Here is a 1,153,433-nt window from a genome sequence, read left to right on the forward strand (position 1 = left end):
CCATTAGAAGTACATGGGCACAATGCAGGGAGCAGTCAGCATGCAGTGAGCTTGTACATTCCAGCAGCAAGTAAGTTCCAGAAGGAGGGAAGATCATTAGTTAACCCAGTGAGTCTGTTAAGTGGAGATAAATAAAAAATAACTCCCAGTCCATCAGAATAATTATTATATGGGAAAGAAATGTTATTTACCCAAGGGATAGAAATTTGAGATCGAGTTGGGGAAAGCACATCAACTTTGTTTAGTATATTTTTTAAATCAATATTTTTATTTTTTATTTTTTTACTTTACAATATTGTGTTGGTTTTGCCATACATCAACAATGCATATTCCACAAAAATGGAAAGAATAGACTGGAAAAAATATAACTTACTCAAAGTAGAGTATTCAAACACAATGTCCTTGACAACTCAGTGTTATTTGAGGGTTAATGCAGTTTCAGTATCATACGTTAGGTTGGGTTAACTGAGCTCTTTGAACTCCTCATACATTTCGGTTCTCTACGTAAACATACATCACTGCTAGGATTTCCCTGGGGGTCCAGTGGTTATAACTTCTGCGTTTTGATGCGGGAGATGCAGGTTCATCTCTAATCAGGGAACTAAGATCCCACATTACTAGTGTCCAAAAACTCAACACATGAGATAGTGCAATACTATAACTAATAAATTCAATGATGACTTTAAAAATGGTCCACATTAAAAAAAATTAAATACAAAAAATCAAGGTATATATCACCATTTTTATTTGTTCTCAAAACATTATTTGGCTCCACCAAACGTTTTTAGAAAATTGTTTACACATCATGCTTTTTAGGGGTAAACATTTGGGAAAATCAAGTGTTTGTGGTGGCGAGGCTAGGTTAGCATTATAAATTGTTCTACTTTTCTACCAAAGTTAAAACCTTAAAAATCATCACATATTCCTGGGGAGAAGCTTTGTATAAGCTCCAAAAGAAACTGGCTTGGGTGATTCAAAGACAGGTTGTTGGATTCTGTCCCCCTTGTGCCTGTGATGAATTCTATCTTCAAGCAGGGAATGGCTATTTATTCATGTCAAGGTAACTGCAAAAAATTTTCTTATCTCTCCTTTTTGTTAGGAACACTTCTGTAAATCTTTGTGTGAAATATATGGTGAGGATTTAGTAACTTTTAGTCTGTTACTGGTTTTGCCTGATCAGTGTTTATCCAAGTCTTGTTATTGTATGGGTCTCATAATCTGGCCCTTATATCTTTTCAGCAGTATTTTCTTCCTCTTCCTCTTCTGAATAAACTGTTGCTGTTCCCTACTTGGGCTTCCCAGGTGGCTCAGCAGTAAAGAATTTTCCTACCAATGCAAGACAGGTTTGATCCTTGGCTCGAGAAGGTCCCTTGGAGAAGGAAATGGCAAGCCATTTCAGTATCCTTGCCTGGGAAATCCCACAGACAGGGAGGAGACTGGTGGGCTACAGTTGGACTCAACTTACAGGCTGAACAAAAACGACAATAATTCCCCACCTGACCTTTGTCCACATTGCTCCCTCAGCTGGTGCTTCTTTCTCAACCTGTTTCTCTGATTCATTTTAAAGCAACATGATTGTGTTTTTGTCTCACTCTTTGCCTTTCTCTGGCCTGAGTCAGCTCCCCTTTTGATGCTAGAATTACAGACTTCTATCATGGTCCATCTCTAGAGATTATTTGTGGGCCGCCACCCTTCTACTATTTGAAGAAATATGCACAATGGCATTAGTCATTTTGAGAGAGATTTAATGCCACAGGAAGAGGAAATTCACATAGCTTGCCTTCTAATCTTATTGCAGCTCCAACATCTCAGAGAAGCTTGAATGATTCATGCACAAATAGTATTCGTGACGTGTATGAGTCTCGGAGAAATTCATTGTGTGTACCAAGATATATCCTGCTAGCTCATGAACCAATACACAGAGCTAAACAGCTTTAGCACTTTAACAGTTTGACAGAGTTAAACAGATTTAGCTTTGTCATTTTAAGCTATAGCCCAGTACATAGAAAAAGATTGTCCTAGTTTTAAAAGAATTTTCACTCAATCTCAACATTTTTATCTGTTAAAGTAAAATAATTTTTTTAAAGCAATTTCTTTGACCAGCAACTTTTCTACTATCAACTTTATTTCTTTCTACCTTTTGTATTTTAGTGTTTTTTTTTCTTTTTTTCCCCAAAGAAACTCAAAAGAAAGAACATAATTTTTTAAAATAGATGCTCTCAGGGAAGCAAATTCAGATACCAGTTTTCTCAGGGATTGCTAAGAATAAGGCACATTTGCAACAATTTAGCTCATCTGGTTAAAAATATGGTGCTTGGAAGGTAAAAGAGTAGATGTAGTTCATGAATACATCTGTCTGGGTTTTTTCTTCCATTTTAATGGTCTGCACTCTGTTATCTCTTGAATATAAGGGCAAGGCGTGGCAGACTCATTGAGCTATAGGAAAAATTCAAATGTGCAAGGCCTATTGACTAATGTCAAGAAACTCGATGATATAAAACATATAGGATGACACAATATGATTAAAGAACATCCAGGATCTTTGATAACTGCACACATAATATGTTCCACTTGAAATTTTTAATTTTTAGACAATCTTTTACAAAGACGTTACCTGGTCTGAAACCCTAGATGGTAAAATTTATACCTATTTTTCAACTCTCCTAAGTCATCAAGCCTTTCAAGAAAGTAGTGTGCATGAATTTGTTAAATATTACGGCATTTTGGTTGAAAGAGTATGTAATAAGTGCAGTAAGGTTAGAATGAAAGCCCCAAAACTCTCCAATTTTAGAAGTCCCTATATTATAGCTGTCAAATCTTACAACATAAGAACATGAATTTCTGTCATTCATTTAGAATCTCTTTCTTTCAAAAGCACCTTCTAATAACTACTAACTCACCCCAAATATCCTACCTTTCTGGCATTCAAGATGTTCAACAATGAAAATTACTATTTAGTATGATCTCCTTTGAGAACTGGAATGCACAAATACAACAATACTTGTTGGTATAATCTGCCATCTGAAAATGAAAGGGAAAAAAAAGACATTGAAAATATACAACAAGCCCCGTGGCATCCACTTAATTCATTCTTTTCTTTAGATGTTTGCCCTTAGAGGAAACACCTCAGTAAACTTGAAAGTGAAAGTCGCTCACTCATGACCAACTCTTTGCGACCCTATGGACTATAGCCTGCTAGGCTCCTCTGTCCATGGAATTCTCCAGGCAAGAATACTGGGGTGAGTAGTGATATCCTTCTCCAGTGGATCTTCCCAATCCAGGGATCAAACCCAGGTCTCCCACATTGCAGGAAGATTCTTTATCAGTTGAGCTACCAGGGAAGCCTTCAGTAAACTTAGGTTTTCCATGATGTAGATAGTTGCACATCAGTAAACTTATATGTAACTATCTACAGCATGGAAAATATAATGATTTCCTCCATGAAGAACAAGGGTAAGAATCAAATGGCTTAATCCATATAAAACCCATAGCACAGCAACGAACAATTAGTAAAGAGTCAACAATGGTTACTTATTACTATTATTATTGGGGTTTCTCAGGTGGCACTATCGGTAAAGAATCCACTTGCCAGTGCAGGAGATGCAGGAGACTTGGGTTCAGTCCCTGGATCGGAAAGATTCCCTGGAGGAGGGCACGACAACCCACTCCAGTAGTCCTGCCTGGAGAATCCCATGGACAGAGGAGCCTGGTGGGATACAGTCTAAAGAGTTGCAAAGAATCAGACACAATTGAAGTGATTTAGCATGCATATACTCTAGATTTGTCATAGCACACTTGTATTCCTATTATTACTTCATTGACACATTCATTCAGCTATGACACCTTAATGCACACCTCCTGGACTTACAGTGAGCATGCAAGTTTCAGTGAAAATGTAAAAGAGTAGTAAAATAAATAATTTGTTTTCCTAGGCTCCCAATTCAGCCTAAGGGACAGCTGTGCTTAAAACCAACTGTACTGGTGTCATGGTAGGTATATAAGCAAAGTTCCAACGGGAGCACAGAGGAAAAAGCATTTATTTCCTCTAATATGTGATCAGGAAGGCTTTTCTAAAGACACACATTTTGACTAGGTCTTTGAGAGATGAGTGCAGGAAGACAGCTTGAAAACTGACATGGAGAGGTGAGCTATTTTGAAATTATCATGTGATCCAGGAATTCTACTCCTGTGTATATATCTGGGGAAAATATGGTTTGAAAGGATATATGAACCCTAACATTCATTGCAGTGTTGTTTGCAATAACCAAGACATGGAAGAAATCTAAATGTCCATCAACAGATGAACAGTTAAAGAAGATGTAGTACATATATGCATTATGTCAGACAGAGAAAGACAAATATCATATGATATTCCTTATATGTTGAATCTAAAAAGATGATGTAAACAAGCATATTTACAAAAAGAAGCAGACTTACAAACTTAGAGAAGGAACTTATTATTACCAAGGGGGGAGAGGGAGGGGGAGGGACCAGTTGGAAGCCTGGGATTAACCTGTACACACTGCCATAGTTGAAACAGATAAACAAAAAAGACCTACTATATAGCCAGGGAACTCTGCTCAATACTCTGTAATAACCTAAAAGGGATAAGAATTTGAAAAATAATAGATACATGTATAAGTATAACTGAACCCCTTTTGCTAACTCACATAATATCATTAATCAACAATGAAACTTTGAAATTAACACAACATTGTTAATCAACTCTACTGCAATATAAAATAAAAATTAAAAAGAAATTATCAATGGACATCTGTTACTTGAACATAGGGTGCAGTAGATTTTAAATCTGGCAAAGATATGATATCATCATTCACCTTGTGTGGGATACTAAGGGATTGTACTAATTAATCAACCCCATAGAAAATGAGGAACTAGAGAACAATGGGGATTTGGTTTGAGGAAGAGAGATTTACCTATACCAATGTAAGTGGGAGAGATAGTTCTGGCATCCGTATAAAAGAAAAAGTGGAAAAATAAAAAATGGAGGAAGTGAGGCTGCTTAAATAATCCAGCTGAAATTATTTTGAACAGAAGATATTAAAAACAAGTGGCGATAAAGAGAATAGGATAGCTTTAAGGAGGCACTGTGGAGAATAATAGAGGCACTCATTTATTCAAGTGATTTCTGATATGAAGAGAAAGAGCAAAGGGATTTATTCAGTACAGATGAGGAAATTGAAGCTCAAATGGGTTAAACTGTTTTTTTCAAGGTCAAATGTTATATTATAATTATAACTTATTTCCCTTAAGCTTTCTTACCCCCATAACTACAGGGTCTTTCCCTCACGTTGTCTGTTGTTTCTCTCTTGACCATGAAGATCACGTGTGTAAGAAAATCCAGTTATGAGAGTGTTACCCTCCTTGGTTCACAGAATATATTGTTAATATTTAAAATGAACAGCTGGGGTATAATGAAGCTAGTCTCACTCTACTTCTGGTTTACAGCATGTACCACCAAAGGAACAAGAACACTGGTAAGCTCTGCTCTTCCCAACTCCACTGTGTCATGCACATTTAATTAGTAGCAAAAATAGAAATGCATATTTAGCTCCTTATTCAGCAAGAACTGGAAAGCCACCAGATTATAGGCACAGCAGAATACAAAGATTGACATTTTGACAAAGCCTCCTTTCAGAAATGAACACTCAAGAATGATGACTCAGGCAAACTACCCATTAATTGCTGACCAGTTTTAAACTGGGTCAGTCCCAAATAAGGACATAAATTGAACTGGATGGAACAAATGCTTGTTACTTGTTCTGGTTCCGATGGACTTGACAGAATTGGGGTTAGATGACAAGAAACATTTTTAGCTGGATAGCAACACAAGTTTAATGACTCAAGTTATTAAAGAAAGAAACATTTATCACATAAGGTATTATTTTAGGAAAACTAAGCATTATTCTCTGTTATTGTTTCTCCCTAGCAATTTCCATGAACTTTACTGCTTAAAACAACACAATTTTTCTCAGTTTCCATAGTCAAATTTTTGGGCACCTATTAGCTGGGTCTTCTGCTCAGAGTCTCACCAAGATGAAATGAGTATCTTGCCGGGGTTCTTCTAGATTCACTGGGTATTGGCAAGATTCAGTTCCTTTCGATTTTATGACTGAGGACCTTAGCTTAAAGAAGCCTGTTGCCATTCCCTTCCATAAGTCTTTCTCCACAATATGACCTTCTTCGCTATAACCTACAAGAGAACAAGTACCTTGTTTCAAGTCTCTCTTTATCTATCTCTGACCTCCTGATTCTCCTTTACAGGATAACATCCCCTTTGTCCTGTAGACTTTAAAACATCTTTAATTTTGCCATGTAAGGTAACTTAATCACAAGACAACATTCACCAAACTCATAGGTTCTTTCCCCACTCAACGGAGTATTCAAAGCTATAATACCAGTGAAAATTTGGGGATCCGTTTAGAATCCTGCCTACCACAATGCATTTTTTTTTTTTTTTGGTATATATCTCTTAACGGTCTAAAGGTAATGGTGAAAAGATGCAAATGTGAACTTGTCAAGAGAATGTTCTAAATACTTAAGAGTCTGTTAGTAAGATAGAAGTTGCAGTCTTCAGTACTATAATAATCACCAGTGTGATATCCCATCATCTTGCTGAACCTTGCTGGATTTTAATCCTTGCCATTATATTGAGAATCTAAGCTCCCAAGCTTTTCCTCTAAGAATGAATTTATTAACAATAGCAATATCTTAGTACCATGGGCTCTTAATGACGAATTTAAAATCAAAAATTGAGAAAATCTCTGACTACAGTAGATACTTAAAAGAGTAGGTGAATATATTACCCAACTGTAATCTCTGGCTTAAATTTCAGCCAGCAAGGCAGAAATGAGATACCTGAGGAGTATTCCTATATATACTTAAAATTATATATATATATATATATATATATATATATATATATATCCCTATATATACTTAAAATCAATTTAAGTATGATCTTAAGGATATTCCATAATAAATATGAAACTAATAATGGCTGGTATTAATTGAAGCTCCACTATACAGCACCTGAATTTCCCAGGTGGTGCTAGTGTTAAAGAACCCACTTACTAATGTAGGAGATGCAAGAGACACAGGTTCTATCCCAGGGTTGGGGCGATCCCCTGGAGTAGGGGATGGCAATCCATGCTAGGATTTTTGCCTGGAAAATTCCATGGACAGAGGGGCCTGGCAGGCTACAGTCCACAGGGCCACAAAGAGTTGGACACAACTGAGCCCATGTTTTAATTTGCATAATTGTCTGTACTATTAATTAACATCATTGCTATACTAATTTGTCAATGAAGAAACAGGAGGAGAAGGTAAATGATAGGAAAAAAGACCCAGAACTTGACCTATTTGGTTTCAAAATCCATGAACTTTCCACTCTATCAAAGTATCTCTGAATATGATTTAATCAAGATATTTTAAATGGTACAGACTTTAACAAATCTAAAGGAAAAATTCAAAGGTCCAGAAAATAGGCAAAAAGTTATCATCTTGGCAGCTTGTCAAGAGGTTTCCAAAACCTAATCTACTAGATGGGATTTTTTTTTTTCTTTTCTCATACACAGAAAGAACAGGCAAGAAGAAGGAAGACCCTATACCCTAAGCCTTATATCCAGAGCAGAACCTACCCACAGAAAATAAAGTAGACCCTGATATGTATAGGCAATGTACTAGTTATCTACTGCTGTGTAACCAATTAACACAAACAGGGGCTTAAAACAACATAGTTTCTGTGGATCAAGAAAATGGGTGTGAAAACTGAATCATCTGCTTAAGGGTTTCTCATAGGCCTAACATTTAAGGTGTTGCTCAGAATTGGGGTTTCATCTAAAAATCTGAATGGGAAAGGATCTGCCTCCAAACTTACATGATTTTAGGTAGCCTTCATTTGCTCATGGGCCATAAGATTGAAGTTCTTCATAAGCTGAAGAGCTGAAAGATGAAATTATTCATTGGCTGTTGGCTGGAGACCACACTCAGTTCCTTGCCACTCAAGCTTCTCCAACATGACAGTTTGCTTCATCCAAGCTTGCAAACTAAGGCAGTAGAGAGAGTCTGTTAGTAAGACAGAAGTTGCAGTCTTCACTAATGTAATGGACTGTAATTCAAATAAAATATCTAGGCTATATCATAGAAGCAAAAAAAATTAAAATACAAGAAATACAAAAAATATAGAAAATGTGGGACATTAGTAAAGTATGTGATATGTCTCAGAAGGACTAGCAAGACAGAATGGGGAGAAGAAGCACTTAAATAATTTACGACTGGAAATTTCTACTTTTTTATGATCTGCTATTTCATCTACACTTCCTCCCCCTATCTCTGACAACCACCAATCTAATCTCTGTCTTTGAGCTCTGTTTTAATGTTTTCTCACTTTTTATAATATTGAGGGTGTGGGTAGATTCCACATATAAATGAGATCATATGGTATTTGTCTCTTTCTGTCTGACTTATTTCACTTAGCATATAATGCCCTCAAGATCTCTCTATATTGTTGCAAATGGAAAGATTTATTTTATGGCTAAAAAATATTCCATATGTATGAAGCAAATATGATATATGCATATCCATACCATATTTATTTTATCTATTCATCCATCAATGGACATTTAGGTTGCTGCCATGTCTTGACTGTTGTAATAAAAATTATACTTGTGTGTTGACTCAGCAGCAGCAGCAGTGGTGATGAATGTTAACTAGACATAGCCTTCTGCTTCACTGACTACACTAAAGCCTTTGACTGTTGTGTATGGATCACAGCAAACTGTGGAAAATTCTTCAAGAGATGGGAATATCAGACCGCCTTATCTGCCTCCTGAGAAACCTGTAGGTAGGACAAGAACCAGCAATTAAAACCAGACATGAAAAAATGGACTGGTTCAAAATTAGAAAAGGAGTGTGTCAAGGTTGTATCTTGTCACCCTGCTTATTTAACTTATATGCAGAGTACATTATATGAAATGCCTGGTTGGATGAAGCACAAACTGAAATCAAGATTGCCAGGAAAAATATCAATGACCTCAGATATGCAAATAACACCACACTTATGGCAGAAAGCAAAGAAAAACTAAAGAGCCTCTTGAGCAAAGTGAAAAAGTTGGCTTAAAACTCAACATTCAGAAAACTAAGATCATGGCATCCAGCCTCATCACCTCATGGTAAATAGATGGGAAAGTAATGGAAACTGTGAAAGACTGTTTTCTTGGGCTCCAAAATCACTGCAGATGGTAACTGTACCCATGAAATTAAAAGACACTAGCTTCTTAGAAGAAAAGCTATGACCAACCTATACAGCATATTAATAAACAGAGACATTACTTTGCCAACAAAGGTCCACATAGTCAAAGCTATGATTTTTCCAGGGGTCATATATGGATGTGAGAGTTGAACTATAAAGAAAGCTGATAGCTGAAGAACTGATGCTTTTGAACTATGGTGTTGGAGAAGACTCTTGAGAGTCCCTCAGACTTCAAAGAAATCAAATCAGTCAATCCTAAAGGAAATCAACCCTGAATATTCATTGGAAGAACTCATGCTGAAGCTGAAACTCCAATACTTTGACCACCTGAAGCGAAGAGCTGACTCATTAAAAAAGACCCTGATCCTGGAAAAGGTTGAAGGCAGGAGGAGAAGGGGATGACAGAGGATGAGATAGTTGGATGACATCACCAACTCAATGGACATGAGTTTGAGCATGCTCTGGGAGATAGTGGAGAACAGGGAAGCCTGGCGGGCTGCATTCAATGTGGTAGCAAAAAGTCAGCGACTGAACAACAGCCTCTTGCTTACATTAAAATAAAAAAAATTGAAGACTCTTATTAAATAAAAATAGTTTAATTCAGATCACACTCCCCCACCCAGAGGAGTAAAAGACACTCAATATAAGAATATAGAAAGCTTGAAACAAATGCAGTGCACATATTTGTTATACCACAAAGTGACTTTATGAAGATTTTTTTCAGACACTTAATGTCTGAAATTAATTAATAATTTTTCAGAAACATTGAATGATTATAGATATCAGAGAATTTTAAGAAAACACTAGTAGCTTTGTTACTTTTGGCTCATGTCACCGTGGTTAGGTGAGAAAAGACTTATGCTATCTAAAAATACATCCTGACTACATTGGTAAAAGACACGGGGTCTAGAATTTACCATTTTTAAAACAAAACAAGAGAGAAAAAGAGTCAGTCAGCAAAATAATACAAAACCTTGATAATAATTGAATCTGGGTAATGAAAGTGGTGGAGTTTACTGTACTTTTATTCTCTTATTATATATGTTAACTTTTCATATTAATTTTTAAAAGGTAAGCCATAATCAAACCACAAAAGAAAAAGATGATCTTAGAACAGGTACCTAATCAACTGCCAGTTTTTTTAAAAATATATTAAACAGGAGTTCTAAATAGAATCTATGACTGTAATAAATCCGGGAAATGCTAGAACTTTGTAATTCCTCTCACATTCTCATGGAGGTAGCATTTAAAGCAAGTGCCTAAAGAAAAGGGCAACTGAATCCAAAAAGAAAAACAAAATTCAAAAAAGACGGATAGCCACATATGGTAGTAAATTCCAAAAGCTAAAAACATAAAAGTGTTAAAATGTAAAAAAATAATAAAAAGTATAAGAAAGTACACAGTAAAATAAAACAGATATCAATTAAATGGAAAAAATATAATATAGATCAATAAGGTCAAAGCTGTTTCTTTTAATAAATATTTTAACTGATAATTTAGGCACAAGTTAAATGTAAATTTATGTATTAAAAAGTACTTCTCCTTCCTATTCCTCTATACCAAGAACATACAAGTAAATACACGTATGTGTGTTTTTTTAATGCAAAGATTAGAGTTTTTTTCACTGTTCGTTCTGTGTTTTTTCTTGTTTGAGACAGGACCTTGAAAGATTTTTCTTACCTAAACTTAAAAGAAACTACCACCTTTAAGTAGTCTTTACTGCATCTCAGGTGTGTGCCTTATTTTATTTAACTGAAGCTAAAGCTCCAGTACTTTGGCCACCTGATAGGAAGAACTGACACATTGGAAAAGACCCTGATTCTGGGAAAGATTGAAGGCAGGAGGAGAAGGAGATGACGGAGGATGAGATAGTTGAATAGCATCACCAACTCAATGGACATGAATTTGAGCAAGATCTGGGAGTTGGTGATGGTCAGGGAAGCCTGGCATGCTGCAGTCCATGGGGTCACAAAGTGTTGGACATGATTGAGTGACTGAATTGACTGAATGACTTATTTGATTTTGTTCCTCCTTCTAACTGGTTGCTCTTACATACAGGTAGATATCTATAGGATGCATCCCTGGAGTACAATTCAGGCTAAAGACATTGATACTTAGGATCTTCGGTTTTTAGAGTGATTTTCTTCACAATTTATGATGCCATCAAAAATGTGTTTCTGCACCCCCCTGCCCCAGCACATTCATTTCAAATATTTTGAGACTGCCAACCTGATCACAAACTTTACATCTCATAGTTTCTCCTTATTAATGATGAAAATGAAAATGTTTTTATATGTTTAAAAAAATCATTTGTTTTCTGTTCACTGTTTATATTTGTTACCCTTTTTTTTTTTTTCCCTACTGAGTGTTGAACTAGGTCTTGTTTCCTTGTGAGCCTTCATTGAAGGCTGAGCACTGAAGAATTGATGCTTTCAAATTGTGGTGTTGGAGAAGACTCTTGAGAGTCCCTTGGACAGCAAGGAGATCAAACCAGTCAATCCTAAAGGAAATCCTGAATGTTCATTGGAAGGACTCATGCTGAAGCTGAAGCTCCACTATTTGGCCACCTGATATGAAGATGATATGAAGAGCTGACTCACCGGTAAAGACCTTGATGCTTGGAAAGTTTGAAGGTCAGGGGAGAAGGGGATGACAGAGAATGAGATTGTTGGATAGCATCACTGACTCAATGGACATGAGTTTGAAAAAACTCAGGAAGATAGTGAAGGACAGGGAAGCCTGGTGTGCTGTAGTCCTTTGGGTTTCAAAGGGTCAGACATGATTTAGGAACTGTACAACAGCAAAGAATAATCATCAGCCAATTCCCTTTATGTGTTGATATTTAGGTATCCCAGCTTCTAAGTCCCTTTCTTCTAAGTCACTTCAGTCGTGTCCGACTCTGTGCAACCCCATAGATGGCAGCCCACCAGGCTCTGCCGTCCCTGGGATTCTCCAGGCAAGAACACTGGAGTGGGTTGCCAATTCCTTCTCCAGTGCATGAAAGTGAAAAGTGAAAGTGAAAATTGAAAGTGAAAAGTAAAAGTGAAGTCGCTCAGTCATGTCTGACTCGTCGCGACCCCATGGACTGAAGCCTATCAGGCTCCTCCATCCATGGGATTTTCCAGGCAAGAGTACTGGAGTGGGTTGCCATTGCCTTCTCCTTCTTAGTCCCTTAGAAGGAAATAAATCTCAGGTACACTTATTCTCAAAGTTTCCCAGCAATATCATGCTTCAGTTGCCCACTATGATAACTGAATGAATGATGAAACCTTTATTGGTCAGCTCAGGCTGCCATCACAAACAACTGACATCTATTTTCTTAGAGTTCTGGAGGCAAGAGGTTCAGGATCAAGGTGTCAGGCGATTTGATTTCTGGTGAGAGCTCATTCCTTGTCTTACAGAGAGTTTCATTCTTTCTATGTCCTTAAATGACTTTTCCTCTGTGCTTTCACAGAGAAAGAGAGAGCGGAAGGGAAACAGAGAAAGGTCTAATGCATCTTCCTCTTCTTATCAGATTAGGGCTTCTTTTATGACTTTGTTTCACCTTAATTATATTCTTAAGGCTCTATCTTTACATACAGCTACATTGGTATTAGAGGCTTGACCTGTGAATTTGGGGTTACTTAATTCAGGCGGAAAGGAAAGTGAAAGTCGCCCAGTTGTGTCCGACTCTTTGCAACCCCATGGATTATAGAGTCCATGGAATTCTCCAGGCCAGAATACTGAAGTGAGTAGCCTTTCCCTTCTCCTGGGGATCTTCCCAATGCAGGGATCAAACCCAGGTCTCCCACACTGCAGGTGGATTCCTTACCAGCTGAGCCACAAGGGAAGAAACTCAATTTGTAACAGGTGTCTTCCTTACCCTATATTACACCCTGAGCCTCAAGCTCTTATCACAAACAAAACAGATGAAAAACTACTTTCACTAAAAACGCTGTATAAAGATGTTTATGGAAAAACTAAGCTTTTGGCCATAAATGATTAAAAAAATTACTAGGGTAAGGGTATCATCATAGGAAAAATATAAATATTGAAAGCTTAAGTATGACTTACTGGACACAGGATTTCTTACTTTAATTTGTCTTATTTTTTATCTGAAGATATATGCATCTATTTTTCTATCTATCTTCTTTCTATCTTTACAGGGTTGCTTTTGCAAACATCAAAGTGGCACAGAATTCTCCAAGATAGTTCCCTTCAAACAGATTCTTTGTAAATAAATTATAGGTAGGAGGCTGAAGTTTCCAACTGTTATTACGACTCCATTCAGAGTAAAATTTGATTTTTTTTTCTGTTTTGATGGCAGCACCTCAGCAGGGTTCTGAGGCACTGGTTTTTGCAGAGCCCAATCATTATTCAGGAGTCAGATTTATTTCGAAGGCACACCAAGAATTCTCAACTTTGAACAGTGGCATACCTCACTCCAATTAGGGGAAGTCAGAAGTAGTCATTTCCCTCATGGCTACGCAGAGATGAGATTCCTCCAGGAGTGGAGGAAGAAAGGGGATGGAAGGCCAGTGTACCCTTCCAGATCAATATCGGAGGAAACGTTCTTCATGAATCTTACATACGAAACTGAAAAGTGACGTGTCTAATTAGGACCCTGTGACTAGAAATAAAAGGTAGCGTGGAGTTCACATGAATTTTTTCAAGACACCCTGAGGTCATGAGGCTTCTAAGTGTTCACAGTGAACTTGGTTGGGAAATCTGTGTGCTGAGGCTCTGAGGACAAAAATTTAAGGCATACATCATCTAATAATTAGTTGCAGGACTATTAAATTACACCTTCTTCTTGGGCTTTAATTTCCTAATGTGTGTGTGTGTGGTCACTCAGTCATTTCTGACTCTTTGCAGCTCCATGGACTGTAGTCCACCAGACTCCTCTGTCCATGGAATTTTCCAAGCAAGACTACTGGAATGAGTTTTCTTTTCCTACACCAAAGGATCTTCCTGACTCACAGATTAAACGTGAGTCTCCTGGATTGGCAGGTGGATTCTTAACCACTAGCGCCACCTGGGAAGCCATATTTCCTAGTGTGTATGACAACCCACTCCAGTATTCTTGCCTGGAGAAACCCCATAGATAAAGGAGCCTGAGGGGCTACAGTCCAAGGGCTCATAAAAAATCAGACACGAATGAGCTACTAAGCACAGCACAGTTGCAAATAACCTCTTCAAGTAACTGAAAGAGATAGCATACCAGGTTACTAAGAAAACTATAAAGAATGATGGACCTGAACTCTTCAAATGGACACTGCAAGAAATCATGATGTTAACATGGCTAATGATGGTGCCTGTATGTATCGTGATTCAATGGTCTTGAAAACTACTCTTTTCTGAAAAGACACATCATCACAGTAGTATCATACCCAAGAATATATAATCTCAATTTACCCATGAGAAAAGTTTGGGCAAATCCATACTGAGGGGTATTCTCTAAAATAACTGACCAGTAGTTTTCAAAGCTTCTCAAGGTCAAAAAAGATAAGGAAAGACTGAGAAATTGTCCCAGATAGAGGGTGCTGGGGAGACATAACAAGTAAATGCAATTAGGGTTCTAGATTAGATGCTGAAATAGAAAAGCTAACGTTAAAGAAAAAACTGGTGAAATCAAAATAGTCTGCAGTTTAGTTTTTTTTTTTTTTTAATCAATACCTGCATAACAGTAAACTAACAGCTTTAACCATCAAAAGGGATCGAATAGGAGCAAGAAACTTGTTGCTCCTACACTATAGGAACAAGAAAATAATTTGTGCTCTGCATAGTTGTCTTGATATGCATCATCCATTAAGCAGATCCTAGATGAATAAGTAAACCAAACAGAATAATCCACTTGGATATTCTTCATTGGTTATCCTGGATCGAATTCATGTGGCCATCCTATTAGCATCATTCCTCACCCTCAACATCATCAGAACTCTAAAGTTACAAAAATTGAAGGTGTCATATGAAAATCCATTTTCCATCTATGGTCCCCAGTTTCTGCATTTGCAAAATTAATGAGTTTCATTCAAGTTGTCTGAGTGTCATTTCTAACATTATAAAATTACTTAGTGCTAAAGAGTGATTAGGACTGCCACGTATGGGCACAGAACTGTATTAATTTGAGCTACTGCTTTAAAGTATCCATAAAACATGTCGGATGGAAGAGAAAGAAGGGCAGCAAGAAATGGATCACATGGGAAATATTGATGATTCTTCTGAAAAGTCTTAATTTTAATTGGAATGTCCTGTTTCCATCTGTAATAAATTTTAAAACCTCTGAAATTCAGTGTTCCAAACATTCTCACTTAAGATGGTCCTATTCAAGACTGAATCAGGATGAAAATCTCAGATGGTTTAAGATTCTTTGGTAGGAATATAAATCAGAAAAAAAGATAGGAAAAATAAAAATGATCAAGTGAAAATAACTTCTCACGGTTTTGATATTTTTTAAAATAGTGAGCTTAAGAGAAAATTTTATTTTTAAAGTTCCTTACATTTTCCATAACCCATCATTGCCTTTCCACTGACTGTCTAACAACTGAAGATGGGAAAAGTTTGAATGGATTTGTCAAGGCCCACTTTTAAAGCAGTTATGCTTCAGTTCTATATTAGGCACACAGCTGTCTTTTTTCTCATGGAAATGAGATTTTTTCATTTTGTAAAAAAATCTGGCAACGTTAAAGGAGAAAATATAGAATGTTTTTAAGTAAATGGGGCTTTTAGAATGGAAATACTTTTATTAGAGGAAAACAAACTTTTCAGATATCTATTCTAAAAATAAACATTCTGATTTTCAAATCACAAAGATGTGTCTTAACATGGTTACCACAGTCATAGTGAGAAATAACAGTTTCCTTCTATCTACTCTGTATGTTTGAACCATGTAAACATGATCATATATCACTTACTTTGGGTTTTCACATGGGTTATGCATAATTTTGAATATTCATTTTATGCATGTATGTGTTCATTCTATGTTGCTTCAGTCCTGTACAACTCTTTGTGACTCTGTGGACTGTAGCCCACCAGGCTCCCCTGTCTATGGGAATCTTCTAGGCAGGAATCCTGGAGTGGGTTGCCATTTCCTACTCCAGGGGATCTTCCCTACCCAGGGATTGAACCCATGTTTCTATGTCTCCTGCACCAGCAGACCGATCCTTTTCCCTCTAATGCCACCTGGGAAGCCCTTATGTCTGGCATAATAATAAACTTATTTTTGCTGAGTAGGTGTTTATCAAGACAGTTCTGTTCAACTGGAGAGATTTTCCATGAAGATGAAAACTTATCATTTAAAATAACATTGAAAAAGCTAGGGGATATGCCAAAGGATAAAAGTAAACAAACCAAATACTGATCAAAGGAAAGGGAGAAAATAAAGTGAGAAAGAGAAAGTTACCCTGCAAGTTGTATTCACGCAGATCCCAAGAACACAATGAAAAGCTAATGGTTGATGCACATTTTATTATTTTTTTTAATACACTGTTACTGATTGAATTTGGTTGGGCAGAGTAGGAGAAACATACATTTAAATCAAGAAATCTTGTTTTGAATCAAATTATATTGTTAATTAGTTCAGCACTTTGAGATTAATCAGAAGATAAGTCAATCTGATGCCCTCTCATCCTCTAAGAAATCTGAAAGCCTCCGCATTTTTGTGGCTTAAGGTCTGACCCAGACAGGACAAAACAAAATTTTGTCTTCAAATTGCAGACGTGTGATGATTTACAGTGACAATGCCAAAAGAGCTATTGACTTATAAAATAGTGACATCCCTTCTTCCAAAGTATAGTAATTGATCATCTATTCTGTTGAAATCACTGTCCTAAATGGAAATATAGCAGTGTACACAACAGGCTCCGCTCTCTGAGAGTGTCCATTATGGATTGGGGGAGACAAACAATAAATACATTAATAAATGCATGTGCCATTTTATAAATATTGTGAAAAAAATTCAAACAGAACAAAGTAAAATACCAAGGTCAGAGAACGGCCCAACATGAAGACACTTCATACAGGTTTTTTCCTAATGCCAGTTATAGCAAACATTAACATCATTTGCATTTTATGGAAGATGAAAATGAGACACATACATTTTTAACTTTTCAAAGTTTCCTGGTACCAAAATGCAAAGTGGGAATTCACAGTGGTATTCTGGCCAGAGTTTTTTTCTGCATCACACAGTCTCATTGACCTCTCAGTACCAGGAATAGTTTTTCTTCATAGAAAACAAGCCTTTTATCCTTAGCCTCATTTGGTTTACAATGGCCGTAGGTATTCCAGCATATACATGCCAGGAATTAAAGAATTGTTTTGAAAAACACATTTGTAAATCAGTACTTCTCTATAAGAAAAACAGCGCATGTCCAGAATGGTAAAGCAGTGCTACATTCAACAAATATTTAGAAATCCCCTAAGGGCTGGTGGCTACAGTGGTAAAAAATCTGCCTGCAAAGCAGGAGACCTGGGTTCGATCCCTGGGTCGGAAATATCCCCTGGAGAAGGGAATGGCAATCCACTCTGGAATTCTTGCCCAGAGAATCTCATGGACAGAAGAGCCTGGTAGGCTACAGTCCATGGGGGTCACAAAAACTCAGACAAGATTGAGCGACTAACACTTTTTCATTTTCACTGCAGTACCAGGCACTGCTCTAGACAACTGACGTGCCACCATATACAAAGTAACTATTGTTACTGTTCTTAGTTCATGTGGCACCTGGAAGTGGGTCAGTCGGTTCAGTTCAGTCACTCAGTCGTGTCCAACTCTTTGCGACCCCATGAATTGCAGCACACCAGGCCTCCCTGTCCATCACCAACTCCCGGAATTCACTCAAACTCATGTGCTTCAGGTCGGTGATGCCATCCAGCCATCTCATCCTCTGTCGTCCCTTTCTCCTTCTCCTCCCAATCCCTCCTAGCATCAGAGTCTTTTCCAATGAGTCAACTCTTCGCATGAGGTGGCCAAAGTACTGGAGTTTCAGCTCTAGCATCATTCCTTCCAAAGAACACTCAGGACTGATCTCCTTTAGAATGGACTGGTTGGATCTCCTTGCAGTCCAAGGGACCCTCAAGAGTCTTCTCCAACACCACAGTTCAAAAGCATAAATTCTTCAGCACTCAGCTTTCTTCACAGTCAAACTTTCACATCCATACATGACTACTGGAAAAACCATAGCCTTGACTAGATGGAACTTTGTTGGCAAAGTAATGTCTCTGCTTTTCAATATGCTATCTAAGTTGGTCATAACTTTCCTTCCAAGGAGTAAGTGTCTTTTAATTTCATGGCTGAAATCACCATTTGCAGTGATTTTGGAGCCCAGAAAAATAAAGTTTGATACTGTTTCCACTGTTTCCCTGTCTATTTCCCATGAAGTGATGGGACCAGATGCCATGATCTTCGTTTTCTGAATGTTGAGCTTTAGGCCAACTTTTTCACTCTCCACTTTCACTTTCATCAAGAGGCTTTTGAGTTCCTCTTCACTTTCTGCCATAAGGGTGGTGTCATCTGCATATCTGAGGTTATTGATATCTTGATTCCAAGTTGTGCTTCTTCCAGTCCAGCATTTCTCATGATGTACTCTTTATAGAAGTTAAATAAGCAGGGTGACAATATACAGCCTTGATGTACTCCTTTTCCTATTTGTAACCAGTCTGTTGTTCCATGTCCAGTTCTAACTGTTGCTTCCTGACCTGCATACAGGTTTCTCAAGAGGCAGGTCAGGTGATCTGGTATTCCCATCTCTTTCAGAATTTTCCACAGTTTCTTGTGATCCACACAGTCAAAGGCTTTGGCATAGTCAATAAAGAAGAAATAGATGTTTTTCTGGAACTCTCTTGCTTTTTCCATGATCCAGCAGATGTTGACAATTTGATCTCTGGTTCCTCTGCCTTTTCTAAAACCAGCTTGAACATCTGGAAGTTCATGGTTCATGTATTGCTGAAGCCTGGCTTGGAGAATTTTGAGCATTACTTTACTAGTATGTGAGATGAGTGCAATTGTGCAGTAGTTTGAGCATTCTTTGGCATTGCCTTTCTTTGGGAAGTGAGTAACAAGCAAGAAAAAAATGGCTTGATTGAAACTCTAATAATGGGATATTATGGAGGAATATGGGAGGTGTACCTAATCTGAATTTACCAATCAAGATCATAGAGGTTAAAGTTAATTGACTCTGTTTGTGTTTAAAAATGTAAACATTTTTGTATTTCTTGTTCAACTACTATTGATTAGCTATCTGGGACAGTTATAGCTGTCTTCCAAAAGTATAAGATAATTTAAAGAACAATGAATTGAATCCAACAACTCTTAACTGGCTGTGCTCTTTAGTAAATTTTTTTTCTCTAAAGCATAGATTTTTTCATCTGTTTTGTGAGACTCTCGATATATAATCATACTTCCTTTTAGCATTGCTGGGAGGAATGTAATGGGATGTAATGGGGTAATGAATGTAAAAAGAACCTTGTAAGTCATGATGTTTATATATAATTATGTTTCACTCTAAAGACTATCATGTCCCACTTGATAAATTTATTATATCTATGCGTGAGGGCATGCTCAGTCATGTCTGACTCTTTATGACCTCATGGACTATAGCTGGCCAGGCTCCTCTGTCCATGGAATTCTCCAGACAAGAATACTGGAGTGGGTTGTCATTTCCTTCTCCAGGGGATCTTCCTGACCCAGGGATCAGACTTGTGTCTCCTGCGTCTCTTGCATTGATAGGTGGATTCTTTAGCTCTGTAACACCTGGGAAACCCTAATGTACCTATGAATATTGTGAAAACTCCTGTGTAAGTCATTACATTATTTATATCAAGTGCATGGTCTTCAGAGAGAAAGCCATGCAAGAGGTGTTATTATGGAGTAGTCACTCAGTTGATGAATTCAGTTGGTTTGGCTTCCAGGGTAGGATAAACAGATCGCTCTAGCTGAGAATGACAAGGAAAGTTTCTGAGGATGGACTAGTTTAGTCTGTGTCATGGGACCTGGGCATTTCGTTTTGTTTTTTGCATGTAATTCTCCAGGTCTTTTCTACTTTACCTCAAAGCGATTTTGACAGTTTCATTAATGACAAAGTCATAGATAGTTAAAAATGTAAGCTTTTGCCTTTTCCCATTTGATGCAGCATTTATTAAATTTCCAGACTTTCTTATGAGGAATGGATGCTGAATCATGGTAAAAAACATAGTGCAAATTATTAATATAAATATTGTAGAAGCACCAATCCTGCAACTTAACATTCACTATATTCTTATGTTGTGTCATACTCTTTTAGTCAACCCTGAGTCAGGAAGATCCTCTGAAGAACATAATGGCAGCCCACTCCAGTATTCTTGCCTGGAGAATCCCATGGAGAGAGGAGCCTGGCCCACTACAGTCCATGGGGTCGCAAGGAGTTGGACATGACTGAGCACACACACACAAGTTACTATAACAAAGGAACATAAATTAGTGACTTAAACAATAGAAATTTATTTATCGCAATTCTAGAGGCTAGAAGTCTAAGATCAAAGTATAGCAGATTATGTGTCTAATAAGTACCAGTTTCCTGATTTATAGAAAACCATCATTTTATGGATGTCTTCATATGGTGGAAAGGAATAAGAGCTCTCTGAAGTCTCTTTTAGAAAAGCATTAATACCATTTATGAGTGCTCCACCCTTGTGGTGTAACCACATACCAAAGGCCCCCCCTTCTAAAACCATCACTTTGGGGGTTAGGATTTCAACATCAAAACCTCAGGGAGACAAACATTCAGACTATAATGCACACACTCTGCTGTTTTAGCATGGGATATCCAGCTGCAGACCCTGAGACAAGCTTTTGAATGTACGCAACTTAATTGGGAGTTGATTCTAGAGAATGTACATATGGGAATGGAAAATGGGACAGGGAAAAAGAACTTGTAAGGTTTGCTGTCAGCAAATCACCACTGTGGTTCCTGGGGGAACCTGGAAGGGATACTAAACATAAACATGAGAGATATTCTACCACGGAAACAGAACTTAAATACCAGCTCCCAGCAGTCACAGTTGAGTCCTAGAGTTAAGGAGGGCAATGCACACTCTGCCCATTTTCAGGGAGAAAATGCTTGGTGGTCATTTAGAACATCAGGCAAGGAACAACAGGTACTTGTAGCTGGAAGTTAGATCATCATTCCAAGAAATGACAATGGGTGTGGATTCATCATTGACATCAAATTACACTTATATTACATATAAATTTTCATAACCCCATGCAGTCTGAGCTTCCCTCCTGGCTCAGATGGTAAAGAATCTGCCTGCATTTCAGGAGATCTGAATTTGACCCCTGGGTTGGGAAGATCCCCTGGAAGAGGAATTGGCAACCCACTCCAATATTCTTGCCTGATGGATTCCATGGACAGAGGAGCCCGGTGGGCTACAGTCCATGAGATCACAAAGAGTTGAACATGATGGAGCAAGTTACACTTTCACTTTCCATGCAGTCAGTAATTTTATCACCCTTACTTTATAAATAAACAACAAAGGTTTATTTTGCTCAGAGTTATACAATAGTAAGCAGAGATGGTAAGTTTCAAACTCTGAGTGTCGTCCTACTTCAAAGCTTTGATTCCTGAATTTTCGCATACATTGCTTACTTGCCGACTAGGGGCTTAGAAAATGTGACTCCTTCTGGAGAATGTCCATGGGCTATTTGGAAGAGCTGTAATGACAATATTTTAATAACCTTTAACAGTTTTGTTTTTTTTTAATGGCAATAGAAACAAATAGTTGCCTAAAGTGAATTAGTATTCACTTCAGTTGCTCAGTCATGTCTGACTCTTTGTGACCCCCCCGACTGTAGCAGGCCAGACTTCCTTGTCCATCATGAACTCCCAGAGCTTGCTCAAACTCATGTCCATCGAGTCGGTGATGCCATCCAAACATCTCGTCCTCTGTCATCCCCTTCTCCTCCTGCCGTCAATTTTTCCCAGCATCAGGGTCTTTTCCAGTGAGTCAGTTCTACTTTTTTTTTCTTTTCTTTTTTTTAATATTCTTAAGTATCTTTCACAGTGTTGATATTATAGTCATATTTTTGTGTCTGCAAGTGTTTGGGACATTGATACAGGGCATTTCTAGTGTATATACATTTTGAAAACTTTTGCTCTTCTAACTGAAGACATCCCAATTTCCATTTCTAAGGCTAGTGAACATTGTGAGTTCAATAAATTTTCTTTATATTTGACAAGCTGAGTTTCAAGTGGATTTCAGAGAAGTCAGGATTTTTAAGGAGAAGTGAGAATTCAAATAATGATAGAATATAGGGCTAAAAAAGGTATAGAGAAGAATAGAAGTCAGTCCAGGTAGTAAAATTTTATAGGAGGATATTTGTGGGAGCAGGACTTTGCAAAGTGCTCTCTAAGAAAATGAGCAAAACAGTTTTATAGAATGGAATTTATGAGAGACATGGGATCTAAGGTCAAAATGCTATATTAAGGCCAGATTGGTGGGCCTCTGAATGCCAGGCTTAGAAGTTTGAATTTTACCTCATCCCTTAAGACCTAGAGAAGACCTTTGCTTCCATAAATAAAAGGACAGCATTTACTTCTTGTTAGTCATTATAGCAGAATTATTGATTTTCTTATGCCAGACTTTTAGGCTTGTTTGTTTATTTTTATAAAAGTAATCCAATTCATTGAAAACAAGTTTAAAAACACATAAATAAGAAAATTAGAAAATAAAAGCCTTACATAAGTTCCAAACAGTTTGATATACCTTCCAAATAAATATACACATGTGCATATCATATACACACATGCATGCAGAGTCTTAGTAAACAAGCACAATCTTCGTCAATCTAAATTTCTTCAAAGAACATCATAAGAATATATTTATATAAAAGGATAATATAATATTTATGAGTTATAGAGATGTTGGTTAAAAAAAAAAAACGCTTAAAATCCACTAAAATTCACAATCCAACAATGGTTCAGATCAGATTAGATCAGATCAGTCGCTCAGTCCTGTCCGACTCTTTGCGACCCCATGAATTGCAGCACGCCAGGCCTCCCTGTCCATCACCAACTCCGGGAGTTCACCCAGACTCACGTCCATCAAGTCAGTGATGCCATCCAGCCATCTCATCCTCTGTCGTCCCCTTCTCCTCCTGCCCCCAACCCCTCCCAGCATTAGAGTCTTTTCCAATGAGTCAACCCTTCGCATGAGGTGGCCAAAGTACTGGAGTTTCAGCTTTAGCATCGTTCCTCCCAAAGAAATCCCAGGGCTGATCTCCTTCAGAATGGACTGGTTGGATCTCCTTGCTCAGCTTTCTTCACAGTCCAACTCTCACATCCATACATGACTACTGGAAAAACCATAGCCTTGACTAGATGAACCTTTGTTGGCAAAGTAATGTCTCTGCTTTTGAATATGCTATCTAGGTTGGTCATAACTTTCCTTCCAAGGAGTAAGCGTCTTTTAATTTCATGGCTGCAGTCATCAACTGTAGTGATTTTGGAGCCCAGAAAAATAAAGTCTGACACTGTTTCCACTGTTTCCTCATCTATTTCCCATGAAGTGGTGGGACCGGATGCCATGATCTTCGTTTTCTGAATTTTGAGCTTTAAGCCAACTTTTTCACTCTCCACTTTCACTTTCATCAAGAGGCTTTTGAGTTCCTCTTCATTTTCTGCCATAAGGGTGGTGTCATCTGCATATCTGAGATTATTGATATTTCTCCTGGCAATCTTGATTCCAGCTTGTGTTTCTTCCAGTCCAGCGTTTCTCATGATGTACTCTGCATATAAGTTAAATAAACAGGGTGACAATATACAGCCTTGTTGAACTCCTTTTCCTATTTGGAACCAGTCTGTTGTTCCATGTCCAGTTCTAACTGTTGCTTCCTGACCTGCATACAGGTTTCTCAACAGGCAGATCAGGTGGTCTGGTATTCCCATCTCTTTCAGAATTTTCCACAGTTTCTTATGATCCACACAGTCAAAGGCTTTGGCATAGTCAATAAAGCAGAAATAGATATTTTTTCTGGAACTCTCTTGCTTTTTTCCATGATCCAGCGGATGTTGGCAATTTGATCTCTTGTTTTTCTGCCTTTACTAAAACCAGCTTGAATATCAGGAAGTTCATGGTTCACATATTGCTGAAGCCTGGCTTAGAGAATTTTGAGCATTACTTTACTAGCATGTGAGATGAGTGCAATTGTGGGATAGTTTGAGCATTCTTTGGCATTGCCTTTCTTTGGGATTGGAATGAAAACTGACATTTTCCAGTCCTGTGGCCGCTGCTGAGTTTTCCAAATTTGCTGGCATATTGAGTGCAGCACTTTCACTGCATCATCTTTCAGGATTTGGAATAGCTCAACTGGAATTCCATCACCTCCACTAGCTTTGTTCGTAGTGATGCTTTCCAAGGCCCAGTTGACTTCACATTCCAGGATGTCTGGCTCTAGGTCAGTGATCACACCATCGTGATTATCTGGGTTGTGAAGATCTTTTTGTACAGTTCTTCTGTGTATTCTTGCCACTTCTTGATATCTTCTGCTTCTGTTAGGTCCATACCATTTCTGTCCTTTATAGAGCCCATCTTTGCATGAAATGGTCCTTTGGTATCTCTGATTTTCTTGAACAGATCCCTAGTCTTTTGCATTCTGTTGTTTTCCTCTGTTTCTTTGCATTGATTGCTGAAAGAAGGCTTTCTTATCTCTTCTTGATATTCTTTGGAACTCTGAATTCAGATGTTTTTATCTTTCCTTTTCTCCTTTGCTTTTCGCTTCTCTTCTTTTCACAGCTATTTGTAAGGCCTCCCCAGACAGCCATTTTGGTTTTTTGCATTTCTTTTCCATTGGGATGGTCTTGATCCCTGTCTCCTGTACAACGTCACGAACCTCATTCCATAGTTCATCAGGCACTGTATCTATCAGATCTAGGCCCTTAAATCTATTTCTCACTTCCACTGTATAATCATAAGGGATTTTATTTAGGTCATACCTGAATGGTCTAGTGGTTTTCCCTACTTTCTTCAATTTAAGTCTGAATTTGGCAATAAGGAGTTCATGATCTGAGCCACAGTCAGCTCCTGGTCTTGTTTTTGCTGACTGTATAGAGCTTCTCCATCTTTGGCTGCAAAGAATATAATCAATCTGATTTCGGTGTTGACCATCTGGTGATGTCCATGTATAGAGTCTTCTCTTGTGTTGTTGGAAGAGGGTGTTTGTTATGACCAGTGCATTTTCTTGGCAAAACTCTATTAGTCTTTGCCTTGCTTCATTCCATATTCCAAGGCCAAATTTGCCTGTTACTCCAGGTGTTTCTTGACTTCCTACTTTTGCATTCCAGTCCCCTATAATGAAAAGGACATCTTTTTTGGGTGTTAGTTCTAAAAGGTCTTGTAGGTCTTCATAGAACCTTTCAACTTCAGCTTCTTCCGTGTTACTGCTTGGGGCATAGACTTGGATTACTGTGATATTGAATGGTCTGCCTTGGAAACAAACAGAGATCATTCTGTCGTTTTTGAGATTGCATCCAAGTACTGCAATCTTTTGTTGACCATGATGGCTACTCCATTTCTTCTGAGGGATTCCTGCCCGCAGTAGTAGATATAATGGTCATCTGAGTTAAATTCACCCATTCCAGTCCATTTCAGTTGGCTGATTCCTAGAATGTCGACATTCACTCTTGCCATCTCTTGTTTGACCCTTTCCAATTTGCCTTGATTCATGGACCTGACATTCCAGGTTCCTATGCAATATTGCTCTTTACAGCATCAGACCTTGCTTCTGTCACCAGTCACAACTGCAACTGGGTATTGTTTTTGCTTTGGCTCCATCCCTTCATTCTTTCTGGAGTTATTTCTCCACTGATCTCCAGTAGCATATTGGGCACCTACTGACCTGGGGAGTTTCTCTTTCAGTATCCTATCATTTTGCCTTTTCATACTGTTCATGGGGTTCTCAAGGCAAGAATACTGAAGTGGTTTGCCATTCCCTTCTCCAGTGGACCACCTTCTGTCAGATCTCTCCACCATGACCCGCCGTTTTGGGTTGCCCCACAGGCGTGGCTTAGTTTCATTGAGTTAGACAAGGCTGTGGTCCTAGTGTGATTAGATTGACTAGTTTTCTGTGAGTATGGTTTCAGTGTGTTTGCCCTCTGATGCCCTCTTGCAAAACCTACCGTCTTACTTGGGTTTCTCTTACCTTGGGCGTGGGGTATCTCTTCTCGGCTGGTCCAGCAAAGCGCAGCCATTGCTCCTTACCTTGGACGAGGGGTATCTCCTCACTGCCGCCCTTCCTGACCTTCAACCTGGGATAGCTCCTCTAGGCCCTCCTGTGCCTGCGCAGCCATGGCTCCAGGTTTCAACAATGGTTAGAAACATAATATTTATATTTGTGGTACAAACTAATGTTTTCCTAAAATCTATCTATCCCACCATCCCAAAGTTAATCCTGATATGCACCTTGAAAAACTGATATGCATCTTTCTTTTCTTAAGAAAATATATGATATACAAAAATATTATGCAATATATATACCCATTAGAAACACATGCATAAGTGTGCATATATACATTTTTAGATGCACACACACACCTATGCATTTTAATGAAATTGTAACTATTTCATACTTCCAGGAGTGAAACTTGCATTTTTCAATGAACATAGCACAGAAAAGGGGTGACTCATTCTTCTTAATGAATGAGTAGTATAGATGCACTCAACTACTTTTCTTACTGTTGAAAATGAAAGTTTTTTCTTACTGTGGTTTTAAGTTAGGTTTATTCTATAAATGTATAGCATCTTTTGGCTATGAGTAGAATGTAATACACTTGTTAGCTCAAAGCTCTGTTCCAAAGTGTGCCTTCCATTTCACCAAATCTCCAAGCAACTTCTTTAGCTCAATAGTCATGTTGATTAACTACATTGAAAAAAAAAGAAAATCACATATCTAGTATGGGCCACAAACTGTGCATGCTGTTAAGAATTCCAACTTTTTTAAGGTTTAATCCCTGCTCTCAAGCAGTAGCAGGTTGAGAAATTAATTAACTATACTGCAAAGTTTTAAATGGATTTTAGAGACTTAGTTTTGTCCCTGATACAACCTAGTCTCATTCATCCCTATGATTCAGATATGCCACAGATTGTTGGAGGACTACTAGTGATCACACACATCATATGCTCTTTATATGGTTAGCAGAGGTGGCAGTTTTTTGTGAAAAAAGTTACCCTAAAACAGAGATCTGCAAGAAGAGTAATTTTTGATTTGTGCAAGTAAGAGATCTGATTGTAGGGTAAATGTAAAGACAGAGGAAAGGTGAAAACATTGTGTTAAGTGTCAAAACTCTGATGTTTTAAAACTCTTGCTTAAAATTCCAACCCCACTACTTTTCAGCTGTGAAACTTTGACAACGTACTTGACCTCCTTTTGCCTTAGTTTCTCCATCTATAAATCCATGATTTTAAAGTTCCATGGAATTTCTGTAAGGATTAAATGAGAAAATTCATGTATGTGCATGCTGTGTGCATGCTGAGTCCCGTCAGCCATGTCTGACTCTTTACAACTCTGTTGGACTGTAGCTGGCCAGGCTCCTCTGTCTGTGGGATTCTTCAGGCAAGAAAACTAGAATGGGTTGACATGTCTTCCTCCAGGGAATCTTCTCAACCCAGGGATTAAACCTAAGCCATTCATGTCTCCTGCATTGGCAGGTAGGTTCTTTACCACTAGTATCTTCTGGGAAGCCCAGTACTAATCATAGTGCCTCACTAAAATGAAGAATAAATGTATAAATGATCTCAATAAATTAAATCAATAAGGTCATTAAATGTTAGCTACTATTTTGTTGGTATTGATTTTATTCATATTATCTTATGGGATTTTGATCAGAAATCGTTTTTTTTTTTTTTTTAACTTGATTTTTAATTCAAACAGGCAATACATAAATACCAAATACAGTGGTCTGAATCTGAATTATGATCATCTCTAGGGGCCTGGAGGGTCAGCCAGAATCTAATGGTTTATGTGGTCAACAATTATGTCAGGAGTTCCCAAGAACATCTCCAGATGCAGTGATTTGTTAGGGAAGTCACAGGAAATCAGTATAATTATACTCATGTCTATAATTGATTATTGAAAAAAGGACAAAAAGCTAGCAAAGTTAGGATACTAAGTTAGCAGATGGGAAAAGCTTATGGGAAAATGTCCAGAGGAAGTCAGCTTCAAGCTTCTGAAAACCTTCTCATAGTGGAGTTGTATCAGACACAAGATTTCTCAAGCAATGAGTTATGATCATATATGCAAAATATTGTCTACTGGGGAAGCTCATTACAGGTTCATCATCAGGGTTTTGATTTTAGGGGCTGGTTATGTAACCACCCTCTGACTCAGGGAAAGGTAGATACGGAAAATAAATCATAATGATTTTACAAAGAGTTTAGGCATGATGAGATGCATATATTAGTTATGGGAAAGGAAAGAAACCTAAGTCCCCAGAGCCAGCTAAGAGCCAACTGTACAAGGAAGCCTTTCTGGGGACAGCAGTCTTGGGCATACTCAGTTAACTTTCTGCAGAGCAATGAAAAAGGAAATATTAACAGTGAAGATACAAGTACATATAACAACAAAGCCACAATGAAGGTAGAAATTTTTGCCACAGGATTAGTGATGTATGACATGTAATATCATATTTATAATAAACTTATCCCCCTAAACTTTTATTCCACTGCCAAGAGGTAACTTCCATATTGGGAAATTAGCTCTCAGGACAAATATTAGTACTCTCAGTCTTGAGCATTTTAAAACCCCACAGCAACAGTTTTTTCATGGATCTTGGCAGCTGCATCTTTCTTTCCTTTTTATTTTTTTTCTTTTTGCCTCTGGAACTGACAGATGACATCACCCTTACAGCAGAAAGCAAAGAAGAACAAAAGAGCCTCTTGATGAAAGTGAAAAAGGAGAGTGAAAAAGTTGGTGTAAAACTCAACATTCAGACAACTAAGATCATGGCATCCAGTTCCATCACTTCATAGCAAACAGATGGGGAAACAGTGGAAACAGTGGCTGACTTTATTTTTCTGGTCTCCAAAATCATTGCAGATGGTGACTGCTACCATGAAATTAAAAGATGATTGCTCCTTGGAAGAAAAGCTATGATAAACTTAGACAGCATCTTAAAAAGCAGAGACCTTACTTTGCCAACAAAGGTCTGTCTAGTCAAAGCTATAGTGATTCCAGTAGTCATGTATGGATGTGAGACTTGAACTATAAAGAAAGCTGAGCGCCAAAGAATTGATGCTTTTAAACTGCAGTGTTGGAGAAGACTCTTGAGTCTCTTGAACTGCAAGGAGGTCCAACCAGTCAATCCTAAAGGAAATCAACCCTGAATATTCATTGGAAGGACCGATATTGAAGCTGAAACTCCAATCCTTTGGCCACCTGACCCAAAGAACTGACTCATTAGAAATGATCCTGATGCTGGGAAAGATTGAAGGCGGGAGGAGAAGGGGATGACAGAGGATGAGATGGTTGGATGGCATTACCGACTCAATGGACATGAGTTTCAGTAAGCTCCAGGAGTTAGTGATGGACAGGGAGGCCTGGCGTGCTGCAGTCCATTGGGTCGCAGAGTCCGGCACAACTGAGCGACTGAACTGAACTGGAACTGACAGTTTCAGCCTGGGAATCATAAATAGAGGTGGCAAGTGAGTACCAATGCAGTGGTGCCTTTGATAAGTATTTCCTCAGACAAAGTCACAGCTGGAAGAACAGGGGAAAGGAATATTATGGGGACAATAGAACAGCCAAGAGTCAATGTGGGATTAACCTGAGCCAACTCACCGGCAACTCTAAAACCATGTGAGAGACCCCGAAGGAGGACTGGAGTTTCTGAGAAACTGGTGAAACTCATTTTTTCTTATTCCTTTTTCCCTGGCTTTGTGTATTATTCAACAAAATTATATTGAGCATGTGTGTCAGGGAAACGTATGTTGACAATAAAACTGAATCAGACAGTAGAACTCCCTGCCTTCACAGAGTTTACATTCTGATAAATACAGATTTTAAATATATTCTGTATTTGCTAAATAGATCTTTTATATTTATATTCACATCATATAAAATTCTCAAGAGAACAAAGCTAAGAATGGTAACAATTCTTTCCCTAGAAAACTCTTGCATACTTATGATTAAGGGGTTTTCAAATCACCTTCAAACAAGATAAAAATAGTACCCTGTTTTTATTTCACCATTTTAGCTTCATGGTAAAATATTTACTTACTCTATCCAAACAAGGCACTGGAGTTTGGCAAGACTTGCTCTTAAATGGTCCATTCAGTTCTTCATTGATTCATTAATTCCACTGAATTCAGTTACTGGATATTTATCAAGTACTTAATTAGAGGCACTGCATATTCAAATACATTTATTTAATCACCTACTCTAGACAGTGCCCCAAATCTGTAATGAATTCTGATATGAATTCTGTTCTTCTCTTTAAAAATTTGGGACAGTTTCTCACTTTTATAGCTCCTGGCACTTCTCCCTTCCTTCAGGATTTCTCAATATGCAGTGACAGCTGCTCAGGTATCACCTTGGCGGTTCCTTCAGCATCCAGAGATATGATTCCTGACTCTGCTGTATGAATGAATATATAAGTGCAGACTTCCTGTAAATGTGGCATTCAGAACCATCACACCCAATGACACTCCCTATCATTGGCTACCAATGAATTTAATCAGCAATATCTCCATAATAATTTTGACTCATTCAAGAGTGATTTTGTATCACTCATGATACATCTCTAATTCGCCATCATGGCCTTCTAGATTGTTGCAGCCAATATCTGTTGCTGAGGAGGGAGGGGGGAGGCAAAGCAAGTGCAATTCACATGTGACAAGCTGAAATAGGTTGTCAACAGATTTTTACAAGGACACTGTCAAACATAATTGGAAGCAATATGGCAGGGCTGTTGATTCTTGGGAACTGACATCTGCAAAGTGGCTAGTTGTCAATCTCAAGCCACGTGCCTCTGCTAGAGAGGAAAGTACAAAACTTCCTGTAAGGAAAGAAAGAAAGGAAAAAAAAAAAAAAAAAAAAAAACAGCTTTGGGAAGGAAGAGGACTGTTTAGCCATAGTTGTTTTGTGTTACTTACTGAAGGTACACAAAACAAAAAGGTCTCAAGGTCACATGCTTGTTATATCTATGATGTAACACACATTGTGTTACTATCATTGCCATAGATGGGCAAAATGCAAATTAAGTAACTGACCTTGAAATGGCATACAACCACACACACATACACACATTTTTGGTGTATGATTTTGGATTATAGTTGGAAAAACCCTAAAATACACTGAACATTCCTGAACAGGATAGAAGACCTGAGTGTTTTTACTGTTATTTCTACTTACAATGGGATCTTGGATAGGTAGATTCACCTCTTTACATCTCTATTTTTTCACTTGTAAAATGACAAAATTGGCTGCAATATATATTAGTATTTTCCCCAACCATTTTTTCTAGTCCTTATGTTTATTTAATTAATACTTCCAGGCTAAATATATAGATAAATATAGATTTATAGGTAGACATAGATATCTAAATTATGGGCTATCACATAAGTCTTACTTGTGTTTATAGTGCTTGTGAAATAAGACACAATCACGAACACTTGTGTGATTGGGAAAGGAAAATAAGTTAGTGTTAATCCCTTAGTCATGCCCAACTCTTTGTGACCCCATGGACTGTAGCCCACCAGGCTCCTCTGTCCATAGAATTCTCCAGGCAAAAGGAAAAGAAAGAGAGAAATAAACAAAAGAGTAGAAAGGATGTAAAGGGCAAAAACCAAAAGAAACACATGAAAGTTTGAAAATTCCTGGTGGCTCAGATGGTAAAGAATCTGCCTGCAATGCGGGAGACTCAGGTTGGATTCCTGGGTCAGGAAGATCCCCTGAAAAAAGGAATAGTTACCCCTCCAGTATTCTTGCCTGGAGAATTCCATGAACAGAGGAGCCTGGTGGGTTACAGTCTATGGAATCACAAAGAGTCAGCCACAATTGAGCAGCTAAACACTAAACACTATGAAATTACCTGACTGCCAGTAAGAACGTCATAAATAGTACATATTTGCTGATTTTAGATGATCTTGAGATTAAAAGGAGGCATTAAATGTTAGAACATAACAACAAGTTTGAAAGTTCATGAACATGGCTTGTGTTAAAAACAGACTATAACCTGCTTTTATGGTGGATTCATTACTAGTGTTGAAAGAAAGTTGAAGCTCCTAAAAGTACAATTAGCAAATAATGCCATCAAAACATATGACACTCTCTGTGGATGAATAATCATCAATGGAATGATAATGGGCAGACTAAACCCATTTCTTTACTATTCAACAAACAGCAGTCAAAACGTAAGCATGTAATGACATTTTTCAATGCTTAATAATAATAGTAGTAATACAGGCATAGCTTGCTATATTTTGCTTAGCTTTATTGCACTTCACAGATGCTACATTTTTTACTGATTGAAAGTTTGTGGCAATCCTCACTGAGCACGTTTCTAAGCACCATTTTTCCAACAACATTTGCTCACTTCATGCTTCCATGTCATATTTTAACATTTCTCCCAATATTTCAAATTCTTTCACTCTTGTTACATGTGTTAAATGTGGTATGCTATGATTGGTGATCTTGATAGCACAACTGCAATTGTTTTGGAGCATCATATACCACACCCATGTAAGACAGCAAACTTAATAAATATTATCTTTGTTCTAACTGCTCCACCAACCAGATATTTCCCCATATTTTCCCTTCTCTTCATGGCTCACTATTCCCTGAAACATGACCGAATTAAAATTAGACCAACTAATAATTTGACATGACCTCTAAGTGTTCAGCTGAAAGGAAGAGTCATATATCTCTCACATTCAGTCAGAAGATAGAAGTGGTTAAATTTAGTGAAGAAGGCATTTTGAAAGCAAAGATAGGCCAAAAGCTAGGCCTCTTGCACTAAACAATTAACCAATTTTTGAACACAAATGTAAAGTTCTTCAGTTCAGTTTAGTTCATTCACTCAGTCGTGTCCAACTCTTTGTGACCCCACAGACTGCAGCACACCAGGCCTACCTGTTCATCACAACTCCCAGAGTACCCAAACTCATGTCCATTGAGTCGGTGATGCCGTCCAACCCTCTCATCCTCTGTCATCCCCTTCTCCTCCTGCCTTTAATCTTTCCCAGTATCAGGTTCTTTTCAAATGAGTCAGATCTTCATATCAGGTGGCCAAAGTATTGGAGTTTCAGCTTCAGCATCAGTCCTTCCAATGAATACTCAAGACTGATCTCCTTTAGGATGGACTGGTTGGATCTCCTTGTAGTCCATGGGACTCTCAAGAGTCTTCTCCAACACCACAGTTCAGAAGCATCAGTTCTTTGGTGCTCAGCCTTCTTCACAGTCCAACTCTCACATCCATACATGACTACTGGAAAAACCATAGCCTTGACTAGACAGACCTTTGTTGGCAAAGTAATGTCTAAAAAAAAGTTCTTAAAGGAAATTAAAAGTGCTACTGCTGTGAACATACAAATGATAAAAAAGCAAGAGAGCACTATTGCTGATAAGGAAAAAGTTTTAACGGTCTAGATAGAAGATCAAATCAGACACAATTTTTCCTTAAGCCAAAGCTTAATACAGACAAGTCTCTAACTCTCTTTAATTTCATGAAGGCTCAGAGAAGAAAAGTTTGAAACTGGCAGAGCTTTTTTCATGAGATGTAGGCAAGAAGCCATCTCATAACATGGAAGTGCAAGGTGAAGCAGCAAGTGCCAGCACAAGAGCCACAGCAAGTCAATCAGAAGATCTAGCTAATACATGAAGGAGGCTACATTAAACAACAGATTTTAAGTGCAGCCAAAACTGTCTCATATTGGAAGAAAATGCCATCTATGACTTCATAGCTAGAGAGGAGAAGCCAATGCCTGGCTTCCATACTTCGAAGGACTGCCAGACTCTTGTTAGGGGCTAAGGCAGCCGGTGACATTAATTTGAAGCCAATTCTCATTCACTTTACTGAAATCTTAGGGCCCTTAAGAATTACATTAAGTCTCTTCACCTGTGTTCCATAAATGGGACAAGGCATTTGGACTGTCTGTCCAACATGGATATGGACTCTCTGTCCACAATATGCTTATTAAATATTTTAAGCCTCCTGTTGAGACCTACTATTCAGAGAGAAAAAAGAAAAGAAAAGCTTATTTTCCAAATACAATTGCTCATAGATATTCAAGCTGAATTTAGAAATGGCAGAGGAACCAGAGATCAAATTGCCAACATTCGTTGGATCATAGAAAAAGCAAGAGAGTTCCAGAAAAACATCTACTCCTGCTTTATTGACTACCAAAACTTTTGACCATGTGGATCACAATACACTGTGGAAAATTCTTAAAGAGATGGGAATACCAGACCACCTGACCTGCCTCCTGAGAAATCTGTATGCAGGTCAAGAAGCAAGAGTTAGAACTGGACATGGAACAACAAACTGGTTCCAAATTGGGAAAGAAGTACATCCTGCTTATTTAACTTCTATGCAGAGTACATCATGAGAAACGCTGGGCTGAATGAAGCACGAGCTGGAATCAAGATTGTCAGGAAAAATATCAATAATCTCTGATATACAGATGACACCACCCTTATGGCAGAAAGCAAAGAAAAACTAAAGAGCCTCTTGACGAAAGTGAAACAGGAAAGTGAAAATGTTGGCTTAAAACTCAACATCCAGAAAACTAAGATCATGGCATCACTTCATGACAAACTGATGGGGAAAGAGTGGAAACAGTGACAGACTTTATTTGGGTGGGGGGCGGGGAGCAAAATCACTTGCAGATGGTGACTGCAGCCATGAAATTAAAAGATGTTTGCTCCTTGGAAGAAAAGTTACGACCAACCTAGATAGCATATTAAAAAGCAGAGACCTTATTTTGCCAACAAAATTCTGTCTAGTCAAAGCTACCATTTTTCCAGTAGTCATGTATGGATGTGTGAGTTGGACTATAAAGAAAGCTGAGCACTGAAAAATTGATGCTTTTGAACTGTGATGTTGGAAAAGACTCTTGAAAGTCCCTTGGACTGCAAGGAGATCCAACCAGTCCATCCTACAGGAAATAGGTTCTGAATATTCATTGGAAGGGCTGATGTTGAAGCTGAAACTCCAATACTTTGGTCACATGATGTGAAGAACTGACTCATTGGAAAAGACCCTGATGCTGGGATATATTGAAAGCAGAAGGAGAAAGAGACTACAGAGGATGAGAGGGTTGGATGGCATCACCGACTCAATGGACATGAGTTTGAGTAAACTCCAGGAGTTGGTGATGGATAGGGAGGCCTGGTGTGCTGCAGTCTATTGGGTCACAAAGAGTCAGACACAACTGAGCGACTGAACTGAACTGATTATTTCAAAGATATATTTTGTGAGACTATCACTGCTATAGATAGTGATTCCTCTGATGGAGCTGGGCAAAACAAACTGAAAACTTTCTGGAAATAGTCACCATTCTAGATGTCATTAATTCATGATTCTTAGGAAGCCATCAAAATATCATTGTTAACAGAAGTTTGGAAGAAATTAATTCCAACCCTTATGGATGACCTTTTGGGATTCAAAATGTCTGTGTAGGATACTATTGCATTTGTGGTGGATAGAGCAACAGAACTAGAATTAGAAATGGAGACTGAAGACATGACTGAATTGCTGCAATCTAAGGATAAAGCTTTAACATATGTGAAGATGCTTCTTATGGATGAGCAAATATTTTTATTTTTTTGAGATGTAATCTATTCCTGATGAAGATGCTGTGAAAATTGCTGAGATAACAACAAACAATTTAGAATATTACATCAATTTAGTTGATAAAGCATTGGCAGGTTATGAGTAAATTGACTTCTATTTTTGAAAGAATATTCATTGTGGGTAAAATTTTATCAAAAAACATTGCATGCTATAGACAAATCATTGGTGGAAGAGTCAACTGATGCAGCAAATATCTTCACTGTCTTATTTTAAGATACTATCACAGACGCCCACACCTTCAACAACCACCACACTGATCAGTCAGCAGCCATCCACACTCTAACAGCAAAGACCCTCTAGAAGCAAGAAGATTATGACTCTCTGAAAGTTCTGGTAATTATTAGCATTTTAAATATTTTTACTGAAGTGTACAAACTTAATAAGTTACAGATTGTGCAAATTTACTTTTATATACACTAAAAAAAAAGTTGTGTGACTCACTTTAGTGTGATATTTCATTGCAGTGACCTGGAACTGAACCTGCAGTAATCCTGAGATATGCCTGTATTATTAGAAACCACTCAAGTCTGTGCAGCTTTCATCCTTAGCAGATATGGGATACTTGGACACTCTTTATGTATGTCCAAGTATCATTTCAACATGCTAATAGGTTTTCTGCTTAGTTTCAGATTTTCTGTCCCTGGTGGTTACTTTCTAGCCATACATAATCTTAAATAATAATATGGTGAAGATTCTTCCAAAGTAAGTTTGACTGCCTGATTTGTTAATGGTGCCTGGTTTAAGAATCTAAGATGGCAAAGTTTTCCATTTGCTTCAACTTATCTACACTCAACTCTCACATCCATACATGACAACTGGGAAAGAGAGTTGGATCATAAAGAAGGCTGAGCAGAAAGAATTGATGCTTTCAAATTGTGGTATTGGGTCTTGACAGTTCCTTGGACAGCAATGAGATCAAACCAGTCAGTCCTATAGGAAATCAACTCTGAATATTCATTGGAAGAACTGATGCTGTTGCTGAAGCTCCAGGACTTTGGCCACCTGATGCGAATAGCCAACTGATCAGAAAAGACCCTAATGTTGGGAAAGATTGAGGGCAGGAGGAGAAGGGGATGACAGAGGATGGGATGGTTGGATGGCATCACTGAAATGGATTATAAATTTGAACAAATGAAGGATAAAGGAGACTGGCCTCCTGCAGTCCCTGGGGTCACAAAGCGTCAGACATGACTTAACAACTGAATGAAAATAACATCTACATTCAATGCCATTAGCCCTGGTCCTACACTAACCATATCTTGATTAGATATGACAACTTAATCTCAGTCATCAGGTGACATTCTGCCCCCTCCTGAATGGGTAGGAATGAAAAAGGAAAGAGGAGGGAAGAGATGGGGAAAATAAACAAGAAGTGTAGGTTTAAAAGTGGAATGTGAGCCTGTCTCCATTTATGGATTTATGACCAAATTAGTGATGAGATTAGAGATGAGTAAGGTTTACATAAAGGAATTTTCAACTCAACACTCCATTCCTTGGTACTCATTTCAATTTAATTTTATCTGTTCATATATTTCAAAACACACACAAAACTAGTCTCTTGGTTATTGCTCTTTATTGGGTATCTGTTAATTTACACAATGTCTGTTTTTTTCTTTTCTTTTCTTTTAAATGTCTGTTAGATTTACAAATTTCCCAGTGTATAAAAGGGTACCTGATAACATTCCTTCTGATGTGTGAATGAGTAGAAAGTACTCACATACTCCACCCAGCTTTCTAATCACTTTATGAAAGGTCTATTTGACTTAAATGCCCTCTTTTAGAGGCACAGAGTTATTGATTTCTATCTTGAATACATCCTTCATGTTATCCTTTCCTTAAAGAAAGAAACATACAAGCGCTGGCATTTGAGGAAAACCACCTGAGAAAAATACATATCAATAGGCCTGAAGAGGAGAGAGAGAGTACAATCATGACCATTGTACTTTCATTTCAATAGTGAAAACTGTTTACATTGCAGAAGCATCTTAGAAATTCTTCAATTGAAAAATGGTTAAATAAATTATGACTATTCATAATATGAGACTTTATTCATTCAGAGCCAAGTTCTTCATTAGGCTCAGTAGGCATGATGCCCAGAGACCTCACACACGCTTTAATTTTAATTTCTTTGAAAATAAGAGCAAATTAATATAATAATAATTATATAATAAGTATTATATCCTAGATTATATTCATTCATATACCAATATAGTCAAAAGGATCACTTATAGCATTACTTTTTACTCTAGAAAGGGCCCATGAGGACAAATTTTGGTAGAGCCCATGAATGTCACACGTAAGCGTGGCTTTCAGCTGTTAAAAGTACTGATGTATATTTATATATGGTGCAACGCTAATATTTCCAAGGTAACTTAACAAGCTCACCAGCAATATTTTGAACAATAAGAATATTATTCGACAAAATATCTTAAAGACAGCATAATTTTATATGTAAAGTATATAAATACAAAAGCCATCTGAAAGAAAGCATACCGAGCTTAAAAATAATAGATACACAACAGGCAAGTGGCTTGAGTATGTGTATGAAGGGAGCCTTTAATTTTGTCCTTATATTCTTAAATATTTCTTCAATTATCTCACATCAGGTTGTGGTTTGGAATGCTACTAAAAGTTCTCTAAAATATACTATTCTGCTTACTTTTTTGCATAGCAAATTGAATTAAAACTTGGCACTTAAAGTGACATTTCTTCTTGTGTTCTCAAATTCTGAAGTTCAGCAACTTGGACAGAGTACAGCAGAGATGTCTTGTCTCTGCTCTGTCATGCCTGGGGCCTCAGCTTGAGCAGATTAAAGACTGAATATAGCATGATGGTTGGGGACTAGAATTATCCAACGTGTTTGGTGTTGGGCTGGAAGAACTGAGGACTAGCTCTGCTGACAGTAGTGCACGCATGTGGTCTCACTCCGTCACTTGGCTTTCTCACACAAGGCAAACTCAGGGCAGCTGCACTGTCTAAATAACAGCTGGGGCTTCAAGCCATAATGTTCCAACAGCTAAGGCAAAAGCTCCACCGCCTTTACAACCATACTTTGGAAAAAGTAATGTCACTTTTGCCATATTCAAAGCAATCATCTGCCTCCCTTCCCAAATCTGGATGCTTACACTAAAAAGAGTATGATAGTACTGTCATGGGGTCTTTTGTACATAACAACTAGCCATGATCTGCCCTCTGATCATGAAAATGTAAATTCTCCTAAAATACAAAAATATTCATGCCCTCTGCTAAGATTCCTGAGTTGTGTTCCCTTATGGCATCAGCGATAAGTCTAGGATCCCAGCATGAAAATCAGGTCCATATTCAGGTGAAACGCCTTCTGAGTGCTAGATCTAATACAGTTTCTGTTGCTCAGTCCCTCAGTCATGTCTGACTCTTTGTGACCCCATGGACTGCAGCATGCCAGTCTTCTCTGACCTTCACCATCTCACAGAGGTTGCTCAAACTCATGACCATTGAATCATTGATGCCATCCAACCATCTCATCCTCTGTCATCCCCTTCTCCTCCTGCCTTCAATCATGCCCAGCATCACAGTCTTTTCTAATGAGCTGGCTCTTTGCATCAGGTGGCCAAACTATTGGAATTTCAGCTTCAGCATCAGTCCTTCTAATGAATATATATGATAGATTTTTTTAGGATTGACTTGTTGAATCTCCTTGCAATCCAAGGGACTCTCAAGAGTCTTCTCCAATGCCACAGTTCAAAAACATCAATTTTTGGCACTCAGCTTTTTTTAATAGTCCAACTCACATCCATACATGATTACTGGAAAAACCATAACTTTGACTAAATGGACTTTTTTTTGCCAATTAATGTCTCTGATTTTAGTATGCTGTCTTGGTTTGCCATAGCTTTTCTTCCAAGGAGCAAGCATCTTTTAATTTCATGGCTACAGTCACCATCTGCAGTGATTTTGGAGCTGAAAAAAATAAAGTATATCACTTTTTCCATAGTTTCCTCATCTATTTACCATGAAGTGATGGGATCATATTCCATGATCTTAGTTTTTTTAATGTGTTTTAATCTAGCTTTTTCACTCTCCTCTTTCACTTTCATCAAGAGGCTTTTTAGTTTCTCTTCACTTTCTGCCATAAGGGTGGTGTCGTCTGTGTATCTGAAGTTATTGATATTTCTCCTGGCAAACTTGTTTCAAGCTTGTGCTTTATCCAGCCCACCATTTGGCATGATGTACTCTGATTTTAAGTTAAATAATCAGGGTGACATATACAGCTTTGACTTACCCTTTCCTAATTTGGAACCAGCCTGTTGCTCTTTGTCTGGTTCTAACTGCTGCTTCTTGAGCTACATTCAAGTTTCACAGGAGGCAGGTAAGGTGGTCTGGATTTCCCATCTCTTCAAGAATTTTCCAAAGATTATTGTGATTCACACAGTCAAAGGCTTTGGAGTAGTCAAGGAAGCAGAAGTAGATATTTTTCTGGAATTCTCTTGCTTTTTCTGTGATCCAACAGATGTTAACAATTTGATCTCTTGTTCTTCTGCCTTTTCTAAGTCTAGCTTGAACATCTGGAAGTTCTAGGTTCATGTACTGTTGAAGCCTCACTTGGAGAATTTTGAGCATTCCTTTGCTAGCATGTGAAATGAGTGCAACTGTGCAGTAGCTTGAACATCTTTGGCAATGCCTTTCTTTGTGATTGGAATGAAAACTGACCTTTTCCAGTCCTGTGGCCACTGCTGAGTTTTCCCAATTTGCTGCCACATTGAGGGCAGCACTTTCACAGCACCATCTTTTATGATTTGAGTTACCTCAACTGGAATCCCATCATATTTACTAGCTTTATTTGTAGTGATGCTTACTAAGGCGGACTTGACTTCACGCTTCAGGATGTCTGACTGTAGGTGAGAGATCACACCATCGTGGTTATTTGGGTCATGAAAATCTTTTTTGTATATTTCTTCTGTGTATTCTTGCCACCTCTTCTTAATATCTTCAGCTTCTGTTAGATTCATACCGTTTCTATCCGTTATTGTGCCCATCTTTTCATGAAATATTCTCTTGGTATCTCTAATTTTCTTGAAAAGATATCTAGTCTTTCCTATTCTGTTGTTTTCCTCTATTTTTTTGCAATGATCACTGAGAAAGGCTTTTTTTTTTTTTTTTGTCTCTCCTTGTTATTCTTTGGAACTTTGCATTCAGATGGGTATATCTTTCCTTTTCTCCTTTGCCTTTCAATTCTCTCTCTCTCTCTTTTTTATTTCCTCAGCTATTTGTAAGGCGTCCTCAGACAGTCATTTTGCCTTTTTACATTCTTTTTCTTGGTGATGGTTTCTACTACTTAAAAAAAAAAAAAAACAAAAAAACATAAGCTAAACAGAAAAGGAAAGTCAAGAAAATGAAATGGCAATCCACCTAATGGGAGTAAATACTTGCTAACCCTATATCAGGTGAGGGGTTTATCTCCAAAAGTTATAAAAACTTCTACAGTTCATTCACAAAAATGCAAATAAATAATATAAAATGGGAAAAGAACTTAAACAACATCTCTCCAAAGAAAACATGCAAATAGCCAATAAGTATATACAATGTTCCTAAATATCATTAATCATCAGGGAAAGGCAAGTCAAAACCACAATGAAATACCACTTTATCTTACCCTGTTAGCTTGTCTGTTCTCAAAAAAGAAGAAAAAAAGAGATAGCAAGTGTTGGTAAAAAGAAAGTGGAGACCATATGCACAGTTTGTGGGAATGTAACGTGTTGCCATCACTATGGATAACTATATAAAAGTTGCCTTAAAATTTAAATACAAAACTATCATTTGTTGTTCAGTTGCTCAAATGTGTCTGACTCTTTGTGACCTCATGGACTTCAGATCACCAGGTTTCTCTGTCCTTCACTATCTTCCTGAGTTTGCTCAGACTCATGTCCACTGAGTCGATGATGCCATCTGACAACACCATCTTCTGTTGCCCCTTTCTCCTCCTTCCTTCAACCTTTCCCAACACCAAGGCCTTTTCCAGTGAGTTGGCTCTTCACATTAGGTTACCAAAATATTGGAACTTCAGCTTTAGCATCAGTCCTTCCAATGAATATTCAGAACCAATTTCCTTTAGGATGGACTGGTTGGATCTCCTTGTAGTCCAAGGGACTCTCAAGAATCTTCTCAAGTACCACAGCTCAAAAGCGTCAATTCTTTGGTGCTCAGTCTTCTTTATGGTCCAACCCTCACATCCGTACATGACTACTGTAAAAAACGTAGCTTTGACTAGATATCTTTGTTGTCAAAGTGATAGCTCTGCTTTTCAACACACTGTCTAGGTTTGCCATCACTTTTCTTCCAAGGAGCAAGCGTCCTTTAATTTTACATCTACAGTCACTGTCAGCAGTGATTTTGGAGCTCAATAAATTAAAGTCTTTCACTGTTTCCATTTTTTCTCCATCTATTTGCCATGATGCAATGGGACTGGGCACCATGATCTTCATTTTTTGAATGTTGTTTCCTTAAATATTAGAGTTGAATTCAAAAGACTCCAATCATAAAATTGAAAATAAGATTATTGTACATTCCAAATCATTTTTCTTATACCACTCTTCAAATATCTACAGTTTCATGCTAAACTATGCATGTTTAAAATTGATACATAATCTCCCAAATACTTTATCTAAATTAATGTTCACTTATTTCTAAGTTCCATTTCTTTTTCAATCTCTTGAAAGATTAAATGAATGCTTTCATCTATGTCAGTGTTTTCTCAGTATTTCACTTGATTATTAGAAATTTAGAAGTCAAAGCAATCATAATATGGATTTATTCTTTATTTTCCTTCCCATTTCTAGATTTGTCCTCCTTAACTGTTAATCAGTGAAGCAAAGTGGATGTGGAGAGGAGGAAAACTATATACTTCTTTTCCTGATTCAATTTCTCTCTTTTGTTTTCAGTTGTTTCAATATAGCAGCTTTTTGATCTTTCAGAACTTACATTTTTCTCTTGTGGAAACTGGGCTAAAAAGACCTGGCATTTCAATTTTGAATGAATGATTAATGTGAATTGAATTTTGACCTCTCCCTGCCCACTCAAAAAAAAAAAAAAGCTGATTGCTTCTCCCTCAGTACTTTATTATGTGACAGCATTTAGGGATAGGGTATTAAAGAGGTGATTAAGGTTAAATTAAGCCACTCGGGTTGGTCCTAATCCAATATAAAAAGTGTAAAAAGTGAAAGTGGCTCAGTCCTGTCTGTCTCTTTATGACCCCATGTACTGTACAGTCCATGGAATTCTCCAGGCCAGAATACTGGAATGGGTAGCTGTTCCCTTCTCCAGGGGACCTTCCCAACCCAAGGATCAAGCCCAGGTATCCCAACTTGCAGGCAGATTCTTTACCATCTGAGCCATCAGGGGAGCTCAAGAATACTGGAGTGGGTAGAGGTTCCCTTTTCCAGGGGATCTTCCCAAGCCAGGTATCCCACATGGCAGGCAGTTTCTTTACCAGCTGTAACACCAGGGAAGTCCAAGATGGCTGATGGCTTTATAAGAAGTCAGGGCACAGACATATGCAGAGAAAAGACCAACACACAGGAGAGACAGCTATCAACAAGCCAACAAGAGAGGCCTCAAAGAACCAATCCTGCTCACACTTTGATATCAGGCACGAGGACTGTGTAATAGCACATTTATGTTGTTTAAGCCTTCTAGTCTGTAGTATTTTATCAGGCAGCTGTAGCAAATGAATACAGCAAGGATGCATGCCTGCTAAGTCACGTCTGACTCTTTACAACCCTATGGACTGTAGCCAGCCAGGCTCCTCTGTCCATGGGATTCCCCAAGCATGAAAGCTTGAATGGGTTGCCATTTCCTTCTCCAGGGGATCTTCCTGACCCAGGGAGTGAACCCATGTCTCTTAGGTCTCCTGCTTTGGCAGGTGGATTTTTTAACTACTGCTGCCACCTGGGAAACCAACAAAGATGACTTATCCTAAATTTAGGTTTAGATAACAGCACATCCAATAATATCAAAGGTAAGTTTTCTTCCATTTCTTCTCTTCCTGGAACCTCTTCCTTGAAATCTCATGAACTTAAAACCTGTAAGCAGTTTGTTTTCAGATTTGCAAAGCCGTAGGCTTTTTTTTTTTTTTTTTTTCAGATTTTCTGCCTCTTTTTAAAACCATGATAACTATTTTTAATTTTTTCTTATAATGTTTCTTAAATTAAAATCTATCAGTTTCAGGTCCCACTAGGATCTTTTCAGCCTAACAACATTAGTGGTTGCCTGTGTGAAATTGCCAATGAAATTGATACATGCTTCCTACTCTAATAGTTGTATTTACCTCTTGGTGAGTGTGCATTTATCTTCCAAATGTTAATGGGTCTTATGCATCTCCCTTTCCAGGGAGACTATAATCTCACACACTGTATACAGATGCTCAAGGAAGGAAAACCACCTTTCATGCTGGTCACTGCACTTAATTTTCTCATTTCCAGTGTATCTGAACAGGCATTTCCAGAAGCCAGGTGGCTTGTGCTGTCCCACAACAGAAGTGATTACTTTCCACTGTCTCACTTGAATAATGTGCTAATAGAAAACCAAGTTATGGATCTCTAGATCCAGGACAATAATAAAATCATAATGATACTGTTAGCAATCTGGCCCCAGTGCTGGTTCCTTCTCCCAGAGAAACACTGTCACAGAAACAGGAAAACTCATCAATCACAAAAATCACACAAGAGCCAAGCTAACCAGCTTAAATTCACACACAACCTTGCAGATGAGGCTGAACTTCACTGCTGGGCAGTGGTTTTTCTTAGAAAAATCCAATTAGTGCACTAATTGATATGACTGCCCCTTTCTGAGCAGATTCCAGGAAGTATGAGCTTATGTGATTTTGCAAGGTCACACAGATAAGAGGTAGGATCAACATCAGAGCAGAGTTCAATGCTGCCTCTCTGACAATTGCGTCTTATGGTTTAGGAGTTCAATGTGTGGCTCGATCTAATGTTTGTCCACCTCAGATATTGTAAACAAGCAGGAAAAACAAATAATTGCCTATAGAGAGAGCAGTAAAATAAGCCAGTTAGCCAGCTAAAGTTAATGGGTAAGCCCTTGATTCCTAAAGAGCGTCTAACCTCTTATAACTATGTAATTGATACCTATAGAAAATCATGATTCTTCAGCTTGAAGAATAAGAGAAAGGTAGAAGTCCAAGTTTCCAAGTAATAGGTACTACCTACTATACAATATAAAGAAATAGAGGAAAACAACAGAATGGGAAAGACTAGAGATCTCTTCAAGAAAATTAGAGATACCAAGGGAAAATTTCATGCAAAGATAGGCTCGATAAAGGACAGAAATGATATGGACCTAACAGAAGTAGAAGATATTAAGAAGAGGTGGCAAGAATACACATAAGAACTGTACAAAAAGATCTTCACGACCCAGATAATCATGATGGTGTGATCACTGACCTAGAGCCAGACTGGAATGTGAAGTCAAGTGGGCCTTAGAAAGCATCACTACAAACAAAGCTAGTGGAGGTGATGGAATTCCAGTTGAGCTATTCCAAATCCTGAAAGATGATGCTGTGAAAGTGCTGCACTCAATATGCCAGCAAATTTGGAAAACTCAGCAGTGGCCACAGGACTGGAAAAGGTCAGTTTTCATTCCAATCCCAAAGAAAGGCAATGCCAAAGAATGCTCAAACTACCGCACAATGGCACTCATCTCACACGCTAGTAAAGTAATGCTCAAAATTCTCCAAGCCAGGCTTCAGCAATACATGAACCATGAGCTTCCAGCTGTTCAAGCTGTTTTTAGAAAAGGCAGAGGAACCAGAGATCAAATTGCCAACATCTGCTGGATCATTGAAAAAAGCAAGAGAGTTCCAGAAAAGCATCTATTTCTGCTTTACTGACTATGCCAAAGCCTTTGACTGTGTGGATCACAATAAACTGTGGAAAATTCTGAAAGAGATGGGAATACCAGACCACCTAACCTGCCTCTTGAGAAACCTATATGCAGGTCAGGAAGCAACAGTTAGAACTGGACATGGAACAACAGACTGGTCCCAAATAGGAAAAGGAGTACATCAAGGCTGTATATTGTCACCCTGCTTATTTAACTTCTATGCAGAGTACATCATGATGAGAAATCCTGGGCTGGAAAGCACAAGCTGGAATCAGGATTGCCAGGAGAAATATCAATAACCTCAGATATGCAGATGACATCACCCTTATGGCAGAAAGTGAAGAGGAACTCAAAAGCCTCTTGATGAAAGTAAAAGAGGAGAGTGAAAAAGTTGGCTTAAAGCTCAACATTCAGAAAATGAGGATCATGGCATCTGGTCCCATTACTTCATGGGAAATAGATGGGGAAACAGTATCAGACTTTATTTTTTTGGGCTGTAAAGTCACTGCAGATGGTGATTGCAGCCATGAAATTAAAAGATGCTTACTCCTTGGAAGGAAAGTTATGACCAACCTAGACAGCATATTAAAAAGCAGAGACATTACTTTGCCAACAAAGGTCCATTTAGTCAAGGATATGGTTTTTCCAGTGGTCATGTATGGATGTGAGAGTTGGACTGTGAAGAAAGCTGAGCACAGAAGAATTGATTTTGAACTGTGATGTTGGAGAAGACTTTTGAGGGTCCCTTGGACTGCAAGGAGATCCAACCAGTCCATTCTGAAGGAGATCAGCCCTGGGAGTTCTTTGGAAGGAATGATGCTAAAGCTGAAACTCCAGTACTTTGGCCACCTCACGTGAAGAGTTGACTCATTGGAAAAGTCTCTGATGCTGGGAGGGATTGGGGGCAGGAGGAGAAGGGGACGACAGAGGATGAGATGGCTGGATGGCATCACCGACTTGACGCACACGGGTTTGGGTGAACCCCGGGAGTTGGTGATGGACAGGGAGGCCTGGCGTCTGCGATTCATGGGGTCACAAAGAGTCAGACACGACTGAGAGACTGAATTGACTGAACTGCACTGAACCATACTATTAATAACTGAGGGTTGGACACGACTGAGCAACTTCACTTTCACCTTTTACTTTCACGCATTGGAGAAGGAAATGGCAACCCACTCCAGTATTCTTACCTGGAAAATCCCAAGAGAGAGGAGCCTGGTGGGCTTCCATCTACGGGGTCGCACAGAGTGGACCCGACTAAAGCGACAATAGCAGCAACAGCATGGAGTATATAATCTTATGAAGTGCAAACTCTATCACTAACAGTGTTGTTGCTATATTTTTTTTAAATAGTTATAAATAATCCCTTGGACTAGTAGTTTAGAATTCCATAGACAGCGGGCTCACACTGAATTACTTCAAAAATGAATACGTCAGGTGGAATCTCTTTTAACATGACTACCGATAAAAACTGAGTGACCGAGAAACTAAGCACACACCAATAAAAACAAATCATTATGTCAGTGTTTGGTTTTCTCAAAATATGGCCAGTTTTAGAAAAAAGAAAAATCATTGATACATCTGTTGTTGTTGTCCAGTTGCTAAGTCATGTCCAACTCTTTGTGACCCATGGATTGTAGCACGCTAGGCTTCCCTGTCCTTGACTGTCTCCCAGAGTTTGCTCAAACTCATGTCCATTGAATTGATGATGCCATTCAACCATATCATACTCTGTAGTAATTTTTGAAAGCAATTTATAGTTCATGCATATGTACTCAGCTGCTTCAATCATGTCCAACTCTTTGTGACCGTATGGACAATAGCCTGCCAGCTTCTCTGTCCGTGGGGTTCTCCAGGCAAGAATATGGGAGTGAGTTGCTTTGTCCTCCTCCAGGGGATCTTTTCTAACCCAGTAATTGAACTTGTGTCTCCTGAGGCTCCTGCATTGCAGGCAGCTTCTTTACTGCTAAGCCACTGGTGAGTTCTCTATAGCTCATGCAGTTACCTCACATATGAGAATTTTATACAACGTATTTTTGTTGAATGCTTATTCCATGCCAGACCATGTTCTATCTGCTAAGGAAACAGCTTTGAACAGAAATCCTTTGTTCTCATGGTCTAGTAAAAAAAAAAAAAAATAGACAATACTTTCAAATATCTTTTGATATTGATTTCTAACATAATTCTACAATAATAAGAAAATAGATTCTGTATGATATCAATAATTTTAGACCATGAAATGTTTGCACCTTGCCTTATTTCCCTGGATACTTGCCAGTGTCTCCTAGTTTATAGTCTATGGGAATTTTAATAGAAGTAGTATCTTGCTGTTGCATAAAACTGTATAAATCTTAATTATCTTTAATTGGTTCATAGTGTTTTCAGGTCTACTGTATCCTTCTACTTTTCTGACTATTCATTCTATAAATTGTTGACAGCTTGGTATTGAAATTCCAACTAAAATCTTAACTTATCTACTTAAAAAATAATTGTAATATATAGTGGAACTATATATAACTTGGTTCTGTATTTTCCAAGTCTCCTGTAAGTGTGCTATCATACTTTCACAATTTAAAAAAATAAAAAAATATATAAGAAAGAAAAAAGTGTAAAATGTTGTAGCTAAAATGAGTCAGAGTAGGGGACAGCTACTGGACAGCTAATGGGACAAGCATGCTATTGGTGAAGGGACCTTATTCTTGTGACTTTAATTAGATTAGTCAGGGAAAAGCCCACCACTAAAGTGATATTCAGGCAGAGACCTTGAAAGTATGGAATCAAGCTATATTGATATCTGAGCCAAGAGTGTTCCAGGCAATGTACAGACAAAGTACTAAAGCCCTGAAGTGATGTGCTTGGTGTGCTCAAAAAATTGAAAAGAAGTCCATGTGGTCGAAGGGTAGAGGAAAGCAGAGAATAAGAGGCAATGGATTAGCTTTGAGCGGGGGATGTTATGAGATTGTTTAAGTCCTTGTAAGCTGATTGTTAGGCCTCTGAATGCCACTCTGGACAGAAAAGTAACATGATTTACTTGTTAAAAGGATTCCTCTGCTTCTGTGTTAAGAATCAACTACGTGGAACAAAATTGGCATGAAGGAGACAGTTAAAGCACCACTGTCATCCAGGCAAGGGGTGCTGATGGCTTGAACAAGGACAACAGTGATGTTGGCAAGAAGTGGTTGGATTTTGGATACATTCTGAAGACAGAACCAACAAGCTTTCCTGACAGATTGAATGTAAGGTACAAAAGGAAGAGAAGAAATAAGAACGATGTCAAATTTGTGATCAATTAGAAGAAAGAAATTTCCATTTATTGAGAGAAGAAAGATGGGGGAGGTGAATTCATTGGAGGAAGTTAGTGATAAGGAAAGGCATGTTCTCACAAAGTATTTTGAAGGAATGGGTCTAGGTTTACAAACACTTTGGGTGAAAATAAGAGAAGATGAGTTTAAGAAAAGTTGACTTGGCATATATTGAAGTTCTGAGAGAAGCTTCTTGGAATGAAATGTGCTTACACTAAGGTATACAGGATCAGTAGGATTTATGGACGGGAAGAGGAGCCCAGGGTGAGGGATCTACAGAGAAGCCTAATGGGTCTTTATCCAGAATCAGGATAAACCATGGTGCATCAAACACAGTCTGCCATAGCCTTGGCTTTGAAAAGGTGAGTTTCTTCCAATGCAATTAATGTATTAGGGAACAGTTTGAGCATGAGTGAATTTTGCATTTGCTTTAAGTTCAGTTCAGTCGCTCAGTCGTGTCTGACTCTTTATGACCCCAAGAATCGCAGCATGCCAGGCCTCCCCGTCCATCACCAACTCTAGGAGTTCACTCAAACATATGTCCATTGAGTCGGTGATGCCATCCAGATATTTCATCCTCTGTTGTCCCCTTCTCCTCCTGCCCCCAATGCCTCCCAGCATCAGAGTCTTCCAATGAGTCAACTCTTCGCATGAGGTACCCAAAATATTGGAGTTTCAGCTTTCGCATCAGTCATTCCAATGAACACCCAGGACTGATCTCATTTAGAATGGACTGGTTGGATCTCCTTGCAGTCCAAGGGACTCTCAAGAGTCTTCTCCAACACCACAGTTCAAAAGCATCAATTCTTCGGCACTCAGCTTTCTTCACAGTCCAACTCTCACATCCATACACGACCACTGGAAAAACCATAGCCTTGATTAGACAGACCTTTGTTGGCAAAGTAATGTCTCTGCTTTTGAATATGCTCTCTAGTTGGTCATAAATTTCTTTCCAAGGAGTAAGCGTCTTTTAATTTCATGGCTGCAATCACCAAATGCAGTGATTTTAGAGCCCCCCAAAATAAAGTCTGACACTGTTTCCTTATATATTTCCCATGAAGTGATGGGACCAGATGCCATGATCTTTGTTTTCTGAATGTTGAGTTTTAAGCCAACATTTTCACTCTCCTCTTTTACTTTCATCAAGAGGCTTTTTAGTTCCTCTTAGATTCCAGCTTGTGCTTCTTCCAGCCCAGCGTTTCTCATGATGTACTCTGCATAGAAGTTAAATAAGCAGGGTGACAATATACAGCCTTGACATACTCCTTTTCCTATTTGGAACCAGTCTGTTGTTCCATGTCCAGTTCTAACTGTTGCTTCCTGACCTGCATATAGGTTTCTCAAGAGGCAGGTCAGGTGGTCTTGTATTCCTCTCTCTTTCAGAGTTTTCCCCAGTTTATTGTGATCCACACAGTCAAAGGCTTTGGCATAGTCAATAAAGCATTTGCTTGGGTGTGATTTTTCTGTGAGAAATGCACAATGTAGGATGTACACCTGAATGCAAAAAAAGCACACCTCCCTGCACCAAGCTGTGTAGGAATACACAACATGCATACATACAACATCTCAAGAATCTGCCAGCCCCCCCAGTCCAACCTGAGTGCCTTGGGCCACACTCTCCCTCCCACATCTGGTGTGACATCTTTCCCTTCCATTCTAGGTGACTCTCCTTCCTCCTCTTGACAACTGTTCACAATCAGTACCCTTCTCATCCTCACATCTGCAAACACACTGCAGGTCTCTGTCAAGGTCAAGTTTCATTTTTTCGTAGCATTTATGCATCTCTTAACCATGTGGCAGATGTAAAACTGTATTCCCATTTTTACTAGATTTCTGTCTTCTAGCATTTACTAGATTCTGTCTTCAAGCATAGATTTATGCTTGTCCCAAATGAAATGTTGGTGTTTTCTGTGCGCCTAGCTGCATCTTGGTAAATAATCCACCTGCAATGCAGAAGACCCCGGTGTGATTCCTGGGTCAGGAAGACCCCTTGGAAAAGGGATAGACTACCCACTCCAGTATTCTTGGGCTTCCCTAGTGGTTTAGCTGGTAAAGGATCTACCTGCAATGTGGGAGACCCAGATTTGATCCCTGGGTTGGGAAGATCCCCTGGAGAAGCAAATGGGCCACTCCAGTTATCAAGGGTCTTGTTAGACACCATACGTTGTTTAGATTTTGCCATAAGATCAATTATAAACCATGAAGGATAGTTTGCTTATAATTGAGAAAGATCACATGCAGTATGGAGATTAGCCAAGAGGAGAGGGAGACTGTAGTCAAGAAGCTCAGTGAGAAGTTTGTTTCTTCAACACAGGCTGGAGGAGATGATGGTTAAATAGGTGGCAGTGTTGACGGACAGAAGTGGACTGAATGGAATCAAGTCTGATTGTTTTTGCGCTCACAGACTACGCGTCTGTTTTATATCCACAGATCAAGGAAAACAGTCAAATCGAAGAATATGAGCCTGAATGTTATCTACTTCCATCTACACATTTCAGTATCTCCCCTTAGTTCCACCTTTTTTTTGCACTTAATTCTGCAGAGAAGTAATGTGATTATTAAGGAAACAAGTCCCTGATAATAATAACATACACTGACTTTACAGTTTTCAAACCTAAAGATTTTGGTGCCAATTAATCCATCCACATAATACAGATGATAATAATATTCAGGTGTGTGTTCATTGTGTGTGAAACCATCTTTAAATGCTCGTGAAAGACTGCCATGTGATAAATACTGTAAGGGATATACTTATTATTTTATTGTACAAAAATGTTTTGTATTCACTTTATCATTCCATCCTCATAATAACCTTTGAAAATAATTTCAGTTCTTTGCATGAGGAAGTGGAGGATCAAGAAGTCATTCTTTTGCTCAAGGACACTACCAAGTGACAGTCTAGTTCCTCAAACTGAGTGTTCAGCCTTCAACTCCACCCACTGTTCTACTCTAAACCCCCTGAAATAGAGGGATTAACACCTGAGACTTGCTGAGCAAGTGAAGAACATCCCTTGTGTTGCTCTGACAACAGCTCTGCTTCCCTCCTTAGCTCCTTCCCAGGCTTCCATTTGCCTGAGCCACCCTACAGCAAGCATCTGATGAGCTCCACAGCTCCCAAGCCCATTATACCATTTTTAGGTTTTATAAAATTAGACTTTGTGAAGTTCTTTCAGGAAAGTTCCTTAATCCTTCAGTCAGTTTCACTCTGCCATGATAATTAGCACAGAGTAGATTCAGCCTCAATGATCTGATTTCAGCCCACACTGTATAAAACCCAAATCACATTTCCTATAATCTAACCCCACCTATTTCAGAGAATCAAAGATAATCTTTCTTTCTTTCTTTTTTTCTTTCACATTCAAGGCACAAATAAATGGGAAACATTGACAATCCCATTGCCTTTTCAGGCACTGATTCAAAAATACACCTAAATCTTAGAGAAAGTCCTCAAAGCAGAGATTCACTATTGAAAGCCTCAACCCCAAAGGTCTCATTGCAGAATAAATTACCTTTTGGGACTCTCTTAAGCCCCCTTGCTTGTTTCATATTCCAAGCAATTTCCTCTCGCTTCATCCTGGAGCAAAACAAAATATTTTGATTCTGTTGACCTGTTCCATAAGCAAGTCTGTATGTAGAAAATAGCTTCATAAGAGCCAAGAGATTGAACTCTGAAAAAGTCACTCCAAGCAGAAAAGCCACCTGGTGGCTGAAGGGAAGGTGGGTTCTCTAGAGAAAGGGCTCTGTCTGGAACATATTGCTTGTTTCTCATATGACAGCAATTCTAGGGAACACTTAGACACTAATTTCTTTTGCCACCACATTTTATTATTTGTTGATTATGCTCAGGTAAGTTAATTAGTAAGGAGATAATGAAAAACTTGAAGCTCATGGTTAAGTGAAGGGGAGAAGTTCAAGCATAATGGGGATTTTAAGGGTTTTCAATTTCCTTCCATTTTGGAAGACCGTGAAGAGCCATTTCCTTCCCCTCTGCCTAATGCCGTTAAAATCAGGAATTAAAGCAAAGGAAAATCCATCAGGCTAAAATCCACTTTTTGCCTGCATGCCAAAGGACATTTTCAATGGCTCAGGAATAAAGCTCAGCAAAGTTTTCTTTCTTTGATGTGTTTGCTTGATTTATTACTGAAGCAGCCTAAGGGGATTTAAGCAGAATTTAACATATACAAATAACAATCTTTCCAGCCAGAAAAATCCTAAAATCCTAGAAAAATAAGTTTGCTGTGCCCTGCATGACAATTGGATGACAGATGATCAGGAAAACAGGGGCTGACACTTCTAGCCATTTGAGTCTTGTTGAGGAAAGACATTCAGACTCAAGCCCGCCCACAGTGGGATCAGGAGAGGGGACATGAAGATCTGAGAGGTGTTCTGTTTTGGGAGCTTGAAAAATGAGAAGGGTAGGTGACATGGCGCTGGAGAGAGAAAAGTGGTGGTTGGGATACACAGGGTCCTGCCAACATCACTGCAGTGCAACATGGAGTTATGACAGTGTTTAAAGACGTGGGGTTGGAGGGAGTGATTACATTTATTGCTTTTATTATTATTATTATTATTTTGACCATGCAGTGTGGCTTGTGTGATCTTAGTTCCTTGACCAGAGATCGAATCTGGGCCCTGGCAGTGAAGGCACTGAATCTTAACCATTTGACCACAAGGGAATTTCCCCCACCCCCACCCCAATCCCTTTTTTTTTTTTGGCATATCTATTACTTTAGAGATCATTTTGTCTCATAAATATAAATGCTTGAAGAGGGAAATAACTCAATAAGGGGAAACCCATTTAAAAGAGTAATCTAGAAAGATAAGCTTATAATGCATGTTAATTTCCTAGGGCTGTGGTAACAAAGTACCATAAACGGCTTGATTTAGACAGAAATTTATAGCTTCGCAGTTACAGAGGCTATAAGTCTGAGATCAAGGTGTTTTAGCAGGGCCCTGCTCTCTGAAGGTACAGGGGATGGTCTGTTTAGGCTTCTTTAGTGGTTTCTGGTGGCTTTTGGAAATCTTTAGTGTTTTTAGCTTGTAGGTGATCTTTGGCTACATGCTGCATACATCTTTGTATGTGTGTGTGTTTGTATCCAAATGTCCCCCTTTTTAAACAACACCAGTCCTATTAGATAAAGGGTCCAACCTGCTCCAGTATGACCTTGTCTTAAGCAGCTACATTTGCAACAACCCTGTTTCCAAATTAGGTTTCATTCTGAAGTCCTGGGGGGTAGAACTGCAACGTATGAATTTTTGTTCAGGTATAAAAATTCAGCTGATAACAAAGTGTTCCATAAACAAAATCACAAAACTATTAGCCAGTGGTCTAGTCAAGGCTATGGTTTTTCCTGTGGTCATGTATGGATGTGAGAGTTGGACTGTGAAGAAGGCTGAGTGCATAAGAATTGATGCTTTTGAACTGTGGTGTTGGAGAAGACTCTTGAGAGTCCCTTGGACTGCAAGGAGATCCAACCAGTCCATTTTGAAGGAGATCAGCCCTGGGATTTCTTTGGAAGGAATGATGCTAAAGCTGAAACTCCAGTACTTTGGCCACCTCATGAGAAGAGTTGACTCATTGGGAAAGACTCTGATGCTGGGAGGGGTTGGGGGCAGGAGGAGAAGGGGACGACAGAGGATGAGATGGCTGGATGGCATCACTGACTCGATGGACGTGAGTGTGAGTGAACTCCGGGAGTTGTTGATGGACAGGGAGGCCTGGCGTGCTGTGAATCATGGGGTCGCAAAGAGTCGGACACGACTGAGCAACTGAACTGAACTGAACTGAAGGAAATTGTAGAGACGAAATATTCTTTCAGAGAAAGAAAACAATGAAGGAACACAGGAAGAAAAGAAGGAAGGAAGGAATGGAGAGAGAGGAAGGAAGGGAGAGATGGAGGAAAAAGGAGAGAGAGAGGAAAGTTGAAGGATACAAGACAGTTTTGTTTTCACATTTGTTTGATTTTTTGTTTGTTTGTTTAGCGTCAAACATTGTAGCAATTGAGAAACTCAGCATAAGGGTGGCTATGACTCTTCACAACCATTGTGTCATGAGTCACAATACCTATGAGGTATAAAGAAAGAAGGTAAGCTAAACTATTCAATGTGTGTTCACTTCCCACCTTTTTTTTTTTTTATATTACATCAATATCATTATTAGACATCTAAGACCAAGGATGTACAAAACTGGAGTTATGCAGATTAGTTGAAATAAAGTTCTGGGGCAGGAGGGGAAGATAAAGATACTAGGAAATGACATTAACTAAAGGACTTACTGAGAAGCAGCTACTTTACAGATGTTTTTCTCATACTTTTCTCTGTTTCATCCCCTCATGCCTACCCTCCCACTCCACATTCTTTCTTTTATTAAAGGGCTATCTCCCCTTGCCAGGCACTCTGCTGGAGGTAAGCAGTACAGAGCCATGTCCTCATGCAGATGACAAGTAGTATGTTTATTTACCCTGTGTCTCTGGAGAAAAAAATGAAGGTCAGAAAATATAAGCAATGCTTCTAAAGTCTTGCCTCTGAAAGACACTAGATGTGGAATTTCACTACACTGCTGTTCTCCCAACGATCCTCCTCAGTTCAGTTTACTTCAGTCGCCCAGTTGTGCATGATGCTTTGTGACCCCGTGGACTGTAGCACATCAGGCTTCCCTGTCCATCACCAACTCCTGGAGCTTGCTCAAACTCATGTCCATTGAGTCGGTGATGCCATCCAACCATCTCATCCTCTGTTGCCCCATTCTCCTCCTGCCCGCAATCTTCCCCAGCCATCTGTCCCTATAAATACACTGATAGATACCCCGTGGCCCCTCTCCGGGAAGACAGAGCAAAGCTTTAAAAAGGGAGGAGTTTAGCAGAGAAAGGATATGGGACATAGGTTTTGGTTAGAAGACAAGAGATCTCTTTAAATAATATCATGTATGAAACAAGTCGCCAGTCCAGGTTCGATGCACGATACTGGATGCTTGGGGCTGGTGCACTGGGACGACCCAGAGGGAGGGTATGGGGAGGGAGGAGGGAGGAGGGTTCAGGATGGGGAACACAGGTATACCTGTGGCGGATTCATTTTGATATTTGGCAAAACTAATACAATATTGTAAAGCTTAAAAATAAAATAAAATAAATAAATAATTAAATAGTCCTTTCTATTTTTCCTCTTTTCCTTTCAACTGCAGAAGAAGAATTTTGATATTAGGTATGTCAGGAGCCTGGAGGGTTTTCTGATGGGAAGAATGTGAAGCTGGATGTCTAGAGTTAGTTCCATGTATAAGAAACAGAATAAATTAGTTTTTTTTTTTTTCCTTCCTGGTAGTCAGTCCAACTCACTCTTGTATCAAAGAAGCAGGATTTCATGGTTTTAACTTTCCAAAGGGCTGAAAGGATATACTGTGCTGTCTATTGGGGAGTTTGGGAATGGGAATGGGGGATAATCCAGGAAAGTTTGTGATTTTTAGTCTAATGCTTTTATAAAATTTTATAGAGATAAAATGGTAAGTGGATATAAAATCATAAGGAATTCCTATTGAGTTGCCATCAGTTTTGTGCAATGAAGACTGTTTTGTCAACTAAAATCGTGAACAAAGATGCAATCTAAAACTGAGGACTGTAAACACACGAAGCATCATATATAATGCATGTACATATATGTATATATGCACAGATACATGCATATAGATGCATATGAAGTGAAAGTCACTCAGTCATATCTGACTCTTTGCAAACCCATGGACTATACAGTCCATGAAATTCTCCACGCCAGAATACTGGAGTGGGTAGCCTTTGCCTTCTCCAGGGGATCTTCCCAACCAAGGGATCGAACCCAGGTCTCCTGCACTGCAGGCAGATTCTTTATCAGCTGAGCCACAAGGGAAGCCCATGGATGCATGTATGTGGGTGTTTATATAAAATTCTGCTACCAATTTTCCTATGGGAACCTGGGTCCATAGCAAATTTCTATTGGAACTTCTGGATCTGTTTCTCCTTTTTTTTTTAATCTCCGCTAAATCTGGAATCATTCATTCTTTGTAAGAAAACAAGAAGTGGCAGACTTGAGTGAGCAGCTATAGAAAGTGGACCTGCCGTTGTCCACAGGGTCATTACACTTCTGAGAGTGAACACTGCTATTGAGGCAAATATTAGGGATACAATCTCAACACACGGATCTGGGAGGCTGGCCACCTGTGCTATTATGTCTCCCAGGTCTTTACTCCTTTAGAATTACTTTATGTTTTATTTTACTTTCTTTCCTACCACCCCTACCCCAACCAAAGCAAGATGTAAATGCAGAGGATGGGAACTGGCCAGAGGACTAAGTGACTAGAATGCTCTCAGGTCATCCCAAACCTCTGACTCTGCTTCATTACATTTGAACTATATTCCAGCTTCTGGTCTCTCCCTTAAGATGAGTTATTCCTGAACAAGGTTTTTCTTTTCTCATATAAATAAAACTCAATTACCTCAATGGCTCTCCAAGATGGTTCTAGACTATTGAAAACTAAATTTACCTTCAAACTGAAGAAGAAAAGAGAGAACACTGTATAATTTGGGAAAAGAGCAGGTGTTTTAAAGTCAGGCTAACATGGAACTGCATCCTGGTCCATCTGTTTTTCCATTGTGAACGTGTTTTAAAGTGGAGAAAATATCAAACAGGGTATTTGTGCAGTAAAAAATGTGATGTTATATTAGATGTCAGGAACATGGCTTCATCAATCAATAAGTTTAAATACAATGTTGTAAAATTATTATTCAGCCAAACGGATTAGCTTAATGTTCTATTCTTGAAGTTACACACGTTGACATTTGCTAGTGCTGATTTATAATTTACTTCCATCTGGTGGGGAGAGGTCAAGGAGGAGGGGTGAGTGTGATAGAAACTGCAGTAAGAATGAGATCCTAAAAAATCTAATTTCTTCTAATGAGAACAGTGAGGATGATTCTGAATTAAAACACCAATTTTCATACAAAAGATCCTATACTTATAAATTAAGTCCCAATTTTATTAAAATAAAGAAATAAATGAGTATTTAATAAGCTAAGTAACATTATCCAGGTTAAAAAAAAAAAGTCTCACTCAGTAGCCTAATCCATGTATAAGACTTAAAGTTTTTGGATAACATTTTGCATGGATGGACCCTTTAAAGCTTTGTAAAAGCCCTTTAAGACAGGTACGTCTATAATGCATATAGCTTTGCCGCATATACAACTGCAAAAGGCAATTGAGAAAGGTAAAGCTCATAAGACTTAAAGTGTTAGACCAAAGTCATTTCAGTAGTAAGTTAAGGAAACACCACATATCTTTTTGGTTCATGCTTCTGTATTTTTAGAACTACATTAGTAAAACTGATTGAACAGTTGTGACATTGAAGCATTAAATCAATTATGCTGGATAATTTAGACCTTGAAGATGTGGACTGTATCTCTTTTGTTTACTATTTTATCCCCAGGTCCAAGCACAATGCCACATATGTAAGTTCTTAGTCATATTTGTTGAACTGATGACATAATGAGATCATTACTAAGTCAGCTTATATACTTCACAATTTATCAAAATTGCCTGTAAGTGAACACTGATTTTTCAAGTAGCAACAATTTGAGAACAGGTCATTTTGAATTTGTGCAGGAAATGTGTATGTGTGTGTGAGCACACACATATGCACTGACATGTGTGTGTCCACGCAAAATGAAGGGGTAGTGGTATTGCTGAACTAGGATGAGGGACTAGGGATCACAGAAAACATCATGGGAAACAACGTTAATGTAAATTAAACATCATACTATTATCTTTAAATTATGTTGGGAATTGTGCTCCACCAGATAGCTTATGTGTATTTGGGATTAGATAATATTAGAGCTTTCTTAGTGACTCAGCAGTAAAAAACCTGCCTACAATGCAGGAGATGCAGGTTCAATCTCTGGGTTGGGGAGATCCCCCAGAGAAGAAAATGGCAACCCGCCCCAATATTCTTGCCTGGGAAATCCATGGACAGAGAAGCCTTGCAGGTTATAGTCCATGGGGTTGCAAACAGTGGCACATGACTGAGCATGCACACGATATTAGAGCAGACATCAGTTCTAATGAGATGGATGAAACTGGAACCTATTATACAGAGTGAAGTAAGCCAGAAAGGAAAACACCAATACAGTACACTAACGCATATATATGGAATTTAGAAAGATGGTAACAATAGCCCTGTGTATGAGACAGCAAAAGAGACACTGATGTATAGATCAGTCTATGGACTCTGTGGGAGAGGGAGAGGGTGGGGAGATTTGGGAGAATAGCAGTGAAACATGTATAATATCAGGTATGAAACGAGTCGCCAGTCCAGGTTCGATGCACGATACTGGATGCTTGGGGCTGGTGCACTGGGACGACCCAGAGGGAGGGTATGGGGAGGGAGGAGGGAGGAGGGTTCAGGATGGGGAACACAGGTATACCTGTGGCGGATTCATTTCGATATTTGGCAAAACTAATACAATATTGTAAAGTTTAAAAATAAAATAAAATTAAAAAAAATAAAGATCATTTAGTCAAGGGCTAAAGAATGAAGCTTGCCCATCAGCTGTTTTTGTAAATAAAGTTTTATTGGAGCACAACTGTGTCCATTCACTTAAATATTATCTATGACTATTTCCACAGCAAAATGCTGAACTGAGTAGTTTCAACAGAGAGCATATTGCCTAAAATATTTATATTAGTATGTGTTTGCTGACTCATGATTTGTTATAGTCCACACCTCTCATTTAGCAGATTGAAAGCCTGAGCCCCCCATGGATGACAGGACCTACTCAAGGTGACACAGTCTTAGAGGAAGGTGAGAATCAGAACCTGAATCTCTTCACTGCCATCCATTAGCACCTTCTTTTGCCACAATGCATCTCATCATCCTAAAGAGTTGCACATCACAGACAATTAATTCAACTTTGTTATAAGATGCAGTCAAATTCACTTATTTTATGAGAAATAGATATTATCTATCAATCTATTTAGATAGATATATATCTATTCTATATCACCTATATCTATATGTAGTGGTGTGTGTATGTGGTTTTTATTGTATATGCAAAGTCCGACATCTAACAGCTGTTTTGTAACATCTGGCACACAAGAGGACCTGGGACCAGCAAACCCCCAGGGGAAGCTGCAACATCATTAATCGAGCTTATAAAAGCCAAGCTGGAAACTGTCACAAAATCACACAAAGTTTCATAGAAAATTGATCTGAAAAAGATGAAGCTACACCAATAGCTCAAAAGCCAATTGTATTAAGATGCCAGCTAGCTCTTTTCCTTTAGGGGATTTTTCATAAACATGAAAAATAAATGTATGTTGCTCAGTGGTATATTGTAGAAAATGGGGAGGGTGTGGGTTCATAATAGAAGATATGGGAAATTTGGGTAGTAATAAGAACACCAGTGTTTTACAGGAGGTATCTGAGTCATCTTGTCCTTATGGGGTGGAGAGTGGGGATTGGCAGTCAAAAAAGTCAAATGAGGACAAAAATGACAAAACTCTCATTGAACCTCTATTGGGAAATGCACACATTATGGAGATATGCAGAATGGCAAACAAACTATGAAAGACCCCAAAAAGCCAAAGAAGAAAGTAGGTTTCCCTAAAAGTGAAAGAGAATCAAGGAAAACAATTAAATAATACAAAGAACTAGTATCCGAGAGCCAGGGTTGCAAGAGGAAGGGAAGTGAGGAGTTAGTCTTGATCATCATGGCAGTTTCAGGCACATGCCTCAGGAGTGTTTGCACTGGACAGCGGTGCCTGAAGGGCCAGAGGAAGGCCCGCCAAGAAGATGAATGTAAGGAAATACTACTTTCATCTAAGGATTTCCTGACAGTTTCTCATTAATTAACAAATCAAGGAATCACTTCATAACCAGAATATTTCTGCTACATTGTGGCAGATCTGTGTGAGTATGTGATACTTCCTGATAGCATTGTTTTCATTGGTAAATTAACCCTTTCCCAATCCATGTCAGTATGCCATGGATATTGAACTAAATCTCTACTTCTAATCAGCAGGGTGACCACTGATCCAGGTTAGCTATCATAGTTGGAGTAGTTAATTGCAAAGATCTGAACAAACTCTTTCTAAAGCAGCAAAGAATGAATTATTTTTGTTATTAAGTGCCACAACGGATCTCTAAGAGTACCATAGGGTAATTTATTCATAGGGATGAAAGGCCAGAAATGAAGCCCAAAGACATGACTGCTGCTGCTGCTGCTGCTAAGTCGCTTCAGTCGTGTCCGACTCTGTGCGACCCCATAGACAGCAGCCCACCAGGCTCCCCCATCCCTGGGATTCTCCAGGCAAGAACACTGGAGTGGGTTGCCATTTCCTTCTCCAATGCATGAGAGTGAAAAGTGAAAGTGGAGTTGCTCAGTCGTGTCCAACTCCTAGTGACCCCATGGACTGCAGCCCACCAGGCCCCTCCATCCATGGGATTTTTCAGGCAAGAGTACTGGGGTGGGGTGCCATTGCATTCTCCGAAAGACATGACTACACAAGTCTAAATCCGTGATGGCAATAGCTGTACATGTCATGGATGCATTCCAGATAACACCTGCTCCCTGCCTTTGCTCGGAAACAGTGTCAGACTTTATTTTTGGGGGCTCCAAAATCACTGCAGATGGTGACTGCAGCCATGAAATTAAAAGACGCTTACTCCTTGGAAGGAAAGTTATGACCAACCTAGATAGCATATTCAAAAGCAGAGACATTACTTTGGCAACAAAGGTTCGTCCAGTCAAGGCTATGGTTTTTCCTGTGGTCATGTATGGATGTGAGAGTTGGACTGTGAAGAAGGCTGAGCACTGAAGAATTGATGGTTTTGAACTGTGGTGTTGGAGGACTCTTGAGAGTCCCTTGGACTGCAAGGAGATCCAACCAGTCCATTCTGAAGGAGATCAACCCTGGGATTTCTTTAGAAGGAATGATGCTAAAGCTGAAACTCCAGTACTTTGGCCACCTCGTGCGAAGGATTGACTCATTGGAAAAGATTCTGTTGCTGGGGATTGGGGGCAGGAAGAGAAGGGGACGACAGAGGATGAGATGTCTGGATGGCATCACTGACTCGATGGACGTGAGTCTGAGTGAACTCCTGGAGTTGGTGATGGACAGGGAGGCCTGGCGTGCTGTGATTCATAGGGTTGCAAAGAATTGGACAGGACAGAGCGACTGAACTGAACTGAACTGAGATTAATTTAATGTGGATGAACCTGACAATTAAATATATACTCATGCCTCATCCCTGGATTCAGAGAGGCTAGAAAAGGACATTCTAGAGGCTAGAAAAGGGCACATAAAAGGAGAAGCTGTATTCACTATATAGGGAATTCTCTAGACAAAAGAAGAATCCTCAGAGAAATGGAATATCTGTAAGACATGGTGATTATTTGCTACCCTGTCTGATGAGAGGGCCCCATCTCTCCAGGACTAATATTATATGAAGGTGGAAATATAAGATAAATGAGACTTGAGTACGTAGTATCTATGTTGAAAGTTAACGGTTCACTCTTCTCAAATCAGGAATTATAAGTACCACATACAATTGGACCTGCTGACTGTGTCACGCTGACATGCTGCAGAAAGATCAAAGGATGGGGCTCATAGAGAGGAAAGTAGAGATAAGAGATGCAGTAAAAGGCAAGAAGGTGACTGTGTCACAAACACCTGGATCCACTTATGCCTGAAACCTTACAATCCATGCACTTTACAGTTTCCTGAACTGACCTCTTCATGTTCTTACTTAAATGAGCTGCTTGTAAAAAGCCTAATGCAGCTTCCATTCTCTAAATTGGTGCAATCACACGTATGCTTACTGAGTAAAATCCTAGGATAAGGGGGCACCTAGATAAGAAATGCATATTCTTTTCAGGAACTGAAAGTGTGATGTTTTTGGCAAATACTTCAAAGAGAAGATAATCAGGATACTTAAGATTCTCACTTGTGTCCTTCCTAACAGACATTACAGCATCTTCTCCTGGGCAATAATCCAGATGTTTTAAAGTAAGAGGGTCAGCACCCTTTGACTGGGACATATTTTCTGTTGAATGCGGTTGTTAAACACATATATACCACCACCCCCAGCATATTATGGTTTTCTCCCTCTGTGTAGCTAAAATACACATTGGACCCAACAAGACAAGGTCTCATGTAAGCTAAACTGCATTATTTGTCTGTCAGCTGTCTTGATCCCTCTGCACCTTTGATCTATTCTACACTCTGATAATTTCAAATCCTTCATTCCACTTTTTCATTATCAATTAAACTAATGCTACTATTTTTGCCCATGAAGAGAGAGATGAAGACAGGCCCGGGTGAGCTGGTAACCTGATACACAACACCAAGGGCAAGGGGTCATGAAAACTGACTCAGGGTTCTTGCCCAAACTGGATTTTACAAGGAAGGGCAGAGGGGCATAAGAGAAGTTTTCGGAGCCTGAATAAAGTCTGGTCTATCAGAGGACATTTGCCAATGTCTTCCTCGGAAACCAGCAGAATAGTAGCATCCATGTTGACCAAACAGGGTTTGGGGAATCCTCAGTCTTTTCACAAGAACATGTTCATAACCTCAAAAATTCAGTAATAACTCATTACTATGCTCTAAACACTGTAAGATATTATTATCTAACTCATAACTATGCTCTAGGCACCATACGATATTATTACCTAATTTAATTCGCAAAAAAAGAGAAAACTATTAGGTAGATTGTTGCTATTTCAAATCAACAACAGAGGAAGGAATGAAATCAGAAATCTTCTGACTGACTTACAGATTATATACAGGAAATATGTAAGTTAGAATCTACACCTTAGTGCCAAAGAACATTTAAGTGGAAACACCTGTGGTTTGAAATCAGCTTTGCCTAAATCAAAGTCTGCATTTGCTGCCTAAAGGCACACCTGGTGCCTCGGCTGTGACTCAGATGCAGAGTAAGTCAATTATAGCCAAAGAAGCAAAAATTAAAAGTTATCTGTTTAGTCTGGAAGCAGATAAATATATACAAAGATCAAAATGGGGAAAATAAGTACGAGGCTGTTGACTGTAAGAAAGATTAAACTGAGTCTGTGTCTCTCCAGGAGTTGGGAACAGGCTCATTCAGCTCTTCGAATGCTCTCACATTCCCCCAATCCAGGAGAAAAGTATGAGAAAATGATCACTTTCCTATTTCTGTGTCTCATTCCCTGCTTGGTGAGGGAGGGAGAAGGCTTCATCAGGCTGATGAGATGATGAGTTTGAAAAAAGAACAGAGAATGTACAGCATTATCCCTTCTAGATCTTCTGTAATACTCAGCATTCTCCAGAGGAAGAGAACCAATACGATGTGGTTACATAAAGAAGAGATTTTTTAAGGAGCTGGCTCATGTGCTTGCAGAGGCTTGGTGATGCCAAAATCTGATGGTGGAAGCTAACGGGCTGGAGACTCAGAAAAGAGTTGTAGTTCAAGTGCAAAAGCAGTCTGCTGGCTAACCGAAAAGAGCCCATGCTTCAGATGAAGTCTGAAGGCAGTCTTTTGGCAGAGTGATTCTCTCTTGCTTAAAGGAGGTCAACCTTTTTGTTCTATTAGTCTTCAACTGATTGGATGAGGTCCATCTGTTTTATTGGAGTAGGAAATGGCAACCCAATCCAGAATTCTTGGCTGGAAAATTGCATGGACGAAGAAGCCCAGTAATCTGCAGTCCATGGATTTGCAAAGAATTGGACACAACTGAGCACACACACACACACACACACACACACATCCATGTTATGAAGAGCAATCTGTTTTATTGAAAATCCAGTGATTTTGTTGTGTTTCATCCAAAAACACCCTTACAGAAACATCAGAATAATGTTTGACCAAAAACCTGGGCATAATGACTCAGCCTAGGATACAGGTAGAATTAGAGCCAAGATCACAGACTCTTTTTTAAGGCAGGCTCTCAAGCATGTAGGGTTCTGATTTTTCCAGCACACCCAGGGACTGTGGGGTGAGTTTAAGGAACATAGAGAGGGCATATTCAAAGTCTGTTGGCAGTAGACTGGGTTCCCATCAGCTTACTAGCAAAAAGATAGCTCTTTTTCTTATTCCTAACAAATGGGTCCTACTTTGAGTAGAAGAAAATAATAGGATGCTATTATAAATGGGTGCAAGGTCTCAGAATCTTAGAAATTAGGGGCATAATTATGTACATAAAATCCAGATAGATTGAGGGTTTTGGCTCAGCCAGGATGAGATGCTTTCAAACCTAAGATTTACTAAGCTCAGATCACTGAAGTATTTATGAATATGGATCACAGCTATCCCTAGTCTCTATAAGTTACAGACCTGAAGCTATTTTTAAAAAGATGAGGGCCTAGGTGATGCCTTCTGGACTATAAATAAGCACATCCCAGGGGCTTTATGATATAAGGGGCCATGGTGTTGAACATTGACCTGACTTACACAAGCAAGATTTGAGTTAGGAAGCAGGTAACAGGGGAAAGATTTGGGCCCAATTAAGATTCCTCAGTGAATGTTTTTGGTTTTAGTAGATGAGATGAGTTTTGCTTCCAGCCTGAGTTTTTGCAACAGCCTCAGGCAGTGACTTAGCATTATCATTGCAGTTAAGTTCAGCATCAACTCAAGAGCCTTTGCATTCGTAGACAGCCATGATCAGTTCAGTTCAGTTTAGTTCAGTCACTCAGTCGTGTAAGACTCTTTGTGACCTCATGAATCACAGCACGCCAGGCCTCCCTGTACATCACCAACTCCCAGAGTTTACTCAAACTCATGTCCATCAAGTCAGTGATGTACCATCTCATCCTCTGTCGTCCCCTTCTCCTCCTGCCCCCAATCCCTCCCAGCATGGTGGCCAAAGTATTGGAGTTTCAGCTTTAGTATCAGTCCTTCCAATGAAAACCCAGGACTGATGTCCTTTAGGATGGACTGGTTGGATCTCCTTGCAGTCTAAGGGACTATCAAGAGTCTTCTCCAACAACACAGTTCAAAAGCAGCAATTCTTCAGTGCTCAGCCTTCTTCACAGTCCAACTCTCACATTCATACATGACCACAGGAAAAACCATAGCCTTGACTAGACGGACCTTTGCTGGCAAAGTAATGTCTCTGCTTTTTAATATGCTGTCTAGGTTGGTCATAACTTTCCTTCCAAGGAGTAAGTGTCTTTTAATTTCATGGCTTCAATCAACATTTGCAGTGATTTTGGAGCCCAGAAAAATAAAGTCTGACACTGTTTCCACTGTTTCCCCATCTATTTCCCATGAAGTGATGGGACCAGATGCCATGATCTTTGTTTTCTGAATGTTGAGCTTTAAGCCAACTTTTTCACTCTCCACTTTCACTTTCATCAAGAGGCTTTTGAGTTCCTCTTCACTTTCTGCCATAAGGGTGGTGTCATCTGCATATCTGAGGTTACTGATATTTCTCCTGACAATCTTGATTCCTTCTTGGGCTTCTTCCAGCCCAGCATTTCTCATGATGTACTCTGCATATAAGTTAAATAAGCAGGGTGACAATATACAGCCTTGATGTACTTCTTTTCCTATTTGGAACCAGTTTGTTGTTCCATGTCCAGTTCTAACTGTTGCTTCCTGACCTGCATATAGGTTTCTCAAGAGGCAGGTCAGGTGCTCTGGTATTCCCATCTCTTTCAGAATTTTCCACAATTTATTGTGAGCCACACAGTCAAAGGCTTTGGCATAGTCAATAAAGCAGAAATAGATGTTTTTCTGGAACTCTCTTGCTTTTTCCATGATCCAGCGGATGTTGGCAATTTGATCTCTGGTTCCTCTGCCTTTTCTAAAACCCGCTTGAACATCTGGAAGTTCATGATTCACGTACTGCTGAAGCCTGGCTTGGAGAATTTTGAGCATTACTTTACTAGCATGTGAATAATGGCTTTCGATTATAAAGATGCAGCCTCATGAACAAAAGGGTAGTAGATTTTTCCAACAAATAAATGCAATGAATAAGCATTTATAGGTAAAAGTACAGAGGAACTCCATGAAACACATGACAACTCACAAATTAAATAAAATCAAAACAAAAGTTCTGTTCCAGTAAACTACTCCATCTCTAGGAATTGAACATTCTAGTAATGAACTGGTTTAAGCCTTAGCTTTCTGTCTAGCTATCACAATGGGAGCAGTGGAGAATGGCAGCCACCGTAGAGATGGTAGTGTGTTTGGGTAGGAAGAGGGGCAGGCTCATGGGGTACAGTTAGATCGCAGGGTCCAGACTGGACAAATAACAAAGAGGAAAGAGGATTCTCCTGGGTTAAATGTCCTTGAAGGGAGTTGAAGTAAGAGTCAGGCACCTTTGTTGATACTAAATCAGAGAGGATGATGTTTCCACCTCCAATCATACATAATAACAAGAATTTATTCCAGAGAGCAGAGGGCAGAGGCCCCCCAGTGGGAAACCAGATATAGGACACATCTAAGGCCTTTAAGAGTGGTGTCACAATGAAAGGGAAAACTTCCATAATAGATCAGAACAGCTGTATGAAGTGATGACAATTTGTACCAATTTAAAAAGGGATCAGGAAGGACACTGGCCACTCAGAGCCATTTAGAGTGTATTATAAGCAGCACAGCAGTTGCAGTTAGGGATGCAGTTACTCCACTGCATTGAGTGAGCAGGAAAGAAGGAACAGGGACCAAGCGCTACTCTAAGAGAACTGAACAGAACAATAATAAATCAAGAGCAGCGATTTTATCCATGTTGATCCGAAAGGAGAATGCCAGCAGGTTGAGATTATCCTATTTAGGAGGGTGGGAGAGGATGGGATTGTTTTGGATGATGCTGTTTGTCAGCCCGGTCATTGGCTCTGGACCTCTCATTAAGATGGGATTCTCTGGTGGCTCAGATGGTAAAGAATCTGCCTGCAATGCGGGACACCTGGGTTGGATCCCTGGGTTGGGAAGATTGCCTGGAGGAGGGCATGGCAATCCACTCCAGTACTCTGGCCTGGAGAATTCCCATGGACAGAGGAGTCTGGTGGGGGCTACAGTCCATGGGGTCACAAAGAGCAACTAAGCGCATCTCGTTAAGGTGACAACCTACAAAAGATGCTACAGAGACAACTCTCTGTGACTCAAAAGAAAGAAATCAAAGGAGTAATGGTGCTCAGATCCTGTAAAGTGTGTTAGCATAATAGAGAAGAAAAGGAAATCGACAGAAAAAAGGAACAAAACAAATGGTTAAACTGGACTAAACTATCAAACCTTCCATAAAAGAACGTGGAGGAAAATGAAAATTAGACAGAAATAAGACATGAGGATCTTATCTTATTCAGCTGCAAAAGGTGTAGCAGAATTGTTCTGTTCCTTGGAGCCTGAAATGCTCAAAAGCTGAAGGAAGACAGGTTCTTGAGGAGTTCACAGTAAAGGTCACGGTCGTCTCCATGGTAGGTTGAAAATTACTGAAATTAACAGGCTCATTTAGGGGCCTGTGGGCACAGGCTTCATAAGCAGCCCCTGCAGCTTTTCCTGCAGTATCCTGTATCCATAAGCAGTATCCTGCAGGGAGTGATCCTCCAACATAGACAAATATGGTGACAAGGATGAAATTGCTCCCTAGCTCAGCTTCTCATACTCCTGGGAGATTCCATGACAAAGACCGGAACGGGAGGCACTAGGGGATGAAGCAAGTATCTGCTTTTGAAATGGAGGTTAAACCTTACGAGACTCACACTCAGTGCAGAGTCAAGGCACCAAAAGTCCAGGATTCGGAGGGAAATAAACTTTGGAAGCTTGAAATGTGAAAGGACAGGAAGATAATGAGGTGGCTGGAGCTGCCAATCACCTTTCCCAAGGAAACTGGAAACATTCTTGGTGCCCCTCTGTCAGAGTAGGCATGGGCTGTAATTAACACTCCTCTCTATGGGGGATTTTCCTTAAGAGAGTTGATGTTCACAGGTTTTAGTCTCCAGATGCTTAGCCGAGACTGACTAACTGGTATCTTAGTAAGACAGAAAGCATTCATTTTTCCATCTTTGCATATTGACAGTGGGCTCCTTGAATTGTTACATGTACTATGGCTCTGCGTTGTACCAAGGATTGACAAGTGAGCCTTAATTGTACCTGGAATGGCTGCTCTTAGGCTCTAAGGACTCTTCTTTTAGAGTAGATGCAGACATGGTTTAGTTCATGTCATGCTTTCTTTATAGTCCAGGAAGGACTCTTGATTTGATGTATATACCTTTCCTCTTTATCTCCATTGTCCTTTGCTATGTCTGTCCTCGTTCAGGTATCCATGAAAATGCATTTGCTGTCTATCTTCACTTCTGTGTTGTCTTTCTTTTATATAAGGAGGTGTGAGGCCTGCCCTGCTTGTTTATTTATGTCACCCCACCTCCAAGATATTTTCTGAATTCCCCACCTTCATATCTTTTTTCTTCTTGGCACAAGTCAAAATCAAGCTCACATATATTTTGCTTATGTATCTTTTAAATATTCCTGCCTTTCCAAATTAAATGTAAGTTCCACGAGTGAAGGAATTTCCGTTTTGTTCATTACAGTGTCCTTAACATCTAGCATAGTAACGATCACAGAGTAGGCTCTTAATAACTATCTGTGAAATGCGTGAATAAATGAATACATAACAAATATTAGGGATGGACATGATTCTGTCTTTGCTTGTGTTTAGTCCACATATAAAGTGTAGGACTGGATCTAAGGAAGGCTATATTGTCCTATTAACATCTGACTCTTAAAAGTGAGCTACTTTCACTGATGTTAAATTATTTCACCCATTCTGAGATTCTAAATATGACTGGACCAGAATGAAGAGTAGATTAAGCATGACAGAAAGTGAGAGGTGCTTACGTGCAAATGGAGGTGTCTTGTGTTGAGAATATTGTATATAGCGAGTACCTTTAAACCATCCTGTGAGGTTACCATTGAATCCCTGAAGCATTATACTTTGTACAGAGTGACTGTGCCTCAAAGAATAAGGGATGAATTTGGAATAGTCTTAGGAGTCATTCAAAGTATTGTTCTGTACTATTTAGCTTTGGTGAGGGAGGGAGAAGATAAATTGTCCACCAGTGGTTCTAGAAGGAAAAAAACAAAGGAACAAAGCTTGGAAGAGTGAGAAAAGACTCATAAATGAAGATGGAAGACTGCCCAAAAATAATTATTCTAGTTTCCTGATGGGGAGAGCCACATACCTGGTCAGCCGTGGAAACATTTGATAAGACCAACAGTTAAAGGAGCAAAAGCTGGGAAATAGAGAAGTTACAGAGGAGCACTTACTTCTTTCTTTTTTTCCATATAGATGATTTCCATAATGTGTTCACTCTCTAGTAGATGCAGGAGGCTTTCTCTTCTCTCAAAGGCTTCCCTTGTTACTTTCCTTGTAAGTGATTTATCTTGTTGGTATGGTAGGAGAGAGAATATTTGTAGCTTCATCCCTTTCTGGTTCTCTCAATTTTTTTTTTTTATTAGAGTATAGTTGCTTTACAATATTGTTTTCGTTTCTGCTGTATAGCAAAGTGAATCAGCTGTACATATACATATGCCCTCTCTTTTTTGCATTTCTTTCCTGTTTAGGTCACCACAGAGCACTGAGGCCCCCATGTTATATAGGCACCCATTAGTTATCTATTTTACAGTGGCTGATCCTTAAATGACATGTGCCTCTCTACTGATCCATGGGACTAACATGCCTGAAAATCTGTAACTTTTAAGCAAGATTCTATTTAGGAGAAGGGAGCCTATTAGAGGTTTTAGTTGTGGCAATGGGTCAAGCAGCATTTTCTAATTCTACTTATCTGTCACAAAGCTGGGAGCTTTATCACCATTGTTTCTTCTAGTGCTCAGTGTTTCCAAACCCTGAAATAACGGATAATATTTATTGGCTTTCTAAAATGGTAACATATACCGGGACTTCCCTGGTAATACAGTGGTTGAGACTTCCAGTGCAGGGGGCACAGCGGTTCGATCCCTGGTTGGGAACCGAAGATTCCACATGCTGGGGCAGCATGGTCACCTATAGCATATACCAAAATAGATTTGGACCTTATATAGAGAAGTTCTTTTCTTTCAGTACTTTGTGTGTGCTCGGTCACATCAGTCATGTCCGACCCTTTATTCTTTGTCCCCATGGGCTATAGCCCACCAGGCTCCCCTGTCCATGGGGGTTTTTAGGCAAGAAGAACCTTGGAGAGAGTTGTCATTTCCTACTCCAGGGGATCTTCTTGACCTAGGGATCAAACCTGCGTTTCTGGCATCTCCTGCATGGGTAGGCATATTCTTTATAACTGTGCCACCTGGGAAGCCCCTTCACTACTTTGGGTGGTGCTTAAAAAGCAAAGAACTGCTTCATAAGGCCCTGGGATTCCATATCCCTAGAGACTAAGCCACCATCCATACAAACATTGTTGACTGTTGTTTTTCCCTAACATTGGACTTGTTATAAGATTGATAACAGTTCTCACATTGGCGTAGAACCCCCCATATAGAGTTCACAGAGGATTTTAAGACATACCCTTTCCCTTACTATGAAGTCATGTATATTTATTTTTGTATTTATGTATTCAATTCATTTGAGATGATGTATTATTCTAATTTAGATGTTTAAGTGACTCATCTTCCAAGTAGACCCTTGAGAGTTTCCTTGATTTTCTGAAGCAATAAAAACAAAAACATTTCTAAAACTGTAAATTAATAATAGACATCAGTGATTATTATCAACAGCAGTAACAGTACAAGGTTAAATAGGCTATCATTACTCAAATGTTGTAGTACCCTCATAGGGCCTTCAGCATGCTTTGAAATACTCCTTACAATGAGAAATTGTTAACTTTGGTGAACTGATACTGTTTTCATTTTAATTTCAGAAATTCACCGAAAGCAATCTCTGGCCAAATGCTACAAATCAGATGAGAGAATCAAAGAGGTAATATGATTTCTAGAACATCAATAAGTATAATTTTTATTTGCTTGGTTTTGTTATTTTAGGGACCAGTACTCATTCTTATCTGCTTTGTGAGGGGCATTGTAAAATAAATCTGAACCCTGAAAATAATTTTGTACTGCATTATAGTGATAATGTACAAGACTTCCTTTGAATTCTGGCTTCATCATTTATTATTTCTGGACTCTTGAAAATGGCTTAAGCTACCTCTAAGCCTTGGATTCCTTACTGGTAAAAATCAGTCTAATAATATCTAATGTCTAGGGTCTGCAGTAAGAAAGATATGATATCAAGTATGGAAAGTACTTGGAACAGAGTTCAGTTCAGTCAGTTCAGTCGCTCAGTCATGTCTGACTCTTTGCGACCCCATGAATCGCAGCACACCAGGCCTCCCTGTCCATCACCAACTCCCAGAGTTCACTCAGACTCACGTCCATTGAGTCAGTGATGCCATCCAGCCATCTCATCCTCTGTCGTCCCCTTCTCCTCCTGCCCCCAATCCCTCTCAGCATCAGAGTCTTTTCCAATGAGTCAACTCTTTGCATGAGGTGGCCAAAGTACTGGATATTCAGCTTTAGCATCATTCCTTCCAAAGAAATCCCAGGGCTGATCTTCTTCAGAATGGACTGGTTAGATCTCCTTGCAGTCCAAGGGACTCTCAAGAGTCTTCTCCAACACCACAGTTCAAAAGCATCAATTCTTCCGCACTCAGCTTTCTTCACAGTCCAACTCTCACATCCATACATGACCACTGGAAAAACCATAGTCTTGACTAGACGGACCTTTGTTGGCAAAGTAACGTCTCTGCTTTTCAATATGCTATCTAGGTTGATCATAACTTTACTTCCAAGGAGTAAGCATCTTCTAATTTCATAGCTACAATCACCATCTGCAGTGATTTTGGAGCCCCCCAAATTAAAGTCTGACACTGTTTCCACTGTTTCCCCATCTATTTCCCATGAAGTGATGAGACCAAATGCCATGATCTTCGTTTTCTGAATGTTGAGTTTTAAGCCAACTTTTTCACTCTCCTCTTTCACCTTCATCAAGAGGCTTTTTAGTTCCTCTTCACTTTCTGCCATTAGGGTGGTGTCATCTGCATATCTGAGTAGGTGCTCAATAAATACTATAAAATATACAGCATAATCAGGAACTCTGCCTCCTGGGGGCTCTCTTAAGACAGCACATCTTATTTTCATAAATAGATTATAGTTTCTTGATTACTGTGTCAAAAAAATCATTAAAACAGTCACATGTTCTAGATATGGAAACAAATAACTTACTGTCAGGTAACTGGCTTAGAGTACTGTGGCCTTAAAACGAAGCAGAGAACTCACTTGGGGATAAGTATCTAAATTTTCAAGAGGTTGACTCTAGCATGTTAATATAGGATCAGCTTTCCCTGAAGCTATACTTTACGTGTATTGGTTCTCTCTTGCAGCCCTTTCCTTGGGGAGTCTGCTCTCAGTTTGCCTTCCAGGTTGAATTTAATATTGGCCACACTCCAACCTGCAGCTAATAGCCCCTGGCAATCTGCCAAGGCCCTTCTCCCTGAAGAATGGTGGTTATCCCTTAGCTTGGGCTTCACCTCCATTCCTCCAGGAGTGATGGCCCAGAGATGGGAGTAGTCCAAATTTCTACACAAGGCACTAGGAGATGTCAAGAAGAATGTAGCACTTGGAGCCTGGACCTTATTGTCCTCATGTCTTTCACAGTACTCAATGTCTAACCACGTTTCACTGTTTAGAGCTGATGCCAACATTTGAGAAAACTTTTAAGAAGAAAATGCAGAAACACTGGGATGGAATGCAAGAATGGTTAGAAAAATGTTGACTATCCTGAATTAGAAGGCCCCCAGTGATACAAAGAATTTCTACATCCAAGAACCCAGGGCTAAAATGGACTATTTCAACAAGTAGAAAAGTCACAATAAACATCACGATGTGAAGAAAACTCCAAGGGATCTTCCCGACCCATGTCCCATGTCCTAACCCATCAAACCATGTCCCTTATGTCTCTTGCATTGGTAGGTGGGTTCTTTACCATTAGCACCATCTGGAAAACCCTACTACATTTTTACATAATAATAAAATAACAACAAGAACAATCACTTAAAAATTATAGCTCTCTTTAAAACTTCCTGCCAAGAGGACATGTATATTTTGTCACATCCTGGTACACATTTGTTAATGTGGAGGAGAGTCAAGGATAATGCAAATGATAAGCTCCTTACTGACTTTTTGTGAAACCAATGTATTTATGTGATTATTAATTACAAAAGAAACATTTCACTGCTAATAACTGTAATAGTGCTCCATATTCCATCCTGGGTATTCTAGCAATATCCTAGAAATAGCTTATTAGCAAATTATAAAATAATTTCAAATTTTTCAGTTTTCTATTCTAAGCTTCAAGTTATTTCAGGAAAATTACCCATAGAGAAAGTGAAGTTAACCACATTGTTTGGTTTGTCTGTCTGTAAGTTGGATAGATGAATGAATGAATGGATGGGCAGATAAAAAGCAGAAGAGTGTGGTGTGATTATCAGAAGAATACCTTTGTTTTTAGACAAATCAGGTTTAGTATCCAACTGATCAGTTTCTTAGCTTCTCTGGATTTCAGTGTTCTCTGTAAAATGTACATAATAAATTGCCTTACCTTTAGCAGTATTGGGCTTTCCTGGTGGCTCACACAGTAAAGAATCCAACTGCAATGCAAAAGAGCTGGATTCGATCCCTGGGTTGTAAAGATCCTCTGGAGGAGAAAATGGCAATTCCAGTGTCTTGCCTGGAGAATTCCATGGACAGAGAGCCTGACAGGCTATAGTTCATGGAGTCACAAAGAGTCAGACATGACTGAGCAACTAACACTTTCACTAGCAGCATTGTGAATATAAAACAAGATAATGCATATAAAACATTTATTATAGCCTGTCACACTGTAATTGTCAAAGAAGGTGATGGATCTATCTATCTGTCTCTCAGGTTGGTTTATTTCTCTTCTTCAGTTCTTATCTCATTGCAGCAAAACTTTGGAATGACAAACTAAAAGATTTAAGACAATAGTCAAGGTACAACTCAGTTCAGCTCAAGTAGACAGATCTTTTATTAGACAAACACTCCCAAGATATGGGAGCAAGCTAACCCCAAGGGAACCATTCTAACAATCTCTCTTGGCTTTCCCCTTTTTATACTTCCTGTCTCCTCCTTTTGGTTATGCCCTGTACAAAGTAGGGCTTGTTCCCACCACCAATCAAGAAAGGAGATGCAAATAGGCATACATTCAAGGCTGATTGACAATTGCAAGTTATGTAACAACAGGCTTTGTTGTGCATGTATTCCCATAATTTAGTCTGTTATAAGCAGATGCATGCATGTATAGAATATTTATTAACTCTTACTGGGCTCCTGGTTGCCTAAGGTTACTTGAGGAAGCACCCATGGTGAGTTTGTATCCACTGTGTGCCTAGGGTGCATCTGCTGCAGTTGGAAAAGTCTCCGTGGTTATTTTTGTAGCATATCTGTGAGCTCTCCTGGGTATGTCTAGGATGGGGTTTAGAGATTAGCTTGCATCCTTTGGGGCTAGGCCATCCCCCTTGCTCATGCCTAACTTCCTAGGTAACATATCTATATATGATCATTATCATCCTCTTTCAGAATTAGCAGTAATATAGTAGAAAATAATAATAATAAATAATGGATCTGAGCTGTAGTACTAATTTGCTACATGACCACAATGAAGTCAATTATTCTGGACAGAAGTATTTTTGTCTTTGTCTATTCATGCTGCTACAACAAAAATGCCATTAGCCAAGTGGCATAAACAATAAACATGTATTTCTTACTGTTCTAGACTCTAGGAAGTCCAACATCGAGGCACCTGTAAATTCATTGGTGAGGACCCACTTCATGGTTCATCTATGGCTGTGTCTTGCTGTATCCTCCCATCATAGAAAGACTGAGGGAGCTCTGTGGGGTCTCATTTAGAGGTCACTAGTCCCACTTATGATGGATCCACCCTCATGAGCTAGTCATCTTCTGAAGGCCACATCTTCACCATCCATCACATAGGAGGTTAGGTTTCAACTTGAGACTTTTGTAAGGGATACAAACATGCATTCCATTTTGTTGTTCAGTTGCTCAGTCATGTCCTACTCTTTGTAACCCCAGGGACTGCAGCACGCCAGGCTTCCCTGTCCTTCAGCACCTCCTGGAGTTTGCTCAAACTTGTGTCCATTGAATCAATGATGCCATCCTACCATCTGGAAGGACTAAAATGGAAATGTCATTCCATTTTCATCCTTGTTTGTAGTAACAGGACCGATGAAAATGGCTTACACTTTCCATATTCTTCTGAAGTCATTCTTTGACATAACTGGTAACTAAATGCAGATGACAGATATTTATTCATCTACAACTCTGATTTTCTCTTTGAGATTTAGACTGTTCTAAATGTAATTCTTTCTTTAATAGAACTATTCAAATGACCCTCTAGAAACTCAAACTTAACATATTTAAAATGGCTTATACTCTCTCTAAGTCACACTCCATCTCTATTTTTTTTTTTTTCTTTATTCCTTACTTTGGTTAATAGGATCCACGTTTACCAATGAAACTAAGATAAAACACCTCCAGATAGCATATGTCTCTCCCTTTCCTTCACAGCCCATGCCCTATCAGTCATGAAATTATGCTGATACTGCTTTTAGAACGTCTGCATTTATACTATCAGTGCCCAAGGCTCGAGTTTAGAATTTAGCCCTTTGTGGATAACATAAACAGTGTAAGATCTCTTTTTCCTAAGATTAGCTTTGGTGCTCAATGAACTGTCACCACCATCATCAGTCTTGGCAAAAGAAGTCATACAGTCTGACCATGTCGTCTGATAATGAGACTCTAATTCTAGGAAGGTTGAACTTTTGTCTGCTTACTCTCCAGTCATCTCTAATGCCAGGCTCAGTGCTTAGAAATATATACCATACCTTGATTAAGAAATGAGGAAAACTGGTGTGTGAAGCAGACACACCATTATCTGGGGAATCCAATAAGTATGAAAATTTTCAAGCCAGCAGAAGAAACCCTCAACCTGAAGAAATCTCATGACCTGAAGATCTTTGCTGTAGAATCTTTCCTGTGACACTTGAGACATGCATCTTAGTGAAGAAGAAGCCATAAAACTCATGTACTCCTTTGGATACACCAAATCATGGGTTTCTTAGGCTAAAAGACTGTCTCCTTCCTCTTTGTTTCCTGCAGGAAGCAAAGTTTTGGGCACAGGGTACATACTCAGGACATGTGTTGAACTGAACAGAAATCGTGTGTTACTTTTTAAACAGAAAGCACTCTGTGACTATAATTTATCTGAAAAGCCATGATTAAATTTCTTTAGGCATTCAACACTTTAAACTGGTAATTTATTTGTCATGCAAATCAGTGAATTTATATTGTTTCAACAATACACTTTAAAAAGTCAAATCACCAAGGTAACTTGAAGGAATATGATTATCTGCAGAGGTCTGGTACAAGATTTCTTCTAGCACCTTCAGAAAAGTCAGAGACTAGAATCTGTCATATCAGATGAGTAGATAATACATATAAAAACACACACAGGCACACATACACAAACACACACACACAGAATACATCCTTGTCTGTTTAGACAAGATAAAGGAAAATAAAATGTAAAAATATATATTTTTGAAGTTGGCATTCTCCTTTGGGGTAAAGAACTTATTTATCGTATAACAAGCTAATTCATTGTACATTTACAATATATGTATCTGGCAATAGACAAAGTTAAGGAAAAGAGAATGATTTTTTTAAATCTCTTCATTTGAATTAATTATTTTTATGAGCAGCTAAACAAGAGAAGCTGCCCCAGTGACTCAGAGGTAAAGAATCTGCCTGGCAATGCAAGAGACATGAGTTCAATCCCTGGGTTCAGAAGATCCCCAGGAGAAGGAAATGGCAACCCACTCCAGTATTCTTGCCTGGGAAATCCCATGAACAGAGGAGCCTGGTGGGCTACAGTCTATGGAGTTGCAAAAAGAATCAGATATGACTTAGTGACTAAGCAACAGCAAAAAAGGAGGCAAAGTAACTCACACAAAGCAACATCTCTGAAGAGTCTGAGACCTGACATTCTGCAACACTCTTGAGGGTGCTGGGGTCTGGATTCTCCCATGCCACTGTGCTACCCAGGAGCTAGGGCAGTATCTAGAGCCTCAGGTTAAAACTGGAGCAAGAAGGGAGAGCAGGTATACAATTTGAGAACTTTCCCTGAAACTAAATAAATGAACCAGATAAGCAAGAACTTCCTTCATGATATTATAAAATTGAACTTCCTTCATGATATTATAAAATTGAGCCCCTTATTTTTAGTCTGGAAATTCATTCATGGAGACATCAAACAAAAAGTCTAAATCTTCTTTCAACACAGCTTTTCATTTATAGGAAGGACACTGAATTAGATGAGAAACTCCCAACAGGGTTAGATATTTCTGTGAGCTCTAATAACTATAGGAATGATGCAGAACATATGTTCCTATAAAAAGAATAGGATGAACAAAAACCTAGAAATAGACTCATGACTTCTTGACATTTTCTTGACAACAATGATGAAAAATTAAAACAGACTCTACTGAACTAAGTCCGATTCCCTGCTGAACCTGACCACTGTGCAATCTCCCTGTCGTGTCCTGCCAGGTCATGGAAAGTATAAGTTAAGGAAAGATCCACCCTGAAAATTCCCTCAGATCTAAAACAACATTCATTGGACATCCAGAGAAACATAAAAGAAATCCTCCCCCAAACTATTCAGTTTATTTCCATAATAGTTCAAAATAAACCTGACCTCACTGAAGTGTAAATGGAAAATAAAATACAAACTAGAACACACTAAAAGCAATATGAAAAGTGAAATGAGATGAACAAGAAATTGATTCATCAATTGATTTGTTCAACAATCAGCAAATATTTATTAAACATCTATATGCACCGGGTACTTTGCTAGATCATAAGGATACAGTGATGGCAAAATAAAGATCTCTGTCTCCTAATGAGGTGCATGGTCTACTGGAGAGAGACCGACAAATAAATCAAATATATGACTTGCCAGTAGATGATGAGTGATGGGAAGGGAAATAAACGAGAGGAGAGGAAAGTGGAGTGTTGGCAAAGCGATTTGCCCTATACACAAATGAGCCATCTGATACTTGGCTTAAGAGAAGTGGTTTATTTTGGAGAATGACTTGATCTGGGTAAAGAACAAAAGGAGATAAGCCAAGGGAAGAGGCTTCTTTGGAGGATGTAGACTCTAAGTCCTCACAGTTATGATGTGCAAGTGAGGATAAAGCTCTTCCTTGTTTTGTTTTATTTTCCCTAGAACATGTGATGGCTTCCCAGGTGATGCTAGTGGTGAAGAACCTACCTGCCAATGCAGGAGACAAGTGACGTGCGTTTGATCTCTGGGTTGGAAGGATCCCCTGGAGAGGGAAATGGCAACCCACTCCAGTATTCTTGCCTGGAAAAATCCCATGGAAAGAGGAGCCTGGAGAGTTATAGTCTATGGCTTTGCAAAGAGTCGAACACGACTGAGCGACTAACACACACGTGGAGCATGTGGAGGGCTAAACTACTCTCTTGATCCATGGACAAGACAAATATTGCTCCTCTTTTAATGGAGTCCTTGAGAGTGGAGGAGGGGTAGTCAGAACAGAGGAACCAAACATATCTGTTCTGTTTTGTATCTGCAGCAGGTAGAGGCAGAGAGACCAATAGAGGAAGAGGTACTTTTTCCTAGTCAGTCGTGTCCGACTCTTTGCGACCCCACAGGCCACAGCCCACCAGGCTCCTCTGTCCATGGGGATTCTCCAGGCAAGAATACTAGAGTGGGTTGCCATGCCTTCCTCTAGGGGATCTTCCCAAACCAGCGATTGAACCCACACTGTCTCCCACATTGGAGGCAGAGTCTTTATCATCTGAGCCACTAGAGAAAACCAGGAATACTAGAGTGGGTAGCCTGTCCCTTCTTCAGGGGATCTTCCTGACCCAGTAATCCAGCTGGGGTCTCATGCATTGCAGGTGGATTCTTTACCAGCTGAGCTACCAGGGATGCTCCAAAGGAAGAGGTTCTGTCTTCAGCTTCTGTCTTATTTGACAGAAGCTTCAGCTTCAAATAAATTGATTTACATTTTGGAAACAAATATAGCATTGTAAAAAATAAAGCTTTGTACTCTTTAAAAAAAATCAAAGAATGGTAGGTCATATGATAGTTTTATTCCTAGCCTTTTAAGGAATCCCCATACTGTTCCCACAGTGGCTGTAACAATTTGAATTCTCACCAACAGTTATAAAAGTTTCCCTTTTCTCCATATCCTCTCCAGCGTTTATTGTTTGTAGATTTTTTTTTTTTTTTGATAATGGCCATCCCTACTGGTGTGAGCTGTTCCCTCATTATAGTTTTGATTTGAATTTCTCTGATAATCCCACTACTGGGCATATATCCTGAGAAAACCATAATTGAAAAAGACACATGTTCCCCAATGTTTGTTGCAGCACGATTTTCAATAGTTAAGATATGGAAGCAACTTAGATGTCCATCAACAGATGAATGGACAAATAAGTTGTCATACATTTATACAATGGAATATTGCTCAGCTATAAAAAAGCATACATTTGAGTCAGTTCTAATGAGATGGATGTGCTTCCCTTTTTGGCTCATCTGCAATGAAGGAGATCTGGGTTCGATCCCTGGGTTGGGAAGATCCCCTGGAGAAGGGACAGGCTACCCACTCCAATATTCTGGCCTAGAGAATTTCATGGATTCTATAGTCCATGGGGTTGCAAAGAGTCTGATACACTGAGGGACTTTCACTTTCACTTTCAATGAGGTGGATGAACTTAGAGCCCAGTATACAGAATGGTTAATAAATAGACATCCCTGATAAGAAATCCCAATTTTATATACATATAAAATTAAATTAAGCAGAAAAAATATGCCTGTATGTGTGTGGTCAGTCATATCTGACTCTTTTGCAACTTCATGGACTGTAGCCCACCAGGCTGCTCTGTCCATGGAATTTTCCAGGCAAGAATACTGGAGTGGGTTGCCTTTTCTTACTCCAGTGTATCTTCTCCACCCACGAATCTAACCCATGTTTCTGCACTGGCAGGTGGATTCTTTGCCACTGCCACCTAGGAAGCCCAGAAACACACACACACACACACACACACACACACACACACACACATATCTATATCTATATCTATAAACATATAAGTAATTCAGTGTTATGTATAATAGAAAATGGTAAGCATATTAAATATACATAATAATATATTACATATTTACATATTATATTTCATACAATACTATATATTATATATAGAAAAGCATAAGCTTATATATAATATATTCATATTATAAACTTATATATGAGGCTTAATGCATTTAAGAAAGTTACTAAATATTCCATATTTAGTGTGTTGGCCAGGATACAAACTTAGGTAGTCTGACTTCAGGATCTGCATTCTTAACATCCATGCTATAGAGTGAAGAAGGTGAAAAATACCTAAAGGACATGAAAAATTATACTCCTGAAAGCAAAGCACAAATGCTTTTCAAAGATTTGAAATTATATTTCAACTTAATAATCATCAAAGACATGAAAATTAATAAAAGCAACAGTGAGATATTGTGATTTGCCTTTTGGGTTGGAAATCACAGAATTAATGGGCAAGAGTAAAGAAGAGACTTTCACTAAGATTGCTTTTCAGAGTATAAATTTATACAACTGTTTATGGAGCTGGTTTGCTAGTATAACAATAGTCTTCCTTAATCCTCAGGAGTATATGTAAATCCTTCAGTCTCTTCCCTCTTCCTAAACACTTATCTTTACAAGGATTAAATCATATGCTGCTACAGCTGCTGACCTTCAACATCCCCTGAAAGGAATTCAGGGTGGAGAGCAGAAACAAGAAACACTGTTCTAAGGGTAAAACTGCAGGATAGGTCTTCAGATAAATATTTTCACTAGCCAATTTTATGAGCCAAATTCTCATATCCTCTCATATCTAGAAAAGCACTAAAATCCTTCATGTTGACATCTGTTCCTCGTGACTAACAAAAGCTTCATGAGACTAGCAGAAACCTTCTGGAAAAATACGTACTTGATTGCACACATTCCCCTTTCACCAAAATCATACATATACTGACCACTACCCCCTGTCTCTTTGAAGCAGTTTCTTAGAGCTACCTAAGGTACTGTCTTTCAGACTGCAGTCCTCATTTTGCCCCAAATAAAGCTTTGTTCTCAACTCTCATATTCTGATTTCTTTTCTAAGTTGACAGTGAAATAGCTTATGCTTTTATTGTTATGAATGTTATTGCAATTATTATTTAACTAAGACAAACTTTAAAAAAGCTAACTACAAAGGAAAAAGACAGTTAGCTTGAATCTTAAGAATAATCATCAAAAAGATCTCAAATAGAAAACAAAGAATTCATAGTGTGTGTGCAAAGTACAAATAGTATGCATGTTATATAAAGACCATAACCTGGTAACACTGTGATGGGGCCTTGCTTTATTTTCACACTACCCATATACTATTTGATCTTGAATACATTATTTAGTCTTACTTATTCTCTATGGTTTTATTCTATAAAATAACAGAATTAATATATATATCACTGTTTTTATAATTATTATTATGAAAAATATAATATATACAAAAAAGCAAATTTATATTCTTTTTGTTCAGTTGCTCAGTCATGTCCAACTCTTTGTGACCCCATGAATTGCAGCACACCAGGCTTCACTGTCCACCACCAACTCCCAGAGCTTGCTCAAACTTATGTCCATCAAGTCAGTGATGCCATCCAACCACCTGGTCCTCCGTCATCCCCTTCTCCTCCTGCCTTCAATCTTTCCCAGCATCAGGGTCTTTTCTAATGAGTTGGCCCTGCACAACAGGTGACCAAAATATCAGAGCTTCAACTTCAGCATCAGTCCTTCAATGAATATTCAGGGCGATTTCCTTTAGGATTGACTAGCTTGATCTCTGTACAGCCCAAGGGACTCTCATGAGTCTTCTCCAATACCATATTCACCATTATGAAAAAATAATATATAAATGAAACAAATTTATATATAATATATATAATGCATAGTTATATAAATATGCATATATTATGTAAGTATGTATATTTTACTGCTATACCTAAAACAAATCTTAGCTCAGTAAATATGTATTAGCTTTCTTTAGTTAGGATTTACTTCATCTCCATATAACAGAACGGAACACAGTATAACAGTGGCTTTTGGAAGATAACTTCTCTCTTCCATAAAACAAATCTGGGGGATGAGAAGCTTGAAGCTGGTATGTTAGCTTTCCTCATTTTCTTTTTTTTTTCCTATTCTCAGGTTTCCACAGTCAAGATTGCCTCACAGTACAAAAAGGATGTTGGAGCACCTGCAACCATGTCTGCATTTCATGTAGCTCGAGGTAGGGGGAAAGACAAAAGGGATCTCTTCTCGGGTAAATCAGCTTCCTGTTAACAGAGTTTTAACGCAGATTCCACACAATAAATTTGCATACATCTGATTGGCCAGGAATGAGTGTCCTCTGTAGCTCCTGTTTCCCCTTCCATATGTCTTCCTTCTCAGCTCTTGCCAGTGCAGAAAGTGGCTAAAGGTATGCAGTGGGCCTCCCACATGGCACCAGTGGTAAAGAACTTGCCTGCCAATGCAGAAGATGTAAGATACATGGGTTCATTCCCTGGGTCAGGAAGATTCACTGGATAAAGGCATGACACCCACTCCAGTATTCTTGCCTGGGAAATCCCATGGACGGAGGAGCCTGGTGGGCTACAGTCCATGGGGTCACAAGGAGTAGGACACTACTGAATTGACTTAGCAAACGTTCTAGAGAAAAGCATGTATCGTGTATGTTACAAAGGAAGCTATTTCTTATTCTCTTTCCTCCACCAACTCGTTCTACTTCCTCTTAAAGTAGCCTAATTGTGTTCTTATTTCACATCAGCACTGAGGGTTGTGTGTGAGTGTGCATGCACACACAAATTCTCCAGCTGTCACTGACACTAGAACTTCCTGAGAATGCTTCCCATCAAATGAATCCAACCTGTTTGCCCTGAAGGTAGCCACCACATCTTGCCTGGGACTTCACCTGTGAAATACCACCCCCGCAAACACTGACTTCCCCAAGTCATAGCAGTGCAGATGGCACCACAGCAGCGGAAATGATAGCAAATTCTTTACCAACTGCACCGCCTTGGAAGCCCCCATGCACACAAGTGCTGTCTTCCCCAAATCTAGCAGTGGAAAGAGTACAAATGCTATCTCAAATTTCACAAGCATCTCCATACTTCAGTTCACCTTTTAGAACTAATATGTTCTTTCTTATTGACCTCAAAGACTTAGTTTACATTGATCCTGTAGATTCCTTCATAACTGAAATCACTTATACTTAATCAAGTTTACATCTGCATTCCCCTCTTAGCATTGAGTATAGGGAAGCTGTCTTCAATATCTCTGCTTTTCCTGTTTATCAGAGTGTCTGGCACGTTAGTAGTTTGTTCATAGCATGTTATGTAAATCTGGGCTAACTAAAAAGCACTGACTTCCAAAATTTCCAAAATAACTTCTTCCAAAAATATGTTTATTTTTATTTCATTACAAAAATCAATTCAGAGTTATGAAATATAATTTTTAAACCAGAAATATATGGATAGTAGAAGAATACTCTGAATCTAAGTTCTGCAAAGGAAACATATTTACTTAGACTAATTTTTATGAACAATTTAAACATGATTATAATCATACTTTATGTACACTAGTTTTCCTGCTGTTTCCCTTCATAAGGAAAATGTTTATAATTAATTTATGGCATCCTTTTTATAGTCATTCAGTTAAAATCTTGTACAAAATTTCTTTCAGTATATATACACTATAATCTGTTTAAGCATTCCAATTTTGTTGGTCATTTAATTGTTTCAAATGGATTGGTATTATTAATAACTATGTTAATTTTTAAAGTAATAATAGTTTATATTTAGGATTGTTTCTTTTGGATAGGGTTTCATAAATATAGTTTCTGGGTCCAAATGCATTAAGCTTTTATTGTTCTATTAATATATATCTCCAAAAGCCTTTTCATAAAGATTGTGCCAATTTTCTCACCCCATTTATTTTAGAACACCCTTGCCAGCATCAGGGATGATGATGACAAATATGATGAGTTTTATTTTATTTTTTATTGATCTTTTACTGATTTCTGCACCAAATGTAAGTTTGTTAGTACCAAAGTATAAGACAGAATAAATATAGAAAATTTATTTCATTTTCCAATGTTTGGTCTGTTAGCAATAGTAAGGGCTTTCCCAGAGAAGACAATGGCACCCCACTCCAGTACTCCTGCCTGGAAAATCCTATGGACAGAGGAGCCCGGAAGGCTGCAGTCCATGGGGTCCCTGAGGGTCAGACACGACTGAGTGACTTCACTTTCACTTTTCACTTCCATGCATTGGAGGAGGAAATGGCAACCCACTCCAGTGTTCTTGCCTGGAGAATCCCAGGGCCGGGGGAGCCTGGTGGGCTGCCATCTATGGGGTCGCACAGAGTCGGACACGACTGAAGTGACTTAGCAGCAAGGGCTTCCCAGGTGGCACTAGTGGTAAAGAACTTGCCTTCCAATGCAGGAGACAGTAAAAGATACGGGTTTAATGGAGGAGGACATGGCAAACCACTCCACTATTCTTTCCTGGAGAATCCCATGAACAGAGGAGCCTGGTGGGCTACAATCCACGTGGTCACAAAGAGTTAGACATGACTGAAGTGACTTAACACACACACAGCATTAATAAAATAAAGTTGATTTTTGAAAGAAAAGAAGTAGGAGGAAGAGGAGATGTAAGAGATGAAAGGGAGGGGTAAACAAAAATAAGGAGCATGTCTTGTGTTATCCTTCTTCCATATTTTAGAAATTTGATTATTCGTAAGCCTTATTATAAGTTTACCTTTTAGCTATTATTTTACTGAGAAATAATTGCTATTGAACAATCGCTTTAATGTAATTTATTATGGCCATGACATTTAGAAAATTGGTGTAATATAATGCGTTACCCTCTCCAGAGAATAATAGAAATTCTTTAATGATAACTTTTGTCTTTAAGACATCATTACATAGAGCTTAAAAAAGCAATTTCATTGTTAAAAACACCTTTCATTCCAAAGTACATAAATTATTTACTGAACAATTAGTTGGATAATAGCCATTTGATTAATCTGAAGATAGATGCAATAAATGCTACAGGTTCTAAATCCTTTCGCATCCAAGTCTGACTACTACAACTCTTCTAATCTGGGGAAATAAAATATCTTGTGCCCATACTCCTTTACACCTTGGCTCACCACAAATCATCCCACAAATCATCTGGTTATATCCTTCACCATTTCCTGTGTTCTGGACAATAAAATAACTTGTCCAAATATATGCATCCTTGCCTTCTACACTTGTGTGTGCTGTATATGCTAAGTCACTTCAGCTGTGTCTAACTCTGTGCCACCCCATGGACCCGAGTCAATCAGGCTCCTCTGTCCATGAGATTCTCCAGGCAAGAATACACACATATGCTTCATTCATTTATTTTCACTTTCATGTATTGGAGAAGGTAATGGCACCTCACTCCAATACTCTTGCCTGGAAAATCCCATGGACGGAGGAGACTGGTGGGCTGCAGTCCATGGGGTCACCGAGTCGGACATGACTGAGAGACTTCACTTTCACTTTTCACTCTCATGCATTGGAGAAGGAAATGGCAACCCACTCCAGTGTTCTTGCCTGGAGAATCCCAGGGATGAGGAAGCCTGGTGGGAGGCCGTCTATGGGGTTGCATAGAGTCGGACACGACTGAAGAGACTTAACAGCAGCAGCAGCAGCCGCCTTTGAAAAATTAGTGTTGTTTTATCTTTCCTTTGATCTTACTAATTTACTCTTTCTCCTCTTTAAATGATAAATACCCTGGGAAGATTCCAACTATCCTTTGAAAAGTTCCAAGAAATGCATGGCAAAAGAGTGAAGTGAAGAAAAAAGAGAGGTGGAGTGGGAAATATTAAAATGAGTCATAGCGTGTACAATTTTGAATGCCTGGCAAGTTCAGCCTTGAGCACCACTGGCTGAAAGGGAAAATAAATACTAGGCACAGGGAAATAGATTTGAGTGGAGGCTGAACATTTGGGGAGACCATCCAATTGCTAGATCATGGGATCTGAGAGGTGGATGGCAAGCTTTTTTGCTTTGGCTGGGTATTGATTTGATTGCACAGCAGCGACCAGGTTCTCACGTGGAATAGGGCTCCATTCTGCATCTGGAGGATATGAAATTGTGATATTAGGTGAGGGAATTGGAAAGATTCATGCAAGATTAAGTCATCTCCTCAAGTTGTCAGAAGCTCAGGGTAAAATTGTACTTCAGAATGCAGCTTGTTTACTAACAAAAATGTGAGAAAGGGTTGGTCATTGGAAGTGGGCCATGTGGCTTACCAAAGTTTTACATTAGGATGGGTGGGTTTTAAAAGCTATAGCAGAGTGGATATGTGAATAACCTCCCTGTAGCCATTTGAAGTAAGCAGTAAGATTAATTCTTAACGCTAAAGACTTGCAAATAGGGTATGAAGAGATGGATCAGAGTATTACAAGAATTGTCACTTTTTGCTATGTTCCAAGGATTAAACAACCAGATCATTTGAGGGTGGTAAGGAGAAGAGTTTAAGGGACTAAGGTTTATAGATTTTTTGTTTTTGGGGGTTTTGTAATGTGCTGTCTTCTGTGAACTGAATTATGTCCCTCCCAATTCCATATGTAGAAGCCCTAACACTCAATGTGATTATATTGCATACGGATCCTTTGAGGGGTTATTAGGCTTACATACAGTCATGAGGATGGAGTTTCTATGAATGTGGGGTTGCCACGATAAGATGGCATCTGGGACTTTCCTGGTGGTTCAGCGGTTCAGATTTCACCTTCCATTTCAGAGGATGTGGGTTCAGTTCCTGGATGAGGAGCTAAGATCCTACATGCCTCATGGCCAAATCACAGAACATAAACAATAGAAGCAATATTGTAACAAATTCAATAAAGACTTTAAAAATGGTCCACATCAAAGAAATTTTTAAAAAGAAAAAAAAAGATAGCATGCCTATAAGGGAAAAAGCAGAGCCTTGCTTTCTCCTCTCTACTCCACTCCCACCCTAAACACAAAAAAAGGTCTGCACACAGTGATTTGTTCAATAGTAAGTACCATCCTGACTCCTACTTCCATTGATCACCTTTCACTGTTTCTAAAATTCATGTGATTCTCATACACATGTCTGATTGATTTTGTTCAGTATTGCATATGTTAGATTCATCTAAGTCATTTTGTTTTGTTGTAGTTTGTGTTTGTTCATTTGTTTTATTATTGTGGCTGGGTAATGCTCCAGTATGGGCTTCTTTGGTGGCTCAGTGGTAAAGAGCCACCAAAGTAAAGTAAAAGAACTTTACTCAGTGGTAAAGTGCAACGCAGGAGACCTAGGTTCGATCCCTGTGCCGGGAAGATCCCCTAGAGAAGGGAATGACAACCCACTCCAGTAGAATTTCATGGGCAGAAAGGCCAGGTAAGCTGTAGTCCATGGGGTCGCAAAGAGTCAGACATGACTCAATGACTAACATAGTGCTCTAATATATGACTATGTTGTGATTATTTACTCATTCTTTTTCTTTTTGATGTGTATTTGTTTCCAGATTTACTATTACTAATAGCACTAAACTATTGCTAACAGTGGTAAACATAAGTGGAGCTGATGATCAAAAAGCATAGTTTTCTCAGTTTCTAGGTAGTAGAAACTGCCCTACAGTTTCTCCCAAAGTGATTCTATCAATAAAAATAATATTGGCTGTAGATGTTTGTTTATTGTTTTTTAGAGATATTTTTTGTTAGACTAAAGATGGTCAGTGTTTCAAGCTGGCTGAAGAGAACGTATATATACTTATTAATGTTCTTGACCCAGAAATAGCATATCACTTTTCCTTTGTATTCTATTGGCAGATAGGATTTGGAAAGGCATAGTGCTAGGGAAAAAGTGAAATAAAAGAAAGTCAGTAAGCAGTATCAGAGACTTGTAAGGATTATAGCATAAATAAAGCTGCAGATTGTTGAGGGGAGAGGTTGGGGAAGACATATACGATGTGAAAAATGCACTATGATAACGAGGATGAGTGATGATTTTTGAATAAGGAAGTAACATGAGTTTGTTTCTTTGATTTGCCTCTAGTTACCAGATTCTTAACAAAGTAAATTATCCAGAAGCACATAGATTACATTGCTGACAGTGAGTTTACTAAGATCCTGTGACCAATGTACATAACAAATAATTAAGCATCTTTTGGCTGTAGTCATATTAGGAATGAGAATCTGTGAAATATATGACAGAGGCAAAGCAGAAAAAGTAGAGAGCAGGATTGTCAGAATAAATTAGGAAATGTTTCTCCAGGCGCCCAGACCAGTGATCTTTCCATTTTACCACGCACCACTCGGCAACTCCTGGGGTCAATTGCAACTCTACTGCTTTACAATCCTGGGGTTGCAAACAGATCTATGGCAGTTGCTGCTGCTAAGTTGCTTCAGTCGTGTCCAACTCTGTGTGACCCCGTAGATGGCAGCCCACCAGGCTCCCCCGTCCTTGGGGTTCTCCAGGCAAGAACACTGGAGTGGGTTGCCATTTCCTTCTCCAATGCATGAAAGTGAAAGTGAAATCGCTGAGTCACGTCTGACTCTTCTCGACCCCATGGACTACAGCCTACCAGGCTCCTCCATCCATGGGATTTTCCAGGCAAGAGTACTGGAGTGGGGTGCTGCTGCTAAGTCACTTCAGTCATGTCCGACTCTGTGCGACCCCATAGACGGCAGCCCGCCAGGCTCCCCGTCCCTGGGATTCTCCAGGCAAGAACACTGGAGTGGGTTGCCATTTCCTTCTCCAATGCATGGAAGTGAAAAGTGAAAGTGAAGTCACACAGTCGTGTCTGACTCTTCAACCCCATGGGCTGCAGCCCACGAGGCTCCTCCATCCATGGGATTCTCCAGGCAAGAGTACTGGAGTGGGGTGCCATTGCCTTCTCTGATGGCAGTTGAGTAGCAATTATTTTGAATTTATTTGGCCACTGAAATTTTCCTGTGGCCTGCATGATTACTTTATGCTCATACAAGGAAGAAGACAAGGAAAATAAAATCAGATTCGAAAGTAGTCTACGTAATAGTCCAGCTCTTCCATTAAAGACCAGTTTTCTTTCAAAGGGACATTTTAATTCATTTTTCCCCATAGCTATAAAACACAATTATTTTTGGCAGAATGTTCAGAAGGTCAAAATCTAATTCATGCTGTCTACTAAGAAGTGAAGTGAAGTGAAAGTCTCTCTGTAGTGTCCTACTCTTTGCAACCCCATGGATTGTACAGTCCATGGAATTCTCCAGGCCAGAATACTAAAGCCGGTAGCCTTTCCTTTCTCCAGGGGATCTTCCCAATCCAGGGACTGAATCCAGGTCTCCCGCATTTCAGGCGGATTCTTTACCAGCTGAGCCACAAGGGAAGCCCAAGAATACTGGAGTGGGTAGTTTACCCCTTCTCCAGTAGATCTTCCTGACCCAGCAATTGAACTGGGATCTCTTGCATTGCAGGTGGATTCTTTACCAACTGATCTATCAAGGAAACTCCAAGTCTACTAAGAAGGTTTATTACTAATACTTGCAACTTCAAGTAAAGTTAGAATTTAAGTATTTCATATGATCCCCAAATAATGAAGAATCAAGGGATGATGATGTCTATATAAGTAAAAATGAAAATTTCGCATCCCTCAGTACTGTTTGCATAGACATTCATAAACCCCAAAGATTTAACTTGATCATAGTGCCTCACTATTTGGATAGATTTTCTTTTTATATTTCCAATAATCTCTAAGGTTATTGGACACATATATATTTTCCCATTTTTGAGATGAGAAAAGTGAGTCTTAGAGAATGTAAAATACTTGTCTCTCACTATTGTATGCTTGATGACATAGGATATATATCTATCCCTCTATATCTCTTCTTAACAAAAGACTTTTCCATTAAATTTGGTTTCATTCTTACTAGGTATCTTGTGTTCTTAGGGAAGCTCTGTGCACTCTGAAATCCTGATGGTAGTAGGGTTTTCTGTACTTAAGAAGAATAGCGGATTTCCCAGACTAAGGCAATGAGCAGCTGTGAGTAAGGAAGAAAAAATTGTTAACTCTGGGAAGATATAAAATTTAACCCAGGCTCCACTTCCATGGGGCTTCTCAAGTAGTGCTAGTGGTAAATAATTGACCTGCCAGTGCAGGAGATTGTAAGAGATGGGTGCAATCCCTGGGTTGGGAAGATCCCCTGGAGGAGGAGTATGGCAACCCACTCCAGTATTCTTGCTGGGAAAATCCCATGGACAGAAGAGCCTGATGGGCTACAATCCATGGGGTCACAAAGAATCGGACATGACTGAAGCGACTTAGCATGTATCCATGCCACTTCCATATGACTTTATCTAAAATGCAGGAAACTATGGCTTCAGTTACCTGAATAATGGCCTCCAAAGTTGTCTGAGTTCTAATCCTGGGAACCTGTGAGTATTATTCAGCAAAAAAAATTTGCAGATATGATTAAGTAAAGAATCTTGAAAAGGATAAGTTATCATGGATCATCCAGAGGCTTTGATTCTAACAGCAATTTTCTTTACAAGAAAGAAATAGAAGATTTTGTTACCAAATTGGTCAACTGGAACAATGCAGGAAGCCACACACAGAGATGTTCTGGCCAAGAGTTCCATATTAATGGTTGCATCAACCTCTAGGCATAAGAGTGAGTGGCTCTTTATATGATTGCAGCCTCTAGCTTTTGAGTGCTCCCTAGCCTTGAATTGTCCAAGCTGATAGTTATAAGAAACAAAGATGAACTTTTCTCACCAAGCCCTTCCTAAACCACAAATGCATGAGAAGACAAATGAACAATTGTAATTATTATTATTTTCAGTCGCTAAGTCATATTCAGTTCTTTGCAACTCCATGGACTGCAGCACAACAGGCTTCTCTGTCCTTCACCATCTCCCAGAGTTTGCTCAAATTCACGTCCATTGAGTCAGTGATGTTATCTAACCATTTAATCCTCTGCTACCCCCTTCTCCTTTTGCCTTCAATCTTTCTCAGCATCAGAATCTTTTCCAATGAGTCAGCTCTTCACATCAGGTGGCCAAAATATTGGAGCTTTGGCTTCAGCATCAGTCTTTCCAATGGATATTCAGGGTTGATTTCCTTTAGGATTGACTGGTTTGATCTCCTTGCTGCCCAGGGAACTCTCAAGAGTCTTCTCCAACATTACAGTTTGAAAGCACCTATTCTTCAGCATTCAGCAGTTTTTATGATCCAGCTCTTACATTGTATGTCATTACATTTGGAATATTTCTTTATGTAGCAATGAGAATTTGGGATAAAAGATCTTGTGACCAAAGATCTCTGGCAACTTAAGAGTTTCTTGTTATGACAGTCCCTTATGGAGCTCTGGGAGACAGGACAAGCACTATTAACAATTTCATGTATTAATGTGTATAGACATGGGAAGTAACCACATCATGCTAAAAAATGGTGTTAGGGTCAAAAATGAGGAAGCATGTTTCAAAGCAAGAAAAAAAAATTAGATACTGGGCCAAGGTTTAGAGTCAGGGGGGTTAGCAAATCAAAGAGAAATAGAAGATGGAAGAAGGTTAAAACTGGCTGGTTGAGGTATCACCTGAATAAATATCAGAAACTGTTTTTTTATTTTGCCCAGAGTTTCTCTTTTGCATCTTACTAATTCCTAATGCTTCATGTTGGCAAGGCGGATCAGATTCATAAAAAATATCTACCTGAGAAAGCGTTAGCATTCAGGGTATATCATAGCATTTGTAACCCAAGAATATCCATCATGCTGGGCCCAACTTTGTGACTTTGCAGGAAACAATTGCTCTTTACAATCCAACCTACATTTCTCAATAACACAGCAAGGAACTTGACCTATAAAAGCTTGCCCTGAAGCAAAATAGATTTACAGTAAAAGGACAAGATGTTGCACTCAGCAAAACAATAGTTACAGCTCCCAGAGTTATGGGCTGTACTGAAGTGCCAGATCAGTCAACAGACTATGGTGATAAAAATGAACTCACAAGAAACATTCATTGAATGCATGCAGTATCTGCAGGCAGAGTTCAAAATGTTTTCAATGACTTGGGTTACATGTTGGTAATTCAGGTTCCTGAGACTCATCCTGGGTGGTTCCAATTTTAGATTTATGGTGTTCATGTATATTTTTGCCAAACACCCAGGGAGACATGGACAGCTAATGATGTCTGAGAACCAATCATCTCAATTTTGAATTTTTGTGCATTTACAGGTTTGAGTTCTAGGTGTTAATGCTGATATTTAGCACATATCCCAAGTTAATAGACATCCTTCTCTTTCTCTCCCTGTATTCTGTCTGTGGCAGAAGCAGAAATGTAACTCTCAAGTCCCTCTTCAACCCAGAACTTGTTGACAGGTTGTGGTGATTATGCTTTTCCAGTACTTGCCAGTTATAACTCCTTCCATTTGGACTTGAGGCCACGCTGTTCTTGATTGAGCAAAGTTGTCATAGAGGGGTCAAGACCAACACAGTACTCATTTGAAGTGCAGTCTTTCCTCTGGAGCTCTCCACTGGTGCAGCAGAGACACTGATATATATATATATATATATATATATATATATATATATATATATATATAACAATTTCATAGTTGGCCTCATCTGACTTTCCCAGGCAGATGGACTGGGAACAAGCTTGCTACTTCACAATAAATCCTTTGCACTCCTAACTTAATTTCAGCATCTGCTTTCCCAAGAACTCAACTGCTAGATTATTCTCTTCAATTTCTTAAGCAGTTTAGTCCTAAAACCATCAGGTTAATTCAAGCAAGATAGTCATCCACATTGTCAGCTTTGTGTGGGGTGTCCAAACTCAAAGAAGTTGAAGAAGATGTCTATATGAGTTGAGATGTCATGAGGAATCATCCCAATAGGATGAGAAGGCTCATCTTAGGGCTTCAGAACCCAAGCAGGGCAATGAGAGCATCAACATGGAATGTCACTGATGGGCATTGGCGTACACATAGGATAAAGAAGGTGTACATGTTGGATGAGGAGGTGTGGAGTTAAAAAAGCTGTATGGGTGGTCAGAGACCGATAGAGTGGGAAGGGCGTCCATCTCTATGGACACACCAACTCAGGAGTAAGAGCCTAAACAGAGAAGGCAAAACTCTAGCCAGGGTGGCTAGTATGAGAATTCAGAGCTTGAGGAGGATAAAGAGGGTACCCACAGGATGCAGATCAATGAGTTAAGGGGTTTATCTGCAAATGGATAGCCTGGAGAGGGGGAAGAAGCTAAGAAGGTTAAATAAAGTGTCCATGCAAGTAAGGAGTAGGGGTGACAATAAGAAATTGGTTGCTTAGAGGAAAATTGATTAAATGAATTATTGTATTAGGCAAAGGAGTAGCTTCATTGTCAAAGAATGGAGTTTTGAATATGGCAAGAGAAAACTAGAATGAACCTTGTGGTGTTGGATAGGAAACATTAGATTGGAAAGTGTCAACTCATGAATTCAAGGGTTTTAATAATAGAAACAATATATATCAATTTATTTGTAATTCTATCTGTCTCTATGTAGTTATATGTTTGTGTCTGTGTGTATGCATGAGTGTGCAGACATTGCAAAGATCTATCTGCTGCTGCTGCTGCTGCTAAGTCGCTTCAGTCGTGTCTGGCTCTGTGCGACCCCATAGACGGCAGCCCACCAGGCTCCCCTGTCCCTGGGATTCTCCAGGCAAGAATACTGGAGTGGGTTGCCATTTCCTTCTCCAATGCATGAAGGTGAAAAGTGAAAGTGAAGTAGCTCAGTCCTGTCCAACTCTGAGCGACCCCATGGACTGCAGCCTACTGGGCTCCTCCGTCCACAGGATTTTCCAGGCAAGAGTACTGGAGTGGGGTGCCATCGCCTTCTCTGAAAGCTCTATCTAGAAATATATTATATAGGTATATCATGTATATATAAACACATATACACATAACATATATGTATATATATAGGACATGTGTTCATGCTCAGATGTGTCTGATTCAATGCAGGCTCCTCTGTCCATGGAACTTTTCAGGCAAGAATGCTAGAGTTGGTTGCTATTTCCTATTCTGGGAATATTAGTATATTCCCAGAGGGATACATGTTGGAAAGGGATTCCCAACTGAGGGATCAAATCTGTGTCTCTTATGTTTCCTGCATTGGTGGGCAGATTCTTTACCACTGTACCAACTGGGAAGTACTATATATATGTGTGTGCGTGTATATATGTGTGTGTATATATATATATATTCAGTTCAGTCACTCAGTCGTGTCCAGCTCTTTGCAACCCCATGAACCACAGCACTCCAGGCCTCTCTGTCCATCACCAACTCACTGAATCCACCCAAACCCATGTCCATTGTGTCAGTGATGCCATCCAACCATCTCATCCTCTGTCGTCCCCTTCTCCTCCTGCCCTCAATCTTTCTCAGCATCAGGGTCTTTTCAAATGGGTCAGCTCTCTGCATCTGGTGGCCAAAGTATTGGAGTTTCAGCTTCAACATCAGTCCTTCCAATGAACACCCTGGACTGATCTCCTTTAGGATGGACTGGTTGGATCTCCTTGCAGTCCAAGAGACTCTCAAGAGTCTTCTCCAACACCACAGTTCAAAAGCATCAATTCTTCGGCTCTCAGCTTTCTTTATAGTCCAACTGTCACATCCACACATAACCACTGGAAAAACCATAGCCTTGACTAGACGGACCTTTGTTGACAAAGTAATGTCTCTGCTTTTTAATATGCTGTCTAGGTTGGTCATAATTTTCCTTCCAAGGAGTAAGCATCTTTTAATTTCAAGTCTTCAGTCACCATTTGCAGTGATTTTGGAGGCCAAAAAGATAAAGTCTGACACTGTTTCCACTGTTTCCCCATCTATTTGCCATGAAGTGATGGGACCAGATGCCATGATCTTAGTATTTTGAATGTTGAGCTTTAAGCCAACTTTTTCACTCTCTGCTTTCACTTTCATCAAGAGGCTCTTTAGTTCCTCTTCACTTTCTGCCATAAGGGTGGTGTCATCTGCATATCTGAGTATCTGAGGTTATTAATATTTCTCCTGACAATCTTGATTCCAGCTTGACACATGCACACATCTACCTACATATATGTATAGGGAAATTGCACTAGACATGGATACATACACACATTCCATTTATCTCTGTCCAACAAAAGGATCACAGAGAGTGTTCTAGTCCAACATTTTTTTCTAGAATGATGGGATTCTCTCCCTTCAGAAAAATGAACTCTGTTTTTCCTTCTTTTGAAATTAGGCATGGATTTATCTTTGCCACATCACATAGAATGTGTGAATTTAAAGGCTAGAATACAAATGGGAGCATAACTTCGTGTGATATTCGGTTCCTTGGGATGTTCACCCTTAGAACCCAGCTACCATGTTGTGAGGAATTTCAGTCCTCAAGAAGAGGTCATTTATAGGTGTTCTGCCTGATAGCTGAAGCTAAGGTCATCAGCCACTCTATAAGTGAGTAAATGTCAGATGACTTTATGTGCTTGCCTAGCTGATATTCAGTGGATCAGAGACAAGCTGAATCTGCCAAGCCCTGTGCAAGTGCATATTTGTGGGCCAAATAAATGATGTGATTATTTTAAGCCATTGACTTTTGGTATGGTTTATTAGGGAATACTAACTTACTGGAACACTTGTCAAGAGTCCTGTTTTGGATAGACTTTTCTTTGAGATGCCATTGAAGGGGAATAGGGGAATGACTCCTGGTAAGGTTGTAGAGATAAGATAGAATTTGGGGGGTATATAAAATGTCCATTTATTGATTCATCTGGCAATGAAATGATTTGAATGGTATTTTCAGAAAAGAAAATTAACTAAAGTGGAGAGAAAAGCAGAAATGGGTGACCTTTTTAGAAAGTTAGAGAAGAGATGACTGCAGGGACTTCCCTGGTAGTCCAATGGCAGGGAGTGGGAGTTCAATCCCTGGTTGAAGAGCTAAGACCCCACATACCTCATTGTCAAAAAAACAAAACATAAAACAGATGCAATATTGTAACAAATTCAACAAAGACTTTAAAAGTTGCCCATATTAAAAAAAAATCTTAAAAATAAGATATGACTGCAGCTTGAAATAGAGTGAGGAAAATGCATTTTAAAAGTTCTGAAAGAATCTGGGGGCTTTCTATGAAATATGATAACCAGGATAGTAATCGAACATCTTATTCATAATTCTTCTTCACATACAGATGTAGACTGCTCATCTATTGATCCACAGACAAAAATTTGCCTTTAATACATGATTATATTAGATTTAAAATTATATGATTATCAGTAAAGTGATCATAGTTACTAACTGGTACTAATCATCATTGGCCTAATAGAAAGACTAATAGAATGAATGTCCAGAAAATTTAATTATATTCTGTTTTGGCTACTCTCTGAGTCTCATCTGTAAAATAGAAGTAATAGTATTTGTGTTTCAGGTAAAGATTAAATAAACTATATAAACAGCAGAAGATGGTGCCTGTAACAGAGTAGATACTCAAAATATGTTAAGCAGATATGAATTTTAGGAGCTCTGAGTATATTTCAGAATATATGTTTCCTAGGTACAGACCTTGGTTTCATATGTTTATCTAATATAATTACCACTCTGTGCTAACCTTCCAATCAATAACGCATTAGGAACTCAGTAGGACTACAATAGGTCAATTGACCATGTGTCACCGGGAAGTTGAAGGCCATCCCAGGACGATGGAGCTAGAACTCCTGTCAACAGAAGAGAGACAGACCCTGTTCTCTTAATCCTTTCCCTGGGCAAAAAATGATTCTGTTTTAAAACTGAGGCTTGGACTGCTTATTTAGTGCATCCCTCTCACAAATCTTGGCTCATCAGACAAGCAGTGAAAGGCTAATCCACCACCATATTGGCTCCTTCCAGTCAAGATCCTCCTGAAAACCCTTGCCTGGTTGCTTTGCAGATACGTGGACACTCACAGAGATGAATTTCAGTATCTCCAAGACAAATAAATGTATATATAGAATGACTCAACAGAGGGCAAATAAGACTGCATACATCCACCTGTCCTTTTCAATCCTAAAATAGGCTATTTTGAAACTCTGGGGAAGAGGCAGTTATTTCTCTCCCTTATTATGCTAAAATGTTTATTATACATCACAACACCCGAAACATACTTCCAAATTTACCTAGAAGATAAACGATGCTAAATTGGCCTTTTCATCTGGGGCAAATGAAAGGTTGAACAATTTTATCTCAAGGAACTGAAAAGAATGCTTAAGCTGTAACTATTGTGAAGACTGGCAAAAAGCTTCTGAAGTATTGTTTGCCGGACTACTTCCAGTTTGTGTTACCAATTTATTTACTTATTTAAAACTTTTCAGGCTTTTTTTCTAGAAATGGAAGACATAAAATTCACCGTGTTTTCTGAACTGGTAAGGTGGTATTCTAGTTGGGCATAAGAGGGGGTTGTGGCTCAGTTGGTAAATAATCCACCTGCATTGCCAGCACACCAGGTTAGATCCCTGGGTTGGACTAATGGAGGAGGAGGGCATGGTAACCCACTCCAGAACTATTGCCTGGAAAATCTCATGGACAGAGGATCCCAGCGGGCTACAGGCCATAGGGTCTCAAAGAGTCAGATGTGCCTGAGCATATTTGCAGATAAATATGTCAACTAAGGATTTTTGTCCCAGGAGATAAATGGAGATAAATGTTAAAGTATTTCAAGACACTCTGAGTAGAAGGGGATGGATGGATAGATGTTGGATAGACAGATAGATAGGTACATAGATAGATAATGACATATAACATGTAGATACGTTCACAATTATGCTTTAGGATCTTGAGAAGTCATTTAACTGTGCAGTCAATCTGGCCAATTAGTATGACTGGGATAATCCCCTTCCCCCTAGGAAAAGATATGTGTGGTTTCTTTCTCACACGGAGAATGTTTTTGCAGGCTCAAGGGGCAGGAGACCCAGGTCAAAATCCTAGTTCTGCTACTATCCAGCAATAATGCCTCAGGAAGACTCCCTGCTACTTAGCCTCAGTTTCCCAAAAATAATTAGCAGGGCTCAAACTTTATGTGAGGACAAGAAAAATAAATATTTCTCTTTTTCTCTCACCTTCACAACCACTCTCAGATGGGATGTGTTTCTGTGAAGGGGCAGGGTCTTCTGTCACATCATCTTTGCAAGTTTTTCTCACTGCTCTGACCCATATTTGAACCTCTTAAAAAACAGCCATATAAAAGGTATCATTTGTATTTCTTAAAATTCTACCAGAGGACAGAACACAAGAAACATTTCACTTGTCAATACTGTTTACTACTGGGGAGAGTAAAAGTAAATCTGCTGTTTTCCCAGGCAGTTGCTGATGGCTTTTCTTGGACAATGACATATCCCTGGACTCTTTGACATTTCATTTTATACTCATGGGGCTGCCAGCTCTTTTCTGTAACTGCATGTCAAAATAACAAGATCTTGCCTGTTTATTTAGAATAACCTGCTTAATAACTGACAGCCTGAACCTGCCACAGCCTTTGAGTCATGCAAGCTGATTTTTGCAGTGAAATCGGGATATTTTGTCCCTAGAACATAAAGGACACACTGAAAATATTCTCAAAGGTGGCAATCCAGAATGACAACTCTAAAGGTGAGGGTTGTTTGTGGAATCATGACACTGGTATTCTTGGAGTCCCAGGGATATAAATAATGACCATGAAATCTTTAAGAATTAGTACCTATCACAGTGTGAATAGAATATGTACAAGAAACATTTGGTGGGCAAAATAAACTTCTGTCTAATTGAACTAAAAAAATATTGCTGAATAATAAAGGTACACAGTGTTCTGTCACATAATTTTCTCTTGGAAAGCAGCTGGAGCTAGCAATTTTGGTAAATGGGTCAAATGGATTGAATCTTTCCCCTCACATTCATTTAGCTGTGCGGTCTTGGGACAGTCTGCACTGAGCCTGGGTTTCTCTTGTGTAAAATCGAGATGACTCTTTTTCACCATGGTTTTAAAGAATAATAAGTGAGAACAACGTATATCAAATCTTAGCATAAGGTTTGTAAGCAAACCTTACAGTATCAGGTGTACACACTGATTTTGGTTCTGTTTGGTAGAGTTATCATGACCATCACCCTTGTCTTCATGATCACCTTTGTCATCATCAATATCATCATGACTGTTGTTCCCTTCCTCTCTCAAACCATTATTCAGGTCTACAAAGCCTTCTATAATCTGGCCTGTGCCTGGCTCTCAGACTTTAGATACTACCATCCTACCTCTATCATTATGAAAGTGAAAGTGAAGTCTCTCAGTCATGTCTGACTCTTTGCAACTCCATGGACTGTAGCCTACCAGGCTCCTCCATCCATGGGATTTTCCAGGCAAGAATACTGGAATGGGTTGCCACTTACTTCTCCAGGAGATCTTCCCGACCCAGGGATTAAACCCGGGTCTCCTGCATTGTAGGCAGACGCTTTACCGTCTGAGCCACCAGGGAAGTCAGGGAAGTCTTTATCATTATACTCTAGCAATATTTGCCTTGTTTTCCAGTCCAAGGACATTCTTGCCTAAAGTCTTTGTAGTAGCTGTTCCTAATGCTGAGATAGTCTTCCTCTAGGGTTTTGTAGAGCTTGTTTGTTTCATTATTCATTAGCTTACAGGTCACTTTCTCCTCTGACTACTCAGTCTCTGTTTATCATATCCCCTTAATCATTTGTCCTTCTAAGTTTTCTATCTACATAATCATTTTCTTAGAGTTTTCACCATAATTAATTTGCTTTCTTATTGTTTACTCTTCCCCACATGCTATCTCAATGAGAGCATTTTTCCTGATATTTTACCATCATTAAAATTAACCCACCATAGAAATTTAAAAAAATATTGAGTAAATATGATTTATCAATTATTTGATCTATTAATTATTAAAAAGTTATACTTCAGTGGAATAATATCACCTTTGGAGTCAGACATGTCTCAATAGAAATCTGACTACACAATAATAGGCTTTGGGCTAATGTCTTAATCACTAAAGCTTTGGTTTGCCCGTTTATAAAACAATAGGTTTTACAAACCCTCGAAGAATTGTATGAGGATTTAGAAGAAAATGTGAAGATAATGCCACTTAAGAAACATCTTGGAACATAGATAGTGACTAATATTCATTACTATGAAGACCATATGCCAGCTAACACCACGTTTATCCTAATATCAGCACTTTACCTTGGCACAAAACATCTGTTTGCATCTTTATATAGTTTGTGTACATGCATTCAGGAAATTTGGGTTTTGGAGATCAGTTATTCAGCATAGTAAGCTTCAAGTGTTTTTAAAATTCAAAAATATTTCACCCCTTTAAAGTTGTACTATTTATCCTTTTTAAGTGTACAGTTCACTGCATTTTATTATATTCACAAAGTTGTTTAACCATCACCATCACTATTATAGGAGTATGGGGCATTTTTATAACCTTAAAAGACATCCCATACCCATTATCTCCCCACACCTTATGTTGCCCACTAATGTACAATCTGCATCTATAGATTTGTCTATTCTGGACATTTCGTGTAAATGGAATCACAGTATGTGGCTTCTTTAATTTAATATCTTTAAGGTTCATCCATGTTGTATGGCAGAGCACTCCAGTATTCTTGCCTAGAGAATCCTGTGGATGGAGGAGCCTGGTGGGCTGCTGTCCATGGAGTCGCACAGTCGGAGGTGACTGAAGCAACTTAGCATGCATGCATGCATTGGAGAAGGAAATGGCAACCCATACCAGTATTCTTGCCTGGAGAATCCCAGGGACAGAGGAGCCTGGTGGGCTGCCGTCTATGGGGTCACACAGAGCTGGACATGATTGAAGGGACTTAGCAACAGCAGCAGCATGTTATACCAGGAATCAGCACTTTATTCCTTTTTTTTTTTTTTTTGCCAAATAGTATTCTATTGTGTAGATATGCTATGTGTTGCTTATCTATTCCAATGTTAATAACCCTTTCAGTTCAGTTCAGTTCAGTCACTCAGTCGTGTCCGATTCTTTGCGACCCCATGAATCTCAACACGCCAGGCCTCCCTGTCCATCACCAACTCCCGGAGTTCACTCAGACTCATATCCATGGAGTTGGTGATGCCATCCAGCCATCTCATCCTCTGTTGTCCCCTTCTCCTCCTGCCCCCAATCCCTCCCAGCATCAGAGTCTTTTCCAATGAGTCAGCTCTTCACATGAGGTGGCCAAAGTACTGGAGTTTCAGCTTTAGCATCATTCCCTCCAAAAAAATCCCAGGGCTGATCTCCTTCAGAATGGACTGGTTGGATCTCCTTGAAGTCCAAGGGACTCTCAAGAGTCTTCTCCAACACCACAGTTCAAAAGCACAAGTTCTTCGGTGCTCAGCCCTCTTCACAGTCCAACTCTCACATCCATACATGACCACAGGAAAAACCATAGCCTTGACTAGATGGACCTTTGTTGGCAAAGTAATGTCTCTGCTTTTGAATATGCTATCTAGGTTGGTCATAACTTTCCTTCCAAGGAGTAAGCATCTTTTAATTTCATGGCTTCAGTCACCATCTGCAGTGATTTTGGAGCCCAAAAAGATAAAGTCTGACACTGTTTCCACTGTTTCCCCATCTATTTCCCATGAAGTGATGGGACCGGATGCCATGATCTTCGTTTTCTGAATGTTGAGCTTTAAGCCAACTTTTTCACTCTCCACTTTCACTTTCATCAAGAGGCTTTTGAGTTCCTCTTCACTTTCTGCCATAAGGGTGGTGTCATCTGCATATCTGAGGTATAGAGCTCATCAAATAACTGGAGTTTTATATTTTATCCACGATAAATAATGCTGCTGTGAATATTAATGTGTATTTGTGTGTGGATATGCATTTCCATTCCTCTTGGTAGATACCTAGGAGTGGAAATGGTAAGTCATGTTGCAATTTTATATTTAACATTTTGAAGAACTGTGAAACTGTATTCTAAGCTACTGTGCTCTTTCCTATTCTAAACCAGTGTTCTGATTCCTCTACGTCTCCACCAAGACTTACTATTATCTGATCTTTTGAGTATAGCCATTCTAGCGGATATGAAATGGTAACTCAGGGTAACTCATGATTTTGATTTGCATTTTTAGCGACTAAAGGTGATAAGCATATCGTCTTGTAATTCTTGGCCATTTGCATATCTTTTTTGGAGAAATGTCTACCAAAATTCATCACTGAATTGAATATTTATTATTGAACTGTAAGTATATTTTAAAAATATTCTTTTGCATTCTTGGAAAGAAATTCCTCTTCAGGTATATGGTTTCCAATTATTTTCTTCCATTCTGTGGGTTTCATTTTCCCACTAAAAGCTTTCTTGTTTTTATAAAATTCAATTTGTCTCTTTCTTATCTTGTTACTTTTGTTTTTGGTTTTATAAATTTAAAAAATGCCTAGTCCAAGGTCATAAGATTTACCTCTATATTTTCTTCCAAGCGTATATTTATGGTTTTAGCTCTTACATTCTCACATTTAGATCTTTCATTTATCTGTGTTGCTTTTTGTATATGATGTAGCTAACGGTAGAATTTCATTATTTTGCATGTGAGTATCTAGCTGTTTCAGATCCATTTGCTGAAAAGACTATTCTTTCCACATTGCTCTTCATCCGCAGTCTGGACAAGAATCACTGACCAAAGAATCTTAATCTACTCCATTGATCTCTATTTTTTTTTAAATTTTATTTATTTACTTTTACTTTACAATATTGTATTGGTTTTGCCATACATCAACATGAATCCACCACGGGTGTACACATGTTCCCAATCCTGAACCCCCCTCCCACTTCCTTCCCGATACCATCCCTCTGGGTCATCCCAGTGCACCAGCCCCAAGCATCCTGTATCCTGCATCGAACCTGGACTGGCGATTCGTTTCTTATATGATATTATACATGTTTCAATGCCATTCTCCCAATTGATGTCTATTTTTATCCTTATGCCAGTACCACATGGTCATGATAATGGTACTTTTGTAGTAAGGTTGAAGTCAAGAAGTGTGAGTTCTCCAACTTTATTCTTTAAGTATGTTTTGAGTGTTCTGGTCCCTTGTGTTTCCACATGAGTTCTATGATCATAAACTTCTGCAAAAAAACTTCTACATCTGGGATTTAACAGGAATTTTGTTGATTTTGTAGATATTACCATCTTAACAGTATTGAGTCTCCCAATCCAAGAGTGTGGGGTGTCTCTCGATTTATTTGGGTCTTTCAGTTCAGTTCAGTTCAGTCGCTCAGTTGTGTCCGACTCTTTGCGACCCCATGAACTGCAGCACGCCAGGCCTCCCTGTCCATCACCAACTCCCGGAGTTCACCCAAAGCCATGTCCATTGAGTCAGTGATGCTATCCAGCCATCTCATCCTCTTTCGTCCCCTTCTCCTCATGCCCTCAATCTTTCCCAGAAATTCAGGTCTTTAATTTCTGTCAAAATTTTTTTGTGGTTTTCAGTGTCCAATCATATTAAATTTGTTCTTCCATATCTTATTATTTTTATTCTATTTTAAATAGCATCTAAATTATTTCCCATATTGTCCATTGCTAGTGTAGAGAAGTACAACTGACTTTTATGTATTTACATTAAATACTGAAAATTTGCTGAACTTATGAGCTCTAGAGAACATTTTAGTATATTCTTACGGATTTTCTACTTACAAGTTAACTCCATCTTCAAGTAGAGATAGTTTTACTGTCTTGTAGTCTGGCTAACTTTTATTTATTTTTATTGCAAAAAAAAAAAAATGTTGAAGCTAGATCTTTCAGTACAGTATTGAATAGAAGTGGTGAGAGTAGACATCCTTGTCTTGTTCCTAATCATGTAGTCATGTTTGTAATACTGTATTGGAAACACTGTTACATTGTTAAAAATAAAAAAAAAATATTTACCTGTAATATATGTTGATATGTAGTTTCTCTAAGTATGGGAGGGGGGCATACTACTCAGTAATGTAATTCTTTGGAAGTAGAATTATAAGATAGTGAGAAAACTAACACATTAGTTTCATATTAAATATCACTCAAGTTATGCCCATGAAAGGATGGACTATGCCCTTCAGTACAAGCCTTCATGCAATGTCCTACACAATATGTACACAGATAATGATGATTATGATGACAAAAAGTAAACCATACTCTTTCGCTATACATTTATTATACTTTCACTTGGAGACACATGCACAGCAGATCAGTTTATTTACTATACAGCCTGATGATTATTTTAATATTATTTTAATATTCATTAAGTGGAAGTGAGTCTTCTTCCTTGTTATCTTTACATTGAGTAGACTAAGGAGATGGAGGAAAAGGAATTGGTCTTACTATATCAGGAGTCAGTGACAAAGGAGGAAGAAATAGAGGAGGTGGAAGTGGGGGTCAGGAGAAGCAAGCACACTCAGGGTAATTTTATGAAAAGAAAGAAAGATAGCACTAAGTCATATCTGACTCTTGCAGTCCCATGAACTGTAGCCTGCCAAGCTCCTCTATCCATGGGATTCTCCAAGCAAGAATGCTGGAGTGGGTAGCCATTTCCTTCTCCAGGGGAACTTCCCAACCCAGGAATTAAATCCAGGTCTCCTGCATTGCAGGCAGATGCTTTACTGACTGAGCTATGTGGAAAGCCCAATTTTATAAAAATACAGGGCAATTTCTGTCTCACACATTTTAGACTTTAATTTATCTGAAAAGGTTTATATTTGGTACCAATTATTCTTCCACCATTTGCTTTAGTTTCAATGTCTGTGTCATAGAAGGGTCTACATAGTAAAAGTCAAATGTTGTCTTGAATAATCAGAAGCCTTCTACCAGATTGTCTAATGCTGATTTGTTTCCTGGTGCTGCTTCTTGTACATATTCTTCCTCAGTATCTGGCACTGGTTTAGAAGCATTCATATCCATCAAGTCATCTTCTATTAATTCTTCTGGTGTGGCATCGGTTAGCTCTTGAATTCTTCCAAAATTCGTATCTTGGAAATGTTCACCCCTAACTTATTTTCCATATCTATAATCTCTTTCCTGTTTTCCTTGATTGACTCTGTCATAAATCCTGTGAAGTTATACACAACATCTGGACATATATATATATATATTTTTTTTTTCCAGCAGGAATTTGTTTCCAATGTAATAGCTTTCATATTTTTTTTCTATAACAACAGTGGTATATTCAATGATGTAAAACTTTCAGAGTTTCATCATGTTTATCTATCAGGGTTCTCTTCCACAGCACTGAGAACGCTTTTCATAGAGTATTGTGTACAATAAAACTTAAAGACTCTTATGATCCTTAGATCTGGAGGCTGAATTAGACATTTGGTGGGGATGGTGTGGCAAATAGACCAAGTTGACAGCTTCAGTGTTGAACTCACGAAACCAGGGACACTGGCCAATATTAAAAGAACTTTGAAAAATAGTCCCTCACTATCATGATACTTCTGACTTCAGGGGCAAAGCATCAATGGAACTGATCAAAGACAATATTCTCATGGCCCATCTCTTTCTGCTGTGCAAACAAAAGACAGGCAGCTGGTGTTTATCTTTTTCTTCAAGCCTGGGAGTTAGCAGTTTTACAAATAAGGGAAATCCTGATCATAAGCTGAACTTCACCTGCACAAAACGGTACAGTTAGCCTATTCCTGTCTGCTTAAATCCTGGGACTCACTTCTTTTCCTTACTAAGAAATTCCTTTTGCTGCATTTTTTTCTCAGAATAGTGCAGTTTCATCTGTGTTAAAAACCTGTTTTGACAAATATCCTTTCTCCTCAATACTTTCCTTCATGGCAACTGGGAATTTGTGTGCTGCCTTTTGGTAGGCAGAAGCTTCTTCTCCTGCTATTGTGACATTTTTAAGGCAAACCTCTTTCTAAAATTATCAAACCATCCTTTTCTGGCATTTAATTCTCCAACTTTAGGTTCTACATCTTCCTTTTGCATTCAGTTCAGTTCAGTTCAGTCGCTCAGTCGTTTCCAATTCTTTGCGACCCCATGAATCGCAGCACGCCAGGCCTCCCTGTCCATCACCAACTCCCGGAGTTCACTCAGACTCACATCCATCGAGGCAGTGATGCCATCCAGCCATCTCATCCTCTGTCGTCCCCTTCTCCTCCTGCCCCCAATCCCTAAACCTTTTGCTTTAGGTTGTTATATAAAAACTGCCTTCTTTCAAATCATGTAAGAGTCTATAGGCTTGTATTTCTTACAGCAATTCTGCACCTGCATAAAAGGTGCATTTTCAATATAAGACAAAACACTATTTCTCACAAAGTGCAAGGTTTTCATGCCTATTGATGTGGCTGCAATGACAGAGTTAAAAATTTTCCTTTTTTTTCTTACAGTGGTCTCTATTTAGTATTCATTTATCTTTTTTTTTTCTTTTTTAAAGATGGTAGCTTTATTTCCTTGCACATATTTATTTTTAAATGAAATATTTATTTCATTCCAATATTCTTCATCTTTATTTCATATTTTTAGAATTGATTTCTATTGGAGTATAGTTGACTTCTAATGTTGCTAGTTGCTGTCCAGTAGAAACTAACACAACACTGTAAAGACAACAACACTGTAAAGACAACTTGCATTTTCAGTAAGATGCAAGCATCCTTTCTCTCTCCTTGTCTTCAACTTGAACGTCTCTTTTTTCTTCAGCTGTCCTTTTTCTGAAACTTTCCAGACTTGTCATGTTCCCTTTTCCCTACTTCTAAAAAAATGAAAAGAAAACAAAAAAATGGAAGTATATTTGATGTACAATTTTACGAGTCTTTGTGACCCCATGAATCGTAGCACGCCAGGCCCCCCTGTCCATCACCAACTCCCAGAGTTCACTCAGACTCAGGTCCATCTAGTCAGTGATGCCATCCAGCCATCTCATCCTATGTCGTCCCCTTTTCCTCCTGCCCCCAATCCCTCCCAGCATCAGAGTCTTTTCCAATGAGTAAACTCTTCGCAAGAGGTGGCCAAAGTATTAGAGTTTCAGCTTTAGCATCAGTCCTTCCAATGAACACCCAGGACTGATTTCCTTTAGCATGGACTGGTTGGATCTCCTTGCAGTCCAAGGGACTCTCAAGAGTCTTCTCCAACACCACAATTCAAAAGCATCAATTCTTCAGCACTCAGCTTTCTTTACAGTCCAACTCTCACATCCATACATGACCACTGGAAAAACCACAGCCTTGACTAGATGGACCTTTGTTGGCAAAGTAATGTCTCTGCTTTTTAATATGCTGTCTAGGTTGGTCATAACTTTCCTTCCAAGGACTAAGTGTCTTTTAATTTCATAGCTGCAATCACCATCTGCAGTGATTTTGGAGCCCCCCAAAATAAAGTCTGACACTGTTTCCACTGTTTCCACATCTATTTCCCATGAAGTGATGGGACCAGATGCCATGATCTTAGTTTTCTGAATGTTGAGCTATATGCAGGTCAGGAAGCAACAGTTAGAACTGGACATGGAACATCAGCCTGCTTCCAAATAGGAAAAGGAGTACGTCAGGGCTCTATATTGTCACCCTGCTTATTTAACTTATATACAGAGTATGTCATGAGAAACGCTGGGCTGGAAGAAGCACAAGCTGGAATGAAGATTGCCGGGAGAAATATCAATAATCTCAGATATGCAGATGACACCACTCTTATGGCAGAAAGTGAAGAGGAACTAAAAAGCCTCTTGATAAAAGTGAAAGAGAAGAGTGAAAAAGTTGGCTTAAAGCTCAACATTCAGAAAACTAAGATCATGGCATCTGGTCCCATCACTTCATGGGAAATAGATGGGGAAACAGTAGAAACGGTAAAGTACATTAGACCTAAACATATTTTATTTATTAAGGACTTATCTAACTTCAACTTATTTTAAAAATATTTCTAGCCTATATGGTTCATTTTTGAGTTTTTTTTTTAATTGTAAAAAATCTCCAAAAATATTTCCAATGTATTGATTGAAAAAAAATCCATATAAGTCTACTCATACTCTTCAAACTCATGCTGTTCATTGGTCAACTGTATTATCCTCTGTCTTTAGTGATAATATTTGGTTTAAAGTATATTTTATTTGGTATTAGTGTAGCCACCTAAGCTCTCTTTATTTATTTACTTGATTTATCTTTTTTTATATTTTCATGTCAACCGATTCAATTCATTGAATGGAAAGTACAGCTTTTGTAGGTAGTGTATAGTTTAATACATTTTTTCCATTCTGACAATTTATATCTTTTAACTGGATAAACGTTATCTTTCTTTTGTATTTTATCCAGTTAAATGATAAGATTGCCATAAAAATATCTTTTATGTATATTTTTCTTGATATTCTTCACTTGGTAAGACATTACTTTTATTCTCATCTGTAGTTCTTTAGACATAATTTTCCTTAGATTTTTGACTGCATTTAAAATACCTGAAAGTATTTTTCTAGTAAGTCCAATATCAGAGCTTTCCTAGATATGATTTTTGTTAACTATGTTCCCCCTGTATATGTTCCATACACTCATGTTTCTTTATATGTCTCATAGGTTTTTTTGTCACTGTTGTTGAAAACTGGGCATTTTAAATAATATATTCTGGCAATTCTAGAAATCAGATGCCCCACTATTTCTAGGACTTTTTAAGTTATTGCTGTTTGTAGTGGTTTTGTTCATGTAATGACTTTTATGAAACATTTCTATAACATATTTACTCTTTTTTGTTTGTGACCACTGAAATATCTTCCCATTTAACTTAATGACTGGCTTATGATGTGACAAAGATATCTTTAAATGCCTGAAACCAATACATTCCCCAGTCTTTCCTGAAAACGTCAGTATACATATTTGTTGTTCAGTTGCTAAGTCGTGTCTGACTGTTTGCGACCCCCCGAACTGAAGTACACCAGGATTCCTTGTCCTTCACTATCTCCTGGAGTTTGCTCAACTGGAGTTCATGTCTGTTGAGTCAGTGATGCCATCCAGCCATCTCATTTTCTGTCATCCTCTTTTCCTCCTGCCCTCAATATTTCCCAGCATCAGGGTCTTTTCCAATGAGTCAGTTCTTCACATCAGATGGTCAAAGTATTGGAACTTCAGCTTCAGCATCAATCCTTCCAATGAATATTCAGGATTGATTTCTATTAGGATTGACTGAGTTGATGGCCTTGGTTTTCAAGGGACTCTCAAGAGTCTTCTGCAGCCCCACAATTTGAAAGCATCAGTTCTTTGGTGCTTGGCCTTCTTTATGGTCCAACTCTCACATCCATAGATGACTACTGGAAAAACCATAACTTTGACTATACGGAATTTTGCCAGCTCAAAAGGCAAAAAGATACGACACCAGAAGAAGAAGATACATGTTAGGGCATGGATTTAACATTAATTAATAAATTTAATAATTCCATCTTTGATTTAACTTTATGTTGTACCTCAGTATTAGGCAAGGCTGATAACTTATGGTTTTCTTTGGTCTTTACTGAGCATACATGCAGCCTCATCCCTATGTTCTTCCACTACACAAGTGCCTTTTGGATTCTCAGGAATGTAAAAGAGCTTTTCAAAATCCTGTGTAAAGTTCTCATTTCCAAAATATTCCTCTTAAGCTTCCTGATTAGCCTTAGTTTCATTTTTTATCTATTGTGCAGGCAGCTATGATGGTCAACAATTGCCTCTGATTGATTTAGATAAATGCCCCTTTGAAAGGTTGTTTCCACTGGATGAACTCTCAATAAAGTCTAATAAAGACAGCTTTGCCAGTAGCGTTTTGCAGAGAACTACTAGATAAGTCTAACAATGTCAATTCTATGGAAACGGGGCTTTGAAGGAGTCCCCACAAAAATTTCCTTCTTCTTTGGCTTCAGACTGGTGGTTTCCTCGGTGATTGCAGTCTCTTGACCTTTAAGGTTATCCTGGAGCTAGGAAGAGAGGAAAGGAATCATGAAAATTAAAGTGTCACAAGCTTACTGTTTTCACTGAGATTCAGTTGTTTGTCTTGAATACATACTTCCCGAATTACCGCAAGCCTTTGGTTAATTTCTAGGGTTTTGAAAAGCTGATTTTTACAACTTTGTGCCAGTATTCTTTCTCATTTTATAGAGAAGGGAATGTTTAGAGGTCCTTGCAGGGTCTTTTTTTTTTTTTTTTTGAAGTTCTGCTCCACATGATTTTACACAGTACTTTTACATACATAAATGTCTAATAAACTTCTTGTATAAAAACAATGTAAATAAAATGCATACAGCATAGATACATATGACACAAAAGGACAGTCATGGCCATAATCTTATATATTTCTGTATATGATAGTCAACACATTTGGGATGCAAATTTAGAAGTGTCTATGATAGATATTTTATTTTAAAAACATCTCATTAAACTATCACCAGCTAATTTATCTCAACAGAAAGTAAAGCAAAAAATAATAATGGCGAGCACATTAGTCTTTCAACCTGCTTGTTTTTGCCAATTTATTTAACTTGTTCATTCCACAGACATTAACTATGCTGGCATTATGGACACAATTCCCCCAAAGGTGCTGACCCACATATATTTTAAAATCTTTTGAAGAAGATATGTGTATAAAATGTAACTTCAGTATTTTGCAATGAATAGACTTATGTACAAATTGCTTTGGGAATGAAGAGAGCTTGATTAAATCTGTTTTGGTAGGGAAAGATATTCCCATGCTGGTAATTTCATTTAAGGTGAAAATGTTAGGATTAAATAGGACTCTACCAGAAGAAGCTATGAGTTTTGGAGAGGTATTATTAGTCACTCAGCTGTGTCTGACTCTTTGCAATCCCATGGACTGTAGCTCACAAGAATTTTCTGTCCGTGAAATTCTCCAGGCAAGAATACTGGAGTGGGTTGCCTTTTCCTTCTCCAAGAAATATTCCAGACCCAGGGATCAAACCTGGGTCTCCCACATTGTAGGTAGATTCTTTACTATCTGAGGCAACAGGGAAGCAAGTTTTGGAGAGGACAGCATTAAATACTTTATTGTGAGTTAAGAACCATTTAAGTTATATTTTTGACAAATATTAGTTAAATCAATCAAGGTTCTGGCTTCCAGATGAAGATACGGAGAACTTTCAAAGACTATATATATTATCAATTTTTTACCTGGTACCCCCTTTTCTCTTGGCATTGTCCCTTCCAAGGATGACATGTATTTCACATTATAGAAGCAATGTGCTGCTTTACTATATATCATGTATGTGTACATCAGTGTTCTCTATTACTATACAATTTCAGTCTCTATAACCCCACAAGATGATTAGTGTGTCATGCATATGGCTCATGGACACCAAGAACTTGATTATAGGTAAACAAATGGGACAACTTAGTAAAGTCCCACAGCAGATTCTGAAGTCCATTATAAAATTACTGAGTTTGGAACGGGTTTCCCATGCAACCCTCTCAACAACCTCAATTCTAATCACAGTCAAGGATGTTTTGAAAATGATGGTCAGCAATTCCCTGATGGCTCAGTGCAAAGAATTTGCCTGTCAATGCAGGAGATACAGGTTTGATTCTTGGGTTGAGAAGATCCTCTGGAGGAGGAAATGTCTACCCATTCCAGCATTCTTGCCTGGGATATCCCATGGACAGAGGAGCCTGGTGTGCTGCAGTCCATGCAGTCACAAAGAGTCAGACACAACTTAGTGACTAAGCAATAACAAAATCATTCAGGATTGAAAGCCAAAGTGGCCTCCACCTATGAAATAAGTGTTTTACACATTTTGTTTGCCTGATCTTTCTTCAATGGCACCCCGTTCCAGTACTCTTTCCTGGAAAACCCCATAGGCGGAAGAGCCTGGTAGGCTGCAGTCCATGGGGTCGCGAAGAGTCGGATATGACTGAGCGACTTCACTTTCACTTTTCACTTTCATGCATTGGAGAAGGAACTGGTAACCCACTCCAGTGTTCTTGCCCGGAGAATCCCAGGGACGGGGAGCCTGGTGGGCTGCCGTCTATGGGGTCGCACAGAGTCGGACACGACTGAAGTGACTTAGCAGCAGCAGCATTCTTACTGAAAATTTAAGAGGAAAGTAACTTTTCTCACCTATATCCATATCTAAAGAGGGAAAATTAAAGATGAATGAAGAAAGCCTCATGTTTCCAGGTAAAATATGGAAAGAAATATTTCTCCTCTGGGGATGAAAATAATTTCTACATACTTATGTGCAAGCAAAATGTCTCTATGTCAATGTATGCAAATCAAAGTGTCACTTATAAAGCAAACATATTAAGTACTATGACTTGTTCATGCAGTAGTTGCATCAGAAACAACTTAATAACCTAAATAAAAGACTAAAATTTTAGCCAGTGTTATTTTTGAATAATAATAGATTAAGCAGTGCTGCTGTGAAATATAGGTTAATAGATGACCTGAGGTTTAAACTTATTTACTGAAAGTAAGTTTATAAAATTTTCCTCTAAGTGCAACAGAAATTAAATGTCCTAAACTGAAACAAGCATTTGGAAATATAAAAACCCATTCAGAAATGCAATTTTTCAGCATGTTGAAGAAATGAGAAAATCCACAGAGCATTAAAGTTTTTACTAAGGGAAGTGAATATATGACCTAGAGACTCACCTACATGGTGCCCACAATAAGTGTTAATACATATCTAAAATGGTGTCTTCTTAGGTGCTGCAAACTTGAAGATAGACAAGTCTGAACTGGTTTGGAGTCAGATGGTTGATGATATCTTTGTACTAACTGAGCTTCCCCTGTGGCTCCTCAGTGAGGGATCCACCTGCAGTGAAAGGGATGTGGAGATTTGGGTTTAATCCCTTGATTGGGAAGATCTGCTGGAGAACCGACAAACCATGTTTGACAATTTTGAAAAGATTCCAAATTTAAATCTATCCATTGCATCATTTACCAAAAATCACCTGTGCTGATGGATTTCATGTGGTCTGTGTCAGGCATACAAAAATGAATACTGTGAATTAGAAACATTTCCATGGTCTTAGCCATAGACAGCTAAAGGTTTGCTTGATGAATTGGATATACATTTCATCTGTCATACACCTTAGAGCTGAACAACTAAGTAATGGAAGGTGTTGGGGCAAGTTTTGATCTTTTGAAAGAAAATTGTTTGCTCATATCAAGTCTGGAAAATGTCTACCTTTAGCTTGCTGATGAAAATCACATCAACAATATTAGGCATTTTTCTGTTTGACATTAGAACCATACAAACTTTTTCAATATTTATCTTCAAGGAAATTTGGAAATAGTTAAATATGTGCAGTTCTTACTTTTTTTATAGTTCAATGAGTTCACCAGAATGAAATTCACCAGAGAAAGTTTATCATTGCACACTTTTGTGTGCTTAAATCATTTCCAAATGTCAAACTAGAAACCTGAAGGTGTACTCTAAGAACCTGAGCATTGATTTCCAAAAATGTTCTTTGAATTTCAGTTTTATGAAAATGAACTAATATTACCATTTGCTTTTGCCAGGTAATGATGATCAAAAGATGAAGAGTTCCAAAAAATTTATTTAACTGCAGTATAAGGTTGTCAGGAACAAACAAACAAACAAAAAAATTGACCGTTTGAGGTACCACAAACCTTAAATATATCTGAAAAATTTACCCTAACTAGTAAATACACTAGTTCTAGTACTAGTGTATTTGAGAACTAGTATTGTTCTAGTACTTTACATAGGCTCTATATTCAGAAACATTTATATGTGAGAAGCATTTTTCCATTACACAAATAAGTAGATATATGTCATTCTCAGATAAATAATTCAACACTGAATTTTGTATGGAACACCTCAATAAAAAATATAAGAACTAACATTCAGAAAATGAAGATCATGGCATCTGGTCCCATCACTTCATGGGAAATAGAAGGGGAAACAGTGGAAATAGTGTCAGACTTTATTTTTGGGGGCTCCAAAATCGCTGCAGATGGTGACTGCAGCCATGAAATTAAAAGATGCTTACTCCTTGGAAGAAAAGTTATGACCAACCTAGATAGCATATTCAAAAGCAGAGACATTACTTTGCCAACAAAGGTCCATCTAGTCAAGGCTATGGTTTTTCCTGTGGTCATGTATGGATGCGAGAGTTGGACTGTGAAGAAAGCTGAGCGCCGAAGAATTGATGCTTTTGAACTGTGGTGTTGGAGAAGACTCTTGAGAGTCCCTGGGACCGCAAGGAGATCTGATCAGTCCATTCTGAAGGAGATCAGCCCTGGGATTTCTTGGAAGGAATGATGCTATAGCTGAAACTCCAGTACTTTGGCCACCTCATGGGAAGAGTTGACTCATTGGAAAAGACCCTGATGCTGGGAGGGATTGGGGGCAGGAGGAGAAGGGGACGACAGAGGATGAGATGGCTGGATGGCATCACCGACTCAATGGACTTGAGTCTGAGTGAACTCCGGGAGTTGGTGCTGGACAGGGAGGCCTGGTGTGCTGCAGTTCATGGGGTCGCGAAGAGTCGGACATGACTGAGCGACTGAACTGAACTCAACTGAACATTGACATAGATGTGAAAGAAAACATGTCAGACTTTTAGTTTCAAATCAAAGGAGAAATTAACTATTTAAGAAAAATGCAAAGTAAATATTTCAATTTTCAACATGCATTTTTCCAATGTTGTATTTAAAAAATCTAAAATGTTATACTTGTTTATTAGATATCTATGTCATCATTAGGCAAAGGAAAGTTTAGTTATATTTTTGATACTTAATTTTGTTGATCCCTAATTGTTATGCATATAATCTTTTCATCACTAAATTTGAAAAGTACGTATGATTTCAAACAATTCCTAGAATAGTAAACCTAGAATCACCTATAATTAACACCATGCAAATTTATAGACAATATTTTTTGAAGATTTAAAAGATTGGGGTGCTATCCAAAACAACTTAATGACAGAAATCCTAAGAAAATACTGAAATTAGTCATTTGCTAAACTACAAGATCAATTCCCCATTTTAAAATATTTTTAGCTACTTATTAACAGAATAATGATAAAAGTATTAATTCTTTAGGTTGTAATCACATAATCTCACTGAGATTGTTTAATTAAATTTAAATTAGAGATGCGAACACAGAGAACAGACTTTTGGATACAGCAGGGGAAGGAGAGGGTGGGACAAGTTGAGAGAGTAGCATGGAAACACATACATTACCACGTGTAAAATAGGTACCTAGTGGGAAGCTGCTGTATAACACAGAGAGCTCAGTCAGCCCCATGCTCTGCAAAAACCTAGAGGGCTGGGTAGGGGGCAGCGGAGGTTCAAGAGGGAGAGGATATATGTTTACTTAAAGCTTACTGGAATCAAGATTGCTGGGAGAAATATCAATAACCTCAGATATGCAGATGACACCACCCTTATGGCAGAAAGCAAAGAAGAACTAAAGAGCCTCTTCATGAAAGTGAATGAGGAGAGTGAAAAAGTTGGCTTAAAGCTCAACATTCAGAAAACTAAGATCATGGCATTCAGTCCCATCACTTCATGGCAAATAGATGGGGAAACAATGGAAACAGTGACAGACTTTATTTTGGGAAGAAGAAGTAAAACTCTCACTATTTGCAGATGACATGATCCTCTACATAGAAAACCCTAAAGATTCCACGAGAAAATTACTAGAAATAATCAATGACTATAGTAAAGTTGCAGGATATAAAATCAACACACAGAAATCCCTTGCATTCCTATACACTAATAATGAGAAAACAGAAAGAGAAATTAAGGAAACAATTCCATTCACCATTGCAACGGAAAGAATAAAATACTTAGGAATATATCTACCTAAAGAAACTAAAGACCTATATATAGAAAACTATAAAACACTGGTGAAAGAAATCAAAGAGGACACTAATAGATGGAGAAATATACCATGTTCATGGATTGGAAGAATCAATATAGTGAAAATGAGTATACTACCCAAAGCAATTTATAGATTCAATGCAATCCCTATCAAGCTACCAACAGTATTCTTCACAGAGCTAGAACAAATAATTTCACAATTTGTATGGAAATACAAAAAACCTCGAATAGCCAAAGCGATCTTGAGAAAGAAGAATGGAACTGGAGGAATCAACCTACCTGACTTCAGGCTCTACTACAAAGCCACAGTTATCAAGACAGTATGGTCTGGCACAAAGACAGAAATATTGATCAATGGAATAAAATAGAAAGCCCAGAGATAAATCCACGCACATATGGACACCTTATCTTCGACAAAGGAGGCAAGAATATACAATGGATTAAAGACAATCTCTTTAACAAATGGTGCTGGGAAATCTGGTCAACCACTTGTAAAAGAATGAAACTGGACCACTTTCTAACACCATACACAAAAATAAACTCAAAATGGATTAAAGATCTCAACGTAAGACCAGAAACTATAAAACTCCTAGAGGAGAACATAGGCAAAACACTCTCCGACATACATCACAGCAGGATCCTCTATGACCCACCTCCCAGAATATTGGAAATAAAAGCAAAAATAAACAAATGGGACCTAATTAACCTTAAAAGCTTCTGCACATCAAAGGAAACTATTAGCAAGGTGAAAAGACAGCCTTCAGAATGGGAGAAAATAATAGCAAATGAAGCAACCGACAAACAACTAATCTCAAAAATATACAAGCAACTCCTACAGCTCAACTCCAGAAAAATAAACGACCCAATCAAAAAATGGGCCAAAGAACTAAATAGACATTTCTCCAAAGAAGACATACAGATGGCTAACAAACACATGAAAAGATGCTCAACATCACTCATTATCAGAGAAATGCAAATCAAAACCACTATGAGGTACCATCTCACACCAGTCAGAATGGCTGCCATCCAAAAGTCTACAAATAATAAATGCTGGAGAGGGTGTGGAGAAAAGGGAACCCTCTTACACTGTTGGTGGGAATGCAACCTAGTACAGCCACTATGGAGAACAGTGTGGAGATTCCTTAAAAAACTGGAAATAGAACTGCCTTATGATCCAGCAATCCCACTGCTAGGCATACACACTGAGGAAACCAGAAGGGAAAGAGACACGTGTACCCCAATGTTCATCGCAGCACTGTTTATAATAGCCAGGACATGGAAGCAACCTAGATGCCCATCAGCAGATGAATGGATAATAAAGCTGTGGTACATATACACAATGGAGTATTACTCAGCCATTAAAAAGAATACATTTGAATCAGTTCTAATGAGGTGGATGAAACTGGAGCCTATTATACAGAGTGAAGTAAGCCAGAAGGAAAAACATAAATACAGTATACTAACGCATATATATGGAATTTAGAAAGATGGTAACAATAACTCTGTATACAAGACAGCAAAAGAGACACTGATGTATAGAACAGTCTTATGGACTCTGTGGGAGAGGGAGAGGGTGGGAAGATTTGGGAGAATGGCATTGAAACATGTAAAATATCATGTAGGAAACGACTTGCCAGTCCAGGTTCGATGCATGATGCTGGATGCTTGGGGCTGGTGCACTGGACAGCCCAGAGGGATGGTATGGGGAGGAAGGAGGAAGGAGGGTTCGGGATGGGGAACACATGTATACCTGTGGCAGATTCATTTTGATATTTGGCAAAACTAATACAATTATGTAAAGTTTAAAAATAAAATAAAATTAGAAAAAAAAAAAGTAAAAAAAAAAACAAAAGCACTGCAGATGGTGACTGAAGCCATGAAATTAAAAGATGCTTGCTCCTTGGAAGAAAAGATAAGACCAACCTAGAGCATATTGAAAAGCAGAGACATTACTTTGCCAACAAAGGTCTGTCTAATCAAAGCTATGGTTTTTCCAGTGGTCATGTATGGATGTGAGAGTTGGGTTATAAAGAAAGCTGAGCACTGAACTGTGGTATTGGAGAAGACTCTTGAGAGTCCCTTGGACTGCAAGGAGATCCAACCAGTCCATCCTAAATGAAATCCGTCCTGAATATTCATTGGAAGAACTGATGCTGAAGTTGAAACTCCAGTACTTTGGCTACCTGATGTGAAGAGCTGACTCACTGAAAAAGACCCTGATGCTGGGAAAGATTGAAGGCAAGAGGAGAAGGAGACGACAGAGGATGAGATGGTTGGATGGCATCACCGACTCGATGGACATGAGTTTGAGCAAGGTCTGGGAGTTGGTGATGGACAGGGAATCCTGACAAGCTGCAGTCCATGGGATCACAAAGAGTCGGACATGACTGAGCAAATGAACCTGAACTGAAGGCTGATTCACATTGTTGTATGGCAGAAGCCAACACTACTGTAAAGCAATTATCCTCCAAATAAAAATAAATTAAAAAAATAAACCAATATAGAAAACTCTGAAATAATTAATGTCAATAAGGCATGAATGGTGAAATGTTAAGTATCAGACCAGTGAGTGAAAGTCACTCGATCATGTCTGACTCTTTGCAACCACGTGGACTCTACAGGCTATGAAATTTTCCAGGCCAGAATACTGGAGTGGGTAGCCTTTCCCTTCTCCAGGGTATCTTCCTGACCCAGAGATCAAACCCAGGTCTCTCTCATTGCAGGTGGATTCTTTACCAGCTGAGCCACAAGGAAACCCAAGAATACTGCAGTGGGTAGCTTATCCCTTCTCTAGCGAATCTTCCCCACCCAGGAATTGAACCAGGGTCTCCTGTATTGCAAGTGGATTCTTTACCAGCTGAGCTGTCAGAGCAGTGGAAGGGAGCTAATGGGAGGCTCTAGGCCACTAGAAAGAAAGGCGCACCACAGGGGTGCTGGAGAAGATTCCTGAGAGTCCCTTGGACAGCAAGGAGGTGAAAGTGAAACTGTTAGTCGCTCAGTCGTGTCTGTTTGTGACCCCATGGACTGTAGCCCACCAGGCTCCTCTGTCCAAGGGATTTCCCAGGCAAGAAGACTGGAGTGGGTTGCCATTCCCTTCTCCAGGGGATCTTCCTGACACAGGGACTTAACCCAGATCACCTGCATTGCAGGCAGATTCTTTACCATCTGAATCACTAGGGAAGCTGCAGGAGGTCTTCCAGGACAAAGAACAATAATTTTAGAAGCTATGATTGAGAGTGAGATGTACACACACCTGATAAATGATGATTACCAGTGACAACAATCCAGCTTACCAAGTGCTTCCTGTGCCTGGAATTAGCATGCTCTCTGTCTTCAGACAAAATGAAAACACCTGAATTATTATAAAACAGATGCCCTAACCTTGCCTGGCACATGTGACTGATGGTCCTTTGGCTTGTGTTTCTTTGACAAATGGTCTTGCCTTTTTTTGGCCATCCTCTGTTCTTACAACCCATAAGAATTTGGTGGTTACTTTGAAAGAAAATGTGGAATTATGGTCATAATGAGCACTTTTTTTTTGAAGTGTAGTTGGCTTACAATATTATACTAGTTACAAGTGGACAACATAGTGAATCACAGTTTTTAAAGATTAAGTTTTATTTAAGGGGATTACATAATAATGGCTATATTCCCTGTGCTATACAATAGCTCCTTGTAGCTTATTTTATACATAATAGTTTGTACCTTTTAATCCCCTATCCCTATCATATCCCTCCCCTCTGGTAATCACTAGTTTGTTCTCTGTATTTTTCAGTCTGTTTCTGTTTTGTTACATACATTTGTTCACTTGGTTGTTAGATTCCACATATAAACAACAATACAGAGTATGTGTCTTTCTCTGTCTGACTTATTTCTCTTAGTATGAGCATCTCTAGGCTCATCCATGTTGCTAAGCACTTCTTGCATGTACTTAGAACATAGTCCTAAATGTCCACATCACTCACAATCTTTCCTTTTCCATCATTACCATCTCTGCCTCTTCTCCCCAAACTCCCCCCTCACCAACATCCATCCACAAAACTGGGCTTCCACCTCCAGGGATCTTTTGCTGTTAAACTTTTTAATTTTAAAATAACTATAGATCCATGGAAAGTTTCAAACAATTACAAGATTTGCAAGAAGTTTCAAATACACTATAGAAAGATCTCACGCAAGATCCACCTGCTGCTGCTAAGTCACTTCGGTCGTGTCTGACTCTGTGCGACCCCATGGACAGCAGCCCGCCAGGCTCCCCCGTCCCTGGGCTTCTCCAGGCAAGAACGCTGGGGTGGGTTGCCATTTCCTTCTCCAATGCATGAAAGTGAAAAGTGAAAGTGAAGTCGCTCAGTCGTGTCCGATTCTTTGCAACCCCATGGACTGCAGCCTACCAGACTCCTCCATCCATGGGATTTTCCAGGCAAGAGTACTGGAGTGGGGTGCCATTCTCAAAACCAGGGAACTGACACTGAGCGAATGTGTGTGTGTAGCTCTACATCACGGTATCACATACAGATCTGTATAACCACTGGGGCTTCCCTGGTGGCTCAGAGGGTAAAGAATCTGCCTGCAGTATGGGAGACCTGGGTTCAATCCCTGGATTCGGAAGATCCCCTGGAAGAAGGCATGTCACCCCACTCCAGTATTCATGGGTTTCCCTGGTGGCTCAGACAGTAAAGAATCCACCTGCAATGTGGGAGACCCAGGTTCAATCCCTGGGTCAGGAAGCCCCCCCTGGAGGAGGGTATGGCACCCCACTCCAGTGTTCTTGCCTGGAGAATCCCACCGACGGAGCAGTCTGGCGGGCTGCAGTCCATGGGGTCGCAAAGAGTCAGACACGACTGAAGTGGCTAGGCATGCCTGCACGCACACACCAGAATCAAGATACAGAGTTCTACTACAACATAAGCATCTCCTTTGGATTACACTTAAATATCCACCCTCCAACATTCCTAATTCCAGGAAATCACTGATTTCCTTGTATTCTCCATTTCATAACAGTCATTCTGAGAAAGATACAATAAATGGAACTACACAGTTGTGTGACCATTTGAGACCAGCTGTTTTTTTCACTGGAAATAACGTCGTTGAGATTCATCCAAATTGTTGCCCGTACCAATAGTTCGTGCTTTTCTATTCTTGAGATCTCCAAGCTGTATCATAGGTTTAACTAATCACCTGTTGTAGGAAGTGTTGTTTCCAGTTGTTAGCCATTAAAAATAAACCTGCAATGAACAACAACAACAACAAAAAAAGGAATTGTACTGCTTTTATTCTCTCTTACTGATAGTAAAATGACCAGGAATAATTACATAGGCAGTTATCTGTTAACATTTCAATTACAGCATTATGAGGTTTGCTTAACTGTCTTCACTGGGGGTTCTAAACCTCAAACTTGTAAGTGGAAGCCCACCATATTTAAAGTGAATCTACCATTCACTACTTCTACGTACCAGGTTCTGAACAGGAAATTTAAAAATTAAATTAGTTTTCTAGTAAACAGTAAGAGGAGAATGGAAGAGTGAGCTCCTATATTTGAGCAATATTTTAGGTGAAACCACACAGCACAAAAGTGGGAAAAAGAAAAAGAATGTCCAGAGCCTAATATCCAGGGTGAAGGCCAGCTTTAATATCTACAAGCTGGGTGAACTCTCATCCAGCATTTAAGTTCTTTGTGAATCAGTTTTCTTCAGAAAATGAGAATAATAACATTAGCTAGCTCTTGAAGTTATCTTAAGCAATAAATATGACTCAACATATGTAAATAATTTAAATCAGTGGCTGGCCCAGTATAGACTCTTTATGTGAGTTAATTAAATAGGTTAAATTAATAATCTCAACCCCTACCAGTTTCATCGCCGGACACAGAGTGTATAGCAGTATGTGCAGACATTTGGGGCCCTTTGTTCTGTTTTTCTTTTTTGCTCATTTAATTTGGATTTTAGTTTGCTAGATTTTACTTTTGTTCATTTTGTTGTTGAATTCTTAACATATGGGGAAACTGAAACTCAAAATAAATAACATCAATCAAAACCAAATTTTTTAAATTCTTTCACAGTTTCAGATTAAGACTGTGGTGAAGAGGCAGAAGATGTCAATGACTATTGAATACCATATTGACCTTTTACTGTTCAGAACAGATCAGATCAGTCACTCAGTTGTGTCCGACTCTTTGCGACCCCATGAATCGCAGTACGCCAGACCTCCCTGTCCATCACCAACTCCCGGAGTTCACTCAGACTCACGTCCATTGAGTCAGTGATGCCATCCAGCCATCTCAGCCTCTGTGGTCCCCTTCTCCTCCTGCCCCCAATCCCTTCCAGCATCAGAGTCTTTTCCAATGAGTCAACTCTTTGCATGAGGTGGCCAAAGTACTGCAGTTTCAGCTTCAGCATCATTCCTTCCAAAGAAATCCCAGGGCTGATCTTCAGAATGGACTGGTTGGATCTCCTTGCAGTCCAAGGGACTCTCAAGAGTCCAACACCACAGTTCAAAAGCATCAATTCTTCGGCATTCAGCCTTCTTCACAGAAATATGTAATTATTTACATTTCGGATGGGAACTAAATATCTTGGCAAATGTTTGAAAATGTTTCGCAATGAACTTATGTGTGAGCGGGTTGTCTCTTCATTTGTCAGAGATTTCATTTTAAATGTTGGAAGTCTATAAAATATTTATAAATTATGACTATCATTTTTCCTTTACATTTTTCCTCATTATATATATATATATATATATATATCTTTAATTGCTTGAAATCTGTTTTTCATGTGAAAAGGAGCAGCCAAGATTGTCTCAGAGATTAACTGCTTACATCTTCAACTCTCCTAACTGCCAATGCCAGGATTCTCGAGTCTAATTTGACTATTTAAAAGTTTGGGAGATCTGAATAAGTTATTGAGATTTCAAGTGTCAAGTGCATTTGTGAAATATCCAACAGAGCTAACATTTTAATAAACATGAGCTTTCCACCAAACCTAATGTGTGTGCTTAAGGTAGAAAGAGAATTGCCCATTTCCCCCTCACCTCCACTCGATCAGATAATGGGTAAGTCACAGTGACTGATATCAGTTTGAATACTACTCAGCCCTTTCAGGAGAGTGGTAATCATAAAAACATCCATTCATTTTCTCTCTCATTTTCTTCTTCTATCCCAAACAACATTGAATGGGATCAATAAAAGCTGTCCAACATGCAGTTAGCAAGTAGAGTAGTTACAAGTTACATTAGGCATAGGATGATGAGTTAGATTTAAACTCCACAACCTACATTTAATTTTCTCCATAAGAAAAGGGAAATGAACACTGACTTAAGAGGAAAATCAATAATATAATTAACAGGATCTAATTATCTTGTTCTGTTTATTAGTCCAATGCTTCTCAATTATCCTCTGATTTGGCTTCTTATTCCCATATTTTGATATTTATAGAAAACATGATTTGATAAAGTTCATTTATATACTTTGATAAATCATATTCACCGCTTTTCCTTATCAAACTATACCCATTCCCAATAGAGGACCTCACACACATTCAGTCATTTGAGAAAGTGGTGATTTTCAGTAGTGTGATTTCCTCTCAATGACATTTTGCTTAAATAAGAAAATCTGTGTGAAGTGGCTTTGTGCCTATGGGTAATTTGTTTGAAGTTTAAGATGTCAAATATTGGCAAGAACTATGGTAATTCTGTAAGTTGGAAAAGTAAAGCAAAATAGGTGTTGACTTTTCATTTCCCAGGGAGGATCTAATATTATTTAGCAATCCCCAATCCTCTGGTGCCCATTTCTTAAATGACACATATGCCAGCTGTTGTGTAGATCACAAAGAATGCAGCTATCCCAGCATAGGCGGCCTTTTAATCATACTGGAGACTAAAAATAGGAGCCCCATCTATTTTCTCATCTAGTCTTTTATTTAAAGGAAAACCTTAAGAATAAAACACAAAATTCACTCATCCCTCTGAAACAAGGAAGCAAATACTGTTTTATTTTCGTTCACCTTCAAGTGACTGTCAAACAGCTGAATGCTATTGCAGAAATATGTTATCTAGCTGGAAATATGAATTTCAGGGCCAAGCAGTATATGTTCACATGAGGAAGACATTTTAAAAGGATTCTGTGGAACATGACAACTGTGGAATATTATAATAATTTATGTTTAGTCTGGAGACAAGAAGTCTCAAATAGAGTAAGTTAGTTGCCTTCAACTGTCTAAGAGGATGATACACTATTAAAAATAATAGTAATGACAAGTAATTTTTAATGTTTCTCCAGAGGGCCAATCTGGGGTAGATGTACAGAAATTATAATGAAGATAATTTATAAGAATTAGACTAATCTAGCAGTGAAATTGTCTTCCTTATGAAACAAGTTTTTATTCCTTGGAGACATCTGTGACAAGGCTGAAGGGCTAGCCTGGCCCTTACTCATTAACTTCTCTTCAACTAGAGCTGTTCCCTCCTCAAGCACAGGAAAGATATGATGTATGGTAACTGCCTTTTTATTCATCTTTATGGTCTCTACCTGCATGCAAAAAAAAAAAAAAAGAATTCCTAAATATCCGAAATAAAAGCAAAAGTCAAGTGCAATGCAAATGTATTAATGGTACATCTCTCCCATATTAAAGAATCATACTGAGATACAATGAGTGAAAGTGAAAGTCACTCAGTCATGTCCGACTCTTTGCCACCCCTTTGGAATTCTCCAGGCCAGATTCCTGGAGTGGGTAGCCTTTCCTTTCTCCAGGGAATCTTCCCAACCCAGGGATTGAACCCAGGTCTCCCACATTGCAGGAGGATTCTTTACCAGCTGAGCCACAAGGGAAGCCCACCGCAGAAAGGCATCCTAAACTGGATCAGAGTTTGAAGTAGATTTGTGTTCCTCAAACTTGTTCCAAGACAAGCTACATGTGAAAGATGGCCAGATATTGTAAAAAGCCAAAAAACAAAAAGCATCCAGTGGTCAATCCAGATTTTGGAAAGAGGTTAAGTGAAGATAAGCATAATTTCTTGACTGCAGACATTATGAGAGCTTCCCTGGTGACTCAGTGGTAAAGAATTCTCTTGCAATACAAGAAATTGTCTGCAATGCAGGAGATGTGTGTTTGATCCCTCGCTCAGGAAGATGTCCTGGAGTAGGAAACAAAGAACCCACTCCAATATTCTTGCCCCCAAAATTCCATAGACAGAGGAGCCTGGCAAGGTTACACTCCTTGGGGTTGCAGAGAGTCATAGAGAGTTGTCACAGAGAGTTGTGTTGCAGAGAACACACCTGAGTGACTTAGAACATTTAATATGTAAAGAAAGATGTGAATCATTAAAATGGAGCTTATAAAGACAACTTTACTAAATGATTTTTTAAGTCCCCCCCCCACCCCGCCCATTGAGGAACACTTTTAAAAAGTGATCAGATTCTAGTTCCATGCAATGAAATTTGGGAAGTAATGAATGAGTCCAAAGGGTAAAGTTTATCTGACATATGAGGATATATTCAGTCAAACAATGACTGAATTAATCTCTAACTGCACATAGGGATTGCACTTTTAATTTCAGGAGGAAACAAGAGTGAAGGGAACTCAACTATAATGTCACAAGTCATTTGTCCCTGGAAATGTGTACACAGTCAGAAATCAAGTACAGAATGCAAGATTCAAGTGCCAAGAACATGAGAAATGGTGCCCTGTATGACATCGGCCAAAGATGGAGATACAATTTTTGGAATGAAGCCATGACACCAGATCCAAAGATAAGGAACAGAGACACATTGCCAAGAATAGTTGAAAAGAACTATGTTTTGTTGCCAGTGATGCTACCTTGCAAGGCTGAAGGTATTAAAAGATTGTGGTGGAATGGGCAATGGTCAGAATCAGAGAGCCTTAATCATAGTCAATTAGCTGCAACCAAGTCTAGTATCAGATCACTTTAATGTAAGAAGCAAAGCAGGTGTCTATTCTTTAAAACCTGTCTATTTTAGGTTGAGTTGTCTAGGATACATACTATGACATAGAGATCTGTATGCAGAGAATTTACTGGGGAGTATTCTCAGGACCCAGGCCTGTGGGCGGTGGGGATGAAGGGCATAGTACTGAGATTAGAGAGAAATTATACCCAAGCCCCTCTTCCTTCTCAGAGATAAACAGAGCCCTCAGCTAATCCTAGAGCCCTCCAAGAACTCAAACATTGATATGGCCCTTCAGAATTTCCCCATCTTCAGACACAGGGTCAGTCTTTTAGATCAGTTTTTGGAGCAGGCTGCTGGCAAAAAGAGGTGTGACATTGGGTGAAGTGGCTGTTTTTGGCTGAGGCTAATTCTTAGAAGTCAGTTCAGCTATGACTGTGAACCACAACACACCCAGCAAATGGTTAAATGAGTGCCTCATTCTGGAAGGAAGTATCTGCATGGCTCAGTATACCCACTAGACTTGGTCAATGTGCACAGAATGGAAACTAAGTCTCGGGGAGGAAGACTATCCTTTTAACATTTTTGTTACATGTAGCTAACCATCAAATACAGAGAAGTCAACACACACTAAAACTACTCCTATTCTAAGAAAGAAACTCAAGTTTTCTGTGCTCACTTGTCTCCTCTTCCTTGTCCTAATTTAAAAAGTAAAATTTTCTCCCATTTAATTTATATTATATGCATATACTTTTTCAAAATAAAAAAAATTGAGCCAATGTCAGAAAATTAATTCATTTTCATAAACGTACTACCTGTAGCTATTACTATAATTACATATACCTTAGGCTATAACTATGAAATTATTACCCAAATATAGTAAAGAGATTTGAGGTTCAAGAAATTAAAAATTAAATAGGTATAAAGTAAAACTGAATTGGTAATAATCAGATAAAATTATAAATTAATTATAAACACTTAGAGTGAAGTATGGGCTTTCCTGGTGGCTGAAACAGTAAAGAATCTGCCTGCAATGCAAGAGCCACAGGAGAGAGAAGTTTGATCCCTGGGTCTGGAAGATCCCCTGGAGGTGGAAATGGCAACCCACTTCAGTACTCTTGTCTGGAGAATCCCATGGACAGAGGAGCCTGGTGGGCTACGGAACTTGGCGTCTCAAAGAGTTAGACACAACTGAAGCGACTCAGCACACATGCAGGCACAGTGAAGTATAATGGAGGAATGAATATTGAGAAAACCAGTGGGTTAAAAGCCAGAAGCTGTAGGTTCTAGGATCTTTTAATGTACCTTTTTGATGCAATAGCATCTTTTCATGCAATAACATTGACAAATCAATGTTATTTGGTAAGGTTTAGCTTTTCATCTGAAATTAGCCCAACAACACTTACACAAGGATCACTGTTGCAGGTTAACAAATATTAATATTAATAAAAATTTTATTGAAAATACCGTGTCCCAGGGTTTTTCATGTATGTTCTCATTAAATATCATTTTAACACTGAAGAAATAGAGAATATAGGTTAAATCTAGAATAATAGTTAAGAGTGTGAGGTTAAAGTCAGAGCATCAGGTTCAAACCCTGGTTCTGCTTTCTCGTTTTGTGATTGTGAGCAAGTCTCCATCTCTGCAGAATGGAAGTCATAATGCCATCTATCAAGATTGCTGTGGGTATAAAAAGAGGTCATGTGAGCAAATGCCTTGAACAGTGGCTGTTAACTATGGGATCAACAAATATTAGTAAATATAAGTTTGAACAAAATGTTACTTGGGAATTCCTTGGCGATCCGGTGGTTAGGACTCTATGCTTTCACTGCTGGGGATGTGGGTTTAATACGTGGTAAGGCTCCTTGGAAGAAATGTTATGACCAACCTAGAGAGCATATTGAAAAGCAGAGACATTACTTTGCCAACAAAGGTCCATATAGTCAAGGCTATGGTTTTTCCAGTGGTCGTGTATGGATGTGAGAGTTGGACTGTGGAGAAAGCTGAGTGCCAAAGTACTGATGCTTTTGAACTGTGGTGTTGGAGAAGACTCTTGAGAGTCCCTTGGGCTGTAAGGAGATCCAACCAGTCCATCCTAAAGGAGATTAGTCCCAGGATTTCTTTGGAAGGAATGATGCTAAAGCTGAAACTCCAGTACTTTGGCCACTTCGTGTGAACAGTTGACTCATTGGAAAAGATTCTGATGCTGGGAGGGATTGTGGGCAGGAGAAGGGGACAACAGAGAATGAGATGGCTGGATGGCATCACTGACTCGATGGACGTGAGTCTGGGTGAACTCCAGGAGTTGGTGATGGACAGGGAGGCCTGGCATGCTACGATTCATGGGGTTGCAAAGAGTCAGACGCAACTGAGCGACTGACTGAACTGAAGGAAACTAGGATCCTGTGAGTCATGCAGCACAGCCAAAACAATAAACTAAAAAATAAACAAATTATCAAATAAATAGAAAATGTGCTTATTTAATGTTACAAGATTATAAAGCTAAAAGATTAAGAAAATGGAAGCTCAATTACAGAATCCGCATACCTAAAACATCCTAAACATCACGCATTATTATTAAATACAAAGGGTTCATGAAGAAGACTAAAGCAAGAAAAGTCTATAACATTGAAGGCAGATTCCTGACCTCTCAAAATATATCACACTGTGCTGGTAATTGCCATGGGTTCTCCATTTATCCATCCTAAGACCTTAATATGTGATCTCATATTTGTGAGATTTGTGAATAATATAGCAATATAATAATAATAATATAGGTTTGTGAATTTATATTATGGAAATAATATTAAGACCTATCTCATAGATAAGAATTAGTTAAATGAGAAGCCACATGCAAAGTTCTGTCCATAGCTGTTGATAATAAAAGCAATCACTCATTATTATGAGACATTTTCTTATTTTGAGGAAGGCATTGGATCCAGGGCAACATCTAGAAGGCTTTGCGGGTTAGTTTCATTTGTGTGTGCTAAGCTGCTTGTCATGTCCAACTCTTTGTGACCCCATGCATTGTAGCCTGACAGGCTCCTCTGTCCATGAGGTTTTCCAGGCAAGAATACTGAGGTGGGTACCATGCTCTCCTCTATCATTGATTACCTAAGAGCAGAGAGAATTGATCATTGGATCTCTTTGTGAGTTTGGGGTGGGGGGGGCTTTTTTGTTTGCTTGTTTTTTTCATTAATTCTCACAGCAACACCGAGAACTAACTCTTTGCCATTTTGATTGATCAAGGGTGGTCAAATAGTCTTGTATGGTCCAAATTAATCTAAAACTCCATTGCAGTTAAGGAAATAGTCTGAATAGATTTAAATAGCCTGTGTACACTCACACTTGCAAAGAGTGGCAGAGGCATGAACTACCCAGTTTTGCCTGGTTCTGAATGCATATTTCCATTTTCTTTCTCAAAAACACTCGTAACAACTTCATTTCAGGAAGCGTAACAGTCGTGAGCTTTCTTTGTTCCAGAAATATCTGAGAGAAACATATTAAACCTCAACAAAGAAAAATTCCTGAAAAATAGTCTTTCTTCCAGTTTCAATGTAATAAACTACAATTATTTCATTCCTGTTTGTCTAGCCTCAATGCACTTGAGATTGACGCTTTATGCTCTCGAGTTAAACTATCATTTGACAGCTTATTGAACATTCAGAGAAAGGCCGAGGCAAAGTCTGAACTTTGCCTTCTCACAACACCTCTCAGAGTACTAAGAAATGGAAGCGCTGTGGTTTGTATCCTCTATATCACAAAACCACTATCCCTGAGATGAGTTGGAATTCCTCAGCCTAAATTGTGCAAGCTACTCTGCTGAGCATCATATTGTTTGTGGGAAAATCTCTCACCTTTATGATCTTCATTTCTGCCTAATCGTCTAAGACAAGAATAGCATGCTGGGCCTAAGGGGGAAATTTTCCATTGCTACTGAAAAGATAAATGCTAGGAAGCAAAATGAACCATGCTCATTACAACTTTAAAAAAAAAATTAAAAATGGCAAATTGGTCTTCAGAAATGATATAAGAGCATTGACATTTTTAATACTTTTCCCTTTCAATTGTGGCATTTTACATCAAGGTTTTTATAACATGCAATGCAAGCACTTACAGATGTTTGAAATACTGTGTGATGCTTAATATTTTTAACTATGTGTCCCCTGGAATCTGTATTCTTCAAGAAACGCAGCTATTTTTTAACCAATGCTGACTAAACGTGAACAGAATGATTGCATTTAAAGAAGCATGGCAGTCATTCATTTACTTTGTTTTCAGTCTGTATAATAATGGCTCTAATGTCACTTGATGAACTGTGAAAATGTCCCAATTTTTAAGAATCGGTAAAGGCAGGCAGCTTATGTGATGCTTCAAACATCTGATGAGCTGCTAGATGACAGAGCTGAAGGGAAGATTGATTCTTTTTTTTTTTTTTTTCAGAACCACATACAGTCTACAATAATAAGCCAATTTCTTGCTAGTGACTCATTTAGAGAAGCAATTTCTAAACATATTTTCATTAGCTGCAATGAGCATTCTCAAGGTTTCACATCTTAGGCATCAACTTGATAGGCTGCTAATTCACTAATTGAGATGGGTATTTTATGAGTAGCAAAGCACTGTAGTTACGGATCATCAAGTGTGAATCCTACACAGATAAAATCTATTATTCACAGGAGGCCTATGCACTTGACTTATGCTTTTGCAGGAGAGGCTGAACTTAAAACTGAGCAGAGAAAAAGAATCCACATTTAGACTCTAGTTTCATAAAGAATACACATAAGGCTGTTGGCTCAGAGCATGACCTAACTGTGATGCTTCTAGGCACCAAAATGAAAGTGAAAGTGAAGTCGATTAGTCGTGTCTGACTCTTTGCCACCCCATGGACTGTAGCCTACCATGCTCCTCCATCCATGGGATTTTCCAGGCAAGAGTACTGCAGTGGGTTGCCATTTCCTTACAAGCACCAAGCATGACACAAATGTTGACATTGGCCTTATCTTCTGGGAGTTGAATGATAACATGTACTCAAGACACTAGGAAATATCTTATCACTCAAAGATATCTTGAGAACTGGTTCATCAATATAAAAAATAGATAAATATATATATTAATACATATAATAATATAGAAAGTCTCACATTAAAATATTGGATAGAAGTTGAGAGTCTAAGTGATGCATAAAACTCAAAGTTAATCTTAACAGATATGGTTAACGCATCCAGGAAAATGAGTTCAAAACTGTCCTCCTCCTACCAAGAATAGGTAGGAGGTGGACTTTTCACTTTTCTTTGTTTGCAATGACAACAGAATAGATACTCTAAGAAAATGCACTCTCAAAAGTAAAGTCTTTTGGCTCATATTACAGTATGGGCCATTATCCTGGTGATTGGGACTGGATAAGAGTTGGCATCAAAGTTTCTGTAAAATTCCTGGTCCTTTATAGTTTCTGTACCCAAGAGAAGCAAAGAGATCTCTCTAGCAAGTGGTAGCAGTCCTGTTGGATTCTTTCGATACCATGGTCTGTAGCCCCACCAAGTTCTTCTGTCCATTGAATTCTCCAGGCAAGAATACTGGGGTGGGTAGCCATGTCCTTCTCCAGGGGATCTTCCTGACCTAGAGATTGAACCCAGGTCTCTTGCACTGCAGGCAGATTCTTTACCATCTGAGCCACCATGAAAGCCCCTAGTAAAAAAAGGAAGAGGAGACCAAAAGGAAATATTAGAAATCCCTTAGTAAGTTGCCCTCACTCTGTCCTTGATCTCCATATTGATGCTTCACTGATTTCTAGTGGTAAAATGTTCATTACTTCATGAGACAATCCATTCAAATTTTTGTGGTTGTGGTGTGGTGGTTTAGTCTCTAAGCCATGTCCAACTCTTGCAATCCCAATTTTTGTACTCTTGTTTTTTTTTTTTTTTTTGACTGTGCCCAACAGCACATGGGATCTTAGTTCCCTTACCAGGGATTGAACCTGCAACCTCTGCATTGGTAGCTCAGAATCTTAACCACGAGACTCTCAGGGAAGTCCCTTCCCAACTTCAAGTAGCACTTTAATTTCAAACTTTCTCTCTGGTAACCATCATCTATTGGTTATACATCTTCTCTGTAGAGACTCTATCAAAAAAAAAAAGTTAAATATTTCTTTGTTAGGATGGCTTTCCAAGTATGTACAGAGATCTTTAAGACAGCTTTCTTCTCCAAGTTAAATATCTCCAGTTCTCTCAACTGTTCCTCACACAACTTTAGGATAATTTATGTCTCTTCTGTCTGCCTTTGTGCCATGTTCTGTTCTGATATTCAGTTCTGATGTTACAGAATGGTTGTTTGCCAAATATTCCACTGTTGTTCATAAAGTCTTGCCTTTAGGATGTAAAATTCATAGCTAAGATCTACTGACCCTATGGTGCAAAGTCACTGCAGGAACACAGAGAAGATGTTTGTTATTGAAGGATTTTCTGCAACTCTGGTTTGTAGTTTGCAAAAGTAGTATATGGCAATAATAATAATAATGCCAACAATGATAAGAGTATAAACAATAATGTTTACCAAGCACTTACTTTGAGTTTGCACTAGGCATATTGGGGTTATAGCTAATTAATTTAACTAGTACCATAATTCTATATTTTCCCCATTTTATGAATGCAAAGACTAAGGTTTAGAAAGGTTGACTGTCTTGCCAAAGATTACTCTGTTGTAATCGTCAGAACTGAGAAAGCAAGTCTATCTGAACCTCAACTATTATTCAGTGTTTCTTCCACTACTCATACACTCACTATTCACACATACACACTCTCACCGCCCCCCTGAACACACACACACATATTTAACCCCAAATAAAATATATCCTTCTTGACCATTTAACTTTTGTGAAGGCAGCCTGGTTTCATGAGTACCACTTCTGTCAATGGAAAGCAAGCAGTACCTCCAGGTGAGCTGTGCTACCAGCTCAGTTTCAACATGCTGCTGCTAAGTCACTTCCGTTGTGTCTGACTCTGTGCGACCCCATGGATGGCAGCCTACCAGGCTCCCCCGTCCCTGGGATTCTCCAGGCAAGAACACTGGAGTGGGTTGCCATTTCCTTCTCCAATGCATGAAAGTGAAAAGTGAAAGTGAAGTTGTTCAGTCATGTCTGACTCTTAGTGACTCCATGGACTGCAGCCCACCAGGCTCCTCGGTCCATGGGATTTTCCAGGCAAGAGTACTGGAGTGGGGTGCCATTGCCTCCTCTGCAGTTTCAACATGGTGCGTGACAAAATGAGAACAGTGTTCAGGTCTTTGCAACTCCATGATTTTAGATACAGGATGAACTGGATTTACTGAATTGGTGGTTTTGAATCCTAACTCTGCTGTCTATTAACTGTGTTTTTAGGCAAGTTACTTAACATCCATTGAAACACAGTGGCTTTGACTGTCAACTAAGTTATCACATGTTCATTGACAGAGATTGTCATTAAATGAGGAAAAATAGGAGAGTATTTGATACAGGGTCAAAACCAGAATTGATTGTTCAATAACTGTGAACTCAGATCTATGTTCCTGGTAGACTCTGTCACTTGGCATATTTAAAAAATATGCTTATTTTCTTATTTGTCTATATAACTTATTATTGAGGAATCTGAGTCTTTTCTTTCTCCATCAATCTGTGTCTCCTTGCAGAGCCTGCCAAGGCTCTGAGGGTTGTGGATCCTGACCTCATCTTTCTCCCTGCTACACCCACTGTCCAGCTTCACTCAATATGAGCTCAACTTCTCACCAGCAAACCTTGTGGTGTATGAGCCCCTATTAAGCAGGAATATATTGGGCTAACCTCAGTATCTATCACCTCAAAATAGTCAGAGTTCATCCTGAAGTGGAAGAAAGAGTGGGATCTAGACGGGCTGAAGGAAATAAATGAGGAAATTATGGAGACAAACATTGTTGTCCTGGGAAAGTTGGGAGGAGTGCATGAGACATTCTTGGAAAGTATGAGAAAAAAAAATAGGCACCTACACTGTGCTGCTGCTAAGTTGCTTCAGGTGTGTCCGACTCTGTGCGACCCAATAGACGGCAGCCCACTAGGCTCCTCTGTCCCTGGGATTCTCCAGGCAAGAATACTGGAGTGGGTTGCCATTTCCTTCTCCAATGCATGAAAGTAAAAAGTGAAAGTGAAGTCGCTCAGTTGTGCCTGACTCTTAGCGACCCCATGGACTGCAGCCTACCAGGCTCCTCCATCCATGGGATTTTCCAGGCAAGAGTACTGGAGTGGGGTGCCATTGCCTTCTCCGTCCTACATTGTGGTTTTTTTTTAAAGCAATAGTAAGTGAAAGTGAAAAGATTAGTCACTCAGTCGTGTCTGACTCTGTGCAACCCCATTGACTGTCGCCTGACAGGCTCCTCTGTCCATGGAATTCTCCAGGCAAGAATACTGGAGTGGGTTTTCATTCCTTTCTCCAGGGGATCTTGCCGGCCCAGGGATCAAACCCGGGTCTCCCACAGTACAGGTAGATTCTTTACTGTCTGAGTGACTAGGAAAAGTTGGGAGGAATATGTTACACATTCTGGAAAGAAAGAGAAAAAAATAGAGACACCTGCTGCTTCTGCTGCTGCTGCTGCTAAGTCGCTTCAGTTGTGTCCAACTCTGTGCAACCCCATAGAGGGCAGCCCACCAGGCTCCCCCATCCCTGGGATTCTCCAGACAAGAACACTGGAGTGGCTTGCCATTTCCTTCTCCGATGCATGAAAGTGAAAAGTGAAAGTTAAGTTGCTTAGTCGTGTCCGACTCTTAGCAACCCCATGGACTGCAGCCCACCGGGCTCCTCCGTCCATGGGATTTTCCAGGCAAGAATACACTGTGGTTTTTATTAAAGCAATGGTAAGTGTTAGTCAAACAGACTAAAATGATAAAATGTAATTTTGTCTGCTCAGAACCTCAAGGTCACTAAATTTGAATGAGAGCAACTTTACAATATATCAGAAATCAAAGAGGAAACCAAATACACATTTATTTTTTTTCCCCTCATTGTTTCACCATCCTTATCAAACACAATGCACACTGGTACCTGCTCAGCCTTTTATCCAGCTTCCAGCTGGTAGCTGACCTTTTCTTAAGTTATCAAGAACTGCTTGAACATTCTTGAAAAAATCTAGGTCATTTAGATGTGTGGTCTGCTTTTTATGAGACAAAAATTCTGGAAGAGATACATTTTATAATTTTAAAGATTGCAAAATGTCTTTCCTGATACTCTCAATAAGCTTTATGAACATGTGTCTTTTGAAGTAAAACAGAAATGGAAAACTAAGGAAGATACTGCTTCATTTTGTCTCCGTCATTTATCGTGTTTATTCAGTATTTACTGAATACTGTGGTAAGCATCCTAATAAGACCTATACAGTTGCAAATATTTCAGAGAGAGGGAGAAAATTTGTTGTTGTTTAGTTACTAAATCATGTCCAACTTTTTTGTGACCCCATGGACTGTAGCCCACCTGGCTCCTCTGTCCATGGGATTTCCCAGGCAAGAACACCGGAGTGAGTTGCCATTTCCTTCTCCAAAGGATCTTCCCCACCCAGAGATCAAACCCTCCTCTCCTGCATTGTCAGAGTATTGTTTACTACTGAGCCACTTCTGTTGTGATAAAGTTTATGATTTTGGTTTTCTCAAGCTGGTTTGAAAAAAAGAAGCTCACTGAAAATGCTAAAAAGGGCAAAGAGGGAAGATTCATAGACAACTGGCTATGTGAACTAGAATAAAAAATTGAGAATGGCTTACAGCATATGGACAGTTTTGGAGCTAGCATTATTTCTTATAATTATTTCTAAAAGTGTCTATTTTCATATGAGCATATTTAAGTTGCATACTTGGTTGTTTAAAGACCTTTAAGCTTAATGGGGAAGCCTGGTGTGCTGCCGTCTATGGGGTCGCACAGGGTTGGACACGACTGAAGGAGCGACATAGCAGCAGCAGCAGCAAGCTTAACAAGGGCTTCCTTGATAACATAGTTGGCAAAGAATCTGCCTGCAATGCAAGAGACTCCAGTTTGATTCCTGGGTTGGGAAGATCCACTGGAGAAGGGATAGGATACCCACTCCAGTATTCTTGGGCTTCCCTTGTGGCTCAGCTGGTAAAGAATCCGCCTGCAATGTGGGAGACCTGGGTTCTATCCCTGGGTTGGGAAGATCCCCTGGAGAAGGGAAAGGGTACCCACTCCAGTATTCTGGCCTGGAGAATTCCATGAGCTATCCACGGCGTTGCAAAGAGTTGGACACGACTGAGCAACTTTCACTGCATTTCACTTCACTTCAAGCTTAACAATTCCCTTCTTACAAAATGTTCCTTCCAAAAGGCCACTTAAAATATAAACAGCCTGCATTTACCATGTATGTGTGTGTGCTCAGTCCCTCAGTTGTGTCTGACTCTTAGTGGTCTCATGGACTTTCGCTTGCTAGATTCCTCTGACCATGGAATATTACAGGCAAGAATACTGGTCTGGGTTGTCATTTCCTACTCCTGGAAATTGTCCCAATATAGGGATCAAATTGTGTCTCTTGTGTCTCCTGCATTGGCAGGTGGATTCTTTACCATGGTGCCACCTGGGAAGCTCCTTGCATTTATCATAGTATTTCATTTTTTAAGGCAAAAAACATCATAAGTTTGGGATGATAACAATAGACAGGGTGTATAAGAAAACCCCTATATAGTTTTTCTATTGCTTCTAACTCTACCACTTCTCAAGTATGAATGATCTCCATCTCTCTAGGAAATAATTTAAGAAATAAAGTATGATTTTAAACTTTTCCAGTGGTGCAAAAATCACATCAACACAGTGTTATTCCTGATCAACACTAAAAAAAGAATAAGTTGTCATCTCACTCTACACATCACATCTATTTATGCATCTCTCATACAAATCCGAAAGCATATTCTGTCATCATGTTAAGTTCACTATATAAGAATGTACCGAAGAGCTAAGGGGAAAGACAGCTGCTTTCAAAATGGACATTGCATGGTGCTCTGCTTTATGTTACAAGATGGATTTCAGAAGTGTGGACTTCAGTTGGAACTCCTTTTTCTTCCAGTTGAAGCCCCTGAGGGGCCATATCAGCATGTAGAAATGTTGTTGATTTCTCCTGTTTACATGTTTTCCCCCCACCATTTGGGAACTCTCACTCTATAGCTGCTAAATTATGAATTAGTTAGCTTGCAAAATAAGATGTTTGTAGTCTTGACTCTGCCCATCACACTGACTGCACCTCATCTTACTCTCTCCATCACTTTCAAAGCTTGGGACACATGGGCAGAATCCTAGGATGAGTCAAACCATCTTTCACCTGATGGTCCCTGTGCATGTTGTTTTGTATGTTTGAAATACTCTTCCTCTGGGACCTCACATAGGTAACTTTCATTTTTATTCCCTCATGGTAATTTCACCTCATCTGAAAAAATCTTGACCTTCTGAAGTAGGGCCCAGCTCTTTTCTCTGTCATGTCTCACTGGCCCGTCATAGCAGTAACATTTGTGATGACGATTCCACATGACTGTTGGGGCAACACAAATACCTTGATAACAGTCCTCTACACCCACTGTTCTATTCACCTCATTTTGAAGTTGTCATCTCTTTAAACATCCTTATTAAGAACAGAACCCACATTTTTGGTTCTAGAGTTGTAAAACAAAGCATACAAGCGCTTACTATTTTGTCCTGGATGTTTTGGTTTTGATATCTCTGTCAATATGGAATAGCAGTATCAATCTCCCTTTGTCTCTTATGACATACTTATTGGGCCATTACCCTTATCCTTTGCTTGAACTCACAAAAAGGAAAGCAAGTCATGAAAAACTCACCTTCGTGATTCACCTTCCAAGCATTTCTTATGGAGATATTTATGAAAACACCAACAAATAAATAAATGAACACTCCTTCTCCTAATATTAAATTTAAAAATATATCAGTGATATATTTATAACTTTATGGGAAAATACAATAAATAATTTAATAAAGTAAAGCTTCCGTGAAAGTCCTGAAGATGACAAAGCTTTGGACAAATAATCAGTTATTGTATTCAAACAGTTCTTTTCAAAAAACATCTGAGTATAGGTAGTTAAATAGGTCAGCTGTGCCACTGTGCGGCATGTGGGACTTTATTTCCCTGACCAGGGATTGAAGCCCAGTCCTTGGCAATGAGAGTGCAGTGTCAGAAGCACTGGACTACCAGAATATTTTCTGTAAATTGTTGTAGAGCACAGAAAGTCATTTACCAATTCATTTTTCTAAATTAGGATAGCTGTGATATCAAAGTTACTAAAGAGATCACTCATACATGACTGCAAAGTAAACAGTGAAAGTGTTAGTAAGTCAGTCATGTCTGACTCTTTTGAGACTCCATGGACTGTAGCCTACCAGACTCCTCTGTCCATGGGATTCTCCAGGCAAGAATACTGGAGTGGGTTGCCGTTCCCTCCTCCAGTAGATCTTCCTGACCCAGGGATCGAACCTGGGTCTCATGCATGGTAGGCAGATTCTTTACCATCTGGCCCACCAGGGAAGCTCCTCAAATATAAGCAGAAGTATACAACTACGAGATGTACACAACTGCAAGTCAGGCTCAAACCCAGTCATATAAAGGCACCCAAAAGCCAGCAGTAAGTTTGACAGTTATCTTCTATGGGTTTGCTTCTGCATCTGTAAATTCCAGATGGTAATATTTACCACTCAGAAGTAGCTATAAAAAATACCTGCAATAAAATTGGCACTCGATAATTGAAAAAGAATTTGACCTGCATTAACTTCTGACCTGTGCTTAGTGCTGTGTGTGTAGCGATGTTCACTCCTAGGAGAGCAGGGTTACCTTCAGCCAAGGCAGCTGACCTTTTCCATTAAATCACCCTCTGTCCAGATGGGCTGAGAGTGAGAGTTCCTTGACACAAATTTTCATTCTGTTGTTTCCTTTGCTTAAGAATAAAGGAAGGCAAATATCTTTGGTGTATGAAAGTGCATCTCTCAAGGAGGGGAGGGAGTTAGGCTTCCACCAGGGCTTATTTTTTCTAGTTATGCACCTTGAAGTTCTTTGCCCACAAAGGTCCTCTTGCTGGCAAAAGCAGCCTACAGCATGGCATGCAAAATTATGTTCTTCTTAACCTGACTTTGTAGTTCATTTCTAAATCAAGCCCAAGCTCATTGTGAAAGGAAAAACAGTCAAGGTGAGAGATTCCGAAAACAAATGTGAATGGTGTCTTTCTTTATCCTCTGGCCTTTCCTGAAGTCAAGATGGTAGTTTTAGGGCTTTTATTACACCACTCATCATCAGGAAGTTCTGGATGCTAAATTATTTTATGAAAGTCCCTGGGTTATACTCCTATGTAATATGTCACTTTAATAGCCTCTCCTAGCTTTTACAAAAGTAGTTTTTAGCATTTGCTTTTTCATTTATTTATTTTCGTGGGAGGGAAGGGAGTAGGTGTGGATTGCATAATAGATGATACATGAACATTATTAAGCACAAAGAAAAGGCAACAAGGTATTGTTGACACAGAAAATACATGCATACGTTTATGAAAAACATTGCTGCAAGAGAAATGAACGTTAGGAGTTCCCCTCAACATTCTCTATGGTCTTCTTTTGTTCACAGTGGGAGGACAGAGGGCAAAAAACAACCTTGTGGTGCATCAACCCTGTTACATGCCAACCAACTCTAGCATTTAATACATATATATATATATATATATGTGCATATATATATATTATTTATTCGTTCATTCATTCATTCATTTTGGCTGCACTGGGTTTTCACCGCTGTGTGAACTTTCCTCTGGTTTCAGTGAGCAGGATTTCTCTCTAGTTGTGGTGCACGGGCTTCTCATTGCAGTGGCTTCTCTTGCTGTGAAACACTAGCTCTAGAGCACAGGCTCTATAGTTGTGGTACACGGCCTTAGTTGCCCCAGGCGTGTGGAATATTCCTGCACCAGGAATCAAACCCCTGTCTCCTGCATCAGCAAACGGACTCTTGGACTCTTAACCATTGAGCCAATGCAGAAGCCATCACATATATATATATATTTAGTATTTATTTATTTATTCAATTTTGGTCGCACTGAGTCTTTGCTGCACACAAGGGCTTTCTCTAGTTGCTGCTCTTCCCTGTGGTGCTGTTGCAGAAGAGAAGCCAATTGTGACTATGTTGGAACTTCTTTGACTTGCTTTTAGTTGCTTTTGTTATTATAATCTTACAGAATGGTCTGCCTCAGAGAGTCCTGCCCTTTTGTCTGATTGCTAAACTGAAATGCCTTTGTTCAGAACCCTGTCCACCTAAAGATGGCAGGAAGGAAGAAATGAACACATCTCCTGCTTGAGGCATGCCATTCTAGAAGATGCTTTGCAAGATGTATGGCCTTTTTACTTTGTTTCCTCACATCCCCATCTCTGATCTATAAAAGAACCTGGCATCCAGACTCCAGTAAGATGCTTATTTTGAGGTGCTCGGCAGCCATCCTCTTGGTCAGCTGGCTCCCCAAATAAAGTCTCTTCCTTGCCTCAATCCCTAGTTTCTCAGATTCGTTGGCCTGTCATGGGGCAAGCTTGGATCGGTAACAGAGTGGGTGTTTCTCTTGTTGCAGAGCATGGGCTCTAGACTTGCAGACATCAGTAGTTGCAGAGTGCAGGCGATGCAGGTTCAATCCCTGCTCCAGGAGGATCCCACGTGCCACGGGACAACTAAGTGTGTGTGCCACAATCACTGAACCAGCATTCCAGAGTCCGTGAGCTGCACTCTAGCATTTTAAAGATGTGATTTAGATTAAGCTTTTCAAAAATGCTGTGAAGTTGTATTGTTACCTATAGTTACAGATGCTTGTATTGTGTCTATGAAAGAATAAACAATACACCTATTTGTTGGAGGAGGTCATTGAAGGGATGTGATGGCTAGTGACCCTTGAGCCAGATATGGGTAATCAGAGGCTTCCCACCCCTCCCAGCCTTGGAATGTACATTCCATTCACCATTCCCTTTGCCAGAGCCTTTTCAGGAATGCAGACCTGGAAAAGTGAACAGTAATGTATGGGTGAGATGATGTGAATTGAATATGTGACTGAAGTCAGTTAAGAAGAATTAGTCACTCAGTTGTTTCTGACCCTTTGAAACCCCTTGGACTGTAGCTCATCAATCTCCTCTATTTTCCAAGGGATTCTCCAGGCAAGAATACTGGAGTGGGTTGCCATTTCCCTCTCCAAGGGATCTTTCAAACCCCGGGATTGAACCCGGGTCTCCAACATTGCCAGCAGGCTCTTTACTGCCTGAGTCACTGGGGAAGCCCAAGGAAGTCAGTTAAGGCCTCTCTATAAAATGTAAGTTTCTCTCAGGCAGGTGTGAGACCTACTCATCTTGATGCCACCTAAGATAAGTCCTGTATGTAAGTTCCCTTGCTTGTTAAAATTGCCACCTACCAGTCTCGAGTGACCTGCCTCTTTCTTTGGTCACTCCTTGCCCTCTGTGTATGAGACCAGTCTCAAATTTTACCCAGGAAACTCTCGAGGTTGCAACCTAACACAACTTACATTCCCAAATGTGCGCAGTGCTATAATGTACTATTAATCATTTTCTTTGCCCGGGGGCATGGTTCTATCCCACTCTGAATTCCTGAAGCAATCCTGACAGTTTTAAAAAATCCATGTAGACTTTTCTTTCCAATTATCTTCCCCTATTGCTACCCAGGAAGCAAGCTTCATTACTGAAATTCCAGGGGGTCCACATACTTCTAGATGGAGACCACAGGAGAAACCAATACCAGTGTGATGAGTGTTGAAAAAAGTTTAATTGTGATTCAAAGTAAAAAAAAAAAAAAAAAATTCTTACAAGGGAATCAAAATTTACCTTCAAACCAGAGTCACAAGAAGCAGATTTTAAATCTAAGATCAGAAGTAAAAAAAAAAAAAAAAGTCAAAGAAAAGTGAGTAAAAGCAAGTAAGAGTGATTGCATAAACACCTTGGACTATTATTTAGATCTTACTTTTGCCCTTCATAAAGAAGATTTAGCTCTCTCAGTTTTTAAAACTTAAAAACTGGAAAGGGTCATTTAGCCTTGACAAATATAGTGAATATGGGGACATCAGCTTGCCGGCAGGACATCAGGTTTTTCCTCACTCCTGCGGTGATAACCCAGCCCTGAATATTAGATGGTGCCTCAGTTTTCTGACTTGTCCATAGATTCATCACAGATGCCCTTCTCTGTAGCTTTACACTCTACGTTAGGATTCTGACAAATACTATCTCAGAGTTGCACTGCAGAAGCCTATCGGCAACATTTGATTTTCAGATTCATATTAATTTGCCCAGCCAGTTCTAAAAATGGATTTAGTTCAAAAATCCACCTATCTGAAATTTATATAAATTTAAATCAACAGGCCACAAATATCTTGAAAAATGTCTGAGATATTGTAATACTTGCCCACTTCTCACAAAACAGAACTGGCTGAGGCTGAGTTCTAGCTGACCCCTTCATAAAGGGTGTGCGTGCAAACTCCGTGACATCACTGTCGTTCTCAATCCCTTTGCAACAACTTGTCTGCATCACTCATTTGCTCTAGCTGCCTGATCACTATGAGAATTTGATTTACTGATTCCTCTTTCGGGAACATACCTTGCCTCTGGCTTTCATGCATACAGACCACGTGGAATCATGCCACCACCACTCCCTGACTTTGAGTACTCTTAAAGTCTGCACATGTCTGCTGCTCCATCCCACCTAGTGGACTGGGAATCACTTTAATAAGCCACGATCTGCAACATGCCCAGTTCACTGCACCAACTAAGCTTCCTGACACCCTTCAAAATGGTCATTGTGTCTCATCCATGCCATCACCTCCTCTGAATGCTTTTCTTGTCTTTGAACCCCTTGGTTTATTTTCACCCTGACTGGCTGGTGTAAAGTCTCACTATGAGGGTCCTCCTCCAGTCTCTTCTCAACCACACATATCAGAGGATTAATTTGCTGTCTACTTTTAAGAAGAAAAAAGTGTACTGATACTCAGACAAAATTATGCAGGTGAGCCAGAAATTGCAATTACTACTTCACTGATCCCACATTTTATTAAATTCTTTGACTGGCAGACAGGAAACCTTTTCTTTTGTTCAGTTTAGTTCAGTTGCTCAGTCGTGTCTGACTCTCTGAGATGCCAGGACTCCCTGTCCATCACCAACTCCCGGAGTTCACCCAGACTCATGTCCATTGAGTCGGTGATGCCATCCAACCATCTCATCCTCTGTCATCCCCTTCTCCTCCTGCCCTCAATCTTTCCCAGCATCAGGGTCTTTTCAAATGACTCAGCTCTTCGCAACAAGTGGCCAAAGTATTGGAGTTTCAGCTTCAACATCAGTCCTTCCAATGAATACCCAGGACTGATCTCCTTTAGGATGGACTGGTTGGATCTCCTTGCAGTCCAAGGGACTCTCAAGAGTCTTCTCCAACACCACAGTTCAAAAACATCAATTCTTTGGCACTCAACTTTCTTTATAGTCCAACTCTCACATCCATTCATGACTACTGGAAAAACTGTAGCTTTGACTAGAAGGACCTTTGTAGGCAAAGGTTCTGTTCAAGTTCCCCAATTATATCCCTTTGAAATTTGTTCTTTTGTTCAAGTCCCCAATTATATCCCTTTGAAAATCTGGACAATCAAACAGAGAGGCAGATATTCAAATGTAGAGAAATCATTCACTTGCCAAAGGTATTAGGATATCTGGTCTTCCCTGTTAAAATTAAACTGCAATGTTCAACAAATATTAACTATCTAATATAAATAAATATTTACTCAAGTCAAGTTTGTGAGTGATAGCTTATCCAACCCTCAAAATCCCCACATTAATCCTTTCTGACATCTTTCCTAATGCTTATTTTAGTAAACAACATTTTTCTCAAGCTTTCCACTTAATGATGGGAAGCGTATATCTCACATAGTATGTCCTCAGTAAATTCTTGTCCAGAAAATTAATGACTATCAACAGGATTACCATGTAATCATGCTATATTCAATATCAAGGAGGCTGAATAAATAGCCACATAAGGATTCTATGTCTTTTTTTCAGATCTGACACATCCGTTCTGCAGTTCTTGGAAATACTCACCATAAATAACTCAGATGCATCTCTGGTCCGCCACTGCAAAGTTCCTGGGCAAATACAGTTGTGCACTGACCTAGTGTGTGTGTAGTTGATGTACAGGCTTCCCACACGATGCTAGTGCTAAAGAACACACCTGCCAATGCAAGAGACAGAAGAGATCGGGTTCAATTTCTGGGTTGGAAAATCCCCTAGAGTAGCAATAGAAATCCACTCCAGTATTCTTGCCTGGAAAATTCCATGGACAGAGGCGTCTGGCAGGCTACAGTCCATGGGGCCACAAAGAGTTGGAAATGGCTGAGCACTAACTTTCCTTATGTGCAGCTGAGGTGCCAGGTTGGAGATGGGTTATCATTCATGAAGATCGAACATATATCCTAAATCAATAATTATTACATACTTCTTTTATAGGATGACTACATATTCTGCTCAGTTACTAAAAGTGGAAGTAAAAATGACCTCTCTATCACTCACTATTCACCTAATCAATTAATGTACACTCCCTGTAATACCAGTTTAGTCTCTGTGGGTTTAGTGATCTCAGTGCTTATAGGGGAAATATTTTCACCTGGTAACGCTGTAGAAGACCTATTGAACTTTAAGATATGGCCATCACTTGATTATTCCAGGCTCCTCATGCCAAAAGACTAGTATACAAGGAAAGGTGCCATCATACTGCTAGGAGTAATGGGCCCCAATTATGAAGATGTTGACTTTTCCAACATCTTGACAAATGAAAGAATATATCAGTTGGCACTCCAGCAGTAGAAACATTCTCATAATCAGTTGTAATGATAAATGGCCAAAGTCTGAAATAGGCATTGATTGAATTGAAAGGCTCTCAGTTGTGTCCAACTTTTTGCGACCCCATGGACTATACAGCCCATGGAATTCTCCAGGCCAGAATACTGGAGTGGGTAGCCTTTCCCTTCTCAAGGAAAATCTTCCCAACCTAGAAATCAAACCCAGGTCTCCTGCATTATAGGCATATTCTTTACCAGCTGAACCACAAGGGAAGCCCAAGAATACTGGATTGGGTAGCCTATCCCTTCTCTAGCGGATCTTCCTGACCCACAAATTGAACCAGGGTCTCCTGCATTGCAGGCAGATTCTTTGCCAACTGAGCAATCAGGGAAGCATGATACCCAAGAACTCAAGCTCCTCAAGGTTCAGGGTCTGGGTTGCCCCACCAAACCAGTCACCTAGAAAAACAGAGGTGCACAATGAGCTGGTAGAATATGTGGCAGAGGAAATAAAGGATGGGTATCAGTTACAATCTCAAGATCAACATCAGCATCAAGACCTGTGGTTTGTCCTTCTACCTTATAATTTCCCATGATAGAACACCAATCAGAATCCTGGTGATGCTAATTTACAAATGAGGTAAATTTGCTGTAAGAAGCAAGTGAATAAGAGAGCTACAATGCCTATGTATGCCTAGTTTCTAGGGAAGCAAAACACCTTTTGGGGGGTACAGGGATTGAGGGCTGCTATCATTGCAGTAATATCTGAGTTTTATTTAACACTGTATGGAAAAATAAAGGAGCAGCATAATAATACTCTTACAAGTCTCCAGGTTTCTTGGTGTCCTGAAATTCCAAACTGAACTCTTACTTAGAAAGAACTAAATAACTCATCTTGCCTACCCTAAATAAAAGGACATGACTCACAAATTTTGGCATTTGCTAAATGAGCTCTTCCTCAATTTCTTCATCAATAAAATAATAAATTGGATTTAGAAAATCTCTAAGAATTTTACCAGTGCTATATTTTTATAATTCTAATAAAATCACCAAGAATTGGAAGTCACTTTAAGATGTGAACAAGAAAATAGATTACATATGTCTCTATATGCCTTGTCAAACTAGCTTCTACCTTAGTTGCTATTTATTAAGTTTATGACAGTGAATAATCCCAAAGAATCACTGAATCTCTCATATTTGCTTCTAAACCATCCAACAAGATTATTTTACTACTAAAACCGTTTTTCCCTCTAATTATTACAGGTAGATTATTTTCTATAGTCTTACCACCTTCCCCTAAGCCCTGTCATTTGTAAATCAATCACTGTCTAATTTTTTTCAAATGTATTTTTGAATAAATTAAAGTTGGAAACAATCAATCCTATATTACTATAAGTGAAAGATGTCAACACATTTTATTTCCTGTGGATCACTAACATCTGTGATACAAAGTGTGATGATTTTTGCCATCAAAATGACAGCTAGTTGGCAGTGAATGACATTACTGTTATGTCATTTAGACAAGATATGGTCCATTTTGTCAAACTGGAAGAAGAGAATGGTGACCCCTTGATGCCCATCACATGGGTATCATTTTTTGTTCAAACTACCATTTATTTCAGATCTTCTCTCCCAAAGTCAGGAACATGGAAAAAGTTATAGTTGAGCACGATCCCCTACATGCATGCATGCCACATCGCTTCAGTCATGTCTGACTCTTTATGACCCCATGGACTATAGCCTGCCAGGCTCCTCTGTCCATGGAATTTCCCAGGCAAGAATACTGGAGTGGGTTACCATACCCTCCTCCGGGGAATCTTACCAACCCAGGGATCAAACCTGTGTCTCCTGCAGCTCCTGCACTGCAGGCAGATTCTTGACCACTGAGCCACCAGGGAAGACCATCCCCCACATAGCAGGCATGAATTGATTTGGGGAGGGGGAAACCTGACTTTAGATAGCTCTCCTGCTCCTGTAGAATCTACCCAGGCATCTTGAAAACGTCACCCAAAAGAAAGTTGGGTGTTCCAACTCTGCCAAAACAAAGGCTCCAAATTTAGGTTTTCCCTCTTTGTAAAACCAACTGCTGTCTGCAGTTGTTTTGGCTTTGAACATTTTTGGCCTCCCGTGTTTGGCTTGATCTATACTAGCACAATGTGCTTGGTAGAAGAACTGTCATTCTTGCTTCCAGCAGTGACCCTTTTCTCAGGCATGCATTTAAGCTCCAATCACTCTGGGCCATCACCTCTCTGTAAAGAGTTCTTACTTCTTTGCTCACTCTCCACCTCCAGTTATTTCAAAGGTTGCACCAGAGGATTATATCCTGAGCTGCACTGTCTAGATGGGGTTATGTATGAAGCACACTCTTATTTCTTTTCATTTATTAAAGACCTTGGCTGCTGTCTCCATAATCTTTCTCCCCACCACTATGTGCATCACAATTTGGACTTGCTGATACATGAACAGATAACTCATGCACCACCAGGCTTCTCAATGTTTTTACCTCTTCTATTTTTTTTTTCTTTCTGTTTCTACTATCTCATATGGATCTGTCTCACTTCTAGATCTTATACCATGAATAAGGGGACTTTCTCATACCATAATTTCATAGTTCCCTCTCTACCATCCCAGTTCACCTATTTCAGAATGCCCATCAAGGCAATCGTTTACCTCCATAAATACATGAACTCCAAGAGAATGCACTGGTCATAGCAAACACCTTCTTCCAACAACTCAAGAGAAGACTCTACACATGAACATCACGAGATGGTCAACACCAAAATCAGATTGATTATATTCTTTGCAGCCAAAGATGGAGACGCTGTATACAGTCAGCAAAAACAAGACCGGGAGCTGACTGTGGCTCAGATCATGAACTCCTTATTGACAAATTCAGACTTAAATTGAAAAAAGTAGGGAAAACCACTAGACTATTCAGGTATGACCTAAATAAAATCCCTTATGATTATACAGTGGAAGTGAAAAATAGATTTAAGGGACTAGATCTGATAGATAGAGTGCCTAATGAACTATGGAATGAGGTTCGTGACATTGTACAGGAGACAGGGATCAAGAACATCCCCATGGACAAGAAATGCAAAAAAGCAAAATGGCTGTCTGGGGAGGCCTTACAAATAGCTGTGAAAAGAAGAGAAGTGAAAAGCAAAGGAGAAAAGGAAAGATATAAGCATCTGACTACAGAGTTCCAAAGAATAGCAAGGAGAGATAAGAAAGCCTTCCTCAGCGACCAATGAAAAGAAATAGAGGAAAACAACAGAATGGGAAAGACTAGAGATCTCTTCAAGAAAATTAGAGATACCAAGGGAACATCTCATGCAAAGATGGGCTCGATAAAGGACATAAATGGTATGGACCTAACAGAAGCAGAAGATATTAAGAAGAGGTGGCAAGAATACACAGAAGAACTGTACAAAAAAAGTCTTCACAACCCAGATAAACATGATGGTATGATCACTGACCTAGAGCCAGACATCCTGGAATGTGAAGTCAAGTGGGCCTTAGAAAGCGTCACTACGAAAAAAGCTAGTGGAGGTGATGGAATTCCAGTTGAGCCATTTCAAATCCTGAAAGATGATGCTGTGAAAGTGCTGCACTCAATATTCCAGCAAATTTCAAAAGCTCGGCAGTGGCCACAGGACTAGGAAAGGTCAGTTTTCATCCCAAAGAAAATCAATACCAAAGAATGCTCAAACTACTGCACAATTGCACTCATCTGACACGCTAGTAAAGTAATACTCAAAATTCTCCAAGCCAGGCTTCAGCAATATGTGAATCGTGAAATTCCAGGTATTCAAGCTGGTTTTGGAAAAGGCAGAGGAACCAGAGATCAAATTGCCAACATCCACTGGATCATGGAAAAAGCAAGGGAGTTCCAGAAAAACATCTATTTCTGCTTTATTGACTATGCCAAAGCCTTTGACTGTGTGGATCACAAGAAACTTTGGAAAATTCTGAAAGAGATGGGAATACCAGACCACCTGACCTGCCTCTTGAGAAACCTGTATGCAGGTCAGGAAGCAACAGTTAGAACTGGACATGGAACAACAGACTGGTTCCAAATAGGAAAAGGAGTTCGTCAAGGCTGTATATTGTCACCCTGCTTATTTAAATTATACACAGAGCACATCATGAGAAGCGCTGGGCTGGAAGGAGCACAAACTGGAATCAAGATTGCTGGGAGAAATATCAATAACCTCAGATATACAGATGACACCACCCTTATGGCAGAAAGTGAAGAGGAACTACAAAGCCTGTTGATTGATGAAAGTGAAAGAGGAGAGTGAAAAAGTTGGCTTAAAGCTCATCATTCAGAAAACTATGATCATGGCATCTATTCTCATCACTTCATGGTAAATAGATGGGTAAACAGTGGAAACACTGTCAGACTTTATTTTGGGGGGCTCCAAAATCACTGGAGATAGTGATTGCAGCCATGAAATTAAAAGATGCTTACTCCTTGGAAGGAAAGTTATGACCAACCTAGATAGCATATTCAAAAGCAGAGACATTACTTTGCCAATAAAGGTCCATCTAGTCAAGGCTATGATTTTTCCAGTGGTCATGTATGGATGTGAGAGTTGGACTGTGAAGAAGGCTGAGTGCCGAAGAATTGCTCCTTTTGAACTGTGGTGTTGGAGAAGACTCTTGAGAGTTCCTTGGACTGCAAGGAGATCCAACCAGTCCATCCTAAAGGAGATTAGTCCTAGGTGTTCATTGGAAGGACTGATGCTGAAGCTGAAACTCCAATACTTTGGCCACCTCATGCGAAGAGTTGACTCATTGGAAAAGACTCTGATGCTGGCAGGCACTGGGGGCAAGAGGAGAAGGGGATGACAGAGGATGATATGGCTGGATGGCATCACTGCCTCGATGGACATGAGTTTGCGTGAACTCCAGGAGTTGGTGATGGACAGGAAGGCCTGGCGTGCTGTGATTCATGGGGTTGCAAAGATTTGAACACAACTGAGTGACTGAACTAAACTGAACTGAACCCTTTCTTTGAGTAAGGCAAGGCTGTGATCCACATGATTAGTTTGATTAGTTTTCTGTGATTTTGGCTTTCATTCTTTTTTTTAAAATTTTATTTTATTTTTAAACTTTACATAATTGTATTAGTTTTGCCAAATATCAAAATGAATCCACCACCAGTATACATGTGTTCCCCATCCTGAACCCTCCTCCCTCCTCCCTCCCCATACCATCCCTCTGGGTTGTCCCAGTGCTCTAGCCCCAAGCATCCAGTATCGTGCATCGAACCCAGACTGGCATCTCATTTCATACATGATATTTTACATGTTTCAATGCCATTCTCCCAAATCTTCCCACCCTCTCCCTCTCCCATAGAGTCCATAAGACTGTTCTATACATCAGTGTCTCTTTTGCTGTCTCATACACAGGGTTATTGTTACCATCTTTCTAAATTCCATATATATGTGTTAGTATACTGTATTGGTGTTTTTCTTTCTGGCTTACTTCACTCTGTATAATAGGCTCCAGGTTCATCCACCTCGTTAGAACTGATTCAAATGTATTCTTTTTAATGGCTGAGTAATACTCCATTGTGTATATGTACCACTGCTTTCTTTATCCATTCATCTGCTGATGGGCATCTAGGTTGCTTCCGTGTCCTGGCTATTATAAACAGTGCTGCGATGAACATTGGGGTACACGTGTCTCTTTCCCTTCTGGTTTCCTCAGTGTGTATGCCTAGCAGTGGGATTGCTGGATCATAAGGCAGTTCTATTTCCAGTTTTTTAAGGAATCTCCACACTGTTCTCCATAGTGGCTGTACTAGTTTGCATTCCCACCAACAGTGTGAGAGGGTTCCCTTTTCTCCACACCCTCTCCAGCATTTATTGCTTGTAGACTTTTGGATCGCAGCCATTCTGACTGGTGTGAAATGGTACCTCATAGTGGTCTTGATTTGCATTTCTCTGATAATGAGTCATGTTGAGCATCTTTTCATGTGTTTGTTAGCCATCTGTATGTCTTCTTTGGAGAAATGTCTATTTAGTTCTTTGGCCCATTTTTTGATTGGATCATTTATTTTTCTGGAGTTGAGCTGTAGGAGTTGCTTGTATATTTTTGAGATTAGTTGTTTGTCAGTTGCTTCATTTGCTATTATTTTCTCCCATTCTGAAGGCTGCCTTTTCACCTTGCTAATAGTTTCCTTTGTTGTGCAGAAGCTTTTAAGTTTAATTAGGTCCCATTTGTTTATTTTTGCTTTTATTTCCAATATTCTGGGAGGTGGGTCATAGAGGATCCTGCTGTGATGTATGTTGGAGAGTGTTTTGCCTATGTTCTCCTCTAGGAGTTTTATAGTTTCTGGTCTTACGTTGAGATCTTTAATCCATTTTGAGTTTATTTTTGTGTATGGTGTTATAAAGTGTTCTAGTTTCATTCTTTTACAAGTGGTTGACCAGTTTCCCCAGCACCACTTGTTAAAGAGATTGTCTTTAATCCATTGTATATTCTTGCCTCCTATTCCTATGAAAATTAAAGAAACTAAATGAAAAAGAAATGGTATGGGAATAGATATATTAGTTCCCATTTTGAGTATAAAAAATGTTTATTAAATACTTCAGATTTCTATGTTTGTGTGACCATGTTTTGGGACTTTGTTTTGCTTTGGCTTTTCACTCTTTGCTTTTGCCTTGAAATTCTAAATCTTGAGTCATATTGCAGGCTTTGATGGTTAGTGATGCACGTCAACTTGACTAGGCTACAGTGCCAAGTTGTTTGGTCAAGCATCAGTCTAAATGTTGCTATGATTTTCTTTGAAGGTGCCTAACATCTAAATCAATAGACTGTGATTAAAGAGGATTTGCCTACAAAAAGTGGGTGGGTCTCTTCCAAATAGCTGAAGATCTTAAAAACAAAGACTGAGACTTCTTAAAGAAGAATTTCTGGCTCATTGAGGCTGAAACATAGAGAACATACTTGAGTTTTCAACCTGCTGGCCTGCCCTGTGAATTTAAGATTTGTCTGCCCCACAGTTACACGAGTCAGTGTTGTTTCTGTGTTTTAACTGAAGGATAATTGCCTTACAATATTGTGTTCATTGTTGATTTCTGCCATACAACATCATGACTCAGTCATAACTATATATATCTCCTCTCCCTCTTGAGCCTCCCTCCCATGTCTCCCTCATCCTTCCCCCCCTCCCCCAGGCCATCACAGAGTTCCAGATTGGACTCCCTGTGTTATGTAGCAGCCAAGTGGTGCTAGTGGTAAAGAATCTGCCTGCCAATACAGGAGACATAAGAGATGCAGCTTCAAATCCTGGGTTGGGAAGATACCTTGAAGTAAAAAATGATAACCCACTCCAGTATTCTTGCCTGGATAATTTCATGGACAGAGGAGCCTGGCAGACTACAGTCCATGGGGCCACAAAGAGTCGGACATCATTGAGTGACTGAGCACTCCCACTAGGTATCACTTTACGCATGGTAGTGTCTATATGTCAACGCTACTTACTCAACTCGACCCACTCTCTCATTCTGCCCCTGTGTCCACAAGTCTGTTCTCCATGTCTCTGTCTCCATTCCTTCCTTGCAAATAGGTTCAGTACCATTTTTCTAGATCCCATATATGTGCTTTAATGTAAGGAGTCAGTGTCTTAATATCAATTCCTTTCTTGTTTTTCTCTCTTTCTCTCTTTCTCTATATCTATATTTATCTCTATCTATGTATTTTATGTTCTCTGGAGAAACTAGACTAATTCTCAAAGGCAAAAGGTATAACAGGACCTGAGCTTGATTTCTTTCAGGACTGGAAGGCTGTGAGAGTTTGTCTTATCTGGTTACTAGTCCTAGCGCAAAAAGCATAGCATATTCCAAGGTTGTTCTAATGGGAGAGCAGAGGTTTCTGATATTCTCAGACTGGCAGTGAGACAGCATACGGTAAATGAACTGAGCTATCCAAATGTTAGAAACATAGCAATAAGGAAAAAGAAGAATGGACTAACAAAGAAGTGAGTACTAAGATGCATAATCCAGCTAAAACAGAAAAAGATTGATGATTAAAAAATATTATAGGAGATGTCTAAAATGAATGGCAAAAATATCCCTGTAAAAGTGAGACTTGATAGGACCATATTTGTATATTTCATCAGATTTTCAATCAGTTTTTAAGACAGCACCAAAATTTCCAAAAGTCTAATTAGTTTGAAAATTAATGACATTGCCATAAATTATATGTTGCAATTCATTGTAATAGCTAATTTATTGGTTTCCTATAATAGTTCATTAAAAACTGCATTACACCCCTTGATCTGCTAATATCAGGGTGAAGTTTATATGTATATTTTATCTAGGAAAAATTCCAATTCTGTTGTAGCCAAGAAAATAAAAAAGTAATTAAAGTCTCAGAAGGTTTCAAATAACTTTTAGACAGATAATATTATACTATTTTAAGTAATAAGGCAAATGATTTGGGGTTCTGAATTTGGGTATCTGCAAAGACAATTAATAGTATATGCAAAAAAAAAATGAAGGCAGTTTTCTCAGAGGAAAAACTGCTCAGTATTTAAAATGAAGAAACCCTCACAACTGTCCTTGAATTAAGATATTTTTCTACAGAGCCATGGATACACTCAAGCTTAGAAATAAGAAATGTTGCTTGTAGGAAATAGCAAAACAAAGTGTTAAAATATTAAATATGCATAAATATTGCAGAATCTCACTTCTAAATGTATTTACATGTTACTGTATTATAGCTGAACATTTATACTGAAATCTTTTCTCTCAAACTTCATTAACAAAAATTGCTGCTCTGCTTTGAGGATACAATGTGATTATAGATGTGAAGTCATTATGTAAGTTATAAAGTTTGGATGATGGCAGGGAAATAAAAGAGGGAAAAGAAAATATTGAAAGGTAAATGTATCCCAATAAACATTTTAAAGAATACATTAACAGTAAATTTACAGGATAAACGTGCCAAATAAACTTGAATACATCAAGTGTGGGAGAGAGTATATAGGGAACGTGTTACTCATATTCATTGCTGATGAGTCTGAACTCATACAAAAAATAGCAAGGCTTTTATTTTAACCCAGTAATGCTATCTCTTAGTGTCTACTTAGGGATATAGTCACAACTCTGCAGGAGTCACACACAAAGGTATTGATTTAGATTTGATGGTAAGTATGCAAAAGCTAGAAACAATAGCTAAACAGACTGGTTCTATCAAGAGTATACATGTTTGGAATAAAGTAGCACTTTAAATGATGAGGTAGGTCTACATACACAGACATGCATAAATCTCTGAAAATAATTTCTAGGAAAAACTAAAAGTGATGAAGGTGCCCAGTTATAAATACATAAAATATACATACATCAGTTCAGTTCAGTCGCTCAGTCGTGACTGACTCTTTGCGACCCCACGAATCACAGCATGCCAGGCCTCCCTGTCCATCCCCAACTCCCACAGTTTACCCAAAATCATGTGCATCGAGTCCGTGATGCCATCCAGCCTTCGCATTCTCTGTCATCCCCTTCTCCTCCTGCTGCCAATCCCTCCCAGCATCAGGGTCTTTTCCAATGAGTCAACTCTTCCCATGAGGTGGCCAAAGTATTGCAGTTTAAGCTTCAACATCAGTCCTTCCAATGAACACCTGGACCTGATCTCCTTTAGAATAGACTGGTTGGATCTCCTTGCAGTCCAAGGGACTGTCAAGAGTCTTCTCCAACACCACAGTTCAAAAGCATCAATTCTTCAGCACTCAGCTTTCTTTACAGTCCAACTCTCACATCCATACATGATCACTGGAAAAACCATAGCCTTGACTAGACGGACCTTTGCTGGCAAAATAATGTCTATGCTTTTTAATATGCTATCTAGGTTGGTCATAACTTTCTTTCCAAGGAGTAAGCGTCTTTTAATTTCATGGCTGCAATCACTATCTGCAGTGATTTTGGAGACCAGAAAAATAAAGTCTGACAGTGTTTCCACTGTTTCCCCATCTATTTCCCATGAAGTGATAGGACCAGATGCCATGAACTTCGTTTCCGAATGTTGAGCTTTAAGCCAAGTTATTCACTCTCCTCTTTCACTTTCATCAAGAGGCTTTTGAGTTCCTCTTCACTTTCTGCCATAAGGGTAGTGTCATCTGCATATCTGAGGTTATTGATATTTCTCCCGGCAATCTTGATTCCAGCTTGTGCTTCTTCCAGTCCAGCGTTTCTCATGATGTACTCTGCATATAAGTTAAATAAACAGGGTGACAATATACAGCCTTGACGAACTCCTTTTCCTATTTGGAACCAGTCTATTGTTCCATGTCCAGTTCTAACTGTTGCTTCCTGACCTGCATACAGGTTTCTCAAAAGGCAGATCAGGTGGTCTGGTATTCCCATCTCTTTCAGAGTTTTCCACAGTTTCTTGTGATCCACACAGTCAAAGGCTTTGGCATAGTCAATAAAGCAGAAATAGATGTTTTTCTGGAACTCTCTTGCTTTTTCCATGATCCAGCGGATGTTGGCAATTTGATCTCTGGTTCCTCTGCCTTTTCTAAAACCAGCTTGAACATCAGGAAGTTCACAGTTCACATATTGCTGAAGCCTGGCTTGGAGAATTTTGAGCATTACTTTACTAGCGTGTGAGATGAGTGCAATTGTGTGGTAGTTTGAGCATTCTTTGGCATTGCTTTTCTTTGGGATTGGAAGGAAAACTGACCTTTTCCAGTCCTGTGGCCACTGCTGAGTTTTCCAAATTTGCTGGCATATTGAGTGCAGCACTTTCACAGCATCATCTTTCAGGATTTGGAATAGCTCAACTGGAATTCCATCACCTCCACTAGCGTTGCTCGTAGTGATGCTTTCTAAGGCCCACTTGACTTCACATTCCAGGATGTCTGGCTCTAGGTCAGTGATCACACCAACGTGATTATCTTGGTCATGAAGATCTTTTTTGTACAGTTCTTCTGTGTATTCTTGCCACCTCTTCTTGATATCTTCTGCTTCTGTTAGGTCCATACCATTTATGTCCTTTATCGAGCCCATCTTTACATGAAATGTTCCCTTGGTGTCTCTAATTTTCTTGAAGAGATCTCTAGTCTTTCTCATTCTGTTGTTTTCCTCTATTTCTTTTCATTGGTCGCTGAGGAAGGCTTTCCTATCTCTCCTTGCTATTCTTTGGAACTCTGTAGTCAGATGCTTATATCTTTCCTTTTCTCCTTTGCTTTTCACTTCTCTTCTTTTCACAGCTATTTGTAAGGCCTCCCCAGACAACCATTTTGCTTTTTTGCATTTCTTTTCCATGGGGATGGTCTTGATCCCTGTCTCCTGTACAATGTCACGAACCTCATTCCATAGTTCATTAGGCACTCTATCTATCAGATCTAGGCCCTTAAATCTATTTTTCACTTCTACTGTATAATCATAAGGGATTTGATTTAGGTCATACCTGAATAGTCTAGTGGTTTTCCCTACTTTTTTCAATTTAAGTCTGAATTTGTCAATAAGGAGTTCATGATCTGAGCCAGAGTCAGCTCCTGGTCTTGCTTTTGCATACATATGTATATTTATAAACTATCATAGCAATACTGTCTCAGTCAGTTCTGGGTGCTATAACAAATTATCATAAACCGGATAGCTTAAATAACAAATACTTGTTTCTCAAAATTCTGGAGGCTAAAAATCCAAGATTAAGATTTGTATATGATTTTTCCTGGTTCATAGGCTTCTTATCATGTCCTCACATAGCAAAAGGAACAAGAGCGCTCTCTGGAATCTCTTTTAGACAGGCCACGAGGACCCTACTCTCATGACTTAATATCCTCCTGATGCCATCATATTGGAGAGTTAAGATGTCAACATATGAATTTTGAGGGGAGGGGATACACAAGCATTTAGTCCACAATAAATACCTGTATTTCTGGCACACACTTGCACGTGTGTGTGGGGGGCGGGGGTGTGTGTGTTTGCAATAATGAAGTACAGTGATTGTTAATAATGGTTATCTCTGAGGTTAGGGATTGTATTAAAATTTTGAACATACATCCAAGTCTGAGAAGCAAGAGAGAGTCAAGGTGATTATGGAAGGTTGGGTTCTTTGGAAGTAAACACTGAAACAGAATTTGGGCTCCAAAGTTTGTAGAAATCCTCAACCAACCCTTCAAGGTGTTCTGCAGTATGCTTGACACCTCTGAATTATCCTGTCTTGGGCTGTATTCCTGGGGCCATCCTCAGTCACTGGACATGGGTGAACTTAAAAAAGTGTGTGACCTCATCTGAGCCAGCTGTTAATAGAGAATTTAGCCTTAATGTTTGTAGTTTTTAAAGGCGAATGCTTTCATATGGTGTAAGCAGTAAACAAATACAATAGCACTTTCAAAATCAACATATGGAGAAAGATATGTATGTGTATGTGTGTGGCCTAATAAAAATTACAAACCATTGTGATAGCAATAGCTATATCTGTAGACTGGCATGATTTTAATTTTTTCCTTGTGCATTTTAGGGCTTATAAAACAGCATTCAACCAATGCAATAATATTATCAGAAAAAGTGTTTTCTGGATATTTTGTCTGCTTGTGTGAAAAACATCTAGACTAAGTGAGCAGCAATCTAAAAAGAAGTATAAGTGGTACAGTGTGGAGATCTGGACGAGCAGGAAACTTCTGACCACGTTCGACCTGGAGAGGCCTCCACAAACAGGTGGCCAATACAAAGTAGGTGTGGCGGCCACCAAGCCTCAGGATGGTACTGAGGGACAGAACTCAGTGCTGAAAGGGAAAGTGAGGGTCTAATTTGGGCCAGGGATGTCTCCATTTTATTATCATTGTGATAAAGTGAAGTAGACAGAGTTTAGTCCTAGGAGCAAGGAAGAAGTACAACCTCACTGCTCACTAAACAGTGCTCAGTAGGGCTTTTTTGCCCGCTCATCCTTCACGCTGCACCACCAAAAGGATAAATGTGTAAAGCTAAAAACCTGATAGACTTTAGCACAAGAAAATAAAGGAAAACATTTCTACATGGAAGAAAACCAGTATTTTTATATTGGGGGAGCACATTTGTATTGGCTTTATCTGTAAATGGCTCAGTCCGCTCTTCCCTTTTAACCTACAAGTTCAAACTTCTGGTAACTGAAATCTGTGCAGAATGCTACTGAGCCAAGCAAAGATTTGTTGTTGTTGTTGTTGTTGTGCAGTCTCTCAGTCAGGTCTGACTCTTTGTGACCCCATGGACTGCAGCACGCCAGACTTGCCCATCCTTCACCATCTCCTGGAGTTTGCACAGACTCATGTCCATTAATTCAATGATGCCATCCACTCATCTCATCTTTTGTCATCTCCTCTCCTCCTGCTCTCAATCTTTCTCAGCATCAGGGTCTTTTTCAATGAGTCAGTTCTTTGCATCATGTGGCCAAAATATTGGAGCTTCAGTATCAGCATTTGTCCTTCCAATGAGTATTTAGGGTTGATTTCCTTTAAGACTGACTGGTTTGCTCTCCTTGCTGTCCAAGGGACTCTCAAGAGTCTTCTCCAACACCACAGTTCGAAAAGTTCTTTGGTGCTCAGCCTTGTTTATGTTCAGGCTCTCATATCCGTACATCACTACTGGAAAAACCACAGCTTTGACTATAGGGACTTTTGTCAGCAAAGTGGTATCTCTGCTTTTTAATACACTGTCTAGGTTTGTCATAGCTTTTCTTCAAAGGAGCAAGTGTCTTTTAATATCATGGATGCAGTCACCATCCACAGCGGTTTTGGAGCTCGAGAAAAGAAAATTTGTCACTGTTTTCCATTTTTTCCCATCTTTTTTGCTATGAAGTTATGAGACTAGATGCCCTGATCTTAGGTTTTTGAATGTTGAGTTTTAAAACTATGTATATTTTCATAAATAATTTTTTATGAATTTATTTCATAAATTTATTTCATAAATTGAAATATGGTATTTTAAGATGTGTTTTTGCAAGATTGATTAACAGATTCCATGAAATCCCTATCAAAACTAAGTCAGCCTCTTTTGAAAAAATAGACAGGCTAAGTCTCAAATTTGCATGGGAATGCAAAAGGCCAAGCATAGCCAAACAATCTCAAGAAAGAAGAAAAATGTTGGTGGACTTTTACTTCCTGATTTTAATACTTACTATGAAATCCTAGTAACTCAAAACAGTGTGGTATTACCTTCAGGATAGATAATAGATCAACAGAACAGCACAGGGAATTTTGATTGACCCACACATACATAGTCCACTGATTCTGACAAGCTACCATTTCAATGGGAAAGAGGAAACTTATGGTTAAGCAAATGCTTCTGGAACAAGAGCATATCTGCATTAAAAAAGGGAAAACCTCTAATTCTATGTAACATAATTCAGAAAATAATAATTTAAAATGGATTATTACCTAACCTAAAAACCATAGTCAAAAATCTTCTATAATAAAAAAAAATAGGAAAATATATTTCTTATATTGTAGTAAGCATGGATTTGGGGACAGATCAAAAAAAAAAAAGCATTAAATGTTAAGTAAAAAAAAAGAATGTTATGTTAAGCTTCATCAAAATTAAATTTCTTTTCTTTTTTTGAAGTTTTATAAATGATAGACAAATGAGACTTGGAAAATATCCTCATTATATATCTCCCTGTAAGTTATCAATAAAAATATGAATAATTATAATAAAGAGTCTGACTCCAGTTTTGATGTTTGACTGCTGAAAGGTTTAACCCCTCCCCCACTCTCTTCCTTGGCTGCATCCCCACTATAGGACATGCTGATGAGAAAGCCCAGATACTTCTCCCTTGGTGCTTGCAAGTAGTTCATTGTGCTAGGGCATCATCAGTCCAGTTCCACCTTCTCACCACCATAAACCCCAAGCCAGTCTACTTATCTTGCCCTCTCAAGCCATTTTGGATCCTGCTCTGACCTATTTAGAGAGCCTCTACTTTTCACAAATCTTTTCAGACTCTCTGAATACATGTGTGGTATCACCAAACCAACTTTTCTGTCTAGCCCATCCTCAACTATAAAGTATGACTACTATAAATTGATGGGGGAAAAAAGGCGAAGGATTTGAAACAGACACTTCTCAAAAGAGTAACAGATGTAAAGATTTTAAATATCTTGAGTCATCAGGGAAATATCAATTTAAAGCCCTTATAAAAGAACTCCACATACTCACCTGAATGGCTGAGATTTAAAAAGATCAATAAAGGCAAATGATAATAAGGAGGTTAAAAAAACAAAAAGAAAGAAAACTAGAATACTCACGAATTACTGGTGAGAGTTAAAATTTATAACCACTTTGGGAATCCATTTTACAATTTCTTAGATCATTTTCCAAAGATCTATCCTATGACCCCAAAATATCATTGCCAGGTATTTGCACAAGAGAATGTAACACCTAAGATCAGAAAGTATATTTACACAAGAGTTGTTTTTTTTTATAGCTGCCTTATTTATAACACTCTTAGATTAAAAAAAAAGTTATAAACATGTTTGTATGTTCATACAATTAACCAATAGATAGGAAAAACTCTTCACACATGCAAAAACATAGGATAATCTCAAAGAAAAATATTACATTAGGAAACTAAGTTAGACAAAAATAAGATACATTCTGAAATTTATGGTAAGTCCCTGTAGAAGGGTCACAATGGAAATCCCTGTATTTCTTGAGCCTAACCACGCTCTATACTATAGAGAAAGGCATATATTTTGATCAACAATCCCTAGAATGCTACTGGGTCCTTGTAGAGATGGAAGACATGATTATAGCAAACCAAGTGATGATGTCTATCATTTATAAAACTTCAGAACTGCCCATCAGGAGTTTTGTCCTATCACACCCAACAAGTCAAAATGTTGTGTGGTTCAGCACCATCCTATACTATATAAGTATGTAAAAATTAGTATAAGAACAGATCCCAAGTATTACTGGAGGACACCACAAGCTTCATTAACATGCTATCCTGTTCACTTGGTACACCTACTAACCAAGATATTGACCAGAAACTTCTTTCTATACACAGCTGCACAGGATGCTGATAAAGGAGAAAAAGTGAAGACTCGCTAGTACATGGGTTAATTCATTAAGTATGTGCCTAAAATGGACAAATTCCATTACATCCATACCTAGACTTGAACTTTAAAAAGTGGAGAGAGGACACAGCAGGTATCCCAAGCAACTAGAAGCTACAACTTCCAACATATATTTTGGATTCATTGTGTCTAGGGTCTAAATGGAGAAGGCAATGGCACCCCACTCCAGTACTCTTGCCTGGAAAATCGCATGGATGGAGGAGCCTGGTAGGCTGCAGTCCTTGGGGTCGCTAAGAGTTGGATACAACTGAGCGACTTCACTTTCACTTTTCACTTTTCACTTTCATGCATTGGAGAAGGAAATGGCAACCCACTCCAGTGTTCTTGCCTGGAGAATCCCAGGGACGGGGGAGCCTGGTGGGCTGCCATCTATGGGGTCGCACAGAGTCGGACACAACTAAAGTGACTTAGCAGCAATAGCAGGGTCTAAAAGGTAAGAATAGGGGCCATGATCTGTAAATAGACATGTGCAGAAAGTCTGGGCTGAGATGAGTATTATAACCAACTACTTAGTCACCTCTAGGAATGAGAGGTGACCCTACCAAATAGCCACTGAGATTAGCAAAGAGGAGAGCTTAGGGCAAGGGGAATGTATGGTAGTGGAAAAAATTGATGAATACCAGTTGCAGCCCCAAATCAATTAAATAACATGCAAAGGTCAGTACTGGGTCCCACTAACCTTCCGAGTTTGTCTCTTTTCAGAAAGCAAGACCAACAGAACATTGAAGTAGCTTTTCCCCAAATGTTTGTGAAGTCATGGTGTATACACATAATACAAGGAATGGCCTGCAACAGACTTGGTACAGCCTGTACCTGTACAGCTTGTACTGTTTGGATCACTCTTCAAAATTACAGTCTGCTCAGGGTGGGATGGTCCAGGCAACTTGATCAAAACTCTGGAGAAATAATCTACCCTTGTCTGCCCAATCCAGGATTCTTCTAACTGGCAATTTTGTCTGGAGCTCCCTGTTGATCTGGCAGAATATCAGATCTGCATCTCAACTTGATTAGATGTAGGTCTGATAACCATTGCCTAATCTTTCTATTTTAATAGATTTTTGGGGGCTCCAAAATCACTGCAGATGGTGACTACATGAAATTAAAAGACTTGAGAGTCCTTTGGATTGCAAGGAGATCCAACCAGTCCATCCTAAAGGAAATCAGTCCTGAATATTCATTGGAAGGACCGAAGTTGAAGCTGAAACTCCAATACTTTGGCCACCTGATGCGAAGAGCTGACTCATTTGAAAATACCCCGATGTGAGGAAAGATTGAAGGTGGGAGGAGAAGGGGATGGCAGAGGATGAGATGGTTGGATGGCATCACTAACTCAATGGACATAAGTTTGAGCAAACTCTGGGGTTGGTGATGGACAGGGAGGCCTGGCGTGCTGCAGTCCATGGGGTCGCAACGAGTCAGACACGACTGAACGGCTGAACTGAACTGAATCTCCAAAACCCTTTTCGTAATGCTAACTTATTCCCTCTGTCACAGAAATTTCAAGTGATACAGATATCTTCGTAGGTATAGATTTCTTAGGATGTAAAAAATGATCTATTTATCATCTATCTACTTATCATACTTACCATAAGCATATATTTATGTGTCTATATGTATATGTATATATTTTATTTACTGTCCTACTCTTGAGACTCAATCAGATGTAAAAACTCTGCTCCTCAAAAGATTTAGTGCACGGGGATGAGGTGGTGGGGCATGAGTTGGGAGACTGAGTGACATATATATATATATGTATATGTGTACATATATGTGTATATATGTATATATACATATATGTGTATGTCTATATACACTATGTGTATACACTATATTCTATATGTATACACTATATACTCCTGTATGTGTATATATATACACACATATAAGTATATATACTAAGATGTGTAAAATAGATAGATAGTGGGACACTGCTGTATATAGCACAGGGAGCTCAGCTCGGAGCCCTGTGGTGACTTCGATGAGTGGGACAGGAGGAGAGAGGGAGGCAGGTCCAAGTAGGAGTGGACATATGTGTACGTATAGCTGAATCAGGCTTTCCTAGTGGCTCAGACAGTAAAGAATCTGCCTGCAATGCAGGAGACCAGGCTTCAATCCCTGGGTCTGGAAGGTCCCCTGGAGAATGAAATGGCAACCCACTCCAGTATTCTTGCCTGGGAAGTCCCATGGACAGAAGAGCTTGGTGGGCTACAGTCCATATGATCATAAAGAGTTGGACATGGCTGAGTGATGACTAACACTGTCATAGCTGATTCACCTCGTTGTGCAGCAGAAACTAACATAATATTGTAAAGCAATATTCCCAATTAAAAACAAAAAGCTTAAGAAATCATTAAAGAAAAAGACTTAGTGGACAAATGAAAACACATGTAAAGTGAAAGACTGATAAAAAGTATTCACAATACTTATATCTGAAAAGGAGCTCATACTCAGAACATAAAAAAGGTTTCTACAAACCAATAGAAAAAAATGCAAGCAAAACCTTTAAAAAATGGGAAAATTAAACTTCACAAAAGAAGATATATGAAAATTAACAAGCACATGAAAACAGGCTTAACACGACCAGTCTTCAGGAAATTACAATTTAAAACTGCAATAAGAAACCACTGGGTCCCCACTGGAATTAAAAACCCAAAAAATAGTAAATGTAGTGAGGATGCAGAGTAACTAGAATGTACATTGCTGATAGAAGTTAAATTGTCACAGGCATTTTGAAAAATGGTTTGCCAGTTTCTTATAACACCTGGTCTCCAATCATTCATTTTGACCCCAAACTATTCATGCCCTCACCCAAAATGGTACAAACAAATATCTGAGATAAGACTTCAACAAGCAAGCATTATGGACCAAACTGAAAACAGCACAAATATATCAACAAGACAATACATAAATAATAAATGCATGTGTGCTCAGTCATCTCCAACTCTTTGCAATCCCATGTACTATGGCCCAACAGGCTCCTCTGTCAAAGGGATTTTTTAGGTAAGAATACTAGAGTGGGTTGCCATTTCCTCCTCCAGGGATCTTCCAGACCCAGGGATCAAACTTACTTCTCCTACATCTCCTACATGGGCAGGTGGATTCTTTACCACCGAGTCACCTGGGAAGCCCTAAAATATAGTATACTCATATAATGATGTATTGTTTAGCAATTATATAATAAATTGTTGATAAAAATAACACAACTAATGAACTGAAAAACATTATATTTAATTTTAGAACCCAGGACAAAATCATATAAATATTATGGAATTTGAGAGTAAGCTAAACTTACCTGTGGAGATAGACGTCAAGGAAATAACTGCTTTGAGGCAAAGGGTTACATGAAAATGAGTATGAGGGAAAATTTGGGGGTGATAAATATGACTTTACCTTAATTGAGACTGTTGTTACCTGGACATACATATTTGTCAGGATTCATCAAGCTGTATGAATATAATCTCTGCATTTCCTTATATGCAATTTATACCTCAGATACTGCCTCCAAACTAAACTTAAAGTAGAAGCTAGTGAATTGCATTCTGCTAAAGGCAATTACATTAGTAGAGGAAAGAACATGAAGGAAAAGAAGGAATAGTAATGACTTAAGATAAAGGAGAAAAAAAATGAGAATCAGAAGTTTGATAGAAAGCCAGGGGAAATATTGAGTACGAATGTCATTATAATGAATTTGAAAAGGATATTAGAAAAGAGAAATGGAAAAACAAAGTTAAGATGGCAAAAGATAAATGAACATTTCAACACAAAAGGTTGGGGAAAATGTTGATTTTATTTACTCTCCAGAGAGGACCATGAATGCTAAGAGAAAATTAATGCCCTGTAAATGACCATTTTATCCAATCTATCGATCACAGCTTGTATATTATTCTTTGCCCCTGGGACTTTTAAAAACTTTTTCACCTTCTATTTCTTATATATTCTGACTCCTCAAGCACAAATATAAATGCTTTATTGTGTAATTTAAACCAAGGTCTGTAAAAGATTCTCAATACAGATAGAAAAATTTCCAGCCTTTAACTCTCACATAGATCTTAAATATATTAAACAGAGGCAAACAATATCTTAAGTAGACCTGCGGAATAAAAAGGTACTGGTGCTTACAGAAATTTGCTCTTTAAAAAACAGAAAAGCAAGCAAACAAAAAACAACTCCCCCAAAAAATCTATGTTAGGCAATTTACATGTGATATTTCTAGAAATATCTTGATAGGAAAACTCTCCCTACTAAACACTCGAAGATGATATTAACCTCTTCTACTGGATCATAAGAGCAGATTATAAAACACTCAGGGAATTTTAGGGCAATTTGGTAGCTTGAAATTGGCCATGACGGGAGTATATCTACCATAGGGATCAGCAGACATTACAAATTGTATTTTCAAGTTCATAGATCAATTAACCAGCACAACATTGCTTGCCCTTGTTCCTTGTGACAATACAATTTTATTTAATTATTCCATATCTTCTTCCTTAAATTATTCTCTCCATTAAAGCTGTAACCTTTGTTTTACTTTATTTTTTATTTTTCTTATTTGTGACCCCAGTGCCTAATAGTGAAATCAGAGCTAGAATAGTGAAATCTCCATTTTAGTGAGATTGAAGTGGGTTACATAATTTAAAAAAATTTATAGAGCACGTGAGTGATGGGGCCATGAGACAAGTTTATCTTACTCCACTTTACCCACTGACTGTACTGCCCCTCCAAATAGTTAACAAATAATTTAAGCAAAGTAACAAAAGAACTAAGCACTGCTACTGCTGCTGCTAAGTCACTTCGGTCATGTCCGACTCTGTGCGACCCCATAGACGGCAGCCCTCAAGGCTCCCCCGTCCCTGGGATTCTCCAGGCAAGAACACTGGAGTGGGTTGCCATTTCCTTCTCCAATGCATGAAAGTGAAAAGTGAAAAGTGAAAGTGAAGTCTCTCAGTCGTATCCGACTCTTAGCGACCCCATGGACTGCAGCCTACCAGGCTTCTCTGTCCATAGGATTTTCCAGGCAAAAGTACTGGAGTGGGGTGCCATTGCCTTCTCCGAGAATTAAGCACATCCTCTGATAAAGTCATGTGGAAACAATATAATATGTATGTGATTGCGCATCAATCCAGGTGATGATTTTAGTTTTGTCACAAGAATATGGAATGATCATTTTCCATACCAACCCATAAAGAATTCTAAATATATTGTCAAATGATACTGAGATTTTATTTCTTAAATACTATAATGTGCAAAAAGTTGGACTCGGTGCATCTCAAACTCAAATTTCATCTTTGACAGCTTCCTGGTTCACTAGCAATCTAATCTTAAAAAGATATTCAACTTCTCTAAGCTTCAGTCTTAAATCTCTGAAAACTAAATAAGAAAATTTCATGTAATACCTAATGTGGAATGAAGTAAGTAGAGTAAATAATTGGAGGAATAATAAAAATAGCAAACATTTTTAATGAATGCTTATTCACTTAAAAGTGGTATATCTCCATAATTTGAACTAAAATTAGCTTTTATGTCTTAAATTAATGATAATGTGAAGCATCTATGTAGAATTAATTAAAAAGATTGTCTGCTGAAGCAGAAATTACTTTGGAGGAAACATTGTCTTAATTAGCATGACTAACATGATAAGAGAAAGGCATTTTCTAAAAAAATGTTCTAAGAGGAACGTTTAGTGATTATGAAAGGAGAAAGCAGAGAATAGGACTGTGCATACATGTGTTTAGTACTTTAAGTGAAACTGGCCAGACACAAAACACCTCAAAATCTAAAAGGGGTGTGGTTACAGTGGCTCATCAGGATGAAATATCCCCTGAGACCGCCATTTTCCTATAATCAGTAAGTAGCCTTCTGGTGATTTATGTGGCTCCCAGGATGTAACACAGTTGAGAAGACTAGATGATAGCTATCTCTAGAAAGCCATCATTTATTATAAAGTTTCTTTTTTTTTCATGTCTGTTTATCAGTCTCTTCTGAAACGGAGTCTTTCCTGACTGAGTATACAACACCAATGTAGCAAATGTCTCGACCTGCAAAGCAGAACATATTTTTGGAATGGGACATTCACTTTAGGAAATGGTCATTTAACTAGACCTTGGCCCTGAGACCAGCCAGACTTCTTCCTAGAAATTTCTGTGTAGCTTCTTTAAATGGACAAAGACTAAAAATGTGAAAGTTTTAGGCATGTATAAATGATAGCCACGCTTACCTCTTTTGGTTTCTGCATCAAAAGTATTTGGAAAACAGGGCAATGAAGGGTTAATATTCCAAATTTACACTTGAAGCAACTGAAGCTCATAAAAATGCAACAAATTAGTCAAGGTATCACAGCCAATGGGAATCAAATTCTTGACCATAAGTCCTTTTCTCTCCTGAGTCAAATCTAAGCCCACAGCATGTTTTGCCTCTACTGATATCAATAAGGAGTGAAATAAAATAATGAATGTTTAATTCCTAATGATGTTTTCTGAAAAGAGTCTTAGAGGGATAAATGAATTAATGCCTGGTTTCCCAAAAGACTGTGATATACCCAATAGGGAAAAAAGCCAAACATTCATTTTCCTCTCTTTCTTAACATATCATTTTTGTTTCATTTTTAAATTGCATTGTATATTTGGAAAATACTTAACTATCATTAAATAGTTAATGATTATCTACTTGGTTATTTATAATTTCAAGTGTAGGCTTTGTTACATTGTATCACTTAATTAACATGATTAATTTTGCCTAAAGTGAGCCTCCCTGGACTAGAGAAACAAATTAAAACAGGAATTTTTTTAAAGCTTACACCCTAAACAGATAAAAATACAGTAGTATTTTCAGACTAAATTAGATAATGCTGGGGTTCATTTCATTATTTTTTAATCATAGATGGTTGTATTCTCTAGTACATATAAAAGTATTTAAACAGAATCATATAAGAACAATGAACTAGAACTCCCCAACTATGAATTCATCTATTTACTGCAAAATGCAGTTTTCATTGACTTCCTTTATTTCACAATAGCTTAAATAATTATAGTAACCAAAGGTATTAGAAAACAATTTAATTATTTCTGTACATCTACTAAACCTTCATATATTAGCCAAAATTATCTTGGTTAATGCTTTGAATAGGCTTTAAAAAGTGAATTTGACTCTAAGAACATCAAATAAGAAACTATATAGACACTTGGTAAATGCCACATTGGACTTGAAAATATGTGAGTTATTTTCAAATATCTTTTGATATTGATTTCTAACATAATTCCACAGTGATAAGAGAATAGACTCCATATGGTTTCAATACCTTTAGATCATGAAATTTTTGCACCTTATTTTATGTCCCTAGATATGTTCCAGTGTCTCCTAGTTTACAGCCTATGTGAACTTGAATAGGATTTGTATCCTACTGTTGTGTAAAAAATTGTATAAACCCTAATTAAGTTGAATTGGATCATAGTATTTTCCAGGTCTACTATACCCTTCTACTTTTCTGTATACTCTATTAATTTTTGAGAGATTAATATTGAAACTCCAATTAAAAAATCTTCATTTATCTATTTAAAAAATAATTGTAATATATGGTGGAACTACATGTAACTTTCTTCTGTATTTTCCAAGTCTCCTGTAAATGTGTTATACTTTCATAATTTAAAAAAATAAAAAAGAGAAAATAAAATAAAAAGAAATAAAAAAAACAACACAGTCAGTAAAATCATGACATATATACAGTAAATATTAATGCTGATCATGGCCTGATGAACTTTGACTTGACATCAGAGCAGCCAACATACCTTCACAGGTCTTCATGCAGTTGATTGCATATAAACAAAATTACCTTAAGATAATCACATAATTTTTAAAGAGATGGAGAGATGTATTTGATAATTTTGGTATAGAATTATTTTTTTGCTTAGTTTATTTTAATTAAACACAAACATGCATATAGGTGTGCATATATAGGTGCATGCATACCTATAGAACTGGATACAGAATCATTAAACTCTAGAATTTGAGCAAATTTAAACTGCAAGTGATCTTATTGGTTTCCTTGTAAAATGAAGATAGAAATGAAAACCCATCTCAGATCACTTTAGGATGATTGAAGGTAACTGCAGCAAAGTCATGCTTAGCACTGTGCCCAGCACAGTCATTCATTGTGCATAATCCACCATGCTAGAGTTTGGGGACACCAATGAGTGTGTTTGAGAAGGCAATGGCACACCACTCAAGTACTCTTGCCTGGAAAATCCCATGGACGGAGGAGCCTGGTAGGCTGCAGTCCATGGGGTCGCTAAGAGTTGGACACGACTGAGCGACTTCACTTTCGCTTTTCACTTTCATGCATTGGAGAAGGAAATGGCAGCCCACTCCAGTGTTCTTGCCCGGAGAATCCCAGGGACATAGCAATGAGTGCATCCAAGCCCTATATTCAAAGAACAGGGGATAGTGTCTATGACTTTTTCCCTGTACTATTCCTCCTTTTTTTCTCCAAAAAAATTTGTCAACTCGCATGCCTCACTATGTTAATATTTCCCAAATATACACTCCGGCTCAGACATTGCTGAGCTCCAAAGCCTATACCTTCCTCTACACACACTTCAATCCCACAAGGGCCCAGAATTATTCACTTTTAAACCTTTAAACAAACTCTTTCTTCCTGTCTTCTTCATCAGTCTTACCAGAGGTGTGGCATGGTTATGTATGAGTGGTCAAAAACTGTTCAGTTTTCAAGCGAGACACTTCAAGTTTTCTAAACATCCTGGTAGATTTATGTTAAATAGAACATCAGTTCACCTCAAAATGCTTCATATTTGTCCCTTTGATATTATTGTTTTTATTGCCATAATTATGCCTTCCAGGTTTCTTACCAGAATTATTTACGTAACCCAGCTAATGTATATTGCCAGGTTTTCCCACTGCAGTCTAGCAGACAGGATCCAAATATACTTGAGGATAAAAGGAATTCACCCATTTGTTTAACTGTGATGTCTAGGTGGGATAATGTCCCAGAATGACTAGATCCAGAATTATGCTTCAGACTTCTGTCTCTGCAGGTTTCTTTCAGACAACTTGGGATCCAACCCCAGCAATTTTATTTTCTGAGTCCCAACTAATAGCTCCAGTAAAAAGACAGCTTTTTCATGTCGGTGGAAGTGAAAGTGGTAGGTGCTCAGTCATGTCTGACTCTTTGCAATTCCATGGACTGTAGCCCACCAGACTCTTCTTCCATGGAATTCTCCAGGCCAGAATACTGAAGTGGGTAGCCATTCCCTTCTCCCAGGGATCTTCCCAACCCAGAGATCGACCCTGGGTATCCTATATTGCAGGAAGACTATTGTTTGAGTCACCAGGGACGCCCCTCCATATTGAGAGCTACTAATATACAAGAAAGGTTCATGAATTGAGGCCCATCTGGTAAAGTGAGTTGGTGCAATATAAACATCTCAATATGAATCCATCATCCATCCCTCTGGACAAAGTAAAGGTAGGTGTGATGATCAATAGGTCCATTAAACAAGTTAATTGTGGAGCAAGGCTTTTCTTAAAGTAATGATGTTGAACCAACAAAAATAACTTACTCTACGATTCAAAATTAGGTTCCTCACAGATAACTCTAACATGCTACTCCAGTTGATAAGCCTTCAGTCTCCCTATTGTGCCCACAGATTAAAGTGAAAACTCATTTGTGTGATATAAAAATAAAATGACAAATCTGATCTCATTTTTCCTTCATGCCTTTTCAAGTCATTGCCTTTCTGCTCCTATAAATACTGCAGATAATGACTCATTCTCCTGGGAAAACACACACACACACACACACACACACACACACAAATACACACACACCTTAATACACAGCACTTCTTCCCATGGTGGCTTTGCTCATTATATATCTACTGATTTCTCTGTCCAGAAGGCTTGCCAGTTGTTTGCATTTCTGTTACACTGAGGAACCCCTTATTATTTGTCAGTTCCAAGGAAAATGCTACCACTTTTGTATTATTTTAGGGAGATAAATTTATGTTAATTCCCTCTCTAGCATCTGCAAATGTCTCATACATGCCTTTATTAAAGTATTAGTACTGGGCTTTCCTGATGGCTCAGATGGTAAAGAATCTGCCTGCAATGCAGGAGACCTGGGCTGGATTCCTGGTTCAGGAAGATCCCCTGGAGAAGGGAAAGGCTACCCGCTCCAGTATTCTTGCCTGGAGAATTCCAGGGACAGAGGAGCCTGGCGGGCTACAGTCCATGGGTTGCAAAGAGTCAGACATGACTGAGACTATCACTCTCACTTTCACTGTTTGTAGAGTTATCATAAAGGATATATATATGTGTGTGTAATAAAAATATAAAAACATCACAAAGAGTTGTACATGATTGAAGTGACGGAGCATGCACAAAATGTAAATCATATCTCTACTATGTGTGACACTGAGCAAGTTATTTACCTCCTAGAGCCTCTCTTTCCTTATCTATATGCAGGAGTGTACTAATACCAACCTGACAGTGACTTTTGGGACAATTAAAAGGCACGTATTCTTCTTTTAGTTTCCATTATCTTTGCCTTGAGTTTTTCTCTGACCTCACAAGGCATTTTTTCTCCAGTCTCCTTTGCTGTCTTCTTTCTTTGATTCAATTTCTAAATGCTTCAAAGCCCTCAGAGCTTGGCTCTTAATTTTTTTTGTCTTTATTTTCTCATACTTTTTCACTATAAGAGTTTACTTGATCTCGTATATTTAAATACCACTATATAATGTTAGTCTCATTTCTGTCACTACCACGAAATTTTCACTAATCTCCAGGTTTGTGTATCTCAGAAGATTTTAAGTACAAATATCAAAGTTACCAATTCCAAAACAAATCTCTTGTTGCCTCTACTACTCAGCTCACTTTTCCACCACCAACCACAGCAACTCTTTCCATGCAGTTGGTAAAGTCAAAACATAGTATTCATTCTTGATGGCTTTCTTCCCTTTACCATTAGTGAGCTCTACAGGCTAAATATCCATATGGATCTCATATCAACATGTTTTCACTGAATATCATCAATATATCCAAGCTCTCATTGTTTTCTAGGAGGAATTCTAAAACCAAATTCTAACTCTTTTTCATGATTCTCCCTGAATTGTTCCCCATACATAGCTGTTAATTGCATTTATATAATCTAAACTGTTCCATCATTCTCTTATTTAAAACCTCCTAATGGATGTCCATTACATTTTGAACGGCATCTACTTGCTTGCCAGGAATGAGCAACTGTCACTTTTCCTACCTCTCTGTGTAGCTAAACACTCAAGCTAAATTCCTTATGTGTTTAAAGTAAGAGCAATAAAAGACAGTTTGGAAAGCAATCTGCCTAGATTTGAATCCCAGTTCTGCCATATATTCATGTCTGTAACTTAGTTAACACCTTTCTGACTCAGCACCCTCAAATGTAAAATGGCAATACATATAACAGAATCTTCTACAAATGATACTTTTTATGATTAAATGGGTGAATGTGTACTAAATATCCGGATCAGTCCCTCTGGCACATGATAAGCACCATTAAAGTGTGTATCATTATTATTTATCACTCAACTGACTCATTATCTTTCACCCAAGAATGTGAACTCCATGAAGTTGGGGATATTTTCTTGTTTGGTGCTTTTTTTCCCAATATCTAAACCCAAATCTATCATATAGAACAGTTTCAATAACTCTTTATTGGATATATAAGTAAATGGTCAATGCATGCAGTATTCATGCAATGTGGTCTATATCCATAATTTTATCAATTTTTAAAATTTTCATTTGTTCTTACCAATGTGTAAGAACATTTTGTAATGTGAGCTTATTACAGCCAAGACAGAGAAAGTGGGCTACCTTAAAGCACATGTATATTATAATCCAGAATCTGTGATAGGCATTTTATGTGGTTAGTTTATCCTACTTAATTCTCATAATAGCCAGGTGAGACAGATAAATGTCCATTTTCACAAAGAAATTTACATTGAATAAGTGTATAAGACCTTTCTAAAGTCATAGAATTAGTACAGCTAAGGCTTTAGAACTTCAAACTTATCATTCCTTTTCCTCATCATGGTAAAATGTCAGCTTTTTCCTCCTTCTGAAGCGCAGCACACACTATTGGCTACACTCATAATAAATTCTTGTGGAATCAAATGCATGTGGATGACCATGAACAAAGAGATGGTTTTGAAACAACATTCCAAAATTAACATAGTAATGGTGGTTTTCTATGTGAGATAAAATAATTCCATGAGATTGGTATCATTTTGATCTATGAAGGTGATACAACTTCTACTGGACATTCAGAGATAAATACCAGATGTATTTTCACACTATAAAGCTAACATAAGTTTATATCAAAATTATTCTAATACTTCAATGCCTTACTTCTATTTTTGTGGTCCAATTACAGAAATTATTATTGCAAATTGAAGACAATTCCATTTTAACAGATCAGGGTGTTTGTGGGCTTCCTTTATAATATCAAAATGCCTAAATCTTAGTCATTGGAATTCATTCTCCCTGGACAAATGCATTCAACTGCCCAATGTGATTAGAGCACTGTCAAATGTACTTCAATTCTGATATGCTTTTTCTCTGATTATACTTATCTTTGCAGATCTTCTATTACAACGCTTTAAGTACCAAAGATTTCTTTTTACTTACCATAAAGAATTTGAAAAAAAGAATGAGACTGACATGTATCCCATGAATTAGACCTTTTTTTTTTTTTTTAATTTGCAATTTTTGGGGGGAAAATCTTTTAGTGTTCATTCTCTGTAGTGTTTTTTAATCTAAGAAATCAAAATATCCATTTAATAGGCAATTTAACAAATAGTGGAATAACTACCACTTAAATGGGAAAATATCCTGATTGTCTTCCAGAAATTTCAAGCAATATGATGACTATTTTAATGCATGTACTGTAATTGCAACTATATATGGCATAATTGCACTGTTACGATAAAAGAATTGTTAATGTTTCCGTTGATGGGAATTTTCATGCATAGTTGAAAAAAGACAATTTATATCTGAGACTTCAAAATGAAAAGTAAAGCTTATTTAAACATCAAAATTGAGAAATGAGGAGGTAGAAGGGCATGAGTTTAGGAACAAATGGATTTCTTAATTTAGTGCTAAAACAGAAAGCCTCTCTCCCAGCTCTGATTTAGAATATCTTTCAGTTTTTTCTCAGATTGTCCCTGGGTTCTCAGTTTCTGCATGTGGAAACAATCCCTAACACAGTGGGGTGTTTGTGAGGATTTAATAAGGTCCCTTCTCCATCTTAAATGCATTCCTTGATTATTTTCCTCCCCTTTCCAATCTATTTCCCATGTTACAACTACAAATTTTTTTCCCATCTCTATAAAATGATGGTAAAGCATATATAACATAAAATTTGCCATTGTGATCATTTTTAAGTGTACCATTCTGTGTTAATTTTTTACATTCATGATATTAGACAACAATCACTACTATCTATTTTCAAAACTTCTTCAAAATATATATCAGGACATTTCATGCTGTGCTTGATGCCCTTCAATATATGTCAGGAGTAGTGATACCATTGGTTGGGGTCCCCCCAGCACAGAGCAAGACAGTGCTAGGTTTTGAGAGAGTCAATTCCTAAGCAGGTTGATAAGAAATCCGGGGTCCCTGAGGAGGAGAAAGAGGTCTGGGGCTCTCAAGGAGGGGATAGGGGTCTGGAATTCTCAAGGAGGAGGAAAGGACAAACACTTTTTTTCTACATTCCTTAGTGAGGATTATATAACAAGGATGTATCCTGCTTGAGGACATGTTTCTCCTTCTTGAAAACCTTCTGACTAATCTTAAAATGTATTTTATGGAGGAGAATCTGGTAAGATCTTTCTATTGTTAGCTCTAACCCTGTCATCGTAAAATGTAAATTGTGGGAGTGGGTCTGGTAAATGTTTTACAATCTTGAGACGTTCCTTTGGTTTATTGTAATAGCTAATTACTGAGATCATGGCATCCAGTCCCAACACTTCGTGGCAAATGGGTGGGGAAACAGTGGCAATAGTGGCTGACTTTACTTCTTGGGCTCCAAAATCACTGCAGATGGTGACTGCAGCCATGAGATTAAAAGACGCTTACTCCTTGGAAGGAAAGTTATGACCAACCTAGACAGCATATTAAAAAGCAGAGACATTACTTTGTCAACAAAGGTCTGTCTCGTCAAAACTATGCTTTTCCAGTAGTCATGTATGGATGTGAGAGTTGAACTATAAAGAAAGCTGAGCGCAGAAGAATTGATGCTTTCAAACTGTGATGTTGGAGAAGACTCTTGAGAGTCCCTTGGACTGCAAGGAGATCCAACCAGTCCATCCTAAAGGAAATCAGTCCTGGGTGTTCACTGGAAGGATTGATGCTGAAGCTGAAACTCCAATACTTTGGCCACCTCATGTGAAGAGCTGACTCATTTGAAAAGACCCTGATGCTGGGAAAGATTGAAGGCTGGAGAAGGGGACAACAGAGGATGAGATGGTTGGATGGCATCACGGATTCAATGGACATGGGTTTGGGAGGTGGTGATGTACAGGGAGGCCTGGGGTGCTGCAGTTCTTGGGGTTACAAAGAGCGACTGAACTGACTGACTGAATAACTAATTACAAAAGTATATAGCTCCCTTGTTATAGACTAGCGAGGGGGGCACTCTCCATCCCCCTTCTGATGTCTATGTCAGAAGCTTTTCCTGTCCCTTTTCATAATTTAACAAAAGTAAAGTAAGTAAGTAAAGTCGCTCAGTCGTGTCCGACTCTTTGTGATCCCGTGGACTGTAGCCCGCCAGGCTCCTCTGTCCATGGGATTCTCCAGGCAAGAACACTGGAGTGGGTTGCCATTTCCTTCTCCAATTTAACAAAACTCTGCTATAAAAAAGCTCTTGAGTAATTAAGCCTTGTCCCTGGTCCCGAGGCTAAATCATCTTTGGAGATCATGAGTCCGACATCTTTCACCGTAAGCTCTGAGTTTCATCACGCTACTCAGAAGAGCCTGCTGTATAAAACAGGAATTGTTTATTTCAGAATTTTCCAATTAATATTTTCTGACAAGAGCTGAATGTGAGTAAGTAAAACCATAGAAAGTGAACCATGGTTAAGGGAAACTGCTGTATAGACCAGTAACTCCTCAATGCTTTTCTCCACCTCAGTTCCATCACATCAATACACATATATACCACATAGCAAGTTGCTGTTGTTGGTGTTGTTCAGTCCCTCGGTTGTGTTCAACTCTTTGTGACCCCATGGACTGCAGAGTACCAGGCTTCCCTGACCTTCACCATCAGCCAGAGCTTGCTCAAAGTCATGGCCATCAAGTCGGTGATGTCATCCAACCATCACATCCTCTGTTGCCCCCTTCTCCTCCTGCCTTCAATCTTTTCCAGCATCAGGGTCTTTTCCAAGACTTAGCAAGTTAAGAATCGTAAACACTGATAACCTGCAATTTGATTCTAGGCCCCCACAGGCAAAAAGAATGTTTTATGTGTTTTGTTGTTTTCTGTGTATTGTTTAATTTGTACTGCTCTTGTTGCTTTTAGTTTGTTCTGTATTTTTTTTTAATTGAAGTGCTTTTAGGGAAGGTTCGCCCTCAGATCACCTCTGGTTTATGCCATCCCTACAATCATTAAGTGTAATTTTTTTATATATATTTGTTTGTTAGTGTAGACTAAAAAAAAAAAAAAGATGTACAACTTGAAAGTTGTGAATTAAGTTTTATTTGGGGCAAAATGAGGACTTCAGCCCAGGAGGCAGCATCTCAGATAGCTCTGATAGACTTCTCCAAAGTGGCAGTGGGGGAAGGTCAATATATAAGGTTTTGGTGAAGGGGGAGTTCAGTGCCATGAAGCACTCATTTTACAAAAGGTTTTTGTTAGTCAGGAGGATCTGATGTCACGCTGAAGGGAGTTAGTGTTTCTCTAGATATAAGGAGATGTAAGGATTGAGATCATAAAATCTGTTCCTAAAAACAACAAGGTATCTACTGACCTGTCCCACTTCCCTGGAGCACAGAGTGCCTCACTCTACCCTGAACTCCCTCAGGGATTGTTGGAGGTCAACAGCAATAGCAGCATGGAGTTCAATCTCCATCTAGGCAGATGGAGAATGCCTTTGCTGTTCAGTCGTTGGCAATGCTCTTGGTAAGTGCCAATTTGTAGTTGACATTAGCTACTTGACTTCTGAAGACATTTGAGTAAGTTCATTGTGGACAATGATTAACCAAAACTAGATAAAGACAAATACAAAAATATGACTACAGCCCTAAATTATACATTAGCATTGGTGGAAAATTTTCATCACTATTTGTACCCTAAATTCATGAGTAAAAAGCAAATTATACACTTTAGTCAGATGAGATATATCCCAGAAGTGTAGGTTGCTTTAACAGTCTAAGATCAGTTAATGTAATACACCATTTTAGTAAAGGACACAATCATCTCAGTAGTACTGAAAAAATATCTGATAATATAGCAAAGTGATTCACAATAAGAGATGGAGATTCGATCCCTTGGTCAGGAAGATCCCCTGGAGGAGGGCGTGGCAACCCAATCCAGTATTCTTGCCTGGAGAATCCTATGGACAGGGGAACCTGGTGGGTTACAGTCCATAGGGTTGCAAAGAGTTGGACATGACTGAAGCAACTTAGCATATGTGCTTAAAAAAAAAAAAAAAAAAACTCAAAATACTAGAAATAGGAAAAAAAAAAAAACTTTCTGAAACTGATAAGGGGTATCTATGAAGAATCTACAGTTAATGTAATTAATGGTGAATGATTAAATGCTTTCCTCCTAGGGTCAGGAATAAGACAAAGATTTCTCTCTTTTTAAAAAAGTCTTATTGCAGTATAGTTGACTTACAATGTTGTGCTAGCTTCAAGTGTACAATAAAGTGAATCAGTTATGTGCACATGACTGATACACACATATACATATATCCATTTTATTTTAAACTCTTTCTTCCACGTAGGCCATAACAGAGTACCAAGTGGAGTTCCCTGTGGTATACAGTAGGCTCTTATCAGTTATTTAATTTTACACAGTACTGTGTTTGATGGACTTCCCTGGTGGCTCATAAGGTAAAGCGTCTGCCTACAATGCGGGAAACCCGGGTTCGATCCCTGGGTCAGGAAGATACCCTGGAGAAGGAAATGGCGATCCACTCCAGTATTCATGCCTGGAAAATCTCACGGACCAAGGAGCCTGGTGGGCTACAATCCATGGGGTCGCAAAGAGTCGGACACGATGGAACGACTTCTGTGTGTGTGTGTATATGTAACTCTCAATCTCCCATTTTATCCCTTCCCCTCTTCTTTCCCCTCAGTAACCATAAATTTCTTTAATAGTTATGATTCTATTTCTGTCTTGTAAATAAGTTTATTTGTACCACTTTTTAGATACCACATATAAGTGATATAACATATTTGCCTTTCTGTGTCTGGCTTACTTCAGTAAGTATGACAATCTCTACATCCATCCATGTTGCTGCAAGTGACATTATTTCATTTGTTGGTTTTTTTTTTTTTCTTTTTTAATGGTGGAGTAATACTCTACCATATATATGTACCACACTGCATTTACCTAGATGTCCATAGGCAGAAGAGTAGATAAAGGATATTCTCTTTCTGATATTTGGCTATCTGAATGAGTACACACTCTCTTCTACTTTAAGACATGGGACAAGCTTAATGGTAAGACATGTCCTTTAGATATTGGGGAATGCAGGAGCAGGGCTGACAGGGTCTAGAATTGCCTGTGATTGGATGTGGAGGTCTTTTAAAATGTGGAGCTTCCTGTTTCACAGACTGATTGACATACCTAAGCCTTCTTTACCACCATCATCTGTCTCAGACACAAGGTTGCCATTTTGATCCCCATTTTACTGACTCTAACTTTGGTGGCTTAGTGAGTAAAGAGTTCATCTACAGTGCAGGAGACCTGGGTTCAGTCCCTGGGTTGGGAAAATCCCCCAGAGGAAGGTATGGCAATCTGCTCCAGTATTCTTGCCTGGAGAATCCCATGGACAGGGGAACCTGGTAAGCTACAGTCCATGTGATCACAAAGAGCTGAACATGACTGAGCAGGTAATACTTTCACTTTTCCAACTTTCTGAATAATGATTGCTAACTCAAGCAAAGTAGGAGGTCTGTTCTTTATTTCTTGAATAAGATCTAAAGGAAAGAAAGCACAGGGAAGACTTCTCTGTAGTTTCTAGATCAGGTTTTATTTTTTATTTTTTTTAATTTAATTTATTTTTAAACTTTACATAATTGTATTAGTTTTGCCAAATATCAAAATGAATCTGCCACAGGTATACATGTGTTCCCCATCCTGATTAGGTTTTAAACTAAAGAAGCTAAAGATGCTCAAGGATAACGTATGACCCAGCCCTGCTCACCAGAGGATTTAGGGCTAATATCTCAAGTAAAACATGCAGTCAGTTCAATTCAGTCATTCAGTCGTGTCCGACTCTGTGTGACCCATGGACTGCAGCATGCCAGGCCTCCCTGTCCATCACCAACTCCCAGAGCTTACTCAAACTCATGTCCATCGAGTCCGTGATGCCATCCAACCATCTCATCCTCTGTTGTCCCCTTCTTCTCCTGCCCTCAATCTTTCCCAGCCTCAGGGTCCTTTCAAATGAGTCAGTTCTTCACATCAGGTGGCCAAAGTGTTGGAGTTTCAACTTCAGCATCAGTCCTCCCAATGAATATTGAGGACTGATTTCCTTTAGGGTGGACTGGCTGGATCTCCTTGCTGTCCATAGGACCCTCAAGAGTCTTCTCCAACACCACAGTTCAAAAGCATCAGTTCTTTGGTGCTCAGCTTTCTTTTTAGTCCAGCTCTCAAATCCATACTGGAAAAACTATGGCTTTGACAAGACGGACATTTGTGGCAAAGTAATGTCTCTGCTTTTTAATATGCTGTCTAGGTTGGCCATAACTTCTTCCAAGGAGCAAGCAAGCATCTTTTAATTTCAGGGCTGCAGCCACCACCTAGAGTGATTTTGGAGCCTCAAAAAATAAAGTCTGTCACCATTTCCACTCTTTCCCCATCTATTTGCCGTGAAGTGATGGGACCAGATGCCATGATCTTAGTTTTCTGAATGTTGAGTTTTAAGCCAATCTTTTCACTCTCCTCTTTCACTTTTATCAAGAGGCTCTTTAGCTCTTCTTCTCTTTCTGCCATAAGGATGGTGTCATCTGCATCTCTGAGATTATTGATATTTCTCTCAGCAGTCTTGATTCTAGCTTGTACGTCACGCCACTATATGATTTGTATGATCCTTGGGACTGTATATTTATAGTCCCATGGACCTAGCATTTGTGTAGATGGTGCACAAATAGAGAACTTTTTCATTTGATGATTTTTGGTTCTGCTGATGTATTTTAATCATATTCCAATGAAATGTGCATATGTGTATGTCTCTGTGTGTTGCCTCATCTCATTATTTTATTACACAAATTAGGTTTGTAAAATGGTCCTAGTTTTGCAGTATTTGAAGCTATATTTTAGTGGTTTTAATTTTTAAGGAGCACCCCAATTCCCCTCATGGCCCCTCAAGGAAGAGGACTATTAAGAAGATTAATGGTCATAACTAAAATTATAAAATAAAAAGCTATTTGATTTTTATAATGGCTATGAAGTGGAAAGGTGGAGATTCTTGAAATCTGAAGCATTAACATAGCCCAGAAGTCAACTGAGACGATCTTTTCTTTTTTTTAATCATTAGAAGTTACATGACAATTTATTCTGCAATTTGGAAGGGAAAAGTTATATATTTCTGAAGTTAGTTCGAGCAGTAGAGGTGAAATAGTGGAAGTTTCCCTTTTTCTCACATATCTAAAATCTAATATCATATGTTCCCTTATGCTAATCTTTGAGGCCAATGCATTTATTTTAATTCACTTCACTAGTCGTCAGTCCAGTGTTAATTCAAATGGCACTGTATTCATGGAATATTACTGAATATGCTTAGAGATACTTTTCCTACATTGAAGTGATTCTATCTCTAATGTGTGAAAATGAACCTGGTCTCACTCATTTCCAGGCTATTCTCTGCATGGTCAGAGCAAATGAACACCCTAAAATCTGAATCTGACCATATCATTTCCCAGCCTGAAATCCATCAGAGACCTCCTGTGGCCCATGAAATGAAACCTAAACTTGGGAATGTGGCAGAGAAGAATACCCACTGTTTTTTTTTCCATGGTTCCTGAAACCTTATCCATATTTTTCATCCCTCTCAAACTTTCTGTACTTCATGAGCTTATGTCTTGGTATCTTGGAAAAAAGCTATTTTCTCATCCAGGAATGTGTTTCTCCCTTTCCCTTATATACCTGCGCACATCTGGCACTCTTCTATACTTTCTTAAAGACACAGAACAAGCATCTTTCTTGTAAAGTTTCTCTGATCACTAAAAAATTGTTAATCATTTCCACTTATCTGCCAGTTCCAAAGCTCAAACTCAAACTATAATAAAGCTTCTCCCCTCATCAGTTTTGTGAGTTTTTAGGGAAATGACATGATCTCATAAGGTACACTTTCATTACCTACAAACTAATAAGAATGATGATACTTAGTGTATTATGATGGTTTGCTGATGTGGTGCAGTCAAATTTCTTAGTACTCACGTTGCCTGGGACACAAAGAACTAAATAGACGTGGATGTTGTTATAATTATTACTCTTTTCCCAGTTGGTCTACTCCCATATCCTTCCCCACTCCCGGAATGTCCTGTGTCAGAGGAACGATCTAAATAAGTAGCTACTAGTTTCTTCTTCGCATCTCTTGAACAGATAACTGAGAGAGTACGCTTTTGCAATGATTTAGTCCCAGGCTATTTCCAGGTCACTTTGTCATCAAATGGCACAGGCAACGCTGCGAGCTTTGTTACTTAATACTGACGCGGACTTTAATCAAAGTCAGTAGGAGGTAAAACCAATCTGTGCCACACCCAGAAGTTCTGGTATATTTAGATTTACTTTTAACATTTTGTTTAAGCTCAATGTTTTTTCCATAAGGCTTCATTATTTTTGTGACAAACATTTTCTGATGCCTTCCTTCAATGTGGAGCCCTTAAGATCACTTGGTGTTCTTCTTTTAGTTAGCATTTATTTCATTTCTCTGTTTGTTTGTTTTTCCCTTAATAACATCTTTGCTAAAAAGTGATGTTCTCATACAAAGACAGCTGGGAGGTAAGTGTGCAACTTAGCCCTTACCTAAAACCTCACTTGATGTAATAATGAAATTCTCATGATATTATTGCTTCATCTCTCTTTTCTGGCCACAAGAAAGGACACTGTTTTACAACCATGGGACGTTTTCTTTCTAGTCCCATTTTGGTTTTCATTGCATAAGGTTTTATATCAATTAACTTCTGAAACAATAATATTGCATAAGAAGTCACAATGCATCAGTAGTGTAGCCAAAAATGAGTGCCTATTTGCTCAAGCATCTGGATGGTCAGACAGGTAATGCATCTGATTTTAGCTCAGCTGTTCATATGTCTGAGACTTGGCTATCTGTTGGTAAAGCATATGGCAAAGAGTATGATTATAGTTAAAAGTGAAGAAATTGAGCCACTAATAAGAGTAATCTATCTTGGGGTCCATTTGCATGTAAAATGTTCTTTTAATTTAACTCTTTAACTCATTTAATTATTAATGAGTCATGTTGATATTTTGTGTGTGTGCCATAGATTCCCTTTGTGAATACACAAACACTATAATTAATATCTACATACCCATATCATACCTATTCTGCTTGTCTAGTATCTCTGTTTGTTTCTGAAGCTCCAATACTTTGGCCCCCTGATGTGAAAGGCCGACGCTGGGAAAGATTGAAGGCAGGAAAGAAGGGAATGACAAAGGATGAGATGGTTGGATGGCACCACTGACTCAATGGATATGAGTCTGAGCAAGCTCCAGGAGATGGTCCTTCAGGACCGGGAAGCCTGGCATGCTACAGTACATGGGGTCGCAAAGAGTTAGACACAACTTAGAGACTGAACAGAAAAAACAATCTCTGTTTGAAAGGAAGTCCAAGAAATTAGAAACCTGGTGTAAGAAATTGTAAATATTACCTCTCCTGATGTCCCATGTAATGGCTCATGCCATTGAATCGGATATGGCAAGGTGTGGCCCATGGACCAAATGATTACCATTGCCTGTAATTATATGACTTATCAGCTATTTTTTTCTTAATTTTTAAGTGTCTAGAAAGGATAAAAACAAAAATAACATTTAGAAACGTGAAAATATTCACATTATTATATTCACATAATGAGAATCACATCACATTATTCACAGTCAAAGTTTAATGTCCATCAATAAAATTTTACTGGAACACACTTCACACATGTATTACCTTTGGCTATTTTCCCATTATAGGAGAACTAATTTGCACAAATTGTATTATTTATAAAGCCTAAAATATTTACTATCTGGCCCTTTACAGAAAAAAAAAAAATTAGCCAACTCCTGTTCTTAGGCAGTTTGCTTAAATTTCTCACTTTACCCTTACCCAAAATGTTCTGCTTGTTTCATATAGAAGAGGACTTCACAACTGAAAAATACCATAGTGGAGGCGGTTTCAAGTTCTCAACTAATAACCTGAGGTTTTTGTCCTGGTTCTTCTACCTTGGGCTTTACTTTCCTCTGTGAAGTTTCCATTCTCCTTGAGACAAGATGCTTGCCCAAAGCTCTAGGTTTACAGTCAGTGCTCACTGTAATCCCCTCACCAGGAGTGAATTTTACTTTCTTAACATTTCACCAAAAGCCTTACAGAGTTAAGTTCTTATCTACTCTGGTTGGATCATGTGTAACTCTTGAACCAATCACAGGAAGGGGTATTTTATGATCTTACTGAACATACTTGGGTTACATATAAACCCTGCACAAAGGGAAATTGACAATTCCATATTAAAAAACTAAGAAAATAAAAGTGTGCTTATCCAGTGTTTACTGGAAATTTATACATGAAAGAGGCAGAATGTATACTGTTTAGAAATAAAAAAAAACAGTTTTCTCTGAATCATCTTAAGGTAATTTTTTTTAAGTATGCCGTCATTTGAGATAAAAATGTAGTTAAATTAATGTAAAATAGATCTATGCTGAAGGACAAGTTTTCCTAGTTGTTAAAACATAGAATGAGTTTTGTAATAAGAATGCATTAATAAGCAGTTTTTTATATAGAAAACAGACAGGAATTTATAAAAAGCTACTTTACATCTAAATTTTGGAATCTCCATTATTGATTTTTGTCACTAAAAGTGTTTATTTTTATCTTTATTGAATTCAATATATAATTCAGTAGCCACCTGAAAACATGCTAGATATTATGTAATCTCTTAGATATTCAGAAGAGGACTACGACTTGACCTTGTTTTCAATTTGGCTACTCTCAAGGGACAAAGGCATAATATTAAAATATGTAGTAACAAATAAAAATATTCAAAGGCTGGAATTATAGGATCAAGAAGAATAAACCTCATTGTCTTTTAGGAAAGAGTACGTTTGTTATACAGGAGGTGACGTTTACCTGTCTTACATGCCTAGAGGATTTTTCCAATCAGACCCCTTTAGGCATGAAAGGAATTGATGTGTCTGGAAAATTGTTTTACACTGCTGTTCGATGTGACTTCAGTTTAGGGAATGTGCAAGGAATATTTGAGGATTGAGATTAGGAAGTAGAGTGGCAAGTGATGAGGCCATAAATGAGTCAAAATCTATAGCATCTTTAATATCAGACGAATAAATCTACATTTTATTTTCTGTGTCAGAGAACATATAAAGATTTAAGAAAGTAAATAATTCCAATGGACATTCTGGAAAAACACAACTTTAAACATTAAATTTAGTTTAACAAAGACTGAACTGTAAAGAAAGCTGAGCGCAGAAAAACTGATGCTTTTGAACTGTGGTGCTGGACAAGACTCTTGAGAGTCCCTTGGACTGCAAGGAGATCCAACCAGTCCATCCTAAAGGAGATCAGTCCTGGGTGTTCATCGGAAGGACTGATGTTGAAGCTGAAACTCCAATACTTTGGCCACCTGTGGTTCATGGGGTCCCAAAGAGTCGGACACAACTGAGTGACTGAATGGAACTGAACCCATTATAGGTAAGATATTGTCCAAGAACAATTATAAGAATTTCTTCATGAATCATTTTTATGACTTCTCAGACAACTTTACTTCTAATATTTCAACAGGATCTTTCAAGTATTAAGTAAAGCAATGTGTCTATAGCAAAAGTGTAGCTCTATTATGCTCTCATTTATGTAAAACATGAGAATAGAAAAAATATGTATGTGTCTATCCATTTGTGTGAAAATAAACCCAGGACTGATAAAAGAAACCCAGAGAACATAAGATTTCTTGTCTACAGAGATAAATGAAACAGTGAGATGGATGGGAGGATGAAACTGGGATAGAAGGGTTGGTTGTGAAAGGTGGCACTTCTCTGAATATAGTGTTTTGTATCATTCTACTGTTTAATATTTTTATAATTCAAAATGCCTAAAGTTAGCAACAATGAAGAGGAAGCCCAAAATGAAATGTCATAGGAAGCAAATGGACACAAATTGTATTACAAATAAGCAGCAAATAAATTAGAAAAAAGAGACAACTTTGGACCTTTTTTTATTATATACTCAATGACTAAAGATCAAGAAAACTGTGCATGAATATCTTATGTTAATTAGTAGGCAATGTTCATATTGATATGGGTTAGAATTCCTAAAACTATTTATTTGTATTTGATAAAGCAAATGTATTGCAAATAATAAAAGCCACCTTTCTCACTTCCTGGAAGTCATTAACAAGGAGAGGGGAAAGGGTAAAATCTTTTGGTGTTGTGTTAAAATCGGAGGTATGTATATTAAATATTCTTTTCAAAATAGAAAACCTGAGAGATAGTAGATTTAGAAATATATATGCATGAATGTTTACTTATATTTCTTAACTCTTTGTACTGAGAGAAACTAGAAGCAATGATACCCCAAAACCATTGAGCATATTTGCTTCTAAAGTTGGTTTCTAAATATCATTCTCAAATAAAAACTAGGACTCTTTGGAGAGGAGGCTGATTCCAGGGTCAGGGCAGAGAAAGTACTAGTTGAGTCTAGAATGTCATGAAGTAGCAGAAAGGAAAGGAGGTACTCAAAAGTTGGTTCACGCACTCTAAGAATGCATAAAAGGCAACTTGAAGGGGTTCTCAGTGGCTGCATATGGTACATACTGAGCAAAATAACAGTAATAATAATAATGATGATGATGATGATAAGGATGAAGAAGAAGGAGTGGGAAGGGAAGAAGAGAAAAAAGAAGAAGAAAGGAAAGGAGAAGAAGGAAGAAGAGGAGGAGGAGGAAAGGAGAAAATAGAAAGCTAGAAAAAAAATCAATTGTTTTCAGTCTGTGTTGAAATCAATGAATAATTGAATACACAAATGCATAGAAGATGAGGGAAAGCTCTTCTTTATAAAAGAATTCTAACTGACAAATGTGTTTTTTACTTGATGGAAACAGGAAAACAACATTGGCCAAACTCTAAAGTAACAGCTTTTTGTTTTTCAGGCAATAATCATTAATGAGTAGTATAATGAAGTGATAAACATATGATGAAATACAGGATACTTACATAATCTGAAAATAACTATCACAGAATGCTTAATTACAGAGAGGAAGATGGTTACATTGCAGTGAAGAAACCTGGAAGACATCATCTTAAGTGATCAAAATTAACATCCTCACAAATGAAAAAAAAAAAAAGAAAGAAAGAAATTATCTGCCTCTTGCTATGATTCACTAAGATGGCCTATCCTTTCTGTGGTATTTCTATCAAAAATTAATAATGTGAATTTTCAAAATACATTCTACAAAAGCAAGAGAAATTTTTATCAAATATCTGGTCAATAGTCTTCAAAAGTGTCAGGTCATGAAAATTAATGTATTATGTTGCTCTTCAGTTGCTAAGTCAAGTCCAACTCTTTGCAACCCCCATGGACTGCAGCACACCAGCCTCCTTTGTCCTCAATTGTGCCTGAGAATTTGCTCTAATTCATGCCCATCAAGCCAGTGATGCTATCTAAGCATCCCATCCCCTGGCATCCCCTTCTCCTTTTACCTTCAGTCTTTCCCAGCATCAAAGTCTTTTCCAATGAGTTGGTTCTTCTCATCTTTGTACTCTGGCTGTATAAGAAGTTAACATTTGAGGAATGTGGATGAATGGCAAATGGCAGGGTTTCCCAACTCAGAGCTATCAATATTTGGATCTGGAGTTATCTTTGTTACAGGGTGCTACCCTGTGCAGTGTAGGATATTAGGCAGCATCCTAGGCCTCTACCCACTAGATGTCAGTAGCAACACCCTCTTAACTGTGATAACCAAAAATTTATCCAGACATTGCCAAACATACTAAGGGAAGGAGACATAAAATCTCTGCCAGTTAAGAACCTCTGGTATATGGGAATTTTTTTTGTACTGTTTTCACAAATCTTTCATATGACTGAAATTATTTTAAAATAGAAAGTTTTTAAAAATGTGTGAAAATGTCTAACACAGTGCCAATGACATATTGAACACTAAATATGCAGTAGTTCTTTATAAAATCTAGTAAATAGACCTCTATGGAGATTCATACGTAGTTTTAAATTCTACATCTCAATGAGAAATTCAGAAAGTCTATTTAATTGATCACAGATTTAATGAGGGACTCTTTAAGTGCAAAAACTACTGCATTTCAACACCTCCATCTCTATATTTACTCACTCTGCATCCAAACAAAATCTATCTATGTGGCAGGTCAATCCTGTCTTTGCAATTTAATGCTCCTTATTCTTGCAGGCTTTTTGAGAATATAAACCTTTTCTATTTGGGTTAATTTCACACTTAGACTCTCACCAAAACCTCATTAATTTTTTTTTTTCAGGGATCAGCTCTACTGAATGCTAGGTGTGATGATAACAAGAAAATCTGTAATATTATTTCATAGAACTTTAAAATACAGTGTGATCTGCAGGGAAATGGAAACAGAATGTGGATAAAAGCAGGTTTTGTTATCCTTAGATTTGACATTTTTACTTTAGTGTTTGACTATCTGACCTTGCTACTCATATCGCTCACAGCTGGCAGGAATTCAGTGACAAAGGGGAAGAGTGGTAGTACATAATAACAGGCCCTTGCTCAGTGATACGCGGTTGGTAATACAGGGAAAAGACAAAGGGAAGAGAGTAATCAGAAGATAGCAACAGTGATTGAAAGTGCAAGCAAAGGAAGGGGCAGAGATAGGAAGTGACAGCAGTGGCAAAGTTTAAGAACAAACAGTCTGGAAGGGCAGGAACAGGAGAGTCGGCTATCTCTTTTTCAGAAATGAAAGAAGAACAAAAGGAGAAAGACAATTTGAACAATAAAAAAAGAGAGAGAGATGTGAAATGTATATTGGAAGAGAACAGAGATACTCAGATTCTGAGGTATCATTGGTGATTTAGAGTTCATCCATGGGAGTGTGCTCACCATCATGAGAAATCTGGAAATGATAAATTCCGAAAAAAATAATGTCATTAGGAAAATATTGTGCAAATGAGAAGACTAAAGCAGAATATATAGTAGTCTCCAAATATTCACAGGAATTCTACTTCAAGACAAGGAAAAGTAAAAATGGAATCAGTATGTGTTTGCTTTGATGGCTCTGGAGAATAATTGGTTGCCAGGGAGGAGGATTACAAGGCTGTGAACTTTCTAGGGTGTGAGATGTTCAGCGATGGACTAAGGCATATAATGCTTTCCTGAGCCCCCATCATGTGGCCATACTAGGGAAGAGCTTTGTTTGTTCTCCAACAGACAATAGGACTAGTGTCTCATATCATTTATTATGCAAACTCATACATCCTTGAAAGTAAAAGGGGGTTCACCTACAATTACTTTTAGACAATAATTTTAAACCACAATGCTTCTGGGAAATATGGAATATATGGCGATACTGAGGAGGACTGGCTAATTTCTGAGAATATTTCTAATGCCTTGACCCTAATCAGTTTTTCCATTCTTGATTGGTCATTTCACCAGTGCGTTTTTCAGTCATTGGGAACTGCTGAGGGGACCAAGTATCCCTATGTTTTGCTATAATAAAAATACCATAACTAGAGAACAGTGGAAATTACTTTCTGAATGTCAACTTATTGATTACAATAATTACTTAATCAAATGAATGATATTGACTATGCCTTACATACCAGTCATTGTGCGTTGTGTTAGTCCTGCTGATATAAAAAATATTTCTGGAGCAACATAAACAAATATTCCCAAAGGAAGTCAGTCCTGAATATTCACTGGAAGGACTGATGTTGAAGCTAAAACTCCAATACTTTAGCCACCTGATGCGAAAAACTGACTCATTTGAAAAGACCCTGATTCTGGGAAAGATTGAAGGTGGGAGAAGGGGATGACAGAGAATGAGATGGTTGCATGGCATCCCCGACTCAATGGACATGAGTTCGAGTAAACTCCAGGAGTTGGTGAAGGACAGGGAGGCCTGGCATGCTGCAGTCCCTGGGGTCACAAAGAGTCGGACATGACTGAGTGACTGAACTGAACTGAACTGAACTGATAAACACATATTACACTAAGTAAGCAGCAAAACTCAGATATGAACCTATGTTCTATCTACACCAATTTTTATCTACAGATATAGATAGATGAGAAAGAGAAATATTTTGGCTTAACAAGCAGAAATTTATTTTTACATGGTAATGGAAGCTGGAAGTCCAAGATCAAGATGTTGGCAGAGTTGGTTTCCTCCAGGGTCTATGAGAGAAGGATCTGTTCCAGGACTCTCTCCTTAGCTTATGGTCAACTATCTTCTCTGTACTTAGTCCTTATATGACCATCCTCTGGTGTTTCTATCTCTTCTTATTCAAAGGCATTTCTGGAATCTCTTTCTCTTCTTATAAGGACACTGATCAAATTGGATTAGAGCCTCATCCTAATGAACTTGTTTGACTTTTCCATCTTTTTAAAGGCATATCTCCAAATACAGTTATACTCCAAGGTACTAGGGTTTGGAACTTAAACATATGAATTTTGAGGGGCTACAATTCAACCCATACAACTTATTTCTTTTAGGATAAAGAAACGTTTCATAATAAATAAGATTGGCCCTTATTTTTCTCTTTGGCCAATACCCATATGACAACCCCATCATTACTTGTATTTTAGCCACCTTAACCATCTTGCTTTGCTCCTAAGGATTATGCCCCCTCCCGCCTTAGAGCTTTTGCATTTGTTAAAAATCTCTCTCCCTCTACTTTAGTATAAGAATTTTGCTGCATAAAAGCAAATCACTGTCAGGGATCCTCAACCTTCACCTCCTTACAGAGGATGTAGGTTTTGTCATTTTCCTTTATTTTTATCCAGCATGCCTTGGGATGGACATGAAATTCCCTTGCCCACTAGCATTTAACTATTTGAGAGTCCACAGTCAATTCTGCCTTCATATTGCTATTTGCCATTATGTGTTAAATGTAGCAAAATTATTTTTTCCCCACAATCCCCCATTACTCTTTTATTGAAATATATTTTACACATAACATTGTGCAAGTTTTAGGTCTACAATGGGTTAATTTGATATATTTATATACTGGAGTATAATTGTCATTGCAGCATTAACTAACACTTCTATCATGTCGGGCTTCCCTTGTGGCTCAGATGGTAAAGAATCTGCCTGCAATACAGGAGACCTGGGTTCAGTCCCTGGGTTGGGAAGATACCCTGAAGAAGGGAAAGGCTACCACTCCAGTATCCTGGCCTGGAGAATTCCATGGACTGTATAGTCCATAGGGTTGCAAAGAGTCAGACACAACTGATCAACTTTCACTATCATGCCACATAATTATCATTTCTTTCTTTGTGGTGAGAAAAATTATATTTAGTCTCTTAAGTTTGATTCTTATAATACAGTGCTAGTGTCTATAGTCATTATACTGTGTGTTACATCTCCAGGACCTATCTACTAGTTGCGCATTTTTGCCCTTACATAATCTCTCTTCTTTTCCTTCATTCAGCAGCTCCTGGTAACCACCACTTTGCTGTTTGTTTTCAGAACAGCAATGTGATCCAGCAATCCCATTTCTGGGTATACACCCAAAGGAAATGAAAACAGGACATAGAAGAGATATCTATACTCATTACATTGTTATTCACAATAGCCAAATAAAATGGAAGCAATCTAAGTATCCATCAAGGGATGAATGGATAAAAATGTGGATTCTCACTCAGCCACAAGAAAGGAGAAAATCCTACCACATGTTACATTATGGAAGGACCTGGAAGACAGGCTAAATGAGCCAAGTCAGAAAATGATGAGTACTCTATGATATCACTTATTTATGGAATCAGAACAACCTGCATCTGGAGATATATTTATAACCATTCATGACAGAGAGTTGCAATAACTTGCATGTTAGAGTTGATGGATCCCAGGGTTTGGGAAACAAAAGGAATGACAAGAAAGGACATAGTTGAAGAATATCCAAGTGGAAGAAAATCCCTTACGTTGACTAATTATAAAAGATGGAAAACATCTCCAAACCAACATCATTTAAGATAAGCTTTGGCTACCTACAAAATTCAAGTGCGGTCCTGGGTTATCTCTTTCCTACACACAACAGCTGAAAGGCAGTTGAATCATTGACATTATATTTTTCTGCTTCAAGGTCTGATTTCCTTTAAGATATTAATAAATGTTTGAAATAATTCCATAATTAATTTCATAGTTCTGCTATATGAGGTCTCCAGCAGCTCTTGGCTCATGTCTTCACAGCACTGAATCCAGTAAACAATGTTGTTTGTAGTGGCAGTAATTAATATCTAATCTCTTAATAAATAAGTTTGATGTTTATAATGCACTTCTGTTATCCATAATTACTATCCTATGCATTAGATCTCTAAGACTTATTTACATACTAGTATTAAATTTCCCTTAAACAGCATGCTTCCTCTTCCCTCTTTCCCCAGGAATACATTTTAAAAATAAGAAAAGAGAAAGGAAGCGAAAGAAGGAAAGGAAGGAAGGAAGCCTTCAGTTTGATACTTATTGCCACAAACTGGATAGCAAAACCATTCTTGTGACCCATATGATGTCACTGCCATAAGGATGTGCAAACAGAATTCATTTCCTAAAAGTACTGGTGCCCATAGAACAGTGAGAAGTCTGAACCACTGAACCCACACAGGTTACAACTCAAGGAAAGAAGGATTACCAAGGAAGATTGGAGAGACTTGTCTCAGATGAAAAGGGAAGAAAAGCTGGACCGTAAAATCTAACACATGCTTACCTCATCCTTTATCTTCCAACATCATAAGATCAAGTGTTTAGTAAGATGGGAAAACAGAAAGTATACATTTACTAGTTCGGTACTTATACTGAGATCTAGGACTGTTTGGAGCATAATTTCTTGAGATTTTTAAATACAATGTTGATTAGAAGGTAGGTGCATACTGCATAATGTAGACTGTCTATCAAATTCTCAACTCAGAACTTCTGAGCAAATTACCAGAAGCTTAGAGATTTCCATGTGTAAATTCCTTGGTGCACAGGAGAAGCTTACTAAATATGAATTTGCCCTTCTGTTCCTCCTCTTCCTTCTCTCTGCTTTCCCATCCTTTTCCTTTCCATTAATCCTGGACCCTCTGGATGTCACAAAGAATGGATTTCTCTCTGCATGACATTCAGCATTACCTCTTCTCCAAAGTAAATGTCTAAAACTCCTCCAAGTGTTATTTCCATAGCTAGTTTCTAAACCTCTTGAAAATGTAATTGCCCACTTCTGGATGCATACCGATTCATCAGTAACATAAAAGGACACAGTGTTATAGATGATACTTCATTTTAAATACCGTTCAAGTATCATTTGTATTCATTCCTGAACTTTAAAGTCTTTATAGATTATCTATTCTAACTCCTTAAAGATAGAAATTTGTCCTTTCTATTTATTTTTCTCCTTATTTTATAACGATAGTATTGAATTTTAATACTTGGATGTATGTGTACACAGTGATACCATCACCACAACCAAGATGACAGCCGTATTCAGCACCTTTCAGTGTGGCCTCCTGTCCCTTTGTTGTTGTTATTTTATTTCTGTGGTAATAGGAGGGAAGTGATGTGAAGTGAAGTCTCTCAGGTGTGTCCGACTCTTTGCGACCCCATGGACTGTAGCCTACAAGTCTCCTCTGTCCACGGAATTTTCCAGGCAAGAATACTGGAGTGGGTTGTCATTTCCTTCTCCAGGGGATCTTTCCGGCCCAGGGATCGAACCTGGGTCTCCAGCATTGCTGGCAGACACTTTGCCATCTGAGCCAAATAGGAGGGAATCTGCCCTCTTCATACTATTTGAAGTCCTTCAGCTGTAGCTCAGTTGGTGGAGGGGAGGATTTGACCTTTCTCTTTTTAAAATCTATTTAAGATTTCTCCAGTGTTCTTTATGGGCTTCCCAGGTGGCTCTGTGGTAAAGAATCCACCTGCTAATGCAAGAGATGTAGGAGCCATCGGTTTGACCCCTGAGTCAAGAAGACCCCAGGGAGGAGGAAATGGCATCCCACTCCAGTATACTTGACTGGAAAATTCCATGGACAGAGGAGCCTGGAGGGCCGCAGTCCAGGGGATGGCAAAAAGAGTTAGACAAGACTGAGTGACTGAGCACACACAGGCAGTGTTGTTTATATAACAACCTCGTGTAATATCCTTGAAAATGACTCATCATTTGTGAAGAAAGTCTATGAAATCAAGAGGGATAGCATGGTACAATGGGGAGAGAATAAAATTGAGACGAGAAACCTTGTGTTCAAATTTAGCTCCCTTATCCACAAGGGGAACTACCTTTGGTAAATCATTTAGTTGTACCCACTGTGAGAGGGTAACAGGCAGGAAGGCCAGGGGTCTCCAAGCAGAGGAAATAGGCTGCAAGTGTCTTTTAAAATTCTGTGCTGTCATGATGACACCTGATTCCACCTGAACTTACCTTTATTCAAGTCTGGAGCTAACCAATGCGTTTTTCTTATGGAAATGTTTTTCTTAAGCTATGTTAATGAAACTATGTATATATTTTAGAATTTGCCTTTCTTCAAAATGGTTCCACCTAAGACTAAAAAAAGGCAGAGCAATCAGAGATCAAATTGCCAACATCTGCTGGATCATCAAAAAAGCAAGAGAGTTCCAGAAAAACATCTATTTCTTCTTTATTGAATATGCCAAAGCCTTTGACTGTGTGGATCACAAGAAACTGTGGAAAATTCTGAAAGAGATGGGAATACCAGACCACCTGACCTGCCTCTTGAGAAACTTATATGCAGATCAGGAAACAACAGTTAGAACTGGACATGGAACAACAGACTGGTTCCAAATAGGAAAAGGAGTACATCAAGGCTGTATATTGTCACCCTGCTTATTTAACTTATATGCAGAGTACATCATGAGAAACACTGGGCTGGAAGAAGCACAAGCTGGAATCACGATTGCCGGGAGAAATATCAATAATCTCAGATATGCAGATGACACTACCCTTATGGCAGAAAGTGAAGAGGAACTCAAAAGCCTCTTGATGAAAGTGAAAGAGGAGAGTGAAAAATTTGGCTTAAAACTCAACATTCAGAAAACTAAGATCATGGCATCTGGTCTCATCACTTCATGCAAATAGATGGGGAAACAGTGTCAGACTTTTTTTGGGGGGGCTCCAAAATCACTGCAGATGGTGATTGCAGCCATGAAATTAAAAGACGCTCACTCCTTGGGAGGAAAGTTATGACCAACATAGATAGCATATTCAAAAGGAGAGACATTACTTTGCCAACAAAGGTCTGTCTAGTCAAGGCTATGGTTTTTCCAGTGGTCATGTATGGATGTGAGAGTTGGACTGTGAGGAAAGCTGAGCACCGAAGAACTGATGCTTTTGAACTGTGGTGTTGGAGAAGACTCTTGAAAGTCCCTTAGACTGCAAGGAGTTCCAACCAGTCCATCCTAAAGGAGATCAGTCCTGGGTGTTCTTTGGAAGGAATGATGCTAAAGCTGAAACTCCAATATTTTGGCCACCTCATGCGAAGAGTTGACTCATTGCAAAAGACCCTGATGCTGGGAGGGATTGGGGGCAGGAGGAGAAGGGGACAACAGAGGATGAGATGGCTGGATGGCATCACCGACTTGATGGACGTGAGTTTGAGTAGACTCCAGGAGTAGCTGATGGACAGGGAGGCCTGGTGTGCTGCGATTCATGGGGTCACAAAGAGTTGGACACGACTGAGCAACTGAACTAAACTGAAGACTAAATTTGTTTTCTTTTCTCAAATCTTGGGCTGATAATAGCTCAACAAACCGGTATTCATATCAATTGTTTTGTGGCTGGGGGATGACACACCTTATTCCACTCTATCTCAAAAATGCATATTGTGGGAGAGGGGCCTGGTGAAACTCGGTCAGCCTTGAGACGTCTTTCTTATCTGATTAATAGCTTTCTAACAGACAGAAAACATCCAGCTAAAGACTAACGGGGCATTCTCAGTCCCCCTTCCCATGTCTATGTCAGAAGATTTCTCTGTCCCTTTTCACTTTAATAAAACTCTGCTGTACAAAAGATCCTGAATGATCAAGCCTGGTCCCTGGTCTAGAAGCTAAATCTTCTTCTTCGGATGTCACGAATCCGACACCATTCACTGTTAAGCTGTCATCTCGGAGGCTCATCTGGGAACTTCAGGACACAGTAAGAACACTCAGAGCTCTAAACTCTCTGCTTTCTTAGTATACACGTTTTCTGCTTTACTTTGCTAACTCTCTGGTGTGCTTGTGTGAATGAATGACACGCCCTGAGTGAAGTAAGCGAAGAGCCCTGATCTGCAGTTTTGCGGTGCTTCATAACGACTAAAGGCAGCCCCAGAAAGGGGAGTCTTGTCAGGGATTTATACTGACCTGCCAGTACCAAGAGATACCCAACATCCCTGTAAGGGGAGTGGCCAGAGTTGGCAAAGCGTGTGGACTGAACTTTTCTTTCTGGGTCATCTTTTTCCTGGTCTCTGATCACTTCATAATTGCATAGGGAATTAGAACTACTAACCTAATCTGTCGAATTATAGACTTCCAAGGGAATTGTGATCCATGCTGTTACTATGTACTTTTACTTAGACACCAAGTATGGAAGCACCTCGCCTTGCTATGAGCCGAAATTTACAAGAGCGTGTTTGGGAGTGAGGCTGAGCTCTAGCTCCAGGAATGTCTCTCAGGCTAGAGGTCACTCTCTTGGCTGCCTACCTCAGGGGCCAGCGACCTGAAAGTGAGTCTTTGTCATGGCTGTGCTGCCTATCTATGTGGATAAAAGCACTGCTGGTGACCATGAGATTTTTGGAGACACAGATCGGGAGTTCCAGGATCTGGTCAGATTGGAAGTGCAGTGGGCTTCTTCCTTTGGTAGTGTTAGCTCTTAGTGGACCAGAGGAGGCTCTCTGGTGGGTTTTGTCTCAACTCCTTAGATATTCTTTTGTGGAATCTGTGGAAATAAGCTGGAAGGATTGGTCCTGATAGCTTGAGGACAAAAATCACTCTTTTCTCACTGGCTGACACTTTCAGTATCAGATATACTGATGTGGCAATGACTCAACACTTCTACTGTGGTCAGGACTGTACACAGGAGTGTGCATGGGCACATATAAGATGGCTGCTTCCCCTAGTAGTCCTCGCTCGGGAAACATTCTGGGCAAGCTACTCTGCTCCACCCCAGGTGGCATCAGAGGAAAAGGGCAAATCAAACAAATGCCTTGGTGTTAAGGAACTGAAAATCAATCTGTGATGCCATCAGGTCTACCCTGGTGCCCCCATGATAGAACTGGGAGGGATGAGGATAGAGCCTGCGTCAGTAAGGGACAGACCAAGTCCAACCAGGGAAAGAAAGCTTTGGTGGAAAGGCTGCCTACACCCCCATCTAAAGCAAGGAGGGATGCCTCCAGTGGAAAGAAGCCACGGCTGTAGATGCTGCTTTTTTCTCTCTTATGCTGCTGCTGTTCAGTTGCCCCAGTCGTGTCTGACTCCATGCAATCCCATAGGCAGCAGCCCACCAGGCTCCTCTGTCCCTGAGACTCTCCAGGAAAGAATACTGGAGTGGGTTGCCATTTCCTTCTCCTTATCTCTCTCTCACAGATGGGAGCTAACAGTTCCAGAACCACTTCTTTAAAATGTATTTTAAAGAACTGGGACAAGTTTGATCCCCAGAATTTAAAAAGATATGCATGATCTTCTTCTGTGATACTGAATGGCCACAGTATCCTTCGGAAGGCAGGGAATGCTGGCCAGTTGAAAGGCCTCAATTATTACTATTTTACAACTAGACCAGTTCTGTAGAAAACAAGGGGAAATGGCTAGAAGTGACATAAGTGTTGTTCTTTATCTCTCTGTGAGACATGTCAGACTTGTGTCCTAAGGGTACAGATTTGGGTGTGAAACCTTCAGCTCCCTCCTGTCCTCTTACTTTGCCCCTGTATCTGGGGTTCCCAGCTGAACAGGTTGAGAATCAGGGCACCCTTCCAGGAGGGGTGGCCTCAGTCTTGGTAGAAATTCAAACAGTACCAATTGCAGTTGAGACTATCAAGAGGATCCAAAAAGCACACAGAAGCATTTATGGGGCTAACTTTACTTTATGAGCTTACTGGGAAAGATATAGTGTGTGTCTTGGGACAGATGCTGACTCCTGACTTGGAAGCTTGAACTTTGGGCGAAACTACTGCTTTTGGAGATGAATGGCTTGAACGTGAGACAAGGGGAAAGAGTGAGCACGAAGTAGCTCCCCTCCCTACTGGGAGCCAACCAGTCCCTATAACAGAGACACTTTGTCAAGTGTATTCTTGAGGGACTCAAGTGAGTGCCACTAAGACTTTAAAATATGCTCAGCTGGCTGACATGGAACAGGGAGAGAAGGAAACTCCTGGTAAATCCCTAGATAGACTACGGGAGGCTCTCCGCAAGTTTACTGATGTTGATCCTGAAAGTTTAGAGGGAGAAATGATCTTTAAAGATAGATTTCTCACTCAGTTGACTCCAGATATTTGCTGTACATTACAAAGGAGTTTGGACCAAATCAGTCTTTGAAAAACTGTTACAGCTGGCTCAGATGGTGTATTATGGTAGAGAATACGAGGAGGGAAAAAGAACCAGGCAAAGGACTGAAGCCACAACAAAGGCCATTAAATCTTCCCTGAAACAGCCTGAGAAAAATGCCCAGAAGGACCCAGGTAAAAAAGGATATGCTTGCTATTACTGTGGAAAGGAGGGTCATCTCAAGCAGGATTGCCCTCAGGCATCTAAGGTGCCCCCAGCTCCATGTCCAGTCTGCAAATGATCATATTGAAGAAGAGACTGCCCACTGACGTGTAGGCCCCAGGGGTTGGACTCCTAAAACATTCAGGACTGAAGGTGCCCAGGGGCCCTAACCAAGCCCCTATCCTAATAACACCTGAGGAATCCCTGGTATTGATAACTGTGGAGGGCCAATCAGTCAATTTTCTTTTGGACACTGAGGCAGCTTTCTGCTCAGTAAAGCCCCTGGTCTGCTTTCCTTCCCATTTACTACTGCAATGGGGCTGTCTGGACAAGCCAAATGCTATTATTCCAGTCATACTTTAAGCTGAAACTGGGACTCTGTGCTATTTTCTCGAGTTTCTAATCGTGCCAGTCTCCCTCACCCCTTCTGGGGAGGGATATGCTGAACAAGGTCCAGCCCTCTGTTTTCATATATATGGGGAACCTGCTCTTTTAATTGAACAAAATGTAAGTTATAAAGTGTGAGCTGATGGAAAAACTGTGGGTCAAGCACAAAACGCTGTTCCTGTCATTATCAAGCTCAAAGACCCTCACCTATTTTCCCATCAAAAGCAGTATTCACTAAAGCCTGAGGTTAATGAATGGGCAAAATCTTACTGTACTGACTTCTCATAATATTAGTGGGATCTTAAACTCTAAAGTTCAGAGTGACCGTGGCTCCATCTTTAAAGTTGCTGTAACTCAAGGGGGTATTCAAAGCTCTAAGAATAGAATATCACTTACACTATTCCTGGAGACTCCAATTCAGAAAAAGTTGAAAAGGATAATGACATTAAGAAAAGTAGTGAATGGGAAGGAAAGCAGACCAGGGGCTTTAGTGAGCAGAAAGCTGCCTCAGTATCCAAAAGAAAATTGACTGATTGGCCCTCCACAGTTATCAATACCAGGGATTCCTCAGGTGTTATTAGGATAGGAGCTTAGTTAGGGCCCCCTGGGTACCTCCAGTCCCATGTAAGCTAACTAGGAAACACAAGACAGTTGGTTTAAAGTTTTACCCACAGCTTTAATGAGGGCTCAAACTGCCACTACAAAGAAAGGACTGTCTCCATGACAGACTGTTTTCATGCACAGATATTGTCATAGATCCTGAAGTCACATAGTTAAAATTAACTATGTGACTCATCTTTTAGCTTTTCAACAGACGTTATCGGGGGGTTAACTCCTGACCCAGTCTTTGAGTCAAACAAGCCGCTGTTTGAGCCAGGAACCGAGATGGGTCTGAGAATCTAGGTGGGCTTGCTTCTGTTGACTCCAAAAGTCCTGAGTCTGTTGGTTGACCCTCAAGACAGCGCCTTTCTGTCCTGCACTCATTCCTACACTGCATTCCACAATGAGTCTAATTGCTGGATCTGCGGAGCACTCCCCTCCTCATCAATTGAACACTTCCCATGACAGGTTTCTCCTTTTCAAGGAAAGGACTTTCTTCAACTCTGTGATGATGTCTAACAATCATAAGATGGACTGCTATAACATATTGTACCCTAACTATGGACATAATGTGACTTTTAATTTTGATTAAGTTTTAACTTGGTATAATAACTATTTTGCCTTACATCTGTAACTGTAAAAAGAAGTTTGTTTCTAACCGTCTGAAAGCATTTAAGTTACAAATTGTTGTCCAGGCTCCTGTGAGTGCCACAACCTCCTCCAACTATTACCTGGGGCTCCTGGATCAGAGACCCTCAATATGAGTATTAGGAGAATATGTTGGCTCAACAATTTAGGGACGATGCCCCTTTCCCTTAGAAACATAACTCTCCTAAAAGAAAAGGGTGGGGGCACTCTTTCTGGCTCCTTCTGATGTCTCTATCAGAAGCTTTTTCTATCTCTTTTATGTTTAATAAAACTTTATTACACAAAAGCTCTGAGCAATCAAACCTTGTCTCTGGCCCCAGGTTGAATTTGTCTCCTCCAGAGGCCAAGAATCTCAGCATCTTTTTATGGTTTAACAACAACCTTTTAACTGTTTCAATACCTGTAGTGATTGTGATAACAGTACTGAATTATTTACAATGTAGCTGGTTGTAGTTATCAGCACTATTAAATTGTCAATATCTAATAGAATTTATTTTGTGATTATTCTTAAAATTGTGGAGGACAGGGACACAAACATCATTATGCTGGCATATGGAAAAATTTATTAGCTTCTGTAAACCAGCCTTTTAGAATAAGACCTAAGACCTATATGGGAATCATTATGTGATGTTTTCTCAAATATTATATTCACTTGAGAATAAAAATAGAGAGAAATAATTTTGCTGTTTGGTAGGCAACTCTAGCATTCAGAAATGGAATGCATCAAGCATGTTCAAGTGAATCAATATCCCTCAGTGTGACTTGAGTATAAATCAAAATTTATGATCCAAATATGGCATACTGTGACAAAATTGAATAAATAAGAGAAAGTGATACTACAGAAATAAACATTTCTATATCAGGACGGCTGGCTATTATTTTTATCAAATGGTGGAAAAAGCAGTGCCAGAGAAACACTTGCATGAAAAGGATAATTTGCTCTTCCCTAAAAATTGAACATGGCAGCTAACTCCATCAAATCACAATAAATGTTACTTGTGGCAGATAATAGTACAAAAATCATAAGTAGATATATTCAAGAAAGTGTACTCAGAGTTATATATTATCTTAAAACAGAAAAGGTTAAAGAAAATCAGCTAATAGAATCTCCACATTATACAAATGTGAGGTGAAGTTATCTTGGCTAGGGTCAGAAAGCTGGTGAGTAACAGAATTTACATCATCAGCTACATATAAGTCATTACAAAGTTTATATTTCATATCCATGTCTCTCTCTCCTAGTTACAAACTACATCAACTATTGTTGTTGCTTAGTTGTTAAGTTGTGTCTGACCCTTTTGCAACCCCATGGACTGTAGCCAACAGGCTTCTCTGTCTATGGTATTTCCCAAGCAAGAATATTGGAGTGGGTTGTCATCCTTCTCCAGGGGATTTTTCTGACACAGGGGTTGAACCTGCATCTCCTGCACAGACAGATGGGTTCTTTATCAATGAGCCACCAGGGAAGGACCATGTCAACTATACTTGTGAGTTTACCACATTTATCAAATGAAAATCTGTATTGTGTCCAGTGAAATGAAATTTCTGATGGGGGAGAAAAAAAAAAAAACTTTTTTAGTTTAGCTTGTTCCATGAAACATTTTGTGCATACTTATATTAAAATTATTTATTGTTCATTTAAAATTCAAATTTATGTAGAAATCCTGTGCTTTATCTGACAATCTATATATTAGGAATTCCATTTGGATGAAATTTTTACATCTTTAGGTCAACATACTCAAAATCAAATTTTTGATTTTTCACCTTCAAACTCAGCCTTCCTCTATGGCACTGTTCTTAGTGAATGACCTCACTACCACCCAGTTTCCCAAGCCAGAATCCTGGCACCAATTTTGATTTTCATCTTTCTCATTACCTTCCTCACTGGTCATACTCAGTCACTTCTTAAACATCTTCTAAATATCTTCATCTCTCAGTTCTCACTGTTGTTACTTAGTTCATCAATTCTTATTTTCTTTGGTTACTTTAGTGCCTGCCTAACTGGAATTCCCTGGTGGCTCAGATGGTAAAGAGTTTGCCTTCAAAGTGGGAGATTTGGGTTTGATCCCCAGGTCCAGAAGATCCCCTAGAGAAGGAAATGAAATCCACTCCAGTATTCTCGCCTGGGAAATCCCATGGAAGGAGGCGCCTGACAGACTACAGTCCATAGAATCACAGAGAGTTAGACACGACTGAGTGAATTCACTTTTCACTTTCAACGGATTTATCTGCCCCTACTTTAACCTCTTAATCTATTCATGACTTTAGAAAAAGGAATGGGTGAAAAAAGGTCGCTCAGTCGCATCTGACTCTTTGTGTCCCCATGGACTCTATAGCCCATGGAATTCTCCAGGCCAGAATACTGGAGTGGGTAGCTTTTGCCTTCTCCAGGAGATCTTTCCAACCCAGGAATTGAACTGGGGTCTCCTGCATTGCAGGTGGATTCTTTACCACCTGAGCTATCAGGGAAGCCAGACACATGTCCTGGGGGGCTCAGACAGTAAAGCATCTGCCTACGAGGTTGTAGCTATCAATGTTCACTCATTAATGCCAAAGAAGGACTTAAAACATTCCCATTCAGAATCATTCCCAGTCTGGTCCCTGCTAGCTACAGCTAACTCAGGTTGTACAGAAACCCTTTGCCCTCAATGGTGTAGATCAGGGGTTTTCAACCACTGAATAATATTGCCCACTGATTGCTTTGTAAATAAAGCTGCATTAGGGCTTATCCATGCCTATATGTCTATGTATTTTCTTTGTCTGTCTCCTTGCTATAACTCTAGATACACAAAATTATTTATAATGTTTTTGAACTTACAATGCTCTATCTCAGTAGTAGGACAAAATGAGCAATCTCTTTGTAGAATGTTGTTTCTTCCAACATAAGCCAAGGCAATTCTCCTTAAAACCCCACTCCTCTTTTATATTTCAATAAAAAACACCTCTGTTCCAGAAAACCTCCTGGTCTACCAGAAAGTATGAGGTCTCCACCTCTGGGTTCACTGGGACGTTTCCTCTCTACCTCTTTGCTCTGGTTATTCCATTTGGTATTTACAGAACTTTATCTTTTAAGACAGTGAAGTCACTCAGTTGTTTCTGACTCTTTGTGACTCCATGGACTACCAGACTCCTCCATCCATGGGATTTTCCAGGCAAGAGTACTGGTGTGGGTTGCCATTTCCTTCTCCAGGTATCTTCCTGACCCAGGGATTGAACCAGGTCTCCCACATTGCAGACAGATGCTTTACCATCTGAGCCAACAGGGAAATGCATGCATCATTCCCTAATCTAGTGTCAGCACTTAGCAGAGATAGCTTGAAATAGGTGCTCATTCAATGAAGTACTGAAAACCTGAATCTTGTGTGCAGAACCTAGTCCCTGAGATAATCTCATTTTTTCAATGTCCTCATTTATCCTGTACTGACAGCTTTGCTTCAGGCCTATGAATGTGTATCGAAAATATGCTTATTATTGTCACTGTAATGCAAAAATCAGTTTCTGAAATTAAGAATTATGTCTAAAAGATTAGAATAAATCTGCATAGTTAAAACCACCTTTCGAAAAAAATGTATTTCAGGATACACATTAAACACATAAAAATCAACAAAAGAAGGTGCAAAGTCAACAAAAATATTGAAAGAAATATCTCTCAGTTGCCTGAGAATATTTGCTAGGTATGAAATCAATTTTCTACCTTTGGTTTGTTGTTGTTACTATTGTGTTGTTGTTGTTGTTTCCCATTAATTCACTTGGTGTTGCATAGAATGGGAAGCTGGTTTGTCAATATACACAGTTTTAAATACTGGAAGTCAAATTGTGCCATTGAAAATGTAAAATTGAACCTCTTTTCTAAGGGAAGGGTGTGTGCATGTGTGGTAAAACGCTTCAGTCCTGTCTGACTATGTGACCCTACAGACTGTAGCCCACCAGGCTCCTCTGTCCATGGGATTCTCCAGGCAAGAATATTGGAGTGGGTTGCCACTCTTTTCTCCAGGAGATCTTCTCAACCCAGGGGACAAACCCATGTTTCTTATTTCTCTTGCTTTTGCAGGTAGGTTCTTTACCACTAGCAGTACCTGGAAAGCCCAAGGCAAGAGTAAGGACACTAATATCCTCATCCCAAGAAATGTTATTTAAAATGAATTATCATATATGTACGATATACATATGAGATATATATATATATATATATATATATATATATGATCACAAAGGCACTTAAATAGAAGAAAACAATAATTTTACTGTTAACAATTGAGAGGAAGAATAATTGGGGGAATAGATGTGGGAGGATGGAACACAAATTGCTCTTTCTAAAGCAATATTTCATGCAAAGATGGGCACAATAAAGGAGACAAATAGTACAGACCTAATAGAAGTAGAATGGCACCCCACTCCAGTGTTCTTGCCTGGAGAATCCCAGGGACGGCGGAGCCTGGTGGGCTGCCGTCTACGGGGTCACACAGAGTTGGACATGACTGAAGTGACTTAGCAGCAGCAACAGAAGCAGAAAATATTAAGAAGTGCCAAGAATACACAGAACTACTATAGCAAAAAGATCTTCATGACCCAGATAACCACGATGGTGTGATCATTGACCTAGAGCCAGACATCCTGGAATGTGAACTCAAGTGGGCCTTAGGAAGCATCGTTACAAACAAAACTAGTGGAGGTGATGGAATTCGAATTGAGCTATTTCAAATCCTAAAAGATAATGCTGTGAAAGTGCTGCATTCAATATGTCAGCAAATTTGGAAAACTCAGCAATGGCCACAGAACTGGAAAAGGTCAGTTTTTATTCCAATCCCAAAGAAAGGCAATGCCAAAGAATGCTCAAACTACCACACAATCACCTCACGTGCTAGTAAAGTAATGCTCAAAATTCTCCAACCCAGGCTTCAATAGTATGTAAACCATGAACTTCCAGATGTTCAAGCTGCATTTAGAAAAGGCAGAGGAACCAAAAGTCAAATTGCCAACATCTGCTGGATCATCAAAAAAGCTAGTGATTTCCAGGAAAACATCTATTTCTGCTTTATTGACTATGCCAAAGCCCTTGACTCTGTTGATCACAACAAACTGTGGGAAATTCTTCAAGAGATGGGAACACCAGACCACCTGACCTGCCTCTTGAGAAACCTATATGCAGGTCAGGAAGCAATAGTTAGAACTGGACATGGAACAACAGACTGGTTCTAAATAGGGAAAGGAGTACTTTTAAGATTGTATATTGTCACCCTGCTTATTTAACTTATATGCAGAGTACATCATAAGAAATGCTGGACTGGATGAAGCAAAAGCTGGAATCAAGATTGCAGGGAGAAATATCAATAACTTCAGATATGAAGATTGACACCACCCTTATAGCATAAAGCCAATAAGAACTAAAGAGCCTCTTCATGAAAGTGAAAGAGGAGAGTGAAAAAGTTGGCTTAAAACTCAACATTCAGAAAAATAAGATCATGGCATCTGGTCCCATCACTTCATGGAACATAGATGGGGAAACAATGGAAACAGTGACAGACTTTATTTTCTGGGGCTCCAAAATCACTGCAGATAGTGACTCCAGCCATGAAATTAAAAGACTCTTGCTCCTTGGAAGAAAATTTATGACCAACCTAGACACCATATTGAAAAACAAAGACATTACTTTGCCAACAAAGGTACGCTTAGTCGAAGCTATGGTTTTTCCAGTAGTCATGTATGGATGTAAGAGTTGGACTATAAAGAAAGCTGAGTGCCGAAGAATTGATGCTTTTGAACTGTGGCATTGGAGAATACTCTTGAGAGTCCCTTGGACTGCAAGGAGATCCAACCAGTCCATCCTAAAGGAAATCAGTCATGAATATTCATTGCAAGGACTGATGTTGAAGCTGAAACTCCAATACTTTGACCTTTTGATGTGAAGAACTGACTCATTTGAAAAGACTCTGATGCTGGGAATGATTGAAGGCAGAAAGCGAAGGGAACGACAGAGAATGTGAGGTTGGAGGGCTCTGGGATTTGGTGATGGACAGAGAAGCCTGGCGTGCTGCAGTCCATGCGGTCACAAAGAGTCGGACATGACTGAAAGACTGAACTGAACTGAAAGCAGTATTTGTAAAGACATTGTAGAGTTATGTAATAACTACCTTAAGAGCTAGATACATAAATTGTTAACAGCAGATGAACCTGGACAGTAAGATTAGCAACGGGGAAGTGTAAAGTAGGAAACTGATATTTTTCATCAAAAAAAAGAGAAACTTTTATATGATCTGTGGGTGTTTTTTAATGTCATATACTTTTTGATATTTAAGTGATTTTTAAATATATTTTCTCCTTAGATCTTATCTCTGTAACAGTGTTTGTGAGTATTTTAATCCTTTATTCATGGATTCACATTTCAGTTATCCTTATTTAACTCTAAGTCCCAGAATATTCCCTGAACGATTGGGCTTTCTATTTCCTGTTTTATTTACATTCAGCTCGATATTTGCCACATAACAAGTGTCTAACTCTGAAACATTTTCATGCAGTCTTCCAGAGGTCTTCAGTAGGACTGAGCCCCAGTTGACCTCATAACTGTTCATTAGTATACACTGTGTTAAGAACCTTGTATTTCCTGCTTCACTTTCCCATTTCCTACTGGTTCAGCCTGTGACCCCATTGAAAATAGACTGTTTCACTCAGAGCCTTTTATCAAGATTTGTTTCAAGGGAAACACAAGCTAAGATAATTGGAGCCAAGAATAGAATTATTTTCAGTAGAAACCAAGACCCAGGGTTACATTGCTAAATGACCAAATGGCAACAAGACACCATAGAGGGTGGTAAGTCAGGTTAATAGAACTGTCAGCCATGGTGGATGGTGATGGAATATGTATAGGTGTGAGAATATGTACTGGCTTATGGAACAATGGGAAATTTAAGAATTCTGGCTGTTAACAAGTGCCCTAGAGCTCTGAAAGAGAAAATGCTCGTCTTAGTTTATGCAACTATTAAACAAGGGAACACTGGAAAAGCAAATAAGCCTTCATGGAAATGTTTTAAAAAGACTGTTAACTTCACCTGGAGGATAGACTTTGCTAAGTATCAGGCCTGAGACTTGATTATAAGGGTTTCAGAGTTAGGTTGAAGGCTGAATTCACAGACCCAGCAAGTCTTCTGTAATAAATTTAGATCCGTGATAAGAGAAGAATAGAACGCTGAAATCCAGGATGGGAATATTGGGCAGGTGTGTTTGAATCCCAAGATTTCCTTAAACCTTCTATGCTGAAAAATTGCCTTTTACTAAAAAAAGAGAATCGTCTCTCATTGCATAAAGACCATGCAAGGACTTAACTCAAGGTTAATGTTAGCCAACAGGATAATTAACCTTCTCAAGATCTGCTCCTCCTTTCATTGTTCTCAGTCAATAGTTAATGTTAACATGGTCAGAATGAAAAAGTTTAAGAGGGACACAATCAGAGGCCAGTACAGCATGCCTCAGGATAGATACGGAGGGTCCAGCACAAGGTATGTTTGATGGAAGATAGTTTATTTGTATGAGGGCACTCTTCACTGTTTTAGGATTTACTACTCCTGCAAGAATACCTAGTATACTTCTGAAACTGGTCCTTGATGCAGAGAAACAATGATGGTCTACAAAGAAATGAAGGAGAGATGACAGAATAGCTTTAGCAGATAGGAATGGAAGATTTCAGAATAGTTGAGGCTCATAGAGGTAAAGTGGATACAAATTATTAGAGGTAATAATTGCAGCCATGAAATTAAAAGATGCTTACTCCTTGGAAGGAAAGTTATGACCAACCTAGACACCATATTAGAAAGCAGAGGCATTACTTTGCCAACAAAGGTCCATTTAGTCAAGGTTATGGTTTTTCCTATGGTCATGTATGGATGTGAGAGTTGGACTGTGAGGAAAGCTGAGCATGGATGAATTGATGGTTTTGAACTGTGGTGTTGGAGAAGACTCTTGAGAGTCCCTTGGACTGCAAGGAGATCCAACCAGTCCATTCTAAAGGAGATCAGTCCTGGGATTTCTTTGGAAGGAATGATGCTAAAGCTGAAATTCCAGTACTTTGGCCACCTCATGCAAAGAGTTGACTCATTGGAAAAGACCCTGATGCTGGAAGGGATTGAGGGCAGGAGGAGAAGGGGATGACAGAAGATGAGATGGTTGGATGGGATCACCAACTCAATGGACATGCGTTTAGGTGAACTCCGGGAGTTGGTGATGGACAGCGGGGCCTGGTGTGCTGCAGTTCATGGAGTCGCAAAGAGAGAGACACGACTGAGCAACTGCACGGAACTGAATTCAACAAAAAAAGATTACAAACTTTTTTAACGTACAAGGAAAGCATATATCAGCTACTACAATGGAAAATCACTCTTCCTTACCCAGTTTCCAAACATAAACCAGTTGTTGAACACTAGAATCTACTGAGTGAAAGATCATATCTGTTCAAGACACAGTTTCACAAAACAGCAGCCTATAAAAGTAAGTTTTTAATTTATTTTTAATTAGAGGATTATAGCTTTACAATATTGTTTTGGTTTCTGCCACATATCAGCATGAATCAGCCATCAGTTCAGTTCAGTCGCTCAGTCGTGTCCAACTCTCTGCGACCCCATGAATCGCAGCACGCCAGGCCTCCCTGTCCATCACCAACTACCGGACTTCACTCAGACTCACGTCCATTGAGTCAGTGATGCCATCCAGCCATCTCATCCTCTGTTGTCCCCTTCTCCTCCTGCCCCCAATCCCTCCCAGCATCAGAGTCTTTTCCAATGAGTCAACTGTTCGAATGAGGAGGCCAAAGTACTGGAGTTTCAGCTTCAGCATCATTCCTTCCAAAGAAATCCCAGGGCTGATCTCCTTCAGAATGGACTGGTTGGATCTCCTTGCAGTCCAAGGGACTCTCAAGAGTCTTCTCCAACACCACAGTTCAAAAGCATCAATTCTTTGGTGCTCAGCCTTCTTTACAGTCCAACTCTCACATCCATACATGACCACAGGAAAAACCATAGCCTTGACTAGATTAACCTTTCTTGGCAAAGTAATGTCTCTGCTTTTGAATATATATGCATATCCCCTCACTCTTTAACCTCCCTCATACCTCCCATCCCATCCCAACCCTCTAGATTGTCACAGAACAGTGGGTTTGAGCTCCCTGCATCACAAAGCAAATTTCTCCTGCTATCTAATTTTACATATTGTAATGCATATGTTTCAATGTTGCTCTCTCAGTTGATCCCACCCTCTCCTTCTGCTACTGTGTTCACAAGTCTGTTTTCTATATCTGCATCTCATCACTGCACTGCAGATAGGTTCATCAGTTCCAACTTTCTATATTCCATATACATGAATTAATATATGATATTTGTCTTTCTCTTTCTGACTTACTTCACTCTGTGTGATAGGCTCTAGGTTCATCCACCACATTAGAGTGACTCAAATATGTTCCTTTTTATGGCTGAGTAATATTCCATTGTGTACATGTACCACAACTTTATTCATTCATTTGCCAATGGACATCTAGATTGCTTCCATGCCCCAGCTGCTGTAAATAGTTCTGTGATGAACACTGGGGTGCATGTGTCTCTTTCAGTTATGGTTGTCTCAGGGTATGTTTCTAGTAGTGGGATTGCTGGGTCGTATGGTAGTTTTATTCCTAATTTTTTAAGGAATCTCCATACACAGTGGCTGTATCAATTTGCATTCCCATCAACAGTGCAAGAGGTTTCCGTTTTCTCCACATCCTCTCCAGCTTTTATTCTTTGTAATTATTTTTGATGATGGCCACTCTGACTGGTGTTAGATGATACCTCATTGTAGTTTTGATTTGTATTTCTCTAGTAATGAGCTATGTTGAGCATCTTTTCATGAGTTTATTAGCCATCTGTATGTCTTTTTTGGAGTAATATCTGTTTCGGCAATCTGCCCACTTTTTGATTGAGTTATTTGTTTTTCAAGTATTGAGCTGAATGAGCTGTTTGTATATTTTGGAGGTTAATGCTTTGTCAATTTTTTCATTTGCTATTATTTTCTCCCATTCTGAGGGTTGTCTTTTCACTAGGAATAAGCCTACCTAAAGAGACAAAAGACCTATATGCAGAAAACTTTAAGACATTGATTAATGAAATCAAGGATGACACAAACATATTGAAAGATATTCTGTGTTCCTGGATTGGAAAAATCAATATTGTGAAAATGACTATACGATTCAAAGTAATAGATAGATTCAATGCAATCACTATCAAACTACCAATGATATTTTTCACAAAACTGGAAGAAAAAATTCATAATTTGTATGGAAGCACAAAAGACCCTGAATAGCCAAAGTAACCTTGAGAAGAAAAAAATGGAGCTGGAAGAATTAACAGATCTGAATTTAGACTGTACTACAAAGTTACAGCCATCAAGACAGTATGGTATTGGCACAAAAACAGAAATATATTGTTCTAATGGAACAAGATAGAAAGCCCAGAGATAAACCCACATACCTATCTTTGACAAAGGAGGCAAGAATATAAAACAGAGTAGATAGTCTTTTCAATAAATGGTGCTGGGAAAACTGGACAGCTCTCTGTAAAAGAATGAAATTAAAACACTTCCTAACACCATGCACAAAAATAAACTCAAAATGGATTAATGACCTAAATGTAAGACCAGAAACTATAAAACTCTTAGAGGAAAATATAGGCAGAACACTCTTTGACGTAAATCATAGCAAGATCTTCTATGACCCACCTTTCACAGTAATGGAAATAAAAGCAAAAATAAACATAAAAGTGAAAGTGAAGTCGCTCAGTGTGTCCAACTCTTTGTGGCCCCATGGACTGTAACCCACCAGGCTCTTCCATCCATGGGATTTTACAGGAATGGGTTGCCGTTTTCTTCTACAGGGGGTCTTCCTGACCCAGGGATTGAACCCAGGTCCCCCACATTGTAGGTAGAGGTTTTACCATCTGAGCCACCAGGGAAGCAAGTGGGACCTAATTAAAAGCTATTGCACAGCAAAAGAAACTAAACATATTTTTTTAATTGAGGAAAAATTATCTGGATGTTGATAAGGCCATTGGATACAGGATTTGAATTACCACTGGTAAAATAGAAATGAAGACAGCCTCGTTACTTCTTTTAGAGTGTGGATGTACAGACTTTTGACCCAAATGTGTGCCATCTCAGTTTCTGAAATGATTGGGTCATTTCCTCAGCCTCATAGCACAATCCACATGGATATATTTAGCAGCTGGCAAAACCATCATCGTGTTCCTTCATCTGTGGATGAAGAGCTATTATGCTATAAAAGTCCAAATAGAAGCTTGTAAAACTGTCTGCATCCCTCATTTACAGAAAGTCAAAAGTGCTGGTGCATCCTAGATGAAGTTGCACGGATAATGCCATCTTCAAAAACTTAAATGATGTAGCAGTGGTGGGCTTCATTATATCCTGCTTAATTCACTGATATAGGATGTATGAGTTTAAAAAAAAAAAAAAGATGGATTTTGACAGATGATGGCAAGCTTTCATAAATATAACAAAATGGTAGTGACAGTTTCTGTGTTTGGAGATATACCTTTTCTAAAAGAAATCACCATTCTATATATGACCTTAGAAACTATAGAACTAGTTACTGATTTGGGAAAACTATTTGTTTCAATACCTATCAGGAAGTCAAATCAGCTGTTGATAGCAGTCACTTGGAAAGACAGCAGTACACCTTTACAGCCTTGCCTCAGGGTTATGTTAATCTCTTGCTCTGTAGGTCAATGGGACCTTGATCCTCTATACACATTGCCTTGCATGAAACTATTCTCTATACAGAGATCAGCAAACTTTTACTGTAGAAAGTCAAATAGGAAATTTTTGAAGCTTTGCAGACCATGTTTCCCTGGTGGTTCAGACAGTATAGAATCCACCTGCAACTCATGAGACCTGGGTTTGATCCCTGGGTTGGGAAGATTCCCTGGAGGAGGGTGTGGCAACCCACTCCAGTATTCTTGTCTGGAGAATCCCATGGACAGAGGAGCCTGGCAGGGGCAGTCCATTGGGTTGCAAAGAGTTGGACATGACTGAGTGACTAAGCACACACACAGACCATGCGATCTTTGTCACAACTCCTAAAATCTTCCATTGAGCAGTCACAGACGTCATGTAAATAAATGAGAATGATGGTGTCCTGATAAAACTTTATAAATGAAAGCAGATGACAGGCTGCGTTTGGCTTGGAAGTTGTAGTTTTTTTACCTCTGTACTACACCGACTGCATCATATTAATTTGACCTGGAGATTGTGAAATGTCAAGCACTCTGGAAATACTGGAAAGATACCTATGTATCAAGGGAATGTTAACCCCTAAAAAGTTTTGGTTAACTGACATATCTGTGAAGTTTTTAGAGGTTTGAGAACTTGGGTAAAACTGAGGCATTTCTTATAAACTAAATTTCAGGGTATTTGCCCTGGACTTTCTAGCACTAAGAAACTGGGACCGTGCTTGGATGGTCATTTTGAGTTTTAAAGATATTAATACCATGCACCATTTTAGTAATATAACTCAGAATCAGTTCTGAGACATTCATTAAGATGTCAGCTTTGAGTGTGATTCGAACAATAGAGCCTTCTCTAGTAAGTTCAGGAAGTGCTTCAGTTTGGATGCAGTCAAGAAACTGAAGGTATTTATGTGTTATCCATGGTAATATTGACACAAAATATTGACACTCTGTCAAACTTCTGAAGACAGGCAGTGTTTTTTGTACCAGAGCACCATTTGGTTTTGCATGGCAAATACAACAAGTCACTGTATCTTAATAGAAAGTCTATAATAGACCAAGAGACATCTAGTGAGTATGCAGTGTGTATGCTCATATGTGAGTTCACATAAAATATCCTTTATTCTCTACAGTGAGTCCCTTATGAGCTAATTATTTTCAGGAGAGTACAGCATTAATCCATCATATTATGGAAGTGGTACTGTGTGAGCTGGGCATGAGTATGGCAGGAGAGTACAAATAATTTGTACAAATGGCTGTACTATATATTTATATCACTGACTCTCATGGCCAATCCTCTCCTCGGCTCATCATGTGACCCTATTGAGGGTTCCCAGGTACCAGCTGCCTAGAAGAATATCCTGAAACTGGTTCATTAATGGGTCTACTCCATATGTTGGTATGAACAGAAAATATACAATTTTTGAAGTACAATCCCAATTATGTGTGTATATATACATATACATATATATATGAAATACAGTGGTGATGGCCATTCCTCCCCAGTGGGCAGATCCATGGCAGTACATCTGTTCTTCAGCTTGGTGGGGAAGTGATTACAGATAAGAATACACACAGAGATACTTGACCAATGGTAAATGACTTAGCCTGAAAAAGACTGGAAATTGAGGATAACAAAATAAGAAAATTATCAGGAAGACACTAGGGGATAGACCTGTGAGCCCAAAAGGTGTAAATCTTTTATCTCAAGCGACACCCACTAGAAAGAGTGTTCATCTCAGCAGAAATGCTAACCAACCAGATAAACAGGATGAGCTCATACAGTTAGAGTGTAGCCACCTGCCCTTATTGCTCATCCCAGAGAGCAATCTACCCAGAGAGTGAGCATCCATGATGGTAGGAATGGTGGTCATTCACGGCCATGGGGTTGCAAAGACATGGACACAGCTGAGCTACTAATATACATGGCTGCAACATTACAGGCTTCCTTGACCAAGGCTATAATGATTATCCTGCTAATGTTAAATCTATCATTAGTAAAGTTAGAAATCAAGCCCTTGCTATGCTAATATATAATTATAAGACAAATTAGCCACTTAGAGACAAATTACATAAGAACTCTATCACTTGAATAGGGCTGGCAACTTGTCCTTACAAGAATTGGTGTATTTTCTGGATATGGGTTGGTCATCCCTGAGCATATTATTGAGATATTATATTCATTCCTTTTTCATCAAATGTTTCTGTGTATTACTGATTTGGTTACACCATATTAAGAAAAACTGGGTGTTTTTTTTTTTCCCCATGGACTTTATCTGGCCACTGGAATAGACTTGGTTTCAACAAGAATAGACTGAAAGTACCAATGGATTAAGTATGTAGAAGCAACATTCAACTAATTATTAACAGAAGTTGGGTGTTTAACAACATCAGTTCCCTTGTTTCTTGGGTAGGAGAATCTTGAGGTGTGTCCTTTGCAGTTTTCCAGAGGTCTCTAGCAAGACTGAGATCCTGTGACACACGATGGTATCCAGTTAATTAGCAGAATTTTACTGACTTTCTTCCCTTTCTTATCTTACTTTGCCACCCACCTCCTTCCATGATTTCTGGCGTCACATCACAAATAAACCACTTGCATTCAACTCCTTGTCTCAATATTTTTCTTCTCAAGAATTCCTAACTTAATACATTTGTATTTAGAAAATTGTCCATAAAGCCAAACTAGTTAAACGCATTTGTAGAATTTTTTTTCAAAACATCCGTATTTATTCATTGGACAAATATTTTGGGGGTGTATTTTATGCATGTCATATATCTCTGATCTTAAGAAAAGCACAGACTAATGACTTGAGAGACAAATAAAGCAAAATTAGAATGCTACATGACAAATCCTTAAATAGAGAATTACAGGAGCCACAACAACAGTGAGGCAGAGAGAGAGCTTACTTCAGAATTAGTTCAGAGATCAGGGTATCCTAGTTGATGCTGTTGTAGAGTGAAGCTTCTCAATAAATAAGGAGGTTGGGAAGGCTAATTTAGCTTTTAGGACTTAATGGGACACAAATTATGGAAGAACATTTTGGGCCAAAGGAGTAGCATATGAAAAAGTGCATAAAGGTGTCCAGAGGAGAAAAGAAACTATACTCCTGTTCTTTTCATTTACTTATTTCTTTAGAGACAAGGAGGGTCATTGAAGGATTTATTATTTTAATACCTTATTTTTGTGCCTTTGAATCATGCTCGGTCAACATTTATACAAGAAAAAGTAGAGTTTCCAAACTGACTTAGTGAATATATTTTGAGCCTGCTAGAGTTGGTTTTTTTTTTTTTTAGTAATAAATATTTTATATGGTGAATATGAGACCAGGAAGATAAATGCTCCTAATGGTAAATACATATCTGCAACTCCTATCTCTCAGTGGTATCATTTGATTCTAGGACCTAAAGAACAACATACTTTTGATCACTTCTGTTAAAACCAGCGTTATCACATGCATTGTGTAAAACAGGTGTGTGTGTGTGTGTGTGTGTATGTGTGTGTGTGTTAGTGATGGTGATGGTGTTAGTGGAGGGTGTTCCCTGACTAGACTAGAAATACAAAGTCTCCTCAATTCTTCCACCTCCCCAGGAAATGTTGGGACAGATTATTCCTCACTTCTTGCCACTCATCACTCACTACTCTCTGAAGCCTGGAAGATGGTACTGGCGTGTGTGAAAGCTACATATTTGTTGGCTATTGGTATTTGTTGATTACTGACGAAAGTTGGTAATGCATGTTATGCCCTTTGTCTTTCTTTTTTCGAATACAATCCAAATGTACATCAACTGGTGAACAAATAAACAAAATGTGTTTGTTTGTTTTTTCCACACAATGGAATACTACTCAGCAATAAAAAGAAATATTGACATATGCTACAGTGTGGATAAATCTTGAAAATATTATCATATATAGAAGAAGCCACACACAAAAGACCACATACTGTACTTGCTTTGGCAGCACATATACTAAAAATTGAAACAATACAGAGAAAACTAACATGGCCCCCACAAAAGGAAAGCATGCAAATTCATAAACCACTCCATATTTTTCATGACAATTGCAAAAATAATGTAATATGTCAATGCATCAAAATGACACATTTTACATCTTAAATTTAGTGTTACACATCAAGTGTATTTAATTTTAAAAAGACCACTTACTGTATTATTCCATTTTATGAAATGTCAAGAATAGGCAAATCTTCAGAGATAGAAAGTGATTCAGCTAGGACTGTGGGTATACGTGAAAGGTGGGTTTGAGAGGTAAAGGCTAATAAGCATTGAATCTCTTCTGAGAGTGATGAAAACATTTTAAAATTAGAGCACATTGTGCCTTTTGTCTTTCTTTAAAGGAATCTATCCATAAGCTGAACACATTTCCCAATCTCCTGTTGTGATGTATAAGGTTCCTACTGTCCTCTTGAAGGTCCATCTGTAACAGGGCTCAGTTCCTAGAAGAGGAATTGAGAATCCTTATTCTGACTTCAGAGACAATACTTTGTCAAAAAAGGTCCATCTAGTCAAGGCTATGGTTTTTCCAGTGGTCGTGTATGGATGTGAGAGTTGGACTGTGAAGAAAGCTGAGCACCGAAGAATTGATGCTTTGAACTGTGGTGTTGGAGAAGACTCTAGAGAGTCCCTTGGACTGCAAGGAGATCCAACCAGTCCATCCTAAAGATTAGTCCTAGGTGTTCTTTGGAAGAACTGATGCTGAAGCTGAAACTCCAGTACTTTGGCCACCTCATGTGAAGAGTTGACCCATTGGAAAAGACACTGATGCTAGGAGGGATTGGGGGCAGGAGGAGAAGGGGACGACAGAGGATGAGATGGCTGGATAGCATCACCAAGTCGATGGACATGAGTTTGAGTGAACTCCAGAAGTTGGTGATTGACAGGGAGGCCTGGTGTGCTGTGATTCATGGGGTCACAAGGAGTCGGACACGACTGAGCAACTGAACTGAACTGAACTGAACTGATTCTGACTTCAAGGTCAGGCTTCTAACAGTTATATATAAGAAATAAAGTGGATTATGTGTTTTAATGTTTACCCAGTTCCTATATGTTGGAGGGTCTATAATCTGGTGGGCAGGAAGGCAAAATTATTAGGTTCCTCCAAATTTCAGCAGGTTTTCTTTCTTCTGATGGTTACAAGAACACTTTGTTTTCCTTAGCACAAGGCATATTATATCTGGAGCTGAAACCAATCGGCTGGAGCTGAAAGTTATTGTGGGTAGCATGCAGTGAATGGCTCAATTCATAGGAAACTCAGGTCTAGATATTTTAAGTGATTTTCTAAGGTCATATATATACTTGGAGGAAGAACTATGGCAAGAATTGAAGTCTACTGATACTTCAGGCTATTTTTCATATACTCTGACTTCTCAAAAAATATGTACTTAATAAATAAATGTAACACTAAAAATATAGTAACATTCCCTGGTTTGTCAGATGGTAAAGAGTCTGCTTTCAATACAGGAGATCTGGGTTCAATTCCTGGGTCAGGAAGATCCCTTTGAGAAGGAAATGGCAACTCACTCCAATATTATTGCCTGGAAAATCCAATGGATAGAGGAAGCTGGCAGGCCCCTGTCCACAAGGATGCAAAGAGTCGGACATGACTGAGTGACTAAGCATATACATTAGCTTACATTACAGGATACTGTCATATGAATGCATTAGACCTTAAGAGAATAATTTTAGTACTAATTTCACTTCCAAAACACTTTCTGGAGTTCAATGTAAGCAGTATTATACTTCATAACTGTCTCTTGATAATAAAGGGAATTAAAGTGGACGCAATTGAGTATTACTCAGCCATTAAAAAGAATACATGTGAATCAGTTCTAATGAAGTGGATGAAACTGGAGCCTATTATACAGAGTGAAGTAAGCCAGAAAGAAAGACACCAATACAGTATACTAATGCATATATATGGAATTTAGAAAGACGGTAACAATAACCCTGTATGTGAGATGGCAAAAGAGACACAGATGTATGGAATAGTCTTTTGGGCTCTGTGGGAGAGGGTGAGGGGGGGATGATTTGGGAGAATGGCATGGAAACATGTATAATATCATATATGAAATGAATTGCCAGTCCAGGTTCGATGCATGATACTGGATGCTTGGGACTGGTGCACTGAGATGACCCAGAGGGATGGTACAGGGTGGGAGGAGGGAGGGGGGTTCAGGATGGGGAACATGTGTATACCTGTGGCAGATCCATGTTGATGTATGGCAAAACCAATACAATATTGTAAAGTAATTAACCTCTAATTAACATAAATAAATTTATATTTTTTAAAAAATAAATAAAGTGGACTTACAAAAAAGGAGCAAAAAAAAGTGGACTATTTCATCAAATGATTCATATTTATTTGGGAAAACCAGCCTGCAAACAAACCAGCACGTTACCAAAGATACAGCACTGGTTACAGAGGAGTTTCAGGGGTAGATCAGGCAATCAGAAGTGGATAGACAGGGGAATCTCTCTAGAGAAACTGAAAAGGCATTGCAGATACTTAAGCCTATCTGTAGAGGTGGATAGATGGCTAAAGGCATGTTAGTAGACAGGATAGATAGAAGCCAGGGAGCAGGGGTGGGAAGGTCTGTGGGAACAGGGAAAAAACAGGAAGAAAATGAGTGAGTGGGTGTCCTTGAGCTCCCCAGGTAAGGTGAGATGAAGAGATTTATTACTCAGTCAGCTGTGTACACATATGTAAAAAGGAATCACTTGGTGTACATGACTTTTTTAATTAATTTTTTATTGGTGCATAGTCGCTTCACAATTTTATGCTAGCTTCTGCTGTACAGCAAAGTGAATCAGCTGTATGTAGACACATACCCTTCTCCTTTAGACTTCCTTCCCATTTAGGTCACCGCAGAGCTCTGATTAGAGTTCCCTGTGCTACGCAGTAGATTCTCATTAGTTGCCTATTTTATACATAGTGAATATACATCAATTCTAATCTCCCAGTTCATCCCACCTCCTTCCCCTCTGCCTTGGTGACAATTTGTTCTCTACATCTTGTATCTTCTATTTCTGCTTTGCAAATAAGATTTCTTATATCATTTTTCTAGATTCCACATATATGCATTAATATGTAGTATTTGATTTTTTTCTTTCTGACATGCTTCAGTCTGTATGACAGTTTCCAGATCCATCCACATCTCCACAAATGATCCAGCTCCATTCCTTTTTAGGGCTGAGTAATATCCCATTGGATACATGTACCACACATTCTTTATCCATTCATCTGTTGATGGACGTTTAGGCTGCTTTCATGTCCTGGCTATTGTAAATAGTGCTGCAATGAATATTAGGTTGCATGTGTCTTTTTGAATTACAGTTTTCTCTGGGTGTATGCTGAGTAGTGGGGTTTCTGGTCTCATAATATTTACCCTGGGTTTAAAATGTATATTAGCTCTCCCATATCTTCTAAAGCTTGCCAGTGTTTAGGTTTACTCCATTTCCCATCAGTATACAATATTTGAATCAAAAGGCAGCTTCTCTTTATCCTATATAATTCTCCTCCTCCTTTCCATCACCTCCCTTTAACACTTTCATCATAGTTTTCTTACAAATGTTGCTTCTCTTCCCTTAATTTCCCACAAGACTCAACCAAGTTGACCTTTACTACACAGTTCAAACATAACCTCATAAATAAGCTTTATCTGTTTCTTCCTCCTATGAACTCTTCTAACATGTAGCTATAATGTATGTGTACTTGTGTGGGTATTTTTAGATTTATTATTCCCACTAAATTTTTCATTTCTCAAAGGAAAGACCCAAGTAATTTAAATCTGTATTTGTCAGAGCAGCTAATGGGCAGACTGTCCAAGACTTGTGACTTCCGTATGAAGGTTTTACTTCCTCTTGACAATAGAGTTGAGGCTTTAAGTGCACTTCATTATGGAGAGGCACCATTTTGGATTCAATGCATGGGAGAAAAACATAACGTCTTTGCTTTTTTTCTAGAAACAGATGAAAGAGGGAGGGATGACAATTTAATCGTTCCTCATGATATTAACACAGTTGTATTAGTAACAGTAATATCAACAACTAACATTAATATAGCCTCTTTCCATCTTAAGAGCTATGTGGTTGCAAACACTACCTCATATGGAGTTTCAAAATGACCTAGACACATGAGAGTTATAATTTTTAAAGATAGAAACAGGCATCTCAAATGTGCCAAATGGTTTGTTTACAAAAGAATCATTCTTCATCAAGAACCTAAATCAAATCCTCTGACTCCAGTATGGTAAAACAAACTACCTTTCCCCCCGCAAACTACCTCCCCCCCAAAAGATAAATAAAGCTATTTTACCAAAGCATTTCAGATTTTATTCCCATTTTCATGATACAAAAACATCCAGATAAACTCAAAATTGTATATTTTTCTATTTTTAAAAAGGAATCTTATTTAGAAGATTAAAAATCTTTATAACAACTTACTTTTTATGAGGATCTATTCTGTATCATTTACTAAGCATCACTCCTAGAAACTATCATTATTTTCATTTTATAGATGAAAAAGCTGAGTCACTTGTTCGTTGCTTCAAAGCTGATAGGTGCCAGATCTGAAGCTACAATCAAGTGTTCTGAATCTAAGCCTAAACTAATTTCAAAATATCTCACCAAATGAAAGTAAGATAAAGAAAGCACAGAAAGAAAATAAAAGAGAAATAAGAAAGGTGTGTAGAAGGCACAAATGTGAGTGTGTAGAGACTCACTTTTTTTTTTTAAATTTTATTTTTAAACTTTACATAATTGTATTAGTTTTGCCAAATATCAAAATGAATCCACCACAGGTATACATGTGTTCCCCATCCTGAACCCTCCTCCCTCCTCCCTCCCCATACCATCCCTCTGGGTCGTCCCAGTGCACTAGCCCCAAGCATCCAGTATCGTGCATCGAACCTGGACTGGCATCTCATTTCATACATGATATTTTACATGTTTCAATGCCATTCTCCCAAATCTTCCCACCCTCTCCCTCTCCCATAGAGTCCATAAGACTGTTCTATACATCAGCGTCTCTTTTGCTGTCTCCTACACAGGGTTATTGTTACCATCTTTCTAAATTTCATATATATGCATTATTACACTGTATTGGTGTTTTTCCTTCTGGCTTACTTCACTCTATAATAGGCTCCAGGTTCATCCACCTCATTAGAACTGATTCAAATGTATTCTTTTTAATGGCTGAGTAATACTCCATTGTGTATATGTACCACTGCTTTCTTATCCATTCATCTGCTGATGGGCATCTAGGTTGCTTCCATGTCCTGGCTATTATAAACAGTGCTGCGATGAACACTGGGGTACACGTGTCTCTTTCCCTTCTGGTTTCCTCAGTGTGTATGCTCAGCAGTGGGATTGCTGGATCATAAGGCAGTTCTATTTCCAGTTTTTTAAGGAATCTCCACACTGTTCTCCACAGTGGCTGTACTAGTTTGCATTCCCACCAACAGTGTAAGAGGGTTCCCTTTTCTCCACACCCTCTCCAGCATTTATTATTTGTAGACATTTGGATCACAGCCATTCTGACTGGTGTGAAATGGTACCTCATAGTGGTTTTGATTTGCATTTCTCTGATAATGAGTGATGTTGAGCATCTTTTCATGTGTTTGTTAGCCCTCTGTATGTCTTCTTTGGAGAAATGTCTATTTAGTTCTTTGGCCCATTTTTTGATTGGGTCTTTTATTTTTCTGGAGTTGAGCTGTAGGAGTTGCTTGTAAATTTTTGAGATTAGTTGTTTGTCAGTTGCTTCATTTGCTATTATTTTCTCCCATTCTGAAGGTTGTCTTTTCACCTTGCTCATAGTTTCCTTTGATGTGCAGAAGCTTTTAAGGTTAATTAGGTCCCATTTGTTTATTTTTGCTTTTATTTCCAATATTCTGGGAGGTGGGTCATAGAGGATCCTGCTGTGATGTATGTCGGAGAGTGTTTTGCCTATGTTCTCCTCTAGGAGTTTTATAGTTTCTGGTCTTACGTTGAGATCTTTAATCCATTTTGAGTTTATTTTTGTGTATGGTGTTAGAAAGTGTTCTAGTTTCATTCTTTTACAAGTGGTTGACCAGATTTCCCAGCACCACTTGTTAAAGAGATTGTCTTTAATCCCTTGTATATTCTTGCCTCCTTTGTCAAAGATAAGGTGTCCATATGTGCGTGGATTTATCTCTGGGCTTTCTATTTTGTTCCATTGATCTGTATTTCTGTCTTTGTGCCAGTACCATACTGTCTTGATAACTGTGGCTTTGTAGTAGAGCCTGAATGTAGAACAGCACTCAGTAGACAGAACATCTATGACTTCCCTAGTAGGAGCAAAAATGATTTTCAGGAAATGCCAACTGAAACATTGATGCCAAAGCTAAGCTTATGGAAATTCCTGCCTGAGTAGATCCTTGTATTATTTTTATTTGATTCTTCTTCTTGGGACATGTAGGGTTATTTCCAAATTCATTACCTTTCAGTAACAAACTATATTCTTATAGAAATACTCTAGTAAATGTCTTTCAGGATCATGTAATTCCTTTAGGGGTTGTATGGGGAAACCCTCTGCCTACTTGATTTACAAAACGCAGATGGTTAGTAATACTTGAGTTGTTATTGATGCCTCCTGACATCTTTCTCAGCACCCTTAAAGAGAGTGGCATAATTCTTTAAGACATAATATTACACTTAGGAATTGCTTTAAAAGATCATCAATCTTTTGTGCATGACTCTGAACACTCAGCTAGTGTTAAATAAACCATGACTAGAAATGAAATTCAAAATACTTTGAGTGATTTCTGCAAAATGCTCTCCATTTGCCAATTATGTCCTACCATATTTCATCTTATCAGTTATTCATTATTCTTGACTAAAAATACAGTTATGACAAACAGTATATCTCAGAGGAAGTTTCATGATTTTCCAAAGAAATACGATCAATATGTCCCAGCCAAGCCATCCTTTATACTTTGCACTTGGTGGAAATAACATTGTGAGTGATGATGATGGTGACTTTATTTGCAGGTGTTGATGAATTTGGCTATTAGGAATATAAATATAACTGAAAGGAATATCAAAACAAAATGGCATAGTTATCAAAAAGATGTCTGCTAAACATGGATTGGACTTTTGCCAGGAGGAATGGCAATCAGTGAAGGATTCTTTCCTTTTTATATAATTTGTAATAAAGAAAATACATTCAAAATTCAATCAGCAAGAAGAGGCACTAGACTCCCCACCCTCTACCTTCCAGAAACAGATTGAAAAGTACCCGAAGGTTTGAACTTTAAATCATCTACTTGTTTTATGAAAATAACTATGATACATGGTCAAGGAAATGAAATCGTTATGTATTCTGATCTGAGGTCTTCTAGGATGTTCTGTTCTTGTACATTACTTAACTTCTCTGACCCTCAGTTTCTTGGGTATTTAAATCAGTGCTTCAAGTATCAAATAAGGTACAAACATAAAAATATTTTTAAATATAAAGAGCTCTTCAAATATAAGGAATCACTCTTTATATTCCCTGGAGAAAAAGAATTTTCCTAGTGCTAAAATAAGGTTAAAATTAAAACCATGTATTATTCATGTATATAAGCTATAAAACTATATTAACACAAATGCACCAATATAGTTTACAAAGTAAAAAAAGTCATTTAAATTAATAGATTTATGAAATTAATTAGCAGCAATTATATATCATCATATATCACTACTATAAGCAATATGCTGTAACTAACAACTGCAGTTTGAGGTATTCAACACTTTCATAAAATTATCCTCACATCTTCCATCCTGCTGTGTCTCTGTGATGCTTCCAGCAGCTTTTCTGGCATTCAAACTTATAAGCCATTTTAAGTTGAAGATTCTCTAGCTTTCCCAGGTATGGCCAGCTCAGTCTTAAAGTGATCCCAGTACCTTTTTCTACAGAGAAGATCAAGAACACTTTGATTAGAATCTAAGCCTTCAAAGCTTACAGAAGAGCATGTGTTCTGAGGATGATGGTTGGGGAAGATGCCTGAAATAAAAATCTGATGAAAGGGAGAATACAGTCATAGGTCATAGTGTGTAAATATGTGTACCATTGTTTTGACATGAAAATATCCAGACAGCCACACTCTAGAGGTTCTCTTCTACCAACACTGCCAACAAAACCTTCAGGCCATATAGCTTTATCCTAACCATCATCATAACTTGTATCAGCCATGATAATATGGGTGGATAATGTATTTGTATGTCACTAATGTGCTAAGTCACTTCAGTCATGTCCAACTCTTTGCAACCCTATTGACTATAGCCCACCAGGTTCCTCTGTCCATGGGATTCTCCCACATTAAATCTTATTTTCTGTTTCAATTACTCAACTTTGAAGCAAAATTAAATTTGCAAGTGATTTCAAAGTATATATGAGCATTATTTTAATGCTGTCATGTGTCTCAAATATATTCTTCATTCTGAAAAAAAAAAAAAAAAGTGAAAGTTAGTCACCCAGTCATGCCCAAGTCTTTGCCATCGCATGGACTACATCCCACCAGGTTACTCTGTCCATGGAATTCTCCAGGCAAGAGTACTGGAGTGGGTTGCCATTTCCTTCTCCAGGGGATCTTCCCGACCCAGGGATCAAACCCATGTCTCTTATGTCTCCTGCATTGGCAGGAGGGTTTCTTTACCAACTGAGACACCAAGGAAGCCTTCTTTCTCATGTTTCTCATTTGGAATTTTATTTATTATTTAATTTTATAAATAGCACAGTGATAAATAAAGCTTGGGCATGGATATTTTATTAGGTATAGTAAAATTTTCTTAACATAGATTTTTCTAAATGATGATAGCAATAACTAAAGCAGCCTATTCTAAATCGGTACTGAGCACTTCATATGAATTATTTGACTGATACATGTCACAATTTTGCGAGATTATGTTAATATTTGATCATTTTAAATCAAACAATAGTTGATTTGCAATGTTATATTAATTTCAGGAGTATAGCAAAGTGATTCAGTTACACACACACACACACACACACACACATAGACATATTCTTCTTCAAGTTATTTTCCAATGTAGGCTATTTGAAAATATTGCGTATAATCCCCTGTGATATATAGTAGGTCCTTGTTGTTTCCCAAACTCCTAATTTATCCCTCCCCTGCTCCCTTTCCCTTTTAGTAATTATAAATTTATTTTCTATGTCTGTGACTCTATTTCTGCTTTGTAAATAGATTCCTTTGTATCATTTTTAAAAAAATATTTCACTATGTTATATGGTATTTGTCTTTGTCTACTTTACTTCATTTAGTATAACCTCTAATCCATCCATGTTGCTGCAAATTTAGGTTGCCTGCATGTATTGGTTATTATATAAATAGTGCTGCAATGAACACTGAGGTGCTCGTATCTTTTTGAGCTATCATCTTCTCTGTATACATGCCCAGGAATGGGATTGCAGCATCAAATAGTAGTTCTATTTTTAGTTTTTCAGGAACCTCCATACCGTGTCCATAGTGGCTATTACAATTTTACATTCTGACAAATGGAGTGAGAAGGTTCTCCTTCCTCCACACCCTCTCCAGCATTTATTATTTATAGACTTTTTGATGATAACCATTCTGACAGATGAGGAGATAACTCTCTGCACTTTGGATTTGCATTTCTCTAATAATTAGTGATGTTGAGCATCTTTTCATGTGTGTTTGGCCTTCTGCATGTCTTCTTTGGAGAAAGGTTTAGTTAGGTTTCCTGCCCGTTTTTCAATTGAATTGCTTTTGGTGGGTCTTTTTTTTTTTTTTTTTGGTATTGAGCTGAATGAGCTACTTGCATATTTTGGAGATTAGTTCCTTGTTGGTTGCAAATATTTTCTCTCATTCTGTAGGTTGTCTGCTTGTGTGGTTTATGGTTTCTTTTTCTGTGCAAAATCTTTTTAGGTTAGAAAACTAATCAGGAAGGCCAAGTGTGCTATTAGCGAGTAAATGGAAGAGCCTGAATTGGGTTCAAGTATGGCAGAGTTCAGGGTGCATCACAAAAGCACTGCCTGCAGGCATGTCAAAGGCAGGAAAATACAACCACCTTCAGAAAGATACAAACAAGGGTTTAAAGTTTATATAAAATTTACCTTGTTGTTATCATGATAGTCTCAATAAAATTCCCTCCCAGGACTCATGCTAAGTGGAAGGGAACTCCTAGATTTAATTTTTAACTGTAAGTATCTAATAATGAAGATACAAAGCTCAGTGGAAAACCACTAGGGTGAGATTCTTAAAAATGTGAAAATTTTGCCACCTCTTTAGGAGTCATTAGATGTTTAAATAAACCACTATATGGGTGTCACCAGTTGGAGGAGAGTTCTTTTTAAACCTGCAAATACTCTGAGAACAAAAATAGATTTCAAAAACTTCACAAGTTAATGGATGACAGGAAAAAAATTAACAATGTAGCTGAAACTTTTGTCCAAGTGCTGCTGACAAAGACAGTTGGCTTAATGGGAGACACATATAACATTTTTGCTTGAAAATTCACTTTATAAATGGAAGTTCATTCAAGTACTAATATTTGGTCAGTAAAGATAGCATCTAGGCTTACAGAGATAAAATTTTTTGCCATTGAGAGAAACAGAAAGGAGTCACCCCTATAAAACAATGAATGATTGAATAAAATATAGAATAATGTATGTAAAATAATAACCCATGAACTGAACCATCAATGAAACCTCATAAAAGGGGACATTTTATAGGAGCAGAAATTAGTCACTGTTTTTGCAGAATGGAAATGCAAAATAAGTGAATTAGGTTCACCTAGTCTAGCCTACAGGGCTTCCCTGGTAGCTCAGTGAAAAAGAATCTGCCTGCAATTCAAGACACCCGGGTTTGACCCCTGGGTTGGGAAGATCCCCTGGAGGAAGGCATAGCAGCCCACTCCAGTACTCTTGACTGGAAAATTCTATGACCAGAGGAGCCGGGTGGGCTACAGTTCACAGGGTCACACAGCATCAGATATGACTGAGTGACTAAGCAGCAGCAGCAGTCTAGACTACTCCCTGGACTTGCGGTATCAATAGCACTTTTGTGCTTAGACAATAGTAAACAGATAGTTGCTACGCATGTAACCTGGCAAGGCAAAACAGCCATAGATTCAAGGATTCAGGAGTAAGGATCTGGGTTACTCTACTGGGTAACCAACCCAGGTCAGTGGAAGAAGCAAAGGGAGACTGCTCTGTAAACGGACAGCGGAGGAATATGAAATTTTGTGTCTTAAGGAAATTATAGAAAATAATACAGAATGGGGGACAACAGAGGATGACATAGTTGGATGGCATCACCGACTCGATGGACATGAGTTTGAGCAAGCTCCAGGAGTTGGTGATGGACAGGGAAGCCTGGCGTGTGCAATCTTCTGAACTGAATTTAGTTCTGAACTGAATAAAGAATGGAAAAAAACATAATGGATCATTTTACCTGTGAATAGGTTGACTAAAGCAGAGTAGAATTGCTGGTGTTAGAGAGAAGAGAAAGCCTGTATATTTGAATAGGATAGAAGAATGAGAGTATAAACACAGATGCAGGCAGGTCATGGTGCTGGAGAAGACTCATGAGAGTCCCTATGACAGCAAGGAGATGAAACCAGTCAATCCTAAAGGAAATCAACCCTGAATATTCATCGGAAGGACTGGTGCTAAAGCTGAAGCTCCAAAATTTTGGCCACTTAATGTGAAGAGCTGACACATTGGAAAAGACCCAGATGCTGGGAAAGATTGAGAACAAGAGGAGAAAAGAGGGGGTGACAGAGGATGAGCTAGTTGGATGGCATCTCTGATTCAATGGACATGAGTTTGAGCAAACTTAGGGAGGTTTGCTCAACCTAATAGGTTTCCCTGTTAGGAAACCTGGCGTGGTGTAGTTCACGGGGTCACAAAGAGTTGGATATGACTTAGTGACTGAACAACAACAGAATATTATGGTGGGAAGATAAAATCATACCCATGTGATTGGATTTATGCAATAATAGTTAAGGTCATTGATTACCCTCGAGTGTGGGCACAGCAAATGCTGAAACTTTTAGGAGGGAGACAGTTATCTGAAATAGTTTTCTGAAAGAGGACAAACATACTTATGTAGAAAGTGTGGTTCTTAGGAAAATACGGTTGATACAGATTGGGGCACTTGAAATAGACAGCTTAGAGTCTGAGCAGTTGTGGATGGGACAAGATGTAGTATATGTCTTCAGACACCAGAAATGGGAGCAGACAGGGACAAGGTCATTGGAGCTGGAATGTCAAGAACATAACAGTCCAGGCTATTGGATAATATTATCACCATAGTGGTGAAGACCACCAATGATGTTAACAGAAGTTAGTGGTAGAGAAGATGACTGCAAGCCAGATGCTAAAGACATTAATGGATAAGGGTTACTGACTGGTGAGTAGTTGATGACAGCAATAAAGAAGGGAGTAGTGGGTGCTAAAATTTAATGTCACATACTTAAGAGAAGCTTTTTTATATAGCTGGTGGAATAAATAGTTTGGAAGTTGCAGTAAGGAGCAAGCAGAAAACTTATCCCACTACAAGAGCTAACTGAAGCTGGTGGCAAACAAAAGAGCATTTTTCCTCTGTCTCTCACAAATCACACACACATGGCTGTGTTTGAGCACTCACTTATTCTCATATATGTTACCTTAATACAATTAAGTAAATACATATACCCTTACGCAAGTAAATAGATTCATATAATCTCAACAATTCTTTTTAAAGTATTTCTTTATAATATGGGAGGTTCATTTACCACATTCAGTATGTAAAAGTATACTATTTCAATATTTATAATGAATAAGTAAATTGTTTATATGTGTTTAATTTATAAATGCCTCTATACACATCTATATGAATTAGATGTGTGCATTTTTTCACATATATGTTGAATTTTCTCTGCTGATTTATTGTTTTTCAAAACTATGTTTGGATGGTTCAAACACATGTGTTGTAACTATATTAAAACTTTGTTTTTAGGAATCGATTGGCAAGGATCTGGAGAAGGAGCAGAGAGATTGTCTAGGGGACCAGTGGGCATGAGAGAGTCCTGCTGGCACCACTGACTACCTTCTGCACATACCTCCTTTCCTTCCTACCTGGCCCCAGTGTTCAAGTATCAGCAAGGTTTGGCTTCAGGGGAATTTGGTCTTCTAACCACACCAAACTTATGTGAACCTTGGCTGTATTAGAACACTTCTGATATTTCTGCACCAAACCCAGTGAATTTGACAAGCAACAACACACGAGAAAGGCTACGAAGGCACTTATGATAATCATTTTCTGTCTTGAAAATAGTGACCCATTTGAGAGGAATGCAGATGGGGCCGTGCTGTCCAGATTTTCCTTCCAGCTGTAATAACTGGAACAATGATAGTCACACTGAAACCAGGGATGGATTCCACCTGGGGAAATAAGGAACAATATAAAGATGAAAGACAGTTAAAGGAGTGAGTTGTGACATCAAAATGATGTTCAAACTTGTTATAACAACAACCACAAACAAAAACCTTTAAAATACCTTATGTATCACCATTGTTTCCAGTTGATTAGACTTTCTCTTCTCTATAATGTCAGTTGTCGTTGTTGTTCGATCACCCAGTTGTGTCAACTCTTTGTGACCCCATGGACTGCAGCACTTCAGGCCTCCCTGTCCCGCACTAACTACCGGAGTTTTTCCAAGTTCATGTTCATTGCATCAGTGATGCTGTCTAGTCATCTCATCCTCTGATGCCCTCTTCTCCTTCTGCCCTAATCTTTACCAGCATCAGGGACTTTTCCAATGAGCCATCTATTCGCATCAGATGAGCAAAATACTGGAGCTTCAGCTTCAGCATCAGCCCTTCCAGTGATTATTCAGGGTTGATCTCCCTTAAGACTGACTTGTTTGATCTCCATGCTGTCCAACAGACCTTCAGGAATCTTCTCCAGCACCACAGTTCAACGGCATGGATTCTTTGGCATTCTGCCTTCCTTATGGTCCAGCTCTCACAGCTGTACATGACCACTGGGAAGACCATAGCCCTGACATAATGTCAGTTGGTGATGTCTATTTTCTATTAGTACTGGATACGATGTTTTCCAGAATTAAGGTAAAATGTTTTGTAGCAAGCAGGTTTTGTGGCTATCAGGCTGATGATAGTATTTAATTAAAATCTATCATTTTACAGGAGTTTAAATTTAGGAATAAAATTACGTTCTCAAACATTTATAGTAGTTATTATGGAAAAAAAAAAAACACAAACGAAACCAAATGACTCAGAATAATAAGGATACCTGATGTATTGATAAAATTTGCCATGCACTAAGCTCTTGTCTTTAAATCATTGCCTTTAACCTAGAAACTGGTCTTCTATTTTCTTATCTAGTGCTCTTTCTACTACTGCTTTCTGTCCTCATAAATCTCACCATATCCGGAGACAGAAAGATTGATAGACCATGCAAATATGTTTTCTTTCTGTCTGACTACAAAAACCATTTTTTTTTTCAGAAGCAAGTGGGAAGAAAGTAAGTGTAAATAATAACAATGCTTTTGTTCTGTGAAACCATGGAGGACTGTGAATCTGTCTCCAGTAGATGATGAAGGATGAAACAGTGATATAGAGTAGAGGGTCTTGGCAGAGAGTATCATCTGTTGCCTTTTAGACAGGTAACAGATCATCTCTGGATTTAGGGCAAGGGCTGATGTGCCAAGTCAGATTTACTCTGACACTGGCTGCAGAGTAGTGTAGAAAAAGAGAGGAAAGGAGAAAGAAAGAATTTTTTTTTTTTTTAATTAAAGCTTCAGTTCAGTTCAGTTCAGTCACTCAGTCATGTCCAACTCTTTGCAACCCCATGGACTGCAGCACACCAGGCCTCCCTATCCATCACCAAATCTTGGAGCTTGCTCAAACTCATGTCCAGACTCTAGTTGGTGATGCAATCCAACCATCACATCCTCTGTCATTCCCTTCTCCTCCTGCCTTCAATCTTTCTCAGGATCAGGGGCTTTTCCAATGAGTCAGTTCTTTGCATCAGGTGGCCAAAGTATCAGAACTTCAGCTTCAGCATCAGTCCTTCCAATGAATATTCAGGACTGATTTCCTTTAGGATGGACTGATTGGATCTCCTTGCAGTACAAGGGATTCTCAAGAGTCTTCTCCAACACCACAGTTCAAAAACATCAATTCTTCAGTGCTCAGCTTTCTTTATGGTCCAACTCTCACATCCATACATGACTACTGGGAAAACCATAGCTTTGACTATCCAGACCTTTGTCAGTAAAGTAATGTCTCTGAAGTAATGTCTCTGCTTTTTAATATGCTGTCTAGGTTTGGCATAGTTTTTTTCTTCCTAGGTTTGTCATAGGTTTTTCTTCCAAGGAACAAGCGCCTTTTAATTTCATGGCTGCAGTCACCATCTGCAGTGATTTTGGAGCCCAAGAAAATAAAGTCTGTCATTGTTTCCTCATCTATTTGCTATGAATTGATGGGACAGGATGCTATGATCTTATTTTCTTGAATGTTGAGTTTTAAGCCAACTTTTTCACTCTCCTCTTTCACTTTCATCAAAAGGCTTTTCAGTTCCTCTTGCTTTTCTTTCATAAGGGTGGTGTCATTTGCATATCTGAAGTGAAGTGAAGTGAAGTGGCTCAGTCCTGTCCGACTCTTTGCGACCCCGTGAACTGTAACTTACAAGGCTCCTCATATCTGAGGTTATTGATATTTCTTCCAGCAATCTTGATTCCAGTTTGTGCTTCATCCACATGCCAAGCTTACCACAGGCCAAGTAATTCATTCTTAAATATAAATAATATTATATTACTTATATGTATGAAAAGTGAAAGTGTTAGTTGCTCAGTCATGTCCTACTCTCTGCAACATCATGGACTATAGCCTGCCAGGCTCCTTGGTCCATGGAATTCCCTAGGAAAGAATACTAGAGAATTCCATGGATTGAAAGCATTGTTAACATCTTTCATATTATATCTTCTATAGATTTTTCTTATTGGTGTACAGTTGCTTTACAATATTGGGTTAGTTTCTGCTGTAGAGCAAAGTGAATCAGCCTTACGTATACATATATCCCCATTTTTGTTTTTAATTTCCTTCCCATTTGGGTCACCACAGAGCACTGGGCTAAACTTAACACCATTACTGTCTGTCCAGAAGACTAACAGAGAGGTCCAGAGAGATATTTCTTGAAATAATGAGTGAACATTAGACTTGCAAAGTTCTGTAAAGGCCATTTAAACCATCTACTTCAGAGATGAAAATTTAAGAGCTATATATTTTGTTGGCTGTCCAAATTTACAGAATTAGCAGCAGAGTTGGTGCTAGAATCACACTGAGTTTAGAACATAAGCAACAAATATAAGCCTTCATTCAGTTTGTTCATATTTACTAAGGTTCTTCTATACCCAGATGTGTCAGACATCTAACAATACTCACATGAAAACATAGTGCAAAATGTAAGAGTCAAGAGTCTGAAGAAAAAGTAAACTGACAGGTGCAATTTAAGTTATACTGTCATAAAATTTCCACGAAATGTTGACTCCTTGTGTTGGGTTCTTGGAAAGCTTCAGGTGAGCAGAGAGAATGGAGAGTCTTCTCCCAGAGCTTCTCTGAAGCTTCTTTAGAATAGGAATCAAATCATGTTGATCATTGAGTCATTAGCCACTTAAAAAAAATAATAAATTTTCTGTGATTTTGGTGGCAATTCGAGTCCAAAATCCATAGGGTAAGCCATCAAGGGATTCCAGTATGAGCTGAAACTATGGTCCATGGGTTGAAATTTTTATCTTAATAAAAAGTCGCCTTTTAACTGACTTTTTAACTGACTGAATCAGGCACATAGAATATTAAGAGTAATATTTACTTAAATTTTACTGGTATGGATTGTAATCACATCTATAAAATGCCTTCACAGCACACCTAGATTATTATTTGACTGAATAACCGAAGACTAGCCATGTTGACACATAAAATTGCCCATCTTGATCACCCAATAAGAATAATTCATTTTTTGGATTCATTACATGTGGCATTAGTGGTAAAGAAATCACTGCCAATATAGGAGACTTAAGAGACTCAACAGACTTGGGTTTGATCCCTGGGTGGGGAAGATCCCCTGGACTAGGAAAGGGCAACTCATTCCAGTATTCGTGCCTGGAGAATCCCATGGACAGAGCAAACTGGTGGGCTACAGTCCACAGGGTCACAAAGAGTCAGATATCACAGAAGCGACTTAGCACAGCATATATTGTTCAAAGAGTTTCAAGGCATTATCCCACTGAATGTAAAACAAATATTGCTGCTGCTATTTATTAAAGAGAGTATAGAGGCTAATGACACCCACACTGTTCAAATTCCACTCTTGTTAAGGGGCTCTGAGCCCATAACCCAGGTCTTAAACTCTGTTCAGTAAAAAGATGCCACTTTGCTTCATACAGAGTAGCTTACTTCTGTGGAGTATTCCATTTCTAAGTTGTTCTGACCTCTTCTTTATGTCCAGAATAGAGTCCACATGTTGAGATAGTGAAGCTATATCACAGAAAGAGTCTGGATCAGTGAGTCATCTGGAATTTCAATGAGCGAGAAGTTGTGTTGGCAAGAAATTATTTTGTTAAGCAACTGACTTTTGAAGGTTGTCGGTTAGCAGAGCATAACTTAGTCTACGTTAACTAATTAACTTCATTAACTTCTTAGGGAGTTGATTTAAGGATTTTATTGGATAAAAGATGGGAAAATGTTGGAAAAAGCCAAACATTACTGTGTTTTTAATCCTGCAGCTGTGTTTCCTTTAAGACACTGACCGTTGTAAACAAGCCAGGGCATCAGGGCTGACTTCTCTCACTGAATATTATTTATTCCTCCAAGAAGTTTTACCAGCTGAATACGTCAAATTACTTCTCAATTTTAATTAGGCAGAAATGGCAAGATCTCATAACAGAGAAACACATTGGCAATGGAATTCAGGTAATAAATTAAGCTTTTAAACTTTTTTTTTTTTTTTGTCCTCTCTACCCCGCTGTCCAGCCCAGGGTCAGACACATGATGGCCATCAATGTATTTTTGTTTCTAAGATGTCAAACTCTTCTCAGTTCATGTCCTAAATATCATAGTAAAATTAGCCATGCATACCATTGTGTCGTAAACTGCATACAGAAGGCTTGAAACACTTAAAATTCTTCTCCAGCCAAGGTGGAAAGTTATAAAAAGTAGATTTTTTAGCCAATGCTTCCCATATTCAACAAAGGAATTTGTACATGTTCAACTAGCAATGTTTACTGGGGTGATGCGGAGTGTCTTTAGGGCTTCCCAGGTCACTCAGTGGTAAAGGATCCACCTGCCAACGCAGAAGCCTCAGGAGACACAGGTTCAATCCCTGAGTCAGGAAGATTCCCTGCAGGAGGAAATGATAACCCGCTCCAGTATTCTTTCCAGGAGAATCTCATGGACTGAGAAGCATCTTGGGCTAAAAACCATGGGGTCACAAAGAACTGGACGTGACTGAGCATGCACACATGTAGTGTCTTCAAAGAGTGCTTAGCCTCTCTAAGACTCAGAAGTGAGAAGACCTTGATGCTGGGAAAAATTAAGGGCAGGAGGAGAAGCAGGCAACTGAGGATAAGATGGTTGGATGGAATCACCAACTGAATGGACATGAGTTTGAGTAAACTCTGGGAGACAGTGAGGACAAGGAAGCCTGGTGTGCTGTAGTTCTTGAGGTCCAAAAAGTCAGATACAACTTACCAACTGAACAACAACAAAGCTCAGAAGTATGGTATGATTTTCCACACCCACCACTACAGAAAAGTATTCTGTCCAGAGTACATGGATATCAAAATAATCCACATTGACTCTATATAACTTTGAAGGGAACAAAATCAATCAAAAGCTTATGTTGCAAAGTGATGATTAATGATTAATGATGTTGAGCACCTTTTCACGTGCTTTTGGCCATCTGTATAACTTCTTCAGATAAATGTCCACTGAAGTCTTCTGCTTGACATTCATGTAAGGAGCTTCTAAATGCATGATGCCCAGATCCCACCTAACAGGTTCTGATTGAATTGCTCTTGGATGGAGCCTGGGCTTCAGATCACTTTGTAAAAGTTCCTCATCTGGTTTATTACATAACCAGGACGGAGAGAGATGCTTTGGCCTGCACCAGTGCGTCTCAGAAACTTATTTTCATGTGTATCACATGAGAACCTTGTGAAAATTAACATTCTGATTCAGTGGTCCTGAGGTGGGTCCTGAAACATCTGGATTTTTGTTCCCTGGTTTGAGTTGCAGGATATAAACCGCTGAGATGCTCTGCCTTGGGGAGAGAATGACTAATAGACTATATCCTGCTCAGCTGCCCCAAGGGGATTTTCTACCTCGTAGCTGAGGCCAGTGAGATACAGACCTCCATGCATGTTTTTGTTGTTGTTGTTTTTAAAGTGGAATTTGACCTAGATGCTAGTATGTTCTTGAAATGGAGCTAGAGACAAAGCATATGACCTTGTCTTATGAGCAGAAAGATCCATAATAGGTTAAGAAAGACTTGAACTACAGAGGAGCAGTGGAATCCTGTGACTGACAGGATTAGTACAATTGGGAAAGGCTTAGTACAATTAATGCAATTAAGGAACTTCCCGGTGAGAATCTGCCTGCAATGGAGGAGACCCAGGTTCTGTCCCTGGGTTGGGAAGATCCCCTGGAGAAGAGAATGGCAACCCACTCCAGTATTCTTGCCTGGAGAATTCCATGGACAGAGGAGCCTGGGGCCTAGCAGGCTACAGTCCATGGGTGTCCACAAGGAGTCTGACACAACTGAGCAACTAACACTTTGTAACTCACAATTTTGTGACATGGCTAAGGAAGGAAGGGAAAGTATAGAAACCATGTACTTTGTATGACTGAGCATACATAATACTCACACACAATCCACATTGAGCCTCAATTCCTTTACTCCTTCCACCTAAGGCAAGAACCAATGTTTCCGAGGGCCAGGGGGAAAGTGTGGGGAGGCGACACAAACATCTCCTTCTAATCTAGCTCATTATAAATTACTTGATGTTACACCTTGTCTTTGATAAAAAATGACACCCAGGTTTCTTAACCTGTGAATCCTAAAGCTAACTTTCAGTACTGAAAATCTCCAGTCTTATGGACTCTGTTGGAGAGGGAGAGGGTGGGAAGATTTGGGAGAATGGCATTGAAACATGTATAATATCATGTATGAAACGAGTTGCCAGTCCAGGTTCGATGAACGATACTGGATGCTTGGGACCGGTGCACTGGGACGACCCAGAGGGATGGTATGGGGAGGGAGGAGGGTTCAGGATGGGGAACACATGTATACCTGTGGCGGATTCATTTTGATATTTGGCAAAACTAATACAATTTTGTAAAGTTTAAGAATAACATAAAATTTAAAAAACATAAAAAGATTCATAGAGGTATCATTCTAATGTATAAATTATGCTATACTGAGGATTTATAAGATAAAATTAGCCTTTATTTTGTCTCCTGACATTTGGATTTAGGTTAATCTACACTGGGGCTTCCCAGGTTGCACAATGGTAAAGATTCCACCTGCCAATGCAGGAGATGCAAGAGACACAGTTTTGATCCCTGGGTTGGGGAGATCCCCTAAAAATGGTAACCCATCCCAGTATTCTTGCCTGGAAAATCCCTTGGATAGAGGAGCCTGATGGGGTACAGTCCATGGAGTCACAAATAGTTGAACATGACTGAGTGACTGAGCACACACACACAATCCATCAGTTCAGTTCAGTCGCTCAGTCGTGTCTGACTCTTTGAATCTCAATTCCTTTACTCCTTCTGCTTAAGGCATCAAACAACTTCTAACCAAATAATGGGATTTTTGGGGGTTCCTGAGCATTGGAGTTTTAAGAAAACTCTCCTAGATGTCTCTAATGTGAAACCATAGTTGAGAGTCATGGGTCTTTAAGACTTTGGAAGTAGTGTTAAAACACTTATTTGACTACAGTTTTAAGTGGTGTGTCTCAATTCAGGTAGAGCACCCTTCTTTGCTGACTTCAGTTCTTAATTCTGACTGTGAGTGTAGAGGTCCTAGTATTCTAGAGGCAGAGGTAATGGGCAACGCCCTTTTCTCAGGGCACAAATGGTCCAAATAGTCTCTTTGACTTGGGCTGCCCCTCAGTGTGTTCCCATGTAATAGGCAACTTTGGACATGACTTGGTTCATCAAATTCCGTGGAGCATCAGTGAAATAGTGAGAAGTCTCAAAAACATCATACACCAAAAGGAACAATTCAAGGAGAGAAAAGAAAAACAAAAACCACACAGTCACCCAAAGAGGTCCTTACATAGTTGATAATTTGGTAACCAAACTTGAACTTTATTCTCTGATGACATGAAACAGTAATGTCCTCTGGAGTGATTAGGGTGTTTTGATCTCATTGCAGAAGTTTAAATATCCCATTAACACTCTGATTATAGATAGTTAGATATCGCTTCCAAGTATGTTCCCATTCAAAGTTATACCTTTAGTTCTGGGATAAAGTTTCATCCCTTCTAAAGGTACTTGAATTATTCGTTTGCCATACATAGATTTGCCATACAACTTCATTTCAAAGTATTCACCCTAACTATACCACTAGCCCTAAATCTGTTTCTTTATATATAAAGTTAGCAGTTGGCATATAGCATGCCAGTATTTTTTCACACTAAAGGAGTGGGATGGGGAGGTAGGAGGGAGGCTCAAGAGGGAGGGGAATATGTATACATATGGCTGATTCATGTTATTTTACAGCATAAAATAACAAAACATTGTAAAGCAATTATACTCCAATTAAAAAATAAATTAAAAATATATAGCTAATCTTGTTATATATGTTACAAATTTGCATTTTCACCTTTACTATGAATTGCATAAACATAAACATATATTAAATGAATGTACCTGTAGCATTAGTTGAGTAAAATAATGTTCAGTTAAATTCTGCATAATGGATAGGAAGGAAATGAAAAATATCTTCTGGTAAAAAGTATTTTATGCTATACCTATTTTTCACATTACCTGTGGAAAGAGAGGATTACATGTGTGTTGGATTTCAAATGAAGGATTTGCACAGGAATGAGAACAAGAAATGATGGGCCATGAACACTGCCTTCTAGACCTTCTTTCTCACCTTCCCCAAAGAAACCAGCAGTTGCCAAGCTACTGGTTTGTTTGAATATATATATTTTAAAGAATATTCAGTTCAGTTCAGTTGTTCAGTCATGTCCGACTCTTTGGGACCCCATGGACTGCAGCACGCCAGGCCTCCCTGTCCATCACCTGGACAGGGTCTCCTGGAGTTTACTCAAACTTACGTCCATTGAGTCGGTGATGCCATCCAACCATCTCATTCGCTGTTGTTCCCTTCTCCTCTCACCTTCAATATCTCCCAGCATCAGGGTCTTTTCAAATGATATTGGAGTTTTAGCTTCAACGTCAGTCCTTCCAATGAACATTCAGGACTAATTTCCTTTAGGATGGACCGGTTGGATCTTTTTGTCCAAGGGACTCTCAAGAGTCTTCTCCAACACCATAGTTCAAAAGCATCAGTTCTTCAGTGCTCAGCTTTCTTTATAGTCCAACTCTCACATCCATACGTGACTACTGGAAAAACCATAGCCTTGACTAGATGGACATTTGTTGGCAAAGTAATGTCTCTGCTTTTTAACACGCTGTCTAGGTTGGTCATAATTTTTCTTCAAGGAGTAAGCGTCTTTTTTATTTCATGGCTGCAGTCACCATCCACAGTGATTTTGGAACCCCCCAAAATAGTCTGCCACTGTTTTCACTGTTTCTCCATCTCTTTGCCATGAAGTGATATTGATTAATAGCAAAAAAGAAAATAAAAGGATATTAGAAGGAAATAAAAACCTGAATTCTCCAAACAGTTTTCACAGTTCATTAACTTATAATCTGAAGTCTGTCTCTTATATCAGGGAGGTGGTCTTCCCCCTTTAGGCCTCAGTTTCCTAAAATCTGAACTAACGAAGGTATCACATCCAGTTCTAGGATGGCACTGTTTGGGGAGCAGGAAGCCCTGAAACAGTTAACAACTAGTCAGAGTTTGGGAAAACGCAAGGAGAAGCTGTCACCACTGGAGCTTGGCCAGCAGCCCTTTTATTCAGTTCCTGGTCTCCCCTCCCATCTAGTCCTCACCCCTGCTAACCTACTCCAGATGGGTTACACACAGACCTGCCAAAGTGTCCTCTAGACGAAGTACCACCAAAAAGGTAATCTTTTCTTTTCCCCTAAAAATATCTGTTTTCAATCACCTTGCAAACTCAGGACAGCTTCCGGGGGTCTGAACTTGTTTGGAAATTTCACTTTACCGCTTGAGTGCCAGACTCAAGAGACACAGCTCTGACATCAATTAACAGCACGACAAATTGGCAGCAGCCATTTCTGGAAATAGCTTCCGCACTGACAGTGAAATATGATGGTTGAGAAACAGCCCCTCCAGTAACACTCTGTCATTCTCCCACACAGCTGACACACCCTCCACCTTCCCTCAGACTTATACAGTATACACATGCATGCACACATTCTTACAAAGAGGCTATACAGCTAGGCTTGCACACACAGGCTTACAGGAAGCTTGCACATACAGGTACTCATGCTCCTCTCCACACAGCGGTTCAAACATACACCCCCTGAGGCATTTATATTTGCTCACACAGGCAACCCTTCACAATCACGCACACACAAATGCACATACATCCACAGATACACACACGGGATCAGCCACCTATGCATGTACACAAACTCAAGTGTGCCTTTCTGATGGCTCAAAGGCTCTACACATGCCTGCAAACCCAGGACTCACTAAGACATACACACAGAGTACAAAGAAACAAGTTCTTAAACACCGTGTTATTTGAATACACGAACTTGCACAAATACGGGCACATATAAATACCAATCCAACGCAAGAGACTGAAGACAAGTTTCTGAAGTAAAGTTGGGAAAAGCAGCTGTTTTTGCTCTAAGCAAAGAGTGTAAAATCCAGAATAAACAAAATGATGCTCTTTGTGCATTCTGGTTTTAATATATTTAGCTGTGAATGGCTTTATCTGCCATATTTATCTCTCTCTTTTTGCCACTCAGGTTACTGGAGTTATGTTTACATAACAAGGTCTTAGAACATTTAATTAAATTAATATTTCTTTTATGTGAAAAAATACTGCCTTCAAGGGCTGGTTTTAGTTGTTGTTTAGCACCATTTACTCAATGGAGAAACTCTTCATGGTTTTCAGTTTTGACATGTTTTCCCACAAATTGCATCTATTTACATTTTCCAGCACCTACCATCACCTCTAAGAGTTTGCAGATCACTGGCTAGGAAAAAAGAAAGGCTGTTTTTCCAAGTCTCCATATTTTTTATGCCTTTCAGATGTTTGGGAAACTAAGCAGGCTTATTAATTAACATTTACTTTGGGGCATGTGAGCAGAAAAAAGGAGTGTGCTGATGTCCTTACCATAAGTGAGAACAGCTGGAGCTGGAGAACAGAAACAGGAACAGTGCCTTTATTTATCAAAAGTTAGGTCTCAGTTCTGGAATCTCGGTGGGCGATGATTTAGCAGACAATGGAGTAGGTGCAGTAAACTGCAGAAGCCTGGGGCAGAACTCAGCTCCCTGCATGGGACACCTGTGTGACTCAGGGCAAAGTGCTTTAAGCTCTGAGACTGAGGTGCCTTCAGTGTAAGAAGAGGATGACGATCCCTCACTGAATTTTAGAGACAGGGAGGGATCAATGTAGGATTTCTGGTATTCAAAAATCATGACGCGTTTTATCTTTCCTTCAATTATTTTCTGCAATGTCATCTCTGTTGTTGTTCAGTCACTAAGTTGTGTCCAATTCTTTGTGGACCCCATGGACTGTAGCACACCAGATTTCCCTGTCCTTCACTATCTCCCGGAGTTTGCTCAAATTCATATCTATTGAGCGGGTGATGCCATCCAGCCATCTCATCCTCTGTCATGCCCTTCTTCTCTTGACCTCAATCTTTCTCAGCATCAAAGTCTTGTCCAAAGAGTTGGCTCTTCGCATCAGGTGGCCAAAGTATTGGAGCTTCAGCTTTAACATCAGTCCTTCCAGTGAACATTCAAGGTTGATATCCTTTAGGATTGACTGGTTTGGTTTCCTTGCTGTCCAAGGGACTCACAAGCATCTTCTCCATTACCACAATTCAAAAGCATCAGTTCTTTGGTGCTCAGACTTCCTTATGGTCTAACTCTCACATCCGTACATAACTATTGGAAAAGCCATTGCTTTGACTCTATGGACCTTTGTTGACAAAGTAATGTCTCTGCTTTTTAATACACTGTCCAGGTTTGTCATAGCTTTTCTATAATCTGTACTAAACCCGAAACCAGTGATTCTTAACCTATAACAGGATTCATATGATTTCCCATCTCGAAAAAGGATCATCTTATATTCTAAGTGTTTTCATTTCCCCCTTGAGGAATTCTGTGGCTCCTGAACTCAGTGCCAATGTGTGTGAAGGAGGCTTCCCCACACCCACAAGTGATTCTCTGAAAGGAGTTGAGTGTCCTACAATCCAATTCTATTCTGATGCTATCTACCCAGAGACAGCTTCAGATTCCACAAGATTAAAGTTCAGTCCTCCAAGATTTCCCATCTTCCACTTCAGATGATGGTTACCACCTGTGCTTCTGACCAACCAGGTATAGATTAGAGGTTCCAACCATCCCCTCCTTGGACTTCAGACCCCAGGTTATTACCTTTGCATGTGCGCTCACTTGTGTCCAAATCTTTTCGACCCCATGGACTGTAGCCTACCAGGCTCCTCTGTCCATGGAATTTTCCAGTCACAAATACTGGTGGGTTGCCATTTCCTACTCCAGTGGATTGAACCCATGTCTTCCCAACTCAGGGACTGAACCCACATGTCTGGCATCTCTTGCATTGGCAGACAGATTCTTTACCACTAGCGCCATCTGGGAAGCCCCTTGTTACCTATACTTCTAACCTAATGGTTGTAAACCAGATATTTCCACAACCTCCTTATCAGGTTTTATTAATTTACTAGACTGGCTCACATAATTCAGAGAAGCATTTTATTTACTAAATCCTTGGTTGGTTTTATAAGATGCAGCTCAGGAGCTGTCAGATGGAAGGGATGCATAGGGCAAGTTTTATGGGAAGGAGCACAAGCTCCTGTGCCCTCCCCAGGGTCTTCACTCTTCTCAAATTCCCCTGTGCTTACCAATTAAAAAGCTCTCTGAAACCCATTCTTTTGAGTTTTGTGGAGGTTCCATTACATGGACATTGTTGATCAACTCATTGATCAACTTATTTAACTTGCAACCCGTCACCTTTTCTCAGAGTTTGGCAGTGGTGAGACTGAAAGTTTAAATCCCTGTGGTCAGCTCCATGGGCAACCAACCTCCACATGTAGGTCCTCTACAAAAGTAACTCCTTAAGATAAGACACATCTTTAAATTTTATAACTTAGGAAATTCCTTTGAAAGTTGTACACCAGGAAATATGAAGGAAAACCAAATATATATGAGAAATAAGTATTTGATCATCTGAATGACCAAATCCACCACTTTATTTCCTATACCCAGTAAGTGTCTGGCACCTAATAGATTTTCAGTAATATTTGTTGAAATGTCAGGGAGGGTCCTCAAATACTCCAATTTGGATCTTTTATGCCAACCCAAAACCAAAACCAAAAAAAAAAAAAAAAGGAAGAACCACCCTATTCTTCCAATGAAGAAGCATAATTGCAATGGTCTGAATGTGTTCCTCCCAAATTCATAGGTTGAAATATGGCCTCCAGTGAGATGGTATTAGGAGATGGGTACTTTGGAAGGTGATTAGGTCATGAAGGGTGGAGCCCTCATTAGTGAGATCAGTGCCCTTGTAAAAGACACCTCGGAGAACTCTCTCACCCTCCTCCTGCCATGTGAAGGGGCAGCAAGAACTAGGAAACATGATACCATATCTGTCACACACAAAAGACACCAAATCTACCAGCACCTTGAGCTTGGACATGCCATCTGCAGAACTGTAGATAAATAAATGTTTGTTAATGAAGCCATGCTGTCTACAGCATATTGTTATAGCAGTATGAACTGATTAAGACCATAATAGAAAACTAGGGCTATAATTTCCCAGTATTCTTTCCCTAGGGTCTGGAATGGAACATAAAAGAGGCTTAATAAATATGTGTTACATGAATCAATAAAGTAACAATAAGAATGTTTTGTAGGAACAACAACAAAAATATACCATTAAAATGTCATTGTTAAAATAACTCAGTTCAACATTTCTTGCAGAGAAGCACTTCTTCTTGTTCCTTTCTTATTCTTACTTATCTGCTTCTAGTGAGGTTCCTCTCACTAGACCCAAAATATGCAAAATCTGACATACCACCCTCTGCTTTTCTGATACTACACTTTATCTCAATTTCAACTATATTTTTATTTTCTAATTGCCACAGGTATTAGTCATGTAAATTCCCATCTCAAACTCATCCTCTTCATAACATTTACCTTTCAATAGTCATTGAGCTGGAGCAGTCTACCAGAAAAGCCCTCCTGCAAATGCCTTAAATAAGGATGGTCATCAACATTTACCTGGTGGGCATCCTGAGTCCCCCTCCACCTATCTACACCCTGCTGGGTCTCCTGTTCATACTCTCTTAGCACTTTTTCTCCTTCAGCATTAAATGTTGTTGCAATTTAAATATCTACAGCTTGCTCCCTTTTCTTCTTCCTGCACAAATCTATGCATAAAACTTCTCTGAGAAGCAGTGTGATATAAAGTTCACAGGACTCAAATTTACCTTTAAAAGATTTAAAAATACCTATGACCTTGAATAACAATAAATAGGAAAGAGCTGCCAAGTGTACCGAAGGGCAAAGACACTTGTTGAAAAAGGCAAATGTATAAACCAAAGTCAGCAAAAATAGCTCCCAAAAGGATGTGTAATACACAAAGGGCAAATCCAACACTTTTTTTTTTAATAACTAGAACAAGGTATGCAGAGACTAGCAGGTTTCCCTGGTGGCTCAGATGGTAAAGAATCTACCTGCAATGCCAGAGACCCAGGTTTGATCCCTGGGTGGAAATTGAATCAAGGTCTCCCACACTGCATGCAGATCCCCTGGAGAAGGAAATGACTACCCATTCCAGTATTCTTGGGGCTTCTCTGGTGGCTCAGATGGTGAAGAATCTGCCCGCAATGGTGTGGGGTGGGGGGAGGGGAGGGTCTGGGTTGGTGATTCTGGGTCAGGAAAATCTCCTGAAAAAGAGAATGGCTACCCACTTCAGTATTCTTGCCTGGAGAATCCCCATGGAGAGAGGGGTCTGATGGGGGACTACGATCCATGGGTTCACAAACAACTGGACACGGCCAAGCAACTAACACTTTCACTTTTTCACGCAGACCAGCATCCTTGACACCCCTTCCACAGGACTAAGATGTGGGCAAAATAAGTGGTTTCAGGAAATACTGAAGCAATTTCTTAGAAAAGGAAGAATATTGACCTTGGAGCAATCTGGCTAAATTAGATCTCTGCTTTCTGGAAAGAGGCAAAGACACCAAAAAATCAGTCATATAACCTTGCCAAATAAGCCACCCCATGCTGTTACATGGGGAAACTCAATGCCTAAACTCATTCTGTCTCCAATACAACACAAATTCTCCTGAAAATAGCTGTCCTGTGAGAACCCACCCAACTCAAAAATGAGAAACCATTAAGAAGGAAGCAGCACAGGATCTCCACAAAGATACTATAAGAAGTAAGAATAAAAGGAACAGCAAAATGCGAAAGATGACTAAGCCTCACAAGAAAAAATATTGCCATAGAGCAGATGTAATATATGAGCAAACACACAGTCATAAATAAAATTTTAAAAATACCTTTTAAAAAGTGTGCTAGTAAGATATACCATGTTAACCAAAAAAAGATGTAGCATGAGCTGGCAGAATTGGGAAACAAGTGAAAAGGGAGAGGGAAAAACATAATCTACAAAACATGTCTGCATTAGAAGGAGCACAAAGGAAAATAGAATCTGCTCAAAGCATAGTAAGGCCATGGAAGACAGGTCAAAAGTAAGAGAAAATTGAACAGAGGGCTTTAAAAGTTTGTTGATGGCAGATATAAAGCAAAGGAAAGGAAAGATGACTGCACACACACACACACACATACTATGAAAGGTAACTTCAAAGCCTAATAAATATGCTTTTGCTAAAAATAGAACTATCATATAGCCCAGTAATTCCCCATTCCTGAGAATATACTTGGAGAAAACCATAGTTTAAAAAGATATATGCACACTGATGTTCATTGTAGAATTATTTACAATAGCCAGGCATGGAAGCAACCTAAATGTCCATTAACAGAGGACTAGATAAAGATGGTGCAGTACATGTATACCATGGAATATTACTCATCCATATAAAGGAACAAAATAGCACCATTTGCAGAGTCGTGGATGGACCTAAAGACTGCCATACAGAGTAAAGCAAGTCAAAAAGAGAAAAACAAGCATCATATAATATCATTTATATATGGAATCTAGAAAAATAGTACAGATATACTTATTTGCAAAGCAGAAATAGAGAACAAACTTATGGTTACCAAGAGGGGGGAGAGAGAGTGAAATGAACTGGCAGATTGGGATTGACATATACACACTACAGTGTATCAAATCCTTCCCTGGTGGCTCAGACGAGATCAGTAGAACAAAATAGAAAGCCCAGAGATAAATCCACACACTTATGGACACCTTATCTTTGACAAAGGAGGCAAGAATATACAATGGAGAAAAGACAATCTCTTTAACAAGTGGTGCTGGGAAAACTGGTCAACCACTTGTAAAAGAATGAAACTAGAACACTTTCTAACACCCTACACAAAAATAAACTCAAAATGGATTAAAGATCTAAACGTAAGTCCAGAAACTATAAAACTCTTAGAGGAGAACATAGGCAAAACACTCTCCGACATAAATCACAGCAGGATCCTCTATGACCCACCTCCCAGAATACTGGAAATAAAAGCAAAAATAAACAAATGGGACCTAATTAAAATTAAAAGCTTCTGCACAACAAAGGAAGGTGAAAAGGCAGCCTTCAGAATGGGAGAAAATAATAACAAATGAAGCAACTGACAAAGAACTAATCTCAAAAATATACGAGCAACTCCTGCAGCTCAATTCCAGAAAAATAAACGACCCAATCAAAAAATGGTCCAAAGAACTAAACAGACATTTCTCCAAAGAAGACATACAGATGGCTAACAAACACATGAAAAGATGCTCAACATCACTCATTATCAGAGAAAGGCAAATCAAAACCGCAATGAGGTAACGTTTCACGCCAGTCAGAATTGCTGCTATCCAAAAATCTACAAGAAACACCTGGAGTAACAGGCAAATTTGGCCTTGGAATACGGAATGAAGCAAGGCAAAGACTAATAGAGTTTTGACAAGAAAATGCACTGTTTATAGCAAACACCCTCTTCCAACAACACAAGACAAGACTCTACACATGGACATCACCAGATGATCAACACCGAAATCAGATTGATTATATTCTTTGCAGCCAAAGATGGAGAAGCTCTATACAGTCAACAAAAACAAGGCCAGAAGCTGACTATGGCTCAGATCATGAACTGCTTATTACCAAAGTCAGACTAAAATTGAAGAAAGTAGGGAAAACCACTCGACCACTCAGGTATGACCTAAATCAAGTGCCTTATGACTATACAGTGGAAGTGAGAAATAAATTTAAGGGCCTAGATCTGATAGATAGAGTGCCTGATGAACTAGGGGATGAGTTTTGTGACACTGTACAGGAGACAGGGATCAAGACCATCCCCATGGACAAGAAATGCAAAAAAGCAAAATGGCTGTCTGGGGAGGCTTTACAAATAGCTGTGAAAAGAAGAGAAGTGAAAAGCAAAGGAGAAAAGGAAAGATATAAGCATCTGAATGCAGAGTTCCAAAGAATAGCAAGGAGAAATAAGAAAGCCTTCCTCAGTGATCAATGCAAAGAAATAGAGGAAAACAACAGAATGGGAAAGACTAGAGATCTCTTCAAGAAAATGAGAGATACCAAGGGGACATTTCATGCAAAGATGGGCTCGATAAAGGACAGAAATTCTATGGGCCTAACAGAAGCAGAAGATATTAAGAAGAGGTGCAAGAATACACAGAAGAACTGTACAAAAAAGATCTTCACGACCCAGATAATCACGATGGTGTGATCATTGACCTAGAGCCAGACATCCTGGAATGTGAAGTCAAGTGGGCCTTAGGAAGCATCACTACACAAAGCTAGTGGAGGTGATGGAATTCCAGTTGAGCTATTTCAAATCCTGAAAGATGATGCCGTGAAAGTGCTGCACTCAATATGCCAGCAAATTTGGAAAACTCAGCAGTGGTCAAAGACTGGAAAAGGTCAGTTTTCCTTCCAATCCCGAAGAAAGGCAATGCCAAAGAATGCTCAAACTACTGAACAATTCCACTCATCTCACATGCTAGTAAAGTAATGCTCAAAATTCTCCAAGCCAGGCTTCAGCAATACATGAACCATGAACTTCTTGATGTTCAAGCTGGTTTTAGAAAAGGCAGAGGAACCAGATATCAAATTGCCAACATCTGCTGGATCATCGAAAAAGCAAGAGAGTTCCAGAAAAACATCTATTTCTGCTTTATTGACTATGCCAAAGCCTTTGACTGTGTAGAGCACAATAAACTGTGGACAATTCTGAAAGAGATGGGAATACCAGACCACCTGATCTGCCTCTTGAGAAATCTGTATGCAGGTCAGGAAGCAACAGTTAGAACTGGACATGGAACAACAGACTGGTTCCAAATAGGAAAAGGAGTACGTCAAGGCTGTATATTGTCACCCTGTTTATTTAACTTATATGCGGAGTACATCATGAGAAACGCTGGACTGGAAGAAACACAAGCTGGAATCAAGATTGCCGGGAGAAACATCAATAACCTCAGATATGCAGATGATACCACTCTTATGGCAGAAAGTGAAGAGGAACTAAAAAGCCTCTTGATGAAAGTGAATAAGGAGAGTGAAAAAGTTGGCTTAAATCTCAACATTCAGAAAACAAAGATCATGGCATCCAGTCCCATCACTTCGTGGGAAGTGGATGGGAAACAGTGGAAACAGTGTCAGACTTTATTTTTCTGGGCTCCAAAATCACTACAGATGGTGACTGCAGCCATGAAATTAAAAGACGTTTACTCCTTGGAAGGAAAGTTATGAGCGACCTAGATAGCATATTAAAAGCAGAGACATTACTTTGCCAACAAAGGTCCATCTAGTCAAGGCTATGGTTTTTCTTGTGGTCATTTATGGATGTGAGAGTTGGACTGTGAAGAAAGCTGAGTGCCAAAGAATTGATGCTTTTGAACTGTGGTGTTGGAGAAGACTCTTGAGAGTCCCTTGGACTGCAAGGAGATCCAACCAGTCCATTCTGAAGGAGATCAGCCCTGGGATTTCTTTGGAAGGAATGATGCTGAAGCTGAAACTCCCATACTTTGGCCACCTCATGCGAAGAGTTGACTCATTGGAAAAGACCCTGATGCTGGGAAATATTGAAGGCAGGAGGAGAAGTGGGCAACAGAGGATTAGATGGCTGGATGGCATCACTGACTCAATGGACGTGAGTCTGAGTGAACTCCGGGAGTTGGTGATGGACAGGGAGGCCTGGTGTGCTACAGTTCATGGTGTCACAAAGAGTCAGACACGACTGAGCAACTGAACTGAACTGAACTGAAAAAGTCAACAAGCAATAAATGCTGGAGAGGGTGTGGAGAAAAGGGAAACCTCTTACAGTGTTGGTGGAATGCAAACTAGTATAGCCACTATGGAGAACGGTATGGAGATTCCTTAAAAAACTGGAAATAGAATTGCCTGATGACCCAGCAATCCCACTGCTGTGCATACACACTGAGGAAACCAGAATTGGAAGAGTCACATGTACCCCAATGTTCATTGCAGCACTGTTTATAATAGCCAGGACATGGAAGCAACCTAGATGTCCATCAGCAGATGAATGGATAAGAAAGCAGTGGTACATATACACAATGGAGTATTACTCAGCCATTAAAAAGAATACATTTGAGTCAGTTCTAATGAGGTGGATGAAAGTGGAGCCTATTATATAGAGTGAAGTAAGCCAGAAAGAAAAACACCAATACAATATACTAATGCATATATATGGAATTTAGAAAGATGGTAATGATAACCTTGTATGCGAGACAGCAAAAGAGACACAGATGTATAGGACAGTCTTTTGGACTCTGTGGGAGAGGGAGAGGGTGGATGATTTGGGGGAATGGCATGGAAACATGTATAATATCATATAAGAAATGAATTGCCAGTCCAGGTTCGATACAGGATCCTTGGGGCTGTTGCACTGGGATGACCCAGAGGAATGGTACCGGGAGGGTGGTGGCAGGGGGGTTCAGGACGGGGAACACATTGCAGATTCATGTTGATGTGTGGCAGAACCAATACAATATTGTAAAGTAATTAGCCTCCAATTAAAATAAATAAATTTAAATTAAGAAATAAATAAAAGTCTGCCTTTTCGACAGATAAAAAAAAAAAGGAAGAAGAATCTGCCTACAATGTGGGAGACTCAGATTTGATCCCTGCATCAGGAAGATCCCCAGGAGAAGGGAATGGTAAACCGCTCCAGTATTGTTGCCTGGAAATTCCATGGACAGAGGAGCCTGTTGGGCTATAGTTCATGGGGTCACAAAGAGTTGGATACGAGTGGGTGACTATACATTCTTTTCATGTATATTCTATTCATTCTTTTTATTACATATTCATGTATAAAATATATAAGTCATCAGAACGTACTGTATACTACAGGGAACCCTACTCAATATGCTGTGGTGACCTAAATGAGAAGGAAATCTAAAAAGAAGTGGTGTGTGTGTGAGCATAGCTGATTTAAGGGCTTCCTTAGTGGCTCAGTGGTAAAGAATCCACCTACCAATGCAGGAGATATGAGTTTGATCCTTGGGTCAGGCTGATCCCCTGGAGAAGGATATGGCAACCGAATCTGATATTCTTGTCTGGAAAAACCCTATGGACAGAGGAGCCTGGCAGACTACAGTCCATGGGGTCCCAAAAGATTTGGGCATGACTTAGCGACTAAACAAGAACAATAACAGCATGGCTGACTCATTTTTCTGTACAGCAGAAACTGACACAGCACCGTGAAGCCGCTATACTCTGATATAAATGAAAAAGAAGAAAAAATTGAATACGTAGGTATTTAAAGCTATGGTTTAGTAAATCTTTTCAGATGTAAAAAAAGACCGAATTATCAATGGCACCCCACTGCAGTACTCTTGCCTGGAAAATCCCATGGGCGGAGGAACCTGGTAGGCTGCAGTCCATGGGGTTGCTGAGGGTTGGACACGACTGAGAGACTTCACTTTCACTTTTCACTTTCATGCATGGGAGAAGGAACACTGAACCCACTCCAGTGTTCTTGCCTGGAGAATACAGGGACGGAGGAGCCTGGTGGGCTGCCGTCTATGGGGTTGCACGGAGTCGGATACGACTGACGTGACTTAGCAGCATATATGCTGAAAGGGTTGCCTATAACCCAAGACTTTTTGAAAAAAGAGAAATTAAAGTTACTGGTCTTCTAGGATAAAGAAAGAACACTTTGGGCATCTAGGTATATGATTGGATTATCTAAGTGATAAACTAAGTGGGCTAGATTTAAAATGATCCACAGCAACATTTACTGTTAAAAGACTGAAGAGCATGTGTTTCCAACATCCTCAAGGAAATGTGAATTTTAGCCAGAAGAAATTTTGGTCTATTTATGAAGTCAGCATTCATTCATTTGTTCTGAAATACTTATTGGGCACCTAGTATTGTCAAGCATTCTAGGTGCAGGGGATACAATGTCAGCAATAGTAATAACAACTAACAGACAAAAACTGACTCATAAAGCTTGCATTCTAATTGTAGGCAAAAAAAAAAAAAAAAGAGCTATGAATGAAATAAAGTCATACATACGTGTAATGGGAGGAGGTGAAACTTGTGGTTACTAGGAGGTAAAGGAGGGAAGGGATAAATTGGAAGATTGAGATTGGTGTATACATACTACTATATATAAAACATAACTAAAACGGACCTACTGTATAGCACAGGGAATTTTACTCAATAATCTATAATGGCCTAATGGGAAAAGAATCTATAAAGAGAGTATGTATATGTATGTGTATAACTGCTTTACTCTCCTGTACAGCTGATATTAACAGAATATTGTAAGTCAACTATACTTTAAGAAACTTTAAAAAATTGAGTTATATAAAAGAAGCATTGAAAGGAAACAAAGATTGACGAAAGCACTGCTATTTTAGACAGGACACCCAGGAAAGCGTTAATGAGATGTGACATGAATAAAAATAAGAAGGAGTACAGAAGCAAGCCTTGCATATATCCAGGGAAAGAACATTCTAAAAAAGAGAACAGATAGTGCTAAAACCCTGAAGCATGACTGAAATGTTTGGGAAACAAGAAGGTCAGTGTGGCTGGAACAGAGTGAGTCTGAAGCAATGGGAAGATGAGATCAGGAAGTTAATGTGGAAAAGTTATTTTTAAATTAGTTATTCTAAGGATTTGAAATTTTACTCTGAAATGGGACATCATCAGAGGGTTTTAAGATGAGTGACATGATCTCTTGTATATTTTAAGTCACTTGCTCTGTCTTCTGCATTATACAATGCCTGAAGACAGAAGACAAACATAGGGAGTCTATTTAGGGATCTATTAAATAATGTGAGTTAAAGCTGATGGTAGCTTGAAACTAAGTGGGGTTAAGTGAGAAGCAAAAGGATTTGTTTATTAAGCAAATGTAGGATTCAAAAATGAGAGAGAAGCTCTAATTCATCGTTGGTGGAATATGAAATGGCAAGCTACTTTGGAGGACTCGTTGGCACTTTCTTACAAAGCTAAACATTCTCTTACCATAAGATGCAAAGATGAAGCAATTATGTCCTGCTACTTGCTTAAAGGTATTAAAAATTCATGTGTATACAAAAACTGGCAGACATATGCTTAGGACAGTTTTATTTATAATTGCCAAAACCTGGAAGCAATTGACATGTCCTTTAGTAGGCAAATGAATAAATAAATCGTGGTACGTACAGACAATGGGATGTTAGAGCCAAAAACTGATGGGCTTCCAAGCCATGAAAATATACGGAGAAACCTAAAATGTATATTACAGAGTGAAGACATTCAATCTGAACAGGCTAAATAATGAGTGATTTCAACTACATAACATTCTGGAAAAAGCAAAATTATTGAACAGTAAAAAAATAAAATGAGTGATTGGCAAGGATTAAGAGAGAGAGTGATGAATAGGCAGAGCATAGAGGATTTTAGGGCAAAAGAACTATTCTGAATGATCTTATGGTGGTGGATACATTGCAATATATATTTTCTCAAACTCATTAATGTACAGCACCAACAGTGAACCTTATGTAAACTACAGGCTTTAAGTAACAATGACGTGTCAAGGTAGGTTCATCAGTTATAACACATACACCACTCTGATGGGGGACAATGATTCTGGGAGAGGCTTTGAATGCCCAGAGGCAGGAGCATCTTTGTACATTATGCTCAATTATCCTGTGAGTCTAAAACTTCTCCAAAAAATAAAGTCTATATAGAAAGTAAATGAAAAGAGAAGAGTAAAAAAAAAAAAAAAATTCCACTCCAAGTCTATTAAAAATCCAATGTTTCCTTTTTGTTCTAAACCACTGGAGGAAAAATGAAATGATCATTTACTGGGAAAAATGCTGGAAGGAACAGTTTTGAGATCTGGTAGGGGGTAGGTAAGAAGCCTACTTTGAAAACCATAACACTGGCATTCCAGGTAGGAAAGCTGAATCAATCAATCAATCAATTCAGTCACTCAGTCATGTCCCACTCTTTGCGACCCCTTGAACCGCAGCACACCAAGCCTCCCTCTCCCTCACCAACTCCCGGGGTCCACCCAAACCCATGATCATAGAGTCAGTGGTGCCATCCAACCATCTCATCCTCTGTTGTCTCCTTATCCTCTTGCCTTCAATCTTACCTACCATCAGGGTCTTTTCAAATGAGTCAGCCCTTAGCATCAGGTGGCCAAAGTTTTGGAGTTTCAGATTCAACATCAATCCTTCCAATGAACATCCAGGACTGATCTTTAAGATGGACTAGTTGGATCTCCTTGTAGTCCAAGGGACTCTCAAGAGTCTTCTCCAATGCCACAGTTCAAAATAATCAATTCTTCGGTGCTCAGTTTTCTTCATAGTACAATTATCACATCCATACATGACCACTGGAAAAACCATAGCCTTGACTAGATGGACCTTTGTTGACAAAGTAATGTCTCTGCTTTTTAATATGCTGTCTAGGTTGGTCATAACTTTCCTTCAAAAGACCAAGTGTCTTTTAATTTCATGGCTGCAATCATCATCTGCAGTAATTTTGGAGCCCAGAAAAATAAAGTCAGCCACTGTTTCCACTGTTTCTCCATCTATGTGCCATGAAGTGATGGGACCAGATGCCATGATCTTCATTTTCTGAATGTTGAGCTTTAAGCCAACTTTTTCACTCTCCTCTTTCACTTGCATCAAGAGGCTTTTGAGTTCCTCTTCATTTTCTGCCATAAGGGTGATACCATCTGCATATCTGAGGTAATTGATATTTCTCCCAGCAATCTTGATTCCAGCTTGTGCTTCTTCCAGCCCAGTGTTTCTCATGATGTACTCTGCATAGAAGTTAAATAAGCAGGGTGACAATATGCAGCCTTGACATACTCCTTTTCCTATTGGAACCAGTCTGTTGTTCCATGTCCAGTTCTAACTGTTGCTTCCTGACCTGCATAAAGGTTTCTCAAAATCAGGTCAGGTGGTCTGGTATTCCCATCTCTTTCAGAATTTTCCACAGTTTATTGTGATCCACACAGTCAAAGGCTTTGGCATAGTCAATAAAGCAGAAATAGATGTTTTTCTGGAACTCTCTTACTTTTTCGATGATCCAAAGGATATTGGCAATTTGATCTCTGGTTCCTCTGCCTTTTCAAAAACTAGCTTGAACATCTGCAAGTTCACTGTTCACATATTGCTGAAGCCTGGCTTGGAGAATTTTAAGCATCATTTTACTAGTGTGTGAGATGAGTGCAATTGTGCAGTAGCTTGAGCATTCTTTGACATTGCCTTTCTTTGGGATTGGAATGAAAACTGACCTTTTCCAGTCCTGTGGCCACTGCTGAGTTTTCCAAATTTGCTGGCATATTGAGTGCAGCACTTTCACAGCATCATCTTTCAGGATTTGAAATAGCTCAACTGGAATTCCATCACTTCCACTAGCTTTGTGTAGTGATGCTTCCTAAGGCCCACTTGACTTCACATTCCAGGATGTCTGGTTCTAGGTGAGTGACCACACCATCGTGATTATCTTGGTCATGAAGATATTTTTTGTACAGTTCTTCTGTGTATTCTTGCCACCTCTTCTTGATATCTTATGCTCCTGTTAGTTCCATACCATTTCTGTCCTTTATTGAGCCCATCTTTGCATGAAATGTCCCCTTGGTATCTCTAATTTTCTAGAAGAGATCTGTAGTCTTTCCCATTCTACTGTTTTCCTCTATTTCTTTGCATTGATCGCTGAGGAAGGCTTTCTTATGTCTCCTTGCTATTCTTTGGAACTCTGGCTTCAAATGGGTATATCTTTCTTTTTCTCCTTTACTTTCACTTCCCTTATTTCACAGCTATTTGTAAGGCCTCATCAGACAGCCATTTTGCTTTTTTGCATTTCTTTTTCTTGGGGATGGTCTTGATTCCTGTCTTCTGTGCAATGTCACAAACCTCCGTTCATAGTTCATCAGGCACTCTGTCCATCAGATCTAGTCCCTTAAATCTATTTCTCACTTCCACTGCATAGTCATCAGGGATTTGATTTAGGTTACACCTGAATGGTCTAGTGGTTTTCTCCACTTTCTTCAGTTTCAGTCTGAATTTGTAGTAAGGAGTTCATGATCTGAGCCAAAGTCAGCTTCCAGTCTTGCTTTTGCTGACTGTGTAGAGCTTCTCCATCTTTGGCTGCAAAGAATATAATCTGTCTGATTTTGGTGTAGACCATCTGATGATGTCCATGTAGAGAGTCTTCTCTTGTGTTGTTGGAAGAGGGTGTTTGCTATGATCAGTACATTGGCAGAACTCTCTTAGCTTTTGCCCTGCTTCATTCTGTACTCCAAGGCCAAATTTCCCTGTTACTCCAGGTGCTTCTTGACTTCCTACTTTTGCATTCCAGTCCCATATAATGAAAAGGATATCTTTTTTGGGCGTTAGTTCTAGAAGGTCTTGTAGGTCTTCATAGAACTGCTCAACTTCAGCTTCTTCAGTGTTACTGGTAGGGGCATAGCCTTGGATTACCATGATATTGAGTGGTTTGCCTTGGAAATGAACAGAGATCATTCTGTCCTTTTTGAGATTGCATCCAAGTACTGCATTTTGGACTCTTTTGTTGACCATGATGGCTACTCCATTTCTTCTAAGGGATTCCTGCCCACAATAATAGATATAATGCTCATTTGAGTTAAATTCACCCATTCCAGAAGCTGAATAAGTGGCTTGATCTATGCTAAAATATTTGGAGCATCACATATTGTGAACAAGACTTTTAAGTATTACAAGACAAACTTTAGCAAAACTTAAGATGAATAGAAAATCTTTGGGAAAAGAACCCACAAGTGACTTTGAACTCATACATCTGTAGGGCTAAGATTAAGAACACTGCAATACTCAATATTTAATGAAAAGAATAAAGATGTTATAAACTTAGAAACAGAAAAATGGCAGATAGCAAAGGAAAAAAGTGTTTGAGAATATTAATGTCCTTGTATTGTGCATCCAGGAGAAGGCAATGGCAACCCACTCCAGTACTCTTGCCTGGAGAATCCCAGGGACAGGGAAGCCTGGTGGGCTGCCGTCTATGGGGTCGCACAGAGTCGGACACGACTGAAGCGACGCAGCAGCAGCAGCAGCATCGTGCACCCAAGCTCTCAAAATTGTATAATTTAAAATGGGTAGATTGCATTACAAGGATGCAAATACATTTAAGTTTGTAAAGTTAAATAGTAGAGTAAAAAGAAAAAAACATTTTATTATTAAGAAACAATAAGTATGGCAGACACTTTAGCATCATACCTGCTTCCTTCCACTCTTACTACTTCAGTGCATGTCAGCACAAACTAGAACTGCCAGCCTCTGTTTCTTGTTGCTGTTTGTAGGTTGTTGTTGTTTTTTAACTTCTGTTGCTTTGTTTTTGTTTTGCTTTTGCTTGAGGGCTTGGTTTTCTGCTGCAAAAAACCATTTCACCCACCTAAGTGGCATCAAGAAGTGCCACGAAATTAATACCCCTTCAAATCACCCTCAGCTCATACTCTTCCCATCAGTTGAATAACTCTCATATACAAACACATATTCTACCATTGCTGCCCAAGTTTTTCAGTGACTCACAGCAACAATAGGCCCTTTTACTGTCTGTCTTCCCTTCCCATCTATATCCCTACCTTTTGTCTCAGAGAAACCTTCCATCTGCGCCTGGTTCTGATGGAGAACAAGCTAAAATGGTTGGTGTGAGAGTGGTCCCAGGAGGGAGATACCCATCATGGATTCTGAAAACTGGGAGACAGTAACAATGTTATTTTTGGATTAATAGGTGCCTGGTGTACTTCAGCTATCACGGGTCTCACAATGTCACTCATAGCTGTGATGCATTAGTATGTGATAAAAACCAAGGGGGAGGCCCCAACTAATGCACCATTTCTATCCTTTGAGAGGTAACAGGCAAGAAGTATTGTGGAACTGGTTATGGTTTAGTGCAATTGAAACACTGAAGGAAAAATGACAGCTCACATCAGCTAATCACCAAAAGAGGGCATGACTGAAAAGCCCTCTTTTCAGTCAAATATATTTGTTGAAATGAATATAAGGTTGAATGAATATAAGGTCACCTCCTCAAGGTCACCTACTTTCCCTTTTAGTCAGTGGTTTATTCTCTGGATATTCCAGAACATCATGCTGGTCCAGTGTATTTTGAAATCATGGTGAATAGACCTGGAGAGCAGGAAGTGTCGAGAGTGCTGTGCTCTAGTCGGATATACGCAGACTAGAGGATATATGGTAGTGTGTGATAAATCCTGTCATGAATGATTTATGCAGCTGCTACACTGGTACAATTTTTCCATTGATCTGAGGAATGTTAGAACATCATTTTAAAGGCAAAAGAACAAATGGTTATATACTTCCCACCATTAAAGGAGAAACAAATACTTGATACGATCTTCAGATTTTGAAGACAGGATACCATACTTGGGAATACTGATGTGGCTTATGTATTGGGTGACTCAGAAAGCTGTCAGCTTGTGATACAAAAGTTTTTCCAAGGGGCCTATATGACCTGGCAAATACAACCATCTGTGTTAGGTATAAACATTGTGTGAAGTCTCTGGCAAACCTTAACAAAGTCAGAGCACAAATCTCTAAGGTTAGGGAAAAAAGGCATACTTCCTGCACACAGAACTTTACTGTTTCAAAAGCAATGCCTGACGTGCTGTTGGATCCTGGTAAAACTGGGAGCATGATTACAGGACACCAGGTTATTATGCAAAACTGGGAAGGTCACTGTTGTCAGCCTCACCAGGTCACATAGACAGGTGGGAACAGCAGTAATACATTGTGATCCATTTATGTCCATAAGACAGAGTTCGCTTATATAAACAGGTGGCCTAAATGTCTATGACACCCATTTTTGTCATAATTGCCTCTTCCTCTCAGCTCACTTCAATGGCCTTGTGGGGGTCATCAAAGAGGAAAATCTCTTTGTTCTTGAATGAGCTATCTGGATACGTACACATGAGCTCAGAATGGACCTCTGTTACACTACATGTGTGCATGCTTAGCCGCTTCAGTCATGTCTGACTCTTTGAGACACTATGGACTGTAGCCCACCAGACTCCTCTGTCCATAGGATTCTCCAGGCAAGAATAATGGAGTGGGTTGTCTTGCCCTCTTCCAGGGGATCTTCCCAACCCAGAGATCAAACCCATGTCTCCTGGGCCTCCTGCATTGTAAGCAGATTCTTTGCCACTAAGCCACCAGGGAAGCCCCCCCATTACACTATAGCTTCATTCAAAAGTGGTTTTGCAAGATATCAATGAGTAAAATCCTCCTACTGGGCAGAGTCATAAGCATTAAACCTCTATTTATCAACTTGATGCATAGAGAGAACTGGTCTGAGTGAAGAATATATATGGGCTTATAGACAGTGATAAATGCCTTGTATTTTTGGCCAGGGAACTTAAAGGAGGAAGATTAAAAGATGGAAGAAAAAAATTTTAGAGCAAGAGGAACATGGATAGTCCTTCAACGTTGTATGCAAAGTGTGCAGATCTTTATCCTCTCCAACCTGAGAAATCACTGAATAACCAAGGAGACCGCTGACCTTTTCCAGGGAGGATTAGCCGACCTCTCTTCTCAGCTACCCCATGCTATGGTGGTATGAGTGGAGAGAGTGTGTGATTTCACACCTGATTTAGTTACTATGGCTACTAAGTGTCCAACCCTTCAGCAACAGAGACAAACACTGAGCATATGATATGATGCTATCTTTTCTAAAAGACTAACTAGCCACTTAACAGCAAGTTGATTTCACTGGACACTTTCTGCCTGTAGGGAGTCTATTTCATACTTGCTGGGATTGACAATTATCTTGGGAAAGGATTTGTTCTCCTTTATTCTGAGTGCTTTGACCAGAACCACTATATGATAGGTCCTTAGGTTATTGTCATGGGATTTTGCACAATACTATCTCAGATCAAGGTTTCCCAGATGGTGCTATTGGTAAAGAATTTTTGTCTGCCAATGCAGGAGACACGGGAGACATAGGTTCAGTCTCTGCATCAGGAAGATCCCCTGGAGTAGGAAATAGCAATCAACTGAACTATTCTTGCCTGGAAAATTTCATGAGCAGAAGATTCTCGTAGGCTACATACAGTCCATGGGGCTGCAAAGAGTTGGACATGACTGAGTGACTGAGTGTATTTCAGACCAAGGGACTGACTTAAAGCAACAAGGAAGAGTGACACTTGGCATGTGACCACAGGACCCACCGGTTCTTTCATGCCCTCCATCACTTCCATCCTGCCATTCATCAGGAACCCTAGGATAGACTCTTCAAGATACAGTTAAGGCGCCAGCTCAGGTATGATACCCTACGGACCTGAAGGGTATTGATGCCCTTCAATATTTGATGTATATTTAACCAATAGCTATGATCTGATGTGTTTGCTGTGGTAGGCAAATCAGGTCCAGAATCCAAGAAGTAGGAGGTGGGAGTGACCCCCCTCATCGTTGCTCTCTGTGATCCTCTTGGGGGATGTGTGCTTTCTATACCTACCTGTTCCCATCTTTAGGTTTTGCTGGACTCTAGAGGTCCAATCAAAGGAGCAGCAGAATGATCTTTCCAGAGATACAGTGAGAATTCTACTATGTCTCCCATCATGCGGCTCTTCATGCAAGTAGTATAACAGGCTAAGAAAACAATGACTATAATGGGTAATATCAGTTGACCTCAATAATCACAAGAAGGTGATGTTGCTATTATAAGGATCAGTAAGCATCAAACTCAAGGAATTTCTAGGGGCACCTCTTGATGCCTCCAAGTTCTGTCTTATAATCATAGTAAAGAAGAAGTTGTAACAACCATAACCTAATAAGGTCATCAAAACCAATGAGGAGCAGAAATGGTGGTAGAGGCAAAAGGTGATGGACATCAATCAAGTCTCTAGAACCAGCTTTTAGCAGTTGGGACTTGAGCTTGTTTTATCAAGGCTTCCTTTGTAAGACTTCCTTTCTTTAGACATTGGGAAGGCCACCATCTCAGATAACCACTGATGGGAATTTGACATGGGACATGAGTGAATCTGTGCAGTGCAAGAGATGAGCTATAGAATAACTATGGGAGTCTTGTCTATATCTCCAAGCCATTTCAATTTTAGGGGAGAAAATTTCAACTTTGAGTACTTGTGTTTCTTTGTCCTAGAAAGTTACTGGTGTCACTTTCTCTGTGAGAAAAGTCAGAAGTACAAGGAAATCGACACTCCTGGGAGCAGCCCTCAGAAAGTTACCAGAGTGGATTGGCTTACAATCACCAGAGTCTCCTCACCTTCAGAGGAGATGATGCTGAGAGTGTTTTGCACTGGTCCTAAGAGACTCCCAGCAAGACTTCATTCCAGGCTCCCATGGTGGGAGCTGGCTGGATAACACCTCTTTAGTGCCTTTTTCTGTCCCCACTTTCCTATCATCTTCCAAATAAATGACTTTACACTTGAAATCTTTGTCTCAAGATCTGCTTCTGGGAGAAACTAAATGAAGACACCAGTGTTGTAATCTTATAATTGCTCATCCTGAAGATTCAATAGTTGCTGTATAAATGAGTGTAGTAGCAAGAATTTATACAAAGTTGTAGTTAGAAAAGTAACACTAAGAAGAGCAATTAATGGAACATAATTCTAAATTATCAAGGGATACACACATAACCAAAAAATATTTCATGTAGTAAAAGATTTTAAAAATGAGCAGTAAAAGCAGAAAGTGGCACATAAAGTATGAGATAAAATCAAGACCAAACATATATTTCATAACAATAAATGAAAACAAAATTGCCCATTTAAATACAAAGAATATAACATAGAATTACAAAGGAAAAGATAGGACTATAATTTGACTCAGAGAAGCTGAAAAATAAAATTCTGGGCAATGTTATAGTGAGAAAATGAGATGAAAATGTGGACCAATCTAAATATCATTCAAAAATGAGCTAAAAATGAAATACAGAAGAGTCATTTATAGATAAAGCTTATAGTTTTAATAAAGATCAAGAAACTTTAAATATTTATTTAATAAATAGTTTAGGATATATCTTCAAAATTACTGTAGGAAAACTATAGGAAATGACAGGAAAGTAAATAGAAACATATTGCTCATTTAATTTACTTTCCTCCGTGTTTGACATAGAAATATGTAAGGAACAACATACAAAACTTGACAGCTATGTAGCTATTTTGATGTTACTAAATTCTAATCCCTGAAAGGGTAGACTATCCCTTCCTTTTTCAAGTTTATAGTATAAAGTTAAATGCATAAGATGCCTTTCCATGAAAAGAAAATACGTTCTATACATAACTAAAAATGAAAAATATCCAGGAGTTAGGAACTTAAATGATCTTAAAAAGATGAAAACTAAAGATTATTTTCATAAATATTTTTTGAAAATACATGCTTAGTAATGATGAAAGCTATAAACATTTTTAAATGACAATATACATCATATAAAACATGCTGCAAGGCAAAAATGCAAGCACAAGTTGGATAAAAAGTTCACAGCACATATTACAAGTGAAGGCCTTGTTTTCTTAATGTACAGTTAATAAAAATTACTAAGAAAATCCCAACACTTCATGAGAATAATTATCAAGACATAATTTCACAGAAGAGCAAACATAGTTTAAAAAAATAAATAAAAAATAAAGCTACAATGATACATCATTTTTCATCTTTAAGACTTCTAAGGAGAAAAACACTTAATAACACAATATAATGGAATGGGTTGAACACATTCCCATTATTGCTGGTTATAGTATAAACTGCTACAATCTCCACTGGAAGGCAAAATAGCAGTTATCAAATACCCATACTTCCTGACCCAGAAAGTAATTTTCAAGCAGTTGTTCTACATATAGACTCAGATAATTACAAAATTTTAAATATGACGTTCATTTCAACCTTTTTTTCCCCTCTAAAAAATAGATTAGAAGATCTACCTAAGGACAGTTGTTAAATATATTATGTTACACTTATGGAATGGAATACTCTTCATTACAGTGAATGAGAAATTCCTGTCAAAGTTCATAATAAGAAATTTCCAATTATTATTAAATGAAAAAAAAACATGAGTAGCAGATAAGGACAAAACACTTTACCATTTAAAATTAATGTTTATTCATCCAGTCATTCAAAAATATGTATTGGCATATACTTCATTTTAGGTTCTGGGTGCTGTGCTTAGCTGCTCAGTCTTGTCTGATTCTCTGCGGCCCCATGGACTAGCCTGCCAGGCTTCTCTGTCCACGGAATTTTCCAGCAAGAATACTGGAGCAGATTGCATTTACAACTCCAGGGCATTTTCCTGAGCCAGGGATTGAACCCATGTCTCCTGTGTTCCAGGAATAGCAGAGTTCCAAAAAATAGCAAGGAGAGATTAGAAAGCCTTCTTCAGCAATCAATGCATGGCAGATGGATTCTTTACCACTAGGGCCACTGGTAAGTAAGACTGAGTTCTGAGTTCTTATTCTAGGTGTAGGGATTTTAACAGATGGTTGAAGGAAAGTAACAGATTGATGGCATTATTAAGTTCAAACAGGGGTAAGTGTTCTAAAGAATAATACCAAAGACGAATAAAAAGGAAATCACAGACATACGGATTAGAAAATGCTATTTTTTCCTCTTCCCAGGCCATTATTTTATTATAACTGTTATTAATGTATGGTTCATTTACAATATTATATTCATTTAGACACACAATATAGTGATTCAAGTTTTATAGATTATGCTCCATTTAAAGTTATAAAATAATGGCCATCAGTGCCTTTGCTGTATCCTTGGTGCTTATTTATTTTATACATGGTAGTTCATCTCAATCCCATTCTCCTTTTCTGCGCCCCACTTTCCTCTGGCAACTACTAGTCCATTCTCTATAACTGTGAGTCTGTTTCTGTTTTGTTACCTACATTTCTCTGGGTGCTCTTTTAAATACGGATGATCAGTGATGTCTATTCTCAAGAGCTAACACTTCAGTAGGTGTTTTTGAAAAGGTGGAGGAGTTGACCTTGTGAGTAACTGAAGTGGTACATAAAAATACAAGCAATGAGAAACATCAGAGTCGGACACAGCTGAAGCGACCAAGCGCAAGCACAGCGCAACATATATTCCTACTCTTTGTTGCTTTACTTGTTTATTTACTTGTTTATTTTTTAAGGCATGGGCCGGATAATATAATGCTTTGTAAGGATTAGACATCCTGGAAAATACTAGTAGATGGAAAACGCTCAGTAATATGCGTTTGGCTTCCCTGATAGCTCAGTCAGTAAAGAATCCACCTGCAATGCAGGAGGCCCAGGTTTGATCCCTGGGTTAGGAAGATCCTCTGGAGAAAGAAATGGCAACCCACTCTAGCATTCTTGCCTGGGAAATACCATGGGACAGAGGAGCCTGGCCGGTTTCAGTCCAGGGGGTCACAAGACTTGAACACAACCTTGCAACTAAAGCATCACTACCAACACGCTTTTATTAACAAGCTTTACTTTCCTCTTCAACATCTTACCTCTTTTCCTGTGGTTCCCACTCTGAAGCTGTCATGAACTCATCAGCTAAGGCCAAGAGTGATCCACAGTCTTCTCTCCCTCGTTATGTCATTTTGCATCATTTCTTCTTTAAGAAGCACTATTAAGTAGAATTTACCCCTCATTGGCTTTCTTAATAAAACCCAAAATTCCCATGAAACCCACTATCCTCAGCTATTTACCTAAACGATTATAATCTCCTCCACCTTCTTAACACTAATGCAGAGAAGATATGAATTCCACCTTAATTGGTCTTTTGCCCTAATTAAAATTTCTAGAGTTTCTTCTTAAGTGCTATTCAAGCACTCTTTCCTCCATACTTCTAATGTTGAACTCTGTTTTTTAATTTGTTTTCATTTGTTCCTTTTCTCATCAGTATCATGTTGGGTTGAAAGAATCTTGAAACTTGGATGCAGAATTGAAAACCAAGGACATTTTCTCCTTTACTGGTTAAACCCCCCTTCTCTGAGCCCGGACATGCTTATTCGCTAAGGTGAAATTGCTTCACAAGAGGATAAGATAACTATAAATCTATCATCCAATGGCAGACTTCAAAAGTTAGGTTTTCATCTCTTTTATTCTGCTATTTTCCCCCACAGGACAAAAGGGAAAGAGTGTGATCCCAAGACAAACTTGATTTCATGCATTAGTTTTAGAAGTTTGGGTATTTATTCATTCACTAAAAAATAAGTCTCGTTATTTTCATCCCTGTAAGTTCAGTGATGCTATTACCTACTGGCTCAATTAACACTCTCACATAAAATCTGGCTTGAACTTTGTTGCTGTTCAGTCATTCAGTCATGTTCGACTCTTTGTTACCCCATGAACTTCAGCACACCAGGCTTGCTTGTCCTTCACCATCTCCCAGTTCAGTTCAGTTCAGTTCAGTCGCTCAGTCGTGTCCGACTCTCTGCGACCCCATGAATCGCAGTACGCCAGGCCTCCCTGTCCATCACCAACTCCCAGAGTTCACTCAGACTTACGTCCATCGAGTCAGTGATGCCATCCAGCCATCTCATCCTCTGTCGTCCCCTTCTTCTCCTGCCCCCAATCCCTCCCATCATCAGAGTCTTTTTCAATGAGTCAACTGTTCGCATGAGGAGGCCAAAGTACTGGAGTTTCAGCTTCAGCATCATTCCTTCCAAAGAAATCCCAGGGCTGATCTCCTTCAGAATGGACTGGTTGGATCTCCTTGCAGTCCAAGGGACTCTCAAGAGTCTTCTCCAACACCACAGTTCAAAAGCATAAATTCTTCAACATTCAGCCTTCTTCACAGTCCAACTCTCACATCCATACATGACCACAGGAAAAACCATAGCCTTGACTACGCAGACCTTTGTTGGCAAAGTAATGTCTCTGCTTCTCAATATGCTGTTTAGGTTGGTCATAACTTTCCTTCCAAGGAGTAAGCATCTTTTAATTTCATGGCTGCAGTCACCATCTGCAGTGATTTTGGAGCCCCCAAAAATAAAGTCTGACACTATTTTACCATCTCCTAGAGCTTGCTTAAACTCATGTCCATTGAGTCTGTGATGCCATCCAACCATCTCATCCTCTATCAGCATCTTCTCCCCCTACCTTCAATCTTTCCCAGCATCAGGGTCTTTTTCAAAGAGTTGGCTCTTTGCATCAGGTGGCCAAAGTATTGGAGAGCCAGCTTCTGCATCAGTCCCTCCAAAGAATATTTCGGATTGATTTCATTTAGGGTTGACTGGTTTGATCCCCTTGCAGTCCAGGGGACTCTCAAGAGTCTTCTCCAACACCACAGTTCAAAAGCATCAATTCTTCAGCTCTCAGCCTTCTTTATGGTCCAACTCTCACATCCATACCTGACTACTGGAAAAACCATAGCTTTGATTACATGGATTTTTGTCAGCAAAATAATGTCTCTGCTCTTAAATACGCTGTATAGGTTGGTCATAGCTTTTCTTACAAGAAGCCAGCTTCTTTTAATTTCATAACTGCAGTTACCATCTGTAGTGATTTTGGAGCCCAAGAAAATGAAATCTATTATTGTTTCCCCATCTATTTGCCATGAAGTGATGGGGCTGGATGCCATAATCTTAATTTTTTGAATGCTGAGTTTTAAGCCAAACTTTTCACTCTCCTCTGTCACCTTCAGCAAGAGGGTCTTTAGCTCCTCTTTGCTTTTTTTGCCATAAGGGTGGTGTCATCTGTACATCTGAGTGTATTAGTATTTCTCCCGACAATCTTGATTCCAGCTTGTGCTTCACCCAGCCCAACATTTCACATGATTTACTCTGCAAATAAGTTAAATAAGCAGAGTAACAATATGCAGCCTTAATGTACTTATTTCCCAGTTTTGAACCTGTTCTATGGTTCCATGTCTGGTTCTAACTGTTGCTTCTTGACCTATCTACAGATTTCTCAAGAGGCAGGTTCCCATCTCTTTAAGAATCTTTAAGTTTGTTGTGATCCACATTGTCAAAGGCTTTAGTGTAGTTAGTGAAGCAGATGTAGATTTCTTTTTTCTGGAATTCTCTTGGTTTTTCTATGGGTGTTGGCAATTTGATCTCTGGTTCCTCTGCCTTTTCTAAATCTTGCTTGAATATCTGGAAGTTCTCAGTTTCAAGTACTGTTGAAGCAACTGGCTTATGCCAGAAAGAGGAATTTATTAGCTTAATAAATGAAATGGTCAGAGTTAGGGGAGCCTGCAAGCATGGCTAAATTCAAGTTTTAATAACAAGAAGGCTCAGTCTTTCTTTGCCTCCTGGGTCTATGGCAGATCCACTTTGTGGCCTCTGTTAGCTGCAGGCTCTATGCAGACAAGCATAACTAGATGTCATCACAAAGTCTCAAAGCCAGCAGTAAGAGAGCATCTCTCCTCCAGTTACTAAGCCAAAAATGAGAACTTAACTCTCATTAGTTTGTTCTCTGATCATTGGAGTGGAGAAGTGCAATATATTGATTACTTTAACCACTGATCGCCAGACCTCCTGGTAATTCTGATCCTGTGTGCATCTCCACCCACAAAAGACAAAAGAGAACCAAGGAGTTTCCAGTGTAAATCTAGATAAGACCATCCTACTTTACTCTCTAGGTAAAGCTGCCCCTTCTCCAAGGGCATGCCATCTTTGGGAATAGCTTTGAATGTATAGTATCAGACTCTGAATACACCTGGAAAAGTCCCACATCTCTCTCTGCAAATCACAGGCTCACTCATGTTACTTCTCCTCTGTTATCTCTCCAGGACCCATTAAGGAGCTTTCTCACCTTCCATCCATTGCAATGATTCTTATAAATATTCACAATAACTGCCACATTGCCAGATCCATTTGTCAGTTCTTAGACCTCATGTTTCCTGAACTCCAAGCTCCATTTGAAATAATTGGTCACCTCTTGGGCTTCCCTGATAGCTCAGTTGGTAAAGACTCCGCCTGCCATGCAGGAGACTCTGGTTCGATTCCTGGGTCAGGAAGATCCCCTGGAGAAAGGATAGGATACCCCAGCCAGTGTTCTTGGACTTCCCTTGTGGCTCAGCTGGTAAAGAATCCACCTGCAATATGCGAGACCTGGATTCGATCCCTGGGTTGGGAAGATCCCCTGGAGAAGGGAAATGCTACCGACTCCAGTATTCTGGCCTGGAGAATCAAAGAGTTGGATACCACTGAGCGACTTTCACTTTCACTTTCCACCTTGACAAGTCTTGACTTCTAGGACTTCACACTTCCTAGGTTTAATCCTACCTCACTGGTCGCTGTTTCCCAGGCTTTTGTGCAGAATCCTCTGCTTCACCTCTCAATGCTGTAGTGCTCTAAGAGACATTCTCTGGTCCTCTTTTCCATCCATACTTGTTCTTTTGGCAATCCTCTCCAGATACATGGCTTTTCAACCATCTATATATTGAAGACTCCATATATTTAACTTTATCTCAGACCTCTCTTTCAAACTGCAGACTCCTATGTCTGACTTTCTTCTCTGTTTTCACCCTGGGTTCTGAAAACATCTCAAACTCTGTGTGTCTAAAGTTGATGTACTGGTCCTGCCCCATCATCCACACCCACACCTTGCCATCATAAAATTCTCCCAATTCCATTGGATGACAATCACATACTTCCCTTTACTTAGACCAAAAATCTTAGAATCACTATTAAACCCATTATTTTTCCTGCACAGGATACCTCTAACCTATAGGGAAATCTTGTTGACCCTACTGTCTACATGCATTCTGAATCTAGCTACTACTTATCACCACCTTCACACTTACCATCCTAGTCTGAACCACTTGAATGAATCTTAGCTGGTTTATCTGCCTTTATTTTATTCTTATCCCAGCAATTAGAATGATTCTTTAAAACGAGAGTCATGTCAGACCATGACTTTTGAATACTCTGTGCTCAAAACTCTAAAATGACTTTCTGTTTAACAGAGAATAAAACCTAATGTCCCTCTCAGCGGTCTAAAAGATTAAATATTATCTGAGTCACTTTATGTAATTATCTCCACTCCATTCGTTCTATTCCAGGCATAATGGCCTCAATCCAAGCCTAATGTGCTCCCATCTTAGAACCTGTAGTCTAGATCTCTTCATTCCTGGAAGACTCTTAACCCCTGCATCTGATTGTCCATGCCTTTAATTTTTCTTTTAAACCTTTGCTAAAGCGGCATCTTCTGCTTGCTAAGTCGCTTCAGTCATGTCTGGCTCTTTGTGACCCTATGGACCATAGCCCTCTGTCCATGGAATTCTCCAGGCAAGAATACTGGAGTGGGTTGCCAAGCCCTCCTCCTGGGGATCTTCCTGACCCAGGGATTAGAACCTCATCTTTTACATCTCCTGCATTGGCAGACAGATTCTTTACCAATAATGCCACCTGGGATGACTTGGCATCTTCTATGAGGTCAATTTCAACCTTCTTATTTAGCACTGTTATTTAACATTCTTATTTAACTTCCTTCATCATTATGAGTCCCCCTTAGGCTGTCATGTTTCCTTTTATTTACCAGTACCTGTCACAGTCTAATACATGTGGTAACTTACCATTTAGTACATTCTAATTGGCATAATCACATACGAGACACATGCAGTGGTATGCTTGAGTCTGCTCTCACTTTCATTCATGATATGATTGTGTACAGCTTTTTCCTACTCTGTATGTAAGTTACTCACTTAGACTGGCTTAGTCCTTCAATCATGTCCTACTCTGCAACCCCATGGCCTAACAATAGCCTACCAGGCTCTTCTGTCTATGGGACTTTCCAGGCAAGAACATTGGATTGGGTTGCCATTTCTTTATGCAGGGGTCTTCCTGACCCAGGGATCAAATCCATGTTTCTTGCATCTCCTCCATTGGCAGGTGGATTCTTTTACCACTGAGCCACCAGATAAGCTCCTGTATGTAAGTAGTAGTTTATAGATGATCATGGTAGGTTATGTAAATCACAAAAATCCATAAAGTTCCAAATTAGGACTCTCTTTGACTTTTTTTGAAGATCATGTTCTCAAACATTTTCCAACATAGCACTCTATTCATGAGATCAGAGATCTTTGCTTTATTAATTAGATATCTGCAATGTCTAAACTGTGTCTGGCATTTGATGGTCACTCAATAAACACTTACTGGATGGATACCTCAGAACCAAATTCGTTATTTTGACCCTATTTGTTTCAAGTACTACAAGAAGTTCAGAACTCTGAGGTTATGCTTTTCTTCTCCATAAAAACTATGGACAATGAGACAACATGTCAAACTTCTACCATTTAATCTCCCCTCTGCTTTATTTCTCCTCTATATAATTTGTCACCATTTGATCTTGTGTATATTTCACTTACACATTTATCTGTGCATTCTATCACTGTAATATTTTTGTCTATGTTGTGTGAAGCCATATCTCAAGTATCTACAAAAGTGCCTGGCATACATTTTACTGAATGAATGAACAAATAAACAAATAAATACATGAATGAGTTGCTTATTCAATCTCATAGTGCTTGCCTCTGAAGTTAATGTTGGCAGTAGGACAGAGTGTTCTTTGTTTCCTCTCAAAGAAAATGTACTATTTTGCCAGTAAAAAGGTTCTGCTTAGCAAAAATAACAGCTATCTCCTACATTAACCCATGGATATGTTGTAAGAGTAAATGAGAAATTTTATGCTCATTTAAAGTGTTTAATTTAACACTTCTAAAAGTAGGAACAATACAATGCACCTTCTGCAAGAACCTAAAGTGGTTATGCGTGCCCACGGAGAATAGCTTCGGGTCAAAAAATTTAGAAAAATTCCCACTCCAGATTAAATAATACTAAAATAATTTCTTTACTGCAGGATATCTCAGAGCATTTCATACATCAGTATAAAAATAAATGTCTTGTATGCGAGACAGCAAGAGAGACACAGATGTATAGAACAGTCTTTTGGACTCTGTGGGAGAGGGAGAAGTAGAGCATAGGTTGATTTGGAAGAATGGCATTGAAACATGTATAATATCATATAAGAAATGATGCACCAGTCCAGGTTCGATGGAGGATACAGGATGCTTGGGGCTAGTGCACTGGGATGACCCAGAGGGATGGCATAGGGAGGGAGGTGGGAGGGGGGTTCAGGATGGGGAACACGTGTACACCCGGGGCGGATTCATATTGATGTATGGCAAAACCAATACAATATTGTAAAGTAATTCAGTTCAGTTACTCAGTCGTGTCTGACTCTTGCGATCCCATGAATCTCAGCACGCCAGGCCTCCCTGTCCACCAACTCCCAGAGTTCACCCAGACTCACGTACATGGAGTCAGTGATGCCATCTAGCCATCCCATCCTCTGTCGTCCTCTTCTCCTCCTGCCCCCAGTCCCTCCCAGCATCAGAGTCTTTTCCAATGAGTCAACTCTTTGCATGAGGTGGTGAAAGTACTGGAGTTTCAGCTTTAGCATCATTCCTTCCAAAGAAATCCCAGGTCTGATCTCCTTCAGAATGGACTGGTTGGATCTCCTTGCAGTCCAAGGGACTCTCAAGAGTCTTCTCCAACACCACAGTTCAAAAGCATCAATTCTTCAGCATTCACCCTTCTTCACAGTCCAACTCTCACATCCATACATGATCACAGGAAAAACCATAGCCTTGACTAGACGAACCGTTGTTGGCAATGTCTCTGCTTTTGAATATGCTATCTAGGTTGGTCATAACTTTCCTTCCAAGGAGTAAGCATCTTTTAATTTCATGGCTGCAGTCACCATCTGTAGTGATTTTGGAGCCCAGAAAAATAAAGTCTGACACTGTTTCCACTGTTTCCCCATCTATTTCCCATGAAGTGATGGGACCGGATGCCATGATCTTCATTTTCTGAATGTTGAGCTTTAAGTCAACTTTTTCACTCTCCACTTTCACTTTCATCAATAGGCTTTTGAGTTCCTCTTCACTTTCTGCCATAAGGGTGGTGTCATCTGCATATCTGAGGTTATTGATATTTCTCCCAGCAATCTTGATTCCAGCTTGTGTTTCTTCCAGTCCAGCATTTCTCATGATGTACTCTGCATATAAGTTAAATAAGCAGTTGACAATATACAGCCTTGACGTACTCCTTTTTCTAGTTGGAACCAGTGTGTTGTTCCATGTCCAGTTCTAACTGTTGCTTCCTGACCTGCATACAGATTTCTCAAGAGGCAGATCAGGTGGTCTGGTATTCCCATCTCTTTCAGAATTTTCCACAGTTTCTTGTGATCCACACAGTCAAAGGCTTTGGCATAGTCAATAAAGCAGAAATAGATGTCTTTCTGGAACTCTCTTGCTTTTTTGATGATCCAGTGGATGTTGGCAATTTGATCTCTGGTTCCTCTGCCTTTTCTAAAACCAGCTTGAACATCTGGAAGTTCACAGTTCACGTATTGCTGAAGCCTGGCTTGGAGAATTTTGAGCATTACTTTAATAGCGTGTGATATAAGTGCAATTGTGCAGTAGTTTGAGCAGTCTTTGGCATTGCCTTTCTTTGGGATTGGAAGGAAAACTGACCTTTTCCAGTCCTGTGGCCACTGCTGAGTTTTCCAAATTTGCTGGCATATTGAGTGCAGCACTTTCACAGCATCATCTTTCAGGATTTGGAATACCTCAACTGGAATTCCATCACCTCCACTAACTTTGTTCGTAGTGATGCTTTCTAAGGCCCACTTGACTTCACATTCCAGGATGTCTGGTTCTAGGTCAGTGATTCCACCATAGTGATTATCTGGGTCATGAAGATCTTTTTTGTACAGTTCTTCTGTGTATTCTTGCCACCTCTTCTTAATATCTTCTGCTTCTGTTAGGTCCATACCATTTCTGTCCTTTAATGGAGCCCATCTTTGCCTGAAATGTTCCTTTGGTATCTCTGATTTTCTAGAACAGATCTCTAGTGTTTCCCATTGTTGTTTTCCTCTATTTCTTTGCATTGATCGCTGAAGAAGGCTTTCTTATCTCTTCTTGCTGTTCTTTGGAACTCTGCATTCAGATGCTTATATCTTTCCTTTTCTCCTTTGCTTTTCACTTCTCTTCTTTTCACAGCTAGCCTCCAATTAAAATAAATAAATTTAAATTTTAAAAAAATGTCCCTAGGAGTTGTAAAGCAGGAAACAATTTTCAAATATATATATATATATATATACACATACATAAATATTAATACATTACAAATACATTACATATGCATACATAATATAAGACATATATATACAGATAGACATATGCATCTCATATATAATATATACCTTTATATGTTAACACATATGGGCTTTCCTGGTGGCTCAGGTGGTAAAGAATTTGCTTGCAATGCAGGAGACCACGGTTTAATTCGTGAGCCAGGAAGATCCCCAGAGAGGAATGGCTACCTGCTCCACTATTTTCGCCTGCAGAATTCCATGGACAAGGAGCTTGGCAGGCTACAGTCCAAGGGTTGCAAAGAGATGGACACGAACAAATAATTAACATTTTCACTTTTTCACTTTATATACATACATGCACTATATATGTATCTTACAAGTATGTATGTGTGTGTGTGTATATATATATATATAAACATGTATACTGTATATGCATATGAATGTGTGTGTGTATATGTGTGTGTGTGTGTGTGTGTGTGTGTGTATATACCCTACTTGTAATTTTACATTACTAAGAATATTTTGAGATTGGTTAACCATGCAGACATTTATTTCCTTATATCTTTGTACTTGTAAGTTCTATCATATTTGGTGATAATTAGATGTAAAATGCAAAAAAGCCAAATTTTCAAGTTAGAAGTCTTCAGTTCAGTTCAGTTCAGTCACTCAGTCGCATCCAACTCTTTGTGACCCTATGGACTGTAGCACGTCAGGCTTCCCTGTCCATCACCAACTCCCAGAGGTTACTCAAACTCATGTCCATTGAGTTGGTGATGCCATCCAAACATCTCATCCTGTGTCATCCCCTTCTTCTCCTGCCTTCAATCTTTACCAGCATCAGGATCTTTTCAAATGAGTCAGTTCTTGGCATCAGGTGCCCAGAGTATTGGAGGTTCAGTTCAGCATCCATCCTTCCAATGAATATTCAGGACTGATTTCCTTTGGGATAGGATGGTTGGATCTCCTCATTGTTCAAAGGACTTTCAAGAGTCTTCTCCAATGCCACAGCTCAAAAGCATGAATTCTTCTGCACTCAGCTTTCTTTATAGTCCAGCTGTCACATCCATACATGACTACCAGAGAAACCATAAGTTTGACTAGAAGGACCTTTGTTGGGAAAGTAATGTCTCTGCTTTTTCATATGCTGTCTAGGTTGGTCATAACTTTCCTTCTAAGGAGCAAGCATCTTTTAATTTCATGGGTGCAATCACCATCTGCAGTGATCTTTGGGTCCCAAAATATAAAGTTTTTCACTGTTTCCATTGTTTCCCCATCTATTTGCCATGAAGTGATGGGACTAGATGCCATGATCTTAGTTTTCTGAATGTTCAGTTCTTAGATAAATTATATTCTTCCTAAGAACTTTATGCATAAATATATAAAAGTACACACATATATATGGATAAAAGATTAATATATCATTAATATATACATGGGGAGAATCTTGAAATATTACATAATGATTGAAGTAGATGCATTTTCATGATAATTTTGTTTCTCAAAATACACTTGAGAATTATTTCATTTAACAGATTATTTTGAAAGAAATTACATTTTTATTTGGGGATGCTGTTATTTACCTACAGTCCTTGAATCAGATTCATGTCAGAGTTTTTTATATATTTTTGCATTTAACTTTTAGTCTCAAAGAGCCTATCAAAATCTCACTAATATGAGTTGATTTCTAGTTGATTCTGACATAAACACTGTCATAGGAGAAAACTAAGCTGTCTCAGGTAGGGCCTTAAAGCTGGTGTTCCTGGCTGCTTTATGAATGAGCAATGTTCCTCTGCAGAGTCCCCAGGGTTGGTCAGTATATTGAGAGTTGGCATGTGAACAGAGGACATGATGTGGTGGGTATTCTCAGTGAGTACACTGTCTTATTAGAAGTCACTTAAGGGAAAGGAATCCCGTGTGATAAAGTTATTTGAGATGGTTCATTTAGAATGAAAGTAGCAGTCTGCTTCCTGAACCATTGACTGAGGTCTTCAACAGAGTTCGAATTATTTCCTTTACCAGCCAAGCATGCTTTAGAGTGATGGCAATCCGCTGCAGAATGACAGCTCAGAACTGTAACAGTGTAAATTGATTTTTGACAAACACATTCCATGCAAACCAACTGCATGCTGACAACGTTTTCCCTAACCACCACCATCACCTTGCCAAAAATTGTGAAGAGTCAATAAATGCAAATGCTGAAAATAAATGTGTGCATGCTGATGCACGCACACACAGAGAGACATAATGAAGAGGGCACTGAGGCATCTGTGCAAAATCCTGCCAAATTGCAGATTATTTATAGGCAGAGTAATTTTAGTTCAGGGAAAGTAGATCATCTGTACAATTGCTAATTATATTAAGGTGTGATATATCTGAAAATGTGTAATTCTACATCAAACCACAGTATGGAACCTTTATCTCATCAGTGAAATCTCTACATTGGTTCAAACATATAGGTCTCCCTGCCACAGTGAAATGCTATAACATAATTAGTTTGATGAAGCATGAAAATGAGCTCTCAAAGACTATGTAAAAGTAACTACGTATTGCTTTTTTGTACAACCTGCTTCTTTATCACCCTTGCCCTCTCCCAAATGTCAAAATAGTCCAGTATTGTACAATGAAACTTAAAAAGTAACACTAATCAGAAGCAAAAAGTCAAAAACTGCTTCAGATCAGACCAGATAAGAAGTCACTCAGTCATGCCGGACTCTTTGCGACCCCATGAATCGTAGTGCACCAGGCCTCCCTATCCATCACCAACTCCCGGGGTTCACTCAGACTCATGTCCATCAAGTCAGTGACACCACCTAGCCATCTTATCCTCTGTCGTCCCCTTCTCCTCCTGCCCCCAATCCCTCCCAGCATCAGAGTCTTTTCCAATGAGTCAACTCTTCACATGAGGTGGCCAAAGTACTGGAGTTTCAGCTTTAGCATCATTCCGTCCAAAGAAATCCCAGGGTTGATCTCCTTCAAAATGGACTGGTTAGATGTCCTTGCAGTCCAAGGGACTCTCAAGAGTCTTCTCCAACACCACAGTTCAAAAGCATCAATTCTTTGGCGCTCAGCCTTCTTCACAGTCCAACTCTCACATCCATACATGATCACAGGAAAAACCATAGCCTTGACTAGACGGACCTTTGTTGGCAAAGTAATGTCTCTGCTTTTGAATATGCTATCTAGGTTGGTCATAACTTTCCTTCCAAGGAGTAAGCGTCTTTTAATTTCATGGCTGCAGTCACCATCTGCAGTGATTTTGGAGCCCAGAAAAATAAAGTCTGACACTGTTTCCACTGTTTCCCCATCTATTTCCCATGAAGTGGTGGGACCGGATGCCATGATCTTCGTTTTCTGAATGTTGAGCTTTAAGCCAACTTTTTCACTCTCCACTTTCACTTTCATCAATAGGCTTTTGAGTTCCTCTTCACTTTCTGCCATAAGGGTGGTGTCATCTGCATATCTGAGGTTATTGATATTTCTCCTGGCAAACTTGATTCCAGCTTGTGTTTCTTCCAGTCCAGCGTTTCTCATGATGTACTCTGCATAGAAGTTAAATAAGCAGAGTGACAATATACAGCCTTGACGTACTCCTTTTCCTAATTGGAGCCAGTGTGTTGTTCCATGTCCAGTTCTAACTGTTGCTTCCTGACCTGCATACAGGTTTCTCAAAAGGCACATCAGGTGGTCTGGTATTTCCATCTCTTGAAGAATTTTCCACAGTTTATTGTGATCCACACAGTCAAAGGCTTTAGCATAGTCAATAAAGCAGAAATAGATGTTTTTCTGGAACTCTCTTGCTTTTTTGATGACCCAGTGGATGTTGGCAATTTGATCTCTGGTTCCTCTGCCTTTTCTAAAACCAGCTTGAACATCAGAGAGTTCACAGTTCACATATTGCTGAAGCCTGGCTTGGAGAATTTTAAGCATTACTTTACTAGTGTGTGAGATGAGTACAATTGTGTGGTAGTTTGAGCATTCTTTGGCATTGCCTTTCTTTGGGATTGGAATGAAAACTGACCTTTTCCAGTCCTGTGGCCACTGCTGAGTTTTCCAAATTTGCTGGCATATTGAGTGCAGCACTTTCACAGCATCATCTTTCAGGATTTGGAATACCTCAACTGGAATTCTATCACCTCCACTAGCTTGGTTCATAGTGATGCTTTCTAAGGCCCATTTGACTTCACACTCCAGGATGTCTGGCTCTAGGTGAGTGATCACACCATCGTGATTATCTGGGTCATGAAGATCTTTTTTGTACAGTTCTTCTGTGTAATCTTGCCACCTCTTCTTAATATCTTCTGCTTCTGTTAGGTCCATACCATTTTTGTCCTTTATGGAGCCCATCTTTGCATGAAATGTTCCTTTGGTATCTCTGATTTTCTTGAAGAGATCTCTAGTCTTTCCCATTCTGTTGTTTTCCTCTATTTCTTTGCATTGATCGCTAAAGAAGGCTTTCTTATCTCTTCTTGCTATTCTTTGGAACTCTGCATTCAGATGTTTATATCTTTCCTTTTCTCCTTTGCTTTTCGCTTCTCTTCTTTTCACAGCTATTTGTAAGGCCTACCCAGACAGCCATTTTGGTTTTTTTGCATTTCTTTTCCATGGGATGGTCTTGATTCCTGTCTCCTGTACATTGTCGCGAACCTCATTCCATAGTTCATCAGGCACTCTATCTATCAGATCTAGGCCCTTAAATCTATTTCTCACTTCCACTGTATAATCATAAGGGATTTGATTTAGGTTATACCTGAATGGTCTAGTGGTTTTCCCTAGTTTCTTCAATTTAAGTCTGAATTTGGCAATAAGGAGTTCATGGTCTGAGCCACAGTCAGCTTCTGGTCTTGTTTTTGCTGACTGTATAGAGTTTCTCCATCTTTGGCTGCAAAGAATATAATCAATCTGATTTCGGTGTTGACCATCTGGTGATGTCCATGTATAGTCTTCTCTTGTGTTGTTGGAAGAGGGTGTTTGTTATGACTAGTATATTTTCTTGACAAAACTCTATTAGTCTTTGCCTTGCTTCGTTCCGTATTCCAAGGCCAAATTTGCCTGTTACTTCAGGTGTTTCTTGACTTCCTACTTTTGCATTCCAGTCCCCTATAATGAAAAGGACATCTTTTTTTGGGTGTTAGTTCTAAAAGGTCTTGTAGGTCTTCATAGAACCATTCAACTTCAGCTTCTTCAGCGTTACTAGTTGAGGCATAGACTTGGATTACCGTGATATTGAATGGTTTGCCTTGGAAACGAACAGAGATCATTCTGTCATTTTTGAGATTGCATCCAAGTACTGCATTTCGGACTCTTTTGTTGACCATGATGGCCACTCCATTTCTTCTGAGGGATTCCTGCCCGCAGTAGTAGATATAATGGTCATCTGAGTTAAATTCACCCCTTCCAGTCCATTTGAGTTCTCTGATTCCTAGAATGTCAGCATTAACTCTTGCCGTCTCTTGTTTGACCATTTCCAATTTGCCTTGATTCATGGACCTGACATTCCAGGTTCCCATGCAATATTGCTCTTTATAGCATCGGACCTTGCTTCTATCACCAGTCACATCCACAGCTGGGTATTCTTTTTGCTTTGGCTCCATCCCTTCATTCTTTCTGGAGTTATCTTTCCACTGATCTCCAGTAGCATATTGGGCACCTACTGACCTGGAGAGTTCCTTTTCAGTATCCTATTATTTTGCCTTTTCATACTGTTCATGGGTTCTCAAGGCAAGAATACTGAAGTGGTTTGCCATTCCCTTCTCCAGTGGACCACATTCTGTCAGATCTCTCCACCATGACCCGTCCATCTTGGGTTGCCCCACAGGCATGGCTTAGTTTCATTGAGTTAGACAAGGCTGTGGTCCTAGTGTGATTAGATTGACTAGTTTTCTGTGAGTATGGTTTCAGTGTGTTTGCCCTCTGATGCCCTCTCGTAGCACCTACCATCTTACTTGGGTTTCTCTTACCTTGGGCGTGGGGTATCTGAAAGCAGCTAATGTTCCTTACCTTGGACGAGGGGTATCTGAAAACTGCTTCAGAGTTTGTCAAATCCCCCTGTACACACAAGTGCTCCCAGGAGGTCTGGAATTTCCTCTCTGGTACCAGGCAAACATTGCTTGAACTTGAACAGTAAATCTGACACTGTGTTCCCACAAAGTAATTCCCATTTTACACACAAGTCTGCTGAGGCTTAAAAACATTAAGTAAAATGCAGACCATGCATTATGCAATTGTGAAATGTTTTGTATAAGATCCAAGCATAAGTCTTCTTATCACTATAGTTACCATGAGATAGGAGAGCATTTCAGAAGCTGACTGATAGAAAAGCAAGGAAGATCACATTTAGGCAAGGAACCATCATAAACTGCCCAATACATTCTTCAGCACAAGTGATTTTTCCTTCCTTTCTCTGCAAACATTGACTGAATATTATTGTATCATGTAATATAAACTTTTTACAATGCTGCCCTTCATTGATCCCCTCCTCCAAAAAAATAAATCTATAACTTTTTTGAATTTTCATTCATACTCGCCCACACCTCTCTCAAGTGTGGTGGGTGCTCAGCAGCTAAATCCTGTCCAGTTAAATCCTGTCCAATTCTTTGAAGCCCCATGGACTTGTAAGCCTGCTAGGCTTCTCTGTCCATGAAATTTTCCAGGTAAGAACACTGGAGTGGGTTGCCATTTTCTATTCCTTGGATCTTCCTGATTCAGGGATCAAATCTTGCAAATCTTGCATTGGCAGTCAGATTCTCTACCAATTGTGCCCTGCTGGAAAAAGCTAACATAGTACAAAGAATGAGGTAATACCCACATCAGCTGAGAATCAGTGCCTGATTGTTAATTAGATCAAATTGTTAAAACTTCCAAAGGCCCCTCACACCAGTTTAAGCATTTCCAGTGAAAGTAAGAGTTGCTCAGTTGTGTCCAGCTCTTTGTGACCTCATGGACTGTACAGTCCATGGAATTCTCTAGGCCAGAATACTGGAGTGGGTAACCTTTCACTTCTCCAGGGTATCTTCCCAACCCAGGGATTGAACACAGGTCTCCTGCATTGCATGTGGATTCTTTACCAGCTGAGCCACAAGGGAAGACCAAGAATGCTGAAGTGGGTAGCTATCCTTTCTCCAGAGGATCTTCCTGACCCAGGAATTGAACCAGGGTCTCCTGCATTGGAGGCAGATTCTTTACCAACTGAGCTATTAGGGAAGGCCTAAGCATTTCCAGTATTCACATCCATTATCTCAATTCTGGGTAATAGATAAACTACATTACTTCTAGTTTACAAACAAGGAAACCCAAGCACTGCAACAGCATTTGCTGTTGTTCAGTCGCTCAGTCTAGTCTGACTCTTTCTGACCCCATGGACTACAGCATGCCAGATTTCCCTGTCCTTCACCTTCTCCAGGAGCTTGCTTAAACTCATGTCCATTGAGTCGGTGTTGCCATCCAACTATCTCATCCTCTGCCATCCCCTTCTCCTCCAGCCTTCAGTCCTTCCCAACATCAGAGTTTTTCCAATGAGTGGGCTTTTTGCATCAAGTTCATAGTCCTAGTACAATTGTCTATCTTGCCTCAGGGATGAGACCACTAATGGTAAGGTTAATATAATCCTCAAAAATAAAGTCTGTAGATCAAATTCCAGATCACTGTGACCCCTCTAGTCTCTTTGGACATATGGACAAACAGCACAATTTACTACTTTTAGGACATTTTTGTCAATCACAAAATGGATTGTGATGCTTTGGGTATTGTTAAATTAGACTACTCTTTAGTATTTCATTGTTTAATCTTAATATATGAATGCCTTGTTTCTACATCAAGAATGTTAGTACCCAAACTTTCAACTTAGCTTAGAATCTGAAATCAGAACTGATTTCCAGGCTTTGTCATGCAATAAGATGTAATTTGAGGCAACTTTCTTTAGCAATTCAATCATGTGCCTGCACGCAGGGTCACTTTAGTCATGTCTGACTTTGTGACGCTGTGGACTGTAGCCCTCCAGGCTCCTCTGTCCATGGGATTCTCCAGGCAAGAATACTGGAGGGGGTTGCCATGCCTTACTCCAGGGAATCTTCCTGACCAGGGATCAAACCTGCATCTCCTGTGGCTCCTGCCTTGCAGGTGGATTGTTTACCACTGAGCCACTGGAGAAGCAATTCAATCATAAATATCCTCATGCATAAACAGTAAGAGGATAATAATATTCATCTTATGAGTCACAGAAGGTAAAAAAGTAAAGTGAAAGTGTTAGTTGCTCAGTCATTTCTGACTCTTTGCAACCTCATGGACTGAATCCTGCCAGGCTCCTTTGTCCGTGGAATTCTCCAGGCAAGAATAGGAAAGTGGGTTGCCATTCCCTTCTCCGGGGATCTTCCTGACCCAGGAATCGAACGTGGGTCTGCTGCATTGCTAGCAGATTCTTGACCATCTGAGCTGTCAGGGAAGCCCATCAGTCACTGTAAGGGTTCATTACAGTGCAGAGAGAGAAACTGATTCGTATCACTTAGAATACATAGTAGACACTTGAAAATGGCACCTACCTTTAATATTATAACTAATCTCACTATACATTTGATTTATCCAAAGGATAGATTTCCCAGGTGGCTCAGTGGTAAAGAATCTGCCTGCCAAGTCAGGAGACTTAAGAGATGCAGGTTTTTCCCTGTGTCTGGAAAATCCACTGGAGGAGGAAATGGCACTCCTCTTCAGTATTCTTTCTGGGAGAATCCCATGGACAGAGGAACCTGGTGGGTTATAGTTCATGGGGTTGCAAAGAGCTGGACACAGTTGAGTATCTGAGCACTTCCAAAGGACAAGGGGATGCCTGTTTGCTTTTAGACTCTTCTCAGAGACTAGCCAGTGTATGCACAGAGAAGGTATCCAGCATGTATGTATTGACTGATTTAAGATAATGTCCAATAAATTATGAGATGTGGGCCACTTGAGTATATTTACAAGGTAAATTGTGAATCAAAAAGAGGAACATGTTACATGTCACATAAACCATAATCAAAAATGACTTAAAAATGTACATATGCATATAACTGAGTCATTTTGCTGTACAGCAGAAATTAACACAACATTGTAAATCAACTATACTTTCATAAAAATACATTGTTTTTTAAAGAGAAACATGTCACAAAGCTGTAACAGAAAACATATGGTAAAGCTTATAGTGGTTTCGTAAAAATGTGGTCATTTACAAAGAGAAAACAAAATGAAAAGTGGAAAAACCTACTCATGCTAGCCCCAAAAATGTACAAATGTGGTTACTGGAAGCAGCAGACATCAGGAAAATGAAATATGGGCAGGCTGCTTGAGAATATAGGTTACAACTAGAGAATTTCAAAGAATGTATTCTCTCTCTCTCTCTCACTCTGTCTCTCTGTCTGTCTTCTAACTCTTAGACTTTTGGGAAACCTACTTCATAATCTGGGGGCTTCAGCATGGTATGATACCTCATCTGTTTAAAAACAGCGTACTTTCCTGATACTCATCTGAAGATGTGAAATTTGAATGACTTTTGAATTTGCTTAGCATCTTGTACCATTTTTAACCTCAAGAAAATCAACTATTTCAGTGTCTTAACCTTTGTTTGTTTTTTGTTCCTCACTTACTATGTGAGCTTCCTATTAACATATGTGAGGATATGTACACAATTAGAAAGTAAAAATTGCAGAGTGAAACAAATGATAAAATGCCAGCTGTTATAATCAACATTATGCAGCTCTCATGATGGAACCACTGATAGGAAAATGTAGTCGCAGTTGTAGGTCCTAATTAATCTGAGGGATGGGAATATGAACATGAGTTACTATTATGTGCACCAAGTGGGAAAGAAAGTTTATCGGTCTCAAGATAAAAATATAATACCACAAGCATACAGGGAACTTTGTTCTTAACATTTTTTTTCAGTCTACAAAATATTCTAAGTCCTCAGTAAATGAAATCTATTCTGGAATCCTATATCCTATTCTCCAATTTTTCAATAATTATACTTATTATATCATTATTATATCTTATGTTTATATAATACTTTGCAATTTGCAAAATCTTGATGGAACTATTTGTAGGGCAGGAATAGAGATAGAGATGCAGACACAGAAAATGACATGTGGACACAGAAGGGGATGAGTATGGGATGAATTGAGAGAGTAGCATTGATATATATACACTACCATGTGTAAAATAGATAGCTAGTGGGAATCTGGGGCTTCCCTGGTGGCTCAGATGGTAAAGAATCTGCCTGCAATTCAGGAGACCTGGGTTCGATCCCTAGGTTGGGAAGATCCCCTGGAGGAGGGCATGGCAACCCATTGCAGTTTTCTTGCCTGGAGAATCCCCATGGACAGAGGAGCCTGACATAATCAAAGACTTGAGCAAATTAACACAAAATGGGTTAATGCATCAGAGGGGAAGTTTGGCAGAGTGCCCAACACTTAACAAGTACCTCATAAATGGTGGTGCTGCATCTGGTTAAGAGAAAAATATCAAACTCTGTATACTCATCTGAAAATTCAAAATGTTATTACCTTGCTTAGTCCATGTGACACATTAAAAGAAGTCATATAAGAGAATACATGAGTCTTCAAATGCTACAAAAGACAACACAAAAAACATCAGTTCAAAATATATATATATATATAAAAGTGAAAAAGTGTGAAAGTGTTAGTCTCTCAGTTGTGTCTGACTCTTTGAGACCCCATGGGCTGTAGCCTGCCGGCTCCTCTGTCCATGGAATTCTCCAGGCAAGAATACTGGAGCGGGTAGCCATTTTGATCTCCATGGGAGCTTCCTGACTCAGGGATTGAACCCTGATCTCCTGAATTTCAGGCAGATTCTTTACTATCTGAGCCACTAGAGAAGCCCATATATATGAGCTTACTCAGTGGCTCAGCTGTAAAATATCTGCCTGCAATGCTAGAGACTCAAAAGACATGGGAAGATCCACTGGAGGAGGAAATGGCAACCCACTCCAGTATTCTTGCCTGGAGAATCCCATGGACAGAGGAAACTGGCAGGCTATAGTCCAAATGGTTGCAAAGAGCTGGGCATGACTGAGCATACCACAGCATATATATATAAATATATACACTTTTTTTTTTATTTGAACTCCAGAAGAATACCATTACTTGGATCTTTACATGTATAATTTGGGGGGATATGTCAACAATGTGGATAGAGTTTTTTAAAAGATATTTCTTGTCTCACTATTGTTTATTCTAAAAACTTTTAATTTACACTCAACAAAACATCAGTGTAGGCATTTAGTACACTCCATGTATGTTATTGTCTGCCAAGGATAAGCCTCACAAAACTAAGAAACAGGAAGCTCTGATATCATTTAGATGGTTTCTCTCAACTCATTTTCCTTTGACTCTGTTTCAACAGATGTTTATCGAGCTTCCCTGATATCCTAGACCCCACACTGGCCGCTGGGAATCGAGAAGGGAAGAAAAACAAGGCCTTTCCCTTCTAACCCTTCCAGAGTCTTGCAGACAGCTTGTCACAAGCAATAATCAAAAGGCAATGAGATCCTGCCTGACTTGCAGAGATGCTGGGGAATCCTTGAGAGGAGAGAACTATCACCCTCCTGTGGAGTCACGGATGGTTTCTTAGAGATAAAATTTGACCTGGGTCTTAAATGGTAAGCTGTCATTTCCTAGGCAGAAATGAGAGAAAGCTTCACAGAGAGAAATAATTGGACCAAAAAAGGACTCAGGTCTGTGTGGTCATCGAGGTAAGAGATGAAGCTAGAAAGAATTATTTCAACAAGGTGATGAAGTAGTTTTGACTCATCTTTGCTTTCAACCATGTAGAAAACATTTACACAATTTCAAAAAACTTTCTGTCTTTGCTTTATTCTTGTCTCCTTAGTATTTATTCCTTTGCTGTTTCTCATTCACTCAGTCATATCCAACTCTGTGACCCCATGGGCTGCAGCATGCCAGGCTCCTCTCTCTTTCACTCTCTCCTGAACTTTACTCACCATCGAGTCAGTGATGCCATCCAACCACTCATCCTCTGCTATCCCCTTCTCCTTCTGCCCTCAGTCTTTCCCAGCATTGGGGTCTTTTCCAATGAGTTGACTCTTAACCAAATAAATATTTTACTGTTGTTGTTGTTTTCAATCTCACTTACTATCTTTTCTTCTCCAATGATATTAAAATTCCTTAAAAGAAGGGTTTGTTAGTTTTGCCCATCATTATATTTCTAGTATCTAGAAAGGATCCTGCCTCATGGCAGTTTCTTTTCCTTTGAATTGATTATTTTATATATTTGGCTGCATCTGGTGTTATTTGTGGCACAGAGGATCTTCATTGAAATGCAGGGACATTGCTTGATGAGAGTCATCTCATGGCTGAATTCCTGGACACATGCTTGAAGTTCTGTACTATGTAGTTGATTAAAGATAGATCCATATGCTTCCAATGCAGATATACTGGCATCAGAGCTGCTCTTCCACTGCAGAGGCAATTCTAATTTGGGACTTCACAGTACCTACCCCAGGATGCACTCAGAGTCATTGATGGTGCCAGATGTATAGTCAGGGGAACCCCGAGCACATGAGGTCAAGAAATAAACATCTAGGAGTGGGCAGCCCAGAGTCAGGCACCTGGAACATTACATATCTTTACATTGAACCAGATCTCCTAGAAGTCCCTGATTAGCCTGTTACTACATTTTTGGTTAAAACAAATACTGGCAGCCTAAAACTTGAATGCATGCTTAGTTGCTCTGTTGTGTCTAACTCTTTGTGACCCCATGGACTGTAACCACCAGGCTCCTCTGTCCATGGGATTCTCTAGGCAACAATACTGAAGTGGATTGCCATTCCCTTCTGCAGGGGACCTTCCCGACCCAGGGATCAAAACTGGGTCTCCTGCATTACAGGCAATTCTTTACAAAATCTTTACAAGCCACCAGGGAAGCCCAAAAATTGAGAGGTAGATTTTATTTAGTGGGAATGTTAGGACTGGAACCCAGACACAGCATCTCAGGTGACCCAGAGAGAGCTGACTCCAGGAAGCTGGGGGAGGAGGTTTGCAGCAAGGGGCAAGTAATCTGAAGAGAGAAAGATTAGTGTTAATTAAGAGAAAACTAAATCTGGCACACAAAGAAATACAGCAATCGTCCCTGTATGGGAAGATGCTAACGTCAGGGCTTGCTGAAATCATTTCTTTCATGTGCATCTAGCTATCTGGAAACGATTTTCTTTTTTTCAGTCCTGTTTTTTTGTTGTTGTTTTTTATTGTTCACATACTAATTCCTTGTTTACCTTAAGAGATGGTAAAAGTGGTGGATGGCCTCTCATATTCCCTCCCCTGCCCCACCTCAGTGCTTACAGTGGTGAAAGTAGCTGATGGCTTCCCAATAGGTCATTTTGTTTCACCTGGGCTCAGAAATCTGCACTTGGAAAAGGCTCATTAACTGCCAGAGGGTAAAGCAGAAAACATTTCATTGCACAGCATGTACTGGAACAAATGGAGACCAGGGCTTCTGCTTTTAGTGTTAATTAAAATAATTATCAATTTCTTTCTATCAGACAAATTTAATTTCTTACTGTCAAGTCCAAAATAGCCATGATAGCAAAGAGAGGTGAGGTAAGATAAGGTGAAGTCGCTCAGTCATGTCCAACTCTTTGCGACCCAGGCTCCTCCATCCCTGGGATTTTCCAGGCAAGAGTACTGGAGTGGGTTGCCATTTCCTTCTCCAGAGGATCTTTCTGACCCAGAGATTGAACCCAGGTCTCCCACATTGTAGGCAGACACTTTACTGTCTGAGCCACCGAGGAAGCAAAGAGAGAGAGTGATGGAATAAATACCTCTCATAATTCTGGTCTCAGGCCCTCAACATCATTTATGCTTTGGGAATTAATTCCTTCCTTTTAGTCAGGAAGGTGTCCTGACTTCAAGAATGAGAAACATATGGCCTCTTATCCTTTATCTGGGCAGGACCCAGCCTCCTCTCTCAATTGTCCTGCTATTGATATTTTGGGGTTTCTGTCCACAGGGATTGAACACCAATTGTCTACCTCCTGACTCAATTTCACATTTGCTCTGCTATTGCTGCTGCTAAGCCACTTTAGTCATGTCTGACTCTGTGCGACCCCATAGACGGCAGCCCACCAGGCTCCCCCGTCCCTGGGAATCTCCAGGCAAGAACACTGGAGTGGGTCGCCATTTCCTTCTCCAATGCATGAAAGTGAAAAGTGAAAGTGAAGTTGCTCAGTCATGTCCGACTCCAAGCGACCCCAGGGACTTCAGCCCACCAGGCTCCTCCGTCCATGGGATTTTCCAGGCAAGAGTACTGGAGTGGGGTGCCATTGCCTTCTCTGTCACATTTGCTCTGCAACAGTCCATTATTCACAAGATCATGTCAGTGATTTTCTAAACTCTTTTTTAAACCAACAAAATTCTCATATCAAAAGTGTTCAACTTAATCAGTCTTCCAAAACTAAATATGTGTGTGTGTAGGGGGGGTCACTCAGTCGTGTCTGACTCTCTGCAACCCCATGGACTGTAGCCCACCACGCACCTCTGTCCATGGGATTCTCCAGGCAAGAATACTGGAGTGGATTGCCATTCCCTTCTCAAGAGGATCCTTCTGAAAAATACTTCCTACTATATGTCATAGCAGAGGTATAATTTATTCAGCTTTATTCAGTATTTTCGCAATGGATCTTAGAATCATTTAAGAACATCAGTGGTGGGAAGATTTTTTTAAGCTATAGCCATAAAAATCAATCATGTTTGACTTTTTGCAACCCCATGGATGGTACACCACCAGGCTCCTCTGCCCATGGGATTCTCTAGGCAAGAATACTGGAGTGGGCTGCCATTCCCTTCTCCAGGGGGTCTTCCTGGCCCAGGTATCAGACCTGGATTTCCTGCATTGCAGACAGATTCTTTACCATCTGAACCCCTAGGGAAGCACCTCTAAATATACACTGTTATAATTAGTAAAACACTTTATGTTTTAGTGTGATGCCATGTATTCATATCATGATAAACAATAACATGCTTTCACTTCTTCCTTCTCTCTGCTCACACGTTCTCAAACCTTAAACCAAAAGTGACTAGCTTACGAGTATGATAGGGAAGTTTAAATACCTGGGGATAAACATCTTTGTAAAAATCAAGAAAAGTAAGATCAAAAATCCTTTTGTTTCTCAATGTTTGTCCATGAGAAAAATTGTACTTTAAGCATTTATAGAGAAGTCTTGCAGATGTTCTTTTCTGGCGTGAATATCTGATCTGTTCTCATTAACTAAGTTAATGAATATTCTCAAATGAATGTTCTCATTGGTTCATTTGAACATATGTACATCAATGGTTCTCTATGTAAGAAAGTTACTGGTATTGAAAATCAGTAATTATCACACTTGAAATGCAATCAACCCAAGTGACTCAACTATTCATCCCCTAATTGCACAGATTTGGTAAATTCAAGCTTGCATTGATACAGTAGAAATAATTTAGTAAAGACTCAAGGATAGAAGCCAAGAAGACCAGAAATCTAATTGTTATTCAAGACAACCAGGAATGTCATTCTTTATCTCCGTCTGAAAAGGAAAATAATCACTGCATTTTTACACACAAATACATCTCATGACATTTAAATTGGAACTTGGAAGTCATCAAAAAATAATGAACAATTAACTTTAAATTATTTTATATAAATAAGGATTCATGCTTCTCTGTTTTTTTTTCCTTGTTTAACTTCAGTAGTTAGAAGTATCATGTCAATAGAAATATATGTCAATAGAAGTATCTTTTGACATATACATTACTTACACCAAAATTCATATCAAAGTTCTTTCTTTTTCTCTCTCAGTCTCTTTTTTTTTTTTTTAATTTTTAATCCTTTAAAAACTGAGATGGGCATGTGGAGGCTTACTAAACCTTATCTTTATTTGGTCTTGAATTAAGGTGACCTAGAGGCTCTGTTTGTTGCAAAGTTTTAAAATGCTCCTGTGCTCCTGTGACCCACACCTGGAGGCAGTTTGGGAAAACACATGTTAAACAGCTCTGTGCGAAGTCATTCTTGAAGCTCAGCAGGTGGTTTGCTAATGGGAACAAGGGAAGCTTAAGACCTGACCCCTTTGCTCTGCTATTGCCCTTTGTTCATGGCTCCCTGGGGTTGGAGATTTAAGTGAGCCAAGAAAGAACCCTCTATTAAAGAGGTGCTAAACTGTTGCTTGGCTCCCCTTAATAATGTCAGAAATTGCTGTCCCTCGGGAGTCTTACTATACAAGTTGTGTTGAATAAGTTTGAAATGCCTGCCTTCATTACAGGAAAAGAAAGCTACTCAAATTAGAATGCCCTCAGGACCAGAGAGAGCTCACACTTTCTCTGGTTCGGCATTTATATCAGAGCGTGGACTCCAAGGAACAGGAGGAAGGCTATGAGAGTATTCAGGTGGTGACAACACTTGGAGCCAGATGGTGAAGTGTGGGAGAATTTTCCACTGGAACTCCTCTCAGCCACTCCTTAGAGATTCTGATCAAAGTTCAATCCTCTGAGAAATTAGAGGTCTAGCTAAGGCCACGTGAGTGAGAGGATCCCCAGGAATCAAACCCAATTTCAGACAGGCGGGCTTCCAGTCCCAGCTGAATAGTAAAGAAAAGCTATAATTCTGTGGGACAGGCAAAGAGTACAGTGAGGTACATAGTGAAGATCACTCCACAGATCAATCAGGTTCTAGGTTTCAAATGCCAAGAAAAAATATTTCCAGATATCTCTTACTTGACGTCTAAGAAAACCTACTACAATTTCTGTTCTGTTCAATATTTCCTATAAAACAGAATGGATGTTAGAAGTTTTCAGGATAACTTTTTTTTCCCCCTATGGCAACTGAGAACAAGGATCCAGCAGGAACTCCTATGGTTGAGGGCAATGAGGCCACTTATAATTTTCCAATAGAGAATTTTGGACTTGCCAAAGTCAAATCTGACTTAAGGAATAGCCGAAAGAATAAAATCATGCTAAGCATTGTGTGTAGCAGGAAAATTGATCCAAAGATGGCACACAGGAGACATTCCAAGGAGAGGATAAAATAGAGAATGGAAATATGATAACCAGGTGGTATCTTGGAAAAAGAGAGGAATCATGGTAGCTGTGGACATTTCATTAGATCATAACAAGTCTGACTGATGATGCCCAGACATTGTAGCTATACATGGATACATTCTGGATACTCCGTGACATACATTCTGCAATCTCCTGACAGCATTCTGCCCAAGCCAGGATGGGGCAACTGTCAAACAAAATCTAAAGAGACCAAAAAGCAGAACATACAGCTGTGTTCCACCTGCTATGAAGGTGTCAGTTTTTCATTATAACAAACCAAATTGAAATGTATGATCTCAAATTCATTTCCTGCTTTTTAGGGGTTCCCACAAGTCTGAGAGCATGAGTGATGATCTGAACTTAGGAAGTGGCTAGAACAAGGGAGCATATACACATAGGTGAAATATAAAGTGTCTCTAATCATGCTTATGCTGGGAAAATCCTAATTAAAGAATGCTTTCTATACTTTGGTTAGTAGCAAAGTTCAAAGGTATCTCATGATTCTGTCAAGTGAAAACTTGATCATATTTGCATTGTACCTCCTTAACGATCACTGAGATGAAACTCAAAATCATCTTCTCTGATGGGCTTTAATGAGCTGGGCACGATTTATATCACAGCTAAAATTTCAGGGCTTCATTATGTGTAGAAATCATCTTTATCTTCTCCCTTTACTGCTTGGCAAGGTGCTGTCATCCTTCGCTTTCTCTAGCTGTCTGGCATCACTTCAAATGTCTATCTGGAAGCAAGCTTACTCTCTCTATTTATGAGCTAGTCTTCCCCAGAGCAAAAAGCATATTGTTATCTCTGGATCTCATTTGGATGGATCTGAAATGAATTTTAGTGCCCTATACACAATCCTCCTGTATCCAAAGTATTCCTACATCATGACCCCTGTTCCTATTCCAGATACGAAGTAGAAATTCTAAAAAGTGACACATTTTATTCTACCTTTGTATTCCACATATTTCTATTATTATTTTGTTCTATGACCTCATCTCATGTTCATCTGTTTTGCATATTACTTTCTTGTTGGGATTTGAGGTTAATATTAACTCCTTGTAAATCAAATTTCAGGTTTCTCATTAGATAACTCAGCATTAGGATATGTTGGGACCTTCAATCTTTATACAATCTTCAGTTCTGTTAAGTTCAGTCAATAAGTTGTGCCTGACCCCTTGCAACTGCATGAACCACAGCACACCAGGCCTCCATTTCCATCACCAACTCCCAGTGTCTATCCAAACTCATGTCCATGGAGTCGGTAATGCCATTCAACCATATCATCCTCTCTTGTTTCCTTCTCCTCCTGCCTTCAATCGTTTCCAGCATCAGGGTCTTTTCAAATGAGTCAGCTCTTTGCATCAGGTGGCCAAAGTACTGGAGATTCAGCTTCAAAATCACTCTTTCCAATAAATATTCAGGACTGATCTCCTTTAGGATGGACTGGTTGGATGTCCTTGCAGTCCAAGGGACTCTCAAGAGTCTTCTGCAACACCACAGTTCAAAAGCATCAAATCTTCTATGCTCAGATTTCTTCATAGTCCAACTCTCACATCCATACATGACCACTGGGAAAACCATAGCCTTGACTAGACGGACCTTTGTTGGCAAAGTAATGTCTCTGCTTTTGAATATGCTATCTGGGTTGGTCATACCTTTCCTTCCAAAGAGTAAGCATCTCTTAATTTCATGGCTGCCATCACCATCTGCAGTGATTTTGGAGCCCAAAAAAATAAAGTCTGATGCTGTTTTCACTGTTTTCCCATCTATTTCCCATGAAGTTATGGGACCAGATACCATGAGCTTAGTTTTCTGAATGTTAACTTTAAGCCAGCTTTTTCACTCTCCTCTTTCACTTTCATCAAGAGGCTTTTGAGTTCCTCTTCACTTTCTGCCATAAGGGTGGTGTCATCTGCATATCTGAGGTTATTGATATTTCTCCCAGCAATCTTGATTCCAGTTTGTGCTTCCTCCAGCCCAGCGTTTCTCATGATGTACTCTGCATATAAGTTAAATAAGCAGGGTGACAATATACAGCCTTGACGAACTCCTTTTCCTATTTGGAACCAGTCTCTTGTTCCATGTCCAGTTCTAACCATTGCTTCCTGACATGCATACAGATTTCTCAGGAGGCAGGTCAAGTAGTCTGGTATTCCCATCTCTTGAAGAATTTTTCACAGTTTATTGTGATCCACAGAGTCAAAGGCTTTGGCATAGTCAATAAAGCAGAAATAGATGTTTTTCTGGAACTCTCTTGCTTTTTCGATGATCCAGTAGATGTTGGCAAATTGATATCTGGTTCTTCTGCCTTTTGTAAAACCAGCTTGAACATTTGGAAGTTCACAGTTCACATATTGCTGAAGCCTGGCTTGGAGAATTTTGAGCATTAATTTACTAGCATGTGAGATGAGTGCCATTGTGAGGTCGTCTGTGCATTATTTGACATTGCCTTTCTTTGGGATTGGAATGAAAACTTAGCTTTTCCAGTCCTGTGGCCACTGATGAGTTTACAGAATTTGGTGGCATATTGAGTGTAGCACTTTCACAGCATCATCTTTCAGGATTTGAAATAGCTCAACTGGAATTCCATCACCTCCACTAGCTTTGTTTGTAGTAATATTTCCTAAGGCCCACTTGACTTCACGTTCCAGGATGTCTGGCTCTAGGTAAGTGATCACACTATCGTTATTCTCTGGATCATGAAGATCTTTTTTGGACAGTTCTTCTGTGTATTCTTGCCACCTCTACTTAATATCTTCTGCTTCTGTTAGGTCCATACCATTTCTGTCCTTTACTGAGCCCATCTTTGCATGAAATGTTCCCTTGGTATCTCAAATTTTCTTGAAGAGATCTCTAGTCTTCCCCATTCTATTGTTTTCCTCTATTGCTTTGCATTGATCACCAAGAAAAGCTTTCTTATCTCTCCTTGTTATTCTTTGGAACTCTGCATTCAAATGGGTATATCTTTCCTTTTCTCCTTTGCTTTTCACTTCTATTCTTTTCACAGCTATTGTTAAGGCCTCCTTAGACAGCCATTTTGCATTTTTGCATTTCTTTTTCTTGGTGATAGTCTTGTACCCTGTCTCCTGTACAATACAGTGTTCTTGCCTTGAGAGCCCCATGAACAGTATGAAAAGACAAAAAGATAGGACAGTGAATGATGAACTCCAAAGTTTGGTAGGTGCCCAGTATGCTACTGGAGATCAGTGGAGAAATTACTCCAGAATGAATGAAGGGATGGAGCCAAAGAAAAAACAATACACATTTGTGGATGTGACTGGTGATAGAAGCAAGGTCTGATGCTGTAAAGAGCAGTATTGCATAGAAACCTGGAATGTTAGGTCCATGAATTAAGGCAAATTGTAAGTGGTCAAACAAGAGATGACAAGAATGAATGTGGACATTGTAGGAATCAGCGAACTAAGAAAGACTGGAATGGGTGAACTTAACTCAGATGACCATTACATCTACTACTGTCGGCAAGAATCCCTTAGAAACAATGGAGTGTAGCCATCAAAGTAAACAAAAGAGTCTGAAATGCAGTACTTGGATGCAATCTCAAAAACGACAGAATGGTCTCTGTTCGTTTCCAAGACACACCATTCAATATGATGGTAATTCAAGTCTATTCCCCAACCATTAACACTGAAAAAGATGAAGTTGAATGGTTCTATGAAGACATACAAGACCTTTTAGAACTAACATCAAAAAATAGTTGTCTTTTTCATTATAGGGGACTGGAATGCAAAAGTAGGAAGTCAAGAAACACCTGGAGTAACAGGCAAATTTGGCCTTGGAGTACAGAATGAAGCAGGGCAAAGGCTAGTAGAGTTTTGCCAAGAGAATGCACTGATCATAGCAAACACCCTCTTCCAACAACACAAGAGAAGACTCTATACATGGACATCACCAGATGGTCAACACTGAAATCAGATTGATTATATTCTTTGTAGCCAAGGATGGAGTAGCTCTATATATTCAGCAAAAACAAGACTGGGAGAAGACTGTGGCACAGATCATGAACTCCTTATTGCGAAATTCAGACTTAAATTGAAGAAAGTAGTGAAAACCACTAGACCGTTCAGGAATACAGTTCTAAGGACTTCTATTTGGGGAAGATTCTTGTTGGGGGTACTGTTACCCACTTCTATCTGGGGCTAAAGAGTAAATAAGACCTAGACTGAGCTTGGCAGCTGAAAAGTGCTGGCCACCTGCATACGTACTGAACAGTATGTAGTCCCTGTCGACTTGGGTAAGAAGCTCTGTTTTATCAGTGGGATCATCTTCAGTTTCCAAGACTAGAACTTTACCTGTTAAAACTAGAGATCTACAAAATCACATTATTACTACTCAGAATGCTGGCATCTTATTATGTCTTATTATCTCCAGTTAGCAGATTAAACCCTGCTACCCATTAAATGCCCTTCATAGATCACAGCTTTGTCATGGCAAAGGAGATTGTATAACTCAATGAGGCTGTGAGCCATGCTGTTCAGGGCCACCCAAGACCGGTCATAGTGAAGAATTCTGACAAAATGTGATCTACTGGAGGAGAAAATGGCAACAGAGTCCAGTACTAATTCCAGGAGAATCCCATTAATAGTATGAAAAGACAAAAAGATATGACACCAGAAGATGAGCCCTCAGGTCAGAAGGTGTACAATATTCTACGGGGGAAGAATGGACAACAATTACTAATACATCAAGGAAGAATGGAAGTGACTGAACCAAAGCAGAACAAAGGTTCAGTTGTAGATAAGTCTGGTGGTGAAAGTAAAATAGCGTGATTAATAATATTGCATAAGAACCGGGAACATAAGGTCCATGAATCATAGTTACTTCACTTCAGTTCAATTCAGTTCAGTCGCTCAGTCCTGTCCGACTCTTTGCGACCCCATGAATTGCAGCATGCCAAGCCTCCCTGTCCATCACCAACTCCCGGAGTTCACTCAAACTCACGTCCATCAAGTCAGTGATGCCATCCAGCCATCTCATCCTCTGTCGTCCCCTTCTCTTCCTGCCCCCAATCCCTCCCAGCATCAGAGTCTTTCCAATGAGTCAACTCTTTCCATGAGGTGGCCAAAGTATTGGACTTTCAGCTTTAGCATCATTCCTTCCAAAGAAATCTCAGGACTGATCTCCTTTAGAATGGACTGGTTGGATCTCCTTGCAGTCCAAGGGACTCTCAAGAGTCTTCTCCAACACCACAGTTCAAAAGCAGCAATTCTTCAGCACTCAGCTTTCTTCACAGTCCAACTCTCAAATCCATACATGACCACTGGAAAAACCATAGCCTTGACCAGATGGACCTTTGTTGGCAAAGTAATGTCTTTGCTTTTGAATATGCTATCTAGATTGGTCATAACTTTCCTTCCAAGCAGTAAGCATCTTTTAATTTCATGGCTGCAATCACCATCTGAGTGATTTTGGAGCCCCCCAAAATAAACTCTGACACTGTTTTCACTGTTTTCCTATCTATTTCCCTGGATGACATGATCTTTGTTTCTGAATGTTGAGCTTTAAGCCAACTTTTTCACTCTCCACTTTCACTTTCATCAAGAGGCTTTTTAGTTCCTCTTCACTTTCTGCCATAAGGGTGGTGTCATCTGCATATCTGAGGTTATTGATATTTCTCCCAGCAGTCTTGATTCCAGCTTATGCTTCTTCCAGCCCAGCGTTTCTCATGATGTCCTCTGTATATAAGTTAAATAAGCAGGGTGACAATATACAGCCTTGACGTACTCCTTTCCTATTTGGAACCAGTCTATTGTTCCATGTCCAGTTCTAATTGTTGCTTCCTGACCTGCACACAGGTTTCTCAAGAGGCAGGTCAGGTGGTCTGGTATTCCCATCTCTTTCAGAATTTTCCAGTTTCTTGTGATCCACACAGTCAAAGGCTTTGGCATAGTCAGTAAAGCAGAAATAGATGTTTTTCTGGAGCTCTCTTGCTTTTTCCACGATCCAGAAGATGTTGGCAATTTGATCTCTGGTTCCTCTGCCTTTTCTAAAACCAGCTTAAACATCTGGAAATTCACGGTTCACTTATTGCTGAAGCTGGCTTGGAGAATTTTGACCATTACTTTACTAGCATGTGAGTTGAGTGGAATTGTTCAGTAGTTTGAACATTCTTTGGCATTGCCTTTCTTTGGGATTGGAATGAAAACTGACCTTTTCCAGTCTTGTGACCACTGCTGAGTTTTCCAAATTTGCTGGCATATTGAGTGCAACACTTTCACAGCATCATCTTTCAGGATTTGACATAACTCAACTGGAATTCCATCACCTTCACTAGCTTTGTTTGTAGTGTTGCTTTCTAAGGCCCACTTGACTTCACATACCAGGATGTCTGGCTCTAGGTGAGTGATCACACCATCATGATTATCTGGGTTGTGAAGATATTTTTTGTAAGTTCTTCTGTGTATTCTTGCTACCTCTTCTTAATATCATCTGCTTCTGTTAGGGCCATATCATTTCTGTCCTTTATTGAGCCCATCGTTGCATGAAATATTTATTCCCTTGGTATCTCTAATTTTTTGAAGAGATCTCTAGTCTTTCCCATTCTGTTGTTTTCCTCTATTTCTTTGCACTGATCACTGAGGAAGGCTTTCTTATCTCTTCTTGCTATTCTTTGGAACTCTGCATTCAGATGCTTATATCTTTCCTTTTCTACTTTGCTTTTTGCTTCTCTTCTTTTCACTGCTATTGTTAAGGCCTCCCCAGATAGCCATCTTGCTTTTTTGCATTTCTTTTCCATGGGGATATTCTTGATCCCTGTCTCCTGTACAATGTCATGAACCTCTGTCCATAGTTCATCAGGCACTCTGTCTGTCAGATCTAAGCCCTTAAGTCTATTTCTCACTTCTATTGTATAACCATAAGGGATTTGATTTAGGTCATACCTTAATGGTCTAGTGGTTTTCCCTAGTTTCTTCAATTTAAGTCTGAATTTGGTAATAAGGAGTTCATGATCTGAGCCACAGTCAGCTCCCGGTCTTGTTTTTGTTGACTGTATAGCATTCTCCACCTTTGGCTGCAAAGAATATAATCAACCTGTTTTTGGTGTTGACCATCTGGAACTTGGGCATAATCAAATAGATCCAGATATCTTGCAGTGTGAAGTCAAGTGGGCCTTAGGAAGCAATGCACTGAACAAAACTAGTGGAAGTGGACAGAATTAGACTTGAGCTATTTCAAATCTTAAAAGATTATGCTGTTAAGGTGAAGCACTTAATATGTCAGCAAATTTGGAAAACTCAGCAGTAGCCACAGGACTAGAAAAGGTAAGTTTTTATTCCAACTAAAATAAAGGTGATGCCAAATAATGTCAGTTACTGAATAACTGCACTCATTTCACTGGCTAGCAAGGTACTACCCCAAATCTTTCAATCCAGGTTTCAACACTACATAACCTGAGAACAAAGGCTAACAGAATGTTACCAAGAGAACACACTGGTCATAGGAAACACCCTCTTCCAAAAACACAAGAGAAGACTCTACACATGGACATAACCAGATGGTCAATTCCGAAATCATATTTTAGGATTTGAAATAGTTCAGCTGAATTCCAGTTGAGCTATTTCAAATCCTAAAATATGATTCTGTAAAAGTGTTGCATGCAATATGCCAGCAAATTTGGAAAACTCAGCAATGGCCACGGGGCTGGAAAAGGTCTTTTTCATTCCAATCCCAAGGAGTTGCAATGCCAAAGAATGTTCAAACTACTGCACAATTGAACTCATCTCACAAGCTAGCAAAGTCATGTTAAAAGTTCTCCAAGCAAGGCTTCAACAGTTTGTGAACCAAGAAATTCCAGATGTACAAGCTGGATTTAAAAAAAGAAGAGGAACCAGAGATCAAATTGCCAACATCTGTTGGATCATTGAAAAAGCAAGAGAGTTCCAGAAAAACATTTACTTCTGCTTTAGTGACTATGCTAAAGCCTTTGAATGTGTGGATCAAAACAAACTGTGGAAAATTCTTCAATAGATGGGAATTTCAGACCACCTGACCTGCCTTCTGAGAAACAAGTAAGCAGGTCAAGAAGCCACAGTTAGGACCAGATATGGAACAACAGACTGGCTCCAAATTGGGAGATGAATACACCGAGGCTGATATTGTCACCCTGTTTATTTAACTTATATGTACAGTATACCACGTAAAATACTGGACTAGATGAAGCACAAGCTGGAATCAAGATTACAAGGAGTGAAATGGCAGAAAGAAAAGAGGAACTAAAGAGTCTCTTGATGAAGGTGAAAGAAGTGAGTGAAAAAACTGGCTTAAAACTCAGCATTCAAAAAACTAAGATCATGGCATCTGGTCCCATCACTTCATGGCAAATAGATGTGAAACAATGAAAACAGTGACAGACTTTATTTTCTTGGGCTGCAAAATCACTGCAGATGGTGACCACAGCCATGAAGTTAAAAGATACTTCCTCTTTGGAAGAAAAGCTATGACCAACATAGACAGCATATTAAAAAGCAGAGACATTACTTTGACAACAAAGGTCCATCTACTCAAAGCTGTGGTTTTCCCAGTAGTCATGTATGGATGTTAGAGTTGGACCACAGAGAAAGCTGAGCGCCCAAGAATTGATGCTTTTGAACTGTGCCATTGGAGAAGATTCTTGAGAGTCCCTTGGACTGCAAGGAGATCCAACCAGTCCATCCTAAAGGAAATCAGTCCTGGATATTCATTTGAAGGACTGATGCTGAAACTCCAATACTTTCCCATACCTGATGGGAGGAACTGACTCATTAGAAAAGTCCCTGATGATGGGAAAGATTGAAGGCAGGAGGAGAAGGGGACAACAGAGGATGAAATGGTTGGATGGCATCACCAACTCAATGGACATGAGCTTGAGCAAGCTCCGGGAGTTGGTGATGGACAGGGCAGCCTGGCATGTTGCTGTCCATGGGGTTGCAAAGAGTCAGACACGACTGAGCAACTCAACTGAACTGAACAAGCTGAACTTAAGAAAGGCAGGGTAACAAGTGATCAAATTGCCAACGTTCATAGGATCATAAAAAAGCAAGGCAATTCCAGAAAAAGCATCTACTGTGCTTCATTGACTATGCTAAAGCCTTTGACTGTATGGATAGTAGCAAACTGTGGAAAATTCTTAAAGAAATGCAAATACCAGACCACCTTACCTGTATCCTGAGAAACCTCTATGTGGGTCAAGAAACAACTGTTAGGACGTGACAGGGAACAATGGATTGGTTCAAAATAGGAAGAGGAGTATGTCAAGGCTGTATATTGTCACCCTGCTTATTTAATTCTATGTGGAGTACATCGTGTGAAATACCACGCTGGACCAATCACAAGCTGAGATCTAGATTGTTGGAGAAATATCAACAACCTCATATATGCTGATGATACCACCCTAATGGCAGAAAACAAAGAGGAACTAAAGAGCCTCTTGATGAGAGTGAAAGAATAGAGCAAAAACACTAACTTAAAACTACATTAAAAAATCTATGATCATGGCATTCTTTCCCATGGCTTCATGGAAAATGGATTGGGGAAAAGTGGAAACAGTGACAAGTTTTATTTTCTTGGGTTCCAAAATCACTGTAGACTGTGACTCTGTCTTTTGAAGAAAGGCTATGACAAAACTAGATAGTGTATTAAAAAGCAGAGACATCACTTTGCCAACAAAGATGCATATAATCAAAGTTATGGTTTTTCTAATAGTCATATACAGATATGAGAGTTGGATCATAAAGAATACTGAGTGTGGAAGAATTGAGGCTTTTGAATTTTGGTGCTGGAGAAGACTCTTGAGAGTCCCTTGGACAGCAAGGAGTTCAAACTGGTAAATCCTATAGGAAATAAAAACTGAATTTTCATTGGAAGCACTGATTCAGTTTCAGTTCAGGTGAAACTCCAATATTTTGGCCACCTGATGTAAAGATGCAATTCATTGAAAAAACCCTGATGCTGAGAAAGATTAAAGGCAAAAGAATAAGGCAATGGTAGAGGATGAGATGGTTAGATAACATCACCAGCTCAATACAGATGAATCTGAGCAAACTTCGGGAGATAGTGGAAGACAGAGAAGCCTGAGGTGTTGCAGTCCCAAAGAGTCAGACGGGGTATACGGACTGAACAACAGCAACAATAAACCCGTTAAAATGAGTCATTGACTTTCAGAATATTACAAGACCCCAAGATGGTTTCTTAGAGGGCATGCCTTCATAAAATCCACTTTATACAAATAAATGCCACAAGTCCATCTAAAAGTAGCATTGCTTTTGTGTTCTCTTTTTGAGTGAAAAACAGACAGCAGTTTAGCACAAAACTGAAGCAAAACAAAGTGCTTGAAAGTAAAATCAAGTCTCATCTCTCATGTCTACTCTGTATCTGTGCTCCTGATTTCACATGAAAACATCCAGTGTGCTCTTGTGAACACTGCCTAGGACAAAGGAGGGACTGGTGAGTCCATCTTGAAGAAAGCAAGTTTTCCAGGACCTCTCTCTCAACCTGCCTTGTTCTCTTTCTCTTTTTCTCTAATAAATAGCAGGATCATTAGTAAGAATCCTTGAAAATGGCATCACTATTTCCTTCTACTAGAGGTTATCTCATTTAGGCAGGAACATTTTTCTAAAGTATTAAGCAATAGCATTATGTCTCTATGAGTAGATAGGTGAAAGGAAGAAATAGTTTAAGAGAGTGTTCTGCCTCCAAAAGGGGAAAGTTGGGATACGTGGGTTGAAGCTTCCTTTTCTATTTTCAAGCAGTGTGACATTGTATCAGAAACTCAACTATCTCTGAAATTAGATTATTGAACAATAAAGTACAGAAATGTATTAAAGGGATAATGGATTGAAGTGCTTTTATAACTACATAACACCATATAAATAGGAAATTATTACTGTCACTGTACAAAGTGCTATGATAGATTCAGATGTTAAGATATATCCCTTAACGGAATACTTTATATCTAATGAGAAAATGTGTAAGTTAAGGGCACATAAAGAACTGGGTTAAAAACCTGGCTTTAGTACTTGGGACTAATGCCACTTACCTCCAAATTTTCAGGGACGTGGGACATATTAGTGTAGCTCAATAGGTTATAAATAAAGGGATATAAAATATGTACTGTTTACCATCAAATGTTTTAAAAAATCAAATACTAAATAGGTGCATTTTAACCTCTCCCAAAATCTATGGCATGATGCTGTTGTATGTATTTACAATTCTTAACTGATGATTAGAATAAGAAAAGTCAATCAATCATGTATTTATAATATAATTTGTCTATAATAGGTAATGCATCTTTTGTTCTTACAGTGTATACACACTTTTAAGATATTTCATGTGTTGATCCATTTAATCTTCACAGTAATTCCATGATAGGGGATGCTATTATCCCCATTAACAGATGAGGAAACTTAGACAACTGTGAGAAGTAAATTGCCCGAGACTAAAAGTAATTAAAAGTAGAGGTGATATTCAAACCCTGGCAAAGTTAGCACCCAGAGCTCTCTCTACTGGGGGACGGTAGTTATCTAGGTGTTTCTGCAAGTAAGGCGTTCACTGTCCTGTTTTTTCCAGACTGTCTTTTTAAGGATGTTAGTATAGTGAACATCTTGGAAGATAGAAATAGTGTTTCTCTGCAGAGCAAAGGACTTGTTTGCCTGCAGTTTTGAAAAGCAGGCCTAGTATCTCCACTGTGATAGTAGGAAAGCATGCCTTCTCCAAGCTCAGCATTTGCCTCCTATAATGCAATTCACTGTATGTGCAGGTGTCATTGCACCCCTTCTCATCATCTCATAGAAACTGGGTCTCAGGGAAGAGGTTCAAAATTGCTGATACTCTATGGCAGTGGCCATCAGTAATAAATCCTCCTTTTTTTTTTTGCTACAAATTTTAAAAGCTAATTATTGACTTTTCGATAGACGGGCCTTTTCTTTCTTTAGTGTGTTCCCAGAAAGTCATGAGAAACAAAGCTTCCAGGCGTATCCCAGCTCTTCCGTTTTCCATGTATAAAGCTGACATGGCTTGGACCTCAGGGCTGGTACTAGAGTTGGCTGGAAATTTCCATCTTCCATATGTGCTGTGATTTTAGTTAACTTTGGAGCCAGCATGGTTCACGTGACTTGGGGCTAAAAAGACATGCTTGAATTTGTGAATTGACTAAACACTCAAAGGTTGTAAACCTGAAAACTCCAGAAAGTGCAGTATCCTTGAAAAAAAATCTATCTACAGAGTGAAGTAAGTCAGAAAGAGAAAAACAGATACCGTGTATTCGTGCATATATATGCAATCTACAAAAAATGGTATTGATGAAACTCCTTCACTTTTGAAACATATATCTTATGTCTTATGTTGGAATCTGTGAAAAGCTGGACGGTGACTTGCATGCTTCACAGTTCTTAACATTCTTGTGGTGATAATAGTTACAATATTACTGCTATTAAATATCTTTATTTTACATGTTTTATTTTGTGATATATGTTGGTATATAGATTTCAAAGGGGGTTTTAAATGTTAGGAGATTATTTGAAACATCATCTAGCAATTGCTGGATAAGTTGTCTTCAAAATATCTATATATATTTACTTGACTTGGACACTTTTAAGGTTATTTTACAATTATTTTGTCACAGACTACTGTGGTTCTGGTGCATTGTCTTAATAAATCATCTACTGATATTTAATTGAAGGTCACTACATGTTATTTTAGACTGGAAGAGATGTCAGAAATTCCATACAAAGGAAATGAAGGAGGCATATTTTAACACTGTGTCAGAAAATAACATCAAGAACACTTTATTGTAAGGTCTGTCCTTCTCCGGGCACTATTTAAAGAATACCTCATGCCCTCCACTCAATCTAGCAAGGGTTGGGTACAGGCGAAGGTTTAACTCTATTTGACAAGGACTTTGACTTTGCTAGTCTGAGTCTGAGAGAGTATAAATAGCCAAAATAACATGAAGAAATGACACTAGTTATTTGACTTTTTACTGAAATGTTAAAGGATACAGCAATATAGATGGACCTAGACATTGTCATTGGGAGAAGGCAATGGCTCCCCACTCCAGTACTCTTGCCTGGAAAATCCTATGGATGGAGGAGCCTGGTGGGCTGCGGTCCATGGGGTCGCTAAGGGTTGGACACGACTGAGAGACTTCATTTTCACTTCTCACTTTCACACATTGGAGAAGGAAATGGCAACCCACTCCAGTGTTCTTGCCTGGAGAATCCCAGGGATGGGGGAGACTGGTGGGCTGCTGTCTATGGGGTTGCACAGAGTCGGACACGACTGAAGCGACTTAGCAGCAGCAGCAGTGATTGTCATACTAAATCAAACACAGAAAGACAAATATCATATGATATCACTTATATGTGGATTTTTTTAAAAAGATACAAATAAACTTATCTACAAAATAGAGTTACAGATATAGAAAACAAATGTATGGTTACCCAGCGATATGAATAAGGGCTTCCTTGGTAGCTCAGCTGGTAAAGAATCTGCCTGCAATGCAGGAGACCCCAGTTCAATTCCTAGGTCAGGAAGATCCCATGGAGAAGGGATAGGCTACCCACTCCAGTATTCTTGGGCTCAGCTGGTAAAGAATCCACCTCCAATGTGGGAGACCTGGGTGTGATCCCTGGTTTGGGAAGATCCCCTGGAGGAGGATATAGAAACTCACTCCAGTATTCTTGCCTGGGGAAGACCCATGGACAGAGGAGCCTGGCAGGCTATATTCCATGGGGTTTCAAAGAGATGGACACAACTGAATGACTAAGAACAGGGATGTGAATGGGAGGGAGAGCTAAACTGGGAGATTTGGATTAACATACACACACTACTATATATAAAATAGATAACTGAGAAGGACCTACTAGGTAGCATGGTCAATTCTAAAGGAAATCAACCCTGAATAGTCTTTGGAAGAACTGATGCTGAAACTGAAGCCCCAGTAGTTTGGCCACCTGATGCAAAGAACCGATTCATTGGAAAAAACCCTGATGCTGGGAAAGTTTGAGAGCAGGAGAAGAAGAAGGTGACAGAGGATAAGATGGTTGGTTAGCATCACTGACTCAATGGACATGAGTTTGAGCAAACTCCAGGAAATAGAAAGACAAGTAAGCCTGGAATGCCTCAGTCCACAGAGTTGCAAAGAGTCAGACACGACTTAGTGACTGAAAAACAACCATATATAGCATGGAACTCTATACTCTGTAATGGTCTATATGGGGAAAAATCTGAAAAAGAATTGATGTATGTATAACCTATTCCCTTTTCTCTACAGCTGAAACAAATGCAACATTGTAAATCAACTAAATTTTTAAAAAAATTTTAAATTTTTTTAAAATAACAAAATGAAATTTTTAAAAAATATATCACCATCACAAGAAAAAGTAAATATACTTCCTTCAGATTCAGTCATATACCCTGTGTATGTTCAATTAAAAAAAAAAACAAAACACTTTGTAACAAATCAAGTTACTAAGTTTTGCAAATATTTTTGAAGTTTGAGTAACATCCTAGAAACCTCAACAAGATTAAATAAATGCAATCTCCGTATAAGTAGTACATTCCCTAGAAGAAAGACCAAATTAGACTCATTATGTAGAAACGTGTTACAACACTCCGGTAATAAGAAAAGTGATACCTCCCATTTGTAGGGCTTCTTATGATTTTAAAAATGGAATTGCACGTGTTCATCATTTGCATCTTGTGATAGCAATTATACAACCTCATATGGTGGTTAGGAGACCAAAAAGTCACACAGCTAATAAACATCCACATTAGGGCAGTCAGCCAGGAACTTTATCTTACCCTCTTTTCAATACCTTAGGCTACATTTTATATATTGATTTACACTTTTAAGGTTATCATTGCAATTATGACATTCACAAATACTTTAAATATTTTGCATATATTGTTGTAATTATTGCTTAGTTGCTAGTTCAGTTCAGTTCAGTCGCTCAGTCATGTCTGACTCTTTGCGACTTCATGGGCTGCAGCATGCCAGGCTTCCATGTACATCACTAACTCCCGAAGTTTACCGAAACTCATGTTCATTGAGTCGGTGATGCCATCCAGCCATCCCATCCTCTGTCATCCCCTTTTCCTCCCACCTTCAACCTTTCCCAAAATCAGGGTCTTTTAAAATGAGTCAGTTTTTCGCATCAGGTAGACAAAACATTGGAGCTTCAGCTTCAACATCAGTCTTTCCAATGAACACTCAGGACTGATCTCCTTTAGAATGGACTGGTTGGATCTCCTTGCAGTCAAGGGACTCTCAAGAGTCTTCTCCAGCACCACAGTTCAAAAGCATCAATTCTTTGGTGCTCAGCTTTGTTTATAGTCCAATGCTCACATCCATACTTGACCACTGGAAAAACTATAGCCATGACTAGATGGACCTTTGTTGGCAAAGTAATGATTCTGCTTTTTAATATGCTGTCTAGGTTGGTCATAACTTTCCTTCCAAGGAGTAAGCATCTTTTAATTTCATGGCTGCAATCACCATCTGCAGTGATTTTGCAGCCCAAGAAAACAAAGTCTGTCACTGTTTCCATTGTTTCCTATCTATTTCCCATGAAGTGATGGGACCAGATGCCATTATCATAGTTTTCTGAATGTTGAGCTTTAAACCAACTTTTTCACTCTCCACTTTCACTTTCATCAAAAGGCTCTTTAGTTCCTCTTTAATTTCTGCCATAAGGATGGTGTCATCTGCATACCTGAGGTTATTGATATTTCTCCCAGCAATCTTGATTCCAGCTTGTGCTTCCTCCAGCCCAGCATTTTTCATCATGTACTCTGCATAAAAGTCAAATAAGCAGGGTGACAATATACAGTCTTGATGTACTCCTTTTCCTATTTAGAACCAGTCTGTTGTCCCATATCTGGTTCTAACTGTTGTTTCTTGACCTGCACATAGATTTCTCAGGAGGCAGGTCAGGTGGTCTGGTATTCTCATTTCTTTCAGAATTTTCCACAGTTTATTGTGATCCACACAGTCAAAGGCTTTGGCATAGTCAATAAAGCAGAACTAGATGTTTTTCTGGAACTCTCTTGCTTTTTCAGTGATCCAGCGAATGTTGGCAATTTGATCTTTGGTTCTTCTGCCTTTTATAAATCGAGCTTGATATCTGGAAGTTCACAGTTTACGTATTGTTGAGGCCTGGCTTGGAGTATTTTGAGCATTACTTTACTAGCGTGTGAGATGAGTACAATTGTGTGGTAGTTTGAGCATTTTTTGGCATTGCCTTTCTTTGGGATTGGAATGAAAACTGACCTTTTCCAGTCCTGTGGCCACTGCTGAGTTTTCCAAATTTGCTGGCATATTGAGTACAGCACTTTCACGGCATCATCTTTAAGATTTGAAATAGCTCAACTGGAATTCCATCACCTCCACTAGCTTGGTAGTAGTGTTGTTTCCTAAGGCCCACTTGACTTCACATTCTAGGGTGTCTGGCTCTAGGTGAGTGATTACACCATCATGATCATCTGGATAATAAAGATATTTTTTGTACAGTTCTTCTGTGTATTCTTGCCACCTCTTCTTAGTATCATCTGCTTCTGTTAGGTCCATATGATTTATGTCCTTTATTGAGTCCATCTTAGCATGAAATGTTCCCTTGGTATCGCTAATTTTCTTGAAGAGATCTCTAGTCTTTCCCATTCTGTTGTTTTCCTCTATTTCTTTGCACTGATCACTGAGAAAGGCTTTCTTATCTCTCCTTGTTATTCTTTGGAACTCTGCGTTCAAATGGGTATATCTTTCCTTTTCTCCTTGGTTTTTCACTTCTCTTCTTTTCACAGCTATTTGTAAGGCCTCATCAGACAGCCACTTTCCTTTTTCCATTTCTTGGAGATGGTCTTGATCCTTGTCTCCTGTGCAATGTAATGAATCTCCATCCATAGTTCATCAGGCACTCTGTCTATCAGGTCTAGTCCCCTGAATCTATTTCCTACTTCCACTGTATAATCATAAGGGATTTGATTTAGGTCATACCTGAATGGTCTAGTGGTTTTCCCCACACTCTTCAATTTAAGTCTGAAATTGGCAATAAGAAGTTCATGATCTGAGCCACAGTCTCAGTGGCTTAGATCTGAGATCTGAGCCACAGCCAGTGTTGTTTTTGCTGACAGTATAAAGCTTCTCCATCTTTGGAGGAAAATAATATAATCAATCTGATTTTGATGTTGGCTATCTGGTGATGTCCATGTGTAGAGTCTTCTCTTGTATTGTTGGAAGAGAGTGTTTGCTATGACCAGTGAGTCCTCTTGGCAAAACTCTACTACCTTTTGCCCTGCTTCATTCTGTACTCCAAGGCCAAATTTGCCTGCTACTCCAGGTGTTTCTTGACTTCCTATTTTGCATTCCAGTCCCCTATAATGAAAAGGATATCTTTTTTGGGTGTTAGTTCTATTAGGTCTTGTAGGTATTCATAGAACCATTCAACTTCAGCTTCCTCAGTATTACTGGTCAGGGCCTAGACTTGGATTACCATGATATTGAATGGTTTGCTTTGGAAATGAACAGAGATCATTCTGTCACTTTTGAGTACTGCATTTTGGACTCTTTTGTTGTTGATTATGATGGCTACTCCATTTCTTCTAAGGGATTCTTGCCCACAGTAGTAGATATAATGGTTATCTAACTTAAATTCACCCATTCCGGTCCATTTTAGTTCACTGATTCCTAAAATGTCAATGTTCACTCTTGTTATCTCCTGTTTGACCACTTCCAATTTGCCTTGATTCATGGACCTAACATTTCAGGTTCCTATGCAATATTGCTCTTTAAAGCATTGGACCTTGCTTCCATCACCAGTCACATCCATAACCGGGTGTTGTTTTTTCTTTGGCTCCATCCCTTCATTCTTTTTGGAGTTATTTCTCCACTGATCTCCAGTAGCATTTTGGGCAACTACGTGTCCAATTCTTTGCTACCTCTTAGACTGTAGCCTGCCAAGTTCCTCTCTCCATGGGATTTTCAAAGCAAAAGGACCAGAGAGGGTTGCCATTTCCTCCTCCAGGGGAATCTTCCCGGACCAAGGATCTTACCCATGTCTCCTGCTTCAGCAGGCAAATTCTTACCTAATGACATCAGCATATGTGGACCTACAGGTCCAGGAAGAAACTGAAGGTGGTAAAAGAGGATTGAGGGGGAAAAAAACTGACAACACAAAACCAACGTATCCTTCATTATATCCAAAAAAAAGCAATGTATTTGATATAGCTATAGGCCTCCATTACCTATTAAATATTTTTGCTTCAATCTCCAATGTCTATTGGAACTGACTGTTTCATTACCATTGTCTTCATTACTTTATTAACTATTGTATGTTTAAACTGCTAAACTTTAAACTGGTAAACCCAGTTACCCTGAGTCTAGCTTTTCCTTTTTTATTCTAACATTTCTCCTCCTACCAGAGTTACCTATTTATTTATTTATTTAACATTCATGATCTTGTTACTCTTCTCTCAGATCCATGCTTGCTGCTGGGAAACAAAGCAGAATAAAACCTAAGTTCAGTTGTGGAGGGAGCTTGATGTGATTGGCTGACACTTAACAGAGGTTTACAGTGCAGTGTTATAAATAGTGTAATCACAGTCTCAACAAACTGCTCTGGGGAGACTTGAGAAGGAAATTATTAATCTTGTCTAGGAACAACAAGGAAGTCATCAGGGCATAAAGGATATTGGCACTGAGTTACTAAATGAAATAAGAGTTTGCCAGAAAGGAAAGGATAAAGACATGTCAGGAATGACGATTATATGCCTGGACTCAGCAGCCTAAAATAACATGCTACATCCTAAGCAAATGGCTTTGTGCCTGGGATAAAATAATATGACAGCAAACACTTAGTTGTAAGTGCTGACACTAATCTAAGCCTTTTTCATGTATTAACTCATTTATTCCATACAACAATTCTACTGGGTATATACCATTATCAGGGCTTTCCAAGTAGGTCTCATGGTAAAGAACCAGCTTGCCTATGCAAGAGACATACAAGACATAAGTTCGATCCCAGGGTCGGGAAGATCCCCTAGAGAAGGACATGACAACACACTCCAGTATTCTTACTGGGAAATTCTATGGACAAAGAAGCCTGGTAGTTTATAGTCCATGGGATTGCAAAGAGTCAGACACGACTGAGGCAACTTAGCACACACACACGTATACAATTATTATTGTTTCAGAGGTGAGAGAATAGACACTGAGAAGTTAAATGAATTCTCCAAGTCTACACAACTAGTGTCCAAGCTACAATGGGGGCAACTGCAACCTGATTCTGGAATGCAGCCCTTCATTGTCAAGCTATAAGGTAACCAGGGAACTTTTAGTAAAGGATTTTGCATGATGTAATTAATACAAATTCAAGGATTTAACTACAAAGGTGAGAATTGGGTTTCCTTTGTCAAGACAACACTGGCAGGGGTGTAGCTGATGCATGAGAGGAAGAAATATAAAGGGACAGACATCTTATTATTAGGAGTTTGTAGACAAATAATGATACAGGCTTGATTTGGCTCAAGTTGGTGGGAATGAAGCACAGGTGATTTCATAGGTACTCAAACAATAAAATCAATAACCATGTGGGCAGAAAAGTGGATATGAGTAATGAGTTAAAGGAAAAGTCAAGCATGCCTTCCAGGTTTTGGTGTGTGGCAATATAGACAGTGGCACCTTGAGGAAGGATTCAGACAGTTAAGTTTGATGAGTATAAATGTTGAATGATCAGCAAGACATCCATGTAGAAGTCCCCAGTGTGAAGCAAGATCTCTTTGCTTTTCTCTCTCCCTCCTTCCCTCCCTCCTTCCTCCATCTCTCTCTCTCTCTCTCCCTTTCTTGTAGGTTGGAAATTTTGAAAATTATTCCTATGGAGATATTGTCCTGTGTTATTTTCCAGCTAAAATCTGTATCTTTCCATATCTTACCAACAACATAGCATCCTAATGCAAGGGGGAAAGATCAATTTTTTTGTAAGTAAACTGTCTTTGCATGGGTATCTCCTGTTTGTCGCTTACTCATTTCTTTATTTAGATGGCAGAGTTAGTCTCAAGAGAACACAGCCTTCAAATCAGCAGACAAGTCTGAAAACCAGACATGTGACTTTAGGTTGTCATTTAATATTTTCTGAGCCTCAGTTTTTTCTTTTGTAAAATGGCATAATAAGATATACCTGGTAGTGTTCATTTGGAGATGAAAAAAACTAAGATATATAAAATTCTTAGTTGACGCCATGTAGTAAGCATTCAGTAAATATTAGCCAGTAACCACAGCCAGGCACACTAATAAGCAGTATATGCAAAATGTGTGGTGCAATGTAGTTATTAAATTGCTCTTGTTAATAGCTAATCAGAATGTAGGATTAAAATGCCATAAAATATTTGAATAGAGAGTCTCTGTCTAGAAAGCTTTCTTCTCTAGCACTCTAATATTACGTATCCTTCAAAGAGAATTTCCAATGGAACCACAGCAAGTCATTTTCCAATCTTCCTAGTTAGAATAACTTGCTTTCCCTTCTGTAGTCCCAGAGCAATTTTATAACACTTCTGTTACCATAATAGGCTAATTTATAATTATGCATGTGCTTAAAATAGTCTTCTGATCAAGTTTGAGCTCGAAAAATATAAGGGTTATACTTTACTCATTTTTTAATTCTCCATCGACAGTGAGGATAGGGCTCAGTAAATGTTAAATTGGAATAGGTTGAATTCCTTGGACGCAACCAGCTGTTCTAACTTGATCTTACTGAGAAAACGGCTCACAACATATTAAAAAAACAATAGGAATATTGCAGTGGCTTGATTTAGATTACCATAACAGATGTGCAAGTGAGTCTCATGATCTGTTAGATATGCACATAAGAGAGAGGTTTTATTTTTCTCAATGCATGCATTTGCATAGAGAAAAATTAAGAGTTCCTTTTGTTTACATTCATCTGAGAGAAACAAATGCCTTTTGTTTCGCTCAACTGGCAATATGTTTATGTTTTTCAAGTCTGCATTTATCATTAAATTATCCCAAGGAAATTAAAGGTCAATGTGAGCTCTTGGATATAAACACTTACAAAATCTAGAATATTAATTTGCTACTGTGTTGGGAATTTGTGTCATACACGTGTAGGATGGAAAATGATGTTATGTATTATATCTTATATTTTTACTTATATTAATAGTTTGTGTGTGTAAGAGTAACAACTGCACTTATTATTTATAGAAGTACACCAGGCATACTTTTTATAGTGGTAGTCATCCAGTATTTATAGTCCACTATATTTTCCTTCTTTTTATTTTTTGAAAGATCAACTAAAACATCAGAGTTTTCATTACGGTCTCTTAAGAAAACACATTCCAGTCTAATTTCCCTCTTCCTAACCAAAGTTGTTCATTAAAACTTTGTGATTTACATGTGTGTCTGCTCACATACACAAACACACACACACTCATGACCAATTTGATGTTGTTTGTATCACATGGGAGGAGGGCACAATGGGACTCGTTTTTATTACAGCTGTGGGAACTTGGAAACATTTCTTATCCCCTGAACTTGTTTTTCTTATCTGTGAAGGGAGAAATCATGCTACCTACTGGAAGCTGAAACTCCAATACTTTGGCCACCTGATCCGAAGAGCTGACTCATTTGAAAAGACCCTGGGAAAGATTGAGGGCAGGAGGAGAAGGGAACAATGGAGGATGAGATGGCTGGATGGCATCACCGACACAATGGACATGGGTTTGGGTGGACTGCGGGAGTTGGTGATGGACAGGGAGACCTGGTGTGCTGTGGTTCATGGGGTCGCAAAGAGTCAGACATGACTGAGACTGAACTGAACTCAACTCGAAGGATATAAGGGTATCATAAGAATTATAAACATTTCAAGTCCTGGGAAGAGTGCATGTATTAAGCATTCAGTAAATACTAGTTCTTCTTATTATATCTTTATGCATATTTAAATTCACAAATGCATAATTCATCAATCTTAGCTTTTTTAAAAAAAAATTCAACTTTAGTCTTGGAGTTCTTTCAATATTAACAGCAAGGGAATAAAATAATTAATGTGTTCTTTTAACTTTGATATACATATGTGTGTGTATATATATATATCATACTCTTACATCAATAATTGCTTTTGTTTACTCATATTCTATCATGGATACTTAGGATTTCTTAAAATTATTTTAGAAACGCTGTTGCAATGAGCATACTTTCATAGATTTCCTTCAGCAAATATGTAGGAGTTTCTCTTAGCTATTTATAAAGATCATCAGGGTGGATGGAATATACATTTACAAATAAGTAGGGCCAAATTGCTCCTCAAAGTGCTCTAGACTTTCATCAACCTTGAATGAAAGTTTATAGTTCCTTACATATTGTCATTGTACAATACTATCAGACTTCTTAATTTTTTCAGTCTGAAGTTTTAACACCAGTATGTCACAAGTATTTAATTGTTTTAATGTGAAAGCCCTGGTGGCTCGGTTGGTAAAGAATCTGCCTGAAATGCAGGAGACCCAGGTTCAATCCCTGGGTTGGGAAAGTCCCCTGGAGAAGGAAATGGCAACCCACTCCAGTATTCTTGCCTGGAGATTTCCATGGACAGAGGAGCTTTGTGGGCTACAGTCCTTGGGGTCGCAAAGAATTAGACATGACTTTCACTTTTATCCTTTAGTTTGGGTACGTTTTCATATATTTATTGGCTTCTTAGATTCCCCTTCTGTGAATTTCCTGCATACATTATAGATTTTCTTCTATTGTATAGTAATGATAGTTCTGGTGGCAAAATATGAGTTTTCTTCTGTATACAAGCTGCTCACAACTGTATTGTGAGGTTTGTCTTTGTAATCCTATCTATGCTGTACTGTGCTAAATTGATTCAGTCTCTTTGTAAACCTTTGGACTGTAGCCTGCCAGGCTCCTCTGTTCATGGGATTCTCTAGGCAAGAATACTGGTATAGGTTGCTGTGCCCTCCTCCAGGGGATCTTTCCAACTCAGGGACTGAAACCACGTCTCCTGCAGTTATGCAATATAGGTGGGTCCTTTACCACTGAGCCACCAGGAAAGCCCTATATACACATACATGTCAGTGTATGTGTCTGTGCTCACATCATGAACTTCCAGATGTTCAAGCTGGATTTAGAAAAGGCAGAGGAACAAGAGATCAAATTGCCAACATCAGTTGGATCATCAAAAAAACAAGAGAGTTCCAGAAAAGCATCTACTTCTGTTTTACTGACTATGCCAAAGCTTTTGAATGTGATGGATCACAACTGTGAAAAATTGGATCAAACTGTGGAAATTCTGAAAGAGATGGGAATACCAAATCACCCGATCTGCCTCCTGAGAAATCCGTATACAGGTTAAGAAGAAACAGTTAGAACTGGACATGGAACAACAGACTGGTTCCTAATCAGGAAAGGAGTACATCAAGGCTGTATATTGTCACACTGCTTATTTAACTTATATGCAGAATACATCATGAGAAATGCCAGACTGGATGAATCACAAGCTGGAATCAAGATTGCCAGGAGAAATATGAAGAACCTCAGATATGCACATGACACCACCCTTATGACAGAAAGAGAAGACGAACTAAAGAGCCTCTTGATGATAATGAAAGAGGAGAGTGAAAAAGTTGGCTTAAAATTTAACGTTGAAAAAACTAAGATCATGGCATCTGGTCCAATCACTTCATGGCAAATAGATGGGGAAACAATGGAAACAGTTAGAGACTTTATTTTGGGGGCTCCAAGATTACTGCAATGGTAACTGCAGCCTTGAAATTAAAAGATGCTTGCTCCTGGGAAGAAAATCTATGACCAGCCTAGCTCAGTTCACTTCAGTCACTCAGTCATGTCCAACTCTTTGTGACCTCATGGACGGCAGCACACCAGGCTTCCCTGTCCTTCACAGACTTCCAGAGCTTACTCAAACTCATGTCCATTGAGTCGGTGATGCCATGCAACCATCTCATCCTTTGTCAGGGTTTTTTCAAATGAGTCAGTTCTTTGCATCAGGTGGCCAAAGTATTGGAGTTTCAGCTTCAATATAAGTCCTTCCAATGAATATTCAGGTCTGATCTCTTTTAGGATGAACTGGTTGGATCTGCTTGCAGTGCAAGGGACTCTCAAGAGTCTTCTCCAACACCACAGTTCAAAAGCATCAATTCTTTGGCACTCAGCTTTCTTTATAGCCCAGGCTTTACATCCATACATGACTACTGCAAAAGCCATAGTTTTAAGTAGACAGGTTCTTGTTGGTAAAATAATGTCTCTGCTTTTTAATATGCTGTCTAAGTTGGTCATAACTTTTCTTCCGTGGAGTAACCATCTTTTAATTTCATGGATGCAGTCACCATCTGCAGTGATTTTGGAGCCCAAGAAAATAAAGTCTCTCACTGTTTCCATTGTTTCCCCATCTATTTGCCATGAAGTGATGGGACCAGATGCTATGATCTTATTTTTCTGAATGCTGAGTTTTAAGCCAACTTTTTCACTCTCCTCTTTCACTTTCATCAAGAGGCTCTTTAGAACTAAAGATATGCATATCTTTACATAAGTAGCTGGGGTTATTGATATTTCTTCTGACCATCTTTATTCCAGCTTGTGCTTAATCCAGCCTGTCACTTTGCATGATGTACTTTGCATATAAGTTAAATAAGCCGGGTGACAATATACAGCCTTGACATACTCCTTTTCCAATTTGGAACCAGTCTGTTGCCCCATGTCCAGTTCTAACTATTGCTTCTTGACCTGCATACAAATTTTTCAGGAGACAGGTCAAGTATTCCCATCTCTTTCAGAATTTTCTGCAGTTTGTTGTGATCCACACAGTCAAAGGATTTGGTATAGTCAATAAAGCAGAAGTTGATAGTTTTCTGGAATTCTCTTGCTTTTTCGATGGTCCAGTGGATGTTGGCAATTTGATCTTTGGTTCCTCTTCCTTTTCTAAATTCAGGTTGAACATCTGGAAGTTCACGGTTCATGTACTATTGAAGCATGGCTTGGAGAATTTTGAGCATTACCTTACTAGCATGTGAGATGAGTGCAACTGTGCAGTAGTTTGAACATTCTTTGGCATTGCCTTTTATGGGATTGGAATGAAAACTAACCTTTTCCATTCTGTCGCCACTGCTGAGTTTTCCAGATTTGCTGGTATATTGAATGCAGCACTTTCACAGCATCATCTTTTAGGATTTAAAATAGCTCAACTGAAATTTGAAATAGCAGGTCAAAGGCTAACAGATTTTTTTTGCCAAGAGAATGCACTGGTCACAGCAAACACCCTCTTCCAAAAACACAAGAGAAGACTCTACACATGGACATCACCAGATGGTAAATACCAAAATCAGATTCATCATATTCTTTTCCTCCAAAGATGGAGAAGCTCTATACAGTCAGCAAAAACAAGACCGGGAGCTGACTGTGGCTCAGATAATGAACTCCTTATTGCCAAATTCAGATTTACATTGAAGAAAGTAGGGAAAACCACTAGATCATTTAGGTATGACCTAAATCAAATCCCTTACAATTATACAGTGGAAGTGACAAATAAATTCAAAGGATTAGATCTGATAGAGTGCTTGAATAACTATGGACAGAAGTTCATGACCTTGTATAGAAGGCAGTGATTAAGAACATCCCCAAGAAAAAAGAAATGCAGAGGCAAAATGGTTGTAGAGGAGGCCTTACAAATAGATGAAAAAAGAAGACAAGTGAAAAACAAAGGAGAAAAGGAAAGATATACCCATTTGAATGCAGAGTTCCAAAGAATAGCAAGGAGAGATGAGAAAGCCTTCCTCAGTGATCAATGCAAAGAAATAGAGGAAAACAACAGAATGGGAAAGACTGGTGCAGGAGGGCCGAGAGGAGCTACTCCATGTTCAAGGTCAGGAGGGGCAGCCATGAGGGTATACCCCTCATCCAAGGCAAGGAGCAGTGGCTGCACTTTGCTGGAGCAGCCGTGAAGAGATACCCCATGTCCAAGGCAAGAGAAACCCAAGTAAGACGGTAGATGCTGCGAGAGGACATTAGAGGGCAGACACACTGAAACCGTAATCAAAGAAAACTTCTCAATCTAATCACACGAGGACCACAGTCTTGTCTAACTCAATAAAACTAAGCCATGCCTTGTGGGGCCACCCAAGACGGGCGGGTCATGGTGGAGATGTCTGACAAAATGTGGTCCACTGGAGAAGGGAGCCTTGAGAACCCCATAAACAGTATGAAAAGGCAAAATGATAGGATACTGAAAGAGGAACTCCCCAGGTCAGTAGGTGCCCAATATGCTACTGGAGATCAGTGGAGAAATAACTCCAGAAAGGATGAAGGGATGGAGCCAAAGAACAACTAACACCCAGTTGTGGATGTGACTGGTGATGGAAGCAAGGTCCGATGCTTTAAAGAGCAATATTGCATAGGAACCTGGAATGTTAGGTCCATGAATCAAACAAATTGGAAGTAGTCAAACAGGAGATGGCAAGAGTAAACGTCAACATTCTAGGAATCAGCTAACTAAAATGGACTGGAATGGATGAATTTAACTTAGATGACCATTATATCTACTACCATGGGCAGGAATCCCTTAGAAGAAATGGAGTAGCCATCATGGTCAACAAAAGAGTCCGAAATGCAGTACTTGGATGCAATTTCAAAAATGACAGAATGATTTCTGTTCATTTCCAAGGCAAATCATTCAATATCACAGTAATCCAAGCCTATGCCCCAACCAGTAATGCTGAAGAAGCTGAGGTTGAACAGTTCTATGAAGACCTACAAGACCTTTTAAAACTAATACCCCCCAAAAGGATGTCCTTTTCATTATAGGGGACTGGAATGCAAAAGTAGGAAGTCAAGAAACATGTGGGGTAACAGGCAGATTTGGCCTTGGAATACGGAATGAAGCAGGGCAAAGGCTAATAGAGTTTTACCAAGACAAAGCACTGGTCATAGCAAACACCCTCTTCCAACAACACAAGAGAAGACTACACATGGACATCATCAGATGGTCAACACCAAAATCAGACCCATTGTGATTATCTTGGTCGTGAAGATCTTTTTTGTACAGTTCATCTGTGTATTCTTGCCATATCTTCTTAATATCTTCTGCTTCTGTTAGGTCCATATCATTTCTGTCCCTTATTGAGCCCATCTTTGCATGAAATGTTCCCTTGGTATCTCTAATTTTCTTGAAGAGATCTCTAGTCTTTCCCATTCTGTTGTTTTCCTCCTTTCTTTCTTTCCCAAAGAAATGTAATGCCAAAGAATGCTCAAACTACTGTACAATTGCACTCATGTCACGCTCTAGTAAAGTAATCCTCAAAATTCTCCAAGCCAGGCTTCAGCAATACATGAACCATGAACTTCCAGATGTTCAAGCTGATTTAGAAAAGGCAGAGGAACCAGAGATCAAATTGCCAACATCCGCTGGATCATCGAAAAAGCAAGAGAGTTCCAGAAAAATATCTATTTCTGCTTTATTGACTATGCCAAAGCCTTTGACTCTGTGGATCACAATAAAATGTGGGAAATTCTGAAAGAGATGGGAATACCAGACCACCTGACCTGCCTCTTGAGAAACCTATATGCAGATCAGGAAGCAACAGATAGAACTGGACATGAAACAACAGACTGGTTCCAAATTGGAAAAGGAGTACATCAAGGCTGTATACTGTCACCCTGCTTATTTAACATCTATGCAGAGTACATCATGAGAAATGCTGGGCTGGAAGAAGCACAAGCTGGAATCAAGATTGCTGGGAGAAATATCAATAACCTCAGATATGCAGATGACACCACCCTATGGCAGAAAGTGAAGAGGAACTAAAAAGCCTCTTGATGAAAGTGAAAGAGGAGAGTGAAAAAGTTGGCTTAAAACTCAACATTCAGAAAACTAAGATCATGGCATCTGGCCCCATCACTTCATGGGAAATAGATGGGGAAACAGTGGAAACAGTGTCAGACTTTATTTTTCTGGGCTCCAAAATCACTGCAGATGGTGATTGCAGCCATGAAGTTAAAAGATGCTTACTTTTTGGAAGGAAAGTTATGAGCAACCTAGACAGCATATTAAAAAGCAGAGACATTACTTCGCCAACAAAGGTCCATCTAGTCAAGGCTATGGTTTTTCCAGTGGTCATGTATGGATGTGAGAGTTGGACTGTGAAGAAAGCTGAGTGCTGAAGAATCGATGCTTTTGAACTGTGGTGTTGGAGAAGATTCTTGAGAGTCCCTTGGACTGCAAGGAGATCCAACCAGTCCATCCTTTTTAAAGGAGATCAGTCCTGGGTGTTCATTGGAAGGACTGATGCTGAAGCTGAAACTCTAATACTTTGGCCACCTCATGTGAAGAGTTGACTCATTGGAAAAGACTCTGATGCTGGGAGGGATTAGGGGCAGGAGGAGAAGGGGACGACAGAGGATGAGATGGTTGGATGGCATCATGGACTCAATGGACGTGAGTTTGAGTAAACTCCAGGAGTTGATGATGGACAGGGAGGCCTGGCGTGCTGTGATTCATGGGGTCGCAAAGAATCGGACACGACTAAGTGACTGAACTGAACTGACTGAGAGATCCTTTCAAGAAAATCACAGATAACAAGGGAACATTTCATACAAAGATGAGCACAATAAAGGACATAAATGTTAAGGGCCTAACAGAAGCAGAAGATATTAAGAAAAGGTGGCAAGAATACACAGAACTATACAAAAAAGATCTTCATGACCCAGATAACCACAGTGGTTTGATTACTCACCTAGAGCAAGACATCCTGGAATGGGAATTCAAGTGAGCCTTAGGAAGCATTGCTACAAACAAAGCTAGTGAAGGTGATGGAATTCCAGTTGAGATAGGATACATGGGGGAAATATTCCTCTAATGTAGTAAAATTCAATAAAAATATCAAATGTCAGTAATCATAGTAGCATACTTGTATCATTTTGAAATATGCACTGGAGATGTGATGGTTGGAAGAAGGGATCTTGCTTTTCATTATTTGCTTCTAGTATATTATTGGATATATATGTGCTTGCTTTACTGTTTAACCTCTTTAAAATACAGCCTAAAATAGAAGATAGCAGAGTCATCTCACATCATTGTATTTCATGGGATAAGTTTAACACAAGTAAATATAGAGAAGGCTAAAATGGGCATCAGACATAAGTCAGTTTGTTAAGTGATTTGTCTTCTATTGAGTTTTGGCTAACAAGGGGTCATGTTGCTACAATGATCAAATTTTGAAATACTGCTCCTGTGGGGTTTTTAGATGCTCCCCACAACAGGCCTGGATGAAGAGAAATATGCAGGCATTTCTGAGACAATGTTGAGGCTGGATGCTATATAAGACCATGAGAGGACTGTTTAGAAAGAATGTCACCAATAGAGTCTTTGGGAACCACTACCCCAGAATGTGAGTTACTCTCATACTTGTGTGGTATAATTGCTATGGATCCAATAACTCTGCATGATTTTCCAAAAGCTAAGAAGCTAGGGTGGTAACACCTAATGAACTAGAAACAATAAATATTATGACCATTCTTATATTTCTTTATATTCTCTGAGCCTCATTATCCTCATCCCCATTTATTCTTCTAAGAAATGAAGGGAATAATTTTCATGAAGATTAAATGAAGTAAAGTGAAAGTGTTTCAGAGCAGTAACATTCAATATACATTCAGGGTGGCTTGTCAGATTCTCTTGCATTTCTCTGAATGATCAAGTCATCATAGCAATTTTGACAGCCAGATTACTTAGTTAAGAAATCAGGAAACTGAGTCCAGTCCTGCCTAAGTGAGCTATGAAATCATTCAGGTCAATTACTCAAAGACTACATTTCTTGAGAGGCAATTGGTACATTAACTCTAGGCAATGGTTTTCTTTTACTTTATTTGATAATTATAAAAAATGATACAACATCTTCAAAACATATTTATGATATAATAATTTAAACCATTTGTATAATAAATGATGAAAGGCAAACTACAAAATTGGTTATACTTTAGTTTCAAACGAGAAAAACTATTTATCTACCTTGCTAATGAAACTATTTACATAAAATGTTAACCATCATATATATAATGGTATGTTAACCATTATATATATAATGGTTAACATTTTATGTAAATAAAATGTTATATATTGTAAATATGTAAATAAAATGTAATGTAAATAATGTGTAAAAAAATGTAAATAAAATGTAATGTAATGTAAATAATATGTAAAAAAATGTAAATAAAATATATATATGTATAAAATCAATCCATTTCAGGTAGATTCTGGAACTAGAGATAGCACTCCAGGTAAGCAAGGATATTGTTTAAAAAGATACAAGTGTTTGCAGTGGCAGAAGAAGTAATCAGAAATCCCTCTCTAAGGATATTACAAAAGCATATTTATAAATGTGTGAACTAAATAACAAAGATGAACTATGATTATTAATATTTAGAGTGAAAAATATATAATTTTAATGCATAATTTTCAGGAAGGAAAAACGGAAAAGCAAATCCACTGGACTGATTTACTTATCACTTTACTTCTTTACCAATCAAATTAGACTGATTATATTACAACCTGGATGATTTCACTTCATGGAAAAAAATGTGTTATTGCACCCATCATTTCTCTCCCTGAAAATAACACTCTGAAACATATAGACACAACATTAATCACACTTGGGATTGAAGGCAATTTGTATTCAGATGTGCCTGAGTACACCACAAAGAATTTACTTTTCATCCAGTGGCATGGATCACACTGCAGCCCTGGTCTACAACCGTGAAGGTCCAAGTGTCACCATTCAAATTTTCACTAAGATATGCAGAACTCAGAGAAGCATATTACTGAACTTAGTAAGAAATCACTTCTCACTACCAGTACCCCTTTGTCCAGATTTTTGCCTGAATTATTTTAAAAGGTACAACTGTCTGTCTACTCTCACCCTTGTCTCCACTCATCCTCACAGAGGCACTGGGGTGACCCAGAGGTATAGTATGGGGAGGGAGGAGGGAGGAGGGTTCAGGATGGGGAACACATGTATACCTGTGATGGATTCATTTTGATATTTGGCAAAACTAATACAATTATGTAAAGTTTAAAAATAAAAAAAAAAAAATGATCTTATACAAACATATTCCAAAGGGCTGTGGGTGAGGCTGTTCACATAATCCCATTGACTCTTTCACTAAATACAATCAAACATATCAGGTAAAACATTTGTTAAACATCATAAAGGTTTGGAAGACCTTAAAAAGTAGTGAAAAAAAGTGACAGGCATAATTATGTAGAATTGATTGGACCCAGGGAGCTAACCAGACTGTTGTAACATCAAATGTATGCAATGTGTATGTACGCATACCACATGCTTGAATGGAAGGTTGTATGACTTACTGGAAAGATGAGGACAAAATTTCAGGCACAATGACTATTCAACGAAGACAATCTCAGAGCTACTCTTTGCATGTTAAACTGAGAGTAATTCCATCAGGTACAACTGCACAGGTTGTATTTGCAAAACTCTAAGATGGGAGGGAGTATTTCAATGCATTACAGTATAAAGTATGTCTCCTGAAATTGTGCACTATGCAATATGCAAGCAACATAAGAAAATCTATTGGTCATAGAGGATCCTGCTGTGATGAATGTCGGAGAGTGTTTTGCCTATGTTCTCCTCTAGGAGTTTATAGTTTCTGGTCTTACGTTGAGATCTTTAATCCATTTTGAGTTTATTTTTGTGTATGGTGTTAGAAAGTGTTCTAGTTTCATTCTTTTACAAGTGGTTGACCAGTTTTCCCAGCACCACTTGTTAAAGAGATTGTCTTTAATCCATTGTATATTCTTGCCTCCTTTGTCAAAGATAAGGTGTTCATATGTGCGTGGATTTATCTCTGGGCTTTCTATTTTGTTCCACTGATCAATATTTCTATCTTTGTGCCAGTACCATACTGTCTTGATAACTGTGGCTTTGTAATAGAGCCTGAAGTCAGGTAGGTTGATTCCTCTAGTTCCCTTCTTCTTTCTCAAGATAGCTTTGGCTATTCGAGGTTTTTTGTATTTCCATACAAATTGTGAAATTATTTGTTCTAGCTCTGTGAAGAATACCATTGGTAGCTTGATGGGGATTGCATTGAATCTATAAATTGCTTTGGGTAGTATACTCATTTTCACTATATTGATTCCTCCAATCCATGAACATGGTATATTTCTCCATCTATTAGTGTCCTCTTTGATTTCTTTCACCAGTGTTTTATAGTTTTCTATATACAGGTCTTTAGTTTCTTTAGGTAGATATATTCCTAAGTATTTTATTCTTTCCGTTGCAATGGTGAATGGAATTGTTTCCTTAATTTCTCTTTCTGTTTTCTCATTATTAGTGTATAGGAATGCAAGGGATTTCTGTGTGTTGATTTTATATCCTGCAACTTTACTAAAATCATTGATTAGTTCTAGTAATTTTCTGGTGGAGTCTTTAGGGTTTTCTATGTAGAGGATCATGTCATCTGCAAATAGTGAGAGTTTTACTTCTTCTTTTCCAATTTGGATTCCTTTTATTTCTTTTTCTTCTCTGATTGTTGTGGCCAAAACTTCCAAAACTAAAAGCAAAAATAAACAAATGGGACCTAATTAAACTTAAAAGCTTCTGCACAACAAAGGAAACTATTAGCAAGGTGAAAAGTCAGCCTTCAGAATGGGAGAAAATAATAGCAAATGAAGCAACTGACAAACAACTAATCTCAAAAATATACAAGCAACTCCTACAGCTCAACTCCAGAAAAATAAATGACCCAATCAAAAAATGGGCCAAAGAACTAAATAGACATTTCTCCAAAGAAGACATACAGATGGCTAACAAACACATGAAAAGATGCTCAACATCACTCATTATCAGAGAAATGCAAATCAAAACCACTATGAGGTACCATTTTACACCAGTCAGAATGGCTGCGATCCAAAAGTCTACAAGCAATAAATGCTGGAGAGGGTGTGGAGAAAAGGGAACCCTCTTACACTGTTGGTGGGAATGCAAACTAGTACAGCCACTATGGAGAACAGTGTGGAGATTCCTTTAAAAACTGGAAATAGAACTGCCTTATGATCCAGCCATCCCACTGCTGGGCATACACACTGAGGAAACCAGAAGGGAAAGAGACACGTGTACCCCAATGTTCATCGCAGCACTGTTTATAATAGCCAGGACATGGAAGCAACCTAGATGCCCATCAGCAGATGAATGGATAAGAAAGCTGTGGTACATATACACAATGGAGTATTACTCAGCCATTAAAAAGAATACATTTGAATCAGTTCTAATGAGGTGGATGAAAGTGGAGCCTATTATACAGAGTGAAGTAAGCCAGAAAGAAAAACACCAATACAGTATACTAACACATATATATGGAATTTAGAAAGATGGTAACAATAACCCTGTGTACGAGACAGCAAAAGAGACACTGATGTATAGAATAGTCTTATGGACTCTGTGGGAGAGGGAGAGGGTGGGGAGATTTGGGAGAATGGCATTGAAATATGTATAATATCATATATGAAATGAGTCGCCAGTCCAGGTTCAATGCACGATACTGGATGCTTGGGGCTGGTGTACTGGGACAACCCAGAGGGAGGGTATGGGGAGGGACGAGAAAGGAGGGTTCAGGATGGGGAGCACGGGTATACCTGTGGTGGATTCATTTTGATGTTTGACAAAACTAATACAATATTGTAAAGTTTAAAAATAAAATAGAATTAAAAAAAAAAAAAAGAAAATCTATTGGGAGTCCAAAAGGCTCCCCTCACAAGATGAAGGTAAACCTGAAATGAATAAGTCTATTGTAAATTCAGTCTACTGTAGATATGGCTGTTATGATGCTGAACAAAGTTAAGTTGGAAAAAGGAAGTGGGTATTTCCCCTTGTCATATGCCAATTTTGGCCTGCCAATAATCAATACTGAGGTTGGACTAGCCCTTGTGGTTCTTGTTATGACTGCAAGATATCCTTCAGCAATAGTCATCAGGAAACCTTGATAAAATAAAGGTTTATTACTTATAAGACCTGGAACTTCCCTAGCACATTGAGATCATAGATAGGGAGAGAGAGAGCTTAGGAGTTTGGGGTTTGAGGTTCTGCTTTTATTAATGTTGAGCCTGGGGGGCTCGGGATTTTGAGGACTTACTCTTTTTCAGTAAATTTAAAACATAAGAGCAGGAATTTATAAGACAAAAAAAAAAAAAAAAGCAGCTCAAATGGTTAGTTATTAAAATTAACCAAGATCTCTGAAACAAAGAAGCCTCAGTATGGGGAAGCGGGCCATGTGTTTATTTGAGATAGCTTGCTCTTTGAAATGAATGCCTCTTTGAAATAGAGGCCTAGAAGATCCAAGTTTAAATCAGGAAATTGCACTGTGCAAAAGACAAACAAACAGACAAAAGAACCTAATACAAGAACAATAATCCTATCTGGGCTTATGCTACACTCTATTTTACTAGTGAGACAATTCAAGTTTAGAAAGGTAAATGGTACACACAGAGTCATGTAACTTTTAGTTGTCAGAATTCTACCTAACTCTGTTGACAGTTTTACTGTCCTTTGGGTGGGGGGGACCTCTCTTCCCTCACCTCAGGCCACAAACAACACTGAGAAAGAGCTTAGAATATTGGTTCCAGAGTTTCAAGCATGTCTTCGTTAGACTCTCCATTTTTCAATATGTTTAGATACAGACATAAAATGTAATAAACAGTCAAAATATTTATAAATTTCAGCAGCTTTCAGATCCATGTTTACTGATGTCCTTTAACTCTATAAATCATTTTGCCCAATCTAGGAAAAACAGGTTTCATCAGCTCTGTGTCAAAATTTCTTTATGTTGCCATATTTTCTCCCCTGACTGAAATACATCACCTTTAAAATCAAAGCTGGTGACACGGAGATGAGGAAACAAGCTTTGCCACAGCATCTCAGAATATCACTGTTGAATAAAGCCAAATTTTTGTTAAACAAAACAAAACAAAAAACAAACTGAAAAAAGCACAACACTTAAAAATGCTTTATGCAATTATTCCTAGCTATATTTTACTCTTGGCATGCTTAAAAAGTTTTTCTGCTATATAATATGCACCAAAAAATGGTTATAGTAGGATAGTTTATATTCAAGTCCCAGTGTCCTTTATTTCTATCAACCATTCTGTATCAATTTTGGTAAAAGATTCTATGTGTGACATTTGGAAGCTGCAGTTGGTATCATTTCCTATCATATGAAGATAATTGGTCTATCATGAAATGAAATAGAGACACGCGTAGAGAGAAACTGATATTTTTTGATAGCAGTTGTGTTCTATGCTCAAATGTGTCACTAAGTCCTAGGTAAGTCTTTGTCCTTAAGTTTGCTGATGAAAACCCTATCTAGATTCCATGAACTAATATTATGACTTTTACTATGGAAGGCACTGAGGCCAGAAGAGAACAAATGAGCATAGAAGTAATAGAAGATGGGTCCAGAGAGATAAAGGGCCATTACATTTGGAGAAGACTTGAGGTCATGGTAACCCAAAAATATAAACTTAAACATATTGCTATTTTATCATTATAAATGGTACAGCATATTACTGGCAAAAAGAAGACATGGTGTGTGCCCATATAGATTGGTACTTTTAATTTAGAAAGCAACTAATAAAAGATATATATATATAAATATAATATTTAGAGATGCATGTTTATGTACTTCAAAACTTTATTTGCTGTTTCTAGATAAAGCTGTTTCTTATATTGTATTGTTTTCTTAGGTGAGTGAGTGAGTGACAGTCGCTCAGTCATATCTGACTCTTTGTGACCCTGAGGACTATACAGTCCATGGAATTCTCCAGACCAGAATACTGGAATGGGTAGCCTTTCCCTTCTCCAGGGGACCTTCCCAACCCAGGAATCTAACCGGGGTCTCCTGAATTGCAGGTGGATTCTTTACCAACTGAGCTATCAGGGAAGTCCTTCTTAGGTGATATATCTTAAACAGAAAATTGCAACAATGCAATTCAGAAAGGAATGTAGTTCCGATGAAAAGGGGCAATACAAGAGTGAGAAATTGTTTGATCATGGATTCAATATGGGCTTCCCAGGTGGCACTATTGGTAAAGAACCTATATGCCAATGCAGGAGACATAAGATATATGTGTTGGATTTCTGGGTTAGGAAGATCTCCTGGAGGAGGACATGGGAACTCGTGCCAGAATTCTTGCCTAGAGAATTCCATAGACAGAGAAGCCTGGCAGGCTATAGTCAGGGTTGCAGAGTCAGACACAACTGAAGCGACTTAGCACGCACACACACATACAGCTTGAAGCTGATACAGCTTCCAGAATGTATTGAGAGGTTGAACGTGGCCCATAAGATAAAGACAAAAGTCAAAAAGGACACCAAAGTGTCTGACCTTAAAAACTGGAAGAATGGAGTTACCTTTGACTGAATGGAGTGATAGTAGATGGGCCAATTTTGGTGAAAATACAAGTAGATCAGTTTTATACATGTTAGTTTCAGATGCCAACAAGCCTACACACCTGTCCTTGTCCATATTGATCCATTTATTTCCCTCCTGTCATAAAAAAGAGATGATTTAAATCTTCCACTTATCCCCCAAATTTATATCCTTATGAAGTCAACTTTATAGTTTTGAGGACGAAATTTAAAGTGAATGGGAACCCAGAAGAAGTTGATTCTTTTCAGGTAAAAGTGCCACTCCCACCCAGAGGAAGGGTTGGAGTACCTTTTCCTATTAATATAGTAAAGAGATGAATCATATCTTCTTTTTTTAATATAAATTAATTTATTTTAATTGGAGGCTAATTATAATATTATATTGGTTTTGCCATACATCAACATGAATCTGCTCCGGGTGTACACATGTTCCCCATCATGAACCCCACTCCCACCTCCCTCCCCATACCATCCCTCTGGGTCATCCCAGTGCACCAGCCCCGAGCATCCTGTCTCATGCATCAAACCTGGACTGGCAATTCATTTCACATATGATATTATACATGTTTCAATGCCATTTTCCCAAATCATCCCACCCTCGCCCTCTCCCACAGAGTCCAAAAGACTGTTCTATACATCTGTGTATCTTTTGCTGTCTCACATACAGGGTTATCATTACCATCTTTCTAAATTCCATATATATGCGTTAGTATACTGTATTGGTGTTTTTCTTTCTGGCTTACTTCACTCTGTATAATAGGCTCCACTTTCATCCACCTCATTAGAACTGATTCAAATGTATTCTTTTTAATGGCTGAGTAATACTCCATTGTGTATATGTACCACTGCTTTCTTATCCATTCATCTGCTGATGGGCATCTAGGTTGCTTCCATGTCCTGGCTATTATAAACAGTGCTGCGATGAACATTGGGGTACACATGTCTCTTTCAATTCTGGTTTCCTCTGTGCGTATGCCCAGCAGTAGGATTGCTGGGTCATAAGGCAGTCCTATTTCCAGTTTTTTAAGGAATCTCCACACTGTTCTCCATAGTGGCTGTACTAGTTTCCATTCCCACCAACAGTGTAAAAGGGTTGCCTTTTCTCTGCACCCCCTCCAGCATTTATTGCTTGTAGATTTTTGGATCACAGCCATTCTGACTGGTGTGAAATGGTACCTCATTGTGGTTTTGATTTGCATTTCTCTGATAATGAGTGAGAAGGAAATAGCAACCCACTCCAGTGTTCTCGCCTGGAGAATCCCAGGGACGGCAGAGCCTGGTGGGCTGCCATCTATGGGGTTGCACAGAGTTGGACACGACTGAAGAGACTTAGCACCAGCAGTGGCAGATAATGAGTGATGTTGAGATCTTTTCATGTGTTTGTTAGCCATCTGTATGTCTTCTTTGGAGAAATGTCTTTTTACTTCTTTGGCCCATTTTTTGATTGGGTCATTTATTTTTCTGGAATTGAGCTGCAGGAGTTGCTTGTATATTTTTCAGACTAATTCTTTGTCAGTTGCTTCATTTGCTATTATTTTCTCCCATTCTGAAGGCTGTCTTTTCACCTTGCTTATAGTTTCCTTTGTTGTGCAGAAGGTTTTAATTTTAATTAGGTCCCATTTGTTTATTTTTGCTTTAATTTCCAATATTCTGGGAAGTGGGTCATAGAGCATCCTGGTGTGATTTATGTTGGAGAATGTTTTGCCTATGTTCTCCTCTAGGAATTTTATAGTTTCTGGTCTTACGTTTAGATCTTTAATACATTTTGAGTTTATTTTAGTGTTTGGGGTTAGAAAGTGTTCTAGTTTCATTCTTTTACAAGTGGTTGACCAGTTTCCCAGTACCACTTGTTAAAGAGATCGTTTGTTCTCCATTGTATATTCTTGCCTCCTTTGTCAAAGATAAGGTGTCCATAAGTGTGTGGATTTATCTCTGGGCTTTCTATTTTGTTCCATTGATCTATATTTCTGTCCTTACTGTCTTACTGTCTTGATACTGTGGCTTTGTAATAGAGCCTGAAGACAGGCAGGTTGATTCCTCCACTTCCATTCTTCTTTCTCAAGATTGCTTTAATTATTCAAAGCTTTTTTGTATTTCCATACAAATTGTGAAATTGTTCTAGCTCTGTGAAAAATACTGTTGGTAGCTTGATAGGGATTGAATTGAATCTATAGATTGCTTTGGGTAGTATACTCATTTTCACTATATTGATTATTCTGATACATGAACACCATATATTTCTCCATCGATTAGTGTCTTATTTGATTTCGTTCACCAGTGTTTTATAGTTTTCTATATATAGGTCTTTTGTACCTTTAGGTAGATATATTCCAAAGTATTTTATTTTTTTTATTGCAATGGTGAATGGAATAGTTTCCTTAATTTCTCTTTCTATTTTCTCAATATTCAGTTCAGTTTAGGTCAATTCAGTCACTCAATCATGTCCGACTCTTTGTGACCCCATGAAGCACAGCACGCAAGGCCTCCCTGTCCATCACAAACTCCCGGAGTTCACTCAGATTCAAGTCCATCGAGTCAGTGATGCCATCCAGCCATCTCATTCTCTGGCGTCCCCTTCTCCTCCTACCCCCAATCCCTCCCAGCATCAGAGTCTTTTCCAATGAGTCAGCTCTTCGCATGAGGTGGCCAAAGTACTGGAGTTTCAGCTTTAGCATCATTCCCTCCAAAGAAATCCCAGGACTGATCTCCTTCAGAATGGACTGGTTGGATCTCCTTGCAGTCCAAGGGACTCTCAAGAGTCTTCTCCAACACCACAGTTCAAAAGCATCAATTCTTCGGTGCTCAGCCTTCCTCACAGTCCAACTCTCACATCCATACATGACCACAGGAAAAACCATAGCCTTGACTAGACAGACCTTAGTTGGCAAAGTAATGTCTCTGCTTTTGAATATGCTATCTGGGTTGGTCATAACTTTACTTACAAGGAGTAAGCATCTTTTAATTCCGTGGCTGCAGTCACCATCTGCAGTGATTTTGGAGCCCAGAAAAATAAAGTCTGACACTGTTTCCTCATCTATTTCCCATGAAGTGATGGGACTGGATGCCATGATCTTCGTTTTCTAAATGCTGAGCTTTAAGCCAACTTTTTCACTCTCCACTTTCACTTTCATCAAGAGGCTTTTGAGTTCCTCTTCACTTTCTGCCATAAGGGTGCTGTCATCTGCATATCTGAGGTTATTGATATTTCTCCCGGCAATCTTGATTCCAGCTTGTGTTTCATCCAGTCCAGCGTTTCTCATGATGTACTCTGCATTAAGTTAAATAAGCAGGGTGACAATATACAACCTTGAGGGACTCCTTTTCCTATTTGGAACCAGTCTGTTGTTCCATGTCTGGTTCTAACTGTTGCTTCCTGACCTACATACAGATTTCTCAAGAGGCAGATCAGGTGGTCTGGCATTCCCATCTCTTTCAGAATTTTCCACAGTTTACTGTGATCCACACAGTCAAAGGCTTTGGCATAGTCAATAAAGCAGAAATACATGTTTTTCTGGAACTCTCTTGCCTTTTCTATGATCCAATGGATGTTGTAAATTTGATCTCTGGTACCTCTGCCTTTTCTAAAACCAGCTTGCACATCTGGAAGTTCACAGTTCACGTCTTGCTGAAGCCTGGCTTGGAGAATTTTGAGCATTACTTTACTAGCATGTGAGATGAGTGCAATTGTGTGGTAGTTTGAGCATTCTTTGACATTGCCTTTCTTTGGGATCAGAATGAAAACTGACCTTTTCCAGTCCCATGGCCACTGCTGAGTTTTCCAAATTTGCTGGCATATTGAGTGTAGCACTTTCACAGCATCATCTTTCAGGATTTGAAATAGCTCCACTGGAATTCCATCACCTCCACTAGCTTTGTTCATAGTGATGCTTTCTAAGGCCTACTGGACTTCACATTCCAGGATGTCTGGCTCTAGGTGAGTGATCACACCATCGTGATTATCTGGGTCGTGAAGGTCTTTTTTGTACAGTTCTTCTGTGTATTCTTGCCACTTCTTGATATCTTCTGCTTCTGTTAGGTCCATGCCATTTCTGTCCTTTATGGAGCCCATCTTTGCATGAAATGTTCCCTTGGTATCTCTAATTTTCTTGACGAGATCTCTAGTCTTCCCCATTCTGTTGTTTTCCTCTATTTCTTTGCATTGATCACTGAGGAAGGCTTTCTTATCTCTTCTCGCTATTCTTTGGAACTCTGCATTCAGATGCTTATATTTTTCCTTTTCTCCTTTGCTTTTTGCTTCTCTTCTTTTCACAGCTATTTGTAAGGCCTCCCCAGACAGCCATTTTGCTTTTTTGCATTTCTTTTCCATGGGGATGGTCTTGGTCCCTGTCTCCTGTACAATGTCATGAACCTCATTCCATAATTCATCAGGCACTCTGTCTATCCGATCTAGGCCCTTAAATCTATTTTTCACTTCCACTGTATAATCATAAGGGATTTGATTTAGGTCATACCTGAGTGGTCTAGTGATTTTCCCTACTTTCTTCAATTTAAGTCTGAATTTGGTAATAAGGAGTTCATGTTCTGAGCCACAGTCAGCTCCTGGTCTTGTTTTTGCTGACTGTAGAGAGCTTCTCTATCTTTGGCTGCAAAGAACATAATCAATCTGATTTCGGTGTTTACCATCTGGTGATGTCCATGTGTAGAGTCTTCTCTTGTGTTGTTCAAAGAGGGTATTTGCTATAACCAGTGCATTTTCTTGGCAAAACTCTATTAGTCTTTGCCCTGCTTCATTCCATATTCCAAGGCCAAATTTGCCTGTTACTCCAGGTGTTTCTTGACTTTCTACTTTTGCATTCCAGTCCCCTATAATGACAAGGACATCTTTTTTGGGTGTTAGTTCTAAAAGGTCTTGTAGGTCTTCATAGAACCGTTCAACTTCAGCTTCTTCAGCATTACTGGTTGGGGCATAGACTTGGATTACTGTGATATTAAATGATCTGCCTTGGACACGAACAGAGATCATTCTGTCATTTTTGAGATTGCATCCAAGTACTGCATTTCGGACTCTTTTGTTGACCATCATGGCCACTCCATTTCTTCTGAGGGATTCCTGCCCGCAGTAGTAGATATAATGGTCATCTGAGTTAAATTCACCCCTTCCAGTCCATTTGAGTTCTCTGATTCCTAGAATGTCAGCATTAACTCTTGCCATCTCTTGTTTGACCATTTCCAATTTGCCTTGATTCATGGACCTGACATTCCAGGTTCCTATGCAATATTGCTCTTTATAGCATCGGACCTTGCTTCTATCACCAGTCACATCCACAGCTGGGTATTGTTTTTGCTTTGGCTCCATCCCTTCATTCTTTCTGGAGTTATTTTTCCACTGATCTCCAGTAGCATATTGGGCACCTACTGACCTGGAGAGTTCCTCTTTCAGTATCCTATCATTTTGCCTTTTCATACTGTTCATGGGGTTCTCAAGGCAAGAAAACTCAAGTGGTTTGCCATTCCCTTCTCCAGTGGACCACATTCTGTCAGACCTCTCCACCATGACCCGCCCGTCTTGGGTTGCCCCACAGGCATGGCTTAGTTTCATTGAGTTAGACAAGGCTGTGGTCCTAGTGTGATTAGATTGACTAGTTTTCTGTGAATATGGTTTCAGTTTTTCTGCCCTCTGATTAATGTATAGGAATGCAAGGGATTTCCATGTGTTGATTTTATATCTTGCAACTTCACTATATTCATTGATTAGCTCTAGTTCTTTCTAGTGGAGTCTTTAGGGTTCTCCATGTGGAGGATCATGTCATCTGCAAACAGTGAGAGTTTTACTTCTTCTTTTCCAATTTGGATACCTTTTATTTCTTTTTCTGCTCTGATTGCTTGGCCAAAACTTCCAAAACTATGTTGAATGGTAGTGGTGAAAGTGGGAACCCTTGTCTTGTTCCTGACTTTAGGGGAAATACTTTCAATTTTTCACCAGTGAAGATAATGTTTTCTGTGGGTTTGTCATATATAGCTTTTATTATGTGGAGGTACGTTTCTCTGTTCCTGCTTTCTGGAGAATTTTTATCATAAATGGATGTTGATTTTGTCAAAGGCTTTCTCTGCATCTATTGAGATAATCATATGGCTTTTATTTTTCAATTTGTTAATGTGGTGTATTACATTGATTGATTTGTGGATACTGAAGAATCCTTGCAACCCTGGGATAAAGCCCACTTGGTCGTGATATATGATCTTTTTAATGTGTTGTTGGATTCTGATTGTTAGAATTTTGTTAAGGATTTTTGCATCTATGTTCATCAGTGATATTGGTCTGTAGTTTTCTTTTTTTGTGGCATATTTGTCAGGTTTTGGTATTAGGGTGATGGTGGCCTCATAGAATGAGTTTGGAAGTTTACCTTCCTCTGCAATTTTCTGGAAGAGTTTGAGCAGGATAGGTGTTAGCTCTTCTCTAAATTTTTGGTACAATTCAGCTGTGAAGCCGTCTGGACCTGGGCTTTTGTTTGCCGATTACAGTTTCAGTGATGGGTCAGTTAAGATTTTCTATTTCTTCCTGGTTTAGTTTTGGAAAGTTGTACTTTTCTAAGAATTTGTCCATTTGTCCAAGTTGTCCATTTTATTGGCATATAGTTGCTGATAGTAGTCTCTTATGATCCTTCGTATTTCTGTGTTGTCTGTTGTGATCTCTCCATTTTCATTTATAATTTTACTGATTTGATTTTTCTCCCTTTGTTTCTTGATGAGTCTGGCTAATGGTTTGTCAGTTTTATTTATCCTCTTAAAGAACCAGCTTTTGGCTTTGTTGATTTTTGCTATGGTCTTTTTTGTTTCTTTTGCATTTATTTCCACTCTAATTTTTAAGATTTCTTTCCTTCTACTAACCCTGGGGTTCTTCATTTCTTCCTTTTCTAGTTGCTTTAGGTGCAGAGTTAGGTTATTTATTTGACTTTTTTCTTGTTTCTTGAGGTATGCCTGTATTGCTATGAATCTTCCCCTTAGCACTGCTTTTACAGTGTCCCATAGGTTTTGGGTTGTTGTGTTTTCATTTTCATTCAGTGTCATTAATGGGTACATAATTAATATATTACTCTTGTTTTTTATGTATATCCACATGCTTTTAGCATTTTCAATTTTATTTTATTTTAAACTTTACATAATTGTATTAGTTTTGCCAAATATCAAAATGAATCCGCCACAGGTATACATGTATATTTTGATTTCTTTTTTTATTTCTTCTGTGATTTGTTGGTTATTCAGCAGTATGCTGTTCAGCCTCCATATGTTGGAATTTTTAATAGTTTTTCTCCTGTAATTGAGATCTAATCTTACTGCATTGTAGTCAGAAAAGATGCTTGGAATGATTTCAGTTTTTTTGTATTTGCCAAGGCTAGCTTTATGGCCCAGGATGTGATCTATCCTGGAGAAGGTTCCATGTGTGCTTGAGAAAAAGGTGAAATTTGTTATTTTGGGGTGAAATGTCCTATAGATATCAATTAGGTCTAACTGGCTTATTATATCATTTAAAGTTTGTGTTTCTTTATTAATTTTCTGTTTAGTTGATTTATCCATAGATGTGAGTGGGGTATTAAAGTCTCCCACTATTATTGTGTTTTTGTTAATTTCCCCTTTCATACTTGTTAGCATTTGTCTTACATATTGTGGTGCTCCTGTGTTGGGTGCATATATATTTATAATTGTTATATCTTCTTCTTCTTGGATTGATCCTTTGATCACTGTGTAGTGTCCTTCTTTGTCTCTTTTCACAGCCTTGGTTTTAAAGTCTATTTTATCTGATATGAGTATTTCTACTCCTGCTTTCTTTTGGTCTCTATTTGTGTGGAATATCTTTTTCTAGCCCTTCACTTTCAGTATGTGTCCCTTGTTCTGAGGTGGGTCTCTTGTAGACAACATACATAGGGGTCTTGTTTTTGTATCCATTCAGCCAGTCTTTGTCTTTTGGTTGGGGCATTCAACCCATTTACGTTTAAGGTAATTATTGATATGTATGATCTCATTGCCATTTACTTTATTGTTTTGGGTTTGAGTTTATACACCTTTTTTATGTTTCCTGTCTAGAGAAGATCCTTTAGCATTTGTTGGAGAGCTGGTTTGGTGGTGCTGAATTCTCTCAGCTTTTGCTTGTCTGTAAAGCTTTTGATTTCTCCTTCATATTTGAATGAGATCCTTGCTGGGTACAGTAATCTGGGCTGTAGGTTATTTTCTTTCCTCACTTTAAGTATGTTCTGCCATTCCCTCCTGGCCTGAAGAGTTTCTATTGAAAGATCAGCTGTTATCCTTATAGGAATCCCCTTGTGTGTTATTTGTTGTGTTTCCCTTACTGCTTTTAATATTTTTCCTTTCTGTTTGATCTTTGTTAATTTGATTAATATGTGTCTTGGGGTGTTTCGCCTTGGGTTTTTCCTGTTTGGGACTCTTTGGATTTCTTGGACTTGGTGATTATTTCCTTCCCCATTTTACGGAAGTTTTCAACTATTATCTCCTCAAATATTTTGTCATGGTCTTTCTTTTTGTCTTCTTCTTCTGGAACTCCTATGATTTGAATGTTGGGGCATTTAACATTGTCCCAGAGGTCTCTAAGATTGTCCTCATTTCTTTCAATTCATTTTTCTTTTTTCCTCTCTGATTCATTTATTTCTACCATTCTATCTTCTACCTCATTAATCCTATCTTCTGCCTCCATTATACTACTATCTGTTCCCTCCAGAGTGTTTTTGATCTCATTTATTGTATTATTCATTATATATTAACTCTTTTTTATTTCTTCTAGGTCCTTGTTAAACTTTCCTTGCATCTTCTCAATCCTTGTCTCTAGGCTATTTATCTGTGATTCCATTTTGTTTTCAAGATTTTGGATCATTTTCACTATCATTATTCAGAATTCTTTATCAGGTAGATTCCCTATCTCTGTCTCTTTTGTTTAGTTTGGTGGGCATTTATCCTCTTCCTTTACCTGCTGGGTATTCCTCTGTCTCTTCATCTTGCTTATATTGCTGTGTTTGGGGTGGCTTTTCTGTATTCTGGCAGTTTGTGGAGTTCTCTTTATTGTGGAGTTTCCTTGCTGTGGGTGGGGTTGTACAGATGGCTTGTCAAGGTTTCCTGGTTAGGGAAGCTTGTGTCGGTGTTCTGGTGGGTGGAGCTGGATTTCTTCTCTCTGGAGTGCAATGAAGTGTCCAGTAATGAGTTATGAGATGTCAATGGGTTTGCAGTGACTTTGGGCAGCCTGTACATTGAAGCTCAGGGCTGTGTTCCTGTGTTGCTGGATAATTTGCATGGTGTGTCTTGCTCTGGAACTTGTTGGCCCTTGGGTGGTGCTTGGTTTTAGTGTAGATATGGAGGCGTTTGATGAGCTCCTGTCGATTAATGTTCCTTGGCGTCAGGAGTTCTCTGGTGTTCTCAGGATTTGGACCTAAGCCTCCTGCTTCTGGTTTTCAGTCTTATTTTTATAGTAGCCTCAAGACTTCTCCATCCTATACAGCACCATTGATAAAACATCTAGGTTAAAGATGAAAAGTTTCTCCACAGTGAGGGACACCCAGAGAGGTTCACAGAGTTACATGGAGAAGAGAACAGGGAGGAGGGAGATAGAGGTGACCAGGAGGAGATAAGGTGGAATCAAAAGAGGAGACAGCAAACTAGCCAGTAATCACTTCCTTATGTTCGCTCCACAGTCTGGATCCCTCAGAGATGTTCGCAGAGTTACACAGAGAAGAGGGAGGAAGGAGACAGAGGTGGCCAGGAAGATAAAGGGGGGAATCAAAAGAAGAGCCACAGATCCAGCCAGTAATCAGTTCCCTAAGTGTTCTCCACCGTCAGGAACACACAAAGAGATTCACAGAGTTGGGTAGAGAAGAGAAGGGGGAGGGAGATGATAGAGGCAACCTGGTGGAGAAAAAGGAGAGTCCAAAGGGGGAGAGAGCACTCAAGCCAGTAATCTCGCTCCCAAGTAAAAATGGATACTGAAGTTTGGGTTCTTAAAAGTACAAAATTGATAAATACCAAAAAGCAAAGATTCAACATCTAGAGTAGAGGTTGGATTTTCAAAAATACAATATTAAAGAAAAAAAATCACAAAAATTATAAAATATATGTATATGAAGTTTGCTTTAAAAATAGGGTCTCTTTTTTTTTTTTTTTTTGCAAAGTAAGACACGACTGAGCCACTGATCTGATCTGAATAGTAGGTTATAAAAATGAAAATTCAAGGAGTAATACAGGTCTTAAAAATTTTTTTAATTAAAAAAATAATAAAATGATAGTAAAAATATATCTAAGACTTTCTCTGGTGTTGTTGTGGGCAGTGTGGGTTCAGTTCATTTTTGGATAGTTTCTTGATCCGGCTTATATTTCTCAAAATCTATAAGCCCCTTCCTAGGCAGTCAGTACTAATTACAGGGTTTTAATCTATTGTTCCTGTCACTTCCAAGGAGGTTCCCTCTGTTTTAGCTTCTTCTGTTTTCTGGCCTCTTCAGTGTCTAATTTCTGCCCTGACACAAGGGGTCAGTGGTGGACACTTTTTTAGGCTCACTTATTCAGTGGTGCTGTGGGAAGGGAGAGACGCTGCAAACAAATAACACTGGCGTGTATTCGCAGTGTCTCAGCCACACTGGGCCTGCCCCCGCTCATGGCATGTGTGCTTTCCCTGTCTACATTGTTTAGGCTCTAGGTTGCTCTGCCAGGAACTGTCTGAGGCCAGCCCTGAGTTGTATGCCTTCCCAGGTCTAAGCCTCTCAGGTTCAGGTACTTGGGTAGTCCTCAGAGGCACAGACTCGGTTGGGCCTGCCTTTTGTGCCCTTCCCAGGTCCGAGCAGCTCAGGTGACCACGTGTTTGGTGAGCAGGGTCGCTGTGACTTATCACCTCCCCTGTCCCTGCTGCTCGGTTTTCTGGATGTACAACCAGCACACCTTCTCAGGTGGATGTTGACCATCCAGAATCCCAAGAAGTCTTGGTTAGCAACGAAGCCTGCTTGCAGTTTGGTAGATAATGCCTCTCTGGGGCTGCGATTGCCCCCTTCAGGCTCTGGCTGCCTGTCACCCCAGTGGGATAGTCTGCAGCCAGCTAGCTCTGTTCAGTCCTTTGTTCTGTGAGTGGGCCTGACGGTGTCTTAGGTTAGGGCTTTTCACGTGGAAGCTATCCCACAGTCTGGTTTGCTAGCCCAAGTGAGTTCCTTCAGATTGCCCTCGGGGCATTCAGGCCCAGTCCTTACTCTAAGCAATACAGCCTGGGCCTCCCTGCCCAGCCCCCGCTTTCTAGTGGCAGATGCAGGCGTCTGCACTGCTTCTCCGCTGGGGGAGTTACCATTGGGCACGTAATCTGTGGGTTTTAATTATTTATTTATTTTTCCTCCTGGTTATGTTGCCCTCTGTGGTTCCAAGGCTCGCCACAGACTCGGCGGTGAGAGTGCTTCCTGGTGTTTGGAAACTTCTCTCTTTTTAAGACTCCCTTCCTGGGACAGAGCTCCATCCCTACCTCTTTTGTCTCTCTTTTTGTCTTTTATATTTTTTCCTACCTCCTTTCGAAGACAATAGGCTGATTTTTTGGATGCCTGATGTCCTCTGCCAGCGTTCAGAAGTTGTTTTGTGGAATTTACTCAGCGTTCAAATATTCTTTTGATGAATTTGTTGGGGAGAAAGTCATCTCCCCGTCTCATTCCTCTGCCATCTTAGGACTGCCTCAGAATCATATCTTCTATATTTATCTCATCTGAACATACATTATATACACTTGATGCTGGACATCATGAATCACTCTGTGAAATTATATTCATAAACTTTAAGTCACAGCTGGAGTCAAACTGTAAGTAAGTCAAACTTACTGCATTTGGCTCATGATTATATCTGATGTCAGTGATATGAAATGAAAACCATCATTCTTTTTTTTTTTTAAATATATGTTAGGAAGTGGAGGTGCAAAATAAAGCAAACTGCCCCAAATCACACATAAAGAAAGTTATAAAATTAGTTTAAAATGTAATTTCTCTGAAATTTCTTAATTTCTGCTATGTATTTTGATATACATATATTTTTTATGAATCACTTTTTATTTCAAAATGGTAATGAATCAGTTAATTTGTAGAGAATAGTTAAAGGGAATTGGCAGCTGGTAAGCATTAGATACTATACTCTGTGCTACATATGAAGTATTTTATCAGTTTATTCATTCATCACGATAATTTTATTATAGTCATCACATTTTACAAACTATGTTAGACACAAAGATTGTATAAAAGTTTTGTTTACCAAGTGTCAAAAAAAACTGGAAATAATTTAAATAAAAATTAATTCCCTGGCTTATGTAATTATGTAATTAAGTAGAAAAGTAGATGTAGAAAAGTAGATGACCTAGGTAGATGAAGCCATAAATAATGTAATGACCAAGCATTTAGCTAGGCTAGAGGAACCACTGCACCTACTAGAACTAATTCTCTCTCAGAACTTTATGTTATTATATATGGGCTTTATTCTTTTAAATAAAGCATCCATTCCTTAACCTAAGGAAAAACAGTAGCTTTGCCATCAGACACATAATTTTTTTTTCCCCCCTCTAACTCTATTTCAAAATGTTTGGGAAATAATTCTAATTGCCATGTCTTCAGACATGCTTACTGTTCATGGATCATTTGTAGGCAAGAAAAAGGTATGCACAAAGAGGTTCATACCTATTTCGGTTTTATGACTGGAATGGGAAATAAGGAGAGAAGAGGTAAAACAGGACCATTTCTTTGTTGCTGTTCAGTCACTAAGTCCCATGGACTGCAGCATGCCAGGCTCCTCTGTTCTCCACTATCTCAAGTTTGCTCAAATTCATTTCTATTGAGTTGGTGATGCTAACTAACAAACTCTTCCTCTGATGCCCCCTTCTCCTTTTACCTTCAATTTTTCCCAGCATCAGGGTCCTTTCCAATGAGTTGATTCTTGGTCTCAAGCAGCCAAAGTATTGGGCTTCAGCTTTAGCATCAGACTGTCTAATGTATATTCAGGGTTAATTTCCTTTAGGATTGACTAGTTTGTTTTCCTTGTAGGCCAAGGGACTCTCAAGTGTCTTCCTCAGCAGCATAATTCAAAAATATTAATTTTTTGACACTCAGCCTTCTTTATGGTCCAACTCTCATATGTGTACATGAGTCCTAGAAAAATCATAGCTTTCACTATATGAACCTTTGTCAGCAAAGTGATGTCTCTGGTTTTTAACAAGCTGTCTAGGTTTATCATAGCTTTCCTTCCAAAGAACAAATGTATTTTAATTTCATGGCTACAGTGACCATCCACAGTGATTTTGGAGTCAGAGAAAATAAAATAGGTCACTGTTTTCACTTTTTCCCCTTCTATTTGCCATGAAGTGATGGGACCAGATACCATGATCTTAGTTTTTTAAATGCTGAATTTCAAGCCAACTTTTCCCTTTCCTCTTTTGCTCTCATCAACTAAAGAAGCTCTTTAGTTACCTTTTGCTTTCTGCTATTAGAGTGGTATTATCTGCATATCTAAGGTTGTTGCTATTTTAATTGACAATCTTGATTCCATCTTGTAACTCATCCAGCCTGGCATTTCACATGATGTACTCTGCATAGAAGCTAAATAAGCAGTGTGACAATATACAGCCTTGTTGAATGCTGTTCCCAATTTTCAACTGGTCCATTGTTACATGTCTACCTCTAACTGTTGCTTCTTTGCTTCTTGACCTGAAAGCAAGTTTCTCAGGACACAGGTGGTGGCCTGGTACTCCCATTTCTTTAAGAATTTTCCATAGTTTGTTGTGATCCACAGTCAAAGACTTTAGCACAGTCAATGAAAAGCAGTAGGAATTTTCCTCATTGTTGTTGCTGTTGCTCAGTCGTGCAGTCATGTCTAAATCTTTGTGACCCCATGGACTGCATCATACCAGGCTTCCCTGTCCATCACCAACACCCAGAGCTTGCTCAAACTCAGATGATCCTTTGAGTCTGTAATGCCATCCAACCATCTCATCCTCTATCATCCCCTTCTTCTCTCGTCTTCAATCTTTCCCAGCATCAGGGTCTTTGCAAATGAGTCAGCCCTTTGCATTAGGTGGACAAATTATTGGAGTTTCAACTTCAGCATCAATCCTTCCAATGAATATTCAGGACTGAGTTCCTTTAGGATGGACTGGTTGGATCTCCTTGGAGTCCAAGGGACTCTCCAGAGTCTTCTCCAACATCACAATTCAAAAGCATCAATTCTTTGGTGCTCAGTTTTCTTTCTGGTCCGACTCTAACATCCATACATGACTACTTGGAAAACCATAGTTTTGACTATATGGACCTTTGTCACCAAAGTAATGTCTCTGTTTTTTAATATGCTGTCTAGTTTGGTCATACTTTTCTTCCAAGGAGTAAGCGTCTTTTAATTTCATGGCTGCAATCACCATCTGCAGTGATTTTGGAGCCTCCAAAAATAAAGTCTGTCACTGTTTTCATTGTTTCCCATCTATTTTATATGAAGTGATGGGACCAGATGTCAAGATCTTAGTTTTATGAATGTTGAGTTTTAAGGCAACTTTTTCACTCTCCTCTTTCATTTTCATTAAGTGGCTATTTAGTTCCTCTTCTCTTTCTGCCATAAGGGTGGTGTCATCTGAGTATCTGAGGTTATTGTTATTTCTCCAGGCAATCTTGATTCCAGTTTTTCTTATAATCCCTTGCTTTCTCCAAGATCCAATGAATGCTGGCAATTTTGTCTCTGGTCCCTCTGCCCTTTGAAACCAGGATTAACATCTGGAAGTTCTTGGTTCACATACTGCTAAAGCCTAGTTTGAAGGATTTTAGCATAACGTTGATAGCATGTGCAACTGAGTGCCATTGTATGATAGCTTAAACATTCTTTGGCACTGCCCTTCTTTGGAATTAGAATGAAAACTGACGTTTTCCAGTCCTGTGACCACTGCGGAGTTTTCCAAATTTGCTGGCATATTGAGTGCAACACTTTCACAGCATCATCATTTAGGATTTGAAATAGTTCAGCTGGAATTCCATCACCTCCACTAGTTTTGTTTGCAGTGATGTTTCCTAAGGCCCACTTGAGTTTGCATTCCAGGATGTCTGGGTCTAGGTGAGTGACCACCCCATCGTGGTTATCCTAGTCATTAAGACCTTTTTTTGTACAGTTTTTCTGTGTATTCTTGCCACTTCTTCTGCCTCTGTTAGGTCCATACTGTTTCTGTCCTTTATCGTGCCTATCCTAGCATGAAGTGTTCTTTTCATATCTCCAATTTTCTTGAAAATATCTTTAGTCTTTCCATTCTATTATTTTATTCTATTTATTTGCATTATTCATTTAAGAAAGCCTTATTATCTCTCCTTGCTAGTCTCTGGAACTCTGCACTTAGTTGGGTATGCCTTTCCCTTTCTCCTTTGCCTTTCACTTCTATTCTTTCCTCAGTGTAAAGCCTCCTCTTTTCCTTCTTCCATTTCTTTTTCTTTGGGATGATTTTGATCACTCTCTCCTATACAAAGTTATAAGCCTCCATCCATAGATCTCCAGACACTGTGTGTACCAGATCTAATCTCTTGAATCTATTGGTCACTTCCACTGTATAATCACAAGGGATTTGATTTAGGTCATAGCTGGATGGTCTAGTGGTTTTCCCTATTTTCTCCAACTTAAGCCTGAATTTTTCAGTAAGGAGCTCTTGGTCTAAGCAGCAGTCAACTCCAGGTCTCGTTTTGCTAACTGTTCAGAGTTTCTCAATCTTCAAATGCAAAGAACATAATCAATCTAATTTTGACATTGACTGTCTAATAATTTACACTAGTAAGTGGTAGAGCTGAAATCTCAGATCTTTCTACATTCTTAAATCATGTCTCTTTAAACTCTAGCTTACTGACTTTTAACAATTTATTGTTGGAAAAAAATTATGAGAAGGAAAAGTCCCTCAATTTCCCCACATTTCAAATAAATTTATCTGTTTTATTTTTCCTAAAAATTTAAAATTAAAAATTTGTTGTATCTTTTTATGTAAACTCCTGAAGCAGAAAAAGAAAGAAAGAAAATGTAGATAAACATTTGGTGAAAAATTTAGATCATTATGAATATCTTTGATCAAAGGAATAGTTAGAAACTGGATTTTATAAACACTAATACCTTCACAATATATTTCAGTAAGAATATTTCCTTACTGTAGGTTTTCTAATACACTTAAGAACTGAACTATTTATTTGATCAGTTGAGACAGCAGACCTAACCAAAAATGAAAAAAATCATCAAGAATATCTCCCCACATATACCCTAAAATAAGCCTAACATGTGTTCTGTGATGTAAGACATAAGTCATAATTCATTTTAAGTAAATACATTTGGAATTTGCATGCTTGACAAAATAAGCCACTAAAGTGACTAACAAAGACATTCTAGAGTCTCAAGAAGATAAGCTGTCTTATTCTTTAAAGTCAAACATTAATGGAAAACCCAGAAATAATGTGGGGGAAACATAGTCTACAGAAGAAGGAGGTAGGGTTTCACCACAGGGATTTACATGAGACTATGTCTAAGAACTCTTAATGCACTTACACTCTCCTCCACACAGTTTTGGACATGTTAGCTTTATGCTGTCTGGGTACCACCTGCAGATAACCTTTCCTGAGTATTTAGCTAGAGCCTGGATAAAGCAAAGGTCAAATTCCCATGAGCATGCAAACCTGCTCAGGATTTACTCATCCAAAGCCCTATCCGAGGCTCAAAAAAGCAACAGCATTTGATTTCCATCTCAAGGTATAAACATATTAACTAGGATTAAATCTTGGGATTTCCGACTCCAAAATAATACCATTTCACATATATCAGTTTATCAGATTTTACATGAGAAAATATATAACTTCAATAACATTATTTTAATAGGATCAAACCAGTCAATCCTAAAGGAAATCAACCCTGATTATTCATTGGAAGGACTGATGCTGAAACTGTAGCTCCGATAATTTGCCCACCCAATGCAAAGAGTTGATTCATTAGAAAAGACCCTGATGCTGGGAAAGATTGAAGGCAAGAGGAAAAGCAGATGACAGAGGATGAGATGGTTGGATGGTATCACCAACTTAATGGACGTGAGTTTGAGCAAGCTCTGGGAGATAGTGAAGAAAGGGAAGCCTGGTGTGCTGTAGTCTAGGGGTCTCAGAATTGGACGTGACTGAGTGACTGAACAACAAAAACAATAACAGGAACTGAGAATAGGTTTCCATCATAATTTCTCAGGGAACTAGTGATATATAGGTGTTACTTGCTCTTCAATAGGTTGTTCTTTCCATAACTTGCTTTGTATTGTAGATCACTTCATATGTTCTTTAGAAATAAAGTACTGTGAACTGCTTATCAACAGTAAGTAATAACCCTGTCTGTGCCCCCAGGACAATTCTGAGGCATCTTGGATTTTATGTATGATGCTCCTGGAGATAATAAGAGCAGAGTTGAAACTATTTTTGCCTTCATGGATAATGGTCATGGCTATGATTATCAAGACAGATTATCTTGTGCCTGTGTTGCTTTTATTCTTTAGATGAATTCTCTGTCTTAGTTTTCATTGAGCTAGCCTAGAAGAAAGATTTATTAAGATAAGTAGTGAAAAGAATACAAAAGTAACCCAAAAAAGGAACAAATTATTAGGAACAGCTGTCCAAATTTCATTTTTTCCTTCTCTCTGTCATTATTTTGCTTATAAAAGAAAAATAAGCATTGTAACTAAACTTAACAAAGAGTACTAGGAGAGGGGAGAGAATCAGCTTGTAACTGGGCAGCAGCTCATGAACTTAGGTGTCACATCAGCCTGGGTTTCAAATCTGGATTTTTCTGCTTATCAGCTATGTGATATTTAATAACCTCTAACTTCTCTGTACCTTAGTTTTTCTTTCATCTTTGGATGGTCGCATTGCCAACTTCCCTTGTAGCCCAGATGGTAAAGAATCTGCCTGCAATGCAGAAGACTCAGGCTCCATCCCTAAATGGGGAAGATCCCCTGGAGAAGGAAATGGCAACCCACTCCAGTATTCTTGCCTAGAGAATTCCATGGGCAGACCATGAGGTCACAAAGATTGGACATGATTGAGTGACTAAGCCCATTGTCATAAATGAAAAAAAATAAAAATACTTATAACAAAATAAGGTACTCATACACTGTTGTGGCATATAGCAAGGATAAATAAATAGTAATGTATCTTCTTCACTTCCACTTCTTGTCATGAAAGCTTCTCAAACACATTTCATTACATTATGGTATGAAAGATCAATGAAATTCAGGAATGATAAAGTGACCACAAGCTTTGTTTGTTGTTGATCTAAACATCTGACTGAACTTTACCTTGAACAGTATCAAATCAGTTAATATGCTTATGAAATGTGACAGAAGTGCCATCATATTTCAGCTTGCGGGGAAATAATTCATTCTGCTGCTGCTGTATAAGCCACCCATTCTTAGGATAGTAGTGCTAAGAACTGGAAATATTCCATATCCTTCTTCCCAGCCTGCCTATTTTGGTTTTTACAATGCCAACTATATTGAGAAAGCATCACTGCTCTGTCAGCTACTCTGATTCATTTATCTTATGGACCAAGCTGTGCTCCTATTCTAGAGGAAATGCTTATGATAAAAAAAAAGTAAAATATATGTTGAATCTCTCAAATTAACAGTGAGCTGAGCATATATTAACTATATATTTGCTTGAATTCTAGCCTAAAGGAAAGATCAGGAACCTTTCCTACCCTCCAAGCAAATATAAGTGATGAGAAGAGTCAAGGACAAAGTGAATTTCTTATTATACAGGTTGGTAATCTTCTAGAAGATGTATTTCAAAAGTGAGAAAAGGATATAAATACCTCTAAGGAAAGAAAATTTCTCTGTATCCTCTTTCATATCCTATTTTCATGGTGAGAAGATAGACCTGGAGCTTTGCCTGTTTTGGAAGACAGCTTCACAGCAAGGCAATTAGCAGGGTTTAACAAGTAGTTTCCGGTAGGGGTCCATGGGAAAGAGGACATGGGTCAGCTGTTCCAGCCAGGGTCAGTACCAAGTAGACACTAAAGAGAATAAAAGGTCTTACTCCTAAAGAGCATAGTTCCACTGGATCACCAAGGTAAAAACCAAATAGTGATCTGAGCTAAAGGTTGAACTCATAAAAGAGTTCCTATTTTTTTCTTAAAATTCTCCATGCTTTGGCCTTAGAAAACTAAGAAATTCATGATAAGTAGCTTATCAGGGATTTAGCTCCTGGCCATTAAAAAAAAAAAAGAAAACATGAAACCATGAACCATTAGTCCTTTTATTTCTCATTCTACTAGAAACCCTGTTCCCCATGTTTATAAACAGAGCTAATTACATATTTTTGAGGACACTACTTCTCTATTTTGATTCCAACTCCTCTTGAAGCTTACAAACAGAGGAACAAAATGGCCATCAGCTGTTCTACATGAACTAAGACAGCTGTGGTGGATCAAACTTTTGTTTAACCACGGCAGATTCAATGCATGAATTATCTCTTTTAAAACTCCACTAAACTAGCATGAAAAGGCTTTCAAAAGACTGAAACCAAAAGGAAAAAAAAAAAAAGCATGAGAATGGAGATGTGTTTCTTAGGAAAAAACAAAGACTCTAGGATGGAATTTATGTGATAAAAAGTTTATTAGGGAGTTTAAGACTCTAAGATGGATTGTCTTTGGGATCAAAACCCATATGGAAGTAAGTATTGAACATAGAGCGAGATTGAACTGTGATTCTAATTGCAAATAAGGAACTCAGTTGACCCTGTGGGAACCTCTGGAGCTAAGAAAGCCCCATAAATTGTCCCTAATGGAGGCATGGTTATAGGTTTTTGGAGCCACACATTAACAGGTGACTGGATGCATGATCCCACCAGAGAGAGGTGTGAACTTGGGTGAGCAACTTTCTCAGACTCAGGGCAAGTACTAGAGAAGGGCTCAGCTGTGAGCTTTCTGCATGACAGACAGTACTCCTGGGAGCTGGGATAAAACAGTGTCTAGGTCCCTATTGTAAAAATTCAGCAGCCAAGGGTTGTGGACAATATTATAAAACAGATGGGGACTTCCCTAGTGGTCCAGTGGTTAAGAACCTACCTTCCAAAGCAGAGGATACAAGTTCCATCTCTGGTTGGGGTGGAATTAAGATCCTACATGCCATGGGCCAACTAAGCCTGCACACTCTAACTAGAGAGAAACCCAGATACTGCAGCAAATAGTCCACACGCCCCAATGAAAAGGTCCCTCATGCTGTAACAAAGATCCTATGTGCCACAACTAAGACTTGATACAACCAAATAAGTACATATGTTTAAAAACCGATGCATTGTAGCTAACTCAGACAAGCAGAATGGGCAGTTCTGAGCCCTGAAGACCAACTGACTTAAGGACAACAGGCAAAATGTAGCATAGAATTAGGCAAAGTGGCTAAAAAGAAGGACTTTTTTAAAAGTCTCTGTAATAAATAAGACCATTGTGCAAATGTGACACCTATTAAAGGAAGTGGAGGTGAATAGGACCGACCTCATACCACAATACAGATCTGACCCAAAGGGGTACTCCCCAGAAAAGATTGTGTATCCGAGGACTTCTTCTCTTAGGGAGAAATGAACAGGCCTGAAGGTGTCACCAAGCTCACTGGCTGGAGATGTCCAGGTAAAGTGTTGTTGTTCAGTTGTGAAGTCGTTTCTGACTCTTTGTGACCTCAAGGACTGCAGCACGCCAGTTTTCGCTGTCCTTCACTATGTCCTGGCATTTGCTCAAATAGACTCTGTCTAATGAATTCTCCAGGCGAGAATATTAGAGTGGTTTGCCATTCTCTTCTCCAGGGGATCTTCCTGACCCAGAAATCAAACCCAAGTATTCTGCATTGCAGGCAGATTCTTTACGATCTGAGCCATCAGGAAAGCCTCTTTCCCCAGTGCCATAGGGATCACAGTGTTGCTGCAATCCAAGGGAAATCCAAGTCCTCCTTTCAGGAAGATCAGAATTGTACATCTCTGGGGTCACCACACATCAGGAACTTGAATACAAAAAGAGAGATGCTTTCACATTCTGAGTGGAAGACGTTTCCAAGCCAGAATTCTATTATTTGTCAAACTATTCATCAAGAACGAGGGTAAAAATCAGGAAATTCTCAAGTTCTTGATTTCTTAAAAATATCATAAATTTCCACATACCTTAGCAAAGAAATCTGGGAAGAAAATTCCCCAAACAAAGGATTAAGAAAGGGAACATTTTATAATCCAGGAAGCAAGATTTTCCACATAAAACTATTCAGAAAGAAATTTCCATTTAAAACAGGGCTAAGAAGAAGGCAATGGCAACCCACTCCAGTACTCTTGCCTGGAAAATCCAATGGACGGAGGAGCCAGGTAGGCTGCAGTCCATGGGGTCGCGAAGAGTCGGACAAGACTGAGTGACTTCACTTTCACTTTTCATTTTCATGCATTGGAGAAGGAAATGGCAACCCACTCCAGTGTTCTTGCCTGGAGAATCCCAGGGACCGGGAAGCCTGGTGGGCTGCCGTCTATGGGGTTGCACAAAGTCGGACACAACTGAAGCAACTTAGCAGCAGCAGCAGCAGCCAATGCAGGAGACTGTAAGATACATTGTTCTATCCCTGGGTCAGGAAGATCCCCTGGAGGAGGGCATGGCAACCCACTTCAGTATTCATTCCTGGAGAATCCCATGGACAGAAGAGCCTGGCGGGCGATGGTCCATAGGGTCACAGAGTCAGATACAACTGAAGCAACTTAGCACACACACACATAGAAAACAAAACCAAAATAATCAAGGCAATTGTAAGATGAGAAAATTAATAGTATCGTGCTGCTGCTGCTAAGTCACCTCAGTCATGTCCGACTCTGTGTGACCCCATAGACGGCAGCCCACCAGTCTCCGCCGTCCCTGGGATTCTCCAGGCAAGAACACTGGAGTGAGTTGCCATTTCCTTCTCCAATGCATGAAAGTGAAAAGTACCAGAAAGGGAATGATTCATTATAATACGCAACAGTACACAACAAGGCTTACATTTAAACAGTATTTATGCAGTCATAATTTATATATGCTATATAGTGACAAGAGGTAATTGTTACATGATCACTTTAGTACATAGGGGTGGCAAAAATGTAACGAGTGATGGAGAAAGAAGGTTAAAGCTGTATCTTTCATAACAAGAAGTCAATAGATAAGATCTCAATGCAAAGAAGAAACAAGCATGGTCTAATTATATTATTTACAAATACCTAAAGGAATAGTTATAATTGGAAACAATTTGGGAGGAATGAGAGCTGACAGTGGAATGTCTTAAGACTTTCAGTGATACTTGATTTTTTCAAATTAGGTGCATGTATTAATTTCCATAGGTTAAAAATTTAGCCAAAATGACATAAAGTTATGAGTACCAGACCAAAAACTATACATGGGAAAGGGAAAAAAGAGAGATGAATTTTGCTCTCAAACGACTTCAGTGTGGCTTGATAATAATGCCTCCTTAACACCTGTATATCACTCACCAGAGCTCTTGCATGCATGGCTTGAAACGCACTCATTTTCCTCACAAACCTCTCCTCTGTGCAGTTCCCTGATTGCTCTTCACTCTGTGCAATGTCCTTCAACTCTTCTCTACCTGGCAAACTCCTACTGACTTCTCAAGATGATGCTAACAAGTCATTCTTTCTGTGAAGTCTTCCCTTGTGCTCCTCGTCTTACAGCAGAATTAATTATTCCCTCATGTGAGCCTCGCATAGCATATATCCCGTAGCTTTATCATGGCATCCCCACCCACCCCCTGGCACCATTTGTTAGCTGTTTGTCTCTCCTGATGAACTGTGAGCTACTTCTTTTGGAGTAGAGACATGTTTTATTCATGGTGTGTCTTTGCTTTCCTTTACTGCATCACATACAAAGCCAAGACTCTATTCGTATCTGCTAAATTAATTACGGAGCATCCCTGCACATCAGAGAAGGTAGGGCAGCTATCATTAGCTTCCTTTGGCAGGTGAGGAAATTGAGTCTCAGGTTGACTGAGCACCATGCCCAAGGTCACAGAGTGTGATACTTGGGTCTTTGACAAAGTTTATCTCTCATGTCACATAATATCGGAGAGGATTTTTTTTTTTATTATAAAGATAATCACGATCTTCCCTTCAAGTCCCTTGGTGCACCTATGAGACACAGAATCAAGGTTCAGTTAAGCAAAGGCTCTGGCCCAGCGTGGCCTCGGGTCTGTTCCTGGTGGTGGAGTGGCACTGTGGTCCACTGTAGAATTGGCCCCGAGGAGCCTTCAGGCTCCTCAAAGTAAGTAATTCTTACTTCCTCCCACCAGGTTCCAGTGGGCTCCCAGCCCAGAACAAGCTCTGCCTGCTCTTGGAGGCCCCAGGCTCAAGGCTGACAAGTGAACGCTAATGTGATTCTCTGGCACTGAGTTTTCTTGGGAAGAGAAAACCACAAGGGCACAGGGTGTGGAAATGCTAAGGAAAAAAATCTCAAGTGTTACTACAGAATACATTATACACCATTACATAGCAACAATAACCACTCGCAGACTGTATGGGTTTTTCACACTCTCTCTTTAAGTGCATAAAGCTTGTTTATAAAATGTAGAGCCTTAAACAGAGTGAATACTTTTTGGAAAATAAAGTTTTCTAAGAGCAGGTATGATTGCAGCTGCTCAAGCGCTGGCACTCAGTAAATGTTAATGGAATGATTAGAGGCTTAATAAGAAAGGCAAGAAAAATATTTTTCCTAATACTCACTTAAGTCTTAAACTAGGTAAAATGTCCATGCCAAATATTTCATACCAATTAATTCCAAATGGTTTTTATTTAATTTTTATCAATAGTGCTGTCTCTTAAACAACAGAAACTTGGGTTATATATTCTCAGAACAATACTGTCCAAAGACAACTTGCTTTTAAGGCATTTCTTCCTCTGTCATCCCGACTAGAGTAAAAAATTCTTGAGATTCTGTTGATGCCGTTTTCGCCCTTTTCATTAGCAGTAAAAGCGCTCAGCACCATTTGCTTCATACATTAAGCACCTAGAGAGCTCCCAGGATGGTTAATTGATGAATAGAGTACTGATGAAGTGAGCAACATGCAAGAAGTGACTTGCTACATTATTTGCAGAGTAAATCTATTTTAAGAGATCTGTCTTTAGGCTATTCTGCAGGGGTGTGTGCATGTATGTGTGTGCACACATGTACACATTCATTATACAACAGTCTTTAATTAAAAAAATAATTTATTATTTAATTTTGAATAACAATTGCATCTTTTTCGTGAAGTGTGTATACATCTGGAGCTAATGGAGATGTCAAAACTACAGAGATAGTGATGTGAGGGTCTTTGTCATATACAAAAATATTAGCATATAATGGATATAATATAGAAATCCATAATGTTAAGTAGCTAAACTTTACAGATTTATATACGGTTAAACAACAAAGTTGACCTTCCAAATATCTTCTCCTATTCTTCCCAGTGTTCATTTCCCTCTGTTGATTTAAAAGCATCAGGCATGTTTTTCATTCATCCTTCAAGTTTCATCTCTAAGTATTCATAGGTTTAACTTTTTATAGCATACAATATTTTTCTTTATTTTTTCAGTATAAATGCTTTATACCCCAAGTGATTATTCCATTTATATCTACTTACCCATATTTTCTACTGAACCTATATAACCATGTATCTTCTCGTATTATTCAACAATCTGCAAAAATATTATTTTAAGCATTTTGCATATGGTACACTAAATAATGGACATTTATATTATTATAAAATTCTTGCTATTATAAAAATGTTGAGAAGATACTGGCATCAACAGGTATCTTTTAGGCCTTGATTTGAAGAAAATTTAGGGCTTCATATATACAGAGATGAATTGTTCTTCAGACACAATGCAACAACTTATATTTTTATTGATAATTATGTGAGTGGCCATATTCTTTATCCTTGCTACCATGGTATATAATGTTTTTTAATCTTTGATCAATTGGCCAAGGAGAAATATTCCTTATGATATAGCACTTCCTTTTAATTTATTTTATTAGTGCCCCTGAACATTTTGTGTTAATTAGGCATTGGATTTTTTTTTTTTCCAAATGAAAGTTGCTCATGTAAATTACCCAGTTTTACTTGATGTACTTTGTAATCCTTCTGACCAGCTCTTTCCTACCACATATACACCCCTGCCCAGGGAACCACTGCTCAACTTTCAGTCACTCTAGATTGGTTTTCATTTTCTTTGAATTATAAAAGTGGAATCATATGGTATATTTTCTTTTTTATTATGACACCCATTACTCAAATTATCCTGAGATTCTTATTTGTTATAGTATACATCAATAAGTCATTCCTATTTATTATTGGATAGTTTCCATCATATGGATACTAAGGAACACTGTTCACCCATTAACCTGTTAGTAGATATTTTAGGTTGTTTCCAGTTTGGGGTTATTATGAATAAAGTTGCTATGAACACTTACATGCAAATCTCACTTGGTATGTTCAATTTTCTTTTTTAAATTTTAATCTTTCTGGTATGTGTGTAGTGGTATACCACTGAAGGCTTAAATTTACATTTCCTAATGGCTGGTGTCTCTAGGCATCATTTTATATGCTTGGCTGCCTTTTACATATCTTTTTAGTGAAACATAATATTCACAACTTTTGCCCATTTTAAGGGATTGTGTACAGAGTTTTGATTGACATGCTCTTTGAATATAATTCCTTTAAAAGACATAATCATAATTAGTAAATATTGTCTCCCAGGCTTTGCCTGTCCTCTTATTCTAAGTGTCTTTTGAAGAGCAGAACTTCATGGTTTTTATTAAGTCTAATTTATTAATGTTCTCTTTTATGGATCATGCTTTTGATCTTGTAGCTAAGCAATGTTTACCTAACTCAAGGTCACAATAGTATTCCCCTAGAAGATTTATAGCTCAAGATTTTTCATTTAGGCACATGATATATTGTATTAATTTTTGTACATTATATAAAGTACATATTTAAATTCATTTTGTTGCAAATGAATATAAAACAATTCTAGCACTATTTAGTGAAAGGTTATCCTTTCTCCACTGAATTACTTTTTTATTTTTATCAAAGATCAGTAGCCAATGAATCTATCTCTATACTCACTAATCTGCTCCATTGACAACATAATATTGACAATGACACATTATCTTGATTGCTATAATTTTATAATAAGTGAAATTGTGAAGAATTGATGCTTTTGAACTGTGGTGTTGGAGAAGACTCTTGAGAGTCCCTTGGACTGCAAGGAGATCCAACCAGTCCATTCTAAAGGAAATCAGTCCTGGGTGTTCATTGGAAGGACTGATGCTAAAGCTAAAACTCCAATACTTCGGCCACCTCATGTGAAGAGTTGACTCATTGGAAAAGACTCTGATGCTGGGAGGGATTGGGGGCAGGAGGAGAAGGGGACAACAGAGGATGAGATGGCTGGATGGCACCACCGACTCGATGGACGTGAGTTTGAGTGAACTCCAGGAGTTGATGACGGACAGGGAGGCCTGGCATGCTGCGATTCATGGGATCACAAAGAGTTAGACACGACTGAGTGACTGAACTGAACTGAACTAAACTGAAACCCCCAACTGTGATCTTTCTCAATTGTTTTTTTTTTATCTTCCTAGGACTTTTGCATTTCCGTATATATATTTCAGCATTAGTTTGTTAACTAATGAAAAAAAGAATGGTTCTGGGGTTTGGATTATGGCTGCATTGAACCTATAAATCTATTTGGGGAGAATTGATATTTTAACAATATTGAGTCTACTAACCCATGAGCAGGGCATATATTTCCATTTATTTAAATATTATTTAATGTATCTTAATAATAGTCTTCCATCAGTATGTATTCTATAAATATTAATTAAGTTCAACTTGGTTGATCATACTCTTTGAATCTTTGATATAATAACTGGTTTCATGTTTAATTATTCCCTTAATTATCAAGAAAAGAGGTATTGAAATCTCTAACTTTGTGGATTTAACCATTTTCCTTTAATTTCATAACTGTTAGTTTTATGTCAATTTCAGTTGTACTATTAGGTAGATAAACATTTAGGAGTGTTACATCCCCTTGTTGGACTAATCCCATTATGATTATTAAATGACTTTATTTAACCCCGCATTATTCTTTGCTCTGAAATTCCCCTCCAGAGTGAAGAATTTAATTTTTCTTCCTTTTTCTTTGACCTTGTTTGAGTCTTTATATTTAATCGATGTTTTCTTAGGCAACATGTAGTTGGTCTGTCCTTTTATATCCAAACTGAGATAAACTGTGTAAAAGTCAGATAACCATGCTATTTAGACTGTTTACCTAGAAGGTAACTATTGATCTGATTTGTTGTTCAGTCACTCAGTCATATCCAACTCTTTGCGACCCCATGGAATGCAGCACGCCAGGCTTCCCTGTCCATCACCATCCCCTGGAGCTTGCTCAAATTCATGTCCATTGAGTTGGTGATGCCATCCAAGCATCTCATCCTCTGTTGTCCCCTTCTCTTCCTGCTTTCAATCTTTTCCAGCATCAGGGTCTTTTCTAATGAGTCAGTTCTTTGCATCAGGTAAGCAAAGTATTGGAGCTTCAGCTTCAGCATCGGTCCTTCCAATGAATATTCAGAATTGATTTCCTTTAGGATTGACTGCTTTGATCTCCTTGCAGTCCAAGGGACTCTCAAGAGTCTTCTCCAACACCACAGTTCAAAAGCATCAATCCGTCAGCCCTCAGCCTTCTTTATGATCCAACTTTCACATCCATACATGATTACTGGAAAAACTATAGCTTTGACTATATGGATCTTTGTTGGCAAAATAATGTCTCTACTTCTGAATATGCTATCTAGGTTTGTCATAGCTTTTCTTCCAAAGAGAAATTGATTTGATTAGATTTCAATATATTATTTTGTTATTTTGCTTTCTGTTTATCTCATTGTTTCTTTGCTGACTTTCTCCTATTGTTTACTTTATTTTTTTATTAATTTAATAACTTGTATAAATCAGTTTTACCTGTGTCAATGTATTAACTATAATCCTTTTGTAATTTTAGTGTTTTATTTAGTTTTACATCATTTACTTATTACTTTCTACCTTCAAGAGATATTATACTACTTCTCATATAGTATAAGTAGTTTACTATAATATTCTATTAAATACAATACTTGAATTCTCTCCAATGTTTTTGTCATTGCTGCTATACAATTTACTCTTATATATGGCCTAAAAACTATATTGTGCTCAGTCCCTCAGTCATGTCCAACTCTTTGAGACCTCATTGACTGTAGCCCGCCATGCTCCTCTGTCCATGGAATTTTCCAGGCAAGAATACTGGAGTGGGTTGCCTTTTCCTTCTCCAAAACTTTATGTTACAAGACTGTTACTTAAACAGCTATTTTAAAAACTGATTTGAATAAAAATTGTAGTCCTGTATTTATTTATGTGGCTTTTATTTTCTTCCTTCTCTATTCTTTACGTGCATCTGGGTGTCCTTCTGGTGTCCTGAAGAGCTGTAAAGTATTTCTTGAAGTGCTCTGCTGGTGACATATTTTATTCAGCCATTGCTTGTCTAAAACTGCCTTTACTTTATTTTTATTTTTAATGGTAATTATCTGGGTATAGAATTCTGAGTTGACAACTTTATTTTTCTCACAGAATTTAAAAGATTACTCCACACTCTTCAAATTTGTGTTGTTTGGGGCAAGACACATTGTATCTCCTTCATCAGTGTTCCTCTGTAAGTTTCTTGTTTACTTTCCTCTGATGGTTTGGGAATTTTTTATTGCTGACTTTGAACTATCTGATTATGTCAAGCATGCTGCAGTTTTATTCACGCTGTGTGTCTGTGTGCATTCATGTAGCACACGCTTGGATTCATTGAACTCATTCGATCTTTAAGTTTATCAGTCAGTTCAGTTCAGTCGCTCAGTCGTGTCTGACTCTTTGCCAGCCCATGAATCGCAGCACGCCGGGCCTCCCTGTCCATCACCATCTCCTGGAGTTCACTCAAACTCACGTCCATCAAGTCCGTGATGCCATCCAGCCATCTCATCCTCTGCCGTCCCCTTCTCCTCCTGCCCTCAATCCCTCCCAGCATCAGAGTATTTTCCAATGAGTCAACTCTTCGCATGAGGTGGCCAAAGTACTGGAGTTTCAGCTTTAGCATCATTCCTTCCAAAGAACACCCAGGGCTAATCTCCTTCAGAATGGACTGGTTGGATCTCCTTGCAGTCCAAGGGACTCTCGAGAGTCTTCTCCAACACCACAGTTCAAAAGGGTTTAAGTTTATAGTTGTCATCAAATTTAGAAATTTTCCATCATTATATATTCAAAATTATTTTTTGTCTATTTTTCTCTTGAGATTCCTATAGCATCATTTTAGGTTGTTATCATTTTTTTCATGATTCACTAATTCTTACTTGAATTTTTTTGGAGTTACTTTCACTTTTACCTCTGCATTTCATTTTGGTTTCTACTGTTTTTTCTTGAAGCCCAATAGTCTTTATTGGGCAAGGTTTAGTCTGCCAATAGTGTTATCTAATACATCACTTATCTCAAATTTTTACCTCTAGAAGTTCAGGTTCAGTCTTTCATATATCTTCTTGATCTGTACTTATATTTTTAAACACATAGAATATAATAATTATTTTCATGTCTTTGCTAATCACTGATTTCCATCTAGGACACAACTGAATCTGTTTTTGATTGATTTTGCTTCTCATTACATTTTGTATATTCCTACTTATTTTTATTTCTGGTAATCTTTTATTTCTGGTAATCTTTGAATAGATACCAAGCATAAATTTCACCTTGTGAAGTTCTAATTTGGGGAGAAAAAAAAAACATGAGCATCCATGCTTCATGCAGTAGTTTCATGCAGACAGTTAGATCTTTTCCTGTTATTTAAAAAGTTGTTAGATATGGTCAGGACAGTATCAGTCTAGAGTTAATTATTACTAATTACTAGGAAAACCCCTTTTGTGTGAAATTCTTCTTGGAGATAAGACCCAATGCCCCAAGAATCATGAGACTTTTCTGGTTTGGCCTATGGGAGTAGGCAGTACTTCTGGCCTTCACTTCCTGTCTGATCTTCTTTACCCCAACCTCAGATAGTTCCTTAATCTACATGAGCTAAAAAAAAAAAAAAAAAAAAAAATCTACATGTGTTGGCCTGCTGAATGCTCAAAGATAACTAACTACATTCAGATGTTCAGAGATGTTTCTCTCAGTATTCCAGAATTTGAACTCTAGCCTTCTGTGTTTCCAAAGCTCAACTATTGTCTCCTCAATTTACAGATATTGTAAGAATCCTCAGGTCCCTGCATGACTGCACTGCATCCTGGAAACCTTCAGGGCAATGAGACTGGGAAAGAGTAAGACTTACTTCCTTTGTTTCCCAGCTCCCATGATCACTGTTCCTTATTGCCTGATATCCAGGATCTTGTAAACTTGGTGCGTGTGTGTGTGCATGAGTGCACTCAGTCATGTCCGACTCTTTGTGACCCCATGGACTGTAGCCCACCAGCCTCTTCTGTCCATGGAATTTTCCAAACAAAAATACTGGAGCAAATTGCCATTTCTGACTCCAGGGGATCTTCCACATCAGGGATAAAATCCACATCTCTTGTGCCTCCTGCAATGGCTGGCAGAATTTTTACCTGTGCCACCTGAGAAGCCCCTTGAAAACCATACTGAATAAAATTCAGGAAATACATAAACACACTTGCTCAGTCGCTAAGTCATGTCCAACACTTTGTGATCCCATGAACTGCATCATGCCAGACTTCTCTGTCCTTTACTATCTCTTGGAGTTTGCTCAAATTCATGTTCATTGAGTTGGTGATTCTATCCAAACATCTCATCCTCCGCCAACCTCTTCAACTCCTGCCCTCAATTTTTCCCAGCAGCAGGATCTTTTACAATTAGTTGGCTCTTTACATCAGGAGGCCAAAGTATTGGAGTTTCAACATCAGTCCTTTCAATGAATATTCAGGGTTGATTTCCTTTAGGATTGACTGACTTGATCTCCTTTCAGCCCAACACACACTAGTACTTAAAATTCATTATGAGTGTTGGTAGGTCACTATGTTAGAAAGTTATAAAAAGAACTGTTCCATTTTCCCCAAGTTATTTATGACCATCACTCACTACATTGTAATTTGGAGGTAGAAGTATGCCTAGACATCATTCAATTCAATGACCTTCTATCAAAATTGACCGCAGTGAATCCCAGAAGGTGACTTGCTTTGCCTTGAGTCACATCATTTATAGAACTGCTAAAAACAAACTCTATGATTTCTTATTTGACTCTAGGGCCTCACAGTGTTCTTTGCAAAGAATAAGTATTCTGTAACACCTTGGCCAACATTTAGTACCTTCTAAACAGAATCCAACAGAAGGAAATGAAAAAGTGTGCTTGTCAAGACATAGTTTATGACTTTTCCCTCCTTCTTAGAGATTTTCTCTCAAGTATTCCTTTTATTTCTATCTTCTTGCTCTTTGCTTAAGTGCAGACATTCAACAAGCAGAGGTTAATTCAACAGAAAAAATATAGGACAGATACCAAATGTTATTTTATTATATTTGCCAATTTCCATGATTATTTCTGTTTCCACCTTTTCCTTGGCAAGTCTGAATTGAAAACAAAATGATAGATATTCTTTCTGAATAAGGATCTACATCTACCCAGGAGAATAGTGAGACTAAGTTTGTAATGTATTGTTTCCACAGCTTTGTGACTTACAGTAATGTCTTCAGATTGGAAATGAAGTGAGATTTCAGCACTTTCACTGCAGTAAATAGATAGTATAATCTGAAGACTTTTATGACTTTAACACTGATTAGGAAATTCTTGATCTTAAAAGAGGTAGAAGAGAACTGAAGAAACAGTCTTAATGGTGTTGAGTTTTAGAGAAGATAAAAACTGATAAAGCAATAATTGAAGAAGTAAATGATCAGTGAAATAACAGTAGTAAGAGTACCTGTAATAGCATGCTTATGTCAATGGATGTTTCACGAAAGAACTATAAATACAATATTTAATTTGATTCTCATGTCAGCTCTAAAAATAAATACCATTCTCACCTACATTTTATGGACAAAGAACCTAGTGGGGTTGATAGAAATATATGAAACTGTTAAATTACCACACATAATGTAGCCAAGTTACTTTCACTATTTTTATGAGCCTAAATTTCTTCATTGAAAATATAACAATAAAATGTGATTTACAAATTTCTTTTATGAACAATGATGATCCATGTATGAAACTTCTAAGCAACATATTTTATACATCATGTATCACAAAAACGTGGTTATAGGTGATTTTCTTATTGTCATTGACCTACTAAACACTGTAAATAAAATTTTTGTGATTTAAAAAAGTATGCAGTTTATGCACAATCATTTCATCTCTTATACAAAATATGGGATGGCCAAGAAATATGTTTGGGTTTTTCCATAATATTTTAAAGAAAAACCTCCAACAAACATTTTGGCTTACCCTTTAAATACCATTAAAGTTGATTTCACGTTCCATTACATTTGTGTGGTATCTTTCAGTTAGCAAGAAAAATTAACAGAAGGTAGAAAATAAAGCTAAAAGATAGGCAGGGTCTAGCAAGGAATAACAGAGAAGGCAATGGCACCCCACTCCAGTACTCTTGCCTGGAAAATCCCACGGATGGAGGAGCCTGGTAGGCTGCAGTCCATTGGGTCGCAAAGAGTCGGACGACTGAGCAACTTCACTTTCACTTTTCACTTCCATGCATTGGAGAAGGAAATGGCAACCCACTCCCGTGTTCTTGCCTGGAAAGTCCCAGAGATGCGGGAGCCTGGTGGGCTGACGTCTATGGGGTTGCACAGAGTCTGACACAACTGAAGTGACTTAGCAGTAGCAGCAGCAGCAAGGAATAAACATCATTCTATAAATTCCAGAAAGCAAATATCTTAGTATGTTTTGCTATGTAGAAGACAGCTGCTCACTTTCCTTAAGAGCATGAGCTAATAAAACAAAAATCATTATTTATTGAATGACTCTTAAAGGCACTATTTTAAGCTTTTGCTTGTTTGAACCATTTACTATTCACAATATATTTATGCTGTTAAATATTACTATTACTATTTTGCAGATGGGATTATTGCGACTTGCTGTACTGAACAGATGATTTGTGACTCGAGTACAAATTTGTAGGACTGCAACAAGCCTTGCTAACAAAGGTCCGGCTAGTGAAGGCTATGGTTTTTCCTGTGGTCATGTATGGATGTGAGAGTTGGACTGTGAAGAAGGCTGAGCGCCGAAGAATTGATGCTTTTGAACTGTGGTGTTGGAGAAGACTCTCAAGAGTCCCTTGGACTGCAAGGAGATCCAACCAGTCCATTCTGAAGGAGATCAGCCCTGGGATTTCTTTGGAAGGAATGATGCTAAAGCTGAAACTCCAGTACTTTGGCCACCTCATGCGAAGAGCTGACTCATTGGAAAAGACTCTGATGCTGGGAGGGATTGGGGGCAGGAGAAGGGGACAACAGAGGATGAGATGGCTAGATGGCATCACTGACTCGATGGACATGAGTCTGAGTGGACTCCAGGAGTTGGTGATGGATAGGGAGGCCTGGCGTGCTGTGATTCATGGGGTTGCAAAGAGTCAGACACGACTGAGCGACTGATCTGATCCAATCTGAACAAGCCTTGAACATTATTATCATGTTAAGTGCACACTAAACATTTTATGTTTTCTAAAATTATTTTAAATCTGCATGGAATAAAAGACTCAGAACCATCAGAGTGATGGACCATATTTCTCTAGTATGTTTTGAGATCACTTTTCAAATGGAACAAATTTTAAAACTAGAGTTTATATTCTTACAATTGGCAAAATTGAACTCCATGGCATATTGAATTGTTCTCATAACATGAATAGAGGAATTTCCTTTGTATATTTTTTGTTAATTGTTTTTCTGATATTTTCCTTCCCTCTGAGTATGAACACAGAGCAGAGACTTACAGCAATAAAAACACATGAGTAGTTTGTACATTTAAGATGAATAATGGAAAATATCACAGAAAAAGTTGAGATGAGCTTTAAATAAGACTATTATTTTCAAAATTGACTGCAGAAAATACCTTATTTACTGCTATGTTCTAAGGGCTGAAATAATGCATGCTCATGTGACTGGTTATTTACACAAAAGATGAAATGAAAGGAGACACTAAATATATTGTATTATATATGCAAAAGAGCCTCAGTTAAATTCAGTTCAGTCGCTCAATCATGTCTGATATTTTGTGACCCCATGGACCACAGCATAACAGGCCTTCCTGTCCATCACCAACTCCTGGAGTTTACCAAAACCCATGTCCACTGAGTCGGTGATGCCATCTAAACATTTCATCCTGTCATCCCCTTCTCCTCATGCTTTCAGCCCTTCCCAGCATCAGGGTCTTATCAAATGAGTCAGCTCTTCTCATCAGATGGCCAAAGTATTAGAGTTTCAGCTTCAACATCAGTCCCTCCAATGAACACCCAGGACTGATCTCCTTTAGGATGGACTGGTTGGATCTCCTTGCAGTCCAAGGGACTCGCAAGAATCTTCTCCAACACCACAGTTCAAAAGCATCAATTCTTCAGTGCTCAGCTTTCTTTATAGTCCAACTCTCACATCCATACATGACTACTGGTAAAACCATAGTCTTGACTAAGCGGACATTTGTTGGCAAAGTAATGTCTCTGCTTTTTAATATGCTGTCTGGGTTGGTCATAACTTTCCTTCCAAGGAGTGTCTTTTAATTTCATAGCTGCTGTCACCATCTGCAGTGATTTTGGAGCCCAGAAAAATAAAGTCTGACACTGTTTCCACTGTTTACCCATCTATTTGCCATGAAGTGATGGTACTGATTGCCATGATCTTAGTTTTCTGAATGTTGAGCTTTAAGCCAACTTTTTCACTCTCCTCTTTCACTTTCATCAAGAGGCTCTTTAGCTCTTCTTCACTTTCTGCCATAATGTTGGTGTCATCTGCATATTTGAGGTTATTGATATTTCTCCCGGCAATCTTGATTCCAGTTGTGCTTCTTCCAGCCCATCATTTCTCATGATGTACTCTGCATACAAGTTAAATAAGCAGGATGACAATTTAAGCCTTGATGTACTCCTTTACCTATTTGGAACCAGTCTGTTGTTCCATGTCCAGTTCTAACTGTTGCTTCCTGACCTGCATACAGATTTCTCAAGAGACAGGCCAGGTGGTCTGGTATTCCCATCTCTTTCAGAATTTTCCACATTTTACTTGATCCACACAGTCAAAGGCTTTGGCATAGCCAATAAAGCAGAAATAGATGTTTTTCTGGAACTCTCTAGCTTTTTCGATGATCCAGAAGATGTTGGCAATTTGATCTCTGGTTCCTTTGCCTTTTCTAAAACCAGCTTGAACATCAGGAAGTTCACGGTTCACATATTGCTGAACCCTGGCTTGGAGTATTTTGACCTTTGCTTTACTAGCATGTAAGATGAGTGCAATTGTGTGGTAGTTTTAGTGTTCTTTGGTATTGCCTTTCTTTGGGATTGGGATGAAAACTGATCTTTTCCAGTCCTGTGGCCACTGCTGAGTTTTCCAAATTTGCTGGCATATTGAGTGCAGCACTTTCACAACATCATCTTTCAGGATTTGAAATAGCTCAACTGGAATCCCACCACCTCCACTGGCTTTGTTCGTAGTGATGCTTTCTAAGGCCCACTTGACTTCACATTCCAGGATGTCTGGCTCTAGGTGAATGATCACACCATTGTGATTATCTGGTTCATGAAGATCTTTTTTGTACAGTTCTTCTGTATATTCTTACTACCTCTTCTTAATATCTTCTACTTCTGTTAGTTCCATACCATTTCTGTCCTTTATTAAGCCTCCTAAAGACTATAACAGATTCTTGAATGATTTTAGTAAAATTTGAGTCTGAATAATACATTAAGATATAGCTTTAAAATTTTTTTTCGCAATTTGAGTGTTACAATGAATTGTGAGGAAGTCTATTTTTTTTTTAAATCAGACCAATGGTTTTACTTTTGAAGTTATTATTACTACCTAGAGTCAGCACTCATGGAGTGTCTTTGCTATCCAGTAGTTTTCAGCTTTTGCATCTGTGAACTTCAAGGTCTTTAAAGATATAAGTCCTTTGGGAGCAGAGAGCATGGTTTAGTCAATACACTATACTCAATGCCTAGTGTAGGTCTCAGTATTCTTGCCTGGAGAATCCTGTGGACAGAGGAGTCTGGTGGGCTGCTGTCCATGGGTTCCCACAGAGTCAGACATGCCTGAAGTGACTTAGCGTGCATGCATGCATTGGAGAAGGAAATGACAACCCACTCCAGTATTCTTGCCTGGAGAATCCCAGGGACAGAAGATCCTGGTGGGCTGTCGTCTATGGGGTCACATAGAGTCGGACATGACTGAAGTGACTTAGCGGCAGCACATGTCTTGGCATAAAAAAGGAACTCAGCACACATTCCATGAATAAATGAATGTATCTGAGCTTGAATTCCCAGTGCAATACGAGATTTGCTTTCAGGTCATTAATCCAGTCCTAGGAACAAAAATCAATAGAAATTCTATGGGAAAGGTGCTATGTTAAGTATTGGAATTTGCCAAAAAAATATGAAGGGCATGTGAAGGACATGGGTGTGAGAAAAACAGTCACAACTAAAATGAAAAATAGTTCAAAGTACAATAAATGAAATTCTATTCAAGTGTTGACTACATTTCTTCTCCCACTTGATTTGCATTATTTTAGCATTTAGTGTAACTTTTTGTTTAGAGGTAAAAATAATACATAATTGAGTTCCAGAATCATATTCTATATAAAATACATAATATAATTGTGTATTGAAAGTTAAACAGTGATGACTTGAGTATCTTTAGAAATTCACCAGTTAGTGACTTATGGAATGAATACTCCATAAATAAAAATGTATTTCATCACCAGTAATGACAGAAAACTTAGCAAAAGAGAACACAAATCTCCTTCTGTTAATGCTTCCATGAGTGATATGTACTGTTCTCTTACAAATCTCAGTCAACATATAATTAGTGCAAGAGTTTAGAACTGAAGAGAAAAACCAAGGTGTATTTCTACTTTCCCATGTAAAACCGTCATAATGATATTGAGTGAAAATCAGCACCTCTGTTTCAATTTCTTAAGCTGTCAAAGCCAGTTGATCCCTTTTCCACCTCCACAGGCTCATCATTTCCCATTCCATGTTGTATAAAAACTTAATCTAAATCGTTGGTCTGATTGCCAGTTAAGAAAGTAGGGGGAAATCCTGAGGAAAGGGCATGCTGTTCTATAAAGCAGAGCTCTCTGCATTATCTGTAAGCAGGTGGGAGCACTAGCCTTTAACAGGAAGAAGTGGGCCACTTCTGTGGCTAGGAGGGCTCAGGAGAATATTGGGTTGAAAAATTCTTCAGTGAATTGACTCAGAGTTGCCCACTCTGGGTCTCTCACTGCCCCTGATCTTAGTGTAGTAGACTTTTCTGGGTTAACAATTTAATCTTCTCTGGTGCCATACTTATAATTAAGCTCAGCTAATGCCCATTTGTGTTTACACTTTGGAAATTTTATATTTGGTTATTCTACTGATGTGTTTATTTTGATTTGTCTGCTTTACTAGTTTTATGCATTATGAATATTTGAATATTACACAGACTTGCATATATACTATTATAGAATAGAATCTTAATATATATAACACAACATAGAAGCAAGTGTTCTTAACATATATGATGTCATATAATATATATATTAAGACACTTAATTTTTACTATTTTAAAATGTCTTTAGTATTAAAAATATTAACAAAATTACCATCTATGTTCCATTTCCCACTTCCACTTTGTACTTTGGCTTTTACTATTATTTATAATTTTATTTAAGTAAAAAACCTTCATTATTAATATTTAGAAAGTAAATATGTTAGCTTTTTCCTTTATAATTTCTTCCCTTGATGCCAGTATTTTAAGAAATCAACTTATTAAGTCAAAGTTTTTATCTTAATGTAATGCCACTCGTTGTAATAAATTTGGAAAATAGATAGTGATAAGAAAAAAAAATCCACATCCTAAATTTTCAAACCATCACTGGACATATTTTAGCATATTTATGTCCCACATTCATACTATGTCTATTTTTCTGCATGTTTGAAATAATACCAAGGACCCACTTCTCTCTTTCACTGTTTTTCTCTTAGCATTTTCTCGTGTTATAAATACTGTCTGTTTACTACTGAAATCAGGGAACTCATTAGGACTATTGCTGGAAAGTTAGCTTACTTTTATTTTTCCATACTATAAATAATGATACAATCAACATCTCTGTATATAGTCTTTTATTTCCCAAACTGTGGGTCATCTAAGGCTTCCCAGGTGGCACAGTGGTAAAGAATCTGCCTGCCAATGAAGGGGACACAGGAGACACGATTCAATTCCTGGGTTTGGAAGATCCCCTGGAGTAGGAAATGGCACCCCCCTCCAGTATTTTTGCCTGGAAAATTCCATGGACAGAGACGACTGGCTGTCTAGAGTTCATGGGGTCACAAAGAGATGGACATGACTGAGCACAGCACACATATACACACACACGGATCATTTCCATAGGAAAAACTCAGACAAATGGAATTCTGATTCAAAGGACATGAAGTATTTAAGAAATGGAACGCATAGTGCCAAATTTCTCTAGCAGTATTTCCTCCCTCCACAATTGTAAGTCCTCACACAGTTCCCAACAGAAGAATCTACTGCTTTTGGTGGCCATGGTTTGTCCTTTGGACCATACACACACACACATATATGCATCCACACACACAGTCAACTCTTATCCATGTTTTAAGTGGAAATTATAGTGATGTTTGCCTCCTTTTGGTTATAGTTCAAGGTAAAGAAAAAGTAAATTGTGGTTTATGAGTTATTGATTGGAAGCAGTGTATCATTCGTCAAAGGAGTCATTGGCCTGAAATTCAGCAACTGTACAAACACATATGCCTCCATCACAGATTTTTTGTTCATGTTCTGTTATGGAAACACAAAGCCTTATTGATTACATTCTCAAATTAAAGCTCAGCTTGATGGCTGCAAACATACCAATGCCTATAATACATTTATTTTTGAGACTTGTTCAACTGTAGCAGCTCAGAAAATCAATGTGTGGGACCCAGTTAGACTGACCTTTAAGAAATAAAAGTAACCTTTTTTTTTTCCTCCCCTCTGATCCTCATGTAATTTTAGCCCTACTCTTCTATGGTCTTATGATCCCGTGGTACTTAGAAAATTTCACACATTTTCTAAAATTAGGTAGTTTTTGGTGAAGATGACTTGATTAAGACAGAGGGAGAAACAGACATTTGTACACATCCTGATTTGTTCAGTTTCTTCTTTTTATTAACAGTCTTATCAAAGCCACCTCATGGTGGTAATGTCTGATGCATGTTTGTGGATGTCTAAACTCTTCAGTGGACTTTCCAGGTAATGCTTGCAGTAAAGAACCTACCTGCCAATGCAAGAGACATAAGAGATGCTTCCCTGGTGGCTCAGATGGTAAAGAATCCACCTGCAATGTGGGAGACCTGAGTTCAATCCCTGGGTTCAAAAGATCCCCTGGAGAAGGAAACGGCTACCCATTCCACTATTCTTGCCTACAGAATTCCATGGATAGAGCAGACTGGCAGGCCCCAGTACATGGGGTCGCAAAGAGTTGGACATGAGTGAGTGACTTTCACTACACTCAAAAACTCCTCAGTGGACTTCCCAGGTGGCACTAGTGGTAAAGCACCTACTTGCCAATGCAAGAGACATAAGAGATGCAGGTCCAATCACTGCATTGATCCAGGGTATCCAGAAGATACCCTGGAGGAGGGCAGGGCAACCCACATTAGTATTCTTGCCTGGGGAGTCCCATGGACAGAGGAGGCTGGCAGGCTAAAGTCCATGGGGTCACAAAGAGTTGAACATGACTGAAGCGACTTAGCACACATGAACACAAACTCCTCAGTATTTGCACAGGTATAATTCATGGTTCAATGCAGAGAAACTCTGTGAGCTATCAACTGATGCATCTTTATTTTTCTTTGTTTTATTCCACTCCGTATTCTGGAAGGTTGTGTTGATGGAATTAGACATGGCACCTCAGGATCTAAGGTCAAATTAAAAAGGGTGAGATTATTTTCAGGTGACATAAAAATATATATACATTGTTGTTGTCGTTGTTCAGTCACTCAGTCACGTCCAACTTTTTGCAACTTCATGGACTGCAGCACCCCAGACTTTCCTGTACATCACCAACTCTTAGAGCTTGCTCAAACTCATGTACAGCAAATCAACGATGCCATCCCACTATCTCATCTTCTGTCATCCCCTTCTCCTCCAGCCCTCAATCTTTCCCAGCATCAGAGTACATTCCAGTGAGTCACATCAGGTGACTGAAGTATTGGAACTTCAGCTTCAGCATCAGTATTCCCAATAAATATTCAGGATTGATTTCCTTTAGGATGGACTGGTTTGATCTTGCAGTCCAAGGAACTTTCAAGAGTCTTCTCCAATACCACAGTTCAAAAGCATCAATTCTTCAGTGCACAGATTTCTTTATGATCCAACCCTTACATCCATACATGACTACTGGAAAAACCATAACTTTGACTAGACAGACTTTTGTTGGCAAAGTAACGTCTCTGCTTTTTAATATACTGTCTGGGTTGATCATAGCTTTTCTTCCAAGGAGCAAGCGTCTGTTAATTTCATACTGCAGTCACCATCTGCAGTGATTTTGGAGCCCAAGAAAATAAAATCTGTCACTATTTTCATTGTTTCCCCATCTATTTGCCATGGGACTGGATGCCATAATCTTCCTTTTATAAATGTTGAGTTTTAAGTCAGCTTTTTCACTCCCACTTTCATATTCATCAAGAGGCTCTTTAGTTCCTCTTCACTTTCTGCCATAAGGGTGGTGTAATCTGCATACTTGAGATTATTGATATTTCTCCCAGCAATCTTGATTCCGGCTTGTGCTGTACCCAGCCCGGCATTTTGCATGATGTATTCTGCATATATGTTAAATAAGCAGAGTGACAATATACAACTTTGACACACACCTTTCCCTAATTGGAACCAGTCCGTTGTTCTATGTCCAGTTGTTTCTTGACCTGTATACAGGTTTCTCAGGAGGCAGCTAAGGTGGTCTGGTATTCCTGTCTCTTGAAGAATTTTCCACAGTTTGTTGTGATCCACATATCAAAGACTTTAGCATAGTCAATGAACCAGAAGTAGACTTTTTTTGTGGGACTCGGTTTTTCGATGATCCAACAGATGTTGGTAATTTGATTTCAGGTTCCTCTGCCTTCTCTAAATCCAGCTTCAACATGTGGAAGTTCTCAGGTCACATACTGTTGAAACCTGGCTTGGAGAATTTTGAGCATTACTTTACTAATGTGTGTGTGCATGCTAAGTCGCTTCAGTTGTGTCCAACTCTGTGCGACCTTATGGACAGTAGTGTGCCAGGCAAGAATACTGGAGTGGGTTGCCATTTCCTACTCCAACTAGCGTGTGAGATGAGTGAAATTCTGTGGTAGTTTGAACATTCTTTGTCATTGCTTTTCTTTAGTATTGAAAAGAAAATTGACACTTTCCAGGCCTGTGGCCACTGCTGAGTTTTCCAAATTTGCTGGCATATTGAGTACAGCACTTTCACAGCATCATCTTTTAGGATTTGAAATAGCTCAGCTGAAATTCCATAACCTCCACTATCTTTGTTCATAGTGATGCTTCCTAAGTCCCATGACTTTATACTTCAAGATGTCAGGCTCTAGCTGAGTGATCATGCCATTGTGGTTATTTGAGTCATTAAGATTTCTTTATATACTTCTGTGTATTCTTGCCACTTCTTCTTAATAACTTCTACTTCTGTTAGGTCCATACAATTTGTGTCCTTTATTTTGACCATCTCTGCATGAAATGTTCCCTTGTTATCTCTCTAATTTTCTTGAAGAGATCTTTAGTCTTTGCCATTCTACTGTTTTCCTCTATTTTTTGCATTGTTCAGTTAAGAAGGCTTTCTTATCTCTCCTTGCTATTCTTTAGAATTCCGCATTCAGATAAGTATATCTTTCCTTTCCTCCTTTGCTTTTCACTTCTCTTCTTTTCTCAGCTATTTGCAATGTCAAAGATGCCCAGATTTCTTCAAAAGAAACACATTCTGTGTTGGTAGGGTACACAACTTTTTCAAATTGAATGTCTATAAAAATTCTTTCATTGGCTAAGTGTCCTTAGTCATGGCTGTTGTGAAGGAAGGTAGATGAAGAAAAGGAGAGGCAGCCTGGAGAATTATGCCATGTGGGGGATTATTAAGAACATCAGTGTCATGAGGATAGAGAAAATGACGCTTGAAAATACCTCAATACCCCTCAGAGTTCCCTGTCCTCTGTCTTTTCATGTGTCTGAGTATTTGTGTGTGTGTGCGTAGTAGCACTTTACAAGAGATCTACTGTCTTACATCTTGAAGTGCACAATTCCATATTGCTAACTATAGAAACCCTGTTGTAAAACTGATCCCTAAAATCTATTCATTCATCTTTTGTTTTAATTATTTAGTAATTTATTTAGTACACATACACAGAGAACTTGCCTCAAATGGGGGTTTGTGCTGTCTCCATTCTCAGAATCCAGCAGAAGAAGCATACACATGAGTGAACAAGAGCAATTCACTGAGCTAAGTCTTGAGTTGGGGTGTGTCCACAATGCCGAATCCCTAGAGAAAAGGGACCAGACTAACAGAGCTGAAAAAAGTCTTCTAGCAGAAGAGTCAAGGTTTATTTAATTGAATCTTGGTAGCTATGAAGAACCAGCTATGAAGAAGCTGGTTCTGCTAAAAAGATGGAGAAATAAGATCAGGCAGATGGAGAACTGGTTTTCCAGCAGGTTCTTGGAGAAGTTTGAAGGTCATTTGACTGGAGGAAAGGTCGCATGGAGTGAGTATATCAATGGAACAAGATTATGGAAAGTCTTTTATGACATGTAAGAGCTTTGAACTTCTTTTTTTTTTTTTTTTTTTTTCTGTAGCACAAGCACATGTTTTATATTATTCGATTTGAATCTATTCTTAAACAGAAGTCAATTTGAGTCAGACCACTTAACATTTCTGAAAACCTTTAATGACTTCCATTTTACTCAAAATTAAGTCCAACTAAAAATGGTTTATGGAACACTGTAGCCTTCCCATTTGTTCCTCTCATCTTCTGGACTGCCCTCTCATTTACTCTAATTCAGCTCCGAGACCCTGTCTCTGATGTTCCTGGAAGTCTCGGTCTCCTAAATCCACACCACCTGCTCACTCTCTATCCCTAGTCCTTTGCTTGAAGTATCAGTCAGCTTTTGCGGACCATTCTACTTAATGGTGACTAGTAACTTTAGCACAGCAGCCCTTTCCCCCTTCTCAGCTTTACTTTTTATCATGGAACTTACTGCTATCACAGTATTGTACATATTATTCATTTATAGTCCTCCATCAGAATCCATGGGGGAATTTCCAGGATCTGCTGTGGAAATCTGCAGCTTCCCAAGCCCTGTAGATGGCCCTTCTCAACAATGGGTTCAACATCTGTGCATTCAACCAACCTAAGATGGTAAAAAGTATGTCCCTGGTGTGTAACTCACAAATAGAAGGCAGGCTGTCTCAACTAATTTTCTGGCCCCTCTCTTTAAAATATAAGTTCTATAAGGCAGATACTCTCATCTGTTGTATTTATTCATGTAACATTGGCTCCTGCTTCAGTTCAGTTCAGTTCAATTCAGTCACCCAGTTGTGTCTGACTCTTTGTGACCCCATGGAATGCAGCACACCAGGCTTCCTTGTCCATCACCAACTCCCGGAGCTTGCTCCTGGTTACTGGTCAGTAAATATCTCTGGATGAATAAATGTCACTCTTACATAAATGCTAGTGCATAAAAATAAATTTAAGGTTTTATTGGGTACTATTTTATTCATAAAAATTTAACTTTTATATAAAACATAGAATAAGTATTGCTGCTCCTGCTTTCTTTTGATTTCCATTCATATGCAATATCTTTTCTCAGCCCCTCAGTTTCATTCTGTATGTATCCCTAGGTCTGAGGTGAAAGTGAAAGTGACTCAGTCGTGTCTGATTCTTTGCGAACCCATGGGCTATTCAGTCCATGCAATTCTCCAGGCCAGAACACTGGAGTAGGTAGCTGATCTCTTCTCCAGGGGATCTTCCCAACTCAGGGATAAAACCCAGGTCTCTCACATTGCAGGCAGATTCTTTACCAGCTAAGCCACAACAAAAGCCCAAGAATACCAGAGTGGGTAGCTTAACCCCTTCTCCAGTGGATCTTTCTGACTCAGGAATTGAACTGGGGTCTCCTACATTGGAGGTGGATTCTTTACCAACTGAGCTATCAGGAAAGCCCATTAGGTCTGAGGTGATTCTCTTATAAAGCAATTATCTTCCAATCAAAAATAAAAAAGTAAAAACAAACAAGCATATTAATAGTATGAGGGTTTATTTCCCAATCATTTAAAAAAAGGCAGCTTGAAAATTGTAAGATACCTGACACCACTATATTTCCTACCCTATGGCTTAAAACAAGCTGGTGACTCACTGGACTTAATTTTCCACATCTTTGGCATGAGGGGGATAGATAGCCAAATTCAAAGGTCTTTTGCAGCTCTTATTGCTATGTATTTCCTTTGTTAACTGACAAACTAATCAAGTTCACCCTATCTCAGAATTCCATCACTGGATAGAAGGTATCATTTGATGATAATGGAGCCTTTGAGATTACCCACTGGGGTCCTTAATTAAATGACTACAATTTTGCTACCTAAAGTAATCAGATCAGATCACATCAGTCGCTCAGTCGTGTCCAACTCTTTATGACCCCATGAATCACAGCAGGCCAGGCCGCCCTGTCCATCACCAACTCCTGGAGTTCACTCAGACTCACGTCCATCGAGTCAGTGATGCCATCCAGCCATCTCATCATCTGTCGTCCCCTTCTCCTCCTGCCTCCAATCCCTCCCAGCATCAGGGTCTTTTCCAATGAGTCAACTCTTCGCATGAGGTGGCCAAAGTACTGGAGTTTCAGCTTTAGCATCATTCCTTCCAAAGAAATCCCAGGGCTGATCTCCTTCAGAATGGACTGGTTGGATCTCCTTGCAGTCCAAGGGACTCTCAAGAGTCTTCTCCAACACCACAGTTCAAAAGCATCAACTCTTCGGCGCTCAGACTTCTTCACAGTCCAACTCTCACATCTATACATGAGCACAGGAAAAACCATAGCCTTGATTAGACGAACCTTTGTTGGCAAAGTAATGTCTCTACTTTTGAATATGCTATCTAGGTTGGTCATAACTTTCCTTCCAAGGAGTAAGCATCTTTTAATTTCATGGCTGCAATCACCATTTGCAGTGATTTTGGAGCCAAGAAAAATAAAGTCTGACACTGTTTCCACTGTTTCCCCATCTATTTCCCATGAAGTGGTGGGACCGGATGCCACCATCTTCGTTTACTGAATGTTGAGCTTTAAGCCAACTTTTTCACTCTCCACTTTCACTTTCATCAAGAGGCTTTTGAGTTCCTCTTCACTTTTTGCCATAAGGGTGGTGTCATCTCCATATCTGAGGTTATTGATATTTCTGCCAGCAATCTTGATTCCGGCTTGTGTTTCTTCCAGTCCAGCGTTTCTCATGAAACGCTGCGTTTCTCATATACTCTGCATATAAGTTAAATAAGCAGGGTGACAATATACAGCCTTGACGTACTCCTTTTTCTAGTTGGAACCCGTGTGTTGTTCCATGTCCAGTTCTAACTGTTGCTTCCTGACCTGCATACAAATTTCTCAAGAGGCAGATCAGGTGGTCTGGTATTCCCATCTCTTTCAGAATTTTCCACAGTTTATTGTGATCCACACAGTCAAAGGCTTTGGCATAGTCAATAAAGCAGAAATAGATGTTTTTCTGGAACTCTCTTGCTTTTTCCATGACCCAGCGGATGTTGGTAATTTGATCTCTGGTTCCTCTGCCTTTTCTAAAACCAGCTTGAGGGGAGGAGCCAAGATGGTGGAGGAGTAGGACGGGGAGAACACTTTCTCCCCCACAAATTCATCAAAAGAGCATTTAAACGTCGAGTAAATTCTACAAAACAACTTCTGAATGCCGGCAGAGGACATCAGGCACCCAGAAAAGCAACCCAAGTCTTCAAAAGGAGATTTTTAATTTATGCTTTTTGGTATTTGATATCAATTTTATACCTGTATTTTCTTTATAATTTTTGCGACATTGTTTGTTTTTGTTTGTTTGTTTTCTCTCTTTATTTTTCTTCTTTTTTTTTAACATTGTATTTTTGAAATTCCAAACTCTACTCTAGATTTTTAATTTTTGCTTTTTGGTATTAGTTATCAATTTTGTACCTGTATTTTCTTTATAATTTTCGTGACCTTGTTTGTTTTTGTTTGTTCGTTTTTCCTCTCTTTCTTTTCCTTCTTCTTTTCTTGAACATTGTATTTTTGAAATTCCAAACTCTACTCTAGATTTTTAATTTTTGCTTTTATGTATTTGTTACCAATTTTGTACCTTTAAAAACCCAATCTTCAGGACCCATTTTTCACTAGGGAGTGAGATGACTGGCTTGACTGCTCTCTCTCCCTTTGGACTCTCCTTTTTCTCCACCAGGTCACCTGTGTCTCCTCCCTAACCCCTCTCTACTCTACCCATCTATGTGAATTTCTGTGTGTTCAAGATGGTGGAGAACACAGGGAACTGATTACTGGCTGGATCTGTCTCCCTCTTTTTCATTCCCCCTTTTATCCTTCTGGCCACCTCTGTCACCTTCCTCCTTCTTCTCTTCTCTGTATAACTCTGTGAACATCTCTGAGTGGTCCAGTTGTGGAGTGCACATAAGGAAGTGACTACTGGCTAGCCTACTGTCTCCACTATTGATTCCACCTCATCTCATTTGGGTCACCTCTAACTCCCTCCTCCCTCTTCTCTTCTCCATGTAACACTGTGAACCTCTCTGAGTGACCCTCACAGTAGAGAAACTTTTCATCTTTAATGTAGATGTTTTATCAATGGTGCTGTATAGAAGGAGAAGTTTTGAAACTACTGTAAAAATAAGACCGATAACTGGAAGCAGGAGACTTAAGTCCAAACCCTGACTCCAGGGAACTCCTGACTCCAAGGAACATTAATTGACAGGAGCTCACCAAATGCCTCCAAACTGACACTGAAACCAAACACCACACAAGGGCCAACAAGATCCAGGGCAAGACATACCAAGCAAATTCTCCAGCAACAAAGGAACACAGCCCTGAGCTTCAAGATACAGGCTGCCCAAAGTCACCCCAAAACTATAGACATCTGATAACTCATTACTGGATATTTCATTGCACTCCAGAGAGAAGAAATACAGCTCCACCCACCACAACACCGACACAAGCTTCCCTAACCAGGAAACCTTGACAAACCACCTGTACAAACCCCACACAGTGAGGAAACGCCACAATAAAGAGAACTCCACAAACTGCCAGAATACAGAAAGGACACCCCAAACTCAGCAATATAAACAAGATGAAGAGACAGAGGAATACTCAGCAGATAAAGGAACAAGATAAATGCCCACCAAACCAAAAAAAAGAGGAAGAGATAGGGAATCTACCTGATAAAGAATTCCGAATAATGATAGTGAAATTGATCCAAAATCTTAAAATTAAAATGGAATCACAGATAAATAGCCTGGAGACAAGGATTGAGAAGATGCAAGAAAGGTTTAACAAGGACCTAGAAGAAATAAAAAAGAGTCAATGTATAATGAATAATGCAATAAATGAAATTAAAAACACTCTGGAGGCAACAAATAGTAGAATAACAGAGGCAGAAGATAGGATTAGTGAATTAGAAGATAGAATGGTAGAAATAAATGAATCAGAGAGGATAAAAGAAAAACAAATTAAAAGAAATGAGGACAATCTCAGAGACCTCCAGGACAATATTAAATGCTACAACATTCGAATCATAGGGGTTCCAGAAGAAGAAGACAAAAAGAAAGACCATGAGAAAACACTTGAGGAGATAATAGTTGAAAACTTCCCTAAAATGGGGACGGAAATAATCACCCAAGTCCAAGAAACCCAGAGAGTCCCAAACAGGATAAACCCAAGGTGAAACACCCCAAGACACATATTAATTAAATTAACAAAGATCAAACACAAAGAACAAATATTAAAAGCAGCAAGGGAAAAACAACAAATAACACACAAGGGAATTCCCATAAGGATAACAGCTGATCTTTCAATAGAAACTCTTCAAGCCAGGAGGGAATGTAAGACATACTTAAAATGATGAAAGAAAATAACCTACAGCCCAGATTATTGTACCCAGCAAGGATCTCATTCAAGTATGAAGGAGAAATCAAAAGCTTTACAGACAAGCAAAAGCTGAGAGAATTCTGCACCACCAAACCAGCTCTCCAACAAATACTAAAGGATATTCTCTAGACAGGAAACACAAAAACGGTGTATAAATTAGAACCCAAAACAATAAAGTAAATGGCAACAGGATCATACTTATTAGTAATTACTTTAAACGTAAATGGGTTGAATGCCCCAACCAAAAGACAAAGACTGGCTGAATGGATACAAAAACAAGACCCCTACATATGTTGTCTACAAGAGACCCACCTCAAAACAGGGGACACATACAGACTGAAAGTGAAGGGCTGGAAAAAGATTTTCCATGCAAATAGGGACCAAAAGAAAGCAGGAGTAGCAATACTCATATCAGATAAAATAGACTTTAAAACAAAGGCTGTGAAAAGAGACAAAGAAGGTCACTACATAATGATCAAAGGATCAATCCAAGAAGAAGATATAACAATTATAAATATATATGCACCCAACACGGGAGCACCGCAATATGTAAGACAAATGCTAACAAGTATGAAAGGGGAAATTAACAATAACACAATAATAGTGGGAGACTTTAATACCCCACTCACATCTATGGATAGATCAACTAAACAGAAAATTAACAAGGAAACACAAACTTTAAACGATACAATAGACCAGTTAGACCTAATTAATATCTATAGGACATTTCATCCCCAAACAATGAATTTCACCTTTTTCTCAAGCGCACATGGAACCTTCTCCAAGATAGATCACATCCTGGGCCATAAAGCTAGCCTTGGTAAATTCAAAAAAATAGAAATCATTCCAAGCATCTTTTCTGACTACAAAGCAGTAAGATTAGATCTCAATTAATTACAGGAGAAAAACTATTAAAAATTCCAACATATGGAAGCTGAACAACACGCTGCTGAATAACCAACAAATCACAGAAGAAATCAAAAAAGAAATCAAAATTTGCATAGAAACGAATGAAAATGAAAAAAAAAAAAAACAACCCAAAACCTGTGGGACACTGTAAAAGCAGTCCTAAGGGGAAAGTTCATAACAATACAGGCATACCTCAAGAAACAAGAAAAAAGTCAAATAAATAACCTAACTCTACACCTAAAGCAACTAGAAAAGGAAGAAATGAAGAACCCCAGGGTTAGTAGAAGGAAAGAAATCTTAAAAATTAGAGAAGAAATAAATGCAAAAGAAAAAAAAGAGACCATAGCAAAAATCAACAAAGCCAAAAGCTGGTTCTTTGAAAGGATAAATAAAATTGACAAACCATTAGCCAGACTCATCAAGAAACAAAGGGAGAAAAAACAAATCAATAAAATTAGAAATGAAAATGGAGAGATCACAACAGACAACACAGAAATACAAAGGATCATAAGAGACTACTATCAACAATTATATGCCAATAAAATGGACAACGTGAAAGAAATGGACAAATTCTTAGAAAAGTACAACTTTTTAAAACTGGACCAGGAAGAAATAGAAAATCTTAACAGACCCATCACAAGCACGGAAATTGAAACTGTAATAAAAAATCTTCCAGCAAACAAAAGCCCAGGTCCAGACGGCTTCACAGCTGAATTCTACCAAAAATTTAGAGAAGAGCTAACACCTATCCTGCTCAAACTCTTCCAGAAAATTGCAGAGGAAGGTAAACTTCCAAACTCATTCTATGAGGCCACCATCACCCTAATACCAAAACCTGACAAAGATCCCACAAAAAAAGAAAACTACAGGCCAATATCACTGATGAACATAGATGCAAAAATCCTTAACAAAATTCTAGCAATCAGAATCCAACAACACATTAAAAAGATCATACACCATGACCAAGTGGGCTTTATCCCAGGGATGCAAGGATTCTTCAATATCCGCAAATCAATCAATGTAATACACCACATTAACAAATTGAAAAATAAAAAACATATGATTATCTCAATGGATGCCGAGAAAGCCTTTGACAAAATTCAACATCCATTTATGATAAAAACTCTCCAGAAATCAGGAATAGAAGGAGCATACCTGAACATAATAAAAGCTATATATGACAAACCCACAGCAAACATTATCCTCAATGGTGAAAAATTGAAAGCATTTCCTCTAAAGTCAGGAACAAGACAAGGGTGTCCACTTTCACCATTACTATTCAACATAGTTTTGGGAGTTTTGGCCACAGCAATCAGAGCAGAAAAAGAAATAAAAGGAATCCAAATTGGAAAAGAAGAAGTAAAACTCTCACTATTTGCAGATGACATGATCCTCTACATAGAAAACCCTAAAGACTCCACCAGAAAATTACTAGAAATAATCAATGACTATAGTAAAGTTGGAGGATATAAAATCAACACACAGAAATCCCTTGCATTCCTATACACTAATAATGAGAAAACAGAAAGAGAAATTAAGGAAACAATTCCATTCACCATTGCAACGAAAAGAATAAAATACTTAGGAATATATCTACCTAAAGAAACTAAAGACCTATATATAGAAAACTATAAAACACTGGTGAAAGAAATCAAAGAGGACACTAAGAGATGGAGAAATATACCATGTTCATGGATTGGAAGAATCAATATAGTGAAAATGAGTATACTACCCAAAGCAATTTACAGATTCAATGCAATCCCTATCAAGCTACCAACAGTATTCTTCACAGAGCTAGAAAAAATAATTTCACAATTTGTATGGAAATACAAAAAACCTCGAATAGCCAGGGCGATCTTGAGAAAAAGAATGGAACTGGAGGAATCAACCTACCTGACTTCAGGCTCTACTACAAAGCCAAGTTATCAAGACAGTACGGTACTGGCACAAAGACAGAAATATAGATTAATGAAACAAAATAGAAAGCCCAGAGATAAATCGACGTACATATGGACACCTTATCTTTGACAAAGGAGGCAAGAATATACAATGGATTAAAGACAATCTCTTTAACAAGTGGTGCTGGGAAATCTGGTCAACCACTTGTAAAAGAATGAAACTAGAACACTTTCTAACACCATACACAAAAATAAACTCAAAATGGATTAAAGATCTCAACGTAAGACCAGAAACTATAAAACTCCTAGAGGAGAACATAGGCAAAACACTCTCCGACATACATCACAGCAGGATCCTCTATGACCCACCTCCCAGAATATTGGAAATAAAAACAAAAATAAACAAATGGGACCTAATTAACCTTAAAGCTTCTGCACATCAAAGGAAACTATTAGCAAGATGAAAAGACAGCCTTCAGAATGGGAGAAAATAATAGCAAATGAAGCAACTGACAAACAACTAATCTCAAAAATATACAAGCAACTCCTACAGCTCAACTCCAGAAAAATAAATGACCCAATCAAAAAATGGGCCAAAGAACTAAATAGACATTTCTCCAAAGAAGACATACAGATGGCTAACAAACACATGAAAAGATGCTCAACATCACTCATTATCAGAGAAATGCAAATCAAAACCACTATGAGGTATCATTTCACACCAGTCAGAATGGCGGCAATCCAAAAGTCTACAAATAATAAATGCTGGAGAGGGTGTGGAGAAAAGGGAACCCTCTTACACTGTTGGTGGGAATGCAAACTAGTACAGCCACTATGGAGAACAGTGTGGAGATTCCTTAAAAAACTGGAAATAGAACTGCCTTATGATCCAGCAATCCCACTGCTGGGCATACACACTGAGGAAACCAGAAGGGAAAGAGACACGTGTACCCCAGTGTTCATCGCAGCACTGTTTATAATAGCCAGGACATGGAAGCAACCTAGATGTCCATCAGCAGATGAATGGATAAGAAAGCAGTGGTACATATACACAATGGAGTATTACTCAGCCATTAAAAAGAATACATTTGAATCAGTTCTAATGAGGTGGATGAAACTGGAGCCTATTATACAGAGTGAAGTAAGCCAGAAGGAAAAACATCAATACAGTATACTAACATGTATATATGGAATTTAGAAAGATGGTAACAATAACCCTGTGTACAAGACAGCAAAAGAGGCACTGATGTATAGAACAGTCTTATGGACTCTGTGGGAGAGGGAGAGGGTGGGAAGATTTGGGAGAATGGCATTGAAACATGTAAAATATCATGTAAGAAACGAGATGCCAGTCCAGGTTTGATGCACGATACTGGATGCTTGGGGCTGGTGCACTGGGATGATCCAGAGGGATGGTTTGGGGAGGGAGGAGGGAGGAGGGTTCAGGATGGGGAACACATGTATACCTGTGGTGGATTCATTTTGATATTTGGCAAAACTAATACAATCATGTAAATTTTAAAAATAAAATAAAATTTAAAAAATAAAAATAAAAAAATAAAACGAGCTTGAACATCAGGAAGTTCATGGTTCACATATTGCTGAAGCTTGGCTTGGAGAATTTTGAGCATTACTTTACTAGAGTGTGAGATGAGTTCAATTGTGCAGTAGTTTGAGCATTCTTTGGCATTGCCTTTCTTTGGGATTGGAATGAAAACGGACATTTTCCAGTCCTGTGACCACTGCTGAGTTTTCCAAATTTGCTGGCATATTGAGTGCAGCACTTTCACAGCATCATCTTTCTGGATTTGGAATTGCTCATCTGGAATTCCATCACCTCCACTAACTTTGTTAGTAGTGATGCTTTCTAAGGCCCACTTGACTTCACATTCCAGGATGTCTGGCTCTAGGTCAGTGATCACACCATCGTGATTATCTGGGTCATGAAGATCCTTTTTGTACAGTTCTTCTGTGTATTCTTGCCATCTCTTCTTAATATCTTCTGCTTCTGTTAGGTCCATACCATTTCTGTCCTTTATCGAGCTCATCTTTGCATGAAATGTTCCTTTGGTATCTCTGATTTTCTTGAAGAGATCCCTAGTCTTTCCCATTCTGTTGTTTTTCTCTATTTCTTTGCATTGATCACTGAGGAAGGCTTTCTTATCTCTTCTTGCTATTCTTTGGAACTCTGCATTCAGATGTTTATCTCTTTCCTTTTCTTCTTTGTTTTTTGCTTCTCTTCTTTTTGCATCTCTTTGTAAGGCCTCCCCAGACTTAAAGAGATTTTAAAAATATAAAAATTGTAAGCATGTCTTTCTTTTTGTACTTCTCACTTAGTATACTGTCTTACCCTGATACGGTCAAGCTACTATTTGAAGAAGAAAACTATGTGACCAGGAGACTGGTTCCTAAATCTTTCTCTTAGGCTTTACTCATTCTAAGACCTTGGTAAGAATCACACCCACTTTTGGCTTCACAGTATAGCAGATATAGTACCATAATGCCTGGGAGGTCTTCTTTTTGGAGAGATGATTAGAGTTTGGGAAGCCTGAGAAGAACCAGAGAGAGACCCTAGAGAAATTAGGTCTAGAGATTATGATTTTTACTATAACTGATGGGAAGAGAAACCCCAATGCTTCCTTTTCCTTTGAACACAGTTGGAAACAAAAGTTCCAAAGAACAAGGTGAGGAAAAAAAACAGGCTTTTTAAAAACTGACCTCAAATCTAGCCCTTGTGCTAAAGGAAGAAATGATTTTCTCAATAACAACACATAGTTCAGAACTATTTCTCCCGGTAGAAAACTAATAGACCCTAGCAGATGCAAATCAGATAGTAATAAATAACATTATTATTCCATGTGCTTAAACAATGCACAAATTAAGCTCAAAGGTAGAAAGCAGGTCAAGTTATCCGGGATTATGGATTTAAAATTTAAGTAACAGTTAACACCTTTATATTTGCTTCCATCAGCAGGACAGTCGTTATTCATATGTAATAACAGTAATAAAATTAACACTTGTTGCTCAAGTGAGTACTACTTTTGTGCCCAGATAATAGATATTTTACTTAGTTTAGTTTTGTTTACATAGTTAAGTTCAAATGCAAACAAATGTTTTCTATAGTCAGATAGCAAATATTTTATTATTTGTAGGCAAATAAAGTCAGTCTTCATCAGAAGTACCCAACTCTGCAGATTGTAGACATGTTAAAAAGTGAGTGTTCCAATATAAATATATATACAAAGAAAGCAGTGGCAAGATTTAGCCATGGGCTACAATATATGACCTTCAGTTTAGTTCATTTGACAGCTATAACAACTCAGAAGTATTACTCTTAACCTGGTTTATTGATTAGGAAAATAGTGCTCAGATCAGATCAGATCAGATCAATCGCTCAGTCGTGTCTGACTCTTTGCAACCCCATGAATTGCAGCACGCCAGGCCTCCCTGTCCATCACCAACTCCCGGAGTTCACTCAGACTCACGTCCATCGAGTCAGTGATGCCATCCAGCCATCTCATCTTCTGTCGTCCCCTTCTCCTCCTGCCCCCAATCCCTCCCAGCATCAGAGTCTTTTCCAATGAGTCAACTCTTCACATGAAGTGGCCAAAGTTTCAGCTTTAGCATCATTCCTTCCAAAGAAATCCCAGGGCTGATCTCCTTCAGAATGGACTGGTTGGATCTCCTTGCAGTAGGACCAACAAGTTGCCTGGGATGTAGAAGGACTTGTGTTCTAGTATTTGTCAACTTGATCCCAATCTCTTGCTCTTTTCCATACAGTGCATTTTTTACTTATTTGCGACCCATAAGGTTGTCCTTCCCACTTTCTATGTACCCTTCCACCCAAGGAACAACTGGCATTAGAAGACACATTGGTTCCTTCAGTTTTTGTTCAACCCCAAGCTTCAGTGGGGAATATGTGCCCTCTGTTTCTCAAATACAGGTGCTGCTCCAGTTCATAAAGATGTTTGCTGGTTCTGCCTTTTCCTCCTGTCTCTCTTTTTCTGCCTCTTGAAAACCTGGTTATAAGGCCCTTATTTAAATATCAAACTCAATTTGTCAATGCTACCATCTTTCCTTGCATAGTTCTGAAAAACAAGGGAGTAGGTTTAAAACCAAGGGTTTACACATTGACTACTACTCAACTGTGAAATTTCTTCTTGTTGAGAAAAAAACATATCATGTTGTAAAGTTAAATCTTGACCAAAATAGGCAAAGGAATGATAGGAAAGGCAATATTTTTGGGGGGAATAGTGGCTCAGTGATAAAGAATCCACCTGCTGGTGCAGAAAATGCAGAAGACACATGTTCAATCCCTCGGTCGGGAAGATCCCCTGGAGTAGGAAATGGAAACCTACTCCAATATTCTTGCCTGGAAAATTCCATGACAGAGGCACCAGGAAGGGCACAGCCCATGGGGTCGCAAAGAGTCAGACACGACTGAGCACACACACATGCACACATGCTGAGATAGGCCATTGAAATTCACCAATTTAGCAGTTTTCACCTGAGTTGCATGGACTTGGATATGTCACTTGATGTCAGCACAATGGAATATAAACATAATTGAAAAGAATGACCTTTTCAAGTTCCCAGAGTTAACTTGTAGACATTGATAGAGATATCACTGATATCATAAATTCTGATAGAGATACAAATTAAAGTGCAATTTCTCAATCCACCTGCTTTCCACCTCATTGATGTTGTTCAGATGCTCAGTCATGTCAGACTCTGTGCAACTTCATGGACTGCAGCAACTCCATGGACTGCAGATTTCTCTGTCCTTCATCATCTCCTGGAACTTGCTCAAACTCATGTCCATTGAGTCAGTGATGCCATCCAGCTACCTCATCTTCTGTCATCCCCTTTTCCTCTGGCCTTCTATTTTTTCCAGCATCCGAGTCTTTTCTAATGAGTTGGATCTTCACATTAGATGACCAAAGTATCAGAGCTTCAGCTTTAGCATCAGTCCTCCCAATAAATATTCAGGATTGATTGATTTCATTTAGGACTGACTGGTCCTATCTCCTTGCCATCCAAGGGACTCTCAAGAGTCTTCTTCAACACCAACATTCAAAAACATCAATTCTTCAGTACTCAGCTTTCTTTATGGTTCACCTCTCACATCCATACAAGACTACCAGTAAAACCATAGCTTTGACTAAACAGACCTTTGTTGGCAAAGTAATGTCTCTGCTTTTGAATATTCTGTCTAGGTTTGTCATAAATTTTCTGCCAAGGAGTGAGCATCTTTTAATTTCATGGCTGCAGTCACCATTTGGAGTGATCTTGAAGCCCAAGAACATTAAGTCTGTCACTGTTTTGATTGTTTCCCCATCCATTTGCATGAAGTGATGGGACAGGCTGCCATGATCTTAGTTTTTTGAATGCTCAGTTTTAAGCCAGCATTTTCACTCTCCCCTTTAACCTTGATCAAGAGGCTTTTTAGTTCCTCTTCACTTTCTGCCATAAGGATGGTGTCATCTGCATATCTGAGGTTATTGATATTTATCCCAGCAATCTTATATCCTAATACCTATCTGCATCGCCCTTCTCCAGGTCATCACGATCTCCTCCACATCAAGAACAAGAAAGTTACCCCCATCTAGAGCTCTTCGTTAGTTCTGGTTTCCAGTATGATAAGGAAAAATCTCAACAGGAGATGAGAATAATGAGAAGGACAACTTGCTTTCTTGGAAGATGTGTTTCCAACTTAGAGGAAAATAGCATTCTCCCTCCTGCAAGCCCAGTGGCATATATTATTCATAACATATTATTGCCATAATCAGATATAAGTAACAACTGTTCCCTCAGAGAATATCAAGGTCTCTTGTCAACTTGCATACATGAAACAACCTTCTGAAAAACTACAAAAAACACTCACATCAGGTACTGCCTTAAATAGAAAAGCAATTTTCTAACATTAATCCCAGAGAATTACATTAATATGCAAGCTTTACCTCACTCAACTTTAACATCCTGTTTTCTTTAAAACCAGGCAATCAGAGCATATTCTCAGGTTGGCAGTTGGCACTAATACAAAATAAGCAAATCCACAGCTCCACTGAGATTAATGTGTTTATTTGCACAACCAAAGGTGTGTGGCCTAATGTCAACCCTCAGCTCAGAATGCCACAGTATTTAATGTAAAATATATATAAATTTCATTTTTAATGGCAGCAGTTAAAAGAAAGCAAACATTTTGCTTCCCTCCCCACGCAGGATTCTTTTGTAAATTTGGGGAATGAATTGTTCCACTGTATCTTTCCACTTCACTGTTTTAGTTTCCTGGAACTGCCTTGAGCCTGTTTTTCCACTGGTAGTCAGAACTGCCCAGGCTTGGTGCTTCCTGGAGTGTGTAAAAGTTTCAGCTTTGCAGGAGGCTTAGAGTGTTGGCTCAAGTAATGTGACTATATACACAAGAGCTTGCTTTTTAAGGCCAGTTAATGTGAAATGCTTTATAAAGAATGTCATTAATTGCATCTAACGAGGGACCTTTCCTTCACCATCTGGAAAAAATGTCCTCCAGAGCACTCAGAGATTTTTTTTTTTAATGAATTTTACATTCCTCTTGTATGTATCATCATGTCCTTCGGATGTAGAGGGAAGAAAGAAGCATGAGGCTATCCTAATTGAAATTTCAAATTACAGAATATTGGAAGCTATACTGGGTAACAGCATGCTCTTTCCAATTACAAAGAGTTAATTTATGCTTTTTAATGAGGGAACTGACATTTGTTCTGCACCTACCATGTGTTCAGTGCTTTACATTTTACATTTGTTGTTTTTCACAGTCCCTGTAAAATATATACTGCTCCCCTCTCCATCATGACAAATCAGAGAAGCTGATCAGAGAAGCTAAGCTAGTTGTCTAGAGTCACATAATATTATGGGGGATAAGAGCAAAAATTCCATAATCAGAGCACTTGGGATTGTATTTCACCTGCATCACTTACTGATAAGACTAAATCTGTCTTAGAAGCTACACAATGGGGTTAATAGATGTTTCAACAAAAAATATTGGTGCTATGAGAAGTAATCATAAAAATTAAAATGTGCATTAAGTCATTTAAAAATATTTCAATGGTATGCTGGGAAAAGTTTGATAAATAAGGTACAAAGGAACTTAAAACCTAAAAGAAAATTATTTTTAAAAGTAAAACCAGAAAAAGAGAAACAGGTATATAGAACAGTCTTTTGGACTCTGTGGAAGAGGGAGGTGGGGGATGATTTGGGAGAGTGACATTGAAACATGTATAATATCATATAAGAAATGAATCGCCAGTCCAGGTTCGATGCAGGATACAGGAAGCTTGGGGCTGGTGCACTGGGATGACCCAGAGGGATGGTATGGGGAGGGAAGTGGGAAGGGGGTTCAGGATTAGGAACACATGTACACCCATGGCGGATTCATGTTGATGTATGGCAAATCCAATACAATATTGTAAAGTAATTAGCCTCTAATTAAAATAAATAAATTTAATCTAAAAAAAAGGAAAACCTTAAAATAGGCAAAGTATATGATTAGTAAATGAAGCAATAACAAGAACCAATAAATGTAATAATTTTAGGACATTAGTCACTAAGGGGAAGTTTTAAATGAAATAAGAAAATATGTTAACATATTGGCAAATACATTAATATTAATATATTCGTATTTAGCACTGGAGAAACAGGCACTTTCATAAGCAAATGGAACAATTTAGTGCAATTTTCTCAGAGTTTGGGTTTCTAATATTTTCTTACATAGTCATGCTACTGAAACATGTAATATATAAGTATTTATCCTAAAGAAATAATTGATCATATGGACTGAATTGCAGCCCCCTCGAAATGCACAGGTTGAAGCACCGGCCACCAAATTAGTAGTATTTGGAAATGGGACATTTAAAAGATATTTATGTTTAGATAAACTTATCTAGTGGAGGACAGAGGAGCCTGGCGTGCTACAGTCCATGGGGTCACAAAGAGTTGAACATGATTTAGCTGCTCAACAACAACAACAAAAGTTTATGATGGTAGGACCTTCACCATGGAATTAGTGTCCTTGTAGGAAAATGAAGAGACATCACAGCTGTCCTTGATATCTGAGGAAACAGAAAGAGGCCGTATGCAAGGCAGGAAGAAGGTCCTCCCAAGGAACTGAATCAGCAAGCACTTTGATCGTGAACACCGCAGCCTCCAGAATTATGAGAAATAAATGTCTGTTGTCTAAAACACTCAATCTGTGTTTAAAACAGCCTGAGATGATGAAAACAATTGGCTGAAAAAATTAGAAAAAGGAGACAAAGACGTAAACAGCAGACTTTTGGACTCAGTGGAAGAAGGCTAGGGTGGGATGATTTGAGAGAATAGCATTGAAACGTATACATTACCATATGTAAAATAGATGATCAGTGTGAGTTCTATTCATGAAGCAAGGCACCCAAAGCCAGTGCTGCGGGACAACCTAGAGGGATAGGGTGGGGAGGGTCATGGGAAGGGGGTTCAGGATGGGGGGGCCATGTGTATACCTTTGGCTAATTTATGTTAACATGTGGTTCCAAATCAGAAAAGGAGTACGTCAAGGCTGTATATCGTTACCCTGCTTATTTAACTTATATGCAGAGTACATAATGTGAAATGCCAGGCTGAATGAAGCACAAGTTGGAATCAAGATTGCTGGGAGAAATATCAATAACCTCAGATATGCAGATGATACCACCCTAATGGCAAAAAGCAAAGAACTAAAGAGCCTCTTGATGAAAGTGAAAGGGAAGAGTGAAAAAGTTTGCTTAAAACTCAACATTCAGAAAAATAAGATTATGGTATTGGTCCCATCACTTCATGGCAAATAGATGGGAAAACAATGGAAACAGTGACAGACTGTATTTTGGGAGGTTCCAAAATCACTGCAGATGGTGACCACAGCCATGAAATTAAAAGATGCTTGCTCCTTGGAAGAAAAGTTATGACCAACCTAGACAGCATAGTAAAAAGCAGAAACATTACTTTACCAACAAATGTCCGTCTAGTCAAAGCTATGGTTTTACCAGTAGTCGTATAGATGTGAGAGTTGGAGTATAAAGAAAGCTGAGCGCCAAAGAATTGATGCTTTTGAACTGTGGTGTTGGAGAAGACTCTTGAGAGCGCCTTAGTTTGCAAGGAGATTCAACCAGTCAATCCTAAAGGAAATCAGTCCTGAATATTTATTGGAAGGACTGATGTTGAATCTGAAACTCCAATACTTTGGCCACCTGATGGGAAGAATTGACTCACAGGAAAACACACTGATGCTGGGAAAGACTGAAGGTGGGAGGAGAAGGGGTTGACAGAGGATCAGATGGTTGGATGGCATCACCAGATATGATGGACATTAGTTTGAGTAGGCTCCAGGAATTACTGATGGACAGGGAAGCCTGATGTGCTATTAGGTCCAAAGAGGTCACAAAGAGTCAGACATGACTGAGCGACTGAACTTGATGACAAAAATAATCACAATAGTATAAAGTAATTATCCTCCAATTGAAGTAAATTGTTTAATTAAAAAAAGAAATATGGACATTTACGTCATTCATATATTGTAAAGTTTTGAAAAAATCCAAATATCACACAGCAGTAATCAATTAATTTATGGTAATTTATGGTTTCATTTACCATAAATGAAACACCTTCATCTGTTTAAATAAGCAATGAAATTACCTTCATCTATTTAAAGCTATGATTTGTTACTATGTTTATTAACTTATATAAAGAGTCTCTATATTCTTAAGTGGAAAAGAATAAGATACTACATACTGCATTCAGCAATGAGATACATTATCATCTTACCAATGAAAGATGGTTGAGTACTGTGTACCAATAGTATACTGAGCAATATGAGTGCATAGACTTGCTGCTGCTGCTGCTGAGTCACTTCAGTCGTGTCCGAGTCTGTGCGACCCCACAGACGGCGGCTCACCAGGCTCCCCCAGGCTCCCCCGTCCCCGGGATTCTCCAGGCAAGAACACTGGAGTGGGTTGCCATTTCCTTCTCCAATGCATGAAAGTGAAAGTGAAGTCGCTCTGTCACGTCCGACCCTCAGCGACCCCATGGACTGCAGCCTTCCAGGCTCCTCCATCCACGGGATTTTCCAGGCAAGAGTACTGGAGTGGGGTGCCATTGCCCTCTCCAGCATAGACTTAACTGATAATAAAAATATTTCTATAAGATTATTCCTCACATGAAAATGAGAAATAAGCACCAGAGTTTAAGGGATTTATGAAAACTCTCCTGAGTAGTATGTGGCACAAGCCAGATATAAACCCAAGCCTATTTGATCTCAAAAGAGTAATTGAAATCACTGGCACTAACTTTTTAAAATCATATACCCACAACGGCATGTTTGTGAATAATATACAAATATACAAGTTGCATACAGATTCATAATCATTAGTTAATTCTTAGCATATTTACACTATGAATAGAATTCTGTGTTAGGAAATATAGATAACAACTATATTTCAAAGATCTTTCTTTTAGCTCTTTCCAAATTGTTTTGGCTAACTATGTGTATTCAATTATATCTTGATTTTAAATACATATGATAACTAAAAACAAGCTTGTTTTAGAGGGAAAGAAGCATTATTTCTACTAATTTCTTTCCTGTATTTCTAAGCCATTTGTTCATAATATTTAGTAAACATAAACCAGACAATATAAAATGAATATCCATTTAACTAGGCCAGAATAAAGTACTGGGTAATTTAAAAGTATAATGCTTAGAATAAAGAGAATGAAAATGAACAAGGGAGGAGGCATATACAGGCTCTGTATTTGGAAGGGTATTTTTGTTTGCTTGACTTTTTTTTTTACTATTTCACTATCATATCTTTTGTACTATATTGATATTGAACATCATAAAATTATATTAAATTGATGTTTTAATAAAATACAATATTGATATTTGTATTATAATAAAATTTAAGAAAATGTAATACATAGAATGTCCTTTGCCAGTCTTAAACAGAAATAGAAATATGACAAAGAAATAAACAGTCTGTTCATATCTTTGAGTCTCTGTACAAAATATCTTTTTTTTTCCTTCTCTGGATATTTTAAGATTACTTTATTACTTATTTTGACCATTATTTTTTCAAAAAGTTTTTCTCTTTCTCTTTTTCTGGTATTCCACTTGCATGCACGCTGCATCAATTAATATTTTGCTCTAGGTCACAAAGCATGTGTGTGTATGTGTATGTGAATAAAGAAGTTTATGAATGTATGTTCTTAATTTCTAGATTTTACTTTATTTTTAAAAGAATATTGGATTTGTATTATAGATAGCTTAGATACTTATGTGTTAGCTTAATAAGGTGGTCACAGGGCAGGCAATGGCACCCCACTCCAGTACTCTTGCCTGGAAAATTCCATGGATGGAGGAGCCTGGTGGGCTGCAGTCCATGGGTCGCTAAGAGTCAGGCACAACTGAACGACTTCACTTTCACTTTTCACTTTTCACTTTCATGCATTGGAGAGGGAAATAGCAACCCACTCCAGTGTTCTTGCCTGGAGAGTCCCAAGGATGGAGGAGCCTGGTAGGCTGCTATCTATGGCGTCACACAGAGTCAGAAACGACTGGAGCGACTTGGCAGCAGCAGCAGCAGCAATAAGATGGTCAATACCGAAATCAGACTGATTATATTCTGTGCAGCCAAAGATAGAGAAGTCAGCAAAAACAAGACTGGGAGCTGACTGTGGCACAGATCATGAACTCCTTATTGCCAAATTGAGACTTAAATTGAAGAAAGTAGGGAAAACCACTAGACCATTCAGGTATGACCTAAATCAAATACCTTATGATTATACAGTGGAGCTGACAAACGGATTCAAGGGATTAGATCTGATAGAGTGCCTGAAGAGCTGTCAATGGAGGTTCGTGACATTGTACAGAAGTCAGAGATCAAGAACATTCCCAAGAAAAAGAAATGCAAAAAGGAAAAATGGTTGTCTGAGGAGGCCTTACAAAGAGCTGAGAAAAGAAGAGAAGCAACAGGCAAAGGAGAAAAGGAAAGATATAAGCATCTGAATGCAGAGTTCCAAAGAATAGCAAGAAGAGATAAGAAAGCCTTCATCAATGATTAATAGAAAGAATAAAGGAAAACAATAGAATGGGAAAGACTAGATATCTCTTCAAGAAAATTAGAGATACCAAAGGAACATTTCATGCAAAGATGGAACCAATAAAGGAGAGAAATGGTATGGACCTAACAGAAGCAGAAGATATTAAGAAGACGTGGCAAGAATACACAGAAGAACTATACAAAAAAGATCTTCATGAACCAGATAATCACGATGGTGTGATCACTGACCTAGAGCCAGACATCCTGGAATATGAAGTTAAGTGGACCTTAGGAAGCACTGCTACAAACGAAGCTAGTGGAGGTGAGAGAATTCCAGTTGAGCTATTTCAAACCCTAAAAGTTGATGCTTTGAAAGTGCTGCACTCAGTATGCCAGCAAATTTGGAAAACACAACTGTGGCCACAAGACTGGAAAAGGTCAGTTTTCATCCCAATCCCAAAGAAAGGCAATGCGAAAGAATGCTCAAACTACTGCACAACTGCACTCATCTCACATGCTAGCAAAGTAATGCTCAAAATTCTCCAAGCCAGCCTTCAACAGTAGGTGAACCGTGAGCTTCCAGATGTTCAAGCTGGATTTGGAAAAGACAGAGAAAACAGAGATCAAATTGCCAACATCCATTGGATCACTGAAAAAGCAAGAGGGTTCCAGAAAAACATCTACTTCTGCCTATTGATCACGCCAATGCCTTTGACTGTGTGAGTCACAACAAACTGTGGAAAACTGTTAGTGATGGGACCAGACTTGACCTGCCTGCTGAGAAACCTGTATACAGGTTAGGAAGCAACAGTTAGAACTGAACACGGAACAACAGACTGGTTCCAAATAGTAAAAGGAGTACGTCAAGGCCGTATATTGTCACTCTGCTTTTTTAACTTATATGCAGAATACATCATGTGAAATGCTGGACTGGATGAAGCACAAGCTGGAATCAAGATTGCCAGGCAAAATATCAATAACCTCAGGTATGCAGATGCCACCACGCTTATGGCAGAAAGTGAAGAAGAACTAAAGAGCCTTTTGATGAAAGTGAAAGAGGAGAGTGAAAAAATTGGCTTAAAGCTCAACATTCAGAAAACTAAGATCATGGCATCTGGTCCCATCACTTCATGGCAAATAGATGGAGAAAAAATAGAAACAGTGAGAAACTTTATTTTGGGGGCTCGAAAACCACGGCAGATGGTGACCACAGCCATGAAATTAAAAGACACTTGCTCCTTGAAAGAAAAGTTATGACCAACCTAGACAACATATTAAACAGCAGAGACATTGTCAACAAAGATCTGTCTAGTCAAAGCTATCTTTTTTCCGGTAGTCTTGTATGTATGTGAGAGTTGAACTATAAAAAAAGCTGAACGCTGAAGTTTTTATGATTTTGAACTGTGGTATTGGAGAAGACTCTTGAGAGTCCCTTGAACAGCAAGGTGATCTAACCAGTCCATTTGAAAGGAAATCAGTCCTGAATATTCATTGGAAGGACTGATGCTGAAGCTGAAACTCCAATACTTTGGCAACCTGATGCAAAGAACTGACGCATTTGAAAAAACCCTGATGTTGGAAATGATTAAAAGTGGGAAAGGGGATGAAAGAGGATGAGATGGTTGGATGGCATCACCGACTCAATGGACATGAGTTTAAGTAAGCTCCAGGAGTTAGTGATGGACAGGGAAGCCTGGCGTGCTGCAGTCCGTGGGGTCACAAATAGACACGACTGAGCAACAGAACTGAACTGAATAAGTTTGAGAAGTTGAGGATTTTTTTTAAATGAAAGATCAGTGACTACTATATTTTACATAAATATTTTGAAGTTTAAAAATATTATAATGTTCTTTAAATTATCTGATTTCCCTGTGTTTTAAAAGCATTTTAACTTACTGCATTTATTTTTTTTTCTCATTTCATACATGATATTATACATGTTTCAATGCCATTCTCCCAAATCTTCCCACCCTCTCCCTCTGCAACAGAGTCCATAAGATTGTTCTATACATCAGTGTCTCTTTTGCTGTCTTGTACACAGGGTTATTGTTACCATCTTTCTAAATTCCATATATATGCGTTAGTATACTATATTGGTGTTTTTCTTTCTGGCTTACTTCACTCTGTGTAATAGGCTCCACTTTCATCCACCTCATTAGAACTGATTCAAATGTATTCTTTTTAATGGCTGAGTAATACTCCATTGTGTATATGTACTACAGCTTTCTTATCCATTCATCTGCTGATGGACATCTAGGTTGCTGCCATGTCCTGGCTATTATAAACAGTGCTGCGATGAACATTGGGGTACATGTGTCTCTTTCCCTTCTGGTTTCCTCAGTGTATGCCCAGCAGTGGGATTGCTGGATCATAAGGCAGTTCTATTTCCAGTTTTTTAAGGAATCTCCACACTGTTCTCCATAGTGGCTGTACTAGTTTGCATTCCCACCAACAGTGTAAGAGGATTCCCTTTTCTCCACACCCTCTCCAGCATTTATTGCTTGTAGACTTTTGGATCACAGCCATTCTGACTGGCGTGAAATGGTACCTCATAGTGGTTTTGATTTGCATTTCTCTGATAATGAGTGATGTTGAGCATCTTTTCATGTGTTTGTTAGCCATCTGTATGTCTTCTTTGGAGAAATGTCTATTTAGTTCTTTGGCCCATTTTTTGATTGGGTCATTTATTTTTCTGGAGTTGAACTGTAGGAGTTGCTTGTATATTTTATTTTATAAAGTATCATATCACTATGAATTACTGAAAAAGTGACTTACATCCAATTAAAGATATTTTATCATAGTCTTTGCAAAGTCTTATAGAATAATGTGAATGAGGAGTTAATTTAATACTTAGTAAATAGTCTTATTCGGTCTAGTTAAGGCTATGGTTTTTCCAGTGGTCATGTATAGATGTGAGAGTTGGACTGTGAAGAAAGCTGAGTGCCAAAGAATTGATGCTTTTGAACTGTGGTGTTGGAGAAGACTCTTGAGAGTCCCTTGAACTGCAAGAAGATCCAACCCATCCATTCTGAAGGAGATCAGCCCTGGGATTTCTTTGGAGGGAATGATGCTGAAGCTGAAACTCCAGTACTTTGGCCACTTCATGGGAAGAGCTGAATCATTGGAAAAGATTCTGATGCTGGGAGGGATTGGGGGCAGGAGGAGAAGGGGACGACAGAGGATGAGATGGCTGGATGGCATCACTGACTCAATGGACGTGAATCTGAGAGAACTCCGGGAGTTAGTGATGGACAGGGAGGCCTGGCATGCTGCGATTCATGGGGTCGCAGAGAGTCGGACATGACTGAGTGACTGAACTGAACTGAGCCGAACTGAAACAGTCTTATTACACAAAAAGACCTTTTAATATGTTACACATTCTTAAAGATACAAAAATCACTGCTATGTCATCACTTCATGGAAAATAGAGGGGAAAAGTGGAAGCAGTGACAGATATATTTTCTTGGGCTCCAAATTCACCAAGGACAGTGACTGCAGCTATGAAATTAGAAGATGTGTGCTTCTTGGAAGGAAAGCTATTACAAACCTATTACAAAGTAGAGACATCACTTTGTCGACAAAAGAGCGTGTAGTCAAAACTATGGTTTTTCCAGTAATCATGTATGGATATGAGAGTTGGACCATAAAGAAGACTGAACACTGAAGAACTGATGCTTTCAAATGGTCGTGCTGGAGAAGACTCTAGAGAGTCCTTTGGTCTGTGAGGAGATCAATCCAATCAATCCCAAAGGAAATCAATTCTGGATATTCATTGGAAGGACTGATGCTGAAGATCAAACTCCAATACTTTGGCCATCTGACATGAAAAGCCAATTCATTGGAAAAGACCCCAATGCTGGGAAAGATTGAAGGCAAAAGGAGAAGAGGGCGGCAGAGGCTGAGATGGTTGGATGGCATCACCGACTCAATGGACATGAATTTGAGCGAACTCCAGGAGGTGGTGGAGGACATAGGAGACTGATGTGCTGTGGTCCATAAGGTCACAGAGTCGGACATGACTTAGTGACTGAAAAACAAAACATCTCTGCTCATTGTCCTCTGTATTCAACAAGTTGTCTCCCAGAGAGTTCTCTAATAGTATCTAACTCTGTGTGATCTCTGAGCATTATTTGGGTTACAGACCTCCAGTAATGCTTTTTCCCTTGAGTTTTTTACTGTCTGTAAGGTTTCACTCTATACATGAAAAGGTTGGTACTCAGCTAAAGACTCAAGAGGAGGCCCAGTAAAACTGTTCAGGACCCCTTCTCTAAGACATCTCTTTTCTCTTGGGGACTCAGGTCCACACATTATAGCTTCCTGGTCTCCTTTACCCTTATTTCTGACTCTTCTACTCAACAAGATTTCTGGTCTGTTTGGCATTCCTGGACTGTCCTTCATTCTGTAATTCCCTCGTCAGAAAGCTGAGACAATCATAGAGCTCCCCTTGCTCGTTTGTTTTCTTTCCAGGTATCAGCTTTATGCTGCATGCTGTCCAACATGTTAAAGTAGTTTCTTTTGATATTTTGTTCATTTCTTTCTAATTCATATTATGTGTGTGTGTTCAGTGGCTAAGTCGTGTCTGACTCTTCGCAACCCCATGGACTGCAGCACTACAGGCTTAGGAGGGTAGTTCTGTACTATTTCCTTTAATCATACCCAGAAGCTGAAGTTAAACATGCATTCCATTTTCTATTTTCCATCTCAAATTATCTAGCTATGTTGTACAATATTTATTAGTGATGCTACAATAAGACTAAATGCCATTACGATACTCAAAATACAAACAGTATGAAAATGGCCCCAAATTTAATTTAAACATGTCCCATAATTTCGGGGGACTTCCCTGATGGCCCAGTGGTAAAGAATGCAGTGCAGAAGATGCAAGTTCATTTCCTGGGTTGGGAAGATCCTTTGGAGGAGGAAATGGCAACCTACTCCAGTATTCTTCCTTGAACAATCCCATGAACAGAAAATCCTGGCTGGCTACAGTCCACATAATAGCAAAGAGTTGACTCGACTGAGCCACTGAGCACACACACATACTTATAATTTCAGAAAGAATTTAAATCCAAAAATTAAAAACTGAATAATTTTGCAAGTTAAAGTCCAAAGGAATTAATGTTTAAAATAAAATTTTTCTTCCTTGTTAATTAAAGTTCAAGGAAATTAAAATTTAAACTTTATTAGTCTGAATTTCTTAAAGATCTGGTTCAATTCAGTTCAACCAGACACTCTTGATGCTTGATTGCATCAAAATTCCTTTTGTAGTAGCCAGAAGCTTTTTATTGTACCTCTGTCTCCCTCTGTGTTTCTCTACCTCTGTCACTCCCTTTCCCTTTCTGTTTCAGTTCCGCAATAAATTATCTTGTTTCTCATTTCTCAAGGTCTAAATAGAATTCACAATATTATAGCACTGACCGTCAGAGAATGCCATTTGTGTTATTCCTAACTTTTTGGAAGTTTTAGAAACGTGCAATAGTGATTGCTCAGGTCATCAGGTATTAAAAAAAGAAAAAAACCTTTCTATCTAGCATGTATTTATAAATATATCTATATCCATATTTATAGCTGTGTCAATATCTATCTCTTTTATTTTCCATTTATCCTTTTATCCTTGAAAACAATTGCTAATGCATGGATTCTTTCTAGCGATACAATGCCCACTCTTTCCTCCTGAGGCATTTTAAGTCCTTTGGTCCAGGGCCTGTTTCCACTACCTCTTACTGTGGAATTTGTCCAGTCATTCTTTTTGCCTCACCGGCAGAAAATTATTTAATCTAGAGCTAACCTGAGACCATCTGGAAGAAATGAACCTGTGTTCAGGGTCAGATTTAGGTTTTTGTGAAGTCTGAAGTTTATACAATTTGCAACATCCTCTTACTTAAAAAATAGTATGTAATTTCAATTACAAAATCAGTTGTGACCTTCGATCTTGCTCCTGTGTGTAATGCCTTAGAGTGGATTAGCACAGAGACAGATATTCCTGGAATCATGGCCTAGACCTGGATAGCTAACAATGCTATCATGAAAGTGAGCATGATCCACATACATATATCCCACTCAGCCCAAACTACTTGTGTCCCCACTTCAACTTCTTTTAGTTGGGTGCTTAAAAATGTCCATGGCAACTCCCATCCCATCCATCAATTGGGGAAAAAGAGACCTAGAGGAAAAATTCAGACTCTAAATAACTGATGGTCATAACTGATGATGGCTCAAATAGCTTGCATTTGCCAATTTTTCAAAACATATGACTTTATGAACAAATTGCTAAGAAGCTTCAGAGTCCTTCAAAGGGAAATCGCATAAGAGAGACACTGTAGCCTGTACTTCATTGCATATGCCTATTGCTCACTCCTGTCGGAATCTTTGTGATTTGTGTAGCCCCTCAGGCTCCTCTGTCCATGGGATTCTCCAGGCAAGAGCATTGGGGTGGATTGCCATTTCCTCCTCCAGGGGATCTTCCCAGCCCAAGGATCAAACCTGTATCTCTTGCATTTCCTGCCTTGACACGCAGATTTTTTACCACTGAGGCAAGTGGGAATCCCTATGCTTCATTAGTTTCACCACAAAGTCACTTATGAAGAGGTGTTTTAATAAATCCAGGTTTAGCCTCTGGCCCTAAAGAATGAATTTGGAGCACCTAATCTATCACTGGGTTTCCCTGGTGGCTCAGATGGTAAAGAATCTATCTGCAATGCAGGAGACCGAGGTTTGATTTCTGGATCGGGAAGATCCCCTCGACTAGGAACTGCTACTCATTCTAGTAGTCTTCCCTGGAGAATTCTATGAACATAGAAGCCTAGGGGATTACAGTCCATGGGGTCTCAAAGAGTCAGATACAATTGAGTGAGGAACACATTCATTCTTTTCTTTTGGTCTAGCATTACATGACTATCCTTGAACCTAGCAATTAGAAGTTGTGCTCTACTACCTTTGACTTGTTCATGGGCAACTCGTGCCTAACATTTGAAAGGAAAAAAAAATACTCTTCTCTCCTTTGCTATATAAAAAGCTAAGAAGACTCTTTCTCTTATGTGAAATGGTTGCCTTTCCCAATCCTGTGCAGAAAAGATGCATTTTATATAGTTTAATACCAAGGCACAGAAGCACAGAATGTTGACTCACTCCTCTGCTGAGGCCAGTTGCAACCTCTCATGAGTTTGTGGCTGGGATTCACAGAGAAACATCCACGGTGGTCACTGTCGAGGGCCGTGTGTGACTGGGGCTTCCAAAGCAACCTGCTATGTGCTAAGGCCAAAGTCTTTCTAGTATAAGGTCAACCTTTGTTGGTTTGTCTGATATTTTTGACTGTGCTGGGTCTTTCTTGCTGCTCAGGCTTTTCTTTTGGTGCAGCGAATGGGCTATACTCTGCAGTTGCATTGCGTAGAATTCTTATTGCTGTGGTTCTCTTGTTGCAGAGCACAGGGCTCCAGAGCACTCGGGCTTCAGTAGTTGCAGTGCATGGGCTTCATAGCTACAGTTCTTGGTCCCCAGAGAACAGGCTCAGTAGTTATGTCACATGGCCTTTGTTTCTCCATAGCATGTGGGATCTGCCCAGATGGGGGATGGAACCCATGTCTCCTGCATTGGCAAGAAGATTCTTTACCACTGAGCCATCAGGGAAGTCCTGATGGTCAAAGTGTAACAGCTACTTCGTGCCTTCTCTTACTGAGCCTACAGTCCATAACTTACTGAAATCTTCACCTTGCAGAAACTAGTGTGTCCAGTAATGGGGCTGGCCAAACCAGTCTCCAAGGTTTTGCTGAGGAATCAGAAGTTCTAGACTCAGATCTGACACACTGGCACCTCCAGCCACATGCTTGACAAAGCAAGTCACATGGCTGAACCCAGAATCAGTAGCTGGGAATGCGTGTCACCCACAGTGAGGCCACAGAACTAGAGGAGGCAGAGAAAAGTGAAGAATCGGAGCCAGTGATTCATTCGCCTCAAATCTGTCTGAAATGCTAAGCGAGATTCCTGATGTCAGTCTCTATTTAATCTTTAAGTAGTGCTCTGGGCATACACAGTCATTTGGAGACCCTTACTCTAAACACACAAAAGAAGAAAAAGTAAATACCACATCCTTGCCTGAATTAATGATGCCTAGCATTTGCTACAAGCTCAGTCATTGTTTTTAATGAATGAAGAATGGATGATGAACAATTGTTTGTTCATTTTGAATATTACCTACACTCACAAAGTCTCCTATTTGTAACACAATTATGACTGATTTAGCTACTAAAAAGGTCAAGAATAAAGGCTCTTTTGTTATTATTAACTCATAGATTTGCAAATTGATTTTCCTAGGTGTTTTGAAAGTTTTTTGTTTTTTGTTTTTAATTTTTATTTCTCCAGTATCTCAAACTTTGTTTTCAAGGATTTTTTTAATGGTATCTTTATCTACTTTGTCAATTTCAAAATACTCTCCAGCCTTCTATAACTTTAATGCTTTCTCCTTACTCTTTAACTTTCATTTAGAACTCTGACATTTAATGATGACTTCGAAATGAGAATATAAGGCCAAAAAAGAGAAGGCTTTCAAGCTAGAGGGCCACTTTCAAATAGATGAAGATTATATCTCAATTTCATGTTATTGCAGTTTATTTTTAAAACTTAAAAAAATGAAAACTCTGTTGTAACCTTAAAGGATAAAATGAACACTGTGACAGCATAAATGTCAACTGTGACTGAAGATTGACTTAGAAGCTCCACGTTTTTAATAAATTTGCATATATGAGGTAAGATTACAAAACAATTTTCAGCAAACCTCAGAATATATGAATGCATATGAATGTAAATGGAAATGACACAAAATACATTGGAGGATCAGGATGGTTTTAAATAGTTGAATTTCCTAAGCATTTACTGAGCACATACTGTGTTCACAACATAAGGGTGATCCCTATGGGTATATTAAGATCAAAATGTCACACTGCAAAGGATTTGTAGAGCTCTAAGTGGCTCAGTGGTAAAGAATCTTCTCGCCAATGCAGGAGACATGGGTTTGATCAGTGAGTTGGGAAGATCCCCTGGAGGAGGAAATGGTAACCCACTCCAGTATTCTTGCCCGTGGAGAGAGGATCCTGGCAGGCTACAATATGCCTTGAGGTGACAAAAGCGAAGTGTAGGACAGGATTTAGTGACCAAACAACAGCAACAACAACCACTTACTCCCTGGTCTGCAGCACTTAGTTCAGCTTGTTGAGTTGCGGACACGACTGAAGCAACTTGGCAGCAGCAGCAGCGTCTGTATAAGAGGAGGCATTGGTTTTCTTTGTTTGCTTTGATTTAGAGCCAAGTCACTAACAAGCTTCTTTAATTTGCACACAACTTTTTATTTCCCCAGTTTACGTCTGAGGAAACTGAGAAACCAGTATAAAACATATCAGGTCAACATATAAATAAAACCCTGGAAAAAGGAAACTAGATCTGTAAGCAAAGTTTCTAGAGTTGGCCTAAGTTTAAATCAAGCCTCTCTCACTTATCAAAGAGCTAAGAAATCATTAATCGTTGTGCTTCTGTATCTTCTCAGGAAAATGGTTCAATGACATTTTCTGCCTCATGGAAATTATGTGAGGAATGAAGAGGAAACCTACTAAAGTGCTAAAGGCAGCAACTGGCACACAATGGGGATGAAATTCCCATTTGGACACCAGATTAGGGATGAAATTCCCATTTGGTCTCCCAGATACCATAGTTCATGCTGTTTCGAGGCATGATCAGAGCTTATAGTGAAAGTCTCTCAGTGGTGTCCAACTCCTTGTGACCCCATGGACTATACAGTCCCTGGAATTCTCCAGGCCAGAATACTGGAGTGGGTAGCCTTTCCCTTTTCCAGGTGATCTTCCCATCCCAGGGATCAAACCCAGGTCTCTCGCATTGCAGGAGGATTCTTTACCAGCTGAACCACAAGGGGAGTCCAAGAATATTGGAGTGGGTAGCCTATCCCTTCTCCAGTGGATCTTCCCAACCCAGAAATCGAACCAGAGTCTCCTGCATTGCAGGCAGGTTCTTTGCCAACTGAGCTATCAGGGAAACCCCAGAGCTTATAGGGCCTCATTAAATAAAATTACTCTTGGCATTTACTTTCAGTGCCTGACAAGACGTAAGTACTCAAGAAAACATACGTGTTTATTAAATAAATAGATGAAACTCTTACTTTTTTGAGACATAAGTGGAAAAATGCAAACACCTATTTGCACCCACTCTTTAAATTTTAATTTCTTCAGGTCACAATGACATTTAGATTCCACTTGTGAGCAAAACAGGAAATGCCGCTCTACTATTTTAATTCACCATTATTCGAATGAATTCCAATCAGCATTTTATAACCAGATCACAACTCTTGTTCATTAGCTTTGACTTTGACTTGAATCACTTTTAAATTGACTGAAAGGTCAGGAAACCTCTGAAAAAAAAGAAAAATTCTCACAACAAATAGGAAATGACTGACTTAACAAATCTGATATTCAGTGCCCAAATCAGTTTAAAGTAACAACATTAATTGGACCTTACTTTGCAGTATGGTCCAGTATGGTAGGTGTTAGGCTATTGTCTTTTTTTTTTTTCTTTTTGAAGCAGACTGGGGTAGTGGGTTGGGTGATTAAGAGACATAGAGGGAGAAAAAAGTGTGATGCATTTCAAAATAAAAAACTCCAAGTGTTCATAACCCCAAAATTTGTCAGTACTGATGGAGACAGGCTCAAAAATGTTTTATTAATGTATAAAATTATGAATTTTTATTAATGATATAAGTGATACATACATAATTTGTACATAAATTTTATTCTGACTTGAAACTACTAATGTACATACTTTCACTAGTCTTATGTCATAGACTGAACACTTTTCCCCAGAGTCCAGATTCCTGCTAGAGTTCTGCTTCTTCTTTCCTGTATAAGCCACACCCACAGTGAATCATCTATAATTTCCCGTATAAGTTTCTTTAAAGTGAATCTGAATGTAAAGACACTTTCAAAACAATGTGTGATTAGAATCTAATTAAACTTTTAAAATATTTTTTTCTGTAGTTTACAATTGTCTCATTAATACATCATTTGACATTTATATATTTTAATCAGCTTTCTTTTTATAAGTTATTCCAAGACACACAGCTTAGTTTTCACAGAAATGATAACTCTCAGGAGTCTTTCCTTATAGTTTCCTGTTAGATTTCTTTCTATTTTATTGGTTAGTGGGTTTGTTAGTCAGTTGATTGATTATCTTATTCATTTTCTGGAATTCTGTACAATAAACCCAAAGACCAAGAACTTGTTAGCTCAACTCTCAGAAGCTCTGAGGAATTTTGAGGAATCTAACTTAGCTTCAGAGAAACCAACCCAAAGAAGGTAAAGGTGCCCCTTGTCCAAATGATAGCTTCTTGGATGTACGTCTGGCCCTTATCATAAGCAGAATTTCTGTTAGTTTGTGTTTGTAAGACCAGATCCATGAGAAGACTGCTGTTTTGTTTTGTTTTTCAGATAACCTGCTCATTTATTCTCAAGATATACTCAACAACTCTCTGTCTCCTTGTGAGAATCTTGAAGCCCCAAATCTTGAACCTCCATCTGTCATCTAATGATCTATTTTTTATTCTCCTCTTCCCCTGATTACACTGGACTGCTTCTTTTATCCCTTCAGAAAACCCAGTGTGATTTGCTCATGTGATGTCGCCATATGAGTTTTAAATCTATTCGTAACTCTACTCTTATGCAAGTAGCTATGCATATTTATATTCCATTGATTTACATAAGGCTGAACTGCATTATTAAATAATTATAAAAACAAGTAAAACTGGGATAAACAGGCTGGAATAAGCACAACTGCCTCTTGATGTGCTTGGTCCCTCAGTCATGTCTGACTCTTTGAGACACCATGGCCTATAACCTGTCAGGCTCTTCTGCCCATGGAATTTTCCAGGCAAGAATACTGGAGTGGAGTTCCATTCCCTTCCTCAAGGAATCTTCCCCACTTAGGGATCAAACCTGCATCTCTTATGACTCCTGCATTGGCAGGCAAATTCTTCACCACTAGCACCACCAGGGAAGCCTTGCCCCTTGGTAGGCAGTCATTTTAAATGCTCTTGGGAGCCCAAGCTACTTGAAGGCAACAGAGAGAAGCCAGGGGTAAAACAAATTCAAGGTTACTACTTAGAGTGAGTTATATGAAGTTTCATGGAGGTGCAATTAGCTTTCTGAGGCTGCTATAACTGCCAGTAAGGTATTCTCACACTTGTGGAGGCCAGAAGTCTGAAATCAGGCTTCGGCAGGGTCATGGTTTCTCTGGAGGTTCTTGAGGAGAATCACTGCCTCCTTGCTTCTTTCAGCTTCTGGCTATGGGAAATGCTTGGCTTCTATGATTTATGGCATCATTCCAATCTCTGCTTCCATCTTCACATCCTCCTTCTCCGTATGTTTCAGATCTCCCTCTGCCTTTCTCTTACAAGGACACGAGTCTTTGGATTTAGAGCACACCTAGATAATCCAGGAAAATCTCATCTCAAGCCATCTAATGTCATGACATCTGCAAACACTCTTTTTCCAAATCACCAAAAGGTAGTATTCACAGGTTTCAGGGCATCCACATACTTTGGAGAGTTCTTCTTCAACCCAATGCAGAGGTCTACTATAAAAGGAGTATTCATACTGCTCTACTCATCTGTTTCAAACATTTCAGAGGCTTTCACCTTGTTTACTCCAGCTAATATGTATGTCACTACTTACTATTCTGACCACCTCCCACATTCTCTTTGTCACTCACAGCAGTCCCCTTTTTGGCACCAGGGACCAGTTTGGGGGAAGACAATTTTTTCAGACTGGGGGTGGAGTGGGGGTAGTTCCGGAATAATTCAAGCTCACTACATTGTGCACTTCATTTCTATTACTATTGCATCAGCTCCATTTCAGATCATCAGGCCTAGATCCTTGAGGTTGGGGACCCCGGACTCAACACACCAGCCACATCTACCTCCTTCCTGTCTTTACACATCATATTTGTCTCTACGTCAAGGACATCTGCCCTTGCTCTTCTTTCTACCTGAAATAGTCTTCCAAATATTTTCAGAGCTAGCTCCTTTTCAGCATGTTGGCCTCAGCTTAATTTAAGATCATCTCTCATGAGACCTTCTGTGATAGCTTTGTATCAGTCAGATACCAATAAGACACAGACAACACACTCAGAACAGAACAATTTGAGAATTTATTTTCGAGGAGACTATTTATAAACACATAGGTATAGGGAAACCCTAGTTATAGTACAGAGCAGTAATAGTTATCAGAAGCCAGAGTGGACAGCTGTGTAGAGTCCTAGAAACAGTAACATATAACCAAAGACAAAGCCAGCCCAAAGTCACCTTGCAGGGAGGGAGCAAAAATGAATAAATATTCAGACTTCATCTTCTTTCAGTCTCTCAGTTGAGTTCAGCTCAGTCTTCCAGTCATGTCTGACTCTTTGCAACCCCATGGACTGCAGCACGCCAGGCTTCCCTGTCCATCACTAACTCCTGGAGCTTGCTCAAACTCATGTCCATTGAGTCAGTAATGCCATCCAAATATCTCATCCTGTGTCATCCCCTTCTCCTCCTGCCTTCAAACTTTCCCAACATCAGGGTCTTTCAATCTCTATAGGATGCCAATTATCAAGAAGTCTTAGGACACCAAGCAATGTAGTCTTCCTGAGTCAACCTCTTTCCAAAGCCGAGAGTAGGATAAGGACAGGATGGGGTTGGGGAGTGGATGTGGAGGGGCTGGCAAATGACATCAGGTGCTTTCTGTTTTAGAGGATCATTATGCACTCTTGATCATTTTTCCTTGTATCCTTTCTTTCCATATCCTTTCTTCCATGGAGATTTTCCCTGGTGGCTTAGATGGTAAAGCGTCCGCCTGCAATGTGGGAGAACTGGGCTCGATCCCTGGGTTGGGAAGATCCCCTGGAGAAGGAAATGGTAACCCAATCCAGTATTCTTGCCTGGAGAATCCCAGGGAGAGAGGACCCTGATAGGCTACATGGGGTCGCAAAGAGTCAGACACGACTGAGCGACTTCACTTTCACTTTCATGCACTCTTGATCATTTTTCCTTGTATCCTTTCTTCTAAAACACTTATTCCTACATGAAAATATGCTGTCTTTCTCTTTGTCTGTCTTTCCCACTCCAATATGTAAGCTCCATGATGTCAAGGACTTCTCTGTATCCTTTGCTGTATCTCTATTGCTTAGAACATTGTGTGGTATGCATGAAATATTTGATAAATATTTTATAGTTGTTTAAATAAATCAATTCATATATATTTTAGTCAGTATTCTCCAGAGAAGCAGAACCAATGGAATGTGTATACAGAAATTTTAAGTAACTAGTTCACATTCCTATAGAAGCTAATAGTCCAAAATATCTGTGGTTCAACTTCAAAGGTCCTCTGTTAACAGAATTTTATCTTGCCAGAGATATCATAGTGGGGAGGGAAGGTCAGTCTTTTGTTTCATTCAAGTTTTCAACTGATTGGATAAGGCCCATGCACATTATGAAGGGCAATCTGTTTTACTCAAAGTCCACTGATTAAAATATTAAAGTCATTCAAAAAATACTCTCACCAAAATATCCTGAGTAATGTTTGACCACGTATCTGAGCACTGTGCCCAGCCAAGTTGACGTGTAGAGTTAATCATCAAAATGCCACATCACATTAACAAACAGCTAGTGTAGTAATATAGTGTTAGTTGCTTAGTTGTGTCTGACTCTTTGTGACACCATGGCCTTTAGCTTGCCAGACTCCTCTGTCCATGGAATTCTCCATGCAAGAATACAGCAATGGGTAGCCATTCCATTCTCCAAGAGATGTTCTGGACCCAGGGATTGAATCTGTGTCTCCTGCATTGCAGGCAGATTCTTTACCCTCTGAGCCACCAAGAAGCTAAGCTACTTTATTTTCAGATCCCTGATAAATATGTATAGCATGCCTTCTAATCCCAATTTTATACATGCAGCCTAACACTCAGATAAATGGCATATCCAGTGATAGCAATTTAATTACTTCAGAATCAGAACTACTTGTATATTTTTAATATTGATAGGAACATTTTGGAGTATTTGCTATGTGTTTATTACATGTTGTTATTGTTTAGTCACTAAGTCTTTTGTGAATGCTTAAACTGTAGACCTCCAGGCTCTTCTGTGCATGGGATTTTCCAGGCAAGACTGCTAGACTGGGTTACCATTTTCTACTCTAGAGGATCTTCCCAACCTAAGGATTGAACCCACAGCTCCTGATTGGGTCTCCTGCTCGGCAAGCAAATTCCTTGTAGCTGACATGCATTACCTCATATATTGATTCATCTCTTCCCTAGGTATTATAAGCATCTTTGCTTTCCAGATGTGGGAAATTAGGCTTAGCATGCATAAGTAGCCTGTGTGAGATATACTTTTTATTTGCTTCTTCTGCCTAAACATTTGTGCTCCATCCACCAATTATGGAATGAGTTATCTCAAGAAGTAGAACTTTTAAGTTTTTTTAATTTATAATTTAAGTTGCACTGAAGAAATGATACACAAAATTTACGGAAATTTACTTTTTCCTCTGTTACCATAACACTGGTTGAATTTGTTAATAAACTGAAGTTGAATTTGCTCACCCATCACACAGCAAAGCAATTTACTGACAGCAGTTGTGTTAAAGAGAAGTACAAGCATTTATTGAATGACCCAGAAAGGAGAACAAGAAGCTCATGCTCAGAAGGCCCAAATTCCCCAATAGCTTTCAGGGGGCATTTTTAAAGACAACATTGGAGGTGATGAATTGCAGGATTCAAGACTTTTTTCACACTGTTTGGTGGTAGGCAGCAGGTGGTATTTCAGGAATCTCTTACCATCAACCTTCTGGTTCCCATCAGTCTGGAGTCAATGTGTTTGTGTTCAGCATATGGTCACCATCATCCACCTGGGGAGGGAAGGGCCTTAGATCTTGAAGAACAACGCAGATACCCATCAAATTGCTGTGTATATCCCTTGAGGAGAAACTAGGACTCAGTTTTGTTGCTGGATTATTATCATTACATCCTCTGCTTAACTGCTTCTCCTTTGTTTTTGCATCCCCTCACTTCCCTAATTGATAACTGTAGGAGCCTGTTCATTGGAACTCAAGGAAGACTTAGGACACTAAAACACCAAACAAGAAACAGGGGTGACTTCCGTGGTGCTCCAATGGATAAGACTTCATTTTCTAATGCAAGGGATGCTGGTTCAATCCACTGTCTGGAAGCTAAGATCCCACACGCCGTGTGGCCAAAAAAACAGAACATAAAACAGAAGCAATATTGTAACAAATTCAATAAAAACTTAAAGAAAGAAAGAAAGAGGGAGACAGAGAAGCTTTTGTACCCAAGATTATCAAGAGTTTATTCTTGATAGGTTTCATTCTCTCTTTCTCTTTGATACTGTTACCCAGCAGGACCATATGGGGCCTTCCCAGGATAGGCCATCCCCCATATCTTCTGCTTTAGCTCCTCCCTGAAGTACCTAAATAATAATATTTGATGCACATTTCCTGAGTTGTTTTGCAGATTTAAATCATCATCCCCCAAAACAAATGGAAGATGTTAGCTACCTGATGACCATGAGCACATAGCCCCAGGCCTCCTCCTGGAGCCTACTGACTGATAATGTTTCTCTCTGCAATGCCACTCTGTTAACCTCACCAACAGGAAATCAGAGAATAGTGCACCAGTGGGTCACAGATGCGGTAACCCCTCCTCCCTTATCTTACTTTTAAAAGTGCTTTGTGGAAACCCATGAGGCAGGGAGGGGAGTTTGGGGCTGTTGAACCATAAGCCACCCATCTCCTTGCATTTGTTGTTGTTGTTTAGCCCTTAAGTTGTTTCCGACACTTTGCAACCCCATGGACAGTAGCTCGCCAGGCTCCTCTATCCATGGGATTTCCCAGGCAAGAATAATGGAGTGGGTTGCATTTTCTTCTCCAAGGGATCAAACCTGCTTCTTCTGCATTGGCAAGCGGAATCTGTAACGCTGAGCCTCCAGGGAAGCCTCTCCTTGCTTGGCCGTACTTTGATAAACTTTTCTCCACTCTGAACTCTGACATTTGAGTTTGGCCTCACTGTGTCTCAGGTACATAGACCTGGGTTAGCAATGCCCCTGGATGTTGAGGGGAGCAGGTGTGAGAGAAGAAAGGAAGTTTTGAATAGAGAAGTTAATCACAAACTCAGCTGAGGAACTCAGTTTTAGCAGGACTAGGTTTCAAACTGAATTTCTGGCCAGGTGAGGAATTCTCAGCTTTCTCTACGTAAGTGACTTTTATCAGAAAAATTTCTTAATACGCTCAGGTTTTTGAAACTCACACAGAAGAATATTGCCCTTTTTCCTACTGGTTAGGCTCCTGAAAAGGAGAATCCCCAACTCTCACTTGAGGAACCTGGCACTGTCTGATAAACCTCTAGGTATTCCTGAACAATGACTTAGATTGAGAAGCCAAACAATGCTAATGTGAATTGTAAAGCAGCCATAAAGAAGAAAGCGTACTACAGAAGAGTGAACTAGTCAATTTCAGCTGTACTGTTCTCACAAATAAAATCAATTTGCATTATAGCTTGCCTAGAGCTATAGGTTTAATATTGCCAAAGGCAGGAAGAACGCTAAAAACAAGCAAACGATAAAGACAGCAGTCAATGCATAGTCTTCTCCTTTGACTCAGAATGGTTGCCAAAAAATAAACAAATTGCAGACTATTAGTGTTTAAGGTGAGAAGAGCTTTATCGTGTACTTATTTATTATTTGCTTATACCAATACAGTATACTAATGCATATACATGGAATTTAGAAAGATGATAACGATAACCCTGTATGCGAGACAGCAAAAGAGACACAGATGTATTGAACAGTCTTTTGGACTCTGTGGGAGAAGGCGAGGGAGGGATGATTTGGGAGAATGTCCTTGAAACATGTATATTATCATATGTGAAATGAATTGCCAGTCCAGGTTCAATGCATGATACAGGGTTCTCGGGGCTGGTGCACTGGGATGACCCAGAGGGACGGGTTGGGGAGGGAGGTGGGAGGGGTGTTCAGGATGGGAACACATGTACACCCATGGTGGATTCAAGTCAATGTATGGCAAAACCAATGCAATATTGTAAAGTAAAATAATTAAATAAATAAATTTTAAAAATAATAATAAAGTAATGTATTTCCCAGTGACATTTGAGGCAAGTTATAGTGCAAGGATATATGGGAAAGATGATTAAACTCTCAGGAGCAAGGAATAAAAATACAGCTAAACAAGTGAATGAAAAGGAACCTTGTTCAGCCTCAGCATAGATTAAGAAATATTAGTGAAGAAATTTTAATTAAGAAATCTCTTAGGTTTATTCTTGAACTAATCTGCTTAGGCTGCCATATCAAAATGCCACAGATTGGGTGGCTTAAACCACAGAAATTTATTTCTCACAGTTGTGGAAGCTGGAAATCCCAGATTGAGGTCTGGGAAGGTTGGTTGATGGTAAAAGCTCTCTTCCTGGTTTGCAGAAGGCCACTTGCTCTCACATGGCCTTTCATCTAAGCTGGTAAAGTGAGATATCACTCTCTCTTTTGTTATGGGGTCACCAATTTAATAGAATTAATATGCCGTCCTTACAACCTCATGGGCTTCCCAAGTGGCTCAAGTGATAAAGAATCCACTTGCCAATGCAGGAGAAGCAGGAGACAGGAGACACGGGTTCAATCCCTGGGTCAGGAAGATCCCCTGGTGGAGGAAATGGCAACCCATTCCAGTATTCTTGCTTGAAAACTCACAAGGACAGAGGAGGCTGATGGGTTACAGTCCATGTGGTCGCAAAGAGTTGGATGTGACTGAGCACGTCCTTATAACCTTATTTAACCTTAAATATCTCATAAAGGCCTGCATGCCAAATACAGTCACCCTGGAGTTTAGGACTTTAACATGTATTTGGAGGGACACAATTCAGTCTGTAGCAACACTTGCTAACACTTAACTGTAAATATATATAATTTTTCTGAATCTTCTACTTGAAAATTCAGACTTAGACTTTCGAAGTCAGCTTTGTACTCTTAACACTGACTTTCCAACTCTGGGTTCTGGTACCCTTCACTGCATATCTGTGAATCTCTGTCTTATACCTTATATATTAGCTCATTATTTCTCCTTTTCAAGTGACTTAGTCTGCAGTAAATCATGAGATTCTGAGAGCAGGGACTGTCTTACATGTCTTGCACTCATTCACTCAGACAGTCACTTTGTTATTCACTCAGGCACAGCCTTCCACAACATGCCAGAAATTAGCCTCAAGTATAATCACCAAGTGTTTTATATTCCTGCCCTCATGATGCTTATGTTTTGGGAAGTAAGGATGGTGAGAGTAAATGACACTCAAGAAATATTAAAATAAAAAATAAGGTAAACATTTTTGCTCAGTAATTTCCAAGAAGTCATTAAATTAGTGACTGTAATAAAAAGTAATGGAAATTCTTGATAATATCAATAGATGACCTCTTTGATGTAAAATTACATTTTAGATGAAGTAAAAAATGACAAAGCAACTACCCTCACAAGGAGAAGTTCATGTTCCAAGAAGAAACAGCATGTACAACATCTTAACATGGACAATGATTTGATACATTGGAAAAAGTGACCAAAGGTCTAGGTGGCTAATTAAGTTTAAATAGGCAAAAACTGACACAGTAAAAGTGGAGAAGTAATTAAGGACCAAGTCACAAACAACACACGACACAGAGTTTGGTTTATAAAAGGAGCTTATAAGCACAGAGTAAATTAACAAAAATGTGCAAAGTGAGGGGTCAGTGTGGCCCAAAGAAGGGTGATTTGGTGATGCAATAAAATGCCCCTACCAAATATCCCAGGGCAGATCTCAATGTCTACATAATGGAAGAAGGAAGCCCAGCATCATCCAGGGCCCAGGACATAGAAAGTTATATGTCTTCAGTCACTCAGTTGTGTCTGGCTCTTTGCAACCCCATGGACGGTAGCTCGCTGGACTCCCCTGTCCATGGAACTTTCCAGGCAAGAATACTGGAGCAGGTTGCCATTTCCTTCTCAAGGGGATCTTCTCGACCCAGGGATTGAACCCTGTTTTCCCTAGCATCTCCGGCATTGACAGATGGGTTCTTTACCACTGTGCCACCTGGGAAGATCCCAGGACAAAGGAGGCATTCAACAATGTCAATCATTCTTCCTTCTTCCCTGACTCAGCCACATACTCTATCCTCTGTCCATTCTTACCATTCAGAGATAGATAGTGTATTTCTCTATGAATGCAATTCTTGGTAGAAGACAAAAAGTGTTTATTATGGTTTGCTATCCTTTAAAAAAAATTAACACGTAAACCTTATCAGGCCCTCCTGTCAATTTAATTAAACTAATAAGCACTGAATTCCCATTAGGTGCAAAAGACATTGCTATCTGCTACAGATGTAAAGCTGCACAAGCCACTGCTTCTGTTCTCAAGAAATTGATCATACAACCCATCTCCAATTCCAAGCAAAAATTCTACTTCCAATAAGTATACAAATGCAAATGTCCAATAAAGACCTGTCAAGTGGCAACTGAATAAATGGGTGTATACACTGGAAAAGACTGATGCTGGGAAACATTGAAGGCAGGAGGAGAAGGGGACGGTAGAGGATGAGTTGGCTGGATGACATCACTGACTCAATGGACATGAGTTTGAGCAAGCTCCAGGAGTTGATGATGGATAGGGAAGCCTGGCATGCTTCCAGTCCATGGGGTCTCAAAGAATTGGACATGACTAAATGACTGAGCTGACTGATATGGCAATTTGGAGATATAATAGAACAGACCCCTGCCAAATATCTTAGAACAGATCTCAATGTCTGACTCAAGGAAGGTTTCTACTAAATCTTAGAGGAGAGAATAACATATAAACTATATACCTCAACCGTCTCCCCATACCCAATCATAGGGCCATGTTAGTACAGTATATGTGCTCATAACTTCTAATTATTCAATTTTTAAATTATGTGCCTGGATCAATTTTCTTTTTCAAAAATTGCATATAAGAATTGAGGTGGACTAATGGTGCTGATTATTGAATGATAGCTCTATGAGACAAATAACAATTGATATCATTTAATTTATCACACAAGCAGTAAATCAAAGCACACTGACCAGAAGCACAATGTATTCGATTTCTTCACTGAGACTCAATAACTCAAAAAATAATGGCATTGATAGACATTTTCTTTTAGTATGCATGAAGAACGCTGGGATTTTAGGATTCCCCTCTGCAAAGTCTATTTAACAGACAGATGTGTTCACATAGCGATCATTTTGCCAACATTAACAGTTCCAACAGCATTTTTTGGACAGCAGGTTTTGGCAGTGCTTGGTTTAGACCAAGTAAGTACTCTATAATGTTTATACATTATAAAATAAGCGTGTTTCTCAGGGACATAAACCTGGACTGCAAGATGTTATTTTTTATTTGTTGATAGAGAAATCAACACTGTAATTAGTTCGATCTGGTAGAGCCGTGTCAGCTGGCTCACCTGCCCCCACAAAACTGGTTGCAAGAATCTCTCTCCTAGTCAGATCCTGTTCTTGTTCATTACTTCCTTTCAGTCAAGCAGAGACAGAAGTCAGGAGTCCTTAACCTCCAACCAGTGTGTGCTATCAATATGCTGGCTATGCTTTGGAGGGATAGTTTAGAACTAGAAAGATCTATCCCTTTCCTTTTGAAGTCCCTGAGAGACTGCAGATCTCTATTAAATGCTTTATCTTCTTTCATCCTCCCAACAGCCACTAGTGTTAGACTGAACACAAAAACTCATGCTATTTTACAGATGAGAATGACGGTCTGAGTGGCCTTGTAACTAGGAACTAGTAGATTGATCCAGAGGGGTTACAGAATGGATTTTGAAAATATTTTCACACACTTCACTCTTGGCAGCATCAATTCTTTATTTCCCCGATTGCACAGCTTCAAGCAGAGATCTGTTTTTTTTCCTTCTGATAGACGACCTCTCTGCCATCTCCTAATTATAAAAACTTCACATGATCCCATTTCAAAGTCTGCAAACTGTTGTCATTTTTTAAACCCCGTGGCTGAGATTATCATAGAAACCTTCATGAGCAGTGAGGAAAGAAACTATTGAAATGAGAAAAATAGAGAGAAAAATTAAAGTGAAAAAAGCCTCTTATATCAGCAACCCCAGAAATATGCTTCAGTTATTACACAAAAGAAGAGGCAGTCTGCTGTTGGCACAGAAGGATATGGGAGGGATAGTAAGGCAATCAGTAAAGAAGAAATATTGGAATTTCCAGGACTGTTGGCTACACATGCCTTTAAAATTTTAAGGGAAAAATTCTTCTTTCTCTTTTGTAAGAGGTAATATCATTGAAATATCTTTATAGAATGTACATATGTTTTAATTTTAAAAATAGTTTCCAAAAATGATTTATTTTTTTAAATTTTATTTTATTTTTTAAACTTTACAATATTGTATTAGTTTTGCCAAATATCGAAATGAATCCACCACAGGTATACCTGTGTTCCCCATCCTGAACCCTCCTCCCTCCTCCCTCCCCACACCCTCCCTCTGGATCATCCCAGTGCACCAGCCCCAAGCATCCAGTATCGTGCGTCGAACCTGGACTGGCATCTCGTTTCATACATGATATTATACATGTTTCACTGCTATTCTCCCAAATCTCCCCACCCTCTCCCTCTCCCACAGAGTCGGTAAGACTGATCTATACATCAGTGTCTCTTTTGCTGTCTCGTACACAGGGTTATTGTTACCATCTTTCTAAATTCCATATATATGCGTTAGTATACTGTATTGGTGTTTTTCTTTCTGGCTTACTTCACTCTGCATAATAGGTTCCAGTTTCATCCATCTCATTAGAACTGATTCAAATGTATTCTTTTTAATGGCTGAGTAATACTCCATTGTGTATATGTACCACAGCTTTCTTATTCATTCATCTGCTGATGGACATCTAGGTTGCTTCCATGTCCTGGCTATTATAAACAGTGCTGCGATGAACACTGGGGTACACGTGTCTCTTTCCCTTCTGGTTTCCTCAATGTGTATGCCCAGCAGTGGGATTGCTGGATCATAAGGCAGTTCTATTTCCAGTTTTTTAAGGAATCTCCACACTGTTCTCCATAGTGGCTGTACTAGTTTGCATTCCCACCAACAGTGTAAGAGGGTTCCCTTTTCTCCACACCCTCTCCAGCATTTATTGCTTGTAGACTTTTGGATTACAGCCATTCTGACTGGTGTGAATGGTACCTCACAGTGGTTTTGATTTGCATTTCTCTGATAACGAGTGATGTTGAGCATCTTTTCATGTGTTTGTTAGCCATCTGTATGTCTTCTTTGGAGAAATGTCTATTTAGTTCTTTGGCCCATTTTTTGATAGGGTCATTTATTTTTCTGGAGTTGAGCTGTAGGAGTTGCTTGTATATTTTTGAGATTAGTTGTTTGTCGGTTGCTTCATTTGCTATTATTTTCTCCCATTCTGAAGGCTGCCTTTTCACCTTGCTAATAGTTTCCTTTGATGTGCAGAAGCTTTTAAGTTTAATTAGGTCCCATTTGTTTATTTTTGCTTTTATTTCCAATATTCTGGGAGGTGGGTCATAGAGGATCCTGCTGTGATGTATGTCAGAGAGTGTTTTGCCTATGTTCTCCTCTAGGAGTTTTATAGTTTCTGGTCTTACATTGAGATCTTTAATCCATTTTGAGTTTATTTTTGTGTATGGTGTTAGAAAGTGTTCATGGATTGGAAGAATCAATATAGTGAAAATGAGTATACTACTCAAAGCAATTTATAGATTCAATGCAATCCCTATCAAGCTACCAACGGTATTCTTCACAGAGCTAGGACAAATAATTTCACAATTTGTATGGAAATACCAAAAACCTCGAATAGCCAAAGCTATCTTGAGAAAGAAGAATGGAACTGGAGGAATCAACCTACTTGACTTCAGGCTCTATTACAAAGCCACAGTTATCAAGACAGTATGGTACTGGCACAAAGACAGAAATATTGATCAATGGAACAAAATAGAAAGCCCAGAGATAAATCCACGCACATATGGACACCTTATCTTTGACAAAGGAGGCAAGAATATACAATGGATTAAAGAGAATCTCTTTAACAAGTGGTGCTGGGAAAACTGGTCAACCACTTGTAAAAGAATGAAACTAGAACACTTTCTAACACCAAAAATGATTTAAAGGGAAGAAAGTGATTACTTATATTTCCATCTTCCAAACATAGTTGTTTTCATGTCCATATATCTTCAGTCTCTGGGTGGGGAAGATCCGATGGAGAAGGAAATGGTAACCCACTCCAGTATTCTTGCCTGGAGAATTCCATGGACAGAGGAGTTTGGAGGGCTACAGTCCATGGGGTCGCAAAGAGTTAGATATGACTGAGTACACACTTATCATCAATCATTACACATTGTTTAAAACAACATTCTTCAAAATGGTCATAGAATATTTGCACAATCTATGCTTCAGAAAGTTCAATTAAATAATAAAAGAAGTTGTTCATTGGGTCTCAATCAGATTCACTTACTTTACAACTGACCCAATTTATTTCCATGGTGGAGAACAAATGAAATTTCTTATATTGGAAAGGAGGGAAGGAGAATGAGTAGCAACTGGCTTTCTATCAAGGTGGCTGCTGGGGAATTATCCACTGGGCCTAGGAGGAAACTACACAATTCTGAGTGCTTACCATGAGGCAGAAATTGTTCAAGTAGATATACATCTTCCTGAAACCGTAAGTCATGCACCACTCTTGTGACCCCGTTGACTGTAGCCCATTAGACTCCTCTGTCCATGGGATTTCCAGGCAAGAATACTGGAGTGAGTTGCCATTTCCTTTTCCAGGGGATTTTTCCCACCCAGGGATTGAGCCTGGGTCTCCTGCATTGTAGCAGATTCTTTACCATCTGAGTTACCAGGAGCCCAGCATGTATGCATAATTTTATGTACTATTGAACAGATATGTACCATTAGCCCCATTTAGTTAGACTATATTTTGAGTGATTCATAATGACAAATATTTCATTTATGAAAATATACTCTGAAAACTAACTTATTGTAGGATGAAGAGCTTGATTTGAGGGACCATGAGACTCTTAGTCCCTTGGGAGGATACGCTGTTCTAGAAAAGCAAACCCAAGAAAAAACACACCAACGACAGCCTCATCATTGTTGTTCTGTCTGGTATATGATTCTCAACCGGTCTGTAGGTCTATCCTTGAGCGGAACAAGTCTTGCATCTTAAGGCATTATCTGCTTCCCGCAACTCCCCACACATTGCCAAGGGCTTCCTCAAAATTTTCTGAGTCCTCTTTGACCTTCTAGAGATGGCAGTGCCTGGCCTGCCATGAGCCTGAACCAGACCTGGGTGGTTTCTCCCCCTTGGGTGTTCTCTGACTTGCTAGCCTTCCCAAGGATATGATCACTGCACCCAGGACTGCCAGCCCTCATGCTTCCAGGGTTGCCTGAGGCTGGGGCTCGGGTTCTTGGAGGAAGGCTGATGAGGGGCCTTAAGGTACCAATGCTGAATTTTTCTCATGGAATCCCAACACAGTGGGTCATCATAGGAGCTGATGATAATCTTCTCACAAATCCCAAGGAATTCAACAAAAAGAAAAAATTCACACACAAAGTACACAGAAGACTAAAAAATGTAATATCTATCAAATGCTTGTATCTTAATGCAAGTCAAGAACAAATGTAATGAAATAAGCAGAAGTGTTGTACAAAAAAAGAGAAAATATACTTTTCAAAAAACTAAATGAATAAAATTCAAAGAAAAAATAGCAAAGAAGTGCTGCAACTATATTAAAAAATTTTTATTTTTAATGAAATAATAGCTGTGTACATCAATTTTAAAGGGGAAAGCAACACATTAGTGGACAAATAGTAAAGATCACAAAGATTTCATAAAATAGTAAATGTCAATGATGATAATAGTGAACACTACAAATGTATTCAAAGATGTCAAGGTAAAAGTAGATATGTTAGTTTCTCAAGTTGCAAATATTGGAAAAATGAAAATAGGGCTGGCAAGAGTGTGGGAAATATATATGTTTGAAGACACCTATACCAATATTATTTGCAGAACAAAAACCTTAAAGTAATATAAATGCTGAAAAAATATGAAAATTATTGATGAAAGTATTTTCACATGTTGATATTATGCAGCCTTTAAAAAAGGTGTTTACAGTAACCTGTCCTTCATGTGATTTTTATCTATTTTAAGTGTATGTTAGGTGATTGATACAGAATACAGTTTTGAAAAACATGTATAGATTTTAGACAGAAATACTCTAGAATATATTTTTAAATGAATGCTTTTATATCATGTGTTCTTAAACTTAAGTGCAGCTAAGAAACTTGTCTAAAGTGCAGATTCATGGTCTACAGTCCTGAAAGTTCTAATTCAATGTGTCTAAAGAGGCAATGCAGGAAGAATCTGAATTATTTTTTCTTTTGACACCCAGATACCACTTTTTCCATTTTTATTGACATATAATTGAACTTCAGCACTGTATATAAGTGTACGGTACACAGCATAATGACTTGACTTACACATATTGTACATAAATATTGATATATACACATATGCTGCTGCTGCTAAGGCGCTTCAGTTGTGTCTGACTCTGTGCGACCCCATAGACGGCAGCCCACCAGGCTCCCCCATCCCTGGGATTCTCCAGGCAAGAACACTGGAGTGGGTTGCCATTTCCTTCTCCAATGCATTAAAGTAAAAAGCGAAAGTGAAGTCACTCAGTCATGTCCGACTCTTAGCGACCCCATGGACTGCAGCCCACCAGGCTCCTCCGTCCATGGGATTTTCCAGACAAGAGTACTGGAGTGGAGTGCCATCGCCTTCTCATATACATACATATATATATATATATATATATATATATATATACACACACACACATATATATATATGTATATGTATATATAGTTTCCCAGATGCAACAGTGGTGAAGAATCCTCCTGCCAATGCAGGAGACATAAGAGAGGAAACTTTGATCTCTGGGTCAGGAAGATCCCCTGGAGTAGGAAATGGCAACCCACTCCAATATTCTTGTCTGTAGAATCCCATAGACAGAGGAGCCTAGTGGGCTACAGTCCATCAGGTCACAAAGAATTGAACACAACTGAGCACACACACACATATATTGCAAAATTGTTACCAAAATAAGTTTAGCTTACATTCATTACCTCATCATCTCTCAAAATTGTTTTTCTCCTTATGATGAGAACTCTTGGTATCTACTCTCTGAACACTTTTAAATATTTCATGGAGCAGAGCTGACTGTATTTCATCATGTCCTCAGTACTTATCTAATTGTGACTGGAAGTTTGTACCTTTTGACCACATTCATACAATTCCCCCACCCTCCATCCCCTATCATAACCACAAATCTGATTATATTTCCTATGAATATTTGTTTGTTCATCTTTTATTTTCCATATATAAATAAGATTATATGATATTTTCCTTTCTCTCTCTGATTTATTTCACTTAGAATAATGCCCTCAAGTTTCATCCATGTTGTTATAAAAATAGTTGTCATGTCTTGGTTATTGTAAATAATGCTGCTAATGAACACTGAGGTGCAGATATGTCTTCGACATGGTGTGTATGTCTCTTCTGGATGTTTTACCTGAAGTAGAATCGCTACATCATGTGGAATAGTGGTTATACCAATTTACAATTCCACCAACAGTTGCCAAGTGCTCCCTTTTCTCATATCCTCTAGCATATCCACTAGCGTTTGTATCTTTCGTCTTTTTGATGATGGTATTCTAACATGTGTAGGCTGCTGTCTCACTGTGATTTTCATTTTCATTTTCTAAATGGTTAACTATTTTGAACATTTTTCATGTACCTTTTGGCCATGTCTATACTTTCTTTGGAAAATGCATAGTTTAAATTTATTATTATTATTTATTTTGGCTATTGGTATAATAAATAAAATATTTGGTATATTTTTTCAATATTAATTCCTTATGAGACATATGGTTTGAGAATATATTTTCTCTCCGTTGTTAGATTGTCTTTTCATTTTGTCGATTGTTTCCTTTGCTGTGAAGAATCTCTCAGTTTGATACAGTCCCTCTTGTTTATTTTTGATTTAGTTGCTTATGTTTTATATGTCATATCCAAAAAATCATTACCATGACCCATGTCAGGGATCATTTTTTCTGTATTTTCTTCTAAGAGTTTTATGGTTTCTGGCCTTACAGTTAAGTCTTTACTTTCTCTTCAGTTAATTTTTGTGAGTGATGTAAAATAAGGCTCTAGTTTCATCTTTTAATATATGAATATCCAATTTCTCAACACCATTTACTGAAAAGACTATCTTTTCTCATGCTGTATTCTTGGCTCCCACATCAAATATTAGTTGCCTATATATGCATGGGTTTATTTCTGGGTTCGCAGTCCTGTTCCATCGGTTCACACTGATTTGGCAGTCGTGCAATGTTTTTTTTATGCAATGTTAAGTGATAGACATAGGATTTAGTTTCGAAAAATCATACATAAAAGAGCTTAGATGGAAATGCTCCAAAATATATTTTTAAATGGATAATTTTATATAAAATATTCTTAAACTTAAGTTCAGCTAAGGAAATTGTCTCAAGTATAGATTCCTAAATTTTCTGAATCAATGACTTTGAAAAGGGGTTCAGGATGAATCTAAATTTTTTACACAAAACCCCAGTTCCTTGCATGCAAGTGATCTGCAGACTACACATGGAGTACACTACCTCAGTTAGTAGGATTATGGATGCAAATAGACATAAACACATACAAAAAGATGCAGAATATATTTAAACATGCATAATCAGAAGTATACAATAAACAATGCATATATGTGTGTGTGTGTATATATATAATTGCATGTATGCAGTCATTAGGCTTGCTTTTATTCTAAACTCTGTTTTCCAATATGAAGGGCACTTCTTATAATCTGTATTTCTGTTCTAATTTTGAAAGAATTTGTAGGACACAATAGTCACTAAAGATCATTTTTGGTATCTTCAGTTTATGTCTTCCTGAAGTTTTCTCTTTAACTAGGAAAACAAATAGTGCAAGACTGATAAAGGGTTGCAAGTGTCAAGTTTTGCCATAACTATGTGCTGTGCTGTGCTGTGCTGTGTGCTGTCCGACTCTTTGCAACCCCATGGACTGTAGCCCGCCAGACTCATAATTATATATTATATATATATACACACATACACACAAATCTGGCATAGTGTTATAAATTAGATGTTCTTTTAATAAGAGAATAGTAGCAATTCCCTATTTACAAATAATGTATCCTTGGAATAAAAGACAGTCCTTTAAGTTTAACACATTTTGCTTCATAAGAAACACTGAATTGTAAGAATCTACAAAGAATAGAAATACATACACGTAAAACTGATTCACTTTGCTTTGCCCCCGAAACTAAACTAATGCACCATTGTAAACCAACCGTAGTCCAATCAAATGATTAAGAATAAATAAAAATTGTTAAATAGCTTAAAATTTTAGTTTAAAAATACATTGCATTAAATTTTTATTTTTTTAATGACCAATGACAACTTTATCACAAATCTGTGCCAGAATTTAATGATACTTGGGGACATCATTTATAAGTACAGGAGACAGTCATGGAAACAGGTAAAAGATACGTACTATAAGGCTAGATTTTACTAACAGGTAGAAAAATAAGAAAAAAATAGTTTAAAAAATAATTAGTGCTTGTCTTTGAGAAGAATGCTAATTATAAAAAAAGGTTTGCCTTCTCAAAAAGTAGTCTCCACTTCAAAGAAAAGTCCCACCGAAGGCTGTATAATGGACTCTGAGAAGCGTGAGAGAAAAGCAATGTTTACCAACTGCCCACCAGGTGAGATGCAGTATTAGATCCTGTGTATTTATAATCTCCACAAATGCTAAGAGAAACAGATGAACTCACCAAAGGTAACACAGCATGTATGTGGAAAACACAGTCATTTAAACACCCAGGCCCACCTGCCTGTGTTATTGCTTAATTTGCTTCTTTTTGTTGCAATGAAAACATGGCTGGGAGGTTGAACAGGATCCTCACAAAGACACTAAACAACAATGATTGACTAATCAACTAATTAATATTTAATAAATTGAAGATATACATGTGAATATTTCTTCTCAATCCATCTATGTACTTCTGGTTAGTGTATTCAGTTTATCTCTACTTATACTTCAATACAATATCTTGAACACAGATGTCCTTATGCACAAATGAAATTGAATTATCCCTTTATCTAAATAATGCACCCTAATTAGCTAACACATTTATATTAAAACTAAAATGTCCATGTAAACTCAAACGGGTTTTGTTGTTGGATATCAATCAATATCAATGACACTGATAATTTTATCAATCTCTCTAGTGCTAATAATTCTAAGTTTTACTACACTTTTCTGAGGTAAAATCACATCTTATGCAAAAGTAGGAATTAAAGAACCTAAAGAAAAGAGGTTGGTCATAACTTTCCTTCCAAGGAGTAAACATCTTTTAATTTCATGGCTGCAATCACCATCTGCAGTGATTTTGGAGCCCCCAAAAATAAAGTCTGACACTGTTTCTCCATCTATTTCCCATGAAGTGATGGGACCAGATGCCATGAGCTTAGTTTTCTGAATGTTTAGCTTTAAGCCAACTTTTTCACTCTCCACTTTCACTTTCATCAAGAGGCTTTTGAGTTCCTATTCACTTTCTGCCATAAGGGTGGTGTCATCTGCATATCTGAGGTTATTGATATTTCTCCTGGCAATCTGGATTCCAGCTTGTGCTTCTTCCAGCCCAGTGTATCTCATGATGTATTCTGCATATACGTTAAATAAGCAGGGTGACAATAAACAGCCTTGACATACTCCTTTTCCTATTAGAACCAGTCTGTTGCTCCATGTCCAGTTCTAACCGTTGCTTCCTGGCCTACAAATAGGTTTCTCAAGAGGCAGGTCAGGTGGTCTGATATTCCCGTCTCTTTCAGAATTTTCCACAGTTTATTGTGATCCACACAGTCAAAGCTTTGGCATAGTCAATAAAGCAGAAATAGATGTTTTTCTGGAATTCTCTTGCTTTTTCAATGATCCAGCGGATGTTGGCAATTTGATCGCTGGTTCCTCTGCCTTTCTTAAAACCAGCTTGAACATCTAGAAGTTCACAGTTCATGTATTGCTGAAACCTGGCTTGGAGAATTTTGAGCATTACTTTACTAGCGTGTGAGATGAGTGCAATTGTGCAGTAGTTTGAGCATTCTTTGGCGTAGCCTTTCTTTGGGATTGGAATGGAAACTGACCTTTTCCATTCCTGTGGCCACTGCTGAGTCTTCCAAATTTGCTGGAATATTAAGTGCAGCACTTTTACAGCATCATCTTTGAGGATTTGAAATAGTTCAGCTGGAATTCCATCACCTCCACTAGCTTTGTTCGTAGCGATGCTTTCTAAGGCCCACTTGACTTCACATTCTAGGATGTCTGGCTCTAGGTGAGTGATCACACCATTTTGATTATCTTGATCATGAAGATCTTTTTTTGTACAGTTCTTCTCTGTATTCTTGCCACCTCTTCTTAATATCTTCTGCTTCTGTTAGGTCCATACCATTTCTGTCCTTTATCGAGCCCATCTTTGCATGAAATGTTCCCTTGGTATCTCTAATTTTCTTGAAGAGAGCTTTAGTCTTTCCCATTCTGTTGTTTTCCTCTATTTCTTTGCATTGATCCCTGAGGAAGGCTTTCTTATCTCTTCTTGCTATTCTTTGGAACTTTCCATTCAGATGCTTATATCTTTCCTTTTCTCCTTTGCTTTTCGCTTCTCTTCTTTTCACAGCTATTTGTAAGGCCTCCCCAGACAGCCATTTTTTTTTTTTTTTTTTGCATTTCTTTTCCATGGGATGGTCTTGATCCCTGTCTCCTGTACAATGTCACGGAACTCATTCCATAGTTCATCAGGCACTCTATCTATCAGATCTAGGCCCTTAAATCTATTTCCCACTTCCACTGTATAATCATAAAGGATTTGATTTAGGTCATACCTGAATGGTCTAGTGGTTTTCCCTACTTTCTTCAATTTAAGTCTGAATTTGGCAATAAGGAGTTCATGATCTGAGCCATAGTTAGCTCCTGGTCTTGTTTTTGCTGACTGTATAGAGCTTCTCCATCTTTGGCTGCAAAGAATATAATCAGTCTGATTTCGGTGTTGACCATCTGGTGATGTCTATGTGTAGAATCTTCTCTTGTGTTGTTGGAAGAGGGTGTTTGCTATGACCAGTGTGTTCTCTTGGCAAGACTCTATTAGCCTTTGCCCTGCTTCATTCTGTATTCCAAGGCTAATTTGCCTATTACTCCAGGTGTTTCTTGACTTCTTACTTTTGCATTCCAGTCTGCTGTAATGAAAAGGACATCGTTTTTGGGTGTTAGTTCTACAAGGTCTTGTAGGTCTTCATAGAACCATTCAACTTCAGCTTCTTTAGTGTTACTGGTTGGGGCATAGACTTGGATTACTGTGATATTGAATGGTTTGCCTTGGAAACGAACAGAGATCATTCTGTAGTTTTTGAGATTGCATCCAAGTACTGAATTTCAGACTCTTTTGTTGACCATGATGGCTACTCCATTTCTTCTAAGTTATGACCAACCTAGATAGCATATTGAAAAGCAGAGACATTACTTTGCCAACAAAGGTTCGTCTAGTCAAGGCTATGGTTTTTCCAGTGGCCATGTATGAATGTGAGAGTTGGACTGTGAAGAAGGCTGAGCGCCAAAGAATTGATGCTTTTGAACTGTGGTGTTGGAGAAGACTCTAGAGAGTCCCTTGGACTGCAAGGAGATCCAACCAGTTCATTCTGAAGGAGATCAGCCCTGGGATTTCTTTGGAAGGAATGATGCTGAAGCTGAAACTCCAGTACTTTGGCCACCTCATGCAAAGAGTTGACTCATTGGAAAAGACTCTGATGCTGGAAGGAATTGGGGGCAGGAGGAGAAGGGGACGACAGAGGATGAGATGGCTGGATGGCATCACTGACTCGATGGACGTGAGTCTGAGTGAACCTCGGGTGTTAGTGATGGACAGGGAGGCCTGGCGTGCTGCGATTCATGGGGTCGCAAAGAGTCGGACATGACTGAGTGACTGAACTGAACTGAAACAGATGTTTTACAGTGCCTTGGTTCTCTTACATGCAAGGGCATAGGAAACTCAAGAGAGAAAGATAAATGTATAAGTCATTTATAAGTGATTTAATAGACAGAATCTTTCAGGCATCAAAATAGGTTATTTGTTTTAAATTTGGACAATTTTTACTTTTTTGACCATTTAATTAGGTCTTCTTAAGAAGAAATATTTTTCATGTTGATGTATGCCAAAACCAATACAATATTGTAAAGTTAAAAATAAAATAAATGATTACCTTAAAAAAAAGAAGAAATATTTTGCAGAAATATAGATGTGTTCCAGTTTAGAAATGGACACTGATTTGAATGTGGGCTACTGTAAATTAGGTATACAGAGAGACCTAATTTAATAAAGTTATTAACATGAGTAGAAATGTGCTAGTGTTCACTATTATGGTATTGGTTTATATTAGAGATGCGTTAAACAGTATCTAAAATTGTAGCATATGATAATTGTATAAAGATCAATTAGGCTAATTCTTATATTAAAAAATAAATAAATAAAGGTAGAGAGAGCAAGCTTCAGAATATAGTAGCTAAGGTTATTGACTAAGACCACACAGCTATCTAGTAGATAAACTAAATTGTGAGCAGCGGTTTCCTGAGCTCTAATGTAGCACTCTTTCCACAAGCCTGCCAGTTGTTCCAAAGTCTAATTCATATTTCAAATTCATTCTTCTTATAAATTTGGGTTGTTTTGTTTATTTTCTCTCTCTCATTTCCTTTTTTATTCATTCTTGAGTTGGTCACTTACATATTGAAGGGGTTATAAAATAAATAATTATTCAGTCTTGTATGAAACACAGAGCAATCATGTTCCATAGATGTTATGTTCAAACTCTTAATAAAAATCGAGCCTATAAGACAACTTTTCCCTCCCTTCTTCTGTCTTCAATCACTTGTCCTTGCTGGCCTTGCATTTACACTAGATTCAGTTTTGCAGGATCTAGAGGATATTGTCTGATGTCTCCTCCATCCTGCCCTAGTCCTTCCCCGGTGTCTGCTTCAGGTCCATTTTATCCCTTCTTCAGGACACCTTTGCCCATGTCGGCTCAGTGGCGATGCCTCACAATGTTTGATCATACTCCATACCTGAATTAACTATGATATGACGGTGCCCTGGGTTCCTTCAAATTCTTGTCCTCTCCACCAATCTTATAGGAAAAAATTTGGCTACTGCCTATGACTGGTCTGATTAGATTAATCTGGACATTAATATTAGTAAGTGTTAAGAAGCCTTAATTGCCCAACATATAAGTTGAGGTTTCAGTCTAGCCTTTCAGAGCAATGAAGGTAATAACTTCTTCCCATCTGTTAAATGCATTGCCTTACTTCTAAGTTGGTTTAGAACCCAAGGAAAGAAGATGGATGCTCTTCATTGTTTTGTTTGTTTCCTCAACCCAAAACAACATCAGGAATATTCTTAGGCATTTCATCTGTATTTCCAGATTATAACAATTTATTTTCCCATCTTCGATAGCAAAGGAAAACCTATATTATAGCACTGTATCTATTCAGTTATCTCACTTGAAAGCCCTTTACTAATTAGACAGACAAAATAATATGCAATGTACTTATCAATCTTTATTACTTGTCAGTATTCTATCATGCCTTGAATTTTAAGGAGCCTTTTTATGGTGAAAGCTCCAGTTGTATATATCTAATCAAAGGTCATGCTATGCATTGTCTGTTTCAAAAGAAGTTCCCCAAATTGTGACCTGCACTATCTAGAACTCAAATATATTTTTGCATTACCTGTTCGGATTTCATCCTTCCCAGTAGACACACTTTGTAAATAATTCATAGAACGTGTTTACAGTTTTCTGCCAATTAATAATGCAATAACTATAGCACAAAAATATCGCCAGTAAGTGATTTAGAGGTGATGGATCATTATAGGATAACTAGGTGCACATAAAACACATGTAGAAATTTCAAACAAAAGTAAACTCTGGGGAATGTGAGTGCAAAATCACATCTGGGTAGTTTCTAATTTATCATACAAAAAATAAAAAAGTGGTAACTTATAGACATATTATATTTCAATTTTTGAACTTCATAAATATGTTTATACCTGACATTCGTCAGTTACACTATATTGAACATTTTCCCAAGAGAAGTAAAAGCGATCCTCATAATTTGAGAATTGTAAGAAAATTATCCAATTTCAGAAAAAGAGATTTGAAAGTAGCCCATAATAACAAGAAAACAAAATTTAAGACTCATTGTTTCAAAACTGGACTCACAAAGAATATAACCACAGAACATTAGAAATTGTTAGATTTTTAGTCCCCATTTGAACTTTTACTTCCCTTATTTTGTTAAGTGAGCCCATATATGATCTGAGTGGTTTTACATCTCATATGTAAAATCATTGCCTATCCATTTGTAATTTCTAGCCAGTAGACTTCATGACCAATGATAAAGGGTTGTATGGACACTGAAACAGGGTAAAGAGACATTGGACCAACTGTAATATATTGCTTCCCTGTTGGCTAGTGGTAAAGAACCTGCCTGCCAATGTAGGAGACTTGGGTTCAATCCCTGGGTCAGAAAGATCCCCTGGAGAAGGAAATGGCAGCCCACTCTAATATTCTTGTCTGAAAAATCCCATGGACAGAGGAGCCTGGCAGGCTATAGTCCATGGGGTCGCAAAAGAGTCGAACAAGACTTGGCGACTAAATGACAACAACAAATCCCGGGTTAGCTTTGTAATGTGCACGGGCAAGAGAATTCAGTGAAAGTGTCAGTGTGAGTCAAGAGGACTTTGGCTCAAGTGGGCGTTTGTGAAAATACTCTCTTCTCTACTTTCTTTTAGACCTGTGTCACTAGCATGTGAAGATATCCTGTCTAATGTGCCAGAAAATGCAGCGTCCTATGGAGCTGGTTATTCCACCAAGATATTTATTCTACAAAGATACCACAGAAAAACTGGTGCTGATCACAGCTGCATGAGTGGGCCTAACAGATTGGAAAAGTCACCCAGCCAAGCCCAATTCAAATGAACAATCTACAGAATTGTGAGCCGATGGTTGTTTTGTAAAACAAAACTTTTAGGAAAGTTTGCTATGCTGCAGCTGCTAACAGATACTCAGGTTTTTTAGTACTAAAAATAGAAAGTTGCTATTTGCTACAGATGATTGACCACCCTGCTAAACATAAGGCTCTATGTGCATCCCATTTGAACCTTCCTTCTCTTTAATAATTTCATACATTTTGTTTCCAACCATTTATTTAATCAGCTATAATTCACTGTCTGTATTCTGAGCAAAATCATGTGATTAGTGCTAGAAATGAAAGACAACAGTCACAGCCCCAACCCCTACTAAAAGTCCCTGACATGGTATAGGAAATAAAACAATGGACAAATGCATTCGGATCATTAAGATAAATACCTGATGTATGGAAACCTTAGTAGAGGGAACTTTTCTTAGTGAAGTATTTAAAGATGCACAGAAATGTTCTAGGCAGAGAACCAGGAAAAGGGAGTCTTCCTAATAGGAAGAATGTTGGGTGTAAGATATAAGGACATAAAACCAACACGGTGCATTTGTGGAACACCAGGTGTCTCAACAGGCTACGAAGAAGAGCATTTGGATTGAAGATTTAAATAATAGGAATAAAAAGATAAGAGCCAAATCTTGAACAGCCTTATTCTGAAGGCAGTGAGGAATCCAGCAGTGCCAAGACTGACTTTCTTGTTTATAGCTTCCTGGGTAAATGTTCAATTGAATCTCAAGGGCATTTCTTACCCAGCAGCCTCACAGCCTTATGCTCCAAACCTGAGGGGTCCCTGAATTTGTGTAACTCTCCCTTCTTCCCTAAGGTATGAGCTGTCAGGCTGTGTATTCCTTGGAAATGTGATCAGTAATTTTGCAGATGAAAAATAAAGAAAGTAGCTATGAGATTGACAAGCATCTGTCTTTTGTCATTTGTCTCTCCTTTTCTTTTTAATGCTTTGGGGACATTTCCTTTAAAAGAGTAGAAAAGATTTAGTGGAAAGGGAGAGAAAAGAGACTAATTGAAGAGGAGATGAAAGAAACGGCAAAAATTACCAACCGAAGATTAAAATAAAAAAAGAGGTAGGGCTGAGAAATGAGAAGAAAAATAAGCTAGAAAGAAGTGAGAAAGTAGTAACTAGGTTTTGGCAAGTAATTCATACAACATTTGGGGCCAGGTGGCTGGCAGAAAGAAAAGAATAAAGAAAGAAGCAAAAAAAGGATTAATAAAGCACTATAAATTTGATGGTGATAAGAACATTTTATTACAATGCATTATTAATTTTTATTGCATAGTTTACTACTTGGCCAATAGCACACGCAACACTTAGATACCAACTCTGTGGATATTATAACTGTAACATAAATGGGAAATTGGAGAACGTATATTTTTCTTTGTATCTGCAAGGGGCAAATGAACACTGAGGTGAATAGCATCTGCAGAGGTCCACACGTGGTCAGTGCTGATACGGAAAACCTCTGTTTTCTTAATGCCTCCTTTATAGTCACATGTCTGGGATTCTCAGTAAATGTTTGTCATTGAGAGCAAAGTGATGAATAGGAAGCCACAAAGTAAATCAATGGGAAATATGTAAATAGAACTCTTAACTCATGACTTGCATTTTAATCATTGCTGTACAAAGCTGTTCTCACATGCATAAAAGCAGTAAGACCACTTGAGAGAGACTTCTTCCTGCACGGTCATGATTCAGTACTTTAATCCAGGGTAGGATTTCTCGCCCACACCCTTGACATTTGAGGCCAGATAATAATAATTCTTTGTTTGTGGAGGTGTCCTGGGCATTACAGGATATTTTAACGGTATTCCTGATCACTACCCACTAGATGCCAGTAGTATTACTACCAAAAAAATATCTCCAGATATTGCCAAATATCCTATGAGGGGTAAATTACCCCCTGTTGAAAACCAGTGGTCTAGTAGAAAAGCCTATAGATCAGACTGGGGTAGACAGTAGATCCAGTCCCATAACTAACTTTGCAACTTGTGGTAAATCATTGTTGTTTCACTTCATTCACCAATCTCTGGCTAGTGACAAAGATTCTCTCATTGACCAAACTCTACTCATATTTCCCTGAACTCACTTTTCCAACTGGGCTTGACTTTTAGACATTGATGTTCCTCTCCGCATTGTCCACTTTTAGCAAGAATCCTGATTAGTGAGTTTAACCAGAACTCGCACAGTTCATATCTGATCATTCTAAATATCTGATTGGGTTTCTTACCTCTACCATCCACCAGATGAAGTCTGGTCACCCTGAACGCCTTCAGCAAAAATCCTGATAGGTTAAACCAGAATCCCCCTTCTAATTCTTGACTATAAATTCCCAACTCCACATACTGTATTCAGAGTTGCGTTCAAACTCTCTCTGCCTCTCATTGTAAAATTGCAACGCAGTGGTTGCTATTCCTATCATGACGGTCCTCCCTTGAATGAAGTCTTTCCAATTACTCTGTAGCAAGTGCCATTGAATAATTTTTTTGACACAATTTCCTTTTTACCTGAGCAAGATGTGTTAGGTGTGAGTCTAACAAAAGGGGAAGGACTGATAAGAGGATTGTCAAAGCAACTCAAGTCTGGAAAGATGTTTGTCTCTAGCATCCATTGATTCATAGACTTTGGTGGAGGCCAGAATCGTGCAAAGGAATCAGAGGTATAACTGGAGAAATGATCATTATCAAGACCAAAGAGCCTAAAACGAAAGTTGAAGAATGAGGGGCAATACCAATGGCAGTGGGGTCAGTAACAGAGTGAAATTGAATCCAAGGAAGGAAACGTGCAGAGTGGATCTGAATCAAGTAGAACTAAGGCTGAAGGACTGCACATGTGGCCAGAGCCATCTGCATATACCGCACCTTGGACTTGTTCTGAAGTTTGACGTGGCAACCCAAGTGAGATACAGGCTCGAGAATGTTTACCCATGGCGTCTCATCATACTTGTATTTCATGCTTCATTTCAGAAAGCCTTTACTAAACTTAAAGCACTAGTCTGAGCACTTTTAAATTATTATTTCTTTAATATTCCCAACATCTGTGTTCTTTATTTGCAAAAATTGAGGTAAGATCCTTTGAACAATCTAATGTGTGTGAAATGAGCTACAACAGAATTTGAACTGTAATAGTTCTTAATAAAGGCTACATTACCTGATTACTTTCTCTTTCCTTGGGAAACATAAAGGTAAATAAAACATTCTTCCAGTAAAGAAGAGGTGGGAATAGTGGAAATAAATAGTTGAGTGATTTCATACCATACCATGAATACAAGGTCAGTCTTCAGAAACTTCTATGAAGTAATTATTATCCACTTTTTGTGGACAAGAAACATGAGACTCAGAAAAAAAAAATAAGTTATCTGATACTCATATGAAAATGGCACGAGCTAAATGTAACACGTAGATAAGTCACCACAGAATCCTTGCTCTTTCACTCATAACACATCTCTACTCACTAATATCCATCCTGGTAGAGTCTATTTGGTTAATGTTATTTATAAAGGATAAATGCACTATAAAATATAAGGTATTATTATTTCTAAGTCAGGAAGAGAAAAACACACCTGGCAGTTGGAAAAAGATTGGCATTCCAAATATAGCATATCTCAGAATTTTAGAGGAAGATTTGCTATTCTGATTACCTCTGAGAGTAACCAAACAATTCCAAAAACATGAAATGAAGCAGGTATCAAATATTTGAGAAGCCTCCAAATTCTGCAAGGAGATTGGCAAGCATTTTTAAATGCAGAATCTCATTCCAGCATTGCTGACTGAAGAATGTAGACAAGATTTCAATGGATAAAAATATTCACATTCCTGATTTTTTTTTAAGTGTGCAGAGTAATTTCTGAAACCATAATACATTCTCACAAGAATCTAAGCCAATCATTTGTTCTAATAGAGAAAGTAATTATTTATTACCCATGCATGGGAGAAACATACTTACATAGACAGGATAGGATATCCTATCAGGTCGTGATAAGAAAAATAAATACTTCTTCATCATAGTTACTGTAATACAACATTTTTCTGAAAACTTCTTTTCTCTTAACCCAGAACAATGCCCCCTGCAAAAGATAATCAGGGAACCCTTCTTCACTGAAACATTTGAGGAAGCTCATATATCATAAGTCAAATGTTTGGTCTTTTCTTCTATTATCTTCCTTGGAAAAAAGGGAAAGTCAGATGAATCTGAACAGTTGCTTATAACAGTGCTACTTCAAATTGCTATATCTTAGTATTTGACATTTTATCAGTACCAAGGATTGGAGAAAAAATGGTCCTTAATAGGATAGAATTTAAAATAAGAAGCCACAACCTTGTCATTATTACCAACACAATGGAAAGGCTCATTGAAATCAGCTAACCAAGCTATGGAGGGGCTTGAAGTTAATTATATCAACTTCGACAATAAGTTAGTCTTTGTGGTTCCAGTTATCTCCGTGCACAGTTGGCTCTATTTTTTTGTTGTTGTGTAATGTCCCATTAATCACAGTTACATTTGTTCCCTGCCATGTGATTCATCATCCTTTCCCCCTAAAAGGACTTGCATTTTCCAGGACTCAAGATAAACCACTAATTTAAAGCGGCAGTAGCCAACCTTGCCTATCACAGTGGCATAGTGTGAATGAAGAGGGTCAGTGGCCAACTCGAGGTGCTTCAGTCGATTCAAATTATCTTCAGTGATTGGGTTCAGGCACTGGGACAGAGATCAGGTGTGACAATTACAGGATGAACTCTTGAAATGGAGCTGAAGGTGCATTTGCCTCTGGAACTGATCCAAACACCATTCATTTAAAAAAGAAAAAGAAAAAGCCAAGTATGTGAAAGAGAGCAAAATGTAGTAGAAAAATCACTGGCTAAGTGTAGGGATAAATGTGTTCTAACTTTTGTTTTAAAAGAAAAGAAGTGTGTGACTATGAACAAGGCATTTCATCACTCTGGGTCTCATCTTCTTTAAACAAAGTGACAACATAAGAGAAGATGTTGTGTGTACTTTTTTTTTTTCTTTTTCTTTTCTTGAAGTCTGATTTTTTGATTTGTTGATTGGCAAAGGAAGGCTTCTTTTGATCGAATATCAACAAAAGAATTGTATGATGTAATTTGAATTTTCTTCTAAAAATTAAAATGATGATATGGTGAATAATTGAGCCATGCCAAAAATTATAACTCTTTCCCTTATCAAATCTAGGGCTTCAGGAAGAGACAGTAGCTCTGTCACTTGATATGTATTTTCTTTTCATGTCTTGCTAATCCTAACTTTGCCAAATAACTGCAAATCCCTCAACTCTCTGGTTAATTATTTTATGCTGTTTATCAGACTAAGGAAGAAACAACTTATAAGATTCTCTCCAATATATTTTTTGAGTTTGGATAAAAGAGTTTATTATGTGCATGCTCGGTCATGTCTGACTCTTTGTAACCCCATGGACTGTAGCCCGCCAGACTCCTCTGTCCATGGGATTTTTCAGGCAAGAATACTGGAGTGGGTTACCATTTCCTACTCCAGGAGATCTTCCCAATCCACAGATTGAACCCAAGTCCAATGGCAGCCCACTCCAGTGCTCATGCCTGGAAAATCCCATGGACAAAGGAGCCTGGTAGGCTGCAGTCCATGGGGTCGCTAAGAGTCGGACACGAGTGAGCGACTTCACGTTCACTTTTCACTTTCCTGCATTGGAGAAGGAAATGGCAACCCACTCCAGTGTTCTTGCCTGGAGAATCCCAGGGACGGGGAGCCTGGTGGGCTGCCATCTATGGGGTCGCACAGAGTCGGACACGACTGAAGCGACTTAGCAGCAGCAGCAGCTCCTATATCACCTGCATTGGCAGGCAGATTCTTCACCACTGAGCCACTTGGGGAGCAAAAAGTTTCATTTCTTAACACAAATAGCTAATCGCAAAAGGAAATTTCCAGTGATTTGGACTATTGATGGAAATTTTAAACCAATTTTTATTCTGTAAAATTATTATTGTATGTAAGGGTAATTATTTTTATCACATCAGTTCCAACTTTGAGATGAATCCTCACAGAAATATCTGAATCTGTTCCCTGAATCTGTTCCTTGCACTGGTATAATTCATTTACTTATTCCTTGCAGTCAATCTTGTATGCTCGCTATGTTTCTTTTTAACCTGTCAGTGAACTTTTACAAGACAGAGTCTAGATGTCACCCATTTGAACATTCAGTTTTCCATAATCCCTAGAGAGAGCACTCAATAAAGTAGTGAATAGAACGCACTGCCCTGTCCTGTGCTGATCAAGGACTATGTATTTTCCACCCCTGCAGTTCTGCCCTTCGGCCTTATGAAAAACTCCCAGTTGCTGCCTGTTTGGTTGCCAACATGTTGTCTAAAATGTGCTCTGGATCATACACATATCATCACCACACTTCAGAATGTTTGTGTAAAGCAGCTGCTTCCACCTCCCATGATAAGAGAATGAAGACTTGAAGAGATTAAACTGTATCTATGAAATTTCAAACCCACCAAACAGTGAAGTTAAGAGCCACACCCGGATTCCAGGGTCCTGGCGCTTTCCATTACTTAGTGTTTGCTAAAGCAGTAAACTAGTAGACTTATGATTATCAGGATCATGGACTTAATGTCTGTGAGGCTCTGAGGAAATCACTTAGCATGTCTCCCTCTTATAGCCAATATGTCAGGGACAATAAGCTCTCAAGCTAAGAGCCAACTAAGATGAAGGGGAACATGGGAAACATTTAGATCAAAAGAGACTGAGTTTCATGCGGCTTGTAAGAACCAATCTATACCTTCATAAAGATCAGTGCTTCTCGGCCAGGGGCAACTCTGCACCTCACAAGAGATCTGGCAATGTCGAGGTATTTTTCAGTTATCACATTTGGGGCAATACTACTGACAATCTATTGTATGAAGGCCAAGGATTCTTCTAAATATCCTACAGTGCTCAGAACATCCTGCCTCAAAAATGAATTATCAGCTCAAAGTAACCAAATTGTGCCAAGATTGAAAATCCCTGATATAGTCAGGTAATTAATTAGAAAAATGTGAAAGTGAAAGTGTTAGTCATGCAGTCACGTCTGACTCTCTGCAACCCCATGGACTGTAGTCCATCAGGCTCTTCTGTCCATGAAATTCTCCAGGCAAGAATACTGGAATGAGTAGCCATTCCCTTCTCCAGGGCATCTTCATTACCCAGGGATTGGACCTGGGTCTCCTGCATTACAGGCATATTTATAACATCTGAACCACCAGGGAACTCCAATTAGTTAGATAACATAAATTTTTTAAAAATGAGTGCTCATTAAGAATAAGACCAAAAGTTAGAGATACAACAAATACAACAAAATATGGAGAGAAATATAAGAAATACACAGACTCATGCGTGGAAAAAGCAACACAATTTCCCTATAGGACATAAAAGAAAAAAAAAAAGAAATACATATAGCTTATTCTAGGATAGAAAAAATTAATAATGTAAAGATGCCAGTTCTGCATAAAATAATCTCTGCAGCCAATGAGATTCTTTAAAATTGTTTTCTGAAATACTTGAAGAGCCTAGGGTAGAAGTGTGTGTGTGTGTGTGTGTGTGTGTGTGTGTGTGCTAGCAAGGTTACTACAGTAAACTAGGAATGTGTGACATGTTGTTGAACAGTGTGAAAATTTAAATTTCCCTCTTTATGAGAAAAGCTAGGACTGAAAGTTTCCAACAATGGTATTTTAGTCTCAATCACGTAGTGATGTGGAAAAATTTTGTGTGTTTACATTATGAGACAGATGACCAGGGCTGAAGTAAAAAGACAACTAGGATCTACTGCAGTGGGAAAGGTGAGTGAAGGTGGTGGTGAGTGAAGGTTCATGGGTGGTGACAAAGACTATTACAGAAATTGGTTGGTGAAGAAAAGTCTCAAGTTAAAGCTAAGAGCACTTGCTTTGTGATGGACTATCTATAAATGTAGAGGGAGGAATTATTAAAAGATAACAAGTTTTTAACTCACATGCCTTTTAAAGTTTAAATTTGTTATTTACTGGAATTGGAATAACTGGGACAAAGTAGATTTGAGTGTAGGTGAAAAAGAGGAGCTGGGTTTTGGAAATCTTAAATTTGAGACATATACTAGACATTGGATAGATCTCATAGAGAATTGCATGAAGTTCATTGGGACAAGTCAGAATTTGAAATATACATTTAGGAGTCCCTAAGGTTTAGGGCTTCCCTGGTGGCTCAGTGGTAAAGAACCTGCCTGCCAATTCAGGAAACACAAGAGATGCAGGTTCGATCCCTGAGTTGGGAAGATTCTCTGGAAGAAGAAATGGCAACACACTACAGTATTCTTGCCTGAGGATCTCTTGGACAGAGGAACCTGGTCTGCGGGGTCACAAAGAGTTGAACATGCCTTAAAAATAGCTGTGAAAAGAAGAGAAGTGAAAAGCAAAGGAGAAAAGGAAAGATATAAGCATCTGAATGCAGAGTTCCAAAGAATAGCAAGAAGAGATAAGAAAGCCTTCCTCAGTGATCAATGCAAAGAAATAGAGGAAAATAACAGAATGAGAAAGACTAGAGATCTCTTCAAGAAAATCAGAGATACCAAGGGAACATTTCATGCAAAGATGGGACCGATAAAGGACAGAAATGGTATGGACCTAACAGAAGCAGAAGATATTAAGAAGAGATGGCAAGAATACACAGAAGAACTGTACAAAAAGGATCTTCATGACCCAGATAATCACAATGGTGTGATCACTGACCTAGAGCCAGACATTCTGGAATGTGAAGTCAAGTGGGTCTTAGAAAGCATCACTACGAACAAAGCTAGTGGAGGTGATGGAATTCCAGTTGAGCTCTTTCAAATCCTGAAAGATGATGCTGTGAAAGTGCTGCACTCAATATGCCAGCAAATTTGGAAAACTCAGCAGTGGTCACAGGACTGGAAAAGGTCAGTTTTCATTCCAATCCCAAAGAAAGGCTACGCCAAAGAATGCTCAAACTACCACACAATTGCACTCATCTCACACGCTAGTAAAGTACTGCTCAAAATTCTCCAAGCCAGGCTTCAGCAATATGTGAACCGTGAACTTCCAGATGTTCAAGCTGGTTTTAGAAAAGACAGAGGAACCAGAGATCAAATTGCTAACATCCGCTGGATCATGAAAAAAGCAAGAGAGTTCCAGAAAAACATCTATTTCTGCTTTATTGACTATGCCAAAACCTTTGACTGTGTGGGTCACAATAAACTGTGGACAATTCTGAAAGAGATGGGAATACCAGACCACCTGACCTACCTCTTGAGAAATCCGTATGCAGGTCAGGAAGCAACAGTTAGAACTGGACATGAAACAACAGACTGGTTCCAAATAGGAAAAGGAGTACATCAAAGCTGTATATTGTCACCCTACTTATTTAACTTACATGCAGAGTACATCATGAGAAACGCTGGACTGGAAGAAGCACAAGCTGGAATCAAGATTGCCGGGAGAAATATCAATAACCTCAGATATGCAGATGATACCACCCTTATGGCAGAAAGTGAAGAGGAACCAAAAAGCTTCTTGATGAAAGTGAAAGTGGAGAGTGAAAAAGTTGGCTTAAAATTCAACATTCAGAAAACGAAGATCATGGCATCCGGTCCCATCACTTCCTGGGAAATACTTGGGGAAACAGTGGAAACGGTGTCAGACTTTACTTTTTTGGGCTCCAAAATCGCTGCAGGTGGTGACTGCAGCCATGAAATTAAAAGATACTTACTCTTTGGAAGGAAAGTTATGACCAACCTAGATAACATATTCAAAAGCAGAGATATTACTTTGCCAACAAAGGGCCGTCTAGTCAAGGCTATGGTTTTTCCTGTGGTCATGTATGGATGTGAGAGTTGGACTGTGAAGAAGGCTGAGAGCCAAAGAATTGATGCTTTTGAACTGTGGTGTTGGAGAAGACTCTTGAGAGTCCCTTGGACTGCAAGGAGATCCAACCAGTCCATTCTGAAGGAGATCAGCCTGGGATTTCTTTGGAAGGACTGATGCCGAAGCTGAAACTCCAGTACTTTGGCCACCTCATGCGAAGAGTTGACTCATTGGAAAAGACTCTGATGCTGGGAGGGATTGGGGGCAAGAGGAGAAGGGGACGACAGAGGATGAGATGGCTGGATGGCATCACTGTCTCGATGTACGTGAGTCTGAGTGAACTCCGGGAGTTGGTGACGGACAGGGAGGCCTGGTGTGCTGCAATTCATGGGGTCACGAAGAGTCAGACACGACTAAGCGACTGAACTGATGAACTGAACTGAAGTGACTTAGCACATGTGAGATTAGACCATAATTTCGGCTTCCCTGGTGGCTCAGATGATAAAGAATCCACCTGTAATGTGAGGGACCTGGGCTTGATCCCTGGGTTGGGAATATCTCCTGGAGGAGGGCATGGCAACCTACTCCAGGACTCTTGCCTGGAGAATCCCCATGGAGAGGAGCCTGGCAGTCTACAGTCCATGGGGTAGCAAAGAATCAGACAAGACTGAGTGACTAAGTACAAGGTTAAGATATATAAAACCATTCAGTCGTTGAGATAACTTGGAAAAAATGCTAACAATGAAGAACCAGTCTAAGGACTAAATGGTAAATTATTTTAATGTTTAAAGTCCTGGCCGACCGCTCGGGACCGTCCCCGGCGAGGCCCAGAGGCCCGCAGTTTGGCCAGCCATGTTCCTCTCCGCGGCGTTACGGGCCCGCGCAGCCGGCCTCGCTGCCCACTGGGGAAAACAAATAAGAAATCTGCATAAGACAGCTGTTCAGAATGGAGCTGGAGGAGCCTTATTTGTGCACAGAGATACTCCTGAGAATAACCCAGAAACTCCATTTGATTTCACACCAGAAAACTATAAGAGGATAGAGGCCATTGTGAAAAACTACCCAGAAGGGCATAAGGCAGCAGCTGTGCTTCCAGTTCTGGATTTAGCCCAGAGACAGAATGGATGGCTGCCCATCTCTGCTATGAACAAGGTTGCAGAAATTTTACAAGTACCTCCAATGAGAGTGTATGAAGTAGCAACTTTTTATACAATGTATAATCGAAAGCCTGTTGGAAAGTATCACATTCAAGTCTGCACTACCACACCTTGCATGCTCCGAAACTCTGACAGCATACTGGAAGCCATTCAGAAAAAACTTGGAATAAAGGTTGGAGAGACTACACCTGACAAACTTTTCACTCTTATAGAAGTTGAATGTTTAGGGGCCTGTGTAAATGCACCAATGGTTCAAATAAATGACAACTACTATGAGGATCTGACACCTAAAGATATTGAAGAAATTATTGATGAACTGAAGGCTGGCAAAATCCCAAAACCTGGGCCGAGGAGTGGACGCTTCTCCTGTGAGCCAGCTGGAGGTCTTACCTCTTTGACTGAACCACCAAAAGGACCTGGGTTTGGTGTGCAAGCAGGCCTTTAATTTATATTCGCTGTAAATATGTCAGTGGAAAAATAAAATATGAATCTCCTATCTACCTAAACTTTTTATACTACTTGTTCATTTCCATCTGTGTACACCTTGCTTGTAACCTAGCAACTTACAGCTATTAAGTATCATGTCAGAACTTCAGAGCACCATTTTCAACTGCCTCTTCACTTTTATCAATATTAGGGTACTGTGAAATAAAAATTCTGTCAAATTTCAAAAAAAAATAAAAATAAAAAAATAAAGTCCTGAGAAAGGAGTAAAAGATACTGAAAATGAGGGTCGAGTGAGATTAGGGGGCAAATTACAAGGACATAAAAATTAAAATATAAATCAGATATTTTATAATTTTGTTTAATTGATAAAACTGTTTTGCTTGCTATTAGGTCATTTCCCAAGAGTAATAAAATGCTTTTAATAACATTCAAAAAATAAATATCACTTTAAAGAATTTGTCATTAAATTATTAAAAAGCAAAACATACCCTAAAATTATAATTGCTTCTACTAGCAAAATTTTCAAAAAAGGAAACAACTCATAAAAAGGGGGAAATGGTTGAAGAAATTAGAGTAGGCAGAGGAACCAGAGATCAAATTGCCAACATCCACTGGATCATCGAAAAAGCAAGAGAGTTCCAGAAAAACATCTATTTCTGCTTTATTGACTATGCCAAAGCCTTTGACTGAACTGAACTGAATAACAATAAAATAATATTTTTCAAGAATATTAAGTGATCTAGAGAAATTTAAGTATTGTGGTATGACTATGCCAAAGCCTTTGACTGAACTGAACTGAATAACAATAAAATAATATTTTTCAAGAATATTAAGTGATCTAGAGAAATTTAAGTATTGTGGTAGTGCAAAATAACATGTAAAATAAAAATTTTGTTAAAGTGATTACAAGTATGTATTATAACTGTAAATAAAAATTTAAATATATACAAATTGGTCATAAAGAGGAAAAATTGAAAGAAAATAGGAAAAAATGATAGCATATTAACAGTTAAATTATAGGTATTTAAATTTTCTTATGTATATTTCACATATTTTACAAATTTTGATAATATAAATAAAATGGTATAAGTGCTTTGACTTATGTAATTCTTATGTGACTTAACATAAGAATATGATAATAACCCCGGTGGCTCAGCGGTGAAGAATCCACCTGCCAATGCAGAAGATCCAGGTTTAATCCCTGAGTCAAGAAGATCCCTTGTAGAAAGAAATCACAACCCACTCCAGTATTCTTGCCTGGGGAATCCCATGGACAGGGTAGCCTGGCATGCTGCAGTCCTTGGGGTCACAAAAAGCTGGACATGACTTAGCACACATGCAAACAAATATAAATAGCTCATCAAGGTCACACAATGTATTACCTATTGTTTTATTTTAATTCTACATAGACATTCATATCATCAGCCTTAGATAATTCAAACTGTGTTCCACTTAATAGTCCATCTTTAACTAATCTTCTCATATTTCTAGTGCAGTGCTCTGTCTACTGCCATAGCAGTTATAAAAAAATTCCATGTGTCTTATGCATTTTATGAAGAAATATTTTCTTAGCGGAGTTATTGCTCACACTCTGAGAAATGCCTTTCAGTGTTAAACTCACACTTTGGGAATAAATATATACTGAAAAAAATAGATACAGGTCTGCACACTGGCCACCAATATTTGACTACATTAACTACTCTAATCCTTCTGCATTGTCCGGCTATAAAATTGTTTCAGTGAGCAATAGTGGTTCTTTTCCCATCCTTCTTTCCAAAAATAATGATTGCATTACTGATACTCTAGTTGTTGTTAAAGGAACTAAATCAGAATTACTTAAAGCCTTTGAAAGGGTGACAAGCACACTGACAATATAGTAAGTGCTAGAATACAGGTACGTACAAGACATCTGTTACTAGAGCATAGATAGATTTAGGGGTGGGGATGGGGGCGTCAAGAACATTTCTTTCAGGATGTGATACCTTAGCAAAAACATAAAAGACTAGATGGAACTGGATAAAGAAAGACTATAATCAAGAGAAGGAAAGAATGTGCAGAGATGAGGGCAGGTCGAAAGTCTCAGGTAAGAGAGAGCATGCCCACACTATGCTCAGAAGAGGAAAGTGAAGTCGCTCAGTCGTGTCCAACTCTTTGCAATCCCACGGACTGCAGCCCACCAGGCTCCCCCATCCATGGAATTCTCCAGGCAAGAGCACTGGAGTGGGTTGCCATTTCCTTCAAAAGGTGAGCACAATTTAGGTGGCACACCAGGAGCGAGAAGGGGGAAGCAGCCCACCCCACACTCAGGCAATGAAGGTGTACATTTTGAAGAATGCTGGTGCAAAGGATCATTGCAGGTGTTATTGAGTTATAATAGCATGTATATGAGATTCAAAATAGATACATATTTGGTTTTTACTCTTTAATGAACATTGTATTTCCCATAGAGGTTAATTGTAGAACACTACTTAATAGCTTCAGCTTCTGATATGCACAAATTTGGCTAAATGTTTTCTGTTTGTAAGGACCCAAATAAGTTCACAAGGTAGACTAGTTAAAGTTCACTTGCAAAACTTTAAGTCTCCAAATCCTTTGGCATGTCATATTTCTGCACTAAAAGGATATATTCAAAATAAACAATAATAGCACACTGATTATAAAACTGAAGGAACACCACTTGAGTTATTTCAATTCTATAATTCTATATGAATTTTTGTGATATTTGTATTTAAGATAGTAAAACACAATGTAATGTGTAATATTTTTATTTGGTAAATTCAAGTTTTAGTTCATACAGAAAATTATCTTGCTAAATGTACGTATTATCCCTACAATTGAGATATATTATTTTAAAATTGGTAATAATTGTTTTGAAAGTGGAAAAAGGAAAGAATGAGTATTACTATTATTTCTGAGAACAATTTAGTTGCATAGAGGAAATGAGATATTAAGAATGACATCTCTGAGTGACTTGATAATGGCAAGAGTAAAAATTTCCAAAATTCACTTCTTCATAAATGTAACAAACAACTGGGACAAATCTTCATAATCAAATTTCTCAGGGTTCTGGAAGTTAACTAAAACCTTGCAAAAATTCAAGACTGTTTATGTAAGAAAAATGGTTGATTCCTGGTAAAAACCTGTGGGATTTGTGGTGTCCAAACTTGCTCTCCTCCTCTCTCCCGCGGTGACCTTGTAAATCAGCTCTGCGGTGACCTTGTAAATCAACATCATGCTATCACAGTGAAAACCAGCAGCCTCACAGCCTCTGGAGGTGGTAAAATAGAGTTCGAGTTCCTTCAAAATCTCATCTCAGAGGACTGGTATTGTTTATCTGTCTAGCATTTTCTTGGAAGTCCCAGGTGAAACAGTGTTTTTATTTTCCTTTACTCAGAACTGACCTCATATGAAAAAACTTTTCTCTGGAGGCTGTCAAAAGCAGTTAAAGGAAAATGTTTAATCGTGCAGCTTTCTGAGACAGAGGCTAACAGTTGGGGAAAAAACTAACTAAAAAGCTTGAACAGGGGGGAATGAACTGTACATAGGAACTTCAAAACTTCAACATGTTCCTGGGAATGTCATCTCATAGGTAGGGCTGCATTCATGCCCAGACATTTCCACATACTCATCTGAAAAAGTTCTAACTATCATCCTTGACTGTTTAAGACCCTGAACAAGTAGGAAGTGAATTATAAAGCATATGTGTCAGTCGCTTACCTGAATGTTTAAGGCATACACAAACATGCATACAGAGCCCCTTGACAAAGACTGGCAGAATTATTGGTTGTAGACATCTAAGGAATTCTGTTCACAATAATTAGCTGACTCTTATGTTAATAGAACAGCAATCAGACATGCCCAAGAACAGAAACTTTAAAGAATTAGTTCAGCAAAGTCACCAAACAAACAAAAAGAACAAACAGAATCAAAAATAAATCATAAGGGGAAGGGAGGGTTTGATTTTCAGAATTGTCACCTCACATTATTTTAAGTGCATTTTTTAAGAAAAATATAAAACATGAAAAGAAACAACAGAATATGGCCCATGCATGAGAATAAGAAACTAAATCGATAGAAACTGTACCTGAAGATATCCACGCATTACATTTACTAGACAAGCTTGTAAAGGCTATTTTAAATATTTTCTAAGAATAACATGTAACCTTGCCTAAAGAACTAGAACAAAGAATGAGAATTATGTTTCATTAAAGAGTGACTGTAAATAGAAAGATAGAAACAAGTAAGAAACAAACAAATAGACATTCTGGAACTGAAAATAACAATAATTGAAAATTAAAAGCAAAAAATTACCAGAGCATATTTCTTCAAGCAAAAGCAAGAATCTGCAAACATGAAGATGCTTACATTAAGATTATCCATTCTGAAGAACAGAAAGGAAAAAAATAATGAAAAGAAATAAAGACACACAGAAACTTGTGGGACATAGTCAAGCATGTGCTGATGTGCTCAGTCATGGCTAACTCTTTGCAACCCCATGGACTGCAGCACGCCAGGCTTCCCTGTTCATCATCAACTCCCGGAGCTTGTGAAAACTCATGTCCATTGACTCAGTGATGTCATCCAACCATCTCATCTTCTGTCATCCCCTTCTCCTCCTACCTTCAATCTTTCCCAGCATCAGGGTCTTTTCTAATGAGTCAGTTCTTTACATCAGGTAGCCAAAGTATTGGAATTTCAGCTTCAGCATCAGTCCTTCAATGAATATTCAGGGTTGACTTCCTTTAGGATTGACTGGTTTGATCTCCTTGCAGTCCAAAGGACTCTCAAGAGTCTTCTTCAACACCACAGTTCAAAGGAATCAGGTCTTCAGTGTTCAGCTTTCTCTATAGTCCAACTCTCACACCCATACATGACTACTGGAAAAACCATTTGACTAGATGGACCTTTGTTGGCAAAGTAATGCCTCTGCTTTTTAATATGCTGTTTAGGTTGGTCATAGATTTTCTTCCAAGGAGCAAACACCTTTTAATTTCATGGTTACAGTCACCATCTGCAGTGGTTTTGGAGCCCCCCTAAAAAATAAAGCCTGTCATTGCCTCCATTGTTTCCCCATCTACTTGCCATGAAGTGATGGGAACAGATGCCATGCTCTTCATTTTTTCAAGTTGAGTTTGAAGCCAACTTTTTCACTTTCCTCTTTCACTTTCATCAAGGGGCTCTTCAGTTCTTTTTCACTTTCTGGCATAAGGGTAGTGTTATCTGTGTATCTGAGGTTATTAATATTTCTCCCAGCAATCTTGTTTCCAGCTTGTGCTTCATCCAGCCTGGCATTTCTCATGATGTACTCTGTATAAAAGTTAAATAAGCAAGGTGACAATATACAGCCTTGATGTACTCCTTTCCCAATTTGGAACCAGTCTGTTGTTCCATGTCCAGTTCTAACTGTTGCTTCTTGACCTGTATACAGATTCCTCTGGGGGCAGGTAAGGTGGTTTGGTATTCTCATCTCTTGAAGAATTTCCCACAGTTTGTTGTGATCCAGAGTTTGAGTAAACCCCGGGGGTTGGTGATGGACAGGGAGGCCTGTCCTGCTGATGTCCATGGGGTTACAAAGAGTCAGACATGACTGAACAACTGAACTTAACTGAACACAGTCAAAGGCTTTGGCATAGTCAGTAAAGCAGAAGTAGATGTTTTTCTGACTTCACTTTCTTTCTTTCTATAGTTCCTTTTGGAGAAGGAAATGGCAACCCACTCCAGTGTTCTTGCCTGGAGAATCCCATGGGCAGAGGGGTCTGGTGGGTTATGGTCTATGGGGTTGCATAGAGTCGGATAAGACTGAGCAACTAACACATACAGATGTTTTTCTGGAACTCTCTTGCTTTTTTGATGATCCAGTGGATGTTGGCAATTTGATCTCTGGTTCCTTTGCCTTTTCTAAATCTAGCCTGAACATGTGTAAGTTCTCAGTTCATGTACTTTTGAAGATTAGCTTGGAAAATTTTGAACATTTCTTTGCTAGTATGTGACATGATTGCAATTGTGCAGTAGTTTGAACAGTCTTTGGCATTGCCTTTCTTTGGACTGGAATGAAAACTGACCTTTTCCAGAGATGTGGCCACTGCTGCACTTTCCAAATTTGCTGGCATATTGAGTGCAGCGATTTAACAGCATCATCTTTTAGGATTTGAAATAGCTCAACTGGAATTCTATCACCTCCACTAGCTTTGTTTGCAGTGATTCTTCCTAGATATCACTAGATACATGTGGTATCCGGGATCACTAAATGAGTACTAGATATATATGGGTAATATTTTAGGATGTGTCACATGTGCTCAGGATGTGACCACATGCCCTATGTTGTACAAGCAGGGCTAAAAGGTTTGGATGGACCAAGAGTTTCAGTGGATCCCTCTGGAAGCTATAACCTCAATATCTGAACCAACAACCTGTCTAGCTATACCTTGGCAATCCTCACCTTAGATCACTGGACAAGAGCCTCTCTGACCTTAAGAGTTTTAGAAAGTGGGAAGAGTGTGGGAAAGTGAGTTTTACTTCTCCTCGTTCCTATAGAAACCTCTGTTGTATCTGAAACCAAACACCCTGACACAAATTAGCACACTGTGAGGAGAGAAGGCACCCTCAAATATTGCTGGCTCTGTCACCCCAGACTGAAGTTCCTCTCATCCTGCACCCCCATACAATGTGCTGGCCAGTGCACTTTACCTTGGACTTTTCGTAAGCTCCAAGACCAAGAAGACACTCTAAGCTCGCTAGCCAAGGTGGAAATCATCAACCGTACAGCCCTCAATTATCTGCTGGTGGAACAAGGTGGCATTTGTGTTATTATCAACAACTCCTGCTGTGTTTGTACACCAATAACCCAAGAAAGGTAAAATTTGAGCTGTAGGACATACAAAGATCACCTGTGAGAAACCCACAGCCACAATCATGGTGAAAGATTGAAATCTTTCTCGGTTATATAACACCCAGACAAGGATTTCTGCTCTAATGACTTTTATTCCACCTTGTACTGGAGGTTCTATTAATAGCAAGGTAATTATATAAGGGGGAAAAAGCCATTCAAATTAAAAAAAATAAGATGTAAAACTATGTTTATTTTCAGAAGCCATGATCATTTCTAGTCCTAAGAATCTGCAAAATAACTTTTAGAGCTGAAAAGAAATTCAGCAACATTGACAGTATCAATATAAAAAACAGCATATTGCTATACAAATGCTATAAAAATCTAAATTTTAAATTTAGAAAGTGTTTACAATAGAATGAAAAGAACAAAATACTTGCAAATAAGTGTAGCACAAAGAGTGAAGGAATTGTACATTGAAAACTATAAAACACCATTGCAAAAAAATCTAATGAAAAGAATCAAATAAATAGAGTGACATTCATATTCATGGATTAGAATACTTAAAAGGGCAATGATTCCTAAGTTGCTCCACAGATTGAAAACAACATTTTTCAAAGTTGCAGCTGCCTTTTTTTTACAGAAATTGACAAGCTGATCCATATATGTATATATATATATATATATATATGTATGTATGTATATACTGCTAAGTCACTTCAGTCGTGTCCGACTCTGTGCGACCCCATAGACGGCAGCCCACCAGGCTCCCCGTCCCTGGGATTCTCCAGGCAAGAACACTGGAGTGGGTTGCCATTGCCTTCTCCAATGCATGAAAGTGAAAAGTGAAAGTGAAGTTGCTCAGTCGTGTCCAACTCTTAACGACCCCATGGACTGCAGCCTACCAGGCTCCTCTGTCTATGGGATTTTCCAGGCAAGAGTACTGGAGTGGGGTGCCATTGCCTTCTCTGTTATATGTGTGTATGTATGTATGTATGTATATATATAAAATAATGTGTTTATATATATAAATAATTCTTATAAAAAGCAAGAGAAATAGAATTTCCCAATCTTGGAAAAGAAAATGAAAGTTGCAGGATTCACATTTCACAATTTTAAATTTTATTACAAAGCTATATTAACCAAGACTGTCTGGTACTGGTAGAGTATATGAATAGGTATATAAATCAGTGGAATATAATTTAGAGTCTATACTAAACCTATACATTTATGGTCAATTGAGTTTTATTAAGGCTTCCAAGACAATTCACTTGGGGAAAACAAATCTTTTCCAAGATTTGGCACAATTGGATACCCATATGTAAAGTAATGTGAAGTTCTATTTCACATCATATACAAAAGTAATTCAACATATACCAAAAACCTAAAAGTAACTACCATTTTTTTTTTACTATGGAAGCATATTTTTGACCTTGTATTAACCAATTAATTTTAAACTATGACACCAAAAACATCAGCAATAAAATGAGAAGAAAAGAAAAAAATTAGACCAATTAGGCTGCAACAAGATTAAAACTTATGTGCTTCAAAGGATAATGTCAAGAATGTGAAAAGACAAATCACAAAGTTGAAGAATATATTTGAAAATCATATATTTGACAAGGGTTTATTGTCCAGAATATACAAAGAACCATTAACACTCAAGAATTAAAAGATAAATCACCAAATTAAAAATGTGTGAATATCTGGATAGACATTTTTCAAAAAATATATACAAATAGCCAAGAAGCACATCATTACTCACTATAGAAATTTAAATCAAAACAAAAATGAAATATTTCTCCATGCATGTTAGAATGGCTATAATCAAAAAGATGAACAACAAGCATTGGAGAAGATTTGAAGAATTTGGGACATCCATGTATTCCTAATGGCAATGAAAAGTTGTTCAGTCACTTTGGAAAACAATTTAGCATTTTCTCAAAATATCATACATACAGTTAACTATGCACGTTCAGTCATTCAATCATGTCCAACTCTTTGTGATTCCATGGACTCTAGCCCACTAGGCTCCTCTGTCCATGGGATTTTCCAGGTTGCCACTTCCTCCTGCAGGGGATCTTTCAAACTCCGTGACTGAAACTTCATCTCTTGCACTTCCTACATTGGCAGGCAAATTCTTTACCACTGTGCCACCTGGGAAGCCCTAGAGTAATTATATAACTGGCAATTTCATGTTTAAGTGTCTAAGTATATACCCAAAGGAAATTAAAACTCACCCACTCAAAACATTCACAAATACATAGCGGTATTATTCTCAACAGCCAAAAAGTGTAACAACTCCAATGTTCATCCACTGAGGAATGGACAAAAAATAGTTTAAAATTTATGAAGTGGAATATTACTCCATAAAAAACAGAATAAATTATACTGATGCATGCTATAGCATGGATGAACCATGAAAATATTATGTTAAATGGGAGAAATCAGACATAAAAGGCCAGATTTTGTATGATGCTCCTCATATAAAATGTTCAGAGTAGGCGGCTCTTCAGTGATAGAAAGTAGATCTATGGTTTCCAGCAGCTGAGATTAATGCTTTGTAATTACTAGTGAGTTTCTTTTCAGGGTGATGAAAATGTTCTGGAATTAGAATAAGGTAATGGTGGCACAACTTTATAAACATACTTAGAACTACTGAATTTTATACTTTTAAAGGGGTGATTTTTATTTTAAATGAATTAGTAGAAAAATAAATAGATCTGCTCCTCATGTCTAGAAATACTATGGATACTTCCATGTGGTTCCCCACTACATCCCCATTGATTTCCTCTTTTCCTGCTTCATTTAGCTTTGAATTCTCAAAAGACCCTCAAGAGGGAGTGTCCTTTGGTATAGAATGCACATTAGTGGACACACAATGAGTTACCTAAGGAGGGAAAATATGTATATATATTTCTATTGGAAACATTGAAGAGCTTCCAACTGTCCAAACCATGAACCTGAGTGTGTGAAATCCTTGTTGGAGAGAACTCGGTCCCATTGCCGTTGTTCAGTCACTCCTATGCGTCAACCCTGTTGTGCTCCGTGAACCTGGTTGACCATCACATGCCAGTGTGGGCAGTCCTTCAGATCCCTCAGTTTGTCCTTCACTATATGATATGGCATACCTCAGCTTTTCTGAATTTTGTGAGCTCACTGTTATTCATCTTAGTTTAATTAACCTAGAATAAATATCACTATAATTCATAATTGTATTGAAATTTAGAATAGTGGATTGAAATGAATTTAAAATCAATATATCTCTGATTATATGTGATGTTTATGAATAAAAAAATGGGAACCACTTAAGTGGGATGGCACAATCCATAAGTGATAGAATCATGCAAATGTGATATTCCAGCGAGAGACCTGTAGAAAGTATTCAAGTAATTTTGTTTGTAATTTAACTGCACATCACTTTATAACTATGCATGTGCGTATTTTTGTGAGTGTTTATGCACTCACAGTAATGACTCTACTCTGCATAATTATATACTTAGTGTGGCCAAAGCCATTGGGAAAGTACAAGGTTAATCATTTTGATTACTGTGTTAGTAAGCTTTCATTAGGTTACACTGTGATAATACACAACAATCCTGTATCTCGGTGGCTTCCAGCCACAGGGCCTTCTTTCTTTCCTATACTACATGTCAGAGCTGCAGGTTGTTGCGGCTCTACTCAGAGCCTCTTTTCACACAATCCAGTTTTAAGAATTATCCCTTAACTCAGCTTCATGAGAAAAAGAAAATACCCAAGTACTGTAAGGCTCTTAAAGCAACTGTTTGGCTATGTTAGTCACAGAAAGTCATAGGGCCAGTCTTGACTGGTATAGCCACGTACATATACTGGAGAGAGGCTCCGAAAGTCACACAGCAGCTCTTGGAATTGCATCTTTTACAGAAAGAGAGAAAAAAATTAACAAAAATAAAACAACTTACCATATATATGTTATTGTTTCCAGAAAATTCATTCTCTCGCTTACCTCTTGCCCCTTTCAGATTCTACACCTCTTTCTTTTTTCTTTAATATTTATTTTTTGGCATGTCGTGTCTTAGTTATGACACCCAGGATCTTTAATTCTGGCATGCAAACTCTTAAACTGTGGCATATGGGATCAAGTTCCCTGGCCAGGTATTGAACTTGGGCTCCCTGCATTGGGAACACAGAGTTTTAGCCACTGAACCACCAGGCAAGTCCCTGCACCTCTTTCTAACACCCTCCTGTGCCTTCATACCTGGTAGCTCCTATGCAGTCCTTCCTATCAAGTCTCTCAGTCTAAGACTCTTATAAAATTAATCATATGCTACCAGGATTTTGTATGTATTTACTTTCCATTACCTTTGTCTAACTTCAGTTACTTGATAATAACACTAGAGAAATTATCTCTGTTACCTAGATTCTGAAGCTGTAAGTGTTCAGTGACTCTTTGGTGAATTAAAGGCAGAGCAATGCCAAATTCTGTTATTAAGTTGGGCGTTTTAATGTCTTATCGGATAACACTGTTTTTCCTTCCCCCTCCTTTCCTGCCTTCTTTCTAACTTTAACCAACCTTGGTTGAGTGCCTTCTATTTGTTAAACAATGTAGCATGAAAACGATAACAAATAAAGCATTGTTTGTATTATTCAGGGACCCACAGTTTTCCACAAGACAGAAACACTTGAACAGGTAGTCAGATTAATAAATAAAGCCCAGATTGAGGTACCAACATAAAACTGAAATCTGACAGTCTCAGTATCTTGTCTGCGTGCGTGTGTGTGTGTGTTTGTGTGTGTTTGTATGTGTGCTCAGTTGTGTCTGACTCTTTGCAACTCCCTTACCAGCAATTCAGTTGCACATCTTTCTGTATTCCAATTCAGGATATTTTGAATGATATTATCTTAATTGTAGAATGTCTAAGGGAATTCTGAACAAACTACCTTTCTGTCAAAACTCCTTGGTTGTGTTTTATGGCTGACACACTTACTTTTATTTTCAGACAGCTGTCCTTTGTGGCTCATGTAAGACAATTATCTCCTCATAAGTCTATATTTTATGGTTTTCAAACTGGCTTGCATACTTTTAAACAACTCCCTGCTTACTATTATCACAACATTCACCAAATCATCATTATGATCTTCATCCTAACATAATCCAGTCATCACCGATATATTGGTTGTTAATTAGATAATTAGTTATGTTGTAAATGTTAACAATGTGTCATATTCTAGAAGGGTTGATTTGATATGGCTAAAATAAAAATTAGCCAACTAAGTTAAAATACTCCCGTCTGAGATAAGGGAGAAAAATAAAAGCACTTTCTCTAGACAGAAGGAACTCTTTGAGAACAAAAAGTACCTTTTCAGTAACACAATTTTGTAAGTAATGAAATATCTATAAGTTTTGGCATTTTGTTCAGGACAGACAAATCCATAGAGGAAAAAGTAAAGAGCTAATTTTCATGTATAGCGAAGTTTGATCTGTCCCTTAAAATAAGATTTCTCCATAATATCAGTTGACTGGGTCTGTCAACTGAAGAGAGCTAATAACTCAAAAATCCAACATCTCAGATGCTTTTGACAAAAACAGTAAGTTCGGTTCTCTGAAATGATTAAATCATTGTCCCAGGAGGAAAATTCACTCTTCCCATCACTCTTTTAATTCTATTTGTCCGTAGAAAAATATTGTCTGGATTCTTCATATCACACTTCAGAAGAAAACGTAGGTATTGTTGTTTTGCCAACATGATGAATAAAATTGTGGAAGCTGGTATCATAGGAGCAATATATTAGATATTAATTGCTATGTAACAAGTTACTACAAAATACAGAGGCTTGAAACAGTACATTGTTTATCTCACACAATATCTGGGAATGAGGCATTTGGGAGTGAGTTAGCCGAGTATTTCTAGTTTAAGGTTAGCTGGGTGTTTCTAGTTAAAAGTCATTTGTGAGTGAGGTGACAGTAAAGATATTAGCCAGATTTCAGCTATCTGAAGGCTTTACTGGGGCTAGAGGCCCCACTTCCAAGATGGCACCCTCATGCAGATGGCAGTATGTGCCAGCTTTTACAGGAAGTCTCAGTTCCTCCTAATGTGAGCTTCTCCACAAGACTTTGAGTATCCTCAGGATATGTCTTTCCCCAGAGCAAGTGATCCAAGAGAAAGAAAGACCACTCTAAAGACTGTTCCTACCAAATTTTCAATGCAATCTGTATTTAGCCTAGAGTTCTTAATTGGAACACTTTGACATTTTGGGCTTTCCTCTGCATCAAAGGATGTTTAGCATTGTTCCTGGATTCTGTTTTCTAGACGCCATTAACATCCCCCCTTCCTAACTGTGACAGTCAGAAAAGCCTTCAGATATCTTGAATGTCTCTTGTGGGGGCAAAATAGGTCTCAGTGAGAACCAGAGAATCTCTTGGCACAGCCAGGCTCTTAACTAATCTTATGAGAAAATGCAATCAGCAAAGATGACAATCAAGCTTAGAAAACAAAAAGACCATTAGAAAAACTCTAAAAAGAAAGAAAAATTCTTAAATTGAAGAAAAAATAATAATCTCCTCTAGGGTCTATATAGTTCATTGCAGACTCTAAATGGAAACTTGTCAAATCACATACAAATATTTACTGATCACTTCCTGTAATCTGGGATAGTGACAGGTCTGGAGGACAAACAGAGAATGAACGATCATGCCAGTACTACAGAAGTTGCCCTTTTCGGTTCATTTTCTAAGTTCCCCATCCCTGATTAGCCACATTCACCAAAACTCATCAAAACATGGAGAATTTTTGGTAAGGAAAAGAAAATTATTAAAGAAAAATATTTTTCTACATGACACAACATAATAGATTATTTTTACAACCCCAGTTCCCCTCTCAATACACTCTTTTAGTGGAAAGCTTTTATTACCTTACCTTGGGATCCAAAGTATCACAGGTAGCTTATAAAAACCTACATAAATAAGATTAAAGCAAAATAGAGAAGAAAATCAGAAAGTTAAATGACATAATTTTGCCATAGCAACAAGAATAAAAAAAATAATAATGATATAATTATAACAATGGCAATGTGTCCAAAGCAATAAATAGATAAGGAATTTAAGGAATACTAGTAACAATACCTTAATTGATTTCTAAATATAAATTTAAGTTTTATGTTGAACTTTTTGAAATCTACAGCAAAATGGGAGCTATGACCATCACTTTTATTTTCATAGAAATGATTATTCTGTGTAATTACCATCAGTGATTGCTTTCCTCTTTCCTCCAAAAACTATTGATAAAATTGAATTAAAGTGAAAAGGAGGAAGTCAGTTTTCTGAGTTGAATATTGATGACCCCAACTAATATTAATTTGAATTAGTGCCCTGGTTTGCTACTTATTCAGGTTTGAATTCAAAATAACTATATATATATATAATGATTTGGAGTTGTAAACATACCTACTTTTCTCTGACAAAGATTGATAAAGGAGAAGTTGACAAATTTTTGTCAGTGTGAACTTTGAAAACAGAGTGGATGAGTGATTATTAAGAGCTAAGGGAAGGGAAAATGGGGAATGATGCTGATGGGTATGAAATTTTTTGAATAACAAAAATGTTCTGGAATTAATGGTGATAGTTGTACAACCATGTGGACACATTAAACACTACTGAAATATATTTTAAATAGTGAATTTCATGGTACGCAAAATACATTCCAATTTTTTAATTAAAAATTTATCAGTAATATGAATATTTGATTGGAAAAGAATCAAATGAAATATGTTAGAAAGTTCTTTTATTGGACTTTAAAACAACAATAAGTTTTGAGTCTTGTATTTTTGTATCAATACTATTCATGAAAACAACTGGTCTGTTCTTTTACTAATATGAAAGCAGGACGTATTTATTTTCTAAATTGATTTATTTGCTGGATAAAAAAAAATTGACTTAATATTTTACCTTTTCATATATGAAAAAAATAGGCTTTTCGGGCAGATGCTATGGAATATAATTTTCTTATATCCCCTCAAAGTAACTAGCACAGTTTTAGGAACAGAAGAATTGTGCAATACAAACTTAGCGATTGACAATTAACATAATCTTAACGATGTTTAGGGCTTCGCTGGTGGCTCAGATGATAAAAAATCTGTCTGCAAGAGATGGAGTTTCCATACCTGGATTAAGCAGATCCCCTGAAGAAGGGAATTGCTACCCACTCAAGTATTCTTGTCTGAAGAATCCCATGGACAGAGGAGCCTGGTGGGCTATGTGGTCCCTGGGATTGCAAAGAGTCGGACGTAACTGAGTGACTACCACTTTCCACTTACGATATCTTACATTCTGACTCTGTTTCAGGATTTTGAGCTAATCTATTTGGAGATAATATGAAGATGGTAAGAATCACAAATGCTTTCAATAACAGATTGATAGCTAAAAATATATCAGCAATATGTAAAGATGAATTGAATATAAAATGGGTTTTAGAAAAAAATGATGAAAACATACAAGTTCCAGGATGTTGGTTCAAAAACCAAACTAATGAAATATCCAAGAAAAAAAAAGGTATTTATTATTATATTTTTGAAACCGATTTCAAATTGGCAGGAAGCATGTGGTTAAGAGACTGTTTAAACTTCAGAGAAACCTGGGCATGAATCTATGCTATCTCACTTAGCCAAGTTACTAAATTTTCTAAGCCACAATTTCTAAGAATTCATTTAAAAATAGTCATCTTTACTACAATTTTTCTTTATCCCAATTATTTTTTTTTCTTTTTGCTATTTTTGTAAGCCATGTGTCAAATAGCTCAATCTATATCTTTATCACTTTGTGCTTCATTTTGAGTACTTATCTCTGATTTATCATCTAATTTATAAATATCCTCATTAGTGCTACTGCACCCCACTCCAGTACTTTTGCCTGGAAAATCCCATGGGCAGAAGAGCCTGGGAGGCTGCAGTCCATGGGGTCACAAGAGTCGGACACGACTGAGCGACTTCCCTTTCACTTTTCACTTTCATACATTGGAGAAGGAAATGGCACCTACTCCAGTGTTCTTTCCTGGAGAATCCCAGGGACAGGGGAGCCTGGTGGGTTGCCATCTATGGTGTCGCACAGAGTCGGACAAGACTGAAGCGACTTAGCAGCAGCAGCAGCAGTCAACTTTTAGCCCATTTAGGAGGTTTTCTTCTGCTATTCTGAGGTCTGGTCATCTCTGGATATGTTAAGGAAGTAGTTTGCTCAGGTAAGTGAACTGTCTGGTATTAGCTTGACTTGGGTTTTAACCACAAATATGTTATCTTTCAGTAGCAAATCTATAGACTTCAAGAAATTCTCTGGGCTTATTTTTCCTTCTCCTAATATGAGTAAAATAGCAGTTTTCTCACAGAAGGTATGTATTAATTCATATTATCTAAAGGTATGGACTCTAAGATTAGAATAAATATCTAAGAGTTTAATAGGTGGATACCCATGAGAAAATAGGGGCTGAAACAGCTGGAAAACTAGTCTGATCAGACTTAGCTTCTAGGCTAAGGAACACTATTCAGCAACAGTATTGCAGGGAGTCTCTGAGTAAAAATCACCAACACTTGTCACCTATGCCTCTAGAAGTGGACTTGTCTTAGTATCCCTGCCACACTCAGCCACCGACTGAGAGCGCAGTCCTAGGAAGAGTGTCCTCCATGCAGACATGACAATAGACCTCAAAGCACAGCACTGGTCTTTGTTAAAGTGAGCTCCACATTGTTGATGGTCCTCAAGTCACATTTCCATGGCTTTGACAGTGTTAAATAATGATATTGAGCAAGTGCTCCTTATTGTGAGCCTAACATAGGACCCAATACAATACTCTTCTATTTAATAAACAATCAACAAATGGTCGCTATTATTCTTCTTATTTCTGGATCCACTTAATTGAGACATGATATTCTGCAGTATGGTGACTCTGTCCAACTGCTGAGCCTGAGGTTCCTCTCAAAGCCCCAAATCAATATTCGGATATCATCTACCCGGGGTGGTCCGCAGATGTCAATATAACCAAGCCACTGGAGTTAAGGGGTCTTTGTTGTTGTTTAGTCATAAGTTGTGTCCAACTCTTTGTGACCTTGTGGACTATAGCCAGGTTCCTCTCTCCATGGGATTTCCCAGGCAAGAATACTAGAGTGGGTTTCAATTTTCTTTTCCAGGGGATTTTCTTGACCTAGGGATTGAACCTGCATTGACAGATGGATTCTTTACCACTGAGTCATCTGGGTAACGGTTTCAGGAGGTGGGTATATTTAAGAAATTTTAACAGACAAAATTAGCGCTCTAAAGAATGGGAGCAGCAAGGGAATCTTACTCAAGCATAAAGTATCATGAGCAAAGGCCAATAAAAAGATTGTGAGAATGGTGACTCAGAGCATTTCCGTAGGAAACATGCTGCTGCTGACTGACTCCCAGTGAGTGTGGGAGAGGAGTTTGCAGCAGCTATTTGAGTCTCACACAACAAAAAAGACAACATGGGCATTGAAAAGAGGGAGTTCAGAATAAATAGTTCCAACTTGAGGATCCAATACTGAAAAGTTTTCAACCGTGTCAAGGAAGTTCTGCATGTTATAAGAAGGCAGTGCATCTTGGAAAGAAAACTCAGTGTATTAAGAAACACACAGGATGGAGAGTCCCAAGATTTCTGTTTCAGCCATGAAATTCTGCCCTCACTGGCTTGGTGGCATGGAGGAAGTCACCTCACACTGAAACTTCTTTCTTATATGTACAAAAAAATGCTCGGACCACTTGTGCTCTAAGGCCAAATTATGATTCCCTGATACGAAAAACTACTGCAACTTTGCCTGAGGAAATCACTAAGACCAGGAGACAATGAAGGTTTCTGATCCAGAAGCTATTTTATCCCTTTCAACTCTCTGCTTCTTGTTTTACTCCTGGGGGGAGAAAAGCAATGACTGCCATCCATCAAAGGTGAAAATCATGAAACAGCTAATTGGTTTTGAATTTAATCTCATCAGGGGGTCAAGAAAAATTCGGATCTGAGCTGACAGTTTTGAGTTCAACATTAATTTATTGTCTTTGGCAAAAAGAAAAGATGAGATACATTTTTCAAGCATAGAGGAGAAAATGATCTCTCAGGTATCTAATTTGCATGTTAGAAATAAGCCTTGACTATCAAGATTCATGAAAGTTTGAGTTTGTACTGAAAGTGATAGTCAAATTGCAGATAACAAAGGAACGAAAGGGAAGGATGACACAGATAACCCAAAACTGTGATAGCAGGGGGTACTGCTGAGATGACTAAGCTGGATCCAGACCTAGTCTTATTTTTGAAGACTCTTCCCCACCCACCCACTGTGGGTATGGTTCTCTTATTCTTTTTTTCTTTTCTATCTAAGGAACTTCCAATGTCATGCTTGTCATCTCTGCTTACAAGGCTCATAGCAGAGGTAATGTATGGAGACTTCCCAGTCAATGAAAGTGTCTGTAACTACCTTGACCTGACTCTGATCAGCTAAAATGCCAACTTCTTTCCTCAAAATCCCAATCATCTAGAGAATCCAGGACACACATCTATTAATTCCTATATATCAGATCCAGCCTGAGTTGTTTAATTTAAAGTATCATATGGGTGAATCAATGTAGGAGAGCCTATGGGTTGAAGTTATAGCAGAAGTGAAAGGTTGGTTGCTTAATCATGACCCCCATCCCCTGAATGGGAAGGACATTGATAGATTATACACATAGAATTTACAAACTCTTTAACCTGGCCCTGGATAGTTGACATTTGAGGATTTACATCAGATATTCCTGGAGTCACACACCCTAAGAGGCATGCAACCTACCTAATGATGAGAGCTCAATAAGAGCCAGATTCCTACAAGAGTTTATAATAGCCTTAATTTGAAAAGGACCCTTCCTCCTAACATCCTTCAGTTGAGTTCAGTTTGGCACACTGTAGGTGCTAGGGTCTGAAATACTGACCATCCAATAATGAATAAGTCAGGGTCCCACTAGACTAGTGGGGGAAGTAGCTATAATTAGATGATTTCAGCTGTAGTATTACAAGCGTGGTGATAAAAATGAGCATTGGAGACTGTGAAATTAGAGAGATGTGGACACTTTAAATGTGGGAGGTCTTTCTTATTTATCCATAAAAAAGAACTTGAAGATATTATTGTCTCTTCCATAATATTTCTGAGAAGCTATAAGCCTTAAACAAATTTTGAACTGGATTCAAGTTTGAAGTTCAAACTTGCCAGTGTGATGACTTCTATAAACAGTAGTGAGTTTTTTTCTCCACTTCAGTATAGAGTGCTAATTATTTCTTGAAGCCTTTAACTTAATGAAACAAATTCTACTGACTTGGTCTCCTTAGAATAATACATCTTAGTTACTGAAACCTTATGTTTGCTAATGTGCTATACTGGAACATTACTTATTCTCACCAGGATTCAAGTGACAGAGAATAAAATAATTTAAGAAGCTAGTAATGGAGGGGGTGGGGATTGAGAGGCAAGGAGACATAAATAGAAAAATAATGATATATTATGTCAGCCAGAGGGTCAGAGGATGAGTTAGGAGGTGATTAATACTAAGAAAATCAATTTGTTTAATTCCTTCTCTCCTAAAGCAAGGCCGTATCTGTATGGGGACGAGGAAAGTACTCTCTTTGCAGCCTAGACTAATGAAGGAAACTTAACAGATGACTCTTAGACAGAAAGTTAGTTCTCCAAGCCATTGAGTAAGTGGTTACCTTGATGCCTTCCACAAGAATGGGTGATATTGTATTTACCCCACCCTCCATTTTTGGATGGAGAAGGCAATGGCAACCCACTCCAGTGTTCTTGCCTGGAGAATTCCAGGGACGGAGGAGCCTGGTGGGCTGCCGTCTCTGGGGTCGCACAGAGTTGAACACGACTGAAGCGACTTGGCGGCAGCAGCCATTTTTGGATGCGGAAAAGAAACATGGTTAGCAACACTTGATTGAACCCACTTGATTGTTGGTACTGGTTAGCAACACTTGATTGAACCCACTTGATTGTTGGTACTTACAGATTTTTTTTTTTAATCGAAGCTGTTTTTAGAGGAGTTTGGGGCTAGCATATATACATATTGTTGTTTTTCAATCACTAAGTAGTGACCAACTCTTTGTAACCCTTCGGACTATGGCACACCAGGCTTCTCTCTCCTGCACTCTCCCAGAGTTTGCTCAAATTCATGTACATTGAGTCAGTGATGCTATTTAACCATCTCATCCTCTGCTGCTCTCTTCTCCTTTTGCCTTCAGTCTTTCCCAGCATCAGGATCTTTTCCACTGTGTTGGCTCTTGTCATCAAGTGGCCAAAGTATCAGAGCTTCAGCGTCAGTCCTTCCAATGAATATTCAGGGTTGATTTCCTTTAGGATTGACTGGTTTGAGCTCTTGCAGTCCAAGGGATTCTCAAGAATCTTCTCCAGCACAATAATTCAAAAGCATGAACTCTTCAGCATTCAGTCTTCTTTACAGTCCGACTCTCACATCCATATATGACTACTAGAAAAACCATAACTTTGACAATATGCACCTTTGTTGGCAAGGCAAGGGAGATCTCTGCTTTTTAATATGCTCTCTAGATTTGTCATATCTTTCCTTCCAAGAAGGAAGCATTTTTTTCTATGCATGTACACACACACAAATGTGTATATGTATTCACATTACAGTGGTGTTGGTCTGGCACATAGAAATTTAGAAATAATTCAATAAATATTAATATATATTGTTTTATTGTTATTGCTATTGTTAACTTTGGAATGACATATGAGAGTCTGGGAATAGACCCTTAATCTTGATGAATGTCCCTAAACATCTTTCAAGGATCTTTGGACATATGGACAAATAATTAGTGGCAAATTTTTGCTCTGGTTAAACATCCCAGTAACTGAAATGAGGTATTGTGGCTTCTCTGCAGTTTGTAATTCTCTCTTATCTCTCAAAATGACTACAATTTAATCATTGTAAATCTTGCTTGGATACAAACACACAGCAAATGTGATCCATGGTTCCAGTGTTCCCATGATCATTAGCTGATTCTATTATTGTAACTTATAGAAATATTTTAATAATTTATTTCTTTGAAAACTGTATATTAAGTGTCTGACATAGTTCAGTTAATCTCCATCACATTATTCTAATTGCCCCTACTTCATAGGTGTGACAACTAATTGTCAGAGGTTAACTAATTTATACAAAATCAAATCACTTGGATAAATTGGAAATCCTGGATTGAAATCCAGGGCTGTTTGGTGTTGGAGCTCAATCTCTTTACTCTTCTTCCTGCTCTCTCCTCATAGTTCTATCATCAAGTCATCACGGTACCTCCTACTTTGCACTGCATTCTCAAGAGGCTTGCCCAATCCCTTCCCCTGAAGCCATCTGCCTTTAATCTTGTGATTTGGAAGGATTGAAGGCACATTTCTGAATTTCTCAGTTGCTCACCTCCTTTCTTGTCTCTGTCTTCTGCTGAATATTCTGATATGTCCTCTTTCTCTCTCCTTTTAGTGAACACTCACAGCCATCTGTCTGAGTCTCCTTGCCTCCCTCCTGCCAGTTGATTAGCACCACAACAAGCTAAACCCTGGTTGTTCTCAGCAGCATCAGAACTTCCAGGGAACTTGTTAGAAATGCAAATTCTCAGGCCCACCCCAAACTCCCTGCATCAGAAACTCTGGAAAGGGGGACCATTTGGTGTTTCTGATGCATGTCTAGGTTAGAGAATCACTGTGATAGTCTAGTAATGTGGACATCACACAGATATGTCCACACAGTGTTTAGCTGTGTAAAAACACAAAAATGGATCTTCTTGTGCTCAAATTAGTGAAATGATAAAAGGCAAAACTTTCAAAAATAGATTAACTCTCATTGAAAAAAAAAAATCAAGTTCTTCAATTGAATGATTACAATAAAACCAGTCCCTTGATAAGTGCTTGTGTATGAAGGGGTGCAATGGAACACATCCAAGGGTGGGATTTGAACACTAGGCTGTAAAGGAAATTGTTGGCTAGAAACTAAGCTTATGGACTCTGAGTCAAACAAAATGCAGCAGGTACATTTTAAAGACCCAAAAGACCTTGTTCTTATGTTGATTTCTGGTGAATGAACCTGTCCTCTACAAACTCTACAAAAATATCTGGTATTTGCTTTCCAAATTCTTAATGGAAAATTAGAGAGAAATGCAGAGAACTGGGGACCTCCCTGGTAGCCCAGCAGTAAAGAATCCTTCTGCCTATGCAGGAGATGAGGGTTCAATGGCTGGGTCAGTCCTCTGTCCTGAATGGCTGTTTCCTCGTCCATTCAGAAACACAGTAGGAGGCAACTTGTTCCTATTATGTTTCTTTGTGTGCTCAGTGGCTCAGTAGTGTACGACTCTTTGTGACCCCATGGACTGTAGCTTGCCAGGCTCCTCTGTCCATGAGATTTCCCAAGTAAGAATACTAGAGTGGGTTGCCGTTTCCTCCTCCAGGGGATCTTCCTGACCCAGGAATCCAGCATGGGTCTTCTGCATTGGCAGGTGGGTTCTTTACCCCTAAAACACCTGGGAAACCCCATTATGTTTCTTTATCCTTTTAACTACTCCCCACTTCCGTATACAGATCTTCTTAGAGTCATCCATCAATCAGATCAGATCAGATTAGATCAGTCGCTCAGTCGTGTCCGACTCTTTGCGACCCCATGAACCGAAGCACGCCAGGCCTCCCTGTCCATCACCAACTCCCGGAGTTCACTCAGACTCATGTCCATCGAGTCAGTGATGCCATCCAGCCATCTCATCCTCTGTTGTCCCCTTCTTCTCCTGCCCACAATCCCTCCCAGCATCACAGCCTTTTCCAATGAGTCAACTCTTCACATGAGGTGGCCAAAGTACTGGAGTTTCAGCTTTAGCATCACTCCCTCCAAAGAAATCCCAGGGCCGATCTCCTTTAGAATGGACTGGTTGGATCTCCTTGCAGTCCAAGGGACTCTCAAGAGTCTTCTCCAACACCACAGTTCAAAAGCATCAGTTCTTCGGTGCTCACCCTTCTTCACAGTCCAACTGTCACATCCATACACGACCACAGGAAAAACCATAGCCTTGACTAGAGGAACCTTTGTTGGCAAAGTAATGTCTCTGCTTTTGAATATGCTATCTAGGTTGGTTATAACTTTCCTTCCAAGGAGTAAGCGTCTTTTAATTTCATGGCTGCGATCACCATCTGCAGTGATTTTGGAGCCCAGAAAAATAAAGTCTGACACTGTTTCCACTGTTTCCCCATCTATTTCCCATGAAGTGGTGGGACCGGATGCCATGATCTTCATTTTCTGAATGTTGAGCTTTAAGCCAACTTTTTCACTCTCCACTTTCACTTTCATCAAGAGGCTTTTGAGTTCCCATTCACTTTCTGCCATAAGGGTGGTGTCATCTGCATATCTGAGGTGATTGATATTTCTCCCGGCAATCTTGATTCCAGTTTGTGTTTCTTCCAGTCCAGCATTTCTCATGATGTACTCTGCATATAAGTTCAATAAACAGGGTGACAATATACAGCCTTGACGCACTCCTTTTCCTATTTGGAACCAGTCTGTTGTTCATGTCCAGTTCTAACTGTTGCTTCCTGACCTGCATACAGATTTCTTAAGAGGCAGATCAGGTGGTCTGGTATTCCCATCTCTTTCAGAATTTTCCACAATATCCATCAATACACTTAGCCTATCCTACATTCAAGCCCTAATAAGTTCTTTTTTTTTTTTCTTTTACCACAGGCAGCTTATTGCTAAGACTTTAATGAGCAGCCACTTTTATTTACTTCTCCTGTAAATTGTTCATTATCCTTGCAAGGAAGGACACTTTCTTGCCATTTTCATTATTGAAAATGCTCATGTTAAATCACTCTATGTGTACTTTTATTTTATTTGCAAATCATATATATCCAACCTTCAATTTCAATTATAGAAAGAATAAAATATTTACACCTTGAAGTTCTGACACCTTGACATTTCTCAAATAAAATTCCTGATCATATTTTAAGCTTTAATAATTGCCTCCCAAAGACTATAGCAGTTTGTCTTCAGTTTATAAAATAATACAAGATTTGAGGGGTGGACACCCTAATGGTGGAGAATTTTGGCCCTGGAGACAGGCTTGCATGCTTTTTACAGGAGGTTCTGCTATTTACTAAATATCTTCAATGGCAGTAATTATAGCTAAAATTTATTCTAAGTTCCCTTAGTGAAATGTGCTGCAATAAGCACATAACAAGCATTATTCTCTTTCAGACTTAAAATAATTATATTCAAGAAGTACAGATGTTATTTCCATTTTACAGGAATCTGAGGTCAAACAACTTGCTCAAAATCATACATCAAGTAGATAGGGGACCAAGATCCAAAGTCAGGCAAGGCACGCCCAAAGTCCACTCCTATTGCAATGTTCTTTTTTTTTTAACTTATGTATTTGGTTGCATCAAATTCTTCATTGTGTTGTGTGGGGTTTTCACTGTGGTTCACAGGCTGTCCTGTGACATATAAGAGCCTAGTTCCCCCACCAGGGATCTAACACATGTCTCTTCCATTGCTAAGCAGATTCTTAACCAGTAGATCTCTGAGGAAGTTCCCTTCAATAGCAATGTTCTTTTAAATGAAAATTTCTTCTTTTGTAAAATGGGGATTATAATGTTGTCTATATGAGGGGTTCCTGAGAGGATGAGAAGAGACAGTGGGACTAAGGTAGGCAGCACACCACCTGCCTGATTTGGTAAGTTGTCCTTCCAGAGGTCACAAAGACAAACTTCCCAAGGTCACAGGCAAGTAAAGAGCTAAAGTTATGCAGGAACTTAAGTGAAAAGTCAAACAAATGATCAAGAGTCTGGGGGAAAATTTAAAGCCGGAAATATTTGAACATAAGATTTGACTTTTACAAAATAGTAACTAGTCCTGGTGGTCCAGATGGTAAAGAATCCATCCGTAATACAGGAGACCTGGGTTTGATCCTTGGCTCGGGGAGATCCCCTGGAGAAGGGAAGGGCAACCCACTGCAGTATCTTGCCTGGAGAATTCCATGGACAGAGGAGCTTGAGGGGCTACATTCCATGGGGTCGCAAAGAGTGGACACAGATGATCGACTTTCACTTTCACTTTCCTATTTTAGAATATATCAGGATATATATCCCTTACATCAGAATTTTTGGTGTAAGGAAATCTCTAATTAGAGATTTAAAAGGAATTCAAGAGTCCCTTGGACTACAAGGAGATCCAACCAGTCCATTCTGAACATCAGCCCTGGGATTTCTTTGGAAGGAATGATGCTAAAGCTGAAACTCCAGTACTTTGGCCACCTCATGTGAAGAGTTGACTCACTGGAAAAGACTCTGATGCTGGGAGGGATTGGGGGCAGGAGGAGAAGGGGACAACAGAGGATGAGATGGCTGGATGGCATCACTGACTCGATGGACATGAGTCTGGGTGAACTCCGGAAGTTGGTGATGGACAGGGAGGCCTGGCGTGCTGCAATTCATGGGGTCACAGAGTCGGACACGACTGATGTGATCAGTCGGAGCGACTGATCTGATCTGATATTTCTTTTACTAATCTCCTTGGATTACTTTTCAGTCTTTTTCTTATGTCTACCTTTTTATTCATACAGTTTTTTACCCCCAGCAATATGCCAGAAATATACGTGTTTTGCCATGGTTTATAGCATTTATAGAAGGAAAAGAAGCAACTTTTGAACTCTTCTTTCTGTGTCCGGACCTTAACTAGGTTCACTCAACCCTCACAAACTCTGTAACAAAGGTTCTGTTATCCTGTATCACAGATGAGGAAATTCGACTTATATCCACAGAACTGATCTTACCCTCTACCTTGCCCAGGGATAAAGCTCAAAGGAGCTCCTTCTCTCAAAGACCCAAAATAGACTGCATAACAAAGAAAATCCTATGTGTCTGCTTTAAAGAAAAATCTTCAATGTGTTTTCCTTTTGTTTATTAATATAGCAAATTGCTCTCCTCTTGTAGCTTTGAGTTTGCTTCTCCAGGGAAGAGAAACCTGTTTTTGCTTATTGTTTTGTGATTGTAGACTGACAGCTGGCTTTCCGCACTACCCTCTTGATTGTGCTATGCATGCATGCTAAATGGCTTCACTCGTGTTCAACTCTCTGCAAACCTATGGACTATAGCTCTCCAGGCTCCTCTGTCCATGGGATTATCCAGGCAAAAATACTGAAGTGGGTTGCCATTTTCTCCTCCAGGGGAATCTTCCCGACCCAGGGAGCGAACCCGTGACTCCTGTGTCTCCTGCATTGGCAGGCCGGTTCTTTACCACTAGCGCCACCTGGGAAACCCAGGAGTCTTATTGCTGGATTTGAGCTCCCCCAAGGGCAGAAGCAGTGATCCTTAGTGAGAGAGTCCCAAGTTTAAAACTGCACTTAGAGCTAGAGCTTCCAGCATTCGTTGCTGAATTTGGAATTGCATGGTTTGACCAGACACAAGCTACAGGTGCAGTGAGCTGAGCGTGCACTTCGATTCTCCTCCTGACTCTACCAAAAGCTTGCATGCACCCAAAGTCATCCATTCTGTACCTTGCCTTTTCAGACCCTGCCACAAGAGGATTTTGCTAATGTACCTTAATTCCGAACCAGAACCAATCTGTTCTTCCTGCAGATATTTTTTGCCCTCTGCCTTCTTATTTCTCCTTTTCTTCTAAGGTTGAAATTAGGTCACTTATTTCCAGAATGGCATGGTGTTATTCTTTTCTTTTTTTCTAGGTTGGTAGCAATAAAATACTAAAAGCTGAAGTCCGAAACACAGGAGATACGGAGAAATCAGTTTCCTTTTAATATCAGAAATCGAGGCTCCCCGGAGGCTCTCACTGAGCTGATTTTCTCTCACTCTAAAATTGTCTCCAGGCACAGGCATAGAAAATAGCATTCCTTTTTGCATTTTTTAAAAACACGGTAATGTAGATAGGTTGCTTTCAAAGGCTTCAGATGAATTAGTCTGACTGTATGTCCCTGAGGAGATATTATTACAAAGGAAAAGCGCTAAGAAGGGAATACGCAGAGGACTTTAAGGATGTTCAGAGATTGCACTTGGGACTTCTCTGGTGCACCAGCGGTTAAGACTCCGTGCTTCCAGTGCAGGGCTATGGGTTCCATCCTTGGTTGGGGAACTAAGATCCCACATGTCACATGCCCAGGAAAAAAAAAAATAGAAGCTTGTGCTTGGTCATATAAACTCTGGTGGAAGCAGCATGGAAGGGAAGAACACTTCACTGGGGAAAAAAACTCAGGATCTGACTCTTCACAGAGAGACCCTGGCTTAGTCACATTGTCCCCTGAGTCTTGGTTTCCTTCAACTATACAAAATGTCAATGCCACTTTGTTTTAGATTAACAAGAGTAACAAGAGAGAAGAGGGAAGTGCTGGTGCTGCTAAAATCTACACCTATCTTGTCTCGCTCCTTCAGGTCTCACTTCAAGAGGCGTCCTTCCCCCCACATAAAAATGAGTCCTCTTCCTGGATTTCTCATATTGATTTCTAATATCTCTCTATCCACTGGGGTGTTGTTAACCAATTGCAGCCTTTCTCTGATGTCAGTTTCATTCTCCCTCCTATATCTTCATCATCTCTTTCTCAGTTTGGTTGAGAAAAGTAAAGGGGAAAAAATAACACGCGAGCCATGATTGTCCTTTGACCCTATGACCCCTCATGTATTGCTCTCACCATCCTCCCTTCAGAGCCCATCATCCCGTTTTCTTTAGATGCTTTCTTCACTTCATCCAGTTGCCCAACCCCTCCTCATCTCTGTCCCTTCTTCTCCTTTCTATTTTCCCTTTTAAACATTTTTGTTTTGTCTTCTGCTAGTCAGTTCTGTATTTTCACTAATACTTTTTTAAAAGACATTATTTATTGGCTTTGGCCTTTGATGGTGCTAATTCTTTTCTTTCTGTTTATCTGTAATTTTCAGTTATTATTTTATTTCCATTTCTTTCCTAAGCCATACATTTTATATTATCTTTTTGGTTTTGCCTCATTGAGATGAAAATATGATTTCTCTCTTCTTTCTGTTTTATCTCCTCCCCAGCTGCTTTCTGTCTTCTGTTAACTCTAACTTTACTTTTACATTGAAAAATTATATAACATTTATTTTCTGTTTACTAAATATTATTCTGTCTTTTTTGTTCTGTCAAAGGTTAATCCTTAAAGGCTGACTTTAAGACTGTTTAATCCACTTACTTCTTATTTGCATTGTTGAAAGAAAAAACAGGTGATTCTTTTTCTTCTTGCTAATATTTTCTCCTTACTTAGTAATTCTAATTTGGGATCCATCCTATACTTCATTTGCAGTTTCCAAGTTTAATATTCTAATTTAGAGCAGTAGCTTTCTAAGCCTGATTTTCAACAGTGACCATCATTTTTGTGTACTGAAATCTTGCTATAACTCATATCTACTTCAAGCCACATTTTGCTACTGTCAATCTTGTGAATCCTGTTATAATTTGATACATACAACTGCCTGCAATATTTTCAAAAAATTGTACTTAGGATATATATTTGGGAGGGGGGTTTATTCAACTCATAAAACAAATGTTGTTTGAAAAGCACATATTCATGAGAGGTTTAATATATATTTACTTTTTTAGAAAGAAAGATGCCCTTAGACTTGTCTAAGCATTTTTAAGGTTAGTAATAAACAACAGAATATTGAAACCACCAATGATTCACTTTTTTTAGTTACCTAGAGAATTGAGATGAGTGGAAATTTTTATATAGAGAAATGAGACTGTAAAGATACATTTGAAGATAGAATGTAATAAGACAGAAACACTTATTTCCCTATCATTGTTTTATTATATTCATCATCATATAAAATCTCAGTTGTTTTAATTTAATATCTTCATCATCTTCATAATCATCATTAGGGTTGCCAATTAGTATTTCAAAATAAAAGACCACATTAACTTATAGCAATTTCCTCTGAATCTCCCTCACTCCCAAACCCATTAACCTTATTTTTTTTTTAATTTTGGCTTTATTGAGCTATAACTGACATATTACATTATATGGTATTTAAAGTGTACACTTTTGTAATATGAATAAGTTCTGACAATCTGATGTAACATACAACAGATATACATCAGATATATAACAGATATACATCAGAGATACATCAGATATTATACAGCAGATAATATTATACAGCAGATATACATCAGATTGTCAGAACTTATTCATATTATATCTGAATATTTACCCATGTACCAGTCTGTCTCTATTTTTCCCACTCTGAAGCTTCTGGTAACTACTTTTCAACTCTCTTTTTCTATGCACTTGACTTTTTTCTTTTTTTTTTAGATTTCACATATAATTGACACCGTGCAGTATTTGTCTTTCTCTGTTCACCTTATTTTGCTTAGCATAATGTTCTCAAGGTCCATCAATGGCAGGGTTTTATTTCTGAAAACTGAATAGTGTTGCCAATATATGACACATATATTCCTCACATCTTTTTTACTCACTCATCCATTGACAGACACTTAGAGTGCTTCTATCTTAGCCATTGTAAATAATGCTACATGGGGGTACAGATATTTCTTTGATATTCTGTTTTGCTTTGGATTAATTCCCAGAACCGGAATTGCTAGATCATATGGCAGCTGTATTTTTAATTTTTTTTTAGGAACTCCATACTATTTTTCACATTGGCTGTGCCAATTTACATTTCCACAAACAGTGCACAATGGTCTCCTTTCTCTGCATCCTCACCAGCATTTGTTATCACTTACTTTTTTGTGATAGCTATTCTAATAAATGTGAGGTGATATTCCATTGTAGTTTTTGTTTGAATTTACCTAATGATTAGTGACACCACTTTGCTAACAAAGCTATGGTTTATCCAATAGTTATGTATGGATGCAAGAATTTAAAAAAGACTGAGAGCTGAAGAATTGTGGTACTGGAGAAGACTCTTGAGAATCCCTTGGACTGCAAGGAGATTAAACCAGTCAACCCTAAAGGATGTCAACCCTGAATACTCATTGGAAGAACTGATGCAGAAGCTAAAGCTCCGATATTTTGGCCACCTGATGGGAATAGCCAACTCACTGGAAAAAACTCTGATGCTGGGAAAGATTGAGGGCAGGAGAAGAAGGTGACAGAGGATGATCTGGTTAGATAGTATCACTGACTCAATGAACATGAATCTGAGCAAACTCTGGAGACTGTGGAAGACAGAGGAGCCTGACATGAAATAGTCTATGGGGTCGAAAAGAGTCAGACACACCTTAGTGATTGAACAACAATAACTAATGATTGATGAGGTTGCCCACCTTTCATATACCTGTTGGCCACCTGGAGGTTTTATTTGGAGAAAAAAAATCTATTAAATTCCTCTGTCTGTTTTTAATCATATTGTTTATTTTGCTATTGAATTGAATGTGTTCTTTATATTTTGGATATTAATCCTTTATATACTTGCAAATATTTTCTTCCATTCTGTAGACTGGCTTTTTATGTTGTTGATGGTGCTCTTTGCTATCCAGAAGCTTTTTAGTTTGATGCAGTCTCACTTGCTTATTTTTACTTTTGTTGTCTTTGCTCGTGGTGTCAAATTCAAAATGTTTTTGCCAAGACCAACATCAGGGAGTTTATCATGATGATTTCTCTAGATTTTTATAATTTCATGTCCTACATTAAAGGCTTTAATTCATTTTAAGTTGATTTTTGTTAATAGTATAAGTGAGAGGTCAGGTTTCATTGCTTTGTACATGGCTATCCAGTTTTCCCATTATTATCTACTGAAGTGGCTGTCTGTCCCCTTTGGATAGTCTTGGCTATTTTGTCATAAATTAATAGACTGTATATGTGAGAGCTTATTTCTGGGTTCTATACCATTGGAATTTTGATACTAGTTTCATTAAATCTGTACATAGATTTGAGTAATATGGATTTTTTAACAATAGTACTTCTTCTAATCCATGAGCATGGAATATCTTTACATATATTTGTCTCTTCAATTTAATTTATCAATATCTTACTCTTAAGTATACAGATCTTTCACTTCTTTGGCTAAATTTATTACTAGATCTTATTCCTTTATTTGCAATTTTGGTACATGTCATTGATTTTTAAATTTCTCTTTCTGTGTATAGAAATGCAACTGAGTTTGTATACTTATTTCATATCCTATAACTTTACTAAATTTATTTATTAGTTGTTATACATTTTTGTTACAATCTGTAAGTAAATTCGGGCTTTTCTGATGGCTGAGCTGGTAAAGAATCTGCCTGCAATGCAGAAGACCTGGTTCTATCCCTGGGTTGGGAAAATCCCCTGGGGAAGCATATTAAAAAGTAGAGACATTACTTTCCCAACAAAGGTCTGTTTAGTCAAAGCTATAGTTGTTTCCAGTAGTCATGTATGGACGTGAGAGTTGGACTCTAAAGAAAGCTGAGCACAGAAGAATTGATACTTTTGAACTGTGTTGGAGAAGACCCTCCAAGAGTGTATTTCCCCAGTCCTGTGGAAGTTCTGTAATCAAATCCCACTGGCCTCCAAAGTTAAATTCCCTGGGGTTTGTGACCCAATGGGATATACAGTCCAGTCCATGAAATTCTCCAGGCCAGAATACTGGAGTTGACTGTGGCTCACATCATGAACTCCTTATTGCAAAATTAATTACAGACTTAAATTGAAGAAGTAGGGAAAACCACTAGACCATTCAGGTATGACCTAAATGAAATTCCTTGCAGTTATACATTGGAAGTGACAAATAGATTCAAGGGATTAGATATGACAGACAGAATACCTGCAGAACTATGCACAGAGGTTCATGACATTGTACAGGAGGTAGTGATCAAGACCATCCCCAAGAAAAAGAAATGCAAAGAAGCAAAATTGTTGTCTGAAGAAGCATTACAAATAGCTGAAAAAAGAAGAGAAATGAAAGGCAAAGGAGAAAAGGAAAGATATACCCATTTGAATGCACAATTCCAAAAAAAAGCAAGGAAAGATAAAGCCTTCCTTAGTAATCAATGAAAAAAAATAGAGAAAAACAATAGAATGGGAAAGACTAGACATCTCTTCCCAAAATTTAGAAATACCAAGAAAACATTTCATGCAAAGATGGGCACAATAAAGGACAGAAATGTTATGGACCTAACAGAAACAGAAGATATTAAGAAGAGGTGGCAAGAATACCCAGAAGAACTATACAAAAAAGAACTTTATACCCCCAGATAACCACAATGGTGTGATCACACCTAGAGCCAGACACCCTAGAGTCTGAAGTCAAGTGGGCCTTAGGAAGCATCACTATGAACAAAGCTAGTGGAGGTGATGGAATTCCAGCTGACCTATTTCAAGCCGTAAAAGATGATGCTGTTAAAGTGTTGCACTAAATATGCCACCAAATTTGGAAAACTCAACAGTGGCCACAGGACTGGAAAAGATTAGTTTTCATTCCAATTCCAAAGAAAGGCAATACCAAAGAATATTCAAACTATTGCCAAATTGCAATCATCTCACATGCTAGCAAAGTAATGCAAAAAATTCTCCAAGCAAGGCTTCAACATATGTGAACCAAAGAATTCCAGATGTTCAAGGGGATTTAGAAAAGGTAGAGGAACCAAAGATCAAGTTGCCAACATCCATTAGATTATCCAAAAAGCAAGAGAATTCCAGAAAAATATCTACTACTGCTTTATTGAGTACACTAAAGCCTTTGACTGTGTGGATCAAAAAAAACTGTGGAAAATTCTGAAAGAGATGGGAGTACCAGACCCTCTTACCTGCCTCCTGAGAAATCTGCATGCAGGTCAAGAAGCAACGAACCAGACATGGAACAACAGACTGGTTCCAAATTGGGAAAGGAGCATGTCAAGGCTGTATATTGTCATCCTGTTTATTTAACTTATAAGCAGAGTATGTCATGCAAAATGCCACACTGGATGAAGCACAAGCTGGAACCAAGATTGCTAGGAGAAATATCAATAACCTCAGATATGCAGATGACACCACCCTTATGGCAGAAAGTGAAGAAGAACTAAAGAGTCTGTTGATGAAAGTGAAAGAGGAGAGTGAAAAAGTTGGCTTAAAACTCAATACTCAGATAACTAAGATCATGGCATCTGTTCCCATCACTTCATGGCAAACAGATGGGGAAACAATGGAAACAGTGACAGACTTTATTTTTTGGTCTCCAAAATCACTGCAGATAGTGACTGCAGCCAGGAAATTAAAAGATGCTTGCTTCTTGGAAGAAAAGCTATGACCAACCTAGACAGCATATTAAAAGCAGAGACATTGCTTTCCAACAAAGGTCTGTCTCGTCAAAGCTATAGTTTTTACCAGTAATCATGTATGGATGTGAGAGTTGGACTATAAAGAAATCTGAGTGCCAAAGAATTGATGCTTTTGAACTGTGGTGTTGGAGAAGACTCTTGAGAGTCCTTTGGAATGCAAGGAGATCCAACCAGTCCATCCTAAAGGGAATCAATCCTGAATATTCATGGGAAGGACTGATGCTGAAGCTGAAACTCCAATACTTTGGCCACCTGATGTGAAGAACTGACTCATTGGAAAAGACCCTGAGGCTGGGAAAGATTGAAGGCGGGAGGAGAAGAGGACCACAGAGGATGAGATGGTTGGATTGCATCACCGACTCGATAGACATGAGTTTGAGCAACTCTGGGAGTTGGTGATGGACAGGTAAGCCTGGCGTACTGCAGTCCTTGAGGTCGCAAAGAGTTGGACATGACTGAGTGCCTGAACTGAACTGAACTGAAAGGAAGATTAAAAAAGGAAAGAGAGATAGGGGAGGTCAAGCAAACAAGCTAATACTTTCCTTTAAAAGTAGAATATACCACATATAGCTTCAATAATGTCAATTTTAGAATCCTTCAGAGCCCAGATATAATCGAGAGGGTCATAAAAAAACAATATTTGGCTTAAAAAAGAAGAAAAGAGTTTGCTGCCCTACATTTCAATCCATTTGATCCTAGCATACTACCAGCTCAGAGGACTTTTTTTTTTAACGTCATTTACTCATGGCAGAGGCAAGCAATCTCACCTCCTGAAGGTGTTACCTTGTTAAGAAGCATAATGTCTTCCTAATAAAATCCAGGTGATTTATAGCATGTACACAGAGGAAGCAGATTTGGGGCAAAAAATTGACAGTTATGCAAGTATCAAATGCCAGCTGCTGCATTTTGGTTCCCTCTGGAAAGGAATTTGCCCTCTTGCTGGGAACCATCTGCATAGGAGTGGGAAGACACATTTCCAGGAAGCGTCTTCATATCTGTGTGCTAAAATTATCTAAACAGATTCTTTTATGACCTTCTTTCATGTGATTAATAATAAGAATAGGATTAATAATACATTCTGAATACCAATTTGTTATTAACTAACACAAATAATAATTGAAAATATTGAGAATTGAACATACTCAAAGTTTGAGTATCCCTTCCTTTAAGCCTTCCTCTCTGATCATGCCCCATCCCCATGGACAAAAGACTCCCTATACTGTCTACCATAGGACCCTGAGCTTAACCTTTATAAAAACCAACACACTGTTTTCTAATTATTGCTTTCCTTTGTTCTGTTTACCAAGATTAGAGATTACATCTCATTTGAATATATATCCCCAATATATGGTTTAGTTCCTGGCATATAATAAGCACTTAACAAATTTTAATGAATGAATGAATTCATAAAACACGTGCACACACAATTTCTCATCTGATCAGTATAATTATCCTGCTGAGCTGAAAGCATAGAAAATTTTATTAGCACCCCCTTTACAGTTGCTGCTAAGTCACTTCAGTCATGTCTGACTCTGTGCGACCCCAGAGATGGAAGCCCACCAGGCTCCCCCATCCCTGAGATTCTCCAGGCAAGAACACTGGAGTGGGTTGCCATTTCCTTCTCCAATGCATGAAAGTGAAAAGTGAAAGTGAAGTCGCTCACTCGTGTCCGACTCTTCGAAACCCCATGGACTGCAGCCCAGCAGGCTCCTCCGTCCATGGGATTTTCTAGGCAAGAGTACTGGAGGGGGGTGCCATTGCCTTTACAGTTGGGAGGGAGTATAAATGACTTGTGGTGTGACTTATTAATACAAAGGTTATACAGAAAATCAATGGAAGAGGGAATGTTCCAATTTCTACACCTTCAAGCTGCCATCTTCCACAGATAAATGATGATGAGTGATAAAAATAATGCCAAGGTCACCTATGGACCCTAAATGAGAAGCCAGAGACCTGGACATTATCCGTTTTGTGGCTTTGAGCAAATTGCTTAGGCTGTGTACCCTGACATTACCAATCTAAAAAAATGTAAGTACTTAAATGTGAAAGTGTGCTACAAAATGAAAACCTTAAATAAACTAATATTTTTATCATTTATATTACATAAAGAATTATATGGCCAAAAGTGACCATTTATTCATTCATTCAGGGGGTCTATTTATTTTACCAATTTTTATTGGATTATAGTTGATCTGTAATGTTGTGTTAGTTCCACACGTACAGCGAAGTGAATCAGTTGTACATATACATTGTTGTTCAATTGCCCAGTCGTGTCCAGCTTTTTGCGACCCCATGAACTGCAGCAAGCCAAGCCTCTCTGTCCCTCGCCATCTCCCTAAGTTTGCCTAAGTTCATATCCATTGCATTGGCTATGCCATCCAACCATCTCATTCTCTGACGCCCTCTTCTCCTTCTGCCCTCAATCTTTCCCAGCATCAGGGACTTTTCCAGTGAGTCATCTGTTCATATCAGATGATAAAAATACTGGAGCTTCAATTCCAGCATCAGTTTTTCCAGTGAGTATTCAGAATTGATTTCCTTAAGATTGACTGGTTTGATCTCCTTGCTATCCAAAGGACTCTCGGGAATCTTCATATGCATATGAAGATTCACATTATATATCCATACATACAGACTATATTCCCATGTAGGTCATTATAGAGTATTGAGTAGAGTTCCCTCTGTGATACAGTGGCTCTGTATGGGTGTGTACTAGGTCGCTTCAGTTGTGTCCAACTCTGTGCTACCCTATCAACTGTAGCCTGCCAGACTCCTCTGTCCATGGGATTCTCCAGGCAAGAATGCTGGGGTGGGTTGCTATGCCCTTCTCCAGGGGATCTTCCCAACCTAGGGATTGAACCTGTGTCTCTTATATCTCCTGCTTTGGCAGGCAGAGTCTTTACCACTAGTGCCACCTGGGAAGCTCTGTACTAGTTATCTATTTTACACATAACAGTGTGTATATGTCAATCCCAATCTTCCAATTTATCCCAGTTACGTTTTTTATACCTATGAGAATTTTCTACATCTGTGACTCTATTTCTGATTTGTAAATAGGTTCATTTGTACCATTTTTCAGATTCCACATATAACCGATAGGTGTCTTTCTGTGCCTGACTTCACTCAGAATGACAATCTCTAGGTTTATCCAGGTTGCTGCAAGTGGCATTATTTTCTGCTTTTTATGTGCTGTGCTTAGTCATTCAGTCATGTCTAACTGTTTGTGACCCCATGGACTGTAGCCCGCCAGGTTCCTCTGTCTATGGGATTCTCCAGGCAAGAATATTGGAGTGGGTTGCCATGCCCTCCTCCAGGGGATCTTCTCAACCCAGGGATCAAACCCAGGTCTCCCACATTACAGGCAGATTCTTTACCATCTAAGCCACCAGGAAGCCCACTTCTTTTTATGACTGAGTACTATTCCATTATATATATATGAATTGTATCATCTTAAAAAGAAAACAAAAACTTTTGTTTGTTTGTTTTGTATTAGGGTATAGCCGACTAACAATGTTGTGACAGTCGCAGGTGAACAGCGAAAGAACCCGGCCATACATGTAAATAGAGCTTCAGTGAATGTACGGGTGTATTTATCCTTTTGAATTAAGGTTTTTTCTGAATATATACCCAGGAGTGGGATTGTTGAATCATATAGTATCTCTTGTTTTAGTTTTTTTAAGAAACCTTGTACTGTTCTCCATAGTGGCTATACCAATTTACATTCCTACCAGCAGTGAAGAAGGGTTCCCTTTTCAGGGGGGAGTCTAACTAGAGACTATCTGATCTCACTGTCTTTACTCTTAACACCTACTCCCTTTCACTTCATTCTCCATGCTATAGCCAAGTGAACTTTCTAAAGGGTGAAGCTATTGTTTCCTAGCTTAAAAACTTCAAGGGGCTCAGAGAATCTTCAGAGAAGGCAGTGGCAGCCCACTCCAGTACTCTTTTCTGGAAAATCCCATGGACGGAGGAGCCTGGTGAGCTGCAGTCCATGGGGTTGCTAGGAGTCAGACATGACTGAGCGACTTCACTTTCACTTTTCGCTTTCATGCATTGAAGAAGGAAATGGCAACCCACTCCAGTGTTCTTGCCTGGAGAATCCCAGGGATGGGGGAGCCTGGTGGGCTGCCATCTCTGGGGTCGCTAGGAGTCAGCCATGACTGGAGCAACTTAGCAGCAGCAGCAGCAGAGCATCTTAAACCATTTGCTTTGCAACATGATCCTTTATGTTGAAACCGCTGATCACTAAATCAGCTTCATCAAGATACAGTCTCCTGTACCTGCTGGGCATTCTTATCTCATGGCTCTTCTGTCTGCATGCACGTGTGTTCTCAGTCATGTCCAACTCTTTTCAGCCCCGTGGACTGTAGCCTGCCAAACTCCTCTGTCTATGGAATTTTCCAGGCAAGAATACTGGAGGGGGTTGCCATTTCCTACCCCAGAGGATCTTCCTGACCCAGAGATTGAACACACATCTCCTGAGTCTCCTGCATTGACAGGTGGATTCTTCTACCATTGAGTCACCTGGGAAGCCCCCAAAATGGCAAGTCATGAAGGTTGTGAATACTGTGAAACTACTAGCTGCTCAGTCCTGTCTGACTCTTTGCAACTTCATGATCTGTCCATGGGATTCTCCAGGCAAGAGTACTGGAGTGGGTTGCCATTCCTTTCTCCAGGGGGATCTTCCCAACCCAGGAACTGAACCCAGGTTTTCTGCATTGCAGGCAGATTCTTATCTGTCTGAGCTAACAGGTCTTCTAAACTTCCTTAAAAATGTATATATTCCTCAAAAGTGGATAAGGGATGCTAGATAGATAGATGCTGTATGTGTGTGTGTATGTATATAAGTATATACATATGTGAGCAAATTAATGTGGAGGCCTTCTGCAAAATAAAAAGACCTACATCACAAGATACTATGATAAGAATTTAAAACAGTGCCCAAAGTGGCTATTTACTTTCTCATTTAGGGAGCATTTATTGAAATCCATATCTATGTAATTACATCTGTAACTACCCCTTACTTGAGAAAGCCTTCCAATTTCCTCAAGTACTTTAAAGCTGTCTGTCGTAGGCTTCCTGAGGAACTTAGAACCTTATATCTCTCCATTCATAAAGCTTATTTTTTTCTATGTCTCTCTCTACCATAACTGTAGATTCCGTGAGGCCAGAAAACCTATTTACTTTATTCATCACTGTGTCCTCGGGATTTAGTATAGTTACTATCATATAGTAAATACTCAACAAATGTGTTGGATGAACAAACGATAAACATGCTACACTTGGCTTAAAAGAAAGCAATAGAAAATTGAAATACACTGTAAAAAATACTGTGAAAAGATATCTAGAGATTTGTCTTTTAAGCATCCTCTTTCTTTTACTTCCTTTAGAGAATCAACCCATCCCAAACCTTTCACTTTGGGCACCATTGGTTCAGGCAGGCTGACCCTGAAGTCTTATCCTCATGATGTGCATGTGGGCAAAACAAGGATGTTTAATGTCCATAGTGGCACTTTGACTGGGACTAATAGGAATGTGATCTCCTCTTCCCTCTATTGGTTGCTACAATGTAAGTCTAGATCTTCAGGGACCCCTCTTTGGACCACATGGGCAGAGCCCACTTAGGAGTGATATCACTTTCTGTAAGAAAAGATCTGAGCTAGCAAAAGGGAAACCCAATTCCAAAGGCATTTTGGGAACGTTTCTATCAAGCCATGCCTGACTTGAGAGTCTTTTGAAACTGTCTGTAATGAACAGTCCATTTTTACGTAAAGTTTAGCTTACGGTCGTTTGAATTCAGTTTCTGTAAGCTGCAGTAGAAAATCCTGGAACTCCTGTGCACAGGCAAGTAGAAGAGGCAGTGAGGAGGAGGAGGCTTTGAATAAGACAGCATGGAGAAGGTTGTACTGGAAGCCAAATCCAAGCTAGTATTGTTAATAACTGCAGACCAACTTGAACTTGGTACTAATTGCATTTTTAGGCACCCAATGTCTCGATAGAGGACAATGAGTCACACAGAAATGTACAGACATCACCTAGAACCAAAACTTGGCCAAGACCCATATATGTTCTTAACCCACAGTCTTCCTTCCCTCATCCCCAGTAATCTGGATATTACAGGGAAGCATAACTTCCAAAGTTGCACACATACCAAAATAGTGGAAAAAGCACTAGATATTGAACCCACTCTAATTGCATCAGCTAAAAATAGCATTAAAATATCATGGGACTAGTTCTCAATTTCTTTTAGTTTCACAGATTTTCCTCTTTACTATCTGTAAAAATTAAATAGCAATTTGTATGTCAAAAGAATGGGAAGACATACAGTGAATGCCCAGCACAAAGCCTGGCACACAACAATCTGTTTTAGTTTAGTTAGCCAACATGTTCTCCGGAGAGAATCCTGGACCATGAATTCTGGTGCTAAAGGATGTTACATCACTTCTCTAATTTAAATGTAAAGTTTAACACAATTTGGACACTCCATAAATGTCTGTGCTGGGAAAAAAAGTTCTCAAGAAAACAGCATAAGCTCACTGGACTGACCTCATCACCCAGTTTTCTTTCTGTCCACTGTAGCCATGCACGGTTCTGTGTTCTTTACTCCATGGAAATATCTCATCTCCAAATCCAATAGATAACATTTTATCTCTTACCTCACTTAACCTCTATGCAGCAATTAACTTCTATGTGCCATTTGGGCCATGTTTCCTTTCTTAAAACTATCTCCTCTGAATTTTAAGAACCCCTTTTCATTTTCTTCTCCTTAGTGAACACGTCTCTGCTGTGTTGCATAATATTTATGTACCTGATTTTTTTTATTTTATTTTTTTATTATTATTTTTTTTTACTTTACAATATTGTATTGGTTTTGCCATACATCAACATGCATCTCCACAGGTGTACACGTGTTCCCCATCCTGAACCCCCCTCCCTCCTCCCTCCCCATACCATCCCTCTGGGTCATCCCAGTGCACCAGCCCCAAGCTTCCTGTATCCTGCATCAAACCTGGACTGGTGATTCGTTTCTTATATGATATTATACATGTTTTAATGATTTGGGAGAATGGCATTAAAACATGTATAATAAATACGTACCTGATTATTAAAGGTTGGTGTTTACTACAGATGACAAATAGAGCAGACTAAAAAATACTAATTAAAAAAATTAAAAGTAAGGACTTTTAAAAAAAAATAAATAAATAAGTTGGTGTTTAGGTGACTGCCAGGGGCTGATAGAGGAAAATGGAGAGTTAGTGTTTCATGTATACAGAACTTCAGTTTTGGAAATAATATTTTGGAGATGGATAGCAGTGATGGTCATACAACACTGTGACATACTTAATGCCACAGAGTGATATGCTTAAAAATGGTGAAGATGGTAAATGCTGTGCTATGTATATTTTATTACAGTAAAAAAAATGTTTGTGTTAATCCAAATTCTGTCCTTGCCTCCTTTGTTTTTAGCACTCAATATTTTCTTTTGGAGAAGACTCTTGAGAGTCCCTTGGCTTGCAAGGAGATCAAACCAGTAAATTCTAAAGGAAATCAACCTTGAATATTCATTGGAAGGACTGATGCTGAAGCTCCAATAATTTGCCCACCTGATGTGAAGAGCTGACTCTTTGGAAAAGACCCTGATACTGGGAAAGATTGAAGGTGGGAGAAGATAGGGTGAAGAGATGGTGTCCATCTCTTTCTTAGTAAAGCAATTGAAAGAAGTGAGATTTTAAAAGGCAATGTTGTGCATTCTTTTTGTCTTGGATGCCTTGTGTCATGCCTGAGAAGTCATACATGTTCAATAAATATGTTCATTTTTACTCAATGTTTTACCTTAAATGTCCCTTAACTTTCAGTATCTTCTATTTCAATTCTCTTACCACTTCCACTAAAATGATACAGCCAAACTGAAAACTGTATTGCACTGCATCTTTGCTTAAAGAGTTTAAGGATTATCATCACTTATACTGTAATCCACAGTTTTTCAGCAAGTTACTGAATGTGCTTCATGGTCTGTGTCGTTTTCCTATATGCTCAACATCAAACTCTTCGGGGTTCCCTGCTGGTTCTGGGCTGCTTCCCTCTAAGACCTCTATACTTCCATTCTTCCTGGGATCTTCTTCTCAAAGCCATCTTCATCCCCAGATCAGGTCACTCTTGCTCTGGGAACACCTCCTAACTTGACCACTGAGCCATACGCTCCTCTGATTCAGTTTATAACTTTCCCTTCAGGATTTCCTCCATGTCTTCTGCACACTCTGTATTAGCACCTGTTGCTTTCACTTACAGATGCTGCACTCCACAGAAGAGATAACTATTTTATTTATTGCTTTTTATTTTTTTTCTTTTTACTTTAATTGGAGGCTAATTACTTTACAATATTGTGGTGGTTTTTGCCATACATTCACATGAATCAGCCATGGGTGTACATGTGTTCCCCATCCTGACCCTCCCTCCCTCCTCCCTCCCCATCCCATCTCTCAGGGTCATCCCAGTGCACAGCCCTGAGCACCCTGTCTCATGCATTGAACCTGGACTGGCGATCTGTTTCACATATGATAACATACATGTTTCAATGCTATTCTCTCAAACCATCCTACCCATGCCTTCTCCCACAGAGTCTAATAGTCTGTTCTTTACACCTGTGTCTCTTTTGCTGTCTCGCATATAGGGTCATCATTACTATCTTTCTAAATTCCATATATATGCTTTAATATACTGCATTGGTATTTTTCTTTCTGACTTACTTTGCTCTGTATTATAGGCCCCAGTTTCATCCACCTTATTAGAATTGATTCAAATGCATTCTTTTTAATGGCTGAGTAATACTCCATTGTGTATATGTACCACAGCTTTCTTATCCATTCATCTGCTGATGGACATCTAGGTTGCTTCCATGTTCTGGCTATTGTAAACAATGCTGTGATGAACATTAGGGTACACGTGTCTCTTTCAATTCTGATTTCCTCAGTGTGTATGCCCAGCAGTGGGATTGCTGGGTCGTATGGCAGTTCTATTTCCAGTTTTTTAAGGAATCTCCACACTGTTCTCCATAGTGGCTGTACTAGTTTTCATTCCTACCAACAGTGTAAGAGGGATCCTTTTTCTCCACACCCTCTCCAGCATTTATTGTTTGTAGACTTTTGGATAGCAGCCATCTGACTGGTGTGAGATGGTAGCTCATTGTGGTTTTGATTTGCATTTCTCTGATAATAAGCGATGTTGAGCATCTTTTTGTGTGTTTGATCCTGAAATCTAACCAATGATATAATAAATGACTGATTAATATAGTGTTTAATGAGTTAATCGAAAGGAGTTGTAGCTCAAGATCAGAGAAGGCAATGGCACCCCACTCCAGTACTCTTGCCTGGAAAATCCCATTGATGGAGGAGCCTGGTAGGCTGCAGTCCATGGGGTCGCTAAGAGTTGGACACGACTGAGCGACTTCACTATCACTTTTCACTTTCATGCATTGGAGAAGGAAACGGCAACCCACTCCAGTATTCTTGCCTGGAGAATCCCAGGGACGGGGGACCCTGTTGGGCTGCCGTCTATGGGGTCGCACAGAGTCAGACATGACTGAAGTGACTTAACAGCAGCAGCAGCAATAGCTCAAGATAACTTTCTAAAAGTCTGCAAAGAAATAGTCTCAGTTTTATAGATAGAAGTTAAATTCCAGTACGTCATGGGATGTAAATATGGGTAGATTTATTAAGCAACATTTTTCACAAACTGATCTAGAACTAAAAGGAGATGGAAGAACATAGTTTTCAAACTAGTAAGAAACCCTACCGTGTCACACTTTATATTACGCTTTCTCTTCCCTTGAGGGCTATGGGACTGGAAACCAGTTTGAGAATGTGTGAACACTCATGACCCATCTTAGTTTTGTTTGGGGGCTTTGTGGATCAGAGAAAAGCAGAAGCAGAAAAATAAGGTCCCATCTTAAATTCTGTTGCACAAGGTTATAAGCCAGACCAAGGAAATTGGAAGACATTAAAAATTCTCCAAACTAATTTTTCAGTGGTACTTGCTCCTGCTTTTATATATATTTCTTTGTCTCTGCTTGGAAGTTCTGTTAATGCTCACAAATTTTAATGGCCCAGGCCCTTCAGAGCCCAGTGAAAATTTGGTTTTCATTATATGCCTCAGATAATAAATCAGCTCCTATTGATTTGAAACATGACTGAGGTCTTCTAAAAAGACTTAAATTTCTTTTCTAGGTTTTTAGATTGGTCCAATTTCACTCAATTTTGAATTTCATTACAAACTGCCTTCTGCATTCAATGGAAAGCCGATTTCCCTCACAAACCCACCAAAAGCATCTCTCCAAATTGCAGTTGAACTTTTCTTAATGGGATGTCAACAGTCTCCATGATAAATATTGATCTTGTATTCAGTCATTCTAAAACAAAACATTTCCCATTTTCATGTGTTTCACCGCATGGAGGCAAATCCTCCAAAGAAGAGGCTAGTGTTCAACTCTCATCAAATAACTAGCACTACAGATTTCTACTGAGTTGAGAGGATCTGAATTGGTATTCAAATGCCTTCTCTCCCAATCAACTGTTAGAACTTGAAGTTCAATAGTCAAAGGCTTATTGAGAATTTGTGGTGTCAGCAAGAAAATTACAAGCACGCTCACATATAATATACACCTGGGGAACGGATTTCTTCTCATTGATGGAAAACTGATCTTTTTGTCTAAGACTACAGATGTAAATACCTAATGGATATACACATTTTAGACAGTAGAAAAAATGCAAAGCATCAATTTTCTTTTATTAACACGCCAGAAGTCATTCTGTCTCTTGTGAGTCTTTCTAAATTCATTTTTCAATTCAAGACATACAGATGGCTAACAAACACATGAAAAGATGCTCAACATCACTCATTATCAGAGAAATGCAAATCAAAACCACTATGAGGTACCATTTCACACCAGTCAGAATGGCTGCCATCCAAAAGTCTACAAGCAATAAATGCTGGAGAGGGTGTGGAGAAAAGGGAACTCTCTTACACTGTTGGTGGGAATGCAAACTAGTACAGCCACTATGGAGAACAGTGTGGAGATTCCTTAAAAAACTGGAAATAGAACTGCCTTATGATCCAGCAATCCCACTGCTGGCATACACACTGAGGAAACCAGAAGGGAAAGAGACACGTGTACCCCAGTGTTCATCGCAGCACTGTTTATAATAGCCAGGACATGGAAGCAACCTAGATGCCCATCAGCAGATGAATGGATAAGAAAGCTGTGGTACATATACACAATGGAGTATTACTCAGCCATTAAAAATACATTTGAATCAGTTCTAATGAGATGGATGAAACTGGAGCCTATTATTCAGAGTGAAGTAAGCCAGAAAGAAAAACACCAATACAGTATACTAACGCATATATATGGAATTTAGAAAGATGGAAACAATAACCCTGTGTACGAGACAGCAAAAGAGACACTGATGTATAGATCAGTCTTATGGACTCTGTGGGGGGGGGGGAGATTTGGGAGAATAGCATTGAAACATGTATAATATCATGTATGAAACGAGTCGCCAGTCCAGGTTCGATGCACGGTACTGGATGCTTGGGGCTGGTGCACTGGGACGACCCAGAGGGAAGGTAGGGGAGGGAGGAGGGAGGAGGGTTCAGGATGGGGAACGCGGGTATACCTGTGGTGGATTCATTTCGATATTTGGCAAAACTAATACAATATTGTAAAGTTTAAAAATAAAATAAAATAAAATAAAAACACACACACACACAAAAAAAGACATATTAATCTCCCCCCCAAAAAAAATCTCACTTTTATCCTGTTACATCTGAGCTTCTCAAATTTAAGTGTTTCTCCATGGTTTAAATATACAAAGTCTAAGGACTTAAATCCTTTGCATCCTGGTTCCAGCTTATTCTTGCTGACTCATTTCCCTCAATTCTTGCAAGAATGAAGTCTTATCTTAAATAACTTGGCCCAATAAAGATACAGAATTTTCTAACTTTTCTCTGCCTGTATCTCAAAGGTACTGAGTTCTCTCAAATTATCTCATAATTGATAAATTTCATATCACAAAGCCTTACACAAGGATTAGGGAGTAGGTTTATTTGGTTGGTACCCCTGAATACTGTTGTGAGAGACTGGGGAGACTGACAAGGAGAGAAGGTATATTATGAAGCAGTTTTTATGGTAAACTATGGAAGCTCTTGGGGAATTTTGAAGTTGCTAAAATGAACTTCAACATTACCTTTTGAAGGCTGGAAGGAGAGGTGTTTGATTCCTAACTTTTATTTCCCAGTAGTGGGAAATTCACTTAGAGACATTTATCCACCCTCTCTTCTATGCTGAGCCAGGTACACGAGCTAAGTAGCCTTTTGTAGCTTCAGAGAAATCATTGCAGTAGAAAAGCAGAGTCTCAGTAGGTGAACTGGGGATGAGATGCTGTCAGAGTATGTAGAACTGTCCACTAGAATGTCACTATAGTCAGAGGTAGGCTGAGGGATACAATATGGAACACAAACAGCATTGGACCATCTTCCACTACCATCAGAGAGTAAGTCCCAGAGGAACTCATATTTGTTTTCTCCTTGTTCCTGACTTCAGATGGACTTCCTGGCTTGTATAGCTTCTCAGCAGTTCATGAGTTTTATTAATGGCTTCATGAATGGCTTCTCAGAAGATAATGGAGCCTCAGGACTTCCAGGAATTACATGGTTTGATGGTTAGCAGTGGCGCTTCCCAGGTGGCTCAGTGGTAAAGAATACACCTGCCAATGCTGGAGACATGGGTTCCATCCCTGGGTTGGAAAGATCCCCTGGAGAAGGAAATTACCACCCACTCTAGTATTCTTGCCTGGAAAATTTCATAGATAGAGGAGCCTGGTGGGCTATAGCCCATAGGTTGCAAAGAGTTGGACACGACTGAGCACACACACACTATGGTTACAGTCCTTCTTCCAATGGACTAAGGGATACAAACATTACATTCCTCCCTAAGAACTGTCCTTCAACTAAAGGCTCAGTTCAGTTTAGTTCAGCTGCTCAGTTGTGTCCAACTCTTTGCAACCCCATGAACCACAGCAGGCCAGGCCTCCCTGTCCATCACCAATGCCCAGAGTCTACCCAAACTCATGTCCATTGAGTTGGTGATGCCATCCAACCATCTCATCCTCTGTCATCCCCTTCTCCTCCTACCCTCAATCTTTCTCAGAATCAGGGTCTTTTCAAATGAGTCAGCTCTTCCCATCAGGTGGCCAAAGTACTGGAGATTCAGCTTCAATATCAGTCCTTCTAATGAACACCCAGGCCTGATCTCCTTTAGGATGAACTGGTTGGATCTCCTTGAAGTCCAAGGGACTCTCAAGAGTCTTTTCCAACACCATAGTTCAAAAGCATCAGTTCTTCAGTGCTCAGCTTTCTTTATAGTCCAACTCTCACATTCATACATGACTACTGGAAAAACCATAGCCTTGACTAGACGGACCTTTGTTGACAAAGTAATGTCTCCGTTTTTTAATATGCTGTCTATGTTGGTCATAACTTTCCTTCCAAAGAGTAAGCGTCTTTTAATTTCATGGCTGCAATCACCATCTGCAGTGATTTTGGAGCCCCAAAAAGTAAAGTCAGCCACTGTTTCCACTGTTTCCCCATCTATTTTCCATGAAGTGATCAGTGACCACAAAAGAGCCCTTCTGTTTTCACAAATGCCCTTCTTTCTGCATAGTTCACCTTCCTATGTCCCCTTTACAATCACAATTACCATCCCAAATTAAACATCTATTTTGGTTTTCAGAAAACAGCTTTGTGCTTCAAAGTTCCACATGATGCTGCATTATCTATGAAATGTTCTATGATTTCTCCAATACAAAGTGAACCCTCTTCTCTATTAATTCCTATGACAATAACAGAAAGGGTAATTATTTCCCTATGAAAGGAAATATCAACAGATATACCCTGTGCTTTCATATTCAAAGCAATGGAGAATTTACCTCTCTCTCAAGCATTCCAGCGGAGAAGGCAATGGCACCCTACTCCAGTACTCCTGCCTGGAAAATCCCATGGATGGAGGAGTCTGGAAGGCTTCAGTCCATGGGGTCGCTGAGAGTCAGACATGACTGAGCGACTTCACTTTCATGTTTCACTTTCATGCATTGGAGAAGGAAATGGCAACCAACTCCAGTGTTCTTGCCTGGAGAACCCAGGGACGGGGGAGCCTGGTGGGCTGCCGTCTATGGGGTCGCACAGAGTCAGACACGACTGAAGTGACTTAGCAGCAGTAGCAGCAAAGCATTCCAGAGATTCTGGGAGAGAATGACTCACATTTTCTCCAGGTATCCCTTATGTTTAGCAGTTTCTGCTTCTTCTGAATTCATTAAATTTGTGGGTCATCATGTAGATGGTATCTCTATTCAAGTTCATGTCAAAACAAACCTGATATGTAGCTATCTTCTTTTAAGGCCAGTAACAAAAATAACAATAACACACTTACCCATCTATATGAGCCTTCTATTTGCATGAAAAACTGAAGAAAAAAAAACACTCAAACAAATTCTAATATATCACTGGAATACAAAAATTACCTTGGCCAAATAAGGATTCAATTTCCTTCCATGTTATTGAATATTATGTAATCATTTCTCCCTCTATTTTCACATGGCTCTCTTTTTCTCAATTTTAAATCCTTATTCATTTTACATATCAAATTTTCAACCCTCTAAAATCAACCCTAATGTGACTATCAAAGTATTTACCTAATAAGAACTTTGGCTTCTCTCAAAGAAACCTGTGTGTATGCTAAGTTACTTCAGTTGTGTCCAACTCTTTTCAACCCTATGGACTTCAATCCACCAGGCTCCTTTGTCCATGGGATTCTCCAGGAAAGAATACTGGAGTGGGTAGCATTCCCTTCTCCAGGGAATCTTTCCTACCCAGGGACTGAACCCATGTCTCTTACATCTTCTTCATTGGCGGGCAGGTTCTTTACCACTAGCACCATCTAGGATGCCCTGAGATCTCTACAGGCAAGGACAAAGTATGGAAGCAGTAAAAGACCTACAGATATGTGAGCTATACTATATGAAATGAAATGCAAAGTAATAACTCAGTTCAGTCACTCAGTCATGTCCGACTCTTTGCTACCCCATGAATTGCAGCACACCAGGCCTCCCTGTCCATCACCAACTCCTGGAGTTCACTCAAACTCACGTCCATCGAGTCCGTGATGCCATCCAGCCATCTCATCCTCTGTTGTCCCCGTCTTCTCCTGCCCCCAATCCCTCCCAGCATCAGGGTCTTTTCCAGTGAGTCAACTCTTCGCATGAGTTGGCCAAAGTACTGAAGTTTTAGCTTTAGCAACATTCCTTCCAAAGAACACCCAGGACTGATCTCCTTTAGAATAGACTGGTTGGATCTCCTTGCAGTCCAAGGGACTCTCAAGAGTCTTCTCCAACACCACAGTTCAAAAGCATCAATTCTCCAGCGCTGAGCTTTCTTTACAGTTCAACTCTCACATCCATACATGACCACTGGAAAAACCATAGCCTTGACTAGATGGACCTTTGTTGGCAAAGTAATGTCTCTGCTTTTTAATATGCTATCTAGGTTGGTCATAACTTTCCTTCCAAGGAGTAAGTGTCTTTTAATTTCATAAGCTTATTTAACTTATATGCAGAGTACATCATGAGAAACACTGGATGGGAAGAAACACAAGCTAGAATCAAGATTGCCGGGAGAAATATCAATAACCTCAGACATGCAGATGACACCACCCTTATGGCAGAAAGTAAAGAGGAACTAAAAATCCTCTTGATGAAAGTGAAAGAGGAGAGTGAAAAAGTTGGCTTAAAGCTCAACATTCAGAAAACGAAGATCACGGCATCTGGTCCCATCACTTCATGGGAAATAGATGCAGAAACAGTGGAAACAGTGTCAGACTTTATTTTTGGGGGCTCCAAAATCACTGCAGATGGTGATTGCAGCCATGAAATTAAAAGACGCTTACTCCCTGGAAGGAAAGTTATGACCAACCTAGTGACAATCATTTCACAAAATACATACACCAAAAAAATACCCTCTCAAATACTGTTGACAAAAACTTGTCATTATATTTAATTTTGATAAGTTGAATATAATTTTTTTCTTTCTTTCTCTGAAAATGAGTAGCATTGGCCTTGATTCAGGGCCATGACCTATCCAGTGAAGAAGAGTATGTGATGAGAACCCCACTGGACACTTAGAGAGTTGTAGGACTCAAGGAGAGTGATTGCATCCAAGAAGAGAGATGTGATTTGCCAAATGGAACGAGAAATACATTTGAAGCTAAATGACAGATATATTATCATTGCATGAGCATCAGCACGAGAAAAAGAGAAGCAAGGTAGTAAGATTCAGTCAGTTGAAGCTTCAGGTCAGACACTTGTGAGTTTGTGGTACAGCTCTTCTACTTGCTGATGAAATACTTTGGTAAATTTCTGTTTCCTTATCTGTATGATAAAGATGATAAAACCTGCCTTAGAGAGCTGTTGTGAAGATGGCTTCATAACAGTTGATATTTACTGAGTACTCACCATGATCCATCTAGGGATGCTGCTTGTAACAGTACTGAGATAGGTATTAATACTGACCATGGAGAAAAAAATAGGCACAGAGATATCACTCAGTATCAAGCAGTTATCATATGTTATAGCTGAAATTTTATGCCAGCATTCTGATCCTAGAGACTATTGGTGTTGTTGAGTTGCTAAGTTGTGTCTTACTCTTTCTAACCCTTTGGACTGCAGCACGTCAGGCTCCCCTGTCCATCACCTATTCCCCAGAGTGTGCTCAAATTCATGTCCATTGTGTCAGTGATGCTAGCCAACCATATCATTCTCTGTCACTTCCTTCTCCTTTTGCCTTCAATCTCTCCCAGCATCAAGGTCTTTTCCAATGAGTCAACTCTGCATCAGGTGGGCAAATTATTGGAGCTTTAGCTTCAGCATCTGTTCTTCCTAAGGGTTGATTTCCTTTAGGATTGACTGGTTTGATCTTCTTGCAGTCCAAGGCACTCTCAAGAGTCTTCTCTAGCACAATTTGAAAACATCATTTCTTTGGTGCTCAGTCTTCTTTATGGTCCAGCTCTCACATCCATACATGACTACTGAAAAAATCATACCTTTGACTATATGGAACTTTGTCAACAAAGCAATATCTTTGCTCTTTAATATACTGTCTAGGTTTGTTGTAACTTTCCTAGAGGCTCCCACCCTTAAACCAGGCTTTTGCAGTTGCTGCACTGGTTCTTAAATAACACATCATTTTATTAAAGATTTCCTTTTTTGAGACAATGTACAAGGAGATCTTATACCAGAACTTAGAACATAATAATACATGCCATTTATTCTTATTATTTCATTGTTATTAAATTTATAATTATCAAATTCTATTGACAATTATTAGACTGGCTGTCAAGCAACCTTAATTCTGATCTTAGCTCTGCCACTAAAGGGATGTGTGGTTCTGGGCAAGTTGCTTACTTCTCTGGCACTCATTTTTCTCACCAGTAAAATAAAGCACTTCTTGTGATATTGTCTAAGTATACTTTCTCCCCCAATATCTTATGATTTTTAGGGAAATTTAAGGGCTATTTATGAAAAATCTTAGAAGATCCACTAAACATACTTTTAAAGCCTTTAGCTGTGTTTCCCGAGTACCTGGTATTACTAAGTATCTTAGAGAGGATGCTAGATTGGAGTGGAATTAATAGAACTAACTTTTTTTTTTTTTTTGCATTATGTAAGAATGAGAAGAAACGGAGCAGAAAAAGAAAAGCAAGTAGAAAATCCCATTTTCATTGTCCAGAAAGAGGCTCAGAGCCACAGGGGTGGAGAAATTTCACTGCCTGTCCAGAACAATCTTGGATGCCCCTTGAAATAAATCGATCTAGGGTCCTAACATAAGTAATTTCCATTTCAGTAATGGTATGTCTGCAGCATTAGTTGCAGTTGCTAAGAAAGTGTTGACATTTATTACAGGCTCAGACACGGAGAAAAATGATTCTTCATATGAATACATTTGCCTAAAGCAATGATAGTCTCAGAGGGAAATCATAAACAGAAGGAAAATGCTACTTAACTGTCCTCAAATCTTGAAAAACCTAGAAAGGCTGAAGAACAAATAATTAGCATTCAGGCAATTCTCTTTTTCCTTAGCTCATTGCCACAGGTTCTGCTGGTGCTCTGCCCATATCCTCTTGGTTCTTTCCATTTTGTGTGTACCAGTGGCCTCTTGTTCAGGTACCTGCGATTTTCTTCCTGGGGGCTTTCTCTGGTTCAACTTGGGACAGGCCAGGTGGTTGATGCTCTCTGAACAGACCTCAGGTAATGCCTCCTGGAACCTAGTGAATGAATATCTCAACTTCCTCATCCCTCAGATAGAAGGGACTTTGACCCTGGTTGTTCACAGTCTCCAGAAGTCCTGAGCAAGACTGAGCCCAAATGCCCATGTCATTAGCATGCTCACTAATGTACCTTGAGTTGGCTTCTGTAGTGGCTTTGAGAATATACCTGCCAGGTTTCTGACTGTGGAGAAATAATTGACTGTGAGCCTCAGCTGCTTTGTTTTCAAACCCCAAACCATATTTGCACCAAGACCATGCTTCCCATGGACTGCTTTCAGCCAATGACTGAGACATACAAGGACATTAAGGCAGATTCAATATTACTCTGATAATTTACTGGTGGGTGCATGCTGAGTCATGTCTCACTCTTTGCAACCCTCTGGACTGTAGCCCACCAGACTCCTCTGTCCATGGGATTTGCCAGGGGAGAACACTGGAGTGGGTTGCCATTTCCTTCTCCAGGTAATCTCCTGGACTCAGGGATCGAACTGGAGTCTCCTGCACCTCCTGCCTTGGCAGAGAGATTCTTTTATGATTCTTGGGAAGGGTTCAAGAATGCCCTGTAGACTTTATTGAACTCCCCCAGTCTAGGAAGCTTCCATCCAAACTTCCTTCCTTCCCTCTGTCTATCACAAAGAATCAGATCTGTATGGAAATCTGCTTTCCAAGATTCTCCTAGTTCTTCCCCATTTTCTTTCATACAGATGTCCCTTTTCCTCCACTAAAAAATCATTATACCCTTAATCCTGTCTTGGTGTCTGCTTCTCGGAGGACCTGGAATAATACAACCATCTCTCCTTTTCTGTCTTATTTCCCTGCTCCTTACCAGTGTTTCCTGGGATCACCCCATACACGACTTGCACACAAAATGTCATCTCATACTCTTGCTACTAGGGAAACCCAACTAAAGAAAATGATCCTTCCTCCTTTAACTTATAACACCTTGTAGCTTCTACATTCTCTCCACTACACACACACACACACACACACACACTCATTGGAGTACTTCAGCATAAATTATTTGAGATGATGTCTTACCACATGTTTAAACAGATTTTCAAATAATGTTAAATACTGACAGGTAGTGGGAGGCTCCAGAGATTTAGTCAGAAGACCTGAAATCTTATATTTTCTATGATTATGTTCAGTTTTCTTATTTTGTCTTTGATTTAATTGTCCCATTGATTGTTTAGTAGTGTGCAAGTTAGGCGCCATTTATGCATGTATTCCTTTCATTTTCTTCTTGTAATTTATTTCTAGTTTGATACCACTGTGTTATCGAGCCCATCTTTGCATGAAATGTTCCTTTGGTATTTCTGATTTTCTTGAAGAGATCTCTAGTCTTTCCCATTCTGTTGCTTTCCTGTTTCTTTGCATTGATCGCTGAAGAAGGCTTTCTTATCTCTTCTTGCTATTCTTTGAAACTCTGCATTCAGATGTTTATATCTTTCCTTTTTCTCTTCTTTTCAAATAGCTGTGAAAAGAAGAGAAGCAAAAAGCAAAGGAGAAAAGGAAAGATATAAGCATCTGAATGCAGAGTTCCAAAGAATAGCAAGAAGAGATAAGAAAGCCTTCTTCAGCGATCAATGCAAAGAAATAGAGGAAAGCAACAGATTGGGAAAGACTAGAGATCTCTTCAAGAAAATCAGAGATACCAAAGGAACATTTCATGCAAAGATGGGCTCGATAAAGGACAGAAATGGTATGGACCTAACAGAAGCAGAAGATATTAAGAAGAGATGGCAAGAATACACAGAAAAACTGTACAAAAAAGATCTTCACAATCCAGATATCACGATGGTATGATCACTGACCTAGAGCCAGACATCCTGGAATGTGAAGTCAAGTGGGCCTTAGAAAGCATCACTATGAACAAAGCTAGTGGAGATGATAGAATTCCAGTTGAGCTATTCCAAATCCTGAAAGATGATGCTGTGAAAGTGTTGCACTCAATATGCCAGCAAATTTGGAAAACTCAGCAGTGGCCACAGGACTGGAAAAGGTCAGTTTTCATTCCAATCCCAAAGAAAGGCAATGCCAAAGAATGCTCAAACTACTGCACGATTGCACTCATCTCGCACGCTGGTAAAGTAATCCTTAAAATTCTCCAAGCCAGGCTTCAGCAATATGTGAACTGTGAACTTCCTGATGCTCAAGCTGGTTTTAGAAAAGGCAGAGGAACCAGAGATCAAATTGCCAACATCCACTGGATCATGGAAAAAGCAATAGAGTTCCAGAAAAACATCCATTTCTGCTTTATTGACTATGCCAAAGCCTTTGACTGTGTGGATCACAATAAACTGTGGAAAATTCTGAAAGAGATGGGAATACCAGACCACCTGACCTGCCTCTTGAGAAATTTGTATGCAGGTCAGGAAGCAACAGTTAGAACTGGACATGGAACAACAGACTGGTTCCAAATAGGTAAATGAGTACATCAAGGCTGTATATTGTCACCCTGCTTATTTAACTTCTATGCAGAGTACATCATGAGAAATGCTGGACTGGGAGAAGTACAAGCTGGAATCAAGATTGCCGGGAGAAATATCAATAACCTCAGATATGCAGATGATACCACCCTTATGGCAGAAAGTGAAGAGGAACTAAAAAGCCTCTTGATGAAAGTGAAAGAGGAGAGTGAAAAAGTAGGCTTAAAGCTCAACATTCAGAAAACGAAGATCATGGTATCCAGTCCCATCACTTCATGGGAAATAGATGGGGAAACAGTGGAAACAGTGTCACACTTTATTTTGTTTGGGCTCCAAAATCACTGCAGATGGTGACTGCAGCCATGAAATTAAAAGACGCTTACTCCTTGGAAGGAAAGTTATGACCCACCTAGATAGCATATTCAAAAGCAGAGACATTACTTTGCCAACAAAGGTCCGTCTAGTCAAGGCTATGATTTTTCCAGTGGTCATGTATGAATGTGAGAGTTGGACTGTGAAGAAAGCTGAGTGCCGAAGAATTGATGCTTTTGAACTGTGGTGTTGGAGAAGACTCTTGAGAGTCCCTTGGACTGCAAGGAGATCCAACCAGTCCATTCTGAAGGAGATCAGCCCTGGGATTTCTTTGGAAGGAATGATGCTAAAGCTGAAACTCCAGTACTTTGGCCACCTCATGGGAAGAGTTGACTCATTGGAAAAGTCTCTGATGCTGGTAGGGATTGGGGGCAGGAGGAGAAGCGGACAACAGAGGATGTGATGGCTGGATGGCATCACTGACTCGATGGACGTGAGTCTGAGTGAACTCCGGGAGTTGGTGATGGACAGGGAGGCCTGGTGTGCTGTGATTCATGGGGTCGCAAAGAGTCGGACACAACTGAGTGACTGATCTGATCTGACCATTGTGTTTGGAAAAGATGCTTGATATAATTTCCATCTTCTTAATTTTATTGAGACTTGTTTTGTGGTCTACCTTGGAGATCTATTCTTGCTTAGCATGTGATCTATCTTTGAGAATGTTCCATGTGCACTTGAAAAGAATATGTATTGAATATGGTTGAATATTCCATATATATGTATTAAGGGCTTCTGGTCTGTATCACTGAAGGCCAGTGAAATTGTTTTCTTATTGATCTTCTGTCTGAGTGATGTATCCATTAATGTAAGTGGGTTGTTAAGGCCCCTGCTGCTACTGCTGCTGCTAAGTCGCTTCAGTCGTGTCCGACTCTGTGTGACCCCATAGACAGCAGCCCACCAGGCTCCCCAGTCCCTGGGATTCTCCAGGGAAGAACACTAGAGTGGGTTGCCATTTCCTTCTCCAATGCCTGAAAGTGAAAAGTGGAAGTGAAGTCCCTAGTATTATCATATTATAATCAATATCTCCTTTTATATTTATTATTTGTTTTATATATTTAGGTTCTCTTATGTTGAGTACATATATATTTAAAATTGTTAAATCTTATTATTGTGATGATTCTTTTATTATAATGTAATTCCTGTCTTTGTTTATCATCTTTGTTTTAAAGATCACTGTGTCTAATAAAAATATTGCTAATCCAGCTTTCCTGTAGTTTCCATTTGCATGGAAGTCTTTTCCATTTCTTTACTTTCAGGCTGTGTGTGTCTTTCAGCAGCAACTTCACAAGCCAGAGGGTATTGACACAATATACTCAAAGCACTGAAAGGAAAAAAAAAAAAAGAATGTATATATAACCAGAATACTCTATGTGGCAAAGTCATCATTCAGAATTTAAGTAGAGATAAAGCATTCCCCAAGGTCTTCCCTGGTGGCACAGTAGTAAAAAATCTACCCGCCAATGCAGGAGACACAATTTATATATACATATAAAATATATATTATATATATATATGTATATATTTTAAACTCCACTGAATGACTCTATGCATTTTGATTGTATAATTTAGTCCATTTACACTTAAAGTAATTATCGACAGGGATATCCCTATTGCATTTCTCTCTCTTTTTTTTTTTTAACTTGTGTTCTTTTTATTTGTGTAGTTCTCTGTTCTTTTCTTTCTCTCTTGTTTTCTTCTCTGGTGAACTGATGATATTATTTAGTGTTATGCTGTACTCTTTTCACTCTGTTTTCACACATCTGTTTTAGATTTTTAGTTTGTGGCTTTCATGAGGCTCATATACAATAGCTTTTGTATATAGTAGTCTACTCTAAGTTGATTGTCACAAGTTCAAGTATATTATAAAAGTATTACATTTTCACACCCCTTTATACATTTTTAAACAACAAATTTTACATCTTTTTTTAATTTGTTTATTACTTAGCTAATTTTTTAGATATAGATTCATTTTATTACTTTTGTCTTTAGATTTCATACTCTCTTTATACATGTTTGTTTCACTCCCTTTACTCTAATTTTGCCTTTACCAGTGAGATTTTTGCTTTCCTAATTTTATTGTTTCTAGCTATAGCTTTTTATTTTCTGCCTAAAGAAGTCTCTTTAACATTTCTTTTAAGGCTTGTTTAGTGGTGATGAACTTCTTTAGCTTATGCTTACCTGGGAAATTGTTTTTATAAAAGTAATCTTGTTTGTTTATTTTTGGCTGTGCTGGGTCTCCCTCGCACTATGTGGGCTTTCTCTCGTGGTGAGTGGGAGCTACACTAGTTATGGTACACAGTCTTCTCATGATTATGGATTCTCTTGCTGCAGAGCCTGGGCTTTGGGGCATGTTGGCTTCAGTAACTGTGGCATGTGGGCTCAGTGGTCATGGCTTCCAGGCTCCAGAGCACAGGCTCAGTAATCATGGCAAGCAGGTTCAGCTGGTGCCCTGAATGTGGGATCTTCCCAGATCAGGGATCAAAACAGTGTCTCCTGCATTGGCGGGTAGATTTTTTACCACTGTGCCACCAGGGAAGACCCTGGGGAACACTTTATCTCTACTTAAATTCTGAATGATGACTTTGCCACATAGAGTATTCTGGTTATATATACATTCATTTTTTTTCCTTTCAGCACTTTGAGTATATTTTGTCAATACCCTCTGGCTTGTGAAGTTGCTGCTGAAAAAATCAGCTGTCTTATTCACTTGCACATAAACAATTATTTGACCCCCTCCCCCCCCTCAACACACACACACAGTCTTCTGGCTGATTTTAAGATTCTCTCTTTTTCTTTAAATTTTAACACTTTTATTACAATGTGTCTTGGCATAAATCTATTTGAATTTATCTTGTATGGAACATTCTGTTCATCCTAGACTTGGATGTATGCTTCCTTTGTCAGGTTAGGGAAGTTTTCAGTCATTATTTCTTGAAATAGGTGTTCTTTCCCCTTCTCTCTATCACTTCTCCTTCTGGAACCCCTATAACATAAACATTGATATTCTTGATGTTGTCCCAGAGGTCCCTTAAACTATCCTTCTTTTTGTATTTTTTATTAGTTTTGCTGTTTGAATGGGGACACTTCTACCACCTTATCTTTCAGATCACGGATTCGTTCCTTTACATCTTCTAATCTGCTGTTGATCCTTGTAGTGTATCTTCTGTTTCATTTATTGTATTCTTAGTTTTGAGTAATTTTTTAAAATAATTTTCATCTCTTTGTTGAAGTTTTCACTGCATTCATATAATTTTTAAGTTCTGTGAGCAACTTTATGAGTATTGCTTTGAACTCTTTGTCTGGCAAATTGCTTACCTCCATTTTGCACAGTTCTTTTTCTGAACTTTTGATTTATTCTTCCATTTGGAAGTTATGCCTTTGTCTCCTCATTTTGCCTAACTCTCTTTGTTTGTTTCGATGTGTTGGCATCTCAGCTGTGCTTCACAGATGAGAAAAAGTGGCCTTATGGGGAAGGCCTCTTGTGATGTCCAGTGGCACAATCCCTCCTGGTCACTAGAGTTAGGTCTTCCAGGGATGCCCCCTCTGTGGGCTGCATGTGCCCTCCTCTTGTGATTGGGCAATAATTGTAGGCATGCAGGTGGGCTGGGTAGGTCCTGGCCCAGCTAGCTGCATAGCTAAATCATGACCACGACAGACACATTAGTGGGTAGGGAAAGTTCCCATCCTATAAAGCCTGGCTGCAACTGCTAGGTGAAGACTATCATTTTTTGTTAGTTAATGGCACTTACTAGAAATATCATCTTCAGAGAAAATTCTACCAGATCCCTGCCATGCCCTAAAATTAGTCAATGGATCTCAATCTTGTATGACCCAGGAACTCTTCTTGCTGCGAACTCTGCCTTGGAACTTAGAGAGGATGCGTTTGTGTATGAACCCTCAGAGTTTGTTTCCCACAGCCCTCTGGTACCACCCCACATAAATCTTGCTGGTTTCCAAAGTCTGATGTTATTGGGTTCTTCCCAGTGAAGGTCCCTGAACTGGGTGACCTGATATGGGGCTTGGATCCCTCATTTCTCTGCAGAGATCGCTACAGTTTTAATATTACTCCATTTTTCTGGAATGCCATACCAGGTGTAGGTTCTAAATAGATTACATTCTCCTCCTCCTACCCATGTCCATGTGGGATTTTCTAAATACACTTAGTTTAAGATCTGCTAGATTTCAGGTCATTCTCAAAGATAATTGGTAGTTATAGTTTTGGTGTGCCCCCAGAGAAGGTAGGGCTTCTCTGATAGCTCCATTGATAAAGAATCCTCTTGCAATGCAGGAGATGCCAGTTTGATTTCTGGGTTGGGAAGATTCTCAGAAGAAGGGATAGGCTACCCATTCCAGTATTCTTGAGCTTCCTTTGTGGTTCAGCTGGTAAAGAATCTGCCTGCAATGAGGGAAACCTGGGTTTGATTCCTGGGTTAGGAAGATCCCCTGGAGGAGGGAAAGGCTACCCACTCCAGTATTCTGGCCTGGTGAAGTCCATGGAGTCGCAAAGAGTCAGACCTGACTGAGCCACTTTCACTCACTCCCAGAGAAGATGAGTTCAGGATCTTCCTTCTCTATCATCTTGATTTGGACACACAAGCCCTGGGATTCTGCTTTCTGAGAAGTTTGACTAACACTAGGTGGTCAAACTCATGGAAGGGAAAGAAAAGGTGGAATCTAGAAAAATTTGAATAAAAGAATCTGATGTGGCCAAAACCATTCCAGAAGTTTAATAAACAGTATGATAAAAAATTTTACTTTACTTGAACCTAGTTTGATATCCAAGATACCTAATAGCATGGTCAGGTACAAATATATAAAAATAGGAAGTTCTTGGTGGAAAGGATCCATAATTTCAGGTGGTAGTGATAAGGTGGTATATAAGTGATAAGAATATGAGGGCAGGATGAGAAGGGGGTGACAGAAAATGAGATGGTTGGATGGCATCAACAACTCAACAGGCATGAGATTGAGCAAACTCCAGGAGATAGTGAAGGACAGGGAAGCCGGGCATGCTGCAGTTTATGGAGTTGCAAAGAATTTGACACGACTTAGTGACTAAAAAATAACAACGAGAGTAATAGGGAGTTTCTCAGAGGTCAGCCTGTTTTAAACTAAATGTCTATTTAGGCATGAAAGCCATAGCATTGCCAGAAAGGAAACTGGATGGTGTTAGAAGTTGCGTGTAACCTCATGCCCTTCCATGCAGGCACCCTGTTATGGTAAGAATCATGACAGGATTGTCAAACTCATGCTTGAGTCCACCTAAATAAATGAAGAAACATAAGTCATAATTGTGTGCACTCTGTAAAATCATAAAATGGCACATAGGGATAATCAAGTTAGAAAAAAAAAAGTAAAAGACAAGTGCAAGCAGTATCAGTTCAATTCAGTTCAGTCGCTCAGTCGTGTCCGACTCTTTGCCACCCCATGAATCGCAGCACTCAAGGCCTCCCTATCTATCACCAGCTCCCAGAGTTCACCCAGACTCACGTCCATCGAGTCAGTGATGCCATCCAGCCATCTCATCCTCTGTCGTTCCTTACTCCGCCTGCCCCCAATCCCTTCCAGCATCACAGTCTTCCAATGAGTCAACTCTTCGCATGAGGTGGGCAAAGTACTGGAGTTTCAGCTTTAGCATCATTCCTTCCAAAGAAATCCCAGGGCTGATCTCCTTCAGAATGGACTGGTTGAATCTCCTTGTGGTCCAAGGGACTCTCAAGAGTCTTCTCCAACACCACAGTTCAAAGCATCAATTCTTCAGTGCTCAGCCTTCTTCACAGTCCAACTCTCACATCCATACATGACCATAGGAAAAACCATAGCCTTGACTAGATGAACCTTTGTTGGCAAAGTAATGTCTCTGCTTTTGAGTATGCTATCTAGGTGGGTCATAACTTTTCTTCCAAAGAGTAAGCGTCTTTTAATTTCATGGCTGCAGTCACCATCTGCAGTGATTTTGGAGCCCAAACAAAATAAAGTCTGACACTGTTTCCACTGTTTCCCCATCTATTTCCCATGAAGTGATGAGACCAGATGCCATGATCTTCATTTTCCGAATGTTGACCTTTAAGCCAACTTTTTCACTCTCCTCTTTCACTTTTATCAAGAGGCTTTTGAGTTTCTCTTCACTTTCTGCCATAAGGGTGGTGTCATCTGCATATCTGAGGTTATTGATATTTCTCCCGGCAATCTTGATTCCAGCTTGTGCTTCTTCCAGTCCAGTGCTTCTCATGATGTACTCTGCATAGAAGTTAAATAAGCAGAGTGACAATATACAGCCTTGACGTACTCCTTTTCCTCTTTGGAACCAGTCTGTTGTTCCATGTCCAGTTCTAACTGTTGCTTCCTGACCTGCATACAAATTTCTCAAGAGGCAGATCAGGTGGTCTGGTATTCCCATCTCTTTCAGAATTTTCCACAGTTTGTTGTGATCCACACAGTCAAAGGCTTTGGCATAGTCAATAAAGCAGAAATAGATGTTTTTCTGGAACTATCTTGCTTTTTCCATGATCCAGCGGATGTTGGCAATTTGATCTCTGGTTCCTCTGCCTTTTCTAAAACCAGCTTGAACATCAGGAAGTTCACGGTTCACATATTGTTGAAGCTTGGCTTGGAGAATTTTGAGCATTACTTTACTAGCATGTGAGATGAGTGCAATTGTGTGGTAGTTTGAGCATTCTTTGGCATTGCCTTTCTTTGGGATTGGAATGAAAACTGACCTTTTCCAGTCCTGTGGCCACTGCTGAGTTTTCCAAATTTGCTGGCATATTGAGTGCAGCACTTTCACAGCATCATCTTTCAGGATTTGGAATACCTCAACTGGAATTCCATCACCTCCACTAGCTCTGTTCATAGTGATGCTTTCTAAGGCCCACTTGACTTCACATTCCAGGATGTCTGGCTCTAGGTCAGTGATCACACCATTGTGATTATCTGGGTTGTGAAGATCTTTTTTGTACAGTTCTTCTGCGTATTCTTGCCATCTCTTCTTAATATCATCTGTTTCTGTTAGGTCCATACCATTTCTGTCCTTTATCGAGCCCATCTTTGCATGAAATGTTCCCTTGGTATCTCTAGTTTTCTTGAAGAGATCTCTAGTCTTTCCCAATCTGTTGTTTTCCTCTATTTCTTTGCATTGATCGCTGAAGAAGGCTTTCTAATCTCTTCTTGCTGTTCTTTGGAACTCTACATTCAGATGCTTATATCTTTCCTTTTCTCCTTTGCTTTTCACTTCTCTTCTTTTCACAGCTATTTGTAAGGCCTCCCCAGACAGCCATTTTGCTTTTTTGCATTTCTTTTCCATGGGGATAGTCTTGATCCCTGTCTCCTGTACAATGTCACAAACCTCCATCCGTAGTTCATCAGGCATTCTGTCTATCAGATCTAGGCCCTTAAATCTATTTCTCACTTCCACTGTATAATCATAAGGGATTTGATTTAGGTCATACCTGAATGGTCTAGTGGTTTTCCCTACTTTAAGTCTGAATTTGGCAATAAGGAGTTCATGATCTGAGCCACAGTCATCTCCTGGTCTTGTTTTTGCTGACTGTATAGAGCTTCTCCATCTTTGGCTGCAAAGAATATAATCAATCTGATTTCGGTGTTGACCATCTGGTGATGTTCATGTATAGATTCTTATCTTATGGCTTAGCTCAAATCTTGATGCATTTTATTGTCATTATTTCATAGAGATGTTTTTGCAGTTCTATTTGAGCAGTATGATCCTTCCTTTCTATACATATACATATATACATATATATATATATATATATATATGTATATATATATATGCTGCTGCTAAGTTGCTTCAGTCATGTCCGACTCTGTGTGACCCCAGAGATGGCAGCCCACCAGGCTCCCCTGTCCCTAGGATTCTCCAGGCAAGAACACTGGAGTGCATTGCCATTTCCTTCTCCAATGCATGAAAGTGAAAAGTGACAGTGAAGTTGCTCAGTCGTGTCCGACTCCTAGCGACCCCATGGACTGCAGCCTCCCAGGCTCCTCCGTCCATGGGATTTTCCAGGCAAGAGTACTGGAGTGGGGTGCCATTGCCTTCTCTGATATATATAATACATATATATTATATATATATAGGGGTTTCCTGGTGGCTCAGTGGTAAAAAACCCACCTGCCATATGGGTTCTATCCCTGGGTTGGGAAGATACCCTGGAAAAGGAAATGCCAACTCACTCTAGTATTCTTGCCTGGGAAATCCTACGGTCAGAGATGCCTAGTGGGCTACAGTCCCTAGGGTCACAAAAGAATCAGATATGACTTAACAATTAAAACAACAACTACAAAAACAACAATGGTAGTGCTGGTGGTTTAGTTGCTAGGTTGTGTTCAACTGAAATACCAGTTCAGTTCAGTTGTTCAGTCATGTCTGACTCTTTGCGACCCCATGGACTGCAGCATGCCAGGCTTCCCTGTCCATCACCAACTGAGAATATAGAGATTCATTTTCTTGGAAGGTTAAGATAATTCCATACTCTGAAAGATGCCTGGGTCTCAGTCACATGTCCAGTGGTTTAAGACAATGCCATAGGGAAACCAAACGATTAAGCCGGACCCAAGGCAGAAGCCCATTTATATAGATTGGGTGTGCAATTGGAGAGACAATAATTCAAGAAATGAAGCATTTGTATGAGGCAAATCAGATAACTAACTTATGGCAACACAGAGAGTTATAGACCTTATGAGCTAACTGGGAAAAACAACGCTGAGACATAGACTGTTGTGTCTAAAACTTCTCATGAAGTAAGCGATGCAGAGAATGGCCGTAAAGTCACAGTATCTGCTTAACAAAGCCGGCAAAGTCAGGACTTGAGGACTCTCAACCAGGCTGAGTTGCAGCTGTACAGCCGATAGTGTACAGCCACAGTTAGAGAGACATTTCCCATTCTCTGTATCCACTGAGCAGGCATTCCTTAAAGGCTTAGGGCAGTGATCCCCTATTCAGGATGATTCTGCCACCCAGAAGACATTTGCCAATGTCTGAAAATGTTTTTGATTGCCACAACTAGAAAAGTCGCCACTGGCATCTCCTCTTGAGTAGAGAACCAGGATACTGATAAACTTTGTACAGCATCCTACAGCCCCCATGACGAAATGTATCTGACCGCAATGTGAATATCACTGAGACTGAGAAATCCTGGACTAGGGCAATGTTGACAAGTTTCTTAGAAATTCTCAGGGAACAAGAGAAAAGGGACTCGACGTCAGGTGGGGGTTGGGGTTTACACATCTTGAGGACCTGCTGTGTGTCAGGTCCAGCACACAACTTCTCTTCAACCTCACATGGAACTCCGCTCAATGTTATGGGGCAGCTGAGATGTATGGCAGGGGAGTTTGCGGGGAAATAGATACATGTATATGTACGGCTGAGTCCCTTTGCTATTTACCTGAAACTATCACAACACTGCTAATTGGCTACACTCTAATACAAAATAAAAAGTTAAAACAAAGGAAGTAGATACATGACATCACTTTATAGAAAGGAAATACAGTTTCAGAAAGAGGAACAACTCCTCAATAAATAACTCATTTTTAGCTGGAACTTCAATTCTAATCTTTTACTTACAAACCACAAAGCTGAGATGTTACTGGGGAAAACTGTGAAAGTTATATTTTTTCTAATTTAAAAATGGAAATCATTTTAACGATCACTTATAATTTTTAACAAAGCAGGAAAATGTCATTGTGTTCATGTCTGGATTATATGTCAATAATTTTAATCTGACTTTACTTTTAATAAATGTAGACATTGTACTATTAGAATGCTTAAACATTAAAATTCATTTAGTACTGAAATATCAGGACTAGCTTTATCAGGGAAATAAAATTGAAGGTTACTTTTATAACTATATAACATTTTTTTCTCCAAAATCATTGTATATGGTGATTGCAGCCTGAAATTAAAAGCCACTTACTCCTTGGAAGGAAATTTATGACCCATCTAGACAGCGTATTAAAAAGCAGAGACATTACTTTGTCAACAAAGGTCCATCTAGTCAAGGCTATGGTTTTTCCAGTAGTCATGTATGGATATGAGAGTTGGACTATAAAGAAAGCTGAGCACTGAAGAATTGATGCTTTTGAACTGTGGTATTGGAGAAGACTCTTGAGAGTCCCTTGGACTGCAAAGAAATCCAACCAGTCCATCCTAAAGGAGATCAGTCCTGGGTGTTCATTGGAAGAACTGATATTGAAGTGAAACTCCAATATTTTGGCCACCTAATGGGAGGAGCTGACTCATTTGAAAAGACCCTGATGTTGGGAGAGATTGAAGGCAGGAGGAGAAGGGGACGACAGAGGATGAGATGGTTGGATGGCATCACTGACTCGATGGACATGGGTTTGGGTGAACTCCGGGAGTTGGTGATGGACAGGGAGGCCTGGCGTGCTGTGGTTCATGGGGTCACAAAGAGTCAGACACGACTGAGCGACTGAACTGAACTGAATATTTTTTTACTGAATTTTGAAACTTTTACAATAAGCTTATATTAAAAACTATAAAATTAGAAAACAGATTTTTTTAGCTGTTGTTCAGTCATTAAGTTGTGTCTGACTCTTTGTGACCCTGCGAACTGCAGCACGCCAGGCTTCCCTGTCCTTCACTATCTCCCAGAGTTTGCTCAAATTCATGTCTATTGAGTCAGTAATGCCATCCATCCATCTCATCCTCTATCGCCCCCTTCTCGTCTTGCCCTCAATCTTTCCCAGCATCAGGGTCTTTTCCAATGAGTCAGCTCTTCGTATCAGGTGGCCAAAGTATTGGGACTTCAGCTTCAGCACCAGTCCTTCCAAAGAATAAATTTTAATGTGGCATATGTGATTATTTATGAAATAGAGAAAATTGCATAAAAGACAGAGACTCATTTATTTGGGAATTATATGGATTTGTTAACAATGAAATCTAAAATTCCATTTAATTGAATATTTCTTTTGCATTATAGGCAATAGGGGAAAAAGAAAGAAGGACACAAGGTTTTTGCTTCTAAGGAGCTCGCAAAGTATGCTTTGTCCAAATAATGCAAGTGTTCAGAATGCTTTCTCCTCTCAGTTTTCCCACAAATATCCCAGGCACCATTAATGAGTGTAATATTCTCTAGCCTTCCTCTCATAGCACCTTGCTGGAATTTCTGATTCTAACTGCATTATTATTAGTTTCCTCCCCAAAATTATAAGCCTCAATGGCCCTGTTTTTATGCTTATTCAACTATATATTCCATTATCACCTAATGCAGTGTCTTGAACACACTATAAAGTCAATAAATGCTTGCTAAATTGAAATAATTCCAGCCCCATGGCCAAATGCTCACAGATTTCCATAATCTCAGAGAAGGCATAGGTGTGGAGGTGTTGCAAAAGAGTTCCTGTGCTTAGCAAGCATGTTTATATCCGGGGTTAGTGGCCTCTATTTTTAATTTACTTGATTTTTCTACAGTATCGACTTTTTTCTTAAATAATTCCTTATTTACATCCGAAGATCAAAAGTCTTTCAAGCTGAATCCTTGCCTACACACATATTTATGAGCTGTGCTCACAAAATGCTCAGGAACGTTAAAAATTCCTGACATGGAAAATGTGTTGCACCACACAAAGTTTTTTTTAGATGGACCAAGTAAATAAATACGTAGCTCATTTGTGGAGCAGTTCTGGATGTAAGGTTAGACTGCTGTGGCCCAAGGTTTAACACAACAGGTGTTTCTATAAAATTGATTGGAACGGCGAGTGAAGCCTGCCATCTACAGGCCAAAGTGTGTATCACCATATGAGTGCTGGTAGATTTGAGTCCAAGAACCTGTAACAAGTCTTAGGGAACGCTCATTGATCCGATCTCAAAGAGACAACTCTATGTCTAATTGTTTGGAGCCAATGCTCTTTTCCTGTCTTTCAACATCAGTGTGTAAGCCAACAATGTAAAACTGTCTAATAGGCAATGCTCCCTTCCACCTAGTTTCCTACAAAATCATTACCTTATAAAATTGAAGATAAACTTTGTCTCCCACTTTTATCATCATGCTCTGCACTGTTTGAATTGTAATTACCTTTGTATTTTTCTATTTTCCCAGGAGTTGGTTAATTTCTACAGTACAGGGGACCCCTAAAATTCATTTTTGTGCAATCTCTTGCCTAGCCCAATATCTGACATGTGGCAGATACTCTATGAAGATGCAATGCCATGTAACATCGAGATGAAAGGCTGTAAAAATTAAGGGAACAAATTAGTAAATGAATGAGAAGATGAGTCAACAAAGTAATGATTTCTTTCTTCTCTTGTTTCAAATCATATAGAAATTTATGAATAAAATTTGTACTAGAGATATGTGTATTAACACATACAGATTTATGCATAGATAAGAATATATGTAGGACTTCCCTGGTGGCTCGGACAGTAAAGAATCTGCCTGTAATGCAGGAGACCTGGGTTCAATTCCCAGGTCAGGAAGATCCCCTGGAGAAGGAAATGGCAACCCACTCCAGTATTCTTTCCTGGAGAATCCCATGGACAAAGGAGCCTGGTGGGCTGCAGTTCACCAGGTCACAAAGAGTTGGACACAACTGAAGTGACTTAGCATACATGCACACCTGTGGTGGGGCCGGGGGGGGGGGGGGAGTTAATCAGGCAAGAATTCTGGGTTGAATTCTCCAGGTAAGAATACTGGAGTGGGATGCTATTCCCTTCTCCAGAGGATCTTCCCGATCCAGGGATGGAGTCTCAATCTTATGCACTACAGGCAGATTCTCTACCATCTGAGCCACCAGAGAAGCCCATATACATGAACACATATTGTATATACACACATATCTCCATATATATAGTCAGCTGTTTTTCAACTTCTATAGTAAATCAAAGGTTTAAACACTTTTCATTAAAATCTTGAAACCCATATATTAAGGTCTTATAAATTCAGATATAGGGCCTTGGCTATGTCATTTTATCAGACAGAATATTCTGAAAGATTCATTTATTTATAAAACAAACATGGCACCCAGACCACAGTTATTGCTTCTTATTTATTTTGTTCTTTCTGTGGTTGACCAGATATCTCTAGTCAGATGAAATGAGAGTTAAGGAAAACAAAATGTTTAGATTGCTTTGGAGGTAGAGTTAAAAACAAAAAAATACAGAGAAACAAAAATATTGAGAGAACACAGTTCTCTTCTTACTTTCCTATCAATACAACCTTGAAGAAACTTTTTTGCACTTTTATCCTTCAGTTATCTTTAAAAAGAAGTGGCCACATGGATGGACCTAGAAATTTTCATACTGATTGAACTAAGTCAGACAGAGAAGCACAAATATCATATGATATTGCTTGCATGTGGGTTCTTACAAATGAACCAATTTACAAAACAGAAATAGAGTCCCAGATGTAGTATAAAATGTTATGGTTACTAGGGGGGACCGGAGGAGGGAGACTTAAATTAACATAAACACACTGCTACATATAAAATAGATGGCTTTTCTAGTGGCTCAGATGGTAAGGAATCTGCCTGCAATGTGGGAGACCCAGGTTTGACCCATAGGTTGGGACGATCCCCTGGAGGAGGAAATGGCAGCCCACTCCAGTATTCTTGCCTGAAGAATCCCATGGACAGAAGAGCCTGGTGGGCTACAGTCCATGGGGTCACAAAGAGTCAGACACAACTGAGCGGCTAACACTTTAGTTTCCTATATATAAAATAGATAACTAATAAGGACTTCCTGTATAACACACGGAACTCTACTCAATGTTCTGTAGTGTCCTATATAGGAAAAGAATCTGAAAAGAGTGGTTATACGTATATGTACAACTCATTCACTTTGCTGTACACCTGAAACTAACACAACATTGGAAGTTAGCTATACTCCAATAAAAACTTTTTAAAACAAAATATTAAAAGAAGAGTCCAATATTCATTGTTCACTGCTGTGTATCAGGCGCTGCATTTGGTAATTCTATGAATTGTCTCATTTAATCTGCCCAATAGCCCCAAATCTGCGAGACATCTACTGATATAACCATTTCATGAACCAGGAAACTGGATCTCAAGGAAATTATTTCTGCAGGGTTACATTGCAGGAAGAATGCTGGACCCAACTCACAACAACTTGTAAGAGTCCACTCTGTGTTCAGGGATGTCACAATGGTAGCAGGAAGTCAGCTGTAATAGAGTTGTTTCAGTTCAGTCCAGTCACTCAGTCATGTCTGACTCTTCGTGACCCCATGGACTACAGCACACCAGGCTTCCCTGTCCATCATCAACTCCTGGAGCTTACTCAAACTCATGTCCATCAAGTCGGTGATGCCATCTAACCATCTCATCCTCTGTTGTCCCCTTCTTCTCCCATCTTCAATCTTTCCCAGCATCAGGGTCTTTTCAAATGAGTCAGTTCTTCCCATCAGGTGGCCAAAATATTGGAGCTTCAGCTTCAGCATCAGTCCTTCCAATGGATATTCAGGACTGATTTCCTTTAGAATGGACTGGCTTGATCTCCTTTTAGTCCAAGGGACTCTCAAGAGTCTTCTCCAACACCACAGTTCAAAAACATCAATTCTTCTTCACTCATCTTTCTTTATAGTCCAACTCTCACATCCATACATGACTATTGGAAAAACCATTACTTTCACTAGATGGACCTTTGTTTATACCATGTAAATCAGCCATTGCTGTGAAGCAACTCTGACCCCTGTCCCCAGAGCCAGTTGTTAAATGTGTACCAGCATAGCAGTTTATGAAGAAATAGAATTGAAGAATACTCAACTCCAAAATGTATGTTCTTTCAAATGCACCACCGTACCCAAAAGGTAAGGAATTGTCTATTTAAGACTCATTTAGAATTTTATACTCTATAAAAGAATATTTTATACCAGCTGTCCCCAACCTTTGTGATACCAAGAAGCAGTTTTGTGGAAGACAGTTTTTCCACTGATGGAGTAAAGGGGATAGTTTCAGGATGATTCAAGGACATTACATTGATTGTGCACTTTATTTCTATTATTATTTCATCAGCTCCCCTTCAGAGCATCAGGCATTAGATCCTGGAACTTGGGGACCCGGTTTTATACAATAAAATGAACCCAATTTCCATTTCACTTTTATTCCTCCCTGTTTCCACCCTTTCTCCCTAATCATCACTACCATACTCTGAGCTCCTGCTATATGCTAGCTGAAAGTGAAAATGATGTCGCTCAGATGTGTCTGGCTCTTTGTGATCCCATGGACTGTAGTCTACCAGGCTTCTCTGTCCATGGGATTTTCCAAGCAAGTGTACTGGAGTGGGTTGCCATTTCCTTCTCCAGGGGATCTTCCTGACCCAGGGATTGAACCCAGGTCTCCTGCCTTGCAGGCAGACGCTTTACCCTCTGAGCCACCAGGGAAGCCCTGGACATCAACTGCAATATTTTTTAACACTTAGGAAAATGAGGTATGGATCAGTCAAAGGATTTAGACAAAAATACAAATTAACTAAGGATGGAGCCCTGACTCCAGATTAAATGTTTCATACTTTTTATCTGGTATGAGAGTCTTACAGTCACTTTCAGCACCTAGCTCAAGTTCCTTCTTCTGAGAGGTCCTAGAGACCCACCATTTTCCTTTGATTCATCTCTTCAATGAATAGCTGAGCACAGAGTACATGCCACATGATGCCAGGTGCTAAGATGCAGCAGTGGAGTAGGAGGCAGCTTCCTTCTTGTGGGGAGAGACAGGATGGCAGCAACAGAGCAGCAGAAATCACATGGCCCAGCAAGAAGTGGGCGAGAATTCTGTGTCCTCCTCCTTCTAGCTGTGTGACCTTGGACAAGGACTTAATCTCCTTGTGGCTCAGTTTCCTGTCATATGTTAAAAGAAAATAATAATACGATCTGTGCCTTAAGTTGTTGTGGGGATTGAACGTTATAAAGTTGAGTCGGGTAAGTGCTCAACACATGTTAGTTGAGACTTTTAAAGTATCTAATTACAACCTGTAGTTTGAGCTCTGAAGGAAATGCAATAGACTAGGATTGGGGTGAGGGTGGATTATTTTAGACAGTGTGATCAATAAAGTTCTCTCTGACGAATTGATAGGAGGATGAGCATGTATCCACTTTAGCATTAGATGGAGAAAGAACATTTCCAGCAGATGGAACTGAACTACTAATCTCTGAAGTGAGGAAGTATTTTGTGCTCAAGGAAATGCTAGAGGTTAGTATTCCTGGAGCACAGGGAGAATGGAAGGAGGTGAATATTAAGTGACAGGTGGGGACCAAACCAAGCATGGCCCTTAGGGTCTCATGGACTTTGCATTTTATTCTAAGAGCAAAGGAAAATCTGAAGCTCTTCTTTGTAGTTTTTCTGTCCCAGGTCTTATTTTCATGTAGAAATCAGTCCTCTCGACATCCCCTCACTTCTTTGCAGCCCATGATTAAAGACACCAGGGTGTATCTAGTTTTAGAGTGTTTCCATTATTTCTTCTGTGAAAACTTCAAGAGATGATGAGCAGTCATGTGGAAAATGACAATATTTCCAAAGTTCTTTAAGTCCCAGATCTTTTTCATTAGTTTCTAAGTCCCTTGGCTTAAATAGAGCATTTGTATTTGAAGTCCACTGATGATTCCTCCAAATGTATACACGAGTGTACTTTTTGGAAAGAACGTGTTTCCATAGCTTTCATCAAAACTCAGCAGGTTTTTGATTCAAGAATGGTTAAGGACTGTTGGCTTAAATTGTCTAAAAGCCTACACATTCTGTTTTTATGCCTTCTCATTTTCCAGAAGGCTCACTTATAATTCAGAGGAAGACAATTAGGTGTCCTTCGACATCCAGTGAGAATCTTAACTTCGGGAGATTTCCAGACTTAACGAGGAATCTTTTCAGTGGCTCACTGGGTGAATAATCTGCCTGCAATGCTGGAGACTACCTGCAATGCAGGAGACTGCCTGTAATGCAGGAGACTGCCTGTGATGCAGGAGACCTGGGTTCAATCCCTGAGCTGGGAGGATTCCTGGGAGGAGAAGGAAATGACAACCCACTCCAGTATTCTTGCCTGGGAAATCCCATGGACAGAGGAGCCTAGCAGGCTACAGTCCATGGGGTCACAAGAGTCGGACATGACTTAGTGAGTAAACCACACAAACCTTACAGTTTTGTAGTAACCTACTAATTGTCTCTCTGGGAAAGTACTATTATTAAGATTAGCATCCTTGTTTTACTAGTGGCGAAACAGCCTTATATTTGGACTGACTGAGAAAGACCTTATTTTAGATCCTGTGTTTATTCCTTTTACCTGGATGTCCCAAGAACAGCTCAAAACTACCGCAACTGGTATTCCAGACTGTCTCTCTTCTCTGTTCTAGTCTAACTGGTCATCAGGTCAAGAAATACCTGGAGTAACAGGCAACTTTGGCCTTGGCGTACAAAATGAAGCAGAGCAAAGGTTAATAGAGTTTTGCCAAGAGAACACACTGATCATAGCAAAATCTTTCTTCCAACAATACAAGAAAAGACTCTACACATGGACATCAGCGGTTGGCCAACACTAAAATCAGATTGATTACATTTTTTTGCAGCCGAAGATGGAGAAGCTCTATACAGTCAGCAAAAACAAGACCGGGAGCAGACAGATCATGAACTCCTTATTGCCAAATTTGGACTTCAGTTGAAGAAAGTAGGGAAAACCACTAGACCACTCAGGTATGACCTACATCAAATCCCTTACGATTATATAGTGGAAGTGAAAAACTAGATTCAAGGGATTAGATCTGATAGACAGAAGGCCTGAAGAACTATGGTTGGAGGTTCGTGACATTGTACAGGAAACAGGGAGCAAGACCATTTACAAGAAAAAGAAGTACAAAAAGGCAAAAATGGCTGTCTGAGGAGGCCTCACAAATAGCTGTGAATAGAAAAGAAGTGAAAGGCAAAGGAGAAAAGGAAAGATATACTCAGTTGAATGCAGAGTTCCAAAGAATAGCAAGGAGAGATAAGAAAGCCTTCCTCAGTGATCAGTGCAAAGAAATAGAGGAAAACAATAGAATGGGAAAAACTAGAGATCTCTTCAAGAAAATTAGAGATATGAAGGGAACGTTTCATGTAAAGATGGACACCATAAAGGACAGAAATGGTATGGACCTAACAGAAACAAAAGATATTAAGAAATTGAGGTGGCAAGAATACACAGAAGAACTGTACAAAAAAGTTCTTCATGACCCAGATAATCACAATGGTGTGATCACTCACCTAGAGCCAGATATCCTGGAATGTGAAGTCAAGTGGGCCTTACAAAGCATCACTACAAACAAAGCTAGTGGAGGTGATGGAATTCCAGTTGAACTATTTCAAATCCTAAAAGATGACGCTGTGAAAGTGCTGCACTGAATATGTCAGCAAATTTGGAAAACTCAGCAGTGGCCACAGGACTGGAAAAGGTCAGTTTTCATTCCAATCCCAAAGAAAGGCAATGCCAAAGAATGCTCAAACTACCACACAATTGCACTCATCTCACCTCCTAAAAACATAATGCTCAAAATTCTCCAAGCCAGGCTTCAACAGTGCATAAACTATGAACTTCCAGATGTACAAGTTAGATTTAGAAAAGGCAGAAGAACCAGAGATCAAATTGCCGATATCCTCTGGACCATCAAAAAAGCAAGAAAGTTCCAGAAAAACATCTACTTCTGCTTTATTGATTATGCCAAAGCCTTTGACTGTGTGGATCACAATAAACTGTGAAAATTTCTAAAAGAGATGGGAATACCAGACCACCTGATCTGCCTCCTGGGAAATCTGTATGCAGGCCAGGAAGCAACACTTAGAACTGGACATGGAACAGCAGACTGGCCCCAAATAGGGAAAGGAGTACTTCAAAGCTGTATATTGTCACCCTTCTTATTTAATTCATATGCAGAGTAAATCATGAGAAATGCTGGATTGGATGAAGCACAAGCTGGAATCAAGATTGCTAGGAGAAATATCAATAACCTCAGATATGCAGATGACACACCCTTATGGCAGAAAGTGAAGAAGAACTAAAGAGCTTCTTAATGAAAGTAAAAGAGGAGAGTGAAAAAAGTTGATTTAAAGTTGGACATTCAGAAAATGAAGATCATGGCATCTGGTCCCATCACTTCATGGCAAATACATGGGGAAACAATGGAAACAGTGACAGACTTTATTTTTGAGGGCTCCAAAATCACTGCAGATGGTGATTGCAGCCATGAAATTAAAAGACACTTACTCTTTGGAAGAAAAGTTATGGCCAACCTAGACAGTATATTAAAAAGCAGAGACATTACTTTGCCAACAAAGGTCTGTCTAGTCAAAGCTATGATTTTTCCAGTAGTCATGTATGGATGTGAGAGTTGGACTATAAAGAAAGCTGAGCACCAAAAAATTTATGCTTTTGAACTGTGGTGTTGGAGAAGACTCTTGAGAGTCCCTTGGACTGCAAGGAGATCCAACTAGTCCATCCTAAAGGAAATCAGGCCTGAATATTCATGCGAAGAACTGATGCTGAAGCTGAAACTCCAATACTTTGGCCACCTGATGTGAAGAACTGACTCACTGGAAAAGACCCTGACACTGGGAAAGATTGACAGTTAGAGGAGAAGGGGATGACAGAGGATGAGATGGCTGGATGGCATCACCAACTCAATGGCATGAGTTTGAGTAAACTCCAGGAATTGGTGATGGACAGGGAGGCCTAATGTGCTGCAATCCATGGAGTCACAACGAATCAGACAAGACTGAGTGACTGAACTGAACTAGTCATCATACTGAAAAAGAGAATTGAGTTAGATAAAGACTCTACTTCAGTGGGCTTATAATATAGAAACTGATACGACCTAGAAAATGTCAGGGCCACTTATGTCTTAGTTTCCTTTTCTGCTGTGCTTACATTTCCTCTGTACCAATGAATGCTTAGCTTTCCAAAGTTGGTGAAGGGAATGGAATACTAGGGAAGAGTAAAAGCTCAAATATTACTCTTCTTCATCAAGGTCGACGTAACCACATGGCCTGAGTCCTCATGTGGTCCATTGGTGAACCACATTGCTCATCCATGGCCACACCCTCGCCCCCCAGACCCAGTCAGGTTCAAAATTCCAGCCCCAAAGAGGAGGTCATGACAAGCAAGAGACACTAGAGAATCAATAGTTGGCAGGAGTAGAATACAACCCACTAATAGCATGTAGGTAACCTTTTCTTCTACTCTAGAATCAACCATAAGATGAACATATCCTAAGCTTTATTATTCTTATTGGTTCTAGGCAGATAACACTCTCCATTTATAAAGATTGCAGATAGGTGATGCAAGTCCTTAGCAAGTGCATATGTATAGCTGTTTCCCCATAAAAGGGCTTCCCTTGTGGTTCAGCTGGTAAAGAATCTGCCTGCAATGTGGGAGACCTGGATTTGATCCCTGGGTTGGGAAGATCCCCTGGAGAAGAAAAAGGCTACTCACTCCAGTATTCTGGCCTGGAGAATTCCATGGACTGTATAGTCCATGGGGTTGCAAAGAGTCAAAACACGACTGAGCGACTTTCACTTTCACTTTCCCATAAATAACAGCTGTTATTTTTTTCAAAAAGAATAAAGAAAGCCACATTTTAAAACTTAAGCATCCAGAAAGATGAAACAAGATACTCTAGTGATCTTATGTATTTCCCAAGCAAGTTATTAAGAATTTGCCAAATCTTCTCCCAGTTATCCCACATCCCATATCTCCTGCCTGCTCTTTGTTTCACAAACAACCCACTCCTTATACTCGTCCCTGTGTCTGCCTCCCAAAGCAAATTAATAACTTACCTTGCTTCTTTGGGGGCTTTCTGGCTGGCTCAGTGGTAAAGAATCTGCCTGCCAGTGCAGGAGACACAGGAGAACAGGTTTGATCTCTGGATTGGGAAGATCCCTTGGAGTTGTTCGTTGTTCAGTCACTCAGTCGTGTCCGACTCTTTGTGACCCCATGGACTGCAGCACTCCAGGCTTCCCTGTCCTTCACAGTCTCCTGGAGCTTGCACAAACTCATGTCCATTGAATCAGTGATGCCATCCAACCATCTCATCCATTTCATCTCTGTCGTCCCCTTCTCCTCCTGCCTTCAGTCTTTCCCAGCATCAGGGTCTTTTCCAATGAGTCAGTTTTTGGAAAGGATTGGAAAGATCCCTTGGAGTAAGAAATGGCAACCCACTCCAGTATTCTTGCCTGGGAAATTCAATGCACAGAGGAGCGTGGCAGGATACAGTCCCTGGGGTCACAGAGTCAGACACGACTGAGCATGCATCATTTGTTCCTTTTATAATTCTCTCTCCATGTCACCCATTATACAGATTGTGTACATGCATGCTAAGTCACTTCAGTTGTGCCTAACTCTATATGACCTATGGACTGGTGCCCACCAGGCTCCTCTGTCCTTGGGATTCTCCAGGCAAGAAAAAAGGAGTGGATTGCCATGCCTTCCTCCAGGGGATCTTCCCAGCCCAGGGATGGAACCTGAGTCTCTTACATCTCCTGCATTAACAGGCGGATTCTTTACCACTAGTGCCACTTGGGAAGCCCATTATATAGATTATCTACAGTCAAATAACAATGGGCAGGAAAGAAGAGGGGCTCTGACTGAGGGGGCTTGGTATCCCCTCCCTCCTCCAGCACCTGCAGCTGTCTCCTCTCAAGCTTTGGATGTGACTCACAAGAGCCCAGCAAGCAGGCAGGCTAAGGGTCCCCCTCTCTATCGGGTGAGGATGAGGATACAGAAAGGTAACATTCTCATTAGGGTTGGAAAAAGGAGTATGGGGAAAGGCAGGGACCCCTCCCATCTTATTTGATCCTACTCTCATCACACTGATGGTGGAAGGGCAAACTCTCCATAGGGTGTCTTGGACTCTGTTAACACCCTTGCACCAGAGTTATTTACTTTTCAGAATGCCCCTATCACTTCCTCCTCCCTATCCTCCTGCTCCTAAGTGATTCAGCAAAGGGACCTCAACTTTTATTTAAATCTTTTGAGATTTTCTCCTACATCTTAGCATGACATGCCTTTCACTTTGCCCTGCATCTATTTGTGAGTTGTGATGGACTCTAATGAGATGGAAAATATACTGGAGATCTTATTCCACATGTTCAGGACTTTGTCATTTTTAATGGGCTTTCCCATAATCACCATCTGCTCCTATTCCCTCCCCCCTCCCCCTCCTCCTCTTTGCCCTCCTTTCTTCTATTGAAACCAGATACCTGTGTAATAAAAATAGAAGTTGGGTGTTTTTGCTTTTGGAAACGCAATCATTGAGACCATATTTTTGAGGACTATTTTTACAAAGTGACTTTTACAGGTAATCTTCTGGGCAACAGAGTGTTCTGTTTTTTTTTTTTTCCCCAAGTCACTGCTGTAGAATCCAGGATACTGGGTTTCAAAGGTGGGATTACTAGGGGAAAGTGTGTCTGCCTAGCTGCTGTTATCCTGACCTTGTAAGCCCTCATGCAGGTGCTGTCTCTTGGGCCATCTCAAATTGCCGCAGAAAGACGCGATGACAGTTTGATTTCACCCGGTCCCTTGAGTTATGAGTAATTTTGTTAGACTCTTGTCATTTTCTGGCAGTTTTCATGAAGTTGTGCTGAATTTGCAAACAAAGGCAAACGGCAAACAATGGTCTAAGCTGCTTTGAGATGGCCTCATTAAACTGCAGCCTGCCGGAAGCTTGCTGCTTATAGCAATGAACACATCTGAGCTTGACAATGAAGTCACCATCTAAAACGCTGTTCACATTGCTTGGGATGATAAAGTTGTCTCATGTGCAACTAAGCAAAAAAAAAAAAAAAGGTAATTAATTCATTAAATATATAAGGAAGGAAAAAAGAAAGAGCAGAAAACTGCTCCTTGGAGAAGGAAATGGCAACCCACTCCAGTATTCTTTGCCTGGAGAATCCCATGGACAGAGGAGCCTAGCAGGCTGAAGTCCATGGGGTTGCAAGAATCAAACATGACTTAGCAACTAAACCACCACCACCAGAAAATTGCTCCAGTTTCCAGGACAGCTAAAATTCCCCTTTCCTGCTGTTATTTCAGCCCTGGCACCAGTAAGCAGTGCCCCTTGAGGAGGAAAATGGCAACCCACTCCAGTATTCTTGCCTGAAAAAATTCCACAGACAGAGGAGCCTGGCGGGCTATAGTCTGTGGGGTCCCAAAGAGTTGGAAATGACTGAACAACTGATGCTTAAGCATACATGCAAGCTCTCTGGAACTTGGGTGTACAGACACCCTTTCTGTTTGGGGAATACAATGATCTCTGCACATGCCTCCTATCGAGAGATGGGGTTGTGTGGCATGCTCTCCAGTGTCTCTTTTTAATTTCAGAAGTATGCATTTGTGAGATTATAGGAAGCCCTTAAAAATAGCAAAGTCCTTACCATGAGAGTAAGGTCCCCAGCATATTTTTCACCTCAGTAGCCTCCATCACAACCCACAAACAAAAGTAGGGCAAAGTAAAATGAATGCCACTTTGAGATGTGGGAGAGGATCTCAAAGGAATACAGTTTCATTCAATGCAAGTTGAGATCCCTTATGTGAATCATTTAGTCTATGGGACTTAGTTTCCATAGATATTAATTATGATAAAATGGACCAACCTGTTATCCTCAGAAATTATTAGATTATAAGAGATTATTTCTATTTTAGATAATAAATATATTTTAAAATAGATCATAATGAAAATATGAACACTATGGAATTGGTTGTCCCAAGTGAACAGGTGTCTAGTTATCTGAAGCGTCTGTCACAAGCAAACACTTTCTGGATTCATGTGTGTGCACTTAGCTGTTCAGTCACGTCCAACTCTTTGCGACCCCATGGACTGTAGCCAACCAGGCTTCTCTGTCCATGGGGATTCTCCAGGCAAGAATACTGGAGGGAGTTGCCATGCCCTCCTCCAGGGGATCTTCCCAACCTAGGGATTGAACCTAGGTCTCCCACATTGCAGGCAGATTCTTTACCATCTGAGCCACCAGGGAAGCCTTGGATTCATAACCCTCTAAATTAAGAATTAAGCCTGTGCTCATTATCTTTGACTGTGGCTCAGATCATTAGTTCCTTATTGTAAGATTCAGGCTCAAATTGAAGAAAGTAGGGGAAACCATTAGGCCATTCAGGTATGACCTAAATCAAATTCCTTATGATTATACAGTAGAGATGACAAATAGTTTCAAGGGACTAGATCTGGTAGACAGAGTGCCTGAAGAACTAGGGACAGAAGTTCATAACATTGTACAGAAAATGGTGACAAAAACCATTCCCAAGAAAAAGAAATGCAAAACGGCAAAGTGATCATCTGAGGATGCCTTACAAATAGCTAAGAAAAGAAGAAAAGTGTATGGCAAAGAAGAAAGGGAAAGATATACCCAGCTGAATGCAAAGTTCCAGAGAATGGCAAAGAGAGATAAGAAAGTCTTCTTAAGTGAACAGTGCAAAAAAAGGGGAAAGCAATAGAATGGGACAGACTACAGGTCTTTTTTTAAAAATTGGAGATATCAAGGAAACATTTCATGCAAAGATGGGCACAATAAAGGACAGAAATGGTCTGGACCTAACAGAAGCAGAAGAGATTTAAAAAGAGCACCAAGAATACATGGAAGAACTGTACAAAAAATCTTAATGACCTGAATAACCATGATGGTGTGGTCACTCACCTAGAGCCAGACATCCTGGAATGTAAAGTCAAGTGGGCCTTACAAAGCATTACTACAAACAAAGCTAGTGAAGGTGATGGAATTCCAGTTGAGCTATTTCAAATTCTAAACAATGATGCTGTTAAAAGTGTTTCACTCAATATGTCAGCAAATTTGGAAAACTCAGTAGTGGCCACAGGACTGGAAAATGTCAGTTTTCATTTCAATCCCAAAGAAAGGCAATGCTAAAGAATGCTCAAATTATCTTCCAATTGCACTCATTTCACATGCTAGCAAGATTATGCTCAAAATCCTTCAAGCTAGGCTTTAGCAGTATGTGAACCGAGAACTTTCAGATGTACAAACTGGATTTAGCAAAGGCAGAGGAACCAGATATCAAATTGCCAACATCTATGGGATCATAGAAAAAGCAAGGAAATTCTAAAAAAAAAAAAAAAAAAAAAAGAATCTACTTCTGCTTCATTGACTAGGCTAAAGCCTTAACTGAGTTGATCACAAAAAAACTGTGGAAAATTCTTAAAGAGATGGGAATAGCAGACCACCTTACCTGCCTCCTGAGAAGCCTGTATTCAGGACAAGAAGCAACAGTTAGAATTAGACTTGAAGCAATGGACTGTTTCAAAACTGGGAAAGGAGTACTTCAAGGCTGTATGTTGTCACCCTGCTTATTTAACTTATATGCAAAGCACATCAGGTGAAATGCTCAGCTGGATGACTCACAGGCTGGAATCAAGATTGCCAGGAGAAATATCAACAGCCTCAGATGTGCAGATGATAACACTTTAATGTCAGAAAGCGACGAGGAACTAAAGAGCCTCTTGATGAAGGTGAGAGAAGCCAGTGTCACTTAATCCAGGCTGATCCACTTAGATATCCGATGACAAAGAGACAGGAAGTCATGAAGCTGAGTCAGGTGAATGGCAGGATTCCAGGTAGAAGATTCAAATGACTCAGCTATTTTCGGTCCTGGAATCTCCCTGGTTACTTTCTTGCCCAAGTTTTGACACCCTCTCCTATTCCACCAGATATTTGAATGCCCTGGCAAATATTTTTGCTTATAATAACCAGAGTCAGATTTTATCACTCAAAATGACGAAGAGATCTGTACTAACATACACATTTTGCTTGAGTTCTCCAAACTTCAGTTCAATTCAGTTCAGTCACTCAGTCATGTCTGACTCTGCGAATCTATGGGCTACAGCATGCCAGGCTTCCCTGTCTCTGAACTTAAGAACCCCTTATGCTTACCCACTATTATATCACCAGTGCTAATAAAGTCTAGTCAAAGAAAGGGAGTTTACCACACATTGAAAGAATAGAGGAATAAATGAATGAATGAGGAAATAGAAGATACTTAAATAAACTAAATGCAAAATTTTGTTCTCACTTTTATTTTTTTAATTTTCACCTGGAAGATGAAAGATGCATGGCTTTTAGTTGATTCTAAAGGGAAAGAGACACATGTACCCCAATGTTCATCGCAGCACTGTTTATAATAGCCAGGACATGGAAGCAACCTAGATGCCCATCAGCAGATGAATGGATAAGAAAGCTGTGGTACATATACACAATGGAGTATTACTCAGCCATTAAAAAGAATACATTTGAATCAGTTCTAATGAGGTGGATGAAACTGGAACCTATTATACAGAGTGAAGTAAGCCAGAAAGAAAAACACCAATACAGTATACTAACGCATATATATGGAATTTAGAAAGATGGTAACAATAACCCTGTGTACGAGACAGCAAAAGAGACACTGATGTATAGATCAGTCTTATGGACTCTGTGGGAGAGGGAGAGGGTGGGGAGATTTGGGAGAATGGCATTGAAACATGTATAATATCATGTATGAAACGAGTCACCAGTCCAGGTTCGATGCACGATACTGGATGCTTGGGGCTGGTGCACTGGGATGACTCAGAGGGATGGTATGGGGAGGGAGGAGGGAGGAGGGTTCAGGATGGGGAACACAGGTATACCTGTGGCGGATTCATTTCGATATTTGGCAAAACTAATACAATATTGTAAAGTTTAAAAATAAAATAAAATTAAAAAAAAATAAAATGAATTCCCATCCCAAGAAATTTGGCAAGCACTCACTAGAGAGTAATCAGAAGAGCCTGGAATTAAGTAACCTCAAATTATTTGCTAATAATCTCAGATCTTGGAGATATTTGTGATCCTAGCCTTACCCTTGAAAGCTGTAGCACAGAAAAATGGGAAAACAAAGGCTTTAGCATATCTGAACAAATTAGAACTCTGGCTTCCTCTAAAATACCTTTTCACAATTATTTGGCCTTCCAAATGGACAAAGAAACATGCCTGTCTTTTGGTGTCATTTTAAAAGGCCACTCTTGACAATGACTGATGAGAAAAGCCAATAAAATAAATGCTTTCCCATCTAAATTTAAAACCAACTGAAACAGAGTCAGAAAACAAGGTCAAAGGAAATGAAAATCTTTCTCAGCTACCATTAGAAACTCTTTAGGTGGATGTGGCCACAGGATCTTAGTAGTGATTGCTGTTCAGTCACTAAGTCGTAACCATCTCTTGGTGACCCCGTGAACTGTAGCACACCAGGCGTCCCTGCCCTTCACTATCTCCAAGAGTTGGCTCAAACTCATGTCCACTGAGTCTGTGATGCCATCCAACCATCTCATCCTCTGTCACCTCCTTCTCCTCTTGCCCTCAGTCTTTCCCAGCATCCAGGTCTTTTAGTAGTGATATGCACCTTCAATACAGAAATGAAACCTGAGGACTGAAAGGGTTACATAACTTAAGGTCAGTCAAGTGCGTAAGCAAGAACTTCAAACTCAGGTTGTCTAACTTCAAAGACTATATCCTTAACTATATTTTCTCCCCTTACTCAACGAGGGAATAAAAGATACATAAATGAATGGGAAAGAGGACCCTCTAGGAAGCAATAGGTCATCAATTTCAACTCAGGCACTAAGGACCTTAATCATTTCCATATTCTTGCCCAAGGCAGACTCTGGGTTTCCACATGAAAGTGTTTTTTCCACTTAGGCCCTGGCAAGACTACACCTGCAACGATGGATTAAACTTTGAACACTGAAGGAATGCAACAAACAGTTCCAAAAATAACAGTTCAGGTGAGTAGAAAGACTGATTCATAACAGGAATTTTAAAAAGGAATGAGTTTCAAAGGTATTTCAAATCTTGGCCGAGTGACAAGAAAAAGACCTGATTGTAATCTGTGCATATTTAAGAGTTTGAAAAAGAAGAATGAGTGGAATGTATAATATTAGTTTCTTTTTTATTTTCGCTTTTTTTTTTTTTTTTAGGTTACATTTAAGCAGCAAAGGTAAATAAATCCAGGGAAGAGACCACAGAGGGACTAGACTTTGAAAATGCCTTTAGATATTTAGGGCTGGACCCAGAGCTAAGATTTGGCAGAGTTTCTCACAGAGAAAAAAATAATGTTTCAAAGACTGGGAAAGTATCCTTCAGTTTCCTCTTAAGGATTTTGTCATGTTCAAACTGGATAAAGCAGGCTAAGTCCTAAGTCAATAGCAGGCTTATGTAAATAGTACACTGTTGGCATGGGTGAGAAAAGCAGAACAGCTAAGACATCCTGAAAGTTATTCTGTTTCCTCCAAGGGAACAGGTTTAAGTGATAGAAAGTGAGATTGAATATAATACCCAGTTCAAGTAAACTAGTGTGAATTCATTACTCTGGGAAATCAGGGAAATTTGAAGGTAAATGCGTCCCACGGGTATATCTGGGGAAAGGAGAATGGAAAACCTTTAGCAAATAGATCAACATAGATTCAAGGGTATATATAATGTTTGACATCATATTATTTGTTCAAGGATAATAATGATCATTTTGCTGAAATTCAATTTCTACCCAGTGAAGTGGGAAATATACATTAAAAAAAAAAAATCTCCATGCAGAAAAGGCAAAGCAACATGCTCAGCTCTGTGGAGTTGTTCTTGTTTTCTAATCCTGCTGTTATCGAGTTGGTTGCTTGTCAACCGCTTTGCAGGAAACTAAGCATTTTACTTGGGTTCTGAATTTGAAGGGCAGTTTTGATGCTGAAGTTCTGTGTACTATAACATATTATTTTGCTTAAATAGTCACTGATCTTCATCTCATTCACCTATACAAGTCTCCTCCTTGGTAACTTCTTTTAGGAGAAGCAAAAATTGGGAAAGAAATCATTGTTTCTTGGGAAATAAACTCAAATACATATTACATTGTTTTTAATGGGTAATTGTGTAAAAACTCAGAACTCTAGAAGTTAATTCAGAAGCACTTCTAACAACTACTTGTATTTTTTTCTAATGATAATATTAAGCAATGTTTTTGTTCAGTAGCTCAGTCATGTCCAACATGTTGCAACCCCACGGACTGCAGCATGTCAGGCTTCCCTGTTCTTCACCATATCGCGAGGCTTGCTCAAACTCTTGTCCATTGAGTCAGTGATGCCATCCAACCATCTCATCCTTTGTCATCCCCTTCTCCTCCTACCTTCGATCTTTCCCAAACTCAGGGTCTTTTCCAATGAGTCAGCTCTTTGCATAAGATGGCCAAAGATTGGAGCTTCAGCTTCAGCATCAGTCCTTCCAATGAATATTCAGGCTTGATTTCCTTTAGGATTGACTGGTTTGATCTCCTAGCAGTCTAAGGGAATCTCAAGGGGTCTTCTCCAACACCATAGTTCAAAAGCATCAATTCTTTGGCACTCACCCTTCATTATGGTCCAGCTCTCACATCCATACATGACTACTGGAAAAACAATGACTAGATGCACCTTTGTTGGCAAATAATGTCTCTGCGTTTTAATACTCTGTCTAGGTTTGTCACAGCTTTTCTTCCAGGGAATAAGCATCTTTAATCCATGGTTGCAGTCACCACCTGCAATGATTTTGGAGCTCAAGAAAATAAAGTCTGTCACTGTTTCCATTGTTTCCACATCTAATTGCCATGAAGTGATGGGACCAGATGTCATGATCTTCATTTTTTGAAAGTTGAGTTTTAGGTCAGCTTCTCACTCTTCTTTTTCACCTTCATCAAGAGGCTCTTTAGCTCCTCTTTGCTTTCTGCCATAAAGATGGTGCCATCCGCATATCTGAGGTTACTGATATTTCTCCCAACAGTCTTGATTCCAGCTGTGCTTCATCCAGCCCAGCTTTTAGCATGATGTACTCTGCATATAAGTTAAATAAACAAGGTGACAATATACAGCCTTGCTGTACTCCTTTCCCAATTTGGAACCAGTCCTTTGTTTCACGTCCAATTCTAACTGTTGCTTCTTGACCTGCATACAGGTTTTGTAGGAGGCTGATATTCCCATATCTTTAAGAATTTTCCAGTTTTTATGATCCACACAGTCAAAGGCTTTAGCATAGTCAAAGATGCAGAAGTGGATGTTTTTCTGGAATTCTCTTGCTTTTTCCATGATGTTGGAAATTTGATTTCTGGTTCCTCTGCCTTTTCTAAATCCAGCTTGTACATCTGGAAGTTCTGGACTCACATACTGTTGAAACCTGTCTTGGAGGATTTTGAGCATTACTGTGGTAGCATGTGAAATGAGTTATTATTATTAAACAATAGCAAAATATTAGCTATTAAACAATAATAAGATATTAGATTTTATGATTCCTCAGCCCCCAGTTGGTAATATTTTTCTTCTTGAAAATGTCAGTGACTTGAGCAGGATTTCTATTCCTCAAACTTTAGAAAGATTTTTTTTGAGGGGTGGGAGGAAGATGTTTATCATCCATAGGCAAACACAGGTACGTCACCTGCTCACTTATTCTAACTCTTGAGGTGACCCTTTCCTAACTCAATTTACTTTTGAGTTAAATATTGGTGATGAAATTCAGTTCCAGTTGCTTTTCTCTCATTTCAATCACTGATATTTGGACATTTGCTAGCCCCTTGAATGTGAAGTCAAGTTGGCCTTAGAAAGCATTACTACAAACAAAGCTAGTGGAGGTGATGGAATTCCAGTTGAGCTATTTCAAATCCTGAAAGATGATGCTGTGAAAGTGTTGCACTCAATATGCCAGCAAATTTGGAAAACTCAGCAGTGGCCACAGGACTGGAAAAGGTCAGTTTTCATTCCAATCCCAAAGAAAGGCAATGCCAAAGAATGCTCAAACTACTGCACAATTGCACTCATCTCACACGCTAGTAATGTAATGCTCAAAATTCTCCAAGCCAGGCTTCAGCAATACGTGAACTGTGAACTTCCAGATGTTCAAGCTGGTTTTAGAAAAGGCAGAGAAACCAGAGATCAAATTGCCAACATCTGCTGGATCATGGAAAAAGCAAGAGAGTTCCAGAAAAACATCTATTTCTGCTTTATTGACTATGCCAAAGCCTTTGACTGTGTGGATCACAATAAATGGTGGAAAATTCTGAAAGAGATGGGAATACCAGACCACCTGACCTGCCTCTTGAGAAACCTATCTGCAGGTCAGGAAGCAACAGTTAGAACTGGACATGGAACAACAGACTGGTTCCAATAGGAAAAGGAGTTCGTCAAGGCTGTATATTGTCACCCTGTTTATTTAACTTATATGCAGAGTACATCATGAGAAACGCTGGGCTGGAAGAACCACAAGCTGGAATCAAGATGCTGGGAGAAATATCAATAACCTCAGATATGCAGATGACACCACCCTTATGGCAGAAAGTGAAGAGGAACTAAAAAGCCTCTTGATGAAAGTGAAAGTGGAGAGTGAAGAAGTTGGCTTAAAACTCAACATTCAGAAAACAAAGATCATGGCATCTGGTCCCATCACTTCATGGTAAATAGATGGGGAAACAGTGGAAAAAGTGTCAGACTATTTTTCTGGGCTCCAAAATCACTGCAGATGGTGATTGCAGCCATGAAATTAAAAGACGCTTACTCCTTGGAAGGAAAGTTATGACCAAACTAGATAGCATATTCAAAACCAGAGACATTACCTTGCCAACAAAGGTCCATGTAGTCAAGGCTATGGTTTTTCCAGTAGTCATGTATGGATGTGAGTTGGACTATAAAGAAAGCTGAGTGCCGAAGAATAGATGCTTTTGAACTGTGGTGTTGGAGAAGACTCTTGAGAGTCCCTTGGACTGCAAGGAGATCCAACCAGTCCATTCTAAAGGAGATCAGTCCTGGGTGTTCTTTGGAAGGACTGATGCTAAAGCTGAAACTCCAGTACTTTGGCCACCTCATGTGAAGAATTGACTCATTGGAAAAGACTCTGATGCTGGGAGGGATTGGGGGCAGGAGGAAAAGGGGACAACAGAGGATGAGATGGCTGGATGGCATCACCGACTCGATGGACGTGAGTTTGAGTGAACTCCAGGAGTTGGTGATGGACAGGGTGGCCTGGCGTGCTGCAGTTCATGGGGTTGCAAAGAGTTGGACACAACTGAGCGACTGAACTGAACTGAACTGAATAGGATTAATACCAACCACAAGGCAAGTGAAGCTTCTCAAGTTACAGTATGGTAAGTTCCCTACATATGAATGAGCTCCATTCTGAGAGCATGTTCATAAGACCAATTTATTCCTAAGTCCAACAAAATTAGCCTAGGTACCCAACTAACACAATCAGTTTTCACACAAACAATACACAAAAGCAAACACAAAAAATAAAGAAAACATTTTAAATCTTGCAGTACAGTATGCTGAAAAGTGTAGTAGTGCAGTACAACAGCTAGAATCCTGGGGCTGGCACTGAGTGAACAGGCAGGAAGAGTTACTGACTGGAGGAGGGAAAGGCGACGGGAGATGGTAGAGCTGAAAGATCGTCAACAATAGGAGACAGGGTAAGCTGCAATTCCACTCATGCTTGAAGGTGACGGAACAGATTCTGGTTCCTTGATGGAACCAGATGCACATTGCATCTTTGCAAGTTCTCAATTTGAAGGCTCGAATGTTGGAGACTTACTGTATAAAATGTAGAGGTACCTCAACTCTTCCTATAAAAATTCTCAGGAGAATAATTTAGACATTTGCGTTGTTATGGTATGCACACCTGGAGACAGACTCCTACATGGTGTTCACAGATGAGGAAGGAAAATGTATCTTGATAAATACCGGAGAAGCAGAATTATCAAAATACCTTCTAGCACCCTCAATGAGTATGAATAATTATCTATGTAAGCCAAAAAGGTTACATTCAAATGCTAATTTTATGTCATTGTTCGGTCACTAAGTTGTGTCTGACTCTTTGTGACCCCATGGACTGCAACACGCCAGGCTTCCCTATCCTCCACTATCTCTCAGAGTTTGCTCAAGTTCATGTCAATTGAGCCAGTGATGGTATCTAACCATCTTATTTTATAAGTGCTATCTAACAACCTGATTTCATAAATAATTCTTAGTATCATTTAGAAAGAAGTAGGTTATGCTGCCATTAACAAATAACTCCAAAATTTCAGTTGCTATTGTTGTTTAGTCACTAAGTCACGTCTGACTCTTTTGTTACCCCATGAACTATAGCCCACTAGTCTCCTCTCTCCATGGAATTTTCCAGGCAAGAATACCAGAGAGAGTGGGTTGCCATTTTCTTCTCCAGGAGATCTTCCCAACCCAGGGATTGAACCTGTGTCTCCTGCATTGCAGGTGGATTCTTTACCACTCAGCCACCTGGGAAGGCCCCATATTTCAGCAGTTTATAGCAATAAAATTGCTGCTTGCTGTCCACTGTGGATTGGCAAGAATAGGATCCTCCTGCATTTTTGATGTAGTCAGAAAGCATGGTTGGATACAGTCCCACCGTTTAGAAGATCACCTAGCTCCATAGCACAGAAAAGGGAATATGGAGAATCACACCCCACATATTATATTAATCTCAGGTGGCCTCACCCTGCAATGGCTTGAGCAAGGCTTAAGTTCCCAGACCAGTGGTGGTGGTGAAAACACCAGATTCCAGTCACTAGAGCAGTGGTCAGTGACAGGGGCTCTGGCCCTTCAGCTGTGCAGAAAAGAATTCCCACAAAGACAGAAAGTAACGAAGCAAATAAAGTATGTATTAAAAGGAAAAATACAGCACATGTGGATAGACACACAGGCAGACTCAGAGGGAGCGGCCCTGAGTTGCTCCCTCGAGGCAATTTAAATCACTTACATGGGGCATTTCTTCTGGTTTTCCTTTGGCCATTTTGATGTGCCCCATTCACAGTTCATATCTGGTATATCTCAGGACCCTCCCATGTGTGCACATGCATCTCTTAGCCAAGATGGATTCTAAAGAAAAGTTGCATGGGTAAAGCATCCCTTGATGTAACTCCCCCTTTGACCTGCACAGAGTTTTAATGTGCACTTTCAGAATGAGACATCTATGGCCTGGGCAGGGTCCAGCCATCTCCCTTAATTGCCCTGCTGTTCTCATCTTGGAGTTTCTGGTCCATAGGGAACGAATCTCCAGTTGCTTTACTCGGGGTGGGAGGAGGGGGCGGGGGTGCCCATCTGCCTCCTGCCTCAATATAAATTCTTCTGCCCAGAGGAAGTATGCATATTTTATTGACTTTTATAAGTGGTCTGATCCTGTCTGAACTTGAATGTACAGAGGAACTAAAACCTGACCATGTGAGCAGAGGAACAGTACCAGAAATACTACTGAGCAGAATTTGCATCCTACTTATAAAAGGGTGCTACTCAATGATTTGAGAGTGGCTATAGAACTCTCTTCAGTGTAAACTCATGTGGTTTATGACAATCTTCCATTTAGTTGAAGACCAATTTATTGACTCTCCCTTTATATTTATTGCAGTTTTGGGGGAAAAAAAAGCATTTCCTTAATTCAGATTCTATATGAGGCTTCAGAGATTTAAATATAAGATTTCACTCTCGATTTGCTTAATTTTTTAGGTACGCTCAGGTTTCTCAGTAAAAACAAAATATATCCAACTCAGGCATGAGAAAAAAGTTAATCTTCCAAGGTTTTCTGAGGGATGTAGCATCAAAGTAAAGTTTTCCAGAATGAGGAGGTGTTGCAAAGGCACTTGGAAGGAGAAATGACAGAAGCATCTGTATTCCAGGCCAGAAAAAAAGTATGTTCCAGATACTTGTGGTAGGCAGATTCTTGGGAGGTATTAATTCAAAACTCATACTTTTTATCCCAAGTAAAACTTGCAAAAACTAGAAAAATGGCAACACTGTATTTACTAGTTTAGAGGTCAGAGATTCAGAGTTGCCTCAAATTTGCATAAGGAAGAGATGGTAAGCAGTCCTCACTAGCGTATCTAAAGGGATGGTGGGTTGATAGATGGCATCTTACAGGTTTTGATATGCATAGAGGTTTCACCAAGGAATGTGAACCAAATCCATCTAAAGAACTCAGAGCTTGCCCTGAGGCCTTGAAAGAACTTTCTCCTGTTTTCAATACCTCCTGCTTTCCCTGGGACCACTGTCAGAATGGTGAAAAGCCAGACTGCATTTGGAGAAGGAAAAAAAAATTACAGACAGTTGAGAGTATAAGGAAGTCATTGTGGTAAAGATTTATTTGAGTAATTATTGTTTTATGTTAAACTTTTTTGCACTGCTCAGTCTCCCTTTTACCTTTAAGACCACTCACTGCCCTATTTGAATAGCAGATGAGTCCTTCAGAGTGCCCCCAACACCAATGAATCTTTTCAGCACCAAGGACTTAAAACATTGTTAAGAATAAATGGAGAGTTCTCAAAAGAATCTGGCTTTTTAAAGACACTCCAATTTTGAACCCAGGCACCGTGAGAGAAGATGAGGCATCCCTGTTAAATTATTTCCTCAACTATACAATGGAACCAATAACTACATCAGAAATGTATGTGTGTGTGTGGAGGGGTGGTAAATTAGATTAATCAAAGCAGAATACTCCACATCGGTAACAATATCCTCAGTGATACTCGGACATTATCTTTTTCTGAACTCCTATGGAGAGAATACTTAGCTCCATGTAATTTAACTTGCCATTTATATGCTTAGTGGCATGCCATCCAACAAAGAATTTCATGGTGTTTAACAACTGACAGAATTTTGCATGCGTCATCTTATTTTCTTGACCTCGACCCTCACCACTCCCTGTGAACAAGTTGCTGTCATCATCGCATCCATTCACAATTGCACAAACATGCCAAGTCATAATGATTATAAGGACAGGGTAGGATTAATCCGAAAACCCGCAATTCAGCCTGTATTCTGATAAAAGCTGCTGCCTGATCTTAGAAAAATCACTGGTAATTGAGTCTCAATTTTTTCATCTTAGAAATGGGTATTATTATGATTTAGCTATCTCATACAGTTGGTGAAAGGAATAAGCAATATAAGATATAAACTAATTGCTCAAGGCATCTTGGTTATCTTTCCTAAAATCTTTATTTTATTTTATAGTCTAAATTACTGGAGGCTTCCCTGGTATCTCAGCTGGTAAAGAATCCACCTTCAATGCAGGAGATCCCAGTTCAATTCCTGGGTAGGAAAGTTCCCCTGAAGAAGGGATAGGCTACCTACTCCAGTGTTCTTGGGGTTCCCTGGTGGTTCAGTTGGTAAAGAATCCACTTGCAATGGGGGAGACCTGGGTTTGATCCCTGGGTTGGGAAGATCCCCTGGAGGAGGGCATAGCAGCCCACTCCAGTCTTCTTGCCTGGGGAATACCCATGGACACGGGGGCTTGGTGGGCTACAGCCCATGGGAGTCCGACACAACTGAGCAACGAAGCACAGCACAGTCTAAAGTATTGTTTTTTTATGCTATGAACTTGATAGACCAAAGAAAGGACTGTCCAAGAAGTAAAATGTGTATAGTTACAGGTTGTGTTGTGTGTGTGTGTGTATATATATATGTATGTATAACTATATATATAGCTACATGAAATATTTCACATACATTTGTATATAGATTACATATTAGTATTCACATTAGTATCAATATAAATATAATAATATTCATATTGTAAAGTAAGATTATTATAAAATTTGCTATGATACAGATTATATATATATATGAATTATGACTGTACAAGGCATATTTGATATAAACATTTTGATACACTGTGTTGTGTATTGTATGAGCAATATATTCTGCATACTTGTCAAGCTATTTTGGCAGAATTGGACAGAAACGGTTTTATAGAGGCAGAAAAATAAACACATCTACTGCACTAACACTGGAATTGAATATTGCTGAAGGGAAAGAATAGAAACATCACTCACCACCACTCTCAAGTACACACACACATGACCACCACCACCAAAAACTAGTATTTATGTGTAAGGAAAGGTCACTTGAATGTAGAAAAGCTTCCTAGTCTAAACAGAAGGTCCAGACCCTTCTCTGCCCAAATGACAGTTCATCTGGCCCTTTGCTTTGGTAGAGCCTCTGAGGTCCAGATTTCTGCAGTGATGACTACAGGCGCTTCTGGTAGATAGAATGATGGTCCCCAAAGACGTCTATGTCTTAATGCCCAATGCCTATGAATATGCTACCTTACATGGAAAAAGGGATTTTGTAGATGTGATTAAGACTCCTAGGATGGGATGACTATCCTGGATTCTTTAGATGGGCAAAATGTATGAGAAGGCTTCTTATAAGTGAAAGAGGAAAGGAAGAGAATCAGAGTCACGTGGACTCCAGTCAAGGAACATGCACAGTATCTAGAAGGTAGAAAAGGAAAGGCACAGGCTCTCCCTTAAATCCTTAAGAAAAGACACAGTTCTCCTTAATGCCTTGATTTTAACCCCGTGAGACCCACTACATCTGACCATGGAAATTTTAAGATAATAAATGTATGCTGTTTTAAGCCATTCTTTGTGTCGCCATGGTAGAGCAGCAATGGGTAACTAATACAGCGCTGTTTCCCAGGAGCACCGGTGTTGCTCTCGGAACGTGCTCCAGTTATGCTTTGGTCTAAACCAAAGTGCGTCAAAGCTTCCTTGGCCTCTTGTGGCCTAGAAAATGATTGCCTGTCGCTGCAAATATTTTCGGCTTCTCTGATAGTTCAGTTGGTAAAGAATCCACCTGCAATGTAGGACACCCTGGTTCGATTCCTGGGTCAGAAAGATCCTCTGGAGAAGGGATAGGCTACCCACTCCAGTATTCTTGGTCTTCCCTCATGGCTCAGCTGCTAAAGAATCCACTTGCAATTTCACTGGTTGTGAGTGTGTGCATCCCACCATTGTCTGTTTTGCACTGAGCTCAATGATTCTAGGTCTGCAACGTGAACCTATGGGGAAAATGGACTGGGGACAATCCGAATAACAGACTCCAAGTTACAAGAATAATCAGCCTTCCTTCTGTCCAGTAAGGTCCACAGACCACGTCTATTTGTCTACCACCATATCACCAATAGTATTGGACTAAAAGTGAAATTTCACACATATTTGTTGACTGACAGCCCAGTTTGGTGCCAGTCTTCTGCAGATACATAGCATCATCCCTAAACTCCTCCTAACACCACCAATGGCTCACTTCTTGCCTCAGCACTAACCTTCCATATTACTCCTACACAAGGCGTAAGAATGAGGTCCTCTCCTTCCAGCATTCTAAACTTAACATATTCTTTGCCTTGGATTGTGTCCCTAAGTAAGACATTGAAGTTCTAACCCCTGGTTACAGTGTTGGTTGCTCAGTCACTCAGTCTTCTCTGACTCCTTGCAACCCCATGGACTGTAGCCCACCAGACTCCTCTGTCTATGGAATCCTATGGGCAAGAGTACTAGAGTGGATTCGATTCCCTTCTCCAAAGGATCTTCCCAACCCAGGGATTGAGCCTGTGTCTCCTGCATTGTGACCTTATTGGAAATAGGTTTATATTTATAAATAGGTTTATATTATATCAAATCTTTATACAAGAAATGATTCAATATGAGGTCGTATTGGATTAGCGTGGATCTTAATCCAATGGCTGATGTCCTTATAAGAAGAGGGAAATTTAGACGCAGTTGCAAAGAGAAGTCAAATCAAAGTTGTAAAGGAAGGCAGAAGCAAAGATTGGAGTTATGTTGCTATGAGACAAGGAATGCCAAGGTCGGCCAGAAACCACCAGAAGAGAAGCTCTTGGAGAGAGGCATGGACAGTTTCTCCCTGAGTTTCCTGTAAGATGCAACCCTGCTGATGCCTCGATTTCAGACTCAGACCCCCTGTATTGTAAGGACATACATTTCTGTTACTTTAAAACACCCAGTTTGTGTTAATTTGTTGCAGCAGCGTTAAGTAATTGATAGGGTAAAGCTAGGAGCTGTGCTAACTCACATACAACTCTGCATCTACCCACATGCACACGCCACTGCCCTTGCTTGTTGATTTCGTTTGACAAAGATGGATCTATTTTTGCCATCCATCCCAGCAGGAGGGGACGGTGTGCACACTCCCCTGCCTGGCAGAGTCCCCACTGGGGTAACCTGCACGCATTGACATCGTCTGGTTATAAAATGAAAGTTAATGCGCCAGCACAGCGGTGTTCCCGTTAAGTACTGATTTGTTTTCTCATTTGCGTAAACACGAACTGAACTATCCGTGAAGCCAGGGGAAGGAAACCTCATCAGGGAGTTTTATAGGTTGTGTAAGTGTTTCCGACACCTGGGCCTTGCTGTACATACCGAATCCTGCATCTGAGCTGCTTATTTTCTTTCGTAAACAAAAAGTTCAAAATTCTTAGCACAGGATATTCGTCTGAATCCCTCAGGGAAATACACATTATGCACTAAAAATAAAACCAATTACCCTGCAATTCTAGGGCCCAATAAGAAAAGGAGAGTCTATGGTCACAAAACTTGGGCACTGAGAGTGTATTCTAGAGTTATCCTAAATCATCCTCAAAGGCTCAAAGCCATGTTCAACCCTGACTGTGTCTTACACCCCACGCAACCCAGTGAAGGGCATTATTAAACTTTTCCTCTATTATCACAACAACCTGTCAGCCCAGGGGCCATTTGTATTTCTTTCCTGGTGTTAATTGAATTCAGAGAATTAGTGAGACTGAGAAAGAGCAGGATTTCCACCAGATAAGGAATGATTGAACCATTTAAGGGTGTGTGTGTGTGTGTGTGTGTGTGTGTGTGTGTGTCTGTGTGTTAGTAACTCAGTCCTATCCAACACTTTGAGACCCCATGGACTGTAGCCTGCCAGGCTCCTCTGTCCATAGAGATTCTCCAGGCAAGAAGAGTGGAGTGGGTTGACACTTCCTTCTCTAGGGTTTCTTCCCGACCCAGGGATTGAACACAGGTCTCCTGTGTTGTAGGCAGATTTTTTACCATCTGAGCCACCAGAGAAGCATAGGTCTTGGGAAAGCAGAGAAGGCAATATTTTTTCCAGTTGAAATACATGTCTTAGAACATGGAGATTCTAAGAAAAAAATCTAGCATCCTCCCTTTGAAAGTCATCATCTCCAACTTCCAGGGAGAATTGAGGATATATTGTTTGAGAATACAAACTTGTAACCAGTAGATAAATGAGTCCAGAACATCTCTAACAATGCAATGCTTATAGACAATGATATGCTATATTATCAAAGCTATGGTTTTTCCAGTAGTCATGAACAGATGTGAGAGCTGGACCATAAAGAAAGTTGAGTGCCAAAGAATCAATGCTTTCAAACTGGTTCTGGAGAAGACTCTTGAGAGTCCCTTGGTCTTCAAGGGGATCAAAGCAGTCAATCTTAAATGAAATCAACCCTGAGTATTTATTGGAAAGACTGATGCTGAAACTGAAGGTCCAATACTTTGGCTATCTAATTTGAAGAGCCAACTCACTGGAAAAGACCTTGATGCTGGAAAAGACTGAGGACAGTGGGAGAAGGGTGTAGCAGGGGATGAAATGGTTAGATATCATCACTGACTCGTTGGACATGAATTTGAGAGGAGACTGGTGTGCTGCAGTCCACGGCATCGCAAAGAGTTGGACATGACTTAGCAACTGAACAACAGCAACAAATATGTATAATTATTTTAATTGTTGTAACTTTATGGTGGAATAATCTTTTATATCCCTATGAAATGTCATTTTTGTCTCTAGAAATGTTTTTTGCTAAAAGTATTTTTGTGTGATATATATGTATAACTACTTTTTTTCTATTGTTTTGTATAATGTATCATTTTCTATCTTTTTATTTTATGACTATCCTTTTTTTAATTTAAATTTTGTCTCTTGTGTTAGCCATACAGCCAGAATTTTTAGCAATGTTTGCATTTTTCCTAGATTAATTAATTCATATTTAATGTTACCACTTATATGGTTAGAAATACATCTGCCATTTTACTTTGTTCTATATGTTTTTAGTTTATTTCTCCTTTAGCTTTTTTTTTAATTGAGTCACTATTTTCTAGTGTAACATTTTAATTCCTTTAACTATTTTAAATATGTTTTGAGCTCTGGTGTTGAAACATATATATATTAGCTTATCAGTTTCTATTTCAGATTTGTATTGACTTGGGTCAAAGAAAAATAGAAAATTGACTGTTTAGCTCAATTCATCTCCTTTTTTTTTCTAGTATTGTTACACATGTTACATTTGTATATATCACACACCAATCAATGCATTGTAAGTGTTACCTGACAATGTATTGCAATATTATACCTTTAAAAAGTTGAAAGAGAAAGGCAAGCAAGTATAGTTTTATAGAGTTTGTTATATCAACTTTCTTTTTTTCACTCAGGCCTATTTCCAGTATGCCTCATTTTGCTTAATGTTGTTTCTATTAAAATCAAAATACCTCTCTTACTCTCCTATCTTTAGCATCAGCATGTGAAACTACAGCTCTTCTGGCTGATTACTCTTCCCTTAGGTCTCCAGCGTGATGCAGCATCAGAGCCCTCTGTCACTTCCATCTCCAAATGTACTAAATAGAAACGCAGTAGTAACCTGACTTCCATTTGTCTTATAAAGTTGTGTCTTCACTTTTCTCCTATGTGCTATTTAGGATGCAAGCATTTTGAGTATTTTTTCTGATCCTTGGATTTGGAAGTGAGAGAAAGGTCAAGTACTGTCTCTGGTGCCAAGTACTGAGAAGGGCCCAGAATTTCCCATGTTCAAAAGCAGGTGCGGAAGATCAAAAGCTTCCAAATACTTAAAAGAAAGATGCCTCTGAGAACAAACATGTCTAGACTAAGACTAATTTAGGAAATAACAGGCTGATTCCTTCCCCAAATATCTCACTAGTGACCATGAGATAACAGGCTACTCAAATTTGGAAAAGATTATGCAGCCTTGCAGAGGAAGAGGGGATGTTTTGTTTTGTTTTGTATGTGACTTACATGAATGCTGTTTAAATGAACACATTGGAACTAGATTGACTATGCCTACTCTCTTGCTTATATGAGGGTAGATGAAAGTGAAGTGTTAGTCACTCAGTTGTGTCCAACTCTTTGTGACTCCAGGGACTGTAGCCCACTAGGCTCCTCTGTCCATGGGATTCTCCAAGCAAGAATACTGGAGTGGGCTGCCATTTCCTCCTCCAGGAATCTTCCTGACCCAGGGATCAAACTGGGTCTCCTGAATTGCAGGCAGATTCTTTACCATCTGAGCCACCAGCAAAGTCCCTGGTAGAAATAAAAAGACATCATTATTTTCTTATTCCTCTACATAAATTATATTACCAAATTCTCATTAAAAATATGTAAAGTAATGACAATTATCTAGACAAAAGTATAGGAAAGAAAAAGTATTATAAGGAATATGTCAAGAAATTGATAAATCAAATAGTACATTATTTTTTTAGATTTTGTGATATGGTAATATTAAAATGTCAGCTTATTAAAATGTGACATTTATTGTGATTTTTGGTCCTTCTAGTTAAATATTTAACACCTAATTGCATATTCCTCATTTTTAATACTTTTTCAATTATTTCCTCAATAGTTATAATCTTTCAGCTCTTCAAACCCTTCATCTGTCCCTGTGTTTGAACATTATACATCATTCTTACACTCTGACAATGCTAATAGCCAGGTAAAATGAGGTTCATGAAAGGCTTGTGGAAAGCTGAGAACAGAACTTGGCAAAAACTTCCTGTGCATTGTAGTTACCCAGAGGGCTTGTTAAAACACAAAGCACTGGGCTCCATCCCCATACTTCTGACTCAGTGGGTCTTGAATGGGGCTGAGAATTTGCTTTTCTAAAGTTCTAAATAGGTGCTGATACTGTTGGGACCACAGCTTGAGTGTCGTTGGTCTACAAAGAATAAGTCATTAAAGATTACTCAGGGATTTAGGCAGAGCGTAAGGAGGCTCAACTCCTCCTTCCTGGCTGCTGGAGGTTCTTGTTGGCTTATTAATAATAAAGTAATGGCATAAAACAAAATACACGCCAAGAGTTATGTTGTGTGCATGCTCAGTTGCCAAGTTGTGTCCAACTCTTTGAGACTTCATGGACTCTAGCCCTCCAGGCTCCTCTGTCCATGGAATTTCCCAGGCAAGAATACTGGAGTGGGTTCTATTTCCTTCTCTGGGTGATCCTCCCAACAGAGGGATTGAACCCATATCTCCTGCTTTGGCAGGCATGTTCTTTACTACTGAGCCACCAGGAAAGCTGTATTAGTTTTAGGGCTATCATAATAAAGTGTTACATATCGGGTGGCTTAACTAACAGAAATATATTTCCTCTCAATTGTGGAGCCAGATTTCCAAGATCAAGGTGTCAGCAAGATGAATTCTTTCTGAGTTCTCCCTCCTTGGCTTGTCTTTCTGTGTCTTCATATGGTTTCACTTTCATGTGTCTCTAGGTCCAAATCTTTCCATAACGACAAGAGTCATATTTGATTAGAGCCCACCTTAATGACCTGATTTTTAACATAATTATCTTTCACATCTTGTATTCTTCACAGTCACATTCTGAAGCACTAGGTGATAGCGTTTCAATATATGAATTTGAGGAGGTGATTGTTCTCCAACAGAGTGATCTTTGAAAGGAGGAGACTACTTCTTGGATTAAGAAAAAAAAGTAAAAGCAAATTAATAGTAATAGTAGTAATTCAACCAGTATTTATTGAACAAACTGTAGTTCTAGAAACTGAACAATGAACAAAATAAATAAGATACTGTAGGGAGACAAGTAATAAGCAAATAAATAAGTGGCATGGTTCAGTTCAGTTCAGTCAGTCAGGTCTGACCCTTTAAGACCCCATGGACTGTAGCACACCAGGCTTCCCTGTCCATCACCAACTCCCGGAGCTTGCTCAAACTCATCTCCACCAACTTGGTGATGTCATTCAACCATCTATCCTCTGTAGACCCCTACACCTGCCTTCAATCTTTCCCAGCATCAGGGTCTTTTCCAATGAGTCAGTTCTTCACATCAGGTGGCCAAAGTATTGGAATTTCAGCTTCAGCATCAGTCCTTCCAATGGATATTCAGGACTGATTTCCTTTAGGACTGGCTGCTTTGATCATGACATGGTGGAAATAAATAAATTCCATGGATAAAATTCTAGTAGAAAAGGAGGTAGTGAATGCTGGATGAAAGCCTAGTCTGCCACATCGGATACCATATCCAGAGAGGTCTCACTGACCATGAACATTTAGACAAAGACCTGCTTAGGGTTTGAATATCCAATGATGATGATATTAGCCTTATATGTACTAAATACCTGCATTATTTTTCCAGCTTTTAGTGCCTATCATATACTAGATATAGTTCTAAGCACTTTACATTTAGTGTCCTGTTTAGTTGGGTTTCCCAGATGGTGCTAGTGGTAAAGAACCCACCTGTCAATGCAGGAGACATAAGAGATATGGGTTAGATCGCTGGGTCAGGAAGATCCCCTTGAGGAGGGCATGGCAACCCACTCCAGTATTCTCGCCTGGAGAATCCCTATGGACCAAGGAGCCTGGCAGGCTACAGTCCCTGGGGTCGCATAGAGTTGGACATGATTGAAGAGACTTCACATGCACACAGGCATGCCATCTTTAGTTATCTCAATAGCTTAATAATACAGGGATTTTCACACTCACCTTTTGATAAATAATGGAATTGAAGCTGAGAAAAGTTCAGTAATTTTCTCTATATCATACAGTATTTGCAAGGCAGATTTTGATTCCAATATTTTCTGGATCCAAAACTATTAGTCCACACATGGGTTTACATTGGGTGTTTAATATATGTGGGTCTCCAGATTTTTAAAATACTAGTTGGTAGAATATTTTGCCACTATATGTGAGATCTCTTTGAGTTCATTGCTGCCAGATAATTGTAACTTGAGGCTAATTATTTTAATAAAGGGTTAGTTTCTTCATCTGTGAAATTTGGCTAGCATATTTTCCTAAGAGGATCGTGGTAAGTATTAAGAATTAATCTTTGTTAACCACTGAACACACATTCTGGCACATATTCAGATTCTGTCTCCATCATCATCATCACTGTCACCATCATCACCATCTGCCCTTGTCATAAACACTCCACGTAACCTCCAATCCTAGCGGAACTATCCCATCTATGATATAACAGTGTTAGACTAAGTGGTCTCCAAAAGCCTTTCTACCTGAAATACTTTACGAGTCTATTTAAAATGCTCAAGTGAAGAAAGAGTGCTATTGAAATGCTGGCAGTGTATACTTGGTTCTAAACAGAACATAGACATGTCAAAGGGCATTTGACATATTTCCCAGACACAGGTGAAGGTGGAGAGAAATTATCTACAGTGAGACTTTACGGCAGTGAACACTGAAAAATTTGATGATTTGTGCTCTTCTGTCTCTCCTTCTTATAGTCAAAACTCAGATTTTTTACATTTATAACAGGAACATTCATTCACAAATCAAACTAGGTGTAACAGAGAGCTCATTCAAAATGAGACCTCCTTAGCCCATGACAACCACAGGCTAGTACAAACATCTCTATAGAATGTTCTCATCCATGAAGGAGAAAACAGGAAAGTTTCCAAAGTCTCTCCCTCTAAGTTCTGGCTTGAACTTAATATTTTTCAATTCAGCCTTATTTTTTTTCCCTGAACAGAGAATAATAGGAAATGAGTATTAGGCCAAAATTAAAACATTAAAAACAAACAAAAAAAAAACTTAGAGACTATTTGGCTTTAGCTTTTATACTGTGTAAGAATGCTCAAAACACAGTCTGATGGTTCTGCTTAAATGCTCTCAATGGCTGGTGACTCATTACCTTAAAGGAACCCATTCATGATGTTCAAATTATTAGATTCTTCTTGAACTCTTAGTTCATATTTGAGAATGTGAGGAACTTTCTCCCCATCCCCCAAAGAGGAACTAAGACTCAAAGTATCCCCACATGGCAAAATACCAGAGATAGAGTCATTGTATGAAACAAGGGCTTAACCAGTCAGGCACAAATAAGAATGACTGCTGACACCACTGTTGAGGAATAGGGAAAAGCATGAATTGCTTCTTGGGTCTTCAAAAAGATTTTAAAAGGCTCAAAGAGATTAACCAGGGGAGGGAACAAAGCACCTGTCCCACAAACTAATAGTCCCAGAAAACTATTCAAGGTGTACTGACTTAGTGGTTAAAGCCATAGCATTCCTGCACGTCGTCCATGCGTGTGTGCTGAGCTGCTTTAGTCACGTCTGACTCTGTGCAATGTATGGACTGTAGCCCACCAGGCTCTTCTGTCCAGGGATTTTCCAGTGGGTAGCCACTCCCTTCTCCAGGGCATCGTCCCAACCCAGGGATCAAACCCAGATCTCCCACATTGTAGGTGGATTCTTTACCATCTGAGCCACCAGGGAAGCCTGAGAATACTGGAGTGGGTAGCCATTCTCTTCTACAGGGAATCTTCCTGACCCAGGGATAGAGCCTGTGTCTCTCATCTCCAGCATTGGCAGCTGGGTTCCTTACCACTAGGGCCACCTGGGAAGTCCTCCTGAATGTGATAGATTCTCTTCAAAGAAGACTGTAAAAAATTCCTTCTTCCATGACGTAAGCAAACTTGTTTAAACTACTGGAGAAAAGCAGGCCACCTGAAGAAGAACCAATGTGCTCCATCTCCACACATCCCTTCCCCAAAATACAATGAGGCTTCCTTGGTTGTTCCACCAGGAAGGTCCTGCTCTGCTCCAAGCTGAATCCAAATTAATATCTCTGACCTACATGACCTGAGCAGAAACAAGCCATGATCAGGCTGAAATCACAGAGCTAAGAGCAAATAAATGATTGTTGTTTAAAATATTAAGTTTTAGGGAGCTTGTTAAGGATCACTACAATACTGTGAAATAAAGATAAGCCAGAAAGAAGTTTGATTCTCAACTAGAGAAACCAATCAACAAGACAGATAAATGAAAAATGAACAAAATCTTTACATAGAGAGGTAAGCATGAAATTAAACATTATTTTTCTAAGGAACCCCTCCCCTCAAGCTATAGTAAAATTTATAATTTTACTGGGGACACAGATGTCAATCAACCAAAGAAAATAATTATTTCTGAGGAAATGGAAATAATAGCATTATCTTCAACAGATTTAAAAACAGTTATATTTGAAAGCTTCAAAGAGATTAAAAATAAACAACAAATCAAAAAACAACAACAAAAAAATGGAAGCAAATAAAGTTGAATATAAATCCAAACAGATCAAGAATCCATTAGAAAAAAATTAAATCATAGCTTTAAAAAGTCATTATATACTTCAACACGCTTCTGTAATGTGAAAAAGTAGTAAATAACAAGATAGGCAAATTCTCCAAAAGAATAGTCTAGAGAAATGAATAGGTAAAAAATAAGGAAGAGTAGTTAAGTGATATAGATGAATATATTGAGGAATTCTAAAATATTTTACAATTTTAAAATATTTTACTGTAATATGCTGTCCAAATCTGCCTTCAGTGAAGAATGAGCTGACATAGCTTCTGAGAATACCATTCAGTTCAGTTCAGTTCAGTCGCTCAGTCACAGAATACCATTGGCAGTATACTATGTCAACTCTTTAAGAAATTTCATCACCTACAGAGAACTACATTTCCCAACCTCAAATCCCTTGCTGGAGTGACCTTCATCCAATAACTGATTCATGGAGGAAAATAAAGGCATGAGATCATCTTCTTTTATTTGAGGATAATTCGTGATGGTATCTTTGTCCATTTACTCATGCCTCTTTCAGTTCCCTTCTATAAGTATTGATCCTAAAGACACTGCTTAGAGGACATTAGAGGTGCTAAATTCCAACTCAGAGTTTGCTTCCTGAGAAACGCACTGGATCCATTTCATTCCAGTAGTGACTCATGAAACCAGATGCAAAGATGAGATTTTGGAGCTGGATCACACACCACTTGGATGCCGAGAAAGAAGACATGTCTAGTCTCTGACACAAATGGATAGTCTAATTGTTATAATGAAGAAGCTAAGCAATGAGATTAAATGGAATCATAAAAAAAGGTGGGGAAAAGAAACAAATAACAAATGAGATAAACAGAAAGCAAGTAAGGTTTAACTGCCTCAGTTATCACATTAAATGTAAATATTCTAAATATCTCAACTAAAAGGCAGAGATGACATTTTTAAGGCAAAACCAAACTATATTGGTTTTATACCATAGTTCCACATTTAATTTTGAGCTTTGTGTTGTAATGCAGATAAGTTCCTTGGACACTTTGGATATTTTGGGTTTGCTTTTATGACATACTAGGTACATCTGGGGAAGTGCTTAGTTGAGGGTTTATATTCCTGCTACTGAAGTAAGACTTTCCTGAGTACTCTACCCAATTCCTCATGAGTTACGGAATTTTCCAGTCTGACTGGTAAGAACAGGCAATATTTCTATTCTAGTGTGAGTGCCAAGAACTGTCCTCAGCTATCCTTTTGAATATTTCCTTCTGACACCCTGGATAATTTCCTCACACATATGCCCTGATCCTTCGTGAAATAGTCTAAGAAGATCTTCAGAATGGGTCAGCTGTCTCCTCTCTAGCTATCTTTGTTTTTCTGTGTTCTCAGCTCTGCCTCAATCCCCCCACATGTAAGCCATGATCTGGAGAGTCTCTGAAGGAAAGGGGTCTAAGGAAATCATAAAGTTCAACTTAAGTTTTCAATCTCTCAACAATCACTATCCTTTTCTATTTTGCCTGATTTCCAAAATCTTGAGAACCACTATTTCATATATGTTTGTCTTTATTTTGTAGATGTTTCAGGCTGGGGCAAAAATCTGATTTATGTTAACCCATGTTAGTTGACAATACAATAATTATATAATATGAAGGGAACAAAAGCATGGTTCAAGCATTCATAGACCATGTGATCTTAATCCCATTGAAAAAGTACGGTACAAGTATTGGAAGATTATACAGCAAAGAGTGAAGCAGGCACCTATTAAAATATATGCTCTTTAAAAAACTGTATCACTGAACCAGCTTCATTTTCAAACTCACACAATAAACTGTTTTCTTTAAAAGTTTTTTTTAATGTTACAGGAAATTTTTTATATACAATGTTAGTAAAAATGCAAATTTTAAGACTCCATATAGCCATTGTACCAAAGCCACCTGTAGAAGTTCCCTGGGGCACCAGAGCAAATTCTCTGTGGTGCTGCAGAATAGTTTACATTTTGAGAGAAATACAGTTATAGTCAACATCTGTTGGATGCTACAAAAACTACTAGCTCAAGGTGGTTTATATTTTCAACAATAGTCTATGTTCCATCCTTGATGTCATATCTTTGCAAAGCTGAGTCGCTATGGTTAAATTAGGATGGTACTATCCAACGCCAACAGAGGAGGCAATGGCACCCCACCCCAGTACTCTTGCCTGGAGAATCCCATGGGTGGAGGAGCCTGGTGGGCTGCAGTCCATGGGGTCGCTAGGAGTCGGACACGACTGAGCGACTTCACTTTCACTTTTCACTTTCACGCATTGGAGAAGGAAATGGCAACCCACTCCAGTGTTCTTGCCTGGAGAATCCCAGGGATGGGGGAGCCTGGTGGGCTGCCGTCTATGGGGTCGCACAGAGTCGGACACGACTGAAGCGACTTAGCAGCAGCAGTAGCATCCAACTCCAAATGCTGAGGAATTGATGCTTTTGAACTGCAGTGTTGGAGAAGATTCTTGGGAGTCCCTTGGACTGCAAGGAGATCAAACCTGTCAATTCTATCAGTCATGAATACTCATGGGAAGGATTGATGCTGAAGCTGAAACTGCAATATTTTGGCACTTGATGCAAAGAACTGACTCACTGGAAAAGACTCTGATGCTGAGAAAGATTGAAGGCAGGAGGAGAAGGGGGTGACAGAGGATGAGATAGTTAGATGGCATCACAAACTCAATGGACATGTGCCGGGAGCCGGCATATTGCATATTGAGTGCATATTGCATATTGAGTGCAGCACTTTCCACAGCATCATCTTTCAGGATCTGGAATAGCTCAACTGGAATTCTATCAATGCCGGTAGCCAGCATGAGGAGCTCCGCCCATGACGAAGGTCATGAGGAAGGAGGCTCGGCACACGCAAAGGCGGGATCGAGCCTCAGGAGACCCCCTGGAAATTCTCGAGCATTTACACCCAAAACCAGAGTCTGCCTACTTTCTGCTTTGTGCTTTCACCTACACCTCTGACCTTACGGGGGGCTGTCCCCCACTACCTCTCTGAAAAAGAGTTAGCTTACAGCTCCAGTTAATAATTCCTGGGTGTGACAGTGTTTAACCTACAAACTCCTTTGGAAATCCTCTAGCCTGCCTGAATAGGTTTTTCCGGCCACACGTGATTGTTCAGAGCCTCCCAACTGTGAGAGGCAGGAGATGTTCTAAACTGTCTAAACACAGATTCTTTTGAGTACTTAAAAGATTGATTAGAAATTGTATTGGTGAAGGGATTTTCACTTGTTGGGCCAATGTTTGCTGCTAAGTTTCCATATCCCTTACCTGCTGTGTCCCTGGCAGTGTATTGATTAATATGATTGGTGTAAGTAGTAGCTTTAATGTTTGTAACCTGGGACCCTTGAGTTAATTCTTTTTCTTGTTATAGCCCACCACACCTTTGCTCTGTAGGAATGCAACTTTATCTAATGTTTTTGGAGGGTGGCGCTTGACTTATCACCTTTACAGAAAAATAAGTTTTCTGAAGAAAGGGTCTTAAAATGTTAACAGGCCTCCGGGCCAGGAGATGATGCAAATCACCTAAGCTTTTGCATATGATAAGTTTGCAGGAAGAAAGCCTGGCTTACTGCATGACTCTACCCCTTCCCCCATTATCTTCTATGCATAACTTAAGGTATAAAAACTACTTTGAAAAATAAAGTGCGGGCCTTGTTCACCGAAACTTGGTCTCACCATGTCATTCTTTCTCTTACCTTCTGGCTGAATTATTCAGCCTCTTTTCTCCACTGAATTTCCTCACTGAGCTATCCTTATTTCAGCCTCTTTTCTCCACTGAATTTCCTCACTGAGCTATCCTTATTCCATTACTCTTTATATCCTTAATTAACGTTTAATTGAGCAGTTGTTTCCTGATCTTCGCCTATGCCGTCTCTCCTTCGAATACCCTGGATCAGCCGGGGCTGGTCCCCGGCAGACATGAGTTTGAGCAAGCTCTGGGAGTTGATGGACAGGAAAGCCTGACGTGCTGCAGTCCATAGTATTGCAAAGAGCTGGACACAACTGAGCGACTGAACTGAAGTACTGAATCTAATTCCAAGGATTAAATAGCCACACAGTGCTGGACAAGTACACTTGTTTTATTCCATTAGTGAATGATTATAATTACTTAAGAATAAAATATTATTAAAATGTTATTTTTATTTCTATTTATGTTTCTTATTTTTTCAAATGGCTTTAAGTTTTGAGGACACAAATTTTTAAGTTGTTTAGAAATAAATACTTAATAAGCTATCTGTCCCAGGAGGTACATTGAAAAACATTCTAAGATATTCAGTGTGCCATGGGAGATGGAGACTGTCTATCGATAGCTTGATCATATGCACACATATACACAAGACCAGAGGAAATACAACATAACATTAAACACTAACAGTGACTTACTTACACAATCAGAAACATCATCTGTTCTTGTTGGTTTGCTTGTTTGATTCTGTACTGCATTAAGACTAGTGAGAATTAGATTCAATAAGATGATCAAGATCAGATTAATATACAATATTTGCTTTTCTCTTTCTGACTTACTTCACTCTGTGACTGTCTCTAGGGCTTCCCCAATGGCTCAGTGGTAAAGCATCTGCCTGCAACGCTGGAGACAGGGGTTTGTTCCCTGGGTCAGCAAGATCCCCCAGAAGATAGCACGACAACCTACTCCAGTATTCTTGCCTAGAGAATCTCATGGACAGGGGAGCCTGGCGGGCTATAGTCCATCAGTCAGTCAGTCAGTTCAATCGCTCAGTCATGTCCGACTCTTTGTGACCCCATGAATCGCAGCACGCCAGGCCTCCCTGTCCATCACCAACTCCAGGAGTTCACCCAAACTCATGTAGGGTGGCAAAAAGTCAGACACAACTGAAGTGACAGCACAGCACACATGACAATCTCTGCAGATGCCAATTTTGTTCCTTTTCATGGCTGAGTAATATTCCATTATATATATGTACCATATCTGAATCCATTCCTCTGCTGATGGATATTTAATTTGCTTCCATATCCTGGTAATTGTAAATGTTGCTGTTTAGTCTCTAAGTTGTATCTGACTCTTTTGTGACCCCATTGACTGTAGCTCGCCAGGCTCATCTGCCCATGAAATTGGACAGATACTGGAGTGAATTTCCTTCTCCAGGGGATCGTCCCAACCCAGAGATCCAGTCCACATTTCCTGCATTGACAGGTAGTTCTTTACCACTGAGCCACCAGGGAAGCCTGACTACAGTAAATAGTGCTGCAATAAACATTAGGGTGCATGTATCTATTTACAAAGCAGAAAAAGAGACACAGACACAGAGAACAAGTATGCGGACCAAATTGTGTGTGGGATGAAATGGGAAATTGGGATCGACATATATACACTGGTGATCATGGTGCTTTAGTCGCTAAGTTGTGTCCAATTCTTGCAACCTCTGGAATGGGAATGTACCAGGCTCCTCTGTCCATGGGATTCTCCAGGCAAGAATACTGAAGTGGGTTGCCATTTCCTTCTTCAGGGATATGTATGCTACTTTATATAAAATAGATAACTAATGAAAACCTACTGCATAGCACAGGGAAATCTACTCAATGCTCTGGGGTGACCTAAATGGGAAGGAAGTACATAAAAAGAGGGGGTGTATGAATACATAAAGCTAATTTACTTTCTTGTACAACCTAGATAGCATATTGAAAAGCAGAGATATTACTTTGCCAACAAAGGTCCGTCTAGTCAAGGCTATGGTTTTTCCAGTGGTCATGTATGGATGTGAGAGTTGCACTGTGAAGAAAGCTGAGCACCAAAGAATTGATGCTTTTGAACTGTGGTGTTGGAGAAGACTCTTGAGAGTCCCTTGGACTGCAAGGAGATCCAACCAGTCCATTCTAAAGGAGATCAGTTCTGGGTGTTCTTTGAAGGACTGATGCTAAAGCTGAAACTCCAGTACTTTGGCCACCTCATGTGAAGAGTTAACTCATTGGAAAAGACTCTGATGCTGGGAGGGATTGGGGGCAGGAGGAAAAGGGGATGACAGAGGATGAGATGGCTGGATGGCATCACCTACTCGATGGATGTGAGTCTGAGTGAACTCTGGGAGTTGATGATGGACAAGGAGGCTTGGTGTGCTGCGACTCATGGGGTCGCAAAGAGTCGGACACGACTGAGTGACTGAACTGACTGACAGCAGAAACTAACCCAATATTGTAAAGCAACTATACCCCAATAATAATAAAAAAGACTGAGAAGAGGCACTACTTTGGAAGGTATAGGAAATAAGGGTTAGATGAATTCTGTCAACAGACTTCAGGCAGAGATCCAGATGCAAGAAAATATTTGGCAATATGAGAAGCTCAAAACATAAGCGACGGATTCCCAAGCAGCACCCTAGGACCAGGGAAGTGCAGGGAAACTTACCGCATCTGCTGCTGAGGACTGGAGTCCTGGCAACTCATTTAAAACAGGTTCTTGGGGACAAGTGTTGGGAAGAACAATATGAGGAAACAGGACAAGGAAGTGATGACTGGAGCTAAAACACAAGTCATCTAATTTGGCTCAGAGATAAGCTTCACTTAGTAGCTGTAAGTCAAAGACAGGATTGATGTTGAGCCTTTAAGCCTAAGTCAAGCTTATTTAACAAGCCTCCTAATCAGAGGCAAAGTACTGAACTGCATGAGGTTATGAGATGTCATCTGTGAAAATAAACTCTTTGGCAGGTGATGAGGGAGGGGATAGCATGGTTGACTGCGTTTGTTTTTAGTCTCTATATTGACATTTTTGAGCTCCAGGACTTTGAGCCAATCAGACACTTGTGCCTCAGCTTCCCCCGCCATAAAAAGAGAATAACCACCACCAACGCCCAAAAAAGACTTATGACTTACAACGGATTTCTTCCTCATCCAGGACTTAACCTTGTTGAATCCAGAGAGCATCTTTGATTCATTGCCTTCACAAAACTGTCACTGTTTATTTCAGTAACATCTGTAAAATATTTTTGAAAAGTTTCTGTATTCCAAGCTTTAATGTACCAAAACTTCTTAATCTTTTTTTAAATTATTGTGATAAGAACACCTAACATGAGATATGCTTTCTTAAATGCCTAAGTGCAAAATATAGTGTTGTTAACTATAAGTACAATGTTGTACAACAGATGCCTAGAACTTTCTCTCATTTTAAGTAGATATTTATGTAGAGTTGAACGGAAACTCTCTGTTTTTTCCCTCCCCTCAGTCTCTAGCAACCACCACTCTACTCTCTGTTAAGCAGTTCAGTTGAGTTCAGTTCAGTCTCTCAGTCATGTCCAGCTCTTTGCGACCCCTTGAACCACAGCAAGCCAGGCCTCCCTGTCCATCACCAACTCCCGGAGTCCATCCAAACCCATGTCCATCGAGTCGATGATGCCATCCAACCGTCTCATCCTCTATGGTCCCCTTCTCCTCCTGCCCTCGATCTTTCCCAGCATCAGGATCTTTTCCAATAAGTCTGCTCTTCGCATCAGGTGGCCAAAGTAATGGAGTTTCAGCCTCAACATCAGTCCTTCCAATGAACACCCAGGACTGATCTCCTTTAGAATGGACTGGTTGGATCTCCTTGCAGTCCAAGGGACTCTCAAGAGTCTTCTCAACATGAATCTGCCACGGGCTTTTAAAAAATGGTCCACATCAAAAAAAAATCTTTAAACTTTAACTTAATTAACTTTTTTTTAAGTAAAGGAATTTTGACAGCCAAAAAAAAAAAAAAGAGTCTTCTCCAACACCACAGTTCAAAAAGCACAGACAGCTGTTTAATATGCTGTCAAGCAGAGTCATGCGATATTTGTCCTTCTGTGACAGGCAAATTTCACAGGGCATACTGCCTTTCAGGTTCACCGATGTCGTAATTTACAGCAGAATTATTTCCATTTTTTATGACAGCACTATTCTGTTGTATGTATATACTACACTTTCTTTATCCATTCACCTACTGTTGGACATTTAGGTTGTTTATTTATCTACAAATAAAACTGCAGATCTGTTTAGGAAAGGGGCAGAGGGATTTGCCTTCTAATACCCAATGTGCATGGACATACGTCCTTATTTCTGTGTCTGAGGAATTCTGGCAAAAGTAGTTTTGGAACTGGGGAATTCTTAATTAGAGTTAAAGGAGTCAGATTCTCCATCTGATTCCTATCTTTCTCCTCATTTCATCTCACAACGGTCTCATACCTTCTTTTATTGAATTTCTGTTTGTGTTTACACAAAACATGAACCTAAAATAGAGATATTTGCAATTATAACAGTAGACTCAAACCTTTAGAATTGACAGAGTGCTTAAATGTAGGTTCTTCTTTTATGTTCATTTTTTATGTAAGGATAACACCAAACATTACAGAAGTTAAATGAACTTTGCAATATCATACAGCTGATCACAGGCAGAGCCAAAAATGAAATTCTAGCTTTGGACAGTGAACCCACTGATTCTCTACATTTAATACCAGCACAAGTTTTGTGTGTTGAAGCAAATGTTATTCTGTCATTGTCTGAATGTCAACCAAACTTAGCAGGAACACAATCCTGCCACTTACAGGCGTATAGTGCTGGACAAGGCATTTTGTCAACCTAAAACTCAGTTTTCTCATCTGCAAAATATTGATTTTAAAAAGATAAAAATCACAAAATTCATATACATGGAACTAACTCAATTTAAGAGATAGATTACCTTTTTTTCTTCTTTTAAGAAATGCGAATAATCATATTTTATAAACCAAAAAAAATTGAGAATTTGATCTTTCTTTTATAAAAGTCTTGCTCTGTCCACTAGATGGCAGTGTCTCTATAAACCTTGGAGAATCTAAAACAAAGGGCTAGTTCTTTTACTGGCCTGGGTGTCTAGGGCTCATTTCCTAGAGTATTAATAGTACTGATATTGCCTCACTGTGACCTCTGGGCACATATACCTTGATCTCTCTTTTACCTGCCTTTCAGAACATCTTTACAAGAATGATGAAATATTTGAAGAATGTGTGGAGAAAATCACTTTGTAAATTTATCAAGATTTTGCTGTCCTTTCCTAGCACTTTTTGGGATGGTTGTGAATTAGCTAACGTCAAAAATATTTCTTTATATTTTAGATTACACTGGACCCTCAAATCTAGTGTGCTACTTTCTACTGTGGTAGAATATTTGAGAGGCAGTAGGTGGGTTTTGCAACCAGACACGACTTTTTCTGACATTAAGAAGGGTCAGGTCTTGGCATTAACACATCCTTTATCATTTCTAGTTGTTATAATGAATGCTAAATATCTCTTCTCTGAAAGGCTCATGATTTCTCCAAAATGCCTGCAGTCAATCAGGTTTACCAAGAAGCAGTCGACTCAAGCTCAAACAATCTGTATTTCCTACCTGTATCATTCCAGTGTTAGATATTCTCACATTATTTTTAATTTAATAAAACATCAGTGACATGACTTGTCAGTGGTCATGAATTCAGTAAGATGACTAGCTGGGGACCCTCACTCTGCAAAGGAAATTTCAGCAAAATACATTCTATACAGCATTTTCCTTCTCCAGGGGATCTTCCCAATCCAGGGATCAAGCCTGGGTCTCCCGCCTTGCAGGCAGATTTTTTAACATTTGAGATACCAGGGAAGCCTTCTATGAAAAACAAATATTTATAATATATTGAGTTATGATTTGCTTCCCTGGTGGCTCAGTTGGTAAAGAATCTGCCTGCAAAGTAGGAGACCAAGGTGCGATCACTAGGTTGGGAAGATTCCCTAGAGAAGGGAACAGCTACTCATTTTGGCAAATCCTCAGAACAATGTACAAAATTCTCATATGAACAGTACACTATTTGTGAGAGGAACAACTTCTCATATAATCCACAAATATGCTTCAATATCCACAATATGTCAAGCACAGTACTAGACTCTGATGATACAAAAATGATTCGTATTTGCACTAGAGTTTTTGATCAGAAGGGGAAAATACGGGTGTCCCAGGCACCCCCACACACAGCATCCCCCACCCAGAGGATAGGGCTGCTTTTTTTTTACAAAATTTTGGGGAAAAATAATAAGTCAAAACCTGGTTAAGGGACTAGAATATCAGGTGAGTAGAACGTGCCCTGAAGAAAATATCTCTTTCCTTCAAAGTCCATCCCCTTGTTTATCATAGATTATTCCAAAGACTCGGCCATGTAAACGGAAACCATTCCCTGGAACTGATTTCATATTAACTTAAATTTTTGTTCTGATTTCTTAATAAATATATAATCAAACTTTAGAACTTAAGTTCAGTTTAGTCGCTCAGTCTTGTCTGACTCTTTGTGAGCCCATGAATCGCAGCAAGCCAGGCTTTCCTGTCCATCACCAACTCCCGGAGTTCACTCAAACTCATGTCCATCGAGTTGGTGATGCCATCCAGCCATCTCATCCTCTGTTGTCCCCTTCTCCTCCTGCCCCCAATCCCTCCCAGCATCAGGGTCTTTTCCAATGAGTCAACTCTTCACATGAGGTAGCCAAAGTACTGGAGTTTCAGCTACAGCATCAGTCCTTCCAACGAACACCCAGGACTGATCTCCTTTAGGATGGACTGACTGGATCTCCTTGCAGTCCAAGGGACTCTCAAGAGTCTTCTCCAACACAGCAGTTCAAAAGCATCAATTCTTTGGCACTCAACTTTCTTCATAGTCCAACTCTCACATACACACATGACCACTGGTAAAACCATAGCCTTGACTAGATGGACCTTTGTTGGCAAAGTAATGTCTCTGCTTTTCAATATGCTATCTAGGTTGGTCATAACTTTCCTTCCAAGGAGTAAGCATCTTTTAATTTCATGGCCGCAATCACCATCTACAGTGATTTTGAAACCCAAAAAATTAGTCTGACAGTTTCCACTGTTTCCCCATCTATTTCCCATGAAGTGATGGGACCAGATGCCATGATCTTCGTTTTCTGAGTGTTGAACTTTAAGCCAACATTTTAACTCTCCTCTTTCACTTTCATCAAGAGGCTTTTGAGTTTCTCTTCACTTTCTGCCATAAGGGTGGTATCATCTGCATATCTGAGGTTACTGATATTTCTCCCAGCAATCTTGATTCTAGCTTGTGCTTCTTCCAGCCCAGCATTTCTCATGATGTACTCTGCATATAAGTTAAATAAGCAGGGTGACAATATACAGCCTTGACGTACTCCTTTTCCAATTTGGAACCAGTCTGTTGTTCCATGTCCAGTTCTAACTGTTGCTTCCTGACCTACATATAGATTTCACAAGAGATAGGTCAGGTGGTCTGGTATTCCCATCTCTTTCAGAATTTTCCACAGTTTATTGTGATCTACACAGTCAAAGATTTTGGCATAGTCAATAAAGCAGAAATAGATGTTTTTCTGGAACTCTCTTGCTTTTTCCATGATCCAGTGGATGTTGGCAATTTGATCAATGGCTCCTCTGCCTTTTCTAAAACCAGCTTGAACATCTGGAAGTTCACGGTTCACATACTGCTAAAGCCTGGCTTGGAGAATTTTGAGCATTACTTTACTAGCGTGTGAGATGAGTGCAATTGTGCGGTAGTTTGAGCATTCTTTGGCATTGCCTTTCTTTGGGATTGGAATGAAAACTGACCTTTTCCAGTCCTGTGGCCACTGCTGAGTTTTCCAAATTTGCTGACATATTGAGTGTAGCAATTTCACAGCATCATCTTTCAGGATTTGAAAGAGCTCAACTGGAATTCGATCACCTCCAGTAGCTTTGTTCGTAGTGATGCTTTCTAAGGCCCACTTGACTTCACACTCCAGGATGTCTGGCTCTAGATGAGTGATCACACCTTCATAATTATCTGGGTCATGAAGCTCTTTTTTGTACAGTTCTTCTGTGTATTCTTGCCACCTCTTAATATCTTCTGCTTCTGTTAGGTCCATACCATTTCTGTCCTTTATTGAGCCCATCGTTTCAAGAAATATTCCCTTGGTATCTCTAATTTTCCTGAAGAGATTTTAGTCTTTCCCATTCTGTTGTTTTCCTCTATTTCTTTGCATTGATCACTGAGGAAGGCTTTCTTATCTCTCCTTGCTATTCTTTGGAACTTTGCATTCAGATGTTTATATCTTTTCTTTTCTCCTTTGCTTTTCACATTTCTTCTTTTCACAGCTATTTGTAAGGCCTCCCCAGACAGCCATTTTGCTTTTTGCATTTCTTTTCCATGGGGATGGTTGTGATCCCTGTCTCCTGTACAATGTCACGAACCTCTGTCCATAGTTCATCAGGCACTTTATCAGATCTAGTTCCTTAAATCTATTTCTCACTTCCACTGTATAATCATAAGGTGTTTGATTTAGGTCATACCTGAATGGTCTAGTGGTTTTCCCTACTTTCTTCAATTTAAGTCTGAATTTGGCAATAAGGAGTTCATGATCTGAGCCACAGTCAGCTCCCGGTCTTGTTTCTGCTGACTGTATAGAGCTTCTCCATCTTTGGCTGCAAGGAATATAATCAATCTGATTTCGGTGTTGACCATCTGGTGATGTCCATGTGTAGAGTCTTCTCTTGTGTTGTTGGAAGAGAGTGTTTGTTATGACCAGTGCATTCTTTTGGCAAAACTCTATTAGCCTTTGCCCTGCTTCATTCCGTGTTCCAAGGCCAAATTTGCCTGTTACTCCAGGTGTTTCTTGACTTCCTACTTTTGCATTCCAGTCCCCTATAATGAAAAGGACATCTTTTTTGGGTGTTAGTTCTAAAAGGTCTTGTAGGTCTTCATAGAACCGTTCAACTTCAGCTTCTTCAGCGTTACTAGTTGGGGCATAGGCTTGGATTACCATGATATTGAATGGTTTGCCTTGGAAATAAACAGAGATCATTCTGTCATTTTTGAGATTGCATCCAAGTACTGTATTTCGAACTCTTTTGTTGACCATGATGGCTACTCCATTTCTCTGAGGGATTCCTGCCCGCAGTAGTAGATATAATGGTCATCTGAGTTAAATTCACCCATTCCAGTCCATTTTAGTTTGCTGATTCCTAGAATGTTGGCGTTCACTCTTGCCGTCTCCTGTTTGACCACTTCCAATTTGCCTTGATTCATGGACCTGACATTCCAGGTTCCTATGCAATATCACTGTTTACAGCATCGGACCTTGCTTCTATCACCAGTCACATCCACAACTGGGTATTGTTTTTGCTTTGGCTCCATCCCTTCATTCTTTCTGGAGTTATTTCTCCACTGATCTCCAGTAGCATATTGGGCACCTACCGACCTGGGGAGTTCCTCTTTCAGTATCCTATCATTTTGCCTTTCATACTGTTCATATGGTTCTCAAGGCAAGAACACTGAATTTCAGAACTTAGAAAACATAAATTTATAAACTATTTTTTTCTTACTTGCAAGAATTCTATATATCAGACTAAACATTCTTAATATCTCTTTGTGCTTCCTTCCAATTTTACGTCATTGAAACTTTCAGAATGCTGCCTTTTAGTCTGATGCATTAATACGTCAACTTAGCTATTCCTCTAAAAAATTTTGAAATTGCTCTTATGAATATCTTTACATTTTGGTGTGTTTTTTTGTTTTGTTTTGTTTTTGTTTGATTCTCACAAGTGTTTGTTAAAAATGTAAATAAATGCATTTTTTAAATCTTTTTCAGAGTGAGCAAAAGACTTTTTCTTTTACAAAAAAAAAAAAAAAATTGGTCCAATTACCTTGGGAGCATATTCTGATGTGAACAATTAAAAGGGGAAAGTGAATGACAGTGGCTTTATTCCAAAATCTCCAGAGCAAAGACATTTTGTCTTGTGAAAGGCGAATAAGTAATCCCCACCACCTTGTGAATAAAACCCTAATCCTTCAATCTCTCAAGGAAGACCTCACTTGTTGTCTGACTCTTTGTGACCCCATGGACTGTAGCCCACTAGGCTTCTCTGTCCATGGGATTCTCCAGGCAAGAACACTGGAATGGGTTGCCATGTCCTCCTTCAGGGGATCTTTCCAACTCAGGGATCAAACCCGCATCTCATGTGTCTCCTGAATTGGCAGATGTGTTCCTTACCACTAGTACTACGTGGGAAATCCTTAATACCTTTCTGAAAAAGTTGCACAGTCATGTCCCATTCTTTGTGACCCCATGGACTGTAGCCCACCAGGCTCCTCTGTCCTTGGGATTTCCCAGGCAAGAACACTGGGGTTGGTTGCCATTCCCTTCTGCAAGGGATCTTCCTGACCCAGGGATCAAACCTGGGTCTCCTGCATTGCAGGCAGATTCTTTACCATCTGAGCCTCCAGAGAAGCCCTAATATCCTTTTAGTTTCAGTCAAATCTCACTTTGTTGTAACTGGTTATTTTAAATAAAACTGACCCCTCGTGATTGAGAAGCAGAAAGCTATCAAAACATTCCTATAGAAAACAATTAAAAATTTTAAACAATCTAAACATTCATTATAACTTAATGCATGCTCACCTGGATTATAGGTATGTGCACATTTATCGCATCCTCCCTGATAGAGTTCTGTCTGATATTGTGACTTATGCCTTTATAATTGGACTTAGTGGAAGTCAGCAGAATCCCACACAAGTGAGACGTGCCCATAAATGTGGCCAAAAGGTCTTCTTTTGTGAGTTCTGTGATCAATGCTTCCGCCTTCTTTCCTGATATTCTTTGCAGATCTTCTCTGCCTGCCTTCCCTCAATTTTTATGGCTCATCATTGCTAGCTTTTCTTTAAGAATTTTTATTTTTAATTAATTTTTATCAGAATTTAGTTGCTTTACAATGTTGTGTTAGTTTCTACTGTAGAGCAAAGTGAATCAGTGATGCCTGTACATACTGCTCATTCAGTCTCTCAATCATGTCTGAGTCTTTGCAACCCCATGGACTGTAGCACGCTAGGCTCCTCTGTCCATGGAATATTCCAGGCAAGAATACTGAAAAGGCTTGCCATTTCCTACTCCAGGGGATCTTCCCAACCTAAGGACAAAACTCACATCTCTTGGGTCTGCTCACATTGGCAGACAGATTCTTTCCCACCACCTGGGAAGCCTTCAAATGTGTGTACTCGGTCATGTCCATATACTATATCCCTTCTTTTTTCATTTCCTTCAAATCTTAGTATGATCATCCTCTGATTTGTCTTATAACCATTTTCAAGCCAGGTCTGACCATGCATTGAGAAGCTTGTAAGGGGAAATAACGCAAACTGACATAGTCATATGGACACTAGAGTTTTCCATCTCAGAAGCTTATTGTCATGACATCAGTTAAGGCAGCCCATGTGAAAGTGTGATACTACATGTCTATGAAAGGCATTCCTAAAAAAAAAAAAAAAAGAAAGAAAGGCATTCCTTCTTCATGAGCTCTAAGGAGTGAGCAATTGTGTCTGTGCTCAGTGGCTCAGTCACATCTAACTCTTTGTGATCCCAAGGACTGCAGCCCACCAGGCTCCACTGTCCATGGAATTTCCCAGGCAAGAATACTGGAGTGGGTTGCCATTACCTACTCCAGGAGAACTTCTTGGCCCAGGGGTCGAACCCAAGTCTCTTGCATCTCCTGCATTGGCAGGCTGATTCTTTATCACTAGTGCCACCTGGGGAGCCCACCGATGTTGGGATGTGGGAGTTTGGACTTTGGATTGTATTCTGGGAGTTGGTATTGTGGCCAAGTTAATTGTGCTCAGTTGCATACAACTCTTTGCCACCCACTAGGCTCCTCTGTCCAGGGTATTTTTCAGACAAGAATACTGGAGGGGGTTGCCATTTCCTTCTCCAGGGGATCTTCCTGACCCAGAAATCAAATCCACATCTCCAGTGTCTCTTTCATTGTAGACTCTTTAACCATTGAGCCAATTAGGGAACCCAAAAGTTATACATTGAAACCATAATCCTGATGTGATAATGTTGGAAGGTGAGGCCTTTGGAGGTAATTAAGACATGAATGTGGAGTACTCTTGATGAAATTAGTGCCCATGTAAGAAGAGGCATGAGAGAGCTTGCTTCTCTCTCTTTAGGCCGTGTGAGGATACGATGAAAAGATGGCCGTCCGAAAACCAGGAGGAAAGCTCTCACCAGATACCAGATCTACTAGCAGCACCCTCATCATGGACTTTAGCCTCAAAAACTGTGAGAAACAAATATCTGTTGTTCATGCCACCCAGTCTGTGGATTTTTGTTAACTACCAGAAGTGACTAAGATGGTGAACCATTCCACGGCTTAATACCATTTCTGTTGGAAACTGCTGTCCCGCATAAAACTAGTTAGAATTTTGTGAAAATGAACAAAACACACTCCTAACCTCCACTTGCATCAAATTCTATCAAACTAGTTTAGACAATTGCTACATAGTGCCTCAAAGGAGATGTCCACTATTCAGGCAAAATTTAACATCACAAGCAAGACCTGATAGGTCTATAGCAAAAATTGCAATGAGTCAGCTAGTCTCCTTGCTCAGAAAGAGATGAATATTAATATATTGGAGATAGAACACCTGGAAGGAAGATATGACAGAGGATGGAAAAAGCAAAGAGCTTGGAAGTTTCCAAGACCTAGTTTTAAATCCTACTCCCATCATTAGTCAGCTCTTTGACCTTGGGAAGGATTCTTGATGTCTTTGCTCTCATTCTAAAATGTGAATAATTATTCAAAATTTTCAGTTTGTTATACAAAATAAGTCATGTAAATGACTATGTTCCCCCCCAAATTTATACATTGAATTACTTACCCCCATTACCTCTAAGCGTATGTATATTTGTAAGGTCTTTAAGGAAATGATTAAATTAAAATGAGGTCATTAGGGTAGGCCCTCATCCAATCTGATTTGTGTGCTTATAAGAAGAAGTTCGGAGAAGGCAATGGCACCCCACTCCAGTACTCTTGCCTGGAGAATCCCATGGGTGGAGGAGCCTGGTGGGCTGCAGTCCATGGGGTCGCTGAGAGTCAGACACGACTGAGCGACTTCACTTTCACTTTTCACTTTCATGCATTGGAGAAGGAAATGGCAACCCACTCCAGTGTTCTTGCCTGGAGAATCCCAGGGATGGGGGAGCCTCGTCGGCTGCCATCTGTGGGGTCGCACAGAGTCGGACACGACTGAAGCGACTTAGCAGCAGCGGCAGCAGCAGTAGCAACAATAAGAGCTTCGGAAATAGACACATTCAAATAGAGATAGCCATGGAGACACAGGCAGAAGATGGCCATCTACCAGCAGTAGAAAGAGACAGAAGAAATCTACTCTGCCAACCTTGATCCAGAGCTTTCCAGCCTCCAGAATTGTGGTAAAATACACTTCTGTTGTTTGAATCACTTTTGTTTGGATGGCCCTAGGAAACTTACATAATATTTTAAGCACAGTACCAGTGCACAGTAGTTTCCAAATACATGTCAGTTATTTTCATTTATATATTAATACCAGAAAAAATTAAATATTATTTATATGATAAATAGGCTTCCCTGGTGGCTCAGCCAATAAAGCATCTGCCTGCAATGCAGAACTGGGTTCGATCCCCGGATCAGGAAGATCCCCTGGAGAAGGGAATGGCTACCCACTCCAGTATTCTTGCCTGAAAAATTTCATTGACAGAGGAGACTGGTGGGCTACAAACCAAGGGGTCACAAAGAATCAGACACAACTGAGTGACTAACACCTACACACATGTGATAAACAGCTAGATAAGATTTCTTGCATAAAATATTTTGGATAAAATTCTGTTCAAATTAACCAGTTAAAGAAGCAACACATTTACATTGAATATTTGGTTCAAAATATTAGCATGGTGATGGAACATACTTTACTGAACCTTTATTTTTTAAAAAAATAAAATAAAAATTTGAGAAGTTATCCAAAGCTAAGAGTCCCAGCCAGGTATGAAGGCAAAAGCCGTGCCAAGCTCTTCCTGTCAGAAGAAGCCAGTGTTGCTCTGCCAACAAAAGTGATGGATAGAGTAGCCAGGTCATGACATGGAATAGAGAAGCTATAATGGATAGGTCCAAAGGCATGTCAAAGAAAAACATTGCCTCAGAAAAAACAATTCAGAAGAGACCGTCCTTGTTAAGACACAGCTTCTACTACACCCTTGGCTAAATGGTGGTTCTTCCAGCCTGGTTCCCCTCCCAGTCTCAAAACCTATACATGACAGTTCCCAGTACCATCACTGTGACCCACAGCCAGTTTGAGAAATGAAATAGTACAAAACAAAATAGTAGGAGACAGAACTGAGATTCACATCTAGATCTTTTTTGTTTATTTGTTTGCACTTCTTTATATATTGTGGCTCAGCTGGTAAAGAATCTGCCTGCAGTGCAGGAGACCTGGCTTCGATCCCTGGGTGGGGAAGATGCCCTGGAGTAGGGAATGGCAAACCATTCCAGTATTCTTGCCTGGAGAATCCCATAGACAGAAGAGCCTGGTGGGCTACAGTCCATGGGGATCACAAAGAGTTGGACACAACTGAGTGACAAATACTCTCATATACATTATTGAATTATATATGTTGTCAAATTGTAAACATTGTTGAATTATAGCTGATTTGCTATGTTGTGTTAGTTTCAGATGCACAACCATCCATGTCCAAATTCTACTCCTTTTTGAGGCAGGCTAGTACAATGGTGTGAAGATGATAAGATATGTACAGCATATATCTCCAATATGTAAGCTTGAAGGTAATAATAAATTCAGTACACACATTCAGTATAAATAGTTCCTTCTTAGAGAAAGTGCAAGGAAGAGAGAAAGACTTCTATTTGTTCTTTCTCTCAGTTACAGAAATATAAAAATTACCCTTCCCATTCCCACTAGATTGTTAGCTGGTTTAAATGAGAAAACAACACCTTTAAAAGTGAAACACTTGATTTTAGGAAATAATGGAATCAAATGTACTGACTGGACTTTGAAGTCCTGATCAAGACTGGCATCTGAGCCATAATCAGACAATCTAAATCTGAAGTTATGAGCAAGTTTCTTATGGTCTCTAAACCTCAGTTTGCTCAGCTGAAAAATGAGTCATAGCAACTTTTTTGCAAAGTTTATGAGGGTTAAATAAAAGAATGACATAGGTCTTCCCTGGTGGCTAAGTGGTAAAGATTCTGCCTGCCAGTGCAGGAGACACAGGTTCGATCTCTGATCCGGGAAAGATCTCACGTGCTACTCAGCAACTAAGCCCATGTGACAAGCTACTGAGCCTGAGCTCCAGAGCTTGGGAGTCCCAACTGCTGAGCCCATGTGCCTCAATTACTGAAGCCCGAGCTCTCTAGAACACACACTCCACAATAAGAGAAGCCTTCACAGTGAGACGTCCTCGCCCCGCAACTAGAGAAAAACCTGCACAGCAACGAAGACCCAGTGCAGCCAAAAATAAATAAAAATGAAATTATATAAAAGAAGAATTGATGTAAAATGCTACTATATAGATCAAGTTCCATCATTTTATTGTCCTCTCTCCTTTAAATAATTGTTGGAGGTTGCATTTCTGGACTTTAGCTACTTACGAGAAAATATGTCTCCACAAACATTTTTGTTTGTTTGTTTTTCACTTTTGTCCTTCTCCATCTACTCTCAAAGCAATTTAGAAATACTATAGTGATTACTAGCATTCTTTGGAGTGAATTTTGGAAAATATTAACTGCCACTTTATGGATTTGAAATTGACCCCGAGAGGTGTCCCAGTATTTAGTTGGGTTATTTGGCCTCATATTTTCCCATTGCATTTCACTGCCTACCGTGTTGGCAAATGATATGGAATAAGGAAAAAATATATCCAGGGCCAAAGCATATACTGGAATTCATCACTCATTTTAGGTAGCCTGAGGCTGCGCCTATAATGTGCCAAAACAACTTATTCAAAACAATCCATTCAGAAGGAAAACCTTGCAGTCTCTTCATTTGCCATCAGGTATCTAACAATTAACCTGATTCAATGAAGACATAGCCTTTACTTTCCTAATCAACTTCCTTTTATATGTGCCTGGATATTTTGTGGAGATGACAAACTCCATTGAGTCATAATAAGGAGAAATTTGACAGGAAATTTTATTTCCATTATCTATGTTTTTAACTGGTTGGTTGAAGAGGACCTAATAATTTCACTTGCATGTGTTTGTTAAAGATTTAGTATGTAGCCACAGTGTAATCATTTGTGACATGGATTTAGCTATGTTATAGTAAATCAGGAAAATGAAGTGTGCTTCATAAACTTCATTACTATTGAAATAAAGGTCATGTTCAAAGAAGGGGGGTGTGAGCTGGAAATTAATGCTTGGATTTAAATGTTTAGAGATTAAAATTTTAAGTTGCATGGCTCAATTCTGTTAATATTGAAATGCATAATTTGAAACACTGGCAGGTTCAATAAAGAGGATTCAAATGAAGGCGTCAAAGTTTTAAAGTTTCCTTCAACTGATTGTGAATATAAATCACTTGGGAAGTCCTTTAACAATGCAGATTCCTGGTTCCTATCCTGAAGATTTGGTCAGTAATCTGTCTGAGGGTCACAAGTAAAATTAAATCACTGCATACTCACCTGACTCGCCCCCTGGTCTCCGTTGTGGTTTCCAGTAATATCTTGGGACTTGAGACTCTCTCACAATCCTGCAATGCCCTTAGTTATGGGGATTAAAAGTCTCATATTTGTAGCTCCTATTACTGAACATCAAATAACTCATGTGCTTGATGTCAAATACAAATGAATTCAAGCCTGTATAAAAAAGACTATTTTTCAAAAGGATTTACCAGAGGGTGGGATCTGCTTTTCAGAATAGGTACCAAAATGAAATGATTAACCATGAGAGAAGAATGCCTGAATAAAAGCAAAACTGTGAGGGAAGACTCAAATTAAGAGATTGTATTTTTCAAGGAATCGGGGACAAGATATTTAGAGGAACTAAATATCAAGGCAATGGCTACAAGAAGGCACACTGCTCACTTGTTCAGTTGTAAAGTTGTGTCTGACTCTGTGCAACCCCATGAACTGCAGCACACCAGGCTTCCTTGTCCTCCACTATCTCCTGGAGTCTGCTCAAAGTCATGTCCATTGAGTCCATGATTCTATCTAACCATCCCATCCTGTATTGTCCCCTTCTCCTCGTGCCCTCAATCTTTCCCAACACTGGGGTCTTCCCCAATGAGTTGGCTCTTCACATCAGGTGGCCAAACTATTGGAGCTTCAACTTTAGCATCAGTCCTTCCAATGAATATTCAGGGTTGACTTCCTTTAGGACTGACTGGTTTGATCTCCTTGCAGTCCAAGGGACTCCCAAGAGTCTTCAGCAAAAACTTGAAAGCATCAATTCTTCAGTGCTCAGCCATATTTATGGTCCAACTCTCATATCCATAAATGACTACTAGAAAAACTATAGCTTTGACTATTTGACCTTTGTCAGGAAAAGTGAAGTCTGCTTTTTAATACACTTTCTAGGTTTGCCATAGTTTTTCTTCCTGGAAGCAAACATCTTTTAGTTTTCTGGTTGCAACCACAATCTGCGGTGTTTTGGAGCCTAAGAAAAGAAAATTTTTCACTGTTTCCACTTTTCCTCATCTATTTGCCATGAAGTGATGGGACTGGATGCCATGATCTTAGTTTTTTGAATGCTGAGTTGTAAGCCAGTTTTTTTCACTCTTCTCTTTCACTCTCATCAGAGGCGCTTTAGTCCATCTTCACTTTCTGCCATTAAAGTGGTGTCATCTGCATATCTGAGGTTATTGATATTTCTCCTGGCAATCTTGATTTCAGCTTGTGCTTCATGCAGCCTGGCATTTCTTATGATGCACTCTGAATATAACTTAAATAAACAGAGACAATATACAGCCTTGATGTACTCCTTTTCAAGTTTTGAACCAGTCCATTGTTCCATGTCTGCTTCTAACTGTTGCTTCTTGACGTGCATTCAGGTTTCTCAGGAGTCAGGTAAGGTGGTCTGGTGTTCTTATCACTTTAAGAATTTTCCACAGTTTGTTGTAATTCACCTAGTCAAAGATCTTAATGTAGTCAATGAACCAGAAATAGATTTTTTTTTTCTGGAATTCTCTTGCTTTTTCTATGATCCAGCAGATATTGGCAATTTGCCCTGTCTTTTCTAAATCCAGTTTGTACATTTTGAATTAGTGATGGAATTCAAGAAAAGAATTAGTAGAGAAAATAACTGGGTTTTGATAAATTGCTGGTTTTAGGAAATTAGAAGGAGAATCATCTCAATGTAATGCCTGGCTTAAACAACTGACCAGTTAACGGCAACTCTTCCCAAGGCAAGGAAAAGATAAACTTGGGGTAATGAAATGAGTTACATTTTGAAATGTAGGCATGATGGTATTGTGAACTCTAGGAGAAAAATGCCTGATAGGAAATTTAATACAAGAGGACTGAATATGTGGATTGAGAACTCAGAAATAAAATGTATGGTTATCAGTATTGGAAGAAGCTGTGAGCATTGAATTCCATGGCTTCTAATATCATAGCCACTAACTTCATGTGCCTGCAGAGCAGCTGAAACATACCTACCAGAGCTGAGAAGCAGAATTTTACATTTAATTTCATTAATTAATACTTCATTTGTCACACATGTTCAGTGGCTGCCAATTGAATAAAACCGAACTTTTCCATGATCATAGAATGTTTGGCTGGACAGCACTGGATTAGATTTCACCAGGAGAGCAACTAGGGGAAAGGATTAACAATTTACTTCTTGGGAATCCAACCATTGAAATTAAATTAGGACCTTCATTATTAGCAATAAAATCTTGTCTGTTTCTTACCCCTAATAATTCCATTAGTGCCTTATTTTCCCATATTCTGGTCTGAATCTTCACAGTCTAACCAAAATCCTATTTTCTTCAAGTTGGAAACCTTACATTGCTCTGGCCAGTCTTCCTTGTGAATAGTGTCCTCTTCTATCCAAAGCTCAGCATAGCATCCCAACAACTCCATCAAGCCTCTCTCTAGCACTGATCATTGGCCTACCTTGAACTTTGCCAGTTACTTACTCATTGGCTATACTTGCCTTCCTCAGATCCTTACACACAACCCAACACTGCTCTTTGCTTCCCATCACATCAGTCTCTGGATCCTGTTTTCTTGTTGCCTAACTCACTCCTTCACCTGACTTGCTGTTTACTGAGTAAATACCATAGTCTTCTGAATTCTCATTGGGCTGAAATGAAACCATCAGAGAACAGCATATTTCAAAAGAGAGAGGAAGAGCCTGGAGTCTGAAAACTGGAGCTCCATTGCAACTTTCTTATTTTCTGCATGGTTTTGTGCAGGAATGTGAGCATTCAGCATCTTTATTAAGGAGAGAAGAGCACTTGGCATGACTCAGTCATTTGGGGGACTTCACAAGTTTCTTTTACAGATAAATTCCTCCACCTCAACTACTGTAGCACTTTAGGACAATGAGCCTTCTTAGCCTGTGATCAATTGGTTGTATCATTATAGTGTTGAGAGACTGTGCTCAGTCGTGCCCAACTCTTTGCAACCCCATGGACTACAGCATGCCAGGCCTCCCTATCCATCATGAACTCCTGCAGTTTACTCAAACTCATGTCCATTGAGTCGGTGATGCCATCCATCTCATCCTCTGTCATCCCCTTCTCCTCCTGCCTTCAATCTTTCCCAGCATCAGGGTCTTTTCAAATGTGTCGGTTCTTCATAATCAGATGGCCAAAATATTTGAGTTTCAGCTTCAGCATCAGTCCTTCCACTGAATATTCAGGACTGATTCCCTTTAGGATGGACTGGTTGGATCTCCTTGCAGTCCAAGGGACTCTCGAGAGTCTTCTCCAACAGCACATTTCAAAAGCCCGAAAATATCTCCAAAAATCGTTGATATGGAGCTAAGGAAAGAATGCAGACTTTAGAATGAGAAAGATGATTTATCCTAACTTTTCACATCTATAATCCATATCTATTTATAGGGATGTCACAAACATAAGAACAAGTAGTTTAAAATATCAGGTATATTAACCAGCACAGGTGGTCACAGTTGACAGAAGCACAGTTCCAGCAAAGCTTTACACAAAAGGGGATTAGATTATTAGAAGGAAACATGATCTCCAAAATGAGCTGAACAATCAAGCTTCCAAAACTCAGGAGCCAGATTAATCCGGAGACCACCTAACTAGAATCAGGATTCTATGTTTCCCTATTTTCACAATGCTTTGGGGTATGTTGACTTCATATCTCCTACCACAAGCTGGCTTCTCCTTATAGCAAGACACGTATGGTCACAGGCAGCTCCCAGTCTCAAACCACTGTTATGTCATCACACCAATAGAAATGTCTCCTCTCTTATAGCCCCCATGTGAATAATTCTAGGAAATAGTTTTCATTGTCCAATTTTGAATCAGAAGCAATCATGCTGGACAAGGAAGAGAGATAGGACAGATCTTTTCTCTTGAAATATATTTTAAATAAGCAATTCACAGAAGAGGAAGACACCACTCAAGAAGTGGTCATCACATCTAGAACACACTGGCAGTGCTCAACAATTAGTGCCATAATATATGCAATATTTTGAGAAATTCATGATCTTATTCAATTATTCAGACCCTGCTTAGTGGTCCTTGTTCTTAGTGTCTGTGCATTTATCATACCTAATTAGATTAAGTATCAATAGATATCTTTATTAATAAAGGACTATCAGTTCTCTGGGGTTTCCCTAGTGGCTCAGCCATAAAGAATCTCCTGCCAATGCAGGAGATGTGGGTTTGATTCTTGGGTCATGAAGATCCCCTGGAAAAGGAAATGGCAACCTACTGCAGTATTCTTGTCTGGAAAATCCAACGGACAGAGGAGTCTGGCAGGCTACAGTTCATGGGATCTCAAAGAGGCAGACATAATTTAGTGGCTGACCATGCACATATTAATATTCTATTAAAATAAAATAAAAAGTGTTAGGAATTTGGTATGGCTACCTTCACAGTGCAGGCCAAAGCCAAGTTTTCCTAATGGCACGGTCCAGTGCGCCCCAAATATCATCCAATAAATTGCAAGCACCTTCTCTTCACTTCCACCTATTTTACTGATTACACTGTCAAAGAACCAGTATTTCTTGTTCCTCCTAAAAGCTTTTGAAAATTTGTATCCGTCGTCCAACACAGAGTGAAAGGACAGCACTGGGACTTTTCTTCTATGGAAAAAGTTTTTCACTGCATGTTGAGAACAGCAGTCAGGGCTCCTGTAACTATCACTTCCTTTCAGTTTTTAAGAAGGTAGAATTTGGCTCCCTGGTAACTACCAATTCAGTTTAGTCTGAAGTTGAAAGCAGGATTCTAAAGTGATGATTCTAAATGTATGTGTTAGTTCATTCAGACAGTTATAACAAAATACCATAGATTGGGTGGTTTATATAAAAACATAAATTTAGTTCTGACAGCTCTGGAGGCTGAGAAATCCAAGATTAAGGTGTGGGCAGACTTGGTGATGGCTCAGTAGTAAAGAATCTGTGTGCAATGCAGAAGATTCAGGAGATGCAAATTTGACCCCTGGGTAGGGAAAACCCCCTGAGAGAGGAAATGGAGCCCACTCCAGCATTCTTGCCTGAGAAATCCCAAGGACAGAGAAGCCTGGTGGGCTACAGTCCAATGGGTTGCAAAGAGTCAAACACAACTGAGCTTTCGAACAATGTAATGCAAGACTTGGCGTCCAGTGAGAACCTACTTCCTGGTTTATTGTCTCTTCTTGTGTCTTCACGTGGTAGGGGGAAGGAGGATTCCTCTGGGATCTCTTTTATGATGGTGTTAATATTCCATCCATGAGGCCTCTGCCCTCATCAACTAACTCTCTCCCAAGGTAGGATGTTAATATATGAATTCAGGGAGGGAGGAGTCATTAGAAATGCATTTCTTTGTATTCTGCGTATATATATGAGTATTTATATATTTTCCCCAAGTCGCTGCATTAGTTGTATATATTTGAAGAATTTGATTTTTAATGCTTAAATTTCCATTTTCAAATGAATTATGTTATGCTTTTGATATTCATTAGGTATGATGTTCATTTTGTGAAACAGCAACATAAGTAAGTATAAGAAATACCAAGAGATTTACAACAAATTCTCAAAGGGCAATTTTAAAGTATAGTGTACATTTTTCCACAGTATTAAGTGAAATATTTTCTATTAAAATATTTTTTAACTTGAAAAGTAAATCAAATTGTGCAGAATTGGTTCAAAACACGAATTACTACATTTTTTAAGTGCTTTTTCCAGGTGTTTTTAAATCAAATTTTTATTTTAATCACTAATGCAACACATGTTCAATGGCAAGAATTGGAAAATATAAAAAGATACAAGAAAGATACGAATCCTACATGATTGTTTTTCTCCGATGCCACCAGGAAATGATGACAGCAACATTAAAAAATTATGTTTTTCTGAGTTTTACACAATCTGTATTTGCTCCTGCCTTTGTTCATCTGTGCTTCTTGCAATGATTTTGAAAGTACACATAATTTCATTAGTTTTATTTTAAATTGTGATTTAACAAATTATTTTAGATCAGATCAGATCAGTTGCTCAGTCGTGTCCGACTCTTCGCGACCCTATGAATCGCAGCATGCCAGGCCTCCCTGTCCATCACCAACTCCCGGAGTTCAGTGAGACTCACGTCCATCGAGTCAGTGATGCCATCCAGCCATCTCATCCTCTGTCATACCCTTCTCCTCCTGCCCCTAATCCCTCCCAGCATCAGAGTCTTTTCCAATGAGTCAGCTCTTCGTATGAGGTGGCCAAAGTACTGGAGTTTCAGCTTTAGCATCATTCCTTCCAAAGAATTTGAAAGTACACATAATTTCATTAGTTTTATTTTAAATTGTGATTTAACAAATTATTTTAGATACTATTTAATAAATTTACATTTTAATATAGTTATTTTAATCTTATTTTATGTTACATTACTATAATTTGCATTTACATTTATGAGCTAACCAATAAATAATATAAACAACTTCAATATACAACATCATTTCCTTTGAAATATTTTTTAGTTTTGCAATTTTGACTATTTTTTCAACTATTTCATGATTTCCTTCCTGAAATAAATCCATGAATTTATAGTCATTGGGCTTTCCTTATAGCTCAGACAGTAAAGAATCAGCCTACAATGCAGGAGACCCAGGTTCAATCCCTGGGCCAGGAAGATCTCGTAAAGGGAATGGCAACCTACTCCAGCATTCTTGCCTGCAGAATTCCATGAACACAGGAGCCTTGCAGGTTATAGTCTATGGGGTCTCAGAGAGTCATGATTGAGTGACTAATACACACACATAGTTAATTGGTCTTTGACAAAAGGGCCAAAGACAAGCAATGGGAAAGGATGGTAGCTTCAATGACGTGTGCTGATAAAACTGGTTTTTCACATGCAGAAGAATGAAATTGGAAATTTATCTTATTCCACATACTGCTACTGCCAAGTCACTTCAGTCATGTCCGACTCTGTGTGACCCCATAGACGGCAGTCCACCAGGCTCCTCCATCCCTGGTATTCTCCAGGCAAGAACACTGGAGTGGGTTGCCATTTCCTTCTCCAATGCATGAAAGTGAAAAGTGAAAGTGAAGTCGCTCAGTCGTGTCCGATTCTTAGCGACCCCATGGACTGCAGCCTACCATGCTTCTCCATCCATGGGATTTTCCAGGCAAGAGTACTGGAGTGGGGTGCCATTGCCATCTCCATTCCACATACAAAAGTCAAATCAAAATGGCCTATGGGTTTAAATGTAAGAGACCTAGAACCATAAAACTATTAGAAGAAAACATAGAAAAAAATTTCTTGATATTTCTCTGTGCAATGATTGTTTATATGACTCCAAAAGTACATGCAAGAAAAACAAAAATAGAAAAATGGAATTTCATCAAAATAAAAAGTTTTTCTTTTCCTTGACAGGAAATATTCAACAGAGGGAATTTTTAAAAAAGCAGTCAATGGAATAAGAGAGAATATTTGCAAACCAAACATTTGATAAGGGGCTAAGATCAAAAATTCACAAGGCACTCAAACAACTCAATACCAAGTAAACAAATGACCGTATTTAAAATGGGAAAAAGGATGTGAACAGACATTTCTCAAAAGAAGACACACAAATAGCCAACAGGTACATGGAAAGATGTTCAAGGAAATGAAAGTCAAACCCATAATATGCTATCACCTTAATACTGTTCAAACAGTTGTATATTTTTAAAAAGTTCATGCTAGCAAAGATGTGGAGAAAAGAAACATTGCTGGGAATATAAATTGGCTCAGTCACTATGGAAAACAATACGGGAGCTTCTTAAAAAATTAAAACTAGAACTACCATTCAATTCAACATCTCACTTCTGTGTTTGCATTCAAAGGAAATAAAATCATCATCTCTAAGATATATCCACTACCTGTACTATCACATTCATTACAGTATTATTTACAATATCCAAGATATGGAGATAGCCAAATGTTTATTGACAGATGAATGAATGAAGAAGATATGATGTTATTCAGCCATAAGAAAGAAGGACATCCTGCCACTTGTGACAGCATGGCTGAAACCAGAGGGCATTTTGCTAAGCAAAATAAAGTGGACAGAGGAAGACAAATACTGTGTGATTTCACTTATATATGAAATCTATATAAAAATAAAAAGTTGAAATAATAAAAACTGAGAGTAGTGGTTACCAGGGGTTAGGGATGAGAGTGAGGGAATCAGGAGGAAGTTGGTCTGGTTAAAGATTACAAATTTGCACTTACACAGGATGAATAAGTCTACAAATTCAATGCACAACCATAATGCCATAGTAATAACATATTATATATTTTAAAGTTGCAAACAGATTGCATCTAAAAAGTTATTATAGCAAGAAAAAAACCATAACTATGTGTGGCAATGTATGTTAACAAGACTTATGATCATTTTGTAATATATAAAAATACTGAATTGTTATGTTGTACACTTGAAACCAGTATAATGTCACATGTCAATTCTATATCAATTAAAAAGTGTGATATGTATGTGTGTGTTCATTCGTGTCCAACTCTTTACTATCCCATGGAATGTAGCCTTCCAGCCTCCTCTGTCCATGGGATTTTCCATGCAAAAATACTGGAGTGGGTTGCCATTTCCTACTCCAAAAAGTGTGATATTGGTATATAAAATGACAAATGTATCAATGTTACATTATCAGTTCAGTCACCCAGTCGTGTCCAACTCTTTGTGACCCCATGGACTGCAGCACACCAGGCTTTCCTGTCCATCACCAACTCCTGGAGTTTACTCCAACTCATGTCCATCTAGTCAATGATGCCATCCAACCATCTCATCCTCTATTGCCCCCTTCTCCTGCCTTCAATCTTTCCCAGCATCAGGTTCTTTTCCAACGAGTCAGATATTCTCATCAGGTGGCCGAAGTATTGGAGTTTCAGCTTCATCAGTCCTTCCAATGAATATTCAGGATTGATTTCCTTTAGGATGGACTGGTTGGATCTCCTTGCAGTCCAAGAGATTCTCAAGAATCTTCTCCAACACCACAGTTCAAAAGTATCAATTCTTCTGCATTCAGCTTTCTTTATGGTCAAACTAGGAAACCCAGAAATAGATCCACATATATGAATCATTTTGGGGTTTTTAACAACAAAAGTATGATTTATCTACTGACTGTACTCTGGGTCTGCATGTAGAATAAGAAGTGTCAAAGAAGATAGTATGAGAGACAAAATAGCATTAGTTGCCTCAGATAGCACAGCATGAGTACATATGAATATATAAGTTTGGAAACTGAAGAGGTTAAGTCAACTATCACCAGCCATCTGCAGTCTCCATATTCTTATATGTTAAAAATTTTCCCATGTTTAATACCTGGTTTGTTTTTAGTACATCACTCTGGTAAAGAATCTGCCTGCAATGTAGGAGACCTAGGTTCGATGTCTGTGTTGGGAAGATCCCCTAGAGAAGAGAATGGCTACCCACACCAGTATTCTTGCCTGGAAAATCCCATGGACAGTGGAGACTGGTGGGCTACAGTCTATGGGTTGCAAAGAGTCAGACATAACTGAGTGACTAATACTTCTACTTTCAGCACTAATACAACAGAGATGATAACTCCAAGAAAACCACTGAAACAAATACAATAGAGTCAGTGTGTGTGTGTTGGGGAAAGAGGTACTCCCCCAAGAGGTGGTTAATACTAGTGAGGGAAAAAACATTGAGACTAGTTTATATGGAGGAACGAAGAAATATGTTTTAACTAATGTGAGCACTAAGAGCAGCTGAATGGTAATTCGTTTATATAGGTAAATGTAAAGGATAAATTAAATAATATTGCAAAATTCCAAATAGAAATGTTACCAAGTAAGGGTTTTTGCTGCCATACATGCAGTTCTTAAATATGTCTTGCTGATCCAGGGTTCAAGTGAAATTTTAGTGGAAGTCATTCAGTCGTGTATGACTCTTTGTGATCCCATAGACTGTAGCCTGTGAGGCCCCAGGCTCCTCTGTCCATGGAATTCTCCAGGCAAGAATATTGGAGTGGGTTGCCAGTCCTTTCTCCAGGGGTCTTCCCAACCTAAGGATTGAACCCAGGTCCCCTTTATTGAGAAAGAATTGATGCTTTTGAACTGTGGTGTTGGAGAAGTCTCTTGAGAATCCCTTGAACTACAAGGAGATCAAACCAGTCCATCCTAAAGGAAATCAACTCTGAATATTCATTGGAAGGACTGATGCTGAAGCTGAAGCTCCAATACTTTGGCCACATGATGTAAGGAGCTGACTCATTGGAAAAGATTCTGATTCTGGGAAAGAGAGAAGGCAGGAGGAGAAGGGGTCGACAGAGGAGAAGATGGTTGGATGACATCACCAACACAGTGGACATTAGTTTGGGCAAGCTCCGGGAGATGGTGAAGGACAGGGAAGCCTGGCATATTGCAACTCATGGGCTTACAAAGTCAGACATGACTGAGCAACTGAACAACACCAGGGAAGCCCAAATTTAAGGGGTTGGAGGAATAAGCTTATTGGCTAGTCTCATATCAATTTATATATGGTAGTCTTCTTCTGGAAGCTGGATTTTCCTTATTGAAGGACTTCCTCACTTTGTAAAGGGCTCCCATAGCACCATCTCGATTCTTTGAGTTCTATGGACTGAAGAATTTTGGTTCTGGGGTTCTCCTGGAGACACGGGTTCCTGTATTACATGTGCGCAGTGTTGTCTCTGTAAAATAACTCCAGGTTTGATTAATCAGCAACCTGTTTTAAGTAAGAAGCAAAGCCAATTTAAGCTGGTCAATGTTTTCTACATTGTTTCAATAATATCCCTGAGAAGCACGTGTGAAAATATTACATTCCACTCTCATGAAACACTAGACTAAAAGTGTATCAGTTCAGCCACAAAGTGGAAGATCCCCTGGAGAAGGGAATGGCAACCCACTCCAGTATTCTTGCCTGGAGAATCCCATAGACAGAGGAAACTGGCGGGCTACAGTCCATCCGATCTCATAGAGTCAGACTTGACTGAGTGACCAACACAACATGGTCAGGCCGGCAGGCCTGATTTCAAAATGCTGGTCTCTGAGCTGATTTAATCTCCCTGTGATCTCTGTCCAGAGAGAGCCCTGGACATCATCCTCAGATTGGAACCTAGAAAGGATTATGCATCTCAAATGAGTATCAAGTTACTCAATGATCCATGGATTCTGTGCTTTTCTCTAAATAATATTATCACCCTAGATGTTAGGGATCTCCTATTACAAAGAAGATAGTGCTATACTCTTGTTGTCAGAACCAGTCTTAGACATGGACCAGAGAGGAATCTGCCTTCAGAATTCAGATTTGAGGGGACACAAGAAGAAGTTCCTACCTGAATCTCTTCCACCTCTTCAATGCTATTTGAATTTCTACCATCATGTTACTGGCTGTGGTCAGCCACCTTCTGGGCATATTGCTCTTTGTCAAAAGCAATCACAACCAAAGGAACCAACTTCTTTTTTTTTTTGCTTGGCACCATGATTTACTGATCACATATTAGTTGAAGACATGGAATGTCACTAAAGAAGAGAAAGGAGAGTACAGAAAAAGAAGGCAAGAGTAGGAAAAAGGAAGTTTAGGAGACAGAGTTGATGTTAGAAGTGGCCCTATAATTATAAGCTATGATTCCAGCATCTTCACCAAAAGACTAACCTTGTACAAGGTCACCTTTTCAATTTTTTTTTTTTTTGGTACAGGAAATGAGACGTATAATAACCACTCTGCTTATCTCTGAAGACACTACCTAAACAGCCCAATAGGAATCTTTCAAATGTAACATTTTACGGTGACCAGAATAGCTCTGGTCAAAGTGCAGTTTTCACTCCCCTGAGATTTTTCCCATATGAAAATAGACGAGAGAAGGAAAAGCAAACAGAGAATAAAAAGCATAAACGTTTGAAATACTAAAGCAGCTTAGATTAATAAGAACATATTGACCAGCCACCGTGCCTCTTCCTATAAGGTGGGTTGTGGAAATCAAGACAAGGGGATGCAATTCCTGCCTGCAAAACTCACTAAACACTTTATTGTGTTTGTAGCTAACATTTATCAAGGACTCACCCAGACAGAAACTATGCTAAATACTTTATCTACTGCAATCCTCCCAACTGCCTTAGGATATTGATAATATCTCCAAACATAATCAACTGTATAAAGAAATTTTTTTTAGTGGTTCCCAAATTTTAGTGTGGATAAAATCAGTTGGGAGGATTGCAGGAGATATGACAGGATATACTGTCATAAAAGTATAAGAGTCCCAAGGATCCTCATTCCGTATATCTTCAATCAGTTCAGTTCACTTCAGTTGCTCAGTCATGTCCAACTCTTTCGACTCCATGGACTGCAACATGCCAGGCCTCCCTGTCCATCACCAACTCCCACCAACTCAAACTCATGCCCATTGAGTCAGTGATGCCATCCAACCATCTCATCCTCTGTCATCCCCTTCTCCTCCTGCCCAGCATCAGGGTCTTTTCAAATGAGTCATCTCTTCACATCAGGTGGCCAAAGTATTGGAGCTTCAGCTTCAACATCAGTCCCTCCAATGAATATTCAGCACTGATTTCCTTTAGGATGGACTGGTTGGATCTCCTTGCAGTCCAAGGGACTCTCAAGAGTCTTCTCCAATACCACAGTTCAAAAGCATCGATTCTTCAGTGCTCAGCTTTCTTTATAGTCCAACTCTCACATTCATACATGACCACTGGAAAAACCATAGCTTTGACTAGACAGATCTTTGTAGGCAAAGTAACATCTCTGCTTTTTATATGCTGTCTAGGTTGGTCATAACTTTTCTTCCAAGAAGTAAGTCTTTTAATTTCATGGCTGCAATCACCATCTGCAATGATTTTGGAGCCCCAAAAATAAAATCTGCCATTGTTTCCACTGTTTCTCCATCTATTTGCCATGAAGTGATGGGACCAGATGCCATGATCTTCGTTTTCTGAATGTTGAGCTTTAAGCCAACTTTTTCACTCTCTTCTTCCATTTTCATCAAGAGGCTCTTTAGTTCTTCTTCACTTTGTGCCATATGGGTGGCGTCATCTGCATATCTTCAATAGAGTTTGAAATTTACATTTTTAGCAAAGTCTCCAAGTGTTCTGAAGCAGGTGGATTATGGACCACTAATACAGAAGCACTTCCATATGTTATTAAATATGAGATACCATGGACAGAGGAACTTAGTGGGCTACAGCCCATGGGATCACAGACAATCAGACACAACTGAGCAACTGAGAACACATGCCCGTACCAGGGGATACAGAGATCTTGAAGGCTAGTATCCTCTACTGAAAAAAGAAAATCCTATTGCAAGTACCACTTGAAACACTTGTGAAAATGTGTATTAATAGGACCCTGGGCTTATCCCTTAGAGGTTCTGATGCAATAATCTGAGGACGAGCTTAAGAATCTGTGTTCTGTTTGTTTGTTTGTCTTAGCCAGAAATTTTTGTCCCAAGAGATTCTTAAGGTTAGGAAAATTTGTGGTAGATTAAATGAATTGTCTGTGGTAAGCTAGTAATATCCTCTCAGAAGGAGAACTGAAACCCAGTTTTCCAGCTGCCAGGCCAGAGTTCTTTCAATGTTATTTTCTCCTTGGAAAAAAGTATCGATGGGATCAACCTAGGTTATTATATTGCCCCAATTTTTAGAAAGAAAAAGAACATGTGGAGTTCCTTTCAGCATCTATTTCAGGTGTCCTCAGCTCATTCTCAGGGATTCCCAAGTGGCTCAGTGGTAAAGAATCTGCCTGCCAATGCAGGAGATGCAGGTTCAATCCCTGGGTCGGGAAGATCCGCTGCAGAAGGATGTAACAACCCACTCCAGGATTCTTTCCTGGATAATCCCACAGAGAGAGGAGCCTGGTAGGCTACAATCCTCGGGGTTGCAAAAGAGTGGGACATTACTCAGTGACTGAGCATGCATGCGCACAGCTCGTTCTTGGAGCTGTGATCAGTGCGCACTGTTTAAACCATATCACAAAGCACTTCCAGCGTGGAAATTGTAGAACAGAATGGCTGCGTGTCAAGCCTGATGAAGGGTAAAAACAAATCTGTGGAAACTGTTGTCACAGTCACCAAAACTGCTTAGCCAGCTGTGGGAAGCAAACAAATCCACTGAAACATTAACTCAGGCAGAAGGTTCCAGCTCATTTAAAGCGGGCTCATTTGTTTTCCCATTACGGCTCAGCAGCGTCTACCTGGGCTGTGTTTGCAGGGTTCCGGCAGCGTCATGACAGAGCTGGGGAAGGCTGAAGGATTTATGACACACTGCCTTGATGACATATTTACCAAACCTGGTTTGAAGGATTCTAGGGGCAGGAGGCTGGGAGCTCGAAAAGGAGAGAGCAGCTGGAATTTGAGCTGGGTGGGAAAAATGATCAGCAGAAAGCTACTGATGACAGAAGTCTCTGCTGACGTGTGTGTTGAAGCAGTATCACCTCTGAGGGACAGGGGTTTCAGAGATTCTAACCCTGTGGGGTCCTCGGGTGTTTTCTACCTGTATAGCTATGAGGAAGTCACTTGACTTCTTTGAGCCTCAATTTCCACAATAGAACAAATAGGATTAATTCCCTTCTAACCCACAGAATTGGTGCAATATGTCACATGTAGAAATATAAGGCTGGTTCCCAGGTGGCATTACTGGTAAAGAGCCTGCCTTCCAATGCAAGAGACACAATAGATGCGGGTTCGATCCCTGGGTTGGGCAGATCCTCTGGAGGAGGGCACAGCAACCCACTCCAGTATTCTTGCCTGGAGAATCCCATGGACAGAGGAGCCTGGCAGGCTGCAGTCCATGGGTTCACAAAGAATCGGACATAACTGAAGTGACTTAGAACATTGTTATTGTTGTTCAGTAACAACAATATTGCTATTGTTGTTATTGTTCACTCAGTCGTGTCCAACTCTTTGCAACCCCATGAACTGCAGTACACCAGGCTTCGCTGTCCTTCACCATCTTCCAGAACTTGCTCAAACTCATGTCCATTGAGTTAGTGGTGCCATCCAACTATCTCATCCTCTGTCATCCCATTCTCCTCCTGCCTTCGATCTTTCCCAGCATCAGAGTCTTTTCCAATGAGTTGGCTCTTCGAATCAGGTGGCCAAAGTATTGGAGCTTCAACTTCAGTCCTTCCAATGAATATTCAAGGTTGATTTCCTTTAGGATTGACTGGTTTGACCTCCTTGCAGTCCAAGGGACTCTCAAGAGTCTTCTCCAACACCACAGTTCAAAAAGCATCAGTTCTTTAGTACTCAGCCTTCTTTATGGTCCAACTCTCACTTCCATACCTGAGTACTGGAAAAACCATAGCTTTGATTATATGGATCTTTGTTGGCAAAGTATTGTCTCTGCTTTTTAATATGCTGTCTAGGTTTATATAGCACATAGTTCATATATATAGCTATAAAGCACATTGTTCATATAACACATTGTTATATGATCTGGTATTAGAAATATTCATACATTCCAGAAGTTAAGACTAAACTATTGCTAAGAAATAATTTCCTTATTTCTGATTTTTTTTTTTTTGTTTCATCTGAAGGATAGGAAATCACATAGTACTAACATGGAAAGAGATTTTGTTTCTTGACTAATTTATATTTCTTGTCATAGAGATGGGAAAATATAAATTATTAAGCAAATACTATGCTGGAAGCTTATATAATGTTTTACATTCAATGTTCACAAAATCCTTGCAATTTAATGACTATTATTTCTACTTTATGGATGAAGAAACTGAGACTCAAAAAGCTTAAGTGCTTTGTCTGTAAATTACACAGAGCCAGAATTTGAGTGTTCAACAAATATATATATATATATATATATATGGAACAAATATGCCTAAAACTAGAATTCTATTTCTTACTCTGGTGCACATTTATACAATAGCCCTTAATTGTATCTACAGTGCTGTGCTTAGTGGATCAGGTCGTGTTCAACTCTCTGTGACCCCATGAATGTAGCCCATCAGTCTCCTCTGTCCATGGGGATTCTCCAGGCAAGAATACTGGAGTGGGTTGCCATGCCCTCCTCCAGGGGATAATTATATCTATTAGTGCTCATTTATTCATTCAGAAGGCTCCCCTTTAATAAGTTCTTTATTAGAAATATAAAGGTTTTGTTGATTTTTAGTTGCTAAGTCATGTCTGAGTCTTCACGACCCCATGGACTGTAGCCCACCAGGCTCCCCTGTCCATGGGATCTCCCAGGCAAAAATACTGGACTGGGTTGCCATTTCCTTCTCCAGGGGATCTTCCCAAATCAGAGACTGAATCCATGTCTCCTGCATTGGCAGGTGGATTATTTACCACTGAGCCATCAGGGAAGTACAAATGTAAAGGTAAATAAGATATAACTCCTTTTCCTAAGGGTGTGATAGTTAATAGAAGAGAGTGGATAATTACAAAAGTTGCTATGACACAAGCCTGAATGAACTGAGCAAATGGAACATTCCAGAAGGGAGACAGGAAAGGAATCTTGGGCAGACACATTTCATCTGGGTCTACAGGGATATTTAGAACTTGGTGATACAGGGATGGGACTAGGACCCCATGGACAGCCAGAACAATCTGAACAAGTAGCATTTAATGGAAGTTAGGGAGATGGGGTAGTTTAAAGAATCAGTGGGTCTTTAACTTTAGTGAGGTGGACAGGATAAACTCACAGGTTTCTGCATCCATTTGGTGGTCACAGCCTCTGTACAACACCCCCACAAGCCCTCCCCACAGTATGCTTACTGCAGGTATCCTCTCTTGCTAAGTGTTAAGGGGGGAGGGTAAAATGAACTTTCAAAGTCTTCACTCTGTAAGTATACATAGGTGGGCAGAGTACCATTTTATGATCTCAAGACATTCAGCAAAACATCTGGTTTCCCCTTCCAATTAGCACTCTCAAGATACCTGAGCTGTATTCTTACATGCCAGTAATCAGTGAGAGCTGAATCATTAAGAAAGCTGCACTACAAAGACACAAGGATTAGGATGGTGCTATAAGGGCTTCCCTGGTGACTCAAGTGGTAAAGAATTTGCCTGCAATGCAGGAGACCTGGCTTTGATGCCCTGGTCGGGAAGATCCCCTGGAGAAGGGAATGGCAACCCACCCCAGTATTCTTGCCTGGAGAATCCCATGGACAGAGGAGCCAGTGGGATACAGTCAATGGGGTCCCAAAAAGTTGTACACAACTGAACAACTAACACACACACACTGATATGGTGCTACAAATTTCATTTGTCCCGTCACCCTCATTTTATTATAACTGGGGTGTAGGAAAGGTGAAAACACAGTGAAGGCACTGATACCCTTGCAGAAGCCAAAATGCAAATTCATGTCTGGAAAAAATATTCATTTCCTGCCTTAGATTTTTGCAAACGTTAATGACAAGACTATCACATTATGCATGAATATGATTAGCATAATTCTGCCTAACGAATTAATTCCTTCTATGAAACTAAAAGTAGAAATGTTTCTCTTTCCTCTAAGCTTCTCTAATAGATGCAGTTTTGCTAACAGAAATTATTATTTTCTACATTATGATACATTTATTAGGTGGATTCTCAGCTTATGTATAGATGGGTGAATAGCGAATATACTTAATTGCTGTCTGTGCAAGTACGCAACTTCCATTTTAAGAACCAGAAAGACAAAAAAAATTTTTTTTTCAGTTTATTCTCAGGAAATTTATGGTCATATTAGGATGATTGGTTTCACTTAGATGCTTGATCCAAAGAAACTATTTTTTTCCTATGCCTTCCTGGATCTAAGAAAATGGACAACCTTTACTTTGCTTTTAAAAGTGCAAAACAGTACAAATATTTTGGAAAGCTGTCTGTCAGCAGGCATCAAGAAATGCTAATATGTTTAATCTTTTGACCCAGGAATTTCATCTCTGGAATGTGTCTTATGGAAATGATCCTAAATATGGAAATCATATTGTGTATACTTACTAGCATGTTATTTATAATAATTAAAAAAATTAGAAAACCTTAAAGGAGCAGCTAAATAAATTATGGTAGAGTGGAGGAGTATGCAGATATTTTAAGATGATATATACATATATATATATAACTATAAAATGTGTAATAACATGGAAAATTATAAAATTAAACCCTATAGAGCTTCAGTTAACATACCATGGTCACACAGCTAATTAGTTTTGAAACCAGATTCTGTGTCATTCCAAGTACCCAAGACCACTCTTAAGTCACCAGTTTGCCAGAAGGACTCACAGAGATGCAATAAGCTTTCATGATAACAATTGTAGTTTATTACAGCAAAAAGAAAGTGAAAGTGAAAGTCGCTCAGTTGTGTCAGACTGTGACACCATGGACTAAGCAGTCCAAGGAATTCTCTAGGCTATGATAATAGAATGGGTAGCCTTTCACTTCTCCAGGGGATCTTCCTAACCCAGGGATCAAACCCAGGTCTCCCACATTGCAGGTGGGTTCTTTACCAGCTGAGCCACAAGGGAAGCCCATTACAGCAAACTGGTAAAGGTTAAAGTCAGCAAAGGAAAATAGAGCAGAGTTCAGGAGAGTTCAGGCATAGTCAAACTTTCATTTGTCCTCTCCCCATGCAGTAGTACGATATTTAATTCTCCCTGCAGCCATGTGTGCCAATGTATATAGAGTATTGGCAACCATGGAGGCACATCTGAGCCCTGGTATCCAGTACTTCTGTTGTGGCCAGTCATGTAGGCATGGACTGACCTTAGTTTCTCAGTCTCTGATTCCTCCAGCTATGAAACTGACACAGCTTGGCCCAAGGCCTTCATCGTAAATAACTTGTTAGCATAAACTATCTGGAGTAGCTCAAACCTCAAGGAGTAAGAAGACACTCTTATCAGGAGGGATTTCCAAAGATAAGCCTGTGAAGGGCTAGTCTTTGCTTTGGAATGTGCAGAGTTTGAACATGCCAGATGTGGAGTTAACCCTTCTCTGTGGAAATGCCAATTAGAATTCAGAGCCTGAATGCTTAGCCATTATAAATTTTGCCAAGCGATAAACTGCAGTCAGTTGCCCAGTTTTGTGGGCTACCTGAACCATAGCTAAGTGATATGAAGTTGAAAAATAATGATCCTTGCCTACGGTAAGTGGACTGGCCAGCAAGCAGACTTTGCAAATCGTATGCAAAGATGAAAATATGTCCAATAGTGAGGGGAAAAGAATAAGAATTCCCTTTGAAGTGGAGAGTTGAAACAAGAGGTAAATCGTTGCCAAGTGAGAAAAGTTTATTTGGAGGCTTGTGGGGGAGGTAGAGGCATCATAGATTTCAGGAGTGAAAACTGATTTGGACATTTATTTTGGCCAACTGTGGTTGAATATATAACTATCTGAAAAACATTAATATAACAAAGTGGTTGGGGTTTGGCTGGAACAAAGAGTGAAAAAAGAAAGGCTAAAGGTAAAACTAGATGCGCAGAGGAGGGTCATTAAGGAGGCTTTGTGTTTTTAAGAAAGCTAATGCTGATCCTAAAAGACACTGGGAGTGACTGAACAATTTAGAGCCCTGGAGAAAGATGGTCAAATTTTTTCTTCTTTAAAACAAGTCTCACGGTAGAGTGGAGCTCAGGCTGGCTAAACCTAATGGGAGGTAGGCAGACCAGGTAGGTGGTAACTGAAAAAATCCCCATGGGGAGAAAAATGAATGTCTGCACTAAGAGAGTGGTTGTCACAGTAGAAACAAAGGATAAGATGGAGAGAGAGAGCAATGGAGGGATAGCGGGATAGAGGACTGTGGATGAAGGATTGCGTATGAAGGAGTGAGGAAGCCTTTTACTTCTTGACCTTGGGGACTACTTGTCTTGAGGACTACTATGTTGATGTTATTATCCAACTAGAATATTCTATTAGTCAACTAGAAAGGGAGCCATCAGTTCAGTTCAGTCAATCAGTTGTGTACGACTCTTTGCAACCCCATGAACTGCAGCATGCCAGGCCTCCCTGTCCATCACCAACTCCTGGAGCCTACCCAAACTCATGTCCATTGAGTCAGTGATGCCATCCAACCATCTCATCCTCTGTTGTCCCCTTTTCCTCTTGCCCTCAATCTTTCCCAGCATCAGAGTCTTTTCAAATGAGTCAGCTCTTCATATCAGGTAGCCAAAGTATTGGAGTTTCAGCTTAAACATCAGTCCTTCTAATGAACACCCAGGACTGATCTCTTTTAGGATGGACTGGTTGGCTCTCCCTGAAATCCAAGGGACTCTTAAGAGTCTTCTCCAACACCACAGTTCAAAAGCACTAATTCTTCAGCGCTCAGTTTTCTTTTTAGTCCAACTCTCACATCCATACATGACTACTGGAAAAACCATAGCCTTGACTAGATGGACCATTGTTGGCAAAGTAATCTCTCTGCTTTTTAATATGCTGTCTAGGTTGGTCATAACTTTCCTACCCATCTGGGGCTTGCAATTGAGATAATGCTGTATATTCAGCAAATCTGTTTATTTTCCTCCTAGTCCCATAGGAAGATTGTACAGTAGACCTACATGATTGACTTCCAGCTGATGAAACATGGGCAGAAATGAGGTCTGTCACTCCCAGGTCCAGCTCCTAATTTTCTCCCACAGGAACTTTTGTGTTCCTTCCTCTGTCAAGTGTAGACTTCAGGGCAGTTGTGAGCTACAGAACAGAAGTATCCTGGGACTGAAAGATGCTGCTGAAAGAAAAAGCACCATGCACACATTAGACTATTGTGGGGGTGAAGAATGTCCTCCACAATGTTATCCCAATGAGATCTGCTGTTGTTTCCAATTGAAGTTAGCCTGCTCTCACTAAATCAGAAATTGGGACCTCGAAATAGGGAGTTGTAAAAACAAAACCAACCAAACAGCAGAAACTAAACAAAACAAAGTAAATTTGATTTGAGTGTCACTTCTTTAGTGGACTGACAGGTGATAAGGAAGCAGTTGACTGGCAGATGAACAGGTTGGTCACCAGATCCAGATGGCTAGAGATCCAGGCTACACAGTAGCAAATCACTCGATCAAATTGTGATAACTGGGCAGCAGCTCGTGTTCCTCATGAGCTGAGAAAGAGTCTGTGAATGGTGTATATTAGTTGTTATTGGGTGCCTTTGGCAAGAAGTAAATTAAAGGGGAAAATAGCTCAGGAAAGAATTGGCTGGTTGGCAAGCAGAAAATAAACAGAATGCCAAAGTCCAGAAATTCAGAGCTGTTCAGTGTTGGAAAAGCTAACTGTTCCAAGGTCCCAAGTGTAAAAGATGTAAGTTTAAGAAGCTTTGTGTGAAAGACCAGTACAGAGTCTCATCTGAATAAAAGGACTCAGCCCTGTGGCAAAGACCAGAATAAGGATGTAGCTTTCCCAGATATTGTTTCAGAATACCTCAAGATAGGAGTTACCCTTAAATAGAGAAAGAACGAGACCTCACAAAGAAGAAGCAAAGATATAAATCAAAATCATGGCTCAGGAAAGAACTTTGGGTATGGTAATGGACACACGAGGCTGACTAACAAGAAATAAATCAGAAGCTTGTGCAATTTGAAAGCTTTTAACGAAAGTGTTTTTCCAAAGAAAATACGAAACTGGAATAAAAATAATTGAAGAGAAAAAAAGACTTTGTTCAAGACTTGCAATTACCATATAATCACCAAACTTTCAAGAGCAGGAATGAAGCTGAAGATGCAGTATAGGAAGGAAATACCCTCCTTACCCTTTCAGATGTGGCCAACAGAGATTACATATTTGAGGAACCCCCTAAAAGGTGGGACCAGTCATCTCAGAGCATAATGGACAGGAAAGCTCCTACTTGAGGGCAAAATGGAAGCCCAAGTCAGAATTTCTCCCTTTCCTTAAGGTAGAAAACTTCCAAAACATCTATTCAGCAAGATTTGGACATGAGTTACTATGATCCAGGAGTTCCTTTTCTCTGTCCAAATGGAAATTTTATTGTAGCTTTATTCCATCAGTAGTATCTAGTCTGATGAAGAGGACTCTGTATTACCCATAGACTTGGGCTTTGAAACTGATGTAATTTCTAAATGGGGCTTTGAGTTGTCTTTCTTAGGAAGAAGATAAAGTGGATCCTAAGTATGGGGAGAAAGGGTCAAGACCCTGAAAACTCCATAATGATCTTCATGCTCCTTTCCTTTCTGTAACCAACATGAATTAAGAGGCCACTGGAAGCCTTGAAGCCTAACTGTGAAAGATAGCAGAGCTATAGCAAAGAGCCTGGATCCCTGAACACCTGTGTGGAGACCTGGCCCAGCCATGACTACACTGCACAGGGTGAGCAATTAACTTTCCAGGGCATGTATGTTGTAGCATCATTCTGACCAGTGTAAGACAAGGGTTATAAACTAAATTTTTTACATGGTGAGTTAGAGATGCCTATAAAACATTGAGACTGAAATATTCATAAGACAGTTGTATTTATTTGTGTATGTGTGTGTGTCTACAATCTAGGAAAAGTGTCTAAGGTGACTACTAACTCATTTCTACTTCCTCCATTGAGAGATGAAGTCTAATCCTTTTGTATTTGGATGGAACATAGTAACTCGATTGACCGATTAATGTGGCATGTGAAGCGAAGTCATAAAAAACTTTTCAGTTTTGTCTGGATGCTTGAAACACTGACTCCAAGAGCTCTGAGCGGTCCTATAAAAGGCCTAAATACTCTGCAACTGTCATGCTGAAGTAGCCATAGGTAGAGGCTATGACTGACAGCCTCAGCTAAACTTCCTAGCCCTCTCTACTAGGGTGCCAGACATGCCAGCCTTCTTATATCCTCCAGACCAGCTCGTCACCAGCTGAATACTGACTGACCACTGTCAATGAAAGTCTAACAGAAGCAGTGGGATGTGGGTTAACTGGCCCTCTGGGAAAAAATAAGAACGATTCTAGTGCTTCCTGGTTCTGTAATTTAAATATCTCCACTGTGGCTGGTTCCAAGATACTAAAGTGTTAGCCGTGGAGTTTACAAAATTCCTGAATATTTAGCAAATGGCTCTAGTGAACCAATGCAAGCCATTCATGGCACATTATAGAAGAATCCCTAGCTGAACCTTGTTTGGATTCTTGAGCCATAATATCATAAGATATACTACAACGTTTGTTGCTATAAGGCACTAAGTTTTGAGTCATTTTTATATAGTGATTGTTGCTGTTATTGTTGAGCAGCTAAGGTGTGTCAAACTCTTAGCAACCCTATGGACTGCAGCCCATTGGTAGCTAGTCATTGTCATTCAGTTGCTCAGTCATATCCAACTCTTTGTGGCCCCATGGACTGTGGTACACCAAGTTTCCCTATCCTTCACCATTTCCTGGAGCTTTCTCAAACTCATATCCATTGAGTCAGTGATGCCATCCAACCATCTTGTCCTCTGTCATCCCTTCTCCTCCTGCCTTCAGTCTTTACCAGCATCAGGGTCTTTTCCAATGAGTCAGCTCTTCACATCAGGTGGCCAAAGTATTGGAGCTTCAGCCACAGCATCAGTCCCTCCAATGAATATTCAGGACTGATTTTCTTTAGGATTGACTGGTTTGTTCTCCTTGCAGTCCAAGGGACTCTCAAGCGTCTTCTCCAACATCACAGTTCAAAGGCACCAATAGGGAGGTAGTAAGTAACCTTAAATCATGTGATTTGGATTCAAGTTGTTCAGCTGGCAAAGAATCCACCTGCCAAACAGAAGACACAAGAAGCAGGTTCAATCCCTGTGTCAGGGAGATAGTATCATTCAATGTACCGTCATACCTTTTATTTCAACACAAAGTTATGCAACTCCAGGAGATGATGGAGAACAGAAGAACATGGTGAGCTGCAGTCCATGGGATTGCAAAGAGTCAGACCCAAGTAAGTGACTCAACAAGAGGCATGCACACTCCTGCATAGGCCAACAGTTTGAACAACTATCCCAAAAAGGTTTTGAAAATTTCCCATTAGCTCTTTCAAAACAAGTTTGAGGAGTTCTTATCTATCATTTTCCCATCAAAATAATAACTAACTGTATTTTGGTTCACTTGAATTGGTTCATTTCATTCTTCCAACTCCATGAGGAAGATACCATATTTCTCCTGTTTTGCAGGACAAAAAAAAAAAAAAAAGAGGATTAAAGACTTGAATGGAGGCAAGAATATACAATGGATTAAAGACAATCTCTTTAACAAGTGGTGCTGGGAAATCTGGTCAACCACTTGTAAAAGAATGAAACTAGAACACTTTCTAACACCATACACAAAAATAAACTCAAAATGGATTAAAGATCTAAACGTAAGACCAGAAACTATAAAACTCCTAGAGGAGAACATAGGCAAAACACTCTCCGACATACATCACAGCAGGATCCTCTATGACCCACCTCCCAGAATATTGGAAATAAAAGCAAAAATAAACAAATGGGACCTAATTAAACTTAAAAGCTTCTGCACAACAAAGGAAACTATAAGCAAGGTGAAAAGACAGCCTTCAGAATGGGAGAAAATAATAGCAAATGAAGCAACTGACAAACAACTAATCTCAAAAATATACAAGCAACTCCTACAGCTCAATTCCAGAAAAATAAATGACCCAATCAAAAAATGGGCCAAAGAACTAAATAGACATTTCTCCAAAGAAGACATACAGATGGCTAACAAACACATGAAAAGATGCTCAACATCACTCGTTATCAGAGAAATGCAAATCAAAACCACTATGAGGTACCATTTCACGCCAGTCAGAATGGCTGTGACCCAAAAGTCTACAAGCAATAAATGCTGGAGAGGGTGTGGAGAAAAGGGAACCCTCTTACACTGTTGGTGGGAATGCAAACTAGTACAGCCACTATGGAGAACTGTGTGGAGATTCCTTAAAAAACTGGAAATAGAACTGCCTATGATCCAGCAATCCCACTGCTGGGCATACACACTGAGGAAACCAGAAAGGAAAGAGACACGTGTACCCCAATGTTCATTGCAGCACTGTTTATAATAGCCAGGACATGGAAGCAACCTAGATGTCCATCAACAGATGAATGGATAAGAAAGCTGTGGTACATATACACAATGGAGTATTACTCAGCCATTAAAAAGAATACATTTGAATCAGTTCTAATGAGGTGGATGAAACTGGAGCCTATTATACAGAGTGAAGTAAGCCAGAAAGAAAAACACCAATACAGTATACTAACGCATATATATGGAATTTAGAGAGATGGTAACAATAACCCTGTATACGAGACAGCAAAAGAGACACTGATGTATAGAACAGTCTTTTGGACTCTGTGGGAGAGGGAGAGGGTGGGAAGATTTGGGAGAATGGCATTGAAATATGTATAATATCATATATGAAATGAGTCGCCAGTCCAGGTTCGATGCACGATACTGGATGCTTGGGGCTGGTGCGCTGGGATGACCCAGAGGGATGGTATGGGGAGGGAGGAGGGAGGAGGGTTCAGGATGGGGAATACATGTATACCTGTGGCGGATTCATTTCGATATTTGTCAAAACCAATACAATATTGTAAAGTTTAAAAATAAAATAAAATTAAAAAAAAATAAAGACTTGAATATCTTGCCTAAAGTGACACAGTCAGTTGTGGACAGAAAATCAACTGAAATTGAGGTGAACCTGATTCCAACTGTACACACTTTATTGTTGTTTAGTCACTAAGTCACGTCCAATTCTTTTGCAGCTCCTCTGTCCATGGGATTTTCCAGGCAAGAATACTGGAGTGGGTTGCCATTTCATACTCCAGGGGATCTTCCAAGGCCAGGGGTTGAACCTACAGCTCCTGCCGCATCTCCTGCCTTGTGAGCAGATTCTTTATGGCTGAGCCACTGAGGAAGACTATACCCTTAACCACTATCTTAGACTGCCAGGAACTCCATATTTCTGAAGCAAAATAGGAAAAATTAACAATTTCAACCATTGAACCTCATTTTCCTCACCTGTAAAATGAGGGGAATCTGTAAATTATTATAAATATCCCAAGTCAGTGTGATATTGTGATTTATAATAAGCAAAAAAAATTGATCTTTGATCCTGTTCCTCACACAAAGCTCCTAAAATAGTCAGGGTTTCTTATAAGGGAGATAACAATACCTTTTATCAATGAGGTGATTTTTGGAAAGGCTTCAGCAATATGTGAATCGTGAACTTCCAGTTTTTCAAGCTGGTTTTAGAAAAGGTGGAGGAACCAGATACCAAATTGCCAACATCTGCTGGATTATCGAAAAAGCAAGAGAGTTCCAGAAAAACATCTATTTCTGCTTTATTGACTATGCCAAAGCCTTTGACTGTGTGGATCACAATAAACTGTGGAAAATTCTGAAAGAGATGGGAATACCAGACCACCTGACCTGCCTCTTGAGAAACCTGTATGCAGGTCAGGAAGCACCAGTTAGAACTGGACATGGAACAACAGACTGGTTCCAAATAGGAAAAGAAGTACGTCAAGGCTGTATTTTGTCACCCTGCTTATTTAACTTATATGCAGAGTACATCATGAGAAATGCTGGGCTGGAAGAAGCACAAGCTGGAATCAAGATGCCAGGAGAAATATCAATAACCTCAGATATGCAGATGACACAACCCTTATGGCAGAAAGTGAAGAGGAACTAAAAAAACCTCTTGATGAAGGTGAAAGAGGAGAGTGAAAAAGTTGGCTTAAAACTCAACATTCAGAAAATGAAGATCATGGCATCCGGTCCCATCACTTCATGGGAAATAGATGGGGAAACAGTGGAAACAGTGTCAAACTTTATTTTTTTGAGCTCCAAAATCTCTGCCGATGGTGATTGCAGGCATGAAATTAAAAGACGGTTACTCCTTGGAAGGAAAGTTATGACCAACCTAGATAGCATATTCAAAAGCAGAGACATTACTTTGCCAACAAAGGTTCGTCTAGTCAAGGCTATGGTTTCTCCTGTGGTCATGTATGGATGTGAGAGTTGGACTGTGAAGAAGGCTGAGTGCTGAAGAATTGATGCTTTTGAACTGTGGTGTTGGAGAAGACTCTTGAGAGTCCCTTGGACTGCAAGGAGATCCAACCAGTCCATTCTGAAGGAGATCAGCCCTGGGATTTCTTTGGAAGGAATGATGCTAAAGCTGAAACTTCAGTACTTTGGCCACCTCATGCGAAGAGTTGACTCATTGGAAAACACTCTGATGCTGGGAAGGATTGGGGGCAGGAGGAGAAGGGAACAACAGAGGATGAGATGGCTGGATGGCATCACTGACTCGATGGATGTGAGTCTGGGTGAACTCCGGGAGTTGGTGATGGACAGGAAGGCCTGGCGTGCTGCAATTCATGGAGTCGCAAAGAGTCGGTCGGACACAACTAAGCGACTGAACTGAACTCAACTGAACCTTGGAATGGGGATTGGTTGCCATGGAAACCAATTATGTGATTAAAGGATTGGAGTTTTCAGTAGCTTCTTCCCCCAGCCTCCAGGGGAAGGAGAGAAGCTGGAGGCAGAATCAATTGCTAATGGCCAATGATTTAATCAATCAGGATTGCATAATTAAAGCTTAATTAAAATCCAAAAGGATGAGGTTTAGAGAGCTTCTGGGTTGATGAACATGTGGTGGTGCTGCGGGATGCCCCTGGAGAGGATTTGGCAGCTTCCAGCTCTTTCCCCATACTTTGCCCTATATATCTCCTTCACCTGACAGTTCCTGAGTTGTATCCTTTTATTATAAATTGGTGATCTAGTAAGTAAAATATTTCTTTGAGTCCTGTGAGTCTTTCTGGCAAATTAATCAAACCTGGGAGGGGAGTTTTGGGAACATCCAGTTTATAGCCAATGGGTCAGAAGCACAGATAAAAACCTGGGCTAGAAACTAGCATGTGAAGTGGGGGTGGGGGCTGTCTTGCAGGACAGTGTTCTTAACCTGTGTTATCTGATGCTATTCAGGTAGTCAGTCTCAGAATTGTGCTGTATTATAGGACGCAAACTGGTATCTGGAGCTTTGATTGTTGGTGTGGGAACCACCCCACACACACTTTGAAATTGGTCTCAGAACAACAAAATAATCAGGTACTGTAAATGTCCACTTTTTTCAAGAACAATAGCTTGCAGTCAGATACTGTGAAGTCTTCTTTAACTTTTTGCTCACTCCCTCATCCCAGCTCCCTTTGGCAGTAGCTGTCATCCCTTCTGGGAGTGACTTGCTGATATCCCTACTGGAGACATTTAGCTTTTGAATATACTTAAAGATGCTTCATTTCCCTTGTTGTCTTTGTCTGCACATTCTTAATTATCACCTGAGTCCCAGCTGGTCTCTGCGAATCAATGGAGGACTTGCAAAAGCATTTTCTAGACCCAAAGGACCAGTAGATCTACGATCTGTTTGTTTAGCTGTGTTGTTTCTTTTCCTCCAAGTTTCATCTCACCGGACAGATAGTGGTATTTCAATTGATCTTGGTCATTTAGACTGATTTTCCACTTCCATAGGATATAGTATTGCTGCAAAACATTTGTATTTTCTTGGCCATTCATTTAATCAATATATCTTCACTGCATCCTATAGCAGAGCCCTGAAAGTAAGGAAAACTACGATGACTCAGTTATAATCTCCACCTTTAGATACCTACAACCCTGTTGGAGAGGGAGAAAGGCCAGGAAAGAGAGAATTACAATGTGGTGTGATAAAGGCAATGAGAAATCTCTGGAAAGGCATTGTGGGCTCACAGAGAAGGAAGATCTCATCCAAAGATTGGGGGTTGATCTGAGAAGGCTGCTGTAACAATGTGTCTGAATCGAATAGCAGAGCATGGTTTAAGTTGACAGGTGAAGGAGGAGGGCAGTCAGATACTGTGGAGGGCACTGTAAAAAGAGCATGGACACTTTCAGTCACTCCTCATGCATTTAACAGATATTGATTGTGCCAGTACATATTATACTGCGCCATAGAGTATACCAGGTACCCAGAATATGGCTTTGAATAAGAAAAACCAGATCCTTCCACCCCACAAAGATCTTACTGTCAGGTGGTCCCAACACTTGACCACTTGTCAGTAAGAGCTTGGAAGGGTAGGATATGACAAGCACCAGTCATGGTCAGAAAAAAGAGCAGAGTGGGAATGTGGTCATGAGCTGAGGTGGGGCTCGAGGTGCTACCAAGTAAGAAGCAAGAAGAGATGAAAATGAAGCCTCACACGAGGCCAGAGCCCAGTCAGGTCATGGAGACAGCTCAGGTATTTGTTTTAGAAAGGTCTCCCTGCCAAAGCTGGGAAAATCTGGAGGCAAAGAAGACCAACCGCTTTGTTTTCATTTATCTCAACAAATACTTAAACAAAAACAGAAGATGCAAAGGTAAGAGGGATCCATGTCCTGTGTCCTCCTGAGCAAGCTTCTCAGCAGGAGAGAAATTTACACACCAAGCTCAATTCTGGCTCAATTTCAATTTCTTCTCATAGAAACAGACATGATGATGCCCTTCGCCCCTCCTCCCCCATTCAGGAGAAGAAACTAGTCCTGACTGAGGAAGTGAAGCTAAAGTGGAATTGACATTAGCTAAATTCCCAGTTCTGGGTAACACTTCCTGCAGCAGAAGAAACACTCATCTACTTGGGGGGACGGGGGAAGAAAATGGAACAGGGGATGACTTCATGGTTGAAATGATTGCAAAAATAACCTGATTCAAAATAAAGAACTCGTGACCCACACATGTCATCAGACAATGAATGACAGTCACCATGCAGAAATGGACAACGATGGTTTAGCACACACGTTTCCATCACAGGGACCTCTGAAATCCATTACAACAGTCATCTGATTCTGCAGTGGGGATTGAGGATTGTCTCTTGGGGCAAAGAGATTGTCCTTGTCTCTCTACAACAAAATGGTATTTTTGGAGGGAGGGAAGATCACCAAGGGGCTAATTAAAAAGAGTTATCAAGCACCGGGCAAGAGTCCAAAAGCTGAGCAGTCAGAATTTGGGAAGAGGCTTTCAGGCAATCTCTTCATCAACAGAAATAGAAGGCCCGATGACCTAAGGCTGGAGAGTCAGGTTCTTAAAGGAACAAACCACCGAGGACTGTAGAGCGCCCCCTGTCTACAGAAAAGGGCACCTCGCTACATAAAACCAGATGACCACGCTTAGTAATGTCTCCGAGAGTCAACTAAGGTGCTTCAAAAAAGAATCTAGTTTTAAATTAGATCAGAACAGCAAGAAACTGTCCTAAGCGCAATAGATGTTCCCATGCTTTATTTCCATAAATACTTATGTCTTACATGGGCAACTAATACAAATATGGAGCCGAGTATTTAGTCTCAGGAAAATGTTCATTAAATGGAGAGAATTGGTTCTTGTATTTAATTCTGATTCATTGAGTAGATAATATAGGTTGTCTGGACAGAGAGGTAAGAAAACAAACAAACACAGGTCTTCTCCGAAGAAGACTTCGCCTTTGGGAGGGAATTGCAAGCCCAGCAGGTGTTGTATTGTGACGTGGTGGGGTGAGATGCAGAGGCAGGCGGTGTTAGGAGAGCTGAGGAAGGAGCTCTCAGGAAGGCCCCTGAAAGGGGGTGAGACTGCATATAAATGTTAACAGAAGAGATAGGAAAGAAGGGATAAGAAAGGGTAGATAGGGATGGACACACATACACTATCGATGACAAAGGTCCATCTAGTCAGAACTATGTTTTTTCCAGTAGTCGTGTATGGATGAGAATAAAGAAGGCTGAGCACCAAAAAACTGATGCTTTTGAACTGTGATATTGGAGAAGACTTCTAAGAGTCCCTTAGACAGCAAGGAGATAAAACCAGTCCATCCTAAAGAAAATCAACCCTGAATATTCACTGGAAGGACCAGTGTTGAAGCTGAAACTCCAATACTCTGGCCACCTGATGCAAGGAGCCGACTCATTGGAAGGCAATGCTAGGAAAGATGGAAGGCAAAAGGAGAAGAATGTGGCAGAGGATGAGATGGTTGGATGGCATGACCAACTCAATAAACATGAGTTTGAGCAAACTCCAGGAGACAGTGAAGGACAGAGAAGCCTGGCATGCTGCAGTCCAACTGAACAACAGGAACAATTTTTGACTTAGAAGAGTTATTCCCAAATAACCTTTATTAGAAGGGGAATGAGGGGAGTTTGACCCCACACCTCCAAACCCCCATGCCCACTCACCTGTCCTGACCCAGCAGGGCCATGAGAGGGTGTGGCGACTTGCTTGCAGTTCTTCCATGCCTTGTGATCTTGGATGCCTTGTTTTCCTTTGAGTCTCGGCTTCCTTATCTGGAAAACAGGGACAAAATGGCATTTTCCTAATACCAGCCACAGCATAAGCACTGGATAAAGAAAGGAAAAAAATATACGAATGGATAGATGAGAATGGAAGTGAAATCAGATATGTTTGGTGCCTGATATTAGTAAGTGTCAAATATTAATATATGCTAACTTCACTCTTATCTTTTCCCCATATATTTGTGTAACACCACTCAGAACGTCACCTTAAAAAATTTAAAAAGCAAAACAATAAAAAAAAAGAAGCAAAACAAACAACAGCAAAGCTCCTTCTGATACCTACAGGCACAACTAACATTTTCCTCTCCTGGGCTCCCACAGCAATTAATAAACACCTCAATTATAATACTGATCACATTGGATAATAATCATTTTTAATACTCCTGTTTTCCACTCAAGAAGGGATTTTTTTCTAGAGATACTGTTTTATTTAGGTTTGCATTTCTAATGCTAAGCACTAGAGATACATAATTTTCAATTGCAAGAAAATATACTATCTGTACTCATAGATTACCTTAATGATCCCCATAAAAGAGTGCTATATTTCAGACACTTTATTTTGATAACTTGAGGCAGCCGAGTGAAATTGTGCAATTTGCCCAAAGTCTTCCAATGCGCTCATAGTAGAGCTGGGACTAAATCTATGCCCCTTGAGTATAAATAGCATGTACCTTTCTATGCAGCATCTTTAAAAATATACATGTATATTTACTTATTTTGGCCATGCTGGGTCTTCATTGCTGCACAGGCTTTCCTCTAGCTTTAAGGAGTAGCGGCTACTCTGTAGTTGTGGTGCACGGACTTACTGCAGGGGCCTCGCTTCTTATGCGGCACAGGCTCTAGGGCGTGCAGGCTTCAGCAAAAGCAGCAGGCTTCAGCAAAAACTTCAGCTTCAGTGGTTGTGACTCCCAGGCTCTAGAGCACAGGCTCAGTAGCTGTGGTCCACGGGCTTAGTTGTCACATAGCACGTGAGCTCTTCCTAGATCAGTTATTGAACCCATGTCTCCTGCATTGGCAGGTGGAAGCTTTGACCACTGAGCCACTAGGGAAGCCCCTCGATGCAGCATCTTGAGAAATAAGAACATGAAATAAAGATGGGATCAGATAGACACAGCATAGGTCTCTGGGTGCAGGGCGGGAGGAAGGATAGTGAAGACTCTGCCCGACTCATTATCCTTGCAAACAGAAAAAGTAGGTGCACAGCACAGAATTACCTTCATGACTCATATAAATAAATAGCCAAAGAATCAACATGTGCATTTTTTAGTTTTAGTTCATTTGCTCAGTCGTGTCCGACTCCTTTTGACCCCATGTATTACAAGATACTTATCAATTCCCTGGTAACAGTTCTCTCTGGAGAGAGAAAGAAGGAAATAAGACTGTTGGTGGGGATTTTAGCTATCTGTAATTTTTTTTAAAGAGCTGAAATAATATGATGGAATGATAGCATTTGTTAGATGAAGGTGGTGAGTACACAGGTGTTGTTGTGTGCCATACTTTTCTAAATGTTTAAAATATTTCAAATTTTTTTTTTTTTAATGAGGTGAGGCTCTCCTCCCTTTCCTCCTTAGCCCACAGGTATCCGAAGGCCTTCCCAGCTCACAAAACAGAAAGGTAGATGGAGCTGATTGTCAACCTGAATCTCAGGGCAAGGAAATGGAAGAGGCAGAACAGAGTCTGCCAGGCACAGAAGTTCAGGGGCCGGGGCTTTCAGGGAGGGAGTTTCCAAGAGATTAAGAGAAGGTCCCCTGTTGGGACCTCAACCCAAGGGTGAGGATAAAGACAGCTGTAACTTAGGACTAGATCCACTCATTTTATCTTCTGCAGTTTCCCGGAGGAGCAAGGTTCACTCTCCTTCCTGTCAGTCAGGGACCAATCTTAATATTGAAGTGTCCTCCAGAAAAAGAATTTGAAACTTTGTTTTGCTTTGTGAAAGCCTGATAATTCTCCGGTAAATATCCCTGGAGTAAGAAAATTAAAAATGTCTCCATTTCCGTTGCCTTATAATAATGATAATGATGGTAATATTAATAATATTAATAACAATAATTTTGCTGATGATGAATTATTTCCTAAGCATTAGAAAGCAACAAAAATGAAATCATACAGCACAGATCTCATAACATTTAGCAGCTATCTATGTTGTGATCACACTAGATAAATATACATTTTTATACATTCAGAATGGACATTTTCTCCCCTTTCAGAGAAATGTTTGCTATTGACTCAATTGTGCCATCTGGTGGTCTTAAGTCATAAATTGCCTGAACTGGATTTTTTTTTTTTTTTTTAATCTTAGGTGAGGCTGTGATTCTGCTAAAGAATATGTTTACACAAAATTACTAATTTTATTGAGAAATTCCTTTACTGTGTGTCTGTCTGATGATTTTTTAGGTACTTTCATTCTTTCATACATTTAATTTTCTCAACGACCCAATGAAATATCCCTTCACTTTCTCTTTTGGGGGAGTGGGAAACAGGTTGAGAGAGGACAGAAATCCTGCAAAAATTCTGACAGCTGGTCTTATGGAGGTGAGATTTAGACTCAGAACTTAGGACTCTGCAGCCTCTTCTCTTCCAGTTGTACATCATAGTCTCAATAATACCTGGTTATTATCTCACAATAAAATAAATCATTAAATTGCCCTTTCTGAAAATGAGATAGATACTAAAAGTTAGTGTATTCACTCACTCATTCATTTATAACCCATACATTTGGCATCAACCACACACTGCTGGAACACGTTAATAGATCATGTCACATTGGAGATAAAAAGCTAATCACATGGTGTCAGTTATTCAGCATCTAACAGCCTCGTAAGGATGACCATATACAGAAATAAAACATTCTAAGAAGAGGGAAAGAGATAGTTATGGCCACTGAGGAAAATTCACAATATAGAAACAATCCTTTGAAAATAATTGAACAGTGAATTTAAATTATCTATGCAGCAGGCTCAGTTCTCTAATGAGATGTGTGGAATACTGGCAAGCTATGCAGATGTGTCCCTTACCCAAACAATTAGGGCATCTGAATCTGCTTTGTTGCAAAGCTGTATTAGTCGGGTTAATTAATGTCAACTCATGCAACAGAGAAGCTCTGAATCTTCCTTAGTGGCACAAAGGGTAAAGAATCTGCCTGCAATGCAGGACACACAGCTTCGATCCCTGGGTTGGGAAGATCCCCTGGAGAAGAGAATGGCAATCCACTCCAGCATTCTTGCCTGGAGAATCTCATGGACAGAGGAGCCTGGCAGGCTACAGTCCATGGGGTCACAAAGAGTCAGACCCGACTGAGTGACTAACCTTATACATTAAAAGTTGATTTTTCACTTGTATCATAGTTGAATCTTGGTTCAACCATTGTCGCTTGTATTTCTTTCCATCTGAAATATCCATCAGAAAAGCATGATCCTCCAGTTTGCTTCAGCAGGAGGAGAAAGGAATGGAAGTGGCATAACAGACGGAATGGTCATTTCTATTCTCAGTCCATTGGCCAAAAATGGTCACGTGACCCAAAGTAACTGCAAGGCATGCTGGGAATCAGAGGAGCACGTGGAGATGCAGGGAGCTTAGTTATCTGTGCACCAGAGGCATGGTCACATGACCCAAAGTAACTGCAAGGCATGCTGGGAATCAGAGGAGCACGTGGAGATGCAGGGAGCTTAGTTATCTGGGCACCAGAGGCATGGTCACATGACCCAAAGTAACTGCAAGGCATGCCGGGAATCAGAGGAGCATGTGGAGATGCAGGGAGCTTAGTTATCTGTGCACCAGAGGCCCAAAGCCACACAAGTGATGGTTGGCCTATGAATTTGTATGAATAGGGGAAAATGGAAAAAGAAATGACTTACTGGAAGGCATTTGTGAGACAAGTAATTCTCTGAAAATATTAGCAAAATGATTTTAAAAGTCAACAAATTGGGAAAAAATGGAGTAATAACTCACTAGGGAAAACTAGTTGTAGGAGCAAGTTTTCCATTTGTATTAATTCTTCCTTTGATGCTCCATATTCTTCTGTGCCCATTGGCAGAAGAAAGATGTAACACAAGGCACTATTACACAGTAACTTCCTTTTGGTTATTTTAAAAGCCATGTATGTTACTTTATTCAGTGGTTTCTTCACTATGTTTTATCCGTTTGTGATTTTCGTTATAACAGTGTTCACTGGTATGTCACAATTGAGTCTAGTGGTTTGTGGTTATATGTCAGTGGTAAGATGGATTTTATTTATCACTCTCTCATGCTTGCTGAGATCAGAGAGATATTTTGCTCATCATAATGTCAAAATAATAATGTCAGAGTTTATCAGCAGTGTAATAATCTGATTCTTTAATTTTACAAGTGATTGCTTGTAAAGCCATGTAGCTGGTCTTGACTTCATTTTCTACTCAGCACTCGTGAATCTGAAATCCTCTGTAGTCTAAACCAGAAGGAAAATAGATGACATTAAATGACAGTCAAGCTTATGACAAAGAGAGAGAGAATCCCAGCTAGAAAAGGATCATGGAGTCCAAGGGACAACGTGACTGAGAGGGAGAGATGGACTCTGGGGGAGAGTGTTTCTGAGCATCCAGGAAAAGATGACCTGTCGTGCAACCCCAAAAGTTGCAATCAAAGCCCACCATGCCTCATGCTGGCATTCTTCTGGACCCCAGCTGGTCACGTTGTTTGTTTGCTTGCATTTAAATTTTATTGTTGATAATGGTACTTCCCAGCAGCTGCCTAAGCTTCCCTGCCTCTTCAAGATGCCATCACAAGAGCCTTACAGAAATAGCGTGGAGTGACAGCAACCCAATGACATTGTGGTATGTTGCGCCTGTGCTTTCAAGATCTAAACATGCTTCCCCGTGTGGAGGCCTCCCACAGCACTTTAAGGTAAGAGAAATAGGCCTCACTGATTTCACAGGCACTGAAGATTAACGTGAAGCAGGGTGTTGAAAGCAGCATGACTAGCTGAACCAGTCAAGGAATCTGAGTCAACTGACACCCTCTTTTCATGCTGGCTTACCTGCGGTTTTAAAATATGCACAAGAGAACACTAACTCTTAAATCTCCCAGTGGAAGAAGTTCAGGCGCTATTTCAGAGCATCTGTCTCCACCTTTGAAACCTTTTGATGATTAATGGGAGACACCAGAGTAGATTTGTTAGTCAACTTTTATTATATGCTTGGTAAAACATCACAAATCTATTATACTTAATCAGCATAAATATTGGATCATGGTGTACAAATATCCTATAACGTGAAATATAGGTATTTTACAGGTATGTGAAAATGTGAGTGAAACACATGAAAACACAAAATTACAAGGTTACCTTGGGCACACCTGTGAACTATAGTATGCATAAGGAAATGATAGGAAGAAAATAAACTTCAACACTCATTACGATCGTTTTAAAATTGTGGGAGTGAGAATAATTTTTCTTTTTTTCTTTTCTTCTCCAAAGGGCAGTGCTACTATGGCTTTATAGCCTTTAGAATAACTTGTAGGAGAACATCATTGCTATTATTAATAAGTAATATATAATTTGATATGATTTTATGTTAATACATACTATGATATAGATATTATTATTGTTGTTGTTAGTAAACTGGGAAGCACCCAGTTCTCCTTTGTGACTGATTATAAGTATGAAAGCACTGATAATTTTGCTGTTATTGTTGACTGTGACTTGAAGCACTCAATCAGAATGTTGGTTTTATTAAACTCATTTTATATATATATATATAATGGCACCGCACTCCAGTACTCTTGCCTGGAAAATCCCATGGACGGAGGAGCCTGGTAGGCTGCAGTCCATGAGGTCACTAAGAGTCGGACATGACTGAGCAACTTCACTTTCAGTTTTCACTTTCATGCATTGGAGAAGGATATGGCAACCCACTCCAGTGTTCTTGCCTAGAGAATCCCAGGGATGGAGGAGCCTGGTGGGCTGCTGTCTATAGGGTTGCACAGAGTCGGACAAGACTGAAGTGACTTAGCATATACCTATACATATATATATACACATACACACATACCAGGCTTCCCTGATAACTCTGTGGTAAAGAATCTGCCTGCCAATGCAGGAGATGCAGGTTCGATCCCAGGTCAGAAGAGCTCCTGGAGAAAGAAACGGCAACCCACTCCAGTATTCTTGCCTGGAGAATCCCATGGGCAGAAGAGCCTGGCAGGCTACAGTCCAGGGAGTCACAAAGAGTCATATATATATAATAGTTTATATATATATATATATATAAATAATTGGGCTTACTTGATAGCTCAGTTGTTAAAGAATCTACCTGCAATGCAGGAGACTCCAGAGACCCTGGTTCTATTCCTGGGTCAGGAAGATCCCCTGAAGAAGGGATAGGCTACCCACTCCAGTATTTTTGGGCTTCCCTTGTGGCTCAGCTGTAAAGAATCCACCTGCAATGCAGGAGACCTGGGTTGGGAAGATCCCCTGGAGAAGGGAAAGGCTACCCACTCCAGTTTTCTGGCCTGGAGAATTCCACGGACTGTACAGTCCACGAGGTCACAAAGAGTCGGACACGACTGAGCGACTTTCACTATATATATAATTATATATATATAATTTGTTGTTGTTTAGTTGCTGAGTCATGTCTGAATTTTTTGCAACCCCATTTACTGTAGCCCAGCAGGCTCCTCTGTCCATGGGATTCTCCAGGCAAGAATACTGGAGTGGTTGCCCTTTCCTCTTCCAGGGGATCTTCCCAACCCAGGGATTGAACCAGTGTCTCTTACGTCTCCTGCACTGGCAGGCAGGCTCTTTATCACTAGCGCCATCTGGGAAGAATATATCTTCAAATTTTACAATTTGAATTTAGATAAAACTTCCTCAATATGGCACTGAGACATTTTCCTAGCTTCTCCAAACCTTTTACTTAGAATCCGAAAGATAGGGTACAAATATGAAAATTCAGAAAAGCAGGCATCATCCATCCTGCCAGGGCCCTCGTTCCCCTTCCTCCAGCAGTTCCCCCCTCCCCCCGACCAGAGAAGCTGGGGAGCAAAGACGTTTGGGATAATCTCATTAGTTCCAAGCAGCGTTCAGCAAAATGCTAACAGGGCAAGCCAGGAAGCAGAGCTCGGAAGGTAATGAAATGCTCATTAAGTCTCTGCACCCAGGACGCCTCCTGGTTTTGCTGATTTGGGTGATGTATTTGTATACCCAATCCAGAAATAGTGAGTCAGGCGACACCAGGTGGGGAAATTGCCAGAATCACTTCCAGAAGAATTCCTCTAGGTTTGGGGTTTGGGTGGGATGTGGTGGGGGGGCAAGGAGGTCTGCTGTATTCAGAAGAGCATCCTGCTCCCCGGAGTGCCACACATGGAGATCCGAAACCACAGAAATCGCAAAAACCCAGGTGCTTCACAGTCTTCACATTCATTTTTGTCAGAAAGAAAGTGAAGAGGAAGGGAGGAAAGGACAGAAATGAGTGAGGAAATTCCTAAAGCTGAAGTGTCAGAATTTTTCAGCAATATTTCAAGATACCTTACTTACGTGTGTTATCTCTAGACTATCCCAGCCTGGGAATTGGCACGGTGCTTCCTGACACCATGCTGATGACTTTTATTAACTAGAAAGCAGACGAACAGATCACAGTGTGACTATTCAGAGGGTAAAATAAGAGACAGCAGTCATTTGTTAACTAAGCAGATTTTAAGCTTGAAAGTGTTAACCCAGGTCTGGCTGCTCACTACTCAAAAAGCCAATAAAGAGGCCAGGTCGATGGAAAGGAAAATGTGCTTTATTTTAGATGCCCACAACCGGAGAGGGGGTGAGGAGGATGGACTCCTGTCCAAAGGCTGATTCCCCTCAATGACAACCAGGAGGCAAGAGCTTTTACAGACAGGAGGAGGGAGGGAGCCGCATGCAAAATCAGCACCGTCAGCTCTGATAGTCTTCTTGAAATTGGTCATCAGTGATCTGACCAGTGTCATCTTTATTATTTTAAATACAGTTAATCTGTGCAGTTCCAGGGTTGGCTTGTTCCCACTTCTTTGAGGCCAATTCTCAGAACTGTGGCACCTTATATCATGACTACAGTCTGGTTATGACGTAGTTAACTTCTCCACCTGGTGAGGATTTTAGTATCCATAAGACAGCTCACAGGACATGGCTCAGAATATTATCTATAGTCTTTGAAGAGGAACTAATGATGCTTGACTATGCTTGCTGACTAAATTATTATTATTTGATCTGTTGTATTGTTTTCCTTTGTTTCTGTATTTTTTTTCCCTTCTTTGATTGGATTTATTCTTTGACTAAAGTTTTCCACAGACGAAAGGTACGTTGAGGACATGAGAGGCGAAGAAAGACCATCCTCTGTTTCAAAAGGAGGGTCCTGCTCGGCTTCAAAAGAAGACACAGATCCTTGTCTCCTGATTTATTTGTAATTGCAGAATGTCTACATTGGCTGATTGGTCAATCGACTGATTAATTTGTTCATGCATTCAAGAGGGAAAGCGCCAAGTTTTTGCCAGATCTGAGAGTACTGCTACTGAAGTGTGGTCCGTGAACCAGCACCTGGGAGTTTGCTCAGTTCAGTTCAGTCCTCAGTCGTGTCCAGCTCTTTGCGACTCCATGGACTGAAGCATGCCAGTCTTCCCTGTCCATCACCAACTCCCGGAGTTTAGTCAAACTCATGTCCATCGTGTCAGTGATGTCATCCAGCCATCTCATCCTCTCTTGTCCCCTTCTCCTCCTGCCTTCAATCTTTCCCAGCATCAGGGTCTTTTTAAATGAGTCGGTTCTTCGCAACAGGTGGCAAAATATTAGAGTTTCAGCTTCAGCATAAGTCCTTTCAATGAATATTCAGGATTGATTCCCTCTAGGATGGACTGGTTGGATTTCCTCGCTGTCCAAAGGACTCTCAAGAGTCTTGTTCAACACCACAGTTCAAAAGCATCAATTCTTCGGCACTCAGCTTTCTTTATAGTCCAACTCTCACATCCATACATGACTACTGGAAAAACCATAGCTTTGACTAGACAGACTTTTGTTGGTAAAGTAATGTCTCTGCTTTTTAATATGCTGTCTAGGTTGGTCATAGCTTTCTTCCAAGGAGCAAGCATCTTTTAATTTCATGGCTGCAGTCACCATCTGCAGTGATTTTGGAGACCAAGAAAATAAGGTCTCTCACTGCTTCCATTGTTTGTTGGAACAGCACAATGCAAGCCCCATTCCAGACCTAATGTGCAGAAGCCTGCATTTTAGCAAAATGTCCAGGCTTTTGCACACACATCAAACTTTGAGAAATGCTGAATTAGTCCAAGTCGTCGAATCCAGCAAGCTCACCATCTCAATGTTGTAGTTCCTCCCTTTTTTCAGACACTTCTGGTTTTGGCTCCCAAATCTGGCACCTGGGGACCAACGCTTCTCAGTCTCTGAGGCAAAAGTGACCGTCAAGTTTCCACCTGTGAGCAATTTTCGAGCCTCAGTTTCTTCATCTGAAAATACTGTAGGGAACCACCCCTTCTGGTATTTGTGAGGCTTCCATGAAATCACGTTTATAAACCATAAACGAGAGCAACGTGGTAGCTTCCTGCAGTTCTCTTTCCTGTAGCCATTTATCCACATCTATGCGAGCACATGCTTACTCTTGAGGGAACACACACTTATTTCCTTTGCATATTTTCTGGACCATGAATGATCCCACAAACTTTAGACTTTGGGGTAAAGGTGTTTACCAGCCTACAGCCTGAGGGCAGGGTATATTGATCTGCCCTGGAAGCTAAGTTGAATTCAGATATCTGAGTTGGCATATCCGCTGCCCACTCATTTGGCCAAGATCTTGATCAAGGTTCTCAACCTCTCTATAGCTTTGTTGCCTTAATGGCACGATGGTGGTATTAATAGCAGCTATTTTTCACTGTTCCACATGGTTAAGCTTCCTTTGTAGGTATGCCACTATTTTGTTCTATCACCCTAATTCTATACTTAGTTCAACTCTTTAATTATTTTGTGTTTTGTGTTTTTCCTTCATTTGAGTTTTCCATCATTCCTTCATGTAGTATTTCCTTATCCTCTATTGTGGGACAGACATTGTGTTATCGTTATAGTTTTATGGGTGGACACACACAGAGATCCCTGCAAACAATGTGTATAAACTATTTACATATATTATGAAGTATTCTTATTTGAAATAATTTGATTACCACAAAGGGGACCTAAATTAAAAAATGATCACTTGGCATTTTAAAAGACCCAGGTGTATAAAAAGTATCCAAAGCAACCAGCAGAGGGCAGAGTATCCTAACAAAAGGGGAACAAACCTCAGTCCTAACCCTCCTCTGTGGATAATATTGCCTGGTTTCTTGCTATCAGGCTTACAGCACCCTCAAGCAGCTTCTATTAAAAAGTAGAGCATCATTTTGCCCGCAAAGGTCCATCTAGTCAAAGCTATGGCTTTTCTAGTAGTCATTTATGGATGTGAGAGTTGAACCAGAAAGAGCACCAAAGAATTGATGTGCTCAAACTATGGTTTTGGAGAAGAGTCTTGAGAGTCCCTTGGACAGGAAGGAGATCAAACCAGTCACTTGTAAAGGAAATCAACTCTGAATATTCATTGGAAGAACTGATGCTGAAGCTCAAGGTTCAATACTTTGCTACCTGATGTGAAGAAAAGATTGAAGGCAAGAGGAGAGGGAGCAACAGAAGATGAGATGGTTGGATGGCGTCACTGACTTAGCAGACGTAAATTTGAGCAAACTCCAGGAGATAGTGAAGGACAGGGAAGCCTGGTGTGCTGCAATTCATGGCATCGCAAAGAGTTGGACACAACGTAGTGACTGAACAGCAAGAAGTCACTTCTACCCATTTTCCTCCTGAACATTTTCATTAAAATGAAATTTAAGAAACCCTGATGGAGCCTCTGATTCTTATCTATGAAGGTGTCTGATTAGCCCATTGACTTGCATTGACCTGTTCTCCCCACTGCATTAGGATTTACTAGGACTTATGTATCTTTTAATTTCTTATGACAGAGGTATGGAAACCTCTGAAGACCCATCAAAATGACTCGGGAAATTTTTAACAATAAACTCCTCTGCAGAACCACCTCACAGGCATTTTAATCCACGCAGTTTTACAGAGCCCCAGGCTCAGAAGAGCCCTGCATTTGGTTTAATGTTCTGCTGTCACCATCTCAAGCTTCTTAATAATTTGAACCAGGGTCTCCATGTTCATTTTGCACTGGTCCCTACAGTGTATTTAGTTGATCTGGTTTCACAGCCTCAGAGTTAAGATTCTGATTCCGAAGCTCTGTGGGTCAGCCTGGAGAATCAGCACTTTTCTGACAATAACAACAGGATCTAACATACAAGTTCAGCCACTACATATGTAAATGAATTCAAAAGTTTCAAGTAAATTGATATGTTTACATTTGCTTGTGAGAAACACCATTGTTGTGAGTGCGGTTAGCCCTTGAAAAACCTCATTGGGTCAGAGATCCTAGGAGATTAAAGGGCCTTTAGGCTGCTTGCTCTAATTGTTTCTCCATGTAGCCTGCAAATCAGAGTCCCCCAGAGCAGGTCAAAATCCACCAGTGCCCATGACCAAATCTAGTTCCAAGTGCCCCATCTCAGGTCACTTGGATTCAAACACCTGGGGACTAGGCTTGATTATGGGCACTGGTGGATTTTGATTTGGGGACTCTGATTTGCAGGCTACATGGAGAAACAATTAGAGCAAGCAGCCTAAAGGCCCTTTTATCTCCTAGGATCTCTGACTCAGTGAGGAGGAGAAGGGGACAACAGAGGATGGGATGGTTGGATGGCATCACCAACTCAATGGATAGGAGTTTGAGCAAGCTCTGAGAGTTGGTGATGGACAGGGAAGCCTGGTGTGCTGCAGTCCATGGGGTAGCAAAGAGTCGGATACAACTGAACCACTGAACTGACTGACTGAGTTGGGGCTTGGTGATCATCATTCCACCCCTGAGGGCAGCAGTCCCCAACCTTATGGCACCAGGGACTGGTTTCATGCAGAACAATCTTTCCACAGACCAGGGGTGAGGGAGATGGTTTCAGGATAATTCAAATACATGAGATTTATTATGCACTTTATTTCTGATTGAATGCTCTTGCTGGCCTGACAAGAGGTACCCAGTCCTTGGCCTGGAAGGTGGAGACCCTTGCCTTAGGGGGCTCTAATGTGAACTAGGGTTGAAGACACTAAGGTAGGATAATATTCTCATTTTATAATCAAAGAAATAAGGATTTGCCCAAGGAAGTGGTGTATCAAAAGCAACCCTAAGTACCACGGACAGATCAATAGTAATTGCAAACTGACACACTGATGAGTCAATCCTGAATCAGAGAGTAGAATTCCTGGGGACTTCCCTGGAGATCCAGTGGGTAAGACTTTGCACTTTCACTACAGGGGGCATGGATCTGATGCCTGGTCAGGGAACTGGGATCCCACATGCCACACATTGCTGTCAAAAAAAAAAAGCACAAGTAGACTTCAAATTTTCTGCTCCTTTCCCTTCCAGAAATTTGCAATCAGAACTGGCAGCTAGCTTGTCTACTTTAATCCAGCCTGCTCCTGTCAAGGAGTAAGACTGGTAAATATTGGTGACTAATTATGGTCTGTTTCCCACTCTCATTTACTCTAAGCAAATTATTACAGTGGAGTCACTTTCTACCATTCAACACTAAGACATGCACTATTTTAAATGATGGATTAGAGTAAAAGCAATAGATGCACCAATGATTCCAAGCATCTTGAAAAATGAAGTGCATGGAAAGAAGGTGGCATTGCAGAAAGACACCCCTGTGATCCTCTCTTGATAAACACAGCTGAACAAGGGCTCTGTCCACACCAGTGTCTGTTCCTCCAGGCTTGGATTTGGCTTCAAGGTAGGTCATGAAAGGTCAGGGCAAGTCAGTTCAGCTTCCCCAGTGGCTGAAGTTAGTCATCTAGAGCTTTAAGGTCACAGGTGCAGCATTGAAGAGAAATCAAAACAAATAACTAACAGGTCAGCTTTTGTCTTTTAAGCCTTTATTGTGTGAATTTACAGAAAGTCAGGATCAGAAAGGTTAAAAGAGAATGCCTACTTCTCTCATAGTACTTAACAGGCTCTGTTATAACTATTAACTTACTTCTCTGCTATTGTCACTAAAATATTACTATCTCTCAGATTGAATCACCCTAGGGTGCATAATTGTGGATAAAACATAGAAGGGAATCAGCAAATGCTTGTTGAATGTATGTGGATTTATATATGCATTATTATCTTTGCATATTAATTTTAAATATCTCTTTTGAATACTGTTTATAACTTTAATAGATTATGTTTTACAGCAGGCTTCCCTGGTAACTTGGTGGTAAAGAATCTGCCTGTCTATGCAGGAGATGCAAGAGATATAGGTTTGACTTCTTGGTCGGGAAGATTCCCTCAAGAAGGAAATGGCGACCCACTCCTATATTCTTGCCTGGGAAATCTCATGGACAGAGGAGCCTGGCAGGCTACAGTCCTTGGAGTCACGAAAGAGCACAACATGACTGAACGACTAAACAACAACAATTATATATATAAGCATACAAATGTTTTTTAGAGTAGTTATACTTTCACAGCAAAATTAAGTAACTATGCTCCCTGTCCCCCACACACGTGTAGCTTCCCAACCATCAACATCTCCCACCAGAATGGTACATTTTTTACAACTGATGGACCTATATTGACACATCATTATCACGCAAAGTCCATAGTTTACATAATGCGAGCAATACTATAATAGCAAAGAGAAAGCTAATAGCTTCAAGCCAGGCACTGTTAAAATTCTTTACATTCATTTATCACCACAAAGCCTTGCTCCTGAATGTTTCCTAGCTGTTGAATACGCAAGACAGTGAGGTTTTTCTGATAATATGTGTGTTATCTCCCACGGAAGACTGGACCAAAATAGAGGAACAGGGAGAGAAAGAATCCATAGTATAACAGCTTGTGGTTCAGAGCCTGGCAAAGTCCCAGGGAGAATCCTTTGGCAAATTTCTTAATCCAGCTATGATTTCAATAAATTAAAGGAACGAAGCTTCCCAGGTGGTGTAGTGGTAAAGAATCTGCCTGCCAACGCATGAGTTTGACCAATGGGTGGAGAGGATCTCCTGGAGAAAGAAATGGGAACCCACTCTAATATTCTTGCCTGGAGAATCCTACGGACAGAGGAGCCTGGAGGGCTACAGCCCATGGGATTGCAGAGCTCGCACAACCGAGTAACTGAGCATGCACAGAGGCACAATTTAAGAATATGTACATAAAATTTGGGCATAACCTGTCCCCTATTCCCCTACTTTCCCTAGTAAAATCATAATGAAAGTCATCTTTCTTGACCAGAAATACAGCACACCAGCTCACCAGGCCCTTTCGGACATAACTCTTAAGTTTCAGTTCAAAAAAAGCCGGCTGACCACTGAGCTGACCACGGGCAACCCCACTTCACAGAAAAACCTGGCTGACAGAGAAAATAAACTGAGTGAGGGGTGTTCTCAAAGGCAGTTTTATAAATCAGATCCTTGCTAAACAGCCAGAGGAAAATATCAAATCTTTCTCCCTCATTCCCCAGCTCTGGGAAATAGGGTCTATTTTCGAAAGTCAAGTGCTCACAGTTCTCTATTGCCTTAAGAAGCAGGAGACTGGGAGGGAAGGGGCCTCGGGGGCCGTGGAGACGGGGGATCTGTGACAGCATTGTTCTGCTAAGAAGGTGGAAGAGGACAGAGGTGTGTGGTCCTGCAAAGCCCAGGCCAGGCCGATGCCGCCTTGCCCCAGAAACTCATTTATCACCTTGATGGTTTCAGCTCATTTGCAGCCAAGTTATTGTCACCCTTAAAATAATGTGGCTTGACAGGGAAAAAATGAAATCCTTGTGAAAAGTTACATAGTCATCACACTCTGGAGTCAAAATATAGACTGCAGTATCCAAACACTGGCCCCGGGTACAGCGGGGGTGGTATTTCCTCTCTCCCGCAGGCTTTGGTTTTCCAACAGGACATTAACATTTATGTCATGTTAACGCGCACCTAGGCATGGCGTGTGGCCTGCCGCCACGGCCACGGACAAACGCAAACTCCAGCGCCGCCTCGGCATGACCGCCAGGCTCGCAGTGTAAATGGAGACGCGCGTTTCCTTGCCGGGAGAGTTAATAGCGGGCGACGATTTAAATGTTTAGCCAACCCCCACCCCCCAGCCCCCACCCCCCACTCCCCAGCCCCCACCCCCCACTCCATGAGGAGACTCCAGTTCTGATGGCTGGAAAGCACTAAATCTTGCGGCGCTACCAGGAGCAACTGATGCTGGCTCCCAGAACTATGATGAATTTAACCAAAAGCAGCTTCCGCTTGGAACACCCCCACACATCCGGGCCACCTCATTTAATGAGCTGTGTGATCTTGAGCTACTTTTGTTAGTCTCAGTGTTCCCGTCTGGAAAATGGGGTGATGAGTATACCTGCGGGACTGTGCAAAGAGGAAAGGAGATGGTGTGCACACAGGGGGTTCTCCGGGTGTCCCGTGGGCAGCAGAGGATCAGTGCGGTGGGGGTGGGGGGTGCGATGGGAACGGGGGTGGCGGGGGTGTCTTCTTCCCTTCTGGTTTCTGTTTTACATTACTTACTTTCCACAGCCTGAAAACTATGTTCGAAGTATCTCGGTCTCAGAGAGCAAATCTAGTTTTCTACCATGGCATGCTAGTCAGAGCCTGCTAGTATTACTGAATGCCTCGTTTCCTATTCTGCACAATCTGGAACCAGACACAGACAGCAGGGAGAGGTCAGCCTCATTGCAGAGGCTAAGAAGGGAGCCTGGTGACAATCTCCTGGGGTGGTTCCTGCCTCTGACCTAGCTCCGGAAGGCGCTCCTCTGTCCACTCGGATCCCCAGACTGATAAAGCAACCACTACACTATCGCTGCATAGGCTTTCTCTACCGGAAATCCCTTCCTTTATTTTATTTTTTTTTCTCTAATTTTATTTTATTTTTAAACTTTACATAATTGTATTAGTTTTGCCAAATATCAAAATGAATCCGCCACAGGTATACATGTGCTCCCCATCCCGAACCCTCCTCCCTCCTCCCTCCCCATACCATCCCTCTGGGCCGTCCCAGTGCACCAGCCCCAAGCATCCAGCATCATGCATCGAACCTGAAATCCCTTCCTTTAATCTGCCCTAGCTGAATTACAGTTCTCCCCTCCGGTACCCATGGCCCGGGGCTGGGGTGGGAGTGAGGTTTCATCCAGAATCCCCTCGGATAACAAAATCCATGGAAGCTCGCTTGTTTCTCCCCCTGTACAGTCAGCGCTCTGTATCTCCGAATGCGGAACTCGCGGGTAATGTACCCATGTTTCCAAGGCCAGTGGGAGCACTGCTCACCCAGCCCATTAGGAAGTCCCACTTGGAGCTCTCAGCAGGCTCCCCGTAGTTCTGTCACTTCACTTCCTACAGCACTGCACTCACTGATTGCTTAACTGTCTGTTCCATGCCCCATGCTTTCTTGCTACATCACAAGGGCAGGGCTAATCTCTGGGAAACCCTTGAGTACCTCTTTCATGGGTAACATGCGAGGGTAGCTCAAGAAATGTTTAGGAAATTTATTTAAATATGCCCAGAGGAGATACAAAATGTGGTTGGTTCCACGCAGTGTCTGTGTGAGTGTGTATGTGTTATAGTGGCTCCCACAAAATATGATCATGTGTCTTTGTATGTCTTCAGGATTGAATACTTTAAAATAGAACTAAATCTGTTAATGGGCCATGATTACATGACCAGTACATATATTGTGATAATATATTTACAAATCTTTCCCTATATGTTTCAATTACAAACAACAAAGGGAAAAAAGAATGAAAGCAAAGCCTGGATTTCATTCAATGAACAAATACTTTTCAGAAGCAAATAAAACACTAAATAATGTCATTTTTAGCAACATGGATGGACCTAGAGATTGTCATATTGAATGAAGTAAGTCGGACAGAGAAAGGCAAATATACGATATCACTTACATGTGGAACCTAAAAATAAAATGTACAAATGAATTTGATTACAAAACAGAAATAGAATCATAGATATAGAAAACAAACTTTGTGGTTACTGGAGAGAAGAACAAACTGGGAGATTGGTATTGACGTATACACACTACTATAAGTAAAATAGGTAACTAATAACAACCTACTCTATAGCACAGGGAACTCTACAAATACACTATAATGACCAATATGGGAATACTCTAAATAAAGAGCTGATATTTGTATATGCATAACTGACATACTTTTCTGTACAGAAGAAATCAATGCAATATTATAAATCAAGTACTCTTGCCTGAAAAATCCCATGGATGGAGAAGCCTGGTAGGTTGCAGTCCATGGGGTCGCTGAGGGTCAGACACGACCGAGCAACTTCACTTTCCCTTTTCACTTTCATGCATTGGAGAAGGAAATGGCAGCCCACTCCAATGTTCTTGCCTGGAGAATCCCAGGGACAGGGGAGCCTGGTGGGCTGCTGTCTCTGGGGTCGCACAGAGTCAGACACGACTGAAGCGACTTAGCAGCAGCATACAGGCTTCTCAGGTGGCACTAGTGGTAAGGAACCTGTCTGCCAATGCAGGAGGGATAAGGAGGTGTGGGTTCAATCCCTGAGTTAAGAAAATCCCTTGGAGGAGATCATGGCAACCCATTCTAGTATTCTTGCCTGGACAATCCAATGGGCAGAGAAACCTGGTGGGCAGAGAAACCCAGTGGGCAGAGAAACCTGGTGGGCTTCAGTCCATAAGGTAGGAAAGAGTCAGACATGACTAAAGCAACTTAGTGCATGCATGTATACTCCAATAAAAATTTTTAAAATGCTTAATATGAAAGATGAGAATTAGCAATAAAGATTTTTTATTTAGAGGCATGTAAGTATGATACGGAGAAGGCAATGGCACCCCACTCCAGTACTTTTGCCTGGAAAATCCCATGGACGGAGGAGCCTGGTAGGCTGCAGTCCACGGGGTCGCTAAGAGTCGGACACGACTGAGCGACTTCCCTTTCATTTTTCACTTTCATGCATTGGAGAAGAAAATGGCAACCCACTCCAGTGTTCTTGCCTGGAGAATCCCAGGGACGGGGGAGCCTGGTGGGCTGCCGTCTATGGGGTCGCACAGAGTCGGATACGACTGAAGTGACTTAGCAGCAGCAGCAGACAATTTATGAGTCCATTCTCTTATGTTCCAGATTTTCCCTTTAGTTTTGTTGTTCTATGGTTTAATATGATGCATTCAAATATATATCTCTAGAAATTATGTTTCCAAACTTGACGGATTTTTTCAATGTGTGGTCTTAAAATTTGTCTCTCTTCAAACTGCCTAGTAAATATGTGATCAGTTCAGTTCAGTCGCTCAGTCATGTCTGACTCTTTGCCACCCCATGCACTGCAGCACGCCAGGCTTCCCTGTCCATCACCAAATCTCAGAGCTTCCTCAAACTCATGTCCATCGAGTCAGTGATGCCATCCAACCATCTCATCCTCTGTCATCACCTTCTCCTTAAGAACCCCATGAACAGTACAAAATATGTGCTAGACCTTCTCAAAATATATCACATGTTCTTGAATTCTCTATTTTTCATCTTCTTTTGAATCTGTGTTTCATTTACATGTTCAGATCCAATGTCAAATACATTCATTCTACCATCAGCTTAGTCTTTCTCAGTTTTTATCCAAGTTTTTAAAAAGTCGGAGAAGGCAATGGCACCCCACTCCAGTACTCTTGCCTGGAAAATCCTATGGACAGAGGAGCAGGTAGGCTGCAGTCCATGGGGTCACTAAGAGTGGGGCACCACTGAGCGACTTCACTTTCACTTTTCACTTTCATGCATTGGAGAAGGAAATGGCAACCCACTCCAGTGTTCTTGCCTGGAGAATCCCAGGAACAGGGGAGCCTGGTGGGCTGCCGTCCATGGGGTTGCACAGAGTCAGACACGACTAAAGTGACTTAGCAGCAGCACGTATGTTTCCCATTTTCAAAGCTGTCAGTTGCTTTATTCCCAAATGTACCAATACATATTTGACATCTTCTTTTAATTATTCTAAAGAAAACACTCCTATCCTTTAGCAATATTTTGTAAAATATAGTATTTCACACTTAAGCACACAGAAATATGAACAAAATATTAATATTAATTTGAGTAAAAATGATACATTCTCATTTACACACACTGTGTTGACTAGAGAGTAGATTACTGGTAACCTAGAAGTCCTTTTCTCATCCCTTTCCAGTTGGATTTTTCCCTTGTCAAGTTAACACAATCTAAATTTCATTCTGATGAATTTCTTGTTTTTCCTTGTGGAAAAGGAAGCTAGATATAGATATAAATATAGGTATAGATATAGATATACAGGTCTTCCCTAGTGGCTCAGTTACTAATGAATATGCCTGTAATGCAAGACCTTCCAGTATGATCCCTGGGTCTGGAAGATTCCCCTAGAGAAGGAAAGAGCAACCCACTCCAGTTTTCCTGCCTACGAAATCCCATGGACAAAGAAGCCTGGAAGACTACAGTCCATGGAATTGCGATGAGTCAGATATGGCTTAGGGACTAAACCATCACATTCTGTCTATGTAATATATTAATACAAAAATATCCTAGACTCATTAAAGTTTATACATTCTGATCTATTATCTATTATCTAATCTATTATCCTTTATGTCTAAATTTATTTTGTTTGATGTAATAGTTTCAATCAAAATTTTAATTTCATATTGATGTAGCAAATTATTTTTTCATATTTTGAATTTAAGCCTCTCTTTCTGTTTATCTCTCCTCAATAACACTAAGGTGGATTTTGTTTTTAATCTATTAGGACAAGTTGGCCCTTAATTAGATAGCTGAGACCTTGCACATTTTTGTGGTCACTCTTTTATCTGGGTTTATATTGATTATTTAATTATGTATTTGCTTTCTGCCTCATTTTTTTCTGATTCTCATTTCTTTCTTGCCATCTTTTGGATTGGCATTTTGTATTTTTTCCTTTTTTCTCCCTCCATTCTTCCTCTCTACTTGCTTGGAAAAAGCAAGAGAGTTCCAGAAAAACATCTATTTCTGCTTTCTTGACTATGCCAAAGCCTTTGACTGTGTGGATCACAATAAACTGTGGAAAATTCTGAAAGAGATGGGAATATCAGACCACCTGACCTGCCTCTTGAGAAACCTATATGCAGGTCAGGAAGCAACAGTTAGAACTGGACATGGAACAACAGACTGGTTCCAAATAGGCAAAGGAGTACATCAAGGCTGTATATTGTCACCCTGCTTATTTAAGTTATATGCAGAGTACATCATGAGAAAAGCTGGGCTGGAAGAAGCACAGGCTGGAATCAAGATTGCTGAGAGAAATATCAACAACCTCAGATATGCAGATGACACCACCCTTATGGCAGAAAGTGAAGAGGAACTAAAAGCCTCTTGATGAAAGTGAAAGAGGAGAGTGAAAAAGTTGGCTTAAAGCTCAATATTCAGAAAACAAAGATCATGGCATCTGGTCCCATCACTTCAGTGGGAAATAGATGGGGAAACAGTGGAAACAGTGTCAGACTTTATTTTGGGGGGCTCCAAAATCACTCCAGATGGTGATTGCAGTCATGAAATTGAAAGACCCTTACTCCTTGGAAGGAAAGTTATGACCAACCTAGATAGCATATTCAAAAGCAGAGACATTACTTTGCCAACAAAGTTCCGTCTAGTCAAGGCTATGGTTTTTCTACTGGTCATGTGTGGATGTGAGAGTTGGACTGTGAAGAAAGCTGAGCGCCGAAGAATTGATGCTTTCAAACTTGGTGTTGGAGAAGACTCTTGGGAGTCCCTTGGACTGCAAGGACATCCAAGCAGTCCATTCTAAAGGAGATCAGTCCTGGGTGTTCTTTGGAAGGAATGATGCTAAAGCTGAAACTCCAGTACTTTGGCCACCTCATGCAAAGATTTGACTCATTGGAAAAGACTCTGATGCTTGGAGGGATTGGGAGCAAGAGGAGAAGGGTACAACAGAGGATGAGATGGTTGGATGGCATCACCAACTCGATGGACATGAGTTTGGGTGAACTCCGGGAGTTGGTGATGGACAGAGAGGCCTGGCATGCTGCGGTTCATGGGGTCACAAAGAGTCGGACACCACTGAGTGACTGAACTTAACTTGCTTGGAAATAGTACACTCTACATATAGTATTTTAGTGGTTACTAGAATTATTTGATCAGGTATACAACTGTATCAGATCAGATCAATCAGTCCCTCAGTCGTGTCCGACTCTTTGCGACTCCATGATTCGCAGCACGCCAGGCCTCCCTGTCCATCACCAACTCCTGGAGTTCACTCAGACTCATGTCCATCGAGTCAGCGATGTCATCCAGCCATCTCATCCTCTGTTGTCCCTTTCTCCTCTTGCCACCAATCCCTCCCAGCATCAGAGTCTTTTCCAATGAGTCAACTCTTCGCATGAGGTGGCCAAAGTACTGGAGTTTCAGCTTTAGCATCATTCCTTCCAAAGAACACCCAGGGCTGATCTCCTTCAGAATGGACTGGTTGGATTTCTTTGCAGTCCAAGGGACTCTCAAGAGTCTTCTCCAACACCGCAGTTCAAAAGCATCAATTCTTCGGCGCTCAGCCTTCTTCATAGTCCAACTCTCACATCCATACATGACCACTGGAAACACCATAGCCTTGACTAGACAAACTTTTGTTGGCAAAGTCTCTGCTTTTGAATATGCTGTGTAGGTTGGTCATAACTGTCCTTCCAAGGAGTAAGCGTCTTTTAATTTCATGGCTGCAGTCACCATCTGCAGTGATTTTGGAGCCCCCCAAAATAAAGTCTGACACTGTTTCCACTGTTTCCCCATCTATTTCCCATGAAGTGATGGGACCAGATGCCATGATCTTTGTTTTCTGAATGTTGAGCTTTAAGCCAACTTGTTCACTCTCCTCTTTCACTTTCATCAAGAGGCTTTTTAGTTCTTCTTCACTTTCTGCCATAAGGGTGTGTCATCTGCATATCTGAGGTTATTGATATTTCTCCCGGCAATCTTGATTCCAGCTTGTGTTTCTTCCAGTCCAGCATTTCTCATGATGTACTCTGCATATAAGTTAAATAAACAGGGTGACAATATACAGCCTTGACGAACTCCTTTTCCTATTTGGAACCAGTCTGTTGTTCCATGTCCAGTTCTAACTGTTGCTTCCTGTATACATGTATATAATTCTGCATTGACAAGTAATTTTCTCAGCATTTTCAAACACTATTCTAGTTTTCTGTTTTTAATCTTTGCTGTTTACAAGTTCATTATCTGTCTCCCAGTCATCCCATTGGAGGTATTTGATCTCTTTTCCCCTGGCTACTTTTAAGATCTCTTTTTCATGGTAATTAACGGTTTCTAGTTGAGGATTCCCTTCAGTTTTTCCTGGTTGGTGTTAACTGAGATTGGTGGATCTGAAAATTGGTATTTGTAAATAACTTTGCAATGTTTTCAGCCTCTATCATTTTGAATGTTGCCTTTTTCCCTATTCTCTCTATCATGTCCTTCTGTAACCCTAGTAATAACAATTAAAATGTCTCATGTTATCTTGTCTCTTCTCTTCATAAATTTAATGTCTTCCCTTCTTTCTGTCTTTGTTCTCTGAGCTAATTGCAGGTAATTTCTTTACCTCCACATTCTACTTTAATATTTATCTCTTTAATTTTATGTAATCTGTTTCTTTTTTTTTAAACTTTGGTAAAAATAAATAGCATAAAACTTGGCATCTTAACCGTTTTAAGTGCACAGTTTACTAGTGTTAAGTGCATTCACTCTGGTCACAAGACCACTCTGCAGAACTGTTTTCCTTGCAAAACGGAAACCTTGTAGCCATTAAATAACTCCTCCTTCCTCCCTCCCCCTATACCTGGCAATCACTCTTCTACTTTTGTCTCTATAAATTTGACAAAACTCTAGGTACCTCTGGTAAGTGAGATTATACACTATTTGCCTTTTTGTAACTAGTTTATTTCACTTAGCATAATGTTCTCCAGAATCATCCATGTTGTATTATGTCAGAATGTCCTCCTTGTTAAGGTTGAATAATATTCCATTGTTGGGACTTCCCAGTTGGCTCAGCTGGTAAAGAATCCACCTGCTAATGCAGGAGATGCATGAGACGTGGGTTCAATCCCTAGGTTGGGAAGATCCCCTGGAGAAGGAAATGACAACCCACTCTAGTATTCTTACCTGGGAAATCCCATGGACTGAGAAACCTGGCAGGTGAGGCATGCATACACGCCCACTACTCCATTGTATGTTCATAACATGCTTGGTTTATTCATCCATTCATCAGTGTGGACACTTGAGCGGCTTCGATGTTTCAGCTGTTGTAAATAATGCTTCTATGAACATGGTATGCAAATTATGTCTGCTGTAATCTGTGTTTAGTGGTGGGGGGAGCAGGTATTTATTCCATTTTTTAAAAAATATTTGAATTATGGCATTTTAAAATCGAGGCATGATTGACATGTTACATTACATTAGCTTCAGAGGTACAATATGATGCCAATTAATCTATCCATTGAGCTTTTTATTTCAATTATTAAATTTTCATTTATACATTTTTATTTCACTCACTTTTAAAAATTCTTTATTATTTTTATAATAATGCCAACAACAATATCAACAATAAACCTCTCTTGCCCATGCTATCAAGCTTCTCTTATATTTCTTTATGCATATTGCTGCTGCTGCTGCTAAGTCGCTTCAGTCGTGTCTGACTCTGGGCAACCCCACAGATGGCAGCCCACCAGGATCCCCCATCCCTGGGATTCTCCACGCAAGGAAACTGGAGTGGGTTGCCTAAGCATTGTTAATTTACCTATTGTTTTAATAATTCAAATATCTGAAGTATTTGTAAGTGAAATTCTGTTTTCTCATGCTCTTCCCCTGCCCCTTGCTGTCCTTTAGCTTGGTGTGCTTATTTGCATATTTTGTGATTATTAAAAACATTTTGGAAGTTGCCAGTTTTCCTTCAATGTTTACCTAGGGTACAGTTGGAGCCCAGAATTGAAATAGTATGTCTCTAGAGAACAATTTCACTTATCCCTCCCAAGAACTTCTGAACATGATCAATTCAATTTATTACACTTTAACTTAAACTCTCTAGTTGGTGTTTAGACATGCAGATAACATGAATTCAAACCCTTAACCCAAGAGTTGTCTATCTTGTAGTCACTAACTTGCAATGTATTGAATAAGGCAAATTTTTCATTCCTACTTTCCATGTATGGTGATGAATGTGCTCATATATGCTTGTTAAGAATTCAAACTCTGTGGAATTTTTTATCTCCACATGCCTCTCTTAGCAGTTATCTCAACCTTTTCTCTTGTGTTCAGGCCAGATCAAGCTCTCTGTAAGGAGTCTAGGGTTCTTGAAGGCTCTGTACAGATGTGGTTTTTAGCTTATGCACACCACTGTGGATTTTCTCTTAGTCCACAATGATTATGCTCTCATTTGTACACATAGTGCTGGATATGTTTAATAGTAAAAAAAACACAAAAACATGAGCACTTTTGAAAATTAAGAATAGTGAAGTTATTCATGTATTTATGCAGTCATTGTTACCTGGAAAGCAATATTCTTTTTTTACCCTCAAATTGTGTTGATTTATTCCTATCTACCTGATTTTTAAAAATCTGTACTTATTTTTTATTACCACCCAAAGGTATGAATGCAGTGGCAACCCACTCCAGTACTCTTGCCTGGAAAATCCCATGGATGGAGGAGCCTGGTAGGCTGCAGTCCATGGGGTCGCTAAGAGTCGGACACGACTAAAGCGACTTAGCAGCAGCAGCAGCAGCAAAGGTATGAATATTATTGTTCTGAATCTCTTACTGACAAAAGTATTTTAAATTTTCATGATTTGGTATGGTCATTAAGCCCATAGCACTGATCACCTCTTGTATCTTGAAATTATTTTTCAAGAATTCTTTCTATCAAGGCTCTCTGTTATCTTCTATAAATGTCTCCATGGTATATTTCAGATCAGATCATAATTTTTAATATGCATCAAAAATTTATCAGGCAAATTAAAAATTAATGATCACATTTCATTACCATACATTTGAGCTATGTAAATTTTAAAGAAACTCCTTAGGTTTACCTTGGAATGTGAAATGCCAGACTGGATGAATTACAAGCTGGAATCAAGACTGTCAGGAAAATTTTAACAACCTCAGATAATGCAGACGATACCACTTTAATGGGAGAAAGGCAAGAGGAACTAAAGAGCCTCTTGATGTGGCTAAAAGAGGAGAATGAAAAAGCTGGCTTGAAACTCAATACTTGAAAAACTCAGATTATGGCATCCGTCCCCATCACTTCTAAGAGATCAAACCAGTCAATCTTAAGGGCGATCAATCCTGAATATTCACTGGAAGGACTGATGTTGAAGCTGAAGCTCCAGTATTTCGGTCATCTGATACAAATAGACGACTCATTGGAAAAGTCCCTGATGCTGGGGAAGATTGAGGACAGAAGGAGAAGAGGGCATCAGAGGATGAGATGGATGGATGACATCACTGATGCAACAAATATGAACTTGGGCAAACTCCGGGTGATGGTGAGGGACAGGGAGGCCTGGCGTGCGGTAGTCCACAGGGTCGCAAAGAGTCAGAAACAACTGGGTGACTGAACAACACCAACAACCCATCCCTTCAAGGCAAATAGATGAGGGAAAAGTGGAAGTAATGATAGATTTTATTTTCCTGGGCTCCAAAATCACTGTGGACATTGACTGCAGCCTTGAAATTAAAAAACACTTGCTCCTTGGAATGATGGCTATGACAAACCTAGACAGCACATTCAAAAGCAGAGCCATCATTTTGGAGACAAAGGTCTGTGCAGTCAAGGCTATGACTTTTCCAGTAGTCATGTATAGATGTGAGAGTTGGACCTTAAAGAAGGCTGAGTACACAAGAATTGATGCTTTCGAACTCTGGTGGTGGAGAAGACTCTTGACAGTCCCTTGGACTGCAAGAAGATCAAAGCAGTCAAACCCAAAGGAAATCAACACTGAATATTCATTGGAAGGACTAATGCTGAAGCTGAAGCTCCAATACTTTGGCCACCTGATGTAAAGAGCCAACTCATTGGAAAAGACTCTGATGCTTGGAAAGATTGAAGGCAAGAAGAGAAGTGAGCAGCAGATTACATGTTTGGATAGCATTACTGACACAATGGGCATACATTTGAGCAAACTCTGGGAGATAGGGAAGCAAAGGTGAGCCTGGGATGTTGCAGTCCATAGGGTTACATAGAGTTGGATATGACAGTGACTGAACAACAATTCTTAAAGATAGTCTGGAAATATATATCAAGATCTCTTAAAAATGTATATACTATGCAGATCTATAAATTTGCTTAGAGAATACCAATTATGCATTGAATTTTTGTTTACCAAAATATGAAAACCATCCATTATAACACTTTTATATACCTGAAAAAATGACAATATTATTGACTAAAGTACAGAATTTTGTATTTTATTTGTTGTGTTGTTGCTGTTCAGTTGCCCAGTCGTATCTGACTCTTTGTGACCCCATGTCTCTTTGTGATTCTTTGTGACTTCAGCACTCTTTGTGACTGCAACAAGCCAGGCCTCTTTGTCCCTCACCATCTCCCAAAGTTTGCCCAAGTTCATATCCTTTGCATTGATGATGCCATCCAGCCATCTCATCCTCTGACACCCTCATTTCCTTCTGCCCTCAGTCTTTCCCAGCATCAGGGAGTCTTCCAATGAATCAGCTGTTTGCATCAGATTACCAAAATACTGGAGTTTCAGCTTCAGCATCAGTCCTTCCAAAGAGTATTCAGGGAAGTCAACTCATTGATTTCCCTTAAAATTGACCGGTTTGATCCCCTTGCTATTCAAGGAACTCTCAGGAGTCTTCTCCAGCACCATAGTTCCAAGGCATCAATTCCTCAGTGCTACACCTTCTTTATGGTCTACCTTCTTTATGGTCGCCGTACGTGACCACTGGGAAGACCATAGCCTTGACTAGGTGGAACTTTGTTGGCAGAGTAATGTCTCTGATTTTCAACAAACTGTTGAAAAACTATTTCAACAAATAGTTTTTCTGCAAAGAAGCAATCATCTGATTTCATGGCTGCAGTCACCAGCCACAGTGATTTTAGAGTCCAAGAAGAGGAAATCTGTCACTACTTTCACCTTTTTTCCTTTTTGCCATGAAGTAATGGGGCCTGATGCCATGATCTTAGTTTTTTTAATATTTAGTTTTAGGCCAGTTCTTTCACTCTCCTCCTTCACCCTCATCAAGAGCCTTTTTAGTTCCTCTTCGCTTTCTGCCATTAGAGTGGTATCATCCACATGTCTGAGGTTGTGGATGTTTTTCCTATCTATCTTGATTCCCCCTTGTAACTCATCCAGCCCGGCATTTCTCATGATGTGTTCAGTGTGTATATAAGTTAAACAAACAGGATGACAGTAGACAGCTCTGTCACACTCCTTTCTCAATCTTGAATCAATCAGTTGTTCCATACAGTGTTCTAACTGTTGCTTCTTGACCTGCATAAAGATTTCTCAGGAGACAGTAAGTTGGTCTGGTATTCCCATCTCTTTAAGGGCTTTCCACAGTTTATCATGATCCACACAGTCAAAGGCTTTAGCATAGTCAATGAAGCAGAAGTTGATGTTTTTTTGGAGTTCCCTAGCTTTCTCTATGATCCTGTGAATGTTGGCAATTTGATCTCTGGTTTATGATGATAAAATTATTTTTAAAAATAAATTATAGTGTCTATATGATAAAATAGTCATCCATTAAAGATGATTTCCAAGAATATTTAAATTTGAAAAAAAGTTTATGTGAACTGATAATAGGAAACAAAAAAATAATATATAGATTATTATACCAATTCATTCTCTGTATCAATCAGGCTATCCATTTATCATCTATCTACCTACTTATCTATTCATCTGTCTATATAATTATTGATTTACCTATATATCTGAGACAAAACTGGGAAGGAAAAAAAAATAAACCAAAAAGTTAATTCTAATTTACATGGTATAATTCTGGTATTTTTCTTTGTATTCCATTTAATTTTCAAATTTTTTATAATGGATATAGCATTGAGGCCATGGAGAAAAAACAAATGTTTATTATCATCACAAAGCTATGTTCAGAACTGAGAAGTGATAAATTTAGAAGAATGAAAGGGAAGGAAAAATTGAAGGAAGGAAGGAAAGATAGGACGGGAAGAAGGAAGGGACTTGGAATACTGTCTCTCTTGGCATTTTTCATTTAATTTTTCAATATATAGTATAAGTGCAAAACTGAAAGTCACTGATAAAGAAGGATCTGGTGTTGATCACTGCAGGCACTTAAAACTCATCAGCTCAGAGTCTGCTAACATTTAGGAAAGCAAACAGCCAACCAGGGGTTCCAAATACAAGCACAGGGCAGAAGTCAGCAAAGATCATTATGGCAATCTTCAAAGGCCAGCTCAGACCACACATTTGGGTGGCAGCTCACATGGTCACCATTCAAGAATTCAGAGGAGCAAGAAGGAGCCAGAATTGGGGTGGGGGAAGGGTGGAAGAGCTGTTTCCTGTGCCAAAACCCTGTAAGCACATAAAGAAGCTGAGTGATGTCACATTTGAGACCGAAGTAAGTATTTCTGAGTTACAGTGAGCAGTACCACTCTATATCTGGTAATGTATTTGGAGTGAGTCATTTTTCCCCCTCTTGCCATGACAAGTCATCCATACCACCAACACACAGTTCTTGGCATGAAATTTTGATCACCAGGAAGAGAACTTGCTCAGGCTAGTATAAGTGAAGCATGTTTTGTTGTAAAGGCGCAACTGATTCATCTTACAAGTCAAGGCCAATCTTAGTTTTTCAAGGGCTAAGCTGTCACCTGTGTCTCTCCTTCTAGTTCACTGTTTTCCTGCTTTGGTCTGCAACAGGGTTTCTCTGTTTCACTCACAGCTTTTCTCCCAAAATTCTTTCTGAGGCTTTAACTTGTCATATTGCCAACACGTGACCCAACTCTCTACATAACTTCTCAGTACAAGAGTCCACTGACATTCTCTCAGTGTCACAGTTCTTAATTCTTTTGAGAAAGTCCCATTAGCCAGATTGGGACAATGTAGCCCATGGTACAATCAACAGCATTATAAGCTGCACGTGTGTTTAGGGTGGTCCCTCCTAAGAGCTGTGGATGAAGTTGTTTCTATACTAGAGTTAGCAGTTAACATCTGCTATACTTACTTCTTAGGGAAAAAGACATGCTTGCTTAACAAAACACTAGTGTTTGATCAGCAGATATCAAACAGTAAGAAAGGGTTAGAGAGGGACATATTTATTAAGCATCAGAACTTATACATGTGGAAGCCCATTTAATTATATGAAATGTTATTCTTCTAACAGCAGTAATTATTGAGCACCTACTACTAAGATGCTTTCCTATATGTTGTGTCATTTCATCAAATATTGCAGAATTAACATTATGGGCATGTTACAAATGGGAAAAGTTAAGGGTTCTGGTCACTGATTCTGATGAGGGCTGGGGGCAGAGGTGTTTTCTCCACAACCAGGCAAATCTCTGACACCAACTGAGTGCCTTGCAATCCAACACAATTCTGACACAATCTGCCCAGATAGAGCAGGTCAGATCACACAGGTTAAGGGCTCAGTCCCACAATGGCAAAGGTCCATCTAGTCAAAGCTACGGTTTTTCCAGTACTCATGTATGGATGTGGGAGTTGGACCATAAAGAAGGCTGAGCACAGAAGAATTGATGCTTTCAAATTGTGGTGCTGGATAAGACTCTTGAAAGTCCCTTAGACTACAAAGATATCAAGCCAGTCAAAAGGAAATCAACCCCGTACATTCATTGGAAGGACTGGTGCTAAAGTTGAAGCTCTAATACTTTGGCCACTGGTGTGAAGAGACAACTCGTTAGAAAAGACCCTGATGCTAGGAAAGATTGAAGGTGGGAGGAGAAGGGGATGACAGAGGATGAGATGATTGGATGACATCACCAACTCAATGGATATGAGTTTGAGTGAACTCTGGGAGATAGTGAAAGACAGGGAAGCCTGGCATGCTGCAGTCCATGGGGTCTGAATGAGTCAGACATGACTTAGTGATTGAACAACAACAATTCACAAGACTATCTCTTACAAGTAATTCAGATACTGTTACAAGTGTACCTTGTCATGTCTGTTTCAAGCAGAAGAGATATAGATTGAAGGTTATAATCACTCCATCCTTGGGTTCAATTAATTTGCCAGAGTGGCTCATAGAACTCAGAGAAGCATTTTAATTACTAGATTTTGGATTTATTATAAAAGATAAGACTCAGGAACAATCAGAGGGAGCAGATGCATAGGATAAGCTGTGAGAAAGGGCACAGCTCTCTCCAAGCTGGCCAGTCTCCCCAAATCTTAATGCACTTGCCAACCCCGAAGCTTTCTGAACTCTGTCTTTTGGAGTTTTTATGGAGGTATCATTACATTGGCAGACTCGATTAAGAAATTGACCATTGACAATCAATTCAACCTCTTTGCAACCCCGTGGACTATAGCCTGCCAGGCTCCTCTGTCTATTGAATTCTCCAGACCAGAATACTGGAGTGGTTATCAGTTCCCTTCTCCAGGGAATCTTCCCTACGCAGAGACTGAACCCTGGTCTCCACACTGCAGGTGGATTCTTCACCAGCTGAGCTACCACTAAGCCCAAGAATTCTGGATTGGGTACACTATCCCTTCTCCAGGGGATCTTCCTGATCCAGGAATTGAACCAAGGTCTCCTGCATTGTAAGTGGAATCTTTATCAGTTGAGCTACATGGAAGCCCCCTAGTCCCTCACACTTCCCTAAAAGTCAGTCATGTGGGACTAAAAGTTTTGATCTTCTCATGATGTGTGTGGTTTTTTGGTTTGTTTGTTTGTTTAAGTCACTCAGTCATGTCCGACTCTTTGCTACCCCATGGACTATACAGTCCTTGGAATTCTCCAGAATACTGGAATGGGTAGCCTTTCCCTTTTCCAGGGATCCTCCCAACCGAGGTAGAGAACCCAGATTTCCCACATTGCAGGCAGATTCTTAACCAGCTGAGCCACAAGGGAAGCCCAAGAATACTGGAATGGGTAGCCTATCCCTTCTCCAGGAGATCTTCCCAACCCAAGAGTTGAACCAGGGTCTCCTGCATTGGCAGGTAGATTCCTCACCTACTGAGCTATCAGGGAAGGTTTTCAAAAAGTTATCTCATTAACATAACCAAAGACACCTTTATTGCTCTCCTCACTTAAATTCTAAGGGTTTTAGGGCTCTGTACTAGGAAGGAGGACAAAAGGCCATATATGCATTTTTTATTATTAGCCACAATATCACAGTTCTGGCTTCCCTGGTGGCTCAGTGGTAAAAGAATCTGCCTGCAGTACAGGAAATGCAGGTTCCATCCCTGGGTTAGGAAGATCCCCTGGAGGAGGGAATGGCAGCTCACTTCAGTATTTTTGCCTCGGAAATTTCATGGACAGAGGAGCCTAGCAGGCTACAGTCCATGGAGTCACAAAAGAGTTGGATACAACTTAGGGAATAAACAACAATAACAACACAGTCAATCTTTGAGACTAAGTTGCCCAAGGATACACAATTGGAATAAAGTTTCAAGAAAACTCACACCTGTCTGACTGAATTAGGTAATGCTTCTCTTAAAAACTCAGTTTACTCTAGAGTCAACCAATGATTCACTGCAGGATCTGGTTATGCTCATCAGGCCTCGTGTTTCTCATGTATGAAGTAAAAATATTCACTTCTAGCGTCTCTCTCAGTTTTGGCTTCTATGAAGCACTGACATTTTACTTCTTACATGGTTTCATTCTATTATAATGTTTGTTGCCGTCCTTTGATTTTAGTAGTAATTCTAAGTGTAAGAATGGCAAATAAATATTAACAATAAAAGGAAAGGTAATAGCTCAGTTGGTAAAGAATCTGCCTGCAATGCAGGAGACCCTGGTTTGATTCCTGGGCAGGGAAGATCCACTGGAGAAGGGATAGGCTACCCACTCCAGTATTCTTGGGCTTCCCTTGTGGCTCAGCTGGTAAAGAATCCGCCTGCAATGTGGGAGACCTGTGTTCTACTCCTGGGTTAGGAAGATCCCCTGGAGAAGGGAAAGGCTACCCGCTCCAGTATTCTGGCCTGGAGAATTCCAAGGACTGTATAGTCCGTGGGGTTACAAAGAGTCAGACATGACTGAGTGACTTTCACTTTAAAAAGAAGTTCTGAAGTCAAGATGAATTATTCAAGGTTTTTAGATATATAGTATCATAGCTATGAACATATCACAGTTTACTTCAATAAATTTAGCAAATATAAATTGAGTACCTCCATTCTTCATGGTCAGCCACTGAAAGAGACATTACGAAGAATCAGGTGTAAAATGCTGTATTGAGAAAGTGTTTCATGGACTTCCAGATAAACACTGATGAAAAGATGGGACTCTAAAAAGTTTAAACAATGAAATCACTTAAGAGTTAGAGAATTTGGGACAGCTTCCAGAACAAAAGGACCCTTTGAGATGTGTATTGAGCACATTAGCCAAGAATAATTGTTAATCTGAATCAACAATATTCATGTTAATATTTAAACAGCACTAGTTGAACCTTTTAACTTGATTTGAAATCATTTGATTTTCCCTTTACAATTTTTCTGTCAGTCCAAGTTCTACAAGACAGCAGAGAAGTTAAAAATATCACCACCAGGAGACAAAATGTATAGAATTCTGACTCCAGGAGCTCCTTGAAGCCAGCTCCTTGAAGGGGGTTGCGAAGTGTTCAGAACTGGAGCACAGCTGTAAGGCTTTTTCCCTTGACTTGTGTGGCATGGAACTGAGTGTAAAGGATGGGAAGTGATGTGGAACCGGAATTCAGAATGATCCGGGTCCCACTGCAGTAAAAGTCTGCCTGAGAAGCAGCTGAGTACATAAAAGCTCATAAAGAAAACCAAAACAATGATATTCCCCATCGTGACTGTTTAGTCTTTCTGTAGAGACTCATGGGGTCCTGGCTATTATCTATTTTTAATATCATTTGACCTGAAAATTCATGCTACCATCTGGAAAAAGAGAAGTTTTTCCTTAATGTGAATATGAGTGGAGAAAAAAGATGAGGAAAGAGTTACAGAATGTTAAGCACCCCTTTTTTTTTTCTTTTTTAAATTAGCAGATGTCACTCATTTCTTGATATTTTACAGGTAACTAAACACGTTAGACATTCCAACAAATTGATCAGTCACTCTTTATCTGGTGCCACTGAATTCTCAAATGAGAAAGTGTGATATCTAAGATTTTATTTCACATGTATGATTTTTTTCCTTTAAAGTAGAAATCCATCTGTTCTTTGAAGGTGTGTCACTAATTTTTCATTCATTAATTTATAATTAATCACTATTCTCTCCTTTTAGTTTGAAAGAATTGGAGAATTGTGTGTTTCCTCTGAGGCTGAACTAAAGATCTCATTAAATTTAAAGAAATCTTTATAACTCAATCATTTGATCAAGAGTCCCAGTGTGAGAGCTTAATATATGCTGGGAACTCTGCTACATACCTGGCATATGGACACAAACAGGCTCTTATTTTTTATCGACATCATCAGGGATCTGAAGGCTGGGAAGTTCAAGAAATAATTTAGAATGCAGAGCTGTGTGTGCTCATGTAGGGAGCACAGCAACCGCAGGTTCAGAGGTAATCTAGAGCAATGAAAGATGAAGTATAATGGGTCCAGGGAAAGTGGACGGGCAGTGGGCAGACAGTGCACAGTGAATGATGAGAATTATCTTGGAGGAAATGCAGGACTAATGTAGAAGTTTTAAGTAGGAAGAGTAATTTGCCAAATAAACCAAGAAGAAAGGTCATGACAACTCTAATCACCGACATTGGCATTTCCTTCTTATGTTTCAATTAAGCAGACCATTTCAACTTCACAGAAGTCACACTATAATGTAGAACACTTAGTAATCCAGCAAAGCCAGATTTCACTGAGGACTGTTACACCCTTTCATCTCCCTGGGTCAAGTTAGGGAGGGTCTACCCCTTTCTGATGTTCCCTTTATGTGGAAGGAGCCTTAAAACAACCCCCCTGTCTTCTCTAAACCTCGAAGAAGAGAAAGTGACTACTTATTGGTGATTTTAGAATGAGAAACTGGGCATGTACAGCCCATCCTTTTCAATCAAGAGGACTTTTAACAATTTTTTAAATGTTCAGTCATTTCTTTATTTTTTTTTTCCACTAGCATAGTATGCTATTGAAAAGTGTGAATTTCAGAGCCAGACAGAGCTGACTTGAATCTTACCTCTGCCACTTACTTAAAGCTATGATTTGGATACATTGATTATTTTGATGTAGAGTTTGCAAAAGATTTCTTTACATGCACATCTTTGCATGCATTAGTATCTAGTTGTTATAGGGTATATTTCCAAAAACTGCCATCGATGGGTTAAAAGTTATACATATATTTATTTTTAATACCTGTTTGCTATATGTATTTCCTCCAAAGTATAATAATTCACATCCACCAGTTATGTGTAATTGTACTTTTTCTCTAATCCTTGAAAAATCATTTATATATATACATAATGTTTATATATACATATATATACACATATATATATATGTATATATAATTGGAGAAGGCAATGGTACCCCACTCCAGTACTCTTGCCTGGAAAATCCCATGGACCGAGGAGCCTGGTGGGCTGCAGTCCATGGGGTCGCTAAGAGTCGGACACGACTGAGTGACTTCACTTTCACTTTTCACTTTCATGCATTGGAAAAGGAAATGGCAACCCACTCCAGTGTTTTTGCCTGGAGAATCCCAGGGACGAGGGAGCCTGGTGGGCTGCCGTCTATGGGGTCGCACAGAGTCAGACAAGACTGAAGTGACTTAGCAGCAGCAGCAGCAGCATGTATATATAAAACTAGTGAATGGAAATTAATATCTTGTATTCTCTTGCTTGCTCTTTCCCAACAGTAAAGGAATTTAGCATCTTTATATATGTCTGTTGATCATTTAGATTTGGAGCTGATGTTTTATATTAATTGGTTTAACAAAGTATTTAAGAATGCAGGTCCTGAGCTACACTGCCTGTATCTGAATCTTATGAGATTGTTCTTTTTTTTCTCTCTCTCTTTTTTTCTGTTTTGAATTATGGTTATCAGATTTTTTATTAGGTTGTTGGTTTCATAAAATGGTATTGGGATTTGCCTATGATTCTCATTATCTTAGATGGTTAGGGAATATGGGAATTGAGTTGAAGTCTCCTACTAGTTATTACAGATGAGAAGTAGAGAGAATCTGAGATTAACTCACCCATGTCCTTCTTCATCTACTGCAATTTTGAGATCTTTGTTTTAACTCTATTATTTGGTTAGAATCCTTCCTTATTTCTTCAGTGGTATGAGTGGTTGATAGGCTCTAAATCTTTCAGTTCAGTTCAGTTCAGTTCAGTCACTCAGTTGTGTCCGACTCTTTGCAACCCCATGGACTGCAGCATGCCAGGCCTCCCTGTCCATCACTAACTGCCGGAGTTTACTCAAACTCATGTCCATCAAGTCAGTGATGCCACCCAACCATCTCATCCTCTGACGTCCCCTTCTCTTCCTGCCTTCAATCTTTCCCAGCATCAGGGTCTTTTCAAATGAGTCAGTTCTTCCCATCAGGTGGCCAAAGTATTGGAGTTTCAGCTTCAGTATCAATTCTTCCAGTGACTATTCAGGAAAGATTTCCTTTAGGATGGACTGGTTGGATCTCCTTGCAGGCCAAGGGACTTTCAAGAGTCTTCTCCAAGACCACAGTTCAAAACCGTCAATTCTTCAGCACTCAGCTTTCTTTATAGTCCAACTCTCACATCCATAAAAAAATACTGGAAAAACCATAGCTTTGACTAGATGGACCTTTGTTGGCAAAGTAATGTCTCTGCTTTTTAATATGCTGTCTAGATTGGTCATAACTTTTCTTCCAAGGAGCAAGTGTCTTAATTTCATGGCTGCAATCACCATCTGCAGTGATTTTGGAGCCCCAAAATATAAAGTCATCCACTGTTTCCATTGTTTCCCTATTTATTTGCCATGAAGTGATGAGACCAGGTGCCATGATCTTCATTTTCTGAATGTTGAGTTTTAAGCCAACTTTTTCACTCCTCTTTCACTTTCATCAAAAGGCTATTTAGTTCTTCGCTTTCTGCCATAAAGGTGGTGTCATCTGCATATCTGAGGTTATTGATATTTCTCCTAGGAATCTTGACTTCAGCTTGTGCTTCTTCCAACCCAGCATTTCTCATGATATACTCTGCATATTGGAGAAGGCAATGGCACCCCACTCCAGTACTTTTGCCTAGAAAATCCCATGGATGGAGAAGCCTGGTAGGCTGCACTCCATGGGGTCGCTAAGAGTTGGATACAACTGAGGGACTTCACTTTCACTTTTCACTTTCGTGCATTGGAGAAGGAAATGGCAACACACTCGAGTGTTCTTGCCTGGAGAATCCCAGGGACAGGGGAGCCTGGTGGGCTGCCGTCTATGGGGTCGCACAGAGTCGGACACGACTGAAGTGACTTAGTAGTAGTAGTAGTAGTAGTACTCTGCATATAAGTTAAATAAGCAGGGTGACAATGTACAGCCTTGAGTACTCCTTTCCCAATTTAAAACAGTCTATTGTTCCATGTCCAGTTCTAACTTTTGCTTCCTGACCTGCATAGAGTTTTCTCAGAAGGCAGGTCAGGTGGTCTGGTATTCCCATCTCTTTCAGAATTTTCCAGAGTTTGTTGTGATCCACACAGTCAAGGGCTTTGGCATAGTCAATAAAGCAGAAGTAGATGTTTTTCTGGAACTCTCTTGCTTTTTCGATGATCCAGTGGTGTTGGCAATTTGATCTCTGGTTCCTCTGCCTTTTCTAAATCCAGCTTGAACATCTGAATCTTTAGATAGCTACAAATACCTTTATTTTCCTGAGAGAATCAATTCCTAGGCAGGTTGATAAGAAGTCCAGGGTCGCCAAGGAGGAGAAAGGTGTTTGGGGCTCTCAAGGAGGACATGGGGTCTGGAATTCTCAAGGAGGAGGAAAGGACAAACTTGAGTGATCAAGCCTGGTCCCTGGTTCTGAAGCTAAATTTTCTTCTTTGTAGATCACGAGTCTGACATCATTCACCATAAGCTATCATTACCAGGAAGCTGTGGGTCCATGATTCACAGTGTCACTTCCTTTCTCCTCAGTATGTGTAGATGTTCCCCTCTATTTTATATTTTCCACTCTTTCACATAAGTTCTCTAATTATCAAACAGATGTGCCTTCCTTTGTAGCTAAACTGCTCTTTGTGTCTGGAGAATCTTCTCATCTTTATCCTTGAAATGCATACATTTCATCAGGCTGTCTAGTTATCTTTTCTTCCCCAAATTTCCCTTTCATTCTAAAAATTCAGTTGTTTTTTTCACCTCAAGAAAATTTCCTTTTATGTTGTATGTGTGATTATTCCCTATTCTCCATAGGTTTACAGATGCTTTGTGGAAGTCCTGTTATCTGCATCTGAGGGTCTTCATGTCTCTTATTTCCCTTATGATTTCCATCTCTTTGAGTTTTGTTATGTGCTTTCAGGTGGTTCTTTCATCTGATTATCTAGGTCACAAGTTAAAAAGTTTTGACAGTGCCTATTAATTTTTGTTGCCGCTGTTCAAAAACATGACTTCTGCCATATGAAAGTCCTGAAATGTTCCTATTGGTTCAAGTTGTTGGCTGTCTCCAGCAATTCTGTTTTGCTCTTTTCCTGATTTGATGAATCAGAGGTTCCTCTCCTCTGGTAGTTGGCACCTCCTTTAGAGTGTATTTGTGTGTGTGTGTGTGTGATGTTTATTGGAGTTTGCTACTAGTCCTAAGTAATATCAAGGAAAGGTAAATATTCCCCGTCTCTGTGGCTGGAGTGGTGAGAAGCAAGCCTGCAGCCAGTAGCCTGTTGGGACCCCAGAAGGAAGTCTTCCTGCTCTCTGGTCTTCTTGAATCATCCCGGCCACAGGATCAGAAGGCTCAGCCCACCTAATGAGCGCCTTCCCCAAGTCATGGTAAGAGCAAGACAAAGTACACTAACACAGGCAGATGTTTATTTTCTCCGCAGCCTTCACTGGATCCCTATGGTCCAGGCCCTCACTAGGATTTTTAGCATTTCAGTTCTTGCTCTAGGACTTCCCACTGATTCTCAGGCTTCATCTGATCTGTATTTAAAACATTTTGCTCCCGCAACCCCCACATGTTGTCAGCAAGTATAAGAATTTCCTTGTGCCCTGGTGCGCCTAGACTCTGACTCGGGGCAGGATCAGGTTGGGAGCAGAGAAGAAATGCACTCAGTTCATCATGTACCCAGAGTCCTCCCAAAGCTTGTGTTACAAAGGAGTTGCCAGAGAGGAACTGGTTCTTTCCCAGTCACTTTTTTCCTCATGTCAATCTGGGATCTAGAAACAAGTACATATTTATGTTTATTACCTGATTTCCCAGTCAAGAATGTAAGCCCCATTGAAGGCAAGAGGCTTGACTGATTGGATTTACTGCTGTACCTCATCTATCCATCCCCAAATCTGCTCTACCTACAGCCGTCCCCACCGCAGATGATGGCCACACTGCAGTTTCAGTTGTTGTGGTCCAGTCGCTAACTTGTGTCCCCATGGACTGCAGCACGCCAGGCTCCTCTGTCCTCCACTATCTCCCAGAGTTTGCTCAAATTCTTGTCCATTGAGTCAGTGATGCTATCTAACCAGCTCATCCTCTACCACTCCTTTCACCATTTGCCTTCAGTCTTTCCCAGGATCAAGGTCTTTTCCAATGACTCAGCTCTTCAGTCGCAACTTTCAGTTGCTCAGGTATAAAAATGCGGGGTCATTTTTAACCAGTCATCTTTCTCCCTCATTCATCAGCCACATCTAACAGAGAATCTATAAGCTCCATATTCAAAAGATGTCCACAATTTGGCCACTTCTTCCCACATTCATGACTCGCTTTGGTTCCAGCCACTGTCATCTCCTTCAGATCAGATCAGATCAGTTTCTCAGTCGTGTTCGACTCTTTGCGACCCCATGAATTGCAGCACGCCAGGCCTCCCTGGCCCTCACCAGCTCCCGGAGTTCACTCAGACTCATGTCCATCGAGTCAGTGATGCCATCCAGCCATCTCATCCTCTGTCATCCCCTTCTCCTCCTGCCCTCAATCCCTCCTAGCATCAGAGTCTTTTCCAATGAGTCAACTTTTCGCATGAGGTGGCCAAAGTACTGGAGTTTCAGCTTTAGCATCATTCCTTCCAAAGAAATCCCAGGGCTGATCTCCTTCAGAATGGACTGGTTGGATCTCTTTGCAGTCCAAGGGACTCTCAAGAGTCTTCTCCAACACCACAGCTCAAAAGCATCAATTCTTCGGCGCTCAGCCTTCTTCACAGTCCAACTCTCACATCCATACATGACCACAGGAAAAACCATAGCCTTGACTAGATGAACCTTTGTTGGCAAAGTAATGTCTCCTTACTATATTACTAATATAGTCTCCTTTCTGTTCCAAGCTTAAACCTTGACCCTCACATTCTATTTTCAGCACAGCAGCTAAAGCTATCCTTTTACAGTGTAAAAGCTGTCCTCTTCACAAACAAACAAGCATATCTACTAAAAATATGCAGTGGGTCCCATTTCATTCAGAATAAGAGCTGACGGCATTATGCTGACCCTCCAAGGTCTCCAATATCTTGAGCCCTGTGAATTTTCTCATCTCATGCCCTGTTTTTTCCTACTTGCTTACTCTGTTATAGTCACTTAGATTCTTTTTTAGTCTTCAAGCTTGCTAGGCATAGCCCTGATTTGGTATTTTCCACTTATTGGTCTCTTTGCCTAGCATGTTCTTCCCCCAAATATCCATATAACTAATAACCTTGCTGGTGGTGGTGCTGGTTCAGTCCATAAGTTGTGTCCGACTCTTGCGACCTCATGGACTATAACCCTCCAGGTTCCTCTGTCCATGGTATTCTCCAGGCAAAAATACTGGAGTAGGTTGCCATTTCCTTCTCCAGGGGATCTTCCCAACCCAGGAATCGAACCCGGGTCTCCTGCATTGCAGGCAGATACTTTACAGACTGAGCTAAAAGGGAAGCCACCAGTACGCTTGCTACACCAATATTTTGTTCAAATGTCAATTTCTCATTGCCTGGAGTGTTCTTTCTTTTTTTGACAGCTTCTTTGAAGTATAACTGTCACATAATAAGCTGCAAATATTGATATCTAAAGTGTATAATGCTGTAAGTTTTGACATATGGATAGACCTGGGAAATCATCATTCCAGATAAGATTGTGAATACACTCATCACCCCCGAAGCTTCCTCACACCCTTTTCTCATCTCTCCCTTCTAACTCCTTTCACCTCATCTTGATCTTTCTTTCCATCCTCAGGGAAATATTGCTTTGCTTTCTCTAACAATAGATTAGTTCGCTTTTTCTGGGATTTTGCATAAATAAATTATACAGTATGTACCCTTTATTGGCTGACTGCTTTCACTAAACTGATTTAATTTCAGATTCATCCATGTTATTGTGTGTATCGATGTCTTTATTTTTCTGTGAAATATCCCATTGTATTGACATACTATTGATCTATTGGTAAACATTTTAGTTCTTGTCAGTTTCTGGCTATTACAAAAAAAGAAAACCAAAATCTTCTACAAACATTTGTGTGAAAGTCTTGCATGCATATAGGTATTCTATTCTTTTGGGCAAATACCTAGGAGCAGAATGGCTGAGTCATATGGTGTGTTGTTTAGCCTCTCAGTCATGTCCGACTCTTTGCAACCCCATGGATTACAGCACATCAAGCTTCCCTATTCTTCATCATCTCCCGGAGCTTGCTTAAACTCACATCCATTGAGTTGGTGATGCCATCCAACCATCTCATCCTCTGTTGTCCCCTTCTTTTCCCACCTTCAATCTCTCCCAGCATCAGGGTCTTTTCTAATGAGTCAGCTCTTCACATGAGGTGGCCAAAGTATTGGAGTTTCAGCTTCAGCATCTGTCTTTGCACAAAATATTCAGGTTAGATTTCCATTAGGTTTGACTGGTTTGATCTCCTTATAGTCTAAGGAAGTCTTGAGTCCTTTCCAGAACCGCAGTTCAAAAGCATCAATTCTTTAGCTCTTAGCTTTCATTACAGTCCAACTCTCACATTCATACACGACTACTGGAGAAACCACAGCTTTGACTAGATGGACATTTGTCTGCAAAGTGATGTCTCTGCTTTTTAATACACTGCCTAGTTTTGTCACAACTTTTCTCCCAAGGAGCAAGTGTCATTTAATTTCATGGCTGCAGTCACCATCTGCAGTTATTTTGGAGCCCAAGAAAATAAAACCTGTCACTGTTTCCATTGTTTCACCATCTATTTGACATGAAACAATGGGACTGGATGCCGTGATCTTAGTTTTTTGAATGTTGAGTTTTAAGGCAGCTTTTTCACTCTCTTCTTTCACCTTCATCAAGAGGCTCTTTAGTTCCTTTTTGCTTTCTACCATAAAGGTGGTGTCATCTGCATATCTGAGGTTACTGATATTTCTCCTGGCAATCTTGATTTCAGCTTGTGCTTCATCCAGGCCTGCATTTTTCATCATGTACTCTGCATATTAGTTAAATAAGCAGGGTGACAATATACAGCATTGACATATATTGATGTATAAAAATCCTTTCCCAGTTTTTAACCGGTCCATTTTTCCATGTCCAGTTCTAACTGTTGCTTGCTGGCCTGCATATAGGTCTTGCAGGAGGCAGGTAAGGTGGTCAGGTATTCCCATCTCTTGAAGAATTTTCCAGTTTGTTGTGATTCACACAGTCAAAGGCTTTAGCATAGTCAGTAAAGCAGAAGTAGACTTTTTTTTCTGGAATTCTCTTGCTTTTTCTATGATCCAATGGATGTTGGCAATTTGATCTCTGATTCCTCTACCTAAATCCAGCTTGAATATCTGTGAATTCTCAGTTCACATACTGTTGAAGTTTCGCTTGGAGAATTTTGAGCATTATCTTGCTAGTGTGAAATAAGTGCAATTGTGCAGCAATTGAAAATTCTTTGGCACTACCCTTCTTTAGGATTGGAATGAAAACTGACCTTTTCCAGTCTTGTGGCCACTGCTGAGTTTCCCAAATTTGCCGGCATATTGAGTGCAGCGTTTTCACACCATCGTCTTTTAGGATTTGAAATAGCTCAGCTGGAATTCTATAACCTCCACTAGCTTTGTTCGTAGTTATGCTTCCTAAAGCCCACTTGACTTCACAATACAAGATATCTCGCTCTAGGTGAGTGATCACACCATTGTGGTCATCTGGGTCATTAAGATCTTTTTAATGTAGTTCTTCTGCGTATTATTTCCACCTCTTCTCAATATCTTCTGCTTCTGTTAGATTCATGCCATTTTTGTCTTTTATTGTACCCATCTTTGTGTATGTTCCCTTGGTATCACTAATTTTCTTGAAGAGATCTATCTTATGGTATATGGATATTTAATTTATAAGAGACAATTAAATTGTCCTCCAGTGATCATACCATTTCTGTTACAGTTTCACTATTTCCTGGCCAATATTTAGTATGTTTACTCTTTTTAATTTTAGTTATTCTAATAGATGTGTACTATTATCTTACTGTGGGTATAATTTGCATTTCCCTAGTAAATAGTGATGCTGAGTATTTTTTTCATGGGCTTACTTGCCGTGTGCATATATTCTTTGGGAAGAGATTTTTTTTTAAGTTGATTAAATTTTTTTAAATTGTGTTATTTAATTGTGTTATTTCTTCTTACTGAGTTTTGAGAGCTCTTTATATATTTTAGCTATAAGCATTTTACTAGATACATAATTTATAAAAATATATCCCAGTCCATATCTTTTCAATTCCTTTAAATTGTCTTTTGAAACATAAGTGGGTCCTTTTTTTGTCCATTTTTAAACTTTTTTCTAATCCAACATATCAATTGTCCTTTTTTTGGCATTATATCTATGAAATCTTTACTAACATCAAAGTCATAATAGTTTTATCTTGTTTTATAGTTTTAAGTTTTAGACTTAAGAATATGGTTCATTTTGAGCTTTTTTTTCCTGAATATGGTTAAACTTTATTTTTGTGGGCTCCAAAATCACTGTAGATGATGACTGCAGCCATGAAATTAAAGGAAACTTACTCCTTAGAAGAAAAACTATGACAAAACTAGACAGCAAAGCAGAGACATTACTTTACCAAAAAAGGGCTGTATAGTCAAAGCTATGGTCTTCCCAGTAGTCATGTATGGATGTGAGAGTTGGACCATAAAGAAGGCTGAGTGCCAAAAAATTGATGCTTTTGAACTGTGGTGCTAAAAAAGATTGTTGAGACTTCTTTGGACTGCAAAGAGATCCAACAAGTCAATCCTAAAGGAAATCAACTTTGAATATTCATTGGAAGGACTGATGCTGAAGCTGCACTACTTTGGTCAAGTAGTGCAGCAATGCTGACCACCTGATACAAAGAACTGACTCATTTGAAAAGATCCTGATGCTGGGAAAGATTGAAGGCAGGAAGAGAAGGGGACAACAGGGAATGAGTTGGTTGGGTGGGTGGCATCACTAATTCAATGGACATGAGATGGAGCAAGCTCTGGGAGATGGTGAAGGACAGGGAAGCCTGGCATGCTGCAGTCCGTGGAGTAGCAAAGAGTCAGACATGACTGAGAGGCTGAACAACAGTGACAAATGAATTAAATTTTACTTTTTTGTACGTGGATAACTGATTCAGCCAAATTTGCTGAAATGGAAATATTTTCTAAAGTTCTTCTGTATCTATGCCAAGAATCAGTTGTCCATTTATGTGTGGGTCTATTTCCAGACTCCATTCTATTACATAATTTTTGTCTTTGTGTCAATGCCACACATACCTGATTATGATAGCTTTGTAAGTCTTGAAATTAGGTTGTGTTCTTTCAACTTATTGTTCATGAGCATGCTTTTAAAATTAAACTCTATTCTACCCTCCCTCCTGCTCTGTTTTTTTTTTCTTTATATGCTGCACATAATACCTTTTAATGTATTATGTAGTTTATGTATTTAATATGTAAAGTTTGTACAAGAATGTCAGTTCAATGAGGGAAGAGACTTTTTACATTTTATTCCGGTTACTGATAGATCTAAAGTTCTTAGAATACTGCTTAGTACATAATAAGTTTTAACTATCTATTTGTTGATTGAAATGAGTATAGAATCAGACCTTTAAAAGGCTGAGAAGTATCTCAGCATTCATTTCATCCAATTTCCAAAGATAGAAAACTATATATTAATTTTTAATTATATTGGATATTTATAATATAAAATTATATATTTATAATATAAAATCATGTATTTATAATATAAAAATATATTAATATAAAAACAAAAAAATGAAGAAACAGAGGACAAGAGATATAAAGTCTGTGCTCACCCAGTAATCAGGGGGTACCTACTTAATCCCTGAGCCTCATTTCCAACCCTTACTTTCTCTAAGTTTTGCCAATATGTCCTCTAGTTCCTGCTTTGGCATTTCCCCACAGTCTGGTATTTTTATCTGAGATGCATTTCCCTTTCCCTTTTTCCATTGATTCATGTATTACTTCTACTGGAAGCTCTTCCAACACATCTAAATCTCATTTTAGATCCTTCATCTTTCAGCCACTGTACTCCCAAAGTTTGGAATATGACCCATGTGTTAATTTATTTTCTGTACCAGACAATGTTCTCTGTGAAGGCACAGGATCATGTCTTATATAACTGATTACTCACAATGCCTGACACAATTCTTGGCATGTAGCACATTCATATGAATGAATACATTTCTACAAGTCTGTCTTTTGACTTACAGAAAAGGATTGATATTTATCCTCATTTCTAGTCATATTTTTAAGCTAGTCTGTTTTGTGTCTGTGTGAATGCATGTGTGTATTTCTCATTGTTATTACGCTTCTTCAAGTTTTATTTTAACCATCAAAAAGATCTGACAAATGTAAGGCTGATTTCTCAAATATATGTTATGTTTGTTTTCTTTACCCAACAAATAGCCAACAGGTGTAAATAATGTCAAACATGCTCATAGAGCTCAGGCAACTGGTCATAAAGGTCACTTTTTTTTTTTTTAACTATTGAATCATATGAATTAAAACACAAAATAGCCAAATGCAACATCAAATTTTCTAGTTATATTGCACAGGCTGACACCTACTTGAAAATATGTTAAGTTGTTTTGCATTGAAACAGACATCTAAAATAAAATAAAACTGCTTCTGAGCACTACCTGTGTGCAAGGCTCTTGGCAAATCCATCTATCATTGAGACTTCCAGCTCCAGGCAGGTAGTTCATCATTCAACCAGAATAGCAACATGGAGATTCTTTGAATATATACTAAGAAATATACTAAGAAAGTCATATGATACTTGATATTATATCTGGTAAACCTGACTTTGAATATCAGAATTCTTAGTCCAGAAATAATTTGTAAAACGGTTTTCACTGAGAATCTTCTTTATTCTGCTATTAATTGGAAAGGGCAAGGGCTAATAATAAAGAGCAGTTAAATCTCAGAACTATCTGAGAGATTGTTAAGATTTCTTTTTTAACAACTTTATTTTTTTTTAAGTGTAGTTGATTTACAATACTATGTTTATTTCAGGTATAAACAAAGTGATTTAGTTATATAAATACATTTTTTTCAGATTTATTCCATTATAGATTATTACATGATATGGAATATAGTTCCCTGTGCTTTATAGAAAATCTTTGTTGCTTATCTATTTTATGTATGATATTTTGTATCTATTAATCTAATACTCCCTTTTCTATTTGGTAACCCTTAAGTTTGTTTTTCATATCCATGAGTCAGTTTTGGTTTTATATATAGGTTCATCTGTATTATTTTTTAAATTCCACATATATGTGACATCATATAATATTTGCCTTTCTCTGTATGACTTACTTCAGTTAGTATGATATTCTCTAAGCCCATCCATATTACTTCAAATGGTAATATTTAATTATTTTTTATGACTGAGTATTTATGACCAACCTAGATAGCATATTCAAAAGCAGAGACATTACTTTGCCAACAAAGGTTCATCTAGTCAAAGCTATGGTTTTTCCTGTGGTCACGTATGGATGTGAGAGTTGGACTGTGAAGAAGGCTGAGCACCAAAGAATTGATGCTTTTGAGCTGTGGTGTTGGAGAAGACTCTTGAGAGTCCCTTGGGCTGCAAGGAGATCCAACCAGTCCATTCTAAAGGAGATCAGCCCTGGGATTTCTTTGGAAGGAATGATGCTAAAGCTGAAACTCCAGTACATTGGCCACCTCATGTGAAGAGTTGACTCATTGGAAAAGACTGTGATGCTGGGAGGGATTGGGGGCAGGAGGAGAAGGGGATGACGGAGGATGGATGGCTGGATGGCATCATTGACTCTATGGGCGTGAGTCTGAGTGAACTCCATGAGTTGGTGATGGACAGGGAGGCCTGGCGTGCTGCGATGCATGGGGTTGCGAAGAGTCGGACACGACTGACTGACTGAACTGAACTGAACTGAACTGAATATTCCATTGCTACAAATAACCCATCTTCTTTATCCAATCATCTGTTGATAGGCCCTTGGATTGTTTCCATGGCTAGACTATAATAAATAGTGCTGATTCTCTGTCTGTGAGATTTTAACAAAAATGATATAACTTCTCTTGATCCTGTCCTGATTCAGAGGACTAGGAGAAGACAAGTGATTTTATAGGCAGCATAGATGTTGATTCATAAAAGACACTAAATAAGTACTAATTCCCTGCTATTTCTTTGTTTAAACCAATGCTGACAATACAAAACATTCATTTTGACTCCAACCTTTCGCATTGGTTTAGAATTCTATTTCATTGAAACCTAGTGATGTAAGCTCAACATTCAGAAAACTAAGATCATGGCATCTGTTCCCATAACTTCATGGGAAATAGATGGGGAAACAGTGGAAACAGTGGCTGACTTTATTTTGGGGGGCTGCAAAATCACTGCAGATGGTGATTACAGCCATGAAATTAAAAGATGCTTACACCTTGGAAGGAAAGTTATGACCAACCTAGACAGCATATTAAAAAGCAGAGACATTACTTTGTCAACAAAGGTCCGTCTAGTCAAGGCTATGGTTTTTCTAGTGGTCATGTATGGATGTAAGAGTTGGACTATAAGAAAGCTGAGCACTGAAGAATTGATTCTTTTGAACTGTGGTATTGGAGAAGACTCTTGAGAGTCCCTTGGACTGCAAGGAGATCCAACCAGTCCATTCTAAAGGAGATCAGTCCTGGGTGTTCATTGGAAGGACTGACGTTGAGGCTCAAACTCCAATACTTTGGCCACCTGATGTGAAAAGCTAACTCATTTGAAAAGCCCCTGATGCTGGGAAAGATTGAGGGTGGGAGGAGAAGGGGACGACAGAGGATGAGATGGTTGGATGGCATCACTGACTCAATGGACATGGTTTTGGTTGGACTCCGGGAGTTGGTGATGGACAGGGAGGCCTGGCGTGCTGCAGTTCATGGGGTCGCAAAGAGTCAGAGATGATGAGCAACTGAACTGAACTGAACTGAAATGTAGTGATGTAAGTCCTACAGTTCTTTTTTTTTTGGAATTTTATTTTATTTTATGTTTTTAAAATATAAATTTAATTAGTTTAATTGGAGGCTAATTACTTTACAATATTGTATTGGTTTTGCCATACATTGACATGAATCCATGACAGGTGTACATGTGTTCCCCATCCTGAACCCCCCTCCCACCTCCCCAGCATCCCATCCCTCTGGGTCATCCCAGTGCACCAACCCCGAGCACCCTGTATCATGAATCGAACTTGGACTGGCGATTCGTTTCACATATGATAATATACATGTTTCAGTGCCATTCTCCCAAATCATCCCACCCTTGCCCTCTCCCACAGAGTCCAAAAGACTGTTCTATGCATCTGTCTCTTTTGCTGTCTTGCATATGGGGTTATCATTACCATCTTTCAAAATTCCATATATATGCATTATTATATTGTATTGATGTTTTTGTTTCTGGCTTCCTTCACTCTGTATAATAGGCTCCAGTTTCATCCACCTCATTAGAACTGATTCAAATGTATTCTTTTTAATGGCTGAGTAATACTCCAATTGTGTATATGTACCACAGCTTTCTTATCCATTCATCTGCTGATAGACATCTAGGTTGTTTCCATGTCCTGGATATTATAAACAGTGCTGCAATGAACATTAGAGTACACATGTCTCTTTCAATTCTGGTTTCCTTGGTGTGTATGCCCAACAGCGAAATTGCTGGGATAGAGGATGAGATGGCTGGATGGCATCACCAACTCGATGGACGTGACTTTGAGTGAACTCCGGGAGTTGGTGATGGACAGGGAGGCCTGATGTGCTGTGATTAAAGAGTTGGACACAACTGAGTGACTGAATTGAACTGATGGCAGTTCTATTTCCAGTTTTTTAAGGAATCTCCACACTGTTCTTCATAGTGGCCGTACTAGTTTGCATTCCCACCAACAGTGTAAGAGGGTTCCCTTTTCCCCACACGCTCTCCAGCATTTTTTGCTTATAGACTTTTGGATAGCAGCCATCTGACTGGCATGAAATGGTATCTCATTGTGGTTTTGATTTGCATTTCTCTGATAGTGAGTGATGTTGAGCATCTTTTCATGCGTTTGTTAGCCATCTGTATGTCTTCTTTGGTGAAATATCTGTTTAGTTTTTTGGCCCACTTTTTGATTGGGTCATTTATTTTTCTGGAATTGAACTGCAGGAGTTGCTTGTATATTTTTGAGATTAGTTGTTTGTCGGTTGCTTCATTTGCTATTATTTTCTCCCATTCTGAAGGCTGCCTTTTCACCTTGCTTATAGTTTCCTTTGTTGTGCAGAAGTTTTTAATTTTAATTAGGTCCCATTTGTTTATTTTTGATTTTATTTCCAATATTCTGGGAGGTTGGTCATAGAGGATCCTGCTGTGATGTATGTCAGAGAGTGTTTTGCCTATGTTCTCCTCTAGGAGTTTTATAGTTTCTGGTCTTATAGTTTTATAGTTTAGATCTTTAATCCATTTTGAGTTTATTTTTGTGTATGGTGTTAGAAAGTGTTCTAGTTTCATTCTTTTACAAGTGGTTGACCAGTTTTCCCAGCACCACTTGTTAAAGATATTGTCTTTTCTCCATTGTATATTCTTGCCTCCTTTGTCAAAGATATGGTGTCCATGGGTGTGTGGGTTTATCTCTGGGCTTTCTATTTTGTTCCATTGATCTATATTACTGTCTTTGTGCCAGTACCATACTGTCTTGATGATTGTAGCTTTGTAGTAGAGCCTGAAGTCAGGCAGGTTGATTCCTCCAGTTCCATTCTTATTTCTCAAGACTGCTTTGGCTATTAGAGTTTTTTGTATTTCCATGCAAATTGTGAAATTATTTGTTCTAGCTCTGTGAAAAATACCATTGGTAGCTTGATAGGGATTGCATTGAATGCATATATTGCTTTGGGTAGTATACTCATTTTCACTATATTGATTCTTCTGGTCCATGAACATGGTATATTTCTCCATCGATTGGTGTCCTCTTTGATTTCTTTCACCAGTGTTTTATAGTTTTCTATATATAGGTCTTCTGTTTCCTTAGGTAGATATATTCCTAAGTATTTTATTCTTTCCGTTGCAATGGTGAATGGAATTGTTTCCTTAATTTCTCTTTCTATTTTCTCATTATTAGTGTATAGGAATGCAAGGAATTTCTGTGTGTTGATTTTATATCCTTCAACTTTACTATATTCATTAAGTAGCTCTAGTCATTTTCCAGTAGAGTCTTTAGGGTTTTCCATGTACAGGATCATGTCATCTGCAAACAGTGAGAGTTTTACTTCTTTTCCAATTTGGATTCCTTTTATTTCTTTTTCTGATCTGATTGCTCTGGCCAAAACTTCCAAAACTATGTTGGATAGTAGTGATGAGAGTGGGCACCCTTGTCTTGTTCCTGACTTTAGGGAAAATGCTTTCAATTTTTCATCATTGAGGATAATGTTTGCTGTGGGTTTGTCATGTATAGCTTTTATTATGTTGAGGTATGTTCCTTCTATTCCTGCTTTCTGGAGGTTTTTTTTTTTATCATAAGTGGATGTTGAATTTTGTCAAAGGCTTTCTCTGCATCTACTGAGATAATCATATGGTTTTTATTTTTCAATTTGTAATGTGGTGTATTACACTGATTGACTTATGGATATTGAAGAATCCTTGCATCCCTGGGATAAAGCCCACTTGGTCATGATGTATGATCTTTTTAATATGTTGTTGGGTTCTTCTTGAAACTTCTTTGTATAGCCATGACTAACAGATCAGCATTGGCATAAGGTGTCAAATATATCTAATACCTAGGTCCAAATTATGGAAGTGCAATCCATACAGCACTGTGTTAGGGCAACTAGAGACCTTAATAAAACTGAAATTCTTGAATCCCATTTCAATCCTAGTGCATCACAGTTTCTGGGGGTTAGACTCAGAAATGTGGATATTTGACAACTTTCCAAGATTATTCTTATGCACATCATAGTTTATGAATCATTGCTAAGTGAATATAAGAGATAAACCCTGCCATATAGAAGGACACAGTTTGTTGAGGGAGCAAAAAAGAACATTCATTATTATAATATGATAATAAAGCCTATAATTAAAGAATGAATCAAGATCTTCCAAAAACCCAGAGGAGTTCAAAGTCTCTGTGTGTTTTGGCTTCTCAGTATACCACAAATTTAAAATATGCTAAATCAACATTGCAAAAATATAGTGCCACATAATTTTACTATTCACAAAATAAATCTAGAATTTATTTAGGGTTTTTTAAGAATATAATTTTGAAAGCTAATGCTAAGCAGTATTGGAATTGAATACAGTAAAACTTTAAACATTTGTTTTTCTTTTCAATCTTAGCATATTCCTACGAATACATAAAGAGATCCACTTGGAGTTTATGTAAGAAGTTTAAACTTAAGACCTTAGACAAATGACTGTTTAGACAACTCTTCACCCCACCTTGTATTAGCTTTTAGGATGAATAAGTATTTTGGGTTTGGGGAAAGTTGAGGAAGAATTCAGAGAGAAAAGGCAAGGTGTCTGGGTATTGAAGTATGAATTTGGCATGATCTCCCCCAGTGACTTAGTGCAGCATGCTTTGGTCCAGAGCTAGCATGCATGTGGTTTACCTCTTTGGGTTGAGAAGTTTCCTGTAATTCTATGTAGGTGGATCAAGAAATCTTTCATATATATTATCCATTCACTACAGCTCTCAGAACTATTGGTCATTACCATCACTGAACGTGGGACAGAGCTTCCCAGTGTAGAGAGGAATGCTGGCTGGTATAAGAGTGTTTTACAGGGAAAACAGCTACAATAAAAAAAAGTTTCTGAGGCACTACTGCCCTCCTTACCCACCCTCCCACCACCCTAGGTATTACCATGAGACAAAGAGAAGAAGTGGGGGTTCCTGTTTAAATGTGTTGAGCTTTATTCAGAGATCTCTATCCCAAGGGTCCTGTGGCCTCACTTTCAATTCCCTTGACCCTGAATATACATTGGAAGGACTAAAGCTGAAGCTGAAGCTCCAATATGTCAGCCACCTGATTGATGCAAGAAGCTGACTTATTGGAAAAGACTGTGATTCTGGAAAACATTAAGAGCAAAAGAAGGGGGTGGCAGAGGATGAGATAACTTGATAGCATCCCACTGACTCAATGGACATGAATTTGAGCCAACCCTGGGAAATAGTGAAAGACAGAGGAGCCTGGTGTTCTGCAGTCCATAGGGTCACAAAGAGTCAGACACAACTTAGTGACTGAACAATTTCTACCTCAGGTATTTCAGACTGAGAGAATAGCGCTCTTCAAGGGCAGTGGTGTATTAACTATATTTTTCTCTTTTTGAAGTCTTAATCATATTCCATGAGTTACATATAGGAAATGCATTATGACTTTTGTCAATGGCCCAAATAACACTTTCAGTTCAGTTCAGTCACTCAGTCATGTCCGACTCTGCAACCCCATGAATCACAGCATGCCAGGCCTCCTTGTCCATCATCAACTCCCAGAGTTACTCAAAGTCATGTCCATCGAGTCGGTGATGCCATTCAACCATCTCATCCTCTGTCGTCCCCTTCTCCTCCTGCCCCCAATCCCTCCCAGCATCAGAGTCTTTTCCAATGAGTCAACTCTTCACATGAGGTGGCTAAAGTACTGGAGTTTCAGCTTCAGCATCATTCCTTCCAAAGAAATCCCAGGGCTGATGTCCTTTAGAATGGACTTGTTGGATCTCCTTGAAGTCCAAGGGACTCTCAAGAATCTTCTCCAAACCCACAGTTCAAAAGCATGAATTCTTCGGTGCTCAGCATTTTTCACAGTCCAAATCTTGCATCCATACATGACCACTGGAAAAAACATAGCCTTGACTAGATGGACCTTTGATGGCAAAGTAATGTCTCTGCTTTTTAAAATGCTCTCTAGGTTGGTCATAACTTTTCTTCCAAGGAGTAAGTGTCTTTTAATTTCATGGTTGCAATCACCATCTGCAGTGATTTTGGAGCCCAGAAAAATAAAGTCTGACACTGTTTCCATTGTTTCCCCATTTCCCATGAAGCGAGGGGACTAGATGCCATGATCTTAGTTTTCTGAATATTGAGCTTTAAGCCAACTTTTTCACTCTCCTCTTTCGCTTTCATCAAGAGGCTTTTCAGGTCCTCTTCACTATCTGCCATAAGGGTGGTATCATCTGCATATCTGAGGTTATTGATATTTCTCCCAGCAATCTTGATTCCAGCTTGTGTTTCTTCCAGTCCAGTGTTTCTCATGATGTACTCTGCATATAAGTTAAATAAGCAGGGTGACAATATACAGCCTTGACATACTCCTTTTCCTCTTTGGAACCAGTCTGTTGTTCCATGTCCAGTTCTAACTGTTGCTTCCTAACCTGCAGATAGGTTTCTCAAGAGGCAGGTCAGGTGGTCTGGTATTCCCATCTCTTTCAGAATCTTCCACCGTTTATTGGGATCCACACAGTCAAAGGTTTTGGCATAGTCAATAAAGCAGAAATAGATGTTTTTCTGGAACTCTCTTGCTTTTTTGATGATCCAGTGGATGTTGGCAATTTGATCTCTGGTTCCTCTGCCTTTTCTAAAACCAGCTTGAACACCTGGAATTTCACTATTCATGTACTGCTGAAGCCTGGCTTGGAGAATTTTGAACATTACTTTACTAGCGTGTGAGATGAGTGCAATTGTGCACTGGTTTGAGCATTCTTTGGCATTGCCTTTCTTTGGGATTGGAATGAAAACAGACCTATTCCAGTCCTGTGGCCACTGCTGTGTTTTCCAAATTTACAGCAAGTAATAAAATGCTAAAGCTGAAAGTTCAGTACTTTGGCCACCTCATGCGAAGAGTTGACTCATTGGAAAAGACTCTGATGCTGGGAGGGATTGGGGGCAGGAGGAAAAGGGGACGACAGAGGACGAGATGGCTGGATGGCATCACCAACTCAATGGATGTGAGTTTGAGAGAACTCCGGGAGATGGTGATGGACAGGGAAGCCTGGAGTGCTGTAATTCATGCAGTCGCAAAGAGTCAGACACGACTGAGCAACTGAACTGAACTGAATAAATACTGATATAAATATGCGCCTATAGTAAAATCTCATTAAAAGTTTCTACCCAGAATGAGTTGTTAGTCATCTGATTCCATTATTCAATGGTGACAGAATTTTTAAAAAATTGTTCTATGGGACAATTTGAATATCTTCCAAAAAATTTTCCAATAAAATTAGATTTTATGGTTTCTTTTTTTTTTCCTCTTAATTAAAAGCAACATAAATCCAAACATAGTCAAAAACATTGTTATTAAGTGAGAATGTTTTAAGGTAAATGAACATTTTCCAAGAGGTATTAGGTGAGTTGCATGAGTGTGTGCTTGGTAGCTTCAGTCATGTCTAACTATTTGCAATGCTATCGACTACAGATGGTCAGGTTTCTCTGTCCATGAGATTCTCCAGGCGAGAATACTGGAATGGATTGCTTTGCCTTTATCCAGAGGATCTTCCCAACCCAGGGATAGAACCCTTGCGTCTTCTGCATTGCAGGAAGATTCCTTACCTTTGAGACCAAGGAAGCCCAATTAGGTGGGTTACAAAAACATAAAGTATTTTGTAGGAGGAAAAATAGTTTAAAATAAATGTAAGTGAGAAAAAAAAATGAGTTGAATAGGAAAATGAAAAGTAAAGACCTGTGAGCAGAAATACATACCCGATAGTCTTAAATGACTTGATAAAAATATAACCTTGACTGAAATTATATCTCAGAACTTTCTAGCATGCACAGAAAAAGGACAATACATATGCTATAATAGACACATTCTCTGTAGTATAGAAATAAACCAGTTGCTTAGAAGTACAGCTTTTCTGGGCTTCCCCAGTGGTTCAGCCATAATGAATTGTCTGCAGTTCAAGAGCTACAGAAGATGTGGGTTCAATCCCTGGGTTGGGAAGATTTCCTGGAAGAGGAAATGGCAACTCACTTGAGTATTCTTTCCAAGATAATCCCATGGACAGAGGAGCCTGGGGGGCTAAAGGGGTTGCAAAGAGTCAGACACAACTGAGCAACTGAGCACACACAAACACACAGCTTTTCTAGTTACCAAGGCTGAGAATTTCTAATTTGGAAACTTGGAATAATGTGGTAAGTAAAACTGTTACATGAATGACTTTGCCCCAATAACTATAGACTTATGTAGAAATGTCTTGTCACAGGTACCCATACAAACAGAAGATATGATTATGGTTTTCTAACACTCTCCTGAGATATTCCTCCATAGCCTCTTAACAATTCTTCTTCCCTTGCCTGACCCTTAATAAATGGGAGGCCCCTGTGTTAGTCTCATTTCTTTTGTTGTTTATCCATCTGTTCTGAAAGATCACAGGCTTTCCAAAGGCTTCATTAATAATTCTAATTTCCATCTTCGGTCCAGACCTCTTGCCTGATTTCCAAGATCCTTTCACTAATAGTCTTCAGTGGCATATTTCTCATGGTTCCCTCAAAGTCACTTCAAAACTCAACTATTTCCCTTCTAAGAGATTTTGTCATACAGTGTTCCACTGAACAGAAAGTTCATCCAACCTAGAAAATCATCCCATCCATCCAAGTTACTCAACATAGTATTCAGGAGGTATCCTTGGCTTTTATTTTTCCTTCTTTCTTGTTCCTAGAGAAAGTCATTTGCCAAATTCTACCTCTTGTTATAAATTTATGTGCATCTCTCCGGTTTTTCCACCATCTTCTGAGCACTAGCCAGGAACACCCCTTACCCAGATTATGATGACTTTACATGCATGCATACTGAGTCATGTCTGGCTCTTCACAAACCCCTTGACTGTGACCTATCATATTCCTCTGTCTCTGGAATTTTCCAGGCAAGAATACTGGTGTGGGTTGCCATTCCCTTCTCCAGGAGATCTTCCCAACTCAGGGACTAAACCCCCGTCTCTTGCAACTCCTGCATTGGCAGGCAGATTCTTTACCAGTATACCTCCTGGGAAGTCGTATGAGGACTTACTCTAATCTAACCACAATCTATTTTCACCCAGTAAGGCTCCTCCTAGGATGCAAATCTGATCATGACCCTTTCTGGCTTAAAATCTACCAGTAGTGTCTTATTGCATGATGAACGCAAAATGCATAATTTTCTACTATTGTTTCTTATCAGGCTTTTGAGGACCTGGACTCCATCTCCTTTTCCAGCATCATCAGATGGCTCTAGACTGCCCTAGACTCCTACTACCTCTCTGACTTCCAGTCTTCTACTACACTACAGAGTCAAGTACTCTTTATAGATACGTATTCTGTGCATTGGACTTTCCCTGTGGCTCAGTGGTAAAATAACCACCTGCAAAGCAAGAGCTGCAGGAGAAGCAAGTTTGATCCCTGGGTCAGGAAGATCCTCTGGAGGAAGGCATGGCAACCTGATCCAGTAATTTTGTCTGGAGAATCCCATGGACAGAGGAGCCTGGCAGGCTACAGTCCACAGGGTTGCAAAGAGTCAAACACAACCAAAGCAACTTAGCATGCTCCCACACATTCTGTGCCTAGGGTCTTTTCTGCCCAACCAGTTCTCCCCATCCTGATATAATCTATTCATTATGCCACTTTTGACTAACTTAACATTGTGGAGGAGGTCCCCTAAGAGAAGGCTATTTCCCAAAGTTTGAGCTTCCATAACACTATGCTCTCACTTGCTGTGTATCATTCCCACTGGCTTTAAACTCCATTTTTTGCAATGACCATATAGTTTTCCCCAGCCCTGTAATCCCTTGCCTACTGCATTCATTGCCTGGCATTTCATAAGGGCTCAAATCCTTGCTTGTTAACTGCATGAATGAATAAATGACTGAGTGAACAAATGAATGCCTACATGTCTTATTTCAAGAGTCATTAACTATAAAATGATGAGTGTATAAACCCTTTGCTAAAGGAACACTTTGAGCAATTAGGAACTCAAGCTCCAAGAAGAAGAGACTAGGCCCTCTCTGGCTGGCATTCTCTTCATTTTTCTTTCCTGGTGGTCTACTTGGACCCCAGCCATTAGAAGTCCCGGTGCCAATTTGTCTCGCGTTGTGAACTGATGTGCTCCATAAACTACCCATAATGTGCTAGAATGTGGCTCCCGGGCTTTCGTGTTCACCGTGAGAACCGCCTGCTCTGCTTATATAGCATCTTTATTACATATGTGGAGTCATGGAGCCCCCATGTCAGGAAAAGCTGGAGGTTTGCTCTTCAGAGCCAGATATTTGACTCTATGGCTGCTCAAACATGTCTTTTATACTTGCGGTATCAGAGAGCTTTGCCACTATATTTCTTATCTGAAATCAGTGGGAAAGAATTTCCCATAAAACAATTCAGCAAATATTTATCAAGTGCCTCCTATAGCCTCAGACTTCAATGGTCCTGGAGAGACTGTTTAGTCAAACTTCCTTATTTTACCAAGAAAATCACAGAACCCTGACAGACTCCTGACCTCAAATCCATGAAATAATTTTCTGTGAATGAATATAGAAATGTGTAATATGCTCTTCCTGTTCTCAACAGGCTAACATCTTTAGGGGTAAGTGACAGCGAAAGTGTTAGTCGCTCAGTTGTGTCTGACTCTTTGCGACCCCATAGATTGTCACACACCAGGCTCCTCTGTCCATGGGATTATCCAGGCTAGAATACTGGAGTGGATTGCCATTTCCTCCTCCAGAGGATCATCTTGACCAGAAACTGAACCAGCATCTCCTGTGTCTCCTGCATTGCTGGTGGATTCCTTACCCAATGAGCCATCAGGGAAGCCCATTAGATGAATAAATTAACTGATCAATCAATTAAAGAATGCAATATACTACGGTACATATAAGATTTTTTTCTTTATGTGATTGTCCATTAATAACTGCTTCCCTCCTCTAGATATTAACTCGTTGAGAAATCATAGTCTATGTTATTTGCTTGTAGCTGGATAGCCAATATTTCACACAGCACAAAGAACATAGAACAGTTGATGCTCATTATTAATCGATTTGGTACTTGCAAATTTACATACTCAATACAATCTATTTGTAACCTGAAAACCAGTATTCATGGCACTTTGGTCAGTCATGGACATGCACAAAATGGTAAAAATTTGAGTTGCCTGACTCACAAGTTCTCCTCTGCGACCAAAGTCACCTCCTGCTTCCTTGTTTCAGCTCTCATCCTGTAAACAAGTATTCTTTTCACAGTCTGTTTAAAGCCCCATATTTCACAATTTTGTGTATTTTATTGGTGATTCCAGTGTTCAAATGGCCTTCTAGTGTAGTGCTAAGGTGCTGCTTGGTGCCCCTAAGTGCAAGAAGTCTGTGATGGGCTTTACAGACAAAATACATATATTACATGTTTCATTCAGGCATAAATTATGGTACTGTTGCCTGTGAGTTCAATGTTAATGAGTCAACAGTGTATATTAAATAAGACACCCTTAAATGGAGTGGCACATAAAACAATATTGTATATTAATAAATTGCTGAAAATGTTGTGACCAGAGGCTTGCAGGAACCTAATTCTGTGCTTCCTAATTCTGTGTTAAGAAATGGCTTAGTATTTAATTCGGTATTTGTGGTGCCCTTATACAACATAACTGCAGTGAATATTGAGAATCAACTGTATAGGAGCAGTAAGTATAGAAGAGAGAGAAGGAAGAAGGAAGGAAGGAAGGTAGGTAGGAAGGAACCGTACTCCAATAAAAATTAAAACAAAACCCAAATATTCCCTCCATGAAAGGCAGTGTAGTATATGGTTAACAGCTTGACCCCAAAGTGTAAGAAGTCTGTTCCAATCCTGACTCCACCATTTAAGCTTATTTAGCATTTTTAAATCTTCAATATCTTCATCTGTGGGATGGAAAAACAAACTGACAAAAATGTATTTCAATCGGTTCTAAGACTCACCTTTTAATCGATGCAAAGCAAGTGGGAGTGAATTATTCCAGGTCCCACAAGACCTCAGGTCTGCTGCTTCCCAACCCAATTGTATTTTTGCTCCAGCCTGGCAGACACCCAACAGAAGAGACGAAGAGTCTTCTATGAATATCTATTCAATCTGTGTCTTGGTGTTGCTGCTGTTTACTGGCTAAGTCGTGTCCAACTCTTTGCAATCCCATGGACTGTAGCCCAGCAGTCTCCTTTGTTCATAGAATTTCCCAGACAAGAATATTGGAGTGGATTGCCATACCCTTGTTAGGGAGTCCCCCGAGGATATTTTAAAGGGCAAAATTATTGGGTCACAATGGCAACATGAATAACTTCTCCCTTCTTATTAAGACTAGACATAAAGTCATTATTCCTAGAGCAGTCTATAATCCTTTAATGGCTTGCCAGGCACCTCTGTCCAAGGAATTTTTCAAGCAAGAATACTAGAGTGGGTTGCCATTTTCTTCTCCAGGGGATATCCCTGGGATCTTCCAGGGATAGAATCCATGTATCCTGCATTGGCAGGAAGATTCTTTACCATTGAGTCACCTGGAAAGACTGGTTTGGGAAGATCTCTGGAGTAGGAAATGGCAGCTCATTCCAGTATTCTTACCTAGAAAATTTCATAGACAGAGGAGTCTGGTGGGCTTCAGTTCGTGGGATCACAGAGTCAGACTCAATTGATCACGCAGCACAGCACAATCTGTTATGGCTTACAAGGCATTTTTTATAACCATCATCTCATTTCTTCAGCACATAAACCCTGAGAGGAACACTGGATGAGGGTTTCTATCTCCATTTAGCAGATTCATTCACTATGTGCTCATTAATCATCTAAAATTGTGATTGGCAAGGAGGATACATGCTGTATATGCAAGTTACAGTCCCTGCCCTTAAAGTATTCCCAGTCTAATGGGAAAAGTGGATATGCAAACAGGTAAAGTACAACATGCATGCCATGGTCAAAGCAGCTGGAGATGTCACCAGCATACAGAAAGTGAGGTAATTGTACATGAAGATAGGGTGAGCAAGAAAATCTTCATAGAATGATGCTTGCTCTATCCTGGGAGATGAGAGTTTTTCACTAGGTAGTAAATGATAAAGGACATTCTTGACCAAGAGAACAACAAGATCAAAGGCATAGAGAGATGAAAAATGTATCATTCAGGAACCCAAAGTCCTAGCATACATCTGACTCATAGGCTGAAGGGAAAAGAGGCAGTGAAAGAGGTGGTGGAGAAGAGACTGAAGAGATTAGTAAGAACGCTCAAGTGTTTATTCTATAATTGCTCAAAGAAAGACTATAATACATACAAAGCAGGAAAATGTCACAATCTAGTTATCATTTTACAAAGTTCACTCTGGCTATGGTAGGAAAGATGAACTTATGAGAAAACTGGAGGCAAGCATTACAGTTAGGCAAGAAAAAAATGATGAAGGCATGAATTCAGGCCATGCAAGTAATACAGGGAGGAATGGATGCTAAAGCCATGAAATCCTTGTCCTCAGTCACTGATGACAAGTGGAAGATGAGCCAAAAGAGAAGCAAGGATAGCTTCATGCCTATCATTGGTTTGGATGACTGAGTGCATGTTGTTGCCCTTGCTTTATATTGTGACTTTAAGATGAATCAGTTCAGTAGCTCAGTCATGTTCGACTCCATGGACTTCAGCAAGCCAGGCTTCCCGGTCCATTGCCAACTCCCAGAGCCTACTCAAGCTAATGTCCTTTGCACTGGTGATGCTATCCAACCAACTCATCCTCTGTCATCTCCTTCTCCTGCCTTCATCTTTCCCAGCTCAGGGTCTTTTCCAATGAACTGGTTCTTCACATCAGGTGGCCAAAGTACTGGAGTTTCAGCTTCAGCATCAGTCCTTCCAAAGAATATTCAGGACTGATTTTCTTTAGGATGGACTGGTTGGATCTCCTTGCAGTCCAAGGGACTCTCAAGAGTCTTCTCCAACACTGCAGTTCAAAAGCCTCAATTCTTCAGTGCTCAACTTTCTTTATGGCCCAACTCACATCCATACTTGACCACTGGAAAAACCATAGCCTTGACTAGACAGACCTTTGTTGGCAAACTAATGTCTCTTCTTTGTAATATGCTGTCTAGGTTGGTCATAGCTTTTCTTCCAAGGAACAAGCATCTTTTAATTTCATGGCTACAGTCACCATCTGCAGTGATTTTGGAGCCCCCCAAAATAAATCTCTCACTGTTTCCATTGTTTCCCCATCTATTTGCCATGAAATGATGAGACCAATGTTCAAATGACCTTTTGATGAATTTGTGGGGGAGAAAGTGGTCTCCCTGTCCTATTCCTCTGCCATCTTGAAGACCCAAGCTGAAACCTCTTAAGATGAGTAACAGGCAGCAAAAAAAAATTTTAAAGTAACCTAAAAGGTGGACATCCTGAGCTTAAATTGTCCATGAAACTATCCATTCACTATTTGATGAGGTGGTCCACATTGGAAGATAGTAAAGGGTTAAAAAGTCATCTTGATTTACCAACAAGACTGAATTGTAGACTTCAGAGTTGATGCCGGGATGAGTTAAGTGTTTTAGGGCTGTTGGGATAGAATGAATGTGTTGTACTTGTGAGAAAGACATTAATTTAGGGAAGCTGAGGAGGAAAGTTACAGATTGAATGTTTATGCCCCCCACCAAAAATCCATATGCTTAAACTCTAACCCCCAATATGATGGGTTTTAGGATGTGGGGACTTTGGGAGGGGATTAGTTCATAAGGACTTGCTTTATGAATGAGATTAATATCCTTATCAAAGAGACCCCAGAAATATCTCTTGCCCCTTCTGTCCTTCGAGGACACAGCAAAAAGTCAGCCATCTACGAACAAGGCAGACTGGGTGGCTTATAATTAACTGAAATGTATTTCTCACAGTTCTGTAGGCTGGGAAGTCTAATGCTCAATGAGTGATATTCACTCAGTCATGTCCAACTCTTTGCGACCCCAAGGATTATAGCCTGCCAGGCTCCTCTGTGTATGGGATTCTCCAGGCAAGAATACTGGAGTAGGTTGCCATTTCCTTCTCCATGCTCTACATTATGATAATTGTCCGCATGTTTTATATCTACTGCACAAAGGAAATAGAATTTACCTCCCACACCATTGTGGGAGTTAAGTAGGATGGCATGGTAAGTGTGTGTCACAATGAATGAATGAAGCCGCTCAGTCATATCCTGACTCTTTGCAACACCATGGACTGCAGCCTAACAGGCTTCTCCGTCCATGGGATTTTCCAGGCAAGAGTATTGAAGTGGATTGCCATTTCCTTCTCCAAGAGATCTTCCCAACTCAGGGATCGAACCCAGGTCTCCCGCATTACAGGCAGACGCTTTACCCTCTGAGCCACCAGGGAAGCTGTGTGTCACTACTGTTTGTCACAGTAGTAGATGCCTAACAGGAGTTCAGCATCTGATGGTTTGTTTCTCCTGCACTTCTTTTCCTTCAAGCTGCTTTTGCTCCATGGAGGGTTGACTTCCTAATCAATCGGTCAGTGCAAAGAATTTCTGAAAGTTTCTGCCTGTGGAGAAGATGTGTTTAAGTAAATGTTAAGAAGCTTAAGGGTAAGAGGTGGAGATTGGAAGAAAGATGAATGAAAGAAAAAAAGGAAGGAAGGAAGATAGAAAGAAGGAGGGAAGGAGAGAGGGAGGGCGTAAGGGAAGGAGGAAAGGAAAAGGAAAGAAAGAAGGGAAGAAAGAGGGAACGCTCGTATTAGGTGGGATGGAAAACCTCATTTACTCATTCTGGTTGCCTTTTTTGAGAAGCAGGTTCAACTTGCTTTAGACAATGGAGACTTCACCCTGCTGCCTTTAAACAAAGCTTACGAGGAATCCTAAAAGATCTACCACCAGGGAGATGTTTATCTCAGAGCTTAGGGGGTGTGGGGCTGAGAAAACAAACACTTTGAATGTGTTTGGTGTTCAAGTGGGAGGGGCCAGGTCCCCCTATTTGACTTGTGGAGTCTCTGCCACCGGCTCGCAGCCCCCAATATTTAAGAAGACCTGAACTTAGACCCTGAGTGGAAGGGGAAAGTGTGTGCTGTTTGTACAGCTGAAAACAAGATGAAAAACCCCAGGCCCCCTCTCACACCCCATTAGGCCCTGAAGTCCATGGAGTGTTGCACTCAACACATAAACACTCTGCTTGGGGAAGCGGTGGTCAGGGTGTGAGAGGGAGGGACGGCGTCTCGGGGAAGAACAATGGCATCTCTGTAAGGAGGCAGGCACCCCACTCCTTGCCCCGGGCTGCATTAATCATTACTCCCACCTTGTACATTTCAGCAAACCTCAAAGCCTTTTGGGATTGATGATGGGACAACAGGTAACAGGATAGCCAATCAGAAAATAAACACTCTTGGACCAAGGAGTGAACATCCCTCTTTCCTTTTCCAGGTTGACAGAGGGGAAGGAAAAAGGGATTTAGAACACAGGATACTGGCTCCCACACAGGATCCCAGCATAGCTGGCTGTGGACTCAGGGCCCTTGAGAAAGGTCTCTGGCCTTTCTTTGTGCAACCCTCTGCCTCTGCCCGTTGCCGGTTAGGATTTCAGCATGCAAATTTAGGCGACACCGACATTCAGACCATAGCACCTTCCCTTAGCTTCTGTGAGGCCACTTTTACTTCAGATGTCTCTGCTCATTTCTTCTTAATATCTTTGTGGGCTCTGTTTCTTCTACCCTACTCTTATCTGTCCATCAGAACTCTCTGTCCTCTTCACATTTTACTCTTCATACTTTTATTAACTGATTTTATCTATGGGATGTCTTCAATGTCTATGTGTATGTGTGCTCAGTCATGTCTCTTTGCGACTCCATGGATTGTAGCCCACTAGGCTCCTCTGTCCATGAGATTATTCTGGCAAGAATACTGGAGTGGGTTGATCCCCCTCCTCCAGGGGATCTTCCTGACCTAAGGATTGAAACTGCATCTCTTGTGTCTCTTGCATTGGCAGGCGAATTCTTTACCACTGCATTACCTGGGAAGCTCCCTTATTTTACATTATATCATACTATATTATAGCATATCATATTGTAATGCATCAGGAATATAAAACTATTCCTATGTAAGTAAAAATTATTACAAAATGGGAAATGATCAGCTTTATTTTTTTAAACGTGCATAAAAATTTGTATCAGGGATATAAGGAAACACTGGTGGTTAGTTTACATCATTCCACTGGTAACAGTAACTTGGATTTCAGACTTGACCATGCAGGAGTTCTTCACAGAGAATGGGAATAATTTAGCCTTGTTGAACACAACAACCACCTGAGCCCAAGGGAATGGCCTTCCCTTTGATCATCCTAGTGGAAGACCTTATTCCTTATCATCTACGAACCAATGCTGAAGCTGAAGCTCCAATACTTTGGCCACCTGATGCAAGAACTGACTCATTTGAAAAGACCCTGATGCTAAGAAAGATTGAAGGAAGGAGGAGAAGGGGACGACAGAGGATGAGATGGTTGGATGGCATCACCGACTCAATGGACATGAGTTTGAGTAAACTCCAGGAGTTGGAGATGGACAGGGAGGCCTGGTGTGCTGCAGTCCATGGGGTAGCAAAGAGTCAGACACGACTGAGCAACTGAACTGAACTGAACTGAACTGAATAAATAGCATCCTCAACAAACCAGCTCAGACATACAGACTCCCTGCTTATCCATTGGTACTTTCTGCAGTTCACACACAGACCATAGTACATCAACTGTGATCAGACTACTATGTCCAGTTTCTCTCAGCACAAAGAACAAAATACAAACCACTCTACACCCAAACAAACCAGCCTGTGATGCCACAACACCAGGACAGAACCTCTGTATGCTAAGTTCATTGACAGCCCCAAGTCCTTAAATCCTACTTGAGGATTCTTGGAGAACTCAGCAATATCTTCCTAAGTGTGACAGAAGGTGAGCATTGTTTCCTTTTTGATCTCTTACACAAAATAATGTAATTTTTATCAAGAACAGCCTCAGATATTCATTCAAAGCAATTTTCTCTTTAATTAACTGAAAATTAACTTATATTTTGGAGATTGCACTTCCCAGTGATTTACAAATTATTGCCAACCTCATTCTTTGCTTAACAAATGGTTCAAATTCAAAAAAGAAAAATTTAATGCAATTTGGTAAATTGTTTTTGAAATAGTGTATTTAAAATATACATACTCTTTTATTCCCTAAAGAACAATTTAGAACTGACCAAGTACATTGTGTACAATGTCTCTTAATTTTGAAGCCATGTGAAATTCCAAGAAAATCCAATCCCATTTATTCAGAATCATTTGCACTTTAGTCTTTCATGTATTTTGTGAGTATTGTTTTATGTCCAAAAAGTTTTCCCAGTTTAGAAAAAACATCTTTTTTTGGATCAAAAAATCCCACTTAAGCCCTGCTGAAATGGAACCCAATCCATTAAGTTCCCCAAGGGGGCTAATGTTCAAGTGTGTCCTAAACTTGAGAAAATACATCATCATGTCTGTTAACAAAAACATCAACTGGAAGAGTGTGTTCCAAAGTGATTTAAAGGGACATAACATCTTTTTCAAAATACTACATAGGTTGCAGAAAAATAAAATTCCCTCAGAAAACGCACAAGTTTATTTGATATAAACCAAAATAAGATCCTATATTACGTAGTCTAAGTGACAGTCTAATATCAGTTGCTTCAATATTTGAAACCAGATTTCCCTTTCAAGTAAAGACTCAAGAAAATCCACTTCTTTAAAACACCACATTTAACATACAATAGGGGTAGACGCAGATAACCAGCTACACAAACTGTTGGCACACCAGAGTTGAATATTGCTATGCTAAGGAGATAAGTCATGCATACCAGAATCCAGCAAACAGGTTTCAGGTTTTAGAAGGAATCTGCCTGCAGTGCAGGAGACCCGGGTTCATTCTGAGGGTCAGGAAGACCTCTTGGAGAAAGGAATGGTACCCTATTCCAGTATTCTTGCTTGGAGAATTTCAGGGACATAGGAGACTGGCATGCTACAGTCCATGGAGTTGAGAAGAGTCAGACACGAAACTGAGTGACTAACACTTTCACCTTCACTTTCTGCCATGGCAAAGTGCTACTTTCCAAGTATCTGTTCCACTCTAGCTGATTAGTCTTAAGTCCCTTGCTGCTGCTGCTGCTAAGTTGCTTCAGTCGTGTCCAACTCTATGCGACCCCATAGACGGCCTCCCACCAGGCTCCTCTGTCCCTAGGATTCTCCAGGCAAGAACCCTGGAGTGGGTTGCCATTTCCTTCTCCAATGCATGAAAGTGAAAAGTGAAAGTGAAGTCGCTCAGTCGTGTCTGACTCTTAGCGACCTCATGAACTGCAGCCTACCAGGCTCCTCCATCCATGGGATTTTCCAGGCAAAAGTACTAGAGTGGGGTGCCATTGCCTTCTCTGAAGTCCTTTACTCCTAACTAATTTTGTGATGAAGTCTAAACCATTTTGGGCAGATGAAGAGTCTTGCTTTAGGCTTCAGAGAGAGATGTTCTCTTTTATGAATGTAAGCCAAGTTTATTTTCTCCTCCAAGTCATGAATGAGAAAACTGCACCCGAGGCTACTGACAGTCATATTATAATCATGAGAGAGCTTATCTCAGGACAGCACTAATGACTGACCTTGATGACACCTTTAACTGCCGGACTGACCCAGTTTTGAAGCCCACCCACCTCTGAACTCATTCTCATTCTAATTTTTGTTTCCATAATGCTCAACTCTGTTCAACTTTAAGTTTCTATTACTTGCTGCCAAATGCATCCCAATAGATACACTTTCTTTTCCGCTCACTGTATTTTTACATCAAATAATAGAATGGGAAAAGCTGCTGAGATTTCAGCCTTCTGTGGAAAATATGGAAAAAAATTCTGTGCTATTGTTTTTTGCCCTTGACTCCTCTGCATAAGAGGAGCAGTGATTGTCTGGGTGGATAGCTAGCACAAGTGAATGTCCAGATCTGAAGAGTTCTCGGTCTCTTCTGCACCCGTGGGGGAAGGGAGGCCCCACCCTACTGCTGCTATCTGATACTGTATGGGCAGGGATCTTCTCCCCTTATAGGCAGCTCCCAGGTGTCTGACTGAAGGGTAGAAAGGAGAAATTAGACAAAGTCCCACGTTCTCTAATCAAGCTTCACCAGTAATAATGCTGATTTTGAACATTTTTATTGTGTTCTAAGTATATGAGTCTAGTCACAGTTGGTTTAGAATCAAGGGAGAGTAATTAACACCTTCAATAAATGGCAAGAGTGGTTATAACTGAGTAATGGAGGAGGAGGAAGAGTCATAACCCGATTTTCCAATAATGATAATAATAAGTCTTTTAGTTCAGTTCAGTTCAGTCATTCAGTTGTGTCCGACTCTTTGCGACCCCATGGACTCTAGCACGCCAGGCCCCCCTGTCCATCACCAACTTCCGGAGTTTACCAAAACCCACACCCATTGAGTCGGTGATGCCATCCAACCATCTCATCCTCTGTCATCCCCTTTTCCTCCTGCCTTCAATGTTTCCCAGCATCAGGGTCTTTTCAAATGAGTCAGTTCTTCACATCAGATGGCCAAAGTATTGGAGTTTCAGCTTCAGCATCAGTCCTTCCGATGAATATTCAGGATTGATTTCCTTTAGGATGGACTGGTTGGATCTCCTTGCAGAACAAGGGACTGTCAAGAGTCTTCTCCAACACCATATTTTAAAACCATCAATTGTTCAGCACTCAGCTTTCTTTATAGTCCAACTCTCACACCCATACATGACTACTGGAAAAACCATAGCTTTAACTAGACAGACCTTTGTTGGCAAAGTAACATCTCTGCTTTTTAACATGCTGTCAATAAGTCTTTATTGGATATCTCTTATACAGCAGGACTATTCTAAATATTTTATACACATTGTCTCTAATCTTCACAACATAATTATTTTTTTTATGTATGCTTGAATGAAGCTTCAAACAGTAAGTAGCCTGTTGATCATTACTAAAGCTTAGACTAAAACCAAGGACCATGCAATTCCAAGACCACATTTTTCTTACTCTAGTACAAAAGGTTTGTAAGTTTGCCATGCATTGAGTTTCTACCTCTGACTTGATATAGCACAAAAGCCTAACTTTTGGAGAAATACTGGTTGGATCTTTCTAATGACTTATTCAAAGCCCACATATTAGGATGGTGTAGTTTCTCTGAGACAAAGACTATGCAGATGTTCCATATATGTTAGTAATTTCCTTCTGATACTATTGTAGAAATGGTAGAAGATTGTCACAAGGAGTGCAATAAAGGCTGTGGATTACAGGCCCCAGAGAAAAGACCATCATTGCCCAGTAGCCAAGAGTATTCCTTGCAGGCAACAGCACAATTGCAATGTTCCTGAGGGTTTACACATTTTTCATGCAGCCCACAAAATTATCCCTGAAGGGGCTCAGGATATGCAGTCAAAAGACTGATGATTGAAGCTCTGTCCATTGCATTGCATGACTGGGAGTAACCACATATATTTTTAATGTGTCCCTCTGGGAAATAGCTTTTATGCAATCATGATCCTAATTTAAAGATTGTTGTGAAGATTCATTAAATTAATATATGTGTAAAATCAAAAGCAATATCTGACATATGGTAATTTGTATTGCTTTTTTCTCCTTTCTACAAAAAGCCTAGGTAGTGTATATTTATGGAATGGTATAATTAAAAGTTGGCGTTGATTGCCATCTTTTACATCTTGAAAATGAAAGTGGCTCAGTCGTGTCCAACTCTTTGGGACCCCATGGAATATAGCCTGCCAGGCTCTTCTGTCCATGAAATTCTCCAGGCAAGAACACTGGAGTGGGTTGCCATTCCCTTCTCTAGAGGATCTTCATGACCCAGGGATTGAACTGGGGTCTCCAGCATTGCAGGCATATTCTTTACCAGCTGAGCTACCAGGGAAGCCCTTTTATGAAAGATTAATTTAAAGACCTTCTGATCCAACTTGATTCAATTAAGGATGTATCCTATTTATTCAAGACAACAATAATCAAAGTAGACAATAAATAACAAGTAACTAATGCAATGTATTAGATATGAATAATAAATTCATAAGCAATGATAAAAATGACATATTTAGTATCTCTTTAGGTTGTGTATAACCCTGTAACATTTGAAAAAATAGAAAGGATTAAAATGGAAAAGAATGATATGTTCGTGTGTGTATATATGTATGCATACATATGGAGAGAGAGAACAGGTAGGTGAATTTAGATATATAAATTCATAGCTAGATAATAGATATATAGGTGCATAGATGGATCTACAGAGTTAAATAGATGGATAGGTAGACACTTGGATAACTGTAGGCTTAGCTGCTTTTCCTCTGCACTCTCTCACCCCTAAACAGTCTCACCAGGGCACTTTGACTCATAATGGTTTAGTATTCATCTCTCTAAACCCATCACACTTCAGGCATCCTACACAAAGGAATGATATGGTAAATAATTTGCAGTCAAAAATAATTTTTTAGTTGAACCAAGTTTTTTGAATTGAGGTTTAAGTATAGATTTTGTGCAAAGGGCAAAAACAAAACTTGTGACCTATCAATGCAGACTGACCTAGAGAAAGAGGTGAGAACTAAAGAAGCGTCATTAAGTGATAGAAAAACAGCATTCTTTTTTGATTTAGAACTAGAAAGAAACATTCTATGGAGCCTCCTGATTTGTATTTCACGAGCCACTAGTACTGTTGGCAAAATCCCATGATGTCATATTCATAATTTGATGCAGATGTCACCCTTGTTAGTTAAAGTATATATAATATTTTCCCCATATTATAGCTTCTTACCTTCTTAAAGGTATAGTTTCATCCCTTCTTAACACTTCCTGTAATAACTGCTAACATAAATCCCAAGTTAAAGAAAAGTACCAAAAAGGCATAAGGCATTTAAGACTGGCGAGTCCCTACCTGACAATTTCAGACAAGAACATGAAGGCAGGTGTCAAAAAAAAACCTCATATAGCCATCTTTTTATAGCCATCCTTGTGTGGTATTCAAGAAAGCTTTATTTTAATGCTACTTCAATATTGTTTTCATGCATTATAAAATTTTATAATGCAAAGAAAGCTTTGATAAGTTTAAAGTTGTTGCAGTTCGGGAATTCCTCCTTGTTATTGTTAGGTTCATATTCAGTTGCATACATTCCATTATGTCTGCACATTGCTGGAGATTATATCTGAGATTCTGCCTCCACTGCAATATTTACCACACTCTTAATTCTCATGCTTAAGTAAATCTACTAAATTGATTACAATATAATTAAATATAATTGTGTATTAAGAGATGCTGGGAAACCAATAGGTGTTACCTGTTAAATGACGATCTCATCCATCTATTAATTTAGAAAACAGACACCTGCAAATATCATTAGTCCAATGTTACATAAATGCTACTAAATGTCAGGCACTTGGGTGTATTTGTAGATAAATAATATGAAAGGTAAATAAAGGCTTAGCAGACAATATGGGCTGATACACTTCCATTGAAGGACAATCAGCATGATTTCATAGAAGTGTGCACACAAAAAAATAAAAAGTCACAGAAGGAATATTCTATTTTTATTGGAATATAGTTGCTTTACCGTGTTGTGTTAGTTTCTGCTGTACAACATGGTGAATCAGACAGATGTATATATATATATATATATATATTCTTTTTTTTCCCTTGGCCTTTTCTCTCCTGTTGCAGGAATAGAGGCATCAACTTAATTGAGGACTAGGAGTTTGTCTTACTCAACTTTGTATCTCTGCATAATCAAGTATCAAATTTTTTTGAAATGGGATTTTCCTGTATGTGCGCTTGAATGCACAGTGGAAGGGCGACAGAGGAAACAAAATATTACATGTTTTTATTTCCTTGCACTTGTGGGCATGTATAGAGGGGAATAGGAAGGGTGGTAGAGGATAAGAAAATAGGCCTTTGTTATGGATACAAAGAGGCAATGTAACATCGACTAAAAGGCCTGGATAAGAGTAAAAAAATCCAAGACTTGTTGTGCCCTAGTGTGAGAAAGCAACTTGCTTCTTTGAGTTTCAACTTTTTCATCTGAATCAACCACATCCCTGCACGTATCCCATATAATAACTGTTGAGAAGATTAAATAAATATATATCCTTATATTTTACACACATATATGTCTCTATATATTTGTAAATATATACATGCTTAAGAAACAGATACAAAAATGCTCATAAACGAAGACACCTGACCTTCAGTTGGCCTAATCCATATGAAAATAAATATTAGTCCATGAAACACTTAATCATAAAGTGTAATTGAAGGCTTTGAAAGACAGTGTCTAAGAAGACAGAACAGCCAACAGACTTTTGTATTTTTAGTGCACCTTAGAGCTCACCAAAGATTTCCATATTTTTACATTATTTCACTCTGGCATGAATCCCACAAGAAGTTAGCTGGGATGGCATTTGCTTAAATGGTTAATTGCTGACCTGAGGCGGAGCATCTCTAGTCTTTCAACAGTCTGGGAGTCTATTAATAACCCGTTTGTTTTCGTTTGCTTGGCCACTGTTGTTTTCCCTTCAAAGATATTATCAAGCAGTCCTTTGAGTGTTCACCCCAAACAAGAAAGGCTTATAAAACTCTCTCTTCTAAAGAATCAGTTTTGTTCTTGTTTCCCTAAAAGATTCCTATCATGTAAGACATAGCTGCTGCTCTATTTTTTTCATCCTGAAGCTTCTTGGAACACAAAGTGTGGATTCAAGAATATAATAAGTGTTAACAAAATCTCTAAGCCATCAGAGCCTGGCATAGTTTCCATTTCAAACTCCTACTACCAAGCCTTTAAATACTTACCAAACAAACAAACAAAAAATGCTCTTCAGCATGAAAGTTTACATCCTCAACTCATTTTGAAGTTATTTGTAATTAATTAATATATGTCAACAATACACACTCACCAAGCATCTACTTGGGTAAGGCCTGAGATGAAATCCTCTTAGAGATTGTAGATCAAAGTGCAAACTAAATTAGAACTAAGGATAATTTTATCGATTTCTTTCTATTTTAAAAATGAAAATTACAGGTACAAAACTTTTATGTTTCAATTTCCTGTCTTTTTTCTCTCTATTGTAACAGCTCTATTGAGATATAATGCACATTGAGACATTATACTGAGATACAATGCATATGGATATGTGCATTATATCCATAGAATTCATCCATGTGTACAATTCAGTGTTTTTTAGTATATTTGCAGAGCTATGCCATTATCAGTACAATCTAATTTGAGAACATTTTCATCACCCCCCAAAAGAAACCCTGTGCCTTTTAGAGTCATTCCCTACTCTTACTCATCTACTTCAGGGGAAACGTCATTCTATTTCCTATGCCATATATATGCCAGTTCTGGACATCTCATGGAACCATTCGACATGTGGTCTTTTTCCAGCTAGCATATTTTCAAGGTTCATTCATGTTGTAGCATTAGTACTTGCTTCCTCTTTAAAGCTGGATAGTACTTCACTATATCCATGTACCACATCGTGTTTATCCAGCACATTGTTTAATGGACATTTGGGTTGTTTCCATTATTATGTATGACGCTGCTATAAACAGCTATGTATAAGTTTTTGGTGACATATTTTCTATTATCTCGGTATGTACCTGCTGTTGCTGTTAAGTCACTTCAGTCGTGTCCGACTCTGTGCGACCCCATAGACGGCAGCCCACCAGGCTCCCACGTCCCTGGGATTCTCCAGGCAAGAACACTGGAGTGGGTTGCCATTTCCTTGTCCAATACATGAAAGTGGAAAGTGAAAGTGAAGTCGCTCAGTCGTGTCCGACTCTTAGCGACCCCATGGACTGCAGCCCACCAGGCTCCTCCATCCATGGGATTTTCCAGGCAAGAGTACTGGAGTGGAGTGCCATTTAAAGAACTGCCAAACAGTTTTGAAAAGACGTTACACCATTTTATATTCTCATCAACAATGTATGACCTGTCATTTAATCTAATAAATAATAAAATGTATTTATGCTTATTTCATAATAAATTTATTGTATTAACTGACTTCCAGTTACTCTGACAAAACTTCAATTACTCTGATACTGGTTTTAAAATATAAGGTCATACTTATTATTTTCTATTTTTTCTGTATTGTGTCTTTAGTTACCTGTGGTGATCGAGGTTTTATTTTTGAGACAGTTTTTCTTTTTAAAGTGTTCATTGTCTGGGACTTAAACATGTTAGTCGAAGTTTTAAAATTGACTAATAAAATTTCTATCCTTTGAATGTATGGATATTTTGTTGTGGTCAGTTTTTGCAAATACTACAATCTGCATATTTGAAAAATGAATGTATTTTTTCTTAATGAGTTATAGAGTTTCTTCTATCTACTCATAAGTTTATTGGGAAGATGTATGCAAACAACTTACATATGGCTTGAATAAAGAAAGACTGGCATGTAGAAACAATTCAGTATTATTAGCCATTTTTATCCAATCACATTAAAGAAAAAACCCCTTTTATAATTCAACGCCTGTCCGTTCCTTCTGAGGTCTCTAAAATGGTTTACTCATGTATTCAGATTATGTGCTATTTAATTTATATTTACTGTTGCCAAAACTTCATAATTGAATATCTCTCATCTTAAATTCGGAGAAGGCAATGGCACCCCACTCCAGTACTCTTGCCTGGAAAATCCCATGGATGGAGGAGCCTGGTGCGCTGCAGTGCATGAGGTCGCTAAGAGTCGGACATGACTGAGCGACTTCACTTTCACTTTCCACTTTCATGCATTGGAGAAGGTAATGGCAACCCACCCCAGTGTTCTTGCCTGGAGAATCCCAGGGACCGGGAGCCTGGTGGGCTGCTGTCTATGGAGTTGCACAGAGTCGGACACGACTGAAATGACTTAGCAGCAACAGCAGCAGCATCTTAAATTAATAATATTGTATTTTAATAGCATTAATGTAATTTTAACTTGTTGGGCTCTAATACTGACATCTTTACTCTTGTTTTAAACTTGACTGAAAATAGGACTATGCTTTTTCTTTAAATATTTTTCTGAGCCACATTTATCCCATCTATTTTTCTAAGCAAATATAGTTTCATTTTATTTTTAAATCCATTCTAGAAATTAATGCTCATTTATAGGAGAACTTTGATTAGTAATGTTTAATATTGTGATTTTTATTTGTGATTTGTAATGTCATTCTATGTTAGGCTAATTCTGCTTCCCTGATAATCCTGTATATCATACATTTTATGAATGGAAGTTAAAATTTTCACATAACTTGAAATTTTACTTTTACTCCATTGTCTAAGTTGAAACATTTAGGAAAGATAAATAAACAAAAAGGGTTATTTTTCTTTTTTAATTTATGGTCTCCTAAAATTTTACTGTCTATGGAAACAGCTATTGAGGATCTGCATCAAATACATTTATTGCAAGTTGCTAGCCAGTTGGAAATGAAGAGTAAATAGATTTTCCCATAAGGACAGACACTCTTAAAAGAGTCATTTTCATGGAAATTTTATATCATGCCCATCTCATAATAATACGTTGTCACTGAATATTTTAGATAACTTTCGCAGGTATCTGGGATGGTCAACTTACCGGCTCCTACTGACACTTCAATTCTTGGTTCACAGAAAGACTTATACATGAGTTTCGGCTTTCACAACTCAGTTTTCCCATTAACAAAATAGAAAATAGCATAAATCAATTGGATGATGCAATTTGAGTTGAGTAGGTGGTATTTTCTAGTTCTTAAAACAATGGTTGTCTCATTCAGCATACAAAAAAAAAGATTTTTTTAAACAGATTACCTAAAAAAATTTTAAAGTCATGAATACGTATGTACAATCTTTATTAAAATATTTCTGAATTAAAGACAATAAAAAGGGATTATCTCTCAATACCCATTTCTATTCCTTCCCCAGACATGAGACATTTGTAACTTGGTATTCAGGACCCAGAATGGAGCCTAGGTTTCCGAGCTACCCTGCAGCTGTGTGTGGCTGTGAGAAAGAGACATGTCAGTGGAAGTGTTGCTAGGGAAGTGTCAGTCACTTCATTAGTAAAACTACTTGCACAGGTAGTTCACAAATGTCTCATGTCTACGGAAGGAATAGAAATGGATATTGAATGATAATCCTTTTTTATTGTCTTTAATTCAGAAGTATTTTAATAAAGATTGTGCATTCGTCTTTACCTCTAGCTCTGAACTGCTTCTGGAATGTGGAGAACAGGATGCTTCAGGAAAATAAAGGCCATTCTAGAATCTGTGGAGTTCCATCTTCACTCAGGATGGTTGACCTCAGGCATTGAGAAGAAGTGGAAACATAGTTTCTAGAGTTGGATAGTTTAAGTCCTGCCTCTTCTACTTACTGGCTGCAAAATATTGGGAAAGTTAACCTGTGTCTCCTCCTCATTTACAACATGGAGAGAATAAGACTCCATAGAGTTCTGCAACAATTGTAAGAATCAGCAAACTGGAAGCACTCAGATGTTAAATATAGCTGATGCTAAGCACTATCAGCCATTTTTGTGCACTTGAGAGAACAAGCTTCTATCTTGCTAAAAATATTGCCATTAATTTTTTCTATTGGTGGTTTAGTCACTAAGTCATATCTAACTCTTGTGACCCCAGGGACAGAGAAGCCTGGCAGGCTACAGTCCATGGGATTCTCCAGGCAAGAATACTGAAGTGGGTTGCCATTTCCTTCTCCAGAGGATCTTCCCAACCCAGGAAATGAACTCCAGTATCCTGCATTGTAGGCAGATTCTTTATCAACTGAGCTACAGGGAAAGCCCAGTTTTTTCTGTTTGTCATAGCTAAACTTACTTTTAACTGAAACATCATGCAGACATCCCTTGCAGTTATAATAAAGTATTATAATACTTTATATATCACATCATTCATATAATCTCATCAATGCATTTCTAAACCAAGTCCGTAGACTTTCCAGCTTCTTCAAGGATACCACAAAGAAAATATTGAGAGAGAAAGGAAAGGAAAAAGAAAATAGTTCATGTTTATAGGCCTGTATTGATATTAGATAAATAATAACATTTTCTTGCCACTTTTGATTTCTCCATTCCTCCTAAGAGCCAAAGCTGGTGTTGACCTTTTCTAAGTCACATTCTCCCTGTTATGTGCATTGTGTATACACACGCATTTACGTATACACATATATATACGAGAATGTATTTGTATGGATGCATGTGTTCGTGTATGCTAGGTCACTTCAGTTGTGTCTGACTCTTTGCGACCCTATGGACTGTAACCTGCCAAGTTCCTCTGCCCATGGGATTCTCCAGGTAAGAATACTGGTGGGTTGCCATTCCCTTCTCCAGGGGATCTTCCTGACCCAGGGATCGAACCTGAGTCTCTTACATCTCCTGTATTGCAGGCAGATGCTTTACCACTAGCACCACCTGGGAAGCCCATATGCATGCATACATATATATATATATGATTGGGTTGTAGATATGGTCAAGGCATTACTTGGCTTTCAACATTTTAGAGTTTAAAAAAGAAGAAAAAAAAGCAGAAGTCATGGATTGTAATTAAAAACATGGTCAGAGATTCTTAGTGACTTTTTTTTAAATTCTATTCTCTTAATATACAAAGCTTGTATTTTCAAATAAATTATTTCAGTGAAACAATAACATTATCTTAAATATATGGCAAATATTTTGCTTTTATAAAAGAACAATGATCACTTATCATGTTTTTCTGTTACTATGTACTTAATGCCTCTTTTCCTGTTTCCCAGCCTGAAAACACTGGGAAGATTTTTCTTTCTCTGTACCCCTTGAGTGGTGTTGTACCTGACACAGAACTAGTGCACAATACTTAAGTTTTGAAAGAATGAATAAATAAATGAGGTTCATAGGCTTGCAGAGCTGCTTGGGACCCCATTACACTGGGAAGAAAATCAAGGCTCCAAGATGTAAAAAGGTTTGCCTGACAACCTGCAGTTATTTGGAGGTAGAAACAAGTCAAACGTTCAAGTCCCCTGCTTCCCCATAGACTCTATTTAATCCCCACCATATGTCTGAAATTTTAGGAGTGAGGGGTTTTTCTTTTTTTCTCTCACCTTTTGTAAGTGGTGTTGAATGATGAAATAAAGGGGGAGGAGAAGGGGGATACAATTCAAGCTGCCAGTGATGAAAATAAATTAGTAGGAGGCATCCTGACGGTCCAGGAACTAATATCCATGCATGGCAGCAAGCATATGTTTTTCCTGGCACACTTTGACTCTGAATGTAACCAAGCACAGAAGTTGGTGTTTCATTACTTTAAGCATTTGTATTACGATGTTTGTATATGTCAGCAGTGTGTAGGGAGAGACATTATTCTTGTTATTACATATTTTGAAATGTTCTATATTCCTGCAGCATGGTTTATTTTTAGTTCCCTTTCTCAGCATGCAATTCTGACAATTTGGAGATAGAAAAATCTCTAACAGACACAAATTCTTAGGTACATAGAATGTGTGATACAGGCTGCCTATATTTTAATCTTGGCTTCACCCCATAGCTGTGTGACTTTGAAAAGTAAAATAACATTTGGGTTCTTTGTTTCTTATCTTAAAAATGTACTGTTGACGTTTTTTAAAATTATAGGGTTTATCTCATCATCTGAGTATTAAACAAGATAACATGTAAAGCATCTAGTGCAGTGCTTGACATTTTAAAATATTCTATCAGTTAGCTATTTGTGTGGAACAAATTACCCAGAACTTAGTGGCTTAAAACATTAAGCATGTATTATTACAGTTTACAAGTCTATGGGTTGGCCAAGTGTTGGCTGCCCTGGACTCATCTGGGTGACTCGGTTAATCTTGGTGGGTCTAAGAGGTGCCCATCTGAAGTTTAGATGGGGCATTCTCCTCTGAGCTTAGATGTGGCTGGGGGAAACTTGATTGATGCAGCACTGCTCACATGTCCTTCATCCAGTTCCCAGTATTAACCCAGGTGAGCAAATGCAGGCATGTTTCTTTCAAAATGGTGGGATCATACAAGCAAGCAAGCTAATATGCAAATATTTTTCACAGCTTTGCTTGCTTCATTTCTACAGACTTCTGCTTGGCCAAATCAAGCCTCATGAAAAGATTGGGGGTAGAAATGCATCTCTCCAGCCCACTGCCTATGGTACAGATGTTGTTGTTGTTACTGTTCAGTCACTCAGTCATGTCTGACTCTTTGCGACCCCAAGGACTGCAGCACACCAGGCTTCCCTGTCCTTCATAAACTCCTGGAGTTTGCTGAAACTCATGTCCATTGAGTCGATAATGCCATCCAACAATCTCATCCTTTCTTGCCCCCTTCTCCTCCTGGTATGGATGCAATGCAAAGTTAAAGATGATGTCAATACTGCAGTCTTACAAACACTTGATTGTATGACACTGAATAATATTGCTCTATCATTTACTTCACAAATCTTTGCACATAAAATGCCTTATTTCTTCTGAAGCTACTGAATTATCCAGAGTACTTTTCCAAACTGTTTCTAACTTAAGTACTCTTAAATTTTGTGAGTGGCATGGACAGTATCCAACATCTTGGCAAAGTTCTTTCCAACCCATTGGAAAAGGGACACTCAATAACATGTCTCTCTTTATCTCACTTTCAGGTGTCTTCCATTCAGCTCATTCTCTTTTAAATGCTTGGCATTGTTTTCATGGCTATAATCTTAAGCACACTCAACAACCTTAGGCTTTTTTATCTCTGTTCTTTGAATTCTATTGATGTATCCTTAAGTTCACTGAATTTCTTTTCTTTAGCCTATCTAGTGAATTTTCCATTCTGCTTTTATACTTTTTCCAGTAGTCACATATGAATGTGAGAGCTGGACCATTAAGAAGGCTGAGTGTCAAAGGACTGATGCTTTAGAACTGTGGTGCTGGAGTAACTCTTGAGAGTCCCTTGGGAGTCCCAGTCAATCCTAAAGAAAATCAGTCTTCAATATTCATTGGAAGGACTGATCTTGAAGCTGAAACTCCAATACTTTGGCCACTTGATGTGAGGAGCTGACTCATTGGAAAAGACCCTGATGTTGGGAAAGAATGAGGGCAGGAGAAGAAAGGGGGGACAGAGGATGAGATGGTTGGATGGCATCACTAACTCAATGGACATACATGTGAGTGAACAAATAGACATAAAGAAACTTCAGGAGATATTGAAGGATGGGGAAGCCTGGTGTGCTGCTGTCCATGGGATCACAGTCAGACATGACTTTGTGACTGAACAACAGCAACTTTTCAGTTGCATATTTCTATTGATTTGTGTATATAGATTTGATTTATCTGCTCAAAATAACTCAAGTATTCATTGAGGCCATTCTCTCCTTTAATTATTTGTATGTTTTTCTCTTTATTTTGTAATATATATATATATATAGAGAGAGAAGTTTTTGTCTCCCAAATATAACATATGGGCATGCTCAGTGTCCATTCTGTAGACTTTTTTTCCTAATGGATCACACTTTATTGTCACTATGTGTGTCTCACAGCTTTTTTAATTTTATTTTTATTTAAAGCAGATAGTTTAGATACCATTTATAGCTGCTTAGCATTCTGTTGTATAGTTCTGACTATTGCTAATTTTGCTTTTTGCTTTAGTAAGTAAGTAGTTAAATTGCTTGGACCCAAAATGTAATGTGTTTTCCATGGTATGTGGCATCTCAAATCTCTGCAAACTTCTCACAGCTTCAAACTGTTGCTGTTTTAGCCCAATCTCCTTGTACCCCCCTCTTTCTATTTATAATTTAATAATTATCAAAGATTTGGGCAGTGCTTCAACTCATTGTTTTGGGTTTATCTTCTCTTGGTTTGCTTAATCCTGGAAATTATGGAAATTCTTCTTCTAATTGATCTGTTTGCTTCAGTCTCTGTCCTCTGATCCCTAAAGCCAACAAGGCTTCAGTTTCTTGCCATGTGACTTACAGATTTGGAAAACTGATTCATTAAGGAAAAAAATCAACAACAGCACATTCATGTATCTCACCCAGTACAGCTCTGTCGTTTAAGGATAGATTCTATTAGGTCTCTGCTTGCATTTTCATGGAATTCCCCTCAGCCTAACCACTAGCATGCATAATCAAACAAGGATTTGCACATAGTGTATAATCATATATTAGACCCAGTTCTGTTTCTGAATTCGATTCTGTTTCTTTACACCTTGAGGTTGTGAGTTTCTGCTGCAACTCATAACTGAGTGTCCTGCAACAACAAAATCACAAACTTGCAATCATTTCCATTTCCTGTTGAAGGTTTTCCCTTAAGAATAAGCTATCTTTTGGATTCTGTCTGATTTTGGAAACTTTCCAGTGTTTTTAAATAGTTGGCTTTTATACTGTGAAGAAAGCTGAGCGCTGAAGAATTTATGTTTTTGAACTGTGGTGTTGGAGAAGACTCTTGAGAGTCCCTTGGACTGCAAGGAGATCCAACCAGTCCATTCTGAAGGAGATCAGCCCTGGGATTTCTTTGGAGGGAATGATGCTAAAGCTGAAACTCCAGTACTTTGGCCACCTAATGGGAAGAGCTGACTCATTGGAAAAGACTCTGATGCTGGGAGGGATTGGGGGCAGGAGGAGAAGGGGACGACAGAGGATGAGATGGCTGGATGGCATCACCGACTCGATGGGCATGAGTTTGGGTAAACTTTGGGAGTTGGTGATGGACAGGGAGGCCTGGCGTGCTGCGATTCATGGGGTCGCAAAGAGTCGGACACGACTGAGCGACTGAACTGAACTTAACTGATACTGTATCCAGACTTCATACCAGTGATCTGCAGAAGGGTTCCTGTGAGCGCTTCACTTTACTGCCATACCATAAGCTCTCTGCCTTGTCCAATGGCAGCAATGCTGCTTCATCCCTCCAGGTGTTTTAAAGACGATAAAAGCAGGACTTGAATTATTTGCAATAACATGGATGAACCTGAAGACTATGTGAGTTAATGGCTAAAAGCATCAGCTAAGGAGCCAAACAATCTGGGTTTGAATCTCAAATCTGCCATTTAATAATTCCTTTAAGTTGTTTACATCATTTACTCTCTTTATGCCTCAATGTCTTCATCAATCAAATGTACATGAGGATAACAACTACATAAAGTTTTTTTTATGAGAACTAGATACATTGATATATATAAATGCATAGAACATTGCATGGTATGTCATGTTGACATATAATTATTATTTACTGCTTTTACTTAAAAACAAGAAAAAAGATATGATAAAAGCTTATTAATTCCACGTAGAAAGAGTATCAGAATCACCATCATAAAGCACTGGATTTGAGTATTAACCCTTCCACACACCTGCTGTATGGCCTAGAGCTTATCATATCCTCTCAACACATCTGTTTCTCTATCCACAGCATGGATAACATCCTGCTCCACCCAGCTCATGAGGGTGCTACAAATATCAAACCAGATACTGGGTTTAAAAGATCTTTGTAAACTGCAAAGTTCTGAGCAAAAGAGAGGTGCATTGATAGGAAATATCTTTAGCTTAAAAGATGAATCGGGAGTGCTCACACACTTTTCTGTGTGTGTGTGCAGCCAAGAGTGGAGCGGCCACTATGGAAAATAGAATGGAGTTCTCTCAAAAAATTACAACTACCTTATGGTTCAGCGCTTCCACATTTGGCTATTTTCCCAAAGGAAATGAAAACACAAACCCAAAAATATATGTAAATTTTCATGTTCACTGCAGCATTATTAATGATAACCAATTTATACACACACACACACATATATATACACACATACACAGGGATAGAATTGTTCAAACATACGATAGTTCTATTTTTAATGTTTTGGGAAACCTCCATACTGTTTTCCATAAAGGCTGTACCAATTTACATTCCCATCCCATCAACAGTGTTCATATCAACACTGTCTACATAAGACAAGATATGGAAGCAACCCAAGTGGCCATCAACAGACAAATTGATAAGAAATTGTGGTATATATACACAATGTATTACTCAACCATAAAAAAAGAATGAAACTATGCCATTTTTATCAATATGGATGGAACTAGAGAATACTATTCTTAGTGAAATGTCAAAAAAAAAAAAAACTACAAAATATCACTTATGTGGTGAAACTAAAAAATAAATAAATGTATATAGCAAACAAAATTAGGCAGATATGGAAAAGAAGACACAGATGTAGAGAAGAAACTTGTGGACACAATGGGGAAAGCAGAGGGTAGGGTGAATTGATAGAGTAGCATTGACATATATATACTACCACGTGGTCCGTATAGTCAAAGCTATGGTTTTCCCACTAGTCATGCATGGTTATGAGAGTTGGACCATGAAGAAGGCTCAGAGCTGAAGAATTGATGCTTTTGAACTGTGGTGTTGGAGGAGACTCTTGAGAGTCCCTTGGACCGCAAGGAGATCCAACCAGTCAATCCTAAAGGAAATCAACACTGAATATTCATTGGGAGGACTGATGCTGAAGCTGAAACTCTAATATTTTGGCCATGTGATACAAAGAACTGACTCATTGGAAAAGACCCTGATGCTGGGAAAGATTGAAGGAGGAGGGGAAGGGGACAACAGAGGATGAGATGGTTGGATGGCATTACTAACTTGATGGACATGAGTTTAAGTAGGCTCCGGGACTTGAAGATGGGCAGGGAAGCCTTGCATGCTGCAGTTCACAGGGTTAAAAAGATTCAGACATAACTGCATGACTGAACTGATGTGTAAAATAGTGTGAAGCTAGCATAAAGGTGTATGACACAGGAAGCTCAATCCAGTGCTCTGTAATGACCTAGAGGGGTGGGATTGGTGACTAGAAGGGAGTCTCAAGAGGGAGGGGATATATGTATTAGTTCAATTCTGTTGCTCAGTTATATCAGACTCTTTGCTACACCATGGACTGCAGCACACCAGGCTTCCCTGTCCATCACCAACTCCAAGAGCCTGCTGTAACTCATGTCCATAGAGTCAGTGATGCCATCCAACCATCTCATCCTCTATCATCTCCTTGTCCTCCTGCCTTCAATCTTTCCCAGCATCAGGGTCTTTTCTAATGAGCCAGTTCTTTGCAGCAGGCGGCCAAGGTGTTGGAGTTTCAGCTTCAGCATCAGCTTCAGTCCTTCCAATGAATACCCAGGACTGATTTCCTTTAGGATGGACTCGTTTGATCTCCTTGCAGTCCAAGGGACTCTCAAGAGTCTTCTCCAACACCATAATTCAAAGGCATCAATTCTTCAGCGCTGCTGCTAAGTCACTTCAGTCGTGTCCGACTCTGTGTGACCCCATAGATGGCAGCCGAACAGGATCCCCCGTCCCTGGGATTCTCCAGGCAAGAACACTGGAGTGGGTTGCCATTTCCTTCTCCAATGCATGAAAGTGAAGTCGCTTAGTCGTGTCCAACTCTTGGCGACCCCATGGACTGCAGCCCACCAGGCTCCTCTGTAGTCCAACTTTCATATGCATGCCTGACTACTGAAAAAACAATAGCTTTGACTAGATGAACCTTTGCTGACAAAGCAATGTCTCTGCCTTTTAATATGCTGTCTAGGTTAGTCATAGCATTTCTTCCAAGGAGCAAGCATCTTTTAATTTCATGGCTGCAGTTACCATCTGCCATGATTTTGGAGACCAAGAAAATAAAATCTGTCACTGTTTCCACTGTTCCCCCGTCTATTTGCCATGAAGTGATGGGACCAGATGCCATGATCTTAGTTTTCTGAATGTTGAGTTTTTCTTTTTTTTTAATTAATCTATTTATTGTAATTGGAGGCTAATTACTTTACAATATTGTAGTGGTTTTTGCCCTACATCGACATGAATTTTAAGCCAACTTTTTCACTCTCATCTTTCACTTTCATCAGGAGGCTCTTTAGTTATTCTTCACTTTCTGCCGTAAGGATGGTGTCAGCTGCATATCTGGAGTTACTGATATTTCTCCTGGCAATCTTGATTCCAGCTTGTGCTTTTTCCATCCCAGCATTTCACATAACATACTCTGCATAGAAGTTAAATAAGCAGGATGACAATATACAGCCTTGACAAACTCTTTTCCCAATTTGGAACCAGTCTGTTGTTCCATGTCCAGTTCTAACTGTTGCTTCAGATTTCTCAGGAAGAAGGTCAGGTGGTCTGGTATTCCCACCTCTTTAAGAACTTTCCACCGTTTGTTGTGATATACACAAAGGCTTTGGCGTTGTTAATAGTGCAGAAGTAGATGTTTTTCTGGAACTCTCTTGCTCTTTTGATGATCCAACGGATGTTGGCAATTTGATTTCTGGTTCCTTGGACTTTTTAAAATCCAGCTTAAACATCTGGAAGTTCATGGTTCACGTACTGTTGAAGCCTGGCTTGGAGAATTTTGAGCATTATTTTGCTAGCGTGTGAGATGAGTGCAATTGTGCAGTAGTTTGGTGTCTCAGATGGTAAAGCGTATGCCTACAATGCGGGAGACCAGGGTTCAGTCCTTGGGTTGGGAAGATCTCCTGGAGAAGGAAATGGCAACCCACTCCAGTATTCTTGCCTGGAAAATCCCATGGATGTAGGAGCCTCGTAGGCTACAGTCCATAGGGTCGCAAAGAGCCGGACACGACTGAGTGACTTCACTTTCTTTCTTTGAACATGCTTTGGCATTCCCTTTCTTTGGGATTGGAATGAAAACTGACCTTTTCCAGTCCTGTGGCCACTGCTGAGTTTTCCAAATTTGCTGGCATAAAGTGCAGCACTTTAACAGCATCGTCTTTTAGGATTTGAAGTAGCTCAACTAGAATTCCATCACCTCCAGTAGCTTTGTTCACAATGATGCTTCCTAAAGACCGCTTGACTTCACATTCCAGGATGTCTGGCTCTAGTTGAGTGATTACACCATCGTGGTTATCTGGGTCATGAAGATCTCTTTTGTATAGCTCTTCTGTGTATTCCTGCCACCTCTTTTTAATATCTTCTGCTTCTGTTAGGTCCATACCATTTCTGTCCTTTATTGAGCCCATCTTTGCAGGAAATTTCCCCTTGGTATTTCTAATTTTCTTGAAGAGATCTCTAGTCTTTCCTATTCTATTGTTCCTCTATTTCTTTGCACTGATCACTGAAGAAGGCTTTGTTATCTCTCCTTGCTATTCTTTGGAACTCTGCATTCAGCTGGGTATATCTTTCTTTTTCTCCTTTGCTGTTCACTTCTCTTCTTTTCACAGCTACTTGTTAGGCCTCCTAAGACAACCATTTTGCCTATTTGACTTTCTTTTTCTTGGGGATGGTCTTGATCACTGCCTCTGGTACAATATCACAAACCTCTATCTGTAATTCTTCAGACACTCTATCAGATCTAATCCCTTGAATCTGTTTTTCTTTCCACTGTATAATTGTAAGGGATTTGATTTAGGTCACACCTGAATGGGGCAGTGGTTTTCCCTACTTTTTTCAGTTTAAGTCTGAATTTTACCATAAGGAGTTCATAATATGAGCCACAATCAGCTCTCAGTCTTGTTTTTGCTGACTGTATAGAGCTTCTCCATCTTTGACTGCAAATAATATAATCAATCTGATTTCAGTGTTGCCCATCTGGTGATATATGCATACATATGGTTAATTTGCATTGTCATACAGCAGACATCAACACAACATTGTAGAACAATTATCCTTCAATTAAAATAAATTTAAGAAATAATCTCTCCCTTTTGCATAGGATATTAATGAACCTTAAGAAATATAATGTCTATAAGACATTTATCCTCAACTACCGAAGGATATAAAGTTCAAGAAATATTAACTGGTTGATATCATTATCCTTACTACTTTGGAATATTTGTTTCCCTCTTTTCTTTCAAAAATATACTTTATAATTCTTATAAAAAGAAAGCAAGCTAGTTAATCAGCCATAAAAAGGGATGAAATTGAGCCATTTATAGAGGCAGGGATGGACCTAGAGACTGTCATGTAGAATGAAGCAAGTCAGAAAAAGAAAAAAAAATAGAGTATATTAACACATATATGTGACATCTAGAGAAAATTGTATAGATGAACATGTTTGCAAGGCAGAAATAGAGGCACAGACATAGAGGACAAATGCATGGACACCAAGGGAGAAAGGAGGAGTGTGTTGAATTGGGAGATTGAGGTTGACATAAATGCACTACTGTGGATAAAATTGATAATCAATGAGAATCTGCTGGATAGCACAGGGAACTCTACTTAATGCTCCGTGGGGACTGAAATGGGAAAAAAAAATCCAAAAATGAGGGCAGATACATATACATAAGTCTGATTCACTTTGCTGTACAGCAGAAACTAAAAGAACACTGTAAAGCAACTCTACTTCAATAAAAATAGTAACTAAAAAAAGGCAGACTAATGGTTACCAGTGGGAAGAGGTAAGGGGGGATGGACCGGAGAGGGGTATGAGATTAGGATAAAATAGATAAATAACAAGGATATATTATACAGCACAGAGAATTGAAGCTATTGTTTGTAACAACTTTTAATGGATATGCTTGGAGAAGGAAATGGCAACCCACTCCAGTGTTCTTGCCTGGAGAATCCCATGGACGGAGAAGCCTGGTAGGCTGCAGTCCTTGGGGTGGCACAGAGTCAGACACGATTGAAGTGACTTAGCAGCAGCAGCAGCTTGTTAAAAATAGTGAATCACTATGAAACTGAGCCCTGTTTCAGGCTGTACATCCGAAACTAATATAATATCATAAATCAACTCTATGTCAATTAAAAATTAAAACAAATTGGACAGAATAATAAAACTTTTAAAAATGATAAATATTGTAGATTTAAAAGTTGTTAAGAGAATAAATCTTAAAGTTCTTATGATAAAAAAATTGTAACTATGTGTGGTGATGGATATGAACCAGACTGTGGTGATCACTTAGCAATGTATACATATATTGAATCATGCGGTACACCTGAATCTACTGATGTTATATGTCAATTATATCTCAGAAAAAAAATTAAGACAAAATCATGAAGGAATTTAGATAATATTTTGAACTCAATGATCATAAAATATATTAAGACCTGTGGGATGCAGGCAAAACAGTATTCAAAGGAAATGCATAGCTTTTTATGCACATATGAGTCAAAGAACAGCTAACTAAACAGAAATAAAATAGAAGGAAATTAAGAGTAGAACTGAGACAGAAAAAAGTACAGTAGGAACTATCACCAAATTAAAAATCTGTCCTCTGAAAAATCTAATAAAATTGATAAAACACTCTGGTGAGACTGATCTAAAGATGAGAGAAGGCACAACAAATTGACACCAAGAGTGAAAAGAGAGCTCTTTTCTCCACCATCCGATGTGCGGTTGAATTTGCTCTTCACCATGTCTTGTCACAAGACTTTAAGGATCAAGTGATTCCTGGACAAGAAACAAAGCAGAATCCATTCCAGTCCTCAATGAATTTGAATGAAAAGTGGTAAAAATCAGGTACAACCCCAACAGAAGTCACTGGAGAAGAACCAAGCTGTGTCTATCAGAAGCCTCGCATATAAAGTGGCACATGTTTATGCTATGTTAAGGTCACATATACTGACTCATTGGAAAAGATCCTGATGCTGGGAAAGATTGAGGGCAAGAGGAGAAGCGGGTGACAGAGAATCAGATGGTTGGATGGCATCTCTGACTCAATGGGCATGAGTTTGAGCATGCTCCAGGAGATGATGAAGGACAGGGAAGCCTGGTGTGTTGCAGTTTATGGAGTTGCAAAGGGTTGGACACTACTGAGCAACAACAAGATAACTTGCATATTTACCAACCAAATCACTAGAGAATATCTCTACTGTCCGAACAGCTTATGTGAGAGAGAATACTTGGCTCCTGATGTTTCCTATTTTCTCTCTAGAGGTCTATGCGTCTCAGTACTAAATATATGAAGCCTTTCATTAGAACTGTTCTCATGTTATTCTGGTTTGTGATGATGTACTGAAGAAATACTCCTCCTGTCAAATATTTTAAAAATCCATGAAAAGAGAATCATCAGTACAGATCTTGAATACATTAAAAACATAAAAAAATCTTATGAATAAGTAAATATTATAAAGATTTAGGTAAAACAGACAAAGCATCTGTATCAAACACAACACTTAGTGGTGAAATATAGAAAGCCTTTCTTCTGAGGATGGGAACAAGCCAAGGCTGCCTGCTGGTACCACTTTCTTTTTATTTCAATATTCAATATGGAGTACTAGCTACATAGGAGAGCCAAACAATGTATATGCATTAGAAATTAAGGGACAGAACTCAATCTTTGGTGGCTTCCCTGATGTCTCAGATGATAAAGGATGTGCCTGCAATGCAGGAGACCTGAGTTTGATCCTTGGGTTGGGAAGATTCCCTGGAGAAGGAAATGGCTACCCACTCCAGTATTCTTGCCTGGAGAATCCCATGGACAGAGGAGCCCAGTAGGCTGCAGATCATAGACTGTCAAAGAGTCGGATATGACTGAATGACTAAGTGCCTTAGCACTCAATATTTACCAATGGTATGATTAGGTGCATTGACAATACTGATGAGATAAATTATTGCAAATAGGAAATTTTATGAAAAGATCCTTGAATTTCAAAATTATTTTAGAAGAAAACTTAATTTTTAAAATAAATTTATTTTAATTGGAGGTTAATTGCTTTACAATACTGTATTGGTTTTGCCATACATCAACATGAATCCGCCAGAGGTAAAGACGTGTTCCCCATCCCCAACCCCACTCCCTCCACCCTCCAAACAAAATGTTAAAAAGATACTAACTTCAATAGCAACAGAAATATCAAGTATATATAAATAAATCTAATAAAGAGCTAGTGTTAATCACTCAGTTGTGTCCAACTCTTTGCAACCCCATGGAACCCGCCAGGTTCCTCTGTCCATGGAATTTTCCAGGCAAGAATACTGGAGTGGGTAGCCATTCCTTTCTCCAGGGGATCTTCTGGACTCAGGGATTGAACCCAGGTCTCCCGCATTGGAGGCAGATTTTGTACTGTCTGAGTGAATAAAAGGATGCAAGATTTCCTCAAAATGACAAATTCTACTGAGACATTATAGAATATCTGAATGAATTGAAATATGTGTCACGTTCAAAGCTCAATGTTATAAAGTTGTCTCTTCTCTTCCAGTCAGTTATAGATTCAATGCACTGTCAACCAAAAATCTCAAAAAAGTTCTGCTGCAGTTAAAAAAAAAAAAATGAGTTCTGCTTTCCCACAAGCACTTATTGTGTGGGATTACACCACATTTTGTTCTCAACTGAAGAGATCCTTATATATTCCTTTTATTATTCAAAGCACTTGCTCTGTTTTTTCATGCTAATACCAAGATGCCACACAGTAGTGCCAGCTTTTCACAACTGGAGTGTGTGAATCCTTAAAATAAATAATGTTGGGTCTGATGTTTTAACTGGGTGTGTAAGAACATGGAACAGTTTAAGGTTACACAAAATTCACCAAAAAATGAGGGAAGAGAAAATGAATTCACAAAAATTCAATAAAAACATTTTTGTCTTCACAGATGACCACATCCTGGTACAGAAATGCATTCCTAATATTCAGGCATCAGGGGTCCTTCCACAAAAACCTGTAGTGTTTCTTGAAAATCTCTGCACATGGTAGATGAAGTACAGACATAAAACTGAACTTGGTCTTGTGCAAATGTTCTTAGTGGGTTCTTACGATTCAGTATTTATAATAAAGTCCTCAGAATGCCCACAATATTTTAAAGCAAAGAGATGTAAGTAGACAAAACCCCTTTCTGTTTTCTTAAAAATTCTAACCAATCCTTGTGGTTAAGAGGCTGCATATAATAAGCAAATTGTTCCTTTTCTACAGGAAATCCAACACAAGGCTAATTTGATCCTACCCTAGGTTACACTTTTCCAGAATGATGGCTCACATCTTTCTACCAACTCTTTTGTGGAAGTTTCTTGTGTTTGTTGCTGTTATTGTCTGTATCAGTTAAGAATGCACGCAAATAACAATATCTGACTAGAAATAGCCCAAACTCAGTTATTTATTGTTTTTCATTAATAAGAAGTCTGGAAATAGGTAATTGTTGTTCAGTTCAGTTCAGTTCAGTTCAGTTGCTCAGTCATGTACAACTCTTTGTGACCCCATGAATCGCAGCACGCCAGGCCTCTCTGTCCATCACCAACTCCCGGAGTTCACTCAGACTCACGTCCATCGAGTCGGTGATGCCATCCAGCCATCTCATCCTCTGTCATCCCCTTTTCCTCCTGCCCCCAATCCCTCCCAGCATCAGAGTCTTCCAGTGAGTCAACTCTTTGCATGAGGTGGCCAAAGCACTAGAGTTTCAGCTTTAGCATCATTCCTTCCAAAGAACACCCAGGGCTGATCTCATTTAGAATGGACTGGTTGGATCTCCTTTTTAGTATTGCCTTAGTGGCAAATGATATTAGAACTCAGGTTTAGCATCTCTAAGATTAATTTGACCTCAGGTCTATCTAATGGCTGCAAGTAATCCAAATATCACATACTTATCCATAGACATTAAGAGACAGTATTGTAGATGGGTGGGCACGGGACATGGAGATCATGGAACAAGGGGCTTTTCCTTATAGGGCTTTCTGTTTTTCTGGAGGAAAATCCCTCCCCAAAGGCTTCCCAGTCCTTGCTCTTACATCTCATTGCATTTTACATCTCATTGTAGTTGAGTTACCTTTTCTGATATCAGAACAAAAACACAGTTGGGGTTAGTGTGAAGTGAGGTAATGAATGGAGTTGGCCATGTTGATTTTCTGTTTGTAATTTTTTTCCAAATTTTACTTTATTTAACAAATAATTAAAAACAGGATAATTTCAATTATAACAGGAGATACTTCATTCCCCAACACAGTAGGGAATATTTACTACATTTACATTTTTTTTTCCTCTCTGTTCCTTCTCATTTGCATACATATTGACTTTTTATGAAACAGTTTTCATAAATCAATGAAACAACTTTTAGACATGATTCCCTATTATCCTAAATATTCCAGTATATCTTTTCTAAAAGCCAAACTAAATCTTTTACATAATCACATTATTACCCTCAAGATCAGAAAGTTTGAATTAACCATGTATGATCAATCACTCAGTCATATCCGACTCTTTGTAACCCCATGGACTATAGCCCACCAGGTTTCTCTGTCCATGACATTCTCCAGGAAAGAATACTGGAGTGGGTTGCCATGCCTTCCTCCAGGGAACTTTCTCAACCCAGGAATCAAATCCAGGTCTCCTGCACAGCAGATGGATTCTTTACCATCTCAGCTACCAGGGAAGCTCCTTATAATTAGATTTGGAACAGCAATATCACAGAAACAACACTATGGTCTCAGTATCCTAATAGGTGGCAGTATTGATTTGTCCCAGTATTGGCAAGGTAAGCTATGACCATATGGTTAAATTGTTGTCTGCTAGGATTCTACACTACAAAGTAATTATCTTCCTTTAGAAGTAGTATGTATTTTGTTAGGAAATACTTTGAGACCATGAAAGTATCTTATTTCTCAATGATTTTTCATTTTAGTTTTTGTATCCATTGATGATTCTTACCTTAATCATTATAATTATAATGATTATTAAATGGTGATTTTATACATTTATTGTTTGGCATTCTACTATTAAGGAAGAGCTTTCTCTACTTTGCATTAATTCATTCTATCAGTAGAGACTTATGGATTCCTACTTTATTCAGTGGATTGAAATCCAATAGAATTATTTTGAGCTCAGTTTGTCCCAGATTTGGCCAATGGAAGCCCCTCCAAACTGACTTCTATATCCCTCTGATGTGCCATTACTATTTCTTTGGGTTTCCCTGGTGGCTCAGATGGTAAAGAATCTGCCTGCAACGAGGGTTCAATCCCTGGCATGGGAAGATCCCCTGGAGAAGGGAATGGCAACCCACTCCAGTATTCTTGCCTGAAAAATTGCATGGACAGAGGAGCCTGATGAGTTATAGTACATAGGGTCACAAAGAGTTGAACACGACTGAATAACTAACACTGTCTACTATGTACAAGTAATTTTTGTAGACCCAAACTCAGAGTCACCCATCTCTCCACGGAATCCTCATTTATTTTAGTGAGAATGACACTCATAAACCAACATCTGGTTTCTACATCACAACGTACTCATTGCTTCCTAGGTCTCACTGTTTTCAAGCCCTCATAGAAGACAGAGGAAAGACATACATATGCAAATGCCTATATGGGCTTCCTAGGTGGCGCTCGTGGTAAAGAACCCACCTGCCAATGCCGGAAACATAATGAGGCGTGGGTTCCCTCCAGGGTCTGAAAGATGCCCTGGAGGAGGACATGGCAACCCACCCCAGTATTCTTCCCTGCAGAATTCCATGAACAGAAAAGCCTGGTGGGCTGCAGTCCATCGGATCACAAAGAGTTGGATATGACTGAAGTGACTTAGCACGTATACCTATATATTTATTATTCACATTTACTTTTACTTGTTTATATATTGTTTACTGTTCTGTTGCTCAGTCATGTCCAACTCTTTGTGACCCCATGGATTGCAGCATGCCAGGAGTCCCTGTCCATCAACAACTCCTGGAGCTTGCTCAAATTCGTATCCATTGAGTTGGTGATGCTACACACACACACACACACACACACACATATATATATACTATCTATTGAAAGCTATGAGTTTCTAGTTTCTAGAGTACTAGCACCTCCAATTCTAATCTAAACTTTAGGGTGATCTAGCCTTCCCCCTTTTCCATATTTCTAATTCCCATCTCCAGCAGTAAGAATCATGGCTCCAATTATCTTTGATATATTAATTTATTTGCTCTAATCTCCTTTATGCAACAAGTCTCCCAGCAATACTGATTCTTGACCTTGACTATTGTATCACCTTCTGGCTTGTTCATGGCTTCACCATAGCCTTCTTGTTGACTTTCCCCTGTCCCAGTACATTGGCCACCATTTTTGCTTGGACTTTTGCTTGCTTCAATTCTGATTATACCAACTGCATTTGTACTCAGCCCCTGATTGAATTTTCTCTCATCACATGACTTTAAAATATTTTCATACTTTGCACCACAATTCATTTTTTAGAACTACTTTGTCACAAATACACAGAAATAAACTGATTGACCCGTAGAAAAGAGTCACAAACCCATGTAAACCATGAAGGACACATAGACTAATGGGTAGAGAAATAAAAGCAATCACAAATTATCAACATGCTTGTTCAAAATCTTACTATTTCTTTCACCAATGAAACACTGTTAAACAGTATACCATGGACATTTCCCCAAACCTTCCATATTTAAAACCTACATCATTTTAGATGTGACTATAACTGGTGCCTACTTTTATTCAGGCACTTGTCACCTACCTAAATGTCTGTTGGTTTTTCCAAATAGCTTTTGAGCTCTTTAAAGACAAGAATTGTCATTTATTTCCATACCCCAGATCTTAGCCTTGGGTCCAACAAACTGGTGTTTGATAAATATTTGCAGAATCACTGAGTTATCTAATGATTAAATAATGCTATTAGTCAAAATGAACAAATGCAACCACTGAATGAATGCTGTAAAATGTGTTTGCCTATTTTTTTTCTATTCAAGAACATTTTGATTATTTTCCTCTTTTTTATAGATCTTCAATACATTTCAACAAGCCTAAATAGAACATCTTCTCTGCATCTGGCTCTGTTTTTGTAACTGCTACTTGAACCTGTTTTCCTGTTAGCGATGACTCTTCAAACTCCCACAGTCTATACACTTGACTCAGAAATGGAGGTTTAATCTACTACTAAACCCTGGTTGGAATTGGACTCAGAAAGGCCAGTTTTTATAAGAAGCACAGAAAACCACCACGTTAATGACTTTTCCAGAGTTCTCCAAAATCTATTTAGCCTCATATCCTGATAATCCACAATTTTTTTTTTTTTTTAAACTTACAGGCACCAGAGAAAGCAGTTTTTGGTATTTATCTTTTTTCTTCCTCTTATAAACCAAGATCTCAGACATCACTTTTAACTGTTTTAAGTTGAGTTTAGCATTAAAATTTCACGTATTTCGTATCTATTTAAATTTGATTATCAGAGGCTTCTGTGTACCTATTTGAGGGAAAGAAAAATGTTATATAAAATAGAAATATTAAATAATAAAATAACTTTGAAGCTACTATATGTGACAGCATATTCCCACCTAGAAGAGAAAGATATTCCCAGCAAGAGATGATTCCGAGGGATTTCTGCTCTGCTTTTGGCCTGTGATCTGGAATAGGAACTCCAGGTCTCCCTATATCTGTCCTGCCCTATATGATGACCACTAGCCATACGTGAGCACTTGAAATGTGGATGGTCTGAATTGAGATGCCGCAAGATACACACTAGGTTTTGTAGACTTGGTAAATGTAAATTATCTCTCTTACTATTAATTTTTAAAATCTGTCTTTTAAAATGATATTTTGGATATATGGATTTTAATAAAGTATGTTATCAGTTGCCATTTTTTTCCTGATCACTTTTATAAGGAAAGTCTTGAAAGCATTGCCTACTGTTGTTGCTTGCACTTACCTTGCAGTCTCTCCTCTATAAGCTCCGATCAATTTTCATCTCAAAGATGCACCAAGACCTCAATTACCAAGGTTTTAAATGACCTCCATATTGCAAAATTCTATAATCATGATGCTTTTTAAATGAATTTGATCCCAGCACTATTCGGCACAATTGATGACTCCTTTCTTTCTGAAATCTTTTCTTGGCTTCAGTGACCTTATATGCTTCTGGTTTTTCCTCTCCCCTCAATGGGGTTTTTCTTTGATGATTCCTTTTCTTCCCTTTGACTTCTAAATATTGGAGGGACCCTAGGCTCAGTTCTGGGACTTCACCTCTTCTCAAAATTCACTCTCTCATTTACCCAATGCTTTAGTTTTAAACATCATTGGCATATAAAAAATCCAAAATATTTCCTCCAGCCCTGACTTACTTCCCAAATTCATAAAACAACTGCCAACACCATTTAGTATCTTTATCTGCTTGCCTAGTATACACTTCAAACTTAACTCTGTTCTCTCTCATTCTCTCTTGGCTTGTGCTTTTCGTACACCTACCAAGGTTCTCATTCTCAGTAGATGGCATCAGCATCTGCCACACTGCCAAAGCTTCATATCTAAGATCTGCCCTCTCTTTCTCTTAGATTCAATGTATCAGTGCGTCTGATGGACTCAACCTCTGAAGCCCATCCTATCTTCCCAGGGTGTTCCCTGCTCCAAGCTACCATCTTCTATCACCTGAACTGTTTTTATAATCTACTGACTAGTTTTCCTATTTCTGCCCTTACTCCACTATAATCTACTCTAGGTATCGTGTGCAGAGTCATCCTTTACATTAAAAATTAGATCTAAAGCAGCAACATATTTTAACTTCCTACTTATCCCTATTCATTACCACATAATAGTTTCTTGCTCATTTGCCTTTAGTCTTTTGACTCTCTTTGGTAAAAGGCAGAATCTTATCTGTCTTGTTCACCAGTATATTTCTAGTGTCTAGAGCAGTAAGCATACTAAACATTGAAATATTTATTGATTGGATAAATATTTAATTGCTCCAGTTTATTCACTAGGACAGGGCAAAAAAACGGAAAAATCAGTGATGTTGGGGAAAGACCACAGGTTCATAATAAACTGAATGTTGCATTTCCAACTCTGTCTACTCTAGTGTATAGTTACCTTCCTTGGTCTACTTACTTGTTTTCACTGTGGACCAAATTTCTCCTAAACAGCTTTCTGTGATATTCAATACAGTAAACTTTTGGTCATGTGTAGTTACTGGGTACTTGAAATGTGAATAATGCAATTGAGTAGCTAAATACTTAATTTTATCTAATTAAATTGAAAAGCCACATTGACTAATGGCTGTCGTACTGGATGGAGCTGCTCTAGAGTGAAAGTTCCTCAAAGGCAGTTTTTATGCTTTAGTTCATCTCCATATCCTGAACACCAAGCAAGTGTCTGATGCCACACAGGTGCTCATTAAGACTGGTTAATACTCCTGAGTCAAAGGCAGGATAGTGAGAACTTGGGGCCTTGCAAAGTGATGTCTCTGCGGCAGAGAAGACTCCAGTAGTGTCTCTTCTTCAGTGTAACCATGGGAATAGTTGCAGAGGTTTTAGAAATGTACAGGTTTTAAACCTATAAAAAATACAGGTTTTAGAAATGTAGAAATTCAAGATGCTCTCCTGATTTGTACAAGCTGTGTGACCTCAGGCAAGCCACAGAACCACCTCTGAGCTTCTTTTTTCCTCACCTATGAAATAATAATATAAAAGAATGTAGCTTCTAACTCACTGGATTTTTATAAGAATCAGTCGAGGCCAAGAATAGGAAAACCTAGCTATAAAGTGTGAAGTGGTCTGTAAGTATATGGTTCTATTATGAGTCCCACAGATTGGTCCTATTGGCAGATAAATACTAGGAGTCAGTTATCAAACCTCACATCATCTAGACACTACTGGCTCTAGAAATGTTGGCATCTGCTCATTTTACTCCATGATGGAAAAAAGAATAAATAAATCATAAATGATTAATTTAGACTTCCCTCCACGCCTCCCGTTAACAGCTCAAAGTCCCCACCACACAGCAGGCTCAGTGATGAACTGGTGTGGTAGAACCTTCAAGACGGCGGCTAACCCTTCTCCAAGTACAACCAGCTGTGAAAACAAATTTAGCTCCACCAACATTGCAAAGGAGCAAAGCTTTTTCATAGGTTAGAGATATAATGTTCACCCCATTCAGAGGAATCCAAACCAAATACCAATGGCTTTTGGGGGTAAGAGGATATTAAGCATAATAGACAGATTATCTGCTAGTTTACTGGAGGTGAAGGAAGAGGCATTTGTCATAGTTTTGCTAGAAAATGAGACTTTATCAAAGGGAGAGAGGGTGAAAGGCCACCAGTTCTATTGGTGCGATTATTATCTTTACATAGCTGGAGTGGCAAAAGAAATGATCCCAAACAGAGCAAAACAAAACAGACCTCACTGAAGCACTTCAAGATGAGCCCCAAGAAGCCATCACACCAGACCCACTGGCTTCATCTTAATTTATCATCCTGGGCCTTGTTGACAAGAGCTGATTGGGTTCTCTGTCTCTCCACACTGCAGCAGGTTTCATCATAGCGAACCACTTGGTGGACACTGGGGATGGTTAACTTTTAGGAAACAATCACTGTAATACCAAAGATATTTCATTTTTGAGCATCTACTACAGCTCTGAAACTGCTTTCTATTTATTATCTCAATTGGCAATCCACAAAATAAGTGTTACCTTTTCTGCTTTGCAAATGAAGCAACTAGGGCTTAAATAAATTGGCAGATCATAGATGTGTTGTTTTGACATGAATAAATATCAATACAGCAACAAATATCATATCAGAAGAAGCTATTTATATAAGCACCTTTCTTAGTGCCTGAAAAAATATACACTTAAGGGATTTGATTGTTGTTTTTTGTTGTTTAGTCGCTAAGTCATGTCCAACTCTTTGCAAAGCCATGAACTGTAGCCCACCAGGTTCCTCTGTCCATGAGATTTCCCAGGCAAGAATGCTGGAGAGAGTTGCTGTTTCCTTCTCCAGGGGATATTCCCAACCCAGGGGTTCAAACCCAGGTCTCCTGCATTGGCAGGTGGATTCTTCACCACTGAGCCACCAGGGAAGCCAAAGGATTTGATAGGATGCCTATTTGTTTTTTTCTAACAACATTTTGGCTCACATGTTTACATTCTGCTTGTGTGTGGAAAGCTTAGAACTCTCAAGAAATACATCTATTCCAGATAGGTTTCTTTAGCACTGCCTTCACTGCCCATGTCAGCAGCCATAGCTGCCTCAGACAAAGAAACTAAGGCTACCTGCCTTAATCAGAGCCATTTCTCCATCCTAATTTCATTTTTCTCTCCTCTGCTTCAGTGGATTCTTCACCACTGAGCCACCTGGGAAGCCCATCAACAAGAACAACAAAGCTTATTTCTATGTTTAATAGTTTGTACCTCTTACTTTTCTGTCCCCTTATTGTCCCTCCCCACTCTCTTGTCCCTCTGATAACCACAAATTTGCTCTCTGTATCCATGAGTCTTCTTCTGACTCAGTTTAAGTAAACTGATTCAAATTAAGTACAGCTGCTTAAATGAACCCTGCTACAGAAGAAAAGCTAAAGGATGAGGTGGCCAGAGGAGGAAGAGGTTTTATCCAAATTTTGAATTATGCCCAGACTCTTTTACTATTCTCTCCCACATCCACGTTTAAGACCACGGCAAGGCACCAAGAATCCCAAGCTCTTCAAAAATTTTAAACAAAGACGTGCAATGAAATATTCACGAGTGTAATTCATTCTAACAATATTTAATAAGCACTTACTATATTCCAGGCCCTGCCTTCGCTGTTCAGGACATAGGCATGGTCCCCCAAATTTCCTTGTGCTTAAAAAGTAAGAAAATATTCATCAGATATGGATCCTTCCCTCATGAAATTTGGTTGAGGGACTTCTCAGGCAGTCCAGCGGTTAAGACTCTGAGCTTCCAATGCAAGAGGGTTGCAAGTTCAGTCCCTGGTCAGGAAAATAAGATCTCACATGTCATGTGGCCAAAAAAAGAAATAAAAAGATATTTGATTGCATCCAATAGAGGAAGAGAAAGCTTGGGCACAAATAAAGCTACTGATAAAAGCCCCCGGAGTTTGTAGGAGAATGGAAGATTTGGGACAAAGATGGCTTGGGCAGTGGAAAGCACCATGCTTGAGGTAGAAAGAAGGACATGAGCAAAGGAAAAAAGAGCAGAAAATATTCAGCAAATAAACAACACGGGAGCAGAGCTTCTGAAACTGATTCCTGGGTTCAGGGAACAGAACCCAAGCCACTTATTCCAACTTTCACCTCAATTTTGCATTTGATCTTTCCAGGTTAAAAGTACTGCTTTGAAGAGGGCAAAGGTATCAACATCGCAAATGTCATAAAGAAGAATTGTACTGGCTTCAGCAACCCATGGATCCCAGGCTGGTGCTGGGTATCTGGACCACATCATCTCAACCATAGGTACCTCTGTCTCTTGATCCATAGCACAAACAGGTTGGATAATATTCCACATTCTGCCAGCCCTAATAGGGCTTGATTCTGTCAATTCTCTGATACAAACCAACCAGAGAGAAGATATCTTTCTTCCTGGCTTTCCCTGCCTTTAGATTCCTTCTCACCCTAGTCTCTTTAGATTCTTACACAGTCTGTTTCCCAATCCTTGAACATCCACACTGATATTTAGCCCTGACACTCTAAGTAGTGAGTTTCTGCTTCCAAATGCTATTTGATACCTAGGATTCCTGGTGTAGAGAAAAATGTGTATTTCAATGGAAAACCAAATGCATTATCTACTTATAGCAAACCTTCCCAGACTCTCTGATTCTAGCTTATCCTAGTCTTCAAGCTCTTCTACAACTCTATTTAAAAAAGTGTTAGCCACTCAGCCATGTTTAACTCTTTGTGACCTTATGGACTGTAGCCAGCCAGGCTCCTCTGTGTATGGAATTCTCCGGGGGAGAATACTGGATTGGATAGCCATTCCCTTTTCCAGAGGATCTTCCTGACCCAGGAACTGAACCCAGGTCTCCTGCACTGAAGGTGGATCTTTACCAAATGAGTCACCAGGGAAGTCCAAATCAGTTGGTAGCTCTTAAAGGGAGGTTAAAAGTTTATGGTGTCATCTGTAGACTTCTGTGATGTCTTGGGTAGATGGCACAAATACTTACATTGACAATCATTCAGAAAATGGAGAATAAGGCCATCTTTGTTCCTTGTGGGGTTCTAGGTCTATGATCATCCCAACCCAGGGATTGAACCCATGTCTCTTATATTACCAGCAGATTCTTTACCACTGAGCCACCAGGGACACTGGAAGTACACAGAGTATAATAAATAATTATGTGTTCATTAATTCTTGAATAAATGACAGGTCTAGTCATTTTGGGTCTTTCTGAACTAAACAGGCACCCACTTTCTCCTCTCGGAACAAATCTGTTTTAACCTGTCTCTTCTGGAACTTGTCTAACATATCACCCCATATTGCCAATGGCTGCTCATTAGACTGCTATTACCAGGGGTCCTGGAAGACAGGAATTATATGTCATCCATCCATGTGTCATGGGCTTCCCTCATAGTTCAGTTGGTAAAGAATCTGCCTGCAATGCAGGAGACCTGGGTTTGATCCCTGGAGATGGAAGATCCCCTGGAAAGAGAAATGGCAACCCACTCCAGTATCCTTGCCTGGAGAAGCCCATGGACAGAGGAGCCTGGCAGACTACAGTCCATGGGGTTGCAACAGTCAGACACGACATAGTGACTGTACCATCCATTGTCATGTCTCTAATATTAAGCAAGGACCTCCCACACTGAATTCTTACAATTCCTAATGGCACACACACAAAATGGCTATATTCAATACCTCACAATAACTTATAATGGAAAAGAATATGATATATAAGGAATGGCAAACCACTTCAGTATTCTTGCTTTGAGAACCCCTTGAACAGTATGAAAAGGCAAAATGATAGGATACTGAAAGAGGAACTCCCCAGGTCAGTAGGTGCCCAAAATGCTACTGGAGATGAGCGGAAAAATAACTCTGGAAAGAATGAAGGGATGGAGCCAAAGCAAAAACAATACCCAGTTGTGGATGTGACTGGTGATAGAAGCAAGGTCCAATGCCGTAAAGAGCAATATTTCATAGGAACCTGGAATGTTAGGTCCATGAATCAAGGCAAATTGGAAGTAGTCAAACAGGAGATGGCAAGAGTGAACATCAACATTCTAGGAATCAGTGAAATAAAATGGACTGGAATGGGTGAATTTAACTCAGATGACCATTATTATATCTACTACCATAGGCAGGAATCCCTTGGAAGAAATGGAGTAGCCATCATGGTCAACAGAAGAGTCCAAAATGCAGTACTTGGAAGCAATCTCAAAAACAACAGAATGATCTCTGTTCGTTTCCAAGGCAAACCATTCAATATCACAGTAATCCAAGCCTATGCCCCAACCAGTAACGCTAAAGAAGCTGAAGTTGAATGGTTCTATGAAGACCTACAAGACCTTTTAGAACTAACACCCAAAAACAGGTGTCCTTTTCATTATAGGGGACTGGAATGCAAAAGTAGGAAGTTAAGAAACACCTGGGGTAAAAGGCAAATTTGGCCTTGGAATACGGAATGAAGCAGGGCAAAGACTAATAGAGTTTTGCCAAGAGAACGCACTGGTCATCGCAAACACCCTCTTCCAACAACACAACAGAAGTCTCGACACATGAACATCACCAGGTGGTCAGCACCGAAATCAGACTGATTATATTCTTTGCAGGCAAAGATGGAGAAGCTCTATACAGTCAGTAAAAATAAGACCGGGAGCTGACTATGGCTCAGATTATGAACTCCTTATTGCCAAATTCAGACTTAAATTGAAGAAAGTAGGGAAAACCACTAGACCATTCAGGTATGACCTAAATCAAATTCCTTATGATCATACAGTGGAAGTGACAAATAGATTTAAGGGACTAGATCTGATAGATAGAGTGCCTGATGAACTATCCCCATGGAAAAGAAATGCAAAAAAGCAAAATGGCTGTCTGGGGAAGCCTTACAAATAGCTGTAAAAATAATAAAAGCAAAAAGCAAAGGAGAAAAGAAAAGATATAAGCATCTGAATGCAGAGTTCCAAAGAATAGCAAGGAAAGATAAGAAAGCCTTCCTGAGCAATCATTGGAAAGACATAGAGGAAAACAACAGAATGGGAAAGACTAGAGATCTCTTCAAGAAACTTAGAGATATCAAGGGAACATTTCATGCAAAGATGGGCTCGACAAAGGACAGAAATGGTATGGACCTAACAGAAGCAGAAAATATTAAGAGGTGGCAAGAATACACAGAAGAACTGTACAAAAATTATCTTCATGACCAAGATAATCACGATGGTGTGATCACTCACTTAGAGCCAGACATCCTGGAACGTGAAGTCAAGAGGGCCTTAGAAAGTATCACTACAAACAAAGCTAGTGGAGGTGATGGAATTCCAGTAAAGCTATATCAAATCCTGAAAGATGATGCTGTGAAAGTGCTGCACTCAATATGCCAGCAAATTTGGAAAACTCAGCAGTGGCCACAGGACTGGAAAAGGTCAGTTTTCACTCCAATCGAAAAGGCAATGCCAAAGAATGTTCAAATTATTGCACAATTACACTAATTTCACATGCTATCAAAGTAATGCTCAAAATTCTTCAAGCGAGGCTTCAACAGGATGTGAACTGAGAAGTTCCAGATGTTCAAGCTGGTTTTAGAAAAAGCAGAGGAACCAGAGACAAAATTGCCAACATCTGCTGGATCATCGAAAAAGCAAGAGAGTTCCAGGAAAACATCTATTTCTGCTTTATTGACTATGCCAAAGCCTTTGACTGTGTGGATCACAATAAACTGTGGAAAATTCTGAAAGAGATGGGAATACCAGACCATCTGACCTGCCTCTTGAAAAACCTATATGCAGGTCAGGAAGCAACAGTTAGAACTGGACATGGAACAACAGACTGGTTCCAAAGAGGAAAAGGAGGACGTCAAGGCTGTATATTGTCACCCTGCTTATTTAACTTCTATGCAGAGTACATCATGAGAAACACTGGGCTGGAAGAAGCACAAACTGGAATCAAGATTGCCAGGAGAAATATCAATAACCTCAGATATGCAGATGACACCACCCTTATGGCACAAAGTGAAGAGGAACTAAAAAGCCTCTTGATGAAAGTGAAAGAGGAGAGTAAAAAAGTTGGCTTAAAGCTCAACGTTCAGAAAATGAAGATCATGGCATCTGGTCTCATCATTTCATGGCAAATAGATGGGGAAACAGTGGAAACAGTGTCAGACTTTATTTTTTTGGAATCCAAAATCACCGCAGATGGTGACTGCAGCCATGAAATTAAAAGACACTTACTCCTTGGAAGGAAAGTTATGACCAACCTAGACAGCATATTCAAATGCAGAGATATTACTTTGCCAACAAAGGTCCGTCTAGTCAAGGCTATGGTTTTTCCAGTGGTCATGTATGGATGTGAGAGTTGGACTGTGAAGAAAGCTGAGCACCGAAGAAATGATGCTTTTCAACTGTGGTGTTGTAGAAGACTGAACTGATATATATATATATATATATATATATATATATCAGGAAGCATATCTGATTAATCTTTTGGCTCTAATGGTAAACAACCCGTCTGCCAATGTAGGAGACATACGAGACTTAGGTTCGATCCCTGGGTTGGGAAGTTCCCCTGTTAAAGGAAATGACAACCTACTCCAGTATCCATATCTGGGAAATTCCATGGACTGAGGAGCCTGGCAGTCTATAGTCCATGGTGTCGCAAAGAGTCAGACATGACTGGGCATGCAGTAATTATATATATATAATATATATATAATCCTGAAACTAACCCCTAAGACTACCATAACATTATAAATCAACTATACTTCAACTAAAAAATTGACATATAATAAAATGTGAAATTGGAAAAGACCCTGATGCTGGCAAAGATTGAGGGAAGAAGGAGAAGGGGATGACAGAGAATAGGATGGTTAGATGGCATCACCGACTCATTGGACATGAGTTTGGGTGGACTCCGGGAGTTGGTAATGGACAGGGAGGCCTGGCGTGCTGCAGTTCATAGGGTCGCAAAGAGTGGGACACGACTGAGCTACTGAACTGAATTGAACTGAACTGAAAATGTGAAATTATTCAAACTGCTCTGGACGTGGGAGTAGCCATGAAGTTAAAAGATGCTTACTCCTAGAAGGAAATTTATAAGAAACCCGTTGCTGTTCAGTAACCAAATAGTGTCCATCCAACTCTTTGTGACCCCATGGACAGCAGCATGCCTGGCTTCCCTGTCCCTCACCAGCTTCCAGGGTTTACCCAAATTCACTTCCCTTGAATCAGTGGCATCACTTTGCTGACAAAGGTCCATATAGTCAAAACAATTGTTTTTCCAGTAGTCCTGTATGGACATAAGAGTTGGACCATAAAGAAAGCTGAGCACTAGAGAATTGATGCTTTCAAATTGTGGTGCTTTAAAAAAATTCTTGAGTGTCCCTTGGACTGAAAATTCAAACCAGTCAGTCCTAAAGGGAGTCAATCTTGAATATTGATTGGAAGGACTGATGCTAAATCTGAAGCTCCAATACTTTGGCCACCTGATGCAAAGAGCCAACTCATTGGAAAAGACCCCGATACTAGGAAAAATTGAAGGCAGAAGGAGAAGGGCGCAACAGAAGATGAGATGGTTGGATAGCATCACCAGTTCAATAAACATGAGTCTGAGCAAACTCTGGGAGATAGTAGAGAACTGAGGGGCCTGGGGCACTGAATGCAGTCCATGGGGTTACAAGGAGTTGGACATGACTTAGTGACTAAACAACAAGGGAACTGAAATCAGTTTCCAAGCACATCCTTTCAAGTTTCCTGATGCAAATCTTCTCTAAGGCTTTGCCCAGTTTGGAGACAATCCACTGATCTGAGTACACATGTCCGGGCACTGCTGGGATGAGATCAAATGTTTCCTGTTGGAGCTGGGTCTCAACAGCCCTTGGAGGGCTCTCAGTGACCCCGAGAGCCGGTGTGAAAGTGGACCAGCAGCCAGATGGCTTCATGTTTCCACATTCCTTCAGCTTGTTTTCTTACTGTGGCAGATACCCGAGAGCATCCCAAATCCTCAAGAGAGATGGAATTTCATGAAAATCCTTGTTACTTTTGCAAAGCAGGAGATATGAACTCTTGAGTTCAATAAAGAAAAGTTTGAAACATATACCAAGGGTTTTCAAGTTATCTGCAATGATATTAAAAAAATATACAAATGCATGGTGTTTTTTTTTTTTTCAACATTCAGTTCCACCTGGGGACAAAAGTGCCACACATATCCACCCCTGAAGATTAAGACAGGTCAGAGTTCACAGAGTTGTGGCCACACAAACAGATTATTCTGTTTCCTGAGACATCGTTTATGTTGCAGCTGCCTCCTTGGAAGAAGATCATGAATCACCTTGTTCTTCTTTCTTCCATCTGATCCGACACCACATAAACAAGCAGTGTTGAATGGGAAAGAAAGCATTTCAGGCGAATGATTTCAATACAGTTGGAATTGCTTAGCTTGTAAAACCAATTGTATGACCCATCAGCTTAGTCTGTAACAAGGTCTAATACTAGAAAGAAGCAGTCTTGGTCTTGGGGATAATCAGATTTGGATGAAAGAAAGAGACATGATTATTTAACACCATCAATTACATGACAGATGTTGTGGTTTCTTCTTCCCCACTTAAGCTACCATTTCACCCAACCACCCGGAGAAGTGACAGTAGTGCAACTTTCCATAAATTATGAGAATAAAAATATTCCCGAGATTATTTAATCAGGGACAAAGTCAGCATCTGAATCCCCATCTCTTTGACACTAAGAAATTAATTTATTAACTCAGTGAACATTTAGCCGTAATTTTCTATGTTAGTGATAAATAACTGAAGAAGAATGAATGAATTACCTTATTTGATCTTATTTTTATCTATTTTTGAATCAATGAAACTGAAATACAAAGACTCTTGAGAGTCCTTTGGACTGCAAGGAGGACCAACCAGTCCATTCTAAAGGAGATCAGTCCTGGGTGTTCATTGGAAGGAATGATGCTAGAGCTGAAACTCCAGTACTTTGGCCACCTCACGCAGAGTTGACTCATTGGAAAAGACCCTGATGCTGGGAGGGATTGGGGGCAGGAGGAGAAGGGGACGGCAGAGGATGAGATGGCTAGATGGCATCACCAACTCGATGGACATCAGTTTGAGTGATCTCCGGGAGTTGTTGATGGACAGGGAGGCCTGGCATGCTGCAATTCATGGGGTCACAAAGAGTTGGACACAACTGAGTGACTGAACTGAACTGAACTGAACTGATATATATATATATATATATATATATATATATATATATATATCAGGAAGCATATCTGATTAATCTTTTGGCTGAATTCTCTTATCCTTCAATTTCTTTGTAAGAGAGAAAAGATCTAAACTCCATCATTTGAGAATTATATAAATGAGTCATGTATTCAACTTCTTTGTATTTCAGAGAATTCAGGTTTTAAGATGTAAACTAATACGATGAGGATGAGGTGTCAATAAAATATAACAAAGCACCAAAGTTTGAAATAAGTTGGTTTGGGGCTAAAATAATAATAATCAGTTCAGTTCAGTTCAGTCACTCAGTTGTGTCCAACTCTTTGTGACCCCATGAATTGCAGCACGCCAGGCCTCCCTGTCCATCAACAACTCCCAGAGTCCACCCAAACTCATGTCCAATGAGTCGGTGATGCCATCTAACCATCCTATTCTCTGTCATCCCCTTCTCCTCCTTCCCTCAATCTTTGCCAGCATCAGGGTCTTTTCCAATTTCACATTTTATTATATGTCAATTTTTTAATTGAAGTATAGTTGATTTATAATGTTATGGTAGTCTTAGGGGTTAGTTTCAGGATTATATATATATAATATATATATATATATATAATAATAATGTTCCCTAAAGACTCAGCTAAGAAATCACAGACCACTTTGGTGTCAACAGACCCCATATTGACACATAAGATGAAAAGTAGAGATCAGGATGCTGAAATAGCCACCAAAATAAATAGAATACTTGGTTTGAATTAAATAGAGGTGATAAAGTTGGCAAACTTAAATCATATGACACACCTTAAATGTGTGTGAAATCTTCTCTTAAGGGTGCTTCATGTAAAATTTAGCAGTTTAGCAGAATATTTTGGAACCATAGCTCACAAGTAAAGACCCTGACTTACAGAACAGATATGCCTGGGATTATATTTGAACTCTGTCAAACACCATGTGTAGATCTAGAGAAACTCAGCCACCTCCCTAAACTCCAGGGAATGAGAATAAGAGTTACACCTACTTTTTTTAATGTTATGACAATTTAATGAGATAATCCTTCCAAAACACATAGTAAATATCTGATATGTAATATTCCCAGAATAAACATAGAAAATAGAATTATTAAATGAAAACAAGCTTTTAAAAAAATATATTTATGCCATGACACAAAATGTTCTTATTTTACTAATATCATCACAACTGTGGTTAGATGTCTTCCGATGTTGAAATGAGGATTATAGCATCCTGCCTTCTTTGATCTATTTTTTCCGTTAGTCACCTAAATACTTTGCCTGCTGCTGCTGCTGCTGCTGCTAAGTCGCTTCAGTCATGTCTGACTCTGTGCGACCCCATAGACGGCAGCCCAACAGGCTCCCCCGTCCCTGGGATTCTCCAGGCAAGAACATTGGAGTGCGTTGCCATTTCCTAGAATACCATTATTAATCAAAGAAACTAGCAAAACTAAAAATATCCAATCATATAGACATCAATCACAGTTATAAATCAGCACTAGGGCATTTTTTAGAGGGAGATGGGTTAATACAACCAACAACAAAGCAGTGAAGCATTAGGTGAAAGCACTGCATTAAGAATTAACATATTCTGTACTTAGTTTCTCAGTCATGTCCGACTCTTTGTGACCCCATAGACTGTAGCCCACCAGACTGTTAAGTCCATGGAACTCTCCAGGCAAGAATACCTGAATGGGTTGCCATGCCCTCCTCCAGGGGATCTTTCCAACCCAGGGATCGAACCCAGGTCTTCCACACTGCAGGTGAATTCTTTATCATCTGAGCCACCAGGGAAGCCCAAGAATTAACATAATTTTGGTCAAATTTTTACTCAAGTTACATTGTCTCTCCGAATCTTTGATTCCTCATTTGGCACACAAGTGGCTCAGGAAAAATTATAGGCATGGTGGCTTCTATCTCTCAAATGGAAGTTATTAACATTTTAATGTTGCTTTAGTAATATCATACAAGCATTAGTAACAATTATTATTATAAATAATTTGAGGTCTACTTCCTGAATTGCTGCTTCAGTCATTATATCCAATTACCTCATTATCTAAATTCACATGGATTATAATCCTGAAAGGCATGTACAAGCATGGCTTTGAAGAAACCAACGTGTCACCTCATGCATTCATAAAATAATCAAAAGTGCTGAGGCCATATGGTAAAACATCCAAGTTTTGCTACCTCCCTTCTCCAGTCTCTCCTTTGACTTCCATTTCTATTCCACATTTTGGAGTATTTATTTACCTTGAGCTTAGACGAGACCCTGCAGTCCCCAAAGGGGAGAGAGATCCAGTTCTGAAGAGAGACTTGGGGGAAAACCATATTTCATGCCCATTGGCGTTTGGAAGGCGGTCGGACTATCAGTTGGGAAGTTTCTTGCAAAAAGTATAAACAGAGAGTTAGAGGGTGGCCGAGTATTTGACTTCCCCTCTGACTTGAAGCTCTCAGCACCTCCAGCTCACCATCTGCAAGAGAGATCATCAGAATGTAACAGCCCATTTATTCTGATGACCTTGTTTTACTCATGTAGAAATTGAGGCCCTGAATATGAAGTAATGTGCCCAAGGTCACAGAATGAGTTAGCGTGGTTCCCAATCAGAGACCACACTCTCAGCTATCCTTTTCCTTCTTTTATGTCAAGCATGAGTCTGTGACAAGGAAGAATTTCAATAATTGTAAATAGCAGGGCAGTATTCAGTCACCTTGCCATGCTTTAGCCACACAATGAATTTTAGTTTGCTGGAGAGGAAGAGATTATGAGTTTTGCTTTCAAGAAAAGCTTAGCTGAGTCTCTTATTTTTTATTCAATAGCTATGTGATTTTTGTTTGTTTTTAGCTTATAAGCTTCCCTCCGTTTCCTTCCTTATGAAGCAAGGGTAATCATGGAATTGTTGCTGAATTAATGGAAACTGTAAGAAATCATAAGCAATAGAGCACAGTTCCTGACAGATGGTGGGGACTCTAAGGAAATCTTTTTCTCCTCCTATGACTCCGTGGAGGCTGTGATGTTCACACTTGTTCGTTGTTCAGTCACTAAGTCGTGTCTGACACTTTGTGACCCAATGAAGTACAGCACACCAGGCTTGCCTGTCCATTACTATCTCCCAGAGTTTGCACAAACTCATGTCCATTGAGCCAGTGACGCCATCCAGCCATCTCATCCTCTGTCACCTCCTTACCCTCCTGCCCTCAATCCGCCAACATTTAGGTGTTTTTCATAGAACACCCAGAGATATTTCATGCAAATGCTGTTTTTCAAATATTTCATTTTTCTGTCACATTTTAGAAAAATTCCTGCTAAATATGCTTTGCCAGGGAATAAAAAAAAGGAATTCTAGAAAAAAATAATTATGAGACTTCCAGATGAAACACACAAGTACGCCCACAAACACACACTGTACATACACTTTTACTTTCATTTCCTTCTCCCAAATCACTTCTCCTCAAAAAAAAAAGGCACTAAAAGCCTAAGTATTTTTTTTTTTTACTCAAGAAAGGTGATTTATTATTATTATTTTTTTAACTGGTGTAATCTCCCTCACAAGCCCCTTCCTTCAATCCTCACTCCACTTAAACAATCTTCAAGACAGCTTGAATTTGTTTATTAATGATATTCAAATTATCCCTGGATTAAATGATTTGTTAAAATATTCAATGAATTCAGAATTCCTTTCTTTTTCATAGCTTGTTTATTGTTTAATATTGTTTCTTTTTGTTTGATCAATGCTCAACCTTTTGGATTCTTCTGCTTTCTCTATTTTTCTATTTTTAAAGGCATAAATTCATAAGACTGTGAGGAGAGAATACTGGAAGCTAGAAAGCAGATGCCTACGTTGTAATAACTAACTAAGCAGATCCACAAAAATAGGCTCTTAATAGTTGGCAGTGAAGGAAGCCAAGAAGCAACTTAATTTACATTACAGAACTCCCAAAAGCCTTAGAAACTGGCAGCATCATATACCTTTGAGAATGGGAGAGAAGGTTAGGCAAAATGCAAAAGGAACAATTAAAACCTTCTGAAAAGCCATCCAAGTACTAGATCTCTTTCCTGTGTTCAAACAGAATTCTGCACATCCTGACAGAAAAGGGAACTTACTCCCTAAAGAGTGTAAAACAAAGAGTCTCTGGGAAGACAAACGCCAAGCATCATTAGGCACAAAGATGGGGGTACCATAGTGAAAATAGGGAAATCAAGTAAAATGTTACATATCTAGTGTTGAGACATGGAGGCTTCCCTGCCTTCTCCCTGCTCTGAGTTTTGCATGATGGTAGTTGGGCTTATGTTCCAGAGAGTGAAGGATTGGGAACGCGTGTACACCCGTGGCGGATTCATGTTGATGTATGGCAAAACCAATACAATATTATAAAGTAATTAGCCTCCAATTAAAATAAATAAATTTAAATTAAAAAAAAAAGAGTCCTCTCTGGACAATTGGCCAAGTTCAAGAGAAATGACCTAGTACAAGAGTATTGGCTTCAGGGGTTGGACAACAAAAATAGCCAGCTACACCTTCCTAAGATGAAAGAATCCACTGACACACATGAAATTCTAATCAGATATTAGCGCCTATCCTTATAAACTGGAAATCAGCCAGATCTGACATTGAAAAAAATGTCTAATGTAAAAGTCAGAGACTAAAGAAAGATGAAAAAGAAATTAAAAGAAAGAGAAACCACACTTAGAGAAGTTAAAACTCTATCATTGGTATCTTCCAAGGCAGGAAAGAATATATGAAATCTACAAAACAAGAACAGGAAGCTACGAAACAGGAACTTCCAAAGAGCAAAATAAAAGTTCTTACAATTATGATAAATATGATCGAGGAGAAAATACAAGAGAAGAAATGAAGGGTAACAACAGAAAATAAAATTTAATAAGTCTCATAAAAAGCAGAACAGAATAAACAAAATAGAAAATGAATGAAACAAAAAAAAGTACCAAATCAAAGAGACTCAATATACAAATACTATGAATTCCAATCAAAGAGAGTAAAAAATTTGAAGCTAAAGGATGAATTAAAGAGATAATTCAGCAACTTTGCAAATCTGAAGCACATGAGTTTCTGTTCAAAGGGTTTAGTGTAGTGTATGAGAACAAACCTACACCAAGACACACCACGGAGAAGTTTCAGAATATTAGAGGGAAAGAACAAAATTCACAGGCTTCCAGACAAGGGACCAGGTATTACAGAAGTGGGGATATACTTTAGATACAGGATGAAGAATCCAGAAGGCCATACTTCTCAACACAACACTGAGAGGTAAAAGAAAATGGGGAAACACATTAACGATTCTAAGGGAAAATGATTTGTCCCCCGACTCTTAAACACAATCTGTATATATCTTATGGAGATACAAAAAAGCTATGTTCAGCAAGATCATAAAATTTGCAATCGTGTATTCTTTCCCAGAAATCACATGGCAGATTTGATTTGCTCTATCTGAAAAGGGATATAAACCATCAGAGAGGATACAACGAGACCAAAGACCCAAATAAGTGACCACAACACAAGAGAGAGTAGAAATCAGTCCCCAGAGTGAAAGGCAAGGAAGGGGTTGTCTGTGCAGCAAACCCCAGCAAGAGCTCAGGCCAGGGAAGGACAGTCAAGAAGTATTCCCAGGCAAGAAGATGACATTTTTAAGATTTCTAAGTTATTTGTGTGTGTTCAAAGGGGATTTACACAACTGGCAGGAGTCCAGAGTTGAGTTTATAGTCCATCTGCCAATGCAGGAGACAGAAAAGAGACATGGGTTTGATTCCTGAGTCAGGAAGATCCCCTGGAGGAGGGCATAGCAACCCACTCCAGTATTCTTGCCTGGAAAATTCCATGGACAGAGGAGTCTGGGAGGCTGACTGAGTGACTGAACACACACATATGCACACATATCCACAAAGAAAATTAGCAAAAAAAAAAAAAACCCTAAAAAGACAAAAAGTAAAAAATCAACTTCATGGGTAAATATTTTGCAGGAAAGTGAAGATGATCACATTGTATTGTATGGATCAACTAAGAAAAGTACATACATAAAAAAATAATAATCTAATCCTGGGTACTGAACTAAACAAAACTGCTTGATAAATATGTGGGGAAATAGCAATAGGAAATATGTGAAAGAGTAAGAGAAAAAAAAGAGAGAGACAGTGATGAGGTGGTGGATAAAAGAAGCAAATTTCCCTGTATTGGGAAGTCAGTGTATAATGTCTAAAACAGAAAAATCTAAAAGTATAATCGTGCCATTTGAAAATGGTTGTGGTTGTTTAGTCACTCATTTAGGTCTGACTCTTAGCGACCCCATGGACTACAGCCTGCCAGGCTGCTATGTCCATGGGGATATCTAGGTAAGGATACTGGAGTGAGTTGCCATTTCCTTCTCCAGGGGATCTTCCCAACACAGGGATCGAATCAGTTCTCCTGCAAGTCTCCCTCATTGCAGGTGGATTCTTTACCTCTGAGCCATCAGGGGAGCCCAGTTGGAAAATATGGACACAAATAATTCACTTAAAAAGTTGCAAGCCATCGCCTTTAAGAAGACAGTGTCTAGGGTGGGACAGGACCTCTATTAGTAAGTCGTATAACTATTTGATCCTTTTCAAATACATGCATATATACTTTTCAAAAAATTATATTAAAACTTATTTTCCAAGCTTCCTCTCCAAGACTTTTGAAGTCTCTATTAACTGTCATATATCAGTTGTGTGTGAGTGGGTGCTCAGTTGCTTAGTCGTGTCTGACTCCCTGCGACCCCATGGAGCCTGCCAAGCTCTTCTGTCCATGGAATTCTCCAGGGAAGAATAATGCCATTTCCTTCTCTAGGGGATGTTCCCGACCCGGGGACCGAACCCGCATCTCCTGCTTTAGCAGGCGGGCTCTTTACCACTGAGCCATCTAGGAAGCCCCAATATAGTCGTTACCTTTTGTCAATCGCCTTTCTTTGCAAGAACAAAGTATCCATCAAATCACTGAGTCTGATGGACTGTTTCATCTAGTTTCTTCCAATATTTATTAAATTGAAATCCTCAATACTAAAATTATGAAATGTTTCTTGACATACTACCTAAAATCATCTAATTTAGTTGTTCAACGGTGCATCCCACATCAAAAGCACTTTGAACAGAATCTCTCATGAAAGGCAAGTCACTGCTGTCCACTCACCACTAGAGGGAAATATTGGTCTTTTTACTAAACACTCACCGTCCAGTGAGGACCAGCTTCTTCAGGCAATGGATAGTCGTTATAAAGTCCTGGCTTGTGTCGTTTTTTCCCTTTCTAGAGTGTAAAATACCTGAGCGTGAAGCGACCTTGGTGTCCATTTAGTCTCTGACCTTTCCCTTTCTGCACTTAAAGATGAGACCCAGCGATGAATGGTGCTTTCTTAGGTCACGGAATAAGGATGTGAGAAAGCTAGTTTCCTTATTTACTTCAACTGGACAAATCAGGAATTAAACAGGAGAGTAACTCGAAAGAATTTGCTTTTTAGTGCAAGATTCTTGAGCTGGAGTATGCTAATTTAAACTTTAACATCCGTTGAATGTTTACCATGTGCTGGGATTTCAGATTCTTTAATCTTCGTTCTTCATTCTTATCTTGTGAGGTAGGAACAATCATTATCCCCATTCTTTAGATGATGAAACTAAGGCACAGAGAGGTTGACTTACCTGCCCCAAATCACACAGGTAGTAGATAGCCAATGCAAATTTATGATAACCATCATGTTTACTGATTATCCATGAAATACGTGGCATATATCAGTCAAGGTAGAACAAGCTACCTCTTCTCTCTAGGGAAAGTGGCCTCACTTCACTTTTTTGCTTCGATGAAATAATTTGTCCCATTGACCCCACAGATACGTGAAGATTCCAGCCTGGTAAGCAGAGCTGTTTCTGGGTCTGATTTCTTTTTGTTCCCAATGCCTGTCTCCGTTAGATGAGTGAATAAACACGATTCTAATTATGTCACAAACACATCAGTTGCAGAGAAAACATATTCATGACACATCTCATAATTCATTCCGTTTTAAGAAAACTCCACAAAAGCTATCATTGTCCTCTCGGTCTCTCTTAAGACCGTGGAGTTGATCCAACCAAATGCCTAATTCTTCCTCAGTCCTTCCCCCCATACCCCAGCCAGTCTGTAACACAGTTTTTCAGCCCATAAAACATAAGCATGTCACCGTGTACATGGGCAGGCTCCTAAGCCCACTGCATTGTATCATTTCATGAGCTGACGTGTCACCGCTTTACGAAACACCTGGAGTCTGTATCATTTATTGCTTGGGGCTGGCCAAGTCCTCATCCTCCATGTTCACAGAACTCTGGGCTGGTTTAGCTCACCATCCTTCAGAACACTGGGGCTGAGGGAGGGGGAGAGCCCCTGTGCAAAGATGGAAATCACATTCAAAGAGAAGGGTTTCCTAATGGAGTTTACAGCCAAGGCATTTCCTCCCAAGGACTGGACACCTCTCTGCACAGAAGGAAAGCATGTTCTGTGAAGAATCCCTATAGATTTTCAAACACCTTGCTGGAAGATTTGAAGTCAGTCACTGCATTTCTAGAAGTTTGGGAGGCTTGAAATATACCCTTATCTTGCCCCTCCACACTGTCCCCCGCTCCAATCCATCTTCTACATTCTTTTTTTTTTTTTTTACATGTTTTAAATTAATTTATTTTAGAAAAATGAAGTCTGACAATTGGTGCCTTAAGACAGGATATCATGAACTCAGCAAGTTATTAATACAGACTTTCAAAAACCTCTACAGATTAGTCCAAAGCAGAAAATTATTTTTCGCCCATTCTTGGATTCAGACACATCAGAAAATATATATATAAATATAAATAAAATGGCAAACCTAATATCACCAATTAATTGATAGTTTTTAACATCCTACACTTGTTTGTTTGAACAATCTCTGTATAATAGGAATAGCTGAGTGATTTTCCCCTGCCCTACCTTCATATCGTATGAGGCAATAATGAAAATATTTAAATTACTTTTGCAAAATCAAAACATGGTCTTTATTGGTATACAGCTTTGTGAATTGTAACACATGTATAGATTCTTGTAGCCACCACTGCATTCAGGATGGAACAATTCCATCACCCCCGTCCCCCGCCCCCAAAAAAGATATTTCTTTATAGACACACCATGAGTTTCCTCTTCCCTGAACTTCCCTGATAGCTCAGTCGGTGAAGAATCCGCCTGTAATTCAGGAGATTCCAGTTCAATTCCTGGGTTGGGAAGATCTGCTGGAGAAGGGATAAGCTACCTACTCCAATATTCTGGCCTGGAGAATTTCATGGACCGTATAGTCCACGGGGTAGCAAGGAGTTGGACACAACTGAGCAACTCTCATTTTTTCTCCTCTTCCCTAACCTCTGGAAAACATCAGTTTGATCTCCACAACTATAATTTGTTTCTTTTGTGACTGTCATATAAATGCAATCTTAGACCACATCAACTTTGAGACAGAATTCTTTCAGTGTAATGCTTTTGAGATTCATTCAAATTGTTTTGTTTCTTCTACTGTTCTTTTTTTTTTATTGCTGAAAACTATTCCATTTTATGGGTGTATCACAGTTTGCTTCTCCATTCACCCAGTGAAACATATTTGGCTTGTTTTCAGTTTGAGTCAATTATAAACAGAACTATAGACACTACTATGCAGGTTTTCTCTGTGTGTGAACATAAGGTTTTATGATACTAGCATAAATACCTAGAAATAGAATTGCTGTGTCATATGATAAGTGTGTGTTTAACTTTATAACAAATTTCCAAAATGTTTTCCAGAGTAGCTGAAACTTGTTGCATTCTCACTAACAAGACATGAGGATTCCAGTTGCTCTGTATCTTCACCATAGCTTGGTATTATCAGTACTTTTTAAAGCATCCTAATAGTTATGGACTGTTTTCTCATGATGGTCTCTTTATTTAAAATTTTGGCCACACCCTGTGGCATCTGAGATCTTGGTTCCCTGACCAAGGATCGAATCCACATCCCTTGCATTGGAAGGCAGAGTCTTAATCATGGGGCCACCAGGGGAGTCCCATCACATGATGGTGTGAATCTACCTTTCCCTCATGACTTATGATATTGAGCATCTCATAATATGCTTGTCTTCTGTATACTCCCTTTGGCTAAATGTCTATGCAAATATATCACCCATTTTTTAAAGTTTTTTTTTAAATTTTCTCATTGCTAAGTTTTGTAAACTTCTTATGTATATTTTATACAAGCCACTTGCCAGACATGTGATTTTTCAATACCTTCTCTAATCTGTGACATGTATTTTCATTCTCTTAATGATATCTTCCAAAGAGTAATTTTAAAACATTTTTGGCAAAATTTATCTTTATAAAAAATTTTATGGATTATGCCTTGGGAGTAATATCTAATAACTCCTTGTTAACCCCAGGACACATATTTTCAAACATTTTTACTGTTTGATGTTTTAGATCTGTGATCTATTTTGAGTTAATTTTTATATAAAATATGAGATTTAAGTGAAGTTTATTATTTCACATGTGGATGTTCAATTTTTTCCAAAACAATTTATTAAGAAGACTCTCCTTTCTAATTTGTCTTTGCATCTTTGTCAAACATAATTGACTATGTGTGTGTGCTCAGTTGCTTAGTCGTGTCTGACTCTTTGGGACTCCATGGACTATAGTCCACCTGGCTCCTCTGTCCATGGGATTTTCCAAGCAAGAATACTGGAGTGCATTGCCATTTCCCCCTCCAGGGGATCTTTCCAATCCAGAGACCAAACTCATGTCTCCTGTGTCTCCTGCACTGTAGCTGGGTTCTTTACCACTGAGCCACCACGAAAGCCCCAATGTGTGGTCTATTTGTAGACTCTCTGTCCCTTTGGTTTATGTATCAATCCCCTTCAATATCACAAGATTATGATCAGTGTAGCTTTACAGTGAGTCTTAAAATCAGGTAGTATGACTACTCCAAATTTATTCTACCTTTTTGGCAATTCTAGTTTATTTGCATTTCTATACCAATTTTAGAAAAATTAAATATGCGCTACCTCTCGATTTTATGTGTACGTTCTTTATAGGCTTAAGGAAACTCATTTCTATTCTTAGGTGGCTGAGAATTTCTATCATAAATGATGCTACACTTTGTCTTTTTTTATTGATATAAGGTTTTTTCTTCGTCTTCTTCTTCTTTAGATTTTAGCCTGGTAGATAACACTGATTGATTCCCAAATATTGAATCAGTCACCCAATCCCTGGAAAATTCAATTTGATCATCATGCATTATTTGTATATATTGCTAGATTTGACTTGTTAATATTTTGTAGATTTTCGTGTTCATGGACATGAAGGATTTTGTATTGTACTTTTCTGTATTGTCTTTGTCTGGTTTGGGTATCAGAGTAATTGTTGTTGTTCAGTCACTCAGTTGTGTCCGACTCTTTGTGACCCTCTGGACTGCATCATGCCAGGCTTCCCTGTTCTTCACTATCTCCTAGAGTTTGCTCAAACTGACATAAATTGAGTTGATGATGCCATACAACCATCTCATCCTCTGTTGTCCCCTTCTCCTCCTGCCCTCAGTCTTTCCCAGCATGAGTCTTTTCCAATGAGATGGTGTTGGAATCAGGTGGCCAAAGTATTGGACCTTCAGCTTCAGCATCTGTCCTTCCAATGGAAATTCAGAGTAATACCTGAAGCATAAAATAAGAAGGGTTTTCTCCTCTATTTTATAGAAGAGATTATCTAGAACTGGTGTTATTTTTTCCTTATGTGTTAGTTGGACTCGCTAGTTTGTCTGGACCTGTACATTTATTTTTGGCAACTTTTAAACTATGAATTTAATTTACAAAAGATAATGACACTATTTGAGCTATATATGTAATCTTTGGTGAGTTTTAGTGCGGGTGGTTTCAGAATTGATTTTCATAGAATGGTTAATACAACTATTTATTATTATTTTAATATTTGGGAGCTTTTCAATTATATTCATTCTTGATTAGTAAATTATGTTTTTCCTCTTTTGATCTTGAGACAAATATATCAACTTTATTGATCTTTAAAAAAACTCCAATTTTTGTCTGATTTTTTTCTAGTTTTTCTGTTTAAAATTTCATTGATTTCTTCCCTTATCTTTATTATATCCTTTCTTCTCCTTGTTTGGTTGGATTTTTTTTTTCTAGTTTCTTAAGGTGGGAACTTAAGATGACACCACCCTTATGGCAGAAAGTGAAGAGGAACTAAAGAGCCTATTGATGAAAGTGAAAGAGGGGAATGAAAAAGCTGGCTTAAAACTCAGCATTCAAAAAATGAAGATCATAGTATACAGTCCTTCACTTCATGGCAAATAGATGGGGAAACAATGGAAACAGTGACAGACTTTTTATTTTCTTGGGTTCCAAAATCACTGCAAATGGTAACTGCAGCAGTGAAATTAAAAGATACTTGCTCCTTGGAAGAAAAGCTATGGCAAACCTAATATGTCTCTGCATATTAAAAAACAGAGACATCACATTGCAGACAAAGATCCATCTAGTCAAGGCTATGGTTTTTCCAGTACTCATGTATGAATGTGAGAGTTGGACCATAAAAAAAGCTGAGCACTGAAGAATTGATGCTTTTGAACTGTGGTATTGGAGAAGACTCTTGAGAGTCCGTTGGATTGCCAGAAGATCAAACCAGTCAATTCTAAAGGAAATCAGTCCTGATTATTCATTGGAAGAATTGATGCTGAAGCTGCAGCTCCAATATTTTGGCCACGTGATGCAAAGAACTGACTCATTTTAAAAGATCTTGATGATGGAAAAGATTGAAGGCAGGAGGAGACAGGGACGATAGAGGATAAGATAGTTGGATGGCATCACCAACTCAATGGACATGAGTTTGAGTAAACTCCGGGAGTTGGTGATGGACAGGGAGGCCTGGCATGCTGCATTCCATGGGGTCACAAAGAGTCTGACATGACTGAGTTACTGAACTGAAAGTGGGAATGTAGATTATTGATTTGAGGTCTGCCTTCTTTCTTAATTTTTAAATAGTTAATGCTATGAATTTTTTTCTACGAGCTAGTTTAACGACATCCCATGATTTTTTATATATTTTATTTTCACTTTTACTCAGTTCAAAGTATTGCCTTAATTATTGTGAGATTTCTTTGACCATGAATTATGTAGATGTACAGTGTTTAATTTTCAAGTGTTCAAATTTTCTGCTATAATTTTGATACTACTTTCTAGTTTAATCTATTATGGAACAAATTTTGTATAATCGCAAACATTTTAAAGTTTCATTCTATTTTGTAATCCAAGACGTAATGATCTTGGTGAATGTTCTAGGTCCAGTTGAAAAGAATATGTGTTCTTCTCTTATTAATTGGAGAGTCTTATAAATGTAAAAAAAAAAAAAAAACAGCTTATTGATGTGGTTGTTCATTTTTTCTATATCTTTGTTGACTTTGTGTCCTCTGATTCTGTTGATTAATGAATGCAGAGGTTGAATTATGCAAAGAAGAGGTTATGTATGTAAATAAAATTTTGCACTTGTACACTTCTTTCAGTTCTGTCAAATTTTGTTTCCTAAAATTGGAAGCTCTACTGTGAAGACTTTTTTTTTTACACATTCAAAATCTATATGTCTTCCTGATGAATTGGCTTTGTTTCCATTACGTAATGTCTCACTTTATCCCTGGCAATGTTCTTTGCTCTGAAGTCTATTTTGTCTGATATTCAGTTCAGTTCAGTCGCTCAGTCATGTCCAACTCTTTGCGAATCCATGGAATGCAGCACACCAGGCCTCCCTGTCCATCACCAATTCCCGGAGTTTACTCAAACTCATGTCCATTGAGTCGGTGATGCCATCCAACCATCTCATCCTCTGTCGTCCCCTTCTCCTGCCTTCAATCCTTCCCAGCATCAGGGTCTTTTAAAATGAGTCAGTTCTTCGCATTAAGTGGCCAAAGGATTGGAGTTTCAGCTTCAGCATCAGTCCTTCCAATGAATATTCAGGTCTGATTTCCTTTAGAATGAACTTGTTGGATTTCCTTGCAGTGCAAGGGACTCTCAAGAGTCTTCTCCAACACCACAGTTCAAAAGCATCAATTCTTTGGTGCTCAGCTTTTTTTATGGTCCATCTCTCACATCCATACATGACTACTGGAAAAACCATAGCTTTGACTAGATGGACCTTTGTTGGCAAAGTAATATCTCTGCTTTTTAATATGCTGTCTAGGTTTGTCACAGCTTTTCTTCCAAGGAGGAAATGTCTTTTAATTTCACGGCTGCAGACACCATCTGCAGTGGTTCTGGAGACCAAGAAAATAAAGTCTGTCACTGTTTCCCCACCTATTTGCCATGAAGTGATGGGACCAGATGCCATGATCTTAGTTTTCTGAAATTTGAGTTTTAAGCCAACTTTTTCACTCTCCTCTTTCAGTTTCATCAAGAGAGTCTTTAGTTCCTCTTCACTTTCTGCCATAAGGTTGGTGTCATCTGCATAGCTGAAGTTATTGATATTTCTCTCGGAAATCTTGATTCCACCTTGTGCTTCCTCCAGCCCAGCTTTTCTCATGATGTACTCTGCATATAAGTTAAATAAACAGGGTGACAATATACAGCCGTGACATACTCCTTTTCCTATTTTGAACCAGTCTGTTGTTCCATATCCAGTTCTAACTGTTGCTTCCTAACCTGCATACAGATTTCTCAGGAGGCGGGTCAGGTGGTCTGGTATTCCCATCTCTTGAAGAATCCTCCACAGTTTGTTGTGATCCACACAGTCAAAGGGTTCGGTGTAGTCAATAGTGCAGAAGTAGGTGTTTTTCTGAAACTCTCTTGCTTTTTCGATGATCTAATGGATGTTGGCAATTTGATCTCTGGTTCCTCTGATATTAATACAGCCAGATATTAACTCTAACTTTTGATTAATGCTTGCATGGTATATCTTTTCTGCTTTTTCTACTTTTATCTTACAGTTATCTCTGTGTTTGAATTGAGTTTTATATAAACAGAACATAATTGTTGTGGTTTGTCAGAAAAACTTCCTCGAGTGATTATTTTAGAGTGGTTGTGATCATCTTACAACAAGTTCTCTTGGTTCTCTTTCACCTGAAGACGGCTTTATTTCACCTTCATTTCTGCAGGAATTTTTCACTTGACAGAGAATGCTGGGTTAATTGTTCTTTTCCTTCAGCCTTTTAAAAGTGTTGTTTCACTTCTTCCTGGTCTCCATGCTTTCTGATGACAAATGTATAGCTATTTAAATTACTTTCCTAAGTAATGCATCATTTTTCTTGGTCTTCAAGATTTTTCTTCTGTTTTTAGTTTCTAGAAGTTTGATTGCAATGTGTTTAAGTGTGGATTTCCTTTTGTGGTTGGTTGGTTGGTTTGTTTTTAGTTTATTTCTTGTTTGGCATTTGTTCAGCTTTTGAATCTCTACATTTCTGGCTTCTGCAAATTCAAGAGGTTTTTCTACCACTATTTCTTCAAATATTTCTTCTGCACACTCACATCTGCTTTTGAGACTTTTATTCCATAAATGTTAGATAATTTGATATTGTGCCACAGGTCCCTGAGAAACTTCATTTTAAAAAAATCTTTCTTCTCTGTGTTCTTAAGACTAAATAATTTCTACTGATCAACTTCTGACTCTTTCCTCTACCATCTCAATTGTTCTTTCGAGCCCATTCTATATTTTTTCTCTCTCTTTAGTCACTAAGTCATGTCCGATTCTTGTGACCCCATGGACTGTAGCCTGCCAGGGCTTCTGTCCATGGGATTCTCCAGGCAAGAATACTGGAGTGGGCTGCCATTTCCTTCTCAAGGGGATCTTCCTGAGCCAGGAATTGAATCTGGGTCTCCTGCATTGCAGGCAGATTCTTTACCAACTGAGATATGAAGGAAGCCCTAAAGTCACTCAGTCGTGTCTGACTCTGCAACTCCATGGACTCTACAGTCCATGGAATTCTCCAGGCCAGAATACTGGAGTGGGTAGCCTTTCCCTTCTCCAGTGGATCTTCCTGACCCAGGAATTGAACCGGGGTCTCCTGCATTGCAGGTGGATTCTTTACCAACTGAACTATTTCACTTTGGTTAATATGTTTTTCTGTTTTAAATTTCTGTTTAGTTCTTTATTTCTTTGTTGAGTCTTTCAGTATTCCCACTAGTTTCAATGGTGTTCACCTTAACTTGTTGAAACATTTTCAAAATAGCTGTTAGATACTTCGAACATCTACTTTAGCATTTTTGATTATCTGCTCCCCTGTGAGTTCATGACCTTGCTTCTTCCATATTGAGGAATGTTTTGATTTCATGCTGGATATTTTGAACATTATGAGATGCTAGATCTTATTTAAAACATATGTAAATTTTGAAATATTTTTGTTTGGGTATATCTAGACATAGCATCCAGTGTGCCCAGGAGTTCACTCTTTCTGTAAGTACTTCCTCTGAAATCTTCTTAGAAAGCCCCATTTCCTAGAACTTCCCTTTTCAGTCTTCCAACATGAAAGCTGAGGCTTTATTTACTCCATTCCCCTACAGTTCTTTATGGTAGCACAAACTTCTGAGACTGAGATGTGGAGGAAAGAAAGATAGAGAGAGAAAAGGTGGGGTCGGGGTGGAGGGCTATGGGTTGCTTCTTCTCCCTCTTGGAAGCACAGGTTCTCTGACCAAAAAGGAAGATTCCACTTCTTCAGAATTTTGGTTGTCCACTTCAGTATTACAGAACTGATATTTTTAACAGAGTATTTATTCCATTCTTTCTGCTCATTAAGAAGTTAGTTTTCATATACCTATGGTTTATTCATGTTGCTACATGGCAGAAACTAACACATTTTGTAAACTGATTATTCTCCAATTAAAAATAATTTAAATAAAAATAATTTTTTTTTAAAAAGCAGTTAGTTTTAACTACCTGAGCCAGAATTAGAGTGCTTCTTCTAGAGTTCTCTCTGTCCTCACCAGTCCAGTCCATACTTCCAAGATCTGGGCTGTATTTCATCCAGACTAGGAGACACTAGAGTGAAAAGAAATGGAAAACTCACCAATAGTTTGGTGATACTTTGAATCTGGTCTTCTTCCTCAACCATTCTGCAACTATTTATTTTCTAGAGTCTGCAAAATAAAGTTTCTTCATGCAGTCTGTCAGGTTTCATAACTGCATTCCATGAGATAGCATGCTTATTCCATCTTACCCATATCTGAAACTCCCAAATTGGTTCTAATTTAAAATTTTTTCCTTTAACATGTTTCAGAATGTCTATGTCTAGCCTTTGTTTATTTCCTCAGGCCTTATCTTTGCCAAACTTCAGTCAAATCAAACTGCTTGCTCTTTCCTACATTATTGCTACATTGCACAAACCCAGAAACTCTTAGAATAAAATGTTAATGGAATTTCCTGAAATTGTGAAATATAGAAGCCATGCAATTCAATCATCAGGTTTTGATACACACCCTCGCTCATCCATGTTTGTCTGGTTAACTCCTTAGACAAAATTTCAGGTCAAGTGTCAACTTGAGATGGACTTATGTCCTCATCTTCTGGGTACACACTAAATATTCTGGAATGGCTGCTTAAGAATATTTATCTAACTAGCTGTAACTTCTTTGAAGGACTGTGTCTTTTTTTAATCTGTGCATATCCAGCATCTAGAAGAAGTGGATGTTTCATAAATGTTCATTGAATAAACAAAAAAGAAAGGGATGTAAATTTATTGAGTGCTATAAATATTGCAGTTCAGGAAGCAACAGTTAGAACTGGACATGGAACAACAGACTGGTTCCAAATAGGAAAAGGAGTACATCAAGGCTGTATATTGTCGCCCTGCTTATTTAACTTCTATGCAGAGTACATCATGAGAAACACTGGGCTGGAAGAAGCACAAGCTGGAATCAAGATTGCCAGGAGAAATATCAATAACCTCAGATATGCAGATGACACCACTCTTATAGCAGAAAGTGAAGAGGAACTAAAAAGTCTCTTGATGAAAGTGAAAGAAGAGAGTGAAAAAGTTGGCTTAAAGCTCAATATTCAGAAAACGAAGATCATGGCATCTGGTCCCATCACTTCATGGGAAATAGATGGGGAAACAGTGGAAACAGTGTCAGACTTTATTTTTGGGGCTCCAAAATCACTGCAGATGGTGATTGCAGCCATGAAATTAAAAGACACTTACTCCTTGGAAGGAAAGTTATGACCAACCTAGAGAGCATATTCAAATGCAGAGACATTACTTTGCCAACAAAGGTCTGTCTAGTCAAGGCTATGGTTTTTCCAGTGGTCATGTATGGATGTGAGAGTTGGACTATGAAGAAAGCTGAGTGCCAAAGAATTGATGCTTTTGAATTGTGGTGTTGGAGAAGACTCTTGAGAGTCCCTTGGACTGCAAGGAGATCCAACCAGTCCATTCAGAAGGAGATCAGCCCTGGGTATTCTTTGGAAGGAATGATGCTAAAGCTGAAACTCCAGTACTTTGGCCACCTCATGCGAAGAGTTGACTCATTGGAAAAGACTCTGATGCTGGGAGGGATTGGGGACAGGAGGAGAAGGGGATGGCAGAGGATGAGATGGCTGGATGGCATCACCTACTCGATGGACGTGAGTTTGAGTGAACTCCAGGAGTTGGTGATAGACAGGGAGTCCTGGCGTGGTGCAGTTCATGGGGTCATAAAGAGTCGGACACGACTGAGCCACTGAACTGAACTGATAAATATTTTTATGTAATCTGCACAATCTTAAAAGAACATAATTGTATTAGACATGTTTTGCAAATGACTATCCTTCACATTTCCTGCTTATAAACCTTGTTAAAGGTGAATTGCCTTAACCCACAACCTCCGCTGTCACTGACAATTGGATCTGCGTGGGCATTTGGGGCATTTGATCAAGTTCTGCTTAATCAAAGGCGGACTAACATCCTATGGCAGGAAAGAAAAATATGAGCTAAGCCAATCATCATAAACTTTCAGGAATTTTGGAATTAGAAAATTGAGAAAGTGTAGCCGGCTGGAGCCAAAGGGGCACAGACAGTTGGGACCAGGGTGACAGGAAGGGTTTTGTCCAACTGATACAAATAAATGTGGTTATAAGGAAGAGATAGTATATAAAATACACATATACATTCATATAGGGGTTTCCCTGGTGGATCAGATGGTAAAGAATCTGCTTGCAATATAGGAGACCTAGGTTTGATCCCTGGGTCAGGAAGATCCCCTGGTGAAGGAAGTGGCAACCCACTTCAATATTCTTGCCTGGAGAATTCCATGGACAGAGGAGCCTGGCAGACTACAGTCCATGGGGTCACAAAGGGTCAAACATGACTGAGTGACTAACAAAAACATACACACACCTTTTTCAGATACTTTTCCAATATAGGCTATCACAATATACTGAATATACTGCAGTTTCCTGTGCTATGCTGTAACTCCTTACTGGTTATCTGTCTTACATATGTGCATGAGTGCATGCTAAGTAGCTTCAGTTGTGTCCTTTTAGTTCATAAACCTAGTAAACACCACATACATATTCTGATTAATTTACTCAACAAAATTCGCCATTAAAAGACTATAATCCCACCTCACCTTTATTGATATATCCTGTTTTTCCTCCTGTTATTATAGATCAATTGCTCCTCTTCAAGCCCACATCCTCCATCCTCTTGCCCATGTGAAGACCTTCCACTCAGGAAATTTTTAAATATTTGTCTGAGTATATGTCTGTTGCCCAGAACTTTCCCTGCGCCTCTGACAGCTTCCTATATTCTTAAGTATCTAACCCTTATGCTTTTGTTCGCACCCTCTCTCTCTCTGTTACACACACACACCCCTATTTCTCTCCTAATCTTCTCCTAACTAGCCAAAGTCACCCGCCTCCACCAATATGTTTAATGTGAAAACCTAGGCAGCATCTCTAATCCCTCTTTTCCACTCCCATCTGATATTTAATCTATCAGACTGTGCGTACTAAGTCACTTCAACCATGTTCAGCTCTTTGCGACCAAGTGGGCTGTAGCCCTCCATCCAAGGCATTCTCCAGGCAAGAATACTGCAGTCGGCTGCCATTTCTTACTCCAAGGGATCTTCCCGACCCAGGGATCAAACTCGTATTTCTTATGTCTCCTGTATTGACAGGCGGGTTCTTTACTACAAGTCCCACCTGGGAAGCCCAATCAATACCAACTGTATTTACAAAACATGTTCCATAGTAATCCCATCTCCCACAGCTACTAGCACCTCATAAAATCATGAGGTTTCAACAATAATTTTCCCTTATCAGAGTTACTGAAAAGGACTCCAAAATGGTCTCTCTTGTGTCGACACTTACTCTTTTGCCACCGTGTTTTCCATTGAGCAGCTGGACAATACAATCTACTTAAAACATTTCAAAGGTGTCCTAATTTTCATAGGGTAAAACACAAAATCCAAAGTCCAAGTGGTGTAGGAGAACAATGTCAGGGAGAGGGGTCTAGAGGCCTTTTCCTCCAGCATCCGTATCCACCCCACCTCAAGGACCACAGCCTTGCCACAGTTTCTCAGATTCCTAAGACTCCACAGAACATACTGTGAAAAGCCTGCTTTTCAAAATACAATTAAAATGTAAAAATTGCTAAAATTAAAAATTATGGTAAAGAACAATATTATAAAATTCACAACATCAAGATGTAAAAGTGCATTGGAATAAATCTAACAAAATGCACCTGAGATCTTTATAGAAAATGTTGGTTAAATTTATGCAAATAAAAATAATAGAACTTAAATGGGGAAAGATAACATGATTACAGGTTAAAAGATTAGATATAATGAAGGTGTCAGCTCCCCTTTTAAATGAAGCTGTTGTAAATGTAGTCACATGAAAATATCAACAGAAATTTCAACAAAACTTAAAAATCAACCCTAAAATTAATAGGAAAACATATAGTCAAGATAACCAAGATGATTTTTTGGGGGGGGGGTTTATTTTTTTATTTTTTATTTTTAAACTTTACATAATTGTATTAGTTTTGCCAAATATCAAAATGAATTCACCACAGGTATACATGAGGTAACTATCAAAATATAAGTGAAAGTGAAAGGTAGCTATCAAAATACAAGTGAAAGTCACTCAATCATGTCCAACTCTCTGTGACCCCATGGAATTCTCCTGGCCAGAATACTGGAGTGGGTAGCCGTTCCCTTCTCCTGGGGATCTTCCCAACCTAGGAATCGAACCCAGATCTCCCACATTGCAGGCGATTCTTTACAAGCTGAGTCACCAGGGAAGCCCAAACATACTGGAGTCGGTAGCCTATCCCTTCCCCAGTGAATCTTTCCAACCAAGGCCCGACCCAGGAATCGAACTGGTGTCTCCTGCATTGCAGGTAGATTCCTTACCAGCTGAGCTACCTGGGAAGCCCATCAAAATATAAAGAATGAATGGCGTAAAAGACCAATATTTCACAGTCCAGTAACAGACATGTACCTATGTTATATAAGTACATGTAAGTAACTGGATATATAACAGGCAACCAATCATTGGTATTTAACAGAGTGTTGAACAATGTTTGTTCACTTATCAACTGCTTGACTTATTGAATAAATGAACAGGGGGTGATCACAGTTCTGTTGATTGTGGCTCACCTGGACTGCTAACTGGAGCTCAGGATTAGCTGTGTCACTTTAGCATTCCTTTCTTAGAAGGAAGGGAACAAAATATCTAAATGAGAGTGGAGCAGCTGGAAATCACAGAGGGCAAAGCCTATCTAAAGAAACTGCATATATTTAAACATGAGGACAGGGAGAGCTGCTTCCAAACCCCTAAGGTAATTATTGAGTGGTTCCATGGAGACAATTGCATGGAAGTTGATTTTGTCTCGGGGGTAATGATAGCACTTTGTCGTAACTGGAGGACACATGGAGTTATGGAAATAGCAGATAGGGTTTAGAGTTAGTCAGGTTCAACTTACCATGGTGTGACCTATGACCAGTCACTAAAGCTCCCCGGGACTTGATTCTCTTGTTATTAAATTCAGGATAGTCAGAGGCAGCAAAACACATAAGTAAGAAGTGTGGGTTCTGAATCCCACTGCCTGTTTTCAAATGCACTTTGCAGCTGTATGAACTTAAAACATTGAAAGTGTTAGTAGGTCAGTCATGTCCAACACTTTGCGACCCCATGGACTGTAGCCCACCAGGCTCCTCTGTCCATGGAATCTTCCAGGCAAGAATACTGGAGAGGGTTGCCAGTCCTTTCTCCAAGGGATCTTCCCATCCAAGGATTGAACCCAGCTCTCCCGCACTGTCAGGTGGATCTTTACCATCTAAGCCACCAGGGAATCCCCTATAAACTTCTCTTTAACCTCTCTGAGTCTCAGTTTCACTATCTATGAAATGGAGAAATAAAAGTTCCTACCTCTTGGAGTGTCTGAAAAAATTAAATGACAATATATTTAAAGCGCTTGAAAGTGGTCTGCGGTAAGCCTTGAGCATGATACCAATGGCAGCAGTCACAATGAGGGATCCGTAAAATGACACATATAAAGTTTGGGCACAGTGCCTAGAACATCTCAAGGGTCCTGTAAAGATCATTCCCCCTCTTTTCCTTAAGCTGTCTACAAAAGGAACAAATGCCGCTCCAGGGGTGGTGAGTTTCCCATCAACAGAAGTGTTCAAGCAGAAGCTGGTTAACCACATCTCCAGAATGTTCCAGCGAAACATTTGAAACTAGGCAGGGACTAGAACTGGGTGTCCCCGAGGTCCCCTTCGAATTAAAGATTCCATGATTAAATTGGAACCTTTAGGAAAGTCTGTCAAAGGGGAATTGTGGGTAACCAAAACTTTCCTGAAATTTCCAGCTCATTTTCCAGGATAAATGCAGCCCCCCATCTCCCAACACAGCACATCAAATATTAACACACATACACACACGCACACACATAAACACACGCATGTACACAGAGGCATCATTCAGATGTCGTAACATAAATCTTTTCACCACAATGACCGCGGTTGTCAGTGAAAGAAATACTCTTGTTCAGTCCAATGCACTTGGGTAGCCCAAATAAACAATAGTATAATACCCGGCATTTATGCAGCACCCTTTGGGGCAAGGGCTCACACTTTATACATATTTCTCGTTTATCATGGCCACATTCCTGGGAGACAGGCTGCCCCTTCGAGAGGCAAGGCGGCTGTGCTTTTGATTTCAAGCCCGGGCTGATGTAGACTCGTCGCTTTCTGCCTGTAAGAACATGCCGTACTTAAACGTCCTTCAGCCTTCTTGGGCCTGGCTAAGTGGCCCCTCATGACAGACTTCTGAAGCCCCTCTGGGAGTTCACCGTGCCTCTGCTCTCAGCTGTTTCTCGTCACCACTGGGGCTTCAACCCTTGAGGGCGCAGAACAGCCAAGACTCAGAGAGGCAGCTTTGTGATGTCTTCCAACAAGAGCGCCCCCTCGAGTGGGCCACGGTATATGCATCCAGCTTGGAGCAGCCTCCAGGAGTTTAGGAGGTCAACAGGAATCCCAGCCTGTGCCGCTTATTAACTAGGTGAACTTAGGGAAATTACTTAACCTCTCTTAGCTACTTGACCTAGAAAACAAGCCCCTTAAAGACATAATTTGCTAGGCTGCTATGACACTAACACAGCATATGGCATGTAAACTCCCTGGCATGTGGTGAGAACTAAATTAAAAGTATTTATTAACATTTTATAGGCATCATTTTGCTTACTTGGGTTACCAAGCTTACTGCCTTCTGCACATCCAGTGTTAGAGTCCCCACTCCTGTCAAATCCATGAAATCCTAATCCCCAGCACCTCAAAATGTGACTATATTTGGAGCTGGGGATCTTTAAGGAAGTAATGCAGTTCAAATGAGGTTATTGATGGAGGCCCCAATACAGTATTGCTGGTGTCCTTACAAGAAGAGATTAGAACAGATACACACAGAGAAAAGACCATGTGAAGAAACAAGAATAAGATGGCCGTCTACAAGCCAAGGAGAGAGCCCCTAGGAGAAACCAAGCCTGTCAACACCTTCTCAGACTTGTAGCCTCCAGAACTGTGAGACAATAAATTTATGTTGTTTACACCACCCAGTCCATGGCAGCCCTAGAAGATTAATACTCCCAAGTTTGGGTTGACACCATAAATAACCCCCAAATCTCAGGTCATGAGATCCATCCTTTGAAAGATGGGGTCAATAATGTCCCGGGCTTCAGGAGAACATATAAACAAACAGAAGCTATGATTGCTCACCAGAAGTTAGTTGGATAAGCCCCTTGGTAGAAAGAAAAATCAAACCATTTCCTCTATCAGTGGGATGAATCAGAAAGATCACCAAATTTAAATCAGAGGTCAGAGTATGAAATCCCATTTTTACCAGGGTTTAGCTGCGGAAACTTTGATAATCATTTATTTCTATGTGCTTCTCTATAACTTGGTGAATTCAGTTGTCCACTACAGCAGACCACCTTTAACAACCTGAACCAAAGTAATAAACCTTGAACCTTCAGTTCAAATGACTGATTTCATTCAGTTCGGTTTCATTCAGTCAGTTTCATTCAGACTGGTAAATTCATTACTGATTTATACAAATTGTGAATGGTCCTCAGATGTGTAGAACTCTGAGATTTTATTTGGAGTTATCCTTAAGCCTTCAATTCAGGGTTAGGTGAAAAGACAAATTTGTCTTTTAATGAGTTTCACTACTTCTTTACAGAAGAAATGTCAGGAAATATAGTGAAGGGACCATTTGTCTTGGTATTTTCTACTCAGATCTCTTATTTGGGAATAGACAATAAATAATGTTTTAATGAATAGCCAAATTGTATCCTACATGTTTTGCATAGTTGGTGTAAAATAAATATTGATTGAATGTACATAATTCTTGAGCTGTATTTTCAGAAAAAAAAATTCGAAACAGGACAACGTGTTTGTTGAGAATGAATAGTCAACCTCAATAATCAGCACAAAAATTATTGCTACCCTCAAGTCATCCATCTATGGCAATTGATCCTAAAACTTCTCAAATTTTGTTCCTGTTCCACTTTGCTTTAATAAATGTCCTTTCAGGACTTTCTTGGAAGTTCATCTTCAAGTGCAAGAGGTGTCGATTCAGTCCTTGGTCTAGGAACCAAGATCCCACATGCCTCATGTCCAGAAAACCAGAACATAAAGCAGAAGCGATGGTGTAACAAATTCTAACTTAAGGAATATATGAAAGTCCTCACCCTTTTTTTTAAAGACAAATTTCTAACCTTTTATGTGTTGCTATTTTCTCAGTATAGTTAATTTCCTATCAAAATAATTTGCAACCTACCTTGTGAGTTTTGAGTGTTAATTAATGTGTTTTAAGTGCTATGGGTTTCTGAGGTCCCATAAAAATTTCATGCTGTTATTAATATTATGTCCTGATTCAATTAAAAAAGAATACCTTTGGACGACACTTTTGTGCCTTTGAGATTTGATCACAAATGCGAAGCAAGTCCTATCCCATTTTTTTCCCAGTATGTTTAAGAATCCTACGGACCAGCATCGAGCTCTGGGTCTACATCCCAGCTCAGTTACTTGCCAATTAATATGACTCTGAGGTGTTACTTTAAATTTCTCAGGCTCAGTTTCCATTTTCTTAATTAGTAAGATGGAAACGTTAATAAAATTCACCCCAAGGACCACCGTGAAAATAAAATAATAGCTGGCAAGTACTCAAAGTGGGGTTTACATGACAGACTGAAATGTGTTACCCTCCTCTTCATTTAAAGCAGATCTTTTAAGCAAAATCCTAAGATTATTACTTATTAATAATTCTCTCCTTTAGATTCAAAAGTAATGACTAAGTGTGTGTGTATGTGTGTGTGCTCAGTCAAGTCAGACTCTTTGCAACCCTATTGGCTGTACTCCTCTAGGCTCTTCTGTCCATGTGATTTCCAAGGCAAAAATACCTGAACAGCTTGCCATTTCCTTCTCCAGGGAATCTTCCCCACCTAGGATTCGAATCCTCATCTTTCATTTTCTGCACTGGCAGGAGGATTCTTTACCACTATGTCACCCGAGAAGCCCTTAATGACTATATGAAGTGATAGTGAAAGTCACTCAGTTGTGTCCGACTCTTTGCGACCCCATGGATCATACAGTCCATGGAATTCTCCAGGCCAGAATACTGGAGTGGGTAGCCTTTCCCTTCTCCAGGGGATCTTCCCAACCCAGGGATTGAACCCAGGTCTCCCACATTGCAGGCAGATTCTTTACCAGATAAGCCACAGGGGAAATCCAATGACTATGTGATTAATCCACATATATTAATTAATCACTATATATTAATTACTCACTACAATGACTATGTAATTAATCCACATATATTAATTACTCACTACATACTGTAGGTAGTGGCTGCCCTCAGAAACTCCTAAATTAGCCAAGAAGGAAGCTTAACTATAGGGCAGTGACTTCAAAGGTGTGTCCACTGTTTTAGGCAATGGGGTCCAAGCAGCAAATACAAATAGAAACACATACACTAACCTTGCAAAGCTTACAGTTCAGTGGGAAAAACAAACATACACAGAATAGATAAGTGAATATGCTATCCGGGAAGCCCAAAGTGAATATACAGCATATTAATAGCGATCAGCACTAAGGTGGCAAAGAAAAAGAAAATAGAGTGCCAGGTGTGGGCTATGGATCGCAATTTTAGCTGAAGCAGCCAGAGGTGCGTGAGCAGCAAGATGGCATTTGTGAAATATGTTTGAAGGAATGAGATCTTTCGTCCTGTGTCACCTTCACAGTGACAGGTTATGACAAGTGGCAAGTGCCATAAGTCACTTCCAAGAGCATGGAGCCTGACGTAGGGCAGGAGTGGGGTGTTCCCTTCACAGTGTCCAGGTTACACCTACTCATTTGCAGTCAGAAAGCATCACGCCCTTTCCGAACGTGTTCTTTGTGCTCATCCAGTGACCAGTATCATTGAGAGCTACTAGTGATAAAGATCTCTGAAGTCTGTGCCCATTTCATGGCTGCAGGATCTGTACCTGAAATATTTGAAAACACACAATAGACGGCTCAGACAGTAAAGAATCCGCCTGCAATGTGGGAGACGTGGGTTCAATCCCTGGGTCAGGAAGATCCCTTGGAGGAGGGCATGTCAACCCACTCCAGTACTCTTGCCTGGAGAATCTCCATGGACAGAGGAGCCTGGCGGGCTACAGTTGATGGGGTTGCAAGGAGACAGACACAACTGAGGGACTAAGCACAGCACAGAGTGATAATGTTGGAAACATCAGGTTAATCCTTTACACCATTGTAATCTTAATGTTTTCAAACCCATCTTCATAAAACTTGCTGAGGTTGGGAGCCTCGAGAGTTTCTGATGACCTTTCTAACATAGTCAATCTGTTGTGATGAAATGAGCCCAGAGTGCACTGCCAAAGAGCCTCAGAAAATAACCACTAGTTTTCTCCAGTTTTTCTCTGGAAAAATTTGTGTGGCTCAGACATCCCATCCCATATTAGACTCAACCCCGGATGATAAAACACAAGACGCGATAGGTCTCACTGTCCTCATTCCTTCGGCAGAACCCAGCTCTGCAGTCTGGTCTGCTGTCTCACCTGGGCTTGGAGGAGTTGTGAGAAAAAAACCAGTTATAAGAAATTTCCCCTTAGGGTTGGGTGGCCTGTACAAGCTGGGGTTTCTGTACAGCACGACTGTGGTTTCTGCTAGCTCTGAAGATTGCCAGAATGCTTGCAGGGATTAAAAACAGGAAATCCAATGATCCACATAAATGATATTTTCCTAATGGTAATATTCCGCACATTTCAAGGACACAAGTCCTAGAATTGTGCAGGGAAATGGACCCCTCCTGGTCTTCCTTTCATGTCAATAACTCCACTATGTGAGTCCTATGTCATTTTTTACACCCACTCAACTTGGGACATGTCAACTTATGCAATCTGGGTGCTGAGAGTGTTGCCTTTACTGCTTGTCCCAAACTTGTGGGGTCATTCCATGTGTGTGTGTCTGTTGTGTAGATCCAGCCACTCAGTCATGTCCAAATCATTGCGACGCTGTGGTCTATAGCCTACCAGGCTCCTCCATCCATGAGTTTTTCTCAAAGAGTATACTGGAGTGGGTTGCCATTTCCTGTTCAAGGAGATCTTCCAGACCAGGGATTGAACCCTTGTCTCCTGCATCTCCTGCATTGCAGGTGGACTCTTTACCACTAAGCTACTGGAGAAGCCCCATTCCATATATGTATATGCTCCATATATGCTAAGGTATTTCAGTTGTGTCCAACTTTGTGTTACTCCGTGGACTGTAGCCCATCAGGCTCCTCTGTCCATGGGATTCTCCAGGCAAGAATACTGGACTGGGTTGCCATGCCTTCCTTTCAGATCACATCAGATCAGATCAGTCGCTCAGTCATGTCCGACTCTTTGCGACCCCATGAATCACAGCACGCCAGGCCTCCCTGTCCATCACCAACTCCCAGAGTTCACTCAGACTCATGTCCATTGAGTCAGTGATGCCATCCAGCCATCTCATCCTCTGTTGTCCCCTTCTCCTCTTGCCCCCAATCCCTCCCAGCATCAGAGTCTTTTCCAATGAGTCGACTCTTCTCATGAGGTGGCCAAAGTACTGGAGTTTCAGCTTTAGCATCATTCCTTCCAAAGAAATCCCAGGGCTGATCTCCTTTCAAACGGACTGGTTAGAACTCTTCACATGAGGTGGCCAAAGTACTGGAGTTTCAGCTTCAGCATCAGCCCTTCCAATGAACACCCAGGACTGATCTCCTTTAGGATGGACTGGTTGGATCTCCTTTCAGTCCAAGGGACTCTAAAGAGTCTTCTCAAACACCACAGTTCAAAAGCATCAACTCTTCGGTGCTCAGCTTTCTTCACAGTCCAACTCTCACATCCAAGACTACACAACCACTAAAATTGTGTTTTTCAAGAATATACAACACCCCAAAATTACTTATAAATAACATTATATGAAAAAAATCAATATATAAAATTATAAAAATTGTAAGATTTCGAATTTTTGTCCTTGACCAGTGGTGTGTATGGGCATCCTTGGTGGCTCAGTGGTAAGGAATCTGCCTGCAATGCAGAAGACATAGGTTCCATCCATAGATCAGTGAGATCCCTTGGAAAAGGGAATGGCTACCCACTCCAGTATTCTTGCCTGGGAAATCCCACGGACAGAGGAACCTGGTGGGCCACAGGCCATGGGGTCACAAACAGGCAGACATGACTGAGTGACTAACATTTTCACTTGCAATGTGTGTCTATTCCAGTACTGAGAATATAACAGCAGATGTCTCTGGGTGGTGCTATTAATGATATTTCCAATATTCTTGAGTGGAAATGTTCTTTTTCACACAATAATAGCATCTGATTGTATCATAAGATGCTGTGTTATTTCACAGTGATATAAATCTGAGGTAGGTATACCACAGCCCATGGTACAAAAACAGCCAGTGGTCTGTTTCGTAAATAAAGTTTTATTTGGACATAGCCATGCACAACTACACTCATTTAATTTTTTTTTAATTTATTTTTTCTTTTCTTTTTTTTTAATTTTATTTTTAAACTTTACAATATTGTATTGGTTTTGCCAAATATTGAAATGATGATCAGAATCCTTTAAACTAAGCTGCAGCAGTGCATGAACCGAGAACTTACAGATGTATAAGCTGGATTTAGAAAAGGTGAAGGAACCAGAGATCAATTGCCAACATCTGCTGGATCATAGCAAAAGCAAGAGAATTCCAGAAAAGCATCTACTTCTGCTTCATTGACTACATAAAACCTTTGACTATGTGGATAACAACAAACTGTGGAAGATTCTTCAAGAAATGAGAATATCGATCACCTTACATGTCTCCTGAGAAGCCTGTATGCAGGTCAAGAAGCAACAGTTAGAACCGAATACGAAACAACACACTAAGTCAAATTTGGGAAAGGAGTACATCAAGGCTGTATATTGTTACCTTGCTTATTTAACTTATATGCAGAGGGCATCATAAGGAATGCTAGGGTGGATTAAGCTCAAGCTGGAATCAAGACTGCCAGGAGAAATATCAATAACCTCAGATATGCAGATGACACCACTCTAATGGTAAAAAGCAAAGAGGAACTAAAGAGCCTCTTGATGAAGGTGAAAAAGGAGAGTGAAAACGTTGGCTTAAAATTCAGCATTCAAAAAATGAAGATCATAGCATCTGGTCCCATCACTTCATGGCAAATTGACAGGGAAACAGTGACAGACTTTATTTTCTTGGGCTCCAAAATCACTGCATACAGTAACTGCAGCCATGACATTAAAAGATGTTTGCTCCTTAGAAGGAAAGCTATGACAAACCTAGACAGAATATCAAAAAAACTGGGAATGTTGGTGGTGCTAACATCTTCTAATAGATGGAGATCAACCATGCTGCTAAAGATCCTACAATGTTCAGGATGACTCTCCACAACAAAGAATTGTCCACCCAAGAATGTTAATAGTGCTGAGTCTGAGCTCTGATGTTGATAAATAGTAAAACCATTCTAATATTCCCATCAGATTATGAGATTTTATCAATCTATGCCTTTGAGATCCCTTCATGAGATGAACTTCTCATCTTTTTGATGACAACTGAACTTAGTCCTTTGCTCTCCTGTGCCTTTTAAAAGAATATTTTATTCATGCTTATTACCACTATTTGAACAGTGTTCTTCTTTCTGATTTTAGGAAATGAGATTATTTTAGGAATAGGAAATTTCTAGAAATAAAATGTTGCTACAACATTATACGTATTGTGCTTTTCCATACATTTTGAAAAGGTAGAGAAAAGAACTATTTAAAAATTTGAAGATTCATGTTGATGTATGGCAAAACCAATACAATATTGTAAAGTAATTAGCCTCCAATTAAAATAAATAAATTTATATTAGAAAATATTTACTTCTGAAAAAAAAAATTTGAAGAGCCCTTCAAATATGTCTTGAGCCCCCATCTTGTTCTGAGGAAGTTAAAATATATATTTTGAAAGAACAAACAGAGTAACCACTGATGTATCATTTCAAGTTACCTTTGAAAAGGCAATGTTGTTGTTCAGTCTCTAAATTGTGTCTGATTCTATGCAACCCCATGGACACAGCAAGCTTTCCTGTCATTTACTGTCTCCCAGAGTTTGCTCAGACTCATGCCTATTGTGTCAGTAAAGCTATCTAACCATCTCATACTCTGCCGCCTCCTCTTTTTGCCTTCAATCTTTCCCAGCATCAGGGTCTTTTCCAATGAGTCAGCTCTTTGCATCAGGTGGCCAAAGTATTGGAGCTTTAGCATCAGTCCTTCCAATGAATATTCAGGGTTGGTTTCCTTTAGGGTTTTGACTGGTTTTATCTCCTTGCAGTCCAAGGGACTCAAGAATCATCTGTCAGAACCACAATTTGGAAGCATTATTCAGTCTGTAAAACTCAATGATCTTAATTTAAGGTGGAAAGAGGTGAATGTGATTCTAGGACTATGTGTGTTAATTCTGGAAGAAAATGATTGTCAGCTCTATTGGAGTCCAGTTATTTCTATTTATGATTCTTAAGGACTCTTCCACATTTCATATAATATGTGTTTAACCATTTCAAGTCTCAGTATCAATGAGTTGTCCAGTCTTCTAAGAGACTGAATGAATATATATTCCTGAAACAACTAAAACTTAATTAAGTAAGCAACACTTTATTCGCCAACACCCACTACCCTGTGGTTTAATTAATCTTGAGAAACAAAGATGTCTCAAGGGAAGACTTACCAAACTCTAAGCCTTCAAGCTCCACCAATCTCTATGCCCAAGTTAAGCCCAAGTACAAAATTAACAATTTCTTCCTCTGTACGATAAAGGTTATAAAAACTATGCTGGTAAATTTGTACAGGAGTAATGAGTCATACAGATATAGATTGTTATGCTATGCTATGCTAAGTCATTTCAGTCGTGTCTGACTCTGTGTGATCCCATAGACGGCAGCCCACCAGGCTCCCCCATCCCTGGGATTCTCCAGGCAAGAACACTGGAGTGGGTTGCCATTTCCTTCTCCAATGCATGAAAGTGAAAAGTGAAAGTGAAGTCGCTCAGTCGTATCCGATTCTTAGCAACCCCATGGACTGCAGCCTACCAGGCTCCTCCGTCCACAGGATTTTCTAGGCAAGAATTCTGGAGTGGGGTGCCATTGCCTTCTTCACAGATATAGATTAGATATAGATATAATTCTGTTCAGTATATCTGATCTGATCTGATCAGTCGCTCAGTCATGTCCGACTCTTTGCGACCCCATGAATCGCAGCACGCCAGGCCTCCCTGTCCATCACCAACTCCCAGAGTTCACTCAGACTCACGTCCATCGAGTCAGTGATGCCATCCAGCCATCTCATCCTCTGTCGTCCCCTTCTCCTCCTGCCCCCAATCCCTCCCAGCATCAGAGTCTTTTCCAATGAGTCAACTCTTCGCATGAGGTGGCCAAAGTACTAGAGCTTCAGCTTTAGCATCATTCCTTCCAAAGAAATCCCAGGGCTGATCTCCTTCAGAATGGACTGGTTGGATCTCCTTGTTCAGTATATAGTAACCTATAAATGATATATTAGCATTAGCTATCTTTTATTACTTTTCAACTTAATGTTTCAAATGATTCTGTGAGGGTACCTATTATTAGGTCTATATTTAAATAGAAACATTGAAACTCTAAGAGATTAAACAAATTATTCAGAGTTTACACAACGGATAAGTGATGTTGCCAACACAATACTATTTTACTCCAAAAGACTGAAAAAGCAAAGGTACTGATGGTGTCAGAATAGTTCCAGCGGATCGATTAGATGGCAGTCCTTGACAAATTGCCAAAAGAGCCTTCAGGTACTTTCTTAACTCTTGTGTTTGACAGTTCGATCCTTTCCACACACACCTACCTCAGAGCCCCTGTCAAAGACAAAATGGCAGCCTGGGCCCACAGTGATCCCGATCCAGCATGGCAGTTCTTATGTTCTTAAAATCTGCCCTGAGTGGAAAATATTTCACTCTACGTGCCTTGCCCTCATTTCAAAGGCTTCTAAGGCCCTCATTTTCAGGTTACAAAAACAATCCTAAAAATCAACTTCTGCCAAATCGCAAGTAATTGAGCAAATTATGCTTCCTAATCACCCATCTTTCTTTGCATCTCAGCCGTCAAACCCTTCTCCTGACATGTTCCTGGGGCCCCCAGCTTTCCAGCCTCTTCTCTGGTGTCATTCTAATTGGCACTAATAGCTTCACTAAAATTCAGGCATCAAAAAGGTCCCACCAATCAGTTTATCCTTTGACCCTGAGCGCTGACTTCTCTGTCAGGTTCAGGCATTACTAATCCACCTACTGGTTAGTCTGGACAGCTTATTTTGTTTGCCCCTTTTCTTCTTCCACTAAGAACTAAAATGACGACCAGCTGTATCCATTAAAGGGTCCCTTCCCCTGGCTGACCCACAAACCTGGCGTGTGGGGGAATGTCTGTGACTCCTCATGGACCTTTGCACGTTGTCTTCCGTAGAGTGACCTGCACAGTTTTGGGCATTCTCTGTAGTGCCCTTCCCCCACACAAGCCCTTTCTTCCTCACACCTGGAAGGTGAAAAGCCAGACTCCTTTGCTGAGCCCTCAATTTCATCACGTTTGTTTCTGTCCCACAGTGAAAGATCAGACAGGGGACAAGAGCGAGGTCACAGTCGGTACCGTCAGAAGTGGAAAATAAGGGCCTTCAAAGAAGATGAGGCTTAACAGGGTTTTCTGCACTCTGCTTGCTCAAAGCAATTCACCTAAAGCCATACCATAAACAAAACATACTCTTTGCTGGAAGAAGAGATGAATCAGATACCTGAAAGATGTTATGACTATCCCACTATCTCCTTTAGAGTAGTCAGCCCCCTCACATGTTGAGAAATGTCCTCATCTTATCCCTTCAAACTCAAAGCAGAGTTTCAGTTCCTTGCCAGAGGCACTGAAGTCTTCTCATTCATCTGTAGTATCACCATAAGCCCTAATATCCTCATAATGAAAAACATTATATAGCGTACAGTGTGCAGATTATTTTGTTCTAGGAATTCAATCCTGTCTAACTCTTTGCAACCCCAGGGACGATACAGTCCATGGAATTCTCCAGGCCAGAATACTGGAATGGGTAGCCTTTCACTTCTCCAGGGGATCTTCCCAACCCAGGGATCGAACCCAGGTCTCCCATTTAGCAAATGGATTCTTTACCAGCCGAGCCACAAGGGAAGCCCAAGAATACTGGAATGGGTAGTCTATCCCTTCTCCAGTGGATCTTCCTGACCCAGGAATCAAACCAGGGTCTTCTGCTTTGCAGGTGAATTCTTTACCAACTGAGCTATCAAGGAAACAAACCCCTATCAACCCTTTAATAACCCTTTGGGATAAATGGTGTTTTGACTTAAGACATAATAAAAAGAGCCACTATTGTAAAGACCATTGGAATCTCATGGACTAGAAAGACAATGAACTCCAGGTCTGAGCTGGAGCTCCTATGGCAGTGTTACTAATTTAACCAACATAATCATGGAAGCAATATTTCTACTGGCCCTTCAAAAAGGAAAAGCATTTTTGTCAGAAGAAATAGGAAAAGGTGTGAGAAATGATATTCAGAGGAAAGGAAGTTCCCAGACAACAACAGGGCAATGCCTACAGACTCTCCCTACCTAGCCTATTCCATCCTTAGAAAGAAAGAATTTCAGGAGGGTAGATGGTACTGGATTTTAGACTCAGAAGACTGGATTCTTAACCTAATTTCTCCACTATCTTTTACCAATTGCCAAACTGTTCTGGGTGGATTCTCTTCTCTGTCAAATGAGTATCAATATGGATGATTTTATTTTATTTATTTCTCACAACAGCCCTAAAAGCAAATACAAAAATGATCCTTGTATTACCTGCAGTATAATTGAATTATAAACATGCTGGGAAATATAGCTAGCATGCGGCAGGATAGCCTGTGAACCTTTGCAGATAAACCCCAACACTACAATTCCTGCTGGCCCCTCTCCCTACCTAGCAGTCTCTGAAGATGCATCAAATAGAGGGCATAAGATAAGCAGAGCTGCACCTGGAAATCAGCATTTGCTCTGCAACATTTGCTTCTCCTCCTCCTTCACCATAATTTATTCAGTCCCTTTCAGCCTTGCTACTGCCTGCAAGAGTCTTCCCTACATAATCTTTTATAACAGGCTTTACTGTGGGGTCTTCCCTCATGATCCAGTGGTTAAGAAAGACACTGTGCTTCCATTGTAAGGGGCCCAGGTTTGATCCTTGGTTAGGCTTCCCTGATAGCTCTGTTGGTAAAGAATCCACCTGCAATGCAGGAGACCCTGGTTTGATTCCTGGGCAGGAAAGATCCCCTGGAGAAGGGAAAGGCTACCTACTCCAATATTTTGGCCTGGAGAATTCCAAGGACTGTATAGTCTATGGGGTCACAAAGAGTCGGACAGGACTGAGCAACTTTCACTTTTAGGGAACTATGATCCCATTAACCATGTGGCAAAAAAAAAAAAAAAAAAACAACTAAAAAAAGAAAAAGAGGGAAAATAAAAAAGATCTACTCCAAACTGAGGTTCAGATAATTCCTGGTAGGCTGACATTTTTTTGTGGGCTCAGCTGTTGCCTTTCACCCTGAAATATTTCTGCTCAATAGGTAGAAAGGAGATGTAGAGACATTTAACTAGAGAGCTTGGTTAAAATTCAATCACACAGGAAGTAATGAATTAATCTGACTAGATCCCTCAAAATTCCAGGTATGACCCCTAAAGGCAAAGAACTTACAGGCCAGTAAGAGACATGAGGCACGCACAGGAGACACACACGTACACACACATGCACAGATGGAAGAACTCACCTTAGAGGACAAAAATGACAGAGACGGGGTTGAGGCAAGAAGACCTATGAAGAGACTTTTGCTATAAACTTGAAAAGAGATGAAGTAATAGGAGTGATGAGGGAGTTGGGGAGAGTGATTTGAGAAATAATGAGAACTTAGAAGTCTGGGGGAAAAGAGCAATAAAAGGGAGAGCGAGGGAGGAATAATGGATGCCCCAAGTTCTGGTTTGGAAAATCAAGTGAATTCACAGAAATAAGGAGAGTCCCTTGGACTGCAAGAAGATCCAACCCATCCATCCTAAAGGAAATCAGTCCTGAATATTCAATGGAAGGACTGATGTTGAAGCTGAAACTCCAATACTTTGGACACCTGAAGTGAAAAACTGACTCACTGGAAAAGACCCTGATGCTGGGAAAGATTTAAGGCAGGAGGAGAAGGGGATGACAGAGCATTGGATGGCATCACTGACTCAATGGATATGAGTTTGAGTAAACTCTGGGAGTTGGTGATGGACAGGAAGGCCTGGCATGCTGCAGTCCATGGGGTGGCAAAAAGTTGGACACGACTGAGTGACTGAACTGACTGAACTGAAGGCATAGTTGGAACCACATATTTGGCAGGGGTGGGGGAAACAGTGGTGCAAACAAAGATGATGAGGTCCACTTTGACATCTTAAGTGTAACACAGGTCTGAGCCCTCGTGATGGGGAAGTCAGATGCCTTAGCCTTGAGATCAAAAAAGGAATTGGGCTGATGATGGACATATGGAACACATCAACCAACACAGAGGAGTCTGTTGGCTTGAGCTCCACAAACCCAGTTCGTTGGCACTTTCTAGGAATTAGCTATCTGTTTTTGTGTACAGACTGGCTCCAAGGAATGGCTAACATGAGGGATTGTCAAACAAAGTGCTTTGCAAAATGAAAATATTTTAGGAAAACCAGCAGATCACCCCACTGATGACAGGGACAGTTGCATAAGCCTCCATGCTGGGGAGCCACTGTGCCAAGTCTGTGACTTTTTTCTACTTAAGTGTGAATCCTCTCAGACCTTCCTAGCCAAAGAACATCATCCTGCTTCACATTTACCAAAGGCTTTTAGCAAATATGAAAGAAACTGCCAAATTGGGCTGTGACAGCCTCAATGAATATGATAAATAGAGCCTTGCTTTCCCTTTCTCCCAACTGTTCTTTTCCACAAAAGGCTTAGCTTTATATAATAACAGAAATGGGACATTAAAAATTAGGGTGCTAATGCCTGTGCTTACCACGTTCCAGGGACTTAGCTAAGCACTTGACATGAATTACCTGATTTAATCCTCACAAAAACCAAATGAGGTTGACGTATCAGTTAGCTATTGCCACTGTAATGCGATGTAACAAGTCATCTCCAAACTCAGTGGCTTAAAACTGCAGTCACATATCATCCCAGATCAGAGGGTTGGCTCAGACACCTCTGTTGTTCCAGCCTGAGCTTCTCTGGGTATTTGCCCTTCTTACTGAGGATCTGGGGTCAGCTGGGTCATTTCTGCTGCCTATGTTCCACACTGCAGGTCAACAGAAAGGGGTACCTAGGAGGAATGCTATGCTTGAAACTGGCACCCCCTCCTTTCTACCCACACGCTATTGGCCAAAGTGGCATGCCCAAGATTCTGTCCACAGTGGCACAGAAAGAAAAGTGGAAGAATTGGGTCCTGTTGTTTAATCAACAACTTGCTACTTTTTATCCTTGTCATTTTACAGAAATATACTTCTCTATAGAGAGATGTTAAGCTTAGTGCTTCATCCTTTCATACTTACTTATTTTTTCCTTTTATTTAAAACTATAGAACTCCAGGTAAATGTTGCCAAACCAGAAATTCATGACCTTGTTCCTGTCTTAAAGGATCCCACAGTGTACGCCGTGACAGAGACAAACTTGTAGGAGCATCATCACAGCAAAGAACAATGGTTTTGATAATAGAAAGCTTTGCAAGATGCTAGCAAAGGAGAGCGACGACTCATTCTGCTTAGAAGAGCTGGGAAGGCTCCTGAGTGTTCACCCGAGGAGATGATGGTGATGACATCAGAGCAGGATCTTTGAGGAAGAAGAAGCATTTTTACAAAAGAAGGGAGATGAGTAAGTTGTAAACAGACTACATGTTCTGTAACAAGGTGTTTAAGCAAATATAAGTCCATGAAAGAATTATAAGCAGAAGAATGACATTCTTGCTGGAATACAGAGTTTGAGTTGCAGAAAGAAAAGTGTAAGAAGGGGGACATCCAGAAAAATCATGATGAAGTGAGATCAGAATGAGGCCACCAATTGAGCACACGGGCATGCACAACTGTGGACATGCACACACACATGAATATATGCTGAGAGAGATACACAGATGCACGTGCAGACACAGAGACATGAATATATGCACATACACACATGCATACCCACAGATGCACGTGCATAGACACACAGGCCCACACTCTCAGCATAGATATATTTAGAAGGAAAAGGGGGAAACGAAACAGCACACAAGCAATTTCAGCTACTTTCTCTTAATTGCTCACTTGATGGCCCTGTGTGATAAGATTTCAGCCAGGATGTCACACTCAGTGAAATCCATGCTGTAACTTTAGCTACTTTTCCCCTTCTTTCAGAATCCTCCCTTACCCTCACCTCTGAATCCCCATTGGCACCTCAGTGGGTTATTGCCTCAAAGTGGCTGTGTCATAGGTCAAATAGACCTAGGATACTGTTAGGAAAATTAAAAAATAGTCTTGTTTAGGCTTTTGAGACAAAGCAGAGCAGGCCTCTGACCTTGCTTCCAACCTGCCTGGACACTGCCCTGGCTGGGAGTGACCGTGAGTGACTGCCTGCTGTGAGTGTAAGACTTGCAGCACCATAGATAAGATGGGGGAGAAATCTTGAGATTGCTGAGCTCCTAGAGGGGGCCTGGCCAATCGAGCCCCAGGTTTAGCATCATTCCAAGTTTAACAAGACAAAACCAACAGTGTTAACAGGAAACCAGGCTTATAATTTGGTCACAGATGGATGATGATATCAGTTTGCATCCATCCTGGGATCATAAACAGGGAACCCTGAACTGCAATCTTTGAAGTCTCATCCATGGAGCGGACGCACTGCCTGAGACCCTTTCCCAACTGGGACCCAGATGTGCTGTGACATGGGACTTCTCAGCACTGTTTAAGTCTGAATGTTGGTCAAAACCCAATTTGGTGATGTGTTCTCTGCTCTATTTCTCTTTTCTTTTAATGTTAGCATGTTGAAAGTAAGCTAGATAATTCTCTAATAGATACCTGTATATAATAAGTAGCTTACTTTGTTAACAAATCCTTTGAGCCTGAGACAAAAGTGAAAACTTTTGGCAAAACAGAGGCTGAAAGGTCCCTATGAGGTGTCCCAGCAGGATGCTGGGGCTCAGCCCTGGTGGATCTCAGGTCTCAGCTTCCTGAACTATACCACTGGACAGGGGTGAAATCCACAGTATCTAACTTCTCTGAGTATATCTGATGCCCCAGATGTAGCACTAAGCACTTTATATACATCATCTGAAGTGCATCACACAGTCTTAGAAAATGGTCAGGAAAAAAAAAATCCCCAAAATAACAGAAAGTCTAAAATGCCTATTTTTTCCTTAAAAAATAGCTACCATTTATCAGTTATCTAATTGGGCTTCCCTTGTGGCTCAACTGGTAAAGAATCCACCTGCGATGTGGGAGACCTGGGTTTGATCCCTGGGTTGGGAAGATCCCCTGGAGAAGGGAACGGCTGCCCACTCTAGTATTCTGGCCTGAAGAATTCCATGGACTGGAGAGTCCATGGGGTCGCAAAGAGTCAGAAATGACTTTCACTTTCAATAGCATCTGGTTCCAAAGCCCCTAAACTTCAACTAGGTCAGACCCATTCCTGAGACACATTTATCATGAGCCTCAGTGAGCTGATAAGCAGGCAGGCACGTTTAATAGAAAGTAGAAGGTTGCAGAGAGCATGGCTTTGCATTCCCACTCTATCATATCAATTCTGAGCAGCAATGAGCATATCCCATGGCTTTTCTGATCTTCAATTTCCTGATATCCAAAGTAGAGAAGATTAGAGCTATCCTTGAGGTTATCGTGATAACTAAATAAAGTGATATATGGAAAATGTCATCTGATTTCGCAAGCACAACTTGATTTGAGATTTGCATATACTGTTCTCTTTGAAAGAGTTCTCTTTGAAAGAACTTGGACAGGAGCAGAACAGGGAAGATGGAACTTCCACACAAAAATGTGGGACACGTGATGTCTAGCTCCAGCCTGAGCCCCACGGGAACTTTGGCATATAAATTGCACCAGAGAGTTTGTCCTGCCTTAAGATAAGACAGTGAGGCTTTTGAACTTCTGAACCCCAGGCAGTCAGAATCCCTTGGATGGTAAACAAGATGGCTTCAATCACTGAAAGGTGATCCCACAGAGAAGGTTACAGATATGAACCATTAGCTGGAGCACCTACAGTAATTGGAAGATATGCATACTTACCAAACTGGCTAAAGGGACCCTGGGTATCTGGCAGGGCTACAAATACATATGTTACAGCCCCCCACCCCACCCCCCGCATCCTCCAAATTTGTTTAATTGCCACATATCTGTATACAGCAGATACATCATGTTCTATGTATCTGCAGAATTTGGTTGGCCACAATATCTGGTGACCTGTTTCCTATGGTGAAATGGAAAGAAAGACAGTATAATATCATGGACGTGATACTGCAGTCCTGAAGATCAGTGTCTCTAGTTTCTGAAACTTGACCGCAAGGCTTGGTTTTTCTCTCTTACCTCCCCTGTAACCTCTGTGATCTGCTTCTTTTGCTGTTGTTCAGCTGCTAAATAATGTCCAACTGTTTTCCACCCCATGAACTGTAGCATGCCAGGTTTTCCTTTCCTTCACCATCTCCCAGAATTTGCTCAAATTCATGTCCATTGAGTCGGTGATGTCATCCAACCATCTCATCCTCTGTCGCCCCCTTCTCCTTTTGTCCTCAATCTTTCTCAGCATCAGGGTCTTTTCCAATGAGTCAGCTCTTCACATCAGGTGGCCAAAGTATTGGAACTTCAGCTTTAGCACCAGCCTTTCCAATGAATATTTAGAGTTGATTTTCTTTTGGATTGGCTGGTTTGATCTCCTTGCAGTCCAAGAGACTCTCAAGAGTTTTCTCCAGCACCACAATTAGAAAGTATCAATTCTTTGGTGTTTAGCCTTCTTGATGGTCCAACTCTCACACCCATATGTGACTCCTAGAAAAACCATAGCTTTGACTGTATGGATCCTTGTCATCAAAGTAATGTCTCTGGTTTTTAATTATGCTGTCTAGGTCATTGAGTGCTGGCAATTTAATCTCTGGTTCGTCTGCCTTTTTAAATCCAGCTTGTACATCTGGAAGTTTTCAGTTCACGTGCTGTTGAAGCCTAGTTTCAAGGATTTTGAGCACTACCTTGCTAGCATGTGAAATGAGCACAGTTGTACAGTAGTTTGAATATTCTTTGGCATTGCCCTTCTTAGGGATTGGAATGAAAACTGATCTTTTCCAGTCCTGTGACCACTGCTGAGTTTTCCAAATTTGCTGGCATATTGAGTGCAGCACATTAACAGAATCATCTTTTAGGATTTTAAATAGCTCAGCTGGAATTCAATCATCTCCACTAGCTTGTTCATAGTAATGCTTCCTAAGGCCCATTTGACTTTGCACTTAATGATTGTTTGGCTCTAGGTGAGTGACCATCTAGGTGAGTCAAACCATCAGGGTTATTCCTCCTTCAGCGGACCATGTTTTGTCAGAACTCTCCTCCATGAGCCCTCCATCTTGAGTGGCCCTGCATGACATGGCTTATAGCTTCATTGAGTTACACAAGCCCCTTCAACATGGCAAGGTTGTGGTCCCATGAAGTGGTGATCTACTTAAACAGATTTTTATTTTCTCATCTAAAGAATGAGGGCATTAACTGTAGTGAATTGGATAATGGGCCCCAGAAATAAATATCCATCTGGAATTTGAAAATGTAACCTTATTTGGAATTAACACCCTTCAGATATAATTAAGAATCTCTGGACGAGATCATTCTGGATTATTGTGGCCCTAAATTCAGTGTTGACTATCCTTTAAGAGCTGGAAAAAAGAGAAGAGACAGAGACACAGAGGCTGTGTGAAGGCAGAGACAGGAATTGGAGTGCAAACACAAGCCAAGAATGCCAAGGATTGCTGACAGCAGTCCAAGCTAGGAGAGAGGCATGGGCTGGATTCACACTTTGAGATTGTGGCAGGAACCAACACTGATGATACCTTGATTTTGGACTTCTAGCCTCCACAACAGTGAAAGAACACATTTCCCCTGTTTTAAGCCACCCAGTTTGTGATAATTATATTACAAAACTGAACAATAACCATGTGAGAGTGTTCTGAGGATTGAGTGAATTAACACAAATAAATTATAAGAGGCAGAGGCTGGAACAGAGTGCAAACATTTAAGGTGTTTGCTTTCAGTGTAACCATTAGATTGTATAAACACAAATGCACCCAGAGGTGGTATTGCTGACCATGTAAATCTACTGTACAACCAGAATAAAAGAATCACTTTGACAGCCCACACATCATCCCAGTTAGAAAAATGACACATGTAGACTAGAATTTTTGCAGGAATACTTTCAGTTTTATCGTCTCACAGTAGAACAAATGCTTTGCTCTTAGCAGCTGCTTGGTCCATTTAAGTCATTCAAATGGAATTCTAAGAAGTGTCCTCTGCTTAAATTCGACTCTCTGAATATAGATGCAAGGTTCTTGAGAGTCTGGGATGTCTCAATGGATTTTACTTGACATAGAGTCGGTTTAAGTACTGTGCCTTATCCTTTCCAAGAATGAAAGTCTGCATTTAAAATGCATAGGCAATGAAAGCAAAAATACATGTTAATAAGCCAGCACTTCCCTGATTCCATATTTTATACTTTTCATGATGGATTCTTCTAGATAAGAAGACACAGAAAAATTGGGATTTTTTTTTTAAGTTCAAGAGAAGAAAAGGTTTCTCTAGGACACCATTCCTGCTTTTTTTTTTTTTTTTTTTATGGACTAAACAGTGGTGGCCTTACCCAATTTCCAAAGTGCTGGAGATTATTTAGGTAAACTCAGTTATTGGCAGTAATGAAGGTCTCAATTCAAAACCCTCTTTTGGGTAAAGTGATTCAGAGTGAGAAGTGTTATGTTTGATTTCTTCTCACTGTGAAATCCAGATTTTGCACAGCTATAATATTCCCTTTTCAGGAAGGCTGGCAGGGCCAACATTTAAGTCTAGTTCAGCCATGCCTAATGCTATATCCTGTCATTTTAATGACCTCTCCCTTTTCTTCCTTTACCCACCTTTCTTCCCTTACACTTTGCCTTTTAAGATGAATTGAAGGATCATTCTTACCCTATGATTTAGAGTCTCTTAATTCTGTTTTTAGATGTGTTCAGAGGCAGTAGGACATTTTTATTTTATTTTAATTTGTGTTTACCAAACCTGTATCATGCACTCCATCAGGCAGTGGGCTCCTCTGGGCTCTTTCCAGAAAATTAAAAACATAAATTAAGTATAAATGGCCAAAGCCACAGAACAAGCAAGCCTTCTTAGTGTCCACAGAGAGGGGTTCTATTACCACTACTCGCTTTAGAGAAGAGGGAAGTTACCTGTAATTCTTGTTCTCTTGAAGGTGTGCATTTTATAATAGGTCCCCATTCACCACCCTGCCCTCCCCAAGGAGTTCTTAGCTGCTTGATTTTTTTGGCTGCAAAGAACTGGCAGTGAGGGGTTAGTACATTCTTACAACCCCTGGGGTAGATACATTGCAGTTCTAGTGAGAGCTTATACTCTTTTTAACTGTTTTTGGATTTGGATTTTGCCTTGAGCTGTATGTTAAAAGAAGTCCTTTCTAATGAGAATAATTTTGCACTTAGGGAAAAAATGCTTCCCAAAAGATGTCAGGCCTTTATTAACAGAAATCCTTCCCTTTAAAATTTTTTTTAAATAATTACAATAAGACATGTAGAGGACATGTGAACATTTTTTAAGACCCCAGGCTTCCTCAAGTTTCTTCTCTATTACTTTGAACTTGAACCATAGAGTCTAATATACATAGGGAAGCATCTCAGCTTCTCTCCCTTCCCAAGACTAAAAACTTATTGAAGCAAGAGTGCTAATTCATCTCAACCCACATGGCATCTCCTGTTGATGGATAGTGGCTGATGGTTGAGGAGGAGTCGAGTCCAGGTGCAGACTCAGCAGGAAGGAGTGCGGTGATTGATTAATGATGTCTGCCTGGGTGAAGGAGGAGGAAGTGGCAATACATGTGCCCTGTGCTTGCCATTTCTGGTAAGGACTACATCTTATTCATCTTTGTATCCCTGTGCCTAGCATGGTGCCTGGCACAGAGGAGTGCTCCGTAAATATTTGGTGTACTGAACTGAGCTAAACTTTCCACCCAACTCCCTCTTTCTCTGAGTCAGAAGGAATGGTGGTGGTAAGGACATTATCTGTGCTGAAAAGCAGTGATGGTGAGACATACCTCTAAGGGTAAAGTTCTTCTGGAACCAATAGGTCCAGGTACCTCAGAGTCTGTTCAAGTACTCTGCCATGAACCCAATGTCCATCTACTATATGAGACTTTCATGGCCATCAGATCTTTATTGTTGCCTTATTGCCTCCCCAAGGAATTAAATTATGGTCTCGATGTGCCTAGCTGCCAGGTGCTGTCCTGCTGGAACACATCTCTCAGGATACCAACATGGCTTGGCCATGTGACATTAACCACTGCCAGCCAGGAGTTTTTCGCGTTTACGATTCCAACCGTTGGATTAGACCTTTGCACCCACTATCCCACATCAGAACTTGGAACAGCCTTTGGACCCCGTGCTTAAAACTAACTGCATGGTTGCACTGCAGAAGCACCCAATTTCTGAGCCCAGTCAACGGCGTTTTGTTCTTCCTTTGAACCCATCCCCCATCATCCTCAAGCTTCCTTGACTTATTATTTCTTGGACCTGATAGTGACACATGCTCCATCATATTTGGCATAGCAATGAAGTGAATTGCGTACTTGAAGTTGAGAAATCCTGACTTGTCCATTTTTACCATTGTATTGAAAAAATAATTGATATTTTGAACTGTGGTGTTGGAGATGACTCTTGAGAGTCCCTTGGACTGCAAGGAGATCCAACCAGTCCATTCTGAAGGAGATCAGCCCTGGCATTTCTTTGGAAGGAATGATGCTAAAGCTGAAACTCCAGTACTTTGGCCACCTCATGCTAAGAGTTGACTCATTGGAAAACACTCTGATGCTGGGAGGGATTGGGGGCAGGAGGAGAAGGGACGACAGAGGATGAGATGGCTGGATGGCATCACTGACTCGATGGACATGAGTCTGAGTGAACTCCGGGAGTTGGTGATGGACAGGGAGGCCTGGTGTGCTGCGATTTATGGGGTCGCAAAGAGTCGGACACGACTGAGCGACTGATCTGATCTGATTGTATATGTTTAAGGTGTGCATCATGATGTTTGATTTTATATATATATATAGTGAAAAGATTACCACAATAGTTTGTTAACATCGATGAGGTCATATAGATACAAGGAAAAAGAAAGAAAAGAAAACAAAATATCCTTGTGATGAGAAATGTTAAGATCTACTCTCACAACGACTTTCTTGTATATCATACAACAGTATTAACTAGTCATCATGTGGTACATTCCACCCCTAATGCTGTTGTTGTTCAGTCACCCAGTAGTGTCCAGCTCTGCAACCCCATGGGCAGCAGCATGCCAGGCTTCCCTGTCCCTCCTCAACTCCTGGAGTTTGTTCAAGTTCAGGTCCATTGCATCGGTGATGCCATCCAGCCATCTCATCCTCTGATGCCCTCCTCTGTCCTAGATATTCCCAGCATCAGTGACTTTTCCAGTGAGACATGTATTCACATCAGATGATCAAAATACTGGAGTTTCAGCTTCAGCATCAGTCCTTGAAGTGAATATTCAGGGTTGATCCATCCCTAATACCTTATCTTATAACTAGAAGTTTGTACATTACCACCTTCTTCCAAATCCCCCTTCCCCTACTTCCTACTGATTTAAGTCTTATCTCTGTTATTTGGTATCTGTGTGACTCAAAGCCAGTTACTCACCTGATCTGTAACTTGTTTTTCTTTTCTAATTAAAAATAAATATGGATAACAAAAACACCTACTTCAAAGGGCTGCTGGGATGATTAGTAATAATGTACGCATTTTATCCAATACCTAATAAAAATCCAACAAATAATAGCATTTATTATTATCTCATCCTAGCATCTACATTGGATTAGAATTAAGGGAGGAGATGCACCCTCAAAAGGTGTGTAATAAAGTCAGATCCATAAGTTATCACAACAAAAAAGACAGAAACGTTATGAAACAGGTTTTTCACTCTCCTTTGGCTCCAAAATCACTGCAGATGGTGACTGTAGCCATGAAATTAAAAGATGCTTGCTCCTAAGAAGAACTATGACCAACCTAGACAGTATAATAAAAAGCAGAGACATTACTTTGCTGACAAAGGTCCATCTAGTCAAAGCTATGGTTTTTCCAGTAGTCATGCATGAATGTGAGAATTGGACTATAAATAAAGCTGAAAGCCAAAGAGTTGATGCTTTTGAACTGTGGTGCTGGAGAAGACTCTTGAGAGTCCCTTGGACAACAAGGAGATCCAACCAGTCCTTCCTAAAGGAAATCAGTCCTGAATATTCACTGGAAGGACTGATGCTGAAGCTGAAACTCCAATGCTTTGGCCACTTGATGTGAAGAACTGACTCACTGGAAAAGAGTCAGTTGGGAAAGATTGAAGGTGGAAGGAGAAGGGGACGACAAGGGTGAGATGGCTGGATGGCATCATTGACTCAATGGACATGAGTTTGAGCAAGCTCCAGGAGTTGGCGATGGACAGGGAAGCCTGGCCTCCTGCAGTCCATGGGGTCCAAAGAGTCAGACACATCTGAGTGACTGAACCAAACTGAACTTATGAAGCAACAATGATTCAGCAAAGCAACTTCTTATTCTCCAGCAGAAAATCAGTTCTGGATAATTTACTAATAGAGGAAATTAGAGTAATTAAAAGAACATCTGAAGAATATTACACAGTCTTATTTTATAGCACTTTTTCTTCTTCCCATTATCTTACTTGATCCTCTCCAAAACACTGGTATTTTATAGATGAGGCTTTTGAAACTGACAGGTACTAATTAGCTTGCTCATGGTTAGATCCCCCTTAAAACTGTGGTCCTCAATCTTGCTCCCAGGTCTTCTCTCCAGTCCTTGCTCCATCTAACCACGTTGTCCCTGTACAGATATGTCTGAAGGGAAGATCTGAAACAAGGTCTCCACCAGGTTGGTCGGGGAAAGCTTGGAAAGACAGAGTTTGCTACTCTCACGAAGAACTTTCTCTCCTGCAGCCCAAGATAGGAGAATGCTGGGCATAGGGCTCCACAGAACCTCCTGCCACAAATTCATCCCTTTCCACACAAAGCCCCGGGCCTCAGGCTGTCCTGAGATGGCCCTGACAATTGAGGGAGCTTGGTGTCATCACTTCATCAAGCCACAGCTAGGCCCAGAGTGTCTGCCTCTGCAAAAACACACCTGAACAAGCATCAAGAGAAGGAGAGCCCATTTCCCCACCCCAGTGTGAAGTGTTTGCTGGAAAAAAAACAATAAATGTGTCTGCCGTGAGGAGGAAGCTTTAGCTGTAGCTGTTAGAGCAACACTGGCCTTTTTCAAAGGCACCAAGTGCCCAACACTTGGGTTTTTCAGCAACTCCTCAGAAATGCGTTTGAAGAGAGATGACTTCTGGGGAGCAGTCTGAAAGCAAGTCTCCTGTCTTCCCAGGAAGGAGAAATGAGTTACCAGCTCTTTTCCACAAGCTAATGACCTGTCCTCCCTCTAGGAGCTGCTAGAGAGAATATGATCTTTGCTTTGCCCCTTGCAATTGAAGGACAAAATATGTTGTTTGTCGTGTAACAAAAACCCACTCAAAATAACTATATTTCATCAGGGTTGGGAGATGGTTGGGATTATTGGAAAAAATAGCAACCATGTCTTATGGAAAATAAGGGAAGAGAACTGGGCCTCATGAGTTTCTGAGGTCAATAAAAGGGAAGTTTTTAGGGTCAAGACCACTAATCTCTCCGTCTCCCTCATTCTGACACCATATAATTTGTTGGTGGTGGTGGCTTACTTTTTAAAAATCTCTTTGTCTTGATCTACTCATTTCTCTTTTCCTATGGCTTATGTTGTACTCACTCAGTCATGTCCAGCTCTTTGTGACCCCATAGACTATAGCCTGCCAGACTCCTCCATCCATGGAATTTTCCAGGAAAGATTTCTGGAGTGGCTTGCTATTTCCTATTTCAGGGAATCTTGCTGACCCAGGGATCAAACCCACATCTCTTGTGTTGCACTGGTAGGAAGATTCTTCATCACTGTGCCACCTGGGAATCCTTTGCATATGTCTTCATTCATTCAGTCGTGTCTGACTTTTGCAGCTCCATGGATTGCAGCACACCAGGCTCCTCTGTCCTCCACTATCTCCCCAAATCTGCTCAAATTCATATCTGTTGAGTCAGTGATGCTATCTAACCACCTCATCTTCTGTCACCCTCTTCTTTTGCCTTTAATCTTTCCCAGCATCAGAGTCTTTTCCAATGAGTCATTTCTTGCATATGGCCCTTGAATAAGCCTTATATATAATTATGAAGCAGGCACCCCTAACTACACATCCCACCAGGTAATATATTCCATAGAGTTTGATCAGAGCCATTGTGGTCCATGCAACAGTTCTGGATGAGTTAGGTGTCCCCACCTATAGACAGAGGAAGTCAAAAAAGTGAATATGGCTATAGGAATCACCTGTGTGAATGAGAGGTGGACTGTTGTCAGAGCAGGGTCTGCTGCTGCTGCTGCTGCTAAGTCGCTTCAGTCGTGTCTGACTCTGTGACCCCATAGACAGCAGCCCACCAGGCTCCCCCGTCCCTGGGATTCTCCAGGCAAGAACACTGGAGTGGGTTGCCATTTCCTTCTCCAATGCATGAGAGTGAAAAGTGAAAGTGAAGTCGTTCAGTCGTGTCGGACTCTTAGCAATCCCATGGACTGTAGCCCACCAGGCTCCTCCATCCATGGGACTCTCCAGACAAGAGTACTGGAGTGGGGTGCCATTGCTGGTAAACATCCTAAAGATATTCGTGTAAAGCATTATACAAATTCAGAGCAGAAAGGGGCTTTAGGAATACATCAGATCTCAAAAACCCACAGAAAACTTGAAAAATGAGCTCCTCTTTCTCATAGTATGAGAAATATGAATCTCAAAGAGGTTAAATTGCTCAAGGTTACACTTTGTGGAGCAAAACATCATGAAAATCCACCCCCACCTCCTTTGCAGAGAAGAATGTGACCCCCCATTCTCTTTGCAGAGAATCAGTGACCTGGATGGGCTTACCAGCACCCAAACTCTAGCCATCAACCTTCAGGCCTAGAATTCTGATTTGCCAACACATAGAGAATCTATCTCTCTGGGTATGCACACACTGCTGAGCTCAGGGACATGAGATGCCTCTCTGCTCACCTCTAGGAAGATGTTCCACCATAATTCATTTCAGAATCCCAAAGTAACCTAGATGCATGTTGCCTCCTGGCAAGAAGATATTCATAGGAGAACCTTGTCAAGTGCATGGAATCAGAATGGGGTATTTCTCATATAATTCAAATATCTTAGCTTATATGGCAGTAGTACCCTGATGTGACTATATAATTAGGATGGATCTGCTCCTAGGTCCTGGTAGGTTATCTTGGGATCTGAGTATCCTCTATTGAGTGTACCTCTTGTAAAGTTATCCTTAAGGCTTATCTCTGTGACTCTCCTTTTCCTTAGCTTCTGCACACATGCCTCTTTCTCATTGGAATATCTTTTTTTTTTTTTTTTTTTTGATAGATTAACCTGCTTAATCACTGCTTGAACCCAGTTGGAATCTATCTTCACAAAACAATGTTTTGTATCTCTCCTTTAACCCGTTTGTCATTCCACTTTACAACTTAGCTCTCTATCAGAGGGAAGTCCAATCTTGGGTGTGCTTCATTCTTGCTGCTTGTACCTAGCACTGAGGCCCAGATCTACATATTTAAAATGCAACTGAAAATTAAAACCATTACAGAGGCTTTCCAAATGGGCAAATATTTGCCTCAATTATTCTATTTACAATTCCAAAAATATTTCTTCTGTTGAAGTCTGTGTACAAGAAGTGGCTCCAAAACCATTTTTAAGGGAGTTTTGACATCAATGAAACGTTATGCTGGCAGGGCAAGTGAAGTGCTTGATTAATAAAGAGTCTCACTGTTTTCAAACACATATTCCAAGCAGCCTCATTTGAAGAAAACCACAAACGGAGAATGCTTTGCTGCTCACAGTCACAAGGGGGTTGTGTATTTCATTCCCGCTTACACAGTCCGCTTACTTTGGAGCTTGGGTAGGAAAGAAACATGGCCAGCAGAAATAAGGCTACATTCAGTGACCCTACCCTTCCACCCATTGGCCTGATGGGAGAGCTTTTTTACCCCTCTTTGCTACTGTTTTCTTAGTTTTTAACCTTTTAATACTTAATAATTTTCTAAAAGACCATCTTGAGAGAAGAGAGGGGGCTACCTTAGGACCTCATTGTGCTAGCTGTTGGGAATTCTGAGATTCGTAATTTCAGAATTTCCAGGCAGCAGTGTTGGCATGCTATACAGAAACGTAATTGAGCATGTTCATGTTAATTACTTTGAAGTGCTTTCCTCTTTTCCAGTGCTTTGCAAAAATACAGCAACTTAAATTGGGTCATTATTTCACATGTCTAAGATTCTACTCAGCTACTTAAGGCAGCCATGGAAATAGAGCCTGAAGAATTAATTAAAAATGGGTTTCTTTACTTCCTCATATAAGGAAGGAAAGCTAAGTAAAAAATAAATAGCTTAAATGAAAGAATATATCAGCAATGTAATTACTAAAAGAGGGACACCAAATATCAGTTTTAAATCCTCATTTCATTCTACTAATGAATATTGTGTGTGTGTGTGTGTGTGTGTATGTGTGCACTCACTCAGTCGTGTCTGACTCTTTGTGACCCCATGGACTATAGCACACCAGGGTCCTCTGTTCATGGGATTTTTCAGGGAAGACTACTGGAGTGGGTTGCCATTTCCTTCTCCTTGGTTCCCAACCCAGGGATCAAACCCACGTCTCCTGATCTGGTAGGCAGATGCTTTACCACTGGGCCACCAACTAATATATTTTGGGTGCCACCAATTGGTGCTATTTATTCACCTGTGTATTTCATTTAATTCTATCAGAAATCCTACCAAAGAGAATCATGCCTATGAGGCACAGAGAGAGGTTAAGTTACTTCTCTGAAGTCACATATCTAGTTAATGGTGACCAGATCTACGGACACAGATCGAAATTCTTCCACCAATGCCCCTACAGTTCAGTGATAAATAGTCCACTTATCTGGCTACTAATACTTATGTTTGCCTACACTTTAATTCCTACTAAAACATTTGCAGGAATAATCAGTGCCCTTAAAGAGAATGGAAGTGTATGTGTACATGCGTTTGTATTTAGCTTTTGCTTTTGTGTTCTCCGCAATCAGAGGTTGATGCAAGGTGAAACAGAGAAAAGTAAAACAAATTTTATTAATTAGTCTGTTCAACTATCTGTATAATTTACCTACTGTCTCCCAGACAACATGCTGCGGTGTTAGCAATCCAGAAATGGATAAGAGGAGCCTAGTTACAGATTCACAAGCAAGAGAGAAAAATGAACTAAGGTCGTTCAGTTCACTTTTTCATGATATTACCCCAGTTCATGGACTTCAGGAGACAAAAACAGTCAATCCTAAGGGAAATACACCCTGAATATTCATTGGAAGGACTGATGCTGAAGCACCAATACTTTGGTTACCTAATACAAAGAGCCAACTCATTGGAAAAGGCCTTGATGCCTGGAAAGAGAGAAGGCGAAAGGAAAATGGAGGGATAGAGAATGAAATGGTTAGATAGCATTACCGACTCAATGCACTTTAATTTGAGCAAACTCCAGGAAAGGGTTAAAGACAGGGAAACCCAGCATGCTGCAGTCCATGGGGTCACAAAGAATCATACACGACTGAGCAACTGAACAGAACAGAACCCCTGTTCAAGATTTTATCACCTTATATTTGGTAATGACAGTAAAATCCACTGTTGCCCTACCTTCATTCTCTCCCATTCTAATCAGTTAAGCTGTGCAGATTGTTTTTATTCCTGTGATACCACATTTATCTATTGCTCTATAACAAAACTACTTCTAAACTTAATGGCTTGAAACCACAGCCATGTTATTTGTATATAGTATCTTTCTGAGCCAGGAATTCAAGCAGAACTCAGCAAGAAGGCTCATCTCTGCTCTGTGTTGCCTGGGGCTTTAGCTAGGATGGTTCAAATGGCTTGGGACTGGCTGGGAAATCTGGGTTCTCCCTTTTCAAGATGTTACCTCAAGTGAGTTTACTGTGACTGGAAGATTCAAGACAGCTGCCCTTATATCTATAGTTAGGGAGCTGGATATTGGGAGAAATGCCTTGCTTCTTGTTCTCCTAGTCTTTTTTTCTCCAGCAGGATAGTCTGGATCACTTTTCGTAGCATGTGGTTCTCCCTTCATGCAAAGCTGAAAAATACAAGTACTCCCAAGACCTATGCTTATTTTCCACCACACTATATTGATTAGCACAAATCCCAAAGGCAGGTGGATTCAAGTGGTGGGGATGTGGACTCTACCTTTTCATGGGAGGAATAGCATGCATACTTATGAAGGGGACAAATTACTGATGACCATCTTTTTAGCTAACCTATGGCACGTCATCTCTGCCTATTCATTGGTTCTTAAACACCTTTGCCAGTCATTCAAGAAATTTGGAGATAGGGCTTAACTTTCTTGTCATACATTACTCATGAATTACTTTAGCACAGTCAAATTCTCAACTAATCACTTTATAAGGATTTCCCTACTGCTTTATCTATTCCCTTCATTCTCTCATCCCATTTGTATATGAATCTCTTTACCTCTTACCTGTCTATCATCTATCTACCTATCTCTCTACTCTTCTGTCTGGGCAGACTCCTCTCTCCTACTCTTTGTTCTTGAAATTAATCATTCCCCACTTCACTGATGGATCTCTGAACCAGATCTGGCCACCCAGAGTATACCTGTTTCTCTGGCCACAGCACTGATTCAAGAATGGTAACATGACTAAGGCAGATCCAATTTTGTGCAACAATTTGGAAAAGGTCTGATTGCAACCTCCAAGATTACACAGAGAAAGAACCAAGAAAGTCTGGAGCTTACAGAGTCATCTTTAATGCCCCAAGGCGACAGACTACCTGAGAAGAGAATAAAGTAGAGACAAGAGGGAAAGAAAGAGGAGAGCATTTTCCTCAGATCGTCTTAACCCTTGAATAACTTCCAGCCACATGAGCCAATCCACCTTCTTTGACTAATTTAGTAAGCTTGTGTTGTTTTTAATCAAAAGAATCATCACTGGCATCCTTTCTGTGTGTTCATCTCTCTACCTCACAGAACCACAGGACACTGAAATATTCCTATAGAAACCCCTCAGCATCCAGGACCTTGGTTCTTGATCACCTCCCATTAAATTCATCACACACAGTCAGTTCTGTTTCCTCGGCTTCTGATCTCTTTATCTCATCTAACACTGATATTCACCTCCCTATTTCTCGACTCGACTCTTTGTGTTTCTCCTTTACTATCACGTTGTCTCTTTGCCAACTTTTCTGATTCCAAACAGTCTATCAGGTCTAGTGCACCTGTTCTATACACTAGAACCTTCTAGCTTTAACCCAATCACCCTCCTCTACCTGCCTTTTCATCCTTGATTTTCCCGCCCTCACCCAAATTCTGGAGTTTTCTCATTTCTGTCCTTTCTCAGGACTCACTTTACTGTGTCATTTCAATCTAGGAGTCTTATTGAAATCTGACAAATGCTTTAAATAAATATCTTTTTAAAATACATTTTTCTAAAGTGAGCCAGTTCATCCCTTGTCACTTGTGAAGAATCTTACCTGGCTCAGCTATGTTTCCAATGAATTAAACTAGAATCCTGGACTCCTGTCCCTTTTTTAACTCTTACAATTAATCAGTTATCATATTCTCTGGGGTTTACTTACACTGTATTCTTAGTCTTCACTTCCTTGTCTCTCTCCTTTTTGCTACTGCCTTATTTCAAGTCATCATTATCTCCTTCAGAAACCATTACCAAGACTTCTTAAACTGTGTCCTTACCTGTAGTCTCTTCCCGTATAACCCAATCCATCAACAGCTGTTAGATTATTATTGCGCTACAAATACCTTCTCAATGATGTGACCATTCTGTCCTTTATTCTTAAATGGTTCCACTTTTCAAGCACAATGAAGTGCAAAACCCAAAAGTCAACCTGATAATGCCAGACCTACACATTTAATCTCAAGTCTCCCTTCTTTGTTTTCTGATATTTTACTTCAGTTCAGTTCAGTCACTTAGTCGTGTCTGACTCTTTGTGAACCCATGAACCACAGCAGGCCAGGCCTCCCTGTTCATCACCAACTCCCGGGGTTTACCCAAACTCATGTCCATTGAGTTGGTGATGCCATCCAACCATCTAATCCTCTGTCATTCCCTTCTCCTCCCATCTTCGATCTTTCCCAGCATCAGGGTTTTTTCAAATGAGTCAGTTCTTCACACAAGGTGGCCCAAGTATTTGCATTTCAGCTTCAACATCAGTCCTTCCAATGAACACTCAGAACTGATTTCCTTCCTGATTTCCTGATATTTTTACTTAACTCAAACGAAATCATGTGCTGTTCTGTTCAAGATAATATGCATTGTCGCCCTTCAACTTACCCAAAATGCCTTTTTCTCTTCTCATCTATTACAATCATCAGGCAGCCAGATCTAACTTTTATTTGGGAGCCAACCATAATCACCACTTCCTTCTGAAAGCTGAGCTTCCCTGGTGGCTCAGCTGGTAAAGAATCCGCCTGCAATGAGGGTGACCTGGGTTATCTCCCTGGGTTGGGAAGATGCCTGGAGGAGAGAAAGGCTACCCACTCCAGTATTCTTGCCTGGAGAGGTCCATGGACTGTATAGTCCATGGGGTCACAAAGAGTTGGACATGACTGAGCGACTTTCACTTCTGAAAGCTACCCAGAGAATCTGCTACTTCTGGAAACCCTGCACTTCACCTCTGTCTATCTCAGTACACTTGACACATTCTATCTGTAATTTTGTTGCATATGAGCATGTTTTACCTTTCATTCTAGATGTAAGCAAGCCATGTGTCCTGTTTTTCAGGACATCTAGGATAGGAAAAGTGGATGGTTAAGCAAAAATGGAAGGCTAGAGCCAGACCAAGATATTTCCAAATTCAGCCCATTAAACTTGGGAAGATAGATAGGGTGTGGTCACTGAGAATATTTCTGAGAAGCCCCTGTATGTATGAAGACGTCTTTGAGCTTCTAACTCCTTCTGTGAATTGTGTGGTCACAGCCCAGTGACCGATGTGGTCAGCTGAAAGCCCACCCACGGCCACACATGTATAACGAACTGCCAAGGATGAATGATAGCAATGCCCCTGTTGAAAGACGCTAAATGCAAAATGCTCATCATTCTTTAGACTTACACATCTAAGCCTTCTGTATTTACTCAGGGGAGGACATATCTCAAACCTCTAAAAGGCCCTAATACCAATGATCATAGAGAGTAGATTAGCTAGAGGAGAGCTCAGGCTTTAGAATTGGACAAATACCAATGTCATTCCTGGTCCAGTACGTATGAGTGATATGACTTATCAGTCTTTTTCTTTAACCGTGAAATGGATTATGATGATGTGCCATTCTGAGGATCAAATGAGATCATGCTTGTCTGATGTCTACCACGGAGCTTAGCAATTTTATTGTTATTGTCAATGGTTGTCTTACTACTATGTATGCATTTATCTCAACTTAGTTTAAAAAAAAATACTGCAAACACTGAAAAAGTTGTATCCCCTACAGGTGGGTACTGATGTTAAAGTAGGCTAAATAATTGTCCCAAAGGCATCAAGTTCTAATTCCTGGAACTTCTAAATGTTACCTTAACTGTAAAAAGCATCTTTGCAGATGTGATTAACTAAAGATCTTTGATAGAGTATCCTGAATTATTTGGGTGGACTCTAAATGTGATCACAAATGTTTTTACAAGGGAGAGACAGAGACATGTGACATACAGAAGAGGAAAAGGCCATGTGATCATAAAAGCAGAAATTGAAGAGATGCAGCCACAGGGCAAGGAATGATGGATCCACCAGGAAATGAAAGAGACAAGAAACAAATTACCCAAGGAGGGAATGCTCTTCCAGTGACACCTTGATGTGGGTTCAGTGCTGTGGATTTTGTACTTCTGACACCCAGAACTGCGAGGGAATACATTTCTGTTGTTGTAAGCTATCAAGTCTGTTGCAATTTGTTATAGCAGCCACACACACAAAGACTAATACAGATTTTGACCAAAAAAAGTGGGGCACTACTGTAACAAATATCTATTAATGTGGAAATAGGTACATTGATGATGGACAGGAAGGCCTGGTGTGCTGCAGTCCATGGGGTTGCAGAGAGTCAGACAGGACTGAGCGACTGAACTGAACTGAATGGGGCTTTCCCTGGTGGCCCACTGGTAAAGACCTGGCCTGCAATGCAGAAGACACAAGAGATGTGGGTTCCATCCTTGGGTCAGGAAGAGCCCCTGGAGGAGGGCATGGCAAACCACTACAGTAGTCTTGCTGGGAAATTGCATGGACAGAGGAGGCTGGTGGGCTCCAGTCCATGGGGTCACATGGAGTCAGGCACAACTGAAGTGACTGAGCATGCACGCATGCGGGCAGATGCTGTAACAAGCTTGAGATGTCTGACAGAAGTGGCCTAGTTTTCCTAAAACATATGATTGGTTGAAATATGAAAATTAAAACCATTATAAAAATACAATGAGGATTGTGTTATTGGAAACTGAACAAAGGCAGTCCTTGTTACATGGGGCAAAAAAAAAAAAAAAAACCTCAATGATATTATGTTCTACTGCTGTGTGGAAAGCAGGACTTATAATTGATGAAATGAAGAGTCTGGGTGTTCAGCTAAGGAGATTTCCAGCAATATGTTGAAGGTCTTGTCTAATTTCTTCCTGGTGTTTACAATGGAATAGAAGAGAAAAAAGACTAGTTGGGGGAGAAACTTATAAGCCAAAAAAAGAGAGAGAGAGAGAGAGACCAGGATGTGAAAATTTGTGACATCGTCAGCCTATTCACACTACAAAATATGTCAGAAAAACATGTTCTGAAGAGAAAGATAGCTCACAGTAGGATGATACACTGAAGAGAGAAACTATAATGATGCAGAGGAACGCCATAAAAGAAGGACTGAGACTGAAGAATTAAATCACATGGTTTAACCTTGGATGGAACTTTTTAAGTTAAAAGATGTACATGAATTAGTAAATTTGTCAGTGGTAAGGACAGCACAGTGAATCATTTCACATCTGATGATCTGTTTTCTTTTTGTGAAATGAGGGGGAAGGGGTGGGGGAAACATGTTCGGCTAAAACAAAAAGATAGGTGGCCATGTAGAAAACTCCAGAAATGAGATCAAAGTTATTAGCGATATTGAAATAATGGTGATAGTGAAGATGACAAATATAAAAAGACCAATACATGCCAATAACTGCAACTAATAATTTGTTGTGCGTTTACCCATCCACCAGACACAAAATTGAGAATTTTAGGAGTTACTATTACACAACTACCTAGGAAGTGGATTCCATTATTTACTTTAATTTGCATTATATTTTATATCATAAATACAGATTACATATGTCATATGTACTATCATATATTATATGCAACATATTAAAAGTAAACATATAGTTTTACTCTGTTATATATACTTAATATAACATTATTTTTATTTTGATATTATTTTTTTATGGATGAGCAAACAGGCTCTGAGAATTTAGGTGCATCCCTGTAGACGGCAGTCCATGGAATCAAATCATGAGCTGTCTATTTCAAAGTCTGGTTTCTTAACCATTATATAATATTGCATCATCAGCTTAAAACACTTTCTCAAAAAGTCCTCTCAGAAGTCTGTGTAACTTTCTGCTAAAACTCCTTATCTTCTCAAATCAACACCAAAAATTGCTCTTCATGCCACCAATGAGATCCTCCATTGCCAACTCCAGTAGTCATGTCCAAGTCCTTATCCTTCTTGACATTCAGCATTCTCTTTTCCATGCACCTCTGAACTCCACTGCCTGCAATGACACTATACTTCCTTTTGGTAGAGCCAGGCATTCCACTTCTTGACAAGTCTTTGGGTTGCACTGAAAGGAGTACTGGCTCAGAAGCCTCCAGAGCTGATCCTCATCCTCACCCCATCACTGAGTCACTGAGTGGCCTTGAGTACTCTTCTCCTGTCCTCCATGTCATCATTTTCTCCCTTCCAAATCAGGAAGATAACCCACAGAGTCTAAATCAGCTCCCACCATCTATAATTCCAAGTTCATAGAAAGGACATTGAGAAGGAAAAATCTTGGCTGTCTGCCTTAGGGAATAAAATTATGAAGATATCATTTTACAAAAGGAAAAAGTGAATTTCAATAGCATCATGCCTGTCTCCGCCTAGAATTGGCTGCCTCTCCAGCTTTGGGTTCCCTTTTGGACACTATAACTGATCCGAGGACATAGGCTAATTGACACTGTTGAGAGAAGAGAAACATGAATAGTCCCAGACTTGGAGAGCAAGACCTTCGTAGGGAGGTTAATAGAACTGGAACAGCTCAGGCTTGAAGAAGGGCCTCTGAAGGCAGCCATCATTCTGCCGACACATCCATAAAAAGATACTGTGAGAAGGGCAGGGATCAATCTTCTTCTTAGTCAACAAGGCCAGAAGGAGAATTAACAAGCTGCAAGCTGCAATGAGGAATATTGAAGATAAATATCAGGGAAAATGTTAGACCCCTGGGAGCTGTCAAGCAATGGAACAGACTGCAAGAGAAGCCATGAAGTCACTCTAATTGGGATGTTCAAGACAGAGTACAGATAGACATCTGTCATGTGGGAAGGAATTCCAGGGGGGAATGTGAGGGACTGGACTCAAAAATAAATCTCAATGACATCAGAGTAACCAGACCTAAACTTTAATAGCACCATCTAAGATTTGCTGTGAAGGTGGAGTAGGCCAAGAGTAGTGATGGTAGAGTGGAGATAAACACAGAGCCAGGGTAGTGTAACTGTTGTGTTTTTCAGTAGTCATGTATGAATGTTGGTGTTCGACCATAAAGTAGGCTGAACACTGAAGAATTGATGCTTTCAAATTGTGGTGCTGAAGAAGACTCCTGAGAGTCCCTTGGACTACAGGGAGATCAAACCAGTCAATCTTAAAGGAAATCAACCCTGAATATTCATCAGAAGGACTTATGCTGAAGCTGAAGCTCCAATACTCTGGCTACCTGATGGGAAGAGCTGACTCTTTGGAAAAGACCCTGATGCTGGGAAAGATTGAGGGCATAAGGAGAAGAAGGCAACAGAGGATGAGATGATTGGATGGCATCCCCCATTCAATGGACATGGGTTTGAGTGAAAAAGTGAGTTTGAGGAGATAGTGAAAGACAGAGGAACCTGGTGTGCTGAAGTCCTTGGAGTCACAAAAGTTGGACATGACTTAGTAACTGAGCAACCAGTTGTGTCCATCCCTTTTGTGAACCCATGGATTGTAGCCCACCAGGCTTCTCCATCCATGGGATTTTCCAGGCAAGAATACTGGAGTGCTTGCCATTTCCTTCAGAGGATCTTCCTGACCCAGGGATTGAACCAGCATCTCCTATATTGGCATGTGGGTTCTTTACCATGAGGGCCACCTGGAAAGTCCTTAATGAGGCTACATGTGGGAAGGCAGAATAATTTTCAGAACTGCTCATGAGTTAGGGAGTATCAGGAACCAGAACCTAGAAGAGGAGCTTGGTAATATCCCAAAAGTAAGGACTGCTGCCTGGAGCAGATGTTGCTTGTCCTTTATAGCATATCCCTCAGCCCACTGCTGAGTTCACCCACAGCAATAAACAGTTCTGTGCAAGCCTACGTGCATAGTGCACCAAAGCTCCACCTCTAATACCAATCTTGCCACTTTCTGCATTAGAAAAAGGGCCTTTGCTGAAGCTCTGGTATCAGTAAACTTGTAAAAAAAAGTGCTGCCCAGAAAAGCAGATTTGTTGATGCCCTGAGGTAACCCTCAAACAACACAGGATAAAGACCAAAGGATAAATTGCCCCAGCTGTCTGTCCTTTGGGTAGAAATTCTGGGATGTACTGATTGTTCAGAGGTTCCTGTAGAATTAAGCACCCCCTGCCTACAGCAGAAACACCCATTTTATTAGACATTCTTCCTGCTCTCAGTCTCCCCACAGCCTCTTTCCAGCTCCCTGAGATCACCTCCCAAATAAACTATCTGTCCTCAAATCCCTGGACCAAATTCTGCTTTTAGGGGACCCAAACAAAGACAGTGTCTGCAAGGGACAAAAATTCAAAAGATCAGAAACTAGAGGGAGACTTCAACAGAGAAGTTTTCTCTAGTAGGTCATTCCATAATAAATAGAAGTATGTGTCCTCAATCTTTCAGTTCTGTTCAGTTCAGTTTATTTTTTTTTAATTTTATTTTATTTTTAAACTTTACAAATTGTATTAGTTTTGCCAAATATCAAGATGAATCCACCACAGGTATACATGTGTTCCCCATCCTGAACCCTCCTCCCTCCTCCCTCCCCATACCATCCCTCTGGGTCGTCCCAGTTCAGTTCAGTTTAGTCACTCAATTATGTCTGACTCTTTGTGACCCCATGAACAGCAGCAGGTCAGGCCTCCCTGTCCATCACCAACTGCCAGAGTTTACTCAAACTCATGCCCATTGAATTAGTGATGCCATCCAACCATCTCATCCTCTGTCGTCCCCTTCCCCTCCCACCTTCAATCTTTCCCAGCATCAGGGTGTTTTCAAATGAGTCAGTGCTTCACATCCGGTGGCCAAAGTATTGGAGTTTCAGCTTCAGCATCAGTCCTTCCAGTGAATATTCAGGACTGATTTCCTTTCGGATAGGCTGGTTGGATCTCCTTCCAGACAAAGGGACTCTCAAGAGTCTCCACCAACAGCACAGTTCAAAACCATCAATAGTTTCAAATGTATGTTGCCATCTGTTTTGTTTTTTTTTTTAATTAAGCATTGTTCCTTCTGATAAGCCTCTATCCTCTAACAGAGGTAAAAGCAAAGATTTAACACTTCTAAGTTCCTTCCATCCTTTTCTCATCCCACATCTCTCAAGGATCACATTCAATCCTGGCCCTTAAATAAACATTTTTCTAGTCCAATCTACTTAACCATCACCCTTCAAAGATATACAGATTATTTTGAACTCAGAAGTAGTTCTCATTCCTTTCTGCTGTATATGTATATTTGTATTATTTTCGTAAGAAATAGGAATGGTGGGCAGAGACACCCCTAGCAGACTATAGCTTTCATTTTAAAGGCTAGACTTATGTGTTATGGTTGCTCCTTGCTGTGAAGGAGGTAGGAAATTTAATATTCTCTTCTTCTAGAATGGAGATAATAGTGGAGGTCATTTTCTCACCCTCCTTTCACCTAGGTAGCGCTGGTACTGATAGACACCATTTTTGCATTCCCCCTACCCTGTGGGGGGATGCACTTGCCTGGCCCCCTTGCTTCTCCACGATCTCATAGCCAGTATGCTTGTCCCAGTCCCAGGCTCCACTGAGATCCTGCTGAAGTGGGTGAGTTTGCCAGACCCACACACCCTCCCATGGCTCCACGGTAGTCAGTGAGTTTGCCCAGCCCACACATTCTCAGATGGGGCTCCCCTTGTGGCTAGAGAACTTGACCTCCTCATGTATTTCTCCCTGGTCCTGCCTGCCCTGGGCTCCTGCACAACCCTACTAAATCCAGCAGTTACATGCAGTCCACACCAGGGGATATCCCTCGCAATCCTGGCTCTGGAGGCCATAGAAGCTTGTGTTTCTGGGTCACAAAGGACTGAAACAATCAGAGAGACAGTTTTTAGGCTACCACCCCCAGAACATAGCACAGAGAGCAGACTGACACACACTCCATTCTTCTCCTGTAAAAGAGCCTATTTACTTGTCCTGGAGCTTCAGCCTGAGGGACAGGTTTTAGGTTTACCACACATCTAGAGGCCACAAAGACATTCTCAGGGAACGTAGGCTGACTTTGCACTCTACTTCAGCCTCACTAAGTCCACCAGTACTTCCCAAAAAAGAAGCTTATACACTTGTCTGGAGCCCAGATTTTTGCAACTGTTGCCAAGAGGACACCTCCAAACTGCCTGGTCTGGAGACCAGACAGGGCCTCCCTGGTGGCTCAGATGGCAAAGAATCTGCCTGCAATGCAGGAGAACTAGGCTTGATCCCTGGGTCGGGAAGATCTCCTGGAGAAGGGAATGGCTACCCACTCCAGTATTCATGCCTGGAGAATTTAATGGACAGAGGAGTCTGGTGGGCTACAGTCCATGGGGCTGCAGAAAGTCAAATATGACTGAGAAATTAACACCTAACACACTTTGAGACCAGAAGGGGTTACAACAATAATCTCACAGAATGCATGCATTTGCATATTTTAAAAGCTGCTACCTGAAGATCTGGCTTCCAATCAGCCTGAAACTTGGTGCTCACTGAGATCTCTCCCTTTGGAAAATCATCAGGGCTTGGCACAAAAACTGGGACCTGTCAAGAATAAAACAAGCTGCTTATATGATCACAAAGATGGGAGAGACAACCAAGAGTTTGGGCAAGACTGAATAATAAGTTTCATCACCACTCTTTCAAGACTGGAAAAGGTAGCTGTTTCACTTAATATTCAGAAACAAACAAACAAACAAAAACAAGCTAATAGTGGAAATGGAAGAATATGTTCCAAATGAAAGAACAAGATAAAACCCCAAGGGTTAGCCTTAATGAAATGGAGATAAGAATTTACCTGATAAAGAGCTCAAAACAATGATCATAAAGATGTTCACTCAACTTGGAAGAAGAATGGACGGACAGAGTGAGAATTTCAACAAATAAGCAAATTAAAAATAAAAAATCAAAGAAAAGTCACAGAGCTTAAGAATATAATAACTGAACTTAAAACTATCTATCAGGGTTCAGCATCAGACTAGATGAAGCAGAAAAACAGATCAGTAACCTGGAAGACAGAGCAATGAAATTCACCCAAATAGACCAGCAAATAAATAATTCAGTTCAGTTCAGTTCAGTCACTCAGTCGTGTCCGACTCTTTGCAACCCCATGAATCGCAGTACGCCAGGCCTCCCTGTCCACCACCAACTCCAGGAGTTCACCCAGACTCAAGTCCATCGAGTCAGTGATGCCATCCAGCCATCTCATCCTCTGTCGTCCCCTTCTCCTCTTGCCCCCAATCCCTCCCAGCATCAGAGTCTTTTCCAATGAGTCAACTCTTCACATGAGGTGGCCAAAGTACTGGAGTTTCAATTTTAGCATCATTCCTTCCAAAGAAATGCCAGGGCTGATCTCCTTCAGAATGGACTGGTTGGATCTCCTTGCAGTCCAAGGGACTCTCAAGAGTCTTCTCCAACACCACAGTTCAAAAGCATCAATTCTTCGGTGTTCAGCCTTCTTCACAGTCCAACTCTCACATCCATACATGACCACAGGAAAAACCATAGCCTTAACTAGACGAACCTTTGTTGGCAAAGTAATGTCTCTGCTTTTCAATATGCTATCTAGGTTGGTAAAAGCTATTTTTAAAATTAATTTTAAAAGTAGAGATAACTTAAGGGATATATGGGACAATATTAGCATGTTAAAATTTGCATTATAGGGGTCTCAGAAGAAGAAGAGAGAGAAAGGGCAGAAAACTTATTTGAAGGTATGCCGGCTTAAAACTACCCTAAGTAAGTAAGGGAAGAGACAGACATCCAGGTTCAGAAATCAAAGAGAGTTCCAATTAAGATAAATCCAAAGAGATCCACACCAAGATACATTACAATTAAAATGTCAGAAGTTAAAGATAAAGAGAGACTCTTAAAAGCAGCAAGAAAATATCAACTAGTTTCATATAGAGGAACCTCCATAAGATTGCAGCAATTAAGCCAAAAAAAAAAAAAAAAAAGACATCCAAATTGGAAATAAAGAATTAAAACCATCACCATTTTCAGATGACATAGAACTATATAAAGAAAACCCTAAATATTCTGCCATAAATTCAATAAAGCTGTAGGATACAAAATTAGTATACAGAAATCCATTGCATTTCTACACACAGATAACAAAATCTCAGAAACAGAAATTAAGAAAACAGTATCATTTAAAATTGCACCAAAGAGAATATAACAGGTAGGAATCAATTTAATCAAGGAGATGAAAGACCGGTACACTGAAAACTATAAGATATTCATGGAAGAAATTGAAGAAGGCACAAAATAATAGAAAGACCTTACATACACATGGATTGGAAGAAAAAAAATCATTAAAATTTCCATATACCCAAAGCAATCTACAGATTTAATGCAATCTTCATCAAAATTCTAATTGCATTTTTCACAAAACTAGAACAAATAATTCTAAACTAAATGAAACCATTACCTTCTCCAAAATGAAACCACAAAAAGACTCAATTATCCAAACCAATCTTGAGAAACATGAACAAAGCTACCAGGAGGTATCTCTCTGATTTTAAGCTTTTTGCAAAACTCTAGTAATAAAAACAGTATGATAGTGGCATAAAAATAGACACAAAGATCAATGAAACAGATTAGAGATCCCAGAAATAAACCCACACATATATGGTCAATTCATTTACTATTAAGAAAATGAAAATACAATAAGGAAATGATAATTTCTTCAATTAATTATATTGGAAATCTTGACAGATACATGCGGCAGATGCATCCATTATCTTATACCATATACAAAAATCAACTCCAAATGTATTAAATACTTGATTATAGGTTCTGAGATCATAAAACTAGAAGAAAGGATTGAAGATAAGCTTCTTGGCTTCCATCTAAACATGGAATTTTGGGATCTAACCTCAAAGCAATGGCAACAAAAGAAAAACTAAACAAGTGGAATTAAATCTAACCAAAAAAATTCCTCACAGAGAAAAAGATCTTCAACAAAATAAAAAGCTACCTAGTAAATGGGACAAAATATTGTAAATCATAAATTTGATAAGGGATTAATATCTATATATATATGTATAAAGAACCCAACTCAATATCAAAAAAAATCTGTATTCAAAAATGGGCAAAGGATTTAGATACTTTCTCAAGGAAGACATACAGATGTGCAACAGGCACATGACAAGATATTCAACACCACTAGTTAGCAAGTAAATGCATATCAAAACCACAATTAGATATTACCTCATACCTATGAGAATGACTATTATCAAAAAGACAAAATCTAACAAGTGCTGGGAAAGATGTGGAGAAAAGAGAAACACACTGTTAGTGGGAATGTAAATTTGTGCTGCCACTACAGAAAACAAAACACAGTTTCCTCAAGAAGTTAAAAGTAGAACTTCCATATGATCTAGCTATTCCACTTTGGGGTATTTATTTGGAGAAAATTAAAACACTGATTTGAAAATATATGTGCAACCCTGTATTTACTGCAGCATTATTTACACTAGCCACAATATGTAAACAACCTAAATATCCATTAATAGATGAATGGATATGAAGACATGAAAGTGAAAAGTGAAAGTCACTCAGTTGTGTCCGACTCTTTGCGACCTCATGGACTATACATCCCATGGAATTCTTCTGGCCAAAATACTGGAGTGGGTACCCTTTCTCTTCTCCAGGGGATCTGTAGTATATATAAATTGTCAATGAAATACTGCTGCTGCTAAGTCGCTTCAGTCGTGTCGAACTCTGTGCGACCCCATAGACGGCAGCCCACCAGGCTCCCCGGTCCCTGAGATTCTCCAAGCAAGAACACTGGAGTGGGTTGCCATTTCCTCCTCCAGTGCATGAAAGTGAAAAGTGAAAGTGAAGTTGCTCAGTCGTGCCTGACTCTTAGCGACCCCATGGACTGCAACCTACCAGTCTCCTCCACCCATGGGATTTTCCAGGCAAGAGTACTGGAGTGGGTTGCCATTGCCTTCTCCGACAATGGAATACTACTCAGCCATAAAAATAATAATATTTTGCCATTTGTGACACATGGATGGACCTCAATGGCATTATACTAAGTGAAATAAGTCAGACAGAGGAAGACAAATACCATGTGATTTCACTTATATGTCAAATATTAAAAACAGTAAATAAACCAGAAAAACCCATAGAACAGACTGGTGGTTACCAGAGGGGACAGTGGTTGGTGTGAGCAAATGGATTAAGGGGGTCATTTGTATAGTGATGAATGGTAGCTAGACTTGTTATGATGATCACTTAATAGTGTGTATAAAGATCAGACTGTTATGTTGTACAGCTAAATTAGTATAGTGTTATGTCTCCAATAATTTGACCACCTCATGCAAAGAGTTGACTCACAGGAAAAGCCCCTGATGCTGGGAGGGATTGGGAGCAGGAGGAGAAGGGGATGACAGAGGATGAGATGGCTGGATGGCATCACCAACTCGATGGACATGAGTTTGGGTAAACTCTGGGAGTTGGTGATAGACAGGGAGGCCTGGCGTGCTGTGATTCATGGGGTCTCAAAGAGTTGGACACGACTGAGCAACTGAAATGAACTGAACTGAACTGATGTTGTACATGAAAATTAATATAATGTTATATACCAGTTATACATCAAATTTTAAAAAGAGCATTCTGTTGGTTATATAGTGGAAGGACTGTTGGAGATGGATACTAGTTACCAGGATCCTGCAGTTGGTTGGGACAGAGAAAGAAGTGGCTTTCTTTGAACCTGGAGATCCAGGCATGATAAGTGAAAGTGAAAGTTGCTCAGTTGTGTTCAACTCTTTGTGACCCCATGGACTACACAATCCATGGAATTCTCCAGGCCAGAATACTGAAATGGATAGCCTTTCCCTTCTCCAGGGGATCTTCTCAACCCAGGAATCAAACCCAGGTCTCTCACATTACAGGCGGATTCTTTACCAGCTGAGCCACAAGGGAAGCCCAAGAATACTGGAGTGGGTAGCCTATCTCTTCTCCAGCGGATCTTCCCAACCCAGGAATTGAACTGAGGTCTCCTGCATTGCAGGCAGATTCTTCACCAGGTGAGCTACCAGGGATGCTAACAAGTGATCAACTCCAAACCATTTTTTGGAGCTACTGTGCCTTCCCTCATAGCTCAGTTGGTAAAGAATCCACCAGCAATGCAGGAGACCTGGGTTCAATCCCTGGTTTGGGAAGATCCCCTGGAAGAGGAAATGACAACCCACTCCCGTATTCTTGCCTGGGAAATCCTATGGACAGAGGAGCCTGGAGGGCTACAGTGCATGGAGTCCCAAGAGTCGGACACGACTGAACTGAACTAGCTTCTAAACCACCACCATATGGTACTGTAGCTCTACTGGATAAGATCTATTGCTGGAAAAGATTGAAGGCAGAGGAGAAGGGGATGACAGAGGATGAGATGGTTGAATGGCATTACTGAGTCAATGGACACAAGTTTGAGAAAACTCTGGGGGATGGTGAAAGACAGGGAAGCCTGGTGTGACGCAGTCCATGGGGTTACAAGGAGTCAGACACAACTGAGCAACTAAACATAACAACAAAATGCTACTGAATTGAATATAAAATAGAAGGAAAATAGAAAAATAATGGTAGTTAATCTTTTCAGCTGAATTAATTGGAAGCGTGTTTTTTAAGATGGAGAAGACTGTAGTATGGATTAGTTGGGAAGAGGAGTCTCTTTTGCTCTTTGAGTTACCCACTAGTTAATGGAGTATAGATATCAAGTAGGCAGTCTGGTATTTAAAGAAAAGTCTCAAGCCCATGGAGCAACATGGGCTTCCTTTATAAGATCTTCCACAATGCCTTCACCTCCAAAGTCTGATTTTTAAGTGCACCGCTTTGGGTTTTGGACTCTTTTAGAATTTTCAGCATAGCTCTTATCCAGCTCTGCTATGATTCTCTTTATCTGCCTTCCTCACCTGTCTATAAACGTGTTGAGCTCAGTGACTACAATTTTTTTTATATTTGCAGCCCCATCACAAGATCCAGTATAGGACAAGGGTTTCACGTGTATTTTTTGATGGTAAAAATATATATTCTTTTTAATAAGTGAGGATCCATGTCAAGTAGAAAAAGCATAAATTACTATAATATAATCATTGTCTCATCATGTGTATTTTATAGATGTTAAATGTGAAGTGTCAGGGACTCATAGCCCACCTTTTAATTTTAAATATATTATTCTTGCCTCTATATCTTGCAGAATCAGATACATAATAATACAAAATTGACTTGTTCCCATGCTATTTAAAAAGAAATATCTCATTTATTAGATTTTAGAGATGTGTGAGATATAGCAATGAGATGCTCATCCCTGATTATCAAAGCCACCTGGTTACAGACATTATTATGTAACTTTTATTAATATTTAATTAGATTGGACTATTGAAGAAAAACAAGCTTCTCTGGTGGCTCAAACAGTCAAGAATCTGCCTGCAATTTGGGAGACCCTGGTTCGATCCCTGGGTTGGGAAGATCCTCTGGAGAAGAAAATGGCAACCCACTTCAGTATATTTGCCTGGAGAATCCCATGGACAGAGAAACCTGGTGGTCTCTGGTCCACGGGATCGCAAAGAGTCGGACATGACTGAGCGAGTAACCGCAAATACACACATTGAAGAAAAATATGTCTACCCTGAGGAATATTACCAATGACAGTTCATATATATTTCCATTTCAATTACCATTTTTATTCTTTTAATGTTTCAGAACAAAAAGACCAACATCTTGCACTAAGAATTTGTGCATCATTTAAAATTGAAGTTGGACTTTGGGTCATAAATTTGATATACATTTCCCCATAGCTTTTCTGAAATAGAAAATAAAAATCTCCTATTGAAAATCTTATGAGATATATTATTTAATTCAGGGAACTGTGTCCAACATGGAGTCATATGTTCAGATAATAAATATTTTAAACTTGCAAGTTAGGTGTTTAGTTTGCTTTCCTTTTTAATTAATATGTTCTCTTAAAATTTTACTAATTATGAATGTGCTATGATTATGACCAATAAATTAGGTTATTTGCTTGGGATTTTCAAAGTTGAAACTTTACAATCATCAACATCAATCTGAAGCCTGTTCCAGTTACACTCATTTACAATGATTAATTAACCTTGTAGAAAAGTTGACACCACCACTGGGAATAAATTTTTGTTACTTTTTAACCATGCTTTCTTTTGTATTTAACTACTTAATGTGTATATCTCCTGAGGCCATAATTTAATACTTGGTGATTTCAGATAGATTTAATTGGTGGAAAATCTTATATATTATTGCTAATGTAAGAAGGGGGCTTAGGGAAAGCTAAATTGAATTTATAAATTATCATGCCATGGTCTAGAGTTTGCATTTTTTTCAAGTTATTTTCCCTCAAAATAAACTAGGTTAATTCCATGAAAGAAAAGTGTTCTTGTTCTCCGTACCTAGAACAATGCCTGCCACATAACATATGCATAATAAATTCACATAAATTCATTTTCAAATGATTGATCCAATCATTTAGTTATAAGTTATCATTACAATTGTGATAATCTTGTTTCTCTTGAAGTTAGCATCAGTTGATAATTGTTGTAGCATCAGTTGTTCAGTGGCTAAGTCATGTCTCACTCTTTGCGACCCTGTGTATTGAGCATGCCAGACTTCCCTGTCCTTCACTATCTCCTGGAGTTTGCTCAAACTCACATCCATTGAGTGGGTGATGCCATCCAACCATGTTATCTTCTGCTGCCCCCATCTTCTCCTGCCCTCAATCTTTCCCAGCATCAGGGTCTTTTCCAATGAGTCAGTTCTTCACACCAGGTGGCCAGAGTATCAGAGCTTCAGCTTCAGCATCAGTCCTTCCAATGAATATTCAGGGATAATTTCCTTTAGGATTGACTGACTTGATCTCCTTTCAGTCCAAAGGACTCTCAAGAGTCTTCTCTAACACCACAGTTCAAAACCATCAATTCTTCAGCACTCAGCTTTCTTTGTGATCCAGCTCTCACATCCATGCATTGCAGTGAGATAATCATGGTCAGTTAAATGTATATAACACTTTAAAATCATCAATGTAACTTTCAATTCTCAAAGTGCTTTCATTCATGTGAGACTCACAGCAACCTCACAGCAAAAAAAGCATCCATGCCTTAACTGCACAGTGACGCAAACCAAGACTCCAACAAAATGGAGGATTTGGATTCAGCACATATCAGAATTCAAATCCATGTTCTTTTGATTGTGGAATACTTAGGGGCCAGAGGACATCATGACATTGGCTTCCAGAAGGAGTTCATGATCTGCTCACAGGATTAACGAAACCTCATTGTGTCTTGTGGATGTCTTTTGAAGGAGAGAGTATTCATATTCTGAAAGAAGTAAAGCTTTAGCAGAATCTTGAAGAATTAACAAAACAGGGTAGTGGGAATGGGGAGGAAGAGAGTTCCAGGCTCAGTCAATAACCTGTATCCCTTTTCCCACAGTTCTCTATCTTTTCATCCTTTTTTTTTTTTTTCAAGTAGCTCTTATCACTCACCTGATATTACAATATATACTCATGTGCTTCTTGACAACCTCACCAACTAGGATGCAAAAAGTCAAGTCAAGTTTAGCATACTTCCCTGGCGACTCAGTTGGTAGAAACTCTGCCCACAATGCAGGAGACTGTCTGCAATACAGGCGATTCAGGTTAGATCCCTGGGCCAGAAAGACCCCTTGCAGAAGGAAACGGCAATCCACTCCAGTGTTCTGGGAAATCCCATGGACAGAGGAGCCTGGTGGGCTACAGTCCGTGGGGTCACAGAAGACTTGAACACGACTTAATGACTAAATCACCATTTAACATTTATGTAACATATTCACCACTGCCTCCCCAATTCTGAGAGAGATTCTGACACATTCTGGGCACTTCATACATATCTGTAGGTTGAATGAACGCTGAAGGAACCACATGTACGGTTAACAGGGTACATGACATAGCAGTGGTCCTTTTGGAAAACTGCAAGTCATTTTGTTTCCTTAATAGGTTGAACTGTGTGAAATGCTGATACTGGTCTCCTTTTGATGGATTTACATGAAGACTCCGTACAGTTCAACTTGATATAATGCGGAGGAGATCAGGAAGACAAGAGCCCTGGAGGTTGTGAACAATAGAATTGACCAAGTTTGGGATGGACTTAGCATGTTAAGGTAGTTGAATAGGTCTAATTGGTAGTCAATGATAAGCTCTAAGTAGAGAATTAACATGATCAGTAAATCCCTCTGATGAAATGTAGCAAATGGATTCAAAGGGAGAATAATGAAAGTCAAAAGACAGCATAGAAGCCACTTTGCCTTCAGCATAGAAGGCAAAAAATAGTGAAGTCTAGAACCTGCTGGTTGGTAGAGGCCCTGACTCAGCCCCACGCAGCAGTGGTTTTCTCTGCAGCCTCTCCTGAATTCCTTCTGTATCACTGAACCTCTATAGTCTCCTGAGTAGATACCAGTGTTCCTTTTTTCACCTTCTTCCCAAGCATGGAAGAACTCAATATATATTCCTTTTCTCATAGCTCACACAGGTTGGATTTACATAAAACTTGAAAGATACATGAAATGGAAAGGAATAAACGAAATACAGACAGTTGTATTTCTATCCCTAGGAGTGTATTTTGCAACTAGTTGGTTCAGTATACTTCACCAGGACAATGCAGTGTGTGAAGTCTAGGTATTCTTTAGTTAAGGTTCAGTTCAGTTCAGTTCAGTCACTCACTCGTGTCCGACTCTTTGTGACCCCATGAATTGCAACATGCCAGGCCTCCCTGTCCATCACCAACTCCCAGGGTTCAGTCAAACTCACGTCCATCGAGTCAGTGATGCCATCCAGCCATCTCATCCTCTGTTGTCCCCTTCTCCTCTTGCCCCCAATCCCTCCCAGTATCAGAGTCTTTTCCAGAGTCAACTCTTCACATGAGGTGGCCAAAGTACTGAAGTTTTAGCTTTAGCATCATTCCTTCCAAAGAACACCCAGGGCTGATCTCCTTTAGAATGGACTGGTTGGATCTCCTTGCAGTCCAAGGGACTCTCAAGAGTCTTCTACAACACCACAGTTCAAAAGCATCAATTCTTTGGTGCTTAAGGTTAGTCATGCTTATTTTAAACTTTCCATGCTACAATTATTAGTGCTTTGTTCCTTATAGCTTTCACATTTCTACTTTGTGTCTTCTGAATGTTGTAAGAATAATATGATGTAGACAAAGGAAAGGTCAATATGTGCATTTAGCAGATAAAGAAATTGGGACTCAGACATTAGATCAAAAGAGCAATGATGTAAAGTAGGACCACTGACCCTAGAGTCACAAAACACATTTTGAGCACTTGTTCACTGTCACTGTGTTTATGGAAGTGCTACCCAAAGTAGGACCTGCAAATATTTAACTTATATGCAATGGAAGTAGACTTGTGGAAACTTTTATAGCAATCAGTGGAATTATTGTCTATTGAAGTTAATTTAAGAAATCAAGTTTGTATTTTGTAAGCTTTTCTTATTTAATTTGCTTTACTAGTAATTCATATTTATTTGAGTATGCAAAACATTGGTCCATGACAAATTAAAACCTTTAAATGTAAATCCTTTACTATAGCTCATTTGAGAAATACTGGGCTCCAGATGATTAGGCAATTACTTCAGCACTCTGGATTTTCGTTTCTTCACATTTAAAAATTGAAAACATCTCACTCCATGCACCCATTATTTTCCTGATTTCTTGGATCATCTTTATGATCATTACTAAACTCTGCCTCCAGGAGCCAAGACATGGAAACAACCTACATGTTCACTGGCTGATGAGTCAATAAAGAAGATGTGGTGCATATATACAGTGGAATATTATTTAGCCAGATAAAGAATGGAAGATTCCCATTTGCAGCAACATGGGTGGGTCTGGAAATTACCATCCTAAGTGAAAAAAGCCAGATAAAGAAAGACAAATATATGATATTGCTTCTATGTGCAATCTAAAAAAATGATCCAAATGAACTTAATATATGAAACAGAAATAGATCCACAGACATAGAAAACAAACTTATGGTTCAAATAGGTAAGGGAGAGGGTAAGAGGGATAAATTATGAGTTTGTGATTAACATATACACACTGCTGTTGCTGCTGCTGCTAAGTCGCTTCAGTTGTGTCCGATTCTGTGTGATCCCAGAAATGGCAGCCCACCAGGCTCCCCTATCCCTGGGGTTCTCCAGGCAAGAATGCTGGAGTGGGTTGCCATTTCCTTCTCCAATGCATGAAAGTGAAAAGTGAAAGTGAAGCCGCTCAGTTGTGTCGGACTCTTACCAACCCCATGGACTGCAGCCTACCAGGCACCTCCATCCATGGGATTTTCCAGGCAAGAGTACTGGAGTGGGTTGCCATTGCCTTCTCCAATATACACAGTACTATATATAAAATAGATAACCAACAAGAACCTACTGTATAGCACAGGGAACTCTACTTGATACTCTGTAATGATCTATATGGGAAAAAAGTCTAAAAAAGAGTAGATATATGTTTATGTATGGGTTTCCCTGGTAGCTCAAATGGTAAAGAATTTGCCTGCAATGTGGGCGAACCAGGTTCGATCCCTGGTTTGGGAAGATCTCTTGGAGAAGGGAATGCCTACCCACTCCATTATTATTGCCTAGAGAATTCCATGGACAGAGGAGCCTGGTGGGCTACAGTTTATGGGGTCACGGATACAACTGAGCCACTAACACTTTTAATTTTCACATGTATATGTATAGCTGTATATATAACTGAACCTCTTTTCTGTACACCTGAAACTAACATAACATTTTAAATCAACAATACTCCAATAAAATAACTGAAAACAATACATCTTCCACCATGCAGTGCTGCTGAAATAATTTAAAAAATAACTAACATTTGCATTTGTCCTAAGAGTAGTGATTTTAAAATATGCTCAGTAGTAAACTTCAGAAGTTGGCAGAAGAAGGGACTTGGCAAGTGATTTCAGCACCACAGTCTCCTTAACTTTTCACAGCCTCTTCAAGTCAAGCCAGTTTGCTTTCACTTTTTTAAAGTATTGATTTGGGCTTTAAGATTGCAATTAGGGGAAAGTGTCCATTAAAAAAAAAAAATCACCTTTTCTCCAGAGCATACAGAATTGTTTTGTATCCATTATTTCAATCTTCACGAAAACCAAAACCAGATAATGTTGGGTTTTATTATTTTGTGAAAGTGAAAGTCGCTCAGTCGTGTTGGACTCTTTGCAGTCTCTGTCTGGAATTCTCCAGGCAAGAATAGTGGAGTGGGCTGCCATTCATTTCTCTAGGGGATCCTCCCAACCCAGGGACCGAACCCAGGTCTCTTGCATTGCAGGCAGACTCTTTACTGTCTGAGCTATTCAAGGGAGCCTTTATCATTTTATAGATCAAAGAAAGGACTTGCACAGTAGTCTGGATCTCAGCTGGTAAGTGATAGAGCCCGACATCAGCCCAAACCTTAAACTCCATGCCCAGGCCTCTTCCTGGCCGTCTGGCAAATATAAAAAGGGCCTACAGTTGCTGGTGTACTTTCTCTTCCTTTCTACTTCTACCTTTCCTTGGAAAGTCTTGGTTCATGAAAAGAACTTTCAAAAAATAAGTTCAGATTACCAAAAGTACATATTGTGCTCCCAGGTATCACGTTCAGTCCCTCAGTCATGTCCGACTCTTTGTGACCTCATGAACTGGAGCCCACTGGGCTCCTCTGTCCATGGAATTTTCCAGGTAAGAACACTGGAGTGGGTTGCCATTTCCTACTCCAGGGGATCTTCCCAATCCAGGAATGGAACCAGGAAGTCTCTTGTGTCTCCTGCACTGGCAGGAGGATTCTTTGCCACTAGCACCACCTGGGAAGCCCTGTACTGAGGAAAATCAGATTTGTATTTCCTAAGCAACAAGTACAGACACACCTCCCTATTGAATTTCTACTCTGTGTGTGTGTGTGTGTGTGGTGTGATGGGGTGAATTATGTCCTCCAAAAATTTGTATGTTCACGCCCTAATTTATAGGACCCCCTAAAGTACCGTAGTTGAAGAGAAGGTCTTTAGTGAGATAATTGAATTAAATGGGATCATTAAGCTAGGCCTTAATCCAACATGACTGATTATCTTTATCAGAAGAGGAAATTAGGACATAGACACAAAAAGAGGGAAAATTATGTAAGGACACAGAGAAAAAACACCCTTCTAAAAACAAGGATGTGTGTTAGTCACTCAGTCCTGTCTGACTCTTCATGACCCCATGGGGTCTAGTCCTCCAGGCTTCTCTGTCCATGAGATTTTCTAGGCAAGAATACTGGAGTGGGTTGCCATTTCCTTCTCCAGAGGATCTTACCAACTTAGGGACTGAATCTGGGTCTCCTGCACTGCAACCAGTTCCATTACTATCTGAGCCACCAGGGAAGCCCTACAACCAAGGACAGGTGCCTAGCAAATTTTTCTTCCCACAGAAGGAACTAACCCTGCCAACACTTTGATCTTAGACTTCTAGCCTCCAGAACTGTGAGAATATAAAATTTTGTTGCTAAGCCCCCTAGTCTGTGATACTTTATGTTAGCCATCTTGAAACAATGTAGTGAGTGTATGATATTTGTAATAGCAGTGTATGGAATCACTTAAGTTATTTTTTATGTGTCAGGTAATAGAAACACATCATATTATTCTCAGTCCCATATTTTCAAGAAATAGTTTGTTTACATTCCACAGCAAATGAGTCACAATTTTGAGCTGCTTCTTCATTTTTTTTTCTTTCCAAATACTGCTTTTTCAGAGGAGTGCTGAAGCTCATAAACAAGTATTTTGTTAACAGAAACTAATTTTTTTTTTGAGGCTAGTGAGCCAAATGTCTCTAGAGGCAGTGTGCCTGCCACCCTGTGAGACCATTAGACATTTTCTCCCCTGGATCTTAGTATTTCATCTATACAATAGAGGGCAATAGGGGTGCTCTCTAAAGCAATGTGTTATGGCTGTAAGAACATTGAACTTAGAGGAAAAGATTTTGAATCCAAGTCCTGACTCTGTCACTGGCTATGTGATGTCATGCCACTGCTTTACTGTCCCTGAGCTTTTATTTACTCCTGAAATCACAATAGAAAGAAAGTGAAGTCTCTCAGTCATGTCTGACTCTTTGCGACCCCATGGACTATAGCCTACCAGGCTCCTCCCTCCATGGGATTCTCCAGGCAAGAGTACTGGAGTGGGTTGCCATAATAAATCACAATAAAACATGGTAAGATAATTCATGTGAAAATACCAGGTATATTGAAGAGTCCAAAGAAAAGTTTGCTTTATAATCATTTTAGCTCTGAAATGATAGTCATGTAGTCATTTTGATTTGATCAGAAAACATCTCAAAAGACACTTTGAAGTAACTACTGAAGGACAATTAAGAGCCCATTTATGTAGGAAAAAAATCACTTCAGTAACCCTGCATTTTTATTCTTACCAAGAAATTTTAAAAGGCAAGAACAATGTCTTCTGGACATCATCATGGCATGCCAGAACCTGATGTCGATTGGTGTTAAAATCATTCATCATCTCCTCTAATATCCCTCTTGCTGGCTGGGATATCTTGGATAGATCAGAAGTGATTTTACTAGAAAAAAGTAGTTCCTAATTCTTGGCCAATAACAATCCACTCTTAAGAAGGAGTTTAAAGTGCTGCTTTGGTTGATTGTAATGTAAACTCAAAAATTCTCCCCAAATGTTCTGCTACTAGAGATAAAGGCAGATGCCTTTGATTTCAGATGAGTCATATTGAAGGTACTACAGATTCTCAAAGAAATGGTAAGATCCAAATGGATTCTTAATACTCACAGCCAAACCTTTGGGACTGTCTGATAGAGACTAAAGGGTGTACCTGTGGAAACCAGGGTTCTCCAAAATAGACTGGTCCCTGGAGCAGAGATGGATATAGAGTTAGCAACTCAGAAGAAGTAAGAAGTAATAGAATAATCCACTTATTCACTCAACAAATACATTTAAAGCATCTGTTAGATACCCAACACTGTGCTCCTAAGAAGGAGAAAAGTTATTTAGCTCTACTGCCCTTCCTCAAATTCAAAATCTATTGATGACCCAGTGTGCAATCTGCTAGAAATAAAGACGAACATAATAAGGGTTCTTTCCTTCAGGAAGAGGCAAGTCACTTTTTACAAACATAAGGGTCAATAGAAAAGTAAATGTCAAGCTACTATTTTATTAATAGAGATCGATAACTCATGACAGAGTCTGTTAGGAGCCTACAGCTGAAGTGCAAAGCTAAGGTCAGATCTCCTGAGCTCCCAGTATCCATGAGATCTAAATCTTGGGTTTTTACCACCTTTGGCCTACAGAAAGGGGAAAAGTATCTTTGAAAGTTCCAGAGTTCATTTACTCAGTTCCAGAAAAGCAGAGAAAGAGAGGGTGAAAGTTAGACAGACACAGAAACACAGTGAAAGAGAATGGCAGAGAAATCTGAGAGGTCACTGAGGAAGCTAAAAGAGTTTTCGCTAATTTGACCAATCAGATTAATGACTTCTCCTTTATCTGAAAACTGAAGGAGAGAAACAGTGATCAAAAGGCAAATCAAGGCTTTTCCCTTTCTTAGGTGTTAGAGGAAAGAGAATGAGGGGCAGAGAAATGAATTAGAAAGCTATTGCAATTAGCCAGGTATGAAGGTCTCCAAAAAATATTCACACTGTAAATAATGAGGGTATATCTGTGAGAAATAACATGAGAAAAAGAAAAAAAAAAACACTATAAATATGAAGCTTCTGAACAGCAGCAGTAAAGCCTCAAAAAGACGTCATGATTTTAACTCCCCGTCAACTGAGCCAATGACTAATCATCTATTCAACATTTTTAAGCATTACTATGTACATTCATTACAGCAGACATTGATTGACAGGTACAGACAGAATCCCTACATGCAGAAAACAAACAAAAAAAACTGTACACTTTCTACATCCATAAAAGCACAACTGAAATACAACATGGCAATTTCCATAAGGAATGCACATGCCAGGAACCAGCAAATGAAGAAGGAACAACTTGTTTTAATCTAGGATGTGAAGGAAGTCTCCACAAAGAGGGAGCATGTGAGCTGAGTCTTTGAAGCAAGAGAAGGAGCTACCTGAGCAAGTGATTAAGCTAAGGTAGAGACACTGACTTAGCCAAAGGAGAGAAAGCGTGGCAGATCCTACTGTATCCTGAGAACCATTTATTTATGTCTACTGAGTTCCTACTGTAGTTTAAGATGCAAGAGTGTGTAACAGAGAAAACTCTCCAATGTTAGGAAGATTTCATTGTGGTTATGGAAGAGGACACTTACTCCGTGGAAGGAAAATTATGACCAACCTAGATAGCATATTGAAAAGCAGAGACATTACTTTGCCAACAAAGGTCCTTCTAGTCAAGGCTATGGTTTTTCCAGTGGTCATGTATGGATGTGAAAGCTGGACTGTGAAGAAAGCTGAGCGCTGAAGAATTGATGCTTTTGAACTGTGGTGTTGGAGAAGACTCTTGAGAGTCCCTTGGACTGCAAGGAGATCCAACCAGTCCATTCTAAAGGAGATCAGCCCTGGGATTTCTTTGGGAGGAATGATGCTAAAGCTGAAACTCCAGTACTTTGGCCACCTCATGTGAAGAGTTGACTCATTGGAAAAGACTCTGATGCTGGGAGGGATTGGGGGGAGGAGGAGAAGGGGATGACAGAGGATGAGATGGCTGGATGGCATCACTGACTCGATGGACGTGAGTCTGAGTGAACTCCAGGAGTTGGTGATGGACAGGGAGGCCTGGCGTGCTGCAATTCATGGGGTCGCAAAGAGTCAGACTCGACTGAGTAACTGAACTGAACTGAACTGATAGTGTTAGCTGATGAAGACTTTCAGTGGGTTGAAGTCACAACATGAGACTCTTACAGAAGCTGTCTAGTTTCATCAGTCTGGAGGGCTGTGTGGCAGAGGCTCAGTCCTGGGTCTCTAGCTAGCTGCCTCTGTTCACACTGTAGCTCTGTCACCTACCTAGCCATGGAAACTTGGGAGATAGTGGCCATCACTGCACTCTGTACTTCATCTTCTCATTTATCTTATCTCATTTATTTGAGGAGAAGGCAATGGCACCCCACTCCAGTGTTCTTGCCTGGAAAATCCCATGAACAGAGAAGCCTGGTGGGCTGCCGTCTATGGGGTCACACAGAGTCGGACACAACTGAAGCAACTTAGCAGCAGCAGCATGGAAGAGGAGGAGCACAGACAACAAAGTAAAGTAAATGGTCATACAAGTAAATGATCAAGATATTTTTATTTTCTTCATCAATAAAATGAGCAGGTGGCATAGTTCCAGGAGGCAAGGGTCAGGGAAAGTACCCTTAGAGTATGACAGCTCAGAAAGATTCAGGCATGGAGTGGTGAGAGAAAGAACATTCCAGACAAACAGTAACAGGAGCAAATGCCCAGAGCTGAAATTAACCTGGAAGATTCAAGAAACAGTTGGCAGCCTCACAGGGCTGAAGCTTGTGAGTAGAGGGAAGCATAGAAGGAGAGATGATGAAAGAAATAGAAGTGGCCAGACCATGTAAGTCCTAGGGCAGTTTGATGTGGTGGGAGCCTAGAGAAGGTGGGAGAAGCTGGAGCAGGAACCAGCAGGGCAGCACAGCAAGGACCAGTGGTGACCGCTGTGGAGTTAGGACTTTCACCCCTTGCCCTAGTCTACTTGGGCTGTTGTAACCTAACAGAATAGACTGGGTGACTTAAGAGCAATGCAAGTGTTTTTTCACAGTTCTGGAGGCTGGAAAGTCTAAGATCAAGATGTCAGAGGATTCAGTGTTGGGCTAAGACCAGCTTCCTCACAGACGGCCGTCTTCTCACTGTGTCCTCACTGAGATCCTCAGGGATCTTCCTGGGGTCTCTTTTAGAAGGGCACTAATCTCGTTCGTGAGGGTTCTGTTGTCATGACACCATCACCTGCCAAAACTCCCCACCTCTAAACACGATCACCTTGGGGGTTAGAATTCCATATATGAATTTAAGGGGGACATAAGCATTCAGCCCATGGTACTCACTTTAATTGGAAACTAGTAAAGAGGGAGTTGGTGATGGACCGAGAAGCCTGGTGTGCTGCAGTATATAGGGTCGCAAAGAGTGGGACACGACTGAGCTACTGAACTGAACTGAACTGGAAGACGAATTAGATGGGGAGAAAGTTCTAACTTCAGTTTTGTTGATCAGTACTCTCACCCAAGTGCTTCCCAGATGGCACTAGTGGTAAAGAATTCGCCTGCCAGAGCAGGAGACATAAGAGACATCAGTTCAATCCCTGGGCTGGGAAGATCCCCTGGAGGAGGGCATGGTAACCCAGTCCAGTATTCTTGTCTGGAGAATCCCATGGACCGAGGAGCCTGACAGGCTAAATCCATGGGGGTGCAAAGAGTCAGACACAAGCGACTGAGCACACATGCCTGAATGCACTCTCACCAAAATACTATCCAGCCTTTCATCAAATTAAAAATCATCTATGAGAGATGTTCATAACAGACAAGATTTGGGATTAAGTATCAATAAACTGTCTATGTGAGCCTGGAATCCAAGCCCAACAATCATCCAGAAAGAGGCAAATTCACAGGTTTTCTTTTCCTCCTTTCACAAGCCCCTTGGACACAGAATGTCCTCTGTGAACCAGCCAGGAGAAAGAAATCTGGCTTTACAGTGCATGTAATCTGGAAAGCAAGGAAAGAAACATTTAAGCTGTTATTCAAACAAGTTTCATTCCAATTACTACTTTCCTCTATGTCAAAATCAATTATTCTCACTTTTGACACAGCCAATGTTTGCCAAGGTGATTCGGGGATCTGCCTCCATATTTTTTTCCTGATTTTTTTTAAGGGGGGTTGTTTTTGGTTGTGGCTTGTTCTATAATGTTGTTGTTGATTTTCCCACTGCAGTCAGCACCACAGAGTTGCTTTTACATGGCCATAAAATAAAATGAATGTACACAGGAAAGGGAGCCTTGCTCCAAGTCAAGTACTGGACAGCTCAGCTTAATATGCACTCAGTTTCACAAGCAGAGACCTGTTTATTCTCATGGCTTAAAGACGAAGTGACCATTCACTTTGTGGCCCTCCCCACTCCCCGATGCCAGCACTGGGTCCCTGCTAGGCAAGGATGACAATTCAGGTCATTTTTGCTTTGTGATTCTTGGAGAAATGCTAGTCCCCAGGCAACTTTGATGGTCTAAATGCAGCAGTACACTGAGTTAATCACACCACAGTGGGGTGTCTGTCGCCGCCTTCATGAAGCTATCAGCTGAGGCTGTTGAGTCTTCTTGACATAGAAAAAAGGGAAGTGAAAAGAGAAGGCTGAAGTATTTCCTAATCTGTGGGTTATTAGGTTCAGTTTGACCAATGTTCCTGCAGTCTAGTCGGATCCCTTTTTGTTCCATGGTTTTCAATTGCTTTGCATTGGTTTTTGCCTTGTCTTCTAAAAGTCAGGTATGAATTTCAAAATAATGGTCAACCTGCATGTTTTCAATGATCAAATTTTTGAAAAATTAATTTAACTGTAGTTTCAGGTGAAAGTGAATAAAAGTGAAAGTCGCTCAGTTGTGTCCAGCTCTTTGTGACCCCACAGACTGTGGCCTGCCAGGCCCCTCTGTCCATGGGATTCTCTAGGTAAGATTACTGGAGTGGGTTGCCATTTCCTTCTCCAGAGGATCTTCCTGACCCAGGAATGGAACCCAAGTCTCCCACATCTCCCACATCCCACCCAATCTTCCCACAGGAAGATTCTCTACCATCTGAGCCACCAGGGAAACCCTATTAAATCATATATTCTTTCGTATCCACACCCTGATGGACCTGAAGAAATCAAATTTAAAATTCAGTGAGGTGGCAGTGGGGAAGATGTGGGACGGGTCAAGGAAACCTCTAGTTGTTTTTATGTTACAGTCAAATCGAATGAATTTCTGTCCTCTGTTTATTTCCTGCTTTTGATCATATTCAAGTCTTTGTTCATCGTATTCTCACACACTTGTCTTAGTTCTAGCTGCTATAACAAATTATCATAAACTGTCTTAAGCAACAAACATTTCTTTCTCACAGTTTTGTAGCTTGGGAAGTTTAAGATCAAGGTATCAGCAAATTCAATGTCTGATGAGAGCCTACTTCCTGGCTTGCAGCTCTGTGCACATGTGCTCAGTCGCCCAGTCATGTCTGACTCTTTGTGGCACTATGGACTGTAGCCTTCCAGGCTTCTCTGCCCATGGAAATTTCCAGGCAAGAATACTGGAGTGGGGCATCATTTCCTACTTTAGGGGATCTTCCTGACTCAGAGATTGAACCCTCATCTCTTGTGTCTCCTGCATTGACATGTGTATTCTTCACCTGGGCTTGAGGTTGGCTGTCTTCAATTAGGTCCGTGAGTCTTGACTTAATTATCTCCCTAGGCCCCATCTCCATTTGTCACATTGACAATTAGAGCTTTAATATGTGAATTTTGGAGGGTCATAAACATTCAGTTGAGAGCATTCTGTTCTTGGCCTCTCAAAATCTTTGTTCTTCTCAAGTGCAAAACAGACTCACTTCATCCTTCATTTCATGAGTTAAGTCTCCCAAAGTCTCAACTCATTCTAGCATCAACTCTAAAGTCTGAAATTCAAAGTCTCATCTAGATTCTAAGGATGTAAATCAGACATGGGTGAAACTCAAGGTATGATTAATCCTGAGGCAAAATTCTTCTCTAGCTGTAGACCCGTGCAAACAAACAAGTCATGTGCTTTCAAAATTCAATGATGGGCAAGCATAGGATAGACATTCTCATTTCAAAAAGGGAGAAATTGGATAAAAGGAAGCATGATGGGTCTCAAGGAAGTCCAAAACCTAGCAAGGCAAACTCCATGAGATATTAAGTCTTGAGAATCTTCTTTGGTTCAATGCTCTTCCTTTCAGACCCACTGGGGTGGAGGTTCTACATCTGCGGCTCTGCCAAGTATAGACCTCTCCTTCATGGTTCCACGTGACCCTGCCCAAAAGCTTTGGGTAGAGGTGGTCTAGCCTGTTGGAACCAAGATAATGCCCAACCTTTTGAAAATGAGAGGTAGTCCTGATGGTCATTGAATTGCCTTTGGGGGTCATTATCCTTTGTCCTGAAGAATAGCTCTGTTGTCTTTCCTGTCAGATTGGGAAAGTTCAGCAGCTTTCTTCCATTCCCTCCTGCCTCCATCCCCTTCTGTTTAACTTGACAGTATCCCTCTTGTGATAACTGATTAGGTGCCCAGTTCATACCCGCACTAGTGTCTTTATCAAATGGCTAGTGCACCCTATCCTTAGTGTTCTCATCCTAATATGCTTTCTCATTTTTTATGATATAGACAAGCTGGTAATTTTAAACTCTTTAAGTTCTGCTTCCTTTTTTGCTGAACAATTCCATCTTCAATACATTTCTTTTTTCAAATTTTTCTATTAGAAGTCATGTGCCCACACTAAGGAGCTTCAGTCATGTCTGATTCTTTGCAACCCTATGGGCTGTAGCCCACCATCCTCCTCTGTCCATGGAGTTCTCCAGGCAAGACCACTGGAGTCATTTGCTATGCCCTCCTCCAGGGGATCTTCCTGACTCAGGGATCAAACCCGGGTCTCCTGCAGCTCCTGCATTGCAGGCGAATTCTTTACCACTGAGCCACTGAGGAAACCCTATTAGAAGCCAATAGAAACCAAATCACTTCGTTGACATTTTGTTTAGAAAGCTCTTTAGTTAAATATCCAATTTTACCACTTGCTAGATTTATCTTTTACAATGCATTAGAAAACCAACCAGTTTAGCCAAGGTATTTTCCATTTTATAGCAAAGATCACTTTTTGTCCTCGTCCAATGATTGTTTATCAATTCCATCTGAGACTTCATCAGAATAGCCTTTACCCACCGTGTGTCTACCAATATTCTGTTCATAATAATTTATGCATTTTCTGAGTAAATAGAAACTTTCTCTACAGTTCTCTTTTCTTTCTGAATCCTCACCAGAATCACCTTTGTAGCAATCTTGGCTTTCTCTAGCATGCATCCCAAAACTCTTCCAGCCTTTACCTATTACCCAGATCCAAAGCTACTTCCACATTTTAATGCTTTTGTTGCAGCAGCAGCCCATTCTCCATATGAAATTACTATCTTAGGTTAAGCTACTATAACAAATACCATAGACTAGATGACTTAAAGAATGGGCATTTATTTCTCACAGTTCTGAAGGCTGGAAAGTCCAAGATCACGGTGCCAGCAGATTCAGTGTCTGATGAGAGATCTCTCCTTGCTTTTCAGATGGTCACTTCCTTTCTGAGTTCTCACATAGCTGAGAGAGATCATCTCTATGGTGTCTCCTTATAAGGGAACTGATTCCATTCATGAGGGCTCCACCCTCATGATCTAATTACTTCTTAAAGTTTTCACTTCTAAATATCATCACACTGGGGTTTAAGGCTTGATCATGTGAATTTGGAGGGAATACATACAGCCTGTAGCAGAAGAATTTAAAAGGGTTGCCTAATGTACACAGTTAAGATTTACTGTTCTCCAAAGAACTTTCTAGACACACACACACATATGCACCCCCCCAACACACACACACACACACACACATATATATATGTTGAGGTCAGGAGGAGAAGGGGGATGACAGAGGATGAAAACATTGGATGGCATCATCGACTCAATGTGAGTTTGAGTAAACTCCAGGAGACAGTGAAGGACTGGGAAGCCTAGATTGCTTCAGTCCATGGGGTCACAAAGAGTTGGGCATAACTGAACAACAAATAAATACATATACAGATGTATTTTTCTTTGTATTGATTTTAATTAAATGTCATCATTGATATTATACATTATTGTGGTTTTGGCAAACTTGGAGATTTATGGAAAGTTGAGTATTTATCCCACGTTGACATCAAGATTTTCACTCCATTTAATGTTATTTTCTAAAATTCTTTGCTCTCAGATTTGTTTGTACATCCATGAGTTGATTGTATTTGAAACATACACCAGAAATATCATTGCTATGCTCCACGTTTAATATTTTTTAATTCTTTTGGAAGAATATCTGAGACTCACAGTTAGTCAAGGAGGGAAGAAATGGAGATCTTTTTTTTTAACTGTTTTATACACAAAGAAAGTAAGTCATTTAGAGACAGAGTGATCTAGGATCTTTTTTTTTCAAAATCTTTTTGATATGGATCATTTTTAAACTTTATTAGATTTGTTACAATATTGTTTCTGCTCTGTATTTTGTTTTTTTGGTCATCAGTCATGTGGGATCTTAGTTCCCTAACCAGGAATCACACACACACACACACACACATCCTGCATTGAAAGGCGAAGTTTTAACCACTGGACCACTAGGGAAGTCCCTGATTTGGGGCCTTTGAAGCAGTGATGGTGAATGTCTTGCTTATTTCTCATCCCTCAATCTCATACACAGTATATAATAACTGCCTACCCACTGCTTAATGGATGATTAAATTTCAATCAACCAGTTAATTAATTGTAGAAGATATACTATTCCTTACTGTTAGCTGCCGGGGTCCATCCCGGGCTGATCCAGGGTATTCAAAGTAGAGACGGCGTAGGCGAGGATCAGGAAACAACTGCTTAATTAAACGTTAATTAAGGATATAAAGAGTAATAGAATGAGGATAGCTCAGTGAGGAAATTTAGTGGAGAAAAGAGGCTGAAATAATTCAGCCAGAAGGTGAGAGCAAGAACGACATGGGGAGACCAAGTTTCAGTGAACAAGGCCCACACTTTATTTTCCAAAGTAGTTTTTATACCTTAATTTGTGCATAGAGGATAATGGGGGAAGGGGTAGCATCATGCAAGGACAGCAGTTCCTGATCCTAATCGAAGCCAGGCTTTCAAACTTATCATATGCAAAAGTTTAGGTGATTTACATCATCTTCTGGCCAGGAGGCCTGTTAACATTTTAAGAAACTTATTTTTCTCTAAAGGTGATTGGTCAGGATCCACCCTCCAAAAGCATTAGATAAAATTGCATTCCTATAGGGCAAAGGTGTGGTGGGCTCAATCAAGAAAAGAATTAACTCAAGGGTCCAAGGTTACAAACATTGAGGCTACTACTTACATTTCTATACACCGGTTATATCAATCAATACACTGCCAAGGACACAGTAGGTAAGGGATATGGAGACTTAGCAGCAAACATTGGCCCAACAAGTGAAAAACCCTTCACCAATACAATTTCTAATCAATCTTTTAACTACTCAAAGGAATCTGTGTTTAGACAGTTTAGAACATCTCCTGCCTTTCACAGTTGGGAGGCTCTGAACAATCACATGTGGCCTGAAAAACCTATTCAGGCAGGCTAGAGGATTTCCAAAGGAGTTTGTAGGTTGAAACACTGTCACACCCAGGAATTATTAACTGGAGTTGTAAGCTAACTCTTTTTTCAGAGAGAGGTAGTGGGGGACAGCCCCCATAAAGTCGGAGGTGTAGGTGAAAGCACAAAGCAGAAAGTAGGCAGACTCTGGTTTGGGGGTAGATGCTTGAGAATTTCCAGGGGGACTCCTGAGGCTCGATCCTGCCTTTTCATATGCCAAGCCTCCTTCCTCATGACCTTTGCCACAGGCGGAGTTCCTCAGGCTGGCTCCTGGAAGTGATAGACTTCCAGTTGAGCTATTCCAGATACTGAAAGATTATGCTGTGAAGGTGCTGCACTCAATATGCAATATGCCGGCTCCCGGCAGTTAGCACTGCTCCTACATTTTTGGTCTCCAAAATCTCCAAATGTACAACCCTATGCTAAGTGCACATAGGCGCACAGGAACATCCAATAATGCGTTGTTTTTGTCACAAACAAACACTTCATGTGGCTTACCTGGTGGCTCAGTGGTAAAGAATCTGCCTGCCAATACAGGACATGCAGGAGACATGAGTTCAATTTCTGGGTTGAGAAGATCCTCTGGAGAAGGAGATGGCAACCCACTCCAGTATTCTTGCCTGGGAAATCCCATGGAAAGAGGAGCCTGGTGGGCTACAGTTCATAGGGTAACAAAGAGTCGAACATGACTTAGCAACTGAACAACAACAAACAAAAACAAAACATTCCATAAATATCTTCATTTAAAGATTTTGACAATTTTTTTTAAAGGATCAGAATCATTATCATTAGGAAAAGAAGACTTTTCCTTAAGGTTCTTAAAATTGTTGTATGGCTTTAAAGTGTTCATAAGATATCTATGGGAGGCAGGTGAAGGGTACACACGTTTTGGTGATGGCAGCCCTAGAAGTTCTTATTCTGATCTCTGCTTCCTTATCTGGGTTCTTATTGCTGTCAAGGCACCCAATCTGGACTAGTATGATGCCTACTAAGAGCAAGCTTCATGGTCTGGAAAATTTCTCTGCAAGCACCACCACTGGCTACATATGAGATACCCAGGGAGAAACCCAGAAGCTAAATGCAGTCTGGTCCCAAGTAAGAGACCAACCTCTACCCCCAGAGGTGTTTATTTTTCTTTTAATCAATTAGTGAGGCAACACAGACATACAGAAATGCCGAGAGCCCTCTCCCAAAGCGCCAGCGGAGTGAGCTTAGAGAAGCCAGGAGGATCCCCTGGTGAGTCCCGGCAAAGCTTGAGACAGCCCTGGGCTTTCTCAGCTCTGAGCTCAAAACAACAACTCACCCAAAGGCCTTCCCAGTGAACTCTGTCCCATTGATATTGGACATTACAAGAAAAGATAATAATCAGTCTTTCTGGCCCCTATGGTCTGTAAAGGATGGATATGCCTGTGAGCTGCTGTCTATTCAAGGGTGCAAGGTTGCAATAAATGGATTTAATGTTAGACTCACGGAATCAAAGGTAGAATAGAGTGAGCCATTTCTCTGTTCCCTTCCACTGATGGTTTTCTGCTGCTGCTAAGTCGCTTTAGTCATGTCTGACTCTGTGCGACCCCATAGACGGCAGCCCACCAGGCTCCCCTGTCCCTGGGATTCTCCAGGCAAGAACACTGGAGTGGGTTGCCGTTTCCTTCTCCAATGCATGAAAGTAAAAAGTGAAAGGGAAGTCGCTCAGTCATGTCCGACTCTTAGTGACCCCATGGACTCCAGCCTACCAGGCTCCTCCATCCATGGGATTTTCCAGGCAAGAGTACTGGAGTGGGGTGCCATTGCCTTCTCCAATGGATGGTTTTCTATCCACCATTAAAAGATTCCTGGGGATCTCACTCCTTTATAAGGCGTGACATTTCACTTCTTCAAAAATCTTAATTGCTATTCGTATCTGCTAAAATATAACACAAAGTCACCTCACATAGTCCATTGTTTTGCCCTGTGGAGGTAAAACAGATGGGAACTCAATCCTTAATTTCATATGATCTCTTCAAATATTTCAAGATAGGAGTTCTATATCCATAACCCAACTTCTTTCTTCAGTCCTCTCCAGCATGGTTCTCACCCTCACCAAAACTGCTCAGTGTTGCCAGTAATGAACTTTCAAATGATGAACAGATTTTAGTTCTTGTGCTGTTGAACCCCCTGGATGTATTTGAGAGGCATAATTACTCCCTCCTTGAAATATCTCTCTTGACACAATTTTCCATCCCCAGTTTTCCACCCACCATGGCACAGTCACCCCCCTTGCATTGGTCTTCCCTGTTTCAAATATCTGTTAAGTGTTCACATTCCTCTGGGTTCTAGCCTTAACTCTGCTTCCTTCTCAGTTTCTGAATTTGTCCTCCAGAAATGCATCCATGCCTCCACTCTAATCTAAACATTGATGATACCCAAACTTCATTCGGTCTTTGAGCATCACATGACCATATTCAGCATCATATAAAAACACTTCACAGGGGTCTCAAACTTGGTGCAAAACTGAAATAGCTGCTTTCCTGGCAAAAATGACTTCCTCCTGTTCTGTGTTCTTGCTCTCCTCCTCCTGGGTTTCCCAACATAATAATTGCTCTACCATCTAACTCCTCAATGACATGGTTAAAAAAAAGAAAACAAGAAGTTATACTGGCCTAAGTCATTTGTCCACAATTTTTCATCAAATAAGGAAGGAAAAGAGTTTAGATCCAAGGCTCCCATTTTAAATCAAATGGCTTTTCTTCTTACATTTAGTTTTGTACATTTCCTCAGGTAAATGTATGCAAATATAACTTTTCAGTGACTTTTGGAGAATACTTACTATTACGTGTTGAGACTAATTGCAGTAACAGATATGATATTTTCATTCCATTTAATATCATCTTCATATAAATATAGAGCTTTGATCCATACTATAATTTGTTGTGAAGTCTATTTCTGTCAAGGAAAGGTGAGGCAACAAGGCAAAGTTCACAGCTGAGGCCAGGCACACTTTGACAACAGTTAGCTTAAACAAGGAGAACTTTGACACTTGCAATAAGGGGAAACCTTTTCATGAATCGCTGCTTTATTGAACCTTGCCCAGCAGATGCAGTTTAAGTGGAAAGGGAATTTCTGCTGCTGTTTATAGGACTGTAGGGGTCAGATGTCAACCAGGGCCTTCTTAAAATGGACTGGAAGAACTTGCCTCTTCGATGTCAGTCTCCATATTTTCACTTATGACAACTATTTAGGAATTCAATAACTCTGCTAAGGAAGGCATGATGCCTTTTACAGCCTGAAAGCCTGAGGGGTTGCCATGGATTTGAACTTCAGAGTTTCCACAGCATTTCTAAATATTTGCAGAGAACCATTTCCTGCCTTGAGAATGACAAAAGTCTAACTTGGAGACCGAACATTTTAGTACCGGTCAATTATTTCAGAAGAGTTGTACTTTGTTGAAATCCACACTCAAATATGCTACAACAACATTTTGGGCTTGGCAAGCTTGCCCAATCTAGGAAGTTCAAAATAAAGGCTGAATACTTCGACTTTAGAGCTCTCAGCAATGTCGGATAGCACAGTGGGGCTGTTACATAGGAGGCCATTCTCTAGAAGCAAGTGGTGAAAATTGGGCATGAAATCCTCTATTCAGGAGAATACAACCTGGTATTATCCTAAAATGGACATGATTAGGTGAATGCATTCAGATAGAATAACATTTCCTCCCCAATCCAGCTCTTAACCTTCAACCGCCTCTCAAATGATTTCATTATTCAGATTTATGAAATTTAACTTATTTGCCATCTTTTGCTGCCAAAAGCATGCAAACTGTTGCTAAGATCTGCTAAACATTCCAAGAACGAATTGTCCAGTGTCTCGCTTTTGCTTGAAATATCAGACATTCACTCTGCAGAAAGGAAATAGTAGGTATCACTTGTAATTTTCCTGGGTCATATTCCAAATGAAGTTCTTTGTACATCTTATCTCTTAATTTTCATGAGTACTCTGAGAGGCAAAACATTTCTACAATAAGTATTATACTCTGTGAGAGTCTAAAAAAGGCTCAAGATAAAGATGTCATTAAATTTATTCTCTGCAGGAGAAATTTAAAGCTCAGAGTATTTAGATAACTCTCTCAAGGGCAAGCAGCTAAGGAGTAGCAGAAGGGTTGGGCATTTTATTTCAAGAGACCCAACTCCAAAGCTCATGCAGCATCTACTACACCATCAATAGGATTGTAATCATTAGCCAAATGACAAGGAATTTGAGAGCAGAGGGGCAGAGGCTGATCAAGGGAGAAGCAAGAAGCAGCTACCAGATGGAGAATGCCAAATCAGGAGAGAGAAAAGCCTCTTTTTCATACATACCCCAAAGCAAGTACTGTTGGCATTTTGGATGGGATAGTTCTTCATCGGGCAGAACTGCCCTCATATTGCTGGATGTTTCCTATCACACTCCTCATACACTTAATGCCAGTAATATCCCCTGTCAGTCACAAAGAAAACTACCCTCTGTATTTCCAAAGGTACCCTAAGTGAGAAGCGCTGCTGGCAGTTGAGAATATAGCTTAGAGGAAGGGGAAAGATAATCCTAATGATTACAGATGCCATTATTCTCATTTTACAGATGAGAAAACTCTAAGTTCAAGTTTATACTTTTGGAATGGAACCTGTCAGTGAACAACACGAAATCTTTCTCTGTTAACCCAATGATACCATTGTCTGAATCAGTTTGATGTTTCTCTTCTTGCCCAGACTATCATTTCTTTTACTTAAAGAGTTGCTTTGTAGACACACATGTAAATCATTCACTTTCTAGAATAGGATGTGAGTCTTCTACATTATTCAGATCATTATTCCCATGATAGGTGCTCAAATAATCAGCCAAAGTTGATTTTCTATTTAATTGACTAAAGACAAGATTCTAACAAAAGCAAAACAACCCTTGGTGCATTTCTGTTTGGGAGTTTGAACAGGAAAGACTTCATGAAGTAGGTGGTGATCTGATGAATATTAATTTTATATTCAACATTAAATTAAGATTACATTTAACGTTTTATTTGAGAGGGGATTGATAGATAGGAAAGGGCATTGTGATGGAGAACAAAGCAAAGTCTTTGACATTGGAAAGCACTCAAGACCTGATTGCACTTAGATGGACCAAAGGGTTATTTCCTAGTAGGAGAGTGCTTAAGGTTTCTGCAGAGTCCACGGGTCATGTGGAGCAATTGTGGACATACATTATCACCAGCTTGGCCTTGCCTTTTTCCATTTTTGCCCTCATACATGAGTGGCACAAAATGACCATGCCTCAGCAGCAAAGCTATGGTTTTTCCAGTAGTCATGTATAGATGTGAGACTTGGACCATAAAGAAGGCTGGGTGCCAGAGAATGAATGCGTTCATATCGTGGTGCTAGAGAAGACTCTTGAGGGGCCCTTGGACTGCAAAGAAATCAAATCAGTCAATCCTAAAAGAAATCAGCCCTGAATATTCATTGGAAGGACTGATGCTGAAGCTGAAGCTCTAATGCTTTGGCCACCTGATGTGAAGAGCTGACTCATTGGAAAAGACCCTGATGCTGGGAAAAATTGAAGCCAAGAGGAAAAGAAATGGCAGAGGATGAGATGGTTAGATAACATCACTGACTCATGGATATGAGTTTGAGCAAACTCCAGGAGATGGTGAAGGACAAGGAAGCTTGGCATGCTGCAGTCCATAGGGTCACAAAGAGATGACTGAATAACAACAGCTTCAAAGCCTCCATTATAGCACATGTTTTTAGTGAGCACTCAAGAAAGCATCAGTTCCCAGTAAATATATCACAAAGACACTAACTCAAAATGTAAAGCCTAAAATGTGAGCCAGATTAAATTAAGCTGTGTCCTCACAGCTTCTCTAGGGCATTTAGTGAGTGCTCAGTCACTAAGTCATAGTTGACCTTTGCAACTCCATGCAGTCCACTAGGCTTCTGTCCATGGGATTCTGCCAGCAAGAATACTGGAATGGGTTGTCATTCCCTTCTCCACGGGATCATTCCATCCCAGGGATCAAACCCATGTCTCCCACACTGCAAGCAGATTCTTTACCACTGAGCTAGCTGGGAAGCCCATAGGACATTTAGTATAAACTGCAAACCATATTAGCTGTCTTCCAAGTTTAACCTGGTCCTGAATTATCACCTAAGCTCTGAGCCAAGACCCCTCCCTGCATCCCTTCTCCAACAAAGTCCTTTTTTTTCATTCCCTTCTTGACTGACTGGCCTATATTCACCATCAGTCTTCTCTGCCCTGCTTTTGCCCAGCTATGTATGGCAACTCCCAGTTTCCTCTGCCTTCTGACTTTCTATTTGGTACAGCCATTGTGGGTGACCAAGAAGAAAATCCGAGGATATGTGGAGAGAGTGGTGGGAGCATTTATTCCTTCCTGCCCCTTCCCTGACTTGCTCATGTGTCTAGCAGTGGTTGCATCCCTCCTGGATCATGGGTCCCATGAGCATTTCTTCCTCTAGAACTTGCTCACACTGGCTCTTTAACACTGCTTCCTCCCCTGGCTCCTTCGGCTAGAAGGGTAATAATGGCTATCCACCATTCCCAGTCTCTGTATGCCTTAAGTTCCTTGCCGGTTCCCTTAATTCACCTAACACCTGGGTAAATGGCTCCCCCTTTGTTAAAGTGTCCAAAGTTGAACCATCTGAGGAAAATTCACTTTTCTGTAAGAACTCTAACCAGTGTGTCCTCCCTCCTTTGCTATTGATCAGGCCCATCTGAAATCAGCAAGTTCCTCTTAATTCCTGGCATCTTCACAAAATATTCATACCATCTTGCCTAGAAACCTAGCTGACTCTTTCCAAGTTCACTTTAACTACAAACTTTTCAAATGGCTTTCCAAGTGGCTCAGAAGGTAAAGAATCTGTCTGCAATGCTGGACCCAGGTTCAACCCCTGGGTCGGGAAGGTCCCCTGGAGGAGGAAATGGCATCCTCTCCAGTATTCTTGCCTGGAGAACTCCATGGACAGAGGAGCCTGATATGTTACAGTCCATGGGGACCCAATGCATCAGACATGACTTAGTGACTTTCACTTTTCAAGTGGAGGATATTTTATCTCACATTTCACATGGCTTAGAATCAGGAATAACTCGTTACAACTGCCAAGCCATTATCTATCTACATACACACCAGAACAAAGGAACCTCTAAGCTCTAAAGAGTCATGCACCTTATTTTATCACCATCCTTACCAATTTGTTGTTGTCATCTACTGGTCTCCAAGTTACTTCTTGTCATTTATTTAAGCCTTTAGCTGCTAGGGCTTCCTTGCTGGTAAAGACTCTGCCTGCAATGCAGGAGACCCAGGTTTGATCTCTAGGTCGTGAAGATCCCCTGGAGAAGGGACTGCCTATCCACTCAAGTATTCTTGCTTAGAAAATCCCATGGACAGAGGAGCCTGGCAGGCTACAGTCGATGAGGTTGCAAAGAGTCGGACATGACTGAGCAACTAACACACTTAGCTGCTAATTAAATCTTCTTCCTGTGAAATGAAGATATCTCCTGACATATTAATACACAAGAAATGTCACATCCATCAGAGATTTCTGGCCTCCAAATGTAAATGAGAGCTCTCCAAACTGGGATCCAGGGATGCTGCCACCCCCCATGGTGATTGCTGAGGAGCTGGGGAAATGCAAGAAGCAAGGCGAACAAGGAAACAGGATTGATCCCAGATAGCTGAGGAGCCTATGCAAGGAATGCACTCAGTGAGCCTGGAGGCTTGCATCTTCCCACACACAGAATGCTGAATTCCTTAACTTGATACCAGACCTTTGATGCTCAGACTGCCTGCTCCCTTTGTTGCAAACTTGTATTTAGCCTGACTTAGCCTCCTGCCTCTTTGGAGCAGTTATCTCAGAGCCACTGGAATGCTGTCTCCTGGACTCAGAGTCCTTAGCATTCCCACCAAATAAAATAACTCTCTACTTTCAGGTTGTGACTACAGTTTTTAGTCGGCATTTCCCAGCTTTACTCTTGTCATCCTTTTAAATAACCTTAGCATCATTCTCTCATCCAACAAACATTCACCGAGCACCTACTGACACCTGCGTTCTGGCTGTCAGGGATACAGTGGTGAGTAAGACAGGAAAAAAGCTTCTTTCGGATGTGTTAGTGTGAGTATGGAAGAGGGAGTCTACATGGATTAATTATTCAAATATGAATCTAGCCAGTATCACAGATGACTATGTGAACAGGATCCCTAAAATTGCGTAATACAATGGTCCTATAAACCTCTCCTTCCCTCACTTTTCTAATCTCCAGTGGCATTTTTTTTTTGGTCCCACTTGACTTTACTTCCTACATTTTCATCACTAGAATCTGCACTGCTTTTAAGATCGCAAATTTAAATATAGAATTCTTTGATTCCCATCTTCTATTTTGAGCATCACTTGATCCAGTGACCCTCTGATAAGTTGCTCAACTTCACTAGACCTTGAATCTATTGATCTCAGAATTTTCTCACTATCCCTTAACTTTTTCCTTTCTTCAGGGTTAGGATAGACATCCATAGGAGAATGCAATGGCATTGCTAATGCACCAGATCTTGAGTTGGATGGTGAACTAATGGATATTCACTTAATTATTACATTTCATAATTATGCACATGTATGCATTTATATGTATTTCATATACTTTTCATATATATCCTATCATTTTCCTTATTTTTATACTGCCAGTGTTCTCAGACTGAAAATCAGGAAATACTAACTCTTTAAAGTAGGTCTTTTCTATCCCAGACAGCTCACCATCCTCTAAAACTTGAATATTATAAAGATGAATTTTTTTATCATCTATTATCATTAGTTTTTTTCAAATTCCATGCCACTGAATGTTAAGCCTGGCATGCTGCCATCCATGGGGTCACAAAAAGTCAGACACGACTGAGCAACTGAACTGATCTCTCAGTAGTTAGTACATGACTATTCTACGCCTCTGTGTCCTCATCTAAAAACCAAAGAGCTGATATCATATACCTTGGGGCTTTTGTGAAGATTGTTGCTATTGTTGTTTTATTTAGTCGCTCAGTTGTGTCTGACTCTTTGTGACTCCACAGACTGTAGTGTGCCAGGCCCCTCTGTCTATGGGGATTTCCAGCCAAAACTACTGGAGTGGATTGCCATTTCCTTCTTCAAGGAATCTTCCCAACTCAGGGATTGAACCCTTGCCTCCTCCAAGTCTTCTCCATTGCAGGCAGATCCTTTACCACTGAGCCACTGGGAGATTAAATCAAGTAATCTAAGGGAAGCATTTAGCAGTGTCTGGCATAGATACACATTCAAAATATTATCTTATCAAATATAAATAATGATATTCTTATACCAAAATTAATTCAGAGAAAGCATAGCATGGGATTGTCATGTACAGTGTGGACAAGGCAGAGCTTTTTCTTAGTGTGTCCCTTGTGTGAGAAGGAGTACCAGCGTACATAGTCGAGGGATTGATATTTCAGGTAAATTACCCAAAAGGCATTAACAGGATTTTGTTGCATGACCTTGAACTTTGACAAAGAATGTCCAAAATACAAGGAGAGAAAGCACCAGAAGGAAATAATTTTGTGATCATAATTAAAATTTAAACAGAAATAAATTATATGTCATTAATGAAGTTCTTTCTCTGCCTCCAAAAACCTGGGCATTAGCTTCATCTCACTGTGTCTTTACTTCCAAGTCTATACAACAGCTTAAAAAAATAGGCTCTGCAATCAAAGTTCCAAAGATTCTGTCTGGGATCCACTGCTAACCAACTGTATGACTTGATTTAGTAAGTCTCTGTTTTGTTTTTTTAATAAAACAAGCATAGCAACACATAGAGTGGCAGAGAAGATTACATGACATGATGTTTATAAAAGGCTTTGCCCAATAACAGACATTCAAGTACTCAATAAATGTTTTGGCTGTCACCATTTTTTTTTTTACATCCATCATGGCAGCGATTTGAAACCTGGGGGCCACTTCTAAACTGTCTTTATAACTCTAGGTTACAACTTATCCAATGCAGAGTGCATTTGTTGACTTGCATTCTTGTTGATCACAGAGGACTCTATTAAGTCTCTAGTGTTCATGTGAACCTTATTAAGAAAACCCTTTGGAGTTCACTGGTGCTGTGCTCTTAGTAAAACATGGCTTCCTTGGTAGTAAGAGGGGAAAAGTCTATATTTTTAAAGGTTTCATGGACTGCCAAGAACTGTTATAAAACAATATTTTGATGAGTTATACAGTAAATGAATCAGAAACATATGAGCTTAATTTCCCTGAAAATACATGTGGCTTTAAAAATGAAAGGAAAAGGATCTTGGCACACTTTGGCATGCCAAACCCAAAATGTTAGAAAAATATTTTAAGATATTAAGATGCACAAATCCTAAATGCAGCTCAATTGGCTCATCCTTCAACGGCCTTGTCCCAGTGTACCTGTTGAGTCTGATCTGCCATAGTTATAGCCAGAAGAGGAAAAAAAAAAGAAGGAAAAATAAAAAAGCATACTGGTATAAGACAGAGAGCCAGAAGTTCCAAATCTAGGCCTGGCTCTACCACTGGCTAGCTGTGGGACTCTAGATTAATCACTTAGCCTTCCTAGACTTTGGCTCAGGAGAACAGTCCATGGTCCGCAGACCTCACAGAATTGTTGGGAGCTGTTTAAATGGGATTTCAGGAAACAGTGTTAAATCCAGGATAATAGGGACCAGACCAAAACGTTAAATAGTGTCCTCAGGATGGGACAAGTGTCCAGAGAGGCCCAGGTCTATGCATCAGAGTAAAACAGGCTTGCATAAGATGAGCACATGGCCAGTTGCAGAGAAATCTTCAGCAAATGTAAGCCAGGATTCTGTGGGGCCTTATCTGAACTATCCTGGCTCACCTGTATCATCGTTCCATCAAATCTCCTGCCATCTACCACACCTGCAGAGTAAAACCCACCATCCAGGTGACTAGACATCTCAGATGGACAGTCTCCAAAAGCAACTGGACCCTCTTTTCAACTCTCCTATTTCCCTGCTCTTTTCTGTCATGCTAACTCCAAACTCATCAATGAATTCATACCCTTCTACTAAAATCACTATCTTTTTATTTGCAGTTAATTGGAGGCCAAAAAACATTAGCTAACAAACATATTCTCATCCTTTACTTATGCCTATTTTTGCCTATGAAAAAAAAAAGAAAAAAGTGAAAGGGCTCCCCAGGTGGCTCAGATGGTAAAGAATCTGCCTGCAATGCAAGAGACCTGGGTTTGATCCCTGGGTCATGAAGATCCCCTGGAGAAGGGAATGGTTACCCCCTCTAGTATTCTTTCCTGGAGAATTCCATGGATAGAGGAGCCTGGGAGGCTGCAGTCCATGGGGTCACAGAGAGTCAGACATGACTGAGCAAACCTATATTTAGTTACCTATTGCGGTGTAACAAATTACTCCAAAATTAAGTAACATAAAAAAAAAACGTGTGTTATATCATGGCGTTTCAGAGTGTCAGGAATCCATGAATCTGTCTTAGCTGGGTGGTACTAGCTCAGTGTCTGTCCGGATGTTTCAGCCAAGCTGTCAGCTGGGACTGCAGTCAGGTGCCTTGTGTGGCGAGTCGGGGATCCACTTGCATCTCCTCACAGCATGGTTGTAAGTCTCAGCACTTGGGTCAGTGTTCATGTTCCTCACTCAGTTGTGTCTGACTCTTTGCAACCCTATGGACTGTAGCTCACCAGGCTCCTCTGTCCATGGGATTCTCCATGCAGTAATACTGGAGTGGCTTGCCATTTCATTCTCCAACTTGGGCAGAAGCCTCTGTTTTTTGCTGCACTGGTTTCTCAAGTGCTCTCAGCACATGGCATCTGGCTTTCCTCAAAACAAGTAATCAGAGAGAGAGGGCAACCTAAGACAGAAAAGACAGAAGCCATTGTCTTGTAAAAACTCATCACAGAAGTGGCATACTATCACTGCCTCCATATGCCGCCCCGCTCAACCTTGGTGTAACACGGAGGGGGACAGTGCTGGGGTGACATATAGGAGGTGTGGATCACTGCGTGTGGCGTCCACACCATCAGGCAAGTTTTCTAGAGAGCATTTTGTGCTATGTTAACAGTTAAAAGTGGAGAAGGCAATGGCACCCCACTCCAGTACTCTTGCCTCGGAAATCCCATGGATGGAGGAGCCTGGTAGGCTGCAGTCGATGGGATCGCTACCAGTCGGACACAACTGAGCGACTTCACTTTCACTTTTCACTTCCATGCATTGGAGGAGGAAATAGCAACCCACTCCAGTGTTCTTGCCTGGAGAATCCCAGGGACAGGGGTGCCTGGTGGGCTGCCGTCTATGGGGTCGCACAGAGTCGGGTACGACTGAAGTGACTTAGCAGCAGCAGCAGCAGCAACAGTTAAAAGAGGAAGACATTTTGGTTCAGCAAACTCATTTCTAGAATTAATTCCTATGATGCTTGTCACAGAAGTGATAAAGTGTACAAAGATGCTTCTTGTGGCTAAATGCTTATCAATGTGGGATTAATTAAATAAATAGTATTGTACACATATATCCAATATTATGCAGCCACTAAAATTATGCTTTTGGAAACATTATTTCCATAACTCAGTTTTTATATAAAATTTTTAGTGTTGTCCCATTGGATAATGTAGTATAAACCCATGTGTGTAGACACATACATACATCTATATACAGATATAGATATTAAATAAAATATTAGCAGTAGTAAGTGGAGAATGATGAGATAGTGTTATTATTATTGTCTATAATTTGTTTTTAATTATTATAATATATAATACATCTATTTGATATTGTAAAGCCATATAGGTTTGGGGGTTTTGTATCTCACCTTGGTAAATGATTCAGTATCCATGAGCCTCTTTTGGCCCCAAGTTCAATGCCCAGAGAAAGAAGCTCCCAATGCCCTCTTTCTGAGTGTAGCTCTTTGGATCATAACCAGTTGGTGGGGGAGAAAATGTTTGTAGTGTAAACAGAAGGAAACTTAAGTCTTAAATTGATTGAACAATTTGACCAAAGTCAAGCTATTAGTAAGAAATTTCATCAAGATTCATATCCTGATTTATTTTATTCTAGAACTCACTTTAAAATGACCCAGTATTTATTTTTGTGTATGGTGTTAGAAAGTGGTCCAGTTTCATTCTTTTACAAGTGGTTGACCAGATTTCCCAGCACCACTTGTTAAAGAGATTGTCTTTAATCCATTGTATATTCTTGCCTCCTTTGTCAAAGATAAGGTGTCCATATGTGCGTGGATTTATCTCTGGGCTTTCTATTTTATTCCATTGATCAATATTTCTGTCTTTGTGCCAGTACCATACTGTCTTGATAACTGTGGCTTTGTAGTAGAGCCTGAAGTCAGGTAGGTTGATTCCTCCAGTTCCATTCTTCTTTCTCAAGATCGCTTTGGCTATTCGAGGTTTTTTGTATTTCCATACAAATTGTGAAATTATTTGTTCTAGCTCTGTGAAGAATACTGTTGGTAGCTTGATAGGGATTGCGTTGAATCTATAAATTGCTTTGGGTAGTATACTCATTTTCACTATTGATTCTTCCAATCCATGAACATGGTATATTTCTCCATCTATTAGTGTCCTCTTTGATTTCTTTCACCAGTGTTTTATAGTTTTCTACATATAGGTCTTTAGTTTCTTTAGGTAGATAAATTCCTAAGTATTTTATTCTTTCCGTTGCAATGGTGAATGGAATTGTTTCCTTAATTTCTCTTTCTGTTTTCTCATTATTAGTGTATAGGAATGCAAGGGATTTCTGTGTGTTGATTTTATATCCTGCAACTTTACTATAGTCATTGATTATTTCTAGTAATTTTCTGGTGGAGTCTTTAGGGTTTTCTATGTAGAGGATCATGTCATCTGCAAATAGTGAGAGTTTTACTTCTTCTTTTCCAATTTGGATTCCTTTTATTTCTTTTTCTGCTCTGATTGCTGTGGCCAAAACTTCCAAAACTATGTTGAATAGTAATGGTGAAAGTGGGCACCCTTGTCTTGTTCCTGACTTTAGAGGAAATGCTTTCAATTTTTCACCATTGAGGATAATGTTTGCTGTGGGTTTGTCATATATAGCTTTTATTATGTTGAGGTATGTTCCTTCTATTCCTGCTTTCTGGAGAGTTTTTTATCATAAATGGATGTTGAATTTTGTCAAAGGCTTTCTCTGCATCTATTGAGATAATCGTATGTTTTTATTTTTCAATTTGTTAATGTGGTGTATTACATTGATTGATTTGTGGATATTCAAGAATCCTTGCATCCCTGGGATAAAGCCCACTTGGTCATGGTGTATGATCTTTTTAATGTGTTGTTGGATTCTGGTTGCTAGAATTTTGTTAAGGATTTTTGCATCTATGTTCATCAGTGATATTGGCCTGTAGTTTTCTTTTTTTGTGGGATCTTTGTCAGGTTTTGGTATTAGGGTGATGGTGGCCTCATAGAATGAGTTTGGAAGTTTACCTTCCTCTGCAATTTTCTGGAAGAGTTTGAGCAGGATAGGTGTTAGCTCTTCTCTAAATTTTTGGTAGAATTCAGCTGTGAAGCCGTCTGGACCGGGGCTTTTGTTTGCTGGAAGATTTTTGATTACAGTTTCAATTTCCATGCTTGTGATGGGTCTGTTAAGATTTTCTATTTCTTCCTGGTCCAGTTTTGGAAAGTTGTACTTTTCTAAGAATTTGTCCATTTCTTCCACGTTGTCCATTTTATTGGCATATAATTGTTGATAGTAGTCTCTTATGATCCTTTGTATTTCTGTGTTGTCTGTTGTGATCTCTCCATTTTCGTTTCTAATTTTGTTGATTTGATTTTTCTCCCTTTGTTTCTTGATGAGTCTGGCTAATGGTTTGTCAATTTTATTTATCCTTTCAAAGAACCAGCTTTTGGTTTTGTTGATTTTTGCTATGGTCTCTTTTGTTTCTTTTGCATTTATTTCTGCTCTAATTTTTAAGATTTGTTTCCTTCTACTAACCCTGGGGTTCTTCATTTCTTCCTTTTCTAGTTGCTTTAGGTGTAGAGTTAGGTTATTTATTTGACTTTTTTCTTGTTTCTTGCGGTGTGCCTGTATTGCTATGAACTTTCCCCTTAGGACTGCTTTTACCGTGTCCCACAGGTTTTGGGTTGTTGTGTTTTCATTTTCATTCGTTTCTATGCAAATTTTGATTTCTTTTTTGATTTCTTCTGTGATTTGTTGGTTATTCAGCAGTGTGTTGTTCAGCCTCCATATGTTGGAATTTTTAATAGTTTTTCTCCTGTAATTGAGATCTAATCTTACTGCATTGTGGTCAGAAAAAATGCTTGGAATGATTTCTATTTTTTTGAATTTACCAAGGCTAGCTTTATGGCCCAGGATGTGATCTATCCTGGAGAAGGTTCCATGTGCGCTTGAGAAAAAGGTGAAATTCATTGTTTTGGGATGAAATGTCCTATAGATATCAATTAGGTCTAACTGGTCTATTGTATCGTTTAAAGTTTGTGTTTCCTTGTTAATTTTCTGTTTAGTTGATCTATCCATAGGTGTAAGTGGGGTATTAAAGTCTCCCACTATTATTGTGTTATTGTTAATTTCTCCTTTCATACTTGTTAGCATTTGTCTTACGTACTGTGGTGCTCCCGTGTTGGGTGCATATATATTTATAATTGTTATATCTTCTTCTTGGATTGATCCTTTGATCATTATGTAGTCACCTTCTTTGTCTCTTTTCACAGCCTTTGTTTTAAAGTCTATTTTATCTGATATGAGTATTGCTACTCCTGCTTTCTTTTGGTCCCTATTTGCATGGAAAATCTTTTTCCAGCCCTTCACTTTTAGTCTGTATGTGTCCCCTGTTTTGAGGTGGGTCTCTTGTAGACAACATATGTAGGGGTCTTGTTTTTGTATCCATTCAGCCAGTCTTTGTCTTTTGGTTGGGGCATTCAACCCATTTACGTTTAAGGTAATTACTGATAAGTATGATCCCGTTGCCATTTACTTTATTGTTTTGGGTTCGAGTTTATACACCGTTTTGTGTTTCCTGTCTAGAGAATATCCTTTAGTATTTGTTGGAGAGCTGGTTTGGTGGTGCAGAATTCTCTCAGCTTTTGCTTGTCTGAAAAGCTTTTGATTTCTCCTTCATACTTGAATGAGATCCTTGCTGGGTACAATAATCTGGGCTGTAGGTTATTTTCTTTCATCATTTTAAGTATGTCTTGCCATTCCCTCCTGGCTTGGGGCTGGTGCACTAGGACGGCCCAGGGGGATGGTATGGGGAGGGAGGAGGGAGGAGGGTTCGGGATGGGGAACACATGTATACCTGTGGCGGGTTCATTTTGATATTTGGCAAAACTAATACAAATATGTAAAGTTTAAAAATAAAAAATAAAAAAAGAAAAAAAATGATAAACACATATTATATTAAAATGTATATTAATGCAACATATGTAATAAAAATGACATTTATATACAAAAAAAAAATAAAATAAAATGACCCAGTATTGTTCTGAAAACAATTGCTCAAGTCTTGACTCTGCTACATCTCCTGTGGACATAGAGAGCAACATAAGTAATCTCTCAGAACTCCACTTTTATTCTCTGTGGAACTGAGCTGACAATGCCTAGTTTGCAAAATCATAGTGTTAGTTAGTCATGTCTGACTCTTTGCCATACCATAGATGCTAGCCCTCCAGGCTCCTCTGTCTTTGGAATTCTCCAGGCAAGAATACTGGAATGGGTAGTCATTCCCTTCTCAAGGGGATCTTCCCAGCCCAGGAACTGAACCTGAGTCTCCTGTATTGCAGGTAAATTCTTTACCATCTGAGCCACCAGGGAAGAAAAGACAATACTACCCAATAGCATGGCCCAGAATAGATGCTTAATAAATATTTTTTAGATGAATAGATGAATGAATGTAAGGATAACAAATGTTAGTTAAATGGAGTGTGTTTTGCCAAAATGCTAGTGCAATGAGTTTTCCAGTTATGAAACATCATTTAAGGAAATTATTCAGCATAAGATATGGACTGTGTACACTTTACTCACCACTAAGTGGCCCTTTTCCCTGCTCAGTTTGATCTTCCTTGACAATGTTCATTCCTTCTCAAACACATATCATAAACTCTTTAAAAAACTTCCTCTGCTTGACATAATAATGACATAATAATAACTATGTAAGGAGCTAAAACTAACTTCTAAAATTCTATTAGAAGTATTATAATGATTTAATAATTGAAATATAATACTAAACAATAAGGATGATTTAACATTGAGTCTAAGTATTATATTGACAAAATACCTAGAAAGATACCTAAACCTAAGCTAAAATACCTGGAAAAAACAGAAAAAAATGAAAGCAAAACTACAACCCAAACGCTGATATTTTTCATCAGCTGATTGAAATTGACACATATTAAGCAGATAACTAAGAATCAGAATTATCCTTGTTTTTATGCCAGTATCTGTCAATTACATGAAGGCAGCATAAATAAATGTAAGGTGGATCTTCACCAGCTCAAAAAATGACAAAATGTAATTTTTAATTCAATAATTGCCTCTAAAGTTTTATTTTTTAAAATAATGAAAATCTCTTTGAACAGGAACACGAAGCAAGAAACAAGAAAATGAATTAAAATTCCTTAGCATTTAAACTTCCCTCCATGAAAAATTTCCACAGTCCTGATAGGGATGAGCTAGAACTTTGCGGTGGAAACCGCTGCTGTGGGTTTATCTGCACCAACGATGGTTAAAATTCAGGACCTTTATGACCTGTTCAGTGGTAGGTTTACATTGAAACTGTTATAAATTATTACAGAGGTGAAGCCAAGCCAAACAGTCCAACATAAATATATCTGCAGACACACTGGCTACTATATATTCTAAACACTGTCGGTAAATGAATAAACAGAACTTTCTAAATCATTTAAGAAAATATATTTTTTCATAAATCAAAAATTTTTATTTTTTAGTTTGAGCCTCTCCGTTTAAAAAAAAAAAATTATTGTATCTAATTTTTGGAATCTGTAAATCCCCGACAGTTCCTTTCCTGTGATAATGGCCAGAACTTCACACTTTTCTGAGTGGTGTGTGAGCGTTTCTCAGTTTGGATACTTGACTAATCTCTACCTGTTGAAACTGTTCCACTGCATAACACAAATTAAATATTTAAGCCTCACGGTTTCTACGGACTGGCTCTGCATCTGTATAAAAGGACAAAAAAATAGTATGACAGTCTGATTTTCCTAGGGTTTTGGGGGAAGGAGCAAGACTTCTGGCTTGCCCATGGGGTGAATCAGAGCCAACCAGAGTAGACCAAATTTTGTGGTCTGGTTTTGTTTGCCCAGCCATATAACTCTGGGCTTTACGTCTGCACATTGTTGACCAAAACATTAATTGTGGCAAAATAGTTTGTGTCTGTCCCGAAGAGTAAAACCAGACTAACCCACAGGTAGTGACCATGAATTAGTTAAACAAGGGGAAAAAAGCCCCAAACCTCTGAAGCTGAAGTCATTGGGAGGTCTGGTGTGGAAGACAGTTTCAGTAGAAATGAGGCTTTGGGGGAGTGGGGGCTGCCTGTGAAAACAGTAGACATGGGAAGTCAAAGATTTTCTGGCTAATATTTCTCTTTGTGCTCCAGTGTATTAATCAGTATAATTGTCTTTCTCTGTCATGTGAATTTTCTTATCTGTTAAACAGAGCCAACTTGTGACAATCTGCAGTCCACTTTTCCTAAGAGGGATTTGCCTTTACTTTTCCCTTTAGTAACAGGGAGTATCTATAACATTTTGATATAATCAATGAATACCAGGTCTAGGGGAGAAAACTAAACCCCACATGCCAAACAAGATATCATAGGACATGAAAGATTCTTAAGGAGAATAAGGAAGGAGATCTTTTAAGACAAACACATCTGAGTTCAAGATGAAGGACTCCAGTGTAAGGAGGAAGATGAACGGTAATTTTCCCCCTTTCTATTTTAAGCATTACTCAGCATGTCCACTTTGTTGTTGTTGCTGTTTTATTGGCATATAGCTGATTTACAATGTTATGTTAGTTTCAGCTACACAGCAAAGTGAATCAGTTATATCCACTCTTTTTTAGATCCTTTCTCCATATGGGTCACTACAGAGTGTTGAGTAGAGTCCCCTGTGCTATACAGTAGGTCCTTATTGTTGTTGTTCAGGCTTTAAGCCATCTCCAACTCTTTGTCACCCAATGGACTGCAGCATACCAGGCTTCCCTGTCCTTCCCTATCTTTTGGAGTTTGCTGAAACTCATGGTCCTTATTAGCTACCTGTTTTATTTATGGCAGTGTGTATATGTCAGTCCCAATCTCCAAATGTATCCCTAGATCCTCTTAGCCCCTGGAAATCTTACATTTGTTTTCTACATCTGTAACTCTATTTTGTAGATAAATTCATTGTAGCCTTGTTTTAGATTCCACACATAAGTGATATCATGTGATATTTATATTTCTCTATTTGACTTATTCCATTCAATATAACCATCTCTAGGCCCATTCAAGTTGCTGCAAATGGCATCATGTTGTCCTTTTTTAGGGCTGAGTGATATTCCATTATATATATCAGATCGTCTTTATCCACCCTCTGTTGGACATTTAGGTTGCTTCTATGTCCTGGCAATTGTAAATAGTGCTACAGTGAACATCGGGTTGTATATATCTTTTTGAATTATGTTTTTTTTCCCCCAGATGTGGGATTGCTGGATCATATGCTAACTCTGTCTTTAGTTTTTTTAAGGACTCTCCATACTGTTCTCCACAGTGGTTGTACCAATCTACGTTCCTACCAACAGTGTAGGAGGGCTCCCTTACCTCCATACCCTGTCCAGCCTTTATTGTTTGTACACTTTCTAATCATAACCATTCTGACTGGTGTGAGATGAGAATGTCCACTTTGAAACTAGCCTGGGAACAGAAGATGCCCTAGGCGCACTGTCTTAATCCCATGTTATCTAGGTACAAATCAGGACATCACTGCACTTGTTTAAGTTTCTGTGAGCAAGAGAAGGTTTTGCTATAAAAAAGGAAACAAACAAACAAACAAACAAACAGTTCTATGCTTCTCTCTCAATTTGGCCCACCCTCTGCTTCCTCCACTGCGTCCCCAGGTCTGTTTTCTATGTCTGTTTCCATTGCTGCCTTGCTAATAGGTTCATCGGTACCATCTTTCTAGATTCAACGTGCATGTGTGTTAATATACAATATTTGTCTTTCTCTTTCCAACTTACTTTGTGTTCTTTTTTATAGCTCAGTAATATCCCATTGGGAATTTGCTATGTGACACAGGGAGCTCAACCCAGTGCTCTGTGACAACCTAGAGAGGTAGGATTGGGTGGGAGATGAGAGGAGGTTCAGGAGGGAGGGGACATATGTATACCTGTGGCTGATGCATGTTGATGTATGGCAGAAACCAACACAATACTGTAAAGCAATTATCCTCCAATTAAAAAAAAAAAGAATAAAGAATAAAAGCAGTTCTATCACCCCAACAGGTGAAAATATTTACTGGAACCCTTAGCAGTGGTGACATCTGCTAATGGTGGGTTATGAAGGGCTCTTGACTGATGGGAATAAATTCTCATATCTCTAAATGCCATCCACTGTAATGTGCCAAAGAGGCCTCGGGTTTGGGGTATTTTGTCTTTGTTTAGCAGAGAGTTTGTAAGTTATAGGGAAACAATTTTTCCCTGTGTTTACATTAGAAATTAATGTTTATCTCTTTACAAGCTAGTTTCATTAATTACCAGGGTCACTGTAATGAAGTACCGCAACCTGAGCCACTTACAACAACAAAATCTGTTCCACACCTCTCTTCTAGCTTCTGGTGATGACCAGCAATCCTTGGCATTAATACAGCCAAAGCACTCCAGTCTCTGCCTGTATCCTCACATGGCTGTCTTCTCTCTGTGTGGCTCTCTCCTCTTTTTATAAGAACACCAATCATCCTGAAGGCAGTTTACCCCCCTCCAAAGTGATCGCCTCTTAACTAATTATAGCTGTAATGACTACTTCCTTGTAAAATTACATTCTGTGGAACTAGGGCTGAGTACTTCAATGTACTTTTATTTTTATTTTTTTTGAAGGATAAAGATGCAATTCAACTTACTGCACTAACCTATTCGTATGTCATGCTTCCTTCAATCTATATAAAATACTTTAGCCTTCAATGCTGTAACCAGCAATTCTCATAGTGTGGCCTCACATTCTATAGGACTCTTTCAAAGGACCCATAAATAAAAACCATTTTCATAATAGTATTAAGAGTTACTTGTTTACCTTACTCTTATTTTTTCATGACTATACAGTGGAAAGTTCCAGATTCTTTCTGATATGTGATGTTGTCATCCATTATTCTGATAGCTAGTAGAATGTGCATTTGTATATTATCATGTCTTTCTAGAATCTTCTAATGTTGTAGTTTTAGAGAATGAATATATGTGCATTTTCAGAGATTAACTCCATATTTCTACTGCACTTTTATAAGTTTTCTTTTGGTATACTTGTTACAACCTCCAAAATTCAGTTTTGACCAAAAATCATTTGCTTGAAATTCTTAAGTTTCCCTAGAATTTACATAAAAACAGCAAGAAATAAATATACTTTACTGTTCTTACTCACACTTCTTTTTGGCTTATACAGAGAAATTAGAAGACTTTCTTTCTCAATCCACATCTGCACCATCCACGTCTACACATGCAAAAAAAAAAAAAAACGAAAAAACTGACATTTCAGAGAATTTTCTGACTCTTGCAAGAGAAGAATCTACAACAAAAATTCTGGAGAAAATGTAATATGAGGAGAATATGTAGAAAACTATAAATAAAAATATAAGATAGTGACAAAAAGCATTTTACTTGATTATGTCTTTTGCAACACAGCATTTGTTCTTTAGTAGTATTATCATGCCATTTAAATTGAGATGCTATTCTGACATTAAACCCAGAGTTTGACAAAAATAAATTGAATAGTTTAAATCAAGGGACAGTGAGCCTTTAGACCAATAAATGTTTGCTACAGCTTTTCAACCTAAAATGAAAAAGTCACTGAAACATCTTATAGGTCATGCATTACATTGGCTAAAGAGAGTCGCTCAGTAACGAAGAGCTTGTGGGTTGACATTACTGAGTTCCTGCTAATAAATAGTTTGCAAAAGAAATCATAGACTGCCACTCTCTAGTAATGCAGTAACTTGACAAGTCAAAGATGTAGCTGCAAACCTGAAGACTGAATTAATATTCCAGTTGAAGAATTGAACTTGTTATTTTTCACCATTGTACATTTGCAGGAAACTTTTCACAGTGCAGGGAGGAAAAAAAAGCCAGTTTTACTTAAGAATGACCTTTACAAAACACTAAAAGTTATTAGTTTTAATAAATCTCAGCTCTAGATTACAAACCATGTTTTAATATTTTGTGTGGTGAAATGAAAAGTATCCATAAATTGTTTCTGATACTTGTCTCTAAGACAAACATAGGTGCAATTTTTTGAATTGCAAGCTGAACTATTTTTTTCTTCTTCTTCATGAAACGTTATGTTTATTCAAACTTGGCTGTTTGACAAACATTGTCTTGAAGTTAATGAAATGAGGCCACCAGACTCCCCTGGACTGCAAGGAGATCAAACCAGCCAGTCCTAAAGGAAATCAACTCTGAATATTCACTGGAAGGACTGATGCTAAAGCTAAAGCTCCAATATTTTGGACTCCTAATGTGAAGAGCCTAACGTAAAGACCTTGATGCTGGGAAAGACAGAAGGCAGGAGGAGGAGGGGGAAACAGACAATGAGATGGTTAGATAGTATCACCGACTAAATAAACATGAATTTAAGAAAACTCCAGGAGATAGAGAAGGATAGAGGAGCTTGGTGTGCTGCAGTTTGTGGGGCCGCAAAGAGTTGGACCCAATGAGACATGACTGAGTGACTGAACAGCAAAAGTCAAGTAAAACATACAGCACTGTTTGTTTCTAATGATAAAATTCATGCTTGAGTGAAAATTAGACTTTTGGGAACCTTGTATCCTTCATCATGATACTGGCATCTTCTCAATCCTTAGACTTTTCTGATAAGACTAGTGGTGATATTAACAATTGCAAATCTTAGTGTTAATTTAGGGCTGAATAATTCAAAGACCTAATCTTTTTTTCAAAGGACCATTATGCAATGTTTCAAAATCATGCATGGGTATAATATATATTCAAAGATCAAGACAAATCAATGGATTTTAGTGTAATAGAAAACCAAACTTTATCCTTATGATTTCAGATTACACATTGCAACTGACCTTTTAGAAACTACCACTTGGCAATTTTATTGTGTGTCCAAGAAGAATATCCACAATGATTTGAAACGCTGACTACAATGTTCTCATTTTTCAACTATATACCAGTGTGAGGTTGAATTTTCTACATATATTTCAACCAAAATAATGTGTTACAGTGGATGAAAGAAGAATCAAATAGAAGAGAAGCTACCTTTTATCAAGTCACACATTAAAATGGTCTGCAAAAATGCAAAACAATGACAGCCTTCTCTGTCATAAATAGTCTTTGTTTTCAAATATAGAGACTTTCATAAAAAGCATACATGTTAGTATTTCACAATTTATCATTATTTTTAAATGAATTAATAAGTATTTTATTTTAATGTATATATAGTAAATACAGGCAATTAACGTAAGTAATATCTCTTTGCCCTCAGTATTTGCAATTCTTAAAGAAATCCTGAGATCAAAAAATTTGATCACTATTGATTTAGGCAACCATTGATAATCTTTCTTTGCTCTTGGAATCCAGCCTGCTTTAATTGCTTCCTATTTTTATTTCTAAAGCATAACTCTAAGCTCCTGCCAGTCTATTCCATTTGTGGGAGAATCACTCTCTTCCTTTCCAAAATGCTTGATTAGTGGGAAAGCGGAGATGAGGAAAGGAAAGAGATGTGAAAAGAGGAGAGGGGAGGAGAAGGAAGAGAGATGATTGTCCTCCCCTTCCTTGCTGTTGTTCTTCAGCCTTACTTTTTGTGACTCCATGGGCTGCTGCACACCAGGCCTCCCTGTCCTTCACTATCTCCCAGAGTCTGCTCAAATTTATATCCATTGAGTTTGTGATGCTATCCAACCGTCTTATCCTCCATCCATCGCTCCCTTCTCCTTTTATCTTCAATCTTTCCCAGAATCAGGGTCTTTTCCAATGAGTTGTCTCTTCATATCAAGTGCCCAAAGTATTGGAGCTTCAGCTTCAGCATCAGTCCTTCCAATGACTATTCAGGGTTGATTTCCTTTAGGATTGACTGGTTTGATCTCCTTGCAATCCACAGAACTCTCAAGAGTCTTCTCCAACACTACAATTCAAAGGAATTAGTTCTTTGGTGCTCAGCTTTCTTTATGGTCCAACTCTCACATCCATATATGACTAATGTGAAAACCATAGTTTTGACTATACAGACCTTTGTCACCAATGTGATGTCTCTGTTTTTTTTTTTTTAACATCAAAATTTTATTTTTTAATATAAATTTATTTATTTTAATTGGAGGTTAATTACTTTACAATATTGGTTTTGCCATACAGGAGGGGGACCACGTGTATACCTGTGGCGGATGTCTCTGCTTTTTAATACTATCATAGCTTTCCATCTTTTTTCCTTTCCTCCCCTTGCTTCTCCTCTGCAATTTGGAAAAAAAAAATGATTAATACCTAGGGAAGCAAGGAGCTTCCAGAACTCAGACCCAGCACTGAAGCAACATCTGTTCTCACCTATTGATACTGTGCTCTACTTTCTGTTAAGTAATTTTAATCATTCTGGTACATATGATTGTTGGGTGGATAAGTAATACAGCATATTTAAGGGTCTAGCACACTGCCTTGTGCATAAATATGATCAGATATTATTATGACTATGATTTCCTAACCCTAGTCCTCACCTGTATTTCTTGACCTGTCTCAAGTGATGGCTATATTTTGTCGTATCTTTTCAAAGTAAAGTATCATCAGTCTTGAATTATGCAATGAGGGCAGAAAACAACCCCAGAATATTCCAAAACAATGTTTTCTTTGGGATGCAACACAACACTTTTCAAAGGAGCCTGAACAAAGTGTTCAGAGCACATGCATACCTTCCAAGCATTGGCTTTGCGTGCCCTTTGCCAGTTGCAAAAGGAAAAAGAGCGAATTTGCAAAAATACCCCCGAGAGACTTCTTGGTATTTGAGCCCGGCTCAAGGTAGAAAATATGAAAAGCCCTGTGTGAAAACCTGTCTTTGGTTAAAGACCTCTGGCCAGCAAAGACTGACCCCAGTACTCTTCATAAAGCAAACAAGCCTCTGAAAACCTGGCCACTCACTCCCGAAGCAACTCAAATTCCAACACTGGGAATTTGCTTATTACTAATACAATTTCCTTCATGAGGAGATGTTGGACACAGAGAATATCCCAACTAGGGCATTTCAGATCCCCAATCCTTCCTATTTTACTTAAGCTGTAGGTGTATTTACACAGAAGTCTGGGCAGCATTAAACCACAGCTCGTCAGAGAGGTCCTGGAAGCTCAGGACTAACTCATCCTTCCCCACTTGAAAGGCATCTCTTGGTCCAAGAATTAGCCAAAGGAGTTTCCGGTTCATTTGGAATCCAGGTCTCTAGTACAACATGGCTTTTTGTTTTTTTTTTTTTTCCCTACCTGTTCAACCAACAAGCAGGCTAAGACATTAAGTATTTTTCCATGGCTCTCCACAAATGTAAAATGCTGCCTCTGCTCACATATAAATGAGGCCTTACAGTTTACAAAGTACTCTCTTCCCTGTTTCCTCATTCATCTTCACAGAAGCCCTGAAAGTGAGGTAGACGGAGATGCCAGTTGTTGTGGGGAAAATAAAAACAATCATATTCAGAGTCAGAAGAACTGAGTGCTATAAACTAGCTGTGAGATTGTATACAAGTTACAATTTTTATCATCTGAGAGACAAGGATTCTAAAATGATAGAGACTCCGACAAGACAGAGTTCTAGTTATCTCTTATATAGCACAATCCAGAAGCAAGCCTTTTCATACTGTTTTTGCTTGAGGGTAGGGAGAGATGGCGGGTGACAGAGGCTGAGATGGTTGGATGGCATTACAACTCAGGGAGATAGTGAAGGACAGGGAAGCCTAGCATGCTGCAGTCCATGGGGATGCAAAGAGTCAGACACGACTGAGTGACTGAACAACAAGAAACCAGCACCCCAAGGAGGATACGGTTATGCCTTACTTTTTATTGATCCACCATTCTCATCCTGTGTCTTCTACTTCGTGACTTCAGATAGCTGCTGGGGTCTCATCCATCCCGTCCACTTTGCAGCCATCAGAGAGGGAGAGATAATAAAGAAGAAAGCAAGCAGGCTACTTAGGAAAGCTGTACTCAGCCATAACAAGGAATGAATTTGAGTCAGTTAACTGAGGTGGATGAACCTAGAGCCTGTTATACAGAGTGAGGTAAGTCAGAAAAATATATATATTGCATATTAACACATATATGGAATCTAGAAAAATGATACTTATGAACCTATTTGCAGAGAAGGAATAGAGACACAGATGTAGAGAACAAACTTGTGGACACGCTGGGGGAAGGAGAAGGCTGGATGAGTCGAGGCAGTAACATTGAATCTTATATATTGCAGTGTGTATACTGAATGCTAGTGGGAAGTTGCTATATAACATGGGAAGCTCAGCATGGCACTCTGTGATGACCTAGAAGAGTGAGACAGGGTTATGGGGGTAAGAATGAAGCTCAAGAGGGAGGGGACATACAGATACTTACAGCTGACTCACGGTGTTGTATGGCAGAAGCCAATACAGCCATTGTAAAGAAATTATGCTCCAATTAAAAAAAAAAAAAACTTAAAAAAAAAAAGAGAGAGAACATGTACACACACACACACACACACACACACACACACACACAAGGAAGATAAGCTTTCCTTCATGCTGCTAGTGATCCACTTACATTCCATTGGCTAGAACTTGATCATGTGGCCACAACTGACTTCAAGGGAGGCTGGGAAATGTAGTCTTATTTCAGGTACTGTGACCAGTGAAAAGTCACAAGTTGTACTGCTAAAGAACAGTAGCAAAATGGATTTTAAGGGAAAGCCAGCAGACTTTGCTACAACCTCAACCAAGACCCATGGAATCTCGGCAACCTGTTTCTTCAGAGAAATACATAAACCTTATTTCACAGTCTGGTCCTTGAGCAGGGCTGAAACACTTAACTGGGCACAGATCACCAGCTTTGGGGCAGATGATGCCTGGGTCAGGGACTATTTTTTTAATGTGTGAGCTTCCAAAACACAAAATATGGATTAAACAAGGACTCAGGCAGGAAAGTGAGTGTCTCAATGCCAAGTACTGAGTTAGAAGAAGACGCAGTTTTGGATGGGTTGGAGATGGAAATTAAAGTGAGAATTAAAGAGGTGAAATTAAACTGAAAATGATGTGATGAAGTGGGAAGGATATGGGTAGACCTACATGACTGCCTGGAACTATAGCTACTTAGCAGCACTGGGTATTTGTTTATCTTGAGCATTTGTTTAAAGGGATATGTTTCTGGAAGAATCAATCCAATTTAAAAGTCTGGGGTCAGTGCGGCTGATGTACTCTGCCATGCAGCAGAAACTAACACAACATTGCAAAGCAATAGTACTTCAATAAAAATTATTTCGATTATTAATGGCCTATCCAAAAGCACATTTTATTCCTTGGGGAAAAAAATAAAAGTATAGGATCCATGCAAGTAAAAAGAACCATATGAGAATGTTGGCAAAAAACTTTGTGAACTACATATTGCCACTCAAATGTAAGTAACAGTAGTAGCATGAGTAATACCATCTTACTATTTTTGTGTGCTTTTAAGAGAAGACAGTACTTAAAAATCTCAAGTGTCTAAAATAAATGTTCCTGATGATGAAAATTAGAAGGCACTACAGTCCGGTGACCAAACTAGCTTAGCCCTTTCATGGAGAACACAGTACTCAGCTGCCCTTACAACTCAAGACTGGAGCTAAGGAGACTTGGTCTCCTGATCTAATTCTACTGTTTACAACTTTTATGTCTTTTGGAAGTCAGCTAGCCAACCTGGTCTCAGTGTGCCTGACTGTAAAATGAAGTGATATGTGTTTATCCAAGAGATAAACTTCCAGTTTAGATTCTGGATACACAGAAATAAATAATAACAGAAAAATTTCTACATGTCACATGCTTTGCTAGAAGCTGATAAGCCATAATGTATCTGTGCATGTGTGCTCAGCTGTGTCTGACTGTTTGTGATCACATAGACTATAGCCCATCAGATTCCTCTGTCCATGGAATTTCACAGGAAAGACTACTGGAGTGGTTTCCATTTCCTACTCCAAGGGATTGTCCCAACCCAGGGATCGAACCTGTGTTTCTCACATCTCCTGTGTTGGCAGATGGATTCTTTACCACTAACACCACCTGGGAAACCCCATAATGTGTGACCCAAATATAAAGCAGTGTAAGGCTGTGATTGGACACCCAAGGTGGCACCAGATTCAGGAGACATAAGAGATGTGGGTTCGATCCCTGGGTCAGGAAGATTCCCTGGAGAAGGGCATGGCAACCCACTCCAGCGTTCTTGCCTGGAGAACCCCAGGGACAGTGGAGCCTGGTGGGCTACCGACTATGGGGTCGCACAGTCAGACACGACTGAAGCGACTTAGCAGCAGCAGCAGCATGATTAAGAATGTAAGTATGTCTTTTGCTGTCTCGCATACAGGGTTGTCGTTACCATCTTTCTAAATTCCATATATATGCGTTAGTATACTGTATTGGTGTTTTTCTTTCTGGCTTACTTCACTCTGTATAATAGGCTCCAGTTTCATCCACCTCATTAGAACTGATTCAAATGTATTCTTTTTAATGGCTGAGCAATACTCCATTGTGTATATGTACCACAGCTTTCTTATCCATTCATCTGCTCACAGATGTATAGAACAGTCTTTTGGACTCTGTGGGACAGGGAGGAGGGGGGTGATTTGGGAGAATGGCATTAAAACATGTATAATATCATATAAAAAATGAAAAAGAAAAGAATGTAAGTATGGATACAGACTACCTAGATTCTTGGCTTTGATATTTGCTGTGTTCATGATTCTGGTCAAGTAACTTACCCTCTCTGTGCTGTAGTTTTTTCATCTGCAAAAGGAAGATGATAAGACTGTTGATGCATTTAAAGTGCTTCTGGAATAGTTCCTGCATGTACCAAGTGTTCAACATTCTTGAGAGTGTTGTGGTTGTCCCAACAAAACAATTGTCTAGTTCTTACCCTTCGCTTCACATTCCAGATCCTTTGATAGATACCTTTTGGGGCAACTAGTATACAGTAAACAGTAGACAGGATTTGTGTAACTACTGCCTATATCTCACAAATAGCCTTGGAATTGCTCTTCTTATTGTTACTGGAAGAAACTGATGACTTATCCAAAGTGACAATATTGTCAAGTAGTAGTTTGGGGATCTGAGTGGGGGAATTTTTATTTTTTGGGGCTCCAAAATCACTGTGGACAGTGACTGAAGCCATGAAATTAAATGACATTTGCTCCTTGGAAGAAAAGCAATGACAAACTTAGCACGTTAAAAAGCAGAGATGTTACTTTGTCTGTAAAGGTCCGTATTGTCAAAGCTGTAATTTTTCCAGTAGTCATGTACAAATATGAGAGCTGGATGATAAAAGAGGCTGAACTTCTAAGAACTGATGCCTTTGAACTGTGGTTCTGGAAAAGATGCATGAGAGTCCCTGGGACTGCAAGATCAAACCAGCCAATCCTAAAGGATATCAACCCTAAATAGTCATTGGAAGGACTGATGCTAAAGCTGAAGCTCCAATACTTTGACCACCTGATGCAAAGAGCTGACTCAATGGGAAAAACCTTGATGCTGTGCAAGATTGAAGGCAGGGGGATATCATGGGATGAGATGGTTGGATGGCATCACAGACTCAGTGTACATGAGTTTGAGCAAGCTCCTGGAGATGGCGAAGAAAAGAGGAGCCTGGGATGCTTCAGTCTATAGGGTCACAAAGACTGAGACACAGCTAAATAACTGGACAAACAGTCCTGGGATCTGAATGAGGCCACTTTGGCTCCAACACTGTGTTTTTTCAACCCCAATCTATTTGATTTTTGTATCCTGACCTGATCTTTGAGGATTAGTTGCTTATTCCACCTCTCTTGTTAGAAGGAGAATTCCATGGAAAGGAAGGCTGCCTGGTTCATCCGTAGGTGGTACCTACAGGGTAAAGGCCAGGTTCTTAAGCATAACATTCAAGGCCCCTAGGTTCTGAACCTTGCCTACCTCTCCAATCTTACTTCTCACTCTCGTCTACTGCTCGGACATTGCTACACTCCTTTCCCCTTATTGAATTCTTCACTGCTCTTCAAAGGAGTCTCCTTTGAAGTCTCCTACAACCGTGTCTCTGACTTTCCCGCCTATTCTGCTTTCTGAGCCCCCCTCTCCTCTTCTCCTGCTATGTGATAACTCAGGGTTTTACTTTGACTCACCTCAGAAAAAGAATAGCATCACTTACAGAGGGCAAGTCCAGTAAATAAAGAAGGCTTCCCTGAAACCTTTTCCAATCAGATCTTTATTTGTAGCACCTCTCTAGCTTTTTAGAATGGGGATGTGTGTGTGTGCTCTGTAGCTAGTTATGTCTGACTCTTTGCGACCCCATGATCTGTAGCCTACCAGGCTTCTCTACCCATGAAATTTTCCCCACAAGAATACTGGAGTGAGTTGCTGTTTCCTCCTCCAGAGGATCTTCCAGACCCAGGCATCAAACCCACATCTCTTGCATCTGCTACATTAGCAGACAAATTCTTTACCACTAGTGCCACCCGGGAAGCCCATAGAAGTAGGAAAGGATATGCATTTAGTTCCTTTCCTACAAGATAAAAGCCTTCCCTCAACTTTCCAGCTGGAGTCTCATTCTTCTAATGTTTATTGACTTCACATTCTGTGCCAAACTCACTTAGAACTGACCCTCTGATGGCACAGTGTACCCTGACCACATTCCTAAATATGTACAATTATTCCTGCTCCCCTTAAGCAGTCTCGGTATTTGTCAAGTTTTGAATTTGGAATCAGAGCTATAGATATGATTGAATATCACAATTTGAAGCATACGGAATAAATGCAGCCAAAGACTGTTTGTACACCCTCACTCCTAGTTTGAGTTCAGCTTTTTCCAATTGCTCTTGGAAGCATAAATTCAGCTGCATTGAATCTCTTGGGGTTGAGCTGTATACGTGTGCACATAACTATTATGTTCTAGTTTATGACGCGTTCACTCCAAATAACCACACGTACCTGACCTCATGCCTGCTCTGGGAAACTGGGGCAACCAGGCTCAGAATACTTGCGTTACATGTCCCGGAAATGAAACAGATGAGAGCAGGCAGTTTCATCAGTCTTTTTACAAAAGATGACTCTTTAAACTCCTAAATAGCAACAGTTTTAAAGATCCCACATTAGAGTAATACCTTATCAGAATTGTGGAAAGGATTTTGCAAAGGAGAGCTAGTATTTAATTTAAGAAATATTTGCACCAGCTAGACATATATATAGGCTCTCAGTAAAATATAAACTTTGCTGGTGTTGCAGAAAGAGCACAAGGATGACTTTAGACCTGAGATAAATTCCAGTTCTGTTATATTCTCTGTAGTTTTGAACAAATATCTTAAACTGCACCAAACCTGTTATTTCTGCTATAAAATGAGAATAGTAATAATTTTGAATGCCTGGAGGAGATGGAGTCATTAAAAGACATTGTCTATGCTACTTTTCTTGGAAACCAAAGCCTTACTGATGACTGAAGAGGTATATGGGCTTCCCTGGTGGCTCGGAGGGTAAAGCGTCTGCCTACAATGCAGGAGAAGAGGGTTCAATCCCTGGGTCAGCAAGATCCCCTGGAGAAGGGAATGGCAGCCCACTCCAGTACTCTTGCCTGGAAAATCCCATGGACTGAGAAGTCTGGTAGGCTACAGTCCATGGGGTTGCAAAGAGTCGGACACAATTGAGCAACTTCACAATTGAGCAACTTCACAATCCAGCAGAAGTTGGGTAGGATCTCAACTCCAAGGTCTAGGACCCTATTCTGAAATATGATCGATTTCAGAGAAACTAATCCAAATGCACAGAAAATAGAGGTAGACAACAGAAAGCCACTGTAACTAAAAAACTGAACTGTATCTTGAAAGTCAGTTGGAAAATTGCATAGTAAATTTATCTGAAAAGGTAAGGAAGTCCTTTTTGGTAGTTACTTCAAAACTTCAACTGAATTATGGGTAGGTACTAGAGAAATCAGCTGTGCTTTTGTTCAGTCTCGTCTGACTCTGCAATCCCATGGACTGTAGACTGCCAGGCTCCTCTGTCTCTGGGATTCTCCAGGCAAGAATACTGGAGTGGGTTGCTATGCCCTCCTCCAGGGGATCTTCCCAACCCAGGGATTGAAACTGGGTCTCCTGCACTGCATGCAGATTCAGAGAAAGTAGAGGTCTCTTCAAAAGAAATAGAAAGTGTGAGTGTGTGTATATGTGTGTTCAGGGAGGTGGACAGGTAGTTCTGAAAGGGAAAGGGTAGACAATGGGGAGAGGGATGGCAGAGAGAGAAATGACTAGAATGGTGTTTAAGAAGATAAGGATTTCTACAGTTCAACTTGAAGTTACTTGCACTGAGCTAAACTGCCATAATCTCAACTATGTGTATTGTTTCAACTTGAAGTTACTTGCACTGAGCTGAACTGCCGTAATCTCAACTATGTGTATTGCACCTTTCTTGTGGTTATAGAGTATACAGGTTGAGTTTTTATTTTCCTGGGTCAATGGAAGATAAAGATAAAAGAACAGCCACAAGACACAAATTGAAGAAAGATAGCAAAAAGGTGGCCCCAGGAATGTACTTGCACTGCCTTTCTCCACCATGAAGAATTCTCAGATGTAATATGAAGAGTATTAAACTCTCCATAAAGCACAGTGTAGGGGATTGAGACGATCTCATGTACAACTTAAGGGGTGGGTAAAGATGCAATATTTTCAATAATTAGAAAAATGTACCCAGTAATGAGGTCACTTGAAATCTTCATGATGAGTGGATGCTTTCTCTGTCATCACTCTCCTAAGAAATCTAAGTCTTAATCAGAAATTTGCTTAGATGAGTGGGAAGTCAAACTATAGGAATATAATGACCTTGAGGAAAGTTCTCTAAGATAACTTCTGGATGTTCATAGAATAGATATATTGTTGTTTAGTCACTAGGTCATGTCCGATTCTTTTGTGACCCCATGGACTGTAGCCTGACAGGCTACATGGAATTTCCCAGGCTAGAATATTGGAATGGGTTGTCATTTCCTTCTCCAGGGGATCTTCTCAACCCAGGGATGGAAATTATGTCTCCTCCATTGCAGACAGATTATTTTACTGCTGAGCCACCAGGGAGGCCCAAAAATAGGCATGAATCTGGCAAATGAAGAGTGGCCTAGCCAACTTCTATTGACCAAGATGCCCTGTCCTCCAGGCAGCCAGTGCTGGAATATATTGGCTGCATCTTTATGAGCTTCCTTCTCTTGCATGTACTATTCTGATTAACCTCAGTTGGCATTTTCCCCTCTATTCCTTTTATTAATATCATTGTCTATGACTCAATCTTATCAGGCCAGTGTAGCCCAGACTGTGCTAAAGCAGTCAGCCTAAAGGACCCCTTTCAATCCCTACTGCAGATTAGAATAACTTCTTGAGTCATTTCAGCTCTGTTATTTTAGGCTGCTTCTTTTAAGACTAATTTCCTTCACTATGTGCTGAGTTTGTAGTTTAGCCTGAGAAGGGTGACCGTATTTTTTCTTGTTCCCAAATCTTCCTATAGCTCCGAATATGGAAAACTAGTGTAATGAACTTGGCACCTTGTGGATGTTCAATAAATATTAATCCTCTCTTTTTGCTTTGTGGGGGGAAAAAAAAAACATGGCATCTATTAATGAATAAGGATTTAATAAGTGCTGGAAGAGAGTAGTGAGTTAATAACAGAAGCTGCCATATAAAATATATTGGAAAAGTAAGTTAAGAACTGTTAGGTGTTTTAAGTAGAAGACTAATAATATGTATTGCAAGTTGGTTCCAATGGTATTGTGGAGACTGAATGACAACTGTAATATATCTGAGGAAAAAAAATATTTGTTTTCTAAAGTTGTTTGGAAATTAACATGAGTTAGTATGAGCCCAAGGAAACAAAGAATTGTTAAAACTGCTCATGTTACTAATACAATTCATTCCTATCATATGTTCTTTTCTGTACTTCTGTCTCCTCTACTTGGAATGTGTGAAATCCTTGAAGACAGGTTCTCTTTCTAACTAATCTTCTATCCCTAATAGGTACCAGTGCTGACTACACAATTGTATTTAGTAGATGCTTTTGGAATACATGTTTAATACACAACTGAAATTTCCACTTAAGAAAGTACCTTGTCAATGGAATAACTGTATCCACTTTATTCTATTACTATGTAAGCATTCAACGCTCTTGCTGCATTGCTCTCCAGGGGCTAATATTTCTCCTCTGAATTTGGTTGAGCCTTTTGTAAAGGAATGAGGAATTAAGGTTTGGAAGTTGAGATGGGGCAGGGAATTTTTTTCTTTTTTTAAGTTTGATAGTTTTAGTTTATGTTATTTTTGAGGACTCTTCAGGACTTAAATACTGAAATATTTGATCCTTATCGAAAGAAACCTTCCAAAATGAGAGGAAGCAACAAAATATGCAAAGATGTTTGGCTGATATAGAATTCTAACAGATTCACAGAATCTCTACTTAATTATCATATTTGCTGATGCTACCCAAACCTCCATGTCCCAAAGAGGGGCGTAAGTTATGGGATGGTTCTAAGCCTTTAGCAAAGGAAGGAAAATAGAAAACAAATACTGGATTCCTGGATGGGGAAGGATGGTAGGAAAATGACTGTGTACTGTGTCTACTTTGAGCCCGGTGTTATGGTCAGATGGTTTTCTACTGCTTGCTTCAATCCTATAAGTGAAAGTGAAAGTGAAAGTGAAGTTGCTCAGTCCTGTCTGACTCTTTGCGACCTACTGTAGGGTCTGGACTGTAACCTACCAAGCTCCTCTCTGTCCATGGGATTTTCCAGGCAATAGTACTGGAGTGGATTGCCATTTCCTTCTGGGGATCTTCCCAACCCAGGGATCAGACCTGGGTCTCCCGCATTGTAGACAGACGCTTTACCGTCTGAGCCACCAGGGAAGTCCTTCAATCCTATAAGGAAGACATTATTCTGATTCCCATTCTGGAGATATGGGGACTGATGCATTCACAGTCACACAGCTAGTTAGTGGCTGGGGAGCCTATGCAATTTCTATGGAGCACTTGATCCAAGTATACATTTCTAGGCCTCCAACCTGGAGCTCTTGACTAGGTTTAGGGTACAGGTTAAACATTTAAACAACTACACTAGATAGGTTTTATGACCAATTAAGGTTTGAATCTGCTACACCAATCAACCTTCTCAGATATAGTCAATGCATCAAAATATCCTAGTATCAAAATATCCTAAGACAGACAAGGAGCAAAAAGACTAAATATCTCCACCACAGTCTTCCTACTCTCTCTTCCATCCAGTTCATTTTATGAACAATAGAAATATACTCATGCTATGTCAACTTAGCTGAAAGTCCTTCTTTAAGTAGATTAACTCCAGCAAGACTTCCTTATCCAAAAATTCTGAAGTCCACTCTGGAGAGCATTTATGTTGATCAATCCCATTCTAGAAACTTTAGACAAAAAAAATAATTTTTTAAGTGAATCAAATGACTGTCCACATTAATGTGGTTTGAAGGGACCTGAAAGTTTTCTTTCCTAATTCTTCCTTTCTGTCTATGGTTTTTTGTGTCTCTGTATCAGTTTTCACATTTCTGTTTCTCTGAAGTTTGTGTGGGTAATCTATAGATCTACCTCTTACCACTAAGCTTTGAAGTGCTTATTAGTTTCATTTATTAAGGTGAGGTTCCTAGGAACCTCTCTATAAATAGATTACTCAACTCTTCAGCCAGTGTTTGCGAAACATTTCTCTTGAAGTTCTCCCAATGACAGAGGAAATTTCCTGTACCCCTGCTTACTGTAGAAACAAAACCATAGGATCCTATAAAAAGAATGAAATTCATTTAAAGTTTTCTAGTTTACATTAAAATTTTATGTGGACTTGGTTTTCTAATGAAAAATATATCCATATTTGCTTTAATACAAAATTCTATTTTCTGAATACCTTTAAATAAAATTGAATCTCCATTTTTATTATATATATACGCATTTTTTTCTTATTTAAAGGTTTTGCCATCCCAAGATATGGATGAAGATACACAGCATTCACCCACCACCATGCATGAACACCAAAGCCTAATAAACTTACTAGATCAGTTAACTTTCCAAGGCAATATGACCCAAGATAGGATTTCTTTAAATAGGAAATGGGAAAGTCTCGAGTGAAAAAAGTTCCAGAGTTTGTGTGCACCCTGATGCTGAACATTAAATAAAAGAGATATCTAATCTCTTGATCTGTCTATTGGAGCAGAGGTATCACTTAAGTTCAGATTCTCCTTTCCAATCTCTCTCTCTCAATTTCAGACTGAGTTGTTGTTCATTCTCTAAATTGTGTCTGACTCTTTGTGACCCCATGGACTGCAGCATCCCAGGCTTCCCTGTCCTTCACTATTTCCCAGAGATTGCTCAAATCATGTCCATTGAGTTGGTGATGCCATCCAACCATCTCACCCTCTGTCACACCCCTCCTCCTCCTGCCCTCAATTTTCCTACAGACTGAGTAGTCAAGCCTTAAGTATTTTCCAGGTTACAAGCTACTTCCACAAATACTATCACAATTGATCTTCATAATAGAAGTAACAAAACAAATTGCTACCTACACTGAACAGAGAAAAAAATTAGAAACAGAGAGATTGCAAGATTTTCCCAGAAACATAGATATTTCTTGTCTCTCTACATCCTCCCATATTTCTTCTGTATCCAGCAATACCTTGGATATTTTCATAAGTATATCTTGTATTCAGTAAGCTATGGATAAACTGTTTTTGCTTCCAGGAGGCGCTAGTGGTAAACAACCTGTCTGTCAATGCAGACTTAAGAGACATGGGTTCCATCCTTGAGTGGGGAAGATACCCTGAAGGAGGCCATGGCAACCCACTCCAGTATACTTGCCTGGAGAATCCCATGGACAGAAGAGCCTCTCGGGCTACAGTCCATAGAGTCACAAAGAGTCAGCCATGACTGAAGAAACTTAGCACACGTGCACCCACATTGATTTTATTATTCCAATTTAATACAATTGTGAGTGCAGTGCTTAGAATCACTGCTCAATTTTTCTATCTTTATCAGTCTGGTATGGTATTATTTGGGCTTCCCTGGTGGCTCAGCTGGTAAAGAATCCACCTGCAATGTGGGAGACTTGGGTTCGATCCCTAGGTTGAGAAGATCCCCTGGAGAAGAAGGGAAAGGCTACCCACTCCAGTATTCTGGCCTACAGAATTCCATGGACTGTACAGTCCTTGGGGTTGCAAAGAGTCAGACATGACTGAGCAACTTTCACTTCACTATGGTGTTATATACAAAAACTCACGCTGTACTGTGAAAATGTTCTTGATAATTTGACTAAAATTATACCTCCCCACAAACCAGCTTTCAGAGTATAAGTATGGAACTGTGCACTGCCCAACTGAAAAACTCCTGCTAAGTTATCACTGAAAAATCGAGACTATATTTTTATGTTCCTAAGGACTAGACTGAAGTCAATATTTGTAAATATTAGCTACCACATTTTTTCTTCTGAGTAGTCCAATCTGATAACAAGGAAACCAAACTGGATTGGGATCTGTGTAAAATAAAACTCTCCATTTACGTGAAATGTGCTTTTTAGCCAGAATGGATGAGGGTATAAAAAAAGACACAATTCAGCTCAAAGACGCCTAGACTCTTTATCGTCCATCAGTCAAGGCGAAAAGCACAGTGAAACTCCAGTGAGACTGGATTTAACATAAACTTCCTGAGCTGAATTCCATTATTGCTAAAGTAACTAGAAGGAAACCATTTAAATATTTTCCAGAATGCCTATATTGGAGTTTATTCAGCTTTTAACTAATAGAATTTTGAGAAGTGTTCATCCTCTAAGTGTCAAGCATTGCTTAAGTTTTACATCTAGAAAGAACATTAAAGAGTGTTATTTCAAACTTCCTCCTGATGAAAGACATACTAATAAATTGAACCACAGTCTTCTTCAAATGTCTGGTAATGGACATCATTGCTTCCCGAGAAACTTCATGCCATTGTTGATCATAAAGTTATATTGGTAGATAAAAGCCAAAGTGAAGTGAAGTAACTATGAGGGCATACTGCAGCCCCCAACCAGAGAAAAGAGACAGTTGATACATTTCTCATCTACCTCTTATAGTACAGGTGTGATAGATCTGTCACATAAACTATTACTGAGAGCAGGTAATAGTTCAAGCGTCTGCTAGAAATCTCATTCAGTTAAAAGAAAAACATGCAATAAGTTCTTAACCCACCCACTGATAATTTTCACCATCAGAATATAGAAGAAAAAATACTGTGTGGATATTATTCTTAAGAAGTAATTGCTGGTTATGTGGAAAAGACTTAAACTTGAAAAAAGGATTATTATATTATATTGAATTTCATATAGTTGATAAAATCAACGTGGTACAGAACTGGGCATGAGGCAAATATCAAAAAGCCCCAAAAAAGTGTAATTTAAAGATATTAATTCACCTGTTCTATAACTTTTTCCCTATTTGATATTTATTGAGTACTTACTGTATGCCAGGCTCTGTGAAGTGCCAGAGAATAAAGATGATAATATAGTCTCTGACCAAGGGAGTTTGCAATAGAGTTGACAAGTCAAGGGTTCAGGTCTCTGATAAGTTTAGTAGAGAAAACTCTTCTCTATTGATATTACTCTTCTGCTGTATGCATTGCAGTGTTAGGGCAAGGAGTGCTTTTCTTACATATATACGACAACATGAATATAATTACTGTAATCAAACTTCTAAATAGAAGATGATTGAAAAGCACAAACATCAGTTACTTAGTTCAGTTCAGTTCAGTCACCCAGTCCTGTCCAACTCTTTGCGAGCCCATGAACTGCAGCATGCCAGGCCTCCCTGTCCATCACCAACTCCCAGAGTCCACCCAAACCCATGTCCATCGAGTCAGTGATGCCATCCAACCATCTCATCCTCTGTCATCCCCTTCTCCTCCTGCTCTCAATATTTCCCAGCATCAGGGTCTTTTCAAATGAGTCAGCTTTTCTCATCAGATAGCCAAAGAATTGGAGTTTCAGCTTCAACATCAGTCCTTCCAATGAACACCCAGGACTGATCTCCATTAGGATGGACAGGTTGAATCTCCTTGCAGTCCAAAGACTCTCAAGAGTCTTCTTCAACACCACAGTTCAAAAGTATCAATTCTTTGACACTCAGCTTTCTTTATAGTCCAACTCTCACATCTGTACATGACTACTGGAAAAACCATAGCCTTGACTAGAGGGACCTTTGTTGGCAAAGTAATGTCTCTGCTTTATAATATGCTGTTTAGGTTGGTCATAACTTTCCTTCCAAGGAGTAAGTGTCTTTTAATTTCATGGCTGCAATCACCATCTGCAGTGACTTTGGAGCCCAAAAAATAAAGTCTGACACTGTTTCTACTGTTTCCACATCTATTTGCCATGAAGTGATGGGACCGGATGCCATGATCTTCGTTTTCTGAATGTTCAGCTTTAAGCCAACTTTTTCACGCTCCTCTTTCACTTTCAAAAAGAGGCTCTTTAGTTCTTCACTTTCTGCCATAAGGGTGGTGTCATCTGCATATCTGAGGTTATTGATATTTCTCCGGGCAATCTTGATTCCAGCTTGTGCTTCCTCAAGCCAAGCATTTCTCATTTCTCTTATATGCATACTCTGCATATAAGTTAAATAAGCAGGGTGACAATATACAGCCTTGATGTACTCCTTATCCTATTTGGAACCAGTCTGTTGTTCCATGTCCAGTTCTAACTGTTGCTTCCTGACCTGCATACAGGTTTCTCAAGAGGCAAGTCAGGTGGTCTGGTATGCCCATCTCTTTCAGAATTGTCCACAGTTTATTGTGATTCACAGAGTCAAAGGCTTTGGCATAGTCAATAAAGCAGAAATAGATGTTTTTCTGGAACTCTCTTGCTTTTTCGATGATCCAGCGGATGTTGGCAATTTGATCTCTGGTTCCTCTGCCTTTTCTAAAACCAGCTTGAACATCTGGAAGTTCACGGTTCATGTATTGCTGAAGCCTGGCTTTGAGAGTTTTAAGCATTACTTTACTAGCATGTGAGATGAGTGCAATTGTGTGGTAGTTTAACCCGGGTTCGATCCCTGGGTCAGGAAGATCCACTGGAGAAGTAAATGGCAATCCATTCCAGTACTATTGCCTGGAAAATCCCGTGGACAGAGGAGCCTGGTAGGCTACAGTCCATGGGGTAGCAAAGAGTCAGACATGACTGAGTAACTTCACTTCACTTCACTTCTTGAGCATTCTTTGGCATTGCCTTTCTTTGGGATTGGAATGAAAACTGACCTTTTCCAATCCTGTGGCCACTGCTGAGTTTTCCAAATTTGTTGGCATATTGAGTGCAGCACTTTCACAGAGTCATCTTCCAGGATTTGGAATAGCTCAACTGGAATTCCATCACCTCCACTAGCTTTGTTAGTAGTGATGCTTCCTAAGGCCCACTTGACTTCACATTCCAGGATGTCTGGCTCTAGGTGAGTGATCACACCTTCGTGATTATCTTGGTCGTGAAGATTTTTTTTTTGTACAGTTCTTCTGTGTATTCTTGCCACCTCCTCTTAATATCTTCTGCTTCTGTTAGGTCCATACCATTTCTGTCCTTTATTGAGCTCATCTTTGCATGAAATGTTCCCTTGGTATCACTAATTTTCTTGAAGAGATCTCTAGTCTTTCCCATTCTATTGTTTTCCTCTACTTCTTTGCACTGATTGCTGAGGAAAGCTTTCTTATCTCTCCTTGCTATTCTTTGGAATGCTGCATTCAAATGGGTGTATCTTTCCTTTTCTCCTTTGCTTTTCTCTCCCCTTCTATTCACAGCTATTTATAAGGCCTCCTCAGACAGCCATTTTGCTTTTTTGCATTTCTTTTTCTTGGGGATGGTCTTGATCCCTGTCTCCTCTACAATATCATGAACCTCTGTCCATAGTTCATCAGGCACTCTGTCTATCAGACCTAGTCCCTTAAAACTATTTCTCACTTCCACTGTATAGTCATAAGGGATTTGATTTAGGTCATACCTGAATGGTCTAGTGGTTTTCTACACTTTCTTCAATTTCAGTCTGTATTTGGCAATAAGGAGTTCATGATCCCAGCCACAGTGAGCTCCTGGTCTTGCTTTTGCTGACTGTATAGAGCTTCTCCATCTTTGGCTGCAAAGAATATAATCAATCTAATTTTGGTGTTGACCATTTGGTGATGTCCATGTGTAGAGTCTTCTCTTGTGTTGTTGGAAGAGGGTGTTTGCTATGATCAGTGCATTCTCTTGGCAGAACTCTATTAGCTTTTGCCCTGCTTCATTCCGTACTCCAAGGCCAAATTTGCCTGTTACTCCAGGTTTTTCTTGACTTCCTAATTTTGCATTCCAGTCCCCTATAATGAAAAGGATATCTTTTTTTTTTTTTTTTTGGTGTTAGTTCTAGAAGGTCTTGTAGGTCTTCATAGAACCATTCAACTTCAGCTTCTTCAGTGTTACTGGTCTGGGCATAGACTTGGATTACCATGATATTGAATGGTTTGCCTTGGAAATGAATGCAGATCATTCTGTCATTTTTGAGATTACAGGTGGTGAGAACAGTAACTAAGTTTTAGTTTTAGAACCTTCAAGCCCAGCTTTCTACATAATGGACTTTTCATCAGAGTTAACTTACTTTTCTATGCTTTCCTGCCATAATGTGCTGGGGCTCTTTCCTTTCCAGTTGATCTATTTATTTTCAGACATCTGCTCTTCCCTTGAGTAATATGCCTCCCTCCCTAGAATGCCCGAAAAAGCCTATTCATCCTTCATGTCCAATTCAAATCTCTCTGCTAGTGGGGAAATTTACTCTAATCCTCTTTGTGAGAATGACACACTCCTTTCATTTTACTTTCATAGATTTCTTTTACTCATGATTGGAGCCCAGGTGAAGTGAAATGAAAGTCACTCAGTTGTGTCCAACTCTTTGCAACCCCATGGACTGTAGCCTGCCAGGTTCCTCTGTTATTGGAATTCTCTGGGCAAGAATACTAAAGTCAGTTGCCATTTCCTTCTCCAGGGGCTCTTCCTGACCCAGGGATCAAACCTGGATCTCCTGCACTGCAGGCAGATTCTTCACCATCTGAGCTACCAAGGAAGCCTTATTTTATATGACTCTCACCAGCTCATATCATTCACTCTAAGCTTGGTCATCACCCTTAGATGTAAGCCCTGATTCTGGGCAATAAGTTCTTTGAACCTCCTTACAGTTCTAAGTCAGTAGTTGCTAAATAGCTATGGGAGACTGCCGGGGTCCAGCTCCGGCTGATCCAGGGTATTCGAAGGGGAGACGGTGTCGGCGACTATTTAAATATTCATCAAAGATATAAAGAGTAATAGAATGAGGATAGCTCAGTAGGAAAATTCAGTGGAGAAAAGAGGCTGAGTAGCTTGGTTTACACGGGAGACCAATAAAACTTCAAGACAAGAAGCTTGCACCACTTACGTAGGCTGCAGGCATCCTTCCGTTCTCCCGTAGGAGAGGAGACACTGAGGCCTCCCCGGTCAGATCTTAGAAGCCCAGGCATAATTAGTAAGCATGGTGGGTTCCGCACTCCAGATGGAGACTCAGCCAGAGTGAAAGAGAGAGCGACATGGGGAGACCAGTCTTTCGAGGAACTGATCCCAATTCTTTATTTTCCAGAGTCTGTTTTTATACACTGAGATGTTATACAAAAGTCACGTGGGGACAGCAGTCCTGACTTTTATTACAGTCAGGTGCTTCATACAAATGTATACAGAGGTCTTAGGGGTGTTACATCATCTTCTGGCCAGGGGGCCTGCTGACAATTTACGACCCTCTCCTTGTGACAGTGGTCAGTCAACCAGAACACTTTTTTCTCCAAGGGTGATTATTCTTAAAACAGACGCCACCCAAATAAAGTTACATTCCCATAGGGTGAGGGTGTAGTGGGTTTTAGTTAAGGAAAGAATTTACTTAGCCTAAGGTCTAATGTGATTTATATCAAAGGTTAATACTTATTTCTTCTATATATTCATTAATGTGTGTAAGGGCAGGGGATGTGGAGTCTTAGCAACAAACATTGGCTCAACAAATGAAAAACCCTTCACCAATACAATTTCTAATCAGCCCACTATACTCATACTAATGGTTTTCTAACTTTTCTAAGGAACCTGTTTTTAGAAGGTTTAAAGCATCTCGTGCCTCTCACGGTTGGGAGGCTGTGAGCAATCACATGTGGCCGGACAAGCCTGTCAGGTAGGCTAGAGAACCTTCAGAGGAGTTTGTAGGTTGAAACACTCCTATCACGCCCAGGAATTATTATTAACTGGAGCTCTAAGTTAACTCCTTCTCCGAAAGAGGTGGTGGGGGACAGCCCCCCGTAAAGTCAGAGGTGTAGGGTAGAGCACAAAGTAGTAAAGTAGGCAGGCTCTGGTTATGGGGGTAGATGCTCAAGAATTTCCAGGGGGACTCCTGAGGCTCGATCCAGCCTTTGCGTATGTCGAGTCTCCTTCCTCATGACCTTTGCCATGGGCGGAGTGCCTCACGCCAGCCCCCAACAGGTGATGACAGAGGATGAGATGGCTGGATGGCATCACTGACTCGATGGACGTGAGTCTCAGTGAACTCTGGGAGTTGGTGATGGACAGGGAGGCCTGGCGTGCTGCAATTCATGGGGTCGCAAAGAGTCGGACACAACTAAGTGACTGATCTGATCTGATCTGATCTGAACTCTATCATTCGTTTGAGGGTGTATTCCAACCTTCATTTGAAATCAGCACAGTTTTAAAGCACCTCCAATCAGCATTCACGACTGAAGCGACTTAGCAGCAGCAGCAGCAATCAGCATTCAAAGGATGAGCAGGAGTGGGAAGGAGAAAGATGAGGGAATTAATTCATACTTTTTTAAATGCCTAACATTATTAGTCATAATTGCACGTGGTATTTTACATTCGGTATCCAATTTCACCAAAAGAAAAATCCCACTGAGCTATGTATTATGTCAATTTTATGGCTAGGGAAACTAAAGCCGAGTGGATTATACCACATGCCTGCAATCACATACTAGTAAGGACCTGAGTATGGGTTATACCCTTCTAAATTCTTAGTAAAACATCATTTTGTAAGACTAAGGACAGTTCATGTTCCACAGCTTAAAAACTGCATTCTGAGTTCTGCTTCTTACTGCATCCTTTATATGATTTCATCAATGGGGACACTGTCGCTCTGTGTGATTGAAGTTAATACAACAAAGCCTTCAACTCACATTCTAAAAGCATATATGTCTTTTTTTGAGATATTCAACACTTTATTATAAAATAAACCTTGTGATATTTTACCCAACTGTAAGCTAATGTAAGTGTTCGGAACATGTTTAAGATAGGCTAGGCTCAGATAATATGTTCTGTAGGTTAGGCTATTAAATGCATTTTCTGTTTCTATTGGGATATAGTTGCTTTACAATGTTGTGTTAGTTTCTGCCATACAATGAGTTGAATCAGCTGATAAAAAAGGATGCCCCCTTCCATAAAAAGCATAAATGTCCAATTTTGGAGACACAAAGGTAAATGAGACATGGTTCCTTCCTTCAAGGAGTTTAAGTCTAGTGAAGGAAATAAAATGTTAACACAGAGAACAGAAAACAGCAAAATGGATTTGAGAGACATTTCAACCAGATGCTGTTGTTCATGGAGCCATCACTAAGCACCTCATGCTTGGACTCTTGCATTCTATTCCATCAACTCCATACCTGGTCACAATGGCAATTTCTCAGCCCTTAAACACCTCCTACAGCTTTTCTTCCAGGTCATAACATACCTTGTTTTCCCTACAAGCTCTAATTCTTCTGTCCACATCACTCTTTCCTGTGCCATGAAAGTGAAAGTGAAGTCGCTCAGTTGTGTCCGACTCTTTGTGACCCTGGGGACTGTAGCCTGCCAGGCTCCTCTATCCATGGGATATTCCAGGCAAGAATACTGGAATGGGTTGCCGTTTCCTTCTCCAGGGAATCCTCCCGACCCAGGGAACAAACCCTGTTCTCCCACACTGCAGGCAGTCTCTTTACCGTCTGAGCCACCAGGAAAGCCCAAAACCCCTTGCTTGTCTAACTCTGATTCGTCTTTCAGTTAAGTTCTCAACCTGGGACTGTTCCGGTCTACAATAGGTAATATGGTGGTTGAACTATATTACTTTGGGTGAGGGATGGTGAAGCCAGATGCAGATCAAGAGACAGAAACCAGAAAGGTTTTCACAATTTTGTTGTTCGTAACTCCCTGGAGAAAGGACAGTACACCATGTAGGGCCACACAGGGAAGCACCAAGGTCAGTCGTGAGGCAGAGGGTGAAGGGGAAGCTGTGGGAAGAGCTTCCACAATAGAGGTATCCATGGGAAGGAATGGGCAAGGCAGGGTAGGCAGACTTAGAATTGGCTAGTTTGAACAATTTCAGCAAGTTCTGGGCATAAGGGTTGCCCCTGGTTGTTTGGTACTCAGTCTTGGAGAGATTATGGCAGGTTTACCGTGACTCAGTGTGTGATAGCCATGCAAGGGAGGTGGTTGAAGGTGTGGACCTCATCAGCTGCTCAGGAAGAGGAATTAGCTGGCCACTTATCCAAGTCTCAAACTAAGTCAAAATAGTATTTATTAAAACTTCATTTCAGTGCTTCATCTCAGACACCTTAGACAACTATCTTAAAGTGTTATAATCGCTTTTGAGATTTTTGTCTCTCCTACTTTAAACTAGCTCTAGAAGGGCAGGAACAACCTTAGTACCTAGCGTTTAAGAGATGCATGACAAATGTTTTGAATGGAAAGTAATGGCACTTAACTTTTGTTTTGAAGAATGAAAAGGAGTTCTTTAGGAGAAGGTGAGTTGGGTGTAAAACCTAGACAAAGGGAAAGTGAAATGAAAGTCGCTCAGTCATGTCCAGCTCTTTGCGACCCCATGGACTGTAGCCTGCCAGGTTCCTCTGTCCATGGAATTCTCTGGGCAAGAATACTGGAGTAGGTAGCCTTTCCCTTCTCCAGGGGATCTTCCCAACCCAGGGATCAAACCCAGGTCTCTCACATTGCAGGCGGATTCTTTACCAGATGAGCCACAAGGGAAGCCCAAGAATACAGGAGTGGGTAACCTATTCTTTCTCCTGTGAATCTTCCCAACCCAGAAATTAAACTGGACAAAGAGAAGAGTAGGCCAAAAACTTTGCAATGTGCTGGAAATTGTTAGTTTGGGAATGACAGATTGTTTTAGGCTTTTTAAGCTAGCATTCTGGAAGAAATAGCAAGCCACAGTGAGACTAGAAAAGATAACTTGAGGTTTGAATAAGAAAACCTTTGTGTGTTAGGCAAAGAAATTTGGATTTTATCCTACATACAACAGGGAGTCCTTAAGTCCCAGACCAAGAAGATGGCCAGATTTGTAAGCACAATAGGTGGCTATTCAATATGAGGAGAGAAATAGGAATGACCAAATGTGTCCTACCATAAAAATGCCCAGTGCTCAGCTGGCACAGTTTTAAGTATAAATGCTGTTACTTATAGCCAGCTTCCACATGAATTTCAGGGCAGGGTCCATGATGAGACAAATGTCTTGTGTTGATGAATCCCAAAACAAACTACAGAGAAATCCTCAGCTCTCATACCAATAGACTCCATATTTCCCCAATCTAGCATGAGTAGATGAAAGAGAAGCCTATGGAAATACAGATAGTGCATATTTCTAAGTAAATGTAATGCCTAATGTATAGCTGCTAAAGTCATAAAAGATCTGGTCTCTAGGAAATTTATATTTACCTAATGACTATCCAACTATCTTTAAGTAACTGTTTAATAACTATCCTGCTCTCTTATTAAGGGAAAACCATACATGGTGAGATATTATACTGTGGTTTATTATTTTTCTTCAGACACAGACATGACACCATAACATTAAGAAGTCATGTCTCTGGCCATATTCAAATAAATAAAATACACTAAAAGCTGTAATCTGTGAAGGATCGAGGGTTTCCGGAAGAAAATGAAAATGTAGATGCAGACAGCTGATTTGCTGAGTTCCTTCAGGAACCCTTTGCAGCCTGCTTCTGGTGAGACACAAAAGGCTTTTGTGACGCATATGCTGTGCATCACAAACGGAGAGCCCAGGCCAAAGAAAATATACAGTTACCAGAAGAATAAACCCAGGATGAAAAGCACAGAGGTAGCATCAATAGACGTCTAATACGCCATTGGCCCCATCTGGTTAGAATCACATCATCAAAATTGGAGCTGGAGTAGACCTTCCAGGTCATCCCATCCATCCCCTTGCCAACACAACAATCATCTTTTTGAGGACCAGGTCCAGTTCAATTTCACATGTCTCTAGAGACAAGAATTCCACAGATTCTGTGGGCAAGATATTTACCATATTTAAAGAGGTAAATGTAGTCATGGTCAAGATTTCAGCCAGTAAAATAATTGCATTCAGTCTTTGAAACAAAAGGGATTGACTTTTTAAAGTAGAAATTCTTCCAGTGGAAGACAAAGGGCTTGGTGCCTGGAAAATCACAATTGAGATGGAAATAAGAATTGCTGTCAGCTGTGCAAAGATTTAGGGGGCTTCGCAGGTGATCCAGTGGTAAAAAAAAAAAAAAAAAAAAAAAAATCTGCCTACCAATGCAGGAGATGCACAAGATGTAGATTTGATCCCTGGATCAGGAAGATCCCCTGGAGGAGGGCATGGCAACCCACTCCAGTATTCTTGCCTGAAGAATCCCACGGACAGAGGATCCCATCAGGTTACATTCCACAGGGCTACCAAGAGTTGGATGTGACTTAGCAAGTGAGCAACTGAGAAATGTGTCAAGGGACTTTCTCATATTAGCCCAAGGAAATTCTAGACAATGTTCAAACTCTTCTGTGTACAAATGGGCTTGGAACAGTTGTGATCAGGAACCAGCTAAGATGTTGGAAAAAGAGGTGATCTGGAAATCAGAGTTCTAGGTTCTCATCACAGATGACAGAGCATACCTTCTCTTTATGGGAGACAGTGGGAGAAGTGAGGACAATTTCATATTAAGAGCTCTCCTATGCTGAAGAGCCAAGACCTGGAGTCAGAATGCATGCCAAATTTGTAAGGGTCTGAAGATAGGATCAGAAATAAAGCCAATGGAGTCAAGAGTTTCGAAGTAGGGAGAGAAGATTTAATATAAAATATGACTTTGAGATTATAATACTAAGTGAAGTAAATCAGATAGAGAGTGACAAATATCATATGGCATCACTTATGTGCAGAATCTTAAAAAAAAAAGATACAAATGAACTTATTTACAAAACAGAAGTGGACTCATAGACTTAAAGAATGAACTTATGGTTATTGAGGGAAAGGATTAGGGAAAGGATAGATTGAGAGTTTGGGACTGACTAACATGTACACACTGCTATATTTTAAAGTAGATAACCAGCAAGGACCTACTGTAAAATAATTTTTTTAGAAATAAAAACAAATATTTTTTTTTGTTTTAATTTGAGGTCAAAAGGAATGATGGGCTACTAAATGATTACCTTGAAGAGTCACTTTTAGGTTATTTTTAAATAGAACTTTTGCTCAAGAAAGTTTTATATATTATGTATGGTGCATATATAATGTATAGAAACACCAGCTTTTCTGAGTGAAACATGAGATGGGATTAGTTGAACAGGGAATTCTGAAACCCTCATTCCCAAACTCATCCATTGCTATGGAGGACCTTGCCTCCCTCTGTGGAACCCATGACATTGATTTAAAATACTGATTTTTCAACTCCAGAATTAATAGTTTTATGTTGAGTGTTCTATGGTAGGGCATGTCAAAATGGAGGAGATACAGTTCTTGATTCCTACCCACAGAACTCAGGACTTATTCAATATTCTGTTAACATACTTCACACACAAAAAAATGTAGCTGAGGAGTCTTCACAAGCCCCACAATCACATCTATCTCAGAAGAGCATGAGATACGTTAACCTGTTGAACACTGTCTGTGACTTGCCTTTACGTATCCACAAAGAAGGAGAGCCCAGTCTAAAGGGTTAAGGACAGGGAATGTAGCCCATCTTGACAGATAGAACAGAAGACCGAATGGTGTACAGAGTTGAGAAAAGAGTTGAGAAAATCACAAAATTAGAAAACCAGAGAGGAGTTAGAAAAATAAAAGCAGTCAATCGCAGGATCACCTGGGATAAAACCTGGGTACTAATGCTATATCTAATGTTACTGTTTTCTTAAAGGAAACACACAAACTGCTCTTCTTTCTTGCTCACAGAAGTATGACTTTGGATAATACAGCCTCCTCGACCCAATCTTGTACTCACCTATACTGGTCATTGTTATTCCATTTACCTTACCAATAATTGATTTAGGAAAGGCATATGATGCTGTTGTGGGCTTTGAGGAGGTCTGATGGGAGCTTGTTTGTGTCCCTACAGTGATGTAACTGGAATAAAATAGTTCCTCTTCTTTTCCTAGGTATGTCTTTTCCTAGATGGCTGAACAGTTGGAACTGTAACAGTGATCTTATGATTGTGAGGGGTCATACTGGTTATAATGTTGACCCAGACAGCTTGAGTCCTTGATGTCATGACTGAATCACTAAAATATCCTTCTTGCAAGTGTCCTACCTTAGGATTTCTCTTGAGAGCAAATTTTTGTTTTTTTCTTACTGCTTAGCTTCTCTGAGTCAGGGGATTCTGTTAGTGGCAAACTAAGCATCTCAACTGATAGCAGAGAACACAGCTTTATAACTGGCAATTGTTATCCCCTTAGGTAATCTTCGTGTACACATTATTTGGTATCTATCACTGAACTGAAACTTTTCTTAAAGCAGCAAATATTCTTTCCATAGAGAAAGACCAAGAAATATGATATGATGAGAGAGAAACGGGCTAATTTTGTGAGATGAAGGCAAACTTTGGTCACAGAGTTTAAGAGACAGTTCAAATACTTATGCATATTGAACTGCCATAGACCAAGTAGAAGAAAGAAAAATCTTTGGAGAAACCAAGGAAAATAAATCATAAATCAGTACTTCCTGTGAGCTCCTTGAAGGCAGCACCATGTTTTGTCTATTGTTTGGGTAGCTAATATTCAGCAACATTCCTGGCACATGGTGGGTGTTCTATACATGCAGAATTAAGTAACAGAAGGAGATAAGAGGTCTAATAATTGATATTTACTCTGAGTTTCATCCAAGCGTCTCCCAGGCTTGAGAGGCTGGGCTGGCACCAGGATCTAAGTCCAAACACTAGAACTAGTTATGCGTTAGCTGTAAATGTGCCATAATCATGAGAATTTTGTGGCAGAGATTTTTGACTCTTCATTAAAATTAAAATTCATGTTTAATTTCCCAGAACAACAGTGAGAATCACAACTGAATACATAGTGCATAAGGGCATAAGCATCTCAGCTCACAAAGGTTTGACATAGCGTACCTCCAATGATCTTCCCAATAGTCCTAGACCCATGCTAGGTTATAATTTCCAGAATCTCTGGCATGATTAGGTCATGTGAGTAAGTTCTAGTCAGTAGAATGTGGCAGGTGCCATTTCTGGGCATAGCTTTTAAGAAGCAAAAGTGTTGTCTCCATATTCTCCTTTCAGTGTCCTACAAGATGGTAAGGATAGCAATGAAACTTCTGGCCACAGCCAGAAGCTGGAAAATGCCTGAGTCTATGAATTTCTGTTGTCAATGAATAATCACCAATCAGGAACAATCTCTTATTAACACTGACCTCTTACATAGTCTGCCAAATTCTTTATTACCATAGTTTAGCCCACTTTAAATAATGCAACTTGGTCACATCTATTTGGCTTGTGAGCACAACACCAGCCTTGTCAAAATCTTGGAATGATAGAGAGAATCATGTTTTTAAAAACCTGCCATGAAAATGGATGTGTTTCAAAATTCATAATGCTTTGACATACACTAGCTGGTATGATTCTCCCCACAAGCCCACAAAATAAGCAGGGTAGATATTGTCATTTCAGAGGCAAGAAATCAATGATCAAGGAGATTAACAAATTATCTAAATCTATTGAACACACCAACTTAATTCTAAAGCATCAATCTTTTGATTTCAATTCTTTGCTTTCCCCATCAGAACTATGCTAACTGTCTGCCTCTGTCTGAAATATCTTCTTAATGGATGGCTTTATTGTAGAAATTGTCCCAAAGTATTAGAGATTCAACTCATTGAATTCTAAATATAGATTCTAAATATGGAAGGATTTATCATTCTGGAGGATTTAGCAACGAAATTGACTCTACCATAGATAATTTTTCTTTGGAAAGTCTCTCAGTGCCTCAGACTTCCATGGAGGTTATTGAGCTCATTCTTATTCCCCAAAACAAAAGTTTATCTAACACATCCCTGAGAACTTGTTAGTAAGCCTCTACTTTATCACCTCTAATGATGGAGCACTCACTACTTCCAAAACTTTCTCAGGCTGTTGGTAGGACAACCAACTCATTCTGATTTCCATAGAACTTTTTTTCAATTTTATAACTGAAAGTTCCAAGTCCTGGAAAGCCCTCAGATCAGATCAGATCAGATCAGTCGCTCAGTCGTGTCCGACTCTTTGCGACCCCGTGAATCGCAGCACGCCAGGCCTCCCTGTCCATTACCAACTCCCAGAGTTCACTGAGACTCACGTCCATCGAGTCAGTGATGCCATCCAGCCATCTCATCCTCTGTCGTCCCCTTCTCCTCCTACCCCCAATCACTCCCAGCATCACGGTCTTTTCCAATGAGTCAACTCTTCGCATGAGGTGGCCAAAGTACTAGAGTTTCAGCTTTAGCATCATTCCTTCCAAAGAAATCCCAGGGCTAATCTCTTTCAGAATGGACTGGTTGGATTTCCTTGAAGTCCAAGGGACTCTCAAGAGTCTTCTCCAACTCCACAGTTCAAAAGCATCAATTCTTCGGCACTCAGCCTTCTTCACAGTACAACTCTCACATCCATACATGACCACTGGAAAAACCGTAGCCTTGACTAGACAAACCTTTGTTGGCAAAGTAACATCTCTGCTTTTGAATATGCTATCTAGGTTGGTCATAACTTTCCTTCCAAGGAGTAAGTGTCTTTTAATTTCATGGCTGCAGTCACCATCTGTAGTGATTTTGGAGCCCAGAAAAATAAAGTCTGACACTGTTTCCACTGTTTCTCCATCTATTTCCCATGAAGTGGTGGGACCGGATGCCATGATCTTCGTTTTCTGAATGTTGAGCTTTAAGCCAGCTTTTTCACTCTCCACTTTCACTTTCATCAAGAGGCTTTTGAGTTCCTCTTCACTTTCTGCCATAAGGGTGGTGTCATCTGCATATCTGAGGTTATTGATATTTCTCCTGGCAATCATGATTCCAGTTTGTGTTTCTTCCAGTCCAGCGTTTCTCATGATGTACTCTGCATAGAAGTTAAATAAACAGGGTGACAATATACAGCCTTGACGAACTCCTTTTCCTATTTGGAACCAGTCTGTTGTTCCATGTCCAGTTCTAACTGTTGCTTCCTGACCTGCATACAAATTTCTCAAGAGGCAGATCAGGTGGTCTGGTATTCCCATCTCTTTCAGAATTTTTCACAGTTTATTGTGATCCACACAGTCAAAGGCTTTGGCATAGTCAATAAAGCAGAAATAGATGTTTTTCTGGAGCTCTCTTGCTTTTTCCATGATCCAGCAGATGTTGGCAATTTGATCTCTGGTTCCTCTGCCTTTTCTAAAACCAGCTTGAACCTCAGCAAGTTCACGGTTCACATATTGCTGAATAGAGTGGCCATCATGGCCAACAATAGAGTCCAAAATGCAGTACTTGGATGCAATCTCAAAAATGACAGAATGTTATCTGTTCATTTCCAAGGCAAACCATTCAATATCACAGTAATCCAAGTCTATGCCCCAACCAGTAATGCTGAAGAAGCTGAAGTTGAATGGTTCTATGAAGACCTACAAGACCTTTTAGAACTAACACCCAAAAAAGATGTCCTTTTCATTATAGGGGACTGGAATGAAAAAGTAGGAAGTCAAGAAACACCTGGAGTAACAGGCAAATTTGGCCTTGGAATACGGAATGAAGCAGGGCAAAGACTAATAGCGTTTTGCCAAGAAAATGCACTGGTCATAGCAAACACCCTCTTACAACAACACAAGAGAAGACTCTATATATGGACATCACCAGATGGTCAACACTGAAATCAGATTGATTATATTCTTTGCAGCCAAAGATGGAGCTCTATATAGTCAGCAAAAACAAGACCAGGAGCTGACTGTGGCTCAGACCATGAACTCCTTATTGCCAAATTCAGACTTAAATTGAAGAAAGTAGGGAAAACCACTAGACCATTCAGGTATGACCTAAATCAAATCCCTTATGATTAAACAGTGGAAGTGAGAAATAGATTTAAGGGCCTAGATCTGATAGATAGAGTGCCTGATGAACTATGGAATGAGGTTCATGACATTGTATAGGAGACAGGGATCAAGACCATTCCCATAGAAAAGAAATGCAAAAAAGCAAAATGGCTGTCTGGGGAGGCCTTGCAAATAGCTGTGAAAAGAAGAGAAGTGAAAAGCAAAGGAGAAAAGGAAAGATATAAACATCTGAATGCAGAGTTCCAAAAAATAGCAAGAAGAGATAAGAAAGCCTTCTTCAGCGATCAATGCAAAGAAATAGAGGAAAACAGCAGAATGGGAAAGACTAGAGATCTCTTCAAGAAAATCAGAGATACCAAAGGAACACTTCATGCAAAGATGAGCTCGATAAAGGACAGAAATGATATGGACCTAACAGAAGCAGAAGATATTAAGAAGAGATGGCAAGAATACACAGAAGAACTGTACAAAAAAGATCTTCATGACCCAGATAATCACGATGGTGTGATCACTGACCTAGAGCCAGACATGCTGGAATGTGAAATCAAATGGGCCTTAGAAAGCATCACTACGAACAAAGCTAGTGGAGGTGATGGAATTTCAGTTGAGCTATTCCAAATCCTGAAAGATGATGCTGTGAAAGTGCTGCGCTCAATATGCCAGCAAATTTGGAAAACTTAGCAGTGGCCACAGGACTGGAAAAGGTCAGTTTTCATTCCAAGCCCAAAGAAAGGCAATGCCAAAGAATGCTCAAACTACCACACAATTGCACTCATCTCACACGCTAGTAAAGTAATGCTCAAAATTCTCCAAGCCCTCAGTCCTGACCAAATTGGAGACCTGTGACCCTAATATTGTTGAACAATGGAAATTATTAAAAACCTTCTTTTAATTGAAACAAACCTTGCTTTGCTCTAACTTCTACCAAGTTTTCTTGTTTGGCCCACTTCAGCAACAATTATTCAACTGCAATTTGTTTTGTACTGATCCATGAGAGCCCTGGTTCTCTATAGCTGCCAAAGATTTCATAAAAATGCATTTTCAGCATTGTTCTACCATAAACCACGAGATCAACAGATCTAAACCTCTGTCTTTGGATTTGATAGACAGGTTATGAAGACACACTAGCAATAATCCATACCCCCTAAGTCAATTATTCTCCTTATTAGCCTATAGTGTAAGCCTTTTGGAGAATCTTGTTCTCCAGGTTCCCCAAGTTGAGTTTTGATAAAATTATTGATCATAAAAATAAATGTACTCCTATTATCATCTATCATGGGTAAACATAATTAATTTAATAAAAAATAACTGATTCTGCACCAGAAAATAGTTAATTTCTCACTGCATGCTCTTGAGAAAAAAAAATAATTATCTTCTAAGTTTTCGCCATTGAGATTAATGTGCCTCTGAGAGTTGAACTCTTTTTTCTTTATTTTTTTTTTATTTAATATGAGTGCACCACTTGCTCTATGGGGAAAGAAATAGTCTGTATATTATTGGGTGCTGAGGGACCACCAAAACCAGGAAGTCCGTGTTTTATGAGATTTCCCCAAATCGAAGCAACAGGGTTATGGTCAACATCATCCCTTCACACCCACTCGGTTCTTTCAGAAGGTGCTTCGGGGGCAAAAGAAACGTTTTGCAGAGAAAAGCACATCTAATTCATTGCTTTCTGTTCTGCTGAAAGTCAAGACAAGGCTCTGAACAGCTCCTCAGACCTCTGCTCCAAACCAGACAGGTCTCTCTACGCTGTTTTGACTTTCTTGCCACTTATGATATCTGTTAGTTGGTAGTATTCTACTACCTACAACCTACTTTTTAGATGTATATTTTCTGTATGTAGCCAAAAATTTTAACGGTGAGTGAAATCATGATTACCATCAGGAATTTGAGTATTTTGAGAGGTGAATGTTTTAGATTGATAGTACTTTGGAAAGGTTAATAACATAGTCTTATAAATGGAATAAAATTTTCAAGATTAAACTTTTTTTTCAATTATAGGGGCTTAGAATAAAATGGGGCTTTAAGGATCAGGTAGCTCAATCATGCCCATTTTACAGATGAGAAAGAATATTGAAGTTCAGGACCACAGATCATCGCTGTAATGATCAACTGCAGATTTTTGAAGACAACTAGACTGACTGCACATGGTGACTGCAGCCATGAAATTAAGACACTTACTCCTTGGAAGGAAAGTTATGACCAATCTAGATAGCATATTCAAAAGCAGAGACGTTACTTTGCCAACAAAGGTTCATCTAGTCAAGGCTTTGGTTTTTCCTGTGGTCATGTATGGATGTGAGAGTTGGACTGTGAAGAAGGCTGAGCACCGAAGAATTGATGCTTTTGAACTGTGGTGTTGGAGAAGACTCTTGAGAGTCTCTTGGACTGCAAGGAGATCCAACCAGTCCATTCTGAAGGAGATTAGCCCTGGGATTTCTTTGGAAGGAATGATGCTAAAGCTGAAACTCCAGTACTTTGGCCACCTCATGCGAAGAGTTGACTCATTGGAAAAGTCTCTGATGCTGGGAGGGATTGGGGTCAGGAGGAGAAGGGGATGACTGAGGATGAGATGGCTGGATGGCATCACTGACTCGATGGACGTGAGTCTGGGTGAACTCCGGGAGTTGGTGATGGACAGGGAGGCCTGGCGTGCTGCGATTCATGGGGTCACAAAGAGTCGAACACGACTGAGCGACTGAACTGAACTGAACTGAGACTGACTTCTCACTTCAACTCAGTAATTTAAACAGTTATTCTTTACCTTTAGGGACTATGAAACCTTTGAGAACTGGATTATTATGGAACCTAGTTAAAAAAAAAAAAGTACATACACTCAACATTTCTTGTGTAATTTCAGATTTATATTCCTTATGAAGTCCATCTTTGGGTCCAATTGGGCCATTCTCTTTGCCCACGGGGTAGCTTTCAAAGGAATAATTTGGATAATTCCTGTATGGACTCTGTATTTTATGGAAAATCAAATTTGAATTATTTGAAATTTAATACTTTTTAAAGATAAATCGGTTTGTTGCTATTTTACATTCATATTACAGTTTTAAGCCAGTTCTGTATGAAGAAATTACTTCTTATGAATAAATCATTTGGATATTAGAATCAAAATCAGAAATTTATCACAAGGATTAGTGGATCGGACCTGGGCAATGTCACTCGAATACCCTAGAATATCTAGTGTTAGTCACTGAGTCGTGTCCAACTCTTTGTGACCCCATGGACAGTAGCCCACCAGGCTCCTCTGTCCATGGAATTCTCCAGGCAAAAATACTGGAGCAGATTGCTCTTTCCTTCTCCAGGGGATTTTCCTGACCCAGGGATCTAACCTGGGTCTCCTGCACTGCAGCCAGTTTCTTTACTGTCTGAGCCACCAGGGAAGCCCCAGAATATCTGGATCTGATTCTAAATCTAACCCTGATTCAAAAGCCTACATGGATTTAGGAAATATTGGAAAACTTTTCCTTTCACTATACTCAATTATTGCATGAGCTATATAATCTAACAATATTGTATTTTTAACAATGATAAATAACTGATAGTGTCTGTGTGTGTGCACGCGCTCAGTTGTACCCGACTCTGCAACTCCACGGACTGTAGCCTACCAGGCTCCTCTGTCCATGAAATTTTCCAGGCAAGAATACTGGATTCCTACTCCAGCGAATCTTCCCAACCCAGGGATCAAACCCATGTCTCTTTGTCTCCTGCATTGGCAGATAGCTTCTTTACCACTGAACAACCTGAGAAGCCCAACCGATATCAGTAACCAATATTTATTGTATTCTAACTGTATACCATGTGTGTGCTGATGAATTTAGGTGTTTTATCTCTTCATAACAGTATAATGTGTGTGTTTAACTATATACATTTTTATAGTTAGAGGGAATTGAATCCCACAGAGGCCTAAACATTTCTCAAGGTCATCCGCTATGGCAGTGATTCTCTTCGTAGAATAATTACTCCCTTTCCCACTCTATCTCAAGCAATGTTGCACACTTGAAACTAACATTGTAAATAACATTTACATTACATAACATTGTAAATCAACTCTATTTCAATGAAAAAGGAAGCTTTTTTTAAAGTGCTATAATAGAAATAAGATTGTGGGCACTCATTTGCTCTCAAGTTCAGAGATGCCCAGAAGAAGCTGATTCTGGGCAAGCTCCTCCTGTTCTCCCCACCAGGGATGCTCCAACTCAGAAGAAACAAAGGAATTCAGACTCTAAAAATAAGGGACTAAAAGAATTGAATTTGACCCAGCCACCAGGTAATTAAAAGGTACATACGGACAGATACAAAATACAAGGATATTAGCTCTCTCACAATGCTCCAGTGTGTTTCTTAGGTGACAGTCTTTGAAAGCAAGGCCTGGCTTGATAGAACATTGACAGTGAACTCTGTCTTCCTGTTTTTTTAATTTTTGGTCCTGACTGTACATCATTATAACCCCTGGAGCTTGTCTGTAATGCACATGCCAAGTCCCGCATGCTGCTAAGTCACTTCAGTCGTGTCTGACTCTGTGTGACCCCATAGACGGCAGCCCACCAGGCTCCCCCGTCCCTGGGATCCTTCAGGCAAGAATACTGGAGTGGGTTGCCATTTCCTTCCTCCATACCAGGCCAATAAATTGGAATCTCTGGAGATTGAGTCCATGGGGATGGATATTGAAGAAGCCCTTCAGGTGATTCTGCAGTAAAGCCTCATATGGAAACCACCATCCTATAGTCTTATAGGATTGGGATAAGAGCAGAGAATAAGACCTTTCATTTCTGATTTAGACCTCTCAATAAGCAGAGGTAACTCTGATTTGCACTCATACATGGAATGGCAGATCCTTTCTTTGACTATAGGAATATAAATCTGTCAGTCTACCTGGATAGTGTAATACATCTTCCCACCCTTCAGTGTGTCCCATCTCCAGGAAGAGCGCTGCCTTTTCTTCTCTCTTCACTTCTACATCCATTCACACATGAAATTCTGTCAATCCCGCTTTTCTTCATAGTTTTCGATCTTTCTCATTCTCCTCCTCATTCTATTAACCCTGCCTTAGTCCAAACCTTCTTCCCCCCTTGTTTTCTAATTTTGGAAATCTGTTTTACTTACTTACTTGAATAAAAAAGAAAAGATTAAATATTAGGGTGGAAAAAGAAAAGAGAAAGTTGAGAGCTAACCTACACAGCAACAACTACATATAAACTTTGTGCTGGGGTCCTCAAACATTACCCAGTTTTTATCCTTCCAACAACCTCATGAGTTCACCTCATGAGGGCTACTCTATAAAGGAAAAGGTGAGATGACCACTGATGATTTCCAGTGCCACACAGCTGATAAATGGCAAGGCACTTTCTTATTTCCCTTACAGCCAAAAGCATTTCAACTAGCTTCACAATTATTGCCAGTTTGTCCTCCTAATGGCCGTTCTACATTCCAACAGCTTTACACAAATCTCTTTTCATTGTTTTCTTTGCCTGAATGGACACAGGGACCAACTGTTCCCTGTCACTCATCTATTACATTTTCATACACTTGAAGCCTGAGAACTTCTTCTAACTTTCTAATTAGTCAATCACTCTTTCATGCAGTGAACTCAATTTCCATTGATGGAGCAGCCACAGCATGCTGGCACTATCTTTGGCATTGGTGGAGAAAGGTCAAGAGAGAGGGAGATGACAAGTTCACTGCCACTGGAGCTCTTGAGTCTAGTAGAAGCTTGACAAATGACAGCCAGGCAAACCAGTTAAGTGCATTCTCTAAAGCCAAGTCTTAGAATAAATAGGAAAGCTGTGTGTGAAATAAGGCAATAGTTCAACAGCCCTCTTACTCAGCTGGGCAACCTCTTAGAGAAATAAACAGCATCCTTTTAGCCATCCAGACAGGCTCATGGCTGAACCAATTTATCTGTATCATCTACAAACAATATTTAACTTAATCTAAGGCAGAACAGGAGCACAAATATTGAGGTCTTGGGTCTGTGACCATTTCTCCAGCACTGCAACATTTATGAGAACATTCAAGACCAAAAAGGAATGTGTGAGTCTACAGCAGACATCCCCATGCTTGCTGGATGCCAGGTTCTCACTTATCCATACAATATGCACTTCAGAAGACCAGTGTTATCCAGCTGTCCTTCAGGAGGGTGTCAAGAGCCTGTGGTTCTGGGCTTAGCTGTGCTTCTCATTAGTTATGTGATGTTAGAAAAGCCACATTGCCATTCACTCTCGGTTTGGTCCAAAGTTCAAAAAGAGAGTTGGATGAGATTTATCTAAAGAGCTCTTCCAGCTTCCCAACCTGAGAGTTTCATTTGAACGAGGAGTTCTAGGAGAAAAAATGCAGTCAAGGTTTCTTACCTGGAAAGTTACAGAAGTGGTCTGAGTGAAAAAAGGGTTTTCACTCTCCCTTAATGGCTGTCACCTGTGACTGTGACTGGGTTACCCACTAATTCCAAGTAGGACTTTATAGTTGCTTTGTTTTGTTGCTCTGTTGCTCAGTCATGTCCGACTCTTTGCAACCCCATGGGCTGCAGCAGGTCAGACTTCCCGGTTCTTCACTATCTCCCGGAGTCGGCTCAAAGTCATGTCCCTTGAGTCAATGATGCCTGTTGCTTTGTGTTCCTCTTAATGCAATGTGCCTGTTGTGTGTACCTTACCATTAACCTGTCTGGTGGGTATTCCTCTTATGCTTGCACACCGACATTCCCAGGCATCATACTTTGTATCAGAACATGGGAATCAGGTGACACTATGCCAAAACAGGAGCCATAGAGGCTACCTCGATGGCCAGGGGAAATTTCATGATAGAGGCCAAATTAGGAAGCGACTGGGTTTCCCTGGTAGCTCAGCTGTTACAGAATCTGCCTGCAATGCAGAAGACCCTGGCTCAATTCCTGGGTCCTCTGGTGAAGGGATAGGTTACCCACTCCAGTGTTCTTGGGCTTCCCTGGTGGTAAAGAATCAGCCTGCAATGCAGGAGACCTGGATGAATCCATGGGTTGGGAGATGCCCTGAAGGAGGGCATGGCAACCCACTCCAGTATTCTTGCCTGGAGAATCCTCATGGACAGAGGAGCCTGTTGGGCCCCAGTCCATGGGGTCACAAAGAGTCAGACATGACTGAGTGACTCAGCACAGCACAAGGAAGCAAATAGAATGACTTCACCAAATAAGATTGGGTCTTTATGAGCATAGAGGCTATCTGTTGTTTCTGCCTGCCTTCATAGCCCCATCCTCCAGTGACCCCAACTTGATTTCTTTTTCAGCAACAATCTCCCCTTCATGCCCCATACATACAGTTTTGAGGGGACATGGGAGACAGATGTCAATCAACCATATGGTCTACTCCCTAAATATAGTAACCATCTCAGCAATTGGTGTATGACCTACCTGAGGCTGATACAAATAAGATCAAGGTTAGAGATAGAATTTTTCTCTTAAGACAACCCACAGCAAGGTTGATGGAAGCCTGGGGCTGTCATGAGCTATCACATGAAATGTAGGGGGAAAAAGCCAAAACAAAGGAATGTAGAGCTCTGAGAGGAAGAAAATGAATGCTGATAACACTGGATGAGTCCTTTGATACAGCTATGCCTGAAAATACTTTTTCATTTATGCAAGCCAGTGAATCCCTTTACTGCTTAAGCCAGCTTCCATTGGTGTTTTACTGCATGGCCAGAAGATCAGTTCAATTCAGTTCAGTTCAATTGCTCAGTTGTGTCTGACTTTTTGTGACCCCATGGACTGCAGCAGGCCAGGCCTCCCTGTTCATCACCAACTCCCAGAGTTTACTCAAACTCATGTCCATTGAGTCAGTGATACCATCCAACCATCTCATCCTCTGGCATCCCCTTCTCCTCCTGCCCTCAATTTTTCCCAGCATCAGGGTTTTTTCACATGAGTTAGTTCTTCAATCAGGTGGCCAAAGTATTGGAGTTTCAGCTTCAACATCAGTCCTTCCAATAAATATTCAGGACTGATTTCCTTTAGGATGTACTGGTTGGATCTCCTTGCAGTCCAAGGTACTCTCAAGAGTCTTCTCCAGCACCACAGTATAAAAGCATCAATTCTTTGGTGCTCAGCTTACTATATATATATATTTTTTTTTCTTTTTTACCTCTTAGCTCATACCTCCCTGTCTTCAATATTCAAACATTATATAAATAACCCCACTTTAGAAAAAAAGAAATTTAAGATCTTTCGCCCTTTATGGATCACAGCCTTATTGTGGTGAAGGGGCTTATGTAACTCAATGAAGCTATGAGCCATGCCCCATAGCAGGGTCACCCAAGATGTACAGGTCATAGAGGGTGGCAGAGGATGAGATGATTAGATAGCATCACTAACACAATGGACATGAATTTGAGCAAACTCCAGGAAAACAGTTTCCCTCATAGCTCAGTTAGTAAAGAATCCACCTTCATTACAGACCCTGGTTCAATTCCTGGGTCAGGAAGATCCACTGGAGAAGGGATAGGCTACCCACTCTAGTATTCTTGGTCTTTCCTTGTGCCTCAGCTGGTGAAGAATCCATCTGCAATGCAGGAGACTTGGGTTTGATTCCTGGGTTGGGAAGATCCCCTGAAGAAGGGAAAGGCTCCAGTATTCTGACCTGGAATATTCCATGGACTGTATAGTCCATGGGGTAGCAAAGAGTAGGACACAACTGAACAACTTTCACTTCACTTTCAGGAGACAGTGAAGCACAGAGGAGTCTGGCATGCTCCCTGGCGTGTGTCCATGGGATTACAAAGAGTCAGAGATGACTGAATAATAACAACAAAGGTCATATAGCCAGTAAGAAGCAGGATCAAGACCGAAGTCATAGTCCTTTGACCCTGAGCTCAGAGCTCTAACTTCTCAGCCGTGTAGCCCACAGGCCTCATGCCCAGAATACGTGTCATCTCTCAGAGTCCCCACTGATATTCCCTGAGTCATGTGTGTTACAGACTCTTGGAGTGATAAAGCTTGAAAAATCACTGGAAATCCCAACCTCCAACTTCCCAAAGCTTCCACTAATATTGTAGCTTAAAATGTAAGATGAAAAGTAAGAGCCATCATGGTTAGAATGCACCGATCTGGGGATGTGTGACGACAAGCCAGTAAAGTCTTACTGAGCTGCAGTTTAATTACCTGTAATATGAGTCTTAGGGCTGCCTACCTCTTCTGCTTGTAAAGAGAATTAAATGGGCATATGTTGTAAAGCAGTTAGTGTAATGCCTATCACATAGAAACCTCTCTGTGAATGGCATAAATATCAAATTACTTATTGTTGTAATTACTGTTATAAATCCAGATTCTGACTCACCAGTGCTTTCTCCACTCCTTGCTAGCTTTGTATGCTATAAACTTTATAATACACATATGCCACTGAGGCTAGAGAGTGTCTCTCTTATCTTTGTACCCCCACAAATCAATGTATATTTCACTTTTCTAATTATTATTTTTTATTTTACAATATCATATTGGCCTCTGCCATACATCATTGTGAATAAGCTACAGGTATACACATGTCCCCTCCCTCCCGAATCCCCCTCCCATCCCCCTCCCCATCCCACCACTCTAGGTTGTCACAGAGCACTGGACTGAGCTCCCTGTGTCACACAGCAAATTCCCACTCGCTATCTATTTTACATATGATAATGTACATGTTTCTATACTATTCTCTCAATTTTGTCCCACCCTCTCCATCCCCCACTGTGTCCACAAGTCTGCTGCCCAGCAAATAGGGTCATCAGTACCATGTTTCTAGATTTCATATGTATGCATTAATGTACCATATTTCTAACTTACTTCATTTGGTATAAAAGGCTCATTTCATCCACCTCATTAGGACTGACTTGAATGTGTTATTATTTATAGCTAAGTAATATTCCACTGTATATATGTATCACAATTTCCGTATCCATTCATCTGTCGATGGATATCTGGATTATTCCCACATCCTGCTATTGTAAACAGTGCTGCAGGGAACAGTGGGGTGCATGTGTCTCTTGCAATTATGGTTTTCTCAGGGTATATGCCCAATAGTTGGAGAAGGAAATAGCAACCCACTCCAGTATTCTTGCCTGGAAAATCCCACAGATGGAGAAGCCAGGTGGGCTACAGTCCATGGGGTCGCAAAGAGTCGGACACGACTGAGTGAGTAACACACACATGCCCAATAGTGGGATATGCTGGAGAGGATGTGGAGAAAAGAGAACCCTTTTGCACTGTTGGTGGGAATGTAAATTGATAACAGCCACTATGGAGAACAGTATGGATATTCCTCAATGCATATTTCTTGAATGCCATGATTAATAAATGCTTGTTATGCAAAGGCATTCATTTGATGTATTATCAGGGATAATACATCAAAGAACCTTTGAGTTCTTATCTGGGTTCCTTTACTCTCCCACCAGAAGGGACTCCAAAAGTTGTTGAAGGTGAGAAAGACTGAATCATACATTCCTATTCCTTCAAGGGATGTTTCTTTTTATATATTTTTTTTTCTCCTTCTGCTTATCCTTTATTCTTTCACACACCTGTTTCAGACCCAGCTGAGAATTAGTGGTGGAGGCTCAGGGTGTAAGTCCCATTAGGGAAGATTTAGGCTTTATCCTTTGCTTGTATTCTCCACTTGTGATTTGAATTCAATTTGCTTTGGGACGCATGCTACAAGGCAAAGAGGTTTTTTTTTTTTTTTCCTTGAACAGTGAAAGAAGCCTATTAGAAATGTGAAATCATAATTTCTGGAGGTTTGGGGACTTTAAAAAAAAATGTGGACAGCTGTTGGCTAAAGAACTGAGAAATATTTAAGTCCGGAAAATATCCTAGGTAATGGAGCCAGAGAGCCTAAATCAGTGGTAAATACTGCTAAGCCATCATTACACACTAATAGTTATTAGTCATCTCTCTGTCTTTAATGGAAAGCTTAAGGGTCTGAAGTCCAAAGCTTAGACTCCATTCTCTCTAACAAATCAAAAACCCCATCCCCTCCAATAACAGAAATCTGCCAAGAGAACATTAAAGGTCAAGCTAAACCCACAAAAGCAAAGCAATGCTGATTTCAAAGACGCTGAATGGAAAATACAATTAAAAGTCACCAGTTCATTCTGAGTAGGAGCAGAGATTGAGAGCTGGATTTAAGGTCAGGAGCCCAAGGGGCAATGGCAAAGAGAAGCAGGAACCCCAAGCCAAACCATAAGCAAAGTGGCCTGGAAACTCTCAAACTTGGCGGAGCCTCTCCCTTCCCGACCCCCTCTTGGGTGTGTGGGTCACAGTGCTGTTGGAACATTGAGTTGCCCCCACGGGACTCATATTGGGAACTGAATGTAAAGACCTGGCCTTCTTCTGACAGACCCGTGCTACGGACCTGGCTGTCTCCCAGCTCCACGGTGATTTTCCTGTGTTGCCTTACACGAGTCACTCATTTTGCCCTACCCTGCCCTCTCTTTACCTAATTACAAAATAATCTCTAATAATGAGGCCAAGATCACAAATAAACCTGAACTTTGTGGTTTCAGGGATGCCAAGAAGGCACCCCTGGGAATTTAGGTCCAGTTTTATACACTCACATCTTCCCATTATACTTTTTCACTAGTGCCTGAACTATTAATATCACCACTGACAACTCTGTTTAATCTAAACATATTTTTGAGTGCCTACTTCGTGGCACACATTGTACTAGGCACAAAATAAGCATGGGTCCTAAGCACAGTCTAGTTGGAAGAAATAAACTGAATTAGACAGATAAACCGGAGAAGGCAATGGCACCCCACTCCAGTACTCTTGCTTGGAAAATCCCATGGAGGGAGGAGCCTGTTAGGCTGCAATCCATGGGGTCGCTAAGAGTCGGATACGACTGAGTGACTTCACTTTCACTTTCCACTTTCATGCATTGGAGAAGGAAATGGCAACCCACTCCAGTGTTCTTGCCTGGAGAATCCCAGGGATGAGGGAGCCTGGTGGGCTGCTGTCTATGGGGTCGCACAGAGCTGGACACCACTGAAGTGACTTAGCATAGCATAGACAGATAAACACACACATACACACATACATACAAACAGCAAGTCCCCTGCAAATTTATTGAACAAATTACTCTGGAAAAGCTGAGCGTGTCTGAGTCATTTTATTTTATTATTGTGTTTTTTTTTTTTTTTGGCTATACTGGGTCTTCCTTGGTGCCTGTGGGCTTTCTCTAGTTGCACCAAGTAGGGGCTACTCTTCCCTGAGGCACACAGGCTTCTCACTGTGAGCTTCAGTAGTTACAACATGCAGGCTCAGTAGTCTCGGTGCACAGGCATAGTTGCCTCGAGGCATGTGGGATCTTCACAGACCAGGGATGGAATCTGTGTCTCCGACACTGGCAAGGGCATTTTTATCCGCTGTACTGCAAAAGAAGTCCAGAAGTCCGAATCTTCATTAAAGTCATTGGTCAAGCCACTGAGAAGGTGATTTTTAAGCTGAGACTTAATATGTATTGTGAAGCTCTAGGAATGTGCTGTTCTAGTTAGTTAGTTCAGTTGCTCGGTCATGTCCGACTCTTTGCAACCCCATGGACTGTAGCACGCCAGGCCTCCCTGTCCATCACCAACTCCCAGAGTTTATTCAAACTCATGTCTAGGTAGGAGACAACTGGCACATGTTAACCTCTAAGGAGGAAAGTAGCTTATTCTGTTTTGGAATTGAAAAGGAAAGGTCTTTGTGGATAGAACACAGTGTGTGAAATAGAAAGGAGCTATAACAGGGTAAGCAGTAGCCAAGAAGAGGTAAAATGAGGCTTGGTGGGCCACTGTGGGGCACCTGCATATCGGTGTGTCCATAATATAAAGCCATAAGCTGCCTAAACAAGAGATGGCATCATTAATCTCAGTATTAAAACTACTCTGGTGAGGAATCCACCTTACTATGCAGGGACATGGGTCTGATCCTTGGTCAGGGAACAAGATCCTACATGCAGCAGAGGAACTAAGCCCACTTGCCACAGCTAGAGATTCCATGCACCACAATGAAAAGTCCCTCGTGACACAGCAGAGACCCTGCATGCTGCAACTAAGACCCAAAGCAGCCAAACAACAACAACAACCACAACAAACCTACACTGACTTCATTGAGGTGGATAGAATGGTAGAACGCACAAGAAGATACAGGGAAACCAGATAACAAGTTTGGCTTCCCTCCCTAGATTGTAAGCTCTGAAGAGTTGTGTCTGTTTCATACAGTAATATTGCTCTGTTTCTTAGAAAGAGAGTTGGGCCATGAAGTTGGTGAATTAGCTTATTGGAATAAAAGCAGAGCCTTACTTAGGGTAGATAAGAAAAGCCCTGTATGGCACTTAAGAGGAATTCCATCAATAAATATATATGGAATCCATGAAGAAATGAATAAAGATTTCTGTACTCCAGAAAAGAATATTATAGTAGGTCGGATAGAGCAGTGGACGTGGAGAGTGAGAAGTTGGCAAATTTGAGATATACTTGGAAGCCAAAAATAAATAAATAAGACATGAATAGAATAGATGTGAAGGTGGAGAGAGAAGCACAAACAAAGATCAACATCCTGATCTATGGCTTAAGCAACAAATTATGTGACAAAGGCATTTTTTTGGGACAGGAAGAAGATAAAACCTCCATGAAGACAGACAGGTTAGATCATCGGCCCATGCCATCGGCCCAGTTCCTCTGCTGCATGTAGGACTGAATAAGCCCAGTCACCCAGATCGGTGTACATGATAGTAAAAGTATATTGTTACTAAGTTTTGGTGAGGTTTTTTGCATGGCATTACTGAGGCCATTGCTGAGTGAGGCAGAAAGCATGAGATTCAAGGGCAAATTATGAATTCGATTTTGAAATGCCAAACTTGAGAGAGCTGTGAAATAGCCAAATAGGGATAATCAGGTAAGAAAATGAATACACAGTTCCATAAAGGTACAGATGAAGTCAAAGATAAACCTTTTGGCATCACCAACATACCTGCACCCCAGTGTTCACTGCAGCATTATTTACAATAGCCAGAATATGGAAGCAACCTAAATGTCCATCAACAGAGGAATGTATGAAGAAGGTGTGGTACATAGATACAATGGAATAGTATTCAGTCCTAAAAAGGTACCAAATAATGCCATTTGTAGAGACACGATGAACCTATAGTGTGTCATACAGAAAGGGGTGAGAAAGGAAAGCAAGAATCATATATTAATGCATATATGTGCAATCTAGAAAAAAGGTAGAGATGATCCTATTTGCAATGCAGAAATAGAGACACAGATATAGAGAACAAATGTATGGATACCCCATGAGAATTGACTGTAGCACAGGGAACTCTACTTCATGCTCTGTAATGACCTAAATGGGAAGGAAGCCCAAAAGGGTGGAGATATATATATGCATGGCTGATTCATTTTGCTGTACTAACACAACATTGTAGAAACTAACACAACATGTAAAGCAGCTATCAGTTCAGTTCAGTCGCTCAGTCATGTCCGACTCTTTGCGACCCCATAAATCGCAGCACACCGGGACTCCCTGTCCATCACCAACTCCCGGAGTTCACTCAAACTCACGTCCATCGAATCGGTGATGCTATCCAGCCATCTCATCTGTCCTCCCCTTCTCCTCCTGTCCCCAATCCCTCCCAGCATCAGAGTCTTTTCCAATGAGTCAACTCTTCACATGAGGTGGCCAAAGTACTGGAGTTTCAGCTTTAGCATCATTCCTTCCAAAGAAATCCCAGGGCTGATCTCCTTCAGAATGGACTGGTTGGATCTCCTTGCAGTCCAAGGGACTCTCAAGAGTCTTCTCCAACACCACAGGTCAAAAGCATCAATTCTTCGGCGCTCAGTTTTCTTCACAGTCCAACTCTCACATCCATACATGACCACTGGAAAAACCATAGCCTTGACTAGACGGACCTTTGTTGGCAAAGTAATGTCTCTGCTTTTCAATATGCTATCTAGGTTGGTCATAACTTTTCTTCCAAGGAGTAAGTGTCTTTTAATTTCATGGCTGCAGTCACCATCTGCAGTGATTTTTGGAACCCCAAAAAATAAAGTCTGACACTGTTTCCACTGTTTCCCCATCTATTTCCCATGAAGTGATGGGACCAGATGCCATGATCTTTGTTTTCTGAATGTTGAGTTTTAAGCCAACTTTTTCACTCTCCTCTTTCACCTTCATCAAGAGGTTTTTTAGTTCCTCTTCACTAAAGCAGCTATACCCCAATACAAATTAATTTTTTAAAAAACAATATTGAATTTGTAACAAAGGGTATGGGTGAGACCATCCAGAGGGACAGCACAGAAAGACAGGTAATAACATCCATTTCCCAACCACAGAGTCCTTCAACATTTTGAGGTCAGGAGGAGCCTTCAAAGAAGAAAGAAATGGAACCAAATGATGATAAGAAAACAGGAGGGCACGGGAGCACAGCATCCAAGGGAGCAAATGTTTTTTCAAAGAAGTCAAGAATGGTCAACACTGCCCAACATTAATATGAGGCTTCATTTGTTTCCTATTTCTGCTCGAACTTACTCCACTTAGTGGCTTAAGATAATTAAAAAATTATCTTACAGTTTGAGAGATCAAAAATCTGCAATGATTCTGACTGAGTCACAGTTAAAGTGTCAGCAAAAATACATTTTTTCTGGAAGTACAGGGTAGAATCAGTTTCCTTGCCTTTCTCAGCTTGCATCCTCAAATCTCTGACCTTTCTTCCCCTCTCTTTTACTTAGGGGAGTCCTTATGATTACATTAGGCCCAAGTTGATAAAAATCAAGATCATTTCTCCATCTGATTAGCAACCTCAGACCCATCTGCGACCTTAATGTTCTCTTTGCCCCTTACAACATAACATATTTCCAGGGACCAGGAATTAGGAAACAGGCATCTTTGGGAGACCATTATTCTGTATAACACAGACACCAAATAGTGCTTTGCTTCTCAAGAAGATGGATAGATATTTCTGGGAAAGTGTAGTGTTTTTAGTGTGTTAGTTAGTTCCCCCCAATATTAAGAGACCATCTCCCTTGCATACAGAATCATATGAGACATTTGAGGAATCAGAAAAAAAGAACTAACCATAAAAGAAATCCTCTTCAGTTACTTTTTTTTTAGCCACTCAGCATGTAGGACCTTAGTTTCCCCACTAGGGATCGAATTCATGCCTTCTGCACTGGATGTGTTAAGTCTTAACCACTGGACCACTGGAGAAGTCTGGTTACTTGTTTTAAATAACTGAGGATTTCCAGCCATGTGAGGAATAAGACAGCATAGAAGAGGAGGATCGATATGGACAAAAAGGACATCAGAATAAACAAAGGTTATCCACAGAACATTAGAACTTTTAAAATGATTCTAATCCATATTTCCAGAGATATTTGAAAAGGATCACATCAATAAGATAACCAGAGCTTGATAAAAGGGATTCCCTGATGGCTCGGTGGTAAAGAATCTGCCTGCAATGCAGGAGATGCAAAAGACATGGATTCGATGCCTTGGTCAGGGAGATCCCCTGGAGAAGGACATGGCAACCCACTCCAGTATTCTTGCCTGGGAAATCTCATGGACAGAAGAGTCTGCTGGGCTAGAGTTCATGGGGCTGCAAAGAGTCAGACATGATTAGCAAGTAAACAACAAACTTGATATAAGAGGATTGGTCAGGAGATAAGAGAGTATCATGCAAATTTTTAATGTGATGGCTCAAATTAAAAAAAAAATTGAATAGTATGGAATTTTCTGAGGAAAATATGCAAGAACAAAAACAGAAGCAAAGAAAAAATAGAAGATAAAAGTAAAATAATATAAAATAAAAGTTGATCTTAGAGATTAACTCAGAAGTGTCATCTTCCTTCTGAAAGAGTTCTAGAAGAGAAGCGATAATATAAAGGAGAATTTTTTTAAAAGTACTACGAGGCAGCAGAGCAATGGCTTTCAAGTTTTAAGAAAAAATGGTATTTTGGACTCAGAACTCAATACCTAGTCAAAATACTAAGTATGAGAGCAAAATAAAAATAATTTCTGGACGTAAAGGGAATCAGAACATTTGTCTTCTTGTGGAAGAAAATCTTTACTATGCATGCCAACAAAACAGAAGAGCATGCTATCAGAGGTGCCTGTTAGACGAACACACAAGTGATGGAAGAGGTTGTGCTCTCCACCTCTTCCTAGGCAAACAGTGGAGCCATTTCCTAGTGTTTCTTCATCTAGATAAGCCATGTAACTGTTCTTGTCAATGATCAGAAGTCACATGTGCCACTTCTGGCCCACGATTAGAAGCACATGTGCCTCCTAAGAAATCTGTATGCAGTTCAAGAAGTAACAGTTAGAACCGGACATGGGACAACAGACTAGTTCCAAATTGGGAAGGGAGTACGTCACGACTGTATATTGTCACTCTGCTTATTTAACTTCTATGCAGAGTACACCATCCGAAATGCCAGGGCTGGATGAAGCACAAGCTGGAATCAAGATTGCCAGGAGAAATATCAGTAACCTCAGATATGCAGATGACACCACCCTTATGGCAGAAAGCAAGGGGAACTCTTAATGAAAGCAAAAGAGGAGATTAAAAAACCTGGCTTAAAACTCAACATTCAAAAAACAAAGATCATGGCATCCAGTCCCATTGCTTCATGGCAAATAGATGGGGAAACAGTGGAAACAGTGAGGGACTTTATTTTCTTGGCTCCAAAATAGCTGCAGATGGTGACTGCAGCCATGAAGTTAAAAGATGCTTGCTCCTTGGAAGAAGAGCTATGACAAACCTGGACAGTGTGTTAGAAAGCAGAGACATCACTTTGCCAACAAGGTCCATATAGTCCATAAAGCTATGGTCTTTCCATTAGTCATATATGGATGTGAGAGTCAGACCATAAGAAAGGCTGAGTGCCAAAGAATTGATGCTTTCAAACTGTGGTGTTGGAGAAGACTCTTGAGAGTCCCTTGGACTGCAAGGAAATCAAACCAATCAACCCTAAAGGAAATCAACCCTGAATATTCGTTGGAAGGACTGATGCTGAAGCTGAAGCTTCAATACTTTGGCCACCTGATGTGAAGAACTGACTCACTGGAAAATGCTTTGACTCTGGGAAAGATTGAGGGCAGGAGGAGAAACGGATGACAGAGGATGAGATGGCTGAATGGCATCATGGACTCAATGGACCTGAGTTTGAACAAACTCCAAGAGACAATGAAAGATGGAAACTTAGCATGCTGCAGTCCATGGGGTCACAAAGAGTCAGACACAACTTGGTGATTAAGCAACAACAGCAGTGATACAAGAAATAAAACCATAAACAGTTCTACTAAGGAGTTGGACTCTGAAAGGAATGGGAAATGGCGTTAATTTTTACTTACTACTGACTTTCCATTGTTCAAAGACTGTGCATATACTACTTTTATGATGCCATCAACCAAAACTGAGAGAAGAGGAGACAAAACAGGTGTGTGTGAGGAGAGGGTGGATAAAGATTTCAGCTTAAACTTGTTGAGTCATTTATTTGAAATCTGTGGATCAAACACAAGCATTTACTGTAAGCTCTCTGATAGTGGGATTATAGAAATACACTTAATACACAATGGAGGGCTTCAGTGTACTCACTTTGAAATTTGCATTTTCTTTTGGAAGGAATTTTGTTTTCAAAGTTTTTTTTTGTTCTCGAATGTATCCAGTTCTTTGACTTAGAGTCATTATGCTTAAAAAAACCAAGAAACCAGCAATTTTTCCATTACTTATCATAAAAATCTTATTTTAATTCATGTTTTCCTGTGTCTTCTCAAGTACTTATGTTGTTTAAATAGGTTATAAAAACAATGGAATTCTTGGATTGGTAAATTTCCTACTGTTTCTTAAAGTCACATTTCACAAACTTGGTTTGTCTTTCAATTAATAGGCTCCTTCCTAAGCCTTTACTTCATAAACAGCACAGCATGTAATAATTCGTTGATCTTATCCAAGGAAAATTGCACAACAGAAAGATGGAAATACAGGCCCCACCTTGGCAGAGACAGAGTGCTTGGATTACAGGAGTATATTTCGTGGTGATTAAAGGGCTGATAATACAAGCCACAAAAGTGGAATAAAATTACCTAGGCAGAGAGCAGAGGGAAATGAGATGAGAATTAAGAACAAAAAACCAGAAGATGCTCACACATGAAGACACAGAATTAAGGAGAATAAAGCATAAACATTAAGGTGTTGTTTGATGGAATAAGTGCAAAGTCACTGTTTTCAATTACTCAAAGGCAGGGACTCTCACTGAATTTTTTTTATAAAAAATTATTTTATATCAGAGTATAGTTTAACACTTCCCTTGTAACTCACCTGGTAAAGAATCTGCCTGAAATATATGAGATGCTGGTTTAATTCCTGGGTTGGGAAGACCCCTGGAAAATGGATGGTGGTTCAGATGGTAAAGAATCCACCTGCAATGCAGAAGACCTGGGTTCAACTGTTGGGTTGGGAAGATCCCCTGGAGGAGGACATGTCAACCCACTCCAGTATTCTTGCCTGGAGAATCCCCACAGGCAGAGGAGCCTAGTGGACTGCAGTCCATGGGGTTGCAAAGGGCCGGACATGACTGGGACATGACTGAGTGACTAAGCACAGCACATAGTTTAACAATGTTGGGTTTGTTTCAAATATACAGCCCAGTGACTCAGTTATACGTATACATATATCCCTTTTCTAAGTCTTTTTCCACATAGGTTATTACAGAGTATTAAGCAGAGTTTCCTGTGCTATTCAGTAGACCCTTGTTGGCTATCTATTTTAAATATAGCAGTGCGTACATGACTGACTTTTTAAAAATAATTTTATTTATTTGTGGCCATGCTGGGTCTTCACTGTTGCATGTGGGCTTCCTCTAGCTGTGGCCAGTAGGGGCTACTCTGTAGTTGTAGTGTGCAGGATTCTCATTGCAGTGGCTTCACTTTTTGTAGAACAGGGGTTCCAGGGTACACAAGCTTCAGTAACTGGGGCTCCCAGGCTCTAGAGAACAGGGTCAGTAGGTTGAGGTGCAAGGGCTTAGTTACCCCGAAGCATGTGGGATCTTCCAAGGGCAGGGATCAAATCTGAGTCCCCTGTTTTGGCAGATGGATTCTTAACCACTGGACCACCAGTGAAGTCCCATGACTGACTCTCTGTGATCCCAATAGTCACTAGACTAACAGCTATTAAATGAGATAAGAGGTGAAGAATGCAGAACGGATGAAGATGTAGAGAAAACTAGATGCAAGATAAGCTAGTAGATCCAAGATAAAAATAACTCTACTGAATGAAACTTTATTAGGTAGGACTTTCCCTGGTGCCTCTGACAGTAAAGAACCTGTCTGCAATGCAGGAGATCCAGATTTGATCCTTGGGTTGGGAAGATCCCCTGGAGAAGGGAATGGCCACCCACTCCAGTATTCTTGCCTGGAGAATTACGTGGACAGAAGAGAGCCTGGCTGGCTATAATCCTTGGGATCACAAAGAGTCAGACATTACTGAGCAACAAACACACTTTGTCCCCTCAGCACCAGGCAATTTAGAGTTCTTTCTTTATAGTAAATGCTTAACAGAGGTAAGAGGGACTGAAAAAATGAAATTCAGTCTGGGATGAGCACGAAGGGGAAGAGATAAAAGGGTTGATGGAATGGGGGGTTATGAACTAAGAATAATTTAGGAACATAACATTTGTATTTCTGTTGCTGGCCTCAAACCCCAAAATCACAATTATTTGCAATATATAAAATAGTACAAGCAACCAAGTTGGCTCCAACGTGAGGACCCAATATGGATATTCCCCAAGCATTCTTAGTTTCTAGGGTCACACCGTCTTTTAAGGTATTCCATGGCATGTTAAAGTCTGTCTCAGACAGTACAATCTGTAGGCAGAAATTGCCTGAGGTTCACTAATGTCTTAAGAAAATGATCTTGCAATATGATGTTAAGCAGAAATAACAAACAGATCTGTTCTTTAGTTTAAGTGAAGGGACTTAGCAGAAACATGAAGTCATTGTTTTCCTTAGGTCATTCAACTGGACAGGATGAATAATTAGTATGAATACAACCATTTCACCTCTTAGGTGCTAAAGCCAATTTAAGAGTATGCAGGCAAGGGACTTCCCTGGTGCTCCAATGGCTAAGACTCCATGCTCCCAACACAGGGAGCCTGGATTTGATTCCTGGCCAGGGAACTAGAGCCCACATGTGTCAACTAAAGATCATGGCATGCTGCAAGCCAGCACAGCCAAAGTGTAGCTAAGACCCAGCACAGCCAAATAAATAAATAAGCATATTTTTTAAAAGAGTATGCAGGCAAAAGCTGCTTTCGTTTCCCTTAACTCTCTAAATGCATGAGTGTGGGTGAGACTACACTAATATCAGAAAAGCAGCAGGACAATAGGGTCTGCATTAACTACAAAACTTCTTGGTGTGTTTCCTTTCAGGAGAAACAGGCTGATTTCTGACCAGAGGTGGGGGCCAGGAGAAACCACTACAGTTCAGAATTGATCAATCTCATGAAGATAAAGGTACTTTCCTTCAGGTATAGGCCATTCCCATCCAGATAAAATTTTCATAATATTCATCCTTCTGTGAGCTCCCTTGAGTTCTTGAGACCTGCATTTATCTATATTTTGAGACACACACACAGAGGGATCACTCTTACATCTTCCTCACTCTTGCAAACCTCAATTATTCAATTCTTTTCATGGGAGAATGGATATTCAAGTAGACAGTGTTTCAGCACTCATCTTTGGGGTCCACGTATGTAGCTAAAACAGGATTAAGAAAAAGCATAAAAATAGGGAAAGATCAGCACTGAATAGACCATGAGAAGGACACCTGTCTACAGTACAAGCTAGAACAAGAAAGAAGAGCTTTGCTTCATTTGACCTCAGTTGGAACCAAGCATGACAGGTAACTCAAATTTGTCACTGTGGTTATGTCTGACTCTTTGTGACCCTATGGACTATAGCCCACCAGGCTCCTCTGTCCATGGAATCCTCCTGGCAAGAATACTGGAGTGGGTTACCAAGCCCTCCTCCAGGAGATCTTCCTGACCCAGGGATCAAACCTGCATCTCTTCCGTCTCCTGCATTGACAGGCAGGTATTTTACCACTAGTACTACCTGGGAAGACTGTTACCATTCTACACACCTTCACAAATGACTATGTAAGCATCATGAGTGTTGATTTGGGTGTTTCAGTACATTTTAGCAAGTAGATCAGTTTGCAAATGTGCAATCCATGATGAATGAAGATCAGTTGTCATTGCAAAAATTAAAACCTCTCTAAAAGCAGAGACATTACTTTGCCAACAAAGGTTCATCTAGTCAAGGCTATGGTTTTTCCTGTGGTCATGTATGGATGTGAGAGTTGGACTGTGAAGAACGCTGAGCACCGAAGAATTGATGCTTTTGAATTGTGGTGTTGGAGGACTCTTGAGAGTCCCTTGGACTGCAAGGAGATCCAACCAGTCCATTCTGAAGGAGATCGGCCCTGGCATTTCTTTGGAAGGAATGATGCTAAAGCTGAAACTCCAGTACTTTGGCCACCTCATGTGAAGAGTTGACTCATTGGAAAAGACTCTGATGCTGGGAGGGATTGGGGGCAAGAGGAAAAGGAGACGACAGAGGATGAGATGGCTGGATGGCATCACTGACTCAATGGACGTGAGTCTGGGTGAACTCCGGGAGTTGGTGATGGACAGGGAGGCCTGGTGTGCTGCAGTTCATGGGGTCGCAAAGAGTCGGACACGACTGAGCGACTGATCTGATCTGATCTGATCTGAATAGCTATTATTGAATCACTGCAGGCAAGTCACCATTCTAAACTCTAGGTATTTGTTGTTGTTATTCAGTCACTAAGTTGTATCCAACTCTTTGCAACCCTATGGGCTGAAGCACGCCAGGCCTCCCTGTCCATCACCAACTCCCAGAGCTTACTCAAACTCATATCCATTGAGTCGGTGATGCCATCCAAACATCTCATCCTCTGTCGTCCCCTTCTCCTGCCTTCACTCTTTCCCAGCATCAGGGTCTTTTCCAATGAGTCAGTTCTTTGCATCAGGTGGCCAAAGTTTTGGAGACTTAGCTTCAGCATCAGTCCTCAGGTACTCCTCGTAGGAATCCACTGAGACTGGAATGATTCCTGTCCCATATCCTAGACAAGAAAACCATAGACCCAGAGCCTGAGCCCCTTCCCGCTGAGAAGTGGAACCAGCATTCAAGCACCAGCCGTATGACTCAGAACCCAGGCTCTCAACCACCTCCCTTGATGCAGAACAAGTCCACAGGTCTTTTGCTCAGCCTGGCCCACCCATCGGTTTGCTTTCCTAAGTAAAATAATCATATTCCTGAGGTTGAATTAATTTGAACACTCCCTGAGGGGACAGAGTGAGGCTAGAATCAGTTTTTTGTTTTAAATGGCAATTATTTCTTTCTTCTTGCCAAATACAGACGACAGCTACTACGTGCAAGGCCCTGCCACCCAGGGTGGGGGTGGGGGGTTTACCAAGCCTGTGAGTAACCAGCAGCTGCGAAAGTGATGAAAGCTGCTGACTCTGGGACCCCCCAGCCCACATGTACACTATTGAAGAAATTCAATTCACATTTAACGAAGTGCGTTTTCCAGCTAACGTGTGAGGATCTCTGGACCTTGGTCGTCATGTCAGTCCAGTGATAGAAGGGGTGGCATGAAGCCTGATGGCGAGGTGGTGGTACACCTGCCCAGGCTGACTGTGTTCTCTGCACCGTCTTCCCTCTGTCCCATCTTCCTTCCCCAACCCCCACAGCTCTGGATGTAGGACAGACACATTCATTCTGTATCTCAAGAGAAGAACCAAATTGTCAGGGAAATTGTGACACCACTGATAAAGAACAAAAATTGAGACCAAAAAAAAAGTCTGACCGTGTATTTGTGAACATGGAATGAACCATTTGAAATGTGTTTTCAAGGCTATTTAAAGACGCGAAGGGATTTTTGCATTTTGTCTTCACAGCCCTGCAGGAAAGGCTTCCCTATCTCCAATTTGCGGAGGCTTGGAGAGGGTCAGTTATTTCCCTCCCATCACGTGACTGATAAGCAAGAGAGACAGAACTGAAATCACATTTTCTGGATCCTCATCCAACGCTCTTCCTTCTGCCTTAGGACCAGTCCAAGAAAGAAGCAGTGCATCCCAGACACATGGCTCAGCACAAGCAAAGGCATACAGGCTGATCCATCGCCACTTCTCAGCAGCTGATTGTTCTTCCTTTCCTTGGCAGATATTTGTTGACTCCTGCCAAGCGTCAGGGGTATAATACCATGGCAGCATATACATGGCTTCTGATGGCACAAGAAACACCCAGAGTAAGCTGCTCACAGTGAAATGAGAGGGCACAGGGCATATGCAAGGTTTAGGTGAGCAAGTAACAGGCAGCCCTCACCCTGCCAGGGATCCCAGGGAATGTTCCCTGGGAAAGGGATATTGTGACTGATATGAGGAAAGCGTGGCAAGAGACAGCTGATGGAGGAGAAGATACAGGTACAAGAGCCCAAAGGGAGGACAGATTTTGGAAAATATGAGAAGCTAAGAATCCAGGTAAGTGAAAGAGACAGAAAAAAGAGAGGATGGGGGAACACGAGATGAGACTGGAATGACAGGGTGTTCCATCACAAGGACCCAAAGGTCTCAACTCAGTGGACCAGCCACCCGGCCTCTCAGCTTTCAGGGGTGCCGGGTAGGGGAGGAAGGCAGGCCCATTAAGCTGTTTAATCTCTCCCCACCCGGGTCATTTCCTCCAGCTACAAATGAATCACACAGTTTCCTTCTCCCCATCCACATGGCCTGGGTACCAAGGCTTGGAGCAGGGGCCTGGTTTCCAGGTGCGGTCTCACTAGTGCCGTATAAAGGGGGATTATTCCCCTTCCTGCAGCTCCACTCCTAGAGCAGGCTGGCCCCAGCAGGGTCAGCTTTCCTCACGGCCAGATCACATTACGAGCTAATATCTAATTTGTAAGTTCTGTGTCACACCTCGGTTTCACAGACCATGGCTTTCAAAGGAACATTCACTTCTTCCTCCTTCAAAATTAGCTGAGTGCCCTACGTCCAGAGAAGGAGCTGGGATCGTACAACTGGTCAAATAAACTGGAGAGGCTGGAACAGCTATCCGACCCCTGGGGTGTAACTTCATCTCTTAGTTAACAATCTGTAAAATGGGGTCTTAATTCTTTCTGCCATTACACTGCTGCCTTGAGTCCAAAACAAAGTGGAACATTTAATGGACTGGAATTCATATTCTAATACCAGCACTCCCACTAATCATCTCTCCTGTCTTCAGTTTCCCCATCTGTAACATAAACCGAGGGAAATCATTAGGTTCTAAGGTCTCCTTTACGTATAACATTCTCTGCTTTGCTGTGTGATTAGTGACTAGAAGATTATTCTGAGCATTCTCAGAACCCAAGAATCAATATTACTGTATTACATTGCTACACTTTTTTTAAGTGTCAGAACTACTAAGACGTTTTAGAGATGGAGCAGAGGTTAGGTAAGAGGAGACGACGTTTTGGGAGAGTAGCATGGTCGCTACATCCTTCCATCCATCATTCGATCCCTAGCAAGGGTTAATGCATCTTGACATCCTGAAGGGTGACTTTTCTTAGAGACGTAGATTTAAGAGAAGACCTAATTGTCTGAAAATAATTGGTTTCATTAACCCATTTTCTTTTGAGAATTTCAACAAAAAAGTGCTCATCTTCTGGTAGTCCCCAAAGGATTAAAAAATAAATAAAAGAGGGATAATCATCCTAGAACTGATCTTAACCAACACTGCTGGAGGCAACTCACACCCTGGGAAGTGACCCAACTGGAGGAGCAAGTACAAAGAGCTGCCTCTAGGGCAGGTGGAGACGAATGGGGAATCATTTCTCCTCTAGGGCATCATTTCTCCTCTAGGGCAGGTGCAGGATCAAGTTTCCTTAGACAGCATGCAGCTTATGCAGGAGTATGCCCACACTCATCACCTTGACTGACTGTCACAGAAGAGAAAACCTCAATTATGACAGCAAAGCTGTCCAGACTTGAGCCTCCAACGTGTCCATGCCTAGTCGCTCAGTCATGTCTGACTCTGCAACCCCGTGGACTGTAGCCTGCCAGGTTCCTCTGCCCATGAAATTTTCCCAGCAAGAATACTGGAGAGGGTTGCCATTGCCTCCTCCAGGGGATCTTCCTGACCCAGGGATCGAACCCACGTCTCCTGTGTCTCCTGCACTGCAGGCAGATTCCTTACCACTGAGCTTCCAGGGAAGCTGGACTCCTCGAAAAGGCAGATGGGCACATGGGACCTCTGCTGGTACCAAGGCTCTAGATCCTGGTCGAGTTCAGGCAGAGGAGAGGAATCTGCTCTATCACCATAACTTTTCAACTTTAAAGTTAGTCACAACATGAAAGTTGAAAGTTATGCTTTATTCGATGAGAATTTTGAGGACTTCAGCCCAGGAGACAGCATCTTAAGTAACCCTGAGAGAACTGCTCCTGGCGATTACCAACTAGAGATGCAACTCAGTGGAAGGGGTTTAACTCTTGGTAGCTCTTTTATGATAATTATTGACTCCTAGTCTGCAACAATCTCAAAATAAAATTAAATTTATTCAGTTATATTTTTTCTATTAAAATCTAATTTACTCTTCTAAAATGTTAAATATGCTTCTGGAATCTTGTCTAAATAACTTTTAACTTGGCTTTTCTTTGGTTTGGGTCTGCAACTAGAGGCTAGACTATCAATATTCTGTATTCCTTCCTCCTGTTTGTGAACTCCTACAGCAGAGGTATTGGAATTAAAAATAATAACTTATGAGAGAAACGTAAACATCCTTTGGGAGTTGAGTCACAGAAACACTAAGTGATATTTATAGTATAAATTTTGCTGGTGCTGCTGCTAAGTCGCTTCAGTCATGTCCAACTCTGTACGACCCCATGGACAGCAGCCCACCAGGCTCCTCTGTCCCTGGGATTCTCCAGGCAAGAATACTGCAGTGGGTTGCCATTCCCTTCTCCAAATATATATTTTACATACATTATAGTTGTTAGCATTCAGTAGGGGTACATTAAAATGTAAATGCATTTAAATAAAAGGATTTTTAAAAATCTAGCATTAATAAATTCTATCAGACAAGAAGCTCTGTCACTTTTATTTGTAACTATATACTGAGTATTTTTCAGGGCACACTCAGATATTTGTGGAAAATACGGATGGATGGATGATGATGGATGAAATAGGATGTGTAAATGCTGGTATGTGCCAGATACACTCATAGAATGAAGGAATATTAAAATATAATAATAAGAAGAAGACAAAACCAAATTCTAGAATTATGCTGCTCTGATTTATGGTAGATTATGACATATATCTTTAAGACAAATGTGCCTTCAACTAGAACAGAAGCATCACTTTGACCAAACCATTTTTGATAGACTGTTCTTCATGTAACTATCTCAGAGCTTATAACCTTGGTATTATCATCACTTTGGGGTACTGTATCTCCTTGCATAGTACGTGTCTGACTTTCTTGTGACCCCATGGACTGTAGCCCTGCAGGCACCTCTGTCCATGGAATTTTCCAGGCAAGGATACTGGAGTGGGTTGGCATTTCCTACTCCATAGACATGCCTTATTGTTTTAAATGACAGAATATTCTCCCTTGTTTTTTGTATCAGTTCAGTTCAATGGCACAGTCCTGTCTGACTCTGTGATCCGGTGGACTGCAGCACGCCAGGCTTCCTCTTCCATCCCAGAGCTTGCTCAAACTCATGTCCATCGAGTTGGTGATGCCATCCAACCATCTTGTCCTCTGTCATCCTCTTCTCCTCCTGCCTGCAATCTTTCTCAACATCGTGGTCTTTTCTAATGAGTCAGTTCTTCTCATCAAGTGGCCAAAGTATTGGAGCTTCACCTTCAGTCCTTCCAATGAATATTCAGGACTGATTTCCTTTAGGATGACTGATTTGATCTCTTAGCAGTCCAAGGGACCCTCAAGAGTCTTCTCCAACACCACAGTTCAAAAGCATTAAATCTTTGTTTTTTGAATACGCATGTATTAAGTGCAGTTCTATATTTTGAAGAATCCCTTCATTGTTTAATTTTCTGTGGAGCACACAGTGAAGACAGGAGGAGTATATAGCCTCTTACATAGTTAAATGCTACCAGAGAAGCTGAAAGAAAAAAGATACTGGGCATTTCCAAAGCATCTATTCTGAAAGTGCATCAGGTTGACATTGATTAAAATACCACAAATTGCAAAATGTATGAAAGAAGGTGAACTGGGACCAGCAAAAATATTTTGGTCCCTCAAGTGAGGACAGTTTTGGATGCCATGATTTTCATGTATTCTAGACCTAGCTGAAGGTTATCCTAATTTGAACAAAGCATCATATTTTCACACTAAAAACTGGACTTTACATAGACCATTCAGAACTACCAGGAGTGGTATTTCTGTAATATAGGTGGTCTTTTCTTAATTACAATGCTGGGCTCTCCAGGGCCATGTGTTTTAGAAACTACCTTTCTTAAATTGCTTTTTTCTGTATCAATGAAAGAAACAAACTTTGTTAAATATTTGTTGTTGCTGTTTTTGTTGATGTTCAGTCACTAAGTTGTGTCCAACTCTTTGCAACCCCATGAACTAAAGCACACCAGACTCCTCTGTTTTTCACTATCTCCTAAAGTTTGCTCAAATTCTTATCTATTGAGTTGGGCTAAATATTTAGATTCTATATATGTGTGTATATTATAGATATATAGGTATCCTTCAAACAAAGCAAAACATGGGATTACCTGCTTCTTAGAGTATAAATATACCTGCCCCCTTCATCTTTTTTCATTTCTTTATTGAGATATTAGGCACATATTGTAAAACTTATTCTTTTAAAGTACACAGTTCAGGGATAGTATATTCACAGAGTTGTACAACTAGCAAATCTTTAAAACACTGTCATCACTCCTCAAAGAAACTTCATACCTATTGGCAGTCATTCCCCACCTCCCACTTGATATTGCAAGCCCCTGGAAACCATAAATACACTTTTTGTCTCTATCAGTTCAATTCAGTTCAGTTGCTCAGCTGTGTCTGACTGTTTGTGACCCCATTGACTGCAGCACGCCAGGTCTCCCTGTCCATCACCAACTCCTGAAATTTACTCAAACTCATGTCCATTGAGTCAGTGACGCCATTCAACCATCTCATCCTCTATCAACCCCTTCTCCTCCCACCTTCAATTTTTCCCAGCATCAGGGTCTTTTCCAGTGTGTTGGCTCTTCTAGTCAATTCTAGAAATTGACTAGAAAAGAAAACCAGTCAATTCTAAAACTCAGTCCTGAATATTCATTGGAAAGACTGATGCTGAAGCTGAAACTCCAATACTTTGGTCATCTAATGTGAGAAACTGACTCACTGAAAAAGATCCTGATGCTGGGGAAGATTGAAGGCAGGAGGAGAAGGGGACTACAGAGGATGAGATGGTTGGATGGCATCACCGACTCAATGGACATGAGTATGAGCAAGCTCCAGGGGTTGGTGATGGACAGGGAAGCCTGACATGCTGCAGTACGTGAGGTCACAAAGAGTTGACATGAGTGAGCAACTGAAATGAACTGAAGAGACTCTAAACTTTACAATACAGAGAATGAGCATAGAGGTCACTAATATCCCATTGTGACTTTAATCCCCCAAATGGCACAATAGTCACATTTAACATATGATGGTTAACATTAATTGAAAACCTTTGTTGTAGTTTTTCAGTCTCTAAGTCATGTCTGACTCCTTGTGAATCCATGGACTGCAACACTCAAGGCTCCTTCATCCTCCACTATCTCTCGGAGTTTGCTCAAATTCATGTCCGTTGAGTCAGTGATGCTATCTAACCATCTCACCCTCTGCCGCCCCCTTCTCCTCTTGGCCTCAATCTTTCCCAGCATCAGGGTCTTTTCCAGTGGGTTGACTCTTCGCATCAGGTGGTCAAAGTACTAAAGCTTCAGCTTCAACATCAGTCCTTCCAATGAATATTCATGGTTGATTTCCTGTAGGATTGACTGGTTTGATCTCCTTGCTGTCCAAAGGACTCTCAGGAATCTTCTCCAACACCACAGTTCAAAAGCATCAATTCTTCGGCTCTCAGCTTCTTTTATGGTCCAACTCTCACATCCATACCTGACTACTGAAAAGACCATAGCTTTGACTAGATGGACAGTTATTGTACTGAGAACCTACTATGTGCCAAAAACTGTTCTAAGCATTTAATTCCCATTAACTAAATAAGCATTCCCCCCAAAGGGACGGAGTTCTCATTTCATCCCTATGAAGTAAATAGTAATCTCCATTTTAGAGAAGAGAAACTCAGGCACAGAGAGTTTAAGCATCTTTTTCAACCCTGCACAAATTGCTAAGAGACAAACCCAAGAGTCTAAATTTGATCATGTGTTCTCAGGTATGTGGATCTTTTCACTAGGAGGACCTTGAACGTGGAAGGTGAGAGCCATCTATGCAGCCAGCCTACCTGGACTCAAAGTCTGCTTCTGTAAGAGGTACAAGCTGGGCAACAAGAGGTAAATTGCTTAACTTCTCTGTGTCTCATCTATAACTGGTGGTGGATATCGCACCTACCTTAAGGAGTCACTGTGAGGAGTAAACACAACCCTATTTACAGCATTTAGCACCCTGTGTCTCCCACAGCAAATGGTCAACAAGTGCTCCCAAGCTGGAAGTGGTTTCTTTTGAAATAGGTTCTGCATTTGAAATATATTCAAAAGTAAAAGAAAATTAATTTTAATACCTATGCTCAGTCACATTGCCTGATACATGCTTATGAACCCATGCTTAGTCCTCAACAGATTTCCATGCATTTTTTTTTACTCCTTCATTCACTCATTTGCTCACTGTCTTATGGCTCCAGCAAAATGATTTGAACCTCCAGCATGAGCTGAATCCTGTATCACAAGTTCTCATATCTAATCCTTATTTTTAAAAAATGCAAAGTGTATTGTCTCCCTTTTTCTGGTGAAGAAGTGGAGACTCAGAGACACTGATGACAATGTCAGAAGGTGGAATCCCAGAGAACAAGGATTCCTTCTCCCACCCAGGAAACATTCACTTTTCTCCATCAGATTTTAGAATGAGCATGAACAGAGCAAACACAACGGACCACAAGGTCTTCTTCCACCAGTTAAGAGGCACTGACCTTCAATAAGTCAGTTCAGTTGCTCAGTCATGTCTGACTTTTGCGACCCCATGGACTGCAGCACGCCAGGCCTCTCTGTCCATCACCAACTCCCGGAGTTTACTCAAACTCGTGTCCATAGGGTCGGTGATGCCATCCAACCATCTCATCCTCTGTCGTCTCCTCTCCTCCTGCCTTCAATAGACTCAGTCTCGGTGTCTTCATTTATAGAATAGTAATGGCAATATCTACCTTTCATAGTTGCTGCGCAACTAACTTGCTGTAATGGCATGCCGAGGGGTCCAACAAATGGTTAGCTTTGTCGTTATCATTTGTATTTGTTCATGATTTCTTTGTAAAACAGCCTGCTCTTTCTAATGGAACACTAATATGCACCTTGTGTAGAATGCATTAGGGAAAACTTTTCATCTAAGTTTTTTTTAATATAAATGATGAAAAGGTAGCCTGAAATATTTTACACATCTGTTACAAAACCTCTGGGAGTTGTCTGGAAGAAAAGACTTGAATCCAAAGCAGGTGGCTGGGCAGGACATATTGGTCTGTGTGAAAGGTTGGACTTTCCTCAAAAGCTCACACTCTAAGGGAAAACTCCCAGGGAACTGTGAGAAAACAGTAATTAATGACTACAAACGCTGCTTCCAGTCCTCGTGATAAAGTTTCTGCACAGAGCCATAAAGAGATCAGTTCCACATTTCATATTCTCTTGCTAACCCCAAAGCATCATTAACCAACAAGAGTGAAGTCCTACTAAATCAAGGAACCAGCCGTGAGTTAAATGCACTAGGCATTTTGTGTGCTTTATCTCACTTTTATCCATACAACAAATGCCATGGGTTGAATTATCTGCTCCAGATCTAAATTCATATGTTGAAGACTTAACACTCAATGATCTTGTTTGGGTATAAGGTCTTTGCAGATATAATTAGTTAAGATGATGTCATCAGAGTCTGCCCTAACCCAATCTGACTATGTCTTTCAAAAAAAAGTGAAATTTGGACACAGACCTGCACACAGGGAAAATATCATGTAAAGATGAAGGCAGAGATTGGGGTGATGACTCTACAAGCCAAAGAACACCAAAGGTTGCCAGTAAACCACCAGAAGCGAGAAGAAAGGAATGGAACAGACTTTTCCTCAGAGCTGTCAGAAGAAAGCAACCCAGCCAACAGTTTGATCTTGGACTTCCAGCTTCTAGAAGTATGAGACAATAAATTTCTTTTGTCTAACCCAACCAGTTTATTGTACTTTGTTATGGCAGCCCTGGCAGTGCAGCAACAATCCACAGAGGGAAGTACTAATTTTCCCACTTTTTGAAAGCTTATGCTTAGGATATTTGTTTGTCAAATATCCCAAGGAACCAGAGTGAGTGATTGACAAAGCTGGTTGGAGAGCCTTATTCAAAGTCCATTCTGCTGGGCATTATGGGTTCCATTTTATATCTTCCTTCTAATCTTTATGAAGAGAAAGGGCACCCCTTGGTATAATGTTGTGGCAGAGCAACACTTTCTCAGAATCCAGGTATGTTTTGTAAAATACTCATTCACACCCATAAAGACTATTTGACCTACCCTAGTGAGAAACATCACACGCATGCATGCTGAGTCGCTTCAGTTGTGTCTGACTCCTTGCAACCCTATGGACTGTAGCGTGCCAGACTTTTCTGTCCAGGGGATTCTCCAGGCAAGAATACTGGAGTGGGTTGCCATGCCCTCCTTCAGGAAATCTTTCTGACCCAGGGATCGAACTTGGGTCTCTTAAGTCTCTTGCATGGCAGGTAGGTTCTTTTACTACTAGTGGCACCTGACAACACTTCAATAATAATAATAAACATTTAAAAGTACTTCATAGCACTCACTGGGGTTGGCTTAAGTTTTTGTAGAACTCCTGCAAGGACATGTTTTAATCCCAAAAAAAGGAACACAAAGAGGCTGTGGGATTTGCCAAAGCTAGGCAATGAGCATGTGGACAAGCCAGCACGAGAACCAAAGATTCCACATCCACCATGTTGTCCTCCTACCATAAACACAAGCTTTACTTGCTTCTTTTGCACCCGATATGTTTACTTCTTACCTGGTAAGCAAGAAGAGTACTGGGTAGCCAGGGTACCCTATTGGCAAAGAGCATGGCCATGGGTGTTGGACAGATGAGTTCAATTTTCAGTTATGTTCAGAAAGATCCTTAATCAGATGAAATGTAAAATGGACTGCTGTGAAGATTAATAAAATCAGCTGTAAAAGGTGTTCCACAGAGAATCCCACAGAAGAAGTCACATTGCACTTTTCAAAAGAATGCCTAGTGTAATCCCAGCCTCATCATTTATTCAGGGTTCTCTCTTGAGCTCTCTTCAACCTCCTTTACTTATGTGTTAACTCATATGTACTAAGCTTGCTGTGTTGCATGGATGCAATAACACTTTTGTGTTTTAACTTCTATGTGTACACAAACAATTAGTTATAAAGGGTCTGAAGAGCTGTTTTAAATGTGCAGAATAGAGAAGATATTAAATATTTGCTTAATGACTGAAAACTGCTATACCCCACCCCATCCCGAGACTTAACCTGTCATGATAAACATAAAATGATAGGTTTCAACTAAACAGTATCTACCTTGGTGAGAAAAAGGAAGAGAGAGTTCATTTACTCTGAAAAACTAGAAACCATAACCACTACTTTGACTAATGAGAGAGCATCTCATGTCTTAGTTTTAATTTTAGCTAAGATCCAAAAGTTTCTTTGCAAAAACCCTCTGGGCACTTTCTTTTAAGTTAACTGTGAAATTAATTTTAAATCCTCTCATCCCCTATTTCAATATTACTACAAATAAAACATGTTTTAAACCACATTCCTATGCAAATACTTTTTAGAAACACATATATGGATTTGTCTCTGAGGAATTCTAATAAATGTGCTGAAATTATGTCTAATCTGGACTTGATATCTGATAACTGGAGATGCTAGGAAGACATATCTCATAGTTTTACTTTGGAAACTAACCTCAAATGATACACTGAGTGTTCAAAGTCAATACCTATTAATGCTTGTACATATGGTATTAATTCCACATTAATTCTGTCAAAAGTGATATCATAGTTAGAAGTTCCAAATGATGACATCACTAAAACAACTTGGTTTTCATGAGTGTGGGACCAGTCAGTGCCAAAATCCAGTTCAATCTATTCATCTGTCTATTCTGACAAGTTCAGTTTAATTAGTTCATGGCCTCATAATGAACAAGAGACTGGCGTTCTGTCCAATTGCCAGAGCCGTTTCTATTCTCTTCAACTTAAGTGCCAAACGCTTACACGGCTTTGCCCAATTTATACCTTTGCCTATAATTACTGGTCCCCAAGGTGTGATTGTCCTTTTTCATAAGAGTTTGTGCAGCTGCCAACATGAAGTTGTAAATAAATTGTAATACCGTTGCTATGAGGTGTAAAAATCCCACAGCTCATATCCAGAGCCTTGTATAATAAACTCAAGTAAACATTCCATTTCCTGCAAGTGATTGTGGTCTGTGACTAGATTTAGAAAACAGGGCACTAAGTCATCTTTCTTTAATGAGTCGTTGAAAACAAAGTCGTATCCCATGAAACCAAAACCTGTCCTTGACAAAAACAAATAGCTTATTTGTAAAAGACCCTCCAAAAGGGGCAAATTTTTCTGTAGCTCATGATCCGAGTTCCATTTTTCCAGTTGCAAAGTGCTTAAACAATAGTAACTCCACTCACCCAACTACCAGTGAAATGCAGGAGACTGTTTTTTTAAAAGAGATACAATATGTTACAGGACAAAAGAAAACAGAATACAGAGGGACCCAGGTTTATGGTTTATCCTTCTACTTATTAGCTGGTGACCTGGGTCTTCTAAAACCTGAGCCTCAGTGTTTCTGACTGTGACTTAGGGGGAAAGATGGCTACAACACGATGTTAATGTTGATGTTGGTGTCACGAAATGCAATAAACACAAAGCACCTAGCAACAGTTCAGTAAGTGACACAGGAATGGTCATCTCCTCCTCCATTTTCTTTGGAGTAGATGAAATACTCTGCATTTCCTGGTTTCCACTGGACCATCTCTTAGCTCTGGGAGTTGGTGATGGACAAAGAAGCCTGGCGTGCTACAGTCCATGGGGTCTCAAAGAGTCGGACACAACTGAGTGACTGAACAGGAACTGAATAGCACTGATCTTTTAGCTTACCGAGAGGAATGTGCCAGAGCTTAGGGCCAGGCCATATTTTTTCCAGCATCACTGTTATTAAAATCCCTAATAATGCTTTCCTTTAAAATTGCTTCATCTGTGAAAGGTGATCAAGACTGCCAAAATGAAACCCTATGAATTCTAGTAATTTCCAAAATTTGTTAAAACTATTGGAATTTTCTCATTTTGTCTTTTGAATCAAAAAATGTTTGTTGCTTACTTTTCTTGGTTAATTATAGTAGAATTTAAGAAAGTTAACCACTTCACATCAGAATTTTATCCTATGGAAATCAGAGAGACTATGTGTTCGACTTAAACATTAAAACCATTTTATTTACGTTTGGACTAATTAGGAAAATTAATAATTGCTAGTTAAGATCATTGTGCACCCAGTAACAGCCCAGGTCTTATAGTGGAAATTGAATTAAGATTAGCAGTTCATTCCTGTACATGGCAAAGACTGTTAATGCTTCCTAATATACATGGCTGGAAGGACCATGTGTATTTCCCAGCCTCCCTTGTAGTTAGTTTTCATTTGGGGTCATTTGACTAGTTTTGGCCAACAGACCATAGTTGGAAGCAATGTGTATTCCTTTTGTTTAAAGCAAGTTGAGACTAAATGAGCCTCCTCCATCTGTCTCTTCTGCAGCTACAGAGACCCAGGAAAATATGTACCAGAAGACACTGTCCAAGATGAAGTAGAACAAGATCACAGAATCTTGCACCAGTGAGAAATTAAACATTGTAATACTAATATCAAGTGTGTGATGGTGATTGTCTTTTGCATTAATTATCCTGTAAGCTTTTTACTAGATCACAGTTTATCTTGCTTTGTGTTCTAGAGAGGTTATGATTGATTTGTCAGCTTTAACCCATCCCTGGGTATCCTTGGGATCACATTCAGTCTTCCCTTAAAGAATATATGTTTCCAAGTTACTATATGATCCTTCAACACCACTCCTGGGAATATGTCCAGGGAAAACTAATTCAAAAAGAGACATGCACTGAAATGTTCATAGCCACACTATTTACATAGTTGAGACATGGAAGAAACTTAAATGTCCACCAATAGATGAAAGGATGTGGTACATGTATGCTATGCTATGCTAAGTCGCTTCAGTCGTGTCCGACTCTGTGTGACCCCATAGACGGCAGCCCACCAGGCTCCCCCATCCCTGGGATTTTCCAGGCAAGCGTACTTGAGTGGATTGCCATTTCCTTCTCCAAGGTACATATATACTCAGCCATAAAATAAAATGAGATAATACTATCTGCAGCAACATGAATGGACCTAGAGATTGTCATACTAAGTAAAGTCAGACAGAGAAAGACAAATATCATGTTATTATATCGTATCACTTATATGTGGAATCTTAAATAAATGATACAAATGAACTTGTTTCCAAAACAGAAAGGGATTCACAGACACAGAAAACAAATTTATGGTTACCAAAGGGGATAATGGTGATGGAGAGCTAAATTAGGAGTTTGGAGTTAACATATAGAAACTCGTTTGCTCACTCATGTGTGCTCAGTCACTTGGTCATATTCAACTCTTTTCGACTCCATGGACTGTAGCCCCCGAGGTGTTTCTGTCCAAGGGATTTTCCTCCTCCAGGGGATTTTCCTGACCCAGGGATCAAACCAATGTCTCTTGTGTCTCCTGTATTGGCAGGCGGACTTTTTTACCACTAGTGCTACCTGGGAATAGAAACTACTATATATAAAATAAGTAAGCAGCAAGGACTTACTGTGTAACACAGGGAATTCTACTCAATAGCTTGCAATAACCTATAATGGAAATGATCTGAAAAAGAATATATACATATATATCTGAAAAAGAGTATCCATCTATCTATCTATATATAGATAGATAGATTATATAGATATATAAATATGAATCATTTTTTCAGATATCTGAATTACTTTGGTCTACACCTGAAACTAACACAATATTGTAAGTTAACCATACATCAATTTTTTTAAATGTAATGGTGCAACATGAAAAAAAAAAAGGTACTTTAAAACTGTACTTTAAAAAAAGTATACCTTTGCATTAAGCTGTGCTTGGTTTTCAAGGCATGTTTCCTATTTACAGTTGCCACAGGAAATTCACCAGACAAGGCATCATTGTGGTGAACACAGCCTTCTCAAGTGGGTACCACTTTCACTTCTTCTTGATCCTACCATGTCTGCTGGGCACCATGTCCCATGGTGCCAGTGTTCATATTAGTTTCCTGTAGCTGCCCTAACAAATCACCATGACCTTGTTGGTTTTAAAGAACAGAAATGTATTCTATCACAATTTCAGACAGCAGAAGTGAGAATGAAGCGGCAGCATGCTCTGGTGCCTCTAGAGGTGGATTCATTCTTGCCTCTTCTAGGTTCCCATAGGGCTAACATTCCTTGGCTTTCTTGCCTCGCACTCTACTTCATCTTCACTCATCTTTCTCCTCCATATGTGTTTTCTCTTTTGTGTATTTCTTATAAGGAAACTTGCCATTGGACAGAGGGCCCATCCAAATCAGCCAGGATGATCTCTTTATCTCAAGATCCTTAATTTAGCTACATCTATATCTTTTTTTTCCAAATAAGATAACTGTCACAGATTCCAGGAATTGAGATTTGAACATCTCTTTTTGGAAACCATTTTTAGGTCTACTAAAATGTCTTTTGTGCTAAGGTAAGCAACACTGACCATCCCTCCTCATCTACACTGCCTTCTAATTGCTGTTGTTGTTCAGTTGCTCAGTCATGTCCAAATCTTTGTGACCCCATGGACTGCAGCATGCCAGGCTTCCCTGTCCTTCTGCCTTCCTCCTGCCTTCACTCTTTCCCAACATCAGGGTCTTTCCCAATGAGTTGGCTCTTCACATCAGGTGGCCAAACTATTGGAGCTTCAGCTTGGCATCAGCCCTTCCAATGAATATTCAGGGTTGATTTCTTTTAGGCTTTGACTGGCTTGATCTCCTTGCAGTCCAAGGGACTCTCAAAAGTCTTCTCCGCACCACAATTTTAAAGTATTAATTTTTTGGTACTCAGCCTTTGTTAAGGTCCAACTCTCACATCCATACATATACTGGAAAAACCATAGCTTTGACTATGCAGACCTTTAATCCGTTCATCTTAGGTGACCCTGCATGGCATGGCTCACAGCTTCATTGAGTTATACAAGCCCCTTTGTCATGAAAAGGCTATGATCCATGAAGGGATGCCTTCTAAGAGCAGGTTCTAAATCAGAGTTGCCTTGCTCCTCCTTGTCTTAGAGTTTTCATTACAGAAGGATAAAATATTGTTTTAGCTTTTCACTAGCACCTCCCACTTCCCTAAGACTCAGGCATAGACCATAGGCACACTGACCAACAGGACTTCCTTAGACATTGATTGTCGAGGCCCTGTCAAATCAACATTTTCTTTGGAAAGGACATTTCCTACCCTGAAAGATACTTAGGTCTGACCTGGGCAGCCATACTTAGAAGTTCACTAGTTCTTCATCAGGGTTTGATTTCCAGGACTACTCAAAATACAGACTCAAACCTGGACCCCAGGGATAGTTAGTTATTTTGTTTCTCTCAGTCCATGACACTCTGAAATCCTTGTAAACTTAATTACACATCACTCTTCTCTTAGCTCAGTGTAGATGTTTTGTTGTCATTGTTCAGTCTCCAAGACATGTCCGACTCTTTGTAACCCCACAGACTGCAGCACACCCAGCCTTCCAGTCCCTCACCATCTCCCAGAGTTCGTCCAAGTTCACGTCCATTGAACTGGTGATGCATAGATGCTTTGCTTAGTCACTCAGTAGTGTCTGACTGCTCTTGCAATCTCATGAACTGTAGCCCGCCAGGGTCCTCTGTCCATGAGGATTTCTCCAGGTAAGAATACTGGAGTGGTTGTCATGCCCTCTTCCAGGGGATCTTCCCAGACCAGAGATTGAACCCATGTCTCCTGCATTGCAGGTGAATTCTTTACCAGCTGAGCTACCAGGGAAGCCAGTAGATGCTTTACTGGCTTTAATTAAAGTGAACTGAACTGACAAGCTAAGAATGCAACATTTCAAAATCACATATTGAATTACCAATATCCCCATCTTGAATAATTAGTACTTGAATAGCTAGTACTGAAATTAAATATATCAGAACAGAAATGGACCTTCAGTCATGTCACAAGCCTCTCATGTTTATAGATGAGAAAATTGAGATCCCAATACAATGAGTCACTAAGATCACTCAGCTATTTAATGGTGAGTAACAATTACCAGTTATATATGGGAGGTTTCCAAGACCTCTTATAACCACCGAGGTTAAAAAACTTCAGTAGTAAGAAACCTTGAGTTTGAACCCAAATCCTGACACTTACTAACTGTTGGAAGTGGCTCCAAGGAAGTCATATGGCTTTTCTCAGCTTGAACTTCTTCCTCTGCAACATGGAAATGGGTACCATCCTTCTGATAATCTGTGCAGCTCAAGTAACACAGCAAGGGTAAAAGAATGTCTTGCCAACTGTCCACAACTAGAATGAAGTCCTCAACAATAGAGAGCATGTAGTATCCTTAGTTGCCACTCTGGCACATGGCTCCATGACTGAAACTGGAGCAATGTTTAGGGAAAGCTGAGCCAGTGGTCAAGGGAAGCAACCAGTTAATGAAAGTGCTTGAAAGTAGAAAGTGGTGTCACCTGCAAACACAATGAGATTGCATGGGAACAGAGACTACAAGCGTTGGCTCTGGAAGCTGACTGCCAAGATTCAAATCCAAACACCAGCACTTACCAGCTGTGCCACTTAGAGAAAAATCACTTAACGTCTCTGTGGTTCAGTTTCTCATTTGTAAAGGGAGAAGAGTCCTGGCACTCACCACATGGAGTTTAGGTGAGAACCAAATGATACAAGGCCTGGCATGGAGTGACTGCCCAGACGTATTTCATTGTAAGTTCATGTTTATATCCTTTCTTGGAAGGTATTCTAATCCAGCTTCTCTTTGTTTGTGTTTTCAACCCAATTTTGGCATTGTGCCAAAATTATCATGAGTTTCCACATGCCTTATCTCATTTTGACTTCTTTTAAAAAGTGAAGATCATAGAAATCTTTGTATTAACATACAAATATTCAAGGCAACAAAAGGCACACAGATAGCGGAGGACAATACATCAAGATTACATCATACTGCATCAAAGCAGTTCTCTGATACCTTAGGGAAGCACAGCTTTGAAAGAAGATGACAGAGCATTAGGCATATTACAAATGAGATTTCCATAAGCTCACCCAGAAGTGATGCGATTTAACCTGTGGTTCTCACTTGGTCTCCTGGCATTCCTTTAGAAATCCCATTGTCTGTCTAATCTGTTCTGAGCATCAGTAATCCTATAATTTTACTGGCAACAAATGACTACATGCTTATAACCCAAAGCTACTGCTGGGACTAAAGACAGTGATCCGCCCTCCCTACCTGCTCTTGCTTGGCACTTTCCCTGGGGTGCCCTGCACCCAACTCTGCATCCTTCTAACAGATTTTACCTTCAAAACTCAATGCAAGTGCCCTTGTCACTTCAAAATATGTTCTCCTTGCTATTCCTCTACACGTTTAGCTACAAGATCCAGCGAGGAAGGACCTGAGTCAGATGCTTATTTATACCTGAGTGACGTAGCACAGTGTGCTGTAAGTACTCAGAAGTGTTTTTTTTTTTGAATGAGACAAAAATCCATGAAAAAGAATTTTAGTTAGCGTCAATGGTTTAAATTAACAAGCAGAAGTCCCAAATACTTTTATAAAAATGTATAAAATAAAAGCTTGAAATATAAAAAACATCTCATTTCCCTGATGACTGAGGAAAGATCAATTGTTATTTGACATTATCAATCTAGCTGTGGAATACTGATGATCTGTGGAAACATTGGTTGAGACTAACTGAAGTATACTGTTCAAAACCACATTGAGACTGTTCTATACATCAGTGTCTCTTTTGCTGTTTCGTACACAGGGTTATTGTTACCATCTTTCTAAATTCCATATATATGCGTTAGTATACTGTATTGGTGTTTTTCCTTCTGGCTTACTTCACTCTGTATAATAGGCTCCAGTTTCATCCACCTCATTAGAACTTATTCAAATGTATTCTTTTTAATGGCTGAGTAATACTCCATTGTGTATATGTACCACAGCTTTCTTATCCATTCATCTGCTGATGGACATCTAGGTTGCTTCCATGTCCTGGCTATTATAAACAGTGCTGCGATGAACATTGGGGTACACGTGTCTCTTTCCCTTCTGGTTTCCTCAGTGTGTATGCCCAGCAGTGGGATTGCTGGATCATAAGGCAGAGGGAGAGGGTGGGAAGATTTGGGAGAATGGCATTGAAACATGTAAAATATCATGTATGAAACGAGATGCCAGTCCAGGTTCGATGCACGATACTGGATGCTTGGGGCTAAGGCACTGGGACGACCCAGAGGGGTGGTATGGGGAGGGAGGAGGGAGGAGGGTTCAGGATGGGGAACACATGTATACCTGTGGTGGATTCATTTTGATATTTGGCAAAACTAATACAATTATGTAAAGTTTAAAAATAAAATAAAATTAAAAAAAAAAAAACACATTGAACAGTCATGTGATGTAGCAGCCTGGATGGGAGGGGAGTTTGGGGGAGAATGGATACATGTGTGTGTGTGGCTGAGTCCTTCGGCTATTCACCGGAAACTATCACAACATTGTTAATCGGCTATACCCAAATACAAAATAAAAATAACAAATTAAAAGGTATAAAGTGGAAAAAAAAATAGCACATAGATCAGATAAAAGGTGAAGTGTGATCACCTTGACAAAAACTAACATTTCCTGGCGACTCAGATGGTAAAGAAGCTGCCCTCAATGCAGGAGACACAGGTTCGATCCCTGGGTTGGGAAGATCCTCTGGAGAAGGGAAAGACTACCCACTCCAGTTTTCTGGATTGGAGAATCCCATGGACAGAGAAGCCTGGCAGGCTACAGTCCATGGGGTTAAAAGAGTTGGACAGGACTGAGCTAATAACACTTTATTCTTATTACCACAACTTGCACTCAACCCCCACTGTAACAAGGCATAAAACTGAGAAAATAATTAACTCCTACGTACTGAGGCTTCCTATGTTTTAATAGCTATAAATCCACTCTTTCTAAACATCACAGAAGACTTGCAACTTAGACATTATCATTATTATTTAAAAATTTTAAAAACTGATGTTAATAAATGTTTTATGAACTACCCAGAGACAAAGAGCTAACCAGTCAAGAAGCTATAATTTAAATCCATGCATGGGATGCAAAGCCCATGAGCTTTCTCCACTACCTAGTTTGCAATAAGTAAGAGAGTAGAAAACTAACATAGAATTTGAAATTAGCAAATACTTGAAAATATCTTTACAGATAACCAGAGTTAAATATTCTATAAAATATGTTTTACAGTAAGTCCATTATACAGATGTAAAACCCAGGTCTAGAAAGGATAAGAAGCTAGTTCAAAGTCATATTACCCTCAGTTGTTCACATGTGTACAGTTGATTTACAATATTGTGTTTATTCCAGGTGTACGGAAAACTGATTCATTTATATGTTTTCCATTATAGATTATTACAGAGTATACAGTTCTTCTGTTATACAGTAACTTATTTTTTTTCTATTTTATGTATAATGATTTATAACTGTTAACCCCAGACTCCTAATTTTCCCTCTCCACTATGCCTTTACCCCTTTGGTAACCAGAATAGAGTAAGCTTAACACTTTCATTCAATAACTAACTCACCAAGAATTTCTGAGCAGGTTTTTTTTTTCTGTCACTGGAAACACAGGTATAAACAAGAATATTCAATAACTAACTCGCCAAGAATTTTTGAGCAGGTATTTCTTTTTCTGTCACTAGAAGCACAGGTCTAAACAAGAAATGACTCCAGCCTCAAGGAATTTTGCAATCTATTAAAGTAGACAGGCAAAGAAATATATAATGATAATACCATGTAATTCATACTCATAACAGGGCATTCCTTTGTATATTTCCCTAGGTTGTCATTATCAACTTTTAGTTTTCTGTTCTACCATTCCCCACATCAAAAAGCTCCTGAGAATACCTAAAATATTGGAAATATAGATCCACTGCAAGGTTAGTTTCATACATTTAATTAACCTCACACTATTAGAATAAAGCTTTCTGTTTTTATCTGTCCTCTTTCCCCGCTTCTTGGTAGCTGCCACTTTCCAAAAGCCATATCACTCTCATAAAAGCTAATAGCTAAAGACCTTAGTAGACATGTCTACAAAAAAAGACATATGGATGGCTAGTAGACACATGAAAAGATGCTCAACATCACTGATTATTAAAGAAAAGAAAAGCAAAACCACAATGAGGCACCACCTCACACCAGTCAGGATCAGATCAGATCAGATTAGTCGCTCAGTCGTGTCCGACTCTTTGCGACCCCATGAATCGCAGCACACCAGGCCTCCCTGTCCATCACCAACTCCCAGAGTTCACTCAGACTCACGTCCATCGAGTCAGTGATGCCATCCAGTCATCTCATCCTCTATCATCCCCTTCTCCTCTTGCCTTTAATCCCTCCCAGCATCAGAGTCTTTTCCAATGAGTCAACTCTTCGCATGAGGTGGCCAAAGTACTGGAGTTTCAGCTTTAGCATCATTCCCTCCAAAGAAATGCCAGGGCTGATCTCCTTCAGAATGGACTGGTTGGATCTCCTTGCAGTCCAAGGGACTCTCAAGAGTCTTCTCCAACACCACAGTTCAAAAGCATCAATTTTTCAGCGCTCAGCCTTCTTCACAGTCCAACTCTCACATCCATACATGACCACAGGAAAAACCATAGCTTTGACTAAACGGACCTTTGTTGGCAAAGTAACGTCTCTGCTTTTGAATATGCTATCTAGGTTGGTCATAACTTTCCTTCCAAGGAGTAAGTGTCTTTTAATTTCATGGCTGCAGACACCATCTGCAGTGATTTGGGAGCCCCCAAAAATAAAGTCTGATACTGTTTCCACTGTTTCCCCATCTATTTCCCATGAAGTGATGGGACTGGATTCCATGATCTTTGTTTTCTGAATGTTGAGCTTTAAGCCAACTTTTTCACTCTCCACTTTCACTTTCATCAAGAGGCTTTTGAGTTCCTCTTCACTTTCTACCATAAGGGTGGTATCATCTGCATATCTGAGGTTATTGATATTTCTCCTGGCAATCTTGATTCCAGCTTGTGTTTCTTCCAGTCCAGCGTTTCTCATGATGTACTCTGCGTATAAGTTAAATAAACAGGGTGACAATATACAGCCTTGACAAACTCCTTTTCCTATTTGGAACCAGTCTGTTGTTCCATGTCCAGTTCCATGTTGCTTCCTGACCTGCATACAAATTTCTCAAGAGGCAGATCAGGTGGTCTGGTATTCCCATCTCTTTCAGAATTTTCCACAGTTTACTGTGATCCACACAGTCAAAGGCTTTGGCATAGTCAATAAAGCAGAAATAGATGTTTTTCTGGAACTTTCTTGCTTTTTCCATGATCCAGCAGATGTTGGCAATTTGATCTCTGGTTCCTCTGCCTTTTCTAAAACCAGCTTGAACATCAGGAAGTTCACAGTTCACATATTGCTGAAGCCTGGCTTGGAGAATTTTAAGCATTACTTTACTAGCGTGTGAGATGAGTGCAATTGTGTGGTAGTTTGAGCATTCTTTGGCATTGCTTTTCTTTGGGATTGGAATGAAAACTGACCTTTTCCAGTCCTGTGGCCACTGCTGAGTTTTCCAAATTTGCTGGCATATTGAGTGCAACACTTTCACAGCATCATCTTTCAGGATTTGGAATAGCTCAACTGGAATTCCATCATCTCCACTAGCTTTGTTCATAGTGATGCTTTCTAAGGCCCATTTGACTTCACATTCCAGGATGTCTGGCTCTAGGTCAGTGATCACACCATCGTGATTATCTGGGTCATGAAGATCTTTTTTGTACAGTTCTTCTGTGTATTCTTGCCATCTCTTCTTAATATCTTCTGCTTCTGTTAGGTCCATACCATTTCTGTCCTTTATCGAGCCCATCTTTGCATGAAATGTTCCTTTGGCATCTCTGATTTTCTTGAAGAGATCCCTAGTCTTTCCCATTCCGTTGTTTTCCTCTATTTCTTTGCATTGATCACTGAAGAAGGCTTTCTTATCTCTTCTTGCTATTTTTTGGAACTCTGCATTCAGATGTTTATATCTTTCCTTTTCTCCTTTGCTTTTCACTTCTCTTCTTTTCACAGCTATTTGTAAGACCTCCCAGACAACCATTTTGCTTTTTTGCATTTCTTTTCCATGGGGATGGTCTTGATCCCTGAAAGTCTACAAATAATAAATGCTGGAGACAGTATGGAGAAAAGGAAACACCTCCTGCACTGTTGGTGGGAATATAAGTTGGTACAGACACTATGGAAAACAATGTGGAGGTTCCTCAGAAAACTGAAAATAGAATCACCACATGATTCAGCAATCCCACTCCTGGGAATATACCCAAACAAAACTATAATTGAAGAAAGATATATGCACCTCTATGTTCATAGAAGCACTGTTCACAAGAGTCAAAACATGCTAACAACCTAAATATCCATCAACAGATGAATGGATATGGAAGACGTAATACACATATATGATGGAATACGACTTGGACATAAAACAGAATAAAATAATGCTGTTTGCAGCAATGTGGATGCAACTAGAGATTATCAAAGTGAACTAAGTCAGAAAGGGAAAGGCAAATGCCATATTATATCACTTAGGTAAGAGAGACTTTTCCCAATATAGATGACTGAACTGAGAAGTAGGAGTTCATATTTTTTGCAAAATCCTATTGTGACTAAGGGCTTCCCTTGTGGCTCAGCTGGTAAAGAATCTGCCTACAATGTAGGAGACCTGGGTTCGATCCCTGGGTTGGGAAGATCCCCTGGAGAAGGGAAAGGCTACCCACTCCAGTATTCTGGCCTAGAGAATTCCATGGACTATACAGTCCTTGGGTCCTGAGCATGAAAAAGAGGCTGACATGAGATGAAGCCCACAGCCCTGTAGGCATCTTCTTTATTCGAAGGATGAGGGGAAAAGATTGGAGGATTTCAGCCCTGAGAGTGGACTGCAGGTGAGCAACAGTGAATGCAGGTGCATCACTTGGGAGCTTCCTGTCAGCTAGGCCTGAAGGTGCTAAGGAATGGCACAGGTGAACGTATCTACAAAATACAAGCTGATTCACAGGCAGAGAGAACAGCTTTATGGTTGCCAAAGGTGGGGCGAAGCAAGGACTGGGGGACTGGGGGGGTAGATGCAAACTATTGCATTTAGAATGGATAAACAACAAGATCCTAATGTATAGCACAGGAATGTCAATATCCTGTGATTATATCATAATGAAAAAATATTTTTAAATGTATTATTTTATTAAAAAAAAAAAAAATCTTCTGGCTATTCCTGACTGACAGAAACCAAGAAAGAGAAACTTTTCCAGGACTTTTGATCTTGGGACCAGAAACATCAAGATATGTTCTCTGCTGGGCAAATGATATAAGATGCAAATCCCAGGGCCCAGTTTTGGGAGAGAGCCAGGCCACATCTAGAGTCGCATATGTCTAACTGCCTAATGACCATCACCTCTTAGATGTCTCAAAGCTACCACAGCTCAATATGTCCAAAGCCAGATTCGTACCCTTCGCCCAAAATCTGGTTGTTTGTCAGAGTTCACTGTTGCAATGAGTATCATACCAAGCCACTTAATCATGCAAGCTGGAAATAAGATTTATCGGAGTTTCCTTCCTTCCCACCCCACTTCAAGTCCCACTATCACTCGCCCTTATTATAATCACTCCTAAACAGTTCTTCATTCTGTCCACTTTCTCCTTACTTAACACCCTCGAGTCTAGGTGACAAAAAGTTCCCAAGTGATGCACCTGCATTCACTGTTGCTCACCTACAGTCCACTCTCAGAGGTAAAATTCTCCAGTCTTTCCCCTCATCCTTCAAATAAAGGAAACATCCTGCAGGGCTGTGGGCTTCATCCCATGTCAGCCCACGTCATGCTCATGAGCATCTGCCTTAGTCACACTAGGACTTTGCAAAAAATATGAGCTCCTATTTCTCAGTTCAGTCATCCACATCAGGAAAAATATCTCTTTCCTAAATGACCAGGTCATATCCTTCACTGTCAGCTCTTCTGTACCACTCAGAAAGCCAGAACAATCTGAATTCTCCTTGAGGAATCCTCTACAGTTGCAAAAGTCCATTTACTTGTGTGAGTATCAGAATAAAGTTAATCTGCTCCCCCTGAATCCTTGACCTAAGGACCAGGTGGTAGGGATCGTGTTTGGTTTCTTTCTTCATTGTGTCCCTAAAACCCTACCACAGTGACCCATACAATGCATTCAAAATATCTGCTCTGTCAATGAATGCAAGTGTATTATATTTAACCCTTATTCTGTGTAATTGGTTCTGATGATGGTAGAAAATTGCAATTATTTCAAAAAGATTGAAAACAAAAACAAATATTATATAGGCAATTCCCTTAACTTTCTTTAAAAATATCAGGCATTTTTAAATCACAGGTGAGCTAAGTGCTAAATCCAAATGACCCACCTTGAGATTCATAGACAAAATAAGCGGTTCAAATGATTCCTTGTAACAAACTGATTGGCAAGGGAAAACATGTCCCTACACTCATTTTAAAGGGCTTCTGTTTATATTTCTGGGATTGAGCTGTAGGAGTTGCTTGTATATTTCTGAGATTAATTCTTTGTCAGTTGCTTCAATTGCTATTATTTTCTCCCATTCTGGAGGCTGTCTTTTCACCTTGCTTATCGTTTCCTTTGTTGTGCAAAAGCTTTTAAGTTTAATTAGGTCCCATTTGTTTATTTTTTATTTTATTTCCAATATCCTGGGAGGTGGGTCATAGAGGATCCTGCTGTGATTTATGTCAGAGAGAGTTTTGCCTATGTTTTTCTCTAAGAGTTTTATAGTTTCTGGTCTTAGGTTTAGATCTTTAATCCATTTTTAGTTTATTTTTGTGTATGGTGTTAGAAAGTTTTCTAGTTTCATTCTTTTACAAGTGGTTGACCAGTTTTCCCAGCATCACTTGTTAAAGAGATTATTTTTTCTCCATTGTATATTCTTGCCTCCTTTGTCGAAGATAAGGTGTCCATACGTGTGGTGGGTTTATCTCTGGGCTTTCTATTTTGTTTCATTGATCTATATTTCTGTCTTTGTGCTAGTACCATACTGTCTTGATGACTGTGGCTTTGTAGTAGAGCCTGAAGTCAGGCAGGTTGATTCCTCCAGTTCCATTCTTCTTTCTCAAGATTCGACCCAATCAAAAAATGGGTAAAAGAGCTAAATAGACATTTCTCCAAAGAAGACATACAGATGGCTAACAAACACGTGAAAAGATGCCCAACATCACTCATTATCAGAGAAATGCAAATCAAAACCACAATGAGGTACCTTTTCATGCCAGTCAGAATGGCTGCTATCCAAAAGTCTACAAGCAATAAATGATGGAGAAGGTGTGCAGAAAAGGGAACCCTCTTACACTGTTGGTGGGAATGCAAATTGGTACAGCCACTACAAAGAACAGTGTGGAGATTCCTTTAAAAACTGGAAATAGAACTGCCTTATGATCCAGCAATCCCACTACTGGGCATACACACTGAGGAAACCAGAATTGAAAGAGACACGTGTACCCCAATGTTCATTGCAGCACTGTTTATAATAGCCAGGACATGGAAGCAACCTAGATGTCCATCAGCAGATGAATGGATAAGAAAGCTGTGGTACATATACACAATGGAGTATACAGTTCAGTTTAGTTCAGTCACTCAGTCGTGTCCAACTCTTTGTGACACCGTGAACCACAGCACTCCAGGCCTCCCTGTCCATCACCAACTCCCGGAGTTCACTTAGACTCACGTCCATCAAGTCAGTGATGCCATCCAGCCATCTCATCCTCTGTCGTCCCCTTCTCCTCCTGCCCCCAATCCCTCCCAGCATCAGAGTCTTTTCCAATGAGTCAACTCTTCGCATGAGGTGGCCAAAGTACTGGAGTTTCAGCTTCAGCATCATTCCCTCCAAAGAAATGCCAGGGCTGATCTCCTTCAGAATGGACTGGTTGGATCTCCTTGCAGTCCAAGGGACTCTCAAGAGTCTTCTCCAACACCACAGTTCAAAAGCATCAATTCTTCGGCACTCAGCCTTCTTCACAGTCCAACTCTCACATCCATACATGATCACAGGAAAAACCATAGCCTTGACTAGACGGACCTTTGTTGGCAAAGTAACGTCTCTGCTTTTGAATATGCTATCTAGGTTGGTCATGACTTTCCTTCCAAGGAGTAAGCATTTTTTAATTTCATGGCTGCAGTCACCATCTGCAGTGATTTTAGAGCCCCCAAAAACAAAATATGACACTGTTTCCACTGTTTCCCCATCTATTTCCAATCAAGTGATTGGATCAGATGCCATGATCTTAGTTTTCTGAATATTGAGCTTTAAGCCAACTTTTTCACTCTCCACTTTCACTTTCATCAAGAGGCTTTTTAGTTCCTCTTCACTTTCTGCCATCAGGGTGGTGTCATCTGCATATCTGAGGTTATTGATATTTCTCCTGGCAATCTTGATTCCAGCTTGTGTTTCTTCCAGTCCAGCATTTCTCATGATGTACTCTGCATGTAAGTTCAATAAGCAGGGTGATAATATACGGCCTTATTCAGCCATTAAAAAGAATACATTTGAATCAGTTCTAATAAGGTGGATGAAACTTGAGCCTATTATACAGAGTGAAGTAATCCAGAAAGAAAAACACCAATACAGTATACTAACACATATATATGGAATTTAGAAAGATGGTAACAATAACCCTATATGCGAGACAGCAAAAGAGACACAGATATATAGAACTTTTGCACTCTGTGGGAGAGGCCGAGGGTGGGATGATTTGGGAGAATGGCATTGAAACATATATATTATCATATGTGAAATGAATTGCCAGTCCAGGTTCAATGCATGAGACAGGGTGCTCGGGGCTGGTGCACTGGGATGACCCAGAGGGATGGAATGGGGAGGGAGGTGGGAGGAGGGTTCAGGACGGGGAACACATGTAAACCCATGGTTAATTCATATCAATGTATGGCAAAACCGCTACAATATTGTAAAGTAATTAGCCTCCAATTAAAATACATAAATTTATATTTTAAAAAGGGGGCGGGGGGTGTTCCGTGGTGGCTCAGTGGTAAAGAATCTGCCTGCAATGTAGGAGCTCCGGAGATTCAGGTTTGATGCCTGGATTGGGAAGATCCCCTGGAGGAGGGCATGACAACCCACTCCAGTATTCCTGCCTAGAGAAACCCGTGGACAGAGGAGCCTGGCAGCTACAGCCCTTAGGGCTGCAAAGAGTTGGACATGACTGAAGTGACTTCAATCTGTGAACTAAAAAATTATAGTCACAACCTGAAAGTAGTTATTTTATTTGGCGAGAATGTTTAGGACTCCAAGCTGGGGAGACAGCATCTCAGTAGCTCTGAGAAAACTGCTCCAAGAAAGCAGAAGGGAAAATCAGGCTACATACAAGCTTGCAACAAAGGGAGCAGGCAGTCTGAACATCAAAGATCAGGTATCAAGTTAAGGAATTTAGCATTCTATGTATGGGGAGATTCAAGCCTCTGGGCTCACTGAATTCATTCCTTTCGTACACATGTCAGCTATCTGGGGCCAGCCCTGTTTCCTTGTCCACCTTGTTTCTCAAATTCCTCCAGCTCCTCAGCAATTGCCAGGGAGGGTAGCAGCATCTGCTGGATCATAGTTTGGGAGCCTTCATTCGCATTTGGAGGTCAGGAATCGCTGATGGCTGTGACATTTCTTATTTATTAATATGGCAGGAGATAGTTCATTTCACAGTATGAACTATCATTTTAAAGTGTCTATGAATGCTTCCTAACACTACATCTGATTCAGGTTGTTGTTGAGTCGCTAAGTCATTTATTCTTGCCACCATTTCCTTGGGCTCCAAAATTACTGTGGACAGTGACTGCAGCCATGAAATTAAAAGACGTTTGCTCTTTGGAAGAATAGCTATGACAAACCCAGGCAGTGTGTTTGAAAGCAGAGACATCACTTTGCTGACAAAGGTCTGTATAGTCAAAGCTATGGTTTTTCCAGTTGTTATGTATGGGAGAGTTGGGCCATAAGGAAGGCTAAGTGCCAAAGAAATGATGCTTTCGAACTGTGGTGTTGGAGAAGATTCTTGAGAGTCCCTTGGACAGCAAGGAGATCAAACCAGTCAATCTTAAATCAACCCTGAATATTCACTGGAAGAACTTATGCTGAAGCTGAAGCTCCAATACTTTGGTCACCTGATGTGAAGAGCTGACTCTGGAAAAGACCTTGATGCTGGGAAAGATTGAGGGCAAGAGAAGGGGGCGACAGAGGATGAGTTGGTTGGATGACATCACTGACTCAAAGGACATGAGTTTGAGCAAACTCAGGGAGATAGTGATGGACAGAGAAGCCTGACATACTTCAGTCCATGGGGTCTAAACTATTTTTTAAATAGTAGGTCTTATAATAACACAAAAAGGTATGAAAAATAATCATGTCTCCGCCAGAAAATGGTCATAAATACTACACTCTCACCTCAATATTGAAAATGAAAGTGGCTGGGGCAAAGTGTGCCAGAGATGTGGGTACTTTGCCAGATCTTCCCTTCAGTTTCATGGGGAAGTTGGCTTGTGAACCATGGCAAAGATCATTGCTGATACTCCCCCAAATAATAAGCACCATTATCTGATAGTAGTGAATAGCTTCTTCCAGTTGGCTACAAGTGTTTCCTTTTCTAAACAGCTCAAAACCTTATACACAGTCTGTAGATTTTTGGAGCAGTTCTTGAAGCCTAAGAGGACGTTGTGTGGGACAGCTGAGACGCACGACAGTGAAAAGTTCCAGTCTCCTTTCCGCTGGAAGAGGGCATACCTAATGCTGTTTTGAATGGCCTTGGTTTTTAGGAAATGGTCCTGTCATTCAGGTTGAAGGACGCGGTTGCGTGACTAATTATGTTTTCATTGCAAACTGCTCCACCATCCATTATGCAAAAGCCTTAATGAGCTATTTCTAGAGAGGGCATACCACATTACAGTCTTTTCTAAGAAAACATTCAATGAATAATTTTAGTGCAAGAATGCCAGCTCTGATACCATCTTCTGTAGTGGGCCCTCTCTTTGATAAAAATGATCTCTCCTGCTTTTTAAGTGTTATCAGGATTCATCCATTGCTCTTCTATTCATACATTTAGGTTAAAAGAAAAAAAAAAGATTATCTTATTCATTAGTTCAGTTCAGTAGCTCAGTTGTGTCCAATTCTTTGTGATCCCATGGATTGCAGCATGCCAGGCTTCCCTGTCCATTACCAACTCCCGGAGCTTGCTCAAACTCATGTCCATTGAGTTGGTGATACCATCCAACAATCTCATCCTCTGTCATCCCCTTCTCCTTTTGCCTTCAGTCTTTCCCAACATCAGGGTCTTTTCCAATGAGTCAGTTCTTCACATCAGATAGCCAAAATATTGGAGTTTCAGCTTCAGCATCAGTCCTTCCGATGAATATTCAGGACTGATCTCCTTTTGGATGGACTAGTTGGATCTCCCTGCAGTCCAAGGGACTCGCAAAGGTCTTCTCCAACACCACAGTTCAAAAGCATCAATTCTTCTGTGCTCAGCTTTCTTTATAGTCCAATTCTCACATCCATACATGATTACTGGAAAACCATAGCTTTGACTAGATGGACCTTTGTTGGCAAAGCAATGTCTCTGCTTTTTAATATGCTGTCTAAGCTGGTCATAACTTTCCTTCCAAGGAGCAAGCTTTTTTTAATTTCATGACTGAAGTCACCATCTGCAGTGATTTTGGAGCCCAAGAAAATAAATTTTTTCACTGTTTCCACTGTCTCCCCATCTATTTGCCATGAAGTGATGGGACCGGATGCCATAATCTTCGTTTTTTGAATGTTGAATTTTAAGCCAGCTTTTTCCCTCTGCTCTTTCACTTTCATCAAGAGGTTCTTTAGTTCCTCTTCACTTTCTGCCATAAGGGTGGTGTCATCTGCATTTCTGAGGTTATTGATATTTCTCCCAGCAATCTTGATTCCAGCTTGTGTTTCATCCAGCCTGGCATTTTGCATGGTATGCTCTGCAGATTAGTTAAATAAGCAGGGTGACAATATACAACCTTGACATACTTCTTCCCCAACTTGGAACCAGTCTGTTTCTCCATGTCTGGTTCTAACTGTTACTTCTTGACCTGCATATAAGTTTCTCAAGAGGCAGGTAAAGTGGTCTGGTATTCCCATGTCTTGAAGAATTTCCCACTATTTGTTGTGATCTACACAGTCAAAGGCTTTGCCATAATCAATAAAGCAAAAGTAGATGTTTTTCTGGAATTCTCTTGTCTTATTCATACATTTTCATAAAAACACCCGAGGAGTGAACATAAGTCACTTGATGTGGTGTGACAAGGCTTTATTCATTATATATTAAGTGGAAATGTGAATATTATCCCACCACAGACAAAATAGATACAGGATTATTGATTCACAATTTCTAAAGCTGGTTCCAGGTACTATTGATAGTGACATGAATCAGCAGACTCTTCTGTAACTTTTTACACTCTAAATAGCTACTGTAGACTTGGATACCATTTTTGCTTTTTAAACAGCTTCTTGAGGTATATTTTACATATCATAAAATCTCCTCTCTGCAGGTATAAAAGTAAATAATCTCTAGTTAATTTACTGAGTGATACAACCATCACCATAAATCAATTTTAGAAAATCACCAGTCTCCTGATAAGATGCTTTGTGCCATTTACAGTCATCTCCTTTCCTACCCCTTGCACCAGACAACTGCTGACCTACTTTATTTCTCTATAAATTTTCCTTTTCTGGCTACTTCATGTACATGGAATCATAATATGTGACCTCTTGTGCCTGGCTTCTTTCACTTAGTATAATATTCTTGAGGTTCATACATAACATAGCATGCATCAGTGGCTTATTCCTTCTCATTCCATTGTATGGATACCTGTATTTTGTCTATGTATTTTCCAGTTGATGGGCTTTGGGTTGTGTGTACTCACTCATGTTCAGTTCTTTGCAGTCCCATAGACTATAGCCTGCGAGGCTCCTCTGTCCATGGAATTTCCCAGGCAAGAATACTGGAGTGTGTTGCCATTTCATACTCTAAGGGATCGTCCCAACGCAGGGATGGGAAGTCTCCTAAGTCTCCTTCATTGGCAAGCAAGGATTTTTCTTTTTTTAACACTGAGCCACATGGGAGTCCTAGTGGGCTTTAAGTTGCTTCTTTTTTTGGAGTCATCTTGAATGAAGATGTTGTGGATATTTGCATACAAATCTGTGAGCACACAATTCTTTGGGGTAGATACCTAGCAGTGAAATTTCTGGTCTGTTCAGTCTTATTTCACACAAATTTATTGGCGATATACATTTATATAAGTAACTTGTGCCCTATGGAAGGATATAAAATGAATGAAACTTATTCTCTTCTGGGGGAAATAAGACATGCACATAAGAAACATATAAAGTAGTGATCTAGAGAGGGGGATTTTGGAGGTAGGAGAGATTGGGTTCAGTAGAGAAACCCATGGACAGAGGAGTTTGATGGGCTACAGTCCATGGGGTTGCAAAGGTTTGGACACAACTTAGTGACTAACACTTTCATTTACAGTTATTACAAAATATTGTCCACATTCCTGTGTTATACAATATGTCCCTGAGCCCGTCTTACACCCAACAATTTGTACTTCCACTTCCCCACCCCTATGTTGCCCCTTCTCCCAACTGCTTACCACTGATTTGTTCTGTATTCTCCCATGGCTCCAGTGGTAAAGAATCTGCCTGCAGTGCAGGTGACTCAGGAGATGCAGGTTCAATCCCTGGATTGGGAATATTCCCTGGAGGAAGAAATGGCCACCCACTCCAGTATTCTTGCCTGGAAAACCCCATGGACAGAGAAGCCTGGTGGGCTACAGTATATAGGGTCACAAAGAGTAGGATGTGGTTGAACAAGGATGCATGATCCGTGAGTTAAGACAATAACTTGTTAGTCTTAGCTCAGGTTTAGTGACATTCCCAGTGCCCATCCCTATATAGCTCTCTTGTCTGTCATGTGCCAGCAATTGCTTTACTTTGTTGATATCACCATCATCATGTTGGACCCCTCTCTTCGTGTAAGCCCCAGAGGGCAGAAATTGCATTTTATTCATCCATGCATCTCAATATCCAAGAGCAAAGCCTAGCCCAAAATAGTTGTTTAGTTGCTGAGTAAAGTGATCTTCACTGAACATTTATTGAAAAACAAAAATATTTAGCTGAAATGATAGAGAATCACATTAGATTCTATTGAATAACCTGGGGTAATTAAAAAACACTTATACAAAGTACCTTGGTTCTAAAAAGTCCAGAAAATGTCACAGCTGTGACTGTTCCCAACAGACCCATCCTCCCACTATTCTACCCAAAGAATGTTAAAGGTAGGTGGTAATCTCTCTGGGAAAATTAATTTAGAAATAGAGTGCAAACCATTTTGTTTATTTTTTCATTTATATTTTATATTGGAGTATAGTTGATTAACAATGTTGTGTTAGTTTCAGATGTACAACAAGGTGATTTGGTTAAACATATACATGTGTCTATTCTTTTTCAGATTCTTTTCCCACTTAGGTTACTACAGAACATTGAGCAGAGGTCCCTGTGCTATACAAAGCATGCCTGCTCAGTCACTTCAGTCTTGTCCGACTCTGTGCAACCCTGTAGACTGCAGCCTTCCAGGCTCCTCTGTCCATGGGATTCTCCAGGTAAGAATACTGGAGTGGGTTGCCATTTCCTCTTCCAGAGGATTTTCCCAACCCAGAGATCGAATCCGGGTCTCTTGTATCTCCTGCATTGGCAAAGGGTTGTTTATCACTAGAGCCACCTGGCAGCCCATGCAATACAGTGGGTCCATGTGTATATGTCAATCCCAAACTCCCAATTTATTCCTCCCTCAACATTTCCCCTTTGGGAATTATAAGTTTGTTTTCTTTTTTTCCCCCCATAAATTTGTTTTCTAAGTCTGTGAGTCTGTTTCAGTTTTGTAAATAAGTTCATCTGTATCATTTTTTTTCAGATTTTGCAAATAAGTGATATCGTATGATATTTGTCTTTGTCTGACTTCCCTCACTTCCTATGATAATCTCCATATCCATCCATGTTGCTGCAAGTGACGTTATTTCATGAGCTCTCCCAGTTCAAGTCTGCAGACTGCAGGATTCCCCAAGGACGTGTGGGCCTGGATGCCACTTTGTTAGGGAATCAGCCCTTCAGGTCGTGTGTTCTCCTGCAGGGCCACATGCCTGGTGGGATGAGCAAGTTACACGGCAAGGGTCCAGCAAGCACGGAACACTGACACTGAGCACAGAACCCCTGCCCCACAAGGCATAACAGACTACCATCCAGTGGTGACACCAGCAGTCCTCTCTGACCCAGAACGCGTGCTCATTCATTCGGTCGTGTTTGATTCTTTGTGACCCCATGGACTGTAGCTCACCAGGCTCTTCTGTCCATGGGATTTCCTCCTCCAGGGGATCTTCCCGACCCAGGGTTCAAACCCAGGTCTCCTGCGTCTCCTGCATTGTCAGGTGGATTCTATCACTGAGTCACCTGGGAAGTCCAGAGAGAAAGGATGCTTATTCATTTAAGAGGAACACAAAGAGGGCCTGTTGAAGGGAAAAAAAGATGAAGGAACTAACATTTCTTGGCAGTTCTTTGATAGTAAGAAACAAATAAATGATGCATCATTAAAGAAAAGAAAACATGCAGATACAGGGAGTAGCTCATCGAATTGAAAGGAAAGCCAAGGAAAAGAGCTTCACAGCGAGCAGGATTCAGGGTGGTTTCTGGAGATCCAGAAAGGGCATACAAGTGACTCGAAGGCACATTCATCTGCAGGAAGAACTCCAAGTGTTCTCCATTTTATTGTTCCCCCTTAACACCTAATTCCAGAGAGAGAACCTCTGATTGGTCTCAGTTTGGTCATATGGGCACCTTTTGGTGAGGAGAGGCAGGTCACTCTGATGGACAGTCTCATCACGGGGATATCCAGAGTATAGTGGGAGTGCCATTCCCAGAAAAAGGTTGTAGGTGTTGAACAGCAGGAGTAAGAGCTGACCCTTACACTTGTTCTCCTTGGGGCCTTCCCAGGTGGTGCTAGTGGAAAGAACCCGCTGCCAATACAGGAGATGAAGGACAGGTGGGCTTGATCCCTGGAGGAGGGCATGGCAATGCACTCCAGTGTTCTTGCCTGGAGAATCCAGTGGACAGAGGAACCTGGTAGGTGCCGAAGAGTTGGACATAACTGAAGAGACATAGCTTGCATGCAGCAGCTTTAGGCAGTACCAGGGAAAGAAAGACTGAGTCTCGGCAAGTTTCAGCAAGCAGCCCAAGGGGTTTGAACAGAGAACTTGCCTGTGTTTAAAACCTGAGAGCGTCACTATTACAATTTTCCCTATATTGGTAAAATCTAGGCTCTTTCCACTATAAGCAAATTGAGCTGGGCCTTCAGAGGTGGCTGGGGTTCCAAATGGCAGAGATATAAAGGAGAAGAAAGTGGGAAATGACCGAGCCATTTGCTATGGCATGCATTTGATATTTGCAGCATTCACTTCAACTAGAGAAGCGGAGATCCTTTGTAAATGTTACAGCAATAAAAAAAAAAAAAAAGCACGCTTGGAGTTTCCTCTGAGACTCACAAACATTCTACTAAAGGGAAAGCAATCCAAGGCAACATTTGTTTAAATTAAAAATAACAATAAAAGGGAAAACTTGACATCTATTCCCGGCCAAAAGGTTGAGCATTAAATAACATTTAAATTTGGCTTTGATTTAAAAAAAAAATGTATGTTGTTTTGGATAGCTATATTTAAGCAATTTTTGCAAGCCTCAGAGGGAACTAAAAATGCCTTAATTGCTTCCTCGTTTTTACATACTCTATTATATGGAATTTCAGCAGCATCTGTCACCAAATTACCAGTATTACAAAAACATTGTATATTTTATACGTGGAATAACCTCAAATACCTGAAAATACCTCCAAGTGTTTGAGGAGCCAATTGAGCTTTTTTTATTATTATTAAAAAAATATATTTAATTTCTGGTTATGCCTGGGTGTCTGGGACACACTTAAGGAATTAGTTGTTTTTGTTTTTGTTTTTTCATTTTTTTTTATTCAAAATACTGACTTTCCCAATGAATTCCTCCCTAACTGAATACTCATGAGGCATATAGCTATCATCTTCTAAAAAACAAGAAAAGTTTACTTTCTTGATGTTTTAAAATATGAAACCTTGTATGAAGGATTCAAAGACAATGCAAATAGTGGATGAAAATTAACATTTCGGAAACACCCCCCAGGTACCAGGCAGGTAAGGAGGCACTTTCCATTTCAATACCTCAGTGATCCAAACCTCAGCTTTTAGAAAGAGCATTGTTATTACTCATCTCATCAAGGAATAGCATCCTTTGGAGGTGAGGGGACAGAAGATGAAAGCAAATTGCTCAAAGCCATGTAACAGTCAAGTGATGGAACTGTGTTTTAATCCCACAAGGTAAGACATAAAGTCCTCCCCTTTTAAAACAGAACACACACTTTGGCAGGAGTCTCCACTCCTTTGGCCTCGAGTTTCCACTCTTTTCCCATCTTCCAATAGTCTGTAAAATGAAAACAGAACTACTGGCCCCTGGTGCTTTGCCTCTTGGTGTGAATCCTAGCTTTTCCTCAGTCACTCAGTGACTCCACACCTGTCAGCCCCAGGGTTCACTCAGCTCCCTCACCCAATCTGTTATAGGATTGCCACCTTCCCAGCAATGTGGCAATCCGGGAGCTCTGAGGCAAAGAGGGTGGCAGAGGATGAGGTGGTTAGATAGCATCACGGACTCAATAAATAAAAATTTGACAAACTGGGAGATAAGTGCAGGACAGGGGAGCCTGGCATGCCGCAGTCCATGAGGTCTCAAAGAGGCAGACACCACTTAGCAATAAAACAACTCCTCTATAAACCCTAAACTTGTTGTCAAGTTTTGGCAGTGTCATCTACATACCTTGGGTGACACAGAGAGCTCAAATCTGATGCTCTGTGACAACCGAGAAGGGTAGGATGGGCCAGGAGGCGGGAGGGAGGTTCAAGACAGAAGGGACATATGCAAACCTATGCTCCAAGCTGATCCATGTTGATATGTATGGCAGAAACCAACACAATACTGTAAAGCAATTATCCTCCAATACATAAATCAAAATATAAACAAATAAATAAATCCAAATAAATAAATGCTTTTGAAAATATAAAAAAAATTAACATATTAAATCAATGAACTGTATGGTATGTGAACTATATATCTCAATAGAGCTGCTATTTACAGAAAAATGTATACCAGAGAAATAAAAACATGTTAATATAAAATAAATAAATAAATAAAAAATAGATAAAAAAAAAACAAACCTGCCCAGTCCTCTTTCCTCAATACATGAGACTCACGTTTCATTCTCTGTCATCTGTCAACTTCCGGCCTCCAGCAGGAGGCTCTGAGCATTGTGAGGCCTGGGCTGAGTCTTCTTGGTCACTGTGTCCCCACACCGAGCACAGAGGATCTGATGTGGGATCTGAGCTCAGTAGATGCTGGCTCAATGAGAGAACAAATAAAGGAATAAACACATCACATACACTAGCAGATGGGTAAATGCTCTGAAGTGAGAACAAAGCATCACAAACAGCATTATTGACTCTGGCCTTTGAAAGTCTTTTTTACGTATGCTGCTTCTCTGTTTCTGGCTGTTCTCTTTCCTCCAATCAGCAACATCTATTCACTGTCCCCTGAGTTCACCCTTCCCTGATATGTTGGTTCTCTCATTGTCCCTCGGGTATATCCTGACTACAATTAGATAGATACCATATGCACCACAGACCCTCACAGCCTGGCCCCAGCTCTCCTTTGTCAACAATTTTACCCAGTGAACCCCAAAGTCAAGGTAAAATGCAGTTACTGTTAGTTTTTTTTTTTTTTTTAATCCTTTGTGTGGTCAATGCCTATCAATTTCTCAAAGGCCAGTTCATGGTCAACTTCACTGCAAAGAACTTTCTGATCTGCCTCTTCTTGCTGATTTCTTCTATTAGAATTCCTAGTTCATTCAGTTGATGTACGGATCCGGGTCTCATCAGAGAAAAGTAAGCCATGCCTGAGAGCACAACAGACAATTTAACGTAAAGAATTACTAAGCATGTGGTTGGAAGGTCTAGGAGAGTGAATAGAACACAGTGAGACTGTGCAGAGGTTAACAACGCCAGAACACTACCCATGCTGGCCCAGAGGGGTGAGTGGTGAACGTTGTATCACCAGGACTCAGAATCGACAATCCACCCTGAGACGGGTGGCTTCCCACAGGGGCTGGAACAAGTGGGAAGCCTTGAATCCTGCCAGCAGAGAGGAGAGCAGACGGACAGACTGCCTTTCTCACTTTCCCTGCTGTCCACTTTCCTGAAAGGATCGGCATTGGCCTGTTGATTAGGGAGGCTGACCACGGAGTTTGCAGAGGTCACTCCCTGTGATACAGAGCAGATGACGAGGAGGGTGTAGAATGACTCCAAACGCAACTAGCAGAAAATACCGCATATCGTACAGTTGTGTATTTGTCGTTATGTTTACGTATGGACAGTGAGCCTCCTCCAGGCAGACACCATGCCCTACACATCTGTGTGTCTTCAACACGAAGGGCAGTGTCTTCACCTGGATCCTTGGGAATAAGGGAAAAGGAGGAGGAAAAGGAAGTGATGGGGAGAAGAAGACTACAGCAGTTATGAATGAATAAAGAATTATTCATTCTTTCTAATAATGCAAAGAATTTTTCAGTCTGTCAGAGGAAGTGCAATCTACTGCTGTTAAAACTTTAAAACTTCACTAATGGCTTACTAACTGCTTTCTCTCCTCTCACTTACCCTTTACTGTTATGTTTCTATGTCCCTCTTTTCTTTTTTTTTTTTTTAATTATTCCTTCCATTCAAGCAAAACTGGCATTGCATTTATTTTTAAATCAGATGATAGATACATACATAGATAGATGCACAGATGTAGAGATATGTTTTTTGATTACACGGTATTCATTTTGATTCCATTGTACTATTTTGTTATTTATGTAATGGAAATCCTGAGTGGACTAGCTCAAATCCCTAAAGGTATTCCATGGAAGGATGTAAAGTATCTGATGGAATGCCAGCACTGGGAACTATTTCAATGGGAAGAGAGGATGGTTAGGTCTGGTGCTTAGCAGAGGGCTGGACACTGTTCCTGCCTCATCGCCACTTCTCCACGTGCATCTTCTTCATCTTTCTCTCTTACTCCCCAGACAGTGGGACCCACAGTGAGTTGTTTCTTTTCCTGAGTTGCTTCTTTTCCTGCTCTCGTTTTCAGGCACCCAGAAAGATACTAAACCCAGTTTCATTTCTACAATTCCTGAAGAAGCATCCTGAATGGCCTTCTGTTTTCATACCCATAGTCACTCAGATGCTCAAAGCATGCTTGATTGCCAATCCATCCCAGTGATTGGCTAATTGCTAAGATTTTTGGACCTTTTCTGTACAAGGTTTCCATCTATTTCCTCCTGCTCCTCCTTCTTCTGATACTTCCTTTTTTTTTTTTTTTCATTTTAAGAGGAATTAACCTCAGAAATGCTCATTGTATCTTAGTTCCTTCTGCAAAAATGTACTTCAAAACACACCACTAGATTCATTACTAAAGTTGTTACTTCTCTCCTTTTCCTTTTTAAAATTACGTGCAAATTAGTTTATAGAAATCAATGAAGAACTTACTATGTACAAGGCATCATGATTAGTACTTTGTGGTGATTTTTCTCTGGGTATCTCAGAGTATTTACATACTAACTTGAGACAATGAAAATATATGTGAAGAAGCTTCTGCCTCTTCAGGGCTTGCGTTTCTAGTCAAAGGAGAAATACAAGAATAGTCACAGAAGAAACATTTCCTAGCACAGAGAATTAACACTATGGGTCTTGGTTTTTAAAATCACCTGTCAACATCGTCTTTAATCCCTGCAACCACAGTATGCTTACTTTTATGCCATTTCCTAATCATAAACATTACCCTGTGCTCTATCCAACACCCATTTCTGAAGAGCCCACGTTATACCTGAGACAATGTGAGGATCTTAGGAAACAAAATGAGTAGAAAAATGAGAGACTGTGATGAATTTCTCAAGAGACCTGGACCCTAGCATCCCAAGGATGGAGGGGCCGATCCTGCCTCCTCAAATGACTGCATGTGTCTTAAAGGTAAATGGGCGTCCACTGAGTACCAAAGGAGCTGAAGCTATTACGGGCAGAGAAGGCGCAAAAGGACCCAACAATTACACCACTCCGGCTCACAGACATTCTGCTCCTCCTGGGGTGGATTTTATATTTTCTCTGCGTTCTTGTATGTGGATTGCACACAGCACCCACCCCATGGATGCTGAGTTTGGTCATGTCATTTTCAAGCTGATCTGATGCACACCCTGTAGGTACAGAAGATTTACACTCCATTGCATGCATTTCTGCAGGCTCTCTGACACTCACTTCTCTCTGCCATGAAGACACCAGGTCCCCAGGAAGAACTGCTCCTTCATCCTTCTTCCTGGATGGCAGTCCACCCACAGTCACCAGCATATTTGAGATTGCCTTCAAGATTGGGGGCCAGGGGTGTTTGCTATTGTTGTTAATGCAACAAAACTGAATCACACAAATCTTTCTTCCTCTATTACCTCTATCTCATAGAAAAATACTTTGTAGTTCTAAAACTTATGTACAGTAACATGCACTAAGCATAATACTAAGAGCTGTTGCTTCTATAATTCTTTTTTTTTATTTAAGCTAAGCCAATGTTTGTGTATTAATCAATTTGATTCTGCTGGTTTCTAAAAGAAGAAATTTAGCAGAGGGCTGGATACTGTTCCTACCTCGTCTCCACTTCTCCAGGTGCTGCTTTCTTTCCTCCCACTTACACTTTACTGTTATGTTTCTATGTCCCTTTCCTTTTTTAAACATTTCTTCCAGAAGAAATATTCCAAGGCCCAACAACTCTTTCTTAAAGAGGTCTGCTGATTCTTCTGTTCCATGACAGTCCCATTGTTTTTATAAGTGTTGCTGAAAAATTAAAAGATAGTAAGTAGAGACCATGTGGTTTGGGGAGAATACAAAGAAAAAGAACTGAGTCATGAATCTAGTCAGTTCTGACACTAAAAATAAGCCACACTCCCATTCTGGTTGAAGTTTCCTTGTTATAAAATGAAGAGGACAAAGGGCAAATCTTCGAGGTCCTTCCTTTTATAAAATTACTTTGTTTTAATGTACCTAAACATAAAAAAACATATGAATTCTCAGATTCAGAGGATCCTTTTGCACCAGGTTCATCATATAACTCTCCAGTGTCCAGCCCAGTACCAAGCATGGAATAGATCATTTTTTTAATGAATCAATGAATGAGTAATGACAATTATGAAACATACATACTGAACATTACTCTGTTCCAGGTAGAGCGCTAGCCATGAAGATCACAGAGTGGAAGGAGATACAGTCCCAAACATGCAGAAGGCAGAGATACACTAAAAACTGTTGCTGCTGCTAAGTCGCTTCGGTGGTGTGACCCTGTGCGACCCCATAGATGGCAGCCCACCAGGCTCCCCCGTCCCTGGGATTCTCCAGGCAAGAACACTGGAGTGGGCTGCCATTTCCTTCTCCAATGCATGAAAGTGAAAAGTGAAAGTGAAGTCACTCAGTCGTGTCTAACTCTTCGCGACCCCATGGACTGCAGCCCACCAGGCTCCTCCATCCATGGGATTTTCTAGGCAAGAGTACTGGAGTGGGGTGCGATCGCCTTCTCCGACACTAAAAACTATCTGCAGTAAATTACAGTGAACACAGCGACAGGCACAAGGCGATACACACATCCACAGAGTAGACAGCCGGCGTCCAGAAAGGCTTTCTACTTCTCAAAATGCTTGCCCCTCTATTAAGAGTGTTTTCAGAGTCATATTTGAGAAGGCGCTATTTAGGGATTACAAAATATCAGTCAGGTGAAACGTGTCTTCTTAAGCACCATATAAAACTGCTTCAGGAAACTTAAGAGGAGCAGGAGGATAATAAAACCCATGCTTCCATAAATTGGGAATAATGGAGAAAACAGAGCTCTTCAAACAACTGCTCAGGAGACATCCCAAGAGATAGAAATTTAAGCCAAGAGAAGATTTTTTTTTTCCTAGTCTGGGTGTGAGTCTTGATCACCGTGTACTAAATAAGAAGTAGGTAACACTATATTTATAAACTATGTATGCAGTTCTTTTCAAGAGGGCTATGGAAGGGTCTCCTTCCAGCTGAGAAATTTCAAATCAAGAGATGAACTCCTGTTTGCCAGTGGTTTCAACTACCGTTATTTGACCACTTCTCTATTTAGAACTCCTCCAAACTTATATAGCATATTACATCTAATTAATTGAGTGTTTATGCCTTAAAGAGTTATTTGCTTGTGACTATAGTGAAATTTCCAGGATTTATGACAGGAACATTTGAGAACAGCAACATGTGTTTCCCTCCGATTTGTATAGCTTCATTCATTATAATTTTTCCTGATGTTTTGCCTACCATATTATTAACTTCCCCAAAGCAATGAAATACCAGCTTGTCTTCTCACAGCAGAGAAATGAGAGGAATAATTATGAACGTGGAAATCCCAGTGAAAACATGCTTCTATTCAAAGAAGCTAGTAGTCCAAGAAGGAGTTCCCTGGATTTATGAAGACCATTTAAAAAAAAAAAAAAAAGCAAACATGCAGGAAAACAGATGCATTTTTTCATCCACCATTTGGACACTCTATATGCAGGGAAAAGAAATCTTTTATATAATAAACAGATAAACACACACACACAAAAATATCAGTGGACAATAATTTATATTTTGCCATAAGTTGCAGAGTCGGAATAAATCATCCAAGTTTCAAGTGTATGCCATGCATAAATATTTAATCACCGTGAAGTGTTCTTTTCAGAATGTAAGAGTCTGTAACCATAGTGTTTGATCTGTAACTGACTCTGGGGGCAGTGCTAAGATGCATTTCTCACGACCCGGGGCTACTTGAGAGGTTACGGAGATGGAGGGGTGGGGAGGACAGTGCGAGATAGACTCTGATGCCTGTCCCTGCAAAGATGTGGGGCAGTCTGGGAAAACAATTCCAGCCTGGGCTGTAGATCAGTGGTTCTTTTACAAAGAGCTGGGGGGTGACAGGACCACCACAGTCATTTGTGTTTATTGTTCAACCAGGTGTCAGGGGCCATCCAGGACCAAGGACGACCACATGAAGAAACCAGAGGATGGGCGTGGGCTGGGGCAAGGACAGAGAGGACCTGGGACAAGAGAGAAGCAGCTCCCTCTCCCTCCTGTTTGAGATGATGTTTGTGTTATGACATTCTTCCGCCTCCATTGTTGTTTCTCACAACATCATGGGCCGCTTGGCACCCTGACCATCCGGGTGGCCGCTCATAAAAGGAAAAAAAGAAACCCTGGATTTACTCTCTTCCTTCAGAAACGTTCCCTTGCCTTTCTATTCCGTGTGGCCATGTTTTCCTTGCCAACCCTGATATTTCTCTTTCATTTACATGACCCTTCCACTGGTCACTAGTTCCAAATGTGTATTCGTGAAGAGGAGGTTAGCTTGGAAAATAACTCCCAAACTTAATGCCTCCTCCCAGAATCTGTGCCTCAAAGCTGCTCCACAACTTGAAGTTATTTCTATCTGTGTAAATGTGGGAGAAGGGGATAGTTCCCAAAGAAAACGTCACCCAAGTGATGAGGTTGGGATAATGTATATTGTTTAGTAAATGTATTGATGGTATGACATTCATTGTGAAACTTTGTTAAGTCTCAAAAGAAAGTTTTGGGGTTTCAGGGATGCCTGGTTTTCAGTGTTTTATCTTTCAATCCCTAACATTTATAATCATTTTCATTATAAATAAGACCTCTGTAGAAATGACCCAAATTCACCTTTTAAAACCACCTCATTCTTAGAACCAATGCCATCTCTGATGAGTGAGCCCACACGAATAATAAAAACTAACAATTCAGAGGAGACAGAATGGACCACCAGTTGACCACAGTACAATACTCATGAGATCTATAGGAAGAATGGCAATTGTCATCAAGACACAAAACCATTTCTATTCTAAACTTGATTATTCTCTGATTTTGTAGCAGCTGTAAGGCCCACACTGCAGGTTATTCCCAAAAGAACTTAAGATTTTTTATATTAACTAATCAACTTTGCATACTCTAAAAGCCTAGCTGCATTGATAATCATTACATTTTAGACAATGAAGTAGGTTTTCTGAAGTCAAGCTTTATTATAAGATTGAGAGTTGAATTGGGATAACTTGTCTTGAAACTTCTATGCAAGAATTAATCCAGTAATTATGCTGGAGATCACTTAATATCATGGTCACATTTCTTAAAACACAAGGATCTAGTAAATTTGCTAATATTTAGAATATAATAAAAACATAATTGTGGTACATAGTTTCTATGACAAATCTAGACAGTGTGTTAAAAAGCAGAGACATCACCTTGCTAACAAAGCTATGGTTTTTCCAGAAGTCATGTGTGGATGTGAAGGTTGGACCATAAAGAAGGCTGAGCTGAAAAATAGATGCTTTTGAATTGTGATGCTGGAGAAGACTTGAGAGTCCCTTGGACTGCAAGGAGATCAAACAGTCAATCCTAAAGGAAATCAACCCTGAGTATTCATTCAAAAGACTGATGCTAGAGCTGAAGTTCCAGTTGGCCACCTGATATGAAGAGCTGAATCATTGGAAAAGACTCTGATGCTGGGAAAGAATGAAGGCAAAAGAAGAGGGGATGGATTAGATAGCTTCACCAACTCAGTGGACATGAATTTGAGCAAACTCTGAGAGACAGTAGAGGACAGAGAAGTCTGGTGTGCTGCAATTCATGGGGTCGCAAAGAATCAGACACAACTGAACGACAAGTAAGAAGCCTATAAAGTGATCCTAGTGAACCCTGCCTCCTGATATTTATCCCCTTGTGTTATCCTTTGTTTACAGGCTTGCTTCTATATAGCAGCATACAGCAACTCTCTCCCTCTCTCTCTCTCTTCTAACATTTCTCCTCTCTCTCCCAGGGTACTTTAGGGGCTGTAACCTTCTGTGTAGTGAGTGGCCCTCTGGATAAAGCTGTGTAACAAGGAACTGCTGTCTACATCAAGGAGGCGGGTGAGTGAGCTTAGAAACAAATCCTCCAATCTTCTCTCAGCCCAGCCTTGAGATGTCTGCAGCCCTGGCCAATCTCTAGATTGCAGCCTATGAGAAACTCTGAGTCAGAGAAGCTTTACCCAGATTCATTCACCCACATAATCCCTGCAGTAATAAATGTTCTTTTAAGCTGCTAAATTTTGGGATTGTTTGTTTAATTATAAATAATAATTATTTATTTATTCTTCCCAACTTCAAGGCAGTGTCTCTAACTCACTGCTGAGGTCTACTCTAAAACTTTGGCTGTTGAAATAAGATCATTGATTTAAAAAAAAAAAAAACAAATAAAACACAGATGAATAGATAAAGAAGATGCAATGGAATACTGTTATCATTGTTCAGTCACTCACTTGTCTCCGATTCTTTGTAATCCCAAGGACTGCAACATGCCAGGCTTCCCTGTCTCCTGGAGTTTGCTCAAACTCGTGTCCATTGAGTTGGTGATGCCATGCAACCATCTTGTCCTCTGTCGCCCCCTTCTCCTCCTGCCTTCGACCTTTCCCAGCATCAGGATCTTTTCCAATGAGTCAGCTCTTCACATCAGATAACTAAAGTATTGGAGGTTCAGCATTAGTCCTTCCAAAGAATAATCAGGATTGATTTCCTTTAGAATTGACTGGTTTGATCTCCTTACAGTCCAAGGGACTCTCAAGAGTCTTCTCCAGCACCTTCTCCAGTTCGAAAGCATCAGCTGTTTGGCACTCAGCTTTCTTTATGGTTCAACACTTACATCCATACATGAATACTGGAAAAACCATAGCTTTAACTATAAGGACCTCTGTCGGCAAAGTAATGTCTCTGCTTTTTAATATGCTGTCTAGGTTTGTCATACATTTTCTTCCAAGGAGCAAAGTCTTTTAATTTCTTGGCTGCCATCACCATCTGCAGCTATTTTGGAGCCCAAGAATATAAAGCCTGTCACTGTTTCCATTATTTCCCCAACTATTCAGCATGAAGTAATGGGACCAGATGCCATGATCTTTGTTTTTTGAATGGTGGGTTTTATGTTAGCTTTTTCACTCTCCTGTTTCATCTTTATCAAGAGGCTCTAAAATAATGCCATTTGCAGTCATATGAATGGACCTAGAGATTGTATCATAAGTGAATTAAGTCAGACAGACCAAGACGAATATCACATGATATCACTTATGTAAAATATGATACAAATCAACTTGTTTACAAAATAAAAATAGACTCACAGACATAGAAAACAAACCTTGTTACCAAAGAGGAAAGAAGTAGAGGGAGGGGTAAATCAGGAGTTTGGGATTAAAATATACACATTACTATACATGGAGGAGATAACCAACAAGGATCTACTGTATAACACAGGAAACTGTATTCAGTATCTTCTAATAACCTGTAATGGAAAATAATCTAAAAAATTCATATATATATATATATATAAAATCATATACATATAAACATATATTTATACATGTAATTGATCACTTTGCTATGCACCTGGAACTAACACAATATTGTAAAGCAACTATATTTGAATAATTTTTTTAAATGAGACCCCAAGATCACAGCTTGTCTTACTATGAACCTAAAAATATATATGTAAAAAATCATACGTATATATGTATAAAATTGAATCACTTTGCTGTACAGCTTTGCTGTACAGTAACACAGCATTGTAAATCAACTACATTTAAATAAAAATTTAAAAAATTTGAAAACCCAAGATCACAAATTATCTTACCATGGCTTATTAGCAAAATCTTCTCCAAAATTAATGTGAAACATGAAATCTCCGTATTCCTTATGCAGCTCTTATCCTGTAGCACACTGCATATTAAATTGACTTATTTATCATGTGTATTATTTATTTTCTTTCTCTCCCATTATATATGCTCTACCAAGTCACAGATCTCATCTTTTTTTCTTTTAACCCATATATTCCAAGGACTAAAACCAGTGCTAAGTTCATATCAATCGCCCAATAAATGCTTCATATTTGGAGGATTTTGACCTGGTTTGATGTCAAATTCACAGTCTCCAGCCACAAGCCATAAACTATGTTGTTCCCCATTCATACCTTCCACCTTTCTAAAACTGCAGTCTCCCCATGGCCATGCATTCCACCGGGAATGCCCTGTACCTTAGGTTGCATTCCGCAGAAACACACTGTGAGACAAGTATTTGTGTGTGAGCGATTTATGAAGGATGTGTGCCCAGGAGAAACCAGCAAGAGTGCGCAAGGGTGTGATTTCAGGCAGAGTCCCAGAGAAGGTAGATTCAGCTCTTCCCACTGGGGAACCCTTAAGTGTAAATTATGCCTCCAACTCTGACCCAGTCCTAGGCAAAAGAGTTGAGCTTTCATACTCCCATGCTAATTAGTCATCAACTAGGGTGGCCCCAGGGACATAAACTCCCAGGTACTTGTAGCTGTCTGCAAGTTTGGGGAAAGCCAAGGGCAGGCCTCCAACCAAGAGACTCAGGTACAGGCTTTAGAGGCAGAGGAGCTCAGACACTTGGAGAAGAGAGCAAAGAGACAGTTATGGGACACAGGGATATCTGAGCAGAGCCCCCAGAGTGCCTCCTACACCCATATTTTCCCCAGTTTACTTTACTAAAATCTTACTCATCCACCAAATATTTCTTTCTTTATGTATCTTAGTGGCTTCTCTGGTAGCTCAGCTGGTAAAGAATCCACTTGCAATTCAGGAGACCCCAGTTCACTTCCTGGGTTGGGAAGATGCCCTGGAGAAGGGATAGGCTACCCACTCCAGTATTCCTGGGCTTCCCTGGTGACTCAGATGGTAAAGAATCCACCTGCAATGTGGGAGACCTGGATTTGGTCTCTGGGTTGCGAAGCTTCTCTGGAGGAGGGCATGGAAACCCAGTCCAGTATTCTTGCCTGAAGAATACCCATGGACAGAGGAGCCTGGAGGCCTACAGTCCATGGGGTCACAAAGAGTTGGGCATGATTGAGCAACTAAGCACAGCACACAGCACATGTATCTTAGGGCTATACTAGAGCCACCCATAGTGCTCTATTATTTTTCATTAACTTTCCCTCCCCTTTCCTAGACCATAAAATCCATAATGACAGAGATGATCTGCTCTAGATACGTGTGTTTCTACACTGTGTTGTGAGTAGTAGGCATGCCATTGACTTCCCTGGTGGCTCAGAGAGTAAAGCATCTGCCTGCAATGTGGGAGACCTGGGTTCAATCCCTGGGTCAGATCCAAGATCCCCTGGAGAAGGAAATGGCAACCCACTCCAGTAGTCTTGCCTGGAAAATACCATGGATGGAGAAGCCTAGTAGGCTACAGTCCATGGAGTGGCAGAGTCGGACACGACTGAGCAACTTCACTTTCTTTCTTTCTTACACTGTGTTGTGAATAGTAGCAGTGTCATTGAATATCTCAAAGCTGTGAATTTCAGAAAGTGAGGAGCAGTTTTTTGTTGCTTTTTTTTAATGACCTTGTATCCAGCAACTATTACAGTATCTGGTACGTAGCAGGCAACGAGATCATGTTTGCAGTGTGTGTGTGTGTGTGTGTGTGTGTGTTAGTCGCTCAGTCATGTCTGACTCTTTGCAACCCCATGGACTGTAGCCAGTGTGGCTTCTCTGCCCATAGAATTCCCCAGGCAACAGGAGCCTGGACAATTAAGAATAAATACAAATATTCGTTACAGGTTACAAAGTGCTCTCCTAGCTCTTAGGCCACCAATCTCTCACAGAAACAGTTGTGTACACTAGGTATGACTATCTCATTTTTCATAAAGAAAGCCTTGGTGAATGGATTTCCCAGTGACTTGCTGACATTTTAAATAGTCACTGTGTGATGCCTCAGAACTAAATCTCACTTCAAGTTCAATTTGTTTCCTCTTAGCATCTCCAGCTCAATGGACACAAATATAAACAAACTCCAGGAGACAGCGAAAGACAGGGGAGCCTGGCATGCTGCAGTCCGTGGGGTTGCGAAGAGTCGAACATGACTGAGCAACTGAACAACAGCAAAGCCATACTGATTGATTAATTGATTGATTGATAGGCTGACTGATTGATTGATCAATTAGGATAGGGACACATTTGGAGACTGAGGTCAGTAAACAGACACAAGATGGCCCATTCATTTAACAAAGCTATAGCAAGGTGATTTACTCAAATAAAAGTCATAAAAGGAATATTTATTAAGCATACAAAAGGCAATCAATAAATGCTTGACCTTATTGAATTGAATTACATAAAATGGAATGGTAATGCTTGGCTTGAACTAAAATAGATGGAGACAATTTAAATCAAAGTGAGTTTTATGGGGTCTTTCACCCCCTAGTTCCCCATGTTTTGTCTAAAATGGGAGCTGAAAGAAGTCAGAAAGAAAGTTGTCAGCAGGTCGGTGACTATAAATTACAGGCTTTCATTCAGTAAAATGTGTCAAGTAACCCATAAACAGGTCAGACCCCCAGAACCCTGCATTGTAAACTCATCTTAAACCGTATGAGTCTGCAATTTTCTGGGCACTGTTCTTTTTACCCAAACTCTTTGTCACAGTTCTTCCCATCTCCAAGAAATCTACCATTTTCCTCACCATTCTGTCTTTAGCTATTATGGGGGCAAGCATTCAGCCTAGTTTATGCTCAGCTGAGGACAGATGGGTAGCAACTCAGCACAGCTGTTGTCAGCACCTTCCTTGAATCCCTTCTCCAGGACGTGCCCTCAGGGACACGCTGCAGTCTCTGGTGACACTGTGAGTCACTTAGAGCCTGGCCCGTGCATGACAGATGAGACAGGAAATGAGTCTGTGATCTGGGAGCAGCTATCAGCCAATGACAAGAGTTGTTGCAGCACTTTTTGCAATAGCCACGGCATGGAAGCAACACAGATGTCCATCAACATCAACAAATGAATGGATACAAGAAGCTGTGGTACACATGTACAATGAAATATTACTCAGGTATAAAAAAGAATGCATTTGAGTCAATCCTAATGAGGTGGATGAACCTAAAGCCTATTATACAGAGTGAAGCAAGTCAGAAAGAGAAAGACAAATGTTGCATATTAATGCATGCATATGGAATCTAGAAAGATAGTACTGATGAACCTACCTGCAAGAACAGACTTGTGGACACAGTGAGGGAAGGAGAGGGTGGGATGAACTGGAGAGTAGCATGGAAAAATAAAAATTACCATATGTAAAATGGATAGCAGGTGGGAATTTGCTGTATGACACAGGGAGCTCAGTCCAGAGCTCCATGACCACCTAGGGATGGTGGTGGGGAGATGTGAGGGGGTTTCAGGAGAGAGGGGACAGATAGCTATAGCTGATTCATGTTGCTGTATGGCAGAAACCAACACAATACCATAAAGCAACTATTCTCGAAGTTTAAAAAAATAAAAGAATGGAAGATAACAACTCTAACTTCCTTATCCTTCTGGTAGAACAACTCTGGAGGAAATGTTGACTATACCTCAGCACGATATTGGATGCTTGGGGCTAGTGCACTGGGAAGACCCAGAGGGATGGTATGGGGAGGGAGGAGGGAGGAGGGTTCAGGATGGGGAGCACATGTATACCTGTGATGGATTCATTTTGATATTTGGCAAAACTAATACAATTATGTAAAGTTTAAAAAAAAAAGAATTCCCCAAAGGGCTTGAGCTTTGGTTGCCATTAGCAGTCACATTTTCAATAACAAATCTCTCTTGGTTTCCTTTTCCCTGAATCCTCTCCATTCCCACCCTAGTGCTCCCCAGAATCATCTTCAAAATAAACTGCTTCCAGGAGAAACCAAAGGGAATTGAGACTGCTTCTAGGAGGCTCCAAACCTGGGTTCTATTACTCCATTTGGGACATTTATGGTTTTAAAGCAAAAAAGCACAACTGACAGCCGGAAGGGATACCAGTAATAGGGGAATTTTAATAAGTAAGATAGCCCTGCTGCTGCTGCTGCTGCTGCTGCTGCTGCTGCTGCTGCTAAATCGCTTCAGTCGTGTCCGACTCTGTGTGACCCCAGAGAGGGCAGCCCACCAGGCTACCCCGTCCTTGGGATTCTCCAGGCAAGAACACTGGAGTGGGTTGCCACTTCCTTCTCCAGTTCATGAAAGTGAAAAGTGAAAGTGAAGTCACTCAGTCGTATCCAACTCCTAGCGACCCCATGGACTGCAGCCTACCAGGCTCCTCCACCCATGGGATTTGCCAGGCAAGAGTACTGGGGTGGGTTGCTATTGCCTTCTCTGAAGATAGCGCTAAAAGGGAATAAATTGCAACGCGGAGCCTTTCCCGGCAGCATCCTCGGTGGTGGTCACGCGGTGTGTCGACATGACAGGCAGGCTGGCCTGGTAGAAAGAACGCTGGACCAGGTGTCGGAAACCTGAATTCTCATGTTGTCATTGCCACCCCTCCCTGTCCAGCCTTGTTATTCTCTCTGATCTTTAGCTTTTCTCTTTTGGAAATTTATAAGATTGGATTACTTGGTCCCTAGGGCCCTGCAATTCCCATGAATCCATGGAAGGGGATGAAGTGCATGGCACCTCTTGAAAGGTAAGTTCCACGAGTCATTAATAAACAAGCACACTGTTCACCCAGCACGGGCTCTAAGAGGGACTGTTTAATTAGGCACGCGAGACATTCCAATCTGTCTAGACAGGCTTCTCTTTTTCCCCAAGATGCCTTCGGCCAGGCTCGCTCTGACTGTGACAAGGTGTCCTTTGGCTGCTGACAGTGATTTTGTTGGGTGATAATTCTAATGCCATAGAGTCAGCGGTGGAACTTTCTTTAGTTTTAATGCTGTTTGCCTTTCCAAGGCGAGCTAACTGGGGGCGGTTACCCCAAAAAGAGTCACAAGAGGCTGTCTGTGGACAGGAGTCAACAAGAAGTAGCTGCTGGTAAAGCCCTCATGCCTACCTGTCCTTCATCACAAGTGAGGGTTTTTTTTTGTTGTTGTTAGTTTCTGCCCCCTTTCCCTCCATCCCTGCCCTTGGGGAATAAAATGTCTTAACATTAAAAGGGAAATTCCAAGTCATTTAATCAACAGTCCCTTTCTCCCACCAAACACAGCAATCCTCCCCAGGATCTCTGGCAAAAGTCTTTGAGAAGAGAAAGGGACTGCTGGAAGTCTAGATTCTTTTACACCCAAATTTGAGTTGTGTGACAACACAGGCAAACAGATGACAAATTCCTTTATCTTCCACCTGAAATGGGCTTTAAATCTGTGTGGACAATATTATCAGAACTCATCTGATCTGATGAGGAAGTAGAGGAAATCACTGTCAGTAGTTGAAAAGAATTCTCAAAGTGCAACCAGCTGATCAGACAAGCACAACTCACTGAGTGTGATCAAAACAATTTGATTTTTTTTTATCTTGTCTCTTAGGGCTTTTTTCAAATTTATTCAAAGGAGGAAAATGAAACATTGTCTGGAACCATAACTTTCTTTAGGTATTAAGAATTTGATATGTATATTTTAAAATAAGGTTTTTAAATATATTTTTAAAGGAATATATACTTATTCTAGAAAAATTGATAAACATAGATATAAATAAAGCAAAATCTTACCAGCTGGAGACAGCCACTGTCCAGTGTCAGTGGATTTATTACCATTTTCCCCCATCAATTTAGACCCGTGCTGTCCAATATGGTAGGCACTTATTGTTATTGTTTATTCGCTGAGTCTTGTCTGACTCTTTTACGGAGAAGGCAATGGCACCCCACTCCAGTACTCTTGCCTGGAAAATCCCATGGATGGAGGAGCCTGGTGGGCTGCAATCCATGGGGTCGCTAAGAGTCAGACACAACTTCACTTTCACTTTTCACTTTCATGCATTGGAGAAGGAAATGGCAACCCACTCCAGTGTTCTTGCCTGGAGAATCCCAGGAAAAGGGGAGCCTGGTGGGCTGCCATCTTTGGGGTCGCACAGAGTCAGACATGACTGAAGCGACTTAGCAGCAGCAGCAGTCTGACTCTTTGCCACTCCATGGGATGCAACATGCCAGGCTCCCCTATCCTTCACTATCTCTGGGAATTTGCTCAAATTCAAGTCCACTGAGTTGGTGATGCAATCTAACCATCTCATCCTCTGCCGCCCCCTTCTCTTTTTGCCTTCAATCTTTCCCAGATCAGGGGAGTCACTAGACACATGTAACCTAGCCTCCCTGAGTTCTATCACCTGTTTCTACTCTAGAAAGACATCCAGGTGTTGTTTGGATTCCCCCTTCCTGGTGCTGGGCTTCCCTGGTGACTCAGATAGTAAAAAACCTGAAGGCAATGCAGGAGACCTGGGTTCATTCTCTGGGTTTCAAAGATCCCCTGGAGAAGGCAACCCACTCCAGTATTCTTGCCTGGAAAATTCCATGGACATAGGAGCCTGGCAGACTACAGTCCATGGGGTTGCAAAGTTGGAAATGACTGAGCGACTAATCTCATTTTTCTGGTCCTGCAGTCTGGAAATCATTTTTAGGTAGAAAACTGTAGCAATTTTAGGGCTCACCTCATTTGCTCCCCTTTTCTCAGGAACCACGGTCTTGTTACTGCCTGTTATCCGATGTCTGAAAGCAGTCGTGGAATCTTAACTTTTTACTTCCCCCTTGTAGTTCTTCTGCCTTATTGTGTCACAAAACACAAAGAAAGAAAAAAAGTATTCCCTGGTGGCTCAGATGGTAAAGCCTCTACCTGCAATGCGGGAGGCCCAGGTTCCATCCTTTGGTTGGGAAGATTCCCTGGAGGAGGAAATGGCAACCCACTCCAGGACTCTTGTCTAGAAAATTCCGTGGATGTAGAAGCCTGGTGGGCTACAGTCCATGGGGTCTCAAAGAGTCGCACAATCTCAATACAATTACTGAAGGTGTCTGCCCAAGGCACTATTTCCATATCATTCTTCATTCAAGGTTTGACACTCTCTTACCCCATCTCCACCTAAGGCGAGATACAGCAGCTGCCCGTAGTGAAGGATATATTTGGCTTCTATTCTCTTTATCATCTATGTCTTCCCCCACTCACTGGCTGATGCTCTACACCTCATAAAAGTCAAAGAGAATGGGCTGCCAAGGAGAAGAGGAGGAGGAAGGACAGTTTTGCGGTGTGAATGTTGTGTTCTCTGGACCTGGCAGTTGCCCAGCAGTAATTTTTTCCGTGAATGGCTTGAAAGCTGTTGGGAAGCTTCTCTGCTAGACCCTCCAACAACAACTTCTCTGACATTATAATGCCTCTCCTTCAGTTGGCTGCTCCCCCTCCACCCTAGATTTCTTGGGCTGAAGGTCACATCCATGGTGGCATTTGAGCCTAAATGCACACCCAGGCAGTCCTCTTGACAAGACATGAAATAGCTCCAGGCTGGCCTGGCTCTATCACCATCTGGTCCACAGAACAGGCTCTTGTAATTCTTCCTCCATTGATTACTTCACACATCCTATACTTCATTCTGGCTTGTCACAGGTTGTTATAGTTTTTTTCTTTATTTTTTTTTTTGAAGGGATCTCTTGGTACTTTATTAGTATTTTATTTTATTTTTTGCCATGTCATATGACTTGCAGGATCTTAGTTCCCAGACCAGTGATCAAACACACACCCCCTGCCATAGAAATGCTGCGTCTTAACGTCTGGACCTCCAGGGAAGTCCTGCTACAGCTTTTTTGACAGTATGTAGAAAAACAACTATCTCTATTTCATTGGCTACCTCAAAGCCTTTGACTGCATGGATTATAATAAACTATGGAAAGCTCTTAAAGAGATGGGAATACTAGATCATCTTACCTGTCTCCTGAGAAACCTGTATTCGGGTCAAGAAGCAACAGACAGAACCCTGTATGGAATAACTGACTGATTCGAGATTTTCAGTGAAAGGAGTACAGGGATATCTTCTGTCACACTGTTTGTTTAAACTATATGCTGACCACATCATGAGAAATGCCAGGCTGGATGAGTTACAAGCTAGAGTCAAGATAGGCAGGAGAAGCATCAACAACCTCAAAAATGTGGATGATACCTCTCTAATGGTAGAAAGTAAAGAGGAGTTAAAGAGTCTCTTGATGAAGTTGAAAAAGGAGAGTGAAAGAGCCAGCTTAAAACTAAAAATTTAATTAAAAAAAAAAAAAACTAAGATCATGGCATCCGGCCCCATTACTTCACGGCAAATAAGAGGGGAAAATGTGGAAGTAGTGACAGATTTCCTCTTTTTGGGCTCTAAAATCACTGCGGATGGTGACTGCAGCCATGAAATCAGATGTTTGCTTCTTGGCAGGAAAGCTGTGACAAATCTAGACACTGCGTTGAAAAGCAAGAGCCATTATTCTGCCAACAAAGGTCCATATAGTCAAGGCTATGGTCTTCCCAGTGGCGATAAAAGGTTGTGAGAGCTGGACCATAAAGAAGGCAGAATGCCAAATAATTGATGCCTTCAAACTGTGGTGCTAAAAAGAGTCCTAAGAGTTCCTTGGTCAGCAAGGAGATAAAACTAGTCAATCTTGAGGGAAATCAACCCTGAATACTCATTGGAAGGACTGATGCTGAAGCTGAAGCTCCAGTATTTTGGTCATTTGATGTGAAGGGCTGACTCATTGGAAAAGTCCTTGATGCTGGGAAATATTGAAGGCAGAAGGAGAAGAGGCATCAGAGGATGAGATGGCTGGATGGCATCATCGATGCAATGGACATGAATTTGGGCAAACTTTGGGAGATGGTGAGGGACAGGGAAGCCTGATGCGCTGCAGTCCATGGCATTGTGAAGAGTCAGACATGACTGAATGACTGAACAATAACAAGTATGTCTCTGTTCTTTGTGTCTACCAACTGCAGAGAACATGACTGAAGCTTTACGACTGGTCCCACTGAAGCCCTTCAAGCATGAGAAAGATGTACACCCTCAATTCCTCCCTCTCAGCAGGGGAAAGGATTGGAATTCACATTCAGGAGAAATTCTCCACAAAGAACACACACACACACACATCATTTTTTATTTTCCTTTTTCTTAAATCATATTCTCAAAGTAGATGAAAGACTTAAAAAAAAATAAAAGTTTAAAATCAGTGATCTAAGTTTCTATGACTTAAGCTAGGAAAAAGGAAGAAACTAAATCTGAATTCAGTAGAAAAATGAAAGAAAATAAATATCAATATAATAGAAACCATTAAGATAGAAAATAAACAAGTACAGGGAAATCAATAAAACCAAATGATAACTCTTCTGAAAAGATCAGTAATAGTGATAAATTTCTTCTTAAACTAATCAAAAAATAAAAAGAGAGAAAACACAAATTATGAGTATCTGGAATGAAAGAGGGAATAACACCATTGATGCTATAGATTCAGGGAAAAATAGAAAGTCTAAGTAATCTAATACTTATCAGTGAAATGGAATTAGTAAAAAAAAAAAAAAAAATCATTATGGAGGCTCCAGAGCCAGGTGTCACTAGTGGGTTCTATCAAATAAGTATGTAAAAAATAAAACCAATCTTGCACACTTATTTTGTGAGCCCATAATAACCATGATCCCAAATCCACTCAAAGACATTAAAAGAAAACTGATTTGTTTACAGAGCAGAGTTGAGCTCCCTGTGTTATACAGCAACTTCCCACTAGCTATGGATTTTACACATGGTGGTGTATATCTTTCAATGCATCTTTCTCAATTCATTCCATCCTCTCCTTCCCCTACTGTGTCCAGAAGTCTGTTCTCTTTGGCTGCATCTCTATTCTTCTCTGTAACAACCTAGAGGGGAGGGATGGAGTGAGGGGTGGGAGGGAGATTCAAGAGGGAGGGACATAAGTATACTTAAGGCTGATTCATGTTGTGGTATGGCAGAAATCAACACAGCATTGTAAAGCAATTATTCTCCAATTAAAAAAATTTTAAAAGAGAAAACTAATGACCAATATTACACAATATAGATAGAAAACATATTTTTAAAATATTAGCCACTCAAATCATAAAATATATTAAAAAGACAATGCATCATGTTTAAGAGAAGTTCATGTGAGAAGCAGAGAAGGCAATGGCACCCCACTCCAGTACTCTTGCCTGGAAAATCCCATGGATGGAGGAGCCTGGTAGGCTGCAGTCCATGGGGTCTCGAAGAGTCGGACACGACTGAGGGACTTCACTTTCACTTTTCACTTTCATGCATTGGAGAAGGAAATGGCAACCCACTCCAGTGTTCTTGCCTGGAGAATCCAAGGGACAGGAAAGCCTGGTGGGCTGCCATCTATGGGGTCACACAGAGTCGGACACAACTGAAGCAACTTAGCAGCAGCATTTGAGAAGTACAAAATTGGTTTAAAAATCTGATTTACATAAATCTTTTCCCCGAGAGTGGGAATAAGGCAATCATATAATATCACTTATATAAAAATTTCAAAATTAAGCTTTGAAAAAATATACAGAGCAATGAGGTAAGGATGTTTTTCAATACTGTGCTGAAATAATTAGATATGGGGAAGAATATGTAAACCTTTCCTCATGCCATATACAAAAAAATAATTAAAAATAAACAATAGACCCAAAGGTAAAAGGAAAACTACAAAGTATAGAAGACTATCTTCATAGCATTGGTGTAGGCTAGATTTGGGGGCAGAACTCTAAAAGTAGTAGTCATAAGAGGGGGTTAAAAAAAGATAAAAAGATAAATTCAACTTCATCAAAAGATCCAATTAAAAATTAATTACACAAGTCATGTAATGGGAGAATATACTTGCAGTATTAACTGATCAAAGGATTATATCTATAATATATAAAGAACATCTCAGCTCAGTTCAGTTCTGTCTCTCAGTCGGACCTCTCTCTTTGCAACCCCATGGACTGCAGCACGCCAAGCTTCCCTGTCCATCTTCAATTCCCAGAGCTTGCTCAAACTCATGTCCATCAAGTCAGTGATGCCATCCAACCATCTCATCCTCTGTCATCCCCTTTTCCTACTGCCTTCAATCTTTCCCAGTGTCAGGGTCTTTTCCAATAAGCCAGTTCTTTGCATCAGGTGGCCAAAGTATTGGAGTTTTAGCTTCAGGATCATTCCTTCCAATGAATATTCAGGACTGATTTCCTTTAAGATTAACTAATTTGACCTCCATGCTGTCCAGAGACTCTCAAGAGTCTTCTCCAACACCACAGTTCAAAAGCATCAGTTCTTCAGCGCTCAGCTTTCTTAATGGTCCAACTGTCTAAAGAACATCTAAAACTCAAAAATAAAAAGTCAAGAAACCTATATAGAAATGACAGGGTGAGTGGGAAGTATAACATAGAGGGAGGTAAATAAATGGCCTAGAAGAACATGACAAAGTGCTCAGCATCATTAGTCATCAGAGAAATGGAAATTAAAACCACAGGGAGACACCACTACACACCTACTAAAATGGCTAAAATTGTGAAGACTGAGCACACCAAGTGTTGGTAAGGAGCAACTGGACCTCTCATACAGTGTGCTGAGTGTGTAAAATGGTAAATTTTGGAAAATGGCTTGTCATTATCTTAAACAATTAAATGAGTTCAATCCATGAGTTCACTTCCTTGTATTTATCTAAAGGAAATGAAAACTTACATTCTATATCACAAAAATATTTGCCCAAGAATATTCAGAGCTTTTGTTTTTAAATGAATGTCAAAATTTTTTAAAAAGTCCCATAAGAAAAATTAAAAATTTTCATAACATTCATTGAATAAACACATTTCAAAAAATTTTATATTAGAATACTACTCAGTAATAAAAGAAACAAATTATTAATACATGCAATAACATAAAACAAATCTCAATACATTGTGCTGAGTGAAATAAAAGCAAGTACAAAAAGCTATATGAAGTTTTTGACAAAGCGAAACCAACAGTGAAAGAAATCAAAGCAACGGCTGGTTTCAGGGAGAAGGATGAGCAGCAACTGGCTAGAATTCGGCATGAAGAAACTTTCTAGAGGATGCAAGTGTTATATGTCTTTTAAGAGTGAGAGTTATACATATTCTATGTATTTGTCAAAACTGACTAAACTGTACACTTGAAATCTTTGTATTTCTTTGAGTATAAGCTATACCTCAAGAGCTTTCCTGGAGGCTCAGACAGTAAAGAATCTGCCTGCAAAGAAGGAGGCCCGAGTTTGATCCCTGGGTCAAGAAGATACCCTGGAGAAGGGAATGGCAACTGACTCCAGTATTCTTTCCAAGAGAACCTTGAGAGAGTAGCAGGCAGGAAGGCTAGGGGTCTCCAAGCAGAGGAAATAGGCTGCAAGTGTCAGACGTTTTTTTTCTCTCTCTCTTAAGTGGAGGGGGAAACAAACTACAAGTGCCAGATTTTTTTTCCCTTCTCTGTACAAATTTAAAAGGTCTCTCTTAAAATTCTGTGTTGCCATGAGGACACCTGGTTCCACCTGAACTTAACTTTTCTCAAACTTTGAGATAACCAATGCGTTTTTCTTATGGAAATGTTTTTCTTAAGCTATGTTAATGTACTATGCATTTACCATTCAGGTATGACCTAAATCAGATTCTTTATGATTATACAGTGAGAGTGAGAAATAGATTTAAGGGCCTAGATCTGATAGATAGAGTGTCTGATGAACTATGGATGGAGGTTCGGGACATAGTACAGGAGACAGGGATCAAGACCATCGTCGTGGAAAAGAAATGCAAAAAGCAAAATGGCTGTCTGGAGAGGCCTTACAAACAGCTGTGAAAAGAAGAGAAGTGAAAAGCAAAGGAGAAAAGGAAAGATATAAGCATCTGAATGCAGAGTTCCAAAGAATAGCAAGGAGAGATAAGCAAGACTTTCTCATCAATCAATGCAAAGAAATAGAGGAAAACAACAGAATGGGAAAGACTAGAGATCTCTTCAAGAAAATTAGAGATACCAAGGGAACATTTCATGCAAAGATGGGCTCGATAAAGGACAGAAATGGTATGGACCTAACAGAAGCAGAAGATATTAAGAAGAGGTGGCAAGAATACACAGAAGAACTGTACAAAAAAGATCTTCACGACCCAGATAATCATGATGGTGTGATCACTCACCTAGAGCCAGACATCCTGGAATGTGAAGTCAGGTGGGCCTTGGAAAGCATCACTACAAACAAAGCTAGTGGAGGTGATGGCATTCCAGTTGAGCTATTCCAAATCCTGGAAGATGATGCTGTGAAAGTGCTGCACTCAATCTGCCAGCAAATTTGGAAAACACAGCAGTGGCTACAGGACTGGAAAAGGTGAGTTTTCATTCCAATCCCTAAGAAAGGCAATGCCAAAGAATGCTCAAACTATTGCACAATTGCGCTCATCTCACACGCTAGTAAGGTAATGCTCAGAATTCTCCAAGCCAGGCTTCAGCAATATGTGAACCCTGAACTTCCTGATGTTCAAGCTGGTTTTAGAAAAGGCAGAGGAACCAGAGATCAAATTGCCAACATCTGCTGGATCATGGAAAAAGCAAGAGAGTTCCAGAAAAAACATCTATTTCTGCTTTATTGACTATGCCAAAGCCTTTGACTGTGTGGATCACAATAAACTGTGGAAAATTCTGAAAGAGATGGGAATACCAGACCACCTGACATACCTTTTGAGAAATCTGTATGCAGGTTAGGAAGCAACAGTTAGAACTGGACATGGAACAACAGACTGGTTCCAAATAGGAAAAGGAGTACGTCAAGGCTGTATATTGTCACCCTGCTTATTTAACTTATATGCAGAGTACATCATGAGAAACTCTGGACTGGATGAAGCACAAGCTGGAATCAAGACTGCTGGGAGAAATATCAATAACCTCAGATATGCAGATGACACCACCCTTATGGCAGAAAGTGAAGAGGAACTCAAAAGCCTCTTGATGAAAGTGAAAGAGGAGAGTGAAAAAGTTGGCTTAAAGCTCAACATTCAGAAAACAAAGATCATGGCATCTGGTCCCATCACTTCATGGGAAATAGATGGGGACACAGTGGAAACAATGTCAGACTTTATTTTTATGGGCTCCCAAATCACTGCAGATGGTGATTGCAGCCATGAAAGTAAAAGATGCTTACTCCTTGGAAGGAAAGTTATGACCAACCCAGATAGCATATTCAAAAGCAGAGACATTACTTTGCCAACAAAGGTTCGTCTAGTCAAGGCTCTGGTTTTTCCAGTAGTCATGTATGGATGTGAGAGTTGGACTGTGAAGAAAGCTGAGCACTGAAGAATTGATGCTTTTGAACTGAGGTGTTGGAGAAGACTCTTGAGAGTCCCTTGGACTGCAAGGAGATCCAACCAATCCATTCTTTTTTTTTTTCTTTAATAGAAAATTATTTAATTAGTATACATGTGTTCCCCATCCTGAACCCTCCTCCCTCCTCCCTCCCCACACCATCCCTCTGGGTCGTCCCAGTGCACCAGCCCCAAGCATCCAGCATTGTGCATTGAACCTGGACTGGCATCTCGTTTCATACATGATGTTTCACATGTTTCAATGCCATTCCCCCAAATCTTCCCACCCTCTCCCTCTCCCACAGAGTCCATAAGACTGTTCTATACATCAGTGTCTCTTTTGCTGTCTCATATACAGGGTTATCATTACCATCTTTCTAAATTCCATATATATGCGTTAGTATACTGTATTGGTGTTTTTCCTTCTGGCTTACTTCACTCTGTATAATAGGCTCCAGTTTCATCCACCTCATTAGAACTGATTCAAATGTATTCTTTTTAATGGCCGAGTAATACTCCATTGTGTATATGTACCACAGCTTTCTTTATCCATTCATCTGCTGATGGACATCTAGGTTGCTTCCATGTCCTGGCTATTATAAACAGTGCTGCAATGAACATTGGGGTACACGTGTCTCTTTCCCTTCTGGTTTCCTCAGTGTGTATGCCCAGCAGTGGGATTGCTGGATCATAAGGCAGTTCTATTTCCAGTTTTTTAAGGAATCTCCACACTGTTCTCCATAGTGGCTGTACTAGTTTGCATTCCCACCAACAGTGTAAGAGGGTTCCCTTTTCTCCACACCCTCTCCAGCATTTATTATTTGTAGACTTTTGGATCGCAGCCATTCTGACTGGTGTGAAATGGTACCTCATAGCGGTTTTGATTTGCATTTCTCTGATAATGAGTGATGTTGAGCATCTTTTCATATGTTTGTTAGCCATCTGTATGTCTTCTTTGGAGAAATGTCTATTTAGATCTTTGGCCCATTTTTTGATTGGGTCATTTATTTTTCTGGAGTTGAGCTGTAGGAGTTGCTTGTATATTTTTGAGATTAGTTGTTTGTCGGTTGCTTCATTTGCTATTATTTTCTCCCATTCTGAAGGCTGTCTTTTCACCTTGCTAATAGTTTCCTTTGATGTGCAGAACCTTTTAAGTTTAATTAGGTCCCATTTGTTTATTTTTACTTTTATTTCCAATATTCTGGGAGGTGGATCATAGAGGATCCTGCTGTGATGTATGTCAGAGAGTGTTTTGCCTATGTTCTCCTCTAGGAGTTTTATAGTTTCTGATCTTACGTTGAGATCTTGAATCCATTTTGAGTTTATTTTTGTATATGGTGTTAGAAAGTGTTCTAGTTTCATTCTTTTACAAGTGGTTGACCAGATTTCCCAGCACCACTTGTTAAAGAGATTGTCTTTAATCCATTGTATATTCTTGCCTCCTTTGTCAAAGATAAGGTGTCCATATGTGCGTGGATTTATCTCTGGGCTTTCTATTTTGTTCCATTGATCTATATTTCTGTCTTTGTGCCAGTACCATACTGTCTTGATAACTGTGGCTTTGTAGTAGAGCCTGAAGTCAGGTAGGTTGATTCCTCCAGTTCCATTCTTCTTTCTCAAGATCGCTTTGGCTATTTGAGGTTTTTTGTATTTCCATACAAATTGTGAAATTATTTGTTCTAGCTCTGTGAAGAATACTGTTGGTAGCTTGATAGGGATTGCATTGAATCTATAAATTGCTTTGGGTAGTATACTCATTTTCACTATTGATTCTTCCAATCCATGAACATGGTATATTTCTCCATCTATTAGTGTCCTCTTTGATTTCTTTCACCAGTGTTTTATAGTTTTCTATATATAGGTCTTTAGTTTCTTTAGGTAGATATATTCCTAAGTATTTTATTCTTTTCGTTGCAATGGTGAATGGAATTGTTTCCTTAATTTCTCTTTCTGTTTTCTCATTATTAGTGTATAGGAATGCAAGGGATTTCTGTGTGTTGATTTTATATCCTGCAACTTTACTATAATCATTGATTAGTTCTAGTAATTTTCTGGTGGAGTCTTTAATATTGAAGGATTCTTCAATATCCACAAATCAATCAATGTAATACACCACATTAACAAATTGAAAAACAAAAACCATATGATTATCTCAATAGATGCAGAGAAAGCCTTTGACAAAATTCAACACCCATTTATGATAAAAAACTCTCCAGAAAGCAGGAATAGAAGGAACATACCTCAACATAATAAAAGCTATATATGACAAACCCACAGCAAACATTATCCTCAATGGTGAAAAATTGAAAGCATTTCCTCTAAAGTCAGGAACAAGACAAGGGTGCCCACTTTCACCATTACTATTCAACATAGTTTTGGAAGTTTTGGCCACAGCAATCAGAGCAGAAAAAGAAATAAAAGGAATACCAAATTGGAAAAGAAGAAGTAAAACTCTCACTATTTGCAGATGACATGATCCTCTACAACCAATCCATTCTGAATGAGAGCAGCCCTGGGTGTTCTTTGGAAGGAATGATGCTAAAGCTGAAACTCCAGTACTTTGGCCACCTCATGTGAAGAGTTGACTCATTGGAAAAGACTCTGATGCTGGGAGGGATTGGGGACAGGAGGAGAAGGGGACGACAGAGAATGAGATGGCTGAATGGCATCACCAACTCGATGGACATGAGTGTGAGTGAACTCCAGGAGTTGGTGATGGACAGGGAGGCCTGGGGTGCTACAATTCATGTGGTTGCTAAGAGTCAGACATGACTGAGCAACTGATCTGAACTGAACTGAACTGATACATGGTAGGGCTTCCCAGGTGTTGCAGTGGTAAAGGAATCCACCTGCCAATGCAGGAGACTCACGTGACTCAGGAGACATGGGATCAATCCCAGAGTCAGGAAGATCCCCTGGAATAGGAAATGGCAACCCATTCCAGTGTTCTTGCTGGGATAATCCCATGCACAGAGGAGCCTGGTGGGCTACAGTCCACGGAGTTGTAAAGAGACAGACACGATTGAGGTGCACACACATACATGGTGCGTCTGTATCCTCGGTTCTATATCTGCAGATTCAACCAACAGGGGAAGGAAATTACATACTCAGAGTCACAGAGTTGAACTCCAGAGCCCATGTTCTTATCTATTCTGCCACACAGCCACTCACAGAGAAGTAGCAGAATTGAATGGAACATTAATTCAGCTGGGGAGAGCAGGGGGACAGGATTGGCAGTGGGCAGAGACAGGTTCCTAGAGGCCAAATTAAATGGACCTTGTTCCAAGAAGAGGATCACAAAAGTGATTCAAGCCCAGAAAATGTGTAGCCTCAGGAATGAGCAAATAGCACAGCACCTGGTATATATAAAGTGTTTAATAGTGAATCAATAAATATTAATAGATAAATGGATTCCTTAAATTGAATACTATCTGGGGTGACAAATAATGTGCAACCTCTAAACTAAGAGAAATGACTTTCTTGCATCAAAGGGCTCTGTGCCCCTGTAAACTTAAGAAGAAAGAGAAGATGATGTTTAGAAGACAATGGCTAGTGTTTATTGAGCCACTGGAGCATCATGTAAGTGAATAATGGGAATTATCTCATTTATTCCACAACAACTTAACGACATGGGGGCTGTTATTATATCCATTTTACAGATGAGAAAGCTAAGGCTCCCAGAGTTATGAAACATGGCCAGTAATCAGGTTATCCAAGAATTGGGAGAGCCAACATTCAAACCCAAGACCTTTTAATTTAGCTTAAGTCCTTCCTACATCAGTTTGGATTGGTCAAGAAGCTAAAGTGGACAAAGACTGCAAAAGGGGAAGAGAAGTTGCCTAGCTAACACATTTACATAGAACTGAGAAAAGGAAAGGCAGAGGAATGGAGTTTGCAGGCTAGCAGGAACCTAATAACAAAAAATGAAATTACTGAGATGCCAACAAAAATCCTTTTCAAATTCTCCCTTCCCAAAGGCAATTCCACTTGTACTTTGATCTTTGACCTGGACCCATACAATTAATTCCACATCATATTTCTACATATGGCTCTCCAAGGAGAATCGAGTTTACACTTCCCCCGGATTCAAACCATAACAGTACTTAATTAGGTGATAATTTATGTAGTACTTAGCATGAACTTTTGGCACTTGCTGGAGAAGGCTGTACAAGTGCACACATGTTATCACCTGACTACATCAAGTAATGGGGCCCGGGCATTGGTGAGGTGTCTTGGGCTTCACAAGGTATCAAATGACTTTTATAACCCTGTAGTACCTGGTTTTCTAGTAGGCAGAACTGTCTCTAGTGTGTATTAATATACTGAATATTATGCCCACATGCACTTAAAACACTGATTCCAAGCCCTTCAAAACAATGAGGAGCCTAGAAAATTGGAGAAACAGATGTTAGATGAATAGTGGGCCTTCCCAGGATCTATCATTCAGCCTGAAGAAAATGGTGCAACAGCAGAAGGGAATTGTTCAGACCTACTCCAGGGAAAATAAACCCATCATTCCCTGCTGGCAGACATGGTCTGTGCTGATAACGAGTTTCTGAACACTTGGCTCCAACCCTCATACTCCAGCCTTGTCAATGAGCCTGACCCAGAAATGGTTCTTTTCTAGGCATCCCATGAGGGCTGAGAAGATCACAATTATATGACCTTCCCCCCCACCACCAAATGTTGGAGATGCTCATCTAAATAACACATGCTTGTAGAGAGTAGGGAAATCCTGAAAGGTGTTGAGTACCTGGATACTTTAGTGAGTGTGTTTGCTTGAGTTCAAGCCCCTGGCAGGATAGAGTCAAGAAGACCATCTTCCAGTAGTCCCCATGTACACGTGTGCTAAGTCACTTCAGTCGTGTCCAACTCTTTACGACCCCATGGATGGTAGCCCACCAGGCTCCTGTGTCCCTGGGATTCTCCAAGCAGGGATACTGGAGTAGTCATTATACTCACAAGCAAAAGAAGAAAGAAACATGAAGGAACATTATTTTGGCTCCTAGATACTGCATTGTGTCTGTCATCTGTCTAAAGTAGAATCAGGTCACAGAAAGTAGTCACAGACTTGGCCCTCTTTTGTTAATTCTGAGAAGAAACAAGATGGAAAGAACACAGAACAAGACCTGTATTCCATTATGAGTGCCACTAGGTCACTCCAGGCCCATGGTCCTTTGGGGACTAGACAAAGTAGTTGGTATCTGAGAACCTAAGATGGAAGGAAATCCACAGAGATGACTCATACCATAAGTCACGATTCCCACACACTACCGACAGCTGTTCCCAGCAACTTCAGATCGCTGCTTAAGTCTGTTCCCTTTCTGAGCCAGATCATCTGGCACATCACCCTTAGGCCCATCTAGCTCAGGCCTTGCTCCAGCTTTATGGGTTGAAACTTTGACTTGCTTCCTGCAGCTCTGACTCTCCATGGGCCCTAAGGAATGCAACCTGAGTACTGTTCCAGGCTCCCCCCACTCCTGCCAGGCTCTCTGAGACCACCATGTCCTTGCACTGGCTCCTCAACTCATCTGGCTCTCTGCTTGGGGAACACCCTCCAGAAGCAGAGCTGTGGTTGAAAGGAAAGCAAATAGAAGCTGAGAAAAATTCCACTACAAGATTAAAGTTAAAAATGAACCTCCTTCCCCCCTCCTGGTGTATTTCCATCAAAAATAGAGGCAACATGTTTCTAGATATTACCCCTACACAAATACTAGTGAGTCTGAAATCATGTTGAAATCAAGTCTACCATAGTTTCACAAACTGTGTGTTTCTTCTCTTTCCAATAATTGTTTTAACATTGAAAGTAACTAAGACATTTTTCTGGGTGCTGTGAGGAAAACAAAGATGAGTAATGTGGCCTGTCTTTAGGGAATTTACAGCCCAGCTCAAGAATAAAGATACTAGTACTTTGGCTCCAGCAAATCTAGATGACTGGGATTTCTGGGCTGGAAGATTCTCAGAGATTATCCAGGCAAAGATCCTAAACTGCCTCTGCTTGAGCATCTCCAGTGACAGGACTCAGGACATTTAAAAAAATTTTTTTGAAATACACTTGATTTACAATGTTGTGTTAGTTTCTGCAGTATGGCAAAGTGTCAGTTATATGTGTACATATATCCACTCTTTTTTAGATTCTTTTCTCATATAGGTCATTTCAGAGTACTCTGTGCTCTACAGTAAGTCATTAGTGACCTATTTTATAGTGTGTATATGTCAATCCCAGTCTCCCAGTTTATCCCTTTCCCCTTTACCCTGACAACCATAAGATTATTTTCTACATCTGTGACTCTATTTCATAAATAAGTTCATTTTTGCTAGCTTTTTAGATTCTACATATCAGTGAATAATATGGAGAAAAGTATGGAAGTTCCTTAAAAAACTAAAAATAGAGCTACTATATCATCCAACAAACCCATTCTTGAGCATATACCCAGAGGAAATCATAATTTGAAAAGATACATGCACCTCAGTGTTCATTACAGCACCACTTACAATAGCCAAGATATAGAAGCAACGTAAATGTTCATCAACAGAGAGGTAGATAAAGAAGATGTGGTACATATGTGCAATGGAATATTACACAGCCATCAAAAGAACAAAATAATGTCATTTGCAGCAACATAGATGGATCAAGAGATTGTCATACAGAGTGAAGTAAATCATGACATGTTAGTTCAAACTGTTTATTCTTTGAACAGTTATAAATGTATTTTTAAATAAAATTGAAACATATACTTTGGGGCTTCTGTCAACAGGTTTACCCTGAATCTGTAAATAAAACCTAAGTATTCTCTATGAGTCACATTGAGCATCCATATTTAAAGCCATTTGTCACCTGTATCCCTGAAACATTCTTCTCTTTTTCAGACATGATTTAATTCTTTGAATCATTTTTATACCATATAGTTTTATGTCTCTTCATAATTATTCTGCTAACTTTTCTCTTAATTCTTTTGAAATGGACTATCCTTTTAGGAATATGAAAAAAAAATGTCAATATATGAGATGTGGTTTAACTAAAGAAGAGAGGAACTGATTCACGTCTCTTTTTTCCTAAGTACTATATTTTGGTGAAACGTTTTGAGAGCCACATCATACATATGGAGCTTACAGTAATTTAAATCCCTAAGTGTGCCCAAGTGATGACATGATTCATTTATCACTATGATTGGTTTGGAGAAGCCAACCGCTCACCACAGAATGATTTGTCAGGAGTCCACTGCTCGAGCCTGTCTAACTAATCCTGAATCCCCATTCTGCCATCTAACCTTCCAGCCTAGCCATTTCCTCCATCCAGGCCTCAGGAATCTACATGTTTAGCAGATTTGCTACAGCTTATTTAAATGTTAATGAAGACAGGGCTCAGGACAAAGCTCTACAACACAGTGCAAGAACATTCCTTCTGTTCTGGAAAAATCTTTCCAGGATCCACCTTCTTATACCACCCGCAGCTCTATCACCCTCCTCCACGCTCTCATCACATTTCAAAAGGATTAGCACAAAATCAAAATTTAACCCTCCTGCCTGCCTCTGCACTTGCTTCTCTCATCGTCTACACACAACGCTCCAGCCAGAGGGATTCTTAGCACTGAACCAGAGCAGCTCTCTTCTTCTCTCAGTCCTCTAAGAGCCTCCCTTCTCAATCTCGAGAAGAGTCGAAGCCCTCTCAACAGCTGGCAAAGTGCACCGTTCAAGCCTCTTCCACTTCACCTACTGCCGTGCTCACCTTCAAGCAGGCAGCTCAACCCTGCTGGACGCTGTGCTGATCCCCAAGACACACCAGACATGCTCTGTCCTCAGGGACTTCACGCTTGCTCGTCCTTCTGGTCTTTCTATCGGCTTCCCTGTGGCTCACTCCTTCACTACGTTATCATTTCAGTGCCATGTGTGTGTGCTAAGTCACTTCAGTCATCTCGGATGCTTTGTGACCTTATGGACTGTAGACCAGCAGCCTCCTTTGTCCATGGGATTCTCCAGGCAAGAATACCGGAGTGGGTTGCCATGCCATCCTCCAGGGGATCTTCCCGATGTAGTGATCGAATGTGTGTCTCTTAGGTCCTCTGCACTGGCAAACTGGTTCCTTACACTACTGCCACCTTGGAAACCTGCTCATTATGGACCACCTTGGCCAATCTATATAAAGGTACACTCTTCACGCACACTTCACCCCGTGCCCTGCTTCACTTCTTTCCACAGCCCGTGTCAATATCACCTGCTGACGTAAAATCAAGTACACATTAATTTGTCATTTTAGCCAAGTTATTGACTGTCTTGACTAGAATGTGGAACACTGACATATGCTGCTTACATCATGATACCTCTCCCATGCCCCATGGTACCTGACCCAAGGTAAGAATTCAACACACATTTGTTCAGTGAATGAATGACTCACTACTACTGAGAGGACCTAGTAGCTTCTTTGTATTGATAGGTTTCCTTAAGCATTTGTTGGGTTGTGTGGAGCATCCCTGGGTTATGTGGATTTGATCAGAAGTGAGTATTAAATAAATTTTTAATTCTTGGAACAGTGGCTGACTCTTACACAAACTTTCATTTTTGCTTTCAATTTTTCCTTTTCTTATTTTGATGAAGCTATCACTGGTTTTGTGTACCCATGGAAAATAGAACTATGACTTGTGTCATAAGAGGCTGATGTTATGTGATTTTTCCAATGGCCTAATATGTTTCTGGGCTTCCCTGGTGGTTCAGATGGTAAAGAATTGGCCTGCAATGCAGGACACCCAGGTTCCATCTCTGGGTTGGGAAGATCCCCTGGAGAAGGGAATGGCAAACCAGTATTCTTGCCTGCAGAATTCCATGGACAGAGAAGCCTGGTGCACTATTATAGTTCATGGGGTTACAAAGAGCCAGACACAATTGAGCCACCTTCACTTTCAATATGTTTCTAATAACTCAGTTTTTTATTCTCCAGGAAAATGATAGAAGAGCCTCTCTCCCTCCTCCCCCCATCCCTCCCTTCCTTTCTCTCCTTCCCTCTCTCTCTCTCTCTCTCTCACACAGCACTCTAGACATGCCAAGTGGCTCTTCTGAATGTGGAATCATACACTCCCTAACAATTTCCCTGCATAGCTTCATTGGCATCTGATTCTAGACTGTAGCTCCATCTTGGATGAGAGGATAACAGGAAACATCCGAAGCTGATGTTCCATTTCAGAACACCCAGTTTCAACACAGTCCAGTGATCCCATTAAACAGGAAGGCGAGATGAATGTAGTGTGATCTCTTTTGTAAAACAATTTTGCTTCTCAGAAAGATGATGTGGGTTCTCGATAGCAGATACATCTGGTTCCCATCCTATTTTACCATCTGTTAATTTTTTAAAGGCTGGACAAGACCCTGCATCTCTCGGAGTCTCAGGTATCCCATCTTTAAAGTGAGGTTAATGTTAATTATTTGTACTGAGTTCTGTGATAGATGGTAGTGATGAATAAAAAAAAAAAAATCCTCATCCTTTCTCCCATAGGGTCCAAGTCTGAAGCAGGGATGGCAAGACAGGGTTTAGATAATACAGAATGCTAACTGTTCCAGTTGCAGGGTTTAGAAGGAGTTACAGAGATCAGAAGGAGGGGAACACCTGGGTCTGGGTGAGGACAGAATCAGCAGTGGAAGAGACTGAGAGAGGCTTTTCAGAAAAGGATGTGAACAGAGTTATGATTTGGAGAGTTCATTCTGGCCCTCAAGTGAAGGATACACCTAAAGTCGTCATGGAGAAGGAGAGTCTCAGAGCATTTTCTCAGACTCCCAGTTGCATCTCTATCCCTAAGCCACACAGGTGGCCCTCTTCTCATTAGCTCTCCCAGCCTGGCTGAGACGACCACCTCCCACCCTCAGCCTCAACCCACGAAAGCTGCAGACATAGCCAGCCATTATGGGCTATCGCCTACGCCCCCAAATCCCACCCACAGATTTAGAGGCTTTCTTTCTCTCAATGGCCTTATTAGCCAGGCAAGACCTTGGAGAAGGTAAAGGAAAGGCCTCAGGCTAAACGTGTCCTGTGCTTTCACTGAAATTTCATTTATGCATCAATTAAATCATAGACCTAGAACCCCACAAGGAACAAAGATGGCCTTATATTCCCTGTTTTCTTAATGATTATCAATGTAAGTCTTTGTGCCATCTACCCACTAGATCTCAGAAGCCTGACAATGTCGCCATAACCTTTTAACCTGCCTTTAAGAGCTAGCAACTGATTTAGGAGTCCCTGGTGGTTCAATCAGTATAAAGAATATGCCTTCAATTCAGGAGATGTGGATTTGATCCCTGGTTTGGGAAGATCCCCTGGAGAAGGGAATGGCTATCCATCCCAGTATTCTGCCTGGGAAATCCCATGGAAGAGCTTGGCAGGTCTCGTGTATCACAAAGTCAGCCAGAACTTAGTGGCTAAACCACCACTAACTGATTTAGGACGGTGCTTCCCAGGAGGTGCTAGTCATAAAGAACTGCCTGCCAATGCAGGAGACATAGAAGACAAGGGTTTGATCCCTTGGTTGGGAAAGTCTCTTGGAGAAGGGCACAGCAATCCACTCCAGTATTCTTGGCTGGAGAATCCATGGACAGGGGAGCGTGGCGGGCTACAGGGCATAGAGTCACAAAGAGTCAGACACGACTGAGCAACTTAGCAGGCGCAGATTTAAGACAGGAGTTATAAGTTGGAGATGCATGATCAGGTATCTCAGGTTCAAGTCTCAGGTCCACCACTTTCTAGCTAGACAAGACAGGTACTTCAGACTTCCTGAACCTCATTATCATCAAATGAAATCAGAGGGCAGTGGTGGTACCCACCCGGTTCCAATTGTATGTCATGCTGCACAGCACCTGCAACACAGAAAGCACTTAGTGCATATTAGCTGATGTTATTCTTTATTTTACTATTTACTAATTTTTCATTTATGTTGTTATTTATTAATATCATGTTTAATAGCTTCTTTCTAAAGATGGAATATACCCCCTATCATGGACACTGTGCTGGGTTTGAGAAATATAATGAGACACAAGTCACTGCCCTTCCCTACAAGAAACTCAGAGTCCAGATGGGTTAAGTATGAGCAAGGATGAGGAACAGGAACAGATAATATTCCCAGTAGGATTTGTCAGTAGATTTGTCAAAAAGACTATTTACAGAGGTATGATCAGGTCCAAAGAAACCACCTGGGGTGCTGAAGTACCCAGAGACTAGCGACAGCAAGAAGAGTAACCACACATGGGCTTGAAAGGGCAAGAGAGGGAAGTGTGATGCTGCAGGGAGCCTAGCTGAACCTGGAGTCCTTGAAAAGGGGTTATCTGGCGCTGCCAGAAGCATCCTGAATCAGACGGTGAGGGAAGGAGGTAAACGCATCACCTCCAGCTTTTCCATCTCTCCTGTCTCCTCTCTGTTATGTCCACTGGCTGGACTCAACCAGAGACAGAAAGCAAAAAGCCAGGGTGGAGCAGTTCTCAGAGCTGCTTTTCTGGGGCAGGGAAGTGGGAGAGAAAGAGAGCATACACAGGTAAAGGGGGTGGAGGATGACTGGCACAAGAAACATGCTGCAGTCATTTTGCTGCCCATTCCTGCTTGTACTGATTGCTTCGCATAAATCATCTCCTACAATCAAAACAAAACCGACAGTAAGGGGTGTATTTTCCCCTACACTTCTCAGAAGAAGAAGCTGATACTTAGGAGATCGAGTGGCTTTTACAAAATCTGTACGGTCTAGTCTTGTCTTGCTATTTGACACATGGTAGGTACCCTTCCCATTGGGCTACAAGGCCCCTTTCATATATTAAGCAAATATTTATTGAGTTCTGTAGCAGAGACAGTCATATTCAGCAAATAACAAATCTTCCCCCTATTTTTTCATCCTCCTTGCACAGTTAGATGTAGTCATGAGGTTGATCATGTCCACTAAATCATGAGTGGAAGTTCCATGTATCAGTTCCGGGTCAGGACCATGAAAAGACGATGCATAAATCTCGAGTCTCTTTCTTCCACTGATATAGCACTGAGGGGATTAGGAATTCTAGATCATACAGCTAGGAAATGCACAAGCCACCTTCAGCCTGGGTCCCTAAGTAACTGTGTGGAGAAGGGCCTCCTGCTGTTACTCATGGTACATTAGCAAAAGTAAGAAGTAAACTATTATATTAAGTGGCTGAAATTTGGTTTGTTACTTAGAATACCCTAGTCTCTCCTGATTAATACATGTGCTAATTTTATGACAACATTTTTCTTCATGCAGAAAGTGCAGTGGTAAAACATGGTTCCATTATCCTTGGAGTTTCAGTCAATGCCATGCGAAAATTTCCTACAACAATTGGTGGATAAGGGAGGAATTATTCTGCAAGGAGTGAAAAGAATAATTATAAGATCGTTTGGCTGTCTTGAGAAACAAGTGGAATTTTGTTAGTAGACAAAAGGGGCAGAGGTGACTTGCCTGGAAGAGAAGGGGTATTGCAAATGCATGGAGATTTAGAATGTCCTGCCATGGGATAGAATCTGAAAGTATTATATTTCTTACACGACTGAGTCTAGATTATACAGTGGAGTCCAAGGGGGAAATGGATAAAATAGAAGGAAAACCCACAATAGAATAAAATGAAGCTATTAAAGAGCTGACTCCATTTTAACAGAAGAGGAGAACTAAAGACCTATATGTTATCACATAGAAACCCAGAAAATGAAAGTGGGATTTGAGTGTGTTGAACTACACAACTTGGGTCAAGGGTTTGCATTAGCAGTAGCAGTAATGGTGGCAGTGGTAGCAACTTTTCTTCTCGAAGAAGCAACAGAAACTGAGCCCTGATTGTATGTCTGCATGTCACAAACGACTTATGTGCATTATTATTATTTTTCACTTAACAAGTTATGTTTCAAGCACTATTCTATTACTTTAAAAAACACTGTGATTCCATTTTCACAAAAACCTTAAAAGATAAGACTGCCTGGGACCAGTTCTGCCACTTTCTAACTATGTGGCCTTATAATATTATGTGCGACCACATAATAATAATGTATGTGTGTGTTAGTTGCTAAGCCATGTCCTTAGGACTGCGACTCTATAGACTGAGAGGAGCCTGGCAGGCTACAATCCTCGGGGTCACAAAGAGTCAGACATTATGTGAAACTAACACACACACACATTATTATTATTATTCATCTTTTGCAGATAAAAGAAACCAAGAAAGAGGGCAGTAACGTACCCTAGGTCACACAGCTAGAAAGCAGCAGAACTGGTCCCAGGCAGTTTAACTTCAGACTTCATGCTGTCTTGAGGATGTTTCACTAAATCCTCACCACCAGTGTGCTATAGTCATGTTATAATAGTTGTTATTATTCTCCCATTTTACATATGAGCAAGTGGGTTCAAAGAGCCATGCCTTTGCTAGCATTCTATAGCTAGCATCCTATAGCTAGTTTATGTCAGAACCCAGCCACAAGACAGGCCTACAGATTCCAAGGCCTATGCCCTTATATACCCCTCCAAGTGGGTTTTTGAGCTTGTGGAGTTTTGACCAAGTCATATGAGTCCATGTGTGCCTAAACCTACTTCCAAAACCCCTTCCTTACTGAGGAGAGAATTTCAGTTCATGAAAATTCATGAATCAACAAATAGCCATTGAATATCTACTATGCATAAAATATAAATGAGAAGAATATCAGACCAAGGAATAAACAGTCCCTGACTTGATCTCACGCTCAGCTGGAAGCAAGGCACACGCTCTAACAATGTAAAGCAAACCCAATAGTAATGGAGCAGAGGGAAAGAGATGACGAAGACTCACAGAAACTTCAGAAAGGGTTCCAGGATGACAGCAAGGAGAATGCATAGGGTGGTGGTTTGCTGTTGTTGTAGTTCAGTCGCTAAGTCATGTCCAACTCTTTGCAACCCCATGGACTGCAACATTCCAGGGTCCTCTGTCCTCCACCATCTCCTAGAGTTTGCTCAGATTCATGTCCGTTGAGTCGGTGATGCTATCTAACCATCTCATACTCTACCATCTCCTTCTCCTTTTGCCTGCAATCTTTCCCAGCATCAGGGTCTTTTGCAATGAGCCAGGTAGTGGTCAATGGGATGTATTTCAATGGATGGAAAAGAGACCATGGGGTCACTCAGGCTCTGAACCTAGGGCAGAAGGGGAAAAGGCCAGGCTTGGTTGAAGCTCTTAGTGGACACCACAGAATTCCAAGTAATGGTCCTCTGCTCTGTGATAAGTGAGCCTATTCAGGAGATAGAGCCCTGGTCCAAAGGGATTAAACATCAATGTGATGTCACCAGCCCCTTAGAAACACAACCTCCATGAAGAATCTCTACAGCTTCTCTTCAGTTATTCTGCCATTAGAGTGAGTCAGTAACACAGAGACCTTAAGGAGCAAGAGAGAAGCAAACATAGGAGGAAAGGCATTAGTGGAAGATAGTGAGCAAAGAGAGAGAGCTTAGCAGCAAGACAAAACCTAGATTATATCTGCTCATGATCAACCCAACTAAAATTTAACCTCCTTAAAAGAAAATTGTGCTTGAAATGCAAGTTAGTGTGATTGAATCGCTCCATTACCATCAGGACTGTTTTCATTTTTAAGCACGTGTGTGGTCGCCTCCACATTGAAGAACTATTCACAGCCAGAGAAAACACCCCAAAATCGTTTTCCAGGGCATTTGTGCCCTTGTGTAGGCTGCCACGATGTTTTAATTGAGTTGGATTGAATTGCTACGGAGGGAGCAGAAGCAGTGCATTTTCAAGGACTAATAATTCTGTAATTTTGGAGGCGGGGCATACATTTCTTGGCACAAATAGGCAAAAGGCATCTGCATTACTCTACAGCAGGCATTCTCATTTGGAACAAGACCAGGACTGTCAAAAGTGCGTGCTATTTCTTCCTGACTCCCTCAGAGGACCCTGGTGGAAATGTGTCTAGAGGGGTTCTGTTGGTGGAAGGCATCCAGGGAGGTTGTCCAGATTGGGGAGCCTGTGCGAGAAGCCACGTCCAGCCTCATCGAGTTCTTGGTTACACACTCAGCTTCTCGTTGGTATCTGCACACTTCACTCCTGGGTCACTGGCTTCTGCTGAATCCACCCAGTTCTCCAGGAGCTGACCACGTGAAAGGGTCGATACAGGAAGGACTGAAGAACAATGGGCTTTAGTCAGGCACACAAAGGCTCATAGAGACCTTTGTCAGGAGATCCCAACACAGCGTCTAATGGCAGAAAGTGAGCTGGGCTGTCAGGAGAAAAGAATTCTCTCTTGGCTTCTACCTTCCTGGATCACAGTCCTGGAGTAAGTCATTTCACCTTTCTTGCACCTCGGTTTCCTCCTCTGTGTAATGTCAAAGGACATTCACATTTTGGAAATCCTGTCCAATGAGTCCTCTATGGGCATTCAGGTGTCCCCACAATAAGACCACAATTTAGACCACTTACGCCATCTAGCACTGTATGGATGGTCCTCTCTCCCCAATCCCATATCTTTATTTGTTTCTCTGACTCTTTCTGCTGCAAACTCCCACTGGATTTTCTAACTTTCCTTCTGTCTCCCTAAAGCTAACTTTCTCCTCACGTCTCCTGCTGACCCGGCACCAGTAACAGAGGACCATAAAGGAGGGGGAAATCCCACCAAGCCCACAGGTGCTTATATATTGTCACATCCGCAGCACCCAGGAACAAACTTGACACACAGCACTTAGGAATTCATGTGGAAATCTACTCTAGGGAGTGTTTTTCACATATGTCAGGGCCTGGACATGCTTGAAGATCTAATGAAAGCCATGAAGAGGCTTCTTTCCATAAAAATACCCAAGCAAAATTGGTGAGGCCAGCCAGGCGTGCCCAAATCATGATGTCCAGAAAGAACAGCTATTATAGGATCCAAACCATTCTCATCACCAGAAATCCAAAGACTTATAACTCCAAGTCAGTACAAAAGCGAGATAAGGTGGGGTCTACATCATGAACACCTGCTATTTTTCTGTCCAACTTCCCTTGTGACTCAGTTGATAAAGAATCCGCCTGCAATGCTGAAGACCTGGGTTCTATCCCTGGGTTGGGAAGATCCCCTGGAGAAGGGAAAGGCTACCCACTCCGGTATTCTGGCCTGGAGAATTCCTTGGACTGTATAGTCCACGGGGTCGCAAAGAGTCAGGCACGACTGAGTGACTTTGACTCACTCCCTTTCTTTGGGGCATTGTCCTTCCCCTGCTCCATACGATCCTCATGGGGCTATCAATCACGTGATTTCACCTTCCCAGCTGTGAAGAAGTATAGCCATGACTGGCCAAGACTGGGAATAATGATGAGTCTGGGGGGACCCAAGTTGGGCCAATTAGAGTAATTTTAGGGGATTGATACAGATGATGGGAAAGAGAGAGATGCATTCTATTCTCTGGAATTGCTATTAGTTGCAATGTTATAAGCTTAGACCTCTCAGAAATGATCTCTGCTACCTTGGGGGAAAGAGTGAATCTAAACATGAGGTTAAAATAGGAGAAAAGCAAAGCCAAAATGTGGAGGGACAGAATCTCCCTCATCTAATTCGCATCCCTCACTGATGCGATGATTTCTCAGGTTTGTATCTTGTTTCCTACCATTATTACCATCACATCATCATCACCACTATTACTATGACTATTATTTTCTCAAGCTAATTTAAGTGTTTTCTGTCACTTTTCAGCTGAAAGAGCCCTGCCTGATTTGAATGCTGACACACATTTGGCAGAGAACTCTGGTCTAGATGAGCTGGGATCCTAATAAGATAAGTGCAAAGAAACTAAAGCAAGGAAAAAACAAGCAGAAGTTTGGTTTGACAAAATGACCCAACCAGAAGGGGAAGGGGGCTCTGATTCAGAGGGACCAGCTCTCAGACTCCTCCTCTGCCCAGCAGGTGGGCTGGAGAGAGACTGTGCAGAGGGGAGCCCAGAAGCCATGGTGGAGGCTGCAGGTCTAACCCCAGAGTAAAATCAATTGCCACCCACTGGTAGATACTGGATTTGGGACTTTGCAAGCACTCAGTCCATCCCTCCCCCATCCCTTCCCCTTGGCAACCACAAGTCTGTTCTCTGTATCTGTCAATCTGTTTCTGTTTCATGTGTGTATGTGACTCTTTGCGACACTATGGACTATAGACTGCCAGGCTCCTCTGTCCATGGGATTCCCCAGGCAAGAATACTGGAGTGGATTGCCATGCCCTCCTCCAGGGGATCCTCCTGACCCAGGGATTGAACCCACGTTTCTTATGTTTCCTGCATTGGCAAGTGGGTTCTTTATCACTGGCGCCACCTGGGAAGCCCTTCTGTTTCATTTATAAGTTCGTTCATATCATAATTTAAATTCCAGATATATGTGATTTAATCATGAAACTTGCCATGAAAATTTATATATATAAATCATATATGTACATAGTGAAAGTGAAAGTGAAGTCGCTCAGTCGTGTCTGACTCTTAGCGACCCCATGGACTGCAGCCTACCAGGCTCCTCCGTCCATGGGATTTTCCAGGCATATATGTATAAATATATGCATTTATATATTTATATAAATATATGCATATATACAGAGAAGGCAATGGCACTCCACTCCAGTACTCTTGCCTGGAAAATCCCATGGATGGAGGAGCCTGGTGGGCTGCAGTCCATGTGGTCGCTAAGAGTCGGACACGACTGAGGGACTTCACTTTCACTTTTCACTTTCATGCATTGGAGGAGGAAAAGGCAACCCACTCCAGAATTCTTGCCTGGAGAATCCCAGGGATGGGGGAGCCTGGTGGGCTGCTGTCTATGGGGTCCCACAGAGTCGGACATGACTGAAGCGACTTAGCAGCAGCAGCATGCATATATATCATATATAGTGATGTATATATATATATATTATATGTATCAGTTCAGTTCAGTTGCTCAGTCGTGTCTGACTCTTTGCGACCTCATGAATTGCAGCACACCAGGCCTCCCTGTCCATCACCAACTCCTGGAGTTCACCCGAACTCATATCCATTGAGTCGGTGATGCCATCCAGCCATCTCATGCTCTATCGTCCCCTTCTCCTCCTGCCCCCAATTCCTCCCAGCATCAGAGTCTTTTCCAATGAATCAACTCTTCACATGAGGTGGCCAAAGTATTGGAGTTCCAGCTTTAGCATCAGTCCTTCCAAAGAAATCCCAGGGCTGATCTCCTTTAGAATGGACTGGTTGGTCTCCCTGCAGTCCAAGGGACTCTCAAGAGTCTTCTCCAACACCACAGTTCAAAAGCATCAATTTTTCAGTGCTCAGCTTTCTTCACAGTCCAACTCTTACATCCATACATGACCACAGGAAAAACCATAGCCTTGACTAGATGGACCTTTGTTGGCAAAGTAATGTCTCTGCTTTTCCATATGCTATCTAGGTTGGTCATAACTTTTCTTTCAAGGAGTAAGCGTCTTTTAATTTCATGGCTGCAGTCACCATCTGCTATGATTTTGGAGCCCAAAAAAATAAAGTCTGACACTGTTTCCACTGTGTCCCCATCTATTTCCCATGAAGTGATGGGACGAGATGTCATGATCTTCGTTTTCTGAATGTTGAGCTTTAAGCCAACTTTTCACTCTCCACTTTCACTTTCATCAAGAGGCTTTTGAGTTCCTCTTCACTTTCTACCCTGAGAAGGCAATAGCACCCCACTCCAGTACTCTTGCCTGGAAAATCCCATGAATGGAGGAGACTGGAAGGCTGCAGTCCATGGGGTCCATGAGGGTAGGACACAACTGAGGGACTTCACTTTCACTTTCACTTTCTACCATAAGGGTGGTGTCATCTGCATATCTGAGTTTATTGATATTTCTCCTGGCAATCTTGATTCCAGCTTGTGCTTCTTCCAGCCCAGCGTTTCTCATGATGTACTCTGCATATGAGTTAAATAAGCAGGGTGACAGTATACAGCCTTAACATACTCCTTTTCCTATTTGGAACCAGTCTGTTGTTCCATGTCCAGTTCTAACTGTTGCTTCCTGACCTGCATGCAGGTTTCTCAAGAGGCAGGTCAGGTGGTCTGGTATTCCCATCTCTTTCAGAATTTTCCACAGTTTACTGTGATCCACACAGTCAAAGGCTTTGGCATAGTCAATAAAGCAGAAATAGATGTTTTTCTGGAACTCTTTTGCTTTTTCCATGATCCAGTGGATGTTGGCAATTTGATCTCTGATTCCTCTGCCTTTTCTAAAACCAGCTAGAACATCTGGAAGTTCAGGGTTTACGTATTGCTGAAGCCTGGCTTGGAGAATTTTAAGCATTACTTTACTAGCGTGTGAGATGAGAGCAATTGTGCAGTAGTTTGAGCATTCTTTGGCATTGCCTTTCTTTGGGATTGGAATGAAAACTGACCTTTTCCAGTCCTGTGGCTACTGCTGAGCTTTCCAAATTTGCTGGCATATTGAGTACAGCACTTTCACAGCATCATCTTCCAGGATTTGAAATAGTTCAACTGGAATGTTGTCACCTCCACTAGCTTTGTTTGTAGTGATGCTTTCTAAGGCCCACTTGACTTCACATTCCAGGATGTCTGGCTCTAGGTCAGTGATCACACCATCGTGATTATCTGGGTCATGAAGATCTTTTTTGTGCAGTTCTTCTGTGTATTCTTGCCATCTCTTCTTAATATCTTCTGCTTCTGTTAGGTCCATACCATTTCTGTCCTTTATCGAGCCCATCTTTGCATGAAATGTTCCCTTGGTATCTCTAATTTTCTTGAAGAGATCTCTAGTCTTTCCCATTCTGTTGTTTTCCTCTATTTCTTTGCATTATAAATATACATATATATATATATCATGTGCATATATAATGCAATATATGTGTGTTGTGCTTAGTCTCTCAGTTGTGTCCAACTCTTGGCAAGCCCACAGACTGTAGCCCACCAGATTTCTCTTCAGTCCATGGAATTCTCCAGGCAAGAACACTGGAGTGGGTTGCCATTTCCTTTTCCAATGCAATATAGAAATCATAATAAATATATATTTATATGCAATATCATATATATCATATGTGACAGGTAGGTAGGTAGGTAGATTGATAGATGATAGATCAAACACAATGGAATTAGAGAGGTTTGAAAAAGCTGAAGTGGCAGAACTGTGGTTCCAGGATGAGAACTTGATGGAGAGCCAACACTCTTCATTTCCCTTAAGCCTTGAGGAGGAGTTAGCCAGTTGAAGATGACTGGCAGGAGCTGAGGCGAGATGCGTTTTCAAATCAACCCCTGAACAGACTCAGTTGGAAAGTTTCTTGGACCAAAGAGTGGGTAGAGACACAGCTGGGCTGGTAGTGACCTGCAGAACTGCCTCCCTACAACCCACTCTGTCACCCCAGGCCAAGCACAGTCAGAGACAGGAGAAACATTGTGCTGTCCTCAGAAAGCTTGTAACCTACTCTGTTTGGTCATCAAGCCCAAATAATCTTTTCTTTTACAAATGTGGTCTTGAATAATTTTCTAATAGAGGGGGCAGTTTGCCACTAACTCTATAACTCTACATACTGTTCAACACTCTCACAAATTATAAATATCTGGAGGGCTAGAGTCCTGGGTCAGCCCACCTTGGTGTTTCCACAGGGCGCTGCAGTGCTTGGGAGGCATTCAATAAATACTCTTTCGAGAGTAAATACCACACAACAAGGGGCTAGTTTTTTTTTTTTTCCCTTCTATTGTAAAACATAAGGCAGGAGAAAAGCATTTATTATACTAAATTATTTGTAGCAGTGAATTTCTCTTTAAAGAAATCAGCAAACTCCTATTACTCTAGGCCTATGGCCAGGTCTTTAAAACCTTTGGGTTATAGTAATTTTTTAACCATATTTTCTATAATAAGATTTGACCTTAATGTGTTCTTTTGCCACAATTCAAGTCAACCTATTATAGGGTTAGAAGGAACCAGTGGAAAGGAACTTTAAAAATTGAGACCATATACTCTAATACTGAATTCCTAGGACATGTTAATACATGCTACACGCAGACAAGGGTGGAGATGGGATAACCCTAGAGACAAATCTACTACTTACTCTCTTGGTGATTCACAGAGTTCCTTAATATGTGAGAGACTTTGAGAAGTCCTAAAGAAACTTATTTAACTTTTCTCATTCGGCATTTGAGCAAAAAATCAACGAACCCAGAGATGAATCAACTTCTGCAGGCAGAGCACCAGTTCATGAAACTGATCTGATACAGTCCCCTCTTTGGAGTGACAGAGAAACTGGAGACAATGTGGGAGAGCCAGAGCAACATGCAGCCTTTGGAACTAAATGACCTGATGCTGGATTCCAGCTCTGTCACCAAGGAGCTACCTCCCATAGAATATAGGCAAATTAAAAAGAGTCCTCTTTCAGCAAGAATATTTTGAGCACCTACTAAGTGCCAGGAACTGTTCTGATTACTTGGGATACATCAGTAGGCATAAAAGGACCAAAATCTCTATTTAAAAAAATAGGGAAACAAATGTCTACATGTTAGAGTTAAAACAAGTATTATCTGGGAAGATAGTTGTGTTGTTTTTTTTGTTTGTTTGTTTGTTTTCAATTTGGAAAAGCAAATGAAACTTTAAGAAAGATCTAGAAGATACTGACTCTCTCCACATTGGGCTATTCTCCTGACCTTCAATACTGAATTTTCAGCTAACTTCTAAACATCTCCACCTGAAGTTCCTCAAGGCTGCATTATGACTCCCAAGTGTGAAGCCAGTTCTGTTGTCCACCACGTGAATGAAACAACACCACGATGAAACCATTTGCTCCAGCATACTCAGTCACTCTGCATTATTCCTCTTTCACCCTTGGCTTGCACCAATGGTAAGGAAAAAGAGAATTAAAATCTGTGGCATGTGCGCCACTTTGGAAAACAGCTTGGCAGTTCCTCAAAATAATAGACACAGAGCTAATGCATATGGAAATATATGAAGATCAACTAAATGTGAAAATCAAAGGCTGTTCATTCAGAACTTGGTATACCAACAGAGTCAGCTTCCATCACTCATGTTCTGGCGGACTCAGAGGAAGGCAAAGAAGTGTGAAAGCTTCGTAGGAGAAAAGACTGCACTGACTGCAAGTTGTTGGCCTGGAGAAGCTGCAGGCAGAATAACTAAAAGCCTAGCATCCTCTAAGAGTGGTTTGGGGGGGCACATAATATGGCTTTCTCTGGTTGGTCCTGCATTGTAAGCCAGGACAAAAGTTAGGAAAGTTGTTAGCTGTTCATCAAGTCCTGATTAATAACTGGGTTGATTATTACAGAAGCTATTATTTAAGCTCCCAGATTATTGCCGAAGAGAACCATCTTAGAGCAGGCTGGCTTGCTGAGCTGTTTTTAATAGTTGAGAAGATTGATTTCCTGGACATATTTCTTCAGCTTATGGGTCCAGGTTCTGTTTTTATGGATGCTCTAGTCACTTTCTATTTGTATACTGTCTCTCACATATGGCTCTGCAATTCCATCCCTAGGTATTTACCCCAAGAGAAATTAAACCGCAAGTCCACAGGAAAAAAGAAAATTGTATGTAAATGTTTATAGTAGCATCATTCACAAGAGCCAAAGAGAAAAAAAGAAAAACAATTTGAATGCCATCAACTGATGAATGGGTATAATAATAATAATAATAATAAATTGTGGTATATCCATTAAATTGAATATTATACCTTAAAGAAAAGGATTGAGTTATTGATACATCTGCAACTTGGCTGAACTTTAGACTTGACAACATGCCAAGTGAAAGAAGCTACATATTATATGATTTCACCTATATTAAATGTTTAGAGGAGTCCAGAGAAATGGAAAATAAATTATTGGATGCCAGGAGCTTGGAGAGAGAGGACTGGGGAGTGAACGTTAAAGACATGGGATTTCTGTAGAGTGTGATGAAGTTGCTCTGAAATTAGATAATAATGATGCATAGCTCTGTGGATAGAGTGAAAACCACTAAACTGTACACCTTAAAAAGGTGAATTTTATGGTATATGATTATATCTCAACAAAACTGTTATTTCCAAAAAATCTGTAATGTATATACACTCTACAGTTCCCAAAGGTCTTTCATCAATTTTGTCAAGTATGTATTAGGTAAAGTATTTCAAATTCATTAATCCTAGTGACCAATGTGGGAAAAGAAACTAAAAAAGAGTGAATATATGTGTGTGTATAACTGATTCACTTTGCTGTACAGCAGAAATTAACATAACATTGTAAATCAACTATACTGTAATAAAATATTTTAAAAATTCAAGCCCATGGCCTTCCTTACACTTTCCTTAAAAGCAGACTCATTTGAGGAATGATTAGCTGGATTCTAAAAGCTGTTGCCAGAAGAAATATCAATAACCTCAGATATGCAGATGACACCACCCTTATGGCAGAAAGTGAAGAGGAACTCAAAAGCCTCTTGATGAGAGTGAAAGAGAAGAGTGAAAAAGTTGGCTTAAAGCTCAACATTCAGAAAACGAAGATCATGACATCCAGTCCCATCACTTCATGGGAAATAGATGGGGAAACAGTGTCAGACTTTATTTTTGGGGGCTCCAAAATCACTGCAGATGGTGACTGCAGCCATGAAATTAAAAGACGCTTACTCCTTGGAAGGAAAGTTATGACCAACCTAGATAGAATATTCAAAAGCAGAGACATTATTTTGCCAACAAAGGTCCGTCTAGTCAAGGCTATGGTTTTTCCAGTGGTCATGTATGGATGTAAGAGTTGGACTGTGAAGAAAGCTGAGCACTGAAAAATTGATGCTTTTGAACTGTGGTGTTGGAGAAGACTCTTGAGAGTCCCTTGGACTGCAAGGAGATCCAACCAGTCCATTCTAAAGGAGATCAGTCCTGGGTGTTCTTTGGAAGGACTGATGCTAAAGCTGAAACTCCAATACTTTGGCCACCTCATGTGAAGAGTTGACTCATTGGAAAAGACTCTGATGCTGGGAGGGATTGGGGGCAGGAGGAGAAGGGGACAACAGAGGATGAGATGGCTGGATGGCATCACCGACTCGATGGACATGAGTTCGGGTGAACTCCAGGAGTTGGTGATGGACAGGGAGGCCTGGCGTGCTGCAATTCATGGGATCATAAAGAGTAGGACACGACTGAGTGACTGAACTGAACTGAAAAGCGGTTTAATTTTTTGCTCACAGTCCTAAAACTCACTCATATGTTCAGGATAAAGAAATAAAGGGCAGAAAGTCTTCTTAAACAGTAACACAGAAATTTGAGGAAAGAGTTTAGTTACAAACTGTAATTATTTACCAAAAATGAGGGTAAATCCTGAAATTTTCTAAATAATGGGTCTATTAGTGATGCAGAGGTAAAAGGATGCGTTCAAAGGCAATGCCAACAATATCCAAATCTGAGATCAGTGTTAAAAGCACTCATGTGCAAAATTGCCATAAACTTCATATTAATTCCACACCATTAATTTCCGAGTACTCGGAGCCACAGTGGCTTTAAGAGACAGACTTTCATTGGCAGCTGAGCCAGCTGGACTCAATTACCTGTTTCATTTTTAATTTTTTTAAGCCACCAATATTTTCCTTCAGAAAAAGGGAGGGAAATTTTTGATCAGTTATCTTAGGAAGCTTTTTTCCTCTAGGAAGATGACCTTCTGGCTTTTCTCTCCATGGCAGTACCGGTCCAGTGGGTGGAAGAGGCAGGGGAATGCAGCCATCTTTCCAGAAGCTATGCCAATCAGAGTCACGGGCATGGACTGTGAAGAGCACCAGTAAAATTAAAGTACACATCTCTCTCTTTCCAGGAGCATATGGACAAAGCTATATATGGGACAAGAATGAAAATATATGACAGCAAAACTGGACAGAATATCTTCAGTGTTCTAAACAATCATAAAGTCACTTTGTTGTAAGGCATTTAACATATTATACCTATTATAATTATTACTTACAGAATTATAAATAATTAGAATGATTATTCTAATAACATTACCCTACACTAGTTGGGCACTTACTACATGCCAAGCACCATTCTAAGCACTTGCTACATGTTAATTCATTTAGCTTGTGTTAGTAGATATGTTATTACTCTCACTGTGCAGATAAGGAAATGAAGGCACAGTGGGTTTATACAACCGGCCAGAGTCACAGGATTAGGAAGTATTTTCCCAGTATCTTTAGAAGTTGCCAAAACTTATTTCCATTTGCTTTGCTTGAAACATTAATTTATGAACACGTTAATTACATTGGGGTTTTGGGTTCAAAAGGCAAGCCTTTTGCAACTTATAAGTGGTTTCTCTAATTAATGGTGTTTAATCAGAAATATATGAAAAAATAAGGAATGTCTGAAGCTCTAGAACAAAATCTAGTCATATTGTTTAGGAAATCATATATCTACTATGGTGCCTACATTCATTTATCCTTTCTCTTATCTTTTCAGTACACAATTATTGAGCCCCCATAACATACTGGCAGGAAATGCCATGATGAAAATGACAGTCTCCTGGGGGTGATGAATTGAACTTTTGATTAGATAGTCTCAAAACTTAAAAAAAAAAAAAAAAACCTAACTACATATACATTGACAAAGGATTTTAATATATTATGTGTTTATTGTGCATTAAGTAATTTTAAATGAAGGGGACTCCAAATATTTCTTAGCTATTTGCTTCCTATAAGCAGAACACATTGCAAATTTTAGAATGAAGGATACATGTTAAGGGTTGGACTAACTCTTTGTGTTGACCTGGTCTAAGCACATTTCAATTCATTTCATTCTCGCAACAACCCAGTGAACAAGGTCTTATAATCATCTTCATTTCACAAGAGAAGAAACTGAGGCACAGAGAAGTTAAGTAACTTGCCCAAAGTCACACAGCCAGCAAAAATAGAGTTAGCACTATGTCCAGTTTAGTGAGATGAAATATGTTGCCGTATACTGTCACACAAATTGGTCCAAGACGAAGAAAAGATGTCCTAACCTCTCCTGAAAGCAGTCAGGAAGGGCTTCCCAGAGGAAGCAATATCCTTTAGATGCTTGTAAAAGCGACCCTCGGAGGAAAAACAGATGAAGGTGAAATCAATCCATGATACTCACAAGTTCAGGACTTGTGGCCAGCCAATCAAGTGACTCTTCATAGTCTCACCTTAATTAGAGAAAATTGGGGGTGAAACTGTAATCTGTCGTCTCACATGGCATTTTTATCGCCTGCTTAACATTTCAAATGAAACATTTTATTGCATTTGATGTTAGTTAAACACTTAACGTGTACTCTTCACGGTTACAATTCTCAATGTGTTCTGACTATATTAAGCAAATATTTAAGAAACATTTGGGCTGTTTTTCCATTTTTAAGTATTTAATCTGTAATAAACATATAGCATGTTAAAAATACATTTCATGTATGGTATGTGTTAAGTGTTAAGAATATATTTTTGAACTGCCTTATTTAAGCCTGTCAGACTTTCCATTACAACCCCTTAATTTAAGGACTTTTTCAACCAGCCATAAAAATCTCTTCATGCTGATATTTTGAGTAAAATATCTCTCCTTCCAGAGGCCTTTTTTAGTTTTTGGTGGTTTGTTTTTTAATATTAATGCATCAAAAATTTTTCAATTTTAAAATTAGGCATCTTTTTTTCATAGGATTTTAGTGCAATCTTTTCTGTGCTTTTTAAATGATCCACATATTAGAGGCATCTCTTTAAAAAGTCATAGACTTTACCCCAAAATTTAGGAGAGAAGTGGAAAGTGGCTGAGATGAATATTATCTATGTATTAGCAGTCTGTTTCAAAATTCAGAGTTAAGGATATGAAATAAGGTTGTAAATGCTTTCCACACCCCAGTCCCAGAAATCTTCATAAGCATTTAATGATGTATCTACTTTAGTTTAGCATATCAGAGTTAAATGAGTAAATTTCACATCCTTTCTTTTAAACCTGCCCTGCAAGATACTAGAAGTTATGAAGACTTTGTCATAATTACCCCTATCGTACAGAAAGGCAAGTTAAGTTGGGGTGAGGTTGAGTGATTTGCCCAAATCACATAGCCAGTTATTCTTGAAGCTGGAATTTGAACTCAGATTCCTTTGTTTATTCTGCATTACTTTGGCCCACATGTTACAAGAGATGGAGTCCACTGTGACTTCATGTTTTCATCTGATTATTTTTTTTTTAGTGCATTAAAAATTTCTTCACTAAGTAAAATTCAGCTCACCGGTACAACTAAATAAGTAAATATTTTCCAACATTACTTTCCATTTTTGGAGTCAAGATCATACAAAGAAACAAACTCAAGAGAATTTTCTCCCCTTTATTCAAGTCATTTAGCCCATGACCTAAAGTTGGAGGTATTCTTCACAGCACAGAGTAACATCTTTTCTAACTGTACCTACAGGTGGTCTTAAAAGTTTATGTGTCCATCTTACCCACTTACATCAGAGATTCTTTGAAAGCTAGGGCTTGTCATGAGATGCTGGGCTGGATGAAGCACAAGCTGAAATCAAGATTGTTGGGAGAAATATCAATAGCCTCAGATATGCATATGACACCACCCTTATGTCAGAAAGCGAAGAAGAACTAAAGAGCCCCTTGATGAAAGTGAAAGAGGAGAGTGAAAAAGTTGGTACAAAACTCAACATTCAGAAGACGAAGATCATGGCATCTGGTTCCCTCGCTCCATGGCAAATAGATGGGGAAACAATGGAAAGAGTAATAGACTTTATTTTCTTGGCTCCAAAATCACTGCAGATGGTGACTGCAGCCATGAAATTAGAAGATGCTTGCTCCTTGGAAGAAAAGCTATGACCAACCTAGACAGCATATTAAAAAGCAGAGATATTACTTTGCCAACAAAGGTCCGTCTAGTCAAAGCTATGGTTTTTCCAGTAGTCATGTATGGATGTGAGAAGTGGACCATAAAGAAAGCTGAGCGCTGAAGAATTGATGGTTTTGAACTGTGATGTTGGAGAAGACTCTCGAGAGTCCATTGGACTGCAAGGAGATCAAACCAGTCAATTATAAAGGAAATCAGTCTTAAATATTCATTGGAAGGACTGATTTCTGAAGCTGAAGCTCCGATATTTTGGCCATCTGATGGGAAGAACTGATTCATTGGAAAAGACCCTGGTGCAGGGAAAGATTGAAGGCAGGAGGAAAAGAGGACAACAGAGGATGAGATGGTCAGATGGCATCATCAACTCAATGGACATGTGTTTAAGCAAGCTCTGGGAGATAGTGATGGACAGGGAAGCCTGGCGTGCTGCAGTCCATGGGTTCACAAAGAGGAGGACCCTCTTTGTGAGGGTCCTTTGTGAGGGACTGATTTGAACTGAACTGAGGGCTTGTCATATGTCTTTGTGACTTTCTCTCTCTTATCTGTACCTGTCCATTACCTAGCTCACTGCCTGGCATGTTACAGGGGTTCATTAAATGTTCACCAATGGAAATATTAAAATAGAACTTCACAGAAAGAACTGAACGTTCCTGCTATTTCATGAGATGTTTATTTTCTTGAGATGGAGCCAGCACAATTATCTATACTAGCATTTCTCAAAGTGCATTCCTTGCTTCAGCAGCTTCACAAGACTCTATGTGATAAAGAAGATCCTATGAACAGAAAAATTTGGGAAATCCTCCCTCCACAGATAAGAAATGTCCTGGGAGCTCCCTGAATATGATCGCCCTGGTGTCCTGATATACCTCTGGGGCAGGTTGACCTTGAGGAGTCAATAGTCTCAGATGTCACCAGGGTCCCCCACGTGCTGCAGGAGGAACCCAGCTCTACCCACCTCCGTGATTGTGTGCAAAAGTCTACCTCATTTTGGAAGCATGCCTCCTTGACCCTCACACTAGTTGGAGCCCCTCAACTTTCAGCAGTCATTAAGGTGATATTTTGACCCTCATATGACATATTCCTTACTTTTCAGTTCTCCATGTATTTGGAACCTAAATGGAGATGAAAGTGCTATTTATTTTTGGTACCCAACAGAGAAAAAAATACCTAACATCCTCTGCTGTCAATTACTTTTCCTTCAAACCCATCTTCCTTCCAAGTGTACCAAAAATATCCTCAGGCCTTCAGAGTAATTATATTTATGATCATTCATTTTTTCATTAGTCTAGAGCAAATATTGTGGGAAGTCAAAAAAGACGATGTTCCAAAGTCAACCTCAAGTTTGGAATCGCAAGAAAGAACCACAGATGAAAATGGAATTGGAATCAACTGAACCCTGGATACTCTCTCTAATGAGTGCTCTGTACAGGAACCACTTATTATACTGTCTCAATATACAGTCTTAAGAAGTTAGGTGGGCTGGACCTAAAATCATACCTAGGAGACTTTAGCCGCAGAGGAAAGGAATGCTTCAGGACCCAAGAAGAGAAACCAAAATTCAACAGAGACATCAACAACAGTGTGGAATGTTTGAATGTCAATTTCTAATTCAGACATAATGTCAAATAGTAAAAATGTCCTGACTTCATTCATTGGTTCAACAAATATTTACTGAGTGCCTGTTATATGCCAAGCACTGCTGGAAGCATGAAAAATGTAACAGCGAGTCAAAGACCAAAACCCTTGCCTTCATGAAGCTTACCACCCAATGGAAAGAAATGGATGATTAAAATGAAAATAGTAAGATATGTAGAATGTTAGGAAGCTTACAACTATAAGAAAAATAAAGAAGGTATGAGAGATAGCAAAAATAGGAGTATTCTATAAGGAATGAAATTATGATTTTAAATAGATGAGTAGGGAAATCCCAATTGAACATATGATATTAGAGAACAAATATATGGACAACCAAGAGGGAAGGAAAGAGGAGGTAGGATGAATCGGGCAATTGGGATTGACATGCACACTATTAATATGATGTATAAGATAGATAACTAATGAGAACCTACTGTAAAGCAAAGGGACCTCTACTCAGTGCTCTGTGGTGACCTAAATGGGAAGGAAATCCAAAAAGGGAGGGGGGAGATATATGTATACGTATAGCTGATTCACTGCTATACAGTAGAAATTAACACAAATTGTAAAGCAATTCTTCTCCAGTAAAAATTGATAAAACAGCAATATCTTGAAAGATATGAAGGTAAGAATTAAAAAGCATTCTCGGCAAAGGAGCCAGAAAGTACAGTGAAGAGTATACTTGGCATGTTTGGCATATAGAGGGTGTCTGCCATAACAAAATACCACAGACTGAGTGCCTTAAACAGTAGGAATTTATTTCCTCATAGTTCTGGAGGCTAGAAGTTCAAGATCAAGGTGCCAGCAGATTTAATTTCTGGAGAGTTTTCTTCTGGCTTGCAGACAGTGGCTTCTCACTATGTCCACACATGGCAGGCTCTCTGGTGTCTCTTCTGGAAATGGCACTAATTCCATCACAAGGGACCTCATCTAAAGCTAGTTACTGTACAAAGACTCCCCTTCCAAATACCATTACATTGAGGGGTTGAGGCTTCAACACATAACTCTTGGGGAGCACAATTCGGCCCATAGCAGGAAACTAGTACAGTTGGAGTTGGTGAGACCAGTCATTAAAATCACCCCCTTGAAGTCACCCTCAATCCTTACCCCTCTCACTATATTTTGTACTCATCTGGCGAAACCTCAACTCAGGTTCTGTCCAGCTCTTCTCTTTCTCAGTGGCTGGATAAAACCACAGAATCATGTCCTCTGAACTCACTTTAGCTCCTAGCTCCAGTCCCCTAGGGATCACGGTACATTTTCCCATCATGCACTTTCTGCCCTCCAATGTTTCCTATCTTCTCCTTTCTCCCCCAAACCCCAATACCTTCCCCCTTCCTCACTCTCTGGCATCCTACTTCATGGAAAACATAAGAGCAGTCAAAAGAGAATTTGTGCACATTCCTGCCTCCCACCACATCTACCCAATCCCAACATTCTCCATTAAGGATAAACAGCCTCCAGCCAGCCTCTGATCCTTCTGAGTCTATCTCATCCTTCTAGGATCCTCTAGCAAGCTGGCTTAAAACTCAACATTCAGCCATGTATGGATGTGAGAGTTGGACCATAAAGAAAGCTGAACGCAGAAGAATTGATGCTTTTGAGCTGTGGTGTTGGAGAAGATTCTTGACAGTTCCTTGGACTGCAAGGAGATCCAACCAGTCGATCATAAAGGAAATCCAATGAATGTTCATTGGAAAGACTGATGCTGAAGCCGAAGCTCCAATACTTTGGCCACCTGATGTGAAGAACTGACTCCTTAGAAAAGACCCTGATGCTGGGAAAGATTCAAGGAAGGAGGAAAAGGGGACGACAGAGGATAAGATGGTTGGATGGCATCACCAACTCAATGGACATGAGTTTGAGCAAGCTCTGGGAGTTGGTGATGAACAGGGAGGCCTGGCGTGCTGCAGTCCACAGGGTGGCCAAGAGTTAGACATGACTGAGCGACTAAACTGAACTGAACTGAGCAAGGACATCACGCTAGCAAGTCCCCTCCTCTCTCCCACATCATCAAAGTCTTGTCTTTATTGGTTCATTCCCATCGACTTCAAATTCCTCCACAGGCTTCCTTTTTCTAACTGAAAGAAAACCAGCCTTGAATTTACCTTCTTTCTTTTCATGCTTTGACCTCAGTTCTCTGCTCATCTTTAGAGCAAAACCCTTTAAAGAGGTGTCTGTGCTCGCTGTTTCTAGGTTCTCTACTTCTGCTATCTTTTTTTAAATTTTATTTTTAATTGGAGGATAATTACTTTACAATATTGTGATGGTTTATGGAGAGCAATATGGAGATTCTCTTAAAAACTAGGAATAAAACTGTCATATGACCTAGCAACCCCACTACTGCCTATATACCCTCAGGAAATAATAATTGAAAAAGACGTGCATACCTCAGTACTTATTCTGTTATCTTTTTTATGACCATTCATGTTATCTCCTATTTATAATTTATAATAATTTATAAATCACACACAGAAAAATTCACTTTTGGGGGGAGTGCCTTTCTGTGAGTTCGACATATGGGGATAACTGTGTAACTATTACCATGCTGCTGCTAAGTTGCTTCAGTCGTGTCCGACTCTGTGCGACCCCATAGATGGCAGCCCACCAGGCTCCGCCATCCCTGGGATTCTCCAGGCAAGAACACTGGAGTGGGTTGCCATTTCCTGCTCCAATGCATGAAAGTGAAAAGTGAAAGTGGAGTCGCTCAGTCGTGTCCGATTCCTAGCGACCCCATGGACTGCAGCCCAGCAGGCTTCTCCGTCCATGGGATTTTCCAGGCAAGAGTACTGGAGTGGGGTGCCATTGCCTTATAATAGCTCCATCACCCCCAAAAAATTCCCTCATTCCCCTTTTCAGTCATCTCTCCCCCCTGCCCCTAGGCTAGCAACCAATGATCTGTCTCTATAGACATACCTTTTCTAGAATGTCATATAAATAGAATTGGAGCATTTGTACTCTTTTGAGTATGTCTTCATAGTCTTTCCTGGAGGAGGAAATGGCAACCCACTCCAGCATTCTAGCCTAGAGAATCCCATGGACAGAGGAGCCTGGTGGGCTACAGTCCCTGGGGTTTCAAAAAGTCAAACATGACTGAGTGACATACTTTCATAATCTTTACTTCAGTCCACCTTCACCCCCAACCCTCTCTCCAAATAAATATACCCTGTTGAAGTGTCATCGAGCTTCGCTGGTGGCTCAGACGGTAAAGCGTCTGCCTGCAATGCCAGAGACCTGGGTTTGATCACTGGGTTGGGAAATAAATGTCAACCTACTCCAGTATTCTTGCCTGGAAAATCCCATGGATGGAGGAGCTTGGTAGGCTACAGTCCACGTGGTTGCAAAGAGTCGGACATGACTGAACAACTTCTTAGCAAAGTGTCAGCTGTTCTCCTGATTGTTAGATCTTATGCTGAAATCTCAGTCCTTGGCTTTCTTGACCCATCTACACCATTGGGAACTTCCATCTTCTGAAGCCATCTTCCTTCCCTGTCTCCCATATTCCTGTGATTTCCTCCTCCCTCACCAACTGCAGCTCCCTGGTCTCATTTGCTGTCTCTTTTTACTTATTTATATTGGAGTATATGTGCTTGACAGTATCATGTTAGTTTCTGCTGTACAGAAAAGTGAATCGGCCATACATATACACATATCTCCTTCTTTTTTAGATTCCCTTCCCATTTAGATCACCACAAGCACTGAGTCGAGTTCCCTGTGCTACACAGTAGGTCATCATCAGTTATCTGTTTTATACATAGTAGTATACAGATGTCAATCCCAACCTCCCAGTTCATCCCATCTCCCTTCCCCGCTTGGTAACCATGTTTGTTTTCTACCTCTATGACTCTATTTCTGCTTTGCAAATAGGTACATTTGTACCATTTTTTTAGATTCCACATATAATCAATATTATACAATATTTGTCTTTCTCTTTCTAAATCACTTCACTCTATATGAAAATTTCTAGGTCCATTCATTTTTATGCAAGCATATATTTTTTTTCTGTATATACATACACACACACACACACACACACACAAACACACATACCCCATCTTCTTCATTTATTCCTCTGCTGATGGACATTTAGGTTTTTTCTGTGTCCTGGCTATTGTAAACAGTGCTGCAATGAACAGTGGGATGCATGCATCCTTTCAAATTATAGTTCTCTCCTGATACACACCCAGGAGTGAGATTGCTGGATAATACAATAGCTCTATTTTTCCTGTATCCTCTGTATCTCCCCAACTTCTTCACCAAGGCTCATTCAAAGTTGCTTTTCTCTACTCTACTTCCATACAGATTCATAGCTTTATCTAAACTTGATGAAATCAAAATTTATGTCTCTAGTTTAGGCTAATTCCCTTAACTCTAGACTACTTATCCAACCATCCTCTCAACACATATCCTAATCTATCTAGCTGACCATCTTCCCACCCATCTAACTATGTTTGAGACCCAGCACTGCATAATTGAGGCCCTATGGTACCTCCATGTCCATGCTCCCCTCTTCCTTTTACAGCCCTTTCCATCTCACTTGATGTCAACTCCATTCTTTCAGTGTACAAGCCTTGGATCCATCCTTAACTCCTCGCTTTTGTTCACACACATGAAGGTGTGTGATTAGAGACTGCTGGCTGAGTAAATACTGAGCTGCCTTTGCCTGAAATGTAATGTGTCAATATCACTACTCACTACTCATTTTAAAAATGAGATTTTTTATCAAGAGCTTTTACAGTGTTATTTGTACACTGAATATTCACACTGTAAAGTGAGACTTACTGTAAGGTGTTTGAGAAGACTCAGACAGCAAGGAGATCCAACCAGTCCATCCTAAAGGAAATCAGTCCTGAATATTCATTGGAAGGACTGATGCTGAAGCTGAAACTCCAATACTTTGGCCACTTGATGTGAAAACTGACTCATTGGAAAAGACTCTGATGCTGGGAAAGATTAAAGAGAAGGGGATGACAGAGGATGAGATGGTTGGATGGCATCACCAGCTCAACGGACATGAGTTTGAGTAAACTCCAGGAGTTGGTGATGGATAGGGAAGCCTGGTGTGCTGCAGTCCATGGGGTCATAAAGAGTCAGACATGACTGAGCAGCTGAACTGAACTGAACTGAAGGTGAGACTGAATATCTGGAATCTGATCCCTTCTCATCACCTTCTCCACTGATGCCATTGTCTCTCACCTGGATTGTTGCAGTGGTCTCTGAATCAGTCTCTACCTTCTCTTCTCAACATTGTAACTACATCATGTCCATCTCTGCTCAAAACCATCTAGAGACCCCGGGTCACTCAATACCTGTCAAAGCCCTTGGTGAGCTGCCGTGCCTACAGGACCTACTCCCTTCATTCCTGTGACTCACTCTGACTCTGTCCTCCTTGCTCAGACCACCTGGCCCCACTCGTAGCCTCCTGGCCTCCTTGTCGCCTCTGCACAGGAGGCATATGCACAGGCACCACAGACCATTTGCACATGCTGTTCATTCCTGCTGATAGCCTCATTTCCCAGATGTTTCCCACCTTCTTCTAGTCTTTTTAAAAATAATATCCTGTTAAGTGAAGACATCTGCTATGGTCTGAATCTTTGTGTCCCTCTAAAATGTATATGCTGCAATCTTAACCATGTGATAGTATTGAAGGCAGGAGGGACCTTTGGGAGGAGCTTAGATCATGAGAGTGGGGCCTCATGAATAGAATCAGGGCTTCTGAAAAAGCCCTGGGGGATATAAGAAGTCTTTGACCCAGAAGAAGACCCTCACCCTTTCCTGCCAGCACCTTGATCTTGAACATCCAGTCTCCAGCAGTATGAGAAACAAGTTGCCCTTATTTAAAAGTGACCCAGTTTCTAGTATTTTGTTATAGCAGCCCAAACAGACTAAGATAATGTTACTAATTATCCCATGTACAATTTTGGCTATGCTTCACCATTAATTGGAGTAGGAAATGAAAACCCCCTCCAGTATTCTTGCCTGGAAAATTACATAGACAGAGGAGCCTGGTGTGCTACAGATCATGGAGTCACAAAGAGTCGGACATGACTGAACATGTACACACATGTACCCTTAATACTCCCTATCTTCCTTCTCTGGTTTATTTTTCTCCATCTTATTTCTTATTTTCTAAGCTTCCCTGGTGGCTCATATGGTAAAGAATCTGCCTGCAATGAAGGAGACCTGGTTTCAGTCCCCAGGTCTGGAAGATCCTCTGGAGAAGGAAATGGCAACTCACTCCAATATTCTTGGAGAATACTTGGAGAATTCCATGGAGAGAGAAAGAGCCTGGCAGACTACAATCCATGGGGTCACAAAGAGTTGGACACAAATAAGCAACTAACATACACACAATATCATGTATTGTTGTTGTTCAGTCACCCAGTCGTCTCCAACTCTTCGCAACCCCATGGACTGCAGTACGTCAGGCCTCCCTGTTCCTCTTCATCTCCAGAAGTTTGCCCAAGTTCATGTTCATTGCATTGGTGATGCTATCCAGCCATTTCATCCTCTGATGCCCTCTTCTCTTTCTGCCTTCGATCTTTCCCAACATCAAGGACTTTCCCAATGAGTCAGCTGTTCAAGTCAGATGATCAAAATACTAGAGCTTCAGCTTCATCATCAGTCCTTCCAACAAGTATTCAGGGTTGATTTCCCTTAAGATTGACTGGTTTGATTTCTTTCCTGTCCAGGGGACTTTCAGGAGTCTTCTCTAGCATCACAGTTTGAAGGCATAATTTTTTTGGCATCTGCCTTCTCTAGGGTCCAGCTCTCACAACCATATGTGACCACTGGGAAGACTGTAGCCTTGACTATATGGGCCTTTGTCAGTAGAGTCTGTTTATTAGTTTATCTTCCTGCCTCTCTCTTCCAACTAGGTCATGAGTGCCTTGGCTTTTGTCTGTTTTATTCCCTGCTGTTTCATCAGAATCAAACAGGGACCTCCTCCATGTACAGCCCTGCAGTGCACTGCACCAGTGAGAAATTCATTGGCTGGACTTTCCAAGACCTTGACACTGACCTCTGGGGGAATCTTTCTCTTGCTCACATTGTGAGAATGGATGTGTCTCCCTTAGCTCAGGACCCTTCTTTGACCCCATCCACATTTCCCAGCAGTTAGTCTATATGTTTCCACTTAAGCTTGCATTTTTTCCCCCTCTGTTTTACCTTCTTTTATGGTTTTCAGTAGGTTTTGAGGAAAAGACTAGACATAGAAATGCTCTCTTTATCTACCTAATTTTACAGAGAGTCATATCTCTGTTTTAAAGGCACGTAAATGAATCTTCTGTATGACCCTTAAGAAGAAAATAGATAAATTCCCGTATACACTGCTGATTACAATATAATATAGTGAATTTTCAAAACTTTGTTGTCTAAGATCACCTGGAAGACTTGCTAAAGCACAGATATCAAATCATGCCTATAGCTTTTCCTGCCTGTAGAATGATGCCCTTGGACTATATGGCCTCATTGCAATTATAAGTACAGATGTATATTTCCATGTGCTCTTTCAGACTCTTTTGTCTTTCACTAAATACAAGATTTTTTAAAGAAGTATTTATGCTACAAGTATAGTCAATTAATGAACATAATACAGGTATCATGTAGGTAAACTTGAACCCTTTGGGGTAAATGCTGAGTTTTAGTGCCACTCTCTCAGAGCTTTTCTGCTTCTCCCACCTCTCCATATAGATGGATGACTAGGAACCTTTGTAAAACTATGAAAGCAAGAGAGAGGTGTCTGGGCTCTGTGTTGCCACCCTTCGTTGACTAACCTCTGGTTTAAGGGGAGTTCAGACTTTCTGGTTTAAGGTTATTTGAAATTCTGACCCCTGGCTTCTGCCTTCAGAGCTTCTGCAGGGGGAAATTCCTGCTGCAACCCACTCCAGTATTCTTGCCTGGAAAATCCCATGGACGGAGGAGCCTGGTAGGCTGCAGTCTATGGGGTCACAAAGAGTTGGACACTGAGCGACTTCACTTTCACTTTTCTCTGGAGTGACTGCCCTGGGAAGCTCTGCCACCCTCCCCTAGTGGCATGCTCCCCATCTCTGTCCTTGTTGCCAAGCTGGAGCCTCTGGCCCCACTGCCTTATCTACTCTGCTGGGTTATCTGGGCTCTTCCATCCTACAGCTCCTACAGAGCCCCATGCCCATGCCTACAAGAACCTCTAGTCTCTCTCACTTCCTCCCACCTTCCCCATCTTGCAGAGGGTCACCGTGGAACTTCCAGAATTCCTCCATGTCACCTGAAGTCAAATGTGCCACCTCACATCCCCCTCGGCCCTCAGCCAAGCCCCACTGTTGCTTGACTGCAGTCACTTTTTGTGCATGTTGGACACTTAAACAGTCTCCTTCCAGAAGTTGAAATGGAAATTGAAACAAGCCCTCTGCCTATTGAGCTTCTCCCTCAGCCTATCAGTGATTCATCCAGCGTGTTCACCTTCACCAATATGAGTGGAGATTCAGAGACTGCACACTCTGGTCTGCTTTCAACAAGCCCCAGGGAGTATCTTCATCCTCACCTCTTGCTTCTCCTCCCCACACCAGCATTATTTTTTCTCTTCCTTTTAAACAAACTTGGGGCTTCCCTGCGCAATGCAAGAAATACAAGGGACACAGATTCAATCCCTGGGTTGAAAGGATTCCCTTGAGGAGGACATGGCAACCTACTCTGGTGTTCTTGTCTGGAGAATCCCATGGACAGAGAAGACTGGTGGGCTACAGTCCACAGGGTCGCAAAGAGTCGGAGACCGCTGAGTGCACACGTTGAAACAAGCTTACATATTCTGCCCTGTCTTCTCTACATGATGGCTAAGAGCAAATATAGCTCAGACACTCAGCCTTGTTTTTTTATATGTCAATGGAAGTTTGGGGAATTTATAGTAAAGGAAAGAAAAAATCTCTCTCCATGAAAGGTAGGCTGTCAAGACTATTATCTCTCTGTGCACTTTAAAAAAATCTAGTATGAAACTCAAAATTGAGCAATGAATTCTTTGTTCTAGTTGGTAGCCACAATCTCCCCAAAGCAATGAATGGCATTGATTCATTGAGCGGAGGGAATTGCTAGGCAACATAGTTTATGGGGAAGGAAAAATACCTTGTTGTAATATTTTTTGAAAATATTATCCCTGCTAGAGGCATAGGAAAGTATACCTGAAAAGAAGAAACAGCGAAATCCCAGTGAGGGAGCAATAGAAAGTTTTAACTGTGGCTAATGCCAGTGGGGAGGCCACAGAAGATAAAGAAAACATAAACCCAGGAGGAGGTGAATGCAATGGATGAAAACTCTGAAAAGTGGAATTCAGAATGGAATTTGTTCTCCTCTTGCCAAAAAAAAACTCAGAAACCAGAAATCCCAGAAAATCTCCTCCAATACAGTGCTGAAAGAACATATGATACTTTGTGGAAGCAATAGGCAGGAGGTACTATCAATATGAAAAGCATCTCCCTAAGGAAACTGGAATGCCTGTGCAATGAGTACAACTATAGAGACTCAGTCATTAAGAACCCCAAAAATCAGAAAGAAACTTGGCAAAATGGAAACCTCTGAGGCCAAATGACACCCTGTAACTCTTATTTGACTATGCAGCTTATGAATGTTTGCATACATGCAATGGAAAAAGGAAGTTGAGGGTATTTCATCATCATATCTAGTCTATATATTCAAGGCTAATTCTGTATTTTCTCAGCTGATGTTTAATCCTTTAACATGTGTGCTTTCCAGTGCCTTTGGGGCATAGCAGGTCTTCTCAGGGGAGCCAGCAGGCCTGTTTCTTGGAACTCTATAGGTGTGAAGGTAGCATGATGCATTCAAAAGCAGGATTTTAACCTTATCCATCTTTGGACCCAACTTGGTGCCAGTGAAATGGCAGATACTCAGTAAATGCTCCCATGAAGAAATCACATCATTGGCAAGTCTGTGTAATAAATAGCCTACCACATGTTAAAAGAATAAATTCACAGGATCTGGGCATTTAAAAGAAACTTTAGGATTCACCCAGAGAATCCAGGGACTTCATTTTAGAGATGAGAAAACTGAGGCCCAGAGAAATTAGAAGACTTATTCAAGACCTCCCTGGAAAGTAGTTATAGAATCAAGGCTGGAACCCAACTTCTTGAGTCCTGTTTTTATGCTCTTTCACCTCATTGTTTTGCAATGTAGATTTTACTATGATTTAGGTATGGTGAGACCAACAAATATGGAAACAACTGCCATTGTAAAGATAGTCTGAGGCCATCAAGGATCTGAAGAAGAGGGGGCATGCCATAGCATAGGAGGCCTCCGGGGGAGCACCAGGTTTGGTCAGGAGACAGAGACAGAGAAACACATGAAACAGCCTGTGCTGTGATTTCCATAGAAATGAACAGATGAGGCAGAGTAAGCAGGTTTAGGATTGGCCTGGTCACAGGTGCTGTCCTTAGTTGTCTGGACCTGGCTCTGGAGTGAGTAGGCAGGTAGATAACGGACCAGAGTATGAGATCCTATAGAGGAGGTGACTGGGGATACATGCTCTAGATGGGTCAATTTGCATATGAAAAATGCCCTCCCAAGTGAGTTGCTTCCTATATCTGGGAATGTTAACCCTGGAAGGCACAGTCCCTTCAGGGTCCAAGCCCCAGTGTCAAAGCATCAAACTACAGAAAGAAAAAGACCCATTTCATATAGTCTCCAAACTGAGATCATATGCCTTCACTGCATTAAAAAGTTTAACTTGGACTTGGGGGATTTATCTACCATCTCTTCAATACTGTACAATGAGTTAATTAGAAAAGGGGGTGTCCACACGAAGTTCTTAAGGATTCTCGGTCCTCAGAGTTATGAAAAATGGCTTTTGGATCATAATCTAGACAATCTTTTCTGATTATTTATCTAAAACTAAAAGCAGGAAATGATTCATTTGATTTCTGCCAATCCTGGAGTGTTGCCACTTTGGACTCAGGAAGAGCCGGCTTCCCTTGGCAGTCCTCACTTGTAGGATGATGAATGAAGTTCTATGTTTGGTGCGAGCTAAAATTTTATAGGGTCTAAAAAAGCAATTTATACATGCTTCAGGAGGTGGCTATATTTTTTCTTTTTTAGATAGCTCTTAGTCACAGCAGGGCACTCAATATACATATATCACGTCTAGAGATCGTTTTACAGGCAGAATGCAGCCTTGCCTTGTGTGTTGACAAACATGTTCCCAGCTTCCACAACCCTTATGTATGTACAGAATCTAGCGAATACATATTAGTTGAATTCTGAATGTTCCCAGGTATTTGCACATGTCAAGAACCCATGACCCTAAATGGGATATTGTGAGAAAGAGAAATAGTCAGCCTAACAAAACATTTTCTTGGTTCCAAGAGTCAGTGCTGTCATTCACAAACAAGCAAAGCCAATTCTCTTTCCTTGGAAATCTCAGGCATGGGTCTTGCATGTTGCCAATAAGTCATCTAAGTTGTCAAGGGTCAACGCTAACTCAAAGAACAGTGGCCATGGGCCAAACCAACCACTTATTATAAGTGATGAACACTCTGAGCACTTGCAGCCCACAAGCCTCCTCCATACTGCATTTTTGCTGGGAGTTTTTTGGTTTATTTTCTCTCTTTTATGTATATAAAATGTCTTGAGATATCTGATCACTGGTCTCCTTACTCAGTCAAGCTTTAAGATAGTCTCTAAATTATCTTCTTGGTTTCTATCATGGCAGTGGTTTTCTCATCCCTTGTGGTTCTGAAGGCATGTCATCACAAAGCACGGCAAGAGAAGTCTGAAGATGAAGAGTTGAGGGCAGGTTCTGCCACACACTGGGTGAGGGGCCTCAAGCAAGTTGCTTTGCCTCACATTCTTCATCTGTAACTTAAGGAACATAATCTTTATCCCCGTTTAGAAGGAATATGTAATAAAATGAGACAAGGCTTATGATTACTTTTACTAAAAATACCGCCTATAAAATATGTATTTAGAGAAGTATTTGAATTTGCTGCTAAAAGTTCATCAAATGCATGTCCTTTTCCTTCTGGGCTCTCAACCATACTGCATTGCATAGACTTTCTTGGACTTAGCAGTGATCATTAATACTAACTCATTACTTAAGATAACTAACTTATAACTAAGTTCTAGACAATGAGAAAGTGTCATGGCTACTTCCATGTCCTCTGGTAAGAAGTTCCCTTGAAGATCTTCCAGTACTTTTTCTTCAAGTCAACACTCCTGGAAGCCCTGGATCAAAGATGGCAGAGCCACAAGATGGCAGGAGCCTCTGAATCATCACTGGGAGGAGAGACACCCTCCAGTCAGAAACACCTTCCAGTCAGAAGCACTCATTTGAACTTTACATTAAAGAAAAAAAAAAACAAATTATTGTGCCAACCTATTGAAGATTTCTCTATTACATCATATAACCTACATTAATTAATATGTAATAGTTTTTTTTTAATCCATGTACAAAAAATATTTTAAAGTATAGTCAGAAAGAAATGTTTTCAGTGTGTTTAGGGACTACAAGTCTATTTTCTTTTTCTTAATCATCTCCTTACTTTGGATTTTTCTTTTTTTAATTTAAATTTATTTATTTTAATTGTAGGCGAATTACTTTACAATACTGTATTGGTTTTGCCATACTTTGGATTTCTCAAATCTTCTCTAAGGAATGTACATGCATAATCCGTTGCTCAGTTGTGTCTGACTCTTTGCAACCCCACGGACAGCAGCCTTCCAGGTTCCTCTGCCCGTGGAATTCTCCAGGTAAAAATATTGGACTGTGTTGCCATTTACTCCTCCAAGGGATCTTCCCTACCCAGGGATCAAACCCGTGTGTCCTTCATCTCCTGCATTGACAGGCAGATTCTTTACCACTGAGCCACCCGGGAAGCCCCTCTAAGGAATGTATGTTGATTTTATAATTTAAGAAATTACTTAAAGGAACAGAAACTTTTTAAAATGTGGGATGCCCTAAGGATAAAAGAAAATAACCCTTCTAATCTGGTCATCATCTGGGCAGATGTGTCCTCATTTCACTTTTAATTAACAAATACAGTTGTATATCCACCCTATGACAAGCATTGTTGCTAGCTGCTGAGACACTAAGATTAATAAAATATCATCCCAATGGACCACACAAAATCTACAGTATATCAAGAATCATAAACCACAGTGATAAAACCAGGTCCTCTGGGCACACGCGGAAAAGGGACTGAACCCAAACCAATGCAATCTAGGTATCACTTTCTAGGGAGAGGGACGCCTGCACTAAGCTATAAACAGAATAAGGCAGAAAAACACATTTAAGCAGCACAGGAGTGACAGGCACAGGAGTGAGAAACAGCATGGTGCGTGCAGAGCCGCTAGCCATGTGCTGTATGTGCTTCGCTGGTGGCTCAGTCGTGTCCGACTCTTTGTGACCCTATGGACGGTAGCCCGCCAAGCTCCACTGTCCATGGGGATTCTCCAGGCAAGAATACTGGTGTGGGTCGCAGTTAGCTACAGCCCCAGTCTAAAATTCCAGCCAAACATTTAAACCCACGAGTTTTATTTGTTTTTGTTTCTGCAGTGCTTAGTACAATGCCTGGTATATAGTGAGTGTACAGTAAATATTTGTCAAATAAATAACTAAAAGTGGGCATTTCTGCCAAGTGGTTATCCAGGCTCTTGCTAACACATCCCTTATAATAATGGCCATTTTGTGAGGCATTCCACTCCATCACTAAGCAGCTCTGGCCACCGAAGAGTCCTCCTTGTATTAAGCCAACTAAAAACCCAGTTGTACTAGAGAGCGTATTTATATATGAGAACAGGTCAGCAGCTGAAAGATGGTCTTAAACGATGAGGAATAAAGGGGTTAGACATGGGGAGAAGAGTGCTGGACAAGCAGCTTTACTTCCACTTGGCTCTTTTAAAAGTGATGACTATATTGCTTTATACGTGCAGGTCCACAGATGGTTGAACTCGTGTGTGTGCACATACACCCATGCATACTTTGTTGTTTAGTCGCTAAGTCGTATCCAACTCTTTCACAACCCCGTGAACAGTAGCCTGCTAGGTTCCTTCTGTCCATGGGATTCTCCAGGCAAGGATATTAGAGTGGGTTGCCATCTCCTTCTCCAGGAGATCTTCCCAACTCAGAAATCGAACCTCCATCTCCTGTGTTGGTGGGCAGATTCTTTGCCTTTGAACCACCACCCTTATGCATGCCAAAGACTTTACAAATATCTAGTGTCCTTGATCACATTTGTTCTTATCATGGTTCACTAAGCTCTGCTACAGTTAGAAAATCTCTGTTTTACAGAAAAGGAAACCAAGATTAAGACCTTGATTGACTCAGTTGAGTGATACAAGGCAGGAAAGCTGTGCTTTCCCACAGAATTGCTTGTGGAGAGAGCTTTGTCCTGTGAGAATACCTTTGTTCATTGCTCCATGGGTAACTCTGGATGGATGCTGCTGCACTACACAGACTGCCTGCTCAGGAGCCAAAGTGAGCAAGCTGTGGCCTCTGTGGCTGTAAAACTAGTCTGGATTTCCCAGGCAAGAGTGGGAGTGGGTTGCCATTTCCTACTCCAGGGGATTTTCCTGACCCAGGGATTGAACCCACGTCTCTTGCGTCTTCTGCGTTGGCAAGTGGATTCTTTACCACTTAGCCACCTGGAAAGCCCAATGTAGGCTCTTAAAGCAGCTCAAATTTGATTGCCCAAGGGTCTGACACTTCCAAGGACCAGAATCAGGACTGGATGATCAAGTGACTTGAGTTGTGAGAGCAGGCGGCGGTGGGGGCAGGGAGCCATGGGCTCCAGCTCCTGTATTCCCTGTCTTCCTGGAGCCGTGGTCCCTCTGATCACCTTTCCTGCTGCTCCTCTAATGTGTCTGTCCATGTGGCATAAAATCTCACCCCGTTTCACAGTCCTGCAGTACCTGCTGGCTGAGAAAACGTAATCAGAATTAGGATACATGGTGTTGCCAAGACATTCTGAAGAAGCAATTGCGCTACAATCCCTAAGCCATGCCTTCCAAACTGAGAGTAGAGGCACAGCGTGTCTGAGAATGCACAGCCCAGCAATCACAAAACTATAAAAGTGGATCAGATCATAATCAAAATAAACCCTCATACTTGCAAAGTGTGCTTGAGTTCCTTGCTGTTGTTCAGTCACTCAGTCATGTCCGACTCTTTGTGACCACATGGATTGCAGCACACCAGGCTTCCCTTCACTATTTTCTGGAGTTTGCTCAAACCCATGTCCATTGAGTCGGTGATGCCATCCAACCATCTCATACTCTGTTGCTTCCTTCTCCTCCTGCCTTCAATCTTTCCCAGCATCAGGGTCTTCTTCAATGCTTTGGCTCTTCTCATCAGATGGCCAAAGTACTGGGGCTTCAGCTTCAGCAACAGTACTTTCAGTGAAGGATTTGAGTTCCTAATGGTTTCTACATCCACTGTTAATACGTTCTTTAGACACGGGGTAAGAAGAGCGAGTATCATTCTAGCCATTATATAAATGAATAAACTGAGGCTGGAGAAATTAAATGATGTGCATTTTTTAAATCAATATCACTTTACTTTTACATGTTATGGCTTGAATGGTAATCTCTAAAAAGAGATAGATTGAAGACCGAACTCCCAGTTTTTCAGAATGTGAAAAACTTTATTGGGAAATAAGGTTGTTACAGATGTAATTTAAAGTAAGCTGAAGTCATACTGGGTTTACCAGGTGATGCTAATGGTAAAGAATCCATCTGCCAATGCAGGAGATGTAAGAGACATGGGTTCGATCCCTGGGTCAGGAGGACCCCCTGGAGTAGGGCATGGAAGCCCACTCCAATATTCTTGCCTAGAAAATCCCATGGACAGAGGAGCCTGGTGGGCTACGGTCCACAGGGTTGCAAAGTGTATAAATGAGATCATACTAAGGTAGAGTGGGTGTCTGATCTAACAGACTGGAATCCACATAAAATAACACCATGTAAAGACAGAGGGATATGCAGAGAGAAGATGGCCATGTGAGGACAGAGATTGGAGTGATGCTCTCACATCCAGTGAATGCCTGGGGCCACAGAAGCTGGAAAAGCAAGGTATGATCTCACTCTAGAGGCTTCAGGGGGTGCACGGCCCTGCCATCATCTTGCTATCAGACCTCTGGTCTCCAGAACACAGGAGAAGGAGCCAGAAGAGAGATGTCCATGGACACCAAGAGGAGACATTCTCAACATTGTCAAATAGCTTATCTTTGGTCAAAGAAACTGAAAACCTGATCTTTGCTCTCAATGAGAGCAAAGGAGTTTTTTGTTAGTTTGCTTGTTTGGATTTATTTTTAACTTTAATACTTCTAATCCTTTTTTTTTTAATTGGAGGATCCGTGTTTTCCAATGCTGTGTTGGTTTCTGCCATACAACAACGTGAATCAGGAATAATTATACATATGTCCCCTCTCTCTTGAGCTTCCCTCCCACCACCCCCATCCCACCCCTCCAGGCCGTCACAAGCACCAGGTCTTAAGCTTCCTTGTTATACAGCAACAGCGCTGAGGTTTCTGTCTTTAAATTCTAAATAGCTTTATCTTTGGTTTTCTGTTTTGCAAGTAGAGCATATACTGGGGGGAAACAAGCTGTCCCGCATCCCTGGGATGGATTCTCAGCTGCCCACAGGGGTCCCAAGTGACTCCTGGATTCTGCCTGTCCATCCCACAAGGCAGGGATGGGGCTGGGTTGGCAGGGAAAGCCCTGTTCACCACCATCACCCTCTTGTCCCAGCAGAGGCCTGCCCCACAGAATCTTGGGCAGGGCAAGGTGGTGGCCAACTCTGACCCAGGCTGGCAGCACCAGAACTTTCTCAGTGGATGATGCCATGAAGGACTCTCAACCACTGCCAGCCCAGGTGCTGAGTGTGCTCCATCGTGGAGGCTTCAGCTACTCGGGAGTCACCTCTCCATTGGGGACCAAAGCAGTGGGCCAGAGGACAGACGGACTTCCCTACCTGGGATTTTCATTTTTCCTGGAGCCCAGCACAGTCTGTCACCAGTGAAGGAATTAGCTTTGGTCAGGAGAAAGAATAACAGGTACAAAGCCAGGACAAAGCCTGTAGTTGTGGGGGTGGGGTTGAGTGGAAGCAGGACCCTGAAATTGGGTAGGGAAATTTTTTTTTTATTGAAGTATAGTTGAGATACAATATTATATGTTACATGTATGCAATGTAGTAATTACAATTTTTAATTATTTTAAAATAATTATAAATGGTTACACCCCATTCATAATTATTTTAAAATATTTGCTATAGTCCGCATGTTGCTCAGTATATCCCTTGAGTTTATTTTATACCTAACAGCTTGCACATCTTTGTCTTCTACTCCTATGTCTACCTTTCCTCTTCCCACTGGTAACCACCAGTTTGCTTCCTACGTCTGCGACTCTGCTTTGTTTTGTTACATTCAGGAGTTCGTCTCATTTTTTATATTCCACATATAAGTGATATCCTACAGTGTCTTTCTCTGACTTATTTCACTTAGCCTAATACCATCCATATTTCTGCAAATGGCAAATTTCATTCCTTTTTAATACTGAGTGGGCTTCCCGGGTGGCTCAGACAGTATGGAATCTTCCTGCCATGCAGGAGACCTGGGTTCGATCCCTGGGTTGGGAAGATCCCCTGGAGGAAAGCATGGCAACCCCCTCCAGTATTCTTGCCTGGAGAATCCCCACGGACAGAAGAGCCTGGCAGGCTACAGTCCATGGGGTTGCAAAGAGTCAGACACAACTGAGCAACCAAGCACGACACAGTATTCCACTGTATATCTACATCACATCTTCTTTATATATTTATCAACCAATGGACACTTTAGTTGCTTCCATACCTTGGCAAAGGTAAGTAATGCTGCTATGCACATTGGGATGCATGTATCTTTTCTAATTAGTGTTTTGGGGAGTTTTCTGAATATATGCCTAGGGGTAGAATTCCTGGGTTTTATGATAGTTCTATTTTTAGTATTTTAAGAAAGCTCTGTACTGTTGTCCATAGTACCTTCCCCGATTTACATGCCCAGCAACAGCGTATAAGCATTCCCTTTTCTCCACATCCTAGCCAGAATGTGTTTTTGGTGTTCTTTTTGATGATAAGCCATTCTGACAGGTGTGAGGTGACATCTCAGTGTGGTTTTGATTTACAGGTTGGGGTGGGGTCTTGAGGTGAGAGGTCAGAGGGATGCGGATGAAGCTACTACATCTAACCCAGTTGTGACTCCTAGGATAAATACAGGAAGGAATGCATGAACAGACTACTTCCGGAAAACATCTCTTATGCTGTCTCTTTTATTGCACTACCCAGGGGCTTTCCAGCCAGCATCACATTCTTAACAATGTCAGAAACTTACTTTCTGCATTTAAAGGGATCGTGGTTTTTTCCCCCCTCTCTGAATGTTTCAAAGAATATTTGAAAACGAATCCTAGTGCACCTAGGGTTTCCCTCCCTCATATATCAGATGCTCCATAAATACCCCATGGTTTTGCTGACAGATTGATTGATCCTGGATTTCCATGGGCTGAGCTCCCTTTCATATCTCCCATGGCAAGTGCCTGACCCACAGTCCCAGGAGGTGGGGGATAGAGGCTCGGCTCCTGCCTGCTCAGAGAGAGGAGGAGAAAGATGACGTAGCTCTGAATCCGAGTTCTGCAGCCAAGTCCTCCTAATCCCCTGCCCCCTCCTCCTTGCCCAGCGGACCCCTCTATGAGATCACTAAACTGCCTTATGTCAGCACTGCCTGACTTATGATTCCCTCTGCGGTAATTTGCAGGAGTGGAGGACATTCATGGACACAGGGGGATTCTCACTTCAAATAAAGCATATCTTCTCTCAATTAGACATGGAAAGAAAGGGGAGCATACGTGTGAAGGGACTTGATGGCAGGGACTCAAGTCTGAAGGGACCAGCCCCCAGCTTGGGGTAGGGGGTGCGGGGCAGTGAGTCATGCATGCTGAGCTCAGGAGCTGAACAGACTCCAGACTCTCCCCGCCTCCCGGAGCTGCCCCTTCATCTTAATTAAAGTTGCCTATATCCCCACATGGATGGAGTGAAGGGGCCACTCACTGGAGATGGCCAGGGGGGTGTGCGGAGGCAAACGACAATCCAATTACAGAAACTTTGGGCTTGAAATGGGAGCTGGACTCGGGCTCAGAAGCTATACCTCCTGCCGCTGGCACCTGCCTTTTCTCTTCTCCGTCTTTCCCTTGCTCCCTCGTGCCAAAGAATTAAGTCTTTGCTAAGGCAGGCTTGGCAGTGGGGAGGCCCTGACATGAAGTCACGTTCGACAACCTTCCCAGGGCGCTCCTGGTGTGAGGGTTGCCTCATGAAGGAACCTTCGATGATAAGTTAATCCTATTGACAGACGGCCAGGAAATTGGTCAGACCTACAACAGATCTTGGCTTTCTGGTGGCTCAGCGGTGAAGAATCTGCCTGCCAATGCAGGAGACGCAGCTTCCATCCCTGGGTCTGGAAGATGCCCTAGAGAAGGAAATGGCAACCCACTCCAGTATTCCTGCCTGGGAAATCTCATGGGCATAGGAATCTGGTGGGCCACAGTCTCTGGAGTCACAAAAGAGTTGGACACAACTTAGCACCTGAACAACAGTTCTTAGGCTCACTGCCCTGGAAGGGCTGTCCTGGCTGTATTCTGTCATAAAGGGGGAACTCACAGAGACCAAAGAGACCTTAGAAGAAGTGCTTTGCTTTGTTTCAGAAAATTGAAGCACAGAGAGGTTGTGTGACTTGCCAAAGTCACACAGCAAGTAACTAACTGTGTTCAATTTTAGATACATCTGATTCCAAAAGCAGGCTTTTCTCTCTTTTTTTGGACTTTATTTATTTATTTTTTATTTTATTTTTTAACTTTACAACACACTCAGGCTTTTTTCAATAGACCTGAGTCTCAGCTGCCTGCTTAAAGATGCTTCAGGGATTCCAAAAACAATCAAGTGTTTGCCACCAAAAAGTAGAAGATTTTATATTAAATTTTTTTAATATATTTTTTAACTTTAGTCACACATAGTGCACCTTTTATATCTATTTCTTAAACTGAGATCCCTTACCAGATTACTTTGCAAAGTTTGATATTACACTGAACCCTGGACATCCAGTATGATTGATGAAAATGAAGCAAATTATTATTTTAGAATCACTAGACTGACTTAGCATTGGCCAAGAAAACAGTAAAATGTGAGTGTATGATTGGTCAAAGAACAAGAACTGGGAATGTGCCCCACCCAGAAGTGGAGGGGATGGTGTGACCCCCAGGCATTCCTAACCGCCCGCCCCCCAACCCAGCTCCGAGGTCTCATAACCTTAGGAAGAGGAGAGTCCCTTTGCCCAAGATCATACTCCTTTCTCAGAAGCAGCTCCCATCCAGTCACTAGTCTATGCAAGGGGCAACTCTGGAGACATCCCAACTCCAGGGCAGTTGGAGGACTAGCTGAGACCTTTGCTGCAACTGCATCTCAGCCCAATTCCTCCTTCTGTTCAACTCCCTCTCCCCCATTTTTTGAGAAACTACCTGCATGCAAACCTTGGTGTCTCAGAGTATTTCCAGAGAACTTGACTTATGACAGGTGGGTATAGCTGCATCACTCAGAATTACAAGATCTGCCATTAAAGAATTTTCTTAAGTAGAAAGAAGATTTTAAATATGATATGCAGTGATTTATAACAGTAAAAAATGTAGTCAAGTAGATTGCTTAATATACATCTCCCTGTATATGTAAATATATTTATTATCAGTCTCCATTTTTGTTTAAATTACATATGCTATGTCCTTCAAATATGTGTGCAAATAGTATTTTAGTGCTTTTTAAGCTTACAAGGATATTTTTAATAGACACAACCGTCGTTTACTGGATTGTGTCTTATTAAGATCAAAATTACACTGGAGAAAATACTGCTTTTTGTACTCCTATTAGCACCACGTGGCACCAACATGATGCCATGAGTGAAATAAGTTCTATTTCAATGCAAATAACCCACATCCCCAGTAAGGATTCAACACTAAGAAAGGTGGAGATGGCAGCTGTTTTATAATTAAAATACGTAATTTTAAGATGGAGGAGATGCAGTTCTTATAAAGTAAAAAAGAGGTGGAGAGCAGCCTTCTGACTTATAGGAAAGGAGATGGATATGGAGATGGCAGCCCTTCTGTTTTATATGGACAAAGATGGGTGTTAGATAACTTTTACGTGACAACTTATATAAATGAATGGTGTATAATGAGTGCCCTACTTCTCTGCGTGTTTGAGCTGTTTTATAATTAAAATACGTAATTTTTAAGAATATTTATATAGTTCAAGCTGGATCCCAGCATAGGGTCCATACCCACAAAACAGATATCTGATGCTTGATCCTGCCACTGACACAATGCCCACCATCTGGGCCACTTGTCACCACCTCTTGCTGTCCTAAAGTTGTCCAGTTTATGAAATGTGTGGAATCACAGACTGGATATACGTAAGTGTCCCTGTGAAAGAGATTGCGCTTCCCCTCCTGTCTCTGGCCTGCCATTTTTCCCCTTTCTTCATCAGAACAGAAACCCTGGTAGTTACTGGAGACAAGGCTGTCTGGATTAGACATGTTTTCCACCACTCCTCGTGGCCAAGTGTGGCCAGGTGACCAGCCTTTGGCCACTGGGACATGTGTAGCTGCCCACAAGTGTTTCCAACATGAAGAGACAGCCCCTTCTGTATCCTTCCTCTTTCCCATTGGTTGGAATTAGGAAATGGTGGCTGTTGCTGATGTCCATCTTGGACAATAAGGAAGCCTCCTGAGGATTGTGAAGCCGCAAAACAGACACCAGCACCAGTCCTGGTTCCAAGTGATGGTGGTGCAGGAGCCTGGACCCAATCATCGTTTACTTAAATAAGAAAAGCTTGGCTAACAGCAATATGTTCTCATCAACAGTTAAATCAATCCACTTCTGAATTTGTCTGAATTCATAGTACAGGGAAGATGATAATGGTTAAGTATAAAGTATTATAAAAGGTTAGTCCAAAATGATTGACATTTTTCAAAGTAAATTTTATTTCAGTTTTTCTTGTTCTTATAAAAATGTCTAGCTTCAAAAATAAAGTTGTGAAACTAAGAGGCATTCAAAAGAATTACAAAATACATGGTCTATCTTCATAAAATCATCATCCTTAGGAAATATGAGGTCATCTATGTCGAAGAACCTAGTTACATAAAAACAATCACTAAAAACCTACCATCATTTCCAGATTGGGCCACACTTAACTTGTTTCTGCGAGGTGACACAGTTTTAATTTTAAAACCTCCAAAGAGGCAGGAATACAAATACACACTAAGTAAGGCACTTAATCATCATAAAGTATACTTCCTTCATGGATTGCAATGGAACAGAATTGGAAGAGGTTATCACACTGTCACATGAATGATGATTTGTTTGCATCTGGGTATATGGAATGTGGAAATGTAGAAATTAATACAACTGCTTGTATCATTATCTTGATTCATGACTTCTTTTTACTTCACAGACTAATTTTTCATTCCAAATCATAAAATTCTTGAGAATATAGCCAGATAAGGTTTTGTATATCATGAATGTTTAGGAAATACTTTTAGATTACTTATAAAGTCTCTAGTTATATTGTAGAGTTCCATATTTGATAAGTAAACCTGGGATTTTTTTTTTTTTGTAAATGTCTATCTCAAAGAATAGAGCAATTTAACCAGGTGATTCAAATAAAAAATTATTTATTTGAGTCAGGAGAAAGATGGTGACTCTTGAATTTTAGCAACACCACACTACTTTGTAATTTCTCCTCACCTCCCCGTCGCATTTGGCCAGAGGGTAAGAAAAGAAGCAAGAGCTAGCTTTCAAGTGGGGTTTGCAGAGTGAACAAACATTTAGGATTACTTCATCTGAAAACTTCACTAAAAGAACATGAAAGAAATGTTTTAAGGCATAAGACACAAGGACAAAGAGACCTGGAAAGGAAATAATAGCCAGAAAATTTAAAGAGCTAGGAAACAGAAGGATGAGTAATAATTGACCTAGAAGATGGCGTAGAGATGAAAGCTAGTCAGCTTCCACCAGGGTACATCTGTAAGAATCAATAGCATCCTCAGGACCCCGTGGAAGTGAGCATAAGTGTGGAGGTGACATGGGCACATAGACTGAAAATCTTTAAAGCTATTGGATCTCCATAGCCTCTCCACTATCCCAACTCTGGAAATAAATACAGGTTTATTCTCTAGGAAATATAAGACAGAAGTTATGTGGACCAGGGGACAAGATTCAAATAGCTGAGGAAAGAAGAGAAGTAAAAAGCAAGGGAGAAAGGGAAAGGTACACCCAACTAAATGGAGAGTTCCAGAGAATAGCAAAGACAGAGAAGGCCTTCTTCAAGAAACAATGCAAAGAAATAGAGGAAAATAACACAAGGGGAAAGACTAGAGATCTCTTCAAGAAAACTGGAAATATCAAAGGAACATTTCAATCCAAAGATGGGCACAATAAAGGCAGAAATGGTAAAGACCTAACAGAAGCAGCAGAGATCTAGAAGAGATGGCAAGAATACACAAAAGAACACGAAGAACTGTACAAAAAAGATCTTAATGACCTGGATAACTTCAATGGTGTGGTCACTCACCCAGAGCCAGACATTCTGGAGTGTGAAGTCAAGTGGGCCTTTGGAAACACTGCTGCCAATAAAGCTAGTGGAGGTGATGGAATTTCAGCGGAGCTATTTAAAATCCTAAAAGATGACGCTATTAAAGTGCTACACTCAATATGTCAGGAAATTTGAAAAAGGCAACAGTGGCCAAAGGACTGGAAAACGTCAGTCCTCATCCCAATTCCCAAGAAGGGCAGGGCTAAAGGATACTCAACCCACCAGACAAATTCAGTCATCTCTCATGCTAGTAAGGTTATGTTTAAAATCCTTCAATCTAGGTTTCAGCCTTATATAAACCGAGAACTTCTGGATGTTCAAGCTAGGTTTAGAAAAGGCAGAGGAACCAGAGATCAAATTGCCAACTTTCGCTGAATCATAGAGAAAACAAAGGAATTCCAGAGAAACATCTACCTCTGTTTCATTGACTACGCTAAAGCCTTTGACTGTGTGGATCATAACAAACTGTAGAAAACTCTTAAAGAGATGGGAATACCAGATTCTCTTACCTGTCTCCTGAGAAACTTGTAATGCTGGTCAAGAAGCAACAGTTAGAACTTTAATTGGAACAACTGACTGGTTCAAAACTGAGAAAGGAGGACAACAAGGCTATTTATTGTCACCCTGTTCATTTAACTTATACACAGAGGACGTCATGCAAAATGCTGGGTTGGATGAGTTACAAGCAGTAATCAAGATTTTTGGGAGAAATATAAACAATCTCAGATATGCAGATGATACCAATTTAATGGCAGAAAGTGAAGAGGAACTAAAACGCCTCTTGATGAAAGTGAAAGAGGACAGTGAAAAAGCTGCTTAAAACTCAAGATTAAAGAAAAAAAATACTAAGATTATTGCATCCTGTCCCATCACTTCATGGCAAATAGAAGGGGAAAATGTGGAAGCAGTAACAGATCTCTTCTTGAACTCTAAAATCACTGCAGATGGTGACTGCAACCATGAAATTAGAAGATGATTACTTCTTGGCATTGTATTAAAAAGCAAAGACCTCTCTTTGCTGACATATGTCCATCTAGTCAAAGCTATGGCTTTTCCAGTAGTCATGTATGGATGTGAGAGTTAGACCATAAAGAAGGCAGAGCACCAAAGACTTGATGCTTTTGAACTGTGATGCTGGAGAAGACTCTTGAGAGTCCTTTGGATTGCAAGGAGACCAAACCAGTCAATCCTAAAGAAAATCAACTCTGAATACTCATTGGAAGAATTGATGCTGAAGCTCCAATCCTTTGGCCACCCGAAGGAAAGAGCCGACTCATTGGAAAAGCCCCTGATGCTGGGAAAGATTGAGGGCAGGAAGAGAAGAGGGTGATAGAGGATGAAATGGTTGAATGGCATCACTCATCCAATAGACATGAACTTGGGCAAATGCCAGGAGATGATGAGGGACAGGGATGACTGGCATGCTGCAGTCCATGGGCTCACAAAGTGTCGGACACAATTTGGGACTGAACAACAACAAAAAGATGCAAATTTTAAGTGTAGTGACCTTATAATCTTATAAGATTATAAGAAAATATACATTGTAATCATTCTCTTGGGCCCTCAGGTCTGTAGATGTCAGGCCTTTATCTTTCAGGCAACACACTAAAAGATTATTCTCCAGGAAATCAGGCCAGCCCAGGAAAAATTACCTCAAGATATTCACGTCAGAGATTCTCCCTATAGAAAGCCTAGTTATGGCATTTGATAATAATGACCAGTGTGAAAAACCCATCCTCATACCTTATACCAATCCAAAAATTAATCAGGTATCAGACTTCTCAAGCAGCATTCTTGAAGCTAGAAGATAATGAAAAAAATATCTTTAAATTACTCAGGGAAAATGATTTCCAACTGTCATGGCGAATTTATGTGTCAATTGGACTGGACTATGGAGTGTCCAGATAATTGAGTCAAACAGCTTCCTGAGTGCTTCTGTGATGAAGTTTTAAAATGAAATTAACATATACATTGGTAAACTGAGTAGATTGCTCTTCTTGATTGGGTGGGCCTTATCCAATTAGTTGAAGGTCTGGATAGACCAAAATGGCTGCCTTCCCCTGAGTAAGAGAGAATTCTTCCTGCTTGATAGCCTTTGAATTGGGACATTGATTATTTTGTTGCCTTTAGACTCATATTAAAACATAGGCTCTTCCTGAGTTTTGAACTTGTTGACCTTCAGATAAGAACTACATCAATGGCTTCTCAGGCCTTTGAACTTAGAGTGGAACTAAACCATTGGTTTTTCTGGGTCTTCAACTTGCCAACTCATTTGGCAGATCAAGGAACTTGCCAACCTGCATAATTGCATGAGCCTGTTTCTTATAATAAGTAAGTGTTAGTCGCTCAGTCATGCCCAACTCTTTGTGACCCCATGGACTGCAGCCCACCAGGCTCCTCTGTCCATGAGATTTTCCGGGCAAGGATACTGGAGTGGGTTGCCATTTCCTTCCCCAGGGCATCTTCCAAACCCAGGGATCAAACCCAGGTCTCCTGCACTGCAGGCAGATTCTTTACCAACTGAGCTACAAGGGAAGTCTAGCTACAAGGAAATTTCTTACAATAAACCTATGTATTTTTCTATCTCTCTATCTATGTACACATTCTATAGATTTTCTCTCTCTAGAAAACTATAACACAAAAACTTAGGCAGTGAAATGTTAATTCAATGTTAACAGAGAATAATGACCTGCTAGATCTCCCCAAAAGTTACCTCCTTTTCTCCATTTTTCAAAAACATAGAAAAGCAGGACTTCCACCAAGGAGAGCAGGCCAAAAATGTGGAAGTCATGAATACAGGAAACAGAGACCCCAAAGCAAGAGAGAAGGGTATTCCAGGGCTGATGGTTACTAGAAAGCAACTAGTCTACTAGAGTAAAACAAAAGGTCCTAACAAAGATGTCTTTGAGGGGATAAAAATCTAATGCTACCTTTGTTTTATTGTTGAAAGGAGATTCAATAAATTGGGAGTGAGATTGAGGAACATTTAGTAATAAGCATATTTTTAAAACCAATCAACCAATCAAACAGATAAAATTCTTCAATAGAAGGAAAGTATAATACACCAAATGGCCCAACTATCATAGATATTGAATTTTTAATTAAAATTGTGGTGTCATTATAGATTGTAAAATTGCCAACTTTCAAACACTTCTGACCGAGAACAGTGGCAACTTCATTGAGTTCAGCCTAATGCAATGGAAAGTTGTGGGTGGAAAATGGTGAGAGTGTACATACTGACCTAGAGGCGGCATGGAAGAGCGCTATGTCCTGTCTTCCCCTGTAGGAAATCAATCAGTAAGACCTGAAGCTGACAATTCCAGAAACAGTGGAGTAAGTACGTTATCTATATATGGTGGTGGTTTAGTTACTAAATTGTGTCCAACTCTTATGAACCCATGGACTATAGCCCAGCACTCTCCTCTGTCCATGGCATTCCCAAGCAAGAATACCGGAGTGAGTTGCCATCTCCAGGGGATCTTCCCAATCCAGGGATCGAACCTGTGTCTCCTGCATTGCAAGCAAATTCTTACTGCTGAGGCACTAGGGAAATCCTGTGCTGTCTAGATAAATAGAGGCAAATATTGACAGGAACACAAAAAGGGGGAGATGTCCTTCAGGAGTGAGGTCTAGCGGACATGCAGTGGGTGAACTACACTATTCTTATCCTAGTGAGCTATGTGCATTTTCAAACTGCATTGCTGTGTGCATGTGTGTGCTCAGTCATGTCTGACTCTTCGCAACCCCATGGACTGTAGCCTGCCAGGCTCCTCTTCCATGGGATTTCCCAGGCAAGAATATGGAGTAAGTTGCCATTTCCTAATCCAGGGGATCTTCCTGAGCAAGGGATCAAACCCACATCTCTTGAGTCTCCTGCGCTGGCAGGTGGATTCTTTTCTACTGCACCACATGGAATTGCAATCAAAATAAAAATTTAATTTAATGCCAACAAAATAACTAAAACCTGGAATCAGGGGAGAATAAGACCCTTGCTTCTAATGCCATAACAAAGTACCTAGAGTTCTTACTCTTGGTAGATCCAAGCAGAGTTAAAGTCAACAGATCTTAGCTTAGCTAGAGAATCAGCTAGATGAATTCACATCCATTTCTTCTCGTGACCGTTTGTTGAACACTCAAAAAAAATCTTACTTATAGTGGGCACATGTTTATATATCCAAGCAGAACTTTCACCAAGAAGTGTAAATAGTTTGTGATGGTTGAAGGAAACATTCATAGTTAACAATTAATTAAGTCAAAATGAAAACCTGCACTAGACTAAACAATGGTGGAGAATGCTAAAGGAGCAGAGAAAACAAATTGTAATGCTACAAAAGCGTATTTTCCTTTACATTTTTTTAAATTGGGTGTCCTACTTAAATATATCATTTGCACTAATGCTTTAATGCTTGTGCTTATTTCCCTCAATGAGTTTTTTTGTTTTCTTTAAGTAAAAAGCATAGTTGAGTGTGGAAGTAAGTCTTATTTATTTCCCCATTGACTAAGATTCTGATACTCCCCTGGGTTCATGTTCAGTTCAGTTAGTCAGCTCAGTTGCTCAGTCGTGTCTGACTCTTTGCGACCCCATGAATTGCAGCACGCCAGGCCTCCCTGTCCATCACCAACTCCCGGAGTTCACCCAGACTCACGTCCATCAAGTCAGTGATGCCATCCAGCCATCTCATCCTCTGTCATCTCCTTCTCCTCCTGCCAGCAATCCCTCCCAGCATCAGAGTCTTTTCCAATGAGTCAACTCTTCGCACAAGGTGGCCAAAGTACTGGAGTTTCAGCTTTAGCATCATTCCTTCCAAAGAAATCCCAGGGCTGATTTCCTTCAGAATGGACTGGTTGGATCTCCTTGCAGTCAGAACAATAACTAGTGTTAACAATATTGTTCTGTTACAAAACAATTAACTAGTGTTAATAACAATAACAATGACTGTCTGAGATAGAGTTTACCCTATTACATGCAAAATATTTGGTAAAAAATGTTTCATCCTGAATGGTCTAAATGTACTAGCAAACACAAACCTATGAAGCATGGAAAATGCTAGCAACACAAACGTGCCTTGGTAAATGCAATGTGATGGTTAACTGATTTAAAAGAAACAGTCTCATTTTGAGGAGAACATTTTCAGTGAAACGGAGAAAGCTGGAGAGAGGCTGTATAAAGGATACATAGGTTATGAGGAGTTATCAAACCCAAGTGCAGACAACTCTTTAAGAAATTTTATCATAATGAGATAAGTAAAAGAAGATAGTAGCAGCATGATATGGGTCAGGAAAGTGTGTTTTGTTTCTGTTTTTATTTTAAGGTGACTTTTCATTTGGATGCATTTGAAAGCTCACAAAAAATCTGTTTTCATTTTATGATGAATTTTTTTAATGCTTTTGAAAGCTCATAAAGATAATCCAAAAGGAAAAGAGTGATTCAACATATATTGGAAATAAAAAAAAGAGGGGGGGATAGAAAAGAGGGAAAGAGAGCAAGAGGGGTATGATGGTGGAATTAGGAGCATTTGCTCCAGAGGCTGGTAGTTTCAGATGAGGAAACTGAGGCTGAGAAAAAAACAGAGAGCATCAGAACCATGACTCAGAATCTAGTCTGTCTGAGTTCAAGTGGACCATGCTCATGAATCTCATGCCTTTGGAGCTCATGTGTAACAGTTACCCAGAACTGGGATTCAGCTCTCTGGGGAATAAGGAAAACTTTGAAAAAGATACTTGCACCATTTGTCAATTACCCATCTAAACAACTCCTAAAAATCAGTGTGGATAAGAGAGGAGTTGGGCCAGAACTGGGGCTTCCCTGGTAGCTCAGCTGGTAAAGAATCTTTCTGAAATGCAGGAGACCCTGGTTCCATTCCTGGGTCGGAAAGATCCCGTGGAGATTGTGGGTGGGGAGGATCCCCCAGAAAAGGGATAGGCTACCTACTCCAAATTTCTTGGGCTTCTCTAATGGCTCAGATAGTAAAGAATCTGCCTCCAGCATGGGACACCTGGATTCAATCCCTGGGTTGAGAAGATCCCCTAGAGGAGGGTGTGGCAACCCACTCCAGTATTCTTGCCTGGAGAATCCCCATGGACAGAGGAAACTGGCAGGCTACAGTCCATTGGATCTCACAGATTCAGACACAACTGAGTGACTAAGCACAGCACAGCAGGTCAGAACCGACCATCAATGCACACAAAATAATTTAAAAATAAGACAAGTGTGTAGGGAAATGCTCCTGCCAGCCCTTCCAGCATCTCACATCTTCACAGTGAGAATGCACACATCTACTTAATGTAGGGGAGCCCCTGGTATTGGTTACATTGTTACAACAAAGGGGAAGTCAGCGCAGACAAAAACTATTAATGCATCCGGCAGACCCATTTACTTCTGCATTTCTGAGCTGTTCCTTGGCCCCTGCTAAGGTGCCCCTGAGACATCTCAAACAACACAATGAAAGGTGAAACTACACACAGCAGATTTGTTAAATCAGGCTAGTACATTCAGAAGGAAATATCACTCCCAACTAGCACTGCCATTAGCAAACAATATAATATTTATTAAGCACTCTACTGCCTGGAATACCCTCTTGTAACCAGTAAAGACTAGGAGTTAAAGGCCATAGGAAATGTGAATTTTCCTTTTATAAATGCAGACAGGGAGTTCTTTATAGTCTTGGATAAGCTGAAGCTGAGCATGCTCTCTTAGAGAGCGATCATTTTCCACATCACCTCAACACCCAGTCATCCAAATTCCAAGGGCTCTTGGGTGATGTCATTCTGCTCCTCATACACCTCAGGTCTTCCTCCAAATCTAAGTACCATCCTCTTTCAGGAAGTGAAAACAGAAGGAAGAAAGTGAAGGTGAGGTTCTTCGAAGATCTGAATGTAAAAGGTTCTATTCCCAGTACCTTGAGAGAGAGCGGTTAGCCCTGCCTGGAGTTTGGGAGGTGCCCAATAAATGCTTGTTGAGGTCATGAACAAATGACTGGATGAAACAATGGATGGAGAGAGTACCATCGAGAATGGAGCGGTGATGAATAGAAAGGCAAGATAACTGAAATAAAAATCAGGAGACCCAGTTCTAGCCACATCAATTCGATAAAATCAAGATATTTGCATTTAATTTCTTATTGAAGTCTAACTATAAAGCAAGCCCGATGTATGTAGCACAGACATGTAACAGATACGTGCAGCCACATACGGAGCACATTTCACTCCCCAGTAGCCTTAAACCAATGACTGGTAACAGATGATATAAAAATGCTCCAGCTCCTTTATCCTTCACATCCCTCAAGTGGAGTAAATCTGAAGTGACACATCTACTTATATATTAATATTTCTAGCCAACATCCACCTAGATGTCCAGAGTCTTCTCTTGAGCTTCCAATTATATGTCCACAATGCTATGGACACTTTCACTTGGATGTCTCCCAAGCAATTTAAGCTCAAACTCCAAAGTTAAACCTATTATCTTCTCCTCTCAATATTTTCTAATTACTGGATGCACCATTCACTCATGGCAAATAGATGGGGAAAAATGGAAACGGCGACAGACTTTATTTTCTTGGGCTCCAAAATTACTGCAGATGGTGACTGCAGCCATGAAATTAAAAGATGCCTGCTCCTTGGAAGAAAAGCTATGACCAACCTAGACAGCATATTAAAAAGTAGAGATGTTACTTTACCAACAAAGGTCCATCTAGTCAAAGGTAGGATTTTTCCAATAGTCGTGTATGGATGTGAGAGTTGGGCCATAAAGAAAGCTCAGCATAAGAATTGATGCTTTTGAACTGTGGTGTTGTTGGAGAAGACTTTTGAGAGTCCCTTGGACTGCAAGGAGATCAAACCAGTCAATCCCAAGGAAAATCAGTTCTGAATATTCATTGGAAGGATTGATACTGAAGCTTCAATATTTTGGCCACTTAATGTAAAGAGCTGACTCATTGGAAAAGACCCTGATGCTGGGAAAGATTGAGGGCAGAAGGAGAAGGGGACGACAGAGGATGAGATGGATGGCATCACCAACTCGATGGACATGAGTTTGAGCAAGCTCCAGGAGTTGTTGATGGACAGGGAAGCCTGATGTGCTGCAGTCCATGGGGTCACAAAGAGTCAGACACATCTGAGTGACTGAACTGAACTGAACCATTCACTCACTCATCCAAGTCAAAAATCAGGATTCATTGTTAATGTTTCCTTTTCACTCACCTGTGCTCATTCATTTCATACTTTAAATGCTCCAGATTTTACCTCTAACACCTTCTCTAAATCAGTCCCTTCTTCTCTATATTCACTACCAGAGACCTGAGTTTGTCTTCCTTGGATTACTGCTGCTGCTGCTAAGTCATGTCCGACTCTGTGCAACCCCATTGATGGCAGCCCACCAGGCTCCCCTGTCCCTGGGATTCTCCAGGCAAGAGTACTGGAGTGGGTTGCCATTGCCTTCTCCAATGCATGAAAGTGAAAAATGAAAGTGAAGTCACTCAGTCCTGTCCAACTCTTCACGACCCCATGAACTGAAGCCTACCAGGCTCCTCCGTCCATGGGATTTTCCAGGCAAGAGTACTGGAGTGGGGTGCCATTGCCTTCTGGATTACTTCAGCACATTCCAAAGTTCTTTACCTGCTTGCTGTGTTTCCCATTTCTACCACCCTCTGCCCTTCCTTTGCACTGTATCTCTAACTGCCTCAGTGGTTCCTCCCTCCACACAAGGTAAATTCCCTGCCCACTCTGCCATTTTTCAGGCTCTCTGTGCATTTGCTTACTAACCTCATCACTATCTTCTTGACAAGTTACACTCTAGTAAATACTAAATGGCTTGTTTCTCTATGCACTGGATTTTTTACTTAAATATTTTGTTTTCTTTGCTGGAACTTCCCCATCCTTCTTCACCTGAATATGTCTTTAGGATTCAGAGCATCCATTTTTCCCCTGGAGTTCCCAGATGGCTTGAAAGTGAAAGGCACTCAGTTGTGTCCGACTCTTTGCGACCCCATGGACTATACAGTCCATGGAATTCTCCAGGCCAGGATACTGGAGTGGGCAGCCTTTCCCTCCTCCAGGGGATCTTTCCAACTCAGGGATCAAACCCAGGTCTCCTTCATTGCAGGCAGATTCTTTACCAGCTGAGCCACCAGAGAAACCCAAGAATACTGGAGTGGGTAGCCTATCCCTTTTGCAGTGGATCTTCGCAACCCAGGAGTTGAACCGGGGTCTCCTGCATTGCAGGCAGATTCTTTACCAGTTGAGCTACCAGAGAAGCCCAGGTGGTTTAATCCTAGAGAATCTGCCTGCCAAGGCAGGAGACATAGGTTCAATCCTTGGGTTGGGAAGATGCCCTAGAGAGGGAAATGGCAACTCGCTCCAGTATTTTTGACTGAGAAATCCCATGCACAGAGAAGCCTGGAGGGCTATAGTCTATAGGGTTTCAAAAACGTTGGACACTGCTGCTGCTGCTGCTAAGTCGCTTCAGTCATATCCGACTCTGTGCGACCCCATAGACGGCAGCCCACCAGGCTCCCCCATCTCTGTGATTCTCCAGGCAAGAATACACTACTTAGCAGCTAAAACAAAACAAAGACCCTCTTAACCTGGTACCCAAGGCTTACTAGGTTGCCTCTGCTCTCAGCACTCATAACATTGTATTGAAATTATCTGTTTCCTCAATCTCATCATAAACCTTTCAAGGCTAGAGACCATGATGTGTTTATTTTAATATTCACAGCAATGATCCCTGCACCCAGCACATCATAAAGTGGAGTTTCAAGAAGCCATTTTGGTAGCAAGGTGGTGTGTTTAAGGGCAGGAAACTGTCTTGGAGATGGCATTTTATCTTACTTGCTTTCCATTTTATGACTGTGATCACAATGTGTAATTTTGTATTTCTCCTTTTAACTTCTGCCTCCCTGTGGCAAGTAAATTCCATGTCTACACAGACTATCCAGTGCCCAGCACAATGCCTGCAATGATCACCAGGGTGGGCATTGGGAGTAAAGAAAAAGGTATCTAAAATAACTGACATTTCTATCTTGGATGGCAGTGGGCCATAAGAGCATTCATGACCGCCTGCCATGTATTTTAAGATGCTCAAAAATAATAAAATGGATGGATTGATATCAAGAAAGTAAGAAGTGTATGAACAGAGACGTGAAATGGATGCTTGGGGCTGGTACACTGGGACGACCCAGAGGGATGGTACGGGGAGGGAGGAGGGTTCAGGATGGGGAACACGTGTATACCTGTGGCGGATTCATGTTGATGTATGGCAAAACCAATACAATATTGTAAAGTTAAAAAATAAAATAAATAAATAAAATGAAAAAGCAAGCGGAGCAAATTGTTCATGATAGAATTTATCTACCACACATATTTTGGTAATCTCTATACAATTCTTTGAACTCTTCAATATGTCCACAAATTTTCATAATAGATGCTGGAGATAAAAGAGCATTCATGACAAATATTTGACTGTGCCCAAATGGAAATGAATAACGATAAGGAAAGACACCAGGAATGATTTATTTTCTGCTTTAGTACTAGAATCATTGTCCACTCCTGCTTCACTCACTCTCAACCCCAGCTGCCACTTCACTAGGGATGGCCAATGAACCATGTGTTTCTACTCGCCAGTGGTGACACCACCTTTCCCTGCTTCAGATCCAAACGCTCAGTGAACCAAGTCAGTCTATTTCTAATCACGTCGGTAATCCAGAGTTTACTGTATGTGCAAAGCAGGGCAAAACGCTTGTGCCTGTTGAATCTTCTTGTTGTTCTTGAGACAGGAAGTTGAACTTCCCCACGTGCAAATGAAACTAGAAACCTCTTTCCCCATCCCTAAAATGACTGGTTTAAAAAAAAAAAAAAAAAAAAAAGGCTTTCAAATGGAAGACCTCTTTTTCAAATACACAAAATTCTTTTCTTCTTTCTTATACTTAGCAAGAGCATCCAACTTTTTCCCAAAAAAAACACTGAAAAGCTACCTGGGAAAACTTCACGATGGCTCATTAGGAGAAAAATCACATCAATTGTCAAAAGAAGTTGTTATGTTTTGTTTTCCAATCTTCTCGATAGTTTGGATTTTTAAGAGTTTTCTTCCAAAAGCACAGCCTAAGTCAATGTACCTATTCTCCAGGCTCCGAAACATGGGGGCTTCTCTTAACTTTGCAAAGAGAAGGCAGTTGTTTGCCTGGCCCAAGGTGTACACTGACTCTTTCATGCAAATACATCTTTCTACTCCTGTGGCCAAGTACCTTTCTGTTATTGCCGCATGTTTGTTCAAGTGGTGAGGAAATATTAAATATCACACGTTCACAGCAGAGACCGGACAGTAATTGTCAACAGATGGCAGCAGTAGGGGAATGAGAGAGCAAGAGTCCTCTCAGCAGGAGGACTTGTGCTGATCCCCAGGCAACTCATTGGTCACAGACCTGGGTGGAAACAATAAAGGCAACTACCAACCCCTCTCTCCACTTTCTACATTATCTTAACCTTTCCTAGGCATCCATCCTAAGTGACTATCCAAGGCCCCCTCAGAAGAGGCAGAAGATTTAACTGTGTGCTGGGATCACTTAAAAATCCTCCGGAGAAGGGAAGCACCATCAGGAGGATTTTTAGCGTTTCAGAAAATGCACAGAACACGACTTGCGAACAGATACAAGTCAGTTCCACAAGGCCCTGTTGAAAGGCTGCTGTTTTCCACATGCGCCTAGACAAGCAATTAGGAACTTAGAGATAAAAAGATATAAACCTGGTCCTTGAGAAATTAATATGTGATGAGTACATATTACTTATAGTACAATATGCTACTTATATTACAATATGCTAATTGCATCTATTTCAATATATGAACGAGATGTAGTGTCACTATGCATGTTAATCACTCAGTCATGTCCAACTCTTTGCGACTCCATGGACTATATAGCTCGCCAAGCTCCTCTGTCCATGGGATTTTCCAGGCAAGAATACTGGAGTGGGTTGCCATTTCCTTCTCCAGGGAACCCTTCCAAACCAGGGATTGAACCCAGGTCTACCGCATTGCAGGTAGATTCTTTACTTTCTGAGCCACCTGTAGTTTCATTAAGTAAAAATAGTTTTTACCTTATTTAGCTGTATGAAATTCCATCAGTTAATTTGAACATTTATTTGTATGAAGTTTGTATTTTTAGGTCTTTAATACAGTATTTCTGCCGTTCATTTGTAACTCCTTGCATTACTGATGAAACTGTAAAACTCACTAAATTGCTGTGTAATAACCATTCTATTATTGCCTTTATAGATGTATATTAAGGTAAATAAAACTGACTAGGTGTTTCTAGGGTAAGGCTGGGTCCTTATGAGGGGAAAAAAAATGCAATTAACTCTGTCTAGAATAGAGACTGTAAGGGGTATTGGATCTATGTCAAGAAAGGTTTCAAGGAGAGGTGACATCCAGGCTTATAAATAAGGATACATTTATTCTACAAATGTGACAGGTGATGGGCATTCAGCACTGAAAAAGACAGACAGCATCTCTGACCTAATGCAACTTCTATCTACAGGAAATGAGGAGACTACAATAGGAATTTTCACAGCCAACTAGAAGGAAGGTCATTCCTAAAGAGGGCAGAGGGATTACTAATGCAAAGACCCTGTCATGAAAGAGTCAGGCACAAGGAAGATGGGAGAGGTGCTTGTTAAGTAAACCTAGCTGCCCTTCCTTTACTTGTGCATTGATTAACCCAATCTTTATACCAAGGCACTGGCTCTGGAAGTAGTGTTGAACAACCCTGGTGAAATCTCAGCCTTTAAGGAGTTTACTGACCATAAGAACAGTGGATGTTGAGGACCAGGACACATTCCATAGGAACCAAGGCCCCTTCAAGAAGTTAGTTGATTCAATCATGAAAAGACCAATTCTGATATTTCTCTTTTAGGGAACCGCCACCTAGACAAATAGATGAAGGAGAGTGACAGAGATGACGAATTGTACAGAAATCCCCCATGGCTTAAAATCACTGCCAGGGAAGAGTGAAACAAGGAGACACTTCCCACATGATCGTCCCATCCAGATCTGCATGTAAAATATTTAAACCAACAGAAAATATAGAAAATAATGATACCTTTGTACACATAACCCAGATTGAACACAGCTTAAACTATGCCTCATTTGCTATCATAAAGAAAGAAAATATTACAGAGTTGAAAGCCATGTTTGTACTCCTTTTTTTAATCCTATTATACCCTATCTGATTCCAGATACAATCACCATCCTGATGTTGATCTTGGTTCGGCCTGTCCAAGTTTAACAAATTTTACACATATAGGAAATAAATTTATTTGTTTTAAGATAGCCTTGTGTCACATAATTTGTAAAATTTAAAATATTATTATAATATATATTTCATTCTATAATACAAGTGGACTTTTAAATTTAAAATTCAACTTTCAGGATTTTTCCGTGCTATTCAAGACAATGTCACCTATATTTTTTATGTTTTCTTTTGTCATTTGTACTAGGGTCCTCAAGAGAAACTGAATGAATAAAATAGGTATCAGTTCAGTTCAGTTCAATTCAGTTGCTCAGTCATGTCTGATTCTTTCTGACCCCATGAATCGCAGCATGCCAGGCCTCCCTGTCCATCACCAACTCCCGGAGTTCACTCAGACGCACATCCATCAAGTTGGTGATGCCATCCAGCCATCTCATCCTCTGTCATCCCCTTCTCCTCCTGCCCCCAATCCCTCCCAGCATCAGAGTCTTTTCCAATGAGTCAATTCTTCACATGAGGTGGCCAAAGTACTGGAGTTTCAGCTTCAGCATCATTCCCTCCAAAGAAATCCCAGGGCTGATCTTCAGAAAGGACTGGTTGGATCTCCTTGCAGTCCAAGGGACTCTCAAGAGTCTTCCAACACCACAGTTCAAAAGCATCAATTCTTCGGCTCTCAGCCTTCTTCACAGTCCAACTCTCACATCCATACGTGACCACTGGAAAAACCATAGCCTTGACTAGATGGACCTTTGTTGGCAAAGTAATGTCTCTGCTTTTGAATATGTTATCTAGGTTGGTCATAAAATAGTTATATGAAGAGATTTATTCTTATAGAGATATAAGAATAAAGAAATAGAATCATGTGGTGTTTTATTTTATGCATCAGTTTGTCTGGGCTAAGGGATGCCCAGTTCACTGATAAGGCATTATTTCTCAGTGTCTGTGAGGATGTTTCCTGAAGCAAATTAGCATTTGAGTTGGCAAACTGAATAAAGCAGATGGTCCTCCCCAACGTGGGTGGGCATCATCCAATCCATTGAGAGTCTGAATACAACAAAACAGTGAAGGAAGTACAAACACAATCTTCCTTCTTGAACTGAGACATCCATCACCTCCTGTTCTCAGGTAATCATGTTCCTGGCTCTTGGGTGCTCGGACTCAGATTGAGACTTTCACCATCAGTCCCTCAATTTTCAGGCCTCAGACTGGGTCTGAATTACACCACCACCCTTCCTGGGTCTCCAGCTGATGTCAGATCATGGGACTTCTTGGTTTCCATAATCATGTGAGCTGATCTCTATAAGAATAAATCTCTTCACATACCTATTTTATGACCAACCTAGATAGCATATTCAAAAGCAAAGATAGTACTTTGCCAACAAAGGTCCGTCTAGTCAAGGCTATGGTTTTTCCAGTGGTCATGTATGGATGTGAGAGTTGGACTGTGAAGAAAGCTAAGAGCTGAAGAATTGATGTTTTTGAACTGTGGTGTTGGAGAAGACTCTTGAGAGTTCCTTGGACTGCAAGGAGATCCAACCAGTCCATCCTAAAGGAGATCAGTCCTGGGTGTTCTTTGGAAGGAATGATGCTAAAGCTGAAATTCCAGTACTTTGGCCACCTCATGCGAAGAGTTGACTCATTGGAAAAGACTCTGATGCTGGGAGGGATTGGGGGCAGGAGAAGAAGGGGACGACAGAGGATGAGATGGCTGGATGGCATCACCGACACAATGGATGTGAGTTTGAGTGAACTCAGGGGGTTGGTGATGGACAGGGAGGCCTGGAGTGCTGCACTTCATTGGGGTCACTGGATTTCCATCCAATCATCTCATCCTCTTTCACCCCTTTCTCCTCTTGCCCTCAATCTTTTTCAGCATCAGAGTCTTTTCCAATGAGTCAGTTCTTCACATCAAGTGGCCAAAATATTGGAGCTTCAGCATCAGTCCTTCCAATGAATATTCAGGGTTGATTTCCTTTAGGATTGACTGATTTGATCTTGCTGTCCAGGGGACTCTCAAGAGTCTTCTCCAGCACCACAGTTCAAAAGCATCAATTCTTTGGTGCTCGTCCTTCTTTATGGTCCAGCTCATATATCGATAGGGACTTTCGTCAGCAAACCAATGTCTCTGCCTTTTAATATGCTGTCTAGGTTTGTCAAAGCTTTTCTTCCAAGGAGGAAGTGTCTCTTAATTTGATGGCTGCAGTCCCCATCTGCAATGATTTTGGAGCCCAGAAATAAAATCTGTCACTGTTTCCATTTATTTCCTCATCTATTTGCTATGAAGTGATGGAACCAGATGCCATAATCTTAGTAATGTGAATGTTGAGTTTTAAGCCAGCTTTTTCATTCTCCTCTTTGACCTTCATCAAGAGGCTCTTTGGGGTTTCCCTTGTAGCTCAGATTGTAAAGCACCTTTCTGCAATGCAGGAGACCCAGGTTCAATCCCTGGGTTGGGAAGATCCCCTGGAGAAGGAATGGCACCCCACTCCAGTATTCTTGCCTGGAGAATTTCATGGACAGAGGAGCCTGGCGGGCTACAGTCCATGGGGTCACAGAGAGTTGAACACAACTGAGCAAACAACACAGAAGAGGCTCTTTAGTTCCTGCTCACTTTCTACCATTAAAGTGGTATCATCTACCTATCTGAGGTTGTTGACATCCTTTATTGGTTCTCCTAGTAAAAACTGTGGATAGTAAAATTCGTGGAAGGTAAACTCTCTTAACCTTTATTTGCAATGTTTTTTAAGCCTCCCTCTTAAATGACAGTTTGTGTGGATGCATGCTAAGTCACTTCCGTTGTGTCTGACTCTGTGTGACCCTATGAACTGTAGTCCACTAACCTCCTCTGTCCATGGGATTCTCTAGGTAAGAATACTGCAGTGGGTTCCCATGCCCTTTTCCAGGTGATCTTCCCTACGCAGGGATGGAACCAGCACCTTTTACAACTGCTGCATAGACAGGTGGGTTATTTTTTTTTTTTTTCACTAGCTTCACCTAGGAAGCCACAAATGACAGCTTACTTGAGTCTAAAATTATAAAATGACAGTTGTTTTCTCTCCTCCACCTAAAGATATTGTTCCATAGCCTCTAGCCTCTATTCTGATGAGGAGAAATCACTGCTAAAGTATTTGTTGTTAATTTACCTGTTCTCTGTTAGATTTAAGATTGGTCACTTCATAATATTTTTATTAACAAATGGTTGGTTTACCATACTATGGTAGCTCAGGTATATAACATAGTGATTCAATATTTTCACAGATTCTTTTCCATTTAGATTCATTTTTATTTATCCTGCTCCGTTCAGTCTGCCCTCTGATCCTCTCTCTCAGTGCCTACCATCTTAGTTGGGTTTCTCTTACATTGGACATGAGGTCTCTCTTCACGGCTGCTCCAGCAAAGCGCAGCCTCTGCTCCTTACCCCAGATGCAGGGTAGCTCCTCTCGGCCACTGCCCCTGCCCTCGGATGTGAGGTAGCTCTTCTCATCCGCTGCCCCTGCCTTCAGGCGCAGGGTAGCTCCTCTTGGCCACGCTCTTGCGCCATCGTAGCCACCGTGCTCCTGTGCCATCACACACAGACCACAGCCTTGTCTAACTCAATGAAATTAAGCCATGCCCGTGGGGCCACCCAAGATGGCTGGGTCATGGTGGAGAGGTCTGACAAAATGTGGTCCACTGGAGAAGGGAATGGCAAACCACTTCAATATTCTTGCCTTGAGAATCCCATGAACAGTATGAAAAGGCAAAAAAATAAGACACTGAAAGATCAACTCCCCAGGTCAGTAGGTGCCCAATATGCTACTGGAAATCAGTGGAGAAATAACTCCAGAAAGAATGAAGGGATGGAGCCAAAGGAAAAACAACACCCAGTTGTGAATGGGACTGGTGTTGAAAGCAGGGTTAAATGATGTAAAGAGCAATATTGCATAGGAATCAGGAATGTTAGGTCCGTGAATCAAGGAAAATTGGAAGTGGTCAAACAGCAGATGACAAGAGTGAACATTGACATTCTAGGAATCAGTGAACTAAGATGGACTGGAATGGGTGAATTTAACTCAGATAACCATCATATCTACTACTGTGGGCAGGAATCCTTTACAAGAAACGGTGTAGCCATCATAGTCAAAAAACAGAGTCCAAAATGCAGTACTTGGATGCAATCTCAAAAATGACAGAATGATCTCTGTTCATTTCCCAGGCAAACCATTCAATATCATGGTAATCCAAGTTTATGCCCAGACCAGTAACTCTGAAGACGCTGAAGTTGAACAGTTCTATGAAGACCTACAAGACCTTCTTAGAACTAATACCCAAAAAAGATGTCCTTTTCATTATAGGGGACTGGAATGCAAAAGTCGGAGAAGGCAATGGCACCCCACTCCAGTACTCTTGCCTGGAAAATCCCATGGATAGGGGAGCCTGGTGGGCTACAGTCCATGGGGTCGCTAAGAGTCGGACACGACTGAGTGACTTCACTTTCACTTTTCACTTTCGTGCATTGGAGAAGGAAATGGCAACCCACTCCACTGTTCTTGCTTGGAGAATCCCAGGGACAGGGGAGCCTGGTGGGCTGCCATCTCTGGGGTCACACAGAGTCGGACATGACTGAAGTGACTTAGCAGCAGCAGGAATGCAAAAGTAGGAAGTCAAGAAACACCTGGAGTAACAGGCAAATTTGGCCTTCATTCAGCAGGGCAAAGGCTAATAGAGTTCTGCCAAGAGAACGCACTGGTCATACCAAACACCCTCTTCCAACAACACAAGAGAAGACTCTACACATGGACATCACCAGATGGTTGACACCAAAATCAGATTGATTATATTCTTTGCAGCCAAAGATTGAGAAGCTCTATACAGTCAGCAAAAACAAGACCGGGAGCTGACTGTGGCTCGGATCATGAACTCCTTACTGCCAAAATCAGACTGAAATTGAAGAAAGTGGAGAAAACTACTAGATCATTCAGGTAGGACCTAAATCAAATCCCTTATGACTACTCAGTGGAAGTGAGAAATAGATTTAAGGGACTACATCTGATAGACAGAGTGCCTGATGAACTATGGATGGAGGTTCGTGACATTGTACAGGAGACAGGGGTCAAGACCATCCCCATGGAAAAGAAATGCAAAAAAGCAAAATGGCTTTCTGGGGAGGCCTTACAAATAGCTGTGAAAAGAAGGGAAATGAAAAGCAAAGGATAAAAGGAAAGATATACCCATTTGAATACAGAGTTCCAAAGAATAGGAAGGAGAGATAAGAAAGCCTTCCTCAGCAATAAATGCAAAGAAATAGAGGAAAACGATAGAATGGGAAAGACTGGAGATCTCTTCAAGAAAATTAGAGATACCAAGGAAATATTTCATGCAAAGATGGGCTCAATAAAGGACAGAAATTGTAGGGACCTAACAGAAGCAGAAGATATTAAGAAGAGGTGGCAAGAATACACAGAAGAACTGTACAGAAAAGAGCGTCACGACCAAGATAATCACAGTGGTATACCAAGATAATCACGATGGTATGATCACTCACCTAGAGCCAGACATCTTGGAATGTGAAGTCAAGTGGGCCTTAGAAAGCATCACTACAAACAAAGCTGGTGGAGGTGATGGAATTCCAGTTAAGCTATTTCAAATCCTGAAAGATGATACTGTGAAAGTGCTGCACTCAATATGCCAGCAAATTTGGAAAACTCAGCAGTGGCCACAGGACTGGAAAAGGTCAGTTTTCATTCCAATCCCTAAGAAAGGCAATGCCAAAGAATGCTCAAACTACCACACAATTGCACTCATCACACATGCTAGTAAAGTAATGCTCAAAATTCTCCAAGCCAGGCTTCAGCAATACGTGAACCCTGAACTTCCAGATGTTCAAGCTGGTTTTAGAAAAGGCAGAGGAACCAGAGATCAAATTGCCAACATCCGCTGGATCATCGAAAAAGCAAGAAAGTTCCAGAAAAACATCTATTTCTGCTTTATTGACTATGCCAAAGCCTTTGACTGTGTGGATCACAATAGACTGTGGAAAATTCTGAAAGAGATGGGAATACCAGACCACCTGACCTGCCTCTTGAGAAACCTATATGCAGGTCAGGAAGAAACAGTTAGAACTGGACATGGAACAACAGACTGGTTCCAAATAGGAAAAGAAGTATGTCAAGGCTGTATATTGTCACCCTGCACATTTAACTTAGATGTAGAATACATCATGAGAAATGCTGGGCTGGAAGTAGCACAAGCTGGAATCAAGATTGCCAGGAGAAATATCAATAACCTCAGATATGCAGATGACACCACCCTTATGGCAGAAAGTGAAGAGGAACTAAAAAGCCTCTTGATGAAGGTGAAAGTGGAGAGTGAAAAAGTTGGCTTAAAGCTTAATATTCAGAAAATGAAGATCATGGCATCTGGTCCCATCGCTTCAGGAAATAGATGGGGCAACACTGGAAACAGTGTCAGACTTTATTTTTCTGGGCTCCAAAATCACTGCAGATGGTGATTGCAGCCATAAAATTAAAAGACACTTACTTCTTGGAAGGAAAGTTATGACCAACCTAGACAGAATATTAAAAAGCAGAGACATTGCCAAAAAAGGTACATCTAGTCAAGGCTATGGTTTTTCCTGTGGTCATGTATGGATGTGAGAGTTGGACTATAAAGAAAGCTGAGCGCCAAAGAATTGATGCTTTTGAACTGTGGTGTTGGAGAAGACTCTTGAGAGTTCCTTGGACTGCAAGGAGATCCAACCAGTCCATCCTAAAGGAGATCATTCCTGGGTGTTCATTGGAAGGACTGATGTTGAAGCTAAAACTCCAGTACTTTGGCCACCTGATATGAAGAGCTGACTCATTGGAAAAGACTCTGATGCTGGGAAAGATTGAGGGCAGGAAGAGAAGGGGAAGACAGAGGATGAGATGATTGGGTGGCATCACTGACTTGATGGACATGGGTTTGGGTGGACTCCGGGAGTTGGTGATTGACAGGGAGGCCTGGCATGCTGCAGTTCATGGGGTCGCAGAGTCGGACACAACTGAGCAACTGAACTGAACTGAACTGTTCAGTTCTCCCATCTTTTCCTCATCTCTTAGAAATTCACAGCCGTTAGATCTTCAAAAATCTCTTCTCTACCATTTCTATAATTTTTATTTCTTTATATCTTCTTCTATATTTAGAAATGTACTTAGTACTAATAATACTAATCTTCCAATTTATTCATTGTTTTTCAGCCTTGTCCAGTCTGGAGTTTATTCCTCCTACTGAGTGTTTTATTTCAATGATAGTATTCTTAATTTTCAGTTTATTTTTTGAAATGTTTAAACATACACATGGTCATGGTCCTGTAATAGACTGGTTTTGTTATATATATATCTATATATATATAGATATATATATATTCCTTTATGTATTCCTGATCATCCCTCACATATTTTTTGTAGGTCTTTTTCAGACTGTTTTATTAATTCTATTTTATGTGCCATGACACATCAAATCATGAATTTTATTGACCACCTTTTAATGTTTTCATGTGGTTTATACTTTTGGTTTGTGGACACATTTTGAATGGAAGTTTTTTTTTTCTCTCTCTCTCTCTGAGGTGGAGGTGAATATGCTTGTCTTTATGTACTCTTCCATGTCTGTCCTTTTCTGCCCTCACCTAGCCCCTGGAACTCCTGGCCAGAACTAGCTTGTATTAAGATCAAGGAGTTCTCACCCTCAGAGGTGCTCATAGATGTGAACACTGAACCAAGAGATTCTCCTGTCCTGTAACTGAAAGGTACACAGCTTCACATAAACTAAAAAGCAGCAACTTTTCACACCAGCGGGGAGATCCACATTCCAGGACTTCTTAGAAACAGTGATCCTAGCACTATTAGGGCAGTTTAGTCCTAATTAAACCATAGAGTCCAAACTTCATGCCCCCCCACCTCCTTGGGAATCTAGAGTCTATGAGGTTTCCACCACAAAGGTCAATCCCATATGTCGTTTCATTTTCTGACTCACAGAGAAGTGTATCCTGTTTTTGAACTACTGTGGAGGGTTTTTTTACCCTTTAATTATGTTTTACCTATCATTTCTGTATCTGGGAAGCAGTAGAATTGAGTGGCCTCAAAGCATAAACTTCGAGTCTCTTTCTGACTTGTTACCCATCATTCAAAAATCAGATGTTGGCTCAGTTTCACCTCCCTGTCGTGGTCCGCAGCTATTCCTCTGCTTGAAATACACAGATATGCTTCTGTCATACTAGTTCTCGAAGGTTCCACTTATGCCTCTTCTTTTTCAACATTTTTTCCATGATAAAATCTACCATTTCTCCCAACCCCATTTTTTGCTCCTCACCTCATAGACTGTGTACTTCTTGAGAGTAGAAGTTGAGTTGACTTCATCTTACATCTTTTTTTGAAATTTCATTATGAGTGCTTGGTCAATATTTATTGAATGAACAATTAATGAATGCATAATTTGTTTGAGGTTTAGAAGACCCAAATACACAAGGTCTTATTTTGACTTCCCTAAAATCTACCAGCCAGCCTAAAAATAAAAAGTGAAACTAAAACAATCTTTCTCTTCAAGACACTCCAAACTCCTAAACCTATACTCAGATGTCCCAAAAATATGTAGAAATTTTGCAGTCTTCCAGTTCTATGAAACCCGAAGCAGTTTGTTCTCTTTGCCATTCTGAAAGATAAATAGGATTTGTGGAGAAATTATGCAAACTTTCCCTGGAAAATAAAAAGATTTCTAAAAAACCCACAGGCAAACTTCTGAAAAGCCAAAATCAACTAGCTTCATTTTACATGCTGAAGTTTCTACACCTCACTATAAAATAATGTGCATGATTAAAATCTCCCTAAAATTTAAGAAAATCAAAGTAGCACACTTCACCAAAGAATCTTAATATATCCATATATGTGTGTATAGACATTTACTTATATATGTGTATATGTCTACATGCATGTGAACAAGACTAGCGTCTTTGCAACTGAATTAATAAATGGATAAATGAGAGAATTCAGGCAGTAGTTATTTTTTAGATAACTGACACTTATACTCGAAAACAATTTATAGTTCTCCCCAACACAACTTGTTCCCAAAACTCCATGAATTTGTAATACTCTCCATGGAATGGCCTTCCCTATCTTCATTAACTGGATGCGTCTCAGCTTAAATCCCACCTCCTCTGGGCAGCCTCTGACTCCTGATCTAGCCTTCTTGCCCTTTTCACACCTCTATCAGGACAGTATGAGGATTATATCTTCCTATGTCTTTCCTCCATCAAACTGTGGCTCATCTAAACATGAAGTCAAGTGTTTTCATCTCTGAATCTCAGTGTAGCCCTGTGTTTGACGCATGATAGGTATGCATTACATTTCAGATGAGTGAATGCAAGAATAAAACCCATGAGTAGAATTACTCTGAAATCTACTTCCATCAAAGAATGAAACAAATAACAGCTTCTGCTTTATCAAAAGAGATCTCTGCTACACATAGTCTAAAAGGGCTTCTGCAAAAGGATTGCTAACTTTCAGTATGAACAGTGATCCTTCTAAAATTTAAAAAAAGTCACCCCTCCCCTTAAAAAAATCTCAGCCATTTTACACCAGCAAATAAACACTCAAATGATATGTTTTTCTATTAAAAACTCATGGGCCTTAAATTTCTTTTTAATCACAGGCTTTAGTATTATTACACGTGTTCCATTAACAGGCATATCCAATGAATTCCCTTTCATAAACACTAGCAAGTTCAGTGCAAACCAGCCAGGTGATTAATTTATAATTCCTGACACATTAGGGAGGTGGGTTGGAGGTAAGAAGTAGCCAGAAGCCCTAGGATGGATGGCCTTTTATGCCAACACCATGGACACACACAGAGACGGGCCGTGCAAACAACTGAGCACACGCACACACACGCACATGCATGTACACGCCACCCATGAACACTCACTGTGCTGAGCTGGCCCTGGATCCAAATGGGACAAACCAGTGCCTGAAGGCAAATAGCTGAGCCTAAACTGTTGCAGGTTCCTTTTCACATAAAAATAATAATATGAATAAAAATCATTGGAGTTTGGCCAGAGGCTAATGCAGCACAATTTCTAAATTCAGCATCCTCCTTCCCACCACCCCCCCAACCCTCCCCACTTGCTCCAACACCTCCTTCTTGCCTTTCTAGGCAGATTAAGAAGTCTAGCTTGAATAAGAAGTCGTTCAGTATCTGCTTCAGTCCCTGATGCCCAATGCATTATGCTCTCTCCCTAAACCTCAAGGACAGAGATTCACTGTGTAAGAAGGAAAAGAGACTTCAGATTTGAAATCAGTAGCCACTAACTTGCTGTGTGGTTTTAGGAGAGTCAGTTCCCCTCTCTGAACTACTATGACTACTACTAAGTCGCTTCAGTCGTGTTCGACTCTGTGCGACCCCAAAAATGGCAGCCCACCAGGCTCCGCCGTCCCTGCGATTCTCCAGGCAAGAACACTGGAGTGGGTTGCCGTTTCCTTCTCCAATGCATGAAAGGGAAAAGGGAAAGTAAAGTCGCTCAGTCATGTCCAACTCCTAGCGACCCCATGGACTGCAGCCCACCAGGCTCCTCTGTCCATGGGATTTGCCAGGCAAGAGTACTGGAGTGGGTTGCCATTGCCTTCTCCAGCCCCTCTATGAAGGACATACATAAATTTCCACATGAGTAAATGAGAAGGTTGGCTATGGAGATTCCTTTCCTTTCTAAGTTTTTTATTTTATGTAGAAATTTAGAGTATGGATGCTGGAGCCAGCCTGATGGGGTTCAAATCCCAGTCTTTTATTTGATTTTAAATAATGATGATGAAGATGATAAAGATAGACATGGATAAATAGATACTGCCTCATAGAGCTAGAGTGAGTTGAACGACATATTTATATTAAGTATTTAAAAGAAAGGCCTGGCCCACTGTAAGCCCCATATAAAGGTTAGTTGCTATTACACTATAAACATTAAAAAATGATTTCTGAAAGTCATACTGTTAAGTCTGTCTTGTATTTATGTTTCAGAAGAAGGGCATGATAAACCAAAGCAAAAAGATTAACATATACTTCTGGAGCAACGACAGGACAGTTGTTCCACCTAATCCTTAAAACCCATGAGTCTTAGACCTCGCAAATCAATTAGGCATGCTGAGCATTCTGCTGGTGTTTCTGGGAGGGTAAGGACGAGAACAGGAGAGCAGCCTTCAGGAATTAAGGGCACTGGTAAAGCGGAGGACTCACACGGAGCCCTGGCCACGTGGCTTCTGGCAGCGTCTGCGCCTCTTCATCTCTCAATTTCATGGTCCCTCCCAAAAATCACCCATAAAAAGCCCAGAAAATAAATGAATATGGAAACTGAATGGCTTGGTGGTCAGTCTGGATCAAGTCGCACCATGGCATCCTGGGATGATGGAAGCATGAAGCTCCAAGACCTTCCCTGGAGCACGGAAAGGGGATGGAAATGATATTTCAACCTCCTGAGTTATCGATACAGAAACCTTCACAGAATCTAAGTCCAGGACAGAAAAACAAACAGTTCAAAATATTCAATCTTCCAGTATCCTGGTTCCTAAGGAGATTTCCTCCTAAATGAGTCACTGGAAACTGCTCTTTTAAAAGCAGGTATTTATTTTTCTTTTATAAAAGTCTGAATATATTGCTTAGTAATAATAACAAGGGAAAAAATAACAGTGATGTAAACCAAGGCTAGAGGATTGGACAGCAGGATAATTATCCTTGATCTCTGTTCTCAGCTGGAGCCCAATGACAGACCTCTCTCTTTCCTTATCCCCTTCTCTAAAAGAGCACTCCTCTGGGAGTCCCCAGAGTGAGACTGTCATCTCCAGAACATCCAGTGAAGAGTTGCATGTCCCTGAGAAATGTCTTAGCCTCTCTGGGCCTAGTATGCAACCAACAAGAACATTAGGTCCGTCTCAGCCCTTGTGGTCAATGGTTTTAGGCTGCTATTCACTAGTTGGCACCCTCCATTGGTCAAAGATGCCTTCTGTGAGATGCTTAACACCCTGCACATGCAGGCTTGCATGTGCCTTCATCAGAAGTGGAATGGTCCATCAGGTGTCTCATGAAGAAGAGCTGCAGCTCAGTCACAGTGGAAGAAGAAGGATGCTACCCGGGCACAAGAGGTGTGTGTTACACAAGCTCTTATGAGACTACAGCTCCCCCAGGGTACTGCACCACACAGCACACCCTAACATAAATGATGGGTTCTAGTGAATAATAGCATATCAGTATTGGCTCATCAATTGTAACACATGTGTCACACCAATATAAGACATTAAAAATAGAGGAAACTGGGGGACTTCGCTGGAGGTACAGTGGTTAAGAGTCTGCCTTCCAATGTTGGGGACATGGGTTTGATCCCTGGTTGGTGAACTAAACCCGCAGGCTACAACTAGAGAGAAGCCTGTGCACTACAATGAGAGATCTTGTATGCCATAACTAAGACCCAATGCAGCCAAATAAATAAATAAACGTTTTTTTTTAAATATAGAGAGAAGAAAGTGTATACAAGGGAAGAAGGGACGGATTGGAACTCTCTGTACTTTATGGCCCAGGTTTCCACCCCCCCTCCACTGGGGATATTGTTCATTTTTAGCCACTGCAAGAAGGTGAGCATGAGGGGCACTGCTACAGGCCCCCAACCAGGGGGGTGAAGAGGTGTAAGGGGAACTTCCCAAGGATTGTTCTTAGTCACTCAGTTGTGTGCGACTCTTTGAGACGCCATGGACTGTGGCCCACCAGGCTCCTCTGTCCATGGGCACTCTCCAAGCAAGAATACTGGAGCGGGTTGCCATGCCCTCCTCCAGGGAATCTTCCCAACCCAGGGATCAAACCCAGGTCTCCCGCATTGCAGACGGATTCTTTATCGTCTAAGTCACCAGGGAAGCCCTCCAGGGATTTGGCAAGTGGAAATAGTGGAGGGAAGGTGGCAAGAGGTTACGAGGGGTATGCTCAGGGCTCTGTCTCTGGCAGCTGCTGTGTTGGCTGGGGAGTTGTGGGTAGGGGTCGGTGTGGTGGTTGACATGGATAAAAGGTCTGCTGGTGGTAAAGGCTTTGAAAATAAGAGAAACGGGGGAAATGCTACTGAACACATGGAGACTGAAACCTCCGAGTCCAAGGTTGGTGGGAATCCACATCCAGGGAGAGAACCCCAAAAGGCCAAGGGAGGGGCATGGGGCCTTGGGGAAGGGGAGAGGAGCCGAGGGACGGCCTCCCAGCAGTCGTATACCAGCACTCCTGCCCAGCAAGCTCGTGGCTGCCCAGTCTCTTAGACTGCAGCTCAGCAGGCCTGGGGGGTCGGGGTGGGTATTGGTTGCAAGCAAGGTACTGGTGATGTGTCCTCTTCCTGGTTGCAGACTGCTCACTTCTTCCTCTCTGTATCACACAGCAGAGAAAGGGCAAACTAGACCTCTGGCTCCTTTCTATTAAGGACAGTAATCCCATTCATGACAGTCCCACCCTGAGAACCTTATTACCTCCCAAAGGCTCCACTTCCTATAATAGCATCAAATTGGGAGTAAGATTTCAACATATGAATGTTTTGGGGCACACAAACATTGAGCCCATTCTTGCCCACAGAGCTTATTTTTTTTATGACACTCATAGTTATCTGATACAGTATTATTATACTTAGGTTTATGTTTATTAATGATCAGTGAGATCTTCACCTCATTCCTGACACAGGCACCCACTTTGAGGATAGAGGTGTTTGTAACTTTTGTTCATGGGTATAATCCCCAGTCATGCCTCTTATGGGACAGACACATGATAAGTACTTTTGGAATCAATGATAAGTGAATAAGTAGTGTGAGTAGCCTCTTCAGCAAGCTAATTGGATAGCAGGGAACCCAGTGAATATGGGAAATGACCCTTATGAAGGAAATGGATGGGGAAGGTTTAAATTGGTGACTGCTTTTCTGCAAAAGCTAATCAAGTTCCTCACCCCACTCTCCATACACATGAAATCAGAAAGAAATTGATCTAAATTAACTAAAGCCAACTGAGCAGCCCAAGTCAAGGGCAAGAGGTACAAATTATCAAAAGATACCAACCTGAGCAAATTTTAGCCACAGCCCCAGTTGAAGATCTGACAGCAACCTTGAGATTGTGGTTCCAAGAGGAGTGACTGCTACCCGCCCTGGATTCCCTGGAAGCAGTGGGCCTTGGGAAAGGACCTCGAGACAATCTCACAGTCATGCTGATGAAGAGAGGAAGCTAGGGTAAGATGTGACGAGTGTAGGGCTACTATGCTAATCGCAGTGCTCGCAGTGCTGAATGTGGATTCACACATGTAATCGTCACAGCATCCCTGGGAGACAGAAGGACTGTCATCCTCATTGTAGCAGAGACAGTGTCAGATGTTCATTTCACATCTGCATGTCCCCACCACCCAGCAAAGCCACTTGTCTCAACACCATTCTCCTTGATTTAAAAAAAAAGTGACCCTCAGCCTGGATTCTGGCTAATGGAATGTAGGCCAAAGGGATGCCCCACTTGGGTGGGCCTCCCCTTCAATTTTCCACACTCTCCTTCCTCAGATAGTAACATGAGAAAGATAGACAGTGTGAGTGTGTCAAGCCACTAAGAGTTCCTGTTACAGCATGTGTGTGCAAGCTCAGTTGCTAGGTCATGCTTGACTCTTTGGAAACCCATTTACTGTAGCCTGCCAGTCTTCTCCATCCATGGGATTTCCCAGGCAAGAATACTAGAGTGAGTTGCCATTTCCTCCTCCAGGGCATTTTCCTGATCCAGGGATCAAACCCAAGTCCCCTGCATTGGCAGGCAGATTCTTTACCACAGCCCCACCTGGGGAATTCTCCTGTGACAGGAACTGGCATTAATTATCCTGGCTAATGTGACCATGTTACAGATAAGAAAATTGGAGCAGAGTTACAGGGACTTGATCTAATAGGTATCGGAGCTGGCGTTGGAACTCAGGCAGTCAGCCTGAGCCCATGAGCTTAATCCCCTATGAGTCTGGGTTCTGGGGAGACCAAGGTCCCTTCATTCAGCCATGTCCACTGATACAAGGGAAGCCACCAAGCCTACATCAGGAAATGTCTCACACTTTCAAGAACTGTGAGTTGGCAGAGCAAACAGGTTTTACAGAAGGAGGTCGCTCAGGAATTCTGTGTCTACACATAAGTTACATACTTAGTTTTGATGCAGATTAGTATATAGCATTTTCTGTTCATTAAATTCCTCAATATAACTATATGGTAAGAATGCACGTCTTGTATTTCATACAGTCCCAGGAGTGCTAGGAAAGGGGATTATGCCACCCAGCAACATTGCATGAAACTAATTAACTGGAAGAATTTACAAATGCTTACAACGTTATGGTACTACGTGACTACATGTGCAGGAAAAGAAGTCGGTAGGAATGGACAAGAAGGGCCTATGAAAGATGGAAGGCTGCATGAGTTCATACCCTGTGCAAGCCCTTAGGGAGAAATATCTGTATAATTGTTTCATTCCATCATTCACAGAACTAGAACAGACAATCTTAAAATTTGTATAGAGACACAAAAGACACAACACTGTGAAAGTGGCATTATTTTTCCTACTGTATAGGTGAGGAAACTGTGGATCAGGGTGGCAAATAAATTTCTGTGTGCCTACATGCTTAGCTGCTTCAGTCGTGTCCAACTCTGAAACCCTATGAACTGTAGCCTGCCGGGCTCCTCTGTTCATGGGATTTCAAAGGCAAGAATACTGGAGTGGGTTGCCATGCCCTCCTCTGGGAGATCTTCCTGACCCAGGGATCAAACCTATATCTCTTACATCTCCTGCATTGGCAGGCAGGTTCTTTACCACTGGTGCCACCCGGGAAACCCTAATAACTAAGACTCCTCAATTCACATCGGGGAGGGGAGAAGATGAAAACCAAAACCAGCTCAAAAGGGAAAGGTAGGGAAGGGATAAGGAGAAGGCGATGGCACCCCACTCCAGTACTCTTGCCTGGAGAATCCCATGGACGGAGGAGCCTGGTAGGCTGCAGTCCATGGGGTCGCTAAGAGTCGGACACAACTGAGCGACTTCTCTGTCACTTTTCACTTTCATGCATTGGAGAAGGAAATGGCAACCCACTCCAGTGTTCTTGCCTGGAGAATCCCAGGGACGGGGGAACCTGGTGGGCTGCCGTCTATGGGGTCGCACAGAGTCGGACACGACTGAAGCAACTTAGCAGTAGCAGCAGCAAGGAAGGGATAAATTAGAAGTGTGGGACTAGCAGATACACACCATTGTATAGAAAAGAGATAAAATACCAGGATTTATGGTATAGCATGGGGAACTATGTTCAATATTCTGTAGTAACCTATAAGGACAAAGAATCTGCCGTCTTTTCACTGGATGAGTTTGCTGTACACCTGAAACTAACACAGTATTGTGAATCAACTATAGTTCAATTTTAAAAAAGGCAGATCTGCATAGCCCAAGCTTTTTCACTAAAATCCTTAACCCTCAAATAAGAAGACTGTTTTTAGCTGAAACATGCAGTGATAGAAAAAAAAAAAAAAAATAACGTGAAATATACTGGGGCACCTACCTCTCTCATAGAGAAGTTATATTCTGATAAAACCAATTCTAGTAAATCTTTATAAAGCAAATTCCATTTTCCTATTGACTCTCAGAGTTAGAAAATGAGGTAAATTCTTGTTTGGAACAAGGAGAAAGTACAGTAACAGATGACTTTCACTGAGTATTCAGTAGGTGCTAAATGCATTATATGCAGCTTTTTCACATTTACAACAAAATCTGTGGGATACTATTATTATTAAGAATAAATTATATTTATCCCATGTTTAGAGGTTAAGAAACTGGGAATATCAAAGGATAACTTACTTGCCAACAGACACAAAGCTGACCTTAGCCAGAATTTAAACACAGGTAGTGTGAGGATAAGAATAATAGCATCGGTGATGCTTATTTAAAGATTACTACTAGCCAAGAACCATGCTAAGCATGTTTCATATATTAAAGTGTTCAATCCTCAGAATAACTCTACTATTATCCCATTTTATGGATGAGCAAAGTGAGGCATAGAGAAATTATTAAAAAGTAAGATTAAGGAATCTGTACAAGTCTACACAGTTTGGTAGAGCCAGAATTCAGATGCAAGCGATGTGGCTCCAATGCATGCACTTACAACTGCCACACTCAAGTGTCCTCTCTTAGCTAGAGGTCAGAACTGCACAATGTGTCTCTGCTGTATTTAAAGGCAGCATGATTCCTCACCTTCCACCCGTAGTCACCTGCCTTCAGTCTCTGACTCTGAACTGCTAAAGACTGAAAGTATGTGTATCTCCCCACAAATTCCTGTGTTGAAGCCCTAACCCCCAATGTAATGACACTAAGGCCTTTATTAGAAAAGACACCAAAGAGCTTGGGCTGTTTCTGTCTCTCTCTCTCTCTGCCTCTCCCTCTCTCTCTCTCCACTATGGTCATGTGAGGACACAGCGTGAAGACAGATGTCTATAAGCCAGGAATAAGGCTCTCATCAAAAGCTGACTCAACCAGCATTAGGATCTTGGACTTCCCAGCCTCCAGAACTGTGAGAAAGAAATGGTTGTTCTTTAAGCTGTTTAGTCTATGGCATCCTGTTCTGGAAGCCCGGCTGGTACTTCTCCTGCACCTGACACTTTCAGTTTCATCAGAATTGCATTTCTCAGCATCCTAGGACTTGGTTCCCTCTCCCTTTTACTTGACTATTCCAGGGCCATGAGAATGACACAGGTTTGATGCGCTATTGAGACTGAAGCTACTGGTTCCCCAGAGGCTGTCTCTGTCCTGCAGAGACACCTGAGCAGGAACGTGATCCACATCCAAGGATTTACCATGGATAAAACTAAAGGCATTCCTTGCTTCTTCCTTGTATCGGTTATCTACTGCTGCATAATGCATATACAACAGCTTAAAACAATAAAATTTATCATCTCATAGGTTCTACTGATCTAGAATCTGAGCACAGCTTAGCTGGTCTTTTAGCTCAGGGTCTCACAGATATTGGCCAGGGCAGCCAGAGTCATTTTGGCTCAAGATAAGGGTAGGGGTGGTGAGGGGCTACAGAGAGAATCTGCTTCCAAAGTCACTGACAGACATCAGTTCCTTGACACGTGGGTTTATTCTCAACGCACAGCTCACTTCTCCCAGGCTAAGAGCTTTAAAAAGAGAGACATGGAACAGGTACCCAAGATGAAAGCTATAGTCTGGTTGTAACTGGAGATGACATCCCATCACGTCTATTATATTCCACTCATCAGTAAGTAGTGAGTCACCAGGTCTGGCCCAACCTGAAGGAGAGAGAATTACACAAGTGTGAATACCTGGAAGCTGGGTTCACTGGGGGCCACTCTAGAAGCTGCCTACTGCCTTCCTTCCATTGAAATTTCCTTGAAATTAAAGTTCTGTACAGTCATATGACAGTTTATTATAGCAGATGATGATAAGTTGTCTATTAGATGAAAATCTTAACTCAAGTAACAGGCACCCAAATGGAAACAGGCCTAAACAATGTGGAAATGTGATCTCTCCAATAATTGCCAACTGCAGGGTTTCACAGATGGTGCTAGTGGTAAGGAACCCACTTGCCAATGCAGGAGACACATGTCTGATCCCTGGGTTGGGAAGATCTCCTAGAGAAGGAAATGGTAACCTATTCTAGTATTTTTGCCTGGGAAATCCCATGAGCAGAAGAGCCTAGTGGGCTACAGGCCATGGGACTACAGAGAGTCAGACATGACTGAGCAGCTAAGCATGCTGAACTGCCAAACTCTTCTTTGCAAAACATGGGCAAGCTTTGGCATTGGGTGATTTTGTCACCCAGCCTATGAGCAGGACACTCAGAAACCTCCTCTCTCTCCTCTCTGCTATCCCCTACATCCACTACACACCAGGGCTAGTTTCCCTCTTAGTCGTTAAGGCCACTGCCAGCGGCACCTGGCACAGCACGTTCCCTTGGAATACAAGCATGGAATATGCACAAGGTGGCCATTTAAAACACTTTCAGGGGAGGGGGGTAATAAACAAATAAATACGTAAAACACTTTCAGCATGAACAGGGCCACTAGTTAATAAACAGTACACTAGGCATAAGGCAGGACTTCCCTGAGGAATATCAGGCCACCCTAAATGTAAGTTTTCCTCTTCAAAATGATAGGGTCAACAGATCACTGAGGCATCTGTGGACCGGTAACATTCTTCAGGAGGATGCAAATGTTATTCATGCATCCATTTACCCAATGCCTACTTATTGAATGTTTTCTCTATCCTAGAACTGTGACCACTGAGGATACACCAGTGCACAAAACCCTGACAAAAGTTCCTGACACATGGAGCTTATATTCCAGTTATGATCACAGAAAATCCACCAGATAAGCCTGCTGGTTGAAATCAAAATTTAAATTAAAAGATGTTTGATTCTTGGAAGAAAAGCTATGACAAACCTAGACAGTGTATTAAAATACAGAGACATTACTTTGCTGACAAAGTTCCATCTAGTCAAAGCTTTTGCAGTAGTCATGTAGGGATGTCAGAGTTGAACCATAAAGAAGACTGAGCACCAAAGAAATGATGCTTTCAAACTGTGGTGTTGGAGAAGACTCTTGAGAGTCTCTTAGACAGCAAGGAGATCAAACCAGTCAATCCTAAAGGAAATCAACCTTGAATATTCATTGGAAGGGGCTGTTGCTGAAGCTGAAACTTCAATACTTTGGCCACCTGATGAGAACTGACTCCTTAGAAAAGACCCTGATGCTGGGAAAGATTGAAGGCAGGAGTAGAAGGAGGTGACAGAAGATGAGATGGTTGGATGGCATCACCTACTCAAGGGACATGAGTTTGAGCAAGCTCCAGGAGATAGTGAACAACAGGGAAGCCTGGAGTGCTGCAGTCCATGGGGTTGCAAAGAGTCAGAAACGACTGGGAGACTGAACAACAACAAACCTGCTGGAGGGACTTCCCTAGTGGTCCAGTGGCTAAGAATCCTCCTTCCAATACAGGGGGTATGGGTTCAATCCTTGGTCAGGGAACCAAGATCCCACATGCCACGGGGTAACTAAGCCCACATCCCTTAACTAGAGAGCCTGCATATTGCAACTACTGAGCCCATGTGCTCCGGAGCCCACAAGTCACCTCTAGAGAAGCCCGAATGCCACAACTAAGAGCCGACACAGTCAAAAATTAATTAATTTCTTAGAAAGCTGCTAGAGGATCATGAGTGTCTCTAAAGAAAGCAAAGAATGGGATTGGAGAGTGCAGGGGTAAAGAGGCCATGTAAAGAGACTTATTTTACTTTGAAAGAAACAGGAGTCCTTGGAGGGTTTAAAGCAGAGACGTTCCATGCTCTGACTTGTGTTTTAATGTGATTCCATGTGGCTGCCATATTGAGACTAGAATAGGAACAAATGGGTGGAGGAAAGATGAGAAGTTAGGTAAGAGGTTGTGTGATGATCCAAGAATGAGTTGACGGTGGATACAGGAAGAAATGGTCAGATCTTGATATGGCTTGGAAGTAGAGCCTACAGAACTGGTTAATGAATTATTTGAGAGGAGAGAGAGAGCTGTAAACTGTGGTTTCAAAGTATACTTGGTTTCTTAAACTGAAGTTATGGAGTTTCTACCAATTACAGTGGAAAAACCAATGAAGGAGCAGGTTTGGAAGAGGATGAGAGTAGAGGAAGGAGACTAGGGGGCTTATTTTAGATGTGTTGTGTTGAGATGCCTGCTAGACAACCACATGAAGATGTATTAATAACTAGCCATTGGAGGCACGAATCTGTGGTTCAAGGGGGAGGTCTGGGCTATAGATATAAACCTGTAAATCATCAGCCAGCTGATAACCAGGGGAATGGTGCCATCCTGGGGACTCAATGTTGGTGTCTGCTGTAGACAGCTGGGTTATCATAGCCAGGTCAGGTCAGCCTTGGTGAGAAGTCTTATGTGGCTGAGCCTGTGTATACCTCCACTCATGCCATCATGGACACTTTTTTTTTTTACGAACCCATTGAGAGTTGTAGAAATTTCACTGTGGTAGAAGGCCCCTGAATTTTGATTGGATTTATCTCTCACCCTGTGATAAGTGAACATCTTACCAATAAGTCTAGGCTATTTGCCGCTTCCTGCTCACTAGATCAGATCAGCACAACGGCATCAATGTAATGCGCTACTGTGATATCTTTTGGAAGGGCAAGGTGATCCAGATCCCCGAAAACTGAATTATGACACAGGACTGGAGAGTCAATATGCCCCCAAAACAGCGATGGTGTGCTGCTGGACTTGCAAGCAGAAAGCAAACTGCTGTTGGTGGTCTGTACTAACAGGTATCAAAAAGTAAAAATGCATTCACCAGATCAATAACTACATACCAGACACCAGGGAATGTGTTAATTTGCTCAAGCAAAGAAACCACATCTGGTACAGCAGCTGCAATTGGACTCCCCACCTGGGTCAGCTTACCATAATCCACTCATTCTCCAAGATCCATCTGTCCTCTGTGCCGGCCAAAGAGATGAGTGGAATGGGGATTTGGTAGAAATTATGATGCCTACATCTTTCTAACCTTTGATGGTAGCACTAATCTCCATAATACCTCCAGGAATTTGGTCTTGTTTTTGGTTTAGTATTTTCCTAGAAAGTAAGTGAAGTCGCTCAGTCGTGTCCGACTCTTTGCGACCCCGTGGACTGTAGCCTACCAGGCTCCTCAGTCCATGGGATTTTCCAGGCAAGAATACTGGAATGGGTTGCCATTTCCTTCTCCAGGGGATCTTCCCTGACCCAGGGATCGAACCCAGGTCTCCCGCATTGTAGGCAGACGCTTTACCATCTGAGCTACCAGGGAAGCCTGTATTTCCTATGTACAGACAATTCTAATGGCTTCCACACCCCACTGTAATAGCCCTTATTCTACAGATCAGGAAATCAGTGTGAAGATTCTTCCAGCTGCTGAGTGTATCTATTCTAATTATGCATTCAGAACAGGGGAAATAACAAAGGATAGGTTCATGACTCACTATGAGATGGACCTGAGCTGAAATTCCATGCATCCCCTGATCCCCGTAACCCCTTACTTTGGCAGGTGGACCACACTGGCAGTCCAAAGTCACTGTCCAGTAGTACTTAAAAGTCCCAGGTATTTGTTTGTTTTCCCAAGGCAGTTACCCTGGCAAAAGATCATGGGTCCATTTCAGGAAGGGAGGAAGAAAGATGATAAGTATATGTTTTTATCAGTGTACTGGGTTTCTTTCACAGCCTCTCTTTCATTCAATGGGTTCTAGGTCTGCAAACTGGCTCAAGTATGGAAACTGACAAACTTTGTTTTAGGATTCAAGTTAAACTTTTGTTCATCCCACTTAGAACTGTTTTGCTAATACAGATCAAGTAAGGAATTGGTAAGCTTCCTACCTATTTCACTTCTAGTGACACTATGATCAACTAGCCAACGCCATAAATCTCTATGTGTCAGTATACTCTGAGTGCTGTTTTGACTCTGTTGTCCATTATAGTAACCACACCCACCTTGCCTTTGGTGGTTTAACACTGACCCTTGGCCCTTTCACCCCAAGATCCAATTACAGTTGACCATTGAACAACACAGGTTTGAATTAGATGGATTCACTTACATGAGGGTTTTTTTCAATAAATAGAGTACTATGCAATTTGTGGTTGGTTGACTCCATGGATGAGGAACTGTAGGTACAGAGGGCCAACTATGGGTCTTAAGCATCTATGGCTTTTGGTATCCTCAGTGGTCCTGCAATGAATCCCCAGGATACCGAGGACAACTGTATTCCCTCTGCATTTAGTTTTCCAATTCAGTGACTGCAGGTCCCACAGTGAGGTCTGGTCCACAGAGAAGAGCAATCAAAGTTCTTCAAGGATACCATGCCCTTTCCCATTCATTTTCAAAGTACTTGGTCAAAGGTATGTATTCTGGACCCTCAAAGTGTGGGTGCTGTTGTTCAGCCACTAAGGCATGTCCAGCTCTTTGCAACACCATGGACTTCAGCATACCAGGCTTCCCTGTCCTTCACTATCTCCCGAAGTTTTCTCAAACTCCTGTCCATTGAATCCATTATGCCGTCCTACCATCTCATTCTATGTAATCCCCTTCTCCTCCTGCCTTCAATCTTTCCCAGCATCAGGGTCTTTTCCAGTAGGTTCACTCTTCACATCAGGTGGCCAAAGTATTGGAATTTCAGCTTCAGTATCAGTTCTTCCAATGAATATTCAAGGTTGATTTCCTTTAGGATGGACTAGTTTGATCTCCTTTTAGTCCAAGGGGCTCATAAGAGTCTTCTCCAGCACCACAATTTGAAAGCATCAATTCTTCGGTGCTCAGCCTTCTTTATGGCCCAGCTCTCATATCTGTACATGATTACTGGAAAAAACATAGCTTTGACTAGACAGCACTTTGTTGCCAATGTGATGTCTCTGCTTTATAATATCCTCTCTAGGTTTGTCATAGCTTTTCTTCCAAGGAGCAAGTGTCTTTTCATTTCATGGAGGCAATCACCATCCTCAGTGATTTTGGAGTCCAAGAAAATAAAGTCTGTCACTCTTTCCATTGTTTTCCCATCTATTTGCCATGAAGTGATGGGACTGGATGCCACAGTCTTTTTCTGAATGTTGAATTTTAAGCCAGCTTTTTCACTGTCCTTTTTCATCCTTCAAGACGCTCTTTAGTTCCTCTTCACTTTCCACCATTAGGATGCTGTCATCTGCGTATCTGAGGTTATTGATATTTCTGCTGGCAATCTTGATTCCAGCTTGAGATTTATCCAGCCCGGAATGTCACATGATGTACTCTGCATGTAAGTTAAATAAGTAGGGTGACAATATGTACCCTTGATGTACTCCTTGTCCAATTTGGAACCAGTCCATTGTTCCATGTCTGGTTCTAAACGTTCTTCTTGACCTGCATACAGGTTTCACAGGAGGCAGATAAGGTGGTCTAGTATTCCCATCTCTTGAAGATTTTCCACAGTTTGTTGTGATCCACACAGGCAGTGTGGGTGAGAAGGTCTTAAATGACAAATCCTCTTTAACATGCCAGTCTCCCTAAGCCTTTGAATTCCTTCAGTTCAGTTCAGTTCAGTCGCTCAGTCATGTCTGACTCTTTGCGACCCCATGAATTGCAGCACGCCAGGCCTCCCTGTCCGCCACCAACTCCCAGAGTTCACTCAAACTCATGTCCATCGAGTCGGTGATGCCATCCAGCCATCTCATCCTCTGTTGTCCCCTTCTCCTCCTGCCCCCAATCCTTTCAAGCATCAGAGTCTTTTCCAATGAGTCAACTCTTCGCATGAGGTGGCCAAAGTACTGGAGTTTCAGCTTTAGCACCACTCCTTCCAAAGAACACCCAGGGCTGATCTCCTTCAGAATGGACTGGTTGGATCTCCTTGCAGTCCAAGGGACTCTCAAGAGTCTTCTCCGACACCACAGTTCAAAAGCATCAATTCTTTGGCACTCAGCTTTCTTCATAGTCCAACTCTCACATCCATACATGACCACTGGAAAAACCATAGCCTTGACTAGATGGACCTTTGTTGGCAAAGTAATGTCTCTGCTTTTGAATATGCTATCTAGGTTGGTCATAACTTTCCTTCCAAGGAATAAGCATCTTTTATTTATTTTATTTTTTTTTGCTTTTCTATCCATTTTATTTTATTTTTTAATATAAATTTATTTATTTTAATTGGAGGTTAATTACTTTACAATATTGTAATGGTTTTGCCATACATCAACATGAATCCACCAGGTATACACATTTTTAATTTCATGGCTGCAGTCACCATCTGCAGTGATTTTGGAGCCCCAAAAATAAAGTCTGACACTGTTTCCACTGTTTCCCCATCTATTTCCCATGAAGTGATGGGACCAGATGCCATGATCTTCATTTTCTGAATGTTGAGCTTTAAGCTCAACATTTTTTGCTCTCCTCTTTCACTTTCATCAAGAGGCTTTTGAGTTCCTCTTCACTTTTTGCCATAAGGGTGGTGTCATCTGCCTATCTAAGGTTATTTATATTTCTCTGGGCAATCTTGATTCCAGCTTGTGCTTCTTCCAGCCCAGCGTTTTTCATGATGTACTCTGCATATAAGTTAAATAAGCAGAGTGACAGTATACAGCCTTGACATACTCCTTTTCCTATTTGGAACTAGTCTGTTGTTCCATGTCCAGTTCTAACTGTTGCTTCCTGACCTGCATATAGGTTTCTCAAGAGGCAGGTCAGGTGGTCTGGTATTCCCATCTCTTTCAGAATTTTTAACAGTTTATTGTGATCCACACAGTCAAAGGTTTTGGCATAGTCAAGAAAGCAGAAATAGATGTTTTTCTGGAACTCTCTAGCTTTTTCCATGATCTAGCAGATGTTGGCAATTTGATCTCTGGTTCCTCTGCCTTTTCTAAAACCAGCTAGAACATCTGGAAGTTCAGGGTTCACGTATTGCTGAAGCCTGGCTTGGAGAATTTTGAGCATTACTTTACTAGCGTGTGAGATGAGTGCAATTGTGTAGTAGTTTGAGCATTCTTTGGCATTACCTTTCTTTGGGATTGGGATGAAAACTTAACATACATTAAATCAAGGCAGGTACAGCCATTTCTATTTTCCCCACCATGGGCCATCTTTTTAAGTCCATGTTTCAGTCAACCAATCAAACTAACTACTCAAGCATGTCCTAACTTCCTGAGCTACAATAATAAGTATGGAATCTCTGCTTTGGAAGCCCATATCAATAAGTTCAGCCTGATCCATCTTTGTGAACCTCACACCATTATTCCACACCTTTAATATCCATTCCTACACTGTTATCTATATTTGTTGTTGATGATGTTTAGTTGCTAAGTCATGTCCAACACTTTTGCAACCTCATCATTCAGAAAACATAGATCATGGCATCCGGTCCCATCACTTTATGGCAAATAGTTGGGGAAGCAATGGAAACAATGACAGACTTTATTTTGGGGAGCTACAAAATCACTGCAGATGGTGGCTGCAGCCATGAAATTAAAAGACACTTGCTCCTTGGAAAAAGAGCTATGACCAACATAGGTAGCATATTGAAAACAGAGACATTATTTTGCCAAAAAGGGTCCATCTAGTCAAAGCTATGGTTTTTCCAGTAGTCATGTATGGATGTGAGAGTAGGACTCTAGAGAAAGTTGAGTGCTGAAGAATTGATGCTTTTGAACTGGTGGACGTGAGTTTGAGCAAGCTCCAGGAGTTGGTGATGCACAGGGAAGCCTGGCATGCAGGAGTCCATAGGGTCTCAAAGAGTCAGACATGACTGAGCAACTGAACCAAATGGAAATTGACTTTAACCCACCAGGCTCCTCTGTCAATTGGATTTTCCAGGCAAAAATACTGGAGTGGGTTGCCATGACCTCCTTCAGGGGATCTTCCCAACCCAGGGACTGAACCTCAGTCTCTTATGTCTCCTGCAGCAACAGGAGGGTTCTTTACCACTAATGCCATCTGGAGAGCCCTTGAATTCCCGAGTTCATCCTATTTCTTTCACCACTTTGTCCAGTAATATTAGAAACAATCAGCCAACTTTATCATAATTGTTAGTCTTCCCAAAATGCTTGAAAATATAATATGCACAGTTACCCATCTTTTCTTCTTGTAAGTAGTTGATTAAGAGCATCCACTGGTGACATTTTTTGTATCTCTACTGCCAGATCTTGACATGAACGATTAGTGCTCTCTTTACTACTGGAGACAGAGTCATTAGGATCTTTCAGTCTAATCAGATTAGAGTGCAATTCCAAAAATCCCAAAGCCAATTCATAAAATTCATGCTTAATATTCTGTTCTTTGAATCACTCTTGACAACAAATCTGTATTAACCAGAGATCTTCAGAGATTTATTATAAAGGAATTGGCTCACATGATTATAGAGTCTGGAAGTCTAGATTCAAGAGAGATAAGGTATAGCTTCAGTCCAACTCCAAAAGTTTGGAAGGCAGGGTAGCCAGTGGTGTTAGTTCTAGTCCAAGTCCAAGTTCAAGGACTGGAGAAAAATGATATCCCAACTCAAAGACAGTCAGATACAGAGAGAAAATTCTTTCTAATTCAAAATTTTTATTCAATTTAGTCCTTCAGTGGATTGAATAAGACCCATCCACACTGAGGAGGGCAGTCTATTTTACTAAACCTACCAATTCAAATGCTAATCTCATTCATAAACACCCTCACAGACACATCTAGTTTGTTAACCAATTATCTGGATACCTAGTGGCCCAATGGAGAGGAGGAGACTTAAAATCAACCATCACAATACCTGATACATTATAGAATGTCAGAAAATGAACAAATTTAGTGACAGTGTCTCATTGCATTTATATTCAATACCCACTCACTAGACTCTCTGGTTTCCAATGTCACCACTCCAGGGTTTCAAATTTCCTTCCTTTCAAGTTTTTCTTCAAATTTTCTTGAGTACCCACTAGGCACTATTGTGACTGATTGGAAACAATGTAACTATTGTATAACAATACCTACCAATTCAGTGAGTGTTTTATATGTCACATACTGTATTTAAAAGTTCACTAATGTATTGTCTTACTTATTGTCATAATTACAGCAATAAAATAATTAGCCTTCATTTAACATCTACTTCTGTTTCATTGACTACACTGAAGCCTTTAACTGTGTGGCTCACAACAAACTTTGGAAAATTCTTCAAGAGATGGGAATACCAGACCACCTTACCTGCCTCCTGAGAAACTGTACGCAGGTGAAGAAGCAACAGTTAGAACCAGACATGGGAAAATGGACTGGTTCCAAATTGGAAAAAGAGTACATCAAGGCTGTATATTGTCACCCTGCTTATTTAACTTATATGCAGAGTATATCATGTGAAATGCCAGGCTGGATGAAGCTCAAGCTGGAATCAAGATTGCTGGGAGAAGTATCAATAACCTCAGATACGCAGATGTCAGCACCCTAATGGCAGAAAATGAAGAGGAACTAAAAAAACCTCTTGATGAAAGCAAAAGAAGAAAGTGAAAACGCTGGCTTAAAACTCAACATTCAAAAAATGAGGATCATGGCATCTGGTCCCATCACTTTGTCAGGGGAGTGTGGAATTTCCTCACTCACTCACGAGTTCTGTCTCGTCACAACAAAAATTTGAAGTGACAGATGTTAAAGCCCTCAACGTGTCTCAGCTCTCAGACAGACCGTGTCTCAGCTCTCGGACAAACCGTGTTACAGCTTTGTGTTACAGCTCAGTTTTATTTAGAAAATAAAGGAAAATACATCCTCAAGGCATGAGGGCATGCCGACCCAAGAAACGCAAAGAGAAGAGAGAAAGAGAAAGAGCATGTGCAAGTGAGAGACCAACCCCTGGCCCTTTGGCTCCTCTTTTTACATGTTTTTCCTCCCCCGGGCCTGCCCTATGTAAATTGGGCTAGCCAGGAGTGCTGTTTGTTCTATCTGAGGTCCTCACTCTGGTCCTCGGACCTTCCTTTGTTCTATTTTCACACGCTTTTCCCTTCCTTGTCTTTTAACCACTGCCCTCCTGGACTCATTTTTCCTGTTCTAACTACCTAACAACTTCATGGCAAATAGATGGGGAAACAATGGAAAGAGTGACAGACTTTATTTTCTTGGACTCCAAAATCACTGTGGATGGTGACTGCAGCCATGAAATTAAAAGATGCTTGCTCCTTGGAAGAAAAACTATGACAAACCTAGACAGCATATTAAAAAGCAGAGACATCATTTTGCTGACAAAGGTCCATCTAGTCAAGCTTTGGGTTTTCCAGTAGTCATGTATGGATATGAGAGTTGAGCTATAACGAAGACTGAGCACCAAAGAATTGATGTTGTTGAATTGTGGTGTTGGAAAAGATTCTTGAGAGACCCTTGTACTTGAAGATCACACTGGTCAATCCTAAAGGAAATCAGTCCCGAATATTCATTGGAAGGACTGATACTGAAGCTGAAGCACCAATCCTTTGGCCAGCTTCTGGGACGAGCTGACTCATTAGAAAAGACCCTGATCCTGGGAGAGATTGAAGGCAGGAGAAGGGGATGACAGAAGATAAGATGGTTGGATGGCATCACCAACTCAATGGACATGAGTTTGAGCAAGCTCAGGGAGATGGTGAAGAACAGGGAAGCCTGGTGTGCTGCAGTCGCTGGGGTCTCAAAGAGTCAGACACAACTGAGAGACTGAATAACAACAACAGCAACATGTAGGGAAATTGAATCTCAAGCCTGTGAATAGGACAGGTAATACTTTGAACCACAAGAGTTAAGCTCAGAGCTGGAATGGTAACCTCTCTATCACAGTGTCTTCTCACAGGTCTAGGTTCTGTTTGCTGAGATTCACCAGGTTATGGAAAAGTAAAAGTGAGTGCAGGGAGAGAGGCACAGCTTATGACCTTGGGGTTGTATTATCAAACCAAGAGTTTTAATGTAGAAGTGAAGGTCTAGATTGAAGAGTATTAAAAATAGAGCTTATTCTCTGCATAGAGAGAGAAGGTAGGAGGTGACTGCTCTCATAAGAGGAGATGTTCAGGCCCAGATGATAGGGGGAGGAAAGGTAGAATCCAAGAAGATCCTGAAGAACAAACAATGGCATTTTCTTGAAAGATAAAATGAGCAGAAGCAGCTAAGCCTCCATGGACAGCTTCCTATCACCAGCATTGCTTTCTAAGCTTTTGATACCTACTCGTCTCCTTCATATAACAGGTTTTCATGCCCATCTGTGGTCTTTGCATTTAACATTACCTCCATTTTGTAGGTGAAATAACATGGATTCTTAGAGTAATTACAAAATTGTCTGAGATTGAATGAATGATGAATTAACTACAAGAAAAAAGAATATCAAATCTCGTAAGTTGCTATTCTGAATAGTGTGGTGTGAAATTTGCCTTTCAACAACCAAACATGATGCTTCTTATTGTGAAATGAAAATATCTCCTACCATATTAATAAACAAATGTCCCAGCAATCAGTGATTTCCATCCTCCAAATGCGAATGAGGGTTCCCCAAACTATAATCCAGCAGATGCTGCCACCTCCCTTGGTGATTGCTGAGGAGCTGGGGGAATGCAAGAAGCAAGGTGAAGAAGGAAACAGCATTGGCCCCAGATAGATAGCTGAGGAGCATATGAAAGGCATGTTCATCTTCCCATACACAGAATGCTAGATTCCTTAGCTTGATACCTGTTCTTTGATGTTCAGACTCCTTGCTCCCTTTGTTGTATATATAAACTTGTACATAGCCTGACTCCCCCTCCTGCCTCCACGGAGCAGTTTGCTCAGAGCTACTCAGATGCTGTCTCCTGGGCTCAGAGTTGTAAACATTCCCACCAAATAAAATAATGCTCTACTTTCAGCTTGTGGCTACGTTATATAGTTGACATTATTACCTGGCAATTTGGAGAAGCAGAGTCCATCAGTACTGACTTGCAGTCTTTGATTACTGAGCCCTGCACAGCAGCAAGCCGAATGATGGTGGCCAAGGGTGGAGACCAGCAGTAGAATATTGGAGGGGCCTGCAGGACCTGCAGGTGCTTGATGGCTTGGGCATCAGAACAGGAATTAGAAGGGTTAGGACAGTGTTGATTACAAACCAGGAAAGAATTGTAATGTGATGCCCTAAGAAGATCAGCTTAGGAGTCAGTCAGAACTGGGTCCAAATCCAGACTCCTTCTTTAGCCATGTCCTAGACTTTCCATGAGTCTCAGCATCCTCACCTGTAACAAGTATCCCCTTCATAGGATTACTGTGAGGACTATCCATCCCCTGTGTAACATGTCAAGCACACAGTATTGCTCCTAAGTAAATCTAATTGCTGTCTACTTCACCACAGCCACTTTTATAGGTGTCTTAGCCCGTGGAGCTGCTGTAACAGAGTACCCTAGATCGGCATGCTTATGAACAACAGAAGATTATTTCTCACAGTTCTGGAAGTAAACATCCAAGATCCTGCAGCCAGCGGATTCAGTGTTTGGTGCGAGCAACCTTCCTCCTTGTTGCAGATTGTCAGCTTCTCTTTTACTGAGTCTGCATACAGTGGAGAGCAGAGCAAGAAAGCAAGCTCTCTGATGACTCTGCATGCATGCGTGCTAAGTTGCTTCAGTCGTGTCCTACTCTGTGCAACCCCATGGACTGTAGCCCGCCAGACTCTTCTGTCCATGGGATTCTCCAGGCAAAAATAGTGGAGTGGCTTGCCATGCCCTTGTCCAGGGGATCTTCCTGACCCAGGGATAAAACCCAAGTCACCTGTGTCTCTGACATTGCAGGCTGATTCTTTACCACAAAGCACTGGGGAAGCCCCCAGTGACTCTTACAAGGGTACTGATCCCATCCTGGGGACTCCACTCTCATGATGTCTTCTAACCCTAATCACCTCCCAAAGGCCACACCTCACAATACCATTGCATTGAGGAGGTAGCTCTTCAACATGAATTTGAAGGGATAAAACATTCAGTCCATTACAAAGGGAAAACTGGAGAGGTCAGAATTTCAGCAATAGTCAGACCTTCATGGGCACCTGTGTGTGCGTATGTGCAAATGTGCGGTACTGCCCAATAGGGAATATCCGCCTCCAGTATCTGATTGGGCCTTAAGCCCAGCAGCCTGAGAAGGGACAGGACAGGGATTATTGTGACAATTTCAAGAAAGAGTAGATAGAGGCTGGCGTAGGTAGAGGAAGCTGCCCAAAATCTCCCAGACACAGGGTGATAGTTCTGATATATGACTCCTCCCGTTTTCTCAGCGCAGACTAATCGACAAGGCAAGGCAGCCTCAGTGACATAACCTGGAAAGTGGAGAGAAGAAGTAGAAATAAATAAATTAGTTCAACATGCTTTATCACATATTTACTGTAGCACAGGAAACAACCCCAGGTTCCCCATCAGAACCCCATCAGAACACAGTGATGAACAGGATAGACAGTGGCCATGCCCACCTGGAGCTTACCCTCAAGTGGGAATGCGTGTAAACTGCTTGGACCTTGAGCATATAATTAACTTCCAGTATATGGTACCTATTAAAGGAAGGCCAAGGAGTCAACAAAAGCACAATTAATTGTCTCCTCTCATATTCCCTCTACCATCTTGATTTCTTCCTCCTATTAAGGACCTAGAATCACTTTAGATTTGTGCTTAGGGCAATGAGAAGACTATAAAGTAATGGTAGAGGCTAATACAGCCAGAGTATGTTGTTGTTGTTTGGTCATTCAGTCATGTAAACTCTTTACGACCCCATGGCCTGCAGCATGCCAGGCTTCCTTGTCTTTCATTATTTTCCAGAGTTTCCCAAACTCAGGTCCACTAAGTTGGTGATGTTATCTAATCATCTTATCCTCTGCCACCCGCTTCTCCTTTTGCATATGAATATCTTTTTCAACTTTGCATTTGAGTATATTGTGGAGCCATGCAAGAAGGCAGGTGGATTTTGTCCCAAAACACCCCAAACTCCCTGAAGGGTTTCAGCAAAGCATTTTTGAAGGCAAGATGAGGCAGGAGCAAGGTTGATTTTTGCAGACTTCTTGGTACAGGAGTCCTTTGTCCACATAAGTCAGATCAAGACGTTTCTATAAACCTCCAACAAAGCAAATGCCATTCTCTGTGCTGTGACTTCTTATTTCTCTGTGAATGGAAACATGCTATAGTCACAAAGGTCTGAGCCTTGTGAAAAAGTCTGTCCTGTATATTTCAGGCTCTAGCAGATAGCTTAACTCTAAACAAGAGCAACAGAATACAAAGGAAGCTGAAGGTTCAATACTATAGCCACCTGATGCGAAAAGCCAACTCACTAGAAAAGATCCTGATGCTGAGAAAGATTGAAGGCAGAAGGAGAAGAGGAAGACAGAGGATGAGATGGTTGGATGGCATCACCGACTCAATGGACATGAGTTTGAGTGAGCTTCAGGAGATGCAGAAGGGCAGGGAGACCTGGCATGCTGTAGTCCATGGGGTCCCAAAAAGTCGGACACACCTTAGTGACTGAATAACAACAAAGTCAAAGAAACAGATCTAATAAGGAGTCAGATTTGTTTTTTACTGTTGCAAGAGAAGTTAAGTGGCTGGCCTCAAGTCACAGAGCAAATAAGTAGCTACCTACCCAGGCAAGTTTAACTCAGAAGCTCTGGGTCCTTTCCACCTTGGCCTCCTTCTTCAGAACTAGTCAAAACTACAGCCCCAAATGTAACTCCGTGTTTGTTTGTTTTGGAGATTTGCATAGATAATCCCATTTCTGTAGAGGCCACCCCTGGTCTCATCCAAAATTTCCTGGAAAACTAAGAGAAAAAAGCATTTTCAAGCTCAAGCAGCGTGCTGGCACTGGGAAGTGTTTGAAAAGAAAGGCCTCTTTGTCCCTGGTGTTGCACCATGCACGTAATCTCATTTTCAGCTAATCAATTCATATACAGTAAAAAGCCTAATGTGATTCCTCATTAGCAGAGGGCCATAAAGAAGCCAGTTCCGAGGCTGCACTAAATCCCAAAATGGCTGGCACCTCCCAACCGGCGATTATCAAATTGGCTGGCATTAATCATTTTTAATGACCAATTTGTGTTTTTTACTTAAAAAAAAAAAATGAGTGTGGGGCAGGGGGTGCTTTGTCTGATTATTGGTGCAAAAGAAAACAAGCAGGTTTGGTAAAATCTCATTAAAAAAAAAAAAAAAAAGTGGGAGAGAATTAACCAGGGGAAAGAGATGGAAAAAAAAAAGAAAAAAACATCGAAGCTTGAATCACCTTTGTCAGGTATGTAGCTGTGACCAGCAAAACAGACCATCAAGAGGAGGCCTTTCAGCAGAGGCCTGCAGGGGGGGGCCGTCAATGGCCCCTTTATTTGTGAAAGATGGATTATTTTAAATAAATTACAGAGCACTTTCACTGAATAAACAGCGTCTCGGTGGCTGTGGTGTGCTGTACATGCTTAATTGCGCCACAGAAAAATCCTAAAAGACTCTCGAGCCCGGGGCTGGGCTTTGAGTTTGCTGATAGGATCCGAGTCCTCAGGTGGGGCCCAGATGATCTGGAACTGAAAGCCAGTGCCCTAGAGAAGAAAACAGTGAGCCTAATCGGGAATATATACTTATAATATTTCGGAAAACCACAGGGATGGAGGGTTCCCAAAACTGCACAAGGCGTCCTCAGAAGTGAGCCATCTGCATGTCATTTTTATTTGCGTTTGATATGTTAAATGCCCCCGATGTTTATGGCATGGAAGCCCACTCGAACATTGCAAAGATTCCTTGGCCAAAGCAAGAGGGCTCACTCCTTGAGTTGCACCCCTCCCCCAGCATTCCCTCCCCTCCATAGACCCCGGTACTGTCCTTTCTTTGACCAAAAGGTCTACCGTGAGAATTCACCTAAAGAGGGGTTTTTAGATCCTTTTTTTTTTTTTTTTTTTTTAAGAATTACAGCACAATCTGACCTTGTTTTAGAAACAGGTTAAAGTGATTTATTATGTGAGGACCCAGAGTGACTACAGGCGGGAGTCAGGCTAAAGCTGGAAGCAGGAAAGGGCATTTGAGCCCTTCCCAAGGAACCCAGCCTCGGGCAGGGAGCCTGAACACAAGAGATGATGAAGAGCTCAGGGCACAAGCAAATCACGTCAGGAGAATACGCACCGCTATGTTTTATGGGAGGCATGGGGTATTCATTTTGACAGCCGGTATTACAGAAAGTAAAATGACCCTCATTTGCTAATATCCCCCAAATTGAATTGCAACAAGTGAGCAGCTACCAGTCACCTTGAAGAACTGCAATCAAGGAGCGGGGAGAAAAAAAGAAGAAGGATATAGTCAAGGCTCACAAAAATCATAGAACCAGGGCTTTCTCTTGAGAATTTCAACACATACGACTTTAATAAGGGACTTACCACCCTCCCCCAAATGTAGCTGTGAAATTCTTCCCCAAAGGTGACACAATTAATTGCATTTGCAGTTAACACAATTAAAGTGTAGCTGAAAGACTGGCCTGCACCTAATAAATCTCAAATGTTAAGAGGGATAATCAGGTTGATAAATCATTGGGTTGTACCACCTGAGAAAGTGTATAAAGGCCCAAGATCGTGGGAAAGGATGAGGCATTAATGAGGAACAACTAGGCAGCCCAGCAATCTTAATTTAGATGTCACAGTTATTTGAGACTTCTCCTCATTGTTTAATTTTGAATAGAACTGCACAGATTGCTTAAAGATGTTCATTTTGAAACTGTTAACTCACTCAGCCAGAAGACGGTGTGCCTCAAACTTAGTAAATCAGTTGTGAGCTCCTAATCTTTTTTCCATAAAAGGATTAGGTAGGATTGAGTTAGTTAATAATTATGCCTATACTCAAAGAGGACGAGATGGTTAGATAGCATCACCAACTCAATGGACCTGAATTTGAGCAACTCTGAGGGATAGTGGAGGACAGAGGAACCTGGCGTGCTACAGTCCATAGGGTCGCAATGAGTCAGACACAACTTAGCACCTGAACAACAAAAGCAAATACTCAACTTATAATAAGGTGGAGAAGTAGGACATACATGAAAAAAACAAATCAATTCTTCCCAAAAGGTGCCAGACAGAAACTGTAAAATCTACGACATGTGGACAAAACAATGGACAAGTTACTTACCTGAATTCTCTGAGAATTAGATTCCTCCTATAGAGATGAGGAGTGTACTACACATTTCAACATTTAAAATATTGTTTTGAGAATAAAGATCAAAGCAGAGCAAAACAGTGTGGTTGGTAACTGAGATACAAGTCTTTACTCGGAGTTGAGTGGACTAACAGATGATGTGGCTACAGCAGCTTGCTTCCACATCACAGAAGATCTTAAAGGCTGAACTGTGGGCTCTGATCTGAGAGTGAAGAGGAGCCATGAACAGATATTTGGATTTGGCAGTGAGTGGTATCACCAAAGCTGATATTATTATACGAACTGGCCCTTCTCCTAAAAGAAAAGAAGAATGTGAAGCAGGAACAGAGATACAGGTTTTATTACAATTGTGTAGACATGAATGCAGAACAGAACAGGGCATTGTCAATACAATTAAAAATCAGAGAACAAGAAGCAACAGAAGATAGCACACAGGGGAAAGTCAAACCTGAATTTGAAATACAAGTTCTGAGGGGTTGACAAAACACATTCACTTGCTCATTTAGTTATTTTTTTAAATGAAATTTAGTGAGCTGCTATTATTGCCTGATACTGTGCTAGAGAATATAAACAAAAGAATACCCTGACAGTCATGCCAATAAATAAATACAGAATTTGTCTTATATTCTGTATAAGACACAAAGAGAATACAACATGGCCGTATTGAGCTCTGGGAAGTCAGGATAAGCTCCCCCCACACCAATCCCAGAGGTAAGCTGATATTGGCTGCTACTGCTGCTAAGAGTCACTTTAGTTGTGTCTAACTCTGTGCAACCCCATAGATGGCAGCCCACCAGGCCACCCCATCCCTGGGATTCTCCAGGCAAGAACACTGGAGTGGGTTGCCATTTCCTTCTCCAATGCATGAAAGTGAAAAGTGAAAGGGAAGTTGCTCAGTCATGTTTGACTCTTAGCAACCCCGTGGACTGCAGCCTACCAGGCTCCTCCATCCATGGGATTTGCCAGGCAAGAATACTGAAGTGGGGTGCCATTGCCTTCTCTGAAGCTGATATTGGAGCAGAATCTAAATAATACCCAAGATTTAAAAAAAAGAAAGGAACAGCATCCAGGCAGCAGGAACAGCATATACAAGAACATGGAGACATGAACTTGAATATTGTATTTGAGAAACATGGAGAGGTTGAATACAGTTGGAGTTTAACTTGTATGAACAGGAAAATGAAGATGGAGCAGTCAGTGGAGGTCAGATCTTAAAGGTTTGTAAGCATCATGACAAAGTTTAAATTGTATCCCATAGACACAAGAAAGCCAACAAAAGCTTTCAGTGTTCTAAGGCCAGTGTCATTAATAGAAATAGGGCTGTCGGGTGGAGAACCAATATCAAAAGAAAGATGTTCATTTTGAGCTGAACTGGACCATGAGACATCCAGGTCATCCACGTGGATATGCTAGGTATGTAGTTGTGGAAATCATTCCAGTCTGTGGGGAAGTGGCCAGATTGAAAGATGAATTTTGAAGTTGCTGCATAAAGCTGACTGGTGAAGATTCTAGAATGGTTTAGACATCTAGGGGAAGGTACCAAGAGAAAAAAGAAAAGGATTCTGAACTGAATTGTGTAAACCAAATACTCACGAAGGAGGAAAGCAAGCCAGACAACAAAAGGTAGAAGCAGAACCAGTGCACAAGCATGGGAAGGAAGCCCAGGAGGAGAGGAAATTAGCAGGTTTAAGATAATCAGAGGAGAAAGACAAGGACTCATAAAAGAGCTGAAACAACCTACAGTTGGACAGAGTCTGCAGGATGCTGAGTTTGGCAAGGGGCCCAAGGCAGCAAGAAACACAGTCCATCAAGTAGAGAAAACACTCCTTCCTTTAAGAAACTCAATATTTCATCTGGAAAAGCAAGGTTAATCCTTTTCTTAAAACAGCAAATAATAAAAGACAAGATATGACCCACTCTGTCTATGCGGTGCCTTTCTAAGAGCTGCAGAAAACCTGAGAAGGGCAGGTTTTAATATCAGGAAAGGTTCAGGGATGAGTTTGTCTTTGCTTGGCCTTGAAGGACAGGAAAGAACTGGCTGGGGAAACCAGATAACAATAGGCCATTCTAGTAAGAGGAAATTCCTGAGCCAAGGCCAAGAGTCAGGAATGAGTGTGGTGTTTTGACAGGACAGCTAGGAGCCCAAACTGGCGGGTAGAGAATCTGAATTTGGAAAGGATAGGAAATGAGATAGGATAGGTGGGAATGGATAGAATGTGAAGGGCCTTGAAAGTCAGGTAGAGACATTTGTGTTTGTTAACCCAACCTTCAGCGGCAGCAGACAGATGAACACCATCTTTCGTTCCTAGCAGCTCTGGGCCAGCTCATAGGCATCCATCCATTCATTTATTAACTCATCCTTTCAGTAAATGAGGGACTAGATGCCACAGCTAGGAAAATCAGGACTCAAGAGGCCAGATAATTTAAGTGCCAGCCCAGGACACTTTCTGTACAATCTCTCTTCTTTCTGTTCTAAGTTCTCAACAGAATCTCCTTTAACAACCCCTTCATGGCAATCTGGGCTGTTTGTAACACACATCTCCAAACTCTCAGAGCTTCTATGCATTACCCAGTTCCAAAGTCACTTCTACGTTTTTAGGTATTTGTTACAGCAGCATCCACTTCTTGGTACCAGTTACTGTCCTAATCATCTCAGGGGTAACAAATACCATAGACTGTGTGGTTTAAATAAATAAACAAACAAAACACAGCAAAAAAAAAAAAAAAATCCTCAAACACTAAAACAGTATAAATGTTTTGTGGATAACATATGGCATATTTTCAAAAATGTTTATTTGGAACTTGTAGCTTGGCCTTGCCCTCATTTGTCACTTGAAAATAAAAATCACATGAAAAATAAAAATAATTAAGAGCTTATACATTTGCTTTTTTCCCCACTGTTACATGCTATAAGAACAGCTAATAAGTGTGGCCTTGTATGTGCATGCATGCTAAGTCGGAAAAAAAAAAAAAAAAAAAACTCTCAAACATTAATTTCTTACAGTTACTGGAAGCTGAGAGGTCCAAGATCAAGATGCTAATAGATTCACTTCTAGGTGAGGGCTCTCTTTCTGACTTGTACCCAGCCACCTTCCTGCTATGTGTTCACATGGCTTTTTATCGGTGTATGTACATAGAGAATCCCTCTGCTTTCTCTTCTTTTGAGGGCAATAATCCCATCAAGAGGGTCTTATTCTCACAACCTCCTCTAACCCCAGTCACCTCCTAAAGACCCCACCTCCAAATACTATCACATTGACAGTTAGGGCTTCAGCATAGAAATTTGAAAGGAACACAGACCTTCAGTCTATAACATCTTATTTCTTGTTTCATTGAGAAAATAGAAATAAAAAAGAGCTTCCACACACTCTGACCTGATCCATCGATCTGTCGGCATACATACCCAAATATTTTGCCTCCTCCACTGTTTGTATGAAAGGCTTGACCATGCACCTGGCTAGGGTTAAACTAAGCTTAGGACAACCACACAGGACTCTGGTGGTCCCGGAACATTTCCTCCAGGAGGTAAGCTGGGAAAGATGAGAGGACTTGTCAGTAGAGGGAAGAGAGTACACAGGCACTTAGACATGTTGAGCTTGTCTGGGGAGTTGTAGTGCTTCCTTTGATGGGAGCGTGCCTGGGTAGACAAGCACATCTGTGTTGTGGAGGGTGGTAGTATTTCCTGGCAAAATGACCAGTGCACCAGCATCAAACTGCCCTCCTTTTAAACCTCAGCTCTGCTACTTACCAGATGGTTACTTCAGCAGAGTTATAGTCACATTGGAGAATGGGAGCCTTGTTTACTCTGATTCCTTTATTCCCAGTGCTCAGCACAAATAGCATCTGGAAATATAACTAATAGTGTTAAAAACATAGAATCTAAAGTCACATTCCAGGTTGGGCTCCTAATGCCACCCTTTAACTAGCAGTGTGACCTAAGGCCAACTGTTCACTTGTCTAAGCTTTAGTATCCTCATCTACAATATAGGGTTAGTAACAGTGCTTCCCATATAGGGTTGAAAGACAAAATTAGATAATACATGGAAAACATTGTCACATCACTTATTGCACACATGCCTGCTCACTCAATCCTGTCCAGCTCTTTGCAACTCCATGGACTGTAGCCCACCAGGCTCCTCTGTCCATGGGATTCTTCAGGCAAGGATACTGGAGTAGGTTGCCATGCCCTCCTCCAGGGGATCTTCCGGACCCAAGAATCGAACCTGCGTCTCTTGCATCTTCTTCCTTAGTAGGCAGATTCTTTACCACTGAGCCACCTAGAAAGCCATACCTAATGCATAGGTACTTAATAAATGCTAGTTATTGATAGGATCTTTTGTTTCAGGGCTATATAATGATATAGTTTTTCACCGAGTGATTATCAGTTTCCTTCTTGTAACACAGCTTCCATAAAACCCTGCCTCTATGAGTTTTTTTTTTTTTTTTTTGCTTTTCATATGCATTTTTTTTTTAATTAATTTTTGAGGACAAACAATTGGCATGTAGATAAGCTGAGCTTGTCATGTAAAAGGTTTTTTTGTGACCTGTTTCTCCTACCATAGTCTGCAACTTAATCAAAGAGCTAAAATCAGCCAGGTGTGGGTGCTAGGCTTTCACTTTTGGCCGCTCCATGAAAAACAAATTTCTCCATCCGTCCTTGAGGAGGGTCCCTGCTGTTCTCACCCTTGTTTTCTTCCTTTCCTTTGCTGCCTTGTCTGAGCACTAGGCCCCGGGTGGGGGGACTTGCCTTCAGCTCCACTCCAAGCTCTAAGATTACTGTTTTCATTTCTCCGACTGCTTGGTGACCGCGATGTGGCCCTCGGGGTAAGGGAGCCCGGGAGAGGGTGTGACCAGCGGGGATCCCATTAAAATACAGAGCAGTCATGCAACCGGGGCTCTTTGGCTCCTTCCCGCCTGCTCTCGCCACCCCGCCCCCAAATATGATCATAACAGCACAGAGCTATAAAGTTGCTTTTCATAGCACGTATTGCCCAGCTCCCTAACAAAGTTCTGACTGTCAAGAAGAAAAGGAGGACATTGTAAGGAAGGGATTAAAGGCGGGAGTGGTGAAGAGAGGCTGTGTGGTATGGTGGAAAGATCCCTAGATCTGAAGCAAGACCCAGTGATTCTTGCTGAATTCTGCAGCCAGCTAATAGAAGAGGTCTCTCCTTCTTGGATCTCAGTTGCTCCCTTTGTACAATGAGGGTCTAGGTTGAGATGGTTTCAATATCTTCTTCAGCCTCTGGAGAGCAGAAAAAATGTTACGTGACACCAAGCAGAACCGAAGGATGTAATGCCCAATTGTGTCATGATCTGCCACTCAGAAGTGCTTTAGTTTTGAACCAGCCCTGGGGTGCAGGGTCTAGAATGGGAACACCAGGCCATGGAGTTTGAAGTGGAGACATCTGGGTCCTTTTGATCTGCCTTGGTTGTCACTGAAACGTTCGGATCGTTGGGAGCCTTATTCATAGCACAGCACTAGCCTTCTGAAGATGTTTGTAAGCATCTTCTAACACGTCTGGGTGTGTGCGCACTTCAGTCGTGTCTGACTCTGTGTGACCCCAGTAGACTATAGCCCCCCAGGCTCCTCTGTTCATGGGATTCTCCAGGCAAGAACACTGGAATGGGTTGCCATGCCCTCCTCCAGGAGATCTTCCCAACCCAGGGATCGAACCCCCATCTTCTATGTCTCCTGCATTGGCAGGTGAGTTCTTTACCACTACTGCCACCTGGGAAGCCCCTTCTAACACATACTAGATGCTTAGGGAGTGTTCGTTGAATGAATGAATGAGTATGTGGAGGTTGGGAATGGGTTCTTTTGCATCAGTCATGATTCATTCACTCACTTTTTATTGAATGTTTATTATGTGCCAGAACCTGGATATACACACTAGAGAACAAATAAGACCAAGACCCTGCCCTCATAGAGTCCACATTCTAATACGAAGACACTGAAAATACCTGAGTGAATGAGTGTGAGAGGAAAATAAAGGCAATAAGGGGAGAAGGATTTAAGAGAGCCAGGGTACCATCTCATATACAGTGTAATTACAGGAGGACTCCTTAGTAAGATAACACTTGAGAGAGACTGAAAAGAAAATGAGCAGCCAAAGCGATATTTGAGAAAATTGCCTGCCAGGAAGAAATGGTACTAAGCACAAAGTCCCTGAGGCAGGAGTTGGTGCATTTAAGAAGAAGCATGGAGATCCACATGGTTGGAACCCAGGGAGCAAGGAAGAGATGCCTGGGAGGTGATGTCAGAAGACTGCTATCAGGTACAGATCATAGTAAGGATCTGACCTGAACTTTAACTAAGGCTGGCATCCAGGAGGTGAGTTTGGAGCCAAGAGACAGGAAGTGGTATATTTTAAAAGACAAATGTTGGCAATAAGAATTGGCCAAAGTGAGGGAGGGGTATCAATGGGGAAGTAAACTAGGAGGCTACTGAAATAATCTAGCAAAGAAATGATACTAAGTTAGACCATCATAGTGAGGCAGGAGTAAGAAGGGGTCAGGTTTCAGACACATGTTGAAGACTGAAAGGCTTCCCTGGTGGCTCAGATGGTAAAGAATCTGCCTGTAAGGCAGGAGACCTGGATTCGATCCCTGGGTCAGAAAGATCCACTGGGGAAGGGACTGGCAATCCACTCCAGTATTCTTGCCTGAGAATTCCATGGACAGAGGAGCCTGGCAGGTTACAGTCCATGGGGTAACAAAGAGTCAGACAGAACTGAACCACTAACACTTTCACTTTCACTTGTGATGACTGAACCAGTTCAATTGCCATTACTGCTGTACCACCATTTCTTCAAAGACTGGCAACTTCTCTTTCCATCTGGATCATAAGTTTCTTGAAGGCAGGGGTTCTGTGTAGCTATCAAGTTCTTGGTATATTTGTTAAACGACATGTAGTACTGGTTTAGTGGTTTAGTCGCTAAGTTGTGTCCAACTCTTGCAACCCCATGGACTGCAGCCAACCAGGCTCTTCTGTCCATAGAATTCTCCAGGCAAGAATACTATAGTGGGTTTCCATTTCCTTCTCCAGGGGATCCTCCCAATCCAGGAATCAAACCTGGGTCTTGTGCATTGCAGGTGGATTCTTTACCAATTGAGCTACTAGGGATAGACATCCAATACACCTCTGTTCACTCAATTCAGTTTAATCAATATTTATTAATCATCAAGCTCCAACCTCATCTCCCAGAGAACTTCCAGGTACTCAAGGCAAGTGGTTTTCATCCACATCTTTAGAAGAAGGGGTTGTTGGTAGAGTAAAACAGAGGGTTAAAGAAACATTTGTTCTCTTTTTTAATGATGGGAAAGGAACACGTTTAAACATTGATAGGAAGTAGTGTCAAAAAGAGGAGATTTTGAAGAAACCATCAGAGAAGGAAAATGTGAAAGAGAAAAGTCCTGGGAGAGCCAGAAGAGCTGGATGAGAAAACTTTTAGGAGGAGGAAGGGCAAGGATGCATGTCGATGTAGAGGGTTCATGATAGAAAAGGAAGAAGTGTTTCTGATTATTGTTTTTTCAAGTGCTGGGCATTGTTGTACAGGTCGAGGTTGAGGTTTGAGAAGAGAGGAGAAAATTTAACCTATGTTGTAGAGGAAAGACAAGAAATTTGAAAGTGAATCAGCGTATAGTAACTGGATGGCACTAAGGCATCTGTTTAGGTCAATATGTATTCATTTATAGTGGCCTTGATCTATAGGATAAAATTTATGTGACCTTGACAAAGTGTCAGCAGCCAGGCTAGGAGCACAGACGGAGCAAATGATTGGAATCACTAGGATTAGTTTGTGACATGTGTGTGATAAAACAAAGGTCAAGTCATGAAAGGCAAGAGCAGCCAGTGGCCCAGAGAAAAGATGATCAATAAATTGGAGACCCCAACTGAGGAACCAGAAAGCTGAAGGTAAGCTAGTGAGCAAATTGGAAGCAGGGGAGGGCTGGTTAGAGAGTGGGAGGTATGAATTTTATGACTTCCAAGGTAGAGCCACTCCAGAAAATGACCAAGTCCAGGGTATAGCCACAAAAAAATGGGTGAGTGAAGTGACTTGGAGGAGAGAAGGACAAGGAACCAAGAAACAAGGTTTTGAACGGCTTTCACATTCTACAAAAGACCTCTCAACAGTGCTTGAGAAGAAGAAGGATGTGGAGACAGATGCCAACACGTGTGATAAGTGTGTCCTGGAAGTGAAACCATGGCCCGTAGGTGAGGTGAGACAGCCAAAGAGGGTACAAGTGAATCAGAAGGGGCACCAAGGGAGCAGGCATCATGTATACAAATGCCTGACACAGACTGCCTAGTAGAAAGTGGATCATGTAGCCCTGGACCCTGGGAGGAGCCACAGTCTAGGGAAGGAGTTGGTGAAGACATTTGGAGGACCTGATCCACCCATGTACACACAGGCATCCCCTAATCAGTATCAGACTGAAGGAAATAAAACTTTTCTAAGTCACCTATATCATTAATCAACATATTTTACTGGTCTTCAGACCACAAGGGTCTACGGGGGGAACGTTTAAATCTCAAATGTAGGAATAAAGAACCCAGTTTATAATCGGAACACAACTTTGACAGTTGGACTAAATTGGAGTTCAGTTCAGTTCAGTCGCTCAGACATGTCTGACTCTTTGTGACCCCATGGACTGCAGCACGCCAGACTTCCCTGTCCATCACCAACTCCCAGAGTTTGCTCAAACCATGTTCATCAAGTTGGTATTGTCATACAACCATCTCATCCTCTGTCATCCCCTTATCCTCCTGCTCTCCATTTTCCCAGCATCAGGGTCTTTTCCAATGAGTCAGTTCTTCATATCATGTGGTCAAAGTATTGGAGCTTCAGCATCAATCCTTCCAATGAATATTCAGCACTGATTTCCTTTAGGATTGACTGGTTGGATATCCTTGCAGTCCAAGGGACTCTCAAGAGTCTTCTCCAAAACCACAGTTCAAAATTATCAATACTTCGGCACTCAGGTTTCTTTATGGTCCAACTCTCACATCCATACATGACTACTGGAAAAACCATCGTTTTGACTAGATGGACATTTTTGGCAAAGTAATGTCTCTGCTTTTTAATATGTTGTCTAGGTTTGTCATAGCCTTTCTTTCAAGGAGCAAACATTTTTTAAATTCATGGCTGCAGTCACCATCTGGAGTGATTTTGGAGTCCAAGATATTAAAGTCTGTCACTGTATCCATTGTTTCTCCATCTATTTGTCATGAAGTGATGGGACCAGACGCCATGATCTTAGTTTTTTTAATGTTGAATCCTGGCTTGGAGAATTTCGATCATTATTTTGCTAGTGTGTGGGATGAGTGCAATTGTGTGGTAGTTTGAGCATTCTTTGGCATTGCCTTTATTTGGGATTGGAATGAAAATTGACCTTTCCCAGTCCTGTGACCACTGCTGAGTTTTCCAAATTTGCTGGCATATTGAGTACAGCATTTTCACAGCATCATCTTTTAGGCTTTGAAATAACTCAACTGAAATTCCATCACCTCCACTAGATTTGTTCCTAGTGATGCTTCCTAAGGCTCACTTGACTTCACATTCCAGGATGTCTGGCTCTAGGTGAGTGATCACACCATCATGGTTATCTGGGTCATGAAGATCTTTTTTGTATAGTTCTTCTGTGTATTCTTGCCACCTCTTCTTAATATCTCCTGCCTCTGTTAAGCCCATACCATTTCCTTTAATGTGCCCATCTTTGCATGAAAAGTTTCCTTGGTATCTCTAATTTTCTTGAAGAGATCTCTTATCTTTCTCATTCTATTGTTTTCCTCTATTTCTTTGCATTGATCACTGAGGATGGCTTTCTTACCTGTCCTTGCTATTCTTGGAACTCTGCATTCAGATGGTATATCTTTCCTTTTCTCTTTGCCTTTAGCTTCTCTTCTTTTCTCAGCTATTTGTAAGGCCTCCCCGGACAACCATTTTGCCTTTTCGCATTTCTTTTTCTTGGGGGTGGTCTTGATCCCTGCCTCCTGTACAATGTCACGAATTTCCATCCATAGTTCTTCAGGCCTTCTATCTATCAGACCTAATCCCCTGAATCTATTTGTCACTTCTACTGTATAATCATAAGGATTTGATTTAGGTCATACCTGAATGGCCTAGTGGTTTTCCATACTTTCTTCAATTTAAGTTTGAATTTTGCAATAAAGAGTTCATGATCTGAGCCACAGTCAGCTCCTGGTCTTGTTTTTGCTGACTGTATAGAGCTTCTCCATCTTTGGCTGCAAAGAATATAATCAATCTGATTTCAGTATTGACCATCTGATGATGTCCATGTGTAGGGTCATATCTTGTGTTGTTGGAAGACGGTGTTTGCTATGACCAGTACACTCTCTTGGCAAAACTCTGATAGTTTTGCCTGATTCATTTTGCACTCCAAGGCCAAACTTGCCTGTTATTCCAGGTATCTCTTGACTTCCCACTTGTGCATTCCAGTCTCATTCATGCAATGATCTGGGGCTGATGAGCTGGTAAACATCACTATAGTCACCACACTGTACCAGAAATTCGAACAAGAAAGACCTCAAGAGACATGAGAGTGGGGAGGATGCTCATGGGGATGGGGTAGATCAGAGTCTGGAAGGATATCCAGGCCATTTAGAGATGAAGGGAAAGGAGAGATTCTGAGCAGAGCAAAAGCTGCAAACATACATGGCCAGGCAGGAGCTACCCATTGGGAACAGTACTTCTTAGAGGACGTGATGGAGTTCCCAGACATTCTGCTTGGCTTGAAGTCTCATATAGTCTCATAGAAATCTCAAGGCTGAGCTGATAGATTTGAGGACTAATCTGTATAATGAATTTGGACATAACTTATAAGGAACGGTCAGTCATGGGTGGTTTTTGAGCAGATGTGTGATGGGATCTAGTTGTGCTTCTGGAAGATGTTGCCTGGAAGAAGTGGGTGAGAAGGACACAGGGAAAGGATTGCAGTAAGGAGACCATTTACAAGGCTACTGTGGTTGTCCCAGAGAGAAGCACAGAAGCCTGAGTTGGACAGGAACTGATGGGAACAGGGAGAAGAGAGCAGACACCAGAGATTTTGACAGAGGTAGACACAACAGGTTTTGAAAGCCAAAATAAACATGAGGGATGGCTTCAAAGCCTGCTTACTGCACTATTGGTCACATATCATTGAGCATTGTTCAAAGGCTCTAAGAGATTTGGGTCAACACAAAGATTTCTGACTCCAGCTCAAACCAAGTCAGCTGTTTACGTCTTAAAAGAAGAAAATCAGACACCAAAAAGGGAAAGTAACATTTCCCTCACAGAAGTCATAAATAGCATCCAAACGTGGTAGAGACCAAAACTGCCGGCCATGTGTTAAAAAGAAACACGATATCATCGGCTAACAGAGACAAGACCCAACCAGGAAACAGACTCCAGTATTAAAATTCTAGTGCACGGGGCTTTTGGAAAATAAAAAATGGACACAGAGGGACAGAAAGACTCCATCTAAACAGATGAGGCCTGGAACGAGACCATCTATTGAGCCACAGCCGAAAAGGCAGCTGGGTTGGAGACGACCAAACTTGGGAAACAACCACCAGAAGAAAAGGTTATTGGCCACTGATGAGCAATGATATCGAAGAGATTCAAAATCGCTGCTTCAGATAGAAGCAGGAAAAACAAGAATATGATCGGGCAGGGAGTATCATTTTCTTAAGGTGAGGCCAGGCTCCCAGAAAGCCCCTGAAGGCTGCTGCCTGTACCCCTGCCTCAACTCTGCTCTGCCCAGGGAGCTCTGAGCCACCCTGGGCACACACAGGGCGAGGGACAGAAATTCCCTGTGACCTTCGGCCGACTCATCTGTATAATGAGGACTCTCGCTTCCATTTCATGGAACTGGAAATGTAGGCAGACAGGTGGGGACTAAAGCCTCCCTCCAAATCAACTTTGTATTTTAATTGAAAAAAAATCAGAAAGAAAGTGTTCCCATTTGATACTTCTGATGTTACAGCTGGCAAGTGACCCTTGGAACAGCCTTTTTATCTGGGAAGGACCACTTTACGGGTCACGTAAATACAGAGCCAACATGAAGGAGGAAGATACACGGTGGGCTGCTGGTAGGGTTGTGACTGTTGCCTCTACAAATTGCTGCTCTTCTTGGCAGGGTTAGGGTTTCCTAAGGGCAAAGACCGTGTCTTCCTTTTCTTTATGTCTCAAACAACACCTAGAATAATGCTGGACGCAAAATAGATGCCAAGTATTTGTTAAATAGATTGGTGTCTATCCTGTTTTTCCTCTAAACTCCACTGAGTTAGGAACCCGGGCCCATCCTCAGCACCTAGGTGGATGCCTAACCTGGGGTGGAGCAAAATTTGACATTAGTCGGGACTGCATGTGCTCATATCTGAAAAGCTCTTCTGATCTCTTTGGCAAGGTAAGAATAGATGCAACACCTTATGGCTTAAATTTAGGGTATAAATTTATGCATCTATCCAATGTCTAAGCATCCTGTACGTGCACCAATGCATGTGCACCCGTGGATAGACATTGTCCCCCAAACATGAAGATCAGTGGCATCTTTATTTATTAACTTCATTTTACCATCATTTAAGCTGTAGAAAGAGTGATGTTCCAGAGAACCAAATAGCAAATGAATTTGAATAACTCTTTTTCTACATGACAGTCTCCATGCTTAGTGTCATACATGGTAATGGGAAATTTACAACTATCTTGGAAAATATATACAATCATCCCCATTTTACAGATGAAGAACCTGAGGTTCAGAGGAGTTAAGTAATTTGCCTAGAGTCACACAGGCCAACCACTGACCTGTATTCTGCAACACTTCTTCACATGACATTAGAAAACAATTTTAGTGCTTTCTCCCCTTCTATCAGAGGAGGAAGCCACAACAGACATCTTTCTTTGGCCTCATCCTTCTCACTTTCTTTCCCTGAGGCTCTGCCCCCATCCCCATGCCCACCCCTGATTTGCAGTTGTCCCAGAAATTCTGTGCACAGAGACCTAGAAGCTTTTGAGACACAACAGACTATGGCTGGCCTGACTTGTAGCCACTGGAGAGGAAGCTACAGGTAGGATCCTGTTTCAACCATCAGTCATGCAACTAAGCTGATGCTGGCTGCAGATCACGAACGGCTCACCAGTCATTTCCTTAATGACTTGCTAAATTTCCTTCCATCCTCCCAGAAAATCACACTCTTTCAAGGTCCTGTGGCTCTATCCCACCGCCCACACTGATAGCTCCAGGATTCCTGAGCTGAAGCCACATCCTGGTTCTCAGCCCTTTGTGAGCAGACTTACAAGGCTCCAAAGTAACTGAGGCACCTGGGGTCACACAGAGGCCTTAGCCAGACCGAGAGTTGGCAGCCAGGATCTCTCTGGAAGGGGCCTTGGAGGGGCTACAGTGACCCAGCGCATCTCTTTTAAAGCAGATGTTGACCGAAAAAAAAAAAAAAAATGCACAGCCTAAAAGTTGAGAATTATATTTTGTTCAGCGGACAAAATCCAGGGCTTAAGCCCGTATGACAGCCTCTCAGATAGCTCCAAGGGACTGCTTTGAAGAGGTGAGGAAGAAGGTAGGATACATAGGAGTTTTACAATAAAAACCAGGTAGTGGAACATTAAGATGTGACGATTAATTGAAGAAAGCTGAACATCTCGGGTTAATGAATTTAGTGTTTTTCTGTGTGTGTATGAGGAGATGCAAGAGGCTGGGCTCATTGAAATCATTCATTCCTTTGATATACACCTTAACTATCTAGGGCCAGTGTCTTGTTTTCTCCATCCTGAATCCCTTCAGGGTGCACAGTCGTGCAGCTGCAGTGGCTGAAGGCTTGATAGCCACAATGTCTTTTGTTTACTGACATTGCAGGCAACATTTTTCATCCACATAGACAAGCCTGATTTAAAATGAAATCTCCAATGTAGAAGGTAAATAAGAGCAAAAATGATGAGATCAAAGCTGGAGTGGAGGGGGATAGATCTTCTCTTCAGCCATGCCGCTATGGCCCCATTTTGCTCCCCAAAGCATTTGCCCAAATTCTCTGTAGCACCTTAGAGTATTGCTGAAATCCTCTGATCTGATTCACACATCACATTTCCTTTAAGGATAAGGAACAAAGGTATAGTGAGGTCCAGGAATATGGCTGGAGAAGGCAGTGGCACCCCACTCCAGTACTTTTACCTGGAAAATCCCATGGACGGAGAAGCCTGGTAGGCTGCAGCCCATGGGGTTGCTAGAGTCAGACACAACTAAGCGACTTCACTTTCACTTTTCACTTTCATGCACTGAAGAAGGAAATGGCAACCCACTCCAGTGTTCTTGCCTGGAGAATCCTTGGGACGGGTAAGCCTGGTGGGCTGCTGTTTATGGGATCGCACAGAGTTGGACACGACTGAAGCGACTTAGCAGCAGCAGCAGCAGCAGGAATATGGCCAAGGTCCCACCACCAGCTAGTGTAAGGACCAAAACTTAGAACCCCTTGCACTCAACCCAGGCTCAGGCTATCACACAACATTCTTTCAGCTTCAGAGGTGAAAATATTCTCATTGCTGGCTAATTTTGTTTGTCCTCTTTCCCATCACCATAGGAAACAGTTGTCTAAATACATTTTACTTGCTTCTAAAGAGATCTTCATTTGCAGCCTGGGGGAATATCATCATTCAATCTTACACCAAAGGGGGAAATGAGGAAGGATAAATGGACTTTCACTAAAGCATCCCCTAAAAGCAGCAAACACACTACCCCTTCTCTTCGACATTAAAAAAAGAATTTATGCATGAGATTGTTCTGAAGAATTGAATATTTCTTGCCATCCAGTAAATAAAGGATATCACAGTCATCAGTGATGGCAGCTATTGCCAATGGTGGGCTGGTGAGCCCTGAGGGAACTCAGGAAGGAAGTAATATGTGCCATCTAGCAGCCATGGGACTGGAGCTACTCCTGATGGTGAGCCCAAGGGAATACAGGATGTGAAAACACAGGATACTAGCCCTAGAAAGCTGAGGTGTGTATCAAAGGAATGACTTCAGTGAGCTCAGACTCTTCCATCTTACCATACATAGAAAAGCACTAAATTTCTTAACTTGAGATATCTAGTTTTGTCTTATTAACAATAGTCTTTTGATATTCCATCTACCTGCTCTTTGGTGCAAAACTCCTATATACCCTTGCTCTTCCCTTGCTCCTTGGAGCAGCTTTCTCAGGCTTACTTGAGACGCTGCCTCCTGGGCTTGAAGTCCTCACTATGTCCATGGAGTAAAACATAACTCGGTTTTTATGTTGTGCATTTATTTTTTAGTCAACAGTTCTTTGCCTAGAATAATCTCCCTTCCGAATCCCCATGCAGCTGTAGGACTTGGGTTTCCTTTCAGGCTTTCTCCACATAGACGCCCCCATGACACTATCCAGGGATACATCTCAGTGACAGCTGTCTTTTTAACCCCCTACCAATGGCATCCCACTCCAGTACTCTTGCCTGGAAAATCCCATGGACAGAGGAGCCTGGTAGGTTCCAGTCCATGGGGTTACTAAAAGTGGGGAACGACTAAGCGACTTCACTTTGACTTTTCACTTTCATGCATTGGAGAAGGAAATGGCAACCCGCTCCAGTGTTCTTGCCTGGAGAATCCCAGGGGCGGGGGAACTTGATGGGCTGCCGTCTATGGGGTCGCACGGAGTTGGACACGACCGAAGCAACTTAGCAACAGCAGCAGCAACTATATAGTTACCTGCGTGGGTTCCTTTCTACATGACAACCTCCTCAGATGGAGAGTGAGGATTCTATGCACCAGTACAGAGCATTAAAGAACAAATTTTCCACAAATGACTGCACTTCTTTAATAACACTCAAAGTTTCACAAGTGTACTGCACACTCTGCAGTCACAGATTATTTTATCTCATAGAATAGAAACCTGTTTCCTCCTTCACAACATAATTATAATAACCTGCAGAGTTATAGTGAAGGCTAGAGATACTGCATATACACTATCTGATTTATAGGAGGTACTCAGAACATGGTAGACATCACCCTTCTCTACTAGATAATAAGCTCTCGTTCATAATTTTGCCACCAGCAAGTAGCAGTGTAAATGTCTGTGGCACCAAAGATGGCTTCGTGACTGAATGAATGAATGAACAAACTAATAACAAATGTTCACGCTGTAAGGGATGTTAAGAGTTATCAGAGGTAATTCAGAGTGGGTCTTGCAGAGCATTAATGAAGGATGGTCATTTGGTGTTCAACAAAGAAGAGCAAGCTCTCATGCTCCAGCATGCTACAGTTAAAGACCTCACATATCATAACTAAGACCTGGCACAGCTAAATAAATAAGTATTTTTTAAAAGGGCCCAGAATTAGACAGAAATATTACCATAGTTCTCCACCTACTCATCTTTCCTCATTCTGGCCTCCCCCACTGCAGCATAAGTAGTAGGTGCTTATTCTTTCATCCTTTTAACAAACACTTCTTATTGATGCCCTTTACTGCGTTGGATGAACTCTGGATTCACATTGAATATTCAGAGGCAGGCTTGTCATTGCAGGGTTTACATTTTAGCCAGAGACAGACATTAAACAACTAAATGAATAATGAGTTATTGAACAGCAATTATAATAAGTCGAAAGAGAAGTACAGGGTACCACAAAGGGAGGATAATTAAGGAACATTAGTGCTCTAGCTTTATAAGGTAGGTGAGAGATTTGACTAAAGAAGTCTTGGGAGGTAGGGAAGGAAGGAATACTAGAAGGTGGGATGAATGTACTTTTTAAATACTGGGAAAGTCACCTCTTAATCTTTCCTGAAAAAAAAAAAAAAGATTCCATTCATATTAACACTGTTCATTACAAATCAATAATTATCCATATATTTGTGAAATATAAACAAGCACAGGCTCAGGTCCTGAGCCTGTTGTTTATACCTTGGCAAGTGATTCCACTGCCAAGAGCTCGGACTCCTCACCCGTAACAAACAAGGTAAAAGTGGCTACGGTGTAGGGTTGCTATGGAAATTAAATGAAAGGATGCTCCTACAGCACTTAGCACAGCATTATCACATGGTGAACCATCAGTCAAAAGTGGTACCCTTGTTGTCATCATAATTGATGTCCCACTGCTTAATGTTCAGGTAAGGAAGTAGACCTTCAAAGCAGCTAAAGGCATGACGTCAGAGCTCCCTGAGCCAGTTGTCTTGACAGAAAACAATATTCTTGTACATATTTTTTTTTTGAAATCTCATAATCATAAACAAAATGCTGACACAAACTAACATCAATGCATTACTTAGGGTCCAATGATGATCATGTGAAAATTCAGAGTGGGTGAACTCTAGGTTTGGGAAAAAAGTTCTCACTTTCTTAATATTAACTGATAGGTCTTTAATGGGCAATGCTGTGGGCCCAGCACTGCTCTGAAAGCTGAACAGGATACAAAGAAAAAGCAAGGGTCTTTCCTCAGAGGTCTTGCCATCTAGTTGAATATCCCCACAAAAAACCAGCAACCTGGATTCTTTTAGGATGATAGAAGTAAGACTTAAAGAGAACCTTTCCAAACATTCTCAGAAACTTCTGGTCACCGCTTTACAGAAAAACCTCTACTTTTGAACAGTTACTCATCTTACAATTCATTCTTATACTAAAACCAACAAAATAATTTCTGCTTGGGTGCTAGAAGCACTGGTAGCATTTAACCTTTAGGATTTCAGGACATTGACCATCACAGGGAAGTAATTCCTGAGAACTTCATAATAACCTAGTAATAGAAACTAATTATAGGTAGGTCAAGAAACAGGCATTTCGAACCAAATAAACACCTTCATGTTAGCCAGACTTCCCGAGATGATCACACACTGTCTATTCACTAGCTTTTCAAAAGTCAGTTCTTGAGCACCAACTAATAATAGCCAACCTTAATGAGGGCTTACTGTGGCCAGACTCTTAGGTAAACCTCATAACATCTCCATGAGACTAGAACTATTATTACCCCTATTTGACAGATGATAAAACCAAGTCACAGAGACCTCAAGTAATTCCCCCAAGTCCACATAGCAGAAAGTGGTAGCATCAGGCTTCACCTGGGGACTTTGGTGCCAGAATCCCTGCTTTTAGTCACCTTGCTGTCTTGCTTCTGGGAAGCAGGCTCTCTCTGCATGTTGCGGGAGATGCATACACAAGTAATCAGTGGTCCCTGACCTTGAGGTATTCACAGTGTCTGAACACAGTCTGACTCACCAAGCACGACAATAAGGGGACACAAGTGAGCAAATATGGAACTCTCACCATGCACAAGTCATGGGACCAGCTCCTCTCCTCACAAAGCTTTAAAAATCTCCTCAACAAATCAGTGAGGGGTTATTTTTCCAATGATGTAAGCAATGTCAGTATGAGAGGAAGTCAGGAACTTAGACACACTAGATAACCAGCCCAAGGTCAGGTGATTTGTGAAGCTTGTGAGGGGTGGAGCCAAAATTCATGGTCAACTGTCCCTCCTGGAATCACACGTGCTTTGTTTCCACTTCACCTACATACCTACTGTTTTACAAGCCTTACAAAGATCATGCTGCTGCTGCTAAGTGCTAAGTCACTTCAGTTGTATCCGACTCTGTGCAACCCCATAGATGGCAGCCCACCAGGCTCCACCGTCCTTGGGATTCTCCAGGCAAGAACACTGCAGTGGGTTTCCATTTCCTTCTTCAATGCATGAAAGTGAAAAAATAAAGTGAAGTCGCTCAGTCGTGTCCAACTCCTAGGGACCCCACGGACTGCAGCCCACCAGGCCCCTTCGTCCATGGGATTTTCCAGGCAAGAGTACTGGAGTGGGGTGCCATCACCTTCTCCGTACAATAATCATGGGCACCTCTAAAGTGCTCTTGGACATGAAGGAGACAGTGACTCTACTTAGGGAGGACCAGGAAGGCTTCAGAGAGAAAATGGTATAAGAATGAGATTGAGAGGGAATATTAGGATGGAGAGAGACTGAAGAGAAATATTCCAGACTGAATATATAGCCTATTCATAAAAGCACAGAGATTACAAAGTTTGGCATGCTCAAGGGCAAGAGCTGATGCAGGAGAGCTGAGTGTGGGCTACAGTGGTGGGAAGGGTCAGGAGGTAAGGAGGTAGTGGTTGGGGGGCCAGATGTTGAGAGGCTTTTCAGAACACTCCACATGGAGTTTGTAGTGGAGGTCTATGAGAGCTGATTCACAGCTGCCCACTGTGTTCAGAGCGTCTGGACAAGAGATATCCACAAATACTTGTATTATTTTGCTGTCTTTCATATGATTAATTCTATACAGAAAAATATTTTGCAGAATATTTGAAGAGGTCTTTTGTTCAAGCATAAACTTCCAAGGTCCTCAAGAACTTGAACTGTGTCGTATTAACGTTTATAATCCCAATGCCTGCCATTCTGCCTGCATACAATACATGCTTGATGAAAGATTGCTAAAAAAGTGTTTGGATGGATGGATGGATGATAGATGGAAGGTGGATGGATAGATGGATGGATGGATGGATGGATGGGTGGATGGATGGACTGACCAATGATTGAATTAATTAATGAGCAAACAAGCAATGTGATAAATTTATGGTAGGAGTGGCACTACATGTAGACAAAGCTACTGCCAATTTACACATTCAATGTCAGCTCTAAATATGTGCCTCTTTCCAGAGTCCCCAGTGGCTGGAATTTCTGTCACAGTGAGAATGTATTTCACTCCATAGTAAAGAATAAGATTGAAAGTGCAAATACTTTGAAGAATTCTCCAATGAATTTTGATTGATTGTTGAAAACAGGAACAAGTAGACATGAATTCATGCAAACTTGTAAATGATTGATCCTGGGTCATTTCCTGACAGGGTATTGGGGTAGGACAGAAAGCCTGAGTTTGTAACTCTTTCCATTCCATAAAAAGCTTCAGTTTTCCAGGAAGCCTTACCTTACCATTGGAACGTTCACTTTCTTTCAAAAATCGACACTGGCAAAGACCACAAAGAACCTTGTCCTCATGATCTATCCCATAAACACCCTTCTTTAGTAGTCAGGCCAGCCTCTGCCTCTCCACATAATCCATGCACTTTCCTCCTCACAGCCCCGTGTTTGTCTTCCCACCCTCCTACCAGGTTCTTTCCTCTCCTCCTCCCCATCCTTCAAAATCCTGGTTCATCTTCTCAGCAATCTGAGACTGCTAAAATTCCCATTGCCGTAGGAGCAACATCAAAGCCCACTTGTTTTCTATTCATTCTTAACTATTTGTCATAGTCCTAGCTCCCCGGTCTAGATCATGGTACAGTATTTATTATAATAATAATATTTACATTCATTGAACATGGCCTTTATTCTCAGACCCTGGACTTGCCCACATGACACCTCATTGTAAGAGGTAAATATTTTCATGCCCATTTCATATGCAAAGAATCCAAGAATCAGGAAAGGGTAAAATATAAACCAAATAAATGTGCTCTCCCTTGAATCCCAGCTCTTCTAATTCCTGCCGACGCCTCCTGCCCCTACTCAGTATATGAACTGTGTAGAGAATAGCTATACACAGTGGTGAGTGGTGGCACTGTTGTGCTTTATCATTAGACGTTATATTTAAAATGGTAGCTCAATTTGTATAAAACCTCTGTAGTGCTTTTCCTCTGTAGAATAGTCCACAGAATACATATGTATCAGGTTTTATTTAACCCCTATTATTGGATATGGAGTTTGCCACTTGGTTTTAAAAATTCTAAGGAACAGAGCCATGGAAACATTGTAAGATTTTTTTTCTAATATTAGATTGTTTTCTTATAACAAATTATAAACATGGGATTATTGTGTTTCAAAGCATGTGAATATCTCATGACTCGAAATATACATTATCAATGTGCAATGGAGTACACCAAGGTACATTCCTGCCAGCAATGCAGACACAGTCCCCGTCATAGCTTCCAGCAGCAAAGGGCATGATCACTTGGCCTTCTTATAACTAGTGAAGCCAAACACTATCTTCTAATTGATCTGCTATGAATTATTTCATCTAGTCTTTTATGCATGTACCTCTCGGTATTCTGATTGCGTTTTTATTCATTTGCAATAATGTGCATCCCATGCTAGACATACCGTCTGTGCTGACCTAAATTCACTCAGCTAACTCTACTAACTTTGGCAACAAATACTTGGTGGTCAGCTGTGATGTGTCACCATGCTGGCGCTTGGGACATCCATATGAAAAAGACATGACTTCAAGAAACTTGGAGACTACAAAAATGGTCTAGTGGTTGGCCCTGTGGGATAAACTCTGAATTCCAATATAAGATACTTCTACCCAAACTGGGGAGATGGAACATGAAAAGAGTCATGATTTGGAGGTGGTGGGGGCAGCTAGGGAGTGCCCTAAGCACAAGGGTCCGCAACCTCTGGAATCTAATGCCTGATGATTTGAGGTGGAGCTGATGTATTAGTAGGACTTCCCTGGCTCAGATGGTAAAGCATCTGCTTACAATGTGGGAGACCCAGGTTCGATCCCTGGGGGTCCAGAAGATCCTCTGGAGAAGGAAATGGCAACCCACTTCAGTACTCTTGCCTTGAAAATCCCATAGTAATAATAGAAATAAAATGCACAATATATGCAATGTGCTTGAAGTATCCCCAGACCACTCCCTGCACCTTGAAAGAGTTATCTTCCATGAATCTGGTCCCTGGGGCCAAGGAGGTTGGGACTGATGCAGGGCTTCAGAAGAGGCAGAGAATGAGGAGATTCTAGGCGTCTTTGTGGGTCTCAGGAAGAATGGGATTTGGGGAAAAGTAGAGAAGTGGAGTTTCTGGCTAAGAAGCCTTGTGAAACTGACGTCACAGGGGCAAAAGCAAACTCAGCAGAGGAGTGGTGGGTGCATTTTGGGAAACATTTTCTGCATGAGGACCCAAGAGACATTTGTCTACCAAGTAGTCTGGCCATTAACCAGCCTGTGAAGGGTCTATTAAATTCTGATCCTTGATGTTCTTAGTGTGACAAATGTACTTCTGCCCCAGGACCTGGATGCTTGGGCCTAGAAGCTCAAAGGGATACATTTGCTGAGTCAGAGAAGGCTTTTACAAAGATATGAGGATAAACTGCCACAACCTTAAAGTCCTCTGTGAAATAGGGTAAGTCATGGAGCTCTTCAACTTGGTTCAGTTCAGTTCAGTCTCTCAGTCATGTCCGATTCTTTGTGACCCCATGGACTTCAGCACGCCAGGCTTCCCTGTCCATCCCCAACTCCCGGAGCTTGCTTAAACTCATGTCCATTAAGTCAGTGATGCCATGCAACTATCTCATCCTCTGCTGTCCTTTTCTCCTCCTGCCTTCAATCTTTCCCAGCATCAGGGTCTTTTCCAATGAGTCAGTTCTTCACATCAGATGGCCAAAGTATTGGAGCTTCAACTTAAGCATCAGTCCTTCCAATGGAATATTCAGGACTGATTTCCTTTAGGATGGACTGGTTGGATCTCCTTGCTGTCTAAGGGACTCTTGGGAGTCTTCTCCAAACACCACAGTTCAAAAGCATTAATTCTTCTGCGCTCAGCTTTCTTTATAGTCCAACTCTCACGTCCACACATGACTACTGGAAAAACCATAGCTTTGACTAGATGGGCCTTTGTTGGCAAAGTAATGTCTCTACTTTTTAATATGCTGTCTAGGTTGGCCATAGCTTTTCTTCCAATAAGCAGGCGTCTTTTAATTTCATGGCTGCAGTCACCATCTGCAGTGATTTTGGAGCCCAAGAAAATAAAGTCTGTCACTGTTTCCATTGTTTCCCCATCTATTTGCTATGAAGTGATGGGACCAGATGCCATGGTAAACTTAATATCCCTATTTAATAAGCGCCAGTGGATTATCCATGATCAGAAGCCAGCAGAGTCTCCTTACCAGATTGGATCAATTAAGTTAAATGATCTTGACTCGCATTTCTCAGTAGGTTTGAGTGTCAAGATCGTCACTTGGACATTTCTTATGTGCAGGCTGAGTATCTTCTCTGAGAGCCAAGAAAGAATATGCCTTTCCTTTTCTTTTTTCTTTTTGCATTTTTAAAAATTGAAGTATAGTTAATTTACAGTGTTGTGTTAGTTTCAAAGTGTATGGCAAAAGATTCTGTCACACACACACACACACATATGTGTGAGCTCAGTTGCTCAATCATGTCTGACTCTTTTCGAGACCCCATTGACTGTAGACTACCAGGCTCCTGTGTGGAATTTTCCAGGCAAGAATACTGGAGTGGGTTGCCATTTCCTCCTTCATGGATCTTACCGACCCAGATATTGAATCCAGGCCTCTTGCATCTCCTATGATGCAGGTGATCCTTTACCACTGAGCCAGCAGGGAAGCCTATATACACACATATATGGGGTTCCCCAGGTGGTGCTGGTGGTAAAGAACCCACCTGCCAATGCGAGAGATGCCAAGAGACTCAGGTTCAATCCCTGGGTAAGGAAGATCCCCTGGAGAAGAACACAGCAACCCATTCTAGTACTCTTTCCTGGAGAATCCTATAGACAGTAGGGCCTGGAGGACTACAGTCCATGGGGTTGCAAAGAGTCAGACACGACTGAAGTGACTCAGCATGCATGAAAGCAATACATATATATGTAGGCATATATATATATATATATATATATATATATTCTTTTTTCAGATTATTTTCCATTGCAGGTTATTATAAGATATTAAGTATAGTTCCCTGTGCTATTCCCAGTGCTACAGATTAGTCCTTGCTGTTTACTATTTTATATATAGTAGTATATATCTGTTAAGCCAAGACTCCTAATTTATTTCCCTCCCATACCCTTTGGTAATCACAAGACTATTGTCTATGTCTGTGAGTCTATGTCCCTTTTGTTAATAAGCTCATTGATATAATTTTTTAGATTCCACATGTAAGCTCTATCATATTTTCCATCTCTGCTTGGCTTCGCTTAGTACGATAATCTGAGGGGCCATCCATGTTGCTACAGATGGCATTATTTCATTTTTTATGAGGAGGGACCCTGTCCCCATTCTCCTGCATCCCTATTGTTGACCAGAAGATATCTTACCCCCAAGAAATAGCCCAGGGTCCACAGAAGGATTATGCAAGAGAGATGATGATGAATTCTCTGGAAACAAGGGAGAGATTGTTGCTAAGCTATGAAACCAAGGCTCCACGGAGTCTACTGCAGACTATTAAGATCATAGATGATGACTTCCTATACCCTACTCATTGACTAGATGAGAGGGCTCACCAGAACTGGAAGACCCTCACCCACTTTCTGGTCACCAGGACAGCCTTGGAGCATCTGCTTGGCATCAGCCTCTAGCCCATCTCCAGGCCTTTGGATACACTGATGGACCTGCTGGCAGAGCACAGGATCCCTGCCTCCTCTCAGCAGCCACACTCACCTTCTTTGCTGTTCCTCAGACACACCTCCCACCTGCAGACCTCCCCAAGCCCCACCTGGAATAATTTTTCCCTAGACAGCCACAAGTTTCTCTCCTTTGCTTCATTCCTTGTTCTACCTCAGTGCTGCCTCCTCCAACCAGGCTTCCCTGACCATCTGGCATAAAACAGAAGACTTTCACCCTCCTCTTAGCATGGGAGATTTTCTTCCTAGCCCTGATAGCTCCCTGAGATGCTAACCAGGGTGAAACTCCATGACACCAGGGATCTGTCTGGTTTGTCTGCTGCTGTGTGCCCTGTAACTATTAATAGAACAGAAACTGGCCAACATTAGCCTTCCAAACCCAGACACCATATTAAAAAGCAGAGACATCACTTTGCTGACAAAAGTCCATACCGTCAAAGCCGTGGTTTTTCCAGTAGTCATGTATGGATGTGAGAGTGGGACCGTGAAGAAAGCTGAGCACTGAAGAATTGATGCTTTTGAACTGTGTTGCTGGAGAAGATCCTTTAGAGTCCCTTGGACAGCAAGGATATCAAATCAGTCAATCCTAAAGGAAATCAACCCTGAATATTCACTGGAAGGATTGATGCTGAAGCTGAAACTCCAATACTTTGGCCAACTGATGCAGAGAGTCATCTCACTGGAAATGACCCAATGGGAAAGATTGAGGGCAGGAGGAGAAGGGGGCAACAGAGGACAAGATGGTTGGATGGCATCACCGACTCAGTGGACATGAATCTGAGCTAACTCTGGGAGATAGTGAAGGACAAGGAAGCGTGGTGCGCTACAGTCCATGGGGTTGCAAAGAGTTGGACATGACTTACCGACTGAACAATAACAACAACACTATTTTATTAGTTAATCAATTTTCACAAAGCTCTAAGGAGTCCCAGTAGGCTAGTCCTTGAACCACACTTCATAAGCTGCTAGTCTTAGCTCCTCAAGACAAATTTTCCCCTTCAAGTCTCTCAGATCTATTTTATCAAAACAGTGTGTTCAGTTTGGCTCCTTTCAGCTGCTTTCTCTATCATTCCTGGAGCCCCAGAAGAGAACTTAGCTACATTACAGATCCCAGGAGAAGATGACACGTGATCTTATCCAAATTTCCTGGAAAACTGAACATCAGAGAGTTTAGTGGCTGCCCGGTGTCTCCCTGACACTATGTGAATGGTGCCTGGGACAAAAAGCCCAGGTTTCCTGGCTCCAACTGCATTGCTGTTGTTGTTCAGTTGCTACTGCTACTGCTAAGTCGCTTCAGTCGTGTCCGACTCTGTGCGACCCCATAGACGGCAGGCCACCAAGGCTCCCCGGTCCTTGGGATTCTCCAGGCAAGAACACTGGAGTGGGTTGCCATTTCCTTCTCCAGTGCATGAAAGTGAAAAGTGAAAGTGAAGTCACTCAGCCGTGTCCAACCCTCAGCAACCCAATGGACTGCAGCCTTCCAGGCTCCTCCATCCATGGGATTTTCCAGGCAAGAGTACTGGAGTGGGGTGCCATTGCCTTCTCCGTTCAGTTGCTAAGTCATATCCAATTCTTTTAGACTCCATGGACTGCAGCATACCAGGCTCCTTTGTCCTCCACTATCTCCCAGAATTTGCTCAAATTCATGTCCACTGAGTTGGTGACACTATCTAACCATCTCATCTTCTGCTGCCACCTTCTCTTTTGCCTTCAATCTTTCCCAGCATCAAGGTCTTTTCCAAGGAGTTGGCTCTTTGCATCAGGCAGCCAAAGTATTGGAGCTTTAACTTCAGCATTGCACCACCCAAAACAGCTTCTTTTCTCCCCTAGCTGCAAGCCTACCCAATCTAAAAAAGGAAGAAGTATGAACTGCTAATAGGAAAGAAAACTTTGTTAAAGGAGGCAGACAACATTAAGAGGAGGGGAAGAAATGCAAGGCCTTGCTATCACAATCAATTGTAGAATGTATCCCCTGGTAATGGAGAGACCCAGGTGGCCCCAATCTTCACAATTCCTGGACAGTCTGTCTAAGACCTTGCCAAGCCCAGGGCGCCACAGGCAAACCGCAGTGACTGTGGCCAGCAGAACCAACCACATCCGACCCTGACATGGGCCCGAACACGTGCACCAGGACTGAAAGAAAGAATGCCAAGGGAGCAGGCGAAAGAAAAGAAAGGCCCCGTGCAGAAGTGGGGGAGCCCAGTTAGGAAATTAGCCAAGAGCATGACGGACACACGAAAACAGAATAGACATGAAAATCTGGCAGGAAAAAAAAAAAAAAAACGGCAAAGCAAAGAAAACTGGCGAAAATAAACGCCATCCAAAAACACAACAAAACATTTTTTAGAAGTTTATTTTACCTAGAATTAATGACAGGAAAACCCCATAAACGTGGTGCAAAATGTTTAATGCCCCATTGAATGCCAACATTATGCCATTCATCTGTCCTTGCAGGTGTATTATTTCTAGTCCTCAGGATGAAAAGCAAAGTTGCTTTCCACATCTTTTATAGTACTTAAAAATACATATTTCCAGGGCTTTATTGCCAAAGGTCCCGCTTTCTTCCAGAACCCACAATAACTAATCATGTTACTGCCACCAAGTCTAGGAATTGGAATTAATAGTTGGTGGGAGGGTTCACTTCCATCCTGTGAGTGATCTCTGCTTTAACGACCCTTAGAGTTAGTGATTTCTCCTAAATATTTATTTCTCCCCAAGGGAAAGATTTCTCTAAGAACTTTCTCTCTGCCCTAAATATTCACAATTCTTGATCTGTTTTTCTTCTATTTGTCCACTTAGAGTTTTTGCTGGAATCAATTTTATTAATTTCCTTCTGAAAATTAGCAAGTCAGAGTAAATCACAGGGAGCATTTTCCTCTCTACTATGTGAATCAACCTCCCTCTCCTTTCTCTGTATTTCTCTCAACTCTAGGTCATCAAGGCCTAGATGGACTCTACTTTTCCCCCACAACTTCTCTTCAATTAAAAAAAAAAAATGTAAAGATGAGAAAGACAAAGAAAGAGCAAGAAGGAAGAAAGAAAGGGAGGAGGAGAGAAAGGACAGTTTAACTCAATTTTTAAAATATTACCATTTAAACATTGTAGTCAACAACTACACCTCCACCATTTTTCTAAGAATTTCCACCTTTACATTCAGAAAGCTTTTATTATATTGAATGATGTTATCCAACATTGCTTTGAATCTCTCCAGTCCACCATCAAATTGACTGGGAAAAACTTCTGGTATTGCCAGCCTTCTTCCAGGACTCCTGTTCAAATTTTTGGATTAACTAAACCATGGTCAAACTTAGATGTTAAAGCCTACAGCAACTACCGGATCTATGGGTCCATGAGCTTCGGTAGGCCATTTAAACTTTCTGCATCAAAATGTCCTCCTCTGCAAAATGGGAGTGCTAAACTAAATTATCCATAAGATTCTTTTAAACTGTTACATCTCACTTGTATGCTGTTTCTCAACTTCCATTTTATGTTATGAAAACACAATATTCATCAGTTATTCAAGGACTCTATCTCACAATTTTAAAAGGAATAAAAAATAAAACAAAATAAAATAATAAAGACTTTATTAAGCCCTAGAATTTTCTTCCAGAACTCCAAGCCTGGAGATGCCCTTCGAGGCATTCAGCAGTCTTTGTCGTTTTTGTTGTTCAGTTGCTAAGTTGCATCTGACTCTTTGGAACCCCACTGACTGCAGCACACCAGGCTTCCTTGTCCTTCATTATCTCCTGGCGTGTGCTCAAACTCATGTCCATCTAGTCATGATGTTAGCCAGCCATCTCATTCTCTGCTACCCACTTCTCCTCCTGCCCTCAATCTTTCCCAGAATCAGGGTCTTTTCCAATGAGTCGACTCTTCCCATCAGATGACCAAAGTATTAGAGCTTCAGCTTCAGCATCAGCTCTTCCAATGGTGTTCTCATTGGCTGTTCTGGTGGCAATTGGCTTGTTAACTGACTTTTATCGCATGTTTTCACGACAATCTTGAGACTCCTTAGAGCAAATTGCAATGGCAAATCATGTTATCCAATTGGCAGTTAAGAAACACAGATCTCAGGCTCCAGAGGAAAGGCCACCTCCTTAATTCCTGCCTGATGAAGAGAAAAGAGTCCTCAGAAGGTTAAGTGACTTATGCAATTGGACAGAGCCAGACAGTCTCTGCGACAGGGTCCTAGACACAGAGCACTTGCCTCTTCGGACAGCGTTCAATTCTCCCAGCCACACTTCTTCCCCGAGTGCTTTTTAATCTGGCAGGATCCACAAATAAAGGAAATTGTGGTTTTCACATCATGATCAAGATTATTTTTCCACTGTGAATAATAAAAGCAGAATAACCCATTCGTAGCTTCAAAATGTTCCCCTTCCAGCCCGCATTGTTTATTCCTTGGGTTTTCAACAACTTTTACTTCAAAATGTCAGTTTTGAATGTGTTTGCATAATTCTGCATTTTATTTCAGGATTCTCTGTCATAACCATTCATTTCCCCCCACTGGCTAAGTTGTTGAAAAAGAAAACCGTGTTTCGAGGCCAGTCCAATCCTACAATTTAAAAGCTGGCAGGATCCGTCTCCCTTTTCTCCCCTGGGAGGATTAATTTGCTTCTTTTTTATTCTCAAAGTTTTATGATTCCAAATAAAGGACATAATGGTGCCATTGAGAGTTGGGGAACTGTGGAAGATAAATAGCCTATGTGGGAACCGCTTGAAATGAAAATCGAAGTTTTGGGGAAGAAGGTGGGAAGAGTGGAGACGGGTTTTTTTTTTTTATCATGTGAGTGTGGCCTGTTAATGATAAAGGAAATTTCCTCCTTCTAATGAGTCTTGCCTTTATAGACTGAAGTGAGGGCAAATGGTTCCATTTGTATCATAAATGTAAAGAAGCTGAAATCGTACTCCCAAGAATGTAATATGTTTAATTTTGAAGTTGGGGGAGCAACCGTTAAAAATAGATTTTTTTTTAATTCCCTGAGACCTGCAACACCAGAGTCTGGGCTTTGACTCTTGATTTGTTTGCCTGAACGCTGAAACATTTAAGAAACATGTTAAAATCATCCGCAGGAAACTAAGTGACCAAGGGAAGTAATTTGAATACATTCTTTTGGTCGAGTTCACCTTAATTAGCTCCCAACTTGGTGAGAGCCATCTGTGTGATGATCCATTAATCCCATTATGTTAAGAGCCCAATTCATCATCAAAGAGTTTTTCCAAAGGACGCTTTGGAATTTTACAAAATAAATTGGACAAATATTATTAACATCCAGGAGTTTATAGTTAAGGTCAGCGCAGTAGACATTTATTGACCAGGCACTGTGTGCAAAGCACAGAGGAGCAGTGGGACCGGTCAGGACATGTTTCCACCCTCACGGAGCACAAAGCAGCACGTCCCTTCATTATTCAGTAGTTTCACTGTGAGTTCAGGACCCCAGGAGGGGTTCATTCCACTGCAGACATTTCACAGTACAGGCCACAGCTCAACTGGCCCTAAAACAATGAGACTCATACAACAGTGATTTAATGCACATCTGATTACATGGTACCATTGTTTATACTCTTCAGCTCCCCTGCACTCCCCACCCCCCCACCCCCCCCCACCCCCCCCCGCCACACACACTGAATTAAATCTCTTATAGAGTCCAAGTTTGTTTGTCGCCTTACAACAGGCTAATTAATTGAGAGACAAATTGTTGGGGCCAGGAACAGTAATTTTATTCAGAAAGCCAGCAGACCAAGAAGATGGTGGACTAGTGTCCCAGAGTTCTAACTCTTATCCGAGTTAGAATTCAGGCTTCTTTTATACTAAAAAAGGAGGGATGTGGCAGGTTGTTGCAAACTTCTTGGTGTTGGAATCCTTTGTTCTCGCAGCTGTCTATCAGGTCAGGACATTCCTGTAAACCTCCAACAAGACAAATGAGAATTTTTTTTTGCAGGGGAGGGGTCTCCAAAATCACCACAGATGGTGACTGCAGCCAAGAAATTAAAAGACACTTGCTCCCTGGAAGGAAAGTTATGACCAACCTAGACAGCATATTAAAAAGCAGGGACATTACTGTGCCAACAAAGGGCTCTCTAGTCAAGGCTATGGTTTTTCCAGTAGTCATGTATGGATGTGAGAGTTGGACTATAAAGAAAGCTGAGTGCCGAAGAATTGATGCTGTTGAACTGTGGTATTGAAGAAGACTCTTGAGAGTCCCTTGACAGCAAGGAGATCCAACCAGTCCATCCTAGAAGAAATTGGTCCTGAATATTCATTGGAAGGACTGATGCTGAAGCTGAAACTCCAATACTTTGGCCACCTGATGCAAAGAACTGACTCATTGGAAAAGACCCTGATGCTGGGAAAGATTGAAGGCAGGAGGAGAAGGGGACAAGAGAGAATGAGATGGTTGGATGGCATCACTGACTCAATGGACATGAGTTTGAGCAAGCTCCAGGAGTTGGTAATGGACAGGGAAGCCTGGCATGCTGCAGTCTATGCTATGCTATGCTAAGTCGCTTCAGTCATGTCTGACTCTGTGCGACCCCATAGACGGAAGCCCACCAGGCTCCCCCATCCCTGGGATTCTCCAGGCAAGAACACTGGAGTGGGTTGCCATTTCCTTCTCCAATGCATGAAAGTGAAGACTGAAAGTGAAGTCGCTCAGTCGTGTCCAACTCTTAGGGACCACCCCATGGACTACAGCCTACCAGGCTCCTCCTATGGGGTCACAAAGAGTCAGACATGACTGAGCAACTAAACTGAACTGAACTGAATTCTGCAACTTTTTATCTTTATATGAATGAAAAACTGTTACCTTTAAAGGTCAGAGCCTTGAGAATGGGCTATCCTGTATATTTCAGGCTGTGGGCAACATTCCAAGCCAGGCTTCAGCAATATGTGAATCTTGAACTTGCTGATGTTCAAGCTGGTTTTAGAAAAGGCAGAGGAACCAGAGATCAAATTGCCAACATACGCTGGATCATGGAAAAAGCAAGAGAGTTCCAGAAAAACATCTATTTCTGCTTTATTGAGTATGCCAAAGCCTTTGACTGTGTGGATCACAATAAACTGTTAAAAATTCTGAAAGAGATGGGAATGCCAGACCACCTGACTTGCCTCTTGAGAAATCTATATGCAGGTCAGGAAGCAGCAGTTAGAACTGAACATGGAACAACAGACTGGTTCCAAATAGGAAAAGGAGTTCATCAAGGCTGTATATCATCACCCTGCTTATTTAACTTATATGCAGAGTACATCATGAGAAACACTGGACTGGAAGAAACACAAGCTGGAATCAAGATTGCTGGGAGAAATATCAATAACCTCAGATATGCAGATGACACCACCCTTATGGCAGAAAGTGAAGAGGAACTCAAAAGCCTCTTGATGAAAGTGAAAGAGGAGAGTGAAAAAGTTGGCTTAAAGCTCAACGTTCAGAAAACGAAGATCATGGCATCTGGTCCCATCACTTCATGGGAAATAGATGGGGAAACAGTGGAAACAGTGTCAGATTTTATTTTTCTGGGCTCCAAAATCACTGCAGATGGTGATTGCAGCCATGAAATTAAAAGACACTTACTCCTTGGGAGGAAAGTTATGACCAACCTAGATAGCATATTCAAAAGCAGAGACATTACTTTGCCAACAAAGATTCGTCTAGTTGAGGCTATGGTTTTTCCTGTGGTCATGTATGGATGTGAGAGTTGGACTGTGAAGAAGGCTGAGCACCAAAGAATTGATGCTTTTGAACTGTGGTGTTGGAGAAGACTCTTGAGAGTCCCTTGGACTGCAAGGAGATCCAACCAGTCCATTCTGAAGGAGATCAGCCCTGGGATTTCTTTGGAAGGAATGATGCTAAAGCTGAAACTCCAGTACTTTGGCCACCTCATGGGAAGAGTTGACTCATTGGAAAAGACTCTGATGCTGGGAGGGATTGGGGGCAGGAGGAGAAGGGGATGACAGAGGATGAGATGGCTGGATGGCATCGGCATCACTGACTCAATGGACGTGAGTCTGGGTGAACTCCGGAAGTTGGTGATGGACAGGGAGGCCTGGCGTGCTGCGATTCATGGGATCGCAAAGAGTCGGACACGACTGAGCGACTGAACTGAACTGAACTGAGGCAACATTCTTAACTTGTAGCAAGAATAGAACACAGAGGTTAAAGTAAAAGGTGTCAGATTTCTTCTCCATATTACAAATCTAATTCCTTACCCTTGACTTTAGGACCCCTACATACCCTGGGCCTTCCCTAGTTCTTTGACCAGATGTACCTCCTTGGCTCATACCTTTTCGGCCTCCCAGGCCTTTTGGCATTTCTCAACCAGTCCAACCCGATCCTGCCCTTGGCTGCATCTCCAGATGGAGCACCTTCCTCTAAACTACATGACTGCCCCTTCCCTGGTCCCATCTCAGCTCAGGGAGATCGTCTCTGCCCATCCACCTTCATTCAGGTCTTCTCTTCACCACCACCATCTTTCCCATCACCAAGCTTCACTTTCTTCATAACATTTATCATACTCAAAACTTATCATCATTATTAGTTGTTATACTTATTTACTATCTATCTCTCCCCTTGTCCTACTCCACAAAGTCAGCTCCACACAAATGGAGCTGACTTACTGCAATATCCCTTGCACTGGGGCAGAGCTTAGGCACTTGCTTAATGTTAGTGAATGAATGAGTAAATCGATCAATGGATGAAAATTAAAAGATCAAAGCTAGGTCATCATTAGGGGGGTGGGAGATGGGGTGAAATGAACAGACACAGAGGTGAAGTTTGGGTGGGAGAACTAACAGCAATGTGCCTTAGTAGAAAGGCGGTGGCTTTGAAAGCCACAATTCACTCTCCAAACGTTCAACAGCTTGGCTTCTAAGAATCAAAGTTCAAGATGGTAAATCATTCAGGGTCTCTGCTCCCCCTCCATATCCACCAAAATGCACACTGCACACAAGATCAAGTGCTTGTATCTTGTCATTATCTCCCTTACACATCCAATAAATATTTGCTGAGACATGGCTCCCTCCAGCAAATGGTCCACAGTCTCTAGCGCCAGGTTTTACAATCTTCTCACAGGAAAAAGAGACCATCCACAGAAACGGAAAGCCCTGAAAAGAACCACTTGTTCCTTCCTAAGCATGGGCGAGAGAGGCTATAACTTTAAAATGTGTGGTTTCTGTCCTGTGCACTGTGGTGGACAAGCCCATCTTTAAATGTATCCAAAAATGTCAGCTGTCACATTTAAGGGCAGACATCCAGCCCCGGCCGCCCTGCAAAGGTGGGCGTGTTATCAGAAGGCCATCACGGAGCACTTAATGGACCTCTGCTCCTAAATAAACACGGCGGGGGATACAGGGTGCGGCCTTACCTCCCCGTTGTTTGTGTGTTCCTGTCAGACTAGTCAATTTCATTGGCCTGGGACGTTACATTTACTTCTTGGAATATGAGATTGCACAGATCTGCCTTCATGGGCACTGGTGGCTAAAATGGGAACAGCTTAATGAATCACAAGTCAGATTCTGTATATAAAGTCCACATCACGAGGGGATAGCAGGGCCTCTGCTCAGCATGGGAAGATTTATCTTCCCTGGGTGAGACCATGACCCCATGGCCCCCTCACCCTCCTTTCACACCAGTTAACAGTTATCTCACTCCCTAAAGGGTCCACGGCATCTTATTTGGAGGCCCTTTAAAATCTGGAGCCAGATTATGCTTCAAGTGTCTAAGTGATGTTTGAATTGCCCTGGTCACATTGAAGCGCCACTTTAACTCTTTCAGGTGAGAGGAGACAATTTCACAGAGATGGGCTGAATTAGGAAGAGTGTGTGGTCACTGTCTTCGCCACTGAAGTCCACATACCTGACTGGCTTGAGAGCACTGTATTCATGTCACTATTATCCCTCAGCCAGGTGAGCTTAGAGGTACAAAATTGCGTGCATTTAGGGCAGCCCACCCACCCCGTCACCTCCCAGCCACCCTCTGATGTCTACCACTCCCTCCTTACGGACCTTCTCTTTGGTGCTAGTCATTCAACAGAAGTACACTCAGCCGCTAAAAGGAACAAAATTGGGCCATTTGTCGAGATGTGGATGGACTTAGAGTCCATTATATACAATGAACTAAGAAAGAGAAAAACAAATATCATATATTAACACATACACGTGGAATCTAGAAAAATAATGGTACAGATGAACCTATTTCCAGGGCAGGAATAGAGACATAGAGTTAGAGAACAGATACGCGGATGCAGGTAGGGAAAGGGAGGGTGGGATGAATTGGGAGATTAGTATTGACATATACACACTATTATGTGTAAAATTGGGCTTCCCAAGTGGCATTAGTGGTAAAGAATCCATCTGCCAATGTAGGAGACATAAGAACCACAAGTTCACTCCCTGGGATGGGAAGGTCCCCTGAAAGAGGGCATGGCAACCCACTCCAGTATTCTTGTCTGGAGAATCCTATGGACAGAGGAGCCTGGAGGGCTACAGTTCATAGCATTGCAAAGACACAGCTGAAGCAACTTAGCACACATATGTGTAAAATAGATAGCTAATGGGAACTTGATATTAAGCAGAGGAAGCTCAGCTCAGTGCTCTGTGAAGATTCAGTTCATTGTACAGAAGAAACTGACATAACATTGTAAAGTGATTACATTTCAATTTTTTTTAAAGTACAGCTGATTGGGATCATCTGTTATTACACCTTAATGTGAATATATCCTTCCAAGTTTTAGGTGTCAGAAGACGTGAATCAGAGTCTGCCAATGTCCTTCCAACCCAGTGAGCCCGAGTCCACAAGAACATTTCAAGGTCCCTTGCTTCTCATCCCTCTGTCTGTGGCCAAATCCCCACTCCTTTCCCCTAGAACTGTGGTAACAAACTTAATAGACTTTGCTACAAAGCATATCAGACACACACCTCATTTTCCAATCTCTCTACTTGTGTCCAGGCCACTCTGCCTGGCAGGAAAGGAGGTCTCCCCACCCCATATCCAGCTATTTAAATTTACCCCAAAGATGCCTCACTCCTAAAGACTCCCTATTTAGGGGAGATTCTCTTTAAGGTTCTCTCCTAAAGGCAGTGGAAGAGGAGCCCACTTCCAGTGGGAATTCTGAATGTCGAGATCTACAAGAAAGAGTCTTTTATTTCCCTTGATGAGCTTTGCCTAGAATTTTCTTTCCCTCGCCCCTTTTTTCCATGAAAGGCATGAGAATCCTAAGGTAAGGGGATGCCCCTAGGTCTAAAAGAACCAAGATGACTGCTTCCATTTTTTTCTTGAAACACAAACTTCAAGCCTAATTTCTCTTTGGCATCATTTCTAAGAGCAATATTTCTTTACTTACCAAAAAAAAAAAGAAAGCATAAGAATATAATAAAAGGCATCTGACAGTCAGCTTCCATCAGGGAGATAAAAAGGAATGGTGGAGCTTCCCTGGGGACTCAGTGGTAAAGAATCCACCTGCCAGTGCAGGAGACACGGGTTCAATCCCAGATCTGGGAAGACCCCTAATGCCATGGAGCAACGAAGCCCACGTGCAGTAACTCTTGAGCCTGTGCTTTAGAGCCTGGGAGCCTCAACTACTGAAGCCCACACGCCCTAGAGCCTGTGCTGTGCAACAAGAGGAGCCACTGCAGAGAGAGGCCCGTGTACCATTACGAGAATAGCCCCTTCCCGCCACAACTAGAGAAAAGCATGGTCACGAAGAGCCAGGGCAGCCAAAAATAAATAAATAAAACTACAAAATATTTTTTTTAAAAAGGAAATGGTGGGATTTAGGGCTTCCTGGAGAGCACTTTTCCCTTTAAATGGAGCAGACACCATTCAGTTCCAGTCAATTCATACCAAAGAGGAAAAGAAAAATTAAAGAAGCCCCCAAAACCCATTTTATGGAGAAATATCCTGATTCATAAATGTCAATTTAAATAGTTTTTTTAAATGTAGGTCAGTGTGCAACTGTGCCTCAGAGAGATATTAGGAAATGAATTTAAGTTATTTCCTAAAATGTATTTTATGACGCTACGAATCTCTTAGGTGTTTTACATCCTGTGGTTCTTTAGGTGTAGAGAACAGTGATATTAATACTGAAACAAACTCAATCTATGATCTATATTAAGATGCTCTGTGAATTTCTAAGAGAAACTAGGGGGCAAGTTTCCTTAGTATACATGACGATGAGATCTTTTCTTCCAAGATCATCTCAAGGGGCTGCTGAGCCACGGAACAAGCTTGTGAGGTGCTGGCCCAGGGAAAGGGGATCTCAGAAGCTGCCCAGGCCACTCAACTTGCTGGGCTCGAGGCACAAAAGAAGGCTTTGTGATCCACACAGTCCCAGCCCAGCACCCCAGGAGACTGCTCTGAGGTGTGGGGATAAAGCCCTTTCTGGTAATAAAGCATTTGCTAGGCCTTGCACATCTGTCTCCTGTGGGAGCCTCACGCTGGGACTCCAATAGGGCTTTCCTTCTTATCACAATAAGCATTCAGTGCAGGAGAAAACAGATACATGGACACACACATCGTCTTGCAACACTTCTATTTTTGGAGGAAGGCAGAGGTACAGACAGAAAAATGCAGAAAGGTAAGACAATTGTTTTAACCAACGTTTGGGCTTCCATGGTAGCTCAGTTGGTATAATCCACCGGCAATGCCAGAGATCCCGGTTCGATTCCTGGGTCAGGAAGATCTGCTGGAGGAGGGATAGGCTACCCACTCCAGTATTCTTGCGCTTCCCTTGTGGCTCAGCTGGTAAAGAATCCACCTGCAATGTGGGAGACCTGGGTTCAATCCCTGGGTTGGGAAGATCTCCCAGAGAAGGGAAAGGCTACCCACTCCAGTATTCTGGTCTGGAGAATTCCATGGACTGTATAGTCCATGGGGTCTCAAAAAGTCGGACACGACGGAGCAACTTTCACTTTCACTTTTCACTTGTGCAAAATATCACGGGAAGGAGGGAGCTCCCCAGACATGGAAATCAAGAAAGTCTTCAAGAGCTAGCCAGACAGATGGTCAAGGGCACCAGTGTTCCAGAAAGGGAAATGCCATACACCAGTGGTGCTCAACCAGGGGCAAGTTTGCTCCCCCAAGGGGCGTTTATTTGACTATGTCTTGATACATCTTTGCTTGTCACAGTGGGGGCAGATGCACTTGATATCGGCATCTAGTGGATAGAAGTCACACAGAGCAGCCACAACAGCATAGATTTATCTGTCCCAAATGTGTTACAAGAATACATGTGTGTCTTTGCATCTCTAATTTCCCCTACACCTAATGTCCCAAATTTCAGTAATACTGAGGTTTGAAAAGCAATGGCAACCCACTCCAGTACTCTTGCCTAGAAAAATCCCATGGACGGAGGAGCCTGGTAGGCTGCAGTCCATGGGGTCGCTAAGAGTCAGACACGACTGAGCGACTTCACTTTCACTTTTCACTTTCATGCATTGGAGAAGGAAATGGCAACCCACTCCAGTGTTCTTGCCTGGAGAATCCCAGGGATAGGGGAGCCTGGTGGGCTGCTGTCTATGGGGTCGCACAGAGTCGGACACTACTGAAGCGACTTGGCAGCAGCAGCAGCCATAGGCAAAGCACAGACATATGAGGACAGGTTAACCTGGGGATCTGCAAGCATCTGGGGCTTCCCTGGTGGCTCAGCGGTAAAGCACCTGCTTTCCAATGCAGGAGACGTGGGTTTGATCATTGGGCCAGGAAGATCCCCTGGAGAAGGGAATAGCAACTCACTCAGACTGCAGTCCCTGGGGTCATAAAGAGCTAGACTGCTGTTGCTGCTGCTAAGTGGCTTCAGTCATGTCAGACTCTGTGTGACTCCACAGACGGCAGTCCACCAGGCTCCCTCGTCCCTGGGATTCTCCAGGCGAGAATACTGGAGTGGGTTGCCATTTCCTTCTCCAATGCATGAAAGTGAAAAGTGAAAGTGAAGTCGCTCAGTCGTGTCTGACTCTTAGCGACCCCATGGACTGCAGCCTACCAGGCTCCTCCGTCCATGGGATTTTTCTAGGCAAGAGTACTGGAGTGGGGTGTCATTGCCGTCTCCGAAAGAGACTTAGCTATTAAACAACAACTGAAAGCATCTGGAATTGCTAATTAGGGCTAGTAGACACCTGTCTCCCTCTCCTTCCACTCCCAAACTGAAAACTCCTTAAAGACATTGGCTTGTCTTACTGGTCTTTATATTTCTAGGGCCTAGGCTATGGTAAGTACAAAAGGAATAAATGAAATAGGTTTCCCAAGGAGCTTTGGTGATGAAAATAATGGGGGAAGACAGGTGTATTAAATCCCTATTATAGCCATAGCAAATTATCACAATGTGGTGGCTGAAAACAACAGAAATTTATTTTCTCACAGTTCTGGGGCTTAGAATATGAAATCAAGATGTTGGAAGGATTTTTCTTTCCTTCCAGAAGTTTTCAGGATGAATCTTTTCCCTCTCCTCACTTCTCCTTGGCTTGAAGAAGCATAATTCCAAACTGTACCTTCATCTTCCCATGGATCTTCTCTCTATCTGTGTCTCTTCTTCTTCTGTCTCCTGTAAGGACATGTGTTGCTGGATTTAGGGTCCACTGGGTTAATCCAGGATGGTATCATATTGAGATCCTTAAATTAACTACACCTACAAAGACCCTTTTTCCAAATCAGGTCACAGTCATGGGTACTGAGAATTAGGACCTGAATGTAGTTTTGGGTTGAGGATGAGATGGTTGGATAACATCACTAATTCAAAAGACATGAAACTTGGGCAGACTCCAGAAGATGGTGAGGGACAGGGAGGCATGGAGTGCTGTGGTCCATAGGGTCACAAAGAGTCACCAACATGACTTAGGAACTGAACAACAACAACAAATAGTTTTGGGCTTCCCAGGCGGCACAGTGGTAAGGAATCCACCTGCAATGCAGGAGACACAGGTTCAATCCCTGGTTTGGGAAGATTTCCTGGAGAAGGAAATGGCAACTCATCCCAGTATTCTTGCTTGGGAAATCCCCTGGACAGAGGCGTCTGGTGGACTACAGACCATGGGGTCACAAAAGAGTTGGACGCAACTGAGCACCTACACAACAGCATTAATCCAGGATGGTATCATATTGAGATTCTTAAATTAACTACATCTGCAAAGACCCTTTTTCCAAACCAGGTCACAATCATGGGTGCTGGGAATTAGGACTTGAATGTAGTTTGGGGGGATCTACTATCCAAGGCACTACAATAGTGGGGTATATGCCTGGAAGGTAGAATGGGAAACAGGCATAGGAGGCGGGGAGTCAATCCTCCACCTGGGTCATCATTTCTCCAAGAGTTTGGGCCACTTAAGTTTCTCAGTGAGTAAGACAGCAATGTAAAATAGTAGGGGCATTTCATTTTCAAGTATAAAATATTTTTGACAGAAAACATGGGTACAAAATATTTTCAATGTTAAAAGAGTCCGTTAAGGAGAAACTTTGGAGTCAATAAAAACTCCACCAAATTCACATGATATCCCTAGATTTCAAGGCTCTGAAATCTGCTCTGGGCAAAGGTTCCATCTGTGCTCTTGATGGAAAGCTTCATTTTCCTGGGAGCAGAGAGGAAAACTTGAGAAGCTCTCTGCAAAGCTCTAGAGCCGCAAAGTAGCTCAGTCTGAGCCGAGTCCCCAAAATAAGGAACACTGGGTCTCTGTTTTAAAATTGGCCCTGTCACCCTAAATTATCCCCACTTCTTGTCTTGACACAACTTCGAAAAGCTGCTGCTCAGGCGTGGACCCATCAAAGCTGCATCGGGGCGAGAGGGGCATATATTAAAATGACAGATCTAAGAAGCAAGCCCTCGGCACTCTAAATGACTATATTATTTTAAAGATGGAAACGACTCCTGGAATACCCTGTAATCCAACATTTCTCAATAAGGCTCGTGTAATAAATTCTCCGCAGGTCTGAAGACCTGGTCCTGGGGTATGCAAGTGCATCCTGGAGCCTTATTGGAGGGAGAATTAAGTACCGCAGAGGGCAGGGGACCAAGGGAGCCTTTGAAGGTGACTCCAAGATCACGTCACCAAAGCAAGCATGGTTTTAGAAGAGGGGAGATGAATGGCGGATTTAATCGAGCTCCCCTTAGACCTCTAGTTGGTAAAGATGGATTCTCCCATTTTACACACATACTCTGGTTCCTTGTTCCTCTGCAAGACTGGAGGCTGGTTGGGAAGGTTTTCCACTGAATGACTTTCAATGTAATAATACTTAATACTTCTTTTGAAACAGTTTCCTCTTTTTCTGAATATTTTCATGGGACTGTAACCCATTTGTACATAAAATTGGTTGAAAGTGACATGTTGAAAAGTCCAGCAAACACTGCAGCACACTCTATTTTCAAGGAATATAAAATTGGGCTCTGTCTGACACCTTGAGTGCGCTTGTGAAAACAGAATGTCACATCTCAAAGGGTTTTTCTTGATAGCTTAAAAAAAAATAAAATAAAATAAACAGACCTCTCTAGGCAAACAGCCCCTTTGTACTCTAGTTTCCATGGAAACGCTGGCAATTGTATTTTTCATGGCATGGTCTTTTTCACTTGATTTTTAAAAGTCTGGCTTAGGCAGCTGACTTAGTGACCCTCGGAATTCAGGAAATAATCTTTATCAAGGAAGTCTATGATATTTTGATAGATATTCCAGATAGTACTCTTGCTGTCGACCTGGTTGAAGTAAAGATGTGTAATTGTTGTACACATTGGAGGAAGTAGATATCATTTTATCCTGAGCACTGCTATTATGGTAATCCATTTTAATCCAATGTCCCTTAAATTCCTAAATTTAAGGGACCAAATATGCTTGGAAACTTCCTTAGAGAAGAATTCCCCAAAATATGTGTTGATAGTCCCCTCTCCAGGAGGTGGAGCTTAACTGCCTCTTGCCCTGTGCTCTGTTGAGAGTTACTGGATTCAGTGACTCACTTCCAAAGAATAGAGTGTAGAGAGGATTAAATCTTGACTTTATAATGAGAAAACTTGGTGGACACCATCTTAATCAAAAGGAAAGTTTAATATTCATCCTCAAGAAGTCACATGGACCCCACATTCTCCCTGACATGACAAAAGGGGCATTTCACCTTTGAAGAATTCTTCTCTCAATCTAACGATAGAATAAAAGAAAAAACATCAGACAAACTCCAACTGAGGGACATTCTGCATAATGCTTGACTAGTAATCTTCAAACTTATCAAGACCATAAAAAAAGAGAAGTGACAGATGGTCATAGACCAGAAAAGACTAAAATATGATGATTAAACAAAATTAAATAAATAAACTTTTTAAAAGGCCAAAAAACAAAACAAAACAAAATTGATTTCCTGGATTCAATCCTGCAGTGGAAAAAAACACTATGGAAAAGTTAGCAAACTCCAAATAAAATCTGTAGGTCAGGAGAATAGTATTATACCAATGTGAATTACTCAATTTTGACAAAAGTACCATGCTTAACTGTTAGAGAAAGAGAAAATGGGTGAGGAGTGTATATGAACTTTCTGTACTATCTAAGGAATTTCCTTATAAATGTAAAATTATTTTAAAATTAAAAGTGTATTTTAAAAATAAAATAAATTAGCAGTTTCAAAGTGTGAAAGAAAATGACCAAATAAAAAATAAGAGTAAGTGCTATCCTTTTGAGTAAAGAGGTAGACAACATTCTAGATAACAATACTGAGACAGGATTAGAGAAGTGAACAACTAAGATGAAGACAGAAGCCACACAACTGGATACAAGGGTCTAAACCCTAAAGAAAAAAAGTCAGATTTGGGAAAAAAAATACAAAATTAATGGGTCCTTAACTATGATTTACCGTCTGGTGGCTCAGGTAAAGTGTCTATCTACAGTGTGAGAGACCTGGGTTGGGAAGATTCCCTGGAGAAACCCACTCCAGTACTCTTGCCTTGAAAATCCCATGGACGGAGGAGCTTGGTGCAGGCTACTATCCATGGGGTTGCAAAGAGTCGGGCACAACTGAGCGACTTCACTTCACTAACTATGATTGGAATCATAATCTTTGAAGAAGCTTTGTAAAAAATCAGATTCCTGAGTCCCACCTTCTTGATTCAAAAAATCGATAGATATAACAGTCATGTACATTTCACACAGATATCGTTGCCTCCTGTGGTAAAGTACAGACTCTGAATGAAGTGACATATGTTTCCATTCCCTTTGAATCTTGCTGATAATGAGCTTTAACCAATAGAATGCAGCAAAGGTGACTCTACATAACTGTGATGATTAATTTTATCATCTGACTAAATATGTCAGTTTAATTGGGCTACTGGATGCCCAGACCCTTAGTTAAACATTATCCATAAAGATGTTTCTGGATGAGATTAACATTTGAATTGGCAAACCCAGTAAAGCAGATTGCCCTCCCTAATGTGGGTGGGCCTCATCCAATCAGGTGAAGACCTGAATAAAACAAAAATACTGACCCTTCCATGACCTTTCCCCCACCTCTGTTTATCCCCCTTTTGAATTTAATGGTGATAGGATATTTTAAAATTATTTTTGTATTCTCTGTTAGTATGGAGGGGAGCATATTAGAGAGCAGCATTCTTTACTTCAATTGTGATATAATTGACATATAACATTGAGTAGGTTTAGGGTGTGTGTTGATATTTGACACATTTAAATATCACATTATGATTCCCACAGTAGTATTAGCTAACACCTCTATAGTCACATAATTATTTCTTTTCTGTGCTAGAAACAATTAAGATTTATTTATTAAAGATATCAAAACTTTGCAATAATTTTTCCAAATCTTTCCCCACCCCATTATTTGCATTTAATTTTATGTACTCAGTTTCTCAAGTAGGAAATTTAAATGTTACATATGTTATGAAATTGGTATTCTTTGATGCTTGCAATTCTTCTCATTGTTTTATGATCAGAGAACTATTACACATCTGAAGATTAGAGAGTTGCCTACATTTCCTTCTATTTTTCTATTTTATTTTTTGAGGTTTCATCAGTTGATGAATACATAGTCCATCTGGAACTTACTGTGATGTATGACTTCCATGGAAGTCCCCTATTTCATCCCAGATAGCCTGTTTCCTTGGTATTAAAGATCTATTTCTTTTCATTTATCATGTTGAAAAAGATCATTTAAATTGAATTTTTAAATATTATGGAAAGATAAAAATTAAATGATTCATACCAACAGAAAACCTGCTCTATAAAGAACAGTTAAAACTAGAAGAGCCTCAAAAAAGTTAGTAGGCATCCAATAAATAAAAGATTTAAAAGCCTAAATACTCACAAAAGAAATATGTAAGAGGAACCTCAGATCTTTCACTTGCTAGCTGTGTGATCTTGGACAAGTTTCTTAACTTTCCTGTGCCTCAGTTTCCATCTCTACAAAATGATAATAATACTTATCTGAAAAGGTTTGAGATCAGTAGACACAAAACATATAAAGAACTCATTGTAGGACCTCAAATATCAGCTACTATAAATTTAAATTATAACTTTTTCCTTCTCTATCCTACTGTGAGATGTGTACATGCTTACACTTTTACACATATGCCAGGCTCTACATATTTATCTCCCTTCTGGACCAACAGTCTATAACGGCTGGCCTATCACTTTATTTTTGTATTCCTAGTTCCCATTTTGGCATCTAAAGTACATCAGGCCCTCAAATAATGTGTGTTGAATGAATAAATGGCTTTAAAATATCAAAGACAAATATCAATAAGCTCAAGAGAATATCATCTGAGCTTAATACAAAAAGTTATTAAGTATAAGTGGCACCCCACTCCAGTACTTTTGCCTGGAAAATCCCATGGACAGAGGAGCCTGGTAGGCTGCAGTCCATGGGGTCGCCAGAGTCGGACACGACAGAACGATTTCACTTTCACTTTTCACTTTCACGCATTGGAGAAGGAAATGGCAACCCACTCCAGTGTTCTTGCCTGGAGAATCCCAGGGACAGCAGAGCCTGGTGGGCTGCCGTCTACGGGGTCGCACAGAGTCGGACACGACTGAAGCAACTTAGCAGCAGCAGCAGTAGCAACAGGAAATAACCTGCTAAGCTTTAAAGTAATCAACAAACACCCAAACTAAGACCCATAAATGTGATTAGGTGATGCTAAAATATTTGGTTGACAGGTAAAAATGTACAAATGTGAGTGTGTGCACACACTGCCCTTTGCCTGCCAAATGAATTCTGGGCAATTGTGTTCTGATGTCACACTCTCCTCCCCATCTCCTCCTGAGAAGGAAGGGGCTCAGCCTGCAAGGCTGGGGGTGCAGAAAGGGAGACTGAAAAGGAAAAACAAGACCAGAAGGTGAGAAGGAATGAGGGGGAGGTTAGGACAATCCTCAGGCTTCCCAGTGGAGAAGGCAATGGCAACCTACTCCAGTACTCTTGCCTGGAAAATCCCATGGATGGAGGGGCCTGGTAGGCTGCAGTCCATGGGGTCACTAAGAGTCGGACACAACTGAGCAACTTCACTTTCACTTATCACTTTCATGCATTGGAGAAGGAAATGGCAACCCACTCCAGTGTTCTTGCCTGGAGAATCCCAGGGACGGGGAGCCTGGTGGGCTGCCGTCTATGGGGTCGCACAGAGTCGGATACAACTGAAGCGACTTAGCAGCAGCAGCAGCAGGCTTCCCAGACGGTGCGGTGGCAAAGAATTTGCCTGCCAATGCAGGCGACACGAGAGACTCGGGTTCAATCTCTGCATCAGAAAGATACCCTGGAGTGGGAAATGGCAACCACTGGAAAATCCCCTGTGGACAGAAGACTCTGATGGGCTACAGTCCCTGGAGTCACAAACAGTTGGATACAACTGAGGGATTGAGCCCCACACAGCACAAAGAGAGCATGGGCAAGAGAGAGGAAGAAGGAAAAGACAGAGCACAGAGGTATTCTTTAAAGAAATTGAAGAAGCTCCACGGTGGCTGGAAAGTTGAATTCCAGGTAGGAATTGAGGGGAAAGGGAAGAGTCTAGATGGGTGAAGAGAATAATGGCATGAATAGACTTCAAGGCCACAACTGGTAAGTTGAAACTTTTATTCCCACTTCCCTGATCTCTGGGCGTTAGATTGAACACCAATGGCCAATGATTTAATCAGCCATGCCTTTATAATCAAGCCTCCATAAAACCCAAAGTGACAGGGTTTGGAGAGTTTCCAGGTTGGTAAACCAGAATGCCTTCAATCTTTTCCAGCCTCAGGGTTTGATGCTGGGAAAGACTGAAGGCAAAAGGAGAAGGGGGCAGCAGAGGATGAGAAGGTTAGATAGCATCACCAACTCGATGGACATGAGTTTGAGCAAACTCCACGAGGTGGTGAAGGACAGGGCAGTCTGATGTGCTGCAGTCCCTGATATCACAAAGAGTCAGACACAACTTAACAGCTGGACAACAAACCAGAATGCCTCTGCATGCCAATATTCTGGTTCCTAACTCCACAATGATAGAATCTCCTTGTTCATGGTGGCTCAGATGGTAAAGAATCCACCTGCAATGGAGGAGATCCAGGATAGATCTCTGGGTTGGGAAGGTCCCCTGGAGAATGGAATGAAAACCCACTCCAATATTCTTGCCTGGAGAATCCCATGGACAGAGAAGCCTGATGGTCTATAGTCCATGGGGTCACAAGAGTTAGACACAACGGAGTGACTAAGAATACATGCATGCTAGTAAGTAAACAGGTTTCCTGAGTTCTATGAGATGCTCTAGCAAATTAATTGAATCCAAGAAAGGGGTCATGGCAAACCTCCAATTTAAAGCTATTTAGTCAGAAGTGCAAGGGACAACCTGGATTTAAGAAAGTAGTCTTTCCCTGGTGGCTAAGACAGTAAAAAGTCTGCCTGCAATGTAGGAAATCCGGGTTCAATCTCTGGGTTGGGAAGATCCCCTGGAGAAGAAAAACCCACTCTGGTATTCTTGCCTGGAGAATCCCATGGACAGAGGAGCCTGGAGGGTTATAGTCCATGGTGTCGCAAAGAGTTGAATACGACTGAGCAGCTAACACGTTTGTGGAACTGAGTTATTACCCTGTGGAATCTGACTCTCTCTTTCCACATAGATAGTGTCAAAATTGAGTTGAACTGCAGGACACCCATCTGGGATCAGAAAGTTGTTTGGTGCTGTGGAAAAACCCACACAGATTGGAGTCAGGTGCAGAACCTTTAAAAGGGATTATGGAAGAATCACTGTGTATCTAAAAATGAACACTTTGAAAACCAGGTTTCTATTTTTTAAATCACACTCCTGTGTACTTCTAGTTAGCCCCATTGGGATATCACTGTTATTAAACAGTACTATATTTTTCTATAAATTGGGAAATTTGAGGTTTAAATTCACAGAGAAATTTTATTTGCCAACCCTCAACTAGTAAGTGCCAGGCCTGCCACAATAACAATATTGTAAATTTGGTCTCCATTCAATGAATTTGACCCTGAAGACAAGTGAAATGAAAGTCTTCTGTACTGAAATAATCTGGCCCCTTCATTCTTAAGATTTGAGGTTCCAGGTAATTTTCTGTGTAGATTTGGCCTGAAAATACAAAGGAAAAGTTCAACCAGGGACACAGCATCTCTTTGGCCGAACCCTGCAGGGACGTTTGCCTCGACCATACATTTTTTTATTGTCCAGTTAAGTTTTGAGTAATTCAGCTGATGGGATTTTCAGCTCTGCCCATGGGCTGTGACTCATTTCACCATCAAATTAACAACTCTTTTGGAAAATATTTTTTCATGACTTGGCCAAAACTTTCCATGGCTTAATTTCATCCCTTTCTTCCCAGAGAAACTCTTTGAACACGTCCAATGATTGCACACTTCAGAAGAGCCTTTATTTCTCATCAAAGCAGATGCCTGACCAACCTACTGATGTCAGCTTCCTCAGCCCCTCTCCCTGATCCCTTAACCTTCCCTCTATAGCGTCTAATCAACTCTTTCTCTTCTACTAAAGTGGCTTTACAGTATCTTGAACCAACCAGCTCATGGACTTAAAAGTCTTTAGGCAGAAAAGAAAAGATGCACCAGAATGGAACATCCAGAGACCTGGGCTCTTTCTCTGTTCCTCTAATAAAAGTGAGATTTCAGCCAAATTGCTTTTTCTTTCAACTTTTTCATCCATAAAACAGTGAGACAAATGACTCTATGGTTGTTGTTCTTCAATTGCTAAGTGGTGTCCACAACACTGCGACCCTATGGACTGCAGCACACCAGGCTTCCCTGTCCTCTCTATCTCCCAGAGTGTGCTCAAACTCATGTCCACTGAGTTGGTGATGCCATCCAACCATCTCACCCACTGCTGCCACCTTTTCCTTTTGACTTCAATCTTTCCCAGCATCAGGGTTTTTTCCCAGTGAGATGACTCTTCACATCAGGTGGCCAAAGTTTTGGAGCTTCAGCTTCAGCATCACTTCTTCCAATGAATATTCAGGGTTGATTTCCTTTCGGATTGACTAATTTAATCTCCTTGCTGTCCGTGGGATGCTCAAGAGTCTTCTCCAACACCACAGTTTGAAAGCATCAATTCTTCAGCACTCAGCCTTCTTTATGGTCCAACTCTCACATCCGTACATGACTACTGGAAAACCATAGCTTTAACTATATGGACCTTTGTCGGCAAAGTAATATCTCTACTTTTTAACACTCTATCTACGTTTGTCATAGCCTTCCTTCCAAGGAGGGTGTATTTTAGTTTCATGGTTTCAGTCACCACCCACAGTGATTTTGGAGCCCAAGAAAATAAAATCTGTCACTGTTTTCACTTTTTCCCCTTCTATTTCCCATGAAGAGATGGGACCGGATGCCATGATCTTAGTTTTTTAAATGTTGAGTTTTAAGCCAGCACTTTCACTCTCCTCTTTCACGTTCATCAAGAGGCTCTTCAGTTACTTTTTGCTTTCTGTCATTAGATAAAACTAAAGAGCTCAATCTATTCAGATGAATATGAAACAGGAGACAAGCTTATCTACATGAGTCTGAGTAAACTCCGGAAGTTGGTGATGGACAGGGAGGCCTGGCATGTTTCAGAACATGGGATCGCAAAGAGTCAGACACAACTGAGTGACTGAACTGAGCAGAAGTCAAGCAGCAGTCATGGCATGATATAGATATAGATATGAGAACCCTGTGAGGTAGAGTTACAGGGTTCTGTCCATGAGATATCAGTGGACAGTGTTTCAATCAAAAATTTCCTCAATTAACACTGCATAATAAGCCAACCCAGAAGGAAGTGGCTACTATCAGTAAGCTTGTATTCTCATGCTCCTGGATCCATAAGTCAGCTGAGTCAACTCTACTTTATACCATGGGTGATATGGACTTGACTGCAGGCCACAGGTAAGACTTGGGCCTCCTCTACATGTCTCTCATCTTAACTGAGCCCTCTCTCTCATGATAAATGCAGCCAAGAGCCAAGCCAAAGTACACAAGCACATTTAAGGTCTGCTTATGTTCCATCCTCTGGTATCCCATTGGCCAAATTATGTTGCATGGCCAAGATCAAGATCAAAAGTCTAAGAAGGATACCCTGCCCACATCAGGAAAGGGGGGAAGAGAGGAGAGTGAATATTGCTGCAGTTATCAAATCATCACATTAAACTCTCCTTCCCTTGTTATCTTTTTTTTGACATTGTATACATATTTAAAATACATGTATATATATATATGTATATATATAATATATGTATATACATATGTAAAATGTATATATATAATTACATATATTTAAATGGCATATTCAAAAGCAGAGACATTATTTTGCCAACAAAGGTCCGTCTAGTCAAGGCTATGGTTTTTCCAGTAGTCATGTATGGATGTGAGAGTTGGACTGTGAAGAAAGCTGAGTGCCAAAGAATTGATGCTTTTGAACTGTGGTGTTGGAGAAGACTCTTGAGAGTCCCTTGGACTGCAAGGAGATCCAACCAGTCCATTCTAAAGGAGACCAGTCCTGGATGTTCTTTGGAAGCAATGATGCTAAAGCTGAAACTCCAGTACTTTGGCCACCTCATGCGAAGAGTTGACTCATTGGAAAAGACTCTGATGCTGGGAGGGATTGGGGGCAGGAGGAGAAGGGGACAACAGAGGATGAGATGGCTGGATGGCATCATTGACTCGATGGACGTGAGTTTGAGTGAACTCTGGGAGTTGGTGATGGACAGGGAGGCCTGGCGTGCTGTGATTCATGGGGTCGCAAAGAGTTGGACATGACTGAGCGACTGAACTTAACTGACTGAAAATATATGTATATACATATATTTTATATATGTGTAAATATATATATATCCTTCAATACATATTTTTTCTCTGTGTGTGTGTGTGTGTGTGTGTGTGTGTTTAGTTGACTTGAAAATCGAATATGACCAGTTTTTAGAACACACAGTTTAGAAGGAAAAAATTCCTTAGGAAGTGATTGACGTGTCTTACAATTTTCAGGAGACCAAAAGAAAGCTATTCTGCAACTATGGTCAATTATGTAATAAATGTTAGAACTACACAAGGGCTTACTCTGTGCCAGGCAACCAATCCTAATCCTTTTCATTCATTGTCTCATTTAATCAAATTATCATTTAAACATCCCAGCTTGATGTTTTACCATATACAGGATACCATGAAAAGAATTACTCCTAAAAAAAATATCTTTCCAACTCACAGCATTTTAAGATATTGGCCTACAAACACTTCTTCCTTATGCAACCAATTTAATCAGTGTTCACTAAATAGCTCTAAGTCTCAATTTTCACAGCAAAGGCTAAAATAAAGTATTATTACTCACATGTTTTAGATCAGGAAAGTGAAGAACAGAAATGATTCAATGTTAGCTCAAAAGTGAAGGAGCAGGGAGTAGAACCTAGATATGTCTGATGCCAAAGCCCATGACCTTCAAACTATATCATGTGTCCTTAGGTAACATTGAAACTGTGTATAATGTGTGCTTAATTAAAGTTTGTAGAATAAATAAAGGAAAGAGGGGAAATGGAAGGAAGGAAGAGAGGGAGGCAGGAAAGGATAAAAGAATTAAAAACCTTCCAAATTGGAGAACTGAGCACACTTGAAACAAATCCACAGTAACACAAGGCGATTCTAAGCTCTAAACTAAAGGAAAACAGGTATTTTTCTTCCCACAATGAAGTGTCCAATTAGTAGATCCACTCATTCAGTAAATAAACAGTACTACATCTTAGCACAAATCCCCAGTGGTAGGAGGGTAGGTCTGCCTGTGCCCTACCCTAGGAACTCAGCAGGGAGAGGTACCAGGGATGCCCAGCACACACAGCTGGCGTAGAGGCTTATCACCCTCACCATGCTGTGCAAATGACCCCAAAGTCCCATTGCCTAAACATGGCACTCAAGTTCCTACACAGTTTGATCACAGCCTACTTTCTGTCTATATCCTCTTTCTGGCCCATAGTCTATCAGCACTCAACATCTCACCAGTCTTAGAATACACACCCCTTTCAAGCTCTGTGCCTTTGCACTGGTTCTTTTCTCTGCTTGGAATTCATCCCTTCCTCCCATCTCTGGCCTAGAGAATTCCATGGACTGTATACTCCATGGGGTCACAAAGAGTCAAACACGACTGAGCAATTGCCACTTCCACTTTCTCATCTCTACTTTTTCTTCAGACTTTTTCTGACCCTTCTAATATCCAACCCAAGTTTCTCTGTGATACCATCCTCAGATTTACCTGAGAGAATTAGTTCTTCCCTTAGTTTTGATCCTAGGCAACATTTAAATGCCTCTAAGTTGCTTCAGTCGTGTCCGACTCTGTGTGACCCCATAGATGGCAGCCCACCAGGCTCCCTCATCCCTGGGATTCTCCAGGCAAGAACACTGGAGTGGGTTGCCATTTCCTTCTCCAATGCACAAAAGTGAAAAGTGAAAGTGAAGTCCCTCAGTCGTGTCCGACTCTTCGCGACCCCATGGACTGAAGCCTACCCGGCTCCTCTGTCCCTGGGATTTGCCAGGCAAGAGTACTGGAGTGGGGTGCCATCACCTCAAATGCCTCTACCACAGTACTATCTTGGGTCACAGGATTACCAATCTATTAAAAGAAAATGAAAGTGAACTCGCTCAGTCATGTCCGACTCTTTGCAACTCCATGGACTGTAGTCTACCAGGCTTCTCCATCCATGGGATTTTCCAGGCAAGAGTACTGGAGTGGGTTGCCATTTCCACCTCCAGGTGATCTTCCTGACCCAGGGATCAAACCTGGGTCTCCGGCACTGCAGGCGGATGCTTTATCCTCTGAGCCACCAGTTGGTGCAAAAGGAATTGCAATTTTGCACTGTTGAAATTTGCCATTTGATGTTGGAATATATTCTTAAATAAATGTGGGTATGTTATATATCATTTTGATGCACATTTCTCGCTTTATATTTTGTTGCTAATGACATAATTTGCTGGGTTTATTTTATATTAATATGTATTTTAGACTGTGGAAATGATGTTAGACAAAAAGCAAATTCAAGCAATTTTCTTATTCGAGTTCAAAATGGGTTGTAAAGAAATGGAGACAACTCATAACATCAAGAAAGCCTTTGGCCCAGGAACTGCTAAGGAACATACAGTGAAGTGGTGGTTCAAGAAGTTTTGCCAAGGATATGAGAGCCTTGAAGATGAGGAGCACAGTGGTCAGTGATTAGAAGTTGACAATGACCAATTGAGAGCACTCATCAAAGCCAATCCTCTCATAACTACACGAGAAGTTGCTGAAGAACTCAATGCCAACTGTTCTATAGTCATTCAGCATTTGAAGCAAATTGGAAAGATGAAAAAGCTCAATAAATGGGTGCCTTGTGCGTTGACTGAAAATTTTAAAAAAAAATCTTCTTTTTGAAGTGCCATCTTCTCTTATTCTATGCAACAACAATGAACTATTTCTCAATCAGATTGTGATGTGCAACCAAAAGTGGATTTTATACAACAACCAACAATGTCCAGCTCAGTGGCTGGACCGAGAAGAAGCTCCAAAGCACTTCCCAAAACCACACTTGCATCAAAAATACAGTCACGGTCATTGTTGGGTGGTCCGCTGCTAATCTGATTTTCTACAGCTTTCTGAATTCCAGTAAAACCATTACATCTGAGGAATACACTCAGCAAATTGATGAGATGCACCAAAAATTGCAATGCTTGCAGCCAGCATTGGTCAACAGAAAGCCCAAATCTCCACAACAACATCTGACCACACCTCGTACAACCAACACTTCAAAAGTTAAACGAACTGTGCTTCAAAGTTTTGCCTCATTTGTCATAGTCATGTGATCTCTCACCAACTGACTGCCACTTCTTCAAATCTCCACATTTTTTTGCAGGGAAATTGCTTCCATAACCAGCAGGAGGCAGAAAATGCTTTCAAAGAGTTTGTTGAATCCTGAAACATGGATTTTTATGCAACAGAATAAACAAACTTATTTCTAGTTGGCAAAAATGTGTTGATTGTAATGATTCCTATCTAGGTTAATAAAGATGTGTCTGAGCCTACTTAGAATGATTTAAAATTCACAGTCCAAAACCACAGTTATATTTGCACCTATCTAGTACATCATGAGAAACGCGGGGCTGGAGGAAGCACAAGCTGGAATCAAGATTGCCAGGAGAAATATCAACAACCTCAGATATGCAGATGACACCACTCTTATGGCAGAAAGTGAAGAAGAACTAAAAAGCCTCTTGATGAAAGTGAAAGAGGAGAGTGAAAAAGTTGGCTTAAAGCCCAACATTCAGAAAACGAAGATCAGGGCATTCAGTCCCACCACTTCATGGCAAATAGATGGGGAAACAGTGGCTGACTTTATTTTTCTGGGCTCCAAAATCACTGCAGATGGTGATTGCAGCCATGAAATTAAAAGACACTTACTCCTTGGAAGGAAAGTTATGACCAACCTAGTCAGCATATTAAAAAGCAGAGACATTACTTTGCCAAAAAAGGTCCATCTAGTCAAGGCTATGGTTTTTCCAGTGGTCATGTATGGATGTCAGAGTTGGACTATAAAGAAAGCTGAGCACCAAAGAATTGATGCTTTTGGATTGTGGTGTTTGGAGAAGACTCTTGAGTCCCTTGGACTGCAAGGAGATCCAACTAGTCCATCCTAAAGGAGATCAGTCCTGGGTGTTCATTGGAAGGACAGATTTTGAAGCTGAAACTCCAGTACTTTGGCCAGTTGATGTGAAGAGCTGACTCATTGGAAAAGACCCTGATTCTGGGAAAGATTGAGGGCAGGAGAAGAGGACGACAGAGGATGAGATGGTTGGATGGCATCACCGACTCAATGGACATGGGTTTGGGTGGACTCCGGGAGTTGGTGATGGACAGGGAGGCCTGGTGTGCTACAGTTCATGGGGTTGCAAAGAGTCAGACACGACTGAGCGACTGAACTGAACTGAACTGAATATATGCTTAGTCAGTCAGTCATGTCTGACTCTCTGTGGCTCCATGGACCGTAGCCCGTCAGGCTCCTCTGTCCATGGAATTTTGCAGGCAAGAATACTGGAGTGAAGTTGCCATTTCCTGCTTCAGGGGGCCTTCCTGATCCAGGGATTGAACTCACATCTCTTGTGTCTCCTGCATCAGCAGGTGGATTCTTTATCACTTTGCCACCTGAGAAGCCCTAACTGATCTATAGAGATAGAGAAATTGCTCAGTCTTGTCTGACTCTTCGTGACCCCATTGACTGTAGCCTACCAGGCTCCTCCATCCATGGGATTTTTCAGCAAGAGTGGGTTGCCATTTCCCACTGGAGTGGGTTGCCATTTCCTTCTCCAGGGGATCTTCCCGACCCAGGGAACAAACCCAGGTCTCCTGCATTGCAGACAGATGCTTTACCATCTGAGCCACCGAGGAAGACTTTTGACTCATCTATAGACTGTGATTTACAAAACTCTCTCCACTGAATGCTGAGGTCTTTACAAACAGGAAATAGCTTATATACCTTTGTTATCACCCTGTTGTACTTAGCCTAAATCTTAGCAAATTAGACCATCTCACCTTCTTACACTGCAATCAGTTTTTCCCTGACAACTTGTTGTGACAAGATTTGCTGGAAGAGAAATGAAATGTGATTTTGTTACATCCCAAGATGGAGCCAGGCAACAGTGAGGATTTTGCCCTACTTTCTTGGCTTACTCCTGCCTTTCCTTCAACACGCACCTCCTCCAGAAAGCCTTCCCCAAACCCAGGTTGAATGTGTACAAGCCCTGCCCATTAGGTTAGGACTATTGAGGGGCCACCCACAGAACCACACACTTGGACCAGAGGTCAGTTCAGCCTGACACTACTCTGAGGCTAATCCATCATCACATCAAGTCAAGTGGCTGAAATAATAACCAAGAAAGGTACCAGGTTCTCAGCCAAGGAAACCTAAGAGAGTGCATATAACCAAAGAATCAGTGGCCTTCTGCAAGGTTAAAAGCTCAAAATCAAGAGAACAGAATAAGTTGAAAAGATAAATATACCTTGATGTTTATGGTGGCACTGTTCATCTTCCCTGTAGCTCAGATGGTAAAGAATCTGCCTGCAATGCAGGAGACCTGGGTTCGATCCCTGGATCAGGAAGATTCCCTGGAGAAGGAAGTAGCAGCCCACTCAAGTATTCTTGCCTGGAGAATTCCATGGACAGAGGAGCCTGGTGGGCTACAGTCCATGGTGTCGCAAAGAGTCGGACACAACTGAACGACTAATACATGCACACGTTCACGATAACCAAGACATGGAAGCAAGCTAAGTCTCCATCAATGGATAAAGATGTGGAATATATATGGTCCTTATATATGTCCATTATATATATTATAAATATATATATATCCCTATATATAGGGAGAGGGTGACAGAGGATGAGATGGCTGGATGGCATCACCAATGCAATGGACATTAACTTGGGCAAACTCTGGGAGATAGTGACAGACAGGGAAGCATGCCATGCTGCAGTCCATGGGGCCACAAAGAATTGTACATGACTGGGCAGCTGAATAAAAACAACTATATATGTAAAATATTTTATGGAATTATAGTTGATTTACAATATTGTGTTAGTTTTAAGTGTACAGGAAACTGAAGCAGTTATACACACACATATATCTGCTCTTTTTTAGATTCTTTAAATGTCCATATAATGTGATATAGATATATATGAGATGTATATATAGTGGGATATTATTCAGCCATAAAAAAGAGTGAAATAATGCCATTTGCAGCAACATGGGTAGACCTAGAAAATATTATACTAAGTGAAGTAAGTCAGATAAAGACAAATATTATCTGATATCATTTATATGTGGAATCTAAAAAATGATACAAATGAACTTATTTATAAAACAGAAACAGACATAGAAAGCATGAGTTCCAATGAGGTGGATGAAACTGGAGCCTATTGTACAGAGTGAAGTAAGCCAGAAAGAAAAACACCAATCCAGTATACTAATGCATATGTGTGGAATTTAGAAAGATGGTAATGATAACCCTGTATGCGAGACAGCAAAAGAGACACAGGTGTACAGAACAGTCTTTTGGACTCTCTGGAAGAGAGCGAGGGTGGGATGATATGGGAGAATGGCATTGAAACATGTAAATTATCACGTGAAACGAATCACCAGTCCAGGTTCAATGCATGATACAGGCTCCTCGGAGCTGGTGCACTGGGATGACCCAGAGGGATGGGATGGGGAGGGAGGTGGGAGGGGGTGCAGGATGGGGGACACATGTACACCCGTGACGGAATCATGTCAATGTATGGCAAAACCAATACAATATTGTAAAGTAAAAGTAAATACATAAAACTGAGACTAAAAAATGTTTTTTTTTTATTTTATTTAACTTTATAATATTGTATTGGTGTTGCCATATATCAAAATGAATCTGCCAGGGGTATACATGTGTTCCCCATCCTGAACCCTCCTCCCTCCTCCATACCATCCCTCTGGGTCATCCCAGTGCACCAGCCCCAAGCATCCAGTATCGTGCATCGAACCTGGAGTGGCGACTCGTTTCATATATGATATTATACATATTTCAAAAAAAGTTTTAAAAAATAAAAAGCATGATCTAGAAGGAAAAAAAAGGAAAGCAGACTTCAGGTTACCAAAGGTGAAGGGGGCAGGAATAAACTGGGAGTATGAGATTAATAGGTGCACGACTATTATATGTAAAGCTGACAAACAAGGACCTACTGTATAGCACAGAACTGTTCTCATTATCTTATAATAAAGTATAATGGAAATGAATTTTAAAGATATATTTATATGCATATTTCATATAAATGTGAAAGACAGTCCTTTAAGTTTAACCCATTTTGCTTCATTAGAAACACTTAAATTATAAGAATCTATTAAAAAGCAGATATATGTATATGTATAACTGCTTCACTTTGCTGTACACCCAAAACCAACACAATATTGTAAGTCAACTATACTTCAATTTTTAAAAAGTATAGAGTAAGGATTTGGGTACAAGACAAGAGAGCTCAGGCAAATCAAGAAATTTTATTCCTTTTAGGTGATTGCTTGAAGATGCCAGAGCTAGTTACTCCCTTCCCTCTGTTTCTGCGGCAATTGGACAAACCTTGACTAGAACACTTGTCTCAACACCTTGTAACTGTTTATGGATCAGCCGCTCCTGTTCACATGTGAATTACTTGAGAGCAGCAGTTCTGTCACCTTCTCCTCTGCATCACCAGTACTTCATGTGGAACTTAATCCTTCAGAGACGGGAAACAAGGGGAAAAAGACGGAAAGAAACAGGAGAAGGAGTGAGGAGGCAAGGGCGAGAAGGGAAGGTTGGTGCTTCTCAAAGTTGGCAAGGGTACCATCAACCGGCTTGCAGCGCTCACTCTCCTCTCATCTCTCCCTCATACTCACCCCATTAGCATGGCCATCAGCCTCCCACTGACATCACCACTCCGTCACACTCCAAGCCCTCAGTAGTTTCCAGTCTGATCTTCCTGCTTCCTCTCTAGCCTTCTACAAAAGCAATACTTTGAAAATATAAATCGGAATATTTATTTGCTGATCAAATATCAGCTGGCTGATCAAACTCTTCAAACGGTGCCTCATAAGCTATAATCCAAAATCAAAGTCCCTGCTGGGGTCCCCAGTGCCCTCTGTGACCTGAACCTTCCTGCCCCCGATCTCATTTCCCTCCATGCCACCTGGAACATCAGGTTCTTGCCACCGCTTGGTTCTACTCCTTGTACACATTACACTTTTCAACACAAGGACTTTGAGTCTGGTTGTCTCTTCCTTGCACAGCTATCTCCCTCATTCCAAGTGTCACCTTCGCAGAGAGGGTTGCCCTGATGTCCCTGGTGAAGTAAACACACAAACAAACTCACACTACTCATACACATACACACACATAGACCCACTCACATACATGTGCTGTGCTGTCCTTAGTCACTCAGTCGTGTCCAGCTCTTTGCAATCCCATGGACTGTAGCCCACCAGGCTCCTCTGTCCATGGAATTCTGCGGGGAGCGAGCTCCGCCCCTGGCAAAGGTCATGAGGAAGGAGGCTTGGCATACGCAAAGGCGGGATCAAGCCTCAGGAGTCTCCCTGGAAATTCTCGAGCAATCTACCCCCAAAACCAGAGTCTGCCTACTTTCTGCTTTGTGCTTTCACCTACACCTCTGACTTTACGGGGGGCTGTCCCCCACTACCTCTCTCTGAAAAAGAGTTAGCTTACAGCTCCAGTTAATAATTCTTGGGTGTGACAGTGTTTCAACCTACAAACTCCTTTGGAAATCCTCTAGCCTGCCTGAATAGGTTTTTCCGGCCACGTGTGACTGTTCAGAGCCTCCCAACTGTGAGAGGCAGGAGATGTTCTAAACTGTCTAAATACAGATTCCTTTGAGCAGTTAAAAGATTGATTAGAAATTGTATTGGTGAGGGGATTTTCACTCACATTTCACATGTTGGGCCAATGTTTGCTGCTAAGTTTCCATATCCCTTATCTGCTGTGTCCCTGGCAGTGTATTGATTAATATAATTGGTGTAAGTAGTAGCTTTAATGTTTGTAACCTGGGACCCTTGAGTTAATTCTTTTTCTTGTTATAGCCCACCACACCTTTGCTCTGTAGGAATGCAACTTTATCTAATGCTTTTTGGAGGCTGGCGCCTGACTTTAGAATAATCACCTTTAGAGAAAAAGGCCTCCGGGCCAGAAGATGATGCAAATCACCTAAATTTTTGCATATGATAACTTTGCAGGAAGAAAGCCTGGCTTACTGCATGACTCTACCCCTTCCCCCATTATCCTCTATGCATAACTTAAGGTATAAAAACTACTTTGGAAAATAAAGTGCGGGCCTTGTTCACCGAAACTTGGTCTCACCATGTCGTTCTTTCTCTCACCTTCTGGCTGAATTATTCAGCCTCTTTTCTCCACTGAATTTCCTCACTGAGCTATCCTTATTTCAGCCTCTTTTCTCCACTGAATTTCCTCACTGAGCTATCCTCATTCTATTACTCTTTATATCCTGAATTAACATTTAATTAAGCAATTGTTTCCTGATCCTCACCGACGCCGTCTCTCCTTCGAATACCCTGGATCCAACGGGGCTGGACCCCGGCAGAATTCTCTAGGCAAGAATACTGGATTGGGTTACCACGCCCACCTCCAGGGGATCTTCCCAACCCAGGAATTATACCCAGGTCTCCCGCATTGCAGGCAGATTCTTTACCATCTGAGCCACCAGGGAAGCCTAAGAATATTGGAGTGAGATGCAATTCCCTTCTCCAAGGGAACTTTCCAACCCAGGGATCGAACCAGGGTCTTCTGTGTTTTAGGTGGATTCCTTACCAACTGAGCTACTAGGGAAGCCCCCTCGTATACACACATACATAAGTACAAAATCACATGCAAACACACACACATATACACACATTCACACATAAACTCTCTCTCACACACACAAATATACACAAGCATAAGCCATTATAAAAATAAAATTGAGAGTCATCTACGCAATCCAGGCTGGTTCTTACTAAAAATTTGATGTGTAATTTGTCCCATTTTTTAGAAATGCATTTTACTATAATTTGTCCAGTTCTACATCTCAGTGGAAAAATTTATTTTAATTCAAAGCTAGGATAACTTTAGGAACAAGACCTGTTTCATGTTTTCATAGTCTGGGGAGTTGTGGTTTAAGCTTCACGTTGAGGTTTTCTTTCGTTCTGTGGTCTCCCTCAGGACTGAGAGATGATATTCACTTTGACAGCCTGAATCTTACGACTGAGAAACAAAGCCTTGAATTTTAGACACCTGAGAGTTACGCGAAAACTGTGCCATTCTTATAAACATTACAGGTCTTCTGGAGCCTATGAATTGCCTCCATTTAAACTCAAAAGCCCTAGGACACGGTTCCTGGGGCCTATAAACCCTGTGATACCAAGCATAATAACTCCCCTGGCAAGAAATAAGCTTGACTTCCCGCAGCCTATAAAGGACCTTGCCTGACCTTTAATATCAATCAGGGGTAATGTGTACCTGGGAAAACCCAGGCCTGGGGCCTGGGCCTTGAGACAGAAAAAGGGTCTGGAGACCCCAGAACCACAGTCCCACCTGGCAGCACACTGGACCTTGGGGGTGCACATAGCCTGGACCTTGGGTGCAGAGACCAGGGAAGAAGCAAAGTCAAAGGACATCACTTTATTAATATGTAATCTTTATGATAAATAAGAGGCCTGGCCTACAGAAGACATTCAGTAAATGTTCATCTTTCCTTGAGATTCACAGACTCATGGAGCTTCCTCAGTGTGAGTGTGATCTTTTGACCTGAGTAACCTGAGAAAATGCAGTTTAGAGCTGTTGCCTTGGAAAAATGATTCCTTTCACCACCAAAAGTACAGCAGGCAGAACAGCAATGGTCACCTCAGACAGTATTCTCATTTTTGGAAAAGAGGGAACCACAATCCATGGATTAGAAATGACCTGCCACAGTTGATACCCACACCATGATACCACACAGTCGTCATTTTGAAAACCCTGGAGAAATTCTGGAATCCATAGCCTCCTCTGCTCTTTGAGCACTTCACACCCAGCCTCAGTCTATCCCTGGATCCACTGTCTGTTTGGGATTCTGAGATTCAGAAAAACACTCCCTTATGTTTTCTAAAATAACTTGATTTGCTGTTAATGAGATCTATATACAAGTGGCAATCTATATCCATAAACTGACCAGACTGTGGTGACATTTATTATTTACTTGAAGATTTATAGCAATCTCTGGACTGAATAAATAGGAATTATTTGGAGGCTAGTAAATAGCAAAATGTAACTTTTCAGCATAAATGTGAATTGCATTCCTTTGTTTTATGTAAAGTCCAGCATCAGCTATTTACCAGAAACTCCACTAAAAAACAAGAATTCAGTAGATATGAGCAGGTATGCACTGAGATTTTATGTTGTTTATTATGTAGGTGAAGAAGACTCTTGAGAGTCCCTTGGACTGAAGGGGGTCAAATCAGTCCATCCTAAAGGAAGTCAACTCTGAATATTCATTGGAAGGTCTGATGCTGAAGCTACAATACTTTGGCCACTTGATGCAAAGAGCTGACTCACTGGAAAAGATCCTGAAGCTGGGAAAGATTGAAAGCAAAATGAGAAAGGGGTGGCAGAGGATGAGATGGTTAGATAGCATCACTGATTCTGTAGACATTAATCTGAGAAAACTCCAGAAGATAGTGGAGGACAGAGGAGACAGTCATGCTGCAGTCCATGGGGTTGCAGAGAGTCAAACAAGACTTAGTGACTGAATAACAATAACAACAACACTGTAATAGCAAAAGGAGAATGATTTCTGTCCATCAGAGCTATCTGATGAGTTTAAGAATCTTTATGCAAAAGATGAATTGAGGAACTAATGATAAAGTTGGATAGAAGAATCACAAACAAAGTCCAGAGGTGGGGAGCCATGGCTCCAAATCTCCTCTCCAGGCACCCGTGTTCTGGAACATATTGGTTCTGAACCATATTGGTTCTCCTTAGGGTCACAGGAGTAAGGCAGAGATGGAGATATTCAAGGTCACATGAATTGAGACTTATTTGCCACTGGACTCTACATACGGAAGAGAAAAGGTTGTGTTGTACCTTGCAAATCTCAACACCTGCAGATTATACAAGACCTTAGGAGGTTTTGTACTACCCCTTGCTTATGTACTATTTTTATTTTTTAATATTTATTTATTATTTATTTATTTGGCTGTGTCAGGTCTTAGCTGCAGCATACAGAATCTTTGTTGCATCACATGGGATCTTTTTTTTCTTTTTTTCTTTTTAATTTATTTATTTTAGTTGGAAGCTAATTACTTTACAATATTATAGTGGTTTTTGCCATACATTGACATGCATCAGCCATGGGTGTACATGTGTTCCCCATCCTGAACCCCCTTCCCTCTTCCCTCCCCATCCCATCCCTCTGGGTCATCCCAGTGCACCAGCCCTGAGCCGCCTGTCTCACGCATCATGTGGGATCTTTCGCTGTGGTTCACAGACACTAGTTGCTGCACTCGGGCTCTCTAGTTGTGACATACATGGTCTTTGGAGCTCATGGGCTCAGTGGTTGCAGGGTACGGGCCCATCTCCACAGCATATGAGATCTCAGCTTCCCAACCAGGGATCAAACCACTGTTCCCTGCATTGCAAGGTGGATTTTTAATCACTGGACCACCAGGGAAGTCCCTGTACTATTTTAAAAACATGTATTTATATCTAGGAGTCACAGGAGACACAGGTTTAATCCCTGGGTTGGGAACATGCCCTGGAGAAGGGAATGACAATTCATTCCAGTATTCCTGCCTGGAGAATCATGTGGCCAGAGTAGCGTGGTAGGCTACAGTTCATGGGGTTACAAAGAGTTAGACACAACTGAGCACACACACACACACACACACACACATTTATCCCATATTGGTAAGAAAAGGAGTGGCTAAATCCCCAAATAAATATATTCAAACTTTAAATCAATATGGTCCCCAAGGAATTTCTGCAGAGAAAGGGGGACCTCAATAGACTTCACTCCCATGCATCCCATCCTAGATTGAACCAGAGTGACTCTATTTTTCATTGTTTTCTACCTTGGGATTCTGCACAAAATGCAATCAGAACAAGAGAGAACCCCAGGCTAACCAAATCAACCCTGCAGCAAAGATGAGAGCAAACATCTGTAAAATATACTCTGTGCTATACTTAGTGGCTCAGTCGTGTCCAACTCTTTGAGACCCTATGGACCATAGCCCACTAGACTCCTCTGTCCATGGGAATTCTACAGGCAAGATTACTGGAGTGGGTCGCCATGCCCTCCTCCAGGGGATCTTCCCAACATAGAGATAGAACCCAGGTATCCTGCACTGCAAGCAGATTCTTTGCCATCTGAGCCACAGGGAAGCCCAAGAATACTGGAGTGAGTGTTGTTGTTGTTGTTGTTGTTGTTCAGTCACTCAGTTGTGTCTGACTCTGCAACCCCGTGGACTGCAGCACACCAAGCTTCCCTGTCCTTCACCAGCTCCTAGACTGGAGTGGGTAGCCTATCCCTTCTCCAGGGGATCTTCCTGACTCAGGAATCCAACTGGGGTCTCCTGCATTGCAGGCCGATTCTTTACCAGCTGAGCTACCAGGGAAGCCCCCTAAAACATATGACTGAGAGTAAACTTATTGTTTCTCACCATCCACCCCCGCCATAAAACCTCCAAGTCTAAAAGAATTGAGGATGGTTTTCAGCTGAAAGCCAGCATGGAACTGAGGTCCTAAGTCCAACCTCCTGCAAAGAATTGAATCCTGCTAACAATCACATATTCTTGGAAGTGCATCTTTCCCCAGCTGAGCTTTCAGATGAGATCCAAGCCCCAACTTTTACTGCAGCCTCAAAAGAGACCCTGAGGATCCAGATAAGTTGTGCTTGGATTTCTGATACACAGAAACTGTGAGCTGATAAATGTATATTGTTTTAACCCACTAACTGATCATTTGTTACATAGGATTAGATAACTAATATACCCCTCCAAAGCACACACAACAGGGTGGCCATAAAAAACCTATGATGCCCTTCCTCTGATTCAAACATTTACTTCAATTCATAGAAAGCAAAATAATGGTATCATCAAGTGTCTACCATGTTTTGATGCTTTCATGTGCTATTAATATCTCATTTAATCCCTACAGTGAACCAGTAAAGCCAGAATTATTAGCTCCCTTTTGCAAAACAGAAATCTGAAGGATTAAATAACATATTCAAAACTAAAAAGCTAGGAAGTAACTATTCAGAATGGAGACCCAAATTGTCTGACCTCAAAACTCTTCCCTCAATACCATGCTTCAGCATCTTGGTGTAGTATTACCACAGAATCAAGAAGACACTAAAGCCAGGCTAAGCAGAGCAGATGAGCCTTTAGGCCTAGGAGAAGGGGAAATTCAGTGAAACCAAACTGCTGTTGTTTAGTTGCTAAGTCATGTCCAACTCTTTGAGATCCAATGGACTATAGCCAACAGACTCCTCTATCCATGGGATTTTCCAGGCAAGAATACTGGAGTGGGTAGCCATTTCCTTCTCCAGAAAGAAGAGGGAGGAGAAAGCTGGAGTGTTCCTGCTCACTGTCTGACCTAGGAGAGCTTTACTGATATGCTTCAGAAAAATGCAAGTTCAGAAAAAAAAAAAACTTGTTTATTATTAATTGCAGTACTCTGAACATCAGTGGACTTTGCAAGAAATGTTTAAACTCAAAGGTAAAATTCCAAAGTCAAGAGTATAGGAATTCCTTAGGCAACTATCTGAAAGCCATCTTCCTGGTCCAGAAAACAAAGGCAGTTACCCCAACCTTTCTTACCCTAAGTGTCTCCAGTGGCCGAAGTACAGCCTACTCTTACCTCACAATTCCACTCTCGGGCAAAAGCTTAAATCTCCTACAAGTATCCCATTAACTTCACAAATCTCCCACATACCAGAAGCCATGACAGCCTTTAAAAACCAAAAGGGCAGAGGGGAAAATCTCACAGAAATCTTATAAGGATGCTGAGGTGTTACAGGCGTGTTCTCACAGATGAGACCTTTGATAAATCGAGCATGAGTCTCCAAGAGAGAAGAGAGCCAAGAAGTCAACCTCTTCCTCCTCTCAGATTTATGAATCTTCCAGCCAGAGGCAAAAGCATCACTCCATCAAGATCAAAGCTCCGAGAAGTGAGAAGAAAAGCAAGAAGAACAGAGATTCCCCCAGGATAGAAGTATGTCTGTTTTATGTAACATACATAGCCTGTGTTCTAGAAAGCACTTGCGTAGGAAACCCATTTAATAGTCCCCATAAAATAAATACTTCCTTTGCATTAAGAATACAAAAGGACGGATGTACTCCTTGCTTGGAATGTATAAAGCAAAGGTTAAAAGTTCCATCATGTTTTCTGTTCATGGAAAATAACTTTTGAGTCTTCAGCCCAGAGTCCAGATATTTTCTTGGAAGAATCAAACACGGAGGCTGAGAGTGTTCACAAAATTCAGCTGCCACAAACTGTTTTGTCAAGACACTTATTCTGTAAGGGTGGTTTTAGTCATTGAAGACAAAGCAGGTTCCAAAGACTGACTTAAAAGATAATAACTACACCAGGGAGCCTTAATGGTTTGCAGGACTCTGAGATATGAGTTCTTAGCAGACTCTCTGCCGAAAGCCCACATGATTCACAGACCTACTGATATTCCCTCTTTACTGTTTTCTATTTGGTATGATGGTCATTGACCAAAAGCTATTAGGCAATGATGTGATTGTGGACAAAGAACAAAGGCTGGGAGAAACCAACTTCTCAGTTCTGAGAAAAGAAACACCAAAATGGAAATGAAAATATCAAAGGGCTGTGTGTCCCATGATGCATGTTTCAGGCAAATGCAGACATGGGCGAAAGTTCTTCAGCCCTGTCTGAATAGCACCTCATTCCTACACGTCTGCAGAATTGGCAAAGGCTGAACAAGGACAAAAAAGGAGCATCAGGATCCAGAAGATCAAGCACTGAATTGAAAGAGGAGCTAAAGGGCATTACTTCTGATCTGCATCCACTCCTTCTCTTGCTCATCTGTAAAATGGGAACAACTCTATTTGCGTTGCCAAAAATCTCTTCTTTATTCAGCTAAATGAGACATATACATACAAAATAACATTAACAGAGGTAAGAATCATATTAAATAACCAACCAGGGGAAACTGTAGCCTCCACTGCCAAAAATCTAGTCCCCAACTTGTAGCTTTTTGCCTCACATAAACATAGGCTATTATGCCATTTCTTTTCCATACTAACCCCATTCACGGTGCCTTCTTCTTTTCTTCTTTTTGCTTCTTGCACAATTGCCCCACTTCATTCCAAGCTTATTCTCTCTAGAAATATTGTCTAATCTTTATAAATCCTGTCTTGAAAAAATAAGATTGCACTGCTGCTGCTGCTGCTAAGTCACTTCAGTCGTGTCCGACCCTGTGTGACCCATAGACGGCAGCCCACCAGGCTCCCCCGTCCCTGGGATTCTCCAGGGAAGAACACTGGAGTGGGTTGCCATTTCCTTCTCCAATGCAGGAAAGTGAAAAGTGAAAGTGAAGTCACTCAGTCGTGTCCCACTCTTAGCGACCCCATGGACTGCAGCCCACCAGGCTTCCCCGTCCATGGGATTTTCCAGGCAAGAGTACTGGAGTGGGTGCCATTGCACTACTCAGCCACAAAAAAGAATGAAATATGACATTTTCAGCAACATGGGTAGACCTAGAGAGTGTTATATTAAGTGAAGTAAATCACACAGAGAAAGACAAATACATGATATAACTTATATGTGGAGTCTAAAACATGACACAAATGACATATCAATGAAACAAAAAGGCTCATGGACATAGAGAGCAGACTCGTGGTTGCCGAGGGGCAAGAGGTGGAAGAGAGAGGGACTGGGAGCTGGGGATCGCCCAGTGCAAACTATTATATATAGAATGGATAAATGACAGGGTCCTATGGTATAGCACAGGGAACTAGGTCTTGTAATAAACAATAATGGAAAATAATATGAAAAAGAATATATACACGTACATAGTGGTGGTGGTTTAGTCGCTAAGTCATGTCTGACTCTTGCAACCGCATGGACTGTAGCCCACCAGACTCCTCTGTCCATAGGGCTCTCCAGGCAAGAATACTGGAGTGGGTTGCCATTTTATATATATATAAAACTCAATCACTTTGCTGTACACCAGAAACTAACACAACATTATAAATCAACTATTCATATATTTCAATAAGAAATCAATTTTTAAAAAGAAGATTGTAAATAAAGGGATATGTGGGGGCCTCAGAGAAGCCTTCCTGAATATATGGTTGGCTTCAGATGACTGATGTTCAGATGGGATTTACAAACTGTTAACTGTTATACAACATAAAGTACAAACGTTCTTGGTGATGAGGATGACAGTTGGTTTTGTTGTTGTTGTTTTGGGCTTTCAAGTTCCTTCACTTTTTAGGGCTTCCCAGGGGGTGCTAGTGGTAAAGAACTAAACCGCCAATACAGGAGATGTAAGAGACTCAGGTTTGATCCCTGGGTGGAGAAGATCCCCTGGAAGAGAGTATGGCAACCCATAACCCACTCCAGTATTCTTGACTGGAGAATCCCATGGACAGAGGAACCTGACAGGCTATGGTCCATAGGGTTGCAAAGAGTCAGACACGACTGAAGCAACTTAATACACACACCCTTCAGCTTACAGGATGAGAGTTATCTTAATGCTATCTGTATCAATATGGAATGGAGATTTATATAAATCTTTCCTCACAGAAGATCTAGCAGTGGATCTAAGTGACAGTAGAGCCATCTGCGCATGGTCAGGGCTCAGTAAACAGATACCATTCCCTGGGTCTCTGGCTCAGCCCTAGCCCAGAGCCCAGGCTCTCCTTGCAGTTGCCCTAAAGGTTCAGCAGGTGAACCTGATTCACCAGAAACCTGTGTCCACTCAGAACAGAATCCCAACCATGACCCAGGTTCCAGTTGCCTTCTGTTCTAAGACAAGGGCCTGCCAGAAAATTCTCCTTGAGCAAGAGACTGGAACACATGCCTCCTGACCTCTCAGGGGCAAGGCAACCTCATGGTGGTCCCTGAGTCTAGAATCTTGTCCAGCTTGATCTGACTATTTGAAGAAAGAGAAAGTGAAAATCACTCGGTTGTGTCCAACTCTTGGCAACCCCACAGTCTATACTGTCCATGGAATTCTCCAGGCTGGAATACTGGAGTGGGTACCCTATCCCTTCTCCAGTAGATCTTCCCAACCCAGGAATCGAACTGGGGTCTCCTGCATTTGAGGCAGATTCTTTACCAACTGAGCTATCAGGGAAGCCAGCTTCAAAGCCCAGTCTGAATGCCATGTCCTTCATAGGCATCCTTCCCCAACCGTGGCAGCACCATCTGCCACCTGCTTCTCGCGCCCAGCCTGCGTCATGGAACCACTGGGCTGTGTGTGGAGTCAGCACTCTCTCTGACCAGCTCCTGGAGCAGAGATTGTTCAAAACCATTTGACTCACCCCTGGGAATCCTTCCTTCCTTGGCAACCAGCATGGTGCTCAGAACTTGCTTGGCCAATTCTTATTAAATCATCTGTTTTTTGGGTTTTTTTTCCCCCAGATCTCCACTTCCTTCTTTTAACTACTTGGATACCACATAACAGCATGAGGGACCTCCTTGGTGTCCCAGTGGCTAAGAACCCACACTCGCATGGCAGGGGCCCAGGCTCAATCCCTGGTAAGAGAACTAGATTCTACATGCCACAACTAAGACCAGCACAGTCAAGTAAATAAATAGACTTAAAATAAGAGAAAGGAAAACAAAATAAAAGAGTCCTATAGGACTTTAAAACATAACAGCATGAAAACTCTTCAAGGGAGAAATCCTCAGATACTCTCCGTCAGGCCAAACAGCAGGAACATGTGTTGTCATCAAACTGACTGTGAGAGCACAACGGATACGCTTCATTTTTCACTGTGATGAGGAGGGAATAGCACAGTGCGGCACCAAACAGTGGGCTCGAATCCTGACTCTGTGACTTAGAACTTGTGTGACGCTTCGTAAGTCTCTGAGGCTCGTTGATTCTGTGTTATCATCTGTGAAATCGAGGCTGTGAATACTACTCAGCCATAAAAGGGAAAGTATTTGAGTCGGTTCTAATGAGGTGGATGAACCTAGAGCCTAGTATACAAGTAAGTCAGAAAGAGAAAAACAAATATGGCACGTGAACGCATATATGTGGACTCTAGACAGATGGTTCTGCTGAACCTATTTGCAGGGCAGCAACGGTGACGCAGGCATAAAGAATAGACTTGTGGGCACAGTGGGGGAAGGAGAGGTGAGACAAATGGAGAAGGTAGCATTAAGACCCATACATCACCATAAGTAAAACAGATAGCCAGTGCGAATTTGCTGTATGTTACAGGGAACTCAAACATGGTGCTCTGTGACCACCTAGAGGGGTGGGATGGAGTGGGAGGTGGGAGGGAGGTCCAAGAGGGAGGGGACATACGTATGCCTAGGGTAGATTCATGTTGATGTATGGCAGAAACCAACACAATATTGTCAAGCAGTTACCCTTCAATTAAAAATAAATTAATTTTCAGAAAAAACCCAAGACTGTGAAGGACCATAGAGGAGACCCAGTGAGGGCTATTAGAGCATGCCAGGGCCAGAGCACAGGAGTCACTCAACAGATGTGCTTCCTTCCTTTCCCCAGATAAGGAAACCAAACTAATCCCATCGTCCTAGGAGAGATGGGGGGGGGAACATATGAAAAGAGAATTGAGCAATGTCAGAAAGAGCAAGCGCATTTGTGTAAAGACCCACTCCTGCTCATGTGGGTTTAACTGAATAATTCATGTTTGCACCCAAGGCAATTAAACAGCCAAGCCCCACAGACATCCATCTATGCTTTAGACATGGGAATTTATATTAAATTTTTAGTATGCTTGGGATACATAATTCTCGACCTAAATAAGATTGAACTAATGATGAAAGGCATACCATTTTTTTCAAGTCAAATTGTGAATACTTCTTAACAGAGTATTAGTGTACTGTATATATATATATGACTTGAACCATCTGCTCTATTTTTAAAAAAAGACATAATGAAAAGAACTCCAATCATAATTGGCAGTAAGAAAAATTGCATTCCTCCTGCCCTTTGCTCAGGCATGGAGCCATCAAAGTGTTATGCCATAAAATTTAATTTTTGAGTTTTGAATGATTTACAGTGGAGCAGGACTTATAAATCAGAACAGTAACCATTGCTATGAATAGAGATGTATGTTTTTCCAAAATGTCTAAATGAAATAACTTTGAATCACACTAAAAGACCTGCACAGTTCTCCAAAGGCAGCCATAATTGAAGTTAATCATTCTTGTTTGCACAGGAGGAAACTTACTGACACCTAGGCACCTCCCCCTCCTTAAAATGAAGTGATCAAACAGTCATCAGCTCTTCTTATGAAAGCAGTTAATCACAGCAATATATCATATGTCAGTTTCTAGCCTTGTCTGTTAGGTTTGTAAAGCCACTCTAATGTCTCTGAATGTATCCTGAATCAGACGCAAATCTTAAATAGGATACCCAGAGCATCATTATGTGAAAGCCTTGTACCTCTGTGCTCACTGACAAAGAATCCCTCCCTTTCTTTCACATCCCAGTTTCTGATATCTAACAGCACCTTTCTACTCCTGTCCATCTTGCTATTCTGCACCCAAGTGGATCACTAACAGCCTCCTGATTTCCCGCCTGCCTCTAGCGTGGGGAGAGTGAAGGAATAGGCTGACTAATGTGTGAGCCGCAACACGGTACTCCTTTTCTTAAAATTCTCCAATGCCTTCCCATCACATTGAGCATAAAAGTCAATCTTCTCGTGATGCCGTATAGTGCTTCCAGGAGCCAGTCCTGCCCATCCACAGCCCTCACTCAGTCTCCTCATTGGTCTTCCTATTCCCCAAACATGCCACTTTGTACATATTCCATGATCTCAAACTTGTGAAGAAGTCTAGACCGTCAGATGGAAATGGATGGATTTCTATGCACTGGTGCTCACTCACTCAGTCGTGCCTGACTCTTTTGCAACCCCATGGACTGTAGCCCAACAGGCTCCTCTGCCCATGGGATTGCCATTTCCTTCTCTGGGGATCTTCCCGACCCAGGGATTGAACCTGCGTGGTCTCATGCACCTCCTGCATTGGCAGGCTGGCTCCTTATACTGCATAACAAAAATATAAGCAGGAAAAAATACCAATGTATTAATAGCCTTTATCTCTGATGGATGGGATTTAGGTAATTTTATCTTCTTCTGTGTACTTGGCTGTGAATTACAAACTATTAGAAATGAACATATTTTAGTTAGAAAGTAGAAAAGACATCAAGTATATTCTGCAAGACTCCAGAGGGCCAATCAAGGACTCTGAGGTGCAAACTCACAAAAGATGCCAAGCTTCAGGTCTTTAATTTCCTGCAGAACAGGCAGAAGTCTTCATTCTAAATTTTGTCACCCCCAGAAGTCTCTTCCAGTGACTGACCAATCAAAACATTTGTTGAACAGCTGTGCTCAGGTCTCTCTCCCCAGCCCCACCCCCAAAATGTGGATAAAGGATGCTTGGAGCCAGCATGGACCACAGAGATAAAGGGCAGTTGCTAAAAACAGCAAGCAGAATCAGGGATTCTGAAATCACATGGGTCCTTAAGTATCTGATAGTATTAATAAATTCTTAACATTTTTTCATCTCTCCAGCTAGATTATAAGCTCTGTAGAGGCAGGGGTTGTATCTGCCTATCTTGTTTGTTCAACAAACATTTGCCAAGTGCCTGCCTCACACAAGCACTGTTTGAAGTGTTGAGAACACAGCAGTGAAGGACAGAGTCTTGGTTCCTGGCCTCATGGGGTTGAATTCTAATAGGCAGAGAAAGAAAATAAACAAGTTACAAAGGATACTTGAGAGTGATGAGTGATACCAGAATAGAGAAATGAGGTGGAGGAAGATGGGCTGGCTTCTTTAGCTAGGACGCCAGAAAGCACTTCTAGGGATCTACACTAGAGCTGAGACAGGAAGACAGAAAGGAGCCAGCCCCAGGCCAAAGCCAGGTAGGCAGGGTGGTACCTGGGCCAAGGCTCTGAGGCAGAAATGAGGTGTGTGAGGAACAGAAGCAGAACTAGCTTGGCTGGAGCTCCAGGAGGGAGAGAATGAGCACTGGTAGGAGATGAGGCCAGATTATAAAAGGTCTTACCCATGATGACAAGGAGTCTCTTTTTTTCTAAGTACAGTGAAAAGTCATCAGGAGATTGGATTCACGGGAGTGAGGTGATCTGTTCTAGCTTTTTAAAAACCTGCTCTTGCTGCTCTGTAGAGAATGGACTGGTGGACACAGGGGCGGGGGGTGGAGAAAGAAGGCGATCACTTAGATGATAAGATTTTGGGACAGGACAGAGCCATGGAGAGGAGAGAAGGTAATGGTTTCCTGACTGAAGGTGAGGTTTACAGGACCAGCAGTGGACTCGGATGTAGAGATACTGATTTTATGTATTTATTTGGCTGTGCTGGGTCTTCGTCGCTGGGCAAGCTGTCTCTAGATGCAGCCAGCAGGGGCTACGCTCTGGTTGCAGTGTGCAGGCCTCGCATTGCGGTGGCTTATCTTGTTGGGAAGCAGAGGCTCTAGGCATGGGATTCAGTAGTTGCAGCATGTGGGCTCTGTAATTGTGGCTCGAGGGCTTTGTAATTGTGGCTCGAGGGCTTAGTAGTTGTGGTGCATGGGCTAATCTTCCTGAACCAGGGGTCGAACTAGTGTCCTCTGCCCTGCAGGTGGATTCTTAACCACTGACCACCAGGGAAGCCCAAGATGTGGAGATATGTAAGAAACAATAGGAATCAAGGATGATTCCTGGGTTTACGGCTCATTCACCGGTGTGGCCCCCCGGCACCCAGATCTCATCCTGACACAGTGAGCGCTTGGTGATTGTTTGAATGGCTGGATGGACTGAAGGAAGGATGGATGAATACATGGATAGCCTGACTGTGAGGAGAGTCCAGAACAATCTCTGTGGGAGGGGGAGGCAGGCAGCAGTTGCTATCCTCAATTCTTGAGGCCCATCAGGCATTTTCTCAGGGTCTCAACAGGGACAACAGTGGGAGAAGACCTCAGAGCAGATAAGAGTTCAGTGATACTGTGAAGTCAGACAGGCTTGTACTTATGACAGCTCCAACTCCTGCTCACTGTTTGTCCTTGTACTTTGTGAGCCTCCCTGAGCCTCAGTTTCTTTATCTATCAAATGGGGATAACCATCAACCTCATGGCTTCCCTGATAACTCAGCTGGTAAAGAATCTGCCTGCAATGCAGGAGACCCCAGTTCAATTCCCGGGTCGGGAAGATCCCCTGAAGAAGAGATAGGCTACCCACTCCAGTATTCTTGGGCTTCCCTTGTGGCTCAGTTGGTAAAGAATCTGCCTGCAATGCAGGAGACCTGGGTTTGCTCCGTGGGTTGGGAAGATCCCCTGGAGAAGGGAAAGGCTACCCACTCCAGTATTCTGGCCTGGAGGATTCCATGGACTGTATAGTCCACGGGGTTGCAAAGAGTCAGACACAACTGAGCAACTTTCACCTCAATCTCATGGCTTCTCAGGTGGTTCTAGCAGTGAAGAACCCACCTGCCACTGCAGGAGACATAAGAGATGCAGGTTCGATCCCAGGGCCAGGAAGATCCCCTGGAGGAGGGCATGGCACCTGCTCCCGTATTCTGGCCTGGAGAATCCCATGGACAGAGGAGCCTGGCAGGCTACAGTCCATGGGGTCGCAAAGAGTCAGACACGACTGAAGCATCTTAACAGGCACACACATCAATCTCATGGTCCTGCCTTTGCTGGGAAGGCTCATGTGGCCACAGGCAAGCCACTTAAACACTCGGAGCCCCAATTTCCTCATCTGTAAGTTGGAACAAATACTCGCTACTACCTCTCTACCTCTCTCTGGTTGGAAGGCTAAGCAAAAATAATAAAAAGCAGATGAGTACACGAACACTTGGTTACCTTTGGGACAACACAAGCAGTAGCACAGCTTCACCACCACCATCAGAGTCAGGAAAGGCGAGAAGGGCTCCAAACCAACCTCCAGCCTGGTCTGGAAGCTCACCCCCCTTCTGACCAATCCCACGTGGCCATTACTTCTGACCTGCCCATCATGGTTCCAACAGCAGCAGGGTCGTGCCCCACAGACAACTGTCAGGATGTGAAGAGAGAAGGCTTTTAAAGAGCAGAAAGGGGAGTTCGGGGCGCCTTGTGTGGTCTTCACTGCAGCTCGTAGGAAGAGCCCTGCATTGTGGGCGCCCCGGCACTAATTGAGGATGACGGGCTGGATAAATGTATTTATTGCTGGAAAACCCAGAGCTTTCTGGCTTGCGCCCCATCCGGCTCAAAATGCCCCACACCTGAGGCCCATTGGGCAGGCAGACGGCAGGGAAGGGAGGTACCAGAGAGCCCCAAGGGCCAGAGGACCAGATATAAATCCCATCCAGACTTCCTTTCCTAAACCCAGGAAATGCCAGTCAATTTATATCTCATCATCTTAACCCTGCAGGTCTGGTTAATGGTTTGACCCATGTATTCTCTCCTTTTCCAAAATCTTGTCCCGTTCCCTCTTAACTTGATTTACTCTACTTACTCCAGCTGCTGACTTTGGCAAGTTTTCTAGCTCTCAACCGACCACTGCATGCGGGCATCCTCCTGAAGGGTTTCCACGGCAGCGAGGGTGCAATTGCTCTGGCTACAAGCTCGAGAAAGTGCCCACTCTCATAACCTGGACTGGAAAAACACCCTCCCCCTCCCAGCCTCACCCCTTTTCACTTTCAACACCCAGGCACACTTTGGGGCACAGCATGAAAAGGCAGGCTAAAAGGGGCTTATATTTTTATACCATATTTGAGTTAGCTGTTTTATCTGGACGTGAACCTGAGCAGGGAGACGAGGGGGAGAGAGAGGGGCTTTATGAACTCAAAACCAAAATACACCATTTAAGCAGAGCTGAGTGAAGTCACAGAATATGCCATGGAAAAGACTTTCAAGGCATTTTATAAATTTTGCACCCAAAAAACTGTCTCAGCCAGGTTGGACCCACAGCTTTCAGATATTCAAATCCTCTATTTTTCCATGATTTTCCTTATGGTTTAGGAGCTTAAGAAAACAATGAGAACGTGTCCCAAAAAGTTACATGAGCACGGCATGTAAGCTCACTTTCCTACAAATGAGCCACAAAAAGTACAGGCTCTGTGAAGAAAGTGACTTTCTCAGAAGGCTCCCTCCTTCTTCCTAATCTTCTTTCTTTCTTCTCTTCTTCCTCTTCTCACTATTACCATTAACACTACTTGACCATATCAACAGTGGGGACTTCCCTGATGGTTCAGTGGGTAAAAAATTTGCCTGCAATACAGGAGACACAGGTTCAATTCCTGGGTCAGGAAGATCCCCTGGAGAAGGAAATGGCAACCCACTCCAGTACTCTTGCCTGGGAAATCCCATGGACACAGGAGCCTGTTGGGCTACAGTCCACGTGGTCACAAAGAGTCAGACTCAACCAAGCATAGCACAGCATCATTAGTGAATTCTGACTCCTGATTCCTAATTTCACTTGGGCTTCTAGAGAAGAGGAGAGGGGCAATATTGTTAATCTAGAAACCAAACTCAGCATCTTAAGTGGGTTTCCTGAGGGACTACTCAACCCCAAAATGTCATGCATCTGACTGCTTTGCTGTGTCTACGCATTCTGTCTCCTCTCTCACATTCCTTTGATGGAGGACGCTGCCAACAGAGGACCCCGTGCCCCACTCTCCAGGTCTTTGCTCCCTCCTGTAGATCACCCTGCTGTTTCTCAGCCTTTCAATCTCGATTTCTAAAGTCCTCCCCAGACCACAGGCCTGGCTGAGTGCCACCTCCCCCATGAGTCTCCCATCTCCAGCTCCTCTGAACACTTCCTCTGCTTCCCTTCTGTCAGTTGCATTCTCGCTACCTTGGCTAAGATTATTGGCTAGTCCAAGACGAGCACCCTCATTCCCAGACTTGCTAGTTGTGTGATCTTAGATTAATAACCTAAACTTCCTGAAACTCAGTTTCCTCTACTGCAAAATACAAATAACAATATTTATCTCATAGAGTTGCAAGAAAATGAAATTAAAAACATATGTAATTACTTGGGCATAAAAAAAAAAGGAAATAATGCATATTTGTAGCAACATGAATGGACCTAAAGATTAAGACAAATGTCACATGATATCACTTATATGTAGAATCTAAAAAAATGATACGAATGAATTTATTTACAAAACAGACTCACAGACATAGAAAACAAACTTATGTTATCAAAGGGGAAGGGATGGGGTGGGATAAATTTGGTGTTTGGGATTAGCAGATACATACTACCATATATATAAAATAAACAAGGACCTACTATACAGTATGAGGAACTATATTCAATATTTTGTCATAACCTAAAATGGAAAAGAATCTGAAAAAGAATATATATATATATATATAATAGAATCACTTTTATGTACACCTGAAACTAACACATTATAAATCAGTTATATTTCAATTTTTTTAAATAACCTTTTATACAGTGACTAATATGTTCTAATTAGTAAATGCAGGTTACTGGTTTGTTTATTACCTCATCAAATACTTGAGTCTATATCCTGTCTACTAAGTCATAAGATTATAAATATCAGGATTAATAAATAGTCTTCCTTTGTATCTCTTACCTTCCTAGCTAGAAATGACTGAAGATGAATCTATGCCAAGTCCTATGCTTATTGATTTATGTTTGTAGTGGTAGTTTTATGTGTCAACTTGACTAGGCTAGAGTAACCCAAGTGTCAATCAAACACTAAGCCAAGGGTTGCTGTAGAGATAGAAGGTATTTTGTAGATGTGATTAACACCTATAATCAGTTGCCTTTAAGTGAAAGAGATTATCTAGTTCAGTCAGTTGAAACATCTTAAGACCAAACTGAGATTTTCCAGAAGAAGAAAGAAACCCCACCAGTGGGATGTAGCATCAGCTTCTGCCTGAGTGTTCTAGCACATTCTCCCCGATGGCCTACCCTCCAGATTTTAGACTTGACCACCCAGCCCCCACTTTTCTGCAATCAATTAATCAACCAATCAATCAATGGATTTGTTTCTCATGGTGTTACCATGACTAATGTGATGTTAGTACATTTTGAATCCATAAAAGTATGTGACACTCGATCTTATGTATCAACATGGCTGGGCTATGGTGCTCAGATAGTTGGTCAAACATTACCCTGAAGGTTTCTGCGAGAGTGTTTTTAGAAGAGATAAGTATTTAAATCAGCTAACTTGGAGTAAAGTAAATTGCCCCTCACAATGTGGGTGGGCCCCCACCAATCAGTTGAAGGCCTGACTGGACCAAAGACTAACCTCCCCTGAGCAAGAGGGAGAGGACGGCCTTCAGACTTGAAAGGCAGCATCAGTCTCTGCGTGGGCTCAGCCTACCGGCCCAACCAACAGACTCAAACTTGCCAGTATTCGTGATTGTGTGAGCCGATTGCTTAAAATCATTTTCTCTGTATATATACATCCTCTTGGTTCTGCTTCTCTGGAGCACCCTGAATACTACCGAAATAGAATGGGGGTTGCTTTTGCAATTACTGTCACAATCAGTATCTGCAATAAGATTGGTGCAAGTGTTAGAACTGTTGGTTTCGTATTTGTATTAGGATTCAGATTCAGATGGGCATCCTATTTGGTACTGGTAGACATCACATAAGATAGTGGCAAAAGGAAGTTGTTGCTGTTGTTCAGTAGCTAAGTCATTTCTGACTCTGTGATTCCATGGACTGCAGCATGCCAGGCTCCTCTGTCCTCCACTATCTCCCAGAGTTTGTTTAGATTTGTGTCCATTGAGTCAGTCGTGGTATCTAACCACCTCATCCTCTGCCACTCCCCTCTTTTGCCTTCAATCTGTCCAAGCATCAGGGTCTTTTCCAATGAGTCAGCTCTTCACATTGAGTGGCCAAACTATTGCAGCTTCAGCTTCAGCCTCAGTCCTTCCAATGAATAGCTAAGGTTGATTTCCTTTAGAATTGAGACTTGAATTCTAATCCTTCAAAATACAAATGCTACACTCTTCCCACAAACCCCTCCCATCTCCCAAGTCCAGGGGCTCACACCTCAAAGGTAGTCAATAAATGTTTATACTGAGCAAACTAAAAGACATGCAAAAATCCACTTTTCTTCTAGTATCCAAAATTTAAGGAGACAGACACACCAGAGACTTTCCTTCAGACTCTGAGGATCTTCACGAATCCAAAGAAAGTCTGTTGGAATAGTTTCCACTGGAGCAAAGGAAAGTCCATGAAGTTGGAACACATAATAGATGAGAGTCACTACACATATGTGCTAAGGGTCAAGTACTAAAAGGATAAATGTTCTGTGCAGATAAATGTTCTATGAAATATGTCCATTATAAATGGACTTCCCAGTAGGTGGACGATCATGACCAGTCAGAAGAATGGCTTTTCTCACCCATTTGCAATAAATAGCCCTGGGAAACTCTGCCGGTGACAACAAGGAGGGAGACTTCCCATTCATCTCAAGTCTTATCTTCTTGGTTCGGGGTCTTTTGAATGAGAAACTTCCCTTTTGTGTCGACAAGGCTGTGTCAATGTTTCCTTTATGATGCCACATCTGAGGTTCCAGGAGAAAAAAAAATCATTGGAATGGGTGTTTTTTGTTTTTTTTTTTTTCATGAAATAACTATATCCCAACTCTGAGATTAAATTGAAAATACAAGGTAAGTGAGTAAGTGAAGTTACTCAGTCATGTCCAACTCTTTGTGACCCCATGGACTGTAGCCTACCAGGCTCCTCCATCCATGGGATTTTCCAGGCAAGAGTACTGGAGAGGGTTGCCATTTCCTTCTCCAGAGGATCTTCCCAACCCAGGGATCGAACCTGGGTCTCCTGCATTGTAGTCAGATGCTTTACCATGTGAGCCATCTGGGAAGCCGAAAATACAAGGTACTAGTGAACTTATTTGCAGGGCAGTAATAGAGACACATGGAGAAGGCAAATTTAACTGCCCATCCTGCATATTTATCTGCTAAATCTTGCAACTCTAGTCTTAGATGATGTTTGAATGTAGCTGTGGTTGAAAATGACAGCCTGATTCTTCAAAGATTGTCTTTATATCATGCTTTCTTTTTTTTTTAATTTTTAATTGGAGGATAATTGCTTTACAGTATTGTATTGACTTCTGCGATACAACAGTGTGAATCAGCTATAAGTATACATGTGTCCCCTCCCTCTATTAGCTATCTATTTAAAATATGGTAATGTATGTATTCCAGTGCTGCTCTCTCAACTCATCCCACCCTCTCTTTCCCCTGCTGTGTCCAAAGTCTGTTCTCTAAGTCTGTGTCTCTATTGCTGCCAAGTCGCTTCAGTCGTGTCCGACTCTGTGCGACCCCAGAGATGGCAGCCCACCAGGCTCCCCCGTCCCTGGGACTCTCCAGGCAAGAACACTGGAGTGGGTTGCCATTTCCTTCTCCAATGCATGAAAGTGAGAAGTGAAAGTGAAGTCGCTCAGTCGTGTTCAAGAAAAAACAGAATCATATTTTCAGTGTACCTATGCCCCATGAAATATTTACAACATATATTTAAAATTTATCCATTATTTACCTGAAGTGCTAATGTAACTAGACGTTCTGTACTTTGTCTGCAACGATATCTGCAATGTTTTACCTTTGCCCAGCCCCAGAAATTCTACATTAATTGCTTGAATATGTCCCTTTCCCGCCTGCACACAGGTGTTCGCCTCCATGCTTTCCTCTTCCTTCCCTTTCAGGTCTGTTGTTGTTGTTTAGCGGCTCAGTTGTATCCAACTGTTTATAACCCCATGGACTGTGACCCACTGGGTTCCTCTGTCCATGGGATTTCCTAGGCAAGAGCACTGGAGTGGGTTGCCATTCCCTTCCCCAGGGGATCTTCTCGATCCAGAGGTCGAAGCTGGCTCTCCCACTGTCTCCTGCATTGCAGGAATATTCTTCACGGTAGGTGCCTTGTACCTACTTTATTGCATGAGCGTGTATGCTCAGTCATGTCTGACTCTTTGAGACCCCATGGACGGTAGCCCACCAGGTTCCTCTGTCTATGGAATTTTCCAGGTGAGAATACTGGAGCGGGTTGCCATTTCCTTCTCCAAAGGATCTTTCTGACCCAGGGATCGAACCCACATCTCTTGAGTCTCCTGCACTGGCTGGCAGATTCTTCTACCACTGAGCCACCTGGGAAGCCCCGTTAACACAGTATCTGTAGCACAGGAAGTCTACTGAGATCATTAGTGTTTCTTGCTGCTGCGATGATATATTCAGAAAGCATGAGCACTATTTATGTTTTGGTCTTTGAACTTTTCTGTCTCCCACCAAGATCATCAGTTGAATTCCTGTGTCCCCTAACTTCAGAGGCCAGCCCAATTCAAAGGTGCTTGCAGGGGTTGAGGTCCTTCTGTCTTCTGGAAAAGTCTTCACTCCAAACCCATGTAACAAGCTTTCCCTGAGTGAGGAAGGGGAGGGAGGGAGGAAGCACTTTTGAAAGAGGTGGGGTGATGCCTAAACATGGAACAGAGGAAGGAAGTCCCCCAGTACTGGGAAGCAATTGTTGAAATACTGTCTCAAGTTGTCTCCATGCCTCAGCTCTTGCCCTCTACATTCCCCCTCCCTTTTTATATGGAAATCAGATCACTCTACTCCTCAGCCCAGATTTGTCTCATGGCTTCCATTTTATTCCCAATAAAAAACTGTGTGTTCAGTCACTCAGTCATGTCTGACTCTTTTGCAACCCCATGGACTGTAGCCCATCAGGCTCCTCTGTCCATGAAATTTTTCAGGCAAGAACACTGGAGTGGGTTGCCATTTCCTCCTCCAGGGGATCTTCTAGACCCAGGGATTGAATCTGCATCTCTTGTGTCTCCTACATTGGCAGGCAGACACATTACTACTGTGCCACCCAGGAAGCCCCATTTCATCTTATTCCCAATAAATGATGGGTATTGATCTCTCCCAATGCCTTCATCTCATGCCCACTGCAGGCTGCTGTCTTACCCTCTAGCATCTGCATGTCCCCATCTGCATGCCTACTTGGCCAAGGAGTCTCTTCTTCCAGATACCCACCAGTTCATCTTATCTTTTATTTTATATTTTACCTTTATGCAAAATGTGAGGCTCACCCTGACCTCCGCCAGCACCCCCTATTTTGCTTTCTCTGTGGCACCAAACTCTTCTAAGCTTTGATACAGCTTGCTTATTCATTCTATGTGCTGTTGGTCTCTCTCTGACTCTCTGCTATTGAATATCCTGAGGGCAGGAATTTCTGTGTGTTTCATTTCTCTATCCCCAACACAAAAGGCTGGCTTACAATTAACAATGAGTAAATACTGGGGAAGGAAAGAAAGAAACAGGGAGGGAGGGAAGGGTAATCTGAAGATGCCCAGTACAGTGAGAGGGTCAGGAGATGTACCCCTCTAGACACAGGTGTAGCCAGGATCGAGCTGAGTCCTACGTCTTAATGTGCCTCCTAATTAGTAAACCCCGCAGGTGTACAGACACCATGCAGAGCATTAGGGAGTAACCACGAGGTCGACCAGGTCTCCCAAAGCTGTGTACTCCAGAGATGACACTTGGGGTATTCTTTAAAGTCTAGGGAAGGAAAAGCAGAGACACAAAAATGATCAATGAAATTGAATTTCCCACTAGTATGTGAATTTGGGGCTTAGAATCAGATTAAGATTGATTTAGAGAAATATATTTCTTTGGAAGTCAACTAATAAAATTTGTGCTAGCTAAATTATGTATCTGTTTAAAATAGCGTGATGATTGACTATGAAAAATAGTGTAGTCCTTGTGCCTCCCTTGCCAGCTGAGTGAGTCACCTTTCTGAGCATGAAGAGTCACAGCTATAGGTGGGATCATTGTACCTCATCTATCTGTCAGTATGGGTTGGGTTGTATGGCAGTAATATGTAATCCTCGTAATATGTAATCCTCAACTCTGAAACAGCAAAGGGGCTTGTTTTTAATTTTTGATTCGAGGATATTTACTTTACAATATTGTGATGGTTTCTGCTATGAATCAGCCACAGGTAGACATACATCCCCTCCCTTTTAAAACTCCCTCCCACCTCCCACTCCATCCCACCCCTCTAGGTTGTCACAGAGCTCCAGGTTTGGGTTCCCTGCATCATACAGGAAATTTCCACGGGCTATCTGTTTTACATATGGTAATGTATATGTTTCAATGCTACTCTCTCAATTCATCCCACCCTCTCCTTCCTCCACGTGTTCAAAAGCCTTCTTTATGTCTGTGAAAGGGCCATGTCTTGATCACACAACATGTCCATCAGGGGTCAGTGGGAGAGCTTTGCTCCTCATGCCATTCAGGAACCCAGGGCCGTCCCCCTCTCATACATCTGAGGGCTGTGCCAGAGGGAACATGAGGTCCTGAGGCCCTCTCAAAATGAGTCAGTCTAGTCCTTTGCAGAGATGTGGATGGACCTAGAGACTGTGTCACACGGAGTGAGGAAAGTCAGAGAGAAAAACAAATATCATGTATTAACACATATATGTGAAATCTGAAAAAAAAATGGTATAGATGTAAAAGATCTGTTTACAAAGTAAATACAGAGACACAGACTCAGAGAACAAACATGGATGTCGAGGGGGAAGGGGTGGTGGGATGAATTGGGAAACTGGGACTGACATATATATGCTATTGATACTAAGTATAAGATAGATAACTAATAAACACCTACTGTACCGCACAGGGAGAAGGCAATGGCACCCCACTTCAGTACTCTTGCCTGGAAAATCCCATGGACGGAGGGGCCTGGTAGGTTGCAGTCCATGGGGTCACTAGGAGTCGGACATGACTGAGCGACTTCACTTTCACTTTTCACTCTCATGCATTGGAGAAGGAAATGGCAACCCACTTCAGTGTTCTTGCCTGGAGAATCCCAGGGACGGGGAGCCTGGTGGGCTGCTGTTTATGGGGTCGCACAGAGTCGGACACGACTGAAGTGACTTAGCATAGCATAGCAGAGCATAGTACAGCGCAGGGAGCTCTGCTCAGTGCTCTGTGTGGACCTAGACGGGAAGGAAATCCAAAAAAGAGGCGATACAGGTAAACACACAGCTGCAACACTTTGCTGTGCAGTAGAAACTACCATAACATTGTAAAGCAACTACACCACAATTAAAAAAATTTAATTAAAAATTTAAAAAGAGAAAAAGAAAGGATCAGCTTTGCTTTGCTCATCAAAGTCACTGTGGGGACCAGTCTAACAGAGAAGCCCCACCTCAAAGAAGCCAGTTCCAGGTAAGAGAGCTTGAGAAGGTCTCACATAGCAATTGAATACATGAAAGGATCTTTGTCTTTTCTATTCACAACCCAAGGTCACCCCCAGTCACAAGGGGACCAGGAGGCACAATCCTACTAATGTGCTCATTTTCCAACATTTGACTCTTGGACCCCCTTACTGCCATTTTTTACTGTATATTACTCTCAGAATTTTCAGGATAGGGCAACCGGGAGAAATAACTCATACTCAAATGATCCATGACATCTTTTAGTTCTCCCAGAACCCTTGTTGTTGTGTTTAGTCACTCAGTTGTGTCTAACTTTTACGACCTTGTGGACTGTAGCCCAATGGGCTCCTCTGTCCATGGGATTATCCAGGCAAGAATACTGGAGTGGGTTGCCATTTTCTACTCCAGGGGATCTTCCCAATCCAGGGATTGAACTAGAGCCTCCTGCATAGGCAAATGGATTCTTAACCACTGCACCACCAGGGAAGCCCCCACAGAAACCTATCAATTAGTTATTATTCTTCCCATTTTACAGATGTGGAAATAGAGGCACAGAGGTACTTGGCAGCATGCAAAAGGTCCCATAATACACAGACAGAGGATCCAAGATTTACAGGCCAGGCACAAATGCAAAGTCATTCTTATTCTTTCCAGAATATCGCACTACCCTTGACTGTCCTATTTTCCCTTTTAAATGACTTGGCATTTTCATATTAGATCCATCCTGTCCAAACCAAAAAAGGAGACAGAATACTTAGCAAAATATATTTGTTTTTCAGTTGCTAAATCGTGTCCAACTCTTTGTGACCCCATGGACTGCAGCAAACCCGGCTTTCCTGTCCTCCACTATCTTCCAGTTTGCTCAAACTCATGTCCACTGAGTCAGTGAAGCCATCCAACCATCTCTTCTTCTGTCATCCCCTTCTCCTGCCTTCAATCTTTCCTAGCATCCGGCTCTTTTCTAATGAGTCAGCTCTTCACATTAGGTGGCCAAGGTATTGGAGTTTCAGCTTCAGCATCAGTCTTCCAGTGAATTTTCAAAGTTGATTTCCCTTAGGATTGACTGGTTTGATCTCCTTGCTGTCCAAGAGACTCTCAAGAGTCTTCACCAGAGAAAAAGCATAAACGTAGCAAATGTTGGATTGACTCAGTTTTCTTTGGTCATCTTTGTCTTCTGTAAATAGAGAAAGGAAGGGGAATAGAACACAGGGCAGATAAGAGGCCCCCTGATATTGCTGAGGAAGCGTCTGCTTATTTTGAGAGATTCTCCAGGGATGCAGACATATGTAAGCCAGCTCAGTCCAAAACTCATGTTTCATGGAGTTGATTCCTTATGAACCGTAAAGTGGTTTTCACTTGTCCCTAGTGTTATTTGTAGAAATTTGTATCAGAGAGATCAGAAAATGATTATATATTCTCTTTTCAAAAGGCCCCCATATGCAGTTTGTTATATTTTTTGGTTAGGGTGGCATATTCAGTTATGTTTGAAGTTCCAGCCTGTCAGGACTACCTTCATGAAAAGCTTTGCACAAGTTTAACTTAGCCAGAACACACTATCTGTGTTGTTTGAGGGATCTGACTTAAACTTTATATAAATTCAGTGTTTAGTATGCCATATTTATTTTTGAAATCTTTTCTGACACTTTGTTACAATTAATCTACATCTGCCATTACAACCTGCGTCCTAAGAGAAAAGTCTGAATCATTTGCCCTGAGTCACCAGTGATACATCCTGCTCTTTCATACAAAGGAGCTTCCCTGGTGGCTCAGATAGTAAAGACCCTGCCTGGAATACAGGAGACCCAGGTTTGATTCCTGGGTCTGGAAGATCCCCTAGAGAAGGGAATAGCTACCCATTCCAGGATTCTTGCCTGGAGAATTCCATGAACGGGAGCCTGGTGGGCTACAGTCCAGGGGATTGCAAAGAGTCGGACATGACTGAGCAAGTAACACTTCATACAAAAGACCCATTTCTCGAGGCTCAGTGATGCCAAGTTCTAAAAGAAAAGCTCTCAATTAGGGTAAAAGCCTCAGCTGCAAAAAAGATAGAAGGTAGAAAAAATGAAACATTCAGGTATAAAACTTTAGCTCATAGTTTACACATCTCTTTTATTTGCTGGCCTGATGTGCATGTCTCTTTTATTTCCAATTTCAGCTCAGTTCAGTTAAAGTCGATCAGTGGTATCCAACTCTGCGACCCCATGAATTGCAGCACACCAGGCCTCCCTGTCTATCACCAACTCCCGGAGTTCACTCAAGCTCACGTCCATCGAGTCAGTGATGCCATCCAGCCATCTCATCCTCTGTTGTCCTCTTCTCCTCCTGCCCCCAATCCCTCCCAGCATCAGAGTTTTTTCCAATGAGTCAACTCTTCTCATAAGGTGGCCAAAGTACTGGAGTTTCAGCTTCAGCATCATTCCCTCCAAAGAAATCCCAGGGCTGATCTCCTTCAGAATGGACTGGTTGGATCTCCTTGCAGTCCAAGGGACTCGAAAGAGTCTTCTCCAATACCACAGTTCCAATGCATCAATTATTCGGCGCTCAGCTTTCTTCACAGTCCAACTCTCACATCCATACATGACCACAGGAAAAACCATAGCCTTGACTAGATGAACTTTTGTTGGCAAAGTAGTGTCTCTGCTTTTGAATATGCTATCTAGGTTGGTCATAACTTTCCTTCCAAGGAGTAAGCGTCTTTTAATTTCATGGCTGCAGTCACCATCTGCAGTGATTTTGGAGCCCAGAAAAATAAAGCCTGACACTGTTTCCACTGTTTCCCCATCTATTTCCCATGAAGTGATGGGGCCAGATGCCATGATCTTCATTTCCTGAATGTTGAGCTTTAAGCCAACTTTTTCAATTTACACACCAGTAAAGCAAGGCAAGAAAATGAATGAGCCTGGACTTGGACCCCTCACCAAAAACAACTGTCTCTCCATATTCCACAAGGCAACTTGAGAGATATCCCACAAGTTTGAGCAGAGAGAAACTGTCTGCGTAATGTGATGGTCAACCCGCAATACCTCCCCAATAGCAATGCTAAGCTGAGATTAAATCTGAAGAGTACAGGCAAGACAGCTCCATGTAGAAACAGAAGGAACCCTGAACACTGCACATCTCAGCTCCTTTGTTTACACAGCAGGAGACTGAAGGCCACCAAGGTGAAATGACATGCTCCCTAGCAAAAGGGCCAGGGCTGAATCCAAGCCCTTCTTGATATACAGCTGGGAAATTCCATCTGTACAACTGGCCAGGAACTCTTTTAATAGTGTGAGAATAAATTTATATTTAGCCTAGAATTAAACAAGCTTTTGATATAGACAAATCTAGCATATTCTTTTAATTTATTGCCATTCAAACTAGATCAATCTAATTTATATATGTTTTAAAATTACTTAATATTTATTTTCCATCTTAACAGTAATAAATAAGCATTGCCCTCCTCCCACTCATCCCCACCAAGGGCTCTTTCCTGCCGTGGCTTTCCCTCTCTCCTTTGCCCCTGCTTCAATCCAACTCCAATGCCACCTTAAAGATTCCAATTAGGCTGACCACCTAAATCCACTAGATCAGAGGAATTTTCACTGAATTTCTAAAGTAGTTTTGGTTTATGCCCTACAATCTCCCAAAGAGTGTATACATTCTTTATGTATTTTAAACATTCATTATGTCTTCATACATTCATTATGCTTTTCTTTAGATACTAATTCAAATCAATTCATGTCAGTATCATCTATCAAGTCTGTTTCTGAGTTTCTCCAGGTCAAAGAAGTTTCTTCCTTTCTTTCTTTTAATCCCCTTGGCTTGAAATAGCAAATATGTTCCATCCTACAAAACAGTACTGATCAACTGATAAGAACCATCCTGATTTCCAAGATGAAAAAATTCAGGCTTATCAGGAAAAAGCAGTGAAATATATGCTCTGACTCTCCTTAAGTGGTGTCTGGTTTAGGAATGAATACAGAGTTTGTGAATCAAGCATTAAGTTTAAGCTTACTACAGCCTCCAAGTCTAGAAGACAGTCTTTACACAAACACACCCTCCCACCTACTGGACCCCAACACGTGCACAGGGGCCTCAGAATTGGCTCATCCTACAAAAAGATGTCCAAAAATTAAATCTCCTGTTTTGCAGATTAAGAAACTGAGATAGAGAACCCTTAAATAGATGACAGACAACCAGAGGCAACCGGAAGTCAATAATACAACTCTATATGGTATTACTTATATGTGAAATTCTAAAAATAGTACAAATGAGCTTATTTACAAAAGCAGAAACAGACTCATAGACATAGAAAATAAATTTATTCCAGGTTTGATGCACAATACTGGATGCTTGGGGCTAGTGCACTGAGACGACCCAGAGGGATGGTATGGGGAGGGAGGAGAGAGGAGGGTTCAGGATGGGGAACACATGTATACCTGTGGTGGATTCATTTTGATATTTGGCAAAACTAATACAATTATGTAAAGTTTAAAAATAAAATAAAATTTTTTTTAAAATGACAAAAAAAATAAAATAAAATAAATTTATGCTTACCAAAGAGGAAGTGGTGAGTGCATGCTAAATCACTTTAGTCGTGTCCAACTCTTTGCAATTCTATGAGCTGTAGCCCACCAGGCTCCTCCGTGCAAGGGATTCTCCAGGCAAGAATACTTAGGTGGGTTGCCATGCCCTCCTCCAATTGATCTTTCCAATTCAAGGATCAAACCCATGTCTTTTTATGTCTCCTGCATTGGCAGGCGAGTTCTTTACCACTAGTGCCACCTGGGGAAGTGGTGGATAGGGATAAATTGGGAGTATGGAATTAACAGATGTACACTACTATACATAAACTAGATAAACAACACAGATTTGCTGTATAACATATCTCTGCCCATTTAGCATGCACAGGAACTATGATCAGTATCTTGTAATAAACTATAATGGAAAAGATTTGAAAAAAGAATACACACACACACACACACACACACACACACATGTATAACCAAACTGCTTTCCTGTACACCTGAAATGAACACAATAACATATCCCACAATAATGTGTGATGGGTGGGAGAGGAAGGAGTTTCAAGAGGGAGGGGATATATGCATAAGTGTGATTGATTCACTTGGTTGTACAGCACAAACTAACACAACATTGTAATTACACTCCAACAATAAAATAAAATAATAAATAGTATAATAAAATAACAGAAATAAAAAAATAATTAAAAGGCCCCTAAATAAGTTATACTTCAAAAATAAATGATTTTTTAAAAGAATATAACTGAATCACTGTTATTATCCCTCAGCAACCCAGTTAGGAGCGATATTCCCAAGAGGGTTTGGGAGAGTCTAATAAAATCAGTAGTGTCTGGTCTTTATCTAGTTAAATGTGCAAAACTTGGAAGCCTAAAAAAAAAAATCTCACTTTTTTTTCTTTAGAGCAACATGGCAAGAATACCAATTGGGAGAATCCAGCCCCTCAGAGCTTCTCATCTTACCATGCCAGAGTTCTAACAGATCCCCCTCTTCATCCTGACCATGCATGCCTCGGTCAGCCTCCAGAGAGACCAGAGGGGAAAACAAAAAAAAGCAAGGAGAAAAAATATCAGGAAAAGCCCACACTCCTGCAAGTAGAAATCTAAGCTGCTCTGAGTGCGTGCTAGGTGAGTGAGCACAGTGACAGAGGAGGGGATGCGGTGCCCCATGGCTCCATCCCAGACCTCGAGACAAGCAGAGCTTCAGGCATCCTCAAATCCCTGGGTCCTCACCTCCATGGGTGAGACATTCCATCTTTCCACAATGAAGTGCTTGCTCTCCAGGGAGGCCCCTGATCTGCCCTGCACATACTAGACACTTCGATTAGACAGTTCTCAGTTTCATTGGTGCAACAGTGTATACTTTAACCATGAGAAATCGAAATAAAAATTATTGTAAAAAAGAATGTGGCAAAGACAACCAGATGCAGCCAGATTTAGGGTATTCAAATTAGATTTAAAATAAATCATTTCATAAATAACTCAAAAGAAACAATGTCCTAAATGAAGACACTTCTAAATATTCCTCTATTCCTTTTTTCCCTCCAAAGGACGAAAGGGATAAACTCTAGCTACCCTAAAAGGGAGTTACTCAAGATACCCAATTAATAGGGTGAATTAAAGCTAAGCACAGCTATTATTTATTGCTCTCAGTCCCAGGCACTATGTCAAGAAGTTTACAAGCATCCTTTTATTTAATCTTCACGTCAGTTTCATAAGATCCTTATTGCCCCCATTTTACAGATGAAGGACTAGACTGAGGGACATAAGTGACTTGCCCCTGGTCACACATCAAGACTAGACTAAGGTAAGGGAAGTTTAGTTCAGTTCAGTCGGTCAGTTGTGTCCAACTCTTTGTGACCCCATGAACCGCAGCAGGCCAGGCCTTCCTGTCCATCCCCAACTCCCAGAGTTCACACAAACTCATGTTCATTGGGTTGGTGATGCCATCCAACCATCTCATCCTCTGTTGTCCCCTTCTCCTCCTGCTCTCAATCTTTCCCAGCATCAGAGTCTTTTCCAATGAGTCAGTTCTTCTCATCAGGTGGCCAAAGTATTGGAGTTTAAGCTTCAACATTAGTCCTTCCAATGAACACCCAGAACTGATCTCCTTGAGGATGGTCTGGTTGGATCTCCTTACAGTCCAAGGGACTCGCAAGAGTTTTCTCCAACACCACAGTTCAAAAGCATCAATTCTTCGGTGCTCAGCTTTCTTTATAATCCAACTCTCACATCAATACATAACTACTGGAAAAACCATAGCCTTGACTAGATGGACCTTTGTTGACAAAGTAATGTCTCTGCTTTTTAATATGCTGTCTAGGTTGGTCATAACTTTCCTTTCAAGGAGTAAGGGTAAGGGAAGAGAGAGACCTAAGTGCAGAATTTAAGGAGGCACTCAATTTCAAGGTTTTACAAGTGCAAGGCAATCTCCTGCGTGTGAGTGCCACCTTAAATTTAGATTCTGGAAGCTTCCCTTGCCCTACTCTAACCCTGTCATACATGAGCAATGCAACAGTGGTACACTTGAGATTCAAAATCATAGCTATCTGGTTGCAGAGCCCTTTGCTTATATCACCCATCCCCTTGTAGAGATGAGCAACTCTATCCAAGATACTTTGTTCCAAAACACAAGTCTGCCATATGACCCAGCAATCCCACTGCTGGGCATACACACCGAGGAAACCAGAATTGAAAGAGACACGTGTACCCCAATGTTCACTGCAGCACTGTTTATAATAGCCAGAACATGGAAGCAACCTAGATGTCCATCAACAGATGAATGGATAAGAAAGCTGTGGTACATATACACAATGGAGTATTACTCAGCCATTAAAAAGAATACTTTTGAATCAGTTCTAATGAGGTAGATGAAACTGGAGCCTATTATACAGAGTGAAGTAAGCCAGAATAAAAAACACCAATCAGTATACTAATGCATATATATGGAATTTAGAAAGATGGTAACGACAACCCTGTATGAGAGACAGCAAAAGAGACACAGATGTATAGAACAGTCTTTTGGACTCTGTGGGAGACGGAGGTGGGGAATGATTTGGGAGAATGGCATTAAAACATGTATAATATCATATAAGAAACGAATCACCAGTCCAGGTTCGATGCAGGATACAGGAGGCTTGGGGCTGGTGACTGGGATGACCTGGAAGGATGGTATGGGGAGGGAGGTGAGAGGGGGGCGAACATGTGTACACCCATGGCAGATGCAAGTTGATGTATGGCAAAACCAATACAATATTGTAAAGTTAAAAAATAATAATAAAAATAAAAAACACAAGTCTCTGCACACGCAGCCCTGAGAGCTGAGGTCACACAAAAAGCAGCGGGAGCCACAGGAGCCCCATAGGGTAGCACAGTGGTGTGGCAGGGTCACACCTGCCCCAACCTTCAGTCGTGTCATAATCACACAGTACCCCAATATCCTGAAAGGAAAGTCTACTTTGTAAGTATCCTTAATATGAAACCCGAGAGTACACGCAGTCTGCTCTATTTTAAACCTACATTAAGTGACCGATTTGTTCTGGGACAGAGAACACAGTGCATATTTTTCATCAATGCTCAAACCAAAACCAAAGCTCTGATTAAATCCCTTGACCATTTCCCAGCCCAGGCTCTACCCTGCTCATGGCTTAAGCCGTAAAACTTCTAATTGCTCACTAGGGGTGGAATAAACTCGTTTCTTGAGAGCAATAAGCTTGATGGCCATGAAGAGGACCATCATTTCTACGGGCTGGGAAGGGGAGAGTAGCTCAGGCTTTCGCCTCGTAGAAGCTCTCTTTACTGACCTGCTGGTGGTGGGGAGGATGCAAGGGAATTCTACAATGCCTGCATTTGACAAAATTACCCCCAATTATGAGAGATATTACCCCAAATGACTCTTTTCCCTTGTCAGCCACGATTTCCCATTGTAATTTTCGTTTTCATCTGAAAAGCATTTTTACCAGAAATAAAATGGTATATTTTAGTTTGAAAATGGGTAGCTGCCAAGTGTTGGCCATGTGACCTGCCCATCCTAACTGAGTTGCTCTAACATGGTCCTTTTTTAAATACATTATTTTTTCAGAACAGTTTTTTTAAATTTACAACAAAATTGAGAGGAAGGTACAGAGAATTCGCATAAATCTCTCTACCTGCTGCCCCTTCACACACACAGCCTCACGCAATATCAACATCCCCCAACCAGAGTGGTACATTTGTCACCATTGATAAACTTATGCCAGTACATCATAAGCACCCCAAATCCACAGTTGTATTAGGGTCCACTCCTGGTGTTGTACACTCTAAGGGTTCAGACAAATGTATAATGACTTGTATCCACCACCACTGTCAGGTAGAATAGTTTCCCTGGCATAAAAATCCCTGCTCCCCTGTGTTCTGTCCATTCATCCCACCAACTCTCCCACAGGATCCATTAGACAATGTTGAGCTACCATAGGATCCAGCAGTCCCACTCCTGGGCATATACCCAGAGAAAACCATAATTCAAAAAGATACATGCACTCCAATGTTCATTTCAGCTCTATTTACAATAGCCAAGACATGGAAGCAACCTGCATGTCTATGGACCCAAGAATGGATAAAAAAGATTGCAAGAGTGGAATGGGACATTCCATTGGAACATGACTCAGCCACAAAAAGGAAGGAAATAGTATCATTTGCACTAACACAATGGATCTAGGGATGATCATACTAAGTGAAATAAGCCAAACAGAGAAGGACAAATATGGTATCACTTATATGTGGAATCTAAAAATAATGATACACGTGAACTTATATACAAAACAGAAATAGACCCACAGACATAAAAAAAAACTTAGGTTACCTCCTTAGATAAATTAGGAGTCTAGGATTAACATATACATACTGGTATATATAAAACAGATAAACAACAAGGACCCACTGCATAGCACAGGGAACTATGCTCACTATTCTGTAATCATCTATTAGGGCAAAGAATCTAAAAAAGAACACACACACGGAATCACTTTACCCATGCATCTGAAACTAACAACTTTGTTAATCAACTATACTTAACATTTTTTAAGAAAAAAGTGGCCAGTGCCCCCTCACCCCAAAAAAATTAGGCCTTTTGTTCTACACATAGAGAAGGCTCAGAGTGCCTTTGGCCTCGGTGGAGGAAGAAAGGACTAATCCCTCCCTTCTCCACCCAGCCCTTGAAGCCTGCATTCAGGCACAGATGGACGGATGGCAACCAGACCCATGAGACCCAGTGAGGACCACACGGGGCGAGCAGCCCCCTCCTTTGAGAAGCTGTCTGTCTCAAGTGAAAAATCTCACCTTTCCTCCCATGGAGCACAGGAGAAATGGGAGCATGCTGGAGTGTCAGCCAGAGAGGACAGCAGGACTGAAGGCTGATGGAATAATGCCTTGTGGATTTCCTGCCTTGGAAGCCAAAAGGCCACTGCAGGTTTAAAGTCCTCCTCTCTGTAGCCATTGGTGGCTTAACATAAATGGGAAAGGGCAGGTCTTTATTGACCTCACGTGAAAAGCTGAACTCAGCTCTTGTCTTAGCCTTTCCTGCCTCTCACGGGGGCACTTTTTTTCCTCCTTCTTTGATGGCCCTGCTGTACCCGCGAGTCTTCAGTGGCGGCAAGTCTGTCGCATCATTGTCCTCATTCTTGTTGCAAGTATAGATATCATGAGAGTTATAGATGCCTGTGTGCAGGAATCATGCCTTTCTTTTCCGGAATTCTATCTAATTTCTATTCTGAGCCCCTGTTCCCACCATGAGGTTCAGGTCAGTCAATATAAGGTTTCCCCACCCTCTCTGCCTGGCATAGAACTTGAAGCTGACACAGCACCGAGGCTTTGAGAGCTATGTAGGGCTGGGAGAACGGCAGGGTGGTTGGTCTTCAACTGCCACCTAAATACCCGTTCCCAGATGGCGCACGAGGAGCATCCAGGACAACCCCAGCAACCGGTTCTTGCAGGACACTCCTGGGTTCATCACATGCTCCACCCTGAAAGTGATTTCCTCTTTGCTCTGTGCACACCAAAGCATCTTGTAACTGGTCAGTCTTGCCTCTGTAGGATCCTTCAGTGCCCTCCCAGATCCATCTGTCCAGGTATCTCACATGGCCATTCATTGCTGCTGTTGTTTAGCTGCTAAGTCCTGTTGGACTCTTCTGCGATTCCACAGACAGTAGCCCATCAGGCTCCTCTGTCCATGGGATTTCCCAGGCAAGAACACTGGAGTGGGTATAGATTTCCTCCTCCAGAGGATCTTCCCAACCCAGGGATCGAACTCGGATCTCCTGCACTGGCAGGAGGATTCTTCACCCCTGAGCCACTTGGGAAGCCCATAGCCATTTATACTCAATTCATAAAGCTTTTCCTGGAAATAATCTCCCAGCACAGGTACACACATGCACGCAGCCCTCCATACCTCTTACTTCTTCTCCAGTCAGGGTGCAGCCAGCCAAGCCTGCCCCCCCACCAGCCCAGAAAAGTGAGTGCATCCAGACAGGTCACATGGATAATCATTTAAAACTAATTACTTACTTGTGTCACAGAGATGGCCCCCTAACATCTGGTTCAGATAATTTTCTCCTCCTTCCCCCACCCTCGCCTGAAACATTCTACCAAATGTTGCAGGAAAAAATACAACCTGTGCAGCATCGCAGCTGGTCGATGACCCAGCTCTGCAGGCTGACACCCGGGAACAAATTTGCACCCGGCAGAGAAGATCTGATTTCAGTGTGGTCATGTTCCATGATTCAGGGCTGAGTTCTCTGACTTCCTCCCTCTCTATCACCCCAAAGGAAAAATTTCACCCTTAAATCAGACCATAAACCCTAAGGAACTGCCCCAAGGGAGGCTGACTCAGAGCCTTGTGATACAGAAAGGTTTACACTTTTCATGTGATCCTTCCAAGGCACCCTGCGCCATCCATTCATTTGTTTATCCAGTAAACTTTTATTAGCATTCCTAATGCATGCCAGGCTTCCCTGATGGCTCAGTGGTAAAGAATCTGCCTGCCAATGCAGAAGACATGGGTTCAATCCCTGGGTCGGGAGGATCCCCTGGAGGAGGATCTGGCAACCCACTCCAGTACTCTTGCCTGGGAAATCCCATGGACAGAAAAGCCTGGCGGGCTATAGTCCATGGAGTCACAAAAAAGTCCAACACGACTTGGCAACTAAACAACAGCAACAATGCATGCCAAGCTAATCCCAGAGTGACAGTAAAAATTTCAGAAAAGGTCTAAAGATCACCTATTACAGCCCTCTCTTGCCAAAGAGTAGTCCTGGAGAGGTCAGGTAGCACCCACAGCAACACAACTACTTGGCAATGTAGCCAGGTCTAATCCCTGTTGTAGCCGACCACTCTTGTTCACGCTCACAGAAAACTGAGGCTCGCAAGCACAGCTGCCTGAGGAGGTCAGCTCAGCTATACAGGCCTTCTCTCTGTCCCCTTTGAAGTTAGCATTAGCCCATAAGACTAAGGAGAAAGCATCAACTTTATTTTGTGCTGTCTGTTGCTGTTGCCATAGCAACTCCATTCATGCCAGCAAAGAGATCCTGGTTATTAATCTGGTTGCTCTTCAAAGGAATTTAAAATTTTCTAGAACTTTCAGGACATCTACCACACTGAGATTTGTCTATGACTTCTCAGCCATTGTTACTTTGCTTCTTCCAATAAGATGGTATCTGCCCACTAGGAGGGGCTTGAAGAGTATCCCAATATTAGGAAGGCCTGTGCCTCTTGCCTTTGTTGTAATTCCATGTGGCTTCTCCTAACTCTCTTATGGTTCATCATGTCTACATTTATTTTCCCTCTGGACCTAGAGTGATGTCTCTTTTCACCGTCTTGTTTCACACTCACAACCTCTCTACTCACACACTGTTGTTCTTCAGTTGCTAAGTCATGTCCCACTTTTTGGGACCCCATGGACTGCAGCATGCCAGATTTCCTGTCCTTCACCATCACCCGGAGCTTGCTCAAACTCATGTCCATTGAGTCAGTGATGTCATCCAACCGTCTCATCCTCTGTTGTCCCTTCTCCTCCTGCTTTCAATCTTTCCCAGCATCAGGGTCTTTTCCAATGAGTCAGCTCTTCACATCAGGTGGTCATAGTATTGAAGCTCCAGCTTCAGCCTTAGTCCTTCCAATGAAAATTCAGGGTTGATTTCCTTTAGGATTGACTGGTTTGATCTCCTTGCAATCCAAGGGACTCTCAAGAGTCATCTTCAGCACCACTGTATCACAACAATTTTCTAATTGGTATTTTAGCTTCCATCTACCGCTGGAATAATCTTTACAAAATGCAAGTCTAATCAGGACCTTTGACCACACACCCCACTTAAGTCATCCTCTTTATGGCTTCCTACAGCTGGGAATATCTCTTTTTATAGTTTTACTATTGATTTATTTGCTATTCGCTGGTGGCTGTGTTAGTGCTTTGCTGCTGCTGGCTTTTCTCCAGCTGTGGCTAGTGGCGGCTACTCTCCACTGCAGTACACAGCTTCTCTTGCTGTGGAGCACAGGCTCCAGGGTGTGTGGGCCCAGCAGTTGTGGTTCCTGAGCTCTAGAGCATGGCCTCAATAGCTGGGGGGCAGGGGCCTAGTTGTTCCAAGGCATGTGGGATAAACCCCGGATCAGGGACCGAACCTGTGTCTCTGTCATTGGCAGGCTGATCCTGTACCACTGAGTCACCAGGGAAGTTCCTAGAAATAATTCTGAAGAACCTCATTGGCAAGACCTTCCATGTGAAGTGATAAAGTGAAAGTGTTAGTTGCTCAATTGTGTCTGACTCTTTGTGGTTTGTGACCTCATGGACTGTAGCCCACTAGACTCCTCTGTCCATGGAATTCTCCAGGCAAGTATACTGGAGTGGGTTGCCATTCCCTTCTCCAGGGGATTTTTCCAACCCAGGGACCTGGGTCTCAAACCTGGGTCTCCAGGACTGCAGGCAGATTCTTTACCCCCTGAGCCATTAGGGCTTTCCTTATGATGGCGCAAGACCTTCCATGATCTTGTACCAACTGGCCTTACCAATGTCATGTTTCCATCTGTCCTTCTTCTCAACCCTATGATCCAGTAAACTAAATGCCATAGTGTTCCCCCAAAACCTCTGTCCTGTTTTCTGTGTTTACACCCTTCCACATACCAGAAAAGTTTCCTCCCACACTTTCACTTGGGAATCTCCAAGTCATCCTCACTCAGTTGATTAACTCTTCACCGCTGTCCTAAGAAAATGAATTATGACTTTCTCTAGTCCTGTGATACCATACCCCTTTATCTATCAGGCTTCGCCTTTATGGAACTAGGTGTTAGGTGTTGCTCATCATTCATTATTTAGGTTCTTAATATAGCAGTTGTAGCAAATCAATGACAAGACTTACATTTTTAATATCCCCATTTCTAACATAGAGTCATGGCATATAGTAAACACTCAAATTATGTCTGAGAGAGTGAGAGAAAGAAGAAGAAGAAAGAAAGAAGGCAAAAGAGGAGGGGAAGAGAGGAGGAAGGGGAGGGAGAAGAACAGAAGGAGAAGGGGAGAATGGGGAGGAAAAAAGAAGAAGAGGAAAAGGGAAAAAAGAAAGAAATGCTAGGAGCCAAGCTCAGCTATACCACCTCCATTTCCTATCCTTACCTGCATCTGACAGCAACCATACGTATTCATTGGGCCATTTCTTTACTTTGAGGTCGTCCAGATGAAGGGGCTGGAGTGATATTTGCAGTGCTAGGCAAAAAAAAAAAAAAAATTCCTATACACTCCCATTAAAGCCATCAATAAATTAGATTAGTGGTTTTGACATTTTCTGCCTACTTGCTGACCTAAGCCTCTAAATAGAGCCGCTATAGTCTTTTCTTATAACCCATCTCAGTGTTTATAAGGTGGCAGAAGTTGTGGGACTTACCTGTCGCTGAGCCAAGGTCAGAGGGAGCAAAGCACAGCTTTATTACACTTTGGAAAAGTTCCCAATAGGAGGCTCTTTCTCACACGTATATGTCGTGGCTGGTAAAATACCTTCCAGCAGCGTCCAACCCCGCTGAAAGCGTGGGCGGTGGCCAGTAACCCTCACCTAATATATCAATGTAAATCTTATTCTGATCACATTTTGTTCCTTACTCTTTCTCTCCACAGCAGAGCTGTATGAGGTCACTAGGAAATTGTTAGAGTTCCCTTCCCATGGGACGTAAGAATACATTTTATATTTCAGTTCTTGCTACTCAGATTCACTGTGGGAGGGGGTTGGGGGTTTATGTCAATCTTATAGCAGAATCAGAGGCTCCTAGAACCAGGGGTATCTTTAAAAAAATCATCTATCTGGGTTTCTCACTTTGCAATGGAGGAAGGAAAGCGATCTAGAGGGGAATGACCTCTGCGCTGTCATTAAGCAGAAGTAAACTGGTTTAAAAAGCATCAGAAAAATTCTACCCACCTGGTTTTTCTCCCCCTGAACACTAGAGTCTTGACTGAAATATACAACTCCACTGGCAGAGCTCAGGTATATCTAGGGAATAATACCTGTGAAGATATTTAACTCAGGACCTTGTGACATTAATTCATGGACTCGGTGCTCTAAAGCAAAAATAAGCTGCATTTGTCTCGAGTGACAATTTGAGCTTGTATTCCTACAATACAAAAATAATCAGCTTCTAGTTCTTGCTAAGAGATGGAGGTAAGTCCTGAGCTACAAAGAGAAATGAAAGACTCCCTGCTCTTGTCTGCCCAGCATTCTTTGCCTTCTTTAGGACGATGTCCACCCTCTTGGGGCCCACACTGTTCTCCTCTCCTATTATTTCTACTTCCTTTCCTAAGTCAAGGTCATATTTTTCAGCTTCACTTTGGGCTTTTCTCTAAGCTTCTTTGCTATAGTAATACAAGTCTAGTTTTATATTTGACAACTTTTTACATTGATGAGGTGGGGGCGGGGGGCTGGGGGCAGTCCAACATACAAATAGATTTGCTCCATGGGCTGGAAGCAGGGTGACTTGATATTTCCTGTGTAATATTAATAAACATTCTCCTTAAGTAGAGCAGACCAGGGTTTTCCTGATTAACCATTTCATGACTCTGTTCCACAGACATTGGCAAGGAGTAGTGAGTCCTTGGAGAGCTGTTGGGATTTCTTTCTTTAATATAGCTTGATTTGGTGCAATAATTTTCCAGAAAATCACTTACCTCAATTAAAAGACTGACTGTTCCCTGAACAGTGCTCTAACCCCAAGCCTAATGAGATTTGGTCCCTTTGAAAAATATTCAGTCTACCAAGTATTAGATTCACAAAGCACTGAGCTAAAGATTTAGCATTATTTCATTTAATTCTCACAGCAGCCCTATGAGATGAATGCTGTTATCATTACTATCTTACAGTAAAGATGCTAAGACTTAAAGAGGTTAAGTTGTGTAACGTTAGGCAAATATTAAGTAGCAGAATTAGTTCCAACTGGTGCTACAGCCAAAGCAGAGTGTTTAATCATTGTACCAAAATGCTCAGGCACCCATAGTAATGGACAGTGCCCTGGGCTCTCTTGTTAGGTTTGCTTTACAGGCACCCAGTGTTCATAGCAACATTATTTACAAGTTCTGGAAATAACCAAAAACTTTTTGTTTTTGCAACTGTGAGAGGACCTATGCTTTAAATACAAGCTAGGTTTCTTAGGAGGCACTCTTTCTTGACTACGATTCAAGTACTGTCCTCTTCAGAACTGACCTGTCTTGTCATGCATCCTTTCATCTCTATTATCTCTCAGACTTTTGTCTTCAGTCTTCCAAAGTCTCAGCACCTTGGCAAATCCATTTCTTGGCAAAGCTGGAGATGACAGTAGAGTGTACTAAGCCCTGTATTAAGCCCTGATTTACCTATGACATGGAAGGAGAGATATGACTTGAATGACTGAGTGAGGATCAGATTTTGAATAGAGAGATTGATGTTGGAAAACTCAACAGAGTGTCTTTAAAGTCTGACACAGGCATGCGAATCCACTTGCCTTTTCCAGATACCTTTGAGTTTAAGTGCACCTTGGTTTTGTGGTTCACACTCTCTATTCCCGATACCAGCTCTTTCTACCTTTCCTAATTCCATACTTCAGAGTTATTGTATTCTGCTGTTGTAGAGTGGAGTGTTCTTTAGGTGTCTGTTAGATCTTGTTGATTTGTAGTGTCTCTCAAGCCTCCTGTCTCCTTGGTAACCATCATCCTCAACTATTATTGTTGACTAGCTTGTATCTTCCTTCTATTCTGCCGGTTTTTGCTTCTTGTGCTTTGGGCTCTCTTGTTAGGTTTACCTTACAGGCACCCAATGTTCACAGCAACATTATTTATAGCAGCCAAGATATGGAAGTAGCCTAATCACCCATCACCAGATGAATGGATAAAGAAGATGTGACGTATATAGATAATATTCCAGTGTATGTAATGGAAAGTTTTACAGTTATAATAAAGAGTAAAAGTCTGCCATTCATGACAGTAATGACAAATCTAGAGACTATGATGCTTAGTGAGATGTCACACAGAGAAAGACTCTATAGAATCTAAAAAAAAGGGAATATATATAATTAAAAAAAAACAGAAACAGACTCACAGATATAGAAAACAAATTAGTAGTTACCAGTGAGGAGAGGAAAGAAGGGAGGAGCAAGCTAGAGTAATAACATTGAGACAGAAACTACTATGTGTAAAACAAATAAGCAAAAATGGTAATGTACAGCACAGGAAAATATAACCAGTGTTTTGTAATAATTTTAAATGGAATATACTCTATAAAAATATTGAATCACTATGTTGCACACCTGAACCTAATATAATATTATAAGTCAACCATGTGTCAATAAATAAATAAATAATCATCAGTACCAGTTCAGTCGCTCATTCATGTCTGACTCTTTTCGACCCCATGAATCGCAGCACGCCAGGCCTCCCTGTCCATCACCAACTCCCGGAGTTCACTCAGACTCACGTCCATCGAGTCAGTGATGCCATCCAGCCATCTCATCCTCTGTCGTCCCCTTCTCTTCCTGCCCCCAATCCCTCCCAGCATCAGAGTCTTACTCAAACTCATGTCCATTGAGTCGGTAATGCCATCCAACCATCTCATCCTCTGTTGTCCATAGGCTTAATTTAATTATATGTTTATAATTATTATATCTTCTTGAGAAATTGGCCCTTTATCTACATATAATACTGCTATTTGTCTCTTGTAGCATTTGTTTTAATTAAAGTCTATTTTGTCTAATACAGTGTAGCCACTGAGCTCTCTTTTTGGTTACTATTTGCCTGATGTCATATTTTCAATCCTTTTACTTTCAACCTATTTTCTCTTTAAAGTGTGTCTCCTGTAGACAGCATATAGTTGAATTTTTTAATCTATCCTGCCCATCTCTAGCTTTTAATTGGGTGTTTAATACACTTAATATAATTATTGATGAGATAGTCTGTTATGTTGCTACTTGTTTTCTGCATGTCTTATGTCTTTTTTATTTCTCTATCCTTAAATCATTGCATTCTTTTGTGGTAAGTAGTATTTTTTAGTCATATTTATTTCCTTTGTTTCTTTAATTATTGTTTTTCAATCATTTTCTTAGTGGTTTCCCTGGGAATTATGTTTTTAAATTTACAACATTTTAGCTCAGATTATTACCAACTTATTTCCATAGTGTACAAAACTCTGCTTCTATATAACACCATTCCCTCACCCCTCCCCTGTGCTATTGCTGTCATACCAATTATATCTTCATATAATGTATGCCTATCAACACAGATTTATAATTATTGCTACATGCAGTTGTCTTTTAAATGAGGCAAGAGGAAAAAATAGTTACAAGCAAAATATACACTTATACTCCTTTTATATTTACCTATATGGTTACCTTTACTGATGTTCTGTCTTTCTCATACAGACTTGAGTTACTTTCAGGTGCTTTTATTTCATCTCAAATGATTCTCTTAATATTTCATAAGGCAGATCTGCTAATGAAATTTTTTCTCAGTTTTGTTTATCCTGGGATGTCTTAACTCTACTTTCATTTGAAAATCAGTTGTGTGGGATGAAGTAGGCTTGTTTGATATCATTTTCTTTCCTTACCTTTAGTATGCCATCCCACTGCCTTCTGGACTTCAGAGTGTCTGATGAGAGACCAGCTGTTACTGAGAGTTCCTTATACACGATTTATCACTTCTCTCCTGCTGCTTTCAAGAGCCTCTCTTGGTCTTTGATTATACTGTACAAAAAGTGTGTATCTCTTCAAGTTTAGCCTATTTGGAGTTAATTAAGCTTCTTAGACGTGTACATTAAATTTTCTTATTACATTGGGAAAGCTTTCAGTAATTACTTCTTTAAATATTATTTCTATACTCCCTTCGCCCCAACCCTACACACTCTTTTGAGACTCCTATTATGTGTATGTTGGGATGCTTGATGCTGTCCCATGGGTCTCTCAGGTTGTCCGCATTTTTCTTCTTTATTTTCTTTCTGTTCATCTATATGGATAATTTCCGTTACCTAATCTTCAAGTTTGCTGATCTTTTCTCCTTGCCTGTCCAACTGATATTGATACCCTGTAGTGAAGTCTTCATTTCTTCATTTCAGTTATTATACTTTTCAGCCCCAGAATTTTTGTTTGGTTCTTTTTTATAATTTTTGTCTCTTTCTTGTTATTAATTTGGGGAGACATCATCCTTGTGTTTTCTTTTAGTTCTTTGGGTGTGTTTTCCTTTAGCTCTTTGAATATATTTAAAACAGCTGATTTAAGTTCTTTGTCTTTTAAGTCTAAAACCAAGTCTAGTCTTCTTTGGTTTCTAATGACAGCTTTTTTTCCTGTATAAGGGCCATGTTTTCCTATTTCTTTGCATATCTCATAAATTTTTGTCAAAATTGAGCATTTTAAACAGTGTAGAAATTCTGAAAATCAGATTCTTTCTCTGCCCTCCAACCAGGATTTGTTGTTTTGTTGTTTATTGTTATTGCTATTGTTTAGTGATTTTACTGAACTAATTCCATAAAATCTGTGTTATTTGAATACATCAACACTGGGCATCCGGTCCGATCACTTCATGATAAATAGATTGGGAAACAGAGGAAACAGTGTCAGACTTTATTTTTCTGGGCTCCAAAATCACTGCAGATGGTGACCGCAGCCATGAAATTAAAAGACGCTTACTCCTTGGAAAGAAAGTTATGACCAACCTAGATAGCATATTCAAAAGCAGAGACATTATTTTGCCAACAAAGGTCCGTCTAGTCAAGGTTATGGTTTTTCCAGTGGTCATGTATGGATGTGATGTGAGAGTTGGACTGTGAAGAAAGCTGAGCGCCGAAGAATTGATGCTTTTGAACTGTGGTGCTGGAGAAGACTCTTGAGAGTCCCTTGGACTGCAAGGAGATCCAACCAGTCCATTCTGAAGGAGATCAGCCTTGGGATTTCTTTGGAAGGAATGATGCTAAAGCTGGAACTCCAATACTTTGGCCACCTCATGCGAAGAGTTGACTCATTGGAAAAGACTCTGGCGCTGGGAGGGATTGGGGGCAGGAGGAGAAGGGGATGACAGAGGATGAGATGGCTGGACGGCATCACTAACTTGATGGACGTGAGTCTGAGTGAACTCCGAGAATTGGTGATGGACAGGGAGGCCTGGCGTGCTGCGATTCATGGGGTTGCAAAGAGTCGGACATGACTGAGCGACTGAACTGAACTGGTCTCTGCTTTGTAAGCCTAGTGATCAGCTAATAATTAAACAGAGATTTTCCTAAATTTCTGGAACCAGTAAGTCTCCCAAACTTTGCTGAAAGATCCTGTGTATGCTGACCATGCCGTCAACACTCAGCTAGGCAGTTAACAACTTCACATTTTCTTTCAGTTTCCCCTGAGAAGAGCCTCAAAGTCAATCCCTGATGAGAGCTTAGAGCCTTCTCGGGTCTTTCCGAAGTATTCACACAGGTCAAAGCTGCACATGGGTTTCTAGATTTTCAGGAATCTGTCAATGCTCTTCAAAGTTCTGTATGGAAATGTGTGTTCTTCTCAAACTTTTCCTTTAAGTTCTTTGGTTAGCCAATTATTTGCCCTGTTTGCTATCTATTATCTCAGGCAACCATCATATTAAGCAATTGTCCTTCATTGTTTTCAACAAGTTCCCTTAAGGAAAAGACTTTACACTTTTCACACTAAGTGAGCTCTGCCTCTAGTGGATGGCAGCCTGCTAGTTTTCACTGATATTACAGATTGTTGGTTTTCAATGTTGTCACGGAGCTAGAAGCTTCCAGATAGCTCAGTTGGTAAAAAACCTGCCTGCAATGCAGGAGACCCCAGTTCAATTCCTGGGTCTGGAAGATCCGCTGAAGAGGATATAGGCTACCCACTGGAGTATTCTTGGGCTTCCCTTGTGGCTCAACTGGTAAAGAATCCACCTGCAATGCGGAAGACCTGGATTCAATCCATGGGTCAGGAAGATCCCCTGGAGAAGAAAAAGGCTACCCCCTCCAGTATTCTGGTCTGGTGAATACTATGGACTGTAGTCCATGGGGTCGCAGAATTGGACATGACTAAGCAACTTTCACCTTCACTACGGAGCTAGAAATGAGGGAAGGAAATAGGGAAAATCAAAGTTGCACTGTTCATATCAACTTCTCATACATAGATTCAGCTGTTTTCCTTAAATAAATGCTCCCCAGATTGCTTAAAGCCTTTAGTTAATTTCCAAATGGCACCCCACTCCAGTATTCTTGCTTGGAAAATCCCATGGACGGAGGAGCTTGGTAGGCTGCAGTCCATGGGGTCGCTAAGAGTTGGACACGACTGAGCAACTTCACTTTCACTTTTCACTTTCATCCATTGGAGAAGGAAATGGCAACCCACTCCAGTGTTCTTGCCTGGAGAATCCCAGGGACGGGGGAGCCTGGTGGGCTGCCATCTATGGGGTCACACAGAGTCGGACACAACTGAAATGACTTAGCATAGCATAGCATATAGTTTTGAAAGTGTTGATTCTGACAATTTTTGCCAGTGTTCTCATGGCTCTTATGGGGGAAAGGATCTTCAGAGGGTCTTCTTTCAAAATTTTTACTGAAGTCCAACAGAACACTTTATATCAGTGTTTCTTTGCTCTATGTGACCCATTTAAGTTTCTTGCTTCTCTGTTTTTGTTCTTTCCCATTTCAGTTTCCTCTTTCCCCACTTTTAATCAAAACATTTTTTTTCTACCTTGAATCTTTCAAATATTCCTTCATTTTCTCCTTCATTGGCCTTGCCTAGAGATTTTATGATTTACCAACCAGATTACTCCAGCTGTGTCCAAATTGGTCCTTTGCAGTGTGTCTTTTTGTCTTCTGATTCTTTACTACCACACAGCTAGATTGATCATTTTAAAACATAAATTTAGCGACTTTCCTGGTGGTGCAGTGGATAAGGATCTGCTTGCCAGTGCAGGAGAAATGGGTTCAACCCCTGGTCCAGGAAGATTCCACATGCTGTGGAGCAACTAAGCCCATGCACCAAAACTACTGAGCTCATTCTTTTGAGTTCACAAACCGTAACTACTGAGCCCACGTGCCACAACTGCTGAAGTCCCTGTGCCTAGGGCCTGCGCTCTGCAACAAGAGTCACAGCATGAGAAACCCATGCACTGCAATGAAGAATAGCCTCTGCTCACTGCAACTACAGAAAGCTTGCACAAGCAGTGAAGACCCAGTGCAGTCAAAAATAAATAATATTAGAAAATATAAATTTGACTGTGTCTTCCTCTGCTTAAGCCCATCCATAGATCCATATCACCTACAGGACAGAGTCCAATCATTACCACTGCAGGGCAGAGAATGCCCTCTTGATTTGATACTGAATCTCCGTTCAGACCTTGCAGCTTTTGCCCTAGACATACATGAGCATGCAATTCCATATAAATGCTGCACTGTCTCACTAACATTCTTGTTTTTTGTCCTCCTAGTGGCTTAATTAATTCATTCAATAAAATATTTTCTAAGTACCTACCATGTGCCAGGGCTTCCCGGGAGGTGCTAGTGGTAAAGAACCCACCTGCCAATATAGGAGACATAAGAAACAGGGCTTCCCTGGCAGCTCAGATGGTAAAGTGTCTGCCTGCAGTGCGGGAGATCCGGATTCAATCCCTGGGTCAGGAAGATTCCCTGGAGAAGGAAATGGCAACCCACTCCAGTCCTCTTGCCTGGAAAATCCCATGGACAGAGGAGCCTGGTAGGTTACAGTCCATGGGGTCGCAAAGAGTTGGACACGACTGAGCAACTTCACTTTCACTTTCAAGAAACAGGAGTTCTATCCCTGGACCTGGAAGATCCCCTGGCAGAGGGCATAGCAACCCACTCCAGTCCTCTTGCCTGGAGAATCCCAGGGACAGAGGAACCAGGCAAGCTACAGTCCACTGGGTCACAAAGAGTCAAAAGTGACGGGAATGATTTAACACACACACCACGTGCCAGGCCCTATGCAAGGCACAAGGGGAAAGGAAATCAGCAGAACAGGCCGGGGTCCTCTTCCTGTGGATGCCACATCGCTGAAAGAAGCTGACAATAATCAAATTAACAAATGAACTGGATAATCGCACAATGCTGAAACTGCAGTGAGGAGTGATAGTAACAGGCAAAACCTTCCATCACTGGTTTGGGAAAGAAAGTTCTCTCTGAAAAGACATGTGTGAACTGAGACCTAAAGGATGACAAAGAGTCGATAAGTCATGAGAGTCAAGAGATCCTCGGTGCAAACGCCTGGAGGAAATGAAACCCAGAAAGAAATTAAAACACAGGAAAATTGTCCCAGAAGCCTCCACACATCCAACGAACACACACACACACACACATGCTCACACATGCGTAGACCTAAGTTCCTCAAGTGAGTAACTGCTGAACAGACCAGCTGACAGATGGGAAATCCTTGCACGGAGCTATGACAAGGGGAAGTCTGTGGGAAAAGGTGCTGTTATTTAGCTGGCCCACCCCTGCTGAGTGAGTCCAAAGTTTCCCTTGGATTCATTCCCACCTGAACTTCCACCTTATGAGCTAAAAAGGCCTTTAACATTCACGTTTTTTACAAAGAAAGAGATGAGGATTAAGTAGCAGCTGCTTAGGGTTAGGTGGGGAGAAGAAACATATATATGCTGGGTTGTAAAATGATTATATTTTGAAAAGAAACTTAAAACCTCCCATCCATGCTTCTCAGCGTTGTGATCCAGCTAAGGAGTGTTGGGTAAGCAAAGCCCTTCGGGGGAGATGGAGAGAGGAGCAAGAACGTGTTCTACAAAGCACGGTGTTGACCCAAGAGGTGACAGACTTGCCACTAACTGAGAAACCAGCCCACAAACACAGACCCTGCTGAGGCTGAGGACTTCTTGAAGTAGAATCGTGGCCGGATGGTCCTAGAAAATTCTTCCTGATGCTTGTACTCTGCATATATTTATTTTGTAAATAACTATTGTTGTTGTTCAGTCACTTGATCATGTCCGACTCTTTGCGACCCCATAGACTGCAGCATGCCAGGCTTCCCTGTCCTTCACTATCTCCCAGAGTTTGCTCAAACTCATGTCCACTGAGTCAGTGATGACATCCAACCATCTCATCCTGTTGTCCCCTTCTCTTCCTGCCCTCAGTCTTTCTCAGCATCAGGGTCTTTTACAGTAAGTCGGCTCTTTGCATCAGGTGGCCAAATATTAAAACTTCAGCTTCAGCATCAGTCCTTCCAATGAATATTCAGGGTTGATTTCCTTTAGGATTAACTGGTTTGCTCTCCTTGCTGTCCAAGTGACTCTCAAGAGTCTTCTCCATCACCACAGCTCAAAACCATCAGTTCTTTGGTGCTCAGTCTTCTTTTATGGTCCAACTCTCACATCTGTACATGGCTACTGGAAAAACCATAGCTTTGACGGTATGGACCTTTGTTGGCAAAGTGATGTTTCTGCTTTTTAACACACTGTCTAAATTTCTCAAGTTTTTCTTCCAAGGAGCAAGTGTCTTTTAATTACTTACAATGTGTAAAACCCTTCTCTAGGTTGAAAGATCCATCAGGGAACAAGTAAAGATTGCTTGTAGAATTATAATGGGGAGAAAGATAGACAACAAGTAAATAAACAGGTAATATACAGGTTGTGTCAGTGGTAATAAGTGCTACGGAGGAAAACTAAAAGAGGAAAGGGAATTAAGAAGTGCTGAGAGGTTCTGCTTCCAGCCAAGATGGAGTAACAGGAGCCAGAATTACCAGTACCCTTAAAACAGTGAGAAAATCTGGGCAAAATACATAAAACAATGATTTTCAAGACAGATGAGAGACAAGAAACAAAATGAGTTTACTGCCTGGAGAGAGGCTATTATTAGTATAATTCATCATATCAAGAATTAGTAGAGGGGCTTCCCTGGTGGTTCCAAAAATCCTTAACCACTTGTCCTTGCCAAGACAAGGGACAATGGTTTGATCCCTGGTTTGGGAAGATCCCACATGCTTGGGAGAAACTAAGCCCAGACACCACAACTACTGAGCTTCACTCTAGAGCCTACAAAGCCACAGATACTGAAGCCCAAGTACCTAGAGCCTGTGCTCTGCAACAAGAGAAGCCACTGCAATGAGAAACCCGCACACAGCAACTAGAGTATAGCCCTGCTCTCTGGAACTAGGCAAGGCTCACATGCAATAATGAAGACCCACCACGGCCAAAATACTTAAATAAAAAATAAATAAGTAAATCTTTATTTTAAAAAAAGAATAGAATAAAATTACATGCTCATTTTAACAAATTCTTAAATAATGTATAATAAAATTCAAAATCCATTATCATTTATTTTAAATCTTAATGAAAGTAAATAGACTATTTTCTCACCATGACAAAATATATTAAAAGTTAAAAATACCTAGAAGTTAACTGACAGAATTATTCCTAAATGTAGCATATTAGATGAATTCCTATGAAAATCAAGGACAAGAACAATGGGGACCAAAATTTTATCACTCTTACATAACTTCTGGATAATATATAAGATAAAATAAAAAATATTTTTAAATATCTCGTGTCTTATCAATAAAAGTTTTATTTATTTGGACAGCTCTGTGTGTGTGTTTGCATGAGTGCTCAGTCATGTCTGGCTCTTTGAGACCCTATGGACTGTAGCCCACCAGGCTCCTCTGTCCAGTCCATGGGATTTGATCCAGTCCAAGCAAGAATACTGGGGTGGGTTGCCGTTTCCTCCCCCAAGGCCTCTTCCCGATCCAGAGACTGAATCCGAGTCTCTTGTGTCTCCTGCAATGGCAGGTAGATTCTTTACCACTGAGCCACTGGGGAAGCCCATAGTTGTATACCTAGAAAAAAGCGAAAAACTTAAATGAAAATCTTTTGAACTAATAAGATAGCTCAGTAATGTGACAACCAACAAATATTTATCTTAACATAGTTTTTCCTATATGTCTAAAATAATAGATTATAAGGTGTAATAGAAAAAGATCCCTTTTACAGTAACAAAAATATTTTAAATTCCTATGAGTAGACCTAAATAAAATTTGCTGAATTCATATTGAGTACCTACATGCTGTTTATAGAATTTATGCTATTTTGACATAATAAAATGTGCAAATTAACACCTTGACCATGGGAGAATAGAAGGAAAAGGAACAGTATCGCAGGCTGGCAGATCAACTGAGAGGCCGTTGGTATATTTTAGGCAAGAGATGATAAGGCTCTGAACTAGGACAGTAGTAATAGATACAATTAGGAGGGGACTATTTGCCTGATACTTAAGATCTAGAATCTGACAGAGTTAGAATCACTACATGAATGGAGTTTTTCAAATAAACTTGTATTAACTTGTACCATTGACAAAGGTCTTGAAAGCCAAGACTTGGGAGTGCAGGATCAAAACTTGAAACAGGAAGTTTTGTTTTTGTTCCAAAAGTTTAGCTTGGAATATCAAGAGCCAGGCCCCAAAGGGTTCCATAAATAAAATTAATACCATAAACTGGTGTTTTTCAAACTACAAGCTGCACTCGATTAATGGATCATAAAATCCATTGTAGATTGCAATATGATGTGTAGATGTATTAAATAAAAGAACAGAACAGAATAGTAGGCCACAGTCTATTACATATACAAGGACAATTCTCTATTTATTTATTTATTTTTATTTATTTACACTTTTTACTTTGTGTTAGAGTATAGCTGATTAACAATATTATAATAGTTTCAAGTGGACAACAAAGGGACTCAATCACATATAAATACGTGTATCTGTTCTTCCCTAAATTCCCCAATTCCCCTCCCAAAAGATAATTTCTGTTTCATCATGTTTTTTGCTTTGTACATGGGTGTGTGTGTGTGTGTTGTAAAATACATTTCTTACTGTGAGTTGCATCAAAGACTTGAAAAATACTGCTGTAAGTTATAAATTTGGGGAAACGTTGAGAAAGAGTCTGATTGCCCAGCTTCTCAACAGACTAGATAAATGAGCCCCAACTAGGAAAGTGCATCAGCTCAGAGGTGACAAGTCATGAAAGAATTTAAAAGAAGATAAGAACTGCTGTGAAAATGCAGCCCCAGGCTGAGTGTTTCGGCCTGAGTTGGACATTCAAGAAGAGGAGATTATTCCCAGGAAGAGAAGCAGCAAATGCAAAGATGAGAAGGTGGGAAAATGTCATAGACATTCAGAGGATAAAAAAGAGGTCCATTTAGCGGCAGCCAAGTTAGACCGAGTAATGGAGAGCCGAGAGGATCACACTGGATGTTTATCTATTAGTAGTAGGAAGGTTGTTTTTGATGGTCCGTGGGTATCATGAAGCATTTTTGCTCTGGTGAATGATGTGAAGATAACAGGATGGCCTGGAAGAAAGAGGAACTGAGGGCGAGAAGAATTTTTAGAAGTCTCGTAAATAGTTTGTTCCAAAGGAGTAGACGAGATTTGTGGCAGAGGCCATAAAAATATCAAATTGTATGTATTCTAGGCTGGACGCCTTCAAAGCTTTTGGGAATGGGCTATGAGGAAGAAACAAGAGCTCTAAGATAAAAGCTTCCAATTCTTAGGCATTGCAAATAAGTCTACTTACTAATGTTGCTGGAATAATTAGTACTATTACATATCATTAATAAGGACTTTACACTTGCATTACACTTCATCACCTCAAAATATTTTCACATCCAATAGTTATCAGATTTTGTACTTTAAGAGGCAATGAGGGGCTATACCACTATCTTTGTTTTATAGATGGGGATAGTGTTTCCTTGTGGCTCAGTGGGAAAGAATTTGCCTGCCAATGCAGGAGACACAGGTTTGAACCCTGATCCGGGAAGATTCCACATGCAGTGAATCAACCAACCCATGTACCACAACTATCGAGCCTGGGCTCTAGAGCCCAGGAGTCACGACTATTGAGCTCACTCAGTTGAACTGCTGACACTGGAATGCTTATAACCTGTGCTCTGCAACAAAAGAAGCCACTGCAATGAGAAACCCATGAACAGCAATAGGAGAGTAGCCCATGCTCACTGCAACTAGAGACCCAGCACAGCCAAAAATAAGTAAATAAATAAAATTACAAAAATAAAATAGACTTGGGGAAATTGGTACTCTCCCGGTGGTCCCGTGGCTAAGACTCCATACTCCCAATGCAGGGAGCCCGGGTTTAATCACACATACCACAACAAAGATCAAAGATCCAGAGCGCCATAACTAAGACCCGACACAGCCAAATAAATAAATAAATACTAACAGTACATATGGGAAAATTCTATTCCAAAGAGCTTATCTGGATTTCTAAAGATCACATAGTTAGCGATGAGACTGAACCCACCAAATCTTCTCATTGTTCTCCAGGAATCTCATACTAAACCACAGGCCACATCTCTAGTACTGTCAGTCTCTAATAATAACCCATCAATCTGATGATAAAAATTACTCCAAGAATTGAATGGGCCCAATATTTCAGGGAGAAAGCCCATTAGAAAGGTCACTGTGGCTTGGTGTAAGTTTATTTAATAAATATTTTTCTTATTTGGAGGTTTTAATTTTAAGTATGTGGTCTACTCTTTTTGTATGATTATTTGCTCAAAAAAATTTTTAGTCAGCAACACACCTCATAAAAATTTAATATGTTTCAGAGCTCTCTTTACCGTTTAAAAAAACACAAATCAGGCATTCTTGCATTTTGAACGTGGCACCCCCATAACCGGGCTCTCTCTGAAGAAGGCGCTTCCCAACCTGGTAATGAAATTACTCTTTTTAAAAGAAAATTGCACTCGAATGGAGGGTTGTCTCAGACGGTTTCTTCACTGACTAAAGGTCTGAACATCAACCTCTCAGATGGGTCCTGACTTCCTTGGTCACCTGCACACTTCTCTCTTTAAATTTGGAGAGGGCCTGCTCTCTGATGTGCCTTTGGCTTTTGGAGCATTAGAGCAGAGTGATGATGACTCAGCTGTTCGAGAGCCCTGGGTTGAAGTCACAGCTTTGGCTCTCCTGGGACATATAACCTTGGACAAGTTAACTTACCTCTCTGAGCATCATTTTCTCATCTGCCCCATAAAGTGGTTAAGCTTTGCATCTCAGGGATATCACTTGGATGTAAAAGAGCAAACTTGAGAACACTGAGCCTGAAGTGAGTCTTCACTGAATATGTATTACCCAAGGGCTTCCCTGATGGCTCAGTGGTAAAGAATGTGTAGGAGACGCAAAGGATGTGGGTTCAATCCCTGAGTCATGAAGATCCCCTGGAGAGGGAAATGGCCACCCACTCCAGTATTCTTGCCTGGAATATCCCATGGACAGAGGAGTCTGATGGGCTAGAGTCCAAGGGGTTGCAAAGGGTCAGATGTGACTTAGCAACTAAACAACAAGGGCCTCCAAATGACAAGGTTTGCCAAGAGAGTGGTTACTGGGTTCACAGCTTCACTTACTTAGAAAATTAGTACTTAGACTTCCAGCTCTTCCCTTTTACCAAGCCCAGAGATTTGTACCCATGGGCAACCTTACCTGGTCATATTCCATAACCAACTACTTTGAGCAACAGGTTAGTCAAATTTATTCATAACTGGAGGAAAATAGCCCTAACTTCTTCAGTTCCTTTGTCAACTGAAATTTAAAAAAAAAGTACAACGTAAAAGTTGAGTATTCCGTTTTTCTTGGCAGAAAAGAACTGAGGACTTAAGCTAAGAAGATAACTTCTCAGATAGCTCTGATACACTGCTCTGAAGAGGTAAGGGAGGGGCCAAGTTGTGCAGGAATTTTGCAAACGAAACCAGATACTCAGAACTTCAAAAAGGTTTTAATTTTGAAGTGTTGGTATTCCAGTTGAACTATTCCAAATCCTGAAAGATGATGCTGTGAAAGTGCTGCACTCAATATGCCAGCAAATTTGGAAAACTCAGCAGTGGCCACGGGACTGGAAAAGGTCAGTTTTCATTCCAATCCCAAAGACAGGCAATTCCAAAGAATGCTCAAACTACCACACAATTGCACTCATCTCACACGCTAGTAAAGTAATGCTCAAAATTCTCCAAGCCAGGCTTCAGCAATATGTGAACCATGAACTTCCTGATGTTCAAGCTGGTTTTAGAAAAGGCAGTGGAACCAGAGATCAAATTGCCAACATCCGCTGGATCATAGAAAAAGCAAGAGAGTCCCATAAAAACATCTATTTCTGCTTTATTGACTATGCCAAAGCCTTTGACTGTGTGGATCACAATAAACTGTGGAAAATTCTGAAAGAGATGGGAATACCAGACCACCTGATCTGCCTCTTGAGTAGTTTGTATGCAGGTCAGGAAGCAACAGTTAGAACTGGACATAGAACAACAGACTGGTTCCAAATAGGAAAAGGAATTCGTCAAGGCTGTATATTGTCACCCTGTTTATTTAACTTATATGCAGAGTACATCATAAGAAATGCTGGACTGGAAGAAACACAAGCTGGAATCAAGATTGCTGGAAGAAATATCAATAACCTCAGATATGCAGATGACACCACCCTTATGGCAGAAAGTGAAGAGGAACTCAAAAGCCTCTTGATGAAAGTGAAAGAGGAGAGTGAAAAAGTTGGCTTAAAGCTCAACATTCAGAAAATGAAGATCATGGCATCCGATCCCATCACTTCACGGGAAATAGATGGGGAAACAGTGGAAACAGTGTCAGACTTTATTTTTCTGGGCTCCAAAATCACTACAGATGGTGACTGCAGTTATGAAATTAAAAGACGCTTACTCCTTGGAAGGAAAGTTATGACCAACCTAGATAGCATATTCAAAAGCAGAGACATTACTTTGCCAACAAAGGTCCATCTAGTCAAGGCTATGGTTTTTCCTGTGGTCATGTATGGATGTGAGAGTTGGACTGTGAAGAAGGCTGAGCGCCGAAGAATTGATGCTTTTGAACTGTGGTGCTAGAGAAGACTCTTGAGAGTCCCTTGGACTGCAAGAAGACCCAACCAGTCCATTCTGAAGGAGATCAGCCTTGGGATTTCTTTGGAAGGAATGATGCTAAAGCCGAAACTCCAGTACTTTGGCCACTTCATGCGAAGAGTTGACTCATTGGAAAAGACTCTGATGCTGGGAGGGATTGGGGGCAGGAGGAGAAGGGGACGACAGAGGATGAGATGGCTGGATGGCATCACTGACTCGATGGACGTGAGTCTGAGTGAACTCCGGGAGTTGGTGATGGACAGGGAGGCCTGGCATGCTGTGATTCATGGGGTTGCAAAGAGTCGGACACGACTGAGCGACTGATCTGATCTGAACTTCAAATTTCTTGTTAATTAAAGAAAATCAGACAGCTCAAGTTAATGAAATTAGCCCTTTTCTATTGGGCTTCCCTGGTGACTCAAATGATAAAGAATCTACCTACAATGCAAGAGACCCAGAGTTCAATCTCTGGATCTGGAAGATGCCCTAGAGAAGGGAATGGCAACCTACATCAGTATTCTTACCTGTGAAATTCCATGGACTACCGTCAGACATGACTGAGCGACTAACGCATATGTACGAGTAGATGGAAGAGTCTGGGCTCACTGAGATCACTCCTGTGATCTGAATTCTAACTGTCTAGGGCCAGCACCCTGTTCTTTCCCATCCTGAATCCCCTCAGGGCCCACAGTCAAGGCAACTGCAGTGTCTGATGGTCTGATTGTCATAACCTCCTTTGCTTACTGGTTTGGCAGGCAACATTCTTCTGGATGCCTTCAATCGGAAAATATTTATTGAGCATTTTTATGCTCAATTATACTGGAAAATGCCTTCAATCATAGAGGTGCATACTGGAACATTTAAGGGGAAATGTCATGTCTATGCATCCATGCGTGCTAAATCTCTCAGTCATGTCCAACTCCTTTGTGACCCCATGGACTGTAGCCTGCCAGGCTCCCCTGTCCATGGGATTCTCCAGACAAGAATACTGGAGGGGGTTGCCATGTCCTCCTCCAGAGGATCTTCCTGACCCACGGTTTTAACCCGCATCTCTTATGTCTCCTGCATTGGAAGGCAGGTTCTTTACCACTAGAGTCACCTGGGAAGCCCCCATGATGTCTGTACCGTAAAATAATTAAGCAGGAAAAAAAGAAAGGAAAAGTGCAAAACTGCTAACCTAGATGAGGAAAATATGCATGTATATTATTTCTGGCTTTCTATATATTTGAAAGTTTTCATGATAAAAGTGGAAATAAAACTAAGTATCACAAGAGAGGAATACCTATCTGGGAAGATTGCTGGAGAGGAGTAAGTGAGCTATTTGACACAGACCCATAATAGATGCTCAGGAACCATTAATTCCACTAACTCTTGAGTTTACATGAGTTACACGCTCTTAGCCACATATACTTAGTTTCTTCACCTTTGAAAACACACCAAAATCTTCACCTTGGAGCAACATGATAAATCCTATAGCTTAATTCTGTCACATAGCCTTGTGTAGGAGTTTTGTAACCAAGATCTCTTGGGCACAAAGACTGACTTTTGCGATGATGGGCCACCCAAGAGTTTTCCACTGACCATTTCTTTTTTAACTTTCTATTGGAGTAGAGTTAATTTACAATGCTGTGTTGATTTCAGGTACACAGTAAAGTGAATTAGTTATACATGGACACATAGCCCCTCTTTTTTAGATTCTTTGACCATTTCTTTCTAAAAAGAAGGATAAGGCATAGATAAAAACTGCTCCTTTGAAATTAGAGAGATGTGGACATGTCTTCACTCCCACACGAAATAAAAGCTTGAACTGGGCAGCTGATTGACTTGGTGGAACTTCAGTATTTGTAGTCGCACAAAATGATCATTGTGTCACCCATGGAGATGCTTGTACACCCAGGGGCTATGACGTCCAGCACAAGATAGGTGGACTAGGCCAGAATACTGGAGTGGGTAGCCTTTCCCTTCTCCAGGGGATCTTCCCAACTCAGGGATCCAACCCAGGTCTTTTTTGCAGACAGATTCTTTACCCGATGAGCCACCAGGGAAGTCTATAAGATAAGTGAAGTGATAGTAACTGCCTCCCACTCTTCCGGCCCCCGCCCTGTCCCCAAAAGACCAAGCAGAGAGCCTAATTGGGGTTTGGATTTAAGCAGTGGGTGATTGTTGTACACAATAATCTTTCGTTGGCATCAGTTACTTTGCTTTCTTGAGAATCCCTTGGACTGCAAGGAGATCAAACCAGTCAGTCCTAAAGGAAATCAAGCCTGAATATTCATTGGAGGGACTGATGCTGAGGCTCCAATATCCTGACCCCTGATGCCAAGAGCTGACTCATTGGGAAAGACCCTGATGCTGGGGAAAATTGAAGGCAGGAGGAGAGGGGGACGACAGAGGATGAGATGGCTGGATGGCATCACTGACTCAATGGACATGAGTTTAAGCAAGCTCTGGGAGATGGAGAAGGACAGGGAAGCCTGGCGTGCTGCAATCCATGGGGTCACAAAGAGTCGGACACAACTCAGTGACTGAACAACAACTTTGCTTTCTGTTTTTATTTGTTTTCTTTTCATTGACACACTTCAAGGAGAAAATAAGAAATGACAGGAAAAGCTGATTTCAACAAACATGTACTTTTAGAACATGTGCTGGAAGCAGAACTCATCCAATCCAAAAGCGACATCCAGCCCGAGTGGCCAGACAGGCCTTGGAGGGCCCTCCTTTTACAGTTAAGGAAACTGAGTCATCAACTGGCCAGAAATGGGAGAGTCCGGCCCAGCCCTGGGCACCGTGTATCCATACACGGTGGCTGTTCTTGTGTGAACAAAAGGGTCTTGTGGCAGAGCTGGGAAGTGCAGACAGGACAGAAGGAGAGCGATTCTCCTTTTCGTTCCTCCAGCCTGGAAGTGGCAAAAACCATGGAGAACATTCAACCGTACACATGCCAGCAGAATGATGTGTCAAATGCACAGAGCAGCTGATTCACCGGGACAGGAGTTCAAGTACCAACTGTCCTCCAAAACCCCAAGCAGAGTGGTGAGGCCTTGCTCAGATTTGTGAAGGTTCTGAAACAGGTCAACAATAAAAAAAGATCCAGGACGCACAGACTGGAGTGCTGAGAAGCTGCTGCTCAAAAAGGCGGGGCAGAGGGGACTTTTAATTGTTGGCCTGGGGGGAGAAACACCCAAACATGGTCTAAGGATGTGGAAGTGGGTATGATGTGGTCCTGGGACACTCAGCTCACATCCCGGGTCTGCTTTCTGTAGAGAAAGGATGCGCCTGGCCCGTGTGTGTTCCTTCCGCCCTGCTGCGGGTGCAGAGACCAGGGAGGGGCTGGGACCCTGAGTGAGGCTCTTTCAAGAACCATCAGGAAATATCTACAAAACCCAAACAAACGTTCTTATTCCAGAACCTGGAGATGAGCCCAGATAAGTGAGCACGTAACCTCCAGCACCCACCTCTGACCCTCCCAGAGACACCGGCTCATTCATCCTTCACTCATACTCACCACAAACATCCACAAAGCACAACACCACTCCAGGCAATCTGCCAGGCTCCAGGCGACTTGCACATTGCAGCTGATCTCCACATCATCATTCATTCCTTCACTCATTCATTCATTCAGCAGACATTCCTGAGCACTGTTCTGCATAGTAAGTTCTGGAGTTGCATCAGGGAGCAAGACCGACCTGCTCCTTGACCTCGCTGGTAGTTGAATGGTTACAGGGCATTCAGGGAGTCAGGTGACCTCAGTTGAAAGTCTCTGAACACGTAGCTTGAGCCTCAGTTTCTTCCCCTGCAAAATGGGCATTATCCTGCTTTTCCCACAGGGTTGCTGTGAGATTCAGAAGTAAAAGAGGTGAAAACCCCACTCAAGTCCTCATAGGTTGGAAAGTATTCTTAGGAAGAGGGGAGGTTTTGTTCATTCCCCCTGAGCTATTTACAGACAGACAAAGAAGGTACCAAAATCTGTATCGAGTTACTGACTCATAAATGGGGAATTTCATAAAGAGACCACTGTGAGTGCAGTGACTTACTGAGTGCAGAAGGCTGTCAGGGCAGGGCCGAAATCACTTCCATTACATTCGAAGAGCACCGGGTGGTTTACAAAGGCGTTTTTGTAAAGTGCAGAGCACCTCAGCAAGAGTTAGCCTTGCTCAGGTGGGATTCAGGCGGTGTGGGGGCCGGGGACATTGCTCACCTGGTTTGCCCACCCTGGAGGCAAGAAACTGAACTCCAGATTCAGTTAACATCTTTATACCCAAGAATATGTTGAGAATAACTGAATCCAAACTATGAGATAAAGAACAATATGCAGATCTCTGCCTACATGATTCATTGTGAAGAGTCATTGGAAAAGACCCTGATGCTGGGAAAGATTGAGGACTGGAGGAAAAAGGGGCTACAGAGGATGAGATGGTTGGATGGTATCACTGACTCAATGGGCATGAGTTTGAGCAAGCTGTAGGAGATGCTGATGGACAGGGAAGCCTGGTATGCTGCAGTCCATGGGGTCACAAAGAGTTGGACACAACTGAGGGGCTGAACAACAATTTAACAATCTACGAGACATACATCAATGGCACACTCCGAACCCTGTCTGTGAGTTTTCCAACTTGCTCAGACAAACAAAAAGCATGCCCATCAGCAATTTTTCTTTTGCTTGTAGTATTTCTCAGTTGGTTGAGATAAGGGGAGAAAAGGGAGTGGAGGGGGACTGTCACAAGGGGAAAGTTCACTGAAGGCATTTCCCAAAATCTTTTCGACGCTTATCCCTACTTCCCAGGTGAGCAACACCACAGGATCCCAGCTTCCCCAAGGTGAGCATCACTGCAGGACAGAGGAGGATTGACAGCAGCCCTGCCCTCTGATTGGACCCCATTCAAGGTCTGTACCATCTGTGCTGCCCTGATAAGGAATCAGTTTCTGGTCCTCCCATTGCTCCATGAGAATCTGAGTTTAACCCAACCTGCATTGGAACACACATTTTCTCACTCTGGGACTGAATTGTCTAATTGATAAGAAATCTCCATCCCATTGTCTACAATTGCTTTGTGGGGGGAGGAACTGACTGAATTTTTATGATCCTCACTGTTGCTTTCCTGACAGCCATGTCGAAACTTGGGGACACGTGTTAGTCTTCCTCTAGACAGCTTACAGAGGTGTCCACTGAAGGTGTCTGTCACTGAGGATGACTCTGTCTGCTCATCTCTGCAGGTTAGCAGTGGGAAGCGCAGTATGGGTCACCTGATTATCAGCACCAGCAGGAAATTCTGCCTCACTCGTGGTATATCAAGAACTCTGTGTTATTTCCTTTATCCCAGAAACAAAACAAAACTAAAATCATGTCCTTCTCTATCTGAAGGAGCCTGTGGCTTTCTTGACCATTTTCCATTCACTCATGAGTGGACCAGCCCTCTGTAACAATATCAATCACATTTGCGCGTCGAGACAATTGTGGGTGGTGGCCAGAGCACATAGAGATATGTCAGTTGAATTTTTTTCCCAAAGGAACAGAGTAGAGTGGTCTTGTCCTTTATCCCATCTAGCTCCAAACTGATGGACAGCTTCCAATCAATCTCTTGACCTCTCTGACCCTCAGTCTCTCTGTCTGTAACCCCTCTTCATCTGCACAGGCTGTTTCTGCTTTGATTTTGGCTACAACTCCATGCAGGAATCAACCCCATACCAACTTTCACAAGAAATCCAGTCACTGCAAGAAGTGCATGCTTTTAGAGATGGTAACTGAAGGGGTGGGGGCGGGGGTCCTAGAAGAAGGTCAGCTCATGCCAAGCACTAAGAAGCAGTGCAGCAGCCACTAAGGAGCCCATGTTCTCCAAGTTCTCCCCCAAGCAATCCCACCAGCCTCTCCCCACACACAAGACATCTTCAACATCTTCCCTGCATAGGAGATGGGAATCTGGTCCTTTCTTCCGGAGATCATCTCTGGTCCCAGCATCCTTCCCAGTCTCATGTAAAGGTTTTTCCTGTAAACAAAGACAGTCCCTTGTAGAAGGAAGAGTTGAGGATCTAAGTCTCTCCTCTATAAGAAGATTGTAATATAATAAAATGTCCTGTCCCCAGCCCAGGTTCTCATGAGGACCAAATGAAGGAGAATGGGTGCAAGCAATCTTTGTAAGTTGCAAAGAACTAACCAAATGTCAGGACTGATGTCAGGACTGATGGTGGCAGTCACATGGCATTAGAGGTGGGAGAAGTGATACCCAGACCCAGTATATACACCTCCCACACACATGCTCACATACACACAACTGAAATAAAGGGTTCACAAAGCAATACCTACCCTACTGTGTGTTGTCTACTCCAAGTACTTACTCTCTTCCCTTCCATTTCAATTAAAAATCTGATTATGGCCCACAAACCTTCCTCCAAACCCACCAATGAGTCACCAGCCTGACTTAGAAGAATCCTGATATAGTCCCAGCTTCACTGTGCAAAGATGAAGCACACAAGGCCCACTGATTTTCTGAAACAAACGCCTACTGCCCTCCCACCAGCTCACTCAAGGTGCTGAACTTGGGGAATGACAAGGCCAAGTTCTCCTTGAGGACATCACAGACCAGCAAAGGCCTGCTGAAGAGTCAGGTCTGGACAATGATGAGCACAAGTTCACATGATCCCAGGACAAGGGCTGGAGTTAATACTACACATAGAGTTCTTTTCTTTAAAAAATTGCTTGCCTAGTATAGTTTTGAAAAATAGCAAAGCTTTTATTCTAACTCTATTTTTGAAAACTTTCATTTGCAAACCCAGTTGATGAAAAACAAAACATAAATGTTCATGACTTCTGCTCTGTGTGTATAAATCTGCCAGAATCTGAGGTCAAAGCAGAGAAGCCTAAGAGGGAAGAGCAGGACTTCAGGAGGCAAATAATACAAGTCCTAGGTTTTTACTTCATTTTACAGCTTAAAATACACTTCCATATAACGTTGCCTCTTTTATTTCAATATTCACAATAATCCCTTCATTTTATTATTCCCATTTTGTAGGTAGAAAGCTGAGGCCTGGGTGGTGACTCACCCAGGATCACCCAGTCAGTAAGTAGCAGGAATAATAAATCTTTGATAAGTTGTAAGGGAAACAAGAAGGAGGGTCAGGTTAGGCACAGATTTGGGGAGGTCTCGGTTTCTCTTAAAATTACAAAATGCCACAATCCCTCATAAATTCAATAAACATCGAGTCATTATAAAAATCAACTATATATTTCAATATATCATAAATGCTCTGCATAAACGTTGCTTTATCATCCCTTTCCTGGCATGGACTTCTGTTCCAAGGGTAGATGCCAGAAAGCAGAGCCCTAAGGCCACTCCCAGCTTCAATTCTCAATAAATTAAAAAAAAAAAAAAAAAGCCTCAGGACATAAGCCAAAAGTTCTTTGTCTCGGCCCCTGCTCCCCGTGTGGCACTGACTCACATTCTCCACTCCCAGAGTGAGTTTCCTTCTCCAAACTGTTTATTTATTTCTAGAAATTCTCACAAGGCTAATGACGAAAAACTGACATTTGTCTAAAAGAGCTCAGACTGCGAGAAAATGCAAAGGCCCTGAAGGGAGAGTTGTGTGAACTTGAGTAGGGAGATTTTAAACCCCACTTGCAAATCAGAGCCAGAGGTCACTGTGAGAACCAGACAGGAGACAGGTTCGAATGAAGTTGATCTTTGCAAGGCCTAGATACTTGCAAAAAAAAATATATAATAATAATAAATAAATAGAACATGTACTCCCATTTGCTGGGCTTACAGAAGAATTCTCTTTTTAAATTTCCTTGGTCTGTCATTAACACACACACACACACACACACACACATTCACACACAAGCAGTACAAACAGAATTTGAAATGAACTTCATCAAGAATAGTTAACAAGCTTATAACATATTTATAGAATTTGTCTCAAGCCCATGAACCTGCAAATTGTTTCTCATGAAGAAGTAGGCCCAAAAGTTGTTATTAAATGCAAGATTTTATTTATTTTTCGAATGTCAAATTTTCAGCATAGAATGCCTGAAAAGCTGGGCAAAATTCGAATCAAAAAATATTTCATATGGCACGCTAAAGAAATGTCCAAAATCTTTCAAGCTAGTCTTCAGCAGTATGTAAACCAAGAACTTCCAGATGTACAAGCTGGGTTTTGAAGAGGTAGAAGAACCAGAGATCAAATGCCAGCATTCATTGGAACAAGGAAAAAGGAAGGGAATTCTAGAAAAACATCTACTTCTGCTTCATTAACTACACTAAAGTCTATAACTGTGGGGATAACAACAAACTGTGAAAAATCCTTAAAGAGATGGAAGTACCAGACCACTTTACCTGTCTCTTAAGAAGCCTGTACGCAGTCAAGAAGCAACAGTTAGAACCGGACATGGTACAACAGACTTGTTCAAATTGAGAAAGGAGTATGACAAGGCTGTATATTGTCATCCTGCCTATTTAACTTATATGCAGAGTGAAAAGCACCACTGGATGAGGCCCAAACTGGAATCAAAATTGCCAGGAGAAATATCAGCAACCTCAGATATACAGATGATACCACTCAAATGGCAGAAAGTGATGAGGAAGTAAAGCGCCTCTTGATGAAAGTGAAAGAGGAGAGTGAAAAGCTGGCTTAAAACTCAACATTCAAAAAACTAATATTGTGGCAACTGGGCCCATCACTTCATGACAAATAGATGGGGAAAAAATGGAAACAGTGACAGACTTTATTTTGGGAGGCTCCAAAATCACTTCAGACAGTGATGGTAGCCATGAAATTAAAAGATGCTTGCTCCTTGGACAAACCTAGACAGTGTATTAAAAAGATCCATATACTTTGCTGACAAAGGTCCATATTCAAAGTTATGGCTTTTTTGGCAGTCATGTATGGATGTGAGATCTGGACCATAAAGAAGTCTGAGCACTGAAGAATCGATGCTTTTGAATTGTGGTGCTGGAGAAGACTCTTGAGAGTCCCTTGGACTGTGAAGAGATCCAACCAATCAATTCTAAAGGAAATTAACCCTGAATAGTCACTGGGTGAACTAAAAAGCCTCTTGATGAAAGTGAAAGAGGAGAGTGAAAAAGTTGGCTTAAAACTCAACAGTCAGAAAACTAAGATCATGGCATCTGGTCCCATCACTCCATGGTAAATAGATGGGGAAACAATGAAAACAATAAGAGACTTTATTTGGGGGGCTCCAAAATTGCTGCAGATGGTGACTACAGCCATGAAATTAAAAAATGCTTACTCCTTGGAAGAACAGCTATGACCAACCTAGACAGCATATTGAAAAGCAGAGACATTACTTTGCCATCAGAAGTCCGTCTATGGTTTTCCCAGTAGTCGTGTATAGATGTGAGAGTTGGACTATAAAGAAAGCTGAGTGCCAAAGAATTGCTGCTTTTGAACTGTGGTGTTGGAGAAGACTCTTGAGAGTCCCTTGGACTGCAAGGAGATCCAACCAGTCCATCCTAAAGGAGATCAGTACTGAATATTCATTGGAAGGACTGATGCTGAAGCTGAAACTCCAATACTTTGGCCACCTGATGCGAAGAACTGACACACTGGAAAAGATCCTGATGCTGGGAAAGATTGAAGGCAGGAGGAGAAGGGGATGAGAGGATGAGATGGTTGGATGGCATCACCAATGTGATGGACATGAGTTTGAGTAGGCTCTGGGAGTGATGGACAGGGAGGCCTGGCGTGCTGCAGTCCATGGGGTCGCAAAGAGTTGGACACCACTGAGCGACTGAACTGAACTGAACTGAGTCACTGGAAGGACTGATGCTGAAGCTGAGCTCAAATACTTTGGCCACCTGATGGGAGGAGCTTACTCATTTGAAAAGACCCTGATGCTGGGAAAGATTGAAGGCAAAAGGAGAAAAGGGTGGCAGAGGATGAGATGGTTAGATAGCATCACTGACAACGGGCATTAATTTGAGCAAACTCTGGGAGATAGTGGAGGACAGAGTAGCCTGGAAGCCTACAGTCCACAGCGTACCAAAGAGTCAGACAGGACTGAGTGACTGAACAACAACAACAAAAAGGAAATTATCCTGGAGGAAATAAGTAGCCATTGAAGAGTTGTAAGCAATGGTAGTTGTATGATCCTATTTGCATTTCAAAAGGTTGCTCTTACAGCAGAGGAAGAATGGGTTGGAAGAGAACAAGGCCAGGTACAGCCTGGCCAGCTGGGCAGACATTGCCATATTCCAACCATCAATGATGAGAGGAGGTTAGAGGAGACAATTTTCCAGGATTCTAATGTTTTCACATGTCTTGGGAGTGAGACACCAACTTCTCTCTGTTCTGGACTATATCTTCAAAGTGAAAGTTGCTCACTTGTGTCCGACTCTTTGCGACCCCATGGTCTATACAGTCCATGGAATTCTCCAGGCCAGAATAACTGGAGTGGGTAGCCTTTCCTTTCTCCAGAGGATATTCCCAACCCAAGGATGGAACCCAGGTCTCCTGCATTGCAGGCGGATTCTTTACCAGCTGAGCCACAAAGGATCTTTGCATAGCCAACAGCCTTGGAAGAGACAGTGTCTCCCTCAGGAACAGAGGCTTGCTTGCGGCAAACAGGAAGGAAGAACCGATCATCTGTCCCCTCCTCCCAGAGCATTAGGCATGATTACTGCCCATTATAGAGGATATGGGTTCCCAAGCTCAGGGTTCCTCTCCTGTCTTGTACTCACCATGTATGCAAGTGTCTTCTGGGTCTCACTGCATTATTCTGAGGGAACTGGGGTTCAGGGAAATGACAAGTATTCCTCACACTCTGGCTACTGCTAATTCTGTGAGAAATACAATAAGTACCCTCCATACAAATGAGTTTCATTCCAAGAAAATGGTCATAAGTCTAATTTGTTCATAAGTACCACAAAGTTAGCATAGGTACCCAACTAACACAATCAGCTATATAGTACTATAATAGGTTTATATTTTTCACACACAAAAAACAAACAAACCAAAAATAAAGGGAGCATTCTAAATCTTACAGTGCAGTACCACGAAAAGTACGATAGTACAGGACAACAGCAGGCATACAGGGACTGGCATCGAGTGAACAGGCAAGAAGAGTTACTGACCGGAGGTGGGAGATGGTGGAGCTAAAGGATCGTCAGCAGCAGGAGACGGAGGGCAAGCTGTGATTTCCCTCACACTAGATGCTGATAGAGTGCACATTCACATCCTTTAAAATTTGCAACTTGAAGATTTGCATGTAGGGGACTTACTGTATATTGTCCTTTGTCTTAGTCCCATAAGATTTATGTCTTCTACTGGCATCAGTGAAACCACGGTAGGCTTAACTGTTCACTTACAATTAAGGGAAAATATCAGGCCCTTCGGGGCTTCCCTCATAGCTCAGTTGGTAAAGAATCTGCCTGCAGTGCAGGAGACCCCGGTTCGATTCCTGGATCGGGAAGATCCCCTGGAGACCAGATAAACTACCCACTCCAGTATTCTTGGGCTTCCCTTGTGGCTCAGCTGGTAAAGAATCTGCCTGAAATGCAGGAGATCTGGGTATGATCCCTGGGTTGGAAAGATCCCCTCAAGAAGGAAAAGGCTACCCACTACAGTATTCTGGCCTGGAGAATTCCATGGACTATATAGTCCATGGGGTAACAAAGAGTTGGACACGACTGAGTGACTTTCACACACATATACATCAGGCCCTTCAGTTTTTGACACTGAGATATGCTTGTTACAATAGAAATGGAGAGAATGGAACGTATATGAAAGAAATTTATTTGGTTTTTGGCAATGAGAGAAGAAAAATATTAAATTAGAAATAAATTTCTTCTTCCTCTTTTATACCCTCTCTTCGTTGCATGGATATACCCATGAATCTACCCAACTCTTGATCTTTTGTGAATGAACGAGGTATGGATTAGGAGAGAAATCTAAGAGGTACGACAATTATGGGATTGATTTACATCAGAAAGTGTTCAGAATAGATCATGAAATTAAAAAAAAGAGAGAGAGAAGGGGAAATAACAGATCCTTAGGTATGTAAAAAATAGCAGTGTTTGAAGAGTTTTTAGGAAAAGCAGAAAGGAGTTGCTCAGGGATAGTTGATACATAGATAGATAGACAAGATAGACAGATAGCGTGAATGAGCAATAGCTAGAGATAGAGAGAGAGAAAGAAAGAGACAAAATGCAGAAAGCACATTTCAGGTTTTGCCATTTAATATGAATGGAACCTCTCTTTAAATTTATATAGAATTCAGTAGAGGTTAGAATTATTTTAATTTTTCATTTTTGGTTGCAAACTGCTGGATTTTTTTCCCTATGAATTCAAGCCAAGTTTAACTTCAGGGCAAGAGCCAACAGACTAAGATATATGTAGGTTACAGGTGTAAGACTTATGAAACAGCAATTTATTAGATGTACCAGTTAAAAAAAAAAAAAAAAAAAAAAAACAGAAATCTGTGATAGCACTCAAGCTTAAATATCTGGTTTTATGAGGTGCCATTTAGCACACTAGGTAATACAGGTAGAAGAGTAGGTTTGGGTGGAAGTTATAGGGTTTGATCTTGAATGTGTTGAGTTGGGAGCACCGTAGGTGTGCAAGTAGGGTGGCCTTGGCTGGAGTTTGTGGCAGTGACAAGGCACCCGTGACAACGCAATTGAAGGAGAGGCTACTGCCGAGGATGGGCCCCTGGACAGAGATTGGGATGGTCCCGGAGGTGGAGAAAGCTGGGAGAAGGGGTATTGCAAGAGCTCCAGGAAGATCACACATCAACAACAGGGATCAAATGCTAGTATCCAGGAAAAACACCTTGAGATCATTCCATTACTTCTCAAAGTAAAAAAACAAATAAAAACAGCAGTGAGATAAAAAAGACTTTTACAAAACATAATCCTATTTCAAAACAAGGTCTAGAACCCTGCAAGCCATGCAAGGAAGAGAAACACACAACCATAAGTGGGAAAGGAAGCGAGACCCACAGAAAGTTGAAAAGGTGAAGTCGTTCGGTCGTGTCCCACTCCTTGCAACCCCATAGACAGTAGCCCACCAGGCTCCTCCATCCATGGGGTTTTCCAGGCAAGAATACTGGAGTGGGCTGCTATTTCCTTCTCCAGAGGATCTTCCTGACCCAGGGATCAAACGAGGGTCTCCCACATTGCAGGCAGACTCTTTACCATCTGAGCCAACAGGGAATCCCGAGACCCACAGGCTGTGAGTCAAAAGCCAGCAAGGAGCAGCCAGAGGTTCACAAATGAGAAGGCAAGAGGCCCTTCGGGCTCACTTCGAGGAACCTGGAACTGAGAGAGAATCTTCCAGCCATGAAAGGAGGCTGAGAAGGCTCTGGTGACTGCCCAGAGCCGAGCAGCCTGTCGGGAGGCCAGCTGGCTCTCCTGCACGTCAGTAGCACCCTTTGTGCAGCTCTCCTCTCTGCAACTCAATTCTGTCCACCTTGGCCTCCCAGGACTCCCAGCTCTGTCATCTCGACTCAGGGAAACCCCCAGACCCTTCCTGGCCCCGCCATCCCTGTGCCACACTCTGGAAACTCTCCAGACAGGAACCCGGGGAAACCACAGCTCACATCACGTGTTTGCCACTCTCTCGAGGACCACTGCCCCGCACCACAACTGTTCCATGTGTGAAGACTCTAATATTCAGATAGTCTGTCCAGTTTTTTGTTCTCTCGAATGTGAGGGTAAATTTGGTTCCTGTTACTCCATTTTGGCCAGAAGTGGAAATTGTTCCTAAGATGTTAAGTGCCATCTGCCTGGGAGCTGTAGAGTCCAAGTTCACACTTCCAGCCCTGCCTTCTCCCCACACTCCAGCTGCCTATCATCTCCATCTCTCTCTCTTTTTTTTAATTGGATAATTGCTTTACAATATTTTGTTGGTTTCTGCTGTGCAACAATGAAAATCAGTTGTAACTATGAAAGTAAAAGTGTTAGTCGCTCAGTGGTGTCTGACTCTTTGCGACTCCATGGACTGTAGCCCACCAGGCTCCTCTATTCACGGGATTCTCCAGGCAAGAATACTGGAGTGGATTGCTGTTCCCATCTCCAGGGGATTTTCCCAACCCAGGGATCGAAACTAGGTCTCCTGCATTGCAGGTGGATTCTTTACTGTCTGAGTCACCAGGGAAGCCCCCAAACCGAGTGGAGTAAATATATATATATATATCTCCCCACCCTCTTGAGCCTCCCTTCCGCTCCTGCCATCTTGCCCCCTGGGTCATCACAGAGCACCAGGCTGGTCCCCCTGTGTTATATAGTAGCTTCCCACTAGCTATCTGTTTCACACATGGTAGTGCATACATGTCAAAGCTACTTTCTCAGTTGTTTCCATCCTCTCCTTGCCCTGCTATGTCCACAAGTCCATTCTCTATATCTGTGTCTCCATTTCCATTCAGATGGCTAAGTTACTTAAACATGTAATACCTACAAGAACCTGACAGATTTATCGCCCCAGTCTTGCACCTGTCCCTCCCCTCCCTAGCCCTATGCTCCTTCCTTCAGTCTGCAGCATTCACGTCTTCTCACCTATGCAAGCAGTCCTTGATGCTTCTTGGTCTCTCAACAATCACTCTCCTCTCACACACAGACACACTCACATCCGAATAATCACAACGGCTTCCATCCAGCGTTCACCAAGACACTGCCTACATCTGTTCTCTTCTGGCTCCAGCACCTACACCCAGATCCAGACAACCAGCATCTCTTGCCTCTTAATGTTGCAGTGGCCTCCATGCTGGCCTTCTCTGCCCAATCTATACCCAGCAGGCAAAATAACACTGTAAAATATCAACCATGTCACACCTCTGCATAATGTCAATGTCTTTTCATTACACTTTGAGCAAAATTTGACGTCCTTCCATTCTGCAATCCAGGCCACCTTTCCCAGGACACACACCGCACTGGTTTCCATTCTGCTCCAGGGACATTCCAAGCCGGCTCATGCCCCAGGCTCTTATTTTTTTTTTTTTGACTAAGCCAGGTCCTCACCGATATGTGCAAGCTTTCTCTAGTTGTAGCGAGCAGAGCTACTCTTCACCACGGTGCACAGGCTTCCTATTGTAGTCACATCTCTTGTTGCAGAGCACAGGCTCCAAGTGCACAGGCTCAGTCCTTGCGGTGTAGCGGTTTAGTTGCTTCACTGCATGTGGAATATTCCTGGAGCAGGGGTCAAATCTGTGTCTCCTACATTGGCAGGCGCATTATTATCCGCACTGTACCACCAGGGAAGTCCCTGTTCCAGGATCTTCACACGTGCTCTTCCCTCCCCTGAGTTCATTTCCCATCCTCACTGCTCCGCCTTCCAGTCTGTCGAATGTCACCTCTTCAGGGACCTCTTCCTCATCCAATCAAACATCTAACATGGGTGCCCATTTGACATCTCAACCCATGTTAGTTCCTCTTACAGCACTCAGAGTTTGCTGTTTCTTACTGTTTCCACTTATTCACGTGTCCTGTCTTTCTCACTCACATGGCCGCAGCAGGACAGGAAACACTGACCACCTTGCTCTTCATTCTATAATCCCAGCACCCAGCATGGTGCTGGGATCTCTCTGTACTGAATTAATCAATTAATCATTCAAAACCTCAGTGAATTGATGAATGAACAAGAAGGTGCAACTTCATCCAGAAGGTAGTGTGCAACCATTTAAAAACCTTATGCAAAGAAAGGAACGATCAGTTTCATGTTTGGGAATCATTATTGTGGCTATGATGTGGACAGTGATGGGAGGGGTAGGCAGCAGTGAGGCCAGATGAGGAGGGGGTAAAGGAGGCACCTCGTGCAAAACATTTAAGGAGGTGCTCGCTCTCATGGCCCTGCAAGCTTGGAGTCAATGCCCAAGAATGAGTGCCTCCTTAAATGTATGTCCTAGGTGCCTCCCCAGCCTCCCCTTGGTTCCAGGTCTGGGCAGCAGGGAGACTCTTTGAGAGATTATTGCAACAGTTAACAGCAACCCTGGTAATAGAGTGGGTCAATCTGAAAGATACCAAGGAGACCTAGACAGATCAGTGCCTACTCTCCAGCCCATTCTGTACAGATCTCCTCATTAAATCTGTCCAAAGGTACATTGAGGTTCCTTCTCATTTTCTTAACCTGTTTATAACATTTTTCAAGCCCCCAGAGGTAGTATCTTAGCTGCCTGTCACTTACGATCCACAAGTGACATTTTGTGGTGAAAAGGGAGCTCCCAAAGGACACACTTTGGCCACCTGATGCGAAGAGCTGACTGATTGGAAAAAACCCTGATGCTGGGAAAGATTGAGGGCAGGAGGTGGAGACAACAGAGGATGAGATGGTTGGATGGCATCACCGGCTCAATGGACATGAGTTTTAGTAAGCTCTGGGAGTTGGTGATGGAGAGGGAAGCCTGGCGTGCTGCAGTCCATGGGGTCGCAAAGAGTCAGACACGACTGAGCGATGGAACTGAACTGAAAAGACATAAGGAAAGGTTTGTGGTTCACAGATTCAGAATTTGAGGGCATTTTAAATAGAAGATAAAGGAAGCCATTAGTTTAGTCTAGCTCTTCTTTGTTTTTAATTAAAATTTGTCTGTGCTGCATCTTAGTGGTGGCACGTGGGATTTTTTTATCTTCACGGCAACATGCAGGACCTTTAGTTGTTGTATTTGAACTCTTAGGACATGAAAGATCCTGTGCTCCACAACAGGAGAGGTCCCTGCAGTGGAGGCCTGGGTGCCACGGCTAGGGCATTGCCGCTGCTCACCGAAACTAGAGGGAGCCCCATGCCACAGCAAAGGCCCAGCAGAGCCAAAACTAAATAAATAAAATTATTGTTTAATAGCTGCTTGTGTTAAGGAATTAGAAGGCTTCAATTTTCTTAACAAGATATGTGATCTTGGGTAAGTTACTTAATCTTATGAAGTCTGTTTCCTCGCCTGTAAAATAAGACTAATCGTATCTGCCCCACTTAGTGATGGTGGAGATTCAACTAAATAATCTCTGCAAACGCTTCCCCCATGTCTGGCACATGCTCTGTAAACATCTATTTTCTGTCTCTTGTGTTAAAGTTTTCAAAGCACTCTCAGGTCCGTCAGCAGGTCTGATCCTCATGCTGTTGCTGTTCAGTCGCTAAGTCGTGTACAACTCTTTGTGACCTCATGGACTGTAGCACGCCAGGCTTCCCTGCCCTCCACTATCTCCTGGAGTTTGCTCAAATTCATGTCCGTTGAGTAGGTGATGCCATCCAACCATCTCATCCTCTGCCTCTCCCTTCTACTTTTGCCCTCAATTTTCCCCAGCATTCGAGTCTTTTCCAGTAGTCTTCAGGTGGCCGTTGGAGCTTCAACAGCATCCTTCCAATGAATATTCAGGGTTGGTTTCCTTCAGGATTGACTGGTTTGATCTCCTTACAGTCCAAGGGACTCTCGAGAGTCTTCATCAACACTACAGTTCAAAAGCATTGATTCTTCGGCCCTCAGTCTTTTTTATGGTCCAGCTCTCACATCCGTACGTGACTACTAGAAAAGCCATGACAAGCCTATAAGGCCAATAAGGGGGATGATTATTACTTACGCTTTACAGATACGGAAAAGGAGGTTGGAGATTCTTTGAAATAGAGCTGTCAGCTGCTGTGTGGCTGGGGCCAGGTGGAGAGGGGACAGAAGTGGGTGGAATCCAGGCCGTGGGGCTTCAGACTCTACCCCCGGGCTCTCTTGCCTTCTTGTCCTCTTCTCCTTCTCCCTCTCTTTTTGCCTGTGGTGGGTGAACACCTAGGCATCTATCAAAGTGAATGAACTGAAAAATAAGAACGTAAACTTGTGAAACGTGGGCCAGGCCAGAGGACATAACACCTGTGATAGCAGAAGTGGTGGAAAGCCTCTGGTCGTATTTCTGGAACGATTTTCACACACATGAATGGAAAACTCACTCAGGCTGCACAAGGAAGA

General features: G+C 40.2%; 1 protein-coding gene and 1 non-coding gene across 2 annotated transcripts; both read left to right on the forward strand.

Annotated features, from left to right (window-relative positions):
* The first annotated feature begins 216,618 nt into the window (after positions 1-216,618).
* On the forward strand, positions 216,619-216,726 carry LOC133250124 (U6 spliceosomal RNA). Its single transcript, XR_009737240.1, has one exon. It is a non-coding gene; the product is annotated as a U6 spliceosomal RNA (small nuclear RNA).
* Positions 216,727-436,480: 219,754 nt separating this feature from the next.
* LOC133249858 (NADH dehydrogenase [ubiquinone] flavoprotein 2, mitochondrial-like) lies at positions 436,481-437,337 on the forward strand. Its single transcript, XM_061420835.1, has one exon. It carries the CDS (start codon positions 436,527-436,529, stop codon positions 437,274-437,276), a length of 750 nt encoding a protein of 249 aa, XP_061276819.1. The 5' UTR covers positions 436,481-436,526; the 3' UTR covers positions 437,277-437,337.
* Positions 437,338-1,153,433: the final 716,096 nt, after the last annotated feature.

The sequence above is a fragment of the Bos javanicus genome, chromosome 6 (assembly GCF_032452875.1).
Source record: "Bos javanicus breed banteng chromosome 6, ARS-OSU_banteng_1.0, whole genome shotgun sequence".
In the NCBI taxonomy this organism is placed as follows: Eukaryota; Metazoa; Chordata; class Mammalia; order Artiodactyla; family Bovidae; genus Bos; species Bos javanicus.

Coding starts and splice junctions, on each gene's coding strand:
- LOC133249858 (XM_061420835.1), top strand. CDS start 436,527: ATGTTCCTCTCCGCGGCGTTACGGGCCCGCGCAGCCGGCCTCGCTGCC.